General features: G+C 43.3%; 3 protein-coding genes across 18 annotated transcripts; 1 reads left to right on the top strand and 2 right to left on the bottom strand.

Moving 5' to 3' along the window:
- Window positions 1-11,879: 11,879 nt before the first annotated feature.
- On the bottom strand, window positions 11,880-82,367 carry ACMSD (aminocarboxymuconate semialdehyde decarboxylase). Of its 4 annotated transcripts, XM_045783097.2 has the most exons (11): window positions 82,163-82,366; window positions 74,599-74,643; window positions 74,275-74,332; window positions 62,309-62,405; window positions 52,591-52,640; window positions 51,301-51,537; window positions 46,696-46,789; window positions 43,792-43,887; window positions 42,463-42,635; window positions 23,095-23,193; window positions 11,880-12,903 (listed from the first exon to the last, which is right to left on the bottom strand). In XM_045783097.2, the coding sequence occupies exons 2-11, from the start codon at window positions 74,631-74,633 to the stop codon at window positions 12,841-12,843; spliced, it is 1,002 nt and encodes a 333-aa protein (XP_045639053.2). In that variant the 5' UTR covers window positions 74,634-74,643; window positions 82,163-82,366; the 3' UTR covers window positions 11,880-12,840. The 4 variants fall into 4 exon arrangements, with proteins under 4 accessions (XP_045639053.2, XP_045639045.2, XP_045639060.2 ...); XM_045783089.2 differs by lacking the exon at window positions 74,275-74,332 and having other exon boundaries at window positions 82,163-82,367; XM_045783104.2 differs by lacking the exons at window positions 62,309-62,405; window positions 74,275-74,332 and having other exon boundaries at window positions 82,163-82,367.
- Window positions 82,368-178,510: 96,143 nt separating this feature from the next.
- TMEM163 (transmembrane protein 163) lies at window positions 178,511-399,056 on the top strand. Its single transcript, XM_045783199.2, has 8 exons — window positions 178,511-181,816; window positions 187,180-187,299; window positions 312,501-312,544; window positions 313,872-313,963; window positions 357,506-357,602; window positions 388,528-388,639; window positions 396,579-396,720; window positions 398,027-399,056. The coding sequence occupies exons 1-8, from the start codon at window positions 181,615-181,617 to the stop codon at window positions 398,085-398,087; spliced, it is 870 nt and encodes a 289-aa protein (XP_045639155.2). The 5' UTR covers window positions 178,511-181,614; the 3' UTR covers window positions 398,088-399,056.
- An 877-nt stretch (window positions 399,057-399,933) lies between these two features.
- On the bottom strand, window positions 399,934-732,319 carry MGAT5 (alpha-1,6-mannosylglycoprotein 6-beta-N-acetylglucosaminyltransferase). Of its 13 annotated transcripts, none has more exons than XM_045783126.2 (19): window positions 731,919-732,319; window positions 715,182-715,238; window positions 688,065-688,115; window positions 616,032-616,414; window positions 592,701-592,865; window positions 540,316-540,392; window positions 539,165-539,254; window positions 524,094-524,165; window positions 522,271-522,432; window positions 518,761-518,930; window positions 515,372-515,506; window positions 509,278-509,411; window positions 494,328-494,461; window positions 447,528-447,677; window positions 437,894-438,040; window positions 430,081-430,197; window positions 423,778-423,852; window positions 411,800-411,957; window positions 399,934-405,990 (listed from the first exon to the last, which is right to left on the bottom strand). In XM_045783126.2, the coding sequence occupies exons 4-19, from the start codon at window positions 616,270-616,272 to the stop codon at window positions 405,792-405,794; spliced, it is 2,226 nt and encodes a 741-aa protein (XP_045639082.1). In that variant the 5' UTR covers window positions 616,273-616,414; window positions 688,065-688,115; window positions 715,182-715,238; window positions 731,919-732,319; the 3' UTR covers window positions 399,934-405,791. The 13 variants fall into 13 exon arrangements, with proteins under 13 accessions (XP_045639082.1, XP_087713551.1, XP_045639100.1 ...); XM_087857425.1 differs by having other exon boundaries at window positions 616,032-616,411; XM_045783144.2 differs by lacking the exon at window positions 715,182-715,238.
- Between the last annotated feature and the right edge of the window lie 386,303 nt (window positions 732,320-1,118,622).

Here is a 1,118,622-nt window from a genome sequence, read left to right as displayed (position 1 = left end):
GCCTCGAGGAAGGACGCACCTGGGAGTGCAGAAGAAACAGTGGTCCACGTTTGTGTTGGATTTGAATGCTCCCCCCCCCCCACGTTGTCGGGCTAATTTTTGAGATTTCTGGCCAAAGGTTATCAAGTTAGGGGAGCTGAATTTTTAAGCTAGATTTCGAGGTCATGGGTAGTGTGTTTTTAAACCAAGCTATGATTTAAAACAGAAGGTTAAGGAGAAACAGATAAGAGGAACTGAATTTACTTTGTTTTGTTACAGTTAAAACTAACACCGCACGTACCAATTGATTAACCCCTTCTGTCGTTGTGAGAGAGTACCGCGGAGCTCCGTTCTGGGAGTAGATAGGTCTCTGGCCCTGACCCGATACTTATTGTGTGTGAATAAAATCTGCCTTTTTAAAATTTTAACTATTTGCCAAAGACAAAATACAGGCAGACGTATTTCTAAAAGGCTTTTAGGTGAGTCCTTGGTTAATACTCCGGGCATTTGTCCTTGTTTTTGGGCTCCTATGCCTACTGTACTGCTGTATCTTTGCTTTGCTTGCCCTTGTTACATATTCGATATAGAGCTATTGATTTGGTTGCAGTAGGCAGTTTGGAATAGTTGTCTGCATAGCTTTATTTCTTACCTACCTTACTTACTTCCCATCTGTCCCTGCTTAGAGAAGTAATAGGATAGATTGATTTAAAGCAGCATTATAAAGGTGCTTACCCCAACACTCATTTGTGATAAAAACTCTAAACAAACTAGGAATAGAAGAGAACTTACTCAACTTGATAAAGAAAATTTATAAAAACCCTCCAGTTAGGATCATACTTAATGGTGAGAAACTAGAAACTTTCCTGCTAACAAGGATATCCCCTCTCACCACACCTTTCAACATTGTACTGGAAATCCTAGCTAATACAATAGGAAAAGTGAATGAAACATAAACAGATTGGGAAGGGAAAAAAATGAATTTGTTCAGGGATGACATAATTGTTTTTGTAGAAAATCTTCCAAGTATTAAAAATGCGAAGGGGTGCCTGGGTAGCCCAGTCCGTTAAGTGTCCAACTCCTAATATCTGCTCAGGTTTGATCTTGGGGTGGTGAGTTTGAGCCCCACATTGGGCTCTGCGCTGGGCATGGAGTGTACTTAAAATGTAGAACAGGTGATTGTGGCAAGATCTTAAGACACAAGGTTAATACACAGGAATCATTTGCTTTCTTGTATACTAGCAACGTACAATTGAAATTTGAAATTTAAAGCATAATAATTTTACAAAAAATAATACTTAGGAATGAATCTAAAATATGTACAGGATCTATGTATGGAAAACTACAAAACTCTAAGGCAATCAGAGAAGATATAAATGGACGAATATTCTGGGTTTATGGATTGGAAGACCTTATCATTTGGAATCAATTCTTCCCAACTTGATGTATAGATTCAATGCAGTCCCAAAGTTCTAGCAAGTTATTTTGTAGATATCAACAAATTGATTCTAAAGCTTATATAGAAGGGCAAAAGACCCCCAAATAGCCAGCACAATCCAAAGATGTTGGACTGACACTACCTGACTCTAAAGCTATAGTAATAAAGAGACCATATATTGGCAAAAGAATAGATAGATCAATGGAACAGAATAGAGAGCCCAGAAATAGACCCACAAAAATAGTCAAGTGATCTTTGACAAAGGAGGAAAGACAATTTAATGGAGAGAAAGGGTAGTCTTTTCAACAAGTGATGCTAGAACAACTGGATATCCATATGCAAGAAAAAAAAAGATCTAGGCACAGACCTCACACCATTCACAAAAATTAACTCTAAATGGATCATGTCCTTAGATGTAAAGTGCAAAACTATAAAGCTTCCAGCAGATGGCGCAAGAGAAAATGTAGGCAACCCTTTGTTTGGCAATTATTTTTACATACAACCCCAAAACATGATCCTTTAAGGAAAAGATTAAGTTGGATTTCATTAGAATTAAGGAACTTTGCTCTGTGAAAGACCCTGTGAAGAGAGTGAAAATACAAGAAGAAAATCTTTGCAAAACATACCTGATTAAGGACTTGTATCCAAAATATAAAAGAAGTCTTAGAATTCAACAGGAAGAAAACATCCCAATTTTTAAAAATTGAAGCAAAATTAATATACAATCTTATATTAGTTTCAGGTGTAGAACATGTAGATTCAACAATTCTATACATTACTCAATGCTCACCACAATAAGTGTAGTTATCATCTGTTACTATTCAACATTATTACAATATTATTCACTATTTTCTCTATGCTGTACTTTTCATCTCAGTGACTTATTTATTTTATAACTGAAAGTTTGTACCTTTTAATCCCCTTATATATTTCACTCATCCCTCCCACCAACCTCCCCTCTGGCAACCACCAGTGTATTCTTTGTATTTAAGAGTGTGTTTTGTTTGTTTTTAGATGCCACACGTAAGCGAAATCATACTGTATTTGTCTTTCTCAGTCTATTTCACTTGGCATAATGCCCTTTATATCCATCTATGTTGTCTCAAATGGCAAGATCTCACTCTCTTTTATGGCCAAGTAATATTTGAGTGTGTGTGTGTGTGTGTGTGTGTGTGTGACATTTTCTTTATCCATTCGTCTATCAGTGGACACTTGGGTTGCTACCATGTCTTGGCTATTGTAAATAATGTTGCAATTAACATAGGGGTACATATATCTTTTCAAATTAGTGTTTTCATTTTCTTTGGGTAAATACCTGGTAGTGGAGTTACTGGATAATGTGGTATTTTTGTTTTTAACTTCTTGAGGAACCGCCATACCATTCCACAATGGCTGCAGCAGTTTACATTCCCACCAATGCTGCATGAAGGGTTCTTTTTCTCCACATCCTCACCAACACTTGTTATTTCTTGTGTTTTGAGTTTAGCCATTCTGACAGATATGAGGTGATGTCTCATTATGGTTTTGATCTGCATTTCCCTGATGACGATGGATATTGAGCATCTTTTCATGTGTCTGTTCGCCAGCTGTATGTCTTTTTTGGAAAAATGTCTATTCAAATCCTCTGCCCATTTTTATTTTTTATTTTTCTTTTTGAAAGATTTTGTTTATTTGACAGAGGTAGAGAGCACAAGCACAGGGAGTGGAAGGCAGAGGAAGAGGGAGAAGCAGACTCCCAGCTGAGCAGGGAGCCCGATACCAGGTTTGATTCCAGAACCCTGGGATCATGAGCTGAGCCGAAGGCAGACCCTTAACCGACTGAGCCACCCAGGCGCCCTCCTCTGCCCAGTTTTAATTGGATGATGATGATTATTATTATTTGTGTTGACTTGTATAAGATCTTTATATGTTTTGGATACTAACACTTTATTGGATATATCATTTGCACATATCTTCTCTCATTCAGTAGGTTGCCATTTTGTTTTGTTGTTGGTTTCCTTCACCATGCAAAAGCTTTTTGTTTTGGTGTAGTCACAATAGTTTATTTTTACTTTTGTTTCTTCTGCCTGAGAAGACATATGTAGAAAGGTGTTGCTAAGGTCAATGTCCAAGAAATTACTGCCTATGTTTTCTTCTAGGAGTTTTATGATTTCAGATCTTTAATCCATTTTGAATTTACTTTTGTGTATGGTGTAAGCCAGTCGTGCAGTTTCACTTTTTGGCATGTAGCTGTCTAGTTTACCCAGCACCGTTTAGTGAAGAGACTTTCTTTTCCTCATTGTATATTCTTGCCTCCTTTATTATGTGTTAATTGACCATGCAAGCATGGGTTTATTTCTGGGCTCTGTATTCGGTTCCATTGATCCATGTGTCTATTTTTTATACTGTTTTGGTTATTACAGCTTTATAGTATGTCTTGAAATCTGGGATTGTGATACCTCCAGTTTTTTTCTTTCTCAAGCTTGCTTTGATTATTCGAAGTGTTTTGTGGTTTTATATAAATTGTAGTATTATTTGTTTTAATTCTTTTGAAAACACCATTGGCATTTTTGTTATCGTATCCAAGTTTGGCTGCCCGTGGCTTGAAAGGCCATTACTGAAGAGACAAATTGTGATTGCAAAGAAATTTGAGCTTTATTCAGAAAGCCAGCAACCTGAGGAGAAACCAGACTCTTGTCCAAGCAGACTCTTGTTAATGCCGAGGTGTCTGCCTGGCCCGGGAGTTTTTAAAGGGATTTAGAGTGGGTAATCAGCAAAGGGAGTGCAGTGGCCTGCAACATTTCTTGATTACATCAAGACTTGATGATGCCAGCTATAAAAGTTATCTCAGTGCCATGGGGTCTGGTTCTTGTTTCATGATGTGTAGAAGTACTCTTCCTTCTGCAGAGGAGGGCCAGATTTACAGATACAAAAAGGAAGTTCAGTGAAATCATTTGTGTGACCTAAAAAAAGAAAAAAAAAAACATTTTGCTAAAAAGTTTTTAGGCTAATCAGAAAGCCGAGTTGGCTTCAAACAGAATTTCTGGCTTCTGTGGCCTGGAAAAGTTCTGATCTTTCACTCCTCAAGGCCAGTGGTCTGCAAATCTCTGCAAAATTGGTCTTGTTAAAATCACAGGTCTTAGGTCAGCAAGTAAGGGTGTGTCAACTTAATCCTAAATTAACCCTTAGGTTAACTTAATCCTAAATTAACCCTTAGGATCAGCCGGAGTGCTGTTACATTTTTATAGGGATTGCATTAAATCTGTAGATTGCTTTGGGTAGTATGGACATTTTACCAATGTTGATTCTTCCAGTCCATCAGCATGGAATATCTTTCCGTTTGTTTGTGTCATGTTTCAGAGTTTTCAGAGTACAAGTCTTTAACTTCTTGGTGAAGTTTATTCCTAGGTATTTTATTCTTTTTGGTGCAATTATAAATGGAATTGTCTTAATTTCTCTCTCTCCTACTTCATTATTAATGTACAGAACGCAACAGATTTCTGTATTTTGTATCCCGCTCCTTTACTGAATTCATTTATCAGTTCTCATAGTTTTTTTGGTGGAATCTTTTTTTTTTTTTTAAGATTTATTTAAGATGGGGGAGAGAGACAGTGTGAGTGGGGAGGGGGGTAGAGGAAGAGGGAGAAAGAGGAAGCAAGCCTCCCGCTGAGTGTAGAGCCAGACTAGGGGCTCTATCTCTCCACCATGTGATCATGACCTAAGCCCAAATCAGGAGTTGGACACTTAATCAGTTGAGCCATCTGGGTGCCCCTTGGTGGAGTCTTTAGGGTTTTCTATATATAGTATCAGCAAATAGTGACAGTTTTACTTCTTCCTTACCAATTTGCATGCCTTTTACTTTTTGTTGTCTGAGCTGTGGCTAGGACTTCCACTACAGTGTTGAATAGGAGTGGTGAGAGTGGATGCCCTTGTCTTGTTCCTGACCTTAGAGGAAACGCTGTCAGTTTTTCACTGTTGAGTATGGTGTTAGCTGTGGACTTTTCCTATATGGCTCTTACTGTGTTGAGGTATGTTCCCTCTAAACCCACTTTGTTGAGAGGGAAACATCCCAATTTTAAACTGGGTAAAAGATCTGAACCCACACCTCACAAGGAAGATACACAGATGGCAATTAAGCGTATTAAAAGATATTCAACATCTTACGTCATGAGGGTGTTCTTAGTTGTAGTTTATCACTGCAGTGGAAGTGGTCCTTGAATTGAGGCTTGGATGATTCGGTACCTCAATGCAACAAAACGCTGTTAAGGTATTAAAAGGAAGATGGCATCAAAGTGCTGAAAGAAAGAAAGCTGCCAACCAAGAATACCTGGCAAAGTTGTCCTTCAGAATTGAAGGAGAGAGAGTTTTCCAGATAAAGAAAAGCAAAAGGAATTCATCACTACTAGATTGGCCTTACAAGAAATGTTAAAGGGACTTCTTGAAGCTGAAATAAAAGGGCACTAATTCATAACAGGAAAACATGGGAAAATGTAAATCTCACTGGTAAAGGTAAATATATAGTAACAGAATAATGTTGTGAAGGTGTTGGGTTAATCACTTATAAAGCTTGTGTGAAGGTTAAAAGACAAAAGCAATATTAACTGTAACTATAATAATTTGTTAATGGATACATAGGATAAAAAGATGTAAATTGTGACATCAAAGATGTAAAATGTGGGAACTGGGTTTAAAATTGTAAAGCTTTTGGGGCGTCTGGGTGGCACAGCGGTTGAGCATCTGCCTTCGGCTCGGGGCGTGATCCTGGCATTATGGGATTGAGCCCCACATCAGGCTCCTCTGTTATGAGCCTGCTTCTTCCTCTCCCACTCCCCCTGCTTGTGTTCCCTCTCTCGCTGGCTGGCTATCTCTGTCAAATAAATAAATAAAATCTTAAAAAAAAAAAGATAAATAAAATTGTAAAGCTTTAGAATGCATCCAAACTAAAGTTATCAACTTAAGATAGACTGTTATAAAAAGAAGGCAGCTTATATGTGGAATGATCACCAACATATTAAGTAGGAAAAAAAAATAGCAAGATGCCACTCTTTGGTTAAATGAACAAAGGAATCTACACATATAAGTACTTGTATAATCATCGACAGTCTTTGCAAGAATACCCAAAAGAATAGGTAAAAATGGTTCCTTCTGGGATAGGTTGAATTTGATCTTTTTGAACTCTTCTAACATATTCATGTATTGACTTTTCGAAAAAACTTAAAAATTTTAGATACCTGATAAAAGTGAGCAGTATTTTATATTTAGAAATGGAAACGTCACTTTTGTTCAATTTTGTTTGATTTGATTGGAAAAGAGCCTCAGAATCTTAACTCTTAAATTAAGCAAATACAAAGTGGGTATATATTTTCATTAAGTTAATCTTAAGTAATTACCTGGAATATAGGTCGATGTTTTCTGGTTGGGTAATAAAAATTGGGTTGATTCAGATCTGATTTCCTTCTTGGGGAGATCAAAAAGATGGGGGAGGGTACTGTACAAGGAAGATAAATGCTTGGATGACTGTGAGTAGATGTCCTTTGGAATCTGATGGTGGTGGGACTTTTTTTTTCCTCAGGGATATATTTTGGGGGGACGTATGTCTACTAGATAACAAAGGAGAGAAAAGGCTGAAAAAGTGATTTCCCTGAGAGAATTTTGAGATTCTGCATGAGAGCAGTGTTTTAGGGCCAGAAGGGTCATTTCAAAATTCAACTCCAGTCATGTCATCCCCTACTTAAACACTTCATTGCTTTTTGACAGATAATATTCTTTTACTGAACTGTGGCCCCACATGATCTTGCCACTTACTACATTTGCCAAAAATGTCTTGTTTCTCACCTCCAGCCTCAGTGGTCTTATTTCTTGGTGTGTTCTCTCTCCTGCCATAAGGTTGTCATTTATGCTGTTCCCTCTGTCTTGAATACTCTTCCCTCTCTCCTCTTCATCTCTTTACATTTACCTCTCACCTCTTGCTTCCAATCACAGCTCAAGGAACATTTCTTCTGAAAAGTCTCTTCCCAACTGTGATTAGGCCAAATTTCTTTTCATAAGCTTTTTACCCTCTATGTGCCTCTCCTTCCTAGCTCTTGTCATGGTAGCAATTTTATATCCATTTGTTACTTAACTGATACCTGTCTCCCGCACTAGATCATAAACACAATTGAGGGCAAGAACCATGGTTTTTTTTTTTTTTTACATTATCCCAGAACCTATAATGATTCTTGGCCCTAAATAAGCCCCTGATAAATACTGTCGAACACCTGTGAATGAGTAAATAAGTGGGTGAAGGCATAGCTCCTGCTCTCAAGGCAGTCCCAGTGTAATGGGAAGATAGCAGTTGCAATTCAAAATGAGAGGTGTGTTCTATTAGAGATGTCAATACAATTTTTAAAAGGGGAAGACATAGATTAATGAAATCCAGAAGCCTAGGGACCACTTTAGGTACTGAAGAATTTTGAGAGAAAGGATAATATGATCTGAAATGTAATTTGGAAATTTTCCTCTGGCAACAAGGTGGAAGATGGATTGTACCAGACTAAGCCCAGAAGCAGAGGTATATATATAAGAGTTTGTTTCACTAGTCCTGGTGAGAGATGAGAACCCGAATTTAGTTGGAAGATATGGGGAAGAAAAAAGAGATAAGTAGTGGAAGAAACAAAAGTGGTAGACTCTATTGGATTTAATGGCAGATTTAATATGTGTGAAGGAGAGAATTTAGGTGACTGGGTGATGCTATTAATCAGAGTTAGGACTGTAGGAAGTGGAATTAAATTTGTGGATAAAGTGATTGAGTTACACTTGGGGGCATATGATTCTCTAAAATAGCATAGCATTGTAGCTTTGTTTTTTTTTTATGCCTAAGGCTCTTAGGAGTTCTTTAAACTTTGTCTTCCCTTGACTTCCACATTTTCCTGGTTTTCCTCCTACCTCACTGGGCATTACTCAGTTCCCAGTGCTGGCTCCTCCATCTGACCTCCAAGTGTTGGTAATTCTAAGAGTTAGTCCTGGGTTCTTTTGATTATGTGCTCTACTTTTTCTCCCAGTGATATAATCCAGTCTCATTTCTTTAAATACCTTTTATACACTAATGACCTCTCCCTAGCCTCTCTCCTGAACTCTCCAGACTAGTCTACCCAACTGTTTACTGGACATTTTTACTTAAATGTCTAAGAAGCATCTGAAATATAACAAGTGCAACAACAAAACTATTGATCCTCTTGCATCCCAAACCTGTTTCTCCCGTAGTCTTCCCATTATGGTAAATGGCAATAAATCTACTCAGATGCTCAACGAAAGAACAAAACAACAACAACCTGGGACTCTGTGTCTAAAATATGGATGAGTTTAATACCATCAACTACATCTCAGAGGCTAAATGTCCCCAGAATTATTGCACGGAAGAGTCATAGTTGGAAAGCCCTTCTTTATATCTAGATTAAAGAGGAATTCACTAATCTTTCCTTCTAGTGCCTGCATAGTTCCTTTTCCTTAAAAAATTTTTTGAATTTAATTTTTTGTTGAAATACAGTTGGCACACGATGTTACATTGGTTTCAGGTGTACAACACAGTGACTCAACAAGTCTATACAATTTGCTCTGCTCATCACAAGTGTAGCCACCAGCTGTCACCATGCAGCACTATTACAATACCATTGACTATATTTCCTATGCTGTGCCTTTTATTCCTGTGACCCTTTTCTCTCTTTTTTAAATTGAAGTATAGTTGGCATATGATACTATATTAGTTTCAGGTGTGCAGCATAGTGATTCAGCAATTCTATGCAAATCATGCTCACCATGATGAGTGTAGTAACCTTCTGTCACCATACAAAGTTATTACAATATTATTGCTTATAATCCCTATGCTGTACTTTTCATTCTCATGACTTACTTGTTTTATATGTGGAAGTTTGTATCTCTTAATCCCCTTCACCTCTTTTTCCTATTGCCCACTCCCCTCCCGTCTGGCAATCACCAGTTTGTTTTCTGTATTTATGAGTCTGTTTCTGTGTGTGTGTGTGTGTGTATGTGTGTATGTGTGTGTGTGTGTGTGTTTTCGATTCTACATGTGAGTGAAATCATGTGGCATTTGTTTTTCTCTAACGTATTTCACTTAGCATAACACCCTCTAGGTCCATCCATGTTGTCATGAGTGGCAAGATTTCATTCTTTTTAATGGCTGAGTAATATTCTGTTCCATGGTGTGCGTGCACGTGCCTGTGTGTGTGTAATATACATAATGTATACTGTTATATATTTTATGCATATACACACAATGGAATATTATATATGTTGTATATGCAATTGAATATATAATATGTAACATATATATGTATATGTGTACACACACACATACACACAAACACACCCCACATCTTTATCCATTTATTTATCAGTGGACACTTGGATTGCTTCCACATCTCGGTCGTTGTAAATAATGCTGCAGTGAATACAGAGGTGCATATATCTTTTTGGATTACTGTTTCCATTTTCCTCAGGTAAATATGCAGAAGTGGGATTACTGGATCATACAGCATTTTTATTTTTAGTATTTTAAGGATCTTCCATACTGTTTTCTGGAGTGGCTGTACCAATTTACATTCCCACCAACAGTGCATAAGGGTTCCCTTTTCTCTACACTCTCACCAACACTCGTTATTTCTTGTCTTTTTGATTTCAGCCATTCTGACTGGTGTGGGGTGATATTTCATTTTGGTTTTGATTTGCATTTCTCTGGTGATTAATGATGTTGATCATTTGTCATTGGCCACCTGTATGTCTTTTTTTTTTTTTTTAATGTCCAGGTCTTCTGCCTACACACGCACACACACATACACATATTTTCACATATATATACAGATTCAAATTTTCAAACATGTTTATTTGAGACAGAGTAAGCGAGCGATTTGGGGAAGGAGCAGAGGGAGAGGGACAAGTAGACTCCATGCTGGGGTCAGAGCCAGTTGCGCGGCTCAGTCTCAGAACCCTGAGATCATGACTTGAGCCAAAACCCAGAGTCTGCCACTTAACTGATAGAGCTACCCAGGTGCCCCTATATCAGATTGTATTTTTGTGTGTGTGTGTTTGTTGACATAATTTCCTCTTCTTATAGTTAAATCTTTTATCCAGTTGATGTTGGAGTTATTCCTATGTATGATGTGGAAAATGAATCTAATCTTGTAGCATTATTTGTAATGGCAAATATTGGAAATTATGTATAATGTCCAAATATAGGAGATTGATGGAACAAGGTATGGTACACACACACATATAGATACCTGAGAATCAACCTTGATTTCTTTCCTTCCCTTCTTTCTTCTTCCTCACATTTATCAAGTGCTGTTGGTTCTCTCTACAAACACATCTCACCATCCCCATTCTATTACTCTTGCCCAAGTCACCATTTCTTGCCTTGTCTCCCTACTACCCTTCTTTACCCCCTTAAATAATTGTCTACATAGCTGCCAATGTTTTTCTTTTTTAAACACATAAGTCAGAACATATCACAGACCTATTTCAAAAACTCCCAATGACTTCCTGTGAAACTTAATATAAAATCTAAACTCTAGCCCTATGGCGTAGTTATCTGGCTATCTTCTCAGCTTCACCTCCTACCTCTCTCCTCCTTGTTCACAAACTGCCATAAGTTCTTTCCTGCCTCAGAGGTTTTTCACTTTGCCTGGAAGGCTCTTCTCCATGGCTATTCCGTTTTACCATTTAAGTCTTAGTTTAAAGTCCTCTCTAAAGAGGCTTTATCTGGCCCCACAATTTAATGTTTTATCCCCTATCCTTCCTCTAGTCACTCTATACATTTCCCTGTTTTAATTTCTTTATAGTGTTTGTCAGTATAAGAAAAAAAATTTTTTTCTCCCTCCCTCCTTCCTCCCTTCTTTCCTTCTTCCTCTGCTCCATTCCTCCTTTTTCTGTCCTCTCTCCTTTGTTTACTTGTGTTTCTTATTCCCCAGATTATAAGTGTAATCAGAGAAGGAATTTTGTGCTTCTTGTTTACTTTGGTATCCCCACTCCTACAGCCCTGGCAGATCACACAAACCCTCTGAGTATGAATATCCTTGTCTATATCTATCTCATCTGTCTTAATCTGCTTATGATATTGAATAAGGTGACCAGGTTACTTTTCATAATAAAACAGTGTTCAAATATAGAATATATGAAAAAGAACGAACATTTCCCCCAAAGAATGGGGAAGGAAAAAACAATAACATATGCTTCATGTTGCCATTTTGCTCAACTTTGTTTTTCTTTTTAGGCAGATTGTAGTAGTAAGCAGAATGGTGGGTGGGTAAAGTCCTAGAAAGCAATAGGAGGAGCAGGAAAGAGAGGAAGTACTGAACTAAATAAAGTGAAAATAATGGGATGGGTGTAGTTTAGCAAAAGTTAGATCACCTCAAATTACATGCCAATACTCAACTCTTGGTTTTCTGGATTAATAGGATGGAAAAGAGCTATGAATGAATCCAAAGCAAGAGGGTCATTTTGAAAAATTATATTTGGTTTTAGAATTCAGCCAGACGTACATGAACCACAGATGTTCATCACCCCTCCCAGGACCAAGTTCGTTTTCCGCAGCCCAGATGTGACAACCATAAATGAAGTAAGTAGAACAAAGCTACCCTGGTATTGCCTTGCTCAGTCTCCATAACTAGCTTTACACATTTTGCTCAGTATTTTAAATTAAAAGAGCTTCTGGTAAAAATAAATTATAGACTGGAACTTTTCTCCAGAATAGGTTAAGTTCTCATTCAGTCTGAAACCCCTGTTCTTGTAGTTTTGCCCCTTGGTCTATTTCCCACCCTCCAGCTAGGCTTGTCCATCCTTAGAGACTCAGTCCAAGTTCTGTGAAGATCTGTCCAACTTTGAATCCAGATGAATTTTTCTTACTGAAACGTCTGTGCCTCCTACTGTATTGCTTAGTAATTATTCCATGAACATGTGTCTTGCCTCTTTAATGGGACTATAATAAGCTCTCTAGAGGTTATAGAATATGTATATCCTTATTTTTTTGGATTGTAAAGCATTCCCAGCCCAGTTGTGGACTAATGGAGGATGTTAAAAGTGAATGAAAATAGGTTATTTGGGCCCTATTCACATATACTTGCTCAAAGTGGAGAACCTACCTCAGCCCTCCAGGATGAGTCTGGTGTTGTCTTTCTACATATAAATCATTAATGACATTTTGCTTTTTATTTCTGACATTAATTTAAAAAGTGCTGGGAAGATCATTTTTGATTTACACATGAAATAATGTGCTGTTTTTCAGAATGAAAACATTCTGTGAGTCATTTTTGTTATGAATAACTTAGAACATTTGTAGATAATTCTATTTCTGGGTAAAATAGTTCAAAATAAGATTTTAGTAATGCATGTGTGATACATATTTAAAAACAAAAATAAAATATCTTCTTGAATGTTTGCCCTTGTAGTAAATTCAGTCATTCAAATTGTTTTCTCTCAAGGCCCAAAAATGCTAGGGCATTGCCAGCTTTGAGTTTATCCTGCAAAAGAAAAGAAAGGTTTTATTTTAAAGTATTATTTAATGGTTATTTCAAAATAATTTACTGAGTGTCTTTATCAGGTTTTTAAAAGATGAATTTCCCAATGTGAGGGGAAAATATTAGCAGGTTAAACCACGAATCTCTTTTTTAAAGATTTTATTTATTTATTCGACAGAGATAGAGACAGCCAGCGAGAGAGGGAACACAAGCAGGGGGAGTGGGAGAGGAAGAAGCAGGCTCATAGTGGAAGAGCCTGATGTGGGGCTTGATCCCAGAACGCCGGGATCACGCCCTGAGCCGAAGGCAGACGCTTAACCGCTGTGCCACCCAGGCGCCCCTAAACCACGAATCTCTTGACCCCTGTTTTGCCCCATATTTAAAATCTAAGTTTGAAATTTGGTCATAGGAAGAAAGGAGAATTATAAGGGGGAGAGCCCTCTTAGGAAAAATGCCCTTCTTTGGAAACCTCTGTAGGACCCTCTAATGGGTTTCAAGGACTATTTAGAGACAAATACAGTGAACCCTTGAATAACACGAGTTTGAACCGCGCAGGTCCACTTACATGCAGATTTTTTCAATAAATATATTGGAAAATTCTTTGGAGATTTGTGACAATTTGAAAAAACTCACAAACTGTGTAGCCTAGAAGTACTGAAAAAAATTATAAAAAGTTAGGTATTGTAAGAATATAGTGTATAATACAAGTAAGATACAGAATATGTGTTAATCAGCTATGTTATAGTAAGGCTTTTGGTCAACAGCAGGCTATTAGTAGTTAAGTTTTTGGGGAGCCAAAGGTTATGTGTGGATTTCAATGTAGGAGTCAACGCCCCTAACTCTGTTGTTCAAAGGTCAACTTCATAGAGAACAGGTATAGGTTAGGTCTGTGGACAGGTGAGCTGGAAATGGTGTCCAGAAGTCATCCGGACATCCTCCAGTTTTTAGACATGTGTTGTCCCTTCACATGGCCCTGAATAAAAGGTAAGCTCTTTTGACACAAGAGAAGTGATAGATGAAACACCTCAGAATATGGTACAAATATGTCTATTTATAGATTTCAGATGAAAAAAGGACTGCCCAATTTTTCTTCACTTTCTTTCCAGTTATAGACTAGGTCAGCCCCACAGCAGGAACTCCTGTGAGCTGGGGCGCCTGGGTTGCTCAGTCGGTTAATCATATGCCTTCGGCTCAGGTCCTGGGATAGAGCCCTGCATCGGGCTCCCTGTTCAGTGGGGAGTCTGTGGCTTCCTCTGCCCCTCCCCTGCTCATGTGCATGTGCATGTGCTCCCACTCTGTCTCTCAAATAAATAAATAAAATCTTAAAAAAAAATCCTGTGAGTTAAGGGGTAACTTACTTGATATATGTCCAGCTTGTAAAGGGCACCATGTAGCTGAGAGTAGAAGGAAACATGTATGGGGTAGTGTAACATCTGTGGATATTAATGCGCCTCTATATATTTTAACCACTTCAGGGTTCTTATACAGCCTTGGAGAGTGGGGGATTTGAGGCGGGGACCTCTTACTCAGGGTTCTTGCCTGATACACACTTGGGTCATCCCTGTCTAAAGGAAGATTTAGAAGTGACTATTGCTGCTCTGAGAAAACTGTTTGCTTTACTTTTAAAAATAGGTTGGTACCAACTACCATTTGAAGAAGATTTGGCATGTCGTATTTGGGGTTGGGTCCATGTGCTATAATCTAATGGTTAATATTGCCTTTGGCAAATCGCCCAGCACTCAAATCTTGTTTTCCTCCTCTTCATCTACATGGTGGAATGCATCTGCCTGTCTGCCTCCCAGTGTTGCTGTGGCTGTCAAATGGGTTTCTTTCATCTAAATTTTTTTTAGTGAAATTCACCTTTATATGGCTCAAAATTCAAAGGGTTTAAAATGGATGCTTCCTTTCACTACTGCCATCCAACCAGTACATTTTCTTCCCAGAGTTATCAGTTTGTCTGTTTTCCCAGAGATACTTCATGCATAATAAGCAAATACTTATATTTAGGTATATGGACTTTTTTCATAAATGGATAGTGTATTATACACAAATAGAAGTACACTGTATGCATTGTTTTGTACCTTGCTTTTTAAACTTAAGATACTTTGGAAATTGATTTTTAATTTTTTTATGGCTATATACATTCTGTTGTATGCATATATTACTTATTTAACTATTCCCTTGTAGATTGTTTCAGTCTTTTATTATAAACAATTTTACAGTAACCTTGTACAGAATGTCATGCATTTGTGGGTATAACATTTTCCTGTAAGGGTTTTTTTTAAAAACTTGGACCTTAAAAGTCATAAGCACATAAAATAAATAACTAGAGGCAAAAATAGTAATAATTATTATTCTATTAAAGGTTTAATCAGGAGACTTAGGGTAATTTGGTTTCAGTTTAATTTTGGTTAAGGGAACTTGAATTCTAGTTTAGAAGAAAGTAAGGAATTATGCAAAAGGATTATGACTGAGACTTTTTTTTTTTTAAAGGTTATTTACTTGAGAGAGAGAGAGAAAGAGAGAGCATGAGCAGGGGGAGGAGCAGAGGGAGAGGGAGAAGCAGACTCCCTGCTGAGCTCAGTCTCAGGACCCCTGGGTCACAACCTGAGCAGAAGGCAGACGCTTAACTGACTGAGCCACCCAGGCGCCCTATGACTGAGGCTTTTATAAAATTTGTTAAGAGTTTATATGTCCCTATGTCTTCATCTTTGGTTACCCTTGACCTCAGTTGTGATTGGCAGTGAATCCCTTAGGAAGAACTTGTTTCGTGGTAGGATAGGGGTAGGATTGATGGGGGGATGACAAAGGAGAGGGGATCTGAGGGCATGGATTCTCATTTTATTTTATTTTTATTTTATTTTTTTTATTTTAATGTTTTTTTATTATATTATGTTAGTCACCATACAGTACATCCCTGGTTTCTGATGTAAAGTTCAATGATTCATTAGTTGCGTATAACACCCAGTGCACCATGCAATACGTGCCCTCCTTACTACCCATCACCAGCCTATCCCATTCCCCCACCCCCCTCCCCTCTGAAGTCCTCAGTTTGTTTCTCATAGTCCATAGTCTCTCATGCTTCATTGCCCCTTCTGATTACCCCCCTTTCTTTATCCCTTTCTTCCCCTACCGATCTTCCTAGTTATGTTCCATAGATGAGAGAAATCATATGATAATTGTCTTTCTCTGCTTGACTTATTTCACTTAGCATTATCTCCTCCAGTGCCGTCCATATTGCAGCAAATGTTGAGTAATCGTTCTTTCTTTTTTTTTTTTTTTTTTTAATGATTTTTTATTATATTATGTTAGTCACCATACAGTACATCCCCGGTTTCCGATGTAAGGCTCGATGATTCATTAGTTGTGTATAACACCCAGTGCACCATGCAATACGTGCCCTCCTTACTACCCATCACCGGTCTATCCCATTCCCCCACCCCCCTCCCCTCTGAAGTCCTCAGTTTGTTTCTCATAGTCCATAGTCTCTCATGTTTCATTCCCCCTTCTGATTACCCCCCCCTTTCTTCATCCCTTTCTTCCCCTACTGATCATCCTAGTTCTTATGTTCCATAGATGAGAGAAATCATATGATAGTTGTCTTTCTCTGCTTGACTTATTTCACTTAGCATTATCTCCTCCAGTGCTGTCCATGTTGTAGCAAATGTTGAGAACTCGTTCTTTCTGATAGCTGAGTAATATTCCATTGTATATATGGACCACAACTTCTTAATCCAGTCATCTGTTGAAGGGCATCTCAGTTCCTTCCACAATTTAGCTATTGTGGACAATGCTGCTGTGAACATTGGGGTGCATATGGCCCTTCTCTTCACTACGTCTGTATCTTTGGGGTAAATACCTAGTAGTGCAATGGCTGGGTCATAGGGTATTTCAATTTTTAACTTTTTAAGGGACCTCCACACTGTTTTCCAGAGTGGCTGTACCAACTTGCATTCCCACCAACAATGTAGGAGGGATCCCCTTTCTCCACATCCTCTCCAGCAATTGTTGTTTCTTGCCTTGTCTATTTTTGCCATTCTAACTGGCGTAAGGTGGTATCTTAGTGTGGTTTTGATTTGAATTTCCTTGATGGCTAATGATTTTGAACATTTTTTCATGTGTCTGTTAGCCATTTGTATGCCATCATTGGAAAAGTGTCTGTTCATATCTTCTGCCCATTTTATGATTTGTTTATTTGTTTCTCGTGTATTGAGTTTGAGAAGTTCTTTGTAGATCTTGGATACCAGTCTTTTATCTGTAGCATCATTTGCAAATATCTTCTCCCATTCCGTGGGCTGCCTCTTAGTTTTTTTGACTGTTTCCTTGGCTGTGCAGAAGCTTTTTATCTTGATGAAGTCCCACAAGTTCATTTTATCTTTTGTTTCTCTTGCCTTTGGAGATGTGTCGTGAAAAAGGTTGCTTTGGCCGATGTCGTAGAGGTTGCTGCCTATGTTCTCCTCTAGGATTTTGATGGATTCCTGTCTCACATCGAGGTCTTTCGTCCATTTGGAGTTTATCTTTGTGTATGGTGTGAGAGAGTGGTCAAGTTTCATTCTTTTGCATGTAGCTGTCCAATTTTCCCAGCACCATTTATTGAAGAGACTGTCTTTTTTCCACCGGATGTTTTTTCCTGCTTTATCAAAGATTAGTTGCCCAAAGAGCCGAGGGTCCATTTCTGGGTTCTCTATTCTGTTCCATTGGTCTATATGTCAGTTTTTGTGCCAGTACCATGCTGTCTTTGTGATCACAGCTTTGTAGTACAGCTCGAAATCTGGCATTGTGATGCCCCCAGCTTTGTTTTTCCTTTTCAACAGTTCCTTGGCGATTCGGGGCCTTTTCTGGTTCCATACAAATTTAAGGACTATTTGTTCCAGTTCTTTGGAAAATGTCATCGGTATTTTGATCAGGATAGCATTGAAAGTGTAGATTGCTCTGGGTAGCATGGAAATTTTAACTATGTTAATTCTTCCGATCCATGAGCATGGAATATTTTTCCATCTTTTTGTGTCTTCCTCAATGTCTTCAAGAGTGATTTATAGTTTCTAGAATATAGATGCTTTACGACTCTGGTTAAGTTAATTCCAAGGTAACGTATGGTTTTTGGTGCTATTGTAAATGGGATGGATTCCCTAATTTCTCTTTCTTTAGTCTCATTATTCGTGTATAGAAGTGCAACTGATTTCTGAGCATTGATTTTGTATCCCACCACATTACTGAATTGCTCTATAACTTCTAATAGTTTGGGTGTGGATTCTTTTGGGTTTTCCATATAGAGTATCATGTCATCTGCGAAGAGAGACATTTTGACTTCTTTGCCAATTTGGATACCTTTTATCCCTTTTTGTTGTCTGATTGCTGTTGCAAGGACTTCTAGTACTATGTTGAATAATAATGGCGAGAGTGGGCATCCTTGTCGTGTTCTTGATCTTAAGGGAAAGGCTTCCAGCTTTTCCCCGTTGAGAATGATATTTGCTGTAGGCTTTTCATAGATGGTTTTTATGAGATTGAGGAATGTACCCTCTATCCCTACACTCTGAAGGGTTTTAATCAGGAAAGGATGCTGTATTTTGTCAAATACTTTTTCTGCATCAATTGAGAGGATCATATGGTTCCTGAGTCTTTTCTTGTTGATATGATGTATCTGCTGATCGATTTGTGAATGTTGAACCACCCTTGCATCTCAGGGATGAATCCCACTTGGTCATGATGGATAATCCTTTTAATGTACTGTTGGATTCTATTAGCCAGGGTCTTGTTGAGGATTTTGGCGTCCATATTCATTAGGGAAATCGGTCTGTAATTCTCCTTTTCGAGGGGGTCTTTGCCTGGTTTGGGGATCAAGGTAATATTGGCCTCACAGAATGAGTTTGGTAGCTTTCCTTCTGTTTCTATTTTTTGAAATAGCTTTAGGAGAATAGGTATTATTTCTTCTTTGAATGTTTGGTAGAATTCCCCAGGAAAACCGTCCGGGCCTGGAGTTTTGTTTTTTGGAAGGTTGTTTATCGCTGACTCAATCTCTTCATAATTAATTGGCCTGTTTAAAAAATCAATTTCTTCCTGTTTCAGTCTTGGTAGTTTATAGTTTTCCAGGAAGGCCTCCATCTCTCCCAGATTGCTTAATTTATTGGCATATAGCTGCTGATAAAAGTTTCTTATAATCCTTCCAATTTCATTGGTGTTGGTTGTGACCTCTCCTTTTTCATTCATAATTTTATTAATTTGGGTCCTTTCTCTATTCTTTTGGATATGTCTTGCCAGTGGTCTGTCAATTTTATTGATTCTCTCAAAGAACCAGTTTCTAGTTCTGTTGATCTGCTCTACTGTACTCCTGGTTTCTAATTCATTGATTTCTGCTCTAATCTTGGTCATCTGCTTCCTCGTGTGTGGATTAGGCCTGTCCCTCTGTTGCTGTTCCAGCTTCTTGAGGTGAGAATGTAAAAATTGCATTTTAGATTTTTCTATTCTTTTGAGTGAGGCTTGGATGGCTATGTATTTCCCCCTTAGGACTGCCTTTGCAGTATCCCATAGGTTTTGGACCGTTGTGTTTTCATTCTCGTTGGTCTCCATAAATTGTTTAAATTGATTTTTGGTTTCCTGGTTTATCGAGTCATTGCTGAGCAGGATGGTTCTTAGTCTCCAAGTGTTTGAGTTTCTTCCAAATTTTTCCTTGTGGTTGAGTTCCAATTTCAGAGCGTTGTGGTCTGAGAATATGCAGGGAATAATTTCAGTCTTTTGGTATTGGTTGAGACCTGTTTTGTGACCCAGAACATGGTCTATTCTTGAGAATGTTCCATGGGCATTAGAATAGAATGAGTATTCTTTGGTTCTGGGTTGTAGTGTTATATATATATATATCTATGAGGTCCAAATTGTCGAGTATGGCATTCAAAGCTCTTGTTTCTATGTCGGTTTTCTGCTCCGGTGCTCTGTCTATTGTTGATAGTGGAGTGTTGAGGTCCCCTACTATTAACGTATTTTTATCTATATGTCTCTTTATTCTGGTTAAGAGTTGGCTTGTGTATCTTGCTGCTCCCCTGGTGGGGGCATGTATATTTATAATTGTCATATCCACTTGTTGGATACATCCTTTTAGAATAATATAGTGCCCTTCTGTGTCTCTAACTATAGTCTTTAGTTTAAAATCCAATCTGTCTGATATGAGAATTGCTACCCCAGCTTTCTTTTGAGGCCATTGGCGTGAAAGATGGTATTCCATCCCTTTACTTTCAGTCTGAATGTATCTTTAGGTTCAAAATGAGTCTCTTGTAGACAGCAAATGGATGGGTCATGTCTTTTTATCCAATCTGCAACCTCGTGGCGTTTTATGGGAGCATTTAGGCCATTTACATTGAGACTGATTATTGAGAGATATGATTTTAATGATGCCATGTTGCCAGTAAAGTCTTTGTTTCTATAGATTGTGACTTTCTGTTCTGTATCACTCTTGGGGCCTTTTTACTTTTATAGAACCCCCCTTAATATCTCCTGTAGGGCTGGTTTCGTGGTTACGAAATTGGTCAATGACTGGCGATTCTGCAAGGTCTTTATTTCTCCATCCATTCTGAATGACAGCCTTGCTGGATAGAGGATCCTTGGCTGCATGTTTTTCTCTGAAAGAGCTTTAAAAATGCCCCCCCCCCAACCCTTTCTCTCATTCCAGGTCTGGGTAGACAGGTCTGACGTAATTCTGATATCTTTGCCTTGGTATGTGAGAAATTTCTTTGCCCTGGCCGCTTTCAATACTGTATCCTAGGATCTAATATTTGTGAATTGCACTATGACGTGTTGTGGTGTAGGTTTGTCATGGTTGAGCTTGGGAGGGGTCCTCCCTGCCTCTTGGACACGAATGTTTGCTTCCCTTGCTAGATTAGGGAAGTTTTCAGCTACAATTTTTCAAATATCTCTTCTAGACCTCTGTTTTTCTCCACCCCCTCGGGGATGCCGATGATTCTGACATTGGAACGTTTCATTGAGTCGGTAATCTCCTGTAACCTACATTCCTGAGCGTGGATTTTTTTGAGGCCAGGTTCTATTTTAGCTTTTTCTTCTACTAACCCATCCTCCAATTCACTGATACGTTCTTCTGCCTCATTCACCCTGGCCGTCAGAGCCTCTAGTTTTGCCTGCATTTGGCTCATAGAATTTTTAATTTCTGCCAGATTCGCTCTCATTTCCGCCCTTAGAGATTCTATATTCTCATTAACATTTTCGTTAATACTTTTTTCAAGTCTACACATCATCCTGACCATTGTTACTCTGAATTCCATTTCTGATAGTTTGGTTACATCCATATCCATTAGTTCTGTGGCAGAGGCCACATACTCATTGTCTTTTCTTTGCCGGGGAGGGGGGAGATTTCTCCTTCTCGTCATTCTTTGAGGAGAGGTTGCGGGGTTGTCCAGAGCCCAAATTATTGACCGGTACCCAGGTTGTGTGCCCTTGTTTTATAGGGATCTTAGGGATGTGGGCTTCTTGATTTTTCAGCCTGCCTTCTGGGGGAGGGGCCTGCCGCGCCGATACTCAGGCAACCCTGTTTGGGTAGCGTCTCTGTGTCCCCTGCGAGGGGGGATGGGCACGGGCGCACTGTGAGCCGGTCTTTCCAGGCTTTTGTTCTCTGGCGGCTTTCCCTGGTGGTTTGTTGTGCCTCTTCTGAGAGTCAGAGCAGCAGTGGCCGAATCTCAGCCTCTGTCTCAGAACAGAGGGATTGAGGACCGTTCTCCACTGATGTTCTGGCCACTTTAACTCTGTTTCTGTTGGTGCTGCTCAACTCTGCAGCATCCTGGGATGTGCGCCCCATACCCGGTGTCCCAGCCCTCACTTCCAGGGCCAGTGTGTCTCTGTCCTTTGTATTTCTAACACCGCCAGCCGCCCCGCGCGCTCCCGGAGCTCCCGGTCTCAGTCTGGTTCCAGTGAGCGCACCGGAGTTCCGTTTCAGTCTGGTCGCGTGTGTTGCCGGCTCACAGTCTCAGTCTGCTCTCTTCTGGGTGCCGGTCCACGAGTCTGCCCGCTCCCCCGTGCAGGTGGCTACTGCTTCCCAGCACCCAAACGTGGTGGGTCCCTCCCCCTTCCGTTTATCTTCCGATATCTGTGCGCGGTTTCACGGCTCCCCGCTTCGTAGTTCAATACTCAGCGCTGGAGATGTTCATTTGTAGAGATCCAGATGTATCTTCCTGCATCTCAGGCTGATTCCATGGATGTTCAGGCTGGTCTGGTACCTATCCAACTCGACTCAGGGGACCAGCTGAAAAAGGGATCCCCTACTCCTCCGCCATCTTAACTCCCACCCTGGATTCTCATTTTAAACTCATCTTGGTTCATAAGCGAAAGGGGTAGAATAGGCAGTGGCAGCATTACAGTACCTTTTAGTATATTTTACCCACCTAAAAATCAAATGCCAAAAGAAAAAAATCCAGTTACTTGAGAGTTCTAGTTCTTTGAGTCCTTGTTAATCAAGACTTTAGTCTCAATATCCAAATAACCAGAATCATTACAGTTTTTGAGATTGGTAGATTTGTTACAGAAATGTTAAAGGAAAAAGAGACATTTTTTGAGTCCATCTAACATACAAGGATAAATATATGATTATGATATGCTTCTTTATAGCTTTTGTTCTTGGCTTTATGAATTTAGTTGTACTAGATTGACTTTCAGCTTTTTAAAAAAAGAATTAAAAAATTTAATTCCAGTGTAGTTAACATAAAGTTAGTTTCACATGTATGATGTACTGATTCAGTAGTTCTACTCAGTGCTCTCAAGATAAATGTACTCTTAATCTCCGTCACCTATTTCACCCATCTCCTCACCCACCTCCCCTCTGGGAACCATCTGCTTGTTCTCTATAGTTAAGAGTCTGTTTTGTGGTTTGTCTCTTTTTTTCCCTTTGTTTTTTTGTTTTGTTTCTTAAATTTCACATATGCATGAAATCATATGGTATTTGTCTTTCTCTGACTGACTTATTTCACTTAGCATTATACTCTCTAGCTCCAATTGCGTCATTGCAAATGGCAAGATTTCATTCTTTGTTATGGCTGAGTAATATTCCATTGTGTGTATATACACCACATCTTCCTTTGCCCTTTAATAGTTCCAATCTTTCTAGTAACAATTCTAGGAATATTAAGCATGCAAAGTACACTGAAACCAAAGAATTAGAGTGGGAAAACTTAGGAAGACCAGGAAGTAAAAGGCATATACCTTTGTTTCTTCATCAAATTCTTCCATGGACTCTATCAATTTCCCAGGTTCCAGCTCCCCTAGTGGAAAGGGGTAGTCAGTTCCCAAAATGACTTTATCCTGGAAAAAAATTTTTTAACTGTGACTTTATAGAGCATCAAAGAACCTTCTGTAAATATAATTATATTACAAGCACTCCTATGATAAAATAACAAATTCCTTCCAGTTAATAGAAACAAACTGATCTAAAATGTTTGATTTAATGGATTCAAAACATATTTCTCCAGCAGGTGTCGCTATTGGGTTTCTTAAATTTGCAAATCGACCCCTCCATTCTCCCTTTTTTGATGAACTGAAATGAATTTATAAGAAGCAAGCATTTATTTAATAAAACATGTTGATATCTTCAGATGAAATTAAGGATCTGTATTTCTTATAATGACACATTGCAATTGATTCCATATTTTTTTTTATTTGTTTTGTTTGGGGGAGAGAGAGAGAGAGAGAGAGAGAGAGGATGAGCAGTGGGGAGGGGCAGAGGGAGAAGCAGACACCCCGCTGAGCAGGGAGCCCAACGCAGGGCTCAATCCGAGGACCTGGGATCATGACCTGAGCTGAAGGCAGACACTTAGCTGACTGAACCACCTAGGCGCCCCTCCCATAATTTTTTTAAAAAAGATTTTAAGTAATCCCTGCGCTCAATGTGGGGCTCAAACTCATTACTCTGAGACCAAGAGTTGCATACTCCACGGACTGAGTTAGCGAGGCACCCCTGATCCCATAATTTTTGAAATAATACTGGAGTTGAAAAGGAAAAAAATAACAACTGGATGAAAAGTAAAGACAAACAAACAAAAACCAATCCCCAAAGAATTCTTTTCTCTATAAACTGAATAGTGGTCTTTTTTTTTTTTTTTAATGATGTTGCTTCGAATCTCCATTTGACACTTTGTATGACAAAGCACAAAGGCTTGTTCATCTACAAATAAATAAAGCAGCATGTCAGGCAGTATGTTAGAATCTAGGTTACCCTGGCCAACAGAAATGGTCCCTGTTCTCAGAGAACTCATAATCTAGTAAGAAAGACATTAAATCAATAATGGCAGTCTATCAAAATAAGAAAAACACATTTTAAACCAGGAATTTTACTTCTAGAAATGTGTTCCACTAATACACATGTAATGGAAATATATACAAGGAAATTAACTGCAACATTATTTGTAGTGGCAAAAGACTAGCAAACAATTTATAGCATGTCTAAAAAATAAAGAGGAATGAGGAATACTTACATATATTGAAAAGGAATAATAACTAAGTTATAAAGAGCAATGATGTTGAAGTTACATTGTAAAGAGAAAAGTCTAGGACAACATATCTGCTATGCTCATATTTCTGTTTTTAACAAGGGACCTATAGACACACAAATATACATTTGTATGTATACAGTCTATTTCAGGAATGGTACCCAAGAAACAAATAACATTAGTTGCCTCTGGAAAAGATTAGGATTTGGGGATGGAGGAGATCCCTGCCTCCCTTTTTGAAATGTAATTCACAGGGCCACCTGGGTGGCTCAGTTGGTTGGGCATCAGCCTTCAGCTCTGGTTGTGATCCCAGGGTTCTGGGATTGAGCCCCACATCTGGCTCCTTGCTCAGTGGGCGGAGTCTGCTTCTCCTCTCTCTCTGCCCCTCCCCCTGCTCATGCTCTCTCTCTCTTTCGCTCTGCACTCTCTCTCAAATAAATAAATGAGATCTTTAAAAAAAATAAATTAATATGTAGTGTATTAGTAGTTTCAGAGGTAGAGTTTAGTGATTCATCAGTTGTATATAACACCCAGTGCTCATTACATCACATGCCCTCCTTAAAGTCCACCACCTAGTTACCCCATTCCCCCAACCCCTTCCCCTCCAGCAACCCTCAGTTTGTTTAGTTAAGAGGCTCTTATGGTTTGTCTCCCTCTCTGATTTTCCCTTCCCTCCCCTATGATCCTCTGTTTTGTTTCTTAAGTTTCACATATGAGTGAAATCATAATTGTTTTTCTCTGGTTGACTTATTTCACTTAGCATAATACCCTGTAGTGTTCTGAACATTTTTGTACAAGTTTTTATGTGAGCATGTTTTCACTTTTCTTGGATATACACTTGGGAGTGGAATTGCTGGATCATATGGTAAGTCCATGTTAAATATTTTGAGGAGCTATTTTTCACAGTGGTTTCAGCATTCTTCATTCCCATCAGAAATGCACGAGGGTTCCAATTTCTCCAAATCCTCTTCAATACATGTTATTGTCTATCTTTTTGGTTAAAGCCATAATAGTAGGTATAAAATAGTATCTCTGGTTTTGATTTGTACTTCTCTAATGACTAATTATGTTGAACATCTTTTCATGCGAACGTTCATGGGCCATTTTTATGTCTTTGGAGAAGTATCTATTCCGATCCTTTGTGTTTATTCAAGCCCTGTATTTTCTTTTTATAGTTGGGTTGTAATAATTTTTAAATATTTTCTGAATATTAGAGATTTATCAGATATATATTTATAAATATTTTCTTCACTCTGTGGGTTGTCTTTTCACTTTACTAGACATATATTTGAAGTACAAAAGTTTTTAATTCTGAGTCTAATTTATCTAATTTTTTTCTTTGGTTGCTTATACTTTTGGCATCACAAGGTCACAAGGTCACAAAGATTTACAACTATATTTTCTTCTAAGGGTTTGTAGTTTTGGCTCTTCCATTTAGATCCTTGATCTATTGGAGTTTATTTTTATGGAGGGTTTAAATAAGGGGTACAACTTATTTTTTTTGCATGTGAGTATCCAGTTGTTTCACTGTTATATATTCAAAAGACTATTTCCTCATTTAATTGTATTGGCACCTCTGTTCAAAATGTCTGTCCTTATGCTAGTACTACACAGTTTTGACTACTGTAGCTGTGAAGAATGTTTTGAAATGGAAAGTGTGAGTCCTTCAACTTTGTCCCTCTTTTTCACATTGTTTTGGTTATTCTGGGTCCATTGCTTTTATATATGAATTTTAGGATCGGCTTGTCATTTCCTGCAAAAAAAACCAAAAGGCACGTGGATTTTTGATAGGGATTGCATTGAATCTGTAGGTCAATGTGGGGGCTATTGCCATTTAACATTATTGAGTTTTCCAATCAATGAACATGGGATGTCTTTTTTTAAAAGTTTTTATTTAAATTCCAGTTAGTTATCATATAGTATAGTATTAGTTTCAGGTGTACAGTATAGTGATTTAGCACTTCCATGTATCACCTGGTGCTCATCACAAGTGCCCTCCTTAATGGACATGGGATGTCTTTTCATTTATTTAGGTCTTCTTTAGTTTTCTTCAGCAGTATTTTATAGTTTAGTGCCCAAGTCTGGCACTTCAGTTGGATTTACTCCTAACTATTTCATTCTTTTTGATATTATTGTAAATGGAATTGTTTCCTCAATTTCGTTTATGGATTATTCATTGCTAGTGTATTGAAACACAGTTATTTTTTTAAGACATTTATTTATTTACTTGAGAGAAAGGGCGGGGAGGGGCAGAGGGAAATTGAGAGAGAAACTCAAGTAGACTCTATGCTGAGTGTGGAGCCCAATGAAGGGCCTGATCCTACCACTTCGAAGTCAGACCTGAGCCAAAACTGAGAGTTGGAAGCTTTAACTGTGCCACTCACATGCCCCTGAAATACAATTAATTTTTATGTATTTATCTGTTACCTGCAACCTTGCTGAATCTGTTTATTAGCCCTAATGGTTTATTTGTGTATTCTTTGGGATTTTCTATATATAAGGTCATGTCATCTGAAATAATTTTGCTTCTTCCTTTCCAGTCTGGATGCCTGTTATTTATTTTTCTTCCCTAATTGCCCTGGCTAGAATCTCCAGTGCAATATTGAATAGAAGTGGTGAGAGCAGAACCTTTCAGTTCACCATTAAGTGTGTTAATGTTAGTTGTGGATTTTTCGTAGATGTTCTTTATCAGGTTGAGGAAGCCCTCTTCTACCAGTTGTTGAGTGTCTTTTTATCATGTAAGCCTGTTGGATCTTGTTGAGTACTTCTTCTGCACCTATTGAGGTTATTATGTAGTTTTTGTCCTTTATTCTATTAATATGTTGTATTTTATTGATTTTTTTTGTGTGTGTTGGAAAACCTTGCATTCCTGGGATAAGTCTCAGTAGGTCATGGTGTACAGTTCTTTTTATATGTTGCTGGATTGAGTTTAATAAATATCATTGGGTGAGGTGCCTGGGTGGCTCAGTCGGTTAAGTGTCTGCCTTTGGCTCAGGTCATGATCTTGGGATCCTGGGATTATGCCCTGAGTTGGGCTTCCTGCTTTTCCCTCTCCCTCTGCCCCTTCCCCCCCCTTGTGCTCTCTCTCTCTCATACTCTCTCTCAAATAAGTAAATGAAATCTTTAAGAAAATAAAATCACTAATTTAATCTCTTTACTTGTTATAGGTCTATTCAGGTGTTCTTTTTCCCTTGGATCAGTTTCTGTCATCTTTCTAGGAATTTCTTCATTTCATTTAGTTTATCTAATTTGTAGTGTACAATTGCTCATCATTTTTTCTTATAATTCTTTTTATTTCTGTTTTAGTAATTTGAATCTTCTCTCTGTGTTGTTCAAGGGTCAACTGTATTGGTTTCAGGTGTGCAACATAATGATTCACTGTTGTGTATATTGTGAAATGATAATCACCATAAGTATAGTTAACATCTGTCACCTTACATAGTTACAAAATTTTGTTTTCTTGTGATGAACACTTTGCTTATAATAGTCTATTGCCTTGCAAAATTTTTAATAACCATATTTATTAATCTTTTTCCATGTAGTTAATAGATTTTGAGTTATCATTAGGAAAGATTTCCCGACTTCCAAGATATAGATGAATTTCCTCATATTTTCTTCTATATACACTTGTCATTTGTCTGTTTTCCCCTCTAAAATATGAAATGTTCCCATATATTAGCACCAGTCATGTTGTTAGAGCTTAAAAATATTTCATGAATGAGAGAATGACATTTTTTTTTTTTTAGTTGTAAGGATTTTTAAAAATTATTATATGGAGAATTCTTAGGGGCTGGAGGACGGGGATCAGCATCAAGGAAGTGTACGTAAGAGAGATGGGACAGGGGTGAGGGGGAGGCCTACCAGACAAAGCTTCCCTCCCGACGCCTACTGCCTAATTAGAACAACTCTACTTTTCTGTGTTTTACTTTTTTACATAATATTATAAGACTTTGTTGACCATATGTTTCCATGGATTAAAAACAAAGTTCCAAAACTGGAATATTTCTACGTTTCCTTGTGACCATACATTATACATTCTTACTGATGGTAACCCACTGTTTTTTCACACTACTTGTATATTAGTATCACCTGGGGAGCTTTAAAAAATATTCACCCCAGAACCTACCCCAAATCAATTAAAATGATCATATCTGGGGGTGAGGCCTAAAAATACTAGTAATATTAGCAATTTTTTAAAGCTCCCTTTGATGATTCTAATGCACAAGCAGGGTTGAGAACCACTCAGTTAACCTACATTATATTCATCTGAGTTAATAAGTCATAGATATTAGGCCAACAGTATGGGACATTTGGAAAATACTTGAGCAATTAATTAGATTTCTGCCATAACCGAGTTTAGGATTTTAATGTGTCTTCCATAATAGTAACTGTTTCCAGTTGAGGATATTAAGTAGCAACTCTGATAAGATTTGTATGACCTTTTTGCCACTGTTAACTAGGAATTGTATCTTGGGTATTAATTGGGTAATGTCGCAAATTCTAATGACTCATGCATGATTACTTGATAGAGCGTGAATGCACACCTGTTTTCCTTTGGGTTGATGGCATCACTTTTCACCCAGTTGCCCAAGCTGGAAACCTGGGAATCATGATGGACTCCTTCTGCTCTGTCATCCCAGTATTTCATGGCTCACTGAGCCCTTTGGATTCTACCTCTGTATCATTTCTTGCACCCATCACTTCCTCTGTACTTCCCTAGTTACTCCCTTAACTCAGGCTTTTACCATCCCTTCACTCAGCAAAGTGCGACTTCCTACCCCTAAAGTATCCTACAGATAATTTTATTCACAGCACTTCTTACATTGCTGTGAGATAATCCCTTATAATAATAATAATAATACCTAACATTTACTGATTGCTTACTATGTGTGAGATGCTGTTCTAAGCCATTTGCATTCATTAACTCATTCTCACAGCCTTTCTTTGATATGGGTCCTTATCATTATCCCAGTTCAACAGATGAGGAAGCAAAGATGATAACTAACTTGCTTAGAGTTGCACAGCTAGTATGTGGTGGAGCCAGGCTTGTGTCTCATTTCCTCAACTCAGCTAAGAAGTGGGACAAAAACTGTCTCCAGTGCTGAGCAAAAGGCATGGTACAGAGTGGTGGTTTATTGAATTAAATTGGACCGCTACTATAGTTTCCTTTTTCTTTTTTAAATTTTTTATTATGTTATGTTAGTCACCGTACTGTGCATCATTAGTTTTTGATGTAGTGTTCCATGATTCATTGTTTACGTATAACACTCAGTACTCCATGCAATACGTGCCTTCCGTAATACCCATCACCTGATTCCAGTCTCATCCATTTTAATCAATATCTAACACTGGAGAGAATGCTGTCTTAAATAAAAATCTGATCATGCCGCATCCCTGCTTAAAATCCTTCAATAATTTCGATAGTCCAGAAACCCAGATTTCTTAGCATGGAATAAAATGCCTCCAGTAAATGTGAGAAAAAAAAGTTGTCCTAAATCTGAACGGGGGCAGAACTTTGTGGTCTAATATGAATATCTGCTCTTCCTGGGGAATAATGAGCATTCTTTTTTTAAAAAATTGAGGTATAATTGACATATAGCATTATGTTAGTTTCAGATGTATGACATAATGGTTTGATACTTGCATATAAATAAATAAATAAATAAATAAATTTAGTTAACATTCGTCACCATAGTTTAGCATTCTTGATAAAATATCTGGCTAATTTTTTTGATAGACTTTAATGAGCTTAAGAGTTTCTAGGACACCCTCTCCATTGACTGTTGTCTTCAAACTAGTTTAAGACTTTTAACCAATAATACAAAGAGGCTAATTGTCCTTAACTGGGTAGTTGTCTTCTTTTTTAAATCCAGTCAACCATAACTCTCTAACCATCTTTTCCCCTGTAAAATGTCTCTGCCAAGATAGATTCTTTGAGTTGGATTTTTCAGAAAGCCTCTTTTTTTAAGACAAGTTTGAAATAAAACTCAGACATATAATCAATCTGAGAGTGGCTTTGTGTTTTGAAGGAATGAATGCTTGAATATATGAAAGAGGGAAGTCTGATTGTTACTAGGCCTGAAATATTAAATTTATTTATTTATTTATTTATTTATTTATTTATTTTGGTGCAAAATGGTGGTTTATCAAAGCATGGGAACAGGACCCATGGGCGGAAACAGCTGCTGCCTAAATATATTTTAAATATGCTAAATTTGAGCTCCTGTAAGAATAAATGACACTTTGATTTCTACCAGAAAGAGGAAGGATTTTCCTAGATTTTATGAATACATTTACATGAAACGATATGGGAAAATGTATAATAAAGTTAGAGGAAGGCCATTGATGGATTACCAACTCTATTTCTAGTTTCTTGTATTCATTACTGTAAAAAACCAAGCAAATACACCTGCTTGTAGAAGTCCTAAAGGCCCAAAGTTATATCTACTCACATCTGTGCCAACAGCTGATCTCGTTTTGAATGCCTGCTTTGTATTCACTGGAGCTACATTTGTCCTTATTTCTGCTCCTCTTGCTAAAGCTGTTTACAATTCCAAAACACAACATAATTTTAAAAAGTCCCATGCTATATTACATTTGTTAACTACATTAACACGAAATTGAAATTTAGAAATTTATTTTGCTTTCTAGTCAGGAATTCTTCCATTCTCAGTATCATGGCCTTCTTGGATATAAATACATTTGAAGGGGGGAATATGTCTGTTCCATTTTAATATGGAGAGAGCAAAGGATTTTAAAGCAGAAATGAAAACCACTCCTCTGCATTTTATCCTTCCTGGTTAAGATTCTTCCCTGCTCTCCTTGCTTTCTTGATTATAGATGGCTTTTGCCAAACTCTAAACTCATGGTTTGGCAGTATCCAATTATTATTTAGTGGCTGTTGTTCACAGTCTCTCTCCAGGAGGTTAATTATCCACTTGTGATAATCTCTGGTTTGTTAATTTTTCATACCCTTTTATCTGTCTGTATACCTTTTATCGATACTTTCTCGTACATTTCTGACCATTTCTAACTTGTTAGGAATTTCATAAGGGAGAATGAAGTAGACATAAAAGAACTGGAAGTGAAGTTCTTGTTAATGAGATTTCTAGTTCGGAGGGAGAAGAGACAATGTTAAACAGCTTAACAATAGCTCACAACCCTCGGACCAACTCAGAGGAAGAGATAGTAGCAAGTTCTTGTTAATGAGATTTCTCGTTTGGAGGGAGAAGAGACAATGTTAAACAGCTTAACAATAACCCACAACCCTCGGACCAACTCAGAGGAAGACATGGTAGCAGGGAAGAGGTAGGGAGATGAGATTCCTCAAAGTATGGTCTTGTATGATGAAAGTTGCATTCTGCGTTGCTTAATACCAGTCTCCACTTGATAGAAGCTTAATAAATAATTCTTGAATTAAAAATACTTTTTGCATTGCTATTTTTACCACCTTTTGTCTCATAGCTGCAAACTGATTGTATTTTAAAGGGATTACATAGAGAATCCTGGTTAAGGAGGCATAGGATATGGATTTGGATGACTGTTGCCCTATTTCCAAGCTCTCAGGGAAACCTAAACTCTTGTGACATCTCAGGTTCCTAAATAACATACCTGATTCTGGCCTCCCAAAAGCTAGAACTTTCTTCTGTCTTATTGTCTGTGATCTAGGATTCTATTCCCTTGGGATCCACCATAATCACGAACCAATTTTTAAGGGTATCTGTGCTAATGTAACATTTGACAACATCTACATCTTAGTAGGGCTTTTCTAAAGACTCTGTAAACCCAAAGGAATAATTCTAATGGTGGGCCTTTCAGTTACCATGGCTGCTGCTTCTGGGATCCTGAAATTATACTGTCTACCCAGACAACTGGCTTTCTTTATTAGACGGTGGATAATCCTGATTGATTTCTCAGCACCAGCACTCTGCCCCAACATACGTTTCCCTTCCAAAAGCTGGCAACACACGTTCCCTATTAGGTCAAAGACTTACTGAGATGATAATAATAGTGATTAATATTCCTGCCAGGGAAAAGAAATAAACTGCTCACCTGCTGGGTTGTATTAACTTTTTCACATTTTCAGGAAATGCTGCGAACACTGAAAGATGTGGCTCACTAAATAAATTCAAGTAATAGAAGAGAGTTCATTTGTCTTCTAGAAAAGGAACAATTAGCTATCTTCTTATTAGCCTATTTCATTAGTAGCATATGCAGTAAATACAACATAACTTTATTATAATGTAGCTTACTACAAAAATTCTAACTTACCAAGGATTCACTTTGTTCCCTGAGACATAATTTCCTAGAGAAGGAGCCTGGTTTAATTCAATCAATGCCCTGTAAGATTAGCCTTATATCCACAAAACCATTATACAAACTCAATTAATCAAACATTAACTCAATACCTACTATTTGTAAAGCACTAGAATAGGTGATATAAATTGCTGACATTTGTATAGTCCTTTGGCATAGTATTATACCAACTTCTCACATCAATTCTGCATGGTGGTCATTTCCATTATAGAGTTGAGGAACCTGAGGGTGAGGGGGATAAGTGACTTCATATTAAAAGTCACCTGAGCAGGAGAAGAGAAGATGGTGATAGAGTAGGAGAAGCCTAGGCTTGCTTTATCCCATGAACACAACTGGATAACTATCACATAATTCTAAATACCCCAGAAATTGACCTGAAAACTGTCAGAACAAACTCCACAACTAAGGGGAGAGAAGAGGCCATATGGAAGAAGGGGGGAAGTATGGAGATGTGGTTTAGAGAAATGGTTCATGGCTGCTGTGGAAGGGAGGGAACTGTGGCCATGGAGAAGGGTGAGAGAGAGAGAAGCACACGGGAATGCACAAGGAGAATGTTTCCCCAAAGCCATTGCCTTGGAAAATGAAAGGGACTGAATTTCATGAGTTCTAGCAACCAGTGGGGCTTAAAGCCTATAGTTTTAAAGGTTAGCAGGCTTGGCTAGGATGGAACCTGGAGAACACTGTGCTCCAGGAAACCAGGGGCAGACAGCATAGAAATAGTGATCTGAAGAGCTCTGGGGGCACACAGTGGGGAGGTTATTTGCTTTTTTTGGAGTGCATCCCTGAAAGGCAATGTTCACAGAATACCTCTCTGGAAACAAAGGAGCTGGCCCATATCATTTTCCTTCCCCACCCCTCAGCATAAACACAGCTGCCTATGGGAAGTAGCACAGCCCAGACACTGGATGCCTGACTTGCTTACACCAAGCCCCATCCCCACACACTCTGGAAGAACTGCCCTCCTCAGTCATGCCTTAGTACCAGTGTCATGGCCCCTTCTCCAGAAGACTAGCACAAATCCCAGCTCACACTGCATCTTCTGGCTAGAGAGTCTTGCAGGGCCTCAACCCTTTCTTTCTTTCTTTCTTTCTTTCTTTCTTTCTTTCTTTCTTTCTTTCTTTCAAGATTTATTTATTTTAGAGAAAGTGAGAGTGTAAGCAGGACGAGGGGCAAAGGGAGAGGAAGAAGGAGAGAACCAGACTCCCCACTGAGTGGGGAGCCTGACATGGGGCTTGATCTCAAGACCCTGAGATCATGACCTGAGCCAAAATCAAGAGTTGGTTGCTGAACCGAGCCATCCAGGTTCCCCTGCAGGGCCTCAGTTCTAGTGGAAGTAATGACAGGGTTCATTTCACAGGCAGACCAGAGAACATCTAGCTAAAACTTGCCACATTCAGGTCAGGGACGAAACACTGCTCATACCTGGCAAGGAGAGCCTTTGCAGAAGACTGGCCTGAAGGATAGAGTAGCCAGAACACAGCTGTAGAGTGTACACAGTACACCCCAGAGACATTCCCTGAAGTGCCAGGCCCTGGGCACTGCATGGCCTCTTTTTCATAAGGCCATTACTTTCAGGAGCAGGAGATATAACTGGCTTTTCTAATACAGGGAAGAAGGCAGAGACTTAGATAAAATGCAAAGACAGAGGAATTTATCCCAAATGAAGGAACAGGATAAGGCCATGGCCAGAGATCTAAGTGAGATATATGTAAGTAACATGCCTGATGGAGAATTTAAAACAACAATCTTAAGGATACTCACTAGGCTTGAGAAAAGAATAGAAGACATTAGTGAGACCCTTGCCACAGAGATAAAAGAGTTACAAAAGAAGTAGAAATCAAGAGTGCTATAAATGAGATTAGAAACATGCTAGATGCAATGAACAGCAGGCTGGAAGAAGCAGAAGAACAAATTAATGACCTAGAAGACAAAGTAATGGAAAGCAATGAAACTGAACAAAAGAAAGAACTATGCAAAATGAGAATAGACTTAGGGAACTCAGTGACTCATTCAAATGTAATAACATTTATTTTATAGGAGTCCCAGAAGAAGAGCAAAAAGGGGCAGAAAATTTATTTGAAGAAATAATAGCTGAGAACTTCCCTAATCTGGGGAAGGAAACAGATATCCAGATTCAAGAAGCATGGAGAATTCCCATCAAAATCAACAAAAGCAGGCCAATACCAAGACATATCGTAATTAAATTTGCAAAATATAGTGATAAAGAAAAAAAAACATTAAAAGCAGCAAGACAAAAGAGGTCATTAACTTACAACGGAAAACCCATAAGGGCTAGCTGGAGATTTTTCAAAAGAAACTTTGCAAGCCAGAAGGGAGTGGCATGATATATTCAAAGTGCTGAATGGGAAAAAATTTGCAGCCAAGAATACTCTATCCAGCAAGGCCATCATTTAGAATAGGAGAGATAAAGAGTTTCCCAGAAAAACAAAAACTAAAGGATTTCCTGACCACAAACCAGCCCTGCAAGAAATATTGAAGAGGACTTTTTGAGTGGAAAGGAGAGACAAATGTAACAGTATAAAGGCAGGAAACACAAAAGCAGTAAAAATGAATATTTTTTTAAAGATTTTATTTATTTGTTAGCACAAGCAGAGGGAGCTGTAGGCAGAGGGAGGAGCAGGCTCCCCACTGAGCAAGGAACCTGATGCAGGACTCGATCTCAGGACCCTGGGATCATGACCTGAGCTGAAGGCAGATGCTCAACCAACTGAGCCACCCAGGCATTCCAGTAAAAATGAATATTTATGTAAAAATCAGTCAAGGAAATCACACACACATGAAGTATATAAAATGTAATAACATATACCTAAAACATGAGGTTAAGAGGAGAAGAGAATGGGTTCAAACTTTAGCAACCATCAACTTAATATAGACTGCTATTTGCAGAAGAGGTTATATATACAATAATGGTAACTATATATTAAAACCACTAATAAACATGGAAAGAATAAACAGAAACAAATCCAAATACATCACTAAAGAAAATCAACAAACCATGAAAGAGAGAAAGACAAAAAGGATCAGAGAAATTACTTAGCACCAACCACAAAACAAGTAATAAAATGGCATTAAATGCATATCTATTAATAATTACTATATAAATGGACTAAATACTCCAATCAAAACACAGAGGGTGTCAGAATGGATAAGGAGACCAGACCCATCTATAAGCTGACGATGAGACTCATTTTGGTCCTTAAGGCTCCTGCAGATTGAAAGTGATTGATGGAGAAACATTTATCATGAAAATGGATGCCAAAGAAAGCCAGAGTAGTAATACGTATATCAGAGAAACTAGACTTTAAAACAAAGTTTGTAATAGGAGACAAAGAAGGGCACTATAAAATAATAAAGGGGACAATCCAAAAGAAGATGTAACAGTTATAAATATTTATGCACCAACATGAGACCACCCAAGTTCTAAAACAATAACAAACATAAAGGAACTGATAATAACACAATAATAGGGGATTTTAACACCCCACTTATGTCAATGGACAGATCATCTAAACAGAAAATGAACAAGTAAACAATGGCTTTGAATGACACACTGGATCAGATGAACTTAACATATATTTGGAACATTCCATCCTAAAACAGTGGAATACACCTTTTTAAGTGCACATGGAACATTCTCCAGAATAGATCACATACTAGGTCACAAATCAGACCTCAACAAATACAGAAGATTAAAGTCATACTGTGCACCTTTTCTGACTATAATGCCTTGAAATGAGAGGTCAACCACAAGAAGAAATCTGGAAAGACCACAAATACATGGAGGTTAAATAACAGCTACTAAACAATGAATGGGCCAAACAGGAAATCAAAGAAGAAATAAAAAAATACACGGAAACAAATGAAAATGAAAACACAACAGTCCAAAACCTTTGGGCTGCAGCAAAAGCTGTCCTAAGAGGAAAGTATATAGCATACAGGCCTACCTCAAGAAGCAAGAAAAATCTTAAATATTTAACCTTACACGTAGAGGAGCTAGAAAAAGAATAACAAATGAAGCCTAAAGCCAATAGAAGGAAGGAAATAATAAAGATTAGAGCAGAAATAAATGAAATAGAAACCTAAAAAAACCACAGATCAGTGAAACCAGGAGCTGGTTCTTTGTTTTTTGTTTTTGTTTTTTAAGATTTTATTTATTTGACAGAGAGAGACACAGTGAGAGAGGGAACACAAGTAGGAGGAGTGGGAGAGAGAGAAGCAGGCTTCCCGCTAGCAGGGAGCCTGACTCTGGGCTCGATCCCAGCACCCTGGGATCATGACTTGAGCCGAAGACAGATGCTTAACAATTGAGCCACCCAGGTGCTCCCCAGGAGCTGGTTCTTTGAAAAAAAAAATCAAAATAAAATTGATAAAGCCCTAAACAAATTTATCAAAAAGAATGGAGAAAGGACCCAAATAAATAAAATCACAAATGATAGGAGAAATAACAACCAATACCACAGAAATACAAATAATTATAAGAGAATTTTATGAAAAACTATTTGCCAACAAATTGGAGAACCTAGAAGAAATGGATAAATTCCTAGAAACATAAAACCTACCAAAACTGAAACACAAAGAAATAGAAAACTTGAACAGACCGATACCAGCAAAGAAATTGAATCAATAATCAAAAAGTTCCCAAAAAACAAAAGTCCAGGGCCGGATGGCTTCACAAGTGAATTCTACGAAATATTTAAAGAATTAATACCTATTCTTCTCAAACTATTCCAAAAAATAGGAAAGGATGGAAAACTTCCAAATTCATTTTATGAAGCCAGCATTATCCTGATACTAAAACCAGATAAAGACTCCACTAAAAAAGAGAACTAGAAACCAATATCTTTGATGAACATGGATGCAAAAATTCTCAATAAAATACTAGCAAACTGAATCCAACAATACTTTAAAAAAATCATTCATGATGATCAAGTGGGATTTATTCCTGGCATGCAAGTGTGGTTCAATATTAACAAATCAATCAATGTGATACATCACATCAATAAGTGAAAGGATAAGAACTGTATGATCATTTCAATAGATGTAGAAAAAGCATTTGACAAAGTACAATATCCATTCATGATAAAAACCCTCACTCAAAAAAGTAGGTTTAGAGTGAACATACCTCAACATAATAAAGGCCATATATAAAAACCCCACAGCTAACATCATCCTTATTGGGGAAAAACTGAGAGCTTTTCCTCTATGGTTAAAAGCAAGACAGGGATATCTACTCTCACCATAGTTATTTAACAGTACTGGAAATCCTAGTCACAGCAGTCGGACAACACAAAGAAATAAAAGGCATCCAAATCAGCAAGAGAGAAGTAAAACTTTTACTGTTTGCAGATGACATGATACTCTATATAGAGAACCTGAGAGACTCCACCAAAATATTACTAGAACTGATACACGAATTCAGTAAAGTCACAGGATACAAAATCAATGTACAGAAATCTGTTGCATTTCTACACACTAGTAATGAAGCAGTAGAAAGAGAAATTAAGGAATTGATCTCCTTTACAATTGTACCAACAACAATAAGATACCCAGGAATAAACTTTCGCCAAAAAGGCGAAAGATCTGTATTCTGAAAACTATAGAACAATGATGAAAGAAACTGAAGATGACACAACAATTTCTTTCTATGTTCGTGGATTGGAAGAACAAATATTGTTAAAATGCCTGTATTGCCCAAAGCAATCTACACATTTAATGCAATCCCTATCAAACTGCCAATAGCATTTTTCACAGAACTAGAACAAACAATCCTAAAATTTGCATGGAGCCACAAAAGATCCTGAATAGCCAAAGCAACTTGAAAAAGAAAAGCAAAGCTGGAGGCATTACAATTTCTGGACTTCAAGGTATGTTACAAAGCTGTAGTGATCAGAACAGTATGGTATTGGCACAAAAGTAGATCGACAGAACAGAATAGAAAACCCAGAAATGAACTCACAACTACATGGTCAATTAAAAAGCAGGAAAGAATATCCAGTGGTAAAAAGACAGTCTTCAACAAATGGTATTGGGAAAACTGGACAGCAAGGTGCAAAAGAATGAAACTGGACCACTTTCTTACCCCATACACAAAAAAATAAAAAAAATGCATTAAAGACCTAAATGGCAGACTTGAAACCATAGAAATCCTAGAGAAGAGCACAGGCAGTAACTTCTTTCATATCAGCTGTAGCAACTTTTAAATTAAATTAAATTAAATTAAATTAAATTAAATTAAATTAAAAAAAATTTTAAATTAGGTTCCATGAACTCATGACCCCGAGATCAAGAGTCACATGCTTTACCAACTAAGCCAGCTAGGCGCCCTCACCCTCTGTAGCAACTTTTTTCTAGATATGTCTCCCGAGGCAAGGGACATGAAAGTAAAAAACTACTGGGACTACATCAAAATAAAAGCTGCTTCTGCACAGCAAAGGAAACAATCAACAAAACTAAAAGGTAAACTATGGAATGGGAGAAGGTATTTGCAAATGACATATCTGATAAAAGTTATTTTCCAAAATATATAAAGAACTTACAAAACTCAACACACCAAAAATGAATAATCCAATTAAAAAATGGGCAGAAGACATGAATAGACATTTTCCCAAAGAAGACATCTAGATGGCCAACAGACACATGAAAAGATGCTCAATATCACTGACCATCAGGGAAATTTGAATCAAAACTATAATGATATATCAACTCATACTTGAGGCTTAAAAGTCTTAAGTCTTCCATTTAGCACAGTGTTTTAGAAATAGTAGGGGTTCAATAAGTAGTTTTGGTATATATATGTTCTCTAAATTTTTATTATTCTATTTATTTTTCTCTGTATGTTCTTTCTATATGTTTACTTACTCCTAGGGTATTATGTAAATTTTTATTTATCAGAGTAATGCCTATACATAGTTAAATAATCAAATATCACTAAAATATCTTTCTCATTGAAAGCAGTCCTGTGCCTATGTTCCTAACTCTTATCCTTTGAGGCAGCCAATTTCACCATTTTAACTTACATCTTCTGATGATTACCTTCATTATTCTATATAATTACCTTATTCTATTCTTTTAAAAAATTTTTTTAAAAGATTGTATTTATTTATTTGGGAGAGACAGAGAGAGAGAGAGCATGAGAGGGGGGAGGGTCAGGGAGAAGCAGACTCCCCACTGAGCAGGGAGCCTGATGTGGAACTTGATCCCAGGACTCCAGGGTCATGACCTGAGCTGAAGGCAGTTGCTTAACCAACTGAGCCGCCCAGGTGCCCACCTTATTCTATTCTTGATTTATTAGCTTTAGAGAGTATTTACTGACTTTTCATTATGATCCTTGAGAATTTCTTTGTTACCCCAACTTCTCCATTTTCCCAATAGAATTAGAATTCTCACTTAAACTAGTGCTTAATATTTACACTATTATGACTATAAATATTGTTCACTACTGAGTCAAGTAATGTACAATGATTATCTGCCCTCATATGGGTGTTTGTTTTCTTGGAGTTAATTATTTCCTTTCCTTTCATTTGCTTAATTTTCTAGTACATACTGCTTATTTGTTCCTAATATATCAACAGATCTGTTGAATGTGTGGTAATCATCATTTCAAACTCACGAACCCATGAAATAATCCATCAGTTCCATTTTTTTCTCTCCAGGAGACCTCCCTTTACAGCTGTGATGATTCTCTCCTGTCTGGCTGTCATGCTAGGACTTTCCTCAGCCATTTTAGTTTGGGTGTTGTTTTTGAGAGAATTTGTTAATGTGAATATAAGCAGAAAGAAGAAGCATTAATATTTTAGAGAGAATCCAAATTATTAATATATATTGCTTCTGTGTCCTGGATTCACCAGACAGTGAGGTCACATAAAATGAGGTCGCATTTGTTTTTAATGGCCAAATTATAATGGCTCAAGCCTTCATAGTTTGAATGCAAAATCTGAGCACCACTAACTTTGCAAAGTGCCCTCTCAGTTCTTTTGGGGGTCGCTAAAAGGGGTGTGCTCACTAACTAGTCTGTCTGCTAGTTACCACAAGCCATATGCCATGTTCTTACTCTTTTGCTCTGACCTCCTGGCAATATGTTTTGCCCTGAATGCTGTTTGATGCTGATAGTATCCCTCACTGCTAATGGTACATCCCTCATAAGATGGGTGTTGTATTTGCCAGGGGCATTTTCTCCTGATTTTACGATTTCTAAGAATACCAGAGGTGCTAGGTTTGATGAGAGGTCATCAAAATGACTCTTTCCCCAATTCCATACCACTTCCCCACACCTTCTCCTCCATTGCTCAAAGTCCAGAATGCACAGTCTCTTCCAGTCTCTCCTTTTTGTAATTTCCTCCCCATCACCCCTATGTCCAAACCAATAATCATCAACATTCACAACCCACTGCTAAGCACCCATTTTGGCAGGAACAACATAAAAGCTAGAAGGCTCAGAAGCACAGCTCAACTATATAATTTATTACCAAACCAGAAAGTTTAACATTTATATTCTAGTGAGTTTCTTTCTTGTTTTTTTTTTTTAAAGATTTTATTTATTTATTTGACAGAGATAGAGACAGCCAGCGAGAGAGGGAACACAAGCAGGGGGAGTGGGAGAGGAAGAAGCAGGCTCATAGCAGAGGAGCCTGATGTGGGGCTCGATCCCATAACGCCAGGATCACGCCCTGAGCCGAAAGCAGACGCTTAACCGCTCTGCCACCCAGGCGCCCCATCTAGTGAGTTTCTTAAGCCAGAGAAACAGTCAGCTTTAAAGTAAGATGAAGTCTCCATTCTGGAGATGGAGAACTTCTTGCAACTTTGAAATGATGGTCCTCTTTTTCTGCTAGACAAGATTTTAAATGCCTTAGAGTCTACTCTCAACCCAAGTACCACATTGCAAATCTTTAAATATGTCCACATTTTTAAATAAATCCTCAAGGGTTTTTTTTTTTTCTTAGAAAATTCGGAAACCTTCTGTGGATATTTGTAAATAATATGAGGGAATCGAAATAGTATATATTTCAGACTTTGCACTGGTTCAAACTGGACTTTGCCCTAAAAATGGTGTAACTTGTAGAGTTAGCATTTTCAAAAAAAACCTTAAAGGTAGAAATGCCACCAACAAAGAGATCTGCAAGCAGATGACAACAAAGGAAGACTCTCTCTTGTGAAGTTTAAATTAATACCAAGTTGGTCTTTTTGGACTAAATGAGAGAATTGTTTTCAAAATGAAGGCTGTACTATATTATTCCAGAAAAAAATTTCAGGTGGTATACAGACCCTTCATCATCTTCCCCTGGCTCCCTGTTAAGTGTCATTTCTTCCTTCTTTAATGTTCCAATTTTCATTTTAGTGGATAAGGACAGTTGGGTTCATAATTTACTCAGTCAGTAAGAGGTAGAGCCAAGATTTTAACACAGGTCAATTTGACTACAAAACTTGTATCTCTTTTCCTGCTTACCATATTGCAATGTGTCATTTCAGATGGCTACAGAGATGACCCTAAGGAACAGAGATGATCTAAGGGAATTACCCAGCCATGTGGATTATCTGGGATTTCCCTGGTGTATATAATGGTTACACACTGTGTTGAAGTAGGCCCTGGAGAGGATCTCCTGTGCAAGCAAATCTAATCGTATATCTCACTGTCCCTCTCCTTTCTTCTAATGCCTTTTTTCCCATCCCCTTTTTGGAGAGAGGCCAAGAACAGGTTGCTGATCCTACACTTTGCTCCCTATAAGCCATCTACATGGCAGACCCAACTTACCTTTCCTATGACATCTGTTAACAGCTTGAGTGCCAGAGGATCATGAACCAAGGAGTCGGTGTAAAAGGAACCAAGGTACTTCTTTGGGTTGATTGGGTTGTCCTGGGCACACAGATCTGGGCGCATGTTGAATCCATGGGAGATTCTTCCAACTGTGAAAGGGAAGGCACCACCTGCAAGTAAAACCCATTAGTGAAGGGCTAGTGTCAATTGAAAAGGATATTTTTTAATCCTCATGTTGTATGCAAAGAGGAGTTACTGTAGTCCAGTATTTACAAAGGATTTATTGTATCCCAAATGCTGGGAGATGACTCAGAACAAATGGTATGAACTCATCTATAAATTCAAGTTTGAGGAATTTATCCTAAGAAGGAAGACAAGTGTGTAAAGATACGTGGTCAAGGTTTTCAAATACAGTGTGCTTATAACAGCAAAATACAGAGGCAACCTATCATCTGGGAAATATCTATGTAATGATGGCATATCCATAAAATGTATTGCTCTGCATGCAACCATCAAAAGTGGTGGTCATGATGGTTTGTGTGTGCCCAAGAGTCAGAAACACAATTACCTGCAGGGACCAAGGAGGAAATGTAAATAATAGAGAATGGTAGGGACTATTGCAAACTGGAGTGCTTGTAGTCTGACTAGAAGGATTTAGACAAACAAAAAACAAAACAAAACAAAATAAAACAAAAACTATGCCAAACTAACCTTGTCCATAAAAATGGAATTTGGTCCCCAAACTGTCATATACTTTATGACTAGAATGATGGTTGCAGGCATGTTATGGACTGAATTATGGGGTCCCTCCCCCAAATTCTTATGTTGAAGCTCTAACCCCCAATCTAACTATATTTGGAGATGGGCTAATTAAGGAGGTAATTTAAGGTTAAATTAGGTTATAAGGTGGGACTTTAATCTGATAGGAGAAAGGAGAGGAACAGTGAGATTTAGGATTAGATTCACTTGCTCAGGAGATCCTCCCCAGAGCCTCCTTCAACACAGAGTGTGTATCGCCAGAAAACCATTAGATACACCAGGGAAATCCCAGGTAATCCACATGGTTGGCTAATTCCCTTAGATCAGCTGCCGTTCCTTAGGGTCATCTCTGTATCCATCCAAAATGACACGTTGCATTCATAGTGAGAAAGTGGCCTTCTACGATCCAAGAAGACAGGTCTCACCAGAAACTAACCCTGCAGGCACTTTGATCTTGCATTTCCAGCCTCCAGAACTGTGTGAAAATTAAGTTCTGTTGTTGAAGCCACTGAGTCTGTGGTATTTTGTTATGGTAAACTGAGCTGAGTAATGCAGATAGGGCCTTACCTCCATGTGCAAAACACACTTTCAGTTTAGGAAATTTCTCAAACACTCCTCCCATGATCATGGAGCAAGTGGCGGTGGTGGTCTCTGCTGGCATTCCTAAAAGAGGAAACAGTCACAGAGTGCAGGGCTTGTCATCTCAAGCAAGAAGAATCTTGGTGATACTAGTGGTTGGGGAATGGCAGCTTGCTGTGATTGTCAATGCTGAGAAATGTGAGGTCCCTCTGTCCCAGCATGGCTTGGTGGTCTACAAGCCATTCCTTTGGCAAACAGACCATCAGAAACTTCCTATTTGCCACTTGCAGGTGGAGTCATCTAATGGACAGCAGAGTCAAGGAGCCAGAGGACATAGCTTTTGTCCCGATTCCTCCACTTCAGTTTTGGATGTGGTGGGGCAAGCAGAGTACAGTGAGTCTGGGTTGAACCCTGACTCTTCTAATTTTCTGCTTCCTGGACTTTGACCAATTATTTCATGTCCCTGAGCCTGTGCTTCTTCACCTGTAAAGTGGGGATACTGTTGCGCATCTTTCAAGACCATTGTGGAGCCTTGAAAATGATGATGTTAGGAAAGTTCCTGGCCAGAACGTCACATTGGAGGGTCTCAACAAGTATTAGTTGCTTCCCTGTGCCTCAGTTTCCTCATCTATAGAATGTGTTTTTTCTTGCCACTTAGTACTCAATAAATATTAATTTAAATTACAATAATCCTGCCAAATGTTTGCTGCTTCTTAGAGATGAGGTTGAAAATAACTGGATTAAGATGAATTGTTTCAAGTGCTTTGTGCCCCTAGAAGAAGTACCTCTTCCATGCCTGATGCCTTCACCTCCACCGAGTTAGTCTGGGTTACACTTCCAGGCAACTGCTTTTCCAACTGTGATCAAGAAATCTCTGGGGCCTCCACAGGCAAGCCTGTACCTTCAGGGGAAGACTTAGCTTTCTGGCTGCCAAATGGGGCTTTACCAGATGCTCATCCTGCCCCAAGCCTGCCATTGCTCTATCGACAGAGATGCCTCTGGCTTCCTGGCCTTTTAGGAATTCTGGAAGCGCGATAGATTCACATCTATCTGGGAGTGGTTTGTGGGCAGAGCTTCCTGAAGGCAGGGGATGGACAGCATCACGTCCTTTTGGTAGTGTGATTCTGCTCTCCGTTAACTACTTGGGCCATAGTTATATAACCCATTCTCCATACAGAAGCCAAAGTGGAGTATTTACAGTGTCAGTCGCATCACGTTCCTCCCTTGCTGGGAATCCTCCAATCTGCTAATGACCACTTTTGCGTCCAGAATAGAATTTTAAAATTATCCTGTTTGTTCATGATCTGTGTATTTGTTTGTCATCTCTTTCTTCTAACCAGAATATTGGCTTCAGAAGGGCAGAGGTTTTGTCCTTGTCAGTATCCTCAGTGCCTGGTACAGGGCCTGGCATGCTGGAGAGGATCAATATATATGTGTTGCATAAGTGAATGATGAAATGGCTCTTTATGCACATGTTCTTCTCTCTGTTTTTCATGTGGGAAATTGTAATATAAATAAGTTTGTAGGACTAATCAAAGTGTTGTCTGAATTAGGATGGTATTTTCTTTGGAGCTGGACAGCATTGGTGCCTCTTAGGTTGTCTCTTCCTGCTAATTATACCTCAAAAATTTGGTGGAGGATGGGTAGGAAGCTGCCTTACTAAATACATTGGTCTCCAAAATCAATCAGAGAGCCACAAAATGTCAGAGCATTTTGAAAGGTACTGCAGACCAGCTCCCCCATATTACACATGAGAAATGGGCCTGAGAATGTGAAGTGATTTGCCACAGGTTATACAAGAACTAGACACTAGCTGGAACTGAAATTCAGTTTTCTTACTTCCAATATACTGCTCCATTTAATTCTTCATGTTGGTTACTTTATCATTACTTGTACTAATTGGGCTGAGGAGAGAATGGATAATGGCCTCCCTAAAGAAAATCCACAGGTGTTCCTCTGGAAATCCCACTATTGACTGAGTTTGTAGATGAGCTACACTTTTTACTTGTGGCCACAGAATTACTGCCTGTCTCCATTTCTTGTTACCAGGGATAATAAGGAGATTGGATAGGCCAAGCAGAGGTCTCTCCTCTTACCCTCTCCCTTACCTTCATGTGGAACCATGAATGAATAGTGCAGGAACAAAGAGCAGCAGAAAGGAGCAGATAACAGGAAAACGAAGGCCTGGGTCATTCACAATCTAGGATGGTGGAAGTTGACCTTCTACTTGTAACTCTAGCATTCTCCTTGTAAGAGCTGATACTTTTTTTTTTTTAAGATTTTATTTATTTATTTGACAGGGAGAGTGAGAGCACAAGCAGTGGGGGTGGCAGGCAGAGGGAGAGGGAGAAGCAGTCTCCTCCTTGCTGAGCAGAGAGCTCAATGTGGGGCTTGATCCCAGGGTCCTGGGATCATGACCTGAGCCGAAGACAGACGCTTAACCGACAGGCGCCCAAGAGCTGATACTCTTGTTGTCTCTTTTAAAAAAATCTGTTAGGCATGGTTACCTTAAAAAAATCTATTAGGCAGACATGGTTACTTATTTTTGGAGACTTTTTGGGAGTCTGTGTAGTGAGATAGCTTTGGAGTCAGACAGTTTTGTGTAAATTCCATTTTCGCTTATTAACTGTGTGACTTGAACAACTTATCTAACCACTCAGAGACTCCGTTTCTTCCCTATAAAATGGTTATTAAAAATGTCAACCTCATGGAGTTTTGTGGGGATACGATTAAAATTAAGGTAATATATATAGCATTTATCCAAGAGCTCAGTAACTCGCATTCCCGTTAATTATTCATACTTTCTCTTTTTGACATAGTAGGGTTCCAGAAATAATTGGAAAAAAACCCGAAGGCTTGATCTTCTTTTCCACACACCAAGCTGACACAAACCTACAAGCCAAGGGAGCCAGTATTTGGCCATTCGTCCATCCATCTGCATGTCCCAGGGGTGCACAAATAGGGAACAGTTCAGCTTTTCAGCCACCTTTAAAGAAGCAATGAGAGAGAGAGAGAGAGGGAGAGAGAGAGTGTGTTATTTGGATGAGCCAGCAAATACAGGGTACTATTTTAGGGAAGCTTTTTCTCTGGGTCTATATTGATCTGAATAAATACGCTAAAATATTTTTGAAGTTGTTTCTTATCTATCTGAAAGAGGTATTGAGAAATTCTGCCCCAGCTTAGAAAATAAGAAGGCCACTTAGAATTAACAAGGGGGTCGGTGGATTTGCCATGGAGGTTGATGGATTTAATATACTGTTTGGCAAAACAAGTCACAGGAGACATCCGTCATTCAAATCAGTCAAATGTAGCTGAGAGCAAAATGCTCAAGGACTGATCCCATACCTCAAATGCAGGGGAATTTTCTCCTGCTGGTTCCTACTTCATCCACTTGATCCATTCTTTCAGGAGGACTGTTCAGATTGTACCCTTAGAGTCAGGGCTAGAATGTTCCCTTGTTTCCCCCGCTTGGAAACCTGAGAATGTGAAAGTGAAGAAGTGATGGCTGGGGCCAGGGCCTCATGACTGGACTGGAGCAGGCTGGCCTGACCCAAGCCATTGGCCACACAGAGCCCGACACTGGCTGGGAATTTCTGGGGGTCTACAGGTACTCACAAAGCATCAGAAGCCCAGCTGAGTCCCTGAACAGTCTGTTGTGAATGAGATGACTTTAAAAGTCAAGAGCTGTCAGTGCCTCAGCCAGGCAGGTACTGAGACGAATGTCATGGGCAGACCTATTCCAGGGCCTTCTGGGAAATGGAAATCCTATCTGGATGGAATGGCTTTTATTCAACAAAATGTTTAATTTAAAAAAGTTCCCCCAACGGGCATTGAGTATGAGTGCTTAACAAGGTTCAAAACAGATTTTCCTTAGCTCATTTCTTTTCCAAATATATTGAGGTGCTGGAGTGATTCATCCTATCTTTCATATAAATATGTGGGCTAAATAGCCTGATGCAATGTGTGTTCTGGACATAAGCATTTTTATTTATTTTTATTTTTTTATTTCATTAATTTTTTTTTAAGAAGAGAGAGAGCGTGCACTATCGGGGGTGGGGGGAGGGGCAGAAGGAGAGAGACAATCCTAAGCAGGCTCCACGCCCAGCACTGAGCCCGGTACAGGACTCGATCTCATGACCCTGAGATCATGACCTGAGCTTAAATCAAGACCCCAACGCTTTAACTGACTGTGGTACCCAGGTGCCCCTGCACATAAGCATTTTTAAAATGGAGATGCAATTCTTGGACAACAAGGGATTCTGGAAATGGCAGACAATGGGTAGATTGGAGAATGGACTTCTAATTTCATCAGGTTCTGGGGGTAGAAAGGAGAGTAGCTAATTAGTTTCCGATAATGGATACAGGCTGGGTCAACTTCTTGGGATGGGTTGAGCTTGACAAAAGCAAAAAGTCATGGTATCTCAGTGGGATTTGACTCATTATTATTCTGTGCATCTGTGATGGTGCATTTCTCTTCAATTCAAATTAGTATATATTTTTGATCCTTTCTGTATGTGAAGCATTGTAGAGAACACAAAAAGAAGTCACTTAAACTCTCAAAATCATGATAACTCACATTAACTGAGAACTTACTATATGCCAAAGCTGTTTTAAGAATTTTATAATTGTTAACTAGTTTAATCCTTTATAAGATGAGCACTTTTTAAAATTGAAGTATAGTTGACATGCAATGTTACATTACTTTCAGGTGTACAACATGGTGATTTGACAACTCTGTACCTTATAGTGTGCTTACACAAGCGTAGCTACCATCTGTCACTCTACAACGCTATTATAATATTGATTTTATTCCCTATGCTGTACCTTTCATCCTTGTGACTTATGTATTCCATAACTGGCAGCCTGTATCTCCCATTCCGCTTTACCCATTTTGCCCATCCCCCACCCCTTGCCCCCTAGCAGCCACTCCTTTGTTCTCTGTGTTTATTTGGTCTATTAGCGTTTTTGTTTGTTTATTTTTCTTTTAGATTCCACATAGAAGTGAAATCATATGGTATTTATTTGTCTATCTCTGACTTATTTCACTTAGCCTAATACCTTCTGAGATGAGCATTTTTATTACTCTTATTTTATAGAGAAAGAAAGTAAGGCACTTAGAGGCTGGGTAACTTACTTAGGTCTTATGGCTACCAGTCTGCCTGCCTCATACTTGTAATAAGGTCATTTTTGTGCCTGAAAACTGATCTGAGCATGTATGGTTGGGTTCACTTACTAACAAGGGAGGTCTAGGAGGTAGGGGAGATGGCTAGACACTTTGGAGCTCCAGGCTCCCCTTGAAATGACAAAGACAACTTGGTTTATGGTAACTCCTGTCATTTGTTTTAGCCATGTTATTGGCATAAGCTAGAGACTAGTGAGGCTGCCAAGTCTTGCTAACCAAACGAATGTGCTGCCAGCCCCAGGACATCACAAATCAGCTGGAGCCAGGATGCTCTCCCGAATTCCCTGAGAGATCGCAGCCCCCAAAACAGCCTATTTAGAATGAGTGATGGGTTGAGCTAGTCATACAAATGAAAATATCTATTTGGACCGCAACTGGCTGCTCTTGCTTTTTGAGCTCCTTAGTAATTCATAAACCCAATCCCAGTAAATAATAAAATAACTTGCAGCTGAAGGCTTGTTCACATGGTGCTGAAACAACTTGGATGCACAAGTAAATAAATCCTCTTTCAAAGCCCATTAAAGTTTCTAGAAAACATTCACTGTATCAGCTCAGCCCCTGCAGCCAATAAGCTTCAGGGAGTTCAATATTTAGAGGAACGTTAAATCTTTCAGGTTATTGGGAGGCAATTTAACAGGTAGACCCTCAACTGGTGGGCAGTGTCCGTCGATACAAACATGGAAACATTTTTGCATGTAGGCAGAGCTCAATAAACATGAAAGGAATACATGATCAGTGGTTATAGTGCCTGGTGAGTACACCAACATCTATTTATTTTTTAATTATTTTTAAATTATTTTTAAAGATTTAATTATTTGTCAGAGAGAGAGTGCACAGGCAGGGGGAGAGGCAGGCAGAGGGAGAAACAGTCTCCCTGCTGAGCAAGGAACCATATGCAGGCCTTGATCCCAGGATCCCAGGATCATGACCTGAAGGCAGATGCTTAACTGACTGAGCCACCCAGGCGTCCCCACCAGCATCTATTTAATCCACTATTGAAAATTTTGCATTTACACTGAAAATAATAGAAAACAATACTGTTATAATTCTAGGAGGAAAGTAAGAAATAAAAAAATGCAATTGAATATAGAATATGCATCTTGATTTCTGATATGAAGAAAAGCAGGTTTAGTTGCAGAAAGAACAGAATGGTAGAGGAAGACTGGTGAAGAGGACCATGGCACTGTGGGCACTTCAGTTGGATACCTGAGAGATTAAAATGACACCAAATTCCTGAAAATATGCTTTATAATGCAATATTTTAAACGTAGAAAGTTGTAAACAATAGTACCATGAACATACATATACTCACCAGCTAGTTTTCTCAAATGTTAACATTTTGATGGCATTGTTTTTTGTTACGTGTTTTAATTATACGTTTTCAAAATATATGGGGAAAAAGTATATTAATTTAGGACTGGTTAAATAAATCAAAACATATCCATATATTGTAATATATGCAGTTACTTAAAAATCATACATTAAGAGAATTTTCATTTGGATTGGAAATTCATTAGGATACAAAATCTCACGTGTAATTAAAATTCAGATTTCATTAAAATATAGATATATGCAGAAACATGCAAACAAAAAAATCAAATGAAATATATGATAACAGTAAATATTTATCTTTGGGTAGTGGGATTATAGGTTGTTTTTGTTTTCCTCTCTCTGTTTTTCTGTATTTTCCAGAATTTCTTCAAAATCACCTCATAATTTTTTTTATTTATTTGTTAGAGAGAGAGCATGAGAGAGAGAATGAGAACGAGAGAGAGGGGGAAGCAGATGGAGAGGGAGAGGCAGACTCCCCGCTTAAGCCGACGGGGGGCTCTATCCCAGGATCCTGGGATCATGACCTGAGCTGAAGGCAGGCGCTTAACTGACTAAGCCACTCAGGCACCTGGAAAAAAAAAGTCATAATTTTGAAAGATAAGTATTTTTTTCTAAAGCAAAATAAATATTTTTTTTTTTTTGCATGTCACTCACATGGCCTTTTGTACCATGGCTGTGATGAGGGTAATATTTCAGCTTCCAAAGGAAACAGTAGAAAGAGAGCATAGGGGATGGAAAGTAAGATAAATTTCCCTGAGCTAACTCCAGGCTGGCCTGCGAAGCATTTCCACCTGTCCCTCTTCTAGTGGAATGGCCCAGTCCTTTCGGAGAACTCTTTACATATTTCCTGCTGTATGCAGCATGTCATCAGGCATCTTTCTTTCCCCCTGCCAGGGAGGTGGCGCACTCATGTTCTGCCCTCCTGCACCCAGTGCAGTGCCTGGCCCTGCCACATGCTGGCTGAGCGATCGCTGTGTACTCACTGCGTAGACAGGGAAGAGTTCCCTTGCGTTCAGGTCCCACTCGTTGATGTGGGAGCCGATCTGGACCCCGGGAAAGCCCAGCTCCTTCACGCAGCGCTCCATCTCCTTCACAGCAAGCTCCGGGGCCTGCATGGGCAACGTCCCCAGACCCACAAACCTCCTGGGGTGGTTCGCAACAGTGGCAGCCAAGTCGTTGTTTAAAAGCTGGCACAGGTCTAAAGTGTCCTGAGGTTCGGCCTGGCAGAGACAAGTAAGGGAAGATCATATCATTCATGACCGACTTCTTTAAATAATTACTCTGCGCAATACCTCTCATGGGCTGAGTCATTTGTCACTATCCATGGCTTTTACTCCTCAGCAAGCTGGGGCACAGATTGAAATAGCCACTGGCTGTAGGAGACCCAAAGCCAATCACTGCAAAAGTAAAGAAAACTGCTAGTATATTGCCGATGAATTAGAAAAATGGAAGTTATAATCAGAAGGGATGGACACAATTACTGGGCCAGTCATCCCCTATAGAAGAGATGGAATGAGGATGGGCCTGGTGAGTGTCCCACATCACCAGCAGCATACCTCCTTGTCATGCCTCATCATGGGATGCCAGGCTGCTCATGGACCCCTCCTGTCCCTGTGTTCCTCCCTGTCCTTCTGCTGGTAGTGACACTCAAGAGTTACCTTAGCAAAATGCCGATGCAGCTGGTTCACTTTCTGTTCCCCAACTCTCCCTTCTTTATTGTTTTCTTTCCTTTTAACTTCACCCCACCCCACTGGCAGGCATTTGGTAGTCTCCTGAAATTCCAGTCGTTCAGTCAAAATAGTAGACACTCAGATAAATTTGGGCATATTGAAGTCTTACAGCATTTTTATTTTAAAAAATGAGTCTAGAGGTGTCTGGGTCACTCAGTTCGTTAAGCGCCCAGCTCTTGGTTTCGGCTCAGGTCATGATCTCAGTGTCGTGAGGTGGAGCCCCTTGTTGGCCTCTGCGCTCAGTGGGGAGTCTGCTTTGGATTCTCTCTCCCTCTCCTTCTGCCCCTCCACACTCCTTGCACTCACTCTCTCTCTCTCTCTCTCTCTCTCTCAAAAATAAAAAATAAAATAAGAGCAAGAACATGACTTGGAGGAAGGCCTGAGAGGGGACACTGCAGTATGAGAAACTGGGGGTCCCTGGTTATCTCTAAAGTGGAGGAGATTTGGGGGGCAATGTCAAGACTTGAGGCATCTGTCTACTCGCTAGTGAGCTGGATATGAGTCTTCACCCACCCAGAAGACAATTCGAGTTTTCACACTCACCCAGTAACTAAACATGACAGGAACTGTGGAAAGGGCTTGCACGGTCACTCCTAGACACAGACACAAAGAAAGGCAAAGGTGATGAGAAGAATAGTCCAGGCACTCCTCTTGCATTTCCCAGGGCCCAGCACATCTCCATCCCACCCTCCCCTCCCCTGCAGCTCCTTCCTATCCACCTTCTCTCAGGCTCTGTCCCAGGCTTCCCTTATCCCACAACCCCAGGTCTAGGGGGAGGGGTAAATGCTGGACAAAAGAGCCAGGGTTAGTCAAGGATAGCCATGGAATGAAACACAAAACAAAACCCAAAGGAGACACACTTCATCTAAACTGTAGTCATAAGCGATGGTTCTAACAACAGCCATCTGAGTCTCATTTTTACTAGTTTTCTTCTTGAAATGATGGGTCCTTGCTCAAGCTGCACATTTTTCTTTCTTTCTTTCTTTCTTTCTTTCTTTCTTTCTTTCTTTCTTTCTTTCTTTCTTTCTTTCTTTCTTTCTTTCTTTATTCCTCCCTTCCTTCCTTCCTTCCTTTCTTTCTTTCTTTCTTTCTTTCTTTCTTTCTTTCTTTCTTTCTTTCTCTTTAAATTTAAATTTTATTTCAGTTAAATTCAATTAACATGTAGTATATTATTAGTTTTAGAGGTAGAGTTTAGTGATTCATCAGTTGCATATAACACCCAGTGCTCATTACATCAAGTGCCCTCTTTAATGCCCATCACCCAGTTACCCCATCCCCCCACCTAACTCTCCTCCAGCAACCCTCAGTTTGTTTCTTATAGTTAAGAGTCTCTCATAGTTTGTCTTCCTCTCTGATTTCATCTTATTTTATTTTTCCCTCCCCTCCCCTATGATCCAATGTTGTTACTTAAATTCCACATGAGTGAAATCATATGATTCCGCATGAGTGAAATTACTTATTTCAGTTAGCATAATAGTCTCTATAGTTCCATCCATGTTGCTGCAAATGGTAAGATTTCATTTTTTGGTGGCTGAGTAATATTCCATTGTGTATATATATACCACATCTTTATCTTCTTAATTCATTCATCAGTGGATGGACGTGTGGGTTCTTTCCATAGTTTGGCTATTGTGGACATTGCTGCTATAAACACTGGGGTGCAGGTGCCCCTTCAAATCATTATGTTTGTATCCTTTGGATAAATACCTAGCAGAGCAATTGCTGGGTCATAGGGTAGCTCTATTTTTAACTTTTTGAGGAACCTCCACACTTTTCCAGAGTGGCTTCACCATTTTTCGTTCCCACCAACAGTATGAGAGGGTTCCCCTTTCTCTGCCTCCTCACCAACGTTTGTCATGTCCTGATTTGTTAATTTTAGCCATTCTGACTGGTGTGAGTTGGTATCTAATTGTGGTTTTGATTTGTATTTCCCTGATGATGAATGACGTTGAACATTTTTTCCTGTGTCTGTTGGCCGTTTGTATGTCTTCTTTGGAGAAATGTCTTCATGTCTTCTTTCTTTCTTTCTTTCTTTCTTTCTTTCTTTCTTTCTTTCTTTCTCTTCTCTTCTCTTCTCTTCTCTTCTCTTCTCTTCTCTTCTCTTCTCTTCTTTAAAGATTTTACTTATCTGAGAGAGAGCGAGAACACAAGTAGGGGGAGGGGCAAAGAGAGAGGGAGAAGCAGACTCCCTGCTGAGCGGGGAGCCCGATGGGGGGCTCAATTCCAGGACCCTGGGGATCTTGACCTGAGCCAAAGGCAGATGCTTCATCAACTGAGCCACCCAGGCACCTTGACTTCTGCCCATCTCTTGACTGATTTTTTGTTTTTGGGGCTGTTGAGTTTGATAAGTTATTTATAGATCTTGGATACTTGTTCTTCATCTGATAGGACATTTGCAAATATCTTCTCCCATTCTGTTGTTTGTTTTTTAGTTTTGCCAACTGTTTTCTTTGCTGTGTAAAAGCTTTCAATCTTGATGAAATCCCAATATTTCGTTTTTGCTTTTGTTTCCCTTGCCTTTGAAGATGTGTCTAGTAAGAAGTTGCTGCGGCTGAGGTTACAGAGGTTGCTCCTATGTTCTCCTCTAGGATTTTGATGGATTTCTGTCTCACATTTAGGTCTTTCATCCATTTTGAGTCTATTTTTGTGTATGGTAAGAAAATGGTACAGTTTCATTCTTCTGCATGAGGCTGTCCAATTTTCCCCACACCATTTGTTGAAGAGACTGTCTTTTTTTCCATTGGATATTCTTTCCTGCTTTGTTGAAGATAAGTTAACCATTGAGTTGAGGGGCCATTTCTGGGTTCTCTATTCTGTTCTGTTGATCTATGTGTTTGTTTTTGTGCCATTTCCCCCTTGTCTTGATGACTACAGACTTGTAATATAGCTTGAAGTCTGGAATTATAATGCCACCAGCTCTGGTTTTCTTTTTCAACATTCCTTTGGCTATTCATGGTCTTTTCTTGTTCCATACAAATTTTCAGATTATTTGTTCCAGCTCTGTGAAAAATGTTGATGGTATTTTGATAGGGACTGCATTGAATGTATAGATTGCTTTGGGTAGCCTGACATTTTAACAATATTTGCTCTTCCAATCCATGAGCATGAAATGTTTTTCCATTTCTTTGTGTCTTTCTCAATTTCCTTCATAAATGTTCTAGAGTTTTCTGAGTACAGATCCTTTGCCTCTTTGGTTAGGTTTATTCCTAGATATCTTATGATTGTTAGTGCAATGGTAAATGGTATCAATTTCTTAATTTCTCTTTCTTCTGTCTCATTGGTAGTGTATAGAAATGCAGCTGACTTCTCTGCATTGATTTTATATACTGCCACATTGCTGAATTCCTGTATGAGTTCTAGCAATTTTGGGGTGGAGTCTTTTGGGTTTTCAACATAGAGTATCATGTCATCTGTGAAGAGTGAAAGCTTGACTTCTGCTTTGCCAGTTTGGGTGCATTTTATTTCTTTCTGTTGTCTGATTGCTGAGACTAGGACTTCTAGTACTACATTGAATAACAGTGGTGAGAGTGGACATCCCTGTCATGTTCCTGACTTTAGGGCTCTCAATTTTTCCCCATCAAGGATGATATTCTCTGTGGGTTTTTCATATATGGCTTTTAAGATATTGAGGTATGTTCTCTCTGTCCCTACACTGCAGAGAGCTTTTATCAAGGAAGGCTGCCATATTTTGTCAAATGCTTTTTCTGCATCTATTGAGAGGATCATATGGTTCCTGTACTTTCTTTCATTAATGTGGTATATCACATTGATTGATTTGTGGATACTGAACCACCCCTGTGACTCAGGAATAAATCCCACTTGGCCATGGTGAATAATCTTTTTAATGTACTGTTGGATCCTATTAACTAGTATCTTGTTGAGAATTTTTGCATCCATGTTCATCAGGGATATTGGTCTGTAATTCTCCTTTTTGGTGGGATCTTTGTCTGGTTTTGGGATCAAGGTAATGCTGGCCTCACAGAATGAATTTGGATGTTTTCCTTTCATTTCTGTTTTTTGAAACAGCTTCAGAAGAATAGGTATTAATTCTTTTTTAAATGTTTGGTGGAATTCCGCTGGGAGGTCATCCAACCCTGGAGTCTTGTTTGTTGGGAGATTTTTGATTACTGCTTCAATTTCTTTGCTAGATCTTGCTCTGTTCAGGTTTTCCATTTCTTTCTGCTTCTGTTTTGGTAGTTTATATGTTTCTAGGAATGCATCCATTTCTTCCAGATTGCCTAATTTATTGGCCTATTGTTGCTCATAATATGCTCTTATAATTGTCTTTTTCAGTGTTGGTTGTGATCACCTCTTTCATTTATGATTTTATTTATTTGGGTCCTTTCTATCTTCTTCTTGATGAGTCTGGCTAGGGGTTTATTGATCTTTGTAATTCTTTCAAAGAACCAGCTTCCAGTTTTGTTTCCCTATTCTACTATTCTTTCGATTTCTTCTCTATTCTTTATTATTTCTCTTCTCCTTTTGGGGTTAGGCTTTATTTGCTCTTCTTTCTCCAGCTCCTTTTGGTGTTAAGGTTAGGTTGTGTATTTGAGACGTTTCTTGTTTCTTGAGAAAGGCTTGTATTGCTATATACTTCCCTCTTAGGACTGCCTTTGCTGCATCCCAAAGGTCCTGAACAGTTGGTTTTCATTTTCATTTGTTTCCATGAATTTTTAAAATTCTTTTTTAATTTCCTGGTTGACCCATTCATTCTTTAGTAGGATGCTTTTTATTTATTTTTTATTTTTTATTTTTTTTTCCTGAAGATTTTATTTATTTGAGAGAAAGAGCACAGGGAGAGAGGCAGAGGGAGAAGCAGACTCCCCGCTGAGCAGAGAGCCTGACGTGGGGCTTGATCCCAGGACCCTGGAATCATGACCTGAGCTGAAGGCAGATGCTTAACCTACTGAGCCACCCAAGTGCTGCTCTAATACATTATCTTAATAGAACTTATTATTATATTGATGGTCTACAAAGGAAACCCTGTTATCATCTCCATGGATACTGAACATAACACATTCAATTCCATTCTTAAATTTAAAACATTCAATAAAAAAGGATTCAGTGGACACTTCCTTAATATGTGTGCTGGATAACCTCCATGTATTTGTGTTCCTTCCAAATTTTCTCTTGATTGAGTTCAAGTTTTAAAGCATTGTGGTCTGAAAACATGCAGGGAATAATCCCAGTCTTTCAGTACTTGTTAAGACCTGATTCATGACTCAGTATGTGATGTATTTTGGAGAATGTGCACTCAAGAAGAATGTGTATTCTTCTGCTTTAGGATGAAATGCTCTGAATATATCTGTGAAGTCCATCTGGTCCAGTGTGTCATTCAAAGCCCTTGTTTACTTGTTGATCTTCTGCTTAGATGATCTGTCCATTGCTGTGAGTGGGGTGTTAAAGTCCCCTACTATTATTGTATTATTATCAATGTGTTTCTTTAATTTTGTTATTAAATGATTTATATAATTGGCTGCTCCCAAGTTAGGGGAATAAGTATTTACAATTGTTAGATCTTCTCGTTAGACAATGTTTTAAATTTAACAATTGTTAGACAATTTTTTATTTTTTTTGTTTATTTTTATTTTTATTTTTTTAAGATTTTATTTATTTATTTGACAGAGATAGAGACAGCCAGTGAGAGAGGGAACACAAGCAGGGAGTGGGAGAGGAAGAAGCAGGCTCATAACAGAGGAGCCTGATGTGGGACTCGATCCCAGAACGCCGGGATCATGCCCTGAGCCGAAGGCAGACACTTAACCGCTGTGCCACCCAGGCGCCCCTAATTTTTTAAATCTAACAATTGTTAGATCTTCCTTTTATTCTGATATAGTGTCCTTCTCCATCTCTTATTACAGTCTTTGGCTTAAAATCTAGTTTGTCTGATGTAAGCTACCCCAGCTTTCTCTTGATGTCCAGTAACATGATAAATTGTTTTCCACCCCCTCACTTTCAATCTGGAGGTGTCTGTGGGTCAAAAATGAGTCTCTTGGGGGCGCTGGGTAGCGCAGTCTTTAAGCATCTGCCTTTGGCTCAGGGCGTGATCCCGGCATTCCGGGATCAAGTCCCACATCGGGCTCTTCCGCTAGGAGCCTACTTCTTCCTCTCCCACTCCCCTGCTGTGTTTCCTCTCTCTCTGGCTGTCTCTCTGTCACATAAATAAATAAAATCTTAAAAAAAAAAAATGAGTCTCTTGTGGACAACATATCAATGGGTCTTGTTTTTTAATGCAATATGATACCCCATATCTTTTGATTAGAGCATTTAGTCCATTTACATTCAGAGTAATTATTAAAAGATATGAATTTAGTGCCATTGTATTACTTGTAAAGTCCCTGTTTCTGTATATTGTCTCTGTTCCTTTCTGGTCTTTGTTACTTTTGGGCTGTCTCTTCACTCAAAGGATCCCCTTTAATATTTCTTGCAGGGCTGGTTTAGTGATCACAAATTCTATTAGTTTCTGTTTGTCCAGGAAGCTCTTTATCTCTCCTATTCTAAATGACAGCCTTGCTGGATAAAGTATTCTTGGCTGCATATTTTTCTCATTTAGCACCTAGAATATATCATCTCAGTCCTTTCTGGCCTGCCAGGTCTCTGTGGACAGGTCTGCTTCCAGCCTTATGTAGGACCTCTTTTCCCAAGCTGCTTTCAGGATTTTCTCTTTATCTCTGAAATTTGGAAGCTTCACTATTACATGTTGAGGTGTTGACCTTTTTTTATTGATTTTGACGGGGGTTCTCTGTGCCTCCTGGACTTAAATGCCTGTTTCCTTCCCAAGATTAAGGAAGTTCTCAACTACAATTTGTTCAAATAAACCTTCTGCCCCCTCTCTTTCCTCTTCCTCTGGTACCCCAGTTATTCTCATATTGTTTTGCTTTATGGTATCACTGATCTTTCAAATCCTCCCTTTGCAATCCAGTAGTTGTTTATCTCTCTTTTTCTCAGCTTTTTTATTTTCCATCATTTTGTCTTCTATATCACTGACTCTTCTGCCTCATTTATCCTAGCAGTTAGAGCCTACATTTTTGATTGCACCTCATTAATAATAGCCTTTTTGATTTTGGCCTGATTAGATTTTAGTTCTTTTATTTCTCCAGTAAGGGATTCTCTAGTGTCTTCTATGCTTTTTTCAAGCCCAGTGCCTGCCTTTATAATCATTGTTTTGAATTCTAGTTTTGACATCTTACTTATATCCATATTGATTAAATCCCTGGCAGGGAGTGCTGCCTCCTGTTCTTTCTTTTGGGGTGAGTTTTTCCATCTCATCATTATGTCCAGAAAAGAATAGCTGAAAGAGAGAGAAAATACAAAAATAGCAACAACACTAGAAAACTACACACTAAACAAATCCAAAAATAACAGAAAAAAGAGAGCGAGAGAGAGAGAAATCAAACAAGATGTAGAACAGAACACCACAATAAACTAGATCCTGGGTGTATTTTGGTCTGTTTTTTAGAAGAAGCTAGATCCCAAAATAGGAAAGAAAGAAAAACTTACATATATACAAAAATAAAATTGAATATAATAAAAGGAAACCAAAAATGAAATATATATATGTATAATGTAATGTAAAAATAAAAATTAATAGACTTTAAAAAAGAATTGGTAAAATAAGAAAATAGTTGAAAAGAAGAAAATATAGAACTGAAAGACTAAAGAATAATAAGAAAAAACCCATAAATGCTATATACTGTTTTCTGCAAGAGCTAAAGTTTTGCAGTTCTCTGTGATTGGTAAACTTGATATTAGCCAGATGCTTGAGCTGGTCTTCTGGGGGAGGGGCCTGTTGTGCTGATTCTCAGGTGTCTTTGCTTGGGGGGAATTGCCCTGCCCTTGCCAGGGGCTGGGCTAGGTGTATGCAGGCCCAGACTGTACTATATAGTGCTGTTTTGCTCCTTGAACGCTTTCAGAACTGATGGGGGGATGAAAATGGAGGCACTTCCATCTCTAGTCCCAGAGCTGAAAGTTCATGACCCCCCCCTTCAGGGACCCCTCACAGAAAAGCAGTCAATTACTCTTGTCTCCCTGGTTTCCATCTGCTCTCTGTGTTCACCCAGCTCATGACTGAGCATTTTTTTTTAATGATTTTTTATTATATTATGTTAGTCACCATACAGTACATACCTGGTTTCCGATGATGACTGAGCATTTTTTTATCTCAGGCGTGACCCTGTTTTGAGTCTCCAAACTTTATGGACTCCTGAGGCAGGGACCTGTGCCATTTCTTCTGGGGTAGCAGTGGGGGTTTCATTGCAGTTCTGCTGCTTGCTGGGCCCCTGCTCTGAGAGCAGTCGCCTAACCATGCTGGGGTTTGGGGTTTATGGCAACACCAAGCAGAAAGCCCACTCCTGAGCTCTCTGTTTGCAGCTGGCTTCCCTGCTCTGATGCTTGGGAACTCTGCTGCATTCAGGCATCCCTGTTCTTTTTGTGACCCCGGGGATCCCGAGACCACGCTGTCCCACCTAGGATTCCTCCCCACTTCACCACCTGAGCACCTTTCGGGCAGACTTCTAAAAGTTCTGATTTTGCACCTGCTGCCTATAACACCTCCGGTACCTGGCTTATGGAGCCTCCTTCCCCCCAGCGGTTTATCTTCCAATGTATCACCTCAGATTCATGTCTCTGCACCTCCTACCTTGAAAAGTGGTTGCTTTTCTATTTGTAGAATTGTAGCAATTCTTTTCTCAGATCTCTGGCTAATTTTGTAGGTGTTCAGAATGATTTGATAACTATCTAGCTGAGTGTCAGGGACCAGATGAAATTAGGGTCCCCTATTCCTCCGCTATCTTCACTCAGAGCTTCACATTTAGATCAAAACCTTGCTCTTTGCTCTAAGCCTGGGAAACTTTTTCTCTCTCACTCCTCTCCCACTCCCATATGCTTCTAAAACTCTGTTCTGTGGAATGGTCTACAAAGTGCTTTAGACTTTCCGCAAAATTCAATTTGAATGTCATTTAAATATACTTATAATTGTTAAAAAAATCTATAAAGTGGGGCGCCTGGGTGGCTCAGTCATTGAACGTCTGCCTTTGGCTCAGGGCGTGATCCCAGGGTCCTGGGATCGAGCCCCATGTCAGGCTCCTCCACTGGGAGCCTGCCTCTTCCTCTCCCACTCCCCCTGCTTGTGTTCCCTCTCTCACTGGCTGTCTCTCTCTGTCAAATAAATGAATAGAATCTTTAAAAAAAAATCTATAAAGAAGTACCTGGCCAGAAGTATCCTAGACCAAGTTCTAACGGTCAGAGACTACCGCCTTATTTGGGGCTGGCAGTTTAACTCATTTTGTACAGACTTTGGAATAAAACGTCTTCTGCTATCTCTGTATATATTTGAAGTTCTTATAAACTTGTCTTTGATTAAGAAGGTGATAATAGTAAGTTGCTCTTTCATTTGTGTATATGCGTTGTTTGTTTTCTCGTTTGAATCTAGACCACCCATGTCGAAATTTAGACCTGACAGTGTTGTAGTGGTGAGTTCCCCATCACAACCCATGGTCACGGCTCACACGTGTGTAGAAGGTTCGGTGCATCTTCTTGGAGCATATACTCCTCAGGTTGCACAGTTGACCAGGTAGTAATAAGTGAAAGCACAACGTGGCCATCATACCATATTTTAGATAGTCTTCAAAATTCTTTTCAGTTGGGGAGACTTGTTTGCTTTTCAGATGTGGGATAAGGAAAATCAAGCAGTTCTTAGAAATTGTTAGTGATTCAGCTTTGAAAGAAGAATTTCCCAGTTTTCCTCTTTCAAATTTCTGGATTAGTTTCATTGTAGAGTATTCTGAGATTATACAATTAACTTTGTTTTTAACTGCTCCCATTTCCACCCCTTATATGTCACTGGGGACGTTCTGTGTACTGTGCAACCAGACAAACTATAGAAAGAATATGGATCCTGAATGTGACTAAGCAAGCAATTGGCATCCTTAACTTGTGAATTCTCATTTTTATGGTTTTAGTTGACTTTATAGTAAGTACTCTACATTTGGACTTAAAAAGTTTAAAATAATAAAATACTACTTTTATCTTTTTGATGATGTAACATTCTACTTTAAAACAGGGTACATCTAATTTAAAATAGTTTAAATCCACACTCTAAAAGCATTGTAGTAGAAGTGAAGCTAGAATAGTCTGTCCTGTGGAGAAAAGGCAATTGGAGGTTGCCGTCACATGAATCACATAAAGTAGTCAACAGACTTTTAGAGGCAGATGTTGTTTTATATCAGACACAAACATTGGTAGCATCTCCTATTACAAGTACCTGTTTGGTCCATTTCTCTAATACGGACTTCTGGATCCCAGCAGTTCTCTTGGACCACTCTGAAGACCTTCCCATCTTTCATCATCTTTGCTTCTCCCTAAGACAGAAAACTCCCATCAGCAAAAGGTGACCTCGGCTTACTTAGATTTATTCTTCCTTGTATGCTTTGGAACATGGTTCTCCCCTAACATTTTTAGAGGTTTTTACTTAATCCTCAAAGAAGTAGAAGTCTGTTCATTTAATGGGACTCAGCTTTTTTTTTTTTTTTTAAGATTTTATTTATTTATTTTGGCAGAGAGAGAGACAGGCAGTGAGAGAGGGAACACAAGCAGGGGGAGTGGGAGAGGAAGAAGCAGGCTCCCAGCAGAGGAGACTGATGCGGGGCTCGATCCCAGAACTCTGGGATCACTCCCTGAGCTGAAGGCAGACACTTAACAACTGAGCCACCCAGGCGCCCCTAACGGGACTTAGCTTTTCATCCTCGTGCCTTAATGTTGGCCTGGAATCGAAGGGGTGTGCTCTGTGAGTGTCAGTGGCTGGACACAGAGAGAGCAAGGTCATAGTCATGGCCTTTTGGGGCTGCATACTGAGGATGGCTGGTCATCTTGCTGACCTCAACTACTGGCTACAGGACCCAAGAGGATGGCCCAGTGTCTGGAAAACTCCAGATCCATAACGTTTTAGATTTGGAAAGGGCCTCTGAGATAGACCATCTAGTCCAACCCTCTTGTTTTATAGAGAAGTGACAGATGGATAGTGAGAGTAAATGATTTGTCTAACAGAGCAGGGCTCACTGATGTGAACACCTGCAGCAGGAGGAGGGCAATGAAGTGAATCAGTCTACTAGCATGTATGAAATTCAGTGCTGAGTTGCTAGCTTCCACCAGGCATCATGAGTGGTATGTGCACTACAGTTAATACTCAGTGCAAGGAGTTCTCTAAAGTGGACTTTTAATTTGTGATCCCTAAAGAAAAGAGAAAGGTCAGATCCAGGTCCCTGAAATCATAGTGATCAAGTTCAAATCCCCATTCTATCACTTACTATGTAGACTTCAGCAAGTTAAACATTTCTGAGCCTCAGTTTGCTCATCTTTAAAATAGGAATAATAATGTGACTTACCGTAAAGGGATCTTGTAAGCACCAAATGGGATAATCCCTATAATGCACTTAGTGGAGTTTCTGACACATGGTAAGTGCTAGTTATCCTAAGTATTAGTTATTAATGATGTATGGCTTATTAGGGACTAGGCTATCTCCTGATATTCCCCTGCTTTGAGGGCACATCACCTCTGGTGGCTCTTCAGGGCCTCAGAATCACCCTTGGGCCCTGCGTGATAGCTGAATGGGCATGTGGTGATCAAAGACCTTGAGCTCTGCTTGGTGGAATCCTTCACCTTCCTCTTCTTCCTCTTGGCTTGATTGTGCCACAGCTTCCTTCTCTATCCTTTTCTTCCTTGGACAAGGCCTTCTCCGTCTCATGCATGGAGAAAATTGATCACTTTTCACCTTCAAGTGTGGCAGCCCATTCATGTCTGGCATGCCTATGTAAGACCTCACATCTAAGGTTTCATTTCTCATGGCTGGGGAGAAGATCAGTGAGTAAAAACTTGTATATCTGAGACAGATGTCCTTACCTAGGCAGACCTGAGTTTCTTGACACCAGGACGTTAGGATTTATTTGCCTTAGTTCCCATCCTTTGTTGACCTTGGCAGGATCTGAACCACCTTCCCAGATTGGGAAATCTACAAGAGTCTTGGTGGAGGCAGGTCCCAGACTCCTTCTCATAAAGCCCTAAAGCCCCAGTGCTTGCTCTCCTTGCCTTAAGCTTGACCAGCAGTGCTTGATTTTTAATCAGGAGGAAGTGATGCAAAAAGACAGGATCAGTGAATTTATTCTGCCAGTGATTCCAGCAGTGGCGACATGCTGTGTGCATTGGCAGTGGTACTGGTGGCAGTGTCCAGGATCCAGCTGGGAGGCAGCAGCTCCCTAGCCAGGCTAGTCCTGTGGTGTGGCCTTGGCTGTGGCTTCAATCACCTGCACATCTTATGAGTGTGGTTCCTTAGGCATTCGTAATTCTGGAGGGGCTTAAAACACTTGCAACCAATTCCTTTTCTGCTTAAACTGACCATTGTTGGTTTCTGTGGTTTGCAGTGAAGAGTCCTGAATGATACTGATTTGTACAAATAGATTATAGGAACACATGTCTTTCCATTTGGTGAACGAGGGAGGGGAGAGGAATGATGGTAAAAGAAAAACTGAAGAAATAAACTTTAATTTGGCAAATTAGAGGCTTTATTTTTCTTTTGCTCCTAAATAGGAAAGCTTAAGCACCCTAAAGTACCCAGAATAGCAGAGTGCTGAAAGAGCATGCATTCCCACAGACCTGGGTTTAAGTCTCATGAAATTACTTACTACCAGTAGAAGAGGCTCAGTTAGGGGATTTCTGAGTTGAAGCCTCACTTTTTTTATCTGCAAAATGTAGACAATTACATTTGTCATGCTTTGGCCACCCAGCATCTTTTGAACACTTCTGTGTGTGAAGAAATGTTATGATGGAGAATCCAGACTTTCACTTTCCTAGCCTCCCTTGTAGTGAGGGTACTAACATGCACAGAAGCTACCTTCTGGTATGGGTGTTGTCTCAGGTGTCAGACATGGCAGTGCTCTGATCTCCAGTCTCAGCAGCAACAGCATGAGTATGAGCTTCCTGTCTGTGGCCAGGAGGGGCGGCACTTGCCTCTTTGCTGGAGCAGCCCCCAGGTATGGTTGGGCATTGAGCATGTTAGCACAGCCTCTGGGTTCAATCTCTTGTCCTCCGAGGAGGTTTGTGAGCTGCCTTTCTACTTAAGCAAACTAGAATGGGTTCTGTTGTTTGCAACTAAGAACACTGGGTGAAACAGAAGATTCAATAATAGAATATTTATAAAGCACCAGGTCACAGAACATGCTCAATCATTTCAGGCCAGATTTTACCATACATTATCAATGGCAAGGGAGGAACTTGGGTTTCTCTGGGAGATGCATGAGTAAGTTTTGGTTTCAGGTAAAGCAGGGCACATTAAAGCAGAAAGGGATCATTTGGTTCAACTCTTGCATTTAGCAGTAAGTCCATAAAATGCAGTGACTTGTCCAAAGTTATGGATCCATTTTCCACACCACCATGCTGATATTGGTAATTGGTGTCTATTTAGCAGGCAAAGGTTAATTACTATCATTTCCTACAGAGTCTGATCTTTTGAGGGGATTGCCCTCATTACATGGCAGGAGAATTGGACTCTCTAAACTTCTCTCTCCACATCCTTCATGCTGGATCCATGGTAAGGCTAATGAATGAGAGAACTTTTTCTGAGTGAAAAGTACCACAGAGCAGTTGTGCCCCATAATAGGCTCCCAATTTGCGTTGTGTCTTAAGCCAGAATTTGGGGAGAACCAATTCCTGATCCCTCTCACTTTACATTTGGGAACCCGGTATCCCTGCAGGGCTATAAATGTGCCTCAGAAGGCAGCACTTGTTGCTGGGGGAGGGACAGAGGGCTTTCTTAGGTTCTGTTTTTAAAGTTGACCTCAATATCAACCAAGATCTTAAACTAAACTAATAACCAAGTAATCAGAGTAAGCTGCTCTAATGTATTCAACCCACAAACAAATCCTGTTTTTCTAAACTCTCAAAAGAAAACCAAGTTGTTTTTTAAAAAGAGTTCCCCAACTGGGGTGCCTGGCTGGCTCAGTCAGAAGAGCATGTGACTCTTTTTTTTTTTTTTTTAAAGATTTTATTTATTTATTTCACACACATACAGCACAAGCAGGTGGAGCAGCAGGCTGAGGGAGAGGGAGAAGCAGACTCCTTGCTGAGCAGGGAGCCTGACACTGGCCTCAATCCCAGGACCCTGGAACCATGACCTGAGCTGAAGGCAGACGCTTAACTGACAGAGCCACTCAGGCACCCCAAGAGCATACGACTCTTGATCTCAGGGTCCTGAGTTCAAGCCCCACATGGAGTGTAGAGATTACTTAAATAAATAAAACTTAAAAAAAAAAAGTTTCCCAACCAACAGTCTCCACCTGGGTAAACTATTTCAAACACACCTCTAATATTTGAAAAGCCAGAACAGCATGACATAATAGAAATCATGATACTGCAGGAGTCAGGAGACCAGGACCCTATGTATAAACACTTAACCTCCCAGAACCTCGGATTCTAAGTATAAAATAAGGGCTTAGAGTAAGTGATGTCTAAATTCCTTTCCCAGGGTGATGTGGTGTGCTGCTCAAATCCTTTTTCAGGAATAAAGGGCCTTTTCTTCCAGCTTCTGAAAGTGCTGCCTACAGACAGCTCAGGGCTGTCAGCCCCTATGGAGAGATAGGAAGACTGCCTCAGCTGAAAAAAGCCACCTCCCTCCAGGTTCTGCTTCCTTTCCAGGACAGCCCACTTCCAATGACTGATTGACATGGAGGTATAAAGGCCCTTCTCTTTTGTTCTCCTGTACCCCAACTTGGGACAATTCTGAAGGTTTAGCTTTAGAGCTCCTTGTAGGGTCAGCTACAGAAACATCATAGCTCAACATTGCCCTCCATTCTGTCCAGCTTTGTTCTCCTTCCACTGGTGCACATTGTCACAGCATTTCTGATAAACCTCCTGCATGCTAATTTCTGTCTCAGAGTCTGATTCTCAGGGACCCTTACCTGGCATACTTCTGGTTCTCACATTCTAATTCTAATATTGTCCACAAATAAGTTTGAATATGGCTGATATTTCAAATGATGGGTACTTCATGTGTCATTAAAAATGTACTTTCAAACTCAGTGTTCCACTATCAGATTCCCATTCTCTGCTCCTTAACCCCAGTGCCTACTCAGACTATCCCTCTAGTCTGTGCAAGCTTCCGAGCTGGTTGGGTTTGAGGTTCAGAGTTGTTAGAAATGACCCAGATGCTGTCACCAGGAAGCACTTTCTATTACTGCTCCAATGTTCGTATTTCAAGGTTCTGAAGGGAGCTCCATGGGAGGCCCTGCTATAACCATTTCTCTCCCAGACCTGCTGGTCCTCCCAGCTTGGCTGCTTTTAAGCCTTGATGCCTGTATTATCTTTCTCATCTCTCTGAGACAACTTCACTATTTCACTTGCCTCTGCCTACCATGTCACTTATCCAATTCATTTCCCAACGCCCTGAATTCTGTCTCCAGAGTAGATCGTGCAGTGGTCCCCTCCTCCACGTCCCACTGCCCCAGTCTGGCCTAAGCCCCCTCCTCTCTTGCCCGAATGACTGTGTCAGCCTCCAGCCTGATCTCCTGCTTTCACTTTTGTTCCCAGTATTTACAGAAGAGCCAGAATCAACTTTTTAAAATTTAAACTTAAATTAAAAAAAAAATTTTTTAAAGTAGGCTCCACACCCAGTGTGGTGTCCAATGTGGGGCTTGAACTCACAACCCTGAGATCAAGACCTGAGCTGAGATCAAGTGTTGATGCTTAACAGACTGAGCCACCAGGTGTCCCCAGAGTCAACTTTTAAAACCTTTAATCAGATTTGGCCACTGTCCATTTAAAACTCTTGAATGGACTCAATGGGAAGAAATCAGAGAGGGAGACAAACCATGAGACACTCTGGACTCTGGGAAACAAACTGAGGGTTACAGAAAGGAGGGGAGTGGGGTGATGAGGTAACCAGGTGATGGGTATTAAGGAGGGCACATGTTGTGATGAGCACTGGGTGTTATACACAACTAATGAATTGTTGAACACTACATCAAAAACTAATGATGTACTATATGTTGGCTAACTGAACATAATCATCACCATCATCATCATCCCCCAAAACAAAAACCTCTTGAATGGAATCCCATTGCCCCAAAGGCACAATCCAGACTCCTTAACCCGGCCTGCAAAACCCTTCAGGCTCTAACCCCTGCCTGCCTCTACAATTTCATCACATACATACCTACACCTTTATAAATAGGCTTTTTGTTAGCTCTTTTCTGAGTAGTCTAAATTGACTTCTCACACCTAAATTAGTGTGCCATTTGTTTTCTGTTTGAGGCTGATTGATTTAACTAAAAAAAATACACAAAAACATGTTACATAATACTATGTGTTTCTATAGGCACATGTATATATAAATAAAATAATGGGGAAAGGTCTGGAAAGATACCCACCAAACTGTTAGTAGAAATTACTTTTTTTAAAAAAAGATTGTATTTTTAGGTAATATCTATACACATTGTGGGGCCTCAAACTCATGACCCTGAGATCAAGAGTTGCATGCTCTATAAACTGAGCCAGCCAGGTACCTGGATAGGAATTACTTTTGAGGATAGGGAATGCTGATCCAAGGGAATTAACTATAGCTTTATCTCCAAAAGCCTAAATTTAAAAAGGAAAATTTATTCAAATATTACTTATGTAATGAAAAATTAAACTTAAAAATACAAACATGAAATGAGGGCATTGGATGAGGGTTTTAGTCAGTATTGGCCATGATACCACATTAAGAAATGTATTTTCCATTGTGACACACTACACCCCAATATATCTATTTATACAGATACAAACTGAGACAAAAGTTCTATGAAACAATATTTACTCTTACCATGAATGCATTCTGCTGTTCTCTTTTGTAATCTATTTAATTTTTTAGGCTGCTGTAATCCACTGCATTGATACCATGGCTCACTGTTGCATTGCAGCCCTAATTTTCAAACACTGACTAGGTAATCACTAGTTCTACAGTTCTGAGATTCTTTCATGAAAATTGCCTGGGCTTTCCACCTCCTCTGAAGTCCCTCACTACTTTTTGTCTCTTTTGCTCAGTTAGCACAAAATTATTGCTATCTGTGTGTTCTTTATCCATTTGGGTGTCTTCCTGGCTCCCCAGAGATGGAGTGTGAAATAATAGAAAAAATATATATATATATCGGTCTCTGCCCGTGATTCCTGGCTCCTAAAACCCTTGTAATTTCCTAAGTGATAAGAACACTAGGAGCATCTCTCCTTTTTTCTTCCAAATTTTTATTTAAATTCTAGTTAGTTAACATATAGTGTAATATTGGTTTCAGGAGTAGAATTTAGTGATTCATCACTTACATACAACACCCAGTGCTCCTCATAACAAGTGCCCTCCTCAATACCCATCACTCATTTAGTCCATCCTCCACCCACCTTCCTCCATCAACCCTCAGTTTGTTCTCTGTTATTAAGAATCTCCTATGGGTTGCCTCCCCCTCTTGCCTCTTTTCCCCCCTTCCCACATGTTCGTCTGTTTTGTTTTCTAAATTCCACATATGAGTGAAACCATCTGGTATTTGTCTTTCTCTGACTCATTTTGCTCAGCATAATACACTCTAGCTCCATCCATGTCGTTGCAAATGGCAAGATTTCATTCTTTTTGATGGCTGAGTCATATTCCATTGTGTATGTATACCACATCTTCTTTATCCATTCATCGGTCAATGGACATTTGGGCTCTCCCCATAGTTTAGTAATGGTGCTATAAACATCGTGGTGCATGTACCCCTTCAAATCTGTATTTTTGTATCCTTTGGGTAAATACCCAGTAGTGCAATTGCTGGATTATAGGGTAGTTCTATTTTTAACTTTTTGAGGAACCTCCATACTGTTTTCTAGAGTTACTGCCCCAGTTTGCATTCCCACCAGCAGTGCAAGAGGATTCCCCTTTCTCTGCCTCCTCTCCAACATCCGTTGTTTCCTGTGTTGTTAATTTTAGCCATCCTGACAGGTGTGAGGTGGTATCTCATTGTAGTTTTGATTTGCATTTCCCTGATGATGAGTGATATTGAGCATCTTTTCATGTGTCTACCATCTGGATGTCTTTGTGAAAATGTTTCTTCATGTCTTCTGCCCATTTCTTAACTGGATTATTTGTTTTTTTGGGGTGTTGAGTTTGATAAGATCTTTATAGATTTTGGATACTAACTCTTTATCAGATATGTCATTTGCAAATATCTCCTCTCATTCCGTAGGCTGCCTTTTAGTTTTGTTGATTGTTTCCTTCACTGTGCAAAAGCTTTTTATCTTGATGAAGCCCCAATAGTTCATTTTTGCTTTTCTTTCCCTTGCCTCTGGCAACGTGTCACGTAAGAAGTTGCTACAGCGAGGTCAAAGAGGTTGCTGCCTGTGTTCTCCTCTAGGGTTTTGTTGGATTCCTGTCTTAAATTTAGGTCTTTCATCCATTTTGAATTTATTTTTGTGTATGGTGTAAAAAAAATGGTCCAATTTCATTGTTCTGCATGTGGCTGTCCAGTTTTTCCAACTCTATTTGTTGGAAAGACTGTCTTTTTCCATTAGATATTCTTTCCTGCTTTGTCAAAGATTAGTTGACCATAGAGTTGTGGGGTCCATTTCTGGGTTTTCTGTTCTGTTCCATTGCTTTATGTGTCTGTTTTTGTGCCAGTGACATACTGTCTTGATGACTACAGGTTTGTAGTATAGCTTGAAGTCTGGAATTGTGAGCCTCCCGCTTTGCTTTTCTTTTTCAGGATTGTTTTGACTATTTGGGTCCTTTGGTGGTTCCATACAAATTTGAGGATTGTTTGTTCTATTGTTATTCTGTGAAAAATGCTGATGGTACTTTGATAGGGATTACATTAAATGTGTAGTTTGCTTTGGGTAGTATAGACATTTTAACAGTGTTTGTTATTCCTATCCATGAGCATGGAATTTTTTCCTATTTCTTTGTGTCTTCTTCAATTTCTTTCATAAGTGTTCTATAGTTTTCAGCATACAGATCTTTTACCTCTTTGGTTAGGTTTATTCCTAGGTATCTTATTGTTATTGGTGTAATTGTAAATGGGATCGATTCCTTGATTTATTTATCTGCTGCTTCATGATTGGTGTATAGAAATGCAACAGATTTCTGCACATGGATTTTATATCCTGGGACTTTGCTTTATTCATGTATTAGTTCTAGCAATTTTTTGGTGGAGTCTTTTGGGTTTTTTATGTAGAGTATCATATTGTCTGCAAATAGCAAAAGTTTGACTTCTTCCTTGCCTATTTAGAAGCCTTTTATTTCTTTTTGTTGTCTGATTGCTGTGGCCAAGACTTCTAGTACTATGTTAAATGGTCATGTGAGGGTGGACATCCCTGTCTTGTTCCTGAACATAGAGGAAAAGCTCTCAGTTTTTCCCCATTGAGAATATTAGCTGTGGGTCTTTTGTATATGGCTTTTATGATGTTGAAGTGTGTTCCATCTCTACTTACTTTGTTGAGGGTTACTAGGAGCATCTCTTATTTTAATATTTGGTCTTTAATCCTCTGACATCTACATACAGATAAAACCCTTGTAAATTGCTAAGTGGGTAAGAGTACTAGGAGCATCTTTTGTTCTATAGACATGACTCTGAGTAGACTCCTGAATGGCTCCTGGATGGGGTCTGGTCATCAGAAGGACCAAGCCATGACTAGAAGCTTGGAATTTTCGGTCCCCCACCACTTTTCCAGGGAGGGGAGGAGGGCTAGAAATGGAGTTAATAATCGAACATGCCTACATGAGAAAGCCTCCATAAAAATACCAATAGCATGGGGTTCTGGGAGCTTCCAGGATGGAGAACACTTCCACACTGGGAGAATGATGCACCCCAACTCCATGGGGTTGGAAGGTTCTGTGCTTGGGACACAGGTGAAAAACTGGGTAGGTTTTTCTTTCTGGGGGAAATCATTCTGAGAGCAACAACCTGATGAGATCACACAGAATAGTGTGTGCAAAATGCTAATCAGATAGAAATGATGTGTATGTGTATATGCATGCACAGACACATATTTATGTGCACGGGTGTGTGTGTCTGTATTTGTATCACCAAGGGCCTGAAAAACACTCATTGGATGTTTCTAGATGCTTCTGACCCATGGATTTGAAAAAGACCCTGTGTCTACCCTCCGAAATGCTCCTAGGTATTCTTTCCCCACCCCAAGCAGCTCCTACACTGCTTGCTACCTATGCTTTAATCAATACTCAACCAAGGACAAATGGTGTTTTTTAGTTTGGAACAAAGCTCTCCTGTGGCAAACAAATACCCCTCAATTCATTCCAAGAGCTTTGAAAAATCAAAGGTTAAAAAGAGAAACAAATGGGCAGACCAGAGAAATGTTTTGGAAAGATTTTTCAGAGGACAGGAATATGTGAGGTAAATCAGTCCTGGGGGCCACAAAATATTTGTTCAAAGGAATGTAGGATAACAAAAAGAAATTTCAGCCCCCAAATACTGGATTTTCTCATTGCTAACTTAATTTCCATATTTATATGTATTTGCATGTTGTTTTTCCAGTGATTGTAATCCCTGACCATTATAATTATGAAAAATACAGATCCGGTTCTATTGTGTTTTCATTTGTTTTGTTTTTGAGAGAAAGGGAAAGAGAGTGTCACTGTTGTGTTCTATTAAATTCTGTCCAATTTTGCTGGAAACATATAGGTAGTAGATATGAAATATTTTCATTCCTGTTTTCTTTTGGAGATTTACTGTTTATGCAATCTCTTGACATGAAAACAAAATGAAATGAAAGCTATTCACATCCAGTGTCAAGTTTACAAATGAGACCTAAAAACCGATCACAGGCTACCCATTCCTGCGGACTTCCTAATGGTCTTGTAATCAGCTCCACTCAGAATGTTCTCTCCCTTGGGGAGATTTAAGGCCAACTGACATCACCAGCTCCCAGGCTAGGAACTAGCACTTTTAATGGGAGGAGTACAGCACAGTGTCTAGACCAGCACTTAGTGGGCACTCTTTAAGGAAGGTGAGAACAAGCTGCCCCAGAGATTCTGATGTTCAAAACTATTTATTCTCCATTGCCTACAGGATCAAGTACGAAGGCCTAAATCTATCCTCTATGGCCCTGTCTGACGAAGCTTCTGCCCACCTCTCCAGCTTCTTACCTTGGCTCCCTAAACTCTACCTGTCTCTGTTTTTATACCACAGAGAAGTCAAGGTGGTCTTTTTAAACCATTAAGACCCTCCAGAGAATTTGTGTTGCACTGAGAATAAAATCCGGATTCCACAGCTGGGGACACTTCAGGTGTCCCCAGAGTCCCTCCATGATATGGCCCCTGCATACCTCACCAGCCGTATTTCCTACCATTTCCCCCTTTCACTACATCTCAGTCACATTCCCTTCCTTTCTGTTCCTCAAACATAACTCTTTCTTGGTTGGCTTTGCAACTGCTGTTCCTCATCCAGGGACACTTGTCCAGGCTTTTTCTTCCCATCTTAACCTTTGAGTTTAGCTGGCTCCCTGAGCAGCCAGCCCAGTGAATCTTCCCGTCACTCGCTACCACAGCGCTGTTTTTCATTCCATTCTCTATTGTGGTCACGTTTGTCTCTCCCTAGAATTTGAGCACCATGAAGGCAGCGAGTATCTCTGGTTCAGCAGCCTATTCCTGGTGTCGAGATTGGTGGGCCTGACATAAAATAGGTATCAATATAAATCAGTGAGTGAGTAAATGAATGTATGTGCCAGTGGTTCTCATACTTGAGTGAATGTGAGAATCACCAGAGGCTTGTCAAAACACAGATTGCTGGCCTGACCCTCAGAATTCCTGAGTTGGTAGGTCTGGGGTGAGACCCCCAAGTTTGCGTTTCTCCCAAGTTACCTCTGCACATGGTAACTGTGCCTCCCAGACCACGAGTCCTCCAGGGCCTGCCTCCAGGGTCTGTCTACATTTAGCTGGAGGCTCAGGAATGTGATCTGAACTCCATGAGAGTGTGAGATGCCTCTGAAAGTGAAGTCAGATCTGACTTCTGTGTAGCACTAGACTTCAGCTCACTCTCAGGCCTTGTTACTTGCAGAATGCTTTGCCCCAGGCCTTCCTCCTCTTGCTTTTCCTCTTACCAGACTCAACCTTTAATGAAAGTGGCTTTTCCTCCTCTTTGTCTCCAATGTTTAATTTCTCCAGCTTGTGCACAAACCTAAACTGTGCCATTTATTTGGTTGGCATTAATATACTGTAATACCTGTGGAAAGAGCCCAGGTCGCTTTCTTGAGGCAGAGCAATAAATGCTAAAATTGGTTCTAGGGCGGGGGAAAAAAAAAAGAAAAAAGAAAAAAAAAGATTTCTTAATGGCTTCTCAAATTGCAATTTTATCTTCTTAAATACTGCTCTTTGAAGTCACCCTCGTTTTTCCTAGTAATTTTGAGAAATTCAGTGCTGCTCCCTTGCCTACTACAAAGTCAGTAAGAGGACATGAGTTGAGCTCCCAGGAGGCCCGCCTGTAAGAACATCTCAGGCTCAGAATGTCCCTGGTTTAAGGCACATTCCCGCTTTGGGAGAAACTCACCTTGCTGTGGTGTTGGAGCTGCACCCAGCCTCCATAGCCGAATCTCTGCAGGGGAGAAGCACAGTTAGACTGGAGGAACAAAACAGGGAAGATTGCAATAAAGGGGCATCCCTGGGGCAAAGGATCTTGAGCTCGGTCCTACCAGGCATCACCCTCCCATTTTCTCCCCCCAACCCATACCCATGTATCACATACTCAATATTGATATTTAAATCAATTTACTTTTTTCCCTCAAATATATTTATTCTGGAGGAAAATGCTATATCATAGAAGTGTTCATTTTACCTAGGTTGCAATTTTCTTTAAGTTGGGTTTATTGAGGTATAATTTACATACAGTAAAGTTAGATCTTTGTAAGTGTATATTCTATGCAATCCCATGTTGCAATCAAAATAAATAGAGTCTTTCATTTCCCTGAAAAATAATCTTATGCTCCTTTACAGTCAACACTTGAGTCACCCTTGTCCTCAGCCCCTATAGCCACTGGTCTGATTTCTCTATTTATAAGTCTGACTTTTCCAGAATGTTGTTTAAGTTAAATCATACATTATGCATACTTTGTTAGTGGATTTTTTTTCATTCAGTAATGCATTTGAGATCCATCCATGTTGTTGCATGTGTCACTAGTTCGCTCCTTTTTTACTGATGAGCAGTATTCCATTCTAGGGTTATACCACAGTTTGTTTATTCATTCATCACCTGGTGGACATTTTGCTTTTCTGCTTATCTGCTATTATAAATAAAGTTGCCATAAACATTTGAAGACAGTTCTTTGTGTGGAAATATGTTTTAATTTTTCTTGGGTTAATATCCAGGAGCAGAATTGCCTCATGAGAAACTGCCACTTAGAAACTGTGGCTACAGTGGCTGTAGCAGTCTGCATGCCCAGCAACAGAGTATGAGAGTTCCAGTTGCTCCACACCTTCACCTGCATGTAGTATTATCAGTTTTCTTAATTTAGCCATTTCAGTAGGTGTGTAGTGCTATATCATTGTGGTTTTTATTTGTATTTCTCTAATAACTAGAATAGCTTTTCACGTACTTATTTGCCATGTTTTCTTTGGTGAAGTATCTGTGAAAATTTTTTGCCCAGTTTTTTTTTTTTTTTATTGGGTTATTTGTCTTCTTATGACTGAGTTTTGAGAGTTGTTTATGTGTTCTGGATCAGATATCCGACACTAGGTTGCAATTTTTAAATGAGGTTTAACATGAAAAAATCCTGTTGATGTACCACCTACAATCATTTCACAGACCACCAGGAGTACATGGACTCTAAGGCCTACTCTTTAGGAGATACCATCTTAGAACACTAACACTGCTCTTCAAACCATGGGTTGCAATCCATTAGTAGATCATGAAATCAGTTTAGTGGATAGTGACCCAGACATTCTAAAAATCAAAATAGTGTATAGTGGAGGCTGCCAGTGTCCCACCCATCCTCCCTCACCTTAACACTCCTATGCACACCAGCCCTCCTTCACCTGCCAGCCCCCGCATTTCTTTGACAAGGTCTTCCCTATTGCTACTAAAGCCAGCTTTGATAAGGTCTTTCTAGAATGTCCTTCTAGAAGGTCAGAAGTTCCAGGAAATTAGTGCCCCCATTCCTGGCCCTCTGCCTCCAAATCCCTCAACCAGTGACTGAGGGTGTCTGTATATAAGTACACTGGTTTCCCCATCCCTTGGGCATGATGAGTCTGAGATGATGGCTGCCTTGCTTTCCCTGTCTCATTTCTCCTCTCTACTGATATTTCCTGGTATCACCTCCAAAGTAAACTACTTTCATTTGAATCTTTGTTTTAGGGTCTGCTTCTTAGAAAACCCAAGGTAAAAGAGTGAAGGAATGGAATGGAATGGAATGGAATGGAATGGAATGGAATGGAATGGAATGGAATGGAATGGAATGGAGTAGAGTGAAGTAGAATAGAACAGAGTAGAATAGAATAATATATTAGAATGTTTCCCTTGTGGTATTAGTTTCATTAGACTTTTCCATTATATATATGAATGTTCTTGAGTCGTAATATAAAATATATTTCTTCTTGAGGTCATTAATTAAAAATTTTCAAAGACTGCTTAAGAACACAGGTATATATGACTCATGTAACTATAGGTTTTACAATCTCATTTTGTTCATTCATTGTTCAAACCCTCATGGAATCCCACCCCTGACCAGCTTACTAGGGCAGAGAAGATAAAAGTGAAGGACACTTCCAGCCTGTGTGGAGCACATTCTTGAACATGTGGGGCTGGGCTAGCAAGTACTGAAGGGTAATGGTGTGTGAGACATGCTGTGGTAGAGTAACACCCAAGCTCTCTGCTAGCCTGGAGGAGGGTACTGACCACCAACTTGAGTCAGATAGTATCTAGGGAAGGAGGTTGCAAAGATGGTCTGGGGTCAGATTGGTGAGGAACTTCCAATTTTCAGTGTTTCCAGGCTTCAGAACAGTGACTGTCACAGTGTGATGGAAGAAGAGAAGCTGTGGGGGCTGGAAACATTGATGTGAAGAGCTCATCAACAGCTCTTGTCAGTAGTGATAGGGTAGGAAAGCTGAACATCAGCTCAACTTCTTCCTTCTTGTAGTTGGATGAAACCAGCTAACAGTGGTTGGCTTTCATGTCATATTACAGGGAAGTTGTCTTGAGGGAGTCAGATCTTGGCACGTTCCTCTTCCTAGCTGCCCTCTCACCTCCCGACTGAGAGGAGAGGTCTGGGCCTGCAGCACAGAGGTGTTTGTATGTCTCTGCGTCTGTGACCAGGGCCTGCCCCAAGAGATTTAAGATTTGGTAAATTCTGTACCAGCCTTATTCTACCTTGGCATAAGGTCTGTTCTTGAGTTCTAGCTCCAAATAATCATATTAGCTCTGGAAATCTACCTGCCCCCTTCCTAAATGACAGAGGACCTGGAGTAGTAGGCTGGGTATGCAAAGGAAACTGTCCACCAGGGGGCCTAGCTTCTCTTCTTTGTACCGAGTTTCTCTTTTGCCCTTCTCCTACCCCGCCACTCCACTCTTCTCCTTTCATGCATTTAATACCCTGTGCTCCCACCCCCGCCCCCTCAGACCTTCTCCTGGATAAAGCTGCTGAGAGATTTATATTGGTGAAGGAGGTGGTATATGTCCTCAACCAGTTACATTTTAGAGTAAATAAACTTTCTCTTGAATTGGAAAGTTGCCATTGAATCTTACTTTACTGTAGAAGAAAAGGTTTTGTTTCCTTGTTTTCTTCTCTCCTTCTTTTCTTCTTTCTTTCTCTATTCCTTCTTTCCTCACTGTCTTTCTTACTTCTTAATTTGCTAAGGAACTTTAACCCGTAAGTTAGCAGTTTAAAGATGTATTCCATTAGAAGAAGGGCAGAGAGGCAGAGGGAGGCAGAACAAAGGGATCTTGTCACACATGACAAACCACTTACAGGATCCTTGACTTTGTTGGAGTAACTTAGCATCTCAAAAGCACTGTTTCCTTATGTGTAAAATGAGGCTACATTTTGTGCTTCATATGTACCTGTGACATAGGGTTTTACGGGAATTAATTGAGATAAAATTCATAGAAAGCTATTGATACCAGACCTGGTTTATAGAAAGGGCCTCATCAGTGCTAACAATGATCATGATGATGGTGACAGTGGCATTGGAGGTGGAGGAGGTAGTGACAAAGGTGGTGATTGTGATGTTTGTGGTGTTTGTAGGGATGGCAGTGGTGGTGGCAATGGTAGAGGTTGTGAGGTGGTAGTGGTGATGGTTGTGTTAGTGGGCTTCATGGCGGTGGTGGTAGCACACAGGGATGGCATTGGAAGTAGCACAGTGTGGCAGCCCATTTTATCCTTAGGTGGTGGAAGAAGGCATACCCTAGGATCAGACATTAAAGAGTGCTCTGAAGGAAGGAGCTCTTGTCACCCTGTGTTCCTCCTTCCTCTTTCTTGGAAAGCACAAAATTTGACCATTTTGTGTTTCTTCTAAGCCCCCTGCAAAGGCCTAATCTATTCAGGGCAACTGCTCCACGTCTGGGCTCTACATTGTTCTGCAGCTGTCATCCTAGGTTGAACCAAGCCTGGGATCTGAAATTTATGACCTTGAACGTAGTTTTGGTGAGAGCATATGCCAAGAGGCATTAACAGTCTGGAAATGTTTGACTGACAATGACCAGTGTTCCATAGGCATTTAAGGGCATGACAATAAAAAACAAACTAAAAAATTCAAGGGAATTCAGTTCTATATATAAGAGATATGTTTCTGAGATGGATTCATATGAATCAGAGGTAGATGAATTGAATGGCATTTTTAGTGTCTTGGGGACCTCACCCTTCATGAGGTGAATAAGGAACTTCCTGTGTGATGAAACCAGATATTTGTTTCTCAGAGGGGTTGCTTAAAAGTCAGGTTATGCCTGGAATTTTGTCTCCTAAAACCTGACAGTGATCAAGTGCAATTAAATCATTGCTAATGAAAAAAGAGGCAAATGTATTATTTATTAAGGCCAGAATTTTTCGACCCCATTTAAAACTAGAAGAATCTTTGCAAATCTTACTACTGGGGACATAGTAGGTAGTCCATAAATTCTTACTGAAAGAAAGAGCCAAGACCTTATTATCATCATTGTTGTTCTGAATAATCTCATTGTGGATCAACCTGAAACAGTGTTTACCATGGTTCCTTGGGCCACCATCCTCCTTTTGATGACAGCAGAGAGTGGGGGTCCTGATGCATCAGAAACATAATGTAATCAACTGCCCCCTGCATCTGCTGTCTTTCCACCTGAGATAGATCCCCCCCCCAAGGATCTTAACTGTAAGTCTGAGTAAAATCATTATTAGCAAGTGGAAATGAAAAGATTTCTCCAATCCCAGTCCTTTGTAATCATTAGTTAATTATCAACCCAGACATGTTGATTCTGCTTTTCTGTTTCTTCACTGCAGTAGGAGGTCAAGGTTATTGAGGTGTGTCCATTAATGTTTAATAGGGAAAGGCAGGTTAGAAAACAGATATTAGTTCTTCCAAAGGGGCTTCATCCTCTGAAACAAAATAGTACTGGCTTTTCCTTTTCATTCTTTTATTGGAAAGCTTGAAAAAATGGTGAGAAAAGATTGATGTTTTGAAATAATATTTTACCCCTTAAGAAACAATTTGAAGATAAAGGAAAAACTGCCATAATTACCGAACTATATGAACGCTAAGGACTCATGTCACTTTAATGCTCGCTTTACTCTGACTATATGGACTGGAAATGGGGAGAGAGGAAGAAGAATCACAGCACTATTTACATGTATGTTTATAATCTCTCTCCCAGTTTGAAAACACACAACTGTTTTTCGGCTGTTTTTTTTCATCACTGGCTTGCCTGTAATCAAATGAAAACTTTACCACATAACAGATCCACTCCCTGTTGATTGAAGTCAGGTTCCAGTGACTCTGTGATGAGGCCCTCAGTGGGTTTACATGAATGTGCAGAATTGGGGAACAGGCTGGTGTCGAGGGAGGCAATGGGGGACAGAGGGAAGCAGGGACATCCTCATAGCAATTATATGAGTTACCTGAGCCAGCTCTATCAAGATGGTTGTGGTGGTAATGCTGTAGAGGGGCCGCCACAGTCCCACATAGCTTGGGGATTAGAGGCTCATTTCTGAGTCTCAGGCACTCATTGGTCCAGCAAGATTAATAATATAAATCCTATTTGCAATTTACATGATTTTTATGTGAATCAAATGTATATATATATTGCTCCCTGGAAGTCTAAGGGTATAATTGTTATTATTACTATCATTATATCATCAACATTATTAAGTCTATCAGTTATCTGTTTGCAGCATATGAGACTACTAGATAGAACCCTGGTTTATTGGGACAAAATGCCCCTCCCCTCTTTTGAGGAGACAGCTAGAAGTTAAGAAGGAGAAGGGAGGGGGTGCCTGGGTGGCTCATTCAGTTAAGTGTCCCATTCTTGGTTTCAGCTCAGATTGCGAACTTAGATTGTGAGATCCAGCCCCTCATCAGGCTCCACATTCAGTGTGGAGTCTGCTTGGGACTCTCTCTCCCTCTCCCGCTACCCTTCCCCTGCCTCAAATAAATAAATAAATCTTAAAAAAAAAAATAAGAAGAAGGGGGATAAAGAGCCAGCAGAACATGTGCTTAGGAAGTCTCTAGGGCACACATTTATGGTTATAGCCTCCCTAAGCTCTGCATCTTTCAGCTTCCTAAGCAATTTTAAGAATTTCTTTAGGGCCCTGCATTGGGTGGGGTCACCTAGCAATTGTCAGCTCTTGGCGACAGCTTCTCTGCTCAAACTGGAGGCAGGCTTCAGGGTGGGAGGCAGATAATGGGAGGTGGGGTTGTGGCACAGGATACTAGGTAGAAAGTTTTCTCCCTTTAGCAAAGTGGAGGCACTTTTTAGGCTGCTCTGGGTCTTCATCACTAACTTTGTGAAGTGGTGTTTACACTTTAATAAAACATGATGAGGACAATAGCATTCAGAGCAGCAAGTTCCCATGTAGGCACTTAGACTCGTGGAGGGGTCAGTTGGTATGGCTAGTTTTTACTACCTGCTATAACAGGAAAGCCTTTCACAGATGGTTCAGCATCATATGTATTTTTCAGTCTACAATGTTTACTATCCACCTTACCTAAAGTACCAATGGACAAAGAAACAAGATTAACATTCTTCCAGGAGACAGTTATGAGAAGAAAATAGTTTCACTTACTTGCACAATAAACCATATTTTAATTAGAGTTTGTGTTAATTCATTTTTCCTCACTTGGGATAAAAAAGATGAAACATTATTAGTGGCATGAAAATACTAGAGAAGGCTGAAGATTGGGTAAAACCTGATACTTAGCCTGAATAAATCTCAAACCAATTATAAATTTCTTCATGTTCCCCACCTCCTTCTTTTAGTATTCATTTGAAAGCTCTTAATGACAAAAGGAAATTTCCTTCTTTTGAGAAACAGAGAAAGAGACACTCATTGTACAAAGGCTTCATGTCATTTTCTCTAGGGTTTTTTGATGTTCCTACTCTCTAGTTCATAACAAGGATTTACAGCTTAAAGAACATCAAAAGGAAAGGTTTCAGACAGTGTCCTAAAATAGACTTAAAAAAATTCCACAAAGCTATCTCTTGATGCTTCTAAAACTTATTTTAAACATTTTGGAAAGGAGATGTGTTTTAGAAGTCCTGGAAGCCTATCACATTCCATTTTTTTAATAGTCTTTTACTTGAAGCTGTAACTTTAAATTCTGTAGTTGGCACGTATCTTCCCGGCAGCTGAATATGTGATTTAAATGGAAGTAAAACTGCCTGACTTAAATTGTCCAGAAATTTTAAAGAATGCTTCATTTGAGGAGAAAAGGGGATTTTGAGAAGGCACTTACTTCTTTGATCAATGTTCTTTCAAAATAAATATAAAAGTAATTTTAAAAAACTGGGAAATCAGAGCTAGCAAATAATTTTAAATCACCCCTAGAGCAGAGAAACTTAACATCTAATTCCCCAAAGAAGAGATAGATCTGTAATAGAAGCAGTGAGAAACCCTGGAGAAGTTCCAGAAATAATTCAGCAGATTAATCACCATTACCTTTTTTAGATCTGGCCATTCTTTTGGTAGAATATGACTATGGATGTCAATTTTCATCTCCACAGGATCAGAGAAGCATGTAAAGAAAGATGTTTTGGTATCAAGAGATCTCCATAAAAACCAAGGAGTTAATTGATTTACATAGTCCCTTTACAGCTAGTTTCTGGCACCAGTCAGTAGGCTTACTCAGCTCGGTCTAGGTCCACTGGAACTGCCTTATTAAAGTTCAGAATTCTGTTTATTTGTCAACCTGGCTTTGGGTCAACAACTCTTTAGGAATTGGGACTCTGGGCACTAAATTAAAAAATAAGATAGAATAAAAGACTGTACTAAACCTCATGAGGTCAGATGTACTACTGGGTGCTTTTGAGTTACAGAAGGTCCAAAATTGGCTAATCTTTGCTTTTAAATATTTCATTTTCCCCCCAAGATATACCTAATAAAAAATCTGGGCCTCCTGGGTGGCACAGTTGGTTGACTGTCCAACTCTTGGATTCAGCTCAGGTAGTGATCTCATGGTCGTAGGATCGAGCCCCAGTGGGACTCTGCGCTTAGCCTGGGGTCTGCTTGATATTCTGTCTTCCTTTTTCTCTGCCCCTCCTGCTTGTGCTCTCTCTCTCTCTCTCTAAAATAAATAAATAGATCTTTAAAAAATATATGCATAGTAAAAAATCAAATAGTGCATGGTTAGAAATCAAATAGGACAGAGGGTTTTTAAAGAACAGTAGATCACCAACTCACCTTATCATTGGTTTCATTCCCCAGAAGCAGCCAATTTTAATGCTTTTGCTTTTTGTTCAGTTATTTACCTTGATATTTTTAAACAATATTGATCAATTGGCTTGTTCATGAAAATTTAGCATGTTGAAAAGTTATGGGGAAGTTTCACCTTTAGTTTTAAATCAGAGAAAGAGTCCATTCTTCATACATGTTATTTTTTCCATTGCCTTTTTCTTTCATTTGTTCATTCATGCATTTAATATTTATTGAGGTTGAATGAGGTAAAATAATGCATATGTTGTAATAGTTAATTGTACACAGCTTAAGTGCAGGGGAAAAAATAAAGTTACCTTCCACTAAGAGTTGTCAGAGCACTTTGGGGAGGTCTTCCACTGGAGCATTAAGTGGGGCTATTGGTCATGCCTCTAAAGAAGAGCCTAGAACAAAGCAGCCCTTTGTTATTCTGTTAACCCTTTTCTATTCCTGGAAAGCTTAAAATGTTCAAGGACCTGAGGTCCCTGGCACAGCCTTGAAACTGCTTTCGAATGATCCCTTCATCTCAGTGTCCACAGCACAGGGACTAAGTCATCAAAACAGCCTTCCTACTAGGCTTTTCAACTAGATTCTGGAAAAACTGTAACCAACATTCTTTTCAACTAGATTCTGGGTAAGTTATAACAAGTTAAACTAGATTCTGGGTAAATTATAACAAACATTCTTTAAATGCTGTCAGCTTGAAAGAAAATAGAGCAAATCCTCAAGATCATTTTTTAGAAGTTTAGCGAGCTAAAACTGAGTAAGAGAGCCTTATATCAACATGGGGGCACATGCCAATACCCAAAGTAAGTGTAAGCACTTTTGGAGCACATTCTGTGGCTCAGGCACTGTTCCAAGCATTTTACTCATATCAATTCATTTATTCCCTATAACAATCCTATAGGAGAGCAATTATTAGTAATATCCATTTTATAGAAGAGGAAACTGAAGCACAGAGAAGTTAGGTAACTTGTCTATGGTCAAAGAAAAAGTGGTCAGAGAAAAGGCAGAATTTGAACGCAGGCAGTGTAGACTCAGGATTCTAGAGCTTTGAGGATTTATATCTCAGGGGAGTAGGAGATCATACCATGGGCTTGTATAAAACGGAGACTCCTTCATTTAACTAGAATTTTTGAAGGGGCTAGACCCCTGGCAAATAAACAGACTAGAAGAAAGAAATCCACTGGTCAACAAAGGGCGTCTGTAAGGACATCTGTCTCCATGATGAGAAAAAAAGGAAGAAAAAGAAAAGAATTAATAACAATTTTTTCCCGAGAATTCTTTGAGAAGTATTATCCAAAGACAGCTACTGAATGTTTTAACTAAAGTGGTACGGTTGGTAATCCTTGACTACTCCATTCCTACCCATGCTGAGAAAGAGAAAATAGAAATCTTTCCTGGAGAAGAGCATCACAACTTAGTCCCCTCAGTATTGCCACAGATTAAGTTCAAGAAAATATTGGCTCATAATGAAAAATTTTACACACATGAGGAAAAAAGCCACCATGAGGGAATGCCTGTATTATTTCTATAGATTTAAACCTCCAAGGACATAAGTATTGGAATTATTAAGCATAGAATATAAATTTATTTTACATGGAATGTTTAAAGAAATAAAAATTTAAAAATTAACAGACTATCAAATGACTGACCAAGTTTGAAAAGGGACAAAACTTTAATAAATGAAATGTAATATTTGAATAAAAAATGCAGTGGGTGAATTAAACAGCAGAATAGACATAGTTGAGTGGAGAATTAATGAACTGGAAGAGAGACTTGCACAGAGAGATGAGGGGATTGAGCATATTTAAGAGTGTCACAGAGTACAAAGGATAAAATAAGAAAGTCTACAAGGAGTCTAACAGAAGTGCTGAAAGAGAGGAGAGAGAATTTAGAGGAGAGATATCCCAAGAGATAATAGCTGAGAATTTTCTAGATCTGATGAGCCAACAGATCTAAGAATCAAAACTATATCAAGAAAGATTAACAAAAAGAACTTCATTTCTAGAAACTTTGTAGTAAAACTATAGAACACCAATAATAAAGATCAGATCCTATGAACTGCTAGAGAGAGAAAGAACACCTTCAAAGCTCAGCAATTAGACTGACAGCCAACTTCTCACAGCAATGAAAGGAGCCATAGGACAACAGAAAATATGCTCAAAAGGATGATACACATGAACTATCGACCTGGAATCATATACTTTGTAAAGCTTAATTTTAACGATGAGGGAGAAGCAAAGATATCGTCAGATGAAAACTGAGTTTGCTACCAAAAGATCTTCACTTAAGGAATTCCCAATGATATACTCCAGAAAGGAGGAAAAAGACTCCAGAAAGAAGGTCTGAAATATAAGAATGCATGGGAAGGAAAGAAACTGGTAATCATATGAGTAATTCTAAATAATATTAAGTATTTAAAATAATACCAGTAATAACAATGATAATGCCTTCATTAAGGAGATAAATCACTTGCAAAAGGTTGTCCAACCATACTTTTGAGAGTTTCCTAAATCACCAAGTCCTGATTCCTTTTCTCTGACTAGTTTTTCAATCTGTCCTTTTCTTCTTGCATTTTACTGTAATCACCAAGAAGGAACTAGGGTGAACCTTTAACACTTTTCTTGGAAATCTCCTCAGCCAAATATCCAGTTTCATCACTTATAAATTCTTATTTCTTTTTTTTTTGAAAACTCTCAACCAAGTATGTTAATTTTTTTATTATAATAATATTTTTATTATATTATGTTAGTCACCATACAGTACATCGCTGGTTTTTGATGTAAAGTTCGATGATTCATTAGTTGGCGTATAACACCCAGTGCACCATGCAATATGTGCCCTCCTTACTACCCATCACCAGCCTATCCCATTCCCCCACCCCCCTCCCCTCTGAAGCCCTCAGTTTGTTTCTCAGAGTCCATAGTCTCTCATGCTTCATTCCCCCTTCTGATTACCCCCCCCTTTCTTTATCCCTTTCTTCTCCTACCGATCTTCCTAGTTCTTATGTTCCATAGATGAGAGAAACCATATGATAATTGTCTTTCTCTGCTTGACTTATTTCACTTAGCATTATCTCCTCCAGTGCCGTCCATGTTGCAGTAAATGTTGAGAAATTGTTCTTTTTGATAGCTGAGTAATATTCCATTGTATATATGGACCACAACTTCTTAATCCAGTCATCTGTTGAAGGGCATCTCGGCTCCTTCCATGATTTAGCTATTGATAAATTCTTATTTCTGTACAGCTGTAGGACACACAATTGAACTAAGTTTTCTGCCACTTGTTATATACAAGGACCCCCTTTCCTCTACTTTCTATCATGTCCCTCATTTCCTTCTGAGCCCTCACTGGCAGAATCATTTGCATCCACCTGTCTATTAACAGTCTGTTCAAGGGAATCTAGGATTTTTTTCTATTATACACCTCAAAGTTCTTCCACCCTCTACCCATTACTCAATTCCAAAGTCATTTTCACATTTTTTGGTATTTGTTACAGCGGCACCCCTCTTCTGGGTACCAAAATCTGTATTTATTTTCAATTGCTGCTATAACAAGGACTACATTCTTCATGGTTTAAACCAATACAGGTTTATTTTCTTACTGTTTTGGAACTCAGAAATCTAAAATGGGTCAGCAAGGCTGTGTTCCTGCTGAAGGTTCTAGAAAAGAATCTGTTTCCTTACTTTTTCTGCCTTCTAGAGACTGTCCGCATCCTTGGCTCGGACTCCATCCTCCATCTCCAAAGCCAGCAGTGCATTATCTTTCAGTCTTTCTCTCCGTTTCTGTCACACCACTTTTTTTTTTTACTCTAACCCTTCCCTCTCCCTCTTGTAAAGATTCATGTAATTACAATGGACCCACCCAGATAACCCAGAATAATTTCCCCATCTCAAAATCCTTAACATTATCACATTTTCAAAGCCCTTTTAACCATGTAAAGTAACAGTTTTGCAGGTTCTGGGAATAGGGCATGGAAATCCTTGAGTGGGGAGCATTATCCAAGCTACCCCAATTGGGCATGGTAGAATTTTCAGAGTAACTACTAAAAGAATATACACAGAGCATATAACTTTCAATCCTGTTAAGTGGAAACTTGAATAAGAAAAAAAATCAATCTAAAAGAAGGCAATAGAGAAAAAAAAAAAGAAATGTTGAAAAAGTAGACAAATAGAACACAATAAAATGCCGGAAATATCTACATCCAGCTAAATGTTGTTTATTAGAAACATATTTAAACCTAAGGATAGAAATAGTTTGAAAGGAAAAAGGAAAAAGAAAATAGAAGAAGCAAATTCTAACCGAAATAAAGCCATGATAGCCATGTCTGTCATAAATACTTCACATTAATCCAAATAAGAGAGACCACAATACAAAAAGCATTGTTAAGTCAAAGGAGGATCACTATAATAATAATAAGGTTCAGCTAAGTACAAAGCCATAATAATTCTAAATTTGGTATACCAGATTGCCTCAAAATATGTAATGCACACAACACATATTCCAAATACATATATATATATATGTATTTGAAAATTTGAAAAATTTTCCAACATATGTCTCTCAATTATTGATAAGTCAGATAAAAATTATCTACAGGGAGCTGCAGAGGAAGGCCCCAATGCGAGGAGCCACTAAAGAATCTCAAAAGCATTTCACAAGAGAAAGAGAGAGAGCATTTTAATCTCCAGCCTGCCCACAGAGCTCTAAACCATTTTACCACAGGGCCATTTAATTAGCAGATGTCCTAAAGCCCTAGCATTTCTTCTCTCTCCCTGCTTTGGCCCTCCCAGGAAGGGAGATCAAGCTTGAGTGGAGAATTGCCAGTTGGGAAAGGAGAAGAAAGAATCTTGTGCCCACATTCGGGGGGAGAAGCCTCACCTTTCAATGAGGATTGAAGAGATTATTAATATATTTCAGTGGGTATTTTTTAGTTTTTCAACTGAGACTGGGTTTGCAATTTAAAATGAGCTTAGGAATTTTTATTATGTGAAAGTGAGTAGAAATGTCATGGAGGCTGCATAGGTTTTCATCCAGGGGGAGGAGGAGGACCTCCTTTCACCTTAAAGGGAAAGTGGGATATTTAAAATGATGCATGTGTAACGACATCTGATGAGTTCCGTGTATTCAGTGTACCTATAACAGAAGAAGAGAGCAATGCTTTTATTTTTGCTTATAAAAACAAGCAAACTTTTTGGCTAACTAGGCAGGAGATTATAGGGTCCTTGACTCTTTCATTTCCCACTACAGTAATGAGGGAAGTGACAACAAAAAAGGAAAATTACATAAGATCTCATCTCCACATTTAAGAAAATGAATTATAAATCAGATGAGCTTTATTCTCATTTATACTGGCATTCCTTTGTGGAAAAAGGCAAGAGATCCTTAAATTATTCAGTATTGGATTGTATAAAAATAAAAAAATGGTTTAGACTAAGTCTGAGTAGCTCCCTTCTCCTGGCCCTTATCTGACGGCTATGAGTCAGCTTAAATACTAAGGCTTTGACTCCTGAGTACTGCTTATTAGTTAGATGGTCTTGAGAAGGTTATATGGTCTCTGTCAAATAGCGATGATAATAGAATTGATCTCATAGAGAATTACTGTAAGTATTAATTTGGGTAATAGAAAACTATCAGCTATGAATTATACCATGACACCTAACCCAATTACTTCTTAGTCTGCCATATACAAAGACTGGCAGGAAGTCTGATATTAGTCAATTTGAGGGACCTTGCTCCCCCTTTCTTAGATTATATAAGAACTCTGAGTTTGTGTGACCTGGGACTATGGGGTAGGGTTATGCCTCTGTTGAGGTCACCATGACTGTGTTTCTCCTTGGCCAGGCCTGTGTGTTCCACTTGAAGGTGGGCAGTTCCATTGGTTGAAAGGACCACTCCTCTTCTCCAGTTTCCCCCCACCTGCACAATCAATAAATTGCCAAGTTCTTTTCTTTTCTTTTTTTTTTTTTTTAAGATTTATCCATTTGTTTTAGAGAGAGGGAAAGTGAGAACGAGTGGGAGGAGCAGAAGGAGAGGGATAATCTCAAGCAGACTCTGCACTGACCACAGAGCCCGATGCAGGGCTTGATCCCAGTACCCTGAGATAAAGATCATGACCTGAGCCTAAACTAAGAGTCGGCTGCTTAATCAACTGTGCCACCCAGGCACCCCTCGCAGTCTTTTAATTTTAGTCCGATTGCATCTTCCAACCTTGTTCTCTTCTCTCCAGTCTTTCTTTGAGGCCCCCACCATCTTTCTCCAGGATTGTTTAATTGCCCACTAGTGGCATCTTGGCCCACTGTAATCCATCCCCAGGACTCTTGACCAGCATGATCTTTCTGAAACACAAAACAATCACATCTCCTTCAGTGTAGCACTTTTTATGGTTTCTCACTGCGCAGTCCAAGCATACACGGGAGACAAGGCCCCATGGGTACTTATCCACCTCTTTTGTCTCTGTGCTTTTCTAGTGTGCCCTATGTCCTAGTCACAGGGAATATTTGTGCTTCCCCAAATATGATATATTTCCCTTTTGGGCTTTATATATGGCTTCTTTGACCTCCAATGCTTGAAATAACTTTTCTCTGCACTTTCTGCCAAGTGTACATCTATCGATCACCGAACATTTAGCTTAAACATCACCTCCTCCATGAAGCCTCTTCTGCCAATACCCATCTCCAGATGGCAAAAGGGGACTACCTCCTCCTGCAAGAGTTAGCTGGGGGAATGAGTAGGAATGGTCCTGACAAAGCTGTGAATGATTTCAAGTTCATCTTCAAAGATACAAGAATCCCTTTCTACTACCTTTTCCCAGGCTTCTAGCTTTTGGCACCCAAGGACCTCTTTTTCTCTTCCTTATCATTTCTTACTACTTGTAAAAGAGCTAGTTTCAATCTTTTGCACTTAAAATTGAATTTGTTTATATCCAGGCACTGTTGAATTAATGAATTTTTGAGTAAACACCATGGGGCCAGGGACCATGTTTGTTTTGTTGTCTGTTACATCCCTAGTGAAAAGCAACTGAGTAGGTGCTTGTGATGGTTAATTTTATCTGTCAACTTGGCTAGGCCACAGTATCCAGATATTTGGTTAAACACTATTCTAGATGTTTCTGTGAAGGTTTTTTTAGGGAAAAGGGATTAATATTTGAATGAATGGACTTTGAGAAAAGGAAATTATCCTCCATAATATGGGTGGGGCTCCTTCACTCATTTGAAGGCCTTAATATAAAATGGCTGACCTCTGCACCTGAAGAGGGAATTCTGCCAGCCTTCAGATTCTAATTGCAGCATCAATTCTACTCTGGGTCTCCAACCTCTCAGCCTATCTTATAGATTTTGGGCTTGTCATCCTTCAAAATCACATGAACTAATTCCTTAAAATAAGTCTCTGTATATATACACATCTTCTTGGTTCTATTTTTCTGGAAACTTTGACCAATACAGTGCTTTATAGGTGTTTCAAAAATACTCAACAAGCTAATAAATAAGTAAATAAACATGAATAAGTGGATAAAATGTCTTTTTCAGGAACATTTCTATCTAAGCCCCATGTGAAACTGTTATGTGAAAGATTTAGCCTTTACTCAATATCATTCAGCAAAAGGTGCCATTCTTAGTATTTCTGTGAACCCTGTAGCCCTTTTTGTATTTGGAAGATTAGGTGTTCAAGAGTAAAAACAGAAACCAGCTGTTGGATTTTCAGGTTTTTTTTTTTTTTTTAAGATTTATTAATTTATTTGGGGGGAGCAGAGAGAGAGGAAGAGAGAGAAAGAGAAGCAGACTCCCCACTGAGCGTGGAGCCAGATGGACATGGAGTTTGATCCTGTGGCCCTGAGATCATGACCTGAGCTGAAATCAAGAGTTGGACACTCAACTGACTGAGCCACCTAGGCCCTGGATTTTGAGTTTTAAAAACCTTAGCTTGAGTGATTGATGGAAAGACTGAGCCATTACTTTGTAGGATACAGGGTTGAGATAAAATTTTCACCCACCCTACCTAAATAAATACCTCCCAGACTAGGCAGAGGGGAGTCAAAGAAGAAGAGGTGAGTGTGTTAGATACTGTGGGTCCCTGAGGAGGTCATCCTTATGTCCTACCTTCCATGGCCAAGCCTGGGGTTTAAATGTGAGAAGAAACTCTAGATAGGTCGTGAGATCTTGATCTGGTAGTAGAAGGGACCTGTGGCTTTAATCCCAAATAGTGCCTGGGAAGGTGGCAAGGAAACGTGGTTGAATGTTATACCCAGCCAGAGAAGGCTTCAGGTAGGTAAGCAGAGTGCCTGAAGCTCAGTAAGGCAAGAAAGCTACAGAGTGATCCCAAAGGGAAAATAGAAGTAGCTGAAAGTAAGCCAGTCATGAAGGAGCCTTGGAATGAGGGATGATGATGAGTTAGCAGGCACCTGTATGTGTTTGTGATAGAAGGAAGATGTTTCAGCAGATGCCAATATAGACAACGGTCCAAGTCACATACTACTTCTGCCTGCTAATGCCTTGGGCTACAAGAGAAACTAAGCGGGGAGGTCTGGGGTAATGGTTTAGAGCACAGACTATAGCATGACTTATAGAACTTTGTTTTCTTGAGTCAATAACTAATTTTCTTTTTTTTTTTTTTTTTTAAAGATTTTACTTATTTATTTGACACAGAGAGACACCTAGCGAGAGAGGGAACACAAGCAGGGGGAGTGGGAGAGGAAGAAGCAGGCTCATAGCGGAGGAGCCTGATGTGGGGCTCGAACCCATAACACTGGGATCACGCCCTGAGCCGAAGGCCGACGCGTAACCGCTGTGCCACCCAGGCGCCCCAATAACTAATTTTCTATGTACTCATCTCCCCATATGTAAAATGAGAGAATAATAGATTCTACCTTGGGCTGTTGTAGGAATCAAATGAGTAAATTTCTTTGCTGGTTATGGGTCTGTTCAGGTTTTCTATTTCTTCCTGTTTCAGTTTTGATAGTTTATATGTTTCTAGGAATGCATCCATTTCTTCCAGATTGCCTAACTTATTGGCATATAATTGCTCATAATATTCTCTTATAATTGTATTTCTTCAGTGTTAGTTGTGATCTCACCTCTTTCATCCATGATTTTATTTATTTCGGTCCTTTCTCTTCTCTTTTTGATAAGTTTATCAAAATTTATCAGGGGTTTATTGATCTTATTAATTCTTTCAAAGCAATTGCACTGCTAGGTATTTATCCAAAGGATACAAACATAGTGATTCAAAGGGGCACATGCACCCCAATGTTTACAGCAGCAATGTCCACAATAACCAAACTATGGAAAGTGCCCAGATGTCCATCAACAGATGAGTGGATAAAGAAGATGTGGTACATATACACAATGGAATATTACTCAGCCATCAAAAAGAATGAAATCTTGCCATTTGCAATGACATGGATAGAACTAGAGGGTATTACGCTAAGTGAAATAAGTCAGTTGGAGAAAGACAATAATCATATGATTTCACTCATCTGTGGAATTTAAGAAACAAAACAGGTGAATATAGGGGGAGGGAAGGAAAAATAAAATAAGATGAAAATAGGGAGGCAAACCATAAGAGACACCGAACTCTAAGAAATAAACTGAGGGTTGCTGGAGAGAAGGTGGGTCAGGGAATGGGGTAACTGGGTGATGGACAATAAGGAGGACACTTGAAGTAAAAAGCACTGGATGTTCTATGCAACTGATGAATCACTAAATTCTACCTTTGAAACTAATAATGCAGTATATGTTAATAAATTGAACTTAAATAAAAAATTTTTAAAAAGAATCAAATGAGTTAAGACACAGAAGGCATGTAAAACAATGCCTAGCATAGAGTAGGTTGCATGTAAGGTTAGTTGTTGTTTTTCATATTATTGTTGTCATACAGGCCTGCCAGAATTTAGACAAAACCTCAAAGAAAGTGTGTAAGAGAAATACTGATGTAATTGAGATTGTTTCTGCCATCTGATGGCATAGGGCTTGTGTTATTAACAGTTGAGAGGTATTAGAGAAAAGTAGGGACAATTATATTTTGTATACATTTGTATAGTGACATACCAGAAATTTCTGCAAGCTCAACTAGGAATTGCAGATATTATTATATGGTGGGGAGGTTGAGATAGATAATCCCACCGTGTATAAGCCATATTATCAACAGATGGGAGCCACTTGAGGAAACATGCAGCAATGGAGACCAGAGTATAGGTGGAGGGTTAACTCAGGGGGACAGGAAGTGATGAGGACCAGGTAGAATGTTAGCTTAGGAGAGGTGGGATTGTCTCTCTATTGAGGGTGAAGGGAGAGAGATGAGGGGACCATGATATGTTGAACTAAAGGTTAATCAACCCTCAAGAGTTGCTAGTATCTGTGGTCTTTTTGAGGTAGGAAGTGAGGTCATCCCCTGAGATAGGGTTAGAGACTTAAAAGGAAAGCAAAGAAAAGAATAATTATAAAATGGCATTTGAGTTGCTTGCTAGGTGATTAAGAGCAGCATTGGGTCTGCAGTGTAGTTGGATTTTAAAAATGTTTGATGGACAACCACATGAAAACACACAAAGGAATTTCTAGTCTAGAAGGAAATGCAGCCCAATGCACATAATGGTTCTATTAGAGTAGTGATATTCTGAATGACTTATATTCATATTTTCAAATATTTCATAGTGAAGTTATAATATTCTGGTCATTAGAAATGTGTATAAAATATATTTAAAAAGAATATGTGATATGTCACATTGTCAGTGTTCTCAAAGATCACCATGACTAATGTCATATTTGCCCATGAATTATAATGATTTGTCTTCTCTAAGCAATTTTCTTTTCTAATGAAGTATGGTTGACATACCATGTTATATTATTTTCAGGCATATAACATAGTGATTTGACAATTCTATACGTTACACAGTGCTCACCACAATAAATGTAGTTACCATTGGTCATCATACAAAGTTACTGGAATGCTATTGACTATATTCAGTAATATTCAATGTATAATATACAATCAGTATACAATATTATTGACTATGCTGTGCCTTTCATCCCTGAGACTTATTTCTAACTGGAAGTTTGTATCTCTTAATCTCTTTTACCTATTTTATCATAGGTTAATTCGATATTCTTGTTTCACTATGATAACCTAGATATAATAGGGCCTACCTGTTTGCTTCAGTGATTGAGTAAATAATCTCATAGCAGTATACATTCTACTCCAGTTTCCCCATGAACTATTTTTTAAATCAACCTCAGGAACCATGAATTTTAATTCAATCCAGGATCTCCTCTGATTATATTAGTTTTCACCAGATCAGAATAACCTAATAAAATTCTATACTCATAGAAAGAACTATGGCTACCGGAACTCAGGAAAAATGATTGGCTCACTCTAAATGAGATTTATGAGTGTCAACCTAAAAGCTATTGGTACATTTGAATTTTATTCATCTTCTTTTTCCCTGCCACTTTGAGTCAGAGATCAGCTCTACTGTCTGACTAAGCCTCTTCACTCTCTGTTGCCATAATTGATGCCTAATTCAGAAATGAGGTGGTAGGCATTTACATAATGGGGGTTTATGTGCTGTTCACTCATAATGACAATGATAGGGTTGTCAATCATTATACACTTTTACAGTGCCATGGAGGGGGGAAGTTTTTCATTCTTAGAAAAGAATGAGTTCCACTCTGGACTTACTCAAAGTTCTGATGACAGAAAATAATAATAACTTCTATTCTGTGGGGTAAAGGATGGGTTGAGCAAAACTAGAAATTCTCAATCTTAAACCTCAAATGGTAATCACTTCAGGAGCTTTAAAAAGACTGAGCCATCTGCTCCCTCCTCCTGCCCCTGCCCTGCCCCTGCTCCCCCTGTCTGGGGAGGCCTGATTAAATTTAAATTCATAAGCAATGAATAATATTTTTAGTATCTCTCAACTATTGCATGGGACACCTTTATACTAAAAAAATCATTATTTATCTAAAATTCGAATTCAATCATGCGTCCTATATTTTTAGTTGCTAAATCTGGCAGCTCCCTGCCATTGCATCCCATCCAGATTCAGAATTAACAGTTCTGGTAGTTTTTAAAGTTCCTCAGGTGATTCTAATATGCATCAAGATTCAGAAACACTGGCTAAAGCTTCAAAGACCCCCTCTGTAGACTAATGTTGGCAGAAACAGGGCAAAAAGAAGGATGGAAATGATTCTTAACAGATCAGTAGAGTCTATTGCGACTCCTTTAGAGTGTTCTATTTTGTTATCCTGTAATCTGTGTATTATTCTGTATTTGTTATAACTTATTGAGGAAAACAGTCATGTTGCTTGCTGCATCCACACCCCCTTCTGAACTACTATACCCTTTGCAGCTGCTAAGTTGGGTATTTAGATTGTTGTGTAGGCTTGTGTAGCCATGCTCTGTATCAGTGACCCTTCCTGCCCGCTTCCAAACTTTGGCCCCGGGCCAGGGTTGACTGAACTTGAGGAAGGCACATGGCCTGAGATTGCTAGTTTATAGTGTGGACAATGGCCTATGAGGTGGCATGGTACAAGAGTTCTGTCCAATGGGTTGATGATTAAATTAGACCAGATTCTTTCTTTGGGCATTTTATTTTTGGGTACAGAGTGTCAATTTATTGGTAATGGAAGCAGAATTATTCAGGATAGCTTAGGTCAGTGGCTCTCAAACTTTAATGAGCATTAGAATAATCTGCAAGGCTTATTAAAAGACAGAATTCTGGGCCCCACCCCCAGTGTTTCTGATTCAGTGTATTCTGATTCTGGGCTACAGCCCCCGAATTTGCATTTCTAATGAATTTCCAGGTGATGCTGCTGCTTTAGATTCAGGGACCACATTTTGAGAATTACTGGGTTAGCTTGTGTGGTAATAACAAACAAGTTCCAAATCTCAGTGGATGAAGGAAACAAAGGTTTATTTCTTGTTTGGGCCACATGTTTGTCATGAGTTTGCTGGGTGATCTGCTCTGCAATGTCAGCTTCCTCATCAAAGACCCAGACTGATGGAGCAGTCACTGCCTGGACCATTCTGGCCATAGTGAGACATGACTGGCTCTTAAAGTTTCCTCCTGAAAGTGACATCTATCACTTCTACTCAGTTTCACTGGCTAAAGACAATCAAATAGCCACACATAACTTCTAGTAGAAAGATAAATACAATCTGAGCATTTGTTTAGGAGAAGAGGGAGCCAAAAGATTTGCAGACTGCTTTCTAATGACCACATAGAGGCTGCAACTAAAAATGACATGCAGAAAGAGAACAGCATGCATAGGGGATGAGACTATCACAGCCATGAACTGAAGGAAACCTTGGCTGGTTGTTTGGTAGTGGCAGTAATTAAGAGATAGAGGCAAAGATGAATAGAGAGATATAATGGCTGACAGTGGCCAAAGCTGCTTTTGGTCCTGACCCACATTTAAGGTTGTTGCATTATGTTCTGGTCACCATGAAATGTGTTAATGTGGCTGTTCCCACATCCCTATGAGATTTCCAAGATCCTTATTCCCACATCCACCCATAAGCTCCTAAAGCATTCACCTACGGGATCTCATCACATTACCAAGTCACCACCAACAGAATGTATCCTAGAAATTAAATGTAATTGCAAAGTAACTCAAGTCTCCAACTTGTGTTTCTCAAATATTATGAAGGGGATATATGGACCAAAATAAAACATCTTAAAATTTCTTCAAATTTGTTATTTTCCACAGAAAGCTCCATGCTCCCAGTTCTTCTCTAGCCCTGGCCTTTGGATTTCTAGTTTTTCTCCTTTCCCTTCACTCCCAGTTGTGCATTAAAAAATCCCAAAGGTCTGATTTAGCAAAACAGGGGTAGGGCGAGCCTGAGCAGCTCCAGCAGACTCCTCTATGGTGGTGGGAGGAGGGAAGTCTACAGATATGTGTAGGTTAATAGAAATCATTCATTCTTGGTATTCATATTCTCTGTTGATTATGAAGAACTGAATGTCCCTCAGGTATGTTAAGTAATGGGAGTTTGTTATTGAAGTTAAGTAGGTAGTCAGTTTCAGGTGTAGAGTTTAGTAATTCATCAGTTGAATATAACACCCAGTGCTCATATTACAATATAGATTCGTCCAACCCATCAGCATGGAATATCTTTCCATTTTTTTGGTGTTATCTTTAATTTATTTATCAATATTTTATAGTTTTTAGGGTACAAGTCTTTCACCTCCTTGGTTAAGTTTATTCCTAGGTATTTTATTCTTTTTGGTGTAATTGTAAATGGAATTGTTTTCTTAATTTCTCCTTCTGCTCCTTTGTTATTAGTATATGAACCACAACTGATTTCTGTGTTTTAATTTTGTATTTTGCAACTTTGTTGAATTCATTACTTCTGATAGTTTTTTGGTGGAGTCTTCAGGGTTTTCTATGTATGGTATCATGTCATCTACAACTAATGACAGTTAATTTCTTTCTTACCAATTTGGGTGCCTTTTTTTTTTTTCTTGTCTGATTGCTGTGGCTAGGACTTCCAGTGCTATCTTGAATAAAAGTGGCAAGAGTAGACATTCTTGTCTTGTTCCTGATCTTAGAAGAAATGCTTTCAGTTTTTCACTATTGAGTATGATGTTAGCTGTGGATTTTTCATATATGGCCTTCATTATGTTGAGATATGTTCCCTCTAAACCCACTTTGTTGAAAGTTTTTAAATGAACTGAATTTTGTCAAATGCCTTTTTCTGCATCTATTCAGATTATCATATGATTTTTATTCTTTGTTTTGTTAGTGGGGTTTATCATGTGATTGATTTGCAAATATTGAACGATCTGTACATCCCTGGAATAAATCCTACTTGATCGTGGTGAATGATCCTTTTAGTGTATCGTTGAGTGTGATTTGCTAATATTTTGTGGGGGGATTTTTGTATGTATGTTTATCAAGGAAATTGACCTGTAGTTTTCATTTTTTGTAGTGTCTCTGTCTGGTTTGGGTATCTGGGTATTCTGGCTTCATAGGATGTATTTGGAAGCTTTCCTCTCCTTTCTGTTTCTTGGAATAGTTTGAGAACAGGTACTAATTCTTCTTTAAATGTTTGATACAATTCATCTGTGAATCCATCTGGTCCTGGACTTTTGTTTGTTGGAGGGTTTTTGTTTTTTGTTTTTGTTTGTTTGTTTTTTAAAGATTTTATTTATTTACTTGACGGAGAGAGACAGCCAGCGAGAGAGGGATCACAAGCAGGGGGAGCGGGAGAGGAAGAAGCAGGCTCCCAGTGGAGGGGCCCGATGTGGGACTTGATCCCAGAATGCCGGGATCACACCCTGAGCCGAAGGCAGATGCTTAATGACTGTGCCACCCAGGCGCTCCATGTTTTTTGGTTTTTGTTTTTTACCAATTTGATTTTATTACTTGTATTTGGACTGTTTGGATTTTCTATTTCTTCCTGGTTCAGTTTTGCAAGGTTATGTGTTTCTAGGAATTTATCCATTTCTCCTACATTGTCTAATTTGTTTGTATATAATTTTCATAGTAATCTCTTATAACCCTTTGTGTTTCTGTGGTGTTGGTTATTACTTCTCCTCTTTTATTTCTGATTTTATTTATTTGAGCCCTCTTTCTTTTTTTCTTGATGAGTTTGGCTAAAGGTTTATCAATTTTGTTTATCTTTTCAAAAACCGAGTCTTGGTTTTATTGGTCTTTTCTATTGTTGCTTTTTTTTTTTTTTTAAGAAACTGGTCTTCTTTTAAAATCGAACTTATACATGTCCAAAACATCATCACTGCACCAGAATTTTGGGTCTACTCTAGTTGCTTTTTCCTCACTATTTGCTTGTGTAACACATGAATTTACCATGAACCATATGATTTTTTTCTCCTCACTATTTTCTCCTGTTTACTAAATGATTGAGCCTGAGCCCTGAATTTTGTCCATCTCATAGGATCACTTTTATGAACACTTCCAGGGGAAGGCAGTATTTCTTTTGGACTTGAGAAAGATGGCTGCCTTCTCTGGGCCCCCTGATCTAGTGGACTTTGGCTGCTTCTCCTCTGACCTCACTCTCCCCATAGGATGAGAAGTCCCAGAGGCTGAGAGCCCATGCCCACGTGTAGCCCTCCCTTTAATCATATAGACCATGGTCCTGGAATTGAAATTCCCTGTGGCCCTGAGTCTGCTTCTAGGGTCTGTATGGGCTTTGTCTCTGGGTTCATTTTCCTTCCTAAAGACAGAATGTACCACTGAATATATACCTCTAGGCCCAAAGGATGGCCAAATGGTGGCTGTTTGTGAGTGTATAAATGGAGTTTGGACATGTAGGCTGGGATATTGTGGCTGATTGTGGCATGAAGAGGGATCTAGGGGTGGGAAGAGAGGGGTCATAGTTCAAGGGCCAGGGACTGGAGCTCTGTGCAATAGCATTTTTGGGCATAGAACTTGTAGGAGCCCAAGAATTTTAACTTCAAACATGGCCTTTCACATGGTTCTGCAAGTGTGTTTGTTAAGGTGGGTGGATAGAATATATTCTATTTGACCATTTCTTAGCTTGGCTTATAACTTATGATAGTCACAAATATGGCACACAGATCTTGATTTATATCCTTGCCCCAGACTCTATAAATGTTAGAGTCTGGCCTGGGGTGAGGGGGTGGGGCAGGTGGAGAACTCAAAAGGCTGGTACCCAGATATTGGCCTGGAAGAATAAGGAAGAACCTGTCAATTTAATTTCATGAAGTAACCACTAATGATGCCACTTTAACTATGTAATTTTATGGATTTACAATGGATTGTTGCCAAATCAGGCTCTCCAAAGCCTCACAGGCGAGCCTGGCCAACCCTTCCCTCTCCCCCAAAACCCTCATGCTTCACTTAGCCAACTTGGTTCTCACTTTAGCCCATCAAAAACTTATATATGAAAAGCTGAGTTGTGATACTGAAAGCACTAACACTCCAAGTCGAAGACGTGGTTTCTGGGCACTATAACTTGGTAGCCAGAAGCATGAGCTTTGGAGTCAGAGAGACCTAAGCTAGGAGGTCAACTCCTCTGCTCATAAGCTGGGTGACCTCAGGCAAGTCTCACCTTTAAGCATCAGTTTCTGCATTTGTAGTAAATAGGATAATGATCTCTGCAAGGATTTAATGAGAAAGACATGAAAGAGCCTGGCACACAACATGCTCAATAAGGGGTAGCTGCTGCCACTATTCTCTTTTTACTTTTATTGCTACTGTTATGATTGATTGTGCAGCCTAAGACCAGTAAGTTACTTAAACTCATTTTAAAATTAATTAGAAACAAATAGTGTAGTACATTCACGTAGTTAAAAAATCAGACATGGAGGGGTGCCTGGGTGGCTCAATTGGTTAAGCATCTGCCTTTGGCTCAGGTTATGATCCCAGGGTCCTGGGATCGAGCCCTGCATTGGGCTCCTTGCTCATTGGGGAGACTGCTTCTTCTCCCTCTGCCCTTCCCTCCTGCTTGTGTATGTGCACGCTCTCTCTCTCTCTTTCTCTCTCTGTCTCTCATTCTCAAATAAATAAGATCTCTAAAAAAAAAAAAAACATACATGAAAAGATGTACATTGAAAAATCTTTCTCCCACCCCTGTTTCCATCCATCTCATCCCACACAGTTCTGTCTTCTGTAGGTAATCACTTTTGTTAGCTTTTGGTATATCCTTCCAATGTTTCTTTATTCAAATGTAAGTAGGTATTAATATATATTCTTATTTTCTCCCTTTTCTTCACAAAAGGTAGCACATTATATGCTTTTTTCACTTAACAGTAAATCTTGGAGATCTTTCCATATCTTTATATAGAGAGCATCTTCATTCCTTTTTCACAGCTGCATAGTATCCCATTGTGAAGTTTATTTCATTACTTACCTGGAGATAAACAATCAGATTGTTTATAGTATTTTGTTGTAATGAACAATACTGCTGTGAATGAACTTGAACATGTGCCATTTCATGCAAGCAGGTATATCTGTAGCATTGGGTAAGTGGAGTAAATACATTGGTAATTTTGATACATAATGCCAAAGCATCTTCCATGGATGTTATACCATTTTGCACTCCCTCCAGAATATATGAGTTTTAAGTCATGTGAACTTTTCATTCATTTGTTCATTTTAAATAGGACCAATAATAATATCCAGCTGTATTAGTTTCCTATTGCTGGTATAATAAATCATCACAAGCTTACTTTGTTTTTCAAACTGAAGTATAGTTGACACAAAATGTTACACATTAGTTTCAGGTATACAACATAGTGATTTGACAAGTGTGTATATTTTGCTATGCTCACCACAAGTGTAGCTACCATCTGTGCCCTTACAATAATTTTATAATACCATTGACTATATTCCCTGTGACTTATTCATTCCATAGCTGGAAGCCTATACCTCCTATTCCCCTTTCCCCAAGCCATACCTCCTATTCCCCTTTACCCATTTTACCCCACCACCCCCTCTGCTCTGGCAACTGTAAATAACACAAATTTATTATCTAGAGGTCAGAAGTCCAAGACGGGTCTCCATGGGCTAAAATGGAGGTATTACGAGCATTCCTTCTGTATGGGAGATCGTTTGCTCCCCTGCCTTTTTCAGCATCTTGAGGTTCCCAAATTTCTTGGTCCGTGGCCCTGCATCACTCCAACCTCTGCTTCCATTATCACATCTTCTCCTTCTGACTCTCCTGTCTCCCTCTTAGGTGGACCTTGGTGGTTACTTTGGGTTGACCCAGATAATCCAAGATGGTTTCCCCATTTGCAGCTCATAAACTTAATCACATCTGTAAAATTGCTTTTGCCATGTAATGTAACATATTCACAGGTTTTGGGGATTAGGATGTGGACTTCTGTGGAGAGCCATTATTCCGCCTATTACAACTACCTCCTGCGTAGGATGTTGGGAGAGTTAAGATACAGAAATTGCCTATGGAAAGTTATATAGTTTGCTGTTTCCTTGACCCTCTCCCCAACTAGACTCTAAGAATAGAGGTGCATGTTTGGTTCAGCTCTTTAGTTTCTGTTTAAGCCTGATATCTTTTGGTCACAGTGTAGACCTTTTGTATAAATTATTTTATATTCTATATATTTTATATTTAAGTTTTAGCATATGAAAGAATGAATGAAAGTTTTAGAAAAAAATATAAAGCATTATGCAAAAAAAGCCATTATTTTTTTTTTAAAAGGGGATCTGTATTCCAGCTGGAAAGAAAGCTTGTCTCATTAGATAGAGAATTGTGGTAAAGACAACTGTGAACTCTTGAGCCATTATTTTGTCAACTTTTGCAAATCAGTAATACAATCTGTTCTTATTCAAAACATATGTTGTATATCTCAATGAAGAAAATGCATCTGCCCATATATAAAAAAAGATTTTCAATTTCAAATTAACATGCAAATAATCTGTCCCACTTTTTCTAGACTCATGTTCTGAGTCACATGTCCATAGACTGAGGAACAGACTATAATAAAGGTTAGAATATCCAAGCAGGGAAAAATTCAGTTTCTGTGCACTGAATGGAAGTAACTATCGCAGAAGAAATTGGAGGTGATGTGACCTCTAGGAAAAACACCCTGTGTGCCCACTTCTTTTTGTCTGTCTAGGTCTTCACCATGGTATTTTCTTACTTTTCATCACCTCACAAATACAAACATTTTTTTTTTTCATTATAAAGGCAAAAGCTGACCAAGCCTGACTTCCAAATGCCTGAATTTTGCTGGTGATAGGAAACTATTGCAAACTGATGAAAAAGATGGGCTCTTGGGTAGCAGACCTGGTTTTGAAACCCGATTCCAATACAAAATGATCTTGAGTAGAGAATTTAACCTTACCCTAATCCCACCATTTTTTGTCTAGCAAAATGTGGATAATGATAGTACCTCTGTTATGGAGCTGGCATAAAGATTAAATGATACAACATTTATCAAGTACTTTGCATGGTACCTCAATAAATGCCAATTACTGTTGTTCTTATTATCAGTCATTCTTATTTTCTGTCATAGGGTCAAAACTAAGGCTTGAAATCATCAGTAACTATAGTACCTGAGACATCTCAATGGAAACCATCTGACTTGGACCATAACCTCTGTCCTTCCATTGACCATACATACCACTTTTCTTACTTTCCATCACCTTCTTGGTTCTCAGCTACTTTTTCCTCAATTCAGACTCCAAATGGATATACACACCTTCCCTTACTTGGTACTTTTTTTTTTTTTTAAAGATTTTATTTATTTATTTGACAGAGATAGAGACAGCCAGCGAGAGAGGGAACACAAGCAGGGGGAGTGGGAGAGGAAGAAGCAGGCTCATAGCGGAGGAGCCTGATGTGGGGCTCGATCCCAGAACACCGGGATCACGCCCTGAGCCGAAGGCAGGCGCTTAACCACTGTGCCACCCAGGTGCCCCTACTTGGTACTTTCTAGCTCTCTTGTATTTGCCTGGCAGAACCCTAGCCTTGTGTATACCCAACTTCTTGTCTCCCTAGCAGCTGACAAAAAACAGAGAAATATCACACAGCAGTGCACATCAAAACTATTTGAATAATCATACCAAAATGTTATTTGCTTTATTCACTGTGTTGACATTTGCATTGATAATTGTCAAAGTAATCATGGATAAGACTGCTGATGTCTTCACAGGAGTCAAGGCAACGGCATGGAACTGCACTAGATTGTATTTTCACCATCACGCACTAGAAAAAGCCAGTTTAGCTTAAGAATGTCCATGATGAGGCAGCAGAAATTATTGATTTCATTAAATCTCAAGTCTTGATTATATGTCTTTTTTTACCCTGTGTGGTAAAATAGAATGTTTGCATAAAGAACTTATGCTGCATTCTGAAGAATTCATATCTCAAGGAAAGTACTTGAGTGATTATTTGAGTTATGAGCTGGGATAGCCACTTTTTCATGAATTACCATTTTTACTTAATAGAATGAGTGGCAGATAAACTGTAGCTATTGAGACTTGGATAGCTGACATTTTCTTGAAAATTAACAAAATGAATCTGTTGTTTTAAAGAAAACAACCAGCAATGTTTCTTAGCAATGATAGAATTCTAACAAGCTTTCCAAAATTAGAATTTTGGAAAATTTGCATCCACCTCCCATGAATTTAATAGCTTCCCAATACTTAAAGACTTTTCTGATGAGATTGATAGTGATATAAATGAATGTGACTTTTAAAATGTTATACAATGAAATGCGTCAGCATTTGGGAGATCTGCATAATTCAGAGAAACTATTTTCCAGGTGTGGGAATACATGCATTATAAAGTCATTCCGAATACAAGACAGACCATTGAATTTTAATGTAACAGTACAAAAAATTCATTGACATGTTTCAGATTCCATGTTGCAACTAACTTTTAAGAAACTACCACTTGTCAAGTTTCAATGCACTATCAAAGAAAAATATCTAAAATTATCTGAAAAGGCTATTGTAATAGTCTTCTATTTTCCCACTATATGAGCCCTGATAATCTTCATATTCTCTAACCAAAACTACATATCACAACGAATTGAATATACAAACAGATGTAAGAATCCAGCAGTGTTTTACTCTGCCACATATTAAAGAGATTTGAAAAATTAAAGACACTGGCACACTTCTTTCCCCACTCCTTTTTAATGGTTATTTTTCATAAAATGTTATGTTAACATGAAATGGAATTTTTAAAATGTGAACTAAATATTTAAATTAATCATATATAAATAGTATATATTATATAATAATATGTAATAAGATATACAAAATTAGAGTTAAAGTAGGGGCACCTAGGTGGCTCATTTGGTTAAGCATCTAACTCTTGATTTTGACTCAGGTCATGATCTCAAGGTCCTGAGATCCAGCCCCACATCAGGCTCCAAACTGGGCATGGAGTCTGCTTTAGATTCTCTCTCTCCCCCTCTTCCCTGACTGCTGTTTGAGTGTGCACACTCTCTCTCTCTCTCTCAAAAAAAAAAGAGTTAAAATAATAAAATATTAAATATTATAACATCTTAGCTTCTACACCTGAAACTAATATAACATTGTATGTTAATTATACTGGAATTAAAATTTAAAAATCTTAGTTTCAATTTCTAACATAGAAAATATTCATAGATATAATGCACATAAACGAAAGCTCTTTGGAGACCCTTAGCAATTGTTAAGTATGAAAAGAGGTGCTGAGACCAAAAAGTTTGAGAACCACTGATATAATGTAAGACAGATAGTATAAACCTTATCCAGAAAGCCAGAGCAGAGTTAAGCAATGAAGAATGGTTGTAATAAAGGTCATTTTCCTCACTGGTGGGCAGCATTTCAGAGATAAATACATTTAAATAACATGTAAATAACTGCATTGGTAACTAAGCAGATAATCAATTTAACTTGAAACCAGCAGGCAAGTAATTGCCTAAATATTCTTGTTCCGATCATCCCTTAGTTATATTACCCTCTTGGGAAAACCCAAAATGGAAATACAATAAGGCCAAATCTTCTGCTATCCATGCCTAGGCTCCAACTCCATATCATCCAACAAGACCTCAGGGTTTTAGTAGGGTCTTCCAATTAAAGGACAGTGTTGATTTCTATAGAAAAGGAAGCAGTGAAATTGATAGGTATTTAGCTTCAGTAGCAAATGGAATTCCATTGGTGCCTGAAGGGTTCAAGTGGGTTTCAAGGTTTTTACATACTCTTGACAGACTGAAACTCCAAATTCTGTTCATCATTGATATTGGTGTGCAGCTTCCCACTATAAACTTGATTTGGCACTGTCAGTGGTCATTTGGCCCTCAAAACCAAAGCCCAGCAAAACTGAAGTCAACATCATGTCAAGATTTATACACTACTGTTTGCAGGCAGTCTTCATTTGGTCACTTTTCTTTCCTGTGTTTGTTGGTTAGTTAATATCAAATATGGGTATCAAACTATGGAAAATCTGGTCTGTAATTTATATTACCAAAATGTAATAAGAAAGTCAGACTATATCACCCCATTTGTATTCTGCAAGGCTCCTTCATTTTCCTGCATGAGTTTGTTTTTGCATCTGGTTTTGCCAACCCCAAATCAGATCCTTCATTGAAAATGTCTCTAGTTGCTTTGCTAAGGTCAGCATGTGACAAAGACATAGGTGTCGGTCTCACTAAGGCCTGCCTAGAAGCTGCCTTAATGAGATCTCAGGAGGGGTGATTTGGTGGTTGTCTGAGGATGCTAATCTGCTGCTGCAGCTGCAGAACAAAGTGAAGAAGAATTTATATTTCTGACTTCTATTCTGGTGGTGGATTTTGCTTTGTTCTCCTCTGAGATCTGGGGATTTTTAAATATCTGTTGAATATAAACAGGCATCAATTTTTTTTAGATCCAGGAGGACTCTCAGAGATCTGGTCCCACACCATCACTTGCTACTGAGAACATCGAAGCCAAAAAAGAAAGTGAATCGAGAGCCTGGGATCAGACAGTGGTTAAGCTGGGTTGCTCAGTCTCTTTTCCTTCTACTACCTTACAACTGCAGGAGCCTCAAAGACCTAGATCCAGTAACTGTCTCTAGTTCCTAGATTTGCGTCATTCGGCTGCAGCCTGGTGCCCCTGCAGCCATGGTATGATGGACATTTGTGGTGTTTTCCTCCTTAGGATTTTTTCCTCTACCTAATAGCACCGACTCCTCTTTCCCCACGGTTCATCTTGTTTCAGTGGGACTAATCACACCCCTTGGTTCCAGCCTGGAACTATGAACATGTGACCCAATCTGGCCAATCAGATTCAGTCTCAGGTCTTTGTCTGTTGTTATGGAGAAGGATGGTGATTATTTGACAGGATGTAAAATTGGAAGAATTTATATTCATTTTGCCATCACTTGGGAAAAGCCTGACTATGAAGCCAACCAACCCTGAGGAAGCAGAGCTGAGGAAGAGAGAGAGAAAAAAACTGAGAGAGGGAGGGAGGGGGAGGGGGAAAGGGAGACAGGGAGAGGAGAGGGAGAGATTGAGGTTTCTGGCAAGACCCTCTGAGCACTTGAATCCCACTGCATTTGAAGCAGTATCCATCCCTGGACTTTTTAATGTGATATGAGCCGATACATTGCTTTTTTTCTTAAGGCACTTTAAATTGATAAGTATCACTTGCTATTGAAACTTGGTTTCCTTGGTATGCTAAAATCCTGCTTACTGGCTAAAGTTTGGAGCTCTAGGATGTCTCTTCTGTTCATTCCACTTGCTACCTCTTTTGGCATATTTAAAAAGTGCCAGTTGGCTGGGGGGTGATTTAGTCTGTGGGGCAGCCTGCTAGAACCCGTTAATGAATTGTGTGTGCTTGAAGCAAAGATCTCACTCTTGCCCACTGAGCAGCCTAAGCCCCTGAACTGTGGGTGATGTCGATTGCCATTGAGTCCCTATTTGGCTTTGGGGCTCACCTCTAGGGACTGGGAAGGGATGGCTCGCTCCTCAGGTCTTCAATAGATTTGCTCCATTGAGAAGGCCTGACTTGCTTCTTTTCTGGTTTAGGTTTTAGGTCTCTATTGTTACTAGCATCCCTGTCAGCAGAGGAATAGAAATGATGAACTCTCATGCCAGTGAATTAGAAGGATCTAGGAATGGTGTATATACTCATACTAATGACAATCATGTAGAATATGGGGTGTATAATACATAATATGGGGTGCACATAATGTAATAATACTTAGAGAGCATTTACCCATAGGCCATAAACATGAACCACATTTTATCTTCTGTATCAATCTAGGGTTCTGGCAGAAACGGATGGCACATTCAAATTAGACAATTTGAGAGTCTTTAATTAAGGGACTGTTTACAAAGTAGTGAGCAGAGAGTAGGGAAGCTACTGGGATTGTGTAATACGCCAAAGCTGGAAACAGTGGGGTGTAGCTACTTCTCTTAGGCCTGAAGAGATAGGGGAAGGAGTAGTTCCCAGAACCCAGAGGCAGAGGGAGCTGTGTGGAGCTGTGACCTTTAGTGGAGGGATCAGGGGAAGAAATGCTCCGTCAAAAATGGATTTATTGGGGCACCTGGGTGATTCAGTCAGTTAAGCGTCTGCCTTCAGCTCAGGTCATGATCCCAGGGTCCTGGGATTGAGTCCTGCATCAGGCTCCCCGCTGAGCGGGGAGCCTGCTTCTCCCTCTCCCTCTGCACCTTACCCCCGCTTGTGCTCTCTTGCTCTCTCAAATAAATAAATAAAATCTTAAAAAAAAAAAAAAGGATTTATCCTGAAGCTCTTGAAATCGAAGCCTGAAGGCTCCTCATTCACATGGGCCCCTGGGTGCTGATTGCTGCTGGGAGTCATGAAGTATGCAGTGTAGGGAAGCAAAACCAGCTAGCAAATGGAAGTATTTCTCTATAAGCATTTTTGATAAATTGTCTAAAGAGACCTCATATTAAAGGAAAAGTAGTTTGTTCTGATTTCTTTTCTCATTTTAAATACATAGTCTTCCTTATATCTAATTAAGCATTTGAAATTCTGTATTTTCTTAAAGAGAGCCTCCAAATGATGTAAGCTTTAGCCTCCACTGGATTTGCTTCAGTGTTACTCTCCCCGCATCCTCCCTTGGCCTGAGGAAATTGAAGATGAAAATACACAATCCCTGCCCTCAAGGGTTTTAGAGTCTAGTGGGGAGATATAGACAGGTAAATACTGGCAGCCTCCCACAGCCCCCACACAACACACTTTTGTGTCCCATATCATCCCATGCAAGAATTGTATATCATAGCCCTTATCATCTTGTCATTGTCTGGGTTCTTTTTTGTCTCTTCTTGGGGGCAGGAAGTGGTGTCTTTGATCACTGTGTCCCTCATACCAAGCAGAGAGTAAGAGAGGAATAAATGAATGAATGCATGCATGCCCTTGGAGCCAATACTGATGAGGGAGCAGAAGGCAAGCTAAGGGCAAAGTGACAAGCTGACACCCTGGGTGGCATCTGTGTGACATTCCTCAGGCACTCCTGGCTGCCCTAGAACAAAGGAAAGGGAAAAACAAATGGTTAACTGATACAGATCACAGTCACACATAAGTCTTCATCAGCTTGGAACTGTCTTCATGATTTACAAGGAAAAAAGCAATCTCCAGAAACCTAAAGACTCAATTTCCTGGAGCCCTAACAGCACCCTCCCCTCCATAGGATAGAAAATCTTATATAATCAGTCACTCCTCATAACCCCAGTGGAGCTCTTTCTGCCCACAGGGCCTATTCCTGTGCTTTAATAAAACCACCTTTTTGCACCAAAGATGTCTCCAGAATTTTCTTGGCTGTCAACTCCAAACCCCACCACTTCAAACCACGTTAGTATGATGACCTTTTTACATAGGCTAACTTGAGTAATCACTTACAAACAAAACAGTCCTGACTAACAATTCGCATTTAGTTCTTTTGTCTATATATTTGGTTGAAGTTCCCAGTAAAAACAGATGGGAACAAATCTTACAGTGGTATACTAGCTAACGTTTATTGAGCACTTACTGTGTGCCAGGCACTGTTCTAAGAGCTTTACATACACTAGCTTGTTTCATCCTCACAGAAACCTACAAGGAAATATATCCCCATTTTACAGATGGGTAAACTGAGGCACTTAATGAGCCTCATTTCCATCAACTTTGTGTTCAACACACTTTCTGCCCTTAAGAAAATGTTACGAAGACCTTGCCTCCTGTTTGTGAAGTCACCATTTAAGTGAACTATTGTATTTTTAAGGGTTCAAAGTGTATATCTGCTTCCAGAAGTGTCTCACTGAGGCCTTGAGATAATAAGAAAGACTGATAGCAGCTACAGCACGCGATCACAAAAGAAAAGTCAGCAGCAGGCTGCTACCACATGAGGAGGTCTCTGTGCGGAAGGAAGGTTAGAAGGGCTGGTTTCTGTCTGCAAGACTAACTAAATCATCAAGGGTAGCATACTACTCTCAGAAATCTAGACTCCTGCAAAAAGAAGCCGGATTAGGAAATAAGGGTTCGTTGCCATGGCAGAGGAGGTGGGGAATTGGCTCTTATGCTATCTCCTGGCAACCATTTGACAATGAGCCACACTTGACTTTGAATAACAGGCAAAGAAGCTACCACTCTGGGATCATTTGAAAGGGAACTTTTTTTTTTTTAAAGATTTTATTTATTTATTAGAGAGAGAGAGTGAGAGAGAGCACCAGCAGGGGGAGTGGCAGGGAGAGGGAGAAGCAGGCTCCCCACCCGATGCAGAACTTGATTCCAGGACCCTGGGATCATGACCTGAGCCGAAGGCAGACGCCCAACCAACCAACCGAGCCACCCAGGAATCCCTTGAAAAGGAACTTTAATCAAGCTTACGTTGGTGCCCTGAGAGAAGCCTAGATTTATTAATAGAAAATAAATACAATGTCAGGCGCCCCTAACATATACCTCACTAAGCCATTTCCTCAATCAGACTGGTCCTGAAAGTGATGGAGGTTTTACCCATGAAAGAGCCTTCCACTCTAGTTTTCTGAAAGCAGCATGTCCCGTGACAAGGGAGGATTCATTTTTGTTTGCAGATTCCTCCACCCAGGGGCCAAATCACGGGGGTGATGGAATCTGGGATCCCTTCCGGAGCAGAGCTGCCAACAATTCTGCCCTTGTCCAATAAAGGGAGAAAAGCTTCATTTGGAAAGAGGAGTGTTGTATGTGGTCACTGGGGTGACTACCATATCCTGGCTTACTTGGACTTTCCTGGTGTTGGCACTGAAAGTGCAAGTCCCAGGAAACCTCTCAGTCCTAAGCCCAGGACTATCCTTGCTTTATTTTTAATTTTTTAAAAAAGATTTTATTTATTTATTTATTTGAGAGAGAGAGAGAGAGACAGCCCGAGAGAGGGCACAAGCAGGATGGAGAGGCAGAGGGAGAGGGAGAAGATGGCTCCCCACTGAGCAGGAAGCCCCACGTGGTACTTGATCCCAGAACCATGGGATCAGGGCCTGAGCTGAAGGCAGACGCTTAACCGACTGAGCCACCCAGGCGCCCCAAGACTGTCCTTGTTTTAAAAGTGAAAGTCCTGCATCCTGGGTGCCTGTCTTAAGCAGCTCAGGCTGCTGTAGAAAATGCCATTGACTGAGGGGCTTAAACCATAGACATTTATTTCTCACCATTCTGGAGGCTGGGGAATCAAAGATCAAATTGCCAGCAGGGTTGGGTTGCAGTGAGCACCCTCTCCCTGGATCATTAGACAGCTACCTTCTTGCTGAGTTCTCACTGGGCAGAGAGAGAGAGAGAGAATGAGCACATGTGTGAGAGAGCAAAGATTTCTGATCTCTTATAAGGGCACTGGTGCCTTCACAAAGACGACACCCTCATGACCTCTTCTAAACCTAATTACCTCTCACAGGGTTAGAGTTTCAACACATGCATTTCAAGGGTACACTAACATTCAATCCATAAGACCAGGCAAACAGGGACAATTGGTCACCCATGGGTGACCCACCTTCCCCATCTTCACATTTCTTAGAATAGAGAGCATACAGATGTTAGTTTCTCTTTTAAATTTCCCACAGACTCAGTCCACTTTGACTAAACCTTCTTAAAGGGACAGTTAACTGCAAAATAAAAATACAAAATAAAAATCACTGGAGCTAAAGACCTTAAGTTCTTCCTTGACGCGCACTGAGGTCCCAGCAATAAGAAAAGAACAAAAGATGGGAGCTAAAATAAGTATCCTGTCCACTTTGTAAACACAGTTTCAAAGACACCTGAAGCTTCCTTTGCTCTAAAAAAACATCTCTTGACCCTCTCACCTCTCGTTGAGCATGTTCCAAAGGACCAAGAACATAGTAGGTGCTCAGTAAATAGCTACACGAGTAAAGGTGTCTGTAATTATGTTTGTCTTCAAAGTTCTTTACTTGCCTGTGCGTCTTTCATAGTCTTATGGTGGTCAGTGGTAACTTCTCAACACCAAGGCCAAGGCGCGTGCTTGCTGGCCTCAGTAATAACTCATAGGGTGGGGTGATGACAGCTTTAGCAATATCCTTTCCAGCTGCTAGTTTGTGCCAGAGAGTGCCAGTTCCCACATGACTAAACCTCTTAGGCAGGTTTTGACTCTAAGAACCCGTAGGATAAAGATGTCACAGAGTGGTGTTTCTCAGCCTTGGCTGCACAGTGGAACTACTAGAGGAGCTTTAAGAAATTCCCATGCCCAGACCCCACCATGACCAATTAACTCAGAATCTCTGGATCTGGGACCTGAGCATCAGAATTTTTAAGAAACTCACTGGGTTAAAGCCTTCTATGTGCAGCCAAGGTTGAAAATGACTGGCCTAAAGGATCTTTGAAGACTAAGATGAACTTCAGAAAGTAATTATTCTATGAAAGCTTATCTTTTCCAGGGTGAAACTGATAGATACTAGCAGTGTTTGAGTAAAAAAACAAAAACAAAAACTCCTTTTCTCTTTTTTTCATATATACTAATTTAATATATACTTATTTTAATTATACACAGATTGTCTTTATAAAGTTTCAAATGATTGAGAAGTTGATAGGTAGATTAAAAAATAAAAAAGACAGGTTCCATGGGTGGTTCAGTCAGTTAAGCATCTGACTCTTGGTTTTGGCTCAGGTTGTGACCTCAGGGTCTTGAGATCCAGTCCCACGTCAGGCTCTGCACCCAGTGCGGAGTCTGCTTGAGATTCTCTCCCTCTGCTCCTTCCCCTGCTTGCTCTCTCTCTTGAATAAATAAATAAAATCTTTAAAAAAAAGAAAAAAATTATTCTTTCTTGCCCCCACTCCAGAGATAATCCCCTTGTTGGTATGGGGTATATCCATTCAGACTTTCCCAATGCTATTATGTTTGCTATTATATTTGTATATGTATTATATAGTTCTTTTTACATAAATATATCATGCTATTTATATTGTTTTCAAATTCTCTTTTTTCCTCCTCCTTAACCATTAAGTCTAAATATTTCCAAACTACCTTTTAATTGCTGTCTGGTATGTCATAAGATGGATGTTCTATAGTTTATTTCACCATTCCCTTGTTTATGGGCACTTAGTCTGTTTCTGGAATTTGGTTATAATATACTGCTGTCCTCAACATCGGGTTAAATGCTATTCTTTTTTTTTTTTTTTTAATGATTTTTTATTATATTATGTTAGTCACCATACAGTACATCCCCGGTTTCCGATGTAAGGCTCGATGATTCATTAGTTGTGTATAACACCCAGTGCACCATGCAATACGTGCCCTCCTTACTACCCATCACCGGTCTATCCCATTCCCCCACCCCCCTCCCCTCTGAAGTCCTCAGTTTGTTTCTCATAGTCCATAGTCTCTCATGTTTCATTCCCCCTTCTGATTACCCCCCCCTTTCTTCATCCCTTTCTTCCCCTACTGATCATCCTAGTTCTTATGTTCCATAGATGAGAGAAATCATATGATAGTTGTCTTTCTCTGCTTGACTTATTTCACTTAGCATTATCTCCTCCAGTGCTGTCCATGTTGTAGCAAATGTTGAGAACTCGTTCTTTCTGATAGCTGAGTAATATTCCATTGTATATATGGACCACAACTTCTTAATCCAGTCATCTGTTGCAGGGCATCTCGGCTCCTTCCACGATTTAGCTATTGTGGACATTGCTGCTATGAACATTGGGGTGCTTATGGCCCTTCTCTTCACTACGTCTGTATCTTTGGGGTAAATACCCAGTAGTGCAATGGCTGGATCATAGGGTAGCTCAATTTTTAACTTTTTAAGGGACCTCCACACTGTTTTCCAGAGTGGCTGTACCAACTTGCATTCCCACCAACAATGTAGGAGGGATCCCCTTTCTCCACATCCTCTCCAACAATTGTTGTTTCTTGCCTTGTCTATTTTTGCCATTCTAACTGGCGTAAGGTGGTATCTCAGTGTGGTTTTGATTTGAATTTCCTTGATGGCTAATGATTTTGAACATTTTTTCATGTGTCTGTTAGCCATTTGTATGTCTTCATTGGAAAAGTGTCTGTTCATATCTTCTGCCCATTTTTTGATTTGTTTATTTGTTTCTCGTGTATTGAGTTTGAGAAGTTCTTTGTAGATCTTGGATACCAGTCCTTTATCTGTAGTGTCATTTGCAAATATATTCTCCCATTCCGTGGGCTGCCTCTTAGTTTTTCTGACTGTTTCCTTGGCTGTGCAGAAACTTTTAATCTTGATGAAGTCCCATAAATTCATTTTATCTTTTGTTTCTCTTGCCTTTGGGGATGTGTCATGAAAAAGGTTGCTTTGGCCGATGTCGTAGAGGTTGTTGCCTATGTTCTCCTCTAGAATTTTGATAGATTCCTGTCTCACATTGAGGTCTTTCATCCATTTGGAGTTTATTTTTGTGTATGGTGTGAGATAGTGGTCAAGTTTCATTCTTTTGCATGTAGCTGTCCAATTTTCCCAGCACCATTTATTGAAGAGACTGTCTTTTTCCCACCGGATGTTTTTTCCTGCTTTATCAAATACTAGTTGCCCAAAGAGCCGAGGGTCCATTTCTGGGCTCTCTATTCTGTTCCATTGGTCTATGTGTCTGTTTTTGTGCCAGTACCATGCTGTCTTTGTGATCACAGCTTTGTAGTACAGCTCGAAATCCGGCATTGTGATGCCCCCAGCTTTGTTTTTCCTTTTCAACAGTTCCTTGGAGATTCGGGGCCTTTTCTGTTTCCATACAAATTTAAGGACTGTTTGTTCCAGTTCTTTGAAAAATGTCCTTGGTATTTTGATCGGGATAGCATTGAAAGTGTAGATTGCTCTGGGTAGCATGGACATTTTAACTATGTTAATTCTTCCGATCCATGAGCATGGAATATCTTTCCATCTTTTTATGTCTTCCTCAATGTCTTTCAAGAGTGATTTATAGTTTCTAGAATATAGGTCCTTTACGTCTCTGGTTAAGTTAATTCCAAGGTAACGTATGGTTTTTGGTGCTATTGTAAATGGGATGGATTCTCTAATTTCTCTTTCTTCGGTCTCGTTATTCGTGTATAGAAATGCAACTGATTTCTGAGCATTTATTTTGTATCCTGCCACGTTACTGAATTGCTCTATAACTTCTAATAATTTGGGAGTGGCTTCTTTTGGGTTTTCCATATAGAGTATCATGTCATCTGCAAAGAGAGACATTTTGACTTCTTCTTTGCCAATTTGAATACCTTTGATCCCTTTTTGTCGTCTGATTGCTGTTGCAAGGACTTCTAGTACTATGTTGAATAATAGTGGCGAGAGTGGGCATCCTTGTCGAGTTCCTGATCTTAAGGGAAAGGCTTCCAGCTTTTCTCCATTGAGAATAATATTTGCAGTAGGCTTTTCATGGATGGCTTTTATGAGATTGAGAAATGTACCTTCTATTCCTACACTCTGAAGGGTTTTAATCAGGAAAGGATGCTGTATTTTGTCAAATGCTTTTTCGGCATCGATTGAGAGGATCATATGGTTCCTGAGTCTTTTCTTGTTGATATGATGTATCACGCTGATTGATTTGCGAATATTGAACCACGCTTGCATCCCAGGTATGAATCCCACTTGATCATGATGGATAATCCTTTTAATGTACTGTTGGATTCTATTAGCAAGTATCTTGTTGAGGATTTTGGCGTCCATATTCATTAGGGAAATCGGTCTGTAATTCTCCTTTTTGAGGGGGTCTTTGCCTGGTTTGGGGATCAAGGTAATATTGGCCTCACAGAATGAGTTTGGTAGCTTTCCTTCTGTTTCTATTTTTTGAAATAGCTTTAGGAGAATAGGTATTATTTCTTCTTTGAATGTTTGGTAGAATTCCCCAGGAAAACCGTCTGGGCCTGGAGTTTTGTTATTTGGAAGGTTGTTTATCACTGACTCAATTTCTTCATAATTAATTGGCCTGTTTAAGGAATCAATTTCTTCCGGTTTCAATCTTGGTAGTTTATAGGTTTCCAGGAAGGATTCCATCTCTTCCAGATTGCTTAGTTTATTGGCATATAGCTGTTGATAAAAATTTCTAATAATCCTTCCAATTTCAATGGTGCTCGTCGTGACCTCTCCTTTTTCATTCATAATTTTAATAATCTGGGTCCTTTCTCTTTTCTTTTGGATAAGTCTTGCCAGTGGTCTGTCAATTTTATTGATTCTCTCCAAGAACCAGCTTCTAGTCCTGTTGATCTGCTCTACTGTACTTCTGGTTTCTGCTTGATTGATTTCAGCTCTAATTTTGGTCAACTGCTTCCTCGTACGTGGATTAGGCCTGTCCCTCTGTTGCTGTTCCAGCTTCTTGAGGTGGGAATATAAAAACTGCATTTTAGATTTTTCTATTCTTTTGAGTGAGGCTTGGATGGCTATGTATTTCCCCCTTAGGACTGCCTTTGCAGTATCCCATAGGTTTTGGACTGTTGTATTTTCATTCTCATTGGTCTCCATAAATTGTTTAATTTGATTTTTGATTTCCTGGTTTATCGAGTCATTCCTGAGCAGGATGGTTCTTAGTCTCCAAGTGTTTGAGTTTCTTCCAAATTTTTCCTTGTGGTTGAGTTCCAATTTCAGAGCGTTGTGGTCTGAGAATATGCAGGGGATAATTTCAATCTTTTGGTATCGGTTGAGACCTGTTTTGTGTCCCAGAACATGGTCTATTCTTGAGAATGTTCCATGGGCATTAGAATAGAATGAGTATTCTTTGGTTCTGGGGTGTAGTGTTCTATATATATCTATGAGGTCCAACTCGTCGAGTATGGCATTCAAAGCCTTTGATTCTTTGCTTAGTTTTTGCCAGGGTGTTCTGTCTATTTCTGATAGTGGAGTGTTGAGGTCCCCTACTATTAATGTATTTTCATTTATATGTCTCTTTATTCTGGATAAGAGTTGGCTTGTGTATCTTGCTGCTCCCCTGTTGGGGGCATATATATTTATAATTGTCATATCCACTTGTTGAATACTTCCCTTAAGAATAATATAGTGCCCTTCTGCATCTCTAACTATAGTCTGTAGTTTAAAATCCAATTTATCTGATATGAGAATTGCTACCCCAGCTTTCTTTTGAGGACCATTTGCGTGAAAGATGGTACTCCATCCCCTTACTCTCAGTCTGAATGCATCTTTGGGTTTGAAATGAGTCTCTTGTAGACAGCAAATGGATGGGTCATTTCTTTTTATCCAATCTGCAACCCTGTGGCGTTTTATCGGATGGTTCAAACCATTTACATTAAGACTGATTACTGAGAGATATGATTTTAATGTTGCCATGTTGCCAGTAAAGTCTTTTTTTTGTATTGGCTGTGACTTTCTGTTCTGTATCACTCTTGGGGCCTTTTTACTTTTATAGAACCCCCCGTAATATCTCCTGTAGGGCTGGTTTCGTAGTTACAAAATTGGTTAGTGACTGGCGATTCTGAAATGTCTTTATTTCTCCATCAATTCTGAATGACAGCCTTGCTGGATAAAGGATCCTTGGCTGCATGTTTTTCTCTGAAAGAGCTTTAAATATGCTCCCCCAACCCTTTCTCTCATTCCAGGTCTGTGTAGACAGGTCTGACGTAATTCTGATGCTTTTGCCTTGGTACGTGAGAAATTTCTTTGCCCTGGCCGCTTTCAATACTGTATCCTTGCATCTAATATTTGCGAATTGCACTATGACGTGACGTGGCGTAGGTTTGTCGTGGTTGAGCTTGGGAGGGGTCCTCTCTGCCTCTTGGACACGAATGTTTGTTTCCCTTGCTAGATTAGGGAAGTTTTCAGCTACAATTTGTTCAAATATCTCTTCTAGACCTCTGTTTTTCTCCACCCCCTCGGGGATGCCGATGATTCTGACATTGGATCGTTTCATTGAGTCAGTAATCTCCCGTAACCTACATTCGTGGGCGTGGATTTTTTTAAGACCATCTTCTATTTTCATTTTTTCCTCTATTAACCCATCCTCCAATTCACTAACCCTTTCTTCTGCTTCTGCGACCCTGGCTGTCAGAGCCTCTAGTTTTGCCTGCATTTGGCTCATAGAATTTTTAATTTCTGTCAGATTCGCTCTCATTTCTGTCCTTAGGGATTCTATATTCTCAGTAACCTTTTCGTTTATACTTTTTTCAATTCTACTCATCATTTTGACCATCGTTACTCTGAATTCCATTTCTGATAATTTGGTTACATCCATATCCATTATTTCTGTGGCAGAGGCCACAGTCTCACTGTCTTTTCTTTGCTGGGGGGGGCTTCTCCTTCTTGTCATTCTGATGAAGAGAGGTTGCGGGGTTTCCAGAGCCCAAATTATTGACTGGGTCCCAAGCCGTGCCCCTTGTTTTATAGGGATCTTAGGGATGTGGGCTTCTTCTTTAAAGATTTTATTTATTTATTTATGTGGCAGCCAACCAGCGAGAGAGGGAACAGAAGCAGGGGAGTGGGAGAGGAAGAAGCAGGCTCCCAGCGGAGGAGCCCGATGAGGGACTCCTTTCCCGAATGCCGGGATCACGCCCTAAGCCGAAGGCAGGCGCTCAATGACTGCGCCACCCAGGCGCCCGGGTTGTGGGCTTCTTGATTTTTCAGCCTGCCTTCTGGGGGAGGGGCTTGCCGCGCCGATACTCAGGCAACCCTGTTTGGGTAGAGTCTCGGTGTCCCCTGCGAGGGGGGATGGGGATGGGCACTCCCTGAGCCGGTATTTCCAGGCTTTTGTTCTCTGGCGGCTTTCCCTGGCGGTTTGCTGTGCCTCTTCTGAGGGTCAGAGCAGTAGCGGCCGAATCTCAGCCTCTGTCACGGAACAGAAGGATTGCGGCCCGTTCTCTACTAATGTTCTGGCCACTTTAACTCTGTTTCTGTTGGTGCTGCTCAACCCTGCAGCGTCCCGGGATGTGCGCCCCACACCCGGCGTCCCAGCCCTCACTTCCAGGGCCGGCGCGTCTCTGTCCTTTGTGTTTCTAATGCCGCCAGCCGCCCCGCGCGCGCTCAGGAAGCTCCCGGTCTCAGTCTGGATCCAGTGAGCGCACCGGGATTCCGGGGTTACGCGAGATGCCTGGTGGCGTGCGCACCCGGCTCACGGTCTCAGTCTGCTGTTTTGCGGGTGCCGACCAGGTCTCAGTCTGCTGATTTGCGGGTGCCGACCACGAGCCACGCCCGCTCTCCCGTGCAAGTGGCTACCGCTTCCCGGCACCCGAACGCGGCAGCTCCCTCCCCCTTCCGTTTATCTTCCGATATCTGTGCACAGTTTCATGGCTCCCCGCTTCGTACCTCAATACTCAGCGCTGGAGATGTTCATTTGTAGAGATCCAGATGCGTCTTCCTGCGTCTCAGGCTGGTTCCGTGGTTGTTTAGGCTGGTCTGGTACCTATCCAGCTCGACTTGGAGGACCGGCTGAAAACGGTGTCTCCTACTCCTCCGCCATCTTAACTCCTCCTTCCGGGTTAAATGCTATTCTGTGCCTATGTGCAAGTAGTTCTTCTACGATAGAGACCTAAACAAGATTTGTGCGTTGAAGTGTATGCACATTAAAAAATTTATAGCAACTGACAAATTACCTCTCAGAATTTTACTGATTTTACATCTTACCAACAGCCTTGTGAGCACTCTGTTCCCTGCCTTTTAAGGGCCTTGCACAACTGTTGCCTCTAACTAGGGTGCTTGTCCCTTACTCACCTTTCGGATCTCAGCTCAAACTATACTTAAGCTTTATCTTGGGGAGTCCCCCCTCACTTCCTGTCTGGGTCATGCTCCTGTGTCCTGAGCTGTCAGCACACCAAGTTCTTTGTGTTTAGTGCATTTAGTGTGTATCTATACATTAATTATAGGATTGCCTTATTAATATCTGGCTCCCCATGCTGGTTTAATTCTCCACTTACCCCCTCCCCCAGACCCATTCTTTGTTCTTCTCTTTGCTTTAGAAGTTGACCCCAGGCTCCTTTGTCAGCTGGTTTCCAGTTGGGTTTGGTCAATGGGAAGCGCTGGCAGGAGATCTTTAAGCTGTCTCCACAGTTTTTTTTTTTAGAGGGTGGGGGATGTGACTGGTACATCTTCTCATTCTGGAAAGCATCCAGAATGTAAGTGATATTATTATAGAGATAACTTCAAATTTTTCTTAATAATTAAAAAATCATACACAAACTCTAGTACTTTATTAGAGTCCCAGGTGACAACCCACCATACCTTAGAAGGTCTATGACTGAGAACTCTGAGAACTTTGAGAATTAGGAGAAAGTCATAGAATAGGAGCTCCCAAACTGAGAGCAGAATGAAGGGCTCTCACAGATGATACTCATGATTATTGGTAGCTCCATTCTTTAAAGTTGCATCAGAAACTGAGCCATTGCTTGCAGGGGAAATACAGGTTTAGATCTCTGTGAGCCGCTGGTCACACCATTTTTGTCAACCAGTCAATACATAACCTTGTTTAATGTGTGTTTCTGTTCAAAGACCCCTTATTTGGGGTGCACAGTCAGTTAAGCATCAGCCTTCAGCTCAGGTCATGATCTCAGGGTCCTGGGATGGAGCCCCTCATTGGGCTCCCTGCTCAGTGGGGAGTCTGTTTCTCCCTCTTACCCTTCCCCTGCTCATGTTCTCTCTTCTCTCTCTCTCAAGTAAGTAAATAAAATCTTTAAAGACCCCTTATTTAATATGTATGGCTGATTCATTAGCTTTGAACTCATGGCCAATAGCACTCTAGCTCATGTCTGAACGAAGCTTCTCTAACGCATGTGTTTTCTCCCTAACACACATCACAGCCTTCTTGCACTGAGGAACAGTAGACAGCTTTTCAACACTACACTTGGGGGCCATTTTAAACAGCAAAACACCAGCAAAAAAAAAAAAAAGCACAAAAATGAGAAAAATGTGGCACTAAATAGACCAGGGAGATGAACACTTCGTAACGGTGTGAGAGCTGAGACAAGAAGGCGCAGAGCGTTGGCTTGTTCAGTGTCAGCAGGGAACATGTGTGCCAGGAGACTCAGATTTTTCACTGCTTTGTGCATGTCCACAAGTGACTACAAAAGTTGCTGTAAGTATTGATTTTAGGGTTATAAATATATTTCAGTGAGTAGGCAAATTTGCATATTCAGTATCCCCAAACAATGAGGCTTGACTGTTTTGTTTGACCGGCATGGTTGTTCAAAGAAAACAAGAAATTCTAATTTCTTGTTAAAAAATTTCTTGTTAAAGAAAATTCTTCAATTTTCTAAATCATCTGCAATGATTAGGCCTGCAGAAAAGTGTTCTTGAGCTTGCCACGTTCTCCACCACTTCTGGTTTATAGCTGACTGCTTCACACATTTCCCTTATGTACCTGGCCACTGAGGCATGGGAGTCTGGAACTTTTGAATGTTGCTTGCCAAAGGTAATGTGCATCTTCTGTCAAGAGTGGGTCTGAGAAACCATCAACTGGATTCTATTTATCCAAGTGAAATGGATTAAATGAGACTCAGAGGGGCAGGAAATCACAGGAAATGGGGTGTAGCCAATGGGAAGGGATGGCAGAGATGCTCTTTGGGCTGCCCTCGTGGGGTCAGCTTGTGGATACGGATCCTGAACCTCAGTTCTCTCAAGTAACCCACTGTGGAAGGTTCTGCCTGCCCCCCAGAACTCCCACCCCTCCTCTCCAGGCCATTAAGGTAGGGCCTAGGCCAGTTGACCTTCTTGTTCGCCCTAAGGACATTTCCTTTAACTTAATTAACTTTAAACTTTAACTTGTCCCTCATTCCCCACAATAGATCTGTCATCAAGTCCCTCACTCTGTCCACCAGTATCATGAGTATTTGTCAGTCCTTCCCATTGCCCTGTTCCAAGTTCTGGTTTCTGACCTTCTACCCTACACACTGTCACCAGAAAGACCTTCCTAAAAGGCCAGTAGGCTCACATCCCCCACCTTGTGCATCACCAATGAGAAAAGCACAGTTTCATCATTGTGGCATGTGCAGCCCTTCTTGACTCTGCCAACAGAGCATGTGCTACTTGTTACTTGGGGGTTCTTCTCCAGATCCCCCAGTTTGCTTGGTAGTTCCCTCACAGTTGTTAGAGCTAGAAAGATTTGGTTCTAAATCCCAGTTTTCCACCTACTAGCTCTGTGACCCTACTAGCACTTAACATGTCTGAGACTCACTTTTCCCATCTGTAAAATGCGGTTAATAATATTCAGCTTCAAAACTCATCAATAATACTGAAAATGGAATCAGAAGTGTGGAAATTACAGGTTGAGTTGCTGACTTTTTCCAGTAAGAATACTCATTACTTTTACTAATAAAAATATCCAAGGGGTGGGATGCCTGGGTGGCTCAGTCGGTTAAGTGTCTGCCTTCAAACTCGGAGAGGGGAGACATCAGCGTTGGCCTCTGCGTTCTCTCAGGCTCAATGGAAGAGATGGTGTTTGAGCCGAGCTTTGAGAGGGCGAGCAGAAATTAGGCAAGTGGGGAGGAAGCTGGAATTTTTGAGGCAGGATAATATCTTGAGAAGAAAAAGCTTAAAGGAAGGGACAGGAAAGAATCAAATTTCTTCATTGTCCACAATGAGGAATTAAAGGAAAGTCTCATTGGCTTATGAATGCTGGCATTTTATTTCATTTACCAGCTTTGAAAAAAGCAGAGAAAACACAAACTGGGATCTATAAAAGAAAAGCTGCAGGACAGAGGGGTCTACTCAAACCTGGAGAATACCATGACTCTAAATTAATTTCAGTGAAGTTAATTTTTAAAAAATAGCATGCTATTGAGTTTAAGACAGACCAAACACAGTAGGTTTGAAGATAGTTAAGCTAATAACCAACTGTTCTTATTGCTTTGAGGTTTAATTTAGTGGCTTAAATGAATTTTAATTTTCTAAATCTACAACTCAGTAAAAGGGTCTTTAAAAATTAAAACGCCGAGACTTAGTTGTTTTGTATTTGGCTTTGAAGAGCCAAAAGTGACATAAAAACAATATTTTTATTGTTGCTTAACTGTACTTTCCATTTTTTTTTTACAATGAGGTATTACTTAAGAAACATAGAAAGTTCTAAAATAAAAACAAAAGCAAGTTAGAATAACCTCAAGTTTTTGAGCCTTCAATCTCCCTCCTCTGGCTCATTTGCCTTCTACACAGTTATAGCCCAAGAGGTAACGATAGGAAGGGATTATGATTGCAACTGCAAATCCTCTAGCATCTATTTATGCATGCTGGTGCACCTTGACTACATTTTTGTGATGTGGTAGACTTGCATCCTAACAGGAAACCTTGAAACCATCTTTTCCCTCAACCTTTGGTGAGTGTCTATGACTGAGTGAAGATCCTGTTCCTACTGGATGTTGCCCCCTAGTGGAAAGTCACAGGTCCGTGCTCATTTGTGACCCCTAACTGGGCACAGTGCAGTTTTCAGACCACTCCGTAATGCAAGAGAAATGAACTCCCCGTTTCAAGCTGCTCTATCAAGCCTGGTTGTGGTAGACAGGATAATGGTCCCCCTAAAGAGGGGTCCATGTCCTAATCCTCAGAGCTTGTGAATATGTGACTTACAATGCAAAAGGGACTTTGCAGATGTCATTAATTATTTTAAGGATATTGAAATGGGGAGTTAGCCTGGATTATCCAGATGGACTCATTGTAACTGAAGGGTCCTTCTTAAGAGGGAGGCAGGAGGGTCAGAGTCAGAGAAGGGGATGTGGAAATGGAAGCAGAGAGAGTTCAAGATGCTAAGCTGCTGGCTTTGAAGATGAAGGAAGGGCCATGGGTGCAAGTGGCTTCTAGAGGCTGGAAAATGCATGGAAACAGATTCTCCCCTAGAATCTTCAGAAGGACCTGAGGCCTAGCGACACCTTAATTGTAGCCCAGTGAGAGCCATCTTGGATTCCCGTCCTCAAGAACTGTAAGATAAGTTACAGTAGTGGTAAGAAACTAACACACGGGTCTTGGGGATAGGAAAAGAGCACCTATGGGACACTCTGCTTGGGAGGCCTAAAACCCTGACCCTTGGGCTGTTGCTTTGGTGTGAATCACTCAGGAAGAATATGAAACAGATCCTTGAAAATCATCACATTATGAATATGCATTTAAAAGAAGGGAAATCTTACTCTCCCTGGCCCAAGGCGGGGAGTCAACCAAGGTGGCATCTTTGCAAAAGCAAACAATGACAAACATCACATTATTACTTGGCTATCCTGGTGGGGGAGGGGTCTTTTTTTTTTTTTTTTTAAGAAACACTCTTTACCCTAGACAATAGATACATCATATTTGCACTGTAAAAATCTTGAAAAATATAGGGGCGCCTGGGTGGCACAGCGGTTAAGCGTCTGCCTTCGGCTCAGGGCGTGATCCCGGCGTTGTGGGATCGAGCCTCACGTCAGGCTCCTCTGCTATGAGCCTGTTTCTTCCTCTCCCACTCCCCCTGCTTGTGTTCCCTCTCTCGCTGGCTGTCTCTATCTCTGTCGAATAAATAAATAAAATCTTTAAAAAAAAAATCTTGAAAAATATAGAAAAACAGTGAAAAGCATAATCAGTCAGAACACCACTACTTCAGAGTTTTTCTTCTGACAAGTTTTTGCAATTGTTAAGGTTATGGAGTATAAGCATTTTGAATCCTTTCTAGTTACTATTATGTCATAAGCATTTCCCACATCATTATAAATCCTCTAAAAATAATGCTTTTAATGATGATGTAATGCTTGATTAGTTTCATGTTCTAAAACAAACTTAATGTTGCTATGTTATTGAGCACTGCAACTGTTTGGGGTTTCTAATACAATGAGTAATAGTGTGGTGAATATTCTTATGTAAAAATCTTTGTCTGAAATTTGGATTATTTCCTTAAGATGGATAGCCAAAAGTGGAATAACTGATTTAGAGGTTGTGGATAATTTCAAGGTTTATGAGACTTTCTGAAATATTATTTTCCATTACGTTTGTACTAATTTCCTCTTATCTGCAGTTTATATTGGCTGGGAAATATGCATTAATAATATTATATCTGTGGCTTTCAAATGTATTTTGTTGACTCACCCCCAAAATACATTTTGTATTGTAACCCAGCATACACACACACACACACACACACACACACACACACACACACACACACATTGAAACAAAGCTTCCTCTTTCAACATATAATACATGACCATGATGTTTTTCTATTATCTTCTACTTTTTAAAATATTGGCTTTGATTCATCAGGTGATTTCCATGCCAATGAATGGATCATGACCCGGTTTGAAAAGCACTGCTTTAGATCATGGGACTGGAATTCATATGTGCATCTAGGAGGATCATAGGAACTACTTCTTCTAAAAATGTCTCAAGCCCCAACTTTCTTGCCACTTCCAAGAAACCTGCTTATATGATGAAATGATCATAACACTAGATAAAAACAACTTCTGCACAGAGCAGCTGACCAACCTTTCAGAAACCTGAATTTAGCTCTGCCTTAAAGCCTAAATGTCATTCCCATTAGTACTACATTTTGGATGTTTGCTAATTTATGAAATTCTCACAGGTACACACCTTGTGATTTCTATGCATTTAATAATGGAAGATGAAGTGGCAACAACAGATACTTGAATTCTTTAATTCCATGAGATTTTGATGTAATTTGCACCTTTGGTATTATCAACACTTTTGGGTATCTATGAGTTCTTCCACTGAGGCTGCAAAAAACCCCACATAAAACAACAACAAAAAAAAGAGTCAGATTTCCCAGCCAACATCTGGGAAAGGTGAATGAATAAGTAGTGGGCTTTTAAAAATAGAGAAAAGGACATAGAAGAAAAACCATCTCTATTTTTAGATAGACATCAGATTAATTTTTTGGATTCAGGTCTAAGAGAAATTCCTTTCATGTGTTAAATGCTACCATTGTGATAAAATATATATTTAAAAAAATCTACCAGCACATGTATCAAAAGCATACTATAGGCCATTCAGTTCTAAATTTTATAAGAGATTTAAATGCCAAACATTTCATGAAGCATACTGTATTTCTGATTGCTATTCCCTCTCCTTTTTTTAGCTGGGAAATAAATAGAGAATGGTATAAGAAAGACAACAATGATGAAACAGTTGAATGTTAAAGATTGTGAAAAAGTGTCTCAAAAATTATATTTCTTTTTCTTTATTTTTTGAGATAATACACTATACGTTTCTTCTTTTTTTTTTAAGTTTTTATTTTAATTACCCAGTACTCATCACAAGTGCACTCCTTAATCCCCATCATCTATTTCACCCATCCCCCCACCCTCTCCTCTCTGGTAACCACCAGTGTGTTCTCTATAATTAAGAGTCTGTTTCTTGTTTTGTCTCTCTTTTTTTCCCCTTTTGCTCATTTGTTTTGTTTCTTTAACTCCACATGAGTGAAATCGTATGATATTTTCCTTTCTCTTACTGACGTATTTTACTTAGCATTATGCTGTCTAGCTCCATCTATGTTGTTGCAAATGGCAAGATTTCATTTTTTTGATGGCTGAATAATATTCCATTGTATGTACATAGCACTTCTTTATCTATTCATCAATTGATGGACGTTTGGGCTGCTTCCATATATTGGCTATTGTAAATAATACTGGTATAAACATAGGGGTGCATGTATCCCCTTGAATTAGTGTTTTTGTGTTCTTTGGGTAAAAATTCAGTAGTGTCATTGCCGGATCATAGGGTAATTCTATTTTTAACTTTTTGAGGAAACGCCATACTGTTTTCCACAGTGGCTACATCAGTTAGCATTCCTCATAACAGTGCAAGAGGATTCAGCTTTCTCCACATCCTCGCCAACAACTGTTGTTTCTTGTGTTGTTGATTTTAGGCAGGTGTGAGGTGATAGCTCATTGTAAGTTTTGATTTGCATTTCCCTGATGTTAAGTGATGATGAGCTTTTCATGGGTCTGTTGGCCATCTGGATGTCCTCGTTGGAGAAATGTCTATTCATATGTTCTGCCTATTTCTTAATTGGATAATGTTTTTTTGGGTGTTGAGTTTTATAAGTTCTTCACATATTTTGGATACTAGCCCTTTATCAGATATGTCATTTGCTGATATCTTCTTCCATTTCATAGATTGCCTTTTAGTTTTGTTGATTGTTTCCTTCGTTGTGCAGAAACTTTTTATTTTGATGTGGTCCTAATAGTTTATTTTAGACTTTGTTTCTCTTGCCTCAGGGGCCCTATGTAGAAAAAAGTTGTTATAGCCAATGTCAGAGAAATTACTTCTTGTGCTCTTTCCAGAATTTTTATGGCTTTAAGTCTCACATTTAGGTCTTTAATACATTTTGAATTTATTTTTGTGTATGATGGAAGAAAGTGGTCTGGGGCGCCTGGGTGGCTCAGTCAGTTAAGCATCCAACTCTTGATTTTGGCACAGGTCATGATCTCAGGGTGGTGAGATTGATCCCTGCATCGAGCTCTGCATTGGGCATGGAGCCTCCTTAAGATTCTCTCTTTCTTCCTCTTCTCCTCCCCCTACTTTGAAAAAAGAAAGAAAGAAAGAAAGAAAGAAAGAAAGAAAGAAAGAAAGAAAGAAAGAAAGAAAGAAAATGTGGTCCAGTTTCACTCTTTTGCATGTTGCTGTCCGGTTTTCCCAACACCATTTGTTGAAGACGCTGTCTTTTTCCCACTGGATATTCTTTCCTGCTTTGTCGAAAATTAATTGACCATCTAATTGTGGGTTCATTTCTGGGTTTTCTGTTCTGTTCCATTGATCTATGTGTCTGTTTTTGTGCCAGTTTCATACTGTTTTGATTACGACAGCTTTGAAATATAACTTGAAGTCCAGAATTGTGATTCCTCCAGCTTTGCTGTTCGTCAAGATTGCCTTGGCTATTCAGGGTCTTTTGCAGTTCCATACACATTTTAGGATTGTTTGTTCTAGTTCTGTGAAAAGTGCTATTAGTATTTTGATAAGGATTGCATTTTTTAAAAATATTTTATTTATTTATTTAACAGAGATAGCCAGCGAGAGAGGGAACACAAGCAGGGGGAGTGGGAGAGGAAGAAGCAGGCTCATAGTGGAGGAGCCTGATGTGGGGCTCGATCCCATAACACCGGGATCACGCCCTGAGCCGAAGGCAGGTGCTTAACCACTGTGCCACCCAGGCGCCCCTGATAAGGATTGCATTAAGTGCATAGATTGTTTTGGGTAGTATAGACATTTTAACAGTATTTGTTCTTCCAGTCCATGAGCATGAAATATCTTTCCATTTCTTTGTGTCATCTTCAAGATTTTTCATCACTGTTTTATAGTTTTCAGAGTACAATTCTTTTACCTCTTTGGTTCAATTTTTTCCTAGGTATCTTATGGTTTTTGGTGCAATTATAAATGGGATTGATTCTTTAATTTCTCTTTCTGCTGCTTTATTATTGGTGTATAGAAATGGAACAGATTTCTCGAAATCGATTTTGTATCCTGAAATTTTACTGAATTCATTTATCAGTTCTGGCAACTGGAGTCTTAATGGAGTCATTTGGTTTGCTCTATATAGTATCATGTCATCTGCAAACAGTGAAAGTTTTACTTGTTCCTTATCAATTTGTATGCCTTTGATTTCTTTGTTGTCTGATTGCTGTGGCTAGGACTTCCAGGACTATGTTGAATAAATGGTGAGAGTGGGCATCCTTCTTCCTGACCTTGGAGGAAAGACTCAGTTTTTCCCCATTGAGGATGATGTTAGCTGTGGGTTTTTCACATAAGGCCTTTATTATGATGAGGTATATTCCCTCTAAACATACTTTTTGAGGGTTTTTGTTATGAACAGATGTACTTCTTTGTCAAATGCTTTTTCTGCATCTATTGAAATGATCATATGGTTCTTATACTTCCTCTTATTGATGTGATGATGTATCACGTTGATTGGTTTGCGAGTATGTGAACCACGTTTGAAACCCAGGAATAAATCCCATGTGAATGGAATGAATAATTTTTTTTTAAATATTTTATTTATTTATGTGACAGAGAGACAGCCAGCGAGAGAGGGAACACAGCAGGGGGAGTGGGAGAGGAAGAAGCAGGCTCATAGCGGAAGAGCCTGATGTGGGACTCGATCCCGGATCGCCAGGATCACGCCCTGAGCCGAAGGCAGACGCTTTAACGACTGCGCTACCGAGGCGCCCCGGAATGAATAATTTTTTAAAATGTATTGTTGGATTCAGTTTGCTAGTATTTTGTTGAGGATTTTACATCTATGTTCGTTAGGGATACTGGCCTATAGTTCTCTATTTTAGTGGTGTCTTTGTCTGGTTTTGGTATTAGGGTAATGCTGGCCTCAAAGAACAAATTTGGAAGTTTTCCTTCCTTTTCTATATTTTGGAATAGTTTGAGAAGAATAGGTATCAACTCTATGGTAGAATTTGCCCATGAAGCCATCTGGTCCTGGACTTTTGTTTTTTGGGAGTTTTTTGATTACTGATTCAATTTCCTTGCTGGTTTTCCATTCAAATTTTCTCTTTCTTCCATTTTAGTTTTGGTAGTTTATATGTTTTTAGGAATTTATCCACTTCTAGGTTGTTCAATTTGTTGGCATATAGTTTTTAATAAAATTCACTAATAATTGTATTTCTGTGATGCTTGTTATTTCTCCTCTCAGATTTGTGATTTTGTTTGGGTCCTTTCTCTTTTTTCTTGATAAGTCTGGCTAGAGATTTATCAATTTTATTGGTTTTTTCAAAGAACCAGCTCCTGGTTTCATTGATCTGTTGTTTTTTAGGTTTCTATTTCATTTATTTCTACTCTAATCTCTATTTTTTCCTTCCTTTTGCTGCTTTTAGGTTTTGTTTGTTGTTTGTCATCTAGCTCCTTTAAGTGTAAAGTTAGGTTGTTTATTTGAGATTTTTCTTGCTTCTCAAGGTAGGCCTATTTCTATAAATGTCCCTCTTAAAACAGCTTTTGCTGTATCCCAACAGTTTTGAACTATTGTAGTTTCATTTTCATTTGTTTCTGTATACTTATTTATTTCTTCTTTGTTTTCCTGGTATCATGACCCATTCATTGTTTAGTAGCATGTTATTAAACTTCCATGTATTTGTGGCCTTTTCAGATTTTTTCCTGTGGTTGACTTCTAATTTCATAGCATTATGGTTAGAAAAGATGGCATGGTATAACTTTAATCTTTTTGAATTAGTTGAGGCTTGTTTTATGGCCTAATATGTGATCTATTCTGGAGAATGTTCCTTGTGCACTTGAAAAGAATGTGTATTTTGCTGTTTTAGGTTGGAATGTTCTGAATATATCTGTTAAGTCCATCTGGTCCAGTGTGTCATTCAAAGCCATTTTTTCCTTCTTGATGTTCTGTTTAGGTGATCTGTCCACTGATGTGAGTGGGGTGTTAAAGTCCCCTACTATTATTGTATTATTATCAATTAGTTCCTTTATGTTTGTTATTAACTGTCTTATATATTTGGGTGCTCCCAGGTTGGATGCATAAATACTAAAATTGTTATATTTTCTTGTTGGATTGTTCCCATTATTATTACATGTGTCCTTCTTTGTCTCTTGTTAACATCTTTGTTTTATTTTATTTTTAATTTTTTTTGAGAGGGCAGGGAGAGGCAAAGGGAGAGGGAGAGAAAGAATCCGTAGCAGGCTCCATGGTCAGTACAGAGCCTGACACAGGCTTGATCCCATGACCCTGAGACCATGACCTGAGTCAAAATCAAGAGTAGCATGCTTAACCAACTGAGCTACCCAGGCACCCCTACAGTCTTTGTTTTAAAGTCTATTTTGTCTGATATAAGTATTGCTACTCTAGCTTTCTTTTGACATCCATTTTCATGATAAATATTTCTCTATCCCCTCTTTTTCAATCTGTAGGTGACTTTAGGTCTAAAATGAGTCTTTTGTAGGCAGCATATTGGGTCTTTTTTTTTTTTTTTTAATACATTCCATTAGTCTATGTCTCTTGATTGGGGCATTTAGTCCCTTTAGATTCCAAGTAATTATTGATAGATGTGTATTTATTGCCATTTTGTTACTTGTTTTGTGTTTTTTTCTGGAGATTTTCTCTCATCCTTTCTTATCTTTCTCTTTCATGGTTTGCCAGTGTTTTTTAGTGATATATTTGAATTTTTCTTTGTTCTTTGTATATTTATTAGTGATTTTTGATTTGTGGTTGCCATTGGGTTTGTATATAACATCTTCTGCATGTAGCAGTCTATATTAAGTTGAGGTTCATTGAAGTTTGAACCCATTCTTTACTCCTTTCCTCCTCACATTTTAGGTATATGGTGTCATATTTTATATCCTTTCTTTTGTGAGTTCCTTGACGGATTTTTTTTAATAGAAATATTTATTTTTACTGCTTTTGTGTTTTCTATCTTCTGTCATTCATACTGTCATTTTTGGTCTTTCTTTTCCCCTCAAAGAGTCCCCTTTAATATTTCTTGTAGGACTGTTTTAATGGTTATGAACTCCTTCAGTTTTCATTTTTCTGGGAAACTCTTTATCTCTCCTTCTATTCGGAATGATAAGAATATTTTTGGCTGCAGGTTTTTCCCATTCAGCACTTTGTATATATCATGCAACTCCTTTCTGGCTTAGAAAGTTTCTGCTGAAAAATCTGCTGATAGCTATATGGGGTTTCCTTTGTATGTAACTGTCTTCTTTTGTTTAGTTGCTTTTAATATTTTTCTTTATCACAATATTTTGCCATTTTAATTAAGGTATGTCTTGGTGTGGATTTGCTTTTGTTGATTTTTTGGGGGGTTCTCTGTGCCTCTTGGATCTGGATATTTGTTTCCTTCCCCAGATTAGGGAAGTTTTCAGCTATTATTTCTTCAAATAAATTTTCTGCCCCCTTTTCTCTCTCTTCTTCTGGGACTCCTATAATAAGAATGCTGTTACCACTGAGCACCCTTGTCTATTCTCATTATGCATAATTCTTTTTACTCTCTTTTGTTCAGCTTGATTATTTTCTGTTATTCTGTCTTCTAGACCATTAATTCATTTATCCACTTCTTCCAGCCTGCTGTTCATTCCATCAAGCGTGTTTCTCATTTCATTTATTAAGCCCTTTATCTCAGCTCTGTTATTCCTTATCTCTGTGTTAATGATCTCACTGTTGTCCTCCACTCTCTTCTCAAGTTCAGTGAATATTCTTATGATTATTGCTTTAAGTTCTTCATCAGGAATGTTACTTATATCTGTTTTGCTTGGATCTCCAGCTGTTGCCTTGTTCGTTTGGGACAAATTTCTCTGTCTTCTCATGTTGTCTAAGTCTCTGTGCCTGTTTTGGTGAGTTAGGAAAGTCAGCTATGTCTCCTGTTCTTGAGGGTAATGGCTTTATGAAGAAGAGGTCTTACAGTGCTCTGCCATGTAGTGTCCCCTATTCCCAAGGGCCTCAGCTTTTGGGAGTGTCCCCAGTGTGTACTGTGCACACTCTGCTGTTTTGTCCTGGCCTCTTTATCCTTTAGGACAGTTGTCTGCAGAGGCTCTCAATGCCTGTTGTGGGCAGTGTTTGGTCACTGGCCTGAATGTGGCATGTTCTAAATAGGTATGCTCTGCTCTCCTTGTGAAATGAGACTGCTTGTTGCCACCACTGGAACTGAGGCCTTGCAAAATTCCACCATTGGGAGACACATGTGAACAGAGGTTTGGGCTGGGTTTTCTGGGGGAGGAGTGCCCGCCATGCTGGTACTGAGGCAAGTATAACAAGGAGGGGCTGTTCCCCCAGAGTGTGTGTGGGGGCTTGGTGTAAGCATGTTAGGTAGCAAGTGTGGGCACTGTGCTGGTTCCCACAGGTGGTTCTGTGCTTATGCTAAGGGGTGGGGAGTGGAAATGGCGACTGCTAGTTCCTTTGTTTCCAGATGGGTTTTCATGAATGCTGCCTCTCTCTGAGCAATTAACCTCCCCACTGTGTGTCCCACGTGCTCTTCAGATCTGTTTCCATGCTGTATGTCCGTGGGCTATTTGCCCTGCCTTTTTTCCAAGAACAGCCCCAATGTGCTCTGAGCTCTCCCAGAGCCAACCCTGCTGATTTTTAAAACTCCAGGCTTTAAGTTCCACTGGTTGCAAGAACTCATGAAATTTGAGCCTTCTCACTTTCCAAGCCAACTGCCATGGGAATTCCTTTTCCCTGTGTGCTCCCCTGTGTGCTAGTCTGTCTCTTGCCCTTCTCTGAGACCAAAGCTCCCTCCCCACCATAGTGGCCAAGATCCATTTCTCTCCCAAACTGTGTGTCCACACTTCTTACCTTCTTCAATGTGGCATCTTCTCTACCCTTAGTTGAAGAGTTTGTTCTGCCAGTCTTTAGATCCATTTCTGGAGTATTTAGGATGATTTGATAGTTACTGATTTGCATTCGTGGGACAAGGCAAGCCTTGTCCACTGCCATCTTCCAGAAGAAGAGAGAGAAAAGGGGGCAGAAAATGTATTTGAAGAAATAATAGCTGAAAACCTTCTCTGTATGCTTTACTTTTCCTTTAAGGGATCCAAAGCACTTTACATACATCTTCCTCATTAATTTTTACAGTACTTCGGAGTCTGAAACACAAAATAGTCTTATATCTGCTGTATAGACAGAGAGAGACTTATGGAAAAAGAAGGGTTATAGTCAAAGAAACTGCCCAGTTTCACAAGAAATCTGGACAAAAAGCTTATAGTTCTTAATCTAAATCACCATCTTACCCATGACCCTGCCTTCAGTCACAATTCCCTCAAGCATTGGGGGTTCTGAGACCAAAGTTGATTTGTTAAACATTTACATGTCACCACTTGGCTGCCAGGAGCTATTCCAAGTGCTTTCCAGATATGAACTCAGTATTCATGACAAGCCTATGAGGTGAGTAGGATTATTATTTCCATTTTACTGATGAAGAAACTGAGGCACTGAGATAAAAACAACTTGCTCAAGGTCACAGCTAGTTAGTGGTGGAACCAAGGTTTGAATGCTATGCTTCAGGCTCCATGGTCTTAACCAAAACACTCTGTTGCCTCCTGATGCTATGAGTAGAGAGTCCTCAGCCTTTTCATTTGAAAGCCAGCCTTCGCTTGGATCTTCTGTTGTATGATAATTTGGAGCATATTTTTGGACATGGTAATTTTTGTTGGAGAAGAGTTCAAAAGCCTTTGTGTGTGTGCGTGTGTGTGTGTGTGTGTGTATTTATGTGTGTGTGTATTTGTGTGTGTGAGATACAAGGATGAAGCAGGGTAGAAGTTTGCCCAGCACAACTCAGATTTTTTTAAAAATTAACTTTATGGTGCACCTGGGTGGCTCATTTGGTTAAGTGTCCGACTCTTGATTTTGGCTCAGGTCATGATCTCAGGGGTATGAGATAGAGCCCCGCATCAGGCTCCGTGCTCAGTGGGGAGTCTGCTTGAGCTTCTCGCTCTCCCTCTCCCTTTTCCCCTCCCCCTGCTCTCTGCCTCTCTTGCTCTCAAATAAATAAATACTCTTTAAAAATAAACTAACTTTATATTCAGGAACTGAGCCTATTGTGCTAGAGACTGTCACCCTTCTTACCTATGCTAACAAAGACACTTAAAATTATTTTTTTTTAAGATTTTATTTATTTGACAGAGAGAGAGACAGCCAGCAAGAAAGGAAACACAAGCAGGGGGAGTGGGAGAGGAAGAAGCAGGCTCCCAGTGGAGCAGAGAGCCTGATGTGGGGCTCGATCCCAGGACCCTAGGATCATGCCCTGAGCTGAAGGCAGATGCTTAGCAACTGAGCCACCCAGGTGCCCCTTAAAATTGTTTATTAAATTTAACTCCATGTATTCCAGTTTAAAATTGTCAATTCAGAGTAACTAGTGGATCCTAATTCATATTCTGACTCCAGGCTGTGTATCTCCTCTCCTTGGGTACCTGGGAGCAAAGGGAGGTACTCTGGGCTTCCTCTGCCTTTCATGAGATGGCCCTCATCCTGCAGGGTCTCTGGGCCATTTCTATCCATGATTCTGAGGAGTACTGGGTCCTGGCTAGAATTTTGATGTTCCTGAGAGCCTTTGCTACAACCTTTAGTCAATTGGCCCTGCGCTTGGTGGCCTGTTCTTCTCAATGACCAGGTCTACCTTTGTTCCACCAGTTCTCTTTGCAATCCCATATCCACCACTGGTACTTGTGGGTCCTCCTGGAGGCCTACATATGGCATGTAGACTATGGTCCACTGGGACCACTATCTCTACTTGAATGAAGCTGCTCTATCACTCCTTTTGAGGCATCAGATGCAGGGCCATTGTCCAGTTTAGGACTTCTTTGAATGCCCTGCAGTCTCCTATGGCATAGAACTCTTGTGTTCTCAGGTTTCTCAAAACATCACACTGGGCTCCTTATGCCACTTTTGGAAGTTTCCACCCCACAAGATAAACCAGGACGTTAGCATCTGACCTTTTGCTCTCTCTTCCTTTTACCTTTCAAATGTTGTGCTTTATCTAAGTTCTTCCCTTTATGATTCAAGCTTTGCTTCTTGTTATTTAAAGGGAAATTTTCAGAATTTGGAAGAAAACTTTTGTCACTTGGCAAAACCCAGCTTTCGAGATTATTATCTTCATCATGGACTTCAAATCAATTTGAACTTAAAACTGAACTATGATTTCTTTAGTTCTCTTTAAAGCACAGACCCATCAAAGGACTATTGAAGCAACATGTGGGGAGTTTCTCAGCAACATGGTTTACCAGAAATGATAAATGGTATTCTTTGATTCAAATATCAGTATTAGAAAGCAATGAGACTTCAACTTAAAAGTCTCAATTATAGACTACTTATAGGGACGCCTGGGTGGCTCAGTTGGGTTGCCGACTTGGCCAACTCTTGGTTTTGGCTCAGGTCATGGTCTCTGGGTCCTGGGACTGAGCCCCACACTGGGCTCCATGCTGGGCAGGGAGTCTGCTTGAGGTTTCTCTCTGTCTGTCCCTTCCCCCACTTGTGCACACACTCTCTCGCTCTCTTCCTCTCTCAAATAAATAAATAGACCTTTAAAAAATTATAGACTACCTATAGGAGTAGACCGATATGGGTAAATACACCTGAATGGGCTCTTTTAAAAAATTACAATGTAAACCCCTGCCATGGTGCCGTCTCTGTCTTTCCTCTCTACTGCAGTCTGTCTTCTTCTTCCTCCAACAAAAATTTTTTGTTCCTTCTCTGTTTTAAAGCCTTTAACTAACACCTTCAGGGTTAACTTGAGTTTCCTGTGTGATCTGGGCTTGGCCTAAAGCTTTGACTTTCTCTGATGCCACCCTCTCCCTGCATTCCCTTTCCCCAATGCATCCTGTACCCCAGCTGTGTCCCCACCCCCACCCAGCCTCCCAGAGTCATAATGACAAATCTTGCACATGCTGCCAAACTAGTCAAATGTCTTTCATCCTGGTCCTTTGCCCTGGCCACTTGGCTTGTACTTCAAGACTTGGCTCAAGTGACATCCCCAGGGAGATTGTCCTTATAGCCTCATCATATTTTCTGAGTTTGATCATCTCCTCTGAATTTCCTGTGCCCCACTATTCTAGATGTGTTTTTATTGTTTTATCAAGCTAATTGTTTAGTGTTTTTTTTTTAACCACAGTCTTTCCATATCCACACAGGAGATTATGAATTCTGAAAGGCATAACTTGTGTTTTCATCTCTGTATCATCAGAGCCTAGCACAAGTATTGAGGGCACATCAGATGCTCAAAAATCTTCCATTACTAGAAGAAAGGAAGAGGGGAGGAGGGCCTCTAGAGTACTGTGTGTCAAGGCTCAGGAGTTTTATCCCTAAAGATGTTCTACTTAATGCTACTAACAAATTGGCTAGAATGACCAAACACTGACTCCTAAAGGCATAGTCCTTGTTCATTACTTGATTTGCACCTACTAACATGTTTTATCTTCACTATTAACAAGACCAACATCTTTTATCTTTGCTATTAACAAGACTATTCATAGCAGGACTGGGTCACAATGCCCAGCATGGTGCTTAGCACTTAGCAAGAGTGCAATACCTATTTGCTGATTGACTAGTCCAACTTTCCATTATGTTTTCTAGTCAATTAAGGTCAGCTAAGTCCTGTTAACCTGTGGTAGTGAGGAGCCCACCTTAAAACCCCATCTAAATTTTCTCTCTCTGTGGTGTGCCCATGTTCCTGAACAGTCACCCCATCAAAGTGGCCTCTTGCAGTAAAATGAAAATCCAAGTCACACCCAAATCTCCCAGTCTTCTCAGTAATTGTTATTTGGTACTATCAACTGGAGGATTCTCATGACAAGCCTTTGGGTCAATGTTTACCACCCATTCCACTCCTCAACCCTTCCCAGGAATATAGCAATATATATAGGAATATAAAATTACTGACAAGGTTAGTAGAGGAGAAGGGACTATGTCCCCATTAAACCTTATAGAAGCCATATCTTGGATCAAAACTTCCACTCTTGGATTGCCTCAACTGTTTTTTTTTTTTCCCTAGAATAACTTATACCAAAACCACTGTACATTTAAAATGATTTATTGTATATAACTATGCTTAATCAGTGAATATAACATATATATAATATATATATATTATATATATATAATATAACCAATATCCCAGGCTTTTCCAGTCTGTAAGTAGGTACATTTGAAGTTACATTTGCTTTATACCCAAACGAAAATGGTTCAAGTCTCAACCAGCTGTACTCTGAAATCTCAGCAGCTTCTTACCAAGAACCTTCTATTTTTTTCTGGGAGTCTCTAAAGGGGTGCCTCACAAGTGCTTACAAACCTGTCTGTCCAGTAGTTACCATGCAGCATCACCATCTTCCTTCTCTTTTATCCACCACATTTTGTCATGTTCTGGCTCCCCACAGGCCAATAAGTAACCTCACTGCATTGATTATGGTGCCCTATTGCAAACTAACCTCAGGGATGGTTATGGGAGCTTTCAGTGGGCCCTTATAATATTGTTAAAATAAAGACAAGTCTCAGACCAAACTCTGCCACCCTGGAGACGTTTATTACACAAACTTTCATTAGCAAGCAGCAGGGGCCAAAAAGGTCCCTAAAACCTCTTGTGTAATTTCAGTGAAGTTCCAGCTCTATGCCATATATGTTACTTTGACACATCCTCACTGGAAAGTTCAATTGAGGGTCACTCCAATATTCCAGAGGCTAAATTCAGCTAGGGCTAGTGTTGACTTTGGCAACCAGAAACTCTCTGAAACAATGGCTGGATATGAGATCACGTAGGAACAATTCTTCAGGGTGCTGGATTCTTACTTCTTGTACAAGATGGGAAATGTCACTGAAATACTTTATTCAGCCTGCATATCTTAAATACCATTATTTTCACTATGAGAATGCGTTTCTAATCATGAATCATGTTAATTAATAAGTCACTAGTGTCATCATTGAAAAGCAATTTCTTTTTTTAAAGATTTTATTTATTTATTTATTTATTTATTTATTTATTTATTTATTTGGGAGAGAGAGAGAGAGAGCGCGCGTGGGATCAGGGGGAGGAGCAGAGGGAGAAGAAATCTCAAGCAGACTCCATACTGAGCATGGAGCCTGGCACCAGGCTTAATCCCATAGCCTGAGATCCTGAACTGATCCAAAATCAAGATTGGGTGGTTAACCAGCTGGGCCACCCCGTGCCCCTTGTTGTGAGTTTTTTGATTACTGTTTAAATTTCATTTCTAGTAGTTGGTCTATTCAGATTTTCTATTTCTTCAAGATTCATTCTTGGAAGATCATGTTTCTAGGAATTTACTTATTTCTTGTTGGCATAGTATTGTTTATAGTAAATTCTTATGATCCTTTGTATTTCTGTGGTGTTAGTTATAACTTCTTTCATTTCTGATTTTATGTACTTATTTACTTTCTGGGTGAGTGTGGCTAGAGGTTTATTGATTTTGTTTATCTTTTCAAAGAATCAGTTTTTAGTTTCATCAATCTTTTCTATTTTTTAAAGTTTCCATTTAATATGTTTCTGGTCTGATTTTTATTATTTTCTTCCTTCTGCTAGCTTTAGGCCCTGTTTTTTTCTTCTTTTTTCTAAATTTTTAGATGTAAAGTTTGATTGCTTATTTGGGATTTTTCTTGCTTGTTGAGATAGGCCTGTATCACTATGAACTTTCCTCTTAGAATTACTTTTGCTGCATTCCACAGATTTTGGAACATTGTGTTTCCAGTTTTATTTGTCTCAAGGTATTTTTAAATTTCCTCTGTAATTTGTTTGTTGAGCTCTTGATTGTTTAGTTACATGTTATTTAGTCTCCACATGTTTGTGTTTTTCCAGTTTTCTTCTTTTAATTGATTTGTAGTTTCATACTCTTGTGGTTGGAAAAGATGCTTGATGCAATTTCAATCTTCTGAATTTATTGAGATTGATTTTATGGCCTAACATGTGATCTGTCCTGGGGAATGTTCCATGTGCACTTGATAAGAATATGTATTCTGCAGTTTTTGAATGAAATGTTCTGTATATATCTATTAAATCCATCTACTCTAATGTGTCATTTAAGGTCAGTGTTTCCTTATTGATTTTTTGTCTGGATGATCTGTCAATTGATGTAATTGGGGCATTAAAGTCCCCTACTATTATTGAATTGCTGTCAATTTCTCCCTTTATGTCTGTTTATATTTGCTTTCTATATTTAATTGCTCCTAAGTTGGGGGTATAAATATTTATGAATGTTATATCCTCTTCTTGAATTGGCCCCTATATCATTACATAATACTCCTTGTTTCTGTTAATGTCTTTGTTTTAAAGTCTATTTTGTCTGATATGAGTATTGCTACTCCAGCTTTCTTTTCATTTATATTGAATATCTTTTTCTATCTCTTTTCTTTCAATCTGTGTGTGTCTTTAGATCTGAAGTGAATCTCTTCTAGATAGCACATAGATGGGTCTTTTTTTATTTTTAAATCCATTCAGCCACCCTATGTCTTTTGATTGGAATACTTAGTTCATTTATATTTAATGTAATTATTGATAGGTATGTACTTACTGTCATTTTGTTAATTGTTTTCTGCTTGTTTTTGTAGTTCTTCTCTGTTCCTTTCTTCTTCTCTTAGTCTCTTCCCTTGTGGTTTGATGGCTTTCTGTGGTGTTCTGTTTGGGCTTCTTCCTCTTTATTTTCTGAGTGTCTAATGTAGGGTTTTCGTTTGTGGTTACCATGAGGTTCATATACATTGATCTATATATGTAGGAGTTTGTTTTAAGCCAATAGTTGTGTAAGTGCAAATGCATTCAAAAAGTGCTACATTCCACACCCCCCCACCTTTTATGTTTCTGACATCATATTTTACATCTTTTTATTTTGTATATCCCTTAACTATTTATTATAGTTGTAATTGATACTACTATTTTTGTCTTTTCACCTTCATATTAACTTTTTAAGGGACTGATCCACTGCCTTTACTATATATTTGCCTTTACCAGTGAGATTTGTTTTCTTTCACTTATTTTTTTATTTCTAATTATGGTCTTTTCTGCTTAAGAAGATACTTTAACAATTTCTTGTAAATTATGTATCTTTGTTTCATTAGTTTTTTTCCTAGTGTTTTATTTTGTTCTTTCATCTTTGAAACATATTCTTTTATTTCCTTATTTTGTTTGACTTTCTGTGTTTGTTTCTATGAATTAAGTGGAACAGCTACTTCTCTTAGTTTTGAAGGAGTGGCAGTGTGTAGGAGCATCCCCTGTGTAGATTGTGTGCACCTGAAAGCTTTAGCTGGCTGGCTGGAGCTGGAATGGGTACAGACCAGTGGAGTTTCAGCACATGCAATGTTGGGGCCACCTTGGCAGGTTGGCCAGAGCTAGAGCAGGCTTAGGCTAGGGTCCCTGGGTACACTATGCTAGGGTTGCCTTGGCAGAATGGTTGGAGCTGAAGCAGGTGCAGGACAGGGTGTCCCAGGGTGTGCTTTGCCAGGGCCACCTTGGCAGACCAGCTGGAGCTGGGGTACATGTGGTCCAGGGGGTCTGGAGTGCTTCACACCGTGGTAACCCTGGTGGGGAGAATTAGTGTGGGCATGTGATGGAAGAGCTGTCCCAGAGCTTGCCACACTTGTCAAAGGGTTACCTGGATAGGGTGGCTGGAGCTGAATTGGGCATAGGCTGGGGTAGGAGGTTCTGGAGTATGCCATGCCTGGGTCACCTTGGTAAGATGGCTGGGTTGGACAAGGACAGAAGGATCCTGGAACATGGTGCATTGCATCTGCCTTGGCAGGATGGTTGGAGTTGGGGCAGGCACAGGCAGCAGGCTCAAGGTATGCCATGCCAGGTCTACCTGGGGGGACTAGCTGATATGGGCTAGGGGTCTAGAGCTAACTGGTGTGGCCTTAGCAGGCCAGCTAGCATGCCTGGGGCCCGGTCTTGTCCACACCATCAAGGTGGAGGGGGAATGTAAAAAATGGTGTGTGCTGATGCTTCTGACCCTGCAGAGAGTTGCAGCATTTTCCTGCCCATTTAGTGATACTCTAGGGTTAGTAAATGGATTTCTTTCACTTATAGTCTAGTTATTCTTTAAACACTGTGCCCCAGGGTGGATGAGTCTACACAGAGGCCCCTCAGTGATATCTCTTCCTACTGCATGTTTCCATGTCATGGGTGGGATTCTTGTTACTGTGTCTCAGTCTCTCCTACCTTTCTGTGTGTGCTCCCTTTATTACTTGTTGTGCAGAAGCCATTCATTCAGCCCTCAGATCTTCTTCAGGAGGAATTGTTCTATACAAAGGTATGGATTTGGTGTGTCCATATCAGGTGAATTCAAGGTTTTTCTCTGCTGCCAGCTTTGTCCTCTCCATGAGCTCTGGAGGCAGTTGTACGGAGAGCTATTAACTTTCAGGGGCATGTTTCCTTCTTTTCTGGAAAGCAATTTCTGGCATTCACTATTCTAATTATTGAAGCATTGATGGAAATACTGATCTCAGAAGCACTTGTTATGGTCCTTCTGATATAAAGCCAGCTGATCATCCATAGAACACATATTCTTGATTTGGACAGCTGATAGATTTAGAGATGGTGTTTGAACTAACTAGCACATATGTAATCACACCTGGTCTATGATGAAATATTTAAAGCAATTTATAGACACAGTAGCATGTTCCTGGAGTTATCAAGAATATCCCTTTCATCTTATTTTATTTTTCCTTCCCTTCCCCTATGTTCAACTGTTTTGTTTCTTAAATTCCACATATGAGTGAAATCATATGATATTTATCTTTCTCTGACTTATTTCATTTAGCTAATACACTCTAGTTCCATCCACATTGTTGCAAATGGCAAGACTGTATTCTTTTTGATGACCAAGTAATATTCCATTGTATACATACACCACATCTTCTCTATCCATTCATCAGTCAATGGACATTTGGGCTCATTCCATAATTTGGCCATGGTTGATAGCACTGCTATAAGGAATATCTCTTTCAAGGAGCTCTTTCCTGCTATTGCTGAAGTCCCTACTTCCTGGAATTTTTTTGAATGAAATGTTCTGTATATATCTATTAAATCCATTAAAGCACACACGTATACACACCCTAATAAAATGTAGAAAAATAACTCTTCATCACCTCAGAACAAACATTTGGGTAAATGCTAGCATTAGTTTATAGACAGACAAGAAAAATTGTGCTTTCCCTCTCTCACTATGCCCTCAATTTCCCCCACCTCCAAAAAAACACAATAGAAAATTCAGAGAGAGACAATTTAGCCTTGCAACTATTTATATGATTAAAATTTATGTGGTTAAAAATTGACTTCAAGTCATGTATCAGTTAGGATTCTTCTAGTAGTGATGAATAGAAAATCCAAAATGGCTACAACTGTAAGGAAAATGTATTATCTTACTTAGCAAGAAGTCCTGAGATACAGCAGCTGCTGGGCTAATTAGTCCAGTGACTCAAACAATGTCAAAATCCCAGATTCTATCTTCCCACTTTGCACTGCTCATCATATCTGCTTATCACCCTTCCTGTCACAAAATGGCTGCCATGGTTCCCAGCTTCATACACAGACAGGACAATGTCTGGCAGAATAAGAGGAACTTTTTGTTTAATGTGCTTTTTTGTTTAATCAGTGAAGAAATCTCTTTCCTGAATCCTCTCTCCCCCCAGCACATTTCCCTTCCATCTCTTTTCCACAACTGTGTTTCCAGGCCGCATCCAAACCAATGACTTCTGTGAGAAACGGATCCACCAGGACTGGCCTTAGACACAACTGCTGTTCACCCCTGGAGCTGAGATAGAAAGAATGAAGGGTTTTTGTGCAGGTGCACAGAGTGTGAGACACATGTATGTGTTCAAGAAAGTGAATAAAGTTCAGGACAGCTGATGGGGAGCATTCAAAGGAAGGATGCAGGACATAGCATGGCATGCAGAGGACTTGGCCTTTATCTTACCTGTCACACCCCATGCATTTAATACTCATTTGTAGGAATTACCTTGAAACTACATCTCTACTTTAAATTGAAATTGTTTTTTATTCACCACTGCTGTCCTCTGTGTGTCTTTAAGGATGCCTAAGTAGAAAAGGATGAGGTTACTTATCTCATGCTTTCCCATTTCCTCTGGGGAGGACTCTCTCAGCAAGATTATCTGAGGAAACCATTCATAATAGCAGGGCTCAGGCGTTTCTCCCAGGACCCACATGCACAATTCTTCTGACAGCCTCACCTGGACCAGAGCGGCAGTTTTAATCCTAGGACACCCCTCAGAGCACAGGACAGGAACTTCTTTTCTATATGTAGGCCACCCAAACACCTCCCTCTTACTGACTTTTGCTGTTGAGGCAACATTGGAGAGCATCTATATATTCCCCCAAAGAGGTTACTCACATTTTCCAAAACTAAATGTCTTGCCCCGGGTCATTTTTATTTTGAACCCTTTTCAGGCCCTGAACTGTGACTTTGAGTCTTTGCACTTCATATCACATCTATTTTAGTATCGACTGCAAATGTCAAGGTAATGACGTGTGATTCCTTTTCTGGAGCGCCATTGAAGATGCTAAAGGAGAAGTGTGTCACCAGATGACCTTCTGAGGTCACCAAGAGGAATCTACAGAGGGGGAATCTATATGTATACGGCTGGCCTCAGTGAAAGGGAGGGAAGGAATGTTTGCTGTGACCCTGTATGAGCTAGGCGCTTTGCAGACATTTTGTTTAGTCTTGTCCCCACAAACCTAACAGGTGGGTATTATCATCCCCATTTTGCAGGTGTGGAAACTGAGTCTGGGAGAGATGAAGTTACTTATTCCAGGTGGGGTTTGAGCCCAGGTGTGCTGCCTCTGCAATCTGTGCTTTTACCAGTACATCATGCCAGGTTCTTGGCAGGGCTGAGTGATGACACTTAATGTTCTAAAGACATTGTGGTAAGAGATGAAAACCCTGGCTCTGGGGCCCCAGTGGTTGTGCCACAATTTCACCTTGTCCTGGTGGGAGCAGCTGGGAGGATGGGGCGGGGCGTGGGGAAGGTGTGTTGGGGGCAAGAGACAGGGTCAGCAAATTATGTCCCACACCCTCTGTTCCTTTTGCCATTCGGTATTTGGAACAGATGCTCCCTGGGGACTCTCCCTCTGGGCCTCACATTTTCAAAGAAATTCAGGCGAAAGGCTGGCAGGCCATTAGTTCTGAGCCTCATACCAGGTCTGAAATAGAAAGGTGACAGTTCCCCTCTGAATAAGATGTTCTGGGTGCTGAAAAGACAAAATGAATTCCCTAGGGTTATCTTCCCTCCCTTTTGTCTGAGACAATTTTCTCTTTCCACCATGAAACCAGTGCTCAATAACCTTTCCTGAACCTCACAGTTTAGGTAAAGAAATAAATTTCCTGCTGCCACAGAAACAGCCTCTGACTTACCCAGCTACAGTGTAAGGTAGAAGCTCCATGGCGGTGAGGCAGTCAGACCAACCAAGTGCCCATTTGTGTATTTATTCACCAGGTGCCAGAGGTGCACACGAGAAAACCAGGCTCCCTTGTCTGCTCAACGGATGGCAGAGCCGAGTGGCCACATAGCCCAGGAGGAGGCACTGGCCATCCTGCAAAATGCAGCATCCCTGGGCAGAAAACCTGCATTTGTGATGGTGATAATTTCATGGATGGATATTCACCAGGTGAGCTTCCTACGGGACCCTTCATTTTCTTTCCCATATTTCTTTACAAAGGAAAAAAAGCAAAACCAACCAATACTTTTTGGGCATTTTGTAACATGCAAAATGTATGCTTTACATCAGCAAGAGCCTGAAAGGGAAATATGTCAAACGGTTAAGAGTGATTATTTACAGTTAATGAGCTTCTAGGTCTTTTGTTTTTGATGTTGATTACCTGGTTTTCTATAAACTGAACATGGAATACTTTCTATTAAAAATAGAAATTAATTCTTTTATAAATGAAAGAAAGAATAAAGAATATAGTCAGTTTCCACCTCAAGTCACCAACATAGAAGGGCTGGAGCGAGGGGATCTGGGTTCAAGCTCTGGCTTTGGCAACAGGTGGCCTGATGTTCAATCTCCTGCTTTCAAATGCCATTTCTCTGATCCCCATTTTTATCTGTGATTGGCCCTCTTTCCTGAATTCGAGATGTGGATTTACAGCTGCCCATTCATCAGCTCCCCTCGAACGTCTGATAGAATCTCCAAATTCACATTTCCAGGACAGAGCTCATTATCCCCTGCAAGTCCACTACTCTTCAAAACCTGCTTCTCTAATAATGGCAGTTCCATCTTTCCAACTGCTCAGGCCAAAATCCTTAGAATCATTCTTGACTTATCAGTTTCTCTCACATCCTACAAACAATCTGTCTGTAAATCTGGCTTAGCCTATATGTCACATCCTGTCATATCGTAAAAGCAAATCGTTTCTCTTCACCTCCACTGGTAGTGCCATGAACACGCTACCAACTGTCTAATGCCCAGATTCCCGCAGTAGCCTCCTGGCTTCTCCCTTGCATTTGAGCAGAATTTTGGTAAGATGGATCTTGTTACTGTCTCTGCACAAATTCCTCTAGAAGCTCCATCTCACACCAAGGAAAAGGCAACCCTTACAATAGGCTAGAAGACCCTACACCATGTTTCCCTCCTGACTCCCCCTTACCTTCTCCAGCCATACGTGGCACCTTCTGCTCCATGAATGTGGCAGGTACACGCTAGCCACAGGGTCTTTGCATTTGCTGTCCCTTCTATCTGGAGCACTCTTCCCCACAGATGTCAGCACGGCCTCTCCCTCACCTCCTCCACATCTTCACACCCTTTCCTCAGTGTCTCTTTCCCAGGGAGGGCTTCCTAGTTTTAGGAAGCCCACCCCAGGCCCAACTCTCCCTTACTCCCTTTCCTGCTCATGCACTCTCTCTCTGTAGTCATCGTCTAATGTTATTTATTTCACGTACGGATGTTGTTTATTGTCTCCCCTGACCCAGCTGCAATGTGAACTCCACGAGGCGGGAATTGTGTCTCCATTTTTGCTGCTGTATCCTCAGTGCTTGGGGCAGAGTAGGCGGCAGCTGATGGAAGGCACTTGTGGTAGGCAGAACAATGGCCCCCAAACATGTCCAAGTGCTAATGTCCGAAACCTGTGACAATGCTGCCTTGCCTGGTCTTTTGCCTCTTGGGCTTTGCTGATATGATTACATTAGGGGTTTTGAGATGGGGAAATTGGCCTGGATTATCTGGATAAATATAATCATGAGAGACCACAGAGGCGAGGGAGCAGGAGGGCAGAGTCAGAGAAGAAGATGCAATGAGGGAAGCAGGGGGGGAATGATGCAATTGCTGGAAGGGTCCATGAGCCAAGGAATGTGGGCAGCGCCTCAAAGCTGAGAAAGGCAAGGAAATGGGTTCTTCTCTAGAGGCTCCAGAAGGAGTACGGACCTAGCACCCTATTTTAGACTTCTGACCTCCAGAACCATAAGAAAGTAAATCTTTGTTGTTTTAAGCCACTGATTTGTGGTAATTTGCTACGGCAGCAATTGGAATCTAATATAGCACTCAAAAACATCTGTTGAAGAAATGCACAAATAGGCAGGGCTTCCATTTCTCTGTGAAATGGGAGGCTTGGACTTAGTTAATGATCTCTGATGCTGTATTTTAACCCATATTCTGTTTGTTTAACTGAAAAATGAATGTATGCCCTTGGTAAACAATTTAAATAGTCTGAATAGAGTGTAATGACGATAAGTTTCTCTTCTACCCCAAACATGCAGTCCTTGGTCTCTCTGCCCAGGTGCAAATGCTGTGCCACTGTCTGCTGTTTGGTTCTGGACATTCCATGAACACAGACATCATTTCCTGCTTTGTCCACTATCGCAGTATGCTACACACACTGCTTTGCTCATGGCTTTTTCACTAAAAAATACAGTGTGAAGTTTGTTCCAGATCTGCATACCTAAAACGCCCTCATTCTTTTCCAGAGCTGTGTCGTGTTCCATTCTCTGACATCTATAGACTGCAGTCTATTTAACCAGTTCCCTAGTGACGGAAGGTGAGTTGTGTCTAGTCTTTGCTTCTATAATCCTTGAATCTACATCTTTGCACACATGCATATCTGAAGGATGAACTTTGAGAAGTGGAATTCAGGGTCGAGGGATGGGTAGCCATTTTATTCTGGTAGTGCCGAGTGCCCTTCCAAAGAGGATGTACCTCCCCTCACTGACACTCCTTACTCATGGCCTTACTCAAACTGTATTACTCAACTTAAAAAGAAACTTTATCAAGCTAATAGATGAAAAATGATACTGTGCTGTTTCACGTGAGGTTGACCATCTTTTATGTGGCCATGAGCCCTTTGTATTTATATTTATGTGAATTTCCTCTTCATGGTTCTTTCATTTTTCTATGGGCTTATTGACCTTTTAAAAATTTTATTTAGAACTATAGACATATGTATATATAGAGAGAGGAAGTTAGACTTCTGGCATTTATTATGCACATATTTGCCCAGTCTGTGGTTTATCTGTTTTATTTTGCTCATGATATTTGTTGCCATGTAGAAAATTTTTAATTTTATCCGGTCAAATACATCAGTGATTTCTTCTTTGGCTTCTGGGCTTTGCATATTGCTTAGAAATGCACTCCCCATTCGTATAGTGTAAAATATTCTCATAGCCTCTCATGCTTTATTCTAATACTTGTATGGGTTTTATCTTTATACCTAGATTTACCTAGAATTTATTAGGTACAGGGATCAAATGAGGGATTCAGTTCCTTTTTCCCCCCAAGTTGGCAACTTAATTGCCAATCCTGATACTATTAATGAAGGATTTGTTGCCCTGGTTTGAAGTGCCATCTTTATCCAATAACAAATTTTCCTAAGCATTTGTGTCTCTTTCTGGACTCTCTTCTATTGGATTGATCTGCCTGTCTAATCACGGGTCACTACCCAGGTAACTCTATTAATTATTTTGGCCTTGATAGTGCATTTTAATACCTAGGATTTGTCTCATTTCTCTTCTTTTTCAGAAAATTTCTGGTTATTCCAGTATATTTATTTTTCCATACGAACTCTAGAATCAGCTTGTTATATTCCCAAAAAAGCTCTTATGGTATTTTCATTGGGAAAGCATTCCATTTATAGATTAATTTATGGTACCTGACATATTTACAATGCCTAATATTCTTTAAAAATTAGTCTAAATGCTATTTTTATCATAGAAATAATACATGTTCATTGTAAAAAAGGTTCTGACAATTCTGTAATGTATGAAGTAGAGTATGAAAGTTCCATTTCTCCGCCACCCCCAATCAATCCTTCCCCTAGAGGTAACCACTGTTAATAATTAGGCATTCATCTCAGAAGATGTTTTTAATAAGTACATTTGTAATCATGCATATATATATATACATTTTAACATGTGCATATTTTGTTATAAAGCTCTTTCTAGCTTCATATCACACATACTGTTTTTAATCCACTTGTTAAAATCAATTATGTATCATGAATATATCAGTCATATGCATGTTGCTATTTGTAGATTTACCATATCCTTTTAGAGGTCACATGATGGTCCACTGTATGGTAGGACAAGGACACCACAATTAATTTACCCATTCTCCCCCAGATGAATGTTTGCATTGTTTCCAGCTTTTTACAGTTACAAGCAATGCTGCTGGGAACAGCTTTGAGCATTATCTTTGCACCTTTGTGCAGGCGTTTCAAACAGATACATTCCTAGAAATAGAACTGCTAAGTCAGAGTCTAAAGGCCCTTTCAGTCATGAAGTGTCATGACATAGGAGTGACCTGTCCATCAAAGGGAGACTTATCTGAGCTTGTGCCCTTCCCCAGCACTGACCTCCCCCAAGCCCAAGAGGTGGCACCACAAGTAGTGGGGAATACGGAATCCCGGGGGAGCTCTTAGTCCCTTTACAAATGCATACAGGTCCAGTGCCTGGTTCAGTGAATGCAACTAACAAGCTCTGGGGGTATAGAGTTTTGGTCTCACTGAAGAGGCTGGCTCTGAACTCTCATCACATTTTGGGCAGGGAAGCGAGGGGAGAGCTTTGGAGATGGATGGTGATGGGGAGGGGAGTTCCTGGTCTACTGCTCTGTAACCTGGAATACATTTTCCCATAGAAAGGTTATAATTAGGTATAGTGGGAGGCAACATTGAAGGATTAATACAGCATTAGTTCATGTCCTCAGGGACTCTGAAGAAGAAATGGGCTTTGGCAGGTTACTGGCTAGAGAATCGAACTATTGTAAGCAGTAGTTCCAATAAGAATACGCTTTCTGTGTCTAGACAACTTACTTACTGAGTTTTGCAAGCATTTGTGCTGTGCAGGGAAGACAGCCCTCCAGCCTTGACCACCTCCCGCAGTGGATTTTCCAGCCTCCTCTTCTTTCTCTTGGGTGATCCCAGGTCTGCCAGTCTTGTACTGGTCCAGGAGAGGTCTGTGATCCCTAGAATGTACCTTGTGGTTTAGTTATGTCCTTTTACTTGTCTTTAGTCCCCTCTGTCTTCCCTTCCAAACCCTCATTACTTTCCTTAAGCCCTTCACACAACCCCAGTTCTCTCATAGTTGGATGGCTTTATTGCCTATACGACCAAAAAAAGGCTTACATTGGGCAAAAACTGCCCTAATTTCCTGCCTCCCACTTTACCCCTAATGTATTTACATGTTCAGTCTCAAAGGATGAATACCCCAATTAAGAGCAGCCAATGCTCTACATCCCTGCCCTGTCCATCTTCTTCCCCATCAGTTATTACTTCTGTCTTACATAACTGGGTGGCTGCACTGCACAACTGTAGGGGGTGCCAATCACATGCAATGTGATGTAAATGATGCCACCTGCAGTTGGCAGTGGACAGCTTCTCCTCTACCATCCCTTTGTTCCCAGTGTGCCATTAACAATAGTCTCCCTTCTCACCGTGTCCCTCTTTAACTACCACTCATTCTCTCTTCTCTCAGATGGTCTTCTTAAAAGAGTTATTTACACTCATCTCCACTTCTTTAACCTCCTTTCACTCTCCGCTGTGCTGCAATTCATTTATTCTTTCCATCTAGACTTATTAAATACCTATTAAATGCCTAGTACCATGCTAGATGCTCAGACTCCAAAAGCAAGTAAAAAAATATAAGGCCCTTCACACTCATAAAGCTCACAGACTATTGAGAAAGAGAAACAGACAATAATAAATCACATTTAAAAAGTACACAGTTCCAAACAGAGTTGGGCTTTATGTCCACATAAATGGAGGCAACATATGAGAGTCTTATGTATAGCAAGGGGGATGATCTGCTATCTCTATCAAGCAATATATTTGTTTTGCAAAAGGTACACTCTGGAAATACTATATTTCCTAGGACTGACTAAGGGTAGGAATTTCTCATCCTGAAGCAGGTCAATGGGAGAGACACTTGAGGCGGTCTAACCTTTTGGTATCTCTCAGATCTATTTGCTTGAACACATATAGGCCAAATTATTGTAGTGCAGGATTAGGCCAGGAGTGGGGAGAGGGGACATTCCAATTATTGCCCCCTGCCCCAAGCCCCCTGGGTCCAGTACAAAAATGAGTAGCTTGATTTCTGAGGCCACTGGTAAGAACATGCTGGTTTGGAGGAAGGATCTACCTGTTGAGACTAAACTCCAGAAAACAGGCCAAATGCGGTCAATCAAGCTGCAGACATTAGCACAATGAAACGAAGGGATGCGACGAACGCAGATGAGTGAGAATGCTGGTAGACCTCCAATGAGTCTCACTGTGTATTATGATGGCATCTGACAACTGTTTCCACAGTGCCAAGGGGGGGTGGGATCCAGGCTCCCACAGGGCCGATGTTCAGGAAGGTCCACTGAGAAGGGTAAGAGGTGCAGCTGTGTTCAGATCAGGCTCCAGTGTCAGCTGTGGCAGGGAATAAATGCGTGCGTGCTTGTTTAAGCCCATGCTATCCCAGAGGTATAGAGTTGGAATTAAACTAGGGGTGGGGCAGAGGCGAGAGCCTGTGCACTTGGGCTTTGCAGACAGACAGACAGAGGTGACTTTGCAGCCTTGTGCTGCTCCTTCCTAGTCGCATGTCCTCAGTCGAGTTGCTTCTGTATTAGGATGCTTTGGGTTCCATATAACAAGATTCTCAACTAGACTGGCTAAATTTATAAGGATATTTTGCTTTACTTGAGAAGAAGCGCAGAGGTAGACAGTACCAGGCTCAGCAAGACAATCAAAGACCAAACTTTTCTCATCCTTTCCTTCTTCCATCCTCAGGCACATCCCATCCTTCCCCACTTTATGACTGCCATAAGACTGACAAAGCTGCTGGCTTTATCTCCTCTCCTGATAATATCTAAAGCATGAAGCAACAGGGCCAAGGTATTAAGGGCTTTCTCTTCTCTCATCAGGGAGAAAACACTTTTCCAGGAATTCCCAGCAGACTTCCCCTTATGTGTCTCATGCCCATGTCTGTAGCAATCATGGGTAGAGTGGAGTATGGTTATCCAAACCGGCTTTGACTAATTCTGACTCACTGATTCACTGTAAGCTGGGCTCATTGCCGCCCCTCAACAAAATCAGGCCCTGTTAACAAGGAGGCAAGCGAGAGTTGCCCTGGGGTGGGCAGCCAGCAATGCCTGAGTCTCAATGGCTTCATTGAGAATAATTGGTAATAACAGTACCTGCCTCACTAGGTTGGAATGAGGATAAAATGAAATAACAGAAGTAGAGCACCTGGGATATAATGAGTACTCAGTTCACTTCCTTTTATAAGTAAGACTAGACTCTTAATACTAGCAGGGACCTCAAAGGTTAGCTACACCAACCATTCCTTTTTTGGGTCACAGAGCAAATGGGTGTTAGAACCAGACGCAGGAAAGAGATGGCAGTGGCTTAGAAAACAGTGGGGTAAAGATCAGACTAGGAATACAGTATGAGGGTCTTGCCATCAGGTTTTGCTGATGGCTTAGGTATATAGGTGTGAAAGAGCTGAATCAGGATGCGTCAGGGTTTTTAGATGTTGCCATGTGCTGAGATGGGAAACCTGTGGTGGACTGGAGGGGGTGGTGGTTAGAATTACTGTGGCTAAAATGGGAAGAAAGGCATTTGAAGTTTTCAAACATCCTTATCTTCAAATTCTTTGTTTTACAGGTTTAGGATTGATTTATATCATATAGAATAATGGGAAATTTCTAAATCCATAGAAATAAAAGATGTTTGGAGATTTCCATGCAACTTAGCTTCTTACAAATTTCCCAGGATTCTCAAAGTATACAAACATAGTGATTCGAAGGGGCACATGCACCCCAATGTTTATAGCAACAATGTCCTCAATAGCCAAAATATGGAAAGAGCCCAGATGTCCATTGACAGAAGAATGGATAAAGAAGATGTGGTACACACACACACACACACACACACACACACATGCGCATGCACAGTGGAATATTACTAAGCCATCAAAAAGAATGGAATCTAGCCATTTGCAGTGACGTGGATGGAAACTAGAGGGTATTATGCTAAGTGAAATAAGCCAGTCAGAGAAACACAAATACCATATGATCTCACTCATATGTGGAATTTAAGAAACAAAACTGATAAACATAGGGGAAGGGAAGGAAAAATAAACTAAGATGAAAACAGAGAGGGAGGCAAACCATAAAGAGACTCTTAACTATAGAAAAAAACTGAGGAAATGGGTGGGTGGATGGGGTAACTGGGTGATGGGCATTAAGGGGGGCACTTGATGTAATGAGCACTGAGTATTCTATGCAACTTATGAATCACTAAATTCTACCCCTGAAACTAATAATACAGTATATGTTAACTAAATTGAATTTAAATAAAAAAATAAAAATTAATCTAAAATACTTATTACTAAATAGTAAAACAGGTCACAGAACAATAAGAATTATATGATCTCATTTATGTAACAAAAAATAATATATGTGTGCATGTGTTTTTAACGTTTTATGAACATTTAATAATGTATTACTGTTATATTCTTGAAGAATGTTAATTATCAAAAAGGTAAAAAAATTTCCCAGGATTCTGCTACCTAATGCTTACATCTGATCAATCTTTTAAAAAGTCAAATTAATGTTTAAAAATAGTCTCTGCTTTGTGAATTTAACATGCCTTCTCTTTGACTCACTCCATTTGGCACAAACAAAGGATGAAAATCAACTCATCATTGCCTTTCTGTAGTCCCTGGAGGCTTCTGAACACTGTGTTTAAGAGCTCCAATTCCTGCTTCCCCTAGAGTGATAGTTTTTCTTAATTTAGGGGACACCAAAGGCAGGGTCTTGAATGCAACCCAGGGAGGTTGGTTTTGCTTACCTGCTCAAGAGCACACTTTCAAATACTGGTTCTTCAGCAGCCAGGCCAGATGTGGTCCTTATCAAACTGAGTAGATGCATCCTCTGAGAACTGGTTAGCCACAGCATCTTCAATCACCCTGCCTTCGAGTGGTCACCATTGGTTGGGGTCCTGGGAGCCAAGAAAAATATAAATCAGAGAAGGAACTTTGAGAATCCTTAAACTTAGGGTTCTGAGCCTTGCCTGTAATTAGAATCAAGTTGGGGGATCTTCCAAGAATACTGATGCCTAGGTTTCACTACCAGAGATTATGATGCAGTTATTTGGGTTGTGGTCAGGGCATAAATAATTTTTAAACTTTCCCCCAGTGATTCTAACATGCAGCCAGGATTAAGAACCACTGACTTTGCTCCATTTTCCCTTTACAGATAAACTCATTGAGTCCCAGAACTAGAATAAGGCCACATGACTCATTAGGTGGTATATGAGGATTCAAACTCAGGTTTCACAAATCTTCACTATCAGTAGTTTTAAGAAGAGGGGAGCATTGCCAGAAAGAAAAGAGGGGAAGACCAATTTAAAGGTTTGGTGGGAATGCTTCTGAATTCACCGAATTCTAAATAATTTATTATGGTTCGTCTAGAAGTTGTGGTTAGATCACTTTAAAATGTGCCCTAGTGAAAGGGCATGGTATAGGGAACTGTAGACACCAGCTCTGGTCACCCTTTCTCCTTCAAAGTCATGCCCTCCCTTGGGTGTGGTGCTCCTGACTCTGGGCAAACAGAATTTAAGTGTGAAAGAACAGAGCGCACAGAGAATGCTGGACTTTTGATCTTGTGTTCAAGGGGCTGAAGAACTGTGAATGAGAATAGGACACATGTGCTCATGACACTGAAGAGAGACATTAGACAACTTTATAGGAACCAATTAACGAAAGTCAAGCATTGTAACACTATGCCTGGCGGTTCAAGAAGGTAATATAAGAAGATCCTGAACTCACCTCCTCCTACAGACACACTGAGTCTACAGATACATATGGAGCAATTTCCTCATTAAAAAACATGAAGACTGGCTGAGTGGTGACTACACATTGGGCAAACAAGAAAAAAAAAACTACACTGAAGCAGGTAAGAGAGACTAGGACACAATCTCACATAAACTCTAATCCAAGTGCAGCAACCCACAACCAGGAGAAAACCCAAAACCCAGAGATTCTGTCCAAGGAGCAAAAGGTTCAGACTCCACATAGGGCACCTAGATTTCAGGACCTGCACCTGAGAGAAAAGTCCCTGAAACATCTAACTTTGAAAACCAACAGGGCTCGTATCCCAAGATCCATAAGATTGTAGTGATCTGAGCAATGGTTTTTAAAAGGGCTAAAGAACTCTGACTTAGCTGCCCTGGGGCCCAGCTCAGAGGCAGTCAGTCATGCCCAGACTTTGTGAAGTGAAGAAAGCTAACCTGCTAATATTAAAGTGCCAGCTTGAAGGGTAGGCATCTATTTAAAACACACATCTAGGAGCCTGCTGGAACACTCTCTAGGGATGGAGTCTGGTGGACACATCTTTGAGCCCTCCCTTTGCTGTGCTCCAGAGCACCTTTGTATCTCCTGGAAGGGAGCTTTTTCATGTGTCTGGTGCCCCAATCTTTGTGACTGCCACCCAGAGGATGCCTCTTGACTTCCTGACTCTGGAGGCCAGGGGAGCTTGCTTTCCAGGCTGTATGGGACTGTAATAATCCATGTCATCCAGAAAAGAGCTCATACCCCTGTCTGGCACCCTGATTTTTGGTGCCACCCAGGACTCCAATAGAGAAGGAGTTCTTAAACAGCTACCACCCCAGGGTGCACCAAGAAGCAACAGACTCAAGAGCTTCATCTTTCTGTGTAAGAAGACTGTTAGCTTATCATCATGGCTGTGGCTTGAGGGATAGGCTTCCTATTTAAAACACATCTAGGAGCTAATTGTAATCCTTTCCAGACACCACAGAGGGTAGAAACTCTATATTCTCCTTCTGCTGTGCTCCAGAGCATCAGTGTCTTCTGGAGAGGAGCTTTACATGTGGCTGGTGCCCTGGTTTTTGCAGCTGCCACCCAAGGGATGCCCCTTGGTTACCTTGCTCTGGTGGCCAAGGGGGCTTGCATTCCTGGGTCCTATAGGACTGTGGCAATTGGAGACAGTTCTTGGCAGGCTGCCACCCTCAGGGCACTATGCAGATGGCAGACTGAGGCACACCTCCCCTCCCAGTTTTCTGTAAGGAAACCACTTGGTTTGTCCAGGAGCTTTTGTTTGAGGCTTCAGGTTTAGCACACATTTAGTGGCCAGTGGGGTTGCACTCAGGAAATGTAGGATGTGGACGCCATCTTGGCACTCTCCCTCTGTCTTGCTCCAGCTTGCTAGTAACTCTCAGAGAAAAGCTTATACACTGCCAGAGCCCTGAGCTTTGTGACTGCCACCCAGGGAATACCTCTGGATCACCTGGCCAGCAAGGCTTATGCTTGCAGACCCATTGGACTATATATATTTGCATACTTCTGAAATCTGCTGCTTTAGGGTCTGGCTTTCAAATAGCCCAAATCTAGGTGCTGAGATCCTCCACTTAAGGACAGGGACAGGTCTTGGCACATCCACAACTACCAGGAGTCATTAAAGTATAATAGGCTGCTTGGATAAGCACAAAGACTGGAGAGATGACAAAAAGCTGGGGCAGGGTTGGATAGTAAGATTCATCATCTACACAAGGCACCCCTTCAAGACCAGGAGAGGTGGTTGTTTCATCTGCTGTATAGAAACCAACGCCGAGAGTCAAGCAAAATGAAGAAAGAGAACACGTTCCAAATGAAAGAACAAGATAAAACCATAGGGGAAAAATTTTTAATGAAGGAGAGATAAGTAATTTACCTGACAAAGACTTAAAAGTGATGGTCATAAAGATCTCACCAAACTGGGGAGAAGAATGGATAAACACAATGCGAACTTTAGTGAAGAGATGGAGAATAGAAGAACATACTAAGTAGAAGCCACATAACTGAAGAACACTATAAATGAGCTGAAAAGTAGTCTAGAGGGGTTCAACAACAGACTAGCTGAAGCAGAAGAAAAATTAGTCAACTCAAAAACAAAGCAGTGAGACTCACCTAATCAGAGCAGCAATAACCAAAACCAAACAAACAAAAAACCAAGAATGAAAAAAAGTAAAAATAGCTGAGGTTGCTTATGGCACAACATCAAACAGACTAACATTCACATAAGAGGGCTCCCAGCAGGAGAAAAAAGAGAGAAAGGGGCAGAAATTTTGTTTGAAGAAATAATGGCGGAAAATTTTCATAACCCAGGGAAGAAAACAGATATCCAGACTCAGGGAGCACCGAGAGTAAAACATTAGATGAACCCAAAGAGACCCACACTGAGACACACTATAATTAAAATGTCAAAAGTTAAAGACAAGGAGAGACTCTTGAAGGCAGCAAGAGAAAAGTAACTTATTACATAAAAGGGAACCTTCATAAGACTATCAGCAGATTTTTCAGCAGAAATGTTGCAGACCAGGAGTGACATGATATATTCAAAGTGCTTAGAGAAACTAAGTTCCAACCAAGAATACTTTATCCAGAAAACTTGTTATTCAGAATTGAAAGAAAGATATTTTCCAGACAATCAAATGCTAAAGTAGTTCATCGCTACTGAACTGGCTTTCCAAGAAATGTTAAAAGGACATCTTGAAGCTGAATAAAAAGGGCACTAATTGGTGACAAGAAACATGAAAGAGTAAATTTCACTAAAAGGTAAATATATAGCAAAGATAGTGGGTTAATCACTTATATAGCCAGTATGAAGGTTAAAAGACAAAAGTAGTAAAAATTTAGAATGAGATCAAACTTCAGTTGTTATCAACTTGAAATAGACTGTTATGGATATAAGTGGTTATATGTAAGCCTCATCGTAACCACAAAGCAAAAACCTGTAGTAAATACACAAAAGAGAAAGGGGTATAAGCATACCACTAAAGAAATTCATCAAATCACAAAGGAAGAGAGCAAGGAAAGAAAAAAGGAACAGAGAAGAACTATCAAAATAGCCAGTACACAACAAAATGGCAACATAACTGTTAATAATTCCTTTATGTGTAGATGGACTAAACTGTCCAATTGGAAGACATGGAGTGGCTAAATAGATTTTTTTTTTTGAAAGGCCCATCTGTATGCTGCCTACAGGAGACTCACCTCAAATGTTAAGACCCACACACTTAAAGCGAAGGAATAGAAAAAGATATTCCATGAAAATGGAAACCAAAAGAAAGTGGGAGTAGCTATATGCATATACAGACAAAACAGACTTTAAAACAAAGACTGTAATAAGAGACAAAGATGGACATCACATAATGATAAAGAGATCAATCTAACAAGGGGGATATAACATTTGTAAATATTTATGCACCCAACATAGGGCACCTAAATATATAAAACAAGTTATTAACAGACATAAAGGGAGAAGCTGAGAGCAACACAATAATATCAGGGGATTTAATACCCCCACATACATCAATGGTTAGGTCATCTAAGCATAAATCAATGAGGAAACATTGGCATTAAACTATACATTAGATCATATGGACTTAATTGGTATATACAGAATATTCCATCCAAAAGCAATAGAATACACATTCTTCTCAAGTGCACACAGAACGTTTTCCATGATAGATCACATATTAAGCTACAAAACAAGTCTCAATACATCTAAGAGGATTAAAATTGTATCAAGCATCTTTTCTGACCACAATGGTATGAAACTAGAAATTAATTACATGAAGAAAACTGTAAAGTTCACAAATTTGTGGAGATTGAACCACATACTACTCACCAACCAATGAATCAAAGAAGAAATCAAAAGAGAAATCAAAAAATGTCTTGAGACAAATGAAAATGGAAATGTAACAAAATGTGTGGGATGCAGCAAAAGCAATTCTAAGAGGGAGGTCTGTAGTGATAAATGCGTACCCCAAGAACAAGAAAAGTCTCAAACAACTTAACTTTACAACTTAGGGAAATAGAAAAAGAACATGTGAAGTCCAAAGTTAGTAGAAGGAGGGAAATAATAAAGACCAGAGCAGAAATAAATGAAATAGAGTCTAAAAAGAAAATAGAGAAGATCAGTGAAACTAAGAGCTGGCTCTTTGAAACGATAAACAAAATTGATAAGCCTTTAGCTAGACTCACCAAGAAAAAAAGAGAGAGGACTCAAATAAATAAAATCAGAAATGGGAGAGGAGAAGTTACAACTGATACCGCAGAAATACAGAGTCACAAGACTGTTATGAACAATGATAACGGCAACAAATTGGACAACTTAGAAGAAATGGATATATTCCTAGAAACATACAACCTATCAAGATTTAATTACAATGAAGTAGAAAATCTGAATAGACCAATTACTAGTAAGGAGATTGAATCAGTAATCAAAAACCTACCCTCAAAAGTCCAGGACCAGATGGCTTCACTGAGGAATCCTACCAAATATTCAAAGAAATATTAATACCTATTCTCCTCAAACTCTTGCAAGAACTCAAAGAGGAGGGAACTCTTTTGAACCCATTCTTTGAGGTCAGCATCACCCTAATTCTAAAACTAGACAAGGGGACCATAAGAAAAGAAAATTACAGGCCAATATTCCTGATGGATATAGATGCAAAAATCCTCCACGAAATATTAGCAAAATGAATTTAACAATCCATTAAGAGGATTATACACCATGATCAAGTGGGATTTATTCCATGAATGAGAGAATGGTTCAACATACAAAATCCATCAATATAATATACCACATTAACAAAATGAAGGATAAAAATCCTATGATCACTTCAATAGATGCAGAAAAAGTTTTAACAAAATTCAACATTCATTTATGGCAAAAACTCTCAACAAAGTGGGTGTGGAAGGAACATAATGTAACAAAGGCTTTATATGACAAGCCCACAGCAAACATCATACCCAATGGTGAAAACCTGAGAGCCTTTCTTCTAAGGTCAGGAACAAGACAAGGATGCCCATTCTCATCACTTCTATTTAACATAGTATTGGAAGTCCTAGCCAGAGCAATTAGGTGGGGGAAAAAAGCCATCCAAATTAGAAAGGAAGAAGTAAAACTGTCACCATTTACAAATGACACGATATTATATAAAGAAATCCCTAAAGACTCTACCAAAAAACTTTTAGAACTAATAAATGAATTTCAGTAAAATTGCAGGATACAAAATCAATATACAGAAATCTGTTGCATTTCTCTACACTGATAAGCAACTATCAGAAAGAGAAATAAAGAAAACAATCCCATTTACAATTGCATCAAAAATAATAAAGGACCCAGGAATAAATTTAACCAAGGAGGCGAAAGACCTGTATATTGAAAACTGCAAGACATTAAGGAAAGAAATTGAAGACCCAAATAAATGTATATGACATAGGTATGTTATGTATAACATATATAAAAACACAAAACAACAAATAAAATAAAATAATGACTACAACAGAGTAGTTTACAAACCTTGCAGTGCTATGGAATCATCTGAGGAAATTTGCAAAAATGTAGATAACATGGCCCAACCTTTAGCAATTGCGATTTGGTTGAATCAGACCACAGGATCTGCGCTTACAAAATTCCTCCCTCGCAGCTCCCTGTCTCTCTACTCACATACAGGCCAAAGCCTTCAGCAGTGGGTGCTGGGGATCTTTCAGAATTTAATTGCAAAATAGAACACAACTATCATCACAGCACAATTCCTCTCTATCTTTCTCTTTCCTCATTGTATGTTTTTTTGTTTTTGTTTTTGTTTTTTTAAAGATTTTATTTATTTATTTATTTATTTATTTATTTATTTATTTATTTATTTATTTAACAGAGATAGCCAGCGAGGGAGGGAACACAAGCAGGGGGAGTGGGAGAGGAAGAAGCAGGCTCACAGCAGAGGAGCCTGATGTGGGGCTCGATCCCAGAACGCCGGGATCACGCCCTAAGCCGAAGGCAGGCGCTTAACCGCTGTGCCACCCAGGCGCCCCCTTCATTGTATGTTTAAACCATGAGCAGTCTTGTCAACTCTACCAGGCCAATGAGTCCAGAATCCCACCAGTTCTTACCATCTCTGCTGCTACTATGCTGGTTTAAGCCACCATCCCCTTCACCTTGAACCAATGCAACAGACTGCTAACTTTGATCTCCTTTATTTTACTTTTATCCCCTTCCACCTTATGCTGAAATACACCACATTTTGATGATCTTTTTACTAGTTGATGGACATTTTGATTACTTTTGGGTTTTGGCTATTATGAATAATACTGCAAAAATTTCCATACAAGTCTTCACGTGGACATGTTTTCATTTCTTTTGGGTATATAGCTAGGAGTAGAACTGCTGTGGTAAGTACATGATTAGCTTTTTATGAAGCCACCAAAATATTTTCCAAAGCGGCTGTGCTATTTTATGTGCCTGCTTGCAATGCATGAGGGTTCCAGTTTCTGTATGTCTTTGCCAACACTTGGTTTTGTCAATCTTTTTGACAGTTCTAGTAGGGATGTAGTGGTATCTCATTTTAGGGTTTTCCCCCTCCAAGATTTTAGTTAAATTTCGGTTAGTTAACATACAGCGTAATATTAGTTTGAGTATAGAACTTAGTGATTCAATACTTACATATGACACCTGGTGCTCATCACAAGTACCCTCCTTAGTCCCCATCACCTATTTACCCATCCCCCCACCCACTTTCCTCTGGTAACCATCAGTTTGGTCTTTATAGTTAAGAGTCTGTTTCTTGGTTTGCCTCTTTTTTTACTCCTAAGTTCATTTGTTTTGTTTCTTAAATTCCGCATATGAGTGAAATCATATGGTATTTGTCTTTCTCTGAGTTATTTCACTTAGCATAATACTCTCTAGCTCTCTCCACATCATTGCAAGTGGCAAGATTTTATTTTTTGTGTGTGGCTGAGGAATATTCCATTGTGTGTGTGTGTATTATATATAATTTATATATAATATGTATGTATATTATCACATAGTATATATATCACATTATATATATATATATATATATATATATATATATATATATATATTCATTCATCAGTCAATGGACATTTGGGTTCTTTCCATAGTTTGACTATTGTTGATAATGCTGCTATAAACATCAGGATGTATGTATCCCTTCAAATTAGTATTTTTGTATTCTTTTTTAAAAGATTTTACTTATTTATTTGAGAGAGAGAGAGAGAGAGCATGAGCAGGGGAGGGGTAGAGGGAGAGAGAGAGGGATAAGCAGACTCCCTGCTGAGCAGGGGGCCTGATACAGGGCTCGATCCTAGGACCCAGGGATCATGACTTGAGCTGAAGGCAGATGTTTAACAGACTGAGGCACCCAGGCGCCCCAGGATTTTTGTATCCTTTGGGTAGTGCAATTGCTGGATTGTAGGGTAGCTCTATTTTTAACTTTTTGAAGAACTTCCATACTGCTTTCCAGAGTGGCTGCACCAGTTTGCTCATTTTAGTTTTAATTTGCATTTCTTTACTGACTTATAATGTTCAGAATATTTTCATGTGCTTATTAGCCATGAAATAGCTTTTTTTGGTGAAATGTTTATACAAATCCTTTGTTCATTTGTTTTTTGTTTTGTTTTTTCTTTTTTTTCTTTTTTTTTTTTTTTTACTATTTTATGTTAGTCACCATACAGTACATCATTAGTTTCACTGTTGACTTATAATACCCAGTGCTCCATGCAATACATGCCCCTCCTTAATACCCATCACTGGGCTAACCCATCCTCCCACCCCTCTTCTCTCTAAAACCCTCAAATTGTTTCCCAGAGTCCATAGTCTCTCATGGTTCATCTCCCCCTCTGATTTCCCCCCACCTTCATTTTCCTTTGTTCATTTTAAAGTTGGATTGTTTGTCATTGAATTTATTAGTTGAAGTAGTTTGGGTTTATTTGTTTGTTGGTATGTTTGTTTTTTGATAGATCCCTTAGGATTTTCTGCATAAGAATCATGTCATCTGTAAATAAAGACAGTTTTACTTTGTCCTTTCCAATCTGGATGTGTTTTATTTCTTTTTGTTGCCTTATTGCAATGGCTAGAACCCGTAGTATAATGTTAATTGGGAGGGGTGAAAAGGACCTCCTTGCCTTGTTCCTGGTCTCAGGAATAAGCCAGTTTCATATTAAGCATGGAGTTAGCTGTATGTTTTTTACAGATATCCTTGTTCAGATTGAAGAAGTCCCATCAATTTTATTGAGAGCTTTTATCATGAATGTGTGTTGCATTTTATCAAATGCATTTTTAAACAAGTATTAGTGATTTAATAGGGTTAATATTGGAATTAGACCATGAGTGGAGCTAGGAGAGGGAGTTCTGGAAGGCTGCTGAAGGGTCAGAGGAAAAGTCATTAAAGACGTGCTGCTGGATTCAGATTGCTAATATTTTGTTAAGAATATTTGTATCTGTGTTCTTGTGGGTATTAGTTTTCTTATGATGTCTGTCTGGCTTTGTTGTTAGGATAATACCAGCTTTATATGATGAATTAGGAAGTGTTCATGTGTCCTTAATTTTCTGAAAGCTAATGTAGCATGGTATTGTTACTTCTTTAAAAATGAGATGAAATAATCCAAGTGAATTTTTAAAAGCTTATTTCAGATAATATCCCTTTAGCTGAAAATCCTTCTGTTGATTTCTATTCCATTTCGATTAAGATCCAAACACCTCGCTTTGCTTACAAAAATCCTGCATGTTCTGTTTCTACTGTTCCAAACTCATCTTTTTCTGTCCACCATGCTCTCCCACTGGATCCAGCCACCTTAGCCTCTTATGTGTCCGTCAAGCATATGGATCTTGCTCTAACCATGGCCAACTTGCTTCCACCTCTGGGCCTTTGCATAGCTGCTACCTCTGCCTGCCCGTAGGTTGCCTGGGACATTTCACCATTGGCACCATCTTGTTTTTCAGATCTCAGCCTGAAGCTTGCCTCCTTTCTAAAGAAGAGGCCAGACTAAAGTATCTCATCACTCTATCACATCACCCTATTTTAATTCCCTGCGTAACAGTTAACCATACCCTGGAGTATTTCTTGTTTATTTACTCTCTCTTCTCATTTGAATGAAATGAAAGCTCCTTAAGAGCAAGAACCTCATGTTTTTTCTTGCCAATGTCTTCCCACTCTCAGGGACAGTGCGGACACATGGTAGGTGATAAGGAATATTGGTCGAACACATGAACATCAATAACAACAATAATTGCTGCTCGTTGTGAGCAGGCACTGATTTAAGAACCAGGCACTGATTGAAGTGTTTATAAATACCGCTTAATTTAATTCTCTATAATAACTCTAAGTACAGATAATATCTCCTTCTATTAACTGAGAAGGAAATGAAACTCAGAGAGTCTAAATGATATGTTTATGGCCATGTAGCTGTCAGAGCGCGAAGCCAGGGCACGCCCTGGTTTTGTCTGATGTCAGAGCCTGAGCTGATCTGTACCTGGACATACATTCTTGTTGCTTACAGGGAGGAAGAGCTGATCCACCAAGTTACAGGTAGTGACCCAGGGCTGACAAATCTTTGTGAAAGCCCGGGGTGAGCCCCTTTGTTGTGAGCCATGATCTGCATGGACCTGAGGAATGGCTGCAAAGGTTCTCACACCCCAGACCATCTTGCTGAGAAGCATACATCCTCAGACTACACTCAGGCTGGGCTTTCACATCCTTTTTTTTGAAACTGGATTCGCTTTTTTAAACACAGCTGACTTCATCTTTTACATGATGCAAATTCTTATTCCTATCTTTGTGAAACTCGTTAGTGTCCTCATGATCTCCACATGTTTGTGAGCTCGAGTGCGGGCTGTTTTAGACAGTCCAGCCACAGAAGCTAATAATAACTAAGAAGCACTTGAGAGCTTCTCCTGCTCCAAGCACCACACTAAGAGCTTCTGAGGGATGATCTCATGTCATCCTCACAACAGCCCCAGGAAGTAGCTCTGGTTATTAGCCTATTTTGTGGATTACAACTCTGAAACTCAAAGGGGTTAAATCAGATACCCCAAATCACATAACTAGTCCATGGCAGGGCTGGCACAGGATACGAACCTAGGTTTGTTTGTTTGTTTGTTTGTTTTACTTTTGTATAACAGGGATAAAATAAAGGTAATGATGATGATAACTCCCAGCACTGTGATGGGCACTTGAATAGGGAATACTGTTGGGGCACACTGGGTACCCTTTAATTTGCCATATACCCCGCCTCCAGCTGCTGTGAGTTTTGGCGGCACCCAGCTCTCATCTACTTCTTTCTTCAGAGCACTGGGCTGCCTAGAAATGACTGCTTTCCCTCTGGAGGTAACCCTCAGCCAATGACAGACAGATATGGGGTGCACAAACCTAGTTCCTTGTCTTGAGGCAGGATAACTCTGTGGTGCCGTAGGTGCTACTGAGCTGAATAAATTCAGCTGAACCTGCATCGTTCTTGGCTTCTTCCTCTGTTTTATCCTGCTTCTTTCTGTCTCCTTCTCCTTCTCCTGAGAGCACTCCCACCAGGAATCCCCATCTCAGGTCCTACTTCTATAGAACCTCGGAAAAGCCTGAAGAGCCCAGAACTACTGTCTTTATTTTACAGAGTGAGAACATGAAGCTGGAGGTGCTGTCTCCACTTTTAAAGACACTCCCTCTCGTTCTCGGAGGAGTGACATCACCTGGGCTCCCTGCCCACCAGGGAGTGCTTTCCTTAGCTTCCCTCTTTGAATTTACTGCCTTCCAAGGATAAGAGGAGCAATTTTACCTTTATAGGCTCTACACCTTCTGCTCACTCTCCCTTATCCTCATTCTTTCCCAACTCCTGAGTTGTCATTCTCTCCCAGCAGCCACCATGAACCATGGCTATCAGACACACGTAGACAAGCTGGGGGCTGAGGTTGTCATGGATTGTTGGTGCCGAGCCTGATTTTTCCCCTATCCCTTGCACTGATAGCACACCCTGCCCCCGTTCTTCAGTCACAGGGTAGGCAGGTGATCCAGGCTGGACCAGTGAACCATCCCGGACCAGTGAACCATCCCCTACTGGTTGCAGAGATTGGTTCAGAAATGAGTGCATGACCAAGCCAAGCTAATCAGAGCCCTTCCTTGGGACTGTTTTGGGGACATCAGGGGGAAAGACAGCTTCCTGCTTCTGACATGCTATAAAGATTTGAATCTGAGGCTGTCAGTGGCCATCTTCCCTGCTGTATGGGAAAAAAAGCCCTATGAGGTCATGGAGAATAAGGTAACATCCAGGGACCAAAAGCACCAAGAGGCAGAGAGAGAGAAATCTTGAGAACACTGAAGCATTGCTAGGTCACCTAATGTACCCTTTCCTTCCTGCTTACACAAGTCAGGGTGGGCCTACCATTGATTTCTGCCTGTGGCACCTGAAAAAATTATGATTAACAGTGAGCCCAGCTAGATGCCACTTCTAGACACAAGAATTCCTGAGGGCAGGCTAGATTTCCCCCCAGCAGCTCAGTCATCAGAGGGGGAGGATTAGGACTAGAAATAATGTCTCCTGACTCCTTATTCCAACCCTCCAGCTTTTCCAGGGAGATAGCTACCAGGCCTTGTGCCTGGTAGTGAATGACCAGGATGTGGATCACCTGGAAGGGAGCTCAGAGCTGAGGAATCTGATCCAGTGAGAATCCTGCAGACAGAGCCATCTGTCTCAGGTCTTTTCAGCAGTGAAAGATCTGGAGTTGAAGTTGGAAGAAGGAGCTAATACTCAGGGTGAGGCTGGGAGTGCTGATCAGAGTTTGTGCAGGTGGGATCCAGCCACAGTGTTGGCTCTGGGTGAAGCAGGAAGTGCTAGCCAGCTTCCCTCTCTGTCCCCCTGCATCACATGGCCTGCATCTTCTGTGTACATAGCCAACCTTAACACTGAAGTCTCTTCTCAAGAGAGGATTGGGTATTGGTCAACTATACCATCATGTAAATTTGGGATGTTGCATGCTTTTCTCCAGGAGAATTTGGAAGCTAGACAGGTGTTTGATTAAAAAACATGCCATTCCCCATTGAAAGACTCTAGGGAGTAATGAGTATAGGAGATATTTCTTGGTGGGAGTGGAAAAAAAACCATCCTTCCAGAACCTCTTGTTTTTATATATAAAGATACCCCTGGCTAAAGGTGCTATGGGGGTCCTTCTCCCCATCCTGGAAGTACAAGTGCATGATCACAGGTGCCATTTGGAGACGCTATTGTCATTAATGTTGCTAACTCTAGTGGACTGATTTTGACTACTGTCTTGGTTTGAGTTGCTTCTGAGGCAGATCCCGAGATAAGAATTTGAGTACAAGTAATTCATTTGGGAAGTAATCTAAAGAAGTCCTGATAGTGGTAGGAAAGTGAGAAAGAGAAGGGGTGGTAACAAATATGGGATGTATTATCAAGTCAGTTACACCTGTGTCCAACTGAGCCTCAGTCCTCCTGGAGAACTCTGAATGAATGAATGAATGAATGAACGGACATTTGCATGAATGACAGTAATCTCCTATGTGAGTGGTTTGGGGTAGATCAAGGAAAGCGGCTGAGTCCCATGCCTGGACCAACACAGAATGGAGGGGACAAGGAGCTGAGAGAAGAGAACTGCTATACGAGTTGAGATGCAGTAAAATCAGGAGTTCAGTGGGCGTGAGAGCTCAGAGGGTGTCAGGGACAGGTGACCTTGAGAAGACACCCTGGGGGTGTTAGCCCAATTTTGCAGAGTGCATTAAACTCACAGAACCTAGGATGGGGGCTGGATTCACTTTTACTTAATCTTGAATGACAGAGAGACCTCTGCTGACACCCAGGTGAAGATAAACAGGAGCAGCTGAGAGACCTCAGTCCTGGGCCTGGCTGCTTCCACTTGGTGTCAACTTAAGCAAATGTCTTTATGGGGTAGGCCGGATAATGGCCCCTAGTGATGTCCATGTCCTAAACTCCAGAACCTGTGATGTTACCTTAGATGGCAAAGGGGACTTCACTGATGTGGTTAAATTACAAATCTTGAGACAAGGGGATCATCCTGGAGCATTCACATGGTAATCACAAAGGTCCTTATAAGAGGGCAGCAGGAAGTTCAAAGTCAGAGACAAGAGGGGGATGTGACCATGGAAACAGAGGGGACTGATGAGGACGGAAGCCAAGGGGTGCTGGCAGCTTGTGGAAGCTGTAAGAGGCAAGGAATGGATTCTCCCCTGGAGCCTCCAGAAGGAACCAGCCCTGCTGACACCTTGATTTTAGCCCTGTAAGACTTGTCCCCAACTTCTGACCCCAGCACTGTATGAAAATACATTCATATTATTTTAAGCCACCATGTTTGTGATTACTTGTTATGGCAGCAATAGGAAACTAATGTACCCCACTCTGCCTCATGTTCCTCATCTATGAAGAGGGTGCTCAGCCAAACTTAGGTGACCTCTGAGGCCCCATCTAACTCTTGTTCTCGTATTTGTGTCTTACAGTTCCTATCCTGGCTTTTTTTGTGCTAGAGAGAATATGTGTCTGTCTTTTTCAGACATTAAGAAATCAAGGTCTGGTGAGATGTAAAGAGGACACACTGCTATGCAGAAATGAACTAGAGAACCCAGTCACTTGTCTCTTCATTCCCATTAGATTAAAAAGTCATAGAACAGGTCCTTCCTGCGTGTATTTTGTTTGGATATAGAACAATCTGAGCCTATTTCAATGGTGTTGGTATCATGAGATGAGAGCTCAAAGTCAGACTCGGAGAGGACTTAAAAGTCAGAGTCAAGGTGATGAGCAATAGCTCATGGTGATGAGTTAGAACCAATTTTCAGGTTTATAAACAGCTACAAAGCCTCATGGTCTCACGAGGTAGTGCCACCCAGGATTACTATTTTGGAATTAAAGTAACATCAGGACATTTTTTCACCTATTAAAGGGCTTTTCATCAGAAGATCTTAAGGTGTATTTCTGCCAATGACTACTTAAAATTTTCAGTCTCCACATGTGAAAAGGGGAAGAATACATCACAGAGGAGAGAGAAGAACAAATTTTCTACCCTTATAAGTGGATTCTTTGGAGAATTAGGTTCTAAAAGCCTGCACAGTACTGAGGAGGACTACACTGGGTACTTTCAATAGGATGATTGTTGTTAATTCACTCTTTTTTCCCCATTAAACCAAAAAAAAATTTATTACATTTGCCTAATACCAGACACTGTTCTAGGCACTTTGGATGCATCAGTGACCAAAGTAGGCAAAAGCCCTTGTTCGAATGGACCACACATTCTAAACATATTTGATGGAGGGTGGCATTATGGACAGGTCACTTGGGTACAACAAGAAGCTCTGGCTATAGATGGCTATAGAATTGGGGGACTGCTGCAGGGCCCATGAGTTGCTTTGCAGCGTGAGTCTTGGGTAGCCATTCCTCCTTCCCACCCACCCAGCTGCATCTCCTTTCAATGGATGTTCATGTGGTCCAGCAGGAAGGGCTGGAACTTGTGGAGCCAGATTCTGGGGTTCCATTGTGGCTCAGCCACCCCCAGCTTTGCAACCTGGGAAAGTCACTTTCAACCTCTCTGAGCCTCAGTTTCCTCAGCTGTAAAGTGGAGAGGATAATGATTACTTTGTACTGGTATTGTATTAAAGAATGGAAAACGCCTTGCCCAGAATAGCTAGGATTCTGTGACCTATTCTCAACTCCTAGATCTGGACTGGGTCAACCCTGGTGCAAACAGTTTTTAAAGGAGATGTGGAACACAGTGGTATAGAGGAATGTTGGGATTGAGGGAGCCAAACCTGTTTGTGGATGGTAATGAGACGGCAGGCACTGGGAAATGGGCACAGCAGGAGAGGGCAAGGTATTCACTGACTCATTCATTCACTTATTTAGCAGATGTTCACCAAATCCTTCTCTGTACACACATGCTCTGTTGGGACTTAGAGAGGCTGAGGGGAAAGATGGGTGCAGTCAGGTGAGACAGATAGGCGGCATTTACAATACAGAGCAGTCATGGGGGCTCTGAGAGAGGCGTGCACTGGTGGGCTTCTGAAAAAGAGTGGCTCATCTCCCAGCCTGGGCATGGAGAGTTTTCCCAGATCATGCCACCACTGAACTGAAGGGATTAGCCAGGTGCAAGGACATTTCAGGGGGCAGGGGGAAAGCAAGAGTGATGACAGAAGTAGGAGGGAGCTTGGGGGAGCCCAGGGGGAGATGTGAAGGTGCAGAGGCCCTTAAAGGCCCAACATGGAGGGCATTGGCAGTCAGGCTAAGGAGCTTATATAATCTAACCTGAAGTAATGAGGACTAAACTGGTGTTTTAGAACTATTATTCTGACTGCATCATGGAGCGTGAGTGGGGTGGGGAGAGCAGGAAAGAGAGAAGCTCAGTGAGACATTGGGAGGTGACTACGAGGATGGCTTGACTTTAGGAAACCTGGCAGTGAGACCAGACCAGTGGTCTCATGTAGGAGACCCTTTGGCTGCATGTAGGAATCACTTGGACAGCATAAAGAAATCCTGATATCCAGGCCCTAATCCTGGTTAATTAGTTCAGAATATCTTGGGTGGGCTTGGACATGGATTTTAAAAAGCTCCCCAGGTAACTCCACTGAGCAGTCAGGGTGGAAGACCACTGAGTCAGAGAGACAGGAAAGAGGAAATATCTCTGATGGGGTTCTCAGAATTACCCAGGAGCATTTACTAAAGGTGCAGGTTCCCCAGGCCCATCACTGTGCTGGTGATCCTGAATCTCTAGAGCCCTGGTCTGGGTATCTGAGTTCACAAAGCAGTGATTCTTAGCTCCCCAAGGTGGGAAAACCACTGCTCTGTAAGCATAATGAAGGAGGTAACGAACAGAACCAGGGAGGAGCAGAGCTGGAGGGACCACCCATCGGAAGTCTAGGAGAACACGGGAGAAGTGACCGAGGGTCTGTTCAGGCAGGGATGGGAGATCCAAGGGGCTCCATCTGGCCTGGTCAAGGGGTTTCCACTGCATGCTTGGGTTTGGGCTTTGTATTAGTGTACTAAGGCTGCCATTACAAAGTACCATAGATTAGGTGCTTAAACAACAGAAATTTATTTTCTCTCAGTTGTGGAGGCTAGAAGTCCAAGATCAGGGTGTCACTGGGATAGGTTTTTTTCCAAGCCTCTCTCTTTGGCTTGTAGATGGCCTCCTTCTCCCTGTGCCTTTACATGGTCTTCTCTCTGTCGGTGTCCTAATCTTCTGTTCTTATAAGGATACCAGTTATATTGAATTAGGACCCTCCTAATGACCTCATTTTACCCTGATCGCCTATTTAAAGGTCCTATCTGCAAATATGGTCACTTTCTGAGGTACAGGGAGTGAGTTAGGTCTTTAATATATGAATTTTGTGGGCTACAACTCAGCCCATAACAGGCATCTCTGAGCTGGAAAGGATAATGGGGCAGATGAGGTTCTGACACCAAGGAAGGAGAGCACATAAATAGAATATTTCTATCAAGGGCAGGGCGAGAGAACACAGGCCTGAACAGACAAGGGGGTTTTTAGACTAGACCTCAGAAAGCCTCAGACAGGAGGGAACAGAGACTGGGACCCTCATTCAGGGTCTGTATCAACTCTCTGTCAGGAGATGAATAAAAGGACAAGAGTAATGATAAAAACTAGAAAAATATTATGGAGGGGAGAAAATAAAGAATTGTGTTTATGGTTGTATGCAATGGGAAGGTTTTTCATGGAAAGTTCTTTGAATCACATATTTTGTATTAAGGCTCCAAAATGTTTCCAGGCAACTTTCTAGCTAAGTTTCCGGGTGTTTGAATGAATTCCAGTGTAAAGACAGGGGAACAGCTGGGTAACCGCTGGGCTTCATTTCAATCCTCTGATTCCATCAATTTCAGGTTTCTCCTTGGCCAAATAACATTTCCACATCTCCCAGTCTGAATTCTGTTTCTGCAACTTGCTTTGATTTCCTTTCAATCTAAATCAACAATGAAATATTTACTACCCCCTTGACAGAAGCAGTATAGTGTGTGTGTGTATACTATATATATATTATATATATAATATTTATTTATTTATTTATTTATTTATTTATTTATTTATTTATTTATTAAACAGAATGATAAAAGGAAATTGTTCTTTGGCTAAAGACCAGTAGAAATAGATGTCCTTCGCTAACTTTTAAAGAACATTGTGTCCTCTTGTGTTCATGAACTTTAGGTACAATAAAATCATTTGAAAATGTCTCTTTCAAAAATTACATTGTCTCTTTAAGATGTTGTTCAGAATAAAATGATCATCATAGAATTTTGGTAAAAGAGATGTTTAGAACAATTTAAATGTTCGCCAATTAGGGGAATGGTTAAAGAAATTATTGTTTACCCATATGATGGAATACTTCACAAAAAGCCGAGGTAGATTTATATATAAATAAAGTTGCAGAATAACGTGATCCCATTTTAGTTAAAAATTGAATATATGTGTTTATGTAAGTGTATGTTTGGACAAAAAAAGAAAAAAGGTCTCAAAGAATGTTCATTGTAGTGAATAATATGGTGGCCTTCCCAGCATCCATTCCAACCATATCCCATTGTGTAGTAGCTATTTACTCACTTTGGATAGAATTGACTCTGTGCCCAACTCCAGAGGTTGGCCATATTCATGGCGCTAACTTGGATAATTCCATCCTTTATGCCACACAGATCAATTCAGGAAGGGGAACTGATTTACTCAATACATGGCATTCCCCAGGCCTCAATTAGTGGTTCATAAATCAGCTCATGGCCATATTTGGTCCAATCAGAAGGAAGCCTAGGATGTTCACTCTATGGTCGTTGAGTTTGTCTCTCTTCCCTCTTTCCTTTCCCTCACTACTCCCTTCTGATGAAGCATGTGGCCCTCTTGGCAGTTATGTTCAAACATGAAGTGAGACACACTTAAGATGGAGCTGATATCTTGGAAGGCAGAGCAAGGAGATAGAAACCAAGTCTTTGGTGACATATTTGAGTGGCTGGAAACAAATCCCAAAGCCTCCCTACCTCTGGACTTTCAAAATCACTTTACATTTCAAAATGAAATGGTGGATATGGCATTATTTGTAACAGTAAAATGTTGGAAACAACCTGAATATTCATTCACTCAGAAAATGTTTTAATAAATTATAAGTCAATACATTGTGTTATTGTTTCATCCATTTTGAATAGAATTATCTCTTTTTATAATTTTTATTTTTAAATCTTTCATCATTATTATTATTATGTTCAATTAGCCAGCATATAGTATTATCTCTTACTTGTTATATAGTCTTCACTGATACATGCACCAAACCATTGTAAGTGTTTAACCTTGGGGATGGGGTGTTTGTACATCATGTGTGTATCTGGTCAGAGGGTTAATGGGGGAAATTCTTGCCAATTCTTTCCACATTTTTGCACTTCTGTTTAGTTTTAACTTTTTACAATGAGCATATTTTATTTTTTTATATAAAATATAAAAATACACAAACTTCACAAAACAGTTTGTATCAAAACATTATTGGAACTGTTTCAGTCTACCTCGATGTGGGGGTTAGTAACTGGAATGGGACAGTGGAGGAGCTTTTGAGGGACTGATAATATTCTGTTTATTGAAGTGGTTCCATGTGCACTTTGTGAAAATTGATGGAGCTTTGACCTTTAGATTTGTGTACTCTTCTACATATATGTTAAACCTCAACAAAATATTTACAAATATGTACCTCAATAGTATAGGCTTTGGGAAGAGGAACTGCGAAGTTTAAAACCAAATAATTTTAACAGCATCTGCCATTGAGAGCTGGATGGGAGGGGTGGTCTGTCATCTTTAAGAGGATTGTACAAATTATACATTTTTTTTCTGTGAGTTCTTCCATTTTAGCAATTTAAGAGGCAGAATATGGATTTCTCTTTCTTTTGCTACTGATGGAGGAGGGTGGGAAGGAGATGTAATTTTTGGGAACCGCTTCAGTGGCTGGCCATGAAATCAATCACAAATAATCTGGCTAACTCAATTATCTACAGTGTGATATGGGAGCAACTAAGAGTTATTCATTTATTCCTTCAACACTCCCCACCCCCCTTTAACTCCCTGCATATGTGGTAATAAATGCCTGAAAAACTAGGATGAATATATTATGTTCCTTCCTTGAGAAGTTTCCCATAAGGCAGAAAGAAGTTGGTATATAAACACATTTAGAGAAATAAAGGGTTATTAGGGTATAAATAGTGGGAGAGAAGCAGAGGGACAGATTAGAACCCCTTAGCAGGTGGATATGTCAGCAAAGACTTGTAAAGACTCAACTCTTTGAAAGAGCAGAAGGTACTGGAGTGTCCCTGCATTTGGGGACCCTGGGATTGAGAGAGAGCCCAGAAGACTTCCAGAAAGAGACAATAGCAAGGGCAAAAGCACAGAGGCATGAATGCATCATCCAGGAAAATTTGGGGAACCAAAGAAATTTTGCCCAGTTGGAGAGATGGGGTCTGGAGGGATGGGGAGGGGTCAGTACAGTAGGAGAGAAAGGTGGCAGGACACAGGTTGAGAGGGTTTTCCCTACCAACCTGAAAGATTTAAGGCTTCATTCCCTAAACAATAGTGCAGTAGCAATAGTGCACGGAGGAGCAGCATGGCTAGAATGATTTCTTGGTGAAAGCGCTGTAACTGGAGTGTGGAGGGTACTGGGGGAGCTGGACCAGAGGAAGACAGACTGGCCAGGGGGCATCTGCAATAATACAGGCGAGAGTCGGCGTGTCCTGCCATAAAATAATAGGAACATAGTTGAGAAGGTGAGATGACATAAGGCCGTGTTAAGAAGGGAGAATCAATAGAAGTTAGTCACCTGCTGCTTGGAAGGGATGAGGAAGAGTAAAAGTTAAGAAGAGGTGTTGCCGGGATTCTGTCTCAAAATAACAGGGTGCTGCAATTTGCCAATAAAGGGAGATTGAAGATGCACAGGTTTGGGGGGAAAGATAAAGAGTTCTGCCTTTGGACACATTTTGAGGGGCTTATTCAGTTGGGGAATGTCAGGGACAGTTGGATTCATGGGCTCAGGGCTCTGAAAAGGTCAGAGGGGTAGAAGGAGCATCAGGGCAGAGGAGATGCCATTAACTTTTTTTTTTTTTTCATACGAGTGAAGAAACTGTAACAGGGTTTTTTCATTTTGTTTTGTTTTGTTTTTGAGCTTATGTAACTCTGCTTTCCCTTATCAAAGTCAGCGAACTTTACTCTTTTTAATGCCCTACTACTCTTCCCTATCTTTGACATTCTGTGGTGCTGAGTGAGATGACTCATTCGCCTTGCATGTGCGGTCTCCCCTAGCAACCTCTGATTGGGTGCAGTCCACACCGCTTTTGCCAGGGAAGACCTAGCCATTGCAATATATATGGCTGTTTTGGTTAGAATTTCTTACCAATACTTCTGTAAAATAAAGCATGGACACTGAAAACCACGCAAGTCAAATGCATGGCTTAATAAATTATTACAGAGCAAGTGCTACCCAAGTCAAGAACTAGAACTTTCCCAGGCACCCAGAAGCCCCTTCGATATGCCCCATCCCAATCCCAGTCCCCCTCTTTCCCCAGAGGTACCCATTACTTAGTGAGAATTGTGGATGTGTGCATTTCTATGAAGTTGTAGCTAATGTGATCACAGAATCTCTCACCCTTGCAAACCACTGCTAGCATTCACCCCCACGAAACATTTCCAGTTACCCTTTTCTATGTGTTGCATGCCCACTGTGTGTGTTGAACACTGAGGAATTCAAAAGAGGAATGTATCCTAGAATCTGCTTGCTCTCTGTGTTGTGTTATCATGAGTTACTTATATGTCATTTGATTTTTCCCTTTTGTTAATTTGTCCCCACATTCCCTCCCTCTTGACGACATTGGAGTTTCTTTCAAAGTAGAAACACTACTACATATCAGACCCTTGCCACTCAGAGGGTGGTCTGTGCACCAGTAACACTGGCATCACTTGAGAGCTTGTTAGAAATGCAAAAAATTGGGTCCTCCCCCAGGCCTACTGAATTGCAATCTGCATTTTACCAAGATCTCCAGGTGGTTCTTGTGCACATTCGAGTGGAGAAGCACTGTCTTTGAAGCAGTTCTTGGTCAGCCTTGGCTGCACAGTGGAATCACCTGGGTGGGGAGGGGTCCTTCCAAAACCCGCCTGGCTATTGGGGCTGCCAACCAGAAAAAGCAGGCCATCACCACCTTGGTAATAGTCCCCACTGTGGTTCTGGCTGTCCCCATCATCGTGCGTGTGCTGATACGCTGCTGCCAGGGCCGAAAACACTAGGAGTGGTGCTGGGACCTCATCTGCTGGCATGAGAAGCCCAGGGCCCTCCTGAAGGGAAGGACCACTTGCTGCCCCTCAGAAACAGTGGTCTGAAGACCCCAGAGTGGGAGTTTGGCCAGGCGGACTTCAGCAGTCAGGACGGCACAAGGAGGAATGGACCAGCCAGCACACCTTTCCTACTCTGCCTGCTGCAGTCACCTCTGGTTGGTTAGGGGCTTGGTTTGGGCAGCAGGATTTTTAAAAGCATCCCAGGGGTGCTTGGGTGGCTCAGTCAGTTAAGCATCTGCCTTTGGCCCCGGTCATGATCCCAGGGTCCCCAGACTGATCGATTGATCGGTTGATCGAGTCCCGCATTGGGCTTCCTGCTCAGCTGGGAGCCTGCTTCTCTGTCTCCCTCTGCCCCTCCCCCCTGCTCATGCATGTGCTCTCTCTCTCTCATGCTCTCTCTCTCTCTCATTCTCTCTCTCTCTCTCATAAGCAAATAAATAAAAATCTAAAAAAATAAAAGCATTCCAGTAGGGTAACCCACTGTCCCAACTTTCCCGGGACCGAGGGGGCTTCCCAGGACTCAGATTTTTCAGTGCCAAAACCAGGACTCTCCTCTGCAAACCAGAACAAGTTGGTCTCCCTAGCCCTGGTGATTGTAATGCGCAGGCTGAGTGAAGACGCAGCGCTGAAGCAAGCACAGGGCAAAGGTGGGCAATGCACAACTATACTATCCTGCTTAGAATGTAAGTCCCTTAAAGGCAGAGCTAGCATTGAACAATTCTTTCTTTCGTATGCCTTAATACTACAATATCTTCCACACCAAACCTCTTCCTAATGCTTCCCACTATTATGGTGTTTCTCTAAATGTTCCATAGTCATTTTTGTTCCATAGTCATTTTTGTATGGGAGAGGGAGTTTGTAGTTCAACAGTCACACCTGCAGGCACACATATACACAGGCACTTCCCACTTTCCAAGGAAAGATCTCAGGACCCGTCAATACAGATGCTGTTCTGGGTTGACTTTGGCACTCAGTTTAGATACTCCCATCATGGAACAGTTTACTGAAAGTCATGGTAGCTCTAAGTGTCGTGTATATTTCTCCAGGACTTGAAAAAGATGAGTAATATGCTGATAGTTGGGGTTCTAAAGTCTACAGGCATAATAAAATAAAACTAGTAGACTTTAATCTAAAATACGATGTCGGTGGGGCACCTGGGTGGCACAGCGGTTAAGCGTCTGCCTTCGGCTCAGGGCGTGATCCCAGCATTCTGGGTTCGAGCCCCACATCAGGCTCCTCTGCTATGAGCCTGCTTCTTCCTCTCCCACTCCCCCTGCTTGTGTTCCCTCTCTCGCTGGCTGTCTCTATCTCTGTTAAATAAATAAATAAAATCTTTAAAAAAAAATACGATGTCAGGTAACCAGGTATAGAAGCCATCCTCTAGATATCTTTAGATTCTTCCATAGGGACCTTGCAGTGTCATGATTAAGAGCACTGGGAGCTCTACTGCTGGGGTCGTTGGCAATGGTTTTTAACCTGAGCTTTGGTTTCCTTATGTTTAAGATGGGGTTGCTGATAATCCCTGCTTTCTAGGATTGTGAGGTTTGAGTGGACCCTTAGTGAGAGTGTTCCTAGGACTCACGACCCTCAGCAGGGGGCTCCAGCAGGAGTCGCTGTTTTACACCAGCTGAGGCTCTTGCCTGATTTGTTTCTTTTAGCTTCTTAGCTTTTCTTCTCTTACCTGTATATATTCTGGGATTAGGGATCTAAATTTACTGAAAATGTAAAATGGAATAGATAAGAGTAAAACAAAAGGCATCGCTCAACTTCTTATCTTTCACCAGTCAACTTATATGTCTGTCTACATGCTCTTACCCAAATGTGCCTTTCTAAAATGTCCCGGTGGAAGCCTGATAATTTGAAAATATGAGATTTCACAAAATTTCCAAAACTTCTTAAATCCTGACATATACTAAAAATACATCTTGGTAAAAGCCAGTAGAATAGGCTTAAAATTAGAATATTAGTTTAATTCTTGTCATATTCTGTCTTTCTTACCATTGTTAGTGAACATTGCTCTTTTGATGACCATATTCAAGTTTCCAAGTACCTCATGCCCTTTGTCTTCCCATGGTCTCTATTCTGCAATGGGCATTCATAGTTCCAGGTTAGGATGTCTATGTCCCACACTCAAGCCTTCCTATCCCTCTCTATCCTCCTCCTGCTTTATTTTACTTTTTTAAAAGTAGAATTTATATTTTAGGACAGTTTTAGATTTGCAGAAAACCTGAGAGGATGGTACAGAGAGTTCCCACAGACGCTGCCCTCAGTTTCCCCAATCATTGACATCTTAGTGTGGCACATTTGCTGCAATTAATGAACCATCGATGACACATTATTAGGAACTGAAGTCCATGCTTTAGTCAGATATCCTTAATTTTTACCTAATGTTATTTTGCTGTTCTGGGATGCCTTCCAGAACACCACGTTACATTTAGATGTTGTGTCTTCTTAGGCTCCTCTTGGCTGTGACAAGTAAGGCAGCCTTTTTAGGGCACTTATTTTGTATTCACTATTGTGATCATGAAATTGATTTAACAGCTAATAACTACACACAAAAACATCAATATAATGACCTAATTATAATAAAGGGAGGTAAAAGTAAAGCCAAAAATACCTAGTACATATTTGCTTTTATAAATACTTAGAATCGCCTCAGAAATAAAAAAGAAGTAATCAGGTGTAGAAGCTTATAATTTAAGGGAAGACAAGACTCTGGAATATTATTGGCTTTTATTTTTTGACATTTTGAAATAAGAGCTAAATAAAAATCTTCATATACACATAGGGGCCTGTGGCAGTTATACATTCGACAGGCAAAGATGTGTTGATTGCTGACTCAGATGTCATGAGTGGAACTGGCTTCAGTGTCCTGATTTTCCAAAACAGTGAACAAAGAGCCATCTATCCTGGACTTACGTGGTTGCATTTACAGAAAATTCAGTGTGGTGCAAAATATTTTGTGTTTACATGTAAAACAGAGTTAGGATTCTAATGTAATTAGGAGCACATTTTAATTAACCCAGGTGTCCAGCCTGACATATAAAACCCATGTGGGACACAGTCTTCATTGTGCAGCAAATTTCTGGGCAGGGCCAGACTTCCCGTATGCCTGACCCTCCCCCACTAAATGCCAGTGTCCCAGCCCCTCCCATCATTGGGATAACAAATTAAAGCACCTGCAAGTTTCCAAAATATCCCCTAGGGGGCGGTACCACGGTGGGCTGTGGTGCTAGGGTTTAAACAGACTTGATTTCTTCCTTTGTAAAATGAGGATAGTAGTTGTTGAGTGATGGAGACAACGCATGTGAAACAGTTGGCTAAGGTGCTTGGCACATGGTATGTCCTCCAAGAATGGAAGCTAATGTTACCTCCCAGTCAATCAGCAGAGATTGTTTGGGGGAACGCTGTGTCCTTAGCGTCCAGGTAGATGTGGGCGAGTGAAAATGGGGATCACACTAGCCCCACAGTACCTGCCTCACTCATGAAATAAGCAATGAATTATTAAATTGTTATGGTTCACAAAAAGGAGCACCCAAGGGGAGCTGGAATCAGAGAAATCTTTCTGGAGGAGACAAGAATGGATTATTGAACTAGGGCAGCTGGAACTTGAAGGAAAATATGTTTATTCCATGAATAATAAATAACTCCTAGATCCTTACTTCTTCAAGTGTGGTCTTCAGATCAGCAACTTAGCAGCACCTGGAGGTTTGTAAGAAACCTCAGCCTCTATCCCAGACCTACAGAGTTAGAATCTGCATTTTAACAAGAATCCCGGGCGTAAAGTGCATCTGCATATTCACATTTCAGATGTGCTGGAGTAGAGAATCAATTGAGGGACCAGAGGAAAGAACAATGATACTTGGTTCTTTGAGAGAACCTCACACCCTGGAGGGGGGGTGAGAAACAGACAGAAGACCAGAGAGTGGGTATGTGCATGCATGCGGGGGCAGAGCTAGACAGTCCCCATTGTAGAGGGCAGTTAGGTAGTGAGAATTACAGTTGTGGTCCTGGAACAATCTACATACAATCTACATCAGAATATGTGTGTGCGATATTCAAATGAAGATTCCTAGCCAGACCCTGGAATCTACTGAATGAGAATCTTAAAGAGCTGTAAATAATCAGCATTTAAACAAACAAATAACTTCCCGAATGATTCTTAGACTAGGAAGGCAGCTTAAAAAAATACCCAAGCCAAGGTCCCAGACCAGATTAATTTCATCATCTATAATATCAGATTTCTGGCAGGGGCAGTAGCCCTGGGTATTTTGTCCCTTAAGGTCTCCAGGTGATTCTAATGTTTGAGAGCCATTGACAGAGAATCAACCGGGATAACCTGGAGGAAAAAAGTCTGGGTGAGAGAGAGCAACAAAGTAGGGGAAGGGGTCTTCAGTATCTGAAGGACTGTCTACCTCCGAGGACAGAATCAGTATGGGTGGGTAGAAATTTTCATTGTTTTATTCAAATAATTGTAGTGATTTTCCTGTTCTTCATTTTTTTACTTCCCTTCCTCCCTGTTTCCCTAGCCAGAAGGGACATTTGAAATGACCTAGTCCTCCAGCTCTTTGAGTTTGTAGTTAAGGAAATTAGTGATCTAAAGGTAAAGTGAGTTGGCCAAGGTCAACTAAGATCTTCTCATCCCAATCCGACAACACAAAATAAAATGAGACCTTGCCACTATTAGTGTCCATTGCACCCCAAAGGCATTTAAATTGGGCTCTGAATTCGGTCGTAGGCAAAATGAGAATGAGGAAGTAAAGTAGTTACTCTTCAAAAAGGGTGCTCACCCCAAAAAAGTAGGCAGGCTTTAAGTGAGGAACTGGCATTTTAAGGGACTCATTAAATTTAAAGACTGATATCCATCTAAAGATGAAATCTAAACTCTGGAGTTTGGATGTTGATACTTAAATTCAAGGTTAATCTGATAAACGGCCGGTTCCCCCGCCTCTGCTCCTCTCGGAGCTCCGAGAGAGCGGGCGTGGGCCCTGGCGTGAACTAGGTGGTTGCCTCTCTTCGAGGAGACTATCCCGACAGCGCAAGGGTACGAGCTCCGCGCGGTCACAGCACGGACAGTCGGCTGCTCCGGGACAGCCAGGGAAGGCTTCTCCTAGGAGGGAGCCTTCCGTGCGAGTCCTGAAGATATGTCAACATTTGGATACTCAGAGGGGAAGTAGCGAGCTGGCAGGGGACTAGCTGGGACAAAGGCCCAGGGATAGTCGCAGTGGGGGAACCTTGGCGTCCAAACATCTAGAGTTCCCAGTGGTTCCAAGGTTACCCGGTCCCCTTAAGTTGGTGCTAGAGAGAAAAAAGGAGGGGAATCAAAGCTCCTAGAAGAAGGCCGGAGCCGGGAGGGTTGGCGACAGGTGAACCTCGTTTTCCCGGGATGGGCGGTGAGGCTGGTAGCCCAGGTGGAGACCCTGCACCGCCTCTGAAGCCTGCGCAGCTCCAGAGGAGAAAGATGTCAAATTAAGGCGCTGCCTTCCGGACGGCAGAAATCGGGTCGGAGCGCGTCCCCACCGGATACCATCCCGCGGCGCGGGTGGGGCAGGTCTCCAGTCACACCCTCGTCAGGCCGCCAGCAGTTCCCGCGAGCCTCCCGGCCTCCGGCCGAGCGGGATCCCTCCTACCTCCCCACCGGCCTCGTAGCGCGGTCTCGGGCGCCGGGGCCTTGGGGCGGGTCCCTGCCGCCCGCACCTGCCCCCGTGGGCGGAGCGCGGCGGCGACAGCGCGGCCCCAGCCTCTGCCACCCGCCGCGCGAGCCGTGCGGCTCTTCGACACCCCCGCCCAGCCTGCTGTCGGCGCACCTCAGCTCCTCGGCACCCTCCCTCCCTCTTCCAGCGGTCCGTCCGTCCCTCTGCTCGCTCCGAGCCGCGGCGCCTGGCACTTCTGACTCAAGTCCCCGCCGCGCTCGTCGCCGCCGCCCGGAACCGCCGCCCCGCGCCATGGAGCCGGCCGCGGGCAGCGAGCGCCGCAGCGCCCCGGTCCCCGCGGTCCCGCCGCCGCCCCGGGGCCACGCGCCCTTGGCCGCCGCCCCCGGTCCGGGCCCTCTGAGCAACCCAGCGCGCGAGCCGCCCAAGCCCGAAGAGGAGCGGCAGCTGCGGATCAGCGAGAGCGGCCAGTTCAGCGACGGGCTGGAGGATCGAGGTGAGCGCACGCCGCCCTGGCCGCTTGCCGGCGCGGCCCCTTTCCCCCTCTCGCGGCGCGGTAAGGAGCCGCCGCTCCCGGCCCGCCTCTACCCACTTGCAGGTTGGCGGGGCGCGGGGCGCGGGGCTCGGCGTCTCGGGGCGCGCGGGGGCGCGGGGCCGGGACTTCCTCGCGAGGGCGCGGAGAGAGGAGCTCCGCAGCCCCACCTCCTGAGGCCGGCGCCGCCCGGGCAGCCGCTCCTTACCCGGAGCGCGAGAACCGGGCAGCCTCCGGGTGGACCCCGCGCGGGCCCGTGCTCTCCTCTTAGCCAGCCCCGGCCCTCCGGCGCCCAGTGGAAAAGTTCGCGGGAGGCGTTTTTTGCTTTTGGAGCCCAGTGCTCCCGGGGGACTGCGGACCCTGCTCAGCTCGGAGGGACCCGAGCTCAGTGCGTCCTCCTTCCAAGCCCCCTCCGACCCCCGGCGGCTCCCCGGGAGAACTTCCTTCTGCGGGTTTAGCCTCGCCGACTCGGTTGGTGGTCGCCCCGGTGAGGGAAGACGGGCGGTCCTCGACCCTCACTTGCAGGGGACCGGGTTTACCATGGGTCACTGCCCCACTGTTTTGTGATGGCAGAGGACTGGGGCACTTGGGTTTGGACCACCAACCTCCTCTGAGTGGACGCCACTGAAACCTGGTGGTTCCCGGACCGCACGTCTCCAGCCCCTTAAGAATCCCTCCCAAGACACTGGCCTGGAACCCCACAAACGTCCCTTTCCTGGGAGACCAACCCCCTACCTTCCGAGATACAGCCGATGCCCCCTTTGAGAGGCCCGCAGGAAACGGGAGAGACTCCGTTGTTCATTCTCGTGCCTCTCTCCTCCTACATCCCTCTTACCCTCCCTGCCTCGTTTCCTTTTGGTTTGGAGGGAGCTGTGTTCTTGGCCACGTCTATACCTTTTCTGCTGCTTTCTGAATCTAAATTCAGATCGGCCCCCTCAAAAAGACTCAGTGTTTGGGCTAAAGCCGGTTAGTGGCCGAAGCGGGATTCTTGCAGCCAGGCCCTTCAGCGGGGTGGGGAGCCGGCTCATCGCCACTCCACCCCCTTTTCTTGGAAGCCTTATTTTGTTGGCTGTGGCGGATTTTTATATTTTAGTCTTAGCAGGTTTTCGGTCCTATTCTTAGTATCTCCTGTACATTTTTATTCCGGTTTAGTGTTCGGATGCACGATCTCTTTCCTCATAGAAATTTAAAACTGTAGCATGTGAAATAAAATGATATGGAAACAGCAATCCCAGAGAAGCGGCGGGGATTGCTCAGGGGGAACTGGAGCTCCTCCAGTTGCAACGAGTTCTGCACCTATGTTGCAGTTTCTCCTTCTGTTCCAACATAACTAGATCCTGTTGTAGAGCTGATGATGGGTGACAGCGCAAGCACCCCACAAAACCTATCCGCTTTATTATAGGTCATGTGAATTACCTTTTCCTCTGCAACTAACACTGTAGGATTTAAGAATTTTCTATTGAAGAAAGACAACTCTGGGCTGGGCTTATTTCTGTAGCATTGCAGGTCATTTGTCAAAGCTGGCCTATTTCTCCCCACCCCACCAAAGGACAGGAGGGAAGAAAGTGCTAGGGGGAGTTAATATTTAGCATCATTCCGTAGCTTCGTGCTCAAGTGTAAAAAGCCCTTCTGAATTAATTCTTAGGGTTATTTTTCATTGGTCAGCTGAATTTCATTTTCCATTATATGATAGCCTGAAAGCGGTCTCTGTTCATGAACTGTCCCTGTGTGAAAGCACTGCATATCACACACAGCCTCTCTGTTAGCATGAACCCTGTCCTCCAAAGAACCCAGCGCTGTGTGGCATTGAAAGCTGAAAGTCAGTGTGACGTTCTTTTGTTTGACCTATTGCTGACAGCAAAGAGTTAATGATGAATGGATCATTTTTGTTAACTAGATCAGGTTACCTGGGGAGGTTTATTACAATATTTTGTGTTTGTGTTATTTTTTTCTTATGGGGCTGCGGCTTTCCAATATCGATTTTTTTTGAATCCCTTGGGAACGGTTCGATTGCAGCTACCTTTTTCCTAATGGTGAAAGGATTGGGGAGGAAGGAGCTAAAGCAGTTGCCTGCTGTGCCTCTCTCCATCGTGCCTGGCTTGCTTTTTTTCTAGGCCTAAATACCTATAGGGCGAAGGGGGTGTCGGTGCCCTGGATGTGAGTCTATATTTGGACTTCTTTCTTGTCCTCACTTTCTTTTGAGCTATTAGAGCCGGTTACGGACTGCGTCTAACTCCCATCAAAGGCTTGCCTTATAAGCTAGTGTTTTAGGACTTTAGAGGTATTTTCCCCTTAGAAGTGATGTGGGCTGCTTCCCAGAAACCTAGCTAGCTGATAATGCAGTGCCATTTGGCTGAGCCTTGTAGTCAGGGAGCAAGAGTCGTGTGGTCTAAGACTTTTAGGGATTAACACCCCCCAAATAGGCCAAGTTAGTCTTGGGTGTTTTCACCTCCTCCCTTTTAATATCCACTCTTCTCTACACAAGTGGTTTCCCATCATTCTGCCCCAAGCCGGCTTAGAGTTTTACATGCTTCTGCATTTCTTACTACCTTCCTATGTAATGAATATTCCCCTTCCTTCAGAAAATCCAAGTGTGAGGATGATTAGGAGAAAGCAATTAGAACTAATTCTTACTAGCATGGACATGACGGATGGCTTCAACTTAACCACATGTATTTGCATTTCCCACTCTGCCCAAACAATGAGTTATCCGTCTTTCTTTCACACAGCACTTTGGCTTACTAATGTCAGGCCTAGATTACAAATAGATGGAATTGGAGTGAGATTAGAAATCTGAATGTGGAGGCCAACTATGTTCAGGAAGGGGCACAGCCCTACATGCAAATGTGCAGCCTTCCTTAGCTTCTCTAGGCTGGGCTACCTTCTACTTCCCAAGCACAGCTTTCTGAAAACTTGAGGCAGTCTCGTCATTGCTTGTGAGTATGCACGCAACCAACGTGGAGAGAGAGGCACCTATTTGTGGACCATTCATTTATGGGTCTTCATAGGTCATCATGCTCCCCTTTGAGGGGGAGGTGTTTTCCGTTCTTATTATCAGCTGGAGTTTTAGAAAGGAAAACCAGTAGGAAATAAGCAAAGGTTGGACAGATATGGGAAAGTCCCTGCCTTCTTGGATGGTTTTCGCATTACATTTACTCCAGTTTTTTAAATTCAAAACCTCTCATAGGCGACACACACACACACACACACACACAGGGTGAGATCTGGGGAGCAACCACCAGTCCTGCTGCTTAGAGGACTCAGGTGTCCTCTTAGCAGGGTAGCCCAGCCCTTGTGAGGGGACACCCCAAACTCCTTCATGAGTGTGCTGGTCCACTGTGGGCTGAGCCATGTGGTGGTCTGTGTGGTCGGGACCAGTCCTATTGCTGTCAGCAGCTGTCTCTGGAAGGAAAAATAATGTTATGTGGCAGAATGAAAAACCCAGATCATTGTCCTTTCTCTTAGGAAATGAAATCTGCTTCTGAAAGGAACCTGGTTTTTTACCCCCAGTGGATAAACCTCTTGAGACTTGCTGTCAAGATACGCCCCAGATGAACTGCTCACTTGAGTCACTACGTACATGTTACAACTTCACTTCTCCGGAAAATCAGTTGGCCAGAATGAAAGGAAGATTTTTATATCATTTGGGGAAAAAGAAAACAAATGATTGGGAGAGTGCGGGACCTGCTCATTCTAGGTTGACTTGAACAGAAGGGTGATTGTCATCGAAAATTAGAATGGCGTGTTGTTTGGTGGCTAGGGGGAAAGTAGACAAAGGGACAAAAGCAGGTAGATGAGGGGATTTTAATCTGAAGTCATGTGTACCAACGGCAGAATTTGACAAGAGAGAAGGTTTTTCTTTTTTCATCCAAGTGCATTTATTAAGGAAGGTTTGGGGAGATTTTTACAGTGAGGTGATGGAGATGTGTTTAGGCCCACCTTTTGTAATCTCCTCTACCTTGTGATCCCATGCAAATCTACGGGTTTTGATTATTTAAAAATCTCTGGGCTATAGACTGGGTTCCCGAAGCACCTTTCTTGACATTTCCTCTTGCTTCCTTTAGGACTTGTTGAGGGTGCTTGAGGCTGGGTAGTGAATGGAATTGAGAAGTTTTACCCGGGTCTTTTATAATTTTTAAAGAGGATGCAGTTTTCAGCAGCCAGAGGCTGAGCACGGTGCCCAGTTGGTCAAAAGGAATGATGTCTCTTACATGGTGGGCCAGGTGTGATATGTTGCAGGCTGTGTGGTATTTTACAAATGGGTGCCTGAGCTTTGACTACCAGTTCTTCACGATCTGGAGCTGTCGTGATGAAGCTGCCCCACTTAGAAAGGTCTGTCACGGGCTGTTCAGCCCGAGATGCTGTCATAAGGTCCTGTCGATAGAGCATGCATGAGAATTTGGTCCTTCATGCAACTAAGAGCCACCATATATGATCTATTTTTAAAGGAGAAGGAAAATAGGAATCAGGCTCATGCTGAAGGTGTTTTGATCCTCCACCCAAGGCAAGTGGAGCATGGGCATCGCCTGTAAGACCTCACGAATTTCAGCTGGTGTCAGGGGCCCCCAGTGTTGAAAGCATTGGAGACAAAATCACACCTTTCTCACACATGGCCTGCCCAGAAAGCTACCTCCCGCTTTAGCAGGTTTTACCCCGCTTGAATAATCTGAGAACTGTTCGCCATGTGTTTGGTACAAAGCAACACATACTATAGAGCAGAAAGAGGAGGGAAGAAAACAGGGCCTGTAATTGAGGCCTGGTGGCCGTTGCGGGTTGTGATCGAAGAGAAGTCCTCCTTCTCTTCCTGTTAGTTCTTGAGGGGAGCAATGAGGGTATTCGCGTTCCGTGACTCATTGCTTTGGGCAAAGCCTCTTTCACCAAGTTGTGGCCACTGCTGGTGGGATCGATGCAAATCAGTGCCTGTAGCCGAGGAGCCCGAATGCCCGGCCGCATGTGGGCTCACTGTGCTGTTTTCTTAATGGAAGGGGCTTGTTAGAGCAACGCCCGTATAGCTGAGTTCATACCAGGGCAGGGGCTGACAGGTTCCCGTCCAGTGAGTGGGTCTGAGGGGTCTTTCTAGAGAGTACGACTGCTGTTACCCTGCAGGCATACATGGCCCGTGTTGCTAGAACCTATGATTTTGCAAGAGACGCCAGATAGCCTGATTTCCATGTGGACTCTAATTGTTAAAACACAGTGTGGGCCAAACCAAACACATCTTGGCCCACGGGCTGTCAGTTTGCAGTCCTTGGATAAGAATGTGTAGCTCTGGCTGTGGGTTTCTTAATAAGGAAATGTCTAACTTCCTTTTCTCCTTGTTTTTTCAGGCTTACTAGAAAGCAGCACTCGCTTGAAGCCTCATGAGGCCCAGAACTACAGAAAGAAGGCCTTGTGGGTCTCCTGGCTCTCCATTATTGTCACGCTGGCCCTGGCGGTGGCTGCCTTCAGTAAGTATCCGGAGTCCTGCCGCTCGATACGTGCTGCTGTTGTCTGTTTTAGTCTCTGACTCCTGGGGGATGCGCTTCCGCTTTTAGTTGACTATTGTTGATGAGAAAAAAATTTTTTTAGATGGTGGGAGAGTCAGGGTACTTATAAATTAGTAAAATGGCTTCTCTCCTCTGCAGAGGGAAGAGGTGGGTTAAGACGAAACGGAGAGGGATCCTGGGAGCCTCGGCTCTCATCAGTATGCGGGTTTGTGGAAGGAGATTCTGGCTGCAAGCTGAATAGGGAAAATACTCTCTTGGTGGATGCCTTCAGCTTGGGCTGACATATGACAAATCTGTATCCTTGAGATTTGTATTTTGAGCCTAATGCAACCAGATGAGTGCAGTATTGCAGTATATCCTCTCAGTCCCCCCCCCCTTTATATCTGTGTAAGGTTTAGATGAAAATCATGTGCACATTTTAATGAAAGAAGTGGGAGGGTCCTCTGTTAAGTTTTCAGTGGCAAGGGAAGCAAATACATTTATTACAATCAAGAAAAGCTAAGATAAGAGAACACTTTGTGCCCATGGATAATCTACTTTCTGGTCTGGATAATCCTGTTTGGGTGTTAGGAAGCCCTCTGACATGCATTTTCTCAGCTAACATTTGCAGCCTAAAGAAATGTGCATGTGCTATTTATTCTTATTAATCGTGCGGTGGTTTCTAAGCTTAAGCGAGGACATTAAGCTTCATTTCAACCTTGGTAGAAACTACCGTGGGGTTTTTTTTTTGTTTTTTTGTTTAAATGCTGGGGTAAAGAGGAATATATTTTCGGCATTTTGTGATTAATTTATTACCTTACCAGAAAGATCTATATTCTTAGGGATAAGTATCATGCAAGATATCTCATGTGACATCCCTCAGAGAGGGAGAAGAAAAGGCTGTGTCTGCTGGAAGATACTACTCTGTGTGTGTTTAAAATTCTATTCTGCAGAGTTGACCTGCTGCTGGAAGTTGGTGTTGGCTCCCAAGAGGGAATATTAGAATTTGACCAAATGCTCCCTGCAAAACTCAGCATATATTACTTGACACAATTTATATCGGAAACACTGTGCCATATCGTTCTAGAAAAAAGCCAAACATTTAGAAGTAGAGGGTAATGCATTTCAGAGTATAAACATTTACCAGCGAGCCAGAAATCTAATCAAGATAATTCTGATTCCTGAAAATAGCTCTTCCTTCCTCTTGCCTCCTTTTCTTTATGCTGAAGCAAGAATAACAAATCCGATTGATGTCCCTGGAGGGTAATTGGGTGGTGGTGGCTGGTGGTGGGCTCTGGATCAGACACCGTCATTTACATATGTAAAGAAAGAGGAATGGAATGAGGGGTGGTGATTTACCAACAGAATAATAGTTATTCAGACGTGTCCGTGTGCCTAATAGAGCTGTTAGATTTTTATCCTGTGGGTGTTTGAATGAGGACGCAAATGTGAAGAAATACTGAACAAGTCTTTCCTTTGGGAGAATAATTCTAAATGTGATGTACTTAATCTCATAATAGGGAAAAATTATGAGGAAATGTTGGTTTCATATGTTATGCCTGATCAGTTGGGCTATCTTAAAATTTGGTTCCATTTCCTTTAATAGGCAAAGCCTGTTGTGTAATGCGTAAGGAATTAAAAGTTTGCTCTGTGAAAAGGGTTTTCTTTCTCTTTTAAAATGATTTTACCCCTTTAGCGAGTATGTCATTTAAATCCTCCAAATTCTTGCCAATAAAATGTTGGCATTGGCCTATAATATCATGACCTGTGTTATTTTCTATAGTAGAATTTGTTCCCAAGTTGGTTTCAAGTTAAAGCAAAAAATGCAAAAGAGGAGTTCTGTTTTCCCCTACTTTAACCGTGGGGTAGCTTTATTGTGTGCGTGTGTGTGTGTGTGTGTGTGTGTGTGCGTGCGTGTATTTGTATTTTATGCTTTAAACCTTTGTGGTGGTCTCTGCTTGTGTTGTTTACCCTTTAGGTTCCTAAATGTATTTGTAATATGAAGTGTTTAAAACCCGTTTTAAAGTGTCATTTACATATTGGCAGACTTTTGTGCCATCTTTTTCATAGTTTTGAATGGAAAGAGAATCAAATAAGGATTAGGCAATATAAGCTGACTTTGAAGTTATGTTTAAAGTAGTATCTAAAGGAAAATGGTATGTTTTGGAAATGGCAATAAATATATTTTTAAAAAATTGTCACAAGGACCCCCCAGTCTTATTCTCCAGGGAGGTGGTTGACAGAGATGTGAGGTGAAATGGGATAGGCTGCTTGGTGGACTCCTGTGCCATCCAATGGAAGCAGTCAGGTTGGACCAGTTGGTCTTTTTAAAGAGAATTGCTGTTGAATTACTACCTGTGATGCTTTGAGATAGCAGAGAGGTCTTTGCACTGTGTGTGTGTGTGTGTGTGTGTCTGTGTGTGTCTATGTGTTGGTGAAGGCTGATAATCATGGTGACGAGGAGAAGATCATATTGATCATTACCTCTTGCCACTGCCGGATGGTAAACTCTGTGGGGAGGGAGGAGCATTCATCCTTGCATGGACTCAGTATGCAAGATTGTTGAATGAATGAACTGAGCGAGATTTTTAAAAATCCCTCCCTCCTTTCCTTCCTTGTTAGGTGGAAAGAAAATATTTATTAGAAAAAGATAAATGATCTAAAGGTTTATATAGATACCAGGCTTAGAGCTCCTGTATTTTTACAAACAATTGAAGAACTTTTGACAATTTGATCATCCTTATGGCCATTCTCTCGCTAAGGGCAGCGTCTTGGAGCTGTTCCTGCTGGGGTCTGGTGGAATTCCGGTCTTCATCTCCTTACCTGCCATTTTCTATTTTATCACAGATGCTGATTTTTGCTGAATGTCTTATAAAAAAATGCTGCTGTCTTTCTTGTGTTTGGAAATGAGGGTGATGGATTGTGTAAGTTTTAGGGATGCTGCTTTTGCAGTCAACTGGGAAGGTTCATATTCTTTACATAGGATTTGCATTGCAAATAAAGACCGGCACCCTTCCACCTCCTGTAAGCTTCCAGGTAATCAGGTATGCTGTGTTTTCTCAGATTAGTAATTCTTAAGAGACATAGTGACAAAACTAGCTTTGGCCAGTATAACTGAGTTGTCTGTGATAAATCAGTTCTGTATGTAAATATGGTTGACAGGCACATGTCAGGTATAGTCTGAAAATTTAAGGGAACTTTCAAAGTTTGTGACTTAAAAGTGTTTTGAAAAGAATGTGTGCATTGAAAGAGATATGAACCATTTCTGATAATACTTGGTAATATAGAGATTTTGGACCTGTTAAAAAATGCTGATATAAAACCAGATGGTAATACATCTTGAATATTGCAGAGAGCCCTAGTTTGGTTTTAAAATTGGTTCTGTTTATAATCGGTAGGCAGCATGGAAAATGGCAATCATGTTATGAACAAACCTTAAAAAAAAAAGTCTATTTTAATACGTCTAGAAAGAGAACAGAAGTTCTGTTTCAAAACTCAGAGTTTTGACATTATTAATGTCTTCATTAGAATGATTTAGAAAAATGCATTCTGACTCTTTTTTGAGGTTTGAATGAGTGCAAGTTAATTTTTAGTCACTCAATACATGTTCTGTGGGAAATGAAGATATATTTGAAATATTCTCAGGGGAAAGAAAACCTTTCCTAAGATACATAGCTCTATTAAATAAAAAACTCCAAACTAAGATCTTCTCAGAAAAAGCTCACTCAAAAATTTAGTGAATCAGTAGATATAAGAATTAGAAAATTTTTTGGAAAGAGGTGATTTTCTTTTTGACTGTGGAGATTTTAAAAAGAATATATTTGATTTTAGCATAAAATCTTGTCCCTTAACAATGGTAGAATATATATAGTTAATTCTCTTTATTTTTAAATTGTGAGGCCAAGAGTTGAGAGATGGATAAAATGAAATCATGCCAGTCTTCTATAAGCTCCGCAAAGTGTGTCCGAGAACTTTCTTAGGTAATCTGTCATTTGGCGTATTGTGAGATGGGAAAGGCATGACGCCCTCCCGTGGTTTCCGGTGCCCTGAGAATAACATCTGAATAGTGACAGTGTCCAAAAAGGTCAGGCCTGACCACGGCCCCCTCCCCGCCCCTTCACAGACACTCAAACTTTTCCTCAGACTGGAGAGGGTGTCGTTTGGCCAAACTCATCTTCTCACAGATCTCCACGTGGTGGACCCCTCCCAGAGGCCTCACAACCACGCAGACTAGACCCATCCCCCAGCCTCGTTTTATCCATTACACTGCGTATCCTTTACAGTTTCTCTCATTATGCCTCCACCTCCGTTAGGTAATGGTGCCTGTGAGGCCCTAGTCTTCTTAAACACGCACTCGACGTTCTGCTTGTAGACTGATCCTTTGTGTTGTTTGCTGGTCTCTCGAGATTGATAAAAGCAGTATATGCTCATTATAAAGGTTTGTGAGACCAAAGATACAGAGTGCAAATCTCTGTCCCACCCTAAATTCCTTCTTTCCCAATTCCTGCTCCTGTGGACAAGCTTTGATGCCTGTGCCTCATGTTTTCTTCAGGACATTTTCTGTGCACTTCCAAGCCCAGGGATACACACCTTCTGATTGCTACTTAAGCTAGACGAGATATCTTATCCTTGCTGGTCTTTGAATTAGCACGGGCCTCTTCACAGGCTGCTGTTTTCACAGTTTTGTGTGCAGTGGATTTGATGTGGAGAACCTTCAGGAACAACTTCCCAACCACCGTCTGGCTGCCACTGCCGAGGCGGGTGACGCGTTGAGGGGGATGTGGGCAGGAAGCTTGTGAGCCACATCCCGGGGGTGTTCAGTGGGTTAACTTGCTTCCGTAAGCATGCTGGGTGAATGATAACTAGGGATGCTGCCTCTGAGGGGTGGAAACCAGGAGGGGAGAACAGGCCGAAGTGTGGCTGGGAACCTCATCCTGACAATGCTCCCTGCCTCTGGGTTCCTCCTTCATACCCTCATGCTCATGTCCTCAAGGACTCTGTGCCTTCTCACCGCTGGCCCCCGCACTGCTAGCTCACTGAGGGCACACGGAATGCGGAGTGGCATTTTGATCAGGTCCCTTTGCTTTCCATGAGGCCCCTGGTGGTCTTGACGCCTTCCTGGCTGGACGCCTCTCCTCCCATCTCCTAGCTTACCACCGCTCCAGTCCACAAATGCTCCTTCTAGTTCCCCAAACCCTGCATCCTGCTCTGCCCTTGGCCTCAGATGCTCTTTGTTCCTGACCCTACCCTTTGTTTCCTGGCTAAATTTTACTTATCCCTCAAAATTGAGGTAAAAGATCTACCTCTTCCAGGAAGCCTTCCCTGGACCTCTGTGCTGATGTACATGACCCTTGGTTCCCATAGTCCCATGGGCACCCGTAATCAGAAACGACACAATACTTGAGTCACTACTCGGCAATAATACACCCTGTTCAGAGGCAGGCCTCTGTCTTCTCCAGTCTGTATTCTCAGCCCCTCACACAGTTGGCACTCAGATACCAGGCGGACTGGCGTAAGTTTTGACGTCTCCCTGCTGAGGCCCCCATGGCTGCAGCAGGTCGAGGATGTATATTTGTAGGCCAAGAGCCCAGAAAAAGGAGTAGTGACTTTTTCAAGTGAATGGAAGCAAGAGGGAAACTGCAAGAGGGACATCTTCAACTTTATAAATAGTGGGGATGCCAGAGCCCACTGTCTCTGCTGCCGTCTGCCTCCTCTGGGATGGAAGGGCCTCCCTTGCTGCTGTTAAGAGAGCACATCTTCCCCAGACACCATGCTCACAATGAGCTGCTGTTTCGAGCCTGCAATGGGGGAGGGGGTCTCAGCAGCTGCCTGCATGTTCTGTCCCCCTTCTCTCTGCATACTGCACACAGCATTTAATTAAAAATGTGGCCAGAGTCATTAGCATGGGGGTGTCCTTGTGACACAGCCATGGCAGTGACTCAGAGGGCCTGGGCAGTGAGCCCCAGCTGGACTTAGTAAGCCCAGCGGTTCATGCCCCTCCTCGCAGGGGCCCTGGGGTCTGCTGGGGTACAGCCAGTGCTCTGGGGAAAATTCGGGAGGGCTTTTCCTATTGCCCCTCAGTTGCTCTTCAGACATAGTGGTAAGCCACTTGGAGAAGAAGGGTTTTTCTGGTCTGCTTGTACTCCAGGGCTGTGGTTTTGTCCTCTGGGAAGTGCCTCTTGGAAGCTGAATTTCTGGTGTAGCTGCTCTGGACAAGAGGTTTTCTTCTGGTGCCTTCTCCCTGAGGGCTGAAGTGCAGGTGGATTGAGATTGGGAAATTCCAGATGAATCCAGAGCCAGGCAGAGAACCCTTCTGCACCCCAGTAACCTGTTCCTCACCTTCCACCGTCTTCCACCATCTTGCATGCCGAATTGCCCAGCTAGTGAATATGTTCCTCCATTCCTTACTCAGCGCCTGCTGGCAAAGCACAGTCTGCTGTCCTAGATGACACAGAGGACGCCCGGAAGTGGGACAGTCCTTTTGTCCCCTCTCATTCGGGTCTAATGCGAAGATGCATCCTATAGATGTCAGGGCAAATGACAGGGCAGTGGGGTAGTATAGATAACGTGAAACCAGCTCACCCTCCCTCATCGGACACACAGAGTGCTCAAGAAAGGACATCACTGATCTGTTAGAGAAAGGACAATCTACAGTGCCCATCCCCAAAAGGGATGAGATGAAAATCAGAGCTGTCAGTACAGAATGGGGTCCTCCCCTGGGGTGGGAATGCATGAAGATGGCGGGACTCAGAGACTTGGGCGATGATGTCACGTGGGGCTGGAACATAGCGGGAGAAGTTTGTTGAGGCTGCCTCCACAAAGTATCACAGAGAGGCTTAGGCAATGGAAATTTGTTTTCTAGGCAAGGGGCCTAGACCAGTCCTTAGTGTGGGCTGCCCCAGGGAGAGGTATAACCTGGGGAGAAGTGTGACCTTGGGGAGGCAGCTTCCTTCTGTAGAGAGTATAGGACAGTTCAGGATGCAACTGTGGGCCATCAGCAGCTCACTCCTGGCAGCTGGGGAAATGAGCGCCGAGGTCTTGAGGGAGGATCCAGGAGATGGGCCATGGCGTCCACTACGGGAGTTTGTAGTACCCACTGAGCCTAGGAACCCTCAAGCTGAGCTACAACCTGGATGTTGTCTGAGGTTGGAAATGCCTCCGGAGTGTCTGTAAGAAGCACACGCAGAACCTCAGCTGGGGCCCTGCGGTGTCTCATGGGTGTCGCAGCATGTCTCCACCAAAGATGAGCTTACAGTCTAACACTGGAAAGCTCCTGGGCAAAGGGTCCACAGGACTGAGCCATTCAAGCAGCATGATTAGAAGTCAAATTCCAGATCAGAGAAGTACCTGAAAAATGCCCTCTGCCCTCTATTTCTCCCTTGTTTTACTCTCAGCAACCATTTTACCTCTTCTAGGTGGTTCTTTTATTTACTTGTACAGTTGATCCTTCAACAATGTGGAGTTGAACTGCATGGGCCCACTTCTGTGCAGATTTTTAAAAGATAGACTACAGTACTATAAGTGCATTTTCTCTTAGGATTTTCTTAATAAAATTTTCTTTTCTCTAGCTTATTTTGTAAGATTACAGAATATAATATGTATAACATACAAAATATGTGTTAATTAACTGTTTTTATTAAGTGGTAAGGCTTTGGTCAATAGGAGGCTATTAGTAGTGAAGTTTTGGGGGAATCAGAAGTTAGATGTGGGTTTTTGTTGTTGTGGCTGGTCAGCATCCCCAGCCCTTCCCCACCTCCCTCCCCCTGAGTTGTTCAAGGGTCAACTATTTATGCATAAATATTATGTATAAATAACAGGCTTCTGGATTTTTTTTTTTTTTTTGGTCTTTAGCCATTATTTGTTGACTTCCCACCATGGAAGAAGATAATTTACTCTGCTGCTCTCCTCTTGGTCCCACACAAACACGCTAACCTCTTGAGCTCTTACCCTTGCATACTAGTCCTTTGCATTATTCTGACTATATAAATCCTGCTCACTGAGCCATATGGTGAGGAATGCTTACTTCTTGCCTGCCCTATTTTTTATTTTCTCTGATTTTAATATCTGTTTTGTTTAATATCTGTGTTTGCTTTTCTCTGAATCTATTTCTTATTAAAGTCTAACTCAGCATTTCTATTCCAACCTCAACTCCTTTGTGGTATTTTCAGATGCGTAGATAAGTCTGTCAGTTGCTTCTTGGAGTCTCTCAGAGGCAGTTGACTTCCTCAGATTTGTTCTGGTTGCCCTTTCTCCTTGGTGCACAGCTGTATGCTAGAATCGCCCATGATTCACCACCTCTTTGGGCATTCCCTTGATTTCTCTCCTCTGTTGAGTTTCCTGTCTCCTGGATACCAGGTTTTTCTCTTCTCTGGTTTATACCCGTTTGGAGGGAACACATCTTCTCCTAGTTCCCTGGGAAAGGGCACATGGGAGGTGAAGCTTTCAAGCCTGAAATGTTGTTAATGTATCCTGACACTTGATTGATGGCTAAATAGAAACTTCACAGTAGGAGATAATGTTCCTTAAGAGTTTTGAAGGTTTCGCTCCATTCTGTTCTTATTCCTGGTGTTAGTATTAAAGTCCTAAACTATTGTAAATCCTAATCCTTTGCTTGAGACTTGCTGCGCTGGGGTTTTTTAAAACAAGCACCCCCTGCTTTCATTTTCTGTGCACTTGCTCCACTTTCTGGGAAGTGGACTCAACTTTATGTTCCTACGTTTCTATTGAACTTTCCATTTTTACTGTCAAGTTCTGTTTTAAATGGTCAGAGTGTTCCTTTTAAGAGTCACCCAACTTTTGGTTGTTTTTTTTTTTTTTTAAAGGATTTTATTTATTTGTCAGCGAGAGAGAGCAGAGGCAGGGGGAGCAGCAGGCAGAAGGAGAAGCAGACTCCCTACTGAACAAGGAGCCTGATGTGGGACTTGATCCCAAGATCCTGGGATCATGAGCTGAGCCGAAGGCAGACGCTCAACCGACTGAGCCACCCGTAGATCTTATCTTTCTGAGAAACTATTAGTGATAGTTTAAAAAAAAAAAAAATCTCTTCTGTCTCTTATATTGTCTTCTTCCAAGATTCCCCCTCCCAGTGTGACCTGGGTTTACTGTTCCTATTAGGGAGGGCTCCTGCGAGAAGCGATCCTTGATACTCTGCTCATAGTGAGAGTGGGTATTCAACTGACGGGAGCTCTGAGCATGTGATGGCTTTTACTGGAGAGTGACATGGTTGGACTGTGTTGTTGGATAGTTTCTGCTTGAATACTTCTAGATCCATCCTCTTGGGCTGCCCAAGTTGCCCAGAGAAGGGCCTTCTGATCTGCCTGGAGGGTGAACGCCTGACTGTGAATTTTGGAAGCTGAGTTGGGCAAGAGGATTGGGATCTCAGCGTTCTACCTGGAATTTGTAACTTTGCTGTTTTCAGTTTGGTTTCTCTCCTACCTTCAGCTGAGCTTGGTGTCCATCACATAAAAGGCTATCGTACCTCCTCCAGAGAATAAACCTCTAGGCATCTGATAGGAAAGCTGGGGTTGGGGAGAAGGTATTACCTTCTGTGCAGAGCTGGGGGGGGGGGGGGGAAGCCAGAGCACTGCCTTTTCTGCAGGCCTTGAACCCATCACACTGTGTTCAGTCTTCTCTTTGTTACATTGTGCTACCAATTCTCGGTTTTCTGGGTGTCCCGAGGTGTAAATTGGGTTGCCTTTTTGCTTTCGCAGGGCTGTCTTAGGAATTTGCTTTCTGGAGTCTGTTAAATCAATTACTACTTGCCCATATGTTTTCTAGCTGCTAAAAATAGTTCTTGTTGCCTCTTCCATCTTCTTTTTCTAATGAGTTTTCTTAAAAAAAAAAAATTCCTCTACTCTTAGTTTAGCGGGTGTTTTAGAAGAAGCAAAAGTAAACGTGAGGAACCATGCTGCCACATTTATCTGGAAATGTTAAACAGAGCAATTTGTAATGAAAAATATAGTAAGCGAATCAGAAACCAATGAGACATAGTGAACCAAAATACAGACTGAGGAACTTACCCAGAATATAGCACAAAGTGATACTTCCCTTTCGTATTTTCTATTCAAGAGACATGGAAGATAGGAAAAGCTCCAATAGAAACAAAAGGAATTCCAAAAGCAGAGAAAAGGAAGTAGAGAGTAGTGTTTTTACAAGTGTCTGAAACTATTTTGGAGTTGACGGGAAGGATGGAGTACGTACTTCTCAAACCATTGAAGGAAAATAAATTAAGCAACTGACCTTATTCCATAGACAGCTGAAGTGGGGGGTGGGGGGGGGGAAGCACAGAGAAAGCAAAATGTAGAAATAAACCCAAACATTTCAGGAGTTCTAAAAGTATAAATGGATTAAATCCAACAGGTTAAAGTCAGATGTAGAATGGATTTAAAAATCTAGCTCTATACTGTTAATAGGAGATAAATTGAAAACATAAGGTAACAAAGTGGCTTAAGTAGAGGGATAGAAAAAGATCTATCTGGCAAATACCAACAAAAGTAAGTTGGTTAGTTGCATTAATCAGGGAAAACAGACTTGAAAACAAAAAGCATTATTAGGCATAAAGAGTGTAATATATAAACAAAACCGTCAGTCTACCCTGGAAGAAAACTTTTGTGAGTTTGTATGCACCTGAAAAGCTCCAAAGCACCCAACCGAAAATTGACAGAGTTAGAGGTAGAAATGAACAAATCATCCTAACAATAGACTTTATTCTGTCTCTTTTGCTAGTTGATAATTAAAAGGATAAAAATATCAGTGAAGACTCTGAAAATTTGACTTATATAATTCAATGTTTTTCAGACGTTTTTGACTGCTATCCCTAGTGAGAAATGCGTATGTGGCTTAGTATAAATGAGCTTCTGTGTATATATACTGCATGTTGTCCTATGTCAGCTTTTGATTATAATATACAATATGATTTTTTGTGCCACTAGGAAATTTTTAAAAAGTGCTGCCATTGGTCTATATCATGCTATTCACTGTGCGAGGGGCCTGATGTCAGAGGTGTTAAAATTAGGGGAAAAAAATGTGCCCTATCATCACTACTCCTTTCATTTAAAAGTGTTGGTCACAACCTATCAGATTGATTTTGCGCCCCACTAGCGTGTTTTAACTTTGAGTTTAAAGAGCACTGAACCCTGTAGGTCAATATAGAAACATCCGTTCAGCAAGGATGTATTACCATCATGGAACCACTTCCACGGCCATAAAGAAAGGTTCATCAAATGCCTAAGATGGTTATTTTCCAGACCGTGTTCTCCAGCTATAATGCAATGATCATTTGAAATCAAATATGGCTAAGATAGCCCTCTATATCGTGATTAGTGTTGGGAAATTGAAGAACACATTTCTAAGTGTTTCAAGGAGAAAAGTTTTATTAAATATTAAAAACACATTTTGAATTTAAAATGAGAAACTACAAATTGGTGAGCAAAACTGCCTAAAACAAGAGGCTTTAAAAAACAGAAAAACAGTAATCCAAGGTAGCTGGAAGGAAGCAAATGATACATCTAAGAGTACAAACGAAAGAGAAAAGGATACAACAGAGTCAACAAAACTAAAAGCTATTCAAGATTAATAAAATAGGCTGAACTCTGGTAAGTCTGATCACAGAAGAAAAGCAACAAATGAAAAGTAATTAGAAATTAAATGAGATGCATAATTAGAAAAAAATTTAGAGATGAGACTATTAGAGTTTTATGTCTATAAATTCGAAAGTTTAGTTGAAACGCATAGTTTCATAGAATAATGATCTGCCAAGATTGTCTCAAGGAAAAACCCCCAAAATGCCTGACTTACATTTAAAAAGTTAATGTAGGCCAGTGGTTCTCGACCAGGTCTGGTTTGCATCCCCTCCCATTCCCAGGGGACTTCTGTCAATGTGAGGAGACATTTTTGATTGTCACAACTTGGGGTAGAGATGCTATGGGCATCTGGTTGGCAGAGGTGGGGGTTGCTACTAAACATCTTTCAGTGCACAGGACAGGCCCCCACAACAAAGATTTATCTGGCCCAAAATAGCGTTTGTGCCAAGGTTGAGAAATTGATCTAGGCCAACATGGTTTTAAAGGTGCTTTTATGAATATTCAGAATCAGGTAATCCTAACCTCATGTACCCTGTTCCAAAGCAAAAGAAAGAAAGTTCCTACATCATTCTGAGACTAGTACTAACTTGATACTCAAACCAAAGGTAATAGGGAAGAATTAATAGATCAGTATCCTTCATACAGATGCAAAAGTCATAAATAGAATATTAGCAAACTGAACCTCTCTCTGTTTATGTAACAAAACAAATAACCATCATTAGCACATTGTGTTTATTTTAGGAATACAAGAATGGTGTAATTAGAATATTCTATCATTCACCATGTTTATAAGAGGAAAAATCATAGCATCTCTTAGGAAATATACAGAATGCATTTGGTAGAATTCAAGGCAAAATAAAAGCTTGAAGCAAACTAGGAAGGGAGTTGTTTGAATCTGATAATTTCTAACCTAAAACATCAACAGTTGTTGCGTGGTAAATATTAGAAGCAGTCCCTTAAAATCAGGAATGAAGACAAGAATGCCTGCCATTACCACTTCTCCTCAACATTATTCTTGACGTCTTAGTGTAGTAAGGAAAGAAAAGGAATAAAAGTATATGGAATGGAGAGGGAAGAAAAGTAATCATTATTCATGGATATTACAGTCCGCTCTACATAGAAAAGCTACGGGAGTCTGTAGAAACTCCTAGGAGAAATAAGAAATTTCAGCAAGGTTATTGTGGATGGGTAGAAGTTTAATATACAAAAATCAATTGTGTTCTATAATGGCAACACAGAAGTAGACCTTTTAATTTTCATAAGGATACTATTTCTTATAGTAAAAAAAAAAAACCCAAAAGGAATAAATCTATGTTCAATTCCTAAATAAAATGGAAACGCAGTTGTCAAAACTTTGAAAACTAGAGTAGTTGAGATTGTGATCCAGGGAAGTTGGTTCTGATAGACCAATGAAATTGAATAGGGAGCCTCACACATATGGAAATTTGATAAGTGAGAGAGAGAGGTAGCATTGCACACCAGGGAAGACAATAATGCTACTGGAACAATTCACTGTGTAGAAAAGATGAAAATACCTCCCAGCATACGCTAATATAAATTCCAGGTGCATTAAGAAACTAAACCTGAAAAGCAAGAATTTGAAACTCTTAGATGAAAATATGAGAATATCCATATGACCTAGATGAAAAGATATTTAGAATTTAAGACACGGAAAGCACAAACATCAACACATTTAACTACAATAATAAAACACGTTAGTAAATTGAACATCAGTAAATATGCATCCATAAAGTAAACATCATTCAATTGAACTACAAGCATACTAAGGCCATTGCGCATGAGAAAAACCATAGAAAACGAAAGATAATCTTCTGACTGGGTGAAGATATTTGCAAAACATGCAACCTCTGGATGTGTTTAAGAAGATATATGGACTACTGACAGCACTTTTGTTTGTAACAGCAAAAAAATAAGAGGGAGACAGATGTCCATTAAAGGGAGATTTGATAAACCGCAGGGTCTTAGTATCTTAATATAGTGGAGCTATATATAATTGGTCTATATATAGTTTTCAGTTTTATCAGACCCAATGTACCCTTTTTATAACCAATATTTTATACCGATTTACTATATTCAAATGAACTTTTATCAATGAAATTATATCCCAAATGTAATATAATGGAGATACCAGAGGAATGTAATTTTGAAGAAAAAATAGTGTATATTTGAATCTATAAATACTTGCTTTGATGATATTAATACATATAACTATGTAGTTGCTTACACCTGCATATAATGAGAAAGTTGGGATCTTAAGAGTCCTATTGTATTGTTGACATTTTCCTTCGTATGACATTTTGAAATACGGGCTAAATAGGTATGCTGGTATACATATGTAGAATCCTCATGCATGTGACGGCTGCAAGAACAGATTGATAAAAGTCTTTTATATTGTGTGTTGAGTACCTGGAGTGGAGTTGCCATTGGTGACATTGGTGAATTGGTTTATAATTCTCTGTAAAGGTCTGAATAAAACCAAACACACTCTTCTCTTGATTTACATGGTAGTTATATTCCTGGACAAAATCAGTGTATATTTAAAACTATGCAAAACAAAACTTTCCTGTATAGGTAAAATAGAGTTGAGTTCTAGGCTCAGATAATTTTTCACCTAAATATCTTGTGGGTTATCTGACAGCCCTATCGGACAAGAGAAAATTCTTCATAGTGGAAGACTCTCTTGAAATTTTTAGGATATTAAGATTCTGGCTCCCTCCCGCCTGCTAAATACTGTGATCACCCCAGTCCCAAGTTGTAATAATCAGTGACAACCCTATAAATTTCCAACACGCCCCCTTAGGGTATAGTACTACCCTGTTGGGAACTGCTGAACTAGATAGACCCTCTGGCTCGGAGGGATCTGGAAACAATGCTGAGGAATAAAAAAGTTGTAAGAGCCTATCAATTATGAATCCTTAGCAAACACAACATATTGCTCGTGGATACACAAGTAGAGAATAACCTCAGTCACAGGAATGATAAGCTAAACTGAGGATGGGCAATGTCTTGAAGGGGGTGAAGACAAGGGATCAGTAAAGGATACGCAGCAGGCTGCAACCCTAACTGTGATGTTCGTATAAAACAGAAAACAAAAACAAAACCCCCGCCAGTTCTGGAGCAAATATATAAAGTGGTAGGATTTGTCAAAACTGGGTGGAGAATATATCGGTGTTGGTTCTCTAATGGCTTTTTTTTTTTTTTTAGGTCATTATATGCCTAAAAACTTTACAGAATAATCTCAAGGGAGACAACAAAGCAAAGAGAATGAGTAAGATAAATATCAAGTGAATGGTTACCATTGTATCTAAAGGTTTATGTGATACCTTTTGTTCTCTCCCCCAACAGTTTGGGCTACTGTCTGTTAATTCTTTGCTGTGAATCAGCAACCTTTGCTTCCCCCTCCCCCTACTCCTTTTCCACAGCATCTAATTTGAAACAGTATTCTTTTACTCACAGTCTATATCCATAAGGCAATCAGTGAACATATTCTTGTTTTCCCTACTCTTGCCAATGCTTTCCCCTCCTTTAAAACAGTGAAGGGCATCTATATCATCCGATCATATAGACCTCACATACTCTATTTTTCTTATAACCAATTAGTTCTAGTTCTACAGGTTAATATATTTTTAATAGTCACTGCCAATTCCTACACTGCTGCTTCATTTCAGCTCTTTAGCCACTGGATTCTTCAGGAAGAGTTCATGGGAACCGTATTTCTTGAGCTCTTGCATGTTTACAGTATTTTTTTCTATGGCCTTTGTACTTGAAGGTCATTTTGGCAATGAACAATCCTAGGTTCACATTTTCTCCTCCAAATATCTTAAGTACATTGCACCAAAGCACTGCTGTCAGTGTTTGCTGACAGTCTGATTTTTTTTTTCCTCTTAAAAGTGACTTTGGATGCCCAAATAATGACCTTTCTTCTTCTTTCTTTAACATCTGAGACTTTTACCAATGTCCCGATAATGGCTAGTTTGGGTCAACTTTTCTCAGATATAAGGTGTAGTTTCATGTCTTTCTATTTCAGAAAAGTTTTATTGCACGTATTGTAGTTTTTAGTATTTTTTTGGTTCTGTTGCTTTGGTTTTACACCTTAGGAGTTTCTGGTATATCTGTGTTGGATCTTTCTTACCTTCCTTCCTTACCTGTTATCTCTATCTGTTCATTTTCCTCAAATCTTTAATATCTTTTTGAGTTTAAAGATTTTCCTCCTTTCCATCTTTAGCTCTTTAAAAGTAGTACCATGTTTTTGCTCCTCTGTTTTTTCTAGTTTTATGTTCCTTGCTGAAATGCACATTTTCTTTTGGTGTTAAGCGTGAGTTCTTTTATCCCCCCCTCCACCCCCGTGTTTTTTTTTCTGCAATTTAATTTCTTCTTCATTTCTTTTTGCTTGTTTTGAGAAACTATGTTAGAGTTTGCATCAGTTTTGTAAGCATGCTTTTCTTGGTGTGTGCTCATCATAAATAGGGACATTTTTCTGCTTTTTTATTTAATTGTATAACTTATTTAATTGTATGATAGCGGAGTTTGATCTTCCTCTGTTACTCCTGTTTAAAGGAAATGAGTCGTCTTGTACTTTCACGAGGAGCTAAATCTGGAGAGCTTTTTGAGCATGATGGCTCTAGAACTCTTTTCTCTCTCTCTCTTTTTCACAGAGTAATTAAAAAATATGGCCTCCTTTTTTGGTTCTGCCTTCTGGTCTTTCGTTTTGCTCCTTTTCCCCGTTTTCCGTTATGAGTGTGCTTTCCTTGGCCCCAGTTGTCTCTGGCCTATTCAATTTGGATTTTACTTCTAGTAATTTATTCTCAGTTGTGGGACTCTGTCCTGGAAGGGAGCTCTGTCTTGTTCGTTCAGAGCACGTGGACAGCTTCAGCACCATCAGACGGTGCCGCTCTTCCTGTGTATTGACTACAGATTGGAGCTTGTAAAACTTACTGTCATTTTGGCTGCCTTTCTCAGATTGACCTATTCATTCCAGTAATTATTGGTTTGGGGGTTCTTTCCTTCCCTCTGTTTCTTTCTGAACATTGCCGATAGTATGCAGGTTAGTGTTCATATTTGATGCTTTGTGGCAATGCCTTCCATCTAAGTTTTCTTGTAAATGTTTAAGTTTTTCATTTTTCTATCCTAGTTTTTCTGATGTTTTAATGGGGGGAATTCAGGGAGATTAAAAAAACCAAAACTACTCACCACCATTTCTGTCTTTCCAGAAAACCTTGGATTTTGCCTTACTTACCTTGGTACCTTTTCCATGATGCCTTTATTTACCCAGGGAGATTCTGGGCATTCCTGTTAATAACAATTAGAAACATTGTCGCATTTTTAGACGACAAGTGCACTTGGTTTTTTTTGGTGAAGTACGTTTTCAAAATGGAGACTTCTTGCTATTTTTGTGAAAAAGAATATGTGCATATGTAGTCATTTTGTGACAGTTTGGATCTGATCCCAGGCTATTCTTTAGTGGGAATGAAGAGATACGATATCAGAACTGAATAGATGTTTATCTTGGAGCTATTCATGTGCCAGTCTCCTGAAAGCAGAAGCTTAAACTTTACATGACCCATAAAGAGCTCATTCTTCGGGAATGATTTTTAAATGACAAGGGATGGCCATTTTTTGTGCTAAGCAAGGACAGATGAGATTTATTCCTGGTGAAATAAGTTCTTAGTTATAAGTAAATCTCATTACCTTTAAGTGATAAAGTCACCATACTAATGACATTTGTCCTCCCGTTGTCCAGTATCGTCACTGCCATAGGGCAGTGGGAAAGTTGCTTCTTTCCAGACACCAGCATGTCTAAATTGCCGTCATTGAGATTCTTAACCCTGTGTAGGTAAATTCTAAGGGTCCTCCAGCCTTGTTTAAATACATCTAGTGTTGGGGATTCTAGTAATTTGGTGAGACCCAGTTTATGTTGCCCAACCTAGTTAGAGTATTTTTTAATGGTCAGCTGGAATTTGCCTTTTTCTAACCATTGCTTCTTAGTATTGATTTTTTTTTTTTCTTTTTTAGCTAACACTTAACAAGCACATAAATGCCGGGCACTGTGCTAAGGGCTTTATGTATGTGATGACACTTAATTCTCACCACAGTGCTGTGAGATAGAACATTGTCATTGTCATCCCCGCTTTGTAGATAGAGTTTTGTTTGTTTGTTTGTTTGTTTGTTTGTTTTGAGAGAGAGCTTGCACAAGCCAGGGCAGGGAGTAGGGTCAAAGGGAAAGGGAGAGAATCTTAAGCAGAATCCATGCTGAGCATGGAACCCTATGCAGGGCTCGATCTCAAGACCCTGAGATCCTGACCTCAGCTGAAACCAAGGGCCGGATGCTTAACTGACTGAGCCATCCAGGCGCCTGTGTAGATGGAGATTTTAAAGCTCAGCGAAGTCATGGAACTTTCTGGAAGTCCCATAGCTAATGAGAGATAGGGCCTAGATCCACGTCTTGCTCAACTTGACAGTCTGTACTCTGAACCACAGGGTGGATCTCCATTTTCCATGAGGCAGAGCCTGACCTGCCCTCTTGTCACCTCTTCTAAAGCCTGAGCATCTCGGACTCTTCAGTTTTTCCTGTGTGAGATGGTTTTTGGAACTTTTGGCCAACCTTGTCTGGACCTAGAGGTATTGTGTTTAAAGTGATGCTCAGAGGTGAATACTGTCCTGTGTTATGTCCTAAACAGGGAAGGTTTATCAACCATTACCTCCAAAGGCATAGAATTCACTCTAAGTCACACAAATGCAGGTAAAGTTGACATTAATTTCAGAAGCTTCTTGCTGGTAGCTGTCATTCAATTTTTGGTCAACTAAAATGTTAGAGTTTTAAAAAATTGTTTAGATTTGTTTTTTTTTTTTTTACATTTTATTCTTTCAGGCAGCAATCATACCAATGTTTGCTGATGCTCAAGGTTTTCAGATGATTACAGAAAAGAAGCTGGTTCTGGCAGCAGTGAGGAGGGTGAGGCCAAGCCAGGGCAGGGGACGGCTTCGGTTTCTGATACTGAGGTTCTGTTCTGGTGGTACTTGGAGAAGAAACAGTTGGAAACCTGGTGCTGGAGACCTGGATAGGTAGGGCAGAGAGATAGACTTTGGGGGTGTTGTGCTTTAGGGAAATGGGGTGGCTAAGACAATCTAGGATCATGCTGAGAGAGGAGGTGCCAGGGACTGAACTGTGTCACCCAAAATGCAGATGTTGAAGCCTTTACCCCCAGTGTGATGGTACTTGGGGATGGGGCCTTTGGGAGGTGATTAGCTTTCCATGACATTATGAGGATAGGGCCCTCATGATGGGATCAGTGTCCTTAAAAGAAGAGGAAGAGGCACCAGAGAGCTAGTTCTCGTTCTTTTTCCCCCACCTGCACATACCAAGGAAAAGCCACGTGAGGACTGAGGAAGTTGACAGTCTGAAACTTAAAAGAGGGGGCCTTCCCCAGAACCCGACCATATTGGCACCTCGATCTTGGACTTCCAGTCACCAGATTATGAGAAATAAATTCTTGTTTAAGTCACTGTCCTGTGGTGTTTGTTATGGCAGCCCGAGCTAACCAAGACAGGAGAGGCTAGGGCAGAAGACAGAATTTGGAGAATGACTCTTTTTGGGAAGACAGCAAGGAATGCGCAGAAGACTCAGAGGCCAGAAGAGATGAAGTAGAATATATTAGCTTCCTGTGGCTGTGGGAACGAAGTACCACAAACTGGGGGGTTTGAAACAATAGGAATTTATTGTCCCTCAGTTCTGGAGGCCAGAGTCCAAAATCGGTATCCGTGGCATGAAGTCCGTGGCCAGCAGGGCAGTGCTCCCCCAGAGACTTGAGGAAAGAATCTGTTCTTTGCCTCTTCCGGTTTCTGGTAGCTGCTGGTGTTCCTTGGCTTGTGGTGGCATCTCTCTGGTCTTCAGGCGTTCTCAGATCTCTCCACTCCATCTTCATACAGCCTTCTACTCTGTGTGTGTCTGATCTCCCTCTGCCTCCCTTTTCTTTTATTTCTTTTTTTAAATATTTTTAAAAAAGATTTATTTATTTATTTATTTATTTATTTATTTATTTATTTATTTATTTATTTATTTATTAGAGGAAACAGAGTGTATGCAAGCAGGGGAAGGGCAGAGGGAGAGAGAGAAACTCTCAAGCAGATTGTGTGCTAAGCATGAAGCCTGACACAGGGCTTGATCTCATGACCCTGAGCCAGATCATGACCTGAGCCAGAACCAAGAGTCAGATGCTCAACTGACTGAGCCACCAGGGCACCCTTCTGCCTCCCTTTTATAAGGATGTTTTTGACGGCATCTAGGGCTAACCTGGATAATCCAGGATGATTTCCTCATCTAAGGGTTTTTACTTAATCACCACCCCCAACTTCTTTTCCCATTTAAGGTAATATTCATAGGCTCTAGGCAATAGGATGTGGCTATCTTTTGGTGACCATTTTTCAGCCTACCACAGGGAATAAGAACTTTACAAGGATACAGATGCCAAATAAAACACTTCAAGAAGATGTGTCCAGCAATATGACAGGATGTGGGGTCCAGCTCGAGGAGACTGTCCATTGGATTTGGTGTTTGGGAAGTCACTAGTGCCCTTGCAGATAACATGGCGTCAGAGCGGTAAGCTGGTAAGGCAGGCTGCCAAGAGATGGGAATGGGCCCTGGGGAAGGAGAGGCACCGTCAGCACTGTTATCTGTTGGAGAAACTTGAGGGTGCCTCAAGGTTGTGTAAAAAAGGGTGTGTGTGTGTGCGTGTGTTAGAGTTTTTCTTGGTGATCCAGTGAATCACATCCATTTTCTCTTAAGTTCAGAGCCAGGTGAAAGAGGGATAGAGAGAAGTCAAACAGATGGAGAGCAAAATATCAATTGTATTGTTGATAAACCCAGGTTGGACAATGGCGCTTTCAATGTAGCCACCGAGACTACTTTACATTTGGTGCCTAAAGGAGACAGACTTAGTGATTTGGTTGCTGCCTGCTCCAGAGAGGCAGACTGCCCAGCTAGGTCCTCGAAGGAATGGAGGCACTGACTCAGAGGCTTCTCTGCAGAGGGCTGGCTGCAGAGGCCTGAGGAGGGGGCTTTGCTCCGCCTGTTCTTAAAACTCACCAGGAGTTTCAGTTGCTCCCCTGTTCTCTCAAAAGTCTCACCCTGTTCTGGGTCTTTACTGCCCTTTGTATGGACCACCACCCTAATGTGTCCCCCTTGGTTATTAGGGTGTCTCCCCTGCACATGCTCCCCCCACCCCCATCACACTGTGAGCACCTCACGAGCAGGACCTGTTCTCTTCTGTTCTCTGTCGCCAGCACCCGGGACACAGTCTGCCTGGAGGAGATAGATGGGCAATCAGGGTTTGTTGAATAAATTAATGAGTAAGGTGTCTCTCAGAGTCATTATTAGGGCTCTGTCTTTATTTAATAGTGTATTTGGGTTTCATTGGTATTTGCGTTTTGCTAGTCTTAGTCTTTACACTGGTAGGAACAGCCCCAATGTTGATTGTTCAAGGTCTGATTAGGTAGCCTGGAGAATAGCAGTGTAAAGAGAGCCAAGGTCGTGAAGTGGTTCACTGTACTGAGCTGAGGTCAGAGGGAAGGGTTGTGTTTTTTGATAGCTTGTTCAAGACTCCATAGAATTCAGGGGTCTTTCCTGTGATGAATTAAATCTACCCTTCAACTTGATTAGTGACTCTTCTCTTTTATGAATTGCTGGTGTAGCTGACCTTTGATAAATCAAAGGATATTCAGTTGATGTAAAAGCAGAAGGGCCCCTACTCTTGGGCTATGCATGTAGCTCTTGGGAGAAACTTTCAAAGGGGGCTGATACTTGTGCATTGGTTTGAAATAAAGTCCACATGTAGTAACTTTATGACGTGTTTGGTTGTTGAAATTTAGGAAGCCAGAATATTTGGTCAGAAAAGCTCAAGCTAGTAGTTTTTCAAACTGCATCATTCTTCTGTTCCATGGAAAGGGAGAACTGCAAACATTCTTGTCCCTCTTTCTCCCAGCTCTGGAGCAGGACCCTCCCGAAAGCCTCCGGGTCCATGTTCCCCTGATGGTGGCAGGTCTCTTGGGAGGGCAGCTTGGAGGGGATGTTACAGCACCTATCGTTTTGGGGGGTGGGCTGGATCAACCGTGTATCTAGAGCTTCACTGTCTAGTAGAAACAAAATAGAGTCAAGCCACAAATGTGAACCACATACACATAAAAATGTGTCCAGGTGCTACATTACACAAAGTAAAAAGAAACAGGTGAAATTCATTTTATAGATATTTTTAAAATTGACCCCAATATATCCAAAATATTTTACCAGCATGTAGGAATAAAATAGAAGAATTATTGAGATATTTCACATGTTTTTCATACTAAATCTTTGAAATCCGCTGTGTGTTTTATACTTAGCCATATTTCGGGCACTCAGTAGTTACATGTGGCTAATTGTTGCCATGTTGGGCTGCAAGGTACATAGTGTATTTGTGTCCTGGAAGGACGATACTCCGTTGTTCAGTATTATGAGATATGTGAGTAGGATTAAACTTTGATGAAGGTCATTTTTTCCATTGCTGCTAAATGCCAATTGTTTTCCTGGAAACATGTAAAGAAGAATGTGTATGAATGCTTCTATTGGGGAAACAGCAATGGATGATGGGCAGTCTAAAATTATTTCCTGCCTAAACTCCAAGTGAAATGTGATTGATTATTCTTACCCGTTTAAGCATATTTTGAGGAGTAACATTCATATATAGAAAGACTGGGATGGGGCACCTGGGGCATCCGACTCTTGATTTTGCCTCAGGTCATGATCTCAGGGTCCTGAGATTGAATCCCGCACTGGGCTCTGATCTGACAAAATGTAGGAATTTGTATAGAGGAAATTTATAGGGGTTTAGGGATTTTTTAACTTCTCCTTTGTCCCTGGTTGATTGCTGACTTTCCATGCTGGGTTCTGTATACCTACTGTGATGACATTTTTGTTTTGTTTTGTTTTCTGTCTGCCAGCCTCTGAACCTATTTTCTCTATTTGAGGACACTCACCATTTGTGTCTTGGTGAGAGGGGAGGTAGGGCTCTGGGAGGCTGGAAGAACCTTATTTTCCCAGGATGCTTGCAGCCAGAGCTGAGACTTAGAAGCGAAGCTCAACCACTTGGAAATTCCCCTGGGGGTTGTGAGTCTGGCCGGAGTGCCTTTTAAGAGTCCCTCCAGCGTTGGGGATGACAACAGCACCAGCCGGGAGTCAGGTACTTGGTGCTGAGCGACCACTGGCCCTGAGTGATTCGTCCATGCTGTCAGCAATGTTCTCAACACCTGGCCTCCCTCTGTGTCCCCCAGCTGCCAGAGCTTGTTTTGTCAATCTTCCAATCCGTTCTCCCAACTCTGAGCTTCCAGGGCAAGTCCCTTCCCTGTTTGTTAATCAGAGTTGGTGGGTGCTGTCGGCAGCCTAGAAAAAAGCTCGTTGAGTTTGGGAATTGTTGTGCTACTTCCAGTATCATCCCACGGTGCTTGGCACATAGTTTGGTATTCCATTATTTGGTTGATAACGTAGGTTCTGCTTTTTACCAATGATCCATTTTCTGATGAAAATAACATGGGATACATAAATGTTGACCATAGCATGTGTGATTTACAAAGAATTGACCTCCCCTTGGAATAGCTTTACTTAACTGTCAGCTGGATCATGCATTTCACAGGTAGATGACATTTAAGAATGAATGTTGCCACCTCTGCTGGGTGCCCTTCAGCACAGCCACACCGATCACTTGTAGAGAGGCCTCTGGTTTTCCCTGTTTGCATAACATTGCTGAAATTGTATCCAGAGAAGGAATACACATATTTGAAGGTAAAGTTAATTCATCAAAATGATGCATGCCCATGATTTAAGTCAAAGAGTGCTCAAGTTGCTAACAAAATACTCTTCCCTTGTGCCCTTTCCCTCCTGTCATTTCACACAGCTACTTCTTCCTCCAGAGGCTACCAGTGGTTCTTCTGTGCTTCTGTGTAAACCCTGTGTTTCTTTTTTTTTTTTTTTTAAGATTTTATTTATTTATTCGACAGAGATAGAGACAGCCAGCGAGAGAGGGAACACAAGCAGGGGGAGTGGGAGAGGAAGAAGCAGGCTCATAGTGGAGGAGCCTGATGTGGGGCTCGATCCCATAACGCCGGGATCACGCCCTGAGCCAAAGGCAGACGCTTAACCGCTGTGCCACCCAGGCGCCCCAAACCCTGTGTTTCTAAAGGTCATCACTTGATGGCATTTCTTTGAACTTATTTTAGTAGGTAGAGATTTTAACTCTCTCCCCCGTTGGGAGATAATACTTCCTGGGTCTCCCATGTTTCTGCGTATCTTGCAAGCAGAGGTACTAACTCCCTTTATTTCAGAGTCTCTTTTCAAAGATATTTTTATAGTGAGCAGCCTTGGAAGGTAGATACTTGGGAAGGTAGATACAGTATCTCTCCAGAGCAGAGGGCAGGCTGGCTTATAGCCTTGGAAGGCAGAGATGACATCTGGCTCCAGAGCCAAGAGCCAGCCTGCTTACTGCCCATGATGAAAGACTCCGCTTCTCTCAGCTTGGGGTTCCTCTCCTGTAACAGCCCGCTGGTGTGCAGGTGTCACCAGGACCTCGGTGCACGGCCAGGGGAATCAAGGCAAATGTGTGGATTCCCCGGCTGCTGCTGTTACTGTAATAAATTGTCCTTTGTCTCCTGCCCCAAATCTCATGCCTTGTGCATCCATGACACTGGTAGGCTAACTTGTTAGTTTGCAAGTTAGGTGAAATCTCAGACCCTTCCTGTTTTTCACTTTCACATCCCCGATTTTCCTACAGTTAGTTTTTTGGTTAAATCTATATCAGGTATATTTATACTTTTGACTGTATATAGATTGTCCCCTGAAGAGCTGAGTGGCGTGCTATGGTTCTGTCTCCTTTTCTATAGATCTTTTGTTGCTCCGAAAGTCATTAATTGCCTCTTAAAAATATTCAGCGGATGACTTTAATTTCTGGTCAAGTCTTTCCTTGCTCTCTAACCACTTGGTAATATGTAAAAAACCGACTCAAGGCTACACTGTCAGATTATCTATCAGTTCTTCCTCTGTGCTGGAGACCTACGTCTGGGAGCAGCAGCTGTCCTGCTTCAGTACGTCTTGAGTTTTGTGCTGTACAGATGCTCTTTCTGAGCCTGATGTCAGGCTCCCAACCCCCATTCACAGTCTCTTCTCCATTCTTCCATCTGCTCTAGAGACAGATAAGGTACATCTTCTCTCCCTCTAGCTTCCCCTGCCATCGGGGGTCGGGGGTGGCAGTGAGGAACTTCCAGCACATGGTACAGGAGCAGAGGTTTATCAGACCAGTGCTGGATTCAGGGAGAGTTTTGCTTTTCTGATTAAAAACAAACAAACAAAAAAACCCAAAACCCCCCCCCAGGAAGGACCCAGATGGTATTCCTTTTCTACTGGCTTGAATGTGGGCACGATACCTGGCAGGCATTTGTGTGATCAGGAGTGACGGGTACACAAGATGGTAGAGTCATGTGCTCGAGCCATTCCTAAAGCTAGTCTTGCTCTAGACTTTTTCTTTTTGTGACATGAGTCAACATGTGTCTTTTCGCTTCGGTGAAATGAAATGAAATGCTGATGGAGACAGGTGGCTTGCAGAAGCCATGGTAGGGGAAGCTCCCGATCTAATTAAGCTCCTGCCAAACCTTACGGTGACTTTTGTGGAAAACTCCTTACTTTATAACTCGTATAGGTGTAACATGCCAAATGCTGCTTTATTACTCATAAATAATTCATTGCCACAGTTTGACATTCTTAGCGTTCTGAATTGCTCTTTTCAGCAAAGAGCAAATTGTTTCCCCCAAAATTGCTCAGGCTAAAAACTTATAGTGACTGATTGGGTTGCTGATCTGTTGTTTTCTACCTACTACACAGATATTCTTCTGTTACTCAGGATGTGACACATCGTTTAATGACTTGTGTAGAGGGAGCAACTCCTGCGTGCTGGGGTGATGGTGGAATTCTAGGGCAGTTAAATGGGAATTTTGGGAACAGTCATTTTCGAGGATCAGACATCTCTACGATGTGATGACTGATTGCAGGAGCTGGTTCAGCCAGGATACTGTTTTTGGCTCTTGACTGGGCATACGTTCAGCCAGCTCAGCGTCCAAGGAAGGTGTGGAGAGGTAGCTCTTGTTTTATTTCAGTTTATGGGACCAGCATGGTGACGACATGAAAGCTGACAGGCTGGGGGGTGTGGAAATTGTTGGAATGCATTGTTTTGTGTGGACTTTGTTCTTGGGATCCGATTGATTCCGCTCTTATGGAGTGTCTCTGTGTTTCCAGAACCCTGGGCCTGTAGGGTTCCATCTGTTCTTGGGCCTTTTCATTTGGTACCCTGGGAGTCCAGTCTCACCAGCTGATGGCCCTGCCCCAAGGGTGCCCCATATTCATTGGGCTTCTCTCAGGAGAAAATCCCCTTCCCATTGTCCCTGGCCTCGGGAGAGTCTCCTGCTCCTTCAAGGCCCTGTTGGAGCCTTTGCTCATGCTCATGGTCAGAATTACTTACATTTCCCCCATACCCATGCTCTTAGAGCACTGCTTCTTAGGGTTTTAGTTGGTGCTCATTTCAGTTTGCCTTGTGGGTGGTAGTTGATATGTCTGTAACCCTTATGAGAGAAGCCCCTTAATGGTAAGATTTGTGTTGACCATTTTTTTCAATGACTTGTTGGTAGGAGTTACTCAGTTCAACATTGTTAACAGTGTGAAGGAATGGGGAGTGGTGTATAGCTTAAGCCGAAGACCAAGTACTGCTTGTTCACTCTGTTGCCTGCGACGCCTTTTCAACCCTTCAATAGGTCTCACTTTCCTCGTTGGTACAGCGAGCTAGTAGCACTTACCCCAGGCTTGTGGCGAGTACTGGGGCCAGTGTACGCCTCTGCCCAGGTGGTTACAGCACAAACACGCGGCAGCAATCATCATCGGCCATTGTCACTAAATTGCCTGTTTTGCTGCTTTGAATTTACCAGGAGTTAAACAGTACCCTGTAGAGACCAGTAGAAACTGAGGGCATAGTGTTAAAACAGTCCAGTGGTGAGGAGCTTAGTGTTGACACATCAAGTTTAGGGAGTTGCTGAAGCAAGTCACTCTAGTGCCCTCATTGTCCTTTACCTGTCGCTGGCCATATTTGTTTTCACAGCAAAATCCAGTGACCTCCCTGAGCCCTCTCCAAGCCCTCATGTCTGCCGAACACCTGCCTTGAAGCAGGGGCTGTGCTGGGGGCTCAGGAATCATGAAGACCTGCTGCTTGCCATTCAGCGTGTCCACAAAGGAGCATGACTTAGTATCGATTTAATGCATAGAGTTGCAGAACCTTTAATACACAGAAGTTCCTGCGTCGGGTGTTTCAGCCTTTGCCGTCACCGTGTTTATTGTGTCCGAGAAGCTGTTCTCATTGTTGATAGCGTAACAGACGCCTTTGGTTTTGAAGGAAGTAGTTGGATGCTGTGGAAAGAGTACAAGATGGGAAGTCAGGAGGCTCTAGGAGTCTGGAAACCACGGTAGCTCCTGGAGCCTTGGCCTCCATATTCTTTTGAAAGGTTTGAGGGCCAAGGACTCTCTCAAGTATCCTCTAGCTTTGACAGTCAATGGTTCTAAGGATTGGGGCCCATTTCTCACTGATTGCCTTTCCATATGCCCCTTATAAAGGGACGGATCCCAGTTGCCTTGGTTTACTGTGGGTGATGGTGAGGCACGAGATGCTCACTGAGACGTGGTTTCGACCCTCCAGAATAAGCCAGGCGTGATATGGTGCATGTTCTCGGCCTCCCCAGACATAAAGAGAAGTTTTCGTCTTTGCAAAATGATAAAGGAAAGGGAATAAAAATTAGCAGGGAAGGCCCCTCTCCCCAGCCTTTCTCAACCTCCGTGGTACAAGAGAAGTAAGCCCTAATGCTCTAGAGTGTTGTATGCAGTGAATTCACTTCTGTCCCATGCATCTGGAACCATAGTAGCCACACACCGTGAATTAGAGAACTGAGAAAACAGACACCAGTCCTTTTCCGTGGTCTGTGGCTCAGATGAAGGCTCCTGACTGAGAAGGCTTACAAGGCCAAGTGGCATCCTTAGGGTCAATTCCATGCAGACTCTGTATCTTTTTTTCTTAGACATCTCTTAAATAGGTATTTGATGAAATAAAGTTGCTTGCCGTGTGTAATGTACATCCCCCTTCTCCTCAGACCGTTGGTTTTTAAAAGTTCCCTTTATATCTGAATTCCAAGTTTACACTTAAGGAAATATGCCTATTATGAGGGTGCTTTTGACATAGGAAAACTCACTTGGCCGTATTAAGTCCATCAGGATCTTTTTTGTTCCTAGAGGAAAAAGGTGCTTATTGGTCACCTGTCCATCTGTCCATTCAGCAGACCCTGATGGAAGTCTCTGCGTGCCAGATACCAGGGTGGTCGTCCTGGGGCAGGCCGGCAGGGATGACCTGTAAACCGAGTGTACTGTGTTCTGTCGGGCGCTCTGCTAAGGGGAGGCAGGATGCCTGAGCCCACTTGTGGAAACTGAACAGTGGGCCTTCCAGGTGGGCTCTTCTATTCCTGTGTGTGTGTGTGTGTGTGTGTGTGTGTGTGTGTGTGGACAGATAGGCTGAGTTCCTCAAAAGCCTTGTGCCTTTGGGGAATGGAGGAGTTTAGATCATTTTGGCAAGGGCACAGAGTGGGGTGTGTGTGGGAGGAGCTATGAGAAGCTCCCAGAGGAGGCTAGGGGAAGGGACACAGGGCCTCCTTGCTGGCCCGGAGCAGGGGCAGCAGAAGAGGGGAGTGGAGAGCGTGGCATGACCCGGTGTGCGGTGTACGGGTCAGGGATGGCTGCTGCCGGTGTGGTGTGGAGTAGGGCGCCCCGCTGGCAGGCTGTTGCCTTGTTTGGGGGTGAAAGGACAGACTCTAATGCAAATTCCCTGGGGACAAGAGAACTGAGGAAATTCCAGTCGCTGTCAAGGTGCCCTTAAACCGCCCCAGCATCTCAGGCAGGTGATTGAAGTGGTGACTGAGCTGGGAGAAGGCACCCTTTTAGAGCTCTGTTTCCATCGCAGATGATCAAAGATGCCTTGTTTCACCGTTTTTCATGCCAGTTGTCCACAGTGGTTGTAGTGGCAACAAGGATAAAGTGAATCTTGATTGAGCACTTACTGTGTGCTGGGTGATCTTCTGAGCCCTCCCCATGGTTCTCTGCGATTCTCGCAGCAACTATAAAGAAATGCAAGCACGGAGAAGTTAACGGGGCTGTAGCAACATGCTGTAGCCCACACAAGGTGGCGTGGGTTCGAACCCCAGGCCCTCTGGCTTCAGAGTGGTGGTCGTCCATGCACTGGGGAGAAGCTTTGCCTGCCCAAAGCCTTCTCTGACTCTGAGCTGGGACAGCAGGGCCGGCGGGGTGTGTGTGGGGGTGCCCTCCTCACTCTTGCAAATGGATAGCAAGGAGGTAAGTGCCAATGTACAGATTGGCAGTTGGTCACAGGGCTGATAGGAAGCTCCTGCTGTGATCTGACCCCTAACCAGTGTTTGGGAATGCAGCACTGGAAGGAAATGATCGTTTTAGTGATTCAGTTTTTGAAGAAGTGAAAGATTTGTGGGAGGTGGATGTTTGGGTAAATTGGACCAGTGTCTTTAAAGGCTAGTTGGGTTTCTTCTTGGTGTGTGAAATCCTTCTTTGATTTAATCTTTTTATTTAATCCTTTTATCTATCCCTTAAGGATAAACATTTAAAATGAGGACTCAGTGAAAACACAACGGGAATGAATTAGTTAGAAAATAGTAGAAGTCTTTCAAGGCCTTTTTATTATTATTATTTTTTTTTAAAGTAGGCTCCATGTCCAGTGTGGAGCCCAACACGTGGCCCAAACTCATGACTCTGAGATCAAGGATCAAGACCTGAGCTGAGATCAAGAGTCGTATGTTTAACCCACTGAGCCACCCAAGCGCCCCTTTAAGGCCTCATTTTAAATATTTCACTCCAGAAAGTTACATAGAAAAACTGATTTTCTCATGAAACTGTTTATGGGGTTAAGAGACTTCTTACCAGCGTAGAAGTGTTCCTCAGCAATGTCCCTTTTCTAACCATTGTGCCCTAGGGCACAGAGCCACATAACTTGAGGTATTTCCTGTACCCACTTTGTGGTTTGTTGGTTGCTTTGTATTTTTTAAGGAATTGTGATAAAGGAGCAAGTCAGAATAGGTTCTGGCAGGCATAGTGTGGAGTGGTTAGGGGAGCAAGAAGCTAGATGTGGTTAGAGAAGGACACAGTGGGCGCGTAGGGACAGGGCCTTGAGGGCTGTGTGGGTCAGCCCCTCCCTGCTGCATCAGTCAGTTGTGGGGTGGCGGTGGGAGCTGGGAACCAGTGTCTGGGAGTTAGGAAGCTTGTTCCTAGGAAGGGCACCCCTTACTAGGTCTGTGAACTTGTGTAACACCCTGCGTCTCTCGGAGCCCCTTTGATCATTTGTGGAATGGGGATAGTGATATTCACCATAGGTCCTTTCCAAGACAGGTGTATGAATCAAATCAGATGCTTTCGAAAGCTCTGGTAAGTTCTAGAATCAGTTGGTAGTTCTTCACCTTGTGCTCTTCCTTTCAACCCAGAGCACTGGTGTGGCTCACTCTCCTACTCCAGTGACATTGTTCTTTCCAAATGTAAATTCTCATGGGGGCCAGGCAGGTATGACACTGAGTGAAGCGGGTGGGGTGGCTGGTAGCCCACACCTGTCATCTACTTGGAGTGCCAGTCTTGCCCTGAGTGATGGAAACCTCTGCAAATGTTACGATGTGTGACCTAAAATGAGTCAATTTGCCTCAAACCTGATGGAACGAACAAACGAGGGTAGGCATACATGTATAGTCATTCATGCAGTCTAGACCAGCCATAAGGCTGGTGGTCAGCGGGTACCTACCAGGATGGCTGGTTGTTAAAACTGCAGAGTGGCTTGGTAATTAGCCAACTGCTCCAAGCCCCCTGCCTCCACACTTGCATCCACCCCCACTCCTTACATCCTCTGGTCATACCCACTAGCCAGCACCCTCGGGGCTAATGCCTGGTGTGGGCTTCCGGGACCTCCCCATCCAGGGAGCTGATGCTGTCCCTTATGGCTGATGGGGGCTCGAACTCTGACAGCTGTTAAATATGCTGATTGTGATCTCTGTGTACAGATCCATTATTTTCGCGTACGTAGATGGATCCTGGACAGGTTTTTCACTCGGTGAAAGACAGCAGCAGCACTTGTGAAGCCACAGTTCACCAGTGTGGTACCCTCGTTAAAAAGTGGCCGATTGACCTGAAGTTAGGAGTGGAACAAAACAGCTCAATAAAAAATCATTTTGAAGCAATTAAAGCCCAATAACTTGAAAGGATTAATTTATTCAGCAGACATTTATTGATCACCTGCTTTGTGCTTGGAAAAATAATACCTTATCCGAAACAGTTGCCAAGGGGATTGCCCGATGGGAGTGTGCCAGGGCTCGTGGTGCTTTCGGTCCGGGCAGCCCAGCGTACCTGCTACGAGTCCAGCCGTATGGGCTCTGGGATAGGAAAGAGCTTCCCAGGCGGATACAGCTTGTGTGTGGCAAAGTCTGGGTGTGAACCCGGGTCTGAAGGTTCCAGACCTGCTGCTCTAACCTCCTCGATACCCTTGTAGCCTCTCTCCTGCTAGGTGACAGGAAGGAAAATCTGATAAGATAAAGATGCCCCCGGCCTTTCCCATGGGATCTCATGCTAGTGAGGAGGATTGGGACGTAAAGGTGAGAAGTCCCCACACACCATGTTACTTATAAAAAGGCAAAAACCTTCACCCCCCAACTTTATTTTCCCCTCCAGAACCATTATAGCCCATACATCTGAGAAGGTAGCCAGAGCTACCTTCATGTGCTGACATAAGTGGGCATGTCTTTTGCACTGTTTTGACCTTGAGCTTCAACTCAAGGTCAACTTCAAAATGATCTTCCCGAATTCTAGAGCATTGAGATTCCTCCCTGCCCTGGCGTAGCGGCTGGGTGTGAAGCCTCAGAGCTGCTCAGAGCCTCTCTCAGCTCTCTTTACCCGTGTGTGGTGGCTAGTGGACCCAGGGATGGCACAGACACGTTAAAAGTGATTTTAAATAGCTTAGTGCAGTTCTACAAAATATGCGTTCTGGACCCAAAGCAGTAGACTGTTAGCTAGGATCAGTCCGCTGCCCCAGGACAGACAAGCCCTGCAGGTGGAGCTGGGGCAGCAGGCCCTCCCTCCTTTGCTGCATCTGGTTGCAGGCAGTTTCCTGGAAGGTGGAGGAACTTTTCTGTGGCCAGAGTGCTCTCCTTGCTGTCAGACTGTACCCTGACAAGGACAGTAGTGACCTCATTCATTCAGCCCCATGTGTCCAGTGATCTTGGAGGAACAGCTGTTATGAGTGAGTGACAAGTGGGTGAACTTAGGTAGATAAAAATTACTTAGCAAAATCCTATTGAAATCTTATTCAAAATAATACTATAAAAGTAACACATCAAAATATTTATTGCAAAATAATTTATAATTTATTGCAAAATATTTATTGCAAAATAATATTTATAAAATGAACACATCACTTTGGAAAAACCTGGAAGATAATCTTCCACTCTCCCATATCTCAGGGATAGTCATTTTAATATTTTTGGTTCATCCCTACAACTTTTTTTTTTTTTAAGATTTTATTTATTTATTCAACAGAGATAGAGACAGCCAGCGAGAGAGGGAACACAGCAGGGGGAGTGGCAGAGGAAGAAGCAGGCTCACAGCGGAGGAGCCTGATGTGGGGCTCGATCCCAGAACGCCGGAATCACACCCTGAGCCGAAGGCAGACGCCCAACCGCTGTGCCACCCAGGCGCCCCCATCCCTACAACTTTCTTAATCCATTTTAAGAAGCCTAGCTGTGGTCGTGTTATAAATAGTTTTATATTCTGGTTTTGGGTGACTTTTTATAAAAAGACTTTTCAGAGATTGAAACTATCCCCCTTCCCCCCAAATGTAAAGTTTGTCCTTCCCTTACAAAAGTAACACATGGGAAAGTTTGGAGAAAAAAAAAATGTACCGAAAGCGGGTGGTTTGTTTCAAAAGGCATCTTTATCTTCTGTCTCCCCAGGCCTTTTCCTGCGCAGATTTGGCAGTAAGCTTTTTTGCCTGTAGTGTTTCTCTTACAAGGAGTGGCATTTTGTTCTGAGGGAGGGGCTGGGCAAGACCAGCAGCTAACTCTCGGGAGGCACCTTTAAAAAATAGCCCCACGTGGCGGTCCAGCTGAGCCATACCCTGCCTCTGCAGCCTCTGTCCGGACATGAGGCTCCTGGAACATCTTCAAAGCCGTCATTCTCTCTGCAAGGTCAAAGTCACAGTGTTTGTGGGAGGCCGATGGAAGAGCAGGGTCACCAGAAGCTGGCCTGCCTTGATTTCGGAGCATCACAAATGACCCTAATGGCATACGGACCTTTTAATGATACTTGACATCTTTCTCCTAGGCACCTGTGTCTGGTGAAAATACCTTCTTCCGAGAACTGTAGAAGACCAATTGCTGACCGACACATGAACGTGTCATGTTCTCTTAGATTTTTTTTCCTACCCTATTTATGGCGTTTTATCCGTTGGTCCTACAAGATAACAAAGAAGATGGTGATTTTTTTTTTCCTTACTGCTGCCTCGTTACAGCACTGATTCATTATGGTCTGTTCATCTCAAATATACGTATGATATTATGTGATTCCATGTGTGTGAAATATCCAGACTAGGCAAATGCATGGAGTCAGAAGGTGGATTAATGGCTGCCTTTGGCCGGGCAAGTGGGAAAGTGAGCGTTGACTCCCAGAGGTAAAGAGTTTCTTTTTGGGGTGATGAAACTGTCCTAAAATTAAACGTGGTACACCTCTGAATATACTAAAAACTATTGTACACTTTAACTCTGTGATTTATGGTGTGTAAATTATGTCTCAAACCGAAAATATGAATTATGTATGTCCACTGCAGTATTAAACAATGCAGTTAATACATAACCCTTTGGAAAGACATGTTCCCTTAAAGAGAAAATTCCTCATACATAAGAATGAATGGAGATTTAGGCATCTGGATGGGAGAGATTTATTTTTTATTTTTTTCAAGCATGCGTAGAGAGCTACTCAGTGGAGTTTGTGGGCTTGTGAAAGTCAATTGTTCAGTTTTCAGGATTTTTTTTTTTTAAAGATTTTATTTATTTATTTGACAGAGAGAGAGAGACAGCCAGCGAGAGAGGGAACCAAGCGGGGGGAGTGGAAGAGGAAGAAGCAGGCTCCCAGCAGAGAAGCCTGATGTGGGGCTCGATCCCAGGACTCTGGGATCACTCCCTGAGCCGAAGGCAGCACGCTTAACGACTGCGCCACCCAGGCGCCCCTGGTTTTCAGGATTTTTATAAACTGGTGACAGCAGGTTGGTGACGGTAGCTTGAAATCCGCAGTGGTGGGTGTGTTTACACCATGGAAATTGGTACGAGCTGCAAGTCAGGTCCCGCTTTGTTCTGTAAGAGCCAGTTAAATGTTTTCCGTAGCATCACAGACTGCTCCGTTGTACCTTGCGTCAAAGAAGGGCAGCTTTCCTCCTGGCAACTGAACTAAGAGCTGGATTTGGGAGAATTGTCTTGATCGAGGGTAGGGGGTTGGGAAGATTGCGTCTGGGGGAACTCTGCTATCTCTCACATTCCTTCCGTTAGAAAGCATCTGACTGACACGTTTCTTTAGGATTTGGGGGCGAACCTGAGGGGTCTTCTCTTTTTTGGGCGCTGTGCTGTGTGGACTGTCTGCTGTTAAGCAGTGAGTGCCTTGGCACAGTCTTTCTGCTCTTGAGAAAGAAGACAGCTGGATTCCCAGATCCTGAGAGCAGATGTGTTAATGAGCGTCGTGCTCTCCCTTAGAGGCTGCCCTACCCAGCCTGAGCTCCTGGTGAAATTTGCAACTGTAACTTGTGAAGCTAAGGCACAGAACCCACTCTCCTTCTTATTCATCTTCTTTAATTAATTCAATCTGATTTAGGCTTAGATACCTAAAAGTCATTTTTTTTTCCAGACAGGAAATATCTGAATTATTCATATCCTTCCCGTTATGAACTGTGCATATCGGTCCCTTGAGAAATCAGTGCAATATATCTTACTGCTGTTCCCATGTGCTTGTCAACAGCTCTCAGTGAGGTTAGTGATTAGACAGCCAGCCACCGTGGAAACTGTGCAAATAATAGAGGGTTTGGGAAAACCTCAGGTGATACAAGTGGCTAAAGTTTAAACCCAGATATAATTCTCTTCATGCCTCCATGGTTCAGATTTCTCTCAGTGGTTATTATTATTATTTTTTTATTAAGAAGAGTAGCAGGATGACGTGTTCCATAAATTTTACTAATATTGGATGACTTTTTTCTTTGTGCAATGATCAAAATGAAATTTTGATGTGAAATTTTTCTGAGAATGAGTCTTTTCTTGAAATGGGAATGTATTATGTTTCTTTTTGATGATACAAATTAGAAGATACAGTTAGCACATGGAATGTGAAAGTCGATGCTTAATCCTGTCGTCAGAGATGAGGAAGAGATTCTTTTGAAAAAATTGGGATGACCGTCCCTGTGGTGTCATGTATCGGGTGAGAAAGGCAGGTTGGAGAGCATTGTACACAGTATGCTGTGATTGATGTGCAGGAAGTACCCCCAAATATGGAAGAATTTCTCTCCTTGACAAAAGGGTAAGTGTGTGTGTGAGTGCGTGTGTGTGCTCCCATGTGCACATGCGCATATGAATGAGCAGAGGAGAAATAGCAACCGTTTCCTTCCTAATAGATGTGAGGCACTTCATTGTATGTCTGGACCATAATATATTTAACCAGGTTCCTATGGATGGATGCCGAGAATATTACAGTTTTAGAATTCTAAAGTTATGTAACGAGAATACACAACGTAGGTCTGTGTAGTAATTCGTATTGGTTTCCTATTGCTGCTGTAACAGATGACCACAAATGTAGTGGCTTAGGGATACAAAGTTACTGTCTTACATTTCTGGAGGTCAGGGGACCAAAGTCTGTCCCAGTGGGCTAAACTCAAGCTGTTGGCAGGACTGTGTTGCTTCTGGTGGCCCCCGGGGAGAATGTTTTCTTACCTTTTCCAGTTTCTAACAGCTGCCTGTGTTTCTCGGCTTGGGGCCTGCCATCGCTGTCATCTGCCTGCATTGCCACATCCCTTTCTGTGACTATCCTACCTCCCTGTTTCCCTTATAAGGACTCCTGTGATGAGCCTGGGCCCAACTGTATTATCCAGGATAATCTCCCCATTTTAAGATCCTTAGTTTAGCCACATCTACAAGATCCCCTTTGCCATTAAGGTAGCATCTTCACAGGTTCTGGAGATTAGGGCGTGACCATCTTTGGACCACACAATTTAAAACAAACTGCTTTATTTCCTGTAAGCCATTTCCACATCTGAGCTCTAGGTCGTAGGGATACGGAAATGAATAGTATAGTTTTTGTTTTTGTTTTTTGCTTTTTAGTGGGTTTTAGAACTTTGAAAGGAGAAGGGGCCTCGTGAAAGAATGTGGGGTGCTGGAGGGCCATTTGACTACAAGGCAAGGAAGAGCTAGGAAGGAAGGTGGCGGGTGATTGGAGGCAGACCAGCCAGTGCTCGAGTGAACTTGTAGATGTATTTTCCTGCGGAGAGTGTCCATGATGTTCATCAGATTTGCAGTGGGGTTTTGTGAACCCAAAGTTCAGTGCTGCAGCTGTGGGAACCTCGAAGGGCTTTATGTAGAGAAATGACGTGATTAAATTTGCACCTTGGAAAACTGGCCCTGGGTGGAGTTTGGGGTCCGCAGGAAGAGGCAGAGACATCCTTAGGAGACTCTACGGTAGAGCTGGGATCGATGAGGCTGGACGGGTGACGGCACAGCGGTACTGGTCTGGGAGATGAGGGAGGTGGAACTGACAGGACTTGAATGACATTGACTAAGGAGGGTGGAGTGCAGTTTGCCAGAGTTCTGGATTAATGAAGGCCTTAGGGAATATAGGATGATGATTAGGCGTAAGGGTCATTGTGGGGTGGGAGGGAGATGTGTATATTTGTATCTCATGGGCTACAGGACATCCAAATGGAGGTAAGTAATATACACTATATACTACATATAGGTCTCTATATAGGCATAGAGATTTTTAGAATACAGAGGTATACATATTTCTGAGCTATATTTCTATATTTTAAATTCTTCCTACCTGATACCCACCACTCTCTCCCTCGACAGTGGCACTAAACCTTAAAAATGAGCAGGACCTAGGTTAGGAATTTTTTGAAGACAGTAGCAACAGCTAATCTAAGTTTTGTGTACTTTTGTAATTTACTAGGTCCTTTTCACAAACCAAATCTCATTTTATCCTTAAAGCAACTGTGTGAAGGGTGATGCTGGGTGAACTGTAACTGACATGTGAGGATAATGATAACAAGTGATGGTCATAGATAATAATATATTGAGCATTTACCATGCCAGATCAGGTTCTGAGCACTTTATTAGCTTAATTCATCCTCACAGTAGCCCTATAAGACAGTTTATTACCCCATTGTGCAGATGAGGCAGCCAGGGTCAGAGAGGTTGAGTAACTTGCCCTAAGTCACACAGCTAGTGAGGGATGGAGCTAGGCTTTGAACTCACACAGTCGATATGACTGCTAAAGCCCCTGTGAGGCCCATCACTGGAGGGCCTCGGCCTATATTCATGATGATCAGCCCGCTTGCTGTGCCCCTCCCACTCTGCCGTCTGTTTCTCCAAGGAGGCGTGTGTTAAGTGGGCTCTGTGGGGGAGGGTAATAACAGCATTTCTGTTTGATAGCCAGTGCTGGGAAGAAAAGAACTCCAGAAGAGGGTGGGAGGGCAGCGTCATCAAGGAGCAGAGAGCAGCGGCATCCCCGGGGTCTGCAGAATGAGGGAGGGGGTCTCAGTCACCAGCCATGGGCTGACGAGTTGATGTGGGGCTTTAGCCCAGGGAGGTCAGTGTTCCCAAATACAGGTGGAGAGAGATGTCAGGCTCCTTGGGCATCTGTGACTGGATCCAAAATAGTTTTGGAAGAAGTGGTAGTGCTAGATCCTAGGCCAGGAGTCAGGGAGGGGTGGGTCTCCTTGCTGATGGAGCTACTTGGGCTGGCTGCAGAGGGTGTCTGTGCTCCTGGGAATCAACTTAGTAGTACCTCTGGCCCTGTTGTATGGGCTTTGCTATTAGGGAGGCTTCTGCAAAATAGGCCGGACTTGCAGCCTTCGGGAACCTGCGCGCGGTGGGTCTGATGCCAGTCTTTGCATTATTTGCTATTAGCCTTTGTTGTGGGCCCGCAAACTATTGTGAGGAGAGACAGGGACACCGTCCCAGTCAAACGGCTGCACACATGGCTTGACAGGAAGACAGAAATCCTCCCCAGAGGGAAGTCTTTGCACACAGTGTGCAGAGGGCAGGCCTTTCACAGGACAAGGCCCTGAGCTCCTAGATTCATGTCACGATGCACCATCTATTAGGAAGAAGGGATCAGTGCTAGAAAGAAAAGACATGAACTAGAATCTCAAAGACAGATATTTTGTCTATGCAAGCACTTAGGTGGTGTTGGTTTCAAAGTCCTTTAAAATCAGGGACTTTAATGTCAAGTAATTGACTCTTTATGGAAAGGTTTCCAGTTACAAATAGGGAGCAGGTGATCTCAGATTCCAGCCAAACTCAGTTAAAAGGGCTTTGGTTTTTCTGAAATGGAAGCTCCCCACTCCCATGACACGCTCCTTTCTCTTCTTCCCAGCTCTGGCCTCAGCTCATTTTAATAATAAGCCTTTCTTTCCCTTACGTGTCATTTGTGGCTGTTGCCCATAGCCATTGGATTCCAGTAACTGTCGCCAATTCGGTGAATGTCACCAATCCTGTTCTGTTGTTCTTTATTAATAAATGAGCCTTGGTTTTTAGAGGCTAGCTCCATTGGTGTGGTGTCAGGGGGAGAGGGCGGAGGGGTGGTGTAGGGTAAGAATATCCAAGCGGGAGTGGGCAGGTCCAAATTTTGCCCAGTTCTGTTCCACCCCCTCCCCAACACGGACCCCTCCCCCAGCCCCTACCCCTGTTCTGGGTCTACCCTTGGGAAGCACAGGAGGGTCATACGCTTCCAGCCACGGGGATTGCCTAACTCCTGTTTGAGATGCTTCAAGGTCTCTCAAGTAACCTTGAAAGAGGTATTGTGAAATTCTCAACATGTTGAAGTAAAAATTTAAACTCTTCTATGTGAAAACAAAAGTGCCATTTATTCTACTAGGAGATGAAGTTGTGAAATTAAACACTGACAAGATGTTCTAAACCTACCACAGAGGTGGGAAATTGCTATCTTGGGAAATGGGGCCATGTCTTCTAAAGAGCCTGTGTTCCAGTCACTGTGGCTGCATGAAAGCGTAGTGGCTTAAAAACAATTACCTCCTTATCTGCACGTTCCTGTGGGTCAGGAATTTGGGAGCAGCTCAATCGGGTGGTTCTAGCCCAGGGGCCTTGGTGAGTTTGCAGTCAGAGAATGGCTAGGGCAAGCCTTCCTTACTCACATGGTGAGGGGCTGGTCAGGGGACCCTTGAAGAGCAAGGGGCTGGAACAGATGGGGCTCCTTGGACATCTCTTTCCATGCCTGTATCGCCTGTGCATGTCTTTTCTTTAGCACGGTGGCTTCCGGGTCACCAGACTTCTGTGTTGGCTCAAGGGTCTGCAGGCACGTATCCGAAGAGAGAGCCAGATGGAAGCTGATTTACCTTGTACGACCTTGCTTCGAAGTTGTGCTGCGCCACTTTTGCATCCCCCAGTTAGAAAGATCTGCCTTGCTTCAAGGGAGGGAACACAGACCCACCTCTCCATGACCAGTGTCAGTGTTACATTGTGAAATGCACACACAAGGGATGGGAAGGAGACTGGTGTAGCCATCTTTGGAAAATACCATCTGCCGCACCCTTGGACAGGGAATTTCACTGGAAGCTGACTTATTAAAGCCGATGAGCTTTGGGACAGTAGTGTTAGAGAATCCTCTTTAGTTTGTTTCTTCCCTTTGGAGGTGATCAGAAGTGGGAGCAAAAAGAAAAGGACCTGGAGGGGGATGGAGCTTCTGATTCTTGACTCTTCTTTTCCATGTGATGGAAGGACAGAAGTAGACCTTGAAAGCCTCCACCGGCCATTGAGCAAGGAAGGGAAGACTTTGCAAAGGGAAGAAGCAGCTCAGGAACACGAAAGGGGTTAGTATCAGCTCCGGGGGGAGGGACTTTTTTGGCCCTTACAGGGCTAGTGTAGCCTGGAAGTGATCAAATGACTTTCCATTCACTGCTGTCATCCTGTTCTTCAGAAGTGAGGGGCAGTACCCTGAGGCTCTGCCCTCGCAGGGTCCTGCCGTGGTTAGGAAGTGGCCGCGGGGGCCCTGGCCTCTTGTCTGATTCCCTCCTCGGTCACGGTCTCTTTCGTGTAGTGCACACTGGAGGCCGTGAGCTAGTGCATTTCTTGGTGTAAGAGTTTCTTTAGGAAACGTGGTTTAGTAACTGAAGTGGTGACATGACCACAGGTGGTAGATGTTGGCCTTCCCAGTGTGGAACAGACATGGACTCATCCTGCCTCTGGAGGAAAATGATGGATACACTTAACCCCCTTTGTAGGTTATTTTGTGGTTGGCTTCTTAGGGGACCAGTCATGTCTTGAAAATAAGTGAACTGTGTACTTACCATGTACAAGCCCACATTATGGTGTGAAGAGGAGAAAGGGCTCCAGAAGGCCATTAACAAAAAAAAATTTTTTTTTTAACCTGGTGAGAGAGGAACCAGAAATGGACTCTGCATGTTCCCCCCCCCTCCCCCCGCAATAGGTGAGGACCTGAGATTTGGGTTTTGGGGGCTTGAATTTGGGGTCTGAGTATTTGGAAGAATGTTCATGCCAGTGAGTAAGAGATGGGACTCAGCAGATCCCAGCCCCACATTCTCGTTCCCTCTGAATTACCTGGGTGAGAGGCCGATGTGTCCAGTAATGAAGGCAGACGGCAACCCTGGGCTTTTTCCACGAGCGTGTTGTGTGCTGACGAGGGGGTGGATGGCACTGTGGCAGTGCCTTATAGTTTTGCTGGGCTCTAATCTCGGGTTCAGGGTTTTCGTTTTTTGTCCTTACTAGTTTTGTTTCTCCTTCCAGTTGCTACTTTTGGGCCACTTCTTTCTTGGGTTGTGGAGTTTTGGTTCCTCCTCCTCTCTGAGTCTCTCAGCCTCCTCAGTTGTACAGATACAGCAGACGAGGCCCAGCAGGACTTGATCCACAGCCCGAGCCTCCCGGCAGCTGGTCCGGAGCTTTGTCCGTTAGAACCGTCCACATTGCTCCAACTGTGTGGTCTAAAACTTTGTTAAAAAAAACATTGTAAATATCACTGGCCGTGTTTGGGTGATATTGGTGGATTTAGACCATTGGACAGGTTTTTCTTCCCATCTCAGGAGATGTAATGATTAACTGTACACAGTATGACTCATTAAACAAATAATACTCTAATATGGTAGCGGAACAAATGTTCCTTCCCTTCCAAGTAGTCACTTTGGGAAATTTCACATAATGTTATTTTTGCTTAAATATTTTGCTTATTTTGCTTACTTTAAGCTTTTGCAGATACCTTAAGAAGCTGTTACGTATTTGAATTAGTTGGAATATAGGTTCAGTTGCTCTGAGAGACGCCGGATAGTTGTGGCTTAAACATACAGCCTGGGCATAGCAGTTCCAAGGTTGCTATGATGCCCCGTGGTATCAAAGACTCCATTTCCTTTCTTCTTGCTCTGTTAACTCTGGGATGTTAATCGGGTTCGTGCGGTTAGAAGAGGTTTCACATTTCACACTTCATGGCCACCGTGTCCTCATGCAAACCAGTGTGAAGGGAAACGGATGCAGAAAGCTTATCCTTCATCTACAGCAGAAATACCTGGAAGGTAGTGTTCCCACTCCTATCTCATTGGCCAGAACTTCCTCACATGGCCTTCCCTAACTGCAGGGAAGCCTGGAAATAAAGTCTTTCTTCTGGATACCATGTGCCCAGCTAAAAACTAGAGTTCTGTTACTGTAGAAGAAGGAGGCAGTAAATATCAGAGGATAGCTACCAGACTCTGCCACATTATTATTTTTGATTATCCTCAGAAGGAGCATGTCATTGGGTGTGGGTTTGGTTTTGGGTATCATTTGGGCCTTTGAGCCAAGTCTGGTGGGTAAGGATGTTCAAGCACGGTCATAGTCCTGCTAGGATAAACAAGGGCCATCATGAGTGATGAATGGGGTTTTCTAGTGTGGCTCATATGCTGGTCCTGAAAGGCACAACATCACCGAGGGGCTTCAGTAACGTTCAGAGGAGTGGAAGCTTTGATAGAAAGAAGATGGCTTCCCAAGTTGGCATCTCTGAAGGGGGAGGCGCAGAGACGCAGGTTCTGGTAGCAGTGTACATTTACCAGGTACCCACTGCCCGGTAGACATCCTTTGTTATGTGGGTTATCTCGTTTACTCCACGTAAAATGCTTATGTGGGAGGCAGACGCTATTTCAATCTCCTTTTCATAGATTAGGAACTGGCATCAGTTGCCCAAGGTCATCAAAGGAGGAAGTGGTGGAATAGGATTTGAAAGAGTTCCTGTTCTTGGCCTCAAGTGAAACTCTCCCCTCTGGACAGCAAAACAACCCCCACTTGTGTTCTCCCACTTGTTCCCAAACAGCGATAGCCCGGCTTGTGCCTCCCCCCGCCTCCCCAGCTTCAGCAGGAACACGGAGGGCTTCTCCCTGTAGATGTGCAGCCTGTCGTGGCTGGGCTGAAGGTGCAGAAGGTGGGGCTCGGGGAAGGGCTTTCAGGGCAGAGGAAGAGGTGCGTGAGGAAGCAGAAACAAGAGTGGATTTTGAAGAAGTAGTTTAGTAAGTTTGGAGCCGTCTGTGTGGGTGTGGGTGAGCAGTGAGAGATTAGGCTGGAGAGACCAGCAGGGGCCCTGCAGTGGAGCTGGATGGTCACGGTAGAGGATATGAGTTCTATTTTAAAAGTAATTTTTACTATTTTTTGTGACGATTTCTGATAATTTATAGATGATCTGTCAGATCACAGAGGAAGCTACTTACTCCTTTGTATCAATAAATGCATCTCATCAAAGAGAAGTCTTCTGTTGATCAGAGTAGGGCCTATGTGTTCAGCTACTTTAAGGAAAATAAGGTTTGGTGAGTGCTTTATTTGAATCAGGCAGAACTTAAACACATCATCTCATTGAATGCTATCGATAGTGCTGTGAGGCTGGTGGTGTTCTCCCCAAGTTAGGGATGCAGAAACTGGGGCACAGAGAGGTTAGGAGATGGGCCAGGCCACAGGGCTAGAGAGTGGCAGAGTCACGTTTTGAAGTCAGCTCAGTAACGATGTTGCTGTGCTCCTTCCTGCCGGCTGAGTTAAAGAGAAGCGGAAGGGCTGGTGTGGTGTCTACTCACCGTGTACTATGATGTTTAGAATTGTGGTAAGACCTGCCAGGGCACTGCGCCCACTGACCCTAATCTTCAAAGTGGCATTAGGTGTGGTCAGGGGTAGGTGGAGTGCAGGGTTCTCAAAGTGTGAAAGCCGGCTGACAATATCAGCATCACTGGCTGAATTCGTTTCCTGCGACTGTTGTTATCACTCTCAAAAGTTAGCGGATTAAATTGTATTCTCTTACACTTCTGGAGGCCAGGGCTCTGAGCTGCTTCTTAGAGTGCGAAAATTGAGGTATCAGGGGGGCTGGTTGCATCTGGGAGCCCCAGTAGAGAGTCCAGTCTTGCCTCTTCTGGCTTCTGGTGTCAGAATTCCTTGGCTTGTGGCCACCTGACTGCAGTCTTTGCTCCTTGTTGTCACATTGCCTTCTCCTCTCGTCATTGACACTTCTTTCTTCTCATTAGGGCTCTGGAGATTACATTTATGACTGACCAGATAATCCGGAAAAATCTCCCTATCTCAAGGTCCTTAACTGAATCACAGTCCCTTTTGCCATCTAAGGTAACAAAGAAGGTTCCAGGGATTAGGACCTAGACATCTCTGGGAGGGGCCGTTGTGCAGCTTGTCATACCTGGGAACTTGGTAGAAATGTAAATTCTTAAAACCCACCCGAGACCTATCGGATCAGAGACTCTAGGTGTGGGGCCAACGATCTATGTTTTAAGGCAGTCCCTCTGGTAGATGACACTATGGATGCTGTGGTTGGCATTGAGCCCACACAGCTCAGCTTGTAATTGGGAGCTGTCCACTGAAGGGCTCAGAAAGGGTAGTTAAAGCTGTGGGCGTCTTGTGTTGTTCCTGATTAATTTCTCCACAAGGATATAAAGTAGTAACAAGAAACAGTATCCACAAGCCGTGATGAGAACCTGTCTTTGCTGCCCATGAGGAAAGCTAGTCTGAAAATTCCACACCTGGTTTTATGGAGGCAAAAGGGCACATGGGTCCAGATGAAAATGCCGTGGTGCAGGTGGGAGAAGAGGAGCCCTGGAACTAAAACGGGAGAGTTGACATGGTTTGCTCTGTCCGACGAGACCGTGCCTGCAGGGTCACACTGCAGGTCAGCAGGTTGTCCAGGTTGGGAGCGCATCTGTCGGACTGGCCTGAGGAGTTGCACAGGCAGGATTTCCTCACTGGTGGCTTCCAGGGCATCTGAGAAGGGAGCAGCTGTGGCGGAAGGGGCAGGAATCAACTGTCGAGAGTCCTGGGTTTGCCGCCGACTAGCTGGGCAGCCCAGGCACTCCCCTCCTCCCCTGTGGGATGGAGGGTGTTCCTGCCTTGCAGGGTGGAAGGAGGTGTGTGCGGAGCATCCAGTGTCTGTGCCCAACAGGAGGGTCAACACAGGCCTCCTGGTGATGCTTCAAATGGAGGTTGTAGCAGGGACAGCAGGCAGAAAGGGACCTGTGGCGCACGTGTTTAGAGAGCTTGACCATAGCTTCAAAGACGTCACTCTCCACGTACATCCCCAAGCATAGCAATACGGGTCTGAATAGTCAAAGCCAGGGCCTTCCACAGGGGCTTATAATCTTTGAATTTTTAAGAAGTAGCTAGAAGGTAATGAGGAATTTTGAATTTGATGAGCTTCACCTCTGCTGACTTCTGTCCTGCCTGTGTGCCTCACCAGCCAGACCAAGAACCTTGGGTAGCACCCAGCAGGCTTTGGAATGTTAGGACGAACACATTTCTAAATAATGGAAACCAGCCTGAGCTGTGTGTTAAGCCGAAATCAAGGCTTAATCATAAAGCTTATTCCTATAGGAAGAGGACCTGGAAGCTCAGAGCCAGGACCTTAGACCCTTTCAGGCCCTAGAAAGCTGCTAGGGCTCTGGCCATCATCTGCCACCTCTCTCTGTGTTTGTTTCATTCTTCTTTCTCTGCACTGGGCTTCCTTCACTCTCCAGGCCACAGGGTGAAGTATGGCTGCCTACGAGAGAAGGTCGGTCACACTAACAGACGCAGCAGTCCTGCAGATCCAGTTTGGGGTTTCCAGTCCAGAGAGTCTGATTGGCCTGCGGTGGGTGGTTGGTTTGAGCCATGCTGTCAGCGGTGGCTGGGAAGACGCTGTCACGACCAGGCACCCACTGGAGTGAGCTTGGTGCATGCTGGTTCCCAGAGAAAGGGAGGTTTTCTCAGCTGGGCAGACAGCCCCAAGTCTGCCAGGCCTGGCACAGAGAATCTGTAATTTGGTTATTATGTATGAAGTGTGGTCTTGGAAAGCTCCTTGCTCTCCCTCACTCCTTAGAAGCTCATGATCTGTTAAGTCTTGGTGCATTTCAGGTCAGCAAGGCCAAGGAGATTAGAACAAATTAATGATGCCCTTTCTCCCTTCTTTCCTTCTTTGCTCGGAGATAAATATACAGGGGAGAATAATGACTCACCTCTAAAATCCCAGAGTGATTCACTATTCACATTTTAGTCATATTTGTAGCTGGGCTTTTTTTCTGCATGAATACCCAAATTGAAATTACATGAAAAAATTATCTCGTGACCAGAACGTTATCGATAAAGCTGAAGTTGCTTTTGATTAACATCCTGGTTCTGGCCTTGTCTCTTCCATATCTAAAGATACCCACCTTTATGAGTTTGGCATTCGTCTTTCTTGTATTTTTATTGTACTTTTCTTTACATCTTCGTGTCTGAAGAGGTCACATTCTAGCTAGTTCAAATATCCATCGTAAAGAAGGAGGAACTATATAATATGATGCACTTGGTTGAAGAGTGAAAATTGAAAGGAAAATAAGAAACCCATGAATACTTTTTGGAAATACTTGAACATTTTATTACCAACTCTGAGATCCATTAAAAAAAAAAAAAACCCTTTAAAAAGATCATATAATTCTCCAAAAAATATGCAGGTCTAGAGCCTTGGGGATCCCAATTGGCAAAATATTTTTTCAAGAGTGTATGAGTGTGTGAGCTGTCACACATTTGCTTAATGTCTGAATGAAAAAAGTTAAATTTATCCTGTAAAATTTAAATGGGTTATGTATTATAAATGGCTCCCTGAGGTCATCATAAGCCTCTTAAAACTGAACAAATGTTGCTGTGTCCCACCTGAAAAATTTAGGAGCCATAAAGTCGAGCCCTCTTTGGATTTGGTTGTCTGAGCTTCATCTAGACCTGCTGTGAAGGAACACTCAGGAACGACGCTGGGCGCCTGCGTGAAGCCATTATTCCGGAACAGGAATCTGGTTGCAGCTTGTGTGTTTCACCAGCCTTCCTTAGGAAATTCTGTAAATAAACAAGTGATGAAAATGATGTGTTTGTATATGAAGGCCTTTTTACCAAGGTCTCTTTTTATTTCTGAACCGTCCTTTTTAAGTGGTGGGCAGTTGTTTTGGAGATCAGCAATACCCCCGGGGCATGCCTCTGCCCACCCGGTCAGCTGTTACTAGTCCAGAGCTAATGAGGGCCTGCCTTGGGTCTGTCTACTGGACTGGCTTCTCTTGCTTCTCTCTGTCATGCACAGGCTTCCTGGTAGACCTCAGGTGCCTGACTTTCTAAGGCCGGCCCGGTGTTACCAGGCGGTCATGTTTGGAAAATCAGGCCAATTGGTACCACCACAGGGCGACCTCCTCCAGCGTGCACTGCTGATTTGGGCACCAGGGAAGTAATTGTTTTTATTTAAAAAGCAATGACCTTCAAAATAATCTCGAGGTTTTGACTGATCCCTTTTTCTTATCCCTGCATGCAGTCCGTCTGCAAGTTCCCCTAGCAGTCATCCACAACCAGTCCCTGATCCACCCATTCCTTGCCATCTCTGCCGTTTCGCGCCACTGTCCTCTCTACACTGCACCATTCCTATGACCTCCCACACGCCCTGCTTCCAGTCCCTTCCAAGCTGGCTTACCCCTCTCCTGCCATAACAGCTAGATCACTTCTTTGAATTATAAATGAAATCTTCCCACTCTGTTCCTTTATAATCTTTCACTGGTTCACCATTGTACTTAAATGAAAATTTAAATACTTCACCATGGTGGGTAGTCTGATCCCTGCCTACTGTTCGGGCCTGTAGGAACGTTTTCCCTCACTCACGCTTCTCCGATTACAGCACCTTCTGGGGGCCCCCAAATGAGAGGACTCAGATCCCTCATTCAGGTCTTAATCTTGGCTGCAGAGAGGCCTTCCTTGACCCGCATCTAAAGTAGCGCCTCCCTGCCCATATTGCTTGATCAAATTACCCTGTTCTGTTTCTTCATAAACTGAACATTACGTGAAGGGTTTTTTTCATTGACTTTTTTTTTAAAGATTTTATTTATTTATTTATTTGTCAGGGAGAGAGAGCACCTGTGAGAGTGAGCACAGAAGCAGAGGGAGGGGCAGAGGGAGAAGCAGGCTCCCCACTGAGCAGGGAGCCCGATGAGGGGCTCCATCCCAGGACCCTGGGATCATGACCGGAGCCAAAGGCATAAGGCATAGCTTAGCCGACTGAGCCACCCAGGTGTCCCTCCTTGTTGACTTTTTAACTATTTGTTTGCCTTTGCTTGAATGTAAGCTCCCGGAGAGCAGTGGTGGGGACTTGTCTTTCTCTTGCACCAGGGCATCTTCGAAGCTGAGAACAAATGAAAGGTACATGGCAAATATTTGTGGAGTAAGTAGGCTAACATGCCAGCAGGTGATGGTGCGTCCCTGCTGAGGAGTGAGTGAGTGCCCCCCCACCCCGGGTCCCCAGCTGTTGATGGAGTGTCTTGGATGGTGGGGCACTAAGGGCTGCTTTAGAGTCGCCCAATGCTGTAGTCTGAGAGTCCTTACAAGCTCTGCTCAGTGTGGGAGCTGGTGGGGGGGCCTCAGTTGTCTTCCTGCATTCTCAGACTTCAAAGCCTGTTGGCCTCATTCTTCTCCAAGTATTTCGAGTTTCTTTGCAAACCAGAGCTTCATAAAAACAAACGGCGTTGATATTATCTCCTGCTTTGGGCTGTGCCTTTCAGTTTTCTTCCATTAGTGTGACTGTTGGTTTGCTCATACTAATACTCAAAACAAGACTGGGATGTTTTGTTCTGAAAACTCATTAAAAATACATAATTTTTTGGTTTTATACATTGACCACCTTTTGGCATAGTGCTGGTTGGAGAGCTTACCACTTAGATAAAACTACACAAAGGCCTTTTGTTCTCTGAAGCAAATGGAATCATGAATTGAACACTAAGTTTTTGTGACCTTAGAGCTGTTAAGTTGTGATAGCGAGCATTGCTGAATTTTTTTCTCAGCTGCTTTTTTCCTGCAAGTTCTGCTGATCTTTTGGGGGGCATCGCTTTGTGCCCTCACGGGCTTTTATCCACATATCATGGAAGCTTTCTGACCTATATGGGGATCTGCAAGTGGATAGCTATGACCAGGCAGCCAAAGAATACAAGTAACAATAAGATATTTGATTCTCATTCCTACCTGTTCTAGTGACTTAAAAACAGACTTTTACGTAAACCTTTGAAGCTCATTTTATATCATCATCTGTAATTTCACTGCTTCAGCATTATTTTAATTTTTTTGTTGATTTCAGTTTGATATTTGAATATGCAATTTTTTTTTAAAGATTTTTTATTTATTTATTCGACAGAGATAGAGACAGCCAGTGAGAGAGGGAACACAAGCAGGGGGAGTGGGAGAGGAAGAAGCAGGCTCATAGCGGAAGAGCCTGATGTGGGGCTCGATCCCAGAACGCCAGGATCACGCCCTGAGCCGAAGGCAGGCGCTTAACCACTGTGCCACCCAGGTGCCCCTACAATTTGTTTTTTGACTTGAAAGTACTTCAGGTTGTTAGTATATATGATAGAGCAGGGAATAAAGTTAAAAATTAAAGCTTCTGAGCACTTTTTAAAGTGTTAATGATTTGAAAGATATAATTCTAAATTGTTTATGCACATACACATAAATTCCATGTAGTATAGTGTAGTTTTTTATACAAAAATATGGTCATACTGTGCATATTGCCCTACACCTTCCTTTTGTCTCTCAGTGATATGCTGTGCCCATCTTTGCCGGAACATACACACCTACTGTGTTCTCTATCATGGCTGCACATTCTGTAGAAATAGCTTATGTTATTTTACCCATTTCAATACTGGTTGACATTTAAATGGTTTGAAATTTTGGGTTGGTAAAATATGCATCCGTATTTTAACGTGATTTCAGTGTACCTACAGGTTTTTAATCTTTATTAGCATTTATCCATGTTTCTGGTTTTTTTTCAAAGATTTATTTATTTATTTCAGAGAGGGGGTTGGAGGGTCCGAGGAAGTAGGAGAGAGAGACTCTCGAGCAGACTCCCTGCTGAGCACAGAACCTGAGGTGGGGCTTCATCCCAGGACCCTGAGATCATGACTGGAGCTGAAATCAAGAGTTCGCTGCCTACCCGACTGAGCCACCTAGGCTCCCCTCTGTTTCAGTTACTATCTAAGATTAACATTTTCAGCCAGTAAAGTACCTAAACACGATACAACTGTTATGCTCCTAATCCCACTTTTTTTTTTTTTATTAAAGATTTTATTTATTTGACAGAGGCAGCGAGAGAGGGAACACAAGCAGGGGGAGTGGGAGAGGGAGAAGCAGGGAGCCCGCTTCAGGGGGCTTCAGCCCGATGCAGGGCTCGGTCCCAGAACCCTGGGATCATGACCTGAGCCTAAGGCAGACGCTTAACAGACTGAGCCACCCAGGCGCCGCTAATCCCACCTTTTTAATACTATAGAGAATGCCCTAATGGGTTACATTGTACTGTTGTTTGCAAAAGGGATTGTAACCAGTACTTTTCCAGTGTAACCAGTACTTTGAGGATGCACTGGTCACTGGTTTGGTTATGAGCCATGGGGCATGAGAGGAGTGAAGAGGGGGAAGCAAGTGTTTGTATTCTGCTAAGCAGGAAGATCCCTCAAGTTTTGTTTGGTTATTAATTGAGATTGAACACTTCAAGTGTTATTTACTTTTCTGTTAATTTTGCATATATTTTTCTCATTCATTTCTTGAAGTTTTGACTTTTTTATGAGATTGAAAATTTTACATATTATAGATAACATGCTTTGCTACATTTCACGTAACTATTTTCTTCAGACTTTTTGCCTTGTATTTTGTGGCACAAACATTTCTACTTTGTTAGATTCAGATATGTGAAAGTTTTGTCTTGATAGGCTATAGGTCAGAGACTTATGTCTTGAGAGTTCTGATATCCACCTCTGACATGTCAGTTCTTTTTTTTTTTTTTTAAAGATTTTATTTATTCGACAGAGATAGAGACAGCCAGCGAGAGAGGGAACACAAGCAGGGGGAGTGGGAGAGGAAGAAGCAGGCTCATAGCGGAAGAGCCTGATGTGGGGCTCGATCCCATAACGCCGGGATCACGCCCTGAGCCGAAGGCAGACGCTTAACCGCTGTGCCACCCAGGCGCCCCTGACATGTCAGTTCTGATATTCGTTTTTTCTATTTCATTTTGTCCCACTACAAATAAATGGATATATCACAATTCTTCAGTGGCCAAAATGATTCTTCAGCATCATGGAAGTTTCTACCATGAGTCATCGACTCAAGTAATACCCTGAGGAAATGTTTACTAATGGTTGGGTGAATCATGTATGTTTTATATTACCAACGGCTAAAAGACTAAAAGAAATACTACAATTTAATACTATTGGGAGGAAGCACATTCTTAACACCATGAATCATCTCCTTTTCAGAAAGCCTATTATAATTAGAAGTGACAATGCTTACACAGATTGACTAGTTATAAGTTTGCGTGGAGTTGTCTTTTGCTTTTACGTTTTTGAGCATGTGATTCAAATAGCAGTGTAAATATAATAATTTCTGGTTGTTGCCGGCTCGATGGTATTCTTCTTCTTATCCTTAACAGACAGGTGTCTTGTCCACTCTTCAACAAGGTTTTCTGAATACTCAAAACTGGAGGTGGGTGATGTGTTTTTGATCTGTTGGTTATTAACATCTGTGGGGCACAGAGATCATAAATCCCCCTATCATTTGTGCCAAGGAACTCAGTCTACAGCCCCCACAATTTACATCGAACTTGATTGCCTAGTGTGTAATTGGGTGTAATGAGGGTCTGCTTGTAATCCCTACTGTACATGGGTGCCCCGGAGTTGTTGAAGAGAATCCTCCCTAGGTTATTTTAGAGGTTGGTAGGACATTCAGAGACCATTAGATTCTACCTCCTTTTAAGAGGTGTGGGCTGCTGGGGGAAACTAAGATTTTCCTGTTTAAATTTCATAAAAGGGCTGAGACTATTCTTTTTATGACTTTCTTTGGGGCATAAATGCTTCCTCAGTTTTTAATGCTTAATGTGGTTCCTAGACATTTTGACTAATGAGTTAATGAATAATAACATGAACTCAGTTGGAGTTGGAAGGGAATGTAGAGGATATTGGAGGTCTTCCTTTATGAATGAGGGAATTGAGCCACGGAGAGTTTGGATGACCTGGCCAAGAACACACAACTGATTAATGGCAGACTAGTGCAGTGTTTTTCTGTTCCTTCTCAAGATGGAACCTTGCACTATTGTGCTTTCTGTCAGTGTTGACAGAAGAGTCTCAGAAACTGGAAGAATGGACCCAAGCTGGGAATGGGCTTCAGCTGATTTGCTTCCAGTGATTACACAACTCCAGATAGATGTAAATTGTGATGAATTGTTCATATATATGAGTTATCTTGAGGTCTCCTGGAACAGTTTCTTGTGTGGCGTTATCATGAATGAGTTCTGGCTTTTCTTTTAATTGAAAGGAGCAACATAAAGGTTGAAGTTGAAAACAAACCATCAATCATCACCAAAAAAAGCTATAACAAGTGTTAACATGTTGAGACTATGTTATGTATATTAATTCTCAGATACTAGAAATGATTAAATATCTTTTTTTTTTAAAGATTTTATTTATTCGACAGAGATAGAGACAGCCAGCGAGAGAGGGAACACAAGCAGGGGGAGTGGGAGAGGAAGAAGCAGGCTCATAGCGGAAGATCCCATAACTCCGGGATCACGCCCTGAGCCGAAGGCAGACTCTTAACCGCTGTGCCACCCAGGCGCCCCAGAAATGATTAAATATCTTATACAAGGGGATTAGATGCAGAGCTTATCTTTTTAAAACTTTACTTTCTAAATTAACATAGAGGAAAATCGACTTTGTTTTTTTGTATATATACTTCTGTGACTTCTTTATTTAATTTTTAAGCAGGCTCCATACCCAGTGTGGAGCCCAGTGAGGGACTTGAACTCACAACCCTGAAATCAAGACTTGAACTGAGATCAAGAGACAGATGATTTAACCGACTGAGCCACCCAGGTGCCCCAGTTCTAGGACTTTTAATACGTGTTTGGGTTTGTGTAACCACCACTTACAATTAGGATACAGAACAGTTTCAGTACGTCCCTAAAAGTCCCTTTGTACCTACCCCCACAACACCTAAAGCCTGGCACCCACCAATTTGTTCTGTGTATAGTTCTATCTTTTTGAGGCTGGCCTACAATAGAATTGTATACTATGTAACCTTTTGAGATTGGCTTCTTTCACTCAGCTTTAATGCCTTTATGATTCATCCAAATAATGATTTGGATGTATCAGTAGTTTGTTTCTCTTCATTGTTGACTAGTATACTATTGTACAGCTGTACCACGGTTTGTTTATGCATTCACCTGTTGAAGGACAGACATTTGGGTTGGTTCCAGTTTTGGGCAATTATGAATAGAGCTGCTATAAACATTTGTATGTAGGTTTTGGTGTCAACCTCAGTGTTCTTTTCTCCAGGCAGATGTTGGCAAACTTTTTCTGTAAAGGGCCAGAGAGTAAATATTTTCAGCTTTGCAGGCTGACAGTTGGCTGTTGTGGCAGAAAGCAGCCAGAAACAATACACGAACAAATGAGCCTGCCTGAATTTGTGCCCCTGCCGGATTTGGCCTGAGGGGTGTAGTTTGGGGAACCCTGCTCAAGGGTAAATAAATGCTCACGGAGCAAGATTGCTGGGCCATATGGCGAATATGTGTTTGACTGTGTAAGACACTGTCAAACTATTGTCCAGATCGGTTGTCATTGTGTTTTCCTACCAGCAATGTAGGAGTTGCAGTGGCTTTACAGCCTCTCAGGCCCTCGGTATAAGCAGTATTTGTTATTTCTGCCGTTCTAATGGGTATGTAGTGGTATCTCATCATGGTTTTAATTTGCATTTCTTTAGTGGGTGATGGTGATGAACACCTTTGATGTGCTTATTTGCTTTCTCTATATCCTCTTTATTGAAGTGGCTTTTCAAGCCTTTTACACAGTAAAAAAAAAAAAAAAAAAAAGAATGTTTTCTAGTAGTTGAGTTTTGACAGTTTTGAAATATATTCTGGATACAAGTTTTTTGTTGGATATATGATTTGAAAATCTTAGTCTGTAACTTGTTTTTCATTCTCCTTATAGTATCTTTGTAGAAAAATATTTCTAATTTTGATAAAGTCAGAACAAAATGACAACTGAAATAATTAAAGTAATAATTACTGTAGCTTTATAGAAAGTTTTCAAAATGAAAATTCCTTTAACATTGTATTTCTATTTCAAGACTGTTTCAGCTAGTTCTTCTTTTCAATATGAATTTTAGAGTCAGCATTTTTCTATATATATAAAAAAAAAAAAAATCCCCCCAAAACAAAAAAACAAAATCCTGCTGGGATTTGATTGGAATTTTGTTAAAGATACAGATCAACTTGGGAAGAATTGCATCTTTGCTATGTTTAGTCTTTCAGTCCATGATTACACAATGTTCCTCCACTTCATTCTCCTTGGACGTCTTTCATCAGTGGTTCATAGTTTTCAGCATAATGTTATTGTACATATTTTGTTAGATTTACCTGTATTTAACTTTTGGGAACTATTGTAAATATTTTTTTTAAAGATTTATTTATTAGAGAGAGGGAGAGAGAAAGGGCAGAGGGAGAGAATCCCCAAGCTGACTCTCTGCTGAGCACTGAGCCCCACGTGGGGCTTGATCTCATGACCCATGAGCTCACAACCTGAGCTGAAACCAAGAGGTGGACACTCAACTGACTGAGCCACCCAGGCACCTCTATTGTAAATATTTATAAAAAAAAAATATTTGCAGTTATGCATTGTCAATGTATAGAAATATGGTTGGTTTTTGTGTGTTGATCTTATATCCTATACCCTTGCTAAATTTACTTATTCTATGAGTTTATTTATTTATTTTTGTTGTGTTGTTTTGTAGGTTCCTTAGGGCTTTCTGTATAGACCATTATTTCATCTGCAAATAGAGACCATGTTTTTTCTCCCTTTACAATCTGCTTGCCCTTCATTTCTTTTTCCTGGGTTATGACACTGGCTCAGGCTTTCAGTATAATGTTGCATGGGAGTTGTGAGAGTAAAAATCCCCTTCTGTTTGTAGTTTGCGGAGTTTTTGACATGAATGAATGTTGAATTTTCACAGTTGTCAGTTGATATGCTCATGTATTTTTTTCTTCTTTGTGCTGTTAATATATTGGATTACATTCGTTGATTTTTGGATATTGAACCTGTTTTACCTTTGTAGAATAAACCTCACTTGTCTGTGGTGTATTATTTTCTATATATAACTGAGTTTGTTTTACTAGTTTTTGTTGAAGATTTTTGCATCTGTGTTCATTAGGGATATTCGTTCATAGTTTTCACTTTTTATACTTTCATTTTGATATCAGGGTAATATTGGCTTTATAAAATAGTGGAGAAACATTACCTCTTCTATTTTTTAGGTGACTCTGTGTGGAATTACAGTTGTTTCTCCTTTAAATGCTTTGTACAATTTGCTAGTGAAACTATCTGGGCCTGGAGATTTATTCTTTAGAAAGATTTTAATTGGATCCAATTTCTTTAATTGTTACAAGACTGTTTTATCTTTTTCATTTTGATTGAGGTTTGGTAGTTTTGTGTTTACTAGGAACTGATGAGTTTGATCTAAATTGAAAGGTTCATGTGTATAGGGGTGTTTTTGTTGTTGTTATTCTTTTAATGTCTGTGAGGTCTGTACCACTATCTCCACTTTCATTCCTGATATTGATAATTGTGTCTTTTCACTCTCTATTTGTCGGCCTTGCTAGAGATTTGTAGATTTTACTGAGTTTTCCCCCCAAAGAACTGACTTTTGCTTTCATTGATTTTTCTTTCTCATTTTCACAGTTTCAATTTCATTGATTTTTTAAATTTTATTATTTCCTTCCTTCTGCTTGCCTTGCTTATTTTGCTTTCTTTCTAGTTTTATAAGGTGAACACTAAGATTGTTGATTTGAGATCTTCCTCGCTTTCTAATATAAGCATTCCATGACCTAAATGTTCGTTGAAGCACTACTCTGTTTGCATCCCATAAATTTTGTTATGTTGTATTTTCATTTTTTTTCAGTTAAAAATACTTTGCAATTTCTTTTGAGGCATCCTCTTTAAGTCTTGGGTTATTTAGAATTGAGTTGTTTAAATTCTCAATGTTTAAAGATTTTCTTGTCATCTTCCCATTATTGATATCTAACTTAATCCCATTACGATCAGAGAATATACTTTGTATGATTTTAATTATTTTATTATTGTTAAGGTTTGTTAACTGATTCAGGATAATGGTCTATTTTGGTGAACGTTCTGTGTGCACTTGAAACAAATGTGTATTCTGTTGTAGGCTGGAATATTCTATAAATGTCCATTAGTTCCTGTTGGATGTTAGTGCTGTTCATTTATACTTCCTTGATTTTCTACTAGTTCTACCTACTACTGAAAGCCTAGTATTGAAGTCTTCAACTATAATTGTGGATTTGTCTATTTCTCCTTATAGTATTTCTTCAGTGTGTTTGGAATCTCTATTGTTAGGTGCATATGCATTTAGGATGTTATGTTTTCTTGATAAATTAACTCATGTACCATTACATTATGTTCCTCTTTATCTTTGGTGATTGTCCTTGCTCTGAAATCTTTGATATTAAAATATCTATATCCAGGTTTTAATTCATGTTTATGTGGCATAGGTCTTTGACCTTGTACTTTTAATCTATTGACATAATTTGAAGTGAGTTTTCTGTAGACAGCACATAATTGGGTTATTTAAAAACTTTAATTCTGATGGTTTCTGTTTTTTAATTGGTGCGTTTAGACCATTCACATTTAATGTAATTATTGATAAACTTTCCTTTAAGCATACTGTTTTGTCATTTATATTCTGATTGTTCCCTCTGCTTTTGTTGCTATTCTTTCTTGACCTTTTTGAGTTATTTGAACATTTTCTTAACTGCTGTGTTCTTGATTATATGTGTGTGTCTGTGTGTATTTAGTGGTTCCTCTGTCAGATAGATGTGTTGTACATATTTTCTTCCTCAGTTTACTGCTTACCTGTTTATTTCCTTAAACGTACCTTTATCTGAGCAGAAGTTTTAAAGTTTAATTTCTAAGGTTTTTAAAGTGGTATTGCTTTCTGCATCTATTTAAGAAATTTTTGGCTGTTCTCACTTTGCAAAGGTATTTTCTCATGTTTTCATCTAGAAGTTTTATATGGTTAGGACTTCAATCTATTTCAAGTTAATTTTTGTGTATGGTGGGAGGGAGCAGTGTAAGTCCATTTTTTTCTTTCTTTTGGATATTCAGTTACTCTAGCAACATTTGTTGAAACAATTTTTGTTTTACCCTTAAAATACCTTTGTACCTTCTTTGGGAGTCAATTGGCCACATATTTGTGGGCCTATTTCTGTATTTGATGTTCTCTCCTGTTGCTTGACTATCCTTGTATCAGTTTTGATTACTACTGAACATTTATACTCACGTGCAGTTTGCTTTTGTTTTTCTAGTTATGTTTTCTGATTGAGTCCTTCATAAATTTTCTAAAGAATGCTAGGAATCTTTTTCCTTTGGTAATATGTTTGAAGATTTGTTTGCCTTTTGTCAAACTGCTCAGCTTAGCATGGACTACTCTATCTAGAGCCTATTCTTTGTTTTAATAAAATGAAGCGGGTTTCTCTTTGATACCTTCCCATCTTCAATAAGGCTTGCTTACCTACTTCTCTGAGCTGCAGTTTGAGGACATTGAGTACTGTCTTCAGTTTTCTGGGGCCTGAAAGTACATGGTAGGTGAAAGGGGCTGGGGATGGAGCTTGGATGAACCTGGACACAGGCTTTTTTGAAAGATCTGAGTTGTGCTTTCTCTTCTGAGATTTGATTAAATGCCTTAAATCAGAGTTTACACCCTCAGAGTTAGGGATGTGTCTGTTCCCATGGGGTGGGGTACACTCATACTTGAAAGATTACCCCAGTTCACATAGAGCTGCCCAAATAACAAGCTCTGGCAGTTTTCCAACTGCCACCGAGGTCTTGGAGATACTATGGTGATGGTTAAAACTCATCCCAGGCAATGCCATTTTGCTTGGCTTTTCTAGGCTATTAACCATTTCCTTATCTTGCTTCTCTCTAAATTGATGGGTGTTGGTGAGAATTTTCAGTATGTTGCCACACTGAAAAGAAATAGCACGTGAACTTTCTTTTTTGAAAATTTACCCATTCTCCCCCCCCCTTCCCTCCCTCCCTTCCTTCCTTTGCCTTTTTGGGGCTACTTTTCATCATTTTGTTAGGTATTATTGAAGGGAGGGACATACTGGTCAACTCTGCCATCTTTACACATAGGTCCCAAAGAATGGTTCATCCCTTCTTTTTCTATCTTTGGGGCTGTTTGTAATTTTTGATTTTGCATTTCACGTCTCATTTTGTTGACTTGAGTTTTAACCTTTGCCTTGGTACTGATTGCAGGACTGGTACTTTAAAAATTGGAGCTATATTTCTAGTAAGTAGAAGTAGTGCTAAAGAGAATCAGTCTTGGATAAACTACAACCTGGGAAAACTAGTTCTCTTAAGGAAAATTGAATTGCATGTGCTCTTTGTGTTTGGGAGAGAAGTAAGAAGATGACTTAATATCTGAAAGAAGTAACTTGCTGAATTTAATGATGTTACTGACCTGACAGTGAAGGAATGAACTAAAGAGACATTAACGTTTTCCTTCCCTCAGAGATGATAGGGCATATTAAATTTTTTTTTTTCATTTTATTTCCAGCAGTAGTTTGGAAGTTGTTTAGTACCTTGAGCCTTGGGGAGAGTTGCATGCCATGTTTTGCATTGCTGCTTGTTTTTGTGGCATTTTCTAGATCTTTATTTCTGATTTAGCAGATGGTTTGCTATAACTGGATAAAAGTGTCCTCCATGGACAAGATTATACAGAAATAAAGGACATTTAGATGGCATCTTGTGTCAGTGACATTTTGCTGTGAGCCTCTCAGAAGCTTTTCTTACTGCAGAAACACCACTGGGGGGATTAGTGGCTCACAGCATCTCCAGTGGTAGCAAAAGATTAACAGAAATGGGAAATTGGAATTGAAACAAGAAACCACAAATAAAAGAAACCATGGTAGTGTCTAAACAGTGTGACAGAGGGTTGATTTGCAAAAGATCAGAATCTCTTACCGGTCATGCTAATAAAGCATTTGGGGCCAATAGTTCTGAGATTTTGCTCTCTTTCACCTACTCGTTCTGTCAGTTTTCTGCTCTTTTCACTTAAGCCTTCTTTTCAGCTTATAAACTCTGAGCTATCCTAAGAAAAATCCCCTTCCATTTTACTATTCTTCAGCTCCTGTGTCCATTCTGCACAGTGCCAACTTGATGGAATGCAACTCCAGCCTTATATGGAGTAACTCTATACAAGAGTAACTTATATAGAGTTACTAAGAAGCCTTGCTTCTTTTCCTTTTTTTGGTGTCTTTTCCAGTTGGTTTGAAAGACTGTGGGGCCCGGCTGCCAGATCATCCTTTTCCTCCTCTGCTGTGGACTTAGCTCTCCCTCGGGGCTACCTTCTACCTTAACTCACCCCTCTCTTGGCTTTCATGCCGCACCGTTGTGCTCCCCGCCCCCATCCCTTCCTTTCTTTCTGATTGCCTCATCCTGGCTCCCTAAATGTTGGTGATCCCAGGGAGGTGGCATTTGGCACTCTGCACCCTTCTCTCCCTGGGTGGTCCTATCTGATTCCACCCATCTCTGGGGATGGTGCCTAAATCCCTCTTTCCATTCTTATCTTCTCTCCTAATTTCAGTGAGACATTTCCAGCCACAGTTAAAATAGTCTACCTGGTTGTCCCCTCGGCATCTGAGCATCACCATGTGCAACATGGAACTCTCCTTCATTCAAGACAGAGCACCCCAGGTTGAGAGTTTTGTCTGGTTCCCATGCCTGATATCTCGGGCTTAGGAGCACTACATGAAGATTTGTTTCCCCCCCCCTCCTTTTTTCACTGTCCTACCTGCCCTTTCCCTCGTTCCTGTCTTTATATCATTACTCATTAACTCAGTTAATTTTTCCTCCGTGGTTGCACTTGCGTTGGTCCTGAAATCCCTTTCCTCTCTTTTTCCCCAGCCCTTGGGCAGCTGCTCTCACTTGCACACTGTTGGAGCCTGGTGTATTTCTCTAGCATCTCCCTTCCTATATCGTTTAGAGTCTTCAGTCCAGATTTCCCACCTCAATACACTGATGTCTCTTATCCTTTCCCCATTTAGTCTTCCTGCTTCTCCCAGTAACTCAGGAACCCTCCATGGTGCATTCTTTTTAGTGGTACACATTCAGCATTTCCACTTCTACTAGATTTATTATCTTGCAAATTTACATAGATGTCTGTGTACAAAGACACAATGTGTCTGTCATCATGTTGTTATTTTACATTTTATTCATTTTTCAAAGATTTTAGTTATATGAGAGGGAGGAAGGGAGAGAGGGAGGGAAAGCAAGTAAGCACCAGCCAGGGGAGGGGCAGAGAAGCAGACTCCCTACTGAACAGGGAGCCTGACAGGGGACTCGATCCCAGGACTCTGGGATCATGACCTGAGCCGAAGGCAGACCCTTAACTGATGGAGCGACCCAGGTGCCCTGCCATCATGTTGTTTGTAGTAGCAAATAGGGTAATAACCTCTGTGTCCATCAATTCCATATTTATGAATATAGAACAAACTCAAAGGTATATTGTTAAGTTGAAAAATAAGTAAAGAGCACAAAAAAGTATATATTGAGTATAAATATATTTCTATTTTTAAAAAGGATGAGTTTATATTTTTGAATATTCATAAAATATTTGTGGAAGTTTACTTAACACTGTTTTGTATAGTTTATTTTTAAAGCAGGTATATTACATTTTTCCTAAAGAAAACTTAGTTAATACATAAAGTAACAAAACTTATAAGGACTTCTTATGGACTGTGAAAGCAAGTCTGGATTTCTGATCCAGATTTCTGTTAATATGCCTTTAGATTGGGTATCAGTGGGTGTTTCCAGCCTCATTCTTAATCCTTTCTTTTGTAGGGTCTTTATTAGTCAGCCTAAGCCCAGTGAAGAAAGGCATACATTTCTAACCAACGGTGTGTTGTGTGGGCACAACCCAGAGAGAACAGACATTGGACTTGGTGCTGGACTAGGTCCTGGTGGACCCTGTTTTCTCACTTTAGTTACTGGATTGCCGAGACACTTGGAAAGTTCCATGAGGGGAGGAGGGATGGAGGGTGGACAGGGTGATGGTGACAGAGTTGCTAAGACAGGAGAGGGAGGGCCAGGGTGGCAGCATTTTACCTTCTGATGAGGAGGTTTGGGAGATTTTAACAATCAGCACACCTAACTGCTCTCTCCCTCCTGAATATCAATCTTTGGTCCTTTGCATGGCTTTTGCTAGCTGACCTAAGTGTATGCCCATGCCCATGTGGTTTTTCTCCTCTGGTACATTTTTTCTTAATCTCTGTCTTTCCAGATCCTGCCTACTATTCAAGACAGGCTGAGATTTTCATTTCTTCTTACTCTTGAGAATAGGTAGTTGCCCTCTGCTCGTAGAAACTTGGAGCCCTTTATCAGTGTCTGGGTTTCCACGTTTACGTCTTTCTACATAAGCTTAATGTGTGTTTCCTTGATTTATCTCTCCTGCTAAGACAGTAATGACATGCTGATAAAACCAGTCATTCATCTTTGTATCCCCTGGACTCCTGCAGTATTTTATATTGGTCTGGTCCTTCCAAGTATAGTAATAACTGTCAGCCCAATGATCTTGACTTCTTGTTAGGAAGGTTTTATCACTCTGAGATACCTCAGATGGCCCTCAAATAATTAATGGTGGGAAGAGACAAAGAAGAATGAGTTGCTGTCCCTTTAGCAAAGGAAGTACAAGGCATTGTAAGGTGCATGTTTGGGGTATGGGTGGGGGAGTGGGGAAATTTAGGGATTCATTGAACCAAGGGCTGGAAGAACCCTCCACTGAGCATTGAGTACAAGTCCCTGTCACCAGGAAATAAGGTAGTAGTATTTCTGTTTTCCAAATCAGCCCGGGAAGCTTAGCAAGGAATCAGAGACTAAATTGTCTCAATTTGCCACATAGATGGACATTCATGAATGTTTTAACTACTGCATTTCTCTAACTTATTTATTATTTTCCATGAGAGCTTTTAATGTTTTTCAGACACTCTCTTCACCCTCCTTCCTCCCCTTCTCCAAAAACAATGAAGCACTAAGGATGAGCCCAGTTGTTACACTTCAGATTGTGCTGGCTGGGAGTCTTTAAAATTTGGTCTTACTTGCCTCAATATGTTTCTCCTATCTGTGTTACCTTCTCTAAACTTAGCAGCTAGAGTCAGAGATTTAAGAATGTTTGCCTTGTTTGGCCTTATTCCACCTTTTATTACAAGGGGAAGCACACTGTGGGTTACAGGCCAACTACTGTCTATTTCTATAAATGCAGCTTTATTGGGACATAGCCATATCTGTTCACTTACGCATCATCTGTGACTGCTTTCGCATTGCAAGGTAAAGTAGAGTAGTTGTGACAAAGACCACATGGCCCTCACATCCTAAAATAGTTTTTCTCTGGCACTTTTAGGGAAAAGTTCTGCTGATCCCTGCTCTCTTGTATTAAATTGTTTGCCTACTCCCCTTCCCCATGCCTACCCCGTGATCATTGTTTCTTTTGGTTGATGCTTCTCAGTGTTCATGTCACGACATAGAGTCAACCATTCAGCAAATACCACTAGCTGGAGTAGTACAGACCTACCCTTCTCAGTGCCTCCCTCACCTGGCTCTTGGTGCAGAGGGGAGCTAAGTCACTCCCTCACCTGGCCTCTGTGGTATCAGTGGAGGAGGAGGTGGGGGTGTTGAAAAGCTGTTGTTATTGGTGAGGGCTCATCACTGGGCTAAGTGCTTTACATGCTTAATGTCCCACAGCTTACATGGAGAGAATGGTATTACCCTCATTGTATGAGAAAAAGGAGGCAGGGAGCAGGTTAGTAACTTGTCCTAGGTCCTATACCTGGCAAGTGCCAAAGCCCAATAGGAGTCAAAGTCTGTCTGATTCCAGAGAGCGGTCTCCTAGTTTTTATGCTTTGCTGCTGTCTTGTCAAAACCCAACCTAGCTTTGATCTAGCTGGTAAATCACAGGCTTAACGTTCATGCCTCATCTTACTTAATCTTTCTGGTGCATTTCAACTTTTGCCTACATCTGGCTTCCCTACTTCTTGCACCTAGAGTGAAAAATTCCTTTATGATTTCTTTTTCTTACCCTTCCTCTTATTTTTGCATCTTAAACCTACGCATTCTTCAAGACTTCGTTCTCACCCCTTTCTCAGGGATCTTATCTATGGTTAAAGCTTGAAGAGTCAACTTGACACAGAAAACTCCAAATCTGTAACCTGCTTTTCTCTGTGAACAAAATCTTGGTCTTGATCTTTATTCAGAGCTCCACCCCCTTCTTTCTGATGTCTTTTTGGACTTCTCTCGGGTGTCTCCCTGAAATTGCAAACTCATTTTCTTCCCTAGGATCAGTTCTTCCCCAAAACTCAGGTTTCTGTTAATGGTACCATGGTTCTCCACTCACTAAGATTTAGGAGGTGATGGTCATGTTCCTCCTTATTCTTTTCTCTTGCCTTCCATCAGTTCCTGCCTGCATCATCATCTGTGTTTGTCCCAGTGTATCCTACTTCTGCCATTTCAGCCCCAGGTCAGCCTTCACAGTGCCTTTTGCTTACAGTGGTAGAATATTCACTCTCTGTCTTTAGTCTTCCAGGCCAGGAATGACAGACTGCCTCATGGTACCCTCTCCTTTTGGCCAGACTGTGCTTTAGAAGGCCAGTGAGAAGCATTCCAGTCCATCACTTCCCTAATTTATTTATGCAGTTATAGTGAAATAATTTCTTGGAAATGCAGCATCATTATTTATATCATTATCTGTTTAGAAACTCACTGGTTCTGAGGCTGTTAGGTAATTCAGTGGTCCAATAAGTGGTTCCTTACTTCCCACCTCCGTGCTGTTCCTTCTTCCTAGAATGCCTTGACTATCTCACAAAGCCCATCTCAGTTGCATTTTCCTCTGCGATGTCTCTGATTTCCAAACTTAGGTGAAATTTCCTCTTTCTGAGGCTCCATATTACTTTGTTGGAACCTCTCTCATGGAACTTGGCTCTTTACTTGTGCCGTGGTGACTGGTGAACTTGTCCCACTGTCACTTCACTGCACTGCTAATGTGCTGAAGCAAGAACTCTTCTTTGCTTAACTAATGTTGAAGATGCCTAGAAAATGCTTAATAAGTATTTGTTGGATTAGTCTGAATGGGAGTGGGGGAGAAAAGTCATAGGATTGGCCATGAAATTTAACAAGCTTCTCATGTCAGTATCTGTAACATACTGTTGATTAATGGTATTGAGTTCTTTAAAACATGCCTTCAGTTTTATAAGTGATTAACCTACTTTTATTAATATGTTTGCATTTACCTGTAAAATATTTTCCCTACAAAATTTTCTTGCTCCTGATTATGGCTTTTTTTTTTTTTTTACACTCAAGGAATTCCCTTTAACTTTCCTTATAAGGCTGATTTAGTGGTCATGGATTCCTTTAACTTCAGTTGGTCTGGAAAACTCTCTCTCTCCTTCAATTCTGAATCATAGTCTTGCTGAATAGAATGTTCTTGGTGCAGGTTTTTCCTTTCAGCACTTTGAGTATATCGTGCCACTTTGTCTTGCCTGCAAAGTTTCTGCTGAGAAATCAGGATAGCCTTATGGGGTTTCTCTTACATGTAACTGCTTTGTCTTTCTGCTTTTAAATTTTTCTCTGTATCACTACTTTTTGCCATTTTAGTTATTATGTGTCTTTGTGGGGGCCTTCTTGGGTTGATTTTGTTGGGGGATCTTGGGACCTCATGGATCTAGATTTCTGTTTCCTTCCCAGATTTGTTAAGTTTTCTGGTATTACTTGTTCAAATAAATTTTCTTCCCCCCTTTTCCTGTCTTCTCCTTCTGGGATGCCTGTAATGTGAGTGTTAATATGCTTGATGGTATTGCTGAATTCTCTTAATCTAGTCTCATTTTTTATTATTCTTTTTCCTTTTTCTTGTTCAGCTTAATTGCTTTCTATTACTCCATCTTCCAGCTTGCTGATCCATTCCTCTGCTTCTTCTGTTCTACTGCTTATTCCCTCAGTGTATTTTTTATTTAGGTATTGAGTCCGTCATCTCTGACTGGTTCCTTTTTATATTTTCTATCTCTTTGTTGAAGGTCTCACTGAGATCCTCCACTCCTTTCTCAAGTCCAGTGAGTGTCTTTATGACCATTAGTTTGAATTCTTTATCAGACATATTGCTTAACTCCATTTCATTTAGCTCTTTTTAATTTTATTCTATTCTGTCATTTGGGACATATTTCTCTGTCTCCTTCTTTTGTCTAGCTCTGTGTTTATGTTTTAAGAAAGACAGCTACCTCTCCTGAGCTTGATGATAGTGGTCTTATGAGGAAAAGGTCCTCTCATGCCCTGTGGTGCAATGCCCCGTGTTCACCAGAACCAGGCACATCAGGGGTATCTCCTCTGTGAGCTGTGTGTACCTAACTGTTGTGGCTGAGCCACATTTGCTTTTAGTCCAGTTGGGTGTAATGGCCCACTATGCCTGTTGTGGGCTCAGCGGGCAGGGTTTGGTCCCTGTGCTGTTAGAGTGTCTGTCTGGGCCCAACACAGGCTTATGAGTGGGCACTGTCACCAGTCAGACCAGATGACTGTTCTCAGTCCATCTGCCAGGGCTGCAGGCACACCAAACTGTAGGGTGCTCTACCTGTGAGGCCCCCTGAGAGGTTACATATACATATGATAAAAGTACTAGATCGATCACTTATAAAACCAGTATGAAGGTTAAAGCACAAAAGCATTAAAATCAGTTATATATACAAAAATCAGTCAAGGGATTCACAAAATAAAAGGATATATAAAATATGACTCAAATACATAAAAGGTGTGTGTGGTGGGGGGACAGTAAATATTTAGAATGGGTTCGAACTTAAATGACCATCAGCTCAGTATAGACTGCTGTACGTGTATGATGTTACGTATGAACCTAACGATAACCGCAAATTAAAAACCTACAATCAGTACACAAAAAATGAAGAGAAAGGAATGTAAGCATAACACTAAAGAAAGCCACCAGACCACAAGGAAAAAGAGCAGGAGAAGAAAACATCAGAGAAGAACTATAAAAACAACCATGCAAGAAGTAACAAAATGGCAGTAAGTGTATACCTATCAATAATTCCTTCAAATGTAAATGGACTAAATGCTCCAATTATTTCCTTTATGTCTGCAAGACCCATCTATATGCAGCCTACAAGAGACTCACTTCAGACCGAAAGACACATGCACATTGAAAGTAAAGGGATGGATGAACATTTACCATGCAAAATGAGGTGAAAAGAAAGCTGGACTAGCAATACTTATATAGGACAAAATAGACTTGGAAATAAAGACTATAACAAGAGACAAAGGACACTACATAATGATAAAGCGGACAATCTGACAAGAGGATATAATAGTTAGAAATATCTATGCACCCAATGTGAGACCACGTACATACATAAAGTAACTATTAACAGACATAAAAGAAGAAACTGACGGTAATACAATAGTAGTAGGGCATCTTAATACCCCATTTATATCAATAGATCATCCAGACAGAAAGTCAACAAGGAAACAGGCTTTGAATGACACATTAGAGTAGATGGACCTAACATATTCGGAACATTCCATCCAAAAACAGTGGATTACACTTTCTTTTCAAGTGCACATGGAACAGTGTTCAGAATACATCACATGTTGGGTCACAAATCAAGTCTCCATAAATTGAAAAAGATTGAACTCATATCATGCACTTTTCCAACCACAGTGGTACGCAAGTAGAAATCAATCACAAGTCTGGTAGGAACACAAATACATAGATGCTAAGTAATGTGCTACTAAACAATGAATAACCAAGAAATCAAAGAGGAAATAAAAAATACATGGTGATAAATGAAAATGAAAATATAATGATCCAAAATGTTTGGGATGCAGCAAAAGCTGTTCTAAGTGGGAAATCTATAGCAATGCAGGCCTACCTGAAAAAACAAGAAAAATCTCAACCTAATCTTATACCTAAAGGAACTAGAAAAAGAACAAATAAAACATGCTTTTGGTAACATTTATTTTAAGTTAAAATACTGTTGTCTTCAGCCTATGTCCCAACACATGGCAGTTCAGTGTGTTGGAACACCAAGAATGAAGGAGTAGCTCCCACAGCGTGTACCCCGTCTTGGCGGCTAATTTAGCTCTCTGACATTGGACCTGCCCTTGGCCATTCTGGACTTCGGTTTTACCATCTGCAAAGTAGTTGTGGAGAGTGACCCGTTTCAGGTAGAGCAGCGGTACCAGAGGGTGATTTTGCTTCCCCAGAGAACATTTGGTAATGTCTGCAGACGTTTTGTCCTACCCAGGGATGCTGCTAAGCTCCCTCATTGCACAGGGCGATCCTCACAACACAGAAGTATCTGGTCCGAAATATCAGTGGCATTGAGGTTGAGAAATCCTAAGGCGGAGCAGACGATGACTCAAAATCTTACTTTAATTAATTAATTGAGTATTATAAACCTGATACTTTAATTATAATTTACTTTAGTAGGGGACTTATTTCTTTTTCAAGAGGTGTTCTGAGATGCAAGATTATTTCCATTTTCTTAGTGTTTAAGCAAATGGGGATAATTAACATCATTATGGAGGCTTAAAGTGTGTGTAATTTAAAATAATATCCACCTTCATCACATTGGGTCAGTAATTGTCTCGGTTTCTATCTCATTATCGGAACATTTGAAAGAATTTGTGGGGAAGAAGTTCAAAAGAAATGGAAACCATGTATACGTGGGCTAACCGTGCATGGGATTTAAATAACCAGAGGAGTTGAAAGTGCAACCTTTTCCCTCTCTTTATCCCCTAAGTATCACACTGACAGGTTTTGTCGGGGGAGGTTCCTGAAGCCTGATGAAGGTGGAGCCCTGGGGAGCTGGAAGGCGGAAATATTTGCCGTTCTTGGGACCCGCAAATGTACCTCGTAGGGTGGTACTTTACAGTTTGGAGAGTTTGTCATGTTAAAAACACCAGAGCCAAAGAAAGCAAGCTGGTGTGGAGATCATGCGTGGTCAAGTGTACACAGCTGGATTCCGCAGCCGTGCTGGTTCCTGTAGGATGCCCAGGACCCAGTCTACGCCCTTGCCAACTGCAGACACCAGGTGTGGGGCGGGCGGGTGACCTTCACCATGTAAATGTTTAGAGCAAGTTGGGCAAAGAAGATCGTTGACTCTTGCTGCTTTCCTTCTTCCATCCTTTTCTCCACAGGTGAGCTTTGGAACACTACCAGCTGCAACGAGAGAGAAGTGTAATTCAGTTTATGGAGAACCACTGTTTGGGAATGAGCCCAGTCCATTGAAGGCAGCGCACAGGGTCCAGGAACTCGAGCTTTTGCTTCTCTAGCCGTAGCAGTAGGGGAGTTTCGTTGTCATGTTCACAGGATAGTTGTTGCCCCTACAGGCATGGCGGAAGGAAGGGGGACCAAGTCAGAGCCTGCCTAGCTGGCATCTCATTGGCCGGTTCCGGTTTGCATGGGCACCTCTAGTTGCAAGGGGGGCTGGGGATCAGGCAGCTTATCTTGGCGTATTGCCGTCATATCAGAAGTGGAGCTCTCGGCAAGGGATAAAGAAGAACAGATCTTGGGGAGGCACTGGGAGTGTCTGCTGCTCAGTGCTCTTGCCCGTCATCCGTCAGACCTGTGCAAGGATTGCAAACTCATTCCTTTGTTGGCCTTGGAGAAATAGATTGGGGAAAAACATTTTTGCCCTGTGTTTCTCTGCTTGCTTTTCTGTTTCACTGGCTGGGCTGAAAGTGATTGTCTTGTTTTATGATTCCTTTCTGTTGCCAGAAAGACTTTAAAACTGTCTTTTGCTGTGTGCAGCGTCATTGTGCTGTTTGACTTCCCTGCCAGGACTAAAATTTTAACTTCCCTCTTCGGGGCATCAGTCTGGCTAAAAGGCCTTTGAAGGTTGTTCCAGTGAGAGAGGGTCTAGAACAGGGGCACTTTTGAATTTAGGGAGAGAAGCACGCGCCCCTTTCTGCTGTCACGTTGCTTATGTGTGTGGCAAGATGTTTTGTGAGAGGAGGATGACCCAGCTAGCTATGCAGGTTACCTGTTTCTGGAATTTTCTACTCATGGGTGGGTGGCAGTTTTGTGGAAACTGGTAAGTGGGGGTGGCCATATAGGTATAGGCTTAGTTGCTGTGGGCTGCGTCTGTGAGGTGTGTGCCCGCACTGTACCCATTTGTTCTTTATGGTTTGCTATGAGGACCGAACAAGTTCTGTTTAGTTTTGAGCCCTCACCTGCCTGTGAGAGTCAGAAGCTCAGTGCCCACCTTGATCCAGGTCTAGCCCACCCCCGTCAAAGGTCTGGTAAACCTCTTTCAGGTCTGCTTTTTCCTGTTTATTGGCACGTCCTTCTCTATGCCTTGAAGAGGCTCTGGGTTGCCTTTAATCCGTTCCTTTTAGGCTCTTATTTGTACTTGGTTGCTGATTTTCTTTTTTAAACCAATTTTTCTTTTTCTCAAGTGTTTGACACTTAGCTGAGTGAGGCTGTCAAAATGTTTTACTTCTATCATTAGCATAGTGTGTCTAAGCTCCGTATTGTGTGTATTTGTGGTGGTTTTTGTTTAATCTACTGAGCCACACATGAACCGCCAGAACTCCCCCCTCCTCTCTCACACATCTCCACACAGAGCACAGATAGAAAAAATGAGTCTCAGAAAGCATTCTAGACATTTCACAGCGTTGAAGAGGACAGGCTGCCTGCTTCAGACCGGAGGTGGTGTGTCTTCTGACAGAGGGTTGCCATGGTGACTGTGTGACAGCTAACTAAACCTGGGGGGGGAGGGGAAAAGGAGGGCCTGGCTGTCAGACCCCTGTTCAGTCCTGCAGAAATGTCTTATTTCTTACCGCACTCTGGGGATCGGCGTGTGACTTTTCAAGAGCACAATGGAAGTGTCCGTGTGGAGGTGGCTTTGTTGGCTGGGCCCATATCTGGGTTATTTGCTCATGCCTTTCTGTCACTTGACAGTATCGGTGTTGCCCCCTTCTAGCTGCATCTCTTATTCTCCGCACAGTGCTGCATTGGAGATGAGGGACTTAATAAAGGACATTCAGATATATATAGTAAGACATCACTGATGAGAAAATGCTGGAAATAAAAGGCGTATTATTTAGAGGCTTTTTTTTCCCATCTTTTTGGGAATAAGCTATGATTTTTTAATAGGCTGGTTGTGTGGCAGGGGCATTAGGAGTGATGATACTCTCCAACTCTTAGGTGCTGATCGTGTTCTAGAAACTTAGCTTAGGCTGCCTAGTTTGTGCCTTACAGTAATCCCAAAGATGTATAGTTAACGATTCTCATTTTACAGATGAAAAAAATGAGGACCAGGGAGGTTAAGTAACTTGCCTAAGATCACACAGCTGTTCAGTGACAGAAGTTCTAACGAACATCCGTAGTGTTACTCAGTCAAGCCCGTGAGCAGTCCTGACACACAGTGCTGGGCACTAGCACACGTGTTGCATGGATGGGAATTCAGTGCTACTGCCAGGGTCCTCAGAGGACCTGTGAGTACTGATACTGATGGACGGTTGAGCATAGCCTCGAATTAGAAAAGTGGATCATGGGTGTTAGATGTAGCTCTTCCCATTTGTTTATACATCCGTGTGGAATGCCCTGCCAGCACCCGTCAGTTTGTCCATGTCTGAGCCAGACCCCTGGAATCACAAAATCTGAATTGGCGTTCTCTTTACTAATAAGGCTGTACTCTTGTGTGAAACTCATGCAAATGACTCTGATTAATATATTAATGAAATTTTACTGGAGAACTTGACAGCAGTACTGAAGTTTGTTTGGAAAAGTAACTAGGCAAAAAGAACCCACGGTTTGGACAGAGATTGGTGAGGAAGGACAAGTATAATCAGAAGCACAATGAAGTGTAAGTTTAGGACATGAAAATAAAAAAAAAATGGTGCCAGGTAGATCAGTGAAAGAAAATAGACCCAAAACAGCCCCATGCCAATGTATCTATAAAAACTGGGCATATGATAGGTGGATCTCATAACCTACAAATAATTAAAACATTAATATGTGCTTATACATCAAAAACACAATACATATGAATGTTCAAAGAAGTCACATCTTCCTGTAATCTTATTCCCAAGAAGAAACTATTATTAATAAATATTTTTTGAGGTATATTGCAAACACACCTACAGATACACATTTTGGAAGAGAGGCAGCATGGATTATCCATTAAAAATGCTGACCCTGATGTAAGACAGCCTGATTTCTAATCTGGGATGTGTGACCTCGGATGTGTAATTTAGCCTCTCTGTGCCTGTTTTTCTCATTTTTAAAGTGATGATGATAATAGTACTTACAGTACTGTTAGGATCAAATGAGGTAATATATAAAAAACACTTGCATAAAGCCTGGTGTACATCATGAACGTTCAATAAATGTTAACTTTTAAAAATGTAAGGCCAGGGGTGCCTGGGTGTCTCAGTCGGTTGGGCATCTGCCGTCAGCTTGGTTCGTGATCCCGGGGTCCTGGGATTGAGCCCCGCATCAGGCTCCCTGCTCAGCGGGGAGTCTGCTTCTCCCTCTCCCTTTGCTCCTCCACCTGCTTGTGCTTGCTCTCTCTCTCTCTCAAATAAATAAATAAAATCTTTAAAAAAAATGTAAGGCCATACTTAACCATGTTTTGCAGTTAATTGATCATTTAACAATATAGTGATAGTGTAGGCATCTATTGGGAGTGTATACTCACACATCTCTGTTTCATTTTTTTTATGGCTGTATACTGTTGCATTGTATCACTTTATCAAAATTCTTGTTGTAGTGTGTTGATGTAAGTTTAGCCTTGCCTTAGCCAAGCCTTAGGTTTGATGGTTTGCTAGAAGGACTCAAAAGCTGTTAAACTTGCAGTTACAGTTTATTACAGTGAAATGATACAAATTAAAATCAGCAAAGGGAAAAGACACATGGTGCATGGGGTGAAGTCAGGAGAAACCTGGCAGGAGGTTCCAGGTGTCCTCCCAGTGGAGTCCCATGGATGTGTTTAAGTCTCCCAGCAATGATGTATGACAGCCCAGCCAAGTGTTGCCAAGCAGGGAACCTCACCAAGCCTTGGTGTCCAGGGTTTTTATTGGGAGTCATTAAGTAGCCATGTGGTGCCCGTGTGACTGGCCTCAGCACATCACTCTCCAGCCTTTCAGAACAAAAACAGGTGTCAGCCACATATCATATTATTAATGTAGACTGTCTGATGAAACCAGTACTACATGGCCCATGCCCTCAGACATACAGAAATAGTCCTACCAGGCAGACTATTCCAAGGGCTCGGAGCTCCCAGAGCCAGTCCTGAAGACCATTCCTTCTTGGGAATGTGAAGAGTTTGATCAATCCAGGTCTGTTGAGTTGCCATATAAGTAGGCATTTAGGAATTTTCTAGTATTGTTTGTAAATAATATTTCAAGAAGTAGCTGCACACACCTTGTCTTATGTATTTCTCTGAGAGTTTTTGTGCTTAAATTAATAAAGTTTAAAGTGTTGGGCAAAGAGAACTTTTGATAGTTCTGTATTATTGTCCCCAAGAAGATTGCTCTCACACTTCCACCAAGAAAGTCAGGGTTAACATTTCCCCACATCCTCTCTGGTGTTATATATGTTATAAACCTTTATATTGTTTTCTACTCTGATAGTGACATCATGTAAATTTCATTTGCAAACCATTGAAATTAGGGGGATTGTGCATTTTTTATATGTATACTGGTCATTTCTATTCGTTTTTTGAGTTGAAGTGGCATTTCAGTTGGAAGAATAGAAAGAGGTAATACATTAGTGTTGGGGAAGTTGCAGATTTCTTTGAAAGAAAGAGGTTTCTATTTCCCATATCCCCACACTCCTGGACATTTCCAGTGAGTTACTTTCTAAGAGACCAGGTAGTAAATCCTTTAGGCTTTGTGAGCCATACTGTCTCTGTTGCACATCCCTCTTTTTTCCCCCTTCACACAACTCAAAAGCTGTAAAAAATAAGTAGCAGGCCATAGTTGCTGATTCCTCATTAAATAATTTTGAAAATAAGTCCTTCTGTTCTTAAATGGTTAACTGATTTTAATATGATAATATTTTTGTAATAAGTAAAACTCAGGTATGTGATATTTTCTACTTGTAGTTCAGTGTTTTGTTATATTCTGGTTTCGGTTTATAAGCAATAAAGGAGGGGTGCCTGGGTGGCTCAGTCTGTTAGGTATCTGTCCTCAGCTTGGATCATGATCCCAGGATCTTGGGATTGAGCCCCTTGGTGGGCTCCTTGCTTAGCGGAGAGCCTGCTTCTCCCTCTGCTCCTCCCCCTGCTTGTGCATTCCTTCTCTCTCTCTCTCTCTCTCTCTCAAATAAATAAATAAAATCTTTTTTTTAAGATTTTATTTATTTGACAGAGAGACAGAGAGGGAACACAAGCAAGGGGAGTGTGAGAGGGAGAAGCAGGCTTCCCGTTGAGCAAGGAGCCTGATGTGGGGCTTGATCCCAGGACCCCGGGATCATGACCTGAGCTGACGGCAGACGCTTAATGGCTGAGCCACCCAGGCGCCCCAGTAAATAAAATCTTTAAAAAAAATAAGCAATAAAGGAAGTCAACATAAGGGAAAATATATCCAAAGGGAAAAGCCTGAAAATTAAACAATTTTTTTAATGAGGATTTAACTACTTAGTCCTGAACTTCCATAAACACAATGCAAAAAGAAAATGAAGAACTGGATATTTGTAAAATACACTTAAAAGAGGTTAAATCAACAACAGAAATTTATTTCTCACACTTCTGGAGGCTGAAAGTCTGAGATCAGAGTGCCCTCATGGTTGGGTTCTGGTAGACCCTCTTTTTGGCTGTGGATAGCCAACTTCTCATTGTACCTTCTCATGGCAGAGACCAGAGAGATGGAGCAAGCTTTTGTATCTCTTATAAGGACACTAATTCCGTTCAGACCCTCAAGACTAAATTATCTCCAAATGCTCCACCCCTCAATACCATCTCCTGGTAGTTAGGATTTCGACATAAGAATTTTGGGGAGACACAAACATTCAGTTCTGTTCAGTGTCCATTTTGGCATTATTGAGAATAGCAAAATTTTTAGAAACAACCTAACGGAAACAATAAGAGAATATTGGTCTTATCTGTAAGATGGATTACTAAACATACATTAAAATTCATGTTTCTGAAGAATGCTTTAATATTGAATGTGGTAGGCAGAATAATGGCTCCCCAAAGATGTCTATATCCGCATGCCTAGAACCTGTAAATATGTTACATTACATGGCAAAAGGGACTTTGCGGAACTGGTGCGATTAAGTTAAGGGGATTGAGATGGAAGGATTATTCTGGATTTTCTGAGTGGGTCTCATGGAATCACAGAGCTCCTAAGAGGGAGGCAAGAGGGTCAAGGTCAGAGAAGGCAATTTAATGATAGAAGCAGAGGACAGAGTGACGTGGGGCTGTGAGAAAAGGAATGCAGGTAGCCTTTAGAAGCTTGAAGAGGCAAGGAAATAGAATCTAGAGCCTCTAAATGGAATGCAGCCCTTCCAGCACCTTGATTTTTGCTTAGTGAGACTGATTATGAACGTCTCTAGTATTGTAAAATAATAAATCTATGCTACTTTAAGCCACTCAATATATGGTTATTTGTTACAGCAGCAATAGGAAACCAGCACACTAAGGAAAAGCTCACAGTCTGTAAATGGTTCCGGGAGGCAGGCTGTCCTCACAGGGAGATGATTGGTGGGGTGAGGTGCTTCCCCCTGAAACAGGCTCTCTGATAAGCTGTTGACCCTGTCTGTCAAAAGTATGAGCTTGCCAGATTAGAAAAGTTTAGGCTTAATTTTGTCCTGTGTCACAGTCCCTTTTCTGTCAATATTCAGGAATGACATATGAAATGATCTTTTTTTTTTTCAATAGGCAATATTTTCAGCCATTCAGGACCTATTTGGATTTTGAGATAAAGTTACCCTCAGCAAGGCCACCTCTCACATAAAGGAAAAGTTGCAATCACTCTCCAGGTATCCCTGCTTTCAACTTCCTGATCTCCCCCAGTATTCATTCCCCCATGTGCTCCATGACTCTGGCTGGGAATTGCATGTGACTTGCGATCGCAGCCCACCCCTCCCCCCCACAGAAGGGAAATACGCGTGTACAGCATCGTTCCATTAAGAAATGACTGTAGTTCTAGGCAGAATAAAAGGTTGGTGACTGATCTTGGGAGGTGGGGTTAGGGGTGATTTCTGTTTTCTTGTCTATACTCTTTTGTTTAGTCTACTTTTGGCAATGAATGTGTATTGATTTCTTTAAATATAGCAGCCCTTTTTATTTTTTTAAAGGAAGTAGAAAAACTTCTATGTAGACTTGATGTTTCTTTCCTGTCCTTGTCTAACATTCTAGAATTCTTAGTTGAATCTGGTCTTCAGGTGTGAGTGCTGCCTGACAAAATGTAAGTGGAAGTCATAAGATGTATTTAAGTATAGTACTGGGTGTGTAGACTCAGTTGAGTGGCTTTAGCAGAGTTTGTCTGTGGTCTGCACTGTCATGGAGGAAGAAACACACAAAGCCAGCGTTGATGAGAACCTGAAGTTTCTATTCCTTCATATTTTCTTTTGCACCACCATCAGAAATGTTCAGCAGAGAGAGTGAGAGAGAGAGAGAGAGAGAGAGAGACAGGATAGGAAGGAAGAATTGGGGCGGTTCACTGAAAATCCTTCTTAGGAGCTTGGTGGCGCTGGGGTCAGAGGTTAGAGAACATGTCTTGCTCACTTGTGTGTTTTAGATACCACCTCTCTGCCTTCTTTTTTGTACTTTGTTCTCGTGGTGGGCAGAGGAGTTTGTTCACTGTTACAGCAAGGGCCTGCTCCGTGCTTCCGTGCAACCCGCGCCTCCTTTGGCAAGCTGGCTGATAGTCTCTCAGGACTTGAGAAAGTGACTTAATTTAATACAATGGAAGTCAACATCTGCCATTACTGAGATGGACTTGTCTGTGCTGCATTCGCAGTTTTCTTGTCATAGTACTTTTCTGCTGGGAATTTGCTTTTAAGCCCAGTGGGATAAGCAGAAACCACTATCCTCTGCCCCAGTAAGAATAGCAGACTATACTGTCTTGGCACCTTTTGCTCTCCGAAGCCAAATGCGTCAGTGTCACTCAGTTTCACCAGTCTGTTGGTGATGCAAAGACATAGGCTTTGCTGTAATTTAGCAAAATGATCTTGACATGTTTCATCACAGCAATTAGCATCCTCCCTGTAAGGAAGTGAAGCCATTGATTCCCCGCTGTGGTAGTGGAAGAGGCAATGTAGGGACTGAAAGCAAACATATTTGCTATCCCGTCCAAACTATGATTTTTACTGAAATATAATTCACATGTAAAATTTACCAGTTGTAAAATGTATAAAGTTACGTAACCATGATCCAGTTGTAAAACATTTCATCACTCTGGAAAGTTCCCTCATGCTCATTTGCATTCAGTGCTTGCTCCCAGCCCCAAGTGATCACCGAGCTGCTTTCTGTCTCTATAGTGTTGCCTTTCCTGGAAATTTCATATAAATGGACCCATGCAACACGAATGTTTTGTGTTTTGCTTCTTTCATCTGTTGTGATGTTTTTGACTTTTCTTTGTAGCAAGTATTGGTAATTAAAAAAAAATTGACATGTAATTAATATTTTGTGTATCAAAAATGCTGATTTGGTATATTCATATAGATAGCACTGTGTGGTTACTGTCATAACGTTAGCTAGCATCTCTATCACATTACATAGTTATTATTTCTTTTTTGTGGTGAGAATAATTATGATCTAGTCTCTTAGCAACTTTGACGTCTATAACACAGTATTGTTGCCTATAATCATTCTGCTGTGCATTCCTTACGGGCTGGTTGCAAGTCTGTATCCTTAAACAGCGTCTCTTCAATTCCCCCATAGCCCAGGCCCTGGTAACTGCCTTACTACTCTTTTTTCCCCCCTAATTTGGCTTTTTTAGATTCCACATATTAGTGATATCGAACAGCATTTGTCTTCCCCCGTCTGACTCATCTCATTTAGCAAAAGCCCTCCATGTTGTCCCAAACGGCAGAATTTCCTTTCCATGGCTGAATAATATTCCATCGTCCATATGCTCCACATTTTCTTTATCCATTAATCCACTGATGGGCATTTAGGTTGTTTCCATATTTTGGTTATTGTGAATATTGCAGTAAGCATGGGAGTGCACATATCTTTTTGATACCCTGTTTTCATTTCCGTGGACATACGTCTTGAAGTGGGATTGCAGGATTATATGGTAGCTCTGTTTTTAATTTTTTGAGGACCTCTATACTGTTTTCCATATTTACAGTTTTTTTTCCAGTATTGACTGGTTTTTTCATTTTCTTAATGGTGTCTTTTGAAGCACAAATTTTAATTTGATCATGCCTAGTTTATCAACTTTTTCTTTTGTGGATTGTGCTTTTGGTGTCCTACCTAAAAAATCTTGACAACCAAAGGTCGCAGAGATTTTCTCCTATATTTCCTTTCACAAGGTTTATAGTGTGGATTCTTACATCTAGTTTATTATCCACTTTAGTTATTTTTTGCATATGGTGTGAAAAAAGGGTCTAAATTCATTTTTCTTTTTTTTTTTTACCCCCCCTTTCTTTATCCCTTTCTTCCCCTACTAAATTCATTTTTCTGCTTCTGTGTAGGGCTATTCAGTTTCCCCAGTGGTGTTGGTTGAAAAGATCAGCACTTCCTTTACCAAATTGCATTGACACCTTCATCAAAAATTAATTTGCCATGAATGTAAGTTTCTTTTTTTCTAGATGCTCAATTCTGTTTCAATTAATTATTGAATTATAATTATGTTTGTCTTACAAATGGCCAACAGACACATGAAAAGATGCTCAGCATCACTTGGCATCGGGAAAGTAGAAATCAAAATCACAATGAAATACTGCTTCACACCGGTCAGAATGGCTAAAATTAACAAGTCAGGAAATGACAGATGTTGGTGAGGATGAGGAGAAAGGGGAACCCTCAAACACTGTTGGTGGGAATGGAAACCGGTGCAGCCACTCTGGAAAATAGTATGGAGGTTCCTCAAAACGTTAAAAATAGAGCTACCCTACAATCCAGCAATTGCACTACTAGGTATTTATCCAAAAGACATAAAAATGGTGATTTGAAGGGGCACATGCACCCCGATATTTATAGCAGCAATGTCCACAATAGCCAAAATATAGAAAGAACCCAGACATCCATTCACTGATGAATGGATAAAGAAGATGTGGTGTATATATATAATGAAATATTACTCAGCCATCAAAAAGAATGAAATCTTGCCATTTGAAATGATGTGGATGGAACTAGGGGGTATTATGGTAAGAGAAATAAGTCAGTCAAAGAAAGAAATATAATATTTCACTTATATGTGGAATTTAAGAAACAAAACAGATGAACACAAGGGAAGGGAAGGGAAGGAAAAATAAGATAAAGATAAAGAGGGAGATAAACCATAAGAGACTCTTATTTATAGGGAATAAACGGAGGGTTGCTGGAGGGGAGGGAGGGATGGTGTAATTGGTAGATGGGCATTAAGGAGGGCACTTGATAAAATGAACACTGGGTGTTCTATGCAACTGATGAATCACTAGATTCTACCCCTGAAACTAATACTACACTGTATGTGAACCAACTTGAAGTTAAAGAAAATCTTGGAAGAGTTGTTTCTCCAAAAAAAAAAAAAAATCTGTCTTTATGCCAATATCACATCATTTTGATTGCTCTGGTTGTATACTGTTGAAATAAGGTAATGCGGTCTTCCACCTTTGTTCTTTAACAATTGTTTTGGCTTTCCTAGGTCCATTTTATTTCCATATAAATATTACGATAAGCTTGCCCATTTCTTTCTTTTTTTTTTTTAAGATTTTATTTATTTGAGAGGGAGAGAGCGAGTGAGTGAGCACGAGTGGGGTGAGGGACAGAGGGAGAAGCAGGTCTCCGCTGTGTAGGGGGCCTGATGCAAGGCTCGATCCCAGGACCCCGGGATCATGACTTGAGCAGAAGGCAGATGCTTAACCGACTAAACCACCCAGGTGCCCCCAGCTTGTCCATTTCTTTAAAAAATGGTATGGATTTTAATAGTGTTTGTACCAGAGCTGTAGGTCAATTTTTGGACAATTGCCATCTTGGCATTACTGGGTATCATCATGGAACATCTCTCCTCTTGTTTAAATCTTTACTTCCAATAATGTTCATAGTTTCTAGTATACAAGTCTGGAATTTCTTTTGTTAATTTTGTTCTTATTTTATTTTTTTTAAGCTATCTTGAATGAGATTGTTTTTTTAAATATCAGTTTCAGATTGTTCATTATTAGGATACAGGATATAGAAATACACTAGTCCCCCTATCTACAGGGAATGTGTCCCAAGACCAGCAGTGGATGCCTGAAACTGCAGCTGGTACTGAACCTTATATATACTGTTTTCTCCTGTATATACATACCCGTAATAGAGGTTAATTTATAAATTAGGCACAGTAAGAGATTAACTTATTGTTTAATAATAAAATAGAACAATTAGAACAATATACTATAATAAAATCTTTTGTGAGTATAGTCTGTCTCTCTCAAAATATCTTACTGTACTGTACTCACCCTTCTTTTTGTGACGATGGGAGATGCTAAGATGCCTATATGATGAGATGAAGTGACGTGCTTGACATAGGCATTTTGATGAAGTGTTAGGCTGCTATTGACCTTTGGACAATATATCAGAGGGATCATCTTCTTCCAGATTGCGATTGCCTGTGGGTAACTGAAACCACAGAAGGCAAAACCATGGGAAAGGGGGATTGCTGTACATTGGACACCCACACTGTGCCCAAAACTCTGCTTGGTGCTGGGGTTGTGATGACACAGGACACAAAGGTCAGAAAGTGGCAGTACTTTAGGGTGGGCTTTTTAGGGAGTCCCCAGCCCAAACTGAACCCTCTGGTGACTTCAAAGCTGCTGGTTTTCAGTCAACATGGTTGCAAGGCTGCTGGGTTTTAAGGCTACTGTGGATCTGGAGAGAAAAGGATGGGGAGTAAGTTGAGTTAAAATGCCCTGAGCCAACGTATCATAAATAGAAATGCTGCTTGAATTATTATAAGTCTTTGGTTACTTTCCAGAGTTCTTAAAAAGTTGATTCTGGCAATTTTTGACAATATCATTGTTACTTTTTAGCGTAGATCCTTATTCCACCATTCTGAAAGTCCTGCACAGGCAGTTCCTATTACATGTCTGGCTTATCTTTCAGTGTGCAGCATAGCCCAATCTAGAATTGCAACCTCAGGCGAGGATAGGTGGGCTTTTCCCATTATTCATTGGCATGGCTTTTCCACCCTGTGGTCCAAATCAAGTCAGCCCCTTCCTGGCAGCCATGCTACTAGTTTTCACAGACAGCTCTGCCTTTGTATGGCTGTCCTGTTTATTGAGCTGGGCTGGGGGATGGTAGTAGCTCTAGGCAAGAATCTAACAGCCTCCCCCTCAATTTATTGTATGTCTTTGGTTGATGTCCAGAGACCTAAAATGATAGGTTTCTTTTTTGACAGTTTTATCCACTTATAGTGTTTATTTTATTATTTTATTATTATTTTTTAAGATTTTATTTATTTATTTGAGCTTAACGACTGAGCCACCCAGGTGCCCCATATAGTGTTGTATTTGAAGAAAGGATTTAGTGACCTCTTCATTCATTGCCTGAAGTCACGCATATGATTTAGAATGTCTGGAATATGTAGGACATTAAAAACAGCATGGTGGAGGATATTTGAGTGCTTTGTGGAAGAAAAACAAAGTTTATAATGAACATGGGTGTGGCATACTCAGTTATATACGTTATGATCATTTAATGAACGTGGGTGTGGCATACTCAATTATATACGTTGTGATCATTTAATAAGGTAAACTCAAAGTGAATTTATTGCCATAGGTTGATGGAATCCTGCATGATGTTTATTCTACTCTGTAGTATACCTCTTGTTTAGAGAAATAAAGAAAAAATTTTTTTGTGTGTGCTTTTCTCTATGATAATCTATAAAAATAGGACAATTAGTGGAAGCTATATAAGAGAGACGTAAATACTATGAAAATTAGGCTTGGTTAACTTGCTCACACATTAATACTGAATATTCAAGCCTGCTAGATTTTGAGCTTTCAATAGAATTTACAGAAGAAATTACAGTTTATAATCCAACTTAACAATGCCTTTTAGATAGATAATGTAATTAATACTAAGGTTTTAGTAATTTGTTAATTGATCATTGAAGACTCCCATGAGCTTCAGAATTCTGAGTTACTACACAAACTAATCACCTAACACATGCAATATTATTTTTAAATTGCTAAGACCAGTGGTTATTCTTCAACGCAGTATTCCATTTTTGACAGAGATAACAACGATCATTTCTCAAAAAGGCAAAATATTTTCAATGTTAAAATGTGGGCTATCTATTAGCAAGCTGAAACCATCAAGTTGTAAAAGTGTTTTACACATTAGGCAGGAATGCAAGATTAGTTTAACATCTGGAAATCAACTAATGCAATATCTCATATCAGTAGAATATGACAAAAAAGCACAATAATCTGGATTGACACAGAAAAGCATTTAACAAAATCTACGCTTTCTTAATCAAAACACTCCACAAACTAGGAATGGAAGGGAACTTTCTCAGTCTGATAAAGAATGTCTATGAAAATCATGCAGCTAACATCATACGCAATGGTGAAACATTGAATGTTTTCCCCCTAAGATCAGGATATCTACTCTCACCATTTCCATTTAATATTGTGCTGAAAGTTCTAGTCAATATGAGTAGGGAAAAATAAAAAAAATAAAAATAAACTATATCTAGATAGGAAAAGAAGAAATATAACTACCTCTATTTGCAGGTGACATTGTCTTGTATGTAGAAAATACTAAGAATCCACTAAAATGGTATTAGAACGAATAAATGAGTTTAGCAGGTTTACAGGATACAAACAAGATAAATATACAGAATCAAAAAATACATGTACTTTTAGGTAGTAACAATGAGAAGTTTGAAAATGAAGTTAAAACAATTCCTCTTATAATATCAAAAAGAATAAAATACTTAGGAAAAAACTTAAAAGAAGTACACAATTTGAATCTTAAAACTACAAGCCGTTGATGAAAGAAAATAAAGAAGACAGAAATAAATGGAAATACATCCCATGTTCATGGATCAGAAAACCTAATTTGGTTAAGATGGCATTACTTCCCAAATCTACAGATTTAATTCAATCCCTATTGAAATTTGCAGAAATTGACGTGAATTTCATATGGAAATGCATGGGACAAGGAATTGATAAAACAATCTTGAAAAGAAGACAGTTACTGCACTCTTAATTCCAAAACTTACTATAAAACTAGAGTAATCAAGACAGTGTGATATTGGCATAAGGGTAGATGCAGAAGTGAATGGAACAGAACTGAGAAACAGACCATTATATTTACAGTCAATTGACTTTTTTTGCAAGGGTGCAAAGACAGTTCAATGGGGGAAAGAATAGACTTTTCAACAAATGGTTTTGGAACAACTGGATATCCACCTGAGAAATGGTGCGTTGATGCTGGACACTCTTTCTCACACCATATATGAAAATTACCTCAAAATGGATCATAGACTCTAAGAGCTAAAACTATAAAACTCTTAAAAAATAGAGTCTTTGTGACCCTAAGTTAGGGAAAGCCTTCATAGGAATGACTATAGAAGCACAAGGGACAAAATTAAAAATAGATAAATTGAATTTAATCAAATTTAAAACTTTTGTGCCACAAATAATACCACCAAGAAAGTGAAAAGATAACTTACATAATGGGAGAAAATTTTTGCAAATCATGTGCCTGATAAGGCAGTAGTACCCAGGATACGTAAAGCGATCTTACAAGTCAACAGTAAAAAACAATCATTTAAAAAAGTGGCAAAGAACGTGAATAGACATGTAAATAGTCAACAAACACATGAAAAGCTGTTCATCATTAGTTATTAGGGAAATGGAAATCAAAATACAATAAGATAATGCTTCACATCCGCCAAGATGTGTATAATCAACAAGACAGACAATAACAAATGTTGTTAAAGATGTGGAGAACTTGGAACCCACTGGTGGGAATGTACAATGCGATGACTACTTTGGAAAAGAGTTTGGCAATTGCCATATGATCCAGCAGTTACACTTCTAGGTATATACCCAAGAGAAATGAAAACATACAAAACACACAAAAACTTGAATGGAATGATCTTAGTAGCATATTCGTAAAAGCTAAAAAGTAGAAACCCAAATATTGATCATCCATAGAATGGATAAATTAAATGTGCTGTATCTCTATAATGGAATATTATTTGGTAGTAAAAAGAAATGGAGTACTGGTACAGGCAACACATGGATGAAACTTGAAAACATCATGCTAAGTGAAAGACCACATGTTGTACGACCTCATTTATATGAAATGGAATAGGTACAGAAAACAGACTTGTAGATTTGGATGGTGGGCTTGGGGAGAATGGGGAGTGACTGTTAATGGGTACAGGGCTTCTTTTTAGGGTGATGAAAATATTCTAAAATTGATTGTGGTAATTATAGTAAATTTTTAAAAAAATTTACTAATAAACACTGAAATGGGCTCTTAAAATAAGCAAATTATATGTTGTATGAATAATATCTCAAAGCTAGTAAAAACAGCTGTATTTCTCCTAGGTGTTTTATAGGGATAATTTATCCTTGAATTTATTGAAACTCATGTCTTTCCATATTAATTGTCTAACTCTCTTTTCATGAATTGTCAGGTTTTCACTGGTTTTTTAGTATGGGAGATTATATTTAGTGCAAGGCAGTGCATCATCTTCTAGAACTTTTTCTTTATTGTTGCATATTTCCTGAGGGGTTTTGAGAAATATACACGATGTTTACTTAATATCAACTTATTATTTTAACATACTTATTACCATTGGTATTTTTAACTGGTTCCTGGACAAGAAGGTGGTATATCTCCATTTTCCAGATAAGGAACTCGAGTCTTGGATATGAAGCAGTTCCAGGTTATAATTGATGGAGTGATGCTAAAACTAGCACTTAGTTTTGGTTGATGTCAGTGATTATTTTGTTCGGTTCCTTGAGCTACATTGTGCTTTAAGTGATAGAAGGATTAGGTATATTTTCTGTGCTGTTTTAAAAATATTTTTCCTGGGATGCTCTTTTTTTTTTTTTGGCTTGTTTAGCAGATGTGCCAGTGTTTGCAGGCAAATTCCTGGGTTCATTTATGAACTAACCATTATGGCTATTGTTTGGATTACTTTTCTTCAAGTGCCTGTTGTTTACACCTGCTCACTCTGACATGCTGTTGTGCTCTTGTAGTCAGATGAGAGGCCTGCTGCAGGTGGTTCCTGGTGGGGCGGCCTCTCTCTGTCTGGAAAGTCTTGGTGTAAATTGACAGTGTGAAGAGTCCACTGTGCCAGGTCTCCTTAAGATTCCAAAAAAGCGTGTTAAATGGGTTGAGTCCAGCATTATTTTCAGGAAAAGAATGCAATGTATATTATTTTGGCCTATTTTTAATCATTTGCTTTTCACTCTCTGAAGTGCCCTTTCTTATTATTGTCCCTATTCCACCCCCAGTAAACATCTGTCAATATTTCAAGACTCAGTCAATTGTCTATACCTCTGTGGAATCATACTTACTAATCCCTGCTCTCCTACTTAAGTACAATGCACTTACCTCTATGACTTCACCGTACTCCATAAAAATAGCTTGTCATAGCGCCTTTAACAGTTCATTGTAGTTTTGTTTGTATAGATACTTGCCTCTTTCCTCTAGCCTGTCAGTCCCTATGGGTAGGGAGTGTATTTCTCTTTGTTATTAATTTTTGCATCGCTAGCACTGTGCCAGGGGAACTACTAGATCTTCAGTAGATGTTGAATGAATGTGTGGGGAAAATTAGGTGACCCAAGTATGGTAAGTGATCCTGATTGTTGCCATTATGGGATAGCCTATGTTGTGTTGGGTGGACATCATAGGTTGGTTGGTTTTGTTTTTTTTTTAATGATTTTTTATTATATTATGTTAGTCACCATATAGTACATCCCCGGTTTCCGATGTAAGGCTCGATGATTCATTAGTTGCGTATAACACCCAGTGCACCATGCAATACGTGCCCTCCTTACTACCCATCACCAGTCTATCCCATTCCCCCACCCCCCTCCCCTCTGAGGCCCTCAGTTTGTTTCTCAGAGTCCATAGTCTGGTTGGTTGGTTTTTTAATGGAGATAAATACTAACTGATTTTTGGCCACAGGTATATATTTTGGGTAACAGTCTTTAAATTTTATTGTTGTTTGATTTTTTCACAATGCTTGTGTAAAAAGCATTTGATTATTTACATCTAATTTGTCAGCTACGTGCACGCATCCTGTTATGCGAACACTGTTGACCAGCCTGTTTCAAAAGACAGTTTGAGAGTAGAAATTACAGTCTTGGTAAAGAATCTCTTTGGATTTAAGGATTCCTCATAATCTTTACATTCCTCCCACGGATCCCCTAAGGCTGTGGTTCTCAGCCATAGCTATTCATTCCATTTAGCAGAGGAATTTAAAAAAAATATTCCTAGACCCTCCCCCCCCAGACAAACTGCATCAGAATTTTGGGAGGAGGCCCAGGGATGGGTCTCTTTTGTAAAACTCCCCAGGTGACTGGTGGCCATTCAGAGTTGTGACTCCAATCTTGCATGTGTCCTGGAGGTCTTTTAAATGTGATGCTGTCAACACATATGAGAACTTTTAGATGCAAATACCCTCTTTGGGCAGAAAAAGCAAAGCCCATGTTCTCAAAATGTGGTTCCCAGATCAGTAGCATCAGCATCACCTCGGAATTCATTTGAAATGTATGTTCTTGGGCCCCCACCCCACCATTCTGGGGGTGGATCAGAAACTCTGGTAGGGCCCAGCATTCTGTTTTCATAAGCTCTGTGAGTGACTGATGGTCCCAGAAGAAGAAGGGGAGAGTCTTCAGCCCGAGGAGTGTTAAGAGTTACAGTTGTCACTGGATGTTGTATGTAAGTGATGAATCATTGAATTCTACTCCTGAAACCAAAATGGCATTGCATGTTAACTAACTAGATTTTAAATAAAAATTTAAACAAGTTACAACTGTCATCTGCCAGGTAGGACCTAGCATGTGCTGAGATCCTCGGAATGTGCATCCATGCATGGTCCCACTCACCTGGAACCCTGAGGAACATTGTGTGGCTTTCTTTTGTCAGGGAAGGGATAGCCGTTCTAGTGGTTTCCAGAAGATACCACAGTAGTCATCTCATCTTACCCTGGGCAGAGGGCCAGAAGACCCATTCTTTTATGGGCTTCTTTAACTAGAGCATTCAGGAGTTCATGGGTTACATTCACTCACCATCTTAGGTGACTTCACTGAAATCTCTCGTGCTCTTCAGTGCACATGTGGCTTTTAGGGCCAGATCTACACTCTTGTAGTAAAATGAAATTCCATCATCTTTTATTTTATTTTTTATTTTTTTTTTATTTTTTTTTATTTTTTTATTTTTTTAAGATTTTATTTATTTATTTGACAGAGATAGAGACAGCCAGCGAGAGAGGGAACACAAGCAGGGGGAGTGGGAGAGGAAAAAGCAGGCTCATAGCGGAGGAGCCTGATGTGGGGCTCGATCCCATAACGGCAGGATCACACCCTGAGCCGAAGGCAGACGCTTAACCGCTGTGCCACCCAGGCGCCCCCTCCATCATCTTTTAAAATAACATTTAGAGCGAGCCTTTGAACTTGAACTAATTTAGGGGAGAGTCTAGTAACCAAAAGGAAACAGTCTTGTTAAAAGGTAAAATCTGGGATGCCTGGGTGGTTTAGCCAGTTAAACTTCTGCCTTCAGCTCAGGTCATGATCCCTGGGTCCTGGGATAGAGCCCCATGTTGGGCTCCCTGCTCAGTGGGAAGCCTGCCTCTCCTTCTCCCTCTGTTCCTGCCCCGCCTCCCATTTGTGCTCTCTCTCTCTTTCTCAAATAAATAAATAAATAAATAAATAAATAAATAAATAAATAAATAAAATCTTTAAAAATAAATAAATAAAAGGTAAAATCTGCCTAGGCTTCTCGAGGGAGATGTTCTGGGTGATCTCTTCCAGCAGAAAGAGATAAGACGGCAATGATCTGTTGTTGGATAGGGGACTGAAAAAGAAAATTAAGAGTTAAGAGTGCCTCTGAGTTTGTAATTCAGGGGACCAGAAGGCTATTAGTATTGCTGATCCAAGATGACTGTAGATGGAACAGCCTGTTCTGGAGGAAAGATAAATCTATATTGGAATACGGTTTTAAGTTTACAGTGCCCATACACTATCTATTAGTCAGGGTTCTCCAAAGAAACAGAACCAATAGGATATACACATGTATACGTATGTACGTATATATACACACACAAAATTTATTTTCAGGAATTGGCTCTTAATGGTTTTGAAGCCTGGGACCTCCCACAATCTGCTGTCTGCAAGCTTGAGGCCCAGGAAACCTGGTGATATAGTTTGGTGTGAGTCTGAAGGACTGAGAACCAGAGGAGTCAATGCTATAAGTCTCAGTCTAAGAGCAGAAGGAGACCCATGTCCCAGCTCTGTAGTGAGGCAGAGATACAAATTCTCCCTTTCTCTGCCTTTTTGTTCTATTGAAGCCCTCAATGAATTGGGTGATGCCCACCCACATTGGGGACAGTAAACTGCTTTACTCTGTCTACTGATTCAAATTGCTAATCTCATCCAGAAATGCCCTCACAGACACACCCAGAAATACCGTTAGCCAAATATGTGGTCACTCTGTGACCCAATAAAGTTGATACATAGAATTAACCATCACAGCCTGTCAGACAGATGTGTCCAGTAGGAATTATAGCTCAAGAATTAGGTGAGGACTACAGATACAGGTGGGAGACTCTTGACTGTACAAGAGCAGTTAAGGCTTTGAGAGCAAATGGTATCCTCAGGAAGAAGGTATGTTACCTGAGATGGAACACCCCATCCCAGGGACAGGCAGAAGAAGAACTGGAAGAGCCAGTGAAACCAGCAGAAAACCAGGAAAGACTGGGTTCTAGAAGCCTAAGGAAAACAGAGTTTCAAGCAGGAAAAGATGAAATAATTGAGACATTGAATAAGGTAAAGGTTTAATTAGTGTTTTTTTTATCCTTGGAGATAAGGAGGTCTTCATTCACACTTTTCAAGGCAGTTTCAAAAAAGGCATGACCCCTCGGTGATGTTGGTCCTTTCCACTTGAGGTACCTGCTCTGTAGAGATGTCTACAGCATTAGAGCAATTCAGGCTAGCTGCTTTGACAGCAACCCCAGAAATCTCAGGGGCTTTAAACAGTTACCTCATAGTTCCTCACTCATACCGTATCTTAGGTAGGCAGCCCTTCTTGGCAGCAGTCCTCCACACAGTGACTTGGGAATGTGAGAGCCTTTTATCTTAGGATGCTGCCATCTTAAACATGAGCTCACTGCAGTTGCTGTGAAGGGGACAGAGAGAGCATGGACCAGCATGCAGGGGGTGTCTGGCCAGGTCTGGAAGCAGCGTAAATAACTTCCACTCACACCCTGTTGACCGGAACTGTGTCACATGATCTCAACCTAATTGCACAGGAAAGCCAAGACTAGGAAATGGAATTGGTGAGCATTTAACTCTTTTTTGCCAAAGTACCAAAGACATACCTACAGCCCCCCACCCCTCTTTCTGGTTACGGGGTCTAAATGTCTAATTTCTTAGTGGATATTTCAGACTCCATTCACTCAAATTAGATCTCAACTACTCCCTAACTCCATCTAAAGTAGAGGTTGCTTTTAGCTTCCGGTAATGGATTTTAATTGTCTCCTTTAGGAACAAGTTAAGAAGTCGGCAAAGAGGTGAATTTCTATTTCCAAGCCTTTGCTCAAGCTGTACCCTCTTTCTGGAATGCTTTCCCCCCAGGTGTTTATCTCACTATACTGATGTCTTCGCTGAAACCTCACCTTCTTGTGAAGATGGCTTTGTCCACTCTGTTCAGCCCCCAACCCCACTAAGAATTGCTGATCCTCCCTCTGCCCTACCCTTTTCTTCATATCTCATATCTCTTACTACTTTTGGGTAGACAATATGCTTATTCATTATGCTTATTTGTTTATCAGCTGTTGTCCCAGAAGAACATGAGCCCCAGGGCAGATATCATTGTTTTTATTTCCCGGTCAATGGATCAAGTGTCTTGAACAGGGTCTGGCAGTCACTCTATAATATTTGTCGAGTAAATTGAATTTGAAGCACTAAGACCGGAAAATCTTGGAGCCGGTTTAGGACGTAGGAGGGTAGAAAGGGTATGGTTGGCGGTCAAGTCAGCAGAGTTGTCTTTGCAGTTAGTTGTCTCGGCTTCTGTTCCTTGGCATGCTTATCACTGAGTTACTACGACACTGTGGGGTTGTTTTCTGCCTTACTGGCCTCCTGCTTCCAGGGCTCCCGCCTGGCCTTCTCCCGTCCCTGTTGCACGTGCAGCCAGGTGGGTGGTCCTGCTACTCTGAGCCCAAGATCATGTGTTGTAGGAACACAGCTCTTGTATGTGGTCCGATTTGAGAAGGGGGAGGGCTGGTTTCCATGTTCCCTGGAATAGGTTTCTCGTCCTGTAGTCTCCACAGGCACTCTCTAGGGTCTGTAATGCTTTCTTATTGTGCCATGAAAAGTATTTTAATTTCTCTTAAAAACAGTAGAAAATGTTTTAATTTAGGTCAAAGAAAATGTTTTAATATACAATATTAGAACACTCCTCTATAAAGTTGTAAAATACAGTGTGTTATTAATATCGAATTTCTGGATAAAGGGGCAAAAGTGCCCCCAGCCCACAGAAGTCATAATTTAGCCCTGGTTATGACTTGCCTGGGGTCAGAATAGGGTGGGCTTAGATCTAAAACTGTCTTCAAATTCTTGAGGCAAGTGGAGTCCCTGTCCTGGATGAGGGAACTGGGGCCCTGAGAGGTTGCCCTTGGCTGAAAACCACGTGGTTGGTGAGCTGTCAATGTCATATTCAGGTCTTTTGAGCCACTGGCTAATGCTTCTTGGAAAAACCTTCCAAAGAAGTAGCTTAGATGAGTGTAGTTTCTTAGTGTATCTCATTGATTTTAATTACTCAGTTGCTTATTGGCGCTCTATCTCCTAGTCATTTCTGAAGAGGTCACCCGTGAGTGGCTGTGTTCATTCCATTCTTCTCCTGTGTGTAGCACACAATTTACTGTGTTGCTAGTGAGCCAAGTGTCAAAGGGAGTGAGGGACTTACTAAGTAAGTAGATAAGACTCTGAAAGGGGATAAGACGTGCTTTAGAGATTTTTGTGTTTAAAGTGACAGTGTGTTTGGAGGCATCTGGCACTTAGTAGGGCCTCAGGCATTATTTATTCCCTTTCTTTCATTCCACTAACTAGCATTTTGAGTCCTCTGTATATATTATATATTTTTTGCCATTGTTTGCTTATTACTCTGTTGGATCCAGAGACAAGTGAAGAATTACACCGCTTAACAATTAAGTCGCATAAAAACCACATTCACCGTCATTACCTGTGAGGGACCTTTCCAGCTGCTTGTATGATTTTGCTTCTCTAGATCTCCTTTCACCTAGCGAATATTATAGTTGCCCATCCCTCCCATTCATTCAGTTAGACTGTCATTCATTCAGCAAGTATCAGTCGATGGCCTTATGTGGCTGGTGTTTTTCTAGGGTATACAGAGGCCAACAAAGCAGGCAAACCCTGCTCTCAAGGAGCTTAGTTTCCAATCGGGGCAACACTAGACTCGTTGGGCAGCATTTTCTGGTTTGAGGTACTTGATAGCTCTGGACGTGTGTGCGGATGTGTTTGTGTCAACATACCTCCACGCACTGGAAGCCTCTACCAGGTGTGATGAGGAGCAGGTGTTTGGTTTAGAAAAAAGCGGGGTCAGGCTGAGAACATAGGTAGCTTTAATGTTCTATTTTACTTTGTATGTATGAAGTTTTTATATGTACACCTAAAGCACGTAGACCCTTTCTTTGAATACGGATTCAGTGCTAGGAGTTCTGAATTCAACTGGTGGAAACCGTATCTAGAATGTGCCACTTCTGCTTTCCATTTGTTTGCAGTTTAAGCAGAGCAAGCTCATACTTACTTGTCAGGTCATCTGAGCCCAGAATTAGACATTTTTGGTGATTTTTTTTCCTCCCAATCCTTTATAATTATTTTGCCCGCACCTGGTATGACATCGACTCTTTTTCAACAAAAGAGTTTCAGTGAGTCTTTTTAAAGGATTTAGTTTAATTTCTAAAAACTCCTATTTCTTTTTGCCTTTAAGAGTATCAATTTCCCTCATATTTGGACAACAAAGGGTAGTAGTTAAAAGCATGGGCTACTGAGCCAGCCAATCTGAGCTTTGCTACTTTTAGCTTAAACCCAGGCCATGGCCTCAATTTTTTTATTAGTCAGATAGGCCTCATGATCAGACATACCTCATAGGATTGCTGCAAGATTTATAACCATCAATACAAATAAAGTCTTTAGAACAATGGTACGTAGTACGTGTTAGCTACCATTATTACTGTAAATACTGAGGATTAAGTAATTGTACTGACAAATACAAATGGCAGAAGCGGGCTTGAGAACAGACAACGCAATTTCTTGGCTAAAAACTCATGAAGTAGAACTGAGCCAGCATCCAGAGGGGCAGTCCCTACAGGGCGACTAATGTCCGCTACGCCGGCAAGGGCACAAGTGGAGGTCAGTTCAAAGAGGTTATGCTCTGTATAGAATCGATCATCCCCTTGTACATACTATAATTCAGAACATGCATCAGGCTGCCTGGAAATACATTTTCCATCTTTGTTGTTGCTCAGTGAAACTCGTGACCTTGCTACTTTGCCAAAACTTCTCCTTGTCCTTCTCCCGGGAGAGCATGAGAGCAGGACAGTGCGCCCAAGCGAGTGACCTTGACTCCATGCTCCATGTTGCCCTGTGGAGTCGATGCTCGCAGATTCCATGGGATTCAGAGGATTTGCCAGCATGCTTTCTTGTGAAATTGGCGTGCTCGATGGAATGGTATTTACTTGCTGATCATCTAAACGAGTAGATGGAAACGAATCTAAATTAACAAACTCCACAAGCAGACTTTCTGCCAGTGGGTGTGCCTCCCGGATTTACAGTTCCGCTGCATCCCGGGCTCTCAGGGAACTGGAGAGTAACTTTTTGTGTCACATATGTCTTTGTTTTTATCCTGCTGTGTGTGAGAGAGGGCACTGTGACAGGCAGCATATAAATAGCACGCTTCCATTTTTATTTTTAGTGGTAATGACTTTTTTTTTTTTTGAAATGGGATTTCTTATTTAATAAGTTATGGGATGTAATTACCACTCCTGCAGAAGTCAGGCAGCATCACACTCATTAAAAATCACAGTAATGGTAAGGACCACATATAATGGAAGAAAATAAACCTGGTGATGAAATAGACAAGCTTGGGGTGCCTGGGTGGCTCATTCGGGTGGTTAAATGTCTGACTCCTGATTTCAGCTTGGGTCATGATCTCAGGGTCTTGAGATCAAGCCCTATGCTGGGTATGGAGTCTGCTTAAGATTCTCCCTCTCCGTTTCCTTTTAACCCCCCCACCCAAATGAAATAGACAAGCTTTAGGCTGCCTTAATGTCCAGCATTTCCCCCGTTTGCTCCCTCTTTTCCTCTCTCCTTCCTTCATTTCTTGCAGATTGGAATGATGCATATTAAAAGCATGTCTGGAGTGAGTAGGTGGCACCTGTTTTTGGCTGCTGGGTGACGTGGGGGAAATTCTGCCATCTCAGCACCCCCATTGTTCAGGGGTTGCACTTCTAACTGGATTTTTTTTTCTGTCCTCATTATTTAAGATGTTACCCCTGACCTTTAAATTCTCCACCTAGAGAACCTGAACACTTCATTAAACAACCTCCTGTTTATCTCCAGCTTTGGTTTCCACATTTCCCCTGGCAGGAATGCTCCGGAAAGACTGCATGGCAGCTAGCGGCCTTCCTAGGGGTTAATCACTACAAGGCAGCCAGCATCTTCCTGAGTTAAACCTCTGCACATTAAAAAAAAAAAAAAATCCTAGAGTCAGAGTCATCTTCAATTTTTTATGAATCAAGCTTTTAGTCACTAGAAACTATTAACCCTGCAGTAGCACACATTCTGAACTGCCTGGACCCAGACTGATTGATTTGGAGAAGCAGTAGCTGTCAGTTCTGGGCTCCGCTTACCTTCCACCCCTCCCATCATTCTCCTGCCCCCTCCATCCTGTGCAGGCTCCCTTCTCACCACCTGAGTTCCACACGTACAAGGATTTTCAACAGACCAGGTTCTTAGGCTCTCTCTTTCAAATAGAATAGCACCAGGGCTGTGCCTTCTGAAGAGCCTGGTGGTGACCAGTCCTGCTCAGATGCTGGAAGACGTTCTTGGTGGGGGCGGGGGACCTGTCAGCTCGCTCTTTTCCACAGTCAGACCCAGGGGAATGGCGTGGTGTCAGTCTGGTTTTCTTACCAGCTGTCAAGCTCTGTGTTACAGAAAGGGGGTTCCTAATGTAATCTGAAATGAATGCTTTCAGAATCACAGGGGAACTTTGAGGAATTTACGTGTTTTCTGAGAAGCTGAGAGTGTCTGTCCGTCTCTTCTCCATATGTCTCCATTCTGCCCTCATCTTTAAAGCCGTCACAAGATCTCATCCATCTTTGATGCCAGGCCCTGCCAGCTCACATGGATTTCTCTCTTCTCTGAGCTCACAGGAGCTTAATCTCTCCCACACAGCCCAGGTATCGATCACTTATTGTCTTGTCTTCCTAAAAGCTTCATATTTTGTATTCCCAATGAAACAGAAGCTCCTGGAGCCTGTGAATGCTACGTAACTTGGGGAAAAAAGCCGAGCAGAGCACTATGAGAATACACGATAATTATGACATTGCTTTTCTCTCATATTTCCAAGGATATATGAGATATGTATGTGTGTGTATATATCTGAATGACTGCCCTTATATGTGCACATTTATGGGCCGTGAAGGCTGCAGAAAACTGAAAATGGGTGTTGCTCCTAAAAGCTCCATGGGAGGTAGCACCATATTGTAAGTGGTGGCATTTGACCAGTGGTGGGAGTCCCTGAATGTCAGGCTATGGAATTTGAGCTTTGTTTGGCAGAGCTATGAACATTTGTAAATGGAAGTGCTGCAATGCAAATCTGCTTTTAGGCAGATTTATCTGGAAGTACTGGGCAAGAACTGGGAGAAACCAGACCAGAGGTGTATGGCGAGGAGCAGTCACAGTCGCTCTGATGGCAAGTGACAGTGATGAGGCTGAGTTGAGGGACCGGAGAGCGAGAGGGCTGGGTGGGAGGTTCAGGGAGGGGATGCAGTGAGGGCGTGAGGTGAGAGAGAGACAAGCTGGTTCGGCCACTGACCATGTGACCTTGGGCAGGTTACTTAACCTTTCTGTGTCCCCACCAGCTCCTTGTCTCAAAATGGGGACTTCTGCCTTAAACTTCATAGGATTGGTTTGGATGTAGCTTGTCAATAACTCTTAGAAAAAGTAAGAATCAATGGGCTTGGATGGAAGGGTAGGAGAAGACCTGAAACAGGATGAGAAATTTAAGTCTAAGTGACAAATAAGAGCAAGTCTATTTATCTGGAAAGCCCAAATCACATAGCTGTCGCAGTAGTCATGTGGTTATTGATTCTCTCTCTTCAGTTTCCTGAGGGTTAGGGGTGTGTCTTAATCGTATGTGCATTGCCAGGGCATTGTACACAGTAGGCACTCAGTGAGGGGTGAATGGGTCATTTTCCTCTAATTGTTGCCTCCTCTTTGATTCTTGCCTTCTCTTGTCCCCTTTTCGGGGACTGGATCCTGTGTGTTCTCTCTGTATATCAGAGCTCACCTGAGGCCCTGAGGGCTTGATGGTGCCTCTCAGTTTGGCATATCCTGACCTCGTGCACGAACTATTGCGATAGCCTCATTATGCTCTCTGCCTCTAGCCTCGGTCTCATCCAGTCCATCTGAGAGGTTTCTGGGTAATGGAGTAAACCTTTTCAAGCACATCTTGTATTCCTTGTGACATTAAATGGCCCCCATTCCCTGCTAAATAAAGCCTGTCCTTTGTCTGCTGTTGAGGACCCTTGACGAACCCAGCACTTGAGTCTAACTGGTTCTCTACCCTTCATGGCGAATGGAGTTTCCTCTCCAGATTTTTGCCTATCTCTCCCATATTTTGCAATTTTCGCTGATTGCCGCCGTCCCATACTGGCTCATGTGTCACCTATTCCATGCAGCCCTTCTTGATTCTGCCAACATCAAGTGATACATCATATGGCCCTTTGTATACTTATGATAGACAAACTTTTACAGGGTGATACATTTGCCTTACTGAGGGAGTTTCTATGTTTCAGCATCCATGTGTATATTCTGGGATATACACTTGGGTAGGCTCTACTCTGCCCCATTTAGCATATGGCCCTTGCACACAGTAGGCATCTAATGACTGTCTGAATGGAAGACTCTTATTCTAAGGGGAGCTGTGGTGTTGCCTTGGCTTATGGCACATGCTGGTTGAGTGTCCTGGGATGGCCTTGTCTTCCCACTTGGATGCAATGCCCCTCCATTTTCATCTTATTTAGGAGCTATAGATTGGACCCCAAGGTGATAATTGTCTTTTTTTGTTTGGCTTTGCTTATCTAGCCAAATGATGATGTGACTGGTATAGTTTAGATATGGTGGCATATGTCTCCCTTGCAGGACCAGAGTTTTCTTCCCCCCTCCTTTCTTGTCTCTGACTCACTCTTTTCTCTTGGAGTTGTCAGAGAATGGTTTATTAATTCCATTAACAATTTAATGGTTTTCCAGCCTATGGCCTGACTGGTTGTCCAGGTTCTTCTCAGAGCTCTGTGTGTGGTAAGAGTTTTGGAAAGACCACAGTCCAACTATTCACTGGTGAATTCTCTTAGTTTCAGAAATGTTAATCTAGGACCCAAAGGTAAGTGGATTTTGGCTTATGGACATATTACAAGTTGGGTACAGGGCCTTGCAGGTTTTGATATCATGTGGCTAACCTAGGTCTGTTAACAAGACAAGGAGTCCAATCAGCCAGAAACCTTGGGGTAGCATTTGAGCCTCTTTGGTTAAGGAACTACTTTCTTATTTAAGGATCTAGCATTTCAGAACTAGAACAGTGAGGCAGACAGTTCCTCCGTGCCCTTGCTGTGTCATTTGCCTATGTATTCTGGTTTCTTCTGTGGTCTTCATGGGCCTTTGGCACAGACAGCTACACCCGGACACGTGGGAAGGCTGGTATTGGGGACTGAGAGTCATGCGGAGGTGCAGGTTTGGTGTACATGGTACTCTTTTTTTTTTTTTTAAAGATTTTATTTATTTATTTGACAGAGATAGAGACAGCCAGTGAGAGAGGGAACACAAGCGGGGGGAGTGGGAGAGGAAGAAGCAGGCTCCCAGCAGAGGAGCCCGATGTGGGGCTTGATCCCAGAATGCCAGGATCACGCCCTGAGCCAAAGGCAGACGCTTAACGACTGAGCCACCCAGGCGCCCCCTGGTGTACATGGTACTCTTAACCCAGCTGCCTGCATGACAGGGTACTTTGGTTCAAGGTCAGGGTGGACCTTCTGGGGTCCTGTTCTTAAGACTTTAAAGGCCATGGTTTTTCTGGTCTCTGGGACTAGATATTAAATCAAAGGTTGACCCTTCTTAGACCCCAGGTTTCCCAACTCTTTATGTTGCCCAGATCTCATGGGAAAGGAAGTGCCACTCTGTCAACTGTTTCTTGGTGTGGAAAGGATAAAAGGATCCTTTTGGATTTTTCTGGTGGATTAAGTTACCAAATATAAGTGATTCTTGACTTAAGATTGGCTTGCTGTATTAAGCCCTGACACTTTATTACATTTCTGGGTTAATTAAAGCCTTCAGTAACAGCTGGCCCTGGTACTTACGGCCATCTCCTGATGGGCTTGGAGTTCTGTTGGCGCGGCTCACCAACCCTACTGGTGGAACCAGGCCTGGGCTCCATCAACAGCTGTAATGGGTTGAATTGTGTCTCCCCAGATTCATGAAGTCCCCACCCCCAGTACTCTGAATATGGCCTTATTTGGAAATAGGATTGTGCAGATGTAGTTGGTTAAGATGAGGTCATACTGGAGTAGGGTGGGCCCCACTCCAGTATGACTGGTGACCTTACCAAAAGGAGAAATTTGGACATGGACACACACATAAGGAGAAATGCCACATGAAGATGAAGGCAAAGAACTGGGGTGATAATAACAGAAGCCAAGGAAAGACAAAGATTGCCTGCACACCACTGTCAGCTAGGAGAGAGGCATGGAGCCTCTTCCCTCTTCCAGCTCTCAGAAGGGACCATGCCTGCTGACACCTTGATCTTAGACTTTGAGCTGCCAGAACAGTGAGACAATAAATTTCTGTTGCTTAAGCCACCTCGTCTGTGGTGCTTTGTCACGGCTGCCCTAGCCAACTAATAGGAGCTTGGCTGAGATTAAGGAATCCCCAAAGAAAAGGGTGTTGCCCTGGAAACAGCCCTTTCTGTAACAAGTATCATCCAAAGACTTTCAGTGGCATTTATGTACCTTGACTAACTGTAAAACTTGTTACAATTGACGACCCGGGTTTTGAACACTGTTCAGAGGTCCTTAGAGCCTTGCTTGCTCTTCATTACAGACTTCATTGAGCTCTTATTTCAAAAAGCCTGTGCACAAAAATCCTCCCTGGGAGGAACATTTATGATAAGGCTTTTATACTAAAAATTTGGCTTTATTTATATTTAATTAATAAAAAGACAGCTCTTCCTTTCTTTACATGGTTACTTTTCTTTAATGAAATATCCCAATTTTGTCTTACATTTATAAGAAATAATAATAGCTAACGCTTACTGAGCGTTGACTATGCCGGGTACTATTCTAAGCACCTTCCTGTGATAATTCATTTGGTTTTTATTACATCAGTGCTCTAAGGGGAAATAGAGGAACAGAGAGTTTAAGTAACTTGCCCAAAGTCATCCAGCTTGGAAGTGGAGATGAGGTTATATGGTTTTACAGATGATTCAGTTTGTACCCATACCCCGGGAAGTGATTTGGTTTAGAGAATGAGATTGCTAACTCTTTCAACTCCTGTTTTGAGAAGTGTAGAAATTGAAATGTATGCATTTAATAAACCCCTCTACATGTGACATGGTTATAATAGAATGAAAATGTCTGCAGCAGCACATGCTGTTTGGGGGACTATCTCTTAAGTTCCTCGCAAGAACATCCAGTGTTCTGGAAGTATCTTGGCTGTGAAGTGTCTGTGGGGGAGTGAGCAGATCACCGTGTGCAGTCGGGGTCCGGAGCTGGGCCTTGAACCCTGCAGCGTACCCGCTCTGTGATTCTGGATACGTTATAGCCTATGGTGGGCCTCAGCCTCCGTGAGTCTGCATGCCAAGCACAGTGCTCAGCCACGTTGTTGATAACTTTCACGTGGTAGATAGTTTTGACAAACTTTCATATATGAGTCCAATACAAGTTCCTGCCCATACTCCCTTCTTTCCTTAGCAGGAATCTGGGTCTTTACTCTGTGTCTTTGGTCTATTTATTACAAGCAATTTCAGATAGGTCTTCTAAAATGAAATGGTCTACAAATTCCTGGTTCTGGGTACTTAGCCTTTCTAAATAAACATTGAGGATTGTATCTTGCTTGAGACTTAGTTCTGGGAGGGATTTTCTTGCTGTGATTTTCACATGGGCGACAGTGAGGGGCTTGTACAGATCACCTGGCAGCCCTCGTAAATGCTTTCTGCATGTTTGTGCCATGACCTTATGGGAGCTCCATGAATACATGCTTTTATGGATGTTGCATTGAATACCATGGCTGGGCAGTGAGTTTGATTTTTGCTCGAGGGTGATGCGCTTCTCGGATCCAGCCCACTCTTGGCAGCGTGATATGTTTACGTTACTCATTTCCAGAGCTTGCATTGTTTCTAAGCGCTACTCTTGGCAACAGTTGAGAAATTTTACATGGTATCACTTAGGGCATCCAAAAATGTGATTTCATCTGAGAAGAGCAAGGGCGAATTGAGTGATGTGTCTGCTCTGTCGTTTCACCTTTATTTCTAGCAATAGCTTGCATTTCCTTTGCAGCAATCTCGAAGCCCATTTATTCAGCACCTACAAGGGCCAGGTGCTGCTCTGGGCCCTGGGGATAGAGCCAAGAACAGAAATCCCTGCCCTTACGGAGCTCAAGCGAAGGAAAGTACATATTCGATGGTTAGTAGTGCTGTTGAGAAAAATGAGGCTGGAAAGGGAATGCAGGGCAGAATTAGCAGTGATGTGTTAAATCCTGTGGTCAGAGAAAGCCTACATGTGAAAGCCACACGTGTGCAGTGTGCGAGAGCAGATACCTGGGGGAGGTGCTTCCCCCACGGAGGGAAGAACAAGGCAGTGTCCCGAAGGGGGAGGAGGCCTCTCAGAAGAGCTGCGCGCCCAAGGTGGCCTGAGCAGAAGGGTGAGGTTGAGGAGGCTAGGAGGTCACCTGAGGTAATTGAGAGTCTGTCAACAGTCTAATGGGCTAATAAAAGCCATTGCAGGTTTTAGAGCCTGGGCTGAAGGTAGCTCCCATGAATATCGTGAGGCCCTTTCGCCAGATTTCCACTGGCTTCAGTTCCTTTATTGGTCCTTGAATCCCACCTCCATGGCAGACCAAGCGGCCTTCCGCTTCTTCATGGTGTTTAAGAGGCCTCATTAGTGCCCTGGTTTAGCTTGATTGATTCCCCTCCCCCCTTTAATCTGTAGGTAACGCTTATCAGATTTTTGTCCTCTGAAAGTTTTGTCATGTGAGTGACAAATATTAGAGTCTGGAGGTACACACGACAGGAGCTAATTATTAAAACCTCACATGCCAATAGGTATTTGCTCTGCTCTGAATGCTTTACCTGTGTCAGTGCCTTCAGGACACAGCAACTCCATGAGTTAGAGATGATCATTCCCCTTGTATAGGTAGAGAAGCCAAGGCACAAAGATATTAAAGAAATGGCCCAATTTTACATGCCTAGCAAGGGTGGGATGAGGATTCAAACATAGGCAGCTGGCTCTCCAAGCTGGCACTCCAAGTAACTGCTATGCCAATACTAGCATTCTTTGGAAGCTCCGAGGTCTCTCTTTTCCACAGGAGTAAGCAAAAATGAATAGATCCTTTTATCCAAGGAATCATCACACAGAGATTCCTCCTCAAATAGAGAAGTATGTTTTGGTGCCATTTTTAGAGGAAGTAGAAGTAGAGATGTCTTAGGAAGCATATGGCATGTGCTCTAGCAGGTAGATTCTTTTCTGCTTCTTCCAGGTAAGACAGAACTTAAGCCCCTTGAATCCCAGAAGCAATTTTTCTGCCCCCTGCCTCCCCACCACTCAAAGTGGAGTTTGCCCCTCCCTTTCCATCTGAGAAATTGCCACCATCTCCTCTCCTTCGGCTGCTAGTGACTTAATGTTACCATAAAATAAGACATGAGTTTGAGGGGCGCCTGGTGGCTCAGTTGGTTTAGCATCTGTCTTCAGCTCAGGTCATGGTCCTGGGATCGAGCCCCACGTCGGGCTCCCTGTTCAGCCAAGAGCCTGCTTCTCCCTCTCCCTCTGCCTGCTGCTCTGCCTGCTTGTGCTCTCTGTCTTTCTGTCAAATAAGTAAAATCTTAAAAAAAAAAAAAAAGGCATGAGTTTGATTTTCTTCCTCCTTCCAGAGTCTGAGCATTTATTATGACTTAACTGATTGTATGCGGTCATTGTGCCCCAAGACCACCTTGTGCTGGGCTTTCTGATTGGTCCACGTGCATACATTTGCAAAACTTAAGCACGCCTTTGTAAAACTTACCCCTCCCTGCCCCAGCCCCTGCCCCCTTTTTAGTTCCTTTCTGTTTCAGCAGGCAGCTTTCCATAGCACACAGCTGTCTTTCTTCCCTTATTGAAACGATCGTATTTTCTAGGAAACCCCTTGAAAGTTTCCTCAAGCTCTTGTATTTCTTATGCTCTGCCATGATCCTCTACTGTTTAGGGTGGGTCTGTGTGTGCGTGCGTGTGTGCGTGCGAGTGTAAACCCAAGCAGTTCTGATAGAAGTATCTCTTGATATTTCCACCCAAACTCAGGGTGACGGAAACACCCCTCAAGCTTCATGACACCATTAGGAAGGACAAAGGCCTCCAATACAGATGGCCATATGATGAGCCACTGAATAGTTGAATTGGAGAACCAGGGGTCCAAAGATAGGAGGGATAGTTGTCTTTTTGATTCTTTTGCTTCATGTAAAGTTGAATTCTTTATGGCTAACATGGAATAATTAGCGTACACGTGCTGATACGTACTGTGGGAAAGGATGGGTAAACTAAAATTAAAATATTCATGACCTTCCTGGAAAGCTCTTCCCACCTCCAAAGAATGTTTTAAGCTCCTGTAGGTAGGGGATTATTGAAGGATGAGATTGGGGAAGGTCAAAACAGCAATGTTGCCAAGTGGGATGGTAGCTGCTATTTTATATTTGGTTGAAAATGGACCCAGTTCTGGAATGAATGTGAATGTTGACATTCAGTTTTTCTCACCAAAGTAAAGTGGAGAATTTCAGATATTTTCTGAAAGAGGCAAGCATGATGTGGTGTTGAGGCTATTTGCATGTAGACACTTACGAAGAGAGTGTGAAAATTGTTTCTGTGGTATGTATTTCCTAGTTAATTTTTAAGAAGTAATTGGCTTTTTGATGGGAGGAAGACTGTTGAGTTATTTTTCAAATAGCTACGTTTGGTGATAGATGCTCAATTTAAAAAAACAAGAAAAGGAAGACCAGGGTCAAACAGAGGTGGTGTCTCAGGACGCTATGGTACATTCTGGACTCCATGCTCTTGTCCACCTGATTTGCCTAATGTATCTCTGACCCTTAATGCAAACTGTGTTCTCACTGGCGCCAGCATCAGTCATGGTCAGGAGGTTTGTCTTCACTGTGGGCTCTCGGAACTGAATTGGGCATCAGCGGTCATCTCATGAAACCCCTCCTGGGGAGGGCGGGTGGCCAGAGCTGGCCTGAGCCTGGAGCAGCACCTGCTTCTTGCCTCTGTCCCAGGGTTGTGTGGTGACTTATAAACACATTGATCTTGGGGGCGCCTGGGTGGCTCAGTCGGTTAAGCGTCTGCCTTCAGCTCCGGTCGTGATCTCAGGGTCCTGGGATGGAGTCCCGCATCAGGCTCCCTGCTCAGTGGGGAGTCTGCTTCTCCCTCTCCCTCTATGCTGTCTCTCTCTCTCTCTCAAATAAATAAATAAAATCTTAAAAAAAGCCCAATGCATTGATCTTGGGCCCAGATCCAGATTAATTTCTTGTCACTCCGAAGACTGACATCCTTTGCACAATGAATGAATGAATGATCTTACATATATATTACTACATATTTTGGGGGGAAGCTGGTAAGCCCTGAACAAGGATTTTATTTTACTCCTCTTTTGCAAAAGGAACTCATTGCAGCATTACACAGTATGTTCTATCAACCTGCTTAATTGGGCTTGACAATTAGGTTTGGGTCCTTAAACAGTTTTGTAACCCTCCTAATTAAAATCTAGTGTGTGGTGTTATGTCTCTTAAATTGATGGCTGTGGCTCATGGGGTTGATATGGACTAATTAATTTTCGATCCTGAATGAATTCTGACTCTTTTCACCTTTGGTTCCTTCACTGTAAAAGTCCTTGAAGTCCAGGCAGCAGCTTTTAATGTGACATGAGAATGCATCTTCTCAATTTAAGAAAATTCCTTTATTACCAAGTAATTGGACAGGTAAAACACTTCTGCTTGTTTTTTGAAGCTCTTGATTAAAGCCTGGGGTTGAGTTTTCTCTTAGGTACCAAATCTTCTGGCTTAAATAGTTAATCTTTGATAAATATGGTAATTTTTGTTTCTTGTCATTTATTTTATTAATATTTATTTAAATTCTAGTTAGTTAACATACAGTGTAATATTGGTTTCAGGAGTAGAATTCTGTGATTCATCACTTGCAATACCCAGTGAGGTTTGTTTTTTTGTGTTTTTGTGTTTTTTTTTTCTTTTTCTTTCTTTCTTTCTTTTTTTTTTTTTAAAGACTAGATTTCTTCTTTTGGTATCATGAGATCTTTCATGCCATGTGTAAGAAAAGAAATCATTACTGTTAACCAAGGGCTAAGGGTTAGTTTCCTTAGCAAGAACTACTTGCTGAAGAAATTAGCAAGAAATAGTCATGCAGTAGGAGGTAAATTGTGTACTGTGTGACCGATATTTTACATCTCTTCCTTCTAATTTTCACAAACTTGCAAGTCAGTATTTCACTTTTCAGATAAGAAAGCTGAGGTTTGGAGACATTGAACAATTCGTCCTGTGCTATGGCTGATGTACGGTCATGACTGGATTCAAATCCAGGAGAGTCTGTCTTGAGGCCCTGTGAAACCAACTTGACCACACTACCCTCAGAGAGCATTTGCCCTTGCTACTGGCCCCCCTCAAAAGGGGAAATGAGGGGGAAAAGGGTTGAACGTGATTCAGGTGATGACAGCAGGAACATTTAGAACTCGGATGAATCCAGAACTTTGTCATTACAGAATGTCCATTTTTTAACCCTTCAAAAAGTACTTAGTGGAAGAAACTTCAAGTTTACTTATAAAGAAAATATCATGGAGAAATAATCCTGAAAAGTTATCAGGGGTGATTACAGTGTCAGAGTCTTACTTATAGGTAAATAGGCTTATGGTGGAGTGGTTTTAGTTCATTTTATTTTGTAGTGTGAGCAAAACAAATGGAGTTTTGAAAAAGAATTCTATGTCCACACTATATGTGTTTTGGAAAGAGTGGAAAATTTAGCAGTAATTCTTGTATTGAAAGCTCTTACGGGACTATCGTTGCCCTTCTGCAGATGTAATCGCGCCCCCTTGAATAGACTTGAGTGGAGCTGGAGCTGGGAATTCTGGGGAGGCTCGTCAAGGACAGCTGATGCCGCTCTAGGAGAGTGGGCGGGGCTGGGGGACCAGAATCTCCCTCCCCCTCCAGAAGGGCTTGATGCCGTCCTGCTCTGTGGGGCTCTGTCCAGGCACTGTACCTGCTGGAAACTTCTGCTCCTTCTTTGGATTTCCTGTAGGAATAATTGAACCATTTTACTTCCTTTTCTAATCGTCTATGTAAATACTGGGTGCATCCAGCATAGAGGTTTGTATCTCTGTGCTAGGGAGTTCAGGGATGGAGAGAGTATAGCAAGTTAGTTGTTGGGGAATAGAGCAGTCTCTTTTTACCACTCTCTTCTCTTAGAACATGGTTAGGCTCCGCTTGGCTGAGCTATAGAAAAATTGTTGCTTTGTATGCACATGCACGTGGACACACACACAGAGTTATTTATAATCCACTTAGGCCATGAGGTTTTACACGATCAGAATTGCCATGTCTAGGCTGTGTGTCAGATTACTGGGACAAGACGAAAGGAGAGTAGTCACAGCTGCATATTAATATTATTTTGGATATGTACAGTATTTTCCTGTTAGCTGTGCCACGGGGAAGTGTTGTCTGATGCCTTTTGTAATTCGTTATCAAATTAATCTTCTCCAAATGGCTGCATACAGCATTACACATACAAAATCTAACCCCATGGTAAACGCTTCACAATTCATGCGTGTAGCAAGATGGAAATATAATTGGCTGACATGCATGTCACCCATTACATTTCTGGTTCTAGAAAGGCTATACCAGTGGAGTGGAGACATTAACATAACCAAAACAGCTGCTCTTGCCTTAGGTGGGTAAGTCTGGATTCTCCTATTTGGCTTCGGTGAGAGTAATCGTTTTGAAATGGGCATATCCAGAACCCAAAATAGTGTGAGAAGAATCTATTTGTGGCCTTTTCTTTTTCTAACTAAATCCTGTGATCAAGACTTTTAATGGAAGACTGCCAGAATTCTGCACATCTCATCTGAAAACTGTCCTGTCTCTTCCTCTTATTTTTAAATCACGAAGCGAATGTAACTGTATTATCCAAAGTAGGAATATCGGAGGGGTAAAAGAGTCATTCGGCTGTAATTTCCTCTTACTTAGGATAGATGTAAATACTCCCGGCAAGGCGGCTCCCAGCGACAGGTGGCGCAGAGCTGGGGAAATGCCTCCCAGCTGGCATGGGTGTGGCCTGAATACCTGGGGGACACCTCCAAGAGATTGCAGGATGTAGGGAGAGAGGTCCAGACACTCGGGTGCTCCCTCAGTCTGGGCACTGATTCTCTGGCATAACAGCTCTGTGCTTTTTTCTGGGTCATCTCCTCTTGTAGGCCTCCAGCCCTCGCTGGCTCTAGGGACACTGTGTCCTCCCCTTGTCACTCCAAACCTATGAGTGGAAATGCTTCTGTTATTCGCTCCTGGGTGACTCACCATTCCAGTTTTGCTCCTTTAGCAAGGTAAAGTCTCTTCTTTTGCGCCATCTAGGGTGACTTCTGTTCCCAGCTGGGACCTTGGTTTATAGAGGGGATTCATAGGGGAAGGAAAAGACCATCAAGAAGAGAAATGATGTGATTCCCTCAAAGAACACAGATTTTGGTTCTTCTTCTTCTTCTTTTTTTAATTAAAGATTTTATTTATTTGAGAGAGAGAGAGAGAGCACAAGTAGGCAGAATGGCAGGGAGAGAGAGAAGCAGACTCCCTGCTGAGTAGAGTCTGATGCCTGGCTCGAACCCAGGACTCTGAGATCATGACCTGAGCTGAAGGCAGATGACTTAACTGACTGAACCACCCAGGGCCCCCCAGATTTTGGTTCCTGAAAGAAATTGATTTAGAGTCGATGCTTCCCTCTGTGTGTGGGAGGGTACGTGTGGCTGTGTTGTAGTGTACGGTATATATACGTGTGGCCTGTGTATGTCATAAATGACCTATCTATCTATCGAAAAAGCTAAAAAAAAATGGGAGCTGCCTTAAGTTCAGGAAATATCTTTTGGGTGCTGTTTTGTGTCAGCCTAGCACTGGGGCAAGTTTGGAGGGGAGGGGTCTACAAAAAGGAAAAAGATAGCTGTGGACCCCAGTAGTTTGGATGCGCCGTGATCGTGCACAGATGAAGGGATTTACAGAATTAAGGAAGGGCTCGCCGTGAGCATATCCGCAGGGAGTACGTTTTCATATCTTTGTTTAATGGTACTTCAGCTGAGGCGATCTTAAAGGGTTGCTGCCACCTCTCATCTTCAGACAGCATTTATAGTAGAGGAAAGGAGGAAGCGATGTGCGTCAGAAGCATGGAGGTGGACCTGTTCACAAGTGGCCCTTTCTGTTTGGGACTTGAAATGTTTGCAGAGGCATTAGATTTTCAGAAGGTGTGTCCCCTGCGGGCCCTAAGCCCTCAGCTTTGTAGGCCGAGGAGTGGCTCTGGAGAGGCTGGGCCATTATCTGCCTCTCCTGCTGGCTTGCGTGGGAGACCTTTCTCTCCCAAAAAGAAAACCTTGGCCTCTGAGAGGCATTCTGCCTGATTGGTAAGGAGTCCTGCTGAGCCATTTGTTCAAGGTTAAAATTCTTACTTGCCACTTCATGGGTGGCCTTTTATATTGGGAGAGCTTACCTTGCAAGCTAAAATTAGGCTCATCTGGGATCCAGACCTTATGATTGGGGATGCAGCTTCCCCGCAAACATGGCTTCAAAAAGGCCTTCCTGGCATTTTTGGTATCCTAATTAAGGGCTCAGTGAGAAATATAACAGTAACAGGCTCTTGGATGACTAAAACCACTTTGTAGAATTTCACGGGTGGGTCATAATCCCCTACCTAATATTTCACGACTTTGTCCTTACGATCACCAAGAGATTTCAAAACCCTCATATCCCCTCTATTCTTACTTTGTGTCCCTCGTCCCCCCTACCCCTCAGCTGACCAGTCAAGTGCCCTTTCCTCAGGGGCTTGTCCACCCGTGGACACTGCTAATGGTCAACCCCCGATAACTCCTCCCTCGACCACTACGGCACCAAGCCTTCCAGCTCTTGTTTGTCCAGCCCCGTGGTTCCTTTCGTTTCCTCCCTGACTCTTCCATCTTTGCACACCTCTTACGCATGGGCATCGCCCAAGGTCCTTCCTCATCCTTCTTTATACAGGGAACTTCCCCTCTGTGTCCCTGGGCCTGCCTCTTTGGGGGCAAGTCCCAGGGCGCTCCATAAGCCTCATGATTCCCCTGAGGCCCAGTACTGCTTAGAAACCTTTCTCCCCCAAACTGGCCTTGTTTTGACATGGGATGTTCTCTCTTTCACCTGTGGAAATCCTGCCAAACTGGAAATAGAACTAGGCTCCTTGGTGAAATCTTCTGTGTTCCCTTTCAGACCAACCGGGACAGATGGCCACAGCAAATGCATTGTGTCTTCCTAGGGGCTGGGAAGTGGCCCTCTCTCACAGGAATGTGACATGGAGGGGTGGCATGGCATGGAATAGTCCCAAGGATGCTACCTTTGTGTCTGTCTCCCCCACCAAACAGGAGCCGAGGGGCAGGGATTGTTCTGTTCACTGTAGTGTGCCCTGCCACATGGCAGGCCCTCAGTAAAAGCATGTAGGCAGGTGTGAGTCTGACAAGGGGAGGGGGGCGGGACACAGTTCTCAGCCTCAGCTCTTGGATGAACGGAAGAGGCAGGAATGGTGGGGGTTGGGGGTGGGGGGTTCTGACCACGTTGAGGTGGGTTTATTTCCAAATCACTTTAACCAGATCCCATTTTGTGGGTGAAAAATCAAGGCCAAGCATCTTTATGAAGTTATCCCCCGATAGCAGTACTTGTGCTTTCTGATCATTTCCTTCTTGATTCTTCTCACTCAAGCTATGCCGAAAAAAAATCCAAGGGCAAGTAGGTGATTTTTCTCTCTCCCCTCCCCCCACATCTGGCCTTTCATTCCACATGCTCAGGAGCCCTACATTGCCCCTTTTCTCCCCACTTGTTTGGGCTGACCTTGCTTGACAAATGGTTCCCGCCTCTTTCTCTACTGAGCAGTCTATTTGCCGCTAGGCCATGGGACACCTTTGAGCATATTAGAAGAAAGCTCTCTTTCCTAAGTGTGGATGCACTCCTCATACCGGGGTGCTCAGCTTGGCTAGCCCACTGGCCTGAGTTTCTGCTCTCACTAAACCCCCTGGGCAGGAGGCCCTTGGGCAGTGAGCAGCCTGCACAGCTGTACGTGGGGCTTTGCATCCGAAGGGAGCCGTCGTGCAATCTGTTCCCATCCTGCAGCTGGGAAACCTGCAAGCACATCAGCTCCTGTTAATGAGTTTACCCTCCCATTTGATCTTCAGATAATTTCTTTGTCTAAATGGGTGTTTTCTGGGTGCAAATTTGTTTATTTTTTATTTTTAAATTTTATTTCCTATTTTTAATTTTTTTCTGGGAGCACAGTTGAGGAATACCGAAAGTCCGTGGCAGGTAGTAAATAATTTTGGAGAAGACGACATTTGAACATACCTCCCTGGATTTTTGGCATAGTCTGCCCTGGCTCTGTTTTGCTGTCTTAATGCTTGGCCATTTTTTCCCCCTATAAACACACCATGTACAGATCTTATTTATCTTTATTGTATTCACGTACTCTGTTTCCTGAGTTACCAGGATCTGCTGCTGCTTTACTGTTTGGGAATATGGGTTTTATTTCTCACTCCTAATTGCTCTCTTGATTTACCAGTGTTTTCATCGTGGTTTTGAATATCTTACTCCAAACCCTTAGAAATGTAATTAAAAATATACAAGCTGCTGAGTGGTAGCTGGAGGCGCTGGCATGAAGGCTGTGTAACAGCTGATGGCTGGCTGGGCAAGCTTTGCACTGGGGGTCCTTCTCCAAGGTCACCGGAGGGTCCTTAACTCCCTGGGCTCTCATAATGGAGGCAGACCTGCAACTGCCATGCCAAGAATAATGGCCAAATTCCAGCCAAGAGGCATTGACATTTTGCCGAATGAAAGGACACAAGCCTTAAGACAGTGAAAGAAACAACCTAAAACTCTGCCGACAATTTATGGCAACAGGAATCCTCTGGCTAATTGAATTATGACTTGAATGCTATTTTATTGTTTGAATTTAATTTATGTATCATTGTACTTAACAAAACAGCACAAAATTCTCAATTTATCCAGATATGAATTGGCCTTTATCTCTTGAAAGCGGGGCTTCTCAGCTTTGGTACTTTTGATACTTTTGGCCAGATCACTTTTGTTGTGGAGGCTGTCTTGTGCATCGTAGGACGCTTACCAGCACCCCTGGTCTCTGCTCACAAGGTGCTGGTTATATCTGCCCCCTCCCCCAGCTGCAACAACACAGTGGTCTGCAGAGGTTGCCAGGTGTCCCCTAGGAGGCCACCATGCCCCCAGTTGAGAAGCACTGGGTTTCCACTTTCCTCATACACCTTGAGTGTCACCTTTTAGACTGAGTTCCTTCAACCCATCAGTTTTTACATTTGGTGTGTATTTCGTATTAGAGGATGGAAACATTCTCCTCACTTGGGTTTTTCCAGTTGCTGGATTGCGCACAATGAGAATCTGTTCTGAAGAGCAGTGACTGGTCTTCACGAGCTTTTGTGGCTGGCTCTGTTTGCGTGGTGTAGTAATGGTAACGTGCCTGGAAGCCTCCAACCTCTGTTTCCTCTGGTCATGTAAATAAGCCCCATATTGTTCTTTTGTGTGCACGTGCACGGCTTGCTCAGGAGCTAGGCGGCCTGTGGAAGGCCCCTTGGTGGTCCATCCAGTGGCTTCATCTGTGGGGCAGAGAGATCTCGGGCATGTTGAATCTTTGCCGATTCAGCACTGTGTTGTATGTCTGGGTAACTGTGAATATTACAAATAGCATCTAAGTGTCCTATGAAATCTACTCCAGTGCAGCATTTTTATTAGCTCTCTTATTTGAAGAATATTGGCTTTTTGCAGGGCTCTACAGACTTCCCTGCACGGGTCATGAGGAGGAACACATTTCAGATCATTAAGCACTTAAGGGCCTATAATAAGCGTATGGTCGTCTGAGCTGGGAGCCTAGGCTGGTAGGACAGCAAGACGCACCAGGAAGGCACGTGACTGAAGGTGGGGAGAGCAGGACTGTGGCATGTGTCGATGATGTGGCCTCGGTCACGTTGCTTCCCTGTCTGGATCCCAGTGCCTTTTCTGTTAAATAAAGATATTGAACTTGATAGACCACCTCTGAGGACTCTTCTAGCTTTAAGTGAAAATGTATGATTTTAATTAAAGTGATATTGAGCTTGGAGTTTTCAAATTAAATTGAGTTGGAAAGGTGTCTTTTTCTAAAAGGAGGCATAGTGGTAGGATCTTAAACGTTATACTTGTTCCGTCAGTGAAACTTTCAGCCGATGGATATAATTAATGTTGCCATGGAGAGTTTGTGGACTGAGAATCACAGCTGCCTTGGTGTCGTCCTCATTTGCAGACTCCGAAGCGAACTTCCCTGGAAGATGTGTGTGCGTGTGTCTGGAAGCTGAGGGCGAGGGTGTCTGTATGTCCCCCTCTCTGCGAATCTGGAGACCTGGGTGCTAGTTCTAGCTGTGCTGTGTGATTTGGGGCAAGCCACTCCATGTCTGAGGGCTCAGCTCTCACCTTAATGTGAGGAATTAAGCTTTGGTCCTGTGCAGACCGGGTGTGCCCATAGCAGATGCATGCTGCCTGTCCTTGGAAACGCCTGCTGGCAGGGTTTGCCTTTGGGTGGCATGTAGGAACTTGGCTAGTCAACGGTTTTCTACCCTGGTATTAAACTTTCTCTCAATGGTGAGAGTGGCTCACTGAGCCTAAACTCTCTGTACGAGCAACGTGGTTTATGCTGAACACCTGCTTGCCTTCTGGGAATCTGGAATTTTGGTATGTGCTAGACAGAAGGTTCTTATGTGATGAGCCCCTGATAAAATCCCTGGGTGCTGACTCTCTAACGAGCTTCCCTGGTAGACAACACTTGGTACATGTTGTCACAACTTATTGCTGGAAGAATTAAACACATCCTTCCTGGATTCTCTGGGAGAGGTCTATGAAAGCTTATGCCTTGTCTTTTCTGCATTTCACTTCATGCACCTTTTCCCTTCCCTGATTTGGCTTTGTACCCTTTTGCTGTATTAAATCTCAGCTATGGGTATAACTAAAATGCTGATTCCTGTGAGCACTTCTGGTGAATCACCAAACCTGGGGGTGGTCTTTCCCTTTATGATTAATGCTTTTATGTCCTGTTTAAGTGATCTGGCCCAAAGTACCAAGGTTGAGAAGCCCCGCTTTCAAGAGATAAAGACCTCTGACATGGATACTCTAAGACTTTCTGGAAATCTATAAAGTTAAATTCTTGGGATTTTTTTTCCCCCCCGAGTAAAAATTATTTCAGTACCTTAGGCTTCTTTCCCCTTAACTTGGTAGTGAGACAAGGTCATGGTAGAGGCCAGTGAGAGTGAGCTGGCAGAAATCTGCTTGTTTTGTGGTCAAACCATAGCCTAGTTGGCCATTAGATGTGTGCTTTCGACTGTAAGAAAATAAACACAAGGACGAAGGAGTCAGTGCAAAGTGAGACAGTAACTAGGCAATATCGTTTTATCCATTATCCTGTTAGCTGTATGTTTTACCTATTGTGTGTCCTCCTGTGTTGTTGAATTGGACATAATTGGATTCTTAAGACTGAGGCTATTTATGATTTGAGGGGAGCTTATTGTTTGAAGAAATCCTCCTGTGAATTGATTCCTAATTTATCTTTGAAGTGAAGCCAACATGAGTGGGGGAGGAGCGTGAGCCTTCACATTGAGTGTTCTGATTGAAAGAGACGTACGTATGTTGTAGCCGTCAAGGGTATTCCAGACACAAACAATAGAGCCCTTGTATTAGTTTAAGCAAAATAAATGAGAACATATTACAGAATACACCTGGCCGGATCCATAGCCTCACGTGAAGTTGTCAGAATTAGATTTTTCTCCCTTCCCCCTCCTTCCTTTTCTCTCCTCTCACCTTTCTTCCATGTCAGCTTCATTCTCAGGCCAGCTGTCCAATATGTGGTAGCCTTGCATTGTCACTGAAGGTAGGGTACCCCTCCTGAGATGGGCAAGAGCTCCCAAAAGAAGATTTCTTTTATCAGAAGAAAGAAGAGAGCAGAACAAGCAAAAACAGCTGTCTAGTGTATGTGTCTGTGGGGATCCCAGGAAAAAGTTGTCTGATATCCACAAAGCTGAGTGTTGTGGGTCCTACTGGTTGTTGGTAGCTGACGGACACCTTTGAGGACCATCTCTGACTATGGAACCAGAATATGGCCTTATTTTCCTGACGGGCAATAATTACATGAGAGGCTCGATCTGGGCCAGGGACTAGGGATGTGATTGGGGTTAGAACCCTAGTCCTACCTACAAAGGTTGGTATGTAGTGTGAAGACCATCCCCCTTGTTGATGTGGATAAGGAGTCTTCATTCATATAAGTGTTTTTAAGGTGTTGTTAACTGAATCCTTGCAATTAGATTTCGATAGAACCCTAATTCTTAACAGAGGTGAGAAGGAAGTTGCTCTGACTGAGATGAGGTGGAGGGGGGCGAGTGAGAAGCATTGTGGGATCCAAGCAGTGTAGGTGCAGCTTAAACCTACAGTGTTCTGAGAAATATTTTGAAGAACTCTGTGCTGGATGGGCCAGCCATGGCAGAGAGTTCAGCAATGTTTAATTCACTGTCCTGATGCCTAGTTATGAGTTATTTATGAGCACTGAGCGGAAATGAAGTTGATCCTATCAGGGAAGAATTATTGTCATAGGATCAAGAAAAACCATGACTCTTTACTTTTATTTTCTTCTGGGGGCATCAGCACGGCTTCATCTTTGATTTATAGTTCAATATCACTGGGAGATTGTCCCAGTTCATGTAAAATGCCAAAAACACAGCTTTCCATCTATAACATCCTATCAGAGCTCAGTTCAGGTCATTTGTATCAGGGTAACAGCTGCCCTGTGGGTCTTTGGCTTCGTGACATCATGGTGTCTCTATAATTCACTCTGGAGGGTTGAATCTTCCATATTTGTTCCTGTGACTGATCCCCACACTTCTCTTGTGAAGTTGTATTGATTGTATGATGGATCTGATGATGTCTTTTCTTTGCTGTTGTATATTCTCCTCCCTTTAGAACGCTCACAGGGCACAGGCTGTAGCTAGTGCGTTTGTTGACTTAGAAACAAGACTCAGAATTTCTGTCCTTTTATTCTCGTTTCTGCCTGTTTGTAGGCTGTAACCACTCATGCTCAAGGTTAATGAAAGTTGGTGATAGTTTATTGGAACATAATAGACCTTGGGTACCCCAAAGTACATCAGTTAACACAAGCTTTCAAACAAAATGAATCACTTTTGTTGAGTAAATTACCTTATTCTATTACAAATCTTATTTGGGTCTAGTTTTATTATTTTAAGTGATGAGAATGTTCAGGTTATGCAATTAACTACCTCTCGTCTGATAGCCATCTTGAAGAAAGAGAGCATAGAAGTTTTCAAGCCCTAACAAATGAGGCAATGTAGTTGAGTAGAGACTTGACCTACTTACCATGAAAGACGTTTTCTGACCTTTGTATCTACCCAGGGAACGTCCAGGACAGTTGTCATTGAGAAGATTTGCATTCGCTCCTCTTCCTCTTGACTCTCCATTAGCATCGTGCCCAACTAGAAAGGAAACACTTTGTTGCAAATGGAGAAAGGTGCTATCACCGGGACTTTAATTTTGGGAGATCTCCGACTATTTTATTTTGTGGATGTTGACTGATCGTAGATCTAATCGGTTTTTCACTGGAGAGCAGGCACAGGTAGTCTAAAATGCTGGTCGCTTCAGTCTCTGTCTGCACAAGCCCTTTTTGGCCAAATCCAGTTTAAGCCCACGATGGCAAGCAGTGACACGCTAACTGATTCACAGCGGCCACATCTGAAGTGGTCAGGCTTCTGTCTTTGGTGGTGGCACACGAACCTCTGTCTCCACCTTGGAAGTACACGCAGGCACGTACACAGAGTAGGAAAACCAAAGCATACAGAAGGATACACAGTGGAGTGGGGGCATCCTTTCCACCTCCACTCCCAGTCCCTTCGGAAGCGATCATCATCCACAGGTGGTGTAACTTTCCTGACGTTCTATCTGCCTATGTGTGTATTTCTTTCTTTCTTTTTTTTTTTTTAAGATTTTATTTATTTATTTGACAGAGATAAGAGACAGCCAGTGAGAGAGGGAACACAAGCGAGGGGAGTGGGAGAGGAAGAAGCAGGCTCCTAGCGGAGGAGCCTGATGTGGGGCTCGATCCCATAACGCTGGGATCACGCCCTGAGCCGAAGGCAGACGCTTAACCACTGTGCCACCCCGGCGCCCCTGTGTGTATTTATTTCTGTACGCGCGCCCGCGCGCGCACACACACACATGCTTTAGTAATCACTCTGTTCACTGCCTTGCTTTAGTCACTCATTACATTTTGCATCACGACAAATCTTTTCAAGAACTTAACGGTATCATTCCATAGTATGAATGTACGATAACTTATTAAATCACTCCCTTATGAATGGATGTCTACATGGTTAATGTTTCGCTGTTATACATCTGTAATAAACACTCTTGTATGTATTCTTTCTGCCCGTGTGCCAGTACAAGTATAGAATACGTTTCTCCAAGTAGAACTGCTGGGTTCGATAGATGTGTGTCTTACATTTTGCTAAACATTTCCAAGTTTATCATTGAAGAAGTTTTTCCCACTGGCACTGAATGAAAGGATTTGTATCCCCTTACCAACCCTCCCCAACACTTGGCACTTGGCGTTTGAAAAATTCTTTTATTTTGCCATTCTGATAGGTGAAATGGAACTGATGTTTTCTTTTTCTTTTTTTTAAAGATTTATTTATTTAAGAAGGAAGGAGGGGTAGGGGGAGAGAATCTTTAGGCAGGCTCCCCGCTGAGCACAGAGCCTGACAGGGCCTCAATCTCACAACCCTGAAATCATGACCTGAGCTGAAACCAAGAGCCAGACGCTCAACTGACGGAGCCACGCAGGTGCTCCTGATGTTTTCTTTTAACCAATTTCACCCTCTTGGCTGTTTTAGATTCTTTTTCTAAAATTGTTAGTTCATATCTTTTCTTATATTTTAGGCTCTTGGGTTTTTTTTTTTTTAAGTGCTGATTTGTAAGTATTCCTTTTTAAAAAATTAAAGTATAATAGATATCCAAAGAATGCACAGATCAAAATTTTAGTTTGATGAATTTTCACAAAATGAACATATGTATATAACCACCACTCACACCCACTCACCTTTTCGCTTGAGAAGTCCTTCTCCTGTCCCCTCCCGTTCCCTCCACCCTTCTCCAGAGGTAACCACATCCTGAATTCTACCACCCCGCATTGCTTAGTCTGTTTTCAAATGTTATACAAACAGAATCATACATAGATCATCTGTTCAGCGAATGCTTTGTTTTCCTTCCTTTCCCTTTATCATTGTTTGTTGGGATTTGTACATGTAATTACAAGTAGCTGTAACTCATTTATTGTCACTGTTGTATTCCATTGATGAAGATACCACCAGTTTACCCATGCTACTGTTGAGCATTTGGGTTGTTTCCAGTTGTGACAGTTACAAAACCTGTCCTAACTATGCTGCTGTGAATGGTTTTATAAGTGTCTTCTTACATCCATATGTATGCATTTCTTTGGGGTATATATCTAGGAGTGGAATGACTAGGCCATAGAGTATGATCATTTTTCTATAGATATTGACAACCATTTTTCTAAAGCGTTCATACCTATTTACACTTCCACCAGCAGTTATTAAGAGTTCCAGTTGGAATACATACTTGCCAATATTTGAAATGGTCAGCCTTTTTTCTTGTAGAGTGGTATCTCTTTGTGATTTTAATTTTATTTTCCCTTGTTTTTAATGAAATTGAGCATGTTTTCATATGTTTCTTGGTCATTTGTGTATCATTTTTCATAAGAAGCTTAATTCTTTGCTCATTTTCCTTTTGGGTTGTTTTCCTCTTATTGTAAACATCTTCTTCCACTCCATGGCTTGCTGTTTTGCTCTTTCAGTGGGGTCTTATAATGTAGTTTAATTTACTGATCTTTCCCTTTATGATTAATGCTTTTATGTCCTGTTTAAGAAATCTTTTTCTTTCCACAAGATTATGAAGATATTCTCCCATATTATATTTCAGATATCTACTGGGTTATTTTGTACTTAGCATATATACCTGCAGTTCATCCCCAATTGTTTTTTGTGTATGGTGTGAGGTAGAGTCAATGTCCCAGTACCATTTATTGAAAAGACCTTTCTTTGGGGTGCCTGGGTGGCACAGCGGTTAAGCGTCTGCCTTCGGCTCAGGGCGTGATCCTGGCGTTATGGGATCGAGCCCCACGTCAGGCTCCTCCGCTATGAGCCTGCTTCTTCCTCTCCCACTCCCCCTGCTTGTGTTCCCTCTCTCGCTGGCTGTCTCTGTCTCTGTCGAATAAATAAATAAAATCTTAAAAAAAAAAAAAAAAAAAAGAAAAGACCTTTCTTTTCCCCAGTGTTCTTCAGGAGTGCCTTTGTTATAAATCAAGTGACCATCTATGTGTGGATCTGATTTTGCTCTGTGGTCTTTTTGTTTATCCTTAGACCAGTACTATTCTGCCTCAATTACTGAAACTTTGAAATAAATCTTGATATCTGGTGGTGACTGTCTTCCAGGGTTTTTTTGGTTGTTGTTCAGTATTATCTTAGCTATTCTCGACTTTGACATTCCACTTAAACTTGAGAATCATCTTACTCTCACCAAAAAAAAAACAAAACAAACAAAAAAAACAAAAACCAACCCCAAGAAAACAAACAAAAAAAAAACGGCTAGAATTTTGGTTGCTAATATCAATATTGTTACCCATGAACATTGTGTATCCCTCCCATATGTTTAGTCTTCTTTAATTTCTCTCAATCACGTTTTATTCTTTTTCTAGGTAGAGGTCTTACACTTTTTTCATTCATTTATTTCCAGGTATTTGATCTTTTCTGTTCAAAATAGTATCTTTTTTAAATTGCATTTTCTCACTGTTGGTGGCTACTACAGAAATAACTAGTACTTGGGTCATGACTTATGCTTGCTGAATGCACGTCTTAATTCTCTTTGGTTCCCTGGTTCTGTCTGCCAGTCTGCCAGTACCTCACTGTTCAAAAATCAGGGCTTTCTGAAGAGCAGGGGGTGTGGAAGGAGCAGCATGCGGCTTTAATTTGAGTATTCTTTCCTCAGGGCGCTTCACCTCCGATCTTGGTTGTCTCCCTCAGTGAGCATCTCGCTTCCTGGTGAGCAAGAGAAGACTGCACGGGTGACTGTGCAACCTCTGCTCTTCTCATTGAAAATGCCATTGGTTTTCCAGCTGCCTGGTTCTTACACCTGTGGCTGTCTGAGCAGTTCTTGGGTTTCACCTCCCTTGCTCGGCAGTGTGTGGATTGTGAGGAAAGGGCTCAGAAGTGGGTGCTGCTACTCCCCAAATTGATATGCCTATAAGGGGTAATTGTCTGGGCTCTGGGTGATAGTAGCGCCAAATTGTGGAGCACTACGAGCTCTGCCTAATATCTGATTCAGGTATGTTATCAGTTCTCAACATCTTCCTTGGTGTAAGGTAAATTTTAATGTTTTTGTAGGTTTCCTTTATGATTGGGGGTTTGAGGTTGACCATTTGCTAGTTTCTTTGATCATTATATTCTTGCTCTAGTGTCCCCTGCTTCTCATTGCTTTGGTGGGTTTTATAGAGGAGACTGGTAGGAAAGGAGGGGAGAAAAGATCTTTATTCTACTATGTTTGGCTTTTATTCTCCAAGTAATAATGCTGATGGTCTTCTAATGACTTTGATTGAGCTCCACTGAGTAAATATTTATTCAGCACCATTTCTTTAGGCTAAGTCTTTGAAGTCTTTTTCATTGTATTCCTCTTCCCCATGATAGGTTCTGTTTTTTAAAAAGTTCCTTTAGCAAGTCTTTACGCCAAAGAGGTCCACTGTGTGGTGTGTCAGCAGTGTCAGATGAAGGGCCCTCTTAGTGATCTGACAAAGGATGACATTAGGTGGCAACTTTCACACTATTGCCAGCTCTCATTACCCAGAGCATTATCAGCTTTTGATTCTGGCATGAATTATTCACTGCATGTTAAATAAAAACCAGACACTACTATTAGGTTTAGAGATTGCTCAAACATGTATTGCTCAATAAGACATTATTGAGCACCAACTATGTGCTAGTGCTTTCACAGGCCCTGGGGATAGAGAGTTGAATACAGTGTAACCCCTGACTTAAGGTTTTCCTAAGCTGGTTGGGGAAGACAAGGATCATATCGGGGTGGTACAAGGTGAGGGCCGTGGGGATGGGGGTTTGGGATGGCAGAGGAGAGGTGCTGAGCCAAGTTAGAAAGAATAGGCTGAGAGTGAGCATTCACACTTAAAATTCCCGGCAACCACACTCAGTACAGAAGGCTAGAGAAGACAAACTGTGAGGGTTCTGTGTTATAACAATTGCCCCATCTCTGTTTTCTGTTGAATGAATGCTTTATTTACTAGGCAAAAATAGTGTTCTGTGATTAATGCATAGTTAGGGCTTTCAGAGGCATATTTCATCAAATCATTGAGCAAATAACCGTGGTATCCCCAGCTCAACACAATAGTATGCAGCATGTAGTAGATGCTCAGTAAACATTTGTTGAGTGAAGGAATGATTGGTGAGCTTAGGCTGCTCGTGTTGGCCTGGACAGGGTAGGTTGTAGGGCAGGAGCTGAGTGTCGTCTGAGGATGCCCAGCCACACCCGTTGCCCACAGAAACTAGACTACTTTCTTGAGAGCTGTGCTGGCATCACAGGGAACCGTAGCACAGGGAGGAGTAAAATCATATGTGATGGAAAATATGTAATTGACATTCAGCAAGAACCATGCTCCCACTAATAATTCTGGCCAGTAAGATCTTTAGAGCCAACGTACCAATGAGGGAGGGTAGATCATTTACTTAGTCCATAAACATTCATAAAAGTTGGGTAGCCCGTGCTGGGGCCTTGGCAAAGGTTTGCTTTGCTCTGGGCTGGCAGAGGCCTGGAGGGTGGGTGAGCAGCGTCTGTAGCCTGCCTGGGACTAACCAATGACTCTTGGTTCTGCAGAAACTCTCCAAGAATGACACAGGTTTTGAGAACCTGGCCCATGGTACAGCTAACTGTAATTTGCCGAGAGCCAGACCTTACAGTAGGAAACACTGGAGGAAGCACAATGACTGTTTGGCAGGTATTTTGCTGAGAACTGCGGATATGGAGATGAAGCTACTGTCCTTTCCCTTACGCTGCTTGTGGCCTGCATCCCAAGTCCCACACTGAAGCCTACTGGGTCAGCTAGAGACCAGAGGTGGCCAGGCAGGTGAGGGAGGCCAGCTGGGTCTGATGCTGCAGGAGAGGCAGGTGGCTAACGGTGCATGCCCCAGCCAGACGCAGCACTGGTGCTGCTGGGAGCACGGGACAGCTCCACGCCAGCAGATCTCAGGTTTCCCAGAGACACCAAACATCCAGGTTACTTCTTTGTTTTAATTTGTGGAGTCTCGTGATTTAAAAATGGTGGTTGCCAATTCTGATATTAGAATAGTACTGTGTAGGTCAAACAAAAACTTTGAAATTCTATCCTTGGGTGGCCCTTTTGCAAATTCTGGTCTAGACCGATAAAATTCAGAGTCAGGTCACTGTGCTGCCGCTGAGGATGAGGAGTCTAATGGGCGAAGCCATTTTGGTTTGTTTTTCAAACTGCTTCTCCGTCTTTTCCTGCAGTGATGACAGAATTCAGCATCCTATCACAGATTATTGAAGTACAAATTTGAGTGGGAGAGAGTTTGGAAGTTACTGGACATTCTGTTGAAGCGAATTGAACATAAACCAATTAATTTTGACCCCTCTTAGCTCCAGCTCTTCTGTCTAGGCTGCCGCAAGCGTGATGAAGGGGGCGATGGAAAGAAGGCCTCTCAAGTTGGGTTAGTTACCTGGCTGTGGGCGAGGTGGTTGCTAGGCGTCTGACTGACAGAGGTGGTCTAATTAAAGTGGGATTGATTTATTAACGGAGCTTTACTGGCCACATAATTTAGCAACTCCGAGGTGTTATGGGGCCTGGGGTATTGCTAAAGAGTGCTAAGGCTCAAGATAATTATTGCCTTACTTAGGAGAGAATGACAGATGGGACCTCATTGTTGCTGTAAATCTCTCCGGCCTTTGAAATGGCATTCTTTGTTTGACGTTGTTGAGGGCCCTCGGTGCCATTGACCACAGTCGCCTTGCTGGCAGCCTCCCTCTCTGTGCATTTCCGAGGCCCTTCGAACCTCCCCAACCCTCCCTCAAAGCTTGCTGCTTATTCAGCTGCGTGATTTGCATTCGGCTTTGTCCTGACAATGGGTTGCCTGGGTCCACTCCATTTTCCAGCTGTCTTTCTGTTTGAATTTGAGTTTCCAGCTGATGGGCCTTCTGGCCCGAGTGTGACTTAGTTAAAGAAGGTCTGGTCTTGAACCGGACCTGTATAAATATTTATTTAAGACTTCTGTTGTGTGTGTGCTTCTGGGAGTGTAGCTGTTATTATTCCCTTGACACATAAATGAAAGTAGAGTGCAGGACAAGTGAAAGCCCGGGAGGCGGAAGCCCTTACACAGTGAGGGACATTTTGCTTATGTGCCACATCCTGGCTTGCCTGGCCCTCCTGTGTGCTTCTGCGGCAGTAGCCAGCCGCGCACGTAGGTGATCTGGCTCAGAGAGCTGGATTTCGGAAACGGAGCGACAGTAAAGATGGGGATGATCGTATGTGCTCCCTTCAGCCAGAAGCCTTGCATGCAGCCTGCTCCCCGATGTGCCTCATAAATCTGATTTCTGAATCTGTTTGAGAACTTCGGCTATGTTGTTAGGAGTTGGCTACTTTTTTTTCCCCCAGATAAAATGGATTTCTTTTTTCTGATTTGAAGGGTCATGTATGGTGGTTGTAAAGAATGTGGAAAATACAAAAATAGTAGAAAGAAATCCACTAAGTATCCCTACCCACCACAGACTCACTACTGTTACCGTCTGAGTTTTATCCCCCTCGTTGTTTATAGTGCATTTTAAAAACATGGTTGTACTGTAAAGCTAGTTATAGCACATACATTATCTTGTACATTGCCCTTTTCGACCTCAATGTTTTGCTCAAACAGCAAGGAAATCTATATCACATAACTTTGCTCTTGTTCCTTTTTGCTTCAGGCAAAATGACCTCACACATACCAGGTGTTTCACCTCCGGGCCTTTGCACTGACCGTTCCCATGACTTAGAAGGTTCTTCCTCCAAGTGACTGCATGGCTCACTCCCTCACCTCCTCCAAGTCTTTGCTCAGATGTCACCGACTCAGTGAAACCTCTGCTGACCTCCCCATTAAGTTTGCAGTGGTGCTAGCCAGAATGCCTCCTGACCCAGGCCCATCCTTTTCCATGACACCCAATGCTGATGGTGCTAATCGTACCACCTCTGTGTTGTCGCTGTCATCATTCTAACTCATGAGCTCACACAAGCATTGACTAAATGTACTTCTGGTCAACATTTTGAAATATCTTACCTATAGCTTATTTTTTTAATGGACCAGACTTTAATTATCACCCAACTGCTGGGCATGTAAATTGCATCCAGTGTTTTGCTATTATAAATTACAGAAACCTACTAGGAACCCTTTGTGTGTAAAGTGTTTTTCCATTTCTTAAGCATTGAAAGAGATTTTTGGACATGGGATTATTGGACAAGGTAAACTGTATTAAGACTCATGGCTGCAAGTGATATGTACTCAACTCAAACTGGCTCGAGCGAATTAAAGGAAATTCTTGGCTGACCTATTTGCAAAATAGAGGGGTAGACTGCAGGTCGGGCTGATTCCAGAGGTTCAGTCCATGTTATCAGGGGTCTGATTTGTGTCTCTTATCCTTCATCTCTGCTTTCCTCTGGGTTGGCTTCATTGTAAGGGCAGAATTGCTACCCGTAGCTCCTGTTTTCGTGCGACCAACTGTACAGTCCCGTTAGAAAGACATCCCCTTCCCAGTCTTTTTAGCCAAAACTCAGGACAGATTCTCGCTGGCTCACATTGAATTGTGGCACCCTTGAACCTTTAACTCTGGCCGTAGGACAAGGATATACGAGAGTGGGGGTGAAGATGTCCTTCTACCCAAACCACAATCTCTGAGGGTGGGGGACGGGTACCTCTCCCCAGAGGAGACTCAGGGTGCCCTTCTCTAAATGAGGGATGGATGCTGGGAAGGCCCCAAAACTACAGATCTTCGTTTTACCTATGAACATTTTAGGGACTCTGTGCCTTGTAGGGGAGGAAAACACAGAAAAGGAAGGCGCCCAGCCCCAAAGCTGAAGCATGTATTTTGGATGTGTGAGGCCAGCGTAATCAGATGGCGGTCTGCTGCCACTCTCACCATGGAAAGGGTGAGGGCCGTTAAGGCCCCTCGCCCGGCCTCATCTCCCTAGGGGAGGAAGCTCCGATGGCCTGTAACTGCATGCCTCGTGGGCTGTTGGTGGCCACTGGCTCCTGGAGTACATGTTTAAAATATGAGCGGTAGAGATAAGTTCTAAATGGTAGGAGCAAGAGAGTTCTTGAAAATTTCCCTAGGGGGTTCTGATAGCTGTGCTCTCTGGATGAATTTGGAGGCTTCTGACAGTCGGGCACTCCATTCCAGAGCAGCGGTGGTGTTTGTCATATAGGCCCCCACACCACCAGCTGACAGCCGCGGTGGCTCCATTTCCTTCAGCTCTGTGGCCCCAGCCTTGACCCAGAGCGAGTTGGGTAAGAGAGCTCACTTCATGACTGCCCCCTGGCTGGTCTCTCTGTGCAGCTTGCCAGCTGGCAGCATAATTCCGAGGTTGAAAGGGTCCTTATCATTGTGGAAGGTGCACCTGCCTTAAAGGCACTGCTGGACTTTTGTTGGACCTCGGGTGGCTTTCAGCCACCCTTGGCCAAGTACGTCTGTGGCTCCAGGAGCACCTGCCTTGTAATCCCTCACTTGGTGGGTCATCCTGGCCCAGGCCTGCTGTTCTCCAAGGGGGAGCTGCTCACAAAGGGAAGCTATCCCAGCCAAGGCCTCGTGGAGGGCCCTTCAGCGTACCCTGCATCCCCCGTGCATTTTTGGCATTTTCTCCCTTTCCGTCTCATCAAGGAGATGAGATAGAGGCAATTTATAAGTAAATGGTACATGTTAGTCCTTCCCTTCTGTGAAGGACTCTGGGTTAACCTGGAGCCCTCTTGCTCACATTTTCCTTGGTGCGTGGGGGATAGAACAAAATTAATATTGCACTTGTGCTCTAAGCTATTCATCCACTGGGCAGCCTTGAATCACTCACACAGGCAGAACTTTCCATATAATTCTGAGAGGGTTTGAAAGCATGGACAGTGACTCCATTTGAGTCAGGGAAATCCACCATCAGTGGCCATCTCCTTTGTTGGATTCCAGAGTCTCTAAGATAAAGTTCCTTGTGTTTCTCCATAGAATCAGCTGGGTGTACACCTCTTTGAAATCTCTAGTCCACTGTGTAAATGTCTGGTATTACCGAATAACTGAGTCAAGCTGTTTATTTTATTTTATTTTCATGTTTTAATTTTTTGATTAAGCTTTTTTTAAAGTAATGGTTTAAATCATCGAGCCTTACATCGGAAACCGGGGATGTACTGTATGGTGACTAACATAATATAATAAAAAATCATTAAAAAAAAATAAAGTAATGGTTTACTTCTTGGAAAGCAGGTGGTCTTCTGGGCTGGCGAGTGGAGTGCTTTCTCAGATGTGCCCTCCATTCCATGGTGCCCAGGCCGGACAGGGACGGGAGAGATAGTGCGGGAGCTCTGTTGTGGGCAGCTCTTCGTTACCTGCTGTATATAGTGAGGGTCTGTGCAAGATAGTTAAAAAGTTTCCACTGCTGATAAAGAAGTAACCCACAGAAAGCACACAGCTGAGATACTGTAAAAACAGGCTGTAAAGTAAACAACAACAACAAAAACAACCCAATACTTGTTTCTATAAAATTTTATGAAGCTTAATTAACGAGTTACTGAGTACTCAGTGCAAGTCAGGCCCAGCATCCTCCAGTTTATCTTGGTGCTCAGGGCAACTCCTCGGAGGATCTCCTGCCTTTCGCCCATGTCAGCGTGGCCTGTGAGTTGAGTTCTTTGGGAAGAGCCGGTGTTCCTTTGCACCACCACAGCTGTTGCCCATGAAAGCTACAGCCCGTCACTGTATACAGCTGGCTCTGCCTTCTCCCTCCCGCTGCCCGTAAGAGCAACAGCAGGGATAACTGGAACAGCTTTTTGCAAGAACCAAGGATGGCCAGGAATTTAATGAATTGCATTTGCCTTACGCAGCCTGAGGACTGGAATATAGCTGACCCCCCAGGGAGGGCTTGGAAACATTAAGAAGCCAGTGGTTTCCTTGCCTGAGAGTTGTATTTACCCTAAGCTTGGCTCCCTGCTCCTTGGTGTTTATAGCAAACGATGGCCAGCTCCACTTCCGTGTTCACAGGTTTCAGTTCTAACAGCATTGATTGACCAACTAGACTCTTGGTCTCAATGCCTTATTCACAGAAAATGAAATATGCTTGGTTCACATTGGGTCACATGACCCTGTTATGGCTGGGGGCAAGGGTACAAAGCACAGTATGGCTGTCCAGGGCCCATTTGTGGATGTAATGGATACATCAGAGAATGGGTCCCAGAGAAGGGACATGAGGTGAGCTGAGTGGGGGGGTCCAAATGGGTATTGACCTCCATGCCCCACACCAACACCTCACTTACTCCACAAGTCAGCCTTTGGTCATAGCTGTGCCTGGGACAATCCGCTTCAAAGCTTTGCTGACCCATTGGGTAGGGCTTCCTTCTGTGTTGGAGGGTGGACATATGCTTGATAATACAGCTTTTATTTGGAGATCTGCCTTTATTAAGTCAAACTGAGAACAGTCTTTGAAGCTGGATGTTGCTTTGGCACAGAACAGATCACAGAATTAGGTAAACGTGCTACTCAGTTAACTTCCCCCAAAAAAGGTGGATAGATTTTTGAATATGGAGAAATGTTTTAATTATGAATGTGCAGTCTACATTTGTAGACGTCTCTTGTTTAAGATCATTGCTATTGTTTTTTTCTAAAGTTTCCTTGAGGCCTACACTGGATTTTAAGCTCTGATGGGCAAGAGATTTCTCTCACCTGTGTTAGCAATGGCGTGTGAGTGTAGATACCACCTTATGATGGGAACAGTGTGGATGGTGGCACTTTTGCTCTGATAGTTTCATCTGGTTCCCAGCTCTCTGTTCCCAGTTGCTAAATTCTTAAAAGTCTTAGCAGTCGTTTGATTGACAGATGCTTGGGCATTTTCATTCTGAAGCTGGCCCTGTGGTGCTTGAGGACGCGGCGGGAAGGGACACTGTTACTGTGGAGTCCACACCTTTTCACTTCATTCTTTACCTGTTTTAGTTCATAGGTGTTACAAGTACAGTTAATTTTTAACTGAATTCTCTGGGAACTTTTCCAGGGATGCTTAAAAGGCCCTATTGGCTATGCTACTATACTCAGAAATGAGAGAAAATATCCATGAGGTCTTAAAATATTCTGAATAATATTTTCTTTCTTTTTAGCTGTCTCCGTTATGAGGTACAGCGCCTCTGCTTTTGGGTTTGCAGTAAGTAACCTGAAATGTACTTTTATGAAGTTTTGCACGTTTTTCCCGAGCCCACGCATCTCACCCTGGGCTCGCCGTTCAGAGGGTGGTTAGCGGATGAGAGTTTAGCATGACTAACAAACCTTTTATGGCAGTAGCTTCCATAAAAAATCACAATTTCGTGGAAGTAAGCAGCAATGATGTTCTACAGGTCTCCAGAACAGATTAGGGGGACCTCATTTTCCACACCTGGTTGAGAGGATGTTTGAGGGGCGTTAGCTGGTGTTTCTCCCTCACGGTTGGAGGTGTGAAAGTGGGCGCACGCTGGAGAGAAGAAGCATTGGCTGGTGCAGGCAGAGGTGTTGGGGGCTAGGATTGGGGCCGCTGGCACTAGACAAGTCAGTCTTAGCCCCATTAGGGGTAGCCTGACTCCCAAACCTGCTTCCTGATGGGGATTGGTCAGGGAAATCGGGTCTCAGATGTTTTACAGGCTGGGCACGTTGAAAGTTTGGGTGAAGTTTTCCCACGTTCGTTCAGAAGAGTGCTAGTGCTTGTAGTTTTCCAGATGGAAAGTGCGATGTGGTGCAGCGACTCATTGGAGAGCTCCAGCATCCTCCTCTGTAGCTTTAGGGTTTCCTGTACCCGAGGGCATGTGTTCCTGTTCCCAAACCCACTTCTTCCCCTTGCTGTGAGAACTTAATGTTTCGGAGGTTGTAGATTGCTTTCAGAATCCTTTGAAAAAGGTATGGACAGTCTCTCCAGAAAAATGGGTGCACATGCACACCCCCCCCCACCCCGCTCTATTCTCCCCTTTCTTCTGTCTCTGTCCCTCACACATTCCCTCATTTCATTCAAACAAGAGCATTGCGTTTTGTATATAATTTTGAAGTGTGAGCAGATTTCCCAGAACACTTGGGTGGCCCCACTCTCACCCCTGAGGCTCAGGTAGAACGATCCCATTCATTGAGAGCCAGACGCATAGAAGCCTTACGCTGAATCTCTTACTCGGGATTGTAGGGGGAGATGCTGCAGTGATTTCGCCTGCTGGGAGATAGTTGTCAGAACAGTCCCCCCATATCTCCAGAGTGCTAGGAGCCAGGGCCCAGGAAGCAGAGCCCACTGCACCACAGAGCGGCTTTCTCAGTCTGGGGGGGCAGCGCGAGGTGTGAGGCGGAGCCGTGGCCCTGCCACCAGGCTAGCGTGTGGGTGGTCTTGGCTCCAGATTCCCAGGACCCACCATGAGGATGATGAGGTCACTGGCTCAGATCCCAAGCCTCTGTGTCTTGTGTCTTCACAGTCATGCCTTATTAACTCTGGAAAACACTAACGCCGTGTCTCCTTCTCCTAGTTTGATGCCATCCTCGACGTCCTGTCCTCGGCGATTGTCCTGTGGCGTTACAGCAATGCTGCCGCTGTACACTCTGCCCACAGGGAATACATGTAAGTGGATTTTGCTGTTCTTCCAGGCTGCAGGAACCTTGTAAAGGAGGGCCGCATCATTAGGCTGTCAGCGTAGCTCACCTTGCGGCTTTGGTCCCAGGGAGGAGAATAAGGACCCAAATTGACTTCAAGAGTGCCTGTTGTGTTAGCAGCCATGTGATAGGCACCTTTTGGGATGGTCAGACGGATAGGGTATCCTTTTATAATTCTCCCTGTTCTCCGCTCTTGAGTTGGGAGGGAATGTTGGTATGCTCATTTGTCTGTCTGTCCTGTCCATGTGTCCACTGATCTGTCCATGTTTCAATTCATCCATCCTTCCATCCTCTTTCTTTTTGTTTGTAGAATCTTTGTTCTCTTGAATTTTCATGCTTTTTTTTTTCTTTCTTTCTAAATAAGCTGCATTTTCCACTGTAATTTCTGGAAGACATCTTGAGGGTGTTCTAAATTACCCTACTTGTCTTCCATTCCTCTCTCTGTTAGAGGACATGGCTTGTCTCAGCCTCTACATCCTATGGGTGATGACCTTGTCTTTGAGGAATTTGAGTTTGTGACCATAAAACATGTCTTTCCCAGCTTCCTTATTCTTTATTCCATTTGTAATCTCCAGGCTGATGATAGTACAGGTGCCAGAGTCAGATTTCTTGGCTTTGAATCTTAGCTCTACCACTTGCTAGCTCTGTGACCGTAGGAAGCTGCTAAGTGTTCTATGCCCTGTTTCCTCATCTGGAAAAGCAGGAAAACAACACCTCCTTTATAGGGGTATTATATATATTATATATGCACAATATGTAATGTAATATATATGTTATGTATATCAGGACAATATATATATATATAACTTAGAGCAGTGTTTGGCATGTAGTTGAGGAAACCTTAGCTGCCATCTTTATTAATTATTGAGGAATTATTAAGGGGGCTCCTCTGAGACTGAGCCGTCATTGGGCATTAAGGGGAGAGTTTGATACCACCTCTGTGGCTTTTGGACAGTTGAATACGAATGAGTAAATGCTCCCCTGCTGTGTTTCTGGTGGTGCCCAGATGGAAGGTAGTCTTGATGGGGATGCCTGTCCTACTTAAATGTATAAATGTTGAGATACAAATATTAGGTGCTAGGGGACTCAGATAATAATATATCTGGGAGTGCACGTGCCAGATGGAAAGCTTTTGCAAGATAACGCTGTAAGTGATTCACAAATGAGGACAAATTTTATCTTACTGTTGGCTTCAGGTAGAACACAGAAACTTCTTTGAAGTGTTACGTATTTATTTTAACGTGCATTAGGTCTTCTAACAAATATGAAAGCTCAAATCTGTGATATCACAGATGATATTGTTCAGGATAAGGTAATTTTTTTTTTAAAGTGAGTCAATTTATGGTTGGAAAAAAGTTAAGAAAACAATTGTAGCAAATTCATTTTGTAAAATTTCAAATAATGGTACCATCATGATCAAAGTTGAATTAATACTAGTCTAGCCAAAGGAGCAGCTCATACAAAAACCCAAGTTGTTGCTGGCTATTATTTGAGGAATACAGTGAGAATAATCTAGAGATATGCTCACGTTTCAAGAGCTTGTCCTTTTCCTGTCAGAAGAACATAGGTTCTTTGGTTGTATAGTTGCATCGTCCTGTACGGTTACTGCTGGTGGCTATTTTAGTACTTGGGTGTAGCTGGTCCTAAGAGGTGTTGTCAGTGTAAGATACTACACTCCAAAGACTTAGTTAAAAAAAAAAAGTAAATATTTTATTAATAATTTACAAAATATTGATCACACATTGATATAAGAATATTTTGGATACAGGGTGCTTCTCTGGCTCAGTTGGTATAGCTTGCGACTCGATCTCAGACTGATGCGTCTAAGCTCCATGTTAGGTGTAGAGATTACTTAAAAATAAAATTTTAAAAAAAGAATATTTTGGATATATTAGATTAAACTATTTCATTAATTTTATTTCTGTTTCCTTTTGCTAATGTGGCTTTTAGAAATTTAAAATTACATATGTGGCTTATATTATAATTCTTTTGGGCCTTGCCCGCAAAAGAGAAAGCTCTTCCCTCTGTCTTTTCTTATTTTGGAATTACTAATCCAGAGTTTGATTTGCAACTCCAGAAGGAATTGAGTTCCGTGTTTCTCAATTTCTCTCTTCTAATGTGCTTTTTAAAATCTGATTTCCTTTATGTTGGAATGAGTTTCTTACATATTAGTCACAAATCTACAAATTATTGTAGCTTTTCTATGGAGTTGATGTCTCTTTGAGTGTTGGCCAGGTGGCCTGGAGTTTTTCTAAGATTAAAAGATTGATGACAAGAAATGTGTTTGGCTTCACTGTTTTTAGTGATCCCCAAACAGGTTATCATTAAAAAAATGTATATCTCTACTGATACCCAAAAAACCAAAACTCACAGAGGAGTCGCTTTGATGATCCCAGATGATAGGTCACATGATGATGCCAGAAATTCATTTGGAGAGTCTCAGTGTACGGATTAAAGCGTCGCCCCACAGTCCTTTGTATTGTTGGCTTTAGTTTAAAGTTTTAATCTCTGCCTCATCCCATGTAAATTAAAAATTCATGGAATCATTGCCAGCTGAGAAACTGATGTTTGCATATTAATGAGCATGAATGAATTATGAGAGGCATAGCTATTAAAACCACCAGCTTTCACTTAGTTGCTGGAGAACAATAAACGGGGAAATACCCAACTGGTCCTTAGTTAATTCCTCTAATTTGTCCTACTTTGACTCTAAGCTTCGGAAAGAATCTTGAGCTTGGAATTGCCAGCGCGAGGAGGAAAGGGAGCTTCGTCAGTCTTGCCGCCTGAGACTGTGTGTGCTGGCTGCACGGGATAGTGTGTGATGCCCGGAGGACGGGAGGATGCTTTTAGCAACACCGTGGTCTACTGCATTATGCACCTCAATTGTTAAGATATCCAGCTACAGAGTGTGGCCTCAGTAGTTTTGTTTTGCATAACATTGAATTTACCATCTTAAGCATTGTAAACGTATGGTTCAGTAGTAGTAAATCTATTCATATATAGTTGTGAACGGAGTCTCAGAAATTCTTCATCATGCAAATCTGAAGCTTTATACTTACTAAACGACCACCCTCATCCCTCTCCCCCAGCCCTTCACAACCACAGTTCTACTTTGTTTCTCTGAACTGATTGCTCTCGGTACCTCGAATAAGGAGAATCATAGAGTATTTGTTCTTCTATGACTGACTTCTTTCACTCAGCATGATGGCCACGGCCGGGTTAACAGACGGTCCTCAGGGATGAGAAATGTTGCTTGCTTAGGTGTGGGGCACTAATCTGAGAGTGAGATGCTAAGATCCAGTATTTCACAGGTGGTTCTCGTATCGGTGTGGATTTAGGCTGGAAATGGGTGGCTGACGTAGGGTGCGAACCAAGGGTCAGGGACGTGTGTCATGCCAGGCAGTGGCTGGGTGCCCCGTCTGAGGTGGAGGGAATGCTTGCAGAATTCGGGGAGGAGATGAAGGCAATGAAGCAGGTGCTGTTGTTGTCGGTCGCTAAAGGCGAGGGGCCAGAAGCTGGGGGCCGACGGCAAGGAGTTGGAGCGGGTGGTGCACTCTGATGGTGTCTGGTGCCTGTGGTTGTCGAAGGAGAACTCTGGAGGACTGGGTTGGAGTTCAGCACGAGAAAGGGAGGCTCTGTGAATGTGGATGAGAGAGAACACACTGCCCCTGTTTCAGAGGTAGGGAAGGCAGCGCCCCCCGGGAGCAGCTAGGTTTTTATTAGGCCAAGAGGTAAGGGCTAGAGTCAGGAAAGAGCCTGAGGCTATGGTCACTGGGCTAGGATGAAAGTGTTCTGGGGAGGAAGGGAGCCAGGGGACACAGACGAGCATGGCTAGGAGGGTGGGGTGGGGACAGTAGTCCTGGAGACCGTAGATTGCCACGAGACCCCCGAAGGAATGAAGCACTATTTGTACACTTACCTTGTGATCTCCAAGCATCCTTAGGTGAAGAATGCATGCTGCAAAATAGTGTTTAGGGTCTTTTGTCATTGGTTTTAACAATAGAGAGTTGCCTCCGTGCACACTGCTTAGGCATATAGAAACTCTCGCAAGGGTACAGAGCTGACTGACTGCAGGCTCGCTGCAGGGAGGGGGACTGGGGCAGAAGAAAGGCAGGAGGTCTGCTCTTTCTATCCCGTAGACCAGAGCAGCCCAGTAGAACTCTCCACAGTTGTGGACGCGTTCTGTAGCTGCACGGTGGTCCAGTGTCCTCAAACCCTCACCCACATGGGGCCATGGAACACTGGCTCTGTGGCTAGATTTCTAGCGTGATTTAATTTAAATGAGTTGCACTGTAAATGGTCACATGTGGCTCATGGCTATCATATTGGACAGTGTCTCTTTAAGTACTTTGATCATTTTTAATCCATTTTTTAAAAACAACCTTGTTACTCAAAGTCCAGGGGACTTGGAGATGAGAGCAAGATACTGTGAGAAGGAAGGAGGTGCCGGAGGTGGTGGGTGCGGGAGGAGTGAGTGCAGGAGGAACTTGGCAAGGCCAAAATGACACAGGGCATTTCACGCCTGTCTCCACCATTGTCAGCCTTGTGTACCATGTACGGCCCTGGGAAGTACAGCCTCCCGCTGCCCTCAGCTGTGGAGGGCCATCAGGCTGCTTGCCACTGAAGGTTCGGCTTGACACTCCTTCGGGGCCTCTGACATTTTGCATGATTGCAGCACAGGTGGGGGCCCGTGAACGCTCCCCAGTCCCAGCTGTCTCCTTGGGCCATCCGTCAGCTCGCGGAGATGGAGAGGTGGAGGCAGATGGGAGGCTGTTCACCTTTACAGGCTTGAAATTCTGCAACACTGAGGCAAAAACACAGCCTGGGAGGTTGTTCACTTGTTCCAAATGTACCTCCAAATGGCATGATGCTCAGCAGCATGTTGGAAGGCGAATTTGAGAGCTCTGGAGTAGATATTCTTAGGCATAAATCCTTGTGTGTCTCCTCATGCGAGATAAATGGGGCACACTGGTTCTCAGCCATGCAGGGTCCTTGCTCTGGTTTTTATTTCTTCTCCCCCCTGTTTGCTGAGCCAGATGCCTTGGTCTGAGTACTACCAGTCGACAGGATGGCTTTTGATGACTGGTTTCAGCAATATTCTTGTTGCTTTTGGAAACAGCTCCAGAAATTGAAAAAAAAAAAAAAAAGTCACTGATCTAGTCAAGAAATGGAGTATTGGTAATTTGCTCTTGGTGTCTGGTCTAAGCGGACGGCAAAGGCAACGAGTCGTGCCAGGAAAATTTGGACTAGTACCGTGTCTCCCTCTCTTCTCCTGGGCATTTGATCGGACCCTAAATCAGGGACTCTGGGATAGTGAACCGTATTTCCTCCGCATCTTTCTAGCAATCTTAACCTTACAAAACTCTTGAGTGTATTTTCACTCAAGAGCAGAACCTGACCTGGAAGAATAAATCATTTCAGAGAGGCCCCCGGTAACTGCTGAGAGCCGTTGAAGAAGGCTGGCAGCCTTGCTAGCGGGCCCTGAGTGCACGTGCCTTGACTAGCCGGATGTAGTCTTGCCTGGAGGCGGAGGAGAGTTGCCTTCCACAGTCACAGAAAGTTCGTATAAAACCTTCCACGACACAGGCATGACATCAACGGGCCGAGCTGCTGTGGGCAGGATGTGTTAGAGGAAGGAGTGTCATCTTCTTGGGTCCGTGTTATGGGTAGAAAGGTGTCCCTCCAACATACATTGAAATCCTAACCCCGACGACTACACAGTGTGACTTTGGGAAAAAGGGTCTTCGCAGCTATAATTCCCATACGACTGGAGTCTGTGTAGGAAGAGACAAAAGCGCACAGGGGGACCATGGCCACCCAACAGCAGGGGCGGCATTCAGAGGCATGTATCTAGAAGCCGAGGGTCTCCAAGGATTGTTGGCAAACACCAGCAGCTCCAAGAGACGGGGAGGGATTCTGCGTGACAGGTTTCTGAGGGAGCACGGGCCTGCCCACACCTTGGTTTTGAACTTCCAGCTTCCAGAACTGGGGAGAATAGGTTTCTGTTGTCCGAGCCCCGCAGTTTGTGGCGCTTAGTTGCGGCAGCCCAGGAAGACTGCTGCCGTCCTGAGAAGAGTCTCCCATCACACCTGCACTCATCTGCTCTGTGACCTCGGGTGATGAGTGAGCTTTTTGAAGCCTCAGGTTTCTCATCTGTGAAAGGGGGTGGACCCTGATAGCTACCAAATGGTGTTGGGGTGAGGGTTAAACACAGTACTGAATGTGACATCCATATATGCTCAAAAAAGGTTAGATCATGGGGCACCTGGGTGGCTCAGTCGGTTAAGTGTCCAACTCTTGGTTTCAGCTCGGGTCGTGATTTCAGGGTCATGAAATCAAGCCCCACATCAGGCTCCATGCTCAGCTCAGGGTGTGCTTGTCCCTCTCCCTCTTTTACTTCCCCGCTTCTTCTCTCTCTCTCTAAAATAAATAAAATCTTTAAAAAATTGTTAGATCACTTATTTTCCATCCTTGGAGTTTTGAAAATGTTTTTTCACTAGTCATACTAGGATAGTTTGAAATTACTCTATTATTTAATTGCTTCGGAACAGTGTAGAACAAAAGAATTTGTGAGGAAAAAATTTAAAAACCCAAACGTGTGCTGTGGCATTTTGAGAAACTTGCTTTTGACCTAGGGACATGGGGTGATGGTGTAGTGAGGTGATAAAAGATGGTTCCTTCATTTCCTGATTTCATTTCTTCACTTCACCCCTAAAAGAAATCTCATTTGTGTGGGGCATGACTAAGTAATATGTGATTATTGTAAAAAGTTAAGGTAATTCATAGAGGTACAAAGAATATAGCAAGGGGCACCTGGGTGGCTCAGTCAGTTAGGCGTCTGACTCTGGATTTTGGCTTAGGTCATGATCTCAGTGTCATGAGATCGAGCCCTGCCTTGGGGCTTAAGATTAAGAGTCTCTTAAGATTCTCTCTCTCTGCCCTCTATCCCCACATCCACACAAGTGTGCACCCACTCTCTCTCTCAAAAAAAAAAAAAAAAAAAAAAAAAAAAAAAAAAAAAAACCAAAAAGCCAAAAAACAAAAACAAAAACCCAAAACCAACCAACCAACAACAATAGCAAAATGAACAAAGAATATAGCAATCGTTAGAGGGCCTTCCAGGGAGAGCCAGAGTTAACATTTTGATGTGGATTGTGTTTGCATGCATGCATATGCATGGCGACACATACATTTTTTTCTACATAAATAGAGACCATCTATATATACCCTTCTGCAAACTGGTTTTTCTCTACTTACCACCATGTTTTGAACATTTTCCCATCTTTGGGTAAACAGAGGTATGTTATTTTTTGATAGCTAGGCAGTATTCTGTGTATGGATTTAGCATATTTTGTGAAGCAATTTTCTACTGAAGATGTAGGTTGTTTCCACGGTCTCGGGGCTAGAAATGACCTGAAGTAACTGTCCTCACACATTCGTATTTTAATGCTTGTCTTATTTCTTCTGGGTAAATTACTAGAAGTCTGGGTCAAAGAATATGCTAACCTGTAATTTTGATGCCCAGGGTCAAACTGTGCTCCAACAAGGTCATACTAATTTCCTTCCCCCTTGGCAGCGGCGAGGATGTCTGTTGACTTACCTCGGTTGGCACTAAGTGTTAAAATTCTTTCTGATCTTACCTATTTGTCCAGGTGGAAAATTGAATTCTCCGTGTTAACATGCATCTGTTTAGTTGTCAGTCTGAGCACAGTCTCAGATGCCTTTTTGGCGTTTGTATTTCTTTTGGGAACTGGGCTACCAGAATTTCAGATGGGAACGAGAAGCCTTTTGTTTCCTTTTTGAAACATTTCCCGGACTCTGGCTATACAACTTAGGTGACAAAGAAAGTCCAACTTAATAACTGACCAGATCCTCCCTGCTTTGCTCCCCACCCACCCCCGCCATATTCTTTTTTGCAGTGGCATGGTTTTTTTCCTTCATAGATCTAAATACCTGTATTAATTTCTGTATTGGTATATTTGTTGACTGTCTTTTGCCCTCAGAAGACTTTAAGCTCACAAGGGCAAGGGAATTCCTTAAGGGTCTTAATCTTTTTAACCCCATTCCTGAGAAAAACACCTGGCAATTACTAGGTGCTCATTTAAAGGGTTGTAGAATGAAAGATTGAATTGCAGAAGCCCTTCATCTTGCGTAAAGTTTTGGTAGCTTTTATTAAGGCAATAAAAGTATTTACTGGGCACCTGCTTTGTGCCAGGTGTCAAGCTGGACTCTGCATTAGGTAGAGGTCTTACCCGACAGCTGGTAGAGAGGGTAGATGGTGTTCCTGAAGGCTCATGGCGAGTAACGGATACAACTGGGGTTTGAACCTGCATCTTGCTTGCTCTGAAATTTGCTCATGACCATTATGTAGCACTGGCTCTTTAAATGATCATTTGTTTGTCTTTGTTTTACTGGGTTTTCATTCCAGCCTTCCACCCCACCCCACCCCCTGGCAGCCCCTTCCTCTTGGAAATGCCCTTTCTTAACAATTTGCTGCAACCTAGTTTTAATTGGAGGGAGAAAGAAAGTGGTATGGATCCCGAAAAATGTATAAAATCTTATTATAAAAAGATACAACTGAAAATACAGTCCTGGGTTTTGGCTCTGACCCTGGAAGGTGGGGAAAGGGTTGGCTGTTGTTGGACACAAACTGCTAGGGCTGCCGTGGGGTGGGTTGCCATTCCCAGGAGCAGCTGTTCATGTCTTGGTGCCTTGGCAAAGGGCTGCCATGACAAGCTCTGCAGCTCTCCTGTGGCCTTGCACATCTCCGAAGGCCTTGCAAGTGGAGATCATTTGTCTTGGCTGCAGTCTGGACTTCCTCCATGTTCATTGAAATTTTGGTTCTTGTTTTCAGGCCAAGCTGGTAGCTGCGTAGGGCCTGCTGGATCCTGGGCTGAGGGCTGAGGGCTCTGTGGGTTTGCTGTGAAGGAATAGGAGCCTCTCCTTTGGCACCTGCTGCCAGAACAAGGCTTGTGATGAGTGGAGAGGGTTCTCTCTCTAAGAACACCAGGGCCCCAAACTGTGAGTTGGGCCCCTTCACCTTAAGTGTGGTCACCCTTTGGATACCTGAGCCTGGAAGTCCCCATAGTTGTCGTTCCTCCACCGTTCATGCTGCTGCCTATGCTTTGTGGTGAAGACTTAGTTCAGGAACCCTCCTTGAAGTGGCGAGGTTTAAGATGGACAGGTAAGAAGAGGGTTCTTCTCGTTTTGTGACCACCTTCGGGAGTGGGATTTTGGCAGGCTTTTTGCCTTCTCCGAGTGGTCCTATTTTCAGAGGACGACTCTGCGGGCTTGCTTTCTCTGGCTGTGTTTGAGGTTCTAGGGTCGGAGTTTTCATGGCACATTTCTTCTCGCTTCGGTCTCCAGCTCTTGTCCTGTGTGTTAGCTGTTGGACAATTCAGACTAAATTTAATTTTGCTTAGTACTTGCCATTGACTAGTGATCAACACCAACTGTTGATGCTGGTTATGGCTGATGATTACTTTTTTCTTTATACTTCCTGCATTTTCTGAAAAATATTTTACAAGGTACATATGTTATTTTTGTAATCCTGTCAAGCATACTTTTTCCCTTTGGGAGAATGTAAAAAGCAAGCCAGTCTGGGAACAAGGAATAAAGCTCTCATCTCCTCTATGTTTATCCTGCCTTCCTGTGATTATCCTACTGGGCACTGTTATACTCAGTATCAACACCACCGGGTGCTTTTACATATGATTACTTCTCTTCTGAAGGGACTTGCCACAGTGCACGCAGCCTTCTCTGGGCAGGGAAGCCTATGAGATTGCACCGAATGGAACCTGGTGATTTTTTCCCTCCCCATCTCCTGTCTTTCTGTAAATAGTTGCACCCTTTGAGTTTTTATTTGTTCATGTATGGGTTTTACCAGCATCTTTCCGTATCATGATTTAGCATACTCATATCACTGAATAGAAGGCATCTGGAGGAATATTTGAGTTGTTTGTTTTTGGAAATGTTTCTACCTACCTCATAAAATTGTTATGAGAAACAAATGAGGTAATATAGGTAAGTTGCATGGCACAGTGTTTGACAAATAATAGGTATCCCATAAATGGGGGTTATTTATTTATTTTTTCAAGTAGGCTCCATGCCCAGCACAGAGCCCAGTGTGGGGCTGGAACTCATGACCCTGAGATCAAGATGTGAGCTGAAATCAACAGTCGGACGCTCAAATGACTGAGCCACCCAGGCGCCCCTAATGGGGGTTATTCTTAAAAGTAGGCTTTCCAGGCAAAAAAAAAAAATGTTTTTAAAACATAACTTTATTAAAATACAATTAACAGAGCATGCAGTTCATGCATTTAAAGTGTACAGTCAATGACTTTTAAGATATTCATAGAGTTGTGCATGTATCATCACAATCAGTTTCAGGAAACATTTTCATCACCAGGAAGAGAGGCCCCACTCTTTTGAGCTTCCACCACTCCAACTCCTTCCAACTTGCCTTTCCCCCCTTCTGGTCCTAGGCAATCCCTAATCTGTCGGTCTGTGTAGTTGAGCCTACTCTGGCCCTTTCAAATAAGTGGATGCGTACACCGTGTGCTCCTCTGTGGCTCTGCCTGGTTTCTTCCTTCACTTAGTCTTTGACTTAGCGTAATGTTTCCCGCCTCTCTCCACACCGTAACATGGATCAGTATTTCCTGTCTTCTTACTGCTATATGATGTTCCGTTGTCTGCATGTCCCACATTTGGTCGATCCATTCATCAGCTGATGGACATTTGGGTGGTTTCATTTTAGGCTAATAGGAATAATGTTGCTGTAAACATTTGTGTACAAGTGTGTGATGGAAACAGGTTCTAATTTCTTTTGGCTTCACACCTAGGGGTGAAATTGCTGGGTTAGATGGTAACTCTACAGCTAACATTTGAAGAATTGTCAAACCGTTTTCCAAGGTGGCTGCCCCATTTTATATCGCTATCAGCAGTGTATGAGGGTTCCAGTTTCTCCACGTCCTCATCAGCACCAGCTGTTACCTGCCTTTTTGATTCTAGCCATCCTAGTGGCCATAAGTGGTATCTCATTGTGGTTTTGATTTATACTTGAAGGTTCTTATGCTTTTGAAAAGTCACCATACTTTACCCTTTTTTGTTTCTTTCTCTTGACTCCCATAGACTCTTTAAAAGTTACGTTACCCCTGCTGGTAAAGTAGTTCATGTCCGGAGGAAGCTTCCTTCAAGAGGCCCTTCACCTCACTGATGATGTCCTTCTGGCCTCCTGTGGCTCTGCAGAGTCTGGCTTATGGCCTTACAGACTAAAGTTTGGTTTTAATGGCACAAAGATGGGGGACTAAGATTAATCAAGCTCGTAGAACTGACCTGTAAAAACAGGATGCCAGATGGTTAGTGGATGCATGGTATGTCCATCAGAAAAACCTTGTCTGAGTATCCATATTGGTTTCTTAATTTTTCTACCTGTGGGGAGAAATAGTATCGGCATCTGCTAGCAATGGAGGCTTCCTTTTCTTTTTTTCATTGCATATTTTCAGACTACCTGTATGCACTAGACATATAGCTGTGGATTTTATGGTCTGGTAGGGAGCTGAGGGGTTTTTGTAGAATTCCTGTTCAGCTCTGAAGGGTTTTGATCTAAAAGTTAAACTTTTAGGCCGGTCTTAACTACTGATTTTCTTACCACGCTTTGTGGACTGGGCTAAGTACTTTCTCTGATTGGTCTCATTTAATCCTCAGAATAACCCAATGAGATACAGATGTCACTACTCAATTTTATAGATGAGGACATGGATACAGAGAGGTACAGTGGCTCACCCAGAGTTGTAGAGCTGGGATTCATGCTGGTGATTGGCACCGAGCCCTGCTGGACTCCAAAGCCTGATGTTGGCTTCATTGCGGGGCTGTACTCTGTTGGTCCTGCTCAGATGAGAAGCCCCATGGGTTCATTGTGTGCTGATGGCAGTTGTGACTGTGGGCTCAGAAGTAAGAAGACTCAGGAGAGAACAGCTGTGAACAGCCCCACGCTTTAGCCCCAACTTGAGAGGCAAAAAAAATCCACATGTTAGGTCTGTTTCTGCTACACATACTGTGACTATCCTTTGCTTTCATTTGTTCATTGGCGTTTTTAGCCGAGAAACTTTTCCTTTTTCTGTGCATGTGTTTTCAATGAGAAAACCTGCATAACATCTAGGTCAGTGTCGTGGAAGTACCCCGAAAACATGCCGTATGCTGACCTGACCTCCTTTTAAAGTTCAGATTCTCCCTTTCTCCCAAGGTGACTGAGGCTGACATCATGGGAAAACCAGACTATCAGAGTTGCAATTCTTCCAGAATATGAAGACATGTGTTGGAGTCTGAAATTGAGTATCTTTAGACAATAGCAGCCGTATGAAATGTCAGCTGACAATTCCTGTCTGAGAGAACAGACAGAAGTTTGAAAAATGACCTATTTAGACCCCTGTGTCTCAGTACCCTCCTTTGCCCCCTTTTGGAGCAAACTATATTGCTGGCTCCAGTTAAGACCCACCTGGCTAAATACCTGCTCTTCCTCAGGGCTTGTTTGACTGTTGGGATTGACAACCCAGGAAAGGTGGTCATGGAGAAACTTCCTTTCCTGCCTTGACCAAGCATAGTGAGGATTCACGGTTAAATCAGTCTTGACGGACTTCCCTGAAGCCGCAGTGAATCTAAACCTTGCCCTCATTTTGAATTCTTCAGGTAGTCTGTTTCTGGATGGGGGGTGATGATCTAGGGATCTGGTTTGGGGCCAGATAGATGTTCTGGTGGTGTGCATTTTGTGTCCTATGTGAGAAGGCAAAATGTATTTCGAGCAAGTCCAGTTTTACTGCTCAGATATTGCTGTCAGGAGATGCGTTTTCTAACACCCAGCTGTGGTACGTACTCACGGTTCCACAGTGAGTTACTGAGAGCCCGCGGTGTGCCAAGCACTTCTTGCGGCACCGGAAAGCAAGAGACAGACCAGCTCCTGCTCTCATGGGCCTAGAAGGAGGAGATGGCTTGTAATGTCACTGCAGAGGGAAGAGAGAGCTATGAAGATCATCCAGGCTGATGGGACCGAGAGTGTGGGGGAGGGGTCCTCTGGGGCTCGGTGTCAGGGAAGGTCCTTGAACTGATACTTCAGGTGGTGGGAAGGAGCCTTGAGGAAAGGCATCCCTGGACAGAGATGTTGGTGCAAGCAAAGGCCCAAGGGTGGGAACCAGCTTGGTGTGTTTGGGGGTTGAAAAAATAGGTTCCTGTGGCTGGACCCAGTTAGTGAGGGGCCAGGGGGAGATGATGCTGTGAGGCGGCCAGGGCTTGGGGACCCTTGGGAGGGATTTTGATTATATGAGCAGTGGGAAGCCACGGGCAAGTCATTAAGCTGGGGGTGAGGTGATCTGATTATGTAATTAATGTCAGAGAGCTCAGATGGCTTGTCATAAGGGAATTCTGCCATTCTTGTTAATGGGAGGCCCTGTGTCATTCCTTTAAAAATGAAAATATTTTTATTCATTTCCCTGGCTGTAATCGTGGTGCATATTTGCAGAACTATACATTTAAACTAACAAAATATGAAGTGAACCTTTCCTCTCTCATTCAGACTTACCCTCATCCTTTCCTGTCTCCCCCATGAAAGATAATCGCAATGAATACTTTGGTGCAGGTGCTTCCAAAATATTTTGTATATAAATAAAATATAGTACACACCCATATGCTTTATATGCACACGTGACTAGGTGTAAATGACAACAGGACCTTTTTGATGATACTGTTTTGGAATCTGCTTTTTTCCTCCTAACGAAACCGAGGACATTTCAAAAACCTCCTGTCTATATATCTAACTCATTCTTTTTAAGGGCCTCATGGAGTTCTGCTGTTGGCTATACCATAATTTATTTTGCAGTCTCCTGTTAGGAGACCTGAGTGGTTCCAGCTTTTGCTGTTTTAAGCTGTGTTACCCTTACTGCTTGTGGTTGAATCTATGCACACCTCTGTGTGTGTTCCTCTAGGCCCTGTGTTTGAATATGGGGTACTTTTTTCTGTAAGGAGAGACAACTACATTGTGATTTTAACAATCCCTTAGTGCATCCTCGCTCAATCCGTATTCTGAATGGGGGTGAAAGCTGGTTTGTTGGCAAGCACGTGCCTTACACGGGAGACCTGTCAGTCCCCCAGTATGGTGGGGCTGTTGTTTGCCACTGATCTGTAATCTTGGTTGTTCATGGGGTGGCCACTGTAATTGGAAATGCTGCCAGCCCCAAATGCATGGGAGAATGAGGAACATATGCGGGGAAGGGTAAGCTCACCTCTTTTATATGCACAGCAAGCCAGCAGTATTCCCCAAGCGCCCCTCACTGTGTGGGCACAGCTGCAGGTCTGGACGAGATTGCTTTCCCCAAGATCAGGAGTAACTAAAGCCAGGGACAGGCTCACAAACAATGGGGAGGCGAAGCTGGTCTGCCCTTTGCATAATTAACCTGCGATTCTGCATTTCCAGAAATGTGATGGTTGGAGGCAGTGGCAAACATGGTCGGGACCAAGGCAGGACACATTTCCTTATTGAAGCGACGTTTTGCAAATATCACATCTTATTAAAAGCAAAGGAGCTCAGGGAGGCGGGTTTGTCTAATGAAAGGTCTTGGGAGAAAGAAATGATTTCGGGGTTATTTTCTGCATGTGTTGTTCCACCCAATCTCTCTGGCTGTCCCAGAAGCCTGGCCTTATCAAAAGGTTTGGGGAGGGAGGAATTGCACAGCATTTGAGACCAGCTGAATGTTGTTTGGACATGGGGCTCAGGTCTGCTTCGCCTCACCCGTGGTCAGTCTCTGTCCGCTGTCTCTTTTTATCTGTTCCAGGCGGGGGGAGGTGGGCCCCTCCATGAGCAGCTCTTCGGGGATAGGTCTAGCCTAGTAGCCAACATACGTATTTCAGTGGCCTTTTAAAAGGGAGATTTTAATGGCAATGCAGAACAGATTTGTAAACCTCCTTACCCCCTCTTGTGCATCAAAACCAGACTGTGATATAAGCTGATAAAAATTGTTGGAGCGGAGGCCAGAAAGAATCAAAGCATAGTTGAAGAAATGTAGGAAAGTATGTAAATTGATTTCTCTTTGCATCCTAAGCTTTATAATATTTGATTGGCTCATTTCAAAGGAAGGGTATGTGTGCGTGCAAGTTTGAGCGTGTGTGTGTCTGTGGGGGGCAATTTTATTGTGGGATAAAATACATTTGCACATTAGCTACTTTCCAGAAATAATTACTTTGATTTATTTCCCCCCCACCTCCCCTCCCTGTGGGGGGCCCAGGTTATTAGATTAGTTCCAAAGATGGCCTATGTTATTGAGTTAAAAGCCTCAAACTAGGGGCACCTGTGTGGCTCAGTCGTTAAGCGTCTGCCTTCGGCTCAGGGCGTGATCTCAGCGTTCTGGGATCGAGCCCCACATCAGGCTCCTCTGCTGGGAGCCTGCTTCTTCCTCTCCCACTCCCCTTGCTTGTCTCCCTCTCACTGGCTGTCTCTGTCACTGGATGTCTCTGTGTCAAATAAATAAAATCTTAAAAAAAAAAAGCCTCAAACTAGTAAGTCATGATTTTTTCTTCTTATAGAATAAAAATGATTTGGGTAGATTACTGAGGAAGGTTTTTTTTTGGATTTCGTGGGGCCCATTTTGTGTGGGAAGTCCATCTTTTTTCTCCTAACTGCCTCTAAAAGAGTAAAAGTCAGAGGGCATTCACAATGAAGTTGTGGACATGAACCTGAAGAAATGGGGACTTTTATAGAATGAACTTGAAGGGGGAGGAGGGGCAGCCCCCCCCTCCGGGCTCCTACATATTTCTTACCTTTGGTTTGGGACTCAAATGAAGATATGGGGCTTCCTAACCCGCACAAGTAGAATTTTCCCAAGGAGGCCTGGATTGGCCTCTAGATTGGACGTGGCCTTGGGTCTCCCGTGTTGCATTGCTATTACAGCCTGAATGCTGGCCCATCAGCTCCGGCTTGCATGCTCATTACTTTCTTTTTTATGATTTTTGAAAACCAAGTAAAAAAAATCTGAATAATGGTTGATGGTTTTACATTAATACATATTCATTATTTTAAAATTGGAAAATCTCAAAGTCTGCAAATCAAAATCACCTCTCATCTCACCACCCAGAGACAGTGGTTAATTTTCTTTCCATCTCTTTAATGCATATGCACAGGTTTAAGTGTATTTTTACAAAATTGAGTTAAGTTTTGTTGTATATCCTACTTTCTCCCCCACTTAACTTCCTAGAGTGAGCTTTTCTTTGTCATTAAAAAAACTTGGTGGACTTCATTTTAAGTGTCTGGTAATATTGCATCTTATGAATGCACCATTATTAACTATTCCCCTTTCATTAAATACTCGTTTGTTTTCTCTTCATTGTAACACAGCAGCAAAGAACCTTGTACATTCTTGCATATGTCCGATTAGTTTTTAGGAAGAAAATTCCTTAAGATGGAATTGCTAGTCAGAGATGTGTTCTGTATTATGACGTTGTCCTCTGAGAAAATTATGACAATTTATATGCCAACCAATAGTGCATATTTCTATTACATGTTTTTGGAAATAAGAGGCAAAGTGATGTCCATTACAACTTTGTTTACTTTTCAAAAAAAATTCTTTTGTCTTTAAAACAGGACCCTAGAGACCTCATTCCAAAGTGATTGTGTTTGACTAGTAAAAATTTCTGGAAAGGCTATTAAGCCAGAGTTTATTCACCTAACTGTACCCTCATTTCTCCATCTTGTTTGTGAGAATGTGATGACAGACTTTTGACAAATGCCTTCATAAAATCAAAATGTACAAGCCAAGGCAATATCCTGGTTCACTAGGGTAGCAAAGTCATCTGTAAAGGAAATGAAGTTAGGCCAGCGTGATTTATTCTTGGTGAATCTTGGTTAGTTGGACAAAATCTTGTTCATTTTGGAATCTTTGTAATGTTGAATTAAGTCATCTAAGGATTTGAAGTAAAGCTCTTATTAATCTTTAGTTTCTAAGATCTATTTAAAAATACTGAAACCTGTTTCTAGACTTTAAGAATTGTTTCCTCTTTGCCCTAATTCTTTTTCAAAGACTCCTGTCAGGTTCTGCGCAATAACATTGAATGAGCTTTTGTATTTGGGGCAGTGGGGTTTGGGACCTGGGTCTTGTTAGAGACCAGGGGCTTCTACTCAGGTCTTTCCTGTTGAACTTCTGTGTCCTCTTAACAACTTTTATTTTCTGCTTCTTGCCTGGTTGGAAGGCCGGGAGAAAGAAATGAAGAGGAAGTGGTGCTTTTTTGGCTTTTCTTTGTCTTCTAACATTGACCATTTTTGTGAGGTTGTAGCCTACCTGAGACTTTTGCTCCAAATGGCACTTGAAAACACTTCCATTTTTTTGCCTTTAATGTCAAAAAGATGTTTTTCCAAGCTCAGCCCATTTTGGACCTATGTCTAACATAGATGTTTGCACTGCCTTCTTGATTATGACTTTGACTAAGTTGACCAAGTATTTTCTTAAATCTTATCTCATCTGAGTTTCCCATGCTGTCATGATGATTTATTTATGGGCATCCTTTCTTTCAGTCTTGACATTTTCCAAGCCAGTGTTCATGGTTTCAGCTGAGACCAGAACGAGTCCCGGGGTTAGGTGAGGTAATAGCGGTAACCTTGCCCAGGACACTGGAAGAGCAGGTATGGGAAGGCCCCTGAGATGGTGGTCTCCTTGCCATATACTTCTCTGGAAATTATAAAGCCCTTATACTTCGAAAACTTCCTTTCATACTTGCTCCTCCCCTTTGCTCCCCAACCTCGAGCTATATTAGAACAGGATTTGGGACTCTGGGACTTTTTTTAGCAAGTATCCTTGGCAAATGTTAAGAATTTGTTGTATTTCCCTCTGGAGAATTTTTTGTGATTTCTCTGAAGTCTTTCTAAAGCTTCTTTACAAACTTTTTGAAAGTTCTTTTCCCTTCATTTTTTCCTCCTTCCTCTTTCCCTTCCTCCTTGTCTGTCTCTGTCTTTTTGTATAGTGAATGTGTATGTATATATACACACGGGTGCTCACACACATGTGTAAACACACATATGTGTTCACACATCATGTACAGAGATGTGTAGAGGAGCCAGCGGAAGTGAGAACGAAGGGACAGAAATGAGGTAATGATGAATTAATTACCAAGAAGGTGAGACTTGTTCCTAGTTATGTTGAAGACAATCCCCCACGTAGGATTTTTCGACTTCATGATGGTGGGAAAGGAATACTCATTCAGTGGAAACCACACTTGGATTTGTGAATTTAAATCTTTTCCCGGGTTAGTGATATGCACTACGACGCGCTCTCGTGATTCCGGGCAGTGGCAGCTCCCAGTTGGCTGTGTGATCACAACGACAAACAACTGATAAACTTACAAGCACTCTGTACCCGTCCAGCCATTCTGATTTTCACATTCAGTACAGCATTCGTAGTAAGTTACATGAGAGAGTCAACGCTTTACTATATAATAGGCTTTGCATTAGATGATTTTGCCCAACTGGAGGCTCAGGCAAGCGTTCTGAGCATGCTTCAGGTAGGCTGTGATGTTCGTTAGTTTAGGCGTATTAAATGCATTTTCCACTTAAGATACTTTTAACTTTAAGGGCGATAAAAGGACGTAACCCCATCATGCGTCTAGGCAGATGGGTAGTCATGTCTGAAAAATAGTCTATGATAGGAAAGGAGATGAGGAACATAGGGGATAGACCTCCTGGAGTCAATTAGTTGCTTGCTAGAAAATAAGTTATTTGCCCCCTCTTTGTTTTAAGGTGAGACATTTTTGTAGGATGTAGTTCAGCGGTCAGGGCTTACGTCATGAATGATGGGAGACTTCATCTGTTCATCTGTCTCAACCAGTGAACACACTGCTCCTGGCTGTCTCGTCGTGATATTTTATATAAGCTTTTATCATTAGCTTGCCCAGTGAAAATTTGATTGGGGTTGGTAGAAGACAAGGCATGGAAGATGAGTCTCAACCATGTCCTTCTTAAAATAAATTATAATGGCCCAACTGGGACAAAACCAGTTGGAACTGTAGCAACGATAACATTTGGAATTGATTTCCTAAAGGACCTATCAGCCCACTGCATTGCTGGACTATTTTCACCACCATGTCTACAGTAATGTTAGCTCTGGTTCTAGATACAGTGATTTTATTAACTGCGTAAAGGCTCATGTCAGGCAGTCGATTTGTCTTGCAGAGTCGTACAGTGGATTTTAATTAAGCTCCTCTCTGAGAGATGGTTGACACGGATAACTATTTCCCTTAAAATATTTTACAAATTGGGTAGCTTTATGAAATTCTGTCGTCATGCAAAATGATCCTGAAGTGTCCCTTTCTTTCAGTAAGCCAGGGAAAAATGGCTCTCTTCTCTACTGGCATCAGAAAATTAGCACTCACTGTGAAGAGTGAAAGTAGCCATGGTTTTTGACCAACTGTAGGCTGAGCAAATCTAGCTTTGAAACAGACGAAAGGTTGATGCCCAGAACTGTGGTTGGCCCTGGAAGCAGTCACACCTGGGGCATATCCCAGACCTGGCCCAAACCATCTCTCCAGTGTTTTCTCTGCAGGAATCCCTTTCTCTAGCCTGGTGGACAAATTTGGTGTGCTGTATTCATGCCTGCAGCTTTCCTACCCACTTGTACTCATGAAGTTCTCCTTCCTGTTGGCCCATCACTTCTCTTCACCTTACTGCCCTGAAAGACATGCCCTCCTCTGGATAGCTTTTCTGGATTCTACACACCCTCCCGGTCTGGAAGTCTGATGCGGGGAGATGCCCCATGTAGTCCAACCAGGAGCCAGGGCAGGTTCGGGAGTGTTTCACAAGTGGTGTCCACCTTGCTCTCCGGTGTGTGGGGCAGGCGCAGGCGGCACGTGTGGCTTCAGTGGGATTTTTCCCTAAATGTAGACTTAGAGGTCAGAGTTCCTTTGAGTGGTTCCAAACTGTGTACCCTTGCACCTTTAACCCAGAGGTCGGTCTGAGAAGGAGAGCATCTCCTCCACTGGGCGCACCTTCATACCGTAGTTACAGGGTCACGACAAAGGAGCCCAGGGCCCTCACAGTGCTGCTCAGGGACTGATTCTGTGAGTGGAAGAACACACTGGTCAAGTTCAAACTGATAAGAAGCTGCTAGGTGGCTGGGGGCACAGTGCTGCTCAGACTCAGGGCCCCACGGTCCTGTGAGGACTTGTCAGAGCACACGCTGTTGGGCCCAGCCCAGAGGGTCTGATCAGGAGGGACGGCATAAAGCCAGGAATCTGCGTTTCTAACAAGTTACCAGGTGGTGCTGATGTTGCTGGTCCGGGGACCACACTTGGACTGGCACCAATTTAACGTACTCGAGGACTCAGTCTTAATTTGCTACACAGGGGAGTCATTGGAGGCGCTTCATCACACTACCCACGGGATTCCAGTGAGCATCCGGCTTTGAGAACCATTGTTCCAAGTGAGTGTGGTTCATTTTAATGCACTTACGAATCACTCTGTGAGGTTGAAATGCAGATTATGGCTCAGGAGGGCTGGGGAAGGACTTGAGAGTCTAACGAGCTCCCAGATGACGGCAATGCTGCCGGTCAGTGAGCCACACTTGGGTTCTGAGGCTCTAAACTATAGAGCAGAACAGGGGTCTCAGCGTCAGCTCTACTGACACATTGAGCTGGGTAATGATTTGCAGCAGGGCTGCCCTATGCATCGTGGAACATCTAGCAGCATCCCTGGCCTGTACTCACTAGATACTACTTGCACCTTCCATCCAGTTGTGACAACCAAAAATGTCTCCAGACACTGCCAAATGTCTCCCCAGGGTGGTGGTGGGATAGATACCTCCCCTGGGTGAAAACCACTGGAGTCACATGACTTACTGAGGCTGGACTCAAGGGTCCTTCCCCCCTTCTTCACATTTCTCTGTTAATGGAACCTTTATTCCTTTGCACGTGGGAAGAATCATTTATCCATACAGGTCCACTAAGTGCCTGGAAGAGGCCTCACAACTCATCATACCAGGATGAATTACATATCTGTCCCTTTGCAGGATAGTGATGACATAGTAGGTGCCTGAGACGTTGCAGGGGTGGGGTTTGAGAGGGGGCGCGGAAGTGCCCTAGTGATTTTTTCGATATTGGGATTTGAAAGATATTGGTCACAGCTTTATTTCGAAGTGAGATTTTGCTTGTCCCCGTTTACAGTGATATCTGAGTTAAAAAAAAAAAAATTTGAATGCCACGCCTCAGCTCCTTTCTGTTAAGTGAAGTTTTTGGCATGTGACCTTTTAACAAGTCCATGAATAATTCTCTTAATTGACCGGCTGGTGATGTTTTTATTCCGTGATGTCATAGTTCAGCGACAGCACGCACACCCCCCCCCCCCCGCACCCACTGACAAGCTATTAAGTCAGTGAGGGGTGCAAATTGCATATGTCTTTCGTGATTTTGAATTGGAACCCTTTTCTCACAAAGCATGTTAATGGTTAATAAAATTACTGTGTACACATGTGTCAGTCTTTATTCACAGAGCCTAATTCTCTAATTTGGCTGAACCACCTCTGGCATTAATGGTGCAGCTTGAACGTCGAGTTGTGATTACCCCGGGCCTCATTATATAAGCCCTGTGAGGGGCACTGTCATTCTTTTCCATCTGTCAGGAAGCCAGTGGGCTGGTAATTAGGAAGGCAATGGGCTTTGGAGGGGCTGCTCAGAGCCACACGGCATTTCTCTTCCAACACGTATGGAATCTGATCTATCCTTCCGCTTTGTTTAAAAAAAGCAGTGGCAGGTTACCTTAATTCATAATTATTGGGCAGACAAATTAGAGCAAAACAGGGTACTTACAGCAATAGGGCAAATTGTAATGAGCCTGAGGTAAGGCAGTAGAATATTACGGTGAGAATAATACATGACTTTCCTTTTGGTTGTTCCCATAGTCATTCGCCCCATGCGGCTGGCAACTTGTCCCTACAAGACTGCTCCTGTTGTTGGCAAGAGAATGGTCACAGTTAAGAAAGCCTCGGTTAGATCTGAAGCCTGCACAGAGGCACAGTGGATTATTTACAAATGTGCCCCCATTGTGGGGCTTTTGGGGAGCAAATTATCCAATCCATGGATCCACAAAACCCCAACATATCGGCCCTCCAGACACTGTTAGTGACAAAACAGGTTACAAGACCGACCTGCTTAGGTGACACTCCTTTCTTCTCATTGGAACTAGCTTCCCCAAATAAAGGAATGCAAATTCAACTAATTTTTTCTGTCTGATCCATTGAGCCAGCATTTTTTGTTTTATTGTCTTTTCAGGGGAATTGGGTGCTGGGCTTTATCAGCAGTCTCTGCCTTCTGTAGGAAAAAAGCCCCCATAACCAGTATTGGAAAGGTGCTCAGACAGACAAGCCCGTCAAAGGCCAGTGTCCGGTTCTCAGACGTAAGGGCGCTTAGGAGTCCTTGGGGACGCTTAGAAAGCCCCCAGAATCTGTGCCTGCCCTCTCCAGAACCTTTCCACGGATCCGGGGTGGGGCCGTCGCGTGTAAGGTGTAACAGGTGCCTTAGGTCATGCTTTGGAGAAACAAAGACTCAGAATGAGATGAGAAGCAGGATGCTGGGTGGTCTCAGCCGGTGCTTCTAGTCTAACGACGGATGAGATCCATAGCCCAGCTTGGCAGCCGTAAACACGCTCCGTAAACTCTTGGAACTTGGTTTGCTCAACTGCCCCTGGAGGTCGATAATATCTGTCTTAAGGGACAGTTGGGAGCTGTGAATGAGGTAGTGTAGACAAAGCTTCTCCCCAGTGCCTGCCACTTAGTAGGTGCTCTTCACCACACAGGGCTGGGACCCACTGGTCAAAAGGAGCAGCTCTGTCGTCTGACATGTCTCTAGTGTCGGGATTGCTGGCGTGTTCTTCCTAAATGAAATTTATGTTCACCCTTTTGTGCACAGAGGTTATGGTGGTTTGTGTGAACTCATCACTGCTCTTTCACAACTATTCTTCAGTCCAACATACGCTACCTGATTTGGTTCTCGTCGCTCTGTGGGTTGGCCCCGTTGATGGAGTTGGGACCCTGGTGTCCGTTCCCTGGGCACCACCAAGAGAATGCCATACCCTCGGAAGGACATAGAGGGGGGTTCACATGCTCACATGTCATGTGCATGGTTGGCGTGGTTGACATTTTGGACCAGGCAATGTTTTGTTGCATGGGCTGTCCTGTATTTGGTAGGATGCTCATTGGTATCCCTGGGCTCTCATCACTAGATGCCAGGGGTACCCCTGCCCCAAGTTCCTTCAGGAGAACATGTCTCCAAATGTTGCTAAATGTCCCCTTGTCCACTGGGGAACAAAATCACTCCAGTTGGGAACCACTGATTTGCCTATGCCTTAGACCAAAAGTTCTCCAGCCTTTTGCTTCATCGAATACCGGGAGAGCTTTGTAAAAATAAACACAGACCACTGGAAAATAACAACCCCTGCCTAGGCCCTATTATGAAGTCAGAAATGTTAAGGTGGAGCCCAGTTGTCTGAAATTTAAAGGGCTCACTGATGATTCTAATGAGCTGTCAGTTGAGGACCAAGAGGTGACCTATCATGGTCCCTTTGCCAGTGGCTCTGGGTAGACTTGCTTGTTACAAGTTTATTCTGAAGGTAAATTTACTGTCTGCCCTTACGGGGCCCGAGGCTTAGCAGAGGCGTGTTGGACCTCAGGAGGTGAGCTGTAGGCCCCCATCACAGGTACGTGGGCGTGTGAGCCAAGAACACGAGAAGAGTCTGTATTTGGATCCATTATATTTTGTGCATCATCCAAATCACTCACTTTTGATTTTGTAAACGCCATGCCAGGCACTGTGCTAATCTCTGTCTGTGAACTAACTCACGCCATTGCCCCTGCTGTCCCATTACACAGATAGTAGAAATGTGGCAGACAGAGGCTAAGTAGCTGTCCTCCTAAATTGCAGTGAGTGCTGGCACTGCAGTGTAACCAGACGCCGGCTCTGGAGCCCAGGCTCGAAACGCTGCTCTCTGCCTCTTGGGGTGGGGGGAGCTCAGCGGGGCTCGGGCGGGTGCCGCCGGTAGTCAGGGCATCATGAGGGACTTCACGGAAGTCGTGTATGATCATTCCTGATGTGAGCGGTCCACGTCCTTAATTAACGAATTGGCAATTTGGTCATCTTTGGGACATTGATTTGATTCTCTTTTTGGGGGAATGTGTGGCTGTATCAACTACAGAGTGACAGGTGGTCTTATTAAAATCGCCCTTTCTGGGGCGCCTGGCGGGCTCAGTGGGTGGAGCTTGCCACTCTCGATCTTGGGCTTGTAAGTGCGAGCCCCACGTTGGGTGTAGAGATTACTTGAAAAGAAAATCTTATAAAATGGTCCTTTCCTCCCTTCTCTAAGGTGGTGGTGTGTATGGTTAGATAAATTATGGCAAGGTTTTTCTCCCCTCTGTTACTCCCCCGCCCTTTACACTGGCCTGAGAGTTTGCTTCTCAGACGAGTATGTTGAGGGTGGGACTGGGCATGTGAACTGTCTTTGCCTCTATTTGGTGCAAAACATGGCCCTGAATGCCATTCGGCCCGTGGTTCCACACGCCCGCCTCTCCCTGTAGTTGCCCCCATGCGCCGGACGTTCCTGTGTTCTAGAGATTGCTCACATCGCTCTCCTTTTCTGCCTTTCCCATTGAGCTTTTCCAGGTGACTGGGCCCTCAGGTCCTCCCTGCCATTCGGGACAGCGCCAGCCATCAGCAGGGTCTAGCGGTCAGGCTCTCTGTGTTCATCTGGCTGCAGGAAGCTCATGTCTCCTTGCCCACACGAGACGCAGCTTTGTTTTCTGTGCTGATCTGAGTCGGGCTCCATACGGGATCTTAAAGCCTGCCACCAGTGGAGGGGAAGGCAGTGCCTTTCAGAGGCAGATACGTAATGATTAGAAGGGGGAAAGTCTCCCTTCTATTTACTTTGTTGTATTCATAGCCTTGCTTTTAGATCTGGGAGTTTCTATAGGATAATAGGGAATGATAAATTCCTTGAACGCTTGTGCCCAATCGGTTGGACATTTGAATCTGGAAGAGTGGCTCAACTCTGAGGGCCCTGGACAGATTTAATCTGCAAAAACGGGAGAATGTTGACGCTGCTGTCCGGGACCCGCATTTGGTTTGCTCGTGTGGGTGTGTGCACTCAGACTCCGAGCTCATCTTTCATGTTCTCTCCGAGGACCTGGCTGCAGGGGGTTGATGGGGCAGTGATTCTGGGAATGATCCCAGGGAGCAGAACTGAAGAGGGAAGGGAGGAGGAAGGAGGGGGAAGTAGAAGGGAGGGGGAAGTAGAAGAATGAAAAGCCAGTGAAGATGAGGTCTTGTGGCCGCTTCTGTAGTGGGGGCTGGATGCCACCGACCTCTGAGAAGTGTAGCCCGTGCCACTGGGCTGGGACCCTGTCAGAGAGCATGGAGCTCTTCCCTGGGCCAGCAACTGCAGCCTGAGCTGGCCCAGGGGATGCGTGTGGCTTCCAAACCATCTGCTGCACCTCCTAGCCCCTGCAGTATTTCAGGTGATCTCACCCCATGTTTACTTTGAGTTGTCCTTGTATTTATCCGGCACTACAGTAGGTTATATTTAGGTTCCTTAATTGCTGCATCCCTAGGATAGGCAGGATGATAATGGATGCGTAAACATAACGTTTATCTCATAAGATGGTGGGATGGGTGATGTTTTCAGCTTGCACTGCTTATTTAGGGACCAAATCAATGGCCTATGTACATGCAGATCTGTGTTTTAAAGGGAAGCCTTAGCGTTTTGTGAATCTAATAAGAAATAACAAGGTAGCTTAAAGTTGCAGAATTTATGGGAACCAGCTCCTTCGGGCGAAGGCTTTAGGATTAATCAGTAATGTGCTAAGAGTGAGGCTATAGTATTTTGATATTCCGACAATTTAAAATCATTTTTCTGTTTAGAAAACCAGTTTCCCAACTCAATGGATGAATAACATTTTCTTTTAAAATACTCTCTTTTTATATTATCTATTTTTTCTCTCTTACCCTGGGGAATGTCAGCCCTTCAAAATAGTAGAGCGTATAGGTCACAAAGAAGTTGCAGAAAGAAGTAAGATTCAGCCAAAAACCTGGTGAATCTTTTTTGCCATCTGACAGCTCTGGAGTAATACATGAAAGGAAGCCCATAATTTGCACATTGCTCAGTGTGAAACTTGTAGTTTTTCCTCCTAACTTGCCAGTAGGTAAATAATACCTACTGTTCACTTACATTTTAGTCATGCAAATAAATCTGTGTCTCCAGCTGACTGATTGAAAATAAAAATCTTTAGTGAGCCAGAATTCCCATTGCTACATTTGGACTAGATTTTTAGAGTGTCAGGACCTTGATAATTAAGTCGAAGTTGCTAACTTTCACATGAGGAGACTGAGCTCTAGAGAGATTTTACTATTTTTGTATTCTTCCCTAAATGAATGGCAATGGTGGATCTAGAACCCAGGACTCCTGAGCCCCACCCCCAACTTAGTGACTCCAGCAATACTGCTGTTGAAGTTAAAACATCCTGGACATAAAGCTCTGGGCAACATTCGTGTGTGTGTGAAAGAATGGACAGAACACCCACCTAAGGAAAGTTCCAGCTTGTCTATGTTTCAAGGCTCAGATCTGGATTTGAGTCCCAACTCAACTGAACTATCAATGGGCTTTATGATCCTGGTCAGGCTGTGGACTTTTCCAAGGCCTTCCTCAGCTCTCTCCCCGAATCCCCCTCTCTCAGCCCTTCTGACTTTCAGAGGCAGCATTGACGAGAAGCCCACAAGTCCCTGAGCGTTCTCTGAAAGTCACAAACTCTTGTTCACGTACGAGGGGGTGTTGGCCCCAGAGAATTCATATCCATAGAACTTGGCCCTAAGATTCGGCTTCAGTAGGGCATGCTCAATGGTGGGTTTTACCGGAAGTCCCAGTTGTGGAAGCAAGTGCTATACGATTAAGTTAGAAATCTTTTTTTTTTTTAAAGATTTTATTTATTTATTCGACAGAGATAGAGACAGCCCGCGAGAGAGGGAACACAAGCAGGGGGAGTGGGAGAGGAAGAAGCAGGCTCATAGTGGAAGAGCCTGATGTGGGGCTCGATCCCATAACGCCAGGATCACGCCCTGAGCCGAAGGCAGACACTCAACCGCTGTGCCACCCAGGCGCCCCTTAAGTTAGAAATCTTATCTTCAGCATTTTACCTATGTTCAGTATCCTCTTACTGACACGTACCATTTTATACATCATCTTATTTACGTTCGCAATTTTGGGAGGGAAATAGTATTTTTTAAAATATTTTTTTACCATTCCTATCTTATAATTGAAAAATTCCATGTCTTGGAGAAGGAGACATGCACAGTTGAGCGTGGGTAGAAGCTTACTATACTGTCTCAGCAACAGTGTCGTAACCCACCCAAGAACGTCCCCCCACGGTGCAGGACACACAGGAGATGCTCAGTGAAAACCTGATGAATTTGCACCAAGCTCGAGACTTGATAGAGAGCAGCGTTTGACGTCTTACCAGGATACGGTCAAAGGAAACGTTAAAAGTGATGTAGCCGGAGAAGGCATTTTTAGAAACTTTCTTTTCATTATAAAAGTACAGCATACAGAAAAGTAAAAGGAGAGGAAGTCTATCTTCTCACTGTTGTTACTTTTTAGTATATTTTCTGCCAAAAATGTTCCTCTGGCTTAGATTAGGTTTATTTGTATTATGTATTTCTAATCTGTATACATAAGATTTTATATATGCTTTTTCACTTAATATTTTTATCATTTGGACACTTTTTGTTGCTGACAAAATCACTCTTAAATAGCACTTAATAGCCTACTGGATTGATGTGTCGCAGTTACTTCAACACTCCTTCTGTGCCACACTTAACGTCCGCACTTTAAATATAAATAATGCTGCTGCGAACATTCTTCTGCAAAAAGCTTGTTCTTTAGGGATAGAGTCCCAGGAGTGGATCAACGTGAATGTGCAGTTTAAGCCAATTACTTGAAATACCGTAATCAAGTAGGCTAGAAACACTGGAGAATACGTTACCGAGGAAATGGTAGAGTATTTTTTAGGGATGAAAAGAAATGAAAGATTCAGTTAACCACATCGTGCTGATAAGCGCGTGTCCTGAAGGTGCAGAGCTTTTCACTTCTCACAGAGACGGGACGGTAGGTTGGCGCCTGGTGCACCCACCACAGGGGTGGGGGTGCCAGGGACCCTAAGGAGGCTTCTATTCTTGTATATGTATGTCTTTTGATTCAGTGAGAGTATCCATTCAGGAGTGGTTTTCTGTACATATCCGTGACCGTGGGATTGCCTGCTTTTCAGGGTGGCTAAGCCTCGAGTGGATTCCTGCCTGCAGTAACAAAGCTGCCATCAGACAGTTTGTTCCGTCATGCTTCTTAACAGCCAGCCACCTGCTCCAGGTCGAGGTGCTACTTTTTCGAGATTTTTTAAAATATTTATTTATTATTTGGGGGAGGGAGAAAGGGCAGAGGGAGAGAGAGAATCTCAAGCAGACTCCCTGCTGATCACAGAGCCCCACGTGGGACTCCATCCCATGACCCTGAGATCATGACGTGAGCCGAAATCAGAGTCAGACACTTAACCGACTGAGCCACCCAGGCCACCCTGCTGCTAACATCAGACTTTTCTCTTTCAAGAACCTTTTATCTGTCCATTTTGCTGCAATGACAAACACCCTCCAAATCTCAGTGACTTAGACCACAAATACTAATTTCTCAGTCATTTCCCACTTAAGCTTGAGGTTTAATGGCAGCCATGTTCCACACGAGTTCTTATTCCAGGTCTTGGGCTGGGGAAAGAGCTCCTCTCTGAGGATCGCTCTGCTTATTTCACAGGACAGGATAGGGCCAAGCCCACCACGTAGAGCTCTTGCTCAGGAGTGGTGTATGTGGTGTATGGCACCTCTGCTCGCATTCTCTTGGCCAAAGCCAGTCACATGTCTAAGCCTGACAGTGGGTGGGATCACACTTCCCCTCCACAGAGGTGCTAAGAAGCACATGGCAAGGGAGGGAATGCGTAGGATCCAGTTTGTTGAGGATTGACTGGGAATTCTGGGAATTGACCTCCTCCATTTCTTCTGACTTCCATCCCCATTCTACTGCTGTGTAGAATCTGGCTCTCGGCATGAACTGCCTTGACCCTAGTGCAAGGAAGTCTCCAGAGACAAAGGATTTACTAAGCTAGTATGTGGCCTTCCCCAATATTCTCCTGTCATTTTCCCCTCAACAGGTGGCATCTCTCTCCCCTCCCTTTAGTTTTAGGAGGCCACTTGTAACCAACAGAATGCTCTGGAAAGCTGCTGCCTGACTTCCAAGGAAGCCCTGGCAGCTTCTTTCTGATTCTCAGGGAATACTCGCTCTGGGGAGTCAGCTGCGCTGTAGGAAGCCTGACTACCCGGAGGGGCATTGGTTAACCACTCTGATCGCATCCCAGCTGAGCTTGACCTCCTGGGCATCCCTACGGTGCAATGGAGCATCTCCGTTTTCGGTCCTCGTTATCATTGACCGTGGATTCAAAAGCCAGTGGAAGAATATCTGATTAGCACAAGCTTGGGTTGGGTGGCTTGGTTCAAGGGCAGGGTGCAGGGACTGTCAGTTCTCCCCTTGAGGACAGTGGGCATGGAAGGGAGGCTTGAGGCCTGCTACCACCGAAAGGAGAATGGGTGCGGTGTAGAGCAGCGCCAGCCGATGTTTGTATGGGTACTGCCCCCGTCAGCTGTTGGAAATGCAAATCTAATCCTCTTTCTCCACCATTTGCAAAGCAGTCATGGGCTCTGCATGGTTTTCATAAGAAAGGGTCTACACCTCAGCTGGGTGTGTGAGGTTCTTCAGTGTTGACCCGTGCCCACCTCCCTGGCTAGGACCCTTCATGGAACCTTTACTCCAGGCTTACTCAGGCACTTGGGATTCTTGAAAAACTGATCTCGTCCACTTTCAAGGATATAAATACAATCTGTGTGCTGATGACTCCAGTTTATGTCCCCACTTGAACTTTTCTCCGAAACTAAACTTTTTATGTCCAACTGCCTTCTCAACACCTCCAGTTGGATGCCTCACAGACATTCCAAAGTTAGCGTATCCCGAACTGAACTCCTGATCCCCCCCCCCCCCGCCACCTCCCAAAGAAGCCTGCTTCTCTTGCGGTCTTCCCTAGCTCAGGATATGGCATCTCAAGCCTTCACTTCTCACAGGTCACAAACCTTGAATCGTTGAATTTTATTTGCTTCAAACTGTATATTGGCAAAACTTGTCAACGGTACCGTCAGAATGTATCCCTGACCAGGCCAAAACCTGAAATCAGAATATGTTCCATGGCTCACCCCTTCCATGCTGCAGTCCTGGTCCGGGAGCCATCAGTTGTCACTCTCTTGCCTGTGTCACTGCGCGATCTTTAACTGCTCTCCCTGGTTGCCTTTGCCAGGCAGCAGTGATCCTGTTAGAACATGCGACATCACAGCATCCCCAGGTCAGAGCCTCCAGGGTCTTCCTATCTTTATAAAAGCCTAAATCCTTTTGGTGGCTCCGAGAGTTTGCATGACCCTTATCCTCTGACCTCACCGCCACCACTTGCCCTCTTCCTCACTCCTCTTCAGCCCATTGGCTGCCTCCATGTTCTTTGATCATGTCAACGGGTCTCCTGCCTCAGAGCCCTGCTCTTGCCTCTGCCCGGAAGCTTCTAACCCCATGCATCTGCATGATTTGCTCCCTAGAACAGTACCTGGCACAAAGTAGGTTTGTAGTGAAAATGTGCTGAACAAGTGAATTCTGATAAGCCTTTGCACACACTTTCTCTTTTCCTGGAATACACTCTTCACTCCTACTTACCAAGCTAGCTTCTTTTGGTTCTTTCAAAGTCACCTCAAACCTCAGCTTTTCTAGAAGATTCCTGTGTGATCAAATGCCACCTTTCTCTACTCTTTGAGGAAAAGGACTATCTTGTCATTGTATCTAGTGCATAGTAGGCTTTTTGGCACTTGGTAGACCTCAGGAAATATCTCCGTCAGTCTCAAGATTCATATAGTGTTTGTTTATTTTAATAGGTGATACCTGCACTTGGTTTAAAAAATAAACAAAAAGCATGATGGGGGTATGGAGGGGAAAGTAAGCGTCTCTTCCCCCTGTGTTTTCTGTGGAGGCTGTGGTCATGTTCTACACATAGACAAAGTAGTTCTACATTGAGTAAATGTTCAAGAAAAAGTTGAATTTGATAATTGACTGGACACTGAAAATTCTTGATGGCTCACTTTGAATAATTAGTTTGCCTGAGTAGTGTTTCTGGACGTTCTTAATCTCCTGAGAAACAGAGGTTCACCCTCAAAGTCCTTTTCAAATCTTTCTAAAGCCGTCCAGTCCACTGCTTGCTTCACTAGGTTGAAAAATAGTGAAATACCAGCAGATCTGCCTTGGGTCTCACAGGAACTGGTGAAAACCAGCCCCTCCCCGCCTCCACTTCTGCCCTCTGCTAGCATCATCTCTTTTGAGGTTCATTGGAGTTACCTTCCCTTTGGTCTCTCTGCTTCCATTGGCCTGTTACCAACAGCGTGGCCATCGCCATCCTATTTGTCATTTTTTAAATCAATCCTTTGTTGGTTTCCTGTCGCACTCAGAGTAAAGGCCCAAGTCCTGGCTCTGACCTTGAAGCCCTGCATGGACGCTGTATTCCAGCCATGCTGGCCTCGTAGCTCTTCACTGAATAAGCCTGGTTCCCTCCTGCATGGGAGCCTTTGCCCTCTGTTCCTTTGGTCCACAGTGCTCTTTCCACATGGTTGCACAGCTCACTCTCCTGTTTCTAGGGCTTTGGTCAGATGTCCTGTCGTCAGCAAGAAGCATGACTACTGTATATAAAATAACACTCTCATTATTCTCTTCCTTTATGCTGCTTTATGCAACCTGTGCTTATATGCTCAACTTCCTATTGTCTGACTCTCACTGTGTAAGCTCCACGAGAGCAAGGAATTGCTCACTTTGTTTGCTGCTGAATCCTTGCACTAGCACATCATAGGTGTTGATCAGTATTGGTCGATGGATTGAAGAGCCTGGCGGTGAGTCTTAGCACGCACTCTCCCGCAGTGTGTATTGGAACCGGAGGTACTAGGTAGGGTTTGGTAACTCTTAGGATGGCTGTTGCCTGTTCCTGTCTCTCCTTGCACCTCTCCACACCCCAGAAACAGCAGTGTAAGGCCTGGGGGCCCCAGGAAGATGGCCTGGGGAGGCCGGGCTCAGGAGATGCCTCTTTGGCTAGGCTCGGGGTATCTGGCTGTCTGGGCATTCCTCCTCAAGCTTAGCAAGTCCCAAGGAGGCTCCCTGCCAGCTCCTACTCCAGCTTCGCACTGCCTGCTCGGGAACGTGCGCTGCCTCGTCTCTTTTGGCCAGTCTCAAAATCAGGGCTGTCCTTGTGTCCTTCCCCACTGTCTGGATCCAGTTGGTTCCTGAGTTCCTACAGTTTAGGCCCCTAGGTGTCTATGCCTGTCCATCCCTCTCAGCTGTCCTGGCCCCTGTGTAGGGAGTCATCATTTGGGTTCCCTGGCCTCTAGCGCTGTCTCTCAGCTGATCTCCTGCCTCTAGTTTGTTTCCCTTCACTCCTGTCAAACCCCACCCACAGCCGGAGGGTCTTTGTGAAGCCCAGATGACACTGTGGGCCTCCCTTGCTTAAAATCCTCCAGTGACTTCCTGTCATTACTTAGAAATGTGTGTTTCACCTTGATGATCTTTGCCCAATCTGCAAATCACCTTTGTTATTATTTACTGAATATTTACCTCAATGTAATCTTAATTTCCCCCCAAGCAATAATATCTTTGAAGGCTTGGGGTGCTAACTGGGTTTTTTCCTACTGTATGTTAAAATATGTACCTATTAAATACAACACTCTGGTCCATGCACCATCTAAGAGCCATGATTTTGCACCTGCCGTCTTGAGGGGACTTTCAGGACACAGAGGGACAGTCTTCATGTGGCCCTTGCATTGCTGCTCTCCTTAGGCCAAATGCTCCAGGAATATCCTCTCCACTTTTTTTTTTAATTAAAAAAAAATTTTTTTAAGTTGAAGTACGGTTGACATACAATGTTATATTAGTTTCAGGCATACAATGCAGTGATTTGACAATTATAGACAAAATGCTCACCACGATAAGTGCGGTTACCATCTGTCACCACGCAAAGTTATTACAATATTATTGACTATATTCCCTGTGCTGTACTTTTCATCTCCGTGACTGATTTACTTTATATTGGGAAGTTTGTATCTCTTAATCTCCTTTGCCTATTTCATCCATTCCCTCTCCTCATGGCAACTATTAGTTCTCTGTATTTATGGGTCTGTTTCTGCTTTTTTGTTTTGAGATTCCACATGTAAGTGAAAGCATATGGTATTTGTCTTTCTCTGACTGGCCTATTTCACGTAGCATTATAATCTCTAGGTCTGTCCATGTCGTTGTGAAGTCCAAGAGTTCATTCCTTTTTTATGACCGAGTAATATTCCATTGTGTGTGTCTGTGTGTAACACATTTATTCGTGTGTTGATGGGTATTTAAGTTGCTTCTATATCTTAGATATTGTAAATAATGTTGCAGTAAACATAGGGATGCATGTATCTTTCAAAATTAGTGTTTTTATTTTCTTTGGATAAATATCTAGAAGTGGAATTACTAGATCATATGGTATCTCTGTTTTTAATTTTTTGAGGAACCTCCATACCATTTTCCAAAGTTGCTACACCAGCTTGCATTTCCACAAATAGCGTACGAGGGTTCTCTTTGCTCCACATCCTCACCAACTCTTGTTTTTTTTTCCTTGTCTTTTTTTTTTATAATTTTTATTTTGTTATATTAGTCACCATACAGTACATCCTTCATTTTTGATGCAATGTTCCATGATTCATTTTTGTGTATAACACCCAGTGCACCATGCAATACATGCCCTCCTTACTACCCATCACCGGTCTATCCCATTCCCCCACCCCCCTCCCCTCTGAAGCCCTCAGTTTGTTTCCCAGAGTCCATAGTCTCTCATGGTTCATTCCCCCTCCTTGTCTTTTTGATACTAGCCATTTGGACAGCTGTGAGGTGATATCTCACTGTGGTTTTGATTTGCATTTCCCTGATGATCAGTGATGTTGAGCATCTTTTCATGTGTACATTGGCCATCTGTATGTCTTCTTTGGAAAACGTTCAGGTCATCTGCCCATTTTTTTTTTTTTAAAGATTTTATTTATTTATTTGACAGAGACAGAGACAGCCAGTGAGAGACGGAACACAAGCAGGGAGAGTGGGAGAGGAAGAAGCAGGCTCATAGCGGAGGAGCCTGATGTGGGGCTCGATCCCAGAACGCCGGAATCACGCCCTGAGCCGAAGGCAGACGCTTAACTACTGCCCCATCTGCCCATTTTTAATCAGAGGGTTTTTTTTTTGTTTTTTGGGTTTTTTTTGGTGTTGAGTTGTATAAGTTCTTTGTATATTTTGAATATTAACCCTTTATTGGATATATCATTTGCAAATACCTCCTCCCATTCAATATGTTGCCCTTTTGTTTTGTTGATGGTTTCTTTCACTGTGCAAAAGTTTTTGAGTTTGATGTAGTCCCAATTATTTATTTTTGCTTTTGTTTCTCCTTCTTGAGGCAGATCCAGAGAAATATTTATGCTTGTGTTTTCATTTAAGTGGTTTTGTGGTTTCAGGTTTTACATTTAGGTCTTTAATTCATTTTGAGTTTGTTTTTGTGTATGATGTAAGAAAATGGTCCCACTTCATTCTTTTGCTTGTAGCCATCCAGGTTTCCCAAAACCATTTATTGAAGAGACTGTCTTTTCCCCATTGTGTATTCCTGCCTCCTTTGTTGTAGATTAATTGACCATTCAAGCATGGATTATTTTTGGGCTCTGTATTCTGTGCCAGTGATCTGTGTGTCTAATTTTGTGCCAGTACCATACTTTTTTGATTGTTACAGCTTTCTAGTCTATTTTGAAATCTGGAATTGTGATGCCTTTAGGTTTGTTCTCCTTTCTAAAGATTGTTTTGGCTATTTGAGGTATTTGTGGTTCCATACAAATTATAGGATTCTTTGTTCTAGCTCTTTGAAAAATGCTGTTAGCATTTTGATAGGAATTGCATTGATTCTATAGATTGTTTTCAGTAGTGTGGGTATTTTAACAATATTCTTCCAATTCATGAGCATGGCATATCTTTCCATTTATTTATGTCGTTTTCAGTTTCTTTCATCATTGTCTTATGGTTTTCAGAGTATATATATCTTTTACCTCTTTGGTTAAATTTATTCCTAGATATTTTATTCTTTTTTATTTAATTGTAAATTGGATTTTTTCCCTAATTTCTCTTTCTGCCACCTCATTAGTCTATAGAAACACAACAGATTTCTGTATTAATTTTGTATCCTACAACTTCAGTGAATTAATTTATTATTTCTAAGAGAGTTTGTGTGTGTGTGTGTGTGTGTGTGTGTGTGTGGATTCTTTAGGATTTCTCTATTATCATGATCTGCAGATAGTGACAGTTTTATCTTTCTTACCAATTTGGATGCCTTTTCTTTTTCTTGTCTGATTGCTATGGATAGGGCTTCCAGTACTATGTTGAATAAAAGTGGTGAGAGTGGACATCCTTGTCTTGTTTCTGATCTTAGAGGAAACACTTTCAGCATTTCACCATTGAGTATATTAGCTGTAGGTCTGTCGTATGTGGCCCTTATTATGTTGAGGTATGTTCCCGCTAAATCCACTTTATTGAGTGTTTTTTTTTTTATCATGAATGGATATTGAATCTTGTCGTATGCTTTTTCTGTATCTCCTGAGATGATAATATGATTTTTATCCCAAGTTTGTTAATGTGGTGTATCGTACTGTTGATTTGTGTATATTGAACCACTCTTGCATTTCTGGAATAAATCTCACTTGATCATGGAGAATGATCCTTTTAATGCGTTGTTGAATTCAGTTTGCTAATACGTTATTGACGATTTTTGCATTTATGTTCATCAGAGATGTTGGCTTATAAGTTTTGTTTTTTGGGTTTTTTTGGTAGTGTCTTTGGTTTTATTATCAGGGCAATGCTGATCTTATAGAGTGAATTTGAAACCATTTCTTCCTCTTCTATTTTTTTGGAATAGTTTGAGGAGAGTAGTTATTGGTTCTTTTTCCCCCTGCTTTTCCAAAGCCTCTTTTCCTCATTCTTTTTTTAAAATTTTACTAAGTTTTTAATTTTAATTGCGGTATCATTAACATACAGTGTTATATTAGTTTCAGGTATACAAGGTATTAACTCTTCTTTAAATGTTTAGTGGAATCACTTAGGAAGCCATCTGGTCCTGGACTTTCATTTGTTGGGAATTTTTGCTTACCATTTCAATTTGTTACTAGTAATCTGTCTGTTCATATTTTCTATTTCTTCAGGATTCAAATTTGCAAGATTGGATGTTTCTATAAATTTATCCACTTCTGGGTTGTCCAGTTTGTTGGCAGATAATTTTTCTTAGTATCATCTGTAATCATTTGTACCTCTGTAGTACCAGTTGTAAACTCTCCTCTTTCATTTCTGATTTTATTTATTTAAGTTTTCTTTTTTTTTCTTGATGAATCTCGCTAACGATTTATCAATTTTGTTTATCTTTTCAAATGATCACCTCTTAGTTTCATTGATTTTTTTTGTTTTGTTTTGTTTTTATTTCGTTTATTTCAACTCTGATCTTTATCATTTCCTTCTTTCTACTAACTGGGCTTTTCTAGTTCCTTTAGCTATAAAGTTCAATTGTTGATTTGAGATTTGAGATTTGTGTTATTTTTTGAGGTAGGGCTGTATTGCCATAAACTTTCCTCTCAGAACTGTTTTTGCTCTGTCCCAAAGATTTGGAACTGTTGTGTTTCTATTTTCACTTGTCTCTGGGTGTTTTTTTAATTGCCTTTTTGATTTCTTTGTTGACCCATTGGTTGCTTAGTGGCATGTTTAGCCTCCATGTGTTTGTGTTGTTTTCCACTGGTTTTCTTGTAATTAACTTCTAGTTTCCTGTCATTTTGGTCAGTAAAGATGCTCGATATGATTTCAGACTTACTGGATTTATTGAGACTTGTTTTGCGGACTAATGTGTGACCTATCTTTGACAGGGAGCATGAACATATCCATGTGTAGGACCTCTACTTTGCGTTTTCTCTGAAGCAGGGCCCCACAGTGCTGTGTCCTCACACTTTGGCTTATAAAGTCCCCTCTGCATGGAGTGTCCTCCCTAGCCTTCCATTTTTTCTGCTTAATGATTTCTGTCCATTCTTCTAGACCTAGCTTAAATGTCACATTGCAGGGGTGCCTGGGTGGCTCTGTCAGTTAAGCGTCTGCCTTCTGCTCAGGTCATGATGTCAGGGTCCTGGGATCAAGCCCTGTGCTGGGCTCCCTGCTCAGCGGGGAGTCTGCTTCTCCCTCTCCCTCTGCTCCTCCCCTCCACTCATTCTCTCTCTCTCTCTCTGAAATAAATTTTTAAAAATCTTAAAAAAAAATAAATGTCACACTGCAGAGTCATCTTTCCTTCCCACTCTGTCCCCAGGTTGTATTTCACCACGTTACTGTGTTCATTTTGTTTCTTGCCCATTTTCACATTCATAAATAATGACTTCCTGTGATGATTTTCAGGTTTCCCATCCTACATTTGTGCTCTCAGGAGACTGCGAATAGATTATGTTTTCCTTAGCCTCAGGGCTTGGCATGTAGACCTTCAAGTGCGAATGACTGAAGTACAGATCCCCTTCTAAAAAAGTGCAGTTACCCCTGGTGGAGCAGTAGCTGTGGCTGAGATTGGCTGACAATAGATGAGAACAAGAGTGAGACTCGGCATGTGAACCTGGGGAGTGGGAGGAGTTTACTGGATGGAGGGAAGTGATGCATTCATTAGTGGAAAATACCAAAGGCATGATGATCCCTTGCAACAGCAGACCCTGCCAGCCCACATACATTTACCTGATCCTGCTGAGCAGCTCCTGGGCTTCCCTCCCTCCCTTCCTCCCTTCCTCCTTTCCTTCTTTCCTTCCCTCCTTCCCTCCCTTCCTTCCCTCCCTCCCTTCCTGCCTTCTTTCTTACTGAGATAATATATAGAGAGTATAAGTAGATAGATATAGACAACATACATATGTACATATATACACTGATGAACCTCTGTATTTTCAGCGCAACCTTTACAGCTGCACTGATATGTCACTAACCACACGTGGCCATTTAAATTATAATTAATTGAAAGTAATTAAAATTAAAATTTCATTTCTTCTGTTGCCCTAGCAACATTCGAGGCACCCAATAGACACATATGGCTAGTGGCTACCATACTGGACAGTGCAGAATAGAATACTCCATCATCTCAGAAATTCTATAGGACTGCATTGCTATAGAATCTAATTCTTCTATAAATCCCTCATGTTGACTTTTGTCCTTACCTTTGAAGCTGGGAAAGAGAGTCCTGTGTAAACAAGATTTTGCTCTGGTGGCTCTAGTCAGCTTGTACATTCATACAGATATAAACGAAGGGCCGTTTGTTGAGGGAGGTCGTTACACATGGGTAGGTGGTTACATGTTGAGGAGATGGGTGATCTCACCACGGAGGGGTGTGGACCGCTTGTCTGGAGAGCTCTGGCCGGGGAACCATTCACACCACAACCTGTTCACCGTGCAGCCGATGGATGAGGATGAAGGTAGAGAAGAGAGATGGGAATGTGTGTGCGAAAGGAGGTGGGGTCGAGCTTCGGAGAATCCAGGGAAGGAGAAGATGGCAGTCTTGAATAAAATGTTTGGCGTGGGCATTACAGAGAATGAGAAATGGCTCCTAAGCATTCATTGCTCACTTTCTCCTTCCCTTTATCCTGCCTCCAAATGACTTTGTGGCTTTATTTAAAATGGCAGAGCACATGAAGGGAGAGAGAACCTAGCTGGAGTAAAATAACGCCGGAGGTTGTGCGTCCCGAAGTACCGTGTTTGTGCTCATCACCTGACTGCCTTATTTTTCGTTACTTTACTTTGAACGGTAGCCCAGATTACAGGCGCTTTGGGCACCAGGATGAAAGATGAGAAATAAAACATTGACACTTTAAGCCGTGGACTGAAGTGATTAATTACCAGGGCTACTGTGTTTTAGGTCTTTTGTATATTCGGGGATGACAAGACAAAACTTCTCCTGTTAGGCTGTTTGGATCTGATGGAAAATAAGAACTGGTAGAAGACTCATGCTTTATTAATGTGAACCACAGGCCTTCTAACCTACCATTGACAAAGGACCAAACTTTCAACCTGACATCATTTGGGATATAAGCGTATCTGTCAGTAGGTTTTGCCCTTATAATTTCAGAAGCAAAAAAATATTTATGTCTACTGCAAGGTTATTCATAGAATTACAATGCTGTGCACATTTAGTAATCTGTAGCCTTTAGCAGAAGGAAAAGAGATGGCCAGTGGCTTTAATCATTCCTCTACATTTTACTAGTTGTCTTTCAGACATTAAATGTGTCTTGGGGAAAACTATTATAATATGGGCTCTGTCTTGACCGCGCATTAGAAACACCGGAAGGGCTTATTAACACACAGATTGCTGGGCCCCCTCCCCAGCGTTTCTGATTCAGCAGATTCGGGACTAAAAAATGTGCTGTTCTAACAAGTTCCCAGGTGATGCTGACGCTGTTGTTCCGTGGACCGTTCTTTGACAACCAGTGGTCCTATGGGAGTTTAAATTCAACTTCAGGTTGTGCTCATTTGGGGGATTATGTTGACGGAGGCACTGCATTTGCCTCTTTCCGACTCAGTGTCTTTCTCCTCTGGGGTTTGGGCAGGAGGGAGAAGGAATCTGCATTCATTCCAGTGACCTGGCTGCCCAGTGCTGTCAGGCCCACGGGCACATTGCCCTTTACCTGCCAGGCCGGCCTCCCCTGGTGAAGGCCACATGACGTGCTGATGGCGCAGTGATCTTCCACCGCTCCCCAGTCTGCTTCCTCCCAACCCAGGAAGCAGCACACCGCTGCAGAAGCAGCCATATTCGTAGAGTTGGCTCCCAACCCAAGTCTTGCATGCACCTTGGAGGCCGCCGCAGCCCCAGGGCCGTGGAGCTGTGAGGACGTGATGCGGGTACCAAGGGTCTTTGAGCGGCCAGGGGGTTGACGGGGCCGGCCGCTGGGGCGAGTCAGGTGACCAGGCTGTATTTCTGCGTGGACTTCAGACTCCTTGGGTGACCTTGGGCAAGCCTCCTCATCCTCGACTTTCCCATTTTGATCACTTGTGGTTATGGAACACACCTCTTGCCTTCCCAGCCTGAAAAATAGCAGAAAAACAGAAACTCCGATCTGGTGAGTGGCCGCCGGGGCATTTAGCACTGCTGTGCGGAACTGAGCGCCTGAGGACAAAGCTGCTGTGTAAACACAATATATTATTAATAAAATGTTAAAAAATAGCATCACACCCTCTGCTAATAATAGCCGGGTTAGGCTTGGGAGCAGCTTTGACACGCCAGCTCCCAGCAGGGTTGAAGGAAGGGCGACGATGGTTTTTGAATTTGCGGCACATTTAAAAGAAGATGAAAACGGGGCTTTAAAACATTTTTGAGCCTATTCACAGGTATATTTGTGAAGAAAATACGATTATACTTTGGTAAAATTCAACTTTAATAAACCAAACCATTAATTTCTTTTGATTCTGGTTATATTTCAGAGTGGTTTTAGAAGGTGGGCTATTTAACAGGCATTTTGGCTAAAGTATTAGGAGTGTCCTTCCCCCGCCCATCCGCACTGGGGAGTGGTTGATGCCCCTTACACTCCATGGGGGAACACTTAGAAATTATCTAGTAATTACTTCAGCAGTTAGCAACTGCATCTACTCCACAGGTGCACGTGGGACACCTGCTACGTGCTCGTGTAGGTGCCGAGATCTAAAAATATGGTTCTTGCCCTTAAGGGATTTGTAGTGTAATTTTGATTCAAGATATACAGGCAAGATAGTATGTAAGGAGACTATTGCATCCTTTATATTTGTCTCCTTAAGAAATGTAAACAAGATTCCCATCCACTTTTGTGCATTGTAGTGGTGTTTCTGCAGTGGTCTGGAGAAAACGGGTTCTTGCAGCATCCCTGTTACCTGTCAGCAAGAAGCCCAGACATTTGTTTCTTCCCCCACCCCCAGAGAAGTATGGAGATGAAGACTTCCTGAGGATGTTGTCATAAATTTTCTGTAGAAGGTCTAGCACCCAAGTGGTGCCTGCCCTACTTGTGTCTCAAAGAGAGAAAGCTGCTCATTAAAAAAAAAATTACAGTACACATCTCATAGGGACCATCAGCCTCCCCAGCTGTGATGACCGCTCCCGCCTTGCCTTCTGTCCAGGGAGTGTGGCTTTCTACACCACCGTGGAAGCTCCCTGAGGGCAAGGCCCCACCTGGGTCCAGGTGCAGGGCTCTCAACCCCAGTGCCTCTGGGAATTGCCTGGGAGTTTTGAAGCAAATTCAGATGCTTCGGTTTGCTTACCAAGATTCTGATACAGTTGAACTGGAGTGGTCCCTGGGCAGTTGTTCAAAAACACTTCCCAGGTGAGTGCAAGAGGCCCTTGGGTGGAGAAGCACGGAGTTGGCGGCTGACTTTATCTGAAAGAGTACATGAGAGAGAGTCTCTGGTAGACACTCAGGAATTTTTTGAGTGGAGAAAAGCTCAGTGTACATTGGAGACCTATCCTGGAGACCTCCCCCCACCCCAGTGTGCAGGTAGGAATGGTGATTTCAAGTGCTGGTCACAGTGGCCCCTAGCTTGCTTCCCCATGGGCACAGCTGGGTCTTGGGGGCCAGTGCCTCGGGAGCATTGATCCCCCGATCCCCAGGATTTCTCAGCTTTGTTCACTTATCTCGTCACTAAAGAGCCTCCAGTAGATGGACCTCGTTCCCTCATGATGCCCCTCCTGGCTGCAGCCCCTTTTGCCCCATAGCCCTGCCAGGCCCGGGGTTAGCAGCCCCAGGCTCAGTGCCTCATGTCAGCATTCTTCCCTCCTGCCACTGGATCAGTGATACTTACTGCCTGAATTACCTTTTCTCCTCCTTGAGTCTGTGTTTCCCCCAACCCAGGCTCGTTCTGGGGATGTGTGGCACCCATGGCGGATCACCCATTTTGATGCATAGGGCCAGGTCCTCTTTTGCTCACGTCTGTACCAAGATTCCCCAGCCCATTCATGACTTTTCCTACAATCCTGTATTTTGTGTTATGCACTAATCTACAATGATCCCTTCTTTCTGTCTTTGAAAGAATAAAACCTACAACTTGAGTGTACATTAGGAGCCTACTGAGTGGGCTCCAAGCAGCCTTATTTACCCACTTATTTCTGACTTTGAGGTTTGGGGGATCATGTCTGTCCATGGGCTCATTAGGATTCTAACTATGTAGGTGTTACTTCAATGTTACGTGGGCGATTTTGGGCTGTTCTCTTAATCCAGAGAATGGAATCCAAGATGGACAGTGAAAAATGGTTTTATTTGATAGCTGAGAGAAAAGGGCTGGGGAGGTTGCCAAGTGGTGGGGACATCAGGTTGGGATGGGAATGACCTAGAGCTAATTGTCGTTCATTTTTTCTCTATTTTTGTTTTCATTTGGTGTTTTGACTCCTGTATTACTATCATCATTTCCTCGTGTTTACTTTGATTTTTCATCTTTGCTTCTCCTGCAAATTGCTGTGTCCGGTTTGCCAGAGAAACCTCCTACGTCCTGCGCTCCCCCAGACCTCCTACCAGGCCCCGCCCCGCACCTGGCTGTGCGTGCTCCGGTTTTCCTCCTGCCTCCACCTGTGCTGATGTCTCCGTTGAACTCATTCTTCCTTCCCTCTTCTTTCTTTTTAGAGACTGACTTCCTCTTGGCATAAACACTCCATCTTTTGTTGTTAACCAAATCATTCTTCCTTTTTATCTTTGGGAAAATACAGTGGTGTCTATCACATTATATCAGAAAGAGACATCCAGAGTGGACTTTTCTTTTCCTTTGTTTAGGCTAACATTAATGGGTTTGTTTTTTTTTTTTTTTAAATGCTCATTTCATCTTCAGGTGGGAAATATTATTCCTATTTGACAGGTGAAGCTAAAAGAAGCTCAGTAGCATGACCAAAATCAAGCATGTTAAATGGTAGAGCTTCAGATGTCTCAGGCCAGAGCCTTTATTCTTTGCTGTTAAACTCTGAACCCTCCAGCTGGAGGTGAACCGGCATATTGTGTTGTCAGGCGGAAGGGTTGGATTTTACGTCCTTGAAATTCGTCCCATGCCAGCATTCATGGGATGCTCTGAGATTATGTAGGATGGTGAGCCCTTTTCCCACGGGGTTGGTTTTGCTGATAAATTAGCCTGAGATCCTAGAGATGATTCAGTATCAGTTCCGAGACTGGGGGTGGTCATCGTGGGCATGTGGCGAATTATGGTTGGGTACCAGTACCTTGGGTTGTATTATTGTGTAAGTGAGAGGAGTGGACTTCTCCCAGTTGAGATTCTCAATGTTTTGTTTCTTTGCAGAGCCTGTGTCATCTTGGGGGTGATATTCCTTCTGTCATCCATATGTATAGTGGTCAAAGCCATCCATGACCTCTCAACTAGGCTGCTCCCAGAAGTGGTAAGGTCCTTCTTTTTCCTTAACAGTTTTTCCTGGAGGTACCAGCCTTCTATGTTATCTCTCACGAAGGATTTACTGGGGCAAGTTGGGCAGGTGGGGAGAGAATATACAGCATTTTAGGAGTCCAGAAGAACTCACTGCAGCGTGTGAATGACTTGGTAGAGTGAAGCCCTGGGGAAGAGGAAAAACGTCACATATTTGAGGTGGTACTAGGTTCTGGGTTCTGTGTTTCTCTCCTTAGATCTCTTGACTATTTTTAAAGCAAGACGTCTTTTATGTGAAAAGAAACGGGATGTTTTTATATACCAGAGTGATCCAATCTGTGCTCTTTGCATCTGTTGTTTTTTGTCTAGTCAATGATTATTGTGATAATAATTACTTTTGCGTCTTGCATAAATCCATTCACGTTGGATTTTCTGGCAGAACTGACATTTGGTCGCAGAAACCGGAGGACACAATTTCATATTAAAGTGTGTTTTTGACTGCTTTGTTCTTTGGGTGAGAGCTATTACCTGCACTCTGATTCTTTTTTTTTTTTCCCCTCTCCTCTTAGGAATGCCAGGGGAAAAAAAGGACTTTAGTGTCTCCTATCAGGTTATCTTCATGCTGCCGTTATAATCATTCTCTATATACAAGTTGCGTAGTGATTTAAATGCAAAAATATGGGCTCTTCTCTGAGGATGTGATTTGATTTGAATTTGGCTACATGCACCGTCTTATACCAGGCCTAAATTCTTAGACCTTTCACTTCACTTTTAGGAAATAGACGTTAATCCTTTCTGGGGCGTGGTTTTGTGTGTATTTATGGGGAAGAATAAAATGAAGTGGGACTTGACACTGCATGTAGGAGAGGTACAGAAGTGGCTGCTTTCAGTTGCCACCCCTCCCCCAACTGAAATTGAGGTCGGAGCCGGTCCTTTAGTAACTCACCAGGGTCTCCGCTATTTGTCATCACAGCCGGCCAGAAGATTATTCTCTAATATCTCGGCGACAGTGAGGTTTCAGTCCGTGTCGGAGGCAGAGCTAGCTGAGGGGGGTAGTACTGTTGACTACTCTGTGTTCTTAGTCTCAGGATTGTGATGCCTCACTCTCATCTCCTCACCCCAGTGATCTCACTCTGGCCTGGGATCCTGGACTTCTCCATCCTTTTCCTCCATCAGACTTGCTGTCCTGTGTTCCATTCTCTCAGAACCTGAATCTTAGCATTAAGTATGATTCATTGAGATGTCGGTCAGATAATGCCTTTGGGTTTTACAGGGGATGGAACTATGCCTCCACTCTAAGAAGTGAGCACAGCTGCGCTCATGGGCCTTTGCAGGGGCCCTCGTTGTCTTTCTCTTGATAGTGGAACCATTTTTGCCTGGGAAGTCTCCCATCCTGTGGTGCACACGTTCCTGAGGGAAGCAGCTCACCAACTGAAATGCCACAGCAGGATAACAATGTCCGATGCCCTGTCCCATGTGGGGTTCTGAGAGGGCAAAGAGCTCTATGAGTTTACCCCAGCCTGGCCCTGTCCTCGGAGAACTCATGCCCGCTGCATCTTTTATCAGTCCTGGTGTGGGATTTAAGAATCAGACGCATTGATGGTCATCTCCTCAGAACTCTGAAAAGAATAAGGTGGTTTTATTGTTTTGTTTTCCGTCTTCAGCATTATGGAAAGATGACAAAGGCATGTGAGTTCCCGTCTCCAGACAGCAGGCCTTCTAATCAACTGCGTGGCACATGGGGGCCCGGTAAAGGCTGCCAAGTGGTAGCCGACAGTGATTCCGTCCCGAGTCTTTGACTTCCCCCTCTCTGCTCTGGAAGTCTGGGGAGGCCCGCAGGCCATAGCCAGACCCTGGTCCCTGGCCTGTGGTCATTCAGCACCAGCGTTTGTCCACATCTGAATTAGGGGGCGTCATCAGTGGCTCACAGAAGCCAGTCGGAAAGCGGGAGAAGCTTGAGTGCATCCAGTTTCTGTGGCAAGCGTGTGCCTGGAGGAAAGGCCTGCCCTCTAGTGGTGCCAGGCAGACTTGCTGCGCAGGGCTGAGGACCCAGGGCTGGCAAAGCTTCCCGGTTTTCAAGAGAGAGTGGAAGCCTCTGTTTAATGTGAAATAAATTGGCAACTCACCAAACATTTTGAAAACCCTGCTTGGGAGTGGGTAGGCAGTTTCGTGTAGGTCAAATAAAGTATGCCTGTGGCGGTTGAAAGCAGGGAGACTGGTCTTCAGGGCCGCGGTGGCATGATTTTAGGTCCGAGTTACAGCCTTAACCTTGCCCTCAACTGTAGAACTGCCCTTTTTAAAAAATTTATTCCAGTGTAGTTACAATATATTGTTATGTTAATTTCAGGTGCGCAATGTAGTGATTCAACGATTCCATACATCACCCTGTGGTCATCACAAGTGCACCCCTTAATCCCCATCACCTATGATACCCGTCCCTGCACCCGCCTCCCCTCTGGTAACCATTAGTGTGTTCTCTAGAGTTAAGAATCTGTTTCCTGGTTTGTCTCTTTTTTTCCTTTGTCCATCTGTTTTGTTTCTTAAATTCTACACATGAGTGAATTCATATGGTATTTGTCTTTCTCGGACTTATTTCACTTAGCATTATGTTCTCTCCTGACATCCATGTCATTGCACATGGCGAGATTTCATTCTTCCTGATGCCTGAGTCATAGTCCATTGTATGTATATGCCACGGCCGCTTTATCCATTCAGCAGTCACTGGACGCTTGCAGGAGCCCTCGTGCACTGTTGGTGGGAATGCAGACTGGTGCAGCCACTGTGGAAAAGAGTATGGAGGTTCCTCAAAAAGTTAAAAATAGAGCTTCCCTACCGTCCAGTAATCACACCACTGGGTATTCACCCAAAGGATGCTGAGACACGAACCCGCAAGGGTATATGCGCCTCTGCCTGTTGCAGCGTTATTTACAGTAGCCGAGCTGTGGAAGCAGGGCTGCCGTTTTAGGTATGATTTCTATCAGGTTGTTTTTTTACTGTGGGTTTGTCAGAAGCAGCATTTTACTGACCCCAGGCCTCTTTCCTGGTGGTCTTCTCCCTCCCCCCTCCCTCCCTCCCTTCCTTTTTTTTTTTTTTTTTTTTTTACGATTTTATTCATTTACTTGTTAGAGAGTGCATGCGTGCACAAGCAGGGGGAGTGGCAGGCAGAGGGAGAAGCAGGCTCCCCACTGAGTGGGGAGCCCAACAGGGGACTCGATCCCAGGACCCCGAGATCATGACCTAAATTGAACAGAGACGCTTAACTGACTGAGCCACCCAGGCATCCCTGGTGGCTTTCTTTTTAATGTAGCTGCACCCTTCCGGAGTGAGAATAATTGCAAAAATGTGTAAGCTTTGAATAAGAAAGCTCTGCAGTTTGGAATTTCCCAGCTGCGAAGTATGGTGACTCTGAGCCATGGCGGTGTCGCCGGGCCCTGGGCCTCGTGCTGGAGAAGCCAGGCCAGCTGCTCCCTGGGGCCCCAGCATGGAATCCGTGCCGTCTGCTGCAAGGGCTTCATGACTAAGTGGTGGAGGTCTGCTCCCCACAACCTGCACGTGAGCGCGTCAGATCCTTAATGAATCCATTCCCAAAAGAGCTTTCTTGGAACCTCTGTATGAACGGTAGTTCTAGAAGTCGGGGAGAGTGGGCAGTGCCTCAAGTGTAGTGGTTGCCTTATGTCTCTGGGTTGGTTTGAAAAACATCATCCTCTTCCTCTTTTCACCCCTGCCACACGCTGCTTAGGTAAGAAGGGACAGGTGGCATGTGTCTCCTTCCAGTGGGACGTGGGGGCTCTGAAGTTGAAGTGTCTTCCTGGGGTGGTCAGCTGGCTGCTGGCAGAGCCTAGCTTTGAACCCGTGTCTCCTAGTCCAGGGCTGTCTCGGCTGCCGGTGCTCTTGGGCTTATATGGTCCTGTTGTTCTTTGGCTTCTGAGGTCTGGCCCTCCTGGGTTCTCACACTCAGAGGGGCCGTTGCCAGGGCTGTCCTAGAGGGGATATCCAGGGCCCTAGCGGGTCCCATCCTTGGCCTGTCTGGCTACTCCTGCTACCTCCATCCCTTACCATTCTCTGTGCAAGTTATTTGTCTCTTGAAAGCGCCACAGGCAGAGTAACCAAGAAGCAATGGAGAATGCAGCGGGACAAGTGTGGGATGAGGGGAGTCATGGGATGCGTGGAATCACATAGAAGGAAGCGCTTTAGGGAAGCTGCTGGACATGGCGGGAGGTACGTGGATGCGGCAGGCTGACCTGTTGGAGGCTGGGTCCCCTCTCTGCCTCTTCTCACCCACGAGACCAGCACAGGCAAGTCGCTTAGCCTACCTCACCCTGCGCTTCCTCATATGTAAGATGGAGCTAATACTTCTGTCAGAGGTTTAGGATAAGGATCAAATGAGCCGTTTATTTAAAATAACAATCGTTAAAAGACAGTGCTGCTGCCCTTAACATTCTGAATTTTGGTGTTTCTGAATCGCTGATCGATGTCCCCCCAAGTGGTGGCCTGAGGTCATTTCAGACGGGCCACTCATCCCTTTTACTTGGCTCTGCTCTCCCCTCTGGCTGGCGGACCTGGCAGTGTTCTCTTCGGGCTTCCAGTGGCTTTAGTCGGTCTTGGGACAGTCTTTGGGAGAACAGTCAACATGCTGTTGGAAGACCTGGCCCTCCAACGCTACCTCCCCACGCACCGGATGTGTGACTGGTAGCAAATCATGGTTCCTCCCTCAGCAAGAGCTCCTGCTGTGTAAATGGGTGTCAGGCCGCCTACTCTACCACAGAGACTGACAGTCAAACGATGTCATGAATGAGGAAATGTTCTATAAGCTGTCGTGCTTTACAAAAGAGGGTCATGATTTTGGTTCTGATACCAAGGCCATAGAAGTCCCATTCTTGTCCATGAGCTTCCTGTCAGTGACCTGTTCAGTCAGACCAGCTCATTAGCTTCTCCTGCCTGTAGTAGACTAAGACTTCTTCACCTGGAACTCTCAGCCAGTGTCTGCGTCCAACCTCCTTCAGTGGTCATGTGGCAGAAATAGTGATTACAGTTGTAATTAAAATAATAACTACAGATTGGCAATAAATAGTATATGGCCATATGCTGATAATAATAATTGGTACCATGTGAACGTCTACTAATCCCTAGACCCTCTGTCTAGGCACTGGGGATTCAAAGTCAAGTAGCACTAGTGGCTAGAGTTTTCTCGTTGCCCTGCAAAGCCCTTGACTTCTCATAGGAGCTGGCCGTTGCTCCCAGGGAGCTCACAGTTGGGGAAAGCCCCATCAGCTGATACATTCAGTTTATGGTGATAAGGGCTGTGATAAAGACAATCACATGAGAACACAGAGAACACTTCCATATCAAGCCTGGAGGTGGAGGAGGTGTCCTGGGGCCTTCTCAGAGGAGGAGACCCTCCACATAACATCTGATGGAAGAGTGGGAATTGGCAAGGCAGGTTCTAGCAGGGAAGGGGGTAGGGGTGAGGCACGGGAGGAGGAGGCTGTTATAGGCACAGCAGTGGCAGCAGGAGCCTGTTCCTTTCTCTCTCTCTCTCCCTCTCTCATCTCTGTTTCCTGTGTACACCAGTATCTCTGGGTAGGAGGAATGAATTGAGAGAGAAGAATGCAAAGGAGAAGGAGGCAGAGGAAGGGAAAAATAACTTTGTGTTGTAGGTCAGAAATGATTGCTTGGTATAATTTTGATTCTCCCTTGACTAGCAAGGCTGTTCTTCAAGCCTCCCCTTGACCATCTCTCTAAGTTCCTGCCTCAGATGCCAGCCCACCCACCAGAACGAAGGAGCTTCTAGCAATAAAAGGGAACCCCTCTCAGTTGCTTATTTTCTTGCTCTATTTCCTTTCCAGTCCTTGCTGAATGTGAAGGTGGCTCCTGGCGTGGCGGCCATCTTCTTTCGTTGGTGTATTGGTTCAACAAGTGTTGCTGGGTGTCTGCCACGCTTGAAGGTTGGGCTGGCTCTGAGGAGGTCACTGGTGTTCCTGCAGGAGCCTCAGATGGGATTTCACTCACAAGAACAAAATTAGAGCTACGACTCTTGTAAAGGATATTTAGAATTGTACTTGCAAGGTCACAGCCAAGAACTTTCCCCAAGGATCTTCCTACTTGCAGAAGTGACTGATTCTTGGGCTTGTGGGCTTTTGATTTGTAGGATTTGATCTGTTCCCAGCTCAGGTTGGGTAATGCTGTAGGCTCCTCCTTGTGCAACTATCTATAATTACTGCGAAGTGTTTACCATTCAGCACCACACCATAGCTTGGGCTGGTAGGAGTTCTTTCTATGTTCTTAAGCCGCTCATTATGCTCTCAGGGAGTCTCTGTCTGATGCAGAGGATGGAGCCATGTTGGCCAGTCTCCTTCCCACACTTCTGTTTTCAGTTTCTTTTCATCTTTCCCTCTCTCTCAGAGCTTCTCCCTTCCCAAACTTAGCCCTTTGAGCTCCCTCCTTTTGCCCACCTCCTTGGAAATCTCATTTCTACACTCATTCCTTCTCCTCCTGGCATCTTTAGTCACTCCCTGCCTGCACTTTCTACCCAGGAATTTTCTTTCTAGCCCTTCCTCCCTACCTTTAGCTTCTAGAGCTCCTGAAAGCTCTCTCTCTGAAGACACTCATCCCTCCTTCCCATTCTTCCTGTTGCCTCAGTTTCAAACCCTGCCTCCCCTCAGCCTGCCCCGGTAGTCTTTCAAGTCCATTCTTTGAGGTGTCCCTTTTGAGGCAAGAAATGTTGAACGGAAGGAAATGAGGGAGAAAAGTGGGGCCAGCAGTAAGGGTTTAACAGGGCCAGGTGAGTGGCTTCACACAGATGCTGCCCACCTGCCAGCTCGTCAGCCTCAGGTCACCTGAGGCAGGTTCCTCATCCACAGGAGTGAGTTTCAAAAGGTTCCCTCAGTCATGAGTGAGTGTAGTCTTGTGGCTAAGGATGTGGGAGCTGGAGTCAGGATCACAGATCCCAACTCTGCCACTTTCTCACTAGAGCATTCTGGGTAGGTAGTTTATCCTTTCTCTGCCTCAGTGTTTTTGTTTTTAAAGTGGAAATAATAATGGCACTTCCTTTGTAAGATTGTTAAGAAAACATAATAAAAAGATGTAAGTGATATGCTTAACATATAACTATTGAGTAAATGTTGGCTGATATTGTTGGACCAAAGAAGTTTCTAAGGAAGTTGGTGGACCTTTAGTTCTGGAAGTTCAGGCTTTTAGGAAGTGCCTTCAGGGATACTGTTCCTTCCTGTGCAATTATCTATAATTTCTGGATCCACCATCGGCAGTAGAGAGATTCATCTCCAATATGACATCCTTGCAAGCATGACTTTAACTTTTATTTGGGATTTGTATTATCAAATACTTTAAGAAAATCACACACATTCGAGGTCCTCGACATCTCTTCTGCCAACATCTCCTCAGCACTGCACAAAGAAAGGCAGAAGTTCACGGTGTCAGACATCAGTGGTGTCCCAGTCTTGTTACCTCAGACGGAATAATTCCATTACCTCAGGAGGATTGATCTCTTCATTCATCCTACAGCCAGGGACCTACAGGCTTCTAAACAGAAGAAACTAAGCCCTGACGAAATGGATTATTGCTGGCTTGAATGAGTTCAAGGAGAATAGAGAGTCCAAAAATAGATCCACGCTTATCTGGTTAACTGGTTTTCGACAAAGGTGTTGGGGCAGTTCAGTGGAGGGAAGAAAAGTTTTGCCAATAAATGGTGGGGGAGCAACCGGACAGCCGTCTGGACAAAAGTAGGCATCAGCCATTATACAAAAGTTAACTCAAAATGGATCATAAACCTCAATGTAAAATCAAAAACTCTGAAACTTCTAAAAGAAAACAAAGGAAATCTTTGCAATCGTGGGATAGGCAAAATTTCTTAGCTATGCCATGAAAAGCATGAGCCATTAAAATAAAAATCATTGACAACTGGAGTTTATCAAAAGCAAAAACCTTTGCTCTTCCAAGACCCCAAGACAAGACAGCACGGACAACACTTACCGATCAGACAAAAGACTCTATCCAGAATATACAAAGAACAGTTTGATAATACTAAGATCAACAACCCAATAAGGAATCCTCCCTTCCATTTCATCTTTCTCCGTAAAGTCTTCATGTCCTGCAGTGAAAGTTTGCTCTCCATGAGGATTTGATACATTTTGATTAAGGTTATTCCTTTATATTTTGTGAGCTTTGTTGCTATTTTAAGGGTTAATATATCATTTTCTTTATTATTACTGCATAAAACTAATGATATTTGGATAATCTTGTTAACCTATAGCCTTGCTGATTTTTGTTGTGTTTTGTCAGTTGATTATTTCGGATATATTATATATAATGGCCATTGGTCTCTCCTCTCCGATTCTGATATTTCCCCTTTTTTTCCTTATTTATTACCAAGGTCTTCAATACAATATTGAACAGTTGGCTGCTGATTTTGGAGTGATGATTCAATTTCTTGTTTGCTAGGAGGCATTTTTTTTTTAAATCACAAATAAATTCTGACTTTTGAGTACTATTTCTGTACATACTGAGATAGTTTCTTTTCTTTTAAGAGGTTAATATTTTGAATTATTGTAATATTGAGGCATCCTTGAATTCTTGGAATAAACCCTTTTTGGCCAGAAAGTGTTACTCTTTTCATTAATTGCTTCTTTTCACTTACTATTCCATTTAGGATTTTTGCCTCTATGCTCATAAGCGACTTTAGTCTAAAGCACCTGTCGTCGGGCACCACATACAATGAGTTACGTTCTGTTACGTAGTTACGTTAGATTTTCTGTTCTTCTTCTGTGCCCTGAAATACTGGTAATAATGTAGGGATTATTGGTTCCTTTCAGTTTTAGAACTTCCCTGCAAAATTGAGCCTGTTGCCTTTTGGAGAGGCAGTAAAGTGTGTTCTCTGTTAAGATAGTGAACTCTAGAGCCAGACGGCCTCGGTGAATTAGCTGTGACACGTGGACAAGTTAGCTCTCCTCTTTGGCTCCAGTTTTCCTCTGTAAAATACGTGTAATAACATAACATTAGTACCTACCGCACAGAGTTGCAAGGATCAGCCCAGTTAATGCACATAAAAAGCACTTTAAAAAGTGTTCAGCACTTTGTTTTTGGCAATTCTTCTCCTCTTTGTAACAAACTGGTGTTTTTTACTTCTATTATAATTATCACCACTATTACTGATTTTTTCCCCCTGCTGTCTCATTTTTATAGTTCTAGTTTTGAAACAATTTTCAAAAGTTGTTTTTCTAGAAATTGCCCATTTTACCTAGGCTTTCGAATTTACCTCGTTAAAGTTGCTTATATTATTTGCATAAGATTTTTTAAAATCTTGGATCCATCCGTACTTACGTGCCCTGTTTCATTGCCGATGCTTATTTGTGCTCTGGTGCTCTGTCTCTTCGTCTGGCGAACCGAAAGTTCATTCGTTCATTTTCTCAGGAAACCTGCAGCTGATATTGTGGGCCATGTTGATTTGCTTTCTACTGCAGTAAGCTCTCATCTTTGGTAGTTCCTGCTATTTTGTTCACACTTGGTTTTTGGGGGCGGGTGAGTGAGTTTTATGTTTTTTTATTTTTCCTTTTTAGTTTTTGCTGTTGGTATTTTTTTTTTCCCTGTTGTGTTTTCAGACTAAGAGACAAAATAGTCGTTTATGGACAGCGCTGGCAAACATAGTTCATGCATAGAAGTGTGTCCCACACATTGTATCTTTTCGGTGCTGGGCAGCTTTGAGATTCTGGCCTCACCTGTGCTCTGCCAGATCAGGACCTCTGATGGAGCCGTTATTTATCAGTGTGAGAAGCAATTCAGTTTCTCCAGCGACTGAAGCACAAGTGCGGGCTCTCAGGGCAACCGCCACACAGAGTGGGCCGGGAGCGTACGCGTGTTACCCGGTGTCACGACAGGTTTCTCGGGCAACGGCGAGGCTGTCTCTCCTGCTCGTCAGTCAAACACTTACCTAGTGTTGCTGGAAGGAATGTCGTGGAGGTGATTAGCATCTGTCATCAGCTGATTTTCAGTGAAGGAGATGACCCTCACTAATCAAGAGTGGGCTTGATCCAGTCCGTTGAAAGCCCTGAAGAGCGGAGCGGAGGCTTCCCCCAGGAAGAAGTTCTACCCGCGGAGAGCAACTTGTGCTCTGCGTCCCAGCCCGCTCTTCCTGGCGGCAGGCCCCACGGACCTCGCCCTCGGCTGGCCAGCCCCCCATGGTCACACAAGTCAGTTCCTTGCAGTGCATCTCTTACTCCTGGTCTCCTACTGGTTCTTGTCCGCTGACTAATGTACTCAGAGATTACTGCCCTGAAGTATTTCCTTTATGTTGAGTTTCGATTTTTATCCAAGTCATGCATGTTTATGATTTAAATGGCCTGTTATTCTACAAGAGTCATTATAAAAAATTACCCCCACTCTAGAGGCAGCCATTTGTAACTTTCAGCCTCCAAGTGCCTTAGTAACATGCATATGTTGCTGCTTCTGGCTTTGTCAGTTACAGGCGTGATCTCTTGGCTTCCTTCTCTGGTCGGCTCTTTAACCATCCCCCACGGCCTGGTTGCCTCCCAGCGTGTTTGCATTGGTATTTTGATTATATCAATATTCAGCATGATGATGATGATGGTAAATGCTATTCATAGTGGAGCCTTGTAGTCTTGTATGATTTGTTTTTTTCTTTCCTGCATTACATTGTGTGTCCCCTGATACTGATAAAATGAAAATGGAATATAAGTCACACACACACACACACACACACACGTATGTGCACACTGTAGGTCTGCTCCTCAGTTGTCATCTTGAGATCTCATTCATTGTAATCCTGGGGATTCCTTTTATTTTTCTCTTGGATTGTATCTGACTGGATCCCATGTTGTTGTCTTTCATGGTTTACTCCACTGTTTTGAAGGAGCACATCTTGATGTAGTTTTCTAAGAACACATATGAAGAAGGCAAATTTTTTTTGAGACTTTAAATGTCTGAAAATGTTGCTATTCTGCCCTCACACTTTATTTGGTAGTTTGCCTGGATGGAAAGTGTTGTTTTTTAAAGTCCTTTTGTCCCTCTCTGGAAGCTTATAAGATCTTCCATTTGCCCTCAGTGTTCTGGCTTCCCCGAAGTCTGGTGATTATTGGCTGTCTGATAATATTTGAGAAAAATATATTTATAATTGTGTGTGGGTGAGACTTTCAGATATGATCTTAATGCTAGGACAGGAGTTTTTAACCTAGTTTTTGGGTTGGTATTTAGATGATATTTAGAGTATCTAGGAACTTTAATTGGAAAGAAATCCTGTCTTTATTATCATTTAACCTTAATCTGAAACTTCACCTCTTGTTCCATCATAAAATCAGGCAAGAAGCTACAGTTGGTGATATTAGAGTCCTTGTAACTTTGTCACCAGTGAGAATCAGGTATTGCCCAAGATCGGTTTTGGCAGATTCCTTAAATATTTTTTGTGCTTATCGCTGTATTACTGTTCTTAACCAATCTGCCATTTTGCTATTTAATGCATTCATTTAGAAGCACTTATTAAAGCATAGTTTTTTTATATCTTAGTAGGTGCATGCTAATATAATCCGTTTCTTTTATAAGTCTGTGTATTTTATTTTATGCACTTTAAGACATTTTTCTCTTCTTCTGGGTTAGTCAGTTTTGCAGGGTAGTGGGTAAACTCCCCTCTCCTCTCTTCTCACCGCAGTGACCTGGCTTCAGCTGCAGCCGCGTGCGCAGTGCAGAGACGCTTTGTTTGGCTCTCTGCAGTGAAGAGGCCTGCTTGCGTGGTAGGGAACAGCATCAGCACGCTTTGGACAGCGGGGGAGGGGCATTGTCACTTAATCCTCCTCCTTTCAGTTTTCCCTCTTTCGCTCCTCTTCCAGGAGTGCCTCGTGGCATTGATTCCTCAGCCTTCGGGGGTTCTGACGCGCAGCTTCTCGACTTAACCCTCTGCCCCTAAGATTCCACTAGTTTTTGCACCTTTCAGGCAGGTGAAGCTCTTCTGTGCCCTTTCCCAGCTCACACAGTTTTGTGGCTGTTGTTCTTGTTTTCTTTGTCCTTGCGGGTTCCTGCTTCAAAAAACAAAACAGAACAAAACAAAACAAAAACCCTGTGTTACCACGTAGTGGGCCTTACAGAACAAGATACTCCAGCGTCTTGATTGGGTATCTCTTCTGACTTCTGAGGCGTTGTCAGATATGTAGAGCAGTGTTCTTAATATTGTGAATTATTTGTTCTTTTTCTTTTGCTGAATCAAAATTGAGAGTCAGGGCCTTCAGGCCACTTCAGAGGAAGAGTGGCCACAGGTTCCTCGGTGTGAAGCGTGGGAGAGTTTAGGTCAGACGGCTGAGGGGTTTGAATACCTTCTACGTCCCTGACCAGCTGCGTGACCTGACCCGAGGGGGGTTACTTAGCCCTTCCGTTTGTGGTCATAATTTCTACCCAGCAGGAATCTTGAAATGCTTCTGTTTAAAATAAGATGAAATTGTTCATTAAGGCTTTGGAAAAGAGCCTCGTCTCTAATGGGCATCAGCGGTAGAATGCTTGTCTTGTTATGCCTGTTCTGTAAGGAACTCTCTAGTTTGATCCAGGGGTGATGGCGTGCTGTTCACTGGCGTGTTCTTAGTACCAGCAGAGGGAGAGAAGCAGGCAGCCCGAAAATCCTACCCCTTCGCGGAACAGAGCTGTCCCCGGGCCGCAGCGCCTCTGTGTCATGAGGGGTTAGCGGAGGGGTTGTCGTGCTTTGTTCACGTTTTAGGGAACCCTGGAGGTGTCGCTTCCTTTCAGTGTCCCGTGGTTACCGGGGGAGAAAGGCGTGTGCGTCCAGCCAGCAGGGCTCATCTCCAGTCCCGTGGCAGTCAGTGTTCCGGGGTTAGAGTGCATGTCCCCCTGTGAGCCTTGCTTTCCTCTCTCGCAGCAGAAAACGGCTGTCAGACCGATGCCTCACGTGACAGAAGCCGGGCTGCATCTTGGCATGGCAGCCAAGCACTTGAAAGCGCCCTCTTGTCCCTGAGGCTGTCACAGTGCGTCAGTTGATGCCGTCTTGCCCTCCTCCACAGCACCTCGTGACCCTGGTGCTTTGAGCTCTGTGGCGCCCGTGGAGCCGGGCACCTGCTCCCTTCACAAGGCCACAGGGCCTCGGTGGTCAGGTCGACCAGTCTGGCCAGAAATCCACAAGGGACCAGCGCCCTCCAGTCTGTCCCTGAGTCCCAGCAGTGACCCCAAGTCCACTGGCTCAGAGCCTCCTGGCCGCTTGCTTTAGGGTCTGAACGCCAATCTTGACCTTCCTGATGTCAAAGTGGTCTGATGCTAATTTAAAAATTGTGAAGTCGTTGAATGTGAATCCGTGGCAATTTGTCGATGTAATTTAATAACCGGGGAGAAATCGAGGGCTCATGCTTGGTGTGATTTCCTCCACATCTGCCAGTTTTTCTCATCTGCTGGGAGCGTGGGTGGGTAGGGGTTGTGATGAAAAGATCGGAGAATGAGAGTGACTTTTAATTTCACCTGGGGCCGTAAATCGATACACATTTATTATTCAGCCAGCACTAGCATTTCCCTGGGTAATTCTGTAACACATGTAGTGTCAGGATGATTTGAAATTTGTCCTCATTAGGAAAGCAAAGGACGCCTTTTTTTGCAAGCATAAGCAAGTGCGCCTCCCTAGTCCCCCACGTGCTGTCACACATCTTATGAGAAGGGAAAGTGTTGGTCTTGGGGGAATGGGCAAGTTGGGTTTACAGACATAGCCCCTGTCTGGTGCTACTGGCCACTGTTCACTGTGACCTCAACTTTGCAACTACTGGTATCACTTATGATAAAGGAATAAGCTTAAAGTAGGAGGTGACAAGTGGTACTGCAAAAAAAAAAAAAAAATCATTTCCACAAAAGGTTTTCCTGTGAGCAACACCATGGATAAAAATGCTTTGAGGGGAGGCTGTGTGGAAATAATGGGGGTGGTCACAGGAAGGATGGAGAAATTCAGTGTTACAGCGTTAGAAACTGCTGGCGGCTGGTGATCGGCCAGAAACACGGGTTGTCCATTTTACGTGACAGTGTGAATCCATCCGAAGCTGACTTTGGCTGACGGGTGTTAACTGACATCACACCTCTGTTTTGGGGTAAGGGATACTGGCGGGAGGGAAGGGGGATGTCTTAGTGTGTGTGGCCGCAGTGACAAAATATCATAGACTGGGTGGCATAGTCCCCAAACCTTTATTTCTCACCATTCTGGATGCGGGCAAGTCCGAGAGCTCGGTGCCAGCGGGTGTGGTGCTTACAGATGGTGCTGATCCCGCTCACGGGGACATCACCCTCTGGGCCCAGTCACTTCCTAAAGGCCCCAGCCCTCAGTGCCATCACAGTGGGGATCAGGGCTACAACATCTGGATTTTGGGAAAACACAAAGGGAGAGCAGGTGTACTTGTTTGAGCCTCGCAAGTTGAGGGGGTTGGAAGGTTGTGTTGTGCCATCCTGACGGCCAAGATCTTGGTCAGTGACCAGGCTGGCCTTTTCAGAGGCCGCTGGGAGAGATGGTTCTAGCAGTTTGTCCACCGGTGCTCATTTTATGCTGGTATTTTGACCTGCTGGTACAGCTCTCTTGACGGCAGATGGTCTCCTGTGTCAGGGGAGGGGATCAGACCCTGCCGGCTTCCTGTTTCTTCACCTGCTCTTGGCATTGTCAACCGCCCATCTCCTTGGGAACCTAAATGAAAAAGCCTGGTGTCAACAGGAGGCGTTTAGAGTGAATTATTTAAAAAAAAAAAAAAAAGTTTTGCGGGGAGGGCTGTGAAAGCAGTCACTAGACACCGACAGTACAAAACACTCTTGGTACCTGCAGCACACGGTGCGTCCCCAGCGCAGTATGTTGACAAGGAAGCCGTGGCTCCGTTTATATAAGAGTCATGAATAGACGAAATTACTCTCTGGTGACTGCACCCCGAAAGCGGTTTCAGGGGCGGCAAAAGGGATGCAAAGGGACCTTCCAGGGTAAGGGAAATGTTCTGCATTTTGTTTTGGGTTTGGTTAAATGGCTGTTACCACTGACAGAACTCATCACGTGAAATGGCTGAAAGCTGTGCCTTTTATCCTATGTTAATTATACCTCAATAAAAAGGTATATGGTAATTAGAACAAGCGAAATGAATCCCTAGGTGCCTTTTCGAGTCGTAATGACTTTTAGCCCTGTGGGGTTTTTTTGTTTGTTTGGCCTCCCCCCGCCCCCCCGAACTCAGGGCTGATTGCTTTGCCTAACTGCCTCTTTTGACTATTTGCCGGACCATAATCTTTTCTGGTGCCTGTCCTGCCCATGTCTCGACCTCCGTCTAGCCACTTACTGCTTTATCCCAGTTCAGAGATAATAACCTGCTTGTTTCCAAATCAGTACTATCCAACTAAACTTTCTGTGATGATGGAAATGTTCTAAGTCTGCACTCTCCAGCATGATAACCAATAGCCATGTGTGGCTCTTAAGCGCTTGAAATGTGGCTAGTCAAAGCAGGAACTGAGTTTTCAGTTTTGTTAATTTTAAATTTAAATAGCCACACATGAGTTTGAGTGTGAAAAGTGCTGTTTTAAACAAAAGGATGGGATTACAGCAATTACAGTCAAGGACCACCTCACTGAGCAGGTGATATTTGAGCACAGATATTATGCAAGTGAGGGAATGAGAGGGAGCAGCATGAGCAAAGGTCCTGTGGTAGGAGCATGTTCAACATGTTAGGGAAGAAGGGCAGAGACTGGGGTGGCTGGAGCAGAGGGAGAGAAGGGAAAAGTGGTAAAGCTGGGGGCAGAGGGGTCAGCTTCATCCAGTTGGTGTGGTTGGGTTTGGCCTACTGCAAAGAGGTGAAAAAGATCTTCGTCTTATCAGTGTACAGCGGGTCATGGTGACTCTCATCTGCCCGGTCAGCAGACCGTGGGGGGCAGTGCAGGGGTCCTGGAGAAGAGCTGCCCTGCATCCAGAGCTGGCAGATCAAGTTCTCCTGAGCTGGTGTGCAACAACTGATATCACACATCAGCGGCAGGATCCCCCCCCAGATCAGGATTTATCGGCTCTCCCTTGATTGCTCTGAGTCCTAAAACTAGGTGTATGGCTTTTACCGCATTCCAGCCTGGGCTTAGAGAATTGGAAGAGGTCGATGGTGTCCAGCTGCCCAGGGAGAGGCACAGCATGGTTGGGAGCTCGGAGCTCTGCTGCTATTTCTCTGGTGTCTTTGGGGGAGCCACCTGCTCCTTCTGAGCCTCAGTTTCCCCACCTGCAGTGTGGATTAGATGGTCTCTAAGTCCTTTTCCTGTTCTAATGCTCTGTGATTTTAAGACCACCTCATGTGTATACAGAAGGTATGTTCTCTCTTGTCTGGTCGTGGGCCAGATTGGGGGGCTGGCCGAGATGGTGCTGAGGGTGTGTCTCAGTGGCTTGGGTCTCTTAGATGAGACAGGATTAGTCTTGGTGCAGACCAGTGAGTTGGGGGTGGAAAGCTTTTTGTACCCCAGCGGTCTGTCAGGTTCTTGGGATTCCTCTTTGAGTGATTTGTTCCATTGAGTTTAAGGTGTTGGTTTTTCGCATTTGGGGATCAATGAAGTTGAAGATTACAGAGGCATTGCTAGCTCTTGAAAGAGCACTCCGCTCAGATGGACTCTTGGCCTTTGTCACATGTGGTTTGGAAGGTAGAGGTCATGTTCAGGACAGGCCGAGGTGGCTTCTCCTAAGCTGTCCTGAAGTTTGGGTTAGGGGATCATGGGCTCTTGCCCACAGGGCGAGAGGAGCTCAGCAGCCCTGGTGACGGGCGTGCGGAGTGTTCTTGCCATCAGGCCTCTATGTCCCACAGCCCTGGCTGGCAGAGAACAGAGGGATATGTTCAGATCCAGCTCATTCTGTCTGGCCTCTGGGAGCATGAGTGTGAGGGTCGGCTTTGCAGAATTTCATTCTTGCCCTCAGTGGCGTCCTGCTTCCCTCCAACGGTCCAGGGAAAGAGCTGGTGCCCTAGAACACTCCCTCGTGGCGTTTCTCCCCATTCCCAGGTATATTCCAGCATCCTGTTTGATCACTGGAGAACAGGTCAGCCAAGCCTCTCCTCTGTGTGCCCCCTCTGCCCCCAGAATGCCTTTACCGAGTTAAGATTCTAACGCTCTGCTCCTTTCACGGAGGGCTAAGGTGACAGGGGCTATGGGATAAACATTTCTCTGTCTTCCATAAAATGGCTTGTAAAAGGCTGTGCTGATTATGATTTTGACATGCCTCCGTATAGTATAGTAGTTCATATCACAAATGGTTTTTAAATTTTTAACCGAAGTGTAGTTGACATGTGATATTAATTTCAGGTGTACAACATAATGATTCAACAATTACGTACGTTACAGATGCTCATTACCGTAAGCGTCGCTACGGTCTGTCACTGTACACAGCACTACAATATGATTGACTGTATCCCCGTGCTGTACTTCTCATTCTGATGACGTACTTGTCTTATAACCGGAAGGTTGTCCCTCATAATCCCCTTCACCTATTTTGCCCATTCTTCCCCATTCCCCTTCCCTCTGGCAGCCACTAATTTGTCTTCTGTATTTATGAGTCTGTTTCTTACTATTATTGTTTGTTTGTTTTGTACATTCCACATAGAAGTGAAATCATATAGTATTTGTCTTTCCCTGTCTTATTTCACATAGCATAATGCCCTCCAGGTTCATCTGTGTTGTTGCAAATGGCAGACTTTCCCTCTTTTTCATAGTTGTGCATTATATCCCAGTATATATATACCACTGTATGTATAAAGTCCGTTATATCCCAGTATATATATACCACTGTATGTATAAAGTCCGTTATATCCCAGTATATATATACCACTGTATGTATAAAGTCCGTTATATCCCAGTATATATATACCACTGTATGTATAAAGTCCGTTATATCCCAGTATATATATACCACTGTATGTATAAAGTCCGTTATATCCCAGTATATATATACCACTGTATGTATAAAGTCCGTTATATCCCAGTATATATATACCACTGTATGTATAAAGTCCGTTATATCCCAGTATATATATACCACTGTATGTATAAAGTCCGTTATATCCCAGTATCTGCACCACACCTTCTTCATCCATTCATCTATCAGTGGACACCTAGCCTGCTTCCATGTCTCGGCTATTGTAAATAATGCTGAAATAAACACAGGGGTGCATGTATCTTTTTGAATTAGTGTTTTTATTTCCTTTGGGTAAATACCCAGTAGTGGAATTACTGGATCATGGGTAGCTGTATTTTTGATATTTTGAGGAACCTCCATTTTCCACGGTGGCTGCCCCCGTCTGCATTCCCACCCACGGTGCATGAGGGTTCCTTTTTCTCCACATCCCTGCCAACACTTGCTTTCCTGTCTTTTTGATACTAGCCATTCTGATCGGTGTGGGGTCATATCACAAACAGTTTTTATTGCCGCAAGGATGAATACTCAGGTGGATGAGAAAGGATCTCTCCTCTGGGTGAGCTCCTAGGAGAGAGAAGGAATGTAGGAAACCAGTGCAAGGCCGTGTCGCGAGACACATGTGAACCTGGTCCAGAGCGAGGGGGCGTGGAGTGCAAGTGTCAGTTCATGGAGTATGAGTTGTCAGGAAATACTTACGGGAGGAGGAAACACTTGAGATAAGTCTATAGAAAGGAGTGTTGACTCGCTCAGACAGTGCAAATACATCGGTAGGAAATTCACGAGACTTGAAGTCAGACCCTTTGGACCCATGTCCTACCCCTGACCTCTCTAAGCCTCTGATGCAATCTTCATAACGACTGTGCTTTGATCTCCATCTTCGGCCTCACATTATGATAACGGACGTTGTGTTATAATAATGTGCATATAAGCTGAATCATGTAAATATTAGTAATTGTCACCTAAGGATCTCTGAGATAAATTGCTTCTTTTAAAAAATTAGTTTTGTTGAAATACAGTGTACATACAGTAAAATCGACCTGTACAATTTGATGAGTTTTTTTTTTTTAAAGATTTTATTTATTTATGTGATAGAGAGACAGCCAGCGAGAGAGGGAACACAGCAGGGGAGTGGGAGAGGAAGAAGCAGGCTCCCAGTGGAGGAGCCCGATGTGGGACTCGATCCTGGAACGCCGGGATCATGCCCTGAGCCGAAGGCAGACGCTTAACAACTGAGCTACCCAGGCGCCCCCAATTTGATGAGTTTTTTTAAAAAAAAGATTTTATTTATTTATTGGAGAGAAAGAGAGAGAGAACAAGCCGGGGGGGGGGGTAGAAGAGCAGAGGGAGAGGGACAAGCAGATTCCACGCGGAGTGTGGAGCCTGATGAGGGGCTCGATCTCAGAACCCTGAGACCATGACCTGAGCTGAAACCAAGAGTCAGACACTTAACTGACTGAGCCTCAGGCGCTCCTTGATGCTATGGTCATGGAACTACCAACACTACGAAAATATAGAGTATTTTGTCAATCTAAAAATTTCCCTTCTGCACTTTTGAAGTCATTAATTACCCCTCCTCCCTAACCATTGATCTGCTTTCCGTCAGCATAATTTTCCTTTTCTGAAATGTGATATAAGTGAAATAATAAATTATTTAATCTCTTGTGTCTTTCTTTCACTTAGCATAATAAGGGCTTTGCAGGGCAGTCATGCTCTTGCTGAACCTGTTGGCCGTTGAGTCTTTTTCATTGCTGAGTAGTATTCCACTGTAAGGCTACATCACAGTTTTTCTATTCGCCAGTTTTTGGACATTTGGGTTGTTTTCAGTTTTTTTCGACATATGAAAATAGTAGCTTAGAACAGCGGTGTACAGGTTTCTGTGTGGACAGAAGCTTTTGCTTCTCTTGGTAAATACCAATGAAGTGCTGAGTCCTATGGTCAGTTGACATTTATAAGGAATGGCTGATCTGTTTTTACAAAGTGATAGATAAATAGTCCTACTAGCAGTATATGAGAGCTCTGGTCACTCCACATCCTCACCACAGTTGGTCTCATCTCTTTAATTTTACTGATTCTAATGTGTATGTAGGAGTATCTCATAGTGGTTTTGATATTTCCCTGTTGACTGATGACGTGCTTTTCCTGTGCTTATTTGCTAGTCATGTATCTTGTTTGGTGAAATGTTTGTTCAAATCTGCTTGTTTAAAAAAAAATGAGTCATCTGTTTTCTTATGGAGTTGTAGAAATTCTTAATATATTCTGGATGCAAATCCTTAACAAATATGTTTATGAATAATTTTTCTTTCATTTTCTTGATAGTGTCTTTCAAGTAGCAAAAGTTTTTAATAATCCTTTTGGTTAGGTAAAGATGATATCTCTGTGTAGTTTTGGTTTTATTTCTTTTAGGAGTTTAAGTGTCTTTCATATGTTTAAAATTCATTATTGGGGCACCTGGGTGGCTCAGTCAGTTAAGCAGCTGCCTTCGGCTCAGATCATGATCTCAGGGTCCTGGGACCGAGCCCCGCGTCGGGCTCCCTGCTCAGTGGGGAGTCTGTTTCTCCCTTTCTCCCCACTCTTGCTTGCTTTCTTGCAAATAAATAAAATCTTTTAAAAAATTCATTATTTTCTAATGTTCCTTTGCCGATTTTTCTGTCAGTTTTTTTGGCTTTTTTCTCAGAGGTTTCTAAGAGCTCTTTATATGTCAGGGAAGTGAACCCTTTGTGATAATAGTTTTTCCTAGTTTGTATATAACCTATCCCCTGCATATGTTTTAATTTTTGTGTCGTCAAGTATATCAGTGGTTTGTAGCTTTGGTTATGAAAGGTTATAAAAGGACTGCACTGGTACAAGGTCATAAAGAAAGTTGCCGGCATCGGTATAATCTACGTATCACTTGCCTCTAATTCATATTTGTCCTTGGCTTCTGAGTGAGTGGCTGATTTTTTTGAACCTTTTTGCTCTGACCTTCTGTCTATTAAGTAAAGACTGAGTTGTGCAAAGTCATGGGGGCCCAGTGCTGTTAACAGGGAAGACTGAATACCTAACCGGGAGAGGGCTGCCACTGTTTTTACAGAGTCGGTTTCAGTAACAGGAGAGATACTTATGGGGACTCTAGGGGAGGCAGTCTGGTACGTTGTGCAGCTGGGAACAAATCTGGGTCCTGCCATGAGCTGAGTGACCCTGGGCAAGTCAGCCTCTGTGCGTCTGTTTCTCCTCTGCAGGTCCCCGCTTGGCTGGGCGACGGGAATTAACCGAGACATCGCCGGTGTGCTGCACGGTTTTGAAGCCGGCGGTGGTACCTGCCTGCTGGCGTTGCTGTTTCTCATCGGGAGCCTTATCTGCTCTGGCGTCCTGATCCTCGGGAAGGAATTCTCTCGAAACTCCTTTTTTAATTATATTCAGGACTGTCTCAGTCAGCTTGGGATGCTATAACAAAAGACCTTAGATTTGGCGGCTTAAACAACAGGGATTTATTTTTCATGGGTTTCTGGAGATTCGAACTCCAACGTCAAGGTGCCAACAGGAGCAGTATTCGGTGAGGGATCTCTCCTTGGGTTATAGACTGCTGCCTTCTCACTAGTAGCTCACTTGGCCCTTCCTCAGGGGATGCAGGTAGAGAGCATGAGAGAAATGTCTTCCCCTTCTTAGAAAGGCACAGATCCCATCATGAGGGCCCCCCTCATGACCTCGTCTAACCCTTATTACCTCCCAGAGACCTCATCTCAGAAGCATTGCGTTGGGGTTAGGGGCTCAGCATATGCATTTTAGGGGAACACAAACAGTCCATAGCAGGGACCGATGACGTCTCGAGCTGATGACTACGTCTCTGTGACATTCCGTGGAGAGAGGAGAGCCAGGTGGGCTTGGGTGGGGAAATTACAGAGGACTTCTAGGATGTTGAAAGCTGGCTTTGGGAGAGAGAGTTGGCAGGCCTGTGCTAGCCTCGGTCCTTCGTGCGTTCTTCGGCGGGTTTACCTTTCTTCTGGGGCAGACCAGCGCAGCAATAGTGAGCCCAGCCTCCTCGGTCTGGGTGAGGCTTTGAGACGGCCACAGTCTCTGCAGGAAGGCAGCTGTTCTTCAGAGCTGGTCCTGGAAGCCGGGGGCGGTTGGTAGAAATAATTCCACGGACGGGAAAAGCCTGAGTTTTGCATATCAGCTTCTCCACATTTAAATATAGCATTTACGCTATGCCAGTGTTAGTTTCAATCTCTTGGAAGCTTCCTAGGTAGAATCTGAAACCATCCCCCATAAGTGGAGGGCAGGGAGAAACCAGAGAGACAGCCCACTCCAGATTGGGAGGTGGCAGGTGCAATAAGCGCGGGAACTCACTTACAAAGCTTGTCTTGGGCAGCCGCAAGACGAGTAATTTCTGCCTGCCGGAACCTTAAAAGTTGATCTAGAGGTTATAACTGGGTTCAGTCACACACCTAGTCCAGCCTCAACACCACATTTCTGTCTCAAGGCTGTATCCTTGGAGCACTTTCTAGGACCGGGGTGGGGGGCAAGTGGCGATCACATTCCAAGGACAGAGGAAGGAGTGGGGAGCCTCCAGTTGCTCAGGTCCAGTTTGCCGGTCGACTGGTGGTCATGTATTCTCTCTCTCTCTTTCTCTCTCTTTTTTTTTTAAGATTTATTTATTGTAGAGCAAGTGGGGGGAGGGGCAAAAGGGGAGGGAGAGAAAGAATTTTTTTTTATTTTATTTTATTTTATTTTATTTTATTTTATTTATTTTTTTTTTTTAATGATTTTTTATTATATTATGTTAGTCGCCATACAGTACATCCCCGGTTTCCGATGTAAGGCTCGATGATTCATTAGTTGCGTATAACACCCAGTGCACCATGCAATACGTGCCCTCCTTACTACCCATCACCGGTCTATCCCATTCCCCCACCCCCCTCCCCTCTGTAGCCCTCAGTTTGTTTCTCATAGTCCATAGTCTCTCATGTTTCATTCCCCCTTCTGATTACCCCCCCTTTCTTTATCCCTTTCTTCCCCTACCGATCTTCCTAGTTCTTATGTTCCATAGATGAGAGAAATCATATGATAGTTGTCTTGGGAGAGAAAGAATCTTAAGCAGACTCTCCACTGAGCACAGAGCCCAGCACGGGCTCAATCCCACGACCCTGGGATCAGGACCTGAGCTGAAACCAAGAGTCGGACACTCAACCGACTGAGCCACCCAGGCGCCCCCAGGCATGTGTTCTCGATGACCTCCTCCAATATTTCACCCCTCATGACCAGCTGTTACAATCTTATATGCCCCCTGTTCCACAGTTTTTTCCCTGAGTGGTCAAGCAAGGGGTCTCCTTAGCGTGGAGGTGGCTCATTTGGCAGCTGTTGGGCTGCACGGGGCAGACGCCACTGCAGCCGCGCATGCATTTGCAAGAGAAAAAGCACATTCAGACAGTAATTCCCGTAATCAGTGACAGCTTCTTCCACCAGGAGTCTCATGATCCAAACGATGTAGTCAGTCCCTAGGCTGGGGGTCAGGTCACTCAGGGTATTCACTTGTGCCCTCATGTGATTTAATAAAGATGACACGTTAGCAGACACATCAGGTAGGAACAGAGAACCTTCTGTTTGGATAATGGTGCAGTAATAGTGTCAAAGGCCATCCGATTTGGAGGACAGCTTTCTCATCATAGACATTTCAGTAAGGACAGGTGTTTTGGCTATCATTTAAGGCTTGCTGGGTGGCTATACCCTACCCCAGGCCCACAGAAGGAACAAAGATGGCAGTCAAATGATTGTACCAGGGGGAAACAAAAAAATGCCCATCTGGCTTTGAGGATAGGGAGGTTGGCAACTTTAGAAACTTGACCTAGTTGGGGTGCCTGGGTGGTGCAGTTGGTTAAGCGCTCGACTCTTCATTTCTGCTTGGGTCGTGATCTCAGGGTTGTGAGATCGAGCCCCACATTGGGCTCTGTGCTCAGTGCAGATTCCTCTTGAGACTCTCTCCCTCTCCCTCTGCCCCTTCTGGTTGTGCTCTGTCTCTCTGTAACATAAATAAATCTTAAAAAAACACAAAATGAAAACTGGCCCTGGTTGTACGTACCGTGTGTGTTGGCCGGGGGAGGTGGGTGGACCAGGGTCAGGATATGGCAGGCCAGGACCCCCACTTTCTTGCCTCTTTCAGTGGCACGTGTTCATTCCTAGTGCATTTCAGCAGGTCCAGTGTGCATGAGGGCAATGGGATCCCAGTGGAGATTAATTCCCCCTTATGCAGCGGTTTGAAGTAATTCACCCATCTTGGCAGGACATCCCACTGCAAATTCCAGTAGATAGCTCCTTTCCCTGGTGTGATGGGGCTTGGTGTTCTCAGCAGCCCAGCGTATTGATCCACAGTGAGAGTCAGGGCATTGGCTGTTGACTGAAGCTTCCATACGTTGATGATACTGGGGGCCTCGGCAGGGATCCTGGGTCTGGCATGTGGGGTCACAGACCCTCCTGGTTGATCTTTCAAATGTCGAAAGCCTGGGACAGTACTTCCATCCACCCATCAAGGTGGTTTTACTTGTTAGCAATTTAATCCGCTTCTTTAATAGTCTATTTTTTCCCTTCTACCAACCCTGCTGCTTTTGGGTTATAGGGGAGATGGAACCTACATTCCATGTCGTGTTCTTTTGCCTGGTCTTGCACATCATGACCTTCGAAATGTGACCCCCATCACTGTTTATTCAGCAAGGGTATCCATACTCGGCTTTTTAAATCCCCTAATGGTGACAGCTTGGTTTGCACGGTGACCTGGGAAAGCTTAGGGCAGGTTCAGTGTCCACACAAGCCAGGGCCTATTTAGAACCCTCACTCAGAGGGAGGGGACCAATATAATCAGTTTGCCACCCTCACCAGCTGGGAGCTCTGGTGATCGGCTTTGGACTCCTTTGGCGGTTGCCTTGGGTGTTTAGAACACGTAGGACACGCTTGGAGCATTAACCAAGTCGCTGTATTTCAAGTGCAGTTTGGCATCCTTGGCAATATGCCATCGCATCTGGGCATTGTGGGGGCCACTCTATACCCAGTCTTCTGTACCTATTCAAGGGTCAGTTGCTGGACCTTGTTCCGAAGTGAGGCATCAGCTTTTTAAAAAAAATTTTTTTCCAGGGCATCAGCTTCTTGATTGCCAGGGGTATCCAATGGTTTACTGCCTCAGGCTCTTGCAGGCAGACCCAAACGTCCCTCCACACATCCTGACCCCACAAGGACCCACCTGTGAATCATCCATCCCTTGGCTTCTCATTGCCTAAGCTGTAGGGTTAATTTCTTTAGGACAGCCCACTGTCAACGCCACCGGTTAACAGCTAGCGCTCACGAACAGCTCTCAGCAGTCTTGTGGCTGCTGTGGTTCCTTCCTTCCCGAGAGGTTCCATCTGGAGGAATGCTGTGCACGTGCTAGGAGCTGTTGCCCTGTGGGTATATCAGGTTTTGTCCCCTTCCCGAGCTGGGCCGGAATCCTAGGGGCACTCTCTCCTTTGTTGTCTCTGCTACAGGGTCTGACTCCTACCTTCCGGAGTCACAGACACATCTAACTCAAATGGTAGCCCTGTTCGGGAGATGCCCAGAGCTTTCATCAGCCTCATTACTATTCTTGCCTTCTCAAAGGTGGCTTGCTGCTCTGATCCCCAGCCCCATATGTGCCCTTTCTTTACCAGTGGCAGAAGAGACCGGGGCATGGTGCCAGGTGGGATTATGAGTCCTCTAAAAACCCAAATCTCCACCAAGGTTTCCAGCTCGTTCACACCCCGAAGGGATGAAGAGGCTTGCAGCTTATTAATCACAGCTTTTGGGGGCAACGAGCATCTATTCTGACCAAACAACTCCCTAAACCTTATTGCAGCAACTTGGCCTTGAATTTTGTGTGGGTTCACTGCCCACTTTTTCCCTCTTGCAGCTATTCCAGCAAAGCCTGCACAGTGTCCTGCAGCAAAGGCAGTCTTCACATGTTAACATTTATCACTGATGTCATGGGCCCATTTTACTGACGTGGGGAAGGAAGACACAAGCACAGGGCCATGACATATTGTGGGGCTACGCGGGTGGCCTGGGGGATACTGAAATGTTCATTATTGTCCCTTCCACACGAAGGCAAGTTGATCTTAGTTATCAGAAGCCTTTACTAATCAAAATCTTTTCCGTGAATCTCCTTGACGATGACGCACTCTTGCAGGAACACTTTTGGCCAAAGCATCAGAATAAAACAGTAACTGTCTGTAAATGACAAAAGACTTAAAAATGGCCATGGTTAAAGATTTGAAGAGAGTTCATTATAATGTAATTAACAAAAAAATTTGGTTATTTCTGTGACATACATTTTAAAATTACGACTAATAGCATTTTACCAGGACTTACCAGGTTTTTAGGAATTTCAAATAAATGTGCCCTAAGGAAAGTTTAGCATCATTCATATTTGACAACGCTTCCCATGAAATTTAACCTACCAAATAAGCCTAATTAGTTCAACATCTTCCTTTCATAAGGAGAGAGAACACATCTTTTGAGATATTCTGGGGACTCTGGAAAATCCCAAAGTTACTTCATAGTTAAGACTTCATTGAAAATTTGATTTTTGGGAAGCTTGTCAAAACTACCCAAAGATTTAAAAACACGTGATTAAATAGGATCACAGGTCACCGTGAAACAGTACTTCATTATCCATTTAACCAAAGTGACAATTAAAGACTTCAAAGGCAAATACAGAAAGTTACATAGTCGTGAAAAACATACCTCTTCTAATAGATACTCAGTTTTGTTAAGTAATCAGAGGCCTGATAAAGATAACATGAAGCAGAGGAAATTATTTTGACAAAACACGGAATCTTTTGTTTTCTTGGCAGATGGCTTAAAAGGTAAAGAAAAACCTTTCACAATCTCCTTGAAAAGAAGACCAATAGTCCAAGAAAACGTTGTCCTTTTAGCAGATGAAGGAAAATTATGTTTTAGTTTTACAGAAGTACATGTTTGATATTAAAGCTTATTTTCCTTAAGTAAATAGGGCTCTTTTACAGAGTAACTTTGGCGATGCCCCCGGTGGCATAAAAGCACTTCACACACGTAACGTAGACCCGCAGACATAAGTGACACACGGGCACGCATTCGAGACCCCGTACCTTGCATTCTCAAACTTGAGCCCTTGATGAGTAAACTTATGGAGGCTGAGGACTAGATTTTGGGCCAAGAAGCCCCTCTAGCAGTCTGCATCTAATAGCCCTCTTTCCGCCTTTTCCTCCTTAGTCTCTGTGGGTAGTCTTGTGGTTATTTCCCAGGGTGCTTACGTTTCAAAGGCATCATAAGATGCACAACTTAAAGGCACAGAGAAAGAATGCACCTTTTCTCCTGGGAGGGTTTTGTTTAATTGCTCTTTAAAAATTTCCCTTCTATTAAAGGTTGGTGGCATGGGGCTCCTTGGTCTGTTTCCTCACCAATCACCACCAAATCCTCCTCTTCATTCTCCTCAGTTTCCCAGAGATCCCACCGCTAAGCATCCTAACCAGGCGTTGTCACAGGTGCCCAGATCTTCATCCAAGATCTCTTGCACCCTCCTAGCTTCGCAGAAGGGCGCGCTAAGGTCTCCAGCTGATGCTCCTGCCCTCCCACCTTGTCGGCCAGCCCTGGAGCCGGCAGAGTAGTGGACGCCCATACATCCTGTATCCTCAGCTCTTCCTCCAACTCTGTAACCCGAGCTGCAGCCTCTGGGGAGTGGGGGGCATCGGTGGCCAGCCGAGCTGCCCACAGTAGAGGCCAGCCCATCGTGGCCCTTTGTTTCTTTTTGGTGCTGCAGTGCGCTGGGCGCTGTGCCTCACACAGGTGCACTAAAGCCTCACCCCTGCTGTCACGGAATAGTCCACAAGCATCTAAGAGATGGGCCACTCCTCCCAATATAGAGATTGATGGCCAACTCCTGCGGATGCCTCCTTCCTGGCTGGCTTACCAATCGTTAGTTCACAAGCTCCTCGGGGCTTCCCAGCTGTGATCTGAAACTGGCCCCCATATGTGGAGGGCAGGAGGTGATGGAAGACAGAGGAAGACCCCTGCAGACTGTTGGGGGTAGGTTTTATAAGCAAGTGAACTTACTCATGAGGCTTGCCGTGGGGTGGCCACGAGATGAGTAGATTCCCACAATCCTGGCCACCCAGGCTCGAACATTTATTCAGAGGTCCCACCTGGGTTCAGTCGCAGACCCAGTGCAGGGAGCTTCAGCACCACATCTCTGTAAGCACTCTGAAGATCCTTCTGAAGTGGAATTCGGGTTCAAGCAGAGAACGGGAAGCGCTCTGAATGGTACAGAATGGGCTTTATTGTTCGGTGCAGGGATAAGACTTTACAGGCCAGTGGGGCTGTTGTCCCTGAAGTTAGCAGGGCACCTGGAAGGAGGGAGATGGGGGCATAGGGCAAAGCAGAGCAAGGACAACGGGGACCCTGGAGATGGACTGGAGCTGCATTTGACCCCACTGGTGTAGCCTCAGTGGCACGGGCGATCTGAAGCAGAAGCCTCAGTGAGCCACTGCGGTCCCACTCGTAGTGGTCAGATTTCTTTACAGTCACCATGCATACTTGTTCTAGGTAATCAGTTCCCTGCGTTTCTTTTATAGGAGTGCTTAGCATACTTTGGGGCTCGCCCTCAGCACTGAGCAAGGCTGCGTGGTGGAATGAGTTAGTGCGTGGATCATGTGCTTGGGCCCTTTACCACGAATTGCTCCACGGACCGCACATTATTTGCTTGCGGGGGGCTGCAGGTATCGCCCTCCCCCCTGTGGAAGAGAGAATTGAGATGCGAACGCTCAGGTCTGTTTCCCCAGGAAGCAATGGAGTCCACATGCGAGCAAAGGTCTGCTGGCGCCTTGCTGCCTTTCAGCCAAGCCTCCCGTCCAGCAGACCTGGGAGAGGACTGCTAAAGCCATAGTGGCTCGTCTCAAGATGCCCAGCTTCTTGGGACTTAGATGGGGTGAACACAGATGTTCTCTACATCTGGGAATTAGGGATGAAGGCTTTGCCAACAGATCGGATGGAATCAGGCTTCAGGTACGGGGGGTGAGCAAAGCGAGAATTCAGCCTCTGAATGTGGGGTCTCAAAGTGCCTGACTGTGTCAGTCTCCCAGCTTAGGCTTTCTGAATCCTGTCAGCAACTGGGTCTGTGTCGATATGTTGCATTATGTCCTGTGGGTGCCAACCCCCACGATTAGACTGAGTCCCTGCACCAAAGGAGTTGTGATTTGGAGACCCTAGCCAACCCTCACCCCTGCCCCTCGTGGACCCTGCTTTGTCACCTCATGCACAGCAGGGACTTGGGATCTGCCACGAGGCTAGGTTTGGCATCGTCTTTACTGATAATTTGAGGAGGTGAAAAATAATAATATAATAATAATAAATTCAGTGAGGTGACCATTTTAAAGAACTTTAAAATTTGAAATAATTTTAGATTTATAAAAGAGTCACAAAGATGTCACAGAGAATTCCCGTATACCCTTCATCCAGCCGCCTCTAATGTTCACATCTCACATAGATAACCAGGGCACATTTGCCCAAACTCCAAAACTCCAGGCTCCTTTCCAGTTTTCCCAGCTTTTCCACTTAATATCCTTTTTCCGCTCCAGGATCCAGTCCAGGACACCATGTTGCATTTAGTCCTCTGTCTCCATAGGTTGCAGTCTGCAACAGTTTCTTGGTTGTTCCTTGTCTTTCGTGACCTTGACGTGTGTGAAGAGTAGTGCTCAGATATTTCGTAGACTGTCCTTCCATGTGAGTTCATTTGGTGTTTTTTTAAGATTCAGCTGAGGTTATGGATCTTGGGGTAGAACACCAAGACCTGTCCTTGTCCCGTCACGTCCTATCAGGGAGCACATGCTATTGGCCTAACTCGTTAATGGCCTTGTTCATCTTGATCACGTGGCTTAGATTCCTTGCCAGCCTTCTCCCCTGCGAAGCCACTGTTTTCCCCTTTCCATACCCTACTTGTTAGATACTCGTCACCAGCCCAGCCCGCACTCAGGGAGGAGGGAATTCAGCTGCACCTCCTAGAAGAAGGATTAGCAAAAGATCTGGGGACATATGTTAAGACCAACCACCATTGATCAGTATTCTGGGGGAGATGCTCTGCTGCCTTGCAGATATCTTGTTTCCGGAGAGGGGATTTTTCAAATAATTTTGTTTAGTTTTGAAGCCAGAGAAGCAGTCTGTCTTCTTTCTTCCCAGCTTTCTGGCACTAGGTTAGTGAATTTGGGTAGTAAGATGCTTAAGGAATCTTACTTCTTTTGTATATGTGATGCTTTATCAGATTTCTGCTGTAAGTTGCATTTTAATATTGGAGAGAATCTGGAGGCTGTGTCTCATGGGAGCGATGCAGGGGAGCTCCAAGTTGAGGAGCCTGGGGGGCCCTAATGCCATGAGATGGTGGTGCTGGCTTTTGCGTGTGTGACTCATTCATTTGCTTGCAAAGTTAATGTAAAAACTGATAGGAAGTGCTAAGATAACGTCAATAGCAGGCTTTATTTTTAGATGACTTTTCCACACCTTGAAGGGTATATTTGAACCTTCTAATTGCCCTGTGTGAATTTACGGAAAAAACATGGTTATTAAGTAGCTTCAGCCATAACTGACCCTGCGGCCAATTGAATAGGCTCTGTGTTGAAGTGTTCTTAGTCCAGTGGTGTACTTACATGTTCCCATATTCTCCAGCTGCTTTTTAAATTATTTATGAAAAACTACACATAGCATGCTCTGTTTTTAGCATTCCATCCAATCACGTTATTGATCAGTGATTGCCGAACATTTTGGCAGAAGAGTGAAGGCGAATCTCCTACAGGAAAAGAAATACTTAGGGTCTAAGGGAATATAAATCTGGATTATCTGTTTTTGATTATCTTTTCCAATTCCAGTGACACAGGTAACTAACTGATCAATGAGAACAAGCAAGATACTCTCACCTGGTGGCAGCATACCCAACTGATTATTTGTTCAGGGAACAAAGCTGATCTTTAAGGCAAGTGGTTTGCAGATAATCTGTTCAAACAGGAGGTGAACTGTTGAAATCTGGAACTTTTTCTTCCAGGATGATTTCCTATTCAGCGTCTCCATTTTAAGTGGGATCCTTTGCAGCATCCTGGCTGTGTTGAAGTTTATGCTGGGGAAGGTTCTGACCAGCAGAGCACTCATAACAGATGGTGAGTAAGGCCAGTGTGCCTGATCTCTGGGGGGCTAAGCTCACAGTGAGGGAAGATGCTATTCAGTTGCTGGTCCTGCAGAAGAGCTCAACAATTGGAAATCTGTTCCTCACTATTCTCCCCTCCTCAGGCTGTTTAATGATTCTCAGTGTTCCCATATCAGGGCAGATGACTTGTACCCCGGGAATTTAATAAATTTCATGAATCACCTCCACTCTGCCCTCTTAACAGGGTGGGTCGGGGCGCCCCAGCCTGTGGTGTTTGTTAAAAATACGGATTCCAGAGCCTGACCCCCTGAAGATTCTGATTCTGGGAGTTGGAGGTGGGGTCCAGGAAGTCATAATTACACCAGTGCCTCAGTCTATGAGGTGCACGCTGAGGTTTGGTGTTGCCTCCATGGCTAACCCAAGAGGCCAGGACACAGCATCACAGGGTCCAGAGGAGATGGACAGCTTCCAACCTTCCTCAAATGCCACTTCCAGCAGCGCCTGCTGGTGGCCTCCTTGCAAGGCAGGGCTGCCCGGGGCTGTGGAGGCCATTTGCCCATAGGAAACCAAAGCTTTTTAAGCAGCAAAAGGTGTTTAAGAGAGTAAAGGGATCGACCACTGGGACTGGGCCGTCCTCTTCCGTGCTCTGCTTTCAGGCAATGGGAGGCCCAGCCTGGCTTCTCAAGCTCCTGGGTGAACCCGCGGCAGGCTGGGGGAAGGCAGGAGCCGGCCCGCATCAGCTCCTGGGTTTGCTGCTGTCACAGCACGGTGCTGCAGGAGCCCGGGGCCAGCCAGGTTGTACGGGGCTCTTGTGTGCCGGCCACGGTGCTGGGTGCCACGTTCACTGCGGAAACCAGCCCCTAACGCGGAATCAGAACCTCCTCTCTCACGTTTCTGTCCCATTGTTGTGCGGGCTCCCACCTGGTCCCCAGAAGTGGACTTCCCATTTAGATAACCCCTCTGGTATAAACGGATTGCTCTCTCCCAGAGCCAGATCTAAAGAGCTTGTGGTTCCGGCCCATAAGAACGCTGCATGCGTGCCTGATGCCGCGGCCTGTGCGCCGTCTGGGGGCTCTGTCACCCACTGAGATGCTGGGGCTCTCTAGGCGGTTTGCATTAAGCCGAGCCTAGTGCATGGTCCCGTCAGACCCTGGCCCCGTATGGGTGCCCTGTCGTCTCTGGGGGCAGACCCAGAACCTGAGGAGGAGAGTTCATTCCCGTGATCTCTGTGGTCTGGTGTTCTTTCACCTGGGAAAGAGAACGCCTCCTTTGGACATGGAGCCCTCCTTCACTTGGGGATCAACAGCCCAGGGTGTGCTTGGCTGAGAGCTGCAGGCTGGGCAGGCGTCAGCCAGGTGTCTGTGTCGGTTCTCCAGCCCCCTCTGGGGTGCTGTTCTCTTGCTCTGAGGGACACTGCTCTGCCAGGGCCCAGAGGCCTGAACAGAGAGCGGAGGCCTGGCTGGCCCGTGGGTTCTCCAGCAGCCGCTCTCCGCTCTGTGCCTTCCTCTCCAGGTCTCTTCACCTGGAACCCGAGGGCGGCTGCACCTGTCAGCACAGCGCTCTGGGCTCCCAGCGGTGGGTACTCATCCGGGCTCCTCGTTCAGTCTTGATTTAGGCCCTGAGGAACAGAGCCCCCTGGCCTGCAGGGCATCAGCATTTTATCGACTCGCTCGACTGCAGTGGACACCCAGAGGTGCCCCTTCCCCAGAAGCCTGGGTATGGACCCAGCAGTCAGAGCCGCCCCTCCCAGCACGAGCGTGGGCCTCAGAACGGGGGGCCCTTTGCCCTGACTGCAGTCTTAGTTCCTGTCGGATATTCCAGATGCTAAGTTTCTATTCAGGCTTCCATGTCCTTCTCACCTCCTACCATTTTATATGGTGTACGGAGAAGACCACAAAGATAAGTATTTTTTTAATGAATAACTTTTTTTTTTAAGGCTTTTATTTAGTTGTCAGAGACAGAGAGCACAAGCAGGGGGAGCAGCAGGCAGAGGCAGAGGGAGAAGCAGTCTCCCCGCTGAGCAGGGAGCCCAATGTGGGGCTCGATCCCACAACCCTGGGATCATGACCTGAGCCGAAGGCAGACGCTTAACCGACCGAGCCACCCAGGCGCCCCTAATGAATAACCTCTGACTTTATAATCTTCACCCACAAAACCAGCTACACACAAGCAGTGTTTCCATCAGAGTCTTGAACCAGGGAGGGGTCGTGACAAAGGGAAGTGGATGGTTTGAGTGGAAACTGTTCCGCCCACATGCAGAGAGTGGGGGGAGCCATGCTGGGGATCGTGGTGGGAGAGAGTCTGGGGTATTGGAGGGGCATGTGGGGTGAGAGGGCAAGACATCCCGCAGGACATCGAGTCTACAGTAGGATTCTGGAGGTTTTGTTAAATATTTAACACATGGTGACATGATCAATGTTTTCTAAAGAGCCCTCTGGCCATCAGGGTGGAAGACAGAGCGGAGGAAAAAGGAGAGCTGAGGCGGGAGAAGTCGGGAGAAGTCTGCGGAGCCGTGGGGGTGGCGGTGGCCTGGACAGAGCGAGGGCAGCGGGGTGGAGGATGGGGGGATTTGAGGACGCGGTGGCAGTGTTTGTAAATCGGGCAGCGCTCAGGGTTGAATTGTGCCTGGGGGCTGATGAGAGACAGACCCAGGAGGACAGAGAGCATTACTGTAGGCGGGCACTCCACACCCAAGCCCATTACCCGTAAGGGACCCCGGGGGTGGGCAAGCTCTGCTTGGTGGGGGTGCCAGCAGACGGCGCAGCAGTAGTTACGGCCTCCTGCTAATTGTGTTGTCTGGGCTCCCAGTTTTACTCCCTCGTTGATGAGCTGACGTGGGGAGCCCTGTGTAACTATCTCCTCTCTCTCCTTCCCTCCCTTTGGGAGTAGGGGGCAGGATGGGCTTCAGGAGCCCTGCCTATCTTTAATGTCGGGGGTCTTCTGAGGGGCTGGCTCTGGAGGGCATCCCCTGTGGCTGCTGCCCTGGGAATGCCCCTCTCGCGGTCTGGCCTGGGGGCGAGCCAAGGGCTTCTCTCCAAGACACAAGCAAGTTCAGCAAACTGCTTTCCATGCAGGGAGGGAGGGCGGGCCTTATCCGTCACCTGGGGGGTGGCCCTTCCCACGCAGGAGCTGTGCGTGACCTGGGTCCGGCTGGGTTGTGTCCTTACAGCCAGGAAGCTGACCTTCAGGGAAAGTGGGACAACAGGTGTGGGCAAATTCCAGACACTCCCGCTCTGTGCCATGCAGTGCAGTAAATCTTGTCTGATTTGGTTTTGTTGCTTTGAATATTTGGTCAACATGCGATTTTGGCTGTCAGCACTAGGCTGAAGCTGGCTTTGTGTTATTTAAGGTAAAAGGATTTTGCACAGCACGTTACTAGTCCCAATCGGACAGAGGGGGATCGTGGCGAGGTCCTGGGGGAGTTCCGAACCAGGAGCCAGCAGCGGTGCTCCAGAGCTGCCAGCAGCCACAGCTGGAAATCTGAGTGCAGGTGCCTGGCCCACTGTTCTCAGTCCCTCAAGTTCTGAAACCCCAAGAGGCTTTGCCGGTTTTCAAGCGCAGGAAGAACTTCAGTTAGAACTTTCTGCATAAAATGAATGTGCTCAATTATACAGATCCTTCCCGAGTCATTAAAGCCAGACCAGCAGAGCCTCTCATCCGGAGAGCCTCCCTGAGGCTGGGTGAGGGGTGGGGATAGTGCCCAGAAGCCGGTGACCCACAGGGCTTTGTGGGCCGTGGAGGTGAAGATGGGAGATCGGGGGGGCAGGGCTGTGAGCGCAGGGTTCCGGCTGGCTCTCCATGCTGAAGGATGTGGCCTGGCAGATACAGAATTATTGCCTAGCCCCTGGGTGCTGGTGCCGTGTTCCTGTGCGGGCTTGCAAAGCTGAGCTGTGTCAGGCTCCGTCACTGGCAAAGGTGAGCAGAGCCCACTAGGGGCAGCCCCTCCCACTAGACATGGAAGGGGAATCAGCCCTGTCCTAGCTGCGGGCAGGGTGACTTGCTGGAGCTGAGCGGACACCTAGTGGCCGGCGGGGGGACTCGCACTTGCTCTCTGCATCCTCTCTCAGCTCCACCGGCTTGGCTTCTCCGTGGGCTCCAGGCCCCCCTGTGCTGCTGATAAAGTTGGAGTGGGGAGCACATGCTTCCAGTCTGCCCTGGGGCTATGGCCAGCTCCTCCTCGTCTTCCCCTTGGTTCTAGTCCCCCTGAACTAAAATTCCCCCAACACTGAGAATGCCCAAGATGTAAACTGCAGCCCAGCTAGCCTGGGACAGAGTAATGGACTCTGCTGGTGATTTTGGTAGCCCTCTGAGAAAAGCTGTGGCTGCAGAACCTTTTTTTTTTTCTCTTCTTTTTAAGAGGACTGTCCTGATTCCATGTATTAAGGACAGGAAGACTCAGGACCGCCAGAGGCAAGAGGGTAAATGCCAGCTTCTCATAATTGGAGAAGGGAAAGAGGAGACTGATGGATCAGAAGACAGGAGGGAGATACGGCACCCACCTCTCAGGACCCGCTGTTCCCCTTGGGGGGGGGGTGTGTGGAAGCAGACCCAAGGATAGGATTGCAGAGGACGAAACCATGGGTAGTTAGGGAGAAAGGGCCAGTGAGTTCTGTACGTCAGGGCCGGGGATGGACTCAGCTGGCACAGAGCTTTCCATGGCGATGGCGAAAGGCTGCAGGTGGGCCCTAATGCTTTTGAAACATAGACTTTAGAAGAGTCTGCTGCAGGAGCTGCGTGGAGAGTGGACATTGAAAGGATGCTGAGCCCGTTTCGTCATTGTCCAAAGCTAGGTGAGCGTGGAGAAGCTATAGAAACCAACCCCCAGGGGCCCCTTGGACAAGGGGAAGCCGGGAGGCAACACGCAGCAGGGCCTGCCTGTCCCTCGCCTCCACGGTTAGAGGTGGAAGACGTGGAGATTTGGACCTGGGAGTTGGAGCTGGTGGGGCACATCTCTGGTGAAGCCAGGGTCACCACTCCACCTCTGCTCTCTTGCTGTCTCCAGGGCACCCAGGGCGAGCTCTGAGGCTGGCCGGCTGTCAGAGGAGACCTCAGTGGGTGAGGGGTGGGGGCGCGTGCTGTAGGTGGTGGGCAGGGATGGCCCAGCTAGATACGAGAGCGCAGGTCAGGGCCACGGCTGGAAGAGCCCTTGCCAGCTCCCGGCTCCTGGCAAGTCCTGGCCTCCCTCTCACTGCGGTTCCCTGGGCTGCCTGTTGGAGGATGTGGGCCCCAGATGGAAGGAAGGTGAAGGTGTCTGCCTTTCCCAGTCCCCACCACCTTTATTCAGGTGAAGTTGGGTTGGAGCTTGAACAGCCTGGAGAAGGGAGTGGGGAGGCTGACTCTCCAGGGCGCCTCAGGCTCCAGCCCGCAGTCGAGGAGTGAGCGCTCTGCCTGGACTCTAACCCTCCCTCTTAGGGCAGACCCTCCAGGGCCCTGTCACGGACCCTGGGCAGGGCTGGCTTCCATTCTCTCTCTCTCTCTGTCAGCTCAGCCCGGCTGCTGCTACGTAGGAGCTCTCTTAGCACACCTGAAGCCATGTTCCAGGCCCTCCTTCCCTCCATCTGTTAATCCGTTAATTAACGTGGCCATCAACTGAGCCCCTGAGAAGTGCCAGCCTGCTCTGGGACTTGGAATACAGCGAGAGAGACAAAATCCCTGTCCTTAAGCTTATGCTTCTACTGGGGAAGAAACGGATGTTTGTAAAAAGAAAAAAAGTAGAAATACCATGCTAGGAAGTGAAGAGCTCTGGGGAAGAAACAACAGCAGAATGAGCGAAGGCAGGACCGTGTGGATGGCTAGGGAGGAATCCCTTCAGGGCTCCGTGGGTTTAGCCCGGGAAGGAGGCAGTGTGGGAGACCCCGGGAAGAGAGGCGCAGGCTGGGGGTGAGTCCCGAGGCTCTGGGAGCCCAGGGTTGGCAGCTGCAGGGGTGGCGTGGGTGGAGGGCAGTGGACAGGAGGGCCATGCGTGATGGGAGAGGCAGAGGGGCTGCTCATGGCAGCTCGTGTCAGCCTTCAAGAGTTTAGATGTGATTCAGAAATGGCAGCTTTTCCATTGGAGGCCTTTTGCTGCTGTCTAGGGAGAGAGGGAGGGAGATGGGGGGGCAGCAGGGAAGATGCTGAGAGGCTGTTGCAGGGGTGCAGTCAAGGGGCAGGTGCCCTGGGGTCAGGTGGAGTTTGGGAGATAGCAGCTGGTAAGGATCACCTGCCAGACGGGTTAGATTTGGGATTGATGATTTGGGGTCCAGGACGGGCTCTTCGATTTTTGGCCTCGGCAGCACCATTTACAGAGAAGGTAGTGACAGGCTGAGGTGTTTGCGGGCAGAAACTGAGATTTTTTCAAACTGAAATGTGTTCAGTTTGAGCTGCTGAGTGGGTGCAGCTCTGCAGAGAGGTCAGGCCAAAGAGCACGTTGAGAGACAATGGTGTGGTGGTGGGGGGAGGGCGGAGGCAGGGCTGGTGGAGGGGGAGTTCCCACCACTGCACAGGGGAGCCCCCAGGGGAGAGAAGGACCCAGCAGCGACTGGGAAGGGATGGCTGGAGTGGAGAGAGGACACCAGCCATGCGAAGAGGAGCGCAGGTTATGAACCCGGGCAGGTGGCAGCTTGGTCACTGATGACCTCAGGACGGTGGTGCTGGAGTGGGAGGGGGGAAGAGAGCGGGAGGGGCTTGGGGAGACAGCTCTTCCAGGAATTGTGTGAAGGGTGGCAGAGCCGGGGTTGGGGGGGTGTCATGAGGTCCAGGAAGGACATTGCGGGCCTGGGGCGGTTTCTCCCAGGGGGAATGCTTCAGGAGTGCGCACAGCATTCCAGGAATAGGAAGGAGTTGGCTGTCTGCAGGAACAGAGCTGCGGGGGTGGGGGGGATGGGCGGGAGGGTAGCAGGCAGGGTGGGTGTTGGTTTGGTGTTGGGAAGACGACATATTGTCTGGAGTACGTGCTCGAAGCAGGCCAAGGTCGTGGCATCAGCTGAGAGCTGGAGTGGTGAGAGGACAGACTTGAGGGAAGAGAGGAGGGTCCCATTCAGAGGCCATCAGTCCTCGTCGGCCCACTTCCAGCTCGGTCCCATTCAGGGGGCGAGGCCTACTGGAGTCCACCCTCTGGGTCATGAGAAAGAGATCAGACCCAAGCTTCGCTCAACTCCACACTCCCCTGCCCTTCATCTGAACCCTCTCTCCTTGGTGTACAGCCCCCCACGTAGGAACCTGAGGTGGTTCGGTCCCAGTCCTCCTGCTTGAACCTGGCACCAGCACTTTTGAGTGGAGCTGGTAGGGCTGCCCCAGAAACGCCGGGGGGGCCTGTCGTGGGGAAGATGCGTGGGCCCGCAGCTTCTCTCCAGGCCGCTGTCTGCTGGGGGCGGGCGAGGACTCCTGCAGCTCACGCCTGGTGGGCCCCCAGCAGCCTTTCTAAGCTGTTCTTTCCCCTGTGGCTCTTGAAAGAGCAAAGCTCAAATGAAGTGGGGAGCAGATGTGCCCTGTGTGAGAGAGGCTGATCAGTACCCCTTAGCTCCAGTTCTGTTTCGGTTGCCTTTTCTGCCACCTTGCTGCAAATTCTAGACTCAGCATTTCCTTTCCTGGAGAGTGAAAATCCTCAGCTGACGGGCGCTCTGGAGGGAAAGGAGATGGGAGCAGGGTGAGTCCCACCCCCTGTCCTCCACCTGCGTCACCTTTGGTCTCGGTGTTTCATCTCTCTCTGCGTAACCTAGCGCTCTCACAGGCCAAGCAGGATCATCATCGGACTTCACAGGATTGAGAAGATCCCGGCTCGGTCCATGGCCCCGCAGACATTCAAGTCGCCAAGGATCTGAATGTCTCCCGTGTGCACAGTGCCCCGGCCCCCGCAGGCTCGGCAGGGATGGGAGCCTGGGATGCGGAGGCATGGCTGGCATGTGGGTAGTCTCACTGGGGGCTGAGAAAGGGCTCCTGGCCCTGCCCTCAGCCTCTCTCTGCTGTTGCTCCAGGGTTTAACTCCCTCGTGGGTGGCGTGATGGGCTTCTCGATCCTGCTGAGCGCAGAGGTGTTCAAACATAACGCGGCGGTCTGGTACCTGGACGGCAGCATCGGGGTGCTCATCGGCCTCACCATATTTGCCTACGGCGTCAAGTAAGTTCTCCTTTTGTCTTCGCTTCCCCGGGGCCCACGAGCGCTCGCGTTGCCACTCCTGACCGTCACGCCTTGCCCGTGACCCTTCTGAGCCAGGGTGAGGTCAGAGGACTAGAAAAGCCGCCAGAAAACCCCCAGCATGGGGCTGGTATTTTTGTGGCGGGCAGTCTTTTACTTTTGTCTGCTGCCTTGATAGCTCACTCTGTGGTGCTTTCACCCTTGGTGCCCCTTCCCTTACCTCTAACGAGGGTTGTAATGACACCCTGGGGAGGCACATTTGTGGTCAAGCGCCTCCTGCCACCTGCTCCATGGGATGCTGCAGGGGGCAGGGCCCAGCAGCACCACTCCGCCAGACCCCCTCAGAGAATTTTTTCCAGTGCGGATGTGTCACTGCAGAAGGGCTACATTCAAGGATAAACCCAGCCTGAGTCCTCTCATGCAAGAAGCGCTGTGCAGACATCACTGACTCCGTTCCAGCATCCAGGCTGGGGTTGGCCTTCGAGAGAACCATTTCTAAAAGGCACTGGGTTTTTGACTGTTAAAGCACTTTCTGCCTCCCATGAAGATAGCTTACTATAATAAGAAAGATGGACAGTCAGAGTTGGCCAGGAGTTTGAGAAATTAGAACCCTGTTGCTGGTGGGAATGTACGATGGGACGGCTGCTTTGGAGACGGCTGAGTACCTCCTCACCGTGTTCAATGCTGGAGTTCGCGTTTGACCCAGCAGGGGTCACTCGTCGGTGTCCACTCCGGAGGAGAAAACACGCATCCACATAATGACTCGTGCACGAATGACCGCGGCAGCAGTACTGATGGTAGACAAAGGTAGACACAGCCCCGGTGTCTGTAAGATGGATGAATGATCGATGTAGTAGGGCCATCCAGTGGAGTATTCCTCAGCCCTAAGAAGAATGAAGTATGGCTCCAGGCCGCAGTGCTGATGAACCTCGAAAACACGGTATCCGATGAAAGCAGCTGGTCACAAAAGGCCGCACGTTAGGTGATTCCAGATAGCAGAAATATCCAGAAGAGGCCAGAGAGACTAAAAGTAGATCAGTGGGTTGCACAGGAGGATGGGGAATGTCTGGAGGTGGGTATGGGGTTTCTTTTCAGGGTGATAGAAATGTTCTGGAATTAGATGGTGGTTATGGTTTGTACAACCTATGAATATACTGAAATGCACAGAATTGTTTACTTTAAAAGGTTGAATTTTATAGTATATATAGTTTTTAAAAAGCCTTCTGCTTACTGCCCCAGGGCTGCAGGAGGCCCACGTGGGGGTGACCTCTGTGTTTCCTTTTTGCAGACTCCTCATCGACATGGTGCCCAGGGTGAGGCAGACCCGCCACTATGAGATGTTTGAGTGAGTGGCCGGCGAGGCCCAAGCTGGCTGCCCTGCATCCGAAGACCGCGAGGACTGCGAGGTTTCCACACAGGCAGATGGTGCCAACACTTCACTGAACATCCAGTTTCTTTTTTGGCAAGTTTGTGTTCATGGGAACAAGGTCTGCCCGGCAGGTCAGTCTGCACTGCTCCCCTTTGCTCCTCTGCCCCCGCCAACTGTGTTAGGACAACGTGCACAGGAGTGGGGACAGGTTTCCCCACCTCCAGTGAGAACTGACCTTTACTGTTTTCTGCAGTAAAAAAGGTTCTTGTGGGTAAGATAAGATCTCTACTTGGCGGAAAGTTCCTCTGTGGTGCTCTAAGCCTGAAATGGATAGCAACTGACCAGACCCACCTCCTCTGGACCCCCGGTGGCCCCCACCACCCCCCATTCCAGAGTCTCTTCTCTCCTGGCAGATTTTAAGGGAAGACCGTACCTTTTGTCCCTCGCCCCTTGACATGCCCAGAACCATCCGTACAGATCACTTTCTAATTTCTATCAAGGTATTTCATTAGTTTCATACTGTTTTACTAATCCTGACTCTGAACAGATTTGTCCAAAAGGAGACCATTCTATTTTTAAAGTACTTTAGTGACACACGTATGAGCTTTGCATGGTTGAACTAAGCACATGACCCTTTCTTGTACATTCAGAACCTACATGTAAAAACAGGATCCATTTTTGAGAGATGTGAAACGACAGTTTAAATAATTATATACTCTCTCCATATATGCATATATCTATATGCTGTGTGAAGTGGTAATGGTACGTTACAGTCTGTGAGAGATGGCTTGCCCCTCTGTAAGGAACACGATGTTCCCTGGTGATGTAACGTTAGGCATAGATTCTGTACAAATGTCCCCCAGCACACAACATTCTGTACCTCTGGCGCTGCTGCTCGTCCGGGCGACAGTGGCTGACCAATAAAGACCTTTACCTGTTTTGTATGGTACGGGGAGGTTATCTTGGAGCGTGCTCACCGGGTTTTCTGGGCAGGTTTTCTGTTGTGGACGGGGGTCTGTTGTGCCTGGCGGGGGGGGGGGGGGGAAGAACCGTCCTGATGGGTGCCGCAGGCCCTGCGAGGTGGGGGGCTGCACATTTATTTGGTGGTGCTTGGGACTGCGGGATGATGCTCCCGGGCCCCGCCCCTGCCTTCCACACCCCAGCTCCCGGGGGGCTGTCTCTGGCTCGCTGAGGGGAGGTGGTTCGTTTTGAGGCGTCACTGACCTTGATTCAATCTGATGCGTCCCACGTGGCTTCATCAGACAGCATGTTGAGTGTTGCATGGGATGTTAACTGAATGGGTCTGGGAAATGCAAGATTCGATAGATCTCTTTTCTCAAAATGCAAGATTCGATAGATCTCTTTTCTCACTCTGTCTAGCATACATTGTGGAAGCTTCGATGTAGTACCCCTGTCCCCCCAAACGTAAGCACTCGTTTCTTCTGGCACTTTTTGGGACTTGGGTCCCACAGATGCATGATGGGAACTGCATGGTATCTGCGTTCTAGGCAGGAGTCAGGAGTTCCAAGAGGCTGGTCATGGCCCTCCAGGATCACCACAGACAAGCCCTTGGTGTGGGTATGGACCTGACCTTCCTTCTTTCCAGGGCACTCCCCCCTCCCCCAACCTACCAGTCCTCTTTCCAATTCCATTGGGAAAGACTGCTCGCGAGTAAAACCTTTCCCTCCCCACTCCTGACACCTACCTTCTCATCAGCATTTTCCGCAGGGTGTCTGCAAGTGGTGACGTCATCAGCGGATGCCACTGGGTTTGTTCCGTAGGGGACCCTGCACCCAGCCCAGACCCCCAAAAACCACTGCCACCTGTCACACAACAAAAGTTTATTGAAAAATAAAGTTCTCCCTAGTTTTCTCTACAACATTGGAAACCAAAGCAGTGTTCTCGATGCAGGTACAGTACATTTGGACAGCGACACCTTATTTGCAGACTCCCGCACCACGTAACCCCAGAAGTGAACAGTAGAAAACGGTTGTACCAGGAGCTGTTTGAAGACACACACGCAAACGGCCATTAGCTTAAGGACATCAAGGTTGTGACAGCAACTAACTACAGTAGAAAGGATGTCACCCTCTCCTTTGGCAGCGATTGTTCTGCTCTTGTCCCATGAATACTTGGGCATGACAGCAAGCAAACTGCTTCCCAGCTCTGCTCCATCTTGGCTTTGACGGAGGCGGCGGACCGTGCTAAGGTCCCATCCTGCTGTTCCGGCAAGGCTTTCGAGGCCCGCGGCACTGCTCGCCTGTCTGAGCACCTGCCCCCCAGACATGGGCCCCCGGCTGTCCCTCACCAGCTGCCGGGGGAGGGGGGGGTCCTAAGGCGCCACAGAATCTGGGGTTAGAGGGAACAGTGCTTTGAAGAAGGCGAATTCCACTCTTATGCCCACAAACATATAAGACTGCTGATTCCGCTAAAGAAAGAATCTAAAGGAACTTTGAAGGACCCCGGACTCCAGCAAACTCCTCCATATTCCCAACTGCAGTCTAGCCAGAATAGTGCCAAGATAGATAGAAAACTCTACAACAGGGAAGAGAGAGGCTAAATCCCAATAAAACAAAAAGCAAACTGGTATTTAGGTGATTTGGGAAAACATCACTGAACCATGAGCAGCCTCTTGGGAGTGGTTCTGAAGACACTCTGACCACCCCCCAACCCCTCTGCCCACCACAGTTCCACCTGAGTGGTCAGATAGTCTTGGAGTCCCCAGGCTAGCCAAGCCGGCCCAGGGGAGAGGTGGGTCTTCTAGGGAAATGGGGCGGAAACAAACACGTGACCGCTAACCAGCCCAGAATCTGATCCCTGTGGGTTGGACTGTGGAGGGGCCGCTGCGGCCAGCAGGGATCAGCAAAGGGACTTCTTGGGGAATGAGAAGGTTCAACTGGTCATTCCTTTCTCCTTAAATAAAACACAAAGTCTTTATTATTTCATTTCAGAGGAATATAGTTAACTTTGATTTAAGGGGTACAATCATAGAACTTATTTTAATTCTAGCTCAAAAAGTTCTACAAAGAACAACCCTAGAATGGTCCAGAAGACATCAGTGGGGTGAGATCCAGCATGTGGGTCACCCTTTTCATCTCCAGTTTATACATTCTTACAGCCTTGCTGCATCTGGGGCTGAAGTCAGGCATATCTGCAAATCCGTGCATTCAGGGGTACAGTAACATTTCAACCAGCAGGAGGGGCACGGGACTCGGACATCCTAACATCCTAAACCAGAAATTCCTACAACATTCCATCAACTTGGAGGAGTATTTTCATGTAGGTATTACTTAGCTCTTTATTTCTCAAATTTTATGAAATGCTAATAATAAACAATATTTAACATTTACGAGGGCTTACTATGTGCCAGACACGGCTAAACACGGAATCCTCACAAACACCCTAAGTGCTAAAAAAGCTAGGGTAATTTTTTTCTGCATCTGAGACTATACAGCTAATCTGGCCTTTTGCTATAAAAAGGTAAGTTTCCAGTTTGTGCTGAAGCAACAGGAATGAAAGGACTCACCCTCTGCTTGAGGAAATCCCCACCTCCCTAAAGAAGTCTGCATCTACTTCTGTCCATCCATCTCTTCCCACGGAGATGCTCGGCAGCCCTACAGGGATGGATGGGATTAGAACGAAGCCAATGGGGAAATTAAAATATTTTAAAATAAATAAAGTAATCCAGGCTTGGGAGAGTAACACAACCGAGCCTGTCGTTAACAAAATAAGACTTTTTCTTTTTTTTAAATCAAGGATTTTGGGGGCATGGCAAAGGGTGGTACTTGTCCCAATTATACACACAATCTAGGTAAACCACCTTGGAGAAATGGGGTGGCCTGCCTTGGTCTCTAAAGCACAAACCCACCTGTACACAGCATCCAGTTTTATCACCTTTACTAAAATAAACCTGCGTTCCCTAAGGAAACAACAGAGGTGCATATTCTTTCCCCTTTATGATAATCAGATCAAGTGTTTCAGTGGGGACTGCTCTTCTCCCAGTGCAACCTCTCAGATAGGACTGGTCCTCTGCCCCAGCCACACCTCACCGGGTGCCTGAGCTGTGGAGAGCACAGGCATGTTGGCACGTTGGTGACCAGCAGTCCCTCAGATCCAAAGATGTGGAGCAGCCCGGGAGGAAGCCAGCCCTTCTCTTGGGGGTTCTCCTGGCCTCACGGGGGGTGTAAGAGCACAGATGCTGTGGCCTAGGGGGCTGGGAAGGTATTCCTGGTGCCCAGCCTGAGCACCCTTGTTGACACAAGGATGTGTCCTATCTTCAAACTGGAGGGGTCTGCGATCTTCCTTACATGGTACCCAGATTCTAAAAACCAACCCCAAAGAAAAGTGAAAAGGCACATCAGAAAAACAATAAATATCAAAGAAACACTCTTAATATTTCAAAACATAGAGCAAACAAACACACGCAAAAAAGGCAAACTAAAGCAGTGATGAAAACCCAATCTGGCAAAAACGCAAAAAAAGTGTCTCCATTTGTACATGTGCAAATCAAATTACATACATGAAATAAAGGAGGCTTTTACTGGCATTAAAAGAAGTGTGCTTCCCCTTTCGGGAGTTTTCACTCCTGAAAGTGTTTATGTTTCAAAGGAAAGCTTTCTCTTAATAAATTAGATAAATTTCCCTCATGTTTAAGAATTTAGGATCACGGGGGAAGGGGGGGCAAAGTTCACTTAGGAGAAAAAATGGACAAAAACGTACAGACAGGCAAGGTATGCTTACGACACAGGAAGACACTGATCCTGACTTAGGATCTCTGTCCCTGTGGAAATCAATTAAAAATTGGTGTAGGACTCTGTTCAGATTGGCAGTAGCAAAACCACCAAAGGCTCCCAGCTATACTCTGAGAGGCACAGTCCTCTCCCAGGGCATCCAGGAACCGTGCCCCTTCCACACAGGACAGATGGAAGCCCCCTCCCCAATTTCCTCTTGGGGAGGGGGTGGACACTGATCAGACTTGGGCCATAGCAGTGGTGCCCTGGGAGCTGCTATACATTAGGGTGTTGCTGCCTCTGTTCAAAATGCCCTGGACACATGGAGTGTGGGTTTGCCCCAGAAGCAGAAGCCCCACCTGTGGAAGTCGGGGTTCTTCTGGCCACTAATGGACTGCGGGGGAGGTGGGGCACAGCGATCTTCAAGGGTGGGAAAGTGCTCGGCTGGACTGCTAGACCTGAGTCCTGATGGAGAGGAGAGGAATGGGGAGGTGGAGAGGCCCTGAGCTCAGCAAACAGGACAGCCACAAACAATCCCTGCAGCTTCTGGAGCGCCAGGCCTGCACAGCACCTTTCTTGGAACCGTGCTTTCCAGCTTCCTTTCCTTCTGAGTCCCTGTGCTTATTGAAACAGCTCTGCAAAATGGGTTAATCTGGCCAAGCTAGAGAATCAAGTCTTAGCCCGCAGGCTCCCCCTGCTGGCCCAATGCCTGCATGACATCCTCACCTCTGGAAGCTCCCAGAAGAGCCCAGGAGGGGGCGGCACTGGCCCAGGAATTGCAGCCCTCGGAGCTCAGGGGAATTCCCACAACCTAGGGTGAAATCCAGAGGCCCATTCATAGGGAAAAGCAGTTCCTAACTACAGGGAAGGCAGTGTTTCTCCTACAGTGGAAATTGCCCTTGCAAAACTTGCAGGAACATTCATATTCATATTCATACACACACACACACACCTTAACGCCAAGATTCCCTCTGGACTTAAGCCCTTGCTGCTTGGCCCAGGCAGACGGTGCTTTCAGCTAGTTCCTGAGGGGACCCCTGCACCCACGCTCAGGGCACAGGTCTCCCTGTCAGAACCCTCCCTGTCACCCGCAGCTTGGGGGCGACCCTGGCTGCTGCTCCTCACTCCCTTCTCTGGGATTAGAGGTGAAATTCAGACCCACTTGAGAGTCTAAGAAATAAAAAGGCTGGCTGTGCATTTGATACTATTTATGCACTAGGGAAGATTCCAGAAGCAGGCACAATCTAACTTGCCATACCTAAAGGCTCCACATGCCCTGTGGTCCTCACGAAGCAGGATTCCTGGTTTAGCTCCCTTCCCAAAGGCCCACCCAGCCATCAGCCCTGCCCGACCGTTCTGCCCGGCCGAGGTTGCACTGGCTGTCCCGATGGCAGCCAGGGTGCCGGGAAGCACAGAGCTGCAGGGGTGGAGCGTGGTGCTAGGTGACCAAGGCACTCAGAACCACCAGCGAGGGCTGGGTGGATCACGCCACAACTCATGACTGGGATGTTCTGCAAGAAGGAGAAGAGGGCTCACTGTTAGCAGGCTGGAAGTGCCAGGGGCTTCACAGGAAACACACACACTTCTAGCCCGAGCTCTGAAGCAGGGCCGGATGGGCGTGGGGAGCTCCCGCCTTGGCAGAGACAAGGAACTCCAGGGGCTAGTGGGGGCATCCGTGAGTCCGACTGGGCCAACCTGCCAACTCAGAATATCCCTCTCAGAATCTTCAAGCCTCGAGTAAGAGCCAACCCTGCGCAAGACACACACTCACACCCACGGGTGATGGGCCAGGACCACACACCACATTCGTCCTGGCCTGCCCCTGCCCCCCCTGCCAACATCAGGTACACTGAGCGCCTCATTCCTGTGACTCTGGTGACATCAGCCCTGAGAAGGAACAGAACCCAAGCCCTTACCTGTCTGGAGCACAGCTCTGGTGTCATCACCAGTTCTTAGCTTCATGCCTGTCCACACCCAGCTCGGATAACCCTCTTCAGGAGTAAATAACTGTGACCCATGTTTCTACTTTCCTCCTTTCAATGGCGTTGGAGGGAGGGTGGATTTACCATAAACTAACAAATGTCAATTCCCCAATCCTGCATTTTTCCTAAAGGGATCCTCATCAGAAATTAGGGCCAAGGTGTATGCGTCCCTGCGTGGGTATGTGTGATGGGGGGAGGGAGGGGGAAGGGGAGAGGGTCAAGGAAAGGAGCTCTCACTGCAAAGCGGCCCCATCTTTGGTCCCTGGCTGGGCTCTCAGGACAACAACACAGGCATGTCCCCTCATGCCCAGGAGATGCCTGTCCTCTAGCTGCCATCTGTCAAGCACACGCAAGATTCTCTTTTGTTCTGCCACCATCCACTTTGAGGAGCTAGGTCCCCGCAGCTGCCCTCAAGTGAGCCACCGGCCCCACAGTGCACCCTGTCTCCCTCCTGCTTCCTTCCGGAAGCAGACAGGAGTAATAATACAGTGAAGGTGGACGGTAAACAGTGGGAAATCAGAGAAACAAGACATGTGAGCCATCCCTCTTTGCCCTCCCCTCTTCCCCCTCCCTCCCTCCCAAATAAATAAGTTACTGGGTTTAGGAATGTTCCCGTATAAAGTTCTTTCTGACAAGCTCCATTCCTCCTCTGGTTCTGTTTTAAATGAATCTTGAGACTCTCTACCTTGGAGCAGCTGCAGTGACACAGTCTCCTCAAGAAATAAAAACAAAGTTGTGCCAGGGAGAAGCCAGGCTCCCAGCCTGGCATCTGCTCCTTCTGTTTTGGGGAGAACTCCGCTGTGGTGCTCGGACCGCAGAAGGAGCAATACTAATTCGAAACCTTCCAGCATAAAGTTCAGGCTCTGGCAAGAGTCCCTGAAGGACATGATGTCTGCCCCCTGGCCCTGTCCCATTGGGGCCGGAGCCACTGTTTTCCCCCCCAGAGTGAGTGTGGGGCCGAGCCAGGGGCCGCTATAGACAGTCTTCACAGAGGGCCACCTGGCCCTTGATGAAGTCCCGGCAGGGGCAGATCCTCCGGTGCCGGGGGTGGGCGCCCGCGCAGCTGAACAGCAGGAGGTCACCTTGAAAGACACAGTGCCTGTTCTTGGGGTCGAAGGAGGGCACCAGGATGTCCTTGGCCAGCTCTGAGCTTTGGCAGGTCACCTCGTACCTGAAGAGGAAGAGAAAGGCACAAGGGTTGGAGAGGCGGGGACAGTCCTTGTCACTGGCTCCTCGGGCCCACCTTCTGAGGTGCGCGGAGCATGCTGGGTGCACGTGTCATAAAAAGGAAATGGTAGCCACCCTCTGACCTAGCCACTCCCCACCACCAGGAGTCCAGCTCAAGAAAGGTGTGTGTGTTCGAGGCTACCGACCGAAGCATCGTAAGGAAGAAAAAATGGAAATAATCTGAATACTCATCAAGTGGGGAAGGGCTGAACAGTTTGCAGCACATCTGTGCTTTTTGAGAGGTCTCCGCAGCCCTTGAGAAAGAATGAGGTAGAAATGCAAGAGCTGTCCTTGAGGAAGGCAAGTGACAGAAGATGCAGAGCGGCTCAACCTGTGTGCGTGTGCTTCAAACCTCGAGAGGGCTACACCTAAAGCCTTAACAACGGTTCCTGCGGGGGAGCGAGAACGGGGGCAAAGACATACATTATGTAACTACTTGGAAAAACTGCGTTTAATATTTTTATTGGCGGTTTAAAAGGATTCATGTGACATGGCCTTAGTCTCCTGCTGGAGAGCCATCAGATGGTCTCCTGGGGGAGGGGGAGGGTCCTGGGGCATCAATTCTCTGGGCCTCCGTAGTCGCCTGGGTCCATGGCCATGGTAGGCTCCCTCCCACCCCCTCCTGAGAGGATAAGTGCCTGAGGCTTCAGGACATGCACAGCAGGACCTCAAACCCAAGCCCTGACTGCACACCCGCACCCCTGCTCCTCCTGCCATCGTCTCCCCACAGCTGGAAGGTCTGTGGGCTGTAGACCCTTGTGGCTTTGCTGCTTCACTCAGACTGGGGCCACTGCCTGCAGGGCTAACCAACACGGCCAGCCTGTTATCTTAAAGAAGAGCCACATCCTTTCTCCTCTGGCCTGGGGTACATCGGTCCCACCCACCCTGTGGCCCTGAGAGCAAGGAGGCCTCGGCAGGTGTCCAGCTCGGTGTCCCAATGTGCCAGGTGGGGACCGGTTCAGAGAAGAAGGTGTAGGGGGGCTGGGCGGCCCTGAGTTTGAGTCCTGACTTCGTCTCCATGAGCCTCTCTTTGCTTCGGTTTCCAGTTTTGTAGAGTGGGAACAAATAATCCTTAACTCATGGGGGAGGGGCAGAAATTAAATCAGTGCTGATAGAGCACTTGGCAGAATGTAGCTCCGCGTAAGTATTTGATAAATGGTAACTACTGCCGTTACCACAACCATCGTCATTATCATCGTGGTCGCCCTGGCTGGGCAGACAGGGTATGGGCTCTGCCACCGCCCTCCCCACCTTGTGCTGGCATGTACACACATGCCAATTATCTCCATGTCGCTTTGTTCACGGAGATCTCCGTTCTTGTTGACAGGGTGGGGATCCAGATGGGGGAACTCTAGGTCTCCTGCTGCCTCTGGAATGCTTCCAAACGCTGGGGGGGGAAGCATCCTCCTCCCCAGTACTCCTGCCCCCTCTCGTCTTCCTCCAGCCCACGAACCGCTTGGCCCGTGCCTGCCCTTGCCAACATGAACGGGGCAATTCCCAGCCCATCTGCTGGGGCCTTTCTGAGCCTACCTGCCCAGCTCTCGGTGCTTGGGAGGGCAGCACGCACTTGGAGGCTGCTCTTGCAGTCACCAGGGAGCTCCGTGACATCTCTAAATGCCCTAACACCTCTGGTCTTGGTGGGCCAGCTGGGAGATGTGGGCACCCAGACCGTGAAGGTCACGGACCATGAAAACAAGGGCAGGAAGTGGGGATTTATGGATTTTCTTAAAAAAAAAAAAAAAGATTTGGGGCCACTAGGTTCTCTGCAGGATACCCCCACTGGCCTACCCACAGAAAGGGTTCTCCAGAACTCAGCTGTGCATTACAGGATTCCAGAGGGAACAGAGCTTTACAATATAGATTTATGCTTACGTTATTTCTTTGTTTAGGTGAATTATAGCATAATTTATTTATATATATTATATATATTATATATAATTTAATTATAGCAAAATTAAGACATAGCTGCTATGTCTTAACTCAAGCCTGCTGCCTCGTACGCTGCTAACCAGGGGTGTGGAAAGCTCTCCAACTCTCAGATCCCATAGGGTCTAATTGTCAGGAGCCATCAAGAAACCCTCCTGCTCCTGCCCCTGGTCACCCAGCTCAGACTCCAGGCACGTGCTCCCGGGAGGTGAGCAGACGTGTACACATGTCTGTGAACACATCTCAGCTGAGGCCGCTGCGGAAGAGGCCTGCCCAGGGATGATGTCCAGAGACCACCACAAAGAGCTCAGGGTGCAGGCAGTCCCCAGCACGACACGGAACCTGTCAAGGGCAGTTCCCTGAAGGTTCAGGTGATAGGGGGCTCTGGGGCACACAGGGCTACAGACACTTGTGGAAGCCATCCAACCACTGTGCCCCCAGGGAGCACTCCCTCTGATTAGGGGATTTTCCTCAATTGCTGGAGTGTATCTGGAAACCAGCGCCCTCATTCCCCACCAGTGGGTCCCTTGCCTTTGCAGAGTATGCACGCTGTTGTTTCTGTTTTCCTGTTCTGTGATGTCTGTCTCTCCCCCCTCCCACCCCCTGCCACACATACTCTCTCACTCTCACTCAGGGACCCCTAGCACACTGCTGCTTCCTTTCTGTAGGGCCCTGTGGAGCTGACCTCTCCCCAGCTGGCCTCTTACAGGACGGGAGGGGGCTTCTGAGGCCCATCGGCCCTTGGTTTACATTTATAGCTCTTGACCAAGAATAAAAAGGCGAAGCCCCACCTTCCCATGGGGCTGCCTACATCCTGAGAGGATAGAAAGAACTCCTCCCTCCTGACGACACAAACTGACACAGGATGAAAGGATGCAAGCAGGACCCCACCTACTGGTCTTACGCTTCCCCTCTTCCCTGCCCCTGAGCTCCCCCCGTCCCTCAGCCCCTGCCCTGCTTATCCAACTCTGAATCCACCAAGTCCCCCAGACTCACTCATGACCTCTCTGACTCAGGTGCCAAAATGCTCACGGTCTAGACTTCATGGTTTAGAATTCCCATCTTCAAAAAGAAACTCCAAACTCAATCATTTAATATTTTAGAAGCTGTAACTTGAAAAGGTAGCAAAGTTACAAATAAAGTGTCACACGAACACATGTTCCTACTTATGGAGCCAAGGTCCTCCCTGTGGGGCCTTCCCAGCTTGGACTCTGGCTTTTCCTGGGGCCTCTGCCTCTGGACCCCCCCCCCCCCCCCGCCGCTGGTCTGCGGCGGCACACCTGAATCATGATGTTCTCTCCAGCACTTACACCATGCCCTGCGTGAACAGGAACTCCACGACCAGCTGCCTGATTGCCCCTGATTTGAGATGATGGCACGGGACACTCCAAAGGGCCTGATCTATGAGATAACAATTCCTACTACACAGTGGGGATAGACAGTTCTTCAAGGTTCTTCAATGGTTCTTCAAGGTCATGGGCACCCAAAGACTAAAAGGAGCTTAAGCTGAGAACCAGCCCCCCAGGTGGAGAAGAAAAAGTAGCATGGGCTTGTAGGAGCCACTCATTTCGCTAATTGGCCATGAATATGGATGAGCCAGGACTGCCTCACATGGAGGAGGCACTCAGTAGACCACCAGATAGCTGGGGCTTTACAACATTATCAGTATTTACAAATGCAGGAACAAGGTATTCAATAGGGCTCTTACATTCAGGGAATTAATTTCAGATAGCTTTATTACAGAATTAGCATTCATCGCCGCCTCCTTGGGAGAAAACCCACAAAGCCACGTGGGGTTTGGGAGAGGGTTGTGAAGCAATCCCATGGCACAGGGGCTGGCCACGGGACAGCCCCACGAGGCCTTCTGCCCTCATGGGCTCTGCAGGGTATGAGGAGGTGGACAGGAGGCTGGGAGAGGGGACTGGCTTTTCTGGTCTTGGCCTGGCAGCCTCAAGCCTGCTCCAGGGCCCAAGGCTCTCTGGACGAAGGGGCCGTTCTGCTCCGTCTTGGGCACCAGTGGCACATTACCTCACCATCACGTGGGGTCCCCCATCTTGCAGGGAAGAAAACGGATGGAATAGAGGAAATTAACCCACTGGCTCCCCCTTCTGTCCCTCTACTGGACCTAGACCTTTGCTCCAGCGACAAGCCAGCTGTATGGGGCCCTAAGCTATCTGAGCCAGGCCCTGGTCATTGGACCCGGGCAGAAGCCCTGACCCTTGCCTGGCCGGAAAGGAAGGGCTGTGCTGTAGAGGAGTCTCATTTGGCTTCCATTCCCGGGATGCAACTTCTCCTGTGTCCTCCCCTCCGGAGCTGGAGATGGGGACTGCACGGAGACAGCTGTGTGTGCACTGTCCCTAGTCTATCCCCAGTGAACCCAGACTTTCAGATAAACAGAGAGAGAGAGACTCAGGGTTCTCAAAAAGCTACCTTGCTACAGTAGTTATTTCCAAAAGGAGCCAGTAGGAAGCCCCTCCCAGGACTCCAAAATTCAGGATATGTGCTATGGAAACAGAAGCTTCTAGTACCATCTTTCCTTTTGTATTACACCACCACCCCTTCTCACAAAGTTTCACTGGTGACGGAGGAGGGCACCACAATAACTCTTTTCTGGCCTTTGTTTTGATAGTGGAATCAAGGTGGCCTCTGAGCTCAGTCTTCACAAAAAAAGAATGGGAAAAACCAGCATCCTCCACACCCCCTACTCAGGGGAACTTTCCCGCAGGAGAGATGCGAGAGGCCAAGCTCTCTCTCTAAGAAGGGTTTTATACCATGCCTGAGAATAAGAAGATGTACAGACAGGACGAGCCAGCTCAGCCCTCTGTGCACAGATGACCACAGTGGCCAACCGCTGTAACAGGGCATAAAGCCGGAACGGGGGAAGGGCTAGCCACGGGCAGCGAGCACACTGCATTTCTTAAATCCCCTCTTCAGGGCTGCACAGTACCACTGCTCCGCTGAACATCTAGGGCTGGGACAGCAAGTCTCTTAACTAGAGCTATGGGGTGTGGGGCTCGGTAATTAAGTAAGAGGAGGCCCAGGGTGGGTGTGATAAAAACAGGGAGCAGATTTAGCACTGACAGGGGTCACGGGTCAGAGGCCAGAAGAAACCTCATGTAGAAATTTGGGATCTGCCAATGCCAAGGGAAACGGATGGGATCACCACAAGTAATGCAGGCATGAGGGGAAGGACTCAAGCCATCCAGAAGGCCCCATCCAGGCGCCGCTCCAGCCTGTGGTCCCTGTGCCGCCCCTGCCTCCCTGCTGAGGAACCGGCAGTCAGGCCTGATCCTGTCCCTGCCCTGCTCCATGTGCCAAGGGTGCTGGAATCAAGTGCAAGACGGGACAGGGGCCACAGGAGGGGAAGGTGGCAACAGAACTTGCTGCGGGTAGTTCAATGCCAGCCCCCGACCCCTACTCCTTGTTCCTTTCGCACTCCAGGGTTGGAGAGTCTCGCCTGCCACCTGCACTGCTCAGGCTCTGCTGGGGCTTAGCAGCAGGCCTGGCTTCTGCCAGGGGAGCCCAGCGGTGGGGCCCTCCAGGCTGTGCTTTGTGCCCGTCTCCACTCCCACAGTTCCCGGGTATGACATGAACAAACCGAACCCTTCCCACAATCTCCAATCCCAAACACGGCCTTATTTCTGCAAACACAACACCCCCATTCGAATTCTAAATCCCATCCACCTAAAACAAAACTGCTGGTCTAACTTTCTGGGGGAGTGGGGCGGAGTGTGTTGGGGGGGGACCATGTCGCAACCTGCTTCCCCCAGCTCTGACCCAGAGGTGAGCTGGAGGCTGGGCCAGTGCTCTCCACCCCCAGCACTTACTTGAGCAGGTCTTTGTCCTTGTTGAGGTGCTGGAAGAAGGAAGGCTCACAGATGAGCTGGTTCTCCTGGCACACCTGCTTGCAGGACTGGCCGGGCTCAGCAAGCTTCACCTGCAGGGCACTGAGGGGCGGCCACATCACTTGTCCGTGGCAGAAGTCCTACAATGACAAGGGTAGCCGCTCGTTACCAGCGCCATCAGTCTCGCTATCTGAAGCCTCCACCCCTGAAGGTCCATCTCCGGGCCCACCTTCACCAGCCGTTCTGTTCTTCGCTCCAATTCCAAAGGCTTTTGCAGCATCTACCTACTGTGGCAGTTACTAGCAGGACACTGTTTCCCGAGTGCTAGTTTGGCTTCAGGAAGTGGGGGAGCCCACTGCAGGGTCAGGGCCTTGGTCGGGGCTCAGGGCTCGTGAGTTTTAAACGGTTGTAAGGCCGCACTAATTCAACAGCTAGGGAAACAGCCTGAGGACGTGAGCTCAGGAAGCTAGCACGTCCGAGGAAAACCCAGGGTGGGCAGTGGGGTGTGATGAGGGTGGGCCAGGAAGCCGTCTGTGTGGTTCAACGAGCGGGAACCCCGGGGGATGAGCACACGGACCGCGCGGGGCCGGACAAAGGGCCCACGAGGAGCAGGGAGCTCTCTGACCCACAACCCAGGCTTTCACTCCGGCTGTGCCTGAGGCAGCCCTGAGCAGGTGCCCGCGGTGGGGACTCAGGCACGAGCCACAGCCAGAGCCAGCTCCGCTCGCCTGTTAGATCTGGAATCCTAGCCTACTTCTGGAGCCCCCGGGCTGCACCACCTGCAGAAGTGCTATCTGTGCGGGACACCTGAAGAGACGGGACCGCGGCACTGTTTCGGGGGTGGGCGAGCCCTCAGGAGTGCTCAGAGCTGTTCAGGATCCTGAGCTCTGAATCCCACTGGTAGGAATTCACCCTACGGATATATGGGGACGCACGGGTCCAAAGAAACCTACACAGAACATCACAGCAGCACTGTTAAGGTGCAAGAGAGCTGAAATAATCTGAGATCTGAAATCAACTGAAATACTTCACTAGTTAACTATTTAAACACAAACAATCCTCCAAAACGCCACAGATTTCCACGTGCTGACTCGGAAACCTCTTCAGGACATCCCGAGCGCTGAAAGAAGCAGGGTGAAGGATGGTGTATAGTGTGTTTCCATTTGTGTCAAGCATGGGGGGAGAAGCAGGAAAGATGCTTATTAACGTGCATATGCTCCTACAAGAATCTGTCTGGGTGGTACGGGAGCCACTGAGAAGGGAACGAAGTAACATGGTCTGGAGGTAAAGAAATTCACTTTCCAATGAATGTCCTTCTGGAATATTTTCTTTTCTTCATGTTTCCTTTCCTTGCTCTGTGTAGATGAGGAGCGGATTTGTAATCTCAGGGCCCTGGGCTCCCAGAACTGGCACCCGGAGAGAGAATGTTTCATGCCCCCGCCCCTACTCTGGGCTGGTCACGTGGAGCACTGCAGGTGGGCCTAGAGTTGCAGGTGGGACCTGCCACTGCCCGGTCCCTTAGCAATGAAGTGGGTGCAGCCTTGGAAAGCAGGCCAGAGCTGTATCCAGGAGGGCACTTTTGTATTGCTTACGTTTTTGTTTTTTTTTAAATTTGTGCTTTATTACTTTTAGTGAGCAAAAGAAAACAGAAAAGAGCAAAGGGAATGCTCTCTAGGCTCTGCAGGCAGCTGGCTGTGAGGCCCCATCCTACCTCATTAGGAAAATGAAGATGATAATACTGATGACTTCCTATGGCTCCTGCTTCTCCCTCCCTCCTTCCCGAAGGAGGTGATGCTGTTACATGCTGACAAAGGTGACTGGCGGGTAGCTGAGTACTCAGTGCTGGGTTCCATTCTAGTATCCTCCGATCAGTGATGGGGACCCTACCAAGTAAAGGCACACCCGCTGTGGTCCTCCACCTCACATGACTCTACAGTGAGGGGACTGGACTCCTTGAGAGTGAGTTTGGGGGCTAACAGAAACACTTTCACTGAGTGTGGCTGAGACATCTCGAACATGGATTGAACATGGATTCACAGTAGCTGGAAACAGAAGATTCCACAGAGCCTACCAATGCAGAGATGACAGAAATGCACTGGATTAGAGACATGAGGACCAGCCTAACCTTCTGAAAGTGATGCATGGTGGGAGGGTGAGCAGAGCGTCCTGCTCCACAGCCCTGGGCGCCACAACAGACAGACCAGGAACCAGGTGGGAAGACGCTATCTCACTCTTCAGATTCATGACGAATTTTTTTTTTTTTAAAGATTTTGTTTATTTATTTGAGAGAGAGAGAGCGAGCATGAGTGGGGTGAGGGGCAGAGGGAGAAGCAGCCTCCCCACTGAGCAGGGAGCCCAATGCGGGACTCGATCCCAGGACTCCAGGATCATGACCTGAGCTGAAGGCAGACGCTTAACTGACTGAGCCACCCAGGCACCCGATTCACGACGATCTTGAGCACAATCCATGCGCTTGCTCAGCCATGGGCGACACTGTAACCATGGACTGGCTGTTGTTACTAAGGGTGACGCCATGACTACATGAACAGGATCGCAGTGTTCACTGGTGGCTGTCGCTCTCTTACCTGGCAGCGTACAGAAGCTTACTACTGGCTGCCCTCTGGTACTCTGTCCATCCCATGGGGATGACTGTCACCAAACAGGACGAAGGAAAACACACCACGATCAATGGAGTTATTGATCAGAGCTGAGCAGGTGCACAGATATTTGGAAAAGGTTAAGTGTTGCTTTTCGGTTTCTCTGGCTGGCTAATGCAAGCAACTTGGCTTCTACTTCTTTAGAAGCCATCTGAGAACGTCTATAGCCTTTAAGTATTGTAATAAGGTGATTTTAAATGCAATGCCAAAGCCTATGTTGGGCATACCGAACGGGTGGACATACAGGAAGCCAAATCAGATTACACAGTGCATCTCTAGAGGCCATGTGAGAATCTTTCTCCTTGCTTCCAGGACTCAGCGTGGCTCACCCCTGGATGAGGCTGGGAAGCTAGAAACCCAAGGCAGCCGAAGGCTCAAATTCTGGCTTTCACAGCTTGTAAGAAAACACAGAATGTCTCTCCTCAGACAACACCTACAGGCTGTTAGAGCTGAGGGTAGGGTCCCTACAGCTGTGCCGTCTGGTGGACCCTTAAGAAACCATTTCTTATTCATTCTCGGCCTCGTGTGGTATGTGAAGCAGTCCAATGGGTAAAACTGAAACAAGGAGAAAGGTTCTGCTGTTAGACCAGGGAAAGTGCTTCAAGTCGGAAGGCCCGGATTTGAGCTGACGGAACCGACCGAAGGCTGGTCAGCAGCAGGTGCTCCGCGGACGCTCAGCTCCTTGCTCTCACCCTTCCACGGAGTGGTTGCCTCTGCCCTGGATGGGGTGCGGGGAGGGTTTAGGCACTGTAGTGTCGGCACTGGCCGAGGCCGGGGCAGCCCTGGATAAATGGAGCCCAGCAACTCCTGTGTGGAAGGGCACTGTGGGGTCTGCACGAAGGGAGGTGCCCTCAAGGCTGTGCTGCCGGGCGGAGCTGCCCCACTGGCTCATTTCTTAGTCAACCACGACGGCCGACATCTTCAAGGTTCCCTTCAACAGGCAGGCTTATCAGCTCACTTTTACGTGAGCTTTTGGGCCCGAGGCGCCCTGGCTCATGGCTCACCGTGGGCTGGTCTGGCATCCTCTCAGGAGTCTGTTTTGGGGGCCAGGAGGATAAGACATAGTGCAAATAGCAGCAGGACCTTTGTAAGGCTTCGTGAACCACCTGGAGAGCCTGAAGGTGTCCTGGTAAGCATGATGCCAGGTGAGGCAGGAGGCAGTGTGGGGGTGAGGGTGCGATTCTGGCCTCCAGGCGGGGGACAGACACCCACAGACAGCCCTCAAGCTCGCTGCCTGCTTTCCCATCTACAAAGGTCCTTCAGTCCTTATAGAATTCTGGTGAGAGAAAACGAGGTGACTCTTAAGAAGGCACCTAGAGGTGGTAAAGATAATATTCCAAGGTAGACCCTTATCTGCTACCAGGTCCAGAGGGCAATTCAGCCTGGCTGAGGTATGACAACTGGTCTATGAAAGCCATTGCTTTGCCCAACTACCCGCAGAGCACAACTGAACTGGCCGCCCCAGACATAAGCCTCTTCTCACGCCTAGGTGCCAGCCTGACTGGGTGTTCACGGGACGCTAGAGGCCTTCCACTTTGTTCCACCTCAGAACAGGCGAATATGGCAATGCCCACCTGCCTCGTCTCCTCCTCTGTCTCTCACCCAACCGCTGATCCGTTCATTCAACAAAAGACTTGCTGAGAAGCAGAAAAGCCTAAGGGTTCAGAATTACCCCCCGCAACCCCTTTGCAGTTTTGTTTTCTTCAGTTTGAGCTCTCTGTGTCAACTGTGGTCTCAGAGTACACGACCCTCCTTCTGACAAACTGTCAGAGGGTCAGCAGTGGCCTAACGCTACGTCACAGCACGTACTTCATCTCCTCACACAGGCATTTTATCATTTCTCAGCATTACAAGATGGGTGAGCACAGGACAGTAAGACATCAGCAGAGAGACCACGGTCACATAACTTGTATTACAGTATATTGTCGTAATTGTTCTATTTTATTGTTAGTTATCATAGTTACATAGTTTATCATAGGCACGTACAGATAGGAGAAAACGTAGTATATATATTTGGCACCACCCGAGGTTTCAGGCATCCCCGCAGACCTACTGTAACACTTAAGTGTTCAAAAAAAGCACCTGATGTGAACACCACCACCTACAGGTTGGCTCTTACTATTACTACATGCAAGGAACTTTTCTAGGCCCTTGGGTACTGGTAAAAAAAAGGAACCACCAAGCTCCTGCCTTTATAGACCTTATGTTCAATGAGAAAGAAAAAAAAATATGTTCAAAGGTGGTACGTGCTCTAGAAGAGAATGAGGTGAGGAAAAAGGATTGAGACTGCTGGGGAAGAGGGCGTCCAGATAAAGTACCACTGAGAAGGGGCATTTGAGAAAAGACTCAAGGAATAAATGTGTGAGCCATGCAACTACCCGGGAAGAACATTCTAGACAGAGGCAAGCCAGGATCAGAGGCTGTGACAAGGAAGTGTCTAGCAGGCTTTCGGAGGAGCATGGAACTCTACGTGGTAGGAACAGAGTGTGCGTGGTGGGGGCCAGAAGTAGCAAAGGCGGGGTCCAGAAGGTCCCAGGGAGTCACTGCGCACAGCTCTGGCTGTTAAATGTTGAGGCCAACATTTAAAGAACTACAGAACAGCAGAAAACAGATGTTCAAACAGGATGTAAAGGCCACGTAGAGTAGGTAAACGATTAACTTTGTGGGGATGGGTAGTGTGGTGGTGAAAGCAGTCAGAGAAGGCTTCCAGGAAATAGGGACTTCTGGGCTGGGTTTTGGAGGCTGAAGAGGAGCTAGTGACTGCCCACAAACACGGAGCTTTGCAGATAGCGGGTGCACAATATGGAGCTGTTGAACTGAAACGAATGGTTTTGGCATCCTGGAGCTTTGAAAGAAGTAGAAAGGGGCAGGGGCGCCTGAGTGGCTCAGTCGTTAAGCGTCTGCCTTCGGCTCAGGGCGTGATCCTGGTGTTCTGGGATCGAGCCCCACATCAGGCTCCTCTGCTGGGAACCTGCTTCTTCCTCTCCCACTCCCCCTGCTTGTGTTCCCTCTCTCCCTGGCTGTGTCTCTCTGTCAAATTAATAAGTAAAATCTTAAAAAAAAAAAAAAAGTAGAAAGGGGCAATACTCTACCTCAGAGAGGCTTTCTCAGCCAGGTTGAGACGTAATAATTTCCAAGCAGGTTAACAAGCTCACTTAGAACACAGAACACCTGCATTCCTCTCTAACAGTTATTTCGACTAGTCACCGAATTCCCCTAAATTTGACTATTCTGAGATTTTCCTCCAGTGACTCTAATAAGAAAGGTTTACTGTCAACAGCTTTATGAGAAAAAGCACTGTTGGCACAAGTCAAGAAAACGGACTGTGGAACAGAAGTAAGGGCGCTGCCTCTGTCACAAAGGCCAAGTCACAGCATGGAGAAAATGGGATTCCCAGAAACAGCCAAAGAGCAGAGAAGATGATGGGGCGCTGCCCCCCGCCCCTCCCCATGGGGTGGAGGCGCTGGCCTGCCCCCTCTCTCCTGGTTGGTTGTGACGGGATCTCCTCCACAAACCCTCCAGCTCCACCCAGTCCTGGGTAAACCATTAACAGAGTTACTACGTCCAGGACATATCAGGTGCAAGTGGATTTCTATAGAAACTGTGCAGCCAAGAAGACAGATGCAGACCCAGGTCTGGGGGCAGGATCTAGAGGAAGTAAGGCCAGGAATTTGGGGGGAAAAAAGACGAAAGAGAGAAAAAGGAAGGGAAAGTTTCTAGGCCTTGAAATTGGGGTTTGGGCCAAATTCGGCCAGCTATTTGGGATGGGAGGTAAGGGACACATTTGTTAAGTTACAGCTGAGAGATCCAGGGTCTGGCAGGAAAAGGTGTTTGATAAATACTGACTGGATTAAAAACATTTCAGCTGCCCGTTGGTATCTCCCATTCTCGGCCTGTGCTGTCCTCAAAGGAGTGACCTTTTTTCCCAGGTGGCCGCTGCGCTGACGGCCAGCAGTGGGTGTGGATTTGTGTCTCCACAGGTGCAACCCAGGAGGTGGCTGTAGCGACCCATCTCCATGCATGAGCTCCACACATGCCAATCAACGAGCCAACAAGCTCTTTCCTAAAGGAGCGAGCCAGACCCACCACATCCTCTAACACACGCCCGCAGGCATGAGAACGCTCATAAACTCTTCACGCCAGCCCAAAGGCGGAGACGACACCCGTGTCCGTCAGCTGGTGAATGGATAAACAAACAGTGGTCGATCCACAAGTGGGACACTATTCAGCAATAATAATAATAATAATAATGAAAAAAGAATGAAGTAGTGATACATGAACGTGCATGAACCTCATGAACATGACACGGAGTCAAAGAAGCCAGCAATCTCCTGGAAAGGCAAATCTCCAGAGACAGAACACAGATCCGTGGATGCCCGGGAGCTGGGGCAAAGACTGCCAACGGGATGATGGGAATGCTATAAAACTGGACCTGGGTGGTAAAGGCACATCTCTATCAATGTGATTAAAAAATTGTTGAATTGTGTCCTTACGTGGAGTGAATTTTATGGTAACTCACATCTCAATGAAGCTCTCTAAAAAGCACACCTCAGTTGGAGGCTGGGCTCCTGCAGCAGCAAGTAGTGAGGCTTCCCGAGGACCTACTCTCTGTCAGGCATTGCTCTCGGCCCAAACCTGCATTAATCTATTGATTCCTCCATCAACCTTCTGGGGTAGGTAGTGTTATCCCCACGCACAGAGGAAGCAACAGGACGGGGAGGTTAGGAACTTGCCCAACATCACAGAGAGTGGGGGGTGGAGCCTGACTCCGGAGTATTACTCAGCTGGGGTCTCTGGGATCAGGACTGGCTAGGTTAACAACAGCTGTCCACTTCTCCAAAGAGCAAACATTCCCCCAACTAGGGCCAACCCTGTCCCCTTTTCAGTTCCTCTTCCTCTTCCTCTTCCCCTGCAACCTGTCTCCTCCACCACCACTCCTTGCTACCCTGGACTATCCGGATTCATTGTCTTTGCATCTCCAACACTCGCCAGGGAGTTCAAGATGGGCTCTGATTAGCCAGTTTCCCAGGATCTGAAGCTGATTCCACGGTGGGTCTTGAGGTTAACTCATTTTTCCCTCCATATCGCCAGAATGCTTTTCACATGAATTACACAGCTCTTTGCAAAATAAAATGAGCATAATCATTCTGTACATTTACAGGATCTTTACAGGAAGTAAAGAAAATAGGAATCAGGAATATACACGTGGTTTTCAGAAAGCAACCTGAACATTGCCATTCCTTCAAAAGACCTGTTCTAATAGTCTGGCCTGAGGCAAATACCTAAATCTTTCCCAAGAAATGCATCATGAGAACCTTAACAGGCCTGGACATTCGGGTTAGGGAAGAATAATGCTCTTGATCTGAGATTACACGGGATTTTTTGCCGTGGCACCACCCCCGAGTTCCTCCCTCGCTGCCGGAGAGAACACTTCTTACAGAGTGCTGAATTGGAAGAGCGCGCAACCGAAATCAACATTACCAGTACAGCAAAGCAGCGGTGGTGTGTGCAGGTGGGGCATTAAGGGAAAAAAGCGAGTGGTTTCCCTCAAGCCAGGACTCTTTCCCATTGGGGGAGTGAGCCCGGGGCTGGCTGGGTGTGAGGTAGATTTCCAGCTGTCACCCGCTCAACGGAACACTGAAGCCTGGGGCTTTCTCAATTGCTGTCAATTGGCTTCCCCTGGGTCCTGTAGCCTTGGGTGAACATGATGGACAACCTTGAAAAGGTTCTGAGATAAAAGCTTCCTTGTTCCCCTTGCAGATCACACAGAAGACTCTGAAGGCAGAGATCAGCCTAATTAGGGCTGCAGCGCTCCTACGGTTCAAGGGACTGGAAGCTTGAGCTGCCTCCCCCACCTTCAGAGCTCCAGGCTTTCCGTTCAGACCAGAAACACCCCTCACTCTAGTCTCCCTGCTCTTTGATGATACTCTAGCTGCAAAAATAATGAACACCCTGAGCTCTAAAATACTGAGGCCTGGAGAGAATTGTTAGAGGCTGAAGACCCAACCTGTGAATCCATGGGGTCTTGACTTCCCATCCCCTCTCTGAAGTTGGGGGAACATTATGGCTTCAACAAAACCCTCCACAGAGGCCTGGGATAAACTCAAAATCAGCCTCTTTCTGGCTTATGTAGCAGCACCGAGAGAATGTTGAATAGGAAATGCCCCCCACACAAGATTCCTAGGTTTTCCTAAAATACTGACAGTCTCACTGCCCTCCCCCTGCATTAAAACCTTTCTTGAGCTTCCTGTGGTCCCAGAATCAAGTCTGCATGCTCTGGCTGAGCCTGAGTATCTGCTCATGGTGTGTTTCCTCCTCCAGCTCTGCCTCTCACATCATCTCTCTTCGGTCATCGCTAAACTTCCGATAACTCACCACGCTTTCTCTTTCCCCCACGGGCCTTTACGTCTTGACCTGTACAGTCCTTCACGTCTATGACCTGTACAGTCCTTCTCAAACCCCCTCAGTCTGCTGTCAGGAGCTGCTGGACACACTTTCCCCAAATCTCCCGCTTCCCCCCTCTGCAGGCTGAGTGGCGCGATCCCTAAGCATCCCGGTTATATCACTGTTACAGGGCCCAACCCTGTGGGGGTGGTATTGCCTGTGGACTTGACTGGCTTCTCTGGGAGGCCTGAAGCTACCTGAGGACAGGGACTCGTCCCCTGACATCTTCCCGACCTCCCAGCCCAGTCCACAGCACGCTCCAGCTTACCCAGTGGACGGGAGAATCAACCATAGCAGGCAAGAGAAAGCCTTGGATTTCTGTGACCTGCAGGGCTCTGCAGGAGTCTCTGCTGAGGAGCTCATGTGCAAAGGCAGCTTTATTAGCATGTATCCAAATCAAAGTCCAAGATGAGCTTCCTGGCTCCTAGGACACGTGAATGAAAAGCACAAGCACATGCACACGCTCTCATTTTTTTTCGTGCCTTCAAATGGGAGTTGCTGTGTACCTATGGCATGCCGGGCGGGGTGCTGGGGATATGGAGGTGAACGGACCAGGCGTGCTCCTGCATTACGGAGCACTGAGCCAGGTCACTCTGGGGAATGCGAAATTCCTGTTGGAAAGCAAAGCTAGTGGTAGATTTACAGACAATGGGCCACATGAGAACTTTTAAGGACTGGCTGGGATTCAAGAGTCTTAGGAAAGAAGGCTTCAAAGATAGAGTCTTTTTCTACGTGGTGGTGAGGAACCGTCTTCCCCGAGAGGAAGTGGAGATAGGAGAGGAGGAAGTGAGTTTCAGAAGCAGCTATGGAGACCCAGGGGGTACAATCTCAGCTCGATTCCTGTGATGGTGGTAAGAGCTGTGATAGCTTAAAACTTCCTGCCAGAGGAGAACCCACAGCTCCTCTCGGCACCTGCGGGCAGGTGAATGAAGATGACAGGTCCAGCACTAGGATACCTGCCCCGCCTGCGGCCCCGCAATGCTACTAGGCCACGCCTGCGCTCAGACCAAACCAGCACTGAACCCAGAGTCCATGACATGTGAGCCCACAACCGCAAATCTCAGTCCCCGGCATCCAGAAAGTGGGGCTGTTCCTGCCACCTCCCGGGATACTGTGAGGACCGAATGAGACAACGTGCTGGGACGTGTTCGGTACGCACTGCCGTGAAGTCTGCACGTAAAAGGCTGCTCGAGTTAGGATGCTGATGTGGTCATTGTCAATCAAGGCACTACATGAAGACTGAATGAAGCGATGATTCAGATGCTTAGCTCTGTGGTAAAGTTGGATGAGTCACAGTATATTGCATTATATGATATCACAATATAATTATACACTGTGATAGGATACATAATATCATCTATTAAGTAATCAACAGTACTAGTTTGCATTTACGGAGCACTATGTGCCAGGTCTGTTCTGAGCACTTCCTGCCCTAAGAAGTCTGTTATTATCCTTATCATACAGGAGAGGAAACTAAGGTCCAGAGAAGCTGATGAACACACTTAAGTCATACAACCAAAAAACTGCGAACCAGCTGGCGGGGCTGCAGAGCATGCCCTCTGGCCACGAACAGGCATCCAGAATATCAGACACACTGCCCTGAAGCCTGTGCCCACCGCTCTCCCTCTCCAACAGCAGCATCCAGGACTGTCCTGGAGCTCTTCAGCCTGTCGCCTCCAACCTTCCCTTAGAAACCTATCTGGGATCTCCAGTCTACACCCACTTCCATTTTCAATACACCATTGCTATTTTAGCCTGCACGTTCCTCATCTCCTATTGTGTAAAGATCTTTTGATCATCCCAAGACACTCTGCTTTGCCTTCTAAGAGGAGACCCCCATTCCCGAAATGTGGTCAAGGAGTTCATACTGCCCTGCCCACAGGGGTTCTGAATCTATTTGTAGCTCTGAGCTGCGTTTGAAGACTAAGGAATTAAGATGTTACGGAAAGATGCCAATGGTGCTCTTGGCCTTTACTGCCACGAGCACCAGCCAGAGTTCGCAAGCTCTGTTGGGGGTGGTGGACTCTTGGGCCCTCTTCCCCCACTTCAGCACTGAAACCCTCCTTTTATCTGTTTTATACTTAGGCTTCATGTAAAGTTTCATTTGAAAAGGGGTCGTGTTTGAAAAGATATCTGAAAACCACTAAAACGTCCTAACATATTTGGAATTATTGAACATATATTAAAGGAATGCTTAGAAACCAGGGGTTTCCTGGTTTCAGCCCCTGCCTTTCTTAGGGTGAGAAATGAAGATCAGGCAGGATCACTGAACCGTCTCTCTGTCCCCCTCCCCACCCAAGTTCTCGTAATGTCCCTCAGAACCTATTCGGTACACAGGTCTGATGGTTTAGGAGGGCTTCACCTTGACCACCCAGTTTCTCCCATTCGAAGTTTCCATTTTGACCTTCCACCATCATAAAGAACATTTTTTTAAAAATTTTTAAGGTTATATTTATTTATTTGACAGAGAGTGGAGACGGAGACAGAGACAGAGCAAGAGCAGGGGAAGCTGCAGAGGGAGAGGGAGAAGCAGACTCCTCACTGAGCAGGGAGCCCAATGCAGGGCTCGATCCCAGAACCCTGAGATCATGACCTGAGTCAAAGGCAGACGCTTAATTGATTTAGCCACCCAGGTGCCCCCATAAAGAACATTCTTAACCCAAGGACACACTAAGTCCCTTGACAGTGTGACACCCCTGTGACAGCATGACAGTGAATGTTTCAAAATTCCATCAAGCCATTATCCAGCTTCTAGAATCTTCCAAAGCATGAAAATAACCACAGAAACATGATGAGCTCTTAGCTGCTCATGAGAGCCCCCTGGGGTAATGGGATAAAAGGACCTTTGAAGAGCCTTACCTGTTTTTCAATGAAAGCATTGATTCTCTGTAGCATTCCCTCACATGTGAATTCATATGGCATGTATGGCTCAATCTGTGGAAACAGAACATGGTACCATGAAAGAGGATAGAGAACCTAGGATACTTACCCATTCCTCCCGATTCACTCACACTCAGCTGCTTCAAGAAGGGCTACAACTATGTACTCGGACGTCAACAGACATGGGTTTACAACCTCACTCTGCTCTTTGCTACTGTGGGACCCTGAGCAAATCACCCACCATCTCTGAGCCTCAGGTTCTTCATGTGCAAAATGGTGAGAAGAAAAATCTACCTCTTTTAAGCTGTGTTGAGGGTTATGTGAAAAAAAAAATAAAGTGCTTAGTTTGGTGTCTAGAACACAGTAGGCATTCCACAAAAGGTGGGGAGTATCATTGGTTAGAGGTTAAGCTCCACAGGGCAGGCTCCATGGCCACTGGGCTGTGTGGCTCACGGAGGAATGCAGCAAACACCTGCTGAATGGAGGCATGCTCAATGCCATGAGAAGGGCACACGACAAGTGGCTAAGGACCCAGGATGGTGACAAAAGCACTGGTCTGCACTCGTAAGTGATGTTAGCATTACCTAAAGAACTTGTGGGGCAGAAACACAGTACCAAAGTGCCACAAAGAGTTCAGCCAAGGGGTCCAGGAGGCTAGAAGGTCAAAGCAGACTTCTGCTCATGCTGGGCTTTTAAAGTCAGCTAGGATTCCAGCAAGCCATGATGTGGAAGCCATTCCAGGTAGAGCGAGTAGTAGGAGGTTAGACACGTAAGAAGAACAGCAGATGGGTAGAGCTTGGGGTTGCAAAGGCCGGTGAGACAAGGCTGGGAAGAGGGTCACTGGATTTTCACAAAAGGATTTCTATATTAAGGAGCCCAAGCTTTACTTGAAGGCAGGAGGAAATTCCAGAAGGTGCTTCTCTGGGGCGCGGGAGGAAATGTGATCACTATTTGGACACCTGGGGAAGGGGAAGACATGTGGGTTTGATCTCTGCTGCACAGCGTGTGTGCCAACACTATGAAGCTTGTGTTTTGGGGGCATCCAGCAAGCATTACCAATCTGAAATAGAAATTTCACTTCTACACTTGGGACAAAATCACTAGCAATCTAGACTGTGACAGCTTCAGAGAGCCCAAGAGCACCTGCCAGCAACAGGATAGAAGGCTGCCGCTTAGGCCCACTCTTGCCGGTCTCAAATTTACAGGATGGAGAGCTGGCTAGAACACCTGTGAGTTGAGGCCTGTGGAAAATGGAACAGTTGACAGAGAAGACATCCTCCCGTGAGCAGCCAAGCAGCTGGTCACAGCGTACCTTCTTCCCTTTGTGTGTCGATTCACACATTACACGTGAAACTCTTCTTTAACCAGGACTATTAATTTCATAATGATCTTCAAATCCACCATCAGGTAATGCAGCACACAGTTTTTATCTCAGCCCTCCCTGGCTACATCCATCCAGAGGAGCTAAAAGAGGCCCAGCCATAAGTATTATACTATCAGGGCAGGACTATTCCCCGAGAGCACAGGTCATCTCGTTCGTCATTAGGTCACCTCAGAAGAGCTCAAAATACTTAGAAAACTGACTTCAATGTTGCAAGGCTGCCCCTTCTCCCCTCAAGCTTTTGCATGTGCTCTGCCCTTTCAACCCAGACACAGCCCTTCACACCAAAGGCAAAACTTTTCTTTTCTTTCTAAGGATATTTATTTACTCAACCTGTGGGTGATTCCAGAGGCTTACTATGACTGGCCTACAGATATGTCTCCTCTCAAAGGTTCACAGAAAGAACAGAAAGAAACCACAATGGAGGTCTTGGCATATCAGGCTCATTTATGTGGTGACAAGCAGAATTTCTGGAGTGAAATGAACATTGGTGGCCATCTGTCATGACATCAACAGATCCAATTATGTGGTGGGAAGCAGGCTGAATACTCAGGGACCATTCCTACAACTTATTCCAAAGGACATCCTTTAGAAATAGAAATGAATTAATTCAAAGGGCTCAATGCAATAAACACAGAAAAATGGCTCTTCCTACGTCCTGCTACCAACCAAACCCAGTTTAACCAAACGGATGCTGACTCATTAATTGCTTTGTGGCCCGTTCACTGTTTTAAATAATATGAAGCCAAATGATTTTCCTATAAAGGAAAAGCAAAGCAAAAAAAAAAAAAAAAAAAAAAAAGGGGTAATTGTATTCTTAAACCACCCCTGCCAGTGGGTTCCACTAGCCGTCCTGCTGTGGACAGGAACAGGGCCCTCTGTGTGGGAAAGTTCTCCAGACTCCTGGCTTTGGATATAAAAGAACCCTGGCAAGCCACTGAGGTAGGAGTTATTGTGGGGACTGGGGCAGGGGGCCTGTGGTAATTTTCGTATGATAATCCTTCAGGAACAAGTCAAGGCCTGCTTGGGGAATGGAATGAAAGGGAATGCTAGACCACATCCAGTTATGGAGAAACCCAAGTAGGGCCAGTTGTGGAGAAACAGATGAAATGTTCTTGGCCATCCTGCTCTATGGGAAAAGGACTGCTACTCACATGGCCACAGAAAGGATGCCTGCAGGCTGCACTGTGTAGTTCCTGCTTGCCCTGGAAATCTTCCACTATCTTCCCACCTTTTCCTTTTCTCTTTACCTCCCTTTATGTGAGATGTCCTGTCTCTTCTAGTACCCACTCACTGTCCTAAGTCAGAGCACAATTCCTACAGGGAACTGCTGTCAGAGATCAGCTGACCCTGGACAGACATGGCGTGGCATCACTCAATGAGAGATGGTCTTAGAAGGTACCAGAAGACAGGGAGTTGGGTCCCGACTGTCTCATGGGATTTTAAGTCAGACACATTCTGCAATTTCTCTTGAGGATTTCAAATGTAAACTAGGTCATGCCATTCCCCTGCTCAAAACTTCCCATCATACTTAAAATCCAGAATTCCTAGCATGACCTGTTTTAAAGGCCCTACACATTCTGCCTCCAAGGGACCTTTTTTATAGTTTCCATAATTTCTGAGGAGAAGTTGGTGGTCTTTCATATTGTTATTCTCCCTAAATGTAATAAATTTTTCTCTGGCTGCTTTCAAGATTTTTTCCCCTAATTTTCTGTTTTCAGCAGTTTGGCAATGATGTATACTTGTTTTTCTTCATATTTATCCTGCTTGGAGTTCACTGAGCTCCCAGGATCTGCAGGTTGATGGCATTCATTCATTTCAGAAAATTCTTAGCCATTATCTTTTCCCAATATGTCTTCTGGCCATTCTCTCCTCCTGAGATTCCAGTTATACATAAATTAGGCTGTTTGATATTATACCATAGGACCCATCTTTTTTTAATTTCATTCTTCTCTTTTTGTTTCAATGTGGACAATTTCTCTTGATAAGTCTATTGATAAGTTCATTGATATTTTCCTCTGCTGATAAGGCCACTGAGAGAGTTTTTCATTTCTGATACACTTTTCGTTCTAGCATTTTTTCCTTTGGCTTTGCAAAAAAATTTCGAGCTTTCTGTGTGAAATTCCCCATCTGTTCACATACACTCTCCACCTTTTCACCAAACCTTTTAATGTATTTATCTTAGCATTTTGAAGTTCCTTTCTAATAAATTCCAACATCTGGGCCATCTCTAGGTCTGGTTTTAATAACTGTTTCCTCCCATAATGACGCTCATGTTACCTTGCCTTTTTGAGTGTCATGTAATTCAAAATCTTGTAATTAAATATGAGAAAACTTGGCACTAAATACTGACCCATTTCTAACAAGCATAAGGATTTTAATGACACTAGTTTTTGTATTAATCTCATTACTTACGTCAGCTCTCATTTCCACTCTTATCTTTCCCTTTACTTCTTTCCATATTTCTTTTCGTTCCTAAATTTTATATTATCTTAACACACTAGTCAAAAAGACCTAGGCTCCAGTCCAGGTTTTACTACTAGCTGTGTGATCTTGGGTAAATTACTAAATTTCTTTAAACCTCAATCTTTTTATCTGTAGAAGAATTACGTGAGATAACGCTTATAAAGATTAAATGAGAAAATGCTCATAAAGATACAGAGAGATTGTAGATGTGTAGAAAAAGGTTCTCTCTACATAAGAGCTACTGTTATTTTTTTTCTCACGTGGTCTTGGATAATTTTTGGAATAAGGTGGAAAAAGGTTGATCAGAGTTTTAAAATGAAGAGCACAGGAGACTCCATGGAGTGAAGAGAGTCAATCTCATGTAGCAACGAGCAAATACAACTCAGTACTTCACTCAGTACTACACTTCTTTCTGTATCAGGCATTCCCATTAGATTGTGGTTTGACAGAAGGGATCTATCGCCAGAAAGTTTTGTACTCCATGATCTAAGATTTTCTGCCTCTACGTTACCTTTCAAATTACTCCTTTTCAAGGGTGTGCGCATTTATCCAAGTGTTGTGGGTTGAATTTATGTCCCTCAAAAAGAAAATGTGCAAGTCCAAATTCCCAGGAGCTGTAAACGTGACCTTATTTGGAAACAGGGTCTTTGCAGATGTGATCAAGTTAAGAAGAGGTCCTACTGAATTACAGTGGGCCCTAATCCAGTATGATTGATGTCCTTCCAAGAATGGAAAAGACAGACAGGCAGACAGACAGACAGACAGACACACACACACACACACAGATTGAGGTGCCGCAGCTGCAAGTCAAGGAAAGCCTGGGCCGCCAGAAGATGGAAGAGGCAGGGAAGGCTCCCACACTAGAGGCTTTGGAGGGAGCATGGCCCTCCGTGACATCTTAATTTTGGACTTCTAGTCCCTTGAACTGAGAGAGAATACATTTCTGTTGTTAAAGCCACCGAGGTTGTGGTTCTTTGTCATGGTAGCCCAGTGGAACTAATATCCTAAGGGACTCAGGGACTCAAGAGAAAAAGATAGAAGCATCAGCCTCCACAGGAATGACTCCCTGGTGGTGAGGCTCTGGATGTGTGGCAGACATTCTGAGGTAGCCTAGAGGGGCCACATTCTACTCAGCCTCTTCCCCTTTACTCACACTGTGCCTCGAACCCATGTCCTTCTGGGTCCACTTATCAGCTCAGCTTTGCAAACTCCTACTCGTCCTAAAAGGCTTAACCCAGTGCTACATTTTCCAGAAAGCTTCCCCCGACATCCACTTCTCCATCTTTTACCTGCTGTTGTTGGCACTGCACACATTCGGCAAATACCTATGGATTTGTAATCCATTAGGTAAATCACTATGCTGGGTACAGAATACAGCAGCGAGAGAGACATATTTCCAGCCCTCATGTTGCTGACAGTCTAGTGTAATTCCAGACTGCTGATGACAAAAATAAGACTATTATATGTGCAACACGAGCAGCGATTTGATAATACCAACTGAACACTTGCCATGTGGTAGACGCTCCATGAAGTGCTTTATCTTCCTTATCTCACTGAATCCTTACAAATACCTACATAGTGGGCACTGCTACTCACAGAGGTTAAGTAACTGCCTGAGGGGACGCTACTCATACGTGGCAGAGCTGGAGCCCCAACCCCAAGCTAATTCCCGCCTGTCCTCCTTACAACCGTGCCTCTACTGCTTCTCCTAGATAACTTTCAGAGAGTGTAAACAGTGTGCCAGTAGGAGGAGCACAGACAGCAGGGCGCACCCAGACTGTGGAAGGCAGTCGGGGGGTTGGGAGAGGTTAACCTGGCCCATCCCTATTGGGCCGTAAGCCTCTTGCAGGCAGGGAGCCAGGCTCGGTTATGTTTACGGTAGTAAGTATCTGTGAAGGTGGCTCAGAGGCTGCTCTGCCTATAGCAGGTACTTAATAAGTGTCTGCGAAATTGATCAGGAGAACCCAGAGATGTCAGTTACTTACACAGAATTCTATTAAGATGTTTAGGTACAAAAAGTCAAATAAATAAGTGCTATATAAAAACATTTCCCAGTATTTCCTTAGTAGTTCCTATCATTCTTACCTTTTTGTAGGGGAGCGAGTCTGTGTTTTCTGATCTCTGTGAGAGCGACCAACATTAGGCAGTGAAACAGATGTAATTCAAACTCCTCCTACTGTATCTGGGACCCAGCAGTCATGCCAAGAGGTTCTGGAGACTCCACGCACACAGGGGCACAAGCTCTGTTCCCATCCGCCAGAGCACCCATGAACCCTCCCCAGGGAGGGTTCTACAAATCCTACACTGTGGCTCTTCTAATCCCAGAGTTAAGCTGACATGGAAATGTTCTAATTACTCAAGCACAGGGCTCGTGAGGCTTTCCACACATTTTGGTTCACAGTACAGATGGAGAAAAACAGAATAAAAGACACAACCTTCTGACTTAAAATTGCTTTCACGGCATCCTCCACTTCCTCCTGATTGCTGAGGTCAACCGTCCAAACGTGGGGCCGGCCGATGAAAACTTCAGCATAGGGATGCTGGGATGTCAGCTGGAAGAGAAAGACAAAGCCCCTCAGTCTCACGAATACTTTTTTTTTTTTTAAACCTTCTGTGCTAGATGGAGCGTTATGCTTTTTTTATGGCATTGTACTTGCGTAGCTAACAAGACATTTTTGTCCTTCCTTGATGATCAAAACCTCCTGAGGCCCCGTGAGTGGAGAATAAAAGAGGGATAGCTCCACATCTTGAACCTCACTTAGAAATGTCAAAACCAGGTGACACGGTGGCTGTTACAGGTGGCTTCAACCCCCAAAGCTGCACTAAGACACAATGAAACGTTTAACTCTTGGTCGTATCCCAGCCCTGAACATCACCTCAGTCAAACTAGTATCTGTTACAAAACACAGGTTAGGACACATAGGTAAGCATGAAAAAATTACAATAAAGCCAGGGGCGCCTGGGTGGCACAGCGGTTAAAGCGTCTGCCTTCGGCTCAGGGCGTGATCCCGGCGTTATGGGATCGAGCCCCACATCAGGCTCCTCCGCTATGAGCCTGCTTCTTCCTCTCCCACTCCCCCTGCTTGTGTTCCCTCTCTCGCTGGCTGTCTCTATCTCTGTTGAATAAATAAATAAAATCTTAAAAAAAAAATTACAATAAAGCCAAAAGCTTTAAAGTCATAGGAGGACGAGTAACAGTACATACGAAATGTGAAGAAAGAGAAATAAGACGACCCGAAACAGAGAATTTTGGAATGGTTTCAGGACGAATCATTAGCATCATGTTGGAGCCTTAATACTGATAAAGACAACTTGGATTCAGCAAAGCTCTAAATTCGGAGGTTTTACTTTAAGAACAAAGGGAGGCCAAAGAAACCCAGGATGGAACCTGGTGATTCTCGATTCTTGAAGGGCCCTTTCTTTGACGGCTAAATTACTGCCCAAACTGGCTTCCACCTTTATTCCTGTATCCCTTTCAGGGAGTAATGGGAAGGGAGCTTTCGGCACATTCGTGAGAGCGTTTTCAGTTCTCACAAAGACTGGGGTGCTGCCTTGATCTGTGAACCCACGGCTGAGGACCCGGGGGCTGCAGACCCCTCACGAGGCGCTACAGTCCTGCAAGAGGCAGGCCGTCCACTTCCCATTTGGCTTCCACCTGCCCCGCTGGGCCTCCATGTGGGCTCACACAATTCAACTCTTCGGCACGGTTTTAATATACATTGAATTTCCCAGGAACGTAATTACCATGTTAATCAAGGGATGTTTGTACTCTGTTTTCTTTGGAACTTCACCCATAAGCTGTTACCACTTTGGAAAAATCAGGGCGGCCGAGTCAATGTCACTCAGATGAAGCGAGTCTCCATTACAACATACCCTATCAGTCTGTTATTTGCAGCTCTCACGTTACTGGCGATTGCATATATATGTATACATATATATGTACAGACACTTTTTAACTTAGCTTCTCTTTATAATATCACTTATAAGCAACCATAAGCCCTTACCATATAAGGACTAACCATGTTCAGCTGAATGTTTTATTCTTCTTAAGTACAAACTTACTCATTGTAAGGAGGAATGAGACATGTTTTCTACTAGAACTACTTTCTAGTTCTTGGGTATGGCATAATATTTCTTGACTATATATACTGCAATATGTATTTTCTTTAAATTATTTTCCTTTATGTTAGAGCTAGGGAATCATTCTTTTTTGAAATTGCATATGTAGGCAGGGTATATTATTTACGAATTTTATTTCAGGACACAAAAGTAGATCTTAAAATATATTTGTGGGAGAAACAGGTGTTGGGTCTGGTAGGGCTGAGGCCGTTGCTTTAGAGGCTAAGCTGGTTCTCTTTTTCTTCAGACTCCAGTATACACAGAGGATAGGATGATTTAACTGACCCCTCTCGACCTCACTCCTAGCCACCATTCTTTGTATCCTACCTCACCAGTTGTGTGCACACATTACGCTACTCAGGGCAGGAAACCCAGAGTTTAAGTTACTGGGCCTCAGCTCCTAGCTGTCATTGCTACCCTCTCATGGAAATCATGATTCTCTCTTTCTCTCTCTCTCTTTTTTTTTTTAAGAGTTGAGAGAGAGAGGGAGAGAGAGAGAGAGAGAGAGAGAGAAGGGGGGAGGGGCAGAGGGAGAGAGAGAATCTCAAGCAGACTCCCTGCAGAGTGAGGAGCCTGATGCAGGGCTTAATCTCAGGACCCTGAGATCACGACCTGAGCTGAAATCAAGAGTCAGACGCTTAACTGACTGAACTACTCAGGCGCCCCTGGAAATCACGATTCTGAGGAGAAAATATCCTAGACTTTGCTCTTGCCTCCTCTGCCAGAATCATGCCCCTCGCTGGCTCGTTCAGTTCCCCATTCTTCTGACAGGCACCCTCTTCTTTTGCTCAGCCACGTGGTCAGTGATAGAACCCACAGAGTGACCCCAGCAGCCTCCTGGAGTTGGGGAAGCATCCATTTCTCTGTTGTTTCCTTCCCCCCTCAGCACACATTTTAGATTCAACACAAATCTGTGAAGCCCCTGGCTGGCTCAGGCACTGTGCACATCGCCCGCATAGACATTCTTTATCACGTTCCCTGTGTATCAATGAGGATTTTGAGATTTACAGGGGTTTACAATTCTGCAAGACCACACAGCCAGGAAGTAGCAGAGCAAATTCAAATAGAGATCCTTAACAGTGCATGAGCTTTTGATGGAAAGGAAGATGACAATTTTACAGTATCTACTGTGTTCTTAAGACAAAGGCGAAAAGAAGCCTGAAGTAAACTCCAGTCTTTTAATCACACTCCTAAAACTTGCCGAAAAAAAAAAAAAAAATCAAACAAAAAAACCCCAGGATTGAATTTATGCCTGCAGTAGAGCTTTTCTGAAGACAAGCAATTGTCACACTGTTTTCACTTGGTGGCCCGGAGAACAAACGGATTAAATCTTCCAATGGAATCAGGGTAAATTAAAGTTGCCGTCAATGTCACTATGCAGCCACTTACAAATTGGCAGTCGCTCTCCCCTCCCCTTTTTAAGGTCCCTGCTTATTTGCAAGTTTGCCCTAAGCACTTGGAAAATACAGAACACTGAGCCATTATCATTTTATTCATTTACATTTACTGAGGGTTACTTAATTTTAACGAGTAAGGCATTTTGTAATTCATTATTTCCCCTCGCAAAGCTATGCTCCTCCCTGTTAATTTACTGAGAACCATCTGATCTGAGCTACTTCACTGTGTATCAATCAGTAAATTTACTGGAGTATAGTTTGTAAAAGTAATGAAAATCTTATTAAATATGAGACATTATTTCAGAGCGGCTATTAAATGTCTAAGGAGAACGTGAGTTCTCTTTATGGAAAAAAACCCTGAAGCCGCAAAATTTCTAATAGTTTACAAAATGTCCAAATAATGATTAAGAACCTACTAATGTGTTTCCTCCAAATATAAAGATAAAAATCCAATTTATATCACATTAAAAGTATAACCTGAACCAACCACGTTACTTAAGGCATATGAAATTGTTTCCCTTGAGTATATATCGTGGTTTTAAAAATTGGTCCAATGTAAAAGACAAAAATAAAACTAAATTCTCGTATAGAAATTTAGACTTTTTTCTCTTCAAGCCAAAGGAGGGACATATATGCAATTTATTGGATTGATTTATATGGATCAATTGTTGCTTAACTGGAAAAACTAGCAAGAGGCTGAAAAAATAGCTTTGTAATTATGTCCACTTTGGTTAAATTTTTTCCATTTGCACAGTAAAAGAAAGAATAATCGATTTTGACCCTTGGGCATCTATAGAACTGTTGATAGCTCTCTCCCAATGAAATGGCTTTGGTTAGGGGATTCTGTGGCTTTTGTGAGCTGAAAGAGCAGAATGGGTGGCCCACCTGGCCTTGAGGTTGAGTTCACTGGGTCCTCCCAAAGCTGTGTGATGTTGCTGGCTCCCAGCTGGCTCTCTGCACTGTCTCCCGCAGAGAAGGATATGGACATCAGATGGAACCTGCCCTCTTGCATAAAGCAATGTGACCTTCTCGGGATTTCCCTCCAACTCATCAACATTCATGCCTTTTAAGCTTGAAACTCCCCCTCCTCCTTTTCCTTTACAGCACAGCTCTGCCACCATCCCCTTTTCAGTTAACCCAGCACATTCTCCACCTGGCACAATTCCAAGTTGACACTCCCTCCTCAATCGACTTAGCTATTTCTTTCCGTATCAAAACCCGAGCTCCTGGAAAACAGGAAATGTGTCTTAATAAGTATCCCCCATGCAGGAGCTAGTACCACGGACCCTGTAGGGACACAATGCACATCTGTCAAATGACTTTCTGCATCCCAGCCCTCCTGTGAGAGACCAGGACTGATGGAGTCATCTGTGTGAGGTCAACTCACTCAGCAACTACTGAGAGCATCCCACGGTGCCATTCTAACTAGAGTACCATTTAAGCCCTGGTGGAATCATCTGAAGGGATGGGAGGAACCAAGCACCTGGGGGGCAGCTCTAATGCCTATTCTCTTCTTACGCCACGAAGAATGAAAAGCCTCCACCACCTCAATGAGAAGCACTTTACTAAGTGATGACAACGGACAGGAAATGATGAACATCCTTTCCCCAATAACTTCATACTGACTGGTCTGATCTCGGTGACATTACAGCATTCACTAGGAAATGGATTGTGTAGGAGTGTCCTAAATTTTTTTTCAGGAAAAAAATACTCAGTTGTAACAAAGTGTCATCAAAATCTTTAGAATGACTAATAACAAAAAGGTGCCAGTTGCCAATGTAGTCTAAGATACTTTTGACTGATCATTTCCCAAAGGCTCATATATAGAAAGAACAGTAAGAACAGACAGGTTTCTCCACTCTTCATGTATTCAAAAAACTACACTGAGGGGAAAAAGGAAACCACCATTAGAACTACCATAATAAATGTTGTAGGCAAGATCCGCTGACACATGGTAAAAATAAATGGTCAAAAGTTTGAAGAGAACCAGAATATTTGCAAAGTTTCGAAATATTTTTTTCAATATGGAGAAAAATAGTAACTTTCTAGTGAAGAAACCCAGCAGACACTACTTGAACCAAGTGATCAGGGTGACCACCAGCAGTAATTAGACATACTGACATCATGCCCCCCTTCCCCTGATATATCATACTGAGAAGGCCACACCACTTCTGTGACATTCTTGCTAAAAATGCATCATCTCAAAGTAACCAAGAGACAATATCTGCCAAATCCAAAGTAGGCAAGGGTATACAAAAAGGCCAACTGGTACTCTTTCAAAGTGTCATGGTTGTGAAAGACAGTGAAGGACTGAAGAACTGTCACAGACTGGAGGAGATTAAGGAGATATGGCGGGTAAATGGAATGTGGGGTCCTGGACTGGATCTCAGAACCACAAAAGGATATCAGTGGAAAAAATGGCGAAGTTCAATTAGACTCTGTGGTTTAGACAACACTGTGATATCAGGGTTCATTTCTTAGTTTTGATAATTGTACTGTAGTTTTGTAATGTGTTAGCACATTACAAAAGCTGGATGAAGGTATTATACCCAAACTCTGTGTACTATTTTTGCAACTCTTCCCTAAGACTAAAACTATTTCAGAATAAATAAAAAGTCAATTCCAACATCTCCACTTGTACATAGAATGAAAAGCAAGAACCCAAGCAGATACTTGTACACAAATGTTCACCAGCAGCACTATTCACAGCAGAGAAAAGGTGGAAACAACCCAAGTGTTTGTTAACAGATGAACAGATAAATAGCATGTGTTGTATTTATACAATGGAATATTATCCAGGCCTCTACAAGGAATGAGATTCTGACACGTGCTACGAACTTGACAACAGTATGCTAAGTGCAACAAGCCAGTCAGGAAAGAAGAAATACCGTCTGATTTCACTTACATCAGGTACTTTCTAGAAAAGGTATATTTAGAGAGAAAATAGGTGCGAGGTTACCAGGGACTGTGGAGAGGGGAGAGAGGGGAGAATGGGGGTTGGCATTTAATGAACATAGTTTCTGTTTCGAACAATGACTAAGTTCTGGAGATGGGTGGTGGTTATGGTTGCACAGGACTGGGAATATACTTAATACCAGTGAACCACACACTTAAAATGGTTAAAATACTAAGTTTTCAATTATGTATATTTAATCACAATAGAAGTAAAAAAAAAAAAAAGGAACAAAATTACAAATAATTCTCACAATGTGGGCAGAAAAACTTCAGAGATTTCTTACACCTAACTTAAAAATGTAGGGATGATCTACTGACCCCAATTTTCTATCCTAAAGTCTATCCTAAAAGTTCCAAAGAAGTCAAGTCACACGGTAGAGCAGAGATTCTGAAACTGCGATGTTCTCACTGCCGGGGAGCAACTCTTCAGATCATTCCAAAGAATAAGCTCTTCGTGCCAGGCTGACCGCTCCTGATCCGTGCCCTGGCGCCTCCCCCAACGCCTGGCACACAGTGATGCATTAAGTATTGCTGAGGAATGACTTCCCCCAAAGGAACGACTGCCCAAAAGGAAGAATTCAAATGTACTAAATCAGCAGAAGGAAAAGCAAGCATGCTAGTCAACACACACAGTCACCCTCGTCAGAGGCTGTGTGGGCCACAGGCTGTTCTTTCCGAGGGTTACCTGTGGATCTCAATCCTCTTCCCTCCACCTCCTTTGGCCCTTTCACCGCTTACAGGGAGAGTCAGAAAAAAGAATTCTCCAAAGTAATCAGCTCCGTGAATTGGTAAGATCTCTGACTGATCAGTGAAGAATGATCATGGAAAATGCATTTCGTGTTCTTTCTGGGGGAGGGAGGTTCGGGACAATCGGCCCAGGAAGGTTTGAGAGTAGCAGAACTGAACACCGTGGGCTCTACGGCAGCTACATCACGGCCGCCCAGCCGTGCCGTCCCCCGGAGGGCCAGGGGCCCTGCCCGGACGCTGGCTCGGAGAGGCTTCCTCCCTGGGAGCTGCCCACAGAGCCACAGAAATAAGAAGATCACTCTTACGGTTTCTTGCACGCACCCGTTTCTGACCAGATACAGTAACGCCAGCTTGATCACCCCCATGCTCTGCAGGACTTGTGGACTGCCCCAAATCGAACCCAACTGCCTCCAGCGGGGAGTCATCACCTGCTGTGGTTTTTTTTTAAGAGCATCTCTGAAAGCAATTCAAATAAGGCTTCTGCCAACAGTGTGAGCAATGGCAGGATTACGCCTCAGGATGGTGCCTACCTATGGTGGCCAAAAATACCAGGCATGTGACTTCAGGTGCCCATCATATGTCGCGTCTCTCTGACTGAAGGACCCCATGGCCTACTCTTTCTTTCCCACAGCCCATCGTGGAGAGCACGTTTTTCAAAAATGCCTATTAGCCAGTGGATCTCCTTATTCCACGAATGCTAGATACTCAAGAAGTCAGAGCTCAGCCACTGAAAAGGCTGGAGAGTTCTGTGTGAATTAGAATAGAGCTGAGGCAGAGGGAAAAGATGCCAGTTTGTGGGGGCGGGGGAGACAGAAGATCTAAGTCTTGGCTATGCCACAACCTCGTTAGGAGACAGCGTCAGCCATTCCTCCTGAGCTCCTGCCCAACCCCCTCCTTCCACCCAGTTATGTTCAATGATGTTGACAATACCTACTGTCCAAGGCTAGGAGGTTCGAATGGGCTCCTAGCATTCAGTAAGTAGCTAGTATTCATACTGTTGAAAGTAGGAGGATTTTTTATAGACGCTTACCTCTCGCAGAGTTGGCTTGCCAATGAAAAAGTCTGTGTTTTTGCTGCTTTTGGGTGGGCTGAACTTGGGATTCAGAAAAGCACATCCATTTGCGATGGCCTCCAGGGGAGCTGGGCCCTCGTAAGGGAACCCGAGTCCAACAAACAACTGTAAGACAGAAAAGCACACCATATATAAACACATCAATCAGGACGGGCGTCCCTGGTTCACAGGGGGATATTCTGTGCTTCATTCCCATGTAGAAGCCTCAGAGACTCTGGAAGGTTCCCAGACCCTGGGGGGCGGGGTGAAGAGAAGGCAGCTCACGTCAGGAACTGAGAAATAGGACTGGGGACCTTTACAGGCTCACGAAGCTGCTCAGCGCATTATGTTCTCCTCCTTTGCAAAAAAGAAAAAAAAAAAGTAAAGAAATGAGCATGGAGGGTGGGGTGGAGGTGGGCAGTTGAGGGGGTAGGGAGGCGGGGGTATTAAAATAATAAAAAACGACAACAAAAACCAAGACCCAACAATAATCTTTCTGTAACTCACCAGGAGACATGACTGGAAAAACACTTGCTTAACTAAACAGAAGGTTTCTTCATTGAACCAAAGGAACAACAGGCCCTTTCAGGGATGCTGGGCAGGGGGACAGAAAGGTCACTTGGCGGTTTGATCACAGTTCAAATGGTGCTGCTTTAAAATGATGCTAGGTCAGTAAACACAGGTTTTCATAATGGAGTTTTCACTGGGGGACACCAACAACTTCATTTTTATCTCCCCCTCAGTGGAGGGGAGAGGGTGATGAGTGGCGCCATGGGCCAGGCAGCTCTCCTCAGCAAGCACGCCACATGCGTTCCCTCCGGCAGACAATAGATGGCAGCAAAAACACACTCTCCAAGTCTTCATGCAAACCCTAGCTCCGAGCTGCTGGGACAAAGGGGCCTTGCTGCAGCTCACTGGCAATGATTCCTGGGTCCGAAACTGAAACAGCATCTCAGGGAAATGCCTCAGTGCAGCTCCTCCCCTCGGGACCTTTCACAGTGCTGGAGGGCTGGAAGCTATCGATGGCAGGGTCCAAGTCTGGGCTTGGGGAGGTGTGAGATCTCCCTCACGCACCGAGGAGCCAAGGCTGAGATCACTCAGCCTCCAGAGGCACATCAATCACCAAAGGATAACAGGGCCCCACGGCACCGTTCCCTTCTGCCATCACGCTGAGGAACACCCACACAGCCAGGCCCTGAGCATGAAGGGTATTGGTGAAGTGGATACACAGCAGGCCTGATTCTCCTTTCCTGGGGCCCTTTCCCCAGCACTTCGGTCTTTGCAGCTGCCTAAATGGAACGGTTACTTAGAATGGTTCCATGTGGAGAGACCTGAGTCCCTGCTTCTGGGTTCTCTGGGCACCACTGAGAGATGCAGGAAGTTTGTGCTGGGCACTCAGTTTTGGGACTGAACACTGAGCATGGCCCACGCTGCACATACGGTAGCCCCCACAGGGATTTTTCTGGGACAAGAAACAAAAATCCCAGGTTTTCTGGGTAGACTCCCTATCCATGACTGTATATTATTTTGCCCAAAACAGGGCACTTAACCTTTGTTTTGGAGGAATAACCTTTCATTTCCTGTAAACTTTAAGATGACCAAATATACTGCCAGAGACATCCACTGGAGTTGAGGAGAGCAGCCATGAGTGGCCAGCAGGGCTCCCACTGCCGGCTCTGGGCACTGTCCCTTGGGCAGAACCACTGGGGACATGGGTGAGGAACATCATGTTAGCAGGAGCCTGGAAGATGTAGAATATAAGGGGCATCTCCACCACCATTTGGAGGCCCTGTTTCTGGATCTTATTGTTATTTTTTAAAGACTTTATTTACTTATTTGAAAGAGAGAGAGAGAAAGAAAGGGGGAGGAGAGAGAGAGAGAGAGAGAGAATGCATGGGAGGAGCGCAGAGGGAGAGAGAGAGAATCTCAAGCAGACTCCCCGCTGAGCCTGCAGCTCCACTACCATGAAGGGCTCAATCCCATGACCCTGACGTCATGACCTGAGCCAAAATCAAAAGTTGGACTCTTAACTAAATGAGCCACCCAGATGCCCCTGGATCTTACTCTTCTTAAGTAGCTGATAGGAGTGAGATTATTAGAGAGAACTTAGCTATATAGGGTGTGGCCTGAGCATGCAGCTCAGAGGTGGGGGTGGGAGAGGATGCCTGACAGCAGCATTAGAAATGAAGGCAAGAGTGGGAAGGACTCGTCCCAAGACATCACAGCTTTATTAAATATGAAGAATCCACGGTTACCATCCTTCAGGCTTTTGAGCTCTGTGATCCGCCCTCCCTACCAGATTTTGGGGAGGATATGCAGGCTCTCCAGGGGAAGGTGACCTCTCTCAGGTGGTGGCTGGGTGCAGGAAAGCACAGGGCTTCCAGATCCTTTTGACTCTGAGAAGAAAGGTGCTGGAAGATGCAGATGGGGGGCTCTGTGGGTTAAAATGAGACCTGGAGCCCACAATGTGTCCTGACCTCTGAAAATCAGGGCCTGCCACAAAGTGCTGATACCTTCATCAACCTTAAATTGCCAAGAACTTTAGAGGAAATGCAGGACGCACAATGATTGTCTATTTAAATAGAAAATACTGGGAAAAAATTTAATTAGCTCCTTCAGACCAACCAATCTGAACCCAATAATTAAAAGGATTTGAGACTGTTGCTTAATGGACTTGAATGTGACCTAGGTTTAATTATATCTGAATAACAATTTTGCACCATCTCGGCTGCCCTGCTGGCATCAAAATATCTCAGTACACAGAAAGTCAACATTCCGCGCTAACTCTCCAAAGCCTCACAATCTGAGAATGAAACTTAAGCAAATACCATACAATTTCTTGGCAATGAGTTTTCTTGTCACGCTAATTAGGATTGCAGGAAATGCACAACTCAGAAATACCAAAATAACAGTTCTTTGTCACTTCTGTCAATAAGCAATTTTGTCTTGCTTCCTGTGTACTTATTACCTGTGACATTATAATGCAGCAGATGTATGAAGGTCAAATAGCACGCTTGAGGTTTGAATCACAAAAAGGGCAGGCAGAGAGAGCTGCTCACCAGCAAAGGGTAGCCCGTGAACTCCTGAGTCCCATGGCCGTGGCACACGACGGTGCCTTAACCACACTCAATTTCCTTCCCCAGCACTGTGCTACTTACAGACACCCTCAGCACGGGACGGGGCGGGGGGGGGGGGGGCAAGAGACATATCACAAGAACGCATGCAAGCAGGGGCTTCACTTTTCAAAAGGAAACTGGGCATATTTTATTTACACTTCATCTGCCCTTCAGAAGCCCCGAATCGAATGAGGCTATTCCAGATGACAGAACATCGTCATGGCTGCAACTCCTCCCCGTCGTCAATAAGCATTTCTAAACCCAGGGATTATATGCTCTACAATTAAGTTTCTGAACTAATACTAAGCAAGAGAAAACGCATGAAGCACCACAGATCTTATTCACGGCACAGGATTGGGACATTCCTACACGTACGCCCACAAACGGTTCGGGAAAACCACTCAGAGTCTTACCCTGTGTGAAAGGGAGAAACGGAATTGTTTTAAACCCCGACTGGAGTGGTGAACAAGGAATCCTTTCAACATGGATAAAAGTGGTTCTTAGGAAGGCTCCACGTGAATTTGGTAAGTTTGCAGTCACTCTTGACGGGGAACATCAAGATGATCCAAGATAGAAGACAGGCGCTCAACAAGCTAGAGGAGCGGCGCGCTAGCTGAACTGGTGGAGTGGCTCGGGAGGGGGTTTGAGCAATGACTCAATCAGCTTCTCCAACAGATTGACGACTGGCACAAAGTGGTCAGGACAATGTGGAACTGACAACACAGCGTCTACACTCAGGTCAACCAAAGTTCAAATCCTCACGGCCTCACTTCCTAGTTCTGTAACTGTGGGAAATGGTTACATGCCTCTTCCTATGGATTAGCAGAGGTCCACTGATAGCGTATTCTCTCCAGCTGTGGGACCTTAGTCAAGGGAACACAAGCTCTCTAAACTGTCTTGTCATATGTAAAATGGTGCAAATAATAGTGCTTTATTTCATGGACTGCTGCGAGGATTAAATGAGATATTTCATGGAAACGATGCATTCCAAGCTTTGGCACTGAACTGAACATTCACTCAACAGGAGCTGCGATCTAGACCCAACTTCACGCAGCTGCACACACATGACCTTGTATTGTTAGCTAGAGCTTAGGTGTGTGTGAGTTGTGGTTGTCGGTTTTACAAGACGTTTGGCACCTGCATATGTATTTACAAGTTCTCACAATTCCATAAAGTACCTGGACTAAGAAAAGGGGAGGGACATCCATCAGAAGAGTGAGAAGACATGGTTTACCATGGCCGCCTCATGGAAAGGCCGGTCCCAGGAGCCACGTACTATTGCTAAGCCTTGTTTCTTCTTCATGTAATGATTGGGAATCCTCCTATTTTTGGTAACGTAACTTTATAGTTTTAAAAAGAATCTATATGGTAGCCGAGTATGGAGGAAATGTATTCTCCTGAGAGGTGGTGCTTTCACGTAGCCTAAAGGGTCTTTCTCTGGACACGTGTCTGTCCTTCCGCACTCGATGCCGAAGAAAGAGAATAGTGGCCAAAATCTCTCCTATTTAGGTTTGGCTCTACCCTCTCATGGGTTGCCCACATCCCTAACCTAAACTATAAGAAGATTCTTTTGTAAAGAGCTAGAAGGGCAAAGGAGACAAGACAATGGTACACACCAAGTATGTTTGAGTGCTCAAAGTTTGTCAGAGTTAGCTGTTATGTAAAAGGCTATCTCCTAGAGACCAGCTCACTGGGTAGACTCCCAGACTATCCTTGTTACCCAAGTGGTCTTTCAGAAACAAAACCAATACAACACAACACAAACAACAATACCAAGACCGAAAGTTCACCCACTTCAGTCATCTGGAAATGCCAGTTCAAAATCCCACGCACTGCAGTTTGCATTATAAATGCATTAACTTGGAGATGGGGGGTGGCTAAGAGAAATATCTGGATAAGTTTCTAGCCGTAGATGCTGACCCTCTTTAGCTGCCCGGCACACACTATTTACTGTTAGAAGGCGTGAGGCAGCACAACAGGCTTATTCGCCGTCGCATTAAGGATGGGCTCTCACGGTGCTGAGGTCGAGGGCTCTTGTGACAAGACATAACTCACGGAGAGGGCACAGATAAGGGTTAGAGAAAATGGCTCGTACTACTATAATAAATCCCCGTGATTGTGTGCACCGCAGTAACATGATGCACCACGGTCAAACGTGGCTGATACTCGGCTCCCGTCTTCCAGAGCAACCTCCTGCTCTTATTTAAGGGACATCACATGTCACAGTGCAACCTTTTGCACGACCAAGTGGTTGACCCCACTTACAGCATCACAGAAGTTTTACGTTGGTATTCCGCTTTTTTATTATTGCTACTTCTACCTGTGTACTTTCCACATTGCAATAGTCCCCAGTTTACCTGTTCACCTCCTCTACCACATCTGTATAACGTTCGTGGGCAAAACTGCCTTGGCCATCCCTGTAGCAAAAATGCCTGCAGTAAGGCCTGGAATGTATTTAGTAGTGAATACACATTTGTCAGAAAAATGAGCAGAAGAATAAATACTAATAGATGAGAGCTTTCCAGCAATTAAGAGTCTCTGTGAGGATGAGGAGATGCTGAACGTTTTCGTGTGTATTTGAGTGTGCGGCTGTGCTTTCGTTCCTGAAGTCAGAGAAGTTACTGAATCACCTCACTATACACTCTGCGTCCTACACACGTACGTGGGAGGGGAAGAGGGAGAGAGGAGTACGTGTGTATCCAATTTTTTTTCCCCATCTGGCTGGAATGGGAGTAACTTTTGGTATCGGGCACAAGGATGAAGCCTCCTTAACTATCTGAGGGCGAATGTTTCTGTGTCTGAAATGGAAGATGGAAGATGGGTTGCTCCATCAGTAGGTTAGTGCTTGGGCTGTCTCTCACAGGCCACACCTGTGTGATGTGTGGGTAATACAGTGGAGAGGCAGGCATGGGCTGTCAGAAGGACAGTGTTGCTCGCTGTGGAAATCTGGGTGATTTAGGTACGTAATTCATGAGCAAAGCAAGAAATCACTCTTACGGGCATGGTCCCAAGATCCCAGATGGCTAATGGATTTCATCCTCTTTCCTTCATTTTCTAATTATCTGCAGGCCTTCTACAAGCCAGGCCCTGTTATCAGCATTGAAAATATACCTGTAAACACAACAGGCAAAGCCCCTCTTGTCATCCTGCAGCTGCATGAGAGTCTGGCTCCATGGGGTGGCCACCTCAAGCCCTGGGTTTTTGAGAGCATGCTCAACCACATCCAAGCTCATGGGAAAAGTCACGGTTGGTGGGGGGTCAGACATGGGGATGGGATGGAACAGGACGGTATGTACTGTATATCCTCCAACCTTGCCCGGGCTTCCAGGTGAGTCCCACCGCCAAGCTGATGAGCTGACAAGGTAGGAAACAGGGCTGTCATGACCTGCCCAAGTGCTGGAGGGTGGACGGCTGGAGGCTGGGGTAGAGAAGGGGTACAGCCACAGCATGAATAGCGCAGCTTTCTGCCCTTGTTTTCCACAGCCAGAATTTGCTCTCAGCTTTCACTGTAGAAAGGGAGGTACCAGTTCTGCCTCACTCCCAATGCTCCTCCAGTCTAGTGTAGGATGGGACTGCCCCTTCTATAGAAGGAGCTTCCCATGCTAAGACTGGTGGTGGTGGTGGTGGCGGGGGGAAGGTTAGGAAGGAGAAGAAAGAAATCACATTAAAAGAGAGGAGGTCTTCCCCCCCGTCCCCCCTGGAATAAAAACATGCTACCCGGTGCATGCTTCAACTGCACTCCTGCAGTCTGCTGCACTGAAAGCCTGGTCGTTGGTCCTCTGATAAATAATTAATTTGTCCAAATGTATATGCTTATTAGTAGAGTCTTTCAGATGCAACAACTTCCAGGCTCTTTTAGCCCCAATTTTAATGTCACGCCGAATTCCTCCATCTTCGGAGGCTCCGTGCAGCTGGAGCTGGCTAATGACACGTGGGCCCTTGTGGCATGCCGGGGCAGAATTCTGCCAAGCGTGGGGTTTCCTGGGCCTGGGTGCAGGGCTCTGAAGACGGCTCATAAAGAAAAATTATGAGTGAGGAGCTGATTAAGCATCAGTCAGTTCCACCTGGCTGCCCACCTGAAGGAGCACCAGACTCGCTTCCCTCTCCGGTGAGTCTGAGGAGTGCGCGGATTCCCTTCAGTCTACCGACATTTGCGTCTCTCCATCTCCGGTTCTCCACTTTCAACGTGGATTGGAATAAATCGCTTTTAAATTGCTCAGAGACATGGAGGAAGGAGTTAGAGGCAGAAAGGGTTATAAATGCAAAGCCTGACTGGTCTGTAGTGTCATTATTTCAAAGCCCAAGATCCATTCATTTCAGGGCCTGCTGCTGTGTTCTGGGTATGAGGGGAGCCTCCACAATACACGGCCTCATTTTCATCGTATTTGCCAACTGTTTTAGCCATAATTCCACTCGGAGTGCTTTAATATATTCCAGTCAGATGAACAGGCAATACAAAATGGGATCAGTGACATCCTGTGAAGGCACCAGTTTCTCAAGGATAAATATGTGCCCCTCACACTCAAAATTCAGGCCGCAGTCCTTGGCTGTTAGGCAATCTCCCACACCACGGTTCGAACATCAATGGCCTCTTCTCTTTCCCTCCCTGGGACATCAGGGGCCTCAGCTTCGGCCTATTTCCTACTCTCTGACAGGGTAAGTGGATGGTAGGGGAAGTTAGAGTTCTTTTAAAATTTCCACGGCTGAGTAAGACATTCACGAGGCTGGGTTAATAGGAGTGCGCGAGACAGTAATGACACGCTGTTGAAAACCAGCGCTGCCAAATGTAATTTTAAAGGAGCTTGAGCTTTTCCTACCATCTGATGTGGGGAAGAGTAAAATGAGGCAAATGGCAAAAAATAGCATTGCCACTAAAGGGCCCGGACATTCTAACGATTCTAAAATGTCATCCTAAGACAGAAAAAGAATGGGAAGCTGAGAGTGCAAACTGGGGAACACATTCACTCCTGTGTTGCCACGAACACTCATTGGACTACAGATGACCTTGCAACGAAATGAGATCTTAATTAGTACAAATCAGATCTTTGGCTAAGGAGATAAAGAATTTATCCAACTACATTATTCTTGGCATCACCAAATGACTTAGAGGCAGAAATGATCAAATGCATTCACATATGGAGAAACTGAGGCAGAAAGGAGGTACATATTCTGTTGGCTGGTGAGTGCCCATTAAGTGTTCTCTAGTTTGGGTGTTTATTCATGAGGATGGTGCCTTTAAGGGCCTAGCAGGGCTTTAATTTGCAAATCAATCAATCAGTCAATCGATCATGAGTTAGGGTTGCCTCCCAGGCAAAGTGAGTGACTATGGGCCAGCCAAACACTCTAGCCTACTTTCTTCTGATTACGGTGCAGTTAAAACCAGCACCTTCCCCACCTACCTCTTTGGGCTGTTGTGAGAATCAAACGGGGCAGCATGTGTGAATATACTTTCCGGAATCCAAGTGTCACACAATGATGAGAAATCGCTTTGAAGCCACAGAGCCTCTCACCCCCTCAGCCTTCCCCCTACCTTACAAACGAACACCCCGCCTGTCAGGGCCCAGAGGGGAGATAGCCACTGTGGATAACAAGCTGGCCTGTGCTCTAAGGAAGGGATCACACTGGTTTTCTTCACTCTTACATTCCCTGCAACACCTCTGGCTCTTCAAAGCCAAACTTTGGCCTATTTCATTTGGTCCCTAAGTTCATTTGGTACTTTCACGGCAGAACTACAGGCACCGGGTCATCACGCCACTAAAATAGTTCTCCATCAGTGGCTCCCCCAGCTACCTACCCCATGGGGCCTGAAGTCCGTCTGTGCCTGTGACAATCAGCCCCTCAGCCCCTTACCAAAGTTTCCTCCCACTCTTTCCCAGCAACAGAGCAGCTGGACGGCTTTGTGGCTCCCTCCTGAATATGTCTTCTCTGCCTTCACCACGTAAGTCTCCCTTGTCTCTCCTGACGCCAGGCACGCCCTGCCCATCGTCCATCTCCAAATCTCTCACAGTGCCTTCCCTGCTCCTTGGGCCCAAAGGGACTCTCCCCGTTTGAACGTCTTCAGTATCCACTACAAATTTTTTGAATGAGGAGGCGTGAGGAAAAGCCAGTTGGGGGGCCGATTCCTTGAATGGAGCTATCAGGGAGGTGGGGGAGCCATGCACCCCAGGCGTGCTGTGAAAGGTGCTGCTTTACCACCGTGTCTGACCCTCAAGACAGCGCCTTACCTTTTCTGTATGACACTGTATCCCCAGCCCCTTGCTTGACGCCTGGCACAGTATGGGTCCTTCATAAGTAAGTTTTAAACTGTAGCAACGTCTTTGCACAATTAACTTTTAAGCCACAGCTGATCTAGAAAACCACTACCTGGAAATGACCCAACAAGCTACTACAGCACTGAAAAGACAGCACGAGAGATTCTGATCCCATCTGCAACACCAATAGAAACAAACTGTAAACAACATCACTGATGGATTTTTACAAAATCACTAAAAACCTACCTTGGTTTCTCGGAGAAGAAATTGCAGGTCTCGTCCACTGAGGATACCATGGTTTTTCACATAACTGGGAATATTCTTCGTGCTGGAGCCATAAACAGTCGCGTGTACTTCCATGTAAGTGTGAATAATGTCCAAATAGATTTTCTTATTCTAAAGAGGGGACACAAAGGGAAGGCATTTTTTTTTTCTTTTCATTCTTGTAACAACCTGCCTCATAGCTGGAGGCCACAGAGATAGAGTTCTTAATCTGGAGATTGCAAGAATTTGGCAATCCAACCCATAATATTTCTTTCAAAAGTAATCTGACTGGATTTTGAGGGCAAACATGGTTATACTGCCGCTGTACAATTCTGCAAGAAGGAACATATTATGTAGCGATATATTACTGAATACCAACGATAGCTCAAGGCCAATTGTTTTAAAGTATTATCCTCGCTTTGTAAATTACCAGGGACCCAACACTTTGCATTTGGCTCCTCTGCCTTATGGGGGAGGAAGTTTGGGGAAGGAAAGCCCAGAGAAGGCAGTCAGTTGGACTGGAATATTATCTGGAGATGCTAAGCTGTCCCCGAGGAATGCAAACATCCCCAGCTCTTGCCAGCATTTCTAGTGATGATTAACGCATGTTGTCAGAACTGGATCCCACCTACTTGGGACAAGGGGGAGACAAGAGTTTCCCACAATATACATTGATTGACCAGGCAGCTGGCGAGATAATGAGCATTTCCAGGTAGACAAAAATGGAAAAAAGATTAAATGTAAGCTTTGATGAACCCTGAACTATTCAAAAGTAGTTTTATTTTTATTAGAAGCAAAACAAAACCTCTTTTTTGTACTGAATTTTGAGGCGCATTTTCTAAATCAAAACCACCTGTGATGAGGAAGCGACTCACTTTCCCTTCCTCTTCACGTTTCCGTGTGACTAAGGAACACAGGCTGGATTTTATAGGTTGCTTTTTCTTTCTTTCTTTTTTTTTTTTTTTTGAAATTTGAAAGATTCAAGTTCTGTAATGTTTTCCAGTTGTATAAAAGTGGGACAAGTTTTTCTCATTCTAAGCCCGTTTTCACACACTCCAGGAAAATGTATTAATAGCCAGTTCTATGACTAAAGATCCGCAAGGGATGTAGGGGTGTGGCACCAGCAGCCACAGAGCTCAGAGAAGGGGAAGGGGCTCTGCTGTGGGGAGGGCAGCAGCACCTGCCTGCCTCCTCACAGGGTTCTGAGCTGGGTTTGGGGCCTGCCCTCCGCCATGTGTTGCCCTGGTGGAGAATATTACAGAGAACTCTCCAGTTTGGGGGATGCATGTTTCAAATCACATATCAAAAGTCTTCATGGCTGGAAAAACAGCCTTGTTTCCATTCTCCATCTTATGCACCAAGATGATTTTGTTCAGAAGCAACCAAGTCCATGCTTGCACTCTAATATCAGCATAAAGTGAACATGTGGCCTCAAAGTTTAATTTCATGCCATGTTTGGTATAGCTGGAAGATGCTAAATTCATCAGTTGAGAGATGTATGCCCTTGAATTAATGCAGGGGTGACTAGAAAGAGTTTCTAAACCCTGGCTTCCCATTCATAGCATGAGTCAAATTTAGCATCGCCTCCATGATATATATTAATTTGAGGGGTTCTAGGACATAGGTCTTGTGCCAGATGTACCTGGTAACTCCTGTCCCCCCAAAACCCCTTCTCAGGGACTCCCTCCTCACCCACAGCCCCTGGTAGGTAGGGAGGGAAGTCTGTAACCCTGGTGCCCTGCCACTGCTGACCAGCTTGGGCTGTGTCTGACGTGAGGGCAATACCATCTCTAGGCTGTCCAGGAGCCTGGGACAGGGTGGCCAGGCTCTGGAGGGTGAGCTGAACCAATCAGACCCTCTCTCAGGAGCTCAGAATCCAGTACACAGAGAGATTCCTGTCAGATGACTGTGGGCTATAGAGCAGAAAGGTCACTTGGTGTTGGAGTCTGGACAATTACGAGCCAGATACAAGTTCTGAGGAAAGCAGCTGCCAGTTTGGGGGGTGGAGGTGGAAAGAGAGCCAGGTGAGAGCTGAAAGGAGGAAAGGGAAAGACCGAGACAGACAGCTGGTAATCAGAGGGCGCCAGACAGTGACTGAGACCAAGCATGACAGAGAGACAGGGCATGAGAGGGAGAGAAGAAGGAGGAAAGATGATGGTGGGAGCCACTGAGGAAAGCAAGCACAGGGACACGGAAGAGAGAAAACCCGGTCCCACTGCATCCACAACTGTTCCCTATCCTCAATTTCCCAGATCTATCTGGATCCTTCCAACTATAATAATAGCAGCTGCCCAAACCTTCCCCCATTCTACCCCACATTTTCGCTTGAGCTACTCTGGATGGATTCCTATCATCCAGGAGGAGGCCTGTCAGGATATCTTGTTGGGCTTTGTTCAGGGACTGCGCAGGCATCTCTCCTTTGAGCAAAAAGAGATGCTTCCCTATGAAAAGCCAGCTGCTAACTAGTGAAGATGGACCAAAGGTCCTTGAACTCAGTCTGCAGTGAGGGACAAAGAACAGTGAATGGCCTGCCTGGTTCCTGTCCTGGGGGATACTCACTTCAGACAGACCTAAGATTAGAATTCCCAGACCCAATGCCTGGGGAGTGAACATTATACAGGATACAACACGTGTACTGCCATCAATTCCAGAAAAGGTGGGGCTCCTTGAAATACAGAGGGAGGGAGGGGCAAGCTCAGGCAAATAAAAAGAAGCATATGCAGGGGCTAATAATAAAGTCTATGAATTTATTAACATGAAGGCCTGGTCAAGTCTGAAAGTAGAAATTACCTTCAGAGAGGATTTATGTAATTTCATGAACGAGAAAATCAAACAGGTTATTAGAGGAAAACAAATGTTTCCAACGTAACTAACCTTTGAAGCCAACATGACAACTAGGTGATTCAGCCTAGGCCTCTTGTTGCCACTTGTGCGGGGTGTTGCAGAGATCTGGTGAGGGTGACTCAGAGGACGGGTCCCAGGGACAGGTACACTGGAGTCAGCCACATCGAGCTGCCTCCCTACCCAAAGGTAATGTGCCCTGGGTGCTACGGGAATCCAAAGAGCCAACTCCACCTTAGGACCGCTGCCTGAATTTCAAGTCCAAATGTCCAGCTGTCTCCTGAACCTGTCTACCTTGCTGGGCTGTGGGCACTTCTGACCCAACAGGTCAAAAAGGGAATCCATCGCCTTGTGTTCCCAGACCAGCGTCACCCTATGTGCTCCTCATCTCAGTGACTGACATTAATCTGCACCAGAAAACCCTTGTCATTCCACACATCAAAGTAGACAGAAGGCCCTCTTGATTCTGCCTCCATAATAGCAAATAGGCCTTGATCCTTGCCCACCTTGATGGTGCCAGGATTACTACAACCAGTACCTTAACACAACTCCCTGCGGCTCAAAAAGGTGAAGCACCTTGTCCAAGATTTCTACAGGTGAGCAGCAGCTTTGGGACTGACCACAGAACAATCTGTATGGCTCAGCATCACTTTTGAACCATGCGAAGCAATGCTATGCATATGGACAGTGTTCCTACATATGGACATTTGTAGTTAAGTACAAAAATATGCACGGGGATGCCAGACTCCACTTTCCTGACACAGATTACTGAGGGGGCAGGGAGGTCCTGGGGAGGTGGACGAGCTTTAATGGTATTTATAATATGTAATTTCCCTGTTAAAAATCACAAAATATTAACATCTACATATTTGGGTGTGGGTATTTGATATATTAATTAAAATAGAAAAATTTAAAATGTATGCAATCAAGAACAAACAGAAACCAGTCTGTAGGACTTCAAAGCACCACTGGCACCTCCCTGGAAGGCTCAGTTCCCACCACGAAGAGAGGTTCAAGGGATCCCCTTCTCTCTTCGATGTACATTACTACCTTTTGGGTTTAAGAAATACGGTGCTGATGTTTCTTAAAGTAAGCATGGGCCTGCCTGCCTTTCCCAACCCATGCGAAGGACAAAAGTGGGGAGGTGAATGTGCAGGGATGAGGACATTTTCCAGCATCTCCCTCCCTCCCTTCATTTTAGATATTCAGGCGGGGTGAAGGTGTTCCCACGAACTGAGTGTCGGATCTTATTGATCCAAGAACTGGATTCAGATCACTCCCTAGAAAGCATTCCCTCTCTGACCTAAGAGACCAAGGTCAAAGAAAAATATCTACTCCCCAAACCCTATCACCTGCAAGTTAATGAGATCCAGTCAAAAGCATCTTGCACTGACTACCAAACCCAGGCAGGCCACCGCCCCTTTCTGGGGGCTGAGGGAAATGCCTCCGGTCCCAGCTGAGCAACTTGGAGCCCCAGAACGCTGTTCAACAGCCTCTAGTTCAATTTAAATTCCCATTAAAAACAACCAATCAAACTGATTAAAACTCAAATGTACCTAAACTCATCTGGAGGTGGGGGGAAGGGGAGATGCAAAGGCAAAGGACAGAACATCCTGGAGCAAAGGAGGAGTGTTTTCCCCTGTGTCTGTGAATGCTTACGATTGTAGCTGGAGGCAGGTGCATTTTCAGAACTGGTCATAAGCTATTCAGAGCTCAAATAGAGAGCTTTAGGACAACAATTCAATCTAAAGCAATACTAGTGCGATCCTACAGCAAGGGGGAGAGGCGGAAAGCCCAAGTGGAGAACTGTGAGCTCTTTCCTTTCCCAGCCAGTGAATCAGGGGTAAAGGAATGTTCTTTGGCAAATGTCAGTATTCTGAGCTTTTGGTTGCACTGGATATTATATGCTCATCTCGCCAGCGTTACCCTGCTCCCCGCTTCAGACACATACATCCTTTCTCCCGGACCCTACTCCCCTCATCCACATGGCGCCTTGTGACCTCTCATCGTTCGAAAGAAATGATTCTACAGCTCTGCCCAGAGTTTGTTGGTCCGGGGAAAGCACGTGGTGAGTGCTGAGCCCTAGGCATCCTCCCTAGGAAGAGCTGACGGCTGTGGACGAGCCAGTCCCTCCCCAGAGTCCAAGCGGTGAGCTGCAAAGCTGTGCAGCCACATCGAGCACAGGGCCCATGACACGGAGGCCGAGCTCCAGACAGAAAAATGAAGTCCTTGCTTGGAGAAGGCCAAGCGCGAGACAGTACGTGTTCTGGCAGGGTCTTGAACCACAGGTCTGGTTATGTCTCAGGTGCATCCCGGCCCTTCCCTGGGTCCCCAGAGTCGGGAAGTCCCTGCTGTGGCCGGAGCCAGGAAAGCTGGGTTGTCACCATGTCAGTAGTAAGAGTCCTGACAAGTACACTGTGACCGGATTTTTATTTTGACCATCATTGATTATTTTTTTAAGACTTTATTTATTTAACTGAGAGAGAGCACTAGAGAGAAAGAGCGAGAGAGAGCAAGTACGAGGAGGGGGCAGAGGGAGAGGGAGAAGCTGCCGAGCAGGGAGCCCAATGCGGGGACTCGATCCCAGGACCCAGGGATCATGACCTGAGTCGAAGGCAGACGCTTAACTAACTGAGCCACCCAGCATCCCGACCATCACGGATTTTTAATCATTTTTAATGTAGTAGCCTCCACTTCCTTTCCTACAAATACAGAAATTGGTTTATTCCGCGGTTTTATGAATATATGGTGATGACTCATATACTTTGAGAAACACAAGTCCATAGAGGATGCCTTGCCCAAAACTACCCCGGAAACGCTTTACTAACTCCTACTGTGACGTGACTCCTTGAAAGCTCGGGGTTGCACTGGTCCATTCTGCTGAACCAAGATCTTGTGGGTCTATCTTTCTGTACCCCGGCCTCCTCCATTCACTGCATCTACCTGCCCTCCGTGAACTGCTGACGGTCTCGGAGCTGAGTGCCCTGTCTGAACGGTGACACATCCTCCCGAGCCTTCTCCAGTTCCCCTCGCTGCCCAGTGGGTGCTCACGCCACCCAGGCTGCCCTGCTCTGTCGGACCGGGAGGAAGCTACGCCGGGAGGTGGGGAGCATCCCGGGGCCCGCCACCCTGAAAAGCAGCCCAGTAGTTCCCGGAGAGGTGGACCCAAGCCCGTGAGAAGCAGGACACAGAAGGCGGCAGGCAGGGCAGATAAAACTGCCCTCTTTCTCTCCTCTGCAGACTACACCAAAGCTGAGCTCCTCCTCGCAAACCTTCTAGGAGCCGAGCAGCCCGTGGCCATGCTGCGGTGTCTGGGTGTCTGTGTGGCTCCCGGTGGAGGAGGAGACTGCACGATCGTCGGCGCCATCACATCACCTTGTACTTCTCTCGGCCTCACTTCCCTCTTCCTGCAGCCCTGCTGCCCTGGGCTTGCACCTTTTTCTCCAATAACGAGCAGTACTCAAATCTGCCTCGGGCCTTGCTTTCTGGAGGCCCTGGGCCGAGACCCTAGTTTTAGTCCCTCACCCCTTCAATCCACCATCCTCAGGGCTGGTGTCCAGAAGTGAAGAATTTGTCCCCCTATACAAAGTCTTCAAGGCTCTTCATGGCAGTGAGAGACCACCTCGTTCACTACGCACACAAGGCCCTTCATACAGCGGCCTTCTACAGGCTTTCCAGCTTCATCTCCTACTGTCTCCCCTCCTCCTCTGCGTCAGGTCTACCTACATCTCCCCCGCTGCTGCCTTGGCCTGAAACGCCCTTCTGCCCTTCCTCCTTTTCTCTCCTGGACTCCTCCCCCTCCAGTGTCCGCAAGCTGAGATCCCTGGGCTCAGCCGGTGAAGAGAGCTGCCGCCTGTTCGGTGCCGTTAGTATTGCTAAATTAATTAAACAAGGAGGCCATTAGACGGGGGTGGCTCTAATGCCGTCGTGGCCTACATAAAGCGAAGCCAGCAAACACCTCAAGGTTATGAAATCAAAACACTGGAGAGACAACCAGTCACAAACAGCTCACTAGGCTGTAAACTGCAACTATGCAATAATTTCCTTTCTTTCCTTCCACATCTCCTCTAAGTCTTTGGCCTCCATCCCCTACTGTCAGGGGAGTGCTCCTCACTACTTCCGGTTTAGCGCTAACTCATTCGAACTGATTTTATTCAAATAAACTCTTAAGCTTTTTAACATGCCTCAGTTTATCTCTTAACAGTCACTTCCTGTTTGGTCTCTTTGGGCTGCACTGTCCTTGCCGGCCCGCCCTGTGGGGCTGGGGACTTCTGCAGGGCAGGACGCTGGCGGCTCCGGGCCTGGGGGGGCCTGGGGCAGAGCAGGAGCTCAGGAAAGAGTTATGGGCTGATGAGCAAACAGAGAGGGTGCAGGAAGCATAGCGCATTTATGGGCTCATGGAGAAGATGGATCTCAGGCTCCCTCACACTTGGCTCTTCTAGCCCGTCCTGCCATCTTCCCACCCTGCCTCAGGAGCCAGATCCTTCCCCAACAAAACCTTCTCCCAGCAAATGAGCTTAAGGTCCGTGACTTTACCTCAGGGTGTATTTTGATGAAAATAAAAACGAGAGTTGCAGACGTTACAAGATGTATTTCAGAGTTGAGTCATCTTCCTTATAACCTAGCTCTCTCAGCAGTTGTGAGGTAGAAGGACAGGAGGGAGAGAGACGGTTTAAAAAAACAAAAAACAAAAAAACTACCTCATCAGCCTGTTCCTGAAGTCTAAAATTCAACCAGAATGAAAAATTCTTTTATTCCAAGATTAGAAGTTCTAAAATGCAAATCTCTGAATTTCAGCACTAAAGCAGAAAGAATTTACATTACAGAATAATTAGACCTTAAGGTCCTTGGCTGATTTATTGCAAGTAACCACCCAAGGTTAAGGTGTGTGTGTAGCAGGGGTGGGGGGGGGGATCCTTGCTGTGTCTCACTCAGGCTTCCTAGGGCTCTGGAAGACCCTGGGAAGCTAAGATTCTCCAAGCCTGCCACCCCTGACCCTTCCTTCCTAAATCCTGACCTTTCAAGGAGAAAGGGGGATGTTCAACAATTACAGTGGGAATAATAAGGGGAACCTTGTGCTCTTGTCTCCAGCCTGGCCTGTGGGCCCCCTATGGGTCCCTGGCCAACCAAAAGAAGGGAATTTGCTCCCCTTTGCTGTCCCGAGCCCCACACTTATTCTTGATCAGACCTCAGCTGGTATAAACTACAACCCCTCTAGCACGATGGGTTGGTTGTGTGTAAGCCACACTTAAGTATGATATGAGTGGTTCTAGAACCTACCTACTGCTGAGTTTTGGGCAGAGGACAAAAAGAATGGATGTGGAATGAGTGAAAGGAAAGAATATTCACCAGTACTTGACTTCTTTTCTATTGTCCAGTTAGGTGGCTGAGATTTCTCACAAGAAATTTAGATTTTTGAGGCTCAATGGCTAATGTGGAAAGAGTAAATCAGCCCTGTTATTGCTGGTGGATCTATAAATATTGGATAATATTACTTCCCAATTATATTAGACAGTTTCTATATGTCCTGAGCTTAAATTGGGAATAAAATGTATATAAAAGCTACTTAAATATATACCTTTATTTAAAAATAGATGGCACTCACACTACCCCTCAGACCATAAAATGGGACAACTAGAAATGAGTCTCAAGATGGCTAGAGCCTTCACCTCGCTGCCCAACCTGAACCCACGCTCACCCCACCCCCAAATCTTTCTGTCCAAACCCTGGTTTTTTAGCTAGCATGCTTCCCCATTTTCCCAGCACTTTCAGGTTTCAGGGATTTCTCTGCCTTAGCACGGGAGCCTTCTGCAATTTAACAAATGCCTCTCAAAGGACCCTGGGGACCTGCCAGCCAGTTTGTGAAAGCAATGAACTCTCCTTTCTACTTTGAGAAGGGCAGGAGGTCTTCAAATTGTAAAGCTGGCTTCTCTCACAACCCCCACTCCCCCCAATGCAAATGCAGTCACTTACAGATGATGGTGCCCCTCACTCTGCTCTGATCGCTGTGGGCCAAGAGCAACAAAGCCCACCAGCTACGCTACTGTGCTCAGAAGACGGGCTGACGGGTGGAAAACAGGCCACTGCCACCCCCTCCAGGTGTCACAATGGAAGGAAAAGGAAACCAAGAGGCTGCCTTGGCCAAACTGAGGTTGCATTTTTTTGGAGAGCCTGCATGGGGTCGGTGAATTACGGACTGAATGGAGGTGGCCTGTGAGTCTCATCCACTCCTTACAGACTGGAGGACACGGGATCCTGCTGGGCTTAGGCCAGCACCTAACAATCGGATGTAGTCTAAAGGCAGAGGAGAAGGCGCCACTCGGCAGGACTGTCCTCTGTGTGTCCAGGGAACGACTCGGAATCACGTTCACACTGGTGGGCAGTGTAACAGGTATGATCACCGGGCTTCTCCTGCCAACTAAACTGAAGTCCCAAAGGCCATCCGCCAAGCAACAGATACCAAGTAACTCAAAGTGAGTAGCCAGCCCACCTCCCCACACCCTGAGAGGGGAGGAGGGAGGTCACCCCTGGGGAGCCGTTGGCTCGTTTCCCTCTCTACGTAATCAGGTGAACAAGGCTCTAGAGGATTACTGGGAGAGCTTCACGTGCATTCCTGGGAACCCTCTGGGACACAGAGATTAGTGCCAGACCCAAGCTTTGAAACACCTCACGGTGGGAGCCTGGGGTTGGGAGGATGCCTTGAAGGAGACGTTGGGAATAGGCCAGAGCTCCCAGGGTTGTTTCTCAAAGGAAAAGATGATTGTTTCCCTTGGTGCAGGTGTGGACCACACAGAAAGGTGCCCCACTGAATCCTTCGGGGAAGGGCTCTGTCCAAGGGGCCACAGAGAGGGTGGGCTGCTGGAAACCAGCCCCGAGAGGGAGCCACACCTTCATTTCAGGCTTCTCAGGCAAAATAGCACTTAGAAGAGGAAGGAAAAGAGCTTAACTTGAGATGATGTTCAGAGTTTCCACTATTAAACTAGAGTGGGTATTTTAATTATTGCACTTGGACTGTTCTTGGAACTGAAAGTAACAGAGGTTTTTTTTTTTTTTTTTTTTTTTGTATTTGCAAGTTTTATAGGACCTGCCCAAAACTGTATCCAACGGGAAGACTAACTGTAGAGTTCAAGGGAGAAAAAAGTTGTTTCTTGAATTCAACAGAAGCTCCCTCTTTCAACATAATGTTTACATATACAAGGTGATTTTAGGTGGAGCACGGGTAAGTTTTTAATTTTAATAGTTGTAAGTCTATTTACATGCGGCTTAGAAAAACTAAGTAACGTACCCATGGGATATCATGCTCATTCATCACTTACGATAAAACTAAAATAATTATTCTTAAAATAAGCCCATTAAAAATACCAAGCAATTACTAGTCCAGGTGGGGTATGCATATAAGAGAGGTCTGAATTTGGTGTGGATGACTAGTCTGGAACTTAAAGCTTCTAAGAAGTGCGTGGTGGAGAGCCTGCTTTTACAGGTGAGCCTCACTTCACTAAGAGGTGAGGAACGGCCACATTCTGTCATTCCACCAACCACACTGGTGGCAAGATCATGGCCAGGGGACTCCGGTCACTCCCTTTGTCAGTGCGCAGGACAGAGAAAGGCAAGAGGCCCCGGGGCAAGAGGCCTCTGAGCAGTAAAAGTGCAGAGAGATGGAAGAGATGGCTGGATGGGTCAGGGAGTCCAAAGAAAAAGGTGGTAAACCGCTCTCACTTAATGTTGTCTCACTTTGCAAAAGTCCAGGGATGGAAAGCTTCCTCAGAAACCACACTTTTGCCCTGTGGCAGCTGTCAAACTTCACACTGCTCAGCCAACACTGTGCATGAAGTTCACTCCCCAGGTCTGACCTGGAACGACCTTCTCCCTGGTGAACCTCTCACACTCTCTGAAGAAAGTCTTTTTCTTGGGGGATCACGTGCAAGGCTATTCAGAGTCAAGTGTTTGGGAGGCAGGAGACCAGGGTACAAGCTTTAGCCTACCCAGAACTAACTACATCAGCATGGACAACCTGCTTTATCTTTTGCAACTTCAAGTTCCTCAGTTGTAACATGAGCCCGAAAATCCATGACTTTTATATTTACCACTAACCGGCGCCTGGGTGGCTCAGTTGGTTAAGTGTCTGCCTTCGGCTCAGGTCATGATCCCAGGCTCCTAGGATCAAGCCCCACATTGGGCTCTCCGGTCAGCGGGGAGCCTGTTTCTCCCCTCTCCCTCTGTCTTCCCCCCTCTCATGCTCGCTCTCTCTCTGCACCTGTCTCAAATGAATAAATAAAATCTTTAAAAAAAGAATAAATTTACGACTTAAAGCACCTTCCTCCCTGCTTTCTCAGGGGTTACAGAGCCAGTAATCTGCAAAGGAGATGAGGCGCAAGGGCTGCTGATGGCCACCCAGGGCCCCTCCTCTCCAGCTCACCCATCCTTGGGTGCTGAGTGCTAGTTAGTAAGCTCGTTAGAAAACTAGTCACTCTCCACCTCCACTTCCCCCAAAGAATCAGACTGAGGCTGGCCACCAACTGAAAATGCGTGGAGTGCCTGGAGCTTCTGACACCCAAAGGTGATCATTTGTTAACACCCCTGCCTTTAGGTCAGGAGTAACTATGAAATGAAATGAATAATGACAAAAGTGCAGCGGACAACTTCCTTTCTGAGCTTTGTATACGTCAGTAAAGAATTAAAGAAGATGACCACGTGAAAACAAAAAAGAGTAATCCTTTTTAATAACTTTAATATATTCTTCTATAAAAAGGGAAAAAAATCTCCATTTTGGTCTCTCTCAGTAATGCGCCACATCACATCTTCTGTTTTCACGTGCCAGCTTCTGTAGATCTGCCACAGACTCCATCAAAATCAACTTGTCCTACGTTCACGGTAATGGACGGTGTAGCCGTATTTGTCCACCTATCTTTACTTACAGTTTATCGAGGAACGCTTTTTATTAATTTCAAACTGTTTCTTTCATGTGAAGCAAGATACACAAATAAGAACACACAAAGTGACAGGCAGAACACATATCCAACCTGGTTATCGCTGCGTGCTGGGATGAAAAGTAATTGCTTTCCTGCCATTTCTAAATTTTCCACAAGTAATTACCTTACAAATGGGGAAAAAAAAAATAACACCTATGTCCAAAATCACAGTTGGCAGCCCCAAAGGGGCACATTTCCCATGTAGTAACTAACGTTGAGGTCTGGGAAGTGAGATAATTGGAGAAGGCCATGTTTGGGGGGGGGGCGGCAACCGGGAAGAGAAAACGGATTCTGAGCCCACCTCCACAGGACAATGCACACCTTTCGCTTGCATTCTAGAGAGAGGGTACCCCCCAGGCCTCACCCTCCCGCTAGCCTCTCCCAGCTCCGCATAAGAAGGAAAGCTTGAGTTTGCTGCACCCCACACAAAAGACAGCGGCTTACACTGCACTGACGATCACGTGTTTCTCCCTGGACTCTGCAAAAGCGGGGTGGGGGGGAATACTGGTTCTATTAATTTGATTCTGAATTACCAAAAAAAAAAAAAAAAAAAAAAAAAAAACCAAACCAGGATACCATGTTGTGAAGAAACACGGCAACACACAGCCTGGGACTGGAAAAGGTTTCATTTAATGCTTAATTTGCTCTAAGAAAACTAACGATTTGATGCTACGATAGTATTTGGAGGTGTTCTTCTCTTTGGAGCCCTAATGAATAATAATAAAATAAAAGCACCTCTTTGGGACACCAGGACAACTAAACAGATTCATACAGGTCACAGACGTGCCTCTGGTGCCGTCCCAGACCCCGCCTGCAGAGTCTGCACAGAGTCTGCACAGGACGGGTGACAACTCCAAGGAACAGATAATTTCGTGTGCCGGGAAGTGCTCGTTGTTGGAATGGTTATGTGCAGGGCAAACCTCACTGCTTCACAAGGACTGAGGACTTTTTGGAGATCCTTATGCTTGGTGGCTCTTCCCCGCAGGGGGCGCTCAGGGTAAACACTGTCTAAACACTGTCTGCCAAAATGGATGGCAGAGTTGGGTCACCTGTCAGCAGTCCCACTTCATTATTTAGAGTGAGAGAGGAGAGAACGGGTCTCTGCCTGTGACAGCCTCTCCACTGGCAGGCCAGCCCCCCCCCCCCCCCGCCCCTGGCTACCCCCGCGTTAACCTGAAGGAATGTGGCTCTTTTGGGCATCCATCCACATTTGTGTAAATTTTAGTAGGCAGCGTGGGGCTGAGAATGAAGCAATCTGGGGTTTTATTCTAGCTCTGTGACTAACTTCTTACAGAAGTTTCAGGGTTTTTTATCTGTAAAATAAGGGACTATTACACCTGCTCTATTATCTCATAGGCGCATGCACAGAAACAAATGAGATTTTTTTAAATTGTTGTGTGAAGGGGTCACAATTCCCACCACATTGTCTCATTCATACATACACACACACACACACACCCTCACTCACAAACCACACTCCCCCCTGTGCCTCTCAAGGAGCTCCACCCAGCACCACGTCATGTCAGAGACAGGGCACAGACCTCTATGTGGTAGAGGGCAGACCCTTCGCTCCCCAAGGGGTCCACTGTCCTTGACGCCGGGCCTGACCGAGAGGATCCCCACCTCTGAGCGGGCCGGCACAGCCTTGCTTCTGCTCCTTGTCCCTGTCAGGCTCTAGTGCCTCAGGCCTGTGCGTGGTAAATTTCCCCTCCAAGGCATTCAGCCGAGTGCCATACCCATTAATACCCACGACGCCATCATGATGGATGTGTCACTTTGTAATAATGTGCATAATCTCTCTCCTCAGAATTGCAAGTGTCAACACATCTTTGTTGTAAAGGCTGGGACCTGACATGTGATAAACCAGGCCATTTAAAACACAAGTCTCTCTTGGGCCCCTTCCTTCCCCTGCTCCAATCAAACTAAGAACACCGCTCTAAATTCCAGGCATCATCTCTCTGGACGTCTTAAGGAAGACACAGTGTACAGACTGAGATTCTGATTTTGGCACAGTGGTGAGGGTTCCCTTCAAAGGACAGCTAACTACTGTTCTTTATGTGAAAGACTGATTTTTAAGAGGGACGTGAAAAGTACCCTCCCCTTCCCTCTCCCTGAAATAAATCACACCTCTTGAAATTTCTTCCCCTCATTCCTTTTTCTAAAACATAAAGATAGCAAAATAAAAGTGATCAGCCTAGTTCATACACATTTGAATCTAAAATGTGGCAAATAAATATTTTTAGAAGGAAAAGCAGCTAAAGCATCTAATTTAGAGTCAGGGGCTTGAAAACAGAAACAACTAAAATACACTGGGGAATAAAGAGGTCTCATAATCAACTATCATTCTGGAAAACATCTTTCCTACTTTCCATACACTCTTTGCTCCCACTCTATCAATGCCATTCTCCACCCTCTCACATTTCCCAGGCTCTGAGTTCTGAAGGTCTGTCCCCAAACCAAATGTTCACTGCCACTTTTCCTAGGGGAGTACAGGAAAAGGGGCTATAGTCAGATCTGGGGATCAGTCTGGACTCTATGTGCTCCTGTCTTCACCACCTGCACCCAGATTTTTTTTTTTTTTAAAGATTTTATTTATCAGAGAGAGAGAGAGAGCACAAGAGGGGAAAGGGGCAGAGGGAGAAGCAGGCTCCCTGCCGAGCAAGGAGCCCCATGCAGGGCTCGATCCCAGGACCCTGCTATCATGACCTGAGCCAAAGGCAGATGCTTAACCGACTGAGCCACCCAGATGCCCCTGCACCCAGATTCTTCGGGTGATAACCACTCCCCCTTCCAGAGAGCACAAAGGGCACATAAGACGACGTGGACAAGTGGTTCTGGAACTACAAAGAGCTGTGCCATAGTCAGGATCTTCTCAGGACTCCTAAACCTTGTGTTCTGTACGAGTCAAGCCTTTCTTCTCTATCCCATAATCACAGCTCACGAACTGTTGCTTCCAGTCTTTAAGAGACTCCCTCCTGCTTAGAAATGCCGCCTGCCATTGACCATCCTAGGCAGTCCCTAGTTCCTTTTGAAGTACTCAGAGGGGTACTTCTTTTTGACACTTTCCTTAAGCAGATCACTAATAGCACCACCTGCCCCCACCCCACCTGCCAATGGACCCCTAATTCCCTCCTCTGCAGGGTCTCCCACCCTGCTAAACACTGCTTGAACTGGGTGTGTCTCCTACTCTTCTTTATTTCCAAGCCCCCGCCTCCCCGGAGGGGGGAACCTAGTCAATATACCTCCAATCATTAGTCTAGAAGCTGCTCAGTAAACATCTGCTAAATGAAACAGTCAGGAGTCCAAGAGCAAAGACCTCTAGGGTCTGAAACAAGACAGGGAGTAGCCACAGTCTGAGAGCAGGCAGAACGGTACTGCAGTGATATTTACTCAGTAAAACAAACCTGGCAGGCGTGGGGGGAGGAAGTGGCCCACTGTAGTGCAGATCTGGGCCCAAAGAATTGCACGTTTAAAAGGAACTCTGCAGGGACTCTTTTAGCAAAAATCAGTGACCATGGTCTTAGATTTCAGGGGTGGGGGGAGATTTAATTCTCAGAGACTAGAACGCACATCCTGGGACTTAAATTTGTCCTCGGTGGCAGCCCAGTCAACTCCACACAGATCCTAGTGGAAACAGAGTCAGAGTGAACTCCTTGGAGAAGCCCTCCCTCTGAGAGGATTATGTGGGCCTGCCACGGGATTCAAAACAAAATTCCGTTTCAGAAAACAACAGAACGGATGTGCTGAAAATAATTAATTTCTTTCTGTTTCTTCTGATGATAAAAATGAGTTGAAGCTGAATTTTGCTTTTGGTGTCTGGTTTGTTCGGAGGGCACTAGGGCTTTGCCGGAACCTCATACAGTCCCTCATCTAACAAAGGGGACTGCACGACGTGGGGTGCACAGGAAGATTCACTGCGATGTAAGGAAAAATTATGAAAATGTTTACTTACGGTTTTCAATGTTTTTATAACATATGTAACATTATTACGGTACTGCATATGTTTTAAATAAATTAATACCCTTGGATTGGGAGGTCCTACTCAGTTGTAAAACTGAGGACTAAGGGGCAGTCCAATCCCAGCAGAAGCTTGCAAATACCCACTTGTCCTCAGCGAAATGGAGCAAGCAAGTCAAATTCTGCTGACATCTATCGTTCCTAGAAGGAAGTGTTGAGAAAAACTGATGAAACCACACCAAGGCCTACCCTGCCTTGGTCACTTGCTGTTCTCAGAGAGAAAGAGTAATTCTAAAAGGGGAGTGACACTTATTTTTAAAATTCCAGCAGGAGGTGGGAAGGGGACAGTGAACGTCTTCATTAAAAAGGTTCTCAAGAGGAGGCATCTGGTCTCCTGTGTCCTTGGCAGAATTTCTGAGCTCAGGCCTCCGTATTTTCTCTCCAACAGTCCCCTAACACCCACTTAGGCAAAAACACAAGCACTCCAAATTTATTACAGGAGCAGCTTGCCATATTCCACATTAGTTCGGATTTCAAATTTATTCAGGTCACCTTCACACACCATTAACTCAGTTACCCACCAAGCCATTAGATACCATATGTGCGTGACTGCTAGCCTCGGGGTCTCCAGGACAAAAAATTAATCGGGGGGGGGGAGTACCATCTAGCTGGTGGGTCTGCTGGTTCAGCTGGTAAAGCATATGGAGCTGTAGCACAGAGGCCAAGGCTTCATTCTACTTAAAAAAAAAAAAAAATTTAAGCAAGAAAGTCTTCCTTTGAAAAAGGAGCCGCTCTGGAAAAGGCAGAGGGTGCTAGCGCGGTGCGGATGTTAGCGGGGTCTCTTCCCTTAGGTGACTTTTTAGATGTTCCCAAACTTAGCATTTATGAAATTTAAATAGGCTGAATTTAAAAGTCAATAAAACATCAGTAAGAATAACTTCAGCAGACTCAGAAACATCAAATATATTGAAATTAAGTGAGTCCATAAAGACACATAATGAGAGGATCACCATTTGCAAGCACTAATGAACTAACGGATGTCGGCTAAGAGGCCCTGATGACTGAGAACATCCAGGGAAGTAAGATAAACAGACTTCGGTGTCTCCTGATGGCAGGACCGGCCGCACCTATGAAGTGGCTTTGCACAAAAATGAAACCTCCATATGATCAAGCTGTAATATCTTAGCTACCAATTAAAAAAAGGTGGGGAGAGGCGGAGAGTAAACCCCACCACAGGTGTGTAGGGAGTTAAATTCAGACTGTGGGAAACTCTCCAAATACATGGGTTTCTTTAACAAACAGACTCCCGTGAAGAGAGTTCAGGAACAGACCCAATCACAGTGTGTGGCGCTTGTCTGCGTCCTGACTGAAGACAATGAAAAGGAATTATGGGCCCATCTCCAAAATCGGAACATAGGCTGTGCATCCAAGATAAAGACCTTCCTACTCGTGATTTTTAGGTGTGACAATGGTATTGTGGTTCTATTTCTTTAAGAGTCCTTCTAATTTCGAGGTATACGCTGAAATCCTGGGGGATGAAATGATGCCTCGGATTTGCCTCAAAATAATGAGGGCGGGGGATACAGATACGCCACGAGGAGCTGGAGTTGGTACCTGTCAAGAAGCTGGGTGATGGGTACATGGAAGCTCATTATACTAGAAGCTTTCCATGATAAATGGATACATTTTCCATTTAAAGAAGAGTCGCTACAATCTATTCTGAGAAAAAGCTCTCTTCAAACTCTCAAAAGTGAGGAGAACTTTTTTTGTTGTCCTTGACTCTTGGGGGGAAGAGGTCGCAGCTTCGGAGCTTTAGATGGCTCTAACCTTACGTCAGTTCTTTGCCTCCCCCCTTTGTTCATTTTTTTGTGCAGCCTTCTAAAATCCAATTTTGTTGTCTCCTAATTTCTCACCAATAGGATTGCCATGATTGCGGAATTCTGCGTAGAAAGCATCCTGATTCTCTGACAAACGCCTAACTATCCGTCTTTTGATGGGGCCTTCCACTCACAGTCTTCCATTCATAGACCTATTTTTCTTCTGGCTCTGGAGCTCTTAGGTACATAATTGAAGACCCCACCCTCCACAGCTACAGGGGGGCTGCTTCCCCCCATTCTCCCTGTTCCTTTCTATTTTCCTTCCACAGAGAACTCTTTTGTGTTGTTCAGGACTAGTCACGAGGATGGGTGTGATTCCTCCCCCTCCCTTGTGCGCATGGTGGCAGGAGTCAAGAGCTTGCCATGTAATTTACTCAGAGCTAAACAGGACTCCTGGCTCAACAGGAGTTGAGCCTGCCATAGCAGTAGGTGTGATGCCCCTGTGTGCTTGGCTCGCATGCAATTCTGTTTCATAACTTTTTTTTTTTTTTTAAAGATTTTATTTATTTATTCGAGAGACAGAGACAGCCAGCGAGAGAGGGAACACAAGCAGGGGGAGTGGGAGAGGAAGAAGCAGGCTCATAGCGGAAGAGCCTGATGTGGGGCTCGATCCCAGATCGCCGGGATCACGCCCTGAGCTGAAGGCAGACGCTTAACCGCTGTGCCACCCAGGCGCCCCTGTTTCATAACTTTCTACACAGCATTTCACTTGACCACCTTTCTACACAGCATTTCACATGACCACCTTAAGAGAGAGCGACTGACTGCTGTTTCCACCCTACAGATGGACCAACTGAGGCCCACAGAGATCAAGAAACTTGTGTGGGGTCATCTAATAAATAAGATGGCAGAATCAGGACTGGAACATAGCTCTTTGCCACTGCTGTACGAAAGCAAGTTTCTGTGCCAGCTTGATAAAGAGACTGCATCATATGTATCTTATATCTGGCTAAGTGGTCTCTGCCATAATCCTACTCTGATACAGTTTTGCTGCTTTTTAATTTTCATTTTCATCCCAACTTTTGCTTATGCTGAGGTGTCCCATGCAGGCATATTTCCTAGGCATATAGCTTCCCCCTACCCAGCACATAAACACTTTGTGGTAGAGGCAGCTGGTGGCTACCCTCTTCTTCCTTCAACAAAACCCTACTTTTGGCCGGAGCAACAATAATCCCAGCTAACCGTATTTTCCATTCTTTTTAGCAAGTAAGGTAAAGAGTGGGAGAGTTCCCAAAAGAACTCTTTAAAGTGGGCTGCCTCAGCAGGGGAAGTACACCCTTCCTATCCTTCCCGTCTTTCTCCTGCATCTTAAGTGGACTGAGGACATAATGGCTGGAGCTCCAGCAGCAATCTTGGACCAAGAGGTAACTTTGAAGATAGGTGTCATTATTAAGTGGCAGAGTAGAAAGACAAAAACAGCCTGGGTCCCTGATGATAGGCCACTAAAGCAGCCCCAAATTGCCTTTTGTAAATGAGAGGAAAACAAAACTTTTGTTTAACAAGTTCTTCTTTAGTATGTGTATGTAATCTAATATTCACATTTGAATTCAATTCCTAATTTACAGATAAACTTCACCCATCGCAACATTCTAACTTTGGGAAACTTTAACACTAACATTTTATCTATGTAGTCACTCATTTGAATGGCATTTCTTCTAACACCTCTGAGGTTATTCCTCCCTTCTGCATTTTCCATCAATGGCTTGTTCAAACATTTCTTATTTTGCCTCTGACAGCTGCTCATACCCTGACACTGAACCGATTCTCTGTAGTCCAGTCACAAGCTAATTTTGCACATTTAAAAATAACCCGTTACTTTACTTTGCAACAAATTTTTGCTTTGACATCCTTTTAAGGATTTCTGTCAGCATCCCAAAATGTTCCCAGAGCTTACTGTGATGTGATTCTGGCTGATAACAAGGCACTACTTACACCTTATCTCACCTTCCAAGAGGCTTTGGTGTTGCTTAGCATAGCTGCAGCTTAGCTGTTCCATATTTTCTCCACCTATTAGGAGCAATATGACCTCATTTTATATGCCCTGAGAAAAAAATGCTAGATTTATCTTCCTTTTAACAAGCATTTATCAAAGTCTAATTTTCTGTATTTCTTCTTCCTCCTGAGAATACTCAATATTCTTCATCATCACTGGTTTTATTATCTTTCTCTAGTGTCATATTGTTAATGATTTTTCATTTTCTGTTGTCGTGCCCTATACCTATGTTGATATATAAGTACCCAACCGTATATGTGTCTTTAAAAAATTATACATGTATGCTTATTACCTAATCTTTGAGGCTTACCTTGCTCTCTCAAATTCTGGTGACATTAAAAACACTATTGCCCCCCACTCCCACCGTCTTTGTTGGACGTGTATTTGCACATAAGGGAGCCCATCTGAACACACTACTCAATTAGCAGCTGAGGGTTTCCCAAATTGGGAGCCAGAAGTGAGGGGCCTGAAGTGGCACCAGAAGGATTAAGTGATTAATGGCATTCCAGACACCCTTTTATGACCCATTTTCTTTGGATTTACTATACATTGTGGTGTAGTCATGCTATCTTGACATAAATGCTGACCTGAATTTTTAATGCTTATTTGAAATCTGCTTGGTTTTTTGGCCAGTTATTGGGATTCAGATTCTCTTGCCCATCCTGCTGCTTCATGAATAATATTATTTGAAGAAGTAAAGACGTGAGAGAGAATAAAGGAGAAGGTACAGTCAGTTCTGCGAAAATGCAAGTTTCTTCAACATCAATAAGCTCATACATGAAGGGAAGGGACAGGGAATGACGTCAGTGAGGCACAGAAGTCACTTCGGTTCCCATGCTATTTTTCCCCAGCACATTAATATTCTGTAGACTTAGTAAGAGCAGCTTAATGCAAAATACATTCACTTAGCTGAGCGCATTAGGCCACACAGGGACACAACACGCCTGTTCTCCCTCCTGGCTCAGTGTGGCCACGGGCTCTGTCGTGAAGAGCTCCCATGGGGTTCTTGCCCCTCACTGTGCATTGTTTCCATGAAGTCACAGTGCCCTCAAATCATCCCAACGTCCCCCACTACCGAAGCAAGCTCATTGGATTTGGATGTGTTTAAGGGTCAAGTTATCTATTTACTATGGTATTTACTTTTTAGGCTTTAAATGTGTCTTTTAAAACTCTGTTACCATTTTTACTAGGATTGTTGTTTTATAATGGCTGTAAGTCAAAGTTGTTTAGATTTGCAGTGGTCTGGCTCAACTCTGCTTTTCTCCTAAGTTCTATTTTCAGTCTGTGATCTCATAATTTGGGATTTCTCAGGAAGGCAAATATCAAAATATACCAGAAGTACATGTACATCGAACTTCAGAAATGTAATGGTGACACCAAAAGTCAATTTTGGGAATTTAAAATAAATGGATCTTTGTCAAAATCAAAGAGTTATGAAACCATTTGCCTTTTTAAAAGCGGAGATACGATTTTACAAATATTTTATGGTTTCCAGAACTCAGAGCTTGGTTTTTAGACACCAAAGGATTTGCCAGAGTTAAACAGGTGAACAAAGAACCCCCAAAAAACTGACCCAGTTACATTCAACACATTTACCTTAAAGGCAGGCCACCAGTAAGCCCACAAGGATAACGGGAATGTAGGGCTAGGAGCCCTGGCTGCCTAGAAGGACCACTGAAAGAGCAAGAGTCTCAGGCAGAGCTGCCATTTGGGTCAGGGGTCCACAACATTTTTCTTCAAGGCCAGATAATAAACATCTTAGGCTTTGTGAACTAATAAACAGCTTCAGTAAAGTTGCAGAATATAAAATCAATATACAAAAATGTACAGCATTTCTATATAATAATAATGAACTATCAGAGAAATGAAGAAAACAATGCCATTTATAGTTTCATCAAGAATAAAATACATAAGAATAAATTTAATCAAGGAAGTGAAAGACAAGTATAGTGAAAACTATGAGATGTTAGTAAAAAAAATGGAAGAAGAAACAAATAAATGAAAATATATGTGGTCCTCATGAATTGGAAGACGTTACACTGGTAAAATGCCCACACCACCCAAAGCGATATATAAATTCAGTGCAATCTCTACCAAAATTCCAGTGGCATTTTTCACAGAAATAGAAAAACAGGCTTAAAATTTGTGTGGAACCATAAAAGACCCCAAATAATCAAAGCAATCTTGAGAAAGAAGAACAAAGCTACAGGAATCATGCTCCCTGTTTTCAAACTCTATTATAAAGCTGTAGTAATTAAAACAGTATGTTATGGGCATGAAAACATGCTAGATCAATGGAAGAGACCAGAGAACTCATATATATATACATACGTGTGTATATATATATTATATATATATGTATATGTATATATAGTCAAATAATTTATGACAAAAGAGCCAAAAATATACAATGAGTAAAGGATAGTCTGTTTAATAAATGGTCTTGAAAAAACTGGAGAGCTACATGCAAAAGAATGAAACTTCTTACACCATGCACAAAAACTGACTCAAAATGTATTATAGATTTGATAAGATCGCAGATATAAAACTCCTAGAAGAAAATGTAGGTGGTAAGCTCTTTGGCATAGGTCTTGGTAATGCTTTTTGAGTCTGACACTAAAAGCAAAAGCAATAAAAACAAAAATAAACAAGTGGGGTAACACGGAACTGAAAAGCTTCCATAGCAAAGGAAACCATCAATGAAAAGGCAACCTACTGAATGGGAAAAAATACTTGCAAATCATTTATCTGTGAAGGGCTTAATTATATATATATATATATATATATATATATATATATATATATGAACATATTCATATATATATGAATATGTATAGGATTCATACAGCTCAAAAGGAAAAAAACAATCCAATTAAATGATGGGCAGAAGATCTGAATAGCCACTTTCCCAAGGAAGACATGCAGATGGTCAACAGGTACATGAAAAGATGTTCAATATCCCTAATCAGGGAAATGCAAATCAAAACCTCAGTGAGTTATCACTTCACACCTGTTAGAGTGGCTATTATCAAAAAGACAACAAGTGTTGGTGAGGATGTGGAGAAAGAGGAATCCTCTTGCATTGTTGGTGTGAATGCAAATTCGTGTAACCATTATGGAAAACAATATGGTGGTTCCTCCAAAAATTAAAAATAGAAGTACTATATGATCCAGCAATTCTACTTCTGGGTATTTATCCAAAGAAAACAAAACCACTAATTCAAAAAGATGTACTCCCATGTTCACTGCAGCATTATTTAAAAATAGCCAAGATATGGAAACAATCTAAGTGTCCATCAATGGATGAATGGATAAAGATGTATACATAGATATACAACAGAATATATTCACCATAAAAAAGAATAAAATCTTGCCATTTACAACAACACGGATGGACCTGGAGGGCATTATCCTAAGTGAAATAAGTCAGACAGAGAAGGACAGAGATCATACGATCCCACTTACATGTGGAGATATATATGTGTGTATGTATGTATAAAGCTCACAGACACAGAGAACAGAGTGATGGTTATCAGAGGTGGGAAGTGGAGGAGGTAGAAGAAATAGGTGAATTTTTTTTTTAAGTTCAAATTGAATTAAAAAAGTATTTTAGGCTTTGTGGACCATGAAGTCTCTGTTCCAACTATCAGCCTCTGCCACTGCGGGTGAAAGCAGCCATTCACAGTAAAAAAAAAAAAAAAAAAAAAAAAAAAAAGTGCAGATGTGTTCCAATAAAACTTTATGGGACACTGAAATTTGAATCACACGTATTTTTCACATATCACAATTACTCTTTGATTCTTTTTTCAACCACTTAAAAACATAAAAACCATGCTTAGCTCATGGGTCATATGAGAACAGGTGGTGGGCCTCTGGGTCAGCTTGCCAACCCCTGGTTCAGAGCTCTGAGATCGGTTAGGGATAAAATCAACCACTGTATTATAAATAACAATTGGACACCAGCTGGCTGAAGTGGACAATGGCAGTACTGAAAATAGTCCAGGGCAGCCAGCAAGAGGAAAATTTCAAAAGCAAACCTTTTAAAGAAGTACAGCTCACTAGCTAGATTAGTAATAGGTCCTTGGGTAATTTCTCGTTTCAGTGTTTGATTTAAATTAGAGGTATTTTGTTTTATAAGACAACTAGAAAGTTCAGTAAATTATGTACTGTTGTTTAAATAAGCAAGTAGAAAATTGGTGCTGTATTAATATGTTAATCGCTAATCACAGCTTTTCTCACCCAACAATGGACATCACTGTTGACTGTTTCTTAGTCAACATAAGAGGGAGAAGTAGCTGATCAGCTAATAGAATCCCTTAAAGCAGATAACAGTGAGATATATACCAAACATTCTATATACCAAGAATGTTTTATTTTAACCTAAACCTATAATGCAATCAGTAAATTTCTTCCAAGTGTAATGTAAACCTAAGAGTACTTGCAGAGCAGGGGCGCCTGGGTGGCTCAGTCGGTTAAGTGACTAACTCTTGATTTCAGCTCAGGTCATGATCTCAGCATCCTGGGCTCCAACCCAGCAGCAGACTCTGCACTCAGCAAGGAGCCGGCTTGAGGATTCGCTCTCACTCTGTCCCTCCTCCTGCTCTTGCGCATGTTCTCTCTCTCAAATAAATCGATTTTTTTTTTTTTAGATTTTATTTATTTATTTGAGAGAGAGAGAGAGCACAGTGGCAGAGGGTGAGGGAGAGGGAGAAGCAGACTCCCCGCTGAGCAGGGACCCCCCCCCCCCCCGCCCCGATGCAGGACTCCATCCCAGGACCCTGGGATCATGACCTGAGCCAAAGGCAGATGTTTAACCAACTGAACCACCAGGCGCCCCCCCGCCCAAAATAAATCTTAAAAAAAAAATAAAAGTACTTGCAGAGCAATGTAAATGTAGCCTCAAAATTTTTATTTTCCCATTATTTGACTGTTTTCTCAACCATCCACAATTTAGCAGCAAATCCGTTTTTTTAGAAGACTCACCTTGATCAAATTCTTCCAAAGCTACAGTCATATTTGTATAGAAGTAACTGTTCTTAATTTTCACATCAGTTTATGTAATAGTTAATGAGACTATGGAATTACCAAACAGGCAGGTGGCATAACAGGTTCTGTAGCAGACACACGTGATGCTTGCTGTGCATACAACTCAAACTACAGGTGCAGAAGGTCATGGCCACTGGCAGAGGGCAGCCTGGCAGCTCCAACTTTTTTTTTTTAAATACATATTTATTTGAGAGAGAGAGAAAGTGTATGTGCGCACATGTGGTGTGTGTGTGTGGGGGGGGGAAGCAGAGAGGGAGGGAGAGGGACAAGTAGACTCCCTGCTGAGCAGGCAGCTAGATGAGAAGCTTGATCTCACAGCCCTGAGATCACGACCTGAGCAGAAACCAAGAGTTGGACACTCAAATCGACTGAGCCACTGAGGTGACCGAGCTCCAACTTTCTACGGGCTGTAGGCCTCGACATGTTTGACAGAGAATGGCAGATGTAGGTCAACCAGATCTTTGAGAAGTGGAGGTTGGTCAAGAGACCTTTACACTCCTCTCACTTCTCCAGTACAGTGGTTCTCAACCTTGGAACACCTTAGAATCATGGGGGTGATGGTGGCGGGGGGAGGTTCAGAAGCTGAAAACCTCTATCTAAGTTGGGTTCCCAAATCATCTCAAGTATCTGTGCTCCTCAGGCTCCATCCACCAGTCTTACTGCATCCAAACCTGTGAGGAGGTACCTGGTTTGTGGAGTTCCTGGTGATTCTAATGCATGTTAATATTTGAAAACCACCCTTTGAAATAGCTTGCCTGGCAGCCTGAACCTTCCCATAAGATACAAAGAAGTTTCTACAACAGTGGTGGTTAACATTAGTTGTACACTAATCACCTGGGGAGCTTTTATCGGGCTGACAGAGGTTCTGATCTAACTGGTCTGGGGTGGAGCCTGGGCACTGGTATTTTTAACAGCTCTCTAGGTAACCTAAGAGCAGCAGCTAGGGCTGAGGACCACCACAACTCTCCAGGGCTAACATTACAGATGGGGCAGCTCATGTTGGCTCTTCTACATCCCTGAAAACCGAAACTTGTTTCCTATAACAAGAATTCCTATAACCTATAGGCTAGTAACAGTTTTCATTAAAAATATACAATTTTTTTTTTTTTTTTTTACCATAAAAGACCTACATTCATACTTAAGGGCCCAGGGAATGCAGGCAGCTAAAATCAACTTAGAACTGCAAACTGAAATGATTAAGAGAACAGACCTCCAAAGGCCAAGTTCACAAGAGCTGACTGCAAGGTCTGAAACCACTATGACCTTATGAAGTTCATCTGGGAGCCTGGGCAAGATTTCCGAAAAATTTTGGCATTTCTGAACCCAACCACTCTTTCTAGGCATATACCTGGGTACCTGGAACCACAGCTACTCTATAAGGTCATCGTAATCAGGCCAAGGACAGGAATTCAACTTTCCCATGACTCAAGAAGAAATCAGAACTCAATTCTGCACAAAATGACAGAGGCTCTTCTATTTGTAAAATCTGGGGAAGGGGCAGGGGTATATTAAAAAGAAGTACACTCTTCAAAAAAGGGGGGGATCCCATCTTTCTCTATGTCCTTGCCTTGTTTTATTCTTGTTTATAAAACATTTAACTGTACTATGTAATTTTATTTAGTGATGCATTGCCTTCTTTTTCCTTATTAAAATACAAACTCCTTGAAGGCAAGCTTCCAGCCTCTTTACTCTTGCAGTACCAGACCTTAGAACAATGTCTGGCATCCAGTACACATGTATTTTGAATCAAGGAACCAAGGTTCTTGCCCTCTGGAAAGTTAGAGATATAGAATATAGTCCACTTGTCTGGGGCAGGGCAAAACCAAAATAACTAAAGACAGCAACAGCAAACCATATAGATAGCAGTGAAAACACCCTGAATGAAGACAGAATCGTAAACACAGTGGCTCCCGTTCCAGCTTGGCACCAATGTTTATACACTTAGGAGGTCTCCAGAGAACCTGCCAGGGGGTAGAGAAGCAAAGCGAAGCTCAGAAAAAACAGGCAGCTTGTTGAAAGTTACAGTGCTGGGTGGTGATGGAGTAGGGGAGGAGTCTGCCGCTTATCCACGCCCCGCCTTCCTAACCACACTGCCTGCAGCACAGCAAGGCGGGGGAAGGTGCACCTGCATTGTCATGGCATAAAGCAGTTTTCTAACTTAAGTGCAATCATACACTATGAGTCTTAGGTGCTGAGTAATAAGATGTAATAAGATAATAATAGCTACCGTTTCTTGCACATTCACTATGCACCAGGAACTATGCCGCATGTATATTTCTAGTTGACTCGTCCCCCAAATCCTGTGAGATGCTTGCTGTTATCCCTGTTTGCAAGATGAAGTTTAAAAAAGTGGGTGGGTAAAGAGATTTGGGAAAAAGCAGACCGGAAAACGATCTCTTAATCCTTTTCTTAGTGCTAGGAATCTCTAAGTCTGAATGACACCTTCCTTGACGTAACGGGAAGGAAGCTACCAGCAAACCTTCCTTGAGCACTTGCTATGTGGCAGACACTAAATTAAGCCCTTCCTGACCTTCCTATTTCATCTCTAAAGCCCTGCGACCCAAGCACTGTCAGTGTCATTCTTGCTTTACAGAGGACAAAGCTGGGTCTACGGACATTAAAATGTGTCCGGGGCCTCAGGGCAATTGATGGGGTCGGGACCAAGTCCAGAGCCCACGGCCTAATCCCTTTGCCATAGAACACAGCTCTAGGATGCCAAACTACTCTCTTTTTTTCCCCCTTTCACTGACAAAGGCTGGAGCTGCTCTTCGTGGAATCAACAGCACGCTTCTCTGGTCCACCGATCCACATGCTCACATTTCGCTCTCTTCAAATATTATTTTGTTCCTCCCATGGCTGGAGCCTGGCTGGGCGCTGGGGACGCACATGTGAACGAGAGCCCTCAGCACCTGCCCTCAGGATGCTAAGAGGTACCACCCCAGCTGCTCCCTGGGAGGGACCCCGGCCCATCAAGAGGCAGCAGCCGCCCAGAGAACCACTTTCCCTGGGTTCCAGGTGCCAGCAGGCTACCTCTGTCTGCTGGTTGGCCTGCACAAAATCCAATTCTTTGAACTCCACCCCCAGCGGGCGAAGGGGAGCCCTCGAAAGTCACAGATGTTCCCCCACAAGGACACGAAGCCGCTTACACGGAGATCTTTGCGTCTGCTCCTGAGCCGTGACTCATCTGTCTTTTGGGTCACAGCTAGAACTATGCTTCCTTCGATCTCATTTCTGAAAGAACAGAACTAGAAGGGAACACTTGACCCTGGAGACAAGTAATCGTAGCAAGGCACCACAAGATAATAAAATATTCAGACCAAATGCACATGTATTTCTGCAAGGCCCTGAGCAAACATTTCTAAATGGCTTCATCAACTGTCGTTCACTCATTACAGCACAAGCCTACGTAGAGGGACACAGAACGGCGAGCAGCTCTGGAACAAACGAGCTGGGAAGAGAGGCAAGAGTGGACAGCGGATGAGGCAGGGCAGGGAGCCCTGAAGGGAGCGAGGCCTCGGGGTGCTGAGTACTCAGGAACTACCCAGGCCAGCCACCCACTGAGCACCGGGGGGGCGGGGGGGGCTCACCAACAGCCACCGCATGATCACGTTGGCACTCGTGCAGAAACCTCTATGTGCCAGGCACTGTACCACGCACGTTCGTGGGTAAGAATTATCTCAAGGAATCCAGACAGCCCTGCGGGTCAGTACTGTGATGCTCTCCATTTTACAGCTGGGAACACGGAGGCTTCCATGAGTGAGGTGTCGGGTAGAAGGGCACACGGCAAGTAAGTGGCAGAGCCTCGCAACAAATCCTGCTGTGTCTCTAAAGCCCCTGCTCTGAATTGCTCTGTCCTGCCTCGAGGGTTTTCTACACACACTTCTAAGGCTGAACAGTCTGTTAAATCTGACTTCGGGAAGGGTAAACGAGAGAGAGAGAGAGAGAGAGAGAGAGAGAGAGAGAGAGACTATCTATAAAAAAATGAGAACCTTTGCCACAGGCTCTGCTTCTCCGACGATAAGCCCCGAGCTCGCACCCTCTGGCCCAGCACCACCGTCCCCTTCTCCCCTCTGCAGCTGCAGCACCTGGGTGCTGGAGCCACTGGAGAACCAGGTGCAAAATCCTTTTCCTCCTGCAATGTCTTTCCAGCACCCTCTACTGACCGTGCTCTGGTGCCAGCTGCAAAGGAGAGATATTTCTAGGGCTCAGATTTATTTTCACAGAGCAGTTAGAAAGGATGAACGTGGAGCTGAGCAGCAGCAAGCCAACAGTGGCAGGGAGTGGAGGGTAGAAAGAGTGCTAGGTGTCCGCTGGGTGTAGGAGCCACGTGGATTTTTTTGAAGACTGTGATAGAATTAAGCCTGAGGCACCTGCTTGGACACACATCTGACAATAAGGCCAGTGTGAGCATTAGCCAGTTCTCTGTATAAGAGAAGTTGGTGGTGGTTCTGATCTAGAAAATAGGAACTGGGAAATAGGTTGAGGAGGAAAAACCAAACTGTGAAAAAAGTTCTCAGGTTTGATGATGGGATCCTTCTGAAAAACCAAGTCACATCAGTTGGGGAAGGCAGAGCCCCCAGAGGACACAGGATTTTTACTTTATCTCTACCAGTACTGTCTCTGCTGTGCTCCCCATCCATATATCGTCTGGCTTTGAGAAAAGAGAAAGCAGTAAGTGTGCCACAGACACAAAATCCATTTCTCTTACCTTCAGCCTTTTTATAAGAATCCAAACACTCTTGAGGACACAGTGAATTTGACTGATAAGCCAATCACAACTGTCCCCTCCTCCACTTTCCCGGCCTTCCCTGTCGCCAAGGATGGCCAAGTGACCTGGGTCCGATGATGAGAAACACACTGGAATGAGGACCAGGGGAAGCTTCTGTCCCCCCCCCCACCCTTTTAAAGAATTTTTTAAAATTTTACTTGAGAGAGAGAGAGAGAGAGCGCACGCACACAGGGCAGGGAGGGGCAGAGGGAGGGAGAGAATCCTAAGCAACTCTCCACTGAGCGCAAAGCCCAATGCAGGACTCATCTCATGACCCTGAGACCACGACCCAAGCCAAAATCAAGAGTTGGATGCTTAACAGACTGAGCACCACCCAGGCGCCCCAAGCTTCTGTTTCTTTTCTTTTTTTTTTTTTTTTTTTAGAGATTTTATTTATTCATTTGACAGAGAGAGAGACAGCCCGCGAGAGAGGGAACACAGCAGGGGGAGTGGGAGAGGAAGAAGCAGGCTCCCAGCAGAAGAGCCCGACGTGGGGCTCTATTCCAGATCACGCCCTGAGCCGAAGGCAGACGCTTAACGACTGAGCCACCCAGGCACCCCCAAGCTTCTGTTTCTTAATAAAAGAATAGACATGTCTGGCTTTGGTCCCTTTACCCCTGTTCTGCTTTGACCACAGATGTGGTGCTTGCTTAGAGCTGCAGGACTCCTTGTGACCAGAAGGCAGCAGGCCAACAAAACAGAAGGACAGAAGAGGCCTGGGTCTTTAGTGACTCTTATGTGGAGAAGCTGCCATTGCCCCCGGCTGCCAACCACCAGACCTTGTTATGAGAGAGAGACCTTGTTACCTGTCTGATCCACTGCTGGTGAGGCATTTTTGCTCATTTCAGCTGAATGCACTTCCGGTGGATCCAAGAATAGTTCATGGGCACACTGTCTAGCTTGGGATAGTTTAATGAGGATTTTCACCTGTATCTCTTATTTCTCATGTCAACCCCACAAAGTAGGCATAACAGGTGCTACGAGCCCATGTGAAGGGTAAGGACATGGCTTAGGCACCGACATGATTTAGTCAGAGCTGGGAGCTGTCTAGGTCTAGTGAGCTCACTTCACCTCAGATGGTATCAGTAGGAAGACCCGCCCTGGCTGCCAACTGAGTTTCATGTTGGGGGGGGGGGCTACCCTTGGATTATGACTCTGCAAGAGCCAGCACATTCGCAGAAAATATAAGTAAGCAAAACCAATTTAGTATTTTGGACCCTGGCCTTAACTAAGGAGAGAAGGAGGCCTGCTGGTTCCAGCTGCATCCAGTAAGCCACTGGGTAAGGAGGAGGGCTCATTTGCCTCCTACCTATGGCTCATCAACAAGGCTCTTCCAGACCAGAAGGTGTGCTGTGCTTAGAGGTCCCTGAGGAGCAATTACTCTGTGGTCCCAACCGTGAGGGATTCGTCCACAAAAGCAGTGACACCTCTGCTTCTCATAGTTGTTACTCAAATTGTCACTGGTTTAAATGGTCCAAATGCCAACTCATTCCACAAAAATATCATCACAGAGTTACAAATAACAAAATAAGACGACACTGATTTAGGACAAATTCTCTGCTCAACTGCAGCAAACGATGTACATGGATTCTAGCAAACGAACCAAACTTTTGAAAACAAGTGGGAAGAAAAAAGGGAAGGGAGGAAGAAAACAAAGAAGTGAAGCGGAGGGGAAAGAAAGGAAAGGAAAAGAAAAAAGTGGGGAGGGGAGAGAGAAAAGAGCGGAAAAAAGAAGAGGAGGCCTTTCAACTGGACACAGCCTCTCTTTGGCAATGGCTCTGAATTCCAGGTCTCCCCAGCCCTGATGCCGTACTGGTAAAATGCAGGTAAGTGTGCCGTCTGACAAGGCTGCTAGGAAGGTCCTGCCTGCCTGGCACTCCTCACGGCAAGCATGCTGGCACCATCTGGAGGCCTGGCCAAACCGCAGCAGGCTCTGAAGACCAGGAGTGATCACCAACTGGCCTGGATGGACAGGGGTGTACACTGCTCATTCCATACTGTGCCACGAGAACGGTGTCCTCCGGGCTTGTGCGCTGCACAAGCTGCAGGACCCCATACGGTTGCCCCCGAGACTCCCACTCTGCAGTCAGGACCCCTCAGCAGCCCGGACAGAGAATGACAACACCTAGCTCAAAGCTTCCTAGACCACTTCCCTCCCACCAACCACCACCACTGGCCCTCTCTTCTCTCTCCCACTTGAGGAGATGCCTGTTGATTTAATTGAGGAAATGAGGTGGATTTCTACAAACTGACAGCATGTGGAACAGCACTCATGCCTTATGAGTCTGGTCTGCAAACCCCTGACTTGTCCTTCAAAACCACATGGGGCTCTACTGCCTAGTATTTGCTTTCATTTTTCAATTTCCCCTACTTCTCACATGCTTCTCTGACCAAGCTCCTGAAGGGCAGACATGTCTCCGCAAGTCCTGCTCTGCAAGCCAGCTCCTAACTAGTCCTAGACAAGAATCATTACAACGAATCATAACAACTAATAACAACAGCCCGACTTTACCTTTAGAGGTCTTCAGATTCGAGACAAAAACAAAGGAGTTTCACCCACTCAGTGTCACTGGCTCTTCCACTGAGAATCCTATGGAACTATTTCGTGTAATCTGTCCTACACCATCATGGATTTAATTCAGCCCCTTAACATTTGAGGGGATGCGCAGGAGAAAGAGGAAGAAGTCGCCAGAGAGCCAGAGCCCATTCCTTGGGAGGCTGTCCAGAGGAGTGGCTACAGCATATGTCCCTTCAGTTCAAATCTTGACTCAGCTATTTACTACCGGTGGGACCTTCGCCTCCACTGGCTTTGGTTGTGTCACTTGAAAATGGGGTTAAAACCGGTATTGACTTAACAGAGTTGCTTCGTGGGATCATGCCTGGCACATAGGAAGTGCTCAGATATTGGCAGTTAACCATCATCACTTCCCCCAAGGAGCTCCAGCTCGTCAGAAATAGTCAGGGAAGGGCGAAGCAAAGGCCAGCCCGCTGTACACGTTCCAGCTGAGCGGGAGAGCTTCAGTGTTCCCTGGAGCGCGGCTGTCCCTGGAGGCTGGACCCGGATTCCTGAGGGGAGTCCTGACGTATCTGGAGTACAGATGGACTCTCTCAGTACTTAGGGCTACACAGCCAGATTTTATGAGCATATGCTGCTTATGTGATTTTTATTTAAGTATGAAATTGTATATAGATGCTAAATATGATCTTAGAAACACACGCATTATACTTAAAATTTTTTTCTTAATTGGTTTATCACTGTTTCTCAATGTTATCATACCTCTTCTTGTAATACAATGGTGCATTCTGTTCCCAACCACCAGGGCCACGTTGTAAAATATGCTCCCGATCTGTATTTTTCACATAAGACACCATCAACCAGCTCTGTCCTTGCAGGACCTATTTCGGGGTCTCAATGATATGGCTCTGCGGTGATGTAGAAGGTTCCACAGTGTAAATCCCATGGTTTAAGTTTCTATCAAAAATTATTTCTCCAGGACCCAGCTGGAATGGGAAGCCACCTGGATGCCCACTCATACCAGCACCCCACGTACCTTCTCCATGGCAGTGCAGACAGAACCAGAGAGAGGCCAAACTCCTACGATTGCCCGACACATTCAATTGGCTTACCTGAATCCCAGTCCCAGATTTCTAAGTTGCTTCTTTACTTCCACTGTAAAACAATACCACTACTTTGCCTTCTCCCCCAGAAACAGCCAGAAATCCACATTTCTAATTTCTCTCCACTGCCATGATTTTGTTCTCTTTGCTGAGTTTCCAAACAAGTGCTGACGTAAGGACCACAGGGACCTCATTTAAAGGCGTCCTTTTTCAGGTAGGTCTGGACTCCTCCCCAGCACTGCTGATGCGGAGTGAACTTTATTCTCCCAGTACCGAGCTGGGGCAGCCCCGGGGACTTGAATTCCTGAATCAAAGGAAGAATGAAGACATCGGAGTTCCTCTTCTCCCCAGGAAGGCTTCCTCGAGTTGGGAGGGTGGCAGTGTCCTTGGCAATTTCTCAAGTCCCCTGGGACTGCACCACTCCAGAGGGGCTAAGAAGCTACAGGGAGGTGTGTGGGTACACCCCTCCCCCCCCAGTTCTGCCCCAGTTCTCATTATCTCAGGAATCAACAGTGCCTCTCTGCCCTCCTGGCCCAACCAACTGCTGCCTGGCATGGCTGAGTACAGGTATGTCTCTGCAAGCTGCAACTCTGCCTCTGGAAGAATTCAGACTCTTCCTAGAATTCTCAGCCGAAACAGCTTTCCTATAAGCTGTGCTTTAATAATGTCCAATAGGAGGAAACTTATCATAATCAATACACTATTTCAGTTATTCTTAGACATCTGTGCCCCATCACATTCAGAAAGCCAAGACTTTCAGATTGTCTTAAGGTCAGAGGATTAGGACTCTCTCTCTCTCCAAGAATGGTCTTAACCCCTTTGAACAAACAATCTTGTGATGCTTGGCTAAACCCCTCCTGCACGGGATCACCTGGCTCCTCCCCACCCTGTTACTTAAGAACCTTAAGTCACCACCTGGGATGCTGCCTCCCTGTCCACAGAGCACGGCTTTCACACACTTGGATTCGCTCAGTGGCTTCTGTCCACAGACAGCCACTGCTCTTGTCTCTCTTCGTTCTCTGACAACAACTTCTTTTCCCATCCCCTAATCACCATTGTTCCCATATCGGTTGCCAAACTGTTAGGGCTGGAGTAATAGTAAAAAGCCTTGAGGCAAATTACAACCACAACAGCTGTGTTTACTAAGAGTTACAAATGAACTCATCCCAGCACAATTAGAGCAGGCAGGCAGCGCTTCAGAACCTTCCAGAAGCACCCCGCCCTCGGGATGTTCGCAGGCTGCCTCAGCCTCCCGCTACCCAAGCCAGTCCTGGCTTTTGGAGGAGACCCTCTGCTGAGCACAAGGGCCCTCTTTTCACCCATGATACTTTTCTATGTTTTCTTCTCACAGCTGCAGTCATTCGCACTCAGCCGTTCACGCCTCTGGGAGGACTGCCAGTCCTTGACAGAGGAGGCAACTGCTGGCTGTTCCTGAGAGGGGCACCAAGGAAACTACTCTCCACCCTGAGGTCCCTCAAACGCCTCCCTAACCACCTGAGACAAGGCTTAAAATTCTGTCACTCGTCAACCAAACTTTTTTTTTTTTTAAGATTTATTTGACACAGAGAGAGACAGCCAGCGAGAGAGGGAACACAAGCAGGGGGAGTGGGAGAGGAAGAAGCAGGCTCCCAGTGGAGGAGCCTGATGTGGGGCTCGATCCCAGAACGCCGGGATCACACCCTGAGCCGAAGGCAGACGCTTAATGACTGTGCCATCCAGGAGCCCCCGTCAACCAAACTTTTGCACCATCGATGACTTTTCTAAAGTGTTAAGTGTTGTCATCAAAGGAATGACACCAAAAAGACTATCACTCATCCATACCTTAAGGTGGATTCATTTCTCCTAAACATCTCTCACGCTCTGTTTTACCACCTGTAAAACAGATACGTGTTTCATGCGGCTACACGGAAGCGCTGTGTAACCTCTCAAATTCTTACAAATTGTGATCTGAATCACTAAGCTAAAAGGCAAGCATTTCTGAGACTTCACTGGAACCTGGGTCAGCTGACTGTACCCTTACGGGGATTTAATCTAGGGGACTTGCTACTACCATGGGAATAAAACGGCAGGTCCTTGAGGGACAGGCCCATGGGGGACAGCCTGGTGTGTTGCCCTGGGAATCAGGGGACCAGACCCAGAACTCAGCCTCATAAAACAAGGGTGTCAGTGTAACTCACAGCATGGGGTGGTTGTTGACTACACGGCAGCCATACACGTGCATGGAAAAGAAGCAATGAACGCTTTTCTGATCTAGGAAAATGGGTGACTAGCTAGTCCTGTGTTTCCCAAATTTGCCTTCTTAAAGGCATCACCTGGAGCACTTGTTGTACATACAACTGCCTGGAGACTCTGGTAACACAAGCCGGGGGAGGGTCCCCGGCATCTGGATATTTACCAGATTTCCAGGTGGAACTTAAAATCAGGCAAATTTGTCTAACATTGACCTAGATTCTAAGAACCAACTTAAGCTTTTGGTCTATTCTCTGGAACACAGGCTGGAATTCATTTCAGGGAAAGACTAAATAAATCAATGCCACTCCAAAGGACCATACCAGGTGTCCGCACGGGCTCACAAGAGAGCTACTGTTTCAGACTGTAGCCATGAGAGGATCTGTCACGTGAGTTCTAGTCTAAGGAGAGGTCTCCATTCCCAGGTGGGAAGAAACCTGAAGACTTTATTTCATTATGCAAGAGCAATAAGCTAACAGGTTCCAAGTCCCAGATAGAGTCTAATGCCATGCATTCTTCCAAAGAATGCCAACCCCAACTGCCAACCCAAAGAAGAAAACTCAAGGCAACTTGGCAGAAGCAGCTCTGGCAGCTCGTACCAGGGCTAGGCTGTGAACTGGAAAGGGTTCACGGGCTGGGCTCTGAAAAAAAGAAAAGTCTCGGCGTCTAACAAAGATTTTCAGAACCTGGGCTTCCTGCTGGAGCTGCAAGAGGAAAAATGGAACTTGGGTCTTCCTCTCCACCTACCCTCATGCCTCGAAATTTGCTGGACTTCCGAACAGGCCACTCAAAAGATGATTTGGCCTGGATGAAACATGGAATTCATGATTGCATGCAAAGTTCCTTCTCTAACTTTACCCCTTGAGAGGAAACCTATTCTCTGAGAGGACTAGACAAAAATGGCTTCTTCCCCAGTACAGGTCCAACACTCAAATACTTCTGAGGGCCAAACACAGGGTTTAGAGAAGGCCCTGGAAGGACTGTCATCCCTGGAACATCCCCTAACCCATACATCGGGGCAGCGACCACTAAGCTCCAGCCAGTGTTTGGCACATGAGGAATGAGAGTCCAATTTGCCACACCATCTGCATTCTCAAGACAAGCTGGGAATTCTGGCTTTTCAGATGAACCTACCCAAATGGAAAATTTCCCCCATTTAGAAAATACTGCGCTGGGTAAAGAAAAATGTCTGTGAGTTAGATTTGGTCTGTGGGATCCGAGGCTGTTTCGTCACTTTAGGCATAAAGCTGTGCCTTGACAAAAGATCGGTCAACTAGTCAACACGTTTTCTGGATCACACCAGAATAAGCTTTTCCTCACTTTTCCATGAATAAGTGTTCCATCCTGTTTCTCTTCCTCTTGCCCTTTTCCACTTGCATTCTACAAATGCAGAACCTCTGAGTCTTACAATTCAGGTACTGTGCCGTCCTCCTGGCATTAGTGATACCTCTCCCAAAGCCTTCCCAAGGTCCCTACAGTCACCAGCAACAGGGGGCTAACGGTTTCCCAGGTGGCTGAGAGTGGAATTATGCTTCCTCTGTTATTCTCTGAAAGCTCAGCAAGTTCACCAGCAGCCCATTTCCCACCCTTTCGAGGGCCATTCAGAGCAAATCTTACTCTTAATTTGTTTGCCACCCCTTTGGAGTCCTCGCCCACCCACCCACAAACTCAATCAAGGCTTTTTTTTCTTGGCCAGACATGTCTGTTTCTTCCACCAACCTTCATAAAGCATGGCTCTGAGTCTCCCCACATTTCACTCCTTTCAATCCAAAGGCTCTAATTTGCCAGATAATAATATTAGTAACAGCAAAAACTAACAGACATTAATGAATACCAGGCATTGTAGAAACAGCAAACTAAGAGCTCATAATTATTAACTTCATGTGCTCTTCATAGGAACCCTCAAGTAGGTACTATTATTACCACCCATTGTACAGATGAGAGAACGGAAGCACAGGGAGATTCGGGCCTTCGCCTGCCACCGCACAGCTCAGCAATGTAGAGCCAGGATGGAACCCCGCCAGTCTAGCCCTACAGTCCACGCTCTTAGCACTGCCAGCCTCATGAGCACACAGCAAGGAAGGGCCCCAACATACCCAGAGCACAAGCAGGGACTGGCGGGTGCGAGGTCTTCTCAAATGGACGGGAACTACTGGCTCTTTGTTCTCCATGTGGTGCCTCAACTGCAGGTCCATTATCAATTCTTGGCAGCTTCCCACACCGTTGACTCACATGAGCTTACTGTCAATGAGTCCCTTAAATCTCTTTCACACGCATGGATGCTAAGTCACAGCAACCTCATCCTTTTCTCGGACAGTTGGTTTAATGGACTCTGTGCCTGGCCTGGCCCAATTATCATCCCTATGCCCTATTTCTGATGGCCCATAAAGTTGTCTTGTGGGCCATCTTCTCTGTGCCCTTGCCCTTGAAGGAATTAGAGAAGGCCAAGAAGGAGTTTAGATTATAGAATCATGGAACTCCAGGGAGCAAAACAAGAGAACATCCAGTCCTCTGCCTCATTTTACAGATGAGGAAAGCAAGACCCAAGGGCAAACGAATTCCAAGGACCCGCGGCCAGTGAGTGGTGCAGCTGAAATTAGAATCTGGGCGCCTGCCCTTCCACCCAGGGCTCCTCCGACTGCTCCAGACGGTCTCTAATCAATGTTTCCGGGCCGAAACAGAAGTATGACATGGAGAATGTGCTCTCTCTGCCAATGGACAAGAAACCTCAATGGGTTTAAGATGATAGCAGAAAGCTTGCTCAACCAAACAGACCACAAGGCTGACGGACGAGACAGGAGAAAGAGGCAGCCCACAGTTTCCCTGAGCTCCAAATGTAGTGTTCAAACCTGTACTCATTTGCTTCCCAGACACTGATGTGCTTGTAATGGAGGCCACACAGGGTTCAGTTACAGTGAGCACACAAGCAGCACTATTCTTGAATGGTCCTTAAGTGTCCTGCACCATAATCCTTGGAGTCTTAAAAGCCAATGATTTGTTTCTGATATTTTTCTTTGCATTTGGTTTCTTTTCCCTGTTCCCTTCCCCCAGCCCCAAGCTTGCACTTCAATTTGGGGAAAAGGCTATGTGATATGACTGCACTTTTAACTTGTGCTAGGAACTGAGCCAGAGAGGAAACCATGCACAAGTGACCGTGGATGGCCGAGTGTCTGCCTTGGAGGGGCTTACACCACCACCAGCACACAGACCTCCACCCAAGGAAAAGCAATCTGTTTCCTGCTTCTGGTCAGTATAGCCTCCAAGGGATCCTGGCAAGGTCTTTTCTACCAGAGCTTTCCCCCAAAGGGAATAAATTGGGGGAGAGACAGAGATACTTTGGAATACTTTTCTGGTTGGAACCAGAACCAAGAGCTGTGATCACATTAGATTTTCTAGCAAATTCAATAGAACGGATTCCAATTTCGTTATTTCAAAATGTATACCAATTTCACTCAAGGTAGGTTTAAATTTATCTGGTTTATCTCTACATTATCTGGGAAGAAAAGTCTGCACAAAAAAAACAAAACAAAACAAACAGGACAAGATTTAACCTACCTACAAAAATGTGTTCGTTTCAAGGATTCCAATACATTCTTTAATTACAAAGGTCTCAGGAGGTTCATTAAAACAATATACTAAGAGCAGCTAATTCCTACTGCAAAATAAGATGGCATTTTTCCAAACTACTCCCATTTCCAATTTTGCATTAATTTAAATAAGCCCAAGTCAACCAAATTAGTGAGCTAGATAATTACATAGTTTTTAGAATGGGATTCTATCTCAGACTCAGAAGTCAACTAGTCTAGAGACTGTCAACGTTTTTTGTTGTTTAAAGCAGTTAAACACTTTTCCCAGTGAAGTCCTACTGGGAATCCAAACCTATGCCACAGATAAATCAGAGCTGCTGTCGTAGGTGGGGCCACTGTGGGGCTGCCCCTTGACTTCCCATAGTAGCGAGTCCCCGGGGCTCTAAAGAACACAGGTGAAAAATTATTGTTCTCATCCAGGGGTTAGCAAACTTTCTCTGTAAAGGAAGAGACAGCAAACATTTTAGACTTTGTGGGAACATACAAGGTCTCTCCCATATTCGTTTGCTTTTGGTTTTTCTTTTTATCATTTTCAAAACATAAAAACCATTTTTAGCTTGCAGGCTATAGGCCGGATTTACCCCACAGGTCACTGTTTGCTAACTTGGATTAATTTTTAATAGCCTTACCGAGGTATAATGGACATATAATCAACTGCATGTAACTCAAGCATACAACGTGATACGTGCTGGCATATAGATATGCCGTGAGCCCATCATACCACCATCAACCACAGTGGACGTGCCCACCCCCTCTTTCTCGCCCCTCCCCAGGCAACCACCCACCTGCTTCCTGTCGCTATGGATTAATCTCCATTTTCCAGAGTTTTATAGACACAGAATCATATAGTACAGATTCTTTTTTATGACCTGTTCTTGAACTCAGCACGATTTTGAGGTCTGCCGTGTTGTATGTATCAGTCATTCATTCCTTTTTCCTAATACCTTCATATGAGTGCAGAAATGGGAGGCTGGAGGTGCCTGCCCCCAAATCACAGAGATGCCAGCAAAGCTTGCCCCAAGACGGGCCCCCAGCCTCCCTGTGCGGCATTCTCTTTCCAGGCCGTTTCACTGCTAATTTCACCAGGGGTTTTGAAAACCTCCTGACACCTCGGTGTGCGCTGCATAATTGGCACAGGTGTGGCACCAAGTCTTTTCCTTAAATCCCTGCTTCCTGTGGTCCTGGGACCAGTGAACACAGGGCAGCACCCAAAGCAAAACACAATCCAAGGCATATCTCAGGAGTCCCATATAAATCAGCTAAATTTAATGAAATCAAGAGGAGAGGGATTTATTCATCCAGTAGTTACTGACCGCCTACTATGTGCCAGGCTCTGTGTTGGGTAAAGCAAAAATCAGAGTTCTGCCCTCAAAAGAGTTTAGAGCCTAACAATTAAAGAGAGGCTGGCAGAAAAAGAAATACATGATCACAAAATGATTAAAATCCTTAAAAGGAAGAGGACGCTGTGATAGAGACGGAGAGGGGTGAGACTTGGTTGGGGGTGCACGTGTGGGACAGGGTGGGCCTCGGAGGCTACTGCTGGGGCAAGCCAGGGCCGGCAGCAGCCCTTAGAGAGGCCCAGCCCCTGGGGGGAGAGAGCGGTGTGTGGGACTCCGCGCAGCCAGAGCCCGGGGAGCTGACGGTGAGAAGTGCGTGCACCGCGGATGCAGCTTGCGTGTAGACAGCCTCACTAAATCATCTGATGGAGACTGGATTTCACCGCCAAAGTAAGGTGCGCCAAGTTCAAAATGAAGCCACTGGAGGGGTTTGATAAAAGGAGTAATACAGTCCAATTTACATTTTTAAAAAGACCACTCTGGCTGCTGCTGCTGCTGGGGTGCAGAGAACAGAGTACGAAGGCTAGGAAGTCAGGGACAGAGAAGAGGGGAAGGTTGCACAACATTTCTAGAAGGCCTAGTGTCCGATTTCTTAGGCCTGTGGTTATGGGACTAGGTGTCATTTTAGGGGATGCTTTAGAACCACGCAGTCTTTGAAGTCTAGATAAAAAGAAGCTTTCCAAATTCAGTCGAGACTAGATGATTTTGGTTGCTGCCAAGCAGGTTAGGGCCTCCGGAGGCAAGCCAGGCCCTCGGGGTCCAGAGCTAGCAATAGCTCCAATAGGCCTATTACTTGCTCTCTGCAGAACTCGCTGCAAGGCTGTTGCTGACCTCCCCATTTGTGTGGTGAGCAGCCAGGAGCAATGTCCTACCTGTGATGCCAGTATTTGCCCAGGACTCCTGCTGCACATGGAAGTCACTCATGTAGACCTTGCTCCTGGCTTCTGAATCCTGCTCTCAACATGGAACCACCACCCTCCAGGCTAGGGGCCGAGGGCAGTGCCTCAAGTGAGTGGCAGCAGGGAGACAAGTGCCCCAGACGGAAGGTCAGAACTCTGATCCTGGCTCTGGACCTGTCAGGTCGCACGCTGCAGCACCTCGGCCAAGGCCCTCTGCCTTCTCTGAATCAGCTCCTCCTCTGTAAACCAAGATGGTGAAGGAGGGTTGCCGCAGCCATGCCGCCTCAGAAGGAATCGGCCAGCACCTCCCTAAATGATGGCTGCGAAAGGCTCAGAGAATTGTTAACACTCATATGAGGCCCTCTTTTATCACCAAGCCATTAGTCATCCAATGAACGGGAGACTTTGTTGAATGCCTATTAAGAAATGACACGCTCAACGCCTGGGGCTTCGTTATGAAGTAACAGGGGTTTTGGTAAAGTCACACTTTATATTCCCATGCACCGCTTATCCATCAGCCTCAATCATACAGAACATAATCAAGAACCCTGACACGAGCTAAAAAGACCTCTGATGAGATCCATGCTTGGGACTGCTGGCCAAATGGGTCCTCCCAAGAGAGACTTGGTTTACTTGGGACATGGTGTTGTTTAGGGGTTGGCAAATTTTTTTCTGTCAAGTGTCAGACAGTAAGTGTTTCAGGCTTTGCTGTTCACAGAGTCTCTGTCACAGCTATATCATGCTGCCATTTTGGTGGAAAAGCAGCCCCAGGCGACAAACAGGTGTAGCTGTTCTCCAACAAAACTTCATTTACAGAAACAGGTGGTGGGCCAGATTTGGCTAGAGAGCCAGAGTTTGCCAAACACTAACACAGTTCAAAACTGGAATCTGAGTATCTTTGGGTAGGCGTCTATTTGCCCATTCCTCACGCTCTATCCCCCATCTCCGCTCCCATCAATCCTCTCTGTGCCTATCTGGCCCCAGGAATGATATTCATAATAGCAGCAAACATTTCTTTAGGTATACTGTGTGCCAGGCCCTGTTCTAAGCACCTTGCATGTACTAACTCAATCACTAGGGAAACCCAATGGTCATCATCCCCATGAGAAAAGAGGCCAACAGAACTTGCTGGTGCTTAGGAAGCTGACGGCAGAGGCAGGACTTGCACAGGGCCATATGGCTCGAGTGTGTGTCCTCGACCACTCTGCCATACTGCTCAGCAGGCACAGACAGTATGAAGCAGGACAGCAAGTGATGAGGAAGAGACCACACCTGTCAGCTCCCAGAGTCCACCATTTACCACAGCTTTGCCCCATTCTAAGAGGCCAGGCACAGAGACTGGAACGGCAAGGCCTGCAAATGTGCTTAGTGGAAAGTGAGACTGGGCGGGGGTCACTAGAATCAGGCACAACAGTAGTGAAAACAAGATAGCTGGCAGCCTGACAAGTGTAGCAGGAAACCAAAAGTAAAGGGGGAAAAACGAATGATGCGTTCACTGGTTGGCCAGTGAGGCAGTGCCAAGCACCTCACGCCATCCCAAACCCACCAAGGCCGCGCCACCTGAACCGCACTTTCGTCAACAGCACATCGCCAACAGCACAAGGGCACCACCTGGGTGCCTGTGCGAAATGCAGTCTCCGCCGCAGCCCAGAAGGTCTGCATCACAGTCAGCATTTTCACAACATGCTGGGTGATTCACATGCAACAGTAAGTCTGAGAAGCCCTGCTCTATGTGGTCGCTGTCACTGCTCCCATTTCACAGGCCAGGAGCCTGAGGCTCAACGCAGGTAAGTATCTCACACGCTGGTGAACGGGCAGGTACAAGTGTGAACCCCAGTGCGTCGTTCAGAGGCTACGCTTATGCCCCAGTGGTGCTCAAAGCAAGACCTTTAAGACCTTTACTTTCACAGCAATCACACATCAGTAAGAAGTGGGGACTTCACAGCGGGATCGCAAATACGTAAAAGGCTGGCCTGCATCATCAATACGAAATTCCGTTACACTCCGGATACTATTTTTAAGAAAGTATGGAAATAAATACAGTTAAACCAGACTTCAATTAATTTTAATTTCCACAATTTTTAAATGTCTTATTTTACAAAATTGACTAATTTTTCATTCCCTTATGACTTTAGTAACAGTATGTGAAGGGGGCTTTGAATTCAGCCACACTGGATAGACTTTTCTTGGAGGCATGTGTTAGTGGATGCTAATGATCAGACTGCCCCGAAGGCAGGTATCCAGAACCCAGCCCCACAGGTTGCTGGGCTAAGACAGACCTCTGTACTTGGGATTAGGCTGTAAGCACTCTCATTTGATGGTAAGGGTCTCAGACGATGATGCTTCCTAAGTTGGTGTCTTTAGATTCTGGCAGCAAGGTCCCCTCCCACCTCTCCACTTCATACCAAAACAGCAAGATAAGACCACAGGGTACCTCTGTCATGAACTGGGGGCGGAACTGGTGGGAGCTAAAGAGGTAGCCCATTCCTTCTTGGCCTCTACATTCAACAAATGTTTCTTGATAGGCATCTGCAACGTAGGGAAGACATGTATCCTTGATAGGACCACAAGGAACAGAAACCACTCAGGATACTGCAAGGGAAGAGAGCATGATAAAAGGATGTATGATCTATAAAAAAGAAAGCTTTGGGGAAGTCTGGCCGCTACTTTCTCTCCACATTGCATGGGTTGCTTCTGTCTGTCCTTCCCACCTGGCTCGTCCAGAGTACCCCACCTCTCTCAGGGGGCGCCTCTCCTCCCTGTGGTTCTGCTCCATCATCCTCTCAACAGCAGCCTCCCCCTTTCCAAATTGGTCTTGCTTCCTCATCCCTGCACTCCTGGGAAGCTTCTGCCTCAGCCTCATCACAAGTCTGGACACGTCCTTTTGATTTCTGTCCCCATAGCTCACTGTCCCTCTGTTTTCCAATGCCAAGTGAAGAATCTCATGGATCCCGCATGGCTTTCTGAGCCAGAATCATGGCTGCTGACCACCAATGAGCTGGACTGTCCTGAGTCAGAGGACAGCCCTCTGAACCAATCAGCCAAGGGTGGAAGGGGCATGGGGTGGCATCCCCCACTCAAGTGCCCCAACAGCTGGGGAGAGTCCCTCAGAAGAGGGGACGACATAGGATAGGATTGATGACACAGCAAGTACCTTCAGAATTTCAGAGAGTCCTAGAATCTGAGGGAGAAGGAGGAGCTTCCCCAGATGGTCAGCTCCAATCTGGTGCCTGCCCACACGCCCCCACTAAGTACCTCAATCCCCCCGGGATGCATAGTGTCACCCCCCTTTCCAAAGAGGTCAGAGGCACAAGAGACTGGGTGGGGAGACAATGGGGCAAGGTATAGGAAAAACATTATATACAACTTCCCTGAAGTCGGTGATGAATGCCACTCGGGTAATGTGGGCGCAGGGGCATCACGCTTACAGCACCCCCATCTTCTGTGTGTGTTCACCAGACACTGCGGGCATGGGGAGGCTTTGCTACAAGTAACAATTCTCACATCCTATATTGTGTTGAGAAGTTTGACATGTCCTAAATCTGTGTAAAAACTCCACAGAATTTTTCACCTTTTGGGGCCTTTCTCATCAAACAGTACTGGGCAATGATAATGTAGAAAACTGAAATAACACTCCAGATTTGGGGTGTTCGAACAAAGACTAACGTAGACACACTGCCATTCAGCCATTTTAAATACATGGACGACGCACAGTAAGAGGAAGCTTGGGTCGGCTGTGGAGCTGGAGAGGGACTTCCAAATCATGCCACAAATCACTTGGGCCAGCACGACTAACGCTTCTGGGATTCTGACTGGCATCAAAAAAATCAATCTTTTAGTGATGGGTGGTATTACTTTATCAAAAAAAAAAAAAAAAAAAAAAAAGGTGACCAAGAGACCTCGGTTTCTTCTCAGAACCAATTTATTATTTTGTTTTTCTAGGGAAACTGAAAAACTGCCAGAGGCACCTAAAAGGAAGCTGCACTCGGGTCCAAATCAGAAGTGATATAATTGCAAGGTCAAGTCCATATAGACAAGCAAACTATTTTCTTTGAGCAAGTGTGGAGGAGAAAAGGGAGTGAGGCTTTTTTTTTTTCTTTTTAAAGAGCCCATGTCTTCCTAAAACCGGTGCCATGATTCATTTGCTTCACGACTGAGCTGAGAAAGAGAACACCCAACGTGTCCTTTTGAACCTGTTTGGCTGAAAATCAGCTCAAAGACGCTCCGTTAACACAGGGCAGGTTTTGATGCAAAGGAAGCAAAGGTGTGTAAATTCATGGGAACATCCTAAATAACTACTTATAGTCTTGACTGATTCTATTTTCCTCGAGAGAAGAAAATGTGAAATAATAATATATGTAGGAAATAAATCTTTATTTACCGCTGAGGTCTCTCAACCTTGGCACTATTGCTATTTTGTACCAGGTAATCCTCTGTTGTGGGGCAGTCCTGTCAGCAGCATCCCTGACCTCTAGCCACAAGAAGCCAAAGGCACCTCCCTCCATCGTGACAACCAAAATTGTCTCCAGGCATCGCCAAGTGCCCCCTGGAGGTGAAACTGTCCTATGCTGAAAATCACTGTACTAAACTAAGAGAGAATTCTAGCTGTTTATAGCAAAGACAGTTACCTGGAATTAAATCAGCTTCCCTGGAAATAGGCCGATTTCATTGTCCCTTCGGCATCCTTAAGCATTGTAGAAGTAAAGAGAGGGCAGCATGGCTTTTCCTCTTCTGAACGTGGGGTCAGAAAACCAACAGCAGGGAGCTCCTTACCCTGTACCTCACTTGTGCTCACTCAGTGCTTGGATTTCTAACTTCCTCAATAAAGGAGACATAACAACATGAGACCCCCAGTACCTGATCATTCTGGAAAGTGATAACTTTTATGTTTCGGAAGAGGCATGTTTTGAGGTCCTGGAGACTGTTGTGCCCTGTGTAAACACGTCCTCAATCAAAATGATGGCACTGGCATACAAAGGCAGACTTCCCATATAAAAAGGTTTGGAGGTCAGGGCAACAGGTCACACTCCAGTCCGGACCCTCTCCTACAGCACCTCCCCCAGATGGACTCTGGAAATCATCCTGGAGGCCCCAAGGTCCAATGCTTTTAGGAAACCTGTCTCAGGCTGTGGCCAAGAATGTTGTGTGGTCCAAGGTCTCCCAGAGCAAAGTGCCTGCAGTCAGCCCTGGTGGGCAGGCGTTTTCATTTCGAGGGTAGTTCAGCCCTGACCAGTGGGGGGCTGCTGACCGCAGCTAAGAGGATGTGAAGGCCATTGCGCTCCCCGGGGCCGCACCTAGAGAGTGCTGCCCTACCCTTACACTATAAAGGGCTCTCTGTGCAATGCCCTGCTCCAGAAAGATATCCGCCCCCGTGGGGCCCTAGCTTTCAGAAGCAAGTACAGGACGAGAAGAAGCCGTAACGTACCACTCCCAGCAAAGAGTGAAGGGCTTTGCTGCATAGCCACTGTGCGAACAAGCAGGTACAGCCTTTATTAGATACCCAAATGCTGAACGACCAAATCCCAGCACATCTTGTTTACTTCTAAGCAGATCCCATTAAGCCCTGGGCACTTGCCTTGATTACTCCCTGGATCAAAGTTAAATTAAATTACCCAACAAGCTTCGTTTCAGAGAGAGCGACGCATACACAGACTGACTCACCTTCCAGAAGCTATCCACTTTGCCATACACAAGGGACTGGTTCTGCCTTTTGATTTCGTTAATGTGGTGGATGTCGCTGGAGTTTAGGTGCTGCTCGACCACAAATCCCAGAAAGCTGTTGTCTGGGGTATGAGCTGATGTGGAAAGGAAAGGACAGGGTAGTTAGGATTTCATTGGCAAGAAGAAACAATGATTATGAGTTTGATATAAGCCAACGTGCGCATAATTAAATGTTTTCATTTTACCCCATTCTTTCTTACCTGGGGAGGGGGAGGCAGGGGACTTTCCATGAGAATTGTCTCCAGGATGCATTAACCTGAACTAAATGCTGAACAACATCCTGCCCTCCTCCACCCCTCCCCCACCCAGTAAAATGCATCTGTCCAAAAAAGCATTCTGCTGTGTGTTCTCCGTCTGCCCTCCTATTTGCTCAGCACGAGGCCACTGTCTCCTGACAGCGATGCTGCCATCCAGGTTTGACCAATAAATGGCCAGAGCAGGGCTGAATCAAGGGTTTTCATGGGGACAAGGCCGCTGTGGGCAGCCTCATACCATCTGACCCGATGCCAGCCGGAGAAAGCGGGTTTGGGGGGCAAAACCAGTCAGCATCACCCCGACGCCACACCTCCCCTAAGAATTACTCGCTAATGAGAGAGATAATTATGGAGCTACACTGAACAGATGGAGGGAATGAAGACAGAATGAAAGGTGAAACTCACTGGGATGTGAGCCATCCCAAGAAGCCACCCACCCCAAGGAGCAGTGTCTAGTCTATAGAATAGACTACTGGACAAGAGAAAGGCACTTTCCTCTGCATCGCTCATCATGTGAGTTCTAAAACTTCTCCATTTTAATAGTTAGTCAAGGGGCAGGGGAAGCAACCTCATACCCCCCCCCCAACATTTATCTCTTGTGCCTATAGTTTTAAGAGGAATTTCACAAAGAAAACAATAATCAGAAAACAATCCTCTATAGCTGAAACAGAGGATGTGAAGGCCATTACACATTCATTCTGTCCAGAGAAATGTTTTTCAGATGACCCTGCAGAGGCCCCACAGTATTAAATAAAGCAACTGCTCTGCTTGACTCTGCCCTGAATAGAGCAGCTATAAATAACCTAAATGGAGAGATACTTGATATTCAGAAAAATCCACACATGCGGCTTCAACCGTACTCCTTCACAGGTAGGTGGTAAGCACACAGAGCAAGTTGGTTCCTCTGTCTTACTCTGGCTTTTTCAGGATGCAGGAGTTCTTTCCCAGGAGGCCTGCGCGGGAGCCCTTAAAGATGGGCAGGGGTAGGCCTGTGGAAAGGCCTAGGAGCCTAAAGCCCTGGTCCTCGCTCTCCTCTGCCCCGCACGCAGACGGACGAGGGAATACCACCAGCGGAAAGCTGAGAACTGTGGACACGAACGAGCTGCATAAATGCTGTGTTATCACCATCCAGTCTCCCGGGCTTCTGCCTAATGGGGGTGACAGAATGAGGAGATAATAGGGTTGTGACTGGGGAGTTGTGTTCGGTCTGGCCAATCTGTTATTTCATTTCTGCGTTTTTGAACAAGTGCCCAGAGGCAATGGCTGCAGTTGGCTGGAAAGTAAATTAGTGAATAAATTCTACTGCCAACAAGGGGCAATGGTTGCTTTTCTTTTCTTTTTGAGGAGCTGGTGGTGAGGGGCTTTGAAGGAGGATGAGGGAGGGGAAGAGAGCCTCTGCGCATTCAAAATGTCAATAAGGCACCTTAAAACAGCTCTTTGCAAAACTTTGGGTTAACTGTGAAAATTCTGAAATAGAACCTGACACTTTAAACTTTGAGACTGCATTTTTTTTATCTTTGGAAAATGTTATGTGGTGATTAAATCTCCATGCTTTAGATATTGGTTTCTGAAATTCAGTGATCTAGTCCCTCGAAGAGCATTTCTCTAAAAGGGTGAAATTTGACTCTCCTGCTTAAAAGAACGTCACAGGTGGGAAAAATGCAACATACTAAGGTAGAGTCAAAAGTAAAATCGTCAGAGCCCCACAAGAAAAGAACTCCTATGCACATGTATTTTTGTGTCAAAGATTCCTGGAGCTCAGCGCTTGGACAGTGAAGAGGAAGAGGGAGCACATGATGTGTCAAACGCCTTGTGAGAAGTCGTGGGCCTCTACTGCTTCAGGACTGTAATTTGGCACTGAATCAATTTTGACACCGTATGAACAATCACAAACACCTGCTCTTCTGAGTTTTCACAGAAACACTTTATGTCCATTCCTCTCTCTGGTCTGGAGGTGTTAGGCGGGGAATGGGCAACCTGCGAGCACCGGTAAGGACCATGGATGACCGAAGGAGAAATACCCAACCGCCACCCTTCACCAGCACCGGTCACACCCTCCGTGTGTCTTCCCAGGGGACGCTGGGCAGGGGTCCAGGAGGGGGTCACTCAGCCGCAAGCTACCCGACAGGTGATTCGGAAGTCACCACGGGCCCTGGTGTGGTTTCCTTCTGAGGAGCTGGCCAGCAACTGGGTACCGGCCTGGTGACACGGTCTCAAAGGGCCCAGGTCTCAACACATGCGCTCTTAAAATCACTTAGAGTAAGTCAAAAGTCACAAAGAGAGGCTGATGCTATCCAAAAGGACCTTTCCATGGAGATCTAATTTCAGCCCAAGCTTTTGTCTTTTCCTCTGCCTGAAGACAGGAACAGAGAGTTTACCTGTATTGGGAGGGTTTCAAAGAGAAGGTATTCACATGTCAAGGTAAACTTTAAAAATTTCATCATAAATGGGACACAGGAAATCCTGCACATTTGGAAATCACTCCGTCCCAGGAGATCAACAAATCTGATAGTTTTAAAATAGCTAATATTTGAGTTCTATGTGCAGAGTTCTGTGCTAAGTGCTTTATAGTGACTATTTGATTTTTATCTTCATGACAACCTTTTAACATGTTTGTACAGATGAGAAAGTTCGGGGCGGGGGTGGGGGCGGGACACTTAAACTAACCTAATCTGCACGCTAGGAAATGGCAACGTTGGGATTCAGAGCCAGACCAGCTGGTCCCAGAGCCCAAGATTCTTAAAGCATCCTCACATACAGCCTCATAGTCCAAACAGTTTATCTTCTGGGCTCCGTGAACTATAGTGGTAAACATGTTTCAGAGGAAGATAATGTTATAAGGTAGACCAAAATACACATGAAAGACCCAGGGGGAAAAATGCATATAAGATCACCTCTGTCTCTTGAGTTACTTATGCTACACATATGGGGGCCAAGCTGATTCGTTTTACGTGTGACACGCGGAAGGGGATCTGCTAAACATTGACGGTGGTCTTAAAACAATTCAGGACAAGCAGGGATTTTTTTTTTTCTGTTTTGGTTTTTTTGGTTAAGAAAAGCATTATTTTAAGTACTTTGGAAGCACCTATTTACAAATGATTACAAATCAGCTTGATGAACTTCCTGAGCAGATTACAGTGATAACTTAAGAACTACTGGGAGTTTGGCTTGAATAATTCATTCAACCACAACCATTTTAGAACACTCCTTCTAAAAAAACCAAGTTAAATGCTAGGTACTGAGAGATTACAGAATCAAGATGAGTTTCTGCCCTTACAGAGTTCACCAAATACTTAATAAATGAGGTGTATGCTATTTCTACCAAGTAGTCATAGCGTCCGCATTCCAAATGTAATTCAAAAACTTTATTCAGTCAAACCGATCCTTCTCTTAGCACCTGAGACTCTGAGGTCTGCCTTTCCACCACTAAGTCCTAAGCACTTGCACCGAAAAGTGCAAATATTCATTTTAATAGGTGGTCTGCTGGCCCTGCTGTGGTGGGGCTCCCCATGTCCGCAGATCACCAAGGGCAGAAACCCAGAGCCAGTCTGGGCTTGTCTCTCAGCCCTCACCCAGTCCTGAGGATGTCAGCTTCCCCAAATCTCTTTAACCCTCTTCCTCCTCTGCACCTTTCTTAGTTCTGGCCTCATTGGTTCTTATCTAGACTTCTGCAGTAGGTCAGTTTTCTTTTGCCCTATTCAAATGATTATTTAGGTTTTCCTGATTATAAAAGAAACACATCCTCTGTGTAAAATTTTTTCAGACAACAGAAAAAGATGTAAGAAAAATAAGATATCAAATATCACCTAGAAATAACCACTATTAGTGGATTTTTAAAAATAAGATTTATTCATTTATTTTTTGGGGGGGAGAGCACGTGTGAGAGTGGGCAGGGGCAGAGAGAAACAGAGAACCCTCAAGCAGACTCCCTGCTGAGCGTGGACCCCCCCCCCCAACATGAGGCTCGATCCCAGGACCTGCAGATCATGACCTGAGCTGAAATCAAGAGTAAGATGCTGAACCAACTGAGCCACTGAGGCAACCCATGGATTTTCTTAATACTCAAATCAAAACTGGATTTTACTATACCTACTCTTTTGTAAACTTTTTTCACTTACAAGTGAGCCACAGGCTTCTTTGGGTGTTAATACCCACAGCTCATCACTGCTTGTTAAACTGGTATAGTATTTCAGTGTACGAACTCTGGGACGCCCCATGGTTCTGGCCTGCCAGCACTGCTTTATGGAACCACACTTCTCCCAGGCCATGCGATTCTGTTTCATTCATGTGGTTGGATTGGTGCCAGTCCTGACCTCTTGTCTGTCCCCGCTTCCCTTGCCTCCAAGGATGGACACATGATACAGAAGACTGTCCCTGACCACGGCTCATTTGAATGATGGGGGTATGATCCAAGTCCTGCCAATCTCAGCTGCTCCAAGACTAGTCAGAGCTACTTTTGAAATCAGGTGTCTCTGCTATAGTCACCAAGCTGGCAGGGTAGAAGTCGAGAGCTGCAGACGTCATTTGTGTGCCCGTGTGAGAAGGATGCCGATCCAGAGAAATGCAAAGCCAAGACAGGCAGAAAATAAAGATATTCTGCAAGCCCGAATCCAGCTCAACCTAAAGCTGGTGTCAACAACTCCCAGGGATGTAACCAAGTCAACAAGACCAAAATCCTGACTAGTCCACCCTATGAGACGTTTAGGATGTTTCCAATTCTTGACTATCGAAATTGACTAGTATTGTAGACCATCATGCTCTCCTCACTTCTGCAGTGGATTTCTGAGTGGTCTCCGTGCCTTCAGCCTTGCCCTTCCTCCTTCCCTGCTCCCTGCTCTGGCACATCCTCTGTGCTGCCTCACAGGGCATCCTTTGCAACAAACATGGAACTGTGTCAGTTTCCAGCTGAAAATCTTCACCTCCTTCAGGATGAAGCACTGGCAGCCTACTTGTCCTTCCGGCTTCATTTCCGGTCACCCTCTGATACCTCTGCTCCATGATGACCTACTCAGAGTTTGTAATGCATGCTTTCCATCTTCTCTCGTGCTAGCATGTCTGGCAGTTCTTCCACCTCCTCCCCATTGAAGGCTCAGCTCCCTTCACCCTCCTGGTTGAGGGATTCCCTAACTTCCCGACACTGAAATAAGTAGCCCTCCTCTTAGATCATGAAGAGACACAGTCCCTTTCATACATTATCATCTCAATGACTGACTGTATGTTCTTTGAGACTGAACTGTGTTTTATGCCGACTCCCAGAGTATTGTAGGAAATTGAGCAAATAGTCTTTGCATGCACGATTGATTAAGTCAATGAGAAATGCTTAATTAATTGGCATGATTAATTCTATAGGTAGCCAGATCTACATTACCAAGCGGCAGAGGCCATGCCTAAACTACTCCCAGCATCAGGCTCTTTGCACAAAAGTTCCAAAACTAAAGCCTGTTCTTCATGGGATTAATCATAAGCCAAAGCAGCTCATGCTTACTAGGTCACAGGTGTTCAATAAATATTTATTTAATTGATAAACTAACATATCTTTTAATCTAGGTCACAAAACTAAAGATGGGATGAAGGGAAACCAATCAGTGACATAGAGTTGTAAAATCCTCACATCACAGGTTTCAAGTACTGTCAATTGACTCAACAGTAGCACATTTATTGAGCATTTACTATGAGCCAGAAAACAACTTGGGAAGACCTGAGGGTACATTAGTGAATAAAGCAAGCATGAATGAAGCTCCCTTCACTGAGCTCGTATTCATCCGGGGAGACCAATAGAAAATAACTCAATGCTACAGATAAAAAAGAAAAACAATTGATTTGGTGACCAATACTGAACTCTAGTTAAGATATGCTGAAATATCTGTGGGTTAAGTGTTCTTTCATGCATCAAAAAAATGTGGACTGATGCCTGGCGAGCAGACAGGTATATGGATTGAGAGGTCACAGAGCGAGTAAGGGAAGCTGTTAACTGTAGAGTCTAGGCTGTGGTTTTCTACTGTACATTTCTTTCACCTTTTGTGTATACTTGTAAACTCTGTTAACAAAGTGGGGAAGAATATTAGCTACCATCATATTCATGACGTTGATCCTGATTCTGATGATGTGACTGGGATGATAGAAAAAGTATTGACAAATACAGTCACATCACACAAGAAGTTATTTGGCTTTAAAAACTACACAGCCAGTGATGTTATACTTCAAATTTTACCCAAACTGAAGTTTTTCAAATGGTGGTGATGATGAGCTGAGAGAGCGAGAAAGACAGAGAGAGAGAGAGAGAGAGAGAGAAGAGGTCAGGATGCAAGCTAGGGAAACTATTATGTACAGCTGTGCTGAAAAGATGAGAGCCCGAACTGTTGACAAAAGGCACATGGGAGTAAATTTCTCAAGTGTCAAAAAGCAATTTAGGAGGGAATGGACTCCTCAGAAGAACATCACTCCTAAAGGCTGAGACTCAGATAAAGGAACTGTAAGGCTGATCCCATCACTCACTGGTCTGCACAGAAGTAAAAGGCAAGAGTCCTACTGATGGAAGTCAAAGGTCAAAAAGGCAGTTGGAATCACAAACAGCTCCTCTGCTTGTCAGGCCCTGAAAATAAAATCTCACGTGGAAGTGATCCTTAGCCGAAGCCAATAGGTTTATCATTGGCATGAAAGGAAAGTAGCCCATTTCTACAAGTCCTGTTTTGTCAGGCAGAATCTTTGGTCTATGAGCCATTATTGCAACCTGATCAAGCAAATAAACCACACCACGAGCCCCAACTTCTGGGAGAAATTCAGAGAGTTAGAACGTCAATGACTACAACCAGTATTATTGGAACTGGTGAAAGCTCAACCATGTGAACACATTCCGTGGGAAGACACAAGAAAGCAACTTGAAGGCCACTGGCCCTAAAGGTTTTGTAATGATTTTTTAAAAAAACTTTTTGGGGGGTCTAGTTGGCACATAATGTTACATTAGCTTTAAGTGTACAACATATGATTCAACAGAGAAGCTTCTATAATTTTAAGTTTGTACAACACGTCTCACTTTCCCTCACATTGTTGTGTGGGCTAAAATAGAACAGGCATCATTGTTCATTTTAACTCAACTGATATTTTCTGAATGCCTACTCTAAGCCACACATTCTTCAAGGTGTTGAGAGTTTCAGCAATAAACCAAACAGACAAAACCCCTATGTCTCAGATTCCAGAGCAGGAAAAAATAAAATAAAAATAAGGGAAGCATAAGTGTTGCCTGGTAATATAGTTAGTGAGGAAAATAAAGCAGGGAAGGGGCACAGGGAATTGGGAGGAAAAAGTTGTACTTAAAAAAGGGGGACTTAGGGTTGGTCTCACTGAAGTAACAATTGAGTTATAACCTGAAGAAAGAGGGGCAGCTGGGTGGCTCAGTTGGTTAAGCTTCTGACTCTTGATTTCAGGTCAGGTCGTGATCTCAGGGTTGTGTGATCGAGCCCCACATGAGGCTCCGTGCTCAGTGGGGAGTCTGCTTGGGATTCTCTCTATCCCTCTCCTTCTGCCCCTACCCCCACACCCAGGTATGGGCATGCTCTCTCTCCCTCTAAAATAAATAAATACATCTTTAAAAAGAAAAAAGATGCTTAAAAAAAAAACCTGAAGAAACAAACGCAGAAGTCTAAGGGAAGAATATTTGGAAGATAGAATAACCAATGCAAAGGTCTTGGGGCAGGAGTGTGCCTGACCCACCTAAGAAATAGCTATGGGACTAGAGAGCAGTGAGCAAGAAGACGTGTAGTAAGAGATGAGGCCAGAGAAGCACTGTTGCCTTGAGGCCACTGGGATGACTGGTCTTTCCCCACAGTGAGATGCCATGGCATTGTGAGCATAGGAGTGTTAGGATCTGACTTATGTTTTAACCAACCCCATTCGGTAGTTGGGGAAAACTGAGTCCTTTTGTTTTTTACCCATTGATTCAACGAATACCTATCACCAGTGATGTTCCCACGTCAGGTATGGGGGACTCAGCACTGACCAGGCTTGTGAGGCTCACAAGGTGGGACTGGGGCTAGAATACCAGTGCAAGAGTCACAGAACAGGAGCGTGTGCCTCAGGGAAGGGAAGGTTTCCAGAGGACAGGACACCTACCTGAAGGATGAACACGGGTGTGTGTGTGTTGGAGGTGAGGGCTAGGGGCTTCCAGACCAAGGAGTACACACACAATGACCTGCACATCAGAGAAAACAAGGCTCTCTGGAAGACATGTAAAAGCCAAGAGGAGGCCAAGAGCATGAGGCAGGCCAGATGGTGTAAAGAAAGGAGAGGGGCTGGAGGTGAAATGGGAAGGCTCTCAACGAACACCTCCAGAACCCCCAGCCTGTTCTTCACTCAACTCTATGACAGCTCCCTGTCTTTTCTGCCCCCAATGTCCACACGTACCAAGAAAGGCTAAATCCTCCCCAGCCCTCGACTCGAAGTGCAGAAGGAGAGCACCCAGAAGGCGAACTATTCGGTGTCTTCAGATGGTGAACGACAGCCAAAATGTTGCAGGTCCTCAAAAAATTAATTCACTAATTAAAAATAAGCCACTATGAACGGACTCTGCGTAGAGAACAGGCAATGTTCTGGGACGGTGAAATGAACAGTGAGGTGGTTCAGCAGGCCGCTGAATGTTCCCGGAACGTCCCAGAAGTCTGGCAGCACACTGCCTGGGCGCTGGGGTGAGGAGTCTCGTCACTCTGCTGCCGCTGCGCTCAGCCAGGGTCTCCAGCGAGGGGGAGGAACAAGCACGATCACATACACACGTCTCGGCACCACTGTTTTTACATAAGGCAGAGGAGGCTGTGAAAGAGGGTGTCGTGCAGGGAATGAGAGCTATCCAAATACGGGCTACCTCGAGGCATGAGTCGTCGACTTCAGGGCTTCGTTTTCTCTCGTAAATGGTACGGGCAAATGTCTTGCATTTGTTTATCGAGGTGTAACGCACCTTGTTGGGGAAGTGAGAAAAATCAGACCACCTTCGGGAGTTTAGAAAAAGCAGTGTGTATAGCAGACCGAAGGCTGCTGACGGAAATAATGCCTAATTGGAGGGTCAAGCCAAGACCCTGTCAAGCGCAGAAAAAGCAGCAGTTACTTGTCAACAAGAAACAACATAATTTTCCCAAAATAGGTACAAATTAGGAGCTAGTCACTTGATGGACTATAAAAGAGCTTTGGAAATCATAAAGAACCTTGAAAAAAATTATTAAGGAAAAAAAAAAAAAAGGAGATCCAGAATTCTATTATGTATTTATAACCACGTAAAAATATAGCCGTGAAAACTATGATAATGCTTATGTTAGAATTTGGGGGCCTTTTTCCATGGGGGGATGCTTTTTGTTTTTGTGATAGGGTTAACATTTCTCTTCAATTTTACTGAAACGATAAAGGAAGTCTTTTAAATAGACTTCAAGAAAAAAAAGCAATTTTGCTATCAGGGTGATCTGAAGGAAGAAAGATTGAGGAGGCGTCCGGCAGGTACTTCAGAGGCCGGCAGGCTGTCTGGTGGGGCCGGGGAGAGCACCTGGGGAGGGGTATGGAGTGGGGGGTAGGGGGAGGGCAATGGGAGGGCACGGGGGTCTTTGAGCGGGGACAGCTTAGTCCAAGCTGAGCTTTTAAGAGCCAGCTCTGATGGCAAGAGGAAGGCCTTAGTGCCTAGCCCACAGGCCGCCTGGAGTGTGGACAAGAGGTGAGTGCAGGAACGAGGCGCTTGCCACGAGGGAGGAACTCCTAGACTTTTCAGCTTCTCGAAAAAAAGCATCACTCAGTAGATGTAGCCAAAGGGACTCAGCGTTGCCTGACCACTGAGATGGTCCCTATAGAAGCCACTTCGGGAGGTATCAGGAATAGTCTATACCGACACAAAAATGCCCAAATGCAAACAGAATACACAAAGAGGCTGGCTGCAGTGAAATTCTGAGATTTGGAGCAAAACAATAAAGGAAAATCAGGTTTTCCAACCTGTAGAAACTCTACCAACTTAGTGAGGAGAGGAGTTAGAGGAGAAACAGGAGCAGCTTTAAGGTGAGAAGTGTTCAACTCTGAATGTTGAAGAGCAAACGCGCTCTGGTCAGCACAACCTCATGCCATTGCTCCCGAAGACGCGTCAGCAATGGTGTGTTATTCTCTTTGTCCGCCAGCTGGGCCCTTTCTCCTCTCTCTGCACTTCACACACGCCAGAACACCGCTAAATCTGGTCAGACGACAGCTGGACTGGAAGACAACAGTTCTACAAGTACAACAACTCTATTCCTGGGGGTCTACACTTTCCGTTTTGCACCCCATCAGCACGAGATCTAGTCCAACTGTGTAATACACGTGCATATTTACACACCGATATGATTACTGTCGACCCACACAGTGAACACCAGTAAATATGCAGTGTTTAAAAATAATTAACAATACATAAATGTAACCTGACACTTCCTTTTTACACTCAAACCAACGATCTTCCCCTTCAGATCATGAGAATAGCCACAGTTACCTGAAGGGTGAGGGAATGGAAGATTCTGTGGGGATGACTGGGTTAGAGCAGACCCACCCTTTCATCATTGGGGTAGGAAAGGACCCCTCTGGAGAGGCACCCAAGTTCTCTGTGGGCAGGCTTTCGGAGTCACTGTTTTGTGCCAATTCGCCAGCCCAGACACATCACAATACAGCAAAGTTCTCCAACTGCTTAATTGCCCTCTTCATGTCCATATTTTCTCCATATAAGGCAGCGTCATTCATGAGAAAGCTTTCCACCAACCTGTGACGCGAAGGCCGTACCAACCACGGATGATCCCCACCTTGTTCTACTGTCTCTTTAAGAGAATTAAAATGCTGATTTTCTCATTCTTCATCCCTTTGGCATTTATTAGCTGTGATTTCTTCGTGATTAGCAAATTTCTTTCATCAACTTTTGATTACCTTCAAATACAACTTGCCCTAGAAAGGCAGGATCAAAGCTGGATTCTTTCCTTTTATTTTTCAGAGTAATGACGTGGTGTCCTAGCAACTTGCGAAGGGGGACCGATGGACTTTGTGGGCTTCTCTCATTTGAAGGATCATCCTGGACCCGCAGAGTATCCGTCACTGGTTTGACTGCAATCCGCTGTAGCTGTTCCTCTTTCTGATTCTCAAACTATCCGGTCTTTGGTTCCTATGTCCTTCTGACTCTACCCCAGTGGTCTTCCTTAGCTTCCGTGCTTTCTGGCATGTTGAGAGGTCCCCTTGTGACTGCTTCCTGCCCTAGACCTGGAATCCACTATTTGTCTGAGGAGGTTCCTTGTAGTGGGAAAGGTATTTATTTGAAAGATTTTGTTTATTTATCTGTCAGAGAGTGACAGACAGCCCAAGCAGGGGGAGCAGCAGGCAGAGGGAGAAGCAGGTTCCTGGCTGAGCAGGGAGCCTGATGCGGGTCTTGATCCCAGGACTCTGGGATCATGACCTGAGTCGAAGGTAGACGCTTAACCAACTGAGCCACCCAGGCATCCCCGTGGGGAAGGTACTGAAAAGGTTCCTAATCTGAGTGCTGAGGATACTCCTTGCTACTGGACTGTCTCTACTTCTGATCCTTTTCGAAGTACAGAGCTAGGAAACATTTCTTTTTTTGAAGAGAAAAGTAAGTTGATACTGATATTTCCTATTCAAGCCAAGGATGATACAGTCTTTACTTAAATTCTTTAAATACTACCCAACTTCTTGTATACTGAAAATCTGGGCTCCTACAGTAAACCTCTAAGAGTTTCAAATAACAACGTAAATATTTCCCACTATGAATATATGATCCAAAGACTGAGTTTTAAAGTCACTTGAAGTAATTATTTTCTCTGTGTGGGACATTCACACTAATCTGATAGAACATTAGGCGTGTTTTATTTTTTTCAATCTGTTTTCAGTTTTTAGTGAATTCTTTCTTTCCTTTCTTTCTTTCATTATGTAAAACATTTACTTGGTTCCCAAATTAAAATAAAGTACATTAAAGAGACATCTACTTTCTGCCTGGTCCTGCACCCCCTTCCTCCAGGGTAGTCATTTTCTTCGGCTTGTTATTTATCCATACTTTATTTCTTTTGAAAAGACAGGCAAATTCATATACACTAACATACACACACATTGCCCTCTTACACAGAAAGGAGTAAGTCGACAAGCTGCCCTGCCTGCTGGTTTTATTACTTCTCTGTATCCCAGTCATTGCCCTCAGAGCAGTGGGGACTGTCCTCACTGGTCCTTCCAGTTTCACAGTATTCCCCTCTCCCAGTGGACCATGTTATCCACTCAGCCCCCTAGTATGAACATCTAGGTTATTTCCACTCTTTGCCTATTACGAACAGTGTCACAACAAATGACCTGTGCACACACCATTTTTTATTTCTGCTCACTTATCTTTGGGAAAGACTCTTAGATATGACCTGCTCAGTCAAAAGGAAGATGTGTTGATAGTTTTGCTAGATCCAACAAATACGTGTTCCCCCCCACCCCCGGTTAGTACCAGGCTGCATTCTCACTAGTAGGGCAGGAAAAGATGGACGGACCCTCACCATTGGAATGGCTATGCTACCACCTTCGGGATCCTGGTGAACCTGATGTTGGGGACATGGTACCTTGGTGCGGTTAAAATACGCATTTCTCTCTACGGTGAGTGAGGGTAATGTGTTTTCAAATGCTTGGGGCAATAAGCTTCTCTTTCCTCAGAATGAGTAATGGCTTTGCCCATTTTCCTGTTTGGATTACGGAACGTTTCCTTCAGTTTTTAAAAGCTCTTTATATATTAAAGGATACTAATGCACCAAGATAGGCTTTATGTTTTTGCCATACAGGTTCTTTTTTCTTTTTTTTTATTAAGGCAGTCAAATGTATCAGTTTTCTCCCCTGACTCCTGCTGAATTCTGAGTAAATTCACCCCTTCCCAGGTTAATAGGAATTAAACCGTGTCTTCATCTTTCGTTACATTTTAAGCAATGCATTTCTTCCAATTCAGTTACCCAACACTGCTGAAATCCTCCATTCATGGAGGACAAAACAGGTTTTTAGGACTCTGATTTTCAACATTCTAGAAGAGAACCTAATACTTTCTGGAAACGCTTCCTGTTTCTACTCCCTGGACACAAGGCAACACCATCTTGTAGAGGACATCTATACAGCGCATCACTCGGGCTCTTCCGGCCATTTTAGAAAGGCCTAGCGGTTTTCATCTGACGTGGTGCAGAGGTTACTTCTCACCTTACTTTGTACCACCTCATCCTAGACCCTCGAAAGTTGTACAATAAAGTCAAACCAAGCGCTAACTGCAATCACGCCTTACCATGCTGCGCGGCCATCTGTCACCCAACACACCACATACTAGTTTGTGCCCTAAACTGTGCCCCCCGGGACGTGCTGCAATAGCAGGACGATACAGCCCCAAGAGCAGTAACAATGTGTGCCATGCATATAATATGCTCTTGCAAATTCTACTGAGCTGAAAAGAACACTGAACCCTTGACCATGAGCTCATTTTTAAGTCACCGCCCTCCAATTGCCATAACTCTTCTGTCTCATATGTCACATGCAAGAATTAAGCCCAATGTGCTCTTTGTTATGTTTGGTGAACCTGAGAAAAGGGTCATCTTTAGGTGACTGCATACAAGGGGGAGAGGCAAGCACACAGGGGAAAAGTAGGCCACGGGTCCCTTGGGTCTCAACAAAGGAAATAGATTCGCATCTTAGATACTAACTCTAGGATGAAAATCTCTGGATTAAAATTATTCTGACAACTTTGGAAAATGAGAATTCTCCATTCTGAGCATTCAAACGAAGTCAGGTTTAACTTGTGTAACATTTCCAGAATAGGACTTCACCGCATCACCAACGCATACGGACTTTAAGTTTATTTTGGGCATGATCATTATCAAATTTGGGAGTTTCCTTCACAATCCTCAGCTAATTATCAATAAAATGAGGCTCGAGGCAGTAAATTGATAGCAGCAGTAAGAAATGGTGAATGTAGGAAAGGGAACACGACAAACAGAAAAATGCGAAGCACCTAACACTGGGGTCAGTCAGTGCGTCATTTTTGAGGTGTCTGCTGTAACACCTCCTGAAATTATCACTGCCGTTGGCATCGATGACACCTTGTGAGCAAGAGCGAGTGAGATTTCATTCTGGCGCCAGCGCTCGAGAAGATGATTAAATATGGAACAGAGTGTAAAACAGTTTCATTTGGAAAAAACCTGACTTTTTTCTTTACAAGGGTTGATGCTTAGATAATTAAGACTTATTTTTTTGGGAAATCTATAAGACCTCATTCCTCAGCAGTCATCAGGTGGACCCTACACAGCATCCAGGCGGAATGAAACGTGTTTAGTGTCTGCCAATCCAGAATCCACCCGAAGTCCTTTCCCAAACGGTTTTCAGTGATACTTCATGTTGAACATGTTTTCTCTAGAACATTTTCAGGCTTTTCACAAAATGCTCACATGGCCTTTCAATTCCAATTAAACAACAGTAACAACAAAGAAATCAGTTATTCCCAAGGGAAAGGTTCCACAGCACACGTTTCTACAGCTAAAAGCCCTGAGAATCACTATCCAAAATACACAGCCATTTAGTTTCTTTTCCCATTTATCTTCGGTGGGGGGCATTCTGGAAAGCAGAGGTGACGTGTGAGTACTCACGGAACATGGTATAAAACTGCTGTGGGTTCAGATTCCACTTGCCCCAGGGCGTCTTGTGGCCTTTAGACTGGGCATAGTTAGCGTGGTTAAACTCTGGCTCGGTACCAAACGAATCCAGGACCCGGAGCATGCACCTGAAAGGAAAAAGCAATGCAGGTAAAACTATAACCCTGACCCCAAAGTTCAAAAGGTAAAAGCTCGGGCAGTGGGGGGGGGGGGGGGGAGGTGGCGGTGCCTGGGTGGCTCAGCTGTTAAGCGTCTGCCTTTAGCTCAAGTCATGATCCAGGGGTCCTGGGACAGAGCCCTGTGTCGGGCTCCCTGTTAGGTGGGGGGGTCTGCTACTCCCTCTCCCTCTGCCGACCCCACCCCCGCCCCACTCGTGCTCTCTCTCTCCCTCAAATAAATAAGATCTTAAAAAAAAAAAAAAAAAGTAAAAGCTCTAACCCATCCTGCAGGGACTACCCAAAATGGACAAATACTTTTCATCAGAAACACTAGTGGGTGGTAAGTGAGAGACTGTAGAATATATATACCAAACATCTCCATGTGTGACTTTTGAGCCTGAGCCATCACACACACATACATTTTGCTTCAGATTAGCTGACAAGTCACAGAAGATCACTCAAATAACAGCAAAACACAAAGTTCCACGAGAACTGGCATTGCAGACTGCCATGTTCACTGCCATCCCCCTAGCTAGGGCCGAGCATACAGTGGTGCCAAATGAAGAGTTGTGAAGAGACAAAGAACTACCATTTTTAGAAGTGGCTATGGTCTGAATATTTGTATTCCCCTCCCAAATTCTCAGGTTGAAACCCTAGCCCCCAAAGGTGATGGTACTGGGAAATGTGGCTCTGGGGGATGATTAGGTCATGAAGGTGGTTAGCTCATGAATGGGCTTAGTATTCTTATAAAAGAGACCCCACCGGGGCACCTGGGTGGCACACTTGCTTAAGTGTCCACTCTTGATTTAGGCTCAGGTCATGATCTCAGGGTCGTGGGATGGAGCCCCACGTCAGGCTCCACACTCAGCAGGGAGTCTGCCTAAGATTCTCTCTCTCCCTCTCCCTGCGCCCTTTCCACTCCTGATCTCTTTCTCTCTAAAATAAATAAATTAAAAAAAAAAAAAAGAGAGAGGGAGAGAGACACCCACAGAATTCCCCTGCTCCTTCCAGCAGGTGAGGACAAAGTGAGAAGCCCGAGAGCTGGAGGAAGGAGAGCCTCACTTTGACCATGCCGACTCTCTGACCTTGCACTTCAACCTCCAGAACTGTGAGCAATAAATGTTGTTTCTAAGCTACTCAGACTGTGGCATTTTGTTGCAGCAGCCTGAATGGATGAAGATGGAGGTCTTATTCTCCGTAAAGCCTAAGGCATGCCTTAGCTCTTTCAACAATCGTTGATCATTTTCATCGATTAATAAGAGTATTTAATTTTAGGTAGAGTTTAGAATCCCTCTTAAGAGGCAGTGTCGATTTTTATGTATTTGACAGTACCGGAACATTACTGCTTTCTTCCAGAGCCAGGAGTAAAACTGAAGATGTTTCATTTGGCTCTTCCAACAAAGGCTTCAAACTGGGTCAGCCAAATCTGGTCTACCACCTATTTCTGTATGGCTTGTGAACTAAGAATGATCTTTATGTTCAATGGTTTAAAAAAAAAAAAGGGGGGGGGATGGGATATTTTGTGACATGAAAATTAGATGAAATTCCATTTTCAGTGTTCAGAAATGAAGTTTTATTTCACATAGCCATGCCTAATTGTTCATTTAGAGTCTATGGCTGCTTTCACTCAATAACAGAGAACTTCAGTGGTTGCCACAGAGACCATATGACCAGCAAAGTCTAAAATATTTACTACATTGGCCCTTTACAGAAAGAGCCTTCGATCACTGCTTTAGAGCACACAAAAAAATGACCAATCACAAGAATCAATGCTGAAACTTCCTACATTAATTAACTCATTCCTCCAATTCATCACTGATTCTCAAAGCACTGATGTTAATTTAGCTTGGGCCTGGCCAATAAAAATAGCTCTGCTTCCTGTGGTTATACATCAGCAATACTTCTGAATGGCTCTTACTGGACCGATGAGCATAAAAGCAGATATATATTAAAAACCACATTTTAGAATCAGATAATGGCAAGTGAGTTGTAAGTACCGGATCCAGTTTCTTTCTTCCTTTTCCCACTATGATAAAGGCATTCTCTCAACTTTTTTTTTTTTTTACATCAACGTGTGATTCAGAAAAATAAAATGCAGACACCAGATTGGATTTTCCAGAAAAATCAATAGCAAATCACCACTTTCATGTGGTGATTTTCTCTTCCGAGATCGCCACCCTCTGTCCAGACAAGGAAGGGAGGAAAAGAAAGAGGACAGGAGGGAATACAAGCTGAGCACAGAAAGCGTTTCCTTATTTTGGACTCCTGTGTGGCTCTCGAGGAACATGCTACCATCACAGTGACAATTTTCCCAATTAGCACCAAGAATACCTACATCATCAGCCTGACAACCAACAGGTGGACGGAAACAGGGGCCACAGTCCAGGAAAAAGAAAGCTGGGGAACCAAGGAACTGACCCGTGTGTGTTTTCCCTGGTCTTTGAGTAGCTTGGGGTATTCCTTTTCTTAATAAAACATTGCCATCCCTTAACTTAGATATATTTTAGTATCAAAATTTGCATTAAAAACTTATATAAAAACCTTCCATATTATAATTAACTCTTTAACTAAAATAAGATACAAAAGCCACTGGTTGGAGCCAGCATACTTTCTTCTGAGAAAGATGGCAGCGTTCATGTAGGGATGACAGTGACTGTTGTGTACAGGGCTGTTGGAGAGCAGAAGGGGAGGGAGGGACACACACGGACAGGTGGGGCTGCTCCGCTCCTGCCCAAGGGCCAGGGCTGAGCCTCAAAGATTACAGGCACTGTGCAGGCACAGCAGGGAGGGACAGGCCACCCTTGTCCTAAGAAACCTTCCTCTGGAAGGCTTTGGCTACTTCGACTCATGTGCAATCTACTCTACACGGTATACGCCTCTCTAGCTTTGGCGTGTGATTTTATTTTTAACTTTGGAGTTTTATTGATTTTAAATTTAGATAATTAAGACAAACTCCGATGAGTCACGATGCCTGGTGGGAGCCTAACGCCTGCAAGCCCGGACTCTGATACCGTGCTACGTGATGCTGAGCTTCCTCCCAGAGGAAAGCTATAGCATGAATGACCGAATGTCTGAGAAACTTAGAATTCTACATCCTCCTACTTAAGCTTGGGTTTGGGAATTGTCTATTTTTTAGCTGACCTGGGTTTGTTTTATAAACCAGAGGCAGGGGATGGATCTCTGTATATGGCAGAGGAGGTTTAACATTATAGTTTCCCTCCTTCAATCACATCCTACAGCTGTGTGTTTGGAACTGGGTTTGTGTTGTTAATATTGATGCAGGTCCTCTAATGTCTTTTGTGTGTCTGAAGCATGAGGAACAGACAGAGGACTTAAAAAGATATTTGCCTTGCTGCCCAAGGCAGCTGGCCTCCTTCTAACAGGGATCGCTGCGGCAATGCCAAATGACTTCTGGAACATTCTCTTTGCTCTGAGCCACACTACTGTAAGATGGACAACTTCTTGCCAGGACCTACTTTCTACTTTGGAGTTGGATGTAAAACATGGTATATCTCGCACTATTTGCCCTCACTTTCCTGTGTGTCCTCAATACTCAGCAAAGACCTCATAAGAAGCGAAATGGGTATGAGTTTTGCAACCCCGAGGGGTATACTAGTTGAATGTAGGCACTGAACACATGTTTAACTGAATTTCTTGGGTCCCTACATAATTTGGAAAGAATTTACAAATATGTTTCCAAGATCAACAGGACTCAAGGTTTTGCTCCTAAATGGAAGATCAGATGACCCCTTTACATTTAATGGAATTCCTACCATGTACCATCGACCAAGATGAATTCAGAGAGTCCTGACAGTGTCTCATCATCAAAAGGGAAAGATGTGGCAAGAAATTTTCTAGAGGACCTGCTTGGTCTTTGGATGAAATCTTAGCTTCATCACACCACAAAGACAGCAGGGCTAAAGTCCTAACAGACCTCCTGCCAACTAATATCACTAACATAGACAATTTATTAAAGAAAGGGAAGATAGATACTACACCCTTCCATAAAATTCCTCTGAGACGGTGCCTTTTCCTCCAACAAGAATCTAATACCAACCAGTGGTGACCATTTTAATAATGAAATCATCCTTTTTAATTGACCTAAACCCTACCACTGAGGATATTTTTCCATCCCAACAGCCCTTCTTAATGGTGAGGATATGTGAGTCTAGGGATGCCCATGATGCCTTGGTCCTTTTGTACCAGATGCCTGCCATTTGCTAAATGCCAGAGAACAATAGATCTGCCCTTCCTTCCTTCTTTAATGCTGTAGCTAAAAAGGAAAAAAAAAAAATGATCGTTTACTTACATGGCTTATTAACCAAAAAGAAAGACGACTATTTCCACAGAACTGAGAACAAATGTGATGGCTTGTGATGTATGAAGATTTCAAGGAAAAAACAAACCAAAAACAAAACCAAACCAGGAATAATGTGATGCAGAAGGTAGAGTGTTATCCTGGCCCAAACCAAGATTTTTATTTTGCTTTCTGATGAAACTATATCCAAAAGAGAATGAAAAGCGCACCGTCTCTTCTCAATCAACCCCTTCCCTCTGTCCCTGAGTATGGCACCACCCAGAGAGAAAAAAATTTTGCTACTGGGAAGAAAACTCCAAGAAAATTTACAGACAATGACGTTTGCTCTACTATGTTTTGGAGATTCTTCTTAATATTTTGACTTTTTATTTCTTTTCAATTTCTACTAAAGGACTTGCAATCTGACATAGGCTTGGAGATTAAAGTTAATAAATAATATTAAATTATAAACCAATCTGAAATGGACCTAGTTCAAGTCATTAAGGATTCAATTATTGGGTCAAGTTAGAAGAACACGTCAAAATATCATTTTACCCAATAGCAATAGAAAAGAAACACATGGAGAGATTTCTAAGTCAGGGTACTTGAAAGATTTTCCAAGTGTTCTTTTAGGAAGTTGGTTCAAACTGTACGTCAACATTCACTTTCAGCTAGTCAGGTAGGTACTAACTTCAGGATTTTTAACCAAATATATGTACCACTGACACCATTAGATAAAATACGTTTATTTACATTTATTGGAAACTTTTAGAGGCCATAAATTAAAGCCAGTACCAACTCTAGTAAGGGGAAGATAACCAAAAATAGCATATTTCTCTTCTTTAAAAATTATTATTAAATTCAAACTGGATACTTTGCCTGGAGGCTGAAATTGACAGCTACCCTCATCTTGTTAAAAATGCATGTAAGTGTTACAAGATGTGTTGGAGGTATCACAGCATCAAACTAAGCCTTTTTAGAAAGACTGGAAGAAAACTGAAAGATTAGTAAACTTCATTATATAATTCACTGTTATTTAATGCCATGCTTGTGTACCATGTAAAATCATTTCAAACACTAAATCGTGGTCCCAAACCCATACTGAGGGAAACAACGAGTTCTTCTCCAAAATGATAAAGGTGTGCACTTGGGTCATCCTCAGCACAGGTCTTGTCTTAAAAAGTACAAGACCCCAGCATTCAGACAAGGTATTCACAGCTTTCTCTTCCAAAAATGACAACTCACGAGGAAAAGGGGAAGAGAAATGAGTCATCATCTCAAACCTGAGCAACATAAGAAATGACATTTTCCACATTTTATCCAAATTGCTACTTAAACAAATGAGATTGATGTAGGCACACAGAGAAGAATGAGGAGTATTAAGGAAGACAAAGAGGTGGCCGGACACTTACTTTCTATAACTAAAAGAAATCAATGAAAATAATGAATAGCCTTTGAAAGTAAAAAGTCACTGTGGAGAATGTGAATTTCACTTAGGAATGAGAAACCTACTCAGTCCGAAAGGTAATATTTGATAAGCTTTTTCTGCCTGTAACCATGTTCCCCAGTTTAAAAACAAAAACAAAACAACAACAACAAAAACTACCAACTTAGGACAGCAGGTAGCACTTACTGGTAGTGAACCCAGGACGGCCCAAGAGTTTTCTTGAATTGAGCGAGTCCTACGATATCAATATAAATGAGCTCAACAATCCTGTCTCCTACAGTTGGACAGCCAGATCGGTTTCCTACAACCTTCTTCATTATCCTTGAAAAAGGACAGGAAAGAGAAAAAAAAAAAAAAGAAAATAATAATTTATTTCAAGATACAACACTTGGCAACATTAATAGGCAAACAAACAACCCAAGAATGTTGTTGGGGAGGACTGCGTGGTTGGTCCCAATGTGCTGCCTATCCAAATTCTGCCCACCCATCAAGGCCTATCCAGAGCCCGGATTCAGATTCCGGCAAAAGTAAATGGTGGCCTGTGTACACACACACACACACACACACACACACACACAGACTTTGAAACCAAGGAAGAGCTGGGTCTGAATCTATCTCTACCACCTAGCTCCACTAGCAGCCATGAGATCTTAGACAAGTCACTAACCTCTCTGGTCTTTCCTCCTCATGGGAAACAAACAAAACAACCAACCCACAAAACAGGATTTGTGACAGAAAAGATAATAAGATAGCAACCTGTGAGGGATTCTTCAGGTGCTTAAATGAGGTATTAAAAAGAAAAGTGCCTAATGTGTCCCAGATACTCAGTGGCTATTGCTTTCCCCCATAGAACTTGTTCTCCTTACTCCAGCCCCTACTGACCTCCTAAAGGTCTTCAATTTCTAGCTGCTACAATATAAACTTCTATACTGTCTTGTGCTGTTTCCTAATTTTTCCTATGTCAGATTTTCCCTTCTGACTATTACATAACTGGCATTGTGATTTACAGTTTTTCATTACCCTTCCTTCCATCCACCCATATCCCCACCCAACCATACAAACCCCCCTCCTTGCACCCACAGGGAGCCAACATACTTGATCGTACACCAACTTCACACGCAGGAATAAAAACTACTCACTGAACCACACTGCCATTCACCCAGAAATCGGTCCTCGCTGATGCCTTTTATCCCTGCCCACACCCCATAACCATCCTTCACCAAAGTCTGGCCATCCTACTTCGAAGGACGAGTCCTAGAAGCAGGACTCTGCTCTGTAGCTCCTTACTGCCACTCCTTCAGGTACCCTCCTCCTCCTCTCATCTGACCCTCTGAAATTACCAGGTTCTGTATAACCAATTCCTTCCCAAGAATTTAAAAGTATTTCTACACAAAGCCGAAGAGTAAATACTTTCACCTTTGCAGGCTACATGTCCTCTGTCTCAACTATGTAACTCTGCCCTTAGAGAACAAAAGCAGTCATAGGCAATCCATCCACAATGGGTGTGGCTGTGTTCCCGAGGGAGATTCATAACAAAAACACACAGAAGACTGCATCTGCCCCACGGTGCCAGCATGTGTGGACTCCTGGTCGACCCTGTCTTCAGTGGTTCCCAAACTTGTCTGCATACTGGTATTATCTGCAGGCATTGAGATTCTCATGACTGTGTCCTATCCCAAAGGTTGTGATTTAATTAGTCTGGGATATGGTCTGGGCACTGGGAGGCCACAAAGATCCCCAGGTGATTCTAATGTGCAGGCATATTCAGGAACCACTGCTTTATGTTGCTTCCACAATTATCTTCTTAAATAAAACACACCTGGTTCTGTCACCAGTGCTTGAAGCACTCTGTAGACTTCTTGACCAACAAATTAAGTCTCTGCCTGGTAGACCCTTAATATGCCTTTTCTGACCTCCCTAGGGAGCACTTGCCCCTAGAGTTCCCACAGTTTTCCATTTATTCACCCACTCACTCAGTCCTTGACTCATCTCTTCACTGATTTGCTCGGTAACTATTCACGAGCACTCACTGGGTGCTAGGCACTATTCTAGGTGCCACATACACCATGGTGAGCAATAGTCACTGCTTCTGTACTCCCTTGGCTTACATTCTAGCATCCATGCCTCAATTAGTACTAATCACATTGCAATTAGTGTAATTATTACACAATGTATTAGCTGTAATTACCAAAAGATTGGCATTTCCTTGAACACATGCTGGTCATCTCTGTATATACCATAGCAAGAACCAGTGCCCAGAAAGTACTGAGAATGACTGCTGAATGCATGGATGGCTCGGCTTCACGGGCTATGTACACCATGTGTTTTAAAGCAAGCAGGAGGCAGCATGCTGAAGGGACATGCGTAGCGTTTAGGGGTTCAGAAGACCTCGGGTTTATCTAGATCCAAAAGGAGCAATTTAGTAAAGTGGTCAGGAGCACAGGATTTGAGGTCAGACAGGGGTAGAGCTCCAGTCCTGGCTCTCGCATGTTTTCCATGTGTTCTTAAACAACTCAGTTTCCTCATCTTTAAAATGCAGAAAGCAATAGCACTTACTTCCAAGTTTGCATAAATAGTACGTAAAATGCTCAGTATCTGATGCATGGTAGGTGTTCAACAGATGCTAGCTGTTTATAGTCACCATCAATACTGTGGTTATCCTAACTGTTAACGCTCCTATTTTAACTAATGCCCTGATCACAGTTTTAGCATATAGAAATCTTTTTAAAAAATGACAGTTGATATTTTTGCTTTCATCTCAACACTGCCACCCAACAGGTGTGCGGACCTTGGCCGTAACACAAGAGACCTCTCTGGGCATCAATGTTGTGGACAATAAAGTAGGAGCGGGGTGGGGGACATATTTTAACGCCCTTCCATCTCTAGAATGTTCACTTGAGGTATTTCTTCTGGAACATTTGGCATACTGCAACATGATAACTTGGCTGCTGGGAAGAAAGTCTCCATGGGCAGTTATCCAAAAGGAGAGGGGGTGCGAGAAGCATTCCTGCCTAGCCAGCTGTGTCAATCTATAAGAGATTAAGAGAGGGCTAGAGCCAGAAGCAGATTTCAGGGAAATAGAAAAGCCAGGTAGAGTTAACAGACTCCGACTGGAAAGTTGGCCTTACTGAAAGAGGATTGGATCAGGGCTTTCAAGAAACTCATTTTATCCAAATTAAATTATAAACAGGAACCTGCCCTATTTTAAGATTTGGAAGGCTTGATATTAAGTAGGGAATGGTATGAATTTCAGCAAGAGACAGGGAATTAGGAAAGTCAATAATGTTTTGTGCTGCACATGTTGGAAGCACCTGTAATAGCAAAGAATAAGCTCCTTAGTTTGAATTTTCTGGCATTCATAGATGAAGCCTCTGGAGCCTGCAGCTACAATGAAAACATATTATCCTTTTCACAGTGTATGTGTTTAGCTCCTGAAAATAATCTTCTTATCTCCTATTTAGTGAATTATCACTTTCATTTTCCTCCACAAGAAATTACACACTAATAGAGGGCTTTAAGAGTTTACAATTTCTTTTTTGTATTCTGATTTTAAAATTGAAAAGTAATCTCCTTACTCCTTGAGCTCAGCCAGTGAAGCTGAAATCCTAATGTCATGGCCCAGTAAGTACAGAGATGTAATTAAATCACTCCACTGAACTAATTCACCAAGAGGGCCACCACTGAAAGCTGTCTCCGCTATCTTAAATCCAGATTCCTTAGTCAGGAGTCCCAGGTGAACGAGGACCTGAAAAAAAAAAACACATAAAAACAAAGGAGAGGCATATATTGATTCCCACTGAACCAAGTACAAACTCCACAGTAACACACCAAAAGCAACCAACCAATTCTAAAGTGATGTTTACGTTCTAATGAAACCTCAACATGGCGTAAGATTTTTCTAGAAGGGACCAAAAAATGGAAGGAAATGAAATTCACTACTGCCCCTTTTATGACTGTGAACGTGACATACGGACAATCTGTTTTTAAAAAGCAGGATACATTTGGGAAATCAGAATTAAAGGAGTGTAAGCCAGGGCAATAAAATATCATTTAACAATATTGGGTTTTTCCCTCACAGCTGGAATATTTTTAAGGTTTTAATGTAAAAAAATTTCAAACATATCCAAAATCAGACATGATAATGCAGTCAATTCCAATGTACTCACACATAAATTTCACAATTACTAACTCAGTGTCTTAATGTACACTCATTTTCTTCCAACCCCTCTAGCTTATGTTGAAGCAAATCCTAAAGACCCTCTCCTTTCACCTGCAAATACTTCAGTTTGTATTTCTAAAAGAAACAGACCTTCAGTTAAAAAACATAACCATACCACTACCACCCCTAAAATAGCTATTAATTCCTTAATATCAGTCAATATCCGGTTAGTGTCTACACTTCCTCAACTGTTCCTTTTTTCAAGCGCAGTTGTTGCAGTCAGAAGTCAAATAAAGTGCATAAACTATAATTGCCTCATTTATTTCTTAGGCTTCTTTAACCCCATCCTTTAGAGGTGGGGAGAGTTTTAATTTATTTGTCAAAGAGACAAGGTTGTATTTCCAGTAGAGTCTCTCACACTTCGGGATTTGCTGATTATATAGAACAGATTCTTCTACCCCTTGTATTTATAGTAAATTAGTAATTAGATCCACAGGCATGATTCAATTCATATTTGATATTTTTGGCGACACTACTTCCTAGGTAGTACTGTGTGCTTCCACTAATGGGAACAACGTCTGGGATCTCTGGTGATGTTAGCAGCCTACTGGTCACTAACTAGATGCGTTCATCTGTTAGGGTTGCAAAATGGTGATATTTTATTATTCCTTCTACATTTATTAGCTGTAATGCTTCTATAAAGAGAAACTATCCCCCTTCCTCCACAATCAACTATTCGATTCGGCTCTGCTGAAGTACAGGCTGACGTAGAAAAAGCTCGGTAAGTATTTGACTCTTGCCATTTATGTTTTCAAAATAACAAATTTGTTCATTAGCCTACTCTGATGACCATCAATGAGGCTTTTTAAAGGTATCATTATAAAATCATAGATAAAAGTATATTAGATGCATTTCAATAAGCTGTAGTTATTATCCTTATGGCTCATCAAATTGTCCTATCTTGCCAACGGGAGGCCATTCAAACTGGCTTGTAAGTTCTTCTGACACAATTCTAGGAGTCTTTGAGAGTTTCTTTGCTCTCCAGTATGACAGATGTTCCCAGCTCATCATGTACAACTTTGGTCTCAGACCTTGACCAACATTCTTCCAAGAACCTCTTAGACCATTTAGTGGAAATGGCATCTAAAGATCAAGGTCTGCTGCTTAAGGGGACTCTAGTTAGTCACTGTCTGTAGCCCTTTTCAGTGGACGTAGCTGGAAATTTATTTCTCCTCCAGGATAAAACCAATCATAAATTCACATGGGTCCTTCCCATTCAAGCTCAGGATCAGAGTAGCTTTGCATAACATTACCAGTCTTACAGATGTTATTTCCTCTCTCCCACACGGAAAATCGCACTTCTTGAGAATACTAACAGAAGTACTTTGCTTTATTCCAATATGCAGAAGGGATTCAGAATGAGCATCTCTACACCACCACCTACTAAGTGTAAACTTAGCAAAACTCAGTAAAACTTCTTTGAAGCTATTTTGCAGGTTTTTTTTGTCCTTTGTGATATACAGTCAGAAATGCTGAACTGTCTGTGTTCTAGTCACTAAAAAGTGTAGTTCTTTGTGTGTTTACTGTAAAACTGGATATGTAGTCAGCTCATGTCTCATTTTCTTTGTAATTTTTAGATACTGTTTTTTTGTAATTCAATTTTGTTTACACTATGTCAAGTGATTCTAGTATGAAATCTACAAAGATATATTTAGTTAAGTCTAGTGTCTACACCCATTGCCTCCATGCTATTCCCTCTTCCCCCATTTTTAAGTGTGCAGTGGCATTAAGTACATCCACAATGCGATGCAACTAGTGCCACTGTCCATCTTTTTTATCTTTAATTTCATAGTTTATCCTTCTATTTTTAAAAATATGAGCAAGCATATATTTATATTATATATACATCGTGTGTGTACATGTACATATCTTTATATATACATGTAGGTATATAAAAATATAAAATTCTCTCTTCCTTTTAAAAATAATGTTCACTGTTCTCCATCTAGTATTTATTGACCTAACAATATATCCTAGAGATTATTGCATAGGATTACGTAAAAATACTGTATTTCTTCTTACAACCCACCTGCATTTTTGACCTCATACTCTTCTACAGAGGACTATCTGGGGCCTGAACATTTGGACCTGCTGTTTCATAAACTCAAGGGATTTAGCAAAACGGAATCACTAAACTGTGACTTGGGGTTTTGCAAGTTCATCATCCTTATTTCCTTTCTTTGAGGATATCAAATTAGTCAAATTAGGAACACCGAAGTAATTTTAAATTAAGTTTTAGACATGGGTACTAAAGATCGCGTAATTTGCTCTGTTGTTTGTCGTCCGAACAGTTACTCTAAAGCCAAGGCCATTTAACCTACAACCATAGAGTATAAAACCTTTCAGGCTCAGGGTTATTCCCAGAGGTTTTCTAAGCAAATCCTCATGAACTTCAAACAAATTGGCCCCAGTTTAATTGATAGTATCTCTCCCTCAAGAACATAAGCAGAAGCACCAACTCAACATAGCGGCAATGGAACTCATCAGTTGCGCAAAGCCCAGAACTGACAAATGCCACAACCAGGAGATTGCCGTGATGACATAACAACAAGTTTTCCTCTGGGTAAAGCCAAGAGGGTTAAGTTTCCCGATGCCACAGGGACAGTCAGAATGGTTCAAAGGAAAATCTCACAGGCAGATAGTCTGCTTGGCTTCCCCCAAGAAACATGTGTGCTGGTCCCTGCTAAGCAGGATTACTGTAATTGGGGAAAGGAAAGCCCAAAAAAGGCTGTACAAGAGACTGAGCAGACTCCCCCTGAGGGAGTATCATTTGAGACATGACATTTCTCTTAGTCTTGTTTCCAAGCAAAATCGAATTTTAAAAGAAAACTGGCATCTAACTGAACTGAATTCATCAGAAACTCACTTTCTTCCGCTTTCTCTTTTCAAGATTCTGCTTTTCTGCCAGAGACTTGATTGCTTGGATCCACGCATCAGCCATTCGCCGGATCCGGAGTCTCATCCACCGGAATTCTTCATGCTTTTTCATCATGCTGTAGAGAATATTAAAATCCGTACGAATTTCCGCCTAGAAACAGAAATTTAATAAAAATGAACAGAAGATAAAAAGTCAGAAGGCATAATGGTTGTCATGATGTGACATCTGAAAACTTGAAAGAGCTAGTCAATTAAATACAAGGCTTCCAAAGTGAGGCTTGTCTGTTGCACAGCTTTACTTCAAGGCCCCAGGATTACAAATTAAAGTAAAGGCCCCTGACTGCTGATCTGCTGTAAGGGACATCATTAAAAAATCAGAAATTGAGAAAGGCCTAGCACAGTCATTGCAAAGCCCTGAGTTACATTAAAATGCCTTTTTTTGTTTGTTTGTTTACAATGAGTACGCTCAATGTACCTGGAAATTCTCTGCACCCGAATTTATTGCCACTTGGATCTACTGCAAGGGAGCAGCCTCCTGGAAAAAGTCAAGGCAATTCCTAACAGGCTGCTGGCATTGTGTAGGGTGCCAAAAAGCCCTCGTCTTCCCAAAAAGTTAAGCAGGGAAATAAATGTTCATCTTCTAGCTTTGTCCCAATCTCGAACAAATAAAAGTTTACCATTACTTAAGGAATTTAAAAGCCATTTTTCTACCATAACTGAATAAAAATTAAAACTCAGGCCGGAATAATTTAAAAGCCAGGAAGAACCTTTTTGCAATGTAGCTGGGTACAACCAGTGATCGGAATAATAGAAAAATAGTAGCACTCCTATTTATTCCTCGTAACATTTAGAACCTAACTCCACCCCTCAGCAGTCACGCACTTTGTTCTCAACACTTACCTGATCCCTCCTTGACCCAACCTTCTCCCAAGATTCCCATGGCCTATAGCACGGGTCAGCACACGGGCTGGGGGACCAGAACATCCAAGCTGCCTGTTCTGGTATAGAAAGTTCCGGGGGAACATGGCCACACCTGCTCATTTACATCCTGTCTACGGCTGCCCTGTACACTCAAAGTCAGAAGTGAGCAGTTCCAACAGAGACCTTACAGCCTGGCTTGGAAAGATGAAGATATTCACTATCTGGCCTTTTACAGAAAAGGGCTGCTGACCCTTAGTCTAAAGAATAAAGACATAAGCTTTTAGTGTGGCACAGAAAACCTTTCACGGTCCCTACTGATCTTTCCCATCTCATCTTCCACCAAAGCTCATCCAACACTCTATGGCCTTGTCCACTGAACTGTGCTCTACTCCCTGAAAACACTAAGCTCTGGTATGGGCACCTTTCCCCCGCACATCAGACACACCTTTCTCTCCTTCAGCTGCTATGAACTCACTCATCGTTTGAAATTTGGCTCCAGGGTCATTGTCTCTTTGTAACCTCTCCTGACCCCTACAGCTGAGATCACTGCTTTCTCATTCGTTTCCAGCAGCCCATAGCTCAGCTTCTACATGGGTATGGTCACGATTTTCACCCATCACCCTCATGAGACCGAAGAGCGCCTCTGCGTCTGGCACCAGGTCTTCTTCCTCTCAGGAGCCTATCACTCAGGATCCCTCAGAGAACTGCTTGAGGAACAGACACTACTGGTTAACTAATTCTAATTCCATCACCCAAATTTCCACAGGCCTGCGGAGAGAAGTTCTTCAGTCTACCGTGATTTCAGCTTACCGAGGGCATGGCTAGCTGACCCCGCAGGTATCCCTCGGCATCAGAACCAAATCACAAGCCTAGTTTCCAAAGATCACTCACCAGTGAATTATGATCAGCTTCTTCATAGGGATTTTTTGCTCTCCAAGGTAAATGAGGACACCAGTTTTCAACCTGAAAAATACATGAGAGACACTCAGTCTCCTGGTTCATCTGTAAACCACGTAATGTCCGTAGTAAGCACCAAGCACCATTCCTGGCACACGATGAGCATGGCATTTAAGGAGGTTGTTACTATTAGACTTTCATGCTTTCAGCGAGCAGCACCGACGCAGGCGATCTCTCACATGGAACAACAATAGCAAAGGTCTCAAGGAGCCCACAATTATACTTTCTATCTGTCCTTCAAAGTACTTCACAGTGACTGACTCCTTCATCTGGTAAGCCTCATGCGTCTACACCAGACGGGTGGGGGGGGCGTTTCACAGCAGAAAGGTAAAGGACGGAGAATGCAGGGGAATGAGAAGGGAAGGACAGGCATGATCAGTTATCTGCTGTAGCATGTCTGGAAAGGAAACCACATAGCATTTGAGCCACAGAGCTCAATCACTTATCTCGGAATTAGGAAAGCAGCTGATCGTTTAGGGCTAATTGATCAAGGCTTTCCCTCATTTTCTGGCTGTTCACTTCACACTATCTCATCTCAAGGAAGAAGATGGTAAAAAAACTATTGGAGAAAGAGATAAAAGGAAAAAGGAAAAAAAAAACCCTCAGTAATCTTGCGAGAGCTGCTCTAGAAGATGGATTGTTCTGTCAATGCACAGAAGTTTAGAGAGTTGGGGAAAGAGGAAAATGCCCAATTTTACAGGAATTACTTCAAAAAGGTTACCGAAGAAAATGAGGCAAAGTTCACAATTTCCAGTAAAAGAAAGAAGAAGACTGCAGCGACAAATATTGCTGGCCTCTTTGTTAAAACTGGCCATACGGTGCAAAGGTGGCATATCCCTTGTGCACACATATGTGATGAGAGTATTAAAGATGGCTAAGGAACAGTCATCGAAAATATCTTTTTCTGCAATATTTCTCCGGCTAGGTGGACCCACGGAAATCCATGAAGCAAGTGGGCGGGGGACATCCTCGGAGGGCCGCTGAGAAGGCAGGCACAGGCAGGGCTGCGGCCTTCTCTGCCACGAATACAGATTCCATCGAGATGGTTTGCCCTCCAGCTCTGGGTGCGTTTTCAAACACACACAGCAGTTTCCCTCATCTAGAAATTGCTCTTAATGCAAGGTGATTTTGACTATGACCAAAATAACTGCATGATTTGCATAAAGCCATCTGCCACTGCAAATGATGGGAAAGCAGTAAGTGGAGGGCACAAAGCTTGAGGGAGGGTGGAATCCCTGGATAGGAAGAGAGCAATATATTCTCTCCTTTCTTTTTTTTCTTGTGGAGTAAAATTAGACTTTACCGTATTTGTGAATGACTTCAGAGACTCAAAAGGACTCCCCAGGAGGAAAGCTGAAATGGTTTCTACTCATAAAAAACGAAAATACTAACTTGTCTTGGATGCTGTGTCTAATTACGGAGACCTTGCAGCAATATCACTGTGAGAAGCAATATCTGGGGCTCCACACATGTGAGAAATGAGGGAAAACCAGCGGGAAAGCAGCCTACAAGCAGATGAAGCCTCAGCTGGCCCCAGCAGCAGTGCAAACATCTGTACCTTGGAATCTTAGGCCAGCGTGAATTATTTACTTCAAATTAAATTCTTGCAAATGGACTAAATAAAACATTGCTATAAGGCATACTTATAACATGAAGGCTTCCAATGGACTGCAGCTTAGCATTTCCCACTGTGAGACCTTCAACCCCACACAAAACGGACGAGGAGGAGAGAGCGAGCGGGGTACAGATCTGAAATCAGCCTCACACTAAATTAAGTAACGACATGTTCACAGCCACACGTCAGGATAAAGAATTTCCTGACAAATAGCCTAATAGGGAGAGATGAAACAAGACTGCACATAAAGAAAGTCAACCAAATGGAAAGACATGAGTGAGATGAGATATTGACAAAGAAAAGTACATTCCCTCCTCGCTCTTCTGCCCTCAAAAGAACCTCCCCAAATTCACTCAGATGAAAATACTGTCCGAGGGGATCTTCTAAAATAGGACTTCCCTACAGAATACTCAGGACTTTAATTCCTCTTTGAAAGTGATCATTTATCTCAGTTCTTGTTACTCTAAATCACTAGGTAACACTTTGCAAGGCTTCAAGGGCATTGCTGAAAGTACAGAAAACAGAGTCAGTGCATTTTAGCTTTTTAGCAAGAAATTTTCCTGCTATATATTCACTCGTAATGGAGGAAAAACCAATTATGAACATCTTTGACACCGAATGAAGATGGTGGGTTTTTAAGGTTGCTGTTTTTGTACACAGTGATAGGATGAGTGGCTAACAAAATAATTAAATTATACATAAACCAATTTCTCCATGGAAGGGGGGGGAAACTAAACCATTTTTTTCCTGAAACCTCAGAGGACTACCAAGATTGGAAGAAAGCCAGTACTGGCAATAACTCCAAGTACTGAAACCAACAGCCCTCAAATGAGCAACATTTTCCTAAATAAGAACATCATGAATAACACTCAGGGAAAGTCTTGCTCAAAGGCTAATAACTCAACTTCCTAATCCCTAATTTTGTTTTCTGCCTGATTCACGCAGGGCAATTTAATGAGTCCAAACCCCCAGCACAGCATCCTCCCAAGAAAGCTGGACCCTAGAATGAGCCCACTGCCTTCCTGCTCTGGAAGCTCTTCTAGTTCAAATTATTCTTACCATCTCTTCTCTGCTTCTTAGAACCCTCATGGTCTACATTGACCTGTAGCCTTCCTATGCCCACATCTTCGGCCACGCTTTTCCAGCTGTGACCCCTGGTGCTCTCCCTGGGACAGGATTTTGTATCTGCCCCCGGGGGTGGGGAGAAGGCACCATGGATGTGGCTCTGGACCCTCCCACTATCCACTCTCACCCTTGCCCTGCTTCTGGGAGCTGGGGAGCCCTGCCTCAAGACCTCTGCCAGGGAAGGAACCGGAGAGCCTTCAAATAATCCACAAATCACCATATAACGTCTAAGCACTGAAAACCACCTGAGTTCATGGCAACAGGCACACAACAATCAATAGAGGAGCCAAACCATGACTCAAACAACCTTTGATTTGAAGGCAAAACCACTTTCCCAGACCCATCTTTTGAGCACACTATCCTGAGGTCACAAACTGAAGAGGCAGGAAAAACAGAAAAAGACCAGCCAAGCTAGAACTTTGGAACATTAACACATATTCCATGGAGAGAGACCTATAAATCACCTTTCCAGAATAAAGAGATATAAAATTAAACCAATTTGGTTTTTGACATGCCTCCTCCCAATGATTTAAACTTCTTTCATCTGAGAAGGTTTCGCAGCTTAATCATGAGCAATGTGAGTCAAAACAAAGTCCCTACACAACTCATGTAGGTCACACTTACTCGCAAGGTCTGTAGAATGGACAATTCATTATATTTAAGAAAAAAGAAACCACTGGTAGATACACATACAGCTCCAGTTAGAATTTAAAGAGGGCAAAGAAGTAATCAAATTAAAGCAAAAACTAGTAGGAGATTTAACATATACATGCACGAATTTATGTGTAACTGGTATAACTTTAGAGTAACGTTCTATTCTTTTGAAAGAATAACGATCAGGCATTGTTATGGCCTCTTCTCTCGTGATTAATGTGAAGTGTTTGGCTCTAATGGATCACTGACACATAGAATTTCATGCTGTATTTTTCAGATAGTAAGTGCCATGAAAAGTAAATGAGAAAAATGCATAAGAAAGGTGAGCTTATCTTTGGATGACGGTGTTATGGGTGCTTTTCATTTTCTTTTTTATGCTAATTTGCCCAATAAGATTTTTTACAACAAACGTTTAATAGAATAATTTCTAAAGGAGTTACCTTATATAAGCAGACAGTCACTTACTGAAGATTTACAGTAAGTCAGGATCTCTGGGAAAAAAACAAATAAGCTTGCATGTATTACATCATTTAATCCCCTGAAGGGCCATGTGACATGGGTACCATCACCAGGTGACATGTGAGGAAGTAAGGGCTCTACGGGGATGGGAACTTGCCAAGGTAAGCTCACCAGTGAGCTGAAGGGCTGGGTGACACCTGGGGTCTATCATTCTTCTGACCAGAACACGTTACGGTGTCCCTTAAAGGACAAGCTTAGTGGTGGACAGCCAGCTGCTGAGTGGGGAAAGAGCACTGAATTTGGAATCACCCAAAATGGACTCTGTGCCCAGCTCTACCAACAACCAGGCATATAAACTTAAACTATTTGCTTTCAAGTTTTCCCATTTAGCAAATGAAGGCGTTGGCTCAGATGACTTTTTTTTTTTTTCTTTAAGACTTTATTTTTTTTGAGAGAGAGACAGAGAGAGAGAGAGAGAGAGAGAACGGGGGAGAGGCAGAGGGAAAGGGAGAAACAGGCTTCCCTCTGAGCAGGAAGCCCGATGCGGGGCTTGATCCCAGGACCCTGAGATCATGACCTGAGCCAAAGGTGGACACTTAACCAACTAAGCCACCCAGGTGCCCCTTGGCCAACCTCTCAATAACCCTATTATACTCTAAGATCTGAAAAAGATAATTCTACATCATCCTATCCAGGCTAGTTGGTTATATATCAAAAGGATATAGTTGACTATGTATCTATTCATTTAATACACTGACTAGTCATATGAATATGTATAAACACATACCTACGTGTGTTTGTATACAAATACACACGTGTATTTGTCATGCTGATGACAGAGCAAATGAAGTTACTCATGAAGGTATATGCATTAAAAAAAAAAAAAAGTTTTCTCTACCCCACTCCATAGTCTCAAAAAGCCAATGCAAATGGTAAAAGTGAATCACTAAGTGATTCAGCTCTCTAGATTGGTCCTCTGCATCAAACACCTGAGCTAATTAATATTTTGGCCAAATCACTTGTTAGGAAATGGGCAGGGTGAGGGAGACTAAAGATACAAATAAAAGCTACACTGTACTAGGAACCAAGCACTAGAATAAGGACTTTACCCACATAACCTCACTTGGTCTTCAAACAATCCCCTGGGAAAGGCCACTTATCATGCCAGATGAAGACACGGCACAAGGAGGACCCACAGCTGACAACTGACGTGCCATCTGTCCCATCCTCGAGCCCCCGCGCTTAATCACCACGTGATGTGCACGAACCGAGACCTTTATGTCCTGCAGTCCCGCCAGCACAGTCCACTCTTCAATGTTAGACTATAACTGCCTAAATCGTCTATAGAAAATCCTTCAAAACAAGTTTGCTCTGCTCCTACTGTGTGGCAGTGCTGTAAGGGCAATGAAAGCAGTAAGAACTCCCTGCTGGCAACTCCTGCCCCCAACGTCTGTTCTGTGCAGCAAGAGTGATTGTTTTCAAGCCTAAATTGGATCACGTCCTACGCTAACTCAAACCCTTCAGAGGCTTTCTCCTTGCACTTAGAATAAAGCCCAGAATTTATACCAAGATCCTACAGAATGGGACCTGAACCCTGGCTGTCTCGCTCACCCTGCCCTACATACAAGACCCTCTTTCCAGGTCCAAACAGAACATTCTCATCTCACAAAGGTGGCCCAATTTGTGTGTGTGGTGGGGGGCCAGGAGGTACGAAAAAAGGACACCAAGTTAAATCAGAATTTCAGATAATTTTTTTGGTATAAATATATTCCATGCAGTATTTGTCACCTACTTATAGTTTAAAAAACATTATTGCTTACCAGAAATACAAATATCATTGGGTACCCTGTATTTTACCTGGGAACCCTATACCTCAGGGCTTCCGCATTTGTTATTCTTTCTCCCTGAAACACTCTTCCTTTCAGAGAGTTCCATGTGTGACTCCCTTACTTCCACACTATGCTCTAACTTTCCCTCAGAGAAGCCTTCCCTGACCTACTTACCTGGCTGCTCTGTATCCTTAACTCTACTTGTTTTTTCCCCTTGGAACACCCAGCACTTGTGGAAATGATTTTGTGCCCCATGCGAATGATATTCCTTGAGAACAGAAGCTTCAATTTGCCTGTTCAGGGTTCTAGTCTCCGCCCAGAGAACAGTGCCTGGCACACAGTAGGGACTTGATCATTATTGGAGTGGTGAATGAGTAGTTCAAGGATGTGACTTGAGCACTGAAGATATTTATGGTGATCCTCTTTTCCACTTAGGTGGCACTTAGCCGCTGTCGTCATTTCATGAGAACCTTCTGACAACACACTGAGGCAGGCAAGCCAGGCTCTCCCTTCATCTCACTGAAGAGGAACCAGGCAGAAAGCTCTAGGCCACAAAGGTAGCTGTATCCAGACAGGCCATGGAGTCGGCTGTGTATTCTCTAACACTGGGCGACTGCCCCCTACCAAGGCAGGCAGGAATATTATGACAGAGAGTTCAGGACCAAACCTGTGCAAGAGAGAGCCAAGGGCTGGGGCAATCCAACATTGTTCTCTGGGGGCTAGAGAAGGGGCAGCACTTCAACAAATCCACAGTACGTATTCCACGTGCCAAAAACCAGTCGGGTGCTCATGGCAGGCTGTCACAGAGTTTCAAAAATCCATCCCAAATCACCGTAGGGAAAGTAGTGTCAATCTTCCTTCTCACAGGAGAGGCAGCAAACGAATTCCTCTGTAGCCAAACACATAGGGATGCACAGAGATGCTTCCTATAACCAACTCTCCCTGGGTGCACATTCTGCTGTGCACGGCACAGTGGCAACACTGGCCCCACTGGGCCGCAACTACACTCCGATAGCCAAAGGCACCCAATTTATAGAGGTAGTCACCTTCTAGACACAGGGGACCGAGTACCTCTTCTGCGTTATTATGCAATTTTGCCTCAAGCGTAGATGCAGGCAAATAATGCTCAAGTGACAATGAGAATAAAAGATGGGCAAGAAAGCCCTGCCTTCTAATATAATTGGCTCATTCCATTCTCTTAGTCCCTGCAATGCCTTATAGACCTAATATGAAAGAGCATTATATTAAATTGTAAAGAAGTGCTTAAAATACCCCTGCTTCATGTCTCAAACTTAATGTTTTAGCAGATTTTAATGCTACAAATTTCACAACATTTTTCTCAAGGTTAGAAAGGTGATAGCTGGGAGAAGTTACTCAGAACAAACAAAAATCTATTGCCTATTTTTTGAAAATGCTCTAAATAGCATATTTCAGTCAATAAATATGTATGCCAGGCACCATTATCCCTGTGAACAAAACAGACACAAATCTCCCTGGAGATTAGTTTCCTTGCACTTGCTTTTATTGTTGGATGTTGATGGTCACCCCAGGACCTTTGCACTTACTGTTGCCACTGCCCACTAAACACCTCTGCCAGACATCTGCACTTCCTACTCTCTCACTTTCTTCAAACTGGTGCTCCAATATCATCCTCTCATCGTTTCAGTAGGGCATCTCCCAACCACTCTATCTAAAACTGACACCATCATTCGTCATAAGCACTTCCTAGTACCCTCTCCTGTTTGACACTTCTCCAAGGCACTTACCACAATCTAAAAGATACACATTTTACTTTTGTTTTTATCTGTCTCCCCTTACAAAACAACACCTTAATGAGGAAAGCTCCTCTTTCTGTTCATTGTTACATTCCCCAACACCCAACAAAACTCACGAGCAATGAAGGCTTCTGGCACCCAGACTGTGGTCTCCCACTGAGAGGAACCAGTGGTCCTGAGATAAATGGCCAATTCCCAGTGTAGGCAGAAATTGTGTCAGAGGAACCTGGAAGATTTTCTCATACCAGATAGGTTAAAACCATTCGAAACTATCAGGGTCATGTCAAAAGGATCCAGAAGACAATATTAATTGGCTCCCACTGGTCAGACAAGGGGCAGTTTGAGAGCTGGTAAGAAAATAATTGGAGTAGATCGAACATAACAAATATGTTTCAATCAATGACTTCGTAAGGATAAAAACCAAGAAGCATACAAACAAACAAACAAAGCACTGGTAACCAGTGGAAGAGGTTAGGAAACCAACAGGGGAACGAGGGTTCCTACGTGAGCTATCTCTCATCATGGTAACTAAATGCAGACGAAGAGTCACGCTCTTCATAAAAGTATTCCTGAGGGGCGCCTGGCGGGCTCAGTCGGTGGAGCGTGTGACTCTTGATCTCAGGGTTGTAAGTTTGAGCCCCACAGTGAGTGTAGAGATTACTTAAAAATAAAATCTTAAAAAAGAAAATATTCCTGATATATTAAGAAGGAACCCCTAATGAATTAATGAACCCAGGCACAGATCATCAACAGCTGCTAACATCATAAAAACAGAGACACAGGGCACTGCGTGCCTCCTGACAGAAGGAGACAACAGAATCCATGAAGAAGTTATGCAAAAAAATATTAACCCTGACTCTGATCAAGTGTCAGATCTAACTATCAACTTACAGAAAATAAACAATAACACAAGGATCTAATCAACAGAATTCAGAGTATAACAACCTATCTAAGGCAAATGAAGACGTTTCCTCAAAAAAAAAACCAAAAAAACAAAAAACAAAAGCAAAACAAAGGGAAGAACAAGAGGGAAGGGAACCTCATATTAAGAAAGAGACTTAAGAGACACCAACAATTTCAGCATATGGTCCTTACTTGAAGCCCAGTTCAAATAAATAAACTTTAATTTGTAAGACTGCCTAGAAAACACAAACACTAACCTGGTATTTTATGATATTAAGGAATTATGTTAATTTTAGATATGAGATGGTATTATCAGTTACACTGGGAGTAGTTACAGGACTTCAAGGAGTCTTAAAGATACATATTGAAATACTTGCGGATCCTAAGACTTTTGGAATTTGCTTCAAAACAATGGGCCAGGGGAGTAAATGAAAAGATACTGGCCATGAATTGACAATTGCTGAATCTCAATCATGGGTACAAGGGAGTTTGTTACACTCTTCTTTTTCCTATGTCTGAAATTTTCCACAGTTAAAAAAGTTCAAAATATAACAATGTTGCAGCTATTTTATTGGTGTGCAATAGGAATTACAAGAGACAGTGTTTAAAAGTTTGCAAAAGACAAGTTGGAGATGACTGCACGGAGGCCCGGTTTGCCATATGCGTTTCAAGGAACCAAGAGGTGCTGTGTGGGGTTTGGCAAATCCTGTCATGTGCCCTTCTCATGTTTGTAGGACGGCAGCCCGAGCACGAAGTACAAGTAGCAGTGAAGCAGTACGTGAAACTTACAAACAGGAGGGGCCACCGAGAAGATAAACTTGGAGAGGGGAGGGTCTGAATGGACAGAACAGAGAGATCAGTGAGTGCGACTGACAGACTCAGGGCTGTTTAAAAAAATCCATTTTCTAAGGATGCATTAGAACTCAGGTAATAAGAGCAATGAAAACACATGGATGAAAAAGGTCCAAGGAAAGGCTGAACTTGGAAAGTAAAAAGAACAGGCTCATCAATCTCTGCTACCTCCCTCACTGCCCGGAAATGATTATCTCGCAGGAGGGGAATTCCCGATCTCAAACGGCCAGACCTTTCAAAGGTACGTGTTGGTACTCTCGGGCAACAGTCGAAGGATATTTTTAAAGGACTGCCTGACCCATCCCCAAATGTTAGTTATGTTTCTTCATTCAGGTTTTCTCTTGCAACTGAAACAGTCAATTCTTCATTGCTGCCCACTCTGACAAATTAGTCTATGCAACACCATTTCCAAGTTATCTCTAGCAGCCAATACAGCCCATAAATCCAGATCATTGTACTGGTTATTAGGATTTCATTTCATGCTCGCATTCACAAACATTTAAGCTTTCAACCTTTGCTGTTGGGCATTAATCTTGGCATTAATCAAGGGATTAAGTACGCTGAATTTAAACTCAAGGTTAATAGCATGCTCAGCCAATATTAGTTTTACATATTGCCAAGGGAAAACAGAAAGAGGCAAAGACCTTTATGCCTGTTGTTCCTGAAATATAAGACACAGATTGATGAGGAAGGCATGAAACTGTTTCCTTTGTTCCTTCATGAGGGACTCACACACACGCACATAAGCACGCACACTCATTCGTCCGGTCCAAACTGGTGTCTGAAGCAACAGCTTGTATATATCCTAAGCTCCGGCAATCGATTGCTGGGCAATTTGCTTATTTTCGAGCAACTATACGTGCAATAGCAACAGAAGTGTTTAAAAAAACAGCACGAACAAATTAAGACGTCTAGAAGGGCACGATAGTTGCTAGAATAATTGTGTAAAGAGATAAAAATATGTGGGTGTCAGGTGTATCAGCACCATCTCCCAGTGTAATAGCAACAGGGGTAAAGAAATTCATTCTAAATTTCATAAAATCTGTTAGCGGTAAAAGGCTTTGCAGAGGGCTTAGTTAATATACCTGAAACAATGACAGAGTAATTACTTTATAGAGCCTTGTCTCTATAACAGGAGTAGTTACATGGCTCGCAAAAACAGATACGGAAAATAAACTGCCCGATGATCTGGAAATGCAAGGCTGCCTAATGAATCATTCATTCACTCTCACCACCTGGAAAGGCTGAGCACCTGGCTTTCATGAGTTACGTCCTCAGGAGAATCAGTGTTGTGTCTCTTTTTGGGGGGAGGGTATCAAAATTTTGAGTATTCGAAAACTAGCCACGAAGATTCATTAATGCAAACTAGCTAAATCAGAGCCATATTTCAAACACAATAGGTCTGGAGCACAGAACTGAATGCAAAGCTAAAGGCAATAAATCACTTACTTACCCGAGTTCAGTTTTTCTTTCACATGAAGGGGCAACAGTAATGCAAAGTGCAGAAACGAGAAGCCCTTAGCCTTTCTGAGCCACTCTGATTTGACTATTACTCAGGGTTGGGGGTCGGGAGTTAATGAGATTGTGTTTCTGAGGTGTCTGGCATATAGTGGAGCTCAATAATGTGTCATTCTTCTCTTACTGTCTTCCACCCAACAAGGGCAATGGCTGGACTCACACCATACGCAGTCCCGGGTCCAGCGTCAGACACATCGCAAGCATCCTCGGGTATAACGTAAGGGGAAAGAAACACTGCTGGCTGCTCCTTCTGGGATTTACCAAGAAAGATGTGTAGACTACGAGTTGGTGATGGTACAAGCAGAAGTTCACAGCCCTGTAATTCAGTGGAAGTTGGCACACAGACAACTGAGAGAAAGAAAAAAGAAGGCTGAGTGCCATTCCCTAGGACTGGGCGGAATCTCAATGCCTGGATTCAACTGGTGACTGACCATCGTTACTTTGTGGCTTTTTTTTTGGTTTGCTTCTGTTAAAGTCCTGAGGTTAAACATAAATGGAAACCAGAACTGGCTCTTCCATGAGGATTAAGAAAATAATAAAAGTGACTGGTACATCTGTTGAGGAAGTAAATCAAATGAAGATGCCTCTCTTCGTGGCTTTCCCAATGGCAAGAGAAATGTGGCGTAGGACACGCAGTTAAGTCCAGTAACAAAAGGAGGAAGGTTTTAAGAAAAAGCAAGAGGGAAAACAAAGCATAACAAAAACCTAGACCAAAAACAGCACTACGAAGACACGGATGCTGTCCAGGATTTAAAAAAACACTAGCACAGAATTAACTGGCTTTAAAAACTACCTCTGGTCATTTCAGATTAACGACGGCAGGGGCACACTGCTGCCCCAGAGATCCAGCTCACAGTTCCAAAGCAAACACAAGCATCATATGCAGAGAGAAGTCAGTGGGAAGAGCTGCATTTCTACATCACCAGAAATCAAAGGATCTAAAATTAAATTAGAGTTAGAACCAGAAATTCATTCTAATTGTAACACAAAATCAAGTTCCCACATAAAATGACCCCCCCCCCAACGGTCCTCAAACAATGACAACATCAAAAACCGTAAAGGTCTCAATTGGGTTTATTGAGTGCCGTCTATCTGTCCGGCTCACGCACATTCCCACAGACACTTGGGAATCATCACAGCAGGATCCTTTAAACACAAAGTGAAAACCATTATTTTATAAAGGAAGAACGTGAGGCACAAAGAGGGTAAGTCACTTGTCCAGAAGCAGTGATAAGAAAGCATCGGAAACAGCGTGACCTCAGGGATGAGGCTCTAAGGCCGTGCTTCCCATCCAAGAGGCCACAGTGCTGAGATTCTCCTCCAACTCTTACAAAGTACCTATTAAGATGCTACCATAAAATGCAATTTTTTAGAAGATTTTATTTATTTATTTGAGACACAGAGAGCATGAGCAGGGGGAGAAGCAGAGGGAGAGGGAGAAGCAGACTCCCTGCTGAGCAGGGAGCCGATGAGGGACTCGATCCCAGGACTCCTGGGATCATGACCTGAGCCGAAGGCAGACTCAACCTGAGCCATGCAGGCGCCCCAAGAGGCAATTTTTTTTTTTTTTTTTTTTAAGGCCAGAGTTTCAAGGTTATTTTCAGATTTAAACTACAAAAGAAGTTCCTAGTTCTGTCTGCAGGGAAACTCGCTCCACCCTGTTCTGGCTCCACTACCTGCATCCATTCTTCCTCTTCCATCAGGCTCGTCCTGAGTGCACATCGTCCTGAGTGCACATCATGGTGCCAAGAAAAGGAGTTCTCGCCAATTGCTGACATCCAATGAACATAACAGACGTTTGATAAGTGATAACTGAACTGAATTCAGCTGAACAAAGAGAAAACCCTGATCATCTGCATAAGAAGAGAGAGGGAAAGACAAAGAAAGCACCATTCCACACCCTGGAAGGAGGAAAAATAGTTACAGGTTCTGCAACAAGACACGCGGGCTCCAGTGTTAAGGGCAGATGATTCCTCACACCTTTCCACAGCCCCATCTGTCCCACGCTCACCACAGGCTCCCCGTTCTCATCTTAGCCACATCCTTCCTCCACTGCGAGTGGGGCTGGGCGGCAGCTTCACAGGAAGGGAACTAGGTCACAAATAATCGCAGTCCCTTGCCATCTGGACCGTTCTCTCACACCTCCCCGGCTCTCGCTCGGGAGACGGAGGGAAGGCTGGAGTGGGATGTAATTCTCTAGCTGTATCTCAGCAGTAGGCCCAACGTGAAAAGTCTCAGGAAGGCGTGAAATTAGCCCAGTTTGTCAATCAGGGAGCACAGTTGGACTCTGGCTAAATTCTATCAAATGGAAAGGGGAAGGACACTTTTGAAAATTAAACTGAAGGAGGAACCCTTTCCTTGGGGCAGGAAAGGTGCTTCTAAGTGACTTCTCACTGGAGCACAGGTTCACCCGGGGCCCCAGGCCCTACTCCTCTGGAGAAGGAAACGAGAAGGTGGGCCACAGGCTACCCCAGCCAAAAACACGCTCAAATAAATGCGACAGAATTAATTTGCCAGCAGCCTGCTAATGAAGAGCTTCACACACCCAACTCACTGTGCTTTTAATTTCCAAGAGATAATGTAACTATCATTAGCTCTGAGGCCTCTTCATGATGACCATGGGGGTGGCCATGGCACAACCATATTTAAAAAAAAAAAAAAAAGTCTGAGTGGCTCTCAAAAAGGAAAGAAACATAAAAGTAAAGGAAAGGGACAAACCCCAGAGAATTCAAGACCACATGCCCTGTGGAGATACTGGTTTGGTCTCCATCCTCAAAAGCTGCCCCCTGTCCCCTTGTGACACAGAGGAGAGGTGCCTGAGTCTCACTCAAAAAATTATGGCAAAAGTACGTCATTAGCCTCAAAATGGAGGCATTCTCTTAGCCGCGTGGTAGCACGGGAGCTGTTATAAACTACTGGTCAAACAGCAACAGCACACCACAGTGTACACCGTCTGAAATTAGCCAGCACCCTTTTCACAAGCGCCTAGGGCTGCGTTTGCCCTTCAAGGGTGGAGGGGAAGCCAGCTTCTGATTCCGTACTCAGTTCTTCCCCTGGACTTGCCCCAAACAGTCTGAACTCTGCCCCACCCCCTCCATTTTCCTCAAGGTGAAACGGAAGTCATCGAAGCATGTAACACACAAATTCCTTGTGGCCTATAACATGTCCTGCAACCCTTAAAAAAAAGCTGCTATTTGAATTTAAGGGTAGAAATGAAAATAAGGCAAGGTTAAAGTCAATAACTGAGCTTGTAAGAAACAGCTAACTCAGCCAGTAAGCACATGAAGAAGATGCTCAACATCTCTGATCATTACGAAAATGCAAACCAAACCGCAATGAGATACCGCCGACAACTGTTAGCATGGCTACCATGACAAAACAAAAAACAACAAGTGCTGACAAGGATGTGGAGAAACTAGAACCCTCATGTGCATTGCTGGTAGGAAGGTAAAACGGAGCCACTGCTTTGCAGAAGTTTGGTGGTTCCTCAAAAAAATAAGAACAGAATTACCGTATTATTTAGCCATTCCATTTCTGGATATACGCCCAAAGGAACTAAAGCAGAGTCTTAAAGAGTTATGTGTACGCCCATGTTCACACGGCATTATTCACAATAGTTGTAAGGTGGAAGCAACCCAAGTACCCATCAACGGATAAATGGATAAGCACAAGGTGCAATAAAATACAATGGAATATTACTCAGCCTTGAAAAGAAAGGAAATTCTGATATGCTTTAACATGGATGAATCTTGAGTACATCAAGCTAACTGAAATAAGGCAGTCACAAAAAGGCAAATGCTGTATAAACTATCCTTACAGGAGTAGTGAGAGTAGTCAAAATCAGAGAGACAAATTAGAATGGTTGTGTTCAGGGGCTAGAGGAAGGGGGGAACGAGGAGTCACTATTTAATGGGTGGAATTTCAGGTTTGCAAGATGAATTGTTCAGGATATGGATGCTGGTGATGGTTGTATAGCAATATGAATGTACTTAATTCCCACTAACTGGTCAAAATGGAAAATTTCATGTTACATGTACTTTACTAGATTTTTTTTTAACCAGGGGAAGAAAATATAAATAGCTACATCAGCTTGTGTTTTTCCCCTCAAGGAAAAAAAATCATCCTACTTAGGAGCAGGGGAAAATAATGAAGATGGGAACCACCGGTCCACCATGTAAAAACAATACACATTTCTCAACTTTTCAAATTCCAGCCTCAGCTGCAAAACTGACTAACCACACCTTTCCACATCCCAGAGCCAAAGAAGGGACTCACCTCACTGAGGTAAATAAAAAAAGAGCAGGTGGACCCATCCACTCCATAATCTGCGTAGCAGGGATCCGAGCGCCACATATCTTTCATCCACTGAAATGATAAGAGCCAGGTAAGGACATCGATGAGCAGCCCGTTACAGGGGGCCCCGCACATCCGCTGACAGAGAAGGCAAGGGTATGAAGGGCAAGGAGCAGTGAGTGGCTCAGACTGGGGCCTGTGGCTCAGAGTCACAGAGCTGAGGTCAGGACACCAGATGCCCAGATCCCAGATGAGCCACAGGGAGACACTGGCTTCAGCTGGGCCTTAGCAGAGGTGCTCAGGGTACAGGAAGGCTGCAAGACATCCCGGGCAGTAAAGCCCATGACAGACAGTGGCCAGGGGACTTTTATCAAGAACAAGTGCCTAAGGGGATCCTCGCCCCCCTGACCATCAAAACCCCTTTTACCCAGAGAGCTGCAGTTTCATGAGCTCCAATACCAGGCCTGGTACAGAAAGTGTGAATGCAGGCATGCAAGGTGTGTAAGGCACGCATGAGTCCCCAACAGGAACCATGCAAATGCTTCTGGGGTTTGGTCTCACCATCCTAAGCATATATTAGAACCGAGACTTCTCTCTGAAAACTGCTGAGCAGAGGAGTAGTCTCCCTCAGTGCAGGCCATATAAAAAGGATTTAAAAAAAAATGTTAAGAGTGAAAGAATGTCCAAGTGTCTCTGGTTACTCAGCTGCAAATGCTAATGTGACATTTAAATCACCATCTGGAGAGCTCATGGCAGGGGCATGGGGACTGGGAGAGAGGGAAGGGGATTCTACATAATGGCAGCCCCTTGTCAATGGCCCTTGAAGGGTCACCTGCTGGAGGAGGGGAAGGCAGCTTCAAAGACACAGCAGGCGCCCGAAGTGGCCCAGGCTCTTTCAATCTGACCAGTTAGAGCCATTGTTGACTAACCCCATGGAGCTGGCATAAGCAGACAAGGGTTGTCATGGCCACAGCCCCAAACTGGCAGGATTGAGGCTCCCCTGAAATGAGCTCCCTTAAAGGGCTTGCTTGCCATCTGTGTTACTGGGGAGTTACAGACAGGGGAGGGGAAGGAGGAGGTTATCGTTGCACACTGAAGATGAGGGGAATGAACAGACATTACTTCTGCCTTACCTTGATTTTCCCCTCGCAGTGGGGGTAGCCATCCATAGGAGGCAATACACATTTTTCTTGAGCTCCATTAATGATATCTATAAAGATGAAAGAGAACAAAGGATACCATAAAGTTCATGAAACACAAACCTAACATCCCTGCAAGCAAGGGGCAGGGAAAGAAACAGAAAAAGGAAGTCTACTCTGGGAGCCATGCTCTGACCCGTGGAACCCCTCCAGGAGGCCATAGGTGCAGTTGGTCTGCAGCAAGGACCCCACCCAAGGATAGCCCACCTGCTGGATGGCCAGAGACCCACGATGCGTGTGGCCTCGCAGGAAAGGATGAGCTACACCAACCAGAGCGCTTGCTGGGAAATTTGCAACTGGGCAACAGAATCCACACAAACGGAGACCAGGTAATGGAGCCATGAGGTTGGGAGGGACCACCAGGGCTGGCAGGGCCACGCTAGGCTACGCAGACAAACTGAGGTCAGGAGCAGCTTCAGGACATGTGCTTGAGCTGAGCAGCCGACTGAAGACAGGCAAACAGAACCAGCGTGCAGAGAAGTAGAAAGCCACCAGACACATCTGTGAGGGACAGCTCCTATGGACCTGGTCCTTGAATTTCTGAAGAGATCGCCTTACTGCTTCAAATACTTCCTCACAGATAAACTCCCCTTCTATTAGTTCGCTCAAGTGGATTCCTATTCCTTTTGCTGACAGAGTCAAAACTAAAAAAGAAACTAAAAAGCTTACCTGTTTAGTGGTAGACAGTAGACAAATAAGTAAACCACTGAACAACAGTGTAATAGACATTATGTTAGGGTGGGCCAAGGGAAGGACACCCACCCCAGTCTCTGGGCTCAAAGAAGGCTTCCTGGATCTAGTGACATCTCAGCTAAGATGAGAAAATGAAGCAAGAGTGCATCAGTCAAGGGGTCAGGTAGAGATGGGGTCGAAGGAACTGGGGAGGCTCCAAAGGCAGGGACTCACTGTGAGTGGAATGCAAAAGTGGGAGGTACTGAAATGGTCAGGTAGGGCCCAAACTGGAAAGGCCTCCAGCAAGAGCCCTAATAAAGACTTTAATCTTTAAGCTAAGAGCACAGCAGAGCACTGAATGCTTTTAAGAAGGGAATGGTTAAGATCAGACTGATGTTTAGGAATGATCATTTCAGCTGGAAACTGGGACAACTCTAAACCTACATCCTTCTCTTCGGGGACCAACAATATTTTCCAGACATGCTTGGAAAATGTCACCATTACTTACTGCCAACAGTTTTCTATACAAAGTGCTCATGAGAAATTAGATCCCAAGCTACAGTATCATTTGACAGTGGTATTTAAACAAGGTTGGTAGCTGCTGGGGCTAAAACAAAAGCTGTACCTGTCCTTGAAAATTAGTTCTTTTGACAGTCTGAAACAGAGATTCGTCACCTCTTGATTCGGCGTTTTCATGAACATTCTACTTGCTATGTGGATAACTAGAGCATAAAATCAATATCCTCCTTATCATGGATTGCAGGCAGTGTCATTTAGTAGTTAACATGGAAGACACTTAGCTTGTCAGAGCCTCTGCTTCTCCGTCTGTAAAACTGAAAGAGGTGCATCTCTGTTTCATCCAGCTCTTACTAAGTTAATATTTGTAAAAAAGTCTAGTCTGGCACTGTCCATAGCTGACTCTGACCACAGACTGGAGTAGGTACTTAAAAAGTTGGCATTTGCTATGTAATTCCACACAACTTACAATCAATTTATCTAGGAGAGCAGTTATTTCAAAAGCACAGATCTTCTAGAAATGCTTCCTCTGTGTTTCTGAAATGAATGCAGGCTTGAGGTGGTAGATCTCCCTACAGCCCCCACTGCCTTCTCTCTCACTTGTAAGGGGACAGCGAGCTCCAGAACCCACTAACAGATGCCTCCCCAAAGAACAGAGATACTTTTCAATGACTGCTGACCGTATTTTAATTTCGGATTTTGCTTGGCAACAATTTACCAAGCAAATAAGCAGCACAGGTTCCAAGAAAGTAAGCAGAATCTGACACAGCTTGGCGTTGGGGTAATGGGACATTGAAGGGGGGCTTAGGGAGAAATGCCCCCCTTCCTCTCCACACTCTGAGCACTATTCTAGTTCCAGGCATTCAGAGCCAGAAAGTATGGAAACTAGAGACTACAGAGTTGGAGGTGTGGTAGCATGGACTGAAGAGAGATCACTGGCTGGTAAAATAAACCAGTGAGTCTGGGAAGGCCTGCCATCAAAGCCTGGTCGCTGACAGCGCAGGTCCTTTGCATAAAAGACTTTCAAGGAATAACAATCTGTTATGCCAAGGGTTGGCAAACCTTTTCTGCAAAGGACCAGATAGTATATATTTGAGGTGTGGCAGGCCACATTGTGTCTGCCCCAACTACGCCACTCTGGGTGTAGCAGGAAAGCAATCACATATAATAGGAGAACAAATAGGTGTGGCTGTGTTCCAATAAAACTTTATTTACAAAAATAGACATGGACTCCCTATATTTGCTATGCTAACAGAGTCTCAAAATAAGGATCCCAGTCTTTGCAAAGACCTGCTGAAATGACTTTTTTGAGGACATCTGCAGGCATTCCTCAGCCCCTACCCCTACCCTTTGTCCACGTGGTTAACACTCCTTCTTAACAACCCAGTTGAAGATTCACCTCCTTAAGAAACAGGCCTAACCCCTCCTTCCCATGCCAAACCATAATTTAGTTAGGATTTAGTGCTGTCTTCCTGCTCAAATCTCTCCCACGGCTGTGAGAAATCCCATTCTTTCCTCCACATGGCTCATCTCCCCTTCTAGGATGAGGATGTTGTGGGAAGGTTACATCTGCCCGCCCTATCACCAGGCACTCGGTAAGTGCTGGCTCACTGAATAAACACACATCTTGGGCCTGCTCCACCTCCCCTGACTGACTCTTCAGCTCAGGGAGAACGAGACTGAGCACAGAGACCTGTGCTAGACCCAGGTTTTTCCTTCTCTACCTGGCAGCTTGTCAGCTAATCCAACAGGGTTCTCTCGGCAGTGCCATTAATTTATGACCAATTTTCTCTCCCGTTAGTTACACAGTGATGAGTTTGAATAAACAATGACGTCCAAGAAGTGGAGTTAAATGGCTTAAGGCTCTGGGGTAGGAGGCATCTGTGAAAGGGGGAAACAGGAAGTGCCAGCATTCCCAGGGAGGGGTGAGCTGCTCCCTGAATCTGACCACCAGTAATCTCACTGCCAGTAAACTGAGCACTACCCTCCAGCACCTCCCACCTCCTGAGGAGTTTCAGCACATCTCAGGGGGCAGCTCCCCATTTTGTTTCCATCACAATGACGAAAACTCAGTAAATAATGTCTTTATTAGTACTACTGTGCACACTGAAGTCTTTGCTACCTAGAGAAGAGCCTCCAGTTTGAAGGCCAGTTAAAAAGCAAAAATTCAGGCCAAAAAAGATTAATGTTACGGCTTTTCAGGGAAGACTTAGCTTACTGTACATTAAGCCCCTTCAAAAGGAGACTGGATTTTGCCACAGTATGTTACTAGAAGCTTCTCCCTACCATTCACCCAACATTCTTCCAATGTCTTTTTTTTTGGTAATGGTGAAAGGGCAAGGGGGAAAAAAGATGTTGACAGAAGCAAAGATGCTCAGCGCTTCCTGCTATTGAAGACTCCGTTTCGCCCCTTACCCTTTTCAACTGGCCCAAGCTGTGTCTTTCACCAAAAACTTCGTCTCTGCACTGATTCTACGGCATAGGCAACCAGGTATTACAGAGACGGCACACTGCCTTGGTGTGCAAATCCTGTTGTTTTATCAGTCATCTGGACCCACATAGTGCAGCAGGGGCTCGAATACTGGCTTTAATGTAAGAAAACACTTTTCTTACCGACTCTGGAAAAACACGTGTGCAGGAGGATCAGAAGTGACAGAAGAGCTCATGAACACACACAGAGCAGGTGTTCCTGCCAAGGCTGCAGTCAAGTTCTCCATGTGGAGACAGTCCCCATGTGTGCACACATGTTGACAGAGGGACGTGCTGAGAATGACAATGGCATTTTCTTTCTTTCTCTTTCTTTCTTTCTTTTTTTCTTTCTTTTTTTTTTTTTAAAGATTTTATTTGAGAGAGAGACAGAGACAGGGAGAACAGGGGGTGGGGAGGGGCAGAGGAGAGGGAGAAGCAGGCTCCCCACAAAGCAGGGAGCCCAATGCGGGGCTCGATCCCAGGACCCAGAGACCATGACCTGAGCCGAAGGCAGATGCTTAACTGACTGAGTCACCCAGGTGCCCCAACACACAGAGGATTTATCTACTCATGCTTTCCCCGGTTCTGAGGAAGGAAGGAGAGAGCGGGGTGGGCAGACGCCAGTGGTACAGATGGGTTCAGAGATGATGAGAACAGAAACGTGGACCAGGAAACGAAGGTGGGTGATAACTTCCCCTGAGATGTTACCTGCCTTTCTAAGGGGGCGGACACATACATGATCACGTTTTATATTAACCGTACCCTCCTGAAAAGAAAGGCAGTTACCTCGTCTTATAGCTTGGAAAGGAGAAACTTTAAAATCCTCAGCATCCACCTCCAAACTCAGCCCACGTCACCAAGAATGTGCTGCCTGCTGTGTGCTGAAATGTCAAGGCCAGATCCTTGCAACGAGACGTGGTCTGTGTCCTCACGGAGCGCATCGTGGCGTGTGGGAGGAGGGACCTCACACAACAGAGCGAGACACACATTAGCCGAGCCCACCCGGAAGGCAGGACAGGCCCCCTTGTGCTGGGGCCCAGCACCCAACACACCACCTGCCACACACCAGCTCCAGACTATTCTTTTCATCAAATGAACGAACAAATGTAGCAAAGGGATGAAAAGCTCAAGTTCCAGAGGAGGGGAGAGGGGAGAAAGTACCACAGAAGAAAGTACCTCACTCAGAATCACTGCACCAAGAATGCCAAGTTCGGGATTACACACCAACAGAGCTGCGGGGATTTGTGACCCACATGAGGAAAAATGGCAGGAAGGCACGGCAGTGAAAGAAGAGTTCTTTCTGTTGCAGGGAGGTGATGTGGCCTACCCCCACGTGAGTTACCAGTGTTCATACCTTACTGGTATTTAAAAAGAAAGGCTTACTCTGGAAAACAGTATGGAGGTTCTCCAAAGAGTTGAAAATAGAGCTACCCTACGACCCGGCAATTGCACTACTGGGTATTTACCCCAAAGATACAAATGCAGTGATCTGAAGGGGCACCTACACCCCAATGTTTATAGCATCGGTGTCCAAAACAGCCAAACTATGGAAAGATCCCAGATGTCCTTCGACAGATGAATAAAGAAGATGTGATATATATATATAAAATGGAATACTACACAGCCATCAAAGTATGAAATCTTGCCATTTGCAATGACGTGGATGGAGCTAGAGAGCATTATGCTGAGCAAAATAAGTCTGTCAGAGAAAGAGAATTATCATATGATTTCACTCATGTGGAATTTAAGAAACAAAACAGAGGATCATAGGGGAAAGGAGAGAAAAATAAAACAAGATGAAATCAGAGAGGGAGACTCTTAATCATAGGAAACAAACTGAGGATTGCTGAGGGGAGGGGGTGGGGGGATGGGGTAACTGGGTGATGGACATTAAGGCAGGCATGGGATGTAATGAGCACTGGGTATTATATAAGCCTGATGCATCACTGAACTTTACCTCTGAAACTAATAATACACTCTATGTGAATTAATTGAATTTAAATAAAAAAATAAAATACAGAAAAATAAAAAAATAAAAAAATAAAAGTTTTGTGAGATCTGATCTGAGAGTATTTTAAGTGAACTATCCTGATGCATTTTAAGTCAAATACAAGATCCACTGGGTACCGTACAAAGATACCTTTAGCTTTTAGCTGCCCATTTCAACACACATACACGGAGAGGCAGGCTGTCCTGTGTCTTTAAAAACACCAACTATTTACTGTGTAGCCTCATGAAACACCTATACTAACTATTTAAAGTTAATGATAGGGGTGCCTGGGTGGCACAGCGGTTAAGCGTCTGCCTTCGGCTCAGGGCGTGATCCCGGTGATCCGGGATTGAGCCCCACATCAGGCTCTTCCGCTATGAGCCTGCTTCTTCCTCTCCCACTCCCCCTGCTTGTGTTCCCTCTCTCGCTGGCTGTCTCTATCTCTGTTGAATAAATAAATAAATAAAATCTTTAAAGTTAATGATAACTACTCCCTACTGCTGAACAAAAGAGATCAAGAAATTTATTTATTTTTAAAGATTTATTTATTTGAGAGAGAGAGAGAGAGAGAGAATGAGAGAGAGGGAGAGAGAACACGAGAGGGGGTTGGGTCAGAGGGAGAAGCAGACTTCCCGCTGAGCAGGGAGCCTGATACGGGACTCGATCCCAGAACTCCAGGATCATGACCTGAGCTAAAGGCAGAGGCTTAACCAACTGAACCACCCAGGAGCCCTGATATCTAGAAATTAAAAAAAAAGAAGCTGTAGTCCAGTGTCATCCTTAATCTCGATTGTATTAATGCTTCTAGGGGGCACCCCACGTAAGAAGCCTGAGTCCATGACCTTGGGTGATGATGATAAAGTGAGGAGGTGGAGGGGAGGGAGGGAGAGAGACAGAGAGGTGTTCATAGGTGAGCCCCACACAGAAGATAGTTATTTCAGAGTGAAAGCTCCCAAGAAGGGAGCTTCCTTTGTCAAGGCTCGCTTTTCCATGTTTTAATTATAGCAAAGATGACTAGTATTAGAAATGGCACTTTTCAAGTGTAGAACACAGTAGAACACGCTTGTAGAACAATACCATTAACTTTGTGTCTAGAACTGAACATGCATCTGATAGGTGAAGGGCATCTGATTCCCTCATAGCTACTTTAGAGGGATGGGGAGAGAAAAGAAAGAAAAAAGCAGAAACGGTAGTTTAAAAAAAAAAAATCTCAGAAACCTCAACATGACCATCTGTCCACCCCAGGAAATTTTAGGGAAGGATCTGAGGTCCGTCTCCTGGTCCAGTTCCTTTGCCAGTAGCTTAGATAATCATCTTCAGGAGCGAGGGCTCGATTCCACCCAAAGGCACCCCACACATATTTCCTCTCAAAAGATAAAGGGTATCCAGTGATTGCATTTTGTGTGTAGGACAAGGCAGTGTTTCTCTAGAAACACCTGATAGGAACATGCAGCCCCTGTTATCAGATGGCCCTTGCTGAGCGCCCACGTGTGCACACCAGTGGCCCAGCTGTTCTGCGCCAGCTGGGAACAGACCCCATCTCTGTGCTCAGCCTGGAGACTGGAGACGAGACTCCTGCCAGCACTTCCATCAGCTGGCCTTGCTTCAGGAGTTAATAGCAATAAATCGGACAGAAATCAGCCATGGTGAAATACAATCTCCCATTAAAAATGACCTCACCAGTCATTCTCAGCTTGGCAAATATTCATTTAGGGCCACTTTACATTTGCATTATAAAAAAAGTGATTTAATTTCTATAACTGAGTCATTCCAGTCCCAGGGTTCACAGGAACAGGAAGCTCTCTGCCCACCAAGAGGAGCTGGGGACCAACAACAGGTAATGGGCTTAATTCCCTCACAGACCCCCAGGGACAGATACTAGGCACCTTGAAAAGAATTGTATTTTGTATGTATGTATGTATGTATTTTTAACCTAGGAAGCTAGAAATACAATCATTGCACCAAAAATTTTTAAGGTTGCAAGTGACTTCTGAAGCCCTATTAGCGAAGTGTTGACTGTTCCTGATTTGTAAAACCAAGGTTTACAGAAATGAAGTGCTGCATTCATTCACTGATAATAGAAAACTCATGAAGTATCTCCCACATACAAGGCATTCTGCACGTTCCACCCAGGCCTCTGTCTTCTAGTCAAGATGATCTCCAGCACACTGTTTGTAGGTTTTAAAAGGCACACCGCTGGGGCGCCTGGGTGGCTCAGTGGGTTGAGCATCCCACTCTCAATCTTGGCTGGGGTTGTGATCTCAGGGTCGTGATATACAGCCCCACATCCAGCTCTGCGCTCAGTGGGAGGGTCTGCTTGTCTTTCTCCTTCTGCTCTTCTCCTCTCTCCCGCTCTTTCTTTCAAATAAATAAATAAATAAATAAATAAATAAATAAATAAATAAATAAAATCTAAAAAAAAACAAAAACAAAAACAAAAAACACACCACTACCATCACCACCACCTTCATGTTCTGCACAGGGAATCCCAAGAGTCAACTCCGAAGGATGAAATGACAGATTCTCACTCCTCTCTACACCTCCAAAGGCCTCGTGGACTTGCTCAGCACCCAGAGCTGTAGTACTGCCCATGTACAAATACTGTGGACGTAATGGAAGTCAACGAGGAAATCATATTCAAGGTACAGTTTCTCTGTGTACTTTTCAAGAATGAAATCAATACGCAAAAAGAATGAACTTGTAAGGACTATGAAAACAGTAACAGCCAAATAACCCTGGATTATTTATGCTTCCTTTTGTCATACCATCCCTCACCTTTTTTTTTTTCCTGGATTATCTGCCAAATAAAGCTTTTAAGTCAGCATTAATAAGGTTTTCTCGGTTCTTGGAAAAATGAATTAAAAAGGGAACCTAGTATTAAGATTTTCAGTATGAGAGGCAGAGTCTATAATCTCTCTCTCTCTCACACACACACACACACACACACATACACACACACACACATACACACACACCACCCCGCCATTCTGATAACCTCCCAGGCATTCCTATTGATAAAAGCATATCCGATTTCTAGGAATGTTCAAGCAAAAGAGGGTGGGTATCACACACCTAGGAGCACATATGCAGAGTGGGCAGAAAACCTGTCATTCACTAGAAGAAGAAAGCTTACCATCATTAGTCATCAGGGAAATGCAAATCAAAACCACAGGGGGTTACCACATCAGTATCTCTTCCAGGGAAAGAGCGAGATCATCAAAAGCTCAGAGAGTAACAAGTGTTGGCAAGGATGTGCAGATATCAGAACCCTCAGACCCTGCTGGTGGGAATCTAAAATGGTGTGGCTACTTTGGGAAACAGGCTAGAAATTCCTTAAAAAATTAGAAAAAGAATTACCATCTGACCCAGCAATCCCACTCCCAGGTATACAACCAAGAGAAATGAAAACATTCTGTCCACACAAAAAATTACACCCAAATGTTCACAGTAACATTATTCAGAAGAGCCAAAAGTGGGGGGAAAAACCCTAATCAAGGGATAGACAAAATGTGCCATATCCATGTGATTGAGTATATTATATAGCCGTAAAAAGTAATGACATAGATTCATGCTACATAGATGAACCTTAAAAACACTAAACTAAGTGAAAGCAAGCAGTCACAAAAGACGACATACTATATAGTTTCATGTGTATGAAATGTCTAGAAGAGGCAGATCTACCCAGAGAGAAGGAGATGAGTGGTGGCCTAGGGCTGGGGGAAGGAGAGTTGGGGGGTAGTGAAAATGAACGGGATCTCTTTCTGAGGTGATACAAATGGTCTAAAAGTGACTATGGTGATGTATAAATATACACGGCGCCACAGAACTGTACACTTTAAATGGGTGAATTGCATGGTCTGAATTCCAGCTCGATAAAGCTGTTCCCAAAACCACACAAAACACAAAAAAGCCTGCCACAGGCTCATGCAACAAAATATTGTACTTACATGACCAAGTCTGTGATGCTTTTAGAGAAGGGTACACAGGAACACAAACCCACCTTTACCTTGAGGGAGTCTAGAATGTAACTCAAGCTTGCACACTTGCACGCCAGAAAGGGTAGTTCACACACTGTGCAACACAGTAAGTTCCGGCAACACAGCCCTCAGACACGCAGGCAAGGAGAGGAAGAAGCTGGACTTCGCGGCCCATCTGCCACCCTCCCAGCTCTAATCGCCCCTCACACCACCGTAACATTGAGCTGAACACCCGGCCAACCTGTTAGGGCCTCTCCTGCGGCTTAGCGGGGGCAGGGCCATGCGGGGGCAGGCCTGGACTGCTTGCTAGTGGGTTATCATGTCAAAGAGAAGCCATCCTGCCTCCTTGAGCGCTGTCGTTTTGGGTCTCTTTGTTACAGCAACTTAGTTTGTACCTGAAGGAATCAGCAGCCAAGTGATATTTTGGTCGGGCCTCAAAGGACAACTAGGAATATTCAGGAGGGAATGTGAGAGCTAAGCACACAGAGGAACAGGCACAGCAAGAGCCAACACAGACAGAGTACCGACTCCACCCTCCTTCTGTAATTCATTGCCGTGCATTATGTCACACATCATCCTCCCAGGAACCCCAAGCGATAAATGCACGTTATCCCCATTTCATAGAAGACACTGAGGCCCGGAGAGATGAAGTAACTTGGCCAAGGTCACAGAACAAATCAGGCCTTCTTGATCCTCTTTGTACATTAAAATCACTTGGGGAGCTTTTAAAAATGTACCCCACCCTCCCGAGATTCTGATTTAAACGATCTGGGGAGTGGTTCACCCACTGCCCCTTTTCACGTTCCCTTCACCTCAGGTGATTCTTATGGGCAGCCACTGTGAGGGACCAGAAAACAGTAAATGTTAAAATAAGGTAGGGACACTGAAGAAGAGGAAAGGCCAGAAACGGAAAATGGTTTTTTATCTTATACTCCAACTCCCAGAGTGTTCTACTGAGAAAACATATCCACCCCCAGTGGCTAAGCGTAACCAATTAGTCATCAACGTCTGAGCGGGTGGGGAGAGTGGAGGGGGGCCAAGGCAGCCAAAGCAGAAGACTCGGGGTAAGAAATAAGTTTGGAAAGGTAAGCTGGCATGTCAGGCTACAAAATCATGAATCCCAGCTTAGGAACACAATTTGCCACTGCAGGGAACAAGAGGGTGGCCGCACACACTTGTGTAGCTGTGGAGAAAGGCCTGGGGAAGTAACTGAGAGTGTCTGAGTACAGAAGTTATAGGCTGAAAAATGCGAAATCAAAAGGAAAAAAAAAAAAAGAGGGCACCAGCCACAGCAGGATAAAAATTTGACCATGTGCGCTTTAAAAGCTGCTACTGCATAACGTCCTCATGAATAGAGTTTATACCTCAAGTAAGGCATCAAGGAGTCAAAATGTGCCTTTCACCGGTCAGGAAGCTCAAGACATTTTCCAACACAGGGTTTATAAAGATAGTTGACCATGTTCAACCCCTTCTTTTCGTTGGTAGCAGCTTCTAATGTCTTTCTTAAATTGCCCTTGAAAATGTTATTTTCATTTAATTAAACTCTCACTGGTGCCTACTTTGTACGTAAGTGGTAAATCCTTTGCAAATTTTCACATGTATTTCCAAGAGGATAGCGCATCGGGCTCTCAAGTGAGAAAGCTGTAACAACCTGTCCTATCTTCAAACGATAGATCATTCCTCTCTCAAAATGCCATCTCCCTCAAGGCTGCCACGCTGGATGCCCTCTCGACCATGATATAACCCGCTCCTGCAGGTGGCACAGTTTAAGGTTCCAAGACAGAGCCGTACTCCTGTGTGTTGGTATTCTCAAGTATGTGACCACACCCAACCCCAGCCTGGGAAATGGTAGAAAAGGGGAGTAAAGACTTTGTGCTATAAAAGGCAGGCCTGGAAGGGTTGTCTAAGAGACCTCAGCAGGGATTATCCCTCTACCACTGATAACCTGGCCTAGTTCTATACCATCCTGAGTCTATGTTTCCTCGTGCAATAAATAGAGTCAGCAAAACCTTCTCCATTTGGGTTACCACTTCTGTGCCAGGTACCAAGCCTGGTGTTCATCTACAGCTTCGTGGCACCCTTAGAGTGACCTTCGAAGTTGAATGTGGAATGCCGAGGGCGACAAAGCCATGAGAAAGAGAGACTGTCTCCAACACACTGAAATAACCCACACTAGCTCTCATTCATGCAATTCGTCTGTTCAATACACTTGTCCTAGTGTCTGTATAGGCTTGGTGTCTGTGTTGCCCGTCTTTGATTCATTTTACGTCACAATGTTTGGGAGAGTGTGAGATACAGTCAGTGATTAAAATGCTCTGGATTTATGGAAGGAAAAAACTCAAGTCTTTTAAAATAAATAGCACAACAGCATATACTATATATTCTAATAGCTCTGGGATTAGAAAATAAAACCAGGGGTGCCTGGGTGGCAGAGCGGTTAAGCGTCTGCCTTCGGCTCAGGGCGTGATCCCGGCGTTCTGGGATCGAGCCCCACATCAGGCTCTTCCGCTGGGAGCCTGCTTCTTCCTCTCCCACTTCCCCTGCTTGTGTTCCCTCTCTCGCTGGCTGTCTCTATCTCTGTCGAATAAATAAATAAAATCTTTAAAAAAAAAAAAAAAGAAAAGAAAACCGAGTTTGCAATATGATTTGGATAATCAGAGTTCTTTTTATGCATAAATCTACATGTATTCATTTCTATGTAAATGCCATATTCTCTAAGTTTATACTTAATTTCTGCTATAATTTCTTCTGCAAAAAAAAAACCTTCAGTATTTAACAATATAAGGGACATAAAATATTATACATGGGTGTATTATATACATATCCAGTTACAATAAATGGGCATAACAGTCACTAAATTGGAAGAATGCTAGTTTTATACATCAAAAACAAAAGAAAAAAAAAGTTATACTGGTGTCATATTCTCAGAGAAAAAAGTTTCTGTATATAATATTTTTCAAAATAAGATACAGTACTGACAGATTTTGGTGCATCCTTGGTCATCAATTTATGCTTAAGAAAATATACTGGGAAGTCAGTGGCAGTCATTAAAAATTCAATATTATACTTTCAAATTCTCAAGTTGGGGGCCTAAGGCAATTTTTATACCTATTCTTTTTCCAATAAGCAAGGTAGGGCACAGCCTTCCTTAACTTGTCCTCTTGTCACATAGGGTTTACTGGGAGAGGAAAAGAAACATAATGCACCGATCTCCAAGAACAGCAGCTTGCCCCTGGGACGTGGAGCACGTGTCCCTCTCTTTATCCCCTCCAACTACAAGTGGTTCTACTTTTCTCCTACAACAGTTGACTCAAGCACACATATTTCTGACTGTTCCTCTCAAACTGCCAAAGGTGCTTGGAGTTTGGGTTTTGTTAGGAAACTGAAAAATATATACACAGTTTGTGTGTGCGTATGTGTTTGTTGAAACAAAGGAAAAAATTGTACAAACTGTCAAAAATAGGTGAGTTCTTTTCACATCACATAATGTCCCTTTTCTGAATCACCTGTCACAAGCCTTTATGCAGCTGCTGGTAAAGAAAAGAGATTCTAATTGGCCACCCAAGAAATCTACAGGCAACAATGAAGTATTTTGATTATTCTTTTAATAGGAGATCAAGATAAATTTTTGTTTTCACTCTCATCCGAACCAAGGTTTTCATTTTTTCTTTTTGGTGGCTTGGTTATAGCCTCTCTTCTCCCATTTTAGCATGGAAAAATAAACTGTAAGTTAATTTGGAATTAAGATGACACCCCGATAAGTTTTTGGTACTAGAAAAAAAAAATGATAATCAAAAAAAGAAGCTGAAGTCCCAGAATACTGAGAACACTTACAAGTATATCAAACTCTTGAGTGTAAGTTTAAAGAAAGGCTGAGAGCTGCTTAATTTTTAGGTCTCATTTGATTTACCCAAAGTGGCATGAAATCTATTAGCCCACTGGCATGAAACCTACATGCTTTGCCTGCTGGATATGTGCTTGCTAGAGATGTCTCTCAAACTAGGCTTTTAACTTAATTCCTTTTATCTCTCCTGGCCCCTACCAGGTTTTTCTTCCCGTGGAAAGGATACATGTCTGGTGTTAAGACCATGTCAATTTGGACAATGATACTTAGCTTACAGAAGTTGAGAGACTAATGTACATATTCTTAAATGTTTTAAGTGTTACCCTGAAATGCTATTCATCTACTCAACAGAAAAGGCTAGTAATTACGTGAATGCAGATTCCTTCTAGTATGAAACACAAAGGTTTTGAAATGACTGGGAATTTGTTTCAGGAAGTGGTCCGTTCCTAGACTGGAATTTAGTTTTTACGTCAGTTCTTGGAGGGTTTTTGTCCTCGGGTAGTGGGATTACTACCTGAAGTTCTCCTTTGGAAGACTCATCCCACCATGTCAGTACCCAAAACAAACTTCACTCACTTGATCCCACCTCCCACCCCCTTGCCAAGGGCAGAGGGAGAGCACACGCTCTCTGCCGACTAGAAACGGTGGTTATTGTCTCAAAAGCAAGAAAGAGCTGGCATAAATACCGAGGGGCAGGAGAAAGAGCAGCCATAGGAAATACCTCAAACTGTTTGCTGGCTGGGGCAGACAGCTCAACTGTCCTACTTTGACAAAAACTATGTGATCAATTTAATTTGGGATTCTTTATAAAACAAAGCTGAGAAATTATATATTGGTGGCAATGGCAGAGAAACTTATACTGGCCTAATCTTCCTACAGATAATACTTAATAACAAGACAATGAAGAGAAGGAAAATGGGCACAGAGTATAAGGAATTTGATCCTTAAAAGAAGTGAACTGCACTGCACTGGAGGACAGCCACATTTATATGGTTTTGCCCACGATGGGGACTCTCTGTCTGGGTGGTCGGGGGTGACGAGAAGGTAAGCAAAAGGCTACAGTCTTAGAATTAAGTTTGGGCAATCAGGGTAGCTAGAAAATGACACAGGATATTCCCAGAAGGAGGGATATCGTCTTATTTAGTTAAATAAGAGGAGCCCTAAAATCTGCATATAAATGACCCTGAAATCCTTGAGTGACCCCGTAACTGAGCATTCACAGGAGAGACTCCATGGAAAGCTCTAAAGGCATTCAAAGATTGAGCTGCTGTTCACTGCAGGGGAGTCTGAATTTGAATCCTAACAATGCAGAGAGGTTTGGTTAACATTTCAGGTCTTCAGATGATACTCCAAAAAAGCCCTCACATCAGCCCTAGGATTTAATACTTCCTAGGACTAGGACGAAAACTGAAACAGACACACCCAACAAACTATAAAATCAAGCTTGGCAAATTCAACGTAGTAAGTCAGTAATTTAACTGCCTGCTAGAACAAAAATCAATATTCTTCAGAGGAAGGTAACAGAATACAGACACTCTACACATATCATGTCCAATATATAATAATTATACAGCTAGAAAGGGAAATGTGAAACAAAATAAAAAAAACAATAAATAAAAATATATCCCAAGATGATGTAAATGTGGCAACTGACGAAGAAACTAAAGCAGCTATTATAAATATGACTAAAGACAAAGAAAGGAACACATTAAAAAAAAATTTCAGAACTGAAAAGTTCATCATCTAAAATGAAAAATTCACAGAAAGGAATTAACTAAAGTTTGGAGATGCAAAAAAAAGGATCAATGAACTAGAAAAAAATGGAAATTATTCAAGACTGAGGAGAAAAATGAGCAAAGTGGGACAATATCATGTAGGCTAAACTCTGTTTAAATGTATGCCCAGAGGTAGAAAAGAGAGAAAATGGGGAACAAAATACTTAAAGAAATAATGGTCAAATAGTTTCCAAATGTGGTGAAAAAACATTAACTTCAGATCCAATATCTCAGTGAACCACAAGCAATATAAAGACAAAAACAATTAAATTTCTCAGCATCACACTGCTAAAAGCCAAAGATAAAATGTTGAAAGCAGCCAGAGAAAAATGAGACACATTACATAAAAGGGTACAAAGACACAAATGTCACCTGACTTCTTATCAGAAAAAGATGAAGGCTAGAAAACAAAGAAACAGTATTTCTGAAGTGTTCAAAGAAAACTGTCAACCTAGAATATTCTACCACCATTCTGTATCTTTGTCCTTGAAAAACGCTGGCCCCAGAAAAAGCCATTTTCAGATAAATAAATGAGAGAATTCACCACCAGCAAGCAGTCCTGCATGGCAAGAAATAAAAGAGTTCTCCACATTGTAAAGGAAATGCCTTCAAACGGAAATTTAGAACTGGAGAAAGGAAAGAAAAGCATCATAAATGCTAATATGAGGTAAATATAAAAGACTACCGTTTTTTTCCTTCCCTTAATTTCTTTATCGATTGACTAATATAAAAGTCATAATACGGTATAGTGAGGTTTAAAACATTTGTAGATGTAAATTATTTAACAATAGGACAAAGGATACAGGAGTAATGGAATTAAATGTAGTATTAACCCCAGGTAGACCATGAGAAATTGAAAAAGTAAATCGCAATCTCTACCATGGAGGACAGCAAGCTACAGCTTACAGGCCAAATCCGGCCCAATGCTTACTTTTGTATAAGCCTCATTGAAATAAAGCCATTTACGCTTCCTCTCTGGCGGCTCCGTACTACAATGGCAGCGTCGCCTTATGCAAAAAGTTTGTCAAACCCTTTCCTATGGAGTCCTTCGGTCGGTCTTACTGTTTACAGATTTTTTTTTTCTAATCTGGGGAGTGGAGTAGTGATGATTACTTCCTTTCCAAATCTCTTTCATTTCAAGGTAAATGGCCCCAGCTTCTGGAGAACATCCACATTCCGAGGTCAGAGGCAAAAACCAAAAACACAAGGGTGTCACTCTGTCGTCATGGGCTTCAGTTTATCCTTGTGGTTCCAGGAGGTTCTTACTTATCCTCGCTTCCTGGCTGCCTGGCCTGTGGATTTCAAGCTGCAGTGTCAGACACAAAGATTTACAGAAACTGTTAAACCAGCTCTCACTACTGTGTAAGGTCAAAGTCCTTAATGAATCCCCTTAATATACACAGTAATGTGTCCACGTACGTACACACACACACACACACACACATCCCCTCCAAGTGTTCTACCTTTCCGATTTAATCCTGACTCAGAGACAAATTAACAAAGCCAAAGTTGGTTCCTTGAGAAGATGAATAAAATGTAGAATCCCTAGCAAGGGTGATCGTGAAAAACAGAAAATATACATGATTAATATCAGCAATTAAAAGAGGGGTGTTACTACAAATCCGACAGATGTTCAAAGAATAAGAGGAAATTATGAACTTACGGGAATATAGTTTACTACTTAGAAGAGATGATGGCCTTGTGTATTTCTGGCAGCATTATTCATGTTAGTCCAAAACTGGAAATGACTCACATGTCCATTATCAGGAAAACAGATAAATCAATTATGTTATATTCATAAAGTAGAACACTATTCTGTGATTAAAAAAAAACCCTACAGCATCATGGGTGAATCTCAAAAATATTACGCTGAAAGAAGCCAGACACAACAAAATGTTTCTACTACATGATTTCATTTTTATGAAGCTCAAGAACAGGCAAAATTAATCTATGGTGATAGAAATCAGAACAATGATTGCCTATGGGAGGATGGGGACTGAGTGGAAGGAGGCATGAGGGAACATTCTGGGGTGATGAATATGTTCTGTATCTTGCCTGCAGTGCTGGTTTTACGGATGTACACATTTATCAAAACTCATCAAATGGTACACTTAAGATCTGTGCTTTGCATTATACATAATTTTGCTCTCACATAAAAATTAAGCTAAGTTGCTTTAAAAATGTATGCTTTCTCTGTGATTGAGGAATACAGATGAAGGAATGTTATTTTCCTTTGCTAATCTCTGTTTATTAACCCTTTGCCAAACCACCTTCAGGAGGAGGAAAGGCTTATTCTCCAATACACATCTTAAAGCACCTCAAATAATCGTACCTTCCGTGGCCTCCATATTACCTGCTTCACTGGGGATTCCCTCAGTTTACACTGGTTACAAAAGCATGGAGAGAACTGACATTTAATCTCTGTTCTGGAAACTGGCATCTCAGAGTTAAGTACGACCTGTTGGTAAAGTGTTTTTCTCGATTACTGACTGCGTCTAGATGTCCCGTATTTGGAGTGGACTAGTTAATGGAGTATTTACGGTGCTTGGCCTAAAGCTGAACAAGGGTTTAAATAACAGCCTTCGCTCTAAAATGGAGCCCCACGCATGGAATAAGAGTCATCAGTCCTGGGACAAAATCACCCGAAGGACACTTACCGAGGCAAGGCTGTGATTTCACTCCCCTGTCCATAGCCTTTGACAGAAATCACTTGACTTCAATTTATAGTATGCGACCCTGATTTCTCTCAGCCTGTCTGTAGTATGTGGCTTCCTTCCTCTCAAACTAAGCTCCTAAATAAGTACTGAAAAGAGAAGATAGTCTAAGCGAGGGAAATAGGAGTAATTAGGAATTTTTCATTTTTTAGCAATCATAGGGAGGTTAACCAAAAGGTCAGGGAGTAGTTTCCTGCAAAAGTTACAGTGAATAACCAATACTGTGAGGAGTTAATCTCACTTTACTTTCATTCTGTTCACTAGAACACATATACGGATTTAAAAGTAACTTCTGCCTCATAACTGCAGATCAAAAGGTAATCACTACATATTACATCAACACGAGAAAGGATAAAAACCGTGTATGATCATTTCAACAGATGCAGAAAAAGCATGTGACAAAGTACAACATCCATTCATAATAAAAACCCTCAACAAAGTAGGTTTAGAGGGAACATACCTCAACATAAAAAGGCCATATATGAAAAACCCACAGCTAACATCATCTCCAATGGTGAAAAACAGAGCTTTTCCCTTAAGGTCAGGAACACGACAAGGAAGTCCACTCTCACCACTTTTATTCAACATAGTACTGAAGTCCTAGCCACAGCAGTCAGACAGCAAAAAGGAATAAAAGGCAACCAAATTGGTAAGAAAAAAGTAAAATTCACTGTTTGCAGATGACGCTATATAAAGAAAACCCTGAAGACTACACCAAAAAACTATTAGAACTAGGGTGCCTGGGTGGTGCAATCGAATAAGTGCCCGACTGGTTTTGGCTCAGGTCATGATCTCAGGGTCCTGAGATCGAGTCCCACAATGAGCTCCTCACTCAGTGCAGAGTCTGCTTGGCATTCTCTCTCCCCCTCCCTCCACCCCTTCCTCCCTTCAAATAAATACATCTTGAAAAAATACTAAAACTGATGAATGACTTTGGTAAGGTTGCAGGACACAAAAATCAATGTACAGAAATTCATTGCATTTGTATACACTAATAATGGAGTAGCAGAAAAAGAAGTTAAGAAAACAATCCTATTTACAATTCCACCAAAAAGAATACCTAGGAATAAACTTAACCAAGGAGGAGAAAGACCTGTACTCTGAAAACTATAAAACATTAAAGAAAGGAATTGAAGACAACACAAACAAATGGAAAGATATTCCATGCTCATGAGCTGGAAGAACAAATATTGTTAAAATGTCCATACTACCCAAAGATACCCACAGATTTAATGCAATCCCTATCAAAACACCAACAGTACTTTTCATACAACTACAAGAAATAATCCTAAAATTTGTATGGAACTGAAAAAGACCCATAGAGCCAAAGCAATCTTGAAAAAGAAAAGGTATCACAACCCCAGATCTCAAGATATGCTACACAAACCTACAGTAGTCAAAACAATATCTTACTGGAAAAAAACAAACACACAATGAATGGAACAGAATAGAGAGCTGAGAAATGAACCCACAATTATATGGTCAATTAATCTATGACAAAGGAAGCAAGGATGAAACTGGATCGCTTTGTTACACCATAAACAAAAATAAACTCACATCTAAATGTGAGACCCTAAATCATAAAAGTCCTAAAAGAGAACACAGAACACACAGAGAAATTTCTCTGACATCAACCATAGAAATATTTTTCTAGATATGTCTCCTAAAGCAAGGGAAACAAAAACAAAAATAAACTATTGGGACTACATCAAAATAAAAAGCTTTTGCACAGTGAAGGAAACCATCAACAAAACAAAAAGATAATCTACTGAATGGAAGAAGATGTTTGCAAATGACATATCCCATAAGGGGCTAATCTCCAAAATATATAAAGAACTTATACAAGAACACACAAAAAATAATCCAATTAAAAATGGGCAGAAGACATGAACAGACATTTCTCCAAAGACATCCAGATGGCCAACAGACATATGAAAAGATGCTCATCACTCATCACCAGAGAAAGGCAAATTAAAAGCACAATGAGATATCACCTCATACCTGTCTCAGTGGCTAGTATCAGGAAGACAAGAAACAAGTGTTTCTTGTATACACACACACACACGTTATATATATGACACTATATGTTACATATATACATGCACCATTGACTATTAGCCATAAAAAAGAATGAAACCTTGCCAATTACAACAACACAGACAGATCTAGAGAGTATGATGCTAAGTGAAATAAGTCAGAGAAAGACAAATACCATATGATTTAACTTATATGTGGAATTTAACAAAACAAATGAACAAAGAACAAAAGAGACAAACCAAAAAACAACAACAACAACAACAACACAAAACAAAAAAAACCCCAGACTTATAAATAGAACAAACTGATGGTTACCAGAAGGGAGGTAGGTGGGGGGGAATGGGCAAAATAGGTGATGGGGATTAAGAGAACACTACTTGTGATGAGCGCTGAGTAATGAATACAACTGTTGAATCACTGTACTGTACACCAGAAATAGAACACTGTATGTTAACCGTACTAGAATTTTCTTTAAAAAAGAATTTAAATGATAATAAAATACAAGAGTAAAAGCCAGGATTCCTGCAACATAAAAAATAAATGTCTCATTTCCCAGAATGAAACTCCCAAGAATCATAAGAGTAAGACGATATTATTAAAGATAATAAAAATTTTATAAAATAATCACTAATGACTTCCATAACTATATGACAAAAATTGCATGATACCAGATGAGAGCTATTCCCACAGTTCCATGAATGGCAAAAGGAAAGCCAGGGAGGAGTATACTGAGAAGAGACAAGGTTTATGTGCGGGGGTGAGTGCTTGCTGTAGGAAGGGGACACTGCCCGAGGACGTTTTCGGTCAGACATTATGGGGTTAAAGAAAGACAGCTTTGAAGAGGTATCTTTCTTTCTTTTCTCCCCCCCCCCTTTTTTTTAATGGAGCCTGTACACCCAGTCTGAAATTCCTAATAAAAGATGAGGGGAGAAATATTAGATGTTTATCTAAATATTATCTCAATAGTAGATGAGAGAGGGAAAGAATTTCTACAAGTTCCTTTAGCTTTTCCTCCTGTTTGGCTGGGCCCTACCACTGTGGATCAGAACAGAGTGTGCACCTACCCTTATCAAGACTGGTAGCTCATCAAGCTGAATAAGATCCTGACGCGGATGCATCCCATTTTTAAAAATAAAACAAAATCAAAGAGCTACAGAAGTTTACATATAGACCTTATTTCCACCTGTTCAGCTTAATGAAGGTCATGTAAGTAACTTTCAAAATCTGACCCACTCTGCAGGTCTAACTCAAACTCTGCCTTTATGTGAAACTTCACAAGAATACTTCAGCTCAAACAGGTACCAGCAGGTAGCCTGTGAACTTTTATAAAGTTTTCAGTTTGTACCACACCATCTAAAACTCTGTCCTGTGTCCACCTTGTACTCTAGTTGGTGTGTGTGTGTGTATGTGTGTGTACATAAGCATAACTCAGAAACACTGCAAAGTCCATAAGACTAAATTCTGCAAGGTCAGTGGCCACGTATCAGTCTATTTTTGTATTCCCCCGAGTAACAGAACAACACCTCACACAATTGATAACAGTTTTTGTGAATTAAAGATAGTGATGGTGGTGCTGCTACTGGGGAAGGTCAAATATAACCCCCAGAGGGAGAAGAAGAAATGACAAGCTCATGTTTTTCTGGGCAAGATGGAAAAGTGCTGTCAAAAAAGACCTGGGTAAAAATATTATTCTCAAATGAGGACATCTCTCTTTCAAAGAAAAGGGGGAAGAACCATTTTTTTAAATGTCACTGTTATTCCATTCTTCTTCCGCCTTCCTCATTCAGAGGAAGCTCAAGTTTTAACCTGTACTCACACCTGCTGCCTTGCAGCCATCTCAGCTTTTACACGTTACACCCAACTAGCCCCAATTCCAGCCCATGGCCCCTGTGAATCAAACACAAACAGCCCCCATCCACACATGAACACTCAACCAACCATGCCCAGCACCACGGAAAACCATCCCTTCCCTACTCCCAGCCCGGATTCGGTTCTTTGGTGTACTTCTGATAACATTCTAACTGAAACAGACTCCTAGAGACCATCCAAACTCATCTGTGGTCCTTGATTTTTGTCACAATGAAAATAGCTTCCAAGATCTAGAAACCCAGAAATTTATTTTGTGGATGTTAAATTTTGATAAATGAGGATTTGTAACAACAGAATTTGATTTGCCTCATGTCCAGTTCCCTTATAAATAGCTCTGCAATTCTCTGAGCATTATTAGGGCTGGCAAAAAAAAAAAAAAAATTAGAGACAAGACTTACTACAAATGGAAATAATATTCTAATGCTAAATTTTCAATTATATTATTTATACACAGAATTCAACATTAACATATAAAGACATACACATTCATACTCTAAAAGAAAATAATTGCTTATATGAACTTAAACAATTTGGATAAACAGAAAACAACAGACGTAGGGACTTGACCATTTTATTATAACCTAGGCTATTTTTTCTAAATCTTTACTGGAAAAAATTTGCCAACCTTGCCTTTCTCCTGACAGGGGAAAAGCATTCAGTTCTTCTCTATTCGGTATGATGTTACCTGTAAGTTTTTCCTACTATGCTGAGAATTTTTTTTTTCATGAGTCAATGTTGAATTTTCTCAAATGCTTTTCTAAATCTATTAAGATATGTGATTTCTGTTGTTCTATTAATATGGTGTATTATATTAATATTTACTGAATGTTAAACTAACCTTGCATTCCTGAAATTTCAATTAGGCATGATATATAATCCTTTTCATATGTTGCTGGATTTGACGTTTTTGGATTTTAAGGATTTTTGTGTCTGTGTTCATAGGAGTCCATAATCTATAGTCTATTTGTAATGTCTTTGTCTAACCAGGTAATACTGGATTTGCAGAATGTGTTGGGAGGTATTCCCTCCTCCTGTAGTTTATGAAATAGTTTGTGAAGGATTGGTATTGCTTCCACTTAAATATTTGATAGAGTTCACAAATGAAGCCATGTAAGCCTGGATTTTTCCTTGTAGGAAGAGTTTTCAGCACTAATTCAATTTCTTTGTTATTGAGTTATTCAGATAGTTTTGAGTCATATGGATTACTTGTGACTTTCTAGAAATTTGTCCATCTCATCAAAATTGTCTCATATGATGGCATAAACTTATTCATAGTATTCCCTCATACTCTTTTAAGTTTCTGTAAGGTCATTAGTGATGTTCCCTTTTCATTTGATTTTGGTAACCTTATCTACTTTTTCATCAGTCTAGCTAAGGGTTTGTCAATTTTCTTGATCTTCCCAAAAAACCAACTTTTAGTTGCACTGATTTCCTCTATTGTTTTGATTTATATTTCATTGATTTCCACTCTATATTATTTCTTGAATCCTGCTTGCTTTGAATTTACTTTGCTCTTCTCCTTTCCTTGTTTCTTAGTGTAGAGCCTGATGTTATTGATTGGAACCTTTCTTCTTTCCAATACAAATGTTTAAACTTATACATCACAATGTGTATTTTAAACCCAACAATGTTATAGTTATTTTTAATAGAATCTTAAACAAGTTAAGAGAAGGAAAAACATACCCAGCTCCATCCATAATCTTTTATATTTACCCACAGATTTACCTTCTCTGGTGCTCTTTATTTCTTTGTGTGAATTCAAGTTACCATCTGGTGTCATTTTCTTTTAGCGTAAAAGATACATCCTTTAGTTTTTCATGTAAGGTGGCTCTACTTTGCAACAAATAGGAGTCTTCATTTGCCGGAGCATATTTCCCCCTTGCCTTCACTCTTGAAGGACAGTTTTGCTGGAAGTAGAATTATTTGGTTTTTCTCTTTCAGCACTTTGTACCACACTATTTTCTAGTGACCACTGTTTCTGACGGGATGTGTTGTTTTCTCTTACTGCTTTCAAAATTTTCTCTTTGTCTTTCAAAAGGTTGACTATGATGTGTTTATATGTGAATCTCTGTGTTTTAGTACTGTGGGTTTATTGAGTGTTTTGGTCTTTATCAAATCTTGTAGGTTTCCAGCCATTATTTTTTCAAATGTTTTTTCTGCTCCCTTTTTTCTCTCGTCTTCTTCTGAGGCCCCCGGTATACATATATTAGTATACTTGGATTCACACAGGTCTTGGAGACTCTACTTTCATCATTAGTTTTATACTCTATTCTTCAGATTGGATAATTTCTACATTCCAGTCCGCTCATTATTTCTTTTGACATTTCAAATACTGTCATGGGTCCATTTGGTGAATTTTTTCATTTCGGTTATTTTACTGTTGAACTCTTGAATTTCCACTTGGTTCTTTTTTATACTTTCTCTGTTTGTCGTGATTCTCTAACTATTGTGTCATCGTCATCATACTTTCCTTGAATTTTTAAAACACAGCTTCCTATAGTTCTAAAGGGTGTTTTCAAGTCCTTACTAACTTCAAGATCTCAGCCCACTCACAGTCAGTTTCTAGTAACTGCTTCCCCCACGCCCCGCCCCGAGTATTCAACACTTCCTGTTTCTTTGCAGGTCTCATAAATTTTTGCTAAAAGTAAATATTTTGGATATATATTATAGCTGCTCTGAATTCTGATCTTCACTCCAACCCCAGAGTTGTTGCTCTTTTTTTTGTCTGTTTAGCAATTTACCTAGACTAAACCTGTGGAATGAGTTTCCTCCACGGCAGTTAGCTGTTGAGATAGATGTCTGCGCTCAGGTTTTTAATTCTTGGTTTTTAAAATGTTTAAGCCTAGAGTCTTAGGGATCACCCCTGTGTCCACACAGCTTAGAAGTCAGCCGTATTGGTCTGAGATTGGTTTGTCAGTAGCACACTCAATATTCAGCAATATTTAAATTTTTCCAGGCTTTTATTTTCTGCTGCGTCCACTTGTGTTTCCTCTGTATGTGGACACAAGTTCAAAGTCAGCTAAGGAAGAGCAAATAGTGTTGGCCCTCTCTGTTCTCTCTTTCACAGATTAGTGAAGAGCTTACAGAAGATACTTAGGCCTGTCTTCTTTCCCAGATCTCCATACTAAGTATCTGGCTAGTCTTCTTGTTCACTAGTTGCCCCAAACCAGAAAGCAACCTCAATTTAGCTAAGCCAGAGGTATTCCCATTTGTTCCCTAAGATCACTACCTGTTACTGAGTGGACATGGGATTTTGCTATTCTCTGCTCCAAATAAAGTCAACTCCCTCTCTGTCAATGAATCTGCTGGCTTTCTCAGCTCGCCCTGCTCTGCTAGAAAGTACCCTGAGGAGCTGGGGTCGAGAATAGCAGCAACTTCAGGCAAAAGGCCATCAACTCAACCATCAATGTTCTTACACAAAGTTCATGAATTTTCTGTGAGTGATCACTTCTCAACTCGGCTAGGCCTTTCATCAATTTCCAAAGTCCTGAGATGGTTATATTTGACAAATCTGTCCAGTTTCATGATCATTTTTCTTGGAGAAGATCTGCCAAGCTACTTCCTCCACCATACTGGAAGTTCTGCCCCTAACCTACAATGTGTTTTCAGAAAGAACTACAAATCTATGCAATGTTAAAGCATAATTTCTTCATATTATGAGAAATGACCCTTTTCATCTGTCTTCCCTTTTTGGGATTCTACAGCTCACAATTTGAATCATATTTTTGTTTTCTTTTCTTAACACAATAGCAAGTCTCTTTTATCAAGGTACAGTAAGTAATGGAAGAAAGAGGTTACATGAACTAGATTACAAAATGTACAGAATAAGGTCAGCTGTATAGATTCTCTATTTTTGTCTGTCTTTCATATACGCTATAAAGAATAAGTGGTTTTTCTTTAAAGTATTAAAATTAAATCCAAAAAGTGAAAGGGACAAACAAAAGAGGGACAAAAAAAAAAAAAAAAAAGAGGAAGCAAAAGAACCTTCAATTCTAGTCATATGCTGCAAAGGGGGGAAAAAAGAATATTTAACCTTCTACCAATGAAAACTTGATGCCAAGGATATTAAGAACAGGAAATCAGAAAAACTGAATAAGCCAGCCACTCCCTCAATAAAAGCCCAAGAAATTTAATATTTAGTGCTTATTTAGTACCCACAAATTCCAGAAACTGACTCCCAGGTTCAGCTAGTTATATACAATAGTGGTGGATTTTAAAATTGTGTGATGTTTTTCTTCTTTCTATTATGTGTCCATCCAATTTGCTGGAACACAGCCATACAGAAAACTACAGCAACTCAAGTACAATCGGCTCTGCCTACCATGCCGCATGAAATTTAATGAATTTAGTCTGTTTCCTACTCCCTCCTTCCTCCACCCCATCTCTTGGACTAAATGGCAAAGATCACAGTATTTTTCTTAAGAGTCAAAATTCAAATATGAACTAACATGCATGCTTGAGGCTGCCAAATATTACTAGATGAACCACTCTTAGCCTCCAAAGGCTTTTGCCTTGCTTTCTACCTCTCAAATAAAGTTGCAGTCATTTTGAGGTCTCACCACAAATCATAAACCCACAGAGTCCTACTATTTGGAAGAAAGTCATGAAACTACCCAACTCATCCCCCCTTATCCTTAAGCAGAACTTGGATGCAGGACGGGAGTCTTTGTCATGTTATGGTTTCAGAGACTGAAATACCAACTGCAACTTGGTGTAACTCAAGCTTCCCAAAACCACCCCTGTTGGGTATCAACACTGTACCAACAGTATTGCTCATGCTTCCCACAGAGACTCTTAACAGCCCTTTCCTGTTTGCTTGAAGCCAGTGACATCACTGATGAGCCACAGTCAAGGCCTCTATGGTGGCTCTTGTAATACTTGGAGAGAATCTGTGTGATGTTCCAAATGGAATGAATACCCATCATAAAATGATAATAAAGCAAGAAGAGACCAAGAGTGACTACAGAAGCGACTCTCACATCATTCTAGCAAAGCCATAGCCACAACCCCGGGAGCTGCTGTAGGTCAGTCAACTCTAGCTTCGAGGGGTATGGCCACTATCAATACAGACCGCTTTCCAGCTTGGCTCTTCTTCAAGTAAAGGAAGAGAGGGAAGGAAGAATAAACAGACAAAGGGAAAGAGAAAGGCAGGGGTAGATATGTGGAAGAAGAGGGAAGAAAAAAAATAAAGAAAGGAGCAAAGCACTTATTCATGTTAACACCTGCAGGCTTGCATTATTTTCCTCCATACTTTTCATACTAAAATCACAGCATGAGTAACCTTCCTAATGCTTGGAACCAAGTGACCAACTATAACGGATTCGTTTGCAATTTAATGAATCCACCACCCATTTTCAATCTACATATTTTCCACTCAATGGATAGTAATACTTATTATCATATACATGTTATAAAAACATGCAGGAGGGGCCAGGGTACACAGTGGTACCCAAAACGAATTGTAATTAAATGAGAATAGGCTACCTCTCATGCGTGAAGGTCTATTAAGGACCTACGCCCACCTAGAGACGTGCCTGCTTGATATTTGTGACAGTTAAGACAGTGGATTTGCCCTGAGCCAGGAACATTATCTAGGAAGGTGGGGGGTGAGTAGAGGACCCTAACCCCTTTCATCTGAAAGCTATTTGGAGACCCTGCCCTGAAATATGGCCTTCCAGGTACCTACCAGTTCTTATCAACTTAGGTATCTGGCTCAAATACAGTGGCTTTTCAAAGAGCTGCACGAGCAGGAAATCACATGCTTTGATAAAGATTCCCTGCGTGTCATGGAAAGTCTGCAGTATAACCACTGGTTACAAAAATTGCTAATGGAACAGAGACCTTCAAATGGAAATTCAACCACCAGCTATGGCCCAAGGCAAAGAGGAAGAAAACCCACTCCATAATGTCTGGGACCCGCGACTGGCCAAGTGGTAGGGGGCAGTAACCTGAATTCTATTAAAATTGTACAAGTTTGGAGTTGAGAGAGAACCCAAATCCTCCTAATTTCAAAAGTAAGGAAACCAGAGTTGAATATACCCTGAAATTAAAATTACCAATTAGCGCCGGCAATAGAAGCACACCCTCCTGTTACCGGGTACCACACCATGGACGGGAAAGAACATGGAGTAGGGTCTCCGGTGTTCCACTGAAGGGCAGGAGCACCTCGAGCATGTGACACTGCTCACTGCTCTTCTCCAAACAGAACCCGAGACACATTCCAGTACTGCTTCTTGTTCTACTGATCCAAAGACACAGACCCAACCTGAAAACGGCTCACTAAATGAGGCGCTATTTACCCGCCAACGTGAAGGAAAGTTTCCATTTTACTCATTCATGCTAAGTGCACCTGACACGTCCACAAATTAAAAATGCCAAACTCCAATATGTTGGCTAAATGAACACAACAAATTAAAAGATTAAATAAATAATAAATGCCAAACTCCAAACAAAAAAGATGATATAATCACATAGGTCAACCCAGCCTGGCCTGACACAGCCTACTGTGTGAATTATTTTGAGAGGGGAATCTTTTAGATACATGGTCATAAAAGGTTCCAGAGGACCAAACTCTATGACTGCTGATACAAGGGAGACACAAAACAATGCTTGATGCTGCCTGAGTGACCACCAAATAACAAACATTAGACTATTCTAGAAGGGCCCAAGTTTTATAATCTTCTAGGAAAAACTGACTACACAAGTAATCATAGCAGCTGCTATTACAATTAGCATAAAAATATCCTCACAGCAGCCAGTGAATGACCCTAACTTGGCCTACGAAGCTCCCCGCCTCAGCTCGGATCCCTCGTGCCCTCGCTCACTGTACTAAGGCCACGCTGGCCTCACTCTGGACTACGGACATGCTAAGGAACTGAATTCTGGACTGTCACCAGGCTGGCCACTTCCTCGGTCTTTAGTGCCTTTCCAGGTAGTGGCTCCCTCAGCTCATTTAGATTTGGGCTCCAACTGCACTCCCTCCTAGGCCCTCCCCAACCATGGAAAATGCACACTCAACCTGTCCGAGATAATTTTCTCCTAAACTTGCTTTATGTTTTTTATTGCTTTTATCACTACTTGACATTATTATCATATGCAAACCTGTCTACTGCCCGACTCCCCAACTAGAATGTAAGCTCCCTGAAATGATGTCCTTGTCCTCTTCATTTTGCATGATGTCCCCAGCAGCTCTAAGAGGCTCAATAAACTCTTACTGAATTATGTAATTAATTTTCAGACTCCATGTACCCACATAATCATCCAGTGATTATTCTCGCTCAGCTTGACTCCACCGAGAGAAGTGTTCTCTGCTATGCTTTTTATCGCCACTGTAAAGTGCTAAAGAATTTGGTTTTGCTTTGCAGTTCAATCCCTCCAGTATGTTCTTCTCTGCTGACAGCAGATGCCAAGGAGAGAAAAAGCCACAGAACTGACAAGCCGGTGGTGATCCGTTATGCCTGACCAGCCTGATGGCGGCCATTTTCGGGGGGGGGGCACCTCTTTTAAAGCAAAACCGGCCACAGAGGCCACATGTCCAATGGGGAACTAAAGGAAGAGCGGGAGAGGTTTCAGAGGAACCATTTTTATGGTCAGATATCAGTACCAACCAAGGTGTAGCACATGATCCGAGACAGGAAGGAATGCCGCTTTGCGTGTGAAGAGAACACAGGAAGGAAGAGGGTTGCGAAGGAAGAGGATGAGCAAACCACCAGCCCCAATTTATTGCACTGTGAAGTGGAATTGGTCTCTGTCTGTCACTTGCTTTCATCTCCCACAAAACCCCCAGAGACAAGTGAGGGGCTCTTACTAGGCAACAGAATCAGAGAAAGCAAGCACACACAGCTCGAGCCAGAAACGGTCAAGGAGTCAAAGGAGAACCCACTCCAGTGCAGCAACTGGCCAAGAAAAAGCCAGTGGGGGCGGCTCCCCTTGACAGCACTTCACTGGCTTCAAGTACACGCTTTCTAAAGAGAGGATGGACAGAAGAATACATGTATAGAACGATCGGACACTGGAGAGTCTGTCTCAAGTTCACAAAGCCTGCAGAGATTTGGACATTCTGAGAAGCAGCCCTGAGAATAAGCCTTACAACAGGGGTGGGTACCCAGAACCACTCCCAAGTTTGGTGGAGGACTCACAGCCAAGAGTTATTAGAATAAAAGGATACTCAGCAAAGGGAAAGGCATGGGGCCAAGCCCAGAGGTAACCAGGCACAAGCTATAGAGCCCTCTCTTAGTGGACTCACACGTGACATGCGTCACGACTCCCGGAAGGAAAGCACATGTGCGGCATACACTAGATTGTTTGCACAGTTTAGGCAGAGTGAGCTGCTCCTACCAGGGAATGGCAGGAACCCTCTCAATATCCCACTTCCCAGATACCAGTCCTGGGCCAACCACCTTGCCGGCAGAGCTTGCTAAGGATAGCAGTCTTGGGCCTGCTGCACTAACCACCCTTTCTGCACACAGAGCCGGATGCCATCCCCAAGTCTGTCACATCTCTGTACACTAATACACAGGGTGCTGCTGCCAAGACGTCCTGCCTCACACAGCACACGTGAGAGTACATGGGAAGCAGCAGCTGACAGCTTTGGGTCCAGGTCACGACCAACGGGCACTGTCACTGGCATGGACTCATGAAGAGCCACAGAGGGGACAGGAGCACACAGCAAGAGAGAGGTAGTCTCCAGGAGCACGGAGCCCAGAGTCAGAGAGGTAGAGGCAGGTCTACACAGCAGCCCCATCGAGCAAAGACCATACCACAGGGGACAGCCAAGCCAGAGTGCTCAGCGCCGGCAGAAGCTCAGCCCTTGAGAATTCTGGATTCTGAAGGGGATGGAGGCGACATTCCCAAGAGTAGACATGGCGAAGCCAGAGGACGAAGGCTGGGGTCCTACAGCCAAGTGAGATGAAGGATGACTGGTGGTTTCAACATAGGAAGAGTCTCTCAGCTAACCACCAGCATCTGTCAGCTGGTTATTATTTTTTAAACACAATTTGTTTTTGCAATGCTGTCACAATAGCAACAAAGAGAGGTTTGGGCAGGTTAAGTCCCTTTTGTACTCTCTGGTATTTCTAGAAGGTGTGGGGAGTAGGGAAGGAGAGTGAAAAGGGAAGTGGGGTGGCTTTTGGGTAGCATGTGACCACAAAAGCAATATTCCTGGAAACCGAGTACTTGGGGAATTTAGAAAAGGGGAGACTGACAGAAGGATTTCACTCATGTTTATCATCTGAAGAAAGAGGACTGCCGACATCAGCTAACATTAGTTTTTGCAGAAGGCATGACAATCACACTTATTAGTTTTTATTCATGAGAATAAGGAACCATCAATTTTCATGAGCCTTTGCAAATACTTCCACGGCATTAAGCAACAAACAACCTCTAGTTCAAGGGATGGTGAACTTTTTCTTAAAGGGTTAGATCATAAATATTCCAGATTTTAACAGTCTTTGTCACAAATATTCAACTTCTTCCACTATCATGTGAAAGAAGCCACAGGCAATACCTAAAAATAAGCACGGCTGCGTTCCAGTAAAACTTGACTTACACAAATAGGCTGGGGGCTAGATTCTGGCCTATGGGTCGTCATTTGCTGGCCACTGGTCTGATTCGTATATAACACTTTAAGAGGCAAAAACAGGTCTAGGATGGGCATTGAGGCTTTTGCCCAAAGTGATGCTGACTTGTCTGAAAAGAAATGCCTATCATGTGCCAGATAAAGCATTTTTGTGACTCTACAACCACGAAAGGCTGCTAAATGCCACGTCAGGGAGACAATCACACAAAACCAAACGAAATAATGGAGGCCTTCCTTTCCAGACAACAGCAACAGAATTCAAACTTCAGTGAGTGCTCAAGAGAATAAAAACAAAAAAAGACAAGGACAGGATGTTCCTATAATGTACAAGTCCCATGAAATGGAGGGAAACCATCTACCTTCGCTACTGATCATAGAAACACTTGTAAAATACCATTTTCTATGTATTATACCAGCAAAGTTTTTTTTTTAAGTGAAATATCCAGTATTTAGAGAATGTAGAACAGGAATACTCATTTTATTGTTGAGACTATAACTTGTAATGTCTATTAAGGCTTAACATGCTTATACTAGAGACTTCGGGTCATCAATGGCAAAGGTTCATTCTCTAGAGACCCTGAACCAAAAAAAGTTCTAGACCTAGAACAGCTGAGAAAATAGAGAAGTGGAAGTGAGGTTCCCTACTCCAAATTTTACAAGGCTCCTGTCTGCAGCTGTGCAGCAGTTTTCGTAGCGACACTTCTGGTCCCCTGGGCCCTGAAGGATTCATCTCTGAGGAAACTAACCAGAGAGAGAAAAGACAAATACAGACATCTGGGGCCTTCTGATGCCATTTTGGTTCCCTGTGAGATGATGGCCTGGTAGCGGTCAACCCTCACCCATGGCCCACCACAGCATTCCAGACAGACCTCCCCTCAAAGATGAAGTAACACCTGCAGGTTATCAGGCATTTGAGAAAACAGGCTAACATGAGAGAAATCAAAATGCACTCATAAACAGAAAGAGAGGGAAAGAAAAAGAACAAAATTTAAGGGAAACAGAATTTAACAAAATTTAACAAAATTTAAGGGAAACAGAAACAACACAGAAAACAAAAAATGATGTGATGATCATTGGAATAAATACCTAACAGATAAGAGAAGAAATAGATCGATTCATAAAACCAGAACAAGAATGGGATGCTATTAAAAAAAAAAAAAAAAAAAAACAAATAAAGGAACCTTGAGAGAACAAGCACTTTTGGAAATGAAGACTAAAATAGAAGAATTAGCACACTCAGTAGAGAAGCTGTCTATAAAGTTGTAGAAATCTTCCAGAAAACAGTGCAAAAAGATGAACAGAAGGTTAATAGGAGAGAAAAGTTAAGCATAAAGAGAGGAGAAATATCACGTAAGTGCAAATTCCAATTAACATTCTACAAGGAAAAGTAGGGTAGGGGAAGGAGCAAGGACTATCAAATAAATAGCTCAAGAAAACCTTCCACACAGGGCGCCTGGGTAGCGCAGTCGTTAAGCGTCTGCCTTCGGCTCAGGGCGTGATCCTGGCGTTCCGGGATCGAGTCCCACATCAGGCTCTTCCGCTGGGAGCCTGCTTCTTCCTCTCCCACTCCCCCTGCTGTGTTCCCTCTCTCGCTGGCTGTCTCTATCACATAAATAAATAAAAATTAAAAAAAAAAAAAAAAGAAAACCTTCCACACAAAGACATAAACATCCCAACGAAAGGGCCAGAATCGGGATGAAATACGACCCACACCAGCTTGAGAAGTGTCAGAACACAGGGGAGAAAGCCAATTCCACAAGCTTTCAGAGCGGGTCGCGGGTCACATCCAGGTATGAGAATGCCCCTGCACTCCCTAAAACACTAACAACCAGAAGTTAAAGAAACAGGTCTTCACAAGAAAAATAATTTTAAACCTAGAATTTTACATTCAACTAATTTTACGTTCAGCCAATGTATCATTCAAGATAGAATAAAGATATTTTCCATTAATTAGACTTATTACAAATATCAAATCATTGAGTTGCGTGATTGAAACTAAAATAATGTTTTATGCCAATTATACCTCAATTTTTTTAAATGGTATTTTCCAACATTCAAGAAATTTCAAAAATGTTCTCCCCTTATATCCTCTCTCTGAGGAAACTACTGGAAGACAAGCTTCACCTGGATGAGGGAATAAACCAACAAAGAGGAAGACATGAATCCAGGAAGTAGGAGAGCCAGCATGGAAAAAGGGAAAGGGTCTTCCGGGGATATGGGAACAGGCAGCCTCAGGACAACAGAACAGCAGGTCCAGAAAGCCACCAGGCCAGACTGCAGCAGGACAGAAAGCTCTGGGAAGAAAGGTGTTTAATAAAAAATGTATCTGATAGACTCTGATCTGTTGGCCCAAGACGGGTTCTGACGGAAAAACTTAGGGCTGAATTTTGGTAAGGCGAAGAATGGTTGTCTGTTTTGTTCGTGGAGGTATTTTCAGCACCCACCCTGAAAGTGATTAGGGAATACTCATTGCTCCAATGACTTAAAGCTAAGAAATGCAAACAGTAAATTATGAACTCTGAGAGAAAACAAAAAGATGCATCAAAAAGGCAATTCATTTAACTGGATGGCTAAGCAGTGTCTTTACAGAGTAAGCACCAACCACTGATTTCACAGTAACGACAGCAGGCTATCAGGGTTCCGGAGGATGGGGAGAGGAAGTGTCTGCGGGCGAAAGTGTTGGCATGGTACAGAATAGCAAAGTCTGAGGGAGATTTGCGGGTAGTGTCAGGAAGCTTAGCTCCCAGCTTCCATTACAGAAAATCAGCAGATAGTGCTGAAAACTGCAAGGTAAGGAAAAACAGGATAAACATGGTAATGAGAAATACGAAAATATATATTAGAAGAAACAACTAAAAGGAGTTAAAGGCATTTGCAATTGGGGAAGCTAAGTCAGCAGGACTTCCTGGGGGCAGGAACAGAGATGTACAGGGCAGGGGATGGTGGCTGTTAGGAGCCCATGTTATTTGAGTTTTAAAATGATGTACCCTTCCTAATTTGATAAAAATTGAAACCTAAAAAAAAAAAAAAAAAAAAAAAAAAAAAACGCTTATACTTTAGGCCTAGCCATCCTATACCAAAGAATTTCTCGTAAGAATAATCAGAGATGCAGAGATTTATGTTCACTACAATGATCTCTGTAATAGGAAAAAAGGGATGGGGGATTTAAAAATAGGGATCTAGTTAAGGAAATAAAATATTATGTAGTTATGTTAAAAATAAAGCTTTTTAAAGAATAAAAAAGATAGGAGAGAATTATCCCTTAAAAATTAGGATTTAAAAATTACAGAGTACGAGTATTGTTTTTATGTGCTACATGCACAGAAAAAAAGAGAAAAGAATAACCAAATGTTAACAGTCATGTGCTCTAGATAACAGGATTACAGGCCCTTCTTATTTCTTATTTATTCTTTTCTCTATTTTCCAAATTTCCTCCAATGACTCTACATCACTCTATCAAGCATTTTTATTGTATTTCAAATTTTTAAAGCAGGAAAAAAAAAAGAAAATTGGAAAACAATTCTTGGTATGTCTCTAGAGAAAATGATCTCATTTGGAATATTTAACGGTAAGAAGAAAATTAAAGGGCGGTAAATACATGACAACAAAAAGACAACCAAAAACATCAAAACTTACAAAACAAAGTATGCTTGGCACCTGAAACATTTACGATCATATCCAAACCACCAAAAAGCTCCTGGCTCTTAGATTATCTTCTCTCCTGAGCTTAAATTATTCTCGTTTTTAAAAACACCCCATGTGTGATCTTTCTGCGTGTTGTTAAAAACACCCCGTGTGTGATCTTTCTGCGTGGTGTTCAGTGAAATTCTATCATCCCAGCTGTGGGCAGCATCTTTGAACATGGACCTCAGGTTCAAGCCAAGTGGGGTCTGAAACCTGGCTCAGGCTCTCACCAGCTTGGGCAGATTTTCCACCATCTCCTACCCTGCCACGCCTTGCTTTTAAATTGGGATGATTATTTTGTAGGTCTGCTCTGAAAAAAGAAGAGTAATGTACTTCAAAATGATGACTTTTGCCTGGGACATAATAACCCATCAATACATAGTGGCTATTTTTTGGGGTCTGCTTTGTAAACACTTACAAATCTGATCTGTTCAGGCACATTCAGGAAAAGACACTGTGTACTCATCCATCCATGGACCCCTTCTCTCAGACTTGACATTGCCACGTGCGCCAGGTCTGAGAATGGGTGAGAAGAGACGGGCTTCAAAGACCATACCGCAGGGTGAGCTGGCCGTTGTCACGGGTTTACAACTGTATCCTTTGCTAAGAAAGCGGCCGTTTCAAAGGGAATCAGACCAACTTGGAAAGGATGTGTGAGCTCTCTTCTACAAAGAACAAATAAAGGCTCAAGAGACACAGGAAGCATGTAGCAGTGAAGTAACACGCCATACTGCTGGAAAGTAAATGAATCAGAGCTGTGTTAGCCGGACTGGCATTTACGGAGGTCAGTGCGTCACCCCTAAACAAGGCATACCTAGGTGATGATTTTCATTGTTGTTTCATATAATGCTATAAGTCTTCTCCGTAGTGTCTTCAACAGCTCTGCCTTTAGTTTCTATTGTCAAAATCTAAAGAATGGCAAGGTAGGATGAGATTTAAAGGATGGAGAAGGTTTGCACCATTCTTAAGGAACTGTTGAGAAAACCAGAGTTGGTAAAAGGTTTCCTCCATACTTAAATGTGCCAAAGGATAGGATTACAAAAAGTCAGAATAAGCCTCCTGGTCATTCCTGGCAAAATTCTAGAGAAGATTATTAAACAGATGGCTTAACAGTACTTAGAATACCAACGAAACTAACAGTGTCCACAACTCCCTCCCTGTTCCTTTTTTTTTTTTTTCTTGCAGGTCAACTTTATTTTTTGATATTTTTTTTATTATGTTAGTCACCATACAGTACATCCCTAGTTTTTGATGTAAAGTTCGATGATTCATTACTTGCGTATAACACCCAGTGCACCATGCAATACTTGCCCTCCCTCCCTGTTCCTTTTTAAAAGGGTACTAGACAAGAAATGGGGAAAAGGCGAAACATCCTGTGACATGATATCTTGACTTCAACCCTTTCATGATATCTTTGTAAGATGGGAAAGTGACAGGCTAACTAATTAGCTGTATTTGTACCGGGTGAGCAGTTATACTAAAACAATGTTGATCTCTGGACCCCTGTCAACTTGGAAGTTGCCTCTAGTGCTGACTGAAAGCCAAAACAGAAATACTGATGACCCATTTGGAAGAAAAAACTAATAATTCAAAAGACAACAAAAACTTTCAAGGGTCAATATAACATTCAAATATTTAGAAAAGCAGCAAAATAATATTGAAAAGGAATTAAGGGAAAATTCCATACTCTGGGAATATAAACAAAGCATGAGTTGCCAGGAGGCAAAAGAGGCATAGGGATAGGGAGATAACTGGGCTTAACACAAGTCCATGCAGAAAACACTGGAAGGTTCGGTCCTGGAGTCACAGCTGCAGCATGCTGTGGTTGCTGTATATTCAGGCTACAGAGAACAAGCCCAGTGTGTAGAACCTGACAGCTAGGCCCCTCTTTTCCTCCAAGCTCGGGATTACTGAGTTTCTGGAAGAACGAACAGAGTTCTGGCTTCCCACGTTAAGTGGAGAGTACTGCAAACTGGAGCAAGCTCAGCGGAGGGCGACCGGAGGGGAAGGGATCAGGACACTCCACCTGTAATGGACTACGGACAGACCCAAGGGTGGTGAGGACATACGGCCTCAAGACGAATATGCTGCAGGACACATGACCACATCTGCAAAGATGAGTAGGACCTGCTCTGGAAGGTGAAGCCAAAACCAGCAAGTGAAACCACCAACAAAAGTTGCCCTGAATCTAGGTGCTTATCTTTCAGAGGGGTGGAGCCCTGCCAGGGCCCCAGTCCACAGGACCATGGGCTGGGCACTGCACTCCAGGGAGCACCATTTGTTCGGACCAAGGGTCGGCAAACTTTTTTAAAAAATTTTTTTCTATAAAGGGGAAGAGTATTTTCAGCTTTGGGGGCCATAAGGTCTCTACCACAGCTTCCGCAACCTCTCAAGTCTACAGCAGTAGCACCAAAACAGCCATGTAAGGAAGGCAAATGGGCAACACTATTTTATATCTGTCTTTACAAAAATAGGCGGTGAACCAGATCTGGCCCATAGGCCATAGTCTGCTAGTCTGGAACATAGACTGTAATGCAAATGTGGCCCACTGAGGTTGTGTAACATCTAGATCTTTCAGATAAGGCTGGAAGATCGCGCACCGAGGCTTTTGGAAGGTTGCAGTCTCCCACTTTGGAGAAAAGATTAAATCATCTTCATCTCTTTCACTTCTAGAAGTCTATGAAAACCTGGCTATGAAAAAAGAAATAGAAAAACCAGATGATCTCACGGTCAGGTCTGACAGCAGCAGGCCTAGAACCCAGACCTCCTGGGTCCTGGGGTCCTACACTCCTTCCCCAGAGCTCATAGTCCCTAGCCCGGCACCCCTCAATTTGGTGGCCAGCTGACCTCCTGAAATCTTCTAAATGCCAGCTAGCCAATCCCTAGCCAGTCACCTATTTCTCAGAGACCTTCCTGCATCAAGGTCCATGTTTTTGCTGCCTTGGCAACACACAAAGAGAACCCAGCAGCCAGGGGGATCTGTGTGATTCTCCTCTTTGGAAACTAAGAACAGTTGGCAGAGATCGAACGTCATTTACAGAAGGGAGTCTGTAGAGACTGGGAGGTAGGGCCAGACCTTCACCCCATGACTCCATGTGACCAAGATTTCACCCCGAGTCAAGGGGAGAATAGTTGACTCAAGCAGTGAGAAAATCTGGCTCCTGGATCCAGATATACCATTATGACTTACTTATCCAAGTGCCATCTTTCAGGACACATCAAGCTAAAATCAAGAACCCAATGTAGGTCAAGCTTCACAAATACCACATAAGACTAATAACTTCACTGCAGTCTTCTGAGGACTCGAGGTCACATAGCAACATCCCCAAACCTGAGGATGGTTTCTGGAAAAAACAAACACTACATTCCTCAACAAGGGTTTTATATTTGAATAGACAGGAAAATATATACAAGAAATTGATCTCCACCAACTGTACCCACTTCATGACCAGAAGCCCAAACCCCACCCAAAATGTGTGATCCTTCTGTTAAAGTCTTGACTATATTTAGCTTATTCGTTGAAATGAATAGAACTTGCCCCCACTTTGGTGTCTCTAATACAACTCGGAAGCTCGTTAGCTTTGGTTAAAAGGTCTATGGAACAAAGTCACACGGACAGCCTTTTAAAACCATTTGCTGAAACTACATTTTGATCATTATAATAATAGCCAGTATTTTCCAAGCACTGTGTGCCAGCTCTTCTTATGCACGTTTTCCTGTGGCTTCCCAATGTCCCATGAGCTAGTTTCTGTAGTACAGATGAGGAGATGGAGATATGACCTCCCTAAATATGACAGCCACCGTCATACCACTCTTGGAACTCAGATTCGAACCCCAGCAGCCTAAGCATGGAGCCTGTCCGGCTGTGCGCTGCATATGCCCAGGTCGCATCCCGATCCCTCTGCATGGAACAACCTTCCTCAGGTACCCTCATGGCTCCCTCGCTCACTCATTTGGGTGTCTGTTCAGTGTCATTTCCGAGAGGTTTTTCCTGACAATCTGCCCAACTGGAAACAGTACTCCCTTTCCCTGTTATCTCCTCACCTGGTTTACTGTTTCGTTTCCAATTTTTTTACAGGAGACATTATCCTTTTTTGTAACATAAAAGAAAAATGTTGTTTCTAAAGTCTTTCCTTTTGAAAATACTACCCTTGGGGCTCCCAGGTGACTCAGTCGGTTAAGTGTCTGCCTTGGGCTCAGGTCATGATCTCAGGGTCCTGGAATGGAGTCCTGGGTCAGGCTCCCTGTTCAGCGGGGAGTCTGTTTCTCCCTCTCCCTCTGGCCCTCCCCAGAGAGCTCATGCTCTCTCTCTCTCTCTCTCTCTCTCTAATAAATAAAATCTTAAAGAAAAAAAAGAAAAAAAAAAGAAAATACTGCCCTATTTTTACATAGACTCAAAGAGATAATGACTGCCCTTCATCACTGGTAGCCAAGAGGCATGAAAACCACAGGTGAGAGAACCCCTCCGCACCCTTAGATGACAGGTCAGCATGTGCAGCCATGAGCAAGCACTCATCATGGGCTTTCTTGGCCAACTCTGTGGCTACTAACAGCCCTCTACTTTAAGGGAACAAGAGTCCTCCCTACATGTCACAGCCAGGGGCCAATAGCCACCTTCTTAATCCTCACAACATTCCTGGAAGTACAGGGAAGGCAGCACCATGTTACTCTTTCTGACAGGGGCCAAAAATGTAATGAGAGAACAGAGCTCATAACCGTCGCCTGGAGAATACCCAACTAGGATTAAGAGAGCCAGTAAAGAGGAACCACTGGAACTTCAGTCAAGTGGTCTACTATATTTCAGGATCCGATACCATCAGATTCAGCTTTTACTAATCTTCTCTTTGCCCAGCCCAAATGAACCCTGAAATAAAGTCCTAAATATTTACTTTGTTCTTCTGCTAATCTTGCCACAACTTGCACTGCTCATATTAACCATACTTAATGAAAGCAATTATTGAGAAAGTTCTATTAGCATAAAGTTTAGACAGGTTAATGACTGTCTTCCCGTGAGAGCTGAGCTCTACAGCACAGGAATTCCCCTCCCTACTTGGGAAAGAGAAGGTATAGTGAGGGGTCAGGCACAGTTTCCAGACTTCTTCAGTTTGCTGTAACAAGGGCTATATGACTTCCACCATATGATTAGGAAAATTCCTTGGGGTGCCTGGGTGGCTCAGTCTGTTAAGCGTCTGCCTTCAGCTCAGGTCATGATCTCAGGGTCCTGGGATCAAGCTCTGCGTTGAGCTCCCTGCTTCTCCTTCTTCCTCTGCCCCTGCTTGTGTGTGCTCTCTCGCTCCCAAATAAATAAAATCTTTAAAAAAAGTCCTCTGTGCCAATTCCTATAGGTCACTTCTATCCCTAACCTTGTCCCTAGATGGCTATAGAGTTTGAAGTCATTCCCAAAACCAAAAGGCCAGGCAAAACCAACAGATCCTCTTGAATTAGTGTGAAAGCAGCTCTAGGTTGAGGGTCAAGATAGGTATTGTGAGCACTGCCAATGCTCCCTTCCTTCTCCTCCGCTGCATGGTGCAGCCCTTCGTTCACAACAGGAGCCCTCATTTCTTACCTGGCTGCCTTTCCACTGCACCCTGACGCAAGGCCTGGCACCGTCCAGGCAGTGTTGGTTGTATAAAGCATACAACAGTGTTTGCCGAATTACATTTGTGCCTCCCCCCTTTTCACAAGGTCTTAACCCCAAAGAACAGTATCTGAAGGGAAGCAGGGTGAAGACACTGTGCCAGGCTCTCAGATACATTATCTCACTGCATCCTCACGGGCACATGAGGACAGCATTGGCATCATTATCTCCATTATACAGAGCGTGAAGCTGAGGCTCAGTGTGGGAAATAAGATGCCAAGTGTGAGTAAAAATGGCTCCAGGAGTTCTGTTCAAGATTGTCTAATGCCAAACCAGGTCTAGCATGTGACTGCCAAGCATCTTCCAGAAATCCCTCTTCCCAGGTCCCCATACTATTTTCTCTATAAAATACTGCATTAGGATTAGGTAGTTTACACACTCAACAAGCACTGACCATCTGCTGCTACCCTCTGGCTCACAGGCCAAACTGAGTCAGGGTAAGAAGTGCATGTCCCAGCACAAAAACAGACACATAGACCAATGGAACAGAATAGAGAACCCAGAAATGGACCCTCAACTCTATGGTCAACTCATCTTTGACAAAGTAGGAAAAAATACCCACTGGAAAAAAGCCTCTTCAATAAGTGGTGCTGGGAAAATTGGACAGCTATATACAGAAGAATGAAACTGGACCATTCCCTTACACCATATACAAAGATAAACTCTAAATAGATGAAAGACCTTAATGTGAGATAGGAATCCATCAAAATCCTAGAGGAGAACATAAGCAGTAACTTTTCCAACATCAGCCACAGCAACTTCTTTCAAGACACGTCTCCAAAGGCAAGGGAAACGAAAGCAAAAATGAACTTGTGGGACTTCATCAAGATAAAAAGCTTCTGCACAGCAAAAGAAACAGTCAACAAAACTAAGAGGTAGCCCACGGAAAAAGAGAAGATACTTGCAAATGACATTACAGATAAAGGGCTGATATCCAAGATTTGTAAAGAACTTCTCAAACTCAACACTCAAAAGACAAATAACCCAGTCAAAAAATGGGCAGAAGGCATGAACAGACACTTCTCCAAAGAAAACACATACAAATGGCTAACAGACGCATGAAAAAATGTTCAACATCACTAGCCATCAGGGAAATACAAACCAAAACAACAATGAGATACCACCTTTCACCAATTAGAATAACAAATATTAATAAAACAGGAAACAACAAATGTTGGCAAGGATGTGGAAAAAGGAGAACCCTCTTACACTGTTGTTGGTGGGAATGCAAGTTGGTACAGCCACTCTGGAAAACAGTATGGAGGTTCCTCAAGATGTTAAAAATAGAGCTACCCTACAACCCAGCAATTGCACTACTGGGTATTTACCCCAAAGAAACAGATGTAGTGAAAAGAAGAACATGCATCCCAATGTTCATAGCAGCATTGTCCACAATAGCCAAACTATGGAAGAAGCCGAAATGCTCTTCAACAGATGAATGGATAAGCAGATGTGGTACATACATACAATGGAATATTACTTAGTCATCAGAAAGGATGAATACCCACCATCTGCATCGACATGGATGGAACTGGAGGGGATTCTGCTGAATGAAGTAAGTCAAGCAGAGAAAGACAATTATCATATGGTTTCACTCATATGTGGAACATAAGCAATAGCAAGGAGGACCATAGGGGAAGGGAGGGAAATCTGAAGGTGGAGAAACCAGAGAGGGAGACAAACCATGAGAGTCTATGCACCCCGGGAAACAGACTGAGGGTTTCAGAGGGGAGGGGGTAACAGGGTGATAGGTATTAAGGAGGGTGAGCACTGGGTGTTATACATAACTAATGAATCATTGAACACAACATCAAAAACTAATGATGTACTATACAATGGCTAACTGAAAAAAAAAAAAAAAGAAAGGAAAAAAAAAAAAAGAAAGGAAAAAAAAAAAAAGAAGTGCATGTCCCAATGGTCAAAAGTTACTGAGCTCTGATTTTGTGCCTGGCCTTGAGTGTTTCCTATGTATGAACTCATAATCCTCACAACACTCCCGTGGCACAGGTACTTTATGCCCATTTTATGGATGAGGAAACTGGGTTTATCCAAGGACACACGGCAGGAGGTGGCAGACCTAGGATTCGAACCCATGCTGCCAGGGTCCAGAGTCTGTGTCTGAACCACAATCCTACGGCTGCCGTTCAATCTTGTCCCCCCACGGCGGGGGAAGCATTAGCACAAGTCCTTCACTTGATGCTCATTATGGTTCTTCTGCAATGACTTTTAAGAGCCCATCTTTAGCTGCACAGAGGTAGAGAGCAGCTTCCCACTGTTAATGTTGACTCGAAAGGCTCACCAACATGGAACATCAAGAGGGCTTCACACCAGTTAATAGTGTAGCTGGCCAACTCTGACAAGGCAAATCAAAATGCAGTTTAAACCCTCCGTCGACCCCAGACACATAGTCCCTCTGCTGGCTCTGCCAATGCTACAGGTCCTCAGCTTAACATGAGTGGACTTGGGTATTGTGATCCTGCCTGGCAGATCTCCTGAAGGTCCAAAGCCAAAGGAGAGAGACAGAGAAAGAACACCATTCTGTCCAGTAATGAAGAGGATGTCTGCCGCCCAGAACTGTGTCTGCCGCACACAACTAATTGGATGCCTCTTTGCTTCCTTTTGAAACTCAGCAAACCATTTCAGATCACCTTCACTACATAGGCTTTCTTACTTCCTTTTCTGAGATACACCCAGAAGGAAAAAATATCAACAAAAACTAGCAACTGATTTTCCTTTAGGTTGCCTAATTTTAGAAGCTATGGATCTATAAAGCCAAAAGCAGAGCTTAAAAAAAAATCCATCAAAACCCCACAAGCTTCCATACCTAAGAAACCATTTTAACCACCCAGAGATAGGTACGGTTCCCTGCCCTCATTGAAACAACTTTAATTCTACAATTTTTCTGAATTTTTAAATCTCAGGCTCTAGAATGCCCCTTTGAAATATGTGCCGATAAAAACAGGTAAAGGATGGAGTGGCAGAGAAAAGGGAGTATCTATGGGAAAGCATATGCTATGCTGTGGCTGCGGAATGTCTCCTGAATCAATACCATATGCGGGCTGATAGCACAACTGTATACACGTACCTCATTTAGCCAAATTAGAGCAAGTAGGATCTGTTGCCTTCTGATTAAAACAAACAAGTCTATTTCAGTATGTCCTAGCTCTGATCCACTAAATAGCCCTGTGTAGAGGCATTTTCATCCACAAAAGTAAAGCCTGTACAAGTTCCCAAGGTCAGTCCCGCAGTGCCCGTTCCTAAGAGCTCCTGTTCTTCACCATCCTCAAGTGGCTGGGGAAAAACAGCATTCCTCATACAGATATATACTCTGACCTTTTTTTTTTTTTTAAATAAGATTTTATTTACTTATTTGAGAGAGAGAAGGATAGTGAGAGGTAGCATGAGTGGGGGGCGGGGGGGACGGGGAGAGAGGGAGATCCCAGGACCCCAGGATCATGACCTGAGCCAAAGGTCAGGCTTAAACGACTGAGCCACCCAGGCACCCCCATACTCTGACTTTCTGAAATGAAAAAAAACCATGTACTCCTTGAAGGGTCAGTAACAAGTCCAAAGGGATTAGGATTAGTGGGTTCCTGCTTTTCTGCAAAGACTATTCATTCAGAGCAATCCCTATTATATTACAGCTCGTTAGAATTGTTTAACTCCTACTTACATAATCAGTCACCAAAATTACAAAATAAATTATCTTATTATGGAAACTTAGTTTTCAGAAAGTGCACCAAAGCAAAAGCATTTTCCCTTTTGAACAAGTTAGCAGTCAACTTTCCAGGTGCTTTTGGGAATTCCTAAAGTACTCAGGAACATGTCAAAGCAGTCCAGTGGCAAAAACAGTGATCTAGAACTGACTGTGTGGCCCTCACTGTCGTGACAAAAGTTCTAGGACAGTGGCGGACCTGGTGCATGTCCCTGAGAGGGAGGAGCGCATTCAGCTGGACACCTGCTGGGAACATGCTATTTGCCAAGCTCTCAATTAGGGATCGGGTTCAAAAGAAAAATGTAGGATATTTTGCCCATGCCTTCAAAGGGCTTAGAGCTTGGCTGTGGAGACAGATAGGTATGGGAAGGTCCAAGGATGTACACAGCAGTCATGAAAACACAAAGCAGGGGCACCAGAAATCTCTGAGCATGGAGGGGTCTTCATAAGGCCTTTTGTGGGAGACAGTGCTTCAGAAGAGTCTTGAAAAGGATGTTAATCAAGAGCCAGAAAAACGGAAGGGCATTCCAGGCTGAGGACAGAAACATGTAAATGTGTAACAGCATAAATAAATAGCATGGTGTAGGCGAAGCCAGTTCCCAGCAGGGCTGTGGCACATTCAGCCAGAAGAGCAGCATTTAAAACGGGAGAAGAAAGGTTAGCATTCTCGAAGCTGTGTCCTCTGAACCCCCAAGGAAAGAAAAGTATGAGCCAGGCTTAGGACAATTCTGAAAATCCAAACCATAATGTGACATGCGTTTGTGGTAGTCCTACCTATATTATCGGCTGCCTGGAATCTTTCTAGGGCCCCTCCAGCCACCAGGAAACCCTGGGGTGACCTGCATGATCCAAGCACACCCAATCAGGATGTCACTGGGCATGGTGACTAGATGATCAGAACCCTCCCCAACAATGTTGCCAGAACCTAAGCCCCACTGTGGCCATTTCAACCACCATCCCAAGAAGATGGCCTTAGAATGAAGACCCCTCAGAAGCCAACACAGCTGAGCTTCTTGAAGATGGTCCCCATGTCTGTACACAGTAGGGCAGAGCTCAGCATCATCTTCTGAACTAGCCAACTGCATGGGCCCCCAACTCCCTTTCGGTTTAAGGTGGGTTTTTTGGTTTTTTTTTTTTTTTTGTCTCTTTTAAGAGATCATTGACAAATACATCGGTTTCCTGCTAAGCCTTAAGTATTGACAAAAAAGGTCAATTTGGGAAATTTAAGTTTAAAGCACTCAAATGAAGTAACATATGAAAATATTTTCTAGTCTATACAGCACTACACAAATATCATATTCACTCTCAGTGGTGATATTCGAATAACTAGTCAATGCAATTTCTAGTCTCACATCAACAAAGTAAAAGCTCCATCAACGTGGCTTTTAAACTGTAATTAACCAACGTTCATTTATGCCAGGCATATGTCTAAGTTTACTTAATCCTTATCAACAACCCCCATGAACACGGGCATTAGTTCCCCAATTGTACAGAGGAGGAAACAGAGCTATAGAAAGGTTCAGAAAGATGCTCAAGGTCACCAGGAGTGAAGTGGTGGAGCTGGGATTTGAACCGGGGCGGCCTGGCTCCAAAACACTGCCTTCTGTGAAGTCTTTCATAGCCTGAGCACTGGAACCAATGCTCCAACTTCCTTTAAACTGATTTCTTCAACGCGTGGCTTGTGGCAAAGCAACCCGCATTAACATACAGCTACTGTCTTCACAAGATCCTGTCTTGGCTGGCTTGTTTTCTCAATAAGGGCATCACCCAGTCATGATGACTGCTCCTTCCCCGTCCTCTCTCATGGTCCACAATGTCCTCCTCAGCTCCACCTGACATGGGTCTCTAATCCCCCGTTCCCCCTGGTGTCGTGCCCATGACTCATTCCAAGCCTTCTTCTCACCACTCCACTCAACTCTCACACCTGGCTTCTAGCTGGACCCCCTTTAAAGCACCCCACTTCCACATGGCCATTAATTCTCTGAAAATACAGGTCTCATCTCATTATCCTCCTGCTTTATTTAAAGACTCCTCAGCTGGTCACTGCCTAGAACAAATACAAACTCCTAAGTTTTACACTGAAAACTTCAGATTCCCTCGACCTACCTTTTTCAGGATCATCTCCTTTTCTACTGCTCCAAATAGACTGTGTAGGTTGTTTCGTGCCGTGAAGCAGACCTTTGGGGACCTGTCTTGTTTTCCTTAACTTATTTAATTTACTTTCTCATGTCTTGATAATTACATACTCTGCTTAAAATTAATAAAATAGAATTTCCTCTAAAACATTCCTGTAATTTAAATCTACTCTCAGACTACTTTGCCATCATTATTCTGAATTAGTGGCTCCTTCATGAAAAGAAATAATTACCTTCTATATAAGCAGGAGTAAAATGTGTGTTGCCAAAAATTTACTGGTTTGGGTCCAGGAAAGGAGTTTCTTAAGGTCAGGATCCCAAGAGCTTCCTGGGATTTTATAAAAATCTCTTTCTTGGAGGTCTCAAAGATCAGTTGCAAAGCTAAAAGTGGTTGGGGCTGAGGACTTGCAAACAGCCTTGTGAGCAAGAGAGAAGGAGGCTTTACGTCTCAGCTAGCCCATCAGCTGAGCTCAACATCCTAGGCATCTTTCTGTAGCGGTCATACGCGGAACTCCAGATTCCAACACTACCTTCAGAGTTCCTCAAACACAGCACAATTGACATTTGGGGCTAGATAGTTCGCTGTTGTGGGGGCTAGCCTGTGCACTGTAAAACGTTTAGCCGCATCCCTGGCCTCTTTCTACGAGATGTCAAGAGCACTTCCTCGGTTGTGACAACCAAAAATGTCTCCGGACACTGCCAAGCATGGCCAGGGGGGCACGGGGGTGTAAAATCGTCTGCAGTTGAGAATCAGAGCTATAAATACCCACGCTCAAAGGGCAGCATCACTTCTACTGAACTGTACTTTTCTTTCTCTTCCTCCTCCTGCCCTCCTCCTCCTTCTTCATGATAAAAATCAAAACATCCTGACCACACCAAGTGAAAACCACACCAACGATGACATACATTTTTCTAGGAAGATACCAAAAGAATTGTTTCTGACAAATAGTCAAGTCTTTAGCGCTGTCCTTACAAAGAATGAAACAGAAAGCGACACGTAGGTGGGAGAAACGCAGTCGTTTCTCACTCGCATTAGTAAGAAAGCACCCTGCAATCTCCGATCTGCCCATTTCTCAGCAGCATCTGGGCTGTCACAGACCAGCCACTACCTGATCCCCAGAAAGCCACCTGTGGAGCTGGGCAGGGGCTGGGACACTTCAGGTGCTACTCCAACACAATTGATAACAGGGGGACCCAAAGAAGAAACAACACCGGTGCAACTTAATTTCAAGGTCCATTAGCAGCACAAAAGGGGGAAAATTGCACTTCCAAATGCAAGTCCTGAAACTCAGCAAGGACATTTTTCATTTGCAATTTTTAAATGGTAGAATAATAATTATGGTTTTTATTGAAAACAGCATCCAAGCTCAAATACATTGCACTTCACTGGCAGATACTGGAAATCCACTGCATGTGGCTACTCACATTTGGGAAACGCAGGCTTAGCTAATGTTCCGTGTAGACTCAATATTAGAAACCAGCCACTGGAGTTGTGCCCGCACCTTCGAGTGTGTGACTGTGCTTCCCAAATGACCTTGCAATCGTAAGTGATCGTAAGGTAAAAGAAATGTTATCAGTAAGTTGTGTCTTTTAGCGAACCCTCCATGCTGGCCAGTTACTCAGCTGATGTTCCAGGACAAGAACTGGTTCTTAAGAGTACAAAGGAATAAATGCAGAGGTACACATGCACACATGCCTCCCCCAACTGATGGGAGAGAGAGGCACAATGTGCCCATCCCCTGAAATATTACAATCTATAGAGTTGTAACCATCACCTTCTATGAAGGCTCCACAGCATGGGAGCATCTGTGGAAAGCTCAGACATGACAGACCAAAAACAACAACAACCACCACAAAAACAAAACAAAACAATAAAATGAAACAAACGAACAAACAAAAAAACCTACTTCATAGCTGGTGTTTGCTAAGGTTTGGGAAAGGGACATGAGATGCCAAGCCCCACGTCCAAGCAAATCCCCAGACACAGAAATGGAAAAGAGGAACCAGAAGGAAAAACTCCTTTCAGCAGTGAAACCACATGCTGTTCCCTCTAGCATCATCCAATCCACGTGGGCATTTATTGAATACTTTCAACAGGTAGGCTTTGAACAAGACGCTATGGGCAAAACAAAGATTAAGTGGACATTGTCCGGCCTCAGAAAGCAAGCATTTTCATGATCACGTACATTTTTTTTTAACCTTTCCCCTATGTGAGCACATGGCAAAGAACTCCAGATGCAGTGCCATTTACTCCGTGTCATAATTAAGACCATAAAAGTAGAGAAAAGCAGAATTGGTCTTTCCAAAAACAAAAACATCATTCTGAAAAGGGATAATTTTGGCAAAAAAAAAACCATTCAAGTTCTTTCGGGGAGGAGAAACTGATTTACTAGGCGACTGGTTGAAGGGTGGGGATTTTTTTTTTTAATCTGGGTTTTTGTTTCTTTGATTCACCTTCATCTTCGACAAGATAAACCAAGCTCAAAAGTATAGTTCAAGCTAATTCTTGATTTCAGTGAAGTTCCTTTCCAGCTAGATTTCTCTAGGGGAACATCGTTTTCACATCATCATAAAGCCCAAGAGTGATAAATTTGGAAAGAAAAGCCATTTTGGGTAAAAGGTACACAGAACACAGCTAAACGGAGGAAGGGCACGTACACGTAGGCACACAGAGCTATCCCTAAAAAGAAAATAAATTTAGGGAACCCTTCTTCAACTGCCATGGTACCCAATTTAGAAGCAGTTTAGAGCCAACCAGAAAATATATCAGCAAGCAATAAGAAACAGTAAGCAATCAGAAACATCAGTGAGCAATAAGACACCAGAGTAAGCAGTAAAGACACACCAGGGAGAACATTTCTGAGCAATTACCACATGTCTTAATGCAAAAAGAAAGAAAGAAATACTTCATTCAACTGGGATTGGAACCCTATAAAAATGACCTGTCTCCCAGCTCCAGAGCCATTCCTGCTATGACAATAGGGGTATGGGGACAGTAGGGCCATGGCTCAGAGAGAGGGCAACAAACTGAACAAGGGCCACAAACTGAAGTTCTTACTCTTCTTTTTGGCACTCTAATCTACAGACAGGGCAAAGAGTTTAGACATATGTTGTTTAACTGACAAAACATAAAGCCCCCCTGCCCCACCCTCCAAGGGAAATAAAGGAGGATGTTTCTATTCTCTGTTTCATAACTATATCCACCGTGGCCATCACGGTTTAAGGGAGGAATGCACATGTGCACAGAGGGTCAAGCTTGTTTTTACACAGGTTGGCCACAGAAACAGACCCTTAAGACACAGAGAACTTCTTTACTAGACAAGTCATTAAATATCCCAGGAAACTGTCAGCTCTCCAGGAACCTCTAAGAAAAAGGCAGCATGTTTTTCCAAACTCGCCCATTTGTGATGATTGAAATGAAAGCAAGAAGACAGATCAACACTCACCCTCTTTTCTCTTTATGGGACTTGGTCTTAAGCTGAGCTCAAGGGATGTCAACACCAGATGTACACCCCCACCCCCAAACACTTAAACTCCATAAAACCTGTGAAACCACTAACTTCTCCTAGATGTTGAGAAGACTGAGTAAAATCATGTGCCTTGAGGGTCACTAACAGTCACTGGTATTTCCTGGATGGTTGCTGGATATTAGTTTCCTACCCTTCCTTCCAATTATCTTCTGGGTTACAATCCATTTTTAGGAGTCTTTATCTCTTCCATGAGGCCCCTATGCCTCAATCTTACCCACCTTCAAAATGTACCTTCCTGTGAGAAGCTTCATAGCTACCCCCATTTACACAGCCACCGTCTATGGGATTTCGTGCATATCGATTATTTTCTTAATTGGCCATTAAAAATCTCAAAGACAGAGTGTCTCACACACAAAAGACGCAAAGGAGGGAGAATGAGGTTAATTATCAAAGGCACAATTCTAAATCTGCTCCCTCCTCCCACCCCCGCAAAACACACAAAATCCTTTTAGTAAAAACACAGTACCAGTGGCAGGGCGAAAGGAGAACCATCAGAGCCAACAACTTAGAGAATGTGCTCAAGAGGTATGAGTTAACTGGGTCAACTAACTCACTCAGTACATAGGGCTGGGATCCCACTGGAAAGAAGTAGCCACCAACTCCCTCCCATTTCACTCCTGGAGGTTTACCTACAATTCTGGACTTGGGTATCTGGAGCCCAGGCAGGGTTAGTCTCCCAGTGAGTGTGGCACACAAACAGGACAGTCAGAGGAAGCAAGATCCCTCATCGGGGCAGAGAATGACAACAGACTTGTTTACAGGGGCTGTATAGGACAGAGACAGTGGGAGGCAGCAAAGGTCAAGGCAAAGCACCCCACTCCACCTCCAGAAATAGGACAATGCAAAACTGCCATGAAATCAGATAGGACCTTTCCAACAGCATTTTCTACTGGGGACGGGGGTGGAGGAGTGGAGACTGGAGAGGCATGGGTTCCATTTATTAATAAGCAGCTCAACACAGTGGGAGGTTTTCTTGTCTAATTACAGAAGCTGTTGGAAACTGCTGGGAAGATAGGATTTATGGCCCAGATGACACTGCCTCTGTGTTGTAATTAAAAGTTATTTTTAATACCTTTCTTTGGTTGGACACTTTGGATTATTAGAAATATATTTTGTAATTTAACACTTGCTAAAGGGCAAAGTACAGAACAGAAAGGTAATACAACAAGCTTGCATAATGGGAAACAATTAAATGTTTTGACACTGGGAGGTAGGAAAGGAAAAGAATCTCTCCCACTTTAGTCCATACATTTCTACAGTGCAAGTCAGAGGTAGAGAGAAACCAAAAAGGACACTAAATTGGATTTTCAAAGTAGCAGAAAGCAACCCAGCTCCTTATTTTATTCGTTAAGTAGAGTTTGGATAAATACCACCACCAGGAGTGCAGACAACTCATTTATAACTGTTCACCCAAAGCACTTCATCCTCATCCTTGGGCTCTTTGCTTTGTCACCCTAATGAGAGCAAGTCCTGGCTCAACCACAGCGACTTGGAGGCTGACCCCAGGGCAGTGCAATGGGGGAATCCAACGTAAGCCACGGGCAATCCGGGCTGTGTGTGATCTGGGCTTTGTTTTTAATCTATGCTTGTTCTCTCATCCAAGATTCCAGTTTTAAGAAGGGGTTAGACAAAATGCATCCCAGTGAGAAATGCAGGGTGGTGTCCACGAGTGGTGACAGAAACAGCCCAAGATCAGGCAGGAGCCGTTTATTTCATCAGTCTCATTTCCAGAACTTCCATCTCCCCATTTACACACAGGACACATTTTCTGCAATGGTGGCTCTTCTTTAACAACGGGAAGGAGAGAATCACTTATATGGAACAGACTTCTGAAACTGTCTGATAAAAATGAGGAGGAGAAAGGACCTCTAACTGGCATGAGCTTCCCAGATAACCTCTTTATTCCATTTATCCATGCTATGAATCCTCTCATTAAAAGTGAATTCCAGGAGCTCATTATATGAAATATGTCACAGAAACCACCAGATATTACACATCACGATGAGCCTTTAAAAGTCTTTTAACATGTTAATCAAAAATAAATTTAAAATCAGCTTCAGAGGGACCATACCAAGTTGTGGGATTTATACCAATAAGAACCACTGTGCTCCTTTATTCTTTCCCCAGTTCAAAGCACGGTCTGACACCACGTCAGGGCACACAATTGCCGTTCTTACCTGCCACATTAATTTTCTCAAGTGCGACCAAGCTGGGAACAGCTGTGGTGGAGTTGGTCGAGTTTGCTCCTGTGCCATTGATTACAAGATTGTCCACCTTTGACTCTAACTTGCCAATGCGCTGCAAGATATTATCCAACAGCACGGCGAGAGTTTTCTTCAGATCTGTAAAACAAAATGCAGATAGTTAAAAATTCTTTGGCCTCTGTACATTTGTCTGGTGCATTTTCTCTCTCCTCTCCTCTTCCTCCTCCTCCTTCTCTGTCTCTTTCTGACATGAAGGACAAAAAAAAGTGGCAGAGTCAAAAAGTACTGCTTGAAGGCGTGTCTTAACACATCCTATCTTAAAGATGACAGAGGCCATCTTCAGGTGGCCCAGAGAGTACAAAACACATTGGTCTCTTCTGCCATGCGAGTTCAGCAGTAGGTGACATAAAATTATTCCCACCCACTAGGGCGATAGAGGAAACCTGGTGTTACTTAGCACCTTACCAAAGCACCCTATTAAATTCCTTCTTAGAGCACGATGCTCTGACCTATAGAATGACAACCCCAAAGTGCAGCGAGGTCTTGAGTAGCTTCTGGATCGAGTTCATTGTTATTTTCAGTGCTATATACTCCAGTACATCCCAATTTTTTTGCCAAGTCTTTACTTAATAAAAACTACAGTTCCAGATTCTAGGCATGCTGGGCAACTCAGAGGTAACTATAATGATATTTAGAAAGATACCTAAATTAAGACCAGAGTCTTTCATTCATTCAGGAAATATTTACTAAACAACTACTGTGTGCCAGGCACTATTCTAGACGCTGGGGATATTCTCTCATGGTGCTTACGTTTAAGAGTTGATTCCCTTTCCTACACATCTGACTGTGGTTAAATGCTGCCCTTCTCTCTAGACAGACACTGAACCCACATGTACACGCGTTTATGAAGTTGGTACACAAGGTATTCCACACACACAAGAAGATTAATTAAGCCTCTCTCCTCTGGAAACTCATAATCAAAGAAAGATATATCAACTTGCACCTGTGAGAAAGGCAGAAGGACACCAGGCTAGCCATCCATGTGAATAGAATCCAGGGTCACGAATGTACTGGGAGTGGATCAGGGAAGAAGAGCACATGTGGGGGGAGGATATGCAAAGTCCTGAACTGAGACAAATGCAAAGTTGCCGCTTTCCCTCCTATTGGAAGCAGGGCAAACTTGCTTTGAGTAGGTGATCTCACGGATCAATTCACCATCCCCAGGACAAAGCCAGCTGACCTTGAACGCGTTCATAAACTCGGCCATAAGGCACTCAGGCTATCCTATTTTGCCAGGTGGAGAGGAAAGTCGTCAGAACAGAAACGAAGGTGCACAACGAACATGGAAGTTTGTGCTGTCAGTGGTTTACAGATGGGAGGCATGGCTGGAGCAACTAAATATTGCAAGCAGAAAGTAAACCCACACTGTTCTGTTCTGTGCTTGGCATCAGCGCAACCTCCCCACCACTCTCCCCAAACTGATCATCGGACTTCTTCATGATGTTAGCCTCTGCAGTGGTTCGTTCATTCATTCTAACAAATACCCGACCAGGGCTATTTCTTGCTCTTCAGCCTGTCCCTTACCTACAGGTAAGAAGAAGCTGGCCACAACATTAGAGCAACGGGGCTAAAAATATCATTATAGCAGGAAGGACAGAAGGGAACTAATGTTTCCTGAATCCCTTTAAATGCACACACAAATCTAAGAAACCCCACGTTATCTTCACCTCCTCCGGAAGGTAGGTGAGGTAAAATGACTTCATTTTACAGAGGAGAACACAGAGGTTCACCGACATGAAGTAACGTGCTCACGGCAACAGAGATAATAAACCAGAATGGGGACTTGAATCGGGTTGGCCTAATGCCTTGATGCCTTAGCGGACCAGCCAGAAGTCAAGAGCCAGGGTAGAACAAGAATCCAAGTGTGAAATTCAAGGTCTTTCATTCACAGCATTGTGGTGAAGGGCCCAGACTCTGGAGCCAAAGTTTCTCAGTTTACGACCTTGTTCTCCACTTCTGTTTCCTTCTCTGTCAAAGAGTGATAAGAAAAAGCCTACCTCTTTGGGTTGTTATGTGGACTTCATGAGTTAATATTTACAAAATGATCTGAACACCACTTGGCACATGATAAGCACTATATAACTGCCTGCTACCCATAGAAATAACAAATAAAACTTCCTCTGGGAAACACTCTCATCCTTCCTCAAGAAATCTCTTCCTGAGTGAGGCAGGACTTTTATCACTTTATCGAAAGGGTCATGAGCTTGCTCTCCTCCAGGTGCTGCAGTCTCGTGGTCAGCGTGACTCACAGTCTACCCCTGGCACATCCTTAGGTGGCAGAAACAGGAGCCAGCCACCAGCTTTGCTCTTAGAATGAATCGAAAGCATCAACTGCTTCTCTAGAATTCTGAAGATCGCCAGAGGCCGGCCATGTGAATAGGGGTAGTGGTGTCACTGGGAGGGGACTGCAGTGTGTGACAAAACCACCCCTCAGATACAGGATACCAAGCCCCTCTATCTCCAGCCTCATTGCCTGAAGGCTCTATCACCAGCCAAGCAGCCCACAGGTAAAAATGGCATTTAACTATTACCAGCAATTGAGGTGAGCTAGACACAGAAGCCCTGGACCCCTAGAATGGGTTAAATCAGGCTTTCTCTGCTTTAAAGCTATTGACACTTTGGGCCAGACAATTCTTTGCTGTTGAGGGAGGTCCCCTGCACTGAAGGGTGTTTGGCAGCACCCCTGGCCTCTAGCGGCTGAATGACAGTAGCAATCCCTCTATGTGACAACCAAAAAGGCCTCCAGACATTGCCAATGCCCCTGGAGGGAGAGAGGCACAATGCCCCAATTTGAGAACCACTGAGTTAGGCATATGCTCCCATCCCTTTCTTCCTCACTGCCCCTTTATACAGGGGGAAGTGTGAGAACAGACACTGAGCTTGCATTATGTGTGAACTCCATCTGCTAAGGCACCAGAGGCATTGCTACAAATACAATGCAAAGTACAATGAAGGAAATGAGCCCTCCTTCCTACAGGAGCTGACAGAAGTCCAGCCCATGCTGATGGTCTCTCAAGGGCTGGTAACCTTCTAGAATTTTTTGTCTTTTTGTTAAAAGGCAAGAGGACTATGGGACAGAACCCCCCAACCCATAGTTATTGGTGATAGTCACAGGTGGAGCACACCCTAGGCAGAATACAAAACTGTCACATCAACCTTAAGGTGACACAAACAAATGGAAAGATATTATATTCCATGCTCATGGGTTTGAAGAATATTGTTAAAAAATCTACACTACCCAAAGCAATCTAGAGACTTAACATAATCACTACCAAACACCAACAATATTTTTCACAGAACTAGAACAAATAATCCAAAAATCTATATGGAACCACAGAAGACCATGAATAGCCAAAGCAATCTTGAGAAAGAAGACCAAAGCTGGAGGTATCACAATTCCAGATTTCAGGATGTATTATAAAGTGATAGTAATCAAAACTGTATGGTACTGGCACACAAACAGGCACATAGATCAATGGAATGGAATACAGAGCTCAGAAATAAACCCACAACTGTATGGTCAATTAATCTATGACAAAGGAGGCGTGAATATGCAATGGGAAAAAGGCAGGGTCTTCAACAAATGGTTTTGAGAAGACTTGACAGCCACATGGAAAAGAATGAAACCGGACCACTTTCTTATACCATACACAAAAATAAACTCAAAATGGATTAAAGACCCAAATGTGAAGCCTGAAATCATAAAAACCTTAGAAGAGAGCACAGGTATTAATTTCTCTGACACTGACCATAACAACATTTTTTCTAGATAGGTCTCCTGAGGAAAGGAAAACAAAAGCAAAAATAAACTATTGGGACTACATCAAAATAAAAAGTTTTTGCAGAGTGAAGGAAACCATCAACAAAACAAAAAGACGACCTACTGAATGGAAGAAGATATTGGCAAATGGTATATCCGATAAGGGGTTGATCTCCAAAACATATAAAGAACATGTATGACATACCCAAAAAACCAATAATCCAATTAAAAAATGGGCAGAAGACATAAATAAGACATTTCTCCAAGAAGACATCCAGATGGCCAACAGACACATGAAAAGATGCTCAACATCACTAATCATCAGGAAAATGCAAATCAAAAGTACCATAAGACATCATCACCTCACACTTGTCAGAATGGCTAAAATCAACAACATAAGAAACAAGTGTTGGTGAGGATGTGGAGAAAAAGGAACCCTGACGCACTGTTGATGGTAATACAAATGGGTGCAGCCACTGTAGAAAACTGTACGGAGGTTCCTCAAGAAATTAAAAATAGAGGGGCGCCTGGGTGGCGCAGTCATTAAGCGTCTGCCTTCGGCTCAGGGCGTGATCCCAGCATCATGGGATCGAGCCCCACATCAGGCTCCTCCGCTGTGAGCCTGCTTCCTCCTCTCCCACTCCCCCTGCTTGTGTTCCCTCTCTCGCTGGTTGTCTCTATCTCTGTCAAATAAATAAATAAAATCTTTAAAAAAAAATTAAAAAATAGAAAAACCAGTAATAATCCAGCATATTGCTACTGGGTATTGACCCAAAGAATAGGAAAACACTAATTCAAAAAGATATATGCACCCCTATATTTATTGTAGCATTATTTACAATTGCCAAAAAATGGAAGCAATCTAAGTGCCCAATAAGCAAAATGGATAAGAAAAATGTGGTGTCCACAAAGGAATTCTACACAACCTTAAAAAAGGATGAGATCATGCCATTTGAGACCACCTGAGTAGACCTAGGGAGTATTATGCTAAGTGAAATAAGTCAGACTGGAAAAGACAAATACCTTAAAAAACAAACAAACAAAGAGCATAATCAGACCTATATATTCAGAGAATGAACACCTGCCATGGAGGACAGCGTGGGGGATGAGCAAAATGCGGGAAGGGGAGTGGGACACACAGGGCTCCAGGTATGGAATGAGTAAATCACAGGAATAAATGGCACAGCATAAGGAACAGAATCAACAATACTGTAATAGAGTGATGTAATGGGACAGAGGATAATTACACTAGTGATGAACACAGACTAAAGTACAAACTTGTCAAATCACTAAGTCACACACCTGAAACTAATTTAACATTGTGTGTCAACTATACTAAAAAAATGTCAAAACACAAGAAGCCAGTCTTCCTCGATTCCTAAAATACAGTCACCGATAAGGGTATCTACTATCTCTTGTTGACCTCACCTACTAGAGGGTGACCTCTGTGACCGTGTGACATGGTACAACGAAGGGAAGTCATGATGAGAAGGATGCTGACGTTCACTACTGCAGCTATACTCCGTACCACCACCAGCGCTGCCGCTACCACCCTGCCCCCAGCACCACTGACTGAGCTCTATGTGTCAGCTGCTGTCCCCAGCACTTCTCATGGATTACTTCATGGGTCCTGCCAAGACAATATGAGGAATGTATTATTGTTACCATCTCCATTTTATAGATGATAAGCCACAGCACAGAGAGGTGAAGTAATTTGCCCCAGATGATTGCAGATCAAGGCTTCCATCTCACACAGTCTGGTTCCAGACCCAATGGCTCTTACCTACCTTACCTACCGCCTCTGAAGAACCACTATGGACCTGCCAGCCAGCAAGCATCTCTGACCTGCTGCTTCTAAGCACACTTATCGGGGATGAACCTCAGGGCTTCTGCCATGTGCTTTTGTTAAGTCATATCCCAACCATCCTCAAGACTCACTGATGCCAATGTTCTGTGAACAACTCCCACACTAAAAATAATGAAGAGTCTGCATTTCCGTAACTTCTGCCTCAAAATGAAAAGGGAATATAAAGCAATCAAAAACCCTGGACTCCCTAGGCACTTTACGTGGATAGGCATGTTTTCTCTTCCAGTATGAAAGAAAAGAAGTTCAACAAGCAGTTGTTTTATTTCAAGACAGTTCGACACAGAAGATAGTGTCAATAAAATACCCAAAGGCAAAGATGATGTCAAGCCCACCTCTGTGTCTTTACCAACTGGCACACTGCAGTACTCAGTTACGTGTGTGTTATGTAAGTGAACAGATGAATGAATGAACCAACAAATAAATGGACTGTAGTCTTCCCACCAACAAGGCTAAGAAAATCATACATTTCTAGGTGATGCAAGTATTTCTCACCCTTTGCATTTTACAGTTAAACCCACAAAAACTGTTTTATTGCAATTTTAAATACCAGAACATTTTTGTGTTTTAGTCTTAATGATAATCCATTTATCCAATAAGACTGTACGCCCAAGGATAATTTCTACAGAGCTTAATAAAGAAATTAGGGCAAATATATTCCTTCAAATTCTAGTGTAGTGTTTTTATATTTATCATTGTGTTTTACAGTTATTATAGCAGTAAAATGTGTCCTCAGCAGGATTACAATTTTCAATTACTAACAGGCTTTCAAAATTTTGTTTGTGCTTCAAAGCCTTAGCCATAAAAATTTAATCCCAACATTACTACCGCAATTCTGTATTCCTGAAACTTACTGTACGTGATAAAGACGAGATCAAAGCAACGGAAAACATTTAAAATGTGCTTCTGGGGGAAGTTAGCTTTGCTTTCTATCGTGCTAGAAGTGCTTTGATCAAGGGCGAGATCGACAAAAATCTCAGAACAGGTGCCCTGACAGCTTCTGTAAGTTTTCATTTCCAAAAAGCATGACTCCAGGGGGCGAGCAGGGGCTGGAAGATGTTGCTACATTCTTGAGCAGGGCAGCCAAGGCGATTTCACTGCCGGCTAGATGTGCCTCCAGAGCTGGGGCCCAAGGAGACAGGATTTCAAGACAAAAGGGGTCCCACTGGTAGAAAAAGTCTACCAGTTTATAGGTCTATCGGTTAAAGTTGTGAGACAGGGCAGCAAACCCTGATTGCCCAGATTATTCAGGCCATTAGTATTTGAGGAATGATCAAGAAAGGGAGTGTGTAGGGCCTATGCTAGCCACCCTGTTCCCCTGGGACATGCTCCCAAAGTAGTGGTTATCCAGCCCGCTGTCCTCCAGGCCAACCTTCACCAGGCTCTGTCCTCAAGGCACTCCATCAGAATCTGTAGAACCCACGAGTTAAGGACTTTGGGCACCGCCATGATGGGCTACATTTAAGGTGCAGTCAGCGTGATTCACTGGCACAGAACCAACTGTGCAATGAGCAAGGACTTATATCTGAATGGCAAAAAATTATTTGCATCTGAGCTTGCTTCTAATCCAAGTCCCGCTTCATCATGGCTGCCCCCAGAGGCAGAGTGCCAACAAGGAGCAGCTTCACTTGCTGCTTGGGAGAAACCAGCAAAGACAGGGCGCTAATGAGAAAGGAAGGTGCTAATGAAAAAAGAATTAGCCCCAACCTCTCATTTCCATTGACTGCCAGAATGTCAAGTTTCATCAGTTATATATTTTTAATTTCACAGTGACCTCTCCACAGAAAGACAATACAGTTAGACTAATAAGCAAAATCCAGTCCATTCATTATGTACAAGGACACTGTAGTGTTCTTTATTATAGATAAGAACCGGACACTACCCAAACACCCAACAAAAAGATTAAATTACATATGCCCATCCATTCATAAGATAGAATAAATCACTAGATTGGAACTCAGGGAGGGCAAAGCAGGCGTCTTGTCATCTCTGTTTATCACCACCAGCTGTTAACGTCAGGAGCTCACTGTAGTTATTGAATGGATGGTTTAAAAAAAAAGTGCATGGCCATTAAAAATATCTAATGGCATGAAGAAATATAACAAAGTAAGAGTTTAAAAAGCTGTATATGAAATATTCCAATTTTTTAAATGACATGTGCATATATGCATTTTAAAAAAGGACTGGAGGGAAATCAAAATTTATCTGGGTTTGGGGTTAGGGAGTATTTTACCTTTTAGTCTTTATTTCTAAGAGTACAAAAATGAGCATGGCATCTTCCTTGCCCTTGTGTGTTTTACTGACAGCATCTTCTATCTTGTGCTAAATAGTTTGGAAATGGTGACTCACACAGCTGCTTCTGTTGAAAATGAACTTCTTTTCTTTCACGTTACGAGAGAAACCGAGCCTACCTAGGGTTAAGGACCAAGAGAGTCCCAGGTTTTTCACTGCCTTATAGTTCACATGCTCTCCATTTTATATATTCACAGTACTCTCACAATCACGGAGGCTTAAATGCTATTTGCAAATACATCCAGTGCAGTGAATTCTACCCTCACCAAGATACTGGCCCCAAGTACCTGATGTCAGGTAAGAAGATACCTCCTGCCCTCAAAACACCTCAGTGATTGACCCTCACAGCCTTCCCGCATTTGAATTCATATATATATATATTTTATTATATTAGTCACCATACACTACATCATTAGTTCTTGATGTAGTGTTCCATGATTCATTTTGTTGAATTCTTAAAGCCACCTAAAGTCCCAACTGCACTCTCACCCTGCAGCCATCACAGGCAGCCACACTATGTCACGAAGGACACTGAATCACCACCTCAAAGGGCAGCACAGATGCTCAGTATTACTGACTACTGTTCTCTCCCGGGTTAGGCTGCAAGGGCAGATTTCAGCTTTGACTCCCGTGTGTTCCAGAAGCGAACGTTATTCCAGAGGTGCTACAGGGGTTGTCTCTAGCATTTCCGGGCATTTTCTAGGCAGCAGAATGGGAGAAAAAAATCGTATCGTGGCCTGTTGATAATATCAAGTGTGTTATGGAATCTGTCAATAGCCAGAATAGAGCTCTTGGGCTGTTCTCTCAATTTTCTGGACACCCAGCCAGCTGCATGGAATAGGAGTCCAACATTTTAGTCCTTTTTACAGAACAGAAATGGATTCGGGCTCTGAGTGGTCAAGCCCCATTGTCACTCAGGGTCCCGACCTGACTCCTGGGCCCACACCTCCCCCACCCTGTCAGGAAAGGCAGCCATCACACACTCTTCCTTCTTGCTCACCACCTGTACCAGAAACAGTACCCAGCAGCAGTGCCCTCCTTCAGAGAGGGCATGAGCTCACCAAATCCAGCTCAGCTCCCAGACCACAAAGGAAAGCCTTCTCTTCTGAACAGGGCAGTGACAATCACCTCTCCTGTTTCTAAAATGCCAAAGTCACTCTGTGGAGCTAACACACTTTCAGAAAGGGACCCAGGTAAGCGCCAAACAGCATCTCTCTGGAGCCCAGGGCAACAGTTCTCAACCCTGGTGGTACTGTCAAGGCAGGCCCGGTGGTTGCGGTGGACAAGCCTGGCCTGTCCTTGTCTAGGAGGGTAGTGGCAAGCCTGCCTTCCTCCCTCTGGAGGGGAGCCTGCTTCTTCTGTCTTATCCCCTGTAAACGCGGAGAACAGCTACATAAACACGCTCCCGAAGCCCTATGCTCAGACATGTAAACAAACGCCCACTTCACACGAACAATTTTGGTGGGGTGGTAACAGATGCAGGTACATGTCGGCCAAGGTTAGTGATAACGCCCAACCATGAATGCATTTCACTCATCTAAGCACCAAAATAAGCTTCGTAACACGTAAGCCTTACAATAAGCCTATGAAGTGAATGATATTATATTCTCTATTTTACAAAAGAGGAAGCGGGCTTTTATTTATTTTATTTTATTTATTTATTTTTTAATGATTTTTTATTATATTATGTTAGTCACCATACAGTACATCCCCGGTTTCCGATGCAAGGCTCGATGATTCATTAGTTGTGTATAACACCCAGTGCACCATGCAATACGTGCCCTCCTTACTACCCATCACCGGTCTATCCCATTCCCCCACCTCCCTCCCCTCTGAAGCCCTCAGTTTGTTTCTCATAGTCCATAGTCTCTCATGTTTCATTCCCCCTTCTGATTACCCCCCCTTTCTTTATCCCTTTCTTCCCCTACTGATCATCCTAGTTCTTATGTTCCATAGATGAGAGAAATCATATGATAGTTGTCTTTCTCTGCTTGACTTATTTCACTTAGCATTATCTCCTCCAGTGCTGTCCATGTTGTAGCAAATGTTGAGAACTCGTTCTTTCTGATAGCTGAGTAATATTCCATCGTATATATGGACCACAACTTCTTAATCCAGTCATCTGTTGAAGGGCATCTCGGCTCCTTCCACAATTTAGCTATTGTGGACATTGCTGCTATGAACATTGGGGTGCATATGGCCCTTCTCTTCACTACGTCTGTATCTTTGGGGTAAATACCCAGTAGTGCAATGGCTGGATCATAGGGTAGCTCAATTTTTAACTTTTTAAGGGACCTCCACACTGTTTTCCAGAGTGGCTGTACCAACATGCATTCCCACCAACAATGTAGGAGGGATCCCCTTTCTCCACATCCTCTCCAACAATTGTTGTTTCTTGCCTTGTCTATTTTTGCCATTCTAACTGGCGTAAGGTGGTATCTCAGTGTGGTTTTGATTTGAATTTCCTTGATGGCTAATGATTTTGAACATTTTTTCATGTGTCTGTTAGCCATTTGTATGTCTTCATTGGAAAAGTGTCTGTTCATATCTTCTGCCCATTTTTTGATTTGTTTATTTGTTTCTCGTGTATTGAGTTTGAGAAGTTCTTTGTAGATCTTGGATACTAGTCCTTTATCTGTAGTGTCATTTGCAAATATCTTCTCCCATTCCGTGGGCTGCCTCTTAGTTTTTCTGACTGTTTCCTTGGATGTGCAGAAACTTTTAATCTTGATGAAGTCCCATAAATTCATTTTATCTTTTGTTTCTCTTGCCTTTGGGGATGTGTCATGAAAAAGGTTGCTTTGGCCGATGTCGTAGAGGTTGTTGCCTATGTTCTCCTCTAGAATTTTGATGGATTCCTGTCTCACATCGAGGTCTTTCATCCATTTGGAGTTTATTTTTGTGTATGGTGTGAGATAGTGGTCAAGTTTCATTCTCTTGCATGTAGCTGTCCAATTTTCCCAGCACCATTTATTGAAGAGACTGTCTTTTTCCCACCGGATGTTTTTTCCTGCTTTATCAAATATTAGTTGCCCCAAGAGCCGAGGATCCATTTCTGGGCTCTCTATTCTGTTCCATTGGTCTATGTGTCTGTTTTTGTGCCAGTACCATGCTGTCTTTGTGATCACAGCTTTGTAGTACAGCTCGAAATCCGGCATTGTGATGCCCGCAGCTTTGTTTTTCCTTTTCAACAGTTCCTTGGAGATTCGGGGCCTTTTCTGTTTCCATACAAATTTAAGGACTGTTTGTTCCAGTTCTTTGAAAAATGTCCTTGGTATTTTGATCGGGATAGCATTGAAAGTGTAGATTGCTCTGGGTAGCATGGACATTTTAACTATGTTAATTCTTCCGATCCATGAGCATGGAATATCTTTCCATCTTTTTATGTCTTCCTCAATGTCTTTCAAGAGTGATTTATAGTTTCTAGAATATAGGTCCTTTACGTCTCTGGTTAAGTTAATTCCAAGGTAACGTATGGTTTTTGGTGCTATTGTAAATGGGATGGATTCCCTAATTTCTCTTTCTTCGGTCTCGTTATTCGTGTATAGAAATGCAACTGATTTCTGAGCATTTATTTTGTATCCTGCCATGTTACTGAATTGCTCTATAACTTCTAATAGTTTGGGAGTGGCTTCTTTTGGGTTTTCCATATAGAGTATCATGTCATCTGCAAAGAGAGACATTTTGACTTCTTCTTTGCCAATTTGAATACCTTTGATCCCTTTTTGTCGTCTGATTGCTGTTGCAAGGACTTCTAGTACTATATGTTGAATAATAGTGGCGAGAGTGGGCCTCCTTGTCGAGTTCCTGATCTTAAGGGAAAGGCTTCCAGCTTTTCCCCATTGAGAATAATATTTGCAGTAGGCTTTTCATAGATGGCTTTTATGAGATTGAGAAATGTACCTTCTATTCCTACACTCTGAAGGGTTTTAATCAGGAAAGGATGCTGTATTTTGTCAAATGCTTTTTCGGCATCGATTGAGAGGATCATATGGTTCCGGAGTCTTTTCTTGTTGATATGATGAATCACGCTGACTGATTTGCGAATATTGAACCACGCTTGCATCCCAGGTATGAATCCCACCTGATCGTGATGGATAATCCTTTTAATGTACTGTTGGATTCTATTAGCAAGTATCTTGTTGAGGATTTTGGCGTCCATATTCATTAGGGAAATCGGTCTGTAATTCTCCTTTTTGATGGGGTCTTTGCCTGGTTTGGGGATCAAGGTAATATTGGCCTCATAGAATGAGTTTGGTAGCTTTCCTTCTGTTTCTATTTTTTGAAATAGCTTTAAGAGAATAGGTATTATTTCTTCTTTGAATGTTTGGTAGAATTCCCCAGGAAAACCGTCCGGGCCTGGAGTTTTGTTATTTGGAAGGTTGTTTATCACTGACTCAATTTCTTCATAATTAATTGGCCTGTTTAAGGAATCAACTTCTTCCGGTTTCAATCTTGGTAGTTTATAGGTTTCCAGGAAGGATTCCATCTCTTCCAGATTGCTTAGTTTATTGGCATATAGCTGTTGATAAAAATTTCTAATAATCCTTCCAATTTCAATGGTGCTCGTCGTGACCTCTCCCTTTTCATTCATAATTTTAATAATCTGGGTCCTTTCTCTTTTCTTTTGGATAAGTCTTGCCAGTGGTCTGTCAATTTTATTGATTCTCTCAAAGAACCAGTTTCTAGTCCTGTTGATCTGCTCTACTGTACTTCTGGTTTCTGCTTGATTGATTTCAGCTCTAATTTTGGTCAACTGCTTCCTCGTGCGTGGATTAGGCCTGTCCCTCTGTTGCTGTTCCAGCTTCTTGAGGTGAGAATATAAAAACTGCATTTTAGATTTTTCTATTCTTTTGAGTGAGGCTTGGATGGCTATGTATTTCCCCCTTAGGACTGCCTTTGCAGTATCCCATAGGTTTTGGACTGTTGTATTTTCATTCTCATTGGTCTCCATAAATTGTTTAATTTGATTTTTGATTTCCTGGTTTATCGAGTCATTCCTGAGCAGGATGGTTCTTAGTCTCCAAGTGTTTGAGTTTCTTCCAAATTTTTCCTTGTTGTTGAGTTCCAATTTCAGAGCGTTGTGGTCTGAGAATATGCAGGGGATAATTTCAATCTTTTGGTATCGGTTGAGACCTGTTTTGTGTCCCACAACATGGTCTATTCTTGAGAATGTTCCATGGGCATTAGAATAGAATGAGTATTCTTTGGTTCTGGGGTGTAGTGTTCTATATATATCTAAGAGGTCCAACTCGTCGAGTATGGCATTCAAAGCCTTTGATTCTTTGCTTAGTTTTTGCCAGGGTGTTCTGTCTATTTCTGATAGTGGAGTGTTGAGGTCCCCTACTATTAATGTATTTTTATTTATATGTCTCTTTATTCTGGTTAAGAGTTGGCTTGTGTATCTTGCTGCTCCCCTGTTGGGGGCATATATATTTATAATTGTCATATCTACTTGTTGAATACTTCCCTTAAGAATAATATAGTGCCCTTCTGCGTCTCTAACTATAGTCTGTAGTTTAAAATCCAATTTATCTGATATGAGAATTGCTACCCCAGCTTTCTTTTGAGGTCCATTTGTGTGAAAGATGGTACTCCATCCCCTAACTCTCAGTCTGAATGCATCTTTGGGTTTGAAATGAGTCTCTTGTAGACAGCAAATGGATGGGTCATTTCTTTTTATCCAATCTGCAACCCTGTGGCATTGTATGGGATGGTTCAAACCATTTACATTAAGACTGATTACTGATAGATATGATTTTAATGTTGCCATGTTGCCAGTAAAGTCTTTGTTTGTATTGGCTGTGACTTTCTGTTCTGTATCACTCTTGGGGCCTTTTTACTTTTATAGAACCCCCCGTAATATCTCCTGTAGGGCTGGTTTCGTGGTTACAAAATTGGTTAGTGACTGGCGATTCTGAAATGTCTTTATTTCTCCATCAATTCTGAATGACAGCCTTGCTGGATAAAGGATCCTTGGCTGCATGTTTTTCTCTGAAAGAGCTTTAAATATGCTCCCCCAACCCTTTCTCTCATTCCAGGTCTGTGTAGACAGGTCTGACGTAATTCTGATGCTTTTGCCTTGGTACGTGAGAAATTTCTTTGCCCTGGCTGCTTTCAATACTGTATCCTTGCATCTAATATTTGCGAATTGCACTATGACGTGACGTGGCGTAGGTTTGTCGTGGTTGAGCTTGGGAGGGGTCCTCTCTGCCTCTTGAACACGAATGTTTGTTTCCCTTGCTAGATTAGGGAAGTTTTCAGCTACAATTTGTTCAAATACCTCTTCGAGACCTCTGTTTTTCTCCACCCCCTCGGGGATGCCGATGATTCTAACATTGGATCGTTTCATTGAGTCAGTAATCTCCCGTAACCTACATTCGTGGGCGTGGATTTTTTTAAGACCATCTTCTATTTTCATTTTTTCCTCTATTAACCCGTCCTCCAATTCACTAACCCGTTCCTCTGCTTCTGCGACCCTGGCCGTCAGAGCCTCTAGTTTTGCCTGCATTTGGCTCATAGAATTTTTAATTTCTGTCAGATTCGCTCTCATTTCTGTCCTTAGGGATTCTATATTCTCAGTAACCTTTTCGTTAATAGTTTTTTCAATTCTACTCATCATTTTGACCATCGTTACTCTGAATTCCATTTCTGATAATTTGGTTACATCCATATCCATTATTTCTGTGGCAGAGGCCACAGACTCACTGTCTTTTCTTTGCTGGGGGGGGCTTCTCCTTCTTGTCATTCTGATGAAGAGAGGTTGCGGGGTTTCGAGAGCCCAAATTATTGATTGGGTCCCAGGCCGTGCCCCTTGTTTTATAGGGGTCTTAGGGATGTGGGCTTCTTCTTTAAAGATTTTATTTATTTATTTATTTATGTGGCAGCCAACCAGCGAGAGAGGGAACAGAAGCAGGGGAGTGGGAGAGGAAGAAGCCGGCTCCCAGCGGAGGAGCCCGATGAGGGACTCCTTTCCAGAACGCCGGGATCACGCCCTAAGCCGAAGGCAGGCGCTCAATGACTGCGCCACCCAGGCGCCCGGGTTGTGGGCTTCTTGATTTTTCAGCCTGCCTTCTGTGTTCTGGGGGAGGGGCCTGCCGCGCCGATACTCAGGCAGCCCTGTTTGGGTAGAGTCTCCGTGTCCCCTGCGAGGGGGGGATGGGGATGGGCACTCCCTGAGCCGGTATTTCCAGGCTTTTGTTCTCTGGCGGCTTTCCCTGGCGGTCTGCTGTGCCTCTTCTGAGAGTCAGAGCAGCAGCGGCCAAATTTCAGCCTCTGTCACAGGACAGAGGGATTGCGGCCCGTTCTCTACTAATGTTCTGGCCACTTTAACTCTGTTTCTGTTGGTGCTGCTCAACCGTGCAGCGTCCCGGGATGTGCGCCCCACACCCGGCGTCCCAGCCCTCACTTCCAGGGCCGGCGCGTCTCCGTCCTTTGTGTTTCTAACGCCGCCAGCCGCCAGCCGCCCCGCGCGCGCTCCGGAATCTCCCGGTCTCAGTCTGGATCCAGTGAGCGCACCGGGATTCCGGTGTTCCGCGAGATGCCTGGCGGCGCGCGCGCACCCGGCTCACGGTCTCAGTCTGCTGTTTTGCGGGTGCCGTCCGCGAGCCCCGCCCGCTCCCCCGTGCAAGTGGCTACCGCTTCCCGGCGCCCAAACGCGGCGGCTCCCTCCCCCTTCCGTTTATCTTCCGATATCTGTGCGCGGTTTCACGGCTCCCCGCTTCGTACCTCAATACTCAGCGCTGGAGATGTTCATTTGTAGAGATCCAGATGCGTCTTCCTGCGTCTCAGGCTGGTTCCGTGGTTGTTTAGGCTGGTCTGGTACCTATCCAGCTCGACTTGGAGGACCGGCTGAAAACGGTGTCTCCTACTCCTCCGCCATCTTAACTCCAGGAAGCGGGCTTTTAAAACATCAGTCACCTGCCCAGGGTCACATGCCTAGTAAGGAACCCTATGGCCACATAGAAACACTCTCTAAAACCTTCCAGAATAAACCCTGGTTCCTGTGTCAGAATCAGGAGCACAACAGCTATTTGGAGCCACCAGACACATAGTCCATGGGGAATCTCTTCCCCTTTTCAGTCTCACTAGAAACTTTACTTTCAAATTAGCCCCAGCTGTAACTGTCCCACAAAGATAAAGTCAGGGTGAAGGGGCTGCTGTTGATCACTCCTGGCTCCTACTAAGTGCCAGGCACACGCTGAGCCCTGGGATATGGCGAACAAGAGAGGCAAAACCCCCTGCTCTATGGGGGCTCATATGCTACGTGGGGGAGAGAGATGATCAACACGTCCAAAAAATATGTAATGACAGGTGGTTTAGGTATCATGAAAATAGGTGGTTTAAGTGCTGTAAGACTGAGAATGAAACTGTGGAAGAGAAAACGGAAGGGGAGGTGGAGTGAGCAATGGGGAGAGGAGGCATGCAGGTGGGAGGAAGAGCAGAGGTGGAGACGCGGGGACAGGCAAATGTTCAGTCACCACCCCCTGCCACTGGTCCCAGAAGACGGCTAGAGTGCCCAGACAGACCCGAGAAGGGTCAACGGCTCCTGAGGGTGGCCACAGTGGCATGAGGTCTGCCCAGGCCATTCTGACAGGCCATCGGGTGAAGTGAGCAACCCCACTTCAGGGGCCAGGGCTCTCTGAGACCAAGAGTCACACCCCCTCATGCACGTTTTCTCCTCAAGCCAGGACTTGAAGCACCAATGAGGCAGGACAGGTCTCATGGACAAAGGGACCAGAAGAGGCTCCAATCCCTCCCAGAAACAGTCTGACTGCCTCCTGTCTACAGAACCCCCAAGGCCCTCCTCAGACATGCGGCCTCACCGGGTGTGCTTGGGAACTCGGCCTGGCTCTGCCGGGGGTGCCAGGCAGGGGCGGGAGGAAGCTGCCACCACACATCCCTGGAAGAACCCCAAGCCCGGAGAGGCCTGTTTTAGGTGCCCAACTTTCTAAAGCAGAAAGCCCTTTCTTTAATCACACCAGCCACGTCCCCGTAGAGTAACCACGACCTCCTCAGACACACCAAACAGCCCAGCTTTTTTTTCCTCCCAGTGTCACTCCAAAACAGTGAGTTTCCCTCAAGGGCAAAGAATTGCTGCTTTGGCAATGGTGGTTTTCCACATCACCCCAGCCCTCCAAGAAAACAGTCCCTTGATCATATTTGTAGGAACAGAGGCAAAAAGAAGCAAGCAAATAAATAAAATTTCTAAAAAACCATTCGCAGGCTTTTTTTTTTTTTTTTTTTAATCTCCAGTGAAATCCAACCTAAGTATTTTTTGTTTTCATTTTCACAGCAGAGGTGGAACGAAACACGCGTAAAAGCTCCTCTGGCTCTCCAGACGTGACCTAGGTCTGCCACTCAGAGTAGGAGCTACCTCAGGCCGCCATGCCAGCATCACAGTGGGGGTCTCCCTTTGGTCTATGAGCAGAACCCTAAATGACGTTAATGTCTTAGAAATGGGCTACCCAGGCCAACGCGGGCCACCTGAAGCCCAATGCATTGCCCCTTGACCAGCAACCAAAAATCCTACCCTCTTCTCCAGGGCCTAGGGTATGCAAGCCCCACCTCCTTAAGGTAACGGGAGGAACTTCCTTCCTCCTTAACTCCTGGGCTGAGGAAGAGAAGTAAGGGGGATAACGGGGTGGGGCCAAGGCCCCCAGGCAGGGGCAGGCCAGGCTCACTCACGAGAACATTCGTTCCCCTTCACCTCTGTCCCCCTGCCATGACACTGGGATCCAGAGCCCAAAGGGCCACTGTATGTGCTGCCCACCTTCCACACTGCTCCTTGCTCACGTAGTTCAGCCACAGCAACCTCTGTTGTGGCCCTAGGGTGCCTAGGCAGGCCTGCGGCACACACCCTGCCTTCATGTCTGGCGTGCTCGGCCTCAAGCGCTCTCCTCCCACCCTACCCGCAGCTCCTTGGCGTCAGCAGGGCTAAGAGACACCTAATAAGAGAGGCTTTCTTTGACCTTCTCATTCCAAGTAGTGCCTCGTGTACTTTTTGAAAAAATCACATATCCCTAGGTCATTTTTTTTTTCCTGGAATTGATTACTATCTGATGTTGTCTCATATATTATTTCTCCCCTCCAAAATGAACATAGTCTCCATGAGAGCAGGGACCCCATCCGTCCTTCTCTGGCTGTATGCACAAAGCCTAGATCGCACTGCCATATACCTGCAAAACACACAGACGTTTCCCAGAGTGCCAGGCTTGAGGGATAATAGCCAATCAAGGGAACAGTTGAGGCTCAAGAAGTCCAGGGAATCAGGACGGACACAGGAGATAAGGCAGAGGAGGAGGTCAAGAGGGAAAACTGGCAGCAGGGAAACAGGATATGGGCGGGGGAAAGGGGTGGCAGAAAAGCTGAAGGCCTACAGCTGCTTCAGCCTGAGCTGCGTCCCAGCATCTGAAACAGTGAGGAGCAGCAAACAGGCAAGAAAGGTCACAGTTCATAAGGTGTGGATGGGCCACAAAGCGAGGCCATCTCTCACTGCCCAGAGAACACAAGCAGACGGGGCCAGTGTCGTAGATAAGAAGCGATCACTGGGCATCAGAATTTGGGTCAGGCCGTCAGAGACAGAGATCAATTCACCTCAGAAACAAGAAGGGCATTGACGAGGGTGAGGGACAGCATTCATGACACAATTCCCGTGAAGTCACTGATAGGCATGGCCGTGCCGCGCGGGCCAGGCAGAGGCGGTGGAGGCCGCGCTGCAGAAGACCCTGGCTCCGCACGCCCCTCTCCGGAGCGGCAGAGGAGCGCGCAGAAACGCCCTCCACACCCACACATGAATGCTCCGACTGTTCCACACAGGCTGCCTGGGACATCTTCCAGGCGCTTCTGAATCACCAAATCCCACAAGAAGTTCCGAAGCCTCTTTTCAAGTCAGCAGAACAAGGTGGGGGCAAGAGATACTGTGTGCAAGCTCCACGACGGTTTGGGGACGAGTCAGACAGGCAACACCTGACTCACAGCACCGTGTTCACACCGCACAGTCACATGGTGAGACAGGAGCTGATACCCACTCCCCAAGTAGTGTGCTGTCCCGAGGGCCCAGGCCACACTGGCTGCCTCCAAAGCCCATGCTCCTAACCACTAGCCCCTTGACCGGCCCCTCAGCACAAGCATTTCCAGGGGCGCCTGGGTGGCTCAGTCAGTTAAGTGTCTGCCTTCGGATCAGGTCATGATCCCGATGTCCTGGGATCGAGTCCCCCATCGGGCTCCCTGCAAGGCGGGGAGCCTGCTTCTCCCTCTGCCTCTGCTGCTCCCCCTGCTTGTGCTCTCTCGTGCTCTGTCAGATAAATAAATAAGCATTTCCAGAGGACAGAGAAACACAACATCTGTACATACACCTTATATGAAGATGTCTTCAAGTCTTGCATCTCAAATGTAGAGATGCAAGAGTCTTAGGACAGCAAGCAAAATCCCGAAAAGTGCCCTATGGATAGAGCAGGGATTGACAAACATTTTTGGTGAAGGACCAGACAGTAAACATTTTGGACTTCCTAAGTCCCTGGGGCAACTACTCAGCTCCTGCCATTGTAGTGCAAAAAAAGCCACAGACAACAAAGGGGCAGGGAGGGTCCCAAACACTTTACCTGTAGACCAAGGCAAGCTTGCTGCCCAGGCCTTAGACCACGGGAGTCTGGCAAAATTGCTGAGTCAAGGAGGCAGGTGACCTGATGAGTATTTTAGACTGAATTATGGGGACTCCTGAAAGATGGAGTCAGCGTGTTTTAGATGTCCTCTAAAATCCTGGTTTCATCACGCTTCTGTGTTACTACAGTTCCTATAAACAATTGGGAGTGCTTCTGTTTCAATCAACATTTATTTACACAACCCAACAGAGGTCCAAATTTGACCCAAAGGTCACAGCTTGCTGAACTCTTCTGCTCTAGGACCTCAAGTCAGGGATTCTAAAAAATCAATAATAATCTGAAGTCAGCTACAAGGATTCTTCAAATACCTGCCCCAGCTACTAAAGACACATTGATAGCATCCTAAGAGCCTCTGATTATGCCTATACAGGGATGGGAGAAAGAAGGTGTTTTTTTGTTTTTTGTTTTTTTTTTTGGTCTAATAATGGGATTGACTCAGAGTAGACACAGAGCCCAGCCACACAGGATCAGCTTTTCACTCTCTCAGGGCAGACATCTAGGCAGTGCTCTGTATGTGGGCTGCATCTGTGGCAGAAAAAGACTACAAACCACTGTCTCAAGCATCCTCATCCCCACCGTGCCAACCCAGCTAAACCACTGAACATCCTGCGGTCTTTGCATCTCCTGACATCAACCACCAGAGCTGCCTGGCTGTTGACACGCCCACCAACGGTACTGACGGACTGCAGGGGAAGCACACATCGTCAGAAAGGCTCTCCAGCTTCCCGTGACTGGTCCCGGACCACATCATCTTGCTCCATCCCAGTTGTTGATGCCCAGAACTGAGAAATGGAGAAGGCCAGGCTATCAAATTCTAAATAATAAAAACTAGCTATCTGCTTGGGAACGTCCTTAAGAAGATGCTGTTAGTGTTTTCTGTTTCACTCTTAGTGCGGCAATCCTCCGAGGTAGGGAAGGAGGCAGTTTTGCACCCCTCCCACATCTGGACTTATTTTTGATGGTCACAACTGGCATCTAGTGGGTACAGATGCCAGAGATGCCGCTCTGCACCCCACAGCACATGAACAGTCCCCACAACGAAGAATTATCTAGCCCCAAATGCCAAAGTGCCAACGTGACAGACCCAGTTTTAGTGGGATTTCGCCACATGACGGTTCCAGGGCCTCGAGCACATATGCACAGTCCAATTAAATTCCACAGACTCAGCTCCAAAGAGCACTTTGATTGACATGCTGAGTGGACAAGATGCAAGAGAAAAACAGCCGCGTGTGTTACATCTGCTGATGGGGCCTGCTGGGTTGTTTCTTTGCTGTTCTTGAGAAAAAAAAGAATGACTTTGCTAAGGTTCACCTGTGAAAGCAGGAAGCTGGAACCCAGTTTTGTAGTTCCTCTGAGCTCCAAACTCCTATATGTATAAGCATATAAGATGGCCAAAATTCTAACAGACTACTCCGGGGTTCTGGTAACTTTCTACAGTACATAGCGTCTGCGAGGTTGAAAGCTAAGACCACATCACCGCTCCTGAGGACATAGAGGAAGCCTACCCTAGGAGACGTTCGGCAGGAAAAAAGAAATAAAACACTCGAAACAACCAGGAAAATGTAAAGTCTACAAATTTACCACTTATGGGGTTTCTCCTTCCCCATGGAAAAGGTTTGACAGATTCAGATCAACAGAAGGAGAGATTACTAACCGACTGCTCCTCTCTCCCCCAAAATATTTAAGATGGAATGTACTGAACCAGAAACTTGAAAATGGCGTCTATTTTACTGGTTATATCTACTTGTTGCACACGAGTGACACTAATGGTGACAGTTCGCTTTATTTGTTCTGATGGTTTACCTATGATATTTGGGAAATATTACAGAACACTGAAGTCAGTAAGTAATTTTCAAATGCAGCCTCTGAAAAACTAGTTGTTTTTCAACGTGGGTTCTCAAAATGGAGTCTCATTTTTTAATCCATCAGATCAAAAAAAGGAGAGCATTTATTTAGACGTGTGGAAAGTCAATGCCTACAGACACTGCCAAATCAAATAGATTAAAAGCAGACAAATATAATCGTTCCAACAGTAGGCAAAGAAAAAGAATTTCCACATTGTACGTTAAAAGCAACCATTTTCAGGGAACCTGGGTGGCTCAGTTGGTTAAATGTCTGACTTTTGGTTTCAGCTCAGATCATGATCTCAGGGTCATGAGATCGAGCCCCACGTTGGGCTCCTCTCTGGGACTGGGGCCTGCTTAAGACTCTATCCCTCCCCTCTGCTCCCTCCCGCAACCCGCCTCTCTTAAAAAAAGAAAAAAAAATTTCTCTCCTTACTAAAAATATATAAAATTTAAAAGTAACCAAATTTCCTGGATCCTTTCAAAAAGAAAAAAAAAATTATGTAAAATTAAGTATGATTGCTTTGAACTCAAGCTTCCATCTGTTGCTGTGCATTTTCAGGAAAACACCACGTGAACTCCATATACTTCAGAGCCCCATGACTGATGGGTCACAAAGTAGACCACCACAATTTTCCACCTCAGCCATCGCCATTCTTGCATCTCATTTATATTACATCTCAGAGTCCCAAACCCTGAGGCCACTAAGGTCCCTGTTCACTGACTGGACTTGTCAATGAGCAACAGGACAGGCCATCTTCTACGGAGTAAGTCTACTCCCATACTCGGTCATCAAAGGAGAGCTGGGAGGTGGGTTCCCCACAACACAGTATGATCCAAATTTCATTTGCAATTTCTGTTTTGCATTTGTGCGTCTATGTTTTTTAAAGTATTTTGCATATATGTTTGTTTTTGTGTGTATATATAAAATATCAGAAAGTATACACTGAGATGTTAATTATGGTTATTTCCCAGAGTAGATTTATATGTGATTTTCTTTATTCTTGGGGGGTTTTTTTTTTGCACGTCTACAGCTTCCAACTTATTCTATATTAAGGATAACTTTTGCCAAAAGAAAAATAAGTAATATTCTGTATGTATTCTCCCCCCCCCCCACTCAACCTCATTTCTAAAAGAGTTTTAGGTACCCGACAAAAAAAAAAAGCAACATGTACAATAAGACTTCTTTCAAAGACAGGGCAATTAGAGACAAGGGCAAGAAACAAGAGCAGTCGACTCTCAAGAAGGCAAAGATGAAAGCTATTAGTCAGCACATAATCGCTAGCGTCCTACGTCCTGGCCGGAGGGAGGCACACACTTGGCTTTGAGTTTCTCCCCACCCTCCTTACCTCACCCTGCCCACCCCCTCCCCAGTTCTCATTCCTCCCCACATTCCTCCCCACCCTTCTTACCTCACCCCCACCCCATCTTAATTAAGTTTTGTTTAGGGAAAGATAATGAGAATATTTTTCTGTGTTCCCTGATCATACTCCCAGATGAGATCATGCAATCCAGAAATGTGTTGAGGGAAGAAAAGCTCGCTGCAAATACAACCAAGAGTGCTAACTGTTCTGCTCCCCTGCCCCTGGGGCTGGGTGTTAGTCCGTGTGCACAAGAGCTCAGAGGCTCCCCAAGGGCATGGCTTTAACTTTCTAAAACTGTCCCTCTGTGCGCAACTCACTGCCGCAAAGGCAGTGGCAAGAGATGCACTCAATCCATGACAAAACCAAGGCCGCGAGCCTCTGGGGTCTTTTCGAGGCAAAGCCATGCTCCATCAAGAAGCCCCAGTAGCCGCAGTAGCCCCAGGAGCCCGGTGCTCACCGTAAGCTGTCATAACGCCGGCGTACGGCCCATCCACCACATTCCGGTTTTCCTCTGCCAGCGCCTTGATGTACCTCTTGCTGAGGTCCAGGATCTGCTCACGCAGCACGGAGCTGCTCTCGGGCTGAGTTCGCTGCTGGATGGTAAAATGCAGGAGCATCATACCCCAGATAAAGCCAAAAGTCACAAGGAAAAAGCCCAGCTTCTGAGAGGATAGCTTCCACGGAGTAAAGAGAGCCATTGCTCTCCAGCAATTTCACCTGCCCTTGGCTCTTAAAACGGAGAAGGAAGACACAAGTTCATGGTGCGGGCTGGGTTTGCAGGCTCGTCGGTCTCACTCTGGCTCCTGCGTCAGTCGATTTCCTTTCCTGGTTTCCATTCTGCTGTGAAGAAGGGGGGAAAGTTAGCAGAGTGGTCGTGGCAAAACACAGGGAAACCAACCAGGAGCCACGTTTTCACTCAAATGGCTCTAAAACGCGAACTTCCTTTTTTCTTAATTTGCTGGTTCAATATCTTATGTTATGATTCCAGATCTGTAAGCTGAGAGGGGAAATCTGGCTAGGCGACAAAAAGCTGCACAAATACAGAGGAGGAAATGTGTGTCTGACTATGTTAACAGGTGTAGCAGGGCTGTTCCAGTCTGGACCAAGTTCAAAACAGGAAGCTTGTTTTGCAAGGTGGGGAGGAGATGGAAGGATATTTCACTGAATGTCAGCAAAAACCCAAGTGGAGGGTGGAGTCCTAGCACCCCTGAGTACTTCTGTGCATCTGTAACTTGAGCTTACAGTCATTAGTATGTGCTCTGGCAAGGATGAGAGCATGCAGCTGGGGAGGTGAGGAAGAAAGGGGGCGCCTCCTCAGGGGTCATTAGACCAGGAAAGGGGAACAAGCCCCCATATTATGTAAGCATGGCCAGCTTGCATTAGCAGTGTCTGGAGAGAGATGAGCCGAAGCTCTCGGGGCCACCAAGCGGCCTCTCCCCAGGCACCAGTACAGAGAGGCTATGCCAGCAGTACCCAGCAGTCTTCCTGTTCTAGCTACCACGAGTGAAAGAGGCACCTCACCACTCATTTGCACACTTTAGCACAGGAAACGTGGAGCACATGATAGCCTTCTTTCCTATAGTTCTCACTTTCACTTACACCCTGGGGCCAAATATGAGGTTAGAAGGCACAAAGGCACAGGTTCAATACTCATCAGCCAGCAGCTCCTATTTGGTGCTCTATTTGGGCCAAGGTCTTAAAGCAAGTCTTCCCAAAACATGAGACCGAGGTGGAGGTTGCAAATGGGTTACAAGTAGGCCAAACTCTCCACCCAATGAACCAGAGTCCTGGGTCCAACAACCAGCCAGCTCACAAATGGCACCATTTTCTAAGTGTGCCAAGGGAAAAGCTGAGGAATGGTCTCCATGCGGGATTAACCCAGGATGTAGTCGAAGGGTGCATATGTTTTAGTTTTAAGTATCTTTCTTTGTAAGAAGCCTAAGAAGGAATGAAGGCGAGATCTTGGAGTGCTTAGCTTTCAGAATTTATAATGCGGTGGATCTGCACTCGTCGTCCTCTCTCGCTGTTTTCCTCAACTATGAACAGCCATCAGTCATTGGTAGTACTGCTACTAATAGTAAATGATAAATAAATTCTAGGTCTGTCCCAGGCATTGTGCTGAATGCTTTCTGTGCCTTAGCTCACTGAATTCTTAGGAGAGTCCTCAATGGTAAGAACTAGTACTATCATTCCGTTATATAGATGGGAAACAAAGGTGCAGAGAGATTAACTTGCCTAAGGTCAGCCAGCTATGGGGCAGAGGGGTGATCTCGGGACAGCCTAGGACTCTGTACACCATACCCTGCCTTCCCTACACTACCTGTCTTTCCCCACCAGCCTGTTTATCGATGACCAATATCTGTGTGTACATGCTTTAAGGGTTGTAAAAGGCAACAAAAAAGAAAATGTGACAAATCTTATGTAGGTCAAAAGCCTAAAACATTTACTACTGGCCTTTAACAGAAAAAGATTACTGACCCTTGAATTCTAGGCCAGGGGCTCTTCAAAGCATGGTGCCTAACTCCCCAGCAGCAGAAGCACCAGTGAGAAATGCCAATTCTCAGGCCCCAACCCAGACCAACTTAAATCAGCAGCTCTGGCTGGGGGCGGGGGAGGGGGGGCAGGCAGACACCTGTGCTCCAACAAGCCTTCCCGGCGAATCTGATGCCTACTCCAGTCTGAGAGCCACTGATCCAGGCAGACGGATATCATCGCCATGGTGTACCACTGCACCGTCTCTACGGTGTGGCTCAAACTCCCTCTTGCAATACCATGTCACTTAAATTCCTCGGGCCTGGCCACACCTTCTGCACCTGATCAGCCATCACCATAACCCTGCACATCCTTCTCCACGGTCTCCCCGTATTCACTCACGCTGCTTTCCCTACCTGGCTGGCCCTCTGCAGATATCAAACCCATCATCCAAACCCAGCCCGTTCCCCAAGCCCCAGCTCCACTCACACCGGCTCCAGACAGCTTTCCCTACTGCTCCAGCCTATGATGTCCCTTACTAGTCTGCAGTTTAAAACACTTGTCTGTCTATATAAATCATCTGCCAGTTTCTGTGTGGGATTCCATGACATCCTATAAGGGAACCCCCCACCCCCAGCCCCTGGCCCACCACCACCACGTACATTCTCAGAGAAAGACACTGGCCCCAGGGACACAATAAACCACCTGTTGACCAAGCAAGCTTGTCCTCCAGGCACTAGGGCACTTTATTCGGCCCTTCCGAACGAGGGCTGCGTGAGCAGCACCCAGCCCTCTTTCTTTCCGGCACTCATTCTATAGCATATACTGAGCCCTTGAGGCCATCAGGCCCTGGAGACTCACCAAACAAGACAGAGATCCCAGCCTCATGGGGCTGATGCTTTAAAGCCACCTCTCTAACTGGGGGCTGCCCCTGGGTCCTTAGGAAGTGGCTGTGCTTCCTGTTCGATAACCCACAACAGTGAGTCAACTGTACCCCAGGGCCAAAGGGATTTTCCCAGAGCAAGTAAACTAGACGCTATACTAAAAATGACAGCGGGCAATTTTTACTACTTTAGGGGAGAACACCAAATGCATACAGGAACTACCTGTTAACTTTCAGACAGGAAACTCCATTCCACTTCGTCAATTAACCCCCTGAAGCGGCAGCTCAAGGCTGCAAAGTTTAAGCAAGGGCAGGGCCAGGTCCCAAAATGGGACAAGGGCCACAGCAGAAGGTGGCGTGTTTCTCTGCCTTGGCCTTGGGGACAGTCAGAACCACCCACAGATGGCATTTCTGAGCGGCAAAAAGATGGTCGAGAAACCCAGCCAAGCTTAAATTCTACCAGCTCAGAGACTTACAAATTTGGAGTGAAAAGCCCTCATTGCAAGTTCAGAGAACAGTTCTGATTGCTGAGGGCCCAGATTTTAAGTAACCATAGAACTGCCAGGAATATTCTTTTCTCCCATGGAATCTACGGTGTGAAACCGCAGCAGCTATCGCAGTATACCCGCAGCACACACGGAGAACTGAATTAGAACTCATCTCTACAATTCCTAGTAACAGAATTTTAAAAGACTTTTCAAAACCATTACCTGGGACACACCCCTAATTCCCACAGAAATAGGAGAGGTTGGGTGGGGGCAACAGGACAGCAATCCTCACCAGAAGGTGCTTAATGATCAGAAAGGACTTAAGGATAATCATCAGTGATGGCCCCAAAATTCATTAGAGGCTACAGAACAACAGCGATCAAGAAGCAGTGGATCTGCCGAAGAACCTCCCTGCCTCCAGACTTAGCTGGATCCTCCTGCAAAATAGAGCCAACAGGCACAAAAACATACTCTATCTCAGAAGACCTTGTGGCCAAGCAGAGCAATGCTCGCCCAGGGCCACAGCCTCCAGAAAGAAGTCTGCACCAAGTCCGCTGGTGATGAGAGAAGCTTCTAGGCCCACCACTGCCACTAACCACCCTCATCCGCATCTCCTGTATTCCTGTACTTCCTAAAAGAGCAGCATTCACTCCCTTCCTCCCCATTCACTCCTCAACACAGTAAAACCTTTTTGGTTTGGAAAGCATCCCCCTTTCCAAAACTAATCGAAGATCTTTGGCATGGAAACGTGTCAGTTCTCTTAATTTAAAAAGTAAAAGCATATGAAAAGATGCGCAACATCATTAGCCATTGGGGATATGCAAATTAAAACCACAGTGAGATACCAGTTCATACCCACTCCGATGGCTATACTCAACGACGAGAGCTCAGAACCAGTGTTGGTGAGCTGTATGGAAATTGGAACCTTTATATACTGCGGGTGGGAATGTACAATGAGGTAGCTGGTGTGGAAAGTAGTCTGGCGGTGCCTCAAATGGTTAACCACAGAGTTACCATGTGACCCAGGCAACTCCACTCTGAAATTCTCCCCAGAGAAATGAAAGCCTATGCCCAAACAAAAACTTGTACACAAATGTTCATAGCAACCTTGCTCGTAATAGACAAAAAACCCCGAACAACTCAAATGTCCATCAACGGATGGATGGATGAGAAAAACACATGCAACGGCATAGTACTAAATCAACGGGAATAAGTTAGGTCCTGGTACGTGCTCCAGCACAGCCGCTCCCTGAAAACGTTATGTGAAGTGAAAAAAGGCAGTCACAGAAAACTACATATCGTATCATTCTATTTTTATGCAATGTCTAGAGGAGACAAATCTACAGGCGCAGGAAATACAACAGTCGTTGTTCTGGGCTTGCAAAAACAGGGGATTGGGAGGTGACAACCCAGCACGCAAGATTTCATTTGGGGGGAAACGAAAACATTCCAAAATCAATTGTGATGGATGCACAATCCTGTGGATATATTAAAAACACTGAATTATCCACTTTATATAAGAGAATTATAGGATATGTGAATCGTATCTCAATAAAGCTGTTACTGAAAAAAGAAAAGAGAGAGCAAGCCCACCTCCAAAGTTGGGGGTATGAAGAGGAGATATACCTGGAGACAGGCAGAGGAGCCTCATGGGACCCTGCAGCCCCAGCAAGGACCCACCCCTACCCCCCTTCCCCACACCCCAGCCATGGCCCGGGCTGACCACAGGCCTACTAACCAAAGGAAACTACAAGGAGAAATCTGCCACCAGCCACCAGACATGGCTGCTCTTACGAGCTCCCCATCAACCTCACAGGCCGCCCTTCAAAGCCTGCTTTGCTGCCAGATGCCAACTTCTCAAACCATCTGCGAATATACAGAACAACAGCCCAGCTCCAGGAGAGACAGAGGAAGCAAGTAGTTCCTGCAGCTGCCCATCCAACATCCTTGGAGGGCCCATTTCTTACATCAGGAGCATTCTCTCCAGACCATGAGGGAAGCTGGAAATGCCTGTCCTTTCAGGAGCAAGGCCAGCCCCAACCACAGAGATGTGATCTTTTCCTACAGCCCCACAGGCCAATCCCCTCACAGCATGCTGGTCCAACATTCACATGGGACAGCAGCACTCCACCAATCATTCACACACCCCTTCCGTCCTAACCAACACCACCTGCAGGGCGTCCTATCTATAACCCGCGGCTATGGGCCTAACTTTTGCCTCATCTTGTGCTGTAACATTCAAGACATCCTGTCAGCTGTGCTCCTCCATGTTGCCTTGGGAAATCCCAACCATATCTCACAACTAGACCCCACCTTCTGCATGGCTGCCTAAACTAAAAGACATTACATCCTCCCTGGAACACTCACAGCAGTCTGTGCTTCTTCTGAAGAGCTTCTTACCTACTGCTCGGCAGGATAATCCTTCATCTCTCCTCGAGGGCGCCTAAGCGCCCCAAAGACCGGAAATGCCAGGAATGGCCACGCCTTGCATGCAGCGGAAGTGCAGGATGGCGGAAATGAGATGAAGAAACACACGTGATCAATGACCCCCCCAAGACCTCCTTCTGGTGTGAACCACAGAGAACCCTGGCACTCTGAGTTTGTATTTGTCCTTTACCTGCCGCAAGTTTTTGCCCTAAGATCTTGTCACACAGCAGTGGAAAATCACTGTGCCCTTGAGGAGATGGGGTTCAACTACAGAGGATACGGTGGCAGTTAGGTGTGAGAAGAAAAAACAAAACAAAAAAACTTCTGACCAAAATCCCAGAAGGGGCAGTGACTGTGGGAATGAACAGGTGTCTAAGACAAGAGATGGGAAGGTGAACCAGCGGTGGGGGCGGGACCCTCGGGGGCAGGACTCTCGGGGGCGGGACCCTCGGGGGAGGCTGCTGGTGTCCTCGCCAGTTATCCAAGAGGATCCCAGGAAGACACCAGAAGGGGTGGTGAGGAAGAACTGAATGAACACTTGCTCCCAGGACTGGAAATCTTGAATCTCCAGCTTGCTCTACCCACTGGCACTGTGTGACCCTAGACAAGTGCGTCCGTCCCGGTGTCCGCACATCTGACACGGGGAAAGTTGGAGCAGCACAGAACACTGTGAGCGCTGGATGGGTAGGAGCTGAAGGATCCGAGGTCCTGGTGTTTCAAACCATGTCTCAAAGGACTTCAGGGTTCCCAGAGAGGTTTCTAGCTCTGAGGTTCCCCAGATGCTTTCACTTGAATTTTGTTTTTCTTCATTTAAAATAGGTTCTTTAAAAAAAACCTGTTAGAAAAATTTTTACACTGTAGAGATTCAGAACAAAACTTCCGTAGCTACTTCTGTATGCGTGGAGTTTGAACTTTGAATTTCTGTGTTATTTGGTCAGGAAGTTAATGCTCGGCAGTGGTCTTATTTGCATATTCTATAAAATTCAGGGCCACATATCCACTCATATAAAATTATATGACAGAGAACTGATAGCCTAATTAAATGGTCGATGAGGGTCAGTCGTAAATTGTAAGTTACAGAGGCTTTTTGTCTGACTTATGATAAGCAGTAACAAGAGTCTTTAGATAATGTTAATGATTTAACTCTGAAACAATTTCCTACTACTTCTTAATTTGCATTAAGACCAACGTGGATACTGTATGGTGACTAACATAATATAATAAAAAAATATTATATATATGAAAAAAAGACCAACATGGAGTGTTTGGTAAACTGTTTTTAAGTTTAGACTGTAAGTCTAATGCCATGTCCGACCAACATCCAGGGGTCGGCAGAATCAAAGATAGGAAGAAAAATATACATTGATGGCATTACTGGTGGTAAGGAAGAGAGATGGTCTGGGGGGACATTCTTGCTCTTGCTCTATGTAGGGAGGTCTCATGTTGTTAAAAGGAGAAGCGGAGGAGGACAGAAGGAAAAGCAAAGCAGAGTTTTCCTCCAAAGTCAGTCCATAGCCCTGGGCACTCGCTCTGGGGTTGTTCATGTCCCCAGTACCACCATCTTGAAACCCGCTGCCGTGCACTCAGCAGCAGCCCCCCATGTGAAGTGGGAATCCCTGACGGTTGTGATAACCACTGAGCTCGCCTCCCATCCTAGGGAGCAAAGGAGCTCAGGAACCAACCTACGTGCTGGTTCGAACAGGTCCAAACAGGAGTCCTTCTTCCCCACTTTCGTGACTTGGTCCTCTGACAAATTCTAGTACTTTTCTTTATAAACAGGAAAAACACATTCTCGGTGAAAACAGCCTGCTTCCTTTAGACCTGGCTAAACAAGTCCCATTTTGAGTCACTAACTGAAAAATACCCACTGAAACAACATGCCTTTAGGATACTTGGAGAAGCTTTTTGTTTTTTGTTTTTTTTAAAGTCTGGGTTTTAAATGGCCAGTCCCCTTTACATTTGAAGCGATCAAACCAAGATAGTCCTGTGCCCAGAATTTTCATTTATTATGCTCCACCTGCATTCTTAGTGTGGGCAGGGAAATGAAAACATCCAACCCCACCCATCGGAAATGCAATTTGCCTGACAGTTACACCGCCCGCGGAGTGTAGTTCAGGGCTCCATCTCCTGAATCAAGAGCAAAATAAATCTTCAAATATGGTAATAAAGCTAATGGCTTTGTGTCCAGAACAGGCCAGGCCCTCCCTGCTATCAGCCCTATTTTAGCTGGCCCCAAAAGCCACTCCAAGCTGTACCTCTCGCCACTTCACATATAGCCATCTCCACCAGGGGGCACCATGGGGAAGGGAAACAGCTGGGAAAAAAACACTCTTACCCTCACTGAGCCTCTAGGGTGTGCGCAATACTGGCAGGCAGGCCAAGTGGAAGGGGGACAAAGGAGTAAGAAGGAAAAGTATTGCTGCCAGGCCAGATAAGACCTTCACATGTTCTGTGAGTTTCATTCACCAAGCCCATAGGTTATTCACAGTTGACAGAATTTCCCATCCACAAGAAATAAACCCACAGCAAGTCCAATAATTCTGAAAACATCTATTAAACCAAAGCAAAAAGCCTAACTCCCTGGAAAATGAAATAAGTCCCTTTAATCCAAGGATTTCTCAATCCCTGGTGTAACTGACATTTGGGGCCAGATAATTCTTTTTGTTATGGGCCACTGTCCTGCACATTGTAGGATGTTCTCTGAAGTTCCACCACTAGATGCCATTAGAACCTTCCACTCCCAGCTGTGACAATCAAAAATGTCTCCTGACATTGCCAAATGTTCCCTAGCAGTACAAAGCACCCTGGTTAAGAACCACTACCTTAACCAATTAGCAGGACCTTACCTACTCGGTAGGAAGAGACTCAGAGAAGGTCAACCAAGAGGACGAGGATGCACAGCAAGGAGAAGCAAACCAAAGTAAATTCGGGAATTAATCACCAGCCCTCAGGATGAGCAGGCAGAGACCCCGTGCTAAGGCTGAAGATCACAGGGAGAAGAGAGGGCGACTGATCCTGATGCTGTCCCAAGCTGACTGACAGATGAGTCTCATTTTCTTTCACATCCTTCAGTGCCAACACTATCTTGGCACCAGCTGCGAAGCTCATTCCTCGGCTGGCTGTGCCCCCCATTTACTAATTAGTATATGGCAGTGGGGCTCTGCTCCACAAATCTAGTCCATAAATCAACAGGCACAGGGAAGAAGTCTTTGAGAAGACAAACACTGGACGATGCTACAACAGTCTTTAAAAACAGCAGGATTGTCATCTGGCTTCTAGTCCAAGAAACCAGGAACACACATTATGACGGGTCAGTAATGACTAAGAAGAAAAAAGGAACAGCCTGTGGAAAGATCGCAGTGTGTAAATTTGTTAGGTAGGTCTCCTCAATGTTAAAAGAAAATACTCAAAAGATTCACTTTCACTCAAAGCCAAGAGACCGTAAAGCTACAAAAGAATTTTATGGTAAGTACACTATAAACTTTTTTCTCTGCACATCAGACTTCTGGCAACTTCCTGTATCTAGAAAACACCCATGAATGCCAACAGGCCCCAAATGGCACCAGTAATTAAAAAAAAAAAAGTCAAAAATACCATCAAAATCCTTTTCAATAAATGGGGCAATGCCCTCAAGAAAAAAGCTTATTCAGTAAGTGCTCCCTGAACCCTAGAAACCAATCACCCCTACCCCAGGACCCCTTGTTCTCCAGCGGGAGGGACACAGGCTGGGAGCTGGCCTACCCATGAGTGTTCCAGCTGCACTGTCTGCAGAAATGGGACAGCTCCCCAAGCACCTGACTTGATGAACACCACCAGGTTAAATTTTTTGTTTTTTCAAAAACCTAGCTGATGAGTGAGAAGATGCCAACACGTGCACTTGGGCAAACACACACAATCTCGAGTGGCCAGTCTTATCCAATTTAAACCTTACAATGAATTTCCCATCACTTCTAAAATGGGGCGACAGTAAATTCACATGGAGCACAGAGCCCCAAGCTCTGGCAGATCCAGGTCACAAATGCTCCAATACTGGATTTTCTTATGAAAAAACTCAACCATCAGATGCTGGTTGATAAGCTGACTTATCCCCTAATTATCAAACTAAGGTCAACTCTCCTAAATACATCAAGTATCTTCGGTCAATCCAACTGCAACCTGATCACAAGCCCTCAGATTATACAAATGTTGAATTAACTCAAGCTAAAAAGCAGCCTCTCAGGAGAGTTTCCTGCCCTCCAAGTTAAAGACTGCCTAAACCAGGGACTCTCAATCCTGATTGACTTTGTCATCACTTGGGCTCTTTTTTCAAAAATACAGATGCCCAGGTCTCACCTCTGTCTGAGGTGTGGCTTAAGCAGGAGTATTATTTTTAAGCTGCTCGGTGATTTTAATACCCAGCCAGACATGAGCACTATTGTATCCTTGGAAAGATGCTCCTTTTATCAACTCTATGGTTCCTATCCAGTGGAACCCAAAATGTGATCTATCCCAGTATTTCAAAAGATAAACTCTCTGCTCTCTACAAATGCAGATCCACTGGCTTACTACATAATCCTCTGCAAGGCACACTCGTTTTCTCCTTAAAGAATTGCAAGTTCGTCTTCCCAGGCCAACGACCAAGGAACCCTGCCCAAGAAGGCAGCCTTTCAGGAAGAGCTAGCTCACTACAGAGCCCTGTTAGATCACCACCAGACCATGGAAGGACTTATTGAGAATAATACTGGACTGTTAGGGCTTTTATAAACCTCTCCTTGACCTTTGGCTCCAAAGAGGAGAAATTTTTTGAGGCTGTCTATCAATGCTTCTAGTAATCAGCACCTTGATTAAGCTTGCTGCTCAAAATCTGGTCTGTGGACTGGTAGCACTGAGATGACTGTAGTCAGAAATGCAAAATCTGAGGCCCAACTCCAGACTGAATGAATCAGAGCTGGTGTTTATAACAAGATTTCCAGGTATTTGTTTGCATATTAAAGCCTCGCATGCACTGCTCTTTATCTCATCTGGGGTAGTAAGAACGGGGGCCAATCAGACACTAATTTTCAGTGGGAGATGACGGAGAATACGGCACAATTTCCCTTTCTTATAATGTACACAGAACTTGATGAGATTTGATAGGACTTGTGAATAAACTAGATGCAGGTCACTAAGACCAGCTGTCTTACAGACACTCCTGTTACCGTAAGATACGTCTAGCTGGGGTGACACCTATATACGCAGATGGCAGAGTTTCCTCATTGTGAACTACGAGTACATAGAAGATAACCGGCCATGCTTTCTAACGGTGGGGTGTCGATCCATTATGCTAAAGTCAGAGACACAGTTTGAATGCATGTCTTTCAGCTTTTAACTCTGATACAGCAAATAACCATATAGCAAGTCACCCCAGGCAGCTTCTCCACATAGAGTCTGCACTGCTCAAAGTTGGACATTGCTGGGGCTGAGGTCTTGTGTTAGAATTGCTGAGGTGCTCATTTTAGAATACCCACTGACCAGTCACTACTACTTTTCCAGCTGACCTCCAAGTGAATGGCCTCCAAATGAGGTAACCATACTCCCAAGGTGCCTTAATTTGGCCTAAGATGATCTTGACCAATACTGAGTTTCTGGAAATGCCTCTAGATCGGTATTTTCTGGGGCACATTCTGACTTTCTAGCCACTGAAAGCCTTGCAAAGCTTTGCTGAAAGAAACTATATTTGAAGGATGACTTAACGGATACACAATCCATCCACTGTTCTAAATTGACTTTGCTCAACCTTTTGTGACAAATGATCTCCTATAACATTCTTTCTCCCTCATACTCCCTGTCTCCCTCTCTCTCTCTCTCTCTCCCCCTCTCGCTCTCACACACACATGCGTGCGCCTAAGAATTTTTTAGTCATCTCTTAATTCTTACAAATATATATGTATATATATATATTTATGTGTGTATATTTTTGTACATGTATATGTATGTGTATATATATGTATGTGTATATATATGTATGTGTATATATATGTATGTGTATATATATGTATGTGTATATGTATGTATGTGTATATATATGTATGTGTATATATATGTATGTGTATATATATGTATGTGTGTGTATATATATATAGGTGACCAAGATGAAACATTAAATATAAAACATTAAAATAAAATCGCATGTCATTTTTGTGAAGTGTCTGAAGTTCACTCATTTTGAGATCTTTGCTAATGTTTAAAATGACTGACAAATGACCTTTCACCCATTTAGCCTGTAACATAGCATTTAATTTAAATCTGTAAGAAAAAAGTATGGTTTGTCTATACAAATAATTCCAGAAGTTCATCCTTATTAATATACATGTGGTGTGAGAACCAATGTAGATTTAAGACCAGATAACAATCTAGTTAACAGCCCTGGCATCAAAATGAGACAAGTACGACCCCATGTTTGGATTTCTTACAGCTGAATTTAAAAATAAATCCAGTGGTTTATAATGGGAGGACTCTTTACTTCCTCTGGACATATTTGCCTACAGAATGTGTGTTCCATTTTGCAGAAGAAACCACAAAGGGAACTATTCCTGCCCCCTGCATCACAGCACTCACGGGCCTCTGGGGGGAGGAAGGATAGCATCTAAGCTTGTGTGGTGGGGGGGCTGCTGGCTTTCTTGCCCCAGGGCTTAGGGAGGGGCACTGTCACTCTCTTCCTGCCCCCATGAGTTATAAGGACAGGGCTTCCCCACCCAGCAGAGCCCACCCCCCTGGCGGCCAGATCCCCACCTGCGCAGACGCATGGATTCCATCTCGGGCAGATGGGAAAGTTTTGCACCCAAGACATATCTTCCAACCCTGGTTTACTCTAACGGAGCTGGCACTGCACTTTAACTGCACTTTAATCTTCATCTGGCTTCTTCTATTTCCTCTAGTTCAGAACCCAGAAGGGAGGAAGGGTGCGACTAACTGGCATCTCCAAACCCCTTAAGTTTATTTTTATATTTTTTCCTGTTTTGTTTCTAAATATCACGGTAAGACAGGTGGTTTCCGGCAGCTATTTGAAAGCATTTCTCCAAAACAACACATTGCAGGTGTATGACTCTCTAATCCTAATAAATTAAAAGATGAAATGACTATAACAGTCATAATATTTTCTCTTTCTAAATATTGATTTTTAAGAAATACTGTAAGATATGCCAAAAGAATTTCGATCAGATGAATGCAACTTTTGGCAAGAGGGAAGATAATCTGGAGGAGAATCGGCAGAATTATCAGCTTGGTGCTCAATCATGTATACCTTGACCTGAATGTTCCTAATGCATCCTGCCTTTAACCAACAGTCCATTAGGGATATAAACAAACATTTTTTTTTTTTTATTGTAACATATCATCTCAAAAACCTCACGGCCTACCACTGCAGAACACTCTTGTGAATGCCACTAACCACGATCTTAGCTCTTGATAAATGCTGGTAGGGTTTCAAACTCGTCCACTTTAAAAGGGATCAGAGATTGTATATGTAAATACATGTTTCAACGTTTCATTTAATGGCCTTCAAAAAAAAAAAAAAAAAAAGGTAAAACAGATGTCACTGCTGTTTGGAAATGAAAGCTCAGGCAGGATATCTGCAAGAATCCCCAGGGCATGAGAGCTACCGGATGTGAACTGCTGGCTTCGAAGATTTCTAACCCCTGGATTTGGCCTGGCTCTGACCACATCTTGGAAGAAGTCTTCAAAGCAATGCATATTTGACCTAAAATAGAAAGCCGTTTAAAAAAAAAAAAAAAAAAGGTGGGGCAGGTAAAAACCTATAGCTGGGTTTACTATAACCCTAGCAAAGGCTTTGTTGATTATACTTAATGCATTCAAGAGGACATAGAGAAGAAAGTTCTCATCTGAACAGAAAGAATCCTCATCCAGGCATCCAAACAACTAGTCAGATTTTACTCGAGGACACAGTGAAACGTAACTGGCGTTGCTTCCCACTTCATAAGAGCTGCTGGGAAAAGCTCAGAGCCAAAATCACAGTCCCTTCCAGGAGGAAACCTGGTATCTGTTTGGTGTGTAAACCTCATTCCTGACTCTTACTTTCTTACTGTGCTTTTCTCCTGGCCTCATTTATTTTCCTGACTTAATTTTACATGTATTTTCATCTTTCTGTATTATTTGTTAATCCTTTTTGGAACATATCATGGTAATAAGTAATTAAACAAAAAAGAAAAAGACAGCGGTAGGAGGTAGAACACTGCCCACGCCCTCATCCAAATGAACTTGTTACCCTACATGGCCGAGGGGCATCAAGGGTGCAGATGGAAGGGAGGTTGCTAACCAGCTGACCTTAACACAGGGAGATGATCCTGGGCTATCCTGGCGGGCTCCATGTAATCACGGGGCCCTTGGAAGTAGACAAGACTAGCAGAGGGTAGGTCTCTCCTCAGAAAGCCTTAGACTATTAATAAGTCACTTGTATAAAACCAAGGATCCTGATTGACCCAGTCCTTTTCTAGGTCATTTGGTTTCTCCTGCTAACCTCTGGTTCTATTCCAGTAGTAAGTGATTAGAAATCTTAGAAGGAGGGAGGACTCTCTAAGGAAGACAAGAGCACAAAAGGTAGCCGCAGGAAAGGACAGTGGTTGAGGGCCAGTGAGCAGAGAGGAAGGGGGTGTGTCAGGAGGGCCTGGGGGCCCTGCCATGCTTACGGTTCCCACCAAAGCTGATTTCTGTAATAACGACATAGCATCCCTCATGAACAGGACGTAATACAGAGTTTGGAAGGCTTCTAGAAAAACTCCTATAGCTGAGCTCCTCATCTACAGATATGTGAGGCACGGATGGGGGACAGGGTGAAAAGGGAGGGAAGACTGGATGCAAAGAGGGGGTCAGATGCCCCCCATGTGTCACATATGCTGACCACAGGGCTTTCCCTCGAGACCCTGGCTGTCACCAAACTATCTGCTCCATGAAGGTGGGACCTGCTGTAGCCGTCACGGCAGGAAGAGCTGGAGTTACCGCCTTAATACAAACTCTCAACCGATGAGGTAGGTGCTACAACTGCCCCATTCACAGTGGGGGAACTGAGGCATGAACTCCTCGGTCTGTTCAGGGTCACCCAGCTACCAAGTGGTAGAGCTGTTATGCGAGTTGTCCAGCCTCTTAACCAGCACTCTAGGATGCCTTAGTACCTCTCAGAGAGCCTGACATCTAGAAGGTACCCAAACTTAAGAAATAAATGAACGGAGCAACCCTGAAAACGGAAGGGATTAAATTACTTGCGCGGGCACCTAACAATAAGCACTTAATGAACATGAGTGGCTTTCCATTGTGGGTTGGGCTTTTGCCCGCACTTCTTCAAGGAAACCCTGTATGCCAGCCACTTTCAATTGAGAGGCTGGGAAGGTATAGAACAATCACCTGGACATTTAAAAAAAAAAAAAAACCCACAAAAAAAAACCCCACAAAAAATCAAAAACAAACAAAAAAACCAAAACACAGCCCTGCACAGAGGCCTCCCTTATCCTCCTCTCCAAATTCTGTTTTTATCATTGTGGGTTAGGTAGGCTTCTATGGGGCAATTTTAAAAGAAAACAACTTCCCAGGTGATCCTGCAAACACCTCCTCGTGTCCTGCCCCCAGCCCAACCAGTGAAGCATCCCTCCCACAGGTGTCTTGGCTCTCATGACAGAGAAGAACCCAGAATGGACGGAGTACTAGAACCTCATGGTGGGGACTTAAAGGTACGAGGAACAACAAATAAAAGCAGAGCAGTGAGCAAAACAATTGTGCTACTAGAGCCAGCCAGACAGGTACGGAGCAAGAGGGCAAACACACGCACGCACACATGTGCACGCACGCGTGCGCACACGCGCACTCCTTAAACTGCAGAGGCTAGCCTGGGTAAAAGGAGAGATTATTAACACATGTCACAAGTTTAGAAAGACATATCCATCTTAGTATTTTTCTCTAGCGATTCCATCAATGTGACATTCAAGTGGCATTTTAGAGTATTTTCCATAGCACGAAAACTGGACGAAAGGGCAAGAGAGGTCAACTAGAGAAGAGAGACCCCATCAGCCAAACGTTCATGGAAGGGCTCGATGTGTGCTCTCCTGGGCCCTGCATATTGCGGAGAAAACACTGAAGGTTCAAGAGGAGGTCTTGCTCTTGGAGACAACCCCCAGCTGCCCCAACACTCACCCAGGGCAGCACAGAATGCTGCTGATGGGGATGCCACCAGGGCTCACCACCGGTGGGGCCCAAAGACTCAGGGCCTAGAGAGAAGCCCCAGGAGGTTTCCTGGGACCTGCATTGGGTTTCTTTCTTCATTATCCCTGATTTCTAGAACTCCGACTAATGCCAGGCCCCAGGGTAGACATCGGTGGACAGAAGGTGATTAGGATAAATCCCCTGGCTGCAAGTGGCAAGCTTAAAGAAAGGTACAGAGTGCTCAAGATACCCAGCTTGTCTGCAGTCATGGACCTGGGGGAGAATCGCTCTGAACTGGAGAGTTAAGGACCTGGGGCGGTGCTCTGAACCAGTCATCTAACATTTCAAAAGCTTCGTTTTCCCTGTCCTTGCAATGAGGCCACAGAAATAGGGGCTACGTCCCTATCATTTTAAGTATCAAATGAGAGCACCGGATTTTTATTTGCTAGCTCCTTGAATTTTTTAATAATTCAGGATGACCAGAATATGATCCTAGAAGTGGGTGGGGGGCAAAAGATTATAGAAACTGATTTACAGCAAGAGAATTATAGATGCATGAAACCATTATGCAAACAGAAAACCACCGACATTCATTTTAAATGTGTCCCCTCCATTTTATCCCTTGTCTCAAATACGCTAAATCCATGTCACTTGCCTCTCATAACCACTAGATTTATAAGCCCATTAAAAAAATGTTTATAATCACTCCACGCAAAAAACCATGGTCATTATTATAATGATTTCAATGCCTACAGCCCTACAGCAGCATCTGGGGGGAGTTTAATAATACCTTAGCAAAACGTGCCACAAATATGCCATTGGGATATTTACTTTTTAAAAATTTCCTGATTTTTCCCAGTGAATTCGGTGAACATTTAACTCACACTTTGCCCCCATCAGTCCCCTCCCCCAGATTGCTATCCAATTGGGCTGGGAAGGCCAGGAAACCATTATAATTTTAAGCATAGCCCCAAATTCTAAGGTACAGCCAGGGTTGAGAACTACTGAGCTCAAGTGTCCACTTTACCAGACAGATAATTAAAGTAATCAGGGAGAAAAGAGGGGGAGGAGGCTTGAGGAGGGGGGTGTTGGAGGAGAGGGGGTGTGATGAACCAGAGACCGCATGCCCCAGCTACAGAGGGAACCGCCTTGCATCTCCAGCTACTAGATAACTTACGGGATGGCCAGATTGTCCAGTCTTTCCAGAGAATCCAGAAACCCGAGTTTTGGGTCAGATCTGTGTTTGTAAATGGTGGCACTAAATTTAGTTTGGTTTTTTTTTGTTTTTTTTTTTTTTTAAATTCTGGGTGGGCCAAAGTTCAAAGGTGTTTAGAATCTTGCTCACCTGCTCAGTCCACATCAACATTACAAAAGTGTTACTTCATCCTAATCATCTAACCATTCTTAACTTTCTCAACAGCAGCCAGTATTGTTCTTAATCAAATACCAATTTCTGATCATCACTGTTTAAGGCTTCAGAGCACCAGCTTTTATAGCCCACATGCTCTACCCAATACAACTTGTGAATGAGTCACACCTAACTGCCAATCCTAAGAAACTGGAAAGATGGCTGGTCCTAAGTCATCTAGGGAGAGATGCAGACCGCGGTATTCCGGAAGTCTATGTGACATGCCCCGGGCCACCAAAGACTGCTGAAGGTAAAGGTGACCAGCCTTGTCTGGAGTTTGCACTGGAAATGCCCCCCAGGGGAAACCCTCCCATCACAGGCATAGTGGGACTGTCAGTCACCCTAGATGAAGGACAGAGCCACACTGCTCTCCCTCGTGCATGCACCCCCTCCCCCCATAATCTGGTAATTCTTGATACGTATACGCATTTAGGTTTCATGCTTTGCTCCCTGGTAAGATTCAAACTCCTTGAATGAGGAAATTCAAGTCCTTCTGCAAATATTTGCAGACTTACTATTTGTTGGGAAAAGTCCTTATATAGTCCCTCGGTCAATAAAGATGCCTGCTGGTGTTGTCCTTGGAAAATAGAGGCATTGCTGCTCTGAGGAATCTCTCTGAAGAACCTGAAGGTCTTGCCCACTCACCCAAGCCTCCTCCTCAGCCCCCAATAACTGCTTCGCCACTTTGCCAACGCAAAGCAGGAGAAAGACAAAGAACTGAATCAGATGAGTAACTTTCAGCTGGCTGCTTCCTTCTCTCCTTGGGCCATGAAATCTCCTTCGTCCTCTAATAAGGTCATTACCCATGATCAAGGGACATGGCATCTAGTGTGTTCCCCATTCTCCACTTCAGAGATACACCTCAGAAGGCAGCTCTTCAGCCGTGAAAGAAGTCGGCTTTTGTGATCCTCTCTCAGAAGCCTGCTTCAGAATTCCTCAAGAGGCAGAGAGCTGAACCCGGAGTGTCTTGCATGGATGGAGGCAAACCGAAGTGGTACAAAGACTTGAGAATTAGATCCAGATTCAGATCTCAGCATTGGCATGACTTGGCCGTGTGTGTCTTTGGGAAGTTACAGAAACAGAGATCCTGTCTACTTTGCAAAGGGTCCAGTCCAGTGCCCAGCCCTTGAGGAGAGGTGGGTGATCCTGAAGAAGTCTCATGACTCCTCTAAGGAGCCCCAAAGGCCTCTGTGCATCAGGTGGGAGAAGTCACCCTATTGCCTGATTTTAAAACCTACTATCTGCCTTCTCTGACCCAGTTTTATTCTGAAGCAGATAGTGGTTTTCCTATTGCCCTTTAGTTCCCTTTCTCAGAAGACACAAGCCCAACTGTGTGAAACACAAAAAAGGCAGGCAGGTGTCAGCAAAATGTCACCACAGCTGATACAAAGGATTCTTCTATCTTGTCCATCAGTTTTGACGAGGAGGCCGAGCTGAACTCAAGTCACTGGAACAGATTCTCACACACACTGGTAAAGATGGCTACTTCAAAGAATCTCCTGGGTTAGCACCTAAAAGTCTGAAATCCACTGAATTCCTTATAACCCATAATAATATTCCATCTGTCATAGGAAAACTCCATTTTATGATTCACTGCATAGAGCCATACGCCGGGAGATGCTATATTTTAGAATTACGACCCAAACAAGCCCAAAAAAAACAACAATAAAATAAGCCCTGTGCCCTGATGTTTTACAGTCTAAACAAGATAAAACAAAGCAAGATTTACACATGCCTGGGAAACAATTCACATGGACATAATTTCAAGCTAACTGTATCTGAGATTCAAGAAGAATAAATGTCTGTACTATTCTTCTAGCATAAAACCTGTTGTGGCAGTTCGACTTTTCACATAAGAAAGTTATGACCTTAGGTCACTAGATAGAATTACACTGCTCAAATTTATTCTTGGCAAGCTCTTTGGGCTATAATCCACTTTATAAGGATAAACAAGTGGGAGCTGTCAAAATCTCACACACACTGCCACCACTCCCAGAGTCAAGTCCGTCCACGCCATTCCTCAAGTAAAATGGGTCCCAGTGAAGTCAAGAAATAATCCAACAGTTCACGTAACAGGAAGTTCTACATTCTAATCTGGCAAGAGTAAGAGGCATTGAAACACATTCCTTAGGTCTGTAGTCTACTTACGAGTAATTTCTTCATGTCCACTTCCTGGTTGTAATATTGTACTAGAGGGTGTAAAATGACACCATTGGGGGAAGCTGGGTTCATGGGGGCAGTCTGTCCTTTTTTTACAACTTCTCATGAAATAATTACTTCAAAATAAAGGCTTTTTAAAAAAGAATTATAGCCTATTTACATATTGGGGAAGATTTTTCACGACACAGAAGCCCAAACTCCTTTCCCCATGTTCTCCCCTTCTGCTTATGGGTCCAGCATGGGACCGACACCTAAATACTTTGAAAAGGGTCTCCGGAAGACTGAAAAACCTCCCCTGTTCAATGAGAACCACTATCCCAAGAACGTAAGTCACCAGAGACTTTTAAGAATGGGGAGAACTCCACATTTGATCTTGGCTGCTGTGTAGAAAATTTGAAGACACTATGGCTGCAGCCCAGGAGCCCAGGGAGGTGGTTCATGCAACTCTGGGTGACAAATGAGTCAGATAAGGGCCTCAGCAGGATACTGGCAGTCATACCACGTAGACACCAGGAGCCAGAAACATTTAAGAGGTCAAATCAGCGGACAATGGACATCGGCCAGTGGAAGGTTTGGGAGAGGAGGAGGCTTGGATGACCACGAGACTTAGAGTTTGAGCAGCTGAAGGACAGTAGTGTGTCATTCACCAAGACGGGAAAAGGGAGGAGCCGGTCTGTGAGGAAGGATGAAGAAACCTGCCTGAAGGTTCCATGGGGCAACAGTACTCTATGATCCACTGCTGACAGAACAGTCTTCTTCCTCGAGGGGAGAAATGCCCCCTTCCTCGTCTGACTGGGCATAAAGAACCTGAAGATGCCCAACTTGGCACAGCAGGTGAGAAGGGCGGCTGCTGCTCTGCCACAGCAGCCACGTGTCCCAGGTCAGTTCATTCTCACGTCCAGCCACATATCCAGTCATCTGACCCCATAGAACTCCAGCTCAAAAAAGGCGACCCAACTGAGATGCCTCCACAGGCTCGAGAGGGTCTTAGATTCTAGCATTCCTGTAAAAGGAACTAAATGCCACAGGGAATCAGACTTAAAAAGGCTTTTTTTTTGTTCCCAAAATTGAACACCGTACAAGAAACGTTTTCACATTTTTTCTTAGTGGTAGGAGTTCGGGTTATTGGGGAACAGGAAGAAGGTCCTATACAAACACTTCCCAGGCAGACGCCACAGCTCAGGTTTCACTTAGAAATCCATTTCTTAGGGATGCTCGGGTGGCTCAGTCTCTTGATTTTGGCTTGGGTCATGATCTCAGGGATTCCCTCTCTTTCCTTCTCCTGCTGCCCCTCCCCCTGCTCACGCTTGCTCTCTCTCCAAAGCAAAAACCAAAAGACACTTCTTTGAGGAAGAGAATTAAAACTCCAGGAACACCTTCAGCAAAGGAACATTCCTAGAATCACTACCAAGAAGTAGAAGGGAACTGAGAAACAGTAACTTCTTACTGCCTTCTTTACAAAGTTTCCTTCTACAAGGTGACTGTGATCAGAGATTAGCCTCTTCACCACGTTCCCCATTTTCCTCCCCAATCTTCACAGACTGAAAGGGCATTTTCAAATGAAACACTGCCTCCCCAAGCCCTAAACATACAGGGTCCCTTCCTTTGCCAAATCCTAGAGCACTCAGTATCTCTCTCATGACCTTTATTAAATGTCCCTGCCATAGTTGTTTTTGTATTTGTCTGATTTCCCTGGTTATGTTATTGACGATGCTATGTAAGTACTATTTCTTGGGCACTTGTTACACACCAGCCAGGTGCTTCATGCACATCTTAATTAATCTTCACAGCCAATGTAATACCCATCTCACAAATGAGGAAGGCAAGATTGAGACATTACTACAGTGCACAGCCCCTACCTTCTGTACTAACCTCGACGGCCCCTTCCAGTAAGCCCTCTTTTACGCCACCTTACACGTTAATGTGTGAGGTTTTTGTCCCCACGGAATCTAACACAAAAGTTCTTTCCTACGAAAGATGATAATTATTCGCTTCAACTGCATTCACAACTCCCAGCCCCTCCCCCTTGAGGGCCACTCTCTGGAGGCCAGCACGCTCTTAAAGTCAATGATCCTATTTACCAGATCCCAGTGTTCCCAGGGGGACCTGAGTCTTGCCAAATACTGGCACTGTCACCTCCCTTCGTCTGGACTCCTTACTTCTCTAACTTTTCTATCAACTCCATCATCGCCATATGGTGCCTACTAAAGCTAAGTACAGCTTTCAGGCTTCACAAATATTAACCTGGCTTATCTTCTCAATAATCCTTTAAGGTCAGTACTATCACCCCATCTTACAGGTGAGGAAATGGAGATGCAGCAAGGTTAGGTAGCCTGCCTTAGGCCATTCAGTTAGTAAGTGGTTGACCTGGAGTGTGAACAAAACTAAGTTTTCTGAAAACCACAGTAATCGTTGGCTCTTTTTCATTCAACCTCCCTCCTCACTATACTCCAGTGAAAAAAACCAACACGGCTCTATTTATCATTGGACTTGTCATTAAGCCAGGGTTCTCCATCCTAGGTTGGCATAATTGATTATTTTGAACCTAGGTGCAAGACTTCCCATTTATTCCCAATACATTTCATATTGTTACTGTGGTCCATTGTTCTAGGTCATTGGTTTTCTTTGAATTGTTTTTGTCGATCAAAACTCTAGATGTCTTTTTTGCCTCTGTATCACTTGTAACTTAGACTATTTTAAATTTAGATTCCTTCAGCAGCCACTATCACAAGATCCTGAGAGAAAAAGATATCAAATAAAACATTAAACACCCAAGTAGTGGTAGAAAAACCAGAAAAATAACAGTTCAGATAAACCACCAGTTCTCCAAGCTGCTCCCCATGGAGGCTGAAGACGGTGGGAAGAACACCCATCAAAAAATCGTACAACTGTTCATTTCACTTTGCAATAATCATCTCCCCTCAAAGATTGGTGTCCCCAATTAAAAAGGAGAGTTCTATATGAGAGGACATCAAAAAAGAAAGTCTAGGGAGATCTTCCAACATGAGGACAAGAGATCTGTACATTTATGCAAAAGCAGCATTTAACCCCCACCACAGAGGAATGTGGTTTATTTGATGATTGTTTTATCTTTTTTTGGTAATGGCTTTACAGAGTTATAATTCACATACCATACAACTCACCCCTTCAAAGGGTACAGTTCACCAGTTTTTAGTATATTCAAAGAATTATGCAATTATCACAACAGTTTTAAAACATTTCCATCACCCCAAAAGAAACCCCATACCCTTTAGTTATCACCCCCTAATCTTCTATCTCACCCCAAGACACAGGCAATCACTAGCCTACTTTCTTTCTCTAAGTGTGCCTACTGTGGACATTTCATACAAATGCAATCACAGGGCACGTGGTCTTTCGTGACTGACTTCTCTCACTTAGCACCCTGTTTTTAAGGTTCATTCTTTTTCTAGCATGGATCAATACTTCATTCTGTTTATAACCAAATAATATTCCACTGTACAGATAGATCACATTTTGTTTATTCATCAGTTGATGGCTGTTATGAAAAAAGATGCTATATCAACATTCACAGCCAACTTTTCATATGGACACATTTTCATTTCTCTTGTTTTTATACCTCAGAGGGGAACTGCTAGGTCCTAAGGTAACTCCAAGTTTAACCAGAGGCTGCGCCACTCTGCATTCCCACCAGTGGTGCATGAACGCTCTCCTTTCTCCACACCCTCACCAACACTTGTTATTAGATCTCTTTTTGGTCAACAGTCATCCTTGCGGGTGTATAGCGGTTTCTCACTCTGGTGTTGATTTGCACACCCCCAATGACTAATGATGGTGAGTAGCTTTCATGGGTTTCATGTGCTAATTAATTGTGTTTCTTTTGGGGGAATTATCTATTCGGATTATTTGCCCACTTTTTAATTGGATTGTCTTTTTATTGTGTTGTAAGAGTTCTTAATGTATTCTTAATGCAAGTTCCTTATCAGATACATAACTTGAAAATATTTTCCCCCATCCTATGGGTATGAGTCTTATCTTCCCTTTTCAAAACCTGATTGTAATACTTATTTGTTCTTTATAAATAAAATGATTTTATTTATTCATTTCTGTCCAGTTATAAAACATTAAAAATGCATTTAAATTAGTTTTCTAGCAATTCTTATCACCATTACCTGTGGTATTTTTTAAAATCTAAGTGGGCACATCTCATGAGCTCCTTAATACATCATACTGTCATAAGATTCTTTTTAAAGATAAAACCATGACTCTTACAATATAAAATGAACATCCATCAAAGATTTTCTTCAGCTAATTGAAAGGGAACCAGAAGGATATTACAACAGATTCAAGAGAATACAAAGAACACACACATATGTAGACAATCAAGAAAGTTGAAATAAATTTGTTCTTATAAAACTGGTTTCTTGGGAGGAGGGGTCAATAGTACCTCCACTGCACAAAATTAATTTGCATTTCTATGAACAAGAATCATTTCCATTACTATCACTTGTCAAATAGCTCCTTTTTTATAACTTGCTAAACTAAAAACAGTTCGAAGAAAATGAAAGGCACAGATAACCCAAAAGGGTGCACTAGACACTATGTAATCTTTTTTGCCTATTTGAGTCTTTCACAATTTTTCCTAATACTTTTTTTTTTCCAGGTGTGTTGTATCACTCAGAGTCTAATCAGGCGATGGAAATCACATAGTAACTGAACAAGAAAATTGAATGTGGAAATCTTAATATAAACGATTATGAACTCCAACCAGGGACTGGGGTGACAAGAGACTGATTAGCAAGAAGTAATGCAAGGAACTCTAAAGCATATCGGAGGACCAGCTACTATACCGGGCATGAGATAGAACACATGAGGACGAGGCACCCACCCCAGGGTGGAGAGCCTGATTTTGTAAGAACGGGTACAGCTATGACTTGCTATATGACACAGAAGCCACTATATGGTGTCAGTTGGCCAAATCTGGAAATGGGTCCTCTAGGGTACCTGTTCTCAAAGAGGTATCTCAATGGACGCACTCTGCTACAAAATCACACAAGGGCATGCCAGGCGAAGCTGCTGGCCACTGTGTGCTCTTGGCAGCCACATGCCACTGGAACAGGCCACTGGAGAAGACACATCCTGTGGAAGAGCCCTCCCAGAGAGGAGAATAACAGCCGGAAACCCTTTCCTGCTGCAATGCTTCTCCAGCGCCCTCTACGGGCCAAGCTTAGCACTGTGCCGGAAGCAAAGGAAAAAGATTGAAGGGGCCCAGATAAGTTTCCCAGAGCCAACAAGAGGGACGACGTTGAGAGGCCACAAATCAATAATGACACATTTCTCAAATACAGTTGGGAAATGGCAGATGTCTATCTGGGGAAAGGCACTTGTGTATTACCCTCTGGCTGGACGATTTCAGGCAGCTTTCACCACAAGTGAAACTGGCACCCTTCCTCACCCTGCAACAATCCAAGGGCTGACCCTGTAATACTAAGACTCCTTCTCGACTTCCTTTCAAAGGAACACCCTTTTTAACTTTTTAACTTCCAGTTCACTCTTCTTCTTTCCCCACCCTCCTAAAAACACACACACAATCACATACACACACACACATTATAACAGCAGGTGCTACACTAGGACTGATCCCACACTAATTCTGTGCCATTCTCATTACTATGCCCTGAAACAGTGACTAAAATACCCCGACCTTTCCTCTTTCATCAGAAAGATTACTCCCGCTGTATAAATCCTTCCAATTTTGTGCTGTTATTCTCACTTGGAAATCACCGCCATGAGCCCGGTATTTTCTGGATCCATTTCTTCCCTGCCTTGAGCCTTTAAGCCAGGCTGGGCTTCATCTTTCTAATGGGCAGCAGGTGAGTGAAAGTCAAAGACAGGCGCCCTACTCCAAGCAAAAAGAAACACGGCTCCTTCCTACCTGTGATGCTCCACAGCCATTTTCAAGACGAGCCATTAGCATCAGCAGCTGCCACTCCGGAGCACGTGGACTGACCAAGAATGTGCGGTTCCCACCCGTCATACACCAGAAATAGTCTGAAGGCACACGATACGCTGCAGAAAATCATAGCTAGAGAGGATCCTAGAGCAAGCCAAGCGCCTTGTCTTGTTGAGGAAGGCCTCCCTGCCCAGTTCACCCCCAGAAACCATGCAGTGAAATTCAAAGGTAAGGAGGTGTATGGTTGAGCTTTTCCAGAAGACAGCCTATTAAAAACATCCTATTAACAAACGGGTTGGTGCCAATGGTTTTTGAGAGGTGCAATTTTTGTTTTAGGCAAAATTGGTAGCTCCAAACTTGGGAATTTATAAATGCTAGACCACGTAAAGAATGGACATAAATGCAGGTCCTGCCAAGAATAGCGCATCTCTAAAACTCACCATTTCAGGTTTTAATTTTTGGGTTTGAGTGTAAACAACGATTAGAACAGAGTTGTAAAGAGACCGTACCCGGGGGTGCCTGGTGGCTCAAGTTGGGTAAGCGTCTGCCTTTGGCGCAGGTCTTGATCTCAACGTTCTGGGATAGAGGCTGGATCAGGTTCCCTGCTCAGCAAGGATCCTGCTTCCCCTCTTCTTCTGTCCCACCACCCCCACCCCCACCCCCATCCCCCCGCAGCTCGTGCTGTCTTTCTCTCTCAAATAAGATCTTTAAAACACAAAAACAAAAAAACCATACCCAGAGCTCAATCCAGTATAGGCCTTTTAAACTGTTTTGTTTCATAGACAATGACTACTCCATGGTCAAACCTCTTATTGTTGCAACCCATGGTTCGCAAGGAGAGTAGACACAAGGCCCGGAGATCCAGACCCTAGGTATGTGTCTTTTTGGTGGGAGAGAGGATGGAAGGGAAGATGGGTGGAAGATCAGGGCTGTGCTTTGTGGTGAAGCGATGAATCAGAGAGGGCAGAGCATCGAAAACACTTTTATTGATAAGGATACACCCTTGTTATTTGATGCTAGACTAGAAATCGGGTCAGGAAGGTTCTTTATTTTTTAATTAGTTACCAACATGTGAAAAACAAGGAGATGTCACATAAAAATCTGGGTTTCTAGCATCTTCTGAAAAATGAGACTAGCCACTAATACTGAACTCATTCCTGTGAGGGGGACCTTGGCAGGAATTGGGGCATGGTTCTCCAATCTTCCATGGAAGCTAATGCAGGCTGCTTTACACATCTGTGTTCCTTGCCTCACATTTTCATTTACTCACAGAGTAAAGCACTTTAAGATCCCAATGACGGCACATGGTGCTTGTTGCTTTCCTTCGAGGAAGATTTCAACACAGTGATTACTGCATCCTTTCAACAACTGTGCTTCCTAAATATTAGGCACTCAATATCAAACCCATGATTGCATAAATTCTACTAGACCCTCTGCATACACCACCTCATTTCATTCTTAATTATCATTTTGAAATATTTGCTCCCTACTTTACCTATGAGGTCCAGAGAGTTAGCTAATAGCACTTCTAAAACATACCCACCAAGTAAATGATTACAGAATTTGATTCCAAGTTTATTTGACTCCAAAGCAAAGGAGTGTGGAAAATGAAGGCAGGGTACAGCAAGAGAGATTTTACTAAAAAAAAGGGCGGGGGGAGAAAGCAGCAATAGGCGGATTACAAACCCTCTAGTTTCCCAGAGAGTTTTTGTTCCATACCTGTAAACAGCAAGTACATGTATTATAGGCTCTTTTCTTCTCCCTCCTGCAAAACTTTTAATCTTGCATCGAGTGAGCCAAAATCTACCTCCTCTGTTTACAAATGGGGTTAATTCTGCTACAGGGATCAGTGACAATGCTGCAGCTAGGCAATTCGGAAGGAAGGAAAAGCATTACATTTAAACGTAACACGCCTTCAAGTGGAGATCACGAGGACAGAAAGTCTCCGTCGGGGAAGTCACTCCCCTCTGTGGGAAGCAGGGACTCTTAGCCAAGGGGCAAAGCCATGGAACAAGTACACAATGCATGTTGTCTCTCGGGCTACACACCGGCAGGCTGGTAACCAAACAAATGACTACTCGAGCTATTTACTTAAACACACAAAAGGTGCTATACATTCACAGTTTGAAGAGGCATGAGGGCAGCTCCCGGAAGAGGTGAGAAGTCTGGTAAAGTTCTAAAAAAATACCCATCAGCATACAGTAACGTCAGTGACACCCCAGCAGAGGGCAAGGAACCATCTCCTCCGGTCTCTGGTCCCATATGCCATGACAAGATACAATACGATGAGATGAAATTACCCTCCTCTATGCTTATCTTCCGGGACCAGACTTCTCAAAGCCAGCACCAGTGTCTTATTGCTTGAATCCTCAGTACCTTCTATGGTGACTGCATATGGCGGGCACGACGGTATCTTTCTATCCCTACACCTCGAGCAGATAGTCAAAAAAGGAATATTTCTCTGCTCTGTGCATTTGCCTGTGAACACTCACAGGAAGGTACAAAACCAAAGGTTCAACATCACATACAGGCCTACAGATATATATCTAAATTACTTTGCATGAAAATTCCTCATAAAAATGACAGGAAAGCAGAACTTCATCTGAAATACTGATGGGACATGCCTGTGACATGATGCCTCAGAGAGCTCTGACTGCTCATGAGATACAGGCTGCACTAGAATTTTGCTCCTTCAACTTTACTTGTGCCTGTGAATCGCCTGGGAATCTGGTTATTCTGTGGCCTGAGAATCAGTAGGCCTGCTGAGTCTGCATGTCTAGTATGGTCCCCAGGTATCGCTGAGGTGGCTGCTTGTGTGCCCGCCCCCTTTGAGTAGCCAAGACCTAGGAGCTCCAGCAGGGACCATGACCTTCTTTGCTCCTTGCAGCTACACCGTGCTCTAAGGGGCCAAGCTAACTTGCCACAGAGGACAGAGCTTGGTGGGTGCGCTGCAGAATGGAAATTTCCTACGGCAACAACCTTTTTCTTTTATTCAACCTCTAACCGTCCATCACAAGTCAACCCTAAGGGGTAAGGATCAGTACAGGGGGGAACTCTCAAAAATGAATCTCAACCTCCTTTACTATCTTTGTTTAGATGTCATAGAACTGGGTCCTGGACACATGCACTGCCAAGAGCCCAAAAAGGGCTTCATCTGCCCTCAAAACAGGTTCTTCTGGGAGCACCTGCGACCTCTAGCGTTTGCTTCCAGATCCCATATCATCATTTCCAATCTCTTCAGGCTTTCTAAATAACCCAGGCAGGCAGTCCTAATATTCGAAGGCCACAGGCTCCTATGGGAATCTGATAAAAGCTATGAACGTTCTCCCCCCCCCCGCCAAATACACAGACACTAATGGTTATTTAACATTTCAGGAGTTTCAGAGACTGTGCCTGAATCTATAAAATAAAGCCTAGCTTCCTGGCTTCTGAAAGACTTAAAGACACAGGTTAACACTTAACTCCGAGCACTTTATTTTTAAAATGCAAATCCTTCCCAACAAATACTCCACGGGGAGAGACCAAGTCCCTGCCTCTGGAAACTCACCACAGGTCATGCAATGCCCGCACACAGGTCACACGCCTTATTTCGGCGCAAGATGACAAACGAATACAACTGAAAATTTCAAGACAAAGCCAGAAGCCTGGAAACAATAGCCATGATTGGCATTGCTCCGACCCACATTTTCTTAACAGCGGTGAGAAATCGTGAGACATGGACTGGTTATCCACAGAAGGACGGCGGGACGGAGGTACGGAGAGGAGAGGCAGGAGAGGAAAACTAATTAAAAAGCAAATGGGGAAAAATGAGCTTGGAAAGGGCTCACTGAACTGCTGACAGAATAGAGTGCTGAGGTGAAAAACAAATGCAGAAGAGATTTGGCAGAATCCAAAAGGAACACGACCAGAATGAGAAATGAGGCCACAGCCAACTCCCAGCTACCAGTCAGAGACAGAAGCAGAGGGAGATTCGTGGGATGAAAAAAAGAAGAAAAAAGTTCCCTGGACAAAAGGGGACTGGCTGATGGAGAGAGAGGGATGAGGAGGAAAGTGAGCAGATCCCTGCTACAGGACACAAACACAACAGTATCCCACAGGCTCACAAGAGCGCACGCGTGTCAGCACGCGCGCGCGCGCGCACACACACACACACACACACACACACACACACACACCGTGGGATCCACCCCATTACAACCTGAGGCCCTCTTCAGAGAAACAGAGGAGACCAGCTGGAACTGGGGGGACAATGAGCCGCCGGAGGTAGCACAAATCAGCTTATCACCACAAACAGAAGCCTACCTGGTGCGCAGAGAGGATTCGCGGGCACTTGCAGGAGCACCTCCCCGTCTGCCCGCGCCCCCACATCATCCGCCGTCCTGCTCCTGTCCGTGAATGCACGAAATGACAAGGCAGAGGCATCGTCTCGTGCTCCTTTCCTCTAAGCCTTTTTCTGTAGAGATGGGCATCTGACTTGGGGCGGGGGCAGGGGTGGGACAGAGGAAAGGGACAGAATGTGAATGCACGCGCCTGAGCCCATCACTGTGAAACCGGAGCTGTGTTCCGAGAGTGAGTTTCCTGAAATGGGGGGGGGGGGGGTGTAATCCGATGGATGAGGACAACGACGTGCAGCCGTGCCCATTTCAGCCTCCAATCTCATGCCAACTACCAAGTCCTAGTTGCTGCCAAAGGCCCGTGAACTTCTCTGCAGGCCTTCCTTTCCCCAACAGGGGTGGCCGTGCTGTGTTCGTGGTGACAGACAACTGACCCAGCAAGAGTCCAGTCATGGTGGCGATGCTGACCTCACAGGGTAAGAAGGTGGCTTACACTCCGCCAGGCTCCACTGAAAGCCCTTTACTTCTATGAACTCATTTACTCCTCTCAAATAACCTGGCGGGAGTGGGGGGAGGGCATCTCCACTCTTTGCAGAGGAGGAAACAGGTCAGAGAAAATCACGCATCGCCCAAGGTCGTACCTCTAATAAGAGGACAGGGCACAGTTCCAACCAAGTACTCTTGACAGCTTCACCAGAGGTTCCCAGACTCGTACTTCCTCACTTCACAGTGCTGTTAGTGATAGATTTTTCATGATACCCTTAGGGGCAAAATAAATAGTAAAAGCTCCATTTCCTAAGTAAGTTAGGTCCAAATAATTCAACAGTAATAGTTCAGTGATGTCTGGCAGATGGAGCTGTGTTTTCCTCAAAACTCGGTGATATCCCATGGCATCTTGTGACTTTCCTGTGATCCCCCCCAGAGCACCTAAGCACAGGATCTGGAATCCACAGAACTACACTGTCCTTTTGATGAGGAAAGAGGATCAGGGTACAACAATCATACTGTCTGTTCCCTAAACTTAGCGCCTGAGTCACCGGGATGGGAAAAAAAGAACAACTCGCTAACACTGCCTTTTGGTCATCCATTACGTCTGAGCCCCTGACGGCAGGCTCTTCCACCTGGCCCAAGGATACTCTTCCAACCTTAACCCATGCCATTCCCCTGCCCGCCCCCCAAGTAAACCGAGCATTCCAGAAGAAGCTCCTGAGGTCCTTTTGCCTCCTACCCTCCCCCCAGCACTGCTCCACCTGCCGTGCACACTCTCCCCACCCTGCTTTTCAACCATCTCCTGCTCCCAGTTCCTGGGTGACCTCGTTCCTCTTCTGGGAAGCTGCTCCCCACTCACAGACGTGGTGCACTCCTTCCTCTGGGTTCACGGCCCCTTTTGGGTACAGACTTCCAGGCTTACTCCCATTCGCTCATTCTTGGCCACCATCTTGTCCATCTCTCCCACCCCTTTGGCTATGAACTTCCACTGGGCAGGGCTGGTATCTCACTCACCTCAGTGGCTTCCTTAGAGACTGCGCACAGTAAATGGTACATAGTCCCTTCTGAGTTTTAATGCATAAAGAATGGAACAAGAGAATGAAGGACCACTGAGGAACCCCAAGGATTATGGAACAAATGAATAAAAGAATGACTCTGGCAGACGGATTGCACTGATGGCCCCAGTTAAGGGTCTCCCTGGCCCCATGCCCCCTTGTAAGGACAGTCTGGAGCAGCTCTCATCAAGAAGAGACTCTATCCTTACCCTTTGCCTCTGGCCTGATCTGCACCTTGCTTTGGCTGGTAACATGCAGCACAAGTCAAGGTAGATCTGTTCTGAACCTGGGCATCAAAGACTCTCATTGCATGGTTCTGCTTACCTCTTAGAACCACAAAACAATGACTTGGGCTCGTCTGTTGCAAAAGGGCCGACCATGTGGAAGGCAGTCCATCTGTCCCAGCTGAGACTGTCCGAGACCAGTCTCAGCCAGCCAACCCCCCAAATATGTGAGAAAGCCCAGCGAAGACCAGCAGACTGACCCTTCGTCACGTGAGTCAATCCAGCTGCAACCAGAAGAACCACTCAACGGCACAACCAGGAACACCAATAAAAGGCTTCCTGTTTCAAGCCACTAAGTGCTGGGGTGGCCTGGCATGTGGCAATAGCTAACTGACGATGAATCAACCGTCTAATTGATAGGTAGTGACATCTCTAGAAGGAAGGGCCACACCGAGAACCGCAGCTCTTTGGCACAGCGTGGCAACACGTGAAGAGGTGCGCGGCGTGGGATCTGTTGTAAGGTATGTGAACCAACTCCTTCCGAACTGTACTGGGGATTTGCTTGAAGTTAGCGGGTGTTCTTCATTGCCCTCATCTAGAACACTACCACTGTGCATTCTGATAAGCCCTCTTGAGGAAAGGAAGTGGGAAAGGCCAATCAGGAACCCGCTTCCTGCTACCCTTCCTGGGAGCCAGCCATGACGGTAAGCGTGTATTGATGGCCTGTCTTATCCACCCTCTACGCACGCCGCCTGCCTGTGAACCAGCTCCCAACGAGTCCACGCAACAATTTCTGGCGGTGACATCAAATCCTTTCGGGAAAGGGCCAGGTATGAAAACATTTTTCTAAGTGATGATCCATTTTCTTCCTTCAATCCTCCGTGTTTTCCCCTTCAGTCAACAAAATGCCTAGTTTTGTGCTCTGCACGTCTGAGCACAGACATGTCCTCTGTACTCTGTGTATGCACTCTGATGGACCTCTTCTCTCAGCAAGAGGTTAGATGAGAGCCCAGTTTTATTCTTTGCTGACTATAGAAGCCAGAAATCCCCAGCAGGTCAGGAAGCCCTGGGCTTGTCTTCAAACAAGAGAAAGTCTTGGTGACCAAACCATGGTTGCAGCCATGGTAATGCAGGAAGCCCCAAAATTCAACCAAACTTCAGAAGTAAAATACTTTAATCAATGTCCTTGCTGAGGGTACCTGCTGCCGTGGTGGCCGACGCAGTGTCTTTCCCTGACGGATTTCCTCTCCAGGGCAGCTTTCAGCTCAGTTTTCCACTAGCCATATGGATTTTCTGTCACTCTCCTGCGAAACTCTAGCCCCGCAAATCAGAAGCCTCGCATGCCTCAGTTTCACATGCAAAAAAGGGAGCATCAAGTAAGATGGAATGAGAGAATATGAAAATGCGAAGGCTTAGCATAGTCCTGGGCAGCTATCACTGCTCAAAAAATGTTTCTTTCCTTTCTTCAGCCAAAAAAAACACAACACTTGCTACACTACACACACACACACACACACACACACACACACACACACACACCCCTTCGGGTACACTCATCCCCTTCCACCCACTATAATGTCACATTTGTAGTAACAGTAATAACAGAGTCCTGAAAGTTATATCCCGAAAACACAGACATTCAGCTTTCACCCAACGCCATGCTAAGTGTGATTGACATGGGGCCCCTGAGGATCTGTTCAACTTCCAGGGACTTTTCTCATCCTGAAGGGCTAACCACCTCCTAACACAATCCACAGAGTAGGTAATGAGAAAACAAGTCATCAGGGTCCTAGGAAACGGCATCCCTACATTTCCCTAGGAAACAGCATTACCCGGTAGGGTAATCCCTATCGAAAGCAGTCTTCTACCAAGCCCACAGTGGCTCTGTTTTCTGCCAAAAGCATCCCTATGCTAAGCAAGGCACCTGTCTTAGGCAGACCAGAGCTCCCATCTACTCGGCCAGCCCTCAATTCAAGGGCCATCAAATATAGGAATCACAGCCTGAGACACCTTGCCCCCCACTCCTGCCACCCTCCTTCACTGAACACCTGAGACAGTGCCTAGGTGAAGAGCAGAAATGGCTACAGCAGCATAAAAACAATGCCAAATCTGTCTTCATTCATCACCTTCCTAGGCTGGGTGTGAAACTCTCAGGAAAATAGCCGGAAAATGACTCACATTACCCGCTTACAGAAGGAGAGCCAGGTCTCTCCAGCACGCTTCACGAACCCGCACTGTTTCCTAGCCAAGCTCCCATTTTCATCCAGGATCTTCACAGTAAACTCTTTCGATTGTGAAACTGCCTCGACCAACCAAAAAAACCTGGACAAAGAAGTAACACTGGGGTAGTGTTTTCACTTGTCATGTGGCTCTGAGCTACTCCGTCTTCATTTTCTGTCTTTGCAACCACTCTGTCCTGGATGTATATGGGATTGCAACAGGGGAATTTCCCATTCAAGAGCTGCAAATCGAGGTCTGGTCTCAGGACCTCGATGCACACAAGCTTCGGACTTATCCTTCTTTCACCTGCTGACTCCCCTGTGGAGAACTCTAAGTGCCCAGGTTTGGTACTCACAAATTCAGCCAGGTCAAATTAAGCTGGCCTCATTTGGACCTTGTTCCTGATTTCTGCCGATCTCACTGCAACACACCAAACATATGGTGAGAGCAGAATGTTATTTCGTCGAAGACACCAACTCTACAAGCTTCTCTCTTGCAGAACAGCTGAAAGATCATGAAGTCTGTTAGAACGCATCAGCCTCTTTGAAAACTTAAAATAATCATGCCTTTCTAAGGTCACGATCCAAAACAGTAAAGATTACAAAGTCCATGACAAGCATAAAACAAAAGCCCATAACCAAGTCCTTCAGAACCCGATATAAAGGGTCAGCTTAAAATCCCAACATCACAGCAATGCAGACCGGCCAGCACGGCCAAGGTGAAAAGGACAGGAAATGCTCCGTATGCTGAGGGTATAAGGCAGGAAGGCGCTCATACAATGCTGGCCAAAGTCCAAGCTGGTACAACCTTTTCGGGAAACTGGCAGTATCTCATAAAGCTGAACAGACATGCCCGCTGTGACCCAGGTGTTCCACCATTAAGCATATCCTCAACTATAATGCAGACCTAGGCTCCCCAAGAGAAATACACTAGTGTTTCCAGAAGCACTGATCCTAACTATGAAAACCTGGAAATCATCTAAATACCCACCTATGGTAGAATGGATCAACAGGTCAATACATGGATCAATAAGTGTGCATATTCACACACTGGAATATTCTACTACAACGAGAAATAATGGTCCACAACTGCACGCAATAATATGGATGAATCTCATGAACACTGAGCAGAAGCGAAACACGAAATAGTACACACTGCATGAGTTCCTTTACAGAGAGAACACTAACATACACCAAAGTAATGTGCTCTGCTAAAGGTCAGGATGGTGGCTGCTGGGTTGGATGGGTAGTGACCAGAAAGGAGCATGGGGGCTTCTGAAGAATGAGCTAGGTCCTGTCTATCTGGGTGGTGAGGTGTGTGTGTGTGTGCGCGCACACGCCCTCTTGTGCAATTTCATCAGGCTACACATCTGTCAAGTGTCCTTCTCGGCATGTGCATTAGATGTCAATAAAAAGTTAAAAATAAAATCAGGGGTACTAGTTTCTTAAGTGATAATTTGCCTCAATGACTCTATCAAAATGTGGATTGGCTGTTAGGGGGCTCTAAGGTTCTTGAGGCTGGCTACTCTGGAAAAAGTACCTAGTCAGCCTAGGTACTAGCTGGTAGTGTGATCTGGGGCAAATTCTTTCACCCTTCGAGCCTCCCCTCATTTGTTTTTTTTTAAAAAAAAAAAAAGGCAGAGATATTGGCTCAGGTTTGCTCCCAGCTTTAATTCTTGAAGACTCGAAGGTTCTCATCCATTCTCCCCATCTTGGCCTTCATGATGTGGCTCACAAGTGGGTCACAGAATCACGGGTAGAAGTCGGCCAGGACTGGGTTTAGGACCCAGCTGGGACCTGAGAGCATCTGACAATGACCCTCCTCATCTCGGAATGCAAGATTTAAAAGGATAGACTCCCAGGTCTCACTACCCAGATGTGTTTAACCTTTGTAAAGCCGGCCAACATCTGATTAGACAAAATAGCACTTCACCCCCTGAACCACCTATTTACCGCCCTGCAATTGCAGCCCCATAGTCCAATTTGCTGCCAGCCTGTCACTTGGCTGCCTTTCTCTTCTCCAGGAAAATGAAGCAGCGGGGTATGTAACGTGATGCCTTTACCCAAGTCAGCAGCAAAGACTCTCTGGAAATCAAATGCAAATATTCAAAAGGCCTGTCCAGACAGAGCTCTTCCAGAGAGCAAAACAGTATCTCAATGTCAAGAAGATGAGTCAAATATTTCACACAAGCATCAGCTTCAGCAAATCAGCACCTACACCACGTGGAACTCAGCATTCCAGTAGGTTCATTTACCACCATCACTCAACAGACATGCACGTCTCAAGGTCTTATTGGCATCTTCCCACTCCTTAATAATAGCTTGGTAGATCACAATAGAATCATAAAGGAGTATTTCTGAGGAAAGGGAAAGCAAAGAAGAAGAGGAAAATAGACTGCTAGCATGGGAAATCCCAAGTCTTGCCCATAATTTTCCAGGTAAAACAAGGTCCTTAATTTTTGAGGAAGTTGGAGATGCTCCCCAATTCTAAAGAAATCTGATTTTACATGCTCTCGAAGCTGGGCAAGAAGATGCCCAGGAATCATCTGAAGGTGTTTTATGATGTTGTACAAAGAAGCCAATCCCATACGCACACCACCTCCCCCAACAAAGACCCCGAGCAATAAAGGCAGGTAAATGCTGGTGGCACAGGGTAGCAGGAGAGGCCTTGGTCTTTCCGTGGATGTGGCTTCCTCCATGCTGTGGGGACAGTGACCTCCAGGCAACCCTGCTCTCAAGACACCTGGAAAAAAGGATACTGATCCCAACAACGGGGCCTCTCCTTACTGGTCTTGTTATTTAATTCTTTCATCAGACTCTGAGAGTCAGATAAAGTTTTATTAAAACAAAGAACATGGTATAAAAATATATTTTTAAAATCCCAGCCAAGAAAGACCAAATAGATACAGAGTTATGTTTATTAAATGTTTACACCCCTTGGATATTGAGTTTCATGGCTCTAGCAAAGGCTCTCTATTTTGACCCTATTTCCTTAAACATTTCATATAGATGTAAGTTCTTCCTTAGCTTTATCCCCAAACGAGATAAAGATGAAGGATTTTCGTGTATATACATATACACGTTATTTATACTGCAAATACTAGAATAAGAAGCTGCACCCTTTTGCTTGCTGGGAATAAAGGTATGTCCACTCCCTGCTTGACAGGTACTCTACCTGAAAAGTTAACCAGCCACCCTCTTAGCTGCTGAAGCTAACACAAGTCTGGCTGATGACTCGATCCTCAAAGATTACTTTCTTTGGGGCACTGGGCTCCTGAGAAACTCAGCATTGTCTAATACAGGTTTTTCTGAGTGTGGTACATTCACATTATGGTATACATACTATAGACATTCTATTCTAATAGTTAAGTATTTATTTTAACATGCACAAGCACACCAAACCCCTAAATTTGTACAGGTTGTCAATTAGAATGAGATAGAATTTAAAATTAATGACTTGGAATAAATTTGAAGACGAATATTTTAAGTAACTAGTACAGGTGGTAACAGAGACATGGTAAAAACTGGCTGAAGTTTAGAAAACAATGGTCCAGTAAAAAAAAAAAAAAAAAAAAAAAAAAAAAAAGTCAGCCAAGATTCAGAAAGCACTGCTTCTAAGCGCTGACTTGCTGTGTCCTTGGCGATCCTTCACTTATCTTCCCCAGGCAGGCCTCGCTAGAATGACAGCAACAAAACTGATAGCGTTAGGAGACAATGTGACAAATATGAAATCTTTTAGAAATAGAAAAATTCTTTTCACCTTCAAACAAGGTGTGGCCATTGTCCAGCTCCGATTTGTGAACCTTTATTGAGTTTTGACCAGAAAGCAACAAGGCAATAGAGTAAAAGCTAGTCCCTCTTCTTACAACTTCCCCGAGCTGTGGAGAGTCATTTTGCCAAGCCTGCAAGCACTGACCTGCTGAAGCCGGTTTGGTAGCAGTAGGCGACAGGAGGCAGCAAAGCACAAACAATATAGATCATTGCGGCCTGGTGTCTGAGCTCAGTGACAACTGTACAAGACAGGGCCTTCCAAGGTCATTCATTGCTAGGCTCTTAAAATCACTTTTGAACCTAGCAGAAGCAATGATCAGTGTCTCTGGAGGGCAACTTTTTTTTTTTTTTTTGACCTGTTAGTGTCATCATGGGGGTTTGCCATGAGCACTGAGAAAGCCTGATCTGGAGGCCAAAATGTGGAAGTCTGGCCAGCTGCTATAGTGGGAGGGGGAGGATATGCATGCCCTGTAACCTCAGATGAGTGAGTCAGGTTTCCCAGGAAGATCTATTTCTTCATCATAAGTACAACTATTGAACAACTGCCCTCCAAAATGTCCCTGTCCTTACTCCAGAACCTCTGAATGCATTGCCTTCCATGGGAAAGAAGAATTAGAGGTGCACATGGAATTAAAGCTGCTAATCGATGACCTTAAGGAGATTATACTGGATTACCCAGGTGGGTCCCCTGTAATCATAAGGGTCCTTACATGTGAATGAATGAGGCGCAAAAGTCAATGTCTAAGAAGTGTCAACAAATGTTCGATCCCAGGTTTCAGCATCAATCAATCAATCAATCAATCCAAAGTGTCAGGAAAGACTGGCTTTGAACATGAAAGGGGGTCATGAGGTAAGGAACGGGGGAGCCCCTAGAAGCTTGAAAAGGCAAGGTAACTTTCTCCCCTAAAGCCTCCAGAAAAGAACACAGTGAGACTCTGTATTAGTTTCCTACTGCTGCTGTTAAATTAACACATACTTCATGGCTTAATGTAACAGAAATTTCTCTTTCCCAGTTCTAGAATTCGGAAGTCCTCAGTCAGCTTTAGTGGGTTGAAAAGAAGTGTCAGAAGGGCCCTGCTCCCAGCAGGGGCCTGAGGGGACAATGTGTTCACGGCTCTCCCAGCTTCTGATGGCTGCCGGCATTCCCTGGCTTGTGGCTCCGTCATCGCAATCTCCCTCCACCTCCATGGGCCACACTCCTGTTCCGTCTCTCTGCAGCCCTCCTCTCTTTGCTGCTCTATTGTAAGAACACCTGTGATGCCATTGAGGGTCCATCCTGACAATCCAGGATACTCTTTCCATCTCAAGAGGCTTAATTTACCCCTATCTGCAGAGTCTCTTTCCATCCAGTGAACACCTACAGGGTCTAAGAGTTAGAGCCTGACATCTTTGGAAGGCGTCATTCAGCCTACTACAGACCGGCTTCAGATCTGTGACCTCTACACCTAGAACATAAGTTTATCTTGTTTTAAGCCACTAAGGGTGGTAATTTGTTACGGCAGCAATAGGAGATTAATACACCCCCCTTCCCCCCAAATACGCTACAGATCGAGAGCGGGCCAGCCCTAGTTGAAGGAGCTAGCCCATTCCCACTATTCACCTCAACACCCTGGGGGTCCTTTGTATCTACAGAGGACATCCCTCTTCCCCACTGGACATGAAAGAATGCCAAGATGTGGCAGGAAGTGGCCATGAGAAGCTTCAGAAATCACCCTTCCCTCTTTCCTCTCACCAATCACAAGCTCCTTAAATAAGCTTTATGGTAATTCAGAGAGCAAAGCTTAGGGGGAAAAAAAAGAACTGACATTCGTTTCAGGGAATTCCTCGTAATAATAATGAACACACTTCGTCCATAAATGTCAAAGGGCTTTGCTCAGAAAGCCAATAATCCCTACCACAAATAGAAGACAATCTAACACTCTACGGGATCATATTCCGCAATTAGGTAGAGGCTCTTCAGGTAACTTTCCCAGCACCCCAGGGCCAGAACAGCAGAGTTTTAAGCACCTGTTAATCACTGCTCTTTCTTAGGGCGTGTTATGCTGCTGGCTTTCCATCATCTATAGGTATTTCTATTTATAGAACTGCTCCTCTTCGCTCCTCTGCCTTCACGACACTGCAGTGATTCCCTGGCTGACTTCTCTCCCAGAACTCGTCATGTTGGGACCCTCCACACACACCTAGGCTCTGTCCTCGGACCTCTGATCTCTTCTCTCCTTTCGTGTGAGCGCCCTGTCCCATGATAGCGAATTCGTATATCCAGCCTGGACCCCTCACGTGGGTGAGCAGATCCAAATACCCAAGTGCTTTCTCATCGGCTCCGCTGGAACGTTGAGGAGTATCTGCCACGGAGCCGGCCCGTAACACAGCTGCTCGTTTCATGCAGATGCACACATCAGCTTGGTCACGGGGACCCAATTCTAAAACAAAACCTTAAGTCACCAACCGCACATCCTCTTCATTCCATCCCCCCTTTCATATCTCACCCACCCGTAATTCCATCAGCTCCGCCTCCGATATTTATCCTAAATCTGATTGCTTCCCACCATCTCCGCCACCTCGATCCCAATCCCAGCGACCCTCATATCCCACCCAGATCACAGCAACAGGCCCCGGCCTTGCTCACTCTCCCTACCCACCAGCCTTCGCCCTGCACAGGGCACTTGGGCGTCTTTCCCAAGTATAAATCAGATGTCACTCCCAAGCGTGAACTGTCCAGGGGCTTCCAGATACACTCAAACTCCACACTGGACCACGATCTATGTGATCTAGCCGCTGACCAGCCCTCAGCCTCTCCTTCCTCTCTCCCCCTATGGACTAGCAGGCACACACACACTGGCCACCTGTCGTCTCCTGCAACACACTAAGTCTTGCTCCCGGTTCAGGGCCTTTGAACTTGCTGCCCCTTCTGCTGTGAATGCCCTCCCTCCAGATCCATGCATGACTGTCCCCTTCCCTCCCTGAAGCCTCACCTCAAACGTGTCTCACCCGAGCCTAGTGAAAGCAACCCTGTGGTCACATGCTTCCATTCTGCCCTCCTCTGTCATTTTCAGAACACGTAGGAATACCTGAAGGGGTCTCAGTTTGCTGATCCCTTCCAGTACAAGACACACTCACTGAGGGCGGGCCTTTCTGTGCCACAGTATCCCTGGGGCCCGGCACCTATCAGGACTCAGGAGATACTTGTTCATGGGCTGCTGAGTCGATTTACAATCCAAGAGCAGTGTCAGGTGATCTTAAAAGGTCCTGTTTTCGTTGGTATCTTCGGTTTTAAGGAACAATGATTTCCTGGGCTCCGTCCTGGGGGCCTGCACTTCACCCTGACTCCCTCTTCTGGCTTCCCTGCCCTACGTATGCCCTGTTCTCTCCTTTCTGCCCACTGGTTGGTTCCCTAATGTTCCTTTTTATATTGTTTCTCGTCCTTCACCGAGTTCTGGCTCACCAAGGTCCTCACGTAAGCCCAGGGTAACACGCCACTTGCCAACAGCCAAATTTTCTTTCCAGTCTCCCAATTCACCTTCCCAGGAGCTGATGTCAGCAGCCCCGGAAGGAAGAGACACAGTACAGAACAAGGGCGGTCAGGTGGAAATTAGAATTTCTAGTCCTGGGATGAAAAAATCCTCCCACCAGTAGTAAGACCAAATGCATCTCCATTCGCTCTCCCTTAAAGGATGCATACGTGACCGTATGATCGTCCCAAAGGGGCAGGAGGGGTGTCGGAGCCAACAGATGGTGGGAATCACGAGGGTACCACGCAATGAGTGTTGGCGTGAAGGAGAAGGAAGATTAAGAGGGAAAAGGATCTCCGTGTAAACATGATTAATTAAGAAAAAGCAAGCAGTGAAAGGACAAGCTTGATCCTTTTATAAGTGTCTGTACGAAGGCTCCCTCTTACATGGAATGTTTCCTCTTGGCCCTTGTACAACGGCTCCAACTTGTGCCAGGTAGTAAATATGCTAGAGGGTTTTGCTCATGTCCTACCTAATGCCTACAACATACCTACAAAGTAGTTACTACCTCATTTCTTCAGGTGAAGAAATCCCCATTCAGAAAGGCGCCAAGTCCACTCATCCACAGGGCTCAGCACGCTCAGTGCCTAGAGCCCACGAAACTTCAAGGGGCCCACGAAAATGCTTTCATTCTTCTAGAATCAGAAGAATATAATCTAGCCTGGATGCAGTATTTTTCAATTTCTCTGTATTTTTAATGGAAGTTACCTCTTCCATTGAAAGAAATCTAAGATCACAAGCAGCAAAGTACTGCAAAAAAGAATCTAGATCAGTGCCTGCCCTTTTCCAGAATGCCACTTGGCCTCCTCATACTTTCAGGCCTCCAGGAAACCCTGGGTATTCTAGGGTTTTTGAATGCCTCCATCACCCCAGCTTCTCGAAAACGCTTTTTTTTTTTTTTTAATGCAAGAATCATGGAGCTAGAAACGTATCTTACAGGACTCACCAAAATTCTGATCATTCCTCCCTCGACTGACCCATAGCTCACTTGGAAGACCAACTGTTCTTAACAAATACCAAAATGAGCAAGCCCTGGGTGGCCTCTTTCCTGAGACCATCCCTCAGAGAGCATACAAGGTGAATAAAGACTGACAGTTTCAAGTAGTGAGTCAAAGCTTGTCCCTGGACCCACTAACTGCATTGGATGACCTGGGATGCTCCCTAAAAATGCTGATTCCAGAGCCCCATGCCATACCTGCTGAATAACCAGGGGGAGAGCTCAGAAATCTGCATTATCAATGAGGAGCACTGCCAGGGATTCTGACCTGCTGTGATTAGGGTCCACTAGACAGGAGCACGGATGGGGACAAACTACTTTCTGCAGTTTTAACAATAACTACTTTCTGCAGTTTTAACATAATCTAAATTTTCCCAGAATGCAACTATCATGTACGATGAGCCAAAAATATACTTTGTTTTGTTCTGAACTTTATCACAAGCTATTAACCATTAACAAAAAATTGTATCACTGATGACTACTTCTGGAATCTGAGTCACCAAATCAACACCGTATCTGAAGTTGTTATATTTGTAGGTGATTTTTCCCATAGGTTCAGGGATCTATCTAACTGACTACATTTTGTCTTCTTAATATAATCAGGCCCAAGCATTTAGATAATGAACTACCTACTTGATCATACATTACTTTCATTTCTCTTTTACATTGGTTAGGAAATTGCACTTTCACTTGTGTGTGCTAGTAGGTTATATCATCTATCACCTGCGTTCAGGATGGCAAAGAGAACATGACAAAAAAAAAAATTGTTATAAAGGAAACAACAGGCCTTACAGGACTCAGAATGATTTTAAAAGGTCCTGGCTCAAATGTATCCTCTGAGACGCTGTTGCTAATCTCACAAACAGGGGAAGTCCCAGGACATTCCCTCCCTACCCACTCACGAAGAAAGGAAAAAAGTGAGCTGGGCTCTACCAGCTGGCAGCCAGCGGAGGCTACCTACAGCAGCACTCTTAGGTGGGTACTAAGCCCTGGACCAGCCACAGGGTGGAGAAACTGAGCTGGGGCAGGAGACAGGGGATGGGAGAGAAGAGGAACAGATGGAGTTGTTGGCAAGTCCCAGGTCCAGGGTTAGGTGGTTACAAGGGTATTCAGTGATGATGATGATGATGATGATGATAATGTTACCAAACTATTTGCATGTATTCATTAGTATCAATCAACTATTATATTAATAATCATAGAAAGGAAAATAATTTAACAATCATACCCAATGCCAGCAGCTTGTATTACAAAGAGCAAACTACTTATTAGCCTGGAGCAGTTTAAGCCCGAGTGTTCATCAGCAGCTTCTGGAGGGATGGGTAGTCACTGTTCTCTTATTAACAATAAAAAAAAAAAAACAAAAAAAAAAACAAAAAAAAAAACACCAAGCAGCAGGCACTTTGCATGGGGAGTGTGGGCTCCTGAGCAGTGTGTCAAGCCGATAAAGATGCTGGCGCCTGGCGCCACCAAGGCCACCTCAAGCCACCATTCAGTTTTCTCATTAGCATTGTGCAGCTGTTACCTCACTCGACAATAACACGCGCCTCGGGAGATCTGACAAGCACAGGTCACCCTGAAGGCAAAAGGAGAAAAGGATCCGAAGACAAATCATAAAAATTGTTCCACCCTGACTGGAGCTGTCATAGGTTGACTGGGTGCAGCAGAAGATGGTAGCTTCTTCTCCGAGGGGCCTCCCAGGGCTTCTAAGGGGCATTTGACTGTGTACTCTCCTCCAACCCTCCCCATCATCCCATCTTTTCTCCTATTTATTCGTTCCCTGAGAGAAAAAAAAAAAATAGGAGAGCAAAGAAGCTTCTCAGTAGAAAGGACAGGGCAAAACAATTTGCCCATTATGGCCAAAGCCTAAGAGAGGATTCTAACACCCTACCCCCCAATTCTGCCAGTTCAAAGACAGCAGAAAGCCCCTTCTTTGTGCTCCCCAAAGACATATCATGGTGCTCCCACGGAGCCCGCCTTTATATTATCACGTAACACTTTATTGTACCTATTGGCTCACAGGTCAACCTACATCAGTGAGATCTAATCAGCCCTAAAGGGGCAAGACCACATCCCCTCCGTTTTTGGGAAACAGCACCAGGAGTAAAAACAAGCACAAAGAAGGCCTTTAATAAAGGTAGTTGAACAAATAAATACAACAGGGAGGCTCCCGCAAATTGAAGGGTAAAGCAGTCTTTCTGTGTTCAAAAGCCAAAGTAGCTTATAGAAAACCCAGGCCATGTCATAACTTAAAGTCCAGGGACGTGCATTTTATTATGCTACATGGCACATGACCTTTAAGTCTTTATGAGCCCTGAGAATAATTTACAGGAACGGGAGAGGAGGAGATGTAAACTAGGTAGGGCCCCAGTTGGAGAAGGAAAAAGGAGAGGATACAGAAAGACAGCCACAGCACAGGGAGCACGGACAGCAAGGAGCGGCTCTAGGCCGCCTTCACTCCCCTTCTCCTCCTGTCACTACACCAGCAAGAGTAACGAAGGAACACCAGTGAATCGCAGCCCGGGACAGACAAGCCGTCAGAGTGGCCCCAACTTGCCTTCCACAGCACCTCTGCTAGTCAAGACAATCACGGGGTGCAGCTTCTGCCGTGGCAGATAAAGGCCTCGATTGTGCGGGACAGATCTATGAAGGCAGTGGAGATGGCATGCCGTGTCACTTCTAGGAAGGAAATACAATTTATAACCAGCCCGTGGATCTCCAACGTCCACCTACGAAGTGGCTGACCCAGAATATTGGCAGTGACGGAAAGGCGAGGCCGTTCACACGGCATTCCTGGGGCTGCCTCTTTATTCCAATGACTTCCCGTGGCACCTAAGGGAAACTGGAGACTCCTCACTCTGGCCGCATGCACATCAGGGAAATCCGGCCTTCCGCTCTCTCACCAGCCACCCTCCATCCCCCACCCCTCCCCAGAAAGGGCCATTTCACTCCCACCTCCAGGGTCTCAGTGCCTGCTTTCTCCTCTGCCTAGCAGGTCCCTTCCACGCAGACCCCTCTTCAACTCACGACTCCAGCGCTGGCAGTCAGGTTTTTCCTGACCATTTTATGAACTGCCTATTCCTCTTCACATTTCTCTATCCTTCACAGGTGGATGACGCTCTGAAATTACCCTGTTTATCTTGCTGGCCAGAAGAGAAGATCCATGAGACCAGAGAACTCATTTGTTTTGCTCAGCCCTGCATCCTTGGGGATGAGAACAGGGCCTAGTGCACATTCAGTGCTCAACGGTTCCTTAGGTGAATGAATAAATGGAGAAGGGCCAATAACAGAGGTGACACTGAAGAACATTTGTGTCCTTTAACGGGTGAAGGACAGAGGATCTAAACTGAGAAAAAGAAAGAGACCAGAGGCATCCCTAACTGGCAACAACTGCCACGGTCCAGGGGCACAGGTGTGCCTTTGCAAAGGCCGCATCACTACAGAGGTCAGAGAAATTTCCAGAAGAACTCACAAAGGGAGATGACATCAGGGGACCTCCAAACAGCCCTGTCCGAAGCATTCAGGCCGAAGGCTACATTCCCTTGGCACAAAAGCTGTTCAAACCCTTCAGGCAGGACTATTCACAATGTCCTTACCAAGGTCAGTCATCCACATATTTCTGGAACACTTCCCCAAAGTTATGACTTCCTCGGCCTTATCGTGGGGCAGGAGGGTCAGCTACAACAGTCACCACTGTCCAAATAAAAGACATTGCTCTCTGCACAGGACTACGTAATCAATTCTTAATTTCAAAGGCACTGGCCCGAGACAGAAAATAAATCCTCAAGTATTCCAAAACATACTTTGGGTCCATCAATGGCTGTAAGAGTCTAATTGCATATGAGGCATAATTTTTGTCAGATCACTTAAGTTCTTTGTGGGGAAGGACCATGTTCAATCCCGCCATCTGCTCCACTTCCACATACAGACACCCAGTCGGTACCCAATTAATACCTGCGTCCCTCAAACACCAAGAGCACTGATGAGCAACAATGGATACCACCCATGAGGCAGAGACATTTCCCAAGCAAAGGATTTTTGGGTGACCTTCCCCAGAGTTGAAGGTTCAAATAATAAGGGAGGAACAGAAAGGGCAAAGGATTCCAGGTCAACCCTAAAAAGAAAATCCTGAATGACTAGAGGAACAAAAACCACAGAATGAATACCGGAATGATCAAACAGTGACAGAAAATCACAGAATGTTGACATCAAAGAGTTGTTGGACCAGCATGCAATAAAGGGTGAAAATCATTATGTTTTTTCTAAACAGAGATTTAATGCTCCATCCCCACAGAGTGCGTGGAAGTATGAGGTACTGGCTACTGTTTTTAGAAAGAGAAAAGAACAAGCGAACAATACAACTGCCCTCAGCACCCAGCCCTGAAAAACCAGCTTCCACAGGAGAATAGCCGGACACTCGGCAGGTGGCACAAAGGAGAAAGTGGCTTTCAATCAACAGCTGGTCCCACAGCTTTTACCACTTTGCCTGATGGGCTCCAAGACTCCAGCCCCATCCTAGGAGATGCTGGCTTCTGGGACATGCCAGCTGCCCCGTCCTCCGGGGAACCGAGAAAACATATTGCCCTCCTGTGAGCAGTGGAGAAGGGAGGCAGAGCCATGCAGATCAGAAAGGAGGAGAATTCAGTACTGTGCGGATTTAGTCAAATTATATGGCAAAGATTTCCCCCATGAAACACTGGCTTAGCAGAAAAACTCCAGAATGGAATTTAATGTTTACTTTCAAATCTATCACCAATTTTGGAAGATATGAAAAGTATTTAATTTCTCTGAAATGATACACATGCAACATTTCCTGGTGTGCTAATTTCTACCTTCTGTTAACCAAAATGTTTTAAGACAACTTAATATGCCATGAGAATACACTTCAAGGGAACTGGGGAGCTACACAGAAATACCACTCATTCAGAATATCAACTTTTGTCTCTTTTATACTTACCGAGCATCAGAAACAGCCCAGTGTCTAACACAAGTGAAGCTGTAATAGAAACTCGTCAATGGAAGGGGAAATGTGATGCAGTTACCAAGAGTTACAAGTAGTAAGAGAACAGTTACAAAGCAGTGGTTCCCAAATCTGGCCCACCACCAAACCCACATGGCGGAGGTGTTGCTAGTCGACTCCTAGGCACACCCCTGAGAACCTGCTTTACTTGGTCTACTACAGTGGATCCCAGGAACCCACAAATAGAACCCGCCCCTCCTCCAGGAGATCTGATCACAAGACAGGTTTGTAAGCAGCTGCTTTAAGAAGGACGCCAAGGGTGGGGAGACTGTGTTCACCCACAACTACAGGAACACCAGGTTCATAGGCTGCTTTGTACGGAAATGCCCAAAAGATCTCAGCCACCTTGGAGGGAGTCCAGATGGCCCAAGACAGCCATGCCTCTCATCCAGCTGGACTCAAGAGCAAAAGGCCTCCTCCAGCAAACTTCCTGGACATCGCTGCCAGGTGCTTGGCAGTTCCGCAGAACTCTGGCTCAGAATGCTGGAAATCTTCAGAGCTAGAGAGACCTTGAGAGCAAGATGTGTGTGCATGTCCAGCAGTGCATTTGCATGGCCCGTGATGGTGAAGCTCACGGAGGGTAGCTCACAGAGAATGATGGCCAACAGGCTCAGGGAGTCTGAAGAGGCAGGGAAAATAAAGTCAGTTTCGTTCTTTAATACAAATAATTTCAAGAAAGGAGGCTGTGGCTTCCCTTCTTGGCTATGCAGGGTTTAAAGAAACTTTTCTTTCTAATTAACCAACAGTTTCAGCCACAGATAACAAGGTCCGAAAAGGGCTGTGTTGGATTGCTCCCGTTCCCTCCAGCTCTCCCTGTCTTCCATAGACTCGGAAAGTGAGCAGAGCACAGGAATCTCCTGCTGTCAGTGGCAAGATCGAACTCTGCCCAGTGCAGTAGCAGAAGAAATACGTGCAAATTCGGGCTCATCCTTTTCCCTAGCCCCGCCACCTCCCCTTTTTTCCTCCCTGGTCTTGGGGCCACACCAAGGAGAGCAGTACTGGAGACAGGAGAGCAACCCAATGGAAGGAGCCTGGGCCCAAGACTTCAGTGGAACAAGCACCACCCCAGGCAAACTTAATATAACTCGACTCTATCCTAAGTCCCTGCCATCAGGTTTCTGTTAGAGCAGCTGCACATGAACCCTATACAAAGTAAGTTTTCTTTCCTACAGGGAATATGTTAAGAATTACTGATAACAACAAGCCATCCTTCCACACGTGCGTCTTCTCGCTCTACCTAACAATATGGCAGACACTATCGTCCTTGACTCCAAAGGATACCGAGTTATACCGGGAGATTCAAAAATCTCTCTTTAATCCCAAACCTCAGATTTTAAGTGTTAGACCCACCTGAAAATACAAGCTTTCCTCTTTTGGCCAATCAGTGCCTCCATCTACCTTCTGAAGTGAATTTTCTACCGAAAATTACCATGTAAATTACTCACAATTTCTGGAACAAGTCTAGCATGGCTTTGCCAATGCTAATGCTGTTCCCTCTGCCTAGAAGGCCCTTCCTGACCCAGAAAATTCCTCAACATCACAGCCAAGTTCAAATGTAAAAATGTCCCAACTCCTAAGGGCTTAGAGGACTTTTAAAAATTGGACTGAAGTACATAGTGGTATACTTTCCTCTTAACCCTTGAGTCTGCTAGGTTCTTGATGGCAAGAAGTACTTAGTCATCTTTGTATCCCTGACCCCCCGACCCCCGCCACTGCATGCACCTCAGTACCTGGCAGAGCAAGAACACAATCAATGTGCAGGGAATGAATGACTCAAACTGTTAAATTAACCATGTTATCTTGAGAGTAATTTTGAAAATTCAAAGGCAGAGCCTAGGACTCAAAGAAATCTTCTTGTAAATCCAACAAATACAAGTATCCCCCATAAACTATTACATGTTAGTCTGTTAAGATCAGAGACACAGCCTTTAAAGGCTAAAAGTGGAGCAAAGATCCGTGAGCATCAACTATCATTTATTAGGAGGTGCACTTAATGGAAAAGCAATTTTGCACCTAATAGAAAAACAATTAGCTAGCACACTACGAAATCCCAGCTGTCATTTTTTTAAGTGATCATTTTGCTTTGAAAATAAATCCTATATTGACTCAAAAAGAAAACACATATACATTAAACAGTGTTTTAAGAAGCGTTCTTAGATACTATGTAGATTTTTAACCCTAAGATCTGGAAAACAAAAACAAACTTATACATAGATCCCATGTTAGCACCTAAGCAACAGCTTAAACTCTCCTGTCTTCAAAGATAACGAAAAAAAAATATTCTTTCCAAACATCAAGGGTAGGTCATGGGTCCTAATTCCCAAGCCCAAGCCAAATCTGGACCAAGTCAATGCTCAGAGGAAATTTCCACTTCTGCTATTTGCATACGGCTTGGCACAGGGACTAAACAAATGTCCAACAAAGGTTACAGAACAATACAGACAATGAGAAAATTCAACTATTAAAAAATGCCCTGTCGAGAGTATTATACAGGAGCCTAAGAGGAGCTACCTTGAATGATAAGCTCAGACACAGTTATTTTTTATTCTAGGAAGATCGTCTTGACCTTTTACCCTGGAACTCCCAAAAGCAAAACAGGTCTTTCTTACTCTTAAAATCATACCATTTTAAAGGCAGAGGGATCCTTAAGACCACTTGTTTTAGATGCCCCGACATATTAAGTGACTTGCTGGAGAACACAAGCCACTGATAAACACAGCAAAGCCTAAACCCCAGCAGGTGCTCAGAGATCTAATCCGGGAATCTTCTCCAGCACAGCACACAGATTAATAGGCACCCCCTAATACCATCTTCACAAATAAAACCAACCCTGGGAAAGGCCATCATCCAGCCAATTGTGAAGTTCATCCCAAAACACATGCATGTGTGCACACGCACATCCCAGCAATAAACAGAGCACAGATTACAGACATTTAAAAGAGTAAACTTGGGGCACCTGGGTGGCTCAGTCAGTTAAGCAGTGGACTCTTGATCTCAGCTCAGCTCTGGATCTCAGGGTCTTGAGTTCAAGCCCTGCACTGGGCTCCACACTTGGTGTGGAGCTTACTTAAAAACAAACAAACAACAACAACAACAGCATAATAATAAAAGGGCGAAGTTTACAATGGAATTCACTTAATCTAGCAGGTACTAAAAATTTAAGAGTCAATGAGACTAAAGCAAACACATTCTACAAGGAGTTCACAGTACATGAGGGGAATGGAGCCTACATACATAAATTACAAAACCACGAGCCACATCCCATACTGGAGATAAAAACAGGGTATGATGGGACATTTCTGACTCCATGATTAAAATGTTTGGATCTTTCTTCCCTCTCATTGCTAGGGTAGCTTCTAGAAAATTATACTCTAACTTAAGTGAATAAAAAAGTAACAACTGTTACACACAATGCCCAGACTGAAATCAAAAGACTATTTCAGAACTTTGGAAAAGATAAATCATTCTTCAGAAAAGGAAACTCATACTTGCAATTTTTTTTTTTTAAGTCAAGTTCAAAAATGTTGACAGTATGAACTGTGTTGAAGACTCACAGGGATCCCACTCTAGTACAATACCTGCTAATTCAGAGTCAAGTCACCCTCTTGGGGAGGTGAGAAATGAACCACTGGTTTGGGAACCTGAAAGAATCCACACCGTTGATAGTCCCAGAGGTTGACAGCCTCCATTAAGCAGCACACCAATGGCAACTGTGTTCTGGGGACATTTGAGATCAAAGACCGTGAAAATAAAATAGACATGTGACTTTCACAGTCACAGCCACTAATAAAATACTGGACCTTAAGAGCCTGAGTAACCCATTCAGGCCATGAGGAGAGAGTGCTGGACGTCGGTACAACAGCTCTCAACTGCACCTCTTTATTGGCTCCCTGTGGCAGCATGGACCCTGTGGGCCACGAAATACCAACTAACAGAGAGACATAAATTACACTCACAGAAGGTATTTCACCAGGGCCTTAACCAGCGCAGAAGAGGAGGGCAATACTGAGGAAGACTCTAGAAAGGACCGTCAAAGGGCAAGATTTCAGACCTTGCTCAAATGAATGGGACAGAACCATATTTCCCACAGGTCTCCTGAGCAGTCTACACCTCCAGGGCCAGGCAACGAATTCCTGTTGGTAGGACCAAAACTCTTGGATTCTCAACATAACATGGTTATTTCATAGTGCGTGAGCAAAAAGATCGGATTGAGTCCAACGTTCATAATGACTGCACAGCACCAAGACAGACACCTCACCTTCGTTCAAGCTTTGGACCAACTAACTCCAGAGTAGACTCAAGAGGGACTATTTGACCACTTGCGTCCTTGTCACTGCCCCAGGTTTTACGGAAAATGAGTGACCCAGAAAGCAGATGGAGAATCCTAACAGAGGTGCTATTACAGCCAGGGGCACCACGTTTTCTGGCCCCCCTCATGCATGCCTAATGCATCCTGTTCCCCCTAAGGCAGAAGGAGAACTGTATTTTCAAGCATCCATTGTAGACAGCTCGGAGAAGAAATTTACTTTTCCCAGAAGTTGGCACAACATGTGTTTACTTAGGAAGATGTATCTATACAGCACTAGCAGTAAAACTAACTCAACTCACAGGAAATTATTCCAGAGAGACAATGTCACCTCTTTCTCCTTCCGAAAACCAAAAAGGGGTTGAAAAAAAACAAAACAAAACAAAAAAACAAATGCAAATTGCCACTGGCAGGGTTTCATGGGGAAGGTGTACTGAACGATTCAAGAGCAATTCAAGGTTTGCAGCAAATGCCTATTCATTAAACCAGTAGGAGGTGCAACCCCATCTGGCAGCCGTGTCCAGAGGAAGATCTATTGCTCAGGATCACTTCTGAGCAGCCAGCAAGTTTATTTTTACCCTTTTACGCACAAAACTACAAGGGCATAAATGTCGGCATTAGGCATGCCAGGAAGGCTTAACGAGACTGGAAAATGAGATCCAAAAATGGGATCCCGCAAAAGCCAGCTTTCATCGTGCTTGATGAAACAATGTCCTCTGAACGTTCAGGAACCCCAGCAAGCCCCAGTGTCCCCACTAGAGACTCTTTAAGAAACCGCAAGGACTTCGGCCACGTCCGGGAGGAGAGACTGCCTTGCATTCGCTGGTGCCAAGAGGCTTGGTGAGGGGGACGGAATGCTCACACTGAAGCCTGGGCTTGGAGTCTGGCTGCACAGGAGGGCCGGAGGGGACAAGTGCAGCACAGTCTGGGCACGAGGCCAGTCGATCGCCGGGTGCCAGGAACCCCCTTAAGGCCCCCTTGGCAGAGTCTCCCTCTGGGGCTTGCTTTCTTTGAACCTCAACATAACCAACCAGAATCTTCTTTTTCCCAAATGAAGTTACTGCCTTCTTCTCTAATGGAAACATAACACTTACTCAATGCCAAAAGTATGCTCAGCGCCAAAAAAAACCCAGAAAATCACAAAGAAATTTTAAAAAACTATTTATCATCCCACCACCTGCAGATAGTAAGATTCTGGAATATTTCTTGCTTTCTCCCACCTCCCCACCTCTTTGTCTTTCCCTCCTCCTCCCTCTGACACACACACACAAATATACATCCATATATATGTCTCGCATTATTATGCTTGCCTTCTTATAGCCTGCTTTTACGTCTTACCACATTTTAAACGCTTTGCCATGATAATAAATATTTTTCAGCGACAATTTAAAAGCTAAATAGTACTCCACTGCATATACATGTTTTATTTAATTAAACCCATAGTATTAGGCATTTATTTTTCTTTATTAAAAAATAACAAACTTTCACTCCTACCTTTGCAATTTCAGATATTTCCTTAAAGTAGAGCAATCGCCAAGTCAAATAAGAGGATTTCTAGGCTTTTGATGTAGTAATACTCCCACAGTGTCTTTCAGAAAAGTTCTCATTTATGCTCCCCACTACGAGGGTGTAAGAATGCCCCTATACCATCTGCTTTTACCCAAGCTTCTATTATCTCTATTTTATTGTCCTCTAAATTGGACGATTTTTTGCCAGATCGGTGCCAATTAAATTATTTGCCAATTAAATAGGTACAAAAGACCAATGCTAATAAAAACCATAACCACAACATTTCCCAGGCACTTCCTATGTACCAGGTAATGTTCTAAGTATTTTACATATTTGAAGTATGTTAACTCCACACAGGAACGGCAAAAAGGAGGTACAGGACGGTGAGGTGATGTGTCCACCTGGGAACTGGAAGAGTTGGAGTCTGAAGCCAGATAATCAATGGCGGCAGAGTCTAGACTCTTAACCATGACACCACACAATCACATAGGGGACTATCAGTAAGGAGAGGCAAGGACGAGATTAAAGCGTGGTAGAGGCATCACTGAAAATGTATCCTGCCAATCACTCCCTCATCTTTAGTCACATGTTCCACGTCACCCTCATCATTCAACCACCAACGTTGTTCACCAACCAACGTCACCATCACCTAAGCGATGGACACAGTCCTCTGACCCAGCAAACCAAACGTGAATGTTGACTCTTAACTTCCCGCTGCCTCACTCATCAAAAAGGGACCTGGGCTAACTCCTCTGACATGGGACTCTTTGCCTGTTCACACTAATGGCATAAAAGACAGCGGGCTTATTTGTTTTCGGGTGTAAAAAATGACTTGGGATCCAGCCATTCTACTGGTAGGTACCTACCCCACAGAACAGATGCTCGCACACCCATGCTCACGGCAGCATGATTCCCAAGAACCTCAAGATGAAAGAAATCCAAGTGCCCACTGACAGAGGAGTGGATGAACACAACGTGCAGCGGAATATTATCCAGACTCGAAAGGAAGAAAAGTCTGACACATGCTACGACATGGATGAACCTTGAAGACATCATGCTAAGTGAAAGAAGCCAGACACAAAAGGACACATACTGTATGCTTCCACCTATGTTTAAGGACCTAGAATAGGCAAAGGCGTGGACAGGGAAAGGAACAGTGGTTGCCAGGGGCCGGGGTTGGCAGGAGCGGGGAGTTGTTTCACAGGTGCCGAGTTTCAGCTGGGAAGATGAAAAAAGTTAAAGACATGGATGGTGGGGGTGGCTTCACAGCAGTGTCAATGTACTTCATGCCACAGAATCGCACACTTCAACGTGGTTAAGATGACATTTACAGTATATGTATGTCTCCACAATAAAAACAAAAAGGCATTTGGAAGGCAAAGGGCTTCCTATGAGCTTTCTATCTACGTAGGGTGCTTCAATCGCTTGGGCCCTAATCAGATCCTCCTAAGCCTGAAGTTGGGGACATGGCACAAATGCTCAACAGAAGATGAAAAAGCCTCTAGAAACAGTCTTTGATTGCAGGGACCAACTTACCTTCTGGCGCTCAGGTAAGCGAGCAGTCTGGAATACCAAAGGAAAAACAGAGTCAAATAGCCTAGAAAAAACCACAGGTGCCACAGGAATCAAAGAACAAATGGCAACAGCCAGTGAGCATACACAAATAACCATGGAGAATAACAAAGAAACCACAAGAAAAGGCTTAGCACAAGCCTGTACATCAAGCGAGCTCGGGTCATCAGTGCTTAAGAATATCAGATGCAGAAAGACTGCCCATCCAAAGCCAGCACCCCGTGTCCACCCAGCTTTGGGGTGGACTTCTGGGATTCAAAAAGGCGACTTATGGCCAGTCAGCAGCTCACTGTATTCACACAGCACCGCAGAACAGTTTCAAAGCCTTATTGTCTCAAGACTCAGATTCAGAAATGCTGTCTTTGTGACTTAATAGAGGGTCACTATAAAACCCCAAAAGACTGCTTCCCCATGTGACTAAATAAAGTTTTTCTAAAGAAAGGAAAACTGGAGCTATCAAAGCTAATACACGTTACTACTGCCTCATCATCAGCCCAACCTGACACTGGATTAGGGCAGTTAATGCCAAGACAAGAGCTGGGCTCCTTTCCTAGGCCACCATCTTAGGTCTTGCTATCTCAAATACAATCTGCTATCGTACAATAAAGAATCTGACTGGTCTTTGTCCCTGGTTCCTAAAAGGGACACTAAATCCTTGGAATTTCCTGAGTAACAGAAGTGTCTTTGTTCTTGACAAGCCCCTTGGATCACACCTGAGTTTATGCTAAGAGATGAGAAGACTTGGACTAGAAGAGGATCACCAGAATGACCAACCATGTGAAGAGAACGCCGGGGCTTTGAGCCTACCCAATCTTGAGGGCACAGACTGATTACATCGTTGGACATGCGGATGAACTCAATCATGTCTACGAAATGAAAAGCCCAATAAAACTCTCAGCATTGGGGCACTGCGTGGCTCAGGTGGTTAAGCGTCAGCCTTTGGCTCAGGTCATGATCCCAGGGTCCTCTGCTCAGCAGGGAGCCTTCTTCTCCCTCTCCGTCTGCCTGCCACTCTGCCTACTTGGGCTCACTCTGTCAAATAAATACATAAAATCTTTAAAAAAAAAAAAACACTCAACATCAGGCTCAGTGAAGCCTCCCAGTTAATGAATATGTTGATGTGCCAGGAAGGTGACACGTCCTCATCCCAAAAGGAGAGGGCATGGAAGCTCGGTGTCTGGAATCGTCTCAGACCTCCCCTCTCTTCATTTGGATGGTCCTGATTTACATCCTTTCGATTAGAACTGTAATCCTGAGTATAGTGCTTTCCCAAGTTGTGTGGGTCATTCTAGTGAATTATCAAACCTAGGGGGGTCATGGAACACCAAGGTTAGTAGCCAGTTGGTTAGAAGTGTCAGTGGTCTGGGGACCCCACTTGCAGCTGGCATCTGAAGTTGGGGACTGTACCTTTCAATTTATGGGATCTGCACTAACTCCAGGTGGCCAGCATTAGCATTTTATTGTAGTACACCATTTGGTGTCAGAATCCACCCCAACCCTGCATGCACACACATTTCCAGTTGACTCAAGTGTTGTACATGGATTCAACACCCAGGTTCAAATGACATCCCTTTTATCTACCAAGACTTATGCCAACTACTATTGACTACAAAGTTTTCCCCATTTAATAACTAAAATGTTTTGAGTGATTCCTATCCCAGACATGATTCTAAGACCTTCTACGTCTATTAACTCACTCACTCCTCATAGGAAATTCATAGGGTAGATAGAGTTGCTCCTTTCATTTCATAGATGAGGGTGCTGAGGCACAGAGGTTAAGGAACTTGCCCAAAGTCACAGCGTCCTCTGCTTCTAGAAGGTGCCCCTAGTCACAAGCCTAGGGGAACAGTCATGAAAGCTGGCCCCCCACCCCTCTGAGGTCAATGATCTTCTCTATCCCCATTTACTCCCATTCTCCATCCTTAGAATGGGCACATGCCGATTTCCTCGGGGCAAAATGTGTGCATTCTGGTGACAGAATTATCCAGCTTCAACTGTAGCTCAGGATAAGTAACCGAGAACACAGGTTGCACTGGAGAAATGAACTATTTCCCTGAAAGTCTTTTCCAACGAAAACACAAACAGCTAGAGGGTACTAGATGTAAATGAAACTGACAAATTTCACTGTAGTAGATGAATCGATTCAAACTGAACGGATTCAAAGCTGTTCCTCTGCATGACTTCCCCCACCATGGGCAGAACCTCTTCATGATCAACACAGACCCCCTTTCTCTTCTTTTTTTCCTAGGACTTAAATTCTTAAGCGTACTTCTTCATTTTTATTAAGTTGGTATGATAGTCTGATGTTCTCGGCATCTTGAGCATTGCAATTTGAACCTCAGGCAGTCATGGTGGTCATTTCCCAGTAGAAATTATCTAGTAAGGACAACAGCTGGTCGTCCCTCCACCTGATGCACTCCTTCAGTAACTATTTCGAGCCTCTACCACATGCTGGGCAGCACTTAGGCACCAGGACTCCACAATAACGATTTCAAAGGGTACCTGCCTGCCAACATGGCGCTTACATGCCAGCAGGAGAGAAAGTAGCAATGAGCGAGTGCGGGCACGGATGTGCACATGCATACACGCGTCTAATTCCAGGCAATGATCAAGGACATTTAAAAAAACAAACAAAACAAAAAAACAGAGTGAGTGCAGATGTAGGGGAAGTACAAAATGACGTGTATGGCTAGAGTAAATTCAATCCTGGGGAAGGTAGAAGGGGTTGAAGACAGAGGGGCCGGATCTTTCTAACCTGAGGTACCCAACCCCTTGTCACCCTCTCTCTCCCCTCCTGAGTCTATGCCACCAACACGTGTCATCCCTACCTGATTGCTATGCTTGCACCCTTGCTGCCCTTTACGGTCAGGTCCGCACACAAGCCAAATGTCCTGTATAAATACAAATCAGCTCAGGTCAGCCCCCCATCCCCCAGGCTCAAAACTCTGAACACATACATCACAGTCAGAATGAAACTCACACTCTGTACCCTGGCCAGCGAGGCTTTGCGTGTTCCAGCACTGCTCGCCTCTCGACTTAACACCTTGTTCCCTTCACTCTACGCACACACCTTCATGATGGGTCCAGTCTGTTCCTACCTCAAGCACCTCTGTGTGCCATGGCCTCCTCCTGGAGCTCTTTTCGTCTTGGACGCTGCCTCGACTCTGTCGTCATGCAGCTATCTGCACAAACATCCCTCCCTGAAGCAGCCTCCTGGGCCGCCACATCTAACCTAGCACCCAACGCGTGCTCTCTACCGCTTGTCCTATGCGATCCTTCCTCTCCCATATCTCCATCTGACCTATGATTCACCGATTTCTCTACTTCTCTCTTTGCTCACCTCTATATCCTAGTGCCTAGAATGGAGCCGGGTACAAAGGAGGAGCACAATAAATACATGTCAAATGAAGAAATGAATGGCTTTGATGAAGGTATCAAACTCATTATCTACGATCTTAGGCATCCAAGCTATCTGCGCCACCTGTCCAGACACAACCCACTCTCGGATCAGTTCTTGTTGGCTACAAGCTCAGAAGGCAACGTCTTCCCCTCCACAAAGCCACCTGTACCAATTTACCCCGTGATTCTGATAAGAGGACAAGGACACCCTACAGAACAATTTGACGACCCAACATTTACACAAGAAGGCCCCAAAGAGCTTCTTGGTTGAGAAATTCACCCATACTCTGAAGTAAGGAGTTGCCATTTCAAAGCCTTTCAATGAGTCAATGGGCAGAATTTCCAAGGAGGTAGAAAATGTCTCCAGTACCCACCTTCCATGCACAGACTCAGCCCCCACTCACTGAGCTCCTCTGATGTGGTGACTGTGGGCTCAGCCCCGGGAACACGATGAGCCCCAACAGGCCTTAGAGGTCAAGGGGTTTGCTGAAGTCTAGTAGAGGAGACAGACAAGACTGGCCATCTTTCAGCCCACTACTTACAAACCTCAATGCTTTGTACTTTAAAACCACTGCGGGGGTGGGGGGGGATGTCTCCGTCCCTACACCTTAGTGTGAGGAATCAGTAAGTGAAAGGTGTTCTGGTCTGGCAGGGGTGTACTCGGCCCCCTTAGTGGAACCCAGATCTGAGTGGAAATTGGGGAGCTCATCACAGATTGGGGATGTGGGAGAGGGAGGGAGAGCAGAACCTCACTGCTGCTTGAAATCTCACCCCTAAAGCTGCCTTCAATACTTTCACAGTGGTCAAAGCCAACTTTTCCCTGGACAGTGGTAGTAACGCAGAGGACAGGCTCAGGGGACTAACGGAGCCTTTCAACTTCAGGCCTGAGGAAGGGGATGTCCTTTTGACATTTGGTTGTTATCCAGGGGCCCTAAAGCTGGTGAGGGCAGCAGAGCCCCTACCATTTTGAGCTCCCGGAACACCAGAGAAAATCTTGCAACAGGGAACCCCTTCCTCTGAACCAGGAACAATCCAACTGACAGGACAGGGCACATGTGGGCAGAAGCCTCTGCATCTCAGAAGAATGCAGGAAATATTAAAAAGTCCCATCTCTCTGTTTTCCTGCAGAATTAGTCTTTTCCTTAGTTATTCACTTCGATATCCACTGGCACTTGCTGGCAAGTAAGTGATCACTACAGATCCAAGCAGGTTAGGGAAGGTGAGACTCAAATACAGGAAAACTCTACCCCATCACTTAATGGCCTTTTCTGGGAATGAAAAGCACCTCTGTAATGATCTAGGGGCCAAACACCAGAACTACTATAGAAATGAAATAAGACACACCCCACACAGCTTTTACTGGGCTGCACAGAAATTATGTTAAAAATGACAAGTATTTTTTCTAAAGGATGATAATTAATATTGTCTTTACATCACCTGCTTTTTTGTTTTCTTTTTCCTCCCCCGCCCTCCCCCATTTTTTTAGTTTTTCTTTTCTACTGGTATTTTCCTGCATTGGCAATTTGGCAATCAGCAAGTGAATCAACATCCTCACTGTCAGGCATTTTCTCTAGGAGATGAACACTTTCATCAACACTTTCCCATACACAGAGGCATTCCCATTTGGAAAACAAGGGAGTGGGGACGGGGTGGGGAGTATTAGAGCATCTTTCTTACCGCACAGCATTCTGGGATGCCCGTGCACCTGACCACAAAGCCACGGGATGAGGTTCTGCCCATACACTCACAACTTAATACAAGTGACTGTAATACAAGGAAAACTCTCCCTTGCCTCTACAATGCTCTCCCACAGGCCAATCTGGCCTTGCCTTCCACTCAAACACTTCCGAGTACCTCTGTCAGGCACAGAGCACATGACGAGGAATAGGTACTACTCCTGCTCTCGGTCATGGGGAGACAGACACACGGATGCATCATGAGAACATGAAAGTGCAATCCACACTGCGTTCCACAAGTGATCTGTTGAGCACCTGCTACATGCAGGGTACTGTTCTGGATGCTGGGCACACATCAGCATACAAACGTGTACAAAAGAATATGGGATATACACAGGGTATCGCAAGAACACAGAAGAAACGCCCCTCATCCTATCCAGAAGGATCAACGAAGGCTTCTTTGAAAAAAGAAGGCCCTGGAAGGAACCTTGGAAGATAAAATGAGGACGGCAGAGCAAGGCGTCCCCGACAGGGAGAAGAGCAGAGGCACCAGGGAGCGGTCACACTGGAGGGCACCATTGCCCTGCAGGCCTGGGACGCAAGGGGAGGCAGGGGCTGCCAAGTCCAGCCTTGGGCAGCAAGACAAGGTGCCCAGGACCTAGGGCACCCCTGTGTAGAGCCTTGAGCCCAGGAGAGACATGATCCAATTCCCATCTCAGACAGAACTTCCTGAACTGGCTTTTATTTACAAGTTCTGCCTCTCCTGCATCAGGGGCTTCCAAATGCGACCAACCAGACAGCTTTAGCAAGTGGATATGAAGAAGTTTCAAAGAAGAAGGCATATAGGATTCTTCCCTGTTTTAATTTGAAAAGATGGCTAGAAACCACTAAGTAGGGAAGAAGAGAATGTTTTTTATAGACCAAAAAATTAAGTGAGCAAAAAGCAGCTTCCCAGAGACAAACATCCCTGACTTAGCAATTTTGCGAGAACTGTTCGTTTTCATCTCTGCTGGGACTAAGAGAAGCTGCGTGGCAAACACTTTGCACGTCTTGTGTGGCCTGCTGCCACATAACACCTCAGTAGGAGCCACACCAACCTCCCGAATTGGCCGCCACGGCTCGTGGTGAATGAGCCAGCCACTGACAGATCCAGAAACGAGTGAGAATGCATATTCTCACCGTGGATGATGGTTGCAGAGAAGGCTATTTTTTCTAAGTAATACTTCTATGTTAATTTTACAGCTCAACATCCCCAAGGGCCTTCAAACGCAGTACTCAATTTCTCCCACTACGTGAGGGGCAATTTCAGACCCTTGCGGCCCAAACTTCAACTATTAAACATCCCATCCATTCTGCCGCTATAGACAAGGCATGCTTACCACTCAGCAAACAGTGGCGTGAATACACCAATGCCATAAAATTGCACTCTGCCACATTATGGTTTCCAATCTAAATCCGATTATAAGCTCCTATACGGTGTATCCAACTTATTGACCACACCGTAAGCCTATAAGCTACTCTAGCCTCAAATGAACTGGATTACTTCAATACACACATTCTAACTTAATTTCCATGCAGCTATCTGCCTTCCACATAAAATTCTAAAGCCCAGCAAGTGACATCGTAATTAAGTTCGCTGTGTTACTCACTACCGAAGTGAGCATATTAAACGTTACTACCCTGAAGGCCAAGGCTTCCATGAGTGAAGCCACGCATGAACTAGACTGGAAATTTTCGTTAATCTACCACTCAGAGTTACCAAGATGTTTAAGTGCCACATTTTGGAATATTTCAAATGTCTCCAGTCACCATCAAAATCGAGAGAGACGGGTTAAAATTAGTCTTCTCTTTATGTACCGTATAATGAATTCCATTTATGTAACATCCAAAAACTGCACAACTGGCATGTGCTGCTAGAAGTCAGGCCAGTGGTGACGCTGGGGATGGGGCGAATGGAAATCCCAACTAAAAGGTACGCCAGGGGAGTTTCAGTTACGGTTCACGTTTCGTTTCCTGATCTGGGTACCCTGACAAAGGCGTATCTGGCTGTGACAATTCATCAAGCCATACAGTAGCAATGTGTACGCTGTTCTTTATGTATAAATCAACCACGTTTTAACACATCAGGGCGGAGGGCAAGATTTGTCTACTTTTGTGAAGACCCTAAGAGGTCGGACTTTCAAACCTGTGTGGCATTTTGAGGAGAACTGATTTTGCACGGACAGAAACTAGATCGACAGAAACAACTACGTGCTTTCCTGAGCCCACTTCCATTCCCTTTCATTCATTTTTCTTAAAGATCTCAGCCATCCTAACAGTGGCATACCTAGCATAGGGGACACTCAGGGCAGACCACTACTTAACAGTCCCTCTTCCATACAAGGAAATTATTTCCAGTGACGTGCATGCAATAATCAATCGTCATCATATTGAGTCATTCTTTAGTTTTTAAACAACCTTTTTTTTTTTTTAAGAGAGAACACGAGCACATGCAGCAGAGGGAAGGAGCAAACGGAGAGCGAGCGAGAGAGAATCTTAAGCAGACTCTCACGACCCCGAGACCACGACCTGAGCCAAAAGAGTCAGATGCTTAACCGACGGAGCCACCCAGGTGCCCCTACAACCTTTTCTTAAAGGTCAGTTTTTAAAGTGACTTCTAAAATTCAGTGAAATAGTTCTTCTACAAAGTAAAATGTACACTTACAAAACAACATTACACTTAGGAGCGCTCAGTCTTTCACGGTTTTAAATTTTAATCACACGTAAAAGCTCCAAATGGTCACACCCAAGTGACAGCACTGAAGCGCCTCAGTTCCATTTTACCGTCCCTGACTGTGCTATCACTTAGTGTCAGGCTCCGTGGAAACAGGGCTATGTCGTCCTGTAAGGGCTGGATGCTTGACGTGCGCTTAGAGCACACATCAACAACCCTGAACTGTTAGGAACAGACTCTCCAAGCCACCTGTGTAGCGTAGTCCATGTGCGCCAGGGTCAATGGCAGATGGGAAATTCTCTCAATTTCCATGTAGAATACAATGTTTATTAAATGGTAGGTACAAGTGTGTATTAACCTTAAGTGTGCATATATAAATATAAATATCTATTCACATAGTTATATAGCATTATTCATAGCAGCAATTATTTAGAACTTAGACCCAGCAGTTTTTCCCAGGAAGTATTGTATCACGGGCTTTGTTTAGAACTGCCCACACATTGTGACAACAAAAAAAGCAGACCAGACTGGCTGAAGTCAATTTCCTTGCTTTGGGTCCCTACAGCTGATACACCCGCCCTGGCCGCACCTGGAGAGGACCACGCCCATTGCCCCACCTGTGAGCAGCAGCTGCGGCCCAGCAGGTGCACGGAAGCCAAGCGAACAAAAGCCTTCTGAAGACACAAAATGAGCACAGAGGTTCAAACACAAAAGCATTTGTATTTCCCACGTTAAGACAGCCCTTGCCGTTTACAATGAGGGTAGGGAAGGGTTTTCGCATCTCAGCACTATTGACTATTTGAGCCAAATATATGCTGTGGGGCTGTCCTGTGCAATGTATGGCATTTATCAGCACCTTGGGGCTCTATCCACCCCAGGGCCAGTAACACTCCCAGCTTCCCAATGTCCCTGGCTCAACACCAGCTGAGAATCACTGGGGTGGAGGTTAGAACACCTTTGGGAAAGTACACAGGAATCCGGCACAGTGCTTGTCCCAGGGAGGGGGCACTGGGTTTTTACATCCTTTTAACTTTTTTTTTTTTAATTTTATTTATTCACTTGACCGGGGCAGAGAGACAGGCAGACTCCCCACTGAGCAGGCAGCCCCACACAGGACTGGATCCCAGGACCCCGAGATCATGATCTGAGCCAAAGGCAGAAGCTGAACGGACTTAGCCACCCGGGCGTCCCTGTCCTTTTAACACGTAACAAGTACATCTATCTCTTATTCAAACACAAATTTAAATACTTCAGGAAAACTAAAGAGACAAGGCATGAACAATGTTTAGGCAAGAGTATACCACTGAGGAAATGCCAGCAGCCCTCTCAAATTATTTTTCCTTTATTTTTTATTTATTTTCAAATATTTCCCTAATGAACAGGAAAAAAAAATTACCAGCTTTCCAGAAAGGTCATTCTTGCCAGGAAAGACTTTCTATATACACGGAAATAAACGGTCCTCTTAAAGAAGTATTTCTGGTCCCTCCTTGGAGTCACTTATTTTACACACAATTCTAACTTTCTGTGGTTTTCTCCAGAACAAAGCAGAATCAAAGCAGCAAAGTGGAGTATCAGTGTCAAGGCGAGCATCCAATCCCCAGGGCCTCGCTGAGAGCCCTGCTCGGTACTGCAAAAAGAACGAGGGGTCTAAAGCCAGGAAACTTGGGTTGGAGTCTCTGTTCCACCACGCTCTCTCACCCTGGGGCCCTGACCAAATCACAGCCTCCCCACACACTAGTTTTTATTTATGAAATGGAGGGGTGATGTGCACTTCACAGTGCTTCCGAGAACGTGCTCATAGGAGATATATGCAAGTTTTTACGCAGGCATCAAACATTGTTACACGTATTGCAGGGTTATACATATCATGATCCCCAACCAGAGATAACCCGTGGCTTTACCGACAGGAGTTTAATCATTGAAAATAGCCCTGGGGCTGGTGTCCAAAGCATCAACAGCAGATTCAAAAGGATGAGAGTATCCAAATGTAAAAGCCAGTGGAGCACAGAGGTGAAGAGCGATGGGCAGGGCTGCCTGGGTTCTGATCCTACCAGGTGACACTGGGCAACTTCCTTCACTGCTACATGCCTCAGTCTGTCTACAAACTGGGGATGACAGTAGTACAGGCAGCAGTCATTATTTGCCATAGTTATGTTCTCTAAAGCCACAGAGAGCACTGAATTCGGGAATGCGGAACCAGGGTTCCCAGGGGAAACACAGGGTCAGGTTCCTGTGAGCCTCTGGTCACAACAGTTCTGTCAACTGATCAATTCCTGATCGTGTTTTAGGTGTTTCTGTTCTAAGACACCTTCTTTAATATAGACTGTTGACTCATTAACCTTGAACTCACAGCCAGCAGTGGCCTAACTCATGCTTGAAGACACCTGCCTAACACATATTCTCGGTCAGGTACATCATTGCCCTCCCGCACTCTGGAACGCCAAACGGCACTTTAACACTATGCCTAGGGGCCATTTTAAACCATAAAATCACCCAAAGAAAGTTCAAAAAGGCCCGAAAAAGGGGGCGCTATTTAGACCACAAAGCGAACACTCATCTAGGGCATGAGAAGCAAGGCGGCAGGGTGCTGCCTGTTCCGTCTCGGCTGGGGATGTGCACATTAGGCCACCCAAACCTCCCTGCCCTCTGTGCAGGTCTGTGAGTGGCCACGAAAGCTCTGCAACTATTGGTTTTGTCATTACAAATACATTTTAACAAGTAGCCAAATATTCAAATACAGAATCCTCCCATAATGAGGACCAACTGTACCTGCCTCGCAGAGCTGCTTGGATAGTTCAACGAATTAAGACAGATAAAGCACTTAGAACTCTGCCGTCCTGGCACACGGTCAGCATTCAATAGATGCTAGCTGTTACTGCACGAATAGGTCCAGAAACTATCACGTGGTGCAAAAAGCATTTAACAAAATGATGAAAAGGAACACAGGTGGTAATAGAGAAACACAGAGGAGAGAATATGGCATGGAGGAAAGAAACCAAAACGCGTAACATTTCTTTCCTAACACGATTTCTCGTTTGATTCATTTTCCTTCTATTTATTCTCCTTCCTTTCCACCGAGAGGTTACACTGCCAACCATCTACCTTTCTGCTCCCAAATGCATTCTCTGCATGCCCTGCCCTTTTTGCGACGTGTCATAGGGAACCACATCTCCCAAACCCCTTGCCATCTGGTTTCCATGTAGGGTCGGCCTCGGGGAGGTGCCAGCAGGAACTGGGAGGGAGGGCACGGGGGGGAAGCCAGAGCGTCTGCCCAGTATCATCTCCTCCACAGGTGCTGCTCCTCCCAGAGGGCCCCCCAGCACCCTTGTGATACCACCACCAACTCCCATCTTGCTGCAGCCCAGAGGGGGTGGATATCTTCCTGTGGCTGCAGACCTCTAGGTGGACACACCTTCTTCTTGGTGGCTCCTCCTCCACCCCCTACATGCTCACTTTCCCATAGTCGGTTCTCTGCAAAAGGCCTGGTCCAGCTCCCCCGGTCACTCCAGCACACACGGGCTCCAGAAGGATGCTGTGTCCTGTGACTCTGCCAAGACCCTTCCCGACGCACATTCACCCAACCCTCCCACCATCTTACCTCTCTGGTTCTGACTCACTGGCTTCCCTGGATTGAAAGCAAATAAAGGTGTTTAGGGGGTTTTGTGTGTTTTTTAATTCACTGTTGCAGGGAAAAAAAAGTGCACTTATGAAAATACTAGAACTACTTCTGCTTTTTATCAAATTACATTACCTCGGCCACCTTTCAACATGGGCTACTGGCTGGCCCTGCACCCATGGTTTCCTTCTGCTTAAGTGCTATTTACTTTTTAAAGACTAAGCATTACTCTCAACTCATAAATACCTGGATTAAAAAAAAAAATCCAAATGCAGCCTATGGCACAGAGCCAATATTCCTTTGTAGTCAGCACTAGCCATTCCCAGCTGCTGACAGCAGCCTGTGTAATCACTATCCATGAATTGAGGGAACTTCCATTCTCTTTTCTATTGTTCTCACTCCAGTGCATAAAAAATGTAACGCCTGGCCATCATCACAAGCAGGCATAAAAGAGGAATGAAAGAGTTCATGTGGATAGAAGAACGCAATAGAGAAACGATTCTGGTAAGTGAATCAGAAAATCAGGAGTCAGGGAGGCTATGGACAACGCTCACGCCTCACCGAGCCCACAGTCTCCTGCCTCTGGGACACACAGCTAGACCACATTTTCTGGAGACGTGTGACCAGGTGACTGAGTTTGAGACCGTGGAATCTGAATGGCAAGGGATTATCCACAGCCAGCCTGGCTGAAACCAGCTCCCAGGCCAGCTCCTATACCTGGTCCCCCCATTTCACAGGCTACCACGGACACCACTGCAGGGTAAACCGTGGAGGGCCTGGCTTCAAAGTCAGGACGTGGTTGGCCTTGGTCAGTACAGGACTTCATAAAACGGATCATTACCCTACACTACCCCCACCAGCCTAAAAGTATCAACTAGAAAAAACTTAGACTGGGTGCCACCTGACTGCACACACAGACCCACACACACATGCAGAGAGCTCCACTTGTAACAGAAGGTCACAAACGCAGGACACACACCTTCCAAATAAGCTGGCTGGACATCGATTTAAGGTGGTCTAGGGGGTATATGAAATAATCCCCAGCATGTCCCTTCTAGAAAAAGATCTCTGAGAGGAAACCCATTTGGGTGGGACACTCAGGAATAAACACCTGTTCCTGGTCCCTCGTTTCCTATCAGGGAGAACAGTGCTGTGCAAACCAACTTTTACTTTATAGCGTAAAAAACAAGATGCAGAGAGGTCAGGGTGGGCCTCACAGCATAAAAGGCACAGGGCTGGGGTTACCTGGGTGGCTCAGTCGGTTGGGCATCTGACTCTTGATTTCAACTCAGGTCATGATCTCGGGGTGGTGGAATCGAGCCCCACGTTGGGCTCTGTGCTCAGCGGGGAATCTGCTGGAGATTCTCCCTCACCCTCTGCCCCTCCCCCCCTTTCTCTCTCAAATAAATAAATCTTTAAAAAAAAAAAAAAGGCACCAAGCAAAGACCCACATGTCCTAAATCAGTGCTCCTCCAAGTGGAGGGGGAGGGCAGTCGACAGAGTGGGGCCAGTCCCCAAAGCATTTCATCTATGGGGAGTAAGTACCCAACTTGAGGGTAAGCATTTTGGAAACTTTTACAGTAATGTGACAGGGTAATTTTCGGTCTTTGAAACCACTAATAAAATTGAAGGCTTGTGTTCTGGACTTCCTTGTTTGTGTTTTTATTTTACTTCCTAGTCATTTATTTGTATCGTGCCAATCCATGATGGCTTACAAGTTTTAGAAACTGTTCTATTTCTCCCATCACCCAGAATTCCCAAGGTCCCTGCACCACCTTCCCCAATCCTTCCTGCCTCACCTGGGTTCTCCTCCATCCTCCTGGCCCAGCAACTCCCTCACCCCCCCCCCTTTCAAGGTGGTATCTCATTAGCTGGCAAACTCCCCGTCAGCCTTTCTGAGGCGGGAGCTGCCTGCCCGGATTCCTGTAAGCCATCGTGAGGCTCAGATCAACATGAAGAGTTAAGTGGTCAGTCATCCATCAGCACAGCCAAAATAACGCAGGACTCTGGTCCCAGAAAATGGCCGCGGTAAGAGAATAAATGACTAGAAACCTGTCAGTGGGTCTTACCCATGTTAATTAACCTGAGGGAGAGCCTCAGCCTGCCTGACAGATGCTGTCCATCCATCACTCTAAGCTGGAGAGAAAAAATAAAATGGCCTTCGCCTCCCTCCTCCAGGTAGGTTGACATACACAGAGAAACCACACACCGGCTCGGGGAGAAAGGACAGGTTCTTAACACAGTGAGTCCTCTGTGCGGCGCCAAGTCTGATGAAGTGAGCAGCCTTCATCACGGGAAGGGCACGGGATGTGGAGACAGCATGAGCTGTGGCAAGCAGGACCAACGGACCCAGCCATTACAGGGGACTCCTGCACTAGCTGCAGAGAGGGATTTAAATACATACGCATCTTGGGATGAGCCTGGTGGCTCAGTTGTTTAAGCGGCTGCCTTCAGCTCAGGTCATGATCTCAGGGTCCTGGGATGGAGCCCCGCATCGGGGTCCTGGGATGGAGCCCCGCATCGGGCTCCCCACTCAGCGGGGTGTATGCTTCTCCCTCTGCCCCTCCTCCTGCTCATGTGCTCGATCTCTCTCAGTAACTAAAATCTTTAAAATAAATAAATAAGATAAATAAACACATACGCATCTCCTTAAAACTGAATGGAGAGAAAAACAGATCGATGGCAAGGACGGCCAAAACAGAATGACAGAATGAACAAAGGAATCCACAGGTAAGGGGAGATCCAGGGAGCACCAGCCATCCTCAGGGTGTGGGTACGCTGGGGCTCTGTGTAGGTCTAGGTTCCAGGCAGACCCCAAGTTTAAAAATTTCCAGGGACAGAAGTACAGTAACTTCAATGTAAAACAATATAAGCACCTTTCACAGTTTATAAGACACGTGTCATCAGCAGCATCAGAAAGGGACTCCTGAGATATGTAGGAAGGGCAGGGGGAGGGTAAACTTAGGGAGTGTTTTAGTAAAGTCTCTGCACTTTTCTGGATACCTGAAATATTTCACCATTTTTTTTTTCAGGTAAAATCAGAGAAAAGATATGCTGTTGTTTAGAAACCTCTTGCCATGAACCAGGAATTCTGATTTGGTCCAAAGCCAGGCGTGCCTTGTGAAGACAACGGCTCTGCTCCTCCACACGTGGCCTGGTGATGAGACACGTGGCTGCCCACTGCCCTGACCTCTGCCCCCGCAGCCCCACCACCCCCTTCCCTTGGGCCAGGAGAGAAGCGGGGTTGTGTCTGCCATGCCCATTCATCGGTACTGGGCAGTGGCTATCCCGCGTGTGGTCCTCCAGGCTCCGGGGCACCTGCCGGGTTCGGAGCAAGAGGAAGGAGAGGCCCATGTGCACCACAGGCAGAGGGCCGGGAAGGTGACACGCATTCTTCCCTTACCGTTTTCCCAAAGCCTGCGGCTCAAGAGCCCGTTCCAGCCCCACTCCAGGCGAGATAGCAAACTGCGCACGGGACTCAGCGCACAGCACGCAGCCAAGGTCAGGCACTGACATTTCCTAAGACATGACGAACATCCTGGGAACCACAGAAGGAAATCTGAGGCCAGGCAGTGAAGGTGTTTCATTTTAATCACATCTCAGGCCTGCCATCGAAGCCCCTGCCTCTTCCAAGATGACTCATCCTTGACGCCAACAGGAAAACATCATTAACTTTAAATCCCATAATCTGGATTTGATGATTAACGTATTTCAATGTCTGTACTACCGGGATAAGAAAACAACAAAAAAATGAAACACAACGTTTTCTACCTAAAACCTTTCCTTCTCTACACTCATTCATTCAGCTCACCATGTGGCCATGGGCCAGGTTCTGTGCTAGCCAGCGGTGGTATGAAGACCAGGCCTAGCCCTCAAGGAATTTATAGCCTAAATAGCCCCACAGTAAGTAAAAGCCACTCTGATTCCACACTGCTCCTTCTCTGGCAATATGTGGTCACAAGATCTACTGGTGTGGCTCTGGTTTTATTTTTACCACCAACACTGCGTCTTTCTCTTCTGGTCATGTCTCAAGAAATCAAAATTAGAAACCGGTTCTTTAAAAAATTAGGGCATTTAAAAAAAAAAAAAAAACAGGTATGGGATCTACCAACTCCTTCGAAAACCTTTTCTGACATCAATTTTCCTCTCTCATCACAGGCTCTGTGGTGATCAGAGTTAAAGAGTCATTTGTTCTTAGGAGCCCATTATCCTGACCTGAACAGACTCCTATGGTTGCACAGAAGCCTAAGCACGAAGCCAGGACAACCTCCTCCCACCTCAGTCAGAAAGGAGATGCTGCGGGAAGAACGGTGACCTGCTTCCCCTCCTCCAGGAAGGCCCAACTATTTCCACTCTCCCGGGGGTTGCCCCAGTGTATGAAGGCCACGAGCTGCAGATTCTGAAGGCTATTTAAGGCATTATCAGAAACGCAAACTCATCTGTGGTATGGCTTTCAAGTTATAAATGTCAATGACAGCCAAGTCTGCTGTGTTGGGAACTCCTCCAACAACAGGTTGACAATAGCCCAATTCGACGACTCTGGAGGAGGCTGACAGACAGCTGCTCTTTCAGTAGTTACTCCCAAAGGAGCCAAGAGTCCCCTCCAAAGGCAGCTAGATACGGCATGCTCAAGAGGGAAGGTGACAACATATTTGGTGGCTGATAGACATAGCCCAGGAGTGCCACACGATGCCAACACGTCTGCCTGCTCTGTGAAGGCTGTCAACCCCACACAGTGCAGAGCTGAGAGCAGGAGGTGGGGACAGATACGGACATTAAAAAAATCACAGCACAAGGAAAGGCAGAAAGAAAGATACTCATCCTTCCCACAGCATAAGCCATGGCAGCTGGGTATCAGGGACCGCAGACCCAGCTCCAGGTCTCCACGATGTCAGCCTGCTACCCCCCACTGCCGTGCCTGGCAAATCTCAGCGGGCTGTGCATGAACCTGCCCATATCTGTCAACAGTGAGCTGACTGCCAAAACACTCCTGAAGACACACTGTTCGGCTGTGCAGTCCCTGAAATGAAGTCCCATTCCAATTAAGTGATGCGTATACATGTTGTGGGGGGGTGGATTAAATACGTTTGTTCCATCTTAGACAAAATCCCACGGCCTCAGAAATTCAAAATCCCTTTGAGGTTCTGAAGGAGACACTTCTTGTTTCTCTGGCTTCTCCCAGCAGGACACACTCTCAAGGTGACAGCTAGAGAGAAGCCGCTGATAAAAGTCACATGGTCACATGATTTTCTAGCGCTAACATTAAGGCTTTTATTCACATCAGACATTTGTCTGCTTGTGAGTTGCTGGCATAAGTTTTTTTTTTTTTTTTTCCCCCTGGGGTATTTTTTCCTGTGATGTTGTTAGAGACAAAGTTTGTTCAAAGACCCACATACATAAAAGAAACAGGAATTAGGAATGTTTAATGTTTCATTCTGTTAGCCCCATAACCTTGACACCCAAATCCTAGTAGGCTGTGAAAGCCGGATACTCTGCTCCCAAGTTAACTCATTTACCAAGGTAACTCTCGCAAGGGTAGCCTGGGCAGTGATTTTACGTGCTACGGACTATTCCGATGGTTCAAATAAGGAAGGACTCGGCAAATTTCTTCCTCCATAAAACACGTTCGTAACTGAGGACTCAGGAAAGTGTACTTCCTATGTTCCTTGATACACACACAGTTCAGAGACTGTGCGGTCTTTAGCAAACACTCTCTTCAATTCATCGGTTTTACTTATATTCGCGTCATCCTGTGTCAGATTTGGGCTGGGCTGCTCGGAAGGAACCAGCCATTCTATGTAAGGGCATCACGCTAAATAAAGTTGTGTTTGATCATGATTGAATAAAGTGACAAATAGCCTTCTGCTCCAGTCACTTCACTAATTCTAGACAGATAAAATATCCTTGCCCAATTATCCCAAAAGATTAAACTCCACCAGGCCTTGACCAGAGAGCTGGAGATGTCCCCCGAGGATTAGGGTGGCACTGGGAGAGCCACCCCTCAGCCCGTGGGGACTCGGGGTCTGCATTTTGACACTTCCAAATGCTAACATCGAATTCAACGACTTGACCGTCTCCCTCCCAAGGGCAAACATCCTGGGTCTGTGCTAAGCCACATGGATATCTGCTTACTTCAGTACTTACACGGCCTAATGGATCTTCCTCCAATGTCCAACTTTAGAGCAGTAATCACCCCTGAAATCACAAGGACAAAGACATTTTTAAGTTTCTCCTCTTTAACAACTTGATCTATTGTAAACAGGCTGACAAAGATTTTCTACGGACTTTGCTTCTCCCATTTTGCAACCCAACAGCCTTTCAACGTAGTCTCCCCAAATGAACCTAAAAACAGCTAGCCGGGAGGCGCTGAGAGGCCCTGTCACTTTCAACACCCAAAGGCATTTAAAAAAAAAAAAAAAAAAAGTATTATCTCATGTGTTAAGATCCAAATTCATCCATTATTAGTTTAGCAGTAATAAGGCTACGTTTGGCAAAGATGGAGCTTCTGCACAAAACTGCTCTTTGTTCCAAGTCTCAGGAGGCATTAAACCCAAGCTTTTACCAATTCCAATGCTTTCCGGACTAGACTGCATTAATATACACACCGTTCCAAGTATATGTATACACACAATTTTAAAAACAGATAGCTCTATCACAAAAAACTAAGGAGTTTGCAACAGGAGATAAACCCAATTGATTTACAAGCCTGTTCATTCAAATGTAACAGATTACTTGTGGCAACTTCACCTTGAAGAATAAAATTTTTTAAAAAAAGTGAAAAGCATTTTAGAAACAAGTCTATGTGCTTCTAATAAAGCTAGTATTTTCCCTCTATAATACTCCTTTATAAAAGAAAAAGGGGGAACATGTCCTTTAATAGATATATTTAGCATGTTTCTGATACTCCTGGAATTTATCAGCAGAGAATTGTAAAACTGGAAGAGAGTTCGGGAGGGAGGGAGAAAAGGAGAGGGGGGAAAGGAAGAGGGAGGAAAAAATAACCATGTTGCACAGACCCATCTCCAAGCTGACTGCCCACAGGTGGTCTACGGCTAACCAACTGCTCTGACCACTAAGGACCCAACAGCAGAGCATGCACCATTTTCTGCTAGAAAATGTCGGAGTTTTGTTATTTTAAATCAAAACAAGCCAACTCCCTCTTTATACGGTCTACAGCATACAACTACCCTTCGAAGCATGAACATCTGTGTCCATGTCAACAATCTGAGCAGTACCAGAGAGCCGTGCCCTGGGGTAACTGGGGAGAGCGGGCTCCACCCGCAATCCTTCCAAACCCACCAACCCCATCCAACGGTCCTGCCTCACAGAGGTTTACTCAAGAAGGATGGAAGGTTAGAAAGAACGCAGTCAATGCCAGGGACCACGCAGCCCCCCTCTTTATACCAGCTTCTGTCTGGGCACAGCTCTGAGGTGAAGGAATGGTTTCTGGAAACGCAATACTGTGACACAGAAAAAGCTGCTAACTCCAGCAAGTCCCATCGTCAAGATATATCTTGAGAAAACAATCCTAAGTATTTTGGTCATTATCAAAACCCCTACATTCACGTGCATCGGTGTAGGCTAACAAAAGGAGTACCCAGGTGCCTCAGACCTAAATGACACAGGCTGACTTGCAGTGCTTTTACTGTTACTGTATGTTTTCATCAACATTTCAACTGGTGCATTACAGGGCAATCTTCTGAGTGAGTGCCGGGGATCGAGTGAGTGCTGGGATCAAGCAGTAAGACTAAGATTCAAAAAACGTTCATCATGTGCCCTCCTCCCTGCCCCCACGCACAAAAAAGTTCAACTTTACCTCCCTCAGTGCTTTCAAATCTCAATTTTTTCTTCAGTGAGACTTCTATTAAATAAAAACTCAATCTTGATTTCCCCTGAAGCATCAGACAAGCTACTCCCTGTGTCATAGGAGAACTACTGCATTACCCTTGGCTCTATCATTAACAAAATTCATGGTCACCATGAAATCAAAAGGCCGTCTGCATCTATCCTCAGCAAAGCTTTAATGTTCAACTCATCTTAAATATCATTTCCTGAGAAGTCAAATATATAATATCAATGAAAATTTATAACCACTTCTAGCCAGGTCTCCAGATCAAGAAAACACTGAAGGAAGTCCTTTCTCCTTCCTCATTTTCAAAACAGCACCGCTCCACAGCTTTCGCCAAGATTTCACCCAAAAGTTTGTTTTCTGGGGATTAATAGGCTCACTCACACTCTTCTTGAGCTTATGCTTTTCTTTCCTCTATTACACCTAAGCTACGAAAGCATTTGTAAAGCATCATGGGAATTCAATTCAATCTACAAAGAATAAGACAGCGATCACAGGGGACAGTCAGTGAAAAGGAGCTAGGAAAAACTGGAATCCCATTTTCAACCAATATTCGAGCTCTTTCTTTTGTTATTTTGGAGAAAAGACATTATAAATGGCCCACAAGCAAAATACCCTACTTGACCAGCTCTGCACTCCGCGCTGTCCTTCTAGGAGGAATCTGCAAGGGAGTTTCTTGCCTTGCACGTGCAAGGACCACTTCTGCAGAACCTCTTCTGGATCCAGTGACGGAGGACGATGGTGGCCAATTTCAGACCTAGGGCTCTCCCACCTCCTCTCCCCTCATGCCCTTCTGCACCAGAAGCTGTCGGATTCATCCCTTTCTCAAATTTACACTCAAGTTTTTCCACCCTCTTATTCCCTATGGCCCATGTCTCTCCAAACAGAGAATCTCGGAATCCTGATGCCAAAACCACTATGGACATAGCTCAAAGCAGTCTTTCCCTCTCTCCTTTTCCAGAACCTAATGAAGCAAAGGTGGCTCGGGGACAGCACCAAAGCTGTCCTGTAGACTTACTCATGTGAGAAAACAGTTGGAAGGGAGTGTAGGGCTCTGCTCAAAGTACCTTCATGCCTACAAAAATAATTTCAAATGATTAAGACCACCTACTGGTACATGCGAGAAACAAATCATGAGCGTGTTTATAAGCTTTAAGTCATTCGATCTTCCTTATCAAATACCAGAGAGTCACATAGAAAATAAATAAATAATTGCAATATTGGCCTCAAATGGCTTTCATCTTATGTGGGGCAGAGCAAGCTCAATTCATCACACGGTGAAATTTTGCCCAGTTACAAAGATCTAGAATGATCCTTGACCTCAGAACTTACACAACCTAAACACGTTTGGTTGCAACATACTTCAAAACTTTCCAGCATCTTTCCATTTCAGCGAGGCCTCTCATCACACTGCCATTGAAAGTTTCCCAAAATAGAGTCAAATCTAAATCTGCCCCACATTGCTCACGCTGCCTGGACTCAAATAGAGAAGTCCAACTCTCACAAGCTGTGTGAGGACACCCCAGTGGCTCTCCCAGCCTCCATCTTCTTGTGTCTGAAGCAGAGGTGATCACAGCGCCCCCTTCTAAAAACAGTGGTGGGACTCATACGAGCTAACACAACACAGCCAGAAGCACAGCCGCCACCTCGGAGAGCCAGCGAGCCCTCCACAGACATAAGTGATTCTCACTGCTGTGGTTGCTACTGATAGAATAGGACAGTAAATTAATAGACTAAAAGGCTGTTCTAGAGCCAGTCAGAAGCCTAGAACCACAGCCACCGGTAACACGGGACACATCATATTTTCATCTTGCAAACAGCTACTTTGCCAGGCAGGGGTGACAATAACAACAATGCAGTGGTTGGGACTTGGAGTACCCTTAGCTAAAAGGACTGTTCTCCTACAGATGGTCCCCGTGTAAAGTGTGCTTGATTGACAAGAAAAAAAAAATTCCAACCTTGCAACTTGAGAATTCATCACTAACTTGAATTCCCAAGACGTTGGTATCCATCCAAGTTTATCCAAGAGTTTACCGAGGCAGGAGGACAGTGGGCCAGGAGAGCCAGGAGACCACTAATCTAGGTTTGCACCTGTTGTTCATGTTCCCTCACAACGTCACAAAGAGCAGATGCCCTTGACAGAGCTTGCACACCACCTCAAAGACTAATTTGTATTTCCAGCAAGATTATTTTAACAGGCACCAGGGAATTAATCTTAGAGTTCAGTTTCTTGAACTTTCCCCACGTTACACCTGTTTTTGTCCCTTAGCCTAACGGTTCTCAACACGCAATCTCAAACCAGCATCAACATCATCTGCAGAGCTGGGAATGCAGAATCTCAGACCTCACCACACCCCTCCTGAATCACAAACTCTAGGCTGCGGCCCAGGAGATTCAGATGCCAGCTCAAGTTTGAGAACCACTGCCAATGGGCCATTAACACGTGGGCTGGGGCATCACTACAGACAGCTCTTTTCCTTCAACTATCTGGCATTTCTCAGATCCATAAAACCTGCTATAGGATGATGTCAGCTGTTCCTTTTATTTTTAATTCCTCATGATGAGGCTGATGATGATGATTCATGCAGTACCTTATGTGATGGCTTAAATAGTAAGAATCCTTCTTTCCCACCCCTAATGGAAGGTGACTGCTGCCTGTTATTTCTGATGTAATTACAGGAACAATTTAGTAACAAAAGCTTGTCCTTTATCAACCTCAGCAAAAGCTGTAATAGAGAGTTATAATTATAACACTCCATTCTTTCCCATAATGTGTTCACAATAATGTACCCTTTGAAACTGATCATACCACATGTCATAACAAGGAAACACAGAACCCAGGATCAAATTTAGCTTGTTGTAAATAGAGATCAAAACTGTAAGTGTCTGGGCACACCTTTTCCAATTGACAGGAAACACGCATGCATTAGCCATCTGGCTGTATCTCATTTATCTAAGTGAACTACGTGGTGGGGGGAGGTTGATTTAATGCATTCTATGGCCCTAAGGTAACCTCACAATACTCAACGGTCTTATCACCAGACACTACCCATCATCTAACTAATTATCAAAGCAGGAAGCATTAAGGAGCATTTCCTAAATAATAAATAACCCTTTTCCATACCTTTAATTTGTTGATGTGTGTATTAATTTGGAGAAGTTAATTTCATACTTGCTGTGAGGTCTCCTGATGAATTGTGAATGCCAGCGAATTATTAATTTCCCCTTTCTTTTTGATTAATTTCACACTTAGGCTGGATAAGAAAGGTGAGATTAATGACGTCTGGAAGACAATGTTCAGTTCTTGTAAGATACTAAATCAACCTTATGTTCAAGTAAACAGAGAACGCAGATAAGGAAATGATAATGGAATCATCTCCAGGAGGTGTCCAAGGTGCCATGCAAATAAGTGCCCAGAAAGGCAGAGCGTTTAAGCTGTAAACTCCAATGAATACTCTTCCTCCCCAATGAGGGGAGGAGAATAAAAGCTGGAGTTCTGAAGATTGCACTATGCACGGATCAACTTACGCCCTTACCACTGACTGAAGAGATGAATTGATTGAGCACACTACAATTCTCCATTTTCCAAGGGTCCTTCTGTGTATTACTTAGCCTCTTCACATCCTTGTCTTTTCTAGACTCTCTGCAACAGTCTCAGGACTCCTAGCTCAATACGTATTGAACAGACAGGTCTTCTTCAGAGCATATAAGGAGCATAAACTCAGGCTTGACATGCAGTTTCAGTAAGCCCATATATGCTAATCCTATTTCTGATAATAATGCCTACATTGAGAATTGCTACGTACCAAGACACTAGGCACTTTGTATAAGTTATCTAACATAACAATAGCTCTTTAAGGTACAATTATACACAGTTTGCAGGTGAAGAAGCCAAGGTTCTGAAAGCTACCTAGCTTGCATAAGTGACCCCCATCTTCACATAGATCCATCAAGCTCCCAAGCCTGGAGTCTTCCATACTGCACTGCTTCCCTAAAGCAAGAGTGAATAGAACATTTACAGCTGCCTGGACATTATTCCAGAAGACCTGAAAGCTACAGATATGCCATCTTCCCCCAAGAAATTTCCTTGCCTACTCCAGCTCCAACTGACCCAAGTCTTGTTTGCATCCCAATATGTAAAGACAATGTCACAATGTTATCTATTATACTAATGTCCACTATAATACACTGTGTCTTAACCCTCCCCTCACACACAAGCCTGCCCGACTGGGACCTCCATCCAAGTCCTACTGCAGCAATCTGTCATCTCTGGCCATGTCTCCAGCAGTGCTGTCCAATATGGTAGCCACTTACTACATGTGGCTCGATTTAAGTCACTTACAACCAAATACAATTAAAAATTCAGTTCCTCAGACATACTAGCCACATTTCAAGTGCCCAATATCCATATGTGGCTAGTGGCTATCCTATTGGACTCTGTTGACACAGAACATCTCCATCATGGAAGTATTGCCAGGCAGTGCTGGTGCAGAGATCTTTCAGGACAGTATCTTTTCATCTAATATCCTACCAAAACTGTGCAGAAGGACAGAGCCTCTTCCCCACAGAACTCACTACGGGTGTCATCAGACTAACTGCGATCATACCTATCTGGCTTCAGATCATGTCCTTTAAGGAAGAACATTCCTTTGGTAAGTTAGGTCATTGGGTAAACTTATAAGTGAACCAAGTGGACTGACCTCGGAGAAAAGAAAAGAGACGGAAATGAGAAGAAACAATCATGACTGGCCCTTCCTTTTGGGAATAACCACCCTATGCAACTGTAGGTCAAGACAGACTTAACTGCAGACACACGCACAGTCACGCACGCAATGGTGTCCCTGAGGCATGGCCTCACCAAAGCACGCTCACCTGGAGAAATTAATCTCTGCTGTTTCTCCTTGGCAAGACACAGTCCCCAAATTTGGACTCTTGTTTCTAATTGTTAAAGAAATCAGTGCAAGGAAACCACTTCTCAAATCACTCTCACCGAACTGCTTCACTAAAAGTTGGATCATCAGCAAATGAAACCAGCCTTTGGTGACAATGACAGTCTGACAGCAGGCTAGGAGAGCCTCTGTCCCCTTGGAGATGCCTGACCTGGAAGGAGTTACCTCAAAGATCTCCAGGAACTAAAAACTTGAGAAACTCTGGGCACAGCTTCAATCTAGGCAAAGATCCTAAAATATACTGTTAGCTACTATTAAATTGGAACAGCCTGGGGTACAACACACAGAGTGATAAACATCAAGGTCACTGATCTGACCTTTGATTGTTACAACCTACAAGTGTGCAGCACATAGTATTTCTTCCCTTCATCAGTTCTTCATTGCTTTCATCCTCCACCCTCCCTGCTGTCTGGGTATTACGCCCAAGACAAGCCAGTCTTCATGGCTGCCAACATGGGTTACAAAGTGATGGACCCAAGTGTAAATGCCACCTCCACTGCCAACTCCTTCAGGTAATTCCCCTTAGCCATCCCAGACTCAAGATGGTATACAGGGCGGACCTGGGCCCCTCTCACCACAATGATAAAGTAATGAATGGGAACTCCATCAAGCTAGGACAAGAAATCAAGGTAGAGCGTTTTCTAATAAAAATGTAAATCAATTCATCCCTGTGGAGGGAAGAGGAGATAAACTAACACGTTCCTCTTTTAGAGCCTATAAAAGTCATCTAATGCTGGATAAATGTTCCTCTCTCCTCTGGGCTCCTACCTCAGTCAGGCCCATTCCTGTCTTTCATCTGGGCATTACCTTCACTGAAGGATCAGAGCCCACTGAATTTCTAACCCTAATGAAACTTCCAGCATTCGCCCTTCCCTGCTCAGTAGCTCACAACAATAGCTCTGTAACCTGGTGGACCTTTCTCCAGCCTCATCTCCCTCCCCCACAGTCCATTCCTGCCAACCTGCCACAGGAACCTCAGAAACACTCCCCCACACCAGCCTTTCCATTTCAACAAGGCAGCTTAGACCACCATCTCCAAGATCAAACCCTGTCCTCTCAGGCCCTCCGAAATCGGGAAGGACTGCTTTGCTCAAGCCAGCTGGTCTCTTTTCTCCCTGCCACCTTCAGCTTTTCCCTGCCCCCAACACATCCATGCACTTACCCTTCCATAACATAAACATCAACTCCGGGAAACTTTCCCAGACCTGAAGTGCTGGCTCCTCCTGTGTGTGGTAACACTCAAAACCAGAGTGCCAACCCCTCAAGAGCAGGGTGTGTCAGTTTTCCATATCTCTGAGGAGCCAAAATCTTAGACCCAGAATCATACACAAAACCAATACTTCTTAAATATTTGCTAATCCACTGAAAAGAATTCCAATCCAGGGGCACCTGGGTGGCACGGCTGGTTAAGCATCTGACTTTTTTTTTTTCTAGATTGTATTTATTTGAGAGACAGAGAGCACAAGTGGGGTGAAGGGCAGAGGGAGAAGCAGACTCCCCACCCAGCAGGGAGCCTGATGGAGGACTCAATCCCGGGACCCAGGGATCATGACCCAAGTGGAAGGCAGCCGCCTAATTGGCTGAGGCGCCCAAGCACCTGACTCTTGGTTTCAGCTCGGGTTGTGATCTCAGGGTCGTGGAATCCAGCCCTGCGCTGGGCTCTGCACTCAGCGTGGAGTCTGCTTAAGACTCTCTCTCTGCCCCTCTCCACCTCCCCCGCTAAAATAAATAAATCTTAAAAAAAAAGAGAGTTCCAATCCATGCTTGTAAGCCCATTACTCCAAGTGGATTCTCAGACCGCTAAGACTCCTTCAATATACAGTTTGCTCACCAGGAGCCCGTGGAGGCTCCACACCTTAGGAAGGAGCCCAGATCTGGACTCACGCTGCCTCTGCCTCTTGAATTCCAGCTCCACCATGTACCAGGTAAGGCACTTTATTCCTCTAGGCCACCCTTTGGCCTTCTGTGAAACCCAAGTAATAGTAGTACCTACCCCCAGGGGTGCCGAGTTCAAGAGACAATGGTAAAGCACTTAGTCAGCGCCCAGCATCCAGAGGGTCAATAAAATGTTACTTTACTGCACTTTCTATTATAAGTCTCCTTAAGGGGACAGGTAGCAGAGTAGAAACAACGTGGTTATGAGGATAAAAGTCACCTGTGTTCGAATCCCAACTCTATTCAATAGATCCCAACTGTGGGACCTTGGGGAAATTATTCAACCACTGAGGTTCAGGATCTTTATCTATAAAATGGGATAATCAACCTCAAAGGGTCAGTCTCAGGATTAAATGAGGGAATAGACCTCAAGTTCCCAGTACACAGTGAGCAGCTCAATTACTGGCATTTACTAAGTATGAGTTCAATTCAAAGACAACTGGAAAAAACATCCTCGTGCTCCTTGCTCACATCTGCCATGTCCTTCCGGCCACGTTCTTTAAGCTCATAAACCAGGCCCCGGCTTTTCAGCTGACAGCCCCACCTCCCGGGTCCTCAGCCAGAGTCCTCATGCAGGGAATGCATAAAAAAAAAATCACATGGAGAGCTGCAAGGAAATTCATTTCCTCAAGGCAAATATGTGCATCCTCATTTTTACAGCTCTGCCGGGCTCTAAATATCCATAGCTACTCATGTTTACACATAACACTAGCAAGGCCATTCCTGAGAGGAAAACACACTGGTGCTACAGGTTACTTTTTTAAAAATGAATCTGTGATTGAAATCAGTCTAACAAAAAAGAGGCCAAAGTGCAGAGAGAAAAAAAATTCCACAGATGAAATGAATATTCAAACAAGTGGATAAAATGTTACAGCCCCACTAAAGGCAGTCCCCAGCCAGGAGCATACCCTCACTGGAAAGAAAAATCAGCTCTACTCTTTCCGATCAATTTGCAAGTTTTTGCAAACTCAGGAGAAGACAGCAAAGAGAAGCCTGGTGCTCCCACTCTCCCCCTTCCTTGGGCCCTGCTAGCTCTTGGCTGCCGCTCCTCCAAGCTCCCATCCTGGGGCCCGTGGGGGGAATCCTTGGCCCAGGTCTCAACTGCTAGGGGGCAGAGGAAGGGCACAAGGCCAGCACTCCGAGTTATAGGAGTTCCCAGGTAACCAGGTTTCCAGCAGAAATACGTGCCTTCTCGGCCACGGCCTACTGCCCTGAGGGGAAAATGACTTCGCTTCCTTCCCGTGGCTCCCGGCCCAGCCCGGCCACCAGGGCAAGCTCCTCGCCGCACTGGGCTTGCTGGAGCACACAGGTCCTTACCTGGTGCAAGGACAGGGCCAGGGGGACGCTCGGCAGAGTCCAGGGCTGAGTACGCTGAGTGGGCTGCTTCACGAGGGCCTACATCTCTCAAGAGCGGCGGACTCGCCGACCCTGCTCAAATACTGCAGGCGGCTCTCTGCCCGGGCTTCCTCACCTGCTCCAGCGGCCTGGTTTTCCCCTTGCCCCACCTACCTCGGGGCTCGCAGGTGTGCCTTGTTCCAACCGTGAAGTCAGCTGGACCCTCCCGGCTGATCAGAGCCTGACACTGCCCAGAAGCCTGGAAGAATGTTCGTGAGGCCGCAGAGCAGCAGCCAGCAAGACTGGACGCTCACCAACCTGCCAAGGCTGCCATACAAGGTCCAGGGCAGCCCCGTCAGGAGCTCCAACCACATGCGGAAGGGGGAAGGGACCCACGGAGTCATAGCAACCGCACAAAGCCACACAGCTGACAGGTGGCACGGCCAGGCAGTGAAACTGTCTAACCACAGAGCCCGCACTCATCACCTCTGGACCGGCACTCTCGACCATCTGCCTTTCCGCTGTCCTTTCACTTCGGAGCTAAGGAAGAATGACAAGCCTTCTTCAGGTGCTAGGTGCGAGGGGGCCAGCTGCATCCGTGCACGACACCAGCCCACCCACAGGGACAGTTGCTGTCCTCAAAGGCAGTTCTCCCCACGGCTCTCGCAAGCCAGTCAGCACTTTGCCAAAGTGGAAACTGAGGCACACCAGGCTGCACCGCCACACCAGTCAGGCACATGTGTTTACTGATTTGTTGGGTGCAAATGCATCCTGATTCCTGGCAAAACCCAGCGGCGCAGAGCTCAGGAATCTGCATTTTCACTCCCCAGATGACTCTGATGCCGGTTAGTGACCACGTAACCACTGCGCTTCTCCAGAGTGGCCATTTTCAAGGCAGAGTTGCGAGAGGGATGTTTGACTCCACACCACCCCCCAAGGAGCTTTGAAAAAGCTATTCCACCGCCCCCCAACAAAAACAAAACAAAAAACCCAGAATCTTCTAGGGCAGAAAGAGTAAGAAGAGCTGCAAGTAATGATTAACTTCCTAAGTTTGTGAGCCAGTATAAAGCACCAGCCACCTTTTTCTCTGAGCAACCTTGCCATGAGTCAAATGATTTAACCTTGCCGTCTCTGCGGATTCATTTCGCAGGCTCCTTGCACGCGGACAGAAAAGGAGTGTGGAGGAAGGGAAGGAGAGAGAGTTCTGGGGAAGCCTTTTACGTGACACTGGCAGAAATAACTGGGACCCCTCACACATAGACACACAGATTATGAGTAGGATTTAGAACAGCACTGTCCAAAGGAAATACAATGGGAGCCACGTGTGTCTGTTTATATGTTCTCGAAGCCACGCTACAAAGTAACAAGGAACAGGTGACATTAATTTTACTAATGTATTTTACTTAACCCAATATATACAAAATATTGTAAAACATGTTATTGATACTAAACATCATTAATGAAATAGTTCACATACCTTTCTTCATACTAAGTCTTCAAAATTTGGTGTGTATTTTTGTTTCCCTAATGTAGGGGACAGCACATTCGTGTGACAAAATTCGATGTGTACTTTCATTTCCAGCAAGTCTCAGTTCAGACGAGCTGCATTTCAAGTGCTCAGCAGCCACACGTGGCTAGTGGCTACCATGCTAGACAGCCCAGACAGAGTGGCAGGTAAAGAGGAAGGGAAGGGTAGGAATAAGGCCTTAACAAAGAACTATGGGAATATAACATCCAGGCTCATCTGTGATGAGCCTGTGCTTTTAAGGAGTTAGGTGTAATCAATTTGCCTACTCAATAACACATACATTAGCATGATTTGCTAAAACCTATCTGGGTGTCACCATTTTGGTGCCCAAAAGTATCAAGCCCACGATGGAAGAATCAGAGTCCGTTACCATATGGACACTCAGTAACATTAAGCTCGGCTGTACATCACACACATCTATTCAACATTAAGCAGTGGCCTGAACTCTGGACACCCACCCACACAGAGCTCAAACAGCTGGAGAGCAAAGCTCCTCTCTCTGCCCATGGGCACAAACTCCACAAGGAAATAAAAGAACAGGTACCACCTGCAGTGGGCAGAATGGTACCCCAAAGACATCTTTGCCCCAACCCCCAGAACCTATGAACCTGTTACTTGACACGGTAAAAGGGACTTGATGATATGATTAAGTTAAGGATCCTAAAATGGGAAGATTATCCTGGATTATCCAGATGGGCCCAGTGTAATCACAAGGGTCCTTATCAAAGGGAGGCAGGAGGGGCAGAGTCAGAGAAGCAGATGTAATGATGAAGACAGAAATCAAAGTGATTTGATTACTGGCTTTGAAGGTGGAGCTATGAGCCAGAGAATACAGGGCTGCCTCTAGAAGCCAGGAAAAGTAAGGAAAAAAGAGTCTCCCCCAGAGCCTCAAGAAAACATGCATGATTTTAGCTCCATGAGACCTGTTTTGGACTTCTGACCTCCAGAACCTAAGTTAACAAATGTGTGCTGTTTAAAGCCATCCGTTAGCCACTTGTTATAGCAACAATAGGAAACTAATATCCCCTTTGTGAAATGGCCAGCCGGACAGCACGCATTAGCTAGAGGGACCCTTCAAGGTATCAGCAGTAGTAACTATACTTGTATTAGCAGTCATGATAACGGCCACCATGTATTGAGGTCTTACTAAATCTCAAGCACTTGGCTACATGCTTCACAAACGCTTTTTAAAGTACACGTTTCCTTCTGGAATAATTCTGGATTTGCTGAGAAGTTGCCAAGACAGAACAGATTCCCTGTATACTGTTCATCCCGATTCCCTCATGCGAACATCTGACACGACCACGATGCATTTCTCAAAACCAAGAATTCAACAACTGCACGTTACCATGAACTCAACCACAGGTTGTACTTGGCTTCCACCAGTTTTCACTCGTATTTTATCTTCCCCAGAACCCTACGGGGCAAGCACCATTCTAATCCCCGTAGGATGAAGGGTGATGCTGACGCTACCTAAGACTCAATCACTTGCTCAGGGTCACGACAGTGAAGAACTGGCAAGTCTCTTCAATTTGATTCCTCTGCTTTAGCCTTGCACCGTGAGCTGCCCTGCCTATCATCACCCCCGGTTTATAGGACAGGAAAAACCGGGGACACCGAGTTACCCAAAGGCACACTAGCAGGAGCGACATCAAACCTGGATGTATCTGACTCCAAAGGCCTGGCTCCGGCAACACCATCTCCCCGTCTCTGACACAGAAGGGCAAGGAGCTGCGGGAGCCTACGAAAAGCCCCAGAAACCCGCGAACGTATCGCCGTGGCCATGATGACGAGCCAGGAAGCAAAGTGTGCCTCTGCAAAGTGCCTACCTGTTCTAGGACCACTGCAAGCTAAGAGCTTTCTTGTCGCTCTCCGGCCATGAAGAGGAACCCGAAAGGGCCCACTAAAACGTCCTTCACGAGGAGTATTTCTGGAAGAACGCGCTGCAGCTAAATCTAGCTTCAATCAAACCACGGGGGCCCTCGCTTTGGGGCCTTAACAGCACGATTACAACGAACTCCTTTAAAACATTCGTCTCCTGGGGGACCCTATGCCTCAAGCCTGCAGAGCCCCTAGATTTTACCACCTGAGCTACAAAGGAAGAAGCTTCTCCCACTCTACGGCTGTTAACCTCACACAGAACTATCCTCAGTGAGTGGGGCAGGAACTAGGACAAACTCACCTGGATCGCCCTTAACAAGCCACCTGTTCACTCTTCTCCTAGCCCTTATTTCCTGTGTGGCATTCCATGATCTAGCAGGCCTGTGGACACTGTTAGCGTTACTCTATCAGTGGTTCGCAAAGTGTGGCCTCTAGACCAGCAGCACCGGCATCACCTGGGAACCTGTCAGAAGTACAGACTGGAGGGCCCCACCCCAAGTCTACAGAATTGGAAACTCGGAGGGCAGGCCCAGCAATCGTGCTTTAACAAGCCCTCCCAGGTGTTTCTGATACATGCTACAGTTTGAGAACCACTAAGCTTTATCTCTCCAGCTCCATGGCTGACCTATGACCTAGAAATGTATTTGGAAAGGTCTCTGCAAATAAACACCATGTCATACATCAACAGAAGGTCCAGGCAAAAAGCTTACAAGTCCAGGTGGGGGGGGGCAGTACTCATTCATCACAAGTTAGGGAGCATAGTAAAGGCGATAAGCCAGGACCATGCTATGTGCTGGGGGCCCACCCTCGGCTTCATGGAGCCGAAAGCATCAGAGAGCTTGAAGATCAAGCAAACCTACACACAAATGAATAGAGAATTACACACTGTGGCAAAGACGATGAAAGAAAAGAATGGGGTGGGGGGACACACAGAGAATGATGGGGACCTACTTTCTACCGCAGTCATCCAGGGAGGTCTCCCTGAGGAAGGAACAATTAGGCTGGCATAGGAGGGAGGAGCAGGAGTTGGTCAAGCAGAGAGGGAAGGAAGCAAACATTCTTGGTAGAGGATAAGCTTGTGCAAAGGCCCGGGGGGCAAAAGACAGCTTGGTGCTTTAGAGATGCTAACAAAAGCCGGTGTGGGTAAAAAACACAGAACAAGGCAGGAGTAACGGGACTAGAGAAGTTGCCTGGCCTCGGATCATGCTGTACCTCATAGGCTTGGTCAAGAGTATGAGTTGGAGTCTAAGCGTATAAGGACGCCCCTGAATTTCAGGCAGAATATTGACAGTAAACATAATTACTAACAGTCAGTGCTGGTTTAAACGCTCTGCATAAAAATGTCATCCTCACAACCACTCATACGTAGGTTCCATTACCATCATCGTCTCCGTTTTACGGATGAGGACAGAAGTTAATAAAGGTGCCCCATGTCACCCAGCTAGTAAAAAATAAAAACAGAGCTGAGCCCACTGCAGCACTCAACCTCTCCACCACCTCGACAGGCTGCCGCTCAGCAGGAGAGCGAAGCAGCCAACTGATGGCAATATTCGAGTTTTCCAAAAGCTCCCTAGGGATGCCGTGTAGATAGATGGAAGCAGAGGCCACTGAATCATCCCGCCAAGAAACGGCGGTGGCCTGGGGCCGGGTGATGGCAGAAAAGCTGTACCAGCAGAGAAGGAACGGATTCCGTCCCAGGGGCCGCCCAATAAGTTCTCAAAGTCCTGAACAAGCTCAGTACGTCCTAACCCACCCCTGCATCTCCCATCACGGAATTAGTATAAGGGCTGAAAAGAGGGCTCCGAGTCCTGTGGGGCTGACCCGAAACACAGGGCTGTCATTGTGACAAAAATATCACACTTGGTCTCTTCAATCCGAGCCACTGTTATTCCTAAACTTTAGCATTTTGAGGGAAAAAGGCTGTTCCTTGTTTAGAATGGATGCTGTTATCTGCCGGGAAAGGCCACAAAGGGTCAAGACAGCCTCAAACAGGACCCTCATAAACACTGATCAGAATCAAATGCAGATGGAAAAAGAGGCTCCTCGCGAGCACGTGAGCAAGCAGGGCCTCATTTAGCTGCCTTGGTTTCCTCGCAGCTCCTGAGGGAGGGTATGACCGCACATTTGTCAGCGTGGCTTGCATTTCCAGAAAAGTCCCACCTATGCCTTGGTAAAATGGTACGTACAGGTCTTGGAGAGGACTGGTACTCAGCCCTTTTCTTGGGTTAGATCAAGGGTTCTGAGGGGTGCGGTAAGTATTACCTGACTTCAGATGAAAGGGTCATCTTACAGAGCTCGAGAATCAAAGCCACAGACTGAGGTCTGTGTCGGCAGTGGGGACACCCCGACCAACCCGTGGAGCCACTGGCCTTCCTGTCTCCCGAGACGGGTCAAATGAGGGTCCTGCTGGGCTTCCCCTTTCCCAACATGAGCCTCGCTTCGGCCCTCTGACCGGCACGTCTGGACTCCGTGTGGCCAGGTCAAGTGTGGAGCCAGGGGGCCTCCACAGGAGAGGATGGGGCAATGGGGGACAGCGAAGGCACCGGTCCCTTAGGCCAATCAGTCAAAGACTCAGTCACTTCAGTTCTGAAAGGGCCACATGGATTTCAAAGCTTTGACAGGCTCAGTCTTAAAAGTCTACCGACGCAGGCAAAGGGCCCCTCTGCTGCTCTCCCTCGCACACCTGTCCACCCCCCACGGCGCCCCGTCCCATAGTCCTCTTCCTTACACTCACTTAATCAATTAGCCACCGGGCCTCTGTCTTCTCGGTTGAAACTTTATCACGGGGTAAGTGAAAAATGCTATGTCTTTCTCTTATTTACAAAAGTACTGAAATGACTGCCCCTTGTGTTCTAAAGGGCACCCGTTATGTTTTCCCTGTAGGGTAACAAACCTTAAAAAGACAGCTACAGCCCTGCCCCTGCCCCCACTTGCCCCCCAAGAAGCTTCTGATGATGTAGGAAAGAGAAAGGGATAGGATCCGAAGGAGAAGCCTCGACCCTCACTGCATTAGGCCCTGAAGACACTCCCTTCCCAAGGAGCCCTAAGCACGCGAACGCGCCGCTCAGCACACGCGGCGAGAAGCACCGTAGCCGGCGAGAAGCAAACAGTCCTCGAGTGGCCTGTGAGATGCCGAGTGAGTGGCTTAATCACCCAGCAGGGTCTAGTAGGCAATACATAAAACTCCTCGGAGACAGCAAGCCTGTAAATGGAAAGCATTATCATTTGTAACAGGATTAATAACAACACAGGCTTGAAACAAACACACGCCACTGGATTACTTTTCCGACCTCTTCAGGGAGACCACGGAGTTCAATGGAGGGTTTTATCTCTCTGTTTCGAAACAAGACAGCATCTCCCACCATGTGACAGCAGGATCCCTCCTGTCGATGACAGGCTATGTGAAGTTCAGGGGGTCAACACGAAATGAAACCAAAAAATGGAGTCTGGAGAAGGTGCAGAGTAACGTTACAATTCTGACTGGGCGGGGGAGGCCAAAGATCTGATCAAGCATCAGCACCTTTAAAAAAGGCCTAAGGGGGTCCATGCCCCCCACGGCAGTGTTTCCTGAGTCACCTGGGGTGGCTGGCTGGCGTGGGACTCCATGTCTTGGGACTGGGGTGGGGCACTGGCCTGAGATCTGCCTTTTTAAGAAGCTCTCTCAGTCCTTCTCATACAACGGATGCTCCAAACCCCTGGCCTGTTTCATAAATGTGCCGCTGATCTACAGCTGAAGTCAGACAACGATTCATACATTTTTTAAAAGATTTTATTAGAGAGAGAGGGAGAGAAGAGGCAGAGGGAGAGGGAGAAGCAGGCTCCGCACTGAGCAGGGAGCCCGATGCAGGGCTTGATCCCAGGACCCTGGGATCATGACCTGAGCGGAAGGCAGAAGCTTAACCGACTGAACCACCCAGGCACCCCAAACGATTCATGCTTTTAAAACTAAGAAAGTCTCAACCACATTGGCCTGTAACTTGGAGATAAAACATAGTTCACCGTATTCATCAGCCAAGTCTCTGGCCCCAAATCTTTCAACAGATAGTTCATTATTTAAAAAATAAAAAGACATTGATTATACATTTACTTTGTTTCTTTTCCTTCACTGAAGTCTCCATGGACCTGCAACGATCTCAAAATGTCAACAACTGGATACAGAAGAGCGCGTTGTCCCCATGGAAGGGAGGTTCCTGCAAGGTTTGCTTCCTCACGCTCTATCAGCCTGATACTTATGCAAAATTCAGACACACTCCGACCTTGACTCCTTCCAAACCCAGGTCAGAGAAGGCACAGAGGCAACAAGAACCGAAGGATACAGAACACGGACGGATGGGGTGTAGATTGGGCAAGGGCCCAATTCACAGCAGCCTCAGATCCAGACTTGGGATACTTTGACGTCACGGAGCCTCACAGAGATACAAGGATGGGGTTGAAACAGAAGGCATTCTGTCGTGTAACTTTGAACTGATACCTCATTACCAGACCACACCACGTATAGCGTGCCGTCTCCGTATTTTCATAACTCCTATAATTATCTTGTAAGAAGCATGATGAAGTTGTATTATGTTTCTTTGCATTAAAAAAAAAGTTCAGTTCTCACATGTAAACATTTAAGATTCCCCATGGTGTTTCTAATATTAATATGCATTTTTCTCACTTTTTAAATATATCAGAAGGCTCAAATTATGGAAGCAGCCCAGTCTCTTGAGCTCTGAGATGCAACCTGAGGAGCAGAGGTGAAGCTCCTTGAGTACCAGTGTGCTTTCCTATCTACCAGGGAGGACTACTGGAACTCTCCAGGCGTGGGTCTCAGGAGGAACAAGAGAGGGGAATTTCCAAATTAACATCTCCCTGACGGGACCTCTATGTCTTTAGTATATTGCCTGCCTGTGGCAGCCACACACTAGGGGACAATTTACACAGACAGTTTCTCTGCATGGACACCAAGAGAGCAAGAGCTCAGAAAAATACGATACATCTTGATTCAAGGGTTTGCTTTTTAATAGGTGAAGTTCTTCCTCCTTCTCTCTCTGCCTCAGTGGCCTTGTTGGTGCTCTCTTAAGAAAGGAGTAAATAAGCCGCCATCCAAAATCCTAGGAGGCAAGAGGAAGGAAATTTTACCGGGCACCATCCGAGTGCTCACTTCTCTAGAAGGCACTCTACACAGTTTGGACGTCTAACAGCCTCTGTGCTGGTTATCTGGTCATCGTTTGTCCCGCTCCCACCTACTCTCAGCCCCGTTCTGTGCCCCGACCGCTGACAGCTGGAGATTCCATCGGCTGGGCTTCACTGCCTGCTGGCTTTCCCACTGGGTCAGCTAACCAGACGCCCAGTAGAGGACTGGAGAAAGGAGGAGAGAGGTCCCAGCCCCCTCTCTCCTTGGATGCCACATCTTTGGGCACCATTCTCCTTGATTACAAATCCAGCTGGGCAGCCCCCTTTCCAAATGTAGATCTCACTGGGCTCCAGGAATTCTACTTCCTCCTCTGGCCTCCTCAGCCCTGGTGATGATACTGGTTTCCCACTGCTGTTAGTCCCTGGGTGCCGCACGGTGCCTGGCCAGCCCCTCTGAGACTGCCCCTTTCCTTAGTCTTCATTCAAACCATGCAGGGTGAATTCTGTTTTCTGCCAGGCACTCTGACACTGGCTCTCATTTTAAACATAACTGCCTTGCAAGTGAAATGAAATGCAAAGATGTGGGTCAATAAGCGTGCTGGGGCCTTTCTAAGAGTTTGTTAACCTGGCACACATACTAGGCCAAGAAGAGCTGATAAGGATAAGTCATCATCAGCATGGCCTTGAACCCAACTGCTAATCCAGCCGGAGGACGGCAATCCCGAAATACAGGCATAGGGCCTTTAGACCATCTGTAGTAGGTACACGGGGAATTTTCTTTTCTTCATTTACCCTATGCTTTTTGCTATCTGCATGCTCATAGGAAAAAGAACTCTGAGGTGCCCAAAGAACATTTCAAGCTCCTTTGGGGAATACAATCTGCAAGGAGGATAATGGTAATAGCCACCTGTCACCGACCTTGGACACATTTCTCAAGAGCCCTGTGAGGAGGCATTCTTTGTCTCCAACTGACAGATGAGCACATAGATTCAAAGAAGTTGACATGGATATGCAATGTGCGCCAAGTCCCGCACCCCAGATGGGCCTGACCCCAATGCTGTTCTTTCCTCCCTGATGCACTAGCTCTTAAAAGAAGGAAATGAGGATTCACAGTCTCCACATTACTCCTGACCTGGGCTACAGGCATCAGGCTCCCTAGTTTTAGGCAAATCAAAAACACCAAAGAAAGAGAATTTTTTTTAAAGATTTTATTTTTGGGGCTGCCTGGGTGGCTCAGTCAGTTAAGCATCTGCCTTTGGCTCAGGTCATGATCCCAGGTCCTGAGATCGAGTCCTGCATCAGGCTCCCTGCTCAGCGGGGAGCCTGCTTCTTCCTCTGCCTGCTGTTTCCCTGCTTGTGCGCTCTCGCTCGCTCTCTGACAAATAAATAAATAAATAAAATCTTTTAAAAAATAAAGATTTTATTTATTTATTTGAGAGAGAAAGACAGCAAGCACAAGAGTGGGGGAAGGGTAGAGGGAAAGGGAGAAGCATATTCCCTACTGAGCAGGAAGCCCAATGCAGGGCTTGATTCCAGGACCCTGGGATCATGACCTGAGCTGAAGGCAGATGCTTAACAGACTGAGCCACCCAGGTGCCCCAGAAAGAGAATTTTAATCTCAAGGACCTACCTAGCTCAGAAACTGTAATGAAAGCGCTGTATGATATAAGCGAAAAAAATGTATAAAGTACGTCTGTAGGGTAGAACACACATACCATTCACTGTGGATACGCGTGTGGATGTGTGGGTCTATAATGACTGTTTATGCACAAAAACTGTTAGCAACAGTTATCTCTAGAAAGGTGGGAGAGCTCTGCTCTTCTGTACTGTTTGCATTTTCTACCATGAACATGAAACTTAATTTCTCATTTAAAAAATGAGGAAGGAAGGCAAGAGGGAAGTAGAATGGTTTATCTGAACATATAGACCAATGGTTCCCAACCTCCGCTGCACACTGGGTTCACAGGTAATCACTGAGGTCCTGCCCTCAGAAGTTCAAATTTAATTGGTCTGGCAATGGCCTGGGCACTGGGAATCCACAGGAGATTCTAGTGGGCAGGCAGGGCTGAGAGCCCTCCCTCAGTCCTAGTCTGTTAGGATAAAATTTAAAGCCCAGGAGAAGAGGAGGGTCTTAACTTTTTGTATGCCGTGGACCGCACTGGCAAACAGGGGCAGCCCCTGGACGTCTCCTCCAAATACTTTTCCGACGCATAAAATAAAATTCAAAGAATCCCAAAGTAAACAAATTATCCTTAGATTTATTTATCACGATACTTCTTCAAAGATTTATTTATTTATTTGGGTGGGGCGGATGGAGAGAATCTTTCAGGCAGACTCCCTGCGGCCTCTGAGAGTGTGGAGCCCGACTATGGGGCTCCATCCACAGCCCACAACATCGCAACCCTAGCCAAAGCCAAGAGTCAGGTGCTCAACGGACTGAGCCACCCAGGCGCCCCCACGATATTTTTTAATTGTGATACAAGGATGGGTGCTGTCTATCAAGACACCAAGTAGCAAGATCTACAAAGTAGCTCTGTGATCTACCACCATTTTGAAGTAGTGATGAGTGTAAACACTATTGGAGGATATCTGCAACCACGTGGACTTACTGGAGACAACGTCGGGATACTTCTAAGGCTACTTTGGTCTGTTGCCGATGTTCACAACTGAAGAAAATGCTGAATCCCAGTGAGCCTCATTGTGCATAAAGATGGAACGCTTTTCCCACTCAAGCTCACAGATTTCCGGGAATAGAGGGAGGAGGGGAGGTGTTATTAGAGCACAGAGTTCCAGGAGCTGTTCCTCCCAATGGCAGCTCTACTACCAGGTGAAAGATCTCAAACAGAAGAGAAGGGGGGGGAATGGTAATTTCTAGTAGAAGCTGTTCCTTTTCCTTCTTTTCTTTTTCTTTCTTTTTTTTTTTTTTTTGTAACTCTGTTAGGCTCCTTCAAACCATGAAAATTGTACATTTCCTAAAAACTAACTACACTATATATTTTAATTACAGCAATATTTTTCAAGTACCACTTCCTGTGAAAGGATCTCTGTTTCTTCCACTAAAAAGATTCAACTGTTTTATCTTCCTCAAGACATCCATCACATGAATGCCAATATCTTGGGATTTAAAAGGAGGTTCCTTGAAACTTTCTAAGTGTTTAATCAATTGGTTCCTTTTCACACAGTGCAACACTGCCTGCATAGAACCAGAATGCTCTTTTTCTTTAACCTGAATTTAAAATACCATTCTACCATGTATTAAGTGGCCATTATACTTCAGGTACAGTGCAAGGCTCTCTTCCTGAGTTAGTTCTCGTGCTCACAGCCATGCTGTACTCTTATCCCATCTTATTAATACAGAAATAAAGTCATTAGGAATTTCAAAACAGAGCCTGATGTTATCACTCTCGGGGGCGGGGGGGGGGGAGGAAAAAAGCCCCAAATACATTAACATCTGTGTTGGAATTCCAGTTATACATGCAAAGCTAGTTATTTTTAACTAAACAATAAACTATTTTCCTGGTGTGGGGAGGGGCCGTCGCACCTACTTATCCTAGCAAGAGCCTAAGCTAAGTAGCTCTCAGGCCTATTTTTCTTCACAACCACACGTTTCTAAGGACTCCAGAATGATCTTTAAATGTCTTCCATTCTTCTTCCATTCATGAAGTATTAACAATACTCCAAATACATGCAGGAGAGAAGCACAGTCCAAACCAGCATGCAGGCACGTGGCTGGCCAGCACCCAGAGGTGGGACAGAGGCAGCGTGGGGGCAGGCACCCAGCACTCCCAGGGCCCGGCTACATAATGCCACAAACGGGCTGGGGAGAGTCTCCTGGCCACTGACAATGTCACCATCTTCAAAGAGGAAGGTTCCTATTCCAAAACTGCAAGAGGGCTTTTGAAATGACCCTAATGCAAACATTTTGATTCGAAATGTTCTCAGACCTCATTTCCTTTGATGTGCTATCTGAAATGGGCTTGGGGGTAGAGGGTTAGCAGTATTTTGTTTTCTGCCCCCTATGAAATCAGTTCCTCATGAAGGCATTTAATGAGGTGGGGCAGGTTCATAATTAATGAGTCATTCTGACATTAACCAAGCACCCTAACAGAACTTAGGATGATGCCCCAAGCTCTCCTTAAAACAGAATAAAGGCTGGGGCAAGGAACACACCAGAGATCACGAGGAAAACCTGAGCTCACCAACGTCATGGACACCTTTAAACCAGCCCAAGAGGAAGTGTCAGTGATGTGCCCCTTTGTTCTTTCCTATCTGTCTCTTCCATCAGGGTGGAAATCTACAAGAGGCGAGCATAGGAGGAAACTGGAGGTGGGGTGGGGAGTGTCAGGGAGGAGAAAGAACGAGCATTTATTGAGTCCTGGCAAGTTTAAGGGACTTTCACATGTATCATTAACTCCTTTCATTTTTCCCAAAACCTATCAGTTAGATAATCACCTCTCCAAGTTTAAAATGAAACAGATGTCAGAGAGGTTAAGCAACCTGCTCAGAAGTGCACAGCTCAGAACAGTAGAGTCAGAATTGGAAGCCAGGGCACCTTGGTTCAAGACCAGACTCCTCCTCCCTACCACCACCCCCACCTCTCTGAACCTGTGAGTTAATTGCAGCACAAACTTTAAGGTTAAGGAAAATGGTATCCCGGGTTCCTAAACAAAACAAAACAAAACAAAACAAAAACAACTTCCCTAAGTCATAATCTCTTGGGGAAAGGGTAGAACATTAGTGAATATCCAGGAAGTCAGAAGAGAAGGGAAAGAAAGGTCCAATTTAAAACAAGACAAAACAAAACAAACAAACAAAAACCCAGGGTTCAAGGGTGGAAATGAATTCTAGACACTATTGAAGTTGGTGGGTATTCAAGTTCTACAAGGAATATTGAGCAAATAGTTTGTGGTCACTTAAAAAGGGTAGTCTGTAGCACATAATGGGTTTGCAAAGAGCCAGTCACTCCAAGGAAACCTTATGCCCTTTCTGGTAGGCACCCTTAGTTGGTGGACCAGGAAATGGTGACAGAGACACAGAGGAGACACAGAGCTTCTGTTTCAGCAAGCCATGTGACCTGGTCTTCCATATGACTTCACCCCCAAACACAGCTATCCAAGGACCTGCCCAACTCCCCAAACCAGTAGTCTTCACAAATACTTTGGTCACACATCCCATTAGAAAAAGGGAGCATGCACCCCTAAGATATGTTCATTTATTTTAAAATAATAAACATGTATATATTACTGAAATATAAGCCCTTAATTTTAATGAAAACCATAAAAGTTTTCACATTTTCCTCCCATACCCCAAGGGTTATCCTGAGTACCAAATTTTGGAAATCAGCACCCTGGGCTTGCAACACAGTGGCCACCTGCAGCCCAGTGCCCTTCACCTTCATTCCACCTGAGCCACATCCCTGACATCTTGTCCAGATCAGTTGTCCCGGTCTCCACTCCCAACACTGCGGGCCTGCCCTCTATGCCTGAGAGTCCCTGGAGCACTTTGTGCCATTTTCTCCGGCTCGCAGGCTACCCCTCCCAGACTCCCTTACCTCCCTGAGCCATTTACTTCCAAATCCCCTCTTATCCCAAATCCTTGTCTCCCCACCTTCACCACGCAGCAAAATTCCCAACAAACTGGATCTCACAGAAGAGTCTCTCTTCCCTTCTGCACTCAGGCAGTTCGGCAGCACCAGAAAAAGCAGATGAAGACACAGAAACCAACCACAGCACCTGTTTACTGGTGACTTCAAGCTCTCGTCTTCCCCAGGCCTTCTAACATCAGAATCTCAGGCTTTTTCTTGTCTTCGGTCTGCTCCATTTCCCTTTACCCTCAGCCTGCGATTCCAAACTGGCACCCCCTCCCCAGTCTATTTCCAGGAGCCCGGCCGACAGGCTTCATCCATCCACTCCAGCATTTACCGAGCACCCACTCCGTGCCGGTGCCCTGCCGGTAGTAGAGAGACAGGACTGAATCTCACAGTGCGCTTGCATTCCAGTACATTCTAGGAAACCAAACGAGGTCTGCCTTGGGGAGGCGGTGAAAATAAAGCTGTTACAGAAAGGGCGGGGAGCAGGGCAGGTGCCAGAAAATCCTGGTCATCGGATGTGACCCACTGCACTTCCTTCCTACCTTTCCCCTTCCCAGTTTTTTTTTTTTAAATTGAGATGAAAATCGTGTATCACTGAATCAATTCCTAAAGATGTACAATTCAGTGGCATTTAGTACATGGACAATATTGTGCAAGCCCCACCTCTGTCTAGTTCCAGAACATCATCATCTCAAAAAGAATCCCCAGGGGCCCATCAAGCACTTACTCCCCATTTCTCCCCCTCCTCCCAGCTCCTGAAAGCCACTGACCTGCCTTCAGTCTGGGGGGATTTACCTATTCTGGATTTGTCCTGTCGATGGAATCCTATTCCCTGTCTATTCTGACACCACCTCTGCTCCTCCTGGTTTCTTCCTCGAGCCACTGCCTCCCGACTCCTTACTCCTACCCCTTCCTTCCCCTTCCCCGCTCCACTCTTTCTCCCCTCCCCCACCCCAGGCCTCTTACCTCCTCCTGCTGGTAAGGATCTGTCACCTGAAGCATTGGTCTGAGACCCCAGGCCTGCCCCTGCCTCTACGTTCAAAATACCCTTCCCGGATGGCTCCTTCTCTCACTCTTTAATGCCTAGACCCACGCTGACCCCAGTCCTTAGCCTCCGGGACTCAGGCCAGCTTGGCACTGCTGGCACAGTACAGCACAGCAGCAGCCTGACGATGGCTTGCACGTGACATGTCCAGAGTGAAGGGGCACCCTCCCCTCTCACCCCTCTAAGCCTCCTTTCCCCTCACCTCCACTTCAAGTTCCCATGATCTCTTATCAGGACCACTGCAGTAGCTTCTCCCCAGCCCCCACTGCTTTCCTGTCCCTTCCACCCTTCACATGGCAGCCAGAACACCCCATCTGAAATCCAAAGTTGCGCATGTCACTCCCTTGCTCAAACTCCCTCAGGAGCTCTCCACAGTTCCCAGGAGCAAGACTCATCACCTTCCCAGGGAAGGGTTTCCTGACCTGGCCCCATCTCCAGCAGCCCCTGCCTCGCCCTCTGTGCTCCGGGAAGTGCTGACCGCTGAGGCAACGCTCAAGTTAACCTCTCTGCTTGGCACGCCTTTCCCACCTGATCCTCCCAAATCTGCCCCTCTTTCAAGGCTCAGTTCAGGTATCACCTGCAAGAAGTTTTCCCCGATGCCCCAGATCGGGCTAAGCAGCTTCCTGCCTGACAGTGACCACCATTAGGTGTGTACGGATGCGTCTTCCTCTTTAGACTATAAGCTCCCTGAAGACCCTACTTATCTCCTCCATCCATCTACCCGCCCATCCACCCACCCACTCAAAAAAATGCCCCAGAGCCTACAATGGACCAGGCGCTAGGAAAAGAAGTTAATAAGGAGAACATGGTTGCTGCTTCAAGCAGCTGATGGTCCAGCAATGGAGGCAACAAGAAGGTACGACAGCCTCTCTACCCACACATACACACACACATACACACACACACACACCCCTTACAAGCGCGGCACAGTGTGAGCTCTAGAGCCAGGCTCCCCAGATTCAAATCCCAGTTACACTACCTGTTAGCTGTACAACCTGGCACAAATGACTTGACTTCTCTGTGCCTCAGTTTCTTCCTCTCTCAAACTAGGACGGTCGTCCCTACTTCACAGGGTTGTTGGGAGGGTTAAAAGAGCTAATAGGTATAAATCAAGGGGAAGGATCCGTAACTCCCTGGCACATCATAAACACTTGTAAGAGTTAGCTGTTCCTATGAACATCGGAACAACGGGAGTGTTCATGACAGGTCTCCACCCTAGATGAAAGGTCCGGTGTTGTGGTCACCTCTGTGTACCTACGCCTGACATAGAAGTACTCAGTAAACGCGCGCACTTTGGCAGAAGCAACAGGGGCTCATGAAGCTAGCTGGTGGCAGGGAAAGCGAAAGACCCCAGACCTCTGACTTCCCAGCTGATATTTCCTGCCCCCTTCCAAGAAGACCCTTGTTACCCAAGCCCACACAGCTGGTCTGCATCTTCCACGCTCTGCCCTTTTCCACAGCAGAAAGGCTGCCGTTTGCTACCTAGGCCCCTGCATTTATCGCCCCTCCCCCGCCGCCTCCCCTTCTCACGTTTCTCCTCCAACCCTGTTTTCTTTTTCTGTCTTATGGCCTATGGTTCTTTTTTTTTTTTTTAATGTTTTTTTATATTATGTTAGTCACCGTACAGTACATCCCTGGTTTCTGATGTAAAGTTCGATGATTCATTAGTTGCGTATAACACCCAGTGCACCATGCAATACGTGCCCTCCTTAATACCCATCACCAGCCTATCCCAATCCCTCACTCCCTCCCCTCTGAAGCCCTCAGTTTGTTTCTCAGAGTCCATAGTCTCTCATGCTTCATTCCCCCTTCTGATTATCCCCCCTTTCTTTATCCCTTTCTTCCTATGGTTCTTACAGTCTGGATATTCGAAGACAACCAGAGATCGTTGCATTCTTCAGGGAGTAGCGTAACCAATCACAGGAGCAGGTGCAGATCCCTGAGCCCTCCCCCTGCCCCCAGTCCCTTTCCTGGTCCCAATGGTCACTCCTGATGGGGGAAGGCTTCCTCACCAGAAAGTTTCATTTTACTCACTCAGAGACTGTCTCTTTTGGGGTGTTCCAAGGTTCAGAAGGCAGAGCCCCCAGGCACCTGGGTGTAGAAGGAAGGCCAAGTAAGAGCTCTCAATTGAAGGCCCGATCCCAAATTTCCACCCAAACATGTAACTCTCACCCACCCGCCTACTTGCTCTAGGTTTCCAGCAGTGCCTTTGAAGGGCATGTCATTCTTCGTCATTCTTCGGCACTGCCGACTTGTTGACGAATGGCCATCCAGCAGGACTTTTATAGAGGCCGTGGTGTTTACGGAACTGCTCTGATAGGCGACTTTAGCTTTCACACCTCAACGGGCCTCGAAGGCAGCAAGGGAACATGACACAGGGAACAAATAAATCCTGGAGAGCTATGTGATGCTCTTTATTACTTTCCAGGGTTGGGCTGTAATATCAGTTATAAGTACCTTGGGCTTCATTTATCTTTGTGTCTGCGCTTCTGCTGAGTGTGTTCACACGTGTGTGTCTGAGGCTGATGGAGGCACAGAGCCTCCTCACAAGCCAGAGTGTCCAACACTGTCAGTGCCACTGTTCGGGTGCTGGGATTTCATTTTAACATCTCACAGCAATGATTATATCACACAAATCTGTGCTGATAATCACAGTCGTGGACAGAGTGCTAAAAACAGGGGTAGTAAATTTCATCTACACACCTTACCACTGAAGAATCTACTAAATCACTCTGTATCATAACAGCTACTGGCTATGAAGGTGTTTGCCCTGGATATGAGATTTTATGAGTCTCACTTTATCTTTCTTGTAAATGCTAAAGCAGACCCATTCTTTTCAACGAAAAATGGAAAACCACTTTATAGGAAGAGAAAAACCACCTGCCTTCCACCAGCCTCAGAGGCATTGCTCTTTGGCTCTAGACCTAGTTCAGGACTCATCCTCAGAATGTTATTCCTTGCGCGCCTTACCAATTCATCCGTAGATGAGACGGCCTGATCTAATACAGCTAATGGAGAACCAAAGACCTGAGTTCAACCCCCAGTCGGCACCTTATTTAGCAAGGGGACCATACGTACCATTGAAGCCTGTTATCCCAGCATAATCATTACTAGCATCCCCTTTTACTCTCAAAAGTGTTCAAGTCTGGGTGATAAAATTATATGGGCCCCTTATGATTATGTGAGTCACTGCACGCAAGACACTTCTCCAAACCTCGGTTTCACGTGTGTTCAATGAAAACAAGGGAATCTAATTTACAGGGTTGTCATCACCATGAAGTTAGACAATGTGCTCCAGGCTTGGTTCCCAGAAGTGCCCCTTATTCCCCTGAACACCAGCTACGTGCTCAAGAGGTCCACTTTCAGGAAAAGGCGTTACTCTGTACGTGAGGTCCTCATCTTGGATTGTCAGTTTGAGGACCTATATTTTCCACGTTTCATTGCAATAAGGTCTAGAGAATGGTAATGGGGGTAATGGGATCTATCTGTGTGTAGCAGCTGCACCATGAACTCTGTTCTCCACCTGATCAGGAGATGAATCACTCACGGACATTTAAACTTTTATCCTCCAGATCTGCACGCTGTTCACTCTCACCACAGAGGTAGGATTAAGATCAAAACTCATCCCACACCAAACCTCTATGAAAAACAGGCCTGGTAAATGCAGCTCCGAATGGGGGAGAGAGGTAAGAGAGCCTTCAAACTGAGCAAAACCACCACCCCTCAGCCAATGAAGTTGGTGAATTTCCTGCTTTCTCAAGTCTTTTCCCAAAAAACACCTGCCCTTATGGATCCAATGACAGGATAGTTTCCTTGGTAAAAGGATCTGATGTATGTCACTTTAAAAATCTGGCCAAATGATGGATCAAGAGAGTATAACACAAAGTGAAATAAGTCAGTCAAAGAAAGATAAATACCACATGATTTCATTCATATGTGGAATTTAAGAAACAAAGGAGGAAAAAAAAGACAAACCAAAAATCAGACTCCATAGAGAACAAATTGATGGTGACCAGAGGGGAGGTGGGCGGGGGATGGGGGAAATAGGTAAAGGGGATTAAAAGTACACTTAATAGTGGTGAGCACTGTGTAATGTACACAATTGCTGAATCACTACATTGTACACCTGAAACTCATAAAACACTGCATGTTAATTACAGTGGAATGAAAATAAAAAAATAATAAACAGGCTATGCATAAAAAACTTAAAAAAAATTAGGCCAAGTGGTACACACTATCTTGCACATAAATCTATAAGGACAGTCGGTGGCTCAGGATCAACAGAATTTTGCTGTTCCCTTTTATAAAGAGCAAGCGAGAGAGATGCTGTCACTTCATTAATAAGCTCCGTAAGTACACGTATGTGCTCACGTCTGACTTGAGCAGTAACAATATCATGTAATGGGGCTGCTCCTACTTCCTTAAGGGAGTGGCTTTTACTCCGTGAAAAATTTGATCAGTAACTAAACCCACACAAAAGTGAAGGTTAAACATTTGAAACTACTCAATGCCAATCTTCAGCATATTTTTTGAAGCAAAGAATAAAAAATACGATTCCCATGATTATTTAACATGGTTGTCCAAGATATTAATGTTGAATGCGTGAAGAACCCTCCCTCTGCTCAACTTCTAAAAAATTAGAAAGGAAATGTTCAGCATTTTCATGCTCTAAATATAGATTTAGAAGCTGTGAGAGGAAAAAGATGCACATGGCAGCACAATGACTCCGTGTCTGGAGGACAGCAAGGAACAGTGCAGTGGGCTTCTCTGTGGCAAAGTCATTTCCTATTAAGAGAAGTTTCCAGAAACAGAGAAAGGTTGAGGTCCTTCCCAGGAATCCAGTGATAGCTGCAGCATGGCACCCTCTAGGTTGGACTCCCTGGGTGGCCAGGGGGCAACCAGATACCTATGGAGCTGTCTACCTCCACCCAAACCCTAACTTCTAGGAAATGCCCCTCCCCCACACGCCAGATGGTAACAAAGAACACCCCTGGCAGCCATTTGTGCAACGTATTTCTTAAGCAATGCGGTCTTAGAGTTAGTTATGATTATGTAACTCTGGAGCATACAAAGAGGAACACTGAAGTTGGGATGTATATAGGGAATTGTCTGGCGGAATGTCCGTGGTTTTTCTCTGCTTGAAAAACTGAACTAGAAATCACACTTCTGCTTAGAATTCAGATAATCAGTATGTTTTGGCTTTAAATGCATCATGTACCTCGTACTGATCAATACAGCCTTGCCGGAGGAATGTTCTGACAAACTTGCCTCCTCATGTCTGATAAAGAATGAGCTGAGGGGTGACTCAAGCTCAGTCCTTTGACCAGTTCTGGTCTAAGAAGAAAATAAGCCAATTGGGGATAAACCCGCACCCCCTTCCACACCCATATCTGGCAGTCTTGGGGAAAGGCCATGTCAGGAGGAGGTCACCTGTCAACAACAGAAGAGACGGGGCAGCGATGGGTGGACACTCCACTGTTCTACGCTATGATTTCTGTACCACCAACCCCCTGGCAGCCTGGGGACGTACACAGACCCCTTCTCAGGGCTTTTTAAAGACATAAAATGAAATACACAGGATTACGGAGGAAGTCGATGATATTTAAATATGGTTACCAAAATATTTTTTAAACTGTGATATAATAACACATATGCTTGTTTATTAACACATTAAATAACACTATCTAGCAGCAGGTGTAATAACCACCATAATTTTAAAGTATTGATATTTCAAGATATCTGTCAGACATCTATAATGTGAGATGAAAATATTGGATTTCTACTGGTGACAAAGTCACAGACAATACTAATAACACTATAATTTATGGCCAGTATTCACAAGCTAAGGATTGCTCAATCTGGGTTAGAGGTTAGTGAAAATCAAAGTGTAGTATTTTCCCATGAAAGCCCCCAGCTTGAGCTTGACGTCTGACGGAGTAGTCTGTAGTAGTTCATGTGAAACTTATGTGATAATCTGATTTAATTCCATACTCCTATGGCTCTTCCGTAGGAGAGAAGGATAAGGAGACCCACAACCGAGCCCTGGCCCAGCAGGAGCCAGAAACCACATAGACGGGAGGGTGGGGAGGGCACACCATGGAGCGTCCGCCATCCACACACAGGAGCGGTGTGGAGCCAACATGTCTATTCCTTTTTTCACAGTCGGCTAGCTGCACAAAATGCATGAGACACAATTTTTTTTTATTTCCTAAATGGTCAGCGTTAAGAATATTTAATTCAGTTGAATCATTATGCTAGAAGACAAGAATGACTCTACAAACCACTTCTCCTAGTGCAGTTCTAACCTCTATCAGCCCCGAAGCTCCCAGCTTACAGCAAACTTCTAATGCCCCTTTACTCTCTCAAATCAACTTTTTAGATAACCCTCCTAAGCACCATTTCAAACGTATCTATTTGTTGGCTTAGTAATATAAATGAGAATAAAAGGAAAATAACTGATAACTAAACTAACAAGTATTTCAATATGCAATTAGTTGGGCGAGACCAATCTAGAAGGCACAGTGGGGTCGTTAGTTGCTTATGTTTTAAGGTAAAATCAAAAAATAGGTCTGCTTCAAATGAGGACTGACACAGGTGACGTGGTGATGCCAGGGGTGGTGTGATTTTCCAAAACGGCAAACATCTCTTGGTACATTTCCCAACGAAACAAAGCAATCTTTCTTCATCAGCTGAGAAAGTCAATGCTTACCTAAAACATACAAAATGCTCTTTGTTTATGTGTAAGACAGGGCCTCTAGGTTCAAGTAGTAAACAGGTTTTGTTGTCCATGATTGTCTCACAGTGCGACATGGGATACATTTCGGAGTGTAAGACTGTTCTAGAAGCTCCTGAGTGGCTCAGACGGTTAAGCATCTGCATTCAGCTCAAGTCATGGGTCCTGGGATCAAGCCCCACATTGGGCTCCCTGCTCAGCGGGAAGCCTGCTTCTCCCTCTCTGTCCCTCCCCCCATTTATGTGTGAGCGAGCTCTCTCTCAAATAAATAAATAAAATCTTAAAAAAAAAAAGACTGTTCTACCCATCACAGATGGTTTGCATCCGTGGTCCCCACCAATAAATGCTAGTAGCACTCTTCAATCATTAACAACCAAAACTTCCCCCACAAATTTCTAAAAAGCCCCCATAAGACTCCCTGGAGCTAGCCAAAATCCCATTGCAATTCCTAGCTCTGCCCACTTCTGGGTGATGTCAAGCTGGGCCACTGAGGAGATACTCCCCACGAAACTGGAATTTGTGTTACAAGAAAGACTAGTCTTGCTGGGTGACTTCCCCAGTAGCTAGTGTTACCCAGGGTCCTGCCCTTGGGACAAAAAAAAAGCATAAGGCAGGGGGAGAATTAACCAACCAGGCAGATGGACTCAAAGAGGAAGTAAAGGAGATTGCTGGGGTTCCCAGAGCCTCGAGATCCCAGGCTGCAGGAGGCTCCGGGCTCCTGCTCCTGGAGCCCTAACATGAATTCTCCACTTTTGTTGAAACAAGCTCCATCAGGTCTCTGTTGCTAGCGCTCAGAAGAGCCCAACCACCTGCCTGAACTAAGGGAGGCAGCTAAGATCAAAAATACTCAGGGGACGCCTGGGTGGCATCTAACTTCGGCTCAGGTCATGGTCTCAGGGTCCTGGGACCAGGCAAGCACAGGGCTCTACACTCACCCCTCCCTCTGTTCACCCCTCCCCCTGCTCCTATGTGCTGCTTGCTCGCTCTCTCTCTCTCTCTCTCTCTCTCTCTCTCTCTGTGTGTGTCTCTTTTTCTGGCGCGCCCATGCACTCTCTCTCTCAGATAAATAATAAAAAAAAATACTCAGAAGAATCTATTCTAATCTATTCTTGCTGTTGTACACATGTATATATGAGTTAAGAGTTAATATGCATTTCCTACTGTACACTGGGGGTCAAAGCCAGCATGCCAGAATCTATTCTAATGTCAAAGGAGCTACCTTATTTAGTGGACATTTCTCAGATTTTACCTAAACTCTTCATGCTGTAGTTGAAGCTCATTTATTTTGATTTCTTTCTCACTGCCAATAAATAAACGAGCCAGTGACCATTCTTCACCTGGTATTTCAGATTCCAGAAAGACATATCCAGATCCTTCTGAAGCCTTTTCTGCCTCAGCTCTTTTTCATCAATCTCATTAGCCATACGACATAAATAACATTGTTGTCCCTCTGTGACAGGCTTAGAAAATTTAGGTGTCAGGAAAATTTGGCCTTTAAGGACCTAACTGGGTCTGAATGAAAAAATATTTTTTTCCAAAGTCTTTCCAACACCCAAAATCCAAGATTTAATGTGTTTAAATTTTATTATGCTAGGAATAATACCACCCTAACTCAGAAATGTGGCAGTAAGGACCAACTGCCAGAAAGGTGTGGTAACAAGAAGCTACTTCTGTTTCTCTCCCACTTCCACTAATGGACTCCATTATATCACAAAAAAAAAAAAGGTACTGCTGCAATCTAATGAATAAGTAACTAGCGCTTGAATGGAATCTGTGTCCATTTTCATTCCAGCTAGTTTTCACAAGAAAGCCTCATTTAAATTAGAAAGGGGGGGTGGTTAATATCACTTAAAAACGAAACATTTCAGAAATGCTCCAAAAGTGTCTTATATAAGCCAGTCAGGTATAAAGTTAAATCACAAAAACATTAATTGTTGAATCTAAGTAAATAGAGGAGAGAGTCTGAGTACGACACAGGAAAAGAGGTAGTTTTCACATGTGACAGATTTGTTTAGTATAATTTCCAGAAGAATACAGGAGAGCTAACGGTCACTGGAACAGTATCTTCTAAATGGAGGGTCACGACTAACTGATGGGTTATGAAATCAGTTCAGTGAAAGAGCCAGGTCGTAAATACTTTAGGCTTTGCAGGCCCGATAATCTCTGTCACAACTACTCAAGTCTCTCATCGGAGCTTGAAAGCAGCCATAAACACTACATGAACAAGGAGCAGCTGCGTTCTAATAAAACTTTATAAATAAGCAGCAGGCCACAGTGCTGACTCCTAACCACCGTTTCTTAAGTCTATAAAATAGAATAGAAAGCAGCTGACGGCATCGGAGGCAGAGGGGTACTGTGTCTTGAAACTCTTCGTGCTGTTGTACACATGTATATATGAGTTAAGAGTTAATATGCATTTCCTACTGTACACTGGGGGTCAAAGCCAGCATGCTAGAAATAACAGTTTGAGGAGGAAAAGCAAGTCTGCTTTGGACTTAAACTGATAAGAATTAAAAAGACGTTTGTGTTAAAAAAAAAAAAAGAAAGAAAGAAAGGAGGAAAAAGGGTAGGTACAATGAGCAAGTTCTTGAGCCTAAAGTATAACAAAAGAATATTTTAAAATATACTAAATTTTTCCAAAAAATATTAACTAGTTATGAGCAGTCCAAAATGACCTTCAAAAGGACACTAAGAATACTTCTTATGCTATTCAAACACCTAATATGAGGTGTGTATCAGTTAGCAGTCGCTGTATAACAAACTTGCCCAGAACTCAGTGGCTTAAAACAACAATCATCGATTATTTCTACGACTCTACAGGTTAGCTGGGTTCTGGTGATCTAGGACAGGCTTAACTGATCTTGGCAAGGCATGCTCAGGAGACTTTGAGCACCCAAGAGTTCGGCTGCGCATTGGCTGGTCTAGGGTGGCCTTGGCTGACACAGCTTGGCTCATCCCATGTGTCTCTCAGAACTCTCCATTAGGCTAGCCTGGGCATGTTCTCATGGCTGTGGCAAGGATCTGAGACAGCAAGCCCAGCTCTGTAAAAGGCATTCGGAAACACACAGGCTCTTTTAAACTCCGTTTACAGGACATTTGCTAACGTCCCACTAGCCAAAGCATCATATGGCCAATCCCAGTGGTGGGGGAGGGAAGGAACGGGGACTACAAAGTTATAAGGCAAGAAGTGTAGCTACAGGGAGGCCATTAATTGGGGCCATGAGTGCAATCAATCTATCACAAGCAATATTTACTGTTTGTCACCACCCTGGCAGAAGCAGAGAGATTTGACATTATTTCACATTTCCCCATTATCGTTTTTCATTTTGTTTTTCCATTATCACTTCGGAGGCAGGCCGAGCGAAAAGAACCCAGGCTTCAGAATCAGTGAGATCCACTTTCGCATCCTGCCTCCAGCACTTCTGGCTTTATGACCCTGGGCAAGTTCCCTCCGCCCCGCAGTTTCCTCACTGCAGGAAGACTGTGGATACCGCACATGCCTGAACACGCACACGTGCACAGCTCCGTGTCTGACCACAGCAGAACTCAAATCCGAAATACTGGGTTTTACAAACAGTCCATTTTAATGCATTCAAAAAAGATGAGGGAAATAAGCAAATTTCCTGTGACACTGAAGTTCCTTGACAGAAAGGAGGAGTTCTACATAGAGAGTAAAAAATCATTTCTTCACAGAGTTTTGAGCACTGTGGGAGGCAGAAAAATGGTCCCAGAGATGTTCATGTCCTAATCCCTGGAACCTGTGAATGTTACCTTACAGGACACACAAGATTACATTAAGGACCTTGAGATGAGAAGATTATCCTGGATAATCTGGGCAGGCCCAATCTGATCACACAGATCCTTAATATCAGAGAACCGTTCCCAGCTGTGGTCAAGGAGCCGGGCTGATGGCACAGGGACAAGAACTCAGCTCAGCATTACTGGTTTGGACGGAGGAGGAAGGGGGCACAACCCCTGACACATGAATGTGGGCTGCCTCTAGAAGCTGAAAGAGGCAAGGAACTGGATTCTTCCCTAGAGCTTCCAGAAGGAGCAGACACTTGATCTTAGCCAGAGAAGCCTGTGTTGGAATTATAAAACAATAAATAAATAAATAAATAAATAAATAAATAAATAAATAAATAAATAAATAAATAAATTTGTATTGCCTTAAGCCACTAAATTTGTGGTTATTTGTTCAAGCAGTAACAGAAGGACTGCATAATCTTGTAATCTTTATACTAAAGGCTGACAATGAGGGAACCGAAAAGTCTCTCTTAAAGCCACTGGAGTGGGAGGAAGAAACTGGAACTTGGAGAACAACTAACTGGGCCACGGCATCCAAAATGGAAAGCTGTATCTGATTCTGGTTATAGGGGCAATTAGAGAAAAGGCACTATGATAGAATAAGCTACTCGTTATCACAGAAAACACTTTATTGCAGTCTATAGGAAAGTGTAATAAAATCATTATCCACACAATCTTCACAGACATCCTAGCTATAGCTCTGACAAGCATGTGCTAGGGAAAAGCCATATGACCAAAATCTTTCCACACAAACTTTCTAGAGGCTTCTTTTAACTGATGGCTACTCCAGATCTGCAGCTCCCATCTGATCACTCCTACTTCCTTTTGTAGATAATATGACAATAAGGTAATATGCTCTGGCGGTATATAGACACAGCCAGACAAACACGCACACACCCTATTTCACACAGAGTCCCAATGTGTTGGGTCCATAAACCCATGAATTATGCTCACAGTAAGGCGGGAAAATGTCTACAAAAAGTCCACTGATTGATTTAAACAACAGAACCGTAAACAAGCACAACCAAACAGGTCCTCAAAACTAGGAAAACACCTAAGCATATGAAGGACAGATTAAAGAAAGCAGAGTTAGATAAGCAGGCTGAGCTCAGCCAAGAAGGCACACTAGAAGAATCCCACAGATGTAGGAGAAGCTACGAGATGCCTCATTTGACACATGAATAATCGGACTCCTAGAACACTGAATTGACCTGCGTGAAGACAGCCAGCTAACTGCAGACGCTGGCCTGTCATGGTGGGAGTTTACCCGTGATGCCCGGCTACACCGCTGATCATGTGACTGGTCACGTGCACGGGCTCTGTGCCGGGCAATGGAGCTTCCAGTCGTGCTTTCTAGAGCGCTATACTTCTTTCTGAGAAGCTCATGGGGTCAGATGTATTTTTTTTTTTAACCCACCTAGGAAAGAAACTTTCCCTTTTTGAAGCTTATTGGGCTTCAGAAAAGCAAATAAGGAATGGCGAATCTATAGAAGAAAAATGGTAACATTCACCCAAGAGAATTACATCTGTACGTCCTCAATAATGGATGATGAAAGATCATCCACATAACGTCACCGCTGGAGACCCCCCTCCAAATCCCCACTCAGTGCTGCCACTAACCTTGGTGGCTCTGAAAAATGAGAAGAGAGGGGCTGAGGGAAATCCCATAGAAGTACAGCAAGAAATACTAAGAAATGCACCGACGGGACACAGAAACATCATACTTAGCATGAGGCAGAGACAGTGCTCTCCTAAACAAGATGTGGAAGAGAAAGAGTCGGTCATTTAGAAAACTCATTGGCATGAGCACTAGTAAATAAAAAAAATCGGAACTGAAAATAACAGATGGTTAAGAAAAAAAAAGCAGTGGCAAGGAGATTGATATCAAATTCCTTGTTCTTTGAACGTAGTTGTTTCGCAGGAAAGCTGTTATGAAGGTATGTACACAGAATTCGGCCCAGCTTGTGGCGGGGTAAATCCTTAGCCGGTTTCCCCAGGGCACTGTGCCACAGAACCACAGAAGTCCGGGGGCCTGGTCATCTTCTGCTCTTTACATCTCAATTCCCCAAAGCAAAAAACAGCTTCGGAGGGGAAACGGGTTATTTCTAGGCTGGGAAGTAAGGACCAAGTCTTTTTATTTCTAAATATACAAAAATAAACATCGTTAAAGAATAGTGATAATAAAGGGTTGGTTCTTCTTAGGTAAGCATCTCAACTGTGTCCTGAAGGGAGTCTACCAGCAAAAACAAAAACAACTTGAGTTTTTCCTCAATCTTTTCTTTTTATTCAGTAACGGAATCTTCTTTCTTTATTCCACACCTCCTTTGCCATATGTAGAGGATTATACAACTTCAGGACTGAACAGAACTTTGGAGCTCATTCAATCCCCTCTTACTTTTCTCAACATAAGAACTGAGGCCGGAAGTGGTCACATGGGCTGAATTAATGTGCTCTTCATTTGCATACTGCCTCCCAACTGCACTGAACTCTTCCATGCAGGCCCTGACCAGGACTAGACTTGAAACTCCTTGAGCAGCTAGGGACTATTTGTTAACCAGAAATGTTTAGAATCAGGAACAGGCAGGAGCCCTGGTATGCCCCATGTAATCCTGGTCATATGGAAGGAATAAACTGAAAGGAAATGGTGCTTGCTGTCACACCCAACTGGAAGATTCCACGAAGTACAGTGATCCCGGTGGTCAGAGGGATATTTTCCAAGGCCTCAGCAGTCTTTCCAGGATTCCACAGACACTGTGGGAATGTCCTCACTGGCCCTTTAATGGAACTGTTAAGAAATAGCCCCGAGGCCACTGCCAAGTCACCCCTTGCCTACCCCATGCTCCTGTAGAATGGAAGTCAATGCTGAGCGGGGCCAGGAGCCATAAGACGCACACACACATACAGAAACAGAAAGACCGACAGACCAACACACCACACACACACACACACACACACACACAAAGAGAAAGAGGGAGAGGACTTATGAGGGAAATGCAAAATCCATCCCAGACTATATTCTTAGGATGTCAAACTCAAGGACATGAAGAAGGGGACACATCACTTAAAGGCATAATTTAAGTTGCTCAGCTTCTCCTGTCTGGGGCCGGTGAAAAAATGTGGACACACCACCCGCTCCCCACCAGATTCTAAGGTGAAGCTGGATATGAGCTCACAGGCACAGGGGGTTCTAGGAGGGGGAGGGACAGATGCCAAATGACCAGCACATTTGCTTCCTGAATCATTTCTGCAAACAAAGGAGGCACACAACTGTTATCAGTTGTTATCAATTGTCCCTGTGAACCAAGGGTGAGAACTGAAACCCAGCTTTGGCACTGCTGCCCACTGGCTGATGAGACTTCGAGGAAGCCCTTCTCGCTCTCTGCACCACCATGCCCTCAGCCAGAAAGAGAAGGAGTCCAGAAGGATCTCCCTGAGCTGCTTTCCAACGCCCGTCTAAAGCTCCTCTTGGCTTTGGTTGGAGGGAAAGTGCTGGCTGCTTCAGGATGAGTTTGCTAGCCTTCACTAAGCATAGTCCGCTAATATGGACTCTGGACCTAGACCACCTGCGTGACCACCTGCGCTCAAATCCTCGCCCTGTCACTTGCTAGCTGTGCGCAACCGCAGCCGGGTTTCACAACCTCACAATCGTCTCAGTGTCCCAGTATATCAACTGGGAACGACAACAGTGTTCACTTTACCATCGTAGGGAGTAGTAAAAGAAATCGGAAAGAAGCATATGCAACCAGGTCAATTACAGAAGGTACGTGTTTTCATCCCGTCTCTATGGTCTTGCCCACCTCTTGACATTTCTCCACAATGACACATAGTATCTGTGACCATCACCAACACAGCACACTCCCATGAGTGGACTGAGACACAAAAGAGATCCAACACTATTACCATGGAAGACTGTTCTGTGTAGGATACTTTCGAAAAGTATCTTACCAGCGTGACAGGACTTATAAGCCGTCTGTGCTCGAAACTACAACACTAAGGAGTGCAGCTGAGACAGGAGTGGGTGGGCGGCACACATTCCCTCCAGGGCCAGCCACAAAAATCACAGAGGGATGCAAAAGTGAGGCTGTTAATCTATTCTAGGGGTAACCTTGAAGGTCTGACTTTTTTTTAAGTAAATCAAATGCAAACACCAGTATTTAACTCTTAACAAGTACTAAAGTACTTGGATACACCTCACTCCTAAGGGCATGGGCAACAGGGTGGAGAAATACTCCTTAGCCATCCTCCATAACCACCCCAGCTGGGGCCAAGTCCAGGAGGCCTCAACACAAGCATGGTAGGGGAGGGGGAAAGGGGGTACTTTACAGGGAGAACTCCACCAAACCTAGCCATGACAGCTTATCGTCCTTGCCTGTCCAGAATTTTCAGGCTGGGCAAATGGCCTTGACAGGAAGGCTCCTATTCTCTTTCCAGAAGGTTATGTGTTCAGATAAGAGAGCGCTGGGATTTTGAAGAAATAAAGCGATCCTTCCAACTCCTCTCATGCACACATACAGTTTTCCAGATGTGACAAAGCCGGGAAAACATGAATTTAATTGTAGCAGGGAAAAAAACAAACAAATAAATTAAACAGCCCAAGGAAGCAAATAGAGCTCAAGTCCCCATGCTTCCAGCTGAGAGAACACAGTTAAAGTACTAAGGCTCCTGGGACCCACCTTGGCGACCTTCCAAGAACTATTAGTTTGCATTAACACACAGAATGAGAAGGTCAGATAAATTAAAAGTTCAAAAGGTAATTTAGAAAAAGGACATCTTTATCCTCAGCACCAGCACAGGGCATGGCTCATGGCGGCTGCGGGACAAACTTCTTCCATGAACACACGAGCAGCTGGCAGAGAGATCACAAGGTGCTCAGGTTTTTGATGTTGAAACAAGATGCCATATAGTATAGGGACAAGACCTAGATTAGAAACTTCAAGAACAGTTGGGGAGATCTCTACTCAATTTCCAACACATTAAAAAGTACACCCAGCTCTGGTTATTAAGAGTGACTCTATACTTCAAAGCCACTTACGGACTTTAAAGGCACACTAGTAAAACTTGCACTGACAAGCACCAAATTTATTTGTGACCCAAACCTCTCAGCTGTCACCCACATGGCATCCGCCCCCAAATATAAAATTATTTTCTCTTTTTTTTTTAAGTACCTGGATTCTGGAACACACACATCTTCCGTCAGCCAAAACGCTCAGTTAACTCTTCACCGGACACAAGGACCCTTTCTCAAACTGACATACACGACAAACCCCCAGAGACAAAGCTCCTGACAGTATATGTTTTCCTGAGATTTCCTATAATAATATCAACAGGGGAAGCCCCTCACTCCACCACCACCCCGCCCTTCTAGAGCCAGGAGGCCAAGACACACAAGAAGGAAGGAATAAAACGAGTCCACACTACTTTTTACATCTCCCGGGAAGGAGCCTAGATGACCACAGAGTGAAGAAGGACATGAACTTCCTAGTGCAAGGATGATGACTGCTCTGTGCAGTTTTCTGGACATCTCTGCAGGGCACACTGGCCACTGTCCCCTGCCAAAATCAGTATGAGGGTGACACCGCAGTCACTTAGATCCCAAGCCACAGGGAGCATTTGGAAAGGTGGTATTCCATGACTGACATCTACAATGGATCCCGAGGAGCCACACTTCTCAGCGGAGGAGCCAAAGGCCTCTGCCTGGGCTAGAATCACAGGGGACTCTGGCATTTCAATGCTTTTGGAGGCCAGCTGGGCAGAAGGCTGCTTTAGTTATTTTTAAACTGAGAAAACTGAATGGGAAAGGAGAAAATTTGAATTCCTATGATCTCCTGAGGTCCCTTCCAGCTCCAAGATGCTTCTGAAGAACGCTGCATATGCACACGCTTCTTTATAAAAACGTATACATACATGCATATGTGTGAATATATCTATGTCCTGTATTCACACTTCAAACACAAAGCACTTGAAATATGTGCTGCTGAGATCAAAAAGCCCATGAGCCGCAGCCCTGCTGGCAGCAGGGCTGCAGCACACAGATGCCATTGGCCGATCTGGGCAGAGCCCGCAGCCCTCCTGCCATCCCAGTCCGCCTAAACACCAACCCCACCAGCAGCTGCGTGTGTAGATGCAAACCCCGCGAAGCCCCAAACCAGGACTGCAGATTCCTTTCTCCTAGTGACTCCAAGCCCAAGTGTCCCAAACCCAGGCAAGCTGGAACAAAGCTAGAGACCAAAGGAAAAGCCTAAACCTTAAGTCCGGCACCCAGCTCTGCCAGAGTTCGGTGTCAGGCAGAGGAGCGCCCTTCTCCTCTTGTCCCAGCTCCTAAAAGGGGCAGAAAGGTCTCCTTCTTCCCCCTCCTCTAACACTTTGTTTTTCAGGACCTTTCCACTTCACTCTGACTACCCAGACAGCAAGGTGGTAACTGGAGATAACTAAAAAGGCCTCTAGAAAATGGAGCTCCGCTCTAACCCTAGCAGTGCCAAAGTTAAGGGTGCTTATCTCAGCCTTGAACAATAACAACAAAAAGAATTTGTAGGAAAGAAGGAAGTGGGGGGGGGTGAAAATCCATTTTTCAAGACAGATCTGTGATGGTTATGTCTATCATGAAAAAACTGTTTTTTGGTTTCTTGAATTAAAGGCAGTTCCGATCGATCCTGCGTCAAGGCTCAAGATGTGGCTTATACAGTTGCTAACATGGGGGGGGGGGGGGACGGTGCTCCGGGAGTAAAATCCAACCAAGTCCCTCAGGTCCTGACAATGAACAGAGGCTGGGACACCGGCTTCCCACTTGCCTTTCTTTACAATGAGATCCTACCGCTAACGAACCTGAGTGTTTCTAGGTGCACTGTTGCCATCCCTCCCGAATCCCATACAAACCTCAGCTTTCCCCTCCCCAACTTCACAGCTCCGTAAGTGCCCAACCTTCCCTAAGTGGGCTTCCAGAGCCGGGTGCTACAACAGTGTCTGTCCCGCACCGGGCCCTAGACCTCGACCCCGGCATCTCTGAAAACCATAAGCATCGCCTGCTTTCAGCAGAGCACCCCGCTGGTGCTCCGAACGTGGCTGGACATTGCAAGCGCCACCTCTTCCCTCTTCCGCGCGGTAGCTACGAAACCATGGCTTTGTGTGTGACAGCAAGTGTGTGCGCGCGAGCGTCCCCGGCTCACACACCCCCTTCCACCCAGTCTGCTCCCGGCGCAGGGTCCGTGCGCTCGGCGAGTGCATAGAGAGCGAGTCCACCAGACAAGCGGCCGCACCGCCAGGCCTCTGGCCTCCCGGCCTCGGACCTGGCCTTGGGGAGCGGTGGATGACATCCACACCCCCGTTCCCAGCCGCGGGGGCGGTCGGCGCGAGCAGCGCTGAGATCTGAGCAAAAGCCAGCAGCACGAAAGGGCGACAGGCGGGCGCCTCGCCCTCCACCCACCCACGCGCTCGGTCGCCCCCAACTTAGCACGCCGTGGACCCGGAGGGGGGCCCAGAGGGGGCCGGGAGGGGGCCGGGGCGGCTCACGACTCGGCAGGAAGTTCCCAGGGCCGCACTGAGCATGCTCTCCGGGAGTGTGTGCGCGGGTGTGGGCTCTGCGCTCCCCGCAGCCTCTCCGGCCGGGCAGCCTCGCCGAGCGCCTAGACGGGGTCGTGGGCCGGCGACTGGCCCCAAGGGGTGGGGGGTTCCCCCAGGCTTCCCTAGTCCCCCAGGCCGGAGCGTCGGTCCGCCGCATCCCTCCTCTTCTGGGCCCCGGGCCAGCCTCCCTTCTTCTTCCTCCCCACTGGCCCGTGGCTGAGCCCGCCCCGCGCGCCCCGGTCCCGGGGACCCCAGCCCGGCCCACACCCGCAGCGTGACCCCACCAGGCTCCTCCGCGGTCCGAGCGCCCATCTGCCATCCCCAGCAGCTCTCCTCCAGTCCGCGCCACCAAAGCCTCCTCTGGACAGTCCCTTGAAAAGCCCACAAGCCTCTTTCCCAAGGGCCCTGGGGGCCTGCTGTCTCCCCTGGGAAGGGCTGCCCCAAGCAGGTGGGCGCCTCAAGGCGCGTCCCCAGCTGCACTCCCGGATCCCGCAGAGCGGCCGCAGCCAGGGCACCCACGCAGGCGGCAAGCGGAAGCCCCTGGCCGCGCCGCCCTCGGTGCAGGCTCTCCTCGCCCGCGCCCAGCTCCCCGCGCCCTCCGCGATCCCCTCTGCGTGCATCTCCCCGCGGGGATGGCGAGCCCGACGCGATCGCCCCGACCCAGTGGCTCTCACCTCGTTGCTGAACAGCAGCAGTAGCAGCAGGGAGCGCCCGCCAGCCGCCGTCCCCGCGGGGCCCACGACGCGGCGGGGCACGGGGTCGCGGCGCCCCGAGCCTGCGGCGCGGCTACCTGGGCTGGATCGCGCCCGGGGCCGCCGCGGCTGCCGCGGGAGCCGCAGGGCCGCCGCCGAGCGGGCCGCGGCAGGGACGGTCTGCAAACTCCCAGCCCTGGCGGGGCCGCGCACGGCGCGTCCACCCACAGCCCGGACGCTGTAGCGACGCTCCTTGGGGGCTCAGCCTAGCAGGGCGGGGGTCTGTCCACAATTTCTTCCAACACCCCCCAAACCCAACGTCTCCAACTTCTCCCCGCTTCTGGGCTCGCGGTTCTTGAAGGCAGGGATTCTGGCCAGGGACGTTCAGCAAACTCCCCGCCCTCCCAGGCAGAGCGCTTAGCCAATTCGGAACGCCCCAGCTTCTCAGGGGCCGTCTTTAAACTCTCAACTCTGTCGGAGAGGACTTATAGCAACCTTTCAATTCCGCAGCCCAAAGGGAGAAAGTAGCAGGGGACACAAGTTAATCGCGGCCATAAATAATATTCTGGCAACGTCGGGGATAGCGTGCCAATGCTCATATGACAAAGCATACTCCGGAGTGGTGCAGTCCAGGGGCTTTGAAGCACTTAGGGGCCTTCTAGCAGTGAAGCCCAGTGAGGGAAGACTGGGGGTTCACCCATTTACCGGTGCATACAACTTTTATAAGTTCCCAGAGTTTCCGTTTCCTTCTTTGTAAAATGCGTTATAGGTAGTCATATGAGTCTACACTTGGTTTTTGTGACCTTGGACAAGTCGCTTAACCATTTGAATTCAGCCTTTTATCTATGAGCATACGCAGCCTCAGGAGCCTATTTTGAAGATGAAAGAAAGCATATGTTAAGCACTTAGGTATACTTGGCATGTAGTAGGCGCTCCATAGATGAATTCCATTTCTCTTTCTTTTTCTTCCTCTCACTCTTGGCGTCTATGAACACGCTGGATGAGCTAGCTGAACATTGTACTATTGTAAATTCAAAACGAAATAAAACACATCGCATGCCCTGAAGGTACCACAAACATTGACTGACAGGACTTATTAAATCCAACCAAGCCCTGGGAGAGACAGTCATTCATGTACATCATAACATTATAGATCATTGTTAAGTAGGATCCAGAACGGAGGGAGAATGGCCTGGTGGACCACCTAAGGGTCAAGATGACAAGGTTCATAACCTTAGCACGTTTCAGGCCCTGTAACCAGTCACTACATCAGATTACTGTATGAGAATTATCCTCAACTTCTCCTTACCTTCCCCGTGGGATTTTTCCACCCCTACTTCACTGTCCTCCCTGGGGTCTTCTGTCTTGAATTTAGATCACACCACTCTGCGGCCCACCCTCCTCAACAGAGGTATTTAAAAACAGGATCATGGAATTTTTAGACCCTAGAAATGACTTAGCCCAACTTTCTCATTTTATAAGTGAGTTCTCAGGGCCACCCAAGGGTTAGGGAGGTCTCCTGACTCCAGGATCTTGGCAAAACACACCTCATGGCCTCTCCTACGTTGAGCTACCTCTCTTTCAAGGCACATTAGGACAGTCCTACCTCTAACTTCAAGCTCAAGGAAATGGCTCTAACATTTTTTGACCAGATGAGCCCCAAATTTTCAGCCACTTGGATCCTCAGCTGTCAGAAACTGCCCATGTAATATTCAAGAGCCCCAAGGAAATCTGCATGGACAGGATTATTCCTCTTAATAAGACCTTTTGGTGAAATCCCAAGAATGTTGGGAGGCACGCATTTTCCTCAGTCCCTTGTTAGAAAATAAGGTCTCACAGCTCTCTGGGCACGGGGAGGGAAATAGAAGAATAGTGACATCTGGTGGCCAAGACTTTCTGTGCTTTGACTAGGGATGGTACAGATTCTAATCCTAATAGATCTGCTTCAAAGCCAAGTTCCAGCGGGTGGTTAATAACTGTACCACCTGGTTACCTAGAGATTTCTGAAAGACATCAGTCATTTAAACACCATGGACCCACTGCTGTAGAGGATATTACATATGGTTATTATTTCAGGATCTTGTTAAAAAATGTATGTGTATATAGAGAAAGTGTAAGGGTGTAATATTCATATGAATACACATTATATGTATTTATATGATACAAATATATATTATATATCTTATATTTATTTGTATAAATAATATACTAACAATGCCGTTGAAGGACATGAATACTATCTCAATTGTTTTCCTTATGAAGTTAAGATTATAATTTACATTAATAATTACTAAAGGACATTGCTCTTAGACATAAAATGCTTACTAGGATGGAGTTGTATATTTCATCATGTCCTCTCAAGAGAGAATTCATTACAAACTTAAAAGAGGAAGAAAATAACACAGTGGGATTTTAATAGTGAAAGCCCTGGCTGCTGATGGTCAAGGTCATGCTTACCTGATGAATAGTGATTGATTTTTAGCATTTCCACCATTTGTGAACAAGGGATGTTAGTTTTAAAAAAAGGAAGATATTTGGGATTACTTCACAACAATGCAACAGTGTCTGTTGGTATTGCTAAGTCTGCTCTACTTCTTTCCAGATATTTGTCCTGTGTAACATACTTTGGATAATTGCCCAATTATAAACGTAGAAAACACAACTCTGTCCACACAAGCAAGTCCATTCCTTCTCAGAAGCTCTTACTAAGCTCTATGTGAATTTTACCGATCCTAAAACAACTCATGAAGCAGATTTACTATACCCATTTTATAGAAGAAGCAGCTAAGACTTAGAAAAGTTACATAATATGCCCGCCCACAGGCAATGTATTTTAGGGCCAGACTCAGGATTGAATCCAGTCTTCCCAACTCTTGAGCCCACAATCTTTCCAGTACACTATGTGGCTCATCCCTAGGAAACCAGGAAGAAATGAAGATTAGGGCAGAAATCACTCTGAAGAGTACACTAAAAACTAAAAGGGATATTTAAGGTACTAAACACACACCACATTTCTTAACCTATTCAAGTTATATGAAAATTATAAGGAACAGAGTAACAATTTTGTGTGTAAACCTTACAAAGCTGGGACCATGTGATTCAGTCTTGAAGCAGGTCTCTGTGAAATAAGAAAATGTTTTGTTTTGTTTTCCTGCACAGGACCTGAACTATCTTTAACAGCTTGGGGATTATGCATTATGTAATCCCAGTGGAAGGTAAAGCCTCCGATGGTAAAGGTGGTTGATCAGGTCTTTAGGATGGTTCTGCTAGCAGTGGCACCAGTGATTGACGCCATGATGTTGACACTAGAAGCTGACATGTCTAGGGGCGCCTGGGGGGCTCAGGCGGCTGAGCATCTGCCTTCATGTTGGGTCATAATCTCAGGGTCCTGGGATGGAGCCCAGGATGGATTCCCTGCTGGACAAGGAGTCTGCTTCTCCCTCCCCCTCCTCCTCCCCATGTTTGCACGCATGCTCTCTCTCAAATACATAAAAAAATAAAATCTTTAGAAGCTGACGTGTCTAGTATATGGTGATAGAGGTGGCAGTATCTTCACCTTCTCAGTTTTGTGATATGATCTGAGGATTTGTTTCTAAATGCACATACCTCTGAGCCTGACTCTAAGCTTTCCTTTCGATAAATTCCTTTTCTCCTTAAATCAAGTAGAGTAACTTTCTGTTGCTTGTAGTTAAGCAGCCTGATTGACACAGACATTAGAACCAACCAACACAAACCCTCAGGAAAACAGAGGAAGGATGGGTTATCTAGTTTGAGGAAGACTGAGGGCTGAAAATCCAACTGGTTTAAAGGGTTTTCACACAGGCATCTTATAGCATAGAGTAGCAAGGCAGTTTAATTCAATTATCACTGTGCTCACCTAGAACGAAGTACCCATTGAAATCCATTTTGGCGAAACCAAGTAGCAGCTGAGGAATAAGAGGACTGGGGGAGTCAGGTGGTTGTTTCTGTCGTTTTATGGAGTTGGACAGCTTAAAGAAAGAACAATGAGCTCTAACTCCTAATTTCTCAGCTCAAATTCCTAAATTCTCAGCTCAAAGGACACATATACTGGGGATTTTTCTGTGATTTTTAAGACAAACAAACAAAACAACAACAATACAGCAACATTTCTTTTTTCTAATAGCTAGAGGTCAAGATAGGTGAAAACTGAAAACAAAATTTGATTTTGTGGGTCACTGAATTATAAAATCACTTAAATGCACAGCCTAAACACTCTCTTATTTGAAAACAAGGACATTGATTAGAACAATCCTAAGGACCGGACGGAGAGACATGAGAAAATCCAGATGACTGAATGTACGCCACAGCCCTCGAGCTCTGTGCTGGCTTCCCTTACCAAATGGAGGGCCTGGTGAGGTTCCTAGCACACCTCAAGAGACCAACTGAACAGATAAACCCCGAAAAAGACTGAACCATCACACAGAGTTCTGACATTTGGCTGTCTCGTAAAGGCAAAAATCTGGGGAATACATGTGGCAAGAGATTCTGAGATTTCTAGACTCAGGAAGGAAGAACACAGCTTTAGATTGGGCTGAATCTATTGATAGGGAAGCAGTTCTCAAAATTCAGACTCCATGTGTTCACATGAGCAGTTGGGGGTAGTATTAATCATCTGCTCAGTTGGTGCTAAAATCCAGACTCATGGGGCCCAGCATAAATAATAATAAGCTACTCATGTAGCTCTTACCAGGTGCCAAGCACTGTTTTAAAATACTGTTATATATCAAGTGATTGAATCGCAAGAATAAGGCTGAGATATGTATTATCATCCCCACTTCTAAAAGCAGAAACTGAGGCATTTGGAGGTTCAACAATTTCCCACATGCAGCTTCTAAGTGGTAAAGCTGAGATTCAAATCAGTTAGCCTGGCTCTAGAGTCTGGGCTTTTCAGATCTATGCTGATGTTCTTACAAAGGGGAGATGCCAGAAATACCTTGATATTATGTAGAGAAAGCAATCTGAGAACTTAGGGAAGTGACATAAAAGATTTATCAGGTGTGACCTACTTATCCATTCTAATACTAAGTTCTCCAAGACGGCCCAAAAGACACATACTTGCCTTAGCACTGAGAAGCCCACTGGCAAGGCAGCATGCCAGCATTTTTGAAGAGCAGTGCTGTGGCTTTTCTCTGGAGGCCGGTGCTCATGACACAGAGTTGTAGCCATCACTCAGTTCCCAAATCTGCTGACCACCAACCAGGAGCCCCTTGAATGAAAGAGAGACTGGACATTTGCAGCAAACCCCAATGGACAGCCATCCAAAAGCCATTTCCCATCCCATTTGCTTTGCTGCATACCACTTCAGAGTCTGGCATTATCTTGTCTATAATACTGGGTGTTGGGGCAACCAGTGACCCAGTTCTGGCCAGTGAGATCTAAGGAAAAATGTGCTGAGGGATGCTGAAAAAGATGATTTGTTTCTTTTTAATAGAGATGTAGGAGGAGATGGGTTCTCACCTTGGCCACCCTTGTACTTCTCGCCTTTGAATGAGGTCATGATGCCTGGAGCTGCAGCAGCCATCATTCAAACACAGGGTATAACCCTAAGTGAGAAAGTCACTCAGATGATCAGTACCTAAAGATGAAAAGAACCTGGGTCCTTGAAGGATCATGCCCACAACCATGTGCCTCCGGGCTTTTTGTTACATGAGGGAAACAAATCTCTACTTGTTAAGATATTGGTTCCCTTGGGGTGCCTGGGTGGCTCAGTCATTAAGCGTCTGCCTTCGGCTCAGGGCGTGATCCTGGTGCTCTGGGATCGAGCCCCGCATCAGGCTTCTCTACTAGGAGCCTGCTTCTTCCTCTCCCCCCCCGCCCCCCCCACCCCGCTTGTGTTCCCTCTCTCGCTGTCTCTCTCTCTGTCAAATAAATAAATAAAATCTTTAAAAAAAAAAGATATTGGTTCCCTTTTCTAACACTTGCAAACTAAAGTATTCCTCAATGATAAAGTAACTCATAAGGAAGGATCCAAAATAACATTACAGATATGTGCTATGTATCTTCTTTCCAACACCCAGAAATCCAAAAGTTGCATATATTGCTATTCTGTCTTTCCTGAAAACTTTAAAAAGGATCCATTTATATATTTACAGCAATACATTAAGAAAAAAATTCCCTTTCTCGTTCTATCTACTTTGATCACAGCATAGAGTGCTCCAGGGCATCTTGCTCCATAGGCCTCCTACTCTTTTTCTCTCTCTTTTCTTCTTTCTCCTTTTCCACTGCTTCTACCTTTATGATGTAGACTTCCTGGTTTCTAACCAGCAACAGTGAAGAGGAAGGAGGGGGCACTTGCAACTGCAAAATTCCCTTCAGTGACTCCCAATGCTCCTACATGAATAATTTTTGTTCCATCACGTATCATTTTTTACTTTAACTTTTTAATTGTGTTTACAATTGCCTATATGTTTCTGTATTTCAGATTCCTATTACTCACTGACTTTCACTTTTAAATAAAGATGCCTTCTCTTGGAAGATGAGTTGGTTTCAGTATAAGATCAAGTCCCATTTGAGAATGTCAAATGTTCGCTTAAGTGTATATCTTAAAAATAATAGTATATATTTTAAAAATAATTCTAATGCTTAAGATGCCATTGTATGTAAAAATAGGGAAGCTAGGCTTATTCCTACATAAGATTGTATTGATGATCCTGTATTGGTCCTATATACTCCAATTGCTGCTGTAACAAATTACCACAAACATAGTGATTTAAAATAATACAAATGTTTTAGCTTACAGTTCAGGAGATCAGAAGTCCAAAATGAGTATTAAGAGGCTAAAATCAAGTTGTCAACAGAATTGGTTCTTCTGGATGGTCCAAGGGAGAATCTGTCCCTTGCTTCTTCTTGCTTCTAGAGGCTCTGGCAATCCTTGGACCCTCGCTGCATCACTCCAATCCTTGCTTCTGTTATCCTATCATCTTCTCCTGGTTTTGATCTTCTTGCCTCTTTCCTATAAGGACCCTTGTGATTATAATTAGGACCCATCTAAAAAACACGGGATAATCTCTTCATCTAAAGATCCTAACAATGATAGGTGCGAATTCTCTTTTTGCCATATAGAGGGTCACCCACAGGTTCCAGAGATTAGGAGGTGAACATCTTTGGAGGATCCTTATTCGGCTTACTACAGTCTACCTTCTGGCCCCCAAAGATTCACATCCATCCCACATCAAAATACATTCACCCCATCCCAATGTCCCCCAAATTCTCAACCTATCACAGCATCAAATCAAAGTTCAAAATCTCTCTGAATATTATCAGTTCAAAAGTCCCAGATCACTTCATCTAAATAAAGAATGAGTGAGGCTCTGGGTATGATCTTTCCTGGGGCAAAATTCCTCTCCATGTATAGATCGGTGAAGCCAACAAACAATTTATTGGCTTCCCCAAGTACAATGCAAGACAGGCCCAGGACATCGGTTGTAGCCATTCCCATTCAAAAAGGAATAAAATAGAGGGAAGGAAGAAGTCACCGCTGCCAAGCAATTTTGAAATCCGCCTGTGAAAACTATTTCAAGGTCTGTGATTAAACCTCTGTGGCTTTTGGCTCAAATCTCTGAGGCCAAGTGTTTATCGTGAGTCATTCTCTCTTTTTCATGAAGAGTAGAACATGCTTTTACCTAAGTAGTTTTATCTATTTCTTGACTTTGGAATTTGGGGAGCCCAGCAGTCTCTTTTTACTTTGTACCCCCCTCCCCATGTCCCTTTTGATGCAAGGTAGCAACGTTTCTTCTATCATACCATCAAAAACCTTGTGTGTCTCCCATGTATGTTACAGAGATTCCCTCCGTTTAGATAAAAGACACTTCTATAGATTCTTCTTGGAGAGGCCCATGAGATGGCTGAGGAAATCCATGAGTCACATGCCTAATCTCTTCAAAGAACCCTCTGTGTAACAGAATACTGTGCCATTTTATTTCTTCCCAGGAGCTAACAAAAGATTATCCAGCCACACATTCAGGTTCCTCTCTAGGCTTTCTTTCCTTATAGTAAATCTCCTAATTTTAGTTTTTTATGCAGGCTGTATAGACTGAGAATTTCCAAATCATTGGTTCCCAGTTCCATTTGCTTAACCTTTCTTTTCTCAATTTCTCTCTTTATTCTTGTATTTTATTACAAGCAGTAAGATCATCTTCAACACTTTATTTAGAAATATCCTCATTAAATATCCAAGTTCATCACTAACAAATTCTTTCCACAGAAATATAGGACACAATTTAGCTCATCTTTCTGCCACTACATGACAAGAAGCTGCTTTCTCCCTGTTTCCCATTACACATCCTCATTTCCTCCTGAGCTTTCACCATCAGGCTTTAACATCCATATTTATACTAACAGTCTGTTCAAGAGTTTTTCAAATTTTCAAACTTCAAGTTGTGCTCCCAATTCCAAAGCCACATCCATATTTTTAGGTATTTGTTACAGCAACACCTCACATTCCGATACCAAGATCCCTACTGGCTTTCAGTTGCCACTATAAAAAATTATCACAAACTTAGTGGCTTAAAATAACCTAAATTTATTCTCTTACAGTTTGGAGGTCAGAAGTTGAAAATCAAGGTGTTGGCAGGGCAGCAGTCCTTCTGAAGGCTTTGGAGGACATTCTGTTTCCTTGCCTTTTCTAGCTTCTGGAGGCTGTCCTCAGTCCTTGACTCACGGCCCTGTATGGAAGAGGAAAACTGCCCAGAGCAGGCTCAGGCCAGGAGGCCCCAAAAGATGGAAAGTTATTAACAATAAGCTAGAGATAACCAGAAGCCCTACTGGGAACAAGAGATAACCAGCTGTTTCTGCTTCTGTAAACAGGCTTCCCGCCACAGGCTCCCTGCACCACTGTTCTCGCCTAAAGCAGCCCCCACTCCCCCAGTTCAAACCCACCTACCAGCAGTCAGCGTAGCCCTTGGAGCCTGACTGCCTGCAGTTCCCTATAAAAGCCTTGTAACTCCATGTCACTTGGTCTCTTGCTGGTCTGATTCTTATTTTTCTGCAACATTTCTGGAGTCCCCAACGAGATGCCAACCTTTCTGGCCCCTTGAGCCACCAGCCGGTAGCTCGACTGCACCGGAGCAGGGAGGAACCCAGGATAATCAGAGGTGCCACACTGCCCGACAGTATTCCGGGTCCTGCTTCACCCTGGAGTTCCAACCCTCTGGGCAGTCTTGGCCCGGCTGGACTCCAAGGAGAAGTGGACCTACTCGCCTTGCAACTCATCTGGACTTGGTAAGCATCCCAGGAATCTGTAGTCAGTACCTGCTCCAGGGAGCAGAAGGGAAGCCTGGCCACCTTCCAGGAATCTCCATGAGGAATTCCACGGGTTGGGGACCTCCCAGGGGGGAGGTCCTGTAATAACTTCAGTGTGAATGCGCAAGTGAATGAATGGCTTGTTTATGTTTGTGGCTCCACGGTCTTGAGACTACGGAGTCTGAGTGGGCCCCAACCTCTTTCCGTGGTGACCTCATAGAGTCTAGGGCGAGCCCTTTGGAGCGCCAGTCCGGGGTTTATATGGACTTGCTGCAGCTAAGAGGCACCCATGTCTCCTCCAGGAGAGCGGACAGGCAGGCATCAGATTGGTCTCTCCTTGGAGGGACACCCACCCTTGTTTGTCTTTGTGCCACCGATGTAGGACACAGGGAGGGAACACATAAGGTGGGCAAGAGAGCCCTTGTTCATCACGGGGTGGAAGTTCTTCAAAACCTACAGTCCTAGGCTGTATGCTCAAAATCTTAAGAAGGGATTCTCAGGAGACTATGGGATCAAAATGTCTCCTGGAAAATTACACACATTAGGTGAACTGGAATGGGCCGCCGTTGGGGTCGACTGGCCCTCTGAGGGTGCCCTAATATCTACCCACTGTCCAGTTCATTTACAAAAGTATGGTTGGGACACCCTGAACAATGACCATATATTGATTCGTGTTTCCAGATAGCCCAAACTCTGCCCCTGTGAGTCAGATTCTCTGCTAATAAGGAAGGGCCAGAGTAGGATATTTGTAACCCAGGTATAGAGCCCAAAGTCTGTAAGGAAGCAGAGCCTGTGTATCAGGGAGCAGCAGGCACAGCAGTGGGGTTGAGCTCTGGAGGAGGGTGAGCCCGTCAGGAAGCGTGGGGACTGCCGTCCTCCTCTGACTTGGGGCCTGAGGCTGAGCTGCAGAGAAGAGGAAATGATGGATGGGAAGGAAACTAAGATTTGGAAATATTTCTTTTAATTGGCGATAAACTCACGTGAAACAATGGTTTTAGAAATCAGAATAAAATATGGCAGAATGCAGTTCTGACGGCAAGTCACATTGTGACTTAGTAGTTCTGGATGAAATTCCTATATAGCTGATTGCATTTCAAAGGAATGGTGAAAGTAGTGTTAGTTTCCAAGATCTGCCTGCTCCAGTGAGAATTACAACCCAGTTTAAATGAGTCCAGTGTACACCCCCCCCCCCCCATAGAGGAAAGAATCCAATTTCATCAAAGTGGATTCAGCCTTTGGCATGCTGTGTTTGCATGTGGCCCAAGTCACAGCCCACTGGGAGTGGCAGCCCCGGCCATCAGTGTCAGTCAGGGGGCAGACATTTCTCTCTCTGTATTATCAAGAACTCCAGGCTCTTGCGCAGGTCAGACTGCACTAAGGTGCTGACAGTGAGCAGCTGCTCGGACAGACCTGGGAGAGGCTCTCGCTTTGTATTTAAAGGACCCAAGAGCTGCAGGAAGAGTGTTCCTGCTTCTTCTAAGTGACATGTGTGAAGAGATGACTGATTTAGCAGCTCTGACAGCCCACAGAAAACTTGATCCAGACAGAAACGAAATGTAAAATAACAGGAGCCCTCCTCCTTGAATTTAAGAAAGAGGAGAGGAGACTAAAATTTCTGAGTGTCTCTGATAAACCAGGCATTATGTTGGGCATGTTAGACATATACTTTCATTTAATTTCCCAAAGCACCATGTATGCTTGTAGAGTTTAAATCATGTAACTTTGGTCATCTAGTAAATAAGTAATACGTTTAAAAAAATCTGATAATTTGAAGCATGGATTCAAACACAGGGAGGAAAAGTATGGGTTCTTTCTGGAATCCTGCAACTAGGTTTCAAAATTTGTTTCAACCACTTCCTAGTGATGAGGGTTGAACAACTTTTCTAACCTTTTGTGTCTTGGTTTCTCATCAGCAAAATATAGGTAGTGTTTACATAACAGAGTTGTAAGATTCAAATTAGATTATCTCTATTAATTGCTTGAACAAATATCTAATGTTTAGTAACTCTGCAGAAAATGTTTGATACTATTTTCCAATGATCTTCAAAATCTATGATATTCTAAAATGTCATTCTGCTTCCCATATTTGAGTGTGACAATCATAATACCCATTGAAATATACTTTCCATGTTTCTATTAAGATTAATCTTAATTGTGGTGATAAACTTATGCCATTTGTATATTTGTTAAAACTCAACTTATTTTACCATTATTGTTTGAAAGTTGCTCTTTGATGAGTTATAAGCAATATATTATTTTAAAAAATTGGTAACTTAGCCTTAGGGATTGTAAGTAGAGAGGCAAAGAAAGCAGCAAGACAGTCACAAAGCACAGAGCCCAGGAGAAGACCCAGTAAGAAGGAGAAGGGGCTAATGGAAACTGCCCACCTAATAGATGTGGGGGCTTCTCCCTCACTCATTTTCCGGGTTAAAGGCTGTAACTGCAGCCACCTGGGGTTAGTCTCCGGGGACGGGGATTTTAAGGAATATTCCCAAATTGCTGACAAAACTCCCTTGTTTCGGGAAAACTCCCTGCCTTGTCTGGCCTGACATGGACTGCCCATCCCTCTGGTGGTGGGAAGACAGGACGTTGGAGCTGGTGAGCTCTAAAACCGGAACCCTTTCTCTGCCTTCTGGCAGCACTTTGCCTCTTCGGTCTCCCCCTCCCCCTTCTCCTGTTTCTGCACCACCTTGGGTGTGGCCTGCATATCTGGCTTCTAGACCATCCTTAGTGCCTCAGGCACCGTGGCTCCTTCTCCCTTCAGTGTGAAAGAGCGAGAAGAGCACCCTCTGGCTCGAACACCACCCACTCCAGGTTTCCCCACCAGTGTCTCAGATAAAATCAACAATGGTGAGGATCCTGGTGGAACATAGTTCAGTACTGAATCTAAGTTAAGTTTCTTGGTTTAATTAAGATAGACATGTCTTTGAAGTTATCAGCACTAAATATGAAACTTTATTCTACCAAGATTTCCTGAAGGTCAAATAAACTCCTGTTATCTTTGTTGCAATGCGTTAGCAAGAGATACTAAAATAAAATTCGTTAGACATCTAGGTCTTTTCCAAAATAGGATAAAGTGCTAAATCATTGATAACTAGACAGAGGTTTGTGCTTTGACTTCTTATTGCAAAGGAACTAAGGACATTTAAATCTGTTGGTAAACATGTTTTGTGCTTAATTAATTCATAAATTTGCCATCTAAAGAATTCTGACGTAACAGTTCACAATTGGTTACTACTTAGTCTTCACTGGAGACTAAGGTTTCTAAGAGTGCAAAATTCTGCTAAATGTAATTGAGACTGATGGAAATAAGGAAAACAACTCTGTATGTAGAAAAGTAGAAAATATGTGGAAATGCATTTTTGTTAAAGGTAAAAGAAGGTAATTTTGTCCTAAATGAGACTGGTTGTTTAAGAGAAATGGCTTGGGACAGGGTCTAAATGCAAAGAAAAGTTGTAAGTTTGTAAAGGAAAAACTCTGGAATGAAATTTTAGGTGTGGTCAGTACAGATTAAGATTAAAATAAATAGATTTTAAAATAGTATACACTAGTATAATATTGAAAGACCACCTTCTCTCTGTTCAAAAAAAAAAAGAGACATGTTTTCTTGTATTCATCTGCTCTGGATAAGAGAATGTAAACAAAGGTTTTTCCTCTCTGTCTTTTGTTTAGTCGTCATCAGGTCTTTGACTACTTAGTTAAAACTTCTCAATGTTAAAGGAACTAAATTTACTAACTATAGAACCCTACAGTATTTGCTTCTCAAATCTCTCATTGTCACCTTGGTAAAATAAAATTGAGTTTTGTGATATCTGTAATCCTATTCAGGCATGTGCTAGAACTAAGGTTTTAAGAAACCTTCCCAAGATTTAAATTGTAAATGAAGTCTCTTTAACTCATTAGACCTTTTACTTGGTAGGCTGTTCCTGGGGGAAGTACTGTTAAGCAAATGATAAGCCTTGGGTTACACATTTGGGTGGGTGCTGTAATTACTCTGGAGGTAACGTGCGGTTCCTAAAGTTTTAATGTACTAGTACAAGACCCCCACTTCATGTCCTGGCTATTGAAGTGTTGTGTGTCACAAAATAACTGAGTTTCCTTGTCAATCGTATCGTGGTGAACTCTCATATCGGATCATTGGCAGAGTCCGTTTCTGAGCTTTTTTGGGTCATTTATAACTTTTCTTACTGTCCTGCAAAATGAGTTTCATCTTCAAGGAATTTTGTATAAAGGACTTTTAGAACAAAAACTGGTATTCAATATCTTTAAGATTAAAACTGAAATGAGTAAGAATTTCCAGAACAACTGAAGCTGGATTCAAACTAAACCAGAATTAGTAACATGGGACTAAATGAACTAAAAAGATGATTATAGTGTTGTGACTCTTGTTTGAAACATTGCTGGTCCTCTCATGTTTACTCTTCCAGATTAAGAAAACTTTCTTTTAAGATATCTGTGACTTACAAAAACATGATAAAGTATTCATTTGTGAAAAAATTGAAGCATTTAACTTTTCTCTCTACCTGAACCCTCTGAAATTCAAAAGGTCTCCGTAAGTATTCTTTCTTCCAAGGCAATCATGGTCATTTGCATAAGTTCAATAAGAATCCGTTCTCCTTGTAACAGGACACCACTGGAAATATTGGCTATTTTACCAAAGCTTTGACTGGAATGTCATATTTGAGAGAGACATGCATAGACTCAGATATGACCAAACAGCTTTAAGAAACTAAGGTTGACTTTATGAAACATGGAGCCATAATGCCACTTGGAAATGTTGGCCTGATACCTTGCTTACAGAGTTCCCAGCAGCCTCACCAGGTGAGTAAAGAATGTCACTTCCTGGCAGGTGCAGCAAACCTCAAAATATATTGGGGACCTCATGAAGAAGAATCCACCCAAATCTACAAGTATTGCGGGCATGTCTGATGGCAAGTACTTGGCTTGGCTTCTGGCCTGGAGAGGCTGCTAAAAAGTTCAACCTAGAGATTCCTTATGAAAGTTCCAGCAAAGCAGATTCTAAAAGATCTACCTGATCAATCATTCTTGCTGAGATTATGTAAATAATTAAGCCGTCTGTTAAAACTGGACTTGTTTTTCAAAAAAATTAGTCTTATTTGGCTATCTCTGGAAATGAGGGTAATTATAGAGAAAAATTATGTTTCAATAACACGCCTTTGTGGATGTTAAATTCTAGTTCTGATTGTCTTTGAATGATGTTTACCTAAGCTAGACAACTTGAGGTAAACTTCAGAGAAAATTGCACAATGGCTCATATAGACAATCTTCGTGCTTTTTATTCTATGGGGATAATAACAGGACCCCGTGAGCATATGATTATCTAAACAACTGGAAAATGGGATTGATTCCCCAATAATTACATAACTCAACTAGTACTTTGACCAATTCTATGTGGCTGGGACAATGAAATCACTCCATAAAAGCCAAAGCCTACCCCATTCAATAGGGTTAACTATGGGCTTGTGGAAATAATGGATGACCCCACTTTCTTTATGATTGGATTGGATGATGTACTTGGGGATGCCTTTATCTCTTGACAAGTCTTCTCCCACTTGCCAGTGATTCCTTATAATTAGGACATTGTTAAGGCTAGACCTCAAAGGGCTTCTTGGTGGATTTCCTCCCTCATAGTCATATTTATCCTATTGAGGTATAATTGTAAACAAAGGCTTTAGCCAAGCACACAACAGCCCTCCTGGTAAAAAGAGCCTCAGACCTCACTATGGGAGAGCCCCTGACTGGAATGACTTCCATCACGTCCGGAGTGTCTTAGACACCAAAGTCCCCAACAGATTATGGGAGGCAGACATATTAAATACCAGGCAATGCTTATAGATAATACTCAAAACCTGTCAAACTTTAAACCCAGCTACCCTTATGCTTGGACCCGGTCATCGTACTTCTGTAGAGCGTAACCGTTCAGAGGTTATTGATCTTGTATATGCTAGTCAACCAGATTTAAAAGACCCCCCATCAAAGTACAGGTAACAGTTGGGTTACTGTTGACAATAGTTTTATGAAAAGGGGAATAAAAATCTGGGTATGCTATAGAGTTCACTCATGCTTGGCAATTGCCAAAGCCTTACTCTTCTTAAGGCTGTACACCTGCCTAGCTATAATTCACCTCGAAGGCTCTATGGCAGGCCACCCCCCCAATAAGAAGGCCTGGAGGAGACCTCAAACAGATTAAAGACTTAGAAGTGTCCGGACACCTCCAAGCCCCAGGAAAAACTCTAAGGCACAACTCCTGAGAAGCTTTAGAAAGGACCCCTATCCCCATGAGTAACTGGACCCATCCCCACCAACTGGGGGACATGATATGGGTAAAAGACTGGAAGAAGGAGCTGCTCTGCCTCACTTGGACGGGCCCCATCTAGTAATACTGGCCACTCCCGCTGCTGTTAAAGTTGCAGGCATCACTCCCTGGATCCACTGTTCCCGAGTAAAGAAGGCAACGGCCCCTGCAGACCCTGACGATTGGCAGACAGCTTGGACCTGACTGACCCCCTCAAGTTAAAGATCCAGAAGCCCACCCAGCCGCCAAGAGGCCCTCGACCCCACTTGATGCCCTAAGGAAACCTGTGGCTCCCCCGGTTAAGGAGTCCACAACCTTGCTCTAGTCGCACACCTGGAGGCCGACTGGTCAACGCATGGTGGAAGCTTGAGGAACTCAACGGAGACCATTTGGACACTAAAGTCCCAGTGCCATCCTATACCAGTAATAATAGTGGTACTTGTGACCCCAGTGTTCTCTGTAGGTTTAGCTGAGTCAGCCCCAGGTGCCTAGAATTGGACATAGAAAATCGCTCTAGCCATAGTCTATGTAGATACAGTGAGCCTGTTCGGTAAAATCCACTGCTGGTAACTCAGGACAGACCTCTAGACCAGCAAGAAACCCAATGGTCATGGTCGATGCCCATTCTAAGTCAGAAAAGGCATCAAAAGCGGGGAATGAAGAGGGAAACTACCCAGAGCAGGCTCAGGCCCGGAGGCCCCAAAAGATGGAAAGTTATTAACAATAAGCTAGAGATAACCAGAAGCCCTACTGGGAACAAGAGATAGCCAGCCATTTCTGCTTCTGTAAACAGGCTTCCTGCCACAGGCTCTCTGCACTACTGTTCTCGCTAAAGCAGCCCCCACTCTCCCAGTTCAAACCCACCTACCAGCAGTCAGCGTAGCCCTTGGAACCTGACTGCCTGCAGTCCCCTATAAAAGCCCTGTAACCCCATTGCCTGGGGCCCAGAATTTGGAGCAGGAGTTCATCTGGGTCTGCCGGCATAAAATAAATCCGAGTTCTCCTACTTCTCCGAGCGTCACTTGGTCTCTCCAGTCTGATTCTTATTTTTCTGCAACAGTATCACATCACCTTTTCTCCTTCTGCTTCCCATATCCTTCTTCTAATTCTCATCTGCTTTTCTCTTCGAAGGACCCATTGGTTACATTGGACCTACCCCAAAATCCAAGATCTTCTTTCCATCTTAAAACCCTTACTTCAATCACATCTGCAAAGTCTTTTGCCATATAAGGTAATATTCGCAGGTTCCAGAGACTAGGATGTGACATCTTTGACATGCATTATTCAGCTTACCCCAGGCCCTAATTCTTCACCTCTCCTTGGAACCATGCCCCTTGGCATGTCATTTTGTAGCACCCTCTCTCTATGGGTGCAGTGTCCTCCTCACCCTTGAACACTGGGCTTCACCCTGTAACTTGATTCGGCCAATAGACAAGAGGCAAAAGTGATGCCTTCAAAGGGTTTCAAATTTCCTCCCGTCTCTTGAGCCATGGCCATTGCCATGAGAAGGAGTGTTTCTATCAGTCCAGTCCAGTGACCCCATAAGGTAGATGAGGGACATATGGAGAAAAGCTGCTCCCCCCAAACCTAGCTTAGAGCGGAGCCCCCAGCTGCTCCACAAAGAGCAAGCCCAGGGAAGGGCAGATAGTCCCCACAGCTAACCCTCAGGTGTGAGAAAGGAATGCTTACTCTCGAATGCCGCTAAGGTTTAGGCTGGTTTACTAAGCAGCAATACCATTCTTTTAGTTGCACAATAATTTTAAGGCCTAAGGAAAAACTGCCAATGGCCACAATTGTTCAGAACGCCCAGAGTCATGTGAATTTGAACACACTCATACACACTCTTCATTTTATAGTGTATTAAACTTATTTTTTTAGGGCTTTGTTAAAACTGCTTCCAAAGAAAATGTCTGGGCTGAAGCAAAGTGGGACCAGAGAAAATGGTTTACAATAGAGGGATCGTCTTTCTTGGAACATCCTCAACAGCAGTTTCAATAATGAGGGAGTTCTTCAGCCTTCCTGAAAAAGCCTTCCAAAGACCAGAAAATTCTGCAAAGAACACCTTCAGGTATTTCTCACTGATGATTTTCTTTGTTTTACAAATTTTGCAAATTCGAAAGGTTTTCATGATGGTTTTCTGCAACACTAGTTGCCACCGCCGTCCTGTCCCCAGCGATGCTGTTGCCATTGTAGGTGTGTGGCAGTTGTGTGCCCACCGCTGACTGTGCGCATCTCTTCCCAGCTCCATGTTCGGTGGCTCGGTGACATCAGGTTGATAGCTAGTAATGAGCCATGGTGGGAGTTTTTATATCACAGAAATCTTGCTTCAGTTATGGATGTGTGCATTGGGTCATAATAGAAAGTGTATTTCTTACACTGGGTCATGGTCAAATGCTGTGAAACCATGGCTCTCAGAGTGATGGAGTAAACTTCAACTCCCTGCAGGACTAACAATCTATTTGTGTAAAACATTTCTGCCCCTGGAAGCAAGGCTTGACACGGCAGTAAAGCAAATGGTGATGCTACCCAAATTAATTTGGAAATGGGCATTTTTCTATGGACATTTCTGCTGTGGGCGTTCAGTTTCTGTGTTTCTCTTTGTCCTCCGTGCAGCTGCAGGAGCTGGGGGCAGGGTGTGTGTGTGTGTGTGTGTGTGTGTGTGTGTGTGTGTGTGTGGCTAGTTCACCCTAATGTTTCCGGCTACAATTTGCAATTTCTGTCAGTAACAGGGAAAGAATAGGATGGGTATATTGCTTGCAGGACTTCAAAAGATAGCGGTGATCCCTGTTGACCCTCTCTCAGTCCAGGCTCCACGGCCCGGCAGTGCCATTCTTGAGTGAAATGGGGGACAGAATGGGCTTTGAACCACGCTAGAGGCCCTTGTCTACAGCCAGCAGGCACTTGCACAGCAATCTGAGAAAACTTATGCTCCAGAATAATTCTCCAGCTCCCTTGGGGCTGACAACTAGAAACAAATCAAGCTGGCATTGCTAATGAAGTTTGGAACAATCTTCGTCTCAGACAAGAATCCTAAAATCTCCTTTTGTGGGTCCATCCTATGAGAAGGCTGAGAGGCTGCTTTTCTTTGGATTTCCATATTTTGATGAAACACACTACGGATTTCGATAAACCTACTGAGCATTTTGCTTTTGCTTCATGACTTTCTGTGCCTTCCAAACCTCAGACGTATTTAGGACCTGGGTGCTTCTTCCTGCCCATTTCACTTGAATTTCCCACTTGCACTGTAGCAGAAGTTTACACAGGGGCACTGGGTAGATACTGATGGAAAGGGGACCTTCCTGGAGCCAGACAGTGCAAACCCTTAGTCAAGCTTTGCTTCACCAAAAAAGGTGACATTGGCAGGACTTAACCCACACCCCACCCTCCAAAACCTCACTGTTGGATTTGATCAGTTGACTCCAGTCACTGTTGCCTAAAAAGCTAAGCAGATACAATTACCAAGTAGAGCCCTTCGCCACCCCTTCGCCACCCTACAGCCCTAAATCCAACCCCACTGGGGCCAAGGAGCCACTCCTAGAGGGGAGCATCTGCATCGTGCTGACAGCGCTCCAGAGAGCAACACTTAGCCGAGGAAAGTAGAAAAGCGTGACAACAGCAATCAAAGTTCTAGCAGTCGGCATAGCTAATTCCACATTGCAGACACGATTCCGGGTGCTTTATTTGTATTAAATCACAAAATTCCTTGGAAGCAGATGCTCTGAGTATCATTTTACAATGGAAGAAAACTGAGGTTAAGTAACTTGCTCAAGATCACAGAGGCAGTAAGAAGTAACATCTGAGTCCAAACCAAGAGTTTGGCCCCAAGGCTCAGGCTCTCCGCCAGACAGCATCTCACCCCTAATTCCGTAGACTAGGTTCTCCCAAAGGGCCCTCCTCACCCTGTCCTTGGCTGTCTCTCCAGCCTTACCTTTCCCACTTAACTCTCGGGGCCTTGAAGCTGCAGCACGTCGCTGGAGGCTTTTGCACAAAGGGTCTATCACACAAGCAGGAATGCCACGGACTCGGTCTGAAGTTCTGTTTCAAAAGATAAATCACCTTTAAACATTAGTGTTTGACTAATATACAGTAAAACAACATCGAATGATGCATCTTACAATGGATTACGATGATCATTGGGGTGCGATGCCAAAGTCAAAGCCCCCAAATAACCGTCATAGCCAGAGCTTACATGCATTTCCTTGATGAGCCCTCACTACGTTAAACTCTACCCGAGCCCTGTTTGCCAGGAAAACAGCAAGGGTTAAGAAAGCCTGCTATCCTGTCCTTTCCTGAAATGTCTCACCCTTTTGTGTTTCAGAAAACAGCTAAAGGCAAAGAATCCCTCCCCTCCCACTATGACTTAGATCATGATAGCCACCTCCACTGCCCCTCACAATTCCTTTGTTCACCTGGTTCTATAAAACCCCAGATCTTCTGCCTTTTCTTTGGGATTCCTCATTAACAGATTTTTCTGCTTATTGCAAAAGCCTGAAGAAACTCACCTCCTCCATCTGGTGCATTGTCTTTGACAGTTTGGTGCCTTGGCTGCTAGGATTGGGCTTCTCCTTCAGATTCTCATTTACTCCACTCAAGTAACCAGACCCCTGTGTTGACACTCTGTGCGCCATTCCTGACTGGTGACTGGGGGACCCATTGGTACGTCTGACTCCTGGTCCTGTGTTCCAGACTCTTGTCCATTGGTGGTACCGTAAGAAGTTGATTTTGATCCTTTTAGAGTATGGGTTTCCCCCACCATTTGAAAGTAGAGTGTTCCTATGAAAAGTTTTGTAAACAGAAATGGCATAAAACAAAGAAGATGGCCACTTTCCAAAAAAAGTTTGAGTTATGCCACTTTGCTTTTATGAAAGACTTAACATTAGTACCTGTTTTTACTAACGGGAAGAAACCTGAAGAGGATTTTCACTTTTGTGGAAAAAGCCAATACTGTTCTAATGTAGGTCTTTCCTAAAAGTGGTGTGGAGTACCACCAACTTTCAGGAAGTGGGGGACACCTGTACTTGGTGATTTCTACTGCCAGCTTCTCACGGTTTTATGATCTGACCATTTGTGATTTCTGCAAATGGAGCGATGGTTTATGGAGATCTTGTCTCTGATGGGTGAGAGATGACAGATAATCCATCTTGTTACTCTTTTCTGTTTATTGGTTTGTCTGTTTTTAGCTCAAATCAATTAAGAATTTATACCCAAAGAAAAGAGAACAGCTCTTTGATATGAAGCAGTGAGTTTTGTATTTCTGTGTTTATGTGAAATTTTAAAATTGAATCTATAAACTATCTGTATCCATATGCATATGTGTCTGTGATTTTATAATATATTCCTATATTCAGATGGTATTACCAAATTAGATTATAAAATCTAATCTTAAAAAGAGCTCTATTCTGATTGACTTAGAGATAAATAGACACTTACCGTGAATTGGATATTCCAAAGGTTCCCATAGGATGCAGAGAGGCTGTATCTTTGAGTCTGTCAATAAATTTGTTTATTTTTCGTCACTTTGAGAAATTGGACTAAAGGGGATGTGTTTTGTCAAAGAGAGGGAGAGAGAGAGAGAAGAGAGACAGCAGTTTTGTCCTAAAATAAAATAACTGGTTCTTTAAGAATGAGAAATAGGAAAGTTTAGGACAAATCTGAATGGGTATAAAAGTTAGAGCGAGTTTGCAGAAAGGCAATTTTACTTGCCATTTTCAAAGCTGGCTAAGGTTTATGATTTATCTGCAAGATTTTTTTTTAAAAAAAGCTCTAGCATCAATTGTACTGATGAAAACTAGAATTTGGTTTTTTCTCGATTAAGATGACAAAAGTTTCTGAGATTATTGGTCTACTCCTGATAAGAGTTTGCAAAAGTTAACTCATACCTTTTGTGTCATCTGTCCAGAGAACAAGGATTCTGTGTATTATAAGAATAATTTCCTGTGCTTTATGTTGACTTTTTCATGTCTGTGATTATTTAAGAGAACAAAGCCTTTCACTTTTGACAGGGCTAAGTTAAGGTTCTTTATCATCATGGTATCTCCTCTGTTTACTTGTTGATTCTGTCACTGTCATTTTGATTGTGTTGGGGGCCAAGTATTATTCTCAGTAACGCAGGATCCTATCTTAACCAGTTTTCAAATCCTCCTGACAATTTTTGGTATTTTGCCTTTCCTTATTTGAATCCTAAATGGTCTCTTTTACTCTTAAGTCCATCTTTAAGATTTCCCAGAGGGTCCCCAGAAAATCACAAGCGATTTGTTTTTTTCCCTGGTAAAAGAGAGGTGCTGGGAATAATTAGGTTTATTTGATATGTTACCATTAATGAGTTGCATGGAAAAAGGTTGTCAAATCAGAAAAGATACCTAACCTTCCCTAGGTTAAATCCATATGCGTCAAATGTTACTAATATAAATATTTAGAAATGATATGCTATATGGGAAGCTCCCGGAGAATTGTCAGTGCCCTCCCTGTCCTTGATATGGTTCTATTACTGAAAGTCCGTGTGCTACTTGCATGATATTAGACAAAAACAGTGTAGTGTGATTAGTCATAATTTATTTTTTAAATGTGAATTTGGTAACAACTTTACTTCTTTAATTTGAATCTAGCATCCAGGTCACTGGTTTTCAAGTGAGGATTCACATTACTGACCTGTTGAATTCTGCTGATACACAGATTCCTAGGACCTGCTTCAGACTTACCGAATCTCTTTACTTGATACTATCAATATATTCCCGGTATATTCTATTATGTGCTTAATGCCCATTGTATATTATGTCTCAGGATTATTCTGTGTTATATCTGACGATATTTTTCTCTGTAAAGATTATGTTCATCCATTTTTAAAAGTTAGATGCAATATCTACCACTCTTTGAAAATAGGACGATTCGTTATGTTTATAGATACTTTACCTAAAATTTGTCTTGGATTGGCTTTGTTTTGTACGCCACAGAAACATCCCAATTTGCTTTTTAGCTACATTATTCTCCTAATGAACTTGCATCAGATCTTTCACTTTCGAATGGTGTTTTTAAGTAAGCTCCATGCCCAACGTGGGGCTCAAACTCAGGACCCTGGGATCATGTTCTACCGACTGAGCCAGCCAGGTGCCCCCAGATCTTTCACTTTTGAACATGGTCAGTAATAAAATAACTACAGTCATTTTGAGTCTTTTGTCACCTACAGATATGTTTTGCTTTACTCTGATCCTTCCATGAGTGGTCTCGCCTGTACCTGAATGGTTTTCTTCAACAGGGAACTGTTTCAGAGCCCTGTGGAAAGGGATTTTGCCAGGTACTTTTGGGCACAGGCTTCTGAAAGCCTCACTTAAACAATGTAGAGACAAATGGACTGAGTCAGAATTTCCAGGACATTAGTCAAAAAGCAGATGGGTTCCTGAGATTACTAATCCAAGTTGCAGTGGAAAAAGAATTAATTACATAGGACTGAATGATGAAGGATGAATGTGGCTTGTGTTCGGAGTATTGTTCATATTTTAATATCCTGTTTTCTGTACATAAAGAACCCCTAAATTGTCTTTTCTCTTAAGCTGACTATAACTCATAACAACTTAATAGATTATGCTTTTATGCACAGAAATAACATGTTTATGTTTTTCTCCCTGTCTGACCTCTCCAGAATTCAGAAACTATTAAATGTTCTTTTTCTATGGCAATATACTGATTTGAATAGGTTCAATAATTACCAGTCTTCCATGCTAGCAAGACAATTGGAAACATTAGTTATGCAAACATGGCCTTACTTGGAACGACATATTTGAGAGTAACATTCATTTAATCAGATATGACCAAACACTTTTAAGAAACAAAGGTTGACTTTATGGAGCCAATGTTTACAGAGCCCCTTTGGAAAAACTGTCCTTGTATTTGCCTTACGCTAGCGTTTCTAGTGTGACAGGTGAGTAAGAAAAGTCACATATGTGGGAGGCTCAGGAAAACCAGAATATGTTTTTGGAACCCTAAGAGGAGTGGATTTTACTGAAATCTGTAGGTATTGCAGGTAAGATCTGTGATAAGTTCTTGGCTTGACTTCCTAGCTTCCAAGGATTTTAAAAGTCCAATCTGAGATTCTTTTTAAAAACTTCCAGAAAAGCAAACTTAAGAAGACCCACATAATGGTAAGTTACCATTCTTGCCGCATCTATGTAAATCATCTGGTCACATCTGAGGACACTATCCTTATTTGGGGATCAAGAATATTTTTTCTTTGAGATTATTTTTGGTCAAGAGGAGGGTGACCGTAAAGAGGGATTTTGTGTCAGTGGAAAACTGCGCATTGCCCAGAGCACTTTTTTCCCGGTGATTAGATTCTGGCCCTGTTTTCATTGCCTTTGAGGTATTTTGTGCTTCTATGTCAAGTGCAGAAAACTGACCGATACACAAACTCTGTCATATGTGGAAGATATTGATGTTCTTCTTTCCCCAACCCTCGGAAAAACCACTTGTGGCATCTACCTGCAAATTGGATTGGATCCTGTTGCTTTGTCCACATTGCCAAGAATACCAAATCTTCAATTCTTTCAGTTTCCTTCAGCATCTAGCTACAACACTCCACACGAAGTTTCCCAGTTTTTCTCCCTCCCCACTGAGCTGGTGTCATGGAGAACTAAAACCTGACCACCCAGATTCCTGTCTATTGGACCTCTAAGTTGCTTTGCTCTGGCCCTTGGAAGAAGCCCTGAGAGTCAACGTCCAATGACTTGACATAAACCCTGAAGGACTCATTGCGGCAGCAGACCACTCATGGGCCAGATTTTTTCCTGGACAAGCTGCTGTCGAGGCCCCTAAGGAAGCAAGTCTAGTGAAATGTTCAGGTCATGCATGTCCTTATGTGAGAGGTAACCAATACCATGCACATCACCAGAGCATTGCCATTCTAGCTTTAGGAAACCCAAGGAGTGGTGTTGCATAACTGAAAGATTTTCCTCCACTGACCTGGATTCCACCAGACTGGTTACCCTCAAGGCTCAACTCCTGACTATTTAACACAACCTTCTCTAGTAATATTTCTCTTTTTCATATAAGATGCCTTATATCCAGGACTTCAGAAAAACTGATTTTTGCCAGCACCCCTCAACAACAGATGGTTCAACTGATTTTATAGGAAAAATGCCAACAACAGTCCTTGAGAGACTACGTCTTAGATTTTGCTTTGCCTCACCCAGGAGGTTTATGAATGTTTCTGAGATGTTTGGGAATGAATAATACTCATTCATCTTAAATGGCAGGGGAATTGACAGGCATTGAACTTCATCTGAGCCCTATGTGCCCCCAAAACAGTGACCATTAAGAAATTCTCCCACACTTTTGTATTCAGGGAAATAGACTGACCACAAAGAATCACCCTTTCCCATTTGATATAGGTAAGACCCACCTCCACTCTTCTTCACGATTCCGTTATTGACTTGGCTCTACAAAACCCAGACCCCCTTTCTGTTATTTGAGTCATTGCTCATTAATGAATGCTTTCTCTATTGCAATAGTCTGGATAATATCATCCGTTTAATTGTCTGGTGTATTTTATCTTTCACACCTTGTAAAATAGATTCTGGCTACGTCAACAGTCTCTGGCTTCTGGTTCAGTTAGGGGCGACAGGGAAGACTTGGCAGAAGACTGGAGGGAGAAGGGAGATGGTAGTTGGGGAACCTCTTCTCCTGGTTGTTCTCTATACATCTTTCTTCCACACAATACTCCCCTTCCGAGTTCCAGCACCTACACCTTCCCTCATCCCTTCAGCCTGATGGTGATGACAGGTCCTTTGCCACTGGACCCCTGGACACTGGACATCCCCTGCAGCTGTTCTATACCCCTGCCTCTCTCAATGGTCCCTTTGTAAATAAACACACAGCATGAGAGTGTTGTTTTCTGTTGGGACTCTTCTTGACATCATTTATTTTAGGGGCACAGAAGACATTTTGGTCTTCGGGAACCCATTCTCCAAACACTTTTGGGAAGGACAATGGCTTCCTGTTTTTTCCCAAATTACTTTCAAAGAACAAGGTCCACCATGATCCGCCCCCTTTCTCACCTCTACACTTCTTCTCACTCATGCTTGAGTGAATTCATGCTTGAGCCACTTGAAACTATTTGAAGTTCTTCAAACATAGAATGTTATTTTACCGCATCATACTTTGTCCCAGGCTGGGGCATACACCCATCCACAGCTGGTAAATTCTTACCTATCTTTCAGGACCCCAAGTCAGGTACCTTTTCTAGAAATCTGCCCCACTTGTGCCCGTTGGGCAAGGCTGCCCACTCCCTCCTCCACATCCCTCCTCTTTTACTGACCTCTAGTTCTGCACCTGCCACATTCTCCTGGAGAAGCTCGTCTTCATGTATGGCTCCCCACTACGGATCTTCCTTGATTTATGATGGGGTTACGTCCTGATAAACCCACCCTAAACGGAAAATGTCATAAGTCGAAATGCATAATACACCTCATCTACCAAACATCATAGCTTCGTTTAGCCTGCCTTAAATGTGCTCCGAACATTTATATTAGCCTATAGTTGGGCAAAATCATTTAACACAAAGCTATTTTATAATGAAGTGTTGCCTATCTTATGTAATTGATTGAATACTGTATTGAAAGTGAAAAACAGAATGGGTGCATGGTACAGAATGGTTTTAAGTGTATTGGTTGTTTGCCTTCCCGATCACATGGCTGACTGGGAGCTGTGGTAGCATAAGAGAGTATCATACCGTATACTGCTAGCCAGGATAAGATAAAAATTCAAAATTCAAAGCACAGTTTTTACTGAATTCTTTTTACTCTCACACCATCCGAAGTCAAAAATCATAAGTTGAACTACTGTAGGGACTGCCTGTCCATTCCTAGGCCCTTGAAGGCAGGGAGGGAATCTTATTTAATTCATGCTAATATTTGGCTTGCATATATTTAGCACTCGAGAAATATCAGGTTTGTTAACTTACAACTGACTAAATTAAACTGAGAGTCCAATTCATACTGGGACAGTGAAGCAAGGGAGAGGCACTTGCATGGGGAGGGGTGAGGTGGTAGATCTTGACTTCTGCCTAGAGTGGGCCCCACATTCCTTTTACAGACCTAATAAGAAAGGAGAGGAAAGAAAAAGCTTCAGGGTTAATATCTCAGCAACGAACTGGGTCATAACGAAGCTGAGGGTATTAAAATTGGTCTTTTCTCTAGGGAGGCAAACTACATAAATTAATACACTGAACCATGGCCTGAAGAGACCTGAGGCTTTAATAAATAAAGAGCTGCACTGGGCCAAACAAGAATACAACACTGCCAAATGTCCTGGCCTCTCAGTTACAATAACAATGTTTCCTGGGCAAGGGCCAGAGAGTAGCTCAGAGAACATTAAAGAATTTTTGTGCTCCTCTTAAAATCCTCTTTGATTGAAGAGACAGCTTTGGCATCTCCCCAAAGTAAAGTGGACGTCTCCAGTCTGCTCAAGGCTCCTGCTTGACTCTGGCTTGAAAGGAAAGGCTATTTCTGGATCCTTTCTTTCTACACTGTTCTCTCCTCAGTGGCTTCTCCATTTATTTAGGACAAAAAACAAACTGGTGTTCAAGCGATAATTCTGCCGAGTATGGCTGGGCCTTTGTTAACAAGATCTCTTTCACTGGAAAAAAGAGGGTAATCCTGGAGATGAATGCCCCCTACCACACCATAGAATATTAGAATATTTGAACAAGAAGGGACCTTAGAAGTAATGTCATTCAATCACTTATTTTACAGATAAAAAAATCTAAGGTCCAGAGTGATGCTCAGTCTTGCTCAAAGTCAGAGAGTAGGGACAGAATTGGTTTGGGATTCCAATCTAGAGTCTAGAATCTAGGGTTCTAAGCAACACTGCCTGTTCTTGGAAATGCCTCTAACTTTCGATCCATTGATCAATCAAAAGTTACCTTAAGCATTTATAAAGGTACAATGCCCTTCATTTTACTATTAGGAATAAAGTTTAATGTTGACAAACTCACAGTGGGGTAGAGACTTCTAGGGTTTACCCCATCTGGTTTTCCTTTCCTCTTGGTCACAGGAAATGACTAGACTTCTCTGCTCCCCACAATTGGGAAAGATCATCTAACTAGTTATAACCAATGGACTTTGAGCAGAAAGAAGTAGCTTGTGTCACTTCTGGGCCAAGACAGGAGACCCTGGTTGTGAGACCTCCAGCACTCTTCCTGGTATTGTGACTGAGGAGGCTGATGGTCAAGCCTTCCACGAGCCTGGATCTTGAATGATTACATGGAGCAGAGTTCTCTGCTGACCCATGTGAGATCTATAACATGTGTGAGGAACCTTTATTGGGTTAAATCACCGAGATTTGGAGGCTGTTTGTTATTGCAACATAAACTTAATCCATCTGGCTTAATATGGGATGAGAAATGGTGAACATTAATTTATAATAACGTTTAAATGATTATAAGAGCTTTTTCCCTGGGATCAAGTTTTGATATTAATGTATAGGGAGGATGAGACAAAGACCTTTTCTTTTAGAATTTTATAATCTAGTGTTGGAAAGAGAATGTTTATAAATAGTTACCTGGGATGTTATAAAAACTGCCTTTGAAGAGTGCAGAAAATCTGTTTTGGGGGAGGGAGATGATCCTCCCCGGATAGGAGAAATTATGAAGACTCAATGCTCAATGAACATTAATTGAGCTCCTCTTACCTGCAGGCATTGAAAGAACAGGTCTTGAGAGAGACTGGATTTAGAACTTCTGAGAAGTTAGGATCATTCAAAATCTTACTGGGAAAGGGAAGAAATCCACTTCACTTATGTTCTTCACAAACTTGCATTGAAATTTCTCGAGATTCTGGAATTTGATGTTGAAAATCACTTTGGAACAAAACCAGAAGCCTCAGGTCTCTATTTTCTGAAAGTTTAGAAAGAATGGCATTAGTATGGTTGTTAGAAAAACCCCTGGTCCAGGCAGGACTCAGACTCTACATTGACTGTGTGAATTTGGGCAAGTTATTTAGTATCTCTGTACCTTACCTTCCATGTCTATAAATAAGAGAGATGGCCCGAATCAGTGTTTTCCGCTATGTGCTTTGAAAGTGTGTACAGTGAAACACTTGTTTCCCAGGACTTGAAGGAAAAGGCTTCTGAAGTCAGATAACTTTGGGAAATTCTGTCCCTTCAATGGACCTGAGATGCCCTCCTGGAGATTTGCGGAGGTGCCCGTTAGCTTAGGAAAGTCTCTAAAAAGTCCTCCCACAAAGAAATTTATTTCGATTTGTTTAATCTAGTATTTCTCTAATTTATTTGACTATAGATCCACTCTCTCACTCCAAACTAAAAAAGAAAAAACATTTGTTAGTATCACCCGGAACAATTGCTGCTTGACACACTCCTTGGAAAATGCTGATCACCGACCAGCATGATTTTGTAACATGAAGATGTTCCCTTCGTCTTCCAGCTTCTCACAGCCTCAGCAAATTATTTTTCACTTAACATCTTCTTCAACTTTTCTGTGAAGAGCAGTATGTAAATAATCATAGATCAGACTAGTGTCTTTTGTTCCATATTCATTTTTAAAAAGGTAGGTTAGAAAAATAAATCTTTTACATTTGATGGTTGTTCTGCACTTTTCACAAATTCATTATTTCCTGCTGGCTTTGCATTATGGTGACAGAGGAAAGTGAGAGACACTATTATCTTTGTTCAAGGTATAAAGCCTCAAACCAAAGACATGTTGCTATTCTCAGAGTTTACCATCCAGTGAGGTAAAGAGACAAATTAATAATAATAATAATAATAATAATAATAATAATAATAATAATAATGGCCATCACTACAAACTGCTTATCAATTGCTTAGCCTTGTTCTAAATTCCTCATGTGTACAGGCAAACCTCTGAGGTATTGTGGGTTCAGTGCCAGAACACCACAAGAGAGTGAATATTGCAGAAAAATGAGTCAAATGAATTTTTTTGTTTTCCAGTGCATATAAAAGCTGTGTGTACACTATACTGTAATCTATTAAGTGTGCAATAGTATTCTCTCCAAGAAAACAATGTATATACATTAATTAAAAAAAAACTCTTTATTGCTGAAAAAAAATGCAAACCAACATCTGAGCTTCCAGTGAGTTCTAATCTTTTTGCTGGTGGAGGGTCTTTGCTTGGATGTTGATGGCTGCTGCCTGATGAGGGTGGTGGTGGATGCTGAAGTTTGGGGTGGCTGTGACCATTTCTTAGAATAAGGCAACAATGAAGTTTGCTGCATGAAACGACTCCTGCTCTGTGAATGATTTCTCTGTAGTATGTGATGTTGTTCATCAGCGTTTTACACACAGGAGAACGTACAAAACTGAAGTCGATTTGCTCAAACCCTGCCGCTGCTTTATCAACTAAGTTTATGTAATAGTCTAAATCTTTTGTTGTCATTTCAACAACCTTCATAGCATCTTCGCCAGGAGTAGTTTCCAACTCAAGAAACCACTTTCTTTGCTCATCCGTGAGAACTCAGCACCCATTCAAGCTTTTTCATGACATTCCAGTAATTCATCACATCTTCAGGCTTCACTTCTAATTCTAGTTCTCTTGCTATTTCCACCATACTGCGGTTACTTCTTCCACTGAAGTCTGGAAGCCCCGAAGTCATCCAGGAGGTTGGAGTCAACTTCTGAACCCCTATGAATGCTGACAAATTAACTCTTCCCGTGAATCACAAATTTTCTTAATGGCATCTGGAATGGTGAATCCTCTCCATGGGTTTTCAATCTACTTTGCCCAGAGCCGTCAGAGGAATTGCTGTCTATGGTAGTTATAGCCTATGAAATGCATTTCTTAAATAGTAAGACTTGAAAGTTGAAATGATGCTTTGATCCATGGGCCCCAGAATGGATGTTGTGTTAGCAGGCACATTCATCTCATTGTTCATCTCTCAGAGCTCTTGGGTGACCAGGTGCATTGTCAATGATCAGTAATATTTTGAAAGGAATCTTTTTTTCTTAGTAGCAGTTACCAACAGTGGGCTTAAAATATTCAGTAAACCACGTAGCAAACAGATGGCTTTGTTGTTCCATTTATAGAACACAAACAGAGTAGATTTAGCAGAGTTCTTAAGCACCCTAGGATTTTCAGAATGGTAAATAAGCATTGGCTTCAACTTAAAGTCACTAGTCATATTAGCCCTTAACAAGGGAGTCAGCCTGTCCTTTGAAGCTTTGAAGCCAGACATTGACTTTTCCTTTCTAGCTATGAAGTCCTAGGTGCTATCTTTTCCAATAGAAGGCTGTTTCATCTACATTGAAAATCTGTTGTTCAGTGTAGCCAACTTCATTCATGATCTCAGCTAGATCTTCTGGAGAATGTGTTGTAGCTTCTCCATCAGCCCTTCCTGCTTCACCTTGTACTTTTATGTCACAGAGATGACTTCTTTCCTTAAACCTCATGAGTCAACCTCTGCTAGTTTCCAACTCTCACCTGTCTCAGACTTCACAGCATTGAAGAGAGTTAGGGCCTTGCTCCTGCTTAGGCTTTGGCTTAAGGAAATGTTAAGGCAGGTTTGCTCTTCCATCCAAACCGCTAAAACTTTCTCCATATCAGCAATAAGGCTGTTTTGCTTTCTTATCATTCAGTTGTTCACTGGAGCAGCACCTTTCATTTCCTTCAAGAGTTTTTCCTTTGCATGCACCACTTGGCCAACTGTTTGACACAAGAGGCCTTACTTTTGGCCTATCTCAGCTTTTGACATGACTTCCTCACTAAGCTTAATCATTTCTAGCTTTTGATTTAAAATGAGAGACATGTGACTCTTCCTTTCACTTGAACACTTAGAGGCCATTACAGGGTAATGAACTGGCCTAATTTCAATGTTGTTGTGTTTCAGGGAAGAGAGAGGCCTAAGGAGAGGGAGATAGATGCGGGAACAGCTGGTTCATGGAGTAGTTAGAGCACACACATTTACCACTGAGTTTGCCGTCTTATGTGGGTGTGGTTCGCAGCGCCCCAAAACATTACCTTAGTAACATCAAAGACCACTGATCACAGATTACCATAACAAATGTAATAATAATGAAACTGTTCGAAAGATTGTAAGAATTAACAAAATATGACGTAGAGACATGAACTGAACAAACGCTGTGGGAAAAATGGTTCCAATGGACTCGCTTGACACAGGGTTGCTGCAAACCTTCAATTTATAATATCCGCAAAGCACAATAAAGTGAATTGCAATAAAATGAGGTATGCCTGTATATTAACTCACTTGATATTCAACAACCTGATGAGGTAGGTACCATATCAACCCCAGTTTTACAGACAAAAAAAAAAAAAAAAAAAGAAAGAAAAAGAAATACAGTTAAGTAGACTGTTATTCAAGATAACACAGCCAGTAAGCATCAGAACTAGGATTCCAATCATGGCAATTCAGCTCAAAGTCATAGTGCTGAATACTGTCCTATCCTGTCTCTTCTGTGTGAGAAATATCGGGATAGATGAGCACAGATATAAGACCTAACTCGGCCAATGAGTAAGGTCAGAAAAAGTTCCTTGGAGGAGGCTGCACTTGAATCTTAAAAGTTGGAAAAGAATTAGTCAAGCAGAGACTGCAAAAGAGTCTTTCTAGCTAGAAGGAACAGAATACATGTCTGGAGATGAGGCAGCAGGCAGCACTCTGGGCAACTGTATTTAGCTTTGCAGGGAAGAAGCATGGTGTGCAGGGAAGGGGCAGTGGGGCAGAGGAGACTGATGAGGCTGGCAGGAGTCGGCACGTTCCAAGGTTCTGACATCTTCTCATAGAGGCAGTGAGGAAGGAAGGAAGGCTTTGGCGGCTTTTAACTAAGGATGCCACATACTCAGAGTTCATGTCCATTTGGGAGGGATGACCTTGTGGTCCAAAAATTTGTTTAAGAAGTAAGTAATCCATATGGGAGGTGATGAAGTCTGAAATAAGGAGGGATAGTGGCACGAAAAGGTAGAGACAGATAAGACATATATAGGAAGTGGAACCGAAGGACTATAGGGACCAACTGGGTAAGCAGAGAGGGATGATCATACGCCAGCCTGCCTAGGACAGAGTCTCTAGAGGAGGGCTTCTCAAGGGTTCATTGATACCACTGATTGTTTTGGCCAGATAATTCTTTATTGAGGAGAGGTATGTGGCTGTCCTATACATTTTAGGATACTAGCATCATCCCTGGTCTTTACCCACTAGATTCCAGTACCACCCATCCTGTAAGGTCATGAAAACCAAAAATGTCTCAACATATTGACAAATGTTTAAGGGTCAAGGTACTGGGAGTAGGGGAGCAGACAAAATCATTCCCAGTAATGTTTCTCAATGTGTGGCCTGAAGACCAGCAGCTTTGGCATCTCCAGGGAACTTGTGAGAAATGCATGTGCTAGAGCCCCAAACCAGGTTTACTAAATCAGAAACTCTCAGGTGGATCCCAGGGATCTTTGTTTGAACAAGCCCTCCCAGGGAAGTTTGAGAACCGTTAGTATTGGAGAAGAGGGAGGCAGACAAGGCTGAGGTCAGATGAGGTCAGATGCTATGGTCAGAGTCGGGTATGTCAGCCCTGAAGAAGGTGTATTCTAGATGAGATTAGGTTAAGTCCTAGAAACCCTGGTTGAAGCGAGCTCAGACCACTCTTTTCTGAAGCTTGGGTGAAAGGGGTGGAGGGAAAGCTAAAGGATCATGTAGGATCCAAGGAAGGGGGTTTATTTTTTGGATAAGGCTTAAATATGTGTACAAGTTTAGGCAAAGAGCCAGTGAGACAAGGCTTAAAAGCTGAAAAAGAGAGAATAGAAGGTCTAGGAGAGATTATTTCAGAAAAAAAGTGAAATTTGTGAGCAAGCAATCCAAAATATCAAAAAAGGCAACGACAGAGACCACGGTATGGTTTCGAGTGAAGTCTCATGGGAGAGGTAGGGAAAATTCATTATTTGGGCTCAAAGTCAGCCTTGGGAATACCCCTGGACCCTGGGAGGGTCTCACTGAAGGTTCAGGGCTGCCCTACACCCATGCAAAATAACTACTGATTCAGGCCAAGGACAAAGAACAGAGCCCTCAATTATCTGGACATACCAATTAAAAGGGGCTTCCTTTACTTAATGAATTTCATCACTCAAATTAAGAACAAATTCTTTTTGCACCCGATTGGTCCATTTATCTTGCACACAGATTCTGCTTCAGTGGCCTGGAAATGAAGTTCATAAATCACTGTACGATCCTGGATTCTCAGCATGAGAGTACCTGCAAAGGTAAACTGGTCTCTGCCCTCTCTTTGGGCAGGTAAAGCATCTTTATACTCACCTTCACAGGTAATTCAGCTGAGCACCCAAGAGAGAAAGAGACTTGCTCAGAGGAACAGAGAGTCACCTTGTTAATACGTTAAACATTAAATGATGTGCTTTCCAGGGGAAGGAAGTCCGATGGAACCGTGATCCCCTGGATGGCTCAGTGGAGGTTGGGAATAATAGGAATGTCCGTGGAGGAGAGGGTAAGAGGCAACATCTAGCCAGCAGAATTTTCAACTAATCTTCCAGTAACAGACTTACCCCTTAGTCTTTGGTCAGCCAATGCTGGGTATACCGAGGTGAGCAAGATCTGTTCTTTACTCTCAAGAAGCTCACCGCCTAGTGGAAAATCATGTGTGTGAGCAAATTGGTGCAATACAATATGATGGTGCTGTGATCGTTGCAAATACAGGTGATCTGAGAGTGTACAGTGAGGAGAGGAGACAGGAGAGAGCCATTCCCAACAGAGAGGAGAGCATGCATGTAGTCCCAGAGGCAAGGATACATGGTGAGTGCACGGAACAGCACGCAGTGCTCTCTGGCAAGGCCTAGGATGCAGGGAGCAGGGGAATGTCAGAGACAGATGGGGTGAGGCCAGGCCACCAGGGGCCACAACAGAGATTCCCAAACTTTCTCAGCTCACTGCTCTTCGAGTATGTCAATTATTTTCCCCCAGGGCCCTGAGGCCCAAAGAAACACCACGTATGAAGTAGTTGGGTCCAAACAGCTTGATAGGTATTTATGTCCAACAATTATTACCATTTGAAAAAAGTACAAATAAGTTAAAGGAAAACCTAATATTATCATTCTATTTGTAAAAGATCACAATTCCTTATGAATAGGACATATGTAGCTGTTGGACACTATACAATTTCTCAAACCTTGGAATCAGATTGGGAACTGCCATTTTCATTTTCTGCTCCTCATTGAATTTGGGGTGACATTTCCTTGTTATCATCATGCCCACCAAAACCCCAGCTTTGTGAACACATGATATCATCAAAAAGAATACAGTTGGGTCTAACACTAAACTGTGAACTATCTCAGGCTACTGTCCTTCAACATTGAGCCCCGCTGCATTTCCATCAATAAAGGTAAAATATCCTGCGTTCCCCACAGTGCTCTGAGGCACCCCAGGGCCCAATATGGGAATCCTGGGGCCACAATACAGTTCATGGATTCTAAAAGAGGTTTCGCAATGAAACCAGGAAACTCAAACCCTGGAGTTAGTAACTGGGGACACTGAGCAATTCTCTACACTGTTAGTGAAAGATGGAAAATTCTTGAACATATGCAAAGTAGATGGAGAAACGAAACATGGGAAGGTAAAGATTACAGCAGAGGAGATATAATGGGCTTGAGAGATTATTTTTCATCCCTTACAAAAGGTTTTGGTTTTTGTTATACAGTGATAACCCTCAGCCCTCAGTGTGAGAAGGAAAGCCTGTCGATGGTGACACTTACCCTGGTGAGCCATTATGCTCGCCTTTTTGCTGTTTTGGTGGCGGTGTGCTGTGTGTGCGCGCATGCGCGTCTTTTCTGGTTCAGCCAAGCATAAACAACTCTGAAGTAATTGCTGTGGACTCTAGGGCTCTTATGCTCCAATCCCCAGCTCTGGGTAAATTGTTAGCAGAATTCTAGGATTTCCAAAGGACTGCAGCAGCAACAAATGTCAAAGAAGACAGAGGAAATAAAAAAAAGAGAAAGTCAGCAGGCAGCTGAGACATAACTTACCTGCAATAGAAAGACCCCCTCAGTGAAGGAGAAAAAGGAGAGAATGACTGACCTTTATTCATGGGAGACGCGATAAAGTAAAAGGAGCTGGTGCCGTGAAAAGCAAGGGGAATGAGAGCCTGCAGAGAGAGGAGCATTTTCCTGTCCCTTGGACAGCAGTGACATTATTGAGTCTCTGCCTATGTTGCCTCTGACAGGAATTGTCTCTCTGGGCCGCCTGAGGAATGGGTAGGGACACTCCTATGAAGAACAGGCTGTTGGCTGCATGGAGTGATTAGAAGTCACATAAAGTTCCCAGCCCTGGACCAAAAATAACCTCCCAACATGCCCACCACCAAGCCTGAAATGCTCACCATTGTCACCATGCATCTGAATTGGGGCACTGTGTCTCCAGGGCTCCTCTGTTAAAATAGAAAAGTATTATTTTGGAAGGATAAATCATTAACCCACCTGTGTTTGTCCACTTTGTTAGCCAATATAATTTAATGAATTATCTAATAAGTATTTTACCATATCTAAGGTTATTGCTTCCTGTATAATAGATCGTCCCAGAACTCAGTGGCTTAAGTCCATACAAATTTATTGTGTCCCTCTTTCTGTGGGTCAGGAATTTGGGAGGGTTTAGCTGGCAGTTCCAGTGCAGGGTCTCTCATGAGGATGTGGTTAGGATGCTGGCGGGTGGGGGTGTGTGTGTTCTGGTCTGCATGTGAAGCCTTGCGTGCTTCCAAGATGGCTTATGCATGTGATTCTTGTCAGGTAGCCTCAGTTCCTTCCCACACGTGCCTCTGTGGGGAGCTGTCTGAGTACCCTCACAACATGGCTGTGGGCTTCCCTCAAGAGTGAGTGATTCCAGAGAGAGGGAGCTACAATGCCTTCCATGTCCCAGTCTTAGAAGTTATACTCTCACTGCTGGCATATGCCATTCCTTGGGATGAAGTCATAAGTTCAGGCCGTACTCAAGGGGAAGGTTATTAAAGGTAATTAAACTCCATCTGTTGAATAGAAGAGTATCAAAGAGTTGTAGACATATTTAAAACTCACCACACCTAATTACCCAATAGGCACGGAAAGATGAGGGATGAGGAAGGTAAGAATATTTTTTCTCAATAGCTTTATTGTAGTCTATTTGACATGCCGTACAGTTGACCAATTCAATGGTTTTTAGTACAATCACAGTGCCATACAGCCATCACCACTCTCTAATTCCAGAACATTTTCATCACCTCAACAAGGAATCCCATGCCCATGAGTGGTCACTCCCATTCCCCTACTCACCTGGCCTTTGGCAACCACTAATCTACTTTTGGGTTAGGTAAGTTTTGATTGAGAAAGAAAAGATCAGAATAATTTCTGTTCTGGTCTTCCATCTTGCCAAGGCTGGTCAGCGGAGGGCGGACAGAGGCAGGAATCCTCAGGGGACAGCAACAGAGATAGTGCCAGGTCGACCTGTATGTTGCAGGCAGCACTCAGAGCTTACATGGTGGTCTTACATGCTGGTATGAGCAGCAGACCAGCAATCTGACAATTCCAGTGCCTTCTTGGGGGGAGACATGGGTCTGAATGGAGCGCTACAGGTAGAGAGATGCTGAGTCGAGCATCAGATCATCTGTGTTGGGATCCCAGGTCTGCTCTGGACTAGCTTGTGTCTTTTGTCAAGTTTCATTACTTAATTTGAGCCTTCCTTGCAGAATGGTACAGATTCTTCTTTTGGTTTCTCCCCTGCCTACCAGTTCCTAAGACCCACCTTAGAAGAACCATCCTTGCAATTTTGTTATAAGAATTAGACATATATGGGCCACACTTAGCCTGAGAACTTCGTATATTGCATGTCTCCAATAAAGGATGGTTTTACTACTACTATTTGTAAGGTTGCTAGGGAATAACTTGGATTGAGGCTGGGAACCTCTCAGTAACCTCTGGGGCATTTTGGGATAGGAGTCCAGGCGAGTCCTCTTTGGATTAGCCTACTGCAGGTTAAGACACACCGGCCCTCTCTCGCCTCCCCTGGGGCTGCTCCAGTCTTTCTTTTGAATGGAGGGTGAATCTGAGAAGCTGTTTTGCTCTCACTGAGCTGTAGAAGTACAGTAAGAGCTTAGACATACTGCTATGTGCGCGTATACATTATATAAAAGTCGGTTTCTTCCCTTTTCAATGCACACCATTCAACAAGCCCAGATATACAGAAATGCACTGCGTTGCAGTGTTAGGAGAGAAAAATACCTACAATCCGAACAAACAAGCAGCTTGGCGCAGCTGCGGGGGCAGCATGGGAGGAAGACCCATAGCTGGACAGGCTCTCTCCCTGGTCTCCTGATCCAGATCTGTGCACAGTCAAGAGTAGTGGTACCCGGGCTCACAGCCTCTGCTGCCCTGCTTGGAGCCATCAGCCCCAGGCACGCCTCATGGCAGAGAAAGTACCACGAAGAGAAGCTTCACTTTGAGAAAAGAGAGACAACTTGTCTCTCTGTGAACCTTCCTTCCATGGCTGGCATTTCCCTGGCATGGAGTGGGCACAGAGAATTTCCTCACGACCTCGACATGTTTCCTTCCTTGCATGGTTGGGGGACCAGCTCTGTAAGGAACTCCCGAGCAGGCCACTGTTTGACCTCCTCCCCTCACCCAGGCCCCACATCCAACCACTTACTCTCACGTGCCCACGTTTAATCTCCTCATAGCGCTATTTCTCAGACATTTGTATTTGCTTCTTTGTTCAATCTTTCCATAACAGGACAGCATAAGGTCCACTGGCGTGGGGGAATTTGCCATCTTTCTATCCAGCGTCCCAGTTTCCAGAACTCTGTGTGATGTACAGCATTGGGCACATGGTGCTGAGAGAATGAATAGAGCCATTCAGCCTATCTCATTTGATTCTTCCAAAACCTGAGAGAACCACTTTTCTTGGCTTTATTTTATAGCTGGGGAAACTGAGGGTCCTGATTCATGAATGACTTGTCTGAAGCCACACAGCTAGTAAGAGAGGGAGCCAGAGTCTGAATCAGCTTCTGACTCCAGATCCTTTGTTCTTTTTTCAAATCCTGCTACCATCCTGCATACCCCATGATGATGTTCCTGCTTCTAGAAAGTCATCCCCTCCGCAGCTGTTCAAGGTTGATGAACTACTTGCACCATGTTTCCTTCCTCAGCAGTAAGTTTCATCTTTCTGATTATGTCTCATAAGAAAGCCACCAAAGGAAAATGTGTTCTGGTTGTCATAAGATTAGATGCATAATCCTTTCCGTATATATATATTTTTAAACTGCCATTAAGAATTCATTGGAACTTATATGGAGTGATCTCCAAAATATGAGTGAAAAAAGCAAGATGCAGAACACTGGTGGAAAGCTGCTGTTTTGGTAAAAAAAAAAAAAAAAGGAGGGAAGACCATTCAATCCCACAATTACACTCCTTGGTATTTACCCAAATGAGTTGAAATTTTATGAACACATGAGAACCTGGACATAGATGTTTATAGCAGCTTTATTCATAATTGCCAAAGCTTGGAAGCAATCAAGATGTCCTTCAGTAGGTGAGTGGATAAATAGACTGTGGTCCATCCAGACAAGGGCATAGTATTCAGTGCTAAAAGAAATGAGCTATCAAGCCATGAAAAGACATGGGAGAACCTAACATGCGTATTACAAGTGAAAGAAGCCAATCCGAAAAGGCGACATACTGTAGGGTTCCAATTATATGACATTCTGGAATGCCCAACTATGGAGACAGTAAAAATAAATAAATAAATAAATAAATAAATAAATAAATAAATAAATAAATAAAATAAAATAAAATAAAATAAAATAAAATAAATAAAAAAAATCTGTGGTTCCCAGGGAGTCAGTGGGGAATACGGGGAGCACAGGGAATTTTTTAGGTCAGTGAAACTATTTTGTTTGATACTATAAAGATGGATACATGATAGGCGTTTGTCAAAACCCATAGAATGTACAACAGCAAGAGGGAACCCTAATATAAACTATGGGCTTTGAGTGATAATGATGTATCAATGTAGGTTTATCAGTTATAATGAATATACTACCTGGAAGGGGATGTTGGTTACAGGGGAGGCTCTGCATGTGTGGGGGTGTGGGGTATATGGGAAATTTCTGTACCTACCTCTCAGTTTTGCTCTGAACCTAAAAATGCTCTAAGCTTCTACTTATAAAATAAGTCACAGAGATGAAAAGTGCAGCATACGGAATATAGTCAATAATATTGTAATAACATCCCGTGGTAACAGCGACTACACTTAGAGTGGTGAATATTGAGTAAGGTATAAAATTGTTGAATCACTATGTTGTACACCTGAAACTAATATAACATTGTTGATTATATTTCAATTTTTTAAAAAAAGGAAAAAAAAGTCCATTTTAAAAAATTAAAAAATAAGATTTAAAAAGGGAAGGAAGGGAACACTTAAACATGTTTACTTATGCATTCATTTAATTTTTCTGGCAGGATATGTAAGAAATTAATTACATTAGTGATTTCCAGTGAAGTAATTATGTACCTGGAGTCATGGATAGGGGAAAACTTTTCATTGCGAACCCTTTTGTTCCTTTTAAATCTAGCATGCGACTAAGTTATATACTCAAAAATAAAATACCTTCATCTGCAGACACCATGATCACACCCAGACAGAATCTGCTTTCGCTAAAGTCTCATGATACAGGTGACTTATGAATACTCAGTTTGGGCTTCCCTTGCCTTTCCAACAAAAAATGGCAGGGCAACAGGATCCTGGCTGGGGACTAGGGGCAGATCCCATGTCAGCTCCACCCAACAGACACATCCAGACAAGATGACCGTCCCTGCAGGATGTGTGGTTCCTGGCACTGTAAGGGCAAATCCCCCTGGGAGACCCACAGACTATGTGCTCTGACTCCCCTCTTGCCCTCCAGTCCTCCAGTCCCCCTAATTGGGAATGAAGACCCCTTATCTTGCCATCTTGCTGAGGCAGGCTCCTCTTTGGAAAAAAATGTGGGAGAGAGATGAGGGGGTTGTGGCATGAGTGAGTAGGGGGCAGGCAGGTGGACGCTGGATGGGGGTGACGGGGTAGGTTAGTGGGTATGGACAGGTGGAGAGTGTGAGTGGTGATCATGTGGGCAGGGGGAGACATGCTTACATGAGTGGATGGGTGTGTAGGGGGGTATGGACTAGAGATGGGGAGCTGTAAGTAGAGATGGGGCTGGGGCAGGTGCTTAGGGCAGCAGTTGCTTTCTCTAAAAGCAAAGCTCTTTCAACATTTTTTTCCCACCAGGTAATTTGTTGATATGCTGGTTGCTAGCCTTATGTTGAAAAAAGTCATAACAAGAGCATGTGACACCAAAGTTGGCAAAGAGAGTTGTTGCTCTTTTTTTTAACCTGTTCACTTTCCCGTCAACTATGAAGCCAGTGTCCTCGTTGTCCCTAACCCTAAGGTTGAAACCTGCCCGCTCCTCTGCCTGGCTCCCATCCCAGTATTTTTCCTTTTGTGTAAAAAGTGGTGAGAATTACCACACTCAGCTTATGATCCCCTTTCCCCCTCCTAGTCTTTCCTTTTCTAGATGACTAGCCGCCCTTCCGTGCTGTCCTGGGTTAGAAAGCCGAGCAGCTTACACAAGACTGAGAACTGAAGGCAGATAATTTCCTGTTTACGGCAACTCCTCTTCCCAGGAGGTGAGAGCATGCCTCACCGCCACTTGAGGACTCCAAACATCCCCCAGAGATTCCTTAACCAGCCAATGCCATAGCCACTTGAGTATCCACTAAGCTCAGTGCCCTCTCTCAGGCACTGGTGGGGCGGGGGCTAAGAATCAGAGGGAAAACGCCATTGTCTGAGGAAGTCTTAATTCAGATAAGGGAGGCACACTTCATACTTTAAAAACCCCAAACATAATAACATAGTGCACTAGTAGCAGAAGCACACGTGTGCAACTAATTACAGATAGGGAAGCAGATGGCCTAATCCTCTTGGACTATGTGAGGAAAACCTCCGAAGAACAAGGTTAAGTAACCTCTGGCAGATGGCAGAAAGGCAGGCTTTAGCTCCTGTCTCATCTGTCCTCCCTACTCTTTGAAGGCCAGAGAAGTTCTCCATCATTAGCACGTCAGAACAATAGCTTCAAACAAAGGGAAAGCCCCCCCCCCCACTTCTTGGCAACTTGAAATACTGAGAGGATAAGAGAAGTTGAGGGGGAGGAAATGCTTTCCTGTATTTCCTCTGCCCTTCCGATTTGGAAGCATTCCACCCTCTGGCTGTCTCCGGTTGTGTCTGTCCCACTAAACATGCTTGGGAAATGTCTGTCTGGCACTTCTCCCTCACGATGATTAGTGTAGGTGGTAGAACCATGGTCCCCTAAACATGTTCCTGTCCTAATCCCAGGAACCTGTGAAGATGGTAGGATACCTGGCAACGGGGAATTAAAGGAGCAGATGGACTTCAGCTTATTAATCAGCTGACCTGAAGAAAAGGAGATTATCCTGGATTGTCCAGGGGGCCCAGTGTAATCATGGGGTCCTTAATGTGGAAATGGGAGGCAGAAGAGTCAGCACCAGGGTGATGCAGATTGAGAAGGACTCAACCTGCCATTGCTGGCTCTGAAGATGGAGGAAGGGACCACCAGCCAAGGGCTGCCGGTGGCTTCTAGAAGCTGGAGAAGGCAAGAAGAAGGATTCTCTCCCAGAGGCTCCAGAAAAGATTGCAGCCTTGTGGACACCTTGATATTAGCTCAGTGAGATCCACTTAAGGCTTCTGATCTCCAGAACTGTAAAATAATCCATTTGACTATTTTCAACCTCCAAGTGTGTGGTAAGCTGTTACAGCTGCAGCAGAAAATGAACAGAATTAGAAAATGTGATCCTGTTTGAGTCAGGTCAAGGCAAGGCCTGCCTCCAAAGTCTTCCTGGTGGGGGTCAGCTCCATCAACATCATCTACAAAAGAGGGTGAATCCCACCCACTGGCTTGAACTGGGGCAACGGGAAAGGGTCTAGAAGACCTAAAGGGAGTCTCTGACCTTTTGCTCCCGATGTCTTAGGGTGAGATGAAACAAAATGGTGCCCGATATTTGTAAGAGGAGGTGGCAGGAGCAGTTTCTTAGAAGTCCAGGCATTAAGACTTGGGGTCAGTTATGGGAGAAAGAAGGGCATAAACTCAGGTGGCAGAGGCAGAGTGTGTTTTGGCCTAAAGTTTGACAAGGACCTAGGGAGGTGGAGCCTGGGGTAAGATGCCCCAGCTTGAGGGGTTCCCAGGAACTGGGGAGCTCTAGAGGGGGAGATGCATATCTGCTGTTAGAAAGAACACTTAGCCTGAAGGATTCACTAGCACACAATACAGAGTTTCATTTGAAGCTCAGAATTTCTTGGGAATTACAAACCTAAACCTTGTGGATTCATCAAAAAGCGGTAAGGCCACTAAATTGTGTGACAGCTATAACTTCTAAAAACTCAGCAGAAACTCATTACTAATTCATTCCTAGAATCAGGTTTTTAGAATCCCTGTCTTCAATGCTCATGAGGTACAGGACTGGGCTTTGCAAGCTATTTATCTTTCCAAAGTAAAGCAACATATCATGTGTTCAAACCTCTTCTATTCCTCAACCTTCCCCCACTGACTCCACCTTCTTTCCTCAGGAAAACAGTGGGGAGTGTGGAGAGGAGAGGAAGGGCCAGCATTGGCTGGAACTCAGAAAAGCATATCTCTCACCCTGCTGCTCAGTGGAGGGGATCTCTGCTTAGTGTTGTAGGAAGCATAACCCTAAAGTGGGTGGAACGTGTTTTGGCAGGCAGGCACATGCGACAGCTGCAGCAATTCTATGGGACATACTTTGGATTTCCTTTAGCTAGAATCTAACCCTTAGGTTTGGAACTTCTAGAAGCAGAACTCATGTCTGTTCCCATTTTTTCACCCCACCCCACCCCACCCCACCCCTCCATCTCCAGTGCCAAGGAGTGTTGGGCACAGAAGGACATACCATTAAACCTTTGCTGAATTTCATGGAATTGAAGATGCAGCCAGGGTCCTCTCTCCCTCCCAGCAACTATGACTAAAGATCTCTCTTCCAACAGATTCCAAACTTCTCTCCATACCAGGTCACAGGAGTTTAAATGAGATAATATAGCATTAATGTAAATTAGAGAAGATGTCATTAAGTGAATACTTCCAGTAGGAACACCACTGGATGGCTAACAACTTCGGAATATAGTCTAACTTCTTAGTAAAGCAAATTTATGATAACTGAACTTGTCTCCTGTCCCAACCATACTTCGTCAGTTTCTCCCCTTTCTTTGTACATACCCACTGAATGACCCAGGCCTCTGAGCACATCAGATTCATTTTGGCTGCTCCTCTGCCTGGAATGCCTTCCCTGAATTCCCTTGTCAATTCCCTTGTCAATTCCCTTGTCAATTCCCTACTTGTCAAACTCCCATTCATTTTCTAACACAGTCTGTACACAATGTCTACCAGGAGACCTGTCCCAATGCTCAGGTGCCTCTTCCCCATGCGCTTCCATCCCAGTGACTGCTACCTGCTTCAAGCACAATTAGTACTCTTCATCTTCAGGGACTGGGTCATTTATCTCTGTATCATCACATACTAACAAAATGCCTAGCATGTAGTAAATTCTCACTAAATGTCTACTGAGTGACTCTATGTGAGCCCCTACTACTAACTGACATATTTTACTATGGACATCACATTATGCTAAGCTTCATATATATACTGACTCATTTAGTCACTTCAACAGTCATATAAAGTTATTTATTCTCCCATTCTACAGATTGAGCAACTGGGCCTGGAAAAAAATGAATAATTTCCTGAAGTTTTCCTAGTCAATCGGTAGAAAAGCCAACATTCATATTCAGTGTCTCAGATTCTGTGGGTCTTCTAAGGTTCCTAAAAGGGTGATAGGCTATTGCTTTAGTTTAAAATAGAAAAGATTAAACACCCAAAAAACAAATAATCCAATTTAAAAATGGGCAGAAGACATGAACAGACATTACTCCAAAAAAGACTTCCAAATGGCCAATAACGCATGAAAAAATGCTCAACATCACTTATCATCAGGGAAATGCAAATCAAGCATATAATAGGCTACCACCTCATACCTGTCAGAATGGCTAAAATCAACAACACAAGAAACAACAGGTGTTGGTGAGGATGTGGAGAAAAAGGAACCATCTTGCCCTGTGGTGGGAATGCAAACTGGTGTAGCCGCTCTGGAAAACAATATGGAGTTTCCTCAAAAAGTTAAAAATAGAACTACCCTACAATTCAGCAATCACACTACTGGATATTTACCCAAAGAATGTAAAAATACTAATTTAAAGGGATACATGCAACTCTATGTTTATGGCAGGATTATTGCAAAAGTCAAGATATGGAAGCAGCCCAAGTGTCCATTGAGATATTTTTATATTTATATATATAAATATATAATAGAATATTATTTAGCCATAAAAAATAAAATGAAAAAAAAAGAAATCTTGCCATTTGCAACAACATGTATGAATCTAGAAGGTATAATGTTAAGCAAAATAAGTCACTCAGAAAGACAAATACCCTGTGATTTCACTCATATGTGGAATTTAAGAAACAAAACAAATGAACAGGGGGAAAACATATATATGTATATATATAGAGAGAGAAACCAAGAAACAAACTCTTAACTATAGAGAACAAACTTATGGTTACCAAAGGGGAGTTGGGAGGGAAATGTGTGAAGTGGTGGTTGGGGATTAAGGAGTGCACTTGTGATGAGCACCAGGAGTTAAATAAAAACTTAAAAAAATAAACTAGAAAAGATTAGAGTGACAGATCACATTATTTTTCCCACTTGTTCTTCAATCCACACCCTTTGACGTGTGTGTATATAGTTCCTACCATGAGAAGTGGAGTTTATTTTTTTACTCCATTGATATTGGGTTTAGCCGTGTGATTTGCTTTGACCAAAGGAATGTTTGTGGATGGAAAGTGAACATAGAATTTATTTTATTTTTTAATATAAAATAAGTATTTTATTTAAACTGAAAATCCCAACTCCCCCTCCCCCTGTCAAAACCCCAGTTCATCCATAGAGTGAGAACAGACTTTAAATCTATTGGTAGGCATGGGTTCATTCTCTGTGTCCCCGCTTTTCCCCACCAGAAGACCATCGGAAACCACTGATTTGAGGAGAATGAGAGACAAATGGAGTAACCCTGGTCCCCACCCACAACTTTATGCCAACATAGCTGAGGTCAATCTAACAACCCACAGATGCCTGAGCAAGAAATAAATCTGTTATGTCACTGAATTTTGGGATTGTTTATTAGGCAGCATATTTGGGGCAATAGCTGATGAATACAGTTAAGAACATTACTTTATAGACATAAAATAGAATAACATAATATTTGCTTTCGATGAAGACTAAAAAAGGGCCTCTATCTTTTAGATACATAGAAGAATTTGTTGATGATAACTGTGTTGTCCTAGATTGGTTAATTGGGGAACACTGGAAGATTTTTTTCCAGGATAGCTTAATGAAGAGTCATTTTTCTGGAATAATGCAGACTCAGACATGGTAAGAGAATAAACGATAGGTCTTTTAAAAATCCCTTCAAACCCTGCAGATTTTGTTGGCCTGTAATGATTTAGAAAAGGAATTTAAAGTTTTTGAAGGCACAAATATATAACCTTCTAAAAAAAAAACCTTTAAACCGGCAACCTTTTGATTAAGTGGCAAAATTGTACTATTTACTTTCTGGGAAGGTTGGGAACAACTGTACCACTCCACAGTTAAGGTGGAAGTGTAAGTTAGAGGCCAAAGAAAAGAAAGGATTTGGATTTGGGAAAAATATGCACACACATTATGAATGTTCACATCACTCACACACGCCTCCATTAAAGTCTATGCTTTCGAGCAAGCTTCTGGTGAGTCCTTAGTTTGAAAAACCCTTCTCTGGGCTTTGTGGGGAGGGACATCAAGCTCAGAGTGGTGTGGTTCACAACAGGCTCCTCTTCTTGGAGCTCAGTCTTGGCCTTTCTCCGGAGCTGTGTCAGCTTCCTTCTTAGACCCCAGGAGGGAGATGGAACGTTTGCGGTCAGCCATGGCAGACCAGCGAAGCATCCATTGTATAAATGTCTCAGCACCAGTGGGCCTTATGATAATAAATTTCATGTTGATGAACTCATTGGAGGTGGAGATGAAGATCTTCGACACTTCAGGAGCCTTTCTTTCTCTTCTGTGATTTTTCTTTAATTAATTGGACAAGTTCCTTCTTCCTCCAAGCCCCCAAGTGCAGCCAGTGAAAGAATTAAAGAGAACTGTTAAGATTTATAGCCCCACAGTCTGACCTACTTTGGAGCAAGCACATTCTGGGGAGGAAAGGAGCCCAGATTTTAACTCTCTGTTTTCTTTGTGTCTAAATCCTTCTCTCTTTTAGTTAAAGAGGGCCAAAGACAAACATTGTTTCACTGAGATTTAGAGAATTTCATTTTCTGTGGTGGATGGTTGACTAATAAGCTTGATTCTCATGTGGGTGAAGGCCATTACATACACGAAGAGCCTTTGTAGTTGGGTCAAGAGAGCAGTTTTAATTTCAGCTTCATTAAAAACTCCAAACTCAGGGCAAAAATCTTAGCACTTGCTAAAAGCAGACCAAATTGGAAAGATAAATGTTTAACTTTCCCTGACAATCTTAGAAACAGAAAAGGAGGAGGGTGAAATAGGTGATGGGGATAAAGGGATGCACTTGTCATCATGAGCACCGGGTGATGTATGGAAGGTATTGAAGCACTGTATTGCACACCTGAGACTAATAGAACACTATGTTAATTACACTGGAATTAAGTCAAAGCAAAACAAAAAAACCCCAGAAAGGTGAGCGGGGTAGAACTCCAGATGAATAAATGTTACTTGACAGTGTTGCTTAAAGTCTTCTAGAGTATTTGCTCTCTTAAAAAATAGCTATGCCGAAAAAATTCAGAGACGGTGGTGGAACAAAAAATTTCAGATCCAGGTAACTAGTCCAATGTTTCAGAAGAACTTAAACATTCATGACTTTTTAAGCTAAATGATCAACACAAAAACAAAAACAGAGTCAGACTCAACCCTCTCCAGTCAATAAATACTGATTCATGACCCTACATCTAGAGGCCTTAGAGCTCCTCCAGAAGAGGAGTTTAGGAAGTGATCAGGGGTAGGGTGGGGGACGCAGCTTTCCTGGAGCTTCTTTCCCTGTTCCACTGTTTAGCAGGGTTTTTCTTACATATACTTCCAGCTGCCATGTTGCTCTGGGTCCAGCTCATCCAGTCCACTGTTGCTCTGTTCCCTCTCTATCCTCTCTAGGACTGCACAACACACATTTAGTAGGGACAGGGACAGGGACAGTGTGTATGTAACTAGAATCTACACATATCAGTGCAGTCACTACTATCACAGGTGGCACAGCTTAGTGGAAAATGCTGGAAGTATCAGGAGACCAGTGCAAGAATAGTCATTGCTGCACCACTGTAATGGTAAAAATATCCTAAACGCTTACAACCTGACAATAGGTAAATATACTATGAACGAACCATAATATAGAATATTACAGGTGTTAAGGTGCAGGTACATTTTTACAAAAATGTTGAATGAAAAAAAGAAAGTTGCAGGAGGGTCCCAAAGTATGACAGTAAGAATATATAAATGAAAGCAAGCAGAGAATACACTAATGTGTACGCGTGTAGTAAAGACAGTGAAATCCTCATGGGCACGAAGAACGACACTCAGGACGGTGGTCACCGCTTGGGGGTCAGGTGGGGCGGAAGAGCAGGATGGGAGAAAAGGAACATGGGAGCCCTCCTTTATATTTTTATTTCTGAAATTGGGCAGTGGCCACAACTTACTTGCCTTATTTTACATACTTTTTTGTATGCCTGAAAAAGTTTTCAGTATAATAAAAAAAAAGAGAGAGAGAGAGAGAAAGTGAGTGCTATAGATTGAATGTGACCCCAAATCTGTGTTACATATGTTAGAACCTAACCCCCAATGTGGCGGTATGAGGAGCTGGCGCCTTCAGCAGGTGATTAGGCCATGAGGGTGGAGCCCTCCTGAATGGGACTAATGTCCATGAAAGACAGCCCACAGAGCTCCCCGTGCCCTTCCACCCTGTGAGGACACACAAGGAGACAGCCATCTATGAACCAGGAAGTGGGCCTTCACCAGACACCAAATTTGCTGGCGCCTTGATCTTGGACTTCCAGCCTCCAGAGCAGTAAGACATAATTAACCGTATGTTACATCTTCTATGTCTGTTATATATAAACACCACTCAGACTGTGGTATTTTTGTTACAGCAGCTGCAATAGACTGAGACAGAAAGTCGGAATCAAGGGTGAGGTCTGAACTCTCAGCGTTGCCCCCGCATGTGCTCGCTCTGGGCTGTTGGTCTGATTTTCTGACCCATGAGATGAAGAGTTTTCCTCAACCATCCCTTAGGATCTTGGGTGCCAGCCTGCAGGAAGGAGACCAATGCCCCTGCCTGTCTGTCAGTATGCTCCCAAGGCCATGTCTGGACAACAGGGTGAGGGAAAAAAGTGAAAAACTAAGTGTTTAAGTACAGCCCCAAATGCCTGGCATGCCTGGAGATTTTTTAAAAATAGTACTGACCTGCTACTTTAGCATGTGCTGAAGCCACCCCAGCGGGATGGGACTCTTCTCCAATTCTTCTAGAGAAAGAACATTCTACAGTTTCTCTTGGTAGCCCATTCTTGTATCTGGCAAGCTACTAACGAGAGCTGAACATGAGGAAATTCAGCTACAATCACCCCCTTTCCCTTTACCCCTTAGTGTTTTTATATCAGTAACTACAGAGACTTAGGTAAAAATCACATGACCTTTTAAAATGTCACTAAAATAATATTTTCTTTGGAGAAGACTTAATGGCTTGATAAAATGCCTATGTTACATAACATTAAATGACAAAGGAAGATATGTTACTATACATAATATGATCCCAATTCTGCTTAAAAAAAAATTATATACACACATGCAGGTACACCAAAGACTGGAAGAAAGGCATCTAGGCAGTGGGATTATGGGTAATTTAAAGTCTTTTCATGCTTACATGAATTTTTCAATTTTTCTACACTGAGCATATGTTACTGTTAGAACCAGCCCATCTATGGGTATGCATTGCTATTTATTTTAAAATGTGCTTTGTTTTGGACGGGAAACAAGTTTCTACCACCGTCCACCTGGCACTCCCCCCTGCAGCATGGAGGGGCCTGGGACCCGCTCTGAGTTAGGGAGCAGGGATGCCGCACAAACCCTCCCTGAGAGCCATTTATACCCTAAGCCAGGTTTTCGAAAACCTGGTCTCATGGAGGCTTCTGAAGTTCTATTTGCCACACTGCAAAGGAACACATGCGTTGCCAGAGAGGATCTGAACGCTTCCAGAGAGTTATAAAGAGTGGAATGGAGTCGGCTCCAATTGCCAGCATAAAGTCTCCGTCTAGGGAATGATAAAACGGCCCCATCCATTTCCTCAGCCAGCTCAGCAGCCCAAAGCCTCATGCGAGACATCCCCTGAAACCACACGAACGTCTCCCTCTTCGTCCATTTGGGCTGCCAGAACAAAATACCAGACTGTGTGGCTTCCAGTTCATCTTTGCACGGTTCCGGAGGCTGGACAGTCCAAGATCAAGGTGTCGGCAGGGTTTGACTTCTGGGCTCTTCGCGGTGAGGGAGGTGGCGGCTCTCTCTGTGTCCTCACTTGCCCTCCCCTGGCCTTAGCTCTCTGAGTGTGTGTGTGCAGAGTGTGGGGGGGGGGTATCTCTTCCTCTGAGGGCACTACCGCTATCACCCCCGCAGGACCTCGTCTGACCCTAATTACCTCCTCAAGGCCCTGTGTCCAACACCGGCACACTGGAGTTTAGGGCTTCAACATATGAATTTGGCTGAGGGGGACACAGTTCACTCCTAGCGACGTCCTAAAAGTGAACTTTGGAGAGCCCAAGCTGCCTTCCCTCTGTGGGGTCAGCCTGCCAAGGCCCTCAGCCCACCTGCCTCTGCATGGACCAGTTCTTTGGAGCATAGTGATGGGAAGGGCACAGACCAATGTAGAAATAGGTGGAAAACACACAGCTTTTTCGGGGAGTACACAGGGTAACACCTGGTAAAGGGCAGCATCTGTGAGGAAACCACCACCCAATCCTATAAGTTTGGACGTGAAGGGACAAACTCCACATGTACAGGGATGCCTAGAAATCGGGCCCCAAAGATTTATCCTTCTCGCCAGAACTCTCTCCCTACACTAATGACAGCCCTTAAAGGATTTCTCCTCCCTCTTTAGAAACCCCCTCCCAAAGGTGCCGTTGCTTTTCTCTTCTCAGTTCCCTGATGTATGCAAGCAACCAGGGGGGCCACTTACCAGGGTTGACTTCTGTGCACACTGAGTCCTCTAGGAATTTCCTTGGTTGAAACTCAGGGTATTTACTCAGTGTTACCTCCTGCAATGCTATTCTTCAAAAGAGGAAATGACTAGTTGGCAGAGACTGGCTTTGTTTTAGAACAATTATTAAAGTGATTGAGGAAGGCACCTGGACCTGGGATTCGTCCCCACGGATGCCTGTCACTGTGTTAGATTCATTCTGACTTATGGCTGCAACTGGAGAGAATTTCCCATCCTCTTGTTAGAATGACAACCTGCTTCAAATGACCCAGCTCTCCGAGAAATACTTGTGAATGCACGCATGAATAAATGACCGGCCAGGACGCCAAGTGCAGCAAGCGCACCCATCGTCATCATCAACAACCACCACAACAAGAATAGTCAATCCTTATGGACTGTTAACCGTGTGGCCAGAACTTTGGAGATGCCCAGAGGTATCTCGGAGGGTTTGGGCAGAGATAGCTGGCAGGTAGCAGCAGCATCATTCTGTCTCCCATATTGGCAGTCCCATAAAAGGTATCATTAGAAAGAGAGCTCCACTGCTAAAATTTGAATAGCATTGCTTCATTCAACACTCTTATTGAGAAAATCAGGTACCAGAGTTAGGAAGAGGTTTAGCAAATGTCACACAGGAAGTGGCAGAGTGGAGATGGGAAACTAGGTCTCCAAGGCAGTGCTCTTTCAACCATGCTCCATCACCCTGTGCCTGTGATAATGCCATCAAAGTCACAATAAAATGATCTCTGGGTTATCAATTGGGTGACTATAATAATTAATGCCGTATTGAGGTCCCACTATGTGCCGGCTGTTCAGCTAAGTACTTTACAGGTATTCATTCATTTCAGTCTCACAAAAATCCCGAGAAATAGATGCTATGATTGCCATTATTTAACAGATCCAGAAACTGAGACACTGAGAGATCACATAACTTGCTCAAGGTCTCACAGGAAGTGTGGGAGGAAGCCAGGATTTGATCTCAAACAATATAGCTTCTCCTGACTGGTATATTATCCTACATCCCAAGGCTGAAAAGCATTTACATCGAAGCAAAGATACACAGAATTCATCCTTAGCTTTCCCTCTGCTCACCCTATTCTAGTCACCCTATTTTCCAACCTTTGAGAAATGAAAATTATAGAATCCTCAATGGATTTGTTGAAATCTCTGTACAGAAGAATTAGCAGTGAGAGAACCTTTTCCCACTTCATAGATGAGGTGACTTACAGAGACTTATTAGACATAACTCACAAATTTCTCATTCAGCAGATGCAGATGGGAAACCGTGCGTGTCTGAATCCCCGAACTCCGCTCACCCAACAGCATGAGTGTTCTAAATGTATGTGGACTAAAATGGTTGTGTGTGTATGTGTGTATGGTGAGGGAGGCACAGTGGGGCCTGGATGTTGACAGATGAGGGTAGCTAAGTGTGCAGGGGATGTGTCCCCAGTGGCCTAGAAATTCTTCAGCTGCTGTGCAGCACACAGAAGCCACTGGAAGCTTTAAGAGAGGGAGTGATCAACAGCCATCTTTGTGTTTTAGAAATATTTTGCATGGCGAAGTCTGGATTGGAGTTGGGTAGTCTCCTTGAAGACTACACAGGAGTGTGGGGATCAAGGAATTGAGTTAGGAAGCTTTGCAGTTTTCCAAGAGAGGAAGGCTGGTGCTCTGTTTAAGCAATGGCAGAAATGGTTGAGCAATATTTGTAGGCAATCCACATACCTTGAACGCTATGCGTTTCAGAGATGAAAAACACTGTCTAGCATCCCTAAGCTCTCAGGAAACCCTCTAGTGTTGATTGGATATAAAAGTGGTTGAAGGCTCGTGGTGTGTGGATGCCTGATTAGAAATTTCCAACTAACTAACCCCTGTCCCTGGGGGTGGTAGAGGATGAAAATTAATGTGTATATTCATTACACTGTTGATGCTGCAGAATTTAAAAGTAAAGTACATAGCTGACAGCATTAACCAAATGATGTGGCAATGATTGACAGCTCAAAGGAAAGGTGAATGGAAAGAGAATCCTTACCTCCAGGATCCTTCTGTCTACAAGGAAAAACAAGAAGACAAAAAACGTGCAACCGTTGCCTGGTCAGATGAGGCAATGTACTACGAAGGATCTACGTGCAGGTGGTAAGAGGCACATGTGTTCTCATAGTCGGTGGATGGCAACATGGACTGAGTCAGGAGACCATTAGCTTTTCATTCATTGAGCAAATATTTATTTAGCAGCAACTATGGGTCAGGCCCTGTGGGGATGGATCAGCAAAGGAAATAGACTGATAAGTCCTTCCCTGTGGGGTGCTTACATTCTTGGAAACATTCTTGGAGGGGATGGGGCTTGAGCTGGATTCTGAAGGAAGGGAGGCTCGATGGGCAGAGAGAAGACAACATCAGAGGGGGGACAGAGAGTATGAAACCCAGGCAGTGGAAATACTTACGGTGGGAAACAATGAACGACTTGGGGAGTGGCCAAGGCCAGTTTGTGCCTGGGGAGGAGGGCAGCAGGAAATCCAATGGGAGCGTGAGGCTGGGGCTGGGCTTGAAACCTGGCAGGGGTGACTGAACATTATCCTGTAAGCATCACAGAGCCCCAGGGAGAAGAGGCAAACTTCTAGTTGAAAGGAGGAGGCAGCAAAGACAGCCGAGCAGATGGTGGGGCAGGAATCTGTGGCCGTGTCAGAAATTAATTATTTTTTCCTTGCTTGCTCTGCCTTGTCTTTTTCTCCACCCTCTGAGTTTTAAAGATATCTAAAATGTTGTAATTATGTCTGAATGCGTAAGAAGAGTAGAGTCAGGTGAAGACAGCACACAGATCCATGGAAATTATTATGTAAATGACTTAGCAGTAACACAGACAGTGTTCCCAGAGTGAACACTTAACCATCCTTCTACTGGCTACTTAAGTATACTGTGAGCTTAAGGATAAATCCAGGCGCCTGATACGCTTGGATGGAGTGGGTCCCTGGGCAGGGTCATCTGAACATAGTTCCTCCGCTGGAAGTCCCTCATGGAGAATGTAAATTTAAAAGGATGATAATGAAGTGAAGAATTAAGAGCCAATAAAAGGGAGGGAAAATGGAGAACATCTTCATACCACATGCTTTATGGAATCTTTTATCATTCAGTCACTAGCCATTTATATTCCCAGCACCCTCTCCTACCAGATTTATTTTACTCTTACTACTGAGGAGAAATAAAGCTGCACAGGCAACTCTCTAGATTGCTCTGCAAAGTGTAGAACCCCTGTGATGATTTCAAGTGTCCAAAATCCCTTGAAATTTTCAAAGCAAAGATGTGAATCATGGCTACCTTGAAAAGGAACGTGAGAGTGTTCTCTGTTTAACCCAGATGTCCCCCAGCTGCTACAACCCCACGATACAAATGATCGTGGGGCAATTGTGGAAACGCAAGTCTTGGCACAGTCTCCCCCAGTGATTTCTGGGAGTCTCCAGGGTGCCCCACTTGTGCTCAAAATCACACTGCTCACACCCTGCCTGCTGCTGGTGTCCCCAAGAGAATACTCTCTGACACACCGTTCCTCGAACCCCTGTGCTGCCTGTGTGCTCCGACTATAAGACTTCAGGGTCTCTGAAGTGAGCTCTTGCGCTCTATCATTGGGGCCCTGAAGCATTAGTGCTTGCCTCCAGTCTCAATAAGTCCTTATGACTTTCAGCCTTGAACCCCTCTCTCCAAAGAGCTCAATACTAGGCTGTCAGAAATGTGCGTAAGAATGTGTGTTGCAGATGTGTTTTAATATTGAAGAACTGAAAGTAAACTTCTTTTTCCATCAGGGGAAGAAATTGGCTGAATAAATTGCAATATATCTGTACTGTGAAATAGCATGCAGACCTTAGAATGAATTAGAAATCTCTCAGATGACATGGAGGGATTTGAGTTGTAAATAAAAGATGTAGAAATGTATATGAAATTCGATTCCATTTTTGCACAACAACAGAACCCCCCATATGTTTTAGAATATGTGTATATGTAAAGGGGTTGTTTAATATAGTCTTTATAAGATTCTATCAGTATTAAGAAACAAAATGGAAGGATTATATAACTTAGGATGTTATAAAGGTATCAGGCGCCTTCTGTGTCCCGCTTCACATCTTTTCAGTCCACCTTTAAAAAAACTTGTTAAAACTTTTAAAAAGTTATGGTAAACTACACATAACATAAAATTTGCCATCTTGACCCCTTTTAAATGCAGTTTGGTGGCATTAAGAATATTCACCGTGTTGTACAACCATCAACACCATCCACCTGCAGAACTTCGTTCATCTTCCCAACTGAAACTCCATACCCATTAAACAGTAACAGTAAACTCCATACCCATTAACAGTACCCAGCCCATGACAACCACCGTTCTACTTCCCGTCTATGAATTGTACCTGATGCAAGGGGAACCATACAAGATTTGTCTTTCTGGGACTGACTTAGTCCACGTAGCATTAACGTCCTCAAGGTTCATCTGTATTGTAGCATGTGTTAGAATTTCTTTCCTTTCTGAGATCAAATAATATTCCAGTGTATGTATGTACCATATTTTGCTTATCCATTCATCCAGCTTGGGTTGCTTCCATCTTTTGGCTATAGTGAATAATGCTGCTGTGAAACTGGGCCTACAAATATCTCTTTGAGAACCTGCTTCTGATTCTTTTGGATGCATAACCAGCAGTAGTACTGCTGCACCATAAGATCATTCTATGTTTAATTTTTTGAGGATGCACTATACTGTTATCCATAGCAATGGCACCATTTTATGTTCCCACTTACAGGACGTAAGGGATCCAATTTCTTCACATCTTCACCAACACTTGTTATTTTCTTCTTTCTCTTCCCTTCCCTGCCCTACCCTCTCCTTTTTCCTTTCCTTTCCTTTCTTTTCCCTATCTTTTCTTTTGATAGTAGCCATTCTAATGGGTATGAGATGGTATCTCACTGTGATTTGAGTTTGCACTTCCCTCAGGATTAGTGACATGGAGTATCTTTTCATGTACTTATTAGTTATTGGATATCTTCTTTAGAGAGATGTCTAGTCAAGTCCTCCACCCATTTTTTTCATCCAATTGTTTGCTTTTCTCTGTTATTTTTAAGTTGTAGGAGTTCTTTACATAATCTGGATATTAATCCCCTTAACAGATATATGATTTATAAATATTTTCTTTCATTTTGTGGGTTGACTTTTCATTCTGTTGATTATGTCTTTTGATGCACAGAAGTTTTCATTTTTGATATAGTCCCATTTGCCTATTTTTTTCTTTTGTTATCTATGCTTCAGTCCGCCTTTTATGCCAAACTTTGAAGCAGCAACCAGCTCCACGCTGGTGTAACTTGACAGACCCTCCCTTCAGTTCCACTGCTTGCCCTCACTTAGGATCTCTGAGTCCACTGTGCGGAAGGCCTCCTGGATCCCACCTAGTATCACGCATGGCTACGCAACCTGGAAGGTCAAAGTGGATGACACCATATGGCGTCCCTTGACCAATGGGACTCAGGAGCTAGTAGATTAATGGTCTCCTTCCTTCCTGCAGGTGGGCAATTCTGAGGTGCATTCCACACAACTTCTCAGGTGTCTGTCTAGGCCCCCAAATGGCCTGCCCAAAGAGATCTGTGTCAAATCTCTGGCACTCACGAGCATTATTTGAAAAAAGGGCCTTTGCAGATTTGTTTCAATTAATGCATAGTATAACGAATATAGACAACAATATTGTAATACAGTCATCAAACTTGCTAAGAGACTAGAACTTAATTACTCCACTAAAAAGAAAGGATAACTATGTAATGTGACACGGGTGCTAATTATCGCTACAATGTCAATCATATTGTAACATACACATGTGTGTGTATGTTACACATACAGATTAATATGCTGTATACCTTAAATTTACACAATGTCATATGTCAAATATATTCAATAAAAAAATAAGGATCCTGAGATGAGATTATTTTGGATTATCTGAGTGGGCTCTAAACCCAATGACAAGAGCAAGGCAGAGGAAGATTTGGGAAGGTAGAAGTGGAGGAAACAAAGACAGACAAAGAAGGTAATGCGAAGACAGAACCGGGAGAGACGCGCCACAAGACAAGGAATGCCGACAGCCATCTGAGGCTGAAAGAGGCAAAGGAGGATCCTTCTCCAGAGCCTTCAGAGGGAGTAGGGCCCTGCTGACACCTCAATTTCAGACTTGTAGCCAATTGATCTATGAAAGGATGAATCTCTGTTGTTTCAAGTCAACAAGTTTAGGGTGATTTCTTACAGCAGCCACAGGAAACCAACACAATGTTTGCAATAGGATCCAGCTGTAGTTGCCCACAGTTGGGGCAAGCTCAATAATTGAAGGACTGGCTTTCCTCCCTTTCCTATTTCACTCTTCCTGAGGCCCCATTCCTATTCCCTAGGATCATTTCCCAGAATACATTCCCTGTGTGTAACCTTGGTCTCAGGCTTTGCTTTCTGGGGTCGGGGGGTGGGGGGAACGTAGTCTAAGACACTTGGCTCTGGAAGTGACCCTAGAAAGTAGAACCTCAGGGTGGGATCGTGGAGCTGGCTCACTCACTGGGTAGACAGTGGTGCATCTGATGCTGGCAGTAAATGGGCTGATGACAACTCCAGGCATCCAGTGCATTAGGAAACGTTTGAGGCTCAATGCTCTGGGGAATGCAAGGACACATCCAATAAGTTGTAAAAGACAACTTATTTTTTTCTTGTACCTCCTACTACCATGTAGGAGATAGTACATCTGGTGTGCCTCTTTCAGTTTTGGAAGCTGCATTTGATACATTTGGGAATGCTGCCCGTAAGGGTACCCATTGATTGAGTAACTCAGAATCCTGTCAATTTTGAGAAGACTCTGTAGCAAGCAGGGTCAGGCTTTGGGGCAAGCTGTTATCACTTGGGTCATAAGACCCACAGATCCAATAGTGCTAGAAGTATCCACGGTAGATGAGGATGTTTATGTGGGTCCTGGGAAAGCCCTAATAGGAAAATCACAGTGTAGACCCTAGGATTCTGGAGCAAGGTCATACCTTCTGCAGCAGAGATTTACTCACCATTTGAAAAGCAGCTCTTATGTGCTACTCGGCTCTAGCAGAGCCTGGGCCCCGGGGACCTGAGCCGCTGATCAGAAGTGGGGCATTAGGGCATGCACCAAATCATAAGATTGGACAGACAGAGCAGCTATCTCTCATACAAAAGAAAAGGTAGATTTTGGATTGCACATGAAGAGGCACAGAGGGCACATCAAGTTACGTGGACAGGCAGCTATGACTTCTATGCCTCCTACCACTGCTGTGCCATTATCTCCCATCATCTTACACCGGTAGCCTCATGGCGGTTTCTCGTGAACAACTGACACAGGAGGAGAGAACGTGAACACTGTTCATAGATAGACAAGCACAATATATTGGCATTAACTGAAAACGGACCCCTCTGCACTATAGCCCACCCGGGTATACTCTGTGGGACAGTGAGAAGAGAAATCTTCTTTGTTGGAAGAGCTGCAAGCAGCGCATTGATTACTCAATTTGTATGGACACACAGAGATGGCCTGAGATGCGGTGATGTGTGGACTCTTGGCAGTAGTAAGTGCCTTGGCTGAGTGCTCAAGAGACCTGAAAGGAGCAAGGTTGGAAGATGAGTCGAGGTCAGGAGATGAGGTGTTTGTGCCCATGGGAGTGGGCACAATGTGTAAGAATTTTGGGTGGATTTCTTCAGATGCTTTCACCCTGACGGGGGCAGCAATTTGTTCTTATAAGAATTGACACCTACTCTGGATATGCATGAGATCCCCCCTCCCCGGCTGTTAGCATCACCATCCAAGGGCATACAGAATGCCTGATTTACTAGCATAGAGGGTGTATAACATTGCCTCAGATAAGGGACCCATTTTATAGTAAAGGAGGTATACCACTGAATGCATGACTATAGGAGTCACTGATTCTACCATAATGCACATCACCTGGAAGTTGACAGCTTAATGGAAGGACAAAAGACTTACCAAAGACTCCTTCAAGATGTTATTGTGGGCACAACATTCAGTGGTGTTGGAGTGTAGCTTTCCGGATGTGTTATATTCACCGAACCAACGGCCAGAATAAGGTCTGTGTCCCCACTAGCTAGGATACATGGATCCTGGAACCAAGGGGGTAAAAGAAGGATCAGCCATTCTCACCATCACTCCCAGTGACCCACTTAAGGACTTTATGCTTCCCACCTTTAACGTTATGTTCTATCGGATTAGAAGTTTTCCAGGTGGAAGGTAAGGGGTTTGGAGGCATGCTTGTACCAGAGGGTTCTGCTGAACTTGACATTACAACTATTGCCCATTTTATTTTATTTTTTATTTTTTAAAGATTTGTTTATTTATTTGAGAGAAAGAGAGAGAACGAGTGCTTACATGAGTGGAGGAAGGAGCAGAGGGAGAGAATCTTCAAGTAGACTCCCCGCTGAGTGTGGAGCCTGATGTGGGGCTTGATCCGCGACCCATGAGATCATGACCTGAGCCAAAACTGAGTCAGATGCTCAACTGACTGAGCCACCCGGGTGCCCCTGCGCAGTCATTTTAGATTCCTTGAGCCAGTGGATCCTAAAGAACTATATTGGTGGGGATAATTGACTCTGAACACCATGAGGAGCTAGGGCTGCTGCTCCCCAATGGGGTAAGAAAGGAGAATGTTTGGAAGCCATGAGACACTGGTGCTTCAATCCAAGGGTAAGTACAAATGGGCCATCCCAACAACCATGACCCAATAGTGGTAAGGGAACTAAGGCCCAACTCTGCAGATGAAGGATGAAGGTCTGGCTGAAGATGAGGGAAGTCTAGAATGGGTATGGGGGGAGCTATGATGCTCAACAACAATGGTATTGGGACCATGTGTGGCTCGGAGGGCTGAAGCTTGGTCCACTAACTGTCCTGATGAAGCCTTTTGTAGAAATTGCTACTAGCTACCACATTAAGGACCCTGTGACTGACTGGACTCCAGGGAGGGCATGAGTGCATCCAAGTGGTGTAAGGAGTAAATCACACTGGACATCTCTCCTGCCTCATGCCTTACATCTCTCCAGCCTACCTTTACCTGTGTCAGTTGCTGCAGTGACCTGTGCAGATATAACTTTCCAGCTAAACTGCTAAAAGTCTGGCATCTGCTTGCTCATGTGCAACCTAGAAGAGAGCATTCATACTCCATGTGGCAATTCTTGTCCGGGGGGGAGATGGAAGCTAGCAAACTATTAAGTGCTTCTACCTTCCTTCCCACAGGGGGACAACCTTGAGGTCCATTCCATACAACTCCTTAGAGAGTCCTGGGAAGATGGAGTCGCAGTTGCTCATGGAGTGACCAGCTCAGTTAAGCACCCTTGAATTGGCTTTTCTTCCTGCCCTGCTTTATACTCTTTCCACTTCCTCATTCCTGTTCCCTGGGTCACTTCCCCAAATAAATTCTTTGCATGTGAACCCTTGCCAAAGGCTCTGCTATCTGGCTAAGACACATAGGTGACGGGGGAAAGTGAAGGTAGATGTGGGCTGCTGATACAGGTGAGGACAGAGAGAGGTGGGGAAAGGTGTCCACAGGAAAAATTCTCATTTGTACTAGATCCAATTTTTGTAAAATGACATAGATGTGTGTACGTACACATAAAGAGTTGCTTGTAAAATGGTTACTCAAATATTTGCATTGGTTATCTTAGAACTGTGTGACATATTTTATTATATTTTAAAAGTATTATATTGTTATGAGTTGTTTGAAATACTGACAGCAAATGTGTGATATTTACATATAGTAATCAGAAAAACATTGCAAGGAAGGGGGTATAAATGGTGGGGAAGGAAGTAAGTCTTCACGCCAAGGTGGGATTTCTCTCGCCAGATGTCTGTGCGCAAAGCTCTTTCTCCTACCTGAAGCAAGAAAACAAATGCCTCTCTATCAGCTCAATGTAAATAGAAATTCCAAGGCATGACCAGAACCAACTAGTTCCATAGCAGGGGCCAGACTCCAATCTGAGCTCAACTGGGGTCCCCTGCTCTGTGTACGCACAGTCTTCCACCTTGAGCCACCTGGTTGAAATGAGATGACTCAAACCTTAATCTGTAGGGAAAGAAAAGGAAAGTTCTGAGCTCATAGAGGTTTGGTATTTCCTCAAAATTCTCAGTAATACTAGCTAGCAAGGGGGAGATCAGCAGGCTTATAGATTGGAAGAATGAATTGGCTCCTCTGAGAAGCATCTTCTTATCGTCTTCTTTCCTCCATTGGTCAGGGGTCCCCACATGGGGTAAGAACCCCACTAAAGGCCTCCCGCCAGGCCACAGGGGCAAGTGTCTTCTTTAAAATTGTCCTCAATACAGGTTGGCCCAGTTCATCAACTAACTGGGCCCTGAGTGGATAACACATGAGGCTGAGCTTTTGGGAGGTCGAGGAAGTTACTCAACCCCTATTTTGAATGAGGATTTGAATTTTGGAAGACAGAGATAGGTTTCTAATTTGAAGAGTATGTAGTTCTGCCTCTTATAGAGGAAACCTTCCGGGGAGAAGATTCTAAATATGAAGGATTTTTAAATGTGTCCTGGAATGAAGAAGGTTGGTAAAGTTAGATCCAAAATCCTGGTTTGACAGCAGATTTGTGCGCTGTTCAATCTTGACTTTTTCCCACTGGAAAAAATGGAATGAAGGCTGATATCCGGCGCTTGATTCAACGATCAAGAAGAGAGAGGGGTGCCTGGGTAATGAGTCGGTTAAGTGGCTGACTCTTGGTTTCAGCTCAGGTCAGGATCTCAGTGTCATGAGATCAAGCCCTGCCACTCTGTGGCTCTGTGTTCAGCGGGGAGTCTGCTTGAGATTCTCTCTCCCTCTTCCTGAGCCCCTCCCCCCACTTGAGAGCATGTTCTCTCTGATAAAACAAATCTTAAAAAAAAAAAAAAGCAGCAAGACCAATGTTTCTACCACTCAGTAGCTATTAAACAAACTTGTGAGCATTATTAATCCTATGGAAAACCATAATTTGCACATTGAACCTCTCAGATTTCACTGTTATCCCCCAAGTTTGGGTTTTCCTTAAACCTCGCAAATTCATTACCATCCTCACCCAACCTCTTTTTCCTTGCCTTAAGGCTTCTTTTACTTTGTGAAGAAAATATTCTCAAGGGCATGGGCCTACCTTGAGAGGGCAGTTGGTGGGGAGTGCTGGAAGAGTGTGCCTAAAAGTCTTTGTTTCGTTTTTTATTTTTTTTATTTTTTTAAGATTTATTTATTTGAGAGAGAGAGTGGGACCCTGAAATCATGACCTGAGCCAAAACCAAGAGTTGGAGGCTCAACCAACTGAGCCACCCAGGAGCCCCCTGACTATCTTTAGGATAAATCTTTCCTCCCATCTCAGCTGAATAACCCCTGCTTATTCTGGGGTCTGGGATGAGCGGGCTGCCCAGGTGGGGGAGGCTGGTGGCCTCAATTTATATAATATTTACATATTACTTACATATCTGTGCACCTTAGGAACTTTCTGGGGGCTGGAAATGTTCCCTACCTTGGCCAGGGTGGTCATTACCAGGTACATAATACATATAAACCAATAGGTTTTGTACACTTGATTGTACATAATGTATACTTCAATAAAAAAATAGTTAAAAGTATATATATGCCTTCAAACGTGCACGGATAAAACCTCAAACCCTCCTCCTTAGGACTTTGGACTTTGAAACGCAAAACAGAGGTCATTGTTATTTTACTGGACGATAAACACCGCTAAGGCCACATACATTTTGAATCAACAGCGATTTTGGTTAGTAGGTGCACCTTGTAACTGCAAAGCCGTTCCCTTTCCCCAGGAGAAAATTAGAACTACGAAGAAACGAACCTTCTATCACCCGGCATTGTGATAGGAGGCGGCCGTCTCCATTCGTTGATTAGTTTCTTTTTCTTCTTAAGGTGACATTTGATTTATAGCTGACAGTACCCCAGAACACGATGTAGTTTCAAGACTGAAAATGCTCAGTTTCCGAGTGATCTGTGAACAGCTCTTGCTTTCAGGATCCTTTCCCAGGAGACGGCCCTGGACAGCCTGCCGGAGTGCGCTGCTGGGAGCACTCGGCTGGAGCCCGGGGCCGGAGGAGGGAAGCGCTCATGCCCTTCCACAGGCCAGGGGTCCCAGCTGAGTGTAGCTCCTGTTCCCCCCACTCTGCGTGCGCTCTCGAAACAGGACAAGATGCAGTCCAAACCACTGGCCAGGTGTCTGTTTACAACCTGGAGGGGTTTCTTTTCTTGTATTAACTCAGCCACTCTCTGGGCGACCTGCACAAGCTGTTGACCTCTTGCAGCTTCAGGTTTTTACCTGGAACATGAGGGAGCTGGTCAGACTCAGGGGAGGGTACCCAGTGAGGCTGCAGGGGAGACTCACCCCGAGAGATTTAGCCCAAACAGGAAAGCACATCCAGTAGCAGACATTTTTCAAGCCTTTGACTTAAAGAATGTCAGTCCTTACATTTTTCAGACATGAAGGACATAGTGTTAATTTTTTTTCTATTAAGATTCTATGTTTAAGCAATTTCTACACCCAACGTGGGGCTCAAACTCACAACCCCGAGATCAAGAGTTCATGCTCCACTGACTAAGCCAGCCAGGTGCCCTATGAAGGACATATTTTTAAAAATACATGCCCGATGGCACAATCTTCTTCACCCTCTATCTCACTGAGTGGTATTTAGAATACACTAGCCATGCAACTAGGAACTCTAAGCATATTCTATAACTTGTCCATCCTTCCCCTTCCCCCACCTCAAGTCATCCATTTCTTGTTACAATAAATGAAATCTTTGTTTGGTTATTATTATTTTAAAGCGTTTTCTTTTGCAATAATTTTAACTATAAGAAATTGCAAAAATAACACAGAAAGTTCCGTGTACCCTTCACCCAGCTTCCCCCAATGGCTTCTTACATAACCATCATCACTGGTTATTCTTTTACGGCATAATTAACCTCCTCCCCCACCCTTAATCCCAGCCCCCTCATCCCCCATCAATCAGTCTTGGCATCTGAAAGAGCCTAATATCAAACAGCAGCGGGTTTGCAGGGTGAGTGTGAGGAGCTGAGACTAACCCTCATTTCCTGGTTCCTATCCGGAGCTCCTAGTGTCGTTACGTGATCTGGTTTCACAAGGAGGCTAAAAAAATCCCCAAATGAAAACTGATGGTTTATTTATTTAAGGTAGAGGCAGTGAATAACTCATGAATTCATGCATTTACTTATTATTCTTCCTTGCCGTGGAGATGGATGGATGGATGGATGAATTGATTCATCTCTGCCTACACATCTCTCCCCACTGCGATGGGAAAATGGGGTGGGTTGGGGAGGGCAGTGAGGTGTGATGGAAAAGGGACGGAACCTAGACTAAAGATGAAGCCCTTGTTCTGCCAATGGAATGAACTTGGTGAGTCACTCTCTGAGTCTTCCTTTCCTTATTTGTAAAACGAGGGAGGAGGCCTGGATAGGGCTGAAGTCAGAGGCTCAGACTGTTACATCTATGGAAACGGCGTGAGAAGTTGGGTTCCCTGGGAAGCTGACTCTGAGAAGGGGGTTAGCTGCTTGTTAGGAAGGAGTTGTCGGAGCAACGCTGTGGAAGTGGGGTTGGAGCACGATTGGCAGAAGGAGAAGTCGAGGCCCAATGGAAGCCTCGGGCAACTGTGTGGAGAGCTCTGGGCCTAGAATGCCCTATTGTCTAGCGTCATTAGGGGTGAACAGGCAAGGCCTTTGTACCCCACATCCAGCAGCATGAGCTGTCTCAGGACTGGCTGGGGACTCTGGCAAGGCAGCTGTCTGCAGCGTCAGACAGTTCTTCTCAATGATGCTTTCAATTGCTGGGAGGTTAAGGATTTCATTGAAGCGTCAGCTGGGAAGCTCATCACAGGGTCCACCACCATGTGAAAGCACAGGGCGCCGTTAATGAACAGGATAATGAGAATAATAGGGTATTAACATATACAGGGATAGTAAAGATCATGTAGCTTAACCTCTTTGGTGAACAGGAGAGGCGAATGAAGGGTTCAATGGCTTGCCTCAGGTGCCATGGCAAGGTCACAGCAGACAGATTCCCTTGTCCTTCTCTCCAACCATTCTTTCCAGGACAGGATACCTTACATGCTATGCATGTGAGGGACTCTCCACAGGAGTGTAGAGAGGACGAGGCAGGCCACCAGCTGTCCTGACGGTGCCACCAGCCCTGGCCGGGGAGCCCTGGAGCCCTTACTGGTACTTTCTAAAAATTCTTCTACCCCCAGTGCCTTCGGCCTTTCAAAGAAAGTGGCACTTATCCTGCTGGCTTCGGGTGAGCCCGTCCAGGGAATTTTTTTCAAGTCACTCTTTTCTCCTTGGTGCCTGGTGCAAAGGGCGTTAGGCTGAAGTCCAGTGGCAATGGTGCTTTGGTGCCTTGCTGCCTTTGGCCACGGGGAAAATTCATCAATTCATCATCCAAAGCTGGATTGACAGAGCACAGAGTCCAGCCTGAGACTATGAGGAGCTAGCATTTTCCCTGGATTTGCACAATTCATCTGCAAGGGTCACCGAGAGGCCCACCGGGCTGGGTAATGAACTCTCTAGTTCCTGCGGAGAGCGGGCCACTGTGCCTGGCAGCCCTTGGGAGGGGGGTGGGAATCAGGGGGAAACCGTGCCAGAAATGGTTACATTTTGTAAGAAATGTGTCTTATCTTGTTCCATTCACAGAGGAAAAGAAAACATCAGCTCCAGAGCCAAACCTATTTCTCAGGGTAATCCATCTCTGTTCAGCAGCTCCCTGCAAATCTCTCTTGCGTTAGGTTTCCCAGGCTTCAGACTAATGCACGCGCTATATTCCTCGGAAATTTAATAAGAGTCCTACATGTCTTTTGAAATTCGTGTTTCTGTGTCTTATCTCCGCATAATGCGTTAATATGGAAATTAATTTAGTGCTCATCAGAAAGAGTGAATTGTCAAGGTATGGGTTTCTTTTAGCCTTGCTGAAAGTTCTCCCCGCCCCCTTCTCTGGCAGCTGTACTTAATATTATCTAAATAGGAGAAAACAAATTTGCTGCAAATACATGGGAAGTACTTTAGAGCTGAAGGGATTCTCTAGCTTTTCAAGCCTGGATCTGACCTAGCCTTCCCTGCTCAGGCTAGGTTCTCACCACTTCCACATGGCTCCACCCTGGGTACCCTGCCATTGAACTGACCCCTAGATGTTTCCTAAATGCTCACATTTTTCCAGATCTCTGTCCCTTTGTGTACATATGCTGGTCCCTTTGCCTGGGCCACACCCTTCCTTGCCTTCCATACCTGAGAAACATCTATTTTCCTTCAAGACCGCTAAAATGTCATTTGCTCAGGAAGATTGGGGGTGGGGCCCCTTCAGTACTGGGGACAGGGGGTGGGGACAGTGACAGGCTCCTGCAGGTCAGCATATGGGAATTCCATTCAGAGCTGAGATTCTGATTCCCTGCTCCCTCCCTCCATGGAGAGAATTTCTGCATGGGAGAGCCATTCTTATTTATGGGAGGCTGACCTCGGCCACTGCTGCTTTTGGAGTGATTACTTTTATTTGGCTCCTACTGGATGGATCCTCAGCAATTGCTGTGGTAGGACCTGGTCTGCCATTTTGGTTTTCTCGCACTTAGCAGGCCGAGCAAGAGAGCAGCTCATGAGCGTCTTCCTCAATGGATACGTGGATGGAAGAGTAAAGGAATGAAATATGAGCAGGAAATAAATTTATTTCCAAGAGACAATAGCTGGAAAAAATGTTTTTCCTGTGATGTAGATGATTATAGCTTAAAAAAAAGAAAAAAGCCCTTCTCTTTAAAAGAGAATAAAAGGGGGCACCTGGATGGCTCAGTCAAATAAGCCTCTGACTTGTGGTTTCAGCGCAAGTCATGATCTCAGGGTTGCGGGACCGAGCTCCCTGTCAGGCTCTGCACTATGCTCGGAGTCTGCTTGAGATTCTCTCACCCTTCCTCCTCCTCTGCCCCCGCCCACTCATACGCACACGTACTCTCTTTCCTAAATAAATAAATAAATAAATAAATAAATAAATAAATAAATCTTTACCAAAAAAAAAAAAAAAGAGAGGGGGGGGGAAGAAAAAAATAAAAAAGGTAAAATATTCTCCAGATCAGAAACCAGACAGAATATTCCAGAGTTCTGAAAAATTGAGAACAGTGAATTCACTCCCCTTGGACCCAAAAGGCATGTGTGACCCAAGTGTTTGCCTTTCCCTTTGAGGGGCCCTTCCTCCGGAATATTTGGGGGGGAGGGGAGAAGCTTGTTTCAAATGTGCACCCCTGAGGTGTTCTCTGTGAAGTAGGATGCTCTCCTTTCCCCCCAGCACAGCCACGGAGCCTCCTCCTATAACACACACCAGCTTCAGTAGCCCTGGACTCCCGTCCGCCTGCCCCATGCTATACTCCGTCCACCCAGAGGGCAAGAGCTTGGCCAGAGCCTCCTTCCCGCCACCCCATCCGTTCATTTCTCACAGCAACCTCTCGTAAGGCTGTCTGGGAGAATCTGATTTTGCTGAGGGGTGGGGAGCGGTAAGGAAAGGAAATGGCAACACAGGAGGGAAACATTTTTTACGTGGTACTTTATATTATCATCTATGGTAACCACAAGAAAAGCCATTAGCTCTACATAGAAGTGATATGCTCCAGCTCCCAGCCTTGCTCCTTCCAAAGGAAGAGGATCAGAGGGGTGCTTGGGTGGCTCAGTTGGATAAGCATCCCACTCTCGGTTTTGGTTCAGGTCATGATGTCAGGATCATGAGATTGAGTCCCACATTGGGCTCAGTGCAGAGTCTGCTTAGAGTTTCTCTCTCTCCCTCTTCTGCTCCCTCCCTCCCTCTCTCTCTCTCCAAGGAAGGAAGGAAGGAAAGGAGGGAGGGAGGGAGGATGGGAGGAAAGGAGGGAGGGAGGGAGGATGGGAGGATGGGAGGAAAGGAGGGGGGAAGGAAGGAAGGAGAAAGGAGGATCAGAGGCTACTGTGTACATCACTACCCAATTTCAGGAGGCGCCATTTACTTAGAGTGTAGTAGAAACAGTTGTGCAGTGTAGCAGCCCTGAAGACAAGTCCCTCCAGACCTCCAGGGCTTCAGGAAAGGCCCACTGCCCTACCTTGGGCAGCTGGTCTTGCCTAAGTTTGGCTTCCCTCTCCCCCATCTTCCCCCGCTAGAGACGGCCATCGCTAGCACTAGGCAGAGCAGGACAGCCCTCTGTGGACCTTGGTGCTTGAGGTGGGTCGCTTTTGAGCTCTTCTTGTCAATGTGAGGTTTACTCACACAGATTGTTCTTTCTGTTGTCTTGGAGGGTAATTATGGACTGAACTCCCCAAGACATATGCTAATTCTCTCAGACATCGTAATCTCTCTAGTCCATACTGATAAAGTAAAATGTCTTCATACATAGGAATACATAGTTATTCATGCACTGACCCCGTCCCACAATGGGTTATATTATTTTCTAGTATTAGACATGATACTGTGAGAACACTCTTCCCACCCACCCCACCCCACCCCAATCCTTCTAGCCTTGTCTGGGCCTTCATGAAGGAATAGCGTCGCTGAGAGACCCCTCATTCATTAGTGGGGAAAAAAAGAAAGCTACTCTGGGGAGGTGCGTTCATTCTCTGGTTTCATGTGGTTCTAGCTTCCCTGAAAGCCTCCAAGCACTTTGTAGGCACAGCCTTTATGCCCATTCTCAGCTCTGCAGGCCGGAAGGCAGTCAGCACCGGAGGCCCGAGCTGGGAGGAATTAAGGCTTCTGCTTTCAGGAAGCTCCCCACACTCGGGGAAGCCACACCTCCTCCCTGGCAGGGACAGTATCAATTCTTGAGAAGCACAAAGCAGCTGAGACTGCCCAGCACACAGCCTGGGATATCGAGGGCTCTGTGGGAGACATGGCCACACAAAGAGGAAAGAGGTTACCTACCATAATGCAATGCTGGACCAGAGAAGTGCCTTCTATTTGTGCATCCCACCTTGGTCTCCCCGTCTTCCCTGTCCAGTGTTTGTAGGACACTCTGTCATGGCGGCGGTAACTGTGGGAAGGGAGAGGGCGTGGGTTACTCCTGGGGGGTCACTGAAGCTCATCATTCCTTACGAGTGATGCATTCAGCTCAGGGGCCGTTTAGTGAGCTTACCCCGAGCTGTGTGGTTGTGTTAGGTGCATGTTACTTAAAAATAAATCACGCATGTTCTAAGCCCGAAAATGATTTCAGTCTAGTAGAACAGCATTTCTCAAACTCGTGGGGGCTTGGTATATAGTAAGAAATATCTTTTTAAAATGTATAATTCATTGTGGTAAAAAAAACCCCACATAATATAAAATTTGCCATCGTCACCATTTTTAAGTTACAGTTCAGTCGTCGTAAGAACTTCACACTGTTGTGTAACAGATCTCCAGAACTCTTCATACCCAGTACACAACAACTCCTGTAGAAGTATCTTTTATGTTGCTACCATGTGTGCATGTGCACACACACACTCACACTTGCACACTCCACTGATAAAAAAATCTCACAAAATGTTACTTGCTCTCACTACATGGGACACACACACTCTAATATTTTCCTTTATTCTATTATACTCTTATTTCTCTTCTATGCTATTCTTATTCCATTCTTATTCTATTCTGTTCCTTATTTTTGAAAATGCCAATCACGAACCCACAACTCATGTCAGTACACTTTAGCTGGTTTCACACCTGTGCTTTGACAAGTTCTCCAGGAGATTGCAGACGAAAACACAAACGACCATGTGACAAGGCAGAGTCAGGTTTGGGGCACAAGGCAGAGGGAAGGAAGAATGTTCTGGAGGGTTCCCAGGAGGGAAGAAACCCATTGAGTCAGCAAGATCATGAAAGGTCACTTGGGAGGAGGTCATTATCAGAAATCTACCTCAAAAAAGATACAGACGTAGTGAAGAGAAGGGCCATATGCACCCCAATGTTCATAGCAGCAATGTCCACAATAGCTAAATCGTGGAAGGAGCCGAGATGCCCTTCAACAGATGACTGGATTAAGAAGATGTGGTCCATATATACAATGGAATATTACTCAGCTATCAGAAAGAACGAATTCTCAACATTTGCTGCAACATGGACGGCACTGGAGGAGATAATGCTAAGTGAAATAAGTCAAGCAGAGAAAGACAAATATCACATGATTTCTCTCATCTATGGAACATAAGAACTAGGAAGATCGGTAGGGGAAGAAAGGGATAAAGAAAGGGGGGGTAATCAGAAGGGGGAATGAAACATGAGAGATTATGGACTCTGAGAAACAAACTGAGGGCCTCAGAGGGGAGGGGGGTGGAGGAATGGGATAGACCGGTGATGGGTAGTAAGGAGGGCATGTATTGCATGGTGCACTGGGTGTTATACGCAACTAATGAATCATCGAGCTTTACATCGGAAACCGGGGATGTACTGTATTGTGACTAACATAATATAATAAAAAAACATTACAAAAAAAAAAAAAAAAGAAAGAAATCTACCTCAAAACCTCAATGAGGTTTCAACTGTGAGTAGATCAGGGGGAGAAGGGGACAAGGCGGGGGGCTAAAAGGGGGTTGCTCTAGGCACATGAACCGTGCAATGTGATCCTGACAGCATGGCTTAGTGACTGAGTAAATTTGTGCCTTCCTTCTCTTATCTGTGCAGTGGGGATAGGAATACTACCCGCCTCTTAGTGCCGCGAGGATTGAGTGAGCTCACCCCTGTAACACTTACTTTAAAGCGTGCCCAGTACATAGGAAAGGCGTGCTGCTAGTGCATTGCTTACCTTGTCTTCTCTTTCGCACACATCGCTTCTAAGGGCCACTTGTCCAGACGTTCCACCTACTCACAACACCACTGCAAGAAACAAAACAGAGGTACTTGCTGTTGAGAAGCTGCCTGAAGGCTGTGGAGTTACTGGCATGGATACAATAGACTGTCCTCTATGGAATGGTAAGTAGTACAGTAGTCAGAGCGGTGCTAATCATAACTGGCATTAAGCGAATGCTCACGCACGGTCCTGAGCCTTTCCTGTGCCTCCTTTGCTCTCATCTCTGCAGCAGTTACACGAACGTAGGCCACTAGCCATCATTCAAACCAAAGCCCTGGGCCATCTGGATTCTATGTCGGTTCTTCGTAGGGAGACCTCTGCCTCCATCCGAATCACTGATGGGGAAGGAGGGAGCTTTTCAGGTCGAGAAGTCTCTGTAAATCGAGACAGCTTGGGGGGACGGTCTTGGGGCAGGTGGCAGGAATCCTGGGTTCTTTTGGAGAAACAACTGAGCTACCCCAAGCTGCAGAGAGCATACCCTAAATAAATCTTTGAGCCAGACTTGAGAGCTGGCCTGAACATTTCCTGCCTCTGAGGCTAATTCTATCCTTTGTAGAAACCCCAGGCGACACATTGTTTAGCTGCCTGTTTCCTGGTGGCCGACCTTGGAAGCTCTACCAAACCCCATCTTTGGTGGCCCTGGCCTCCTGACCCAGCGTGCGGATTATTGAGTTTGCAGTCTTGATCCCGCACACTCAGCTACGTGACAGCTCACTGAAGACCAGGCACGAAAGCGCTCACTCCTTACTCAAAAGACCGCGTCTCAGGCCTTCGCTCAAATCTGCTAATTTTTTTTTACTGGGTATGACTTTCATCAGTCCAGATAGCTGGCTCTCTGTCTCGAAGCAGGTGAGGAGCATTAGATGAGAAGGGACTGGGATACGTGGTGGTTAGCTTTACACATCAGCTTGACTGGGCCAGGGGATGCCCAGATTACACATGATTTCTAGGTGTGTCTGTGTGGGTGTTTCCAGAGAAATTCAAATCCGTGGACTCGGGAATGTCCATGGACCGCCTCAGTGCAGGCGGGCATCCCCGGATCCCTTGAGGACCTGAATAAAACAGAAGGCCGTGGGGCGCCTGGGTGGCTTAGTCGTTAAGCGTCTGCCTTCGGCTCAGGGCATGATTCCGGTGTTCTGGGATCGAGCCCCACATCAGGCTCCTGCAATGGGAGCCGGCTTCTTCCTCTCCCACTCCCCCTGCTTGTGTTCCCTCTCTTGCTGGCTGTCTCTCTCTCTGTCAAATAAATAAATAAAATCTTAAAAAACAAAACAAAACAAAAACAGAAGGCCGAGGAAGGAGGGATTTGCCCCTTGTTTCCTGCCTGAGAGAGAGTTCACCTGATCGATATCCCTTAATCCTGGGATATCCGTCTTCTCCTGCCCTCGGACTGGGATTCACGCCATTGGCCCCTCTGGTTCTCATGTCTCTGGGTGCCAGTGAGAATTACACTGCGGGCTCTCCCGGGCCTCCAGCCTGCAGAAGGCAGAAGTGGGACTTAGCCTCCGTAATCCCATGAGCCAGCTGCTCACAATAAATCTCTTCCTACATACATATCTTGCTTGTTTGGTTTCTCTGGAGAACCTTGGCTATACAGGGTGTGTGTGTGGGGCGGGGGGGAGGCTGCTGAAGATGGGCACGCTGACTTGCAAGATTGAGGGAAGAAGAAACCGAGACATCACACATCATAAATGCACGTGCACGGAAAGCACAACTCCTGGAAACAGCATAACCACCTGATGTGGCTTCGTAGCCCAGTGGATCCCGCACGTGGCAAGCCAGGGGCAGAAGGAGACCCTGAATTCTCAAGGCACAGTGAACCGATCAGAAGCAGCAGCAGGTGTACGTGAAGAGAAAATGAGGGAGACATGGCGGTGAGCCCCGGTTCCACCACGCGCTGGCTGTGTGACCTTCAGCGAGGCACTGTCCCTCTCAGAGTCCCAGTTTCACATGTGCCAGGTGGGGGTGAGGTGTATAAAAATAGTAGAACACCTGCTACAGCATTCTTGTGAAGACGAGATCATGTAGATAGAAAGTCCTCTGTGAGTTTCAAAGCACTAAGTAAATGTTTGAGTTTAATTATTCAGCTCACTGTTTAAGGAGAAGAAATGTGTGCAGTAGGATTTAAAAATAGTTCTCTCCAAAACTGGAGGAAAAGAGTTTTTGGAAGGGAAAGGGATGACTTTCAGTTCTGTGAAGAATCTACTTATGTGGATATCTATCTGTCTGTCTACCTACCTACCTACCTACCTACCTACCTATCATTTTACGTACCTATCTATCTATTGAGAAAGAGAGAGAAATGGAAAGTTCCAGGGATGATAAAAGTAGAGGTTCTGAAGTCACCTGTGTATAATGCATATGTTCATTCATTCATTCATTCATTCATTCACTGAGTATCTTCCATGGAGCAGGCCCCTGGCTAGGTACCAGGGATACAATGCTAAGAAGATAATGATAAGACTATGGTCTGAGCCTTGTTTAGTCTACGGGGAGAATAAAATAATCTCACCAACTAATGCATGGTTACAAACTTCGGCAGTGACTCTGAAGTACGGCGTGGGGAAGCCAGTTTGCCAGGGTTTAAATTCAGTTTGCTGGCTGGGTGACATCGGGCAGGTTACTTAGCTCCACCAAACCTCAGTTTCTTCATCTGTTCAATGGGGAATCATAATGATGCTAACCTCTTGGGTTGTTCTGAAGATTAAATCAGATCATTCATCTAAGGTAGGGTTTCCTGGCCTCAGCATGATCGACATTTTGAGCTGGATAATTCTTTGCTGTGAGGGGCTGTTCTGTACATTGCGGGATGTTTGCATCCCTGGCCTCTACGTGTTACATGCAAGTAAGCATCCTTTCCCCACACTATGACAACCAACAATGTTTCCAGACATTGCCACATGTCCCCCAGAGGGCAAAAGTGTCTCTGGTTAAGAAGCACTGGTCTAATGCTTTTAAAGTGTCTGGCATATGTTGAATAGCCACTATATGTTAGCTTTTCTAATTTTCATAAAGAAAAGTTACTCAGAAGACCTAAGATTCAAATATTGTCGTTGACTTGTAGGACCTAATCTTGGGAAGATTACGATTGTATGCATACCTTGGTTTCTTCATCTCTAAAATATACTGATTATCACACATAACTTACTTAGTAGGTTTTAAATAAAATAATGTATTAAGTATTAATCTAGTTCCACGTAAAGGTATCTAAAATAATGTTTGTACCTTTAAGGCAGGAGTCAACAAACCCCACGGGCAAAATCTGGCCAGTCTCCATTTTTGTATAGCACATAAGCTAAAATGACTTAAATTTTTTTTAAGTTGAAATTCATGTAACATAAAAAGGAATCATTAACCTGGAAGTGCAAATTGGCACAGCCATTCTCGGAAACAGTATGGAGTTTCCTCAAAAAGTTAAAAATAGAACCACCCTATGATTCTGCAATCACGCTACTGGGTATTTACCCCCAAAATACAACAATACCGATTTAAAGAGATACATGCGCCCCTATGTTTATAGCAACATTATTTACAATAGCTTAGATATGTAAGTAGCCCAAGTGTCCATTATTGATGAATGGATAAAGAAACTGTGGTATATAAACACCATGGAATATTATTCAATCATAAATAAGAACGCAATCTTGCCATTTGTAATGCCATGTACGGAGCTAGAGTGTATCATGCTAAGTGAAATAAGTCAGTCAGAGAAAGACAAATACCATATGATTTCATTCATATGTGGAATTTAAGAAACGAAACACATGAGCAAAGGGGGCTAAGAGAGGAGACACACACACAAAGCAAAAAACAGACTCTTAACTCTAGAGAACAAACTGATGGTGACCAGAGGGGAGCTGGGTGGGGGGATGGGTGAGATACATGATGGGGATTAAAGAAGGCACATATGATGAACACTGGGTGATTAAAATAAAAACTTTAAAAAAAAGCACCATTAACCATTTTAAAGTGTGTCATTTGGTGACGGTGGCTTTTAAACTTTTTAATTCTTTTGAAAAAAAATCAAAAGAATATTTCCTGATCTGAAAATTATATGAAATTCAAGTTTGAGTGTCCACAAATAAAGTGTTGTTGCAACACAGCCCCACTCATTCTATGGCTGCCTTCCCACTACAGCAGCGGGGTTAAGTAGCCACGGATGAAGACCAGATGGCCCGGAAAGCCTAACGTATTTACTCCCCGGCCCTTTATAAAGAAGGCTTGCTGACCCCCTCTTTAGAGTAGTAACAAGACCAGGGAAATGAAGTACTTGCTTGTGGGAAATAATGTGCTTCCTCCTTCTTCACCCTGCTTGCTAATTTTAGGAAATGACAGAATTTACTCGAAAATTTGAGGCACTGGTATTTTTCTCCACCAATCTGACGTAGTCAGCAGGATCTGTAGCTTTCTGACCATGAAGGCCAGTGAAGAGGACAGCACCACGGGGACCAAGGGCAGACACGGTCGCCTCTCACTGCCCGACTTTCGGTTCCTGCTCTTGACTTCCCTTTACTGCCTGGGGTCCCGCACAGTTATCAGTTTGGAAAGCCTGGTCATTTCGATTCTGGTCAGACACTGAGGCTGTCCTGGTTTTTATTCTTTGTCACCCATTTTGACCTATGGTATCTTTTCTGGAAGAAACTGTAAGGAAGCAAAAAGTGTCCCTTTGCCATGTGGATTATTTCAGCCTGATTATTTTTACAAACAAAAAGAAGAATCTTTCACCTTTCCCCTAACTGCCTGAAGGAATTTAGATAGAGGACCTGTGCTAGGAAGGGGCCACCACCATAGATAACCACATTATTAAATGAACTGCTAGGGGTGGGGAGCAACTTTGCAAGGTGTGTTTGTTAAAATTCCTCTTTATGGCCCATTGTTTCTGGATGGCCCAGCAAACATTTGTCTACTAAACATTTACTCTTTTCCATCTTCTTATGAATTGTCTTCCTTATCTTTGAAGTTCCAGTTCCCTACCCGCTTCTCTCCTTAGCTCTGGATGGCACATAAGCTTCAATTGCTTGCTTGCCTATGGGCCTCATATTCTTAAGGAGCCCTTGTAACCACGTAATTAAATTCCATTTTCTCCTGTTAATCTGTCTCATATCAGTTTAATTCTTAGACCAGCCAAAAATACCTTGAAAGGTAAAGAAAAATTTTTCCTCCCAAATAACTCTGTAAAACACTGTGTCCAACTTTCATCCCTGGTCTAAATCAACTGACCATACATAGGGCACTGCTGGGTCCAAGGATTTTAAAAAGATCCCTGTAAATGCTTAGTTTATGCTAAGCCACTTGACTACCTGGTCTGTAAAGTTTGTTAAAATATGGAAAGGGAAGGCTTGAAATCATGCTTTCCTTTTGATGGGCTGTAACATAGGGGAAAACCTGTGGAACATTTATCTTGAGCAGATGGAGTTGAAGCAGGAAGAGAAGCTTATATAAGATAGAAGATTTTCAAGTGCTTCCCATGCAAATACCCTTAGAAAGTGTATAAAGCTTGACTCAACTCTCAAAAAAAAAAAGGCTTCTCAGGTACCCAGAAAAGCCTCCCTGAGCGCTTATCTCCACAGCCCCACCAGAGCCCTGGGGCTCTTTCCTGGGCTCTGCACCTTGATAAGAGCTGAAGAAGACCCTTAGAAAACAATATCCAGATAAAATGAATAAAAAATACTGAGATTTTCACCCTCGCATTAGCACGCCCTCTTACTTAGCTATAGACCCCAATAGTTAAAACCAGAAATAGACAAGATCGTCCAACTCATGCTCTGATTAAAACCTATTGTTCTCATTTTTTACTGCACTTTCTTGAGGGATTGATGAAGGTGTTTTGCAATGATCAAAACGTCCCAACTGCCAAGACAGAAAAGCCCTGACAGCAGTGGAATGCCTAGAAGACCACTCCGCACATGTCCCCTTCCCTGCTCACGAATGTGAGCTGAACACACACTGACACCCCCCCCCCACTCCCAAATCTCTCTATAAACCTCTAGTGTCCATCTTTTAGGCAGAGAGGTAGGTTACTGTCACCTCCCCCTGCTACCAGGACCCAAAATCAATTTCTCCCTTTCTCTTTTCCCAGCCCTCATCTCTTGAGTTACTGGCTTCTCCTATTACGAGTTTATCCAAGTTTGCTTGGTAACAGTGCTGGCAAACCCAGCCAAGAGCTGTACTTTCGATTTGTCCAGCTCCCTTGGGATTCCCTGGGTCAGGGAAGTTGGCTGGGGCAGTGCCAGGGCTCACCCCTTCCTTTTCTCGGTTAGCAGCTGGGATAGATCATTTGGAAACACTAGGTAGTTCTGTTTTTTGCAGTAAATGAGTAAGAGTCCTTCTTTGGTGCCTATGACACAGATATGGAGGCCGCCACTGAATGAATGTTATTTTGATGTTGATAATTTTATAGATAAACTTAGACCCTAAGAACCCCTTTGTCAAAATCTTTCTATTGTCCTATCCCTCAGGATCCTGTGTCTCCTGGGGTGGGCCTAAAGTGGTAACCATGGCTACAATGTTCCCAAAACTTAGGAACTGGACATACTCACCACAAAGCTTGAAAGCATTTTTGATGTAGCCGATCTTACACAGGAGAAGGTTCAAATACTTCTGGCAGGAGTGTTTGAGCCTCAACAACGGTGAGTGTTGATTCTTCCAGAGGCCAACCAGCCACACATTCTTGTCCCCCAATCTGAAGAATTTTAGATTCCTTCAGAATTCCTCAGCTCTGTGATAGGCTAGCTTGGAATAGAAAAGGACATAAGGACATAAGGAAAGTATAAAATGAAAGTATACCCACTAGTTTTACATTAGAGATAATTATTGAAAAATTAGTGGGGTATAAAGAGAAGTCAGAATCACTTTAGGAAAGTCTTCCTCTTTTGGGGGGAGGGGAAAAACCAGTGACAGCGATTATGGAAGATGGTTAATCTACACCACATTCATTTGACACTAAAAAGTGTTAATTTTAGCTTCTATTTCGAGGGCTCTCCTCCGATTTTGTACTTTTCCTTTGATCTTTTGACACAAGATTGAAAAGTGGTACTTCTAGCATCCTGATCAAGAGTTTCCAAGACATGGGACGTTCAGAGCTAAAAGCAAGGCAGAGCTAAACAAACCAGTTTGGTCGCCCTAATTGTCCTCCAGGAGCCCACACCACCTCTACCACCACCATTTCTTAGATCACGGTCTGGGTGCCTGAAACCCTAGAATTCCTTGCACAAATGGTCCTAAGCCTGCCTCGGGAACCTGCACAGTCTTCTCTCCCGGTTTGCACTTGCTTGTGAATACCATTGGTATTCACTCGCCTAGGCCCACAGTGAGTGTACGGGCCGAAGGGGGCTCCTTGCAGGTATGTGGATGGAGCTTAGCCAGATGGTTGCAGGGTCTCTATGTATGAAGCAGTCTCTGGGACTATGCAACAGAGCAGAGCTGGGAAGAGTAAGGCCAGACCAGAGCCTGACTCTCTCCTTGTCTCCATGTTTCATAGGGACTTTTGAGGACTCTGAGAATTTTAACTTGAATATGTGCTTCCAGGTCATTATGAAAGTATCTTTTTTTCTAGGTAGGATGATAGAACATCTTTTATGTAATAGTATGCTATTTTGGTTTATAATTTTTAAATATTTGTAGAAATAGTATGCAGATATCCATTTGTACTTTTACCCCAGGCCCTGGCAAACATTATGGGTGGGAATCGCCTATCTTAGTCTTATGGTTGAATAAAAATTCTATAGGCAAGTTTCTGTGGTGGAGAATATTGAAGTCTCTGTAGGGGACATTCTCTAAAGTTCTGCCCATGGACAGTTTCCCAAGGTTTCTGAAAGAATCCAAATGCAGCCCTCAGTGAGAAGCCAAGACCGACTATTGAATTCATTCAAGCAGCTATCCATGGACACAATAAAATTTAAAACCTAACGCAAGAGAAGAAGCTAAATTTTAAGTTGCTCCAAGTTAAAAGCTTACAAGAACAATGGATCATAACCTCACACTGTAAAGGTAACTCTTCTCTAAACCCCACCCAGTATATTGCTACTATTAAAACCCAGATAAAAACCAATGTCCTAGGAGACCTCCACAACTCCCACATGTTGGCCCTATATTTAAACAGAACATAGGATATCCTTCCAGCTTCCTTCAACCATTCCTAGTAAAATTTCTCCCCCTTTCACCTGCCAATCCTACATTCCATCACAGACAGAAATATAGTTTTCTTACACTTGGGTTTCTTATTCAATGCTGTCATTTGTTTATGCTATCTGGTGAGATGATTATTGCTATAAGAACCAAAGGAAAGCAGTCAGCCATCATCGCACTAGAAAACTTCAAACTATCTCCGAACCCTTCACGCAGGAACATTCCTTCCTCCTTGGCTTCTATGTATATTGAATTGAAACTTACTTTGTAAATTAAACATAGCGATGTTCTGCACTTTGAACATGGCCTATATGGACCAGATCTTCCTATCTGGACAAACTTCAGTCAAAAACTAACAACACAGACACAAGCACTGTCCAGATTGGATTTGACCCTTGCAGAAGTCCCATCCGTTTGTGGGCAGCTACCTGAGTGAGATGAGAAATCAGTTTAGAGTACCTCCTGCTAAAACCAAAGTCAAATTGCCTATGTGGCCGCTTTGATCCCTAAAACCTATGTTCAAAATGAGCAGACAAGTCTACCGCTCTGTTGAGAACCTGTACCACCTCAACGCGTATGTCAGCCCTGTTCATCCCAATGTTCCCAACTCAGGATCCCAACTCAGGTCCCCAACTCAGGTCTCTGTTGTTTCACCTGGCCAATGCATTATTTTTCTTCTCCAGTATATTCTCATTCCCAATACTTTTTGACTCTTCTACCATGACCAAAATCTTACATCAATTACACAGATGAAATTAGTCAGGAAATTTCTTAGGCTATTGTAGCCACCAAAGCTGCTTTTCTTAAGGACTGTCTATTTCCTCTTGCCACTTACCAACCATAAAACAACTATACAACTTAGAGAATGGGGTCCCTGATTAGAAAAATTCTTTCAGGAAGATAGTTTGTCTCTTTACTCTGTTTACACCCTGTTTACACCCATACAGTCATCCCCTAACTTTCACATGCCTTCTACTAGTCAATAGAAGGCCCCTGGGAAAAGAGAAGGAAAAGAACAAATCAGGACCACCTGTGCGCCTGGATTATCCAATATAGGATAATCATGTGTGCTCTCTGCTTATAAGGCAGGAAAGTTGATCCAGAACCATCCTGGACTTGACCGGGAATCAGATGCCTTTCACCCACCATCAAATGAAACACATCAGCCTTCTCTTATGAAGTGGAAACCCCAAGTCTTAGGGTTAATATGCATATTTTCTGGAGGGTCCCAAGATTTTCCCTGGGAGAGTAGTTTCCAAACTTCAGTGTATATGAGGACTTCTTGAAGGGGTTGTTAAAACACAAATTTCTGGGTCACATCTTCAATTTCTCTTTGCGTCTGTCTGAAGTGGGGCCTGGGCATCTACATTTCTAAGCTCGCAGATGCTGGTGCTGTGGATGTAGTGACCACACGTTGATAGCCGTCGCCCAAGACGAAAGCAGACGTTAGTACTTTGCCAAGACATTGCTCTAAAAACACATTTCTCAACATAGACCCAGATTAAGTTTCCTATTTTATGGGCTATGTTTTCCAGTTTTTATGTAAAACTTTAAACATTAAATTCTTTTTTTAAAATAATTTTTATTTTGTTATATTAGTCACCATACAGTACATCCCCATTAAATTCTAACCACAAAATCCATATGCTTGAATTGCTTTGGGCAAGACAGCAAAAATTATGACATTAAGCAAGAATTTGGTAGACTTTTGAATGAAGACTTTAAATGGTCTGAGGCCTTATCAATTATCATAATGAACATGTGGTTCTGTAATCAGAGAGCTCAGCCCATATGACATTGTAAGGGGTTGGCCCAGGGTGGTTCCAATTTATATTCTAGTTGTTTAACGCTAATGGCAATTGGCAAACTGTGGCCCGCTGGTCAAATCTGGCCTGCCACCTGTTTTTGTATGGCCTGTAAACTAAGAATGGTTTTTATATTTTAAATGGTTGAAAGAAAAAAAAGAAGACAGCTATTTCATTAAATGGGAAAACTATATGAAATTCAAATTTTATTGTCCATAAAGTTTTATTGGAACACAGCCATGTCCATTGTTTTTGTATTGTCTTTGGCAGAGTTGCAAAGTTGCAACAGGGATAGTAGGACTCACAAAGCCTAAAATATTTACTCTCTGATTCTTTAGAAAAGACATTTGCTGACCCCTACCCTACTCTAGAAGGTAAAGGGGTTACCTTGTAGCATCCACTGAGTGAAGATTATGTGAAGCTGGCAAAGAGGTAGTAGAGAACTCTTTGGAGATGCAGGTCAAATGACCTCAGGACTTGAGACATAGACTAGAAAATGCTGAATTTCCATATTCCCGTAGAATTATTACCTGTCTTTACTTCCTGTAACTGTTGACTATGTTTGCTAGAAAGACATTTTCTCCTGCCTTCTTGCCACGTTCCTCATTTCTAAGTGTCTCTGATCTCTCATTCTTCTTCATCATCTGTGCCCAATACTCCCAGTGAGAAGTTTCATAATCACTTTCCTAACCCCCGCAGATGTACTGGAAAACAAGTCAGTGATGGGCTTGTGTGTATAACCTCCTTGGAGTATTCTCTTCATGGCCTTACAATAAATATTTCCTTTTGGAACAGTTCCATGGGTTGGGTGAAGCCCTCTAGATAGAAATACAGGTGGAACGATGCCAGGCAAGGGGTTGCATACCCAGCAAGATGGTTACACATAGGCCCTGCAAGCTTCACAAGCGTGACATATAACCGTTAGGTCTCACAATTTCCTATTGCTGATCGTTAATGGAACATATTGGATCACAGTAAACTCCCCAAAGATACAATCAATCATTCAGCAAAACACACACAGATTTTTTTGAGTACTGAGTAAAAGGGCTATTTCGTGATGACTGAGTCTCAAGGATGACTGACAACTTGGAACACTCTTTCCAACAAAACAGTTAAAAAATAACTTGATTGAAAATATGAAGCTTCCGTTGATAAGGCTATAAGTGCTTCTGCTTAAATATTTTCTTAAAATATGTGCACTTTCTTGGCCAGGAAAAATGTGGGAATTTATTTGTTTAAAACTAAAAATTATGAATTAAACTGCTTGAAAAACAAGAAGTCTATTTTCCATCAGAGCTCAGAAACTTTTAACTTGTTACTAAGAGAACACAGACTTAGGAATAAAAAATTCTGGTTCTAGAAACAGCAAGAATGTGGAGGTGTTTTATTGCTTGTTTGTTTTAAGGACTTTTGTGATTTTTAGAATCTTGTATTTCTAAAACTTTTTTTTTTCAATATAGAGACGTTTGTATAATAGCCCTTTAAACTTCAAAAGGTGGTTAAAAAACAATTACATAATGGAAATGGGAAATTTAGCATTTTACTCTAATATTAAAAATGTGATTTGTTGTTTTTCTCCACAGAGAAAGGAGTAATTGCTTTATGCAAATGTAACATAATGTGGGATTTCAGTTGAAATGCATTGTAATTGTGTTATCCTAGCTACAATTATAAAAAATGGTGCCTTTTGTGATTTGGTGCTAGTAAAACCTTTAGTAAAATCTAAAAAACATATGCATCTAGAGAAATGTTTCCACTTGAACATTTTAGAGAAATTTTATTTCAATAGATAATATAGTTTCATAGCTCGATCAAATCAAAACAACACAAAAAAAGCATGCAGTAGATGTTTACGCTTACCCTTTTTCCACCCACTCCATCCAGCTTGTTCCCCGTAGGGTAACTATTTACTATTTAATTTTTTGTTTATTGTCCTAGTGCTTGTTTTTGCAATATAAGCAAGTATGAGTATTTATTCTTATTTCTCTGCTTTCTCTCATAAAAAAGTAGCATAATAAGGGCACTGTTAAATACTTTGTTCTCTTCACTTATTATACAACTTGCTGATCTTTTTTTTTTTTTTTTTTTTTGGACGTAGAGAGCCTCTACATTCTTTTTTGTTCAGCTGTATAGTACTCTGTTGCATGGCTTTGCCTGATCTATTTGCCTGATCTCTTACTGCTGGACCTGACTTGTTTCTAATCTTTCGTTCTTGTGACCTTCAGGAATGTTTTAAAGTTTTCCTTGACAGGTTTTGTACATTTCCTGTTAAACTACTGGTTTTTGTTTATATGCAGTTCTTTATCTTGTTCTGAGTAAAATTTTACAGTGTAATATCTGTTACTTTTTTCTAGTATTTGTTTATCTTACAATGTATTTTACCTGGTTAAACTCAGTTATATTTTCTATTATTTTTTTTAATTGAGATATGATTGACATATAATATTGTATTAGTTTCAGGTGTGCAACATAAGGCCTCAATATTTATATAAATAGTGAAATGATCACCACAATAAGTCTAGTTAACATCCGTTACCATACAGAGTTATACACTTTTTTTTCTCATGATGAGAACTTTTAAGATTTACTCTCTTAGCAACTTTCAAATATGCAATACAGTATTATTAACTGTAGTCACCATGATGTACATTATATCCCCATGACAATTTATTTTATAATTTGAAATTTGTACTTTTGACCACCTTCATCCATTTCTCCCACCTTCCACCCCCTGCCTCTAGTGACAATCAATCTGTTCTCTGTATTTATGAGCTTGGTATTTTTTTCCCCCTAGATTCCACATATAAGTGAGATCATAGGGTATTTATCTTTCTTGTTTGACTTATTTTGCTTAGCATAATGCCCTCAAGGTCCACCCAAATGTTATCACAAATGACAAGATTTCCTTCATTTTTATGACTGAATAATATTCCATTGTGTATATACATATATATATATATATATATATATATATATATATATATATATGTATACACACACACACACACACACACACACACACACACACACACACAACATTTTCCTTATCCTTTTATCTATGGATGGACACTTAGGCTGTTTCCATATCATGGCTAATATAAATAATGCTGCACTAAACATGGGGGTGCACATATCTTTTTAAGTTACTGTTTTTATTTTTTTCGGATAAATACTCCAAAGTGAAATTGCTGAATCATATGGTAGTTCTATTATTAAGTTTTTTTTTTTTAAAGATTTTATTTATTTATTTGACAGAGATAGACAGCCAGCAAGAGAGGGACCACAAGCAGGGGGAATGGGAGAGAAAGAAGCAGGCTCCCAGCAGAGGAGGCTGACGTGGAGCTTGATCCCAGAATGCCAGGATCACGCCCTGAGCCGAAGGCAGACGCTTAACGACTGAGCCACCCAGGCACCCCCTATTATTAAGTTTTTGAGGAACCTCCATACTGTTCTCCATAGTGGCTACACCAGTTTGCATTCCCACGTGGCTTCTTGTTAATAGCCATTCCAAGAGGAGTGAGGTGATGTCTCATTGTGGTTTGGTTTGCATGTCCCTGGTGCTTAGTGATATTGAGCATCTTTTCATGTACTTGTTGGCCATCTATACGTCTTCTTTGGAAAAAAATATTTATTCAGATCTTCTGCCCTTTTAAAAATCATATTGTTTAGTTTTCTGCTATTGAGTTGTAGAAGTTTCTTGTGTATTTTGGATATTAACCTCTTATGCGATGTATGATTTGCAAATATTTTCTCTCATTTGGAAGGTTGCCTTTCTTTTTATTAATGGCTTGCTTTGCTGTGCAGAAGCTTTTTACCTTGATTTAGTTCCATTTGTTTATTTTTATTGTTGTTGCCTTTATAATCAGAGCTAGGTCTACATACCTGAATCATGTCTGTGGAACCTGAAACAGCCCAAAGGCTTTGTTCCGGCCCTTTCCAGCCATAGCGCAGGGCCATTCTGCTCACCCAGGAACCTATCCAGTGGTCAGTCAGCAGCCTTCCCAGGACCCTGGTGGGAGCCATTCCCACTGTGCACATGGTAATAGGCTTGCTGACTGAGCACCCTACCATGGAAATTCTTGTCCTAGAGCCACCAACTGAACAAAGTACTGGAAACAGTGCCATCCATCCAGGTACTAGATAGGGTCCATGCCCACTTGAGCCCCTGGTAACAAGCTGGGCAATTGTGGACTCCAGTGTAGACTCCAGTTATAAGCGACAGCCTTATAACTAGCTCCAACCCAGTACAACTAAGATTCCAGAGGTGATCCCATCAGCCCAGGGAACAGACAGGAGAAGGTCTTTACCTGTTGAAACCAGTCTATAAAGAATGGAAGAGAAGTTTGTTCCTTCAAAGGCACAGACACCAATGCAAGGCTACCTGGATCACAAAGAATCACCAAATATAATACCACCAAGTGAAAGTAATAAAGCTTCAGGAACTGACCCCAAAGAAGTAGAGCTCTATGGTTTACCTGAGAATTCAAAATAATTATCTTAATGCAACTGGATGAAATGCAAGAGAACACAGACAGACAACTAAACAAAATCAGAAAAACAATGCATGATGAAAATGAGGAGTTCAATAAAGAAAATAGAAGCCATACAAAAGACCCAAACAGAAATCCTAGAACTGAAGAATAAAATAATAGAACTGAAAAGTTCAGGAAAGAGCTTCAACTCCAGATAATCATAGAGAAGAAAGAATCAGTGAACTCCAATACAGATATTTGAAAATAACCACTTAGAGGAACGAAAAGATCAGTGAACTCCAATACAGATATTTGAAAATAACCACTTAGAGGAACGAAAAGAAAAAAGAATGAAAAAAAAAGTGAAGAAGGCCTATGTAAATTACAGGACACATCAAGCAAATGAACATGTATATCATGGGAGTCCCGGAAGAAGTAGAGAGAGGAAAGGGGCAGAAGGTTTATTTAAAGAAAGAGTAGCTGAAAACTTCCCAAGCCTTGGGAGAGATGCGGACATTCACGTACAAGAAGTTCAAAGGATCCAGAGATGATCATCACAAAGATTACTATGAGGCCCATTATAATCATTATGTTAAAAGTCAAACATAAGCAAGAATTCTGAAAGCAGCAAGAGAAAAACAATCCATCATACACAAGGGAATCCCTGCCCCCAGTAAGGTTATCCGTGGATTTCTCTGTGAAACTCTGTAAGCCAGGAGGGAGTGGAATGAAAATTCAAAGTTCTGAAAGAATGAAAAAAACCACTGCCAACCAAGAATACAGCACCTGGAAAAACTGTCCCTGAGAAATGAAGGAGAAAAAGATATTCCCAGAGAAACAAAAGCTAAGGGAGGTCATCATCACAAGACCTGCCTTACAAGAAATGCAAAAGGGAGTTCTTCAGGTTGAAATGAAAGGACACTAGTAACAACATGAAAGTATATAAAAGTAAAACAATTCACTGGTAAAGGTAAATGTATAGTCAAATTTGGAATACCCTAACACTGTAATGGTGGTGTGTAAATCACTTTATCTTTAGTATAAAAGTTAAAAATGATAAAATTAAAAATAACTACAGCTACAATAAGTTGATATTGAGTGCACAACATAAAAATATGTAAAGTGTGACAATAATAGCATAGCATGTTGCAGGGAGGAAAAGTAAAAGTACAGAGTTTTGGATGCAATTGAAGGTGAGCTGTTGTTAGTTTAAAATAGACTGTTACATCTATAAAATGTTTATGTAAGTCTCATGGTTACCACAAAGAAAAATTCTATTGTAGATTAAAAAAGATAAAGAAAAAATAAAGCAGACCTCTGTAAAAAATATATCGCAGAGGAAGGCAGTAAGAGAGAAAGAGACTAAAAAAAGATTTGAAAACAATGAGCAAAATGACAATAGTATGTTCTTACTCATCAATAATTACTTTAAGTTAAATAAACTAAATTTTCTAATCAAAAGACAATAGCTAAATGGATAAAAATACCAAGATGCAACAGTATGTTGCCTACAAGAGTCATGCTTATTTTAACAACACATATAAGCTGAAAGTGAAGAGATGGGTAAAAGGTTTTCCATGAAAATGGTAGCCAACAGAGAGCAGAAGTAGTTACATCAGATAAAATAAACTTTTAGTCAAAATTGATCACAAGAGACAAAGAAGGCCACTATGTGGAGGTAAAGGGGTCAATTCATCAAGAAGATATAACAATTGTAAATATATATGCACCCAACATTGGAGCATCTGTTTAAAGCAAATATTAAAAAAAGTGAAAGAAAAAATAGATAGCAATACACTAATAGTAGGGGACTTCAATGGTCTACTGTTGAGACTGAATAGATCATTCAGACAGAAGGTTATTCAGGAAATAGTGGTCTTGAATAATATTATAGACCCAATGGACCTAACAGACATACAGAACATTCCATCCAATAGCACCAAAATACACATTCTTCTCCAACACACGTGGTATATTAGCCAGCATAGATCATATGTTGGGCCACACAGAAACCCTAAACACGTTTAAAAAGACTGAAATAATATCCAGTATTTTTCCAACCGTGATGGTATGATACTAGGAATTAGTAGCAGTAGGAAAGCTGAAAAGTTCACAAATACATGGAAATTAAACTGCACACTACTGAATAACTAATGAGTCAAAGAAGAAATCAAAGGGAAATCAGAAGGTATCTTCAGACAAACGAAAATGAAAATACAGCATACCAAAACTTACAGGATGTAGCCAAAAGCAATTCTAATATGAACATCTATAGTGATAAATGTCTACATTGAGAAAAAAAGAAATATTTCAAATAAATAACATAATTTTATATCTCAAGGAACTGGAAGAAGAGCAAAGTAAACTCAAAGTTAGCAGGAGGAAGGAAATGATAAAGATTATAGCACAAATAAAATAGAAATTAGAAAATAGAAAAAAATCAATGAAACTAAGAGTTGATTTTAGAAAAGATAAACAAAATTGATATACCTTTAGCTAGATTAACCAAGAAAAAAAGAGAAGGCTCAAAAAACAAATGTAAGAAGAAACATTATAACTTACACCACAAAAATACAAAAAATCACCTAGCAGAAATTGGTTAACCTAGCATAAATGGAAAGATTCCAAGAAACACACAACCTAACAAGACTGAATCATGAAGACATAGAAAATCTGGACAGAGGAATAATGAATAAGGAGTTTGGATTAACAGTCAAACATTTCCCAACAAAGAAAAGCCCAGGACCAGATGATTTCACTGGTGAATTCTACCAAATTTTAAAGAATTGATGTAAATCCTTTTTAAAGTCTTCCAAAAAATTAAACAGGACAGAACGCTCCCAAATTCATTTTCTGAGGCCAGCATTACCCCGATATCAAATCTGGATTAAGGACTACTAGAAAAGAAAATTATAGGCTAATATACCTGATGAATATAGATACAAATATTCTGAACAAAATTCTAGCAAACTACGTTTGACTCCACTTTAAAAGGATCATACACCATGATCAATTGGTATCTATATTTGGGATACAAAGGTGGTTTAACATATGCAAATAAATAAATATGACACACCACATTAACAGAATAAAGGATAAAAATCATATTATCTTCTCAGGAGATGCAGAAAAGCATTTGACAAAATTCAACACCACTTCATGTTAAAAAACTTTTCAACACATTGGGTATAGAGGACTGTCATACAACATAATAAAGGCCTATATGACAAGCCCGTAGCTAACATCATACTCAAGTCTAGAAGTCCTAGCTTAGTCCTAGTTAGGCAAGAAGAAATAAAAGGCATCCAAACTGGAAGGGACGAAGTAAAACTATCTGTGTTTGCAGATGACATGATCTTATATAGAGATAATTTAAAAAATTAAACACACACACACACACATACACACACACACACACACTGTTAGAATTAAATAATTCAGTAAAGTTGCAGGCTAGAAAATCAACATGCAGAAATCAAATGCATTTCTATATACTAACAACAAAATATTTGATAGAAAAATAAAGAAAACAATTTCATTTGCAATAGCATCAAAGACAGTGAAATACTTAGGAATAAATTTAACCAAGGAGGTCAGAGATCTGTACACTGAAAGCTATAAGACATTGATAAAAGAAATTGAGGTAGACACAAATAATTGGAAAGATATTCCATGTTCATCAATTGGAAGAATTAATATCATTAAATATTCACACTACCCAAAGCCATCTGTAGATTCAATGCAATCACTACCAATATTTCAATTGCATTTTTCAAAGACATAGAAAAAAACAATTTTAAAATTTGTATGGAACCATAAAAGACCCAAAATAGACTAAGCAATCTTGAGAAAGAAGAACAAAGCTGGAGGCATCACACTCTCTGATCTCAAACTCTATGACAGAGCTATAGTTATCAACACAGTACAGTACTGGCATAAAAACAGGCACACAGATTGATGAAATACAACAGAAAGTCCAGAAATGAACCCATGCATGTGGTCAAAAATATTTACATATTTTAGGTTCTCCACAAATCAACTAGACCAGGTTCCTACTTAATGGGACAAATTTTCCAACATGTAAGTATGACTTTCATCGTCAAATTCCAACCACAGACATCAACCTCTGGGAATGTGGTATACTAAGGGTACAAAGTAACCCTACTAACAAAAACTACCAGAAATGCTGTACAAAATCTTCTCAAAAGCATTGGAGATATGACGAGGGTGCATATAATTTTCAGGACAAAATCTAAGTGAGAGGAAAATTATGGATTGCAGCACAGAGAGACAAACAGGTGGAAAATATGAAAAAGCAATGAAGAGACAAGGAGAACAGAAGTGAGAAGGTCTAACACACATGCAATTGGAATTTCAGAACTAGAGGAGATGGAGAATGGGACAGAGGCAATGTTATGAGATTTTTATTTTATTTTTTTTTAGAATATCACCCAGGGCTCTTGGATGGCTCAGTCAGTTGAGTGTCCAACTCTTGACTTCGGCTCAGGTCATAATCTCAGAGTTCTGAGATGGAGCCCCACATCAGGCTCCACACTCAGTGGAGAGTCTGCTTGGGATTCTCTCTCCCCCTTTCCCTCTGCCCCTCCCCCCACTCACATGCACATACTCTCTCTCTTAAAAAAAAAAAAAAAAAAAGAATATTGCCCAAATCCACAGATTTAGGAGTATCAGAAACCCCAAGAAAGATTACAAAGAAAAGAAAAGAAATCCACATCTATAGAAAACTAATGGCAAAGAGAGTATCTTAAAAGTAGATTGAAATAAAAGACAGATCACTACCAAAGGAGTTGCTATTAGACTGACACCTGACTTCCAAACACCAAACATGGAAGCCAGAAAACCATATATATCTTCCATGTGGTTCAAGAAATTGTTGGAATTTTTGTCAACTTGGAATTCTGTATCCAGTGAAAATTTCTTTCAAGGATGAGGACAAAGTCAAGAGGTGTTGCTTTCTGGCATCCACTATGGGGTAGTGAAGATTGTAAGGAAGTTGCAGTGAAGTGTAAAGAGATTCAGCCCAGATACCTCAGGTCTCATATTACAGGTCTGGAAGTCCATTTGGGTTTTCATATGGCCCGTATGACTCTCAACAGTCTGCTTGCTTTTTAGCTTGTTACTGCTTGTCGGGAAAACTGTTCTCTCTCTGCCCTGCAAATCCTTGACTTGACAGCTACCATATGACATTTCCCTGTGTCATTCACAGAGAGCACCGTAAGCTTGATATAGTAAGATGGAGACACAACATTCTGCAGGAGAGATCTATTCTCTCGATTCAGCCCCAACAATAAAGCTGCATGTCACGTACTGCTGGTTAGACAAATAAAAACCTTAAGTTTTGGTTCTCCTGAACAAATAAGGTGACCTGTTTTGAAAGTCAGTTATGAGTATGCTTTATAAATGGCTGTCTAGAAATTGCTAACTCAGGCTCTGTTTTAAAAGAACAGCAGAGATTACATTGCCATGTCGGCATATTTTGCCACGATCAGTTTGCTTCTTAATTTAATGGACCCAAAAGAATCCATTGTTCATTTTTACAGATTTAAATTGTATGCCTAGAAAGATTAGTTAAGGAACTGGGTGCTATACAATGTGTTGTCCATGTTTTTCCTTCATTTGTTCCTGTATGAGGCTTTTGGGTAAATAATGAAGACTTCCTCAAAGCCTGGAGTCTGAGGTCTTATTTTCTTCAAAAATTTATTAAAATTACTCTTGAGCAGAGTAGTTTAATAAGCCTATGATGTAGTAGCTAAGACCCCAAGGTATTTTTCAAGGGGAAAACCAAAACAAAACGTAATCTGTCAACTGTCTTCAAAGGAAGGTGAGTTTTTTCGCTAAAGGGACCCTCATTTTGCTGAGTACTCTGACAAGGTTGTTGAGGTGAAGGCTCTGTGCAGTTGAGTCGGGGGAGGGATTTGAAGTTGGGATGAATGCATATAAGAACCTGGGAGTTAACAGCGGCTGGGTGGCTCAGTCATTGGGCATCTGCCTTCAGCTCAGGTCATGATCCCAGGGTCCTGGAATCGAGCTCCGCATCGGGCTTCCTGCTCCCACTCCCCCTGCTGGTGTTCCCTCTCTCGCTGTGTCTCTCTCTCTGTCCAATAAATAAATGAAATCTAAAAAAAAAAAAAAAAAAAAAAAAGAATCTGGAGCTAAAGAGCACACCCAGTGAAGATTAAGAGATATACTGAGAAAAAAATAAGAACAAAACATCTTTGGAGAACATATCTATCTTCCTAGGATGAGGGTTCTTGAGCTTCTCTGTGCCCTGTACTCCTTTGGCAGTCTGGCGAAGACTATAGGTTTCTTTAACAGCATAAAATGAAATATATAGGATTACAAAGGAAACCAATTATATATGAAATTTAATTATCAAAATACAAGAAAGGAAACAAATATGAGGTATTGTAACATATGTGCTTTGTTACTTACACTTTACATAAAAAGCAGTGCATCTAATAACTGCCGTGGATTTTGAAGCAACCGTGAGCAAAGGGTATTCTTCCAGGTGCAATTGTAACGTGATAGGAAAATGCCTGTGATTTCTGTTAGGGCAGGAATAAAGTCACAGGTACTGTCAACACTGTTGCCTATATTCAGAATGGAAGAAAATGCTTGCCTTCACTTTTTTTTTTTTTTTTTTTTTTTGTCCAACCAAGGACACAGACCCTAGACAAGAACTCTGCTCTAGGGTGTAATGTAAATTTCCTCCTTCCCCGGGTATTCTCTAGCAAAGATGACACGGGAATGTCTTGCTTCCACGTGAGTGGATTATTGTCTTTGGAGATGTCAAGGAAAAGAAGCAGGATGGGGGTCCCATCTCCAGTCTCAAGGCATTTCCCAAGTGCTCAGTGACCCCTGGCCTGGCCCTGCTGAGGGTGGAGACGTGGCCTCTGCCCGTTATCTTGTGCACACATAATGCAGGTGACTAGGACGAACACCCAGTGAATATCCGATTATACAAGAAATGCACTTCGAAACCGGAAAATAAGCAGATTAAATATTTCCCTAAGGTACATTAGGAGCCACTGTTAGGGAGGCTGAAGGGGTTTTGTGATTCCTTCCACCTCCTCCTATCTGCACAGAACTTTTAACTTCTCAAAGCTTTTTGTCCATCTAGCATCTAATTTGTTTTTTGCAATCACCCTGGGGTTGACTGTGCTTTTTTAAACTTCTTCTCCTAAAAAAATATATATTTAAAACACAATTTGCCAAAATCCGAGCAAAAAGTCACAATGGAATAAACAATGATATTTCTGAGAATACGATTTCAACCTCAGAGGGAAAATTTAATGAAATGAAATATTTAACATAAATAATCTCCGTCTGCCGCTAAGGCAGACAAAAGGCAGGACTAAGTACTTATTAAAGGAGAACTCATTTTTAGGTCTCATTTTTCCAAAAAAAGAACGTGCTTGTGAAAAATTCAAACAATCCAATAGTGTTGAAGAGAACACTTGAAATTTTTGCCCCTACTTAAAAAAAAAAAATAATATCAGAGAAGTGGTATCAGGCTGAGTCCAGTTGGGAGCCAGAAATAACAATAGTTATTTGAACAGGAAGAATTTAATATAAAGAATTGTTAACTAGGTATAAAGTGGTTAACTAGGTAACTGAGTGGGTAATAAGAGAACAAAGTAAGGGTGTGCAAACTACAATGTGTGGGCCACATCTGGTTTACTGCCGGTTTTTGTTAATAAAGTTTTATTGGAGGGGCGCCTGGGTGGCACAGCGGTTAAGCGTCTGCCTTCGGCTCAGGGCGTGATCCTGGCGTTCCGGGATCGAGTCCCACATCAGGCTCTTCCGCTATGAGCCTGCTTCTTCCTCTCCCACTCCCCTGCTGTGTTCCCTCTCTCGCTGGCTGTCTCTATCTCTGTCGAATAAATAAATAAAATCTTTAAAAAAAAATAAAGTTTTATTGGAACCCAGCCATGCTCATTGACTTGCATATTGTTTATGGCTGCTTTGTGCTATAATGACAAAGTTAAGTAGTCTCGACAGAGACCACATAGTGTGCAAAGTGTAATATAATTACCATCCCGTCCTTTGCCAGAAAGGTTTGCTTACTCCTACTCAGTATTAAGGTATCAGGGAGGCAGCAGTGATAGGAAGCAGTTTTTCTCTCTAGAACTCGGGGACAAAGAGAAGGGTGGAATTATTAACACTTGGAGGAGCCACGCGCAGACAGCTGAGGAGAGGGCTGTGGTGCCGCTGTTGCCGGTGTCTTGGGGAGGGGACACCATGAGGCTCCCACAGTGTTGGAAGAACTGTAAACCAGGTCTGTCTGAGTGGAAGAAATAAGGCTCAAAGGGGTTAAGAGACGTGCCTTAATACCACATGGCCTTGACAGCAGAACTGGAAATTCCTCCCAGAATTGGGATTGCAGAACTGGTTTAAAAGATGGAAAGGAGAGAGAGCATGGCAGGAAGTGGTGGGAGGGGTATTCTTGCCTGGGGACTAGCTCAAGGGGGAAAATGCAATGCAGGAATCCAGCTTGAAGGGGAGGTAAAAAGGGCACGGGGTCCCCAGGCCAGGTCGCACCCCAGACAGGTTTAATCAGGACCTCTAGGGGTGGCCCTCAGGCATTAGTATTTTGGAAAGCTTTCCAAGCCGTACCACCTGTGGGACAAGGCTGAGACCAGTTGCTTGAAGCCAAGACACGCATGCATCCACATTCAGAAGCGCCCACCCACCCCGTTCCTGCCTCACTCATGGCATCTTCCCACCTCGGAAGGAGCCCATTGTTTGGGGGCGGAGGGGGCTCCTTCTGCACTGGGGGAGGAGGTGGCGATGGGTGGTGGAGAAGCAGCAGCCCCTAATCCCTCAGCAAACAGACGCAGCCCGCCCCTTCCTGGTGCTGTGGCCACAGGGCTGAGCCGCTCTGACCAGAGGACTCAGAGCAGCTTGGCTCCAGCGGCCGTGCTCCTCCTGCTGTCAGGCCCCTTCAGAAAGCTCCTTTCACCGAGCCAGGTCACTTTCAGAGCAGCAGCCCTGGTGTAACGAAGGTAAAACAGCCCCCACGAGGCAGCAAAACGCCCACACGCGGGGGAGGCTGAAGCAGGAACAGCACAACCCCAGATAACCCTGCTGTGGGGCCTCCCCCGGACAGAGGGACCCGGGGATGCGGCTTTGCTGTGCCGCACCGCCTGCGCCTGCGTTAGGCTCACAGGTGCTCTTCGCGGGGGACAGCACCTTCAGAGACGGAGCGAGAAAGCAAGACTGATTCCCCTTCAAAATTTTTTCCACAGCAAAAGGAGTACATGTTCATTTAAACTTTTTTTTGGAAAAGTCCAGAAAAGCACAAAGACAATCATCACTTGTATTCCACTACCCAGATATGCCTGCAGGTAGAGCTGTGGGGTCGTCAGCCTGCGCGCGCAACACTTGCGCACAATAAAATAGAGAAAAGCAAAATGTTGATCATATGGACTGTAGACCCTTGTACTTCTTTATTTTTTATTTTGTTAAAGATTATGTATTTATTTATTTGAGAGAGTAGTGAGCACATGGTGGGGGAGAGAGGCAGAGGGAGAAGCAGACTCCCTGCTGAGCAGGGAGCCGACCCAGGGCTCCATGAGGACCCTGAGATCATGACCTGAGCCGAAGGCAGACACTTAACCCACTGAGCCACCCAGGCGCCCCTAAACTTAATATATCTTGAGCGTTGTCACTGTAGTGTTGCTTTAATGCTTTGTTGGATTCTATTGCATGGGTAGCATGGTTTATTTAAGATTTTTTTTTTTATTTAAGACCTTTTAATTTAAGACTCTTTTTTTAGAACAATTTAGGTTCACAACAAAATAAAGGAGAATACAGAGATTTCCCACATTTCTGACTGCTGGGCTCAGTCAGAAGAACATGCGACTCTTGATCTTGGGGTTGTGAGTTCAAGGCCCACATTGGGTGTAGAGATTACTAAAATAAATAAACTTAAAAAAAAAGTTAGACTCCTACATACCCTCTGAGCCCACACATGCATAGCTTCCCCCAATATCAAAATCCCCCACCAGAGTGGTACGTTTGTCACAACTGATGAGCCTACATTTTCATATTTTATAACTCAAAGTCCATAGTTTATATTAGGGCTGACTCTCGTACTTTCTATGGGTTTGGACAAGTGTATAATGGCATGTGCCCATCACTTTCGCTGCCCTAAAAATCCTCTCCAGTACAGCTTACTGAATCATCCCCTGCTGGTTTTATTTGTCAGACTCATAAATAATACTACAATGGTCGTCCTTATACGTAGCTCTTGACTCACATACTTGTTTATTTTTCAGTTCTCTGAAGTGCCAAGCTGTGGCCGTTCACACCCTTTACCTGAAACACTTTCCTGTCTCCAGGCGCTCTAATTTGTTAAGTTCTAAGTATTCCTTCGAGTCTGAGCTTAAAATGTCACTTGCTAGGGAGCCTTCGTGACTCCAAGGCTAGGTCGGACCTCCCGCTTAATACCGTGGTAGCGTTTGTACTGTTCTTTCATATAGCACCAGCACAGCTGTTTCCTGAGTCTCCACCAGGCCCCCTGACTTTGAATACTGTCTGGCCCACTGGAGGTATCAAAGAATTTGCTAATTGAATTCATACATATATCACTGTTTCTAAGCTGGGTTTTTAGATATCTTCATCTTTCATAGAGAGAACAGTTTAGAAGACTGATTGAACTTTCAGTTCACCCACAGTCCAAAGGCTACAAAGCACAGGTTGCAGATAATGAAATTAAGAGTGGAGTCTGATCCTTCCAAGTGCTAATTAACTGTGTGTGCCTGGTGGCTACAGTTAGCTCCAGCAACCCAGGCCCAAGAAGCATACCTTGTTTTCCCCAGAAGACAAGTTTATCTTTACTGGAAGAAAACCTGTATTTCTATCCATCCATTCATCCATCCATCCATCCATCCATCTTATATTTGAGTATATATTATTCTTTGGTTCAACAAATATTTATTGAGTGTCTACCATGCTCCAGGCATAGTTCAAATTTCAGTGAAAATGGTGGAAAACATCCCTTTCCTCTTGGAGCTTACGACTCATCTATTACATGGAAAACACTGTGCCATCAATTTAGAGAATATCCATGGAGAGAAAGACATGGTCCTTACCCCACAAAACCTACAGTCTACTGATGAGTTATAGTAAACACACAAAGAGCATAACACAAGTAGGAGGTCTGAGAGCTGGAAACTAAGAATCATGGAAGAGTATTGTATTATCTCCTTTTATGATTTCAAAAAGAGTTTCCGTGTCTGTACATAATTTCAATTCTTGGTCCCACTCTTGGGACATCACTCAGGTTGACCCATCACCCCAGTTTCATGGTTGATTGATTCAGGGAAGGAACCCGGCCAAGCTTGACCCATCTGCTTCCTTTGCTGAAATATTTCAAACTAAAACTGAGAGTTTCTGGTTTTTTTTCTAAGCGCTTACATTTTAAGAGGGAAAGTTGCAGTGAGCTGTAGGCAGAGTATTTCTTTGCCATTTGGAGGAAAATGGGCTGCAGTGAAAGAAGGGGCGTAAATGAAGCGAGATGCAGAAGTGGAGTCTGGTGGACTTTTATCCCATGGTTCCCGTTGTTCCGACAGCCCAGCCATAACTTCTTCCTTCGCTTGTACTGCATGTCCGAGACTTCCTTGTATTTCAACAGCCAACACACTCACCACTGGTATTTATTAGTTTGGGTTGGGTGTGTGTGACTTGCAATGAAAAGAATCCTTGCTGAAGGCTTGGCAGAGGAGGTGAAGTCTGAGCTGAGTTTTAAACGATGAAAAGGACTTAGGTGTTTCAGGGTTTGGCTTCTGCCACAAGCCTGAGTTACCGAACTTAAGAAAGAAAACAAAAACCTTTTTCCTAAGGGGTTGAAATAACCTTTCCCCCGATAATATTTAAAACAGAAAATTTCAAATAATAGAGAAAAATTTAATGTTTCTCCCCTATCTCTACAAAAACCCACCCTCCAGAAATAACCACTGTGAGCAATTTGGGACGGTCATTTAACACGCATCCAGAGTAATCTGCTCTTTCCTTACGATGGACATCTTTTACAACATTTTTGCTTTAAAAAAACCTTTTTAAGAAATTAAAAAAAAACATTTTATTTGGAAATAATTTCATATTAACAAGAATTTGAAAAATTGTAATAATACTATGAAAGGACAACTCACCTAGATTTATCTTATCTCACTTAGCTTTATCCTTCATTCTCTCTCTTGTATCATTTGAAGGCAAGTTATATACATCATGCCCTTCATCTCTAAATTCTTGAAGGTGTATATTCCAAGAATAAGGATATTCTCTTACTGTAGTACAGTTGTCAGCTTCATAAATTCATACTGATACTTTAATCTATTGTCTACAAACTAGTTTGGTCAGTTGTTGAATAATGTCTTTCACAGCACTCTTCCTTCCCGTCCAGGGTTCCATCTAAGGTCAGGTATTACATTTACTTGTCATGTCCCTCCCACTTTCTTTAATCTGGAATTTTCCCACAGCCTTTCTTTGTATGTTATGACATTACCTTTTATTTTGTTTTGTTTTTTAAATAGAAATTTCCTCATTTTGTGTTCACCTGATACCTCCTTGTGATTAGATTGAGGTTTCGCACTCTCTGCCAGCATACTGCATAGGCAAAATTATTGTCTTTGCAGGGTATTAATTATATCTAGATGCTTAATTTACATGCAGGAAAATGCATGAATCCTAAATGCATAGTTTGATGATTTTTATGCATATTCAGATACCCACATAACCAGCAAAATCAGAATCTAGAATATTTCCATCCACTCAAGAAGTTTTCTTGTGCCCTTGCCAGCCAATGCCTACTCCCACTCCCCAGACCAAGGGAAACATGAATCTTCCTTCTATCATTATATATTACTCTTCCATGTCTTGGATGACATATAAATGGAATCATGCAGTGGGTATTCTTTTATGTCTTACTTCCTTCATTTAACATAATTTTTTGAGATTCTTCCATGTCGGATACATCAACAGTTCATTCTTTTTTTTAAATTGTCATTTAGTATTTTATTGTACGATTTTCTCACAATTTGTTTATCCATTCTCTTGTTGATGGGCAATATTTTTAGTTTTCAGCCATTATGAATAAAATTGTTATAAAAAAGCCATTTATGAGCCTTTTGTGGATATATAGTTTTATATATCTTGGGTAATTAGCTTGCAGTAGAATTGAGAAGCCATAGAGAAGGCTTATGCTTACGTTTTTTAGAAAGTGCTAGTTTTCTAAGGTGGTTTACGTTTTGGATTCATACCAGCTGTTTATGAGAATTCCAGTTGCTCCACATCTTCACCAACGCTTGCAGTTGTTACCTTTTTATTTTAGCTCCTTCTGGTGGTTATATAGCAGTACCTCTGTGGTTTTCTTTGGCATTTCCCTGATGACTATTTTAAACACTTTTTCACGTGCTTTTTGGTCATCCAGATAGCTTCCTTTGTGAAATGTCTTCTCAATTCTTTTGCCTATTTCTTAATTGGGTAGATTTACTTATTGATTTCTAGGCCCTCTTTACATATTCTGGATAGAAGTTATGCCAGATATATACAGTGAATATTTTCTCCCAGCCTGTGGCTTACTTTTTAATTCTCTTAATGGCGTTTTGTCATAAACAAAAGGTTTTTGTTTTGACCAAGCCCATTTGTCACTTTTTTTTTTTTAATTTGACAGAGAGAGAGACAGCCAGAGAGAGAGGGAACACAAGCAAGGGGAGTGGGAGAGGAAGAAGCAGGCTCCCAGTGGAGGAGCCTGATGTGGGGCTCGATCCCATAACACCAGGATCACGCCCTGAGCCGAAGGCAGATGCTTAATGACTGAGCCACCCAGGCACCCCCAATTGTCACTTTTTAAAAATAATTTCAGCTCTCACACTTCACAGATCTAACTTACATTAATTTTTGCACATGGTGAGAGACAGAAGTTAAGGTGCCATCCTGTGTATGTTATAAGCCCCTGCCCCTAGCAGGACTCTGGCTGCCAAGCACTGTATGATTGTATGACTGAGGATGTCTCTCTCTGTTCTCCAGTCCAGCTCCAGCTTGCCTCACTGCTGTGACTGCAGACCCAGCAAAAGTGACCCAGGGACAATTGGTGCACGTGGAGAACTGGTTCTGCATTCAAAGCTCTTAAAGATCGCAATTTCTCTTGCCAGCCACAAAGTTGTTCTAAGCTTCTCTGGTTTCTCCTTATCCCTGTAAAGTCCCTTTATCTACCATACACTGGATTCTCCACAGATTTGTGCCAAGGCTCACAGAGAGACACGCTGGGCTCTTCTCCCTCAGGGAGGTCTCACCCTTTGCTGGGATTTCGTTCTTTCAATGTCTTTGCTTCTGCAACTCTCTAATGTTATTTAAAAGTGTACTTTTTCGAAGCCATATTCACTCTTTTCTACTAGTTACGGTGAGTGTGATGATCCCCTGCAATTGTCTACATCAGAACTGGAAGCTGGAAACCTAGTCACATGACTTTCAACTACCACTGACATGGTAACTCTCAATTCTCTATTTTGAGCCAGGACTTTTGCTGATGAATCCCAGACCTTTATCTCTAGTTATCCTAATGTTCTGTAAGTCTCTTAAATTTACATATCTGACATGGAAATCATCATCTTTTTCTACAAATGGGCTTCAACCTGGAATTTCTTCTCATGGTGAATACCAGTCCCATCTACCCAGTCACCCAATATCTGGACGTGTTGACTTCTCCTTCTCTCTTACCACCACGACAGCGGGTCACTGATTCCACTGGCGTCTCCCACACTCCATTCCTTTGACTCTGCTCCCACTGCTCTTCCCAAACCCTTCATGATCACTGGCCAAAGCTATTAGAATCACCTCCTAACTGAATTCTAGTCTCTGTCTCTCCCCACCTCTCTTCCTCTACACACACACACACACACACACACACACACACACACACAATCTTCCCGACTACTTTAAGAGCGATCTTTCAAAACATATCTTTTTGAATACTCAAACATGATCGAGTCACTCCAAGACTTACCAATTCCTGATAGCTCTCTTAATTTCCACGGAACGCAGGATAAATTACTTAGAATTCGAAGTCCTTCAGAACCTAGTCTAAACCTATCTTTCCGGTCACGTGTCCAGTCATTCTCGCTCGGCTGCTTAGGGGCTGCTGGTGCCGCACAGCTTCACAGGGCGCCATGCGCACGGTATTTCGTATAAATGGCCTCCTGCTGCATGTGGCGTCATCAGTGTTCTGGAGTTTTGCAGGAATAGCCCTGCTATATTCTACCTTCTCTGGATTGCTCTCTGTCTCCTCCCTCCCTGAAATGTACATTTACACTTTTGTATTCTTTTCTCATCCTACCTGGAATAACTTTTTGAACTTACCGTTCCTACTCCAAGACCCCCTCAGATGACTCCTAGCCCCTCGAGGGTTTTTCTATCAGTCCCTTCACTTAACAGAGAGGAATGCGTTGCTTCACCAGTATGTTGTATTATTGGTATTCGTATATCTAGCTCTCCTGTGAGGCAATCAGATTTTAGGGAGCAGCTTATGCAATTATACACCCCCATCTATCAGTCTAAGTAAGTCTTTGTTAACTGATTTGGAAATAATTTAGATGGACGGGGTGTGACTGATTGTTGAGAGCTTTCAATGCCAGTTTGTAGGAGCTGTATTTCATCTTGTAGACAGTAGGGAGGCATCAGGACTGGGGCGGGGTGGGCGGTTGGTGATGAAACAGACTCTGCTGTGCTTAACAAAGAGGAGGCAGCATCAAACAAAAGAACAGTCTATGTATGTGTCCCTGGGAAGGGCAACTGGGTTGCCTGTCCAAACCACATGCCTAGGTAATAATCTACCTCAAATATTACAGTCATGTGAAGGTGTTGTTCCTGCAGAGGAGAATAATCAGACAATTTCTGAATTGTCCCCATGTTAGCTTTCAGTTTTAATGTCTTATTTATTGTTCCAAATGTTGGTTTGTTTAAATTGCCCTGTAAGCACGTTCATTTATGGGTCTCGATGGCATTGGCTGGGCTGCTTGTAGGTACAAAGAGTAGCTTCTTTATTGAAGACATGCCTGCATATTGTACTTTCTGCTGGGATATATGGGGAAATAACCTCCAGCTTAAGGGCAGATGTAGGCTCAGTCTCTGTTTCATTCCCTTGTAGAACTCCCATCTTCCTAACTGGATCCCACTGACTTACTAACAGAGCCAGGCTAGGCCCAGCAGCAACTTCATGACACAATCAAATCATCCTAGCTGCTGCTTTGCTCCTCCCCCTTTTCTTATTTCCTTTCTTTGTTTTTCCCTTGGTCCCAATTTTCTATTTCATTAACCTCATTGCATATTTCTTCTGCCGAAAACCATGTAAAATGCATTTTGGAAAAAAGCAGGCTATAAATAAAATCAAGAAAAAAAGGAAACAATAGCATGTCTTTTTAAAAAAAGAGCAATACCAAAAAAAAGCAACACATGTGTATTACAGGAGGTTTATGAAATGTAGACAGGGATAAAGAAGAAAGTGAAAACTATTCATTTAGGGAATACTAACACTAATGTTTTGGTATATACCTTCACAAATTTTTACATAAAATTTATATAATATAAATTTATATGAATATAATATGCATATATTACAGTTATATATATCTATATATATTGATACATATACAGCCTATATCTGTATATCTATATCTAGAGACACTAATATACATAAGCATGCACACCAAATTGGTCAAATCTGTGTTCTAATAACAAAATAATTGTAAATAATATTTTATAATTTTTTTATTCAACAATTTATATATTATCTCTCCATGTCAGTATGTATCCATCTAGTTTACACATAAATGTATAGAATGAGGTTGGAGCATAGGATTGATTTCCTTCTATGTCTAAAGAATAAAAGCAGCAAAAAACCCAAACCAAATACAAATATAAAACCTATAGCAACCAAATTAAAGAAAAACACACCACCATCATAAAATAGTGATTGAGAAGATGAATGTTTCTCTTTCCAACTCCCAGAAGTAGGATATGAAAAAAGAAGATTAGTCAACAAAATCCTGAGAATCTTTGCAAATATCCTCAAATTGGTAAGGAAAAAGAATGAGTTGAACAGAAAGCTTAGGATATTCTCTGTCTGGGGAAGTAAAAGCAGCTGCTGGAAAGACATGGGTGCAAAGAGGAAGTAAGCAACTGGAACTGACAGTCTCATATGACATGTAGTCTCCAGGGAGTCACACTGAATTTAGAGTATAATCCAGAGCTGACGTGTAGGACTAACGTTGCCACTTTGTTAAGTGGAATGAGCCCTTTTACAAGACGTTTAACTGAATTTGACATGAGAGAGGTCAGAGACACGTTTTTCAACAAAGACTGCACCCAGATCAAGCTGATTTCTTCCTCTGTCTTCAAGCGGATAGAGTTTCACACTCAGCCCTCAATCAAGGTTTGGAGTGATGGAAAACAGATTTCAAGTGGGGAGTCTGTGAGAATTCATCTACCTTCCATCGGAGAAGAAAGCGTCCCTGGTAAGCACAAGCAAGATCAAAAGAAACCACATGACACAAGTCAATGTACTATAGCAACCAAAGATGATAGTAATAATATAATGATGGCAATAAGTGAAAGGAACATAGAATGTAGTTAACAGCCAAAGATCCCATTCTGGGGAAAAGTAACCTAAGGAACAGAAGAAAATTCTCTGCAAATATTTAAATTCTATACCATTTAACAAGAATTTGAATTCAGTTTTTAGAAGAGCTCAGAAATTACATGATACATCAACTGAATGAGCTAGAAATGAAGGTTGCAAAGCTAAGGAACAAAAGTGAAGACTAAAGTACGATCACTATAGAAGTAATAACCAAATTAGAAATAGGAAGGAACATAGTAAGTGTGGCTGGAAATGTCATCATTGGAGTCCAGGAAAAACTAGAGATAATTTCAATAAATTTAAATGACTTAGAAAGAGACTAAAGGAATTAGAGGAGAAGAAGATAACAGCTATGAAAGAAAGATAATAATAATCATGTGTTGATGATCAGGAAGTAGAAAACACAACAAATGGAACAGAACAATCATTAAAAGATTCAATAGAAGAAAAATTTCCCTGAAAGGAATGCCCGAGATGGATGTAAAAGACAAGCAGAGAGCCTGATGCGGGGCTCAATCCCCGGACCCTGGGATCACGACCCGAGCCGCTTAATTGGCTGAGCCACCCAGGCGCCCCAAGAATAAGGAAGTCTTTTTAACAAGGGTCAGGTGATCCTTAGACTTTGCACAGCAACATTCAGTGAAACAGAATCTACAATCACATGAGGGAAAGTATGATGTGAAAACTTCTATCAGCAATTAACAAACATTAAAGAATCAGGTGATAAGCACATGTGAGCCATTCTGGAAGCAAATAAGTCACCAACTACTTCATGGTAAAATCCAGTCACCCAAGAGGTGAATGGAGCGGCCATGGAAAAAAGAACTGGGGGAGCAATATGTGCAAGAGCACAGTGAAATCATAACCCACCAAGTTCTGAGGTAAAGATAGCGTGACTCAAAGTTTTATGGCTAAGTTGATCATATAGTAGAAAGGTGAGGACTCCCCTCTGCACCCTGCCCCAAACTACACATGTCAGAGCTGCGTTTGATGCTGAGACCCAGAACTCTTACAAAACATAGAGCTGAAGCCCTCTAGTGATGAGCGAGAGCTACGGGGACCTTCTTCCTTGGCCTGCTGCTGCCTTTACGCCATCCCCTATTCTGGCCTCAGTATCTCTACCACTTTGATTTCTATCTTTTTCTTACTCTTCTAATAGAATATGTTTAGTGTAGAGATTTTGGATTTAGGTTCATGAGTGGGGTTAGACTGTAATGTTACTTTTTTTTTTTTTAGAGAGAGAGAGTGCATATGAGTTGAGGGGAGGGGCAGAGGGAGAGAGAATCTTAAGCAGACTCCAAGCTCCTTGTGGAGCCCGAGGGGGTGCTTGATCTCATGACCCTGAGATCATGACCCTGAGGTCATGACCTGAGCCAAAATCAAGAGTCAGACTTTCAACTGACTAAGCCACCCAGGTGCCCCTGTAATGTTCCTTTCTTATAGCATCTTGCTTTGTTTTCAAATCAAGATTATGCTCACCTCATAATATGAGTTGGAGTGTATTATTACTTTATAAACTTTGGGTAGTTTAGATAAGACTGGAATTAATTTTCTTTAGATGTTATAATGTAATATGCATCTTAGTTGTGAATTTCTATATTAATAAGTGTAGTAGTAAGAAAGTATAGTCTGACGCTACCAGTTATTTGGAATTTACTGAAATGTATTTTATGGCCCAGTATTAAGTCAATTCTTACACATGCTAATGTGTGTTTCATGTGTACTCTCTTATCATTGGGTCCGGAGTTACATATTAGGTCAAGATCATTTATATTGTTCAAATCTTCTATATCCTTATTTTTTGTCTGCTTGAAACCATACATTTCTGATAGGTATATTAAATCAGGAGGGCATGTTTTGCATGGTGCACTGGGTGTTATACGCAAGTAATGAATCATGGAACTTTACATCAGTAATTAGGGATGTACTGTATGGTGACTAACATAATATAATAAAACATATTTAAACAAATAATAATAAAAGAAAAAATCTCCCACTATGATAAAACATATATATCTATATCTTTTAGCAGGTCTGTCAAATTTTGCTTTATATTTTTTGAGGCTATGTTATTAGACACATATTACATCAATCAAGTTAATCTTATATCAAATGTTCTGTAAGATAAACTTTATTTCCAGAAAGGCTTTATGCCTTAAAATTGATATTTTCTGGTATTAATCTAACTTCAAAAGCTTTATTTTGATTAGTATTTATCTGGCACAGCTTTTCCATTCTATTGTTTTTACTTTTTTTCAACCTTCCTGCATCCTTGCATTTTTTTTACATGCTCTTATGAACAGCATATAATTGGATTTTAAAAATTCTGTCAGTCTGTGGATTAATGAACACTCTAATTGTATGTATTGTTATTGTACTTTTAGTTTATTTCCATCATTTTCTGTTGTGTATGGTATTTATTGTACCTTTTACATTGTAGTTTTTCTTCTTTTGGAGAAATTGAATATTTTTTTTTAATTCCATTTTATTCTTTTATGGACTCAGAAGTTAAGTAATACTATAGCTATTCTTTTAGTAAAAGCTTATGAACTTGAATGAAAAACATGAATGCTTAACTTATTACATTCCAAAGTTAACCAATATGTTTGCTCAATATCTCAAACAATGGATGTCAATTCCAGTCATACTCTTTTTTCCTTATATGCTTTTGTCATATATTTTCATTGTAATCTTGTTTTACTTTCTCCCATAAGACATTATTATTCTTTGATATTTATTCATTTCATTTTAATGTTTTAATTTAAAAAAAATTTAAAGATGTATGTATGTATGTATTTAGAGTGTGGGGGGTGAGGGGCAGAGGGAGAGGGAGAGAGAGTCTTAAGCAGATTCCCCACACTGAGCCTGACACGGAGCTTGATCTCAGGACCCTGAGATCACCACCTGAGCTGAAACCAAGAGTTGGATGCCTAACTGACTGCACCACCCAGGTGCCTCTCATCTAGTTTTTATAATATAGTTCCATGGTTCAAAAATTCAAAACACAGTATAAAAGGGGAAGTTCAATCAAAAATTCTTTCTCCTATCACTGACTACAACCCACCTCCTCATACACTTTCTCACAAAGACGATTTTTGTAATCTTCTAGTGATTCTTAGTATTCATGTACAAATAGCTATGAATATAAATTCTTATTTTCTACTCTCTTATACAACAGCCAGCATTCTGTAAATATATGTTCTGTACTTTTATTTTTTAAATTTAATAGTATATCTTAGAATTTTTCATACGAATACATAAAGATTGGTATTATTCATTTCAATGTAGCTGCACAATAGTCCACTGTATGGATGTACAATGATTTATTTAATGAGGATTGTATTGTTAAAAACTTAGGGTATTTCCAATCTTCTACAAATACAAAGAATGATGTAATGAATACTATAGTGAACACTGTCATTTTATATGAGGGTAGTTAAAACTATAGAACAAATTCCCAGAATTATGATTGCCAGGTCATAGAGTAAATGCATTTTTAATTGAATAGATTTTTCCAAACTGTGCTTGTGGGTTTGATTTACAAATATTTAGTTTAAGATTTTTGGATGTATGTTCATGAGTAAGACTGGCTTATAATTTTGCTTTCTTGTAATGTTCTTGCTAGATTTGGGTATCAGGATTATGTTTGTTCCCAAAAATGAATTTGAGATGTTCCCTTTTTTCTTTACTTTCATAGATTTTGTGTAAGATTTGCTTTATTTATTTATTTATTTTATTAAATATCAAGTAGAATTTTCTAGGGAAGCCATCTGGACCTAGAGTTTTCCTTGTGGGAAAGCTTTTGATTACAGATTCAAGATTTTAATTGAATTATGTAGCCTGCCATTACAAGAGGAGGAAACTACCTATGGCTTCATTATAGAAAGATTTTTAAAGGTAAAAAATTCAGTTATTTCTCTCAGCACAGAAAATTAATTTAAATGTAGTCGTCAATGGCATAGTTTCAGAAACAAGGCTAATTTAATTTGAGTTCTGACTCTGACACTTAATAGCTGTATGAATGTGGAGAAATTATTTAAGTTTTTTGCTCTAGTTTTCTTGTGTACAAAATGAGAAAATAATAAAATAGTAGTGCCTACCTCATTGTGATTTTGAAGATTAAATGGGTTAATGCAAGTGAAGCCCTTAGAACATTTCTAGGCACATTACAGATACCACATAGTTGCTTATTTTCACCACTGAACGATCTCATCCCACTACATTCTGGTTTATGTTGAGAAGAGATTTGTAGTTTAATTTTTATTCCTTTGAAATGAATTTGTCTTTTCTGCCTGGTTACTTTTATGGTATGTTTTTTGTTTTGGACATGTTCCAATTTGATTATGATGTATCTCAGGCTGTATTTCTCTTTATCCATTCTCCTTTTAAAATCTGCAGACAAGAGTAATTGATCATCTTTAGGAAGTGTTAGCTCTTATTTCTTCAAAGATTGCTTTTGCTTCACTCTCCTTCCTGGAATTCTAAGTATACATATGTTGTACCTTCATACTCCATCCATCCTTTATGCTTTTTAACTTTTTTTTTTTTTTTTTTAATATTTCCATCTCATTGTCTGAACTTCATTTCTAGGTCACTATGTCTCTCTTCAGCTGTGAGTAATCTGCTTTGTGGCCACTGAAGTTTTAATTTCAATTATTAGGTTTTTTGTTTTCATTTCTAGAAGTTCCACCTGGTTCTTCTTGTTTGGGTATACTTTATATTTCCAGTTCCTTGCTCATTTTCAAGTGTCCTTCTATTTCTTTTAATATATTAAACAGAATCACAAATTATTTGTCTGATAATTGTAATATCTGAAATATTTCATATTGTTTCAGCCCTCTTTTGACTTACTCTCAACCATGGCACCTTGTTTTCCTCTGCGTTCTGTGACATAAGCTGCTTGTTTTCCTTGGAACTTGATCTGTGGAAATCCTCAGGGATGAAGGTGAATCCTTCAGAGAGGAAATGCATTTGCATCCACTCAATGCCTTCAGGCAGTTATCACAGCTTGGTATGATTTAGAAAACAAATTTTTAGCTTAAGGTTTTTCAAGTCATGAGGAAGTATGAATTTGGGCTGAAAATTTAAGTAAAATTTAAATTTGAGTTAATTTAAGTAAAATCAAGTAAAATGAACTTTAATACTCTAAAAATAACATTTAGTAAATATCTACCTCTCTCTTCAAGTGTCCATCTGTGAGTCCCTCCATCTATTTATCAATGTTTCTCTGTGTATATGTGCTTAGAGAGTTGTCTGAAATGAAATCTATCTAACGATAACAAGATTTACTCCTCGTAATGATATCTAATGAGTTTTATTCTTTGACCTTTGTTCTATTTGATCTTTGTTCTATTTTGTATTGCTTAATTTTATTTTATAATGATCACATCTCCTCCCCACCCCAAGGAAGTCCTTACTTTAAAAACAAACAAATAGGTGAACAGTTTGCTGTAATTTATTAAACATCTTTCCTCAGGAGTCTGACCAGCACCTTGCCTGGTCTCCCTTTGTGCTTCTGTCCTGAACTGGATTCTTGCCTCTGTTTGTAATGTTGGATTACAGTCCGGTCTCTTGTTCCTAATCCGGTATCTCTGACTTCACTACTTGCTGACAGACCTGTACCAAGCTTCCCTGCTTGGTTTTGACATCTGGCCAGAAGGGAGAGTCCTTTTGCCAGGGCCTGCTGTCCAGCAGGTCACTCTTGTCAGATTCTTGGTGCTGACTGCTCTCTCGGCATGGTGCCAGGCTCCTCCGATCAGCCCCTCCAGATGGTACGCTGTGCTGGCTCCACTGAAAACCTCCAGCACCTTGCGCTGGACAAGGGCTTCCCTCAGGGTGAAGCTTCTTGTAGGTGCTAGCTGTTGTCTCTCTAAATCTGTCCCTCCCTCCGTCCCTCCCTCCTTCTCTCTCATTCCCTTTCTCTCTTTTTCACCTCTCCTCACTGCGTCCTTCCTTGTCCTGTCCTTCTCCTCTCTCTTCTACCCTACCCCTTTTCCCTTCCTCTCCCCTTCCATTCCCTCTCCCCTTTTCCCTTTGTCCCCTCAGCCTTTCTTTTCTTCCCTTCCTTCATTCTTCTTCTTTCTTTTCTTTCTCTTTCTCTGTTTAATTATTTCCCATCTCCACTTATTTTTCTTTTATCTATATAATGATTTGTGAGGAGGATTACATGGAATTACAAAATGTAAGTCACAGAACAGACTATTGGATACATAGTAAATGCTGTCTCTATGGGAGCCATGAAAATTATTATGTATTTACTGAATCACACATTCATTCAGCAAACATTAATCAAGCTACCGTGCACCAGGCTCAGTGCTAGGCATTCATGCTCACAGTGAAGATTTGGACATGATTTCTGCCCTGTCCTGCAGGAGCGCTCAGACAAGTAGGGGGCACAACAGGGGAATGGACAAATGCTGTACAGTTAGCTGGCCACCTGTGTCCCTGTGTGCAATGTATGCTCGTCTTGTCTACAGAGGCCATGTATCGTCAGCTCCAGGGCAGAATTCAAAAGAACCACAGCTTGCTAATGTCGCCCGCTGAAGGATTTGTTTCCTGAGCTGGGAGGCAACTAACATCAACAGAGTGTTAGAGCCAAACAAGATAGGGTCTAATGCCTTAACTAAATGGATCCTTTCGGTCTGCTCAGAACTATACATCAGTCTGCTCAGCCTCTAAGCTTGGGACACCCCTGGAGCAGAGTTTAAGAAATCTATATTTGAGCTATTTTTATAAACAAAGGCAATAGACTGGAAATAAGGTGGGACCGTAGCACTTGCAGGGGGCAAGCCGGGTCTCTGTAGGAATTGAGATTTCTTTTCAAAAAGAATCGCCATGCATTCTGCGGTTTTCATTAGGAGCCAGATTTGGGCCTTCAGCACTTCTCGTCCAGAAAATTTTGCCTTAGGAAAATAAGATGTCTCAAGACATTCAAAGGACAAGCACTCCAATTGCTTTTAAAACTTAATCGTGCGTGAAATGTACTACTTCCACCTGTATTGGCCATTTGTCCTTTGCAGCAGGCCTCCTGCCAAACCCCTGTGCATGTCAGCTGTCCTGAGGCAGTGCGGGCCTGCTTGGGACTGCAGTGCATCCCAGGGGGCCCCACAGGGGCCAGAGCTTCTCAGTCTTCACATTCTTTGTGCAAGTCTTTATTCCCTCTTCCTCTTTACCCAGGCTGAATCCTGGATGCCCCCAGGTGTCCACTTTTTTGTTCAGGCTGGGCTGGGTGCACTGAACTTTTGGTACGAAACCTGCCAGAAAAATTGATCTGTCACCTGTCCTGACCCCTTAGACTCCTGCTGGCTCCTAGTGACCTGTGGTCAATCCACGTGTCATATTGTATTACAGCTTTCCTGGTTGCAAAGTGAAGCATGATCCTTACAGGTAACGCACAGGCTGGGTTAGTAACATCGTGTATCTTCAAAAGTCCTTTAAGGATGAGTCTACTGAGCGAGTTCTGGTACCACAGCAGCTAGGTAAGGGAGATATTTAAGGGCCTGTGGGATTTGCCTTACCACTTAAATCACACCTATTTCGTGACTGTTTTCTTTGTCTACAGAAGAGATTGGTCTTTGCTGTAAAGTCTCTGCAGAACAAGGTTCAGGTCAGGGAAGGACCTGCCCAGGCCTGGAAGGAAGAGTGAGAGTCTGACCCTTTGGTCAGCCTCATTTTCTTGGATTGTGATAGATCTTCCCCAACCACCAACTCTTTTTATCTTTTGAGTAACACTTTTGATATATTTTGGGGGGATTTTAAAAGTAATACGTGCTTATTTTAGGTGATTGGAAAAGTCCAGAATATACAAGGTGAAAGATACAAACCATCCATAATCCTGCAGTCTAGTGGTAACCACACTGCCGTTTGGTGTATGTACTTCTGGTCATAGACGGTAGGTAGGCTGGTAGGTAGACAACAGGCACAACATCCCTACACTTGGCTGTGCCAAGACAATGGAGTTCCTTGACTCTCCAGAAGAGTGGGTTTCAAGGTGTCATTCTCAGACAAGCAGCATTGGCATGATTTGGGAACTTCTTAGTAATAGAAATTTTCAGGCGCTACCTCAGACCTCCTGGGAGTTACAGAGTCTGGAGGTGGGCCCAGACATTTCTGACTGAACCAGCCTCCCAGGTGACTCTCATGTAACTCACCTGCCCCTCTGAATCACTGCCCCACTCTGACCCCTTCCCCATCCCCCATATGGGATTGCCAGAAAAGATTCTCAGTGTAGGTCATTGAAGTTTAAACTTAGTCTAAGCCAATAATTTATGCAGTCCATTTAGGTTGAACTTTGTCTTCTTGGGACAATTATGCTCAGTCCTTCAGATTTTTTCCCTGTCAACCTTATCCAGCTCCTCTCAAGATGGTGTCTGGAAATACGGGCTTTGCGGGTCCACATCCACAGGGCTGGAGGGACAGCTGGCCTTGTGCTGCTGTTCTCCTCAGTGCTGAGTGCTGGTGCTGAGACACAGCTGACCTGATCTCATCTTTAGACATTCTGCTGGCATTTGCCTCTGACATTTGTGACCGCTGACACATTTGTGACAATCCTCTTCTTTCTCAGATTGTCCAGGGGCCAGGGGCCTCCCCCTGCTATCTAGCTCTTTCCATAGCTCCTGCAGTTACCGTAGACCCCCAAGTTTCTGCCACATCTTCTATTTACTCTTGATTGGCTTGGTTTCCTCATGCTGTCATCTGTCCATGTCCTAACTTGGGGTCCATACCCTGAGGGGATGCTCGCTGGACTCAGCTGTGTCTCACTGCCTTACTGGTCACGTGCCTTGAGCTTGCCTTGCACAGTGGTCTCTGCCCTGAGTTCCCAGAGGCGACTAGGGGAAGGTTATGTCTGCCCGTGGTCCCTCCAGCTCGGGGGGGGGGGGCATAACTTCTCCCTGAAATCTCCCCAACTCTCTGTCCATTTCTCTTCCCTCTGATCCCTTATGCAAAGCCACTGATGTGTTGAATGACCCTCTTTTACTAGTTCCCAGCTTTCAAGCTCATCTCAGGTGTAAATGCCTATTTTGAATGTCAAAAGCTAAAGAGTAATTCTTTCTCTTGGCATCTGTAATCATGCCTGGCCCCGAGGCAGATGGATGTAGGAAGGCAAAATAGAAAAACACAACAATATGTTTCCAAATTTTACCCTCTTTTCATAATCAAATATATACACAACGTTCATATAATTTGGATTCTGCTGCACGTACTTTGTGATGGGTCTTTTTTTTTTTGTCACTTATCCATATGCCATGAACACTGTTTCCATGTCATTAAATACTTTTCTACAACATGACTTTTAATGGCTCTGAGGAATTCAATTAAATGTGTGGTGGGAAGGAAAATACATTGCTATTTTCAAAGCTATTGGCAGTTTGTCTTGGTTTCTCTGGGACGTGGTAGCACAATTTATTTAAGGGAGAAATTATTATTTTGTTTTAATTGGGATAAAAGAAACACTTTAATGAGCCTTTTGATTATACGAAGGCAAGAACTAACGCTTTCACTGGAGCCAACGTTTTAGACGAAGAAGGAGCTAAATGGCGGTGAAGAAGTTGTCTCCTTAAGTTGTTCTGGTGGTTGTAGAGTTTGGCTTCCTTTGGGAGTTTGGAGTCAGGGGTTGCAGCCTAGGACCCAGGAAAGGGAGGAGGACTTGGATACAAGTAAAAATGAACTCCAACAGGGGGAATTGGGCCAGGACAGAGAGGTGAGATGGTCAGCAAGGAGTTCATGGCACTGAGGCACAGAAGACAGATTTCGGAATACTGATACCTGACTTTGACATTTAAGTTTAATTTTTCTGTCTTGTCTTCTTTTATCATAAAAATAAAGGAAAGACTATTGCACACACAGTTGCACACCCCACTGATGCCTTGAGAAATAAGGGAAGTGGATGTTTTCATGTTTACAGTGAAGCGGAAGGAGGGTAGAAATATGGCCAAAAGACATTAGACATTGAGAGCAGTGTGAGTCAGGGGGTGTCAGCTACCTCCAACCACTACAGCTGCTTTCACGGTTTATTAGAAACATTCAGGAATCCCTGTGTCATAAAGAATGAGAAGTCCAGTTATTTTATTTGAGTGTTAAATTACAGTGTGACTACACAAGGTTGGAACGCCTGGGACACTTTAACCGTAAGTGTATATTAATTTGTTTAAACATCCCTTATTTGGGGGTATTTTTTCCCATTTTCTGCTGTCATTCATAACACTGTTATAAGCAGCCTTATAGATAAAGTTTGGGTATATTAGTCTTTGTGTCCCTGGGGCAAATTCCCGGAAGTGGGGTTGCTTGGGTGATGGAATGCCCGTTTCAAAGGCTTGTGACATAGAACAAATTTGTTTTCAGTCTTTGAATTTCCCAGAAGAACCTATAGGGTCATGAATCTATCAGAATCGTTACTTTGCTTGTCTTCTGTGAACCAGAAGGGGGATTCCAGGTGTTTGGAGGAATGCCTACGTCCTGAGTTCAAATCCTCACACATTTACGGCCTGGGAAAAACTGGGTGAGTCAGATCTCTCTCTCTCTCTCTGAGACTTCCCTTATTTCAAAAACAAAGATGATTCAGTATCAACCTCCTGAGCTTGATTTCATGGGAATTACACTGAGAAAGTGCAGGGCATTTTGTAAATCCTAAAAATCCACAGGAACTAAAAATGCTGAATTACCTGCTCTTTTGGTCCTAGGGAAAGAGACTTGGAGATTGCAGTGTTTTCGTCTCCGAAACTCCAGAAAGAGAAGAAAAATAAGCCATGCGGAATCTGCGTGCTCTGCTGTACTCTGCCAGCCATTAGCTCTAGTAATTTGATTCAAGGATATTTATGACCTACTTTCTGAATCAGTGCCACCCAGGCGGTGCTGTTTCTTATGTTCCCTTGCTGAGAAACAAACGGACAAGTAGATATTGTGTGTTCTGGGAATTCTGGAAATTCTGGAAAGTCTGCCGTGTAAACACATGTCTGTTTTCCTGGGATTCCTGGCTGGGCTGGAGCCTTGGGGACGGTTCTTCTTGTCCTCCTTGGTGCTTCTTCTCTCAGACCTTCACCGGCAGAGAGCACGGGCCGCCTCTCTCTGCAGTGCCTTTCTTTCATTAGAATAGACTCGTGTCAGCAGGGACGGTGGGCACCAGAGGGGCAGGAAGTTTTTGCAACCAAGCGCGTGCTCCTTGACGCCTGCGAGGTCAAAGCCCAGACGCAGGCAAGGGGGTCTCAGGAGCACGTGTACAGGGCGAATCGGTCAGAGAAATCCATGATGATCATGTGTCTCTAGCTCCCCGATGTCGCGGTGGAGGCTTTTTAGAGGGTCTTCCATCAGGGCTGGGCCAGGGCAGGGGGAGGTGAAGGAGGTGCGTCATGCTATGCAGGGGTGGAGCCCATTTTTATTAAGAATTTTATAATTTTGCTCTTCATGGCTTTTTTTTGCATGAATTTTGATTAAAAGATACTGCTCTATTGGATCAAAGAGTGTCCCCCCTCAAGTTCAGAGCCTTAGAATGTGACCTTATTTGGAAACAGAGTCTTTGTGGGTGTGATCCATTAAGATACGGTCACGTGGGAGCAGGGTAGTCTCTAAGTCCAGGGACTGGTGTCTTTATATGAGGACCACGTGATACACAGAGACACAAACGGAAGACCCACATGTGAAGACGGACGCAGAGATTGGAGTGATGCAGGGACAATCCAAGGAACACCAAAGATTGACGGGACCAGCAGAGGCTGGGAAGAGGCAAGGCCAGCTTCATCCTTCGAGCCATTGGGGGAAGCACGGCCCTGCGGACACCCTGACCTCTGACTTCTAGCCTCCAGAACTGCAACAGAATCAGTTTCTGTTGTTTGGAGCTATCCAGTCTCTGGGACTTTCTAACGGCAGCCCTAGGAAACTACCGCAGGTGCATTCAAATATTATTTATCATGATTGCGGAGTGTTTTGGTGCCCTCTTCAATTCTGTACCCTAGTGCCGTCTCCATCCTCTCCTTGATCTGTTCATAACAACCCAATGAGGAACACACGGAGGAAAACTGTCTATAGGCTCCTTCCAATGTGACATATACGGTGCATGAATGATGTTAATGTGACTTATTTTGAATCCTCGGTTGGCGAGGTCTGAACATATCCAGGCTGTGGAAGTATCCAGTGGTATTTGTTCATTTAACAATACTTATTAGGCACAGACAGTGTCAGAAACTGCTGGCTGACAACAGCAAAACACCCAATCTCTGCCTGTGAGGAGTTCCTGGTGTAGAAGGGGAGCTAAGAGACAGACACAAGCATCACAGAAAGAGGCGGTGCAGACCAGGGTCACGCTCCCCCAGAGGTTTCTGTCTGCCCCAGAATCCTTGCAGGCCTTCACAAGAAATTCTTCACACACACTCCTTCTCATCCATGGGGCACGAGATGAAAGCTGAATGTCTCCTTTGCCCTGTTCTCTTCCTCCTGATTCTCAGTAGGTGTGGGCCTCCTGGTGTCTGCCAACACCTCCTCTCTCTTGGAAAAGGTTGTGAGAGAGGAGATCAGGCCTATGATGATGTCAGAAAAACACCCGGAGCCAGGAGACCCACGCCAGGGTCCAGAAAGAGCGTTGTCAAAATAAAGCTAGGAATACACATTCTTTGGGAATGGTGGGATAAGGATAGGGCCCTGGAGTGGGCCTCAGAGTTCAAGAGCTGCTGGGTATTCACTGGTAGTAACAGGATGAATCAGCTCTCTGCTGGTTTGGAGAGCCAGCTGGGAAGGAAGGGCAAAAAGGAAGAAACAGGTTGACGGTCCCATGAGCCTGGGCCTCGTGGGTGATGTCATACTAGAAGAAGAACGTCAGAGAAAGGAGGGATGGGCCGTAACTCTGGTATGTGATTTTCTCAGCTGGAGAAAACTCAGCCCTCTTGGAACCAGCTGTACATAGAGCCATTTGCCTTAGTGATGCAAGTTAAAAATAGTAGTAATTGCCAGCTCCCTGAGTGTGACCAATTATTACCATTATTATAATTGGACTGGAAATTAACCCACAGTATATGGAAGCCACAACATATCCAAACTTGTTTCAGGCCAGCTGGGGTAGAAATGCTAGCATTAGCGTGGTTGGTGTGTTCTTGGAAGAACTCAAAGAAGAGGTGGGAGGTGGGGGAGCAATGCCAGCTGCAGCCCTTGCTTCTCCCAAGCCTCCGCAGCAGATCTGAAATCCAAAGCAAGGAGAAGCTGGGCCATGGGGCTGATGGGTTTTGCCTCTCCTGGAGAGGTGGTGCCCAGCCTGACCATCTGCACATGTTCACCTGTTCTCTGCGGGGATGAGTGCGTGAAGCCCCACGCGTGAGTTGTGACTTTCCACAACGTCAGCTTTATTCACTCATAAAGCAAAAGTAAATCACAATGATAAAGCAGGTTCAGGATTTCAAACTCAGTGACGTCTCATCATGGATTAAACCTGGCTTCTTCCACGGCACACAGAGCAGGACAGAAGACAAGCCACACGATGAACAAGACAACAGAAGGGCGCGGGAAGTGAACGAACCAAACGCTAAGTCGGTCTGTGGGCGCGCAGGTGAGACAGGGTGTCGTCTGGTCCGGATCAGCTCTCGCACTCACTGCTGCTGATGTTCCAGCAGCGAAGGCTCTCGGTTCTGTTCGGAGAGCCATCAGGCAGAACCTTCAGTGGCAGTTGCCTTTTTTAAGCAGTCAGACGTAGAGGAGTCAGGTCCGAAGAGTCTGACAGTTTGCTGCCCAAATCCTTCCCTTTTTAAAGGGATTTCGTCAGTTTGGGGTCTCTGCAGACCTCCTCTGCTTCTGCTCCTTATCAGTTCTGGGTGTCAGCTGATGTTGTCCCAGCGAGATCTCCTAGGGGCAGTATATGAACTGCTTGCGTCATTGCTTGACCCAGGTCGCTGCTTGACATGAGAGACTCCATTTTGCTCTCTACAGGGTGCGTGGCTATGAGCGTGAGGCCTGTGTGAACTCTAGAAGGTCTGAAGAGGCCTGAGATCTCTGAGAACGCTAAACTAATCGAAATTCTGAGGTTCACATCGAAGGTTTGTCCATTCTGGAAAACCAGAGGTAGTGGGAAGAAGTTGCCTTGCACTGGAGGGAGGGGTGAGAAGAAAGGAGGGAGGAAATTCCCCCCGACAACTCTAAGGCAGAGCTGGGACTGGGGTGAGGCCTGCAAGGCAAAATTTAAGGAGGATCTCACTCCCAGGTCACACAAGTATAGTGTCAGCCCGGCACAAACCTGAGAGTGAGGGCCTCCCTAAATTTTGCGCCCTAGCCCCAGTCCTGCTCTCTGGAAGCCTGATCCCGGTCCTCATGAGAGGGGGGTAATGATCAGGATGGCTGTAATGGGGGTGCCCTAGGAGAGGACTCGGGAGGATGGAGGCTTTTGTGGCAACTGTTTGTCGCCTCCCCAAACATTCATTTCTCCTTCTTCCTTTGTAACAGGAGCCTGATTTTTATGTGGGGGGCAGTAAGCAATAAACCTAGTTTAATAAATCCCATAATAAGGTATTTCCCAGGTGCCCTTGTACCTTACAGCTTAATCATGAGACCAGGCTTCCCTTTTTGAAAGAGAAGCATAAATGTATGCCACATGAGCAGGCCAGGCTGCTTAAAAGGAGCTAAATAAACTGGAAAGACCTTTTTTTTTTTTTTCCATTTTGACTTTCCTCCTCCTTCTAGCCTGCAAGTTGGACACTCCAAGGATATCTTGGATCATCAGTAACCTTGAGAGTGGAAGCCACATGTTAGGAAGACACAGTAGAAAGAAATCTAGGTCCCGAATGACACGGAGGAGCTGCTGAAGACGCTGTTATTAAATCTCATATGAGACAGGTCTTTATAGATATATAATCATAACTCTGAGAGATGAAGTAATTGGCTTTACTTCTTATGAAGGGCCAAGCAGGAATTGAGACCCAGGGCTATCTGAATCCAAGCCTGTGCCCTTAGCGGCTACCCTGTACCGCTGTGAGGCAAGAGTACTCAAGGCTACCCTTCGGGAAACAAGCTGTATGGCTGCCTGTTTGGGGCAGAGCTGCCAGCCCCTTTCTTGACCCTGTTGAAAGGTTTCCATTAAGGCCCCCCTGCCCCAAGCAGCTTGTGCCCCCTGAACCTGAAGCCTGCTCAAGGGCTCTGGTGGTCTCTACCTCTATAGGCCAGGCCCAAGACATCAGCCTCCCTCCTGGGGCCTTCGAGCTCTCAGCTTCCAGGAGGCCACCTGCACATGCTGATCCTGCTTGCCGCCCCAAGGGTTTTCTTATCCAACCTCCACACACTCAAATAGATTAGATTTCCATGCAATATTGATGCTTTTTCCTGTGCTCTGGGGAAACCCATCTCTATCCAGCCAGGCTGATTGATAAGTCAGGCCAAGGGGAGGCACTCTTTATTCTGCTGCTTTGCCCTCACTGACGGGGGAGGGAAGGGGTCTTCGCTGGAGCACGCTCAGGTTTCTAGGGCAGCTCATGGCCAGCAAGGCCGCCCAAGGACAGGTTCTGTGGGGGGTGCCTGGGAAACGGGACTGTTCTTAGGAAAACCGTTCAGCCAATAGACAGGACAGGGCTTACCTGGTATAACCTAAGGCCCCCTGGTCATATTCCAATGTCCCCCAACTTCCCACTTCTTTTCCACCCCCAAGATACTCAGGTCACCGCTGACATCAGAAAGTAATTCCTTTCCCTTGAAGGCTTTGAGCTCTTCAGCAGGCTCCCCAGCCTGGGTGAAACTGTGGGTTGTGTTTATCTCTGTGTTCAGACTTGCTGATCACACGTGGAGCTGTTGAAGGTGGGGGAAGGGGTATGAGAGGCAAGGGAAGAGAGAGTTCAAGTGCATAGTTTGGTTCAAAGGGTAAGGAAGGGGATGAAGTGAGGTGAGCCACGCTGTGTGCCTCTGCGGGAAGAGGGAGCCCCAATAAAGGGGTTGGTGCAAACAGTGCTAGTTATGATGTCGCCTTCTTTGTGGGACCTTAGGCTGTCTGCAGCAGCCCACTGGTTCCTGGTGTATGTTGACTGTGCTGACAGGCGGTGGTGTTGGGGGCCTCAGGGCACCCCCAGTGCAGACCAGAGGGCATCAGTGACTCTGTCAGTGCTCGGTTACCCCCATCCCAGCAGGGCTCAGTGGGGTCTGAGCAGGACAGCTGCCACTTCTGCCTCTGCCACTGTGTGATGGCTAATTTTAAGTGTCAGCTTGCCTGTGCCGTGAAGTGTCCAGATAGTGTTTGATCAAATTCTGGGTGCTTCTTTCAGGGTGTTTTTGGATGAGATTAACATTTAAACTGTCAGACTGAGTAAAACAGATTGACTTCCTGAATGTGGGTGGGCCTTATCCAATCAGGTGAAGGCCTGACTAAAACAAAAAGGCTGACCCTCCCTGAGTAAGAGATAATTCTCCTTCTGGTACATGTTAAATGGGGACATCAGATCTTCCTGGTTCTATAGCAGCTTCTGGCCTTTGGGCTCAAACTGGGCTCTGCAGATTTTGGGCTTGTCAGACTCTATAATTATGTGATCCAGTTTTTAATAACACAACCCTCTCTCTCTTTCTGTGTGTGTGTGTATCCTACTGATTCTGTTTCTCTGGGAAACCCCTAATACACACTGTCAAGGAGCATCCCCATGGTGACCCAAATTAAAGGGTCACCACTAACCTAATTTTATCTGCCACAAGATAGCCAAACTGTGATGAGGTAGCCAGCAGGGCTAAGGAACACATGTGGAAATTTCCAGAATTATCTGACATAAATCTTTAGGAAGGGTAGCTTGTTTCCTTAGTGTGAGAGCATAGAGAACACAGCTAAAGTAATATTTCTGAGCCCCTATGGCAGGCCGAACAATGCCCCCCTAAGGATGTCCAGGTCCTAATTCTCAGAACTTACGAACATGTTAATTTCCAAGGGCAAAAGGGACTTTGCAGATGTCATTGAGGATCTTGAGATGGGGAGACTGCTCTGAATGGTCCAGGTGGGCCCAATGTAACCATAAGGGTCCTTATAAAGACGTAGGCAAGGGGATCAGAGGAGGGGGCAAGAGACGTGGCAATGAAGCAGAGGGGGCTGCGATGTGCTCTGAAGATGGACAAAGGGGCCATGAGCCAAGGAAGGCAGGTGGTCTCCAGAAGACAGAAATGGCCAGAGAGACTAATAGGGGTCCTAGCTGGGAAATATGTTACTGCCCCCTGGGAAGGGCAGGGCGTTAAGAAGTCAGCCTGAGCAGATGGTGAGCCTCTCTTTCTTATAACTCAGGGGGCAGACACCGAGGGCCGGCACCCCTCCCCAGGCGCTGACGGCTGATACATTGAGAACGCAGGGTGCATATACATACACGGGTAAGGGCACTGTTGGGCAGGGGTTTCTGATGCGGCCACCAAATGCATCCTAACTGACCCAAACGTCGGCTGGGTCCCCTATGGGTCCCTCAACATGTTGCACGTAAGGACCAGGGGCCCGGGCACTTTTTGGAGACACTTAGGGTTTGCCATTTATTCCCCTTGCACGGAAGGCAGGTCCATCCCACTGATGGCGGGAATGGCCCAGGACTGTGTTTGATGCCCGCTCGGGACTGGAGCAGGCAGCCTGCCTACCTGCCGTGAATGCTCTGGGGTTCAGTGAGTGTGACCTGAGAGCTGCTACTGCCAAGGAGCCATGGAGAGAGTACAGCTAAGCAGGGAGACAACCAGGGCTGCCACTGTCACTGGGGACGGAGGCCGCCCTTCTGTTTTCTTGCTCCCCACCCATCTTGTAGTTTTCCTAAGTTTGGCTTGGCTTTCCAAATAATCTGATTTTCACATTCTGTCTTTGTGTTTTCTTTAACTATTTTTAGATTCTTTGATTCAGTTTAGTTGGCAGCTGCTCTTCCCCCAAATACTTGAAGAACTTCCAATTCGGCATTTCGGCGGAGGCCGGGCTCGGGGCTGGGAAGTGGGCCCCCTTCCCACCGCGGCTCCCCACTCTGCCAGACGAGGCCTGCGGCTCAGCGGGCGCCTGCGGCCCACGGGCGGCCTTCCCCGCGGGAACGAGCCCGCCCAGGCTTTCTCACAGCCCACCGCGGGTGGCCCTGGAAGGCTCTCCTCCAGACAACCCCGCGGCCCTTCGAAGCTTCTCTCTGTGCCAGCAGGCCAAACGGGACTTCGGACGGATGCCGTGGCACAGAGATGGGGGTTTATTTTTTATTTTTTAAAGATGTTCTGATTTATTTTAGAGAGAGCGAGCGAGCACACAAGGAGGGGGAGGAGCAGAGGGAGAGAGAATCTCTAGCAGACTCTGTTCTGAGCACGGAGCCCCCACGTGGGGCTCTGATCGCAGGACCCTGAGATCATGACCTGAGCCCAAATCAAGAGTCTGACGCCTAACAGACTGTGTCACGCAGGCACCCCGCAGAGATGCCTTTTAAACTCACGTGACGTTTCAATACTACATGATCTTTCAGTCATCCTGGGGTATTCCTGCTCCAAAGCCTGGCACCCATTGCTGACTGCCTGGGCTCTTCTCCCACCTTTGGCTCCTACGACCTGTGTGACTATACGTCCCTGGGGCCTCCCTTCTCTTCTGTAAAACGGGTCTGAAAATAATAGTGTCTACCTCCTGATGTTGCTGTGAGGATTAGATGAATCAGTATCTAGGTAAAAGACTTAGGATGGTGCCTGACCCATAATACACACTGTGCGGGATTTTGGCGGTTACTTGTGCCGAACCTCGGCAGCTCCCCCCCAGCTCCCACCTCCAGCCTTGACCCTGGATTCTCAGGCCATGACTTGCTGTTTTCACCCCTAAGGAAACAGAGGCCTCAGCTACAAAGGATCTCCACTCAACTCCACTTCAAAAATCTACATTTCATGAATTTGTATCCCCTTCCTCCTAATCTCAAAGGGCAAAGGGTCCCTCCTCCTGGCCAGTGCTAATACTCTACTTGTGGCCCTCAAACCCTTCTCTTGTCTCCTTCATCTGGGTCTCCAGGGCGACTAGCCCTGGGTCACTTCCCGTCAAGGCCACACTTCTTAATTGCAAAGGAAGTGGTGGTTAAAAGACATTTGTGGTAGAAAAAAAATACAAAGCACTAAAAATAAAAATCACTCGGAACCTCGTTTAACTGGCCACTCTGCAACCTGTTGCCACCTGCACAAGATGATTTATTCGTGGATTTCAACACACTGTTTCTCTGCTTCCAAACCTTGCAAGGTCTTCACTTCCGACAGAAGCAACTTTATCGTCCTTGGTCGGGCCCTGGGCTCTTCCGAGGTCTACCTTGCTAGCCTTCCCTCCTACCCAGAGGCCTTTGAGATCCCCCTAAACTTTGCTCCTGATCTTTCCTCTACGTGGTAATATTCTACTGGTTATCGCAGCTCTGTATTAAATGCCGTCTGTCGGTAAAGCCTACTTTTAACCGTCTCCAGGCGGCAGGGATGCTTCCTGTGTGCTCTGTGGCATTGTGTTCACATTTCTAATAAAGCACTTATCGCATCCTACCACCTGTGCAGGTTGGAATTTACATGATTCTCTAGATTCATGGACTTTGGCTGTTGTTGAGCTCAGTACTCCTGGGAGTGGCTGAAATAACAGACGGTAGAGTACTTGCTCGGAGTTGTTCCAACAGGCATTTAACGTACCTTTGGAGCTAGTGTATCATAAATGGTCCCAGATCTCAATGTGCAACTGGAGCAGGGGATTTTGGGGGAGCTTATCTTGAGAGAGCCTCTATCACGGACGCCTTTCCAGGGGGTGCGGGGGACTCATCTGTGCCAGATTTTCTGTTGTGGGTTTGCCTTCCTGAGTTATTTAGAATCTGCCACTCGCTGAACTTGTGATCAGTGGTCCTCAAGCTTTAGCAGGTGTTAGAATCACACCCTGGTGGTGGTGGGGGCTGGGCTGAGGGGACTGGAAAGGGGGAAGGAGGAAGAGGTGTGGAAATGCAGATGGCTGGGTCCCACCTCCAGAGCGTCTGATTTCCAGGAGGACTGGGGTGGGAAGCAGTGATACGCATATCTAATAGGGCCTCTGGAGAAGATGCTGCTGTTGGTCCTGGGACCACACCTCTCAGAAAATGGACAAGTGTGAGCCTTGCTTTCCTCCACTACCCTATCCTATGTTTTCTCTCTGTTTCTATGGCAATGACTGTGGTTTTCCTTTGCTCATTGGCATCACTACTAGTGACTCCCCTTAGTTTTAAAACTGTTTCCTGCTCCTCCCTGGCTCCCTTCCCCTTCTCCAACCTACCTATTATGAGCACCCAAAGGACGAGGATTATGCCAGTGTAATTTTTACAACCTTAGTGTCAACGATGACTGGCACACGCTAGGAGCTTGAATAAATAATGTCTGGTTCTGGCCTTGCTACTGAATTCGTTTTTTGGGCAGTGAGTTAAATACTGTTGACTCAAAATTTATTATCGGTAAAATAAAGAGAATGAGGCTTCAAAGCAGAAATGAATTAGAGAACTGGATTAAAAAAAAAAAAACAGTCTGCCTAAGAGGAAGGTTAATTAACAACCAGTTAATTGATAAGATGGCGGCCTTAGCCGCTCCTGGCAGTGGGAGTGGTTGACCAGGTGGCCCATGGAACTGCTTCCTGGGAAGAGAATTCCAAGCTTTGTTCCTTAACTTTTGCCACAAGAACACAGCTACTGCAGCATCCATGGGAAAAACTGCCCCCAAAGAATTTTGGTTTGGAGGAAAAAAATAAGGAAATATGAGCTCCACACAGCTGCCCTGGGCCAGTGCTTCACTGTATATTAATATGATGTCTGCCTATAAAAATAAATAATGTCTATCCTTTCTGATTTAAAAAATTCATTCACAATTTAGGAATTTTGAGAATACAAAAAGGATCCTGGAAGACATAAGTCACCTCTAATATTAATACCCCGAAATAATCTGCGTCTGCATGTTGAATTATTTTTCCTTCCTTCCAATATCTTTCTCTCCCCCCTCCCTTTTCTTGGTGACATTTTATGTGGTTTTAGCCTTTATGTATTCTGCATCCTGTTTTTAAAAATTAACCTTGCATTGTAAGCATTTTCTGTCATTTTCCAGTCTTCAAAAACATGATTTTTAATTTTTATTTCTTAATTACAATAATAATTACTGTTAAGTAAAGCCAAGGATTCAGAATTGTAGATAATGGGAGAGAGAAGTTTTCTCCTTTCCAAATGCGCTCCCCAGAGGAAATCACTCTAAAGGCTTGAAACTTTTGGTGGAGGGGTGGGGGGTGGGGGAGCATCAGCAGTAATTTAAAATTTAAAGCAAATAAACAAATGGGCTTATATCATTCTGCCACTTACTCTTATTTTTTTTTATTATTAATAATGATTTTTTATTATATTATGTTAGTCACCATACAGTACATCCCCGGTTTTCGATGTAAGGCTCGATGATTCATTAGTTGTGTATAACACCCAGTGCACCATGCAATATGTGCCCTCCTTACTACCCATCACCGGTCTATCCCATTCCCCCACCCCCCTCCCCTCTGTAGCCCTCAGTTTGTTTCTCATAGTCCATAGTCTCTCATGTTTCATTCCCCCTTCTGATTACCCCCCCTTTCTTTATCCCTTTCTTCCCCTACTGATCATTCTAGTTCTTATGTTCCATAGATGAGAGAAATCATATGATAGTTGTCTTTCTCTGCTTGACTTATTTCACTAAGCATTATCTCCTCCAGTGCCGTCCATGTTGTAGCAAATGTTGAGAACTCATTCTTTCTGATTGCTGAGTAATATTCCATTGTATATATGGACCACAACTTCTTAATCCAGTCATCTGTTGCAGGGCATCTCGGCTCCTTCCACGATTTAGCTATTGTGGACATTGCTGCTATGAACATTGGGGTGCATATGGCCCTTCTCTTCACTACGTCTGTATCTTTGGGGTAAACACCCAGTTGCCACTTACTCTTAAAAAAAGATTTAGTGTTTTGTGGTCACTTCTTTTTTTACTAAAAATAGTGAAAACATGATTTTTCATAGCTGCTCAATATTCTATTACTGAACACTCATCTTGTTTGGCATTTTTAGTATTCTAAAGAGTGCTTGAGATGAACATCTTATATATACTTTCTTGTTTATAGGAGATAAGGGTATTTTTAATGGCTCTTATACAGCAAGCAAGTCAGTATTAAGGATTTATCCTCCAAATACGGCTCTTGACTTTGGTCCCACTTTGACTCCTGACTGCACCCCTCACTCTGGCCAGTCTCTTAAGCCTGTTTGGGTGCAGGCTGCAGTGTGGCTCGCTGAGACCCAGGTCCCCCTGGTTGTGACTCAGGGGTGGCACTGTCCAGTAGGAAGAAGTGTGAGGGATTCAAAGGGGTAGAGGTGTCTGGAAAGAGCGGGGGCTCCTATCACTCACCTCTGACACCCAGAGTGAGAGGGCAGGGAGGGGAGGAGCCCTGCTTTCCCCTTTACCTCTGAGTGGAAGTCTCCGTCTCCATCCCTGCTCCTGAGCCACACTAGAAAAATAGCTCTGGGAGAAGAAAAGAAACACCTGAAATTATCAGGATAATTGAAGGTAGAGGGCGATGTTACCAGTCCTTCGGGAACAGTCAGGGCCAACTGCTAGTGTGGGGGAGAGGAGGGGTTTACAGAGAAGGCACTAGAGACAATGGATGGCAGGACAGAAGGCTTTCAGAATAAGAACTCACAGACCTTTCTCAGACAAGAACAGGAATATGTGCTTCTTAGTGAAAGCCTGGGGGAAGTTCATGGTTCACTGGGAAGGAGCAGGAAATCACATTCTCCCAAGATGGTCAGAGATAAGGAAGGAATCTTGGGTCCTTGAAAAGCACGGCTGATGTATGATTATTCTAGTCCTGGGACATAGTTCAAGAGTCTTGGCAGTCATTTCTCATTTCCTCAGCATTTCTTTCTCTGGAATCATCCCTATCTTAAACCCTTCCCTGAGATGGCGCAAAGGGGAGAAAGGATCAGCCTAGAAGAGACCAGAAGGTGTGAAGTCTTCTCCTTTGAACACAAAGCTGGGAGTTTTATGGTGGCGGTTGCCCAGGATGGGAGCTCCTTAAAGTCTCCTGGGATGTGTGTCTACTGGTCACAAGTCTCTAATCTTTTGAACTAGACCTAGACACCTGAAGCAAGTGGAATAGGGAAATTCTGGGTAAATGCAGGAGGAACAACAAACTGGGAACTGAGTCTGACACCTGACAGCGTTTGTGGCCATCAGGCAACCTTGCGATACCCTTGCGGTTTCTCACGGCCACAAGAACCCTGTTGTTGCTCAAGCCCACAGCACGCATGTGCACACAGACCCAGTTAGCTTGCAAGTGACCGAGAATGACCCCTCCACTGGGGGCGCTAGAGAGACAATAGTATATTTAGAGTATATTTGAAGTCTATGTCAGAAAAATCAGACTGCACCTGTGCATCGTAGCTAACATGGAACAAGCGTAATGCTTACAGAGTTCTTGGAATTCCCCGCGTATTCCCAGAACCTCGTGTGACTCTTCCGTGCTCAAATTATAACACGTTTTAAGAATCAGAGCCTCGTATCCACCTACGGCGACTCAGATCCTCTGTCTGAGTGCACCCGCACTTCCTCTACCGTGTACTTTTGCTTTGCAATAAAGCTTCTTCTGATATACTTACTCAGACTCATCCTTGAATTCTTTCTCTGGCAAAGTCAAGAACTTGACACCGGCTGGTGGTTGAGGTCTCTGGCTCCAAGAACTGCCCCCGTCTCCGGTATCAGACCAGTCAGGATTCAATCAGAGAAGCAGAACCACTAGGGGAATATATGTATACGACATTACCAATAAATAATGGGAACTGTCTTGTTCTACATAGACTCGAAGTCATCAAATACCTGTAATACATTATATATACGTATAAATTTATGTAAATGTAAAGTACAAGTGAGCAGGGACAAGCTGGAGCCCTTGAGCGTGAGCGAGACCCTATGAGGATGAACTGAAACCCATGTCAGTTCTCGTTGCCTCTGGCCTTGGTGGTATGGGCATCCCGCAGAAGCTCAGGCTCTTCATCTAGGAGTGAAACACACACCTGGCCCAGGAGTTGCATAAGTTGAAAAAGGATTTAGGGGATGTTAGAGCAGGTGCTGGCCTGACTACTCCTTCACACCAATGAGATGAACCAGCAGATAAGAGAGAACATGTGCAAGCTAGGAAGCACCTGCTGCTTCCCTTCCATTGCCAGCACCCACCCCACCCCAGGCTCCCACAAGAATAGCTGTTGTGGCTCACCCTAACCAGAAACACACAGGAAAGGGAATTACAGCAGATGTTGCTAGCCTAATCAAGTTGCTACATTACAAAGTCACCATCGTCCCCTTCTTGACCAGTTGGCACCTATACACACTCCTGAAACCATACTTAATCTCCAAATAAAGACAATAACAAGGTCATGCTCCCATCTATCATAATACAGCTATCCAGTGTGCAAACAGAAATATTCTCTCTCTGAAAGAGGATATAAAGTTCTTTTTTGGCTCTGGGTAATGTTCATTCTTCCCCTAGGAGATTCATATGCCCCCTTTTATATCTTCTGCTTTAAATACTAAAATATAAAGTTAATATCTATTAATACAGCTGATGTAAGATGATAAGGGGAAGACAGAAAAATATTCAATTAATATGCATCTGAACATTCATACTAAAATAAGGAATACTCATAACTATTATAGTCTTGTGTGTAACTAGTCACAGAGTGATAGCTGGTTTTTATAACTACCTTCTTCTACTACATTCCATATTTTTGACTTCAACACACACCTCAGTTTATTGAGCTTCCTTGCCTAGTGGTGGGTGACCCAAACCTTCACTGATGAAGGGTCTGGGCCATTAGTAGTCTTGCCTGAATTGAGTTGTTGAATTTAATTTAAAGCATGGAAATACTAAGAAGTGGCTCCGAGGATTATCTGCAATCCAGATATACTCCTCCTGACCATTCCTGTGTAGTAGCAACCCAATTTTCCCTTGACAGGCAGGATCAATTACCCCAACCTGTAAAGTAACTCTCCCCGCCCGCTTCCTTCTGGCCTGTTGACCCACTTGCACAAGGAGCTCCAAATGGCCAGATAGCAGTCCAGTTCAATGGAATTATTGTTGTGCAGCCAGTGGAAGCATTTCTTCCTTTGGAACTAAGACCTCTAGCCCAGCAGAATCTAAAGTTAAGGGGTCAGAAAGCAAAATTTTACTAGTGGATCATTAAGGATCATAATAAGTGATGCTACTTCCATTTGCCTGGCTGGCTATGGAGAAATAGCACCAAATGCTCATTCAGGGCATATTCTGCATCCTAGAGGAGACTGTTCCATCCCTTCAATATTTTACCACCTACCCAGAGCTGTAACTGAGTCTTCAAGAGACCATTCCATCATCTTGCCCAGGTGGTCATGTCCCTATGGCCTAGATTATAAGATAGGACTGGAGAGTTTCTATAGCCCTGATGTAGAACAGTGAAGGTGAATTGCTGGCCTTGTCAGCTGAAAGAGAACTACTTCTGACAGTCTTATTAATAGTCATAGAGAAAAGGGCATTTGACCAATAGCTGCATATACCAGGTCCCAGGAGATGTGTTGATTTCCTGCAACAACAAAACCACGTCTAGAAGAGGAGCCACACTAGAAGTCACCACCTGATTAAGTTTAAGACAGCCACAGTCCAGCTGTTTTCCTCATAGGCACACTATTATAGGCTAGTTGTACAAAGATGTGGAAGTGGTACTCACCATCTCTCAAGTTCTTGATGGTGACAGTAATCTCTTCAGTCTCTCCAGAAATGGGGTATTGCTTTTGGTTTACTATTTTCCTAGGTATAGAGTACCTGGCTCTTTAGTGGCTCCTACCTGGCCTTTCCTACCATAACAGTTCTCACTCTACAGATTGGGGAACCAATGTGGGGATTCTGCTGAGTACATCTAGTCCAACAATACACTCCAGAATGGGGAAATAACCACAGGATGGTTTCAGGGACCCACTGGGCCCACTATGAGATGGATCTGAACAAAAAGGCCATTAGACATTTGGCCTTCATAACCCCCTACTCTAGCTGGTGGACCACAGTGACATCTCAGGCTTTCAGAAATTAGTGCCAAGTCAGACCCTGTGTCCCACAATATCTGGACAGTCTGATTGTTTCTCCTTCCTTAATGCACAGTCACCCTGGTAATTCACAGTCACCTGTGACTACAGGTCCATTTGGAGAAGGCAGGGAGGGAGGTAAAAAACATAAATTTTTGACAGTGTAGAAGACTTTTTCTTTAAGGACCCACTGATTCTGCTTTGGTAAATCAGCTCAAGTCTGGGAATTGATTGAGAGTGTGTGACTCTCTAGTTTGGTGATGTAAGCCAGATTTCTGTTCACTAGACTTAGAGCTTTGCTGCCTATACAGATAAAATAAGACTTTAATAGGTTCTCTAACTATTTTAGTACTAAGGACAGCACGATCATCCAGCCAATGTCAAAGATCTCCGTGAGTCAGACTATTTTGATTACTGTTTTGATTACTCTTCTGTCTCTCGGCCCCACAGAATCCTATCATCCCCATTGCATTTAGGAATCATAATTCACACCTAATATCTGACTTACAGAGAACAGCAACCACCAACATTTTCAAGGGGAGAAGTTCCCCTCATGAATTTATTACAGCCTTAGTGAAGGATGTGCCCCCTCTGGGCCCTTCCAGAACGGATGAGGAGGTCATAGGCGATCAGGCCATTCTAGCTTTCTAATCTCCTTAGGCCATTGAAAACCTTCCTATACAGAACACCAAAGAAGTTAAGGTATTTCACCCTCATTTAGTGTAGACCACCTTTGGGTACATATTTTGGTTAACCAAACAAAATGTTGGAGCTATTCCCATATTCCCATCTCCTTGAGCTAACTCATAAATTGTGGATTCTCTGCTCAGTGAGCCTGTATTAGAGTCCTCAAGAGAACTATCAGATGTGCGCGCGCACACACACACACACACACACACACACACAAACAAACAAATCCTAAGTTTTATCCCATCCAGGTTTTCTCATGGGGGACACTGAAACACCCCTGGTTTTACAAAATGGGACTCTTGCTGCCCACTTTCCTTTCAGGTAAGATTGCTTCCATTTTCTGAGAACTCAAGTCTGGTAACAGATGACCAGTTTCTCCAGTACCTAAAGCTCATGTGTTCCCTGAACACCAAGCCTGTATTCAGCCCTTGTGTTTCCTTTCAGTGAACTCAGCCTCTATTGAATCAAAGCCAAATGAACTTTGTGAAAATGCACTTAGGGCTACTCACATTTAAATTTCCAGCTTTTTTTTTTTTTCTCCTTGGTATTTTGTTTCTATTTTTTATGCTCCTTTTTTTTTTTTTTTTGTATTTTATGTAGCTTTGTGAGCCATCTGCTATCCTTTCTGGAATGAGATGGCATATAAATACATACATACATGCATACATAAAATGTATACTGATATTTAAGAAAGACATATCAAATACAAATGCATCCTTATAGGTTGTTGGTATTCAAGACAGTGAGGGGGAGAGGAAGGGAAAGAGAGCTGTATTTTTCAAAATATATATGCCAGTATTTTTTCTGATCCTTCCTTACCCCTACCTACTCTCAGGGATCCAGATAATATTAGAATCATGGTGGAGGGAAGATTTATATTTTGAAAAATTCTCCCAGGTGATTGTGATTTACCTATTTTTCTCCCAGTCCTCCACCCATAGCTCAGTGACACATCTCCAGATTTTCTCAGCTTTCTTCCTGCCTTTGGTCAGAAAGCAGCCCACTCCACCACATTAGCTCATCTCTCCATGGAAATGCCATTCCGGAGTTATGATGTAGCGTTATGCCCTTGGCTTTTAGAGAAGGATAATATAAGAAAGAAACAGACAGTTGAAGGGCATGTCTAATTTTTTGCAAAGCCTTAGATGAAGCCATTGTGCATTATGGTGACCAAATGTCACCCAAATAAAGATTTCTCTTCATAATTCCTCACCATACTCAGTGCTAGAGAAAAATTTGACTCTCCGGGAAAGCTTGAATTCTGCCTGTCAATAGATGAGGAGAATTTCAGGGCTCATGATGCTGTCATTTTTTCCTCTGTTATCTTCCAGGGGATTCTATTCAATCCAGCAAATAGTGAATGCTGGGTACCAGGTTACATACTATATTATAAATATTAGTAGGGCCAGTTCTGGGCTCTGGGACTCTTAGTCTACCAGATACAGAACAAAATACGTGTGCCATTATACCCATGCTTTCCTCAGATTCCTCTCGTAATGCTCTCTCCCTTTTTCTCAGTAGTTTCTATAAAGCCTTGTACTCTATATTTTTAAATGCCTTGTTGTATTCATATGTTTTTTTTCCCAGTGGAAGACAGAATTTTGGAGCGCTTTTCTGTTTTGTTTGTTTTTGGCTGTTTGATGTCCTCTATTTTCTTTTACTTCTTTTTTTTTCTTGTCTTATATTTTTAATTGCCCTACACCAGCTTTTCAGAGCATGGTCTCTTTATAAGAGTCTCATGTGCAATGTAACCCCTCTTCCATGGTCACAGCTGATTGAACTGAAGGTGAACACTTGACCCAAGCTGAGCCAATCAGGTTTTCATACTGGGAATTTGAAATTGGAACACTGAGAAACAAGTCAAATGGTCCTGAGGGCTGAGGTTACCTATTTGAGGTGGCTATGGTGGAATTCATGGTAGTGAAAAAGTGAGATGGGAATGTTGATCTTCAGAAGGAAGAGACTGAATTAAACACCCAGAAAAAAGTTGAAATGAAAGACCACATAGGATAAAAAAAAATAAGTATGAGTATGAGAGAGTGAGAAAAGCATATGGAGGCATATGAAAGTTCTCTTTTGATTATTTCTATTTTCTCCATGAAATAACAGTCAAGGTCTTCAGCTTAGAGTAGGAATGGGAAGAGGGTGGGAAACTTGAGAAGAGAAAAGAAGGTGTGAATTACTCATCATTGAGTGGGGAGTGAGCTGACTAAGGGAATGTGGTAGGAGTGACAAACAGCACTATAGGCTCACTGGAGTGACTAAATAGAGACAAGTCATCCTAATTGTATACTTTTTCTCTGACCACTTTCAGTTCTGTGGGTATGGAGCAGGCAGAAAGTTGGATTTAACCAGGACTGAGTTTTCTGCCAGGTGAGTATGACCTGAAAGGAAGAAAGGAGCAAATGAGTTAATTATTTCTGTGAAGGAATGTTTACAATAATGGAGCATGGAATCTATTGAATTGGGGTACAACTGGACAGTGAAACGATGGTAGGGTTATAGATCTCAATGTGGTCTAAGAATCAGTGGTATTGGAGTATAGAGGGAGGAAGCCTGAGAGACTGTGGTTGGAGAAGGGGATATTTGAAACACAGATTATGGAAGGGTTCGGTAAATGGTAATGGCAAGAATAAAGTGAGGGTAGGTAGAGGTTGGGTGGGCAAAGTAAGTGGAGATGAGACAACTGAGAAATTGAGAGGTAAAGGTCCTGAAGGCATCATCTATATGAAGACTGAAATCAACAAATGTTGTAGGGTTCGTAAGAGGAAGAGAAAGGGAATGAAGAGGTAATCCAAAGACTTTTAGATGACTCCAATAAGGAGAAACAACAGATGCCTTAGTATGGTGCATAAGTTTCAAAGAAGCTGTGTGTGTATGTCTATGTGCGTGTTTATATGGGAGGAATGAAGGTCTGAAAATGGCAATGAGGAGTAAGGACATTTTCTGTGCTCGGGCTTAATGGTGTGAGTGGGGTAAGATAAATCTATAACCTGAGAGGGCTGTGGGGGTGAGGGAAACTGTCCTCAGGAAGAGCCTGCCTTCACCAGAGTAAGGGGAGGGAAACATTCAGTGGTCAAGAATTGAGGGAATTTGCTGCTGATGGACCATGAGTTTCAGAGGGCATTGTAAAAGAGTTTGAAAGAATAGGAAATTGGGTTTGATTAGGGAATGTTTTGAACTTTATGGGGATGAGAGCCCAGGTGGAGAAAAAAGATCTGAGACTGTGGACATCTACTGAGAACCTAGGGAAACAGGAAGGTAGGGCCGGATGGGATGATCTTCTGCTGGGAGGTGGACAAAAGTGTCACCTCTTTTTTGAAAGTAGATTCTTAGGCAGATGGTAGCAGCAAGGCAGGTAATACTGGGGAAGGGGTGCTTTGTGGTGTACCTGATGGTGGAGGCCTGGCTACATTGGTAGGGTAGAGGCATGGAATATAGAAGTAAGCACATGACACAAGCTCAATTAATCACAGACTCCAGCTCCCGTCAGAGATGGTCTTTAAACCTGGGAATCAATAGCCTAGGCATTAGTTATCACTTTCCACATTCCTATATAGATCCACAATCTCTTATCACTTATTCGGAAATCCTCAAATTCTAAAAACCAAAAGGTATTACGTTATGCATTTAGCAGCAAAGGCTGATCTGACCTAGCAAGAGGATCTTTATAAACATCATTTATCTTCAAAGTGTGAATATTCATGTTTTACCATAAAACAGTTAATGAGTTTGATTATGGAGTGTGGCTTCACACCCCACTGGGAGTGATATATAATACATGGTATGTACTCTATATTATGTTTCTAAAATCAGAAAAGTTCTAAAACTCATCTGACTGCAAAGGTCTTGGCTAAGGGTTTTTGGATTTATATACCCAACCAAGTATGTAAAAGCCTTTCCTAAACCACCCTAAGGTAGGGCAGCTTCATGGAACTTGGACCCATCTGGGACCACCGTGAGGAATACTGTGAGGACTCCCGGGACCTCGGGAGACCTGTGGACTCGACCTGCTTCTAGTCTCCTTTTCTTCCACAGGTCACAACAGTGTGGGAACAGAAGCAAAAATAAATGCTTCAAAAGAAGCTATACACCTGTCTTTCTTCTCTCCTTATTGCTAACTAGCTTTGGCATAAAATCATCTGCTCTGAGAGAAAGTGAAAGAATTTTAATTTGAGTGTTGAAATTCTTACCCACTAGAGATTCCAGGACTGTCGATGGCCATGGTTCCTGACATTATAGAAAGCTGTCTTTAGTGAGTGAAGGTGAAGCCAACATTTAGAGACATCAATGATGAGAGGTGGAACTAGAAAGCAGGTCCTGACTATGCTCCAGTCCTGGCACTCATTATTTCTGAGGCCAGTTCCACCTTCCCATGATTTGATTATGTGAGCCCATAAATCCCCATCTCCTGCTTAAGCTGGTTTGTCCCATTCACAATGAAGCAGCAGGGATCTCCTTCCAGGCAGATAGTGTATAAAGGCATCCCTGGACCTGGGGATGTTGGACATCTTAGAAGACAGGGAATTCTTAGTACCATGGAAATATGTCAGCCAACAGCAAAGTCTCCACTTCTGGGCTTGGCTTCTCCTGTGGGGAGAGCAAGGGTAGACGATAGTTCTAGAGGAACTGGGGTCCTAAATGAGTTCCAAGTCAAGGGCTTAGGATCATGAGGTGAATACAGAAATCTGAGTGCTTTCCTCAGCCAAGCAGAGTCTAAGGTGCTGGACCCAGAAGCCCAGGCAGAACCCTGGGATGGGAATCACTTCCAGTAGTCTCTGATGCATAGAAAAAAGGAGATAGTCTAAGGGGCAGAATGTGGGTTGAAACCCAGACTCAAACAGCTTGTCCTATATAGTAGCTGTCATTTAAAAGACACCAGGGAGAGAGGGGTGGATATAATAATATTTATAGATAGAAAGATGGATAAGCAGATGAGAGAGAAGAGTTTCAAAGAGGAGTGAAAGAGGTTGAGTCTGGAAAAATTCCCAAGCTGAAGAGAAGAGAGGTGTGACTGCTTTTTATAGATTACCTGTGACTTAGGTTGTGGGTATAGAGAAAGCTGCTAAAGGTGGCAGTTCACTGGAGACAGCAGAAGCACAATTATCAGAACTGAGGCACAAGATCAGGACTGGATAGGACTCAGGATGAACCAGCTTGTTGATGTGATAACTTTACATTCATGGCCCCAGTAAGCCACGTCTCCCAGTATTCTCACTTGTATAGTCCTTCCCATATTGACTCTGGGCTCAGCCAGGTAACTTGCTTTGACCAATGAAATATTGGCAAATGTGATAAATTAGAGGTCTGATAAGCATTTGCACATTAGAACTATATGGTCTTTGAACTCTGAGATGACAATGCTGTGAGGAAGCTCAAGTTAGCCATATGAGCTCTCAACATGGAGGACAACCAAGGAACTCAGACAAGAACCAAACTCCAGGTCCCGGATATAAGGTCCTGATTGAACAGTCTTAGCCAGTTGCCGAATTGAAGCACCAGTTATCATGGAACAGAAATGAATCTTCTCCATTGTGTCTAAACAAATTCCTGACTGATAGCATTATGAGCAAATAAAAGAATTGTTGTTTTAAGCCACTGAGTTTGGGGGCAGTTGGTTATGCAGCATTGGATAATTGAAACAGGTGGCCTCCTACTTACGGAGTTCCCATCTCAGGTCAGAATTGTCCCTCCAGCCACTGGCCTATGAAGGATGAAGGTGATCCTGCATGGGGGCATCTACGATTTCTTGATTCCAAAAAAGGGCTATAAGATAGAGTCCTTTTCCTTTGATCACTGTTACTGTCCAGATGCCTTGACCCCCTTATAACCATCTAGCTACTAGCTTGTTGATGAAAGCAACACATGAGAAATGGGTAATCTAAGAGAGATCCAGAGATATGGAGCTGAACTGTAATACAACATTTCTGGTCCCTTTCTTGCTTCTGGTCTTCCTGTTATGTGATCTAATAACTTATTGTTTAAGTTTCTCAGTAAGTTCAGTTACTTGGCCCCCGCAAGTGCCCTAATGACACAGCTTTGTGTTTTGTTTTGTTTTTAATTTATGATGGTAAACTTCACAAAATGGGTTTTTATTGCAAGGTAGAAATTCTGTAATAAAAATGTTTGCAAACCACTTCACATCTTCAGTGGGGAGGCTCTATCCTATGTCCACCACTTCTCCTGACCTGGTATGCTCAGGACCAATTTCTGAAATGCCTGCCATTAGGATGCAGTAAGGAGCCAGGCTGGTATTTTCAGAACATTACAACCATGCAGAATTATGGGTTATGTGCACTCGTCTTGAGCTAAGACAGACCTTTGGGTCCAATTGTCAGCTTGTGACCAAATTGGCAATACCCATTTATCCTAGTTTCCACAGGGCCTTGAAGAGACACCAGATACTTCTCTTGCCCCTTCCAGCCTGGTGCCTAACACACCTGCTAAGTTTCCCTCTGTACCTGAAACTTAAAAAGACAACAAAAGGCACGCAGATCAATATGTTGAATACCTATATCTTCCAAATATCATATTCTGTTTTTTTCTAGACATAACAAGCATGCAAATTAGCCCTGTGCAAAAACAGAAGCACAGCTTATAACACCATTTCTGTCTGACATGTTCTCTGACATAGAAGATTCCTTAAGACATTCCTTAATTTTTCCCCAATGTATTCTCTACTTGAATATCAAACAACTATAAGATGGTCTTATAGAAATTAGCATTTAACCTTAATTGTCTTCGACTGTATCTACAGTAAGCCACTTTACAGAGGTCACTAAGTTCTAAATAGATCAGAGGGTGAGGGTGACTTGCATCTATCCACACCACTGGGAGACAGCTCAAAGCTTGCTCTTATTGCCCACTCTGTGGTGTCCTCCCAAAGACAGGCCAGAAAGGCTGTGTTATTTGGAGAGCGCTGAGATCTATAAATGCAGAGGATCAGAAATGATCAATGTAGCATCCCCATCGTTCATCACTGGGAAAACCCAGAGAGGGAAAATGCGCCCTATTTTCTCTTACTGCCCTTAATGGAACACAATCTTACTGCTTCATCTCTCTTCTTAGCCTGTGCTGGAGCAAATAGGTTGGGGACATGCACAGTTTGAAATGACCCCATTAAGTCAGGATGGCAAATGTAATGCATTTACCCTCCTTCCTCTTTGGAGAAGTTGGATAAATGTTGCAAGTGGGCTTCCTAGGTAAAGACTAAAACAGAGCCTTAGCTAGATTTAGAACAAGGGGACAAGGTCCTTTCTTGGAGGAGAACCACAGACTCTATTTCCACTTGGTGTGATAGACTTGCTAGAGATTCATGGGTCTGCACTAAGTTGTGACTCTAGGCAGACCCCTAGGCCAGAGTTCTTTCTTCTGACCAGTGTTGTTGCTCTAGGAATGCTCTAGGTGCATTTAATTGAAGTGTTAAATGGGTTCCATGTTTTAATCTCATCACTTGCTTTCATCCTATTTCCATCCCTTTCTTTTCAATCTTAGGCCAGGTATCTGCAGGTTGCAGTCCTTTCACAGCCAACTAGAGGATAGCTGGTTATTACATTCCCATGTGCTGCCAGAGGCCAAGAGGAATAAGAAATGCTAGCAACTCCCTTTGTCCTATGGAAGGGAAACAGTGCAAGGGCATTCTTGTTCAGTTCAAGTAAGTTGGAATGAGTACCTCCTACTCACTCAAGGACCTAAAGATGAATAAAGCATGGTCTCTGCCTCCGAGTTCACCATCTAGAGTAAGGATTGGCAAACTACATCTGTGGGCTGATGATTTCTGCCTGTTTTTGTAAATAAAGTTTTATTAGAACACAACCATACCACTCATTTACACATGACCTATGGTTGCTGCTCTACAATAGCAAAGTTGAGTAGTTATAACAAAGACTGTATGACCCACAAGGCCTACGATATTTAATATCTGGCCCTTACAGAAACTGTCCACTTCTGCACTCAGTGGTTTGTGGTATATTTACAGAATTATACAACTATTACATTATGAAATTTCAGAATATTTTCATCACCCCCGGAGACATCTCCATTAGCAGTCAGCTCCCAGCCCCTGGCAACCACTAATCTACTATCTATTTCTATGTATTTGCCCAATTTTGACATTTCATATAAATGGAATAATGCAATATGTGGCCTTTTGGGACTGGCTTCTTTCACTTAGTGTATTGTTTTCAAAGTTCATCCATGTTGTAGCATGTATCAATATTTCATCTCTTGTTATTGTCAAATAATATTCTATTGTGTGGATATAGCACATTTTGTTTATTTATCAGGTGGTGAATATATGGGTTGTTTCCAATTTTGAGCTATTACTAAGAATGCTGGTCTGAACATTCGCATACAGGTTTTGTGTGATCATAAGTTATCAAATCTCTTGGGTTTATACTTAGGTGTGGGAATTGCTAGATCACACAGTGCCTATTAACAAATGTGTAACATTTTGAGGAACTGGTGGACTGTGTTGCCCACATTCTTACTAACACTTATTATTGCTCGTTTTTTAGAATTCCAGTCATCCCAGTGGGTATAAAGTGGTTTTGATTTGTGGTTTTGATTTGAATTTCCCTCATGATAAATGATGTTGGTCTTTTCATATGTTTATCTGCCATTTGTACATTTTTTTGGAGAAATGTCTATAAAATACTTTGCTCATTTTTCATTTGGGTTATTTGACTTTTTATTGTTGAGTTGTAAGAATTCTTTACATATCATAGATTCTGGTCTCATCGGATTTGGAAATATGTTCCCCCATTCTGTGGGTTGTCTTTTCACTTCTTGGTAGTTTTCTTGGAAGTAGAAAAAGCTTTTAATTTTGATAATGTCCTGTTTATCTATTTTTTTCTTTTGTGACTTGTGCTTTTGGTGCCATATCAAAGAAATCGTTGCCTAATCCAAAGACTTATTCCCATGATTTTTTCCTAAGAGTGTTAAAGTTTTAACTTTTACATTGAAGTTTATCATCGACTTTGAGTTAATTTATATATATATATATATATATATATATATATATATATATATATATATATATATATATATATAGTATGAGGTTGGGATCCACTTTCTTTCTTTTGCATGTGACACTATTTCTTGAAAAGACTATTATTTCCCCATTGAATTGTCTTTACAGCCTCATTGAAAAATCAGTGAACTATAAATGTTAGGGTTTGTTAATTGATTCTCAGTTCTATTCCATTGATCTATATCTCTATCTTTATGCTAGTACCACACTGTCTTGATTACTGAGGTTTTAGAATCAGTTTTGTAATTGGGAAGTTTGTCCTTCAACTTGTTCTTTCTTTTCAAGATGGTGTTGGCTATTTTGGGTTCCTTATATTTCCATATGAATTTTAGGCAACCCAGTCAATTTCTGAAAAAAATACCCAGCTAGGATTTTGGTAGGGATTACATTAATCCATAAGTCATGTTGGGCAGTATTCCAGGATCAGTTTCAATCCTTTTGCTTCCAGAATGTGTGGGCATGGATCATCTGGATGACTTGCACCAATGATTCCCAAGAGTTTAGAGCATCAGGATCCCTTTATAATGCAAAACATTACCATCGACTCCTCAAAAGATAAAAATTGTACTGTTCTAGTTATAGTAACCTTTTATTACCTTAGTACACAAAGACAAAAACTATTACAAATTCAAAAATGCTTTTATGCAAATGTTATTTTATCAATTCATAGTAGCATCCATATGTAATTGAGAAATCACAAAGCCTAAGGTGGAGAAATGTTAAATACTCTGTCTTTGGACAACGAGTCATATATTTGGGGTTGTTCTACTGGTTGCAAAAACATTGTTGGCTCCCCCTACCCTCTGATGTAGCAGTTCCTTGTTTCTAAGCAGAATTCCTCAGCCACAGAAGAAGAGGGCTTGGTCAGAACTGGCCCCTGAGAACTAAATAACAATGCCAGTTAGCCCACAATTAACCCAATGCTTGTGATGAGTTGATTTTCTTATGGGAGAAGGAAATTCCCTACTGAGCCCTTGCCCCTGCTGTCTTGGGCGGACCTCACTGATTGCCTCCACCTGGCTTTTAAATACTAGCTCTCAAGATGTTCTAACAATTGAGATAATTGGCAATAATTCTCAGATGAACAAATCAGCTACAAAAATACCTTAAAAATTTTTGATACCTCCAGTTACCGTTCTTTGTAAAAACAGAAAACAAGTAAGCATAAATCACATGAGAACATTCTAATCTTCCTGCTACTATCACCTTTCTTAATATTTGGAACTAAGTGCAGAAAATGAGTGTACATCAATAAGTACATTGATTGCTTATACTAGTCCAAAGAATTGTTCAGCTTTTTTTTTGCTTTTTAAAAAAATTTAATAATATTTTTTTATTATATTATGTTAGTCACCATACAGTACATCCCTATTTTGATGTAAAGTTCCATGATTCATTACTTGCGTATAACACCCAGTGCACCATGCAATATGTGCCCTCCTTAAGAATTGTTCAGCTTTTTGTTCTTTACTTGCAAAGATTCATTTTGCCATAGTTTAATTGAAAGATCCCTGATTTTAGCATAAGAATATCTGAGTTCCTGTCTCAAATCCCTGTCTTGCTGGTCTCAGTTTCTTTACCAGTTATACATGTAGTAACAGCTAACTTTTGGATGTGAGAATTAAGGAGAAACTTGAAGACAGTAAGGTAGTTTAGTAATATAAGTGCTGTTGTTTTTTAAATTTTTTAGTATACTATTTCTTTTTTTATAATAATTTTTTATTATGTTATGTTAGTCACCATACAGTACATCTCAAGTTTTTATGTAAAGTTCCATGATTCATTACTTGCGTGTAATACCCAGTGCACCATGCCTTAATACCCATCACCAGCCTATCCCAATCCCCCACCCCCTCCCCACTAAAGCCTTCAGTTTGTTTCCCAGAGTCCATAGTCTCTCATGGTTCATTCCCCCTTCTGTTTACCCCCCTTTATTCTTCCCTTTCTTTTCCTACTGATCTTCCTACTTCTTATGTTCCATAAATGAGTGAAACCATATGATAATTGTCTTTCTCTGCTTGACTTATTTCACGTAGCATTATCTCCTCCAGTCCTGTCCATGTTGCTGCAAATGTTGTGAAATCGTTCTTTTTGATGGCTGAGTAATATTCCATTGTATATATGGACCACATCTTCATCCAGTCATCCATTGTGTATATGGACCACATCTTTATCCAGTCATCAATTATCCATCCACAATTGGCTATTGTGGACAATGCTGCTATGATCATTGGGGTGCATATGGCCCTTCTCTTCACTACGTCTGTATCTTTGGGGTAAATACCCAGTAGTGCAATTGCTGGATCATAGGGTAGCTCATTTTTTAAATTTTTAAGGGACATCCACACTGTTTTCCAGAGTGGCTGTACCAACTTGCATTCCCACCAACAGTGTAAGAGGGATCCCCTTTCTCCACATCCTCTTCAACATTTGTTGTTTCCTGCCTTGTCAATTTTTGCCATTCTAACTGGCGTAGGTGGTATCTCAATGTGGTTTTGATTTGAATTTCCCTGATGGCTAATGATTTTTAGCATTTTTTCATGTGTCTGTTAGCCATTTGTATGTCTTCATTGGAAAAGTGTCTGCTCATATCTTCTGCCCATTTTTTTATTTGATTATTTGTTTCTTGTGTATTGAGTTTGAGAAGTTCTTTGTAGATCTTGGATACCAGTCTTTTATCTGTAGTGTCATTTGCAAATATCTTCTCCCATTCTGTGGGCTGCCTCTTAGTTTTTTTGACTGTTTCCTTGGCTGTGAAGAAGCTTTTTATCTTGATAAAGTCCCACAAGTTCATTTTATGTTTTGTTTCTCTTGCCTTTGGACATGTGTCATGAAAAAATTTGCTGTGACCAACATCAAAGAGGTTGCAGCCTATGTTCTCCTCTACGATTTTGATGGATTCCTGTCTCACATCGAGGTCTTTCATCCATTTGGAGTTTATCTTTGTGTATGGTGTGAGAGAGTGGTCAAGTTTCATTCTTTTGCATGTAGTTGTCCAATTTTCCCAGCACCATTTATTGAAGAGACTGTCTTTTTTCCACCAGATGTTTTTTCCTGCTTCGTCAAAGATTAGTTGCCCCAAGAGCCGAGGGTCCATTTCTGGGTTCTCTATTCTGTTCCATTGGTCTATGTGTCTGTTTTTGTGCCAGTACCATGCTGTCTTTGTGATCACAGCTTTGTAGTATAGCTTGGAATCAACTTAACCAGAGATGTAAAGGATCTATATTCTAGAAACTACAAATCACTCTTGAAAGACATTGAAGAAGACACAAAAAGATGGAAAAATTTTCCATGCCCGTGGATCGGAAGAATAAACATAGTTAAAATGTCTATGCTACCCAGAGCAATCTACACTTTCAATGCCATCCCGATCAAAATACCAATGACATTTTTCAAAGAACTGGAACAAACAGCCCTTAAATTTATGTGGAACCAGAAAAGGCCCCAAATCGCCAAGGAATTGTTGAAAGGGAAAAACAAAGCTGGGGGCATCATGTTGCCAGATTTCAAGCTATACTAGTATACTATTTCTTTATTAATAATGATGTGCTTGTCACCTCATGAGATTCTCAGACTCTTCTAGAGGGCAATCTATCTCCAGAGAGGCATGGGTCTATGTGGACAAGTGGAGGCTGTGCACCTTCTCAGGAGTGTGTCCAAATCATAAAAAGCTCAGGAGACATCAGGTCCCAAGAGCTTCTTTCTGATTGCAGGAGTGGTCAAAAGCAGTGGGTCAGAGGCCCACGTGTGATGAGACCAAGAGCACCAGTGGAGAGAGAACAGAAAAAATCATCTGCCAGAGAGATGAGCATAGTACTTTTCCTCTCTCCAGGTTCCCATCAGCCCATGTAACTAACATTACTTTTACCTTTGTGTGCCCTTTGGCTTCCTGAGTCTGCTCCTTTCTTTTTCAGAGTGTCAGTTAACATTTTCTAGGTCTCTGGCATGGCGCAAAGTATTGGTCTTTGTGGAAAAGAATATTTTAAAAAAGATTCACTAATAAAAAAATGTCCCTCTGATTTCTCTTCTCTTTCTTGTCTTCCTGTGCAAACCAGATTCCATTCTGTGTTCATTGTCCCAGGGAAGGGTTTGGAAGGGGAGGGTAGCCTGCCAGTCACTGGCTTTATGTTTCTGAAGCCTGAACCATGAGGGAGAAGGGGTGAAGTGTCCCAGGTAGTGTTGGGGGATTATAAGAAAGCATGAAGATGGAGGAAGTGAAAATATCCAAGGTCAACACAGAAGAGGGTCTTCCCTCTGCTTCCCTACGCAATGCATTGAAAAGTGTCCTCTGGCCTGAGGGTTGGGTTGAGAAGGACTAGGAAAGAGGTAGGTGGCAATGAGAGCAGAAAAGTTATCAGGTCTGAGAGGACAGTTGTGCACCCTACTTCAAGGCAGGGCCTGGGAGCCTGGGTAGCTGCAGAGAATTTGGAAGGGCTAGAGAGCAGGGGACTTTTGCAAACTTCCTCTGTGACCATGGTCCTGGGAGGCCACAAGAGGCTCGATGAGTTATGTCTGAGCAAGATACCTCACAAGATGGGCCACAAAGAGCCTGGCTGAAAATCTTATGTCCTATTCTGGCTCAGAAAATTCACAATGGGTCATAAATGGAATAGAGAAATATAGCCCCAAAGGGGACACATGGACAGGAATCTCAGGATGTGCATAAGTGACTGAGGAGCAAATGCAGTGAGACACATTTCCTCCAACACCTGTGACTCAAGGATCTGGAGATACCTTCCCCTTTCTCCCTTCCCCCATGGCCTTAGCACTAAATAATCTCTTTTGAACTGAAAAACTACCCTGGACAAATGGGAAGTGGAGTCCCATGGACTGAGATTATATTTTTGCCATCCAGGCAGAATGAGGACTCAAATAAAAATTAGGTTGAGGAATAGAAAATTTTATAATTTTGCACACTTGAATTGGTACAATAAAATTCATACATACTTCACCACCACACCATCCTTTGTCTATCCCTTGTATCTTACTCTACTCGGTGGGAGTCCTTTGGACTGGATTAATTATGGTGTAACAAGTATTGTTGAGCCAGCCATTTGCCTGGCTCTCTAGTATGTGTGGGGCAGATCCATGTAACTGAGATGTGGTTGGTGATAGGAAGCCTTTAAGAAGGCCTTAGTGATCCCAATCTCCTGGTATGTATGATAATGTCCTCTTCATTTGGGTATGGACTGGATCTAGGGACTCACTTTTAGGGAAAAAAAATGGCAGAAGTGATGGGATGCCACTTCTGATATTAGGTTATAAGACTGTGACTTCCCTCTACCTCACTCTCTCCATTTGCTTTTCTGGCTTGTTTTGAGGGAAGCCAGCTGCCATGTTGTGAGCTGCCCCATGAATAGGACCATGTGGAAAGGAACTGATGTCTCTGGCCAATAGCCATGGAGGGGAGCTTGGCTTCTTCCCATGTTGGACCTTTAAATGATTTAGTCCTGGTTGACACCTTGATTGTAGCCATGAGAAAGACCCTTAGCTAGAGTCGTCCAGCTAAGCCCCCTGGACTCCTGCCCCTCAGAAACTACAGATTATAAATGTTTTCTGTTTTAAGCTGCTAAGCTTTGGGGTTATTAGTTATGTAGCAATAGATAAGTAGTACATGCTTCTTGCCCTCCAGTAACTCTTGCTCTAGGATGAGATTTCTTTAGAAAGAACAGCCTTGAGAATAAAGATTGAAAAGCTGGGCATAATGGTGTGGTTTCTGTTAGGCTACAGAAGGTGAGAAAAAAAGGAAACAAGACTCAGAACAATAAACAGGCAATAGTGGCTTTTGAGGTCTGTGATGAGTTTCCTCTAGCCAACACATTCTCTTTAACTACAAAAGTTTGTTTTCTTGAAAAGACAATATTTGTGTTTTCATTTGACGGATTGGCAGAAGTTGGAGAAGTAGCATTGCTTGGTAGAGACGAGAAAGCTGGGCTGTTCTGCTGTTGAATTTAGCTCAAACTCACAACTATTTTGGGGGTGCCCACTCTGTACTCATGTGCATCTCATGTACTTATAGGTTTTCTGCCCCACTATCTGCTCTATGTTCCACTGAACAGACCTTTATTGAGGGCATCTTTGCTAGGAAGTACCATACCTATGAAAGACATTCCTTAGTCCTTAGTCTTTCTGTGAGGTGGGGAGCTTTGAGTGAGTGGCTCTCATCTGCCAGCATTCCAGTTACAAGAAATTTAGGTGCTAGATTATTGAAAATGGAAAGGGATAGTAGTAATAGTGGTAGCTATGAAGAAGAAATTGGACAACTATCATTCCTCCTGAAGAGCCTCAACTCAGCCCAAGCATTGGAAATGGTGCAATCTTTTTGATTCTGGTACTTTAAGCTGAGGGTACCTAAGCCATTATGAGGGTATACTCCTTTCTCATCCAAAATATTGTGTTCTAACAAAAGCAACCCTGGGTACCCAGATAATTTTTCTTCAAATTGACTTTTCCCTTGGGTATGATCATATTGGAACACTATTCCTGGTTCTTCATTGCAGGAGAGTGGAGAAGATGCATCAGACTGAACAAGAGCACTGGAATCAATTATAAACCAGTTAACTTGGAATAGTTTCCTCATTATTTTTTTTTTTTTTCTTCTTTCTGTATTGGCAAATCCCCATGAATACTGCATTTGGGTGCAGTCAAGCTGCTACAACTTTCTGATAATTGCCTCAAATGTCGGAAGTCCTGGGGAGTACCAGTAGTTGGGAACCATTTCTAAAGAAGTACCCCTGAGATCTGTGGAACTTTGCAAATCTTATCAGAATACTTTACATTTCATCTTGTCAGTCCAACTAGCTTACAGTCTGTTATACATGATGTTTTAGAGACAGGCCATTCTTGGACACAACGTGCATTTTTGTCTGCAGAGCATTCACTTCTTTGTCTCCTATTGCCAGCGCTCTGATTTTCTATGGGGAAAAATCTCACTCTCAGTCCAGATGATTAGGATGGGACTGACTCCACTGTTGGTCTAGAGGGGGACAAGGGACCCAGGAATGGGCATTCAGGGCACTGTTTCTCCTGGTCCCAGAGATTGGTTTAGGAGGGACATGGGACCCAATGCAAATCAAACATAGCCACTGAGACTTGATTCCAGGACTTCCGTTAGAAGGGCTGGAACAAGGCATGTTCTGGTTTGGGGTTGATGTTATAGGTAGTCTTCCTGTGATAACAAGGAGAGTGCCTATCAGTGAATGGGGACAAGAGGAAAGGAGGTGAGAGAGAGGAAAAAAGAAAGAGGAGTTTTAAGTCAATACATTTTTCTTCATTCTTTTTGTTTTGTTTTGTTTAAACAAATTTAAGCTGGATTTCTATAATTTGCAGCTTGAAGAGTCTTGACGATATGTTAGGGAGCAATCTGCCATGGGCCCTGTGCCTTCTTGCTGGATATGCCATAAATTCAAGGCCTTGAATGATCTTTTCTTGAGACATTTTTCGGGATTGTGTTTGCACCAAGCAACTTGAGAGATGAGATAACCCCTGTCTCAAAGAGCAGGTTGCTTCCGCTTGCTCCAAAGGTATTGGATCCCCTAGGTTCAGCGTGTGTGAAGGCATTCATCTAGGCCCACCCATGTCACCCCAAGGGACTTGGGGTGTGTGTGGAACAGACACAAATCAACAGAATGCATATACTTTACTGGTTGTTACTGACAAAGACTGTTGTCTCTGACCCATGCATCTTTTGTCTTTTGCCAATATCCATGAAAACATCACAGGCTAGCTTATTAGCTTGAAAAGTAAGGTGAAATTCCAGACTCTTAACATTTGTTGACACTGTATAGCTCCTTCTGGCTTCCCTTGGCCAGTGAGTGTTACATGACAGCTTGGCCAGGAACACATGCTTGACAGGAAGACAGACTGAGTTGAGTCCTGGCACTGCCACTGACTATCTGTGTGTCTGTTAGCAAGTTATTTAACCTGTCAGCCCTTCTGTTTTCTCTTAAGTGGGTTGGGCATATTATTGCCAATTACCCTGACTCTTCATGAGGACTGAGTAAGAAAATACTTATAATGCCCTTGACGCAGAACCTGGCATAGAGTAAGCTCAGTAAGTGTTAGTTATTATTAAATGTTGGTAGTGGTACTTGGTCCGTTACATTATTTTTAAAATATTTCAAAATATGTCCTCATTACAAAAGGGAAAAGTGTTTATTGCTGAAAAATTGGGAAATACATATCAGAAAAATAAGAAAAGTCTTAAAAATTATAATTCCACTCAGATACCCATTGTTATACCTGTGGTCAATAACTATCTAGTGTGTGTGTGTGTGTGTGTGTGTGCTCTGTCTGAGGCAGTATCATAAAGTACACACTATTTTATTATCTGTTTTCCCTTACTAAATGTATCATGACCACCTTTCTAGTTTATACTTCTGTAGCTTTCCATTAAAAATTATTATGAAATAATTATATATACAAAAGGATATAAGCAGCATGGAAATTATTAAAAAGAGGAATAAAATGAACACCCAGGAACCCACCATGCAAATTAAGCAAAAGAATATCACTGACACAGCTGAAACTCCTGGTCAGATTGTCCTGTCTGCTCCTCTTGCCAACAGAATACCATGATCTCGAATTTTCTATTTATTATTCCCTTACAATTTGCAGTTTTACCATACATGTATGTATTAATAAACATTATATCATTTGCTTTGCTCATTTTAGTACTTAATAGACACAGTATTTTATGGCATGTATTTTATCTGACTTGCTTTTATGCTTGGCATATATCCTTGAGGTCCATCCATGTTGATTCATGAAGTTGTTCATTTTTCAGGGATGTTTGGTATTCCTACATAGAAATATGCCATGATTTAGTCAATGGCATGTGGCTAAATCACCAAGGAAATATATTTGGTGAAGTCCATCCTCTACCCCCCTTGGCAGATACTTCAGACTGGGGGTGGGGGATGGGAGTCTCACCTACCCAAGCCATTTTCTCCCAGGCCAGTTGCAGGTTTCCAAGTGTCAAGTGGGTTGACCCAGACCATGCAGGTCACACAGATATCATGGAGGAGATCTTCACAAGCACAGAGGAGGAAAAGGAGGATTAAGGGTCTGGGACTATGGACAAAAGACAGCCTAGATGCCACAGGTACATTGCAAAGAGTCCACTGTGGAAAAATGTAGAAGAGACAAAAACATTTTTTTTCATAAGAACATATGACAAGAGAGATGCAGTATTGAATAGGTTGAGATTGCCCAGCCTAAGGAAAAGCATGGAAAAGGTCATACAATTTAACACAACCTATGTGGGTTGAGTGTTGGGAAACAGGTGCTCTTTTACATTACTAGTGGGATTATAAATGAACAAAATCTTCATGGAGGGTAATTTGGCCAAATCTACAGTAATTTAAAAAGCACCTACCTTTGATCCAATTATTAAATTTCTAGGAGTTTATCTCACAGATATATAAGATTATATATGTACATAGTAACTTATTACAGCATTATTTATGATAATAAAATATTGAAACAATCTTGGAACTTATGATAATAAAATCTGAAACAATATATTTAAACAATATATGTACATAGTTACTGCAGCATTATTCATGATAATAAAATACTGAAACAATCTACAGGGGATTAGATAAATAAACTATGGTTTATCCATCCCATGGAAAATGATGCAGCTGTTACAGAGAATCAGACAATTTTTAGTCCCCTAGTACTATATAAACTCTAAGTTTTATTAAATGAAAAAACAAAGTGCAGGGGTTTCAAAAAGAAAATGTATGTGCGTGTATTTGCTGTCTATGTAGAGAATATCCCTGGTTACTGTGGTTGCTGCTGGGGATCTGGATATAGAGGATAGAAATGGGAGAAAGATATTATTGTTACCTTTTTGTGTATTTACACCTTTGTACCATGTGAAGGTATCAATGAACCAAAGAATAAGTAAAATGAAACTGAAAAGAGCTGGAAGGCTGGAGCTGAAGAGAGGAGGTAGAGGAGAGAAGACAGGTGCAGGTGTGGGAGGGGCCTTTCCAGAGAGGCAGAGGGATTGACTGGCCCCAGAGCAGGACTACTGGAAGATACACGGGAGAAGGAGATGTCTGAGAAGTGATGCAGATCGTTGGGGTAGTACACAGTTTTCTGCCCTGATGCCCTTCGCCCAAGTACCTCTTTACTCAGTGCCACCTTTGAAGTTGGATTCTTTTTCTTCTGTTAGGTGTTTTTGTTTTGTTTTGCTCTTTTTAATCAAAAGTTGTTAACAGTAATAATCACACTAAAAGTAAAAGAATAGCAACACCAATATTGAAGAATGGCTCTTACTTTAGCATTTACAGTGTGACAAACATTGGGCACTTTCCATGCATGATCTCATTTAATTCTTTTTTTGGCTGTATGAGGTCGGAGGTATTATAATTCTCATTTTATAGATGAGGAACCTGAGGCACAAAACTATCAAGTAACATATGTTCAAGATTATATAGCTAGTAAGTGATGGCATTGAAAAAAATGTTAAGTAAGGTGGAGCCCAGCACAGGGTTTCAACTCATGACCCCGCGATCAAGACCTGAGCTGAGATCACGAGTCGGATGCTTAACCAACTGAGCCACCCAGGTGCCCCTGATAGCACTGAAGTTTGGACTCAGTTTTGCCTTCAAAGATTGTGTTTTAAACCACTTTGCTACATTCTTTTCCTTACGAATAAGAAATCTGTTAGAAGGTGTAGTAGCCTGAGTGTGTGTCCACACACACATTTTGCATCTAACTTCACATGGTAACTGTGTACAAATATTTATGGGCCAAATGTCTCAGTTGGAGCTGTGATAAGGAAGTGGCATAGAAGTTATAATCTTGGTCACCCAGGAAAAATCTAGAGATATTAGGACAATAGGCAGGGCGATCATTTGGGGGATATTAGGAAGAAAGATGCCTGCAACCCGACAGCCAAGCAGGTGTTGTTGCCGTTCCTATTAAGCTTCTGGGAGTTCCCAGAATGTGAAACTGAGGAGGAAAGCAAATAAATATTTTGCTGACTTCACTAACTTGTAGAAGGATTTTCAAAACTCCAAGGAGATTGCTCACTATTCAGAGGCCCTCGGACTCTATGTGATATTTCAGAGACACTGTGTTAACCCAATGCACTAACAAATCGTCCCAGAGCTAAGATGAGTCAAGCTGTTTCAGCTCACATGGGGGATTAAGGAGCCAGTATTTCCCCGGAAGACTAGTTCTTTCTTCTTTTCTCATATTATTCCAACAAGGCTGATTCCAATGAGTTTATGAGAACAATTCAAGGCTCATTTTCTCAGCCTCTCTTCCAGGGGGAGCTGGAGTAATGTCCGTGCCTTCATTACCACTGAGGGAGAAAGTATATCTCTTTATTGTTCCCCATATTAAACTTTGATTTGTTTGGACAGCAAGTTTCTAGTCAGTTACTTGTATTCTAACCAACACCAACACTTTTCAACTCTGGCTTGAAAGGAAAGAATACTCCATAGACTCGAGCTGTCGAACACTGTAGCCACCAGGCTGTGTGGCGATTAAGCACCTGTAACACGGCTAGTATGAACTGAGCTGTTCTCTAAGTGTAAAACTATTGTGGTTTGAAGCCCTACTATGAAAAAAAGAATGTAACAGACCTCAAACTTTTATGTTACTTGTTGAAATGATAATATAGGCAGTCCTTGTTTTGCATGGCTGTGAAGAACCATAAAAGGGACTGCACAAGCTGAAACCATACAAATGATTATATTAATCAATAGGGGGAAATTTTGATTATTATGTGACTTTTAAAAAGTTTTGTCATAATATTAAAAATTCTTATTGTCCATTATAAACATTTGCAGAGATGAAAATAGTAAAATTAATTTATTTGGTACACAGTAATTTAAAACTATTAGAAGCATAAGAATTAAGTTTGTTTTTTTTTTCTTTGTAATGAACTTATCAAGAGTGGTTTGAAAAGTGCTTGCTGCCTTTCTGTCACATAAGTTATAGTCTAGACCAAGTGTCTTTTCTAAGTCTTGGTGAATTGTCCTACTATTTTCTGAGATCAGCTCCCAACATTTTATCCTTTGCTCCCCCAATGTTGTGAAGAATCTCTGAAAGTTTCTTTAATGTGGGTTTTGGTGTTTTTTGTTTGTTTTTTCTTTTGGTTTTTTTTTTTTTTTTTTTTTGCTGCTGTCACCTCCCCTGGAACATCTTTACCTTTTTCATCACAACCTGTTCCTCACTATGTAGATAAGTTTGCCTCCACTAAGTTCCTCCAGTTGAACATCTAGTCTTCTGAGCAGCAGAAGTGTCGTCTTCCCATAGTCATCTGTCTTCTTGTCACACCTACTTTCCATTCCAACAATATCATTTTTGTTTGTTCCCTTGCTGCCCTTTCACCTTTGTTGGCCAGTTGTCTCTTCAGATTCTTTTTTTTTAAATGTCACATGGGTTTACCGCTGAGAGACAAGAAGTCCATACAACTACACACTTTGCTATCTATGCATGAACTGAACAATGGATGTGCAGTGACCAATCACCAACAGACTTTGAAAGAAATGATACGAATGGTCACTGATAATGGTGCACACTTATTGTTTATGTAGTTATTTGTGGACTTACGTCTAGCAGCAAAATTTGTAGCTTATGCAATTACTCATAGTTAATATACCAGAGTAACTAAAAATTTGAACTGCTGGAGAACTAATATTTAACTAAACAGTAGTAACTGAAATTCATGTATATTGAACCAAATCTGCTCATATTTTGGATATTGGATTAAGTAAAGTATACGATTAAAATTAATGGTACTTGTTTTGTTTCACTTTCTGACTATGGTTAATAGAAAGTTTTCAATCCTATATGTGACTTGCATTAAATTCTTATTGGACAGTGTGCTGTGTTATACAATATATTAACAAAAACTTTAGGAGAAGAAAAAAAAGAAATATGCCTCTGGGAAAGAATCAAACATTACCACAGTTTTGAAGTGATAAGAGTAGTCACAAACAAACGAACTGATTCAAATCTACACAAATTGAACATGATTGTCTGGTGAAAAACAGCAAAGCTAAAATTAAAAAGATAATAGACTGGGAAAACGTTCACACCAAATATGAAAGCCAAGGGCAAATTGCTGATATTATAAAATTACTCATTCAAATTTATTCAAAAAGTATCATGTTCCCAGTAGATTGTTAAACAGATGCATAGCAATTTATATGAGAGGAAATTGAAATAGTAAATGAACACCTAGAAAAGTTCATCTTGTCTAGTTATCAGAGACATGAAAATTACCATCAACTTTGACTTACAATTTAGTGTCCACCTTATTAACAAAACGATTACAACACCGAACACTGTGGGGAATTTGGTGATTTCATGCATTGTCACTGCCATCGTAATTAGATATAGTACTTTTACTAAGTAATATTTTATAAAGAGAAAAAGCCATATAGACATTCCTTTGACCTAGTAATACCATTCCTGAAAATGTACTCTAAGGAAATAAGTCAAGAAGAACAAAAGCTTACACATATAGAAAGATATATATTGTATAATTACTTATAATAACAAAAAAACTGTCCTAGTCTAATATAGAACATTGTACCCAACAATGACAGAATGCACAGTGCTTTTCAAATGCACATGGAACACTACTAGAATTTACCATATGCTGGGTCATAAAGCAACCTAAAATATATTCCAAAGGATTGAAATCATTAAGAGTATGCTGTTTGAGCATAGTGGAATTGCTCTTGAAAAACACAAGAAAAGCTAACTAGAAAAGCACCAACTGCTTTTAAATTAAGCAATAAAATTCTAAGCAACCCATGAATCAAAGAAATTAGAAAATAGTTTAAACTAAATGATAGTGAATATATGGCATATATATATGTGGAAACCAGCTAAATAGTGATCAAGGAAATAACTGCAAACCTAGAATTCTATAATCATCAAAAAATGTCCTTCAAATATAAAGGTGAGACAAACATATCTTCAGATGAACAAAAACTGAAAGAATCCATACACTGCCTAGAGGAAAATTTATATTCTTAGATATATATGTATTAGAAGGAAAATAAAATCCCACACATCATTAATTCAAGTTTCTATCTTTAAAACTGAACAAAACAAAATATCACACATGCAAAATTTGTCCAAAGAGAGAAGAAAGGAATAAAAGCACATTGTCAAAATTATTTTTATAAAAATAAAGAAAATAAAATAAAGAAAAATCAATAAAATCAAAAGTTTGCTACTTAAAGAAGATGAATCAAATTGATAAACCTCTGGCAAGACCGAGTTAAAAAAAAAAGAGAAAACAAATAACTAATGTCAGTAACAAATAAAGAGAAATTAGTATACATCCTATAGACATTTAAAAGAAGACATTATAAATAACTATGTGCCAATTTAAAAAAATAAATTTCCTGAAAAATATAACTTGCTGAAACCAACACAATAAGAGAGTAATGGGAATGACATATATCTACTAAAGAAATTAAATGTTTTATTTTAAACCTTTCCACAAAGTATATTACTGGCCCAGATGGTTTCTTTGGTGAATTTTAGTAAATATTAAAGGGAGTAATAACTCCAATATATGTATGCTTTTCCAAAAAAAAAAAAAAAAAGAAGAAGAAAAAAAAATACCCTTCCCAGCTTTTCTATGGGCTCAGCATAACCTTGATAGTCAAATTAGTTGCAAAAATTACAAGAAAGGAAAAGTACAGACCAATACATAGCATAAGCCTATATATAAAAATATGTATAAATATATTAGCAAATGGAATTCAGTGACATATAAATTAGATACTGCATCACAACCAAATGAAGTTTATTCTAAGTTTATTCTAATGAAGTTTATTCTAACAATAGCTTATTAATAGAGTGGAGATAAATAAAATGATTATCTTAATAACTACAGAAAAAACTTTTGATAAAACACAATATTGATTTATGATTAAAAACTCTTAGCAAACCAGGAAGACAAATCAATTTAATGGAGAATTATTTAAAACTTTCCTTGTGAGATTAGTAGCATGATAGGGATATCTGCTATAATTACTTTTATTAAAAGAAAAATGGAGATCTTAATCAATGCAACATGCAATAAAAAGAAAGAAGGGTCATAAGGTTCGGAAAAAGACAAAATAAAGCTATCATTATACATAAACATGATTATATACATATATATACATAAAAAATATTTTTTAAAAATCTCGAGACAAACTACCAAAATTGACAAGTGAATTTTCTAGGCTGTTGGAATCAATTGAGAATATAAAATCAATTGTATTTTTATTTACCAGCAATAAAAATATCACAAACAAAATTAAAATTAAAAAGATGTAATTTACATTACCATATAACCCCTCAAATCTGGGAATGCATTAAATGATAGATGATTAAGACCTCTACACTAAAAACTATAAAACTTTGCCGAATGATTGAAATCATACCATGTTACTTTTCTGACCACAACAATATGAAACTAGAAATCAATCACAAGAAAAAACCACAAATACGTGGAGGTTTATACAGAGGTTAAACAACATGCTACTGAACATGGGTCAATGAAGAAATCAAAGAAGAAATTAAACAATACATGGAGACAAATGAAGATGAAAATATATTTGTCCAAAATCTTTGGGACATAGCAAACACAATTCTAAGAGAGAAATATATAGCAATATAGGCCTAGCTCGAGAAATAAGAAAAAGCTCGAATAAACAATCTTACCCTACACCTAAAGGAATTAGAAAAAGAACAAAGCCTAAGGTGAGTATAAGGAGGGAAATAATAAAGATCAGAACAGAAATGAGAGAGACTAAAAAACAATAAGAAATATAAATGAAACCAAGGGCTGGATCTTTGAAAAGATAAATAAAATTGATAAATCCTTAGCCAGACTCACCAAGAAAAAAAGAGAAAGGACCCAAATAAATAAAATCAAGACAAAACAGAAGTAACAACTGACACCACGGAAATACAAAGGATTATAAGAGACTACAAAAAATTATATGTCAACAAATTGGAAAACCTAGAAGAAGCAGATAAATTCCTAGAAACATACAATCTTCCAAAACTGAATTGGAAAGAAACAGAAAATCTGAACAGACTGATTACTAGTAATGAAATTGAATTTGTAACAAAAAAAAAAAAACTACCAAAAATAAATGTCCAGGACCAGATAGATTCACAGGTAAATTTCACCAAACATTTAAAGAAGAGTTAATACCTATTCTTCTCAAATGATTCTAAAAAATAGAAAAAGGAAAGCTTCCAAACACATTGTATGAGGCCAGCACTACTCGGACACCAAAACCAGGCAAAGTTGCCATAAAAAAAAGACCAATAACTCTTACAAATGTAAATGCAAAAATCCTTGATAAAATATCAGCAGACTGCATTGGATAATACATTAAAAGGATCATTTACCACAACCAAATGGGATTTATTCTGGCAACACAAGAATGGTTCAATATTTGCAAATCAACCAATGTGATACACCACATCAACAAAATGAAGGATAAAAATCGTATGATCATCTTAATAGAGGCAGAAATAGCACTTGACAAAGTACAACATCCATTCATGATAAAAAAACTCTCAACAAAGTGGGTTTAGGGGGGAACATACCTCAACATAGCAAAGGCCATATAAGAAAAACCCACAGTTAACATCATAATGGTGGTGATGTTTTCCTCTAAGATCGGGAACAAGACAAAGATGCCCACTTTTGCCATTTTCATTTAAAATAGTACTGGAAGTCCTATCCATAGCAATTAGCAAGAAAAATAAATTAGAGACACCCATATTGGTAAAGAAGAAGTTAATGGTCACTATTTGCAGGTGACATGATACCATCCATAGAAAACTGTAGACTCCACCAAAAAACTATTTGAAGTAATGAATTCAGCAAAGTTGCAGGATGCAAAATTAATACTCAGAAATCGATAGTGTTTCTACACACTAACAATGAAGTAGCAGAAAGATAAATTAAGAAAACAATACCATTTACAAAAAAAGGGGGGGGGGCGCCTGGGTGGCACAGCGGTTAAGCATCTGCCTTTGGCTTAGGGCGTGATCCCAGTGTTATGGGATCGAGCCCCACATCAGGCTCCTCTGCTATGAGCCTGCTTCTTCCTCTCCCACTCCCCCTGCTTGTGTTCCCTCTCTCACTGGCTGTCTCTTTCTCTGTCAAATAAATAAATAAAAAATCTTAAAAAAAAAGAAAAGAGAAGAAAAGAAAAGAAAAAATACCATTTACAACTGCACCAAAAATATAAAATACCTAGGAATAAACTTAACCAAGGATGTGAAAGACCTATACTCTGAAAACTATAAAACATTGATTTAAAAAAATGAAGATGACACAAACAAATGGGAAAGTATTTGATGCTCATGAATTGGAAGAATTAATATTGTTAAATTTTTCATACTACCCATTCAATCTACAGATTCAATGCAATACCTATCAAAATACCAACAACAGTTTTCATAGAACTAGAGCAAATAACACTAAAATTTGTATGGAACCACCTAAGACCCCAAATAGCCAAAAACAATCTTGGAAAAGAAAAACAAAACTGAAGGTATCACAATTCCAGATTTCAAGACATATTACAAAGCTGTAGTAAACAAAACAGGATGGTACTGGCACAAAAATAAACACATAGATCAATAGAACAGAGCAGAGAGTCCAGAAATAAACCCACACTCACATGCTCAATTAATCTATGACAAAGCAGGCAAGAAATACAGCAGGGAAAAGACAGTCTCTATAATAAATGATGCTGGGAAAACTGGACAGCTACATGCAAAGGAATGAAACTGGACCCCTTTTTAACACCACACGCAAAAATTAACTCAAAATGGATTAAAGATCTAAATGTGAGACCTGAAATCATAAAAATCCCAGAAGACAACACAGGTACTAATTTCTCTGATATCAGTTATAGCAACGCATTTCTTGGTATGAGAAACAAAAGCAAAAATAAATTATTGGGACTACCTCAAAATAAAAAGGTTTTGCACAGTGAAGGAAACCATCCACAAAACAACAAGACAACATACTGAATGGGAGAAGGTATTTGCAAGTGATGTATTTTATAAGGGGTTAATATTCACAATATATAAAGAACTTGTATAAGTCAACACCACAGAAACTGAACAAATCTGATTTAAAAATGGGCAGAGGACGGGAATAGACATTTTCCCAAAGAAGACATACAGATGGCCAACAGACACATGAAAAGATGCTCAACATCACTAATCTTCAGGGAAATGGGACTCAAAACCACGATGAGATATCACCTTATACCAGTCAAAATGGCTAAAATAAAAAAACACAAGAAACAAGTGTTGGCAAGGATGTGGAGAAAAAAGAACACTTGAGCACTACTGGTGGAAATGCAAACTGGTGCAGCCACTGTGGAGAACAGTATGGAGGTTCCTCAAAAAATTAAAAGTAGAGCTACCCTATGATCCAGTAATTGCACTACTGGGTATTTATCCAAAGAAAACAAAAGCACTAACTTGAGAAGATATATGTACTCCTATTTTATTGTAGCATTATTTGTAATACCAAGATATATATGTAACCTAAGTGTCCACCAATAGATGAATGCATAAGAAAGATGTGATACGGGGGTGCCTAGGTGTCTCAGTCAGTTAAGTGTCTGCCTTTGGCTTGGGTCATGGTCCCAGGATCCTGGGATTGACCCACGTTGGGCTCTCTCTGCTCAGTGGGGAGTTTCCTTCTCTCTCTCCCCCTGCCCCTCTGCCCCTCTTGTGCTCTGTCTCTCTTGCTCACTCTCTCTCAAATAAATAAATAAAATATTAAAAAAAAAGAAAGATCTCTCTCTCTCTCTCCCTCTCTCTCTCTCTCTCTCTCTCTCACACACACACACACACACACACACACACACACACACACACACACAGGAATATTACACAGCCACCAAAAAGGATGAGACCTTTTAAAAAAATATTTAAATTTTTTTTGCCATTTGTGACAACATGGATGAATCTAGAGGATATTAGGGTAAGTGAAATAAGTCGGACTGAGGAAGACAAATACCAGATGATTTCACTCATGTGTGGAATCTAAAAATCATAACAGATAAAAGCAGTATCAGAGCTATAAACACAAAGAACAAACTCATGGTTGCTAGAGGGAAGGTGGGCAAGGCAAAGTGGGTTAGGGGAATGGGAGATACAGGCTTCTAGTTATGGAATGAATAAGTTACAGGAATAAAAGGCACATCATGGGGAATACAGTCAATGGTATTGCAATAGCATAGTGCGGTGACAGATGGTAGCTACGCTTGTGGTGAGCACAGCATAACATATAGAGTTGTTGCATCACTGTGTTGTATACCTGGAACTAATGTAACATTATGTGTCAACTATACTCAAAAAAATTTAAAACTAAAATTAAAATTTTTAAAATGGGGAAAAAAAAAACTGTGCCAAGATAAATTTGAAACACCTAAATTGAGAGTCCTCCCTGGCTCTCTTCATAGGTTAGGAGAATTAAAACTACTTAAATTCTCTAAATTAATCTTAACTCCTTAAATTCTCTCTAAATTAATCTTAACACTCTATACAATCCTAATTAAAATCTCAGCAGATTTTGTGTAGAAATTGACAAGCCAATTCTAAAATTCATACAAGAATGTTAAGATGTCAAAAATGGTTATGGAGTTCATTAGTAAAAAGAAACAAGTTGGAGGATTTACACCACCCAATGTCAAGACAACCATGAAGTGATTAAAATTAAGACAGATTGAGGTTTGAGTAAAGACAGATAAAAACAACAACAACAACACTGGAATAGAGCAGAGTTCTGTTCAGTTACCTGATATTTGCTAAAGGTGACACTGTTGTGTAATATGGAAGGAACCCTCTTTTTAATTAATAGTGTTGGGCTATCCACATGGGAAAAACTAATCTTTATCCTTACCTTACAGAAATCAATTTCAGGTGGATTATAGATTTATATATGCACGAGTTTAACAAAAGATAAGCCTTTGGAAGAAAATGAGGATGTCATTATCTCAGATAAATGAAGTTTTCTTTTCTTTTTTAAAAGATTTTTATTTATTTGAGAGAGAGAGAGAGCAAGCACAAGCAGGGGAGAAGGGCAGGGGAAGAGGGAGAAGCAGACTCCCTGCTTAATGGGGAGACCAATGCAGGGCTCGATCCCAGCACTCTGGGATCATGACACGAGCAGGAGGCAGACACTTAACCAACTGAGCCATCCAGGCGCCCCTCAGATAAACAAAGTTTTCTAAGTGGGATACAAAATGTACCAATCACGAAATGTTGACTGGGACTACATTAAAATTAGGAAGTTCTTGGGACGCCTGGGTGGCTCAGTTGGTCCAGTGGTGGTTGATTTTGGCTCAGGTCATGATCTCACGGTCATGAGGTCAAGCCCTGTGTTGGGCTCCTCACTCAGTGGGGAGTATGCTTGAGATTTTCTCCCTCTGCCCTTCCCCCAACTCACTCTCTCTCTCTAAAAATAAATAAAATCTTAAAAAAAAGAGAGAATGAAAACACAAGCAAACTATATTAAATATGCTGTGAACACATGTAAAAAGACTCATATCCAGAATATATAAAGAATGACAAATCATTAAGAAATAGTTAATCCAATATAAAAACAGGCAAATGACTTAAAAAGGTCACTTCATCAAAGAGGATATCCAAATGGCTGATAAACATATGCAAACATGTTTGGCTTCATCAGTCACTAGGGAATATAAATTAAAATCACAATGAGATTCCATTATACTTTCACTGGAGCAGTCTAAAAAGGCAGACAATACTAAATCTCAGCAAGGGAATGGAGCAACTGAGCTCTCATCCACTGCTGGCAAATTGAGAGTACAATGGTACAACTACTTTGAAAAAATGTTTCATGGTCTCTACTAATGCTGAACATAGGCATATTCTAGGAGCCAGTCATTCCACTCACAGGTATTCATTGATAGAAATACATACATACTATACACAAAAGTGTATAAGAACGTTCATTGTATTATTTGAAACAGTTCTAGACTGGAAAAATATGTGTTCAGCAACAGCAGAATGGATGTGTCTTGGTATATTCATATGATAATTAGCACAGAGGTAGGAAAACAATGACCCGCGGCTACATGAAATGAAGAGTGGATCTCCAGACTTAATGTTGAATGAAATAAGCATGAACTCACATCAGAGTTCATATTGTATGATTCTATTTATAGTAAGCCCCCAAACACAGGCAAGACTGAGCTTTGGTTATGAGACTCAGAATAGTGGCTAACTTTGGGTGGGTGGGGTATGAGGTTGAGATTTCCAAGTTGTTGGTGATGTTTTTGAGTTGTGCTGGGGGGCTGCTTATAAACTTCATAAAAATTCAACAAGCTATATTAAGATTTGTATACTTTTTGCATGTATATTATATTTTATTAAAAAGCTTGTAAAATAGAATATGAACAGGATTGCTGACTGTCTCTGGGCACTATAGGAAAAGGGGAGGCACAGGAGAGAAGCAGGAGATGAGTTCATTGACCCAATTGGGTTGACAATCAAGTTACAGTTAGGAAGCCTTCATGAATAGTCACCAAGACAGAACTGCCTTGGGTGTTGTGTTTTCTAGCTCATGCAGGACTTCTCCATACATTCACTTGATTCCTTTTCATGAATGAAGTAAGAATTAATTCTTGTTCCAATTCTGCCTCTCCGGAAACTGAGACTCACAGATATTGGATGATATTTCCAAGGGAGCAAAGCCAAGAAACATAGAGGCAGTCGTGCGCTAGCTGCAAATACTATTCTCTTTTCTCTCCACCACTGTTAGACAACTGGATGTTTGAATTTAAAGAAAGGTCAGATGGACTAAATTGTTTCTCACAGCTTTTCTGTGAAATTGGCATTATCCTCACTTTACAGATGTGGTTCAGAAATATTAAACAATCAATGAATATACAATCTAGTAAGTCCCTGGGGTAGGCTCTAAACGTAGATCTGTCCCATTCGAAAGCTCATTTCTTTCTATCCAATGCAGCTGATAGCTGTCCATGATTGTATTAGTAATTCAGTTATAAGAACACAACAGCAGAAGGAGCGCTGCGGGTTATTTTGGGAGCCTTGTGGAGGTGGCATCTTTGAGATGGATTGAAACAGGAGACCCTTCAGTGGAGAGAACTCTGAGTTGGGGGATTGGTCAGCAAAGTGTTAGAAGCTTCAGCGATCAGTGAGCAGACTAGTTTGGTTAAAGCAGAGAGTTAGTTTTTAAGTTCCATGAGGTCAGGGACTACATCTGTTTTGTGAACCGAGTTCTCCCCAGAGCTTGACCTATTTTACCTTATTATTCTATTATTCTATTCTACTCTACTCTATTCTATTCTATTTTTTTTAAAGATTTTTATTTATTTATTTGAGAGCCAGAGCGTGAGAGATCTTGAGGAGGGGGAGGGGTAAAGGGAGAAGCAGACTCCCTACTGAACAAAGAGCCTGATGCAGGGCTTGATCCCAGGACCCCTGGGATCATGATCTGAGCTGAAGGCAGACTCTTAACTGACTGAACCACCCCGGCACCCCTATTCTCATCTATTTAATTTTATTTTTTACCTTTTATTTTTTTTAAGTTTTAATTCCAGTTAGTTAAACTACAGTGTAATATTAGTTTCAGGTGTACAGTTTAGTGATTCAGCCCTTCCATACAACAGCCAGTGCTCATCACAAGTGCACTTCTTAATCCCCATTACCTATTTCACCCACCCCCTTATCCACCTCCCTTCTGGTGACCAGAGCTTGACCCATTTTAAATGCTTGGTTAATACTTGCTGAATCAATGAAAGGATAAGTGAATAAAGTGAATATTTAGAATCAAAATTGAGTAGAAGGTAACTTTATGGATGGCATAGTTTATTCATGCCAATGATAACACCATCTGACATACCAGTTAAAAACTAAGTACCTAGAAAATAAGATGGTATCAGCAAAGTCTGCTGAGAAAAGAATTCGGGGAAATTAGAGCTTTCCAAGCATGACTTTGCATTTGAGTGCTGTGGGTTTCTCAGAACTCAGAATAGAGATAGCTTAGCTCACTACCTGCCCTGGGGCCAGCACCTGGACATCATACTTACGGCAGTGCACCAACTCTTTCTATCTGGTCTTTAGAGTCTTTGTCCTTGTCAGGATTGACATTTCTTGGAAACTTTTTTCTGAGCTCTTTTCATAAGAAAAATGATTTGTTGAGATAATGATCTGCACAGTGCAACAGGGTATTTCAAGTACCACTTCCTCTTGGGGAAAACAGCATTTTGGGTCACTGTTTAAGAATTTGTCTTTTTTGGTGTTGTAGGAACACTGCTCCTCAAATAGCTTCCACCTATGAGATGAGGAGATGATGAATCTTCTAACCTCGGTGTCTCTGACATTTACATTTATGTGCTTCTGGAAAGACTCATTTCTGACATCATGGCTGGTTGAATGATTGTACCCAAAAGGTGTTGATTAATGGATCCTGGTCAACCCTGAAAGAAGCTTATAATGGACTGTAATGAGGTTGTCCATGACTCTGTCCATTTTATCACCCACTCATGAAGATGTCAAAGCCAGACTTTAGACAGACAATTGGAATACATTAATAATATATTTTGGATGAGAAATTATTATACAAAATTTCAGTAGGTTGCAAAGACGTGCTGTATTTCAGTAAGTATAAATGATGTTATTGGGCCAGTTAGTCAATGTCACAAGTACAGAATGGGACACATCAGACTATATTGCAATTTAAATATAAATGGCCTAGGGTTTTAACTAACTGCCAGTCAAAAAATGGAAACCAAAAAAGTATATTTTCTAATAAACACTTCCAGTCCTGTCTGTCCTGTTCCAGAAAATTTCTATTTCCTAGAAGTTGTTCCTTCACCTAATGCAAAGAGCAAGAGCGCGTACGTCGAAGCGCAACCTGGTCCCCTGGCCGCGTTTGTGGGTTCGGGACTGGACATTTGATTTAAGAATGGGAGCCCATCTCTGAGGATTTTTAAATAGGACCTTTCTAAAGTTCTGATATGATAATTATTAAGTTCTAATTTTAAAATACGATCATAGAATCAGAGAGTGGTAAACAGTTTTCTTTTGGAAAGCCTGGGTTCTACGAGATAAAGCTCTAGATGGGTAGGTGGCCATGTCTCCATCATTGGGGCAGCAGAGGAATCTGGTCTGTGGAGAGCGGAACAGATGAGAGATGGAAAGAGAGACCCCCAGCTAAACTGAGGGTCCTCAGTCAGTTATTTCTGTAGCTCAGCTGCATTCTTCTTCTCTCCTTATCATTCTGTTCTATAAACCTACTGGAACGTAGTGACTTCCCTTTTAACCCAAGCTAATTATGTGTCATCTGCAATGCCAAATGTCCTAAGTGACAACAAACAAACTTAAGCTCCAATTATAGTGCCTGGAATAATGGTGGGATAATCATAATACACTAAATCCCAAGGTAACCCTAATCTAAACTGTCGCGGCTGCTCTAATACGGACTGCTGTGCTCATTCCCAGGCCGGGAGGGAGAAGACTTAGAGAAAGAGGATGCAGCCATGTAGAATTGTTCAAAGGATTGCCACGGAGAGGTCGGAGTAGATTCTCTATGTTGCTCCAATGAACAAAAACTGATACCAACGGTAGAAAGTTAGAACACAGATCTCAACAGTATAAAAATTGTCTTTCTAAGCATTAGAGTCATCCGACAATGGAGTGGATGGCATCTTGAAGTATCAAGGTCTCCATCAAGGGAAAGTCGGGCCAGAACTTGGATAAGGTGATAACCTTATCTGGGAGTTTGACAGACAGGTGGCAACTCATAGCTATAATTTATTAGAAGCCTTTCTAAGTGTGAAGCACTGTGCTTGACATGTGTTTTATGTAAATTTATACTTCATCTCTAGAAAAATCATATGTAATTGATATCACCATATCCATTAAAATATTTGCCAAATATCGTGTGTACGAGCAATATTTTAGTATTTTTTAAATGCAAAAGATAATTTGTGGAATTACATTATGGTTAGTTTCAATCTTTGTCCTAAGTATTTATAATTTTACCATTTCATGGCATATTTTTAGTTAATAAATGGTTCTCAATTTTGACTCAATTCTACATTAAAGGGTGACCTACTGTATTTTCAGATAAGTATAAGCTAAAGCACTTTCATTTCCATTATGATTAATTCAGTCTATTTACCCCAAAAGCTCCCTGTAATATTTTCAGGACAGAGTGGATAATGTTCTTTCATTTATTGTATAGTAGGAAAACTCACCGTAGTTGTCTTACTGTCCTCTAGTTGTGAAGCTCATATACTTATCTTTCATAGGTGGGTAACAAAAGCAGTTACACTTCCTACTTTACTGTTACTCCTCATCCCCAAATCTTTAATATTATCTGCTCCATAAATATTCCAAAATCACCACTTAAGGGTCTGCTTAACATCAGACTGAATGGCTCGTTCCTTTTGGAAGATAACCCATATCTGACAACTAGCCCAACTTACTGTACTCTTTATAAGGTAAGGAAATCTCATCACAATACATTCTAAAATATTTTTTGAGACTTAAAGCTCTCTATATCCATCTATTTAATTTTTTTTTTTACTGGATAGTATAAAAAGTCTGCTACATCATCTCATTGTTGCTTTAATTTCACTCCTTCTCCTTTCCTAGTTTGTCCCACATTCCTTTTCTTTATAAAATGTCAGTGAAAAGACTAAACATAAATATACAAAGATCAGAGCTAAACCAGATGCAGAGAGACTGACAGTTAATGCCAGATGCTGGAGACGCTCTTCAAATTAAATATTCAGCACCAGGTGGTTGAATTGGCTTAACAAAGGAACACGTGCTTATGAGGGATACAAAGATGGAGTTAGAGGGACTAGTTCTCATTTGGAGAAAATTAAGTTATTTAATGAAATAAATACAAGAAGGATTTGAAATCAAAGTAAAAATGAAATTAAGTTAAATCACTCATTCACATCTATACAGAAGGGAATGTTATTGCAATTTGTAAAACTTCTTTTCAAAATTAATACTTAGGGCAAATGCTAGTATTTATAATATCAGCTAAAGGAAAAAATCCTTTAATTATGCTTTAGTGACAGCATAATATTAAGTCTGTTTCCAACTCCCTACAGACTGGTAATAATTAAAATAATCAACTTTTCTTCATATGGGTTAAAGTACAAATAGAATAGCTTGTACAAATATACCGTATTTCTTGTACTGAAAGCTCTCAGAGCTGAAATTTCGGTTGGTGCCTTTAAAACTGGTTGCAGTAAATGAACTGACCACGTAGTACAAGTTTAAGCAGAAACGACCTCAAGGGCATTTTCAGATGTTTTCTCAACACAAGTGAAACAAGTCATTACAGATATGCTGTGATACGTGTTTGAGATATGTGTTCACAGTCATTACTTAAATTTATTTCTTAAGTGCACTATACGATAGAGATTAATGAGACATTAGCCTTTTAAAAATGTTTCAGACAATATTAAAAATACAGCAAATGAAGAGCCGTGTAGTCAATACATCGAGTCTCCTGTACGCCCCTTCCACCTCCCTAACTCTGACCTTGCAGAAGTAACCATGCTTCTGAATTTAGCGTTTATCATTTTGGAATGACTTCAAGTCCCAATAGCAACTTATTTTTATAATAACAGTATAATAGAAATAAATAGTATTTCTACTGTGTATACTTTGTTAGAGTTTCTATAGTTGTTAACAAGAAACACTTTGATACAGTTTAAGCCTTCCTCTAAGCAGCCATCTTTTATAACCCCAAATCTTCCGAGTGCTGAAATTTATTCCAAAGACCACACGTTAGTCATGATCATAAGAAGATGAACATGGGGGGCGCCTGAGTGGCTCAGTTGGTTAAACGTTTACATGTGGCTCAGGTCATGATCCCAGGATTCTGAGATCGAGTCCTTCTCCCTCTCCCTCTGCCCCTGCTTGTGCTCTCTTTCTCTGTCAAATAAATAAAAAAAATCTTTTTTAAAAAAGGAGATGAACATGGCAAGAACCAAGAGATCATAGGATGTCCGTCTGATCAAATGATAAAACTATAAAAGAACGTTGTGCGCACATAAACATGATTTTTTCATGGTTTCACAAATACGATAATGTAAAATATTTACACTTTGGGCACATAGAACTGAGTATCTACATTATAAGAGATTGGTTTAAAATGTAATGCAAACTAAACATATAATGGAATACCATGACACAGGACACACTTGCTTGTCTCAGGGGGGTGGGGCAGTAGCTGGTTAGCTGTGTGGTTCAGAGCATGGTTCCTACCACCTGTGGTACCCCAAGTTGACCATATAGAAATCTTCTTCTTTAGTCATATCTTTTTTACCATAATATTGTAACATAATTTTCAAGAGGACATGCTTCAATGGGATTTGTAACAAGAAAGTGCAGACCCCTTATCTACTCTATCCCCCCACCAATTCCCTCTCCCGAAGGGCAGCTGTGATCAATTCTTCTAGCTATTTATTCTGGAATTTACTCTGTATTTCTAAATCACATGTGTGGACTATATTATTGCTTTCTCTGGGGGACATAAAAGTTTTCTGTTGCTTCTGTAGCAAATTACCATAAATGTGACTTGAACAACACAGACCAACCATCATACAGTTCTGTAGGATAGACATCTGACACGGATCACCCTGGGCTACAATCCAGGTGCCTCTGTGTTTTTTCCTGGAGGCCCTAGAACAGAAACCATTTCCTGGCTCTTTCTAGCTTCTAGAAACATTCCTTGGCTCATGACCTCCTTCGCCCATCTTCAAAGCCAGCAAACTGCTTTTCTTAAGCACTTCCATCTTCCTTTTTCCTTTGAATGATTCTCTGCCTCCTTCTTTCATTTGTAAGGACCTTCGTGATTACATTGGGTCAACTAGATAATCTAGTGTAATCTCCCTATTATATATAACACCATCTTGTGAACAAACTTAATTCCATCTAGTTTCTTAATTCCCCTGTGCCACGTGATGTAACACATTCACAGGTTCTGAGGATTAGGATGTGGGCATTTCAGGGGGATGTTTATTTGGCACAATGCAGGGGAACTGGAGCTCATCATCCAAAACGTAGGCTTTCACTCAATCGTCTTATTTTCTGGCTGTTTTGTGTAGCAGCCGAACCTTCGATATTTCTGGTGTCCCCAAGTCCTTGGTCCTGTTTTTCCATCAGTCTTCTGTTGTCATAAAGAAAGGTCATAGTGGGACTGCATGTGACTGGATCAGGAACCCAGAAGTTTATCTGATCCTTAACTAATTCTTTTGTTTTCTGTCCCATTCTACTCCCCCATCCTTAGGAATGCCATGTCCCCCTCTCAATTCTTGAAACTCTCTGAGGTTCTGTGTTGTGAATTGGCTGGTTTCCAGGCTTGGTCCCTGAAAGAACTTAGCTTCTTTCTGCTTACAGGCATTTTTCTCATGATTCTTTTCTCTCCCATTCTCTTGCTGCTTTTGGCTAAAAAATTCTTTGCTGTGATTTTAAAAAGACTTCAGGAGAAAGTTGAAGCAAATGTGTGTGTCCCATCAGCCATGTCTAACCAGGAGTGTAATATACTCATTTCACAGCAGAGAAGGCGAAGTCCTAAGGATATCAAATAACTTGCCTATGGCCACAAAACTAGTTAATTTGAAACCAGAATTCCTATCGAGGCTTTTCTGATTCTTACATTGGGAGGAAGATTAGATGAGATGAACTTTAAGTTCTCTCCCTAAACTAAGATTTTATGAATGTGGTAAATCAAAGTCATTCTCAGGATTTTATCGTCTCTTTCACCTGAAAGCCAATTCGTAGCTACCAACATGTCATATAATGTCTACAGGATTATAATTAACTTGAGAAATATTTGTCCTTGTAATTCATTTGTGCCATAAACACAATGGTCATCTGATAAATATTAGAATGAAAGAATAATGAATGCTTATTTGCCAAAGAGACTTGATCTTCAGGGTCAACCAACCTATAATTCTGGGAACAGTTCCCGCCAGAGCAAAGGCTCAGATTAAGCCCCTGATACGATGCAATGCTAATTCTGATAGCAGCATTCTGTGCTTTGTGAGTGAGCAGTCAGTGCACGGTCTTCCCAGCGCTCTTTCATTAACACGTTTGAGAAAAGGTGGCCATGGTCATTTGTGTGGCTCATTACCATTTGGTAATATTGCCAAAGGATCTAAATTTCAGGAATTTTTTCTTGATAACATTTTTGGTATTTGGGAGTAGGAGGCATCCATGTTAGTGGTATATTCCTTACAGTTTCCCAGCCTCAGATAGAGTGGAGAAGGTGTTAAGCTAGGGCCATAACCTTAGAAGCTTTAAAAATTAAAAAGTTTATAGTGTCAAGAGAATGAGAAGGTAAGCCACAGACTGGGGGAAAATATCCACTGAAGACATACCTGATAAAGGAGTGTTACCAAAATATACAAAGAACCCTTCAAACTTAACAATAGAAAAATGAACAACCCAACTAAAAAATGGATAAAAGACCCAAACAGTCACCCCACCAAAGAAGATATACAGATGGCAAATAAGCATATGAAAAGAGGTTCCACATCCTATGTCATTAGGGAATTGCAAATTAAAACAACGAGATACCACTACACACCTACTAGAATGGCCCAAATCCAGAACACTGACAACACCAAATGCTGGCGAGGATGTGGCACATCAGGAACTCTCACTCGCCGCTCTCAGGAATGCAAAATGGTACTGCCGCTTGGGAAGATACTTGGTCAGTTTCTTACAAAACTAAACATACTCTTACCGTAAGATCTAGCAGGCATGCTCCTGGGTATTTATCCAAAGGAGTTGAAAACATGCCCACATCCAAACCTGCACACAGATGTTTATTCATCATTGCTATGACTTGGGAGCAACCAAGATGTCCTCCAGTAGGCAAATGGATAAATGGTGGTACATCCAGAGAAGAGAATATTATTCAGCACTAGAGAGAAACGGTTATCGTGGGGTCAAGGGTGGGCCACCCAAACATACCCCAATGGCATACTGATTATTTCGAGTTGAAGGTACACAGGAAACAGCCCTGCAAGGACACTCAGACCCTCCTTTGTCCCCCTGCAATGAGGAAATAAATTGCCCATCTGAAAGGTGCCCTCCCTGTACTAGGATGTAAAAAGATATCCTTATCTTCAGAGATAGGAACCTTAGAGCCAAGAAAGCTGTGGAAACAAACCTCATTACTTTTTATTAATCGACTAGCACAGGCCAAATTCCCCTAGAATTCCTTACTAAGGAAAGCTCCTAAACACCTGCTGTTGTTGTTGTTGTTGTTTAATCTTATAAATTCACCACAAATTTATCATCTCTCTGTTGAAAATGTATAAAAACTGCCTGCCTTGGTCATGTCTTTGGGTCTCATTTTCATCATTGGGCCTCTGTGCACGGGCAATAAAACTTTGTTTTCACCTGTTAATCTGTCTCATGTAAATTTAATTCTTATTCCAGCTTAAGGAACTTGGACAAAGAAAACTTTCTTCCTCCCCTTCACTCTCAAACAATACAAAGACATGGAGGAATCTCCAATGTACATTACTAAGTGAAGGAAGCCAATCTGTACATGCTACATACTACAGGATTCCAACTATAGGACGTTCTGGAAAGGCAAAACCATGGAGACAGTTAAAAGGTAAGCAGTTGCCAGGACTGGGGGCAGGGAGGAATAAATAGGTGGAGATCAGAGGTTTTTTAGGGCAAAGAAACTCCTCTTTATGATACACGCTATTCTACATTTATCCAAACCCACAGACTATCCAAGTGTGAACCCTAATGTAAGCTATGGACTTTGGCTAATGATATGTCAGTGTAGGTTCATTGATTGGAACGAGAGTATCATTCGGATGCAGATACTGATAATGGGGAAATCATGCGAGTGTAGGGGCAAAGGGCACATTGGAACTCTCTGTACCTTCTGATCAATTTTGCTATGAGCTTAACTTTTTTTAAAAATAAAATCTACTAAAAAAGTTGATGGTGTCCCATATCCATTGATTAAATTACAAGTTGAAAAAATTACGGTATCTCCATTATAAGTCAACCCTGAAACAGTATAAATCGTGAATTTTTCCCCCCTAAATGACAATGTCCTTACTTTTGGTGGGGTGGAATAGCAAATTCTTTCAAAGAAAATTTGTGGTCTCATTTTTGTGTGGGGGCTCCCACCTGCTGGAGCATGTGGTCTGTATTTTAGTGACCCAGTGGTAGGTGGAGGCCCTCAAATCATGTTGCTTTCCCTTCCCCACTGATTCCCTTGGTCCCCATGGCTGAGATTCACGGAAAGATACCAATCCTGAAAATCGCTACCATGGTGAGGTAACTGTTTAGGCCATAGGTGCATAATTCCCCTTGGTTCCTGAGGTCCCTGGTGAGCTTGGTGACTCTTCAGAGGCCACTTTCAAGGCTGAACATGGGTTAAGACAGAAAAATGTAAATTTGAAAGCTATCTCCTCTTGTTTAACTGCCCTAACTTAGGCAAGTTATTTTATCTCTTTGAACTCCAGATTATTCTGTGATATTTGTTTTAAAATACCAGTCCCTTAGGAGGATGGTGAGGAAGAAATGCAATAGCACACTTGAAGCAGTCAAGAGATATCATTTTACTCCTCTCTTCCTCAGGAGTCATTTTAACCAAGTTCACTAGTTCCTGAGTTAGCTGAGATATCAGACTTAGCTAAGAAAAGTCATTTAAACTAGTTAAAACGGAAGTGGTGCAAGAAGGCCCCTGTAAGGGGAATACAGTGGTGAGGATTTCATGTCTTTGCAACAAACTGTTACAAGTGATGTCTTTTCTCTAGTGTGCCTTTTGTGCCACTTAAATCACCCAAGGTGGTTAGATACTGCTTTTTCTTACACCCAAGTGGCCCATTCCCCGCTCCCGGTCCTTGACAGGTGGGGAAATGTGCGGTTGTCTGAACCTAGTGTCTGTTTGGGGAGGTAGTGGTACTGTGTGTGGCATGGAGGGTGGGAGGCAGGGATCCTAGGCCAGACGTTCTCTTAAGTGCACATAGTGGGGAAAAGCCAATCACCAAAACCCTTTTGTGGGGAGGGCAGAGAGACTACCCAGCAGAGCCCTGATGGTAGCATATGCCTGCTGGGTACCTCTGCCCTTGGCCACATTGCTCTGAGGTCCCCCTGGCTGACAGGTGCTCCTTAACAAGGTGGAGGGGCTCTTGACATCATGGCGGCTTCTCTCCTTCGGATACGCTTATGGAGCGTGGGGGGCACAGGGACAAGTGGCGTATTAGAAATCATGGGGAAATAGGGACAGCGTGAGACTTAAACCCCCAGTTCCATTTTCTATTCACTCTGGATAATAAAGCAGCCACCCTTGTTGCCCAGACTCCACCATCTGTAAAAGGGGACAAGGAGGCTGTAAAAATCAAGAGCAGGAACGTGTGTGACAGAGCACATTGTGGGTGTGCCATAAATGACTTCCAAAATTAAAAATAAAAGTTAAATGTTGCAGAAATACAGAATAAGTCATAGCCCAAAAGAAACCTAGCTTTCCACGCCTCCTGAAATAACACCCAGGGAATTTTTTTGATCATTACCCCAAGTCTAAAACAATAGTATCACTTAAAAAATAACTCTTTATTTATATTTTACTGGCTTAAAACTGCCTTGAAAGACATTTTAATCAAACAGTGGCTCTTCCTAAATTAATTTGAGAGATTAAGTCATAAGGACTATTTGAAGAAACTTTTTTTTTTTTTAGTTCTCCTTGAACATTTGGTATGTTAATAAATAAATGGATTTCTAACTCTGGTATTTTAAGTAAGTATTTGGCTACTGTCTAGAAAAAAAAGCCTTTTTATATTTCTGAAAAGCTCCCTAATGTCATCTTAATTTTGTCAAAGTATTCAGTTTTGTATGAACACTGTCCTTTCCACAACTCACATGATTGCACGAAGACCAATTAATGAATTCTGACTTCCTTATTTGCATATACTTGGAGGCCATAACTCTGAAGACTCAGAATACTCTTTTCTGATACATTAGCTCATTTCTGAAGAGCGGCCCAAATTGGATCCCTTGACAACTTCGATCTTGTTTAACAGGAAAATAAAGGTATGAAAAACAAACAAACAAAAACAAACCCAAAACATTTCCCCAAATACAACCTGTAGGTTTCCACATAGAGAAACAAGATTCACACTTCCAGAAAGTAACAGTGCCCAATAGGGGAGAGGACATTTTTATTGAGCACCTGCTATGGAACCAGAATTGTGCCAAGAACTTTTGATGCACAGATTCCACTTCATTCAGTCCTTACAAGGACCCCATGACACAGACATCCCCTTCACATTTTTGTGCATCCTGCTTCCCAAAGAGGTCTCTCTTCCTAGTGGCCCCGCACTCCCCTCTGTTTCATCTCCAGGTGTGGCAGAGCTTCCCAGCACTTTCAGATTGTGGCACGTGTGGAAAAGCATAACATTTGCTTAGCACACTCAACAAACAGCAGAGCGTTCTGGCGCCTGTAGATAAGGCTTGGTGAAAAAATTCGTATAAGAAATTATGAGAAAAATAGAATGCATGTACTATAGATGTTATATACTGAGTTTGTACTACACTTATAAATGAAAGTATTTTAAACTTTTAATGAGAAACTTAACCCTGCTTTTCTGAACATAGCTTTATTATTTATTAGAAATGGTTATTGGAGTGTAACTTACATCCAATGAAACACACAGATTTTAAATGTAAATTTTTGATCTTTTTGACAAGTGTACACGTCTCCCCCACTCAAGGTATACTAGCACATTTTTATCACCCTAGAAAGTTCTTTTATGCCTGCTCTCAGTGAATGCCTGGACCTTAGACGCAGCTGCCTGACCTGGTATCTATTACTGTAGAAAGTTTTCCTATTATAGAACTTCATATAAGTGGAATAATACAGCATATACTCTTTTGTGTCTCACTCCTTTTATTAAGCATTAGGTTTTCAAGACTCATTCTGCCTGTTCCATGTATTAGTAATTTGTTACTTTTAGTTGCTAAGTAGTATTCCATTATGTGAATATACCATAGTTTGCATATCTAGTTTCCTGTTGTTGGATACCTGGGTTATTTTTAATATTTGGCATTATAGGTAAGCTACTGTAAACATGCTTTCCCAAGGCCTTTTGTGAACTTGTGAATTTTTGTTTTCCATGGATAAACACCTAGTGTAAAGTGGCCAAGTAATACGGCAGATGTATGTTGAACTTTTCACAAAACTCCTGGTTTCCCAAAGTCATTGTATCATTGTACTCACCTACTAACAATGCAGGGAGTTCTGTTGCTTTCACGTCTATGTCAGTGGTTAGGTGTGTTATTGTTTTTACTTGCAGCCATTCCGGTTGGTTTGTGATGATATCTAACTATCATTTTAATTTGAATTCCTTGATAAATAATTATGTTGAGCACTTTTTTTTAATGTGTTATCAGCCATTTAAAAATCGTCTTTTGTGAAGTGTTCAAGGGTTACTCAGTTTTTATTTAGGTTGTCTTTTTATTTTGAGTTTAAGTGTTCTTTATATTCTGGATATAACTCCTTTGTCAGATGTTGTTTTATAAATATTTTCTCCCCACCTGGGACTAATGTTTTTCTTTTCTTAATGGTATTTTTGTTACATACTGAAGTTTTTAGTATTAATGAAGTCCAATTTGTCAGTATTTTATTTTATGGTTACTGCTTTCCCTGTGTTCTCTATGATTTTTTCACTCATACCAAAGGCATGAAAATATTCTCTTATGTTTCATACTATTCAACTTTAGAGTTTTAGCTTTTAAATTTGGATCTGTGATTGATCTGAAATCTTTTGTGTATGTGTGATATACATTTGGAGATTTTCTAGATTTGTACTATCTGATACGTTAGTAACCGGCCATATGTGGATACATTTAAATTAATTAAAAATGAATTAAAATTAAAAATTCAGTTGCTAAGTCACTCTAGCCAAATTTCAAGTGTTCAATAGTCACACACAGACAGTGACTATCATCGTCAATACAGATATAGAACATTTCTACTACTGCAGAAAGTTCTATTGGCATATTTTATTATCACTGATTTCTGATTTAATAATATTGCAACCAGAGAGTATCCTCTGAATGATTTTGACTTTGGAAATTTAATAGGACTTGTTTTATGGCCTAGAAAATAGTCTACCTTGGTGAATTCTTCCCGTGCACTTGAGAAGATTACACAGTCCTTTTTTGTTCTTGAGTGTAGTGTTCCCCAGCTCTCAGCTGAGTTAGATCTTCCATGTCTTTGTTATTTTGTTGTTGTTGTCGTCTAGTTGTCCTATCAACTGCAGAGAGATGGGTGATAAATTCTTCAACAATTGTGGACCTATCTGTTCTATAGTTCCATCACACTGAAAATTGTTAATTTTTGTGATCACTTAACCCTGTCATCATTATGAAATGCCTCTCTACTTTGGTAATACTTGTTGTCTTGAAGTCTACTTTGGTTATAAAATGAAATAATGGTAGACTTTTAATGGTTAGTATTTGCATTTTATATCCTTTTCCACTTTCCACTCTTCCACTTTCAACTTTTCTGTGCGTTTATGCTTGAAATGTGTTTCTTGTCAACAACGTACACTTCGGGGTATTTTTGTTTTTGTTTTTTAGCTAGTTTGACAATCTCTAGCTTTTAATTTGGCTCTTTAGTCCACATGTAATTACTGATACATGTAGGTTTTAATCTACTGTAGTGATACTTACTTTATATTGTTCATCTGCTCTAGAGTTTCTGTTCCTCTTTTTCTGACTTGTGTGTGTGTGTGTGAATTAAGTATTTTTATTTTCTGTGTTAGTTATTATCATTTATGTCTTTTTATGCAATTTTATTTTTCAGTGGTTGGTCTAGAGTGGTTGGTCTAGAGATTATAATATGCATCTCTAACTTGTTTCATCTACAAGAAGAAATTATTCTACTATTGTACAAACAATGTAAGAATCTTAAAATAATGTACTTTAATTACTACTTTCTCACCCTTCGTGCTCTTATCATATATTCTATTTCTAAATATGCCAGAACCTCACATAGCATGGTTATTATTTTACTTTAAAAGATCAAGAGTCTTTAAATTGTGTGTGTGTTTAACGTCCTTCATATTTACTAACATGTTTTCTCTTTCTGGTATTCTTTATTTCTTCTTCAAGAACGGGGTCTCTATCTGGCGTTGTTTCCTTTTAGCCTAAATAATTTATTTTGGTATTCCTTATAGTAGAGGTCTGTATGAAACAATTTCCTTCACTTTTGCCTTGTTGAAAATATCTTTGTTTTGCCTGCCTTTATTTTTGGGAAATAACTGCACTAAAACTAGAATTCTAGATTGATTTTTTCCCCCTCTTCTCAACACTTTAAAGATGTCATTCCACTGTCTTCTGGGCTCCATTGTTTCTAGCGAGAAGCTGTAATTTCTATTGTTGTTCCCTTTATGTAATATGTCTTATTTTCACTGGCAGCTTTTAAGATGTTCTCTTTATGTTTGTTTCTCAGCAGCTTGATTATGATGTGTCTAAAAGTGCTTTTATTGGTGTTTGTGTTTATCCTTCTTTGAGTTTGCTGAGTTTATTGCATCTTCAGCTAATGTTTTCCATATATTTTAGAAAATGCTAGGCTATTCAAATATTTCTTCTGCGACTCAAATTATATGTTCATTTGAACATCATATATTATATATATATTATATATATATTTATACACATTATATATAACATATACATCAGATATCTTGAATGCAAACAGAGTTCAAAACCAAACTGACAGTCTTCAATTTCACAGATTCCTCCCTCCAATGTGTCCAGTCTGCTAATAAACTCATTGAAAGGATCCTTTATCTATCACCTATTTTTCATTTCTAGCATTTCCGTTTGGCTCTGCAATTGTCCATCTGTTCAAACATGTTGTTCACTTTTTTCACTCTGTCAGTTTATATATTTATTATTATTATCTTAAAGTGCTTATCTGATAATTCCAAAATAGCTCTATTCTACAGGACTGGTTTTATTTACTGTTTTCTCTTTGAGGAAAGTAATTTTTTTTTTTTTTTTACTTTTTCATGTGTCTTTGAGTTTGATTTTGATTGAATTTAGACATCACAAATTACATATAAATGGTAGAGTCTGAAGAAAATAATAATCATATCTAGAAAAGAGTAGACCTTGTTTGTCTGGCAGGCCACTACAGAGAAGTTTTGAGACACTCTTGTCTGTAGCTGATTTTGGTCTGAAGGTTTTGCTGCTTTAGTTAGATTCAGTTTGCTATAGGCTTCACATTATTTGATAGAGGAGTCAAAACCTTCCCTCTAGCAAGACTTGCGATGTGAATGCTTGAGGAGAATATATCAGTTCTTCTTCTCTGTCTTTGACTTTCTCAGGCCCTGTTTGCCTTTGCCTCATGCCTGTCTCTACCTTCCCGCCCTCTCCCAACTACACATGACCCCTCCCTTGTCCTCAGCCCAAGGGCCTGGGGTTTCTCTCAATATCCCTGTGCTGTCCTAGGGCTTCAGCAGGGGCTGAGGTGTCTTCTTGAGCTCTCCAGGCCTTCCTCGAATAGGTAAAAGGACCTACCCTAGTAAGGTGAGGCCATAAGTGTCAGTGGAATTTCTCAGGTTCTCCTTAGATGTGGGCAGGTCATGCACACCGGCTGGTGGGAAAAGAGATGTTTTCCTCAGCTTTCCAGTTCCCTCCCAGGGGCAGACAGCTGCTGCCTCATAATCAGCCAGGCTCTGAGTTCCGGAGAGGGGGGGCAGGGTCCCTTCTGTTCTGCTCAGAGGTCAGCAGGCTCGGCACACCTGGGCCTCAAGAGCTTTTGCTCTTTTCCCCTACCCTCGAGCTGTTTTGTGAGCTCTCAGTGAAGGCCCAAAGGAAAGAGTCAGTGGGTGGGAGCAGATCCCTGTGTCCGAGCTCTTGGGGAGTCGAAATCCCCTTAACATTGAGCTAATGTGCAGCTCCTGGTTCCTTATCAGCTTCCTCTTTCCATTCACTGTGCTGTCAAGCATAAACGCAGTTCTCCTAGGAGGTCATTGCCACTTCTTGTATGTGGGTTCAGTAGGTTTCTTTACAACTTGAATGCTCTTACAGGCTTTAAAGAATTACAATTTTGTAGATTATCTGGCTCGTTCTTATTGTTAGGGTGGGAGCAATGTTCTCTTGTGACTTTCTATATCCCAAGTGGGAGTGGAAGCCAATATAGCTTTTTCTATCAAGTTTAATGTTGCAATGGTTACAAGCAAATCCTAATTGCCTTTTTAGTGTGTTCTCTTCACGTTCCCATCATCATCATTGAAAACAGCTTCACACAGAGGTGATAAAAAATTTGAAACTTTTTTTTATTTTATGACCAAACGTTTGCAAGAATTAAAGTTATATTTAAAGATTTTAATAGGCTTCCTTTTTTATTGACAAATGGCATGTTAAATTTTATTTTATAAGAATGCAAACAGAGTTCAAATGCAAACTATCTGCTGCATATCAAGTATTTGAAAATAACAATGAAGCTCCAATTTACAGAACATGCATGGCTAAGCAGTCACCAGGAGCCTAGCTGGGTTGCTAGCACGAGCAATCAGCCACAAAGCAACACTTATCTATTATATATGAAATAGAGATTTGGGGCTACACTGTCTAGAGCTGCACCTGCCAGGAGCCCCTGACTACTTTCACCTCAACAAGTAGCACCTTGGGCTGTGTGCCCTGCTCTGTGGGCATTTGGAATATGTACTCTAGCGGGTCTGTGTGTCCCTTATTCTTGGTGGGCAGCTGAGTGTTTTGCAGCTGGCTGTTGACATAGAGGTCCAGATGGAACTATTCTTGATGCCATCTGAGAGAAGCATGGGCCCACCACTGAACCTTGCCACACTTGGGTCACCCTTCAGGGAGCCTTGGAAGAGACTGCTGTGGCTAGAGTTGCCTGACCTTGTGTTCCTGCCACCCCAGGCTTGTCTGGTTGTACAGCGGGCTGAGAGAATCATTATCTTATGGTCTATCTTAAACCATTGGCATACACCAGTCGCTCAGAGACCGGGCAGACTCACACTACTTCCTGGTCGCTCCCCGCCCTTCTCCCTTCTCTCACTTAATCCTGTGTTCTGAGTTTTGTTCTCACTTGTAAGATAAAATGCATATAAACATGATAGATAAACAATGGGTAGTGTTTTAGTATAAGTATGTCTCAAATATTGCTCAGGACCTACTTACATTAAAGAATTATTAATTAAAGAGTTATGTATTTTTTATCTGAAATTCTAATGTAACTGGGAGTCTTACGTTTTTATTTACTAAATCTGGAAAGTCAACTCTTTTGGATATAGCCAGTAATAAAGCAAACTCCTGATTATTTTTGTCCTTGGCTAGCTATGTTGAGCTGACCAGCACACTCAACTTCTATATATGCGTCAGCTCCATCTATGTGACAGGGTTGGGTGAGACTCAAATGAGATAATGAAAGTAAATCCTGTTGGTGTCCTTGCTCTACAGAGGTAAGAGCCAGCATAATGATTATGGAATTCTAGGTAAAGTGACTAAGCTCTGTTAAAAGTACTTTTGCTTTTCAGGCGGGATGGTGGCCATGAGGGAGATAGGATAGAGTAGCTAGGGCATTCTGAGCCTCCGTTTGAATCCTGATTCCACCACTTAACCAGCTGTTAGGGATGCTCAACAAACTATTCAGCATTGCTACACCTCAGTCCCTCTCTATGTAAAGTGGAGATGCTATCAGGACAGAGCTCCCGGGGCGCAGGGTGCTAGCACTTACAGTAACAGTGGCAGGCAGCAGGTGCTTGGTGGGTGAGAAGGTCATTCCTGTTTTGCTGAAAGGAGACTTTGGTACTCCTCCCACTACATCAAACAGGAGATTGCCTCCTCCACCTTTTCATAAACATTTCCCTGAGATATTAATAGATGTCCCATAGTAAAAAAAAGTTCCTATGATCAAAAGTTTGAGAAATGCTGCACATTACATGCACTGTTGAAGCTTCACACCACACATTCGCACATCAAAGCTTCTGAGAGGATCCATTACAGAGAAACGTGTTCTATTTATTTTCCCAGGATTTCTTAAACGTATTTATACATGAAACACCTCTTTTATGGCCCATCTATTAACATCCTGTGTAACTATTTTCACCTGCCAACATCCTTGTTATAAAAAATTCTTCCAACGCAAGGGACAAAGTCAAGAGGTACTACTATTAATGGGCAATGCAACAAGAAATAAAAGTTGATTTAAAGTGATAAAAAGGGGCACCAGGTGGCTCAGTTGGTTAAGCCTCTACTTTTGGCTCAGGTCATAATCTCAGGGTCCTGGAACTGAGCTCTGTGAAGGGCTCCCTGCTTGGCAGGGAGCCTGCTTCTCCCTTTCCCTCTGCCCCTCCCCGCCCCCACTTGTGTGCGCACTCTCTCTCTCTCTCTTCCACTCTCTCAAATAAAAAAGAATAAAGTGATAAAAATAATCAGAGGCAGTGCAAATAGTGGTAAAACTTCATGGAAGTTAGGGGTTGGTATGATGTTACAGGTGAGATAAACCTTCACCTACTAAAGAGAATCTGGAGCTTTCCCCTCAAATTAGGACACAAAGCTAGAGGGACATAAACACAGTATGTGTAGGCCGTGTGCTAACTACCGAGACAACTGAAAACAGGGATGGGAGGAGCATCCATGGAGAGGACCATCTTTCATCACACACCCCTCTGTAAACCTGATGTTAAAAACTTGCTCATGAGGTCCTTGGATAACAATTTATAAATAAAACAAACAAACAAACTTTGACTTCTCCAAGTTTTCAGGCTTGGTTAACTCTAGGCTGGACCAACTCTAGACCTGATGAAAGAGATACATGTAGGGAATCAGGACCCCCGCATCCCCTCCACTGGCCAGTGGAGCTACGATCCATCACCGCTAGCCAGCTGTAGCTGCGCGCAGTACTTCCCACCCGCTCCCTCTCAATTCTGTGCTTGCTTTAGTAATCTTCCCGCCCTCCCTCCCTTCTTTTCTTTTTCACATTTCACGCCGTCCTGCCGTTCTGTATTACAATGTAAGATTAAAAAGGAACTAATAAGCCCAGGGCAACTGGCTGATTGGCAAATTCAACTACCATACTATCTAGACAATACTAGGACTGCTTTTCCTCCCAGCAAATCCATACGTGCCTGCTCCTATCTGGCATTTTTATTATTTTTTTTTTTTTTTAGCAAAAAGATCCTGAAAATTCACCAGTAATCCTAAGATAAGAAGAATTTCAAGATGCAGCAAGCTTTAGAAATGGGCTCTGGATGCATTATCTCAGCTCCCTTAAATTGCCAAAGCAAGTCAGGGTGGCCTGACTGCCTGATTAAGTGATTAATTCTGCCTAGATTTCATTTCTGTGGTTTTTGGACTTCAGGTATGTTCTAGATTAAAGCATTAGACTTTTACCAAGAAATCTGAATTTGGTTCCCCCTTGGTATCTATGTGTAGCTCACATTAGAGACCAAATTTCATCCATCAAAACTCAGCTCAGAATTCCTTTCCTTTCTGAACCCTGATTTCTTCCTTTGTTCTCCAGACACTTGTACTCATAATTGCCCGTAAGTTCTCATACACACTTTTGCACCACCATCTCCTATGCTGTGCTACGATCTGCTTACCTGTCTATCCTGAATTTCCTAGGAAGTACATTTTAGACATACAGACGGTGTGTATAATCCCTTCCCATTGAGCATGGGCAGGACCTGTGAATACGATGGGATAGCGCTCCATTGATCAGGTTACAGTACGCGGCAAAGGTGACGCATAGTCAGTCTGAGATTACCTTACTTACATCAGGCTGTCCCAGGAGGTGGCGGGGGCACGGCACAGCTGATATCTTGATGTTAGCCCATGGACACAGAGTTTGGACTTCTGATCTGCAGAACTATAAAATAATAAATGTGTGTCATTTTAGGCCACATTACAGCAGCCATAAAAAGCTGATAGGGATTGCAACCCCTGCCCCCTTCTCTATGATTTTGGTGACTCTTGGTCACGTGCTTACCCTCGTTGCTCCCCAAAAGAGAAGAGGCGACCTGACCAAGATTTTCTATCCTGGATTTAAAATGTGACGTGAACTGAAACCAGGATTAGAATGGAAGGCATTCAGAGCTAAATCATCTTAGCGCGATACCCAGAATCAGGCTCTTAAATGAATTTCAACAGCTGAGGTCCTTCCCAAGGCGGACCATTCTGATTACCCTTTAAGCCAGTTAGCACCCCAGTATCTTCATGAATTCCTTTTTTTTTTTTTTTTCCTTAAGTTAGCCAAATGCAGTTTCTTTTGCTTGCAACCACAAAAATCCTACCGGCTATCATTTGGTCAGCACTTACTATCTTCTCCCCAAAATATTCTCTCTGGTTTGACTTCTCCTTACAAGTACTGTGCTTTGTCTTTACTTACATTTTAACTCTTTATAATAATTAACACTTTACACTTCAATTCTTTACAATAACTCCTAGAATAATTCTAGGATTAGCTATTTGGAGACCGATTTCCGGGGAAATAGACACAAAGGGTTAACTCGCCCGATGTCGTCACATGGCTGTTTCATAGCAGCACCTGAATTCAAACATGGGTTCTTAATTTCAACTGTCCATTACCCCAGCCACCAAGATATATATGTGAGACAGACAGAATTGACATGACAATACATTAGTTTCAGGGGTACGACATAATGATTCAATATTTATATGTAGTACAAAATTTCCACAAGTCTAATGAACGTCCATCACCACACATATTTTTTTGTTGTTGTTGTGGTAAGAATTTTCAAGATCTACTCTCTTAGCAACTTTCAAATATGCAATATGGTATTATTAACTACAGCCACCAGGATATACATTATATCCCCAAGACTTACTTATTTTGTAACTGGAACTTTGTGCTGTTTAACCACCTTCACTCATCCACTAGGCCAAATTGCTTTAAAATAAATGATTGTCAAAGAAAGATGAAAGCGGTATTCCTCACAGAGGGAAGAGAAGAATCTATGGTTAAGGGCAATGCAGCTGTTGTAGATAGAGAAGCCACAGGAGGAGATTATTTGAGAAGGGAGGAACCCTCTGGCTACAGGAATCAATCCACCAATGCTGATTGTTCCTCCCAGTATTGTGTTCTGTGCTGTGATGTTTGGACAAAATATTATGGACAAGAGTTATGAGAAACAAAAGACATGCTTCCTGTTCCCATTGATGATAAGGCCAATGGCAGCAAAGAAAAGGCCGTTGGGAGGATTATAGGAGATAATGCCAGGAAATCTCTCAGCAAGGTGTTTGGCAAGTAATGAGGCAAAATAAACATTTACCTAATTCTAGGACTGACCAACATCTCTGTCAGAGACAGTCTTCCTTGAGAGGGATTGGCCCCAGCTTACGGCCCTGATCCTATGTTGGTGGGTTTCCTGCTTACTTGTCTGAAGGCAATCTTATTTTCCTCCTTTTTTAGACCCCCAAAGGGCTTTTCACTTTGAGCTCCCCCATATGCCCCCCCTCCAATGTCTATCAGACAATGTGGCAGGATGGAGTTTTCTCCCTCCACTTCCCCATTCCCTCTTTTCCTGGACTGAGTGGCCAGAAGGCCATCTTTGATGAGGAGAGAGTGTGGGCAAGAGAGGGCCTTGGAGCCATATTGTTAGCAGCATTAGCTAGAGAAATGTTGACTGTCTTCCATGATTCCCTCTGAGGCTAGGTATCAGACCCACATCCTGGAAGGAATGGAAGGGCCCAAGCCTTCCCTTCCAGCACCATCTAGGGGAAACTGTGACAGTCCAAAGAGGAAGAGGTGGGGGTTGGGGGAAAGGCAGAGATTAAAAGATCAAGAGACAAAAGGGAGAACTGAAAGTGGAACAGAGAGGAGGTGGACTGAGAGGGACAAGTAATTTGTTCATTCATTCTCTGGATATGTATGGGCATCTTTTCAGGGTATGTGCTTGTGGGAAAAGGTTCCTGCCCTCAAGGAACTCACATGCCAGTGAAGATGTGAACAATAAACCTGTGAACAAATGGACAAGCTAGATGATTTCAGAGAGGGCCACGTCCTAAGACAAAGGTACAAGAGAATGATGTGATGGAGAGTCCCCAGGGGCGAGAGTGGGAGATAAGGAGGCCTGGGCAGGTCTCTCTGAGGAGGTCTGAAAGATGGGAAGGCAGCATGCAGAGATGAAAGAATGTTCCAGGCAGAAAAAGAACCACAAGCCAACATGGAGGTAAGGAGAAAGATTGGTCCAGGTAGAAAGAAGACAAACGTTCAAAGTCTTGGTGGCCACATGCCTGCTGTGGTCAAGCAATGGCAAGTAGACAGTGGGTCTGGGATCTGGGGGCATGCGTGTTTCTGCTCATCCACGTTTACAGATGAGGAACCCAAGGCACATTAGTGAGCTGGCTCTCCCGGAGGGACAGAGCCAATGCAGAGCTGAGCCAGGCTGAACCCGAGGCGTCTCCACCACAGCCACTCACTCTTTCCCTTAAGCCGTGGAGATTTTCTCTGGATTCAGCTCGTAGGCTGCCTGATCTCCAAGAGGTTTGGGTTTTCTTTACTGTTTCCATGATGTCCTAAAGAAACCTTAAGTGACATCATTCTTAGTATTAACCTTTATTATTTGGCAATTCTACCATTTTCCTCCTGTTTTCTGTCCACCCTTCTTTTTTTATGAAATCAAGCCTGCCTCCCCACACTGGGTTTATTCAGCCACCTCAGCAGGCCTCTAGAGACAGAGTCTTCTGGGCCAGGAGAGAATAGCTTTTCCATGTCTAAGAGAAAGGGAGGTGGGCTTTAATCACAGGGTCCCCCTCCAAATGTTCTAGAACACGGGGAGTAGCAGGGGCCTAGCTCTTACCCCTCCCCTCTGCTTATTCTGATATTCCCACTCACCTGAGGGCAGACGTCATAAGGATTCTCAAACTTCATAGAAGGTGCTAGAATTTTGGCTGGAGCCTGGTAAGAATACAAATTCCAGGGCCCTACCACCAGAGGCTCTGACTCAGTGGACCTGGGACAAGGCCCAGGAATCTGCATTTAAAAGATATCTCCAGACAATTATCATATGGTTTCACTCATTTATGGAACATAAGAAGTAGGAAGATCGGTAGGAGAAGGAAGGGAATAATGAAAGGGGGGTAAACAGAAGGGGGAATGAACCATGAGAGACTATGGACTCTGGGAAACAAACTGAGGGCTTCAGAGGGGAGGGGGTGGGGGACTGGGATAGACTGGAGATGGGTAGTAAGGAGGGCATGTATCGCATGGTGCACTGGGTGTTATACATAAGTAATGAATTATGGAACTTTACATCAAAAACTAGGGATGTACTGTATGGTGACTAACATAATATAATAAAAAATATTTTAAAAAATAAAATAAAAGCAAAACAAAAAAAATAAAAAAATAAAAGATATCTCCATTCCCAAAGTATTAAAAGTAGCTTTGTTAAAAACAAAACAAAGAAGACATCTTCATCAATTTTTCTCTATATCAAAATAAATCTGATTCTGGTGACACAAATATCTTCCTTCATCTTTTAATTCAAGTATGTGCATTAATACGAGTTTCAAAAGCATTATTTAAGATTCCTTGAGTATAATTTGAATTTAATATTGAGTAAATAGTAGATATTATTAACACTACTGAGAGATAAATTAAAGGATACATATTATAAGAAGGTTAAAATGATATATTAAAGTGGATATAATTAATTTACCTACCTTAACTTGGTAATTAATTTATCCACAGCAAGTTGTAAAACCAACTAAAATACCAAGATGCTATTTCTCATTTATTTATTAAAATATAATTTGACTCAGCTTCAATCTCTGTCAGGCCTGAGGACCCTCCCTTCCCAGAGGTCACAGGATGAAGAAGGCTTAGACAGTGTGTGAAAAATTGTGGGGGTCCTCTAATATTCTGTCTATCATGGGGGCCCCCGATAACTACATGTTTTAAGTTCATAGGTATCCCTTGAACCTGACAGTTCTCCTGCTTCCTGTCTGGGCTTGGGGTCTGGGAAGCCAGCAGGGAGGGGAGGGCTGGGACCCTGGTGCCAAATGCCCAGCCTCTCTGGGCAGCCAAGCAGCTGTTATTCTTTCCACCGACCTGCCGCCTTCTTCTGGAGGCCTCTGCACAGCTGTATGGGGTGGGGTAACATGACCAAGGGAACCCTCAGAATTCCTCTCCTTTCCAGTTAGGGCACCAGTCTGAAATCTGCATTTGTAATACATTCCCTCAAGGAATTCTGACTTCCACGAATGCTGCCCTAAGGGAATATATTCTGGATTCCTGTGTTCATTTGTTCATTCGCTCACTCTGCAAGTGTTTATTGTCCTTTGCTCTGTACCAGGAACTGTTCTAGACACTGAAGAAGCAGTGATCAAAACAGGCAGAAGTCCCTACCCTCATAGAGCTTACACCGCTCTGTGGTGAGGCAGACAGTAAACAAGCTAACAAAGAAACACAGGATGCAGAGTCAGGTGGTGATGGGGAAGAGGCACGCAGTGGAAAGGGAAGAGGGACAGGGGCGCTTCTCTCAGAAGGGTGATGGGGTCTCCTGGTAAAGATGTCCTCTGGGGCCAGCCCTGGAGGAAGTGAGAACTCTCCAGGAAGAGGAGCCCCGGGCAGACCCTAGCAATTTTGCAGGCTGAGGCTAGGTGATGCTTCGTGTCTCTGGGGGATAGTGGGGAGGCCAGTGTGGCTGGAGCAGAACAGGGGAGGCAAGACTGCATTACACGGCTAGGCAGGGTCAGCCAGGCGGCCAGCTGGGCCAGAGGAAGAACCCGGATTTCACTGAATGTGGAAGGATAAACCCCTTTGGATCCTGGCAATGACTGCCATAGTGCATGCTGCTGGTGCCCTGCTCAGAGCTTCTGGGATTCCTTTTATTTGCTGTGGGTCATTCCCCCAGCTTCTGTGTACCTTCAGAGGACTGCCCAAGTGCATTGGAGCCATCACTCCAGGGCGAACGGGAAGAGCCAGAATAGCCTGAAGAGCTTAAAGTCTGCTGGGTGGACAGGGGAGCCATGGCCCCAGGCCAATGCTGATGGCTCTGGCGGCACAAAAGGGCTGACCCCCCCCTCCCTAGCCTGCTGACGGCCCCCACTCTCTCTTTTGTCACTTGCACCAAATCTTCGGTTCAAGTTCTGCTTCTGGGAGAACCCACCCCGTGACAACCCCCGGAAAGCTAATCCCCTGTCAGCTCTTCATTTATCAGACCGTGTTCCATGTCCCCCGTGGAGAGCTTGGCTGGCAGCCTCCAGCAGGGATTCTGTGTAATTCCCACTTGCCTCCCACTCTTTCGGCTTTATCTTCTCGCTACTTCTGAGTTTGAATATCTCCCCATCGCGGGGAGTTCACAGCACCATTCTGGGGAGGCAGCAGAGGCTACTACAGACATTCCCATCCAAGAGAGCGCTTCCGTCTTGGCTCTGGCACCTGCTGGCTGTGTGGGCGAGGCGCCTGTGCCATCTGAGCTCCGGCGTCCTCATATGGGGATTGGCAATAATCGAGCCACCTGGTCAGGTACTTGTGCCAGTTAACTGCCACCAAGCGTGGGAAGTGGGTAGCTTCGCCGTTGCTGCTCAGGAAATGCCAGAGACTTCCTTTCCTATGTTACTCTCAGATCTTCAAACTCTCCTCCCTTCCCTCAAGGAGCTGGGGGAGGCTTTCAGAAATGATCATGTAAATAGCAAACATACATTGTACATTTACTAATCTTCCAGAAGAGTGTTAAATGCTTTGTACCTGTAATCTCTCTGAGCTCACTTACCTTGTCCGCAATTTAAAGTAGACAATGTATTGTGTGTGTGTGTGTGTGTGTGTGTGTGTGTGTGTGTGTGTGTGTGAGAGAGAGAGAGAGAGAGAGAGAAAGAAAGAAAGAGAGAGAGATTTTGGTTAAGCTAATACAGGCAGATCTTCAAGTATTCGGGCTGGATAAAATATTTTAGAAAGATACAGAGAGACCTCCAGCCTGAATTGTTAGAAATGACTCAGAAGAGCTACATCCCTGATCTGTCTGGTGTGCGGTCATGAGCGAGAAGGAAGACCCTGGTGCCCAACGGCGGTTATAACATGCAAGGAATCCCACCTCCACAGTCATTGTGTATCTGCTGTGGGGAATCTTCTAAGCAAAGTGGGCTGGAGCGTTAAGGGACTGGAAGCAGGGGTGTTGTGGGCCTTACAGATAGGTGCTATGAGGACTTTTGGGTTTGCTTGCTAATAAAAGTCTATATGCATGGCAGAATTTGGAAATTTCCTTCCTTTTTACACTGCTGGCTAGCTTGTAGAGAAAGAGTTCTCCAGCTATCCCCTACTGGTATCTGCCCCAAGGAACCTAAGCAATGTGGGAGATGAAATCGGCTTAGGTTAGTTCACAATACATCCTATCAGGGAGGCACCATCGCTAGAGGAGTTAGGGAACTTGGGTGGAGTCACCAGGAAATGGCAGGAGCAGGGTCCAAGCCATACCCTCAATGCAGAGTCCCCTCTCCTGATCACTATGCTTCCTGCCGGCAGAACCCCCTTCTGTTACCCACACCTCCTCCATCTTTGTCCATGGATAGGCAGCCTCATCATGATTGACTTTTGGACTGGGTAATTCTCTGCGGTGAAGCTGTCCTGTGTCTTTCAGGATGCTGGGCAGCAACCCTGGCCTCTACCCACTAGATGTTAATAGCATCTTTTACCCCTGTGGTGACAATCAAAAATGTCGCCACTCACTGTCAAATGGTCCCTGGGCGGCTCCTGGTTGAGAAGCACTGGCATGGATCCTAACTCCTTAACAAAACGCTACCTCTTCTTTAAAAAGAAAAAAACAAACAATTGTCTTGAGTGCTTAGTGTCAGGGACTGTGTCCAGAGCTTTACAGATGGATTAGGTATCATGAACCACATCACATCAGCTCAGGGGGATAAGACGTGTTTACTACATCTGCTTCAAGTAAAAATATGAAGAGTTCGCTCAACATTACCCTACAAGGCGTTCAAGAGCATTCTTGGGCTGGGGATGCCCTTGTGCATATGTACCTATTGTCACCAGACTGAAGCTGAATGGGTCTGTCATAGCCATGAGGTTGGTTTCGGCAGACATCCCTCACATCTCACTGCTAGAAGCAGGTGAGCGCTATAGGCCCTGACACATGCAATATGCAACCCAGAATGGCCAGGCCATATGTGATGATACAGCACTGACCCATACCCCCTACAGCAGCAAGCCTGGAAGAGTCAGGACTTGGTCAGTGACTACCAACTTCTCTCTCTCTCTCTCTCTCTCTTTTTTAAAGATTTCACCCATTCATTTGAGAGAGAGAGAGAAATCACAAGGGGGGAGGGGCAGAGGGAGAGGGAGAAACAGATTCCCCACTGAGCAAGGAGCCCAACACAGGGCTTGATCCCAGGACCCTGAAATCATGACCTAAGCCAAAGACAGACGCTTAACCAGCTGAGCCACTCAGGCCCACCTCCCTCCCCCTTTTTGTTCTCACTTCCAACTCAGGACCAACCAGAGAATGCCAAAAATGCTCATGCAATCGATCCCATGAGATCCTCTGCTTCTAGTTAGACTTACTCCAGCTTCTCACACCAATAACTGGCAATCAGAGCAGACCCAGAGCCTTCCCTTTTCTCACACAGCACTTTCCCAATCCTCTGCCTGCCTTTGGGTCTCTGCTGATGCAAGTGGTGGTGGCCGACCCCCTTGCTGCAGCAAGCTCTGAAGAAACAGTGTCTGTGTGTTCTCGTATGTGTGGTCTCCATTTCTCTCCAGTCTCCTTCCCATCCCCTTGCTTCCGGCTAGTATGGCCCGAGGGAAGCAGGTCTCAGGAGGAATTCTGCCACTCATACAAATACCGCAAGCAAGCGCAGTCATACAACGTTGTTGTGTAGACTTGTGGAAAACTCCGCCCTCAGTTCCCCAGGTATTTCCACAGCACCTTGCACAAAGCTTCAGCTGGAGGTCAATGAGATAACATTCCAGACAAGAGAGGCAGATAGCTTAACTATCCTCTTGGAATCTAAGTATCTCGCCACAGAATCAAATGGGAGTCCCAAGCATTGTCCCCTACTCCAGAAGGTTTCAGACTCTGGGTTCACTAAACTCGTATTCCTCTTCATACAGGGTCATGTGTGCCTGGCAATATTTACATTCTTTCTACCTATAGTGAGCACCACTATTGGACCAGTGAAAACGGCTTTTAATATCCCTAATACTAATTTAAAAACGCTCTAGCCCTGATCGAAATGGCCAGATTGGGAGGCTGCCTCAGAACTGTGGAGTGCACATGCCTAACTGGGGTTGTTCACGTGCTAATAGTTATCTGAAGGGTGGATTCCTGATAAGGGCTCTTTGAATGTTAAGGAAGAGCAGGGCCTAGTGCAGAGATTCTTCACCTTTCCTATGCTTGGACCTCTATGGTGGGCCAGGGATCCCTTCCCAGAGCAATGTTCACACATAATGTTTACAAATGGAGGAAACCAGTTAGATTGAATACAGTCATCAAAACTCTGAAAACCGAATATATGTAATATAATGATACATGTGCTTCTTTATTAATGTGTTAAATATTTAAGTCTGGTGTCAGGTCTCAGAACTGCCATGATTCTGGGAGCCGTGATATGCAAAAATGACATTTCAAAACACCTGCAAGAGTTGTAATATAAAATACAAATATCTAATTTCTACTGGTTACAAAGTCACAGGAACTTCTATGGTTGTCTGCATTCATGTTTAAAGGAAGTGCTAAATTCTAGTTAGACGTAGTAAAAAAAAAAAAAAAAAGATGTAATTTTTTTCCCGCCTGTCCAAGTTCATGAACTCGCCTGAATTCTCTCCGTGGGCCTCAGCAGGGAAAGCTCTGTCCCAGAGTGTAAAGTTAAGTACTCACAGAACACACTGTCTACGCTGAAGCAAGTGGCAGTATGCCACTGTTCCATGACAGGGGGCTGTTATTTATTTGGTATGTCTTAGTCTTCCTCCCACCGTGTGTGGAAGACGAGCTCTAGGACAGAAGGAACTGTGCTGTGCTGACCGCTGAGTGGTCCAGTGTCAGAACAGGCCTGGCACTTAGCAGGCATTCAGATGTTATTTATTGGATGACAGGATCACATGGAAGCAGCAAGGTCATGTGTCCTGGAATGGCCTCACCTGCCTAGGTGGTCACGGGATGAGGTGCTGGATGTGGGTGAAGCCAAGTCCTCTCCGGGAACAGGGGTATTGGCACAACCTGAGACAAGTGAGGGCTGCTGGGCTCACCCGTGGTTCTGAGCACCCCACTAGACTGTCCTAGGGGCTCCAGGCACAGTGTACCCTTTCCACTCTTCCAGGATGAGTGGCTCTCTCTTCTGGAACCTTCCTCCAAAATCAGCATTGAGCTCTTGCTCCCCCAGCCTTCTTCATCCTTCGCTTCCTCTATGTCAGGTCTGAAGACTTTCTTTGTCGTCGGGTCCAAGAGAATTTTTCCTTCCCTTTTCACACTATTCCTCACCCCCTAGACCTTCTCTTTTCTCTCTTTTGTCTGTTAACCTATAATTCTCTCTTCATAAGAGAATTTGATGACTGATTAAATCCAGAGCTTTGGTTCTAATGAACCTCCAAGATGGTAGTGATAACATTGTTTTCTTGAGGACAAAGAGGGGTTCGTTTTCAAAAACTCTCCCAACAGATATAGAGCACTGTTTACACAGAAAGATCAAGAAAGATGTACAAACACCATTTGAGCGTTCCCAATCTCACCACATCTCTCGTTTCACATTCTCACAACACTTTGTAAGGTATTTATTATTAGCCCCATTTCAGGAAACGAAAGATCCAAGAGGTTAGGTAATGGACCTCATGCCACACAGCTGGTGACTCCCAGAGGCAGGTGGGTCTAGCTCTCCCTGACTTCAAAGGCCATGTGCTTGATCACCCCGCAGCCAGCCACCTTAGCCTGTCAAGGCTGGGGCCCGGGGCTGGTTGAGCTGGACACATCTGCCTTGGGACAGAGCTTCTCAAACTCATCGCCGCTCTGCTTCCGATCAGCAAGTGGATGTACCGCACAGGACTCATTCCAGTCTCCTCCCACAAATGACTCCCCGGCAGGTTTGCCGTACTTGAGCTGGTCCCACCCTGTCGAACCCATCACAGCCCCAAAGTCGTGGCAAGGTGTGATGGCTAGCCACATTGCCAGTGCTCACTCTCACATCCTGGGCTTATGTCCTCGCGTACTGGTAGCAAACAATTCACACCTAGGAAGCCCTCTGTGAGCCACACCCGGGGAACCGGGGTGCTGGACACGGCCTCTTGCCCATACCCAGGCCTCGAGCGGGACCCTGAGGTCAGGGATGTGGTGTGGCCCAGGGGGCTGTCTTCCTACCAAACACACAGCGATCTCCAGCTGTCTTCTCACTCAGACAAGGCACAGCTCGTTCCAGATAAATAATTTGACAATGCCCTCACTCGTGGGGAAGAACATCTACGACTCCTCAGAGATACTAAATGAAATATTTTCAAAGTTCCCTTTGCTCTGAGTGTGATGTTAATTGCAGCATATTTATGGCTGTTGCTGTGTGTTTTGGCTAAGAGGCAGTTGAATCATTTAAGAGCTGCCGTTTCAACAGGGATTTTTAAGGTGTTTGGACATCCTTGCTGTCAGGGATTGTGCCTATGATTCTCCTTTCTTTGGGGCACCCGTGGGGATTTCTGTGTGTCTCTGGTAAACAGATGTTTTTTAAATAGTTTGCATTTCTCAGGATTATGATTTTCACGGAAATATAAGCGTGTGGATTTGCTGCTACCTTTTTCTATCAGCACTCAACACCTCAGGAAATATGTCTTCCAATCCATTTCTTTGACCCTCGGCTTATTTCCTTCTGTGCGCCTCTTCCTGCCTGTTTGGTGCAGTTCACCTCTAGGAACCCCTTAAAGCCAGAAACGCCCTTGGCTTGGCTGGCTTTCATGTCTCAAACACACTTTTTTAGTGCCACCTAGTGGCCGACGTCAGGTCCTGGAAGAGACATGATGTCTGACTGGTAAACCTGGATTCACACTCTTGAAGGAACACTCCAAATCTGTGAGAAATTGAAGCACCTTAAGACAGCAGCCAAGGACATGGCCATCTAAGCCAGTTTGGGTCCCCCCTCTCCCTCCCCCCAAAGACTCTACTTAGAGCATGGTTTTAAGAACCTGTCAGGTTTGGACTTGAACTCTGGCTCTGAGGCTTGCTAGCTGGGTGACATTGAGCAAATTACTTGCCCTGGCCTGGCTGACTCTACCGTAATAGGGAGAGAATCATAATGTGGCGGTGAGATTAAACAACGTAATACATTTCTAGTGCGCATCACCGTAGCTCATTCGTTACAATGGTCGTTACTATTATTCTCGTTACTTAGTGCCTGGAACTCAACAAGCTCTTCATAAATGGTTGTAGTAAAAATAACCAATTCCTATCACCTGTCAACTGGCAAATATTTATTAATTACCTCTTGTGCACTCAAATCTGTGTATTGAGTCTGGCGTTGAACAAAGTGCTTGGGGGGTGGTTATAGGTTCTTTGTCTCCGAGAGCCTGGAATCCCTGAGTTGAGAAACATGGACACCAACATGGCGGTTCTGTTGGGCACAGAGGCTGGGGGAGGAGAAGGGCGTTGGGTGGAATGAGTGGCTGAGGAGATCAAAAAGGAGGAAGAGAGCACTGGAGTGCGGTCCGGCTAGATGGAAGAGAAGGAAAAGCAAAGACCTGAGGAAGGAAAAGCACAAGAAACGTTTGCTGGCTACACAGGAGGCAGCAGGCTAAGGCAGGAGTTTACAGAAGGGAAGTAAGGGAGTCATTGTCTGCCATCGTATATACTAGATTCCTGCCGCTGCTGCACAAATCACTACAACCTGGGCGGCTGAGAACACTAGGCATGCATTAGCTCTCAGTTCTAGAGACAAGATGTCTGAAATCAAGGAGCTGGCAGGGCTGTGTTCCCTCCAGGATCTCTAGGCAAGAATGCGTTCCCAGCCTCTCCCAGCTTCTGTTGGCACCAAGTGCCCCTTTGCTCGTGGTCACATTAGTGCACTCGCTGCCATGGTGGCCATGTGGCTTTCTCCTCTGTGAGGGCTTCCTCTTGCCTCTCTCCTGTCTGGACACCGATGATGCCCTTTAGGGCCCATCAGATAATCCAGGGCAATCTCAACTCAAAATCCTGAAGTTAAACACATCTGAAAAGACCTTTTCTGCAAATGGGGTCACATTTACAAGTTCCAGGGATGAAGACCTGACATCCTTGGGGCCACTATCCCCCCCTGCTGCATCTTGTTTCTTATTGTCTCCTCTAGTCTGAATTTTTTGGGCTTCCTGTTCTTTTCTAGTCCTCTTTTCCTTCAATTTTCTGTTTTTCCCATTCTCTTCCACTATACTCCCCCCCGCCCCCGCTTTTCCTTTTCTCTGGTTGGAGTTGGGTGCTACCAAAATTTACCAGGAAAGCAGGAGCTCTTAGGTAAGCCAGGCCTTAGAGGATGTGTGGCCCCTGCTGATGGCTCCTGTCCCTCCCTTCCTCCCCACCCTCCCCCTCTTCCCTCCCTCCCTGGCTGTTGATCCTGTGGGCCTCTGCATAGGCTGTTCCCTCTTCCTCAAGTGCCTCCTTCCCCACTCCACACTGCCAGTCTCTTTGCCTTGTAGTCACTCATGCAGGCTCCACTCCTACCTAGCACCAGCGCCTCTTCCAAGAAGTCTTCCCTGATCAGCTTTCCATTCCTCGAGGAGTTTTCCTGGGGACTCCCATGGCATCCTGGACTTTTTGTTTGTTTGTTTGTTTTGTTTCCTGACCACTGGAGTTTGGCAAGTAGCTCTGTTCTATATCTTTTAGGGACCCAGGCAGACAGCAGCTTTATCTCGATGCTTCTAAAGCTTGCTCTTAAAGTTTCCACCTAGAAAATGATATACCTCACCTCTCCTTACATTTTATTGACCAAAGCGGTAAAAACATCCATGCCCAACTTGAAAGGGGCTGGGAAGTACGTAACTGTGTTCAGGAGGAGGCCGGGAAACAGCTGGTAGCTGCTGTAGAGTTGAAGTCCAAGTGAAGAGGACAGCATCTGCCCGGGTAAGCCCAGGCTCGGCCCACTAGGGTAGGCAGGGATTGATACAAGCTGCCGCATGAGTTCAGGACAGATGCAGACAGGAGGACACGGGGGCAGCTCTCTGTGCTGCAAATCAAATTCACCTATTCAATTCCTGGAGGTGGGGTGGACAGAGGGAAGGAGAAAGCCACCTACAGACTTAAGAGCCCGAGAGGCTCACCGGACCAGAAAGAAGGGGCAGATGTGTGCCGAGCCAGGCTCTGCACACCTTCCCTGGCACTCCCAAGAAGGTGTAGAAACAGAAGTCTGCGATGGCCTGAGATCGTGGGCTCAGGAGCGGGGCCGGGGTCTCGCTGGCTCCCCGGGCAGGAGGAGCTGCCTGCAGACACCAGAGGAGGACACGGGGGTCTCCCTGCAGGGGCTGTTGTGATAATGCCCCCGCTCTGTCTCTTCACTCTCGCTGAAAACAAAGTGAGGCTTTGGATTCGGTGCTTTTTCAGGGTGTATGGTTTCTTTAGTGGCAGAAGTAAGCTCCACTGTAAGGAAGTGTGACACATGAATCTGCAGATAAATTAGGGAATGGCTCTCTGCTCTGTGAAAGGGTTGTTTTATGTAAAAAGAGGATCTGTCACGAAACTTAAGATGCTTGAAATACGATCTGAGCCACTTAGCCCCAGTGTGGACACAGCATTGCGGGGACGCATGCCTTTGTTATCTCAAGCTCATGGGCATATTGGAATCTGAAAAATAAGGAGCCATTACAATAAAAATATAATAGGAGCTATTTATAGAGGGGAAGATCCTGGACTTTGGGACATGCAGACCTGGTGTCAAACCCTGTCTCTGCCACTTACTAAGAGTGACATGGTCCTGAACTGGCAGGATGCCCCATTGAGTTTCTTCAACGGGCCTGAAAGCTCATGCCACAGCGGCTGGGTGATGAGCTCCCAGTCATGCGGCTCTCACCTGGTACCTGGCACAGGGCTGGCTCTTGGTTGAATTATGTTACCCCCCCCCCACCCCGGTTCCCTGAGGAGTTGATTGAGATGGTGGCTTCACTGTGTTTATAGGCTGTGTGTGTGTGGGGGGGGGTCTCTAAAGGGACTTGTCCACCTTCAGGCTGCAGAGTGGGCAGGCTCAGAGGCTGGGCTGGAGGCTGCGGGAAGCTTCTGTCTGTAGCTCACAGCCCACGGGTGAGCGACATCAAAGTGAAAGCAATGGCTCGGGCTTCTCCTCAGCTGCCTCCAGGAGGGCCCCAGGCTTTCATCTCATGAAGTCAGAGGGAAGAAGAGGACCATTCAGGAGGTAGATTGAGAAGTTCCTAGTATTTAGTTGCCGGAAACTTCCATTTGAGAATGCACTTTCTTTACAGAGCTGACCAAGAAAGCTCCCCTGCTCAAGACCAGGGAGGTGGGGGAGGAAGGGTCGTGAGAAGCAGCACACGCTTCTGCTGCTCGCTCCTGCAGGACCTCGTACATGGACCTCATCAGACCACATCCCACTTGCCCCAGAGAAAAGGCAGGGACAACTAGCCACAGGGTCCCAGGACACTTAAAGGTCATGTTCTGCCAGTGATGCCTGCGTGTGTCTCCTTCTCCTCACCTTCCCTCTCCTCCTCCTCCTTTTTTTCTTTCTCTCTCTCTCTCTTTTTAAAGCAGAGACCATTATTCAATTTGAGGAATTTCTGCAACCTTTGGCTACAGATGCACTGTTTTTTTCCTCATCTCCCCTTCTACCTCTCTGATTGCCTCTGCTCAGTGTCCTTTCTCAGGCTGCTTCCCTCCCTGCTGACTTGTGGAGGCCCCCTTGGCTTCCCTTCCCACTTTATCTTCTCTCTCCGGGCAATTGGGCCTCCCCCCCTGTAGCTTCAGGAGATGCCATCCAAGGCTCCTGAATCTGTATTTTGGGAAGAGACCACGCTTACTTGCTAAATGTGCATCCTCACTGGGCTGTGCCACTGACACCTTGAGTTCAGCGTGCTTGGGCTGACCCTGCTTCCAGCGCACACCCACCTCGCCGCTCAAACCAGAGACCAGTATGGCAACTCTTCCTGCTTTCTGTCCACCGGTCTTCACAGACAGTCAGTGACGGCTTCCTTGTGTCTTCTCACTGTCACTTCCCTAGTTCCAACAGCTATCACGTGCACCATCCTTTTCATGGGGTTTGGCCTTCCAACTTGACCTGATCCAGGATGTTCTTCGTCGATGTCAATTGGGACATTTCTTTACTTCGAAAGTTTCAGTAACTCCCATGATCCACAGGATAAGCTTCAGTCTCCCTAGCAAGGCAAGAAAGGTGCTCTGAGGTCTGGTCCCCGTCTCCCAGCTGTGGCTTCCTTCCCCCGCACAGCCACACTGCTTCCACATCGCCTGTCTTGTGGTTCCCTGAGCAGGTCGCGCGGCTTCAAACCTCTGTGCTCGGTTTCTGGAAAATCCTGTCTTCTGCTGTACACTTGGTGAACTCAAACGCATCCTGAGATTTTTACTTTTCCTCTACAGAGTTGTCTCTGCCTTTTGAAACTGAATTAATCACCGCCCCCTCTGGGCAACTGCTCATTCCATTGCACCTCCATTGCTGTGCTCAAAATTGCTTTTTATGAGTTCATCTTTCCCATTAGACTGTGAGTGCTTGAGGGCAGGAACTGAGTCGTATTCATCCTTGTATCATCAACTTCTGGCCCAAGGCCATATCGTCAATATTAAATAGATACTGTGGTTCAGATCTCGAATGTTCCATAGGAGGCTTTCTGTGCATTTGGAAAGGAGAGATACAGGAAAATCACCTGCCCAGCCCTCAGGTGCCTGCCCTGCATGGCTCCTTGCTACCTGAGAGCTGCTGAGGACCCCCCATACCTTCCCCAACCACAGTGATCCTTTCAGTTCTATAAACTTTCTGAGCCCTTCTCTCTTTCCACACTGTGCTCTGTTTTGCTTTCCAATATGACAGTTAAGCTGATTTGAGCTAATTAAGACCAAGATATTGAGGGCGGATAATGACATAAAAAATAACTATAGGCAGTTTACATTTATGTAATAAAACTGCTCCTAGGGTTATTTATTTTTGAGTTAAAATAGCTACCTCTTATGAGTTTGCTTTTTTGTTTTTTTAGAAACTTGGGGTTATAGTATGCATTTATTTTAGTATACATATTATTAAAATAAAAAATATTGTTACATATAACAAAGAAAAAGAATCCCAAATAATTGCGGAATTTTAGCTTAATGTTTCTGCTAGCATAAGAGATATCAGTTTCTTAAAAAAAAAAACCACCTCCCAAAATTCATTTAAAAATTATGAAAAACTGTCAGGAATTAGAGTCATTGCATTTGTTTAACTACCTATTAGTCCTATTTGCCTTGTTAGAGACTATACTGGGGAGAAGCATGTGACTCAGTTCTGGCAGTGAAATGTGGGGAAGGGTCTGCAGGAAAGTCTTAAAAAAATACTTTGTTGTTTTTTACTCTTCTACTGGACGCCATCACAGCTGCATGGATACCTGTGGAGTGGCAGCCACGGGGAGGGGCAAACAAAAGCCGAGACAATATGAGACTCTCACAGTGGACACATGGAAGTGGCCTGGATCCTCCATGACACCACAGCTGCCGAGGTAACCTACGTGGAGCCTCTCTACACTGGGAATTCTTACAATGTAAGTAAATAATTCTGCTTTTTGTTTATTCCAGTGGTTCTTCGAAAAGACCAACAGAACTGACCAACTTTCAGCTAGACAGATGAGGGAAAAAAAGAGAGGACACAAATTAATAATATCAGGGATAAAAGAGGGAGACTTCACTATTGACCTTACAGAAATAAAAATGATTACATGGCTGTGATAATTGTAGGCCAACAAATTAGAAAACTGATGAAATGGGCAAATCTCTAGAAAGAAAAAAAAAAAAAACCCTACCAAAATGGACTCAAGAAGAAATAGAAAATCTGAATAGACCTATAATAAATAATGAGATTCAATTAGTAAGCAAAAACATTCCCAAAAAGAAAAGCCCAGGACCAGACGGTTTCATTGTGAATTCTACCGATCATATATATATTTAGTAGATTTTTTTGAGAGAGAGAGAACAGGGGTGGGGCAGAGAGAGAGAAAGAATCTTAAGCAGGTTCCATGACCAGTGTGGAGCCCAAAGCAAGGCTTGATCTCAGGACCTTGAGATCATGACCTGAGCTGTAACCAAGAGTTGGATATTTAAGCCACACAGGTGCTCCTATTTATTTTTTAAAGGTGTTTTTTTTTTTTTATGTATGTCTGCATGTATGTATGTTTGTAAGTAATCTCTACACCCAATGTGGGGCTCGAATTCACAACCCCAAGATCAAGAATCATATGTTCTTCCAACTGAGCCAGCCACTCCTCTACCAATCATTTAAACAAGAATTAACACCAATTTTTCATACAGTCTTCCAAAAAAGTAGAAGAGGAAGGAATACTTCTCAATTCATTCTAAAACCAGACAAAGACAATGTAGGAAAACTATAGATTAATATCCTTTATGAATATAGGCTAAAAATCCTTTACAAAATACTATCAAACTAATCTAGCAATGTATGAAAATGATAGGTTCCAATTCAAGATGGCGATAAAGGAGGGTCCTGAAATACCTCCTCTCATGAAATACCACTGGATCTACAGCTACATATGAAACAATTTTCATTGAAAAAAATCCATGCGCTGGCTGAGCAACTCCTACACATTGGATGAATGAAAAAAAAAAACCCACATCAAAGGTGATAGAAGAGCTGAGACATAATCTTGCCATAGACCACATGATATTGTGTGGTGACCCACAACCAGCAGAGAACTCAAAAACTGAAGCTTCTCTATGAAGAGAAAGGGCTTGGACCTCACATCAGGCACCCCAGCTTTAATGACCAGTGAGACAAACTACCAAAATATTTAGCTTTGAATGCCAATGGAGGTTAGTGGGTTTGCAATTTCCCTCTGCCTCACTTCAGGTCACCAGTATCTCCCGGAAAGGAGCTTGTACATGTGTCTGGCACCCTGATTTTTGCAGCTGGCACCCATGGAACCCCTCTAGGTTGCCTGGTGTGGTGACCTTCCAGGTTCAGGTTTGTAGGTCTCACAAGACTGAAACAAATGAAGAAAGCTCTTACCTAGCTACCATCCCCAGGACACTGCAGAGAAGAGACAGATGAGGCATCCAATCTTTCTGTGCAAGAGGCCTATTAGCTTATCTTCATAGTTGCATCATGAGGGGCACATGTCTATAGGTTGACTGTAATCTTCTCCAGGAACCTAAGAGGGTGGGTACTATCTTTGCACTTTCTTTCTAACATGCTCCAGAGCATTGGTATCTCCTTCAAGGGAGCTTACACACATGTCTGGTGCCCTGGTTTTTATGTCTGGCACTCCAGTTCTGTGGCTTCTGCCACAATCAGGGAATGCCTCTTGATTACCTGGCTCTGGTAGCCAGTGGGGCTTATGCTTGTGGTCCCATAGGAATGTATATATTTGCACACTTTTAAAAGCTGCTGCCAGAGGATCTGGCTTTCAAACAGGCTGAATCTGGGTGCTAAAAGCCTACCATTAGGGACAGTGACAGGTCTTGGTATGTACTGAACTATTAGAAGCCATTAAAAATATAATATACTGCTTGGACAAGCACAGAGATTGGAGAGATGACAAAGATCCTGGGCAGGGTTGAATGACAAGGTTCATCTCCTACAAGAGGCCATTCCTTCAAGACAGAGGGAGGTGATTGTTTCATCTATTGTATAGAAACAAACACAGACAGTTAAGCAAAATGAAGAAATAGAGGAATATGTTCTAAATGAAAGAACAAGATAGAAGCTCAGGAAAAAAACTTTAATAAAATAGTGAAATGTAATTTGCCTGAAAAAGGGTTCAAAGTCATGGTCACAAAGATGCTCACCAAACTGGGGAGAAGGATACGTGAATACAGCGAGAACTTCAACAAAGAGATGGAGAAGAAACGAGAGAACCAAGTAGAAGTCACAGAGCTGAAGAATACAATAACTGAACTAAAAAGTACACTACAGGCATTCACCAGCATACTAGATGAAGCCAAAGAAATGATCCATCAACTCAAAGACAAAGCAATGGAATTCACCCATCAGAGCAGGGGGGAAAAAAAGGTATATAGCTCAAGGGACTTATGGGGCAACATCACATGGGATAACAATCATATTATAGGGCTCCCAGAAGGAGAAGAGAGAGAGAGGAAATGGCAGAAATCTTATTGAAAAGAATAATGGTTGAAAACTTCCCTAATCTGCGGAAGGAAACAGATATCTGGATCCAGCAAGCTGAGGGAGTTCCAAATAAGATGAACCCAAAGAGACCCACATCAAGACACAATGTAATTAGAATGTCAAAAGTTAAAGACAAGGCGAGGGGCGCCTGGGTGGCACAGCGGTTAAGCGTCTGCCTTCGGCTCAGGGCGTGATCCCGGCGTTATGGGATCGAGTCCCACATCAGGCTCTTCTGCTCTGAGCCTGCTTCTTCCTCTCCCACTCCCCCTGCTGTGTTCCCTCTCTCGCTGGCTGTCTCTATCTCTGTCAAATAAATAAATAAAATCTTAAAAAAAAAAAAGTTAAAGACAAGGCGAGAATGTTAAAATCAGCAAGAGAAACACAGGCAGGGGAACCTACCTAAGATAATCAGATTTTTAGCAGAAACTTTGCAGGCCAGAAGAAAGTGGCCCAATATATTCAAAGTGTTGAAAGGAAAAAAAAAATGCCAACTGAGTATGCTGCAAAGTTATCAGTCAGAATTGAAGGAGAGAGAGTTTTCCAGATAAGCAAAAGCTAGGGGCGCCTGGGTGGCACAGCGGTTAAGCATCTGCCTTCGGCTCAGGGCGTGATCCCGGCGTTATAGGATCGAGCCCCACATCAGGCTCTTCTGCTATGAGCCTGCTTCTTCCTCTCCCACTCCCCCTGCTTGTGTTCCCTCTCTCGCTGGCTGTCTCTATCTCTGTCAAATAAATAAATAAAATAAATCTTAAAAAAAAAAAAAGCTAAAGGAGTTCATCACCACTAAATCAACCTTACAAGGTATATTAAAGGGACTTCTTTAAACTGGAAAGAAAGGGTGCTTATTAGTAACAAGAAAAACTTACGGAAGAATCAATCTTCCTGGAAAGATGAGTATATACTGAAGGTAGTGGATTAATTACTTATAGGGCTAGTACGAAGTTTAAAAGACAAAAGTAAGAAAAATAGCTATAATTTCAGTGGTTAGTTAAGAGATACACAAGATAAAAAGATGTAAAATCTAACATAAAAAATGTGTGTGGGGGGGAACAGAGAGTAAAAATACTGAGCTTAAAATGGAACCAAACTTAAGTTTTATTAGTTTAAAACAGACAGAGATATAAGTTGTTATATATAAACCCCATGGCAGGTACAAACCTATAATATATAAACGAAAAAATAAAGAGAAAGAAGTAAAAGCATAACATTAAAGAAAGGCATCAAACCACAATGGAAGAGAGCCAGAGAAGAAGACAGGAACAGAGAGGAACTATAAAAAGAGCCAGATAAGAATTGACAAAATGGGATAAGCACACAACTATCAGTAATTACTGTAGATGTATATGGACCAAATTCTCCAATCAAAAGGCATAGAGTGACTGAATGGATTAAAGAAGACCCAAGACCCATCTATATGCTGCTGACAATATAAGGACACATACAGGTTCAAAGTGAAAGGATGGAAAGAGATGTTCCATGCAAATGGAGAGCAAAAAAAAGCCAGAGAGCTATACTTACATCAGACAAAATAAACTTTAAAACAAAGAATAAAGGACAAAGAAGGTATTCCATTCCTTCTTTGGGGATATAGGGGGTCAATAAAGGGGTCAATCCAACAAGAGGATATAACATTTGTAAATATTTATGTTCCCAACATAGGAGCACCTAAATATATAAAGCAAATATCAATAGACCTACAGGTAAATGTAGACAGGAATACAACAATAGTAGGGGACTTTATACTTCATGTACATCAATGGATAAATGATCCAGATCAAAAATCAATAAGGAAACATTGGCCTTAATGACACATTGGAACAGATGGACTTAATAGATATTTATAGAACTCTTCCATCCAAAAGCAACAGATTACGTATCCTTCTCAAGTGTACGTGGAACATTTCCCAAGATAGATCATATGTTAGACCAAAAAACAAGTCTTAATAAATTTAAAAGGATTTAAATAATATCAAACATTTTTTCAACCCTGATACGGTAGGAAACTAGAAATTAATTACATGAAGAAAACTGGAAAATTCAGTGGGCTTAACCAACATGCTACTAAACTTCAAACAAGCCAAAGAAGAAATCCAAAGAGAAATTTAAAAATACCTTGCGATAAATGGAAACGGAACACGAAAACTTATGGGATGCAGCAACAGCAGTTCTAAAAGAGAAGTTCATAGTGATAAATGCCTACCTCAAGGAATAAGAAAAATCTCAAATAAACAATCTAACTTTATACTGCAAGGAACTAAAAAAAAGAACATACGAAACCCAAAGTCAGTAAAAGGAAGGAGGTAACAAAGATTAGAGCAGAAATGAATGAAGCAGAGACCAAAAAGACAACAGGAAAAAAAATCAAAGAAACTAAGAGCTGGTTCTTTGAAAAGATAAACAAAATTCACAAATCTTTAGCCAGACCTACAAAAAAGAGAGGACTGAAAAATAAACAAGTGAGACATTAAACTTAAAAAGCTCCTATACAGCAAAGGAAACCATCAATAAAATGAAAAGGCAACCTATTGAATGGAAAAAATATGTGTAATACCTACGGACTTGTACACTTCAAGAGAGGTAATTTTACAGGTATGTCAATCACATCTTAATAAAGAATTTATATCAAAAGATTAAAAAATAGGAATAGTTTATTGGCAGAGTTTCTCTTTTGGATTCCCCTCTCCTAGCCCTTCTGAAGAATTGAACTCTGTAGAGATCAATTAATATAGGTGTTTAGTTCATAGAAGTGTCTTCTGCCTATTCTATGACTGTCTTTGACCCTGGATCGTTAATGGTAAGATCATTGGCTTTAATGTAATGATCATTGGCTATGACTCTTACAGCAAGGAAATGTATTTTTTTACTGAAGTACAATACTCAGAAAAGTACACCAATCCTAAGTTTACCAAGTGAACACACCTATTTAACCATTAATGAGGTAAAGAATGTTTCCAACATCCTAAAAGTACCCTTTGTGTATCTGCCCATTCAATAACCCTTATTCCTCCTAAGTGTAAGTACAGCCGTGACTTATCTAACACCATTGTCTGAGGTAGATGGCTTGGCTCTTGCCATATTCTCTCAACTAGACTCAGACCTCTTAGTGTTTGCAAGATGCCCTTCATTATGTTTTGGCCGTGCACTTGCTTCCTTAGTTAAAATGGTGTTATTTCTCTATCTTGTCTTTCTTTCTGTAGTTTTAATGGAGTGTAAGGAGAAAATATAAGAAAAATATTTCTGTTCTTCCCTCACTGAAAATCCTTCTGCTTTATTTTAATATATGAACCCTTGCTTTAAGCCAAAGTAATGAAACTTTCTCTTTAGGAATTTCAGACTGGTGGAACGGTCTTTGGAGAATCACGGTCCTCAAGAAAGAGAGATACCATAGCATCCTGGAGAAGCACTGGGTTGGGAGTTAGCCCTGGATATTTGACTACATTCCCACGTTTACTGTCGGTGTGAAGCACTAACTTGTTTGAGCTTTAGTTTCTTTTCATGTAAAATAAAGAGAGGAACTCCAGCTTTGCCAAGTCCATAGAATTAGTGGGAGGATCAAATGGGACAAACGATATTATCCTATTTGTAAAATGCTATAGAAATATAGTCTTTTTTTGCCTTCACATTGAGCCCCCTGGAAGCTGTCAGGGAATATGAAACAAAAAGATGTCCTGGCTACTGTTGCCTTTTTATTCCGTTTTAATGAATATCCCCCCAGCTAATCTGCAGTCACTGAGGAGTCACATTAATATGGAACTTATATAATTCATAAACTGCTACAGCAGCCTGGAAAGGTTTTAATCAGTTGCTTTCACTCTTAATTATTTTAAAACCTCAATAATGGTCAAATGAGCTGCCTGGCAGTTTAATTAATTTGCATTAAGCCCGAAGGTCCTGAAAGAGTGGTGGGTTTATGAACACGAAATTTAAAGGCTCGGCAGGAGCATGTCAAGCCTGAATGGGTATCTGGGCTGGTTCCCATGGGATCCTCCCAAGTCAAGCTGTGTGTATGTGTGTTGCATTCATAAAATTTCTATCTCTGTTTATTACATTAGAATCAGTTTGGAAGTCTCTGAAAATGAGCTCACTTGCTAGAGCAAAGCTTTGGATTTTCTATAACTTCAATTGCCTATGCTCTCATTGCTCTAGTTTCTGTGGTTAATAGAGAGCTGGCTCATGTTATTTTTATTTCTGTGGAGGAGAGCTGGTGCTTCTTACTCCCTGCCCATCATACTGGTTTGGTAATTAGCATATTTCATTGCAAAAATCCCAGTGGGTGATGATGGCATTGCTGAGTTGTTTCAATCTGAGCCATATGCTGCCCTGCGTTGGCCCTGCTCTATGAGGTGGCTGCTCATTCCCCACCTGGGAGGCTGCCCTTTTAGGCAGGGTTCTGGGCAGGATTTATTACCCACATTACCATCGCTCTGGGTTGGGAGTTATAACCCATCTCATCACAACATATTTATGCCCAAATGATCAGAGGGCAAAGGGGAAGAAAGGGGAAGTGGGTAAGTAGAGTCATTCATCTGACTTATTTTCCTGGTCTTCTATTTTCCATCAAACACAGCCACCATGTCTGTGATATTTTGCAATTACAGCACTAGAAAATAAGTTTAGAGGAGTAGTAATATACTACTTATTTCCCAAGTTATGAAGATACAATGATATGCCATGTGCGAAGCACGTACAACAGAATCTGGTGCATAGTAAAGAAGGTAACATTTCCTATTTAAAGGCAGAGACCAGTTTTCAACTTGGTGTGTGCTCAAGGCATCTCAAGGCATCTTGCTGTTCCATAGAACCTTCTGTACTGAAATTTGATATTACGCTGTTCAGTGTGGCAGCCATTAGCCACATATGGCTACCGAGCACTTGGTAGTGACTAAGTGAGACTGAGAATTTAATCTTTAATTGAAATTTAAATAGCCACAGGTGACTAATAGCTACTGTATGGAAAAGCACAGATCTAGACCCTACTAGAAGAGGTCCATTTAAACCTTAAATAACTAAGATCTTTTCCGTGAGAAAAGGAAACTACGTTCCTCACAGTCCCCTAGACTAATCTACAATGTGATCAATGTCATTGTCACTTAGAATTACACAACTATTAGTTCTCAATTGTCCAGAACATTAACTAGTTGAATTATTTGCTATTCTCAACCAAACATGTAAACGTCCCTATTGCTACACATGCTAGAAAATAGTATTTAGAGAATGACCTGAATGGCCCCTAACGGGTTTTTATGGGGAATTTGAGGAAATTGCCATTCCTGCTCAGGTTTGCATGGATCTTTCTTGAAAGTAGAAAAAGTTGAGAGGCATAAGCACTTTTTCTAATAGTACAAGGCCATGAAGGCGAAGTGGAGGTGGTATAATGTGGCTTACAGCTGGACGAGGCTCTTCATGCTCTCTGCTTCCTGAGGAAGGTCCTGGAGCAGGAGGAGCCTCTGCTTTACCTTAGGGGAGAACTATTGTCCCATGGCTTCAGACACATCAGAAAACAAAAGCACAGCTGGAAGAGAAACACCTCGATCATAGCGGGACGAGATCTTTATTCTTGAAGTCATTATTTATTTGAATGGCTACTGGATATCAGACTTCCAGACAGGAAATATGGAGAATGAACAAAAATCGACGTCACTCTTGTCCCCATGGAGCTTGCTACCTTGTGGCACAGATAAACATGATTACATAATGGCCCAAATAGCTGTGATGACAGGTAAGAAATTTACTGGGTGCCGTGACAGTGGCTGACAAGGGACTGTTTCCTTGAAGGAGGCATATTTGGGCTGAGTTCTACAGTACGGGTTGTATGCCCCAGAAAGTATCTCTTGGGATCGAAGAAGAAAGAAGACGATTAACCATTCATTCAATACCTTAAATTAAGGCACTACATTAGCTACTGGTAGGAGATACAAATGTGACCAAGATGATTTCTTCCTTTTAGGACTGGGGGTGGGCCTCTCCGAGGGGTAAGTATGTACAAAATAGATGCCGAAACAGATGCTAGAATGCAGTCAAAAACAAATTGGGGGTAGGGGCGCCTGAGTGTCTCAGTCGTTAAGCGTCTGCCTTCGGCTCAGGGCGTGATCCTGGAGTTCTGGGATCGAGCCGCACGTCAGGCTCTCCCGCTGGGAGCTTTCTTCTTTCTCTCCCACTCCCCCTGCTTGTGTTCCCTCTGTCACTGGCTGTCTCTCTCTGTTAAATAAATAAATAAAATCTTTAAAAAGAAAAATTGGGGGTAAAGGAGATGGGGTTGAGAAGAGACAAAGATTTGTCATCATGGAAAGTTTGGGAAGGCCTTGTTGAGAGTACTTTAGCCTAGACTTTGGGTATAAGCATGAGGTGGTGGAGCCACCTCCTTCAACTTGCCCATGTGGGCTTGAAAAGCGAGCACCAAAGCTGACACTCCCCTACTCCAAGGAGAAGCCCCGTCGGTGTTACCCAGTCCCACGTAAACCCAATATTGCATTTTTCTCACAGTGGTGAAGGGAGGGCAGATGTGAGGAGGGAGCCCACCAAAGCCAGATTTAATACATCTCCAGTCAGATGGTAAAGCTTAGAACGAATTTACTTTGTTTTAGAGAAAGAATGAAATGATCTTTGTTGTATCTTAGGGTTCTGGAGTAAAAGTCAAACTTGCTGTGGATGATTTATACCCTCAAGGAAATTATGAGGGTGGGTGGATAAAAATGTGTTACTATTTGCCACAGTGCAATTCATGTCATAGGTGAGGCATCTTATAGGGCATTCAGAAGAAAGACCACTTACAGTGAGTAGAGCCAAGAAAGTCAAAGTATGAAGTAATGTCTGTAACAGCTCTCTGAGAACAGTGGGGTTTCATAGTGGGAGGGGAAAGGCATTCCAAGTAAAGAGTTTGAACAAAGGCATATGAAACATGGCTCTTGTTCTGGTGACAGAGACGACCTAGTACTTTTGCATAGACAGAAATACCTCACCTTCTCCTGGCTCAGGGTCTGGTCATTCCCTACAAGGACAAGTCCCCACTGAGAATTATTATATTTTCTTTGTATTCCCATAGATTAGGGATATTTTATCAAGCTACACTTCATAGAGCTTGAATTGCAAAAATCAATACAAATAACTATTATTTGAAATACAGTAAAATATTGGATAGGCTTCTTACAAACTCCAAAGGACCTTTAAGGACTCTCTCTTTAGACTGAGTCGCTGCCAATTCTCCTCCCCATTTGAAAATCATTGGACATGAGTACAGCTTAAGCTATGTATGTGGGGAGCCCTGGGAGTTAGAACTGGGAGTTTAGTAATAAGTAGATGAAACAGTCTGCTTCAGACTAAGCAGCTAATATGGAGTAAGCACAGAAGAAATCAATCAGATCAGAGGGCTCTGATCAGAACAGGATGGGCTTAAACAAAGAAGAGTTTTGGGGAGCTGTCCAATGAAGAAGGTATTGAAGAACATAAAGAAAAATTTGCAGAGGAATAGTAGGGTAGGAGGAATGAATGTTCACGAAATGCTAGGTTGCTGAATGAATAAATAGATAATGAATGAATAAATGAATGAATGAATGCAAGGTGGCATGAAATTATGCAGGTTAAAGTTCCCATGAATAGAGTAAGTCACTAAGGGACAGGTTCTACAAAAATGAGCAGGTGACAAAAATGCAGGGCTCATAATTTGGAACTCTGTAGGTTGATAGCAGGTAAAGGAAAAAAGTTGTTATTGCTGCCATCGCATGAGAAGAAAAGGTTTCCTTGAAGCTAATGGAAATTGAGTACTACCACCAGACAGACGGGAGTCAGAAAGAGCAGTTATTTGAGGTGTACCCTGGGAATTTTATCTATTCTCAGTTGAAAATCGGAGTTCTTCCTTTCATGCGGAATAACCCCAGAAAATCTCCTGGGTCTTGTGCAGATTAACTCTGTGCAAAATTCAGGCAGAAAATAGAGGCAGTGGTCACGCTGTGGTATTAGCTGCTCAACCCAGAGTGGGGAATTGGATTTAATTTATCAGAGTGATGTTGGCAGTGAGATGTCTACCTGGTTGGACTCCCAGGACTGAGAGTCAGTAGTAACCTTGGTGGCCTGGCTGCCCAGTGATGACAGGCTGGATACCTCTCTGCAAAGTCACCCAGCAGTGAGAGGAGAGGAGAGGAGAGGAGAGGAGAGGAGAGGAGAGGAGAGGAGAGGAGAGGAGAGGAGAGGAGAGGAGAGGAGAGGAAAAGCAAGCTCATCAGTATTTGGAGAGAGGAGAAGGTTATTTTATCCGAGATGCAAGGCTTCCTGCCTGGAAGACAGAGACCAGCTTGGAGACTGGTTTTTATCCTGTCAATGCAGTCATGGAACTTTGTAGGTGGCTCTTGCACAAGAATTCTGCTGCCATTTTTAAAGAGAAGGCAAAGCATAATAATTTTCTAGAAGGTCAGAAATCTGGTCAGCTCCCCTTTTCGTGCCCAGGTTCTGTGATTTGAGAAATAATACAAAGAAGAGGAAGGTCTAAGCCAAATGTCACCTTTATTACCCATAAAAAAAAAAAAAAATGGAGGACATGGCTTTCGGTTATTGCCCCCCCAGAATTAGGCACGCTCATCCCTCCCCTGAAATTGGTGGCACTTGGAAAGGCAGCCCCCTCCCTCACCTGCTGCAAAGATCCTCCCCTAAAGGTATACCAGAAACCACCTGCTCCTAGTTTCCTACAGGGAGAAGGGGGGAACTAAGCTAAGCATGTCTAATTGTTCTCAAATTTGTAATTCTGCCCCTTAATAGGAAAAGAAGCCAGAAATGTGGTAACCAGCAGACTGAGGAAGCAATTCTCCCTTTTAATATCTGGTTGAATCGAGTGGTTGTCCTGGTTCATTAAGGAACCTTCTCAGGACTCAGAGGGTAGCAGCTCCCTCTAGTGAGCCCCTCCCCCACTCCTTCTTGACCCACTATGGGCTTTGATGTCAATGGACTTCTCTGGGACTTTATAGTGAGGATAGTTGCAGTTAAGATTTCCCAGAAAAGGTACCCAAAAGTGTTTTTAGAGATTGAATCTATTCAATTCAGTGACCTGTTCTTGGATCAACTGGATACTGGGAGCTGGCAAGAAACCTGTACTCAGAATTGGCTATGAAATCAGCAGGGCTCAGAGAAAGAAGAAAATACAGCTCCCTGGTTCAAAAATTATTAAGGGTTGTAAGACAGCAACGGCAGAGCATTGATCCAAGGTCAGGACCTTATCGGCACACAGCTCCCGTGCCCATGAAGTCAGCCCTCTGTGCTTACGGATGCTATTCATGCTCTCTGGACTATTTCCTTCTCCGCCTGTGCTCCGGCTAGCTCTGCCTCTGGGTCTCTCTCACACACACACATAGACACACACACACGCACACACACACACATGCATGCATGCACGCACCCCTTAATATAATTTATTTGTGACATGCGTAAGAGAAATTGTTCTTATCAGAAGGGTGCAGCTTCATCAACTTTCACAAAACAAACACGTCTATGTAACTAACCTCCAGCTCAATTCACAGAACATTTCCAGAATCTCGGAAACCCCTTCATGTTCTAACCTTTACCCCATTTCTTTTGATTGGCTTCTCTCATTATTTTTATGAGATTAATCTATGTTGTCGTCGGAGCTAACTTCATTCATTTACATTGCTGTGCTTTAAGTCTTTGTTTTTATTCATTCAAGTTATTTATTCTTTCTGCAGTTGATGGGTATTTGCGTTGTTCCTAGGATTTGGCTATTACAGTTAGTGCAGCTGTGAACATTCCAGTGTGTCTCCCGTGCATACGTGCTCTTGCTTTGTTGCAACTGCTGGCTCAGGGAGCAAGCACATACTAAACTTTAGTAGTTGCTGTTGTTTTCTCAAAATGATTGAGCAATTTACCCTCCTACTAGTAGTATAGGAGCGTTCCATTTGCTTAATACTCTTACCAACAATCGTTTTGTCTTCTGTTAAAATTGTTTATATTTCTTTATTTAGCTATTGTGGTTGGAAGGTTGTATATAAAAACTGATCAATTTGCCTCATTTCAGAAAGGATTTTTATACTTGTACCTAAAACATGCTTCCTATCTCAGCTTCTCTCTCTGCGTTGGCTTTACTCTCTTGCACCATTCTCTTTTCCTCAGCGTGGTGGCAAATAGAGCCATGGCAAATTCTATTGCCGTTAGAATTTGTAAAAGGAGAGCCCTTCAGACTAGAGGAGTCAAGAAGTGGAACTTAAGGAACTTGGAAAAAGTGAGGAGGAGGTGGGCAGGGATTCTTCGGTGGATTAAGGTGGATAGAGCAGTCAGAGCAAAGCTCCTCTGGCTGCACTGGCAGTGGTCAGTGTGGCTGAGGGCTAGCAGGGCCACAGTGTGCACAGGACCCCTGTGGCAGAGAGGCTTGGCTCTTGCTAACTGCTTTGCTCATGTGTGGTTTGGGAAAATTAATCTGGCAAAGGTCCATTCAAGGGAACCAAAGAGAAAGGCTGGAGGCTGGTCAGGACAGGACGAAGGGATGAAGGAAGGCCTGGATTAGGGCTTTGTGTGGTATCAGAAGACCAAGGAGGAGTTACACTTATTTGGAAGGAAGAATTGATGGTCGTTGGCCACACTTCCTGTTCTCATGCTGCCACGTGCGGCAACTGGATGCCTGGTTGGCCTGCTCATGGAGAGGCACCGTGCGGTCTCACTGGATCCTTCTGGGCCTCCAGTGGAGAAGCGCCGATATAAAGTTACACATATTAGGCACCTCTTGTTAAATAGTTGTCTGATTGCCTAACGAAATAGTGGTGGTGCCCATTGGCCTAAATTTAGAAGAGTGTTACAGGGTAAAAGTACTTTGGTGCCTTTTAGTTGATTTCATGATCTCTCATGAAGGATAGAAAGGTTTATTTTGCTTATTCATTTTTGTAAAGAAATAGACCTTACCGTGGTAGTTTGGAGCCTCAAAATATATTAGATATATTTGTACGTTTAGGCTTTGTATAGCTCTTTTTCTCCACGATTGTAATATCTTCCTACCTACATCTGCTTGAAAAGTTGCACATTACCACGTTCATTCCTTTCTCATTTTAATGCTTGCATATTGTCCTGCTTGTATATGAAGTTGATTGTCTTTCTTTAAAGATGTACGTAGTTCTTTTAAATATTAAAAAAATGTTTCGTTCTGCCCGATCTTCAAATGCCTATTTTAGGAGGCAGAAGATATGTACCTAACTCTCTCTTTTGTGACCAGAAGTATGAGAACATGTGTAGAACCAGCTTTCGATGGTTAGTGTGGAAGGGAGGTGGTGGTGGTGGTAGTTGAATGATTAGGGGCCTTCAATCTTTGCTGGGATGGATCACTCTGCTCCTCGCCTGAAGCCACATGTTTGCTATTGTTGGTATGTGTGGAGGTCTGTGCCCATGGGTATCTCAAGGAAATCTGTGGTGGGTGAGTGTTTTGGAGAGTAATGCACTGAAAGAGGGATCCAACGGCCAGTGAATAAGAAGGACTGTACATTTCCAGAGTGATGTTTTCATAACCCTTGTCTCCTCATCAGAAATGTCCATAAACCTCAAGACGAACCATCTATATTCACGGGGCCTCAATTTCCAACTGTCTAGTATGAAGCTCAGGTCATCTGTCCTACTTTCTTCTCAGCTATATTGTGAGCATCACACATATGGGAAAGGTCTGTATAATGTAAAGAATTTTTGTTATTAACCAAGTAAAAATAAGCTCCAGAAATCCTTCAGACATTCCCCATGAGACCTTCAAACTTGGAGCATTTGACTTTGAAGAATTAGAAAAACAGGAAAAGAGAGTATTTATTACCAGTTCTCACTTAGGCCAAGTTTGCTTATCCTGTTTATCTAAAATAAGAGCCAAAAATCTGGAGTGGTTTCAACTGGATCTAAATATTTCTCCACACTTGAACGGGCTCCAAGAGCCTGTTCCAGCACTTGGGCCAGAGCATCTGCATGTTCCGGAGGAGAGCAGGGTTGTCTGCCTGTGCAGCGGCTCTGTTTTGGCTGGAGAAGGGCAATGGTGTCATCATTCCCACCATGTTGCCATCCAGTTACCACCTGCTGCTCTGACATGACTGTGGCTGCTGAGCCCTTGAATCGAGTCACTATGGGAAGCAAGTTTCCGCTTTTAGCAACTCAGGCCACTCTGTCTGGACGTCTTAACTCTGAGAAGCTGGCCTTTACTCAGGCACGGTTTCTGCTTTGGGAGAAGAGAATTATCATAGCTAATGGTTTTTGAGAACTTACTGTACACCAGGCGCTGTTCTAAGCGCAGCCCTTCTGTTAACTCATTTAATCCTCCTAACACTTGAGGTAGGTGTTATTACCGTTCCTACTTTACAGATAAGGAAAGAGAGGGGTGGAGAGGCTTTATAACTTGTTAAATTCAATCTGCAAGTAAGTGACATCATGGATGATGGTCAAAAGATCTAACAACTAGGATGATCCAGGCACTGGGCAACCAGAGGCAAGGCTGTGAGCTCCTGCAGATGCTACCTGTACACAGAGTGGGCATGGCTACGCAGCTACCACTGGCTGAGCAGCGCCTCAAGTGGGGATATGAAGCCAGGTAGTCTGGCTGCAGGGTCCACATTCTTGCCATTCCTCGTATTGCTTCTTCGCTTTCAGAGTGCCTGGCACAGAGTAGGTGCTCAGTAAACAGTGGGCTAAATTGAAGGGCTCTGTGGTCTAACTGCTTCCCCGTTGGAGTCCCCGTATTTTCTGTCTCCTGCCATTCCTCTTGGCATGGCAAGAATTAGGACTGCGAACAAGGCCTAGAGCATGACTGTGCTCTTGTGGGACCCCTCAAAAGTAGTCTTCTAGTTCCACACCAGCACACCTCTTCTCTTTGCCTTTCTTTTCAAGATCCAGTCCCTTTCACCTCCTTCCAGCTTCTCCAAGCAAACAACCCATCACTCCCCATGTCCATACACCTGACAGCTCTTCTTTTGCTCTTTCTCAAATTGTAGTATGGCATGTGATGGCTTCCCAGAAGGCAATGAGAATTTGTGGCTCTCAAGAGGCGGCCCAGGCTGGGGCTGGAGAAGTAGGGCAAGAGGCAGAGGCTTATGCAATGGTTGAATGAACAACCCTAGGAGGCCTTTCAAGTTCCTGTGTCTTTTGGGGAGAGAAATAAAATTCTTGTGGTGGATTATCTCTGCAGATTAAAAAAGGACACAGTGTTTCCCATTTAGCATGTCTGGGATGCAGCCTGAGAATTTGCATTTGTAACAAATTTCCAGGTACTGCTGCTGCTGGTCTGGGCACCACAGCCTGAGACCACCGCACTACACTCCTCTGTCCCCAGGGCCAGCCCTTCCTCTACTTTAGGGGAAACTCTTAGAGATGAATTTCACCTGGGAGATTGGACACACTCTTGACCTGAAGCCCAGGGCCAGTTCTAGTTCTTTCCCAGAAGCCTTGGCTGCATCCTTATTATGGGCACTTGAGTGAAGAGTTAATCCTGACCAAAGTCCCAACACCTGGCCTTGCTGGCCTGAAACCAAGTGCTACTTCAGGGGTGGGGTGGGGTGGTGGTGGTGGTGGCCATGGCCAGCCAGGAGTACCTGTGATCTACATTTCTCCACTACGAACCTGTCAACCACAAATTCCACAAGCCTGCTAACGTCCCACTAGTATCCTAATTTCAAAAGGTATAAAAGAGTGCCTAGTGAAAATCCTCTCTCTGATCCCACCCCAAGCCTCCAGGTTTCCTCTTCAGAAGTCAGTGTTACTTCCTCTCTGATTTTTCTCCAGCCTCTCCAAGTAGGTTACAGCTATCGCCTTGGGATCCCCAAACACTGTATGCACATCGTGACCACCACATTTGCGGCACTAGACTGTGAGCAACCAGACAGCATATCTCTCTGCCTTGTTGATCTTTGTGAAAGTGCAGGATACACTGTGGATACCCTTTAAATATTTGACAAATGAAAACAAAAGTAACGATTGGGAAGAGAGCACAGCACAACAGATGTAACATAGTCTGGCTTTGGCCTGAGGGTAGGTTCCAGTTTTGCCACTTGCTAATTGTGTAAACTTGTGGAATTACTTAACCAAATTCATTCTCAGTTTTCTAATCTGTAAAATAAATACGACATCTTCCTCATAGGGCTGTTGTGGTATAAAGTAAGATAATACATATAAAACTTCTATCACCATGCCTGGTACACAGTAAGTGCTCAGGCAGTGCATACGTATTTATGAAAGAACCATGTTCTGGATAGGCGATGAGTCAGTAGGCAGAGGACTGGTCCATGAAGAGGAGTCCTGGAGTCTTTGTCTTTCAGGGTCTTATTCAGTATCATCTTTCAATTTGAGATATTAAAGTGGGATAAAGCAGGAGACTCTAAAGGGTAGACACATCTACCTGAAGGGAGAGGGCCAAGGACAGTGGAAAGACTCAAGAAGATAGACTGGTCTTCACTTTCACTTCTGTGTTTGGTTTTAGTGGTTCTAATTCACTGGCTGCCCTCCTTCACAGACACCCTGTCTGGCTGTATCCATCAGCTGATCTGAATCCTACAAAGGGTAGAGGCAATCATGGCAAAACCAAAATAGGCCTGTGCTGAGAACTAGGACATCAGGGACCAGTGTTTAACAGGTGTTTGGGAATGACAGTGTTTATTATGTATGCACAATATGTCAGGACTATTAAAAACACTCCTTAATAGAAATACTATATGCTCCAGTAATTCTGCTACTGGGTATTTACCCAAAGAAAAGGAAAACATTCATTTGAAAAATGTATGCACCCTTATGTTTATTGAATTATTTACAATAGCCACATTTTAGAAACAACTCAAGTGTCCATCAATAGAAGAATGGATGAAGAAGATGTGGTGTGTGTGTGTGTGTGTGTGTGTGTGTGTGTGTGTGTGTGAATGCATTGGGATATTAACTCAGCCATAGAAAAGAATGAGATATTGCCATTTGTAACAACATGGATGGACACAGAGAGCATTACACTGAGATGACAAATACCATATAATTTCACTTACATGTAGAATGTAAAAAACAAAAGAAATAATAGGAGCACCCAAGTACATTTAACAGTTAATAACAAACATATAGGAATTAATTGATAATAATACAATAGTAGGGGACTTTAACACCACACTTACATCAACGGACAGATCATCTAAACAGAAAATCAACAAGGAAATGATGGCTTTTAATGACACATTGGACCAGATGGATTTAACAGATATATTCAGAACATTCCATCCTAAAACAGCAGAATACACATTCCCTTCAAGTGCACAGGAACATTCTCCAGAATAGACCACATATTAGCACACAAAGCAAACCTCAACAAATTTAAGAAGATTGAAACCATACGGTGTATATTTTCTGATCACAACACAATGAAACTAGAAGTCAACCACAAGAAAAATATCTGGAAAGAACACAAATACAGGAAGGTTAATAATATGCTACTAAACAATGAATGGGTGAACCAGGAAGTCAAAGAAGAAATGAAAAAGTATATGGAAACAAATGAAAATGAAAACCCAACAGTCCAAAACCTCTGGGATGCAGAAAAGTTGTTCTAAGAGAGAAGTTTATAGCAATGCAGGCCTACCTCAAGAAGCAAGAAATATCTCAAATAAACAACATAACCTTGCACCTAAAGGAGCTAGAAAAAGAATAGGGAATGAAGTCTAAAGCCAGCAGAAGGAAGAAAATAATAAATAAGAGCAGAAATAAATGATATAGAAACTAAAAACAAAATAAAACAAAACAATAGAACAGATCAATGAAACCAGGAGCTGGTTCTTTGAGGAAAAAAAATCAATAAAATTGATAAATCTCTAGCCAGACTTATCAAAAAAGAGAAAGGACCCAAATAAATCACAAATGAGAGAGGAGAATAAGAACCAACACCAGAGAAATACAACAATCCTAAGAGAATATTATGAAAAACAATATGCCAACAAATTGGACAACCTAGAAGAAATGGATAAATTCCTAGAAACATATAAACTACCACAACTGAAACAGGAGAAAAATCGTAAATTTGAAGAGACCAATAACCAGCAAAGACATTGAGTCAGTAATCAAAACACTCCCGAAAGTCCAGGACAAGATAACTTCACAGGCAAACTCTACTAAACATTTAAAGAAAAGTTAATACCTAATTTTCTTAAACTACTCCAAAAAATAAAAAAGGAAGGAAAACTTCCAAATTTGTTCTGTAAGGCCAGCATTACCATGATACCAAAACCAGAGAAGATACCACTAAAAAGGAGAACTACAGGCTAATATTCCTGATGAACATAGATGCAAAAATTTTCTGTAAAATATTAGCAAACCAAATTCAGAAATTATTCACCATGATCAAGTGAGATTTATTCCTGGGTGGCAAGGATGTTCCAATATTCTGCAAATCAATGTGATAAATCACATCAATAAGAGAAAGGACAAGAACCATATGATCATTTCAATAAATGCAGAAAAAGCATTTGACAAAGTATGACACCCATTGATAAAAACCCTCAAAAAATAGGTTTTGCGGGAGCATACCTCAACATAATAAAGGCCATCTAAAAAAAAAAAAAAAAGGCCGAAATAAGTCAAGCAGAGAAAGACAATTATCATATGGTTTCACTCATTTATGGAACATAAGAAGTAGGAAGATCGGTAGGAGAAGAAAGGGAAGACGGAAGGGGGGGTAAACAGAAGGGGGAATGAAGCATGAGAGACTATGGACTATGAGAAACAAACTGAGGGCTTCAGAGGGGAATGGGATAGGCTGGTGATGGGTATTAAGGAGGGCACGTATTGCATGGTGCACTGGGTGTTATACGCAAGTAATGAATCATGGAACTTTGCATCAAAAACTAGGGATGTACTGTATGGTGACTAACAAAACATAATAAAAAATTATTATATATAAAAAAAGGCCATCTATGAAAAACCCACAGCTAACATCATCCTGAATGGGGAAGCACTGAGAGCTTTTTCCCCTAAGCTCAGGAACAAGACAAGGATGGCCACTCTCACCACTTTTATTCAACATAGTACTCGAAGTCCTAGGCACAGCAATCAGACAACAAAAAGAGATAAAAAGCATCCAAATCAGTGAGGAAGAAAAGTAAAACTTTCACTATTTGCAGATGACATGACACTATATATAGAAAACCTGAAAGACTCCACCCAAAAACTGCTAGAACTAATACACAAATTCAGTAAAGTCACAGGATATAAAATCAATGTGCAGAATGTGCTGCATTTCCATACACCAAAAATGGAGTAGCAGAAAGAGAAATTAAGGAACCAATTCCATTTATAATTGCACCAAAAAACAATAAGATACCTCGTAATAAACCTAACCAAAGAGGTGAAAGACCTGAACTCTGAAAACTATAAAACATAGATGAAAGATTTTCAAGATGACACAAAGAAATGGAAATATTCCATGCTCATGGATTAGAAGAACAAATATTGTTAAAATGTTTATACTACTCAAAGCAATCTACACTTAAATGCAATACCTATGAAATTACCAACAGCATTTTACACAGAGTTAGAACAAACAATTACACAATTTGTATGGCACCACAAAAGACCCTGAACAGCCAAAGCAATCTTGAGAAAGAAAAGCAAAGCTGGAGCCATCACAATTCTGGACTTCAAGTTATATAACAAAGCTGTAATAATCAGAATAGTCTGGTAGTGGCACAAAAGTAGACACACAGATCAATGGAACAGAATAGAAAACCCATAGAGGAACCCACAACGATATGGTCGACTAATCTTCAACAAAGCAGAAAAGAATATCTAATGGGAAAAAGACTGTCTCTTCAACAAATGGTGCTGGGAAAACTGGACAGCAACATGCAAAAGAATGAAACTGGACCACTTTCTTACACCATACACAAAAATAAATTCAGAATGGATTAAAGACCTAAATGTGAGACCTGAAACTATCAAAATCCTAGAAGAGAACATAGGCAGTAACTTTTTTCCAGATGTGTCTCTTGATGCAAGGGAAACAAAAACAAAAATAAACTATTAGGATTTCCATCAAAATAAAAAGCATCTGCACAATCAAGACTGAAAGGCAACCTATGGAATGGGAGAAGATACTTACAAATGACATATCTGATAAAGTGCTACTATCCAAAATATATCAAGAACTCATAGAACTTAACACCCCAAAAATGAATAATCCAACTAAAAAGTGGGCAGAAGACAAGAACAGACATTTCTCCAAATAAGACATCCAGACGGTCAACAGACACATGTAAAGATGCTCAACATCACTTATCAGAGAAATGCAAATGAGGTATTACCTCACACCCGTCAGAACGGTTAAAATTGACAACACAAGAAATAACAGGTGTAGGTGAGGATGTGGAGAAAGGAGATCCCTCTTGCCCTGTTGGTGAGAATGTAAACTGGTGCAGCCACTCTGGGAAACAGTATGGAGGTTCCTCAAAAAGTTAAAAATAGAGCTACCAATGATCCAGCAACTGCACTCCTAGGTATTCACCCAGAGAATACAAGAACACTAATTCAAAGGGATACATGCACCCCTGTGTTTATGGCAGTATTATTTACAATAGCCAAGATTGGAAGCAGCCCAAGTGTCCATCAATTGATGAACAGATAAAGAAACCGTGGTATATACACACAATGGAATATTAGTCATAAAAGGGAATGAAATCTTGCCATTTGCAACAACATGGATGGAGGTAGAGAGTAAAATGCTAAGTGAAATACATCAGTGAGAGAAAGACAAATACCATATGATTTCACTAGTATGTGGAATTTAAGAAACAAAACAAGAGGGAAAGAAAACCAGAGACAGTGACAAAGCAAGAAACAGACTCTTAATTATTTAAGAGAACAATCTGATGCTTATTGCAGGGGCAGTGGGGGGGAGATGGGTGAAATAGGTGATAGGGGATTAAGGGGCGCACTTGTCACGATGAGCACCGGGTGATGTACGGAACTGTTGAATTCCTATATTGTACACTTGAAACCCATATTACACAGTATGATAACTGGAATTAAAATAAAAACTTGAAAAAAAACCCAGACTCTTCAATACAGAGAACAAACTGATGGGGGGGGCGAAACAGATAAAGGGGATTAAGAGGCACACACTACTCGATATAAAATAAGTAAGCCATGGAAATGAAAAGTACAGCATAGGGACTATCATCCCTAATACTGTAATAACATTATATGGTAACAGATGGTGGCTACACTTATCCTGGTGAGCACTGAGTAATGTATGCAATTGCCGAATATGTTGTACACCTGAAACTAATATAACATTGTGTGCCACACTTCAATTTAAAAAAACATGCTCCTTGTTCAATCCTCTCAGCTGTGGTTGGCTTTCATGTTAGCTGAGCTCCCTGCGGTGCTGTGGAAAGATACACGACATAATGTGGTTGCAGTAATGAGTTCCAGTAGTACTGGTATCACATCCAGTCCTCTCCCCTTCCAGGCATAGGGAGGACAGGCCCCCTTGCAACTGGACAGGGCCATGTGCCAGTTCTGGGTGACCTGTGAGCAGAGGTGGTAGGGATCCCACACACCTCTTGGCCTGGGCACGTGATCCTGCAGTTGGCTGTTTTTAGGGGCAGAGCTGCGAGATTAAAACCACCTGGCCCCGGAGCTGCCACACGAGGAAATCTGCCTTAAAGAAGCATTTGCATCACCCAAAATCCTTTGCTGCATTAAAGCCACGGAAACTTGGGGGCTGTTTGTTACTCTAGCTTATGCTAATTCAAGAGCAGAACACGCTACACAGCTTTTCACACTTTTCCCATCATCAGCGGTTAAGACATGGCATCCCGCTCATGCATTTAGTGGCACGTTAGTTTCTAATTTTCCTGATAATTATGTTTTTGGCCTGAAGCTTCATCCCAGCTCCCCTCCCCCAATTTTGGAGGCTCACCTTAGCCTGAAGTCTTCAGATGAGAACTAGATGCCAACCTGGTTAGATCAAACCTGCCCCTATCCTGTTGAAAATAATAGAATCTCCAGATGGATCACCGATTGATAAAATCCAGGGAAATACATAAGCCAACGATTAACTACTTTGTCCATTTTTTATTGTTTCTTGGTCGTGTGTCCCCAGATTAGAGGTAGCAGAGTGTAAGTATCTAGATCATGGAAAGTGAAATTGGTTTCCCAGGGGAAGTTCAATTGGGAGGAGCAACATGGTTGAATGTAATTACACGTCCTGGGTTACTGTCACACAACTCTGGTAGGCACTGTTTCTATCAGGTTTCATAGAAATGGAGCATTTTGCGCTCCAGGAACACAGTGGTGACTGTACAGCAGGGAAGGCCCCAATCATGCCCTGTGCCTCAGTTTCCTTCTGGTAAAATGGGGCTATTACATGCTTCCCAGGCCTTCGGGAAAAGCTATACTTTGTACTTTTCTTAATAGTTATCCTTTTTCTTTTTTACTGTGGATAAATATAATTTCTACAGAACACACACAAAGAATAGGGCTCCAAAAGCACCCAGGATCAGAGACATGCTGAAGTACAAATCCTGATTGATGAAACACTATGTAAAACTCCCAGAGGTTGGCAGATTACCTCCCGGGGACCAGATCTGGCCTCCTGCTTATTTCTGTAAATAAAGTTTCATTAAAACATAGTCAAGCTCATTCATCTTACATTATATTTATGACTGCTTTCACAGTACAGCAGCAGAGTTAAGTAGTTGTGACAAAAATATATAGCCCACACAGCCTGACATACGTATGATTGGGTCCTTGACAGCCAAGACTAGATCAGTGGTTCTCAAACTTGAGTGTGCATCTCAGAATCAATAGTGGTAGGCTTATTAAAATACAGATTTCTAGGCTCTACCCTAGAGCTTCTTATTCAATAGGTGTGGGGTGGGGCCCTCGAATCTGTATTTCTACCAAGTCCCACCCAGCTGATGCTGATGTTGCTGTGTTGGGGACCACAGCTGAGAACCATAAGACTAGGGCTTACAGTTCACAAGACGTACTGATGAGACAAATTCCAGTGGCAATGGAACAGAATGGGCATCAGCTGGGCATGGAGCTGCTCTTCAATTTCCAGAACATGGGCAGGGGAGAGAGGTGTTTCAGGTGCCTCTTTCTCTAGGACTCTACCTCAGTTAAAAAAAAAAAAAAAAAAAAAAGAAGGATATCCCGGGGTCACACAAAACCAAGCTACTAATGCTATATTTATTGAATTCATGCTGCACACATTTTTGGGGAACTCAGTAAATAAGGTTGGCTATAAAAGAACCCCTCCACTTGTGGGGGTATGGGAATCCCGGAAGTCTGCAGCACCCAAGGCCAAATGTTCCTTCTCTACAGTCAGCAGGTACTAACTTGTAGCTATCTAATTACTAAATTCTAGGTGAACACGTTAATCTGGTATTACTTCTTTCTGATGGGTGCTAACCTCTGAACTCTGGGAACCAATCTCTTCAAGACAAAACCAAGCAATGACAGTCTTTTCTGTTTGTTTTGTTTTTACTTACCCATCTGTTCCCCTATCTCTGCCGCTTTGGGACATCAGTTAAGTGGCATAGGGATTGTTACAAAAGAAACCTCTTGGCATAAATGGAAAATATGGTAGGTGGAAGAGTCGTGCCCCAAGTAGGGAATGGAATGGAGGTTGGCCACAGCTCTTGTTACAAGAACTCTGCTGCAAAGGAAAAAGACTGGAGTCTTCTTACCTGTGAGGCTTCAGAAGAGGAAGTGAGATACTGCTGTTGTCAACTGGGTCCAGAAAATCCTCTTCACAGAGACGCACAGCTAGGAGGATTAGAGTGAAAGGAGAGGTTTCTGATCCCTCCTGTCCTGTACACATCAGAATTGGTTCTTTCAGGTTCGTCGGTTCTTTGGAAGGAAGCTCTTCAGGGACAGCTAGAGGAGGCTGGCATTCAGCGAGGGCTGCCCTTCCTCCACCGCTACAGATGCTGTTCTGCTCTTCATCCTGCAATGTGGGGGCTTCCAGACTTAGGGAAAATAGCTGTTCCATAGACTCCATGGGGCTCAGCGGTGCAGCACAGCTCTGGTTGAAACTGGCCCCTTCACGCTGGTAAAGTACAAAGCATGAGGGCCATTAAGAGCCAGCTGACCAATCGCCCCAGGACCAAACAATCAGGGACGTGGTTTGGAAGTGAAACCCTGAGCTCTCCTTTTTCCAAGAGGTACTTCTTGCATTGGAGTTTGTCTCTTCCTCGGGTATGGGAGGACCTAGGAGAAGGTGGAGACGCCAGACAAACTTAGAAGGGAAACTCAGATGCCTGGATATTAGAGTCTCTGCTTCCTCTTTGGTCTCTGGAGGACTTCTACTTACCTTGCAAGATGCAGTTACAGGACCCTCCTCCCCCTCTTCCCTGAGAAGTGTTTCCTGACCTTCCCGTCAGGGCTGGTCTCTTCTTTGGCTTCTAGAGCACATCTCAAGCACAGCACTTTTCACATTGCTGAAATTGCCTGTTTTATGTCTGTTTTTGCCCCTAAACCATATGTGCCTTTATTTTACTTATTTAAAAGCAACAGATTTTAACTCTTGCGTGCTTAACAAATACTAACTCCGTTAATGTTTGTTTATTTTTCCCAGCTTTATTTTTTATTTTTTTGTTTTTTGAGCTTCAGAGTAGAATTTAGTGATTTGACACTTCCATACAACACCTGGTGCTCATCACCACAAGTGCCCTCCATTTCCATCATCTTTTTTTTAATAATATTTTTTTATTATATTATGTTAGTCACCATACAGTACATCCCTGGTTTCTGATGTAAAGTCCGATGATTCATTAGTTGCGTATAACACCCAGTGCACCATGCAATATGTGCCCTCCTTACTACCCATCCCCGGCCTATCCCATTCCCCCACCCCCCTCCCCTCTGAAGCCCTCAGTTTGTTTCTCATAGTCCATAGTCTCTCATGCTTCATTCCCCCTTCTGATTACCCCCCCTTTCTTTAACCCCTTCTTTCCCTACCGATCTTCCTAGTTCTTATGTTCCATAAATGAGTGAAACCATCTTTATTGAAAAGTTATCAAGATACAACATTTGAGAGACTATGGACTCTGGGAAACATACTGAGGGTTTCAGAGGAGAGGGGGGTGGGGGGATGGGGTAGCCCGGTGATGGGTAGTAAGGAGGGCACGAATTGCGTGGAACACTGGGTGTTATAATCATCATCAAAAACTATTGATGTACTGTATGGTGACTAACATACCATAATAATAATAAAAAAGATATTCTGTAAGTTGAAAGTGTTCAATGTGATTTGATACACATATATTGTAAAACAAGACCACCGTAGGGTTAGTTAGCATTTCCTTCACTTCACGTAATTACCTTTGTGCATGTGTGTGTGGTGAGCACATTCAAGATTTACTCTCTTAGCAACTTTCATGTATACAATACAATATTGTTAGCTATAGTCACTTGTAGTACGTTAGATCACCAGCACTTACTGATTTTCTAACGAGAACTTTGTATCCTTCGATCAACATTTGCCCATTTCCTCTACCCCTCAATCCCTGTCAACCACCCTTCTTTCTTTCTATGAGTTCCACTTTTTTTAGACTCCACGTATAAATGAGATCATTCAGTACTTGTCTTTGCCTGACTCATTTCACTTAGCATAATACCTTCAAGATCCATCCATGTTGTTTCAAATAGCAGGGTTTCCTTCTTTCTCAAGGTGGAAGAACATTCTGTTGTAAATATATACCACATCTTCCTTAGCCGCTTTTCCATTGTCAGACTCTTAGGGTGTCTCCATGTCCTCGCTATTGCAAATAATGCTGCAATGAATATGGGGTTGCAGGTACCTTTTTGAGTTATCGTTTTTTTTACTTTGATTAAATATCCAGAAGTGGACTTGTGGGATCAGATGATAGTTATCTTTCTCTCTATTTATTTATTTTAGTTTTTGAGGAACCACCATGATTTTTCGGAGTGGCCATACCAAATCCCACTGACAGCGTACAAGAGTTCCTTTCTTCATATCCTCCTCAGCATTTGTTTTCTCTTATCTTTTTGATACCAGCCATTCTAACAGGTGCGAGACGATAGCTCATTGTAGTTTTAACTTGTATTTCCCTGATGATGGGTGATGTGGAGCACCTGTTCATGTACCTATTGGCCATTTATATTTCTTCTTTGGAAAAAATGTCTATTTGGGTCCTCTGGTCATTTTTAATCAGGTTAAAAATATTTTTTGCTATTGAGTTGTATGAGGTCCATATATATTTTGAATATTAATCCCCTTATTGGATATACGCTTTGCAAATATTTTCTCCTGTTCTATAGATTGCCTTTCCACCCTGTGGATCTTTTCTTTTGCTTTGCAGAAAATTTTCATTTGATGTAGTACCATTTGTTTATTTTTGCTTTTGTTGCTTCTCCTTTTGGTGACATATCCAAAAAATTATTGTCAAGACCCATATCAAGGAGCTTTTTCACTGTTTTCTTACAAGAGTTTTACAGTTTTCAGGTCTTACATTCAGGCTTTAGTCCATTTCAGGTTAATTTTTGTGAGTGGTGTAACAGTGAAATCCAGTTAAATTTTTTTGCATGTGAAATAGTTTTCTCAACACCATTTATTAAAAATACTGTTCTTTCCCCATTCAGTATTCCCGGCTCCCTTGTCAAATATTAGTTGACTCTATGCTGGAAGGTTTATTTCTGGACTCTTGATTCTGTTCCATTAGTCTGTGTATCTGTTTTTATGCCAGTATCATACAGTTTTGATTATTATGGCTTTGTATACTGTTTGAAATGAGGAAGCATTATGCTTCAAGTTTTGTTCTTTCTCAAGATTGCTTTGGCTATTTGGGGTCTTTTGTGGTTCCATACAAATTTTAAGCTTCTTTTTTCTGTTCTGTAAAAAATGCCATTGGAATTATTTTTAAGTTTTTATTTAAATTCCAGTTAACATACAGTGTAATATTAGTTTCAAGTGTACAATAGTGATTCAGCACTTCCATACATCACCCTGTGGTCATCTCAACAAGTGTGCTCCTTAATCCCCATCTCCTATTTCACCCATTCCCCCACCCACCTCCCGTCTGGTAACCATCAGTTTGTTCTCTATAGTTAAGAGTCTGTTTCTTGGTTTGCCTCTCTCTCTGTCTCTCTCTCCTTTTTTCCTTTGCTCATTTATTTTGTTTCTTAAATTCCACATATGAGTGAAATCATATAGTATTTGTCTTTCTCTGGTGTATTTCGCTTAGCATTACACTATCTCCATCCATGTTGCTGCAAATAGTAAGATTTCATTCCTTTTTATGACTAATATTCCATTGTGTATATATACCACATCCTCTTTACCCATTCATTAGTTTATGGACACTTGGGCTATTTCCATAGTTTGACTATTGTAGATAATGCGCCAATAAACATCAGGGTGCATGTATCCCTTTGGGTTAGTATTTTTGTATTCTTTGAGTAATACCTAGTACTGTGAGTGTTGGATTGTAGAGTAGTTCTATTTTTAACATTTTACGGAAGCTCCATACGTTTTCCAGAGTGCCTGCACCAGTTTGCATTCTCACCAACCATACAAGAGTGTTCCCCTTTCTCCGCATCTTTGCCAACACATGTTATTTCTTGTGTTGTTGATTTTAGTCATTTTGACAGGTGTGAGGTGACATCCCAGTGTGGTTTCATTTGATTCTCCCTGATAAGTGACATTAAGCATCTTTTCATGTGTCTGTTGGCCATCTGTATGTTTTCTTTGGAGAGATGTCTATTCACATCTGCCCATTTTTAACTGAAATATTCATTTTTTGGGTGTTGAGTTCTATAAGTTATGTATTTTGGATAGTAGCACTTTATCGGATGTGTCTTTTGCAAATATTTTCTCCCATTCCATAGGTTGCATTTTGGTCTTGTTGATTGTTTCCTTCACTGTGCAGAAGTTTTTTATTTTGTGGAAGTCCTAATAGTTTATTTTGCTTTTGTTTCTCTTGCTTCAAGAGACACATCTGGAAAGAAGTTGCTATCAAAGAAGTTACTGCCTATGTTCTCTTCTAGGATTTTGATGGTTTCAGGTCTCACATTTAGGTCTTTAATCCATTCTGAATTTATTTTTGTGTATGGTGTAAGAAAGTGGTCCAGTTTCATTCTTTTGCATGTTGCTGTCCAGTTTCCCCAGCACCATTTGTTGAAGAGACAGTCTTTTTCCCATTAGATATTCTTTTCTGCTTTGTTGAAGATTAGTTGACCATATCGTTGTGGGTTCCTTTATGGGTTTTCTATTCTGTTCCATTGATCTGTGTGTCTACTTTTGTGCCACTACCAGACTATTCTGATTATTACAGCTTTGTTATATAACTTGAAGTCCAGAATTGTGATGGCTCCAGCTTTGCTTTTCTTTCTCAAGATTGCTTTGGCTATTCAGGGTCTTTTGTGGTGCCATACAAATTGTAGAATTTCTTGTTCTAACTCTGTGTAAAATGCCATTGATAATTGCATAGGGATTGCATTTAAGTATAGATTGCTTTGGGTAGTATAAACATTTTAACAATATTCGTTCTTCTAATCCATGAGCACGAAATATCTTTCCATTTCTTTGTGTCATCTTGAAAATCTTTCATCTATGTTTTATAGTTTTCAGAGTTCAGGTCTTTCACCTCTTTGGTTAGGTTTATTCCAAGGTATTTTATTGTTTTTGATGCAATTATAAATGAGACAGGTTCCTTGATTTCTCTTTCTGCTGCTTCAATTATTGGTGTATGGAAATGCTACAGATTTCTGCACATTGATTTTTGTATCCCGTGACTTTACTGAATTTGTGTATTAGTTCTAGCAGTTTTTGGGTGGAGTCTTTCAGGTTTTCTATATACAGTGTCATGTCATCTGCAAATAGCGAAAGTTTTACTTTTCTTCCTTACTGATTTGGATGCCTTTTATTTCTTTTTGTTGTCTGATTGTTGTGTCTAGCACTTCCAGTACTATGCTGAATAAAAGTGGTGAGAGTGGCCAGCTTTGTCTTATTCCTGAGCTTAGGGGAAAAGCTCTCAGTGCTTCCCCATTGTTAGCTGTGGATGCCATTGTGGTTTCGATAGGGATTGCATTGATTCTGTAGATGACTTCAAGTAGACTTTGAGTATGGATGTTTGGCTACCTTTGGACTTAGCTTGTTCTTCTTTTTCTACTTTAAGATGTAAAGTTTGGTTGTTAATTTGAGCTCCTTATTTTTTCTTAATATAGGCATTTATCACTATAAAATTTCCCTTTTAGAAATGCTTTTACTGTATCTCATATTTTGATTTTCATTTGTTTCAAGGTTTTTAAAAAAGATTTATTTATTTTAGAGAGAGAGACAGAGAGATGGAGCATGCACAAGCTGGGGGAGGGGCAAAGGGAGAGGGAGAGAAAAAGCCAACTTCCTGCTGAGCACAGAGCCCAATGCAGGGCTCAGTCCCAGGACCCTGAGATTATGACCTGAGCCGAAATGCAGAGTCGGATGCTTAACTAACTTAGCCAAACAAGCACCCCAGTTTCAAGATATTTTTTGATTTCTTCTTTGACTTACTGGTTGTTCTGGAGTGTATTGTTTAATTTCCACATATTTGTGAATTTTTTAGTGTTCTTCTCTTACTGATTTCTAGTTTCATACCATTATGGTCAGAAAAGATGGCTGGTATGATTTCAATCTTCTTAAATTTGCTGTGATTTGTTCTGTGACTTAACATAAGATTTATCCTGGAGAATGTTTTGGGCATGCTTAAGAAGAATATGTATCTCTGCTGTTGTAATGGAATATTCTGTACATATCTGTTAGGTCCATTTAGTTCAAGTCTAAACTATATTTCAAATCCAGTGTTTCCTTGTTGATTTTCTGACTGGGTGATCTATCCATTGTTGAACATGGGGTACTGATACCTCTTGTTGTTATTATATTGTTGTTGTTTTTTTTCCCCTTTAGATGTCTCAATATTTGCTTAATATATTTTGGCACTCTGATGTTGGGTGCATATATACTTATAATTATTATGTTTGAATTGACTCCTTTATCATTATATAATCATCTCCTTTGTCTCTTTTTACAATTTTTTATTTGAAGTCTATTTTGTCTAATATATGTGTCATTATCCCTGCTTTGTTTTGGTTTCCATTTTCATGGAATATCTTTTTCCATCCCTTAACTTTGAGTCTGTGTATGTCTTCAAAGCTGAAGTGAATCTCTTGTAGGCCTATTTTTTCTTCCCTATTCAGCCACTCTATGCCTTTTTATTGGAGAGTTTCATCCATTTACACTTGAAGTAATTATTGATAAGTAAGGACTTACTAATGCCATCTTATTGTTTTCTGGTTGTTTTGTAGCTCCTTTGTTCTTTTATTCCTTTGTGACTTGATGGTTTTTCATAGTGGTATCCTTTGAGTCCCTTCTCTGTCTTTTTTTTTTTTTTTTTTGATTTTTTATTATATTATGTTAGTCACCATACAGTACATCCCCGGTTTCCGATGTAAGGCTCGATGATTCATTTGTTGTGTATAACACCCAGTGCACCATACAATACGTGCCCTCCTTACTACCCATCACCGGCCTATCCCATTCCCCCACCCCCCTCCCCTCTGAGGCCCTCAGTTTGTTTCTCATAGTCCATAGTCTCTCATGTTTCATTCCCCTTTCTGATTACCCCCCCTTTCTTTATCCCTTTCTTCCCCTACCGATCATCCTAGTTCTTATGTTCCATAGATGAGAGAAATCATATGATAATTGTCTTTCTCTGCTTGACTTATTTCACTTAGCATTATCTCCTCCAGTGCTGTCCATGTTGTAGCAAATGTTGAGAACTCATTCTTTCTGATAGCTGAGTAATATTCCATTGTATATATGGACCACAACTTCTGAATCCAGTCATCTGTTGAAGGGCATCTCAGCTCCTTCCACGATTTAGCTATTGTGGACATTGCTGCTATGAACATTGGGGTGCGTATGGCCCTTCTCTTCACTACATCTGTATCTTTGGGGTAAACACCCAGTAGTGCAATGGCTGGATCATAGGGGAGCTCAATTTTTAACTTTTTAAGGGACCTCCACACTGTTTTCCAGAGTGGCTGTACCAACTTGCATTCCCACCAACAATGTAGGAGGGATCCCCTTTCTCCACATCCTCTCCAATAATTGTTGTTTCTTGTCTTGTCTATTTTTGCCATTCTAACTGGCGTAAGGTGGTATCTCAGTGTGGTTTTGATTTGAATTTCCTTGATGGCTAATGATTTTGAACATTTTTTCATGTGTCTGTTAGCCATTTGTATGTCTTCATTGGAAAAGTGTCTGTTCATATCTTCTGCCCATTTTTTGATCTGTTTATTTGTTTCTCGTGTATTGAGTTTGAGAAGATCTTTGTAGATCTTGGATACCAGTCCTTTATCTGTAGTGTTATTTGCAAATATCTTCTCCCATTCTGTGGGCTGCCTCTTAGTTTTTCTGACTGTTTCCTTGGCTGTGCAAAAACTTTTAATCTTGATGAAGTCCCATAAATTCATTTTATCTTTTGTTTCTCTTGCCTTTGGGGATGTGTCATGAAAAAGGTTGCTTTGGCCGATGTCGTAGAGGTTGCTGCCTATGTTCTCCTCTAGAATTTTGATGGATTCCTGTCTCACATCGAGGTCTTTCATCCATTTGGAGTTTATTTTTGTGTATGGTGTGAGATAGTGGTCAAGTTTCATTCTTTTGCATGTAGCTGTCCAATTTTCCCAGTACCATTTACTGAAGAGACTGTCTTTTTCCCACCGGATATTTTTTCCTGCTTTATCAAATATTAGTTGCCCAAAGAGCCGAGGATCCATTTCTGGGCTCTCTATTCTGTTCCATTGGTCTATGTGTCTGTTTTTGTGCCAGTACCATGCTGTCTTTGTGATCACAGCTTTGTAGTACAGCTCGAAATCCGGCATTGTGATGCCCCCAGCTTTGTTTTTCCTTTTCAACAGTTCCTTGGAGATTCGGGGCCTTTTCTGTTTCCATACAAATTTAAGGACTATTTGTTCCAGTTCTTTGAAAAATGTCCTCGGTATTTTGATTGGGATAGCATTGAAACTGTAGATTGCTCTGGGTAGCATGGACATTTTAACTATGTTAATTCTTCCGATCCATGAGCATGGAATATTTTTCCATCTTTTTATGTCTTCCTCAATGTCTTTCAAGAGTGATTTATAGTTTCTAGAATATAGGTCCTTTACGTCTCTGGTTAAGTTAATTCCAGGTAACGTATGGTTTTTGGTGCTATTGTAAATGGGATGGATTCCCTAATTTCTCTTTCTTCGGTCTCATTATTCGTGTATAGAAATGCAACTGATTTCTGAGCATTGATTTTGTATCCCGCCACATTACTGAATTGCTCTATAACTTCTAATAGTTTGGGAGTGGCTTCTTTTGGGTTTTCCATATAGAGTATCATGTCATCTGCGAAGAGAGACATTTTGACTTCTTCTTTGCCGATTTGAATACCTTTGATCCCTTTTTGTCGTCTGATTGCTGTTGCAAGGACTTCTAGTACTATGTTGAATAATAGTGGCGAGAGTGGGCATCCTTGTCGAGTTCCTGATCTTAAGGGAAAGGCTTCCAGCTTTTCCCCATTGAGAATAATATTTGCAGTAGGCTTTTCATAGATGGCTTTTATGAGATTGAGAAATGTACCTTCTATTCCTACACTCTAAAGGGTTTTAATCAGGAAAGGATGCTGTATTTTGTCAAATGCTTTTTCGGCATCGATTGAGAGGATCATATGGTTCCTGAGTCTTTTCTTGTTGATATGATGTATCACGCCGATTGATTTGCGAATATTGAACCATGCTTGCATCCCAGGTATGAATCCCACTTGATCGTGATGGATAATCCTTTTAATGTACTGTTGGATTCTATTAGCAAGTATCTTGTTGAGGATTTTGGCGTCCATATTCATCAGGGAGATCGGTCTGTAATTCTCCTTTTTGAGGGGGTCTTTGCCTGGTTTGGGGATCAAGGTAATATTGGCCTCATAGAATGAGTTTGGTAGCTTTCCTTCTGTTTCTATTTTTTGAAATAGCTTTAGGAGAATAGGTATTATTTCTTCTTTGAATGTTTGGTAGAATTCCCTAGGAAAACCGTCGGGGCCTGGAGTTTTGTTGTTTGGAAGGTTGTTTATCACGGACTCAATTTCTTCATAATTAATTGGCCTGTTTAAGAAATCAATTTCTTCCATTTTCAATCTTGGTAGTTTATAGGTTTCCAGGAAGGATTCCATCTCTTCCAGATTGCTTAGTTTATTGGCATATAGCTGTTGATAAAAATTTCTAATAATCCTTCCAATTTCAATGGTGTTCGTCGTGACCTCTCCCTTTTCATTCATAATTTTAATAATCTGGGTCCTTTCTCTTTTCTTTTGGATAAGTCTTGCCAGTGGTCTGTCAATTTTATTGATTCTCTCAAAGAACCAGCTTCTAGTCCTGTTGATCTGTTCTACTGTACTTCTGGTTTCTGCTTGATTGATTTCAGCTCTAATTTTTGTCAACTGCTTCCTCGTGCGTGGATTAGGCCTGTCCCTCTGTTGCTGTTCCAGCTTCTTGAGGTGAGAATATAAAAACTGCATTTTAGATTTTTCTATTCTTTTGAGTGAGGCTTGGATGGCTATGTATTTCCCCCTTAGGACTGCCTTTGCAGTATCCCATAGGTTTTGGACTGTTGTATTTTCATTCTCATTGGTCTCCATAAATTGTTTAATTTGATTTTTGATTTCCTGGTTTATCAAGTCATTCCTGAGCAGGATGGTTCTTAGTCTCCAAGTGTTTGAATTTCTTCCAAATTTTTCCTTGTGGTTGAGTTCCAATTTCAGAGCGTTGTGGTCTGAGAATATGCAGGGGATAATTTCAGTCTTTTGGTATCGGTTGAGACCTGTTTTGTGTTCCAGAACATGGTCTATTCTTGAGAATGTTCCATGGGCATTAGAATAGAATGAGTATTCTTTGGTTCTGGGCTGTAGTGTTCTATATATATCTATGAGGTCCAACTCGTCGAGGATGGCATTCAAAGCCTTTGATTCTTTGCTTAGTTTTTGCCAGGGTGTTCTATTTCTGATAGTGGAATTTTGAGGTCCCCTACTATTAATGTATTTTTATTTATATGTCTCTTTATTCTGGTTAAGAGTTGGCTTGTGTATCTTGCTGCTCCCCTGTTGGGGGCATATATATTTATAATTGTCATATCCACTTGTTGAATACTTCCCTTAAGAATAATATAGTGCCCTTCTGTGTCTCTAACTATAGTCTGTAGTTTAAAATCCAATTTATCTGATATGAGTATTGCTACCCCAGCTTTCTTTTGAGGTCCATTTGCGTGAAAGATGGTACTCCATCCCCTTACTCTCAGTCTGAATGCATCTTTGGGTTCGAAATGAGTCTCTTGTAGACAGCAAATGGATGGGTCATTTCTTTTTATCCAATCTGCAACCCTGTGGCGTTGTATGGGATGGTTCAAACCATTTACATTAAGACTGATTACTGAGAGATATGATTTTAATGTTGCCATGTTGCCAGTAAAGTCTTTGTTTGTATTGGCTGTGACTTTCTGTTCTGTATCACTCTTGGGGCCTTTTTACTTTTATAGAACCCCCATAATATCTCCTGTAGGGCTGGTTTCGTGGTTACGAAATTGGTTAGTGACTGGTGATTCTGAAATGTCTTTATTTCTCCATCAATTCTGAATGATAGCCTTGCTGGATAAAGGATCCTTGGCTGCATGTTTTTCTCTGAAAGAGCTTTAAATATGCTCCTCCAACCCTTTCTCTCATTCCAGGTCTGTGTAGACAGGTCTGACGTAATTCTGATGCTTTTGCCTTGGTACGTGAGAAATTTCTTTGCCCTGGCCGCTTTCAATACTGTATCCTTGGATCTAATATTTGCAAAATGCACTATGACGTGACGTGGCGTAGGTTTGTCGTGGTTGAGCTTGGGAGGGGGTCCTCTCTGCCTCTTGGACACGAATGTTTGTTTCCCTCGCTAGATTAGGGAAGTTTTCAGCTACAATTTGTTCAAATATCTCTTCTAGACCTCTGTTTTTCTCACCCCCTCGGGGATGCCGATGATTCTAACATTGGATCGTTTCATTGAGTCAGTAATCTCCCGTAACCTACATTCGTGGGCGTGGATTTTTTAAAGACCATCTTCTATTTTCATTTTTTCCTCTATTAACCCATCCTCCAATTCACTAACCCGTTCCTCTGCTTCTGTGACCCTGGCCATCAGAGCCTCTAGTTTTGCCTGCATTTGGCTCATAGAATTTTTAATTTCTGTCAGATTCTCTCTCATTTCTGTCCTTAGGGATTCTATATTCTCAGTAACCTTTTCGTTAATAGTTTTTTCAATTCTACTCATCATTTTGACCATCGTTACTCTGAATTCCATTTCTGATACTTTGGTTACATCCATATCCATTATTTCTGTGGCAGAGGCCACAGACTCACTGTCTTTTCTTTGCGGGGGGGGGGGGGGCTTCTCCTTCTTGTCATTCTGATGAGGAGAGGTTGCAGGGTTGTCCAGAGCCCAAATTATTGACTGGGTCCCAGGCCGTGCCCCTTGTTTTATAGGGATCTTAGGGATGTGGGCTTCTTCTTTAAAGATTTTATTTATTTATTTATTTATTTATTTATTTATTTATTTATTTATTTATGTGGCAGCCAACCAGCTAGAGAGGGAACAGAAGCAGGGGAGTGGGAGAGGAAGAAGCAGGCTCCCAGCGGAGGAGCCCGATGAGGGACTCCTTTCTGGAACGCCGGGATCACGCCCTAAGCCGAAGACAGGCGCTCAGTGACTGCACCACCCAGGTGCCCGGGTTGTGGGCTTCTTGATTTTTCAGCCTGCCTTCTGGGGGAGGGGCCTGCCGCGCCGCTACTCAGGCAACCCTGTTTGGGTAGAGTCTCCATGTCCCCTGCGAGGGGGGATGGGGATGGGCACTCTCTGAGCCGGTATTTCCAGGCTTTTGTTCTCTGGCGGCTTTCCCTGGCGGTTTGCTGTGCCTCTTCTGAGAGTCAGAGCAGCGGCGGCTGAATTTCAGCCTCTGTCACAGAACAGAGGGATTGCGGCCCGTTCTCTACTAATGTTCTGGCCACTTTAACTCCGTTACTGTTGGTGCTGCTCAACCCTGCAGCGTCCCGGGCTGTGCGCCCCACACCCGGAGTCCCAGCTCTCACTTCCTGGGCTGGCGCGTCTCTGTCCTTTGTGTTTCTAACGCCGCCAGCCGCCCCGCGCGCGTTCCGGAAGCTCCGGGTCTCAGTCTGGATCCAGTGAGCGCACCGGGATTCCGGTGTTCCGCGAGATGCCTGGTGGCGCGCGCACCCGGCTCACGGTCTCAGTCGGCTTTTGCGGGTGCCGTCCGCGAACCCCCCCCCCCCCCCCCCCCCCGTGCAAGTGGCTACCGCTTCCCAGCACCCGAACGCGGCGGCTCCCTCCCCCTTCCGTTTATCTTCCGATATCTGTGCACAGTTTCATGGCTCCCTGCTTCGTACCTCAATACTCAGCACTGGAGATGTTGATTTGCAGAGATCCAGATGCATCTTCCTGCGTCTCAGGCTGGTTCCGTGGTTGTTTAGGCTGGTCTGGTACCTATCCAGCTTGACTCAGGGGACCGGCTGAAAAAGGTGTCTCCTACTCCTCCGCCATCTTAACCGGAAGTCCCTTCTCTGTCTTTTGTGTATCAATCATAGATTCTTGCTTTGTAGTTCCAATGAAAATTACATAAATAATCTTATAGACATAACAGGCTCTTTTAAACTGACAACTTAACGTCAATTGCATACAAAAACTTTTACCTTTTTACTCACCGTCTTATGTTTTATGTTTCTTAATATTATAATTTTCCTCTTTTTATATTACGTATCCATTAGCAGATTATTAGTAGCTATAGTTATTTTTAATACCTTTGTCCTTTTAATCTTTACATAATAGTGAAGTCGTTAACACACCATACTACAGTATTAGAGTATTCTGAATTTGACTATATGTGTACCTTTACCAATGTGTTTTATATTTTCATATTTACACTTACTGTTTAGCATCCTTTCATCTGAGCTTGAAGAACTTCTTTCAGAATTTCCTATAAGACAGGTCTAGTGGACATAAACTCCCTCAGCTTTTTGTTATTATTTGAAAAAGCCTTTTTTTCTCCTTCATTTCAGAAGGACAACTTTCCTGATTAAAGTGTTCTTGCTTGATACTTTTTTCTTTCAGCACTTTGAATATCATTCGATTTTCTTCTAGCCTGCAAGGTTTCTGCTGAGAAATCTGCTAACAACCTTATGAGGGCTCCTTTGCATGTGAGAAAGTTTGTTTGTTTTTCCCTTCTTACTGCTTTTAAAACTCTGTCTTTGTCTTTCATTTTAGACAGTTTTATTATCATCTGTCTTGGAGAAGATTGTTTTGAGTTAAAATTGTGGGGGTATATATAAGCTATTTGGATGAATTTGTATATCCAAATCTCTCCTCAGATTGGGAATTTCTAAGTTATTATTTCTTTAAATATACTTTCTGCCCCCTTTATACCTCTGTTCCCCTGGGACTCCAATAATATATAGATTGTTTCTCTCCAGAGTAATCCATAGGTCACACAGGCTTTCTTTCTTTTTTATTTTCATTCTGTTTTCCTCTGACTTCATAATTACAAATGATCTGTCCTCTATTTCACAGATTCTTTCTTCTGCATAATCCAGTCTGATGTCAGTGCTTTCTGTTGCATTTTTCACTCCGTTCATTGTATTCTTACAGGTCAAGAATTTCTATTTGGTTCTTTTTTTTTCTTCTATGATTTCTATCTCACTGTTAAATTTCTCATTTTGTCCATGTTTTGTTTTCCTGATTTCACCAAATTTTCTTTTTGTGTTTTCTTGTAGCTCATTGAGCTTCCTTAAAATAGGTATTTTGAATTCCTCATTAGGCCAAGCAGAGAACTACATTTCTTTAGGGAAATTACTAGAGAATTATTGTGTTTTGGCAATGCCTTTCATTGTGTTTGGCAATGCCAAATGTGTATTTGGCAGTGCCTTTCATCTCCTTGATTTTTAATTTTCCTTGAAGTTTTATATTCTTGTCTTTGCATTAGAAGAAGCACTTACCCTCTCCAGTCTTTCCTGACTGGCTTTGGGAGAGAAATACTTTCTTTCAGCTCTGTTAAGGATTCTGAGGCCTTCTCACATCTTTCCTATGGATACACTTGCTTCACATTTTTTGTTTCCTTTGAGGGGGTAATTCTTACCAATTACTTTAAGTTAAAGATTGTATGCCTGCAAAGCCAGGCTGAGTGTTGACATCCTCCCTCTCCTTGCTTTCCTTAGGGGGATGCTGTATTCTCAGGTCTGTGTGATTTCTCTCAGGCCTGCAGAGTCAGGCTGGCTTTTTGCACATGCTCACTAGCCATCCGCAAAGGCTCAGTCTTACCACCATTGCTAAGGTGATGCACACTGAAATAGGGTGGGAGGTTGTGAATGAGGCAGAATCTCGGGATGGTTGTGGGCCAGCTGGGGGGAATCCACAGGCACAGCCTCCCAAGAGTCACTGATATGGTTAGTAGGATCTGCATCTACTTGATATGTTTCATTCTGAGCCCTGGCTGCTGTCCTCCCAGCCACTCAATGTCCCTCAGTCATGTAGCTCACAACTCAGTGTTCCAAGGGTGGTGAGAGACAAAAGGGCCTCTTTGGAAATGTCTGACACAGCCAGGGAAGCAGGGCACTCATTTAAATGCTCTTGGTTTTCCCTGTGGGAGGAATCATGGGCCAAGTAGTTCTCTTAGTACTGATCTGTGCTGCCTGGTGGAAGGGGAGACAAGGGGATAGTAAAACTGTTCCTCTTATCCTCATTGGTGTGTCCAATCTTGGGTTATTTTTGTTCTAACAGTGTGCTGGAACTTCTCTGATGGACTCCCAGACTCCCACAAAGGCCATCTTGTCCATGGGTGATTGTCAAGATTAGTGTTCTTTGGGGGGAAGATGGTAGAAAACTTTATTTTGCTATGTTGATGATGTCCCTCTCCTCAGCTCTTCTTCAGAACAATACTGTGATGTGTAGGTATTATTTTTATGCCCATTTTTTTGGAGGAGAAAATTTAGTGACAAAGAGGTTTTGTAATTGCCCATACTGTAGATCTCATAAATGGAAGAGCTAGTATTCACAATTAGACAATCTGGCTCCAGAGTCTTAACCACTCTACTATGCCATTCCCCTTTAAGGTAGCACTTATGTTTACTCATCTTTTATTTCTAATTTCTAACACTGAGCCTGACACAAGGCAAAATTTCAAGAAATGTTTTTGAAAGGGAGAATATAGTGTTTATCTGGAAGGAAGGGAGAGGAATAAACAATTTTTTTTAGAGCCAATATATATTCCATTTAATGGAATCTATGCTATACTAATTTATTATGTTATTTATTTCTCTAGCAAAAAGATGTATATGTATGTGTGTGTATAAGAAGTCCTTTGTAGGGGCGCCTGGGTGACTCATTTGGTTGTGCCCAATTTTTGATTTTGGCTCAGGTCACGAACTCAGGGTTGTGAGATCGAGCCCTGCATCGGGCTCTGCACTCATTGTGGAGTCTGCTTCAGACTCTCTTCTTCTCCCTCTGCCCATACCCCCACTTGTCCTCCGTCCCCTCTGTAAAATAAATAAATAAATAAAATCTTTAAAAAAGAGAAGTTCTTTGTAGTTTACCATTACATATTTTCTCCAGTGTTCTGAGTGCTCTTGTATACTTTCATTCAAAATGTATGAGGGTGGAAACTATTCTGCACACTCTTCAGCAGTGAGAGAGGGTGCTTGTAATGGAAGCTTTCCATTCTAATGAGCCCTTTACTTTCACTCTCTTGAACTGAGTGTATTTCATAAAAAGGATTATTAATTCCTCTGTAGTCCTCTCTTTCTGCCATTTATTTTGTGTTTTAGTAAATCATTTTGATCCACAATTACTGATCAAAGAAATGTGTGACTTCAGGGCCTGAGTCCGTCTTAAAGAAACACAGGCAGAGGGTCCAGCTGGGTCTTACAAGACTGGCAATGTCGTTCTGCAGATCTAGCAATGTCAACCACCAGCCCAGCTCTGAAGTGGCGTATTTTATAAGGAGCTCTTCATCTAGAAGATATCAGAGGGCTTCTTCCTCCACCTCTAAGAACAAAAAAAGGACCATGAACAAAAATATCTGGAGCCAGGTCTGGTCAGTTTGACAGATTCAAACATTGCAGTAACTACCCAGAGTAAGAGGGACAGGGAGGGAGCCTGTGTTGACCAGCTAGCTGTGTTTGCATTCCCCAGTGCTCCAAGGACTCCATGAGCCTGCTGTCCACCTTCTCGGTTTGTCCTCACTATGGATAAATATGGTCTTTATTGGAAATATGTGCCATTTTAACTCTTGAGAAAAGAACTATACATGAGGGTGTAGAGTCACCACGGACAGTTTCATACTCTTGCTGGGGACCATGCTTTGGCAGAGTTGAACCTGAGCCTGTGATTATCTATCACCAAATAACTGTCAGTGCTTTCTCCCCATGTGGCTCCTTTTGTCACTTTGGGACTATGCAGTTCCCCATGTAAGTATATAACTTTCTGAATTTCATTTTCTTTTATTAGTATCTATTTAGAATATCTGACATTTTTTATCTGTTTATTATTTGTACTGTAGTTTATACAATCAAGTAAACCCATAATTCTTAGTAATACATAATAAATTAGTATTTCAGGAACACATTTCCATTGGGATTGGCATATAATGTCCCTTTACTGTACATATTTAGTTAAATCTCTAGTTTTCTGAATGCATTCACAGCATTAAATGCTATGTGCCATGCATTGTGCTAAGCTTTTTTTTTTTTTTTTTTTAACATATTTTTTCTCACTCAATTGTTCAAGATTCAAACTTGGGTATCTTGCTGGCTTAGTTGGTGAAATATCCAACTTTTGATCTAAAGGTCATGAGTTTGAGACCCTTGTTGGGTGTAGAGATTACTTAAAAATGAAATCTTAAAAAAAAATAGATGGGGTGCCTGGGTGACTCGGTTGAGCATCCAACTCTTGGGCTCAGTTCAAGTCCTGATCTCATGGGTCATAGGATGAAGCCCTGCATCAGGCTCTGCACTCAGAGGGGAATCTGCTGGAGATTCTCTCCCTCTGTCCCTCCCCCCACTCGTGCATGCTCTCTCTCTTTCAAATAAATTAATAAATCTTAAAAAAAAGATTCAAATTTAGGAACTGCAAGGATGAAATTTCAACCAGGAAGTAAAATTTAGATGTTAGTCAAACGGGGCATGAGCTCCTCTGTGTGGTTTTGGAATTGGTAGGCAAATACCAAGTGTCTAGTGCCAAACAGTCTTACCTGCAATAATATTGATTATGAAAATGCAAAAATCCTTTCCTTCTTCTGTGACTGACTAGGCAGTTGGTCATTTAATAATAACTGTCCCATATCACTTAAGGCTTACATTAAGCTACAAATCTCAGATATTGAAAATATAATGACTTATTCCAATGAAGGGTTTTGTTTTTCTCACATAGTGTGAAGTCTGGATATAGTCAGTTCAGGAATGGAGGGGCAGCTCCATGCTGTCGTCAGAGACCCGGGCTTCTACAGTCTTTCTGCTCCATCATCCTTAGTGCGTGGTTGTCTCATGAGCACAAGGTGACTGTCATTCTCCAGCCGTCTCATCTACATTTGTGAATGAGAAGAGAATCGGTAAGGGGTGAAAGGAACTTGCTGGCTGAATCAGCTCCCCTTTAACGGAGCTTTCCCAGTATTCTCACCTATTAACAAACTCTAGCTTTCCATTTGCCAGATTTGTATTGCATATTCACCCATAAATGCAAAAGGGAGCCGAGAAAATGTGTTATGTTTTTGAGAGGGACATGCAACTTTGAACTTTGGTTTACTGTTTCCAGCGTATGTAATCACCCAGTAACTCTAAGAGAGGGTGCAGGGTTGGTGCACACATAGACTCATTGCTGCCTACATGGTGTGGATTAAGGAATGATTGGAAGGCTCAGAAGCCATGTTACACAGCCACGTAGTGGCGGGAGCTAACAACAACGTCTTTGGACCTCTCATGCCCTTTCCAATCATACTTCATCTGACATCTCAAACCCCTGTAATCTGACAGCTCACTCAGCATCTGAGGGGATGGCTCCAGGACCGCTAAAGGTTCTAGAACCATAAGACCTCTAAGTGGCAAGTACGACATTTACATCTGTAGGGTACCAGGTAAGAATGAAAAAACAGAATGTGTCCAGGGGATGCTTTTTCTTTCCCACCCTCTGGACAAATGCAAAATAAGATCTATCGATCATTCTAGAGATCATTGAGTCATTATTCATATGACAATCATAGATTGGGGTTAGAATATGGGTAAAGGGAAAGTTCTTTTTATTGTAAAGAGAGAATTTCAGGACTACAAAAAGAAACTGAACCACATATATAGTGATAGAACTTAATCATTTTTGAGGTGGTGCAAGCATCATGATAACAAGATTTTAGACAGAATTTAGTGAAGTCATGACAGAATCATATAAGTAAAATTTTATCCCGTCTCTGGGACTAAGTTGTCCCAGAAGGTCCACGCTCATTAACACATTAGACCCAGATAACAACGCTCCAAGGCAGTTGATCATTGCCCTTGTGCAACTGAGGACTCTAAGTTTTAAGAGGTGGACAGCTTGCTCTGGAACACTCAGGGTGGCTGGCCTGAGTTTGAGCCAGCTCCTGATGCTGTGTTCTTCCCCCACACTATGCAAACCTCATAATGCACTGATAACCTTTTTAGTGCAAATAGGAATGTGTCTCTTTTTTTCAAGTATCATGTTTATTGATAGATACCAGTATCTAAAATCAGAGCATGAACATGACTTGTTAAATTAAATAGGCTTAATTCCAGTACTATGATAAGAGGGACCAATTCAATTTCTCACCATTTGTTTCATATTCGCAAAGACCACTTCAAGGGCATTAATGATCTCTCAAAACTAATCTGTATCGTGCCAGTAAACCATGTTTCTTTTGAAAAGACTTGTGCACTTGCTCAGGTTCAAGAAAATTTAGCACATAAAGCCCAATACTAGGGGCAGAAATACAGGCAATATACATTAAGGCAACAAGCATGAAATGATCTGAAGTACTCTCTTTCTACTAGGACTCACACGGGAAACCCGCCCTTTTGCCATGTTTGCACTTTTCCAGCAAGTGGCGCCAGATAGCTTAGAATCAGCTCCAGAGCGAGCTAAACCAGATTGAAGTGAACCCCAGGAGCAGCTCAGGTGAGTGTCTGGGGAGGAATCTCAGCCCAGACATCCTACCACCGGCACCTAAACATTCTCCATCCATTCAGGGCCCTCTGCGTGGTTCCGAGACACAGCCCCCCTAAGAATCAAGATGACTTGTGACGTAAGAGGTGTTTGGGAAAGGGGCAGACTGTTTAAAGGCAAGGCTTCCTTCTGAAAATGGAAAGGCTGGTTGCTGAACAGTTGGAGAGAAACAACAAAACAGACAACTTCATTCCGTAAGCATATGGCCCCCGCTGTGACAGCTCCCCAGTGATCTCATCCTGTATCGCCTAAATATTTAGTCTATACAAAGAGGAGCAGGACGTCTAGGGCCAGAGCCTGCGAAAGCCACAGGACAGTGAACAAGTATCACCTCCAAGTGGTCCTCTTCTTTTTTAAATTTTTTTTTTATTTTTAAAGTGTTGGGTTTTTTTTTTAAAGATTTTATTTATTTATTTGAGAGAAAGAGAGCACAAGCAGGGGAAAGAGCAGGCAGAGGCAGAGGGAGAAGCAGGCTCCCCACTGAGCAAGCAGCCCGCATAGGGCTGGATCATAGGACCCTGGGGTCATGACCTGAGGGGAAGACAGACGCTTATTGACTGAGCCACCCAGGCGCCCCAAGTGGTTCTCTTCTTGAGGCAAAACTAGAAAAAAGAAAAGAAAATCAAAAAGCACCCAACTCCAAAACAACTTTTTTGGGGGTCAAATTACACTAAGATTTGTCCTCTAAAATCGTTATGAGCAAAAATGCAGGTGGGCGCCTCAACCTTAGCTGCCCCTGCCTGTAAGTTGAAAGCAGCCAGCCCCACGCAGCACAAGGCAGGGCCAGTGTCAGCCTGGCCTGGGGGCTCCCCTGGGCCACCAGGTGATGTCAGCTACCTGCTCTTATTACTGGAGCCCTTTTGGGTTCAATTTCCACATCCACAAATAGGTGATTTCACCCAGGGCCCTGAGTCACTGGGGATTTACCCTGTAGCCCAAAGGCGTCTCCCTCTCTCAAACGCATTTCGAAATTGGCTTGGGTACAAGTGTTTTAGAAGATGTGGTTATAGATGTTATCAAAACTATAGCACCTTGAAGCCATGTGGAGAATTTAGAGATCTTTAAAGCAGTTCAGTTCAGAAATAGACAAACAGATCATTATTACAGTGTCCCCTTCTAAGTTGCCGATGTTTGCCTTAGCAAGTACATGTTTATATACATGCACTGAAGCTCAGAGCTGTATGTCTCCTGCACCCTTGCTACTCCAAGCGTGGGTCATGCACCAGCAGCATCAACATCACCAGGGAGCTGTGAGACAAGACCATGCTAAGCCCACCTCAGACCTAGGGCATCAAATCTGCATTTTAATGAGATCCCCAGAGGATTCGTAGGTTCTTCAAAGTCTGAGAAATGTAGTCCTGTGAGACCATTTTTAAAGCTAATTCCAATAGCTAATACAGTCCCATAGGCTTGGGAGAACCACAGAGCTGGGCCCTGCCTCCCGGTGGGGAGGGGGATAATATTATTAATCATCACAGACTGTTTTCTGTCCCATTGTTCCATTTGAGGAGAGAAAAAGGGCAAGTTGGTGGGTATTAGCTTCTTTCTTTCTTTCTTTCTTTCTTTCTTTCTTTCTTTCTTTCTTCCTTCCTTCCTTCCTTCCTTCCTTCCTTCCTTCCTTCCTTCCTTCCTTTCACAGAGAGTATGAGCAGGAGGAGGGGCAGAGGGAGAGGGAAAAGCAGATTCCCTGCTAAGCAGAGGAGCCAGAAGTGGGGCTTAATCCCAGGACGCTGGGATCACAACCTGAGCTGAAAGCCGGCACTGAACCAACTAAGCCACCCAGGCGCCCCTAGCATATAACAAGCAGGGGCTACATGTCTGTGCCATTTTAGGGTGCAGGGTGTAGATTAGTGACATGTTGAGAAGGGTAGCTCTTCTGATAAGCAAGTAGTGGACACAGCGTGTCCTGGAGGGAACGGGCCAGAAAACAGCGAGGTCTCAGCCCAGATGCATTAATCCCTGCGGCAGCCAAAGACCACCTGGGATCATAAGGTGTCTCCTTAAATGAGAGTGGGCAGGGCAGTTCAAGCTGGGACCTTTTCAGGCAAAATCCAGGGCTATCACGTGGTTTCCCACAGCGGAGGGACGTTGCCTCAGACTGTGCCCTGGGGACTGGAGGTGCTGAGTGAGGCAATATGGCGGGCTGGGTTAGGTGGCAGATGGAGACAGCAGGCAAGCACACAGCTCTTACAGTTAAGAGAATTCCATTAAAGAAGGATACTGGTGGCCCAGAGGGGCCACTCCCATTCTTTTCCTGACCATCTCAAATGCCAGTCACGTAGGAGAGACAGGTATCTTGCTTATGTGCAAGTATTACAAATGCTTTGAAGTAGGATCCAGGTTTTGGCTGAAATGAAGACAAACGTCTCTCTATTTAACTTTCAGACTCGTTCAATATCAACTGTCAGCATTAAGTAATTGCAGGGAGTGAGGTGGTAGTACCCACCAGAGGGCACGGTCCACCTAGGTTTGGCCGGCAGTGCAGGTGAGTGGGTTTGGGTGGAAGCAATGACTCATTCCTTTCCCATATGCACACGCATCATTAGAAGTCAGACTTCCCATTCAGAGCAGCTTCATTTCCTGACCTACCCCTGAGTCTCCGGGACCACCCAAGTCCTTGGAATTTAGGCTTGGCGCAAAGAGAGGGAAGAATCTCTCTCTCTGTTATTGCCTTCTTTATTCCCCTGGGGGCTTCAGCTCGTTTCTCTCCTCAGGATATTGCCTGGAGAGAAATATCACCATGAGAGAAAACAGCAGTGTGTGACACTGGGCCTCCATCGGGCGTGTTGGCTCTTGAAATTGGGTCATAATCCTAAATCTAGAAGTTAAGAGTGCCGACAGTCGACAGTCGGAGTCTCCTGTGTGCCTCTGAGTTTCCCATGCACTGTCTGATACTTCAGCAGCTGGCCAGCTAGCCGACCACCACTTCTGGTTTTCTTTCCCCTGGCATATTGGTCCCTGTAGGACAGGAACTTTGCTAGGATTCTGTCTGTGCTGCTCTCCGGACCTAGGTGGGGGAATTTGAACCACTGGACTATGGGGCCTGGCCAGCTGAACTAAGCCCGTCTTTTTATTCTGATGTTTTGATATCTGGGACCTTGCTGACCTTCCCAGGTTAGCCAATTCCTAGAGATAGTGAAGGGCCTGCCTGAGTGCAACTGTCAGTATGCAAACCAACCGAGAGCCTTCTATTTCAAGGGAACGATGACTCTAAAAGCTTCTTCCTTCATGACAGACATTCCCTGTCTGTGTGCCTTACCCTACCTAATTGAAACAAATCCGACGTTCATGTTAGAACACCGGCCCTTCTACCCCTAGGGTGGGATTGGATCGTGCTCCTTGCCTCCACAGTTCACGGTGCTTCCTGTCCTGTGTGGGGACACCTCCTGCCTCCCCGACTTTCAACTTGGAATTTCCCTTCCCTCACGCCCCACTTTGAAATTTTTTCTGGTCACCTTATTAGGTCTTCCTGCACCAGCCACGTCTGGAAATTAGGACTGATTGTAGTACATACTGCACACACCAGACCAGACCCTCTGAGATGCATTTTCCTGAACTGGTGCAGTTATTTCCAGGGAATGGATTCCAGGAGGAAAACTGCTGGGTATACACGCAGTTCATCGTGATGGATGTTTCCAGAGAGTTTTACAAAAAGGTCATCACAATCCACACATCTACTAGCAAGACGTGAAACGATCCCTTTCCCTGCAAGCCCAGACTCTTGGAGTCTTACCCCTAGCATCCCAGGAAGTGAGTACTTTCTGCTGCTAAAAGCAGAGGGCTCCCAGGGAGATTGGGGTGGGGCTGCAGGCAGTCCATGGGTATCCCAGTCACCCCGGAGCCCTGGCTCGTTCCGAACGTCTGCCCATGCTGGGTGCTGCTCCTCTGACCTGAGGTCATGTAGGTTGCCACTGTTCATGAGCCTCTTTCCTGTCAGCTGGGCCTCCCAGGGTCAGGCCTCTCTGCTGGAGGGGTGGTGACGGCTTTAGAATCAATTTACGGGGGTGGAAAGACACAAGCTCCCTCTCAAATGATTTCTGTTACATTTGCTTTCGTGATTGGTTAATATCAAGAATTTTATGGTTCTTGGTTGATACATTCTTTTATGTCTTTCTCATCCACTTTGACTTCTAAGCCTGGGTGGGTCTTGGTAGCAATTAGCCTTTGCACAGTATGGGATTTCCCATGGGACTCAGGACACGAGGCTTGCTGTTTACTCCTCAGGACCATTCCATTGACTTCCTCTTTCTATGCTCTAGGGCTTCCTTTCAAAAATATTTTTTGTTTTGGGGCAGCTGGGTGGTGCAGTCAGTTAAGTGTCTGACTCTTGTTTTGGGCCCAGGTCATGATCTCAGGGTGGTGAGTTCGAGCCCCATGTCAGGCTCCATGATCAACATGAAGTCTGCTTGAGATTCTCTCTCTTCCTCTCCCTCTGTCTCCCGCTGCCCTCAAATAAATAAATAAATCTTAAAAAAGAAAAAGAAAATATATATTTTTGGGGGAGAATTACACAATTATTAATTTATAGGGGAAAATGCAGCTAATGAGAAAAAATCTTATTTAAATCTCACTAATCAGAAATAACCTTTACTGACATCGTGAGTGGGTTGTTCTGCAGAGTTTTTCATGAAAAAATTATTATTTTTGGCCTGTAACCTGCTTGCTTCAACATAAATAAATTATGCGTGTCATTCCTTCTCAGTATATAGGTTTACAACAGCACTTCCCATGGATACATGAGTATTTTGTCACACCTTCCATTGTTTAAATAATTGCGTATTGTTGGTTGATTTTCCCAGATTTTTGCTATTGTAATAACTTCTATAATAAACAGCTTTGTACATATGTCTGTATAATTGTCCAATTATATTCTTAGGCAAAATGCCTAGAAATGAGATTACAGAATTAAAGCATAGTCACTTTTTAAGGGCTTCTGTGTTGAACTGCACTCCAGAAAATGTGTACTAATTTACTCTCTCCCAAGAGGTATTTGAGTAGCTATTTCCCCAAACTCTCCCCAACAGTTAAAATTGTTATTATTTTTCATCATGGCCAATTTGATAAGTGCATCTATTGTATTTACCAAATAAGGGCAATAAACCACTCTCCTCACTTCAAGTAAGTCCCTATCCCTTTACCACCTCAGCATTTAATGTGAAGGGCTAAGAACCAGGGATCTGCAGTTAGAAAGACCATGTTTATAGGATCCTGGGCAAATAGATTAATCCCTACTAGACTCAGTTTCTTCAACCCCCAGATAAGGTGCAATGAAGAGACTTGATGTCACTGGTTTGAAAAGGGTTTAAAATGAAGTAAGGTAGGGGAAAGCTTAGCATGGTGCTTGGCATACCAGGCACTGTTAGTAAATATCTTTTTAGAGAGTCCTCAAGATATCACCTGGTCTATTTCCCACTAAGCAAACCCCTACTCAAGCCACAGAGAACTCTTTTTTTTTTTGAGAGACAGAGAAAGTCTGTGTGGGGGCATCCTCGCACATGTGAGGGGTGGGATGGGGAGGGGGCAGAGGGCGAGGGAGAGAGAGAATCTTAAGCAGGCTGCATGCCTTTTGCTCAGCATGGAGCCTGACACAGGACTGGATCTCAGGAGATCATGACCTGAGCTGAAATCAAGAGTCAGACGTTTAACTGGCTGAGCCACCCAGGTGCCCCGATAAGAGACCTACCTTTATTATTATTTTTTTAATCATTTATTATTTTTTAAAGATTTCATTTATTCATTTGCGAGAGAGAGAGAAGAGCAGGAGGAGAAGCAGGCAGAGGGATACATAGGCAGAGGGAGAAGCAGGCTTCCCGCTGAGCAGGGAGCCCAATGTGGGACTCCATCCGAGGACCCCAGGATCATGACCTGAGCCCAAGGCAGACGCTTAACCAACTGAGCCAGCCAGGTGTCCCGAGACCTGTCTTTAAAGAGAAGCTATATGCACAAACTAAGTTCTGCTTGTAATAATGTGGGAGCAGTTACACGCACCCCACATGTGGGTTCTCTCTCTCTTTGATCACACACACATGCAATCAGTAAGATTTCAATTTAATCAGTAACTAATGAGGACCTACAGCATACAAGGTTTGGCTTCTGGGGAAATTTGGATAAATCGCTCTTTGTGCCTCAGTTCCATCTGTAAATAGGGATCATGCTGGAACCTACCTCACTGAGATACCACGAAGACTAAATGAGTTCTATTCATGAAGCACTTAGGCCGGCGCATGCGCACGGTAGGCGTGGCGTAAGCGCGGGCTCGCTGGGTGGGTGAAGGCGGCCCGGCATGCCCCGGGGCCGGCTGAGTTGTCGCGGGAGAGCAGGCTCCCACCCCTGAGCGGGACCGGGAGCTTGAAGACCTGACAGGAAGTAAGTGTGGGGGACCGGGAGGGGTGTCGGCGCAGTGTGAGGGCAGGGTGCTGGAGAGGGTGCCCGGCTGTCCAAACACGGCAGGGAATGAACGCTCTTGTCCGTGTGCTCCTTTTCCACGGAGCAGGGGCCAGAAAAGAGGGAGGTTTACTGCCGTCTCTTTGAAAAGAGTTCTGTCAGTCCGACGAGGGTCAAATGACTTGATCAAATGTCCATCTCACCTTATCTTTCTCCTTGTCACCTCAAGTCCAGTGTCACCTCAGGAAGATGATTCGTTCAAAGAACCCCGAAGCTAGAAGTCCGGGTGGGATCGCACTCACAGGATGGCCTCCCGAGTCACCAGGTGAGACTGATCAAAAAGCCCCGGCGCTTGCTGCTGTCGTCGCCCTCATCATTCAGGGTGACAGCCGCAGTGTCCTTGGCCCAGGTCCGTCATCAAGCAAGGGGGAGGTTGGGTCCCCGGAGAACCTAAAGCTGGAACGTCCCCTTGTCTCTGAAGTCAGCCTTGGGCTGACCATTTGGCCCAGAACCGAGGCCCAGGACGTGAGCAAAGGAGGATCTGAGGGAGGGCTGTGGCTGTCTGCTGTGCGGCTGAGGCTTCTTCTGTCAGACCTGTTGTCACCCCAACCTGCCTCAGGTGCTCACTAGGGCCCTCTCCTATCTGGAATCTGTTTCCCTGCTGGTGCTGTCCCCCAGAGGGGCTGCGGTTGTCGGCAGAGTGGGTTTCAAAAATTCAGACTGGGGGGCTGTGGAAGTGTGTGGCAGGAGTCGCTCTCACTCTCTCAGCCATCCCCTGTCACTAGGGGGTCCATTGTCTGGTTCCCAGGGGACTTGCCTGGCTCCTGGGGTCTTTGGGACCACTACCTCAGAGACAGGAGACCCTGACTCTTGAGTGATTCTCAAAGTGGCAGTCAAGCTGCCTCGGTCTCTCCTGTTTAGTCCCCATGCACCCTGCAGGGTCCAGTTCTCTGTTCCTGCCCCCCAGCCTGGGGCAGCAGGGCTCGTCACCCCAGTCTCCAACTGGGGGTGCACCCTCAGTTCCTCATCACCGGGAACCTGCTGGTCCTCCCAGAAAGACCTCAGGAATTTCTGATTGTCTGCATTATCTTCCCGCTGAAGCCCACCCCCTGCGGGGTAGGAGCTCCTCATGGAGGAGATCTGCCTGACCTAAGACCAACATTAGGATGCCCCATTGAGCGACCGCAAATGGGCACCCCCTCCGGGTCCAGCCTGAAAGCAAGGTCAGCTTTCTGGCCCCTGCTCCATGATCCCAGCCTCTCCCTACCTACTGACCACCCTGTAAAACCTGAGCAAGTCGAGAACCCTCATCATGACCTCAGACCATTATTTAGAACTTTTAGATTCACAGTTGACACTCCATTCTAGCAGGTTTGGTTCCCTGACTTAACCAGCAGCAGACGAGAAGCATTGTAAAGCAGGACAAAAGGTATCAAGAAGGAAAAGGGACAGTTGAGAAGGTGGCAGAAGTGAAGACCCCTGAAAAACCTTGTATTGAGGCATAAGCTGTGTGGGAACTGCTGAGTGGCTGCCTGTACCCCAGGGCTGGGTCGTTGGCATGAGCCCACCACTCGGTGAAGGCTGCGAGGTGTGTTCTAGAAAAGCCTCTGCAGGGTGGTTCTTGCTATTTGGATATGTGTATGCCAGCCTAAGTGGGGAGCTTATACGTTCACCCCAATGTCTGGCACTAAGAGATCATATAAAACTCTAAATTCTTTCTGGTACAAAGAAGAGATCACCTCCTCTGTGTCTGATGGAAGGTACTTTGAAAACAGAGCTCCATGCCAGGTGCATAGTAGGCCTTCAGTGGGCACATAGTAGGCCTTTGTGTTCCCATTCTGTTCCCATTGAGCTTGTTGAAGATGGACTTGGACTTGGGGCATGAGAAACTGGGTTGTACATGAAAAAGTTAATTATGTAGCCACTCATCCCTATTTCATAAGTTCCATGTAAGATGCACCAGATTTCAGGGATATTAAAATGGGAAAAAACATGTATCTTAGCATTGAGGATGTACATGATTGGTTTGGGAGATCCTTGCCTTTGAGAGATACATATTGCTCATCAGCACGTTAACAGCTCCAGGAAGGCTGTTGGAAAGCCACCTGCTTAACTTTAAGTGGGTTTTCTTTTCCCAGACGTCGTGGGTCAGAGAACCCTGTTTGTGTGTCTCCTACAGCATTCTTGTGAACTTGTATTCTATGGGACATATTTTAGGTCACCTGAAGTCATTTCGGAAAGTTTAAATTATATTCAGCATACTTTCTTCATTGACCTCAGTTCTGTGATGTGATACATTTTAGAAAGATATCCATTAAAAATGCTTAAGGATATGCCACCTTGAGCTGCAAATTTGCATAAGTGCCTCAGGGAGCTTGAGGACACCCCGGCCTGCTGATTTGTATAAAGGGCCCTAGGCTTTGGGGAAATGGCTGTGAGGCCTTTCCACATATAAGACTGTGCCCTCCAAAAGGGGTGATGTAGAATATGTCACCGTTCCAGACCAACCAAGAGCCAAAAGTGCCCCTATCCCACTGTCCTCTCACAGCCAGTGACTGGCACCTGGCTATGAACACCAGCTCCCTTACCTCATGGTGGAACAAACTCTACTGTAATTTGCCCTCCAGGGGGACCAACTGGATCAGGCTGAGGCTGGGACTTTGCCTCAAATTCTACCCTTGCCTGATTTCTTCTGCATCCCTATTTTCCTTCCAACACTCCCTTACCTATGTTTCCTGGGAGAAATTCCTTAAAAAAGCACTGTCATATGGATTCTTGTCTCAGGGCCTGCCTCCAGGGATCCCCATCCCAGACAGGTGCCAAAAAATTAATAGCACTTCTTAAGTATTTTAAACATTTAGTTTGTATCAAAATGTCCCCAGTGTTCATTATTTCTTTTAACAGTTTGCTTGTTTAGTCAGGATCCAAATGGGGCTCACACATATCGTTGGGTGACTTTACAAATTCTTTTTAATCTTTAGGTTTCCTTGCTTTTTGTTTCCATTACAGTTTTTTGTTTTGTTTTTGAGAAACTGGGCTTTGTCTTGAGAGTTTCCCACAGCCTGGATTTGAATGCTGGCATTTCATTGGTGCTATTTATCATGTTCTTCTGTCTTTGTCTTTCCTGTAGATTGGTCATTGCCTCTAGAGGTGGGATCAGATTCAGACTTGAGGTTTTTGCAGGATTCCTTCATAGGAGGTACTGGGTTCTTCTGTAAGCAGGTGCCTAATTTCTGGATGTTTTTCTTTTTGTGATGTTGGCATTTACTGATGCTCAATAGTCGGATACATTCATTCATTGGGGGCTGTCAAATGGCGCTATTCACATTCTGCTATTTCTTCTTTATTAGCTGGAATATTCTGAGAACCTTCCCCTTATCAACTATTTGGTTACCCTGAAGTATAATTTGTGTAGGGAATGCAAAGAGAAATATTTGATTTTATCCTTTATTTACTTATTTTCTAAATAATGAATTGGTTCCTTAGCATCCTTGAAAGTTTCTTGTCTTACTAGGTTTCTTTTTCTGTAATGATGAGCTCAGAGATTTATCCATATATCATGTTTTTCAATCCACTGCTGTTTCATGAATTTTTAAATGTAAATGTTATGCTACTATATATTTTACTTTGTAATTTCCTGTTTTAAAAACTCAGAAGAATGTCTTACAGATCTTGTCATGCTTACATGTAAAGATCTACTTCATTCTCTTTTATTGCTACTGTGTCTTAGGGTTCACTTTAGACTCTTTCCTATTAGGGCAGCATTTTGTGTACATTATTTCATACAGTCTTTAAGATAATACTGTGATGGAAATATAAAATTCTTATTTTCTTGGATGAAAAAATGGAGCCCAAGTTTACCCAGCTTAGAAGTGGGGGCTTGGGATTTGAGTCTAGCTCTACTTGAATTTGGAATTTCTGCTCAACCTTGGAATTTCTGCTCTTGACCACCAAGTTTCTGGCTGGGCCAGCTGGAGCTGTGTTCTTCTTCCAAGAGAGTTATTCACACATCTCCTCAGCCTGAAGCCAAACCTCCTCTATACTCTGGGAACCCTCCTGCCTCCTCAGAAATCCTGCTCTAATCAATTATCCCTCTTGTGTGCACATGTCTGCCTCTCAAATGGAACCTTTTCCCCAGCAGTGAAACATACTCAAGTATCCTCTATCCTGAGAAAACAAATTGCCCTCCCCCTGACCCCACATGTCCTATGCGTAGGGCCCACCTCTCTCCAGCAGCTGCTGTTTGTTTGCTCACATCAGATGAGAGTGGGATGGCCTGTGGACCAGCTCTATGTGCTCCTGTGACCTCTGGGACTCTGTACCTGCTGGGAGGCACCATCTCAGCCCACCCACCATGGCCAGCTCTGTTTCTGCTGAGTCCTCGGGGGTCACTTCGCCTGCCCTCCCTTGGGTCAGTCCTGAAGAGCAGGTAAATTTTGGAAAGTCAAACATGACCTTTGTACTCCTGACTCAGAGATGTTGGGAAATAGAAGTAGTAAGAGAAGAGTCTTGATTTCTAGAAGGGTGTTCTTTTCATAACAAGGAAATATCTCTTTCTGCATCCTAAATACTCTTTGTGATTTCTTCCTTGACATGCTCAGCCTTCATTAATATTTCTTTTTCTGCACAACTAGTACTAGTTCTCTGCATGTTCTGCTTTGTGTTATTAGCTGTGCTTGGGTGAATATATTTGTAAAATCTGTGAGGACTGGCATGTCTTCTAGTATTGGATTCGCCCACAATTCCTTAGCCCACTAACTACCCTGTGTGTGGCAGGCACTCAGTAGTCGTCAGATGATGGTCTAATTCATTGTTCTTACTAGCCTTTGGGAACAAAAGAAGCTGTAGTAATACATGAGCCAGACAGCCTATTGTTCAGACTCTATCTACTGATATAAGACATCAGACTCTGGTAATATCTTTAGATGATATCTTAAATGTGCTCCCCTCAAAAGCCTATTTCACCTACCATTACTGTCTGAGGTCTCTTTTTTGAAATTGTCTGATTTTTTTTTTTTAAATTCAGGGAGTGTCAGTGTTCCCACCACAGCTGAATTATGGGGTTTCCTGGGACCCAGCCTTTTTGGTATTAAGTAATAGGGCTGGGAAGAGCATCTCAGCAGTGATGGCATTGCTTTTGCCTCCAGAGAATTTTTTATACCTTTGGGAACAATTTTCCTTCCACCCTGTACCCATAGTCAGTCCATGTAATTTGGGTAGGCCTAATTATTCTACTTCCTGCACCAGTTTTGGGGGCGCACGTGACCCAAGTCAGCAAATGAAGCTCAACTTTTTTGTGGCATGACCACAAGAGAGGTGCTCCCTGTCTGCTGGGTTTGCAGTTCTGAGAATGCAAGACTGGAGCTAGTGGGCTACAATGAAGAGAGAGCCTTTCCGAGAGAGATGCCAATGTAGGGTAAAGCGCAGTAGAGAAATTGGGACAGATCCAGGCCTGACGATGTCATTTGAGCCCCTCGTTCCAGTGTGCTTGAAGCCTGACCACCCCCTGGGTTGACAGTTGTGTGAGCCAAATGGTTCTTCATTTTGCTCAAACCAATCTGTGTACCTTTTCTATCACTTTGAACCTAAAGAGCCCTAACTCATAACATCTCTCTCTCTTTGAATTAGATTGTTAGAGGGATACAGTATTTTCAGGGGAGGAGCTCTGTTAGCTTTTATTTTGTACATGAGTCTCCTGCTTTCCTCAATACTTTGACAATGGTCCAGTGTGCAAAGGGAAAGGGAGACAAATCAAAGCAATAGATTCATGTTTTCTGAGAACTTCCTTCTCAATCCAAGGAAGGTTTTATTGCTGGATTTATCGGTTATGATAGGCTTGATCTTAAGTCATAGAAAAAATCCAACAACAGGTGCTTAAATCAACAGATAGGTAATTTTGTCCTGCAACAAGGAGTCTGGATGTAGATGGCTGTTGGCGCAGATGAGGAGAGTAATAATAACGTCAGGCAAGTTCTCTGCCCAATCTTTTGATCTTCTTCTTTCATACTGTTGCCTCATGGTCATAAAGTAGCTGCTGCCACTCCAGATATCCTATTCAAATTTAAGGCAGAATGAAGATAGAAGAGTATGGTACCACTTTCATTTCTCCCCTTATATTTGGAACGTGGAAGTTCCCAGCATTTCCTCACAGATTTCTGTTCGTGTCTTATCGGCCAGAACTCAGTGATGCAATCACTTTTCCCTTCAAGGAAGGCTAAGGAAACAAATGTCCAATTATGGATATTGATATTCCTGCCAATATTTAGGTGCTTTTAATAAGAAAGAAGTGGGGAATGGATCTTAGCTACTCAACAAACATATGCCTGTTCTCCTCCAACTCCCTGAGTATGAGCTGTCTGCGGGAGGCTCCTCAGTCTTATTGCAGAAACGTTCTGGCAGGTCTCCCTTGCCAGGTTGTCAGACCTGTCCAAATCCCAGCTAAACATCATCCTGAGCTCCCTTCATATTTGGCAAAAGCAGACTCATTTGACAAGATTAAAGGCCAAATTAGAAATACGAGTATTCCAAATTACTCACCATGTAAGAAGGGTCTATTAAAAACTGCTTCAGATGGTGCCAAAAAATTTAAAGATGTAAAGCACCTCATGCAGGGCCCAGCACATGGTTGGCATCGGATGAATATGAATTCCCTTCTCTTTCTCTTTCTTGTCATTGCCCCCCACCATCTCTTTTTTCTCCTTGTGTTGGTAAAAAAGGTCATTGCAGTATGCACTGGGCATTTCAGCTTTTTGGCTCATGACTCCAAATGCCCAGAGAAGGCTCTCAAAATGAAAAACACAACAATACCCAAGACCCAAAGAAGTCACGAATGTCACATATTTTTGGTTTAATTTAATTCACAAGTTGCTCAGCCAGAAAAGCTGAATCTATAGCAAAACAGGCCCAATTAGTTCTGGTGCTTACTTCATGGATCTGCTTGTTATGCCATAATAATGTAATCAATACTGCCCACTTGGGATGGAGCAGAGGTTCCATGGGATGCTGAGACACTCGAGAGGTCATCGGATCAATAGTGTGACAAAAGGGAACATACCCTAGTTTTGTATGGTAGGATCTGTACTCCTTGGAGATAGGGCAGAGGGCTGCCTACGTGGCCTAATTTGCTAAGAGCCAATGAAACCTCTCCCTCGTCTTTATTTTTTCATGTTTGAGAGATCATATGCTAATGTAGAAGGAGTCAAAACACAGGTTTGATTTTGGGTTCTATATAACTACATAAACCCGGGCAAATTACTTCCCTTCTCTGATCCTCCATCCTTCCTTAAAATGGAAAATTGTTGTGGAAACTAGAGAACTTCTGAGAGAGGACGTGGCCCATCGTAGGCTGCAATTAATGCATGTTTCTTCTCCTGCCCAAACAGCAAGAGCACCTACCACAGACCAGGCATTTTCGATATGTCAGGCCATTAGTTCTCACGGTAAAATGGTGACGTGTGGGTAGAAGCTCCAGTTCTAGATGAGGACGCCAATGCCCCAAAGACTATGTAACCAGCCCCAAATATCACATTAGTTAAGTCGTGGAGTCAGAATCTGTACCCAGGTTTCTTTGATTTCTTTCTAGTTACTGACAGACTGCTACCAGGTAGCCCATTTGCCCTTCCTGGACTAAAATCTTACTACTCTACCTGTTACATTTTCATTTTAATACGAAGTAAATTCTTGAACTAAACAGAAAGCCTTAACAGTGACATTTCAGGCATCAATAAAGGAGGTAAGGAGATTAACCAATCAAACAAAGTTTGTTTGATCTGTAGGACATGGACAGTGTTGTAAACCCACTCTGTCCTGAGATGTATCCTGGGGAAGGATGAGTCTGCATGGTTCCCTTGCCCCTGAGGCCCTTCTGAGAGGTCCAGCTCCTCACTCCTCCTGCAGGATCCTGGCCCACCCTCCTTTTATGGAATCCCAACAGAGAAGGCAACTTCTTTCTTTCTCTCCCATCCTCTTGCCGCCAAAACAACACAAAATTCCTTTTGATGTCTTTATGCCACAGAGAAATAGGAAGAAGTTTAAACGAAAGTTGAACTATGTGATAAATTATGTAATTAATTATAGGAGCTCCCCCAAAGCTGTCGTGGGCATTGTCCCTCCTGAAATGTAAAGGGTGCCCGTTTCAATTCTCCAGGCTTCTTCTCAGGCACATTCACAAGCGCCTCCTTGGGAGCCTTCAGCTTCGTTTGCATTTCTTTTATTCTCTTCCTCTTCTCTGCGGAGAGATTATCTCCCAGCTTCACGGAGATCAGTACAGTTGGGTGGGCACAAGCCCAGGAGTGACACCTGACAGGCCTGGGCGGAGTCCTAGCTCTGCCGCTTGAATGACTTGAGGCGCCTCGTCCCTCTGCCTCAGCCTCCCCCTGCTCCACATGTGGATAATAGTGGCATCTCCTCAGGGGTTGTTATGAAGATCAAATAAGACACATGAAGAGTGCTCAACACAGTGCCAGGAACATGGTAAGCCATTATTAAGTGTTAGCTAGCGAGTAATAATAACCACCATCCTGGTTAAGAATCCAAGTGAATGTCTCCAAGTTTCTACTTTTTTTTTTTTTTTTTCTGGAGAACTACAACAAAGAGCCAAGCCAGACCTCCGAGTTCAGAAGCAATCACTATTCTGCATCTTCATGAGAGGGGGAAAGAATCATATTCAAAAAGATAAATTATTTCATTCATGGAAGAAACACACACTCGTCCGAGACCTAGTGATTGAAGGAGAGCCCTATAAAGAGACTGAGGACATAATATATTGCCACGATGTCATTGGGTAAATTATTATTGTTTGTTTTTTTTTTTTTAGGCAAGTCAGCAGACAATGGAGTGAAAGATTTGTCTGGGTTTTTTCCTCTACTTTTTCTTCTTTGATCTGAGATGAGGGCTGCTCTTTGAAGGCTGGTTTCAATGTTGCTGATGAGCTGCAGGCGGCTTTCTGAACAGTGACGTGATCATTTCTCATTCTCCATTACCTATTTTGCCAGCTCCAAGGCAGAGTTTTGAAACCTTTTTTTGCCGGTTCATGGATGTGAAACGTGACAGGTGCATTCTAGGTCTTTATTTGGCGCCATAGGATGGCCTTGCCTGCTTTAAGCAAAAGCCCACTCAGGTATCTATCAAGACATTGAGGATTGCTTATGGCCATGATGTCTGGAGAGCACCCCAGAGGTCACCCAAACACCATTTACAGATGAACAGCTGTGTTCTCTACACCAAGTGACTGTGCGGGTGAAGACAAAAAAAGCATACATTTTCAAAATTTCCCTGGTGAGTAGTATGCAATTTCTGTGATTCCTGTAAAGCTGTTGGGGCATATTTTTTTCCCACATTTGCCATACACACAGTAGGAAAGAATCAAGGAAAATCGATGAACTCCTTTTTATTATTTTGTAGGAATCTTAGTATCACCTGAATTTGCTAACACATGAGTTCTGAACTTAAAATTTCTTGGGATAACCCTTTAGGTTAATTATTTAGTCATTTAAATCAAGTGATTTAAACTTTAAGATTTCTTTTTAGATTAAAATTACTTTGATATTTTCCTAACCCAGAGTTTCTGTATACACTGAGCCCAAGTTGATATTACCGAATTACCATTGACCCCCTGACATTATTTAAAACAAGTTCTGTCCAGTAGAACTTTCTGTGATGATGGAAATGTCGACTCTCTGTGTTGTCTGTAGCAACAAGCCACATGTGGAACTGGATTTTACATTTTATTTAATTTTAATTAATTTCAATTTCAATAGCATGTGTAGTCAGTTATTGGACAGAGCAGGTTTGGACCATCCTGTGGGAAGGCTATCCGAGGACCGAGGTGTTCTGAACTCTGCTGAAGTCATGTACAAGATACCACATCCTCTCTGGGCTATGAGAAACAGCATTGCAGTGTGCCGACTGGCTCCCGTTTATTCAGCCACACCCAAGTCTCAAGGTCACAAAGGCTTGCCTGTTCTCCCTAGTGTAGGATTCCTCCCTTCTAGGTACTCCTGAGTTGTCATCTGTGCCCCTCTCTCGGTATCCTGCCTGGCTGCCCTGAATAGCTAGCTTTTGCCCTGTAGGTCAATGCTCTGTATCTCCCTAGACTGTAAGGGCGTGGCGCCATTGGGCTACTGGCAGGTCCCATTCCAACACAGGGAGAAGGACCAACTTAGACAAAAACAAAGCAGAAAGACCGCAAGCATGGGTTTGTAAAATTCATCCTGAACTCTCCTGGACCTGCTCTGCATCCTTGCCTTCCTTTCTACTTGCTTTTTAAGAACCCCTGTTTTCTTCCTCCATTGTCCTATTTCTCCTATTAATGTCTCCTGGCTTTGAACCACTCAGTTCCCACATTAGGACCTCTTCCCAGTTCCTGGGACCTTGTGAGTTTCCCACCTTGCCTCCCAAGAACTGACCTCTTGGTGATGAACCCAGGTGTCCCCCTAAAGTCTGAGCCAGGACCAGATCCTGTGAGGCACCTGGGGCTCTGGGGTTTTCTGTCTCCTCTATTAGGTATAGGGACACATAAATACTTGTTGATCACTTAATATTGACAAAAATCTATTTTAAAAAGACATTCCTATTTTGTTTTGTTTTGAATTGCTTCTCAGCTATACAACACATGCAGTTGCTTTTGGAAAAAGCAAAATGAGAAATAAATAACATGAGGATCTAAGCTGTCCATCCGATCTGTTTTCCCCTTTCTGTTATTTTTGACATGCAGTGAGGATTGTCAGCCATCACGTCTGTATCCTGCAGTAGTAGTGTTCTGTGGGAAAGGTAAACAGTAAGATAAATGATCCCACTCAGCAGTCTTCAGTGCATGGGCAGTGTGTTCCCCAGGCAGTGAGATTTCCCACTGTGAAGGGGCAGGAAGATGGTCCATGGAAACGAGAAGAGCAGCTTTGCCTGGTCAGAAGGGTGAGTGTATTTTGGGGCTGTACTTTATCACGGCATGATGCTAAGTGCTTTGGACATAGATGGAACATGCTATCAGAGGCTTCCCTGGGCAATTCTAAATAGGGAGAAGTTTTCTAAAATTTAGTCTGCATTCAATCCTTCCTTTGAATAGAGTGCTCCGTTGTAAGGCATTTGTTGGTCTTTTACAAAATACATGTTATGCACACATACATATAGATGTATATACTCCTAAAAATATCTAGCAGAGTAGTAGATTACTCTTATCACACGTAGATATGCAAGCAAATGTGTTTTCCTTATTTTGCCCATTACTGATATGATTTCCTTTATGCCTCCCCTTCCTATGGGAGGTGAGAAGTCCCAGAAGAGACTTAGTTTTAGTTTAGTCCGATCTGGTAATCTCAGCCTGAGTCAGTAGTTTGAACAGTCTCTCCAGATAATTTTGCTTCTCTAGGGTAAATCCTGCCTTTCCTGTTTCTGCACCTCCCTCTATCCCCCACTTTCCCTTGAACAACAAGGTCCTTGGGTGAGTGGAGGGAGGGTCTGGGATAGGTGACCTGAGGGCAGTGCGGGGAAGACAGGGACCCTTGCATCCGCAGGGCATACTCTTGGAGCTCCCAGACCTCAGGCAGGACTGCGATGTGTGAGACTGGTACCATTGACAAGGAGCCACGAGATTGTCCAGATGACTTGATGTGCTGGTGTTCATGCTGCAGATACTGGCTCCCACCTTTTGTATCTAGTTTCAGAGTTCTGACCATAGGGACCCCAGGCTTCTTCCGGCCACCTGGGCTTGCCAAAACCAAGAATTGGGCACTTAACTGACTGTGCCACTCAGGCACCCCTGCATTTGTGTTTTAAATAGTAACATATCCATATGGTTCAAAATGCAAAACAATAAAGGGGGCAATGAAAAGGCTTCATCCCACCTGGCCTCCCCCTCCATCTACCCATCCACCCACACTGCCCCAAACAGGTAACCATTCTTCCTATTTTTTAGGGTGTGTGTGTAAAGTATGAAAAGCAAATATGAATATAGACTTTAATCTTTCCTGTTTTATGTAGAAAAGGTAATATACTATATATACTGTTCTGTACCTTGCTTTTTTCATTTCAGTTTTTGGAAAATTTTTCATATTAGTACATAGAACATACAATTTTTTTTTTTTTTAGTATCATATTCTTAATGGTTGCATGGTATTCCATTCTTTGGCTGTACCATAAACTGTTTAACTAGTCTTCTCTTGAGAAACATTGGATTATTTCCAGTCTTTCTCTGGTGTCAACAAAACTGTAGTAAATAATCTCATACATATGTCGTTTTGTGCCTGAGCAGGTATATCTATATGATAAACTCCAGCAAGCAGGTTTGATGGGTTGTAGGTGAAAGTCAATCTTCTGGTGGTTTTGCTAGCTATGGCCAAGTTGCCCTCCCTAGAGCTTGTACCAGTGTGCTCTCCCACCAGCAACCTCTGAGATGCAGACTTGATCCAATCATTCATTTCTTAAATAACTTTGACTATGGTCTTCAGTGTGACGGCATGGAACTGAGCCTCACAGAAGTCTCACCCTCCCGACCCCTCCTTGTCCATTGGCACTGGATTCAGAGACAACCATTTTTGGTCTTATGGATGAAAGTACCCCTGTGGGAGTGGGGTACAGAGCCTTCAAAAGGTGTACTGGTGAGAATCACCCAAATTGAAGGAGTTTACTCCACACCTCCCCCTGCTGAGCCCTTGCATCTGCTTCTTGTCTGTTTATTTGCCCCCGACGATTTTGACCCTGAGCCCATCCATTCTGCTCCAGGTCTCCTGGTAAAGGTTCCAACTGTTGCTCTTGCGTGAGTGCTCAGCCATGATCTCTGCTTCTCTTTGGGGAGGGACACAGTCACCTTTTAACTCAGGCAGGTGGGAATTGAGAAAACAGAGTCTGAAAAACACAAGGCACAGTAAATTTCCTGGCTGCCTGGGTTCTTGGAGCTGCGTCATGCCTGTCTGGGTTTGCCGTCCAAATCCTTGCTTGAGCGCTAGAGTAGGGGGTCCTGACCTCAACTGCATATAGGGCCATCCAGATAAAATGCATGAATGCCCTTGGCTGGCGGTGCCTGGGGAGGAGCAGAGAGTGTTCCAGCAAATTGCCTCCTTGCAGGCATCCTGAGCTCAGGAAGCCAGAACATTTGATGCTTTCAAAAAAAGCTAGAGACCTAGATTTTTGTGTAAAATTCAACCATATTAAAATATTGGCAACTGATTCATATTAAAATAACACCAGCACCTGTGATAACAGCTCTGGGAACTCCAAAGAGCATATCCAAGAGTTTGGGTTTGGTCTGTGGTCTGCCAGTTTGCACCTCCACCTTAGCTCAGGGTCTTTGTTCTGATGTCCCAGGGGATGTCCCAGCCTTTCCGTTTCCTGAGTCTTGGACCCACTGTGAGCCTGGATGTGAGGTGCTTGGCTTCTGTTCCTGCCTGCTGTCCCAAAGGCTCTGCTTGCTGGTGTTGCTTCACGGCAACTCTTCTTGGACAATTTTCTCTTCTATAAAGTCTTGACCACTTTTCAAGTCATCCAATTAAAACAAACATTTTATGAGTCCCAGACGTGTTTACGTGGGAAAGCCCAGTGCTCCCAACAGCCCTCCCACGTCCGGGTGCCTTGGGACTTGCATCCTATTCCCGTTTGCATTCATGAAAATGCAAGACTTGCTTCTTGCAGGCAAGTTCAACACTGCCTTACATGTGTCTGGCCACCTTCACCACTTTTTCAGAGCTTTTGTCTCATCTTGAGTCACAGCAACCTCAGCAACTTTGCCTCTTTCTAGAATCATCCGCTGAGCAACACTTTGTTCATACGTCTCTTAGTTCCTCCCTGAAGCAGAGTCTCCTTTTCTTTGGGGAGGTAGAGCCCGAGAACGGAAAGAATATATGGATTCTGCAGGCTGTGTTATCTCTCCAAGCCTCAGTTTCATTAGCTGTAAAAATGGGGTCAATAACAGGGCCGCCTCGACATCACGGAACAGTAGGAAAAATCCCATCGCTGTATGTGAAAATGCTCTGTGACTGCAAAGTGTTGCAAAGTGTATATCAGAGCTTTTTTTTTTTCTTCCTCGTTTTTGTTATTGCATAAGAACATAACGGCCATAAAAAAGGAAGCACTAAAGATGTAAAACAGGGACTTGCCATCCCATGATGCTAACCCATGCAGTTATTATTTTCTGGTATTTTGTATTCTCTTCCAGTTCTTACCCATATAAAAACAATCAGAGGGTGATCCTGAGCTGAATCACTTTCCCTCCAGGCTGCTCCTTGCCCTTCTGTTCTGCCGCACAGGGGAGGGGAGCAGAACCAACTCCTTGGAGGATGCCGGGTGCATGATTTATCACTGAGTATCTTTAAAGAGATCACACATTTTATGCAGCATGAGCAGGCTGATGCAGAAGTCACCTAACACCAAAATGCCTAGAGAACAGATGAAGAAATAAACACTCAAAAAAAAAAAAAGATTTCTTCACAGTGATGCTTTCTTTTTCAGAGTACTTCATAGCTGTTAAAGGGTTTTCATATGTAGTGTCTCTTCCTATCCCTTTAACGGTGCCGAGAGGTAGGCAGGACAGAGCAGACATATTTATTGCTATTTTACAGCTGAGGACAAGAAGCCCAGAGAGGCTAAGTGGTTTGTTCAAGGCTACGATTAGTTTGTGCTCAGGCTGGGCTTGGAACTTAGATTTGACAGACGCTTTGCTTGCTAGGTTTCTGTCAGTTTTTATTTTTTGTCTTCATCATAATCTCTGGGTTCAGTTACCATAAATTGCACTTCTTCTCTGTGAATCCATCCATAACATCTCTCGCGTCATGCTCCAAAAATACTGTTATTTTATTAACAAAATATGCTCGGAAGCTACATGTATGGTTATCTGAATATTATAACAACTGCAAGATATAACTTACTATCACCCTTTCTAAGGAACCCCACGGAGCTGCAAATCGCATTGCTTTGCAATTGCTTGGAAGAAGTGGGTCGCAAACGGAAATCTAATAGTCAATGGTTATTATATTTGTATTCTACCTTGTATGTTACTGAAACTACTTATAACAATGACTTTCTTTACATTGCTGTTTTACTTTGTGAAAGTAGTTTTTATGTAACTACTTTCACGTCTATTATGTCCTTACTGTCCTCCCTGCTGCTCTATGAGATGGTCAGGACGGCTATGAAACCCAAGAGCGTCTGGGTCCTCCAGCCTTTTGGGGTCACCTTCCACCTGGAATATCCAAAGAAGAGGGCTCAAGTCTCCTTTCTGTCTGGGGCCAGCAGCCCCACCCAATGGTTCCATGAATTTCCTGGGGAGGCAAGCTTGAGGCTAGAGATGGGGAGATGATGAGCTCCCTCTGGGGCCCTAGTGAGTGATGTTCACAGCCCCTGGTAAGCCTACGCTGCTGCTGTCTGCTTCGGGATGCTGCGTGATCCGTGAGACTGCTGTGCCTCCCTCCCTGCTGCCTTTCCACAGCCTTTCTTCATCCTGACAATTCACGGCTCATTCCAGATTGCTGTGTGTGGCAGACTTTATTCGAGTTTTAGGGAAAATGGAAGGTAATTACACCACAGGCAGAAAACCACTTCAAATTCCATTCAGATGTTCTTGTTCACACAAATCTGAGTACTTTTCACCACAGGGAATTTCTTATTCACCTGCTGCCATATTGTAGGAGCCGTCTTGCTGCCCTATACGGACTCCATCTTTCCTTTCTCTCACTTCCGATGACTCTCTGCCCCTTTGCTCTGGGCTGAACTTTTCTCTCACTTTGATTTTTTTTTTTTTTAAACCATTTTTCTTTTTCAGACCATGCTCTGGAGGGTCCTGGCTTTTATTCTCAAAAAAGCTTATTAAGGTATTTTCTTGAATAAAAAGCTATCTTCCCAGATTTGAATTCCTAATTTTATGAAAGTGGCCACAGCTGGTTCTTACGTTAGTACTGGTTTTTCCTTTCCTTTTCATGAATAATTATTTCCATTTTGCAGATGAGGAAGCTAGGCTCTGAGTCTTTAACTGGCTTGTATGAGCATGAGAGTTAGTGAGGAGTGATGCTAAGACCTCAGTCTAAGGTTTTCTCTCTATCCTTCTATTTTTCAAGAGACATTAACGTTAATAGTGTTTCTTGTAATGATATCAGGCCATATCTTAATTTACTTTTCTCCATTATAAGTGATTACCTCAAAGAACACTTTGCATTGACTTTCCACTGCTCAGAATTCAAGGAGCAAACTCTTGACGCCAAAGGAGCCACAAATGTCATGGCTGCTGTTAACACAGCCAAGTCAGGCTGTTTATATTCCTTGTAAAAATAATTGTCTCATTAATCTTCACCTCAACCACCTCGTCCTGTTGCCAAGGTCAAGTTAAAGATGCGGGTGAATTGCAAATATGTCACCATGCTCACAAAACACAATCTCTATGCCAGTGCTGTTTGAAGTGGTAATGAAGTGTCGAGGGGTCAGAAACTGGAGAGGAGAGAGATGGAGAGAGGTCCACCCACCCGTGAAAGTGCACGAATGGACCCAATCTCAGGAACACCAGAGACATGTCACACATGTTAACCGGGAACAGAAAATGCCTTCCCAGCAAGGGAAGGCTTATTTCCTGGGGAATTCCATTCCACCAAATCAAAGCACTTGTGAATGAAATGGTAAATTTTTACTCCCCTCCTAGGCAAACATTTCTCTTGTAGTGAACATTCTGCTATCGCAGAGGCAGTGACTTCAACGCAGGAGAATCCATACAGACAAGAGTTTTTGCTTCGATGCACAAATACATCATTGGATAGTAACGGGGAGAGGATGTATCATGGCAGGTCATTGATGGATGAGCGAAGCTTAGGAGAAAGAAATGAAGAAAAGGGCCCTTAGAGGTTGATGATACATTTTTTAGGAGAGAGGAACTCCATCTGTCTTTAATTTGATTTTCTTATTTACTGGGCAAGTACAGTGCTAGATCTAGAAGAAGCAATGGTAAACAAGGCCCTGAGCCTGTTTTTAGGAGCTGACAATAAATGGGTGAATAGATTAGGATGGCTCAGGTGGGCTAGGTGCTGTGAGAGCCCAGAGAAGCAGTCCTGTGGTCAGGGAGAGTTTGTCTGAGGAAGTAAGCTGGTACCTGAAGGATGAGAAGGAGGGCTCCAGGCAGGGAGAGGTGGAAGTGGTTATTCAAAGCAAATGAAGAACAGTGAAGGTCAGAGGTTGGAAGAAGAGAGGTCTGTGGGAGCAGCGAGTTGTGGTGCAGTAGAGAGGGGAGGGAAGCAAATGTGGCTTACACTTCAAACCCATTGAGATGGTGGTGCTTTTGGAATATCTAAGCAGAGATGCGCAGGAGGAAAATGGAGCAGCTTGGGGGTAAAAATATAGGCAGGGGAGTCCTGGGCGCTCAGCCTGGGAAGCACTGGGTGTTGAAACAAGCACCGAGGGTGTGTTGTGTAGACAGGCATAGGGAGCACCTGGAGAAGGCTCAATAGTGATGAGATGGGCAGAAAAAGGGCAGCTCCCACAGAAGCCTGGGCAAGCAGGTCACAGAGGTGGGGAGGAATGTGGCGTGATGCTAGCCTGCTTGTTTTCATTGGGGGAACGGGTGCCTCATTGCTGTAGTGAAGACCTTCAGACTGGCTAGCCCAGGACGTGCCACCCACCCAACTCATGGGCCACGCAGACCAGGGGACAGTCTGGGGACACGGTGCCTGCCACAGACACTGTGTCTGCTAGTCAGATTCAACTTCAGGCCTGCCAGTTTGAGACTCCTCAACTAAATCAATTAGACTTAGTTAGAAGAAATCCACAACATGTTGTTTGGTAACCTGCCTGATGACTTACCTTTGGTTATCGTCCAGCTGGAGGGAAAACATCCCAGTCCAGGCTCTTTCCCATACACCACACCACTTCAGTTTTGAGCAGACATCTGTAACCTGTAAATTCTGTGCTAGGTTTTAGGTATAGTGTGTGTGTGGGGGGGAGTACCAGATGCTCGTTTATCTGTAAGGATAAAGTCATTAAAACTCTCTGTGTTGTATTTAAGAAATGAGAATTTCCATTCACCCCCTCCTTTCATTTCACAGACCAGTGTGTTTGCTCATCCTCCAGTTGATAAAGATGGTGTCTTCATTTCCCAGATTCAGAAAGCAATGAGGCAGAACACCAGAGACTACCAGAAACCACAGCTGGAATACTTTGATAACACAGGACCTTAAAAGTAGAAAGAGAATAACATTCCATCCAAGTCCACTAGTACCTTGACTGCTATGAGCCTAGTGCTGGGCAAAAAGTGTTTTTAGTTTGTGTTTTCCACTTCATGTAAATCCTAGAGGTAGAAGTTGGCTAGGTGCTCAAAACTAGGGCAGGAATGACATGCGCTTATCTTTCACATCCCAGGGAACACCTTAAAACTTTCTTTAGAAGCCACCATAGCTTTGGAGTAAAGAGTGTTTCTGTCAAAGCTTATCCAACCTGGCTGGGCCCTGTGCACCCTTTGAGGGAGGGATAGCAACCAGAGCCTTGCCACCTGGAGAAACATGAATGGATGTAGTCAATTCCTTCACTCTTTCATGCTTTGGATAACAAAGATTTCACTGTTTAGAGTTGCTAACCCTGGCTCTCATGACAAAAATCCTTCATTGGCTGGATTTCCCTTTGGCCCCAGGCAGTACAAGGCCATTTCTCACACTGCCCTGGCACAGAAAGCAAAGGACATTTGTCCTTCCTTGTGTTCTTTCTTCCTCTCTGAGTTCCGACTGGTTCTTGTGCAGTTGGGCTTGGGCTGGGGAGAACCCTCATCTAGAACCGAGTTCACACGTGGTGGCCATCACTGACTTTTCTTCTGTGTATCTGAAAACAGCCTTTCTTCCTCCCACTCCTCCCTCCCTTCCCCGTCCTCCTGCCACTTCCCTTTTTCTCACTTCCTGTTCTCGCTTCCTTGTTATTGCTTCCGTTTTCTTGCCTTCCTTTCTTCCCAAGTTTTCTTGCTTTACTTTTTATTCTTGCCTTTTCTTTTTAAACTTTCCTGCTTCCTTCCTTCATTTCCTTTCCTTTCTCTGTTTTCTGTTTTTTTTCCTTTTCCTTTGACTTTTCTTTCTTTTCCATTTCCCCCTTTCCCTGCATTTTTGCTGATTTTCTTTCTTTTCCTTTTCTTGCTGTTTTTCTTTTATTTTCATCTCCTTTCTTTCTTTCCTTCCTTTCTTTTCCTTATTTGTTTCCTTCCTTCCCTGTCTTCCTTCCCCCATCCTCTTTTTCCTTCTCCTCCTCTTCCTTTGCTCTTCATCTTTGTCTTTCTCAGTTGATTAGTTGGATAACTTTGGGATTCCTAGTTACTGAAAGAGCATCCAATTCCCAGGAAGCGAGACCAGTTCTCACCTCCTGTCTCTGCCACCTTTTAACCATATGACTCTGGACAAATCACTCACTCCGTCCCTCTGAGCACAGTGTCCTCATCTTTAGGTAACCTAGTTCCCGGCTGAGTGACTCTGTGTAGGAATGCTGACAACAGTGCCTCCAGCTCTGTCTCTCCATCTTGTGTGCACCCACGGAATGCTCTCCTTCGGGTCTGTGTGTTCCAGGTCCCATGGAGGTTAATGTATGCCCTGAATGGAATGCAGGGAGGTTTGTTCTGTTCTTCCCTAATGTGGCACACAGAAGGCCCCACTTTGGGTGACTATTCTGTGACCTCACCACCTCACTCTGTAGATGCTGTGAGGTAAGGTCCAGACTGGATGGGGAATGGCTGCATAGCAGCTGGATCGTTGTCTGTCTGATTCTCCCACTGACTAAAGTACCCTCGACTAAAGCTGTGTAAATGGTATGCCGTGGCTTACTTCATTTCTCAGTCTTCAAGTGCCTTCTTAGCTTGGACAATACTTTACTGACCGTCCTCCACCTTCTAATACTCTGTGTTCCAAATCAGATTGGCTTGAACCTCATCTGCTGTGCGGTGGGGGGCCCACATCCCTCCCGATTTTAGGTGAGAGGGTGGCTTTGGCTTTCCCGGTGGATTTTGAACTCTTGTGCCTGCCATCTAGTTCAAGAGAGGAGTCTTCTTACAGTCCTAGTCCTACACTTTCTCTTTATTCTGCAAGTGTTTCTTCTGCTTTCTTCTGGCAAGCATCTCTTGCACACAGTGTTTGTTTGTAGCAGATTGTACTGATGGATTGTGGCCAAGGAGGGTTTTTACATTTCTGTGTTGCTGTTTGCATTTCCTCTCTCTCTGAAGTAGGGGTAGCAAACTCATGGCCAACAGGCTAAATCTGGCCCAAAAACAAAGGCAATCTATAGAAGTACTGTTCAGCCAGCCCAGTGGTATACATAAACCTTTTCATTAGTTGCTCACATTTGAAAATCAGGCGATTTCATGTCAAGATTGGGCTTCCTGGCTGTTCTTGAAAAATGGAATATCAGGTCATGCTGGGTCCTCATTTCTGCATGATTGGGTGCAATGGACTATCATTTGCTCCCTTAGAGGAGCCTGGCTATTCAGTTCCCCTCACCCCACTAGCCTCTTCACTCAGGATCCTACTTGCCTGGAGCCTGGAGGCTTTGTGGGGAGAGGGGCTGTTCTCCTTAGTAATGCTTCTCCAAAACATCTTGTTTACATCCAATTCCTCTAAGATCCACTCAATACTTCCTTTCTGACACTTCACCACCCTTGCAGCAATGAACCCACAACTGCTATATCTCCTTAAATGGAGAGGAGGGAATGAGTTTATTAGGATTAAAAAAAATATTAGGAAAAACCCCATTTTGCTCTGAATTATTCTTTGAAATAACAATTTCTTAAATTTTTCATGCTTTTTTAATGGGGATAAAATGTCGTGTTATTCCCACATCTTGTCAGGACAAAGTGCTGATTTGCATGGGATACAAAGTCAGATATATAAGGTTCTTAAAGTACTTAAAGTTTTTTTTTTGTTAAAATGTTTAACTTTGCCAATTTTGATATTCTTTTGGTTCTCTCTCAAGATAATGGCATGTTAAATCCTTGTTTGCTGCTTTCAACCAGTTAGTCAAAATTTTTCTCACAGGGAATTTCCTCACATTTTTTGAATTTGGGATTTTCCCTTTTCCTGTGTAGCCTGATGGTCATACCCTGCACAAAGACAGCCAGTCCTTCTTTGGCCATGCTGTATCAGATTGAACCCCTGGGCCTCTCTGTTCCCTTCTCCTTCACCTTTGTCCCCTTTTCTATAGCACTTGCTGAATATCTTTTATTCTCTGTCTCCCTCCATTTGGAGGCAGAACCCATGAATGCAGGATGTTTTGCTGTTTAGTTCACCACCCCACCCTGGCGTGGTCCTCAGTAGACCCTCAGTAAGGATCTGTGGAATCGTTGAATCCTGGGCCAAGAAGGGAGTTAGCCTCTTCCTGTCTTTGCCCTAGAGAACATCCAGCTCTGTCAGGCAGGATCCCAGCAGGAGGCACCCAGCACTTCAGGCTGAGTGATATGGGGTAAGTTTAAATGAAGGGGGATTGTGGGCCGGGCTGAAGGGCATTAATAAGGTATAATGTGAAACTAGCCACAGCTGTAGCACCCCTATACCTGAAGGGATCAGGAGATAGGAACCACTCCGAATCCTAAAGGATAGCTACTTGCAGCTGTCTGCTTGATAGGAGTGTGACCTTTGGACTAGGGACTCAGACAACCTAATGAAAGGCTCTGGTTGCCAGTCCTCCCAGCCAAGTTGATTAAACCCAAAGGAATCTTGGAGACAAAAGAGCCCATTGATGTGGTCCATCAAGTCAGCCCCTGGGGCACAGAGTCTGGGGCAGAGTGTGAAAGGTAAGTCTGGAAGGACCAATGGAAACTATCCAGCATAAAAGCTCTCCCGCTATGCTCCCTGAAGACTCATCTTTATCAAGCACAGCTGTGCTTAGCAACTAGCAGAGGAAATTTTTGGGATGCTGGAAGTTCTAGGTGGCAGTTAATCAGGAGGCAGTTAAGTAACCAAAAGTCAGAGTGCATAGCTATGTGGCTGTCCAAAGTCTGTGTAAATAGCAAATTTGGGGGACAGTCTATAGTAGCCTAGGGATAAGAGTAAAGAGAGGGGTTTAGAACCTGGAAGCCATCGGCAGCATGGGATTCACAGGGCGCGGGACTCCATGGGCTTTCCGGCCACAGGCCAGCCCACGAGCTGACGGCTGGGCAGCTTTGATGACCATTGTCTCGCTTTTACCTGATGCTTCTCTATCCTCAGTCAGCGTGAGATTTTCTGATTTGTTGCAGCTAAAAGGTGGAGCTGAGAACATGAAGGTGGGTGGGTGGGGCTGGCAAATATGTTTCTGACTGTAAATCTGTTGAGAAAAAAGAATGTTCTCTTTTGTGGAAAGGAGGCTGAGGATTCCCATGAAAGGACCTTCCTTTGATTGGGAAGTGAGTTTGGTCCTCTTAGTCCACTGCTCCTAACTTGTCAACTCTTAAGTCACTTTTTCTCTTAATAACATTCTCAGACCTGTGCCTATTTCCTCTTCTCAAGACTGAATCAATTGTTCCTTCATTTCTGATGCCTTTGTTCTTGGCATATTCTTATGTTAGGGAGCTTTTCATAGTGTAATAGAACTGGTTAGTTAATTTGCTTCTTCTCCTACACAGTCATCATGTGCCTGCCTTCTCTCTCTCTCTCTCTCTCTCTCACACACACACACACACACACACACACACACACACACACCACCCCATACCTTCTCTGAGGGCTTTGTTCATCTCCATATACCAATACATTGTGCCTTAAACGTGGTAAGAAGCTAATAAATGTTTGTGGCATGAATAAATAACTATATGAGAGTTGGCCTACCTAGGATTGCCTCCCTCTGTGTCCACCATATTCTAGTTCTTACCTGTGTCCTGCCTGTGTGAAAGCTTCCCTGCATGTTTCATTGTTTCTTCAAGGTCCTGCTAGCTGACAAGCTAATTTGAAATTCCAAAGCACAACAATGCAAGAGTGTGTACAACTGGGTTATATGTTACCTAGTGCTGGAAATTCTGTAGACAAGTGTCTTCATTTCTTGATCCAAATGGAGTGATTTCTGCACGTGCACTCTTCAGCATTCCTATTGTTGAGTAGTGTTTCTGGTCAAGGGCACTTTTGGTTGTCTCCTAAGTGACATGCCACAATTAACTGCCTACCTTGTGTGATTATGGTGTATTCTTGACTTTACTCCCCCGCATCTGTCCATCTTCCCTTTCCTTCCACCTTTCTTATCACTGCAACATCTCCCAAACCACAGCAGGTGCCTGGGACATGGTAGTTTTGTACTGAGCTTCTCTTCTCGTGGTTGGGTGAATAGAGGCTGCAGTTCCAATGCTCCTGAAAACACTGGGAAGGGTCTTCTGGCATCTCTGAAGGTGGTGGGGGAAAGCTCAGTGTGTATCCATGCGTGTATATTCAGCATAAGCTACCCATGTTCTAAAATTTAGAATGTGACCGAAGGAGCGACCTCAGCATATGGAGAGCAAAATAACTGAAGTTAATGCTTTCCTTTCTAAAATGCTATCAACTTCAGAGTCCATCTGAATCAAATTCATTTTGCAGGTGTTTGTGCTCACCCAATTAACCAGAATTCTACCACCTGACAGCTGATACTTCAGAATTTGCTGATTTGGAGCCACTTATGGCTACAGACATTTTAACCCACTCACTGTGTCTAACTGGTAGCTCCTCTGCTCAGGTATAATCCCTCACGGGGGCTATCAGCCCTACAAGTGCTATGTTTTTGACAAGCCATTGTTGTACATATAGGATTAAATGATTTCACAGGGGAAAGAAAGGAACTAAAGATGGGAACATTGAAGGTTGCAGGAAAGGGGAAAACAAGGTCATAGCCACTGCTTTTTCTCTCCAGGATGCTACAGGAATCCTTATAAGTTTGCTGGTTTAGAAAAATGGCTCTAATGTATCAGATCATTTTCCTAAAACCACTTTGTTCAAAGATCACAAGCCTAAGGTTTTGAGCCAAAAGGAGAGCAATATAGCTCGGCCTCTGGAAAATTCTGAGATTGTTGAAATCCTCCTCTGGTGCTCACAGCACCTGATTTGCTGAAGCACCTAGCCTGTTTATTTCTTGTTTCAGTTGTCAGTTGTAGCCTCTAAATGCCAGGTTTCTTGATGATAGTGATTTGATTCCCTTCATTACTGTGATTAACTGTGGTTAACTGTGTCTGCTACATAACAGGTACTCAGCGTCCTTAGCAATGAGCACAGTGATGAAATGTGTAGGTCAGTGTGCTGACATACTAGCATTTTTAAAATGCTCTTCTAATGCAGAGAAAAGAGGGGTAAAAGACACAGTGCCGGCATAGTGGAGAGAAACACCACAAGAGAAGGGGAATCTGGGCTGCCTAACGGTTTACATGTAAGGGAACCGGTGTGTGGCTGAGGCCAGTAGGCACTGACAGGACATGCTGGGGTGGTGTCATGCTTTAAAAACTGTTGGGCATGGGAGGATACAGCAGAGCAAGCTGTAACCCTAACCTAGGCTGAGAGTATCATTCTGGTATGTAGCATATGGTCAGTGTTCAAGAACATCATCAAGATGAATCACCACCAATCTGTGTGGGACCAGTGTTCATTCTGTGGTGGTGGTGGGCAAAGAGAAACTTACAGCTATCTCAGTGCTTGGCATTGGAAGTCACCTTGACCCCTTGGGTCTGAAAAAGGCCCTAGGATCTCAAAGAATCATAGTAAATGTTGGTCTTAGGAAGGGGTGTCTGGACCTCCTATAGGTAAGAACAGGTTGGTGCTCCAGCGATTAACTAGAAAAAACAAACAAAAAAGCTTTTTGGTCTCCACGTTGATGTGGCCAGACATAAAATTTGATACATGAAGTCCAAAGTATCTATGGAACATGAAGGGGGATGTTCCAAAAGGCAGATAGAAGTATGGGCCTAAAATATGAGGAGAGATTGGGGATGGAAATACAAGTATGGAAATCATCAGTATATAGATAAGACTGTCTTATATTCAGCTTAATATTCTAGTACCCATATACTAAGGGTGAAAATTAGTTATTTGTTGAATGAACAGATGGATGAGTAAGTGAATGGGTCAAGTTCTAACCACAAAATAGCATAATTAATCTTGGGATTGAGAAGTACTAACCTCCACTTATAAAACAGTCTTAGAGATAAAAAGTACAGCATAGGAAATATAGTCAATAATGTTGTATAATGTGGTATGATGACAGATGGTGAGGACACTTATGGTGGTGAGCACTGAGTACTGTAGAGAATTGAATCACTGTGTTGTAGATCTGAAACAAATAGAACATTGTATGTCACCTGTACTTCAATTCAGAAAGGAAAGCAGAGATCTCTGGGTGGCTCAGTCAGTTAAGTGTCTGCCTTTGGCTCAGGTCATGATCCTGGGGGGATCCAGCCCTTCATCTGACTCCTTGCTCAGCGGGGAGTCTGCTTCTCCCTCTGTTGCTCCCCCTGCTTGTGCTCTCTCTGTCAAATAAATAAATACAATCTTAAAAAAAAAAGGATAGCAAATATGCTGGGATGTTCACATCCAGAATTTTGTCTACTTCAAAGTAATCATCTTGGATTTATTCCCATTAAATCTTTATTTCCCAGGGCAGTTTCAAGCTCCTGTAGGAATTAATTGTATTCAAAGCACACACTTTTACTTATCTTCAGTGTTGGTGACTTCTTATCTTTTGAAAGTGAGTGTGAAATCTGGCAACAACCGAAGGCAGTTCATAGCCACATTTGGTGAATGATATGTGAAATAGGAGAGATAACACAGTTTTGGTCATTAACAGTTTTAAATTTCTTCTAGTTCTGAAGTCAGTTTTAAAATAATAGTCCTAAAATGTTTGAGCCTCGAATCACAGCCTCCTCACATAATGGTGACGATGTTGCAGTCCAATGTTGTATTGATTTTAGTACAAAATCCTAAAACCAAAAACATATATATTTATAATATATGTAAATATTATGTATTATATAATATATGTTTGTGTATTTTAAAATTATTTTTAGGGGCGCCTGGGTGGCACAGCGGTTAAGCGTCTGCCTTCGGCTCAGGGCGTGATCCCGGCGTTATGGGATCGAGCCCCACATCAGGCTCCTCTGCTATGAGCCTGCTTCTTCCTCTCCCACTCCCCCTGCTTGTGTTCCCTCTCTCACTGGCTGTCTCTATCTCTGTCAAATAAATAAATAAAATCTTTAAAAAAAAATAAAAAATAAAATTATTTTTAAATATGAAGTTTATGTTTTCAGTGTGGGCTGAAAATATTTTTTCTTAACTTCTTGTTCTTCCTCATTGGAATTCACCTTTTTCTCTCTTTTGTCCCCCTAACCCATTTACCATTCCTCGGGTCACATTAGCTGCAGTGTTTAAAATGCCCTATGAGTAGAGACAAGTACTACTAACAATAGGCCAACTCTGAGAAGCAAGAAATGGCAGGAGATGTGGTTCATACCTCACCAAACTTTGATTCTTCTACCACATTATCTAAGCCCTGACTGGATCTGGCTGGGATGAGACTAAGGCTTTGGTTGGGTAGATTATGTTCCATTAAAGTTTTCAAAAGAGATTTATTTATTTGTTAGAGGGAGAGAGAGAGAGCATATGTACGTAAGTGGGGGTGGGGGGGCAAGGAGGGGCAGAGGGAGAGAGAGAGAATCTTAAACAGACTACATGCTGAGCACGGAGTCTGAGGCAGGGCTCAATCTCACCACCCTGAGATCATGACCTGAGCCAAAACCAAGAGTCAGTTGCTTAACTGATTGCACCACCTGGCATGCCATGTGCCATTAAATTCTTATTGAGGGGATCTAACTCCAATACTGGAGGATGGTAGGGAAAAACAAAACAAAACAAAACAAAAAAACAGGGTTAGTGGTATACTCTGGAGACCTGAGTTTGAATTCTACCAATATTAATGATACCACTATTATTACTACTATTACTAGTGCTGTTGCTATTATTAATACTACTTCTGTATTTGCACAAAAATTTCTATATACTTTGTCTCAATTAATCTTCACAACAGCCCTGTGAGATAGGAAGACAGCAATGAACCCAATTCTAGGTAAGTAAACTGAGCACAAACGAAACTTTCAAGTATTCAGTCAAGAATGATATTCAGCAAATCACGTTAGGTCTTGGGGCTGGAGTCTCTAAGATTCATTTACATTATAAATTTTATGCTTTGTTGTTTTAACAGGGTGCAATAGATCATTATGCATCAGAGTGTAGTTCTGCATTTCATGAGTTCCCCAGAAATGGGGGATCATGGGGAAACATTCCCCCACGGTCAGAGTTTTAATATGTGCATCAAGCAAGTTACATAAAATTAAATACTTAAGGAAAAAATAAAGTCATGAAAGTGTTTATTTTGAGCATATTTTAGTCTTACCAATTTTCCCTCTAGCCTGGGTAGAACCATTACTCTTATCTGAGAAGTTGCTATGGAAACCAATTTGTACTGTTCTCCCTTTGCCATAGTATTTTTCTCAGGCATGCTCTATCTCTCAAAAATCTTAACAGCAGTGAAACAGACATTAAACCCCAGAGGATTAAAAAATAGGATTTGTATTTCTTCTCTGTACCTTCACCTTCCTCCCTTCAAAGGCATTGCTATTGACAAATTGGTAGCTCACAGATTCCACCAACAATGGTCTATTTTCCACGCAGACAGATGCTGACAGAGGGGCTGCCCTGCTGATGATGGGAGGCTGTGGCTGCCAGTCTGCATATCTCCTGCTGACTACAGTTCCACCTGCAGTGGACACAGGTGCTCTGTCCTGGTTTGAAGGATGAGAGCCACTCATTGCACTTGGAGGAACATAGAAACACAGAATTATTGTTCATCAACATCAAAATGATCAAGCAGGTGACAGAAATAGGGATGAGAAAGAGGTTTGTTTTATTTTTAAGGTTCTGAATCCATTAACCAATTAGGCATTGGGGAAATATGGGAAGAATCTGGAAGCCCTGTATTTATGAGGTTCTTAATCTTATAGGTGAATTTTCATTATGATCTGATGAGAGCACTGTCACATCAAGTCTGTCCTTCATCATAGACTGATGGGGTATTCTACACAAGTGTCCTTGTTACTATTCCTGTCTGAAAATTATCTCAAACCTTAGTTATCTAAAATGGTAATCATTTATTTTGCTCACCAAATTGCGCATCAGGAATTTAAGATATTACTGACTTAGAAGTTCTCACTGGGGATCTTTCATGTGGTTGTAGTCAGAGGTTGGCTGGGGCTGCTGTCATCTGAAGGCTTACCTGGGCTGGATGTTCAAGAGGGCATTTAATGATCATCCAGCCACAGCTATAGATTGAAGACATACATGTGACTTCTCCAGAATGGCGGTTTCAGGAAAGTTGGATTTCTTGCATGATGGCCACCTTCTACCAGAGAAAGCATCTCGAGAGAAGCAGGTGTAAGCTTCATGGCCTTTAACGACCCAGCCTGAGAAGTCTTAGAGCAACATACTCCAGTTATTGAAGCAATTATGATTGCAGAGACACAAGGAGAGAGGGATGTAGACCCTAACTCTTTTTCTCCCCAAGATTTTATTTATTTGAGAGAGAGAGAGAGCATGAGTAGGGAGAGAGGCAGAGGGAGAGGGAGAAGCAGGCTCCCTGTGAACCCAACATGGGGCTCGATCCCAGGACCCTGAGATCCATGACCTGACCCAATGTCAGACACTAAACTGACTGAGCCACCCAGGTGCCCTGACTCTAACTCTTGATGTGAAAGCTATCAAAGAGTTTGTGATCATTTAAAAAAGACCTTTCACATAAATTAATTTTTGTGGGTTTTGTTTATGTTTTGGTTTTGTTTTGTTTTGTTTTTTGGAAAACTTATGAAGACTTCAAGCACCAAACATTTTAAGCTTAACTCTTTCTTGATATCTCAGGATCTTCATTAATAATGTGGCGATAAGTCTTATCTCCAGGGCATATTGAATAAAATAAGATTTAAAAAAACACTAATTTTTGCTCTGTTCCAAGTGTTTTATATGTTTTACCTCAGTTAATTTCTACAATAATTTAGTGGTAGGTGTTAGCTGCATTTTAAAGGTGAGGAAACTAAGGCTCTGAGACAAATGGCCCAAAGACACACAGCTAATGATCTTCAGAAGGAGATGACAAATTCTGCAGTGCTTGATCGCAAAACCTACATTTTTTTTAAATAATAATTTTTTATTATGATATGTTAGTCACCATACAGTACATCCTTAGTTTTTGATGTAGTGTTCCATGATTCATTATTTGCGTATAACACCCAGTGCTCCATGCAATGTGTGCCCTCCTTAATACCCATCACCGGCCTATCCCAATCCCCCACCCCCCTCCCCTGAAGCGCTCAGTTTGTTTCCCAGAACCCACATTTTTTTCTCTGAGAGAGTGGGGGCACCTTTTTCAGATTCTTTTTGGAAGAGATAGGGGCCCTCTCAGGCCCAGCCCCCTCTTCCTATGCTCTTTTTCTGTCCAAAGGACAGCCACTTTCCTCCCTTCAATGATGAAGGCACCGCTTCTCCTCTGCTTTGGAATTCTTTTCCCTGAAAAACTGGTTAGCAGAGATATCTGTCTCCTTCATTTTCCTTCCACCTTTTACTGTTGCCTCAAAGACAGACTCAGAAACTTCTTTTTGAATTAACTGCCAATCATCATAGCAAAGATGAGCAAAAGACAACAGTTTCACTGAGGAAATCACAAGCCTAACACAGTCCACATAGTTTTGGTTTCTAGCCTATAGTCTTGACCACTTTGTTGCCGTAACTAGTCAGTCTGAGACTCCCTGCCCTGCTTATAAACAAGGCTACATTTCTACTCATACCCAGATGGAGACTGGCTTCCAGCCTGCACCTTCCCAGGCTATTACCAAAAATCCTTACTGGTGTTGTCTCATGGGACCTATGGAATAGGTCACTGCTGGCTTTCTCCTTCCACTCCAGCCTCCTCATCATGCTGCTCAGCGTCTGCTACCACCACCAATCCTGCCTCAGAGAGGGGGCAGTAGGCAGAGAGAGGCTATTGCTTTCCCTGTTACCACCATTTTCCAAGCAAGGGACAGGACTTTCTCTGGATTCTCCACTGCACAGCCAAGGCCAGGCTACTTTTGATAACAATAAGTTGGAGGTTTAGGTATACTAGAAGGGTCACATGCCTTAATACTAACCAGGAGCTCTTACAAGATGACAGCCCTCTCACAGGGTCCATAAACAGAAACTCCTTTTCCTACCAAAGAGCAGCAGTTTCCTTGGCCTGGCTGCTAGCCTACCTCCCATGCTAGGAGCCAGCTGCCCCTTCACTGGCAGTGTTCTATGGTGTCTGCACCTTAAAGCTCTGGTCCCAACAGATCTGAAGACCATGTGGGACTGTGCTTTCTTCCTTTTCTCCCAAGCCCAGGACAATGCAGGAGTGGTCAATAATCTCTGCTAGTGAATAAGGAAGGAGGTGATGGGGGAGAATAGTGAACTTCTTACCAAGTCTCCCCTCTGTACTGATGGCTTCTAAGTCTGGAGCAGGGGACAAAACAAGGGAGGCAAGAAATTCTGAATAGAATAAAAATTGAAAATTTTTATTATACTAAAGAAAAAGTTTTAAAAATGATACTGAAGTGAACATTTTTAATACCAGAAAGAATGAAACTAGTCATTTTCTGAGTGTGTCTTAAAAAGCTATGGAATCTCAAATCCAACAATGTACGAAAAGAGGTATACACTGTGACCAAGTGAGATTTATTCCAGGTGTGCAAGACTAGCTCAATATTTGAAATTGAATATCACTTGTTGTAATCTACTACATCAACAGACTAAAGAGAAAAAAATATGATCATATCAATTGATGCAGAGAAAGCATTTGACAAAATCCAGCACCCATTCATCATAAAAACTCATAGCAAACTAGGAATACAGGGGAACTTTCTCAATTTGATTAAAATCTCAGCTAACATCATACTTAGTGGTGAGAAACTGGATGCTTTCTCCCTAAAATTGGTAACAAAGATAACAATGTCCCTGCTCACCACTCCTATTCAACATCCTACTGGAAGCCGTGGTTGGTAAAGTAAGACAAGAGATAGAAATAAAAGGTATAAAGATTGGGAAGAAAGAAATCGAACCACGTGGCTCATAGTTGACATGATTGCCTATGTAGAAAATCCCAAGGAGTCAACAAAATAACCAGGAACTAATAAAACAATTACATCAAGAGTGAGAGAATACAGGTTAATATACAAAGGTCAATTGGCTTCCCTATATGTCAAGAATTGTACATAAGAGATGTAATGTAGTTGATAAAGTTATTTTCCACAAGGGAATAGGTTGATATTCTGATACTGCTATATAACTATCCTGGAATTGAATAATTAAGCAAATGCATGGTGGCTAGTGGGATCAAGATTTCTTACTGTTAGAGCATAAATTTACAGTTAAGCAAGGGGAGGAGGTTAAAATGATCCATGTGGGTTGGTCAAAAGGTACAGACTTCTAGTTATGAAATAAATAAGTCCATGGGGCACCTGGGTGGCTCAGTCAGTTGAGCGGTCTGAATCTTGAATTTGGCTCAGGTCATGATCTCAGGGTTGTGAAATCTAGCCCCACTTACGGCCCTGTGCTGGGTGTGGAGCCTGCCTAAGATTGTTTCTCTCCCTCTCTCTCTGCCCCTTCCACCTCTAAAAAAAATAAAATAAAATAAAATAAAAAAATATATATATAATAACTCCTCGGATGTGATGTACAGCGTGGTGACTGTAGTTAATAATACTGTATTTACATATTTGGAAGTTGCTAAGAGAGTAGATCTTAAGAGTTCTCATCACAAGAGAAAAAAAATGCACCTGTATGTGGTAATAGATGCTAACCAGATTTATTGTGGTGATCATTTCACAACATACACAAATACTGAATCATTATGTTGTACACATGAAACTGTGATAATGTTTAATGTCAATTATGTCTCAATAAAAAAATTAACAGAATAATCTATGTAGACTAGAATTGAAGATGTCAGTGAGAACTGATGTTTAACTCAATGTAGATAAAAGTGGCTGCATATAGAAAATTTAGTATAGACACATATATTTCTTTGCTCTGTCCACCAAGAAGGCCTAGACGTAATGACACCGCAGTAGCAATGAGCACACCTAGTACCAAGATTCTGTTTTCTAATATCATTCTCCAATGAGAGCTGCCAGGACTCCTTGGAGAAATGACTGATTCTAGAACTGGGACAGAAAATATACAAGATAAACCTGGAGCATCTTGTTGTTGAGAAAGTAAGGAAGGGCATAAACAAATAAAAATAAAACAAAATGATAACTCATTGGTGGGCTTTGTCAAAGGGACATGGAAGTGAACTGAAAAAGCTCCCAATGGACAAAGCTGGAAAAATTTGTGTAACAAAATAAAGTAATATTGGATCATAACCCAAAGTATTATTTATGGATATATATATATATATATATATATATATATATATATATATATCCATAAGTTCACGAATGCATTAATAAATGGGGGAAGAAACCATTCTCCTATGCAGAATTCCAAATAAATTATGTAGCTATTCCAGCCTCTTAGAGCATAACTCCCCACTCCTTAAATGTGGACTATGCATAGTGAGCTCCTTCCAAAGAGTATGGTATGGAAAGAGAAAAAAAGGAGTAACTTCACAATGTAGAAACCTGACAAGTACCACTTCAGCCAGGTGATCAGAGTCAACATCAACAGCCATAAATCATGTTGAGAGAATATACCCTTGATATGATGTATTGAAAATGGCACTTTACTTCCTCCCCCAAATCCATAACCTCAGTCTAATCATGAGAAAACATCAGACAGATTCCAATAGAGGGACGGCCTACAAAATCCCTGACTGTATTTCAAAACTGTCGAAGTCATCAAAAAAAGGAAAGTCTGAGAAACTCTGAAGCAAAAGAAGCCTAAAGAGCTAAATGTAATGTGGAATCCTAGGTGGGATCCAGAATAGAAAAAGAACATTGGGTAAAACTAAAGAAATTTGAAAAAAAAAAAATTTGGGTCAAGGATGGCCTTTAGTTAATAATAATTCATCATTATTAGTTCATTAGTTGTACCAAATATTAATAATAGGGGAAACTGAGTACAGGATGTTTATGGGAACTCTGTACTATCTTCTCAATTTCTCTGTAAATCTACAACTGTTCTAAAAAGTAAAGTCTAATCCTGTGGGGAAGAACAAGTCAACATATCTTCAAGTTAGAAGACCCGTGTTCAAGGCCTTTCTTGTCATTAACTCTCAACTGCCTTTATGGTGGTCACTAAATCTCTCTAGAGCTCAGTTTATGTATTTATGAAGTTGTGGTAATACTATTATATCCATCAGGGTTCTTCAGAGAAAGACAACCAACAGGATATACTATATATATATATCTCATATATATCATATATATTATAGTATATAATATTATGGTATATATATAGTACATATATAATACATTCTATTGGTTGTATATATGTATATCAATGGTATAATATGTTATAAGGAATTAGCTCACATGATTATGGAGGCTGGCATGTCTCAAGGTCTGCAGAGTAAGTTGGGAAGTTGGAGATCCAGGAAAGCTGATAGTATAGTTCCATTCTAAAGGCTAGCAGTTTCAAGATCCAGAGAGAATGGACGTTCTTCAATCAAAGGCATGTAAAAGGCATGTATTGGTTTTGAATGACTGTTCAGAATAATGGACAACTACTTAATTTATAATCCCAAATCTTTTCCATTGATGTGTTTTAGGGATTTTAGATATTTCTATATAATTGGCTTTTTTTTTCTTTTTTTGATTGTTGTCTCATATTATCTTCCCGTATCCTGTATGTAAAGGGCAGCCTAATGAACCCATGAATCACAAGACCTTTGTTCCTCCCTGCCCTGGGTGATTGCCTAGGTTTCTCCTGTCCACACAGTTCTTGGACTTGGTTCCTAGTCACCCCCTGGTTCCTCTTGCTCCCTTTCCATTTCAGATTTATTTCCTGTGGGCCAATGTCTAATGAGTGCCCTCCTGGCCAATATTTTGGCAGTCTCTTCATGCCTTGAATAACCACACTTGCTCTTTTTAGTTTGGCAGATCTATTCTGTCCTTCTCCTTTAGATTTTTCAAATTCCTGCAAAGAGGGAAAAAGGAAAAAAGGAAGAAAAGGAAACATCTGATCACTTGACCTCCCAGTAATGATGCTGCAGTGATCCTGGGTGTACAGGCCCCCCCATCCTGCCCTCAGGCTCTCTCAGAAACCCCCACCCCTATGGACATAGGACTCATGCTGAAGTCACGGCTGGACACACAAGTGAGGGAGCTGCCCTGCTTCCAAGTCAGAAGTCTGCACGTATCTGATATCATTACAAAATAATTTCCTTCCCCCTGGCTACTCCGGTTTTCAAGTAGGAAAAAGTCATTGCCCAAAACAACTGACATTTGTGACTCTTCCTCTCCAACTGCATCCTTCACAATGTTCCCATTCTAGCTTCATTTGGGTCTCAGCAGGATCCTGGAACTAATGGTCTGACACTGAAGACGAACAGCATAACTAACGTTGGTGTCTAATCAGTGGCTAGCTTCCCCTGTAGCTGTGCCTCCACGTCTTTGCTTTAAGCTTGGGAGTCAGGCTCACTTTAGACCTTGGCCGGCTGCTCACGTCTCTCCTGGCAGCTGTTAAGTGTGCAAATGAGACTCTTTCACAAAAATAGTCTATGGCTATTATAGGCCCCTGCTCTTATCACAGAGAGGAAATGCTTATCTCTGAGTCTTATATAATTCAAATGAGAGAGCTGCATAATGTGGCTCTCTCCTTTAAATTACAGGGAATCAGTGGTCTGCCCTTCAGAAAGGTCCTCTCCCTCTGCCTGAATGAAAATGATTCGAAGTGGGGAATGTCTACTGATGTTTGTCACTAACAGGACTCTTAGCTCCTTACCAGGTAGGGTGGCTAGCAGGAGCCTCAGACATTTCAGATATTTTTTGCCCCTTGAGATCTCCTTGAGGTTCCTACATTAATTAGTCTATTCCTAACATTCACATCAGACGAATCTCAAGGAGAAACACTTTGATAAAAGGAAGGCTTTGGAACCATTTCCAATGAATGAGAATATTAGACCAGAATGCCCACCTGTTATCATTTGCAGAGGAACTGGACTCTTATGCAAAGAATGTTACAAGAATGGCTGCTTTTCTGCAGTATTTCTCAGCCTGAAGGCTGGATATCAATTTGCAGGGATTTGAAAAATCTATGATTGTGGCTAGTTTGCTGGTTTGTTTTTCTTCTGCTGTGCCTTCTGGAAGGATCATGACTTGGCTAAACTTGTAAAACAGTTGTCAGGAAGTTCCATGTTACTCCAAGTATTTTACGTCTGAATGTTGGTTAAAAAGCCAGTTACTAGTTATGTTTGGGTGTGGGAGGGAGGGGAATACCAAATTTTATTAATTTTCAAGTCACTACTGCAAGTCTATGTATAGAATGTCACAGTTGGTGACTACCCATATCTAGGAGTGCTGTCTTGGAGAGGCGCTCTGATAGACATTAAGGATAATCCATGCTCGGGGATGTATATGAGGCTGTCTCACTAGGGGAAGAGCTTTGGGGAGGAGGAGGAATAAAGGAAATTTATATGAAACCATGAAAGGCAAATGCTTTTTCTTTTTTTAAATTGAGATATAATTGATATATACTTGTTTCAGGTGTACAACATAATGATTTGATATTTGTATGTTCTGACATGATCACCACGATACATCTAGTTAACAGCCATTACCACACACAGTTATGCATTTTTATTTTCTTGTGATGAGAACTTTTAAGATATACTCTCTTAAGCAAATGCTTTCCTGGGGTTCTCTTCTCAGGGTGCATTCTGGTGTAGTTGGTAATATGACCCTGCTCTTGGAAAGGGGAACAAGAGTGTGTATGGGGTCTGGGCAAGCAGGCACTGGGTGGGATACTGAGGCTGGCCTCTGCCTTGAAGTCTAGGTGAACAGGCCCCTCCTCGTGCCTCACATATGAGGCAGCTTACCAGGCAGCTATCATACCAAGCCTTGTCCCCAAAGCCCTGGTGAGTGTTTACAGAGCAGGGATTGGCCTGGGATGCTTTAGGTTTTTAGAGACAAGTTGTCTCTGGCCATGGCAGGTGAACAAATAGAAGTTTAGAAATAACAGGATTGTGGGCCTCAACCAGGAAAGGCTTACCATTTAACATCTCCTAATTAAGTGCCATATATTTACCAAGCTATGGGATAAGGTTTTGATGCTGAGGTATAAAGTGTGGGTTGAAATTCACATTGGCTGGTTCCCACTTTACCATGTGGTCCTCACTCTTGCCCCCTTTTCTGAATATTTACATAACAATTTGAAACTCATAGTGGATAGAAATATTTGGTCTATATACCTCAACATGTTGACAGAAATAGCTTTCATATTTAAAACTGATGGCAAATTATGCACTCTATCTAAGTGCCATGTTTAGGAACTCAGCTATTTCAAACGAAGGGTATTCTTATTTGGAAGCTGAAACTCATAGTTTACCCTAGTGGAGTGGCTACAAGTACTTAATGTTGTAAATGGGTCCCACTAGTAGATTAAGTACCCTATGCGATTAATTAATCTAATCCTAAATTTCACATGATTAAGGAAGTGAGATAGGGAAACAAATCTGTGGATTTAATTATTCAAAGGGTACACATGTTGAAAACAATTTACTGAAAATAGAAAAGTGAAAAAAAGGTTTGAAGATAGTAAATAGAAATCTTAGATGACTGACCCACAGCATCATGGAAGGACATTCAGAAGGAAAGGTTATAAATAGGGCATCTGCCATGTTGCTTCACAACGTTCCATGAATTCTTTCTTGGGCAGAATGGACAATGGGTCTGATCATTTCATTTTGTATTTTGAGTCCGAATGCCATACCCAGTGATTTAAGAACATAAGTAAGTAAGAGAAGACATGTGCACATGACTTGCTCAAAGGCCATTTTGGACAAAGGCAGCAGTTCTCTTCCCATGGGTCTCACAAACAATCTAGTGATTAATTTGGGTTTTGTTCTTTTCTTTGTCCTCTGTAGTAGGTGCTGGCAATAAGTGTGACTCCCTGGAAGAGCAGCAGAAGAGGGAAGGAAGAGGAAGAATCAGGTACCGCAGTCCCTGCTTACCAGCAGTTCTGCTTTCTCCAATTACCTGGAGTCAACCATGGTCTGGAAGCAGATGATTCTCCTTCCGACCTACCATCAGGTCAGTAGCAGTCTAATGCAACGCCGCAGTGCCTGTATTATTCACCTCATTGTATAGGCATTTTGTCATCTCGCAGCATCACAAGAAGGCAAAGAAGGGTGAGCACAGTACAATAAGACATTTTGAAGGAGATACACCACATTCACATAACTCTTATTACAGTATATTGTTATAATTGTTCTATTTTATTATTATTGTTATTAATCTCTTACTGTGCCTAATTTATAAATTAAACTTTATCACAGGCATGTATGTATAGGGAAAAAATATATATATAGGGTTCAGTACTATCCACAGTTTAAGGCATCCCTGGGGGTTTTGGAATTTATCCTCTGCAGGTAAGGTGGGGGGCTACTGTATTGGATGATTCACTTTTGAATCCTTTGAAATATTGACAGTGTGTTAATCCATGCCCTTTTCCAAGACATAAATGAATCTTACTTCATGTAGGCGAGGCTTAATACACCTTCCTTAGGCTCAGGTTGTCATTCTGAGGCAGTTATGCTCTGCTATATAATTCAAATGAGAGCCTTTGAAGACTTGCCCCAGCCAGGGCAAGGAGACACCAGTTTCTTCTCTTACTCGTAAAACCTATGGAACCTTTGACCTCATTTGTTCCTATTATTTTCTGAACTCACATTTGATCAGAACCCCTACTATCCAGCTATCTGCTACGGCTATTCTCAGTGTTACTTCTCCTGACATCTGGATAGCTTTTGCCCCCTCAGCTGTATGTGGTCACAGACATGGACTGGCTAAGAAGGCTACTTTAGAAATCAGCCCCAGGCTGGTTAGTGCAGGTTTACTCGGCTTTAAATGGGGTAATTTCCCAATACTCTATTCCCAAAGATTTAACTGGCATGAAAACATGTTAGATTTAGAAGACTTGGTTGCTCTAGAATTTCAATTTCTACTTTTTAACGAAGTGGCACAGCTGTGGGGTTAGATTAGCTGTTGGAATTATATGGCATGTCATTGGGAAAGGAGGAGGAAACAAAATGACAATCATTCTCTTAACTTTGTCCTCAGCAAGTGTGTGAAGTTAAGATTGGCAACTACATTTAGTGTGGCCAGAACTAGATTCCAATCCGACTGCTGTGGCCTATCTTGACTTGTGCTCCCAGCAGTTCCCTCACCCTCTCTGGGCCTCAGTTTCATTTTCTATGGATGTAGACTTCAAGATGAACCTTAGGATTTTAGCTTGAGAAACCATTGTCCAGGAGCTTGCTGAACCCACTCAAATTGGATACACAGTTGTAGGCGTACCTTTTGGGAGGAGAGTGTCCAAAACTTTCATTCAACTCTAAAGGATCTGTTACCAGAACAATATCACGAACCCCTGTATTGGATGGTCTCCATGACTCATTCCAACTTGGATGTTCCAGGTTTCTAGAACATTGTATAACAAGGACAAGTGGATGTCGAGTTTAGTTCACGCCCACTGCCTGTGATGGAGCATCTGTTTCTGTCTACACTGACCTCTGCCTCCACTAATTTCTTATACACTTTAGTTAAATCATTCAGTTGTTCATTCATTTACTCATTCATCAAATATTTACTAGAAAGCCAATTAACAAATATTGATTGAGTACCTACTATGTGTCAGGCATTGTAAGAATGAAGTCAGACACTCAAAACAGCCACATTGAATGAGCCAAGAAGCATTCTTGGAATCTCTACTATACTTTAGTATCATATGGACTAGTGGGTTTTAACTTTGGCTGAATATCGGGTATCATTACAGCTTTTATGTCAGGCCTCAGCCTAGACTTGTTAAATCAGAATTCTTGGGGATTAGAATCCAGGCAGAAGGATTTTTTTTTTTTTTAAGTAGCCCTCTTGCCTCAGCTGATTCCAAAATTTAACCAAGGTTGAGAATTATTAATTGAGATGGTGATCTCTGCCCCAGAAATAACACAATTGGGTTAAGAAAGCACAAGGGATAATCAGGGAACCCATGTATGATTGTTTATAATTAGAAAATTGTGCATGTTTCCCAGTGCATTTGTAATAAAATCCAAACCATAGCTACAAGTCCTTAGATGATCTAGCCCCTGTCCACACCTGTTCATTCATTCAACAGTCCCATTGCATGTCCAATACGTGCCAGCAAATGACATAGGCAATAAGAATAGAATGATGACAGATCAGACAAATTCTTTGCCCTTTGGAACTTATATTCCAATGAAAAAGGCAAACTATTAATATGTAAGCACATATATTGGTAAGAGGGTCTCGAGTAGTGATAAGGCTTATGTAGAAAACAAATCAGGGTAGTGGACCTGAGAGTGATAGGGTGGCTAATTTAGCTTGACAGGTCAGAGCAGGTCTCTCTGAAGAGATCAACTTGCAGGTGAGACTTCAATGCCTAAAGCCAGCCTTGCAATGATATGGGGGGAGAGGACACTAAGCAGAGAATAGCATGTGCCAAGGTCCTAGGGCTAGAGGGATAGAGAGGAGGTCTGAAGGTGGGAAGAAGACAGATGATTTAGGGCCTTGCAGGCATGGTTTAGGTTTCATTTTAAATGCCCTGAGAATTTGCACTAAGGCCCCATTTCACAATGGAACATTTATTTTTAAGCCATTATTATCATTAATTATCAGCAGTCTTCACTTCACACAGTACTGCATGATCAAATCTCAGTCATCATAGAATCTTGCAAAGCAAGGACATGGTTCCTGTGTGCATGAATTTCACTTAACGTGATACCATGCAAAGTGATGGTCTGTATCTCCCATGGTTCTCTAATTCTTCTTATGCTAGTCTTGCTTTCTTAATTTACTTGTGAGATCACCTGGGTAGGGCGAAGAGCTCTTGAGATATTGGATTGTTTTTGACCATTCACTCCCTCTTTGTGACTAGCCTATGCCACGCATTGGAAAAGTAGGCAAACTCACCTAACTGACCTCGGACTTGGCCACATGACTTGCTTAGGCCAGTGGGAGGTAAGCAGACTTGACATTTGCTGTGTTCAAGCAGTGGCAGTAAATGTGGGCTCTGCTTAACTTTTCTCTGCTGCTCTTAAATTCCTGCCTGCTCTGTGTTCCAGAGAGGACCTCCTCCTTCATCCTGGTCCTGCAAGGAGAAGACACACATTGTTGAACACAGTGGAGCCAAGCTAAGCCCCTCAGAGCTGATCAGAGTCATAGCCCACAGCCCTTATGTAACGTGGGCAAGAGATAAAAACATTTATTGTAGTAAGCCACTAGGAAATGGAAGTTATCTGTTACTACAGCAAAAGCTGACTAGTACACCCTAGTGAAAACACAGTACCATGCAATAATCATGAAATATTTGCTGCCTGATAAAATGTGGTCAAGAGCAAGGACTCTGGAGCCAGATTGCTAGGGTTTAAATCCCGGCTCTGACACTCATGATCCGTGAGAACATGGCCAAATTACTCAGTCTCTCTGTGTCTCGAGTTTTCCATTTGTAAAACGGGGTTAATAGTAGTACCTACCTCTAGAGATTTTGTGAGGATTAAATTAGTTTATATATATTAATTAGTTTACATATGCTAATATATATAATGCTTTATATATATTTTTTATATATAGTGTTTAGAATTGTACCATGGCACACAGTATTTGTTAATATTATTATTCAGTATTTATCTTCGTTTTATTTTGACAATATAGTAAACTTTATTACACATTTTTTAAAAAGTTTTTCTTCATTTCATGTGCTAAAGTGACTTCTTACCAACCACAGTTTCTTCTGCCCGATCAGTTTTGTGTTATGTAGTTAAGAGCTCCCCACACTGCACTGATATTCCCCTGCATTCAATGGACATGTTTCTTATTTGTATCTTCAAGTCAAAGATGAACATGTTCAGTAGGACCATGTTTTTGCTATACATATCTGGTACTTTGTCAAGTGGCAAAGTACTTTTATTAAGTGGAAAGTAATTAATTTAAAAAAACCCGACAGAGTGAAATAAAATGTCAAACAGTTGAGAACATCCCAATATTGGAAGTTGGGAATCCATGATGGAGGATGAGATGCTCATAGTTAATAAAAGTGATGGACACCCACTTAAAACCAATAAAGCGAAACAAAGATCAAACACATATTTTCATCTTGGAAAAAAGATTAAAAGCTCTGAAAGTCAGTAAATCTGTAACTACCCAAAGTTGCTTCGGTTTCTCTTTCTCACTCATTGGTGATGCCTATTCATTTAAGCTTGTATTACCTAATATACACCTTTTTGTATGGCGCACTGTGTCTCCATTAAGCTCTAGGCCCACGGTTAAGCCTAATGTGCGCTGAAGGTTTTCCTTTTATTCTTTTGTCTTTACTGGGCACCAACCTAAGCTATCTATCAGTGCTTTATACTCTGTTTCTGAATAGACATTTGTTACCTAGAACATCTTCCTCAGTCTCCCAGAGTTTTCAAAACATTCACTTCCCCTTGAAATGCTTTTAAATCCAAAAATATAGACCTTTCAGTCAGAACTGATATTGCCACAATACAACTATTGACCGCCTGGGTTTTTATTTCTGAAATATCATCAGATGATGGATTTGAACAGAAATGGGAAATTCACCCAACTGACCAGGTTTGGCTCTGTGATGTGTTGTTATTTAATAGGTATGTTTAGCAGCACAGAATCCAAGGGTGTCAGAAGCCCTGAGACCAGACGGGTAGTCATTGCTGAGATTTTATTGCTATAGATCATCTTCGGGTGGGCTGATGATAATAGAGAAATAATAATAAAGCTAGAAATAAAATGTGCAGCTATTTGGAGTCAGGATGATAGAGGTGGAGACATGGATTTGAGGAGCAGGTTATCTGAGCTCTGGTCCCATGTCTTTATGTAAGTAATCCAGGTCTCATTTTCCTTTTCTGTAATGTCTGTTAGCAAACAGAAAGAAAAAAAAGTTTTTCTCATGCAGGATCTAATTCAGGATCACCCTTTTCATTTTGCTGTCACCTTTCTTTGGTCTCTTTTAACATGAAACACTTCTTCCATCTTTCTTGGACTTTGATGGTCTTGACAGTTTGAGGAGTACAGGAAATTTTTTTCTTTAAAGATTTTATTTATTATTTATGTATCAGAGAGAGAGAGCACAAGTAGGGGGAGCAGCAGAGGCAGAGGGGGAAGTAGGCTCCCCGCTGAGCAAGGAGCCCAGTGAGAGATTCAATCCCAGGACCCTGCGATCATGATCTGAGCTGAAGGCAGATGCTTAACTGACTGAGCCACCCAGGCGTCCCGGGAGTATGGGGAATTTGTTTTATGGAATATCTTTCAATTTCTTTCTCATGTTTCCTCATGATTAGACTCAGGTCTTGCATACTGGGCTGGGCTGCCCAGTGTGATACTGTGTCTTTCCCAGGGCATCACATTAGGAGGCACTCGGTATCCACATCTTGACAGTGTGATGTTGACTTGAATTGCTTGGATCAGGGGGTGATGTCCAGATTTTCCTGCCATAAAATGATTTTCCCCTTTTCAGTTAGTAAGTAACTTACAAGGACAACCTTGGCACTTGGTTAATGTCCTATTTCTTATTGTAGTTTTACTCAATAGTTTTAGCATCTGTGTGCATTTTGTAGAGCTGCTGCCGACCCTAAGACCCCTTGATTTCACTTTAATCCTGTCAAGGATATCTCACGTTTGTACCTCCCTCACCCCACCCCATTTTGTCACTAGCAGCCCACAGATGTAAGCTGAGGGCTGGGACCTTGTCTGTTTTGTTCTCCTCTGTTTTCAGTGCTCATACAGTACCTGGCTCAAAGAAGGCACTCTGTTTGGGTCAAGTAAAAGGATATTTTTGTAGTGATGCAATGATCTCATGGGAGTTTAAGTTCAGGGCTGGCTGGGCTTTATGGAGGTGAAATTCTGTAACTGAGAACTAAGACTGCCCTGGGGAGAAGTCCCTTTCTCTCTCAGCGTGGCTACGCCTCTCTGTGCATTTGCTATTTTCTCTCATTCTGCTCAGAACTGCCTCCTAACATTTCTTTGCACACGATCCTGACTATTTCCACATGTCTGCCCCATGACTTATGTAATTAGTTATCACAGCTGTTGCTCTGCTGTCTCCGTCTCTCAGGCCTCCATTCCTAAGAGAAGAATCTGTTGGGGTGAGCTCCTTTGTTGGCATAGTAGGTAACTGGCCAGCCTGCTATGGAATGTTCTGTCAGATGACCATGCTTGGTCCACTCAGCTGTGGCCGAAGTGGGCAGAAAACTCACACAGTGCAAGGGATGGTTTATGGGGAGTGGAGCTTTAGACAGAGCAGTTTCCCCTGGAGGGTACATAAGCCAATGAGGAGACAAGTAATGGCTGTCCTGTCTGTCAGGGCCCCAGAAAGACAAAATGGCGCCTGTCAAGGAGAGTCTCATGAAGGGATTATTTCAGAGGTGTGAACTGGGTGTAGAGAAACCATGGGGAGGAGCAGTCCCTGGGGCTGGAAAGGCTGAAGGAGTGAGGCAGTGAGCAGTTCCCAGAACTTGGAGACAGTAAGGGCTTCTGAAGCTGTTATCTCTGCAGGTGGAGGGAGGAATCTGCTCACAGTGACTCTGCTGGGAAAGGACAGAGGGATACATAGATACCCTGGCCTTTCTTTCCTTCCCTCCTCTGCTTTCCTGCCATGGCTCCCATTAGCCAAACACAGCTGGAGCAAGGAAACCATTGGTTCAGTCCATATAATTAGACTGCCAGGGCAGGGAAGAAGGGGGAGACGTGGAACGTGATTATTATGGGCAAATTGGCATGTCCAGCACAGAGGGCATGAGCAGTTTGAGAGGAGAGTAGAAGGTAAGGATGCTGAGGCAAAGGATTTTCACAGTTACCTGGAGGTAGGACCCACACCAGAACTCAAGTCTCTTATTATGCAGGGACTTTTTGAGAAGTGTGGGAGGAGTATTTTGTTGAAAATAGGTCTGGGATATATGTGTATGCTAATCATTTATCCTCAGTTAGATCACTGTAGATATAGCAGGAGTGTCCTTAAATATATACAGCCAAATGCGAAGTAGGTTTTCAAGGGCTTCCAACAGTGTGCTCTAAACACCTGGAGCTGCTACCAGTATAGCCACACTTTTGATTGAAGGCAAAAAAGTTCTTCCATAAAAAAATGTGTGTGTGTGTGTGTGTGTGTGTGTACATAGATGTGTGTTTGCATATATGTGAAAAATATGTGCATTTATATATGTGGGTTTGTGTATTATGTGGATTTGTGTACAGGGACATGTATACATATATGGATTAGCCATGGACACCTTAGTAAGAGTTAATTCAACATTCCTATTACATGAAAAGGCCTCAAGAAAGTTGAACACGTGGCTGGGCAGCAGAGCCATGGTGGAGAGATTGTAACGGGAGTCATCCCAGGCACTGCAAATGCAGAGAAGACCTAGCAGAGAAGAGGAGAACCTACCAGAGAGAGCGGGGGGGGGGCATGAAAACAGCAGGCACCCTTAGCATTTTGCTTGGGGCTTATTCTTGGAGGAACCTTACCATAATCAGCTGGATACCCAGCTGCCCTGGCAGTGCACCTTCAGTTCGATTGTCCTTCTCGCCTAACAATGGTTTCTTTTTCCTTGACTTTTTCAAAGTCCACTCACCCTGTAGGCATAGCTCAAACCCATGCCGGGGACCCCCACCACCCAGCTCCCCCAGATTCATGTAAATCCCCTTATATTCTCAACAATGGCCATGCCTCACTGGGTAGTGACTCTGGGCCAAGGACTGTGCTGAGTACATGAATAATTATTGCCTATCGACCTCTTAACCCTCCTATGAGGAGGGGAGTCATGGTTCTGTGTCCCGAAGAAGGCAAATGAGACCAGCCCCAGCTAGCTGGCAGTGGAACGATATACGGTCCTGGGCTTTGTGGTCCCACCCCGTTTCCCAACTCCATGCTCCCTGACTTAATCAGTGTTCATTGATGATAAATCCTCCTTACTATTGTCTAGACACTTTGGGGATAAGAAGGACTTATTCTTCTCCTGGGAACCTCTGACAGCATGTGTCACGTTGCTAAGTGCAGACCAGCTACCACGTAAAGGTGGGCGGACGGAAGGGCTCTCCACCCATTGCCACTCTTGCACCATCTGTCTTTTACTCTCTGGCCCTGGGAAAATTACTTAGCCACTCTCTGCCTCAGTTTTTTCATCAGAGAAATGAATTTCACAGGGTTGTTGGGTGGATTTAATAAGTTATTACAGGTACTTAGGATGTGGCACATGAGAAGCATTTGCTAAATGTTAGTTATCACTATCATCACTTTAAATCCATGTTTACTGAGATGAGAGCTGGATCAACATCGTATTTTGTTCATGAACTGACCATACCTTATTGAGAGGGCCTGGTCTCTCCTTCCTCCATTCTTAATTGCCTATTCCTGAGCAGCTCCCTACCTATACCGTTAGGACTTGCTTCCATAATTAAAGAGAAAGTCTTACTTTCTAGGCAGGTAGGAGAGACTCTTGTCTTTTGGAAGTTGCTGCTTGGGAGCCTGGGTGGCTCAGTTGGTTAAGCGTTGGACTCTTGATTCTCTGATCTCAGAGCTGTGAGATCGAACCCCACAATAGGCTCTGTGCTGGGCTTGGAGTCTGATTGAGATTCTCTCTCTCCCTCTGCCTCTGCCCCTCTTCTAAAGGAAAAAAAAAGTGTTGGCTGCTTATTAGATGCTCTAACAATATTGTGTATATCAGCCGAAGGGAACATAGCTTTCATGCTGAGCTGCAGACAGGACTGGTCTCAAAAGCCTTTTGGGAGCCGCCTGATTCAAGGCTCCTGACCAACCCATTCCCACCACTAGATAGCGCTGTGCCCACAGTTTTAGATTCTTCATCATTGGTTTAAAGGAAGGAAAGCAGCGCATAAAATATACAAAGAGGTTTCTCAACAGGATTACTCGGTGTGAAAAGGTACCTCCCAGGATTAAATTAAGAGCTTTTAGAAACAGTTGGTGGATGGAACAGTTTAAACCCTTTTTCGTGTTTTCTTAATTCCCAATAAGGTAATCAGCCAGCAAACAAAAAATTGTTGAAATTCCTGCAGTAGTTCTCTTGCTGAAACGGCAATCATTTCTTCCCCCTCCCTCCCTCCCCCTTTTAATCCTGAAATATAATCTTCCCACCGTGCAAATGGAACTTTGAACTTATTTATAAAAATGGCTCTTAAGTGATACCAACAAAATGGTGTGGATTAGATTAATACCTAAAGAGCTGAAATGAATTAAGCAATTAAAGATACTTTCCTTCGTGATTTCCCTTTTGGATACTAGAACTTCAATCAGAAAGAGCACCTGGAATTTGCAAACGAGAAGATCATATACGTGAAAGTAATTTGTAAAATATAAAGTGTAGTTAAACTATTAATGCTATTTTTAATTACATTTGTCTCATCGAACAAGTGGGGATTGTTTATTGAATTGCGATTTTGATAAATGCCAGATAAAATTGTGTTTAGGTGAGAAAATAACCACGATGAAAGAGAGAAAAGAGGACGAGGGAGAGAGAATAAAGAATCAATGAATGAGTGAGACATTCTGGAGCAGAGAACTGAGAAAGCAGACACAAAGAAAGGATGAGTCTCTGATTTCTGCTCTTGAGAATTTACAGTGTAAGGAGAGAAATAAAACATCAGAAGTAATTTGGTAAGATCTACAGAGGCAAATGTCAATTAATTTAGGGCAAAGTAGAGTGTGTACCTAATGCTAGTAGGCTGCATATTGACCCGATTAAAGGGAAACAGGCTTAATAACAGAAAGGTTCACAGCAGGAATAGATTTCAAGTTTTGTAAAATGGAAGAGAAAGAGCCACAGTTTGGCGAAGCCTAGGAGCATGGCAGTTTGGGGGGAATTTGTGTGTTGGGGAGAAACATGGAACCTTGGAAGATTCAGTAATGAAGGGAAGACATATGAGAAGGGATGTCCTGATGATTTCTGGAGTCCTCACAATAGATGCTAACATTAGGGTGAAACGGTCTTTATTTGAGCTTACCAATTTACCTTTAGATCTAGGAGTGCTGCTCACCTCTGAGATCTCAGTAGGGGTTTGGCTTTCAGCTCTCAACCCTCCTATCTAATGCTCTCTTCTTAAAAGCATGATGCTTTGCATGTAGGCACGTCCACTTAAGACTGAGTCATTGGTTGAGTGCTCAGCAGGCTCTTTGAAAAAGGGATTTTCTTTAGAAATGAGATTCAGGGTATTTTTGCTTTTTTGGTTCTTCCTTCTTTCCTTCCTTCCTTCCTTCCTTCCTTCCTTCCTTCCTTCCTTCCTAACTCTTTCTTCTCCAGGTTATTCCCATTTAGGAAATCAGAATGAAGCATCTTTACCCCATTGAGAACCAGGGGTTGAGGCACAATTAGTACTTGGAATGAAATATGGGAGAGGAGCCGTCAGAGTCAGGAGGTCTGTTTCGGCCAGTTAGGAGATGGTAATGCATCACTCCTCTAGGCCTTCATTTGTCCATCCGTGAATGCCAATGATATGACTTGAATTTGCTGACCACATGGTTGTAGAGTGGTAAAGGGAAGTGCAGACTGTCCGAGATGTGAAGATGATGCACAACATAGGTGAGTACCATTTTTATAAAAGGCTTTGATAGGTGTTAACAATGTCTCCATTTAAATGCCTCCTAACAAGGGCGCCTGGGTGGCTCAGTCAGTTGAGCATCTGATTCTTGGTTTCGGCTCAGGGTCATGATCTTGGGGTCTCGGGGCTAAGCCCTGTGTCAGGCTTCCCGCTCAGTGGGGAGTCTGCTTCCCTCCCTCTCTGCCTACCCTTCCCCCCACTTGCACACACACACACACACACACTCTCTAAAATCAATCAATATATAAAAAAAATGCCTCCTAACAACATCTGTAGGAAAATACTCCTCTTAGCTTTGGCTCAAATGTTGTTGTGTTTTTATGTCCTTTAGATCCATAATGTTATAAAACTTGTATTTATTGAGCACTTATTATGTATAAAGTCCCTTTTCTTTTACCAAAGAGCAAAAGAGATGCAAACTTATTCAATATTTTTATTATTATGCTATTACTTTGATTGCCTACTCCCCCTCTTTTTAGGTCTGGTGAAGTAGAAAAAAATTGGTTATAAGAATGGCATGATTGTAAAATTTTTTAAAAAAGTGTATTTGGGTGCTCATTAGAGGTATCGAGTTACACCATTGCCCCGAATGCGTCAGCTCATAATTGCAGCGAGTTTCCTACAGCATCTTAAGGCTGCATATGGTCCTTTATTGGCCTCCTGGGTGCTGTCTGGGGCCTATCTCTTTCAGCTGGTGGTGCCTGCTAGAGCCCGCAGTGGCTGTGGGGACTGCTGCTTTCTCTTTGGCTGCTCTTTTAGGAAGATGGCTGTTGGTGGGTTTTCAGGGTTCTAATTAATTTCACTTTTTCATTGTACACTTTTCATGGTTTCTGAAATGGAAGGCACTAGTTTTGGAAAAGAAAAATCCACCACTATCTGTTCAAGTCTGTGTGGTTTTACCATCGAACGAGATGCACACTGGTTTTGGGAGGCACTAAGGGAAAGGATCTGGTCCCTCACTTTTTTTTTTTTTTTTTAATTGTATTTATTTGAGAGCGAGAGAGAGAGAGCATGTGCACAAGCGGGGGGTGGGGCAGGGGGGAGAAGCAGACTCACTGTTGGGCCAGGAGCATGACACAGGGCTCAATCCCAGGACCCTGAGATCATGACCTGAGCTGGTCAGATGCTTAACCGACTGAGCCACCCAGGGGTCCCTGGTCCCTCACTTCTGAGCCACAGTGGGGACGGTATTGGATTAATGGTACAGTCCAAGGTCATGAACAAAAGACTGAATGATCAAACACACAAGCAATGCAGAAGCAGGGCTTGGGGGGTACTAAGAACTTCGGAATTCTGTGGAAGCAGCCCAAATGGCAAAAAGTGGGGCTGAGGCTTTTGGAGGTCAGCACCCAGAGCCCCCAGGGAAGCTCATAGTCAGATGTAAGGACTGGAGCAGTGTAGGGACCTAGAATCAGATCAGCTGGCACAGAGTCTCTGTGGGCCTCCAATATCCACTTGACCTGGTCCCCTTGGCTGGGAAGGCAATTCTTTATTTTGCCTTCTTGTCTCCCTGCCATCCCCAGGAACTACTCTTCACGGAGGTAGAGGCTCACAGAGGTAGAGGAGGCTAAAAGCAATAGCTGCTTTCAGACGCCTGAGGCTTGATGAGGCTGTGCTGTGTCTGGGACACCATGCTCCTCCCATGCTTGTCCCATGCTGACAAATGCTCCTGGACTCAGTTTCCATGTTCCCTTTCCCAGGCAGCGTCCCTGGGCGGGTCCCTTGCCTCTCTGCATTTACAGTAGCCATAGCACATTCTTTTGCAATGCCTGTCTTGCTGCACTACCCTTAGCCTGTGAACTCCCCAAGGGCAGGTACTCTTAGACCCGACGTGGCGCTTGGAGCCGAGGAGGTGCTCGGCGTTTCTGCGAATGTAACCCAGGTCTAAATCAGGATTTTCAAAACTGCCATTATTTTGATGTCCCCTTCACAATTTCTGCTGTGTCTGCAGACCCCTCATCAAAGTGATCTTAAATCAAATCACTTTTTAAAAACCCAGCTTTGTTATAAGCACTAAGATCTACGGAATGACAGGCTGGCTATGCTGGCAAAAATTTTTCTAATATACATTAAAATGAATGCATAGAAATGAAAGCAGAATGTTCCCCTGTATACCCCTCTTGTGCACCACTTAGGTGGACTGGGCATGCTGTTCCAGGTGCTTGTGCTAGTCCCACAAGACCAAATTCCTCACTACCGTGCCTCTCGACAGCCTCACCGTCCCTCTGCCCCTGCCACAAATGACAAGGACTCCACCAGCCGCTACCACCTACCTGCTTGGTCTCAATGCCCTCAGACCCACTGCCCCTGCCTGCCTTTCTCTTTCCAGCCAGCCTCCTATTCCCACATGGCCTTGCTCTTTGCATGGCCATGCTTTTATGTGTGAATGGTGGATTTTAATCCATGACAAGGCATTAAAGGTTAATAAGTTGATGCAGATGAATGCCAAGCACGAGCCTCCAGGAAATGGAATTTTTAGGTGCATGTGGCAGATTCTTAAAGGAAGAAATTTTCAGTGACCTCTTGGCATCTCTCATTACTTCTGTACAATCACCCTGAGATACATCTTGACTCTTCAATAGAAAATTATTTATTATGTGACTGGAAACTTCCCTATTTTAGGATTAAACCATCCTAGCTTCCCCAACTTTGTGTTCCACTAGTTATTTTGTATTCCTTTTTTTTTTTTTTTTTCCTGAAGTCCCTTTCTTTTCCTTCCAGGGTTTTCTTGGTAAAATGTGGTAGCAAATGAATCTGTGATTTCCAGGGAAGTAGAGGACTCCATGCATGGATTTGTGCACATAGTGGTACGTGTTTCCTGGGCATAGGTCTCTGTGTGCAAGAAACACACTCAGTAGCTTTATAAGCCCTGATCCACAAAGGCTAATAGGATGAATGTTTCCCCTGGGCTTTCTTTTGAAGTGCAGGTCCAAACCCTGCCTCTCTGAATTCTCACTCGTGACTTTGTGTAAAGCATCGATCTTCTCTTTTTCTTGGCTTTTCATCTGTAACACAGGCATAGCGATATTTTTCTATGTCCTATTCACCCAGGGTGATGGTGAGCAGCGAGGCTGTGCACACTGTCACGCACCTCCCAGTATCGTCTCAGAGTGCTTGACACAGTGCCGGTGCCTGGCTGTGCTGTAAATATTGGCTGACCCGGCCAAGGGCAACCAGTGTCTCTTCTCTTATGCTGATGTCCACCTTACAGTGAGGGTGCTTTTGTGGATGCTTCAGACACTGTGTGAAACCCCAGGAAAGATGTCAAAGATTCTGAAATGCTAAAGACCTTTAGAATCGTTGTGCATTGCATGTAGATGTAATGCAATTGACATGGACGGTAACATTTTTCTTATCCTTCGAACGGGATGAGCTGAACCGGCAATGCTGAGCTATTGCATTCTACGGTCTCCTTGTGTTGATTCCGTTGCTGTACAAAGTCTGCAGAGCCGGCCCTCAGCCAAATCGTGGGCAGTGTCTGCCAGGATTGTCTGAAAGCCAAGTATGAGCCTCCTGGGCCAACAGTGGTTTTTGGCTCTGGGAGGCCACAACACCTCATATCCAGCAGGGAGGGGAACCCACTGCCCATAAAACTCAGTGGAAAAGAACAAAAAGAGACATTGAAGTCAGTATAACTCAGAGGGAGTTTCAATGTAGTCTGGCAGATAGAGGCTCAAATGCTGGAATCTTAGGTCAGATCGTTGCCTCCAATCACAGAGGTGACACTCCCAGGTACTTAGTGACCTCAGTTTGCTCTGGAAAGACATGATAGGTATCATAAGACTCTCATCCGACCAGGTCTGAATGGTAGCCTCTGTTTAAAGACAGATGTCTGACAGGACCAGCCAGGATGATGTAGGGTGTCAAGGAAGCCCTGACAAAACGGGGCGGGAGGGGGGGAGCACTCAAACAGTGCTTCTCTGTGTGCTGGCTGGAACCAGGGCAAAGGGTCCAGAGGCTTCGTATTCCCCCATCCCACCGCAAAGCAAAATGATGTAATTGTGATAAATAACTGCAATGAGCATCCTGGCCTGCATAAATCTATCCTTGTTATTTGTGCTTAGTTTGAAACCTTTGTCATCACAGATCACGCCTAATCCAAATACATGCCTAAACGTGGTTCTCCACCAGCAATGCTATTAGTGAATTATGTTGGTTTGAGCTGAGGGTAATATATTGTTAGCAGGCTACTCAGCTGGAGGAGGGAGCACTGGGTGTTTCCAGAGGACCTGAATGAAAGCATGATGTCTGATATTTCAGCAAGTGTCCCCCTTCCAGAACCAGCCCAAACCCCAGCCATTAGGGCTGCTACTGGAATCTTGGCACATTCTTTCTCCCTCATTGCTGGGAATCATTTGTAAAATTACGTTGTGGCAATGTACTTGAATGATACAAATCATGTCCAACCCTGTTATTTCTTTCACAGGAGGGACTGTGTCTTAGTAACCAACTCAGAGCCCATCACAAAAATCAATTTATTCTTCTCTGTGACTTTAGGGTGGAATTTTGTCTTTAAAAAAATGGCCGGTGATGGGTATTAAGGAGGGCACATATTGCATGGTGCACTGGGTGTTATATGCAAATAATGAATCTTGGAACACTACATCAAAATCTAAGGATATACTGTATGGTGACTAATATAACATAATAAAATTATTTAAAAATAAAATAAATAAAATAAATCACACGTTTTGATTACAGCTGACCCTTTTCTGGTCTAGAGATAAGCTCAGACCAGAAACCATCAGTCTGAAAGATATTTCCTGGAGCATTTCTTGGCTTGAGGTTTTTCTTTATGGAAAGAATAGAATGAGTAGGGAATGTAGAATGAATGTGCTTTGGAGCAGCATTAAATCTGACTTTACTGCAAGTGGTTTAATTCTATGAAATGATTATTGTCTTCTAATTAAAAATCTGGGGGACTAGATAACTCTTAAACATTGTAAAAACTTCAAGTAGTACCAAGAAATATACAAAGTGACAGTGAAACTCACACTCCTGATTCTCAGCCCTTAGTGCACCTGCCCCCGGGGCAGCAATTGTTACTGTTTATCTGTTGTCATCCCAGAATGTCAGTTTGATATCCTATATTCTGTTATGTTCACCACTGAATCCCCAGCTTCTAGAATAGTGCTGGACACATAGGAGGAGCTCAACAATATCTGTTGAATGAGTTAATGAATAAGCAGAAAGGCAAGCACACACACACACCCCTGCATACAATTGGTAGTATGCTATTTATATTTCTCTGCACTTTTTTTCATTTTGTTTCATATATCTTATAGCTATACCTATAGAGTTGGCTCATTCTATTAACAGTTGCCTAGCATTTCATTGTAGGAATGTACATAATCTATTTCTACTATTCCACTGATAATGAGCATTTAGGCTGTGTTCCTTTTCTCCTCTATCGAAAAAAAAAGTTGCAATAACATCTGTGTATCTATGTCTTCACGTACGTTTTGAATTTATCCATAAAATACATTTCTGGTTAGGCTCTGAGATATCTGTGAAGTACAGTTCTGAGAATTACTAGATCAAAAGGTATGCATACGAAATGCCTAATTTCTAAGCAAGTAGCCAGTGCAAACTCTAAGGGGACTTTTCCATTTTCATTGGTAATGCAAAACTTTTCTCTGCTGTTCCCTTTGCCTGGAATCAGCTTCTCATGCTCTTTAATTGGAGGACCCCTTGTTAGCTTTTCTGAACCACTCAAATGTCACCACTTCCATGGAAATCTTTACTTCACATTAAATTATTATTTATTCACGCACCAGTTTCTCTAACTAGACTGAAAATTCCTTGAGGACCAGGGCTGTGTCTTATTTCATCTCTATGTCCCCGGTGACTGGCATCATGGCTGGCATATTGTAGGTGCTAATGAAGATTTGTTTAATGGTGAATGGGACATTGCTTGGTATCTTATGGCTTTGGTGCAATTGTAAATGGGATGGATTCCTTGATTTCTCTTTCTGCTGCTTCATTATTGGTGTATAGATATGCAACAGACTTCTGTACGTTGATTTTATGTTCTGTGACTTTCCCGAATTCGTGTGTCAGTTCCAGTAATTTTTTGGTGAAGTCTTTCAAGTTTTCTATGTAGAATAGCATGTTGTCTGTGAATAGTGAAAGTTTAATTTCTTCCTTGCTAATTTGGATGCCTTTTATTTCTTATTGTTGTCTGATTGCTGAGGTTAGGACTTCCAGTACTATATCGAATAACAGTGGTGAGAGTGGACATCCCTGTCTTGTTCCTCACTGTAGAGACTGAGACGTTGGTGATAGTGGGAAGAGGAGACTTACTTGAAGTCAGCATTGTGAGACTCACAAAAGGCTAGAAGGCCAGGCCAAGGCAACACCTAGATGACCAGTTAGCCTGTCAGTAGGTCAAAGTTGGGCAACTCGTTTGGAACCACATGGATGCAGATAAAAGAAGAGAACAAGATGCATCCTAACCCAGGCAGTTATTTGAGCAGAGCAGATGGAATGAAAATAGGCTCAGAAATCAAGGTGAGTTGTCGAAGCTCCAGGGAGAGTTGTCTCTAAGGACTGAGCGCAGTGGTTTGGGTTCATGTGTGGTCCTTTAAGCCTGAAGAAACAAAGTCATATTCAAACCATTTGAAACAAGTAGATGCTTTCTGGAAGGAAGCTTGTTAGGGCAAAATATAGAGCAACGAATCTCCTAGGAGCTATGAAAGTGTATTAGTTATCTATTGCTACATTACAAATCACACTAAAACTTAGTAGTTTAAAACAACAAACATTTATATTTCACAGTTTCTGTGGGTCAGAAATCCAAAAGCAGCCAACGGGGTGGTTCTGGCTTCAGGTCTCTTATAAAGTTGCTGTCCAGCAGTCATCTTAAGGTTGGATTTGCTTCCAGGCTGACTCACATGGTTGTTGACAGGCCTTACCTCACTGGCTGTTGGCTGACAATCTCTGTTCTTCCAGGCACGCCTCTCCACAGGCTGTCTGAGTGTCCTCATGACATGGCAGCCGGCCTTCCTCAGAGGGAGTGATCCAAAAGAGGAAAGCCAAGACAGAAGCCACAGTCTTTTATAACCTAATCCTAGCCTTAAGACCTTTTTTTTTATAAACGTCTTTTACAATCTAATCCCCGAAGTGACGCACCATCACTTCTGCCGTGTTCTATTATCACACATACCAACCCTGTGGAAGACGGCTCTGCAAGGGTATGAATACCGGGAGGTGGGGATCACTGGGTCCCATCTTGAAGTCTGGCTTCTGAAGAAATGAACTGCACAATATCCAGACCTCACTGGAACAGGAACAGGAAGACCATAAGGTACCAAATCTTCTTTTTTTTATTGACTCCTTTAGGAGCTGTTGGGTTTTCCTCATTGTTCATAACATTGCTGCTACTTTCTGTGTATCTGTGCCACCCACCTCCACCACCATTGACTTCCTCTCACTCCGTCAGTTGGCTTATATACAGTCGTACAAGGGCTCTATGGTCCAACCCTACTCATGCTCATATATAACTTTATTTTTTCTTCTAACTGCTTAGTGCCTTGGCTACCCATTTTTAAATTTCCATAGGATAAATCTGATTGTTCCATTTTATCTTTTTACATCAAATCCTTGGTCGGGAGTCAGCCTCTAGTAGGACAACACTTGGATTAAATGCTCACTTCCCAGCCATCAGCCATTGTTAGGAGCCTGGATTAGGTGGTTCCAACAGGGACTCTGAGACATGAATATCCAAGGTTGGGGTCAAATCTCCTAGAAGCCTGGTGCACAAGGCAAACACTGACTGACATCTTTAGTGATTAAGAACACAGACTCTGGAGCCTGCCAAAGACGGGCCTAAATCTTGGTCCCCAATTTACTAGTCGAGCTTCCTTAGGGAAGGCACGTGTGCCATCTCTGTAAAATGGATTTAGTAATAATAGTATGGTACTGGGTAGCATTGTCATGAAAATTAAATGAGATTATGCATTTAACATGGTTGGCACAGAGCTGGGAACATAATCTTCAAAAAATGCTAGTCATCATTTCTATTGATATAGCTTATTTCGGGTGATGTTTTTGGAGGCTAATGGGTGGAGGAAAAGGCGATCTCACTATCAGTTTCATTCATTAGTTCATTAATTCAACAAATATTTACTGATAACTCTTCCATTGGAATTTGCTTTTTGGTTATAGCCTATGGCTTGAAATCGTACTCATGTTGTTGACTCATTATCACATTATGCACAAGAGCTCTTTCAAGCTTCTTTCTTTTTAAAAATTCTCTCCAGGAGCCCAGTTCCCCTGGAATCTTCTCTCTCTTTCTGTAGGTAACATCTTGTCTCCTTTATTGAGAAGAGGTAATAGTAGGTAATGGAAAGAATGCTGGACTTGGCACAGGAAGACATGGATTTGAGTCTTGGCTCTGACTCTGTCTAGTTGGCACATTCCTCATCTTCACTGAACTAGTTTTCTCCTCTATAAGATGGTTCTAATAATACTTACCTCACCTTACATTGGAGGTCACAGGTCGTGGTGGTGAAGAACTTGGACTCTGGAGCCAGATTAGCAGGTTCAAGGTCCAGATCTCTTTTGCACAAGCTGACCTTGCACAGGTTACTTAACCTCATGGTGCCTTCATTTCTTCTCCTATAAAGTTGGGATAATACCAGTGCCGTGCCCATCAGGTGGGACTGGGAGGGCTTAGTGAGCCGATGTCAGTAAAACACTTGGAACAGACCAGCAATGGTAACTGATGCATAAATATCATCTTTTGCATAGTTTTGTATAGTTTTGGTCACAGCTCTAAGAGCCAGTAATAATAACATTTTGCTATCTCCATCACACACAGGAGTAAAACAAAGAACAGACATTCAGAGGTTGGAAGTCAGAAGTTCCTCATTCCCGCATGTCTCTCCCAGGAATGTTTTGTGTCATAACCTTTCTTTTTTGCAATGTTAAAAAATATGTCCTGTGCTGCTACTACTTCTTGCTATCTCTTTATCACTGGCTTCATGAAAAGAGAGCCACAGTTACACTTCCTTTTCAACTGCTTCTGCCTCCATTGACCTTGAAGTCTGACCTCTAGTCTCTGCCCTCCTTCACTTGCTCTTTGCTAGAGCCATGTCCTTGTGGGGGCACTGAGGGCCGCCTCTTCAGGCATAGCTCAGACTTTCACAGGGCTCCGTCCTTCCAAGGATCCATCTGGAATTCTGTCCTACACCCTACCTCCTTCTTGAAAAATTGTATCACCTTCTTCTTTTCTCTCTCTCTCTCTCTCTCTTTTTAACATGTTTTCTTTTGTTACATCCTTCTAGTTCCCAAGTCTGTCCTCAACAGCCATCTCATGGAATGTTCCTCTTGCATTGCAGGTCTCTCCTCTCCAATGGCTTCAGGGCTCTCCTCTCCAATGGCTTCAGGGCTCATCTCTGTGGAAGGGGCTTCCAATCTGTAGTTCTGACTCCAAGTTTCCTTTCTGAGTCCAAGTCCTTTGAGTCTTAGACTTAATAGGTATGAAGCCAAGTGCATCATCCTCTCTCAATCTAAGTTCTCATGTCTCCTTAATTCTGTGATTGGCATCACACTTGCCATGGTCACCCCAAGTTCAGAGTCATCCATTCATTCTTTGTCCAACTATTTCAATGTCTACTGTGTGACAAGCATTTCACTAGGCATGGAGAATGCAAGCATGCATTTGACGTAGTCCTTGGGCTGGAGAGAGGTAGGCATGGTGGTGGAAAACTTTAGCAAGCATGCACAGGGGAAGAGGAGGACGAGGTTATACCCGATACTCCTGGGGAGGGGTGGCAGTCAGAAAATGCTGCAAGAAAGAGGTGAAGTTTGACCAGAATGTTGCAGGTGAGAAGACACTGAAAAAGAGGTAGGAAAATGCAAACAAAGGAGAATTTCAGCCAAGACAAGAGAAGAGGAACAGCCAAGAGCTGTTAGGACCTGAGCAACTGCCCAGCCAGGCACTCTGCCAGGGGCTAGGTTTCCCTGCAGGCCTATAAGGATATGTCTCTGGCCCTTTGTCTCTCTCTCCTCAACTCTTTATTCAATCCTTCACTCTTTCTTATTGTTTTGATTTTACTATTAACCTTTCGTTATGGAACATTTAAAACACATACAAAAGTAGATTTTTAAGAAACATAACCATAATATATTATTTACAGCTCAAGCAAGAAATTAACAATATTTTCTTAATATTATTATGTACTTAAATCTCATAAATGGTTTTATCTTTCACAGTCTGTTTTCTACTAGGATCCATTTAAAGTCTGAATTTGTGAATGGTCGATAGCACTTTTAAGTGTCTTTTAAGCTATAGGTTCTCCATTCATCTCTCGTTTCCTTTTCCTTGCAAAGTATTTGTTGAAGAAACCAGGTCTTTCATCTTTAGATTTTTTTCCACAGTCTGAATCTTGCTAATTGTATCCTGTGATGGCATTAGACATGTTCCTCTGTGCCTTGTTTTTCCCATAAATTGGTATACCTAGAGATCTGATTTACAGATTTTTTTTTTTTTTTTTTTTTTTGGCAAGAGTACTTCAGAATGGTGTAGAAGGCACATAACATCTGCTTGTCTCTCCTGTAACAGTCACTGATGCTTAGAACCTTCATTCATAAGAAGTGGCAAAATGGTGATATTCTAGGGGTGCCTGGGTGGCTCAGTCATTAAGCGTCTGCCTTTGGCTCAGGGCGTGATCCCGGCACTCTGGGATCGAGCCCCACATCAGGCTCCTCTGCTGGGGGCCTGCTTCTTCCTCTCCCACCCCCCCTGCTTGTCTCTCTCTCACTGGCTGTCTCTCTCACTGGCTGTCTCTGTGTCAAATAAATAAATAAAATCTTTTTTTAAAATGGTGATATTCTAAATTCTATCATTCCTTATGTATTTATCATCATAAGAAGGTAAACTTCCTTTCATTGAAAATGTGGGTTCCCAGTGGTACATTTCACGTAGGAAAGACAAGATAAGTGCATGATCCTTTCCCTTCCTTAACGGTTTTCCAGCATCTTCTAGCAGTGACCAATTAATGCTTTTCTTTAAATATGAGATTGTAGACTTAATATGTGATGTGTTTTGATTCCCTTCAGTTGTGATCCTGATGTGGTATTTGAATAGCTCTGTGTTTGGCCTGTGATAGCTTCTCCAAGTAGGTTTCAAGTTCTTTTTGCACAACCCAGTAGTCTTTGATAACTTCTTTGTTATCTGACATAACAGGATACCCCAGATCCATCTTATCTATCTCCTGTCCCAGACTGGGAGGCAGCCATGTCTCCAAGAATGCCTGGTTTCTTGTGGAAAATGTATGTCAAAGACTCCTGTTTTCTTGTGGGAAACATATGTCAAAACCACCATTTGGGAACTAGGGTTCTCCATTACTTTCAAAGTCAATTGCAATAGCAAACTTGACCCACCAGTTCTGATTCCTACCAGAATCTTCCTGACTGCTGCCAGATCTTCCTGAAGCCCAGAACTAGTCACGTCCTGCTTTCATGTTGCCATTTCACTGGCCTCCTGACCCATCAGGTCTGTCAGCGGGGTATTCCAAATGTGTTTTCCAGCCTGGTCCAACCTGAGTTTCTAGCTAGGACCCTGCTGCCCCCCTGTGTGCTCTGCCACGGACCAGCCCAGCTGACCTGCTAGCCTCCTGACCCATCAGGTCTGTCAGCGGGGTATTCCAAATGTGTTTTCCAGCCTGGTCCAACCTGAGTTTCTAGCTAGGACCCTGCTGCCCCTCTGTGTGCTCTGCCATGGACCAGCCCAGCTGACCGGAGCCTCCCTCCTATTTTCCCACCTCTGTGCTGTTGTTCTGATCTGCACTCACCTGGACTGCTCTTCTGTCTGGACAGCTCTAGACCTCTGTTTTTAGATGTCCTTGGAGACATGGCTGATTCCAAGTCTGGGACAGGAAATACACAAGCTCTCCCTTACATGTCACCTCTGTTTTGGGGGCTGGTTTAATCACCTCATAATGAAAGTTCTCCTCTCTCTGAATCCTTGTGACTCTGTCTCATGGCACCAGACATATATGTATCCTCAATGGGACTATGAATTCCTAGAAGGCTGGGATGCTGGCTTATTTATTCTTTAAATTCCCCGTTCTAAGCATTTTTCCCTGACACATAACAGATAGGCCAATACATGTCTATAGAATGAAAGAAGGCTCAGATGACTGAATGAATTACTTATGTTCTGCTAGGTGTTATGGGTATTAGGTTGCAATTCTGTTCTCATCCCCTTTTAGTCTTACCAGACCATGATCTCCCTGAAGGCTGGGCTGACCCTTCTCCACCTTGGTGTCCTCATGCAGTGGAGGAGCTGCTGACTGCATACGAGTTGAGTTGCATTTATGGAAAAAAAAAAAAAACCCATAAAAAAAGAGGAATTTAAATCCAAGGACTCACTTTCTTGTCTTAACCAATAACGATCTGAGCTTTTGACCTGTTCTTTTTTGCCTTAGTGGTGGGGGATTTCAGAGTCAAAGGAAGGCACAATTCTATTTGCCCAGTTGTGCAATTATGCAGTTTGGGATAGGCCAGCTTAATATTAATATTGCGATTCTTTATTTTTTTTTTCCTTTTTGCTTTTCTTTTCTTACTCTCTGAGATGTCCTGTGTGATTGAGGCTCTTCTAAACTCACTGCAGAGGCTCGGCATGGCAGTAAAAAAGCTTCCCAGAAAACACTCCAAAAACAACCAACCAGTGACCCCGGGGATGATAGCACAAAAATACTATTGACAAAAGATGGGCAGAGAGCGGTTGCCTTTATTTGGACAGAGTGAGGAAAAGAGCTTGGAGTGAGTCTGTTAGCCAAGTGCACCCTGGGTGTTCTATTACTCTTTTGGGGAGAGTTGCATGCCTGTAATATCTGGAGTTAGGACAGAGCTCTCAGCAGCTGCCCAACAGTTTCTGATGGCAGATATGGAGGTGGGTGACATTACCTGGACTCAGTCACTCAGCCTGGTGGCCCAAATTGGACTCCATAGGCTAAATTTTTAGGCCCATGCACTTTGTGCCATACCAATCTTCCCTTTCTTTTTCTTCTGTGAAGAAGCCAGAAGCCAAGGTCACTTTTTTTTTTTTTTTTTTTGGCCTGAGAAATTGCAGAGGCCAGCTGGATAACATATCATAGAACCTGGATGTCCTGAAATCCTCTTTTTAATTCCTGTTCTTCCACAAACTGTTTCACGACACTAGTCCTCTGGCCATTCTTTTTCCTGGTCTCCTTATATACCTAATATCTGCCTTTGGTTATCCTGAAAGTCCTTTCTAGTTCTGAATACTTTCTGTTAAATTCCTGACTTGCCCAATTCATTTTTAAAGGACACTTGAGAATGTTGCAGCTGATGATTTTATTTTCTTTAAAATGATTTTATTTTCTTTAAAATCATCAGCTCTGGAACTCTGAGTTCTGATTTTGAAGCCTGTTCTTAAGATGTGGAGTTTACAACACAAAGGGAAGTTTTCCCAAACAACAGTGCATGGCCTGTGCCTTGTTCTCCTGACCAGCCTGTAAAAGCTTGGCCTGTTGAGCTTCCTCGTGCTCCCCCAGATGTAGAGAACACGCACTCACCCACTCAAGATGTTCCAGGCACTGGAATCAAGGGACAGGTGTCTGGCCACCGGGGCTCCTCTCAACAATGAAGTTGTTCCCTGAGCTGCTTAAGTACTCAGTTCAGCTGCCTGGGGCTGCTCTTGCACAGAGAACGCTTGAATGGGTTTCCTTCGCGTCTCCTCTGTGCTAGGCACGGGCCTACATGCTTGAGGTAGAGTCGGAAATTTAATTCCCACAACAATTCTGGGAAGTGGTTTTTATCTTCCTTAATGTACTCATGAGCCTAGGAGAGAGAAGGTGCTCACCAAAATGTTGTTGTGAAGAAGAAAAGAGAGCAGCAGGGGAAGGAGGAACAACAGACTTAAAGAAAAGTCGTTTGCTCAAAACTACATAGAATAACATGCTCTGAAACCAGGTTTGTCCAATTCCAAATCCAGTGTTTTATTTCCTCCTAATTGTTACATTCAGAATGGCCTGTGAATACCTTTCTTCTTCTCCTTAGCATTTTCTGGGTTAGGTCACGGAAGGGCTATGTGAAAATGCAAATGTTTCCTTTCAGAGGAATGAGATGAGCAGCCTCTGTCTGTCTTTCTGGCCTCACAGAGGATTCCTTGACCAGACTAGTTTCACCTTCCAGGTTCTGAGGCAAAGGCTTCATTTGAGAATGGGTCGGAGGGAAGGCAAGTAGCCCAAGCCCTGGAGAAGCATCATCTCCTCCTCATAGGGACACTGGCCTGAAAAGAGGTACGATGGGTCCTAAGACGTTTCTGTTTGGCTGAATCCTGCTTCAGGGTGATGTGTTAGCTCTCAGTCCTGTGCTGTTAATACACTGAATGTGGCTCATCTCCATTGAATGATAAAACTGAACTGCTGATTAGAACATGATGCTTTTGATTTACACAGCTGGGCATTGTTTTAGGAATCTTCTCTCTTCTATTTGCTGCTGACAATAAATACTCTGATATTTGTCAGTGCCTAGATCCCACCCCCCCCCCAAGAAGAGGTAGATGCAGTCATTGTATTTTAGATCTTGGAGTCCGGGGCTGCATTCAAAAAGCCACCTTCAGGCATTGCTGCTCAATGCTGTGGGCCAGCGTTTGTGGGCTCAACTTTCGTGTGAATTGGTCAACATTGTTTTCATGACTCTGGGCTACCCTTTCAACCCCAACCAGCCAGTTTGCAACACCATGAGGTGCATGTAGGCCCAGAATGCTAATGACTCAAGACAACTCTTTGTCTCTATGGGTGAAGTCATTTATTTCACACGCTCCCCTGACAGAGACTCTCCACCCCACATTCCTCCCGCCCTGGGAAAGAAATGCTTTCTTTCTTAAAGGGGAAACTGAGATGGCCTCGGGTAGCTCCTCAGCTGCCTCCGCTGTTCTTCCTCACCTTCCCCCACTGGGTACCAACCTATTACCAGACCCTTACCAGCTTCGTCTTGGGCAGGGCTGGGAGGTGGTGCTACCTTCTCTTGAATGTTTTGGCCCAAGCATGGACAAAGCTCCTTTTACTTCAAACCTTGTCATGAAGCTGAAACAAGATTTTTGATCATTTGACTAGAAGGTCAAGGACAGCTGAAGACCGTGTCCTGCTCAGTCCAATTTGTTCCCTGCTCCTGCTGTACTGTGTACTCAAGGACCCCTATATGGTTGTAGATTAGGCCAATGGAAGGAGCTCTGTTTTAGGAGCTTTGCCTTGGTCTGTATTCAGGTCAGCTTTCTGACCTTGCTGTCAACATGTCCCTGGGGTTGGTTTTCTAGTAATGATATCCAATGTTTTGGGGTTTTATCTGCCCTAGACAACCTCCCAGAATCAGACTTCCAGCCCAGTTTTACTGATGTCCTTCGAAACTGCACCAGCCCTAGCTCTGGCCCTGAAGTGACTTTCTAGAATTGGGTTCACTAATGGTCTCACATTTTCACTCATTCCCATGCTCCTATATTTCAACTTCTGGTAACTGATTTTCCCACCCCTCCAATTTCTACAGTGGAGACCTGATGATGCTGGCCTGGCTGGTCCAGCTTTTTCAGGGTTACATTGGAAGACAAGCAGACCTCTACCCACCACTGCATCATGGAGGGTCAGAGGGTGAAGATAAGAACCAGGGTTGGAAGAGCAAGGAGATCTGATACAAATTTCAGGAGTCCCTGGGTCTTGTCAGGTTGGGTTAGTGTCTGAGAGGAAAGAATGTGAAAATGAGAAACAGAGAGCAGGAATGAACAGATGGCACAGACCCTAAAGCAATGTATGTTCCCTCAGCCTTGGATTTTGCACATTTTTATCAGCGTTTGTGTGTATGGGGCAGATCCATTTGCAAAGATGGGGCAGGTTGTGCCTCTAGCAGACAAACCCATAATTCTGGGTCAAGTCACAGCTGAACTTGGATTTGACACTGTGGTTTAATAATGAGAAGAGTGAAATCATAATGAAAGCATAGGCAACCGCATATAGTATCTGTTTTCTTATTCTGGGGACCTCAGAAAAATGGATGGGAAGAATATCTTTTCTTCCCTTTCTAGATGCCAAAAGTCTGGCTCTAGTTTTCTTTAGCAGTTGACTTTGACAAGCTTACTCCAACAGAATAGCCTTTTGTGTATTTTTTTTCTGCCAAATCCCCTTGGCCTCTGAACTATAGCAAACTCCACTGAATGTTATTGCTGAATAGCTCACGGCATGTTTATGATATGTGTGACTTTCTCTGGCTGACCTCACTGAAGGGGGCTTTTGCTTAGCCAGAGACCCATTTAGAGTGGCAGGGGATGAGAAATTATAGACCATCCAGCCTAACCTCAGAGGTAGGCAGATCTGAGAGACATTAAGAAAGAATGAGATCACAAAACATCTGGAGAAATATGAACTGACAAAAAACTAGCCATTGTGGTTTTATAAAAGGTAAATCTTGTTTGACTAATGTGGTGGGGGAAAAAAAGAGAGAAAGAGCATGAAGGAGATAATGTGGAAAGCAGAGGGTTATAAGACAGTGGACTGAGACTATTAGGATTTCCAAAAGACTTTGCACAAGATATTGCTAAACAGGCTCACACATTGGGTGGCACCTTCAGGCTTCCTAAAGCAGCATACTTCAAACATTGCAATAAAGAGCTCAAGTCAAGATGTAATTATCCCCTTTCTTTTCCTAAGGGTACTATCCTAAATCCTCAGTTATTATACACTTGGGTAGTGAGACTTGAGCCAAGTAGGACTATGTACTTCAACGTCCCCTGCAACGTTGTTAGAATAATAGGTTAGCTTTGGTCTGTCTACAGAAGCTACTCTGGAAAGATGGCTGGGCCTCTTGAGTAGGACCATCCAGACATCAATGAAATAGATTTCTAGTTCAGCGGTTGGCCAACTACAGCCCACAGGCCAAATCCACCTGTGTTTGTATGAGGTTTTATTAGAACGCAGCTCTACCCATTCATTTACATATTGTCTAAGGCTGCTTTCATGCTGCAGTGGTAGAGCTGAGTACAGATGGTCATTGACTTGCAATGTTTTGACTTATGATTTTTTTGACTCTCTGATGGTGCAAAAGCAATATGCATTCAGTAGAAATGAAGTTTGATCTTTTCCTGGGCTAGCAATATGTTGTATGACATTCTCTCATGATGCTAGGCTGTGGCAACAAGCCACAGCTCCCAGTCAGCCACACAACCACAAGGATAAATAATAGATACACTTACAATCATTCTGTACCCAGACAGCCATTGTATTTGTCACTTTCAATACAGTATTCAGCAAGTTATATGAAATAGGCAACACTTTATTATAAAATAGGCTTTGTGTTAGATGATTTTGCCCAACTGTAGGCTACTGTAAGTGTTCTGAGCACATTCAAGAAAGGCTGGGCTAAGCTATGATAGTAGTAGAGGTATATTAAATGCATTTTTGACTTAGGATATTTTCAACTTAGGATGAGTTTATCAGGATGATAACCCTATCGCTGGGTCAAAGAAGTTTTGTACTTGCAATTATATGGTCTGCAAAGCTTAAAATACTTTCTGTCTGGCAATTTACAGAAAAAGTTACTGATCCCTATTCTAGTTCATCTGCAACCCTCTCCAATCAGCTATTTTAGGTAGCCTTATAATGGCTCTCTATCGTTTTATTCTGTTTCATTTTCTTTCAAACATGTGGCACTATCTAAACTATTTTGTTGAGTCCTTTACTTATATTTTGACTATTTCTCCAACCAGAAAGAAAACTTGAATGTAGAGATCTTGCTCTTTCTGTTCATCACAGTGCACCCCAGCTCCTGACATGTAGAAGCTGTTCAATCACTAGTCATAGCATGAATGAATGAATGAATGAGTGAATGCTTGCAGGTGAGAAAAAATGGTGAGGGAGGGGGGGTTGAAAATGAGACAATGAAGATGCTTTGTGACTGATAGGAATGATCATATATAGGTGTACCTCATTTTATTGTCTTCACTTTTTTGAGCTTTGTAGATACTGTGTTTTTTACAAATTGAAGGTTTATGGCAACCCAGTTTTGAGCAAATCTACTGACACTTTTTTCCCAACAGCATGTGCTCTGTGTCTCTGTAGTCACGTTTTGGTAATTCTCGAAATATTTCAAACTGTTTCATTATATTTGTTATGATAACCTGTGATCAGGGTCTTTGATGTTACTATTGCAATTGTTTTGGGGTGCTATAAATCACACCCATATAAGATGGCGAATTTAAATAGATAAATGCCCTATGTGATCTGACCAACTAATCCCTTGCCTCTCTCCATTTCCTTGGGTGTCCCTAATTCCTGAGACACAACAATATTCACATTAGGCTAGTTCATAACCCTATCATGGCCTCTAAGTGTTCAAGTGAAAGGAAAAGTCACAAGTTTCTCACTTTAATCAAAAGCTAGAAATAATTAAGTTTAGTGAGGAAGGCATGTTGAAAGCTGAGATAGCCCAAAAGCTAGGCCTCTCGTGCCAAACAGATGGCCAGGTTGTGAATGCAAAGGAAACATTGTTAAAGGAAATTAAAAGTGCTACTGTAGTGAACACACGAATGATAAGAAAGTGAAACAGCCTTATTGCTGATATGGATAAAGTTTGAGTGTTCTGGATGGAAGATCAAACCAGCTATGATATTCCCTTAACCAAAGCCTAATGCAGTGCTCTCTTCAATTCTATGAAGGCTGAGAGAGGTGAGGAAGCTGCAGAATAAGAATTGGAAGCTAGCAGAGGTAGGTTCATGAGGTTTAAGGCAAGAAGCCATCTCTATAGTATTAAAAGTGCAAGGGGCAAGCCACCAGTGCTGATGGAGAAGCTGCGGCAAATTATGCAGAAGTTCTAGATCTAGACCTAAGAGCCTTAATGACTACAGGACAGATTTTCAATGTAGATGAAATTGCCTTCCACTGAAAGAAGATGCCATCTCAGACTTTCATTGCTAGAGAGGAGAAGTTAATGGCTGGCTTCAAAGTTTCAAAGGACAGGCTGACTCTCATGTTAGGGGCTAATGCAGCTGGTGACTCTAAATTGAAGCCAATGCTCATTTCCCATTCTGAAAGTCCTAGGGCCTTTAAGAATTATGCTAAATCGACTCTGCTTGTGTTCTATAAAGGGAACAACAATCCTGGATGACAGCACATTTGTTTACAATATGGTTTACTGAATATTTTAAGCCCACTGTTGAGACCTATTGCTCAGAAAAAATTCTTTCAAAACATTACTCTTCATTGACAATGCACTTGGTCACCCAAGAGCTCCGATGGAGATGTACAACAAGATTCATATTTTTTTCAGGCTTGCTAATACAACATCCATTCTGCAGTCCATGGATCAAGGATCTATTTCACTTTCAGGTCTTATTTAAGAAATGCATTTCATAAAGCTATAGCTGCCATAGATCTGGGAAAAGTAAATTAAAAAACTTCTGGAAAGTATTCGTTATTCTAGATGCCATTAAGAACATTCATGATTCATGAGAAGGGGTCAAAATTCAACATTAACAGGAGTTTAGAAGAAATTCCAACCCTCATGGGTGACTTGAGGGGTTCCGGACTTCAGTGGAAGAAGTTAACTGCAGATGTGGTGGAAACAGCAAGAGAATTAGAATTAGAAGTGGAGCCTGAAGATATGATGGATTGCTGCAGTCTCATGATAACACTTGAATGGATGAGGAGCTGCTCCTTATGGATGAGCAAAGAAAGTGTTTTTTTTTGAGCTATGATCTCCTATGCTGAGAAGATTGTTGAAATGACAACAAAGGAGATATATATATATATAATTTATAAATACTGTATAAACTTAGTTGATGAAGCAGCAGCGGGGTTTGAGAAGACTGACTCCAATTTTGAAAGAAGTCCCCCTACTGTGGGTAAAATGCTATCAAACAGCATCACAGAAAAATTGTTTGTGAGAGGAAGAGTCAATTGATGTGGCAAACTTCATTGTTATCTTATTTTAAGAAACTGCACAGCCCCCCAGCCTTCAACCACTACCATCCTGATCAGTCAGCAGCCATCAACACTAAGGCAAAAAGATAATGAACAAAAGATAATGACATATTGCAATCTCAGATGATGGTTGGTATTTTTCAGCAAAAAAATATTTTTTTGGGGGGAGGGGCACAGAAAAATTCTGAAGCAGGCTCCACACCCAGCGTGGCGCCTAACATGGGGCTCAATCTCATGAGCCTGAGATCATGACCCAAGCAGAAATCAAGAGTTGGATGCTTAACCTACTAAGCCACTCAGGCACCCCAGCAATAAAGTATTTTTGATTAAAGTATATACTTTTTTAGAGACAATTGTATTACATTCTTAATAGACTTCAGTATAGTGTAAACATATTTTAACATGCACTGGGAAACCAAAAAATTAATTTGATGTGCTTTATCGTGATATTTACTTTATTATGGTAGTCTGGAACTTAACATGCAATAGCTCCAAGGTATGCCTGTGTTTGTGCTTTGTTAACTGGTCAGACAACATTCGTCCCACGTTAGTTGGAAGAAACATTTAAATTGATCTACCCATTCTGTTTTTTTTTTTTAATTTTTTTTTATTTGAGAGAGAGTAGGAGAGAAATAGGGCACAAGCAGGGGGAGGGGCAGAGGGAGAAGGAGAAACAGACTCCCCACTGGGCAGGGAGTCTGATGCAGCCCTGGATACCAGGACCCTGGGATCATAACCTGAGCCAAAGGCAGATGCTTAATCAACTGAACCACCCAGGTGCCCCTACCTACTCTGTTACCGTAAATTATAACCTACCCTAAGTAATCCAAGGCAAATTTTCTCTCCATGGTTTGTAAACATTTTCAGGAATGGATATTTCATACTTAGCAGTGGTGGCCGGGTGCCTTCCTTGTCCTTTTGTGGCTCTCTCATTGCTGAGCTTTTGATGTCCAGGCCATTCCCGCGTGATGGGATTATAGCCCACTGCTAGAGGGAAGGAGGTAGAGAGAAGTCAAGCCCATGGATCATCTTGACTAATCCTATTTGTCATTTAGAACTTGGGCATTATCTACATGATATTAATTTTACTTCCAAAAGAAACCGTTGTGAAGTTGACTGTTGCAATTACATACTCTTGGAAGCTAATCATCTAGCCAAATGCAGCTTTGTAGTTTCAAGAAAACAAAATGTAAGCCTCATGTTAATAAAATACCCTAGTTATTTCCTGAGTGCTTGACAACAATCTGCAAGGTAAAAGCATATGGCTCTAGCCCCTGGGTTCCAGTCTTTTTCCTGTAGCATTTCTCAAGGAGATCTCTGAGTCAAGTGCAGTTCAGTGGGTAGCATGGCATTTTGTTAGATATATTGCCATCTGGGAGAGAAGAGAGGTGCTTATTTGCATGAAAGTTCTCTTTATTCTGTGGCTGTTTTAATATGTCTTAACATAACTGTCATGGGCTACTATGATCATATCCAAAGGACTCAAGAGCCAACTTTAACCAGGCTCCACTGGTCAAAGATGAAACAATTTGAGGATCAAATAAGGACATTAACTTCAATGGATTGATATTCATCAAATATAATTAAATCCATGAATTCAAAATGACACTGGGGAGGAAAAACCCTAATTGCTCACCATTGACAGATGCTAGGGAGCCAACTCATTATTGTGAACACTAAAGAGAGAATCAAATATTAATTTTGTCTTTCCTATACAAACTGTACTACTCAGTAACCAAATAGTAAATAATGGGAAATTTATATTTATAGAAATATCCAGCTAATAAGTGAAGAAGGGTTGATAGCATTGGATGAACACCATGACAGAACCACTAATGAACGAGTGGATCTTGGCATTGAAAATGAGTGGCTGCTAACATCACAAAAAGAGAGACAATGATGTACCCCCTGACCAAAGAACACAGCACCACCTTTGAGGTAGTCTTGCCAATGGATGAAACTTGAATCTCAACAAGCCTCTAGATGCAACTACCAGTTTATAGGAAATGCAGAGGATGCAGGATCATATCAGGAGACATCACTTGAATGGAGATGGCAAAACCCATACTGGAAAGATCTACAAGACAAACGAGCTTGTTTCTTCAACAAATATCTTGTAAGAAAGAGAAGAGGAAGGGGGGAACTTATGAATTGAAAAGAAGTTAAGAAATTTATCCACCAGCCATAATGTGTGGATTGCCTCTGCATTCTGATTCCATAAACAAACTATAATACATTATTAACATTTATGTGTCAATTAGAAATTTGAATACTGATGAAATATTTGATATTAAAGAATTATTAAGATTTTAGGTGTGATTTGACATTATATTTTAAAAAGAACACTTTAAAAAGAGATACTTACTGAAATATTTATAGGTGATATGCCTGAGATTTGCTTTAAAGTAATACAGGGCAGAGAGTTAGCTGAGGGCATAGATGAAGTAGGTTCTGAGCTGACCATTGTTGGGTAATAAGATCATGGGGTTTATTATATTGTTCTGTCTCCCTTCTCTCACTTCTGTGTATGCCTGATGTCTATTATAAAAAATTAAAAATGACTATCTTGGCAAAACAACAGTGGTGGTTCAACTAGTTCTTTCAGTGGCAGATAGAGGTGACTTATGACTGTATCATTCACTGTGAAACTTATTTATGTGAACATATACCTATATATAAATAATGTTTTATGTATAACAATTTTTTATATTATAACATTGGGTTGTATATAATATTAGTTATATATATTTACTCATACTATTATATATAATATATATTATAATATATAGGTATTACCTAGTTAGTCATCAGTTATCTCAGTGATTTAAACATATTCAAATAATCAGTTAAAAGGATTTGCTTAATGCAGTAGCTGTTACTATTTCTTGATAAGGGTAGTTTCAGTTGTGGAAAACACAAATTTCATTCATTAGTTTGTTCTTTCCAAAAACATTTCTCAAGAGTCCACCATGTGCAGCACTAGGCTGATCTCTAAGAATAAAAATCAGTTAAGTCATGGTCCAATCCTGGAGAAATTCATTTTCGAGAGGGGGAGACAGACAAGTGAAACCCACAAAACAGCAGAAAAGCAGCCATGTGAGACACGGCTCATAAGGCCAAAGGCATGCAGTCAGTTGGTCCCGGTGAGCAGGGGTACCCCAGCTAGAAGGCTGATCCTGGGCAGGGCAAAAAGGGCAGGGGAGAAGATAAGGTGGAAGGGCAGTAATGACAGCAAGGTGCTCCGGGAGGACATTTACCTGGCTTTTGCTCAATATAGCTGGATTGTTGTGGGTGAGGGAAGAGTGAGAACAGACACTGTTTGGGGAACATTTATGGTTGGATATTTTGGAGGATGTGGAGAAGCAAAAGGGACAAGGGACAAGCTCTTTTAAGGTCCTTAACATCTCACCCCACAGAGTTCCTGTCCTGCTCTTGACCATGACAGCTGATGTGAAACAAAGCCTCTCTCCCTTTCAGATGCTGCTCCTCCGAATTCCATTTGCACACTCCCTTCTTGCCAAGCTTTCTCCTCTGCAGCTTCCCTTGTTGACCTTCTAGTCTATTCTCTGTCCAACCCAGGCTTCTTTTTCTTTCTCTTCAGTCTAAATCCCAGAAGAGCAAAGGCTCTGACTTTCTCTGCACTGGATTTCGCCACAACTGGACACTATCTGCATTGCTATTCATCAGTGACCCTCATGACCTTTGTCCAGTTGAGTTTGTCAACTAGAATGGACTTTGGGAATTAAACAATTTTTTTTAATTTGAAGAATGCTCTGAAAGTGGTAGCATGTATTATATGATCACTTATCTCTATTGCTTTGGTTTAACTTATTCCTTTAGAAAAAAAACACAAAAACTTAAGTAGTCCAATGAGGGCAATTCCTTGTCATTTATTGAGAGCTTTTTCTTGGTCAAAGCAAAACATTGGCATTCTTAGCTGTTCACTTATTTATACTACAGGAAACCAACAGTTATGCAAAGCCACTGCCAACATAATCACGAGCTGCTGTGTGGAGTCTTAAGTACCTCATGGAAAAATAACTCTGAATTGGAATTCTTCCCAAAAGCCAGCTTCGTTAATGCTTTGACAACTGAGGTAGGCAAGAAAAAAAAAATCTAGAAAGCAGTTATAAATGTGAATGGCTGTTAAACCTTTCAGCAGGGTGATTTAGTGTAAAAAATGTAGGATATTAGCACAAATGCTCTTGCAATAGTACCATGGCTGTGTTATGCCTTTAATTTACCTAGAATTAATTGTAGGTTTAAGATGCTTTATAGTTTAATGAACACACAGAACACAGCCTCAAGCATGTTTTATTAACCTGGCTGTGCCTTGTGTTTCAAAACAGTCTTTGAAAATGTGGGAGATAAGCTGTGTGTGTGTGTGTGTATACACGGGTGTGTATGTGTGTGTCTGTGCAAATAGATGTGTGTCGCCACACGAAGCAATGTGGGGCAGGATGGACATGGGACAGAGGGTGTAGTCTGTTGACACAGTCATTCGCAAAGCTACCATTTCATTATGTCAATTAAATCTTGGATGGGCACTTTCTGGGCCCTTGTCTTTAAAAGGAGTTTCTGGTATTTTTCTTTTGTTCTTCAAAAAGATTTTTTTTTAATGGATTTTGCCGTGAGTACTTGCTAAATACATATTCTTTACTTGTAAGTGAAAGGCAGAAGCTATGAATGGAGAGCAAGAGCTTTGGAAACGAGAAAGGTTTATAAGGTTATAGGGAGTTTTCATCCTTGCTGAGGAAACAGGAGAGTGATCGTAGGCACCATCTTTCTGAACAGAACTGTTCACATATTCTGAGACTGATAGACACAGATTGGACTTGTAGAACTTAAATGCCTATAACACTTGAAGAGGTGTTCCTAGAGGTCTTTTGATATTTTTCATCAGTAGTTACTTGGCCATAGTCTCTCATTTTTAGTCACACCCCCTATTTAATGTGCCAAACTAGTTCTTCTGGTCTCTGGGCTGCTTCAGATGACTTTTATCAACTTGCCAAATTGCAAGGAGAAGGGGGTGATGAGAGTTCACTATGTCAGTGATAACCATGGTGGCCAACGATGGTTGAGTCCAACAGTGCACCAAGATTTGCCCAAAGTGATTACCTCAGACCTTATTCGATACTCACCACAAGCCTTTCTGGGGGGTGGGGGAGACCAATCATTATTGCTTTTATGCAAGTGAGGAAACCAAAACTTAGTGTGGCCAAGTCAAGACCCAAGGACAAAGACACATGCGTGGCTGAGCTGGACTTGCAGTGCAGGCAGCTGACTGGAGCGTCACTCTTGGCCAGTGTGTTTTTTCTTGACTGTCGCAAGTCTCCTAAACCAGAGGACTCCACTCAGCCTCAGTCTTTGCCAGAAGACCGGTGATTTCACTCCAGCTTACTAGATGTATTCGAAGTTTTCAAGCTGTCCGTGAATCACATTGACCCTTCTTTCTTTTAAAATAAAAAGTAGGGGCGCCTGGGTGGCGCAGTCATTAAGCGTCTGCCTTCGGCTCAGGGCGTGATCCCGGCGTTCTGGGATCGAGCCCCACATCAGGCTCCTCTGCTGGGAGCCTGCTTCTTCCTCTCCCACTCCCCCTGCTTGTGTTCCCTCTCTCGCTGGCTGTCTCTCTCTGTCAAATAAATAAATAAAATCTTTAAAAAAATAAAATAAAATAAAAAGTAATATTTCTAAACCCATTAGAAAAAATCATATAGAACATTTTTTTCAGATTTTAATTTTTTAGTGTAAGTGTGATAATGCTTATTATAAAGTTTAAACATTATAAAGTTGTAATATGTGAAAATTTCTCTATTTCTTCTTGTTGTTGTTCAACTCCCTTGTCACATTCCTCTTCATCCAACCACCTCTAAGCCTAACTATACTTACTAGATGTAGCTGAGGTTAAAAATTTGGAATCTATCTCTTTATGTCTCCATCTCTATCTGTATCTTCCCCAATGCCCTCTAAAATACTACTTGGGATTGTTAAGTGGGAAGACTCTGAGGCTCAAATCATGACTCAAATCAGACACTGAGATTCAAATGCTGATTCTGCCATTTATTAGCCAAGTGATTTTGTGCTAGTATTTTCTCCATGCTTTAGTGCCCTTAACAGTACATAAATCATAGGTTTATGTGAAGATGACATGTGGTAATATATAAAGCAAGAACAGAGATGGGCACGAGGTAAACCCTCAATAAGTGGGCTATCTAGATCTATATCTCTGTGTGTATACATGTCCATGGAAGTGTTAATATGTATGTTATTTTGCATCTTGTGCGTTTGACTTAGCAGTATATTATTTTAGTCATATAAAACTCCTTTAAAAAAAGTAATAATACAACATTCCATTGCATACATGTTATCTGTTAGTAGACTTTTAGATGTGTCTATTTTTCACTCTTATAAGCAATGTTCTAATAAACTTCTAGGTACATAATTCTCTGTGCATTTGTCTGAGTACTGCTGTAGGATAAATTTCTAGAAATGATATTGCTGATAAAGATAGATGCATATTTAAAATTTTGCTTGAAACTGCCAAAGTGCCCTCCCCGAAGGCCATATCAATTTACAATTCAGAATGTCAAGATTGGATGTGCCTATTTCCCCACAATCCTGCCAGTGCTGATTATGAGAATATCTTTTAATCTTTATCAGACTGGTTGGTGAAAATATCTTATTGTTGTTTTGATTGCATTTCTTTGATTAGTAGTAAGGTTAATGAATAAAATGACTCTTTGTAGTCATTTGTGAATTGGGCTGTTCTTATTTTTTTTTAAAAGATTTTATTTATTTATTTGACACAGAGAGAGACAGCTAGTGAGAGAGGGAACACAAGCAGGGGGAGCGGGAGAGGAAGAAGCAGGCTACCAGCAAAGGAGCCTGATGCGGGGCTCGATCCCAGAACACTGGGATCATGCCCTGAGCCGAAGGCAGACGCTTAATGACTGTGCCACCCAGGCGTGCCTGAGCTGTTCTTATTTTGTTCATTTTTTTATTGGAGCATTTTTCAAATTGATTTAAAAAAAATTATCTTATTCTTAATCTCTTACTAGTCCCATATGTTAAAAGTAACCAAGTGTTTGTTGACCTTTTCATTTTTTAATGATTTTTATCTCATAGAAATTTGAAATGTATAATAGACAAATCTGTGAATCTTTTCCTCACTGAATATTTTCTTTTAGTAGCTTTTTAAAAAAATATTGAAATGTATGCCAAATAGGATAGCTCTATAAGTATATGGTGTGAGGTAGGGAAATTTAACTTCATTTATCCCTAAATAAACAAGCAAGTTTTAGAGAAGTTGGTGAAAGACAAGGAAAAAAATACATATTTGGAAGAACCATAGTACATGTTCATTCATTTATTTACCCATTTAGTTAACACATATTTCCTGAATGTTTATCATATGATATGTACAGTACAGGTCAACCCTGGCCAATAAAACTTTGTGCAGTGTTGGAAACGTTCTCTATAGGTGCTGTTAAATGTAGTAGCAACTAGCCACAAAGAACTGACTTTTAAATTTTAATAAATTAAATCAAAATAAAGAGCTACCTGTGTCAATCAGCTACCCTACGGGACAGTGTAGCTACAGATGATGGTGAAATGGCAGAGCGGAGTGTATATGTGTGTGAGAAAGAGAGAGAGAGAGAATGCATGTGAGAATGCAAAGGGCATAGCCAAATGCTTTCCATTTGAAAATAGTGAAATTGTAGAAAAAGTACAATTTTGTAAATCATTATGATTTAATAATAGGAAAAAAAAAAAGTTTGGACAAAAGATAGGATGAATTTTTGGCCTTGAGATTCCTGGATCCCCAAATGGGAAAGAATGAGTCTGCTGGTCAATAGCCCTTCCTCTGCAAGCTTTTAAACTGCATTCTTGCCTCAGTTCTGCAGATCCCACCTTTTTTTCTGCATACCACGTATCTCTTTTTCAGGAAGGCTATTGCAAACTTGCAAACCAGTGACCTACCTTTATATTAATTTCTCCATCGTGGGGAATATAATGAGCTTTCTTTTAAAAATGAGCTGAGGGGGAGGAGGAGTTAAGATGGCGGAGGAGTAGGAGACACCGTTTTCAGCCGGTCCTCCGAGTCGAGTGGGATAGGTACCAGACCAGCCTAAACAACCACGGAACCAGCCTGAGACGCAGGAAGACGCATCTGGATCTCTACAAATGAACATCTCCAGCGCTGAGTATTGAGGTACGAAGCGGGGAGCCATGAAACTGTGCACAGATATCGGAAGATAAACGGAAGGGGGAGGGAGCCGCCGCGTTCGGGCGCCGGGAAGCGGTAGCCACTTGCACGGGAGAGCGGGCGGGGCTCGCGGACGGCACCCGCAAAACAGCAGACTGAGACCGTGAGCCGGGTGCGCGCGCCACCAGGCATCTCGCGGAACCCCGGAATCCCGGTGCGCTCACTGGATCCAGACTGAGACCGGGAGCTTCCGGAGCGCGCGCGCGGGGCGGCTGGCAGCTGGCAGCGTTAGAAAAACAAAGGACAGAGACGCCGGCCCTGGAAGTGAGGGCTGGGATGCCGGGTGTGGGGCGCACAACCCGGGACGCTGCAGGGTTGAGCAGCACCAACAGAGACAGAGTTAAAGTGGCCAGAACATTAGTAGAGAACGGGCCGCAATCCCTCTGTTCCGAGACAGAGGCTGAAATTTGGCCGCTGCTGCTCTGACTCTCAGAAGAGGCACAGCAAACCGCCAGGGAAAGCCGCCAGAGAACAAAAGCCTGGAAATACCGGCTCAGAGAGTGCCCATCCCCATCCCCCCTCGCAGGGGACGCCGAGACTCTACCCAAACAGGGTTGCCTGAGTATCGGCGCAGCAAGCCCCTCCCCCAGAAGGCAGGCTGCAAAATCAAGAAGCCCACAACCCGAGGCGCTGGGGTGGCGCAGTCATTGAGCGCCTGCCTTCGGCTTAGGGCGTGATCCCGGCATTCGGGAAAGGAGTCCTTCATCGGGCTCCTCCGCTGGGATCCTGCTTCTTCCTCTCCCACTCCCCTGCTTCTGTTCCCTCTCTCGCTGGTTGGCTGCCACATAAATAAATAAATAAAATCTTTAAAGAAGAAGCCCACATCCCTAAGATCCCTATAAAACAAGGGGCACGGCCTGGGACCCAGTCAATAATTTGGGCTCTGGAAACCCCACAACCTCTCTTCATCAGAATGACAAGAAGGAGAAGCCCCCCCCAGCAAAGAAAAGACAGTGAGACTGTGGCCTCTGCCACAGAAATAATGGATATGGATGTAACCAAATTATCAGAAATGGAATTCAGAGTAACGATGGTCAAAATGATGAGTAGAATTGAAAAAAGTATAAACGAAAAGGTTACTGAGAATATAGAATCCCTAAGGACAGAAATGAGAGCGAATCTGACAGAAATTAAAAATTCTATGGGCCAAATGCAGGCAAAACTAGAGGCTCTGACAGCCAGGGTAGCAGAAGCAGAGGAAAGGGTTAGTGAATTGGAGGATGGGTTAATAGAGGAAAAAATGAAAATAGAAGATGGTCTTAAAAAAATCCACACCCACGAATGTAGGTTACAGGAGATTACTGACTCAATGAAACGATCCAATGTTAGAATCATCGGCATCCCCGAGGGGGTGGAGAAAAACAGAGGTCTAGAAGAGATATTTGAACAAATTGTAGCTGAAAACTTCCCTAATCTAGCAAGGGAAACAAACATTCGTGTCCAAGAAGCAGAGAGGACCCCTCCCAAGCTCAACCACGACAAACCTACGCCACGTCACATCATAGTGCAATTCGCAAATATTAGATGCAAGGATACAGTATTGAAAGCGGCCAGGGCAAAGAAATTTCTCACGTACCAAGGCAAAAGCATCAGAATTACGTCAGACCTGTCTACACAGACCTGGAATGAGAGAAAGGGTTGGGGGAGCATATTTAAAGCTCTTTCAGAGAAAAACATGCAGCCAAGGATCCTTTATCCAGCAAGGCTGTCATTCAGAATTGATGGAGAAATAAAGACATTTCAGAATCGCCAGTCACTAACCAATTTTGTAACTATGAAACCAGCCCTACAGGAGATATTACGGGGGGTTCTATAAAAGTAAAAAGGCCCCAAGAGTGATACAGAACAGAAAGTCACAGCCAATACAAACAAAGACTTTACTGGCAACATGGCAACATTAAAATCATATCTATCAGTAATCAGTCTTAATGTAAATGGTTTGAACCATCCCATACAACGCCACAGGGTTGCAGATTGGATAAAAAGAAATGACCCATCCATTTGCTGTCTACAAGAGACTCATTTCAAACCCAAAGATGCATTCAGACTGAGAGTAAGGGGATGGAGTACCATCTTTCACGCAAATGGTCCTCAAAAGAAAGCTGGGGTAGCAATTCTCATATCAGATAAATTGGATTTTAAACTACAGACTATAGTTAGAGACGCAGAAGGGCACTATATTATTCTTAAGGGAAGTATTCAACAAGTGGATATGACAATTATAAATATATATGCCCCCAACAGGGGAGCAGCAAGATACACAAGCCAACTCTTAACCAGAATAAAGAGACATATAAATGAAAATACATTAATAGTAGGGGACCTCAACACTCCACTATCAGAAATAGACAGAACACCCTGGCAAAAACTAAGCAAAGAATCAAAGGCTTTGAATGCCATACTCGACGAGTTGGACCTCATAGATATATATAGAACACTACACCCCAGAACCAAAGAATACTCATTCTATTCTAATGCCCATGGAACATTCTCAAGAATAGACCATGTTCTGGAACACAAAACAGGTCTCAACCGATACCAAAAGACTGAAATTATCCCCTGCATATTCTCAGACCACAACGCTCTGAAATTGGAACTCAACCACAAGGAAAAATTTGGAAGAAACTCAAACACTTGGAGACTAAGAGCCATCCTGCTCAGGAATGACTCGATAAACCAGGAAATCAAAAATCAAATTAAACAATTTATGGAGACCAATGAGAATGAAAATACAACAGTCCAAAACCTATGGGATACTGCAAAGGCAGTCCTAAGGGGGAAATACATAGCCATCCAAGCCTCACTCAAAAGAATAGAAAAATCTAAAATGCAGTTTTTATATTCTCACCTCAAGAAGCTGGAACAGCAACAGAGGGACAGGCCTAATCCACGCACGAGGAAGCAGTTGACCAAAATTAGAGCTGAAATCAATCAAGCAGAAACCAGAAGTACAGTAGAGCAGATCAACAGGACTAGAAGCTGGTTCTTTGAGAGAATCAATAAAATTGACAGACCACTGGCAAGACTTATCCAAAAGAAAAGAGAAAGGACCCAGATTATTAAAATTATGAATGAAAAAGGAGAGGCCACGACGAGCACCATTGAAATTGGAAGGATTATTAGAAATTTTTATCAACAGCTATATGCCAATAAACTAAGCAATCTGGAAGAGATGGAATCCTTCCTGGAAACCTATAAACTACCAAGATTGAAACCGGAAGAAATTGATTCCTTAAACAGGCCAATTAATTATGAAGAAATTGAGTCAGTGATAAACAACCTTCCAAATAACAAAACTCCAGGCCCGGACGGTTTTCCTGGGGAATTCTACCAAACATTCAAGGAAGAAATAATACCTATTCTCCTAAAGCTATTTCAAAAAATAGAAACAGAAGGAAAGCTACCAAACTCATTCTATGAGGCCAATATTACCTTGATCCCCAAACCAGGCAAAGACCCCCTCAAAAAGGAGAATTACAGACCAATCTCCCTAATGAATATGGACGCCAAAATCCTCAACAAGATACTTGCTAATAGAATCCAACAGTACATTAAAAGGATTATCCATCACGATCAAGTGGGATTCATACCTGGGATGCAAGCATGGTTCAATATTCGCAAATCAATCAGCGTGATACATCATATCAACAAGAAAAGACTCAGGAACCATATGATCCTCTCAATCGATGCCGAAAAAGCATTTGACAAAATACAGCATCCTTTCCTGATTAAAACCCTTTAGAGTGTAGGAATAGAAGGTACATTTCTCAATCTCATAAAAGCCATCTATGAAAAGCCTACTGCAAATATTATTCTCAATGGAGAAAAGCTGGAAGCCTTTCCCTTAAGATCAGGAACTCGACAAGGATGCCCACTCTTGCCACTATTATTCAACATAGTACTAGAAGTCCTTGCAACAGCAATCAGACGACAAAAAGGGATCAAAGGTATTCAAATTGGCAAAGAAGAAGTCAAAATGTCTCTCTTTGCAGATGACATGATACTCTATATGGAAAACCCAAAAGAAGCCACTCCCAAATTATTAGAAGTTATAGAGCAATTCAGTAACGTGGCAGGATACAAAATAAATGCTCAGAAATCAGTTGCATTTCTATACACGAATAACGAGACCGAAGAAAGAGAAATTAGGGAATCCATCCCATTTACAATAGCACCAAAAACCATACGTTACCTTGGAATTAACCTAACCAGAGACGTAAAGGACCTATATTCTAGAAACTATAAATCACTCTTGAAAGACATTGAGGAAGACATAAAAAGATGGAAAGATATTCCATGCTCATGGATCGGAAGAATTAACATAGTTAAAATGTCCATGCTACCCAGAGCAATCTACACTTTCAATGCTATCCCAATCAAAATACCAAGGACATTTTTCAAAGAACTGGAACAAACAGTCCTTAAATTTGTATGGAAACAGAAAAGGCCCCGAATCTCCAAGGAACTGTTGAAAAGGAAAAACAAAGCTGGGGGCATCACAATGCCGGATTTCGAGCTGTACTACAAAGCTGTGATCACAAAGACAGCATGGTACTGGCACAAAAACAGACACATAGACCAATGGAACAGAATAGAGAGCCCAGAAATGGACCCTCGGCTCTTTGGGCAACTAATATTTGATAAAGCAGGAAAAAACATCCGGTGGGAAAAAGACAGTCTCTTCAATAAATGGTGCTGGGAAAATTGGACAGCTACATGCAAAAGAATGAAACTTGACCACTATCTCACACCATACACAAAAATAAACTCCAAATGGATGAAAGACCTCGATGTGAGACAGGAATCTATCAAAATTCTAGAGGAGAACATAGGCAACAACCTCTACGACATCGGCCAAAGCAACCTTTTTCATGACACATCCCCAAAGGCAAGAAAAACAAAAGATAAAATGAATTTATGGGACTTCATCAAGATTAAAAGTTTCTGCACAGCCAAGGAAACAGTCAGAAAAACTAAGAGGCAGCCCACGGAATGGGAGAATATATTTGCAAATGACACTACAGATAAAGGACTGGTATCCAAGATCTACAAAGAACTTTTCAAACTCAATACACGAGAAACAAATAAACAAATCAAAAAATGGGCTGAAGATATGAACAGACACTTTTCCAATGAAGACATACAAATGGCTAACAGACACATGAAAAAATGTTCAAAATCATTAGCCATCAAGGAAATTCAAATCAAAACCACACTGAGATACCACCTTACGCCAGTTAGAATGGCAAAAATAGACAAGGCAAGAAACAACAATTGTTGGAGAGGATGTGGAGAAAGGGGATCCCTCCTACATTGTTGGTGGGAATGCAAGTTGGTACAGCCACTCTGGAAAACAGTGTGGAGGTCCCTTAAAAAGTTAAAAATTGAGCTACCCTATGATCCAGCCATTGCACTACTGGGTATTTACCCCAAAGATACAGACGTAGTGAAGAGAAGGGCCATATGCACCCCAATGTTCATAGCAGCAATGTCCACAATAGCTAAATCGTGGAAGGAGCTGAGATGCCCTTCAACAGATGACTGGATTAAGAAGTTGTGGTCCATATATACAATGGAATATTACTCAGCTATCAGAAAGAACGAGTTCTCAACATTTGCTACAACATGGACAGCACTGGAGGAGATAATGCTAAGTGAAATAAGTCAAGCAGAGAAAGACAACTATCATATGATTTCTCTCATCTATGGAACATAAGAACTAGGATGATCAGTAGGGGAAGAAAGGGATAAAGAAAGGGGGGGTAATCAGAAGGGGGAATGAAACATGAGAGACTATGGACTATGAGAAACAAACTGAGGACTTCAGAGGGGAGAGGGGTGGGGGAATGGGATAGACCGGTGATGGGTAGTAAGGAGCGCACGTATTGCATGGTGCACTGGGTGTTATACACAACTAATGAATCATCGAGCCTTACATCGGAAACCGGGGATGTACTGTATGGTGACTAACATAATATAATAAAAAATCATTAAAAAAAAAAATAAAAAAAAAAATAAAAATGAGCTGAGAAGATACCAATGTGCAACATTCTTGAAGTGGATTCTAACATTTCTCTGGTCTTTTCTGGAGGGTTCCATTAGTGTTTCAAGAGTTTGGGGTCATGGCTGTTAACTCACTTAATACTGAATTGTTCAGGGAGTCCCAAGGAATAGTCATTTAATGATGTTAACATGCAGATGTACTTGAGTGGTGGAAAGCCTTGTAGATTCTAGGCAAGGAGCCCTTTATTTTTATTTCCAAAAGAAAATAGGCCTATTTCTCTGCCATGTAACATGTGAGCCCAAGCCAGTCAGAATTCTAGCAAAGTTGTTCTGATGGGTCTGGGAGCACATGGTTGTATGTGGATGACGTTGTTGACTGAGCATGTGTGGGACGAGGATGGAGAAATGCCTGCCTGGGTCCTGCAGCATGCGTATGCAGGTGACTGGAGCCACGGGCAGGCTGTCAGGTATACAGCCACCAGATTTATGACCGAGGTAAAAGGCATATATTATGTGCAGAGCCAGCTGGTCACCTGTCAGGTGAGGAGCTGAGGCTGAAAGGAAGCTGCTTAACACTGAGGAGATAACAGCTTTACGAGGAATCTGTAGTGGGGACGTCTAAAGGAAAAAACTGTACCCTGCAAGGTGCACCTGCATGCTTTTTCCATGATAAAACCGGAGGAGGAGAAGACAAAAGCAAGTGCTGTTGAAGTGTTAGACCTTGAGGTTTAGAGAGTGTTTGATGTGGTATCTCATGAAACTTTAATCATGGAATTCATTCCAATTCATTGAGATGTGGGGGATGATAGGAACTGACAAGTGGCAGAGGCCCTCCCAGCTCGGGGTGGTGATTTATGGAGAGGCAGAGAGCAGGGGGCTCTGGCTTCCCCTCCAGTCTCACTTAACAGCTTCATTAATAACCCAGATAAACAAGCCAGCTAGTTCATAAATAGCATCTGATATTAAATTGAGAGGTGTTGGGAATAAAACAGAAATCCTAAACAGACAGTGGGCCCACATGGGGAGAAACGGTGAATACTGATCAAAAGGAAGAAGAATTGTATTGGGGCATGGAAGAGTTGGAAATTTTTCTGATCATCTCCATACACATTTGAGGAAAGAGTGAAAATCCTCCAAGTAATAGCTAGTAATTATTGAGTACCTGTTTCAAACGCTCTCATTTAATCCTTATAGCAATTTTATGATGTGGACTTTATTATCCTTTTTTTTTTTTAAACAAATGTAGCCAGCAAGCTGAGGATCAGGAAGCAAAAGTAATTCACCAAGAGCCATGCAGATAGTTAATTGTTACAGGTGGGGTTTAATATCCAGGTCACTAGCCTTTGAAAGCCAGTGCTCTTTCTTCTGTATTCTTGCTACTCGAAGTATGACTCATGGGCCAGCCGCATCAGCATCATGGGGGAACTTATTAGAAATGCAGAATGTCGGGGCACCTGGGTGGCTCAGTCGTTAGGCATCTGCCTTTGGCTCGGGGCGTGATCCCAGTGTTCTGGGATCGAGCCCCACATCGGGCTCCTCCGCTGGGAGCCTGCTTCTTCCTCTCCCACTCCCCCTGCTTGTGTTCCCTCTCTCGCTGGCTGTCTCTCTCTGTCAAATAAATAAATAAAATCTTTAAAAAAAGAAAAAAAGAAATGCAGAATGTCAACCCTTTCCCTGATCCCACTAAAAAAAAATCTGCATTTTTAGTGGGATTTCCAGATGGTTCAAATGTACGGGAAAGTTTGAGAGGCCCTAGTCTACACTCAGTGGATGGGAAAGCAAGATCCTCACGTAGATGACTGTCTGTAATCTCACTTCTGCCCCAGGGTCATCTTAGTGCCATCAGCCTCCCTGTCAAGGTAGTCGCCAGCCTCACACAGCCCTTGGTGCCCACAGCCTCACCTGTGGCCCTGCCTCTTCAGGAAGTAAAGTCAAGTTTCTAGAGCAAATGAACTCTTACCATTGCTTTTTTCATACCCTGTGTTTACTGCTAAAACAGCCCTGACGACACAGACTTGGAGTTGTTAATTTTATTGCTCTTAATTTCCTACTAGGCTCTGAAGTTTCGGGGGGAAAGTGTTTGTCTGTTACTCATCTTTGTTTCCCTGGCAGCTAGCACATGCCCTGACGTGGTCCAGAGAAGATGCTCAGTAAATGTTTGTTGAGAGACTATGTGAATGAATGGATGAATACTGGCAAAGTCTCCTATTCTACCTGGGCTATGTGTCATTGATGACTTTCCCTGGATACTGAAGCATCAGGGGTTTGTGGAAAACATCTGGAAAGCTCTCGAGTTTCTGCCCCACACTTAACTACAGGTATATTTTCCTTCTAGGCCACAGCAGATGTTCTCTTCTGGCAAAAACCAAAGAAAGGAGATCTATGGTATCCTCTTGACAGTGAATTTAGAAATAAAAAACAGTTGTAAATAAGAAAAATACTTACACAGATGGAATTTTTATGTTCTCATTTCTGCTGCAAATTGTAGTGAGAGGCTAAGGTCAGGACACATTCATTCACTCATTCAACAAATATTTATCACATCCCATTATGCACCAAATGTTAGAGATATTCATGTGATCAGATACGCATCTTACCCAGCTTTGTGGAGCAGAGAGACCGACAAGGGAGATAAGACTTAAATTGGAATAAGTAATTCAAAGTAGTTCATGAAGTTCAACAACCATGTATTGAGCTCCAGCTCCGCATCATGCACTGCGCTCGCTGCTGGGGAGAGAGATGCCTAAGATAGAATCCCTGACCCAGAGTGGATCACAACCCAGTGAGACCGATACATAGGCATCATCACTCTGCTGTGACAAGGGCAGAGACAGAGGGGTGCCTAGGACCCTAAAGGAGCACATAGGCAGACAATGAATGGGGTGAGGGGGCAAAGGGAGGTGGGTCTTGGAAGAGTTCTTGGAGGAGGTGGTGCCTGGGCTGAGTCTTGAAGCATGTGTAGGATTTTGCTCAGGCAAGAAGGGAATGAACATGGAAGTCAAGTCTCTTCGATGAGATTGAAAGATCAACCAGCTACATGCTAAAATAAAGAATGCTGATGTGCTATATGAATTCTGGATACAATTCAGTTGTATCTCAGACAGGTGAACCACATGAAGGGTAGGTAGGGCTCGGGGCACAGAGACCTGAGACAGGAAATGACATTCTATGCCGTGCGTGGTAGGGATGTGAGGGGGACATGCAGGTAGCTGCCTTTCTCCCTATCTTTCCCACTCTTGGTCTTTCTTGATCTCTCAACTCTCACCTGTTAAAGTTTTTTAAGTTTTAAAATTAAAAACAAATATTTAAACACAAAAGATAATCATGAGATCATGTCATGTATCAATTCATTGCTCACTAATGTTGGTCGGTATAGTTGAGCCAGTGGGCAAAAAACTAAAGAAGTGTGATGTTCATATTCACTTTCCAGTCCTGTCAGCATATTATAACAACTATATGAAAGCCTCTTTTGAAGATGGCTTCCAAAGTCTAAATTGGAAAGCCCCTCGAGAATGTAGAGCCTAGCTCAAAGGATTCTTCCGGCCTAGCTACATGCTGCAGTGGATTTTTTTTTTTTTTTTAATTGGAGAAGTTATCTGCTGAGAATGTGATGGGTCTGCTCTTGGCTAGGATGGGACACATCAGTTTTAGTGCACACAGTTACCGTCTTCCCGTTCCCTCCAGATGCTATCACATAGGGTTCCACAAGGGGACAGAGTTTAGTCTAGCGTCTCCAACAGGGCCTTCTCCCGATGGCAAAAAATCCACACTCTTCTCATCCCTGGGACCAAGATGTGAAATTTGCCTGTAGGGCGAATCAGTGATGAAGTACTAGGAAAAGCTTCTGGGTGCTTTTCTAATGTATTGATGGAGAGACTTTGGTTAGGAATTCTGAAGCAATTTAGCGGAAGATAGCTCTTAGGTAAAAGGATGTGAGCAGAGGCTGCCAGGGCCCTTGTTTGTATATTCCTCTTCTTGTCCTCCTACTCTTCAACAAGGTAGAAACTCGATCTCAAAACTTCTCTTATTTTAATTTTTGCTGTATTTTCAAAATAAAGTTCTTCCATGCTCTGGGGCTCTCCTCTCTGGTATCCAAGATATGAGTTACGGGTAAAGTGGAGCGTCTCAGTGGGTTTGTATGACTAACAACTGCTCATAAATATGAGCATGGTCAGAAACCCCCGTGACGACTCTTCACCGAGTCTCCCTAAATCACAGCCAAATCTTTCATGTGAGGATTTTCAGGGAAGCCAAAGGTTACGTTCTCTGCTTTCTTTTGTAAATATGTCACAGTCCATTGGACGCAGAGACCAAGGCCCCCTCCTCACAGCTGGTGGAGGAGTCATAGTTGCGGTCTTTATTAAGATTTAAATCACTTAAAATCCCATTGCTTTCTCCCTAGCCCCAGACATAGAGAAGATGTGCGATACTCAACGAGGGATTTTCTGTAAGAATCAACTATTTCTTTTAAAAGTAAAAACATTGTTGACATAAGAATGTAGTTCTCCAGGTTACAAAATCTATACCACGTGATTTTTTTAAAGTAAGCTCAAATGGTAAAATTTTTTTAATATAACGACTCCCCATTGTGGCATTTTTCATATTCAGTTCAAATGATGTATAATAGAGGGTATGTTAGTTGATTTACTTCCACAAAATCAAATGTAGTTTCAGTAATGGTGATGGTTCAAGTTGTGGAAGTAGTGCTTTTATAGTAGAGTGGAATATGGATAATTTTCATGTCATTACTACATAAAACCCATAATTCTCAGCACAAAATCCATTTACGTGTAGCTTTAATGGCAAAAACTTGAGCAAATTTCCAAAGTTGGATCTCATATTACCTAGCTTCCATGAATTAGACATATTTACTATGAAGTAATAGCATAAATACTTAAAATTAAACTACAACTGTCAAGATGAATAAAATATACTTTATGATCTAGAATGTCTCCTTTTATGGCTAGATTTATTAGTGACTCATCCCTCAACTTCATTAATCCATAAAACATTTCCTATTCAATAATACAAAATGAGAAAATGCAGTATTTTGGCTTTTAGTGTAATTTTTAAGGCAAAATTGTATCCATGTGTTTGTGCTTGTTTGGGTAAGGGAGGGAGAATGATTATTTTCATTCCCCAAGACTGTGAAGTAATAAATAGCAAATGCCCTTCCTGTGAGTTTACTCTCTTTTGTTTCATAGACACACTGTGCTGGCCATGAATAAGGCATCTGGTTGCTGGAGGCCTGTGGTGGACTTAGATTTGGGCCCAAACTTAGGTTACTCTGGAGTCTTAGGCAAACCAGTTAAACCTCTCTGAGCCTCAGTTTCTTCATCTGTAGAATGGGGATAATATCTAACTCTCAGGTTTTTGTAAGGATTGGAGATACTACATATATAATTAATATTGTACCTAGCTCCAAGTTGGCCCTAAATAAATGTATTTATTGTATAACAGATAAACGCACAGAATAAATGCCTAATAAGTGTATTTATTCTACACTAGACATTGTGTCATTTACTGGGAATATTAAAAAAATGAGAGAGACAGGAAATCCCAGTTCCTATTCTCAGAGAGCTTATGATTATAGAGAAGGAAGGGCAAGAGAGACATTTACCCAGCAAATTATAAAATATGTCAGACCGTGTTTAGACCTCTCAACACAGGACCGTGAGCAATGCCTGAGGGCCCAAAGGTGGGAGTAATTAATTCTGATTAGGAAAAGGAAATGAGGAGAATCAATGTGATATTAGAGAAAACTTCATTTGGAAAATTACATTTGAGTGTCTTGAAGAATAAACAGAATTTTGACAATTGGAAAAAGAAAGAACATCCCAGCAAGAACAGAGGGTGTCAGTAAGGTGCAGGGGCATGGGACATGCCCACAGAACCTGACCTGTGACTTGGTTCTTCCCTGGTCTCCAGCCTGCCCACCCACCCAGCAGATTTTGGAGTAGCCAGCTTCAGTGATTGTTTGTATGTGTGTATACACACACACACACACACACACACACACACACACACACACATTTTATATATAGATATATATTCAAATTGTTTCTGTTTCTTTGAAGACCCCAACTAACACAGATATGCAATTCATATTTAAAAGTTTATATATGGGGTGCCTGGGTGGCTCAGTTGGTTAAGCATCTGCCTTCGGCTCAGGTCATGATCCTGGAGTCCTGGGATTGAGCCCCACTTTGGGCTCCCTGCTCAGTGGGGAAAGTCTGCTTCTCCCTCTTACCCTCACCCTGCTCATGGTCTGTTTCCACACACACTCTCAAATAAATAAATATAATCTTTAAAAATAAATATATAAAAGCTTATATAAAATTGAGAGAACTTGTTCCTATCTAGATATGAATGGTCATATGCAATGTCAAGATAACACTCTCAGTTTCTGTGTTTCCCAGGAGAGATTGACCTCTACTGTTGGAGGGGTCCTCTATTTTTGTTAACTCACTGCTGCTCCGCTTTCTCCAGTCCCAGCCCTGGTTACGTGGCCCTCTGGCAATGGTGTGGTGGGCAGGGCCGAGCTGAGGAGCATGGACTGTGCTATGCTCCTGAAGCCACCTGAAATGATTGTGTCCCTTGGCCTCTGGCTTCACTTTACCGCTTCAGGAACCAGGGAGAATAAGGCACATGTTACCCTGTCATGCTTTGTACACGGCTGTCTGAATTCCTTAACACCTAGATGCATGGTACTAGATTCCAAGGTTTGCAGCCACTTGAGCTGAATTATTCTTAAATGAAAACTGTAAGAATCATAATATCTCTCCGTGCCCTGCAACAGCTGATGTGTGCTGCCTGAAAACCAGGTCCTGCCCCATCTTACTGATGCTTCTATTATAATGATATCATCTCATATTTGATGGCTGCTTCATTGACTCCATTTACTTTGATAAGTATTACTTCATTTGATCTTCACAAACATTAGATGGGGAAGGAGTTCTTATCCTAATTTTATATATGTATGGAGGCAGAAGCCTTGGGAAGTTGGATATATATGAACACTCAGCTAATGGTAATTGGGGGAGCTGGGTCCTCATCCTCCTCTTCTAATTTTAAATTCCACATTCGTCTTCTTCCCTCCATCCTTTTATGCTTCCTCCTTCAGTTTCATCTTTCAACAACATTTACTTATTAAATTCTATGTTAGGTATTATTCTAAGTCTTGGACATACAGCAGGCAATAAGACAGACCTCTTCATGGACCATTTCCATAGACTATCTCCATGGAACTTAGAGTCCAATAAAGAAGATGGGCATAAAAATTACAAATAACTAACTTCAGTTGTGATAAGTACTATTGAGGAGACATATAAGAGGCCTTTGAAGTGTATAAACATTTTCCTGCTTTATTAGGGGCTTGTGGGATACATGTTATCCTTGTCTTGACCTCTGGGTCATCCTGAGGTGTCCAAAAATGGTCTATGTTTCTATATTGTATGAACTTCATACTCAGCAGGAGACAAGTGGCACACTCAAATAGGGTAGTTGGGGAGAATACAATAAAAAGGATCCTTATAAAGGTGTAGACATCTCTGAAGGGATGAGAGAGGGAACAGTTTCCACAACGTAGATTGTGCTGCTGGAGGAAAGGGCTACCCGATGGGAGCTGTTCTCTTCAGTCGACCTGTAGCAATGCATCAGGGAGGGAGTTGGGGAATAAACACCCCTCTCCGTCCCCTCCAGCTCTCTCCTCTGCTGAGAGGACCAGTAGTCCCAGGTCAAGGGGGCTTACCGAAGGGCTCCCTCTGTAGGGTAGAATGTGAAGGGTTGAGAGGGTGTCTGAAGTGGCGAATGAAAGAGGAATATCTTCTTTTTTTTTTTTAATAATATTTTTCTGTTATATTATGTTAGTCACCATACAGTGCATCCCTAGTTTTTGATGTAAAGTTCCATGATTCATTAATTGCGTATAACACCCAGTGCACCATGCAATACGTGCCCTCCTTAATACCCATCACCAGCCTATCCCATTCCCCCACCCCACCCCCGAAGCCCTCAGTTTGTTTCCCAGAGTCCATAGTCTCTCATGGTTCATTCCCCCTTCTGTTTATCCCCTCTTTCTTCTTCCCTTTCTTCTCCTACCAATCTTCCTACTTCTTATGTTCCATAAATAAGTGAAACCATATGATAATTGTCTTTCTCTGCTTGACTTATTTAGCTTAGCATAATCTCCTCCAGTCCCGTCCATGTTGCTGCAAATGTTGAGAAATCGTTCTTTTTGATGGCTGAGTAATATTCCATTGTATATATGAACCATATCTTCTTAATCCAGTCATCTGTTGAAGGGCATCTCGGCTCCTTCCACGATTTAGCTATTGTGGACAATGCTGCTATGATCATTGGGGTGCATATGGCCCTTCTCTTCACTACATCTGTATCTTTGGGGTAAACACCCAGTAGTGCAATTGCTGGATCATAGGATAGCTCATTTTTTAACTTTTTAAGGGACCTCCACACTGTTTTCCAAAGTGGCTGTACCAACTTGCATTCCCACCAACAATGTAGGAGGGATCCCCTTTCTCCACATCCTCTCCAACATTTGTTGTTTCCTGTCTTGTCAATTTTTGCCATTCTAACTGGTGTAAGGTGGTATCTCAAGGTGGTTTTGTTTTGAATTTCCCTGATGGCTAATGATTTTGAACACTTTTTCATGTGTCTGTTAGCCCTTTGTACGTCTTCATTGGAAAAGTGTCTGTTCATATCTTCTGCCCATTTTTTGATTTGTTTATTTGTTTCTTGTGTATTGAGTGTGAGAAGTTCTTTGTAGATCTTGGATACCAGTCTTTTATCTGTAGTGTCATTTGCAAATATCTTCTCCCATTCTGTGGGCTGTCTCCTAGTTTTTTTGACTGTTTCCTTGGCTGTGCAGAAGTTTTTATCTTGATGAAGTCCCACAAGTTCATTTTTTCTTTTGTTTCTCTTGCCTTTGGACATGTGTCATGAAAAAAGTTGCTGTGGCCGATGTCAAAGATGTTGCTGCCTATGTTCTCCTCTAAGATTTTGATGGATTCCTGTCTCACATCAAGGTCTTTCATCCATTTGGAGTTTATCTTTGTGTATGGTGTGAGAGAGTGGTCAAATATCTTCTGATTGTTGCTAGCAGGTCTGCCTCCAACAGCTTTTCCAGCATCCTTTTTAACTCCAAGAGTCTCATGAATGGTCTCCCTGCTTGCATGTACTGTTGTCCCTTTTTCCCCAGAAGGTGAAGTGATTCTAGAAGAAGCCCATAGGTCAGATAACGTGCTAACCTACCCCTCACTGCTTTAAAACCAGCCAGTTGTTTCCCATTGTCCTTAGATTAAACTCTGGACTTCCATGACCATAAGGCCCTGCTTGAGAACCCCCTCTCCTTTTCCAGCTTCATGAGGTACCATTCCCTTCCTTGTTCCTTACATCCTGCTCTTCCTGTTGCCATCAATGGCAAGCTTGCTCTTGCTTCAGGAACTCGATATTTTCTGTTCTTTCTGCCTAATGGTCCCACAGCTGGTGGTTTTCCTCTCCTGTCTCTTCTTCCTTTTCCTCCTCCTTTTCTTCTTCCTCTTCTCTCCTCCTTCTCTTCCACCTCCTCCTCCTTATTATTAAGAGTAATTCACTTTTTTTGAGGTGCAACACATACATTAAAGGGCCCAAATTTTAAGTTATGCAGCTTGATGAAATTTTCCATATGTATACACCCATTAAAACAACCAACCAGACCAAGATATAAAGCCCTCCCAGGCCCCCAGAAGGCTCAGTTGTGCTCCTGCCAGTCGACATCTTATCCCTTCCCCAGAGGTCAAAAAGTATTCTGAGCTCTATCACCACAGAGCATTTGTGCCTGTTTTTGAATTTCATAAAACACAGTCATACGACATGTACATCTTTGTGTCAGGATTCTTCTGCTCAACAGAGCGTCTGTGAGAGCTCTCTCTGGTTTTTGCTGATAGCAGCAGCCTCTTGTTTCTGCTCTGTAGTATTGTGCTGTGTGGACATGCTAGAATCTCTTTATCCATTCCACTGCTGAAAGACATTTGGTTCTAGATTTTGGTTATTATGACTAGCACCATTACGGACATTGCGATGGTTAATATACCCAGGAATGGAATTGTTGTGCCAGAGGATGGTGGGATGGGGATGGCTGGCTTTAGTAGACACTGCCAAATAGTTTTTGAAAGTGGTTGTATCAGCATACCCTCCCATCAGCACTGTACGAGTGTTCCACTTAGCGTATGAGAACATGTCCTTGTCAGCACTTGGTGCTTACTGGCTAATTTTAGCCCTTCTGGGAGGTGCAGGGTGGTGTCTCATCATTGGTTTGCATGTGCATTGTTTTGATGACAAATGATGTTGAGCAACATTGCATAGGCTTGTTGATCATTTAGATAGTGTCTTTGGTAAAGTACCGATCAAGTGCTTTGCCATTCAAAAACAGTATTTGACACCTGTTTTTTTTGTTGTTGTTGTTTTTGTTTTTTGGGTTTGTTTTTTTTTTTTTTTTTTTTTTAGCTTATAGGAGTTCTTTATGTCTTTTGGATATGATTTCTTTGTCTGACACTTGCATGGCACATATCACCTCGTGGTCTGTAGTTTGTCTTATTACCCTCTTAGTAACGTCTTTTGATAAAAGAAGTTTTGAGGTCAAATTTAGCAACTTTTTCTCGTATGGCCAATGTTTTCTGATACCTAAGAAATTTTTGTGTATATTACTCCTCATTATAACCTCCTCAGAGAGCCCCACCCCCACCTCCTGGTTATATGTTTTGTTCTTCAGGCCTGCGCTGACCTCCCTGGGCCTGCAGCATGTTCCTGCTGGTGGACCAGCAGCAGTGGCTTTGGGTTCAGACTGATAGACACACTTACAAGCACTGGTTGTCATTGTAAGCATAACGGACAGGCAACAACACAGAATAATGTGTGTGGTCCCAAGAGACAGGGCTGGGAGACTAGGGACCATCTCAGCTACAAAAAGCCATAAGCTTTGGGGTCCCTTCAACTTGATATGTAGCTTGTCATATATTTTCTGTGGTAGATTCTGAGGCATTCTGTTCAGGTCCCCCACTTCAGAACCAAGGCCCTTCTCTCCGCCATCTCCCCAGGGATGTTAGCTACTGCTGACTTATAGCTGAGCCTCTTTCAGGGCTTACCCCAATATGGGATAGCTCTAAAGAACCATCCCTCCTTTTCCAGGAGGTCCACTGAGGCCTCTTTTCCAAATAAATTGCAATTCATTTCTCCCTTTACCTGATTCCCTTGCCTTCACTCCCTCACAGGTACACATCCCAGGAGCCCTCTCCCAGAAACTTCCATCATGCAAGTCTCCCTCTTAGAATCTGTTCTCCAGACTCAGGGACCTTTTGGGGTGTGTGACTAATGCCCCTTCTCTGCTGCAGCTGTATCTCCTCAATACCAGTTCCTCTATTCCCAATAAAGTCTCAATAATGAGGTACAGGTGCTTGGAATGGTGTTCTTTCCTCTTCTGGTTTCCCATTCGCCTTGGGTCCAGGATAGGTAATAGTCTGATGATTCCTGGAGGTAGTGTTGACCATGAGTCAAATCCTTAGGCATTTCTGAGGCTAGAGGGTGACCACAGAACCAACTGTTAATTTTGTTGTTGTTGTTGTTCTAAGATGTTCTAAGGTATACACACATGACTATGCATATACCAGTGCCTGTAATGGGAGTGAAAAAAAGGACACCCAGGCTTATTAAAAATGTCCACTACATGACTACCACAGGCACTGACTGAGTGCAGGGCCAAGGGGTGAACTGTAGTTCAGCGGAACAGTGGCCCTTTTTGTTTGCTCTCTGTTTTCGTGGACAGGCTGTGATGCAGGGTAACTAGCCCATCTCTGGGACCTTCCTGGTTGTACCAGTTCATTTCTGCATTCTGCCAACCCCTGAGTCCCAGCAAGTGAGGACCATGGATTGGTCGCCCCATTAGGTCTCATCAGGAAGCTGATTAAGGAAGAGTTGAATTTTTCTGAAAGTTGAAGGGCCAACTCTGTCTTGTCAGCACCTACTTACAATGATTAAGAAATAAAAAAATTCTCATAATTTAATGAGGCCAAGAGATGTATGCTGTATTCTGAACATATCAGAATTGGATTCGTCATCATGTGATGAAAGAGAGCCATTTCAAAAGTCCATCACATCGAGGTGAAGAGTGTGAGGCTTGATAAATAGGAAGTAATTGGGATGGCTTCTCATTTTCACCAGCTTTCCCTTTGTTACATTCTGAACGGGGCATGGTTTACTGTTCTCCCTGCATTTATTTGAAGATTTTATGAAAATGCATAAGTTGTTGACATTTTGGGCACCATTAATGATGAAAACTTATTGTGCATCATGCCAAATTGAAGGGAATAGAAATTATAGTGTCTGAGGACGATGTGGCAGTGGCAGCGCAGTGCGCGACACAGCCACAAATCCCAATTAAGGGAGTAGAGCTCCGTGAAGTTTGCGTATAAAACACTGTGCTGTGAGAGCGCCCAAGCCCCAGAGCCACCTCCTGCTGAAGCAGCACAGTTAGCTGCTGGGACGCTTCTCCCTGTGGGCTGCTGGTTAGGGTTGCTTTCTGCTGACGGTTACGGGGACCTGAGTAAGGGTTGCTAAACTTCGTGAGGGGGTTACTTTCTACCCTGTAGAGTGAAGTCAAGAGGTAACCAGTCCGGGGCTGCATCTCTTCTGTGCCAGCAGAGACCAATGGCTTCTTTCTGTTTAGTCATTTTTACCATGTGGTTTTTGTCTTCATGCTTATTTCATGGTTTCAAGGTGGTTGTGTCACCACCTATGTTTGTCTGTGTTCTTGTCAGAGAGGAGGGGAAGGGTGGGAGGCGAATATGTGAGTGCCAGATAAGTGAAAAGTGCTTTCTCAGCAGCTGTGACAATTCCTATTTGCATCTCATTGGCTGGAGCTCTGTCGCATGGTCATCTATCCATATGATTGCATATGCTCTGTCCCATGGCCACCTACGGCTGCAAGAGGGTGAGAATGCGGTTGTTTTCTGTTTGTTTGTTTGTTTGAGCTGGAAACATCATTGCCTTCCAACCCCCCTCTACCTTAAATCAGAGTTCTGTTAGTGGGGAAAAGATGAGATATGGGGTAGGCAGCTGGTAGTGTTTAGCACAAGATGAGAGCCTCCCCGTCTCCTGCCTGAAGGTAGGTTAGAAATCTATGTCTGATTAGGACATCTGCTTGGATGTAAGCTCCAGGCTATGTATTACACAGAGTCCCTCGGTGAGAGGAAATGCCAAATGAATGGGAATAAGCAATAGGAAGACTTCATGCAACTCCATGAAGACAGAGAAAATGTCATTTGAGTGCATGTAAGGGGAAAATAAATTTTATTTATAAGGAATGAGTTAGAAATACTTCATAAATGAATTAATCTAGCACATGGTTCATGCAGCATCTAAAATTGTACCTAGCACTTGCTGTTGATTTGAGAGATGATGATAATCTGCTATTTCTGCCGTATAGGTGATTATATACTCACTGGTGGTGTAGGACCAATAGATGAAAAAGGGTAACCAACAGAGTAACTTCTCAGAGGAGAGATTGCTGGGTTGGGGTAGGGTTAGGAGAGGCTTCATGGAGAAAGGAGGCCTGTCTGGGACCTTGAAGGGGGATTCGATTTGGACAGGTAGGTAAGATGGTACAGAAGACATGGAGTCCATGCAGTCCTGGATCTGGATGACCTGTTTTAGATGAGGAACTGTAAGAAAACCAGCTCAAAGTGAAGGTGTACAGACTGCTAGCTGCCTACACATTACTACCTTCTCCATTTTCCTTCATAGGAAATCTCCCACTTTATCAGATTAGGTAATAGGTCTATCTTGAAAACTGTATTTCTCAGCCTCTTTTGTAGTGAAAATGGTTAATGAGGTAGAAGTCTAAGTCTTTTTGGACTGGGACTTCCAGGATAGGGCCTGATGCAGTCATAAACATGCACCTTTTTTTGTCCTTGTCTTTTCCTCTTTTCTGCTGCCTAGAGCATTGATGTGATGCCTGGAGCTGCAGTGGCCACCTTATGACCATGAGGTTATTTTCAAATTGGAAACTATAAGCTAAAGATTACAGAAGAAAAAGGTATACAGTGCCTGGTCCCCTGCTGACCATGGAGCTACCATACCAATTCCAGAGACTTTTATGAAAGTGAGAAAATAAACTTTTATATTAGGTCAGTGTTATACGGGAACCCTGTTGTATGCAAGAGAACTTAACCCAAACATAGTTTAGGAGATTAGCTTGGAAACATAGAATCATACCAATTTATGGATAAAGTAAAAAAAACTCACAATTTCTGAGCATCAACTCAGTGTCAGACACTGAACTATGTTTTACATTATGACATTCTGAAGTACCTCCTTTTCTTTCCCCTCCATTATGTCTCAAACTATTGTTGAGGTAAGGCCAGAGCTGATTAAACTGGCTTCATATCATCTCCTCAATAAGGGGATCCTCTTGACAACTGATAGTTCTCAGTCATACTTTTGCTATGCCTGTTAGTGACCCTGCTATTCACTGAGGCCAACACAAACACGCCAGAAGATGTCAATGCTTCTCTACTCAAGAGTTCAGACAGCATGTTCAAAACAAATCATGGTATTTACAGTTGAGCACTGGGCCCTAATCCCCAAATCTGGCCACCTAAATACCTTGCCCAGAACAGAGAAGCAGGTCCTAACCAGTGTACATGCACCTTAGGCCTCTTGAGGGCCTTCCAGGGTATCCTCTGTTTTTCTAATGATACTTCTTCCTTCCCTGGTCACTTGGGTGCTCCAGAAAGCAGTTGCTGAGACAGAGTTAGGAGCACAAGCAATTTGGGTAAGAGGAAAGGGAGAGGTAATATCTGTGAAAGATGAAAGGGAAAAGAGCAAGATTGTGCCAGGAGGAGACCTCGGGCTCTGATGCCCTTCTGACCCACCCCGGCCAATGCCACAGGGAGCTTGGGAACAAAGATGCCCACTAGCAGGGTCCTGTTCTGGGCAGAAATGGTCCAATTCCCTTGCCATCACTGGTTGGCAGCCACCTAGGAAAAGTATGGCATCAGCAAAAGAGCCGAGACAAAGCCAGAAGATGCAAGCAGCTGGAGGCCATCAGTTAATCGCTCTTCTCGAAGCTGTGCAGCAATTCTTCTTGAAAAGATCTTAGTGGCACCTCCATGGCTGTCACAGTCCTCTCACAAAATTCCTATTTAACCCTCTCTTCCTCCCCAGAGGCTCTCACCAGACTTCTGGGTCCATCTACCCTCCCTCAGAAACCATCAAGTTCCAAATTCTCTCTTGCGTCTGACACATTTCTCAAACTTGGTTACCCACTGACGGCTGAGGCCCTTCTCAGCCGGTTCAGCTGCCATGCGGTCTGGACGATGAAGCATGGTTTCAGGGTCCCCCAACTTGGGGGCTGGAGGGGAAGAAGGTGAGTGCTGTTCACCTAGAGGGTGGGGAGGACCAAAGAGCGAACTTGCTCCCTGGCTGCAGCTTGTTCTCAGCTAACATGTTTATAATGCAGCAAACCTCACAGCTGAAAGGCGACTCTCCTTTACAGACCCCCTATTCACACCGTTTTAACACTATTTCCTAAGAACTGTAGCCCGGGCTATGTGATGCTAAGAAAGCATCTGCTTCCTTCCCAAAGCAGCCTGTGTTCCCCGGACCCCAAAGGAATCTGGGCTTAGCTCCCTGCATTCCAGGGCACCTGGGGAGAAGGAGACTCCACTCAAGTCCACTGTGGCACTCCAGAATGACTCCATTTCATCCTCACTTGTCGCCCTGCAATGCATTGCCTTCACAGTTAACATCCCAGGTAGCCAACCAAGATGCCATGTGCTGAGGTGACTGGACTAGCGGGAGCCAGGATACAGACACAGAACCGTCTGGCAACAAAGCCCATCTACCTTCTCATGGCCCGTGTTCAGCAGGAGGGTTTGTGCCTTACAGATCCCTCCATTCATTTATTCAGCACATGCTAATCAGGCACTGCTATGAGCTACAGGTCCCTGATTCTAGGTAGCTTTGGTTTTAGTTGGAGGCACACACCTGGTTTCATTTGTGACGTTAGCGAATGCGGACCAAACATCGCCAGACCCAGGCTGAGCCATTCTTCTGGGCTACCTTCTCACAGCACCCTATGAAGATGAAGGGAATATTCTTAATCTGCACTCTGCTGCTGACAAAGGTGGAGTTTAGCAAAATTAAGCAATTGCTCAAGGTCACACAGCAGGTAGTGGCAAAGTGGGGATTTAATCTCAGGCAGTCTGATGCCAGGGTTCATGTACTCAATTGCTGGACTATGTGGCTGCCTCATAAGGGAATGAAGAGGTAAAGAACGTCTTTAAAGCAAAGGATGGCCTGCTAAAAGTCACCTGTAGGAAGTAGTATGGGACGGCATGCTGCTGGTCCAGGATGCCACCAAATGCACCGGAAGGGATAGCGCGCTGGGTCCATGCCTGGCTGCTGATGTCAGTCCCTAAGACCGATGTTGTAGAGATGTCGATACATCTTATTACAGATTTTGAAAACATTTCTTGAGCACTTACTAGGTGCCAAGCACTTTTAAGCATTTTACATGCATCAACTCACGTAATAATTACAATGGCCCTTTGGAGTAGTTGCTATTATCACCTGCATTTTATAGATGAAGAAGCTCAGTCTCACAGTGCTTAAGTAGCTTGCTCAATATTGTATAATAAATGGAGGAGGGAGCGGAATTAGAATTGGAATCCACAGTCTCAACCCTCATGCTCTATGACAGAGGAAGAAATAACATTTGAAGATCTATTATAGGAAAATAAGTTGTTTGCAAAACTAGTTTGGAAAACCAGGTCTTCTCACTCCAAATGGTAGCAATACTGCTACTACTGATGATAATATAATAATAATGGTAATAATAATAATAATATCATTCCTAACATTTTGCTAGCATTTACTGAGAGCTTACAGACTTGATGCAAAGGAACTTATTTAATACTTGTACCAAATTACTGAAATAGCTCCTATAATCTCCACGTTTTTTTCAGATGAGGTGATTGAAACTTAGAAGGGTCATGATGGTGCCTGTGGTTCTTGGTGGAGCTGGGATTCAAACTCAGGCATGACTATGAACTGCCACTATTTCCATGGCACTCTGTGTATATAAACATCAATGTACACACACGAGAATATTGATATTCCATTCAGCCCTTCCAGTGGCTCCTTTGTAGAGGCAATTGGATTCCAAAGAGTTTTTAAAGTCACCCGAAACAGTTCTTTTTATTTGAATAAGTAGTTCTGGATGAATATTGGCCCCATGTAGAGAAAAGGATAAAAGATAAAATCAGGGAAAAGGAGAAAAAGTTATAAAGATTTAGTCGAGACTTCTGAGGGTCAAGGATACCTTTCCCTCATGTCTGTATGAACCATGTCCAAAGCCTGAGTGCATTGTAGAGGCTGAAGAACCTTTGGAGAGAGGAGGTCAAGTGGAGGCTGAGAACCAGGAAGTTGTCCAGCCAAGCGAAAGAGGGAAGACTAGAGGATGCTACGTGGGACCAAGATCCGGCCAACTTCGCATAATGGATGCTTATTCCTGGTGCAGGGAGGACTGCATGGTAATTAATATGGAGGGAGGCATGTGGCTTCATAGGATGAGAGTGCAGAATTAGTTTCATACTAGAAATAGGGAGATGGGAGGTCCTAAAGAGATGCAAAAATGAGACAAACATGGCTCACAACTCATGATGACAATTTCAAATATGTAAAAGTAGAAAGTGGGGGGTCACACCTTTGCTATTTTGGGAAGAAGAAAAACTGAGGGAACAGATATCGAGAAGATTGTGTCCTTGACTCCAGAGCCTGCAATGGGACCACAGGCTTTCACAGAGTAGTTTGACCTTGCTGGGAAATGGGAAGGCATATAGTTCTTATGGACCTGTCAAAGAGCCCCCAACAGCTCAGGTCCCATGTGGCCATGTGGGACCACAAGTATTCCTGATCCCTTCTAAGTATGGGCATTTTTGGCAGCAGTATTGAATTCCTAGGACTTCCACCCAGAGGTGATGAATTTATTGAACAATCATGTTCTATCTAGAGAACAGGTCAGTTCACAGTCTATCTTGCGCAGCCTCTGAAAGCCAGTGTTGTTATTTCTCCCTGGGTGTGTGAGTGTGTGTGTGTGGGCACTCACGTGTGAAGTTGTAGGTAGGAGCTGGAGGGAGGGAAAAGGGAAGGTCAATATTTATGAGTGGGTTTCCAAGGTTTTCTTTTATTTTTCTTATTTCATTTTCATGATCAACCATACGCCTTCTGGTGTCGGAGACCCCGTGATTTCGCATTTATAAGTAACTAAAAACAAAACCTTATTATAGGAAATTAGATTCTTTTGCTTTAGCTTATTTTTCATTTTTGACTTCATAAAAATGGAAAGAAATTCTATTACCTGTGAAAAGGCTTTCACTTAGAATGTTATTAAAACAAATACCCCAAATGCCTTCGATGTAGACTGGATTCTTTCCATAAAATTGCAAATATATTCACCACATTGCCTGCGTTTTCTGCACCCCTTTCTCGAGGCCCAGCCCACATAATGCAAGCATTCTCTCTGGGCTGCAGGTTCTTTCTTGATTTCTTCCTTCTTTTAATTCCTTGCTGTCAGTCTGAGGAGCTTCTCCTTTTTACACATGACTAAACTTACCCTGGAACCTGCTCGTGTTTCACTGGGGGCAATCTCCTACTGGGCCTTAGGTTCTAATTATTTAAACCACATGACTAATCTCTGGAAAATCCCCAGGTTTTAGCCATTTTCAGACACGCTGGCATCTTTACAACAGAGATGTCATTTTTCCAAAAGGCTGAGTTTGATGTGTTGGTTTTCTTTTTCTCATTGTTGTTGTTGTTAATTTACGCCATTCATAGATCTTGTCCTGATGAATCCTGGTGCCTTTGCCAAACAGATGACCTATTTTACCAGTGTCTGGTGTGAGCGGGGATGGTGGTGTTGCCTGAGTGTTGAATGTCGGACAGCAGCGTTTATCGAACGCCCACTGTGTGCCTAATACTGCAACTGGCAGCTGCAAGCAAGTTGGAAAGACAGCAGTGACATTGTATTTGCCCTCAAGGAATCCGCCCCCTAATGGGGAAATGGGGTGAAAGACAAACAGTGAGGAAAACAATTAGAAAAAGAGAAAAGAATCAAACACCAGTGACTTTAAGTGCCCCAGCTTTGGCTGGCTGCCCATGATGCGACCCCCCCCACACCCCCCAGGAATGGAGCCTATGCAGAGAATGGGGAGGGGCAAGAAGGAGAACCACAGCAAAGGGGCACGGTCACCAAATTTTAGTCATCCAGCGGCCTTCATGGTTTCTGCTTTATCTAGGTCCTAATAATTTTTAAATATTTTATTGACTTTTTCTATGTTATATTCATTTACCTTAAAAATACTTAAAATTATAAGGGAAATTCATATCAATATTTTTAACCTAAATGAAAAAAGGTAATAGTAAGGCATATTTTAAAAATCAATTGCATAAATACAATGAAAACAACATTATTATTACCTGTTACCTAGCTATTGTTGCAACTGGAAATCCTCACCTTGAGACTGGTCGCCTTGTTTATAAAGGGAGGTTAACAACCATGAGGGAGGTGTTCAAGACACACCAGTACCCAGCGGAGATGGCCCCTTTGATGTAAGAAGGGATGGAAAGAGGAGAGGGAGGGAAATGAGGTGCCTCGCATTCTTACTGTGCTGTAGTGTTCTTTTCCCCTCAGATGTGTGTAGGACCTATAGGACCCTCATGTCCGGCCTGTGAGGGGCCACACTTTGGAAGGCCCCTCTCTCGTCTAGGACCTCTCCCAGGTCCTTGCACTCTGGGGAACCACTGGTGATTTGGAGGCTGTTGCTGCTGAGGGTTGTGGGGTACGGTGTCCAAAGCACTTCAGTTGTGGTGTAGGCAAAACCATCATCGGAGGGTTCAATCCCGTGGGTCGAGCCAGGCTTTTGGATGACAGAGCAATGCAGAAGTCACATGCTGCTGTCATGGTCCACACTGCCAGGTCTCTCCGGAGGCCCATAAGTGTATTTGTGGGCAGCATGGACGAGGATCTCACCAGGAGAGAAGGATAAAGTAGAGATTATGGACTGCATAGGTATTAGGAGCTTCCTCCCAACATACCTGGTCCTGGGACCACACTGGCTTGCCACCTTTGAGTTTCCTCCCCATGTACAGGTGGGTTCCTGCCACTCTGCCCAGCCCCTTCACACTTGCATTTCCTGCTCTGCCTATGATTTAGGCTTTGTCCCTGGATGCCACCTTTTGACGATCTCCTGGCTCCTTGCTGTGCTGCCGCACCACCCTGTGTGACTGTAAGGTTGTTAAGATTGTTGTGGAAAGATGTTAAAGGAAATAGAATTAAACACGATCGCAACATGGATGGCCAGACCCCGAGAGGAAGGTGTTGCAAGGGTGCTGGCCCCACCCCCGGAGCACTGTTTAGACTTCTTCCTGCTAAAGATTCAAAGTAGGGCCCGCTCACCCTGAAGTTAAGAACCGGCTGTGCCGATAGATCCCACAGACCCTGCGTGTGCAGCCTGAGCTACTCCAGTTCCCTGCGGTTGTGCTTGTCCCCGGGGCCACTGCTTCTCCGTGACAGGAGGGCGTCCAACATGCAGATAGAGTGAACAGCAAGATAGAGGGAGGAACACAGGAGTCCAGCAATTTTGGCTGCAGCTCTGCATGCCGGGCTGAGGTGGTGTATACATCTGAGCCCCATGAGGTGACAGGATTTCGGTGTCTCTCGTCTCAGATATCCTGGGTAGGACTGAGCCCTTCGCAAAGGCGTGTTTTGAGGCTCTGTGGCGGGCACGGGCAGGCTCCGTCGCTGAGGCATGCAGGGTCTGCACCCTCCCAGGCAGGCTGTCCCTTCTCTCTGCCCTGCCAAACCCTGGCTGTCCTTGCGAGCGCACTTCCCAACTCGGATCACACTGTGTGACACATGGGCTCTTCCCCTGATGTGCTCCAGTCCATACCTGTCTTTAGACTGTGGAATCTTGGGAGCTGCATTCACGTCTTTCTGGTCTTTGTATCCCCATGCGTACTGTGGCGTTCGGCACAATGTACACTTTGCAGCCAGTGTTCTCAGCTGCTGGCATCCTAACCTTGTAGTTTAAGCAGAGCAAGGATGAAGGAAATATATTCGTTTAGCGTTCACAGAGTCTGTGGAAGGGCCAACAGTAGGCTTGGAGAGTGCACAGTCGGGAGCTATGTCTGAACCCCCCGCCCCCATGAGGTCATTCAGTGAAGACCCCACTGCCTTCACCACTGGGCACAAATATCTCAGGTCCCGGCCTGACGCTGGGTTTTACCTTCTTAGCCTCACTGCACATGAACATCACTTGTGAGTGCATCTGATTTTTGAAGTCCAAGCCTAGGAAAGGTGTGTGTGTCTAGTTTCCACCCTGGGGAGGTAGGGCTCATAACAAAGCTATTCTCCAAATACGGGAAAGCTGTTTAAATGTGGAGACCACAAAGCCGGAATACATACAAAACAACACATATAGGTTGAGGGAAGGAAATTAAAGGCTTCATTTTTTCTTTCAAAATTTTTTAAAATGGACCCAAACCCTTATTTCCTATGCAGTTTGGCAGGAGAATCTATGTACAGGGGCATTCCTGGAGCTGCCAGAGTGGCTGAAATTTTGAAAGCGTCTGCCGGGTATTTGAGTGTCCAGAGAGCAGAAGGACCGTTTGGTGTTCACGGTGGTAATCAACAACTATTTAACCCACTATGTGCCAGGTCGAGCTTTGGCTGGATTCCCACCAGCCTGCTTGTACTACGAGCGACACACTGACGATTTTCCATACCATAAACGAACAAATGTGAAAACCCAAGAGAAATTACAAGGGGTTTTCCTCTGCATTGCGCTGAGATGTGGGAGCTTGTCTCCTGGTTATTTGACAAGTCAACTGGAAAATTACTCCAGGCTGACCTGTCTTAGGAGATGTTCTAATTTACATCAGTTCTGAAAAAAGGCACTTGTAAGCTGTCTCCTTCTTTGTGGTCGTGTTGGAGGGCTTGCATCACATCCAGACAGAATTAAGTCTCTTTAAGTCATCATTTCTTTCTGTTGGAGGTGGCTTTGCCTTGATCAGCTTACCCTGTTTGACTGAAATTGGACACGAGAATATCAGACAAACAGTCAGCTCTGATACCCCAGCCCAGGAGTTTGTATTTAACAATGTGCACGGGGCTTTGTAGCTCTGAGGTTTATGACAGTGACAAAAGAATTTGTTGAGAGTGACTGAAACCCAAATTCCCAAATGAGAATAACTGTTTTATCAGTTTCGTAGTGTGGCGGGGGGAGGGAGAGGTACAAAGAACCCTGTATCTTTGCATAGTTTATCATATGCCTTTTCTATCCTCCCCATATCGAAATGCAGTATCTCAACACTAGGAAAAAATAAAAAAATATATAGAATTGCCAGGAAACTCAGAAACCGTGGAACATAATTGTGCGTGAAATCAGCCACCCAAATTGTAAAACTTGCTTTTCAGTTCTAAGTTTTTCAGGGACGTAGTAAATGTTTCCAGTTTTTCATTAGGGTAGAAGCAAAAAGCAGGGGTAAACTATATTCCAGCATAGCATGGAAGGACCCCACCACTGCCGTGTCAGCTGCATGCTTCCCCACGCACAAATCCCCCGCCTCTGATGGGGAAAGGGGGCTGAGTATGTCTGTTATTCACTATGGTAACTTAAAAGTAATGAGAAGCCAGAGCAATACAAACCTATGAACACCACAGTGCTAAGAAACATTCAAAGGGCCTGGGCAAGTTCCCCGCCAGCTCTTGTATCTGCCAGCCCAGCTGCTGCTTCCTCTCTGCCAGGCTCTTCCTGTTCCAGTACCTGGACTCTTTCACCTGCTTCTTTGCACTTCAACTCCCACCTTGAAAGGCAGTCCCTGTGTCATGTTCCTGGCTTGTTCCTTTCTGTCAGGCTTATCTCCTGTCTGGTGTTCCCATTTCCCGAGCCCTGGGAACCTATCCTGTTTGTAGCAGATATGGAATGTGGTTCCTGTGCCTGGTGTGACTATTTCGGCAAGACCCTTCTATTTGCTCCAGGCCATTAGCCATCCCAGATGTCGGCGATACAGCTGCCAGACCCCCCTGTCCCCCCAAGCTCAGCTACGGAGTATCTGTCTGGTATACCGTCTCTGCCCTACCAAATCCTGTGCCACTGAATTCTGATTAGCTGGTTCTGGTGGTAGATTAACGTATGTGATGGGGAAAATTGGGGGTGTCATCTCAGTGTGTAGGTTGATGTCAAATCAAGGAGAGTCTTGAACGCTTGTTAAAGAGTTTAGGGTTCACTGTGGAGGTAACAGAGGGACTGTTTTCTGAGCGAGGCAATGACAGGGTCCCAGCTGCATTTCAAGGAGTGATGTTGGGCTATTTATAGGATAAATAGGACAGGGAATTAGAGTAACTATACAGTTGGAATATCATAAAGGCCTTAACTGGGGTGGGGGTGGGGTTGCTACTGGAGCCGAGGTGGAAGAGAAAGGCAAGAGAAGAGCAGGCATGGCGTGGATTTCCCACCTGTGCAACTGGATGAGGGTGAATCATGGGAAATTCTGGTTGGGTGGGGTAGGGTGAGGAGAGAGGATGTGTGCGCCTTTAAACATGGTAACTTCGAGCCCAGAAGGGACATCTGTGAGGAGTGATCCAAAGTCATGGGGATAAAGGCATGGAGCCGTGGGGGAGAGGTCAGTGTGTCAGTATGGAGGCTTGCCGATGGCCACAGCACACTGTTCAGGTACTCTGCGTGGAAAGGTCTTTATATTCCATGTACACCTGAACTTGAGCTCTGGGACAGCCTGGGGTGTGTGGAGCCTGACACAGACCATGTGGCCCAGTGGGAGGAGTGTAGTCTTTCAGGCTGAGGAACTAAGTTCAAACCTGGCTCACCTGTTTACGAGCTGCATGACCTGGGGCGGGTCACTTAACACCTGCAGTCTGCATCTCCTCATGTGTGAAATGTGATTAATAACAGCGCTCTGGAGCATGGTAATGAGGCTCAGTGATGCCTGCCAACAGGTAGGTGCATAGCGATTGTAGCCATTACTCTTATTAGTACCAAACTTTGGTGTTCCCCCAAATTTTTGTGAAACGTGCATTGTAAGTCATTGGATGAGTCCTCCTTGTGTTTCTGAACAGTGTTTTTTCCACTTACATTCACTTAAGATTTTTTTTTAAATAAAAATCTTTTAAAATTTAGAATTGTATCTTTTTAACGTGCAGCGTATTTTGATATCTGTATACATAGCAGAATGATTATTATAGTCTAGCTAACTAACATATCCTTCTCCTTCCATAGTCACCTTTTAATTTTTTTTGTAGTGAGGACATCTGAAATTTACTCTTAGCCCACTTCCAGTACATAATATAGGATTATTAACTGTAGTCATCATGCTATACATTACATTTCTAGAAATGTTCATTCTACCTAACTGCGGCTTTGGCCTGTTGACTGGCATCTCTCCATTTTCCCCATCCCCCGCTCTAGCCCCATTCGGCTCTCTGCTTCTCTGAACTCAACTTTTCCAAGACTCCACATATAAGTGATATGAGGTCTTTTTCTTTCTCCACAGTGTTTTTCAGTTAGCTTGTTCCAGGGAGGCACTTGTGATTAAGAAGAGAGGAAGTATTAACATGTTTTACGGACAAGGATGCCAAGGCCAGCGTGAGTGAGGCGTGCAGTGACACCACAGGCCTAGGCCTGCCCTTCGCACCCACAAAGCTGACCCCAAATCTGCAAGTGTGGGAGGAATATGCTGAATCTCACCAGATTCTTCGTTCTGCCTGCTTTCTACTTTGAATTGGAAAATATATCTGGGAACACAAATCAATCATGCCTCCCGGAACCACCGGGTGTGATTACTCACTCTCCCCTCTGGAGGAGAACTAGAGTTTACTCCCACTCCCAGCTCTTATCTTTCAGTGCCACTGATTTGTGCTAATCCTGAAATGAGTTTGCAGATTGGAAGCCTTGTCCTCCATAGTCCAAGATTCCACCTCCAATCCTGTCACCATCTGGCAGGACCGCATGGAAGTGGGGGGCGGGGAGCAGCAGGCAGCAGGCCCTTTGCATGAGCAATCGTGCTCAGCCTTACCTTGGAGAGGGCCAGGCATCCCTCCAGTGTGCACCAGTGCGTAGGTCAGTGGGGCAGGTCAAAGGAGAGGGTGCAGGAACCTGGGAACAAAGACCTGTCCCTCACGGCCGCCCATTGTCCCCATGGAAGCCATCCATCATGCAGCTTCCCTCCGCAGCTGGATGGGCCAGCTGGCTCCCTGCAGGATCCTTTCTTTCTCTTGCCTGCCCCAAGCACTTGAGGCCTGTCCTTTCAAAACTATTTCCTCTTAAGACCCCTTCTGCACCAACTTTTGAATGCCCCAAGGCCAGTCCCACTTCGGGACTCTTTTGAAGTTGTTTTATTGTAGAAGGTGGAAGAATGCAGACCGGGAATCATTTTTGCTACGTCTTCAGAAGTTGCCCACAACAAAATGGGGGAAACTTGCAGTCAGGTTTTTGAGTGCAAAGACATGCAATGCTTTCAAATTCCTCTTTGTCCTGAGTAGGAGCCTAAGTGGCATGGCTCAGGCTGCCTGTTGCTTGCAGGACTCAAGTGGCCCTGCCGTTGTTCCCGCTCCTGATGTGACAATATGAGTCCTGGGCTCCCAGTGATTCTGTGGGCACGTTGTTCTTGCCTGTGTGCATTGCTCGGCCCTTGTTAAAATGTTATTGCAGAACTTTTCCCAGAGCCACGCACAAAGTCTGGTTATGATTCAGTTGTGACAGAGACACACTGCATGTGTGTTGCAACGTAACAGATTAGATTTAGTGACTCAAATGGGCAGTTAACTTCGATTTAATGGGACTGTAATTGTACAGTGAATTTTAAATGCCCTTTTGATTATTGCATCAGGGTTATATTGAAATACATACTTGTCATTATGTCTTGATGTTTTAAAAACAATTACATCAAATCTAATGAGAGGGAAGCCAGTAAGAACACCCAATTACCTCTCAAGGGTGCCAGGTTTTCCATTTCAGCTCTGTGGTTTTCACTGACCTTGACATTTTCCCCCCAATTGTGATATAAAGATAATAAATTTGGTTGGCATAATTAGTAATTATTCTCATCATAGAGTTTTCTAATAAGCACTTCAAATTATCCAGTCTACGTTTTTCTTTTTCAGGCTGCTTCTCATTCTCTACCTTTGTTTTTCCCTCATTCCCCCAAGGCTGGTGAATATATCAAACAAATATACAGTAGTCTCCCATTCCCCAAGGGTTGCTTTCCGTTGTTTTGTTTACCTGTTATTAACCATGACTGGGAAGCAGATGAGCTTCCTTCTGACCTATTCTCAGAGATCGGTAGAGGCCTAACACTACCCCATAGCGCCTGCGTCATTTCCCTCCCTTCATCTCCTCATGTGGGCATTTTATCATCTCACAAGAAGAAGGGTGAGCACAGGACAGTGGGATATTTTGGGAGAGAGAGACCACATTCACATGCCTTTGATTACAGTATACTGTTATAATTATTCATTTATTATTAATCATTGTTGCTAACCTCTTACTGTGACTAATTTATGCATTGGACTTTATCATAGGTATGTGTGTCCAGGGAAAAACAAAATCTCTGTAGTGTTGAGGACCGTCTGTGGTTTCAGGCATCCACTGGGGGTCTTGGACAAGAGATGTTGACTATACTTGTGGTTCCCTGGGATAAATTTGTTGTTCAGTGTAATTCAACCAACAGTTTGAGTGCCCACAACTTGCCAGGCTTTAGGTACTAGGTGTTGGAACACAAAAATGGATTCAAACATGATCCTCATTGTCAACAAGCTTCTCTCTCTTTGTCCTCCTCCTCCTCGTCCTCTTTGACCATCATGGTGGCCATTGCCATCCTCGTCGTCGTCTATTGAGTATTTAGTCTAAAGGAGCCACTGGACTAATGTCTTTCATGTGTCTCATCACGGTTACATCTCATAAAAACCCTGCAATTAGGTGCCAATATTACTCCCACTCTGCAGACGAAGAAATCAAGACTTAGAGAAGTTAAGTACTCAGCAGAGGAGTTGGGGTTCAAGGCGAGGTCGGCTTGGTTGCAGCTTCCACCCCAGAACCACAAGGGTATATGACTCCTCATGTCAATCTGTTACTCTCAGCATCTGGAACATTTTCTAGGACCTGCAGAATAGGGCGAAGCTCCTAGGGTGCTCCATATTGGTGCTTCAGTTACTTCGTAATTCCAGCTTGGTTTCTGTGCACTGTGAGTTAGCCCAGCTGATGGCATTGCTCAGCTTTCCCTGCACCTGCTCTCCAGGCCTTGGTGTGCACGGCCCCCTTTGCCAACTATGCCAGCAGTGTCTTTCCCTGCCCTCCTCTGCCTGTCAAACACTTTCCACCCTGCAGAGTGGCTCTAGTGACCCATCTCCCTGGAGCTCTCCCTGACCCTGTAAGTAAGAATCACTCACATCTTCCACAAATGCAAATTTCGGTACTTCTCTTGCAGTCCTAGCCCATTCTGCCTGGTTAACGTTCACGCTTCACCCTCAGTCTCCTCAATGACTTTGCATGCTCCTTGAATGGACCTTCCCCAAAGGATCTTGTCTTAATACCAATACAATATCTTATAAGTTCTAAGAATATACTTGCTGAATTGATTATTTATTTAGCTGCAAGAGATTCATGGCACAATTTAAGATGTTTTATGTTTGGAGAAAATGTTTCCCATAATTCCAAGCTATAGTTTCTGAAATTCTCTGTTTAAGATATTTGTATTAGAATAGGGTCATTCAGGGAGGTCTCAGAATGCAATTTATGAACTAGATAATTAATTACTAAAATTCTGAAGAATCCTAGTAAAGATAAAGTCATTGATTTTTCAACCCTGTGGCTACTCATGGAAAGAAAAGTTAAAAAAAAAAATCCAGCATAAATGTGAAATAAGCAACTAAGCATAGATCTAAGGTCCTTAGCTCAAACTGATCTTTGCATCTAAAATAATGGAAGGGTAACAGTGTGGATTTGTTCATTTAATTTTGCTGTTTGTAGGGCTAGGCCATATATATATATATATATATACACACACACACACACACATATATACACATATATGTATATATGTATACATATGTATGTTTAATATGTATATATGTGTATATATGTATGTTTATAGTAAATATCACAGGTCTTGATTTTAGGGTTAGTTCATTTTCTGTGCCACATGCCCTTATACTTAGGTGTCTTGATACATTTACCATATGTAAATTATCGATCTTTCCTATTAAATGGTGAGCTCGCTCAGTGGTACGTGCTTAAAGAAATAGTTATTTGAGTTGAAGTGAGATTTAAATCCATTCCAGTAAATAAAATTACCTACAAGCTGGGACTCTACAGTATTGACCACACTCTTTCTTATGTAAATAGACATTTAGCTCTGAGTGTTTACCTAGACTACCTTCATGTTTGGAAAGTGATGAGAGTAGCTAACACGGATCGTATATGGACTGCGCACAAGGCTCTGTTCTCGAGGCTACTATTTTGTTCCAAGCTTTCATTATTAGCCTCCTTGACATAGAGGAAACTGAGGCATAGGGTTTAAGTAGCTTGCTCATGCTTACATATCTAGGAAGGGGTGGGCTTTTATTAGAGGTGCCTGAGATAGGACCCACGTGTGCTTGTGACTTAGTCTTTTGCAAGTGCTTCAGCTTGTTCTCTTATATTATTCTCACTTACTGAGTAACTTCAACAACTTCACTTTTTCCTGGAGGAACAAAAATAAAGAGGGAGGCAGCTGACCTCAAAGACCTCAGAATCTTGTGGGAATGGCTCGCAGAGCACTGGCACCTTGGCTTCCTGCTCTGAGATAGTTAAAAAATGTTATGATGGTAGGCAAGCCACCTCCTCTCCCTGAGGAGATCTTGATGGTAGGGTTTGGAATTAAAAGATCATCAAAAGTTCTGAGATACTTGCCATCAGCAAGACATAAGGAAACTGCACTGTGGTCCAGATCTCACCAGGTAGCAGTGACAGAGCCAGGCTACATCCCAGTAGTTAAACGACTTGCTGTTTATAAAAGGGCACTCTCTTCAAACTGACCCTAGGCCCTTTTAGTTTAGTTTAGTTTAGTTTTTCTTTTCTAAGATTTTGTTTATTTATTTGTTTTAGAGAGAGAGAGCACACATGTGTGCAAGGGTGTGGGAGGGGCAGAGGGAGAGGGAGAGAGAGTCTCAAGCAGACTCTGCAGTCAGTGCAGAGCCTGATGTGGGGCTTGATCCCACAACCCTGAGATCCTGACCTGAGTCGAAATCAGGAGTCAGATGCTCAACCGACTGAGCCACCCAGGTGCCCCTAGGCCCTTTTAGTTTTACGTGGAATATAAGGAGGAATTTTATTTGTGTTCTTTTATTTAAAGCTGAATAATGAATATCTTATTCCCTTGGGGATGGTTGCTGCTTATAGCACATAGGCTGTGCACTGTGCAACTACCTGGGCACCATTCACATACACTGTGATGGAGATGACAGCCTTGTCCTTGGACAACGTAGTGGCTCTATCCTTAGCAACTCAATTTCCCTTAAAGAAACCCATTTGGTATTAGTGATACTATTTCTATGTTAAGGTGAAGCCTCATATTGAAGTAGGAGAAATGAACATAACGGGAGTGCATCAGCGAGTCTGTGAGGCAGAATAGATGGACATTTCAGGTCCTGTCTGATGTCTTGAGCCAGCCTCATTTGCTTTGTGTGGATTTAAAAACCGTCATGTGGTCACATGTGACCAGTGTTACCTTCTCCCCACGAGTGTGAGAAAGAAAGGAAAATTGAGCCAATGATGTAATTGCATCAGAGATATAAAATGGGAGCGGATGCTGAGGGAACTGGGAAATTCACCAGGTTCTAAGTCAGGGTCAAGGGATGAAGGGAGAGGCAGAATTGAACTAAGCATGAAAAGTCCGGTGATGGAGAGCATTTGGCAGATTCAGCCTGGAGGTGGGAAGAAAAGGAATAAAGACATTAGTAGATTAGTTTCTCAAGCCATGATCATGATTGAAGGTTTGAAGAGGCCCTTGTCTTTCTCTTAAAGGCATCCGATCACTTCTTTGGCAGTGGTCAGTGTGAGGGTCCTGAAAAGTGTCGGCATCCCACTTATCCCAGAAGTATTTGCATTTTAAATATAGGCCCGCAGATGATAGAAGGAAACGAGTGACTTGTAAGTGATGGTTAGGAGAGATATTTTGGGAAAGAGACACTTCTTGGAATGCCCCAAATCAGAGAATCCCCTGCACATGCTTGTGAAGCCCACCATTGTCCCAGTAAGGAATAAAACACGAGAACACCCCGGACACTTGGTCCTCAGTGGAAAAATGTTTAACTAAAACTGATAAACACTTTTCTTTCCACTTAATAATAGATAATATGTAGTCCTTGTGTTATTGAGTTCCTCTGCGTTAGCTCTTAAAAACTTTTGTTTCTATCATTTAGGCATTATCACTTATTACAGTCTTACAGACAGCCTCCTCCCCCCCCCCCCCAGTTTTTTTCTTGCCTCTCCTGAAGTGCTTTCATGGCTGTATAGCATTTACAATGCTAATTAGTTACTCAATTCAAGGTAATTGTCCATTATCACTCACCTGAGTAGTTAGAGTGTTCAAGCTCCCAGGGGAACAACATCAATTAGAAAATGCCAAAGCTCTCTGTAGTTCTCTAGTTCCAGATAACCCATTCTCTCTCTCCCTCTGTCATTCCCACACGTGTACATACACCCACCTGACTTTCATTACATCCACTGACCTCTGGTATAGCTTTTAAATAAATGCTTATACTCCTTATTTATTCTTCAGAGTGAAAATAGCCAAAATAAGTTTCTTTCCTTTGAGGAAATGCACACTGGGTTAGAATATGTTATTCCCTGGAGCACCTGGGGGAGTTTTGCATGCATGAAATTCTCAGTTCTGCTCTCCTCAGTTCTGATGTGTTGTAGAATGCGTGGATAACTGTTATTTAAGAACGGATTAGAATGCCAACTTTTCTATTCTAGGCAATCTTTGGTAGGATATCCCTTTGCAGTCATCTATCAATTATTTCCTTTGCCTCTCTAGTACTTGTTGGCAGGATTCTATGGTCCTCAAGTGTCCCAGGAACCCATACTGTGGTGTTCTTCCTCTACCCTCTGCCCTTGTTCTGTGGCCAATACTCCATGCTCTGGAGTCTTCTCCACTTGTCATATGATCTTTAGACCCTATAAAACAATAAAAACAAATATTTGCTCTTTCTCCTCAGTTCCTGGCACAAAGTTCTAAAACCCTTGCAATCTCCTGAGTGATAAGAAGATCTTTATATGTTAATGAGATGACACATGAGGGGAGGTGAGAGGTGAGGCGGTGAGGGAATGGGAGTCAGAGGCTAGATAGTTTTATTATGGGGATCCCCGAAAGATACCAAGCCACGATTAGAAGTTTGCAACTTCCAGCTCTACCCCTGGACCTCCAGGAAGAGGGACTGGAAATTGAATTAAATCACCAATGGCCAATGATTTAATCAATCATGCCCATCTAAAGGAACCTCCATAAAAACCTCTAATTAGTGTGGTTCAGGGAGCTTCCAAGTATGTGAACAGATCCATGTGCTGGGGGAGTACATATCCTGACTCCAAGGAGAATGGTGGCTGCTGCACTTGCAACATTTCTGGACCTAACCTTATGTATCTCTTAAGATCTGGGTATTCTTTTGTATTCTTTATAATAAACTACAATTGTAAAAATAGCACATCAATAAGTTCTGTGAGTTGTTATTGCAAATTATCAAACCTCAGGGAGGGGGTCATGGGAACTCTCAAATTTATAGCTGGCCAGGTGGAAGTGTGCGTAGCCTGGGCACCTTATTTGTGGTGCATCTGAACTGGGGCAGTCTTGTGGAACTGAGTCCTTAACTTGTGGGGATCCATGCTAATTCCAGATGTCAGAATTGAATTGAATTATGGATACCCACAACCCAGTTGGTGTCAGGGAATTGGATAATTGGTTGGTGTCAGAAAGTGCATACACACACACACACACACACACACACACACACACACTTTGGCATCAGCAGTGGTATCTGAAAACACCACACAGACCCTGATCTCTGTTAGGGCCAATTTGATTTATATTAAAATTGCTTTAATCTCAATGTGAAACTCTTCTTTTCCCAGGCAACAAACTGACATTCAGCCAGGCACCCTCAAAACCTTACTTCAAAGTGTTCCCAATAGTTGGGCATCTCCAGTGTGGTAGACCAGTATAGAACATAACTTTGGGTGGGGAATGTACCATGCAGAAATCATACTGCATCGGCAATGGGTATAGCAGAACCCTTGGGTATGCCATTTTAACACAGTGGCATTGATGGAGAAATATTCTTTTAGCAATTGATAAGAGTAATATGAGTGGTAAGAGTGTCTACAGCACATGTCACGGGATAATAGTGATGATGATGATGATGATAAACCTTGAACACTTAATAATTTGTTTCTACGGCCTGTTCCAAAAGGCCCTCTGATGGATAAAGTGCTGAGCGCAGAAATGCAATTAACCCTTTAGTTTGAAGGATGGGAGGTACATTAGTTTTCTCTGTTGCAGTGATCGTGGGGCCTTCAGTTGGAATGGTGGATCCACAAGGAAGGTGTGTCCAGATCACTCGATCACCGTGTGGCAGAGACCTGCATTGCAGAATTGCTGAGATCTACAGTAGACTCTGTGTAAGTAAGACATAAACTGTACTGTGTTGAGTGCTGACATTGTGGGTCTCTGTTTATATAGGAATGTTTAGCTATATTCTCTCGAGGAGTTATCTTCTTCCCAGGAAGCACCAAGTTAAAGCTTCCTTTCTCTGTGCATTAAGAAAGGCCCTTCCGGTGTGTTTGTTTTGTGTCAATTTACCTAAACTGGAAACACATTTTCCAGAATTCTCTTCCGTGTGTAATTCCCAGTTATTACAGGCCTCAAGAAAAATTTTGCACAAGACTTAGTGTTTTGTTTTGTGTGTAACACTCACCATGTGGGTGGAGAGCACAAGGGCTATTGCAGTTCACTTATATGGTTGCTTATCTGCCGTGTCACCTTGTTGGTTTGGGAAATGGCCAGGCCCACGGCCTCCAGCACCTGCAGATCTTGTGCTCCAGCTCCTCCGAGTCTGGGGCTAGGCGCATCTGAGCACCTTGATTACAGGTCTGGCTTCTCACTCAGGAACCTGTCATCATCCAAATTGAAGGTCAGGAAGTGGGAAGAGACAGAGCAGTCTTTGCTGGTGACTTCCAGCTCTGTCTCACAGGTTCTTGCTTTTCCTTACTTCCTCCACTACTGGGGCCGTTTCCCTTCTCAGTTACTGGCCCTGAGGCCTTCAGGCTCTAGCACAAAGCCCAGAAACAACAGCCTCACATACTCTGTGCCCCACTGTGTTAGGTGTCATCTTTGTCATTTATTTTTCCTAGCGGTTCTAGTCCTTTGAGCAAACCCTGACTGGTACATAAGCCTCCACTCTCTCCTCTCCATTTCAGCTACTACTGTCCGGGAACATGCCACCTTGGTCACTATTTCCATTCTTGCCTCCTACCATCCGTTCCCTCTTATATAAATGGAATCACATCACTCCCCTAATCAAAAGCCCCACAAGGCTTTACCCTTAAGAACAAAGTCCATGCAAGTCATGAACGGCCCCTCCAAGTCTTCCACTTCCATCTCCACTGTCTGCCATATTCCCTCTCGTTACTATCTTACACACACATGACCCTTCACCTTTCTCTTCCAAAGGCAGCTTAGAAAAATAGTTGGGGGCTTTAAGCAAGATTAGAGCTGAGCTTAACCCCCTGAAAACAAGCTTATGATAAGCCAAATAAGATGGAACTATAAATTTAAAACATTTTGGATCATGAACCGCAATAAGCAAATACTCTTTACGTTGCAACCTACTATACATGCACACATATACAACAACAACCACCCCCATTTGATTAAACACTGTAATGTGGTCCTTATGTGGTATATGTTATGTTTCCATTTCCATGCTATTTCCATCCCTTCCCTCCCCTGGGCTCTCCTCCTCTTTCCTTCCCTTTTCTCTTTTCCCTCATAAAAATGTTGGGTTTGAACCACAAATCGATTTCATGACTCACTGATGGACCATAGCTTGCAGTTTGAAACACACTGGATACAAAGAGGTTTTGGGATTGGGGAGTAAGGCTTGCAGGACTCTGGACCCTGAGGACCAATGGGAAATAAGAATAATTAGCTGGTGGTCGATCAGTCCACCTTTGTATGAAGTTCCTGGCTCAACCTCTGTTATCTCCATTTGCTTTTCTATTCTAGAAAGGAAACTGGGGTGTAGGTTCTGAATGCTTTCTATGCTTCTCTGTTAAAACATAAGTTCATGAGTACACGGTCCATGTTCTCCTATTCACCTTCTAAGTATCAGTGTCCTTATCTTAAAATAGGGATAATAATAATCCCTACCTATGCAGTTATCGTGAAGATTATATGAGGAAATGTAAAGAAAAGACTGGTACGTGTCTGCACATAAAAAAAAATAATAATAATCAGTTAAGGTGTGGGCCAGGCAATCCCTAACAGGCAGACATCAATAACATCATATTGCATCATGGAACCAGAGACTTATTGAGTTAGAGTAAATTTGCCCAAGATCCCACAATATTTCAGTGCTGCATTTTCCTTATCCACTTTAGAACCACTTAGAAATAAACAAGGGAGCTAGTCAGATGGGGATTGAGTTATTTGAGGGAATGTGACTTAGGTATGTGGCAATGGTGGGCTACCTAATATGGAACTCCAAAATTGACAAATGTCACATGCATCCAAGGGCAGGCCCAGCACAGGGGCTCCTCAAGGAGGGATAGACACTGCCCCTCCTGATAAGGAATGGGTCCACAGGCCTCCTCAGGAAGGGGTAGGGACTGCCCACCCCCTCAATGTGTGTCTTATTTGCAGGCTAGGCAGGTGCCCAAGAGAAAGGGAAGGGCTGAGCTACAAGCACCCAGCTTCTGTGTTCTAATCTGTATGTCCAACAGTTCACTCTGCCTCCCCAAACAAAACCAAGGATTTTGCCCTAATGGGTATCTCTCCATCTCGGATGTGAGGCCTAAGGGAGCGAACTTCCCTGCAGTACTCCCCAGCATTTTTTCTCTCCTAGCACACTGAGTTAACCATTAAGTCTATGGTCCAGTAGGGAGATGCAGACCCCTCAGGGAAGATCAGTGCCTCTCAGGACAGGCCTGCCCCCATCTTCCTGTGACTGATCTCCCCAAACAAAAGTCCAATATTTATATTCACGGGAGCACTACTCAGCATTTTGTCCTTGGAACTTAAAATGGGTTAGAACAGCAGATTTAGATTTATTTATTTATTTATTTATTTATTTTTTAAGATTTTGTTTATTTATTTGACAGAGATAGAGACAGCCAGCGAGAGAGGGAACACAAGCAGGGGGAGTGGGAGAGGAAGAAGCAGGCTCATAGCGGAGGAGCCTGATGTGGGGCTCGATCCCATAACACCAGGATCACACCCTGAGCCGAAGGCAGACGCCCAACCGCTGTGCCACCCAGGCGCCCCGCAGATTTAGATTTAAATCCCCACTTCCCAAAATTCACAGATGCAGTTTTAGAATGAAGGGTGGTCATGGAATATGGGGAGAACTGCTAGACAGTGAGCAACACAAACCAATAGGGAGTAGGAGGAAAATGTTAGAACTTCTATTTATTGATTTTTATAAAATGTGGGAGAATCCTTTCTAATTAATCATTACTAATATCTGAGATATGAATGTATGGATTTGGGCTATATGTCAACAGGTCCTTGCTTTCTGAGCCAGGCAAGGTGCTAAGATAACAAAAGTGTTCGAGAGTGAAAGCTTGTCAGTAATGCTCCCACTTGTTTTCAGCATACCATGTTACATGTATTGGGTTAACCACAATTACCTGTTACCTTCTTTTAACCAAACTGATATTTTTTTTTGAAGATTTTATTTATTTATTTATTTATTTATTTATTTGAGAGAGAGAGAGAGAACAAGTGGGGAGAGGGACAGAGGGAAAGGGAGAAGCAGGCTCCCTGCTGAGCAGGGATCCTGACATGGGGCTGGGTCCCAGGACCCTGGGATCATGATCTGAGCTGAAGGCAGACGGCTTAACCTACTGAGCCACCAGGTGCCCCTAAGTAAATTGATCTTCACAAAATGAACAAATGATGTGAAATGAGTTCTTCAAAGCAATCAAATAAGATGAACAACATGAACACATACATCCAAGATGATAAAAGCAAGCCTAATTAGGTCACAAGAAAATGGAATAGATGATGCTTCTACTTTTAGGCTGAGTACTTCTTCAATGACATTTGAAGTAAAAGCAGCCATAATCCTGTAAGATCTGATAAGGAATGGGCCAAAGTATTGAAAATCATGAAGAAAACTAGTTGACAGAATGAATTTGCAACCAGGTTTAGTAAAGAAAACTGTAATGTACTTTTCCTTGAGATGTTAACTATTGATAATATGAAGCATCCGTAATTATGAAATGTACAAAATATGCCTATTTAATTTTTTTAAAGATTTTTAAAAATATTTTATTTATTTGAGAGAGAGAGAGCATAAGCAGGGGGGAGGGGTAGAGGGAGAAGCAGACTCCCTACTGAGCAGGGAGCCCAATGTGGGACTCAATCCCAGGACCCTGGGATCATGACTGGAGCCAAAGACAGATGCTTAACCGACTGAGCCACCCAGGCACCCACCTATTTAATTTTTATTATAATTATTTGTTTGATATATATATATACATATATGTATATATATATATTAGTACAGTTATATATGTATAATTTAAATATTAAAATTTGGAAAATAAAAGTTTTGAATGTCTATATATTATATATATAAGTAAGAATAAATAAATAAATAAATAATGGCATTCAAAAAATTTTGCTGAGGGAGTAGACAATCAGATCAGAGCAAATTTGAAGACTACTCTTATAGATGTCTGCAAGCTTATTGCACATGCCTGTAAAGCTCAGCAGAAAGGCATTTCGGAACCAGATAGAACGTCTCCCATGAGGGTATCCATCAGTGAGGGCACCACACAGCCAATATAGAGGTCAAATTAAAGTTGGAAACTCCCTTTATATTTTTCAAGAGCCCATAGATTAATCACACACATATTTCTTCAATGTAGAGTTTCTCAGACCTTTAAAATGTTAATGTGTATTGAGAATCTTCAAGAAGTGAATAATATTCAGCACTTCCCTGAATGATTTCAGAGTTCAGTGTAACTGTGCACTCTGTGTGTGTGTGTGTGTGTGTGTGTGTGTGTGTGCATGCGTGCACGTGTGTGGGGAGTCTGTGCATAGCGTTGAAGACTGTTGCTTCATAGAACAGTTTTGAGGTAACACTGACAAGTACTTCTCTTCTCACATTTCATTTGCAAATGATATCAATAGGTCCTTCAAGCAAATGCATTTTGTTATGACCTTTTCCTTCTTTGGACCTCAGACAATTCTCTAGAGCAACTCTATTTAAAGCTGCTCACATTAGTTTTAGGCAAGAAAGTCCCAACAAGTATTTGAAGATGGTGGTTTGCATTTAAGTGCAGGTGTCATATATAAATTTTAAGGGGTGGTTGGTTTTCCATGCTGTGACTTGAAAGGACTGGTGACTCACTCGTGCATGGCTGGCCCAGCCCCATGAAAGACAACCACTCTTGACAATAGCCAAGACTGAAGTGCGTTCCAGTTTGCAGGTAGGCAGAGTAGTGATCTCCAAAGATATCCACTTCCTGATTCCTAGAGACTATGAATATGTTATCTTATGTGGCAAATGTGGCAGATGTGATTAAATTAAAATTTTGTGGTGGGCTAATTATCTTGAATTTTTTCAGTGAATGTGTATCTGGTGTGATTACCAATGTAATCATATGGTCCTTAAAATTGGAAGGACACCAAAGAGAAACAGAAGATGTGACTACGGAAATATAGCATTACTATAAAGATGTAAAAGAGCCATGGGGCACCTGGGTGGCACAGCGGTTAAGCGTCTGCCTTCGGTTCAGGGCGTGATCCCGGCGTTATGGGATCGAGCCCCATATCAGGCTCCTCCGCTATGAGCCTGCTTCTTCCTCTCCCACTCCCCCTGCTTGTGTTCCCTCTCTCGCTGGCTGTCTCTATCTCTGTCAAATAAATAAATAAAATCTTTTTTTAAAAAAAAAAAGAGCCATGAGCCAAGGAATGTGCGTGGCCTCTGGAATCTGGGAAAGGCAAGGAAATGGATTCCTTTCTAGGACTTTAAGAAAGGAACACAACCTCCTAACACCTTGACTTTAGCCTTATGGGTAGCATGCCAGACTTCTAGGCTACAGAACTGCAAAATAAAACGTTTGTGTTGTTTTAAGCTACCGAGTTGGTAGCAATTCATTAGTGCAACAATAGGGAACTAATATGACCCTGCGGAAAGACCTGTCTGGCTTTCTTTCCTTCTCTCTCTCTCTCTCTCTCTCTCTCGCTCTTTCTAGGGTAACCTGAATAGGCCTTTGCTCCTGTACTACTGGTACCTGCGTAAGGAATTCTTGATCTCTCCTGATCCAAAGTATCTCAGGGCCCCACGGACTATCAGGTGGCTCCCTCTCCTGGAGGGGCAAGAGCTGAGATTTCTGCTTTGTCCTGGAGTAGGGATGGCTCCGCACCACAAGATTCAAGGAAGGCTAAAGGCAGCTTTAAAACTTGTTTAATTGCTCTGCTTACATCTGGAAAATTTCTCTCATTTGGAAGGAGAAAAAGGAAAATAATCTTTAACCAGATTAAAACTGATTCTGAAAAATTATCTTCAGGGCTTGATCTATCTGTATTATCAATCTGCATAAATCAACATTTTCCTTATTCTCAACTTCCCAAAGTTTAATCATTCAGTAGTTGTTTAGCTGTTGTTGTTGGTGTGTGTGTGTGTGTGTGTGTGTGTGTGTATTAATACAATAATCATGCCAAATCACTCCTTAACTCTCAATATTGTACAGGCACAACCTTCTTAAAATGACATGGACTCTCCACTTATATATTTTAAATACTTTATTGCTTATTCCAGGTTAAGGCACCACCCCATTCTTCATGGTAACGTTGTTAGAGGTAATAAATGCAGGCAGTGTAGTGAGAACAGCCACAGCCTTTCAAAAATTATGTACCTGGGCATCTGATTAAGATCAGCAGTTTAATAGTCAATTACAATTTTTATAACGGCCCTAATGTAAATGTCTGTTGCCGCTTATATTGTTTTCTCAGCTTATGAACTTTTTATATATTGGAGTTTGAACTGATCTTTCATAAAAACCTTCTTAAGAATTGTAAATTTTGGAGCCCCTGGGTGGCTCAGTTGGTTGAGTGCTGACTTTTGATTTTGGCTCAGGTCATTATCTCATGGGTCATGGAATCAAGTCCTGCATTGGGCTCCATGCTCAGTGGGGAGCCTGCTTGTCCCTGCCCCTCCTCTTCTGCCCATCCCCTCACATGCTCTCTCTCTCAAATAAATAAATAAATACTTAAAAAAAGAAAGAATTGGAAATTTTATTAGACACATCTGATTGATGTTACTGGCTTCTTTGTGATTGTGTTTATATACATTTAAAACAAATATTCTCAAACTTTAAAGGTCAAAAGTGTGGGAATTGAATTGGTTCAGCCCTGTTGTATTTGGAGAACAAGATTTTGAAAGTTTCTAGAAAGTAGCGAAATAATAATTTTACTCTAACTCCTTCTTCAAGGTATTCATATCTTTCTGCTACCCATCTTTGTATTACAGATTTGAACAGTTCAGAATATCAACACTGTATTATCTACTATGCCACAAAGTGTTTGCAATTCTGCTTTGAGCTGACATCTGTTACAAATAGCACATTACTTACAACAATCTAAAGAAAGCTTTTTATGTGAAACAGATAGCACCTGTATCACAAAGGCATTATTGCATTTGAATGAAGGCTTGTCTCTGAGCTTGATGCCGTATACTAAACACTAATGATAATCAAAATCTACCTACTGGCACTACAGACCAAAATACAAATATCTTGCTACAATATTTTCTTTTCAGGGAATAATGTAGGTATCTCTGGGGTGCCTTTTTCTTTTCTGACCTGCATACACATTGGAGGGTTATTGCTTTGGTCTGATAACTTTCTTGGCTTGTAAAATAGGGCCAAACCAATTATCTTCTTAGCTGACCTATTTTGGAAAATATTGCAGATATTTGCATTACATGAGGAAATGTTTTACCATGACAAGCACAATTCTGATCGATAGAATTCAATCAAGAGGACTTTTTCTTTTCTCAAAAGATTATTTATTCACAAAACCTCACATTATGTCTCAACTTTTGGAAGTGCTAAGACACTACAAAAGGGTTTCAACAAAAAGTGCTTGTGCTGCCCAAGTTTTTACCCCTAGCACAACAGGGAGCCGGGAATATTCTGGTGGGGAGAGAATAGTTCACAGGAAAGCTCCACCATGAGTTTCTTTCCCAGGACCAGTAATGAGCGTGACATTTTCTCCTTTGCATTAACACTTCGCAAGTGTACCAGCATAGTGTCTTCAAGCTCCATCTGTATTGTCATAAATGGCAGGATTTCCTTCTTTTACATGGCTTAATAGATATATATGTATGTACAAATACATATATATGAATATGTTTCCTATATATAGATTCGTGTGTGTGTGTTTGTGTGTGTGTGTGTGTGTGTGTGTGTAATCACATTTTCTTTATCCAGTCACCGGTTAAAGGACATTTAGATTGTTTTCATGTCTTGACTAGTGTAAGAGATAGTGAAGACACTATGCTAAGTGAATAAGACAGAGATAGACAAATACTATATGATTTCACTTATATGTGGAATCTAAAACAAACAAACAAACCAAACTCAGGTCTCTGGTTCAGGAAACAAATCTGCTGTCTTTTTTGCAAGTAGACACTATCTCTATCCTTCCAGGCTTTTTTTCTTATACAAACATTCTTGTAAAGATGATCTGAGACAATTCCTGCTACATAATGTGGAGAAACAGCACAGAGAATTGCCTTCCAACATGAAGAACAGATGGGACAAATAGAAAATAGTTAACAAGGTGGTAGACTTTAATCCAATCATAATCACGTTAAATGTGATTAGATTAAACAGACTAGCTTAACGAGATTGTCAAATTGGATAAGATAGAAAGACCTAAGTATGCTATCTACCGGAAACCTACCTTAAATACAAAGGCATTGATAGTTTAAACATAAAAGAATAGGAAAGATATGCTGTGCAAAGAGCAACCATAAAAAGTTGGAGTACCTATATTAAACAAAAGAAAGCAGGTTTTAGACAAGACATATTATCAGAGATTATAAGGAATATTGCAAAATGATAAAAGAGTTGACTGTCCAAGAAGACATAATAATTCTAAATGGGGATGCACCTAGCCACAGAGCTTCAAAATACATGAAGCAAAAACTGTTAGAAATGAAAGGAGAAATAGACAAATCACAAAAATAGAAGATTATTTCAGTACTCTGAGTATTTAATAGAACAAGGGGACAGGAAATCAGTAAGAATATAGAAGACCTGAATGACACTATTAGATGACATGACCTAATTTATAGAATATTCCACCCAACAATGCTTGACCAGAAGCTCTTGTCAAGTGCACATAAAAAATTCATCAATATAGATTGTACTTGAGGCCATAGAGTAAACCCTAACAAATTTAAAAAGGATAGAAATCATGTAAAGTGTGCTCTTGTGCCATTATAGAATTAAACTATAAGCAATAACAGAAAAATATTTGGAAAATTCTAAAATATTTCTAAATGACCAATGTGTCAAGGAGGAAATCTCAATAGAACTTTAAAAATATTTTGAAATAGACTAAACATACAACTTCTAAATATTTGTGGGATGTGGCTAAAGCAGTAGTTAGAGGAAAATTTATAGCATTACATGCTTCTATTAGAAAAAAAGAAAGATCTCAAGTCGATAATCTAAGATTCTACTTTAAGAAACTAGGAGAGAAGAACAAAGTTACACAAGTAGAAGGAAGGGAAAGGGAATAATGAATACAAGAACAGAAATCAATGAAATTGAAAACAGATGAACAACAGAAACTTTTGAGTTTATGAAACTCAAAGCTGTGTTTTTTAAAGGAAACAACAATAAAAACAACAACAATAAAACTGAACTGATAAACCTCTGGCTGATTGAGCAAAAAAATAAAAATATATAGAGAGAACACATCAATTATAGTTTCAAAAATTTTCTCTAAGTACTGAATTATATCAAATTGTGAGGTTTAAAAAATACAGCACTATTCTCTCACCACAGAAGATTGTATTATGTATTCTGTAGTTACTGAGCTAAATTGAAATGGAGGCCCTGGTAGCATGGAGCAGAGACTAAGATCAAGTAATAAATGGCTTGATATTTGCCAAATTGGTTGCCTATATGGTTAAGTACTATCTGTGTACTGAGATTTTTGCCTAAAGTTTAATGCATGAAAGTCCATGTTTAGATTAATTTCACTGATAAATTTTAAAAAGTTATTACACAGAAATATTAGAATTAAATATTTGAATTTTGATTCTGATCTTTCTACTAGAAAAACTGGTAATGAGTCTAATGTAAGGTCTGGTAAAAATTAGTTGGGAGTGCACTTTAAGAGTTGAGTTCTGGGGATGCCTGGATGGCTCAGTCATTTAAGAGTTCGACTCTTGATTTGGGCTCAGGTCGTGGTCTTGGGGTTGTGAGATCCAGCCCCTGTTAGGCTCCATGCTCAGAAAGTTAGCTTGTCCCTCTCCCTCCTCCTCTGCCCCTCCTCTGCCCTCTCTCTCTCTCTCTCAAATAAATAAATAAATAAATAAATAAATAAATAAATAAATAATTTAATTTAAAAAAGAGATGAGTTCTGGTGTATGATCATTTCATTTGCTAATCTTTACCAAATATGTCTTTGACCTGGGGTTTGATGGGTGTCTACCTTGGATGAAAATCTAGGGAAAGTTCAATTCCAGTTCCATTTTATTACTTGGAATGTATATAGCTATGATCTAGTAAATACCACTCTTCCCTATTACCTTTATACATTATAATTGCATATGCAGTTGTCATAGTCTTGTCTATATTCATCATTAATTTTTCCTTTAGAGTAAAATTATTACTTGCGAGAAATTCCACTTCCAGGGTCTACCAGGTCCTCCTGTAGAGAACAGGTGCAAGCAAATACAAAACCCTGGTCCTGTTCAGTGTCCTTTTGTACTGCAGTGTTTTACTGAAAGAAGCACATGTTGTTTTAAACTTTTCCTACTGTGCCTAGCCATGAAGAATTCTTTGAAGCTGGTCTGAGCATGTTTTGTTCTTCCCCTGTGAGGTCCCTTTCTCCCACAACTTCTGTTCTTCTGTTCCTTTGAGGGTTGCTCCTGCATGCATTTTTCTCTTCCTCTATTCACTCCCAAGCTTCACCATTTCACTTTTGACTTTGGCTTTTTTCCTTCAAACATTTTTTGCTTTTATTTGACAAGCGCTCCAGGGGTAAGAGCAAAAAGATCCAGGAATGTGGTGATTGAAAATAGTCGTTAAATTCCCAGTATTGCTCTGCTAGATTAATTAGTGTTAAAGTTTTGGGTGGCAATGACAAAAGTCCATGTTTTGAAAAGAAATTACCCAAACTGTATATAACCGTTTTGCCTTTAAACAGTTTTTTCCACAACCTTAAGTTGTATTTTCCATGCAGGGCTTTCTGCTTCTTCATTGGCACTTTGTGAGTTACTTATGCTTGTCTTTAATGAGCTATAATACACCCTGTAGCTGGGCAAGCAAAAGGTTGTCTGAGTCAACTATACTACTGGATTGATGGAAATCTAAAGGCTCATGTAGATTCAGCCTTAATGTGTTTCACTCTAGTATTTGGACTGATACCAGCTTTATGGAGAGAAGGTGAAGTATTTAGGAGGCAGAAAGACAGAGGGGAAGAAGGTAGTCAACAGGAAGGTAAACCATGATTCAAAAACTTTTTAGAATGTCTGACATCATTTGATACCCTTTGGATGAATGATTTTCTTTTTTTTAAAGATTATTTATTTATTTATTTGAGATAGTCAGAGACAGCGATCCAGAGAGCAGGAGCAGGGGAGCAGAGGGAGAGGGAGAAGCAGGCTCCCCGCTGAGCAGGGAGCCAGATGTGGGTCTCGATCCAAGGACGCTGGATCATGACCTGAGCCAAAGGCAGACACTTAATTGACTGAGCCACCCAGGTGCCACTGGAGGAATGACTTTCAATATGCTTTATATCACAGCCCACACACACTTGCAAATGTGCACGCATTTACAGGCAGATAGATGAAATGCAATTTCATAAAACACTATCTTTCCCTATGCCTGACAAATGCTGATATTTTCTATTTTATGTCCTTTGAAATGCTGATCGGAAATGCCTAACTTGATTTCATGACCCACTAATATGTGGGGACCGGCAGTTTGTACGACACTGAGTGGAGATTGAGACTATTTATTCATTTCTGTGGATAATTTCTTATGGTCTCTTATTGTTCAATAAACTTTTTGTAGTCATCTTTTTCTCAAGCAGTGGCCGGTGCTGTTTGTTAAATGGATCATGACTTCTCATGACCCAGTTAAAGGCTTGGAGATGTAAATAAAGGGAAGATTGAAACTCTGAAAGCCCAGGGCTTAAATGTCAGAAAAGTAAACTCACAGACCAGACCTGTTCAGAACAAATGGGAGATTATGTGACAATGAGAAGGAAGGGATAAAAAACACTTAATCACAGTTGGAATCAGAGTTTAATATAAGCAAAGCCCACATTCAGTTTGGTAAAGTGTATGAGTTTACAGACAATAGATATTTAGATTTCATCTAATATGGGTATGTTCTGTAGGAGATAATGGCAGGTCCTCCCTCAGTGGGAGAGTAATGAATGCTAAGAATTATGTTTTAAAAATTTATTTATTTATTTGAGAGAGAGTGAGAGAACGTGAGAGAGCATAGTTGTGTGAGCAGGGAAAGGGGCAGAGAGAATCTCAAGCAGACTCCCTGCTAAGTGCAGAGCCCGATCTTAGGACCCTGAGATCATGACCCGAGCTGAAATCAAGAGTTGGACACTTAACTGACTGAGCCATTCAGGCGTCCTGAACACTAAGAATAAAATCTAATTGAAGCCACCCATTGGAACAACAGAGGTAGAAGCTATTCAAGGTCAATGTCACTCTTAAGTAATATCCCACCCCCACCCCAATCAAAAAAGCAAGGCAACTCTGTTTTACATAACAGGGGACTGCTGACTCTTTCTGGGGAGGCCTTAGTCATTCTTGGTAAAGGTACCTATGCTGAGTGGTTCTCCACTATGGCCGCACAGAGAACCACTGTGATTCAGATGAGCCACCAGGTTGAGTACAACTTAAAGGAAACAAAGTTCTTGCTGAAAACAAATGCCAAGAAGGAAATCCGAACCGAGGACCCACAACTAACTATTGGACTTTACCCTCTTTCCATTCCACTCCCAGCCCAGCTGTTCTCAGGAGCTTGGGAGGCAGAGGGTGTTAGGACTTGCCAGCCGAAGCCCTTCCTACTCAAAGTGTGGTCCACACACCAGCAATATTGGCATCACCTGGTTAGAGAGAGTAGAGCAAATGACAGTAGCCCCAGTGTTGCTGAGGGAAGAATGGAAAGACCCCTTGCACTAAGGGCATGTGTCAGAATAAACAGACTCTAGAAAGACGGCAACACAGGGCCTTTTTTTCTCATTCCTGTATGACTCAGATGGAAGAAGACATTGTCCAGCACGTGGCTTCCTCAGATAAAAATCACTTTGAACACAAATGTAAATGAAATTTCTGAATCACATGAAATGACAAATCAGAGGGTTATTGACTTTCTGTAATACAATTGAGGCCCCATAAAGTTAGGGAATTTTGTCTATCTTATTCACTGCTGTATCCCCAACACCCAATTCATCTTTATTTCCCTACTGAAGTACAGACACACACTTTCATATGCATACACACATGCAAACTCTATATACCAGTTTGGATAGGCTAGGCTATGTTGCAGTAATGAACGATACGCAGTGTCTTATTCACATACAAGTTCAATGTAGTTCAGCAGAGGAGCTTTGTTCCTTGTCATTACTGAGGGACCCAGGGGGATGGGGGCTACATCTCAACATGTGAAGGTAAATCAGCTCTTATGTTAGGCTTCAACTCAAAATGATATGGTACTTTTGATCACATTTCTTTGGACAAAGCAAGTCACATGGTCATGCCAAACGTCAAAGAGGGCAGGTCTATGAAACCATACTATGCAGCCAGATGGAATGGAAGGAGAAATATTTGGTCAAGTCCACTAATGAAAGTTCTATGGAAATAGAGATGAGAAAATAATCAATTTTCCTGATTAAGGTAAGCAAACAAAACTTTTGAAACACTCAAATGTGGAGCTATTCAGAGAAATTTGAATATTTTCTTATACAGACTCATATTAATTTTTTAATGCAAGGAAGTGTTCTCCATTTCAGAAATAGATCATCTGTTTCTCTGCTCTTTTTCTTATTTTATTCCCCCCTGAATGGAATGTTTCCCTTCTCCAATTCTTTAGGCCTTTGACAGATTCTTGTGATATCATTATAGAAATGTGGGCCGGATCCTATAATGTTAGGTAGATTCATAGTTGATGAATGATTTGAGGTTGTTTGGAGGAAGACGTCGAGTAGTGTGCCAAAATATTCTCTCTCATTTGACAATTTTTAACATGAACCTGGATGCAAACATGGAAGGCCTATATACTATATTTTCAGATAACATGAAATTGAGAGGGCTAAGTCATATGTTGGCTAAAAAATCAGGATCCAAAAAGATGTATTAGAAGGACTGGGAAGACTACGGGATGAACTTAACCATAGACAAATGAAATCTTTGCTTTTAGGTAAAAAAAAAAGAGAGAGAGAGAAATAATTACATAGATATTGTATATATTTACGTATCACTTTGTTCCAATACAGATGTGTGGTAACCTCTAAAGGTACATGATATAAAATAAGGTGACCTAAACTAAAATAGCTAAAACAGAATCAAGAAAACAAGTGTCGGGGCAAAGAAAGAGCCAAGAAAGGAGGTAAGCAGTACCTATCAAGATGATGTACATGTATGAGAAATTGCATAAAAATAAGATTGATAGACATAGTGTTCAAGATGATTCTGAACAAAACAGAGTTCAGCCTGGTTCACAGTGGAGTCATGACAGAAATAGTGGAAAGAGGTCAGTTTTTGTTTCAGTTGTGACTGATTGGTAAGTGGATTCTTGGAGCAGGGTGGTAGGAGGGCTTCAGAGGCTAGGCCTAGCAAGAACTGATTTGGCCCTATAACCATCATCAGTGGAGATGGGAAGGGGTGGCATTTGTGTTGGATATGTGGTGATCCTAGGCCAAATCTATCCATTTGGTCCTAGAAAATGTGCACATTCAGGGAAGCAGATGTCAAAGCAAAATGTTCAAGAGTGAGGAGCTTAACTAGGGTTTGGTTAAATGGCAGGTATGGCAGTGGGCTCATTCAACACTCATGCCAGCCCCTTCCTAGTGCATGGAATCTACTCTAGGCTCCCTTTTACAGGACCTGAAGTCTTCCTCATAGGTCTAGGGGGAGTTTGGTGGCTGCTAGGATGGATTTGACTGGTTTGTCTTGAAAGGCCCACCCTGATACACAAGTCTCCCACTTCAGAATTTCCCGCACTATCAGAGAACCTTTGTTATGGCATCCTCTGCTCCCATTCTGCATCCTGGAGCCCTCAGCCCCCATCACTGCCACCAGGTGTTGCCCAAGTCAAAGTGAAAGATGGTCTCTTGCAACAACTGCCATTCCAGCTCCCTGGCTTTTATCTGTGACTGTCACAAAGTGCAGGAAGGAGAGAGAGGGATGTTCCTAGCACTGTGAGTTCTGACTATGGTTTAACCCATTTCTGGGCAGGTGGTTCTCACTCCCAAAATGTATAATTTGGGGAGAGATTTACATGGAGCAAGCAGCATGGATTAAAGGTATACCATTTGCTTTTGCTACATAAAATGTCACCAAAACCCAGTGTTTTACAACAACAAATGTGTTTTCTCGTGATTCTAGGTGTTGGGTGGCCATGTCTTCTGGTCTTGGAGTGCTCAGCTCATCTCAGGAGTCAGCTGGTGGCTTGGGTGTGGCTGAATGGTCTAGGGCAGACTCCCTCACATGTCTCTGTTGTGGCCTGATCTCGTTTGGGTGCGATTCGGCTAGGAAGGTTCCCCAGAACAGCAAGAGAAGGGAAGTCCCAATGCTCAGGCACTTTTCAAGTTTCTGCTTGTGTCACATTTGCTACTGTCCCATTGGCTAAAAGAAGTCGCAGTGACCAAGCTCACATTCAAGGGGAGAAAATATAGATTCCGCCACTTGATTCCAAGGAGGAAGTATTGACACCATTGTTCCCTCTTAGGAGAAGCTGCTAAGTCCATTGCGAAGAGGCATGTGTATAGGAATGGGAGGTCAGTATGGCCATTTTTGCAATCTGCCACGAGGAAACACCTGTGTATCCCTTCTGAGCAGCCAAATCACTCCATGCAGATTGTCCTTCCATCCCGTGTTTTGCAATTGGAACTGGAATCTTACTTCACCATTGAAACAGTTTCAAAGATGTTCAGGTCCCTTATGGAAAATTTATTTCTGGAAACTGGATCACCATTATATGGTCATGTTGGAAATGGGATTCTGATCATCCAACTTACAAAAGACCTTTAAAATGCAACCCACTTGTAATTTGGGGTCTGGCCAATTTGTTTAATGAAATAGGATTGCAGAAATGGACTAGTGTTTTCTTCTTTTTAAGAAATTCATTCTGTACTCTGACAATAAGAGTTCCTTTCTGAGGTGGATACAGATGATAACCTCCTGATTTGGGTTTGAGGTTTGCACTATTTCATTTTTGGCTGGTTACAGTCAGAACTGCTATTTTCTTGTAGAGCCAAATGATTATTTATACTTCTCTTGGATCATTCTTTATATACCATTAGCAATGACATGAACAGCACAAGGGACTGAATATTTACTTCCAAAATTCTGAAGTGAATATTCCCTCTTTGGCAGATCCAATTGCTCAGGACTGTAAGGCCCAGTAATAAAGAACCATATGTCATTGCTGGATTGTATGTTGCTGCAACAATGGCTTTCCAGCAGCTGATGCTCTAAATCTTCCAGCTCCTCACTCTGTGGCTGAGTGTGGCCAGGGTTAGTTGGGTGTTGCCTGTTAAAGAATCTTGGAAGACAATGAAGAAATATCTCTTTTTTAAACTCATGATTAACTCCTCAGAGTTGTTCTTATCAGTGGAGTATAGTTACAACCGACAACATGGCAGGATTCACGGTTCAAGGCAGTTTATGGAGATTTTGAACTTGAGGTTTTCCTGATGATCCATGGAGCCATAGGCATTCCCTTGGCCTCAGTCAGTTTATATGCTAACCAGGGTGGGAAAAAGAGGCATAAATAACAGTAGATAAAATATGCTGAGTCACAGAAAGAATGCAAATAAGGGGATATGAAATTCAAAAGAAAGAAGGAGTGATACTGTTCAAGTTGCATGCATAGCACTTAGCACCTGGCCTTTAATCATTGATCTTCTTGCCCCCTTGAAGATAGAGCCTGAAGCTCTCTGGTTTTTATCACCCCCAGTGCCTCTCCAAAGTTCCTGCCACCCAGTACTATAGATATCATTGTTTACAAAATGGATAAATGGGTGAATGCATTGATTCATTTAGCAGGCGAAGAGCTTTGTAGCTGTGGTAAAATTTCAAGGTGCTTAGAAGAATTGGCAAATACCAGTGGATTTGGGAGAGAAAGAGTTTGTACTGGAGAGCACAGGCTTGAACAAATATTTGAAATTGGGAAAGTACAAGACATTTAGGAGAAAAAGAATCCAGTTTGGCTGCAATGTGGAGGACACGTTTAAATCCTAGATCTACCAAGGTAAAGGTGAGTTGTGCATCAAGCTGTGGGTGGTGCCTCTTTGCTCCTCCCCTCCCTTCCTTAAGGGATAACTTTTCAACCCATCCATCTGTCCTTGATTCCAACTAGATGAATTGGGCAGAGTGAAGCAGAGAAGTGACAGACCAAGGAAGAGCCAGTGACATCACTGGTGTGTGAACCCCTACTCAGTGACCACCATCATTCTAGTAATAATTGTAATGGCTCCAAACTCATGAGCTCTTGCTAGCTGCCAGGCCCTGTGCTGACTACTTAACATGACTATTTCATTTTATCCTTCCAACAGTCCTAATTCTTGCTTTGACAAAGAAGCTAACACATCCTATGTGGAAATATTTGGATATATAAAGTAGTCACATTAAAAAAAATGCCTAACTGTATCTTCCCCCTTATGGTCCCCAATAGCTTGCATGTATTCTTTGTCCTTGTTAACTATACTGAGAGCATATATTGCTTTTCATGATAGGGGGTTTAGCATAGTAGTTAAGAACATGGACTCTGCAGTTACACTACCTAGATTAAAATTCTGGCTCTGGCATTGCACTTTTTGTTTCTTTGACAGTAGGCAAGAAATGTATCCTCTCTGTGCCTCAGTTTCCTAATCTATAAAATATAAATAATAATAGTAGGCCCTACTTCATAGTGTCGTTATGAGAATTAAATGAATTATTATTCGCAAAAGGCTTAAGGAACACTGTAAGTGTTGGCTGTAACTGTTACAATCGCCATTTAACAAATGGGGAAACCAAGGCATAGAACTTGCCTTGTAGTAGGCAGGGGAGCCCACCATACTGATTTCAGGCCACTAGCTCTACACCATGAAGGAACCGACCTTCTCTTGGGTCTTTGCATGCCTCTCATACTCGCATATTTCACGGTTGCGTCCTTGGCATAGTCTCATTGGACTGACCAGGCAAATAATCTTAAGTGAACTTTCTATTTCTTTTTGTTGGAAGAGTTTTAAAGCTGACTGTTGATACCAGAAGAGGCCCCAACCTCTGGTCAGCAGAGTCTGTTGACCACCTTCTCCGTGCAAGGTACAGAAGCCAGGGATCAAAGAGCTACATAGCAACACTCCTGGCACAAAGAGCTTACAACCAATTGCAAATGGACAGATGAAGTGTACTCATGAGAAGATCCCAGCATAAGGCATTCTTTAATATTATTTGTCACTTACCACAACCAAAGAGAGAGTAATCCCTGTTCCCCTGTGGGCTGGGGTGGCTGGGAATGGAGACATCTCTGAGAAGATAGGGCTTAACTTTGGGCTTTGGAAGATTCAGCCAAGAAGTGAGAATTATATCCCTGGGGCACAGGTAGATGTGGGATGGGTGTGTGTCTGTGTGTGTGTGTGTGTGTGTGTGTGTGTGTGTGTGTGTGTGTTAGAACATTCCCGAGTGTTACAGTAGGAATAAGTAGAGCAGGTCTGGAGGACAAGTGAGTAAATGGGTAGATTGGGATAAGAAAAGAAAACAAGAAAACAAAAGAGAGCCTGAGGACGGATTATGTAAACTTGAAACATGGCATGGAACTGAGATGATGGTGGTTGTTTTAAAAGGAACCCCACTGCTGGCATTCAGAGCACAGGTACTTTAATATTTCAATCTTGGTTTTTCCTAAGTGGGTGTAATTTTTATACAAGTTAACTGAACCAGGAACCCTATAATGTTCAAGAAAAGTTGTTTTTTTTTAATGTTTTCATTGTTCATCACCAAGGTGTTCTATCAATACGAAATAGAAAGTTTCTTACATATGTGCATTTAGAATAGTAATCTTTTAAAGGAACTCAAACCTAGAAGAACATCCTTTAATTACCATCTCACTATTTTGATCTTAGACTTTGAACTGAATGGCTTCCCTTTTGGTTATTTATTGATTTTCTCTGTGAAAGTTTTTTGTAGTTGTTATTCCCATATATCATAATTTTGCATACATCTTGCCAACTATCTGTACTTGATTGCTGTTATAGATTTTACTTTCTTCCCATATATGATTCAAGCCATTTTTTTGGGTTAAAACACATAAATAAATAACTAATTACATTAATGATCTCTTCCAGACATCTTTGCTGGATGTGGAACTGGTATTTCCTAAACTTAATATATTTATACAGGCAAAATTTAGTTCTAGCTTTACTGGGCTTGCGTTTAAATTTTTTTTTCTTTTTTGCCATGATGTTCTCTAGTCTGCTTTTCTTAAATGCCTATTCTGTAATTTTTTAAAAAAGATTTTATTTTTATTTATTTGTGATAGAGCAAGAGAGAGAAAGCATGAGTTGGGGGCAGAGGAAGAAGGAGAAAGAGGCTCCCCAGTGAGCAGGAAACCTGACTTAGGGCTTGATTCCAGGATCCCAGGATCATAACTTGAGCCTAAGACAGATGCTTAACCGACTGAGCCACCCAGGTGCCCCAACCTCCCCCTACAGTTTACTGGAAGGGGACAAAAAGTGGAATGGAAGGAAGACCTTGAAAAATGGCCAATGGGGAGGATAAGAAAAATGTCCTTTAAGTATAGTGACTTTGAAAGATTAACTTTTTCAAATGCAACCATACTTATAAAAGTGTTTTTTTTTGCTTTAAAAAAATAGGATAACATTTCTCTTTAAAATGATCCTTAAAGCTATTAAATAATTATATGTACTTGTATCCTTAAGTCATCTTAAAGATTTATCACACTGGGTAAGTCGAGTGAGAAAACTGCCTTGTGGGCCCATGTGTTTGCTGGATTCTTTCACATGTAATTAGAATTCAGTCACGCTCACTTGAGAAGCCCTATGGAACAGTTCAGTGATGTTATTTACCATTACAGGTATTTACCATTATAAGGCTTTTCTTAGCAACTGATTTTGCTTATGCAGCTAAAGATAATGTCAGCAGGAGCCTCAGCGCGTGGCTTAAATGTCTTTAAGTCCAGAGTACTTGAGAAGAAGTCTGTGAGTAAGAATGCCTCAGTTGTCTTCATGTTTACTAGCTTTAGTCCAGGCATGACAATGGAGGAAAAGAGAAATTCATATAAAGTAAGGACCACCCAGAAACCAGACATTTTCATATTTATTATCTAAGTACTTTTTAAAAAGTCATATTACCATCTCCTTAGAGATGAAGACTCTAAGGCTCAGGAGGTTAAGGCACCTTTCCAATGTAATACAGTTAGTAAATGGCAGAGCAAAGGCTGACCCTACATGTGTCTGACTATGAGGACTGACACCTTTTCATTGAGACCCGTTGCCTCTGCCTGAATAGAAGGAGGTTCTTTTTTGTAAGAAAGAAGTATATAGCACAGAGATGGGTTGGGCAGCTGGTCAACCTGAAAATAAGCCTTAAGACAAGTTCAGGCCCAGAGTCCCTCACTTCTCTCTTCCTCCTCCCCTGCATGGCTACCTGTAGACCTGTCCTTTTTCTTCACCTAAGCTCTGGTCTCTGGGGAGGAGTAACATGATAGAGAGTAGCCAAGGTAGGTTCCTTAGACAAGAAATGCCCATGAGGGAGAAAAAAAAAAAAAAGGAAGAAGTGCCCATGAGAAAATCTATAATTCCAAGATAACAAACACCAGTTTGTTTTTGAAGTTATTGAGCCTTGACCAAAAAAAGTCATTTTGCACAGTATGCTTTAGCAAAACAACTTTCTGGGCAGAATAAAACAAAAACGAAACAAAAATGACAAGTTCAAGATATCTCTATGAAACTGGGCATCTGCATAGACCTATGTGGATGTGAGGAGAAGACACCTCTGTCTGTTGAAGAGGGTAGTAGAAGGACAGTCGGGGCACTAAAGGGAAGCCAGATGAAGCTGGGGCTCTGTGCATAGCTGCTCAACTCCTAAAGCCCAGGGCAGTGTGTTGCCACAAGAGGCAGAATAGGCAGTGGTGAGGAGCCAGATTTCCTGGTTTGAATCATAGCTCTCCCATTTATGTCATTGTAAGTGAGGACCACTAACCGAGCCTTTGTTCTTCCACCTGTAGAATGGGAGTAATAAGGGCACCTACCTTCATAAAGCTATTCTGTGTGAAGCACTTGGAATAAGATCTGCCGTAGAGAAAATACTATGCATGGGTGGCTCTCCAACACGCTATTGAATTGCCTTCTTAAGTAGCCAGCACATGAAACCCTGGAGGATGTATATGACAAAAGTTAGGAAGAATCACTTACCAGAAATAATTTCTAAACCCCATAGCATTTATTTTATTTCTTATTTACTATTTTGATGACTTCTTTGATGGTCAAGATAAAATGAAAATTGGAATTCTATATTTGTTTTCAGCACCTGCCGTCATATATGGTCCACCATCTGTGGCTTACCAAAATCTTGGTTGATTCACCCCTAATCTTCTGACAGCCCTTTAAATATTGGTGCTTTAAACTGCACTCATTGAATACAAATACAAGTCAGGGTGTTTTTCTCTCCTCTCTGACTCTGTCTCTGTCTCTCTCCCAACTATAAATCATTATCTGTTCGCTGAATAAACATCATCTGAATTCCCTGGTGCTCAGCAGACCACTGATTTCTCTAAAAGGTTGTCTCACCCGGCTCTGAATCTGGAGTCTGGTTACTGAATGGCCAGCAAGATTTATTTTCCCTGGTGATTGGAGCTGATATATTTTATCAAGCAAACCCCCATGGAACAAAGGAATAAATACATGGGGTGGAATCATTTGCATAAAGTAAATGAACTCCATCAATAAGCCCCATTTATTTTGTTATCAGAGAACTAGCCCTGTGCTAGCCCTATCCATCAGCAGACAGCCTCTCTGACCTTTCTTCCTCCAGTTCATACTGCAGTGCGCTGTCCTACCAGCAGCCAATCTTTTCTGAAATCAGTGTCATAGTTTCACACCAGGGGCTTTGACCTCTGTAGGTACCAGACTTGTGGGGATAAGGGGACTCATCCTGCACAGTCCCATTGACTGTTAGCATGAGCTTCCTGCTTGCTTCTTGTTGCGTCGTTTAGAGTGGGCAGGCACAGTGGTTTAAGGAAAACATAAATAATGCTGGATCTAAATCTTGGCTCTGCCAATTTCTCTCTGTGACAATGTGAGCAAAAAGTTTTAATTCATCCAAGCCTGAGTTAATGGATCTTTAAAATAAAGATAAGTACAATTTCCTTCCTAGCATTTTGTGAGGATTAAAAGAGGCAATGTAAGTAGTGTCTAACATCATACCTGCCACATAGCAGGTGCCTATCCAATATTTCCTACCGTGTTTTCCTCCTTCCTTTTCTTCCTTCTTTTCTCTCCTCCTTCCCTTCTCTTTATTCCGTACTTGTGATCATCAGTTTGCCTAGGGCTTCTTGTGGGTTCTAAGTTATTGCTTCTGGGGTAATTGTCACTTTTAGGAGCTGAGATGTGGTTTTCTGGCTCCTGAAGGCTGAGCATCATCCTTAGGGATCCCCATCAGTTGTCAGCCTTCCTTCCTAGCCACGGGACACCCCTCAGTGACATCAAGGCATTAACCCAGGTCCTTAGGTCTTATCTTTCTCTGAATTTAATGATTTACCCCTTGCCTATGACTACTGTTGTCATCTCATGGGAAAAATTGTCAGCTAGCAGAGAAGTTTGGCCTATTTGAGAGATGTTCAATAAATGCTTGATGAATTGGATTTATGCTGACCAAGCTTTGGGAACTCATGGAGTAGGAGATGTACTTTCCGGGCACCAAGTGTGTTGGGAATCATGTTGATCAAATATATCAACAAACTTGGCTTCTGGAAAGATAGCTAGGTGTTGAGTTGAGACCTGTGGCTCTAGAATCATATGGGCTTTCCTCTGTGTCCTTCAACACATGCCCAAATTTTCCCATCTGTGAATGGTCAGTAGTGATGTGGCTCTGGAGTGAATGAGAAGTAACCTCTGAGGTACCTGTTATAAGCTGAATTGTACCCCCTGCTCCAATTCACATATTGAAGTCCTAACCCTTAGTACCTCTGAATGTGGCTGTATTTAGGTACAGAATCTTTTAAGAGGTAATAAGTTAAAATGTGATCCTAACGGTAGGCCCTAATCTAATCTGACTCATATCCTTATTTAATTTTAAAGATTTTATTTATTTGTCTCAGAGAGAGAGAGGGCACACAAGCGGGGGGAGCAGTAGGCAGAGGGAGAAGCAGACTCCCCGCTGAGCAGGGAGGCTGACACAAGGCTTGATCCCAGGACCCTGGGATCCTGACCTGAGCCAAAGGCAGATGCTTAACCTACTGAGCCACTTAGCCATCCCTGACTCATATCCTTATAAGAAGAGAAGATTAGGACACAGATACACACAGAAGAAAGACCATGTAAAAGACACAGGGAGAAGATGGCTATCTGGAAGACAGAAGAAATCGACCCTGCTGACACCTTGATCTTGGACTCCTAGCCTCCAGAATCGTGAGAAAATAAATTTCTGTTGTGTAAGCCTCCCGGTCGGTGGTACTGTGTTATGGCAGCCCTAACATAGTAATGTATAACCCCATGCTAGGGTAATTTCTCACTCAGCCCAGTGATCCTGAGAAGGACCTTGTGTTCAGTCAGCATGAGCTCCATTAATACCCGTCTGATTGAATTTAACAGATCAAATGTTTTGTTGGCTTTTCCTTGTGGGTTTTTTACTTCCTGGTGAATAATGTCCCCAAGCCACAGGCTGGCCATGTTTAAGACAAGGTTCCTGCTTCTCCAAGCAGAAACCCCTTATGGTCATCTTTTAAAAAACAGTATCTTAAACCACTTGCTGTTTGCCTTGATTTGCTTCTTTATTTCCTGAAGAACAAAGAAACCTGGGATTTGACTTTTTTTCAGTGATTTGGCCATCTACCTTGTGCGAGTCTTCTGGTTGGCCAGAAACTGGGACATTGTTGCTTCATCTGTCTTCTTGGATTCTGACCTACTGCCTGGCTGACCTGGGTTTGTCAGGTGGGTTTTGAGTGCTTTCTAAGCTTCCAAGTCTTCAGCGTTTCCATGATTGAAGAGTGTGACAAATGTGCATATTCTAATCTTGGGTGGCAGGTAGTTAGTATACCTATGGGTAGCGGTCTCAATGCTACCCATGGACACATGAGGAAGTTGGGACCCTGTCAGTGTCAGTGCAAGAAAAGTAGCACATTGGGCATTTAGTTTGTCCTCAGTAGCACTAAGACCTTCCCATTCATACTCAAAGCCT

Source organism: Ursus americanus, chromosome 1, assembly GCF_024610735.1.
Source record: "Ursus americanus isolate L20-20 chromosome 1, mUrsAme1.1.p, whole genome shotgun sequence".
In the NCBI taxonomy this organism is placed as follows: domain Eukaryota; kingdom Metazoa; phylum Chordata; class Mammalia; order Carnivora; family Ursidae; genus Ursus; species Ursus americanus.
This window is presented reverse-complemented; position numbering and strand designations above follow the sequence as displayed.

Bases quoted from the DNA above. Each gene is read 5' to 3' on its own strand.
- ACMSD (XM_045783089.2), bottom strand. From the start codon at position 82,219: ATGAAAATTGACATCCATAGTCATATTCTACCAAAAGAATGGCCAGAT. The intron at 74,644-82,162 runs GTAATGGTGATT...TCTCCCCTGCAG, and splicing joins AATGGCCAGATCTAAAAAAG to AGATTCGGCTATGGAGGCTG. The intron at 12,904-23,094 runs GTATATGCCTTT...TTTCTTTTGCAG, and splicing joins AATTTGATGAAGAAACAAAG to GATAAACTCAAAGCTGGCAA.
- TMEM163 (XM_045783199.2), top strand. From the start codon at position 181,615: ATGGAGCCGGCCGCGGGCAGCGAGCGCCGCAGCGCCCCGGTCCCCGCG. The intron at 187,300-312,500 runs GTAAGTATCCGG...CTTTCTTTTTAG, and splicing joins CCTGGCGGTGGCTGCCTTCA to CTGTCTCCGTTATGAGGTAC. The intron at 313,964-357,505 runs GTAAGTGGATTT...GTTTCTTTGCAG, and splicing joins TCTGCCCACAGGGAATACAT to AGCCTGTGTCATCTTGGGGG.
- MGAT5 (XM_045783126.2), bottom strand. From the start codon at position 616,272: ATGGCTCTCTTTACTCCGTGGAAGCTATCCTCTCAGAAGCTGGGCTTT. The intron at 522,433-524,093 runs GTGAGTGATCTT...TTCTGTTTCTAG, and splicing joins AAGCTGATCATAATTCACTG to GCGGAAATTCGTACGGATTT. The intron at 509,412-515,371 runs GTAAGTGCTACC...TTTTCCTTTCAG, and splicing joins CCGTCCTGGGTTCACTACCA to GTGCATGCTCCGGGTCCTGG.